The sequence below is a fragment of the Pinus tabuliformis genome, chromosome 6 (genome assembly GCF_031772625.1).
Source record: "Pinus tabuliformis cultivar Carrire ecotype Pingquan chromosome 6, CPIR1, whole genome shotgun sequence".
Taxonomy (NCBI): domain Eukaryota; kingdom Viridiplantae; phylum Streptophyta; class Pinopsida; order Pinales; family Pinaceae; genus Pinus; species Pinus tabuliformis.
Window position 1 is genome coordinate 661,311,576 of NC_142292.1, and position 1,118,021 is coordinate 662,429,596.

Consider the following 1,118,021-nt stretch of genomic DNA (forward strand, 5'->3'; position numbering starts at 1 on the left):
CAAAGTGCCATTCATCTTGCAAAGAACTCAGCGTTTCATTCTAGGACTAAACACATACAGCTCAAGTACCATTTCATAAGATCAGTGTTGGAAGATGGAGAGTTGAAGCTGGAAAAGATACACACTAGCCAGAATCCTGCAGATATGCTAACAAAAGTTGTAACCAAGGAGAAACTGAGAATATGCTCGGTTTCAGTTGGTCTTCAAGGATGACGATGAAGATGAGAAACAGCCAGGTCCAAAGAGGAGTCATTGTCCAGCAAATGGAGCCGCGGTGGAGTTGCTACAATCAGTCTCCAAGTGGGAGATTGTTGGGTGTGGAGCCTGATTATATTCTATATTCAAAGGTATCGCCACATAGGACCCCAGTTCGAAATGGGGGCGGCAACGCCGCCCGTAAAATGTTCGCTGCAGGGGGGGTCCACCCCCCCTGGCGGGGGGTTTCGGGGGCAGCGCCCCCGAAGCTAAAAACAGTTGTAAAATTGCCTTGTAAAAGTATAGTAATTTCTAGTCAATCTGGGCCGTTCATTAGGCGGATGATCTGATGGTAGAACTTATGTTTAGTTTAGGGTTTTTTGCCCTAGAAGGCAACCCCTCTCTTTGTATGAGGTTATTGTATTTGAGGCTGTGAGATAGATGTGTATTCTGTGTGCGAGAAACAGAGAGGTGAGACTGTGAGAGAAAACAGAGGATATTACAGCGGATTTGCTGTAGGTTGTGTCTCTTCATTTTGCTAGATAATAAAAAGGAAGGACTGGCTGTTCGGGGTGGACGTAGCCCAAACTGGGTGAACCACGTATATCTGTGTCTCTCTTGTTTTGTGCGTTTTCTATGTTTATATTTCTGCAATATTTTATGTGTTCCATTGCTCCGTAATATATAATTTTCTAACAGCAGCTAGTTCCAAGTGTCAATCCATAGTCTGGAGTGTGCAGTTGTGGACGACACAACCCCCGTTTGTACCCATCGACAGAGGTGAGCGCGCAAACTTCTCGGTCCTCACTACCCAGTTCTTGTTCAATGATGGGGGCTTCCAACCCATAATCGCATCTACCTTTTACCTTCACGCCAGCTTACCATGGTCTCTTGTCGTGTACTCCATCCTCGTACAGGTGTTAAGCACAATATCCCTTCTAGCGTAGTGTATTTCTGCTGTTCTGGTACTGCGCTTTCAACCTTTTCCAGGAATTCCTCTACCACTATCATGTCATCATATGTTGGTGGTTCCCTTGCTTCTATCATTACGTGACAGAATGATCTACTCATCATGTTGCAATTTAGTGTCGTCACCTCGTGCAACCAGTTCTTCCAGCGTTATACTTCTTCATCTGAATCTGAAATACAGGAACTGTCATGTTCCCACGAGATTCTCCCATTAGTCGGGTTCACCCGATCTTGGTCTTGTGCCGTTATCTGGTAAATTCAATCTAGCTCATCGTCGTTGTCATCATCGCGCACAGGTTCAATGTAGTGTGCTCCTTCGGTTGGATCTAACGAAACTACTACGCGTAGGGACTTTTTCTTGAATATCATCTTTTGCTTCTTCATGTTGATGATGCCATTCATATTAGTGGCCCAGTCTATTCCTAGCAACACGGGATAAGGATTGTTGTCATCGACAATCTCTATTACTTCAAAGTTTGTCTGCGTGCTCGCGCCTTCGATATCAACTATTACTCCTTGCAAACTTCCCATGGGCACGATCTTCTGCTGGTTCACCATTCATAATTGAATAGGGGACCACTGCAATGTGGGTCTACCCATGCGTTCCCAGGTTTTCTTAGGTAATACATTTGCGTCGGACCCCATGTCCAAGATTACCTGATCCATTTCGTGTTCACCAATCTACACTGTCAATCTCATCTCCCTCCCAATGCACAATGTATGCTTTCCCAGTTTCTGGACTACGCGCGGTTGACCCAACCCTGCGCACCTAGTGATCAGTTCTTGCAGTCCTTTAACTGCCCTATTATCATGCAGCAGCTTCATGCATGTCTCTAAAAAGGTAGTAAGCATAGAAGGATCCATCCCTGGCTCTGGTTGATCCTTACTACCTGAAGTAGAGGCCTTTGCAAAGCTCTTCTTAGCTTCCATAAACGTCTCCTTTGCGTGTTCTAAGTCGAACTCAGGAGCCTTGCGAACCCATGTATCTTCCTAGGGCTGCTTCCCCTTATCTTCCCCTATGGTCGCACCACTTCTGAGCATCATGTTCACGTTGGGGTCTTTGTCGCGGGGTTCAGATTTCATCATTTGGATATTCTGAGTTAGAGTTGGTTGTAGCATCCCTTTCTCGCGCATCTGTGTTATCAACATAGGACAATCTATCATTTCGTGATCAAATTGATCGCAATATGAACAAGACACTCTCATTGGATTAGTACAATCATGGGCATAGTGTCCTGGTCCTCCGCAATTGTACAAAATCAACTCTCTGCGACCCCTTCCTGACCCCATTCCTCCTCATCCCTGACCCCGGCCCTGAAATCCAGCGTGCGCCATCCCTGCGGCTGGGTCGAGGCCTCGTGTTTCTCTCTGCATTCTATAGGCTGGGGTTCGCTCCATCATCAACTCATAGCTGCGACAAGTATGCTAATTGTGGCCCACCGACCTACAGAAATTACAAAACAACTGTTGCGGAGCCTGTGTATACTTCTGCAACAGATGAAAATTATTCGTTGTGTGTTTTACTCCTATCTAATAGATCACGCACCGTAGCGCGGGTGCCGCACTTGGCCCTGCATGTGCCTATGATCTCAACGGCATCGGTCCCGCTCCTGCCAAGTAGTTCACAAATACTAGACAGTGTTCCTTGTCATGGCCCTAGTCTTTGCATTTTATGCACCACACTTCCTCGTGCGCCTCTGACCGTGGTGCCCTATCTTGCTTCAAGCTCTGCATCTCCAAGCAGATATTATGTAGCTGCACGTGGATTTTTTGAACCCCTAGCCCCGGATCCTGTATCAATGTTTCATGCAACCTCGTCGACATTTCCAATGCTTCGGCCTGGGTTGAAAGCTTCTGCTGTGACAACGCCGTCCTCAGGTGTGGTGTCAAAGACACCACAAACCACGCGCAGTGTTGTGCATCCGTTAGCATCATATTAGCCTCGTGGATCGTACTCTTCAGCCGTTGATCTAGATCCCATGGGGTCTCACCTAGAAGCATCGTGATTTCCTTAAATTCGATGATTGACTACGTCTTTGATTTCGGCCGGCTAAATTCTCTATTCATCGCATTCTGGATCTCCGATATTCCTGCATTTGGGTGATCATTGGAATGCTTGATATACCATGTCAATGTGAGATCATGCAGCGTGATCACTAATGTAGCCTTCTTAATGTTGTTGTCTCTGACCCCTTGTGCTTCCCACACTGCTCTTACCACGAACCAGAACTGATTCGGATCCTCATTTCCTACTCCTCTGAATAAGGGTAGCTTGATCGTGTTCGCCATGCTGAACTGTGGGGGTGGAGGAGGTGGAGTGGGTGGAGATGGAGGTGAGGGAGGTGAAGCGGGTGGTGGCGTAAGTGGAGGTGGTAACTGCGGAATGCACTGCCTTATCAAACTAACTGCACTTCTCGGAGAGACTCGAGCGAGCTCTTCCTCGCTCTCTCACGAAGGTGAAATCAAGGGACTGTTTCCTAACTCCCCACTACCTTTGTAGATCCTTCCACTCCTCGTCGTTCCAAACATTAATGTATTCACATCAACCATTTTTCACATAATAGCATCTTACTCCAAGTATTTAGGGATTTAATGTACCTACCTCGCGGTCCCTTGAGAAAACATCACTCTGCTTTGTTGTAGCTCACTATCGTGTCTATCACACATTCAGTGATAAATCCCCCTATTATCCGATCGAGCCAATGGTCCACAGCTCGCGCGATCTTATCCTCCGATGTCTCTAGTCTACGCACTAATTCTGGAGTCCACACTATCGGTTGATCGAGCTTATACCTTCCCTGGTTGTCGGTTAACCTCGCGACCCACTCACATAGTTCAGAAGGGAAGGACGCGAAGAAGATCTCGTGAATTTCCATGTATAAATAGCGATCCAACCACCTCTTCTCGGATATCTACAGAGTTCTACTTTCCTGTGTCACGAACTCATGAATCTTCTGATCCAACCACTCTTCAATTTCCTTCTTCGTGGGATTCCAGTGTTCCAACATCAGACATCCCTTAGGTAGATCCCAGTCCCAGCAACGGAACCATTTGTTGGCTACGTGGGGCCTGACCCAGGTTCAGCAGTGAGTTTAGCCAAGCAAATCCCGGTACTACCGGCCCTTTCGGAAACAGTCCGCGGTGTGCGGACTGAGGTCTCACCCGAGGTAGTATGGGAGGGTGTTGGAACCAGGTTTCCGCACCCTAGGGATGTCTTGATGAAGTCTGGGAAGTTCGCGAACCGATCCTACATGCTTGCGCTGCTCCACGTAGCCGACTGTCCTTCGCAACTTGTGTAATTGCTTCCGCATAGCTCGGTAAAGGGCGCGAAGAGGTGTTGTCTATGATCTTTTATCCTTACTGTGCTTTTATTATAGATCTTAACTTAATTATGTGGGCCCAATATTCTCATTAATCATCCAACATTTATAGCCAATGCGCGCAATCATAAATGTAAAGAGATGCATAAATATCACATAAGCAATAAACACATAGTATTCCAGAATCAACTTATCTTTTATTAATCCTCTGTTCAAGTACAATCCTGACTCCACCCTGCGCATTCAGCTGTAGGGGTCCGCACACACAGCTGCGAACTCTACCAGGCCTTTGCGCACTTAGCTGCAGAGCCTCTTACTACTACTACGACCCAAGACTCAGACTTATAGACTCAGAGTGAATTCCTCATTCAAAAACCCATATTACTTCTCAAGTTAAGACTAAGACTGACTTTTACCCTTAGAGCCTCGCTTTATTTATACAATCCCATGGTCTATGGACCATGGGTAGGCTAACACATTCTATATTAAATTACATTATTTTAGGGTGGACAACCCTAGACTCTCATGCTCCACGCCCGCATTTTGCGGGGTCTTTACATTACATTGACCAAAACTCGGGCTTTAAGCCCCAAAAACATGCTATGGGGGGATCTGCTGCCCAACAACTTCCCAAACATTGTTTATGATAATGGAGTCATACTCCTCAACCATGGCATTAACCCATATTGTTTGTTGCACTTCTTCCTCAAATGAGGATGGCTCAACCTCTACACTCTCGCTCCTCAAAGCCATGTAGCTAGTGTACTAATTTGGTTACCCCCTCTGCCTGCACTGTGATGTGGGTGCTCCCACATTATCTCTAGCATCATGCATCAATCTGTCAAGCTCTTTGGTACGCTTCCTTCCATCTCCAAAAGTCTCTCCATGAGTAGGTTCTTCCACTCTCTTCTCCTCTGCATGTGGCTTCTCCACATCATCTTGAGGTTCCTCCTTTAAAGCTAAAAGCTCCTCATCTGCATGTAACTGAATCTCCCTCTCAAGGGAACATCTCATGGTCTTCTCTTCATCGAAATTCACATCTCTATGAACCACTACCATCCTGTTGAATGGCAGGTACACCCGATAGTTGTGAGGTGTATCAATGTATCCCACAAATATGCCCAACTCAGCTATTGGATCTAGTTTTTTCCGTGCATCCTTGGTAACATGACAATACACTGATGAACCAAAGATCCTAAAGTGTGCCACATATGGTTTCTTACCTGAAAAATATTCTTCTGGTGTACTCATCCTGAAAATTCAATGAGGGCTTATGTTCTACAAATAAACAGTTGTGTTACATACTTCAGCCCACATGTGCAACGATAGACCTTGATCATGTAACATCGCTCGTGAAAATCCCATAATACTTGTGTTCTTCCTTTCAGCCACCATATTTTGTTGTGGGTTATGAGGTTCTATTAACTCTTGTCGAATTCCTTCTGATGCACAAAAGTTCTTGAATTCATTTGAAACATATTCTTCACCATTATCCTTCTGAGAGCTTTAACTTTCCTTCTAGTATCTTTCTCAACAAGTGCTTTAAATTCATAAAATTTAGCGAACGTATAATCTTTCTTCTACATGAAGAAAATCCAACACTTACAAGAGAAACCATCAACAAATACTACATAATACCTGTGCTTGGTCATGGATGCTGTCAAGAACAGTCCACACACATCTAAGTGAACTCTATCAAGGATCGCTTACGCTCGACATTCGTTATCATGAAAGGAAGCTTTGGTGTACTTCCCCAATGTACAGCCTTTTCATGTGTCTCTCTACTCTAGTGTACCCTTGGGAAGTCCTATAGAAATTTTCTACACGATCTTCAAAGCTTCATGGTGCAAGTGACGTAATATTCTATACCGCAACTCACCGATGTCTCAGCTCTGCACCTTCTCTCTTTTGTGCTCAAAGAAACACCATTTTCTACCTCCAATTTGTATAGGTTCTTCACCAAAACCCTGATCCACTTCGCTTGTCCTAAGGCTATGTGACAAAGGAAAGCCTTTCCCTTGCTAAATATCACATTATATCCATGGTCCTCCATCATGGCAACTGAAAAAATAAAATCTTCTTCAAACCTGGAACATACATGACATATTTTAATGTGAGAGGAGAATAAGACTCCCTCTGAAAGGTAACAGTACCAATGTCGATCATGCTATACCTCCCATCATCTCCCATCTCGATGTGCATCTAGAGGTCCTTCTCCTCTAAGTCACTAAAGAACTCTTTGTTGTTGGTCATATGGAATAAGGCTCCACTAGCTAGGTACCACACACTACCCCTCACTAATTTCACCACGCAAACAGTGAGGGTGAAGTCCAACTCAAATTGTGAAGCAAGAGCTTCACCTACCACTCCTCCTGAGGATTTCTTACCAACCTTCTTGTGCAAACACTTTGTGGCATGATGTCCCAGCTCGTGATAGTGAAAACATTTAATATTTGACATGTCCTTCTTCTTACCACCCTGACTAGAATCTAATTTGGAATGGGATGAATTCCCCTTCCCTTTCTTAGCCTTTCCAGCTAAGGCACAATTCTCATCATCAATGTGCTTAGATGAGGATCCATCTCTAGTGTTCCTCTGAATCTCTTCTTGCACCAAGTCGAACCATAATCTCTCCCACTCTGGTAGCTTCTCCCTCCCACTAACTGAGTCTCAGTAGTTATGTCAGCTCTTGGGAAGGCCTATAAGTTCTAAGCTCACCATATCTTCTTCAATAATCGTAACACCAACACTTCCAAGCTCATCTCGACATTTGGTGAACTTGGTCAAGTACTTCGGTATTGAGTCACCCTTCTCCATCTTGATATTTCTGAGTTTGTCCTTCATTGCCAACTTCTTATGTTCATTGATGTTTTGAAACAGATCTGATAAGGCCTTCCACATTGAAAATGGAGTTTCCTTACCATGGAGGTTCAAGACAATATGGTCTTGAACTCCTTCTAGGATAATCCTTCTCGCCTTTTCCACACACGTTATGCACTCTGCCAAATCCTGAATATCAACAAGCTTAGGAATATATATTTTCTATGAATTCCTTAAGCCCATTGTCTTCCAACACCACCTCCATCTTGTCCTTCCAAGAAATATAGTTTGAACTACCTCAAGGGCATATTCGAGTCTCAATCTGTAGAATGACAACATGTTACCTCTGAAGTATGATACTGCAAATTCCATTTCTCTTACAAAAGACAAACTCATATTCTTCTCTTCTATAGTGATTTCAACTCCGATACCATGTAGAAATTCCTTGTAGATTCAAACTATAAATTTTAATATGCTAAAACAATTGACATGAATCTACTCTACTCATTAGCGAAAACAATAAACGATCGATGAAATCACGAGGCATAAAAGAGAGAATTCAATCACACATAACACAATCATTTTATGGGGAAAGCCACATTTAAAAACCCCTACTATCTATATATTTCATTAATCATAAAATATGAGAAGATTACAATGCTTTTCTCAAGCCCAAGCAACCTCTGAACTATATCAATCTATCTCACTGCTTCCTAGACAAACCTAAGCCAATACTTAGCCAATTTTGTTGCCTTCCAAACTCCTATTTCCTTGCGCAATTTTCTTGGGAATTAGCCCATATTTAATTGGAAAATTAAACAATTATGAATTTTGCAATCCTCATAGGCCTTCCTATGATTGCATGCACCACCTGTACAATTTAGATAATTATACACCTAACAATACACTGTCCCTAAACTCCAATCTCAACTAGGTCTTTCTCTGATCTGACATGCATGAGTTAATTATGAGTGAATCTTCAATTTACTGGTTGATCACTGTTAGTTACACCCCACTAATAGATCTCACATTAAGTCCTCCATCAGTTGTAACTAGTTTAACTGACTTTAACTTAGTTAAACTAAATTAAATAATTACAACTAAAAATAAACTCAACTAGGGCTCCTAAAAAGTAGGAGACGCTCTACATGACACAATTTTGACCATCAAATCAAATTAACTGAGCCAACTGAGTCAAATTAACTTAGTTAACTATTACAAGTTGTCATGAGATTTGGAATCACAATTTAATTCAAGGAAAAAATTAAATTAGGATTTTCTTGTTGCATTTTCAACACCTCCAACCTCTCCCAATGTGCCAATGCAATCAGATAGTTTGGTATTTGATGTTTAGGGATCCAAGCCTCCCAACCCTGAGATTCCTGGACATCATAAATCAAAGGAGAAAGAACCAAGTTGCCGAGGGTAGCAAGCTCAAACTTCAGTTTAGGTGGAGGATGTCCAAATTGTTTCCAATGAAACCATTACCACAACCACCCAAAGAGGGGAGACTTGACGACAAAAGACCACCACCAACTCATATAGCGTGTTCACTAAGTGGGAACACCCTCCTTGGCTTCCAAAAGGCCATGTTGGCCCCTTTCAATACCCTATCGAGGATGACCAAGCTCTCCAACAAGTCCTAGTAAAGGCTTTCTAAGTTTATGCTCTATCAATATTTTTCATATGCTCTTTTGATATTTCTGTTACGCTTGTCATTGTATTCTAGACTCAAAAACTATCCTCAAACCTATCAAGAGGACCATTTTGGTTTCCCTCTCAGGGGAAGATGGTCTCTCCTTCGTTCACGTCGAACTAGTATGGTTTTGGCATCTTGAAGGTACTCTCCTCAGACATAGTCTGCACATGTTAACTCATGCTTGTATTCTATGTAACTTTTGTGAAAATCGAAAGAAATTTTTTCTTACTTAAAACAAATTATAGTAGAAAATTAATTAATATTTATTGAATTTATATGCATATTTTTAAATTATTCATAATAAAATTAATATTCAGTTGCTTGCATCAATCACATAAGTTTGAAAGACATTTTTATTTTAACAAAAATACATTGATTTTAGTGTACATTTTGTATTATTTTTTAATCAATGTAAATTGATACATTATAAATTAAATATAAATTAGAAGAGAAATAGAAACGAACATTAAATAGAAATTAAAATAGAAATCAATATGCAAACTAAAAATAATGTATTGATTTTAATATTGATGTATTAATTTAAATGTACATTTTTAATTAGTTGATGGAGGGTAGTTTAATTGGCCACTGTTGTGTTATGAAATATTATGTAGACCATGAGATTTAAGGTTCAAATCCTCATGGGTCAAGCCAAAAAATAAATACAAATTAGAAACAATGTATTGATCTTAACATTGATGTATTAATTCAAAATTTACATTTTTATTAGCTGATGGAGGGTAGTTCAATTAACAATTGGAATGTTATGAAATAGATTTAAGGTTAAAATCCTCATGCCTCAAGCCTATTTTTAATTATGTATTGGTTAATGCATATTGAAATTAATACTAATATGAAAAATTGAAATCGATATAGATACTTTTTTTATTATTTATTGATGAATGCACAATAAAATCAATATATTATAAATTGAATAAAAATTATAGGAATAGGAATAGAAATAGAAATAAAAATAAAAATAAAATTTGAAATTGAAATACAAATTGAAACATAGATTGAATTGAGATGTACAATGAAATCAATGAATTGATTTCAATGTATATGCCTTAAATCAACATTGTTATTTTGTTTTTATTAAAACTATTTTTCATCTAACTTTTGAAATATACTTTTGAATAATATTATGTAGTTTATGAATTTAGGTTTGTGTGGTTCATATTTTCTCAAGAAAGTACTTTCGGTAACAATACGTTCAAAAGATTTTCATTGATGCGTTTCAAACCCTCAATTATGGTTCATCATCAGGGTTGAGATGGAGATTCTGATAATGACATTCAAATAAATATTGTTGAGAGGAAATAAAATGGATAGATTCATCTCAGACATATACATGTACGAAATTTTGATTATTTACAAATTGTATGACTATAATAGAAAACCAAAAACTAAAGCACATTAATTGGCACCAATCATTAATACTCTCTATACTTTCAATCAAGTGAGGAAAATGAATTAATTGCAAATTATTTTGATTAATCTTAAACATATACATAACGTTGGTCATATACAAATTTTGTTTGATTTCCCATCAAACAAACCACTCATCCAAACCTTGAATCTATCAAATTTTCTTAGAGAGATCAATTCTCTCAAGGTGCTAATATTTTCTCTAGTTTTACACTCTAAAATAGGTTTGCGCCTAAAAAAAATTGATCCCTCCATATATTAGATAAAATTTAAATTAAGATAAATCTATATTAGTTATTAATACAATGTATTACTTAGATAACATACTTACATCAAACAAACTCTTAAAAAAACATGGCATTGACATTAATATTAGTTATTAATATTAGATAAAATTAAAATTAAAATAAATCTAGTTATTAATACAATGTATTACTTAGATAACATACTTACATCGAACAAACTCTTAAAAAAGCATGGCATTGACATATATCTATATTAGTTATTAATACAATATATTACTTAGATAACATAGTTACATCAAACAAACTCTTAAAAAAGCATGGTATTGACATTAATTCTAAATTTGTAATTCGTGCATATATATATATATATAGTTAATTAGTTAATTTGAGTTGTTTATATCATGGCAATGTTTCTTTTTGTATTTGGCTTCAATAGTATTCAAATGTCTAAAGATATTTTGATTATTTATTTGTTCATTTTACATGAAAGTCTTAATTACTCATTTATTGATTAATATTTGGAAAAATGGATGAACACATCTTAGTATTTCGTAGATGGTATTGGAAAATTGGTGTATACGGAAAAAAGATCTTTTAAAATCTCCATATAACTACTACTCTTTTCGCGATTGACACTTTTATGTGTTTTGATCTGTTTCCTAATCGATAAAGATATATACAGGGCGTGAAACAAATGTATCCGTTGTAGTCTAGTTGGTTAGGATACTCGGCTCTCACCCGAGAGACCCGGGTTCAAGTCCCGGCAACGGAACTTGAATATTTCTATTTCATTTTAACTAATCCGCCAGGATGTATTGTGCTCTAAGTACGATTATAAGAGGATTGAAGGCAATCAGATCTTCTCTGTTGAAATCCTATGCGTCTGCAGGGAGTCGAACCCAATCTGTTGCTTGGAAGACAATTAGAAATTCTCTGAACAAAAACAACGAATAGGGGTGCCTCAGTCAACCCGCCGGGGGCTATTTGCTTGGAAGACAATTAGAAATTCTCTGAATAAAAATTAAACAGGGGTGCGTGTGCCAGGAGTCGAACACTGGTTTCTTGCTTGGAAGGCAGTTAGAAATTCTCTGAACAAAAACAATAAGTAAATATCAACAGGCGTCTGCCGAGTCCAAAAATTAATAGGGTGCGTCATGCTTCCCAAACAATTATGAAATATAAATTTTTTACTATTGAAGCAATTACAATTACTATAGTGAGAATTACAGTGAGAATGATAAGGTATATAAAAAAATGCACATGGAAAATGGTATATGGTTGCAATTAGGGCAAAAGCTATTGTTTGGGACACCAAACAATATTTTGCCACAACAATAAACTTAACCCTTCAAATTGCATGAAAATTATATTCAATGAAAGGTTAGAAAATTAGCAACATAGAAAATAAAAATCAACACTTTTCAATGATTAAATCCACTGATAATTGCATTTAAACAATGACATCAACCCTAAATAATTGTGGAAAAGTGCATGAAAATCCAATTTAATGCCTCTCAAACGCACTTTAAACCAATTCCAATAGTTGGGACATTCATCAATGAGCAAAACATGTTTTAGTTGAAATTTAAACTTAATATAAATGCAATAAAATGAAAGATTAGTTTAAATTTGTTTAAACTAGGGTTTTGCAAATTTAAAAAAAAAAAAAATTCAAGACAAAATATGGATGAAGATTAATGCCTTCTCCACCTAGGGTAATGGAGTTAAGGATACAAACCAAACCTAGGGTCTTCTAAAGGGGAAATCCTAATTCCAACACACTAGGGAAAATTAGCCTACCTACCCTAGTGTTTATTTTAAGGTTCTCGGTTCTCAATAAATTCAAGGGAGGAGAATTAACCTAATTTCGTCCTCAAATGTGTGGAAAATGAGGACAATCTCAATTAAGGGGATACAAAAAATTGCCAAATTAACATATTTAACAATAATAGCAAAATTCTCGTGATAATCATCTAATAAATAAAAAAACCAATTTACTTTACATGCATAATTGAATATTCACCATGAAAAAGATTTGAGAAGAGCTCAATCCACCAAGAGAAAACCTTAGGCATAGTCACTCAACTAGTCCTCCTCCATTACACATTAGTAAAATGAGAAGTCGAGAAATGAATATTGAATGCATGATAAGATGATTCGAAGAAGAATTCAACTCCCTTATTTATACAATGCTAAGGTAAGTTGATTCCCTCCAAAGATAGGATAGAGAGCCCCACAAACTACATAATCAATGAAATGCACTAACAAGGTCACACACTTACCTCAAAAATAGCCATCTCAACTCAAAAACATAACATAAATGCCTTTAAATGACCCACACATGTGAGTAAAGGGCTAAATAGGATCATGCCATGCTTTAAATGAGCATCTCTCTCATTAAAAGGTATAAGGGACACCTCAAAAGGTACTCATGATCAACAAGCTACCTCCATCATCATGGGCAAGTCCTCCATCATAAAGAATCCATCCTCATTGTCAAGTGGTCCATCCTCATTCAAAATATCATGCTCTAGGGTTCACACGTCACATATCCAATCCAAAATAGGATGTTGTCATAGGGAAAGGAGGCAACATAATCATACAAAATGGTGTACCAACCTCTCTAAAAGGGTCTCATTGCCTCATCATCATCAAATCCACTCATCCACAGGGAAGTGTCCATCAAGAGGGTACAAAACTAGCTTGGGGGCGTCTTGAGGTACATCAACTATGAAGGCAACATCCTTGCTCCAATGAGCAACATCTAAGGTGCTAGACAAAGAGAATGTCATCATTGATTCAATTAAATCATCACATGGCCCAACATCCTTCAAAAAGTGGGCAAAAACCTACTTGGAAATGCTTTGGTGGAGTCAACGAGTGGGTTGGACATCCTCTCTACTAGAGAAGCATGTTGATATCCCTCAAGGGATGATCAATCGAACTTAGAGAAAGCACCTAACATAGCTCATGGAATCAAGTGAGATCATCATCAAAGGTACCTCAAATCATAAATATATTAGAGTGGACCATATTTAATGCAACAAAGCATCAAAATACATCACACAAGCCTCATCTTTGAATGTCCTTCTAGCTTAAGACTTGTAAACAAGCTACCCCACTTATGTATAATAGGGTTATCACCATGCCCTATTAGGTGCTTCCAACCTTAAGGGGAGGAATAGTTCCTAGTTCAACCAACAAACAAAAGGTGAAATTGAAAATTGTGATATGCTTTGGGGTTAACTTCATGGAAGATGCCACTGTGGTGTATCATCTATGCAACCAATTTCCTTGAGCATTACGATATGAAGAGGGAGCATTTGTGGGACTTGAGTTACCCCTTTCCTTGGTCTACTTTTACCACCCCTTGAATGTGCCTTTTTCTTCAATGAATTTATTTTCCTTTTCATGCATAGCTTGGGTTACAAGCTTCATTATATGAATTGATTACCCCTTTAAGATGTAGTGGTTCTTTTCTAGTTGGGGTTGGGACATCTAAGAGTTCCTTTCATTTAGATAGATCATGAAAAAACAAGAAATAATTGAGGGATAATGAGGGGGGTAGAGCTCATGCTAGGCTTTTGTCCATGCACTTATATTTTGTCCTAGCCGTCTTTGTCCTTTTCAAATTTTATTTCTATTCGGGCTGCATAGGATTTTATCTTTATTTTAGTTGCATAAACCTATTAGGTTAAGTTTTTAAACCCCTAATCAAGCACATGGTGTACGGGGAACCAATAAATGTGAACATAAATCAATCAACCAAAAGAAGGTACATGGAACAAGGCAAAGGGTAGAAAGTGGTAATTATGGATTTCCATGGATATGCAACATCAATCAATGTCTCATAATCATGTCCCTCCCAAACAATAAAAGATAAGGCTGCAAGGAGGGTCACACTAGACTAGGGGTGGGTGATAACCACCAAGGTAAAACAGGGGAACAAGGATATAGTAAAAAGTAGTCAATTATGTAAATGAAACCATGATCTAAACTAGAATTCCTTAAACCATTAAATGAAAGCACTTGATATAAAAATGGTCAACATAGCTAATGTTTGAAGACCCACATTCATTGGTTATGGATAAATTAAAGAAATCGCATACCAGAGAGTGGCTAAGAGGCAGAAAAGATTGGATATTTGTGGATCAAAGTGGGCTTGTTGGTCGAAATTTGGATCAAAATGAGGAAAAATATCCTTTGGGGGTTACCCACATGTTAATGGGTAACAATGATCAATGTTCCATTTCAAAAACATGATATCATTCTTGGTGCATCTATTCCCAAGGTATATGTGCCACACCTAAGTGACAAGATTTTCAATTGCCTCCTAATTTCTTAGTAGGCAAGTGAATATTTGTACATTTAATTATCAATCTAAGATTCATATGGAAATTTTGAACTAACGTGCATCGAATATTCCAATATAATATGTTTTTTGCTATCATAGTTGCAGTATTTTAAATGAATGTCATAGGGAAAGATATTATGATGCTTTCACAATTCACCAAAAGAAATTCACACCACACTTGCAATCAAAACCACTCTTGCAGGAAAGTAAAGAGCACATTTGCATGAAAATAAACACGCTTGTAGGAAAGTAAACACATTGGTAGTAAAGGGTGACTTGATCAAGTGTTTTAAATGGCCTTGAATTTTGTAACAAGAATGCACAAGAATGAAATGGATAATAAATATGTAATAAGTCACTAGTTGTAAAAGATTCAAACCACTTTTATTTCTAAAGAATCTCACCAAGGAAATAATTGCAATTTATTAAAAAAAAAAAAGGTAAAGAAAAAGGTGAATATGAAAATAGAGTAATTAGCTAAATTTGCATAACAAAGCATTGTAATGTTAATTGCAAAGTCACAACAATGTGAGTTGCAAAGTTAACCTAAATAGTGAGCTACAAGTACATTTTCCACAAATTACAGCAATATTCAAATCACGGGTTAGAACTAAAAGAGTTGTAGCTAAGCCATATGAAGATATGGGAGTGTTACTTGTTCAACTTGATCTCCAAGGTCTATTATGAACATGGGGTTACAACAACCTCTTTTCTCAAAGTCTTCAAATCCTAAAACCAATACCACCATTACGTTCAACTCATCGAGAGCTTTTTGGTGATATAAATTTTACCTCAATTTGAGTCCCATATAAATTTATGCCTCTTATAAGTTTAGCCCATTAAAAGAGGCCATGTCTTTAATAAAACTCCACGTGGCCCCTTTGCTTAGCCCAAATTGTGCCACACCACCACCCATTGGGTTTTATAGGGTATTGACACCATTGTGGATTCAGTTTCTTATAATGTTAATGTACTTGTGATGAAAAATGACCGAGGTGGGGGGTCCACGAGTCCACCTCATGTTGAACTGAGGCTCTTGGTTGTAGAATCCTCCATAAGTCTGATGGTTTGAAGTTCTGTTGGGATCCCCCCGCTTACATCATGTCAAGATGACTTTCCCCACACAACCCATGTGACTACTTCGCAAGTTCGATGGTCCGAAGTCTCATTGGGGTTTTTCAACATATGTTATGTCGGGTTGGCCTTCCCCACTTTACTATCTACTTGAACTCTTCTAATGTTCTAGTGGGGCCTTGTTGACGGTGTTGGACATGCCAACATGTGAGGGGATCTCCCCAGTAAGAATTCCCAATTAGAACTCAGACCGTTTGGTGTCAAAGTCCCAGCAATGGGTCGTACGGTAATGCCTTGATCGTGATTTCACATAGAGGCAAGTAAGATGTCTATGTTGGTAGAAAGGGTGTGACAGCTGCAAGAAGCCAAGGAAGGTGCATGAAAGGTTCAAAAACATGGGGATTGAGATGAGTGCGCCCCCTGGAAACCTGTGATAGCACGGAGTTGAGAAGGGAACACACGAGCAAAGATGAATCACAACATGGAAGGAAAGTTAGCTAGCAATCCAAAGTGATGGTTAAACCAACAACACATTTTAGAAAGGTTCATGCATACATACACAGAATAGTCCATACATGCATGCATAAGAAAACAAATACATATATCATTTAGAGTAAACCAGATAGCATAGAATACAATACAACATATGCATGAAACATGTTGGCTATGTTATATTAAGAAGTGGAAGTTCCAGTCATACAATACATCCATGTCTAACCACTAGTTCCGACAACGGAACGTTACAACCACAACCACCTACTCCTCCAAAGAGATATACTAGCTCTACGCAGTGGAGAAGCCAAGGCTCGTTACAATACTGTCCAATATCTCTCCAAGATAGTCTTATCAGAAGCTTGGCTGACCAAAAGCCTTTATAATGAGTTATGAAGTTCTATTTATAGCAAAGGGTGGGGTGACCCTTGACATTCCCCTTTGTGATAGTTCATCTACCCTCATGACTCTTCATCTACTCTATGGTTGTTACATCCAACTATCGACACTTGAACTTCCACTTGACAATATGTTACATTACGATGCACATGTGCCCATGTGAGACGAAACGACTTGAGCAAGCCATGCAAGACATCACTGACACTCGGTCTGTTGTGGTGAGACCAACTCTTTGACATTCTTGTGATGGTGAAGGTGGTGAGTTGATGCCAAGCTTGGTCATCCGTGATGGTGTGCATGCGCTCCATGGTGACATCTTGCTAAAGCGAACTCTTGCCTCTGTTGCATCTGGGTGCATTGGTGTGGCTCCTCCATCCAAATCATTTGCTAACATGCGCATGGTCTTCTTGGGTGCAGTCGAACCAACAAAACGCTGATGCATAGTGTCCGTGCTGATCTTCCAGTGTGTGCGAGTGGTCATGCGCACCAACTGTCAACTACATGTTCAACTCTAGTTGGACTTGCTTCTTGTCTTTACCTCAGTGAGTGTGTTGAATGGTTTGATCGCATGCGTGCACATAATGACATGCATGATGCTGAATTCCCTTGTATGCGATCAACAACACCACTCACTATGTCTTCTCCATGCCAGCTGCTGGGATGAATCTATAACTTCTATGGGCACAATTTCATTCGTTTGTGCATTTTGCGTCCCCTGTTGTACTTGTTCCTGCTGCAACTCATTCTCTTGTCTATGTAGCTCATGTTCTTGCTTGAGTTACTACTTGAGCACATGTAACTCCTTCTCTGTTCTGTTCTATTCCTTCCCGTGATCTTCATGTTGTGATGTCACCTCATAGCCTTAGTCTCTAAAGTTGCTTTCACCACAAGTGGGTCTACTTGAGGTTGCAACTTTTTTTCACCTCTGTGTTGTTAACAACCTTCATCTTGTGTTCGTGGCATCCGGTATGCTGCCTGTATGCTGTCGGTTGATCGCATGAGTGTGCACAATGACATGCATGCTATTGAATTCCCTTGCATGCGATCAACAACACCACTCACCTTGTCTGCTCCATGCCAGCTGCTGGTATGAATCTATAACTTGTACAGGCACAGTTTCATCCATCTGTGCATGTTACACCCCCTACTGTACCTATTCCTGCTGCAACTCATTCGCTTGTCTATGTAGATCCTATTCCTCCTTGAGTTGCTGCTTGAGAACATGCAACTCCTTCTATGTTCTGTTCTCTGCCTTTGCATGATCTTCATATCGCCTCATCACCTCAAAGCCTAAGACTCCAAAGTTTCTTTCACCACAAGTGGGTCTGCTTGAGCTTGCAACTTTGTTCCACCTCTGTGTCATCAATAACCTTTCTCTTGCATTCGTGGCATCCGGTATGCTTCCTGTAGTTGTTTTTCATGGTGTTGCTTATTGTGATGCTACTGTCGTCATATCTTGATGTCCTTGTCTACAAACAACTTGATGTCTTCGTGGGTAGGCAAGTCCATAGACACTTGATCGATTACATCCCCAAGTGTGCTCTGAATGGTGTCTTCGACTCTTCTCTCCTGGAAACCATTTTCACTGTACTGCTGAGAGGCAAGTGAACACCTGCGATATCTAGGACATGGAAACACTGATGGAAATTAATCTATCAATCAAAAAACAAAATGAAATTGAGAATTGACTTGTAACATACCTGTGTGGCTGATCATGAAGGTTGCACAATTTATGTCGAGAGGTCAGGAGACTGACTGCCAAGACTACGTAAGGCACAGTCTGGGCTGTGAGGAGGCTGGCTGATTGTTGTAACTGAGCAATGCACAGTCCAACCTGGTTGTTGACTACTGGAATTGCGCAATGCACAATCTTAATTGGAAATGGTTGCAAGCTCAATGACTGCATTGCGCAATTTTCTGGGCCAACAGTCACTGTCCCTCAGAATTGCGCAATGCAATACTATAGGAAAGTCACTAGGAACAAATGCACATTTCCTGAGAGTAAGAAAGAGCCTTCCCTCTTAGGATTGCACAATGTTGTCTTGGTGAGGCAGTGTCTAGGCCAAGGCTACCTAGACCTGCCGACAGGCAACTGAAATTGAATGCAAATGTGAATGCATGGTGATACTGAGTGTAAGCATAATTGAATGATCATGCATGCAAACAAAGAATGAAAGATTCATAAAATGGAACAACATGCATGTGGGTGAGGCGAGTCACCAAATCGACGACCGTTCGTGAAAAATAGTTTCATACATGCGACAATAGTGAGATGTTAAAGAAAAATCAAATGACGCAAGTACAAGCTAGTATGTATCAAAATGACAACAAGTTCTCATTGAAATCAAGAAGAAAGCATTCATACGAAGCGAAACACAAAAAGTGCCAGAAATGCAACACAAGACATGGAAGGCGGGATTACCCCAAAACAGTTGATATGAATGTGCCGACAACTCCTAGATGCTATGTGGGATGTCAAAGCTACTAGATCGATTTGAGGAATGTGCTTTGCAGCGTCCGGTTGATGATTTTTGATAAAATCGAGGTTGCAACGTGCATGCCACAAATCTAGGGAAAGCGACACTTGGTGGGAGGTTTCTGAAATGATCTTTGCATGTAACCTCTAGCTACTAAAAATAGATCCCTAAGACAAGGGATGCCTTGGGAGGGGCAACCCATGCATGCAAAACAATTTTGCTTGGTCTCAAAGGGAACCGGTCAACTCAACTGCACATGCAATGGTCTGCTCAGCTAGGAGGAAAAAAAATCCGCATTTCTAGAAGGGAGCTTGGCTGGCTGCCCGTAAGATATTCACAATTTCTAGGCAAAGTAGCTAACTGCTGCCCAAGATTGTGCAAATTCTAGGTTGAGCAACCATGTTGGGAAGAATTGCGCAATTTTCTTGATTAAGTCTGACTGGAAAAATTGCGCAATTCTAGAGTCCATTGGGCTGCCAGATAGGATTGCACAATTTCTGGAGGAAAGGCTGGTTTCCCTCCAGAATTGCGCAATTTCTTGAGGGAGTTGCTTAGCCTACAACTGGACCAATTTCGGAAGAGCAACCTGTGAAGGGAATGCAACAAGCTTTGATGGACAAGCTGTCATTCTGCAACAAAAACACTGAAGCTTGTGTACTTGACAAAGCAAGACATGTTGCTATGAAAGGTTGGTAGGGAGGCTCCAAAACGAATCTAAGACAAAATTTTGGAGGGTGGTTGTAGCCACTACAACACTTGGTGACACACTGGTAGAACTCCAACTCTATGAATGGACCTTATTCATGAAAGCAATTCTAACACTTGCAGAAGTATTGTTCAGTTCTTAGTTCGTCTTGGTTTCCACACTGCTTGATTGTAAGATGTAGCATCTACCAAGCTCTTGTTCGATTGACACACGTTCCAATCCAAGTCAACATAGTTGTTTCGATTGCAGTTAAGGGGTATATTGGTGCATAAGAAGTATAGTCGTCAGAGTCTTAGTTTCATCTATGGTGTTGCTCCACTGCCAGCAGGCCTGGACAGTACCCCGATGGAGTCACGTAGGAACACAAGCATGGCTCCGCTGCCAGCAAGCCTGGTTAGTACCCCGACGGAGTTACTTGCATCACCTCTTTGTGCATGAAGCCTTTCTCTTCTTTCACCTTATTCATTTTTCATTTTTTCAAACTTTTTTTTTTCACTTTTTCATTTTTTTCATTTTCATCTTCATAACTATGCATAGAACATATTCATTTCAAAGGCGGAAGAGGGATCCCATCTTATTGAGAGCAGAAGAGGTTATTCCTTTAGAGAAGTAGTTTATTATGTACCTCTGACATGCCTGTTAAGGTTTTCCACCTCACCTTACTCTACTTGACTGAGCTGACAAGGGTTAACCCAAAAAAACTGACTAGAGTAGGTGACACTAGTTAGTGAACAAGCATTATGTTTTCACCAAGGTTCACTTTGAACAGTACGTATTTTCCATCGAAGTATCATGGACTAAAAGTAACAATTTCTTCATACAAAGGCAAGATGACATATAACCAAGTAATGATAGTTGCACAAGGCCTCTTGTACTTTACCCAGCTTGTTTCAAGAGTCATGCATGGTTTCATGCGAAACTAACCTACGAATGAAAACAAGAAAACAAACAACAAATAAAAGCAGAAGCAAAAGTAAATGAAAAAGCAAAGTGAGTAAGCAAACAAATAAGCAAAGCAAAGAAGAAGCAGAAGTAAATGCAAAAGCAAAGCAAGAAAGCAAACAAGCATGCAAGCAAGCAAATTTAAAGCAAATGCTACTCTTGCTCCTAACCTAACGGTGCATGGGCATGATCATGTGAGGTGATACTTTTGATGCAGCCATCGGCGCATTGGTTGACCCATGTTGGGGAAGGAATGGTTCACGAGCAACACGGTTGTGTGGACCAGCAGCTGTGAAAGATACAACAATGAAGACAGACACACTCCGAGCTTACAAGCATCCACATAACAAAAATGAGTGAAAGTGCATGAAATGCAATCCGTGGAAATACCATGATGTTGTGTGACACTATGCGCAGACATTAAGCATACACACACTCTTGACTATGATATGAAATCATACGTGAGGAAGGTAGACCACCTACGTTGCGCAAGTGTGCTTGTTGAGTAATATTCCTCCAATGCATGAGCAATGGGATCATGTAGTTTGAGTGGAGGAAGTGAAATATGAGTGTTAGATTGATCTTGAGTGCATACAAATGAGTGATGAGGAGCCTTGGGTGTTTGAACAATTTCCTGATCAGAAGTGAAACCAACCTCAGGAAAACGAGGGCCTGACATAACCATCATCTTGGGCTAAACTGCCTTGACAATCTTGTGGGTTTTGTCTTCGTTGATAGATGGATCACCATAGACCAATGGATTAGACGGCTTAACAAAGAGTGAATCAACATCATGATCGGATGATGAGGTGAAGAGATCATGACAACTAAGATAAAAAAAATGCAGTGTGTTGGTCGACATACTCATGATTCGATGAATCACACAGAGGGGTAGATGAGAAGCAAGAATGTTCATCCTCTGTGTTTGCAGAAAATATAGATGAAAAATCAAGTGTATGTTCAAATAATGATCGGTCCTCTCCGTTGTCAGATGATGGACTGATATCCAATGTGTCCTACGAATGATCAATTAAATTAGAGGTCAATTAAATTACATCATGATTAAATAATAATTAATTATTAATTATTTTTCATTTTCAAAAGATGTTCAGTTTCTATATCAAGTTTAGATATTTTTTGATATAGTTTAATTTTATTTTTTGAAATAGTTTATATTTTTAAAGTAGTTTTTAGTGTATTTTTTTTATAAAATTTTAACTTAAAAATGGATAAAAACTAAATTCCACACAAATTAATAAATCTCTAACTCATTTATGAAATAATAATTAATTTATCAAAACATTAAAAAATACCTTTTTTATTCTTTTAAGAAGAATAAATAAAATTTAAATCACTAAATCTCTAACTCATTGATGAAATAATAATTAATTTATCAAAACATTAAAAAATACCTTTTTTATTCTTTTAAAAAGAATAAATAAAATTTAAATCATGCGTATAAGAAATTCAAGGAAGCTTCAAAACTCACAAGCTGAACCTTTAAAGAGATTTGCAATCATTTGGCTTCACCCCGATACTTTTTTCTCATCGTTTCAGTTATTTTAATATTTCCTATATTTCGGCAGAATTATGTTCATTCAACTGATGGAAATATATACCAGATAGCCAGCAGCAGCATGTAATGCAAATTTTAAAAATATACTGATAATAGATACCAGATTCCTAGCAGCAGCATGTATTGTGATTTTTGTGAATGCAATTTGTGTGTATTATAATGCAAGTTAAAAAATAGAAAGTAAAATTCAGCCATTACATCCATTATATATAATCCGAATGTCAATTACAGACAGAATGTAATGCATTAAACAAAATAAGTTTGTACGATAAATAGCGATTTAAAAACTATCTAAACAGCATGAAGAATGGTGTGGCTTGGATTTTGGTTTGCCTTCCATCACAACCACTGATTCTCTATTTAACCACGCCGGCTGACTTCGGCAAGCCAGCAGTTTCGCAGCCTCGTAGAAGACTTCTCTGACATTCAGCGCAGTCTTGGCCGAGGCCTCCATGAACAAAACGCCTTTAACGAAAGCATAAGCTTCTGCTTGGAATCGCGGCACCATGCTGCGCAACACCAAATCCTTCTTATTCCCGACGAGGATTATAATTGGCCTCGGATTCACCCCTTCCTCCACTTCTTCGATCCATCGGTTCGCGCACACGAACGAATCAATGTTCGTAATATCATACACGACGATGGCGACATCGGCTCCGCGATAATGCAATGGTGTGATGCTCCGATATTTTTTCTGTCCCGCGGTGTCCCATATCTCCAATTCTACGTCCACCATCGCCTCCTTCACGAACAGGCTGCGGATCAACAGCGATGCTCCCACCGTGGGAGGCCGCCCCTCCACGAATTCATCGTATACGAATCGCAAAACAAGGCTTGTTTTGCCAGATGTGGAGTCGCCCAGAATGACCACCTTAGCGGGCCTTTCCCTCCCTGAGTTCTTTCTCGGCCACACGTAATCACTAGCCATTCTTCCTGAAATCCGTAAATATATTGCGAATAGTGTAAACGAGTCTGGAGATAGATTGGAGATGTAGTTCGAAGTTTTGATATATATAAATCCTCGAGAGCTAACGTCGGCCAATACAAATAGAGATTTCATCCGGCGAGGTTAATTAGATTGCCCAATTTATTTTGATGAGTTGATGGGATGGATATGGGTGAGGTCAATTATTTGAAGTTGTCCATATATGGGCGAGTTCAATATGTCAAATTATTCGAAGTTATCAAAGTCTTACAGTTTTTAGAATATTATTGAAATTTACAATGAAAACAAATCCCTATCATAAACCAATTCTACTGGAAATATGCTAAAAGGACTCCCAAATATATAACAAGTTGATGTACCATGCAACTGTCATAACCAAGGGTTTGAGCCTCAACAGTAAATGAAATATTAATTATTATGTTGTTTTGCCAGCTTTTCAACCTGCAAAGGAATCCAAAACATATAAGAAGTAGATGTACCATGAAACTGTCATAACCAACGTTTTGAGCCTCAACTGTAAATGAAATATTGATTATTATGTTGTTTGATTATTATGTTGTTTTGTCAGCTTTTCAAGCTGCATTGGAAGGAATATTGACGGATATTATTGTTGTGTCAGCTTGAAAATATCTTTATCAGATATAACATTTCTTTACTTGTGTAACGAGCTATCAGAAGCATGCAAACTCTGTAGTGCAGATTAACTTGTTTACTAACTGGGCATAACTTTTGTAACAAGCAATATAACCAGAGTAAACTGTCTACTGCATATTAATTTTACTTGTGTAACAAGCCATGAGAAAAACAACACTACTGACTGGGCATAACTTTTGTAACAGGCTATGAGAAAATGCAAAACTCTATACCCAGAGTAACCTGTCTATTAACCGGAGCTAATGATCTGACATGGAAGTTGGAGAAGTTTTATATATTTGATAGAGGTAGCCATATAAATAAAATGGGTTTATATAAGGCTTTTGACACAGATAAAAAGGCTTTATATAACAGCCAGCCGACCCCATCAAAATCGGTGTTTAAGATGATAAGGCAGATGGAAAGTAACCAAATTTATATATTTTTAAATTAATTAATTAATTAATTATATATATATATATATATATATTTATTTATTTATTTATTTATTTATTAAAGAATTATATTATTTTTAAAATAAAATAATAATGTTTATTAGTTTTAGATAGATGATGATTGGGTATTTTGTTAAGGTATTTTTTGATGTGAAATTTTTAGTTTAATTTCTTACTTTGATTGGGGTGATATCTTGCACATGATAAAGATATAAAAGATATAGTCCTCCCAAACTTACAAAGTAAAATAATAATATTTTTTAAACTAAATACTTTTAAAGTTATTCAAAATTTGATACTCCTAGTTTCTTCACTAAAACTTTCAAAATTGAAAATGGTGGAAATATTCACAAAAAAATATCTATTTAAAAAAAATAAAAATATAAATTCAAAATAAGATTATTATTTTTAATTTTTAATTATTTTAAATAAAATAATTCTTCAATTGTAATTATTGTGAAATTGGTAATTAAATATTATACATTTAATTTAATCATTATTTTAAGAGAGTACTTTTAAATTCTAACCATGGCTTCTTATAAAATGTTCCCTAACCAATTAGGTAGGAGAGTCTTCCATGTTGAGTTTGCATTTGGTATTGAAAAATCCATATATAAAATTCAAATTTGTATATGAATTTTGAATATCTTTATTTTATGTCAATATATGTTTGTAAAGGAAATATGAGGTTTCACTCAATGAATTTCTGACATATCACATGTGTTTTTATAGCATACTAAACAATATCTTTAATTTGGCTACATACTGGAAAATACATCTAAAAATCACATTATTTAACCCTTAACCAATATGAAGTCAATACATTTTCCCAATTTAGAAAAACTCCTACTTACACCTTCCCAATTAAAAAAAACTCCTACTTTCACTAGATATTGTAGGAATCCATTTTTTCATCAACTTTGAGCTCCATTCTATATAAGTGGCAATATAAAAACCCTTTACCCCTATTATATGCTCAATATGTTATACCATTTTTCCCTCAATATATATCCCCCAATATAAATTCAGGTGGTGTAATATTATGAATGTAACATGAATGACAATTAAAATAAATATTATGAATGTAATTAATAATTAAATATCTTTTATAAAAAGTTTAATGAAGACTTCTAGATTAATAAAAACATTAGTCATTTAAGTGTAACTAAAATTTCAATGCAAATTTAAAATATGAAAGCTAAATTTATGTATCTTTCATTTTTTTTCTATCATTTAAATAAGTACCTTTGACAAATACTAAGGCAAAGAGGATCTTTAACAATGTGAAAATGTTCTCCAATTATATAAGTACCTTTGACAAATACTAAGGCAAAGAGGATTTTTAACAATGTGAAAATGTTCTCCAATTATATATAAGAGTGCATATAAGAGAAACTAAAAAACAATGTCATGGAGACTTGTAATATGTTCAATTTTCCTTATCAATAGTTGGACCGATATGTATAGAAATTCTAAAGTCATTCTATAAGATTGTTCACCATCTTTTTCTTACTGAGGATGGTAAGGGAGGATTCATATTTTTTTTCCAAGAAATAATACTATAATTTTATTAAGAAAATAAAATTATAGCCACATGTGCTTAAAGCATTCCCAATGGACATAAAGAGCCCTATAAGTTATGTATAAATGAATGTGAAAGCGCGTTCTCATAAAGTGGAGAATGAGGAAGGATTCATATGCAAATATTGTTAGGAAAATAGGGATTTGTACAGGTTTTAATGTTAATGTATGACCGAAGGTTTTCAAAAGAATCTTCCTTAAAACCTTTGCAAATAAAAGTGGAAATTTTTGTGTAGATTTTTCATAGACCTTGCAGAGGTTTTTGGCTTTATGAGTGGACACTTGTGAAAAGGATCTTTTATTAGTGAATCTAGGTAAATATGTCACACTAGTGCATCATTAATTTAAAAGATAGTTATTAACAACATTTTACATGGTGCACACCAAGAAATAATTCATTGTTACATTTCATCACATAGGTGCACCACCAATGAACATGTGTGCTTTAGAACACTTTTTCAAAGCAATGATGCTTTTCAATATACAAAAAGCATCAATGCTCCTATTCAAATGTAGGGTACTAATACTCCCATATTTGCACAAAGAATCAAGTAACTTTTTATATATTACATCTAGTGCAGTTATATTTACAACTACCCAATAAGTATCTAGATTCCCACATTGGTTTTAATCCATGTGTTCTAATTTACTGACATGACTAGTTCCTACTCATTTTACATAGTTTGAAGAGCTTGAGATCATGACCATGCTATTCATTTCCAATCTAGAAGTGTACCACCTAACATTTGGCCTTATAGGTATCCATATGCAGAAAAGAGTGATATTAAGTGTATGATTCAAGAACTGTTAGAGGTTGGTATCATTAAACATATCCAAAGTGTTTTCTCTACACCAATGATGATGGTTATAAAAAAGGATGGTTCATGGCATATATGTCCAAATTATAGACAACTCAACAAAATGACCAGAGCTCAAGAAAGACAAGTAGAGGTGAATGCAGTGATGTTGTAGAGCTTGTTAGATCTGCAAAGACAAAAGTAACATGAACCTGATGCTAGTTATCTTGACAAGCATGAATCCAAGCAAAGTCCATCTAAAATTCAGAAGCATGGATTGGAAACCAATAAGGAAGAAGGTAGTGAGTCTAAGAAGAGGAATAAGAAAAAAAGTGAAGACATGGTGAGGGGAGGAACTCCACTTAGAACTCCAAAGAGAGAAAAAAATAACCATGAACAAATATCTAGTGCCACAACCAGGACAAGAAGATACCACTAGCAAAGGAAGAGTGAGAAAATAACAATGTCGAAATATGTCAAGAAAGAAATGCCCCCTACCTTTGATGGAGAGATTAAGAAGAATGGCAAAGTAGAAGCCTAGTTTTTGGGATTAAAGAATTACTTTAGAGTTCATGACTACTCTGAAAATATGAAGGCCAGGGTGGCCATTTTTAACATGAAAGTACAACCTGACATATGGTGGGAAGATCTTACAAATGTTAAAGACATCAGAGAAAAAGAATTGACTTGGAAAATATCTAAGAAATATTTATAGGAAAAGCACCTATCTGAGAGGTACTATGATGGAAAAATCAAAGAGTTTCATGCGCATAATCTGGGATAGCTCACCTTGGATGCTATTGAGGTATGTACCCTACATCAAGGATGATAAGATGAATTTTTAGAAATAACTCAGTCATTTACTATAGTCCTACCAAGACATAATTGAATTTGATGAACCAAGGGAAGTGGAGGACACCATCAAGAAGGTCAAGTATTGTTATGATCGGTCTATCCATAAGACAAAATTTCAAGCAAATTGGAGGAAGGAAGGTAAAACTATTTTTAAAGGGAAAGCACAAAAATCCTTAGGATATCAGCAAATGGGGAAATTGTCAAGTTCAATACACTTGCTAAAGGTGAGTTCTAGAGAAATTTCCTTGCTAGAAGTAAAGATCGACATATCATATTAGCAAGGGAAGATGCAGAGGATCATGGGAGAATCCATTATAGTGTTGGGGATGTGGAGAGAACCACATGTTAAAAAATTTCCCTCATCTATAGCAGAAGAACAAGAAGTTGCACAATGTTCAAGAGGCAATAACGATAAATGATTTGGCTCAAATCATATCTTGGATTTACGAAGCATTAGACAATAAACTAGTAGATCATCAAGCCTCGAAGATCAAAATGGAAGGTATGGTTTCCAATTATCCTATTTCAGTTTTAGTTGATCTAGGTCCTAACTTCAATTATGTTAGTTTCAAAATTGTAGGGAAATGTGCTCTACAAAGGAAACCAACTGCCAAATTGTGGTTGGTCCAACTAGCCACAAGAGTCAAAAATAGGGTGATTGATTTGGTGGAATCGTGATGCATATAAATAACGAAATGCTTTGAACAGTCGCACTTAATATTCTACCATTGGGGTCATATGATATTTTAATTGGCATGGATCGGTTGGAAGCCCATAGGACCAAAGTGGACTATTATGGTAAATCTCAAGAATGCATCAATGATGAAGGAGAAGAAAAGGTATTGCAAGGGACAAGAAATCATATCTTGTTAAGAAAATTTAAGAATTGCAAGTGAAGAAATGCAACAAGAAGGGGTGTGAGTTTGTATATGATTCAAGTAACTTGTATAATAGAGGAAAATGAGTTCAAAATTGAATATAACCCCATTATAAAGCAATACAACAATGTAATTCCAGAGGAAGTGTCAAGATTACCACCCAGAAGGGAAATCAATTTCTCCATAGAATTGATTCTTGGTTCTATGTTAGTCTGTAAAGCCCCATATCACATGAGTAGGTGATATTTGGTTTGGTAGAATTAAAACTACAATTGAAATAAATATTGGATAAATGGTACATTAAACCAAGTGTATCACCTTAAGGAGCCTCATCGTTGTTTGTAAAGAAAAAAGATGGAATGCTATGGTTGTGCACTGATTACCGACAATTGAATAAGTCTATTGTGAATAATAAATACCACTAACCATATTTGATGAGCTATTTGATCAACTGAGAGGAACCACTATGATTTCTAAGATAGAATTGAGATTTGGTTGTCATCAAGTGAGGATTAAAGATGTTGAAATTCATAAGACAACTTTTAAGATGAGATACAAGCACCAAGAGTTTGTTGTGATGCGATTTGGGCTCACAAATGCCCCAACCACATTCATGTGCCTAGTGAACAATGTCCTCATCTAGTATCTAGACAAGGGTGAATGCATGAAGATGGGTTACACTTTTAGGCCAAATGTGGCAATGCAATTTCATGTTTTTCCTCTTTTATTGAATTGAAGCCTTCAAAATTCATATAAGCATTGTGAATTTTGATTCAAAGTAAAAATTAAATATGTGGAGAATTATTTTGTTTTCCTATATATATATATATATTAAATTAGTGTTGTATAATCTCTCAATTTTCCATTAAATAAAATGCTTGTCCTTGCAATTTTTTTCACATCTTAAGAGGTATGCATGTGTTCACATAGCATAACTTAGTCTAAAATGTGTAATTTAAAATATATATATAAGCATGATCTATACGAAGAGAACTAAGTTTTTCATATATATATATATATATATATATATATATATATATATATATATATATATATATATAGATATAGATATAGATATAGATATATATGCATATGCATATGCATATGCATATGCATATACATATACATATACATATACATATACATATACATATACATATATATATATATATATACAGATATATATATATATATATATATATATATATATATATATATACATATATATATATATATGCAAAATTATATTTTTTATTATTTTTCGAAGTTGGTGAAGTAATATTTCAATTGCATTTCGCAGACACATGTGTTCCCATAAGATTTTTTCAAGTGTTTAAATAAATTGAAAAACCAAGACTACCCTTTTGAACAGGACTCGTAAATGAAGATAGTCGTATTTTTTTTTAAATTCATTGTGTATATTTTATGTTATTGTTTTTTTTAGCCCCTTTGAAACTGTCCAAAAAAAAATCAAACATTATGTTTAAAATAAACTAGATGAAAAATATCATATGAATTCGAAAGTGCCAAACTCATATGCCATTGGATAGAGTCTTCTTTTGCGAATAACATGATCAACTCTGCCACTTAAGGACAAATTCTGCCCTAAATCTGCTAGGGTACAAAATGGTGTTGCAACAAAATCTATAGAAGGGGAGCTAAAACTCTGTTTTTCAGGCCCTCGGCAGCTCGATTGAGTGCTTGAGAGAAAATTTCAAATAACTTGATCAAGGGTTTAAGAAACCCTCGATCGAGCCACTTTTTTTAATTCCACGCCTAGGTTGTATTGGAAAGAAATTTCAAAAAACATGGTTGGATCGATCCTATTACTTGATCGAGCCACTAGATCAATCAAGCTCTTACATAACCTCGGGTTACATAGGAGCTCGATCGATGGCTTGTTTTAACGCTTGATCTAACTCCTAGATAATCGCAGGTTACATAGGATCTCGATCATGGGTTTGTTTTAACACTCGATCGAGCTATCTTTAATCCCTCAAACAGCTCGATCGAGTGCTCAATTTAAATATTACTCGATCAAGTGCTTAAAATGGCTCGATCGATTTGTTGTTTTCACCCAAAATGCACCCTCTCTTATCAAAAACTATAACCCAGCTCCATGCGCTCGCCCGCAAGTTTGTGCTCATTTTTGTTGATAATATGTTGATTTACTAAAAAACTAGAGAAGAACATGATGAGCACCTAAAGGCAGTGTTGCAATTGTTGTGGGAACAAATCTTGTATGCCAAACTTAACAAATATGAATTCTTCCATAAATAAGTACAATATTTGGGTCATGTCATATCAAAGGAAGGATTAGTTTTATATCTCAAGAAGATCAAGGCCATAATAAAGTGGCCCACTCCTTGAAATGTTATGGACATAAGATCCCTCATGGGATTGGTCAGATATTACTAACGATTCATTAAAGGTTTTTCAAAGATTGAGAATTCAATCACAACCTTACAAAGGAAATGAGTCAAATTTAAATGGACATCAAAGTGCACACATATCTTTAAGTAACTCAATCACTTTCTCACACATGCACATATTATGAGAATAACAGACCTATAGAAGGATTTCCTAGTTTACATAGATGCCTACAAGGAAGGACTAGGTGAAGTCCTAATGTAAGAAGGACATGCAATCTAGTACCATTTAAGGAAACTAAATGGGAATTGGAGGAACTATGTTACTCATGACTTGGAGCAAGTAAGAATTGTGCATGCATTGAAGATGTGGAGGCACTACCTACTTGGAAGAAGATTTGTGTTGATTTAAATCATGGAAGAATGTGATACTTGTTTGATAAGCCTAAGTTAAATTCTAGACAAGCCAGATGGTTGGCTTTGATTAGTGAATTTTATTTTGAGATCAAGCATATTAAGGCCAAGTAAAATTGAGTAGTAGATGCACTCAGTAGAAGTCTACAAGTATCTCAGTTGGAAGCCATGAGCACCTATTAAATTGACACCAAAGAAAGGATTAAAGAGGCATTGCTACATGATTATAATTTCTAGTATGTGAAGGAATGCTTATAGCAAGAGCCAAAAGAAACAATAATCAAGAATTACAAGCTCAATAATGGTGGTATGATGTTGTTCAAAGATAGATGGTATGTACCCTATGTGATCGACTTGAAGAAACCCATAATGGATGAGTTCCACAAAAGACCTTATTCAAGTCAACCTAGGTATCAAAAAATGATAACACGCATAAAGAAATTGTATTGTTGGTTAGGAATGAAGAAGGAAATAGATGAATATATTACTAGGTGCGTTCAATGCTAACAAGTCAAAGCAGAATGCAAACATTGAGCAAGATTACTTCAACCAATTCCAATTCCTAAGTGGAAATGGGAAGTCATATCCATGGAATTCATCACAAGATTAATAATGACATCCAAACAACATGATGTCATTATGGTGGTAGTGGATGAATTGAACAAGACAACTCACTTTATAATTGTTCACTCACAAAGATATTGATATAGCTCATATTTTAATAAAATAAATATTGAGGTTGCATGGCACATCCAAGAAGATCATTTCATATCAAGATGCCAAGTTCACTTCAAATTTTTGGAAAGCATTGTTTGTTGGATTTAGGACTCGGCTAGCTTTTAGCATAGTATGTTATGCTCAAATAGATGGTCAAGTTAAAAGGGTAAACAAAATCTTGGAAGACATGCTAAAGATGTATGTCATGCATCAGTCGAAGAGGTGGGAATAATTCCTACCATTAGTTGAATTTGAATGGGTACCAAGAGTCACTAAGATGAATCCTTTTGAGGCATTGTATGGTAGAAAGTGAAATACTCCCATTAACTAGGATGACCCAAATAACATAGTGGTGCTTGGACCTAACATGCTGAGAGAAATGGATCAAGAAGTGATTAATATCATGCCAAAGTTGAAAGAAACATAGGATAGGAAAAATAGTTATGAAGACAAACAAAGAATGCAAAAAGAAATCCAATTGGGAGAGCATGTATATCTATGCATAAAACCAAGGAAGAGTTCACTAAACATGGGATCATGTGCTAAATTAGCACCCAAATTTTGTGTACTGTTTCATATTTTGGAAAGGGCGGGACCGGTAGCTTATAATATGGCCTTGCCACCCATAGCAAAAGAACACAATTATTTCATATATCTTTTCTTAAAAAGTATGTACATGACACGAATCATGTGATTGATTGGTTTGTGATATAGGTGGAATTTGAGGGAGAATTATAACCCAAAATACTATGAATCCTCTATTGGAGATAGAATGCACTCTAGAATCGAGTAATAGACCAAGTTATGGTGCAATGGAAGCACTTTTGAATCAATGAAGCAACCTGGGAATTTCAATCTGAAATGAGGGAGCTCTACCCATTTTTGTTTAATGTGTATACAAATGTAAGAATTATTAGTTATAAAGCTCAGTTTTTGTTTTTGATTTATAGAACACCAACCACAATGTTCCTTTTAGGGGGTGGGGTTTGTGATAGCACTTTCATTTTACCCCTATCTTTGTAAATATGATTGTTTAAGGCCGACATGGGAACAAGAGGCACAACTAGCTAATAGATTATGCATTTGAAACATTTAAATTTCATTTAGCACCCAAATTTCATTTCATTTATGCATTTGAAACATTTATGGCCAATATATTAAGGTTATTTCATATTTAGGAAATGGTGGGTCTAATATGTTATAAGATGACCTTACCACCCATAGCAAAAGAACACAATTATTTCATATATATTTCCTTAAAAAGTATGTACATGACACTAATCATGTGATTGATTGTTCTGTGATATAGGTGGAATTCGAGGGAGAATTATAACCCAAAACACTATGCATCCTCGATTGGAGACAGAACGCACTCTGAAATTGAGTAATAGACCAAGTTATGGTGCAATGGAAACACTTTGGACTGAATGAAATAACCTGGGAATTTCAAGCCGAAATGAGAGATCTATACCCATTTTTTTTAATGTGTATACAGATGTAAGGGTTATTAATTATAAAGCTTAGTTTTTGTTTTTAGTTTATAAAACACCAACCACAATGTTCCTTTTAGGGGTGGGGTTTGTGATAACCCTTTCATTTTACCCCCATCTTTGTAAATACAACTGTCTAAGGCCAACATGGGAACAAGAGCCACAACTGACTAATACATTATGCATTTGAAACATTTAAATCTCATTTTTTACCAACTAAAGGAGGGACAACCTTACGAATCCAATATTTTGAGGGAGATTGTGTGCCTTCAAAAAACACAAGATCAACCCTGCATGAAATTAATGAAGTTAATGAACCACTTGTGGCAAGTCAATTGAGCCACTTCCTAGATGAGAATCGATGAGATACAACTGGGGAAGAGAAAATGTTGGCATAAAATTGATGAGACATGATTAGGGCAGTGGGGGAAGAGGACGACACCCATGCCCACTTGCAAGTCAAGGAGAAATGACAACCTCTCAGGCATACAATGAAGAGGGTTCTCTCCGGTTGATGATCTCTCTCTCTCTCTCGCTGGAGAGTGGAGGGAACTCGATGTTGATCATGGAGCATATGGAGCTATTGGAACAATGGCAATAGAGGATATAATGATATTGCAACTAGTTTGAAGAGCCTTGTGCATGAATTAGACCCTTGTGAATTTGGGTGAAATCCTTGTGATCTATGTTTGAGGCCATTGAACTATGTTTTCTTTTGTTGCGTGGTCAATGGGAAGCTCAATGGATGACTGAATAATTGTGGTGCTTGATGTAAAGTTGATAAACTACCTAGACAAAGAATTTTGGGTCATTATGGTGCTTGTTGAGTAGATGATAAACCACTTGGGTAGTGGATTGCAAACCCCTATGTTGCTTACTATGAAAAGATAGCTAATAAACCATTTGGATAGTGGATTCCAACTCATGGATTGAGAAATACCCCATTTGGACCTTGGGTGAATCCTTGTGAATGAAATCAAAGGAAAGAGTGGGTCACTATGGTGCTTATTCCTAAAGAGAAACTGATAGACCACTTGGACAATGGAGTCCATCTTCTGAGTACTTAACCAAGTCTTGGGTGTGAATTCCTTGAGGAGGAATCCCATTAAACATTAGATCTGGCTTAGGGGGTTGTCAGTTGCAATTTTTTTTTGGTGTAGTTGGCCTATGGTTGGGTGGAGAGTGAAATTCCTTCCTTTAATTTCAAACCATATTAAAACACTCAAATATGTATATTACATTTGTGTTTGAATTATGAACGGTGATGTTCCGTGTTATGCTTATGTTTGGCATGATATTTTAACTATCTACGAATGTTAGTGAATGTACGGACTGTGCTAATCAATATTTAGTTCATGATTGATGTGATAAATTGTGTTCTATGCTCTCTCTCTTATTTGACAACAATGGCTTGTAAATATGTAGATCAAATTATTCAAAGGATTTGCGATGTCTGACAGATGGATTGTAACTTTTCTTGTGCAATTATGCAAATTTGTCTATTCATGTTTAGTCAATTGATACATCACATATATTTGAACCCGCAATTTGGTTTTCTAGTGGTCGTTAGGACCGACAGAGCATAATGGTTCAATACATATGTATATGAGTAGAGCCTAACACTAAGGGATTGATGGAAGAACCCTCTCCTAGTGGAGCCATGCCATGTGGTCCCCATATTAGCCATTGAGCATTGGTATGTCAACACCAAAATACAATATAACATATGTGTGTGGTGAGATAAATGAGTCGATCTGATGGCGGAACTCGACTTAGTAGTTAAACTATGCCATGTGGGCATGTTGTATCAGCTACAACCACCCTCCAAAATTTTTCCTTAGCTTCGATTTGGAGCCTCCCTACCAACCTTTCGCAGTAGCATGTCTTGCTTCAGCAAGTACACAAGCTTCAATGTTTTTCTTGCAGAATGACAACCTGTTCATCAGAGCTTGTTGCATTCCCCTCACAGGTTGTTCTTCCGGACTTAGTCCAGCTGCATGCTGAGCAACTCCCTCAAGAAATTGCGCAATTCAAGAGGGAAACTAGCCTTCCCTCCAGAAATTATGCAATCATATCTGGTAGCCTGCTGGGCTCTGGAATTGCACAATTCTTCTAGTCAGGCTTCATCCAGAAATTGCGCAATTCTTCCTAGCATGGCTGCTCAGCCCAAAATTTGCACAATCCTGGGAATCAGTCAGCTGCTCTACCCAGAAATTGTGCAAATATTTTGGGCAGCCAGCCCAGCTCCCTCCCAGAAATTTGCATTTTTTTCCTCCCAGCTGAGCAGACCGTTGCATGTGCAGTTGAGTTGACCGGTTCCCTCCGGGACCAAGCAAAACTGTTTTGCATGCATGGGTTGCTCCTCTCAAGGCATTCCTTGTCTCAGGGATCTATTTTTAGCAGCTAGAGGTTACATGCAAGGATCATTTCAGAAACCTCCCACCAAGTGTCGCTTTCTCTATATTTGTGGCATGTGCATCACAACCTCGATTTTATCAAAACTCATCAACCGGATGCTGCAGAGCTCATTCCTCACATCGATCTAGCAGCTCTTACATCCCACATTGCATCTAGGAGTTGTCGACACATTCAACTCAATGGTTTTGGGGTAAGCCCACCTTCCATGTCTTATGTTGCATCTCCGACGCTTTTTGTGTTTCGCTTCGTATGAATGTTGTTTGCTTGATTTTAGTGAGCACTTGTTGTTGTTTTCATACATACTAGATTGTACTTGCACTGTTTCAATTTTTGTTAACATCTCACTGTTGTCGCATGCATGAAAGTGTTTTTCACAAACGGTCGCCGATTCGGCAACTCGCCTCACCCACATGCATGTTGTTCCATTTTCTAAATATTTCATTCACTGTTTGCATGCACAATCATTCACTTATACTTACACTCAGTATCACCATGCATTCACATTCGCATTCGCTTTCAATTGGCCGTCGGCGGGCCTAGGCAACCTTGGCCCAGACTTTGCCTCACGAAGACATCATTGCACAATACTGAGAGGGAAGGATCTATCTTCCTCTCAGGAAATGTGAATTTCTGCCCAGTGACTGTTCTCTAGTCTTGCATTGCAAAAGTCTGAGGGACAATGACTGCTGGCCCAGAAAATTGCGCAATGTAGTCACTGAGCCTACAACCATTGCCAGTTGAGATTACGCATTACGTAATTCCAGTAGTCAGCAGCTAGGCTGGAATGTGCATTTCCTAGTTCTAGTAGTCAGCTAGCCTCCTCACAACCCATACTATGCCTTACGCAGTCTTGGCAGTCAGTCTCCTGACCTCCTGGCAAAAATTGCGCAACCTTCATGATCAATCACATAGGTATGTTGCAAGTCAGTTCTCAAGTTCATTTTGGTTTTCGACTAACATATTTCTTGCTATGAGTGTTTCTATGTCTTCAAGTATTGTAGGTGTTCATCTGCCTCTCAGCAGTACATGTACAATGGTTTCCAGGAGAGTAGAGTCGAAGACACCGTTCAGAGCACAGTTGGGGATGCAATCGATCAAGTATCTATGGAATTTCCTACCCACGAAGACATCAAGTTTTTCATAGACAAGGAAATCAAGATATGACAGAAGAAACATCACAACAAGCAACACCATGAACAATAGCTACAAGCAGCATACCGGATGCCACGAACACAAGATGAAGGTTGTTAACAACACAGAGGTGGAAAAAAGTTGCAAGCTCAAGTAGACCCACTTATGGTGAAATCAACTTTAGAGACTAAGGCTATGATGTGACATCGTGACATGAAGATCACGGGAAGGAATAGAACAGAACAGAGAAGGAGTTACATGTGCTCAAGTAGTAACTCAAGCAAGAACAGGAGCTACATAGACAAGAGAATGAGTTGCAGCATGAACAGGTACAACAGGGGACGCAAAATGCACAAACAAATGAAATTGTGCCCATAGAAGTTATAGATTCATCCCAACAGCTGGCATGGAGAAGACATAGTGAGTGGTGTTGTTGATCGCATACAAGGGAATTCAGTATCATGCATGTCATTATGTGCACGCATGCGATCAAACCATTCAACACACTCACTGAGGTAAAGACAAGAAGCAAGTCCAACTAGAGTTGAACATGTAGTTGACAGTTGGTGCGCATGACCACTCGCACACACTGGAAGATCAGCACGGACACTATGCATCAGCATTTTGTTGGTTCGGCTGCACCCAAGAAGACCGTGCGCATGTTAGCAGATGATTTGGATGGAGTAGCCACACCAATGCACCCAGATGCAACAGAGGCAAGAGTTCGCTTTAGCAAGTTGTCACCATGGAGCGCATGCACACCATCACGGATGACCAAGCTTGGCATCAACTCACCACCTTCACCATCACAAGAATGTCAAAGAGTTGGTCTCACCAAAATGGTCCAAGTGTCAGTGATGTCTTGCATGGCTTTCTCAAGTCGCTTCGTCTCACATGGGCACATGTGCATTCTAATGTAACATCTTGTCAAGTGGAAGTTCAAGTGTCGATAGTTGGATGTAACAACCATAGAGTAGATGAAGAGTCATGAGGGTAGATGAACCGTCACAAAGGGGAATGTCAAGGGTCACCCCACCGTTTGTTATAAATATAACCTCATAACTCATTGTAAAGGATTTTGGTCAGCCAAGCTTCCGATAAGACTATCTTGGAGAGAGCTTGGACAGTATTGTAATGAGCCTTGGCTTCTCCACTTCGTAGAGCCAGTATATCTCTTTGGAGAATCAAGAAGTTGTGGCTATAACATTCCGCTGTCGGAACTAGTGGTTAGACATGGATGTATTGTATGATTGGAACTTGCACTTCTTAATATAATAGAGCCAGCATGTTTCATGCATATGTTGTATTGTATTCTATGCTATCTGGTTTACTCTAAATGATATATGTATTTGTTTGCTTACACATGCATGTATGAACTATTCTGTGTATGAATGCATGAACCTTTTTGAAACGTGTTGTTGGTTTAACCATCGCTTTGGATTGCTATCTAACTTGCCTTCCATGTTGTGATGCATCTTTGCTCGTGTGTTCCCTTCTTAACTCCATGATATCACAAGTTTCCAAGGGGCACACTCATATCAACCCCATGTGTTTGAACCTCTAATGCACCTTCCTTGGCTTGTTGCAACTATCACATCCTTGCTACCAACAAAGACATCTTACTTGCCTCTATGTGAAATTGCGGTCAAGGCATTACCGTATGACCTACTGCTAAGACTCCTACACCAAACGGTCTGAGGTATAATAGTGACTTCTGACTAGGGAGATCCCCTCACATGTTGGCGGGTCCAGCACCATCAACATTTTGGTGCTAGAAGGAGGGCCAAATGACAAGCTGAGCCCTCATCATCTGTTTTGAATCTTCGCACATCTATCATGGATCTTTTTGTAGTTCGCCCTCCGAAATGTTTGTCCAATAGACATATCTTTCACATCAAGAGGGATTTTTGGGATCACTTGTCACAACTCACGTATGATGGTGAAGGCTAAGTGGGCTAGCCTGAGCACGTAGATGACTTCCATGGGCTCATGCAGGGCATGGAAGATTTTAATGAAATAGAGGTATGTTCGCTGCTTGCACACACACTTCATGGCCACCCATCACAATGGTGTGGCACACTTACTCATAACTCTGTGCACTCATTCAAGCAATTCAATGATCTAATCGAATATGTTTTACACCATTTTAATCATGAAGTGCTTGATAAAAAATTGTTAAAACAATGGAAGGCCCCGCATGAATCACCTATGGAGTTTTTAGAGCACTTCCATATATTCATGTCTGAAGCCCCAAAAATTCAAATGAAATCCCAGCATCTCATGGAAAGATTCAAATACTACCTTGTCCCATCTGTCAATCACAAGAAGAAGTTCAAGCTTAAACCCTACTCAGCATAATTCAGTGATGGAGCTATGCAATCACAGACAGACACAGTCGCTGTCACAAGTGACTGTCCACGCTCCCCTCATCAAATAGCTCCACCATCGTAGAGTGATGTGGGAGAGAATGCACACACATATGTTCAACCATCACATCCTCCTAATACTACTCCTTCTGATTTTTTCACAAACTTGGTTGTGAGTCCCATACCTCGTCACATGTATTTTGTACCTCAACCTCCGTCTTCGAACTGGGATAATCCTCCGGATGACACTGTCTTGTGTTCTTCCATTTCAGACTCTACACCTATTTTGAATGAGGATTGATCTATCGATGGAGTTGTGTTGCACAACCAACATGCGCTAGCATTCATGAAAAGCATGACTGGGAGATTGAAAGTCCACCGGCAGCAAAGGACCATCCATTGTTGATCATTCGTAGGACACATTGGATATCAGTCCATCATCTGACAACGGAGAGGACCGATCATTATTTGAACATACACTTGATTTTTCATCTATATTTTCTGCAAACACAGAGGATGAACATTCTTGCTTCTCATCTACCCCTCTGTGTGATTCATCGAATCATGAGTATGTCGACCAACATACTGCATTTTTTTTATCTTAGTTGTCATGATCTCTTAATGCCCAAAATCATAGAACTAACAATTTAATGACATAAGGGAACAAATGACAGCTTAAGATTGCAATAAAGTTGTATACTATTGGTTCAATGATGATCACTGATCCCAATGGTGCTAACGACAACCCTCAAATTTTTGGCATCCCAACCAGAGGAAGACCAGTGTCAAAAATTCTAGAGAAACCTCCAAGTAAGAAATATTCCTACATCTGATCAACCAAATAAACTCATATGTGTATACACATTGAAAGAGGCTTATCAATTGACAACATGCCACCACTCATTACCTATTTGTGAGGTATGGAAAAAGACAAGGACACAATACTCATGGCTAAAAGTGTCCTTATTCCTTTGGTTGTTGTTTCAAAACTAAACATTAACTTGGGATAATCTATTCTTAGAGGATCTATGAAGGACCATCCAAACGCTCTCAATGTTTTTAGCATTTTGAGAACATGGAACACCTCTTCAATAACTACTCTTATGCTCTCAATCTATGGGTCCATTTTGAAAAAAATATTCCCTAATTGATAGAGATCTCCTCAGTGTCCCTAAAACCATAGCCAATTAGCATAAGGGAATCTTTTTCAACCTATTTCTCAAGAGTATATGACTACTTGCTCATGGTTCCATTATCTAGGAAATCTAGAAAGAAATAAAATGAAGATTTTTTAAAAGCTTCTCCATGCCTGTGGATTCTCTTTAGCACTCTAATATTAATCGATTCTTGATTTCTCTTGGTCCCCTTTTGATTGGAAAGCTTAAAAATTTGAAGCTCAGATCCTCCATCGTTATCATCTTGTCCCTTCCTCTCTCCTCCCCTCTCCTCCTTACCACCCTTCCCTTTTTCTAGATAACCCACCAATTTGGTCCCCTCTCCCCCTAATTTCTTCAAAATCAACTTTGATGGAGCATCTAAAGGAAGCCCAGGGATATATAGTTTTGGAGGCATTATTAGAGATCACTCAGGTACATGTCTCTATCTTTATTTAGGTTCTCTTAGTATAAACAACAATAACGTAGTAGAGCTCACTAGCCTGGTCACTAGGTTGGAAATTGCACGAACTTTGGGTTACTCTAAACTCTTGTAGATAGAGTATCAAAAAGTTGGAGACTAGAGGTTCATACTTGCAAATCATTAACTCTTAGGGGACACATTTTGGTCACCATCCCCTCCCATTTCTGACACACAAGAAATAAAGTGGAAAATCTATTGGAAAAAAATGGATGTATGGTTTCCTTATCAATTCTCTCCTCTCCTTTGAGTCTCCTGCCAAAATCCCTCTCAAAAATGAATGTAGGGATCTAATAAAAAATATATATTTTTATCGAGGATGGTATGTATTCTCACAAAATGGGGGGGGGGCTCCTATCCAAGTGGCCAAGGGACATAACAACATGTCAGCACAAGGGAATTAATGTCTATGTAGATAATATCATCTCGACTGAAGTGAGAAATACACCCGATCCTCAATCTCAAGACCACACATCACAGACACCTTGATAAGAAACTGCTCTAACATGATAGTCTTGTCCCCAAGTGGGATATGAACGACATTCACTAGCTTATAAATATGGCTCCCCTTTTAGTCAGAGTCTGTCTAAATTATAATGTTAGCCACCTCATCTCATGGTTAGTCTCTCCATCCTTTATTTGAGCTCCCTCCATAGAGGGCTTTTGCTGGCTCACCTTAGTGAAGCTCGATCAGGCCCTGTAACAATTAATTTCCTTATCTTTGGTAGTTGGATATTTGGTTTCAATATTCAATATTTTCGGTATAGCTTCACTACTTTCTTTTCAGCCCTCTAACTTCCAAGTTCAAGATTGTTGTTTTTGTTTCTAGATTCATCTTCTTGGCATGTAGGCTAGAATTCTCGGCTAGGAAAAGGAGGTAGAAGAAAATCCATCACCATGTCCCATGGTAATCAAATTCTAGTAGCTCTATGTGGTTTGACAATCTCAGGTTTTCCCAAAAAGTTATGCCTCAATTTATTGGCTAGCTTGTTCTTTGCAATCTTAATATTTGGGCTCTATTCATTTTGGAAATTATACTTCCCTCTTTCCCTCCACTGGAAATATGATATTATTCTCTATCCCTTGACGCCATCCTCCTTGGTCAATTCATCATTTGTTCACACTCATCTTCACACCCTCTTTTCTCCCTTGTGGTCGGATAGCATATTGCCCCCTCCCCCTCCCTTGAATCATGCTACATTCCTAGTTACATGTCCACCTGCCTTTCTTTCATGGCTCCCTCTCTTGAAGTCAACACCCACCTGTCTACTTTCCCCGCTGTACTTTTTAGCATCAATGCTTGGTTTGGAGTCATGAATCATCAACGCACATGTGTTCCCTAAGGTGTTGACTACTATTAGGAGTATGCCTCTTAGGGACATACATGTGTTCACCATAGGATTTAGGATTCTATTGACTAGTTTCAGGACCTCACCTTGGGTCTCATCTAGGAGGAACTTGCCCAGTTGGAAAGTGAAAGGACATCCCTTGGATAACACCTCTCAAACACAGAATTTTTGGTGGACTTTCCTGATTAGATACTCGATGTTGGGCACACCTATGGAAGGTTCAATCAATGTATGCACAAAATTTATTTGTATTGGCATCTAAAGTTCCTCCTAGGAAAAATATTTCTAAACCACATTAAACATAGGGATGACATCCTACACTCCCTAGAGCACCTCCACATGAATTTAAGGGACATTGATTAGCATATTATCTACATTGAGCACCATCGGGGTATTCCTCCACCAACTAGTAACGCCCTTGACGACATGAAAGAACAATGCAAGTGGAAGATATAGATTTTGACTCAAATATTTGTTTGATATGTTCATGGCCATTTTGTTTTTGAATCAAACTATTCTATCTCCAAGCCAGTTTGGCTAGTCTTTTTGTGTATACACTCTCTACTCATTTTTTAAAGCATGATATCACTTGCCTCTCAATGAAGTGTGCAATTTTTACCATGATCTAGTCTCCCTAATGAAAGATTGGCCTAACATTTCTATCTTATCCATGTAAATCTTAGTTTTGAAAAAAAAAACAATTTTACAGGTTTTTATATTTAACTTTAATCATATATATATATATATATATATATATATATATATATATATCTATCTATATATATATATATTATCAATATAGTGTATAGTTTAATGGTTGAGAATATGTATTTCCTTCTAAGAGGTCATATATTTAAATCCAAAAGGGTAGAATATGAACACCTCTATGAGCCTTAACACAAAAATCACTATGCAATGCAAAATGCTTTTAGAGTTATAATTTGATTTATTTTTCATGACATTAGTTTGTATTTTTTTTAAGCTAAATATTTTTATTGATAATTGAACAATATAATTCTAGATAGTCATTGCATGCCCTGATTTGTTACTTGGGAAACAATACAAGTGATAATGCATTAAGGTCTTAACTAAGATAAGTTTAGAGATAAAAGTTAAATAAAAATTTATATATTTAGCTTACCTCAAAATCTCATATTGTTATTATTATTATTACTGTGTGTGTCCATGTGTGCGCGTGCGCGTGCGCGTGTATGGTAAGAAAAATATTTCAATTCATAATTCATCAAAATACAATTATAGGTAGTCATTGCATGTCCTTTTCTATCATTTGGGAAAACTAGATCAGTGGAAATGCATAAAGTTCTTGACTAAGAGAGATTTAGAAACAAAACTTAAACAAAAATTTACATAAGGTTTTTTCTCAAAATGAAAATATCCTATCAAGTTGGCATGATCAAGCCAACAAATTGCAAATGAAATGAAAAAATTACTAAACTAGGAAAAATAAATAGAGGTTATGTGGATTTGGAGGGGTCAACCTTGATGCGGTTTTTATCTTGATGGTTAGAGTTACTTGGATTAGGCAGAGGAACCAATTGAGATTCAATCCTCTATTTTTTTTAATCAAGTCCTTCAATTGTAGCTACAACTCATCCAACATAAGCAAGATCTTATCTTTGGTGTCATTGAAGCACTTTTCCCAATAACATTTTCATCTTCTAATATAAGTTTATTTTGGCTTTCTTTGGGTATGACTAATATTGGAAACGTAGTTGTCACCTATGCTACAATATTTGAGTCTAAGAGACACCCTCTTTCTTCAATGACTTCGTATTTAGCATCCAAGAGTTCTTCCTAAATGTTCAAGGAAATTTTCTCATAACATTGACAAGAAGAGGATTCCACCTTGAAATGGGTCCTTGATCCCCTGCTTCATAGTAAGCCACTCCTTATCAATTATGGGCTTGTTAACGTGTCATAATGGAGGCAAGGGACCAAGGATGAGTTTAGAGTAGGAGTGTACCAAAGGGAGAAGGGAAATAAATGTAGAGGGGGGTGAGAAGAGACTAAAAAGGAGAGAGTCTACACTAAAGACAAACCCAATATTGAGGATTCTTTACTTTGATACAAATGAGAGGAAGGAAGGGTTTGTCATGTAATGATAATGACCATTGGGTCCATTCTAGTGATATGAGGCAGAGTATAACCAAGGAAATAAGAAAAAACATCTAAAGTTTAGAGGATGTGCAATAGCGAAATCCTTCCCATCATATATCATCAAATGTGGGAAGAACACATACTTTCGGGTTGAAGAGGTGGGAAAGGTCATCTACCTGGCTGGTTTGTGGCTTTTTAAAGTTATTTCTTTCACCTTTATCAATATAAAGAGATACTTTGAACTCATCTCTGGTTTCGGGGAAATGGACTTCATTGGAGGGAAAATGGAATCTGACCAACCGACCTCCCCCTTGGTCGAGCGACTACGTGCCTCTCCCCCTTGGTCAAGCGACTACGTGCCTCTCCCCCTTGGTCGAGCGACTACGTGCCTCTCCCCCTTGGTCGAGCGACTACGTGCCTCTCCCCCTTGGTCGAGCGACTACGTGCCTCTCCCCCTTGGTCGAGCGACTACGTGCCTCTCCCCCTTGGTCGAGCGACTACGTGCCTCTCCCCCCTTAAAAGCTACAATAAGGAATGAACACACCATAATCATGAAACCATGTGTGACTAGAATTCCACATCCTGCATTTGAATGAAGGTAGGCGTCACAATAATGAACCACTAAGCTTGAATATGTAGTAAATTTGAATGATATGTCATTTGATGGAGGGGTGGCATAGCACATTCCTCCCATTTCTTACTTGATAGGATAGATGTCATGTGTTATATTTAGATTTACTTTATTGTGTTATACATGTTATAAAGTTTAAGTTAAAAGTTTCAATATTAATCATGATTGGTATATTTTATGGTTTTATTATTATTATTATTTTGTATTCATATTTAGTTTGAAAATATGTTTTTAAATATGTGATATTATTATTTTAAATTTTAAAAAGAAATAGTTATTAATTTTTCTATTTTAAAAAAATTATAATTTGAATGTATAGATTTTTACAGTTAAAAATATTGTTTTGTTGTTGTTTTGTTTGTTTTTTTTAAATAAGTTAGAGTTTCCATTTCTTTGTCACAAAAAGGAAAATTATTAAGATATTATTAGTCTCTCACTAGCTGTGAGGGAAACCGAACCAAAGATAGTATAGTTATTTATCAAGAAGCTTCCAAAAATGAAGTAAGTATATCAACAATCAAATGAGAAAGATAAGAGTTCCCCAAAATTGGGAAAAACAGTGAGAGTATGAGAGCCAGTCTAAAGTTTACACTAATGTAGATCAAGAAAAAGATAATTTTCCCATATATGGGAAAAACTAGTCAAGAAAACAGGAATTGAAATAACAACATCCTTGATAATCATAGATTAACTAAAAAATAAAAGAAATAATACAAAGAGGTATCTAAGTCAATACGATGGTATTTTTCCTTATAGTGGGGTGTCACTACTATGCCTTGAGGTGAAACCATCTCAAAGAAAGCAAGCCTTCCTTCGATGTCCATCAATAATATTTATTATCCATCCAACATATGTAGAACATTCTCCCTAGTCTCTTGTTGATTGACCAAAATTTTTCCCAAGAGTAGCTTGATTAAGTCCACAATATAGAGATAAATATTTTTTCTACCTTGTGTATTCCCAATGTCAGTATTTTAAGTGGCTAGACCATCCATCACCTCAAAATCCATAATACCTTGTCTCTCATGCTTGACCTCATCCTCAGCTATGTTAATTTTAGACTGAATCTTAGGGGGTGTATGAGTTTGAAAATGAATTGCAAAGGGCTTGGCCCAGAAATTGAGCTCTTGAACCCTCTGCACTACTATATCCACCACCTCCTATCCATCATTTTCCTGTCTATTGAGTCATGCTTATTGTGGGAAGAAAAAAGTGAGTTGGACAAAGAATCTGTGGTGCTTAAGGGTCGATGAAATGTAAACCGAAGAAAAGATTGATGCCTTCTAGGAGACAAAAAACCAAATTAAATATCACAATAGAATTCACTCTTCCCACTCTTAACTCTAATGAGAGTGAGAGGAAATCTATATAAAAAACCCATACAAGGACTAGAGAAAGGAAATGTTGAAACCTAAAGTCATGGTAACAAGAGGAAATAGCACCAGGATACAAAGTAGAGAAAAAATAGAAAGCATAACCTTGAACAAAAGATAGATACAACCATGAAGGAACTAGGGGCTCCAATTGCATGAACGTATTCATTTTAGGGATGACATGCAAGTTTGCAATGTTTCCCTAGATCTAGTCTGAGGCAAATCATGCACACAAACACATTAGGAACCCTCAACTTACAAGAACTTTGCAAAATGAAAATATTCAGTAGTGAAATGAATTAAGTACACAAATATTTGAGCCCAAAGCTCAATTATTTTATTAGTCCATCAATAAAATATCATGGGGCTCCATTACCAGGGATCATGGCCCTTGACCACTAGTACAACTAGTATACACAATATAGAAAAAATTAGGGCTTGATATCTGCTTCTTTAGATCTACAATCTGCCCAAAAAGAAAAGAATAAATACACATGACTTGGTTGTTGAAGATGCCCTTTTACCACGAACCCTTTGAGTCCTCATTTTCCCTTGACACCTAGTTGTCCTTTGCCATCAACACATAGTGATCTAGCTCCTTCTAGATATCCATCCAACTTAGCTTCTTATAGGGTATTTAATGTTATGAAACCAACTCACAAAAAGATAGAAAAGATAGATCAATGCCTTAGAAATTAGCCTCTTCGAGGGGGCAACCTCCTTTACATTACACAAATGAAAAATTCTTGGATGATACAAATGAGAAGACCTCCTTTCTATATATGTGAGTCTAAGGGGGCATAAAATAATCAGAGACTACATAACAATAATAATGTAAGGGCACAATAATAACAATAGTGGGCTTCTATGGGGCACAATAATAACATTATGGGGACTACATGGGCACAACAATATCATAAGGGGGCTGTACTAATAACAATAAGGGGTTAGACTAGTAGTATAGGGACCTAACATGCCCCTCTCCTTCAAAAAGTGTTGTCCTCAACGCTTGAGTAGTTCTTGATGCTTCTGTATAAAATTCTTGTCCTCCCAGGTTGAATCTTCAACAGGTAAGTTCTTCCACTTGATGAGATACTCAGAAATTGATCAAGTTTGTAATTATCGGGTTCTTGTTTCTGTGATTGCTCTAGATTCCAATATGATTTTTCCTTTCTCATCAAATTATGGCAATATTGTTTGAACTGGGATCTTCTGCAACTTTTGAATGAGTGGCGACACTTCTTTGTCCTTCTTCCATTCATCCCTTGCTTTACTTATCCAATCTGGTTGGATAATAGAAATAGCAAAAAACAATGCTTCCACATCCTCATCCTTTCTTGAGAGTGCATCTGCAACAACATTTTGCTTCCCTTTTTTGTAGATCATTTCAAAGTCATAACCCAACATATTTGTGGCCCATTTTTAATGTTCTTCTAAAGATAATATTTGTTCTAAAAAATATTTAAGACTATCATGATCCATTTTTACCTTGAAGTGTCTTCCCATTAGGTAAGGTCACCATTTCTTTAGTGCATGTAATATTCCCAACATTTCCTTCTCATAAATAGCTTGCTTGAGATGCAGTCGTAAAAATACCCAATCGCCTACATCAAAACTTCTTTCACTGCGATGTTGATCTGCATGTTGTTTCATCTGATTCTGCACCAAAGTGGCATTATCCTTTAAAAGTTGGAGAACTTGTTGTTGATGCTTGATGTGATCTTTCACTGCTTGAGTCTTTTTCTTCTTGATATGTCCTTCTATCTTGAGAGTTTGAGGAGTGGTAATTTCTTCCAATGCATACAAGATATGGTTGAATTCATTTCTTAATGCTCGATGTGATCTTTCACTTCTTGAACCTTTTTCTTCTTCATATGTACTTCTATCTTGATAGTTTGAGGAGTGGTAATTCCGGCCAATGCATTACAAGATATGGTCAGATTCATTTCTTCTTTCTCTGGGGTTGGTTCCTGGTGTATATCCTCTTCTTTTGATGTTTCTTGATCCTTTTCTTGCTCCTCTTAATAATCTATGTAAAATAATTTCTTCTAAGCACACTTATGACCTTCAGCGTATTTGCTATCACAATTGTAACAAAGCCTTTTTTCTCTTTTTTCTTCCAATTTTTGTGGTGTAAACTTTGTAGGTTGTGGAAGGCTAGGAGAAAAAACACTTCCATAATTATAGTCATGAGTGGTGGGATTCCTTGTTTCCATAATTCCTCTTTAAATTTTTCTCGCCAACTTGAATGCTTTCTCTAATGAATCAGGTTCCCAAAGACGAACCTCATGTTGAATGCTATCCTTTAAAGTCCCTATGAAGACATCAATCATTTTGTTCTCTGGAATATCATTTACCCTTATATTCAATTTTTGGAAGTCCTCAATATGCTTTTCCATTGAACCCCTTTGTTTGAGATTTATCAATTGGATAAAGAAGGTGTTACTCTTTGTATCATCATAATGTGCTATCATTTCTTTCATGAAAATTGACCAAGTGACAAGTGCTTTCCGAGAACAAAGCCCTTTATACCATTAAAATTGATTCGGTTCTAAATATAAAGATGAAATATGTACCTTTTGTAATAGTTGTACCTCATGTAGATCAAAATATTGCTCCATCTGTAGTATCCACTTTACCGGATCCTTGCCATCAAACTTCCTCATATCGCCTTTTCTTGATTTTAGGAGCTCGATCTTGAAACAACTGTAACTTTGTAATTTCATATCTTTAAGTTCTGAAATTTTGGCCTGTGATAGTAGTCTGAATCCTCTTTCTAACCCCACAAGTCTAATCACAATTGGATACCTGAAGAAATAGTTATTCCCAATCTCTTGTGATGACCTAATTATAGACTAGTTCAGTATAGCGAACTTGTACGACGTGCCACGCGTCACTGTTTCACCCTTAGGTTTTGAAAATGACACCCAACAAACTATAGTATGTCTTCTTTCTATTACATTTTATGAAATTTGAATCAGATGCTCAGAGAGATAGTTATGACGATTTTCCCAAGGTCACCAGTTTAGAATGTAATTCGGGAGCCTGCAGAAACCCTAAATGTCTTGGACTGCATCTCCGAATATATAACAAAACAAGATCTGAAATTTGGGTTCGAGCTTCAAAAAGTTTTCAACTCAAATGTGTTAGAAAATTATATATTACGGAACAATGGAACACATAAAATATTGCAGAAATATAAACACAGAAAACACATAAAACAAGAGAGACACAGATATATGTGGTTCACCCAGTTTGGGCTACATCCACGGAGAAACAACCAGTCCTTCTTTTATTATATTATCCAGCAAACTGAAGAGATACAACCTACAACAGATCTGCTATAACACCCTCTTCGCTCTCAATCTCCTCTCTCTTTCTCACTCAGAATCCAGATATCCATAGACACAATACAATTCCCTCATATATAGTGAGGGGTTGCCTTCTAGGGAAAAAACGCTAAATTAAACATAACTTCTACCATCAGATCATCCGCCTAATGAACGGCCCATATTGACTAGAAATTACTAGACTTTTACAAGGCAATTTTACATCTATTTTTAGCTTCGGGGGCGCTGCCCCCGAACCCCTGCCGAGGGACCACTGGCCCCCAGACCCCCTAGCCGGGGGGGATTTACCCCCCCGCATGGAGGGGTGTACAATCTTCTTGGGGTATACATCCGGCTGAAACCTTTGAATACAGAAGATAATCAGGCTCCACACCCAACAATCTCCCACTTGGAGATTGATTATAGCAACTCCACCACTGCTTCATTTGCTAGACAATGACTCCACTTTGGACCTGGCTGTTTCTCATCTTCTTCATCATACTTGAAGACCAATTGAAACTGAGCAGATTCTCAGTTTCTCCCTGGTTACAACTTTTGTTAGCATATCTGCAGGATTCTAGCTAGTGTGTATCTTTTCCAGCTTCAACTGTCCATCTTTCAATGCTGACCGTATGAAATGGTACTTGAGATGTATATGTTTAGTCTTCGAATGAAATGCAGAGTTCTTTGCGATATGTATGGCACTCTGGCTGTCATTGTATAACCTGCCCAACTCCTGCTTCTTACCAATTCATCCAGAAACCTTTGTAACAAAATCATTTCTTTACTAGCCTCTGTAGCACCAACATACTCTGCTTCTGTTGTTGAAAGTGCAACAACACTTTGGATTTTTGAAACCCAAATGACAGCTGTTCCACCTACAATAAATACATATCCTGTAGTGCTCCTCCTGTTATCTCTGTCACCTGCCATATCTGCATCAACATATCCCTGTAGAGCAATGTTTGAACCACCAAAGCATAATGCTTGATTTGTGGTACCTCTCAAATACCTGAGAATCCACTTCACTGCCATCCAATGTTCTTTTCCTGGATTGTTCATGTACCTGCTTACAACTCCCACTGCATGTGCAATATCAGGCCTTGTACAGACCATTGCATACATTAAGCTTCCAACTGCTGATGCATATGGAACTTTAGACATATGAGCCATTTCTTCCTAAGTCTTGGGACATGCCTCCTTACTTAATTTGAAATGGCTAGCCAAAGGTATACTAACTGGTTTTGCATTCTGCATATTAAACCTTTTCAACACCTTTTCTATGTACTCACTTTGAGACAATGTTAATTTGCTATTTTTCCTGTCTCTAGTTATTCTCATACAAAGGATTTGTTTTGCAGCACCCAAATCCTTCATTGCAAATGAGTTTGCCAATTTCCTTTTGAGCACATTTATTTCCTGCATGTTAGAACCTACAACAAGCATGTCGTCTACATACAATAACAATATAATATAGCTGCCATCATTTTGCCTTTTGAGATAAACACAATGATCAGAGTGACATCTAGTATAACCTTGTTCAGACATAAACCTGTCAAATTTTAGATACCATTGCCTTGGAGCCTGTTTTAAGCCATACAAGCTCTTATTCAACCTGCACACTAGTTTCTCCTTCCCTTTTACCTCATATCCTTGTGGCTACTGCATATATATCTCTTCCTCCAAATCCCCATAGAGAAGGTTGTCTTTACATCTAACTGCTCAAGATGCAAATCTTCAGCTGCTACTAGATTTAAAATAGTTCTGATTGAAGTAATTTTAACAACAGGAGAAAATATTTCATCAAAATCAATACCTTTCTTATGTGCAAACCCCTTCACCACAAGTTTATCTTTGTACCTCTGTTTTCCTCCATCTTCTTCCTTCAGCCTGTAAACCCATTTATTCTGCAATGTTTTTTTACCTACAGGCAGCCTGACCAAGTCCCAAGTCTAGTTATGTGCTAAGGAGTCCATATCTTCTTTCATGGCTTGCTCCCACTTCTTCTTGGTTTCTACTTGCATTGCTTCTTCATAACATTCTGGTTCACCAGAATCAGTTAACAATACATAATATAATGAAGGAGAGTATCGTTCAGGGGGTCTACTTATCCTGGTAGATCTTCTAACACCACTTTCAAGTGTTTGAGGTGCTTGTTGCTGTTGTGGTTGTTGTTCTGGCTGTTGATCATTATGATTTTCAGGCACCATCACTTTTTCTGTGATCTTGTCAAGCACTGTGTATTCTCTATTTTCTTTTTCCTGTTTCTTTTCCTGCAGCTGATCCTTATACAAAATCTTTTCATTGAATATTACATCTCTGCTCCTAATGATTTTGTGATTTTCATAATCATATAAGCGATAACCAAAATCATTAACACCATATCCAATAAAGGTACATTTCTTTGATTTTTCCTCAAGCTTTGTTCTATTTTCTTTATTAATGTGGACAAAGGATTCACAACCAAAAGTCTTTAAAAATGAGTAGTTTACCATTTTACCTGTCCATGCCTCCTCTGGAATACCACCATCCAAGGAACTTGAAGGCCCTCTGTTTATTAGATAAACAACAGTGTCTACAACATCTGCCCAAAATTGTAAAGGCAATCCTGCATGCAATCTCATGCACCTTGCACACTCCATGATTGTCCTGTTCATCCTTTCTGACACACCATTTTCTTGTGGTGTTCCTAGAACTGTCTTCTCTCTGCGAATTCCATTCTCTGAACAGTACCTATCAAACTCTTTGCTGTAATATTCACCTCCATTATCTGATCTGAGACACTTCAACCTTTTCCCTATCTCATTTTCAACCAAAGCTTTCCATTTCTTGAAAGTATCAAATACATCAGATTTATTTCGAATACAATAAATCCAGGTTTTTCTGGTTGCATCATCAATAAAAGTAACATAATAACGAGAGCCACCAAGAGATGATACCTGAGCAGGTCCCCATACATCTGTATGCACAAGCTCTAATTTTTCGCTCTTGTTTTCATTCCCAACTCTAAGGAATCTGACTCTCTTCTATTTTCCATAAACACAATTTTCACATAATTTAAAATCAACATGCTTCAAACCTAACAACAAATTTCTTGAGTGAAGAATCTGCATCCCCTTCTCACTCATGTGCCCGAGCCTATGATTCCACAATGTCGTATCTTCTCCTTTAGAGGTTAAAGCATTCACAGAATTAGAAATACCATTGCATAAGTACAATGTACCAACCTTTTCTCCTTTCGCTATTACCAGGGATCCTTTAGTGACCTTCCAGGTTTTATCTGTGAAAATACTTACACAACCTTCACCTCCCAACTGCCCTGTTGAAATCATATTTTTCTTTAGATCTGGAACATGCCTTACCTCCTTTAATAGCCACTGAACCATCTTTCGCCATTGCTCCCACTCAAACTAGGAACCCTTCTCTCCTGCGAGTTTATCAGCCAAATAGACCTTTGGCTCTGATACGAGTTGTTAGAAAATTATATATTACGGAGCAATGGAACACATAAAATATTGCAGAAATATAAACACAGAAAACACATAAAACAAGAGAGACACAAATATACATAGTTCACCCAGTTTGGGATACATCCACGAAGAAACAGCCAGTCCTTCTTTTATTATATTATCCAGCAAACTGAAGAGATACAACCTACAGCAGATCCGCTGTAACACCCTCTTCGCTCTCAATCTCCTCTCTCTTTCTCACTCAGGATCCAGATATCCATAGACACAATACAATTCCCTCATATATAGTGATGGGTTTCCTTCAAGGGCAAAAAACCATAAATTAAACATAACTTCTACCATCAAATCATCCGCCTAATGAACGGCTTAGATTGACTAGAAATTACTAGACTTTTACAAGACAATTTTACACCTACCTTTAGCTTCGGGGGAACCCCCGCGGGGGGTGTATAGTCTTCTTGGGGTATACATCCGGCTAAAACCTTTGAATACAGAAGATAATCAGGCTCCACACCCAACAAAATGGGTTTTAATTTCATAGACTGAAACTCTGTAGAAAATCAACTGTAGAGACAATACCATGATGACCTGTTTGAGATGGAATTCTGGAGATTGCAAAAACCCTAACTACCTCATACCATATCTCCACAACTATAGCGAGACAAGTTCTTAAATTCGTACCCGAGGTTCATAACAATTTCGGCTCAAATGGGTTTTTGTTTTAGCTTCTGAAACTTCATAGTGAAAATGTTCTAGTGAAAATTCCACAATGACCTATTTGGAGAAGCGAAACCTTGGAATCCAAAGCTCTGATGCCAAATGTTATGAAACCAGCTCACAAAAAGATAGAAAAGATAGGTCAATGCCTTAGAAATCAGCCTCTTTGAGGGGGAAACATCCTTTACATTACACAAATGAACAATTCTTGGATGATATAAATGACAATACCTCCTTTCTATATATAGGAGTCTAAGGGGTCATAATATAATCAGAGGCTACATAACAATAATAATGTAAGGGCACAATAATAACAATATGGGACTACATGGGCACACCAATATAATAAGGTGGTTGTACTAATAAAAATAAGGGGTTACGCTAGTAGTATAGGGACCTAACATTTAATCCTTCAAATACTTTGAATCAACCCAATTATCTCTGCTACTCACATTCATTAACTCCTGCAAGATGATTGTACATTAGCCCTTAAAGCACATTATTCACAATTTCATTTGTGAACAGACTTCAAGATCTACGCTTGAAATTCCATCTTCTCCTAGCATATCAACCCCTTCACATTGTCTCACAACCTTCTCTCTACCTGAGGTACTTTTCTGCCTTTGTTCTAAATCTAAGGTTTATTTTCGCTGCCTCTAGGACTTAGGTCCCCTATAGACCTCCTGCGTACGAAACCTGAGGTATTTCGACCTCCTATAGTGGGAAATTTGAGGTTTTTTAATCATTTTCCTAGGGCTATTACCCTCCTCCCTTAACATAGAGTAGAACAATACTATAGACAAAAAATTTGGTGGTATCTTCCTCTTTGTTTTGGCTTGGACAAAGCCCTCTTAGGGCATTGATCACACACGAAAGTATCACAAAACAGACCATAAACCCTTATCCCTTCTAGTTTTGGGTGTCTCTAATATTTTGCATCTCTCCTTCCTAGGCTAATGTAGACATAAGAGGAATTGCTATTGTGTTTGAGCTCTGACTCACTCAGGGAACACTTTAACTTTCCTTTAGATGGCCCTTTAACAATTCAACTTTCTTGATCTAGTCTTACAGACAAACTCTTGAAGTTTCTCGACCCTTCCAACAACCTCCATACCATGGTCCTAACTCTTTGTTCTTCCTGCCAACAATCCTAAGACCCTTGGTCTATTTCCTTCAGGCCTCGACCTCTCCTTTAGACCTTAACCCTCAAATCTGATGGCATTATGGCTCTGGTGTTATCCGTGATGGAAACCTACTCTAATGTCGAGCTTATATTGATGTTTGATGCCTTCATGGGTTGATGTGCATGTGTGTCATAGTGAAAGCTTGATGTATTTTCATGGCTATTAATATGTCTACATGGGGGATTATTTAATTAATTGTTCATCTCTTGATTATATGTCTACTTGTGGTCAATAATTATAGTATAGTATTAATGTGTCTTCACGTGATTTTTTTCATGATGATATGTCTACATGTTTGGTATGTCTATATGATGGATTAATAGTTGTGTAGTACATGTTATGTCAACCTCTAGTGTAGGATTGAAATGTCATAACAATTTGGATGGATTGCTTGTTTATGATGGTATGATGGTTAACAGTTATGCAGTACAAGATCTCATTATAGGAAGAGGTATATGAGGCCTACATATATTTTCTAATATTAATACAAGGACTTCATAGGAATGAATAAGTGTTGAAGAACATGTAGCATAAGTTGGGCAAATTCTGGACCAAGAAAAGGTGTGTTGACCTAGTTCAAACCCCAGTTGCAGGGAAGGAGACTTAAGAGTGCATCCAAAAAACCATAGTCACATGGGAGAAGGCATGTGGATGTGGCTAGAGGCCTCCCAGCTGCATGGAGGAAGGCTAGTGGGTGTGATTGGGCCTATAGATGCAAAAAAAAACTATGCACAAAACTAGGGTTTTTTCTCATAGAATTTGTGCGCACAAGTGAAATTGATTTGGTCAATGATTACTATGGTTGGTTTTTCCTATCGTATGGTGAATACAATGGTAATTATCTGAAGTATGGTAGGATATAAAATCCTATATAAAGAAGACAAAACCAAAACAATTCATGTGCATTCGATGAGCCTTCACTTGTGATTTGTTTTGATACAAGAGCACACCAAGGGATGAGGAGCTCAGATATGAAGGAATGGAACAATAATATGATTGTTTATTGTTGATTTTAGGATAGATTTTTCTATTCATCTAATTATTTACTTGTTTGCATGTCTTGTATAATGCCAGAGTCTTGTGAACAGAGAATTAGAGCATATATGAGATGATGATTGTATTCACCAAGATCTAGTGTGTATGGGAATAATAAATCCTATATAAAGAAGAGAAAACCAAAAAAAATCATTTGCATTCGATGAGCCTTTGCTTGTGATTTGTTTTGATACAAGAGCACACCAAGGGATGAGGAGCTCAGATATGAAGGAATGGAACAATAATATGATTGTTTATTATTGATTTCAGGATGGATTTTTCTATTCATCTAATTCTTTACTTGTTTTCATGTCTTGTATAATGCCAGAGTCTTGTGAATAGAGAATTAGAGCATATATGAGATGATGATTGTATTCGCAAAGATCTAGTGTGTATGGAAATAATGACTTACTCTTTTGGTTGATTTGTAAAATTTGTATGTAGATATAGATTAAGTACACTTATGAGGGAATCCTATATATTTTTGTGATGGTTATTATGAAAATTGGATACTAGCATACATCCTTATTTCTTGGATCATATATGAATTGAATATGAGATCAGAATGAAGCTTGAAAGTGTTCGTGATTTGTTTAATATAGAGATCATTCTAGATACTTGATTCTGCTCAAAAAATGTGAAGTAACAATGGCCTATAGTTTGGATCTACCCTTGGTTATTGCTAACTGTATGTAGGACAGATATATATACATTTACAAAGATCAAAATCTTTCTCCTTGATGTGTTGAATCTTGATTTCTTGAAGAAATTTTGTATTGTGCATCCTTGATGATCCATATGAGCTTATGGTGACAATTGTTGTGTGCCTTGACATTAACTAAGAAAAATATTACTTATGCTATTACAAAGTCTTAAATGGATACAGGTATTTTGGAGGCTTGCTTGACAAAAAAATTGGCACTAATGACAACTTATTTACCTTGATTTAATAAGCAAATAATATTGTTTTGAATAGTGACAAAAGTGTTTGATAGTGACCGTGATATGTTGCTACTTGTTCTCATGTTACAGTGATGTCACATATGACGCATTGATGAGCCTTGGTTGATAAGAAAAGGGTTTTACTTATTGTTATTAACTTGATGATTTGAGTTGGTATATTGCTTAACTATGTTTGGACTGTGCTAATGCTTCAAAGATAACATTCAGAGTGACCTATTAGGAAAAATATCTTTTATGAATCTGATATATGCGTGTTCTCTTCTTCATGGTGATGGTTCTAGATCTAGTTGGGTATATGTTGATTGATATATGACATACTTTTCCTCAATAAGAGGGTTTTGCTTGACATGTTTATTTGAACTGTTGATTACAATATTGGTTGGTCAAATATATAGTGATTTGCATAGTGATTCTTAGTGATTGATAGGTAGAAATTGGTTTGGTATTTAGTATTGGCATATTGGCATTCAGTGGTTGAGTATTCAGTTTGACATCATTGGTATATTGACATGACAATTGAATTGGTAGTTGAGTGTGAGTTCTATGAAGGATATCAGCTTGGTTGATCTAACATAATTGATGAGAAGGTTTGATTTGGCTAGATATTATTGTAGATTTAAATTTGGCGAATGGTTTATTGGTTCTCAGTGTTTGGCATTCATTGCTTTGTATTGGCAATGTTGACATATTGATCTAATGATTGACTTGGTTTGCACTAGGATATTTTCTTGGTTAGTTGTTGGCACATTGGTATTTCTATATTAGTTATAGTATATTCAATTATGATTGAGTATTGATATTTAATGATCAATTTGCTTCAGTGATTCAGTTGGTGGTTTGGTAATTGTTTGGCTTGGTATTGGAAGTTTGATCAAATTAATTGATTTTTCAATGCTTGGAACATTGATATTGGTATTGATCTTCAATGATTTAGTTTGGCATTCATTCGGTATATTGATTTGAGCTTATTATAGGGTGTGGGTCTAGTTTGAAAATATGATGAAAGGTGGTCTATAAGTTGTTTAATGGATGATTGATAGGTGGATCCAGTTTGAAACATTGTGAAAAATGGTCCAAGGAGCTGCTGAGGGTTGGAGCCTTTAGTAAGGGAGTAGGTGCTTCCTTCCGGTAGGAGCCAGTAAACTTGATTAGGGGGTTGTAGCTCCCTTCTAGTGGGTACTGGAGAATGAGTGGAGGTTGTAGCCACCTATAGGTAGGGGCCTGTGTGCTGACAAGAGTTTGCACTAGTACAATATTGTAAGAAGAACTTTATTTATAATATAAGAAGAATAAGACAGAACGACAACAATAGTGGTTTTCTCCCACATTGGGTTTCCACCTAAAATCTCAGTGTTCATATGTGTTTGATATGTTGATGTGATTTATGGTTTACATGTTTTATTCTTGATGGTTCTCATGGTTTATTGAATATGCTCACATATATAACACAATAAATCGCTAATGAAGTAACAGTTCAAAGACAACTGCGAATTCAAATAATAAGTTAAGTAAATTTTAATTGAGAATGAAATACAAATTCACCTCCCCCTCTTAGTATTTCTAACAATTGGTATGAGAGCATGTCTCTCTTGTAGAATCTTATCCACTTGAGAGTGGATTAGGAACAATGGGAAGGAAGCACAAGAAGAAAGTAACACAGAGGCAGAGGTCAAGTCAGGAAAGCAGTGACAATGATGTTGTGGAAATATCTGCATTCATAGATCAAGGACAATCTATTGTGGAACAAGCCAAATTAGAAACTATGGATAATGAAGGTATGATCATACTCAATGATCCTAATTACCAAGATTGGAAAGAAATAATGAAATCTAAGTTAGTAGCCCTTTGATCTGATGTTTGGTATATACTATGTAATGGTTGCACTAAAACTCCCCCATTAGGTCAAGAATTGAAAATGAATGTTTAAGCATTAAATACAATTTCTTGTAGCCTACTCTAGATTTTCCTATAGATTCACAGCTCATGTAATGCACTAAACCACAAGACAATAATATATTCTACTCTTTAAATAGTGAAAACCAAGAATCTCTAAAACAATAATCGACAAGAGGAAGATAATCAAAGACACATAACACAATTGCTTCTCTGGGAAAAGCCACTGCTGAAAACCTTGACTATCTATTGCATTAATCAAAAATCTGAGTGATAATACAAATCTTGTTCTCACAAGAACAATTCCGCACAAGTATGATCAACTCTTTGCCTCACAAGCCCACACTGACTAACACTTAGCCAATTTATGTTTTCTGTTGAGCCCCTATTTCCTTGCGCAATCCCTGTGAGAATCAACCCATATTTAATGTGGGAAATCCTTCCTCAAAACTACGCAATCCAAACTAGGTCCTCTTCCTGATTGCATGAATGATATGTATAACTCGGATCACTCTCAATTGACTCAATAAATTAGAGTTGGGAGTCTCAATAATAACTCAACGCGGGCCCCTAAAATTTAGTGATCACTCTACATGATTCTAGATAGACTCCCAACTCGAATTTATTAAGCCAAATAAGTCAACTAACTCACTACTCGGATCATGCAATCCAAACTTAACTCATGCATGTCAGTTCAAAGAAAGACTCAGTTGAGACTAGAGCATAGGGACAATGTACTATCAGTTGTAGAGTGATCTGAGTTGTACAGATCATGCATGCAATCAAGAAGAGGACCGAGTTTGGATTGCGGATTCAAATGAGTTAGTCTCAACTGAGGATTAGTAGTGAGTTTGTGCTATCCAAACTAAGTTAAGTTGACTTATTTGGCTCAATAAATTTGAGTTGGGAATCTATTTAGAGTCATGTGGAGTGATCCCTAAATTTTAGGGGCCCAGGTTGAGTTATTATTGAGTTGTAATTATTTAATTCAGTTTAACTGAATTAAATTAAATTAAATTAGTTCTAACTGTTGGAGGAACTAGTGAGAGGTCAAGTGAATTAAATTGGATTTAATTCACATGTAGTGATCAATCAGATAACTGATAATTCACTCAAAAATAACTCATGCATGTTAGTTCAGAGGAAGACCCAGTTGAGATTAGAGTTCTGGGATAGTGTATTATTAGTTGTAAAATTATCTAAATTAAATCGATGGTGCATGCAATCAGATGAAGGCCTATGGCAGGATTGCACAGTTATCAGTGAGTAATTTCCCAATTAAATATGGGATAATTCCCAAGGGAACAACACAAGGAGGTAGGGACTTGGCAGGAAGAATATTTGGCTAAGTACTGGATTGAGCTAGTTTGTAAAGAAGTGAGATAGATTGTACTTATGCAGAGATTGTTCAGGTTGAACAAGCATTGTATTTTCTTCTTTGATATTCTGGATAATGCAATATATAGATAGAAAAAAAAATAGCTATGGATTTCCCTAGAAAATTATTGTGTTATGTGTGATTGAAATTCTTCATTTTTCTGCTTCGTGATTTCATCGATCAATTTTTGTTTCCATTGATGAGTAGAGTAGATTCAAGTCAATTTTTTTAGCATATCACAATCTGCAGTTTGAATCTACAATAAAAATCTACATTGTATCAGAGTTGAAATCACTATAGAAGAGGAGAATACGAGTTTGTTTTGGAGGTGAAATCAAATTTGCAGTTTCATACTTCAGAGCCAACAAGATTTCGTTATACGATTTGAGACTTGAGTATGCCCTTGAAGATAGCTCAAATTACATAGCTTGGAAGGACATTATGGAGGTAGTTTTGGAAGACAATGGAATAAAGGAATTCATATATCATGATATCCCGAAGTCTCCAACATCTGATGCTAAAGATATGGAAGAATGGAGAAAGTGTGTGGAAAATACGAGAAGGATTATCCTAGAAGGAGTTACCAAGTTCACCCAATGTCGGGATGAGCTTGGAAGTGTCGAGGTTACTGTTACAGAAGATGATATGGTGATCCTAGCACTTCTAGGACTTCCCAAGAGCTGGAACAACTACTAGGACTCAGTTAATGGGAGGGAGAAGCTACCAGAGTGGGAGCGGTTGTGGTCTGACTTGGTACAAGAAGAGATTCAGCGGACCACCAGAGATGGGACCTCATCCAAAGAAGTGGAAGAGAAATTTTCATTAGTCAGTCAAGAAAATAAATCTAAGGGAAAGAAGTCCCAAGGAGAGGAGGGTGAAAAGAAGAAGGACTTGTTGAACATCAAGTGTTTTGATTGTCACGAGTTCGAGCACTATGCCACGAAATTCCAACAGAATAAATCAAGAAAAAAGGAGCATGTAATAGCAGTAGCAGGTGAAGCTCTAGATTCACAATTCAAACTCGATTTCACTCTAATTGAATGCATGAAAAGCACTATAATGGGAAGCATGTGGTATCTCGACAGTAGTGCCTCATTCCATATGATGGGGAATAGAGATCTCTTCAATGACTTGGAGGAGAAAGACCTCAAGCAGAACATAGAGTTTGGAGATGATGGGAGGTATAGTGTGATTGACATTGGTACTGTTACTTTTCAGAGGGAGTCTGGCTCCCCTCTCAGACTCACAGATGTGATGTATGTTCCAAGACTAAAGAAGAATCTTGTTTCTGTCGCAATATTGGAAGATCATGGCTACGATGCGATTTTTAGCAAAGGAAATGTTTTCCTTAGACACATCACCTTGTGACAGGTGAAACAGATCGGTGTGCGAGTTAAGAACCTGTATGCACTTGAGGTACAAGATGCATGCAAAGCCTTGAGGAGAAAGGCAAAGGTTAGAAAATTAGTGGTTGAGAGGGAGTGCGAATTACCTCTCAACATGTATCCTTGGAAGCAACCTCGACAAGTTGTGGAGAAGCCACAATTGGAGAAGCAGAGAGGAGATCAAGTGGATACATCCACTCAAGTAGAGACCTCTAGTAGTGTTATAGAAATTTTTGGGCACTGCAACCCCAAGCATAAAATGTCCATAAACCAAGGGCTCCTAAGTCCCTAAAAGTGTTGTTCTAACCCCTAAAGGAACAAGGTAAACTGATTACAGCTTCTCCCAGAAGTTCTCCATGAAAAACCACTCAGAACTGGTCAAAACAGGATCATTTCACCTGCTCCATAGGCAAAGTGCATTGCATCTCACCTAAGTACACTCTGTGGGTGCGTTGCATTTCAAAAGGCCCTTCGATGGGGTGCGATGGGTGAGAAGTGACAAATGGCAGTGTCAATCCGCGAGGTGGAGAGGCATGGAATCTTCCAGAAACTTCTCCTGTGACACTTGCCTCTCTGAATTCGACCAATGATGAGTAAGAGATCATCAATATCCAAGTGGAAGCAAGAACTATCAGAGGGAAGAAACTAACCAAATCACAAGTTGACTCATCTCCCTTACAGATATCTATATATGGATCCCTCATCCCAGAGATCCGGAGGCTGGAATTTTGCATCTTGTAAGGAATTGCTGTTGGTTTCTTGAGGCAACATCATAGTGTTGGGTGATCTAAGCTTTGCATGAGGTGAAGAAGGGCTTACTTGCTGAGAGGATTATTCTTGGTCAGAACAACTGGTTGTAACTCTCTTGGCTCTTTCTTGATTATCAATAAAGCTATTCAAGTTTTCCTCCATACTCTTGTGTCGTTTATGTTTTATGCATTTGTATGGTCAATTTACATCTGATCCTAGATTGTTTATGACAACAGATCCATGTTCTTGTATAGTGTTATGCTACTTTGATTCTACAGGTACTCTGTGAAGTTGGGTGTACAAGGAAGCAAGTAGCAAAGGACTATCAGAAGAGAGAGGAATCGAACTAGGAGCCAAGCGCAAGACAGAGGTTGGTCTCCTTTATTCTTCTCTCATCTATCTTTCATAAAAGAAAACGAAAGTAGTTTTACTTTGTTTGTTTCTAAGGTAGCTACCACACCTTAGTGGGATTAGCAGTTCTGCATAGACACTTTTCCCTGTAACAAGTAGGGGGAAATTTCGAGCCAATTGGGCAGAGGGAGCACATGCAACCATACATCCAGGTGAGAGGTGGGGCGCTGTGAAGCAATAGTCCCAAGAGTTCAGAAATTGGGATTTTTTTGTCTCATGGATCATTACCTTGCTACGGGGTCCCAAAGTATTCAGTAGTAGGGGGATCAGTGTCAGTCAGATACGAAGGAGTGTAGAGAAGTGTTGACAAAAAAGTAGGAGGCTCAGTAGCAGAGTCAACAACAACACATTTTTCTCAATAGACAGTTGCGGACACAGTTGATTCAGTTTATTTTGTTTGGATGCTTTTCAATTTTAGATGTTACAGTCCCAACAACAATAGTGACAAGTGTTGCATGCCAAAATTCCAAAGGTACAAGAATATCCTAATTTAATTTGTCCTTGAATTAAATTAGGAATTAAATTGCAATTCTATTCTCATAGTAGCTTGTAGCAGTTAACTAAGTTAAGTTGACTTAGTTGGCTCAGTAAATTTGAGTTGGGACTCTATCTAGAGTCATGTAGATTGATCCCTAAATTTTGGGGTATCAAGTTGAGTTATTAGTGAGTTGTAATTATTTAATTCAGTTTAATTGTGTTAAGTTCAGTTAAACTAGTTTTAACTGTTGGAGGAAGTAGTGAGAGGTCAAGTGAATTAAATTGAATTTAATTCATATGTAGTGATCAATTAGATAACTGAAAATCCACTCAAAAATAGCTCATGCATGTCAGTTCAAAGGAAGACCCAATTGAGATTAGAGTTCAGGGACCGTTTACTATCAGTTGTAAAATCATCTAAATTAAACGGGTGGTGCATGCAATCAGAGGAAGGCCAATGGATGGATTGCGCAGTTATGAGTGAGGAATTTCCCAATTAAATATGGGCTAATTTCCAAGGGAATAACACAAGGAAGTAAGGGCTTGGCAGGTAGCAGATTTGGCTAAGTACTAGCTTGAGATGGTTTGTGAAGCAGTGAAATAGATTGTACTTGTTAAGAGATTGTTCGGGTTGAACAAGCTTTGTAATTTGTTCTCAGATCTTCTGGTTAAGGTAATATACAGATAACAGGGGTTTTTAGTTGTGCCTTTCCCCATAAAATTATTGTGTTATGTGTGACTGAAATTCTTCCTTTTTCTGCTTTGTGATTTCATCGATCAATTTTTTATTTTGTTGCTGATGAGTAGAGTAGATTTGAGTCAATTGTTTTAGCATATCAAAATCTGCAGTTTGAATCTACAATAAAAATCTACATGGTATCGAAGCTGAAATCACTATAGAAGAGGAGAATATGAGTTTGTTGTGCAGGTGAAATCGAATTTGTAGTTTCATACTTCAAAGGTAGTAGGATGTCGTTCTACGGTTTGAGACTTGAATATGCCCTTGAGGGTAGCTCAAATTACATAGCTTGGAAGGACATGATCGAGGCAATGTTGGAAGACAATAGGCTGAAGGAATTCATAGATCATGATATCCCGAAGCCTCCAACATCTAATGTTAAATATATGGAAGAATGGAGAAAGTGTGTGGCAAAGGCGAGAAGGATTATCCTAAAAGGAGTTCGAGATCATATTGTCTCGAATATCCATGGTAAGGAAACTCCATTTGCAATGTGGAAGGAATTGATGGGCCTGTTTCAAAACAACAGTGACCACATGAAGCTAGCATTGAAGGAAAAACTCATAAAGATCAAGATGGAGAAGGGAGACTCAATTCCAAAATATTTGACCAAGTTCACCCAATGTTGGGATGAGCTTGGAAGTGTTGGGGTTACTATTGTAGAAGATAATCTAGTGAGCCTAGCACTTCCAGGACTTCCCAAGAGTTGGCACAACTACTAGGACTCATTTAATGGGAGCGAGAAGCTACTAGAGTGGGAGTGGTTGTGGTCCGAATTGTTACAAGAAGATATTTGGCAGAACACTAGAGATGTAACCTCATCCAAAGAAGTGGAAGAGGACTTTTCATTAGCCAGCAAAGAAGAGAAATCCAAGGGAAAGAAGTCCCAAGGAGAGGAGGGAGACAAGAAGAACGACTGGTTGAACATCAAGTGTTTTCACCGTCACGAGTTCGAGCACTATGCCACGAAGTTCACACAAAAGAAAGTAAGAAAGAATGAGCCTATAGTAGCAGTAGTAGGTGAAGCTCTATCTTCACAATTTGAACTTGATTTCAATCTCATTGCATGCATGGAAAGAACTATAATGGGAAGCATGTAGTATCTCAACAATGGTGGCTCGTTCCTGATTTCACAATCAAAATATTCTATAACAATATGACGTGATTCTTGATTGAGTTCGAAGCATTCTGCGACTGCGTCTGAGTGCCCTGCAATCGACCTGCGTGAGCTATCTACAGCGGATCGGACCTGTCTGACCTCAGCCCCCTGAACCTGCGATTTGCATGCAGAGAATTGGCCGATCTATGGACCCTGTCGGGTGCTGATCCTCCAGCCCCTGGGGTTTGATTCAATGGAGGGGTTGGGCTCTCCTTCGCTTCCCCCGCCTCCTCCACCGAGATCGCCAGCTGAGGCCTTCTCCCAGCTCCTGGCTGGCCTTCCAAAGAAGAGAACATCAGATGCAGCGAAGTTTGTCAAAAAATTAGATGAAATCCCGAAGATTTCTCTTCCTCCAGAAACCCCGATCCAAGTTGCACTGTCGTTAGCTGAACGGGCCCTCATCGGCCAGTTTACAGGGCTATGGCCATCTCCAAAGTCCACCGAGAGCTGGGTCAATAAGAACTGGGCGCCGCTAATCAAAGAAAATGTCACCTCATACTTTCTGGGGAGAGGATTTTTCCTTTTCGAATTCACATCAAAGGAAGACAAGGAACTGATCTTCCAAAACGGCCCCTACTTCATGGGTCCTCAGGGTCTGTACCTAAACAACTGGACCCCGGACTTTGATCCGACAGTTGATGTACCAAAAGCAGTCCCGGTATGGGTCAGGCTCCCAAACCTCCCGGTTCACTGTTGGAATTGGGACTCACTGAGTCATATCGGAAACGCCCTGGGGAAATTCATAGACCGAGCAAATAACAAGGATCAATATGACTGTGCCAGGATCTGCATTGAGGTTGACCTGGAGGTGGGATTACCAGAGGCCATCACACTAAAGGTCGGAAGTTGGACGCATCTACAGAAACTGGATTATGAACAGTTACCTTTCAAATGCCGGAAATGTCATGTTTATGGACATTTCGCCAGAGACTGCCCTAACAACAAAGAAACGGTGCAAGGGAGGGAGGAAGGATGGAACCAGGTCAAGAGATCCAAAGCTCAATCTAAAAACCAGAAACCGGGAGGCCCTACCGGCAAAGCGACTCATCAAACTATCGCCCATCAGATACCGACCAAGACTGTGCATGAAAATAAATTTGACCCTCTGAGTTCGCAAACAGAGGGCACCCAGGAGATCGAGCCCCAAAAAGAGACAGAAATGGTTCAGGAGACCGAGGTCCACAAATCAGCTCCTCCAGAAAAAGGTACCCCCTCAACCTCCTCCAAAGGAGCTGTAGATCCCAACGACAAGAATCCAGAAGCGGCGGAAGAAGAACATGAATCTGAAGAATCAGAAGAGGAAGGAGAAATAGGAGAGTCCCAATCCTCAGTAAGAAGATCTACAAGAGGACGGAAAACGGACAGAGAAAAAAGGGAGCAGGAGACCTACAAAGAAAAACTACAGGGCAGCCAACCAACCTTGGAAAAACTGCTGGCACCAAAGTCAAAGACGCTGAAAAATCAGATCCAAGGCTCCAAGGGAGCCCACCAGAAACACAAATAATGAAGATCATCTCCTGGAACTGTAGAGGTATGGGGAGCAAAGTTAAGGAAGAAGCTATCAGAAGTCTAATCAGAGCAGAAGGCCCAGACATACTTCTTGTCCAGGAGACAAAGCTGGAAGACACTGTCTTCCTCCAGTCAAGCAAGAAAATCTGGTATAAAAGTGAAGCAAGAGCCATCTCTGCCCGGGGGGCCTCGGGAGGAATTGGCACTGTTTGGAATATGAGTAAATTTGCAGTTCAATTTGAGGCTAGAAATACCCATTGGTTACTGCTGAAAATGCAGAATCTAGTCACCAAGGAAACCTTCTGTCTTTTCAATGTTTACTCTCCAATCAATATTGGGGAAAAAAAGAACTGTTGGGACTCCATAAGACAACAAGCAGATCTGGCAAACATGGAGAATATAATAATAGCCGGAGATCTCAACCTCACTCTTCATTCCTCCGAAAAAAGGGGAGGCAGCATAGTACGAGATCCAGCTAGGGAATGGGTGGAGGACATCTTGCAGGACTGGGACATGCTGGATATCAAGCCCTCTTCCGGTAAGTACTCTTGGTCTAATAAAAGATTAGGCCCTGGCCATATCGCTGCCAGGCTAGATAGATTCTTTATTCAAAGCTCCTTTTTGCTGCTAGGATTAGAACCAAGAATGCACATTCTGCCTAATAGCACTTCGGACCATAAGCCAATTAAGCTAGAGCTTCTAGCCCATCTGGATCTGGGCCCTATCCCTTTTCGTTTTAGCCCGCTTTGGATTAAGGAACCAGGCTTCATGCAAATTGTCAAAGATAGTTGGAACCAGTCGGTCAAAGGCTCGCCTTTCTATGTATGGGAAGAAAAGCTCAGGAGGGTAAAAGGAGCTCTTAAAAGATGGGCAAAAACTCTGTCCAATCCGGCTACAGACAGAAAATCCTTGAAAACCTTGCTCGACTCCCACCAAAAGAGCATGGAGAAGGATGCAATCACTAAGGAAGTGATTGATCAGGAATCTCAACTGCAGCAGCGATACCACAAGGCTTGCCTTGCTGAAGAAGAATACTGGAGACTGAAATCCCGCAATCTCTGGCTCAAAGCTGGGGATAGGAACACTGCCTTTTTTCACAAACAAACCCAGGTGAGGAAATGTTTCAACATTATCTCAGAGATCAAAGAAGAGAATGACATCTATAAAGATTTTGAATACATAAAGAAATCTGCGTTTTTACACTTCCAAAGTTTGTATAGTGAGGACAAGGATCAGAATCAAAATTCAGATCTGCTAGATGTTGTACCCTCAGTAATATCTCAGCAAACAAAGGAAAAGCTTGAGGCCAAAATCACCAAAGAGGAAGTGGAAAAAGCCCTTTTTGACATGGATCCGGATAAGGCCCCAGGGCCGGATGGCTTCTCAGCTAGATTTCTCCAAGTCTGCTGGCCGATCATAGAAAAGGACTTGCTCAGAATGGTTCAAAAATCTCAGAATACCCAGAAAATAGGAGGTAGCACAAATTCTGCCTTCTTAGCCCTCATCCCAAAGGAAAAAGGGGCCAACACCTTCAGCAGATTTCGTCCGATCTCCCTATGTAACACCGGATACAAAATAATCACCAGAATAATTGCAAACAGATTGAAGCCAATTCTCCCTAAAATAATCCCTGAGAACCAAGGAGGCTTCATTCAAGGAAGGCAGATCGTGGATAACTACTTTCTCGTCCAAGAGGCAATTCACTCAAGTCTTCTTCGAAAAGAGCAAGGTATGGCAATTAAACTTGATTTAGCCAATGCATTTGATAGAGTAAATCATAGTTTTCTGTTAAATGTTATGAGCAAATTTGGGTTTGGAGAAAAGTTCATTAAATGGATCCGGGCATGCATTTCGGAGCCGTGGATCGCCCCATTAGTGAATGGAAGAGCCACTGACTTCTTCAAAGCTTCGAGAGGACTTAGACAGGGGTGTCCTCTTTCCCCTCTGTTATTTGTCATTCAAGCATCCGTCCTCAGCTTCCTGCTAAACAAAAGGATGCAAGATCAAGACATTATAGGATTGTGCATTGCAAGAGGGGCAAAGAACATAAATCATGCATTGTTTGCGGACGACACACTGCTGCTGGGACCTGCCACAATCTCCTCTGCATCAAAATTCAAAGTGGTTTTGGATGATTTCAGCAAGGCCACAGGCAGTGCTGTAAATAAGAGCAAATGCCACATATACAGCTGGAACATTACCCCAAGGGCGCTATCTGATATCTCAAGATGCCTGGGCTTCGCAGCCTCCTCCTCCTGGTCCTCATTTAAATACTTGGGACTGCCTGTACATCATAAGAAGCTCACAAGTAAAGACTGGCTACCACAGTTGGAAAAATTCAAAACAAAAACTCAAGCCTGGGGCTACTCTTGGTTAAATACTGCTGGGAAATCTGTGTTGATTAAATCAGTGCTGCACAGCCTCCCACTATTCCAATTCGCTGGCCTCCTTGCTCCAGCAAACATCATCAAAAAAATGGAAGAACATATCCGGAGGTTCTTCTGGAAGGGAGGAAAGCACAATGAAAAAAAATCCCTCTTATTAGCTGGGAAATCATAACCAAGCCGCTGTGGGAGGGGGGCTTAAAGATCAAAAACCTCTGCCATCAGAACGTGGCAATGGCAGCAAAGATCCTTTGGAAAATCACTTCCCCCAATCCGGGCTGGGCTCAAGTCGCACTCTGGAAGAAATACTTCAGGGGCCCCCGCACCAGGTGTTTAGAAAACGTCATTCACAGGCCCAATTCAGCATTTCTGAAACTCCATGCTAAAGCTGCTCAGTTAATAACTGCGCATTCATTTTGGATCCCAGGCAGCGGTAAAAAGGTCCGAATATGGAGCGATCGAATCATGAATCAGGAGCCGGTCGACAGCAGAGTCTCCCTCATCGAGCTGCACAGCTGGATGGACAGTGAACGCCTGCGCACATTGTATGACATTTCGCAGTGGAATGACGGTTCCTGGGCAGGATGGAAGCAGTTAGACGTGCCGGATCATTTGGTAAAAGACTGGGCCACGCTCATGGATTGTCTGCACGGTTTGGCGCCCATTCATATGAGAATCAAAGATCAGAAAGGATGGGGCACGAGCGTTAAAGGATACACCGTCTCACAGGGATACAATAAACTGATTGAACGCCCATACGTTCCTCCCAACCCAGCTCCATGGAGAGGCGTATGGCGCATTCCCTCACTGCCTAAGGTGGATTACTTTGCCTGGCAGCTCTGTCACGCCAAAATCCTCACCTACGATTCCCTTCAGAAAAAAGGCTTTTATGGTCCCTCCATCTGCCCACTGTGCAGAGAAAACGCAGAGACAGTTGTACATTTGTTTCTTGAGTGCAGTTTCTCCAAGCAGGTATGGTCTTCCCTCATATCAAGCCCGAATTTCAAGCTTCCAGACACCATGGCGGGTCTCTTTGCAACCTGGGCATTCATTTACCCCGGCCCAGCCTCTAAAAATCAGGTAATCAGAACAGCGTGGGCAATTCTTCCTAAGATCATAAGCTGGCAGATATGGCTTGAACGTAACAGAAGAATATTCAGGAATACTGACCATAGTCACAGGATCTTAGAAAATAAAATTAAATGTCAAATTAAGGAGTGCTTGGCAGATACCAAAGATGACTCTAATCTGAGCCAGCATGACATCGCTTGGGGATCGACTCTAGGCCTTCAATTCCAGCCAGCAGCCACTTTCATCCCAATTATTAAAGACTGGCAGATAAGGAAATCTGAAGATGAAATGCAAGGCTGGATCAAAATGCATGCAAGGCATTCCCTCTTTTTTGACGGGGCAGCAAAGGGTAATCCGGGCAAAGCTGGAGCAGGAGGAATCGTTCTAAATCAGATAGGAGAAAAAGTTCAATCCTATGCCTGGGGTCTCGGACATGCTTCCAGCGTTCAAGCGGAGGCCTTAGCCCTCCTTCAAGGTCTCCAGAGCCTCAAGGAATTAAACATAAAAGAAGCTAACGTCATAGGAGATTCCCAGATCATCATCAGCGCAATGGCTACCAAATCCCCAGCTTCGGATCTTAATCTAGCAAGATTGATAACCAGAATCAAAGGCTTGGAAAGCCATTTCCAGAATTTGAGATACTACCATGTGTTGAGAAATCACAATAAAGAGGCGGACAGAGAAGCCAACAAAGTTGTCCTCCTCCCTGCCGGAACCAAGATGAAAGACGGAAAAGAAACATGGGAACCCATTCCATAGCCAGATCACCGTCATGTTTTATTGCTGGTTATTAAATAAATTCGTTTGCATCTTCAAGGGGGGGAAATCACTGATTTGGATTTCATGGACCCTATAGTACTCAGGAATTCTGCAAGCTCCAGCTGCACTCTCAGTCACTACAGAGTGTGGCATCAGGGCAATGAGTTTCCCAATGTAACAAGTTTTTCGGCATTCAGGCCAAGATGAATACAAACAACCCATAACCGTTACTGTTAAAAAAAAAACAATGGTGGCTTGTTCCATATGACAGGAAATAAAGATCTCTTTAGTGACTTGGAGGAGAAAGACCTCAAGCAGAACATAGAGTTTGGAGATGATGGGAGGTATAGCGCGACCAACATCGATACTGTTACTTTTCAGGGAGTCTATCTCCCCTCTCAGACTCACAGATGTGATGTATATTCCAGGACTAAAGAAGAATCTTGTTTCTGTCACGGTATTAGAAGATTGTGGCTATGATGTGATTTTTAGCAAAGGAAAGGTTTTCCTTAGACACATCGTCACGTGACAGTTAAAACATATCGGTGTGCGAGTCAAGACAATAATAGTTGTAATTTCCCTATGAGCAGCTCAAACATATGGTTCTCTTGATTTTCCAAACATAGAGAATACTTTTAACATATTTTTTGTGACATTCATATGCGTCTTCCTTCTTTTAGCATCTTAGATACCCAAAAGCTTTGTGTAATGTTTTAGTTTCTTATGTTTAATCAACTCATGTAGTAGCTGATCTTGTGCAACAACTAAATGTTTCTCAAAATAATGTTGAATGATGTTACTGACATGCTCTCTAATAGTGTGATCAGGGATAGGCTCCCAAGGTCCTCTCTTGTGTTTGCATCCAAATTTTCTACAAAACGTCCAGCCCTTTCCAAACCATTGCAGCTCCCTATTATCCTATCAACTTTCCTCCTAGTTAAGCTATGTTTGTGTGAAAATTTTCAAAGTAAAAGATAAACAATTACTCTACTTGTAATGGTTAGCAAATTTTTTAATAGTGATGGTGTGTGCAAGGTGAATAGTGGACATATAAAGTGTTTGAATTGCAAGTATGTGGATATGCGATGATCCTTTACAATTCCCCTAATTACATTGGGATGTTTGTTCCTTGCAAAAGAAAATATGTGTGGATAATGGACCATTTACTTTTCCTAATTATGCTATGTGAGCATATAGGGAGATGGAAAATTAGTGCTTTGGGAAACATTATATTTCCATTACCAACTAAATTGAATTACATAACTTGATAATTAAATATTCCAAAAGAACCATTCAAATATCTATATACTTACCTTTTAATATGCATTTTCTTAATATTTACTCAACTTAGACATGTTAATGCCTAGAACAAATCAGAGTCACATGAAACCATTATAGATTAAGCATATGAACAAATAAATTTCATCAAACCAAGCCATTGAAATAACTCAAATTTTCTTCTTATGCATGAATCATGATTTAACTTCAAGGGATGCCACAATTGAGAACACCCAATAGAGGAGCACACACATGGATAAAATGAGTGCACCATATCATTCAGGATATGGGATCAATGCCTTTCCTTATAGCTAACATCCAAAATATGGTTTGATGCCTTTCTTTATAACTACCATCCAAATATTTTTTTAAATGAATTGGCTACTATGGATTGACGTATTTGGTGAGTGGAAAATTATAATATTTCAAGAACAATAATCAAGTATCTTGGATAAAAAATTATGTCCAAAGATGTCAAACATTTTTATCAAAAGCTAAAAATTATTTTATAAAATGTTATTAGAGACTAAAAGTATATTAAAAGGATTAAAGTCTTATAATTTGTATGGGTAATTTTTCCTCAAATTTTGAAATGTTTCTATAACGATGAAAACATTGTTTAATAGTATTTTTTAAATTCTATGTCATTTAATTTATCATCATGAAGTGTATAATGATTTTAGCTAGGTTATAAAGTTCATTTGAAAGTTATAAAAGGTTTACTTAGTATTTGTTTGTAATCCAACTTTATGTAAAGGATAATAAATTTGCAAACTAGTTGAAGGTATGCAATTTGTAAAATAGTTGCAAAGTCAATATACCTATTTCCTAAGTAATCTAGTCCCACAACAATAATCTCTCTTCACTCTCCCCCCAACACATGTTTAAGAAATGAAAAAACTTAACCATTTAGGCATAGGATTGAAGAGTGTGTGATAAAGGTGATCTATTGTTCTATAACCCCAAAATTTTACTAATGAATAGGTTTGAAGCTTTGTTTTGTTTCACAACAAGTCATATTTACCAAGTGAAGCATCCCACCTTTTTCAAATTTAGTTCTTCTTAGCAAAAATTTTCCATTTCTTCAAAAGACTATATAAATCCAAAACTAAAAGTGATCCCTACAACAAGGATGATATTATATTTTTGTTCATATATCTCATTCACCAAACATTTCAATTAAAATCCAATGCCAAGTAAAAGGGATTGTGATAAGAGAAGGAAATAGAGAAGTGATAAAAAATAATAGGTGTTAGGAATAAAATTAGAAGAATTGGATAGTAAATAAAAACCTAAAGAAGCCAAAGAGAGTGGCTAAAAAATGAGAAGAGGATGAAGATAGAAAATTTGATGAAGAAGATATTGTATAAAAATTTGCAAGGTTGTTGAACTAAAGACCAATATAATCTAAATTTTATTCTTATATAGGAAGTCTAAATACATATTGAGGGAATTATTACTAACTTAATGATATAGAGAATATTTTGAATTTGAAAGAATGAGAGGTTCTTGAAAAATCAAGCTAGTGATTACCAAACTTAAGCGCCAATTTTATTTCATGAGAGAAGAAGAATAATCTATATTTATATTTATACAAATTTAATTATAAGATAAGTTGCGACTAAAAAAACAAGCAATACATAAATACACACTCTATACAAGAAGGAACCTATTCAACTAGTTTTTAAGTATGTTAATATTTGAAAATCACTATTCAATATCAAATTAGTTGGAAAAGAGTTTCTTCATTAGAAGCACCATATCATTTAGCGTTTTAAAACGTGTAACTAAAATTACCATAAAACAATAGTAAGAAGAACTTTCTTAAAGGAAGAACTTATCATAACTATGGAGAATTTCACAATTCGAAACAAAAAGTGGAAGAAGTGTGGGATGAGAAGTATGAGAAGAGCAATGAAATTGTTGATAAGGGAACAAAAAAAATCAATAGATGGGTGATTTAGTGGATTTAGAGAACAAGGAAGATGCTTCAAGGTCTTATCAACAATGGATGTACATTGTTATCATTTTTGGTGAAGAGGGGCACAAGTGATTTGAGTGTTTTTTCGAGAGAACATACATGGAAATTTGAGCAAAACAATTAAGTAGGGCACAAGTAGGGGTAAGAGGATTTTAAAAACTATATGTTTATGCAAGGAACCTTTTTTATGCATGTGAAAAGAAGGATATCCAATGTATTTTATGTTTTCAATTCTTTTCATTAAATCTTGACAACTTTATAACCTATTTTCTACTTTTGAAGCATACTTTTCAATATATTTCACGATTACATGTCGAGAAACAACTAGATGAAAATCGGTTATAAATTGCCATAAATTGACAAAAATATGGTTCTACTGTGGATACTCTGAGACTAAGCCCAAAAGATTGACATTGTAAACATTTAGCATATCATCAATAAGTGCATGATAATTTATTTATTTTTCATTTATAATATAGGAATTTCATATTAATTAATCACATGAGCCTTCCATGGAGAATTGTAGTGATATGAAATAATAGACTCCTTTTTGTGCAAGCACGAGTCTACACTACACTTTGTATGTCTTTAAAAAATATTCTCTCTAACAAATTCTCATAACCTTCATGAGGATTGAAAGAAGAAACTTGTGAGTTTTTAAAAGGTAGGGATCATCTTTTAGGATTCAAGGAACCATTATGTTATGATGATGGATGTCACGAATATTTAATGTTGTTATATGTTTAACAAAGAATGTCTTTTGAATATGCACATTTGGAAGGAGGGATACTCTTTCTCCTTCTAGATCTTGACACCTTTTCTCTCTTTTAACTCCCGCAAGGATATCAAGCTTAAATCAAACTAATGTTTATAGGTTTTGGAGCACCAGTGTGAAAATCCTTTTTGTTAATCCCTCTTTTAAATATTGCCATGAATTGTAATTCATGTAAATAATATATGGAAATGTAATGGTTTTATTTGGTTAAATCACATCCTTAGTTTTTTTGGGTTACCCTCAACCATTGCAATTTGAAGGTGGTTCACAATTTGTATGAATTCAAGTGGTTTTTGATTTGCAATGAACCATTAATCATACCAAGTGATTTTTTCTTTAGTTTTTGTTATATCTCGATTTTTAACTACATGGTATTACTTTTAATACTTATTTTATCTTAATTCTATTAATTCATTCTCCATTTTTTTCTTATTTTGAATCATATTTCCTAATGCATACAACATGGAGTAGGTAATATGAGAAGTGAGACAACTTGAATTTCTTGTATTTGCATGAATTCGTTGAATTGAATAATCTTCTTGTTCTCTCAATGTCTGTCATTTTTTCCTCATCCTTTCTCTAACTTTTTCTCACACCTCCTATGTGCTTGGAACTTGTTGTCCTTTTTGAGATTTAATTCTCCAATTTCCATGTTTTTTGTTAGTTTTTGTGTAATTTCTACGTTGTGTAAAGTTTCCATGAATGAACGTTCTCTATTATTTTTCTATGAATGAACATTCAACTTTGTTTTGTTTTGTTTTTTTGGATAGTAGCAGGAGCTCAATCGAGCTATTTGTTGTTTAACCATGTTAAGGGCTTGATTGAGGGTTTCTTATGTTGGAAAATGTAACTAGTTTCGGTCTTCATTAATGTATTTGAGTCATCATGTAATTATTATGACTTATTAAAGCACAGGTTTCATGCTTGGGTCATCACGTTTTAGGTCAAAGTCCCCATTGAGGACTTCTAGGATTTATTCTGATTTAACAGAGTCATTGTACTTTTAAAGATGCCCTTATTGGGCTTTTGAATCAAGTAAAAAGGTTTAGTATTGAGTCAAAAATGACATATGTTGCCTCCACATCAAGTTGGCCTTAAGATGATCAAGTTGGCCTCACAAAGGGATATTAGACCTCACCTAAAGGCTATAAAAGAAGAAGTTAAAATTCATTTGGAAGAGAATAATCTCAAACACGTTTGATAGCTCTCTCAAAGCCGGAAAAAGTTCGAAGTGAAGGAAGTGGGCTAAAGAAGTGCGAGTTTGGTTAAGGTGAAAGAAGAAAGGAAAATCAAAATTTTGGTGCATCTCTCTCTCCCTCATGCCCTAGATTGGAAGATCAAAGTTCTCTTGTTGATGTCGCTGTCAGTTATTGCATGTTGTTGCTGCTAGAACAAGTACATGTTGAAGTTGTTGTTGGTTGTTGCTACCTCAAGAAGTTGTATTGGGCCAAGATCGAAGTTCCTAATTCAAGATCGAAGTCCTTTAGCCAAGTTCAAAGTCTCCAAAGTAAGGTATAAGTTACTGGGTCCCAGAAAATGATGCATAGTGTTGTTGTTGTTGTTGTTGCTCCCAGCTCAACTAAGATCATCTGCAAACGAAGAAGAACGCTGACTTGGTGTGGAGAAAAGTTTGTGTCAAGGTTTAGAGTCTTGGATTATCTCAAGGAAACTATTGAAGGAAGAATTATTGACTGGGTTTTCCCCTAGAGAGGGGTTTTCCCCTGGATGTGTGCCTATATCAGGTGTCCATTGATTTATGTGTTATTGCTTTTATAATTACTCGATGAACTAAAAGGAAAAAATATATAAAGGAAATCTAATAAGAAATCAAGAACATCAAAAGTAATTATCAAGTATAAGAAAATCTTTCTGCCTTTCTGATTTTCTAACATCTTAAACCCTCGATCGATCTATTTTAATTTTTACCTTAAATTCTCTATAGCTCGATCAAGTCATTGTTTAACCACGTTTACCTTAAACACTCGATTGAGCAACTAAGGACCTAAAAAATACATTTTTAGCTCCCCTTCTTCATATTTCGCTAGAACACCATTTTGTAGCCTAACAGACTTAAGGCAGTATTTTCCTTAGGTGGTGGAGTTGATCATGGTGTATTCGTGAAGGAATCCTCTATCCAATGGCATATTAGTTTGACATTTTCGAATTCATATAACATTTTTCATCTAACTTCTTTTAAACATTATGCTTGATTTTTTTCGAACAATTTCAAAGGCGTTGAATGAAAAATAAATAACATAAAATATACAAAATTCCAAAAATACCACCATCTTCATTTACGAGTCCTCTTCAAATGAGTAGTCTTGGTTTTTGAATTTATTTAAATAACTATTTTTTTTTTACATCAACACATGCGTCTGAAAAATGAAATTCAAATATTAATTTTCCAACTTTGAAAAATAAAAAATAATATAATTTTTCATGAAAAAAAATAAAAAATAATAATAATAAATAAATAAAATAATATAATTTAATTTGTCATTATATATATATATATATATATATATATATATATATATATATATATATATATATATATATTCATATTCAATATGCATAACTTAGTTATCTCTATGTAGATCCTTTTTTCCTCAAGGAAAAATCATAATTTTCAATATAGGATAGAAATTAGTAGTTGTATGTGCCCTTGAGGCACATTAAAAACTGTTGAAATAAATATATTAGATACATCATATAGCAACGTCCAAAACATATAGGTATCATATAAATAAAGTTACATAAATACATAAAAACCTGAAGAAATATTGTGTCCAAAAAAGTGTTTTTTCCATATAGGGAGCAAAAAACCATGACCATGAACATCCTTGCTGGTGAAAAAAATTGTCACGATTCGCAAAAAATGTCCATGGATAGAAAAAAGCCTATGCATTTCATCTTAGACTTGTCCAACTGCATGAAGGGATTTTTCTATAAATAATATATGGTAGTATGCATAATTTTCATGGCTTATTTGTTCCGATATCTGCCATACACCCTAGTCCTAATGCACACCTTCCTTGGAAAGTTCGTCATAAATAGAATTTATTTCCCTGTAAATATGTTGACAAAAATATGATCAGAATTCCTTTTAATCATAAGCACCTCCTCTAGAATGGGCTTGAGTGTGTGCATGTGACATGCAAACTATTGATTGGACCAATTTACAACTATACGAGAGTCTCCAAAAAACTATAGCCGATGACATCCTTTTTCACAGGTAAAGAGAAGAAGTAATTTAGGGCTAAATAGTTCAGCATAATTGTAAAATTGCGCCACCACCACATCTACCTCCTTCCTATGACGAGCCATCAAAATAGGCCTATGGCCTCAATTCATCAATCTAATCTTCATAAATATTACGGTTCCTGTTATGATCTTCATCAGCTGAAATAAGCTCAAAAATTACAATCACTTGATCAACAATTGAGTCAGGACAAAAAGGTTTGTCATGAAAAATAATATTGATTCTCCCAAGTCAAATACCCCAACTAATGATTAGAGGTAGATTCCTCGGTTCCTTAGGAGAAACCGAGTTCCACCAAGATTTCTAAGCCAATTTGTAAGAATCACCTTTCCATAAATTTCCATTAGATAAAGCATTACACACTAGGCCCCAAACTTGACGAGAAACTAGACAAGACATAAGTAAATGGTAGATTGATTCTTTGACTGCTTTGCACAATGGATACCAACTTGGCCCATTAAAATTTCACTTCTTTAGATTATCACTAGTAAGAATTTGATTTTCCAATATATACCATTGGAGCAACCAAGATTTTTCTAGGCATTTAAGTCTCCATAATGGCTTCCACCACCACACAAGCTCCTCAAGTTCCTTTGCAACGTTTTTAAAAAGATAACCTTCCTTTAGGGCGTATTCACCATAGGCAGTTTACCTCCATTAAAGCTCACCCTCCAGATCTTGAAGTTTGACATGAGAAATATTTAAGACCAAAGAATAATTATGCCAAAGCCCATGCTATTCATTGGGAAAATTAGAAGCCTAGGGATACATACATCCTTGAGCCAACAAAGTAGTGTTCTCAGAATCAACCACCTGATTTAAAGTTTTCTTTCCCTGAGATGCTATAAAATCTACCAATTCTTGGGCTAGCTGATACCCATAACCATTGCCAGTCCATGGATTTTACCCAATTCTAACCTTCTCTCCATTACCCACTCTCCATGCGAGACCATTACTGATAATATAGAAAGAATCAACCACAACCTTCAATACAATTGACCCATTTAATCTTATTTTGAGGGGTAACATGATCTAATCTTCTAGATAAATAGGAGAGATATATTTTATATATACCACCTTAGTCTACAGACTTTCTGTAGATATCAACCTCCAACCAACTTTTGCACCTAGGGACTAGGAAAAACTAATCAAATTCTTTAGACCCCATCCTCACCACTTCTTAGGAATGACGATCCTGTCCCAACTAACCCATGAAAAATTATTTATGTTCTTTACCCTATTTTTTCCACAAAACAACATAGTAACACTTTCTTATCAAGTTTAATATCCCTTTGGGGATCCAAGATAATGACATCCAGAAAATTGGAATTGCCTCTAGCATAGATTTCATGAGAACTAACTTTCTAGCATGAGAGAGCCATCTGAAGCTCCAACCCTTGAGACGCATCTCAATTTTTTTAGAAGCCACATCTAATCCACTTTCTTATAATTATTCAACTTCAGATGAAAGCCAAGGTATTTCAAGCCTTCATCATAATTCATAGATTGAAAAGGGAAGAGCGATTGAGCATGAATAATTTCATCCCTGGAACATCCAGATATCGATATGGTAGACTTGTGAACATTTATTTCCATGCACGTGGCCTTACAAAAAAGGAAAAGTGCATTTTTTATAGTATTTTAGTCTCTCCTAGATCCATCACTAAACAACAATAAATCATCCATAAAGATAAGGCATGAGAGATATCACCAACCACAAATGCCCCCTTAAACTCACCTCTTCTTTTAACACCATTAATAATTATACTCAACCCTTCACTAATGAGGAGGAATAAAAGTGGTGATAAGGGGAAACCCTATCGAAGTCCTCTCTCAACATTGAAGAAATGAGTTGTTGCACCATTAATTAGAACAAAAAAAGATACAATAATAATACAACTCATAATTTAATTGATGAAATTGATTTCAAAACCAAGATGGGTTCGAAACATCCTAATGTACATCCAACTTGCCCTATCATAAGCCTTAGATAGGTCAATTTTGAGCACCATCCCTTTGAGTTTTTTGGTGTTCAGACTATGCAATCCTTCTTGTGAAACCCCTATTTCTCATGAATTTGTTTGTGTTCCAAGAGAGAAAACTGTTCTTTGGAAATGTACCGTGAAAGGATTGGCTTCAAGCGATTATCAATAATCTTTGCTATGATTTTGTAGATGTAGTTGCAAAGAGATATCGGCCTAAAGTCATCAAAAGAGTTGGGTAAGTCAATCTTAGGTATGAGTGCAATAAAATTTGAATTGAAGGCTTCATACATTCTCCTTGTCATTCTACTCTCCTCCACCATATTTAGCAGATCACTCCCCAACAACTTATAAAATTCCACAAAATATTTGACCTGTCGTCCAGAAATTTTGTCCCTTTTGAACCCATCAAGGACTGACTCAAGTTCTCCTTTAGTAACACGCTCCATAAGATATCTATTTTTTCTTCATCTGCATACCTTGGAAAAATTTGGACAACTCGAATTACCTCTACAAGGGATGCCTCTTGAGGGGCTTGGAACAAAGTACGAAAATGACGAACACTTAGGCAGGCTAAATCCTGGAAATTTGAGGCCCTCACCCCCTCAGGATTTTCCAGGGCCCAAATGGTATTGATAGCTTGCCTATATTTTGTATATTGTTGAAAAAAATATGGTATTTTCATCCCCAACTTTTAGTCATACATCTTTGTTTTTTAGCCTCCATGTTTCTTCCTTTTCCTCCAAAATTATTTTCCTTTCCATCTCTAAACAGATAATATATTTCTTAGATTTGTGCATCAAGTAACCTTCATTCCAAGGGTCTTCCAATTTTTCCAGATCTATTTCAATATTCTTTATGATTTCTTCATCCCTCTTATATTTTTTCTTTTCCCATTCCATAGTAGCTAATTTTATCTTATTAATATTTTTTGCAAATTGCATAGAAAAAGTTCTCCCTTCCTCCACAACGCAATGGAGCCAATTGTCTCTAACCAGTGCCTAATAGTTCTCATCCTTTAGCCATAGAACAATTGAAGGGGGCCTTTGGTTTTATGATATCTCCCATGAGTTCTAGAAAATATGGGCAGTGGTTAGAGCATCCTCCCACTCAAACCCATTGTCATAAAAGGGATAAATTTTCCAGAAATTATGTTGGTAATCGTAGCTTCCCCTACCTTGCAATTGTGCCAAATGGGTTTAAGTTTGGGAATATCTATGTAAATGAGAGAATGGTTCACAATTAACTGAGTAAAAAAATCAGACAGAAAATCCTCATGTTCATGTGCCCCCCAAATTTCAAACTTACCCATGAAGAAATTGAGGTCTCCACCCATAATGAGATTATCACTCTGCATGAAATCCAAATTTATCAATTTATTCGAAAAAGGCACTCTTCCTTGATTTGGACCATAAACATTAATTATAAAAAATTATTTTCCAATATCTACCATTAGAATATCAACAACAATGACCCCCTCGCAACCCTAGGAATTTAGGATCTTTACAGAACGTCAGTTTAATCCCAGGGAAAGTCCTCCAGATTTTCCTTTGGCATCCACAACCAAAAACATCCATCTCAGCATCAATAATTCCAAAACTTTAACAATATCCTAGCTCATATCTAAGGTCCCTTGAAGGAGAATCACATCCAGTCTATCCGACATCACTAGTTGTTTTAGGGCTATTTTTTTGGAAGGAATAGCCAACCCTTGACAATTAAAAAATAGAAATTTCATTAGGGACGAGTAGCAGGGGTATGCACTACTATAAGTACCCCATCAAAAGAGAGTTGTTTTCTAGCTACATTGCCCTGGTCAACTTGGACAATAGCTTTTGAAATGTGAGATTAACACCCACAGGTATTCTTAATAATTTTAGATGGTGAAGGAGTGCCAAGGCCCCCAGGAGTTCTGTGAACTACGGTTTTTGGCTTTGAAATGTAAATTGTATCAAGGTTCCACATGAGAAGAAGACGATACATCATAGGAGGCAGAAAGAGTGGATAACTGAGCTAGACAACATACAAGATCAGAGGAAATGGAACATGATGCAAAGTAAAAATCCCCTTTACCCAAATCACCCCCCGATGTATTTTGAACAAATAAAATAGGGAATTGCATAACCATAGATGACATGGATATAATGATATTTTAAATTGGAGTTGAAGATAAAAGATTACCTGGAGCATGTGGTACACCATTGCTAGTTAGGACATAAAAGGGTTTGATATCTCGTAGGTCCGAGTGACAAAAATCAGAGACTGCATTCATTAAGCCCATCCCTCGATCATTCGAAGTTCCAACTGCAACACTCTTCACCACACCATTCCCATTAGTCACCAAACCGCCCACATGATTATCTCAACTAAAATGCCCTTTCCCCAACTTCCTATTGAAAGAGAGAGGACACTCTTTCAAAACATGAACCACTTCATGATAACATTGACATCTAAATGACACACCTTCATAGTCTAGAATTTGAATATGAGTAAAATCATGATACTAAATATTTAAGCTGGAAACCATACTTTCTCTAGTATCCACGTGTTAAAAAACCCATGCATGAGCCATCTTCCCAGTCTCCTCAAATGATCTGTCAAAATCCAAGAACAACCCAATATCGTTACCAATCAGCCAAAACATGTTCTTAGTCCAAAACTGCATTGGTAGGCCCAACATCCAAACCCAGATCGACCCATGCCATAACTGTTCCCTGTCAAGGTCAAACAAAGGTGACCAACATTTGAGTAGAACCGATTCCCTATCAATATGACAATATCTCGCTAAAACCCAACTCGAATTTGTATCCACTACAAATCTACACTCAAACCAGCCTCTTGATAGGGTATAGACCACTAGAAGAGAAATTATATCATTCCCCCATTGATATTTTACCAAATTCCTCAATGTTATAGTTGAGCAAACCATGTATTCTAGTGATCCAGGTGTCATTCTTGCATCCATAGTAGTGTGCTTAAGTGGCAGATTGTTGAAAAATGCAGCAAGAAATTATCAATTTGATTTTGCCTTGATTAAATTGAGAAACTCAAATTTCCACATTTGTAGACAACTTGGATGCAGTTAACTTGTGTGACATGGCTTGTGTCACTCAATTTACTCAGTAAATTTGAGCTGGAGGAGTTAGATTTTAGTTAAGCATGTGTGATTTCTAATTTGTAGCAATCAAGGTCAATTATTTCAATTTTTTTCAGTTAAACTAGTTCCAACTGTTGGAGGAACTAGTGTAAGATCAGTTGTGTAGTGCTCAATGATCATCTAGTTAACTGATCAATCAACCCAAAATATAAAGTGCATATAGAGAACTCGAGTTCTCCATATGTGGTGGATATTACAAGGCAGTGTAACATCAGTTGTAGACTAGTCTTGAATGTACATGGGTTTCATGCAGTCAGATGATCAACCTTGGGAATTGCGCAATCCATTTTGGAAAAATTCCTAAATAATAGGGGCCTAATTTCTCAAGGAATTGTGCAAGGAAATAGGGGCTCAAGCAGAGGCAGCAATTGACTAAGTCTGGGTCAAAGGTTCTCATTGAGCAAAGAGATAGGTTACACTTGTAGGTTGTGCTAAGTTGAGCAAGGAAATTGTAATACAACTCTATTCAGCAGATTAATGCAACCAGGAAAAGGGGTTTTTAGCAGATTTCTTTCCCCTAGAAAAAACATTGTGTGCATGTGTGTTATTTCTGATTGCATGTTTGTGATTGATGTTCTGAATTCTGAATTAGATTCCATAGAGCAGTAGATTAGGTTTGTGTCTTGTGATTTTTATTAAAAATTCATGAGTAGTTGAAAATCCAAACCATAATTTATATATGGTATCAGAGTAGGATTCACATTAGAGCAAGAATTTCAAAGTTGTTTCTCAAGAGAATTGAATTTGTAGTTCATTGTAGCAAGATCTCTATAGAGTTGGGAAGATGACCTTCAATGGGTTGAGGCTAGAGTATACCTTGGAAGGAATCTCTAGTTGCATCACATGGAGGTGGTATTGGATGATAATGGATTACTATAATACATCAAGACATATGTTGCAAAACCACAAGCATATGATGCCCAAAACCTTACTTAGTGGAAGAAATATGTATCCAAGGCGAGGAGAATAATATTGGAGGGAGTATGACTCCACATTTTCATCAATCTCGATGGGAAATAAACTCGTAATGCATTGTGGAAGGCAGTGACAGATTTGTTCCAGAATAGCAGAGACCATAGGAAATTGGCGCTCAAGGATAAACTTTGAAATATCAAGATGCATAAGAATGACACTATTCAAAAATATCTAAGCAGGTTCACACAATTTCGTGATGAGCTTGCAGGAGTTAGTGTTACTGTTTCAAATTATGATTTGGTAATCCTAGCCCTTCTAGGCCTTCCCAAGAGCTAGCATAGATACCAGGATTTGGTGAATGAGAGGGAGAAACTATCAAATTGGGAACACTTATGTTCTAGTTTGGTACAGGAGGAAATCAGGCAGAATACCATAGATGGTACTTCATCCAAGGGAAAGGATGAAGAAAAATTTACATTGGTTGGAAATGGAAACAAGGGAAAAGGGAAGAAATCTCAATCCAGACCAGAGTCCAACCAAGGGGGCAAGAAGAAATATCTCTCCAAAATTAAATGTTTCCATTATCATGAATCCAGGTATTATGCCACAAAGTGTCAACACAAAAAGGCAAGCAAGAAGACCTCATGAGCAGTAGCAGGTGAAGCCTTGGCTTCATAGTTTGATCTTGACTTCACCCTTATCGCATGCATGGGCAACACAGTGATGGGGAGTGTTTGGTACTTGGAATTAGGTGCATCATTCCACATGACAGGGTGTAGAGAGTTTGTCAGTGAACCGAAGGAGAAATATTTGCAGATGCGCATTAATATATATGATGACTAAAGGTACAGTGCGACCAAGGTTGGTACAGTAACCTTTTAGAGAGAGTTAGGATCCCCTCTCAGACTCAAGGATGTCATGTTCATTCCAGGCCTAAAGAAAATTCTCATATTTTTTGTAGTTTTGGAAGACAGTGGTTATGATGTGATCTTCAACAAAGGGAAAGCATTCCTGAGACACATAGCCACATGACAGATGAAGTATATTGGGGTTCGTGTGAAGAACCTATATAAGATAGACGTGGAAGATTATTGTTGCATTAAGCACTAAGGTGGAGAAAGTGCATAGCCATGATATCAATGAACTTTGGTACAAAATACTTGGCCATTTTCATCATGATGCCTTGAATATTATGCAGAAAATAACCATTGGCCTCCATAAAGGAGCACTTGAGCAGCAATATGTATGCAAAGGATATACCTTGGGGAAGTACACAAAATCCACATTCCATGATTGGGACAAAAAAGCAGATGCAGTCCTAGAAAGAACCCACTTTAATATCTGAGGACCTTTATCGACAACCTCCATTGCCAAACAAAAATATCTTGTCATTTTTATTGATGATTTCTCATAGAAGTGTTGGATCTTCTTCATGGAGAAGAAAGATGAGATATTATCCAAGTTTGTAGAATTCAAGGCACTAGTTGAGAAAGAGACTGGAAAGAAAGTGAAGGCTCTCAAGAGCGATTATGGAGGTGAGTACGTGTCGAATGAATTCAAAAATTTCTGTGTGAAAGAAGGCATTCAATGAGAGATGACAACGCTCCACAACCCCTAACAAAATGGGGTGGATGAGAGAAAGAATTTTATCATTGTGGGAGAAGTGAGGGCTATGTTACATGACCAAGGCCTACCACTACTTTTGTGACCAAAGGAATGCAACACAACAGTCTATTTGCGGAACCAGAGCCCTCATCAAATTCTTAACATGATTACACTGGAGGAGGCTTTCTCAGGGAGAAAGTTGGATGTGTCGCACTTCAGGATTTTTGGAGCCTCTATTTACTACCATGTCTCCAAAGAATCAAGGAAGAATCTTGAGTCGACAACAGAATTGGGGGTATTTATGGGTTACACAGAAACTCCCCACAACTACCGTGTGTACTTGTCATCCCTCAGAATGATAGTTGTGTGAAGGGATGTAAAGTTTGATGAGGAGAAAGTGATGCAGTGCTCTCTTGAGAGGGAGCTTCAGATCCCACCAAAAGAGGAGCTTTTAGCTCCAAAGGAGGAGCCTCGGGAACTTATGGAGAAACCACAAGTAGAAGAGCAGAGATTGGAGACATCCACTCAAGAAGAAACATCAAAAGAAGGCAAAAAAGGAACCAGGGAAGCTGATAGACTTGTGCAAGATCTAAGGGAGAATTTGGGAACTCCTTCAAATTTACACAGGCAGAGGAGGTCACTTGATTGGTATACTAGCTACATGGCTCTAATGACTGAGCTTGTAGAGACTGAGCCATCCTCTTTCGAGGAAGTAGTAGAACAACCTGTATGGGTTGATGCCATGGTGGAGGAATACAAATCCATTGTAAAGAACAATGTTTGGAAGTGGTCCCAATGGCGACAAATAAATTAGTAGTGGGTTCGAGATGGATCTTCAAGGTTAAGCATGCAGTAGATGGAATCATATAGAAGTATAAGGCTAGATTTGTGGCAAAGGGGTACTCTCAAGTTGAGGGAATTGACTATGACGATACCTTTGCTCCAGTAGAAAGGTATTCATCCATTAGATTAATTTTTTCTCTAGTTGCATAGATGGGGTGGAAGATCCACCATATGGATGTAAAAACAACATTCCTCAATGGAGTTATTGAGGAGGAGGTGTACATTGAGAATCTAGAAGGTTTTGAGAAATTTGATTGGGAATCTCATGTGTGTAGACTCAAGCAAGCGTTGTACGATCTCAAACAAGCACCTTGTGGTTGGTACACCATGATCAATAGCTACGTCACTAATTTTGGCTTCACCAAAAGTGAAGCATATGCAAACCTCTATCATATCTTGGTAGAAGGTACATTTCTTATTATTGTCTTCTATGTTGATGAATTGATTTTAACTGGTTACGAGAAAATGATCAAATCTTGCAAGGAGGACCTTGCAAAGGAATTTGAAATGAAGTACATGGGTCTCATACACTACTTCCTCAGGTTGGAAGTGTGGCAAGGTGATGGGGAACTGTTTGTGTCTCAAGGAAAGTATGAAAATGAGATACTACAAAGATTCTACATGGAGAGTTGCAAACCCATGGAGACACCTCTAGTGACCAATTGGAGGAAGGAGGATGCCACTTTAGGTGAGGAAGTGGATGCTACCATTTATCGACAGCTAATGGGTTCACTAATGTATTTTGTGAACACATGACCATATATGTGGTATGCAGTCAACTAGCTGAGCCAAGCTGTGGTTAGGCTAACCAAATTATTTTGGAAGGAAGCTAAGCATGTTTTATGGTACCTCAGAGACGCTACCCAGTTTGGACTATGGTATAGACAAACAAAGGGAGTGAAGTTGTGTGGCTTCACAGATGCAGATTGGGTAGCGATTCCATCCGTATGAAAGAGTACATCAGGTGGAATTTTCAATGTTGGGTCAGTTGTTTCCTAGTATAGCATGAAGCAAAGATCTGTGGTGCTCAGCTCAACAAAAGCATAATACATAGCTGCAAGTCAAGCAACATGTGAGGTGATATGGATGAGAAAGATACTTGTGGGAATGTTTGGTCAGATGATGGATCAAACTATGATCTACTATGATAATCAGAGTTGCATTAAGCTCTCTGAGAATCCTGTATTTCACGATCGATCCAAGCATATAGATATTCGGTATCACCATTTACGAGACTATGTGTAGAGGCAGATAATGTTTCTACAATACATTCCAATAGAGGAACAAGATGTTGACATTTTGACCAAGGCCTTGTCAAGAGGGAAGTTTGAGTTCCACAGGTGTAGTATAGGGGTGGTTGATAATCCATTTCTTGCTGAGAGAGAATGCTAAAAAATGCAACAAGAAATTCTCAGTTTGATTTTGCCTTGATTAAATTGAGAAAAATCAAATTTCCATATCAACAGACAACTTGGATGCAATTAACTTGTGTGACATGGCTTGCGTCACTTAGTTTGCTCAGTAAATTCGAGTTGGAGGAGTTAGAGTTCAATTAAGCATGTGTGGTGCTAATTTGTAGAAATCAAGTTCAGTTATTTCAAGTGTTTTCCAGTTAAAATAGTTCCAACTATTGGTGGAACTAGTGGAAGGTCAGTTGTGTAGTGGGACTTCAGTCCAACTCAATGATCATCTAGTTAACTGATCAATCAACCCAAAATGTCTAGTGCATGCAGAGAATGCGAGTTCCCTGGCTGTGGTGGAGATTAGAAGGCAGTGTAACACCAGTTGTAGACTAGTCTTGAGTGTACAAGTGTTTCATGCAGTCAAATGATCAACCTTGGGAATTGTGCAATCCATTTTGGAGAAATTCCTAAATAATAGGGACCTAATTTCTCAAGGACTTACGCAAAGAAATAGGGGCTCAAGCAAAGGCAGAAATTGACTAAGTATGGGTCGAATCTTCTTAGTGAGCAGAGAGATAGGCTATTTACTTTCAGTTTGTGCTCAGTTGAGCAAAGAAATTATAATACATCTCTATTCATCATATTAATGCAAGCAGTCAAAGGGGTTTTTAGCAGATTTCTTTCCCCCAGGAAAAAAATCCTATGTGCATGTGTGTTATTTCTCATTGCATGTTTGTGATTGATGTTATAAATTTTGAATCAAATTCCACAGAGCAGTGGAGTAGGTTTGTGTCTTGGGATTTTGATTAAAAATTCATGAGCAGTTGTAAATCTACACCATAATTTTGACACAAATATTTATATATGGGCACAAAATCAATGGGATCTGATGAATAATCAACCTGCATCTCATTCCCTTCATCCAACATCGACTACAACCAGTCTTGACAAGGGATGACTTCATTACTCCAAGACAACACATCACCTCGTCCAAACCCTGCGATTTCCACAAACATGTTGATGTGTGCCACAAACAACCTTTCTTTGTGTGTAGATCGTGCTCATATATATATATATATATATATATATATATATATATATATATATATATATATATATATATATACATATATTAAAAATTATACATTTTAGACTAAGTTATCGTACGTGAACACACACATACCTATTAAGATGTGCAAAAATTTGTAAGGACAAGCATTTCATGTTGGAATAAGAAATTACTAAAAGGGTGGGTGAATCAGTAATAGTGAGGTTTTAAATATTTAAGCATAAATATTTCTCTTTTCTTACAACTAGTTACTTGTGAGTTTATTCATAATACAATATAGGTAAACAACCAGACAATCCAATCACATGTACAAACAATCCATCAAATGAGTAGCACACACATATTAACACAGGTATTTTTTAGGTGGAAACCTGAAGGGAGAAAATCACTAACATGTTTGTTGTTATGATGTAAATTAAGAACCTACTTAATTACATCAATTTGTTTGTGACAACCCACTCACAGGAGGCCCCAACCCCCTTCAGATAGCAAGATGTTGTTTGCCAAGAGGCACTAACCTCTTAGGAATACAAGCCACTACTTGCTCTAGCCAATGTTCTACTTTTCATTCAATTTTCAAACTGAAAACAAAGGCTAATACATATACACATAAATATATATATGATCTACTGCAGTACCCACTCCTTTCCTTCAACTCTGCAGTTCTCCTTTGATTTGTACTCTTTTCTGCTCAACTAGGTCTGGTCTCGACCCTCTGCTCCATTGTATATTCCATTTTATACTTGGCCTCAGTTACTTTTTATGTTCACACACTCACAACGTTGCACCCTTTATCTCACAACAATTCTACATTCCCCCACATTGCTCAACTACTCTCAACTGTTTTGTTCCTCTACAATGCTAGAAACGATTTTGTCTCACAGTGTCTAAGAGTATATTCATCATGTCTCTTCATGTTGTTGTTACATCAAGTTTCCTAGTCACTACAACTACATTAAATGACATAATGGGCATCTGAGTGTCTTCTATACTATAACAACTGCAAAAACATTATAATTAATGTAGATAATGACCACCTAAGTGTCTCCCATACTGAGAATAAGTTCTCAGTCAACCTACACACTCCAACAAGGATCTCTATGCTTATTAATTTGATCGCAGTGCTCAGAAAGTAATCCAATATGGCTCTATTCTTTCTGTGATAAAATCTCTTATCCCTAAGGCTCTGTTCTACATTTAATTCAATAAATAGTTCTAGTAAGATTAGGGATGGCTTGCTTCAACTGATTACAGGCCCATTAATATTTTCTGCAAATTGTGGTCCTTTTTTCCTGGACTCAACGATCTCTGCAGTCGCCATTACTACGACAACCCCAACTCTTCTACGTGCATTTACTTGATTATTCCAGCTCTGCTTATCCCAACTATGACCATGGTCAATTTGGCACACAATGCCCAAGAGCTACCGACTCATCCATGCCATTAAACATAAGTCGTTATTCAATCAGACCCCGAAAGCCCTGGTGCCCGTAGCTCTTCTTTAAATGTAATTTCATAAGACTTACGGGCTCACAGGGTTCCGAGCATGACCCACCTAACCTTAACACCTTTCCTTGACACATTTCCTCTAACTTTGGCCCACGCTCCTTTAAATGCTTGCCTGCAGTCTTATTATTTTATTAATAGCCCAAAGACCCTTGGTCACCATTAACATAGGAAACTATCGCAAAAACAAGTCCTAAGTGCGCCTTTAAACTTTTGAAGTAATGTCAAATATCGCAAAAAAAAACATTGTCTCCTGCTTTTTTGTTAGCTAATGATCCCTGGTGCCTGGAACCTTTAAGAAATTCATTTAACAAATAGTTATGGGGTTTTCGACCTCTGGGGTATGCCCACTACCAAGGTGACATCATGTTGATGTCATCCATACCATGTGTCGACCTATGAGAGGTCCATGTGTCACCCATATATGGGTCTTTTGGGTACCCAAGAATGCCAAAACCACTTTCCACGTGTTGAGGGTAATGTCATGTTGACATCATCTCCAACCAATAATATGTTGCCACCTGTCTTGTCATAGGAGAGAGAAAGGGTCCCTTGATCCTTGGTTTTCCAAGTGATTTCTTTTGTAAATGGTTCAATGTACCCACGACCTACTACCAACAATAATGCTCGAAGCCCTCAATCCTGACAATTTCCAATAATTCCAATTCTAAAAAGTTACAAGATTCCAGGATTTTAGGATTATGTCATGCTATACTCCTTTGTCTCCCGACTCTATTTTCCTGGTATTCAACTGAAATATGTTATGGGTTTTATCAGTTGATAATCCATTACTTAATGTGCCCTACTGGCATGACTCCTTGCCATCTCGTAACCCCTTTTAAATAAACCTTCGAGCTCTGACCTTCCGGGATTCTGACCTTCTAGGCTTCTGGGTTTCCGGGGTTTCGAAATTCCCACTTCCCTGACTCACTATAATCCCGAAGCCTTTTTAAATGAGCTTCTGGGCTTCCGATCTTCTGGGCTTCTAGGGTTCTTGGAATTTTGACTTTTGTGGGCCCAAATTTGATTGCCTCTAACTTTTGATCCAGAGGTCCAATTACAGGATTCCTCATACCATTGGAAATATATTTCCAGACACTTTCCAACTATGACAATTTTAGGAATAAATGAGTTGATCTCTTGAGACATAATCTCCTCCAAATTCTAGGAATCCCCAACCATCATAATCATGTTTTTATGGCTTCTCCACTAAGTCTGCTACTATGATGATTCTCTACAGAATACTGTAACAACCATGAGACTCCCCTTGAATAACATTCTCATCAATGCCAACATCTGATGCTTCTATCCTTAATGATAATTCAGTTGACATCAATGCCAACATACCAAGTGCCACACACCATTCAATCAATTTCAATTGTCCAACATTTCATTTATTGGAAAATTGACAGATTATATGACACTAAATTTTTTTGCAAAAAATATCATTAGGACAACAACATAATTATCCACAAATTGTCTTTTTACTCCGAATCAAAATTTACAATGCTTATATGAATTTTGAGGGTGTCAATTTGATAAAGGAGTAAAATTTTGAAATTTCGTCGCCACATTTGACCCAAAAGTGTAACCCATCTTCATGCATAGGCCCTTAGTTGTATTATGTTTATGTAGAAACTTCATTTGAATTTATTTTTCTTTAGCACAATATATTAGTTTCATTGTTGATAGTTAGTTTTCTTTGTTGATAGTTAGTTTTCTTGTTGTTAGTTAGTATTGTTATAGTTACTTTTATTTACTTAATTAGAGAAAATTTCATTTGTTTTACTTTTGTATTTGAATCAAAACTAATTTAGAATTTCAACTACCAATGGTCTATATAGTTTTTCTTGTAAATAATTGTATATAGTTTCCTCTCTATCTCGAGCTAGGGAATGCATAAAGCCAAAAATGCATATATTTTGTTGAAGGTTTATAAGTAAAATGACCTTCGATTGATATTAAAGTAAGTTATTTGAGAACATTATAGGATCCCATCAATTATATTAATTTATTATTTAATATTAACTCCAATGTTATGAAATGGAAATGCACTTACCCAAATACCATATACTTACTCAATATGCCAAATATTCATAAGTGATATTATATTCTCTTCTCCTTGTAATAACATCATCCTTGGTGTTCAAATTTCCAATAATAAATTCATGTCTTCATTCTTAACTACTCCTATAACAATCATCAATGAAAATATGCTTGTTATAGCCATTTTTATGCAACAATTATTTCATTCATAAGACCTTCCAACTCCACAATGTAAGAATGTACGTATATAACATACAAATAAGTATGATTAGCCAATACTTATCTATATGAATATTTATTTGCTTCACAAGGCTAACATGGGTAGTAATTCAACTCGTTATCCTTTCTAAGACACCCTCTTGATTCTAGAAAACATGCCTCATGAATCTATCATAGTGGGTTCATTTAACTTGTCTCTTCCTTGCAATAACTCATCCTTCTATGCTCATGCATCCCCTTCATTTCTAATAGTCCCTTAGGTGATCCATCTTTCCAAGGCTTCCACATGAAATAAAAGTTCAAAATTATAAATCTTTACTACCAAGCATCCCACAAGCGACCTCTAACTCATCAATTACGTATGGTGTTCAAGATATATTATAGGGTTTAGTTACCATCACTATAGCTTTCTCCCCAATACTTTTAGCTTACAACAACCATCATCTATACTTACTCGGTAGATCCACCATCCACTTGTGTCATATCCATAAACATATAAATATTGTTTGTCATATCTTTATCTTTCAACCATCTTTGGAAACAATTATTACAACAATTATATTTCCAAAAAATATAAAAATTGCATTTATATTTAGCATTTAATTGTGTACATAATAGTCCCTATCTTGCCATATCTAAGACATCCCTTTTCATAATTATATTCTCCCTACATAAAACTTATGTAGTCAAGAAAAATGGGATTCTTATACATATAGTCCTTTCACTACAACATCCACAACAAATCTTGAAATGATCTTACAATTTATGAATGCCAATAATTTCACCACTTCAACTATTAATATATTAACTACAATGAAACATAGAACATGCATGCAGTCAATTCATGTAATCAAACATATTGTCAATCACTTGTGAATGCATAGTCTAAACATACATAATTGACTTATGCACATCCACTTAATGCCTCCTTACATTGATTCTAGAATACCATATTTTCATGCCATGCATTACACCATGATGAGCTATAAGGTCTATCTAATGCCTTGACACATCATCCAACTACATCCTTAATTTTTTCTTAAACATATTGAAACCTTCTTCTTCTTCTTCCAAGGCACGGTCTAGGACATTGACATATCAGGAGACCATTAGACACTTGTGCAACAATATAATATTTCTTTATCCAACAATAATATTGCCTCACGCCTAGCTATCTAACTTTCATAATAGGATAATAAGTTGTGTCTTGTCTTGAATAATACATCATAATGAGAAAAACATAGCATGGAAATATATTCCATATGATGCATTCTAGATTTTAAACAATCTTTATACATCCAAAGTTTCCTACCTTTACTAGGTGGGATATCATTCACATAAATGCATTCAAAACATATAAACATATCATTTTGTGGTACCAAATCATGAATGAAGGAATTCTTACCTAAATTTCCTTTGACACTTATGCAACATAAGTGTAACCAAATCCATATTGTCAGCTTGACATCAAATTATTTGATGTTACCTTATCAATTAACATCTTACAATAGCTTACATAATCATTTCTCCAACCTCTTGATCAACGCTTTGTTGACCTTATCCTTTTTCTACAAGGATGACTATTATAAATAGTAGCATCATCAACATTTTCAGCAATGCTCTTAATCATTTATAGTTACACAAGCATATTAATTATATTTAATCATCAATCCATACTCATGTCATACGCAATACCATACTACTCTATGTCAACATGAAACTCATATATATATATTCTCAACATGACCAATAATGCATATTTATTCTAGCTATTTTATTCTCTTCAATATTCATATGCCTTAAAACATTATATACATGGTAACTTTCTTAATCTTAATCTAGCCAAAGAAGAGTTAAGAATCCTCCCCCCACCCACCCTTTTGTTTTTTTGCATAACATGGACTTCCACATCATAGCTAATTCAATTCATGTTATTTTTCCAATCACACAATGGATTATTAGTTGTGATTTTCTTAGAAAATAACAATTCTCAACAAGTATAAACTTTTATACTTCCTACTTTTATAAGCATATGAATCTATTTCTATCGCTGAAAGAAATCTTAAAGAGAGATAATTCCCTCATTAGTATGCATATCTTCACCATTTTCTATTGCAACAATTCCTTAACATCATGTAGCTTCCTTTGTTATCCCAATATGCTTGCAAGTCCCATTTGATAATGGAAACAATCTTTTCACTTATTTGAGTTGCTTCTACAATTTTTTCACTTTTTCATTATTGCTCCATTTTCTTGAGTAATTATATCCATGCCCAACTTAGTTGTATTTTAATTTCCAAACCTTATTGCTATTATAACCTCATTAGTGATTTCTTTCTTTAGTCAATATTTCCACAACCTTAAATTCATTTGTGATCATTTTTGACACATTATAAGGTATATACTTCATATCATTTCAGCTTCATATGGACTTGTTATGAAGTTGACTCAAATTTACAACCAATAATTAGCATAGATATTCTTCCCACTTCATATGGATTTTTTCTCCATACTTGGAAGTCACTACAACTTATATTTCTTCTTTGATTTTCTCTTTTTATTTATTTATTTATATTGCACTCAACATTCATTATCTTTAACTCATTCAAACAATTCTCATTTATTGTTGGAATCATCTTCTAATGTTGCAGTACACCTTCCAACAACCTTAGCATTCATCATATGACATCTCATTTTACTTACCCTTAGTTATCTTCAAGCTTGATCTCCTTCTTGATTTTCATGTCATTAAATTATTCTTTATGAAGTTCAACTCTATCTAGCAAGACAAAGGCACACATTGGAGTGCTTTATTCCACCATTATCGATTGCCAAGTGAATGGAATTTCGTTATTTTCTTCACATTCTTTACACATAACTTGCTAGTTCATATCCTACATTCAACTCTTATAGGTATACATATAACATTCCCACAACATGAGTCTCTCATCACATTGTTCATTCTTCACTTCATTCAAGTTCTCTTCTTCTTAGTAGCTTCCATATACCATGTATGCTTCCATAACTTTCTCCTTTGCAATCAGGTTTGAAAACCCTCCACAAATTGTTTCCCTTTCCTTACATCTAGAGGTTAAGTGCTTTCACCCTTCTTTATGCATAATAATTCCATTTTATTTACTAGTATCTTTTGGACTCCATGTACATGTCATTATTGTTTTTTAGTAGTTAACGACTAACTAAATGATCATGACTTGCACAACTCTTATTTGAGACCCAATTTTCATATGTTGATCATAATCAATGCCTTGATTGCATTTTGGCTAAAACATCATCAAATTGATCCCTTATGTCTCCATAAGTGATCCTAAAATCAATCATTAGAGAAATTTTGAGGTAAAAATTGAGCCTCAAAAGTATGCTCAATACTCGAAAGTATGCAACATGGGTACTCCTTGGATGCACAATTAAATTTTGCATCCAACGAGTGCCCTTGCTCAAAATTTGAGTGAAATCATTGGGATATAAGTTGAAAATACGACTTCAAAAACTAGTTTTTTCTTTTTAAAACTTATGTTTAAAATATCAGTTCAAAAAGTAGTTTTTTCTTTTTTCCATCCAAAACTTGATGAGGTAATCTAATCTTATTTTATTATTTCCATTATTATTTTATAATATTCCTTAGGAGGCCCATTTTAGACCTCAAAATTTCTCTAATGACACAAGGAACATTGGTCTTGTTTCTTTAAGGAATTTAACCATCTTGTTAACAAATGTTGTTATAATACCCTCAACTTGAGTATTCCTTCACATCAATAACACGTTAGTGTTTATAGGTAATCTTTAGGCATTCATGGCCCAATATTCAACTTGCTAGTTAATATGCACCTTGAATTACCATGCTTTTGCACATCCAATTATGCCTCCATATATTTGTGATAGCACCTTTATGAGGCATATGCACTCAACCTTAGTTATCTTCTCATTTGGTATACTCATAAATCATCCTATACTCCTTTTCCTAAGGTTAATGACAAATGGGTAAACCATAGAAAGTATTCATGAGGAGTAGAGGCATTTTCAACATTAAGTGACAAACTAAAAACTTTGGGTTACTAAGATGGGGAAACTAACTAATGAAGACTTGATGGGCTGAATATTGAAAAGAGAAGTCAAAGGAAGCCTCATCTACCTCAGATTGATTCAGTGTAACCTAAGTACTCTCCACCATTACATATAACTTGAAATGATGAATATGATCCGATCTAAAATAAGTACCCTCGACCATCCCATATGACTTGAAATGATGAACATACCAGGTACACTCCATAATTATGCTATCTTTGCTTACCATGTGTAAAAGGGAAAAGAAAGACATAACACATTATAGTTTAATATGATACTAAATATACTCAATTCAAAGTGGTTGGTAAGTACCTAGAACAACAATCTCACAATTATGTTCTCTTTATTGACGGTGTAAGAGGAAGGAAGCCAAAGAAGTTGCAAGTTGTAAAAAAATCTTATAATTAATGAAATAATAAACAATAATGCATGAGTGCTACAAGCTTGAGAGTTGATATATGCCATGACAATTATGAATTATTAAAAGGATCTTATATGGTTTAAGATGCATTTTTTTTTTATATTTGTTTTTAAGATTTCAAAGTTTTAAAGCTGTGTTTAGAATTATTATTATATTGTCATAAATAAATAAATAAAATATTTGAAAAAAACTATTAAAACCATGTATAAAATTTATTTTAATAATAATAAAAAAAATTAAATAAATAAATAAAATAATAATAATATAAATTTACACAATAAAAAATTATTATAATTATTGAATCATTCCCATAACAAGTATTATTATTAGAGTGATTTTTTTAGTGAGAGGTTGAGGAGTATTCTTAAATCTAAGTAAGAAATATTCTCGCTCCTTGGAATGAAGGATATTATTAAATTGAAATAAAAAAAATTGAGAAATGCCATGCATCTTTGAAAGGAGGGATATTAGGATATTATTAAATTAAATTTAAAAATGTGAAAGTGCCGTTTACTTTCACACTACTTAAATTGCATTGAATTTTTTTAAATAACATATCATTTTATTTATATAAAAATTTAAACATTACTACAATATTAAATAATTTATTAAATAAAATAAATTCATTATTTACTTTCACACCACTTAAATTGCATTGAATTTTATTAAATAACATATTATTTCATTTATGTATAAAAATAAACCTTACTATAATATTAAATAATTTATTAAATAAAATAAATTCATACACATTGTTGCTTGAGTTTTGTGAAAAGATCTTTGAGGGTGCTCGGAATTTCTTTACACACTTAATCCAAAAGCTCAAACAACATTATAACTTAGCATGATAATTTATACTCACAAGTTCATGTAAATTAGTTTAAATCCAAATAATAAATCCAAAAGCTCAGAAAACATTATGATTTACTATGACAATTAATGCTCACAAATTCATGCAAATTGGTTTAAACCTAATTGAGAAAGAACTTGCAAAGTGGAGTATAAATTCATGTAATTGGTTTAAAGCTAATTAAGAAACAACTTGCAAAGTCCTGGGATATGTACTATTTGTAAAAATGATGCCGAGAACAACCACATCTTTCTTCATTGTCAATACACTGTTCAGGTATGGAAAAAGATAGCTTCCCTCATTGGCTTCCTGTACATTCACCATAATGGCATCAAAGACTCATTAAAATGGTGGAGTGCACAAAAATCTGCCTGGAGAGTCATTCCCCTCTTCTGGGTCATCTGGAACTGGAGAAACAGGTACATCTTCGAGTTCTTTTTGGTTGTTGAAAGAATCACCACTAATCTTTCAATATATTCTACTCAATCCCCATGCACTAATATCAGTCCACAAAAGCATATAAATATACAATTCATGTACCCGATGGGGTTTTTTGATGGGGCAACTCAAAGGAACTCCTGTGCATGTGGCTTTTGGATAGCTATGACTGTTGATTTGTCATATAGGGTCTACTGGAATGGTGGTTGTGGTACCAACACCAAAGCAAAAGCATTAGCTCTCTGGGGGCTCCTATGGTTCAACAAATTCCTTGGAAACCCCATTTTTCATATTTATGGAGATTCGAAGATTATTATTGATCAGGTCATGGGGAAGGCCTCCATCAATAACCCCATGCTACATGGATGGCTGGAAAGGATTGAAATTCTATGGCAACTCCACGGCTACTCCACAATCTAGCATATTGGAAGGAATTTGAACAAAGAAGGGGACAAATTTTCCAAGAAAGGCTCAAATGGTACATAGAGATCACTTGGGAACAGTACATCTTTGACATGGACAACTTCCCATTTCCGGGTTAAATCACTATCTTTCATGTTCTCACTCTTTTTGTAATTTTGTGTAATTGTCTATTATCTAGTTTTTTGATGCCCATTGAGGGAATGTGGCATATAGACAGGACTCTTATGCTTTGATAATATGGTTTCTTACAAGTGTTTCATAAATTTTGAATATAATGTCTCTCAATTGAATTGATCATCTTTCCTGAGATTTTAATTGTGATTTAGATCACACCTCATCCTCCTACTACTATGATTGGAAGATCATATATACTCTAATGAATGTTGATTGTATGTAACTGTCATATAATTTATCTGATAATATATTATCCCGTTTATTTACTATCGAAAAAAACATAAAAACCACTTGGAATAAAGAAAATCATAAAAGGAAATTCATACACGCAAATATATATAATACCTCATATGTTTATTGTTTGCCTTCAAGCTACCTAAATCGCATTGAGTTAAGTGCAAAAGGTAATTAATTAAGTAGAACAAATTCATGCAAGTTGGTTTGAAGCCACGTGGAAGGAACTTACCATGTTTAAAATTATCTGGAAAAGAATAATTGCATAATTTTTTAAAACAAATTCATATATGTTTTTCGATAAAACTGGAATATAAAATTGAAAGTAAAATTTATACATAATAGTTTGAATCGAAAAGTAAAGGTTAATTTTATTGAAATTTTAAATTATTTTTAAAGGTATTTTTTATAATTTATAATGAAAGATATGTAATTTTTATTTTAATATGTGATATTTGAAAATTATAATGATAATACTGAATCATTTTAGATTTGATGGTTGGAATTTATCGTTGTATTTTTGGAATTTATATATTTTTGGTTTGTTGATTTTGTTCCTCATCATAGTTTTGATGATGAACCTAGATCTAAGTTTGAAACAGGTAAACCTTTTATTTGATTTTGTTTATTAAAATAAATATTTTAATTAAATTATATATATATATATATATATATATATATAAAATTAAAAAATCCTTATTAGTATGTGTTTTTTACAATTTAATCAAAGAAAAATAAATTTGTTCATCGTTCAAGATGGAGTCATTTAAAATATATACATTAATGACAGAAGAAAATATTTAATAAAAAAAACTATTTCAATTCCAATTATAAATACATATATTTATACATAGAAATTAATTAAAAGTAAAAAAAAAATGTTATTATAAAGTAAAAAATATTATTATAATATAATCTTGCTTTTATGAACTCTGGTGTTTAATATGTAGTTATTGTCTAGCATTTTAAGAAATATTAATAACAAAAAAATTATTCAAATACAAGATTTCCATATTTACTTTAAATAAAATATTTTAATTACACATATAACAATTAAAAAATAAAATATTTATTATAATTAAAACATTTCAATTGCATACTACTCAAAGTCCTTCCATGCTAAATAGAACCAGAGAGAATTCAATGCATGTTGTGTAATGTGAGGGATATGTATAATTGGTTCTATGTTTAATATAGAGTTTACATTTGGTGAGGACCCACAAATATATATATATATATATATATACCTTTACCTTTTTTTTTTCAAACAATCAATAGATTGATACAGAGCAAATTCATAAAGATGAAAACATTTTTTTTTAAACACTTACAATTTAAAAGATTTAATCTCTATGTAAACATGAAAGATTCAAAATTAAAATAAATTTACAATTTAATTATTTTTTTTTTGCGCACAAATTTGGCTCTTAATAATATTTTTCCTCCTAAAAAATAACCTATTTTTATTTTACACACAAATTTGGCTCCCAATAATATTTTTCTTTCTAAAAAATAATAACCTAACTTGAGACATGGGAGCAAATGATAGTCCTAGGCAATTTCATCTGGGGAGCATTGTAGAGGCTAAATGTTAAGCAATTTCATCTGGGCATATGGTTTTTCTTAAATAAGGGTGATGAGCTTGCATTGGAGAGATGACTATCCTTCCAGGTGGTTTTTCTTGAATAATGGTGATGAGTCAACTTGCATTTGCTAATAAGAACTGGAGATAGTTGTCCTCACTACTTGTTTGACAATTGAATTATGGTAAGTTTTTCCACCCGTAAAAAACAAAAATAGTTAATAAATGTTTAAAAACATCATTCCATTATGAATATCAAAACACTAATTTTATAATATATTTCACATTATTAATATTTTAAAAATCATAACAAATTTATGATACCAAATCATGAGTAAATAAATTCTTACCTAAATTTCCTTTAACACTTATGCAACATAAGTGTAACAAATTATATCTTACAAAAACTTACATAATCATTTCACTAACCTCTTAATAAGCACATGGTTCACATTATCCTTTTTCTATAAAGATAACTATGATATATATTAAAATCGTCAACATTTTCAACAATGCTCTCAACTATTTATAATACACAACTATATTAATTATATTTAATTATCAATCTTTATTCATGTCATACTATTCTATGTCAACGCAACCATATTGATTATATTTAATTATCAATCCATATTCATGTCATGCATAATATTCATGTCAAAGATAATACCATAATACTCTATGTTGAAACACACACACACACACACACACATATATATATATATATATATATATATATATATATATATATATATATATATATATATATTATTTTTCAACATCACGAATAGTGGATATTTATTCTAACTATTTTAATTTCTTCAATATTCATAGGCTATAAAACACTATACATAGTAATTTTCTTAATCTTAATGTAGCTAGAGAAGGGTTGATAATTCCCCTAGCTAATTCTATTCATGGTATTTTGCAAATCATACTGTTATCACCCCAAGAAACTCTCCTAGGTTGTATCTCAGAGATGCTCGGGAACATTACAAACTCAAAAAAATGTTGGAGATGGATGAATGGAAGGAATGATGCATATTCAAGCCAGATAACCACTTCTACTATGCTTAACTCCAAACATGGGTGAACACCCCCAGACTACAAGGCTTTAGACCACCAATTACTCACAGTTTGAGGATTAAGTGAACATGGAGAATACTGACCACACCAGCAGATGCACAAGACCATGTGATGGCTGGCTGCAACCAGTAAAGAGGTCTGCAAATCTATTTCCTAATGCACAGACAGGATGACAGCTCTCTGGCACTAAGTAAACAGAAACCTGCATAACACATTCAATGATACATACTATACTTCAACACAGAGGTGGGATGACAACCCCTCTAATGCTAACCATCAAGAGCACATGAAAAATGCATAACATGCACAGCCTAGAACATAGCAGAAATGGAAAGTGAGCAATTAACAGCAAAAGAAGCTTGTATTAGCTGAAAATGAAGACCAGACGCTGCAAGTATCACAGTAGTTACAGTCTCTAGAAGTTAAACCTTACATCAAAACTACAATCATCAACCCTGATTACATCTATGTTCTAGGTATATATAAAGTTGTTTACAAAGATATTCTGTTGTTCCAGGCGTGGAGGGGTCATAACTAACCACCAACCACCTTAACTCTCTGATAGAGTCTCTGCTACAATCTCTGTGTTTTAATGAATAAAATGACCCTTTCCTGATATTCTATTGTCCTTCTTGAGCAGTTGAATTCATTCAGCAGTTATGGAGCATTTTTCAATCTATATTCATTATATTTAATTATCAATCTATATTCATGCCATACTATTTTATGTCAACACAACCATATTGATTATATTTAATTATCAATCCATATTCATGTCATGCATAATATTCATGTCAAAGATAATACCACACTACTCTATGTTGAAACACACACATATATATTATTTTTCAACATCACGAATAATGGATATTTATTCTAACTATTTTAATCTCTTCAATATTCATAGGGTTTAAAACACTATACATAGTAATTTTCTTAATCTTAATGTAGCTAGAGAAGAGTTGATAATCCCCTAGCTAATTCTATTCATGGTATTTTGCAAATCATACAATGGATTAGTTGTGATTTTTTTTTATCAAATAACAATTCTCAACATTTATACTTGCTATTTTTATAAGCGTGTCACTTTATTTCTATCAATGAAAATTCTATTTTTATAAATGTGCCATTCTATTTTTATCACTTAAAAAAAAACTTAAAGAGAGAGAATTCCCTTCATTAGTATATATACCTTGGGGCCCACTTTCACCATTTTCTCTTGCAACAATTCCTTAACTTCCTATAGCTTCCTTTGTTATTCCAAGATGGTTGCAACTCCCATTTGACAATGGAAACAATTTTTTCTCTTATTTAAGTTGCCTCTACATTTTGTTCACTTTTTTTTTTTTTGCTTAATTTCTTGAGGAATTCTAACTATGCCCAACTTGATTTATTTAAATTTCCAAACCTTATTGATATTACTTTATTAGCCATTGCTTTTTTTGGTCAATGTTTCCCCAACATTAACTTCATTTTCCATCATTTTTGACACACTATAATGCTATATACTTCATATCATTTCAACTCCATATGTAGTTGTTATGAAGTAGATTAAACGTTTACAACTAATAATTAGCATAGATATTCTTCCCACTTCATATGCATTTTTTCTCCACACCTGGAAGTTACTACAATAACTTATATTTCTTCTTTGATTTTTGTATATTTATATTGCACTCAACATTCATTATCTTCAACTCATTTGAACAATTCTCATTTATTGTTGGAATCATCTTATAATGTTGTGGTACCACCAGTACCTTCCAACAAGCTTAAGAATTCATCATATGACATCTCATTTCCTTACCCTTAGTTGTCTTCAAGTTTTATCTACTTCTAGATTTTCATGTCATAAAATTATTTTCTATGAAGTTCAACTCTATCCAATAAGAAAAGTCTACACATTGGAGTGCTTTATTCCACCATTATTGATTACCAAATAAGTGGAAGTTCATCATTTTCTTCACATTCCTTACACATAACTTGTTAGTACATATCTTGCATTCAACTCTTCTAACTATACATATAACCTTCCCACAACATGAATCTTCCATCACATTGTTCACTCATCACTCCTTTCTCTCTTTGTAAGTGATCCTAAAATAAATATGCAAGGAAGCTTAGTCCAATTCCTTTAAGGAATTTAGCCATCTTTTTAACAAATATTGTTATAAGACTCTCAACTTGAGTATTCCTTCTCATCAATAACCAGGTAATATTAAGGCATTCTATTGTCCAATCTCCAACTTGCAAGTTAATATGCACCTTGAAACACCATGCTTTTGCACATCCAATTATGTCTCAAGATCTTTGTGAGAGCACCTTGATGAGGCATACGCACTCAACCTTAGTTACCTTCTCATATGGTATACTCATATATCATCCTATACTCCTTTCCCTCAATTTAATGGCAAATGGGTAAACCATAGAAAGTAGTCATGAGGAGTAGAGGCATTTACAACATTAAGTGATAAATAAGAACTTTGGGTTGCTAACATGAGGCAATTAACTAATTAAGACTTGGGTCAAATATTAAAAAAGAGAAGTTAAAGGAAGCCTCATATACTCTCCACCATTCTATAATGGCGCCCACTCAACCTTAGTTACCTTCTCATATGGTATACTCATATATCATCCTATACTCCTTTCCCTCAGTTTAATGGCAAATGGGTAAACCATAGAAAGTAGTCATGAGGAGTAGGGGCATTTACAACATTAAGTGATAAATAAGAACTTTGAGTTGCTAACATGAGGCAATTAACTAATTAAGACATGGGTCAAATATTAAAAAAGAGAAGTTAAAGGAAGCCTCATGTACTCTCCATCATTCTATAACGATGAATATGATCTGGTCTAACCTAAGTACCCTCCACCATCTCATTTAACTTGAAATGATGAATAATAATGAATATACTATGTACACTCCATAATTATGCTCTCTTTGTTTACAGTGTGGAAAAGGAAAAAGAAAGACACAACTCACTATAAACACATGTTATAGTTAATAAGATACTAAATGTATTCAATTCAAAGTGGTTGGTAAGCACCTATAAGATCAATCTCACAATTATGTTCTCTTTGTTGATAGTTTAAGAGGGAAGGGAAAGAAGTTACATGTTGTAAGAAAATCTTATAATTAATGGGATAATAAACATAACCTATGAATGCTAAAAAATTGAGAATTTACAATTATTGATTCGTTTTATATTCTTAATATCTCGTTGTTAGCCATCTTTATTGGGCATGACAACTATGAATTATTGGAAAAATCTTATATAATTGATAATACATTTTTTCCTTTATATTTGTTTTTAAAATTTCAAAGTTTTAAAGTTGGGTTTAAAATCATTACTATATTATCATAAAGATAAGAAATATATTTGCAAAAAGTAATTAAAACCATATATAAAATTATTTAAATAAAGAAATTTTAAAATAAATGAATAGAAAAAATTATATAATAATAAAATATAAATATAAAATAATAAAAATAAAATAAATTTATTAAATAATTAGTATTATATTTAAAATTTCTTTATCAACCACTAATATTATTGGAATGATATTTCCTTGAGAAATGTCATGCAATATTGGAGGGTTATTTTTAAATTAAAGTGAGAAATACTCTTATCTAAAATAAAGATATTATTAAATTAAATTAAATTAAACAATATAAGAGCTATTTTAATATATTATTATTACATTATTTTTTTCACATGCAATATTGGAGGGGTATTTTTAAATTAAAGTGAGAAATACTCTTATTAAATTAAATTAAACAATATAAGAGCTATTTTAATATATTATTATTACATTATTTTTTTCACATCTTAATACATTTTTTGGCAATATATAAATTACATTAAATTTTATTAAATAAAATATTATCCAATATAAATAAATAAATATCTTCCCATATAGGTATAAAAGGTAAACATCATTGTTATGTTAAACAATGTTTAAATAAAACAAACTCATATAAATTGTTGCTGTTACTTGAGCTTTAGAATGAATTGTGTGAAAAAATGTTTGAGAGTTTGAGGAATTTCTTTATATAGTTCATTCAAAAGTTTAAATAAATTATGACTTATTTTGACAATTTATACTTATAAAATTATGTAAATTGGTTTAGGAGTTGTTTTTAGCGTGATTTTTTGGACTTTCTGGTGCTAAAAAATTTTGAGGTTAAATTTTGATTTGTATTATTTAAACTAGTTTTTTTACTATATGTATGGATTCAATGTCCTAAAAATTCCCTAGGATATTTTGATTGTGTATGGGTTAGCCATCAAACTTGTGATTTCAATAAATTCCTCTAAAAATTTAGAAAAATTAAACCAGAAAAATTTTATCCAAAAAAACATCGAAAAACAACTCAATTGATTTAAAATTCTCTAAAAAAAATAACAGACAAAATAAAAATCAAATCATACACGCACATATATATAATACTTCGCATTTTTTTTTGCTAAAAGCTACCTAAACCGCATTGAATTTAGTGCAAAAGGTCATCATTGCTATTATACAATTAATTAAGTAGAGCAAATTCATGCAAGTTAGTTTAAAGCCATCTGGGAAGGAACTTTCAACGTTTAAAATTATCTGCAAAAAGAAATAATTGCATAATTTTTTGAAAACAAATTTATATGTGTTTTTTAATTAAGTTTTAAATTTGGGAAAAAAATTATATATAATACGTTGAATTAAGAAATAACTGCATAATTTTTTGAAAACAAATTTATATATGTTTTTTAATTAAGTTGTAAATTTGGAAATAAAATTTATATAATATGTTGAATTAATAATTAAAAGTTTATTATAGAATTTAAATTGTTTTTAAATATATGTTTTATAAAGAAATATGAGGAAAATATGTAATTTATTTTCTATTCAATATGGTATTCATACATGATAATGAAAAACTATGTTTTCACATTTCATTAGTACAACGGGTTGAGGATAGGTCTCGTCAGCAAGGCGACCCAAGATCAAACCTCACGGGGTGATTGTGCCTTGTGTTAGGGGAAGGAGACATGCTAAAAAATCCAGTCAACTAAGGACTTGTGTGGCCCAGGCTAGGTGCGATCCCTGGGTAACTTTGACGGCTTAGATGCCCTTGGGTCGCTGCTCTTCAAGCCACAGGTCAAGCCTGGAGGATCACAGACAACTTGACAAAAAAAAAAAAAAAGACAATTGAAAACTATTTTAATAACACCAAATTATTTCATTGTTATCCATAAATAAAAAATCAGTTAGACTTTAACTAAAATTTATATGAAGGGATGAACAGAAATGAGCTTTGCTAAGGTTTCAAGCAAATCCTGAAGCATCTGATGGCACTAGATCAGCATTCTCTGCAACCATGGTTTTCGTATTGGATGGATCTTACATGGGGAAGTGAACGCCCCTTCTGGGGGGGGAGAGATCCCCTCCTATCGAAGTGTGGCAGCGGATGAAACCAGTGGAAAAATAGGAACACTACATGGCCATGGAGCCGACCATAATGAGGGACCTGTAATGGGAGCCCAATGGCAAGCATGAATCCACGGGCAATGCCTCCCACATGCAACCAAGAAACCCAGATTCATGATACCCTTTATCAAATTGGAGAACTATCGCAAGTACATGAAGGATTATGCCCTGATTTGTAAATTCATTGGGATCTGGCCATTAGAAAAGGATTTGATCAAGTTGATCTAGTTAAAATTGCAACCCAGAGGCCATATAGATTTGAAGCTTGGAGCTCGAGGGTTTTTTACAGTAATATTCATCAGTGTGAAAATGGACCATACTTTTACTACAATGTAGGGATTTTTATGACATATTGGGAGGAATGCTACAATCTGGATTGGGAATAGTTTATGGCCACCCCCATCTGGGTTCACCTCTTTGCTCTACTGATAGATTTCTAGGATCTGGAAATTCTAGAAGGGATAGGCAACTCCATTGGAAGATTCGTGAAAGTAGCTCAATCGACCTGTCGGGGGAGATACACTTCATATGCCCGCATCTGTGTTTACATGAATATCACTGAACCCCTCCCTGAATTTGTAGAACTGGAATACCAAGACGAGATCTGGCAGCAGCCGCTGGATTATGAGCACATCCCTTTTCAATGTCGCAGTTTCCATGAGTATGACCATTTGTATAAAGTCTGCCCATTGAATAAAATAGAATCAGAAGTTGGGTCTCAAGCCAAAGAGTTGACTTCACTACAAGAGGATAATGAGGGTTTTCAAGAGGTCTCACATAAGAAGAAGAATGTGAAACAGGCCCAAACACATTCGGTAGCAAAACAACGAAATCGGAGAATCAAAGTTGTTTTGGGGTTCTGCAGGATATGGGGGAAATTTCCAAAGTTGTATATCAGCTGAAAGAATTGGCACGAGGCAGAGAACCAACCAAAAAAAATTCTAAGCCAAAACAAAAATCCCAGATGGAACCCTCGGACAAGGAAGAACAAGAGCATCCCATGGAACTCACTATCATGGATATTGATACATCAAAGGAGGATCTGAGCACTAAAGAACTAATTCTGAAAAAAGTGTTACATGAATGGAGGAATCTAGATGAGAGATTCATTTTGGAGGATCAAAAGAAGCTTTACTAGGACACGTTCCAACAATATCATGCGAAGCAAAGCCAAAAGCTACTTGACCCGCCAAATACCATTGGCTCCTAGTTGGGAGGCTCACAAGAACCCGGAAGCCAAAACAAGGGAGGCAAGAAACATGGAAGGAAAAATCTTCAAGAATTGATCCAAATGGTAGGAGATTCATTAGTCAATTATGGATGGGTAGTACCGCTATCAGCTGTTTTTCACCAAATCAACAAAGTTTCTCAATGATTGTAATCTCCTGGAATGTGAGGGGCCTCAATAGCCTAGGTAAACCGAGATATCTATAGGATCGCCTAAAAAAGGAGAAACCCCAAATAGTGTTGCTCCAAGAAACCAAGGTTTCAAGGGCAAGATTAGAAGCAATGCTCAGTTGGATGTGTCTCAAGTACGAAGTAATAGCTTTAGATGTAATGGGGTAGTGCAGTGGGCATTTCCATTCTTTGGAACCCTACTAAGATTCTTTTTTACCATTGGATCAATATGCCCCGTATTTTATCTCGGAGATTTAGACATATTGGGGCTAGAGAGTGGGTATTACAATCGGCAGTCTACGAACCTCATATTCCAAGGGAGAAGGAAGCTTTCCTCCAAAATTTAGGAAATCTTTGAACTATGAGTGAGGAAAAACTTTGGTTGATTAGGGGATATTTTAACCTCATAACCTCGCCAGAAGAGAAAAAGGGTGGGATAAGATGACAAGAGCCAGAAATGGATCTTTTCTGAACTTGAATAGCAGATTTAAAAATAGTAGATATTCCCACTATCAACGGGATATTCACATGGAGTAACCGGAGAGGCGAAGCTCACAAAGTCACCTCTAGGTTAGATAGATTCTTGGTTTTTGAAGACCTTATCAGTAAGGACATTTTCTTTAAATCCCTTATTATGCCATGTCTTTGATCCGACCATTAGCCAATCTGGTTGGAAATGGACCTTAGGTTGGACCACCATAATTGACCCTTCAAGTTCGAGTCCTTTTGGTTGTGGGACCCATCCTTCCTGGACAAAGTAAAGGATTAGTTGAAATACAGTTCAGTTCAAAGGTGCAAATGTATGCACACCTTTCAAATCCGTTTGAAGGATCTTAAGAAAAAATAAATGGAATAAATCAAAATTTGGGCACATTCAGGTAGACGAGGAAATCTTGTAAGATCACATGAAAAAAGTACAACAACCAATGATCACCCAAGGGAGTTCAGGACCCCTAAAAGTAGAATAAGGACAAATCCTAACTCAAATCGAGGAATGAAGAAAGCAGGAGGATATACTCTGGAAATAAAAATCTAGGGTTCAATGGCTGCGAGAAGAGGAGAGAAACACTCGTTTCTTTCACAAAGCTATGATCCAGCATAGGCAACACAACTGTATATTTTCGCTGCTTGATGAAGAAGGGAATCGACTGGTCCAACATGAAGATATGGAAAACCTTCTAGTTGACCATTTTCATAACCTCATGTCAGAACCGGGTCAGGATAGATCAGAAGCAATCAGGCGCATTACAAGACATATCCCACAATTGGTCGGCAGAGACCAAAACCTGGCACTGATGAGGGCCATCACTATGGAGGAAGTTGAGGAGGTAGTTAAAGACTTGGAGAAGGACAAAGCCCCAGGACCTAACAACTTCACTGTAGAGTTCTTTCAAGCAACCTACCCTATTTTGGGTAAAGATATCTTGGAAGTGGTCGAAGAATCTCAACTATCTAGGCAGGTACATCCCACTCTTAACTCTACTTTTATAGCTTTGATTCCGAAAACAACTCATTCTGAAGATCCTCAAGGATTCAAACCTATTGATTTATGTAATGTCATATATAAAATTATCTCCACCATTATGGTCAATCATCTTAAACCTCTTCTTCCTGCTCTGATTTCTCTTAAGAGAAACAATTTTGTCCAAGGTCTCCAAATTCTGGATGGAATTGTCACTGCCCAGGAGGCAATTCACTCTCTTAAGAGTCTTAAATCTAAGGGCATGATGATAAAATTGGACTTATCCAAAGCCTATGATTGCTTGAGTTGGTCCTTTCTGCTGAACATTTTGAAAGCCTTTGGTTTTGACCAGCGATGGATCCAATGGATTTCCTCTCTCATTTCCTCCTTGGTATTCTCGATTCTCATCAATGGATCTCCCTCCCACACTTTCAATGTGTCCAGAGGTCTTCATCAAGATGACCCTATTTCACCCTTCCTCTTCATTCTGGCTGTGGAAGGGTTGGGAAGATATATAAAATCCAATATCCAGGTAGGCCATTTAAAAGGTATTCATTTGTGGGGCAATGACCTTCCCTTATCTCACCAACAATTTGTGGATGATATAATGTTATTCTGTCAAGTCTCTCTTCAGGAAACCAGGGCTCTAAAATCCATACTGCAAGACTTTATGCAAGCTTTTGGTACTCAGATCAATAATGAGAAATCAAATATCTTTTTCTTCAACACCCTGGTTCCTTCCCAATCCTTCCTGGCCAGGATTTTGGGATTCCACATTGGCTCCCTTCCATCCAAATACCTGGGAATTCCCCTAGTGACTAATTCTCTTAGGACCTCCTGTTAGAAAACCCTCCTTGAGCGCATCCAATCTCGACTTCAAAACTAGTCTTTCTAATCCCTAAACATTGTTGGGCGGGTGGTTTTACTGAAGGTTGTGTTGCAATTGATCCCAATATATCAACTCTCGGGTTTAGCTGCTCCTAAAATTTCTTGCTCTGATATGACAAATATCTTCAAAAAATTCCTATGGCAGGGGGCTCAGGAAGCTAAAAAATGGGTGCTCCTTTCATGGAATTGGTTGAATAAACCTAAAATGGCTGGGGGGTTGGGTCTTCGGGATCCTTTTCTCCTAAACCAAGTGATGGGGGAAAAACTCTGGTGGTGATGGATTCAAGGTGGTACTGATCTTTGGAAGGTCATTTGGGGCCGAAAATATAACATGCCCTCAACTATAGAGGAAAGACTGAGAAAGAAGGGAACTCCAAGAGGATCCTCAATTTGGAACTTAGCTTCAGAGAATAAAGAGTTAATCTGCAACCATACCTTCAGGGAAATCAGAGATGTAAGGAGAGCTCTATTCTAGAAAGATTCGTGGCAACAACGGGAAAAACTCTTGAGTCACCAAGATTTCGCTGAGATCTTCCTTTTTACTAATAAATCCCACAACATGATGGTTAATTAGTTTTGGGACCCAAACTCCGGGATTTGCTGGAGACAGTAGAAAACGAAACAAGACTGGCACAACCCTCCTAACTCAAATCAATGGGATGTGTTTGATTATGAGTTGCGCACTAGAAGGATTGCATCGTTAGAAGGACAAGACATTCTCAGGTGGGGCTATAAAACCAAAGGTATGTTCACCATAAAATAAGCTTACCAACTGGCAATAGAGGAGCCTCTGGATCCATATAATCCACTCTGGAGGAAAATATGAACAAGACAATTATGGCCGAAAGTAACGTACTTCCTGTGGCTAGTGTGTAGTGGCAAGATTCTCACTTAGGACCAATTATAGAAGAGAGGAATCCATGGGCCCTCTTTCTGCAGTATGTGCACCTCTCAGACTAAAACTATGGAGCATATCTTGAATTTATGCCCCTTTGTAGCCCGACTCTGGCAGAATATAGATACGCTTTTTGGTCATCTAGACCGAGATAATACTAGTATTCTATCCACAATTGGGAGTTGGAGGAAAGGAAATTTTTCTAGTCTTTTTGTAAATTGAGCCAGGTGTCTATCTCTCCGCTTTCTTTTATGGGCAGTATGGAAGGAAAGAAACATAAGGATTTTCAAGGACCGGAAACTGTCGCACTTGGAAATTTGGAAATGAATACTCCAAAATGTAAGAGAAACTATACTAGCAGAGAAATGGCATTCTGGTGATTGGAAGGTCACCCCCCAAGAAGCGTGGATATTGTCTAATCTCAAATTATCCCCACAAATGCTATTACCCTCATCTTTGAAGTTAAAGGGGCCTCCTAGCCAATCCCCTTCTCGCTTCTCCTGCCCCCTAATGGTTTTCTCAAGCTAAACTTTGATGGGGCTTCCAAAGGTAACCCTAGAGATGTGGGCTTTGGAGGGATCATTAGGGACTTGCAGGGCCATTTTATCCGAATATATGCTTCGCATTGTGGCATGGAAAGTAACAATGAAGCTGAATTTAATGTTGTTAAACATGGATTGATAATAGCCAGAAGGGAAGGGCTTAGAAAAATGGTGGTGGAAGGCGACTCTTCTCTGGTCATTGATACTATTAAAAATCTTAACCAGGGGTCCTAGTGGGAAAATATTAGTAAGAACTGGAGGACTACTCGTTTGATCCAAAATATCAGTGAACTTATTCAAGATTTCAAATATATTATCCCCTCGCATGTCCGCCGCAATGGCAACAAAGTTGCGGACTTCTTAGAAAACTAGGTTGTCTTCACCTAGGAGTGAATATAGATAAGTTGTGGATAAGTGAGATTGGGGAAGAAGGAATGAACCAATTGACTCTGATTTTGAACCAGGACCTGGCTCCTAATCAGAATCCCCGATCGAGGTGTGAAACAGTTGGAGGTCCGCTTGGGTTTGATTGATATGACAAATCATTTATTGGTTTGGGACGGTGGGTGGTATCCCCCACACCCTCACACACTTATTCATTGTGATAACATGAAGCATCGCAGATCAAGGAAGATCCACGACGTGAAGGTTGGTAACCCTCGGTGCCTATAGGTGGTGGGAGCAGAGGTGGAGTTAAGACCATCTGTCCGGTGTATAAACTCGGGTCCTCAGCTTCTTAGGGAGCCTAAGTTTGATGTTTACAGGTTCGCGTGTTGGGAACATGAGAAGTACACCCAGCTACTGCCTGTCTTAGTTCAAGGTTGGCGTATAAAGTCTAGTACATTATAATTCTATCTCTGTATCCTGGGTTGGGGGTTGCTACTCATGATAAGCCTCGCGTCCAGAGGGGAAAGGAAACTCTAGTTAAATTAACAATTTCTGTGACTAGAAACATTATCCTTCTCGACTATGTAATGTTGATGTCTACCTGTTTTGGAAACATCCTTTCTCATATGGGCATGTTCACTAGTTTCTAGTTTTTTCTCATGATGTTTCCTCTGCATGTTGATAATTGGGTTCCCCGTTTTAAGCTTGAATTGTCTGGGCAAGCCCTATGGAGAGTAAGGGTTCTGGTAAATGATCAGGGCTGAGTCTACGGACTCAGGGCTCAGGGGTGCATGGGGGCCACCATTTTTATTCTGGTGGTACCTCCCACTCCCGAAGGGTTACTATTTATGTATGCTTGCTAGCTCAGGTGGTGGAATTCTGAAGGGACGCAGTGTTGTCTGACGCTTCATTTGTTTTTCTAGTCATACATTAAATTAATGCTTGTCTTTCAGGTGGTTCTCTGTATAAATCATATTCCAGGTCTGCCTATGTTGTATCCACTTCCGACCTCTATACAGTGGGTTGGTTTACGAGTGTGGGAAGGTGGGAGAAGGGTGAAGAAAGGGGGCCCAACCTTGGAAGATATGGTGAAGTCTCAGCCTCACAGTGGAGCCTCGAGCCAAGGCAGAAGGGGACACAGACACTAGGAAGGCAAAGGAAAAGAAGTTGGTTCGTCTTCCAGTCGGACTGCGTGGTAGAGGGATTGGAAAATGAACTCTGAGATTATTCATGCCATGATTTAGGCATACTACGAAGGGACCGTGACGCAAGTGAAACAATGGATCATGACTTGGGAGGCAAGAGTTGAATTTCAAAGTTGAGCTTGAACCATCAGTGGAAGACTATGGGGAGCTATTCACAGACCCTGGGTACACTCGTGACCGTCTCACCCTGTTTACACAGTCTGTCCATCTCTACTAGTTAATGAAATGCATAGTGGCCAAAGCAATGACTGCGACCACCAACAAGACAGTGCAAAGTGAGGCTGAGTCGGGCCTCCAAGACATTCAAAAAGAGCTCCAGCTAATTCAACTTTAGTTGCAGAATCAGAACACTCGCCTGGGCCACATTGAGAGGCATATCCCATGTCTGCCGTAATCTGAATTGCTAGGATCAAGTGCTAAATATCATACTCTGGTGGAATCATCAGATGATTAGTTGGTCGAAGTTATGCCTGTTAATTTTGGCTTAATTTTGGTTGTATATGTCGAGTATCATTTATGTTTTCAATGTTATGCTTACTAGTTGGTTTCCACACTGTGATCCTTATAAGGCTTGGATAAATAGACTCAAACTATTTATGTTTTGGATGGCTTATAATATGATTCGGTGGCCAACAGACCTGGTGTCCCATTGGGCAGCTTGAGGCCACTGAACGAATTATATATTTGTAACCTGCCTATTTATAGATGAATGAATGAAAGGTACTGTTAAGCTTACAAAAAAAAATTAAATGGATTTTGTATATAAAAAACGTAAGTGCAGATTAAAAAAATTATTATTAGTGTGTGCTATTTACATCTTAATGCAAAAGAGATAAATTGATTCATTGTTTAAGATGGAGTTGATAAGTGTCATATATATATATATATATATATATATATATATATATATATATATATATATATGGGGCAAAAAAATATTTGAGAAAAAATTATATTTCAATATCACATGTATGTATAAATATGTAGAAAGTATTGAAAGTAAAAAAATATAATAGGTGTTTTGTGGACTCTCGTGTTTAATATAGAGATTATGTCTAGCATCTTTAAAAACGTATTAATAACCAAAAAAAATATTCAAGTACAATATTTCCATATTTACCTTAAATACAATACTTTAATATTATATATATATATATATATATATAGAGAGAGAGAGAGAGAGAGAGAGAGAGATAATAATTAAAAGTAAAATATTTCTTATAATTAAAATATTTCAATTGCATGATACTCAAAGTTTTTCTATGTTTAATAGAGAGAGAATTCAATGCGTATTTTGTAATAAGAGGACTGTGTATTAATATACAATTTACATTTGGTATGAGCCCCATACACACATATATATAAAGAAGCAAATTTATCAAGGTCAAAATATCTTTTTAAAATGTAAAATTTTAAAAAATGCTTACAATTTAAATAATTTGATCCCTCTCCACACATGATCAATTCATAATTAAAATCGATCTACTTTAATTATTTACTTATTTTTATTAATTGAATAATATTGGTGTTACACAGTATTTTTTCACGCCTCCTACACTTCCCTATGACATACCCTGAAGTGCCTGAAACATGATCATTATACAGTATACTCATCAATGTATACAGCTCAAATCCCTCCTTTAACTTTGCTTGGAAAATATTTAGAGCTTTCCCTGAAGAAATAGCTCATGAAACCCTAAAATGAGAATCATCGCCCTTATGAAGCTCAAAACCGCGATGATCGCCTGTTGCACCTTGTTAAGCTAGTGATGGCATCGCTCTGTTCTCTCTCATACTCGCGATGGTCTCAAAAATGAAGTTTTCCCAAAGAGGATGAGAAGCTTCGTGATCTAGAAGCTTCTAGAGTGGCGAGCTGGAGGTGGTTTCACATAGATGAGGTCGAATCCTCTTAATTTGACCTCTTGGTCTCATCCCTATGAGCTACCTCCTTAAGATGTGGGCCTAATCCTATCTTTGGAGGAGGTCCAACTCCCTCTCCCAACCTATAAATTTACCCTCTACCTTTCCCAAATGGTTGATCAATGTCCATTTGCACCCTTATGTTGAGCTTATGCTAGAGACCATTCATTAGACTTGGAGGAGTGTTGGAGAGTTTCTTGGCTTGGGCTTGGATTACCACTCAAGGAGAGCCTTTCAACATCAAGGTTATGGTTATAAGCTTCCCTTTCATTTTTTAAATAATAATGCAGTTGCTGGTTCATCTTCCCAATATATATGTTCATGTATGTATTTATTTGGCATTCCTTGATCAGCTAAATAGATTATTATTGGATTTGCCATTGGTTTTGGTATGCTTTGTTGTCTCTTGGTTGTTTGTGCAAGTACATAAGCACTAAAAGAAGCAGGAACAAGACCTTGACACAAGCAGTTCGAGGATTTCAACAAAGGGAATCGGATTAGCATCAAAGCAAGGTATGCCTCCTCTCTTGTTATATTTTTCAATCATAATCTAGGAAGATGTCTAGTTGATTGTCCTCTCAAGTTGCTAGACTCACTCATTGGGCTATAGGGATTGTCTCTATCTGTAGAGAGGGTTAACCTTGATAACAAAATGGCGACTCTGTTGGGGAGCCTATGACCTTTTCATTCCTCTCCTTCACCGTGTCTTTTGATGACCTTGGTCAACCATTGATTTTTAGACTTCATTGTTATCTTGCAGTCCATGTCATTACCTGGTATATGTTTGAAGATTGTTAGCTTGAGCTGTTTTTGAAAATTTTAGATTTCTTTTTCCTTTTCCTCGACCATCGCGGCTATGGGCCTGACAGTTGCGATGATATCACGGGTTTTGTAGTTATAATAGCGATGATCACTAATTTATTGCTGACAGGTGTGATGATTGCAGAAAACTTATAAATTTAGGGTTTTCTCTGTGATTTTCAGTTTCAGTTGTCTTCTCCTTGTGATTTACCTGTGTGTTTGTTCATTAGCTCTCTCATTGTCTGCTTGCAACTACCTTTTGACTTGGCTTGAGTGTTTTGGAGGTTTTATTAGCCTTTTAGGGTTCCAGGTCTTCTAGTTCAACCTTAGTACACTCGTCAGTCTTCCGATCACAGATTGTTGCCTACGTTCAAAAGTCTTTGTGTGTTTAGACATGCTTGCAAATTACTTTTGGTTCTTGTGACTTAAGTTGTTTTCATTAGAGGATATAGTGAAAGTTTCTTAAGCTTCATTGGATGAATGATAGATTACAATTCAATCATCTTATTGGATCAAAAGGAAGTGTTTTCTTTGAAGTTATTTATGTTCCAAGCTTAAAGTGAAAGTGCAATTATTTTCTTTGTTTTTGGAACATTTTGTGTTGCATGCAAATCATTGATGTGAAAGTGATTTTCATACTTCTTGGTTTTCTTTCATTCTCTTTCTCTTTTCACTAGATTTCGTTTGTTTCATCTTGAAAAGAGAAAAGAAAATTCATCATTATATCTTAGAGATTTCGCTTTAAAGATTTGGCATTGCATTTTCTTATCATATGAAGGATTAGATTTCATATTTTGCATTTTGTACTCGAAGATAGTCATAGATGCATATTTCATTTGGTTTGGTGCATGATTTGAGTGATTTTCTTCCCTACATAGCTAGCCTTCATCGAATTGAAAGATTTCATTTCATCATCTAGTTTGCATTTTAGGAAGAAACAACATCGTTAAGGCCTTAAAATTGAGACATAATTATAATATCAACTTTAAAATCTACCAATTAACCTAAGGAGAATTTGAAACATTGACGATCATATCTAATGGTCTAGGTTAGAGAGGTGTTCCGCGTCTTTAAAATAGCATGGACTTGTGCTCTTTGTAAGTCGCATATATAAATGGAGAGCCCTCTAGGTTGAAATCCTTTATCCATAGGAAGTTGAGTCTACCACCCTATAAATGTGATACACTGAACACAGCATTCTAGGAGATTTCTTGCACGTACGTCAAGTCCTTGGTCAATTCATTGGCTGAGGTGTATATTGCAGTTCACAGTTACTTGGTACTCCTTTTGCCTAGATTCACCAGAGCAGTCATTTGATCTTTTCTGACTCTTTAAATTTGAAGGTATCATTGAGAAACTTGCCCTTTCACGCTCACAAAACTATTTAAAGCAACTAGAGTCATCTTCTCGCGCTTTTCTCGACTCTTAAAAGATGAAAAGGCATTGTTTTTGTTTCTAAATTATAACTTCCCACGATAAACATGACATCCCAAGCAGTTGCTTCTTAGACCAAATAGAGTAATTCCATGTTAATTTCAAGATTTTTAAAGCCTTAATCAATTTGTTTCCTTTCCCTTTTTCTATTGAGGGGAAGCCATCGTGGCTGAACGATTGATTCCATCTCATAGTTCCCCTTCATTTTTTGATACTGAAGGGTCCTCTGAAGGAGTTCGTCTGAAACTTCCTTAGTCACTTGAGGATCAAGGTGTTGAAGTTGGAATTGTTCTAAGCATCCAACCTTTGTCTTCTCGCCTGTCTCCTTCAGATTCCTGGTCACCACAAGAATCTAATCTGGATTCCTCTGATAATCCCATCCGAACACTCGAGAGTCCATAGACTCCAGAAATTCTGCAAATATTGGTTCTTTATCCACTGAACCCATTGTTCGATCCTATTGTGATATTTCCACAGCATCCGTACAGTCCATACAATCGACCTATTATTCCTTTGGAGTTATCTCCTTGGACATCTCCAGTTCCTCATCACCAGTTGTTTCCATCCATGGAGACAAATGCCATATCCTAGTCTCCTCTCTGGGTCACTCAGAAGTTTCCGCTGCACACACTCCTCACGTAGATGATGAGCAGGGATACGAGTTCCCTCCAGAAGGTTTCCCTTTTATGGGAAGATTCCCATCTCTCTCTTATCCTAAGTTTATTGAGCTCATATTGCAGCATGGTTACCTCTCTAGCTTAGTTGGTTTCGGGCACTCCTAGTGCCTCGTCATTGTATCAAAACTCCATCTGGTCTTCCAACATTATGCCTACATCAGGTTCGTTCGTTCAAAACACAACCTCTCAATCGATTATACAAATTTTCATCACTTCAGTTCTCGTCTAATCTACCATTCTGTCTCAACCTGTCTTGTCATTTCGACCAACTTTTCTGGTTCAACCGACAGTCTCAGGTCAGGTCTCGGTAAGTTCTTCTACCCCTTGAGTGAGTGGACAAACTATGCCACCACCCGGGGGGCAAGATCCGAATATCCCCATGATGTCTGGCGAAACCATTGTGAGTGGATTACAAACTCACATGGTTCAAATGAATCAACCCTTTTATGTCGTTATTCCTAACCCTGTTGGTCCATCCAGGTCAGGTAATGTCCAATATCAGTAGCCATATATGGCTCAAGTCCTATTCCAACTGGCTTAAGTCCCATATGGTTCGCAAGCTATATTAAATCCACCTTACATTCCTTAAGCTGGGCCTTATGTTCAGCTTGACCAATCCACTGTGCCTGGTGGATATGGCCAGATCCAATTTGGGAACTACCAATACCCTCAAGGTATCATCCGAGGAACTATCCAGATACCCTTGCAGCAACAAGGACAACCTTCACAACAGCAAGGGAAACTTTTTCAGTAGCAAGGCAATCTTTGCAGCAACATGGGAAATCATTGTAGCTGCAAGGACAACTGCTACAACCGCAAGGGAAGCCTTTGCAATAGTCCCAACAAACTTTGTAGCCGCAGATGTAGTTTGTTCAACATTCCTCCCAACTTTTGTCCTCGCAAGGCTAGCCTCTGGAGCCGCAGGGCCAACCTTCATAGCAGCAAATCCAACCTTTGCAGCAACAAGGTCAACCTTGACAGTAAGAAGCCTTATATGTGTATCAGCAAGGTTAGCCTTTGCAAGGTCAGGGTCAGCCCCTACATCAACAGGTTCAAAATCCTTACGTCCAGGGTTAGCAGGTTCAGTAGCCTTATAACCCGTATGCCGCGTATAGTGTTCATAAGTGGCCTATGGGCGGACAATTTCAAACCTACCCAGGAATGAATCCTCCTTATGGGTAAGGTAACCCTCAGTGGGGAAAATATCAAATTCCGTATGGAAAAAATCCGCCACTATGGGGGCAAAATCCTTACCAACAAGGGTGGACTCCACAGTTTGGGTCTTCTTAAAGGCCCTATATGTCGTTTAACACACAATTGCCTTTCTTGGCTATGTTGGAGATGCCTGATGTTTCCAGGCTCATGAATGATCCCATTCTTCATTCGCCTTACTAGCCTCCAGTTCCATCGAAGATTCCAAGCGATTGCCCCAAGTTTGATGGAAAAACTAAGGAGAATCCACAAGCCCATGTGATGACATATCACCTCTGGTACTTCTCCAATTCGTATGTCGATGATTCTATTTGTCTTCGAATCTTTCAAAGAACTCTCATAGGTGCTACCGCCAAGTGGTACATCGAATTTTCTCAAGGCACCTACGATGACTTCAACTCTCTTGCTATGGCTTTTCTTACTCATTTCCAGCTTCTAGTTTGCTATGAAACTAGCACCCATCTGCTTACATCACTAAAGAAAGACACTATGACCCACATCTTTGATCATATCCATGAATGGAGATGTAAGCGTCACCTCATCAAGTTTGAAATTGCTGATGAGTTGTTGACAAAATGGTTCACAAAATCATTCGTCGACAAAATTGCTAAGGACATATACATGGGTGGATGTGTTATCAAAGAACAAGCTATTGCCCATGTTGAGTATTTAGACCTCGTATATTCGCAATTTGGCACATTGTATGAGATGCTACCCGATGCTCTAAGACCATCATCAGATCTGATAGCATCGAAGTCTCCAGATACACCACCTGTTGACGATGTGATTGGTTCCATGTCTTAGACTCCTGTGAAAGCTTCTTCTAAGCAGAAAATGGTCTCAAACATTGGTTCCAATAATCCCTCTAAGAATTCATCCAGTCCTAGTAAAACATCTAAGGTACATGCTATCCAGTCTACCACAGTAGATAAATCCTCCAAAGGTAAAAAGAAAGGTAGGTAAGGCCAAAGTGATGCCCCAAAATAGGACTCTCCTAAATCTTCTGTTAATGACGCTTCTCGAAGAAATCCGAAGTATCCTTGCCTCATCTGTGAGGAGGATCATTACACTAAATATTGTCCCTTATGATCTGAGGTTAGTCGCTTCCTAAAAGGGACTCCGGATATCTTAAAATAACATTTTCCATCATAGGAGACCCAATTGGTAGACCAGCCTCAGTCTTTTGCTTCCTTAGGTTCCCAAGTATTCATGATGCAAGGTTCGTCACCTATCTCGATCACTACTCGAACCAAGGACAATCAAGCTACATCTAAACAGACTACGGAGAAAGAAGCCCATGATGCTCCTTCTACTTCTACTCTGTCTGGTCCGCTCCATATCGAGCGCCCTTGTTGTGGAGGTAAATCCCTTCTGCGGACAGAGGCGATCCCCACTAGCCCAGAATGGGTCTAGCAACAATCAAACAATGCTAACACGCAGGTTCCTAATTACAAATTAAAGGTAAATGATGAGAGCCTACTTGGATTCCAACTCTAGTGTTGTAGAAGAGTCGACACTCCCGTTTCTTTGCTCCGGCCGGTCACGATCCTCACGATCTTCGTGAATGGACACCTACACATGCAAAGAATGACACAAATACAAGCATAAAATCCAGTAGATGCAATTATATATCGGTCAGAAAAGATATAACTCAAACATCATTACAATGAACAACAAGAGTGGAACCATAATGATAGTCATCTATTATTGATAAACAACAAAGAAGAATACAACCATAGTTTTGACGTCAAATCCTCCTTTGGCTGGGTGATCAGCTACATATGCCTTGCAAAGCTTGTCGGGATTGGGAACAAGCCTCTCTCTCTTTGATTATGAATGCAAAGAAGACTCTTACAACAATCTCTTAGACTTCTGAAAGTATAATTCTCCCTATGCTTGAACTAGCTTGTCCAAGGCAACAGAACAAGCTTTTATAGATGGAGGAGAAGGAGATAAGATCAATCACACCATCTATGGGATTAGGTTTATCCTCAAAAAGCTATTATGGATAGAGGAAAGGGAGATAAGATTAATCATGACATCCATGGGATTAGCATTATCCTTAAAAAGCTTCATGAGTCGAAAGGAAAGAGCCTTCACGCGTGCGTTTGTTAAAAATATTCCCCAAACTCGGTTGGCGCGGGTATAGCTCTGAGACAGAGCGCCAACTGGTGCGCCCTCTTTAGAGGATTTCCCCCATTGGCGCGAGTAATACACTGTGGATCCACACTAATGGAAAAAGGGAACTTTTTAAGGATATTCTGCAGGAGATGTCTTCAGGGCATATGAATTCCATACTTAGGGGAACATAATGCAAGTGTTTTCAAGTTATGTCACTTCTCACAGGTCCCTGAATGAGTCCTCCAAAGTGCGGGAGAGGGGTGACAGAGACGGTGACAAATGGTGACAAATTACTGTGTAACAGATGCCCCCTAAAGCATGAGGCCCAAGAGAGAGAGGGGTGAAATGCTTTACAAGAACACATGCAACTGAAAATGCTACCGCCGGAGAATCTCCATAGAGAGGTACAACTGATATCTCAAGTACATGATATATGTGGTATGGGCGCAGCCATCCATAACAGAGTACATAATAATCTAGATCCAAGGTATGGGCGCAGCCATCCGGTGAGGATCGATGAATAGACTCAGGCATGGTCGCAGCCATCCAGTGAATGAGTCATGTAATAATCACAATAATCCACAAAATCGCAGCCTGGATTCCAACAGACAAAATCCAGGGTCTTGCGCTCCATCTCGACCTGAACAAAAGTACAAGTTCAAGCATGCGAATACATGAGTTGAAGTCGAACATGCATGAACATCGTCTGATTACCAGTCAATAATGAAAACTGTTAACAGACGCGAGAGGTACCACCAATAATGACAATGGCCCTCAAGGTACTATAGGTACAATCTACGGCGTGCGAATCAGTGAGCTGGCGTCGAACACCCGTAGAATCATTCGATCGGAGGATAATGATGAAAACCTTACGTCGAACACGAAGAACCTGCCATTGAGGCATGCAGGCTCCAAGGCACCGGAAGGGAGTCTCTAGATCAGCTTCCTGGATAATGAGCTGAAGTCGACAGGAAGTGACCTTGATCGAAGGTGGGCCATAGTGTTTCCCACATCATCGACACGAGACAGAGGAAGAATGTTGTGGTGAATCAGAATTATGTGAGCTATCAGAGGGAGGTTGTTATTCTGCAGAGGTCAACTTCTCTTGAACATATTGGCGGCATGATAGTGGACTTGGCAGTATTTGACAGCAATGGATCAAAGGTCATGGTGACGAGGCAATGAGCAAATGAGAGGTCAAATAGGATCACCCAAACCCAGGGAGGCAAGTGAAAAACGAGATGAGATGTCCCCACCCAGACACGAAAGCAGACAAGTGCCATGTTCAAGAGCGACATACTACCGACACGACAATAATTATGGTTCCATTTTCCCCCACCATTTCTGGCGAGTACCCCAGTTATTTTTATTAACAAGCTTGACGGGGATAGCATATGCCTGTAAAGCGTCATCTCGACGGACTCCAATGTCATCAAGTTTTAACGAGTCTGACAGAGGAAAAACTCAGCGTATTTTCATGTTTAGAGAGTTTGAAAAGACAGCAGAAAAGAAAACTCCAAGGGTGTCCTTTTTCGTAAAGTTGTGTCTCTCGAGCCTGAAAAAGTATAAAACAATGCTCGAAAGAACCGCCCGACCATTACGATCGAGGAGTACTTTTCATGAGTAGTGATTTCGACCTGAAAAAGTAAAAAAGCGATCGAAGCCATGTCGCTTCGTAACCGTTAACGAACCTGAAATGACAAGGGTCCGACGATCTTTTTCGTTTTTACACAGTCGGAAAAGAGTTTAAAGACGACCGCCTCTTATTTACGTTTAACGAGTCAAGAGGGAGACTCAGCAATCTTTTCGTCTTTAAATGGTCGGAAAAGAGCTGAAAGCAGACCTCCATTTTTATTCTCTTTAACGAGTCAAAAAGGGAAAATACTCGGCAATCTTTTCATATTTTACGAGTCGGAAAAGAGCTTAAAGGTGACTCGTCCTAGAGGAACGAGTGGTATAAAGGGTAGCAACTGGTTCTGGTAATGGTGGAACTGCTCAAAACATGTAATGGTCAAGAGGCTGGCTAATAAAACCTCTCATCCCTGCGGTTCCTCAAGAAAGGAAAAACAACCAAGTGAGAGCATATGATCGGCCAAAGAGATGGTAGCAATGGAATGAAACAACCAAGGCTCATCTAGCAGAATTTAACGGATAAAGCGGCAATCACGAGATGTAAATCAAGTATGGGTTCATTTTTACACAAGCTTGAACCATGGAGAACTTTGCTTGGATTCGGTTTCATGTTTACACAAGCTTGAAACGAAAAACTATGCCTGTTATAAGTTTGCATGCCCCCAGCATAATGACGCAAAACGAGGTACATGCCCCCCAAGCTTCATTGCATTCAACAAAGTGGATGGAATGAAGGTTCACTTTCGAGATCTTGGAAAGACTCGACTTAGATTTTACGAGATCTTAATCAAAAGACTCGATTGGGAAAGGGAGTTGTTTCATTTTTTAATGAGGTTGACATAGGAAAAGAACTATACTCATAACCCTTGTTTCATTTTTTAACAAGCTTGACACAAGATCAGGAACTATGCTCGAACACCTTGTTTCGTTTTTTAACGAGGTTGCCACAAGATCAAAAATATCCTCGGACACCTAGTTTCATTTTTTAAGGAGCTTGACACAGGAAAACGAACTATGCTCCGACCAAGCCTAGTTTCATTTTTTAAGGAGCTTGACATAGGAAAACGAACTATGCTCCGTCCGACCTAGTTTCATTTTTTAAGGAGCTTGACATAGGAAAACGAATTATGCTCCGCCAGACCTAGTTTCATTTTTTCAGGAGCTTGACACAGGAAAATGAACTATGACCCACCACCTAATTTCATTTTTTAAGGAGCTTGACATAGGAAAACGAACTATGCTCCGCCCGAACTTCATCATAATGAACAGGAAGTCGGTGCTTCCGAGAGTGTCGCTCCCGGTGGGAGGACAACATTTCGGAAGTCAGGGCCCAATGCCCCCAGGACATTATGCACGATGGCGGCATCACTGGATCCAGGCATGAGATAAGTTGCCACGTAGTTGATCTGTGGTGGGGCAAATGCAACTGGTGGATGAAAACCAGGAGGGGATGACAACTGCGTAGGAGGCACCCTGGGACGAACGAACGATAATGGATCGATAGTCACGATTCTTCCATCGTGTGGAAAGCAAACCACACGGAAAAGTGAAGAGACAAGGGCCCCCATGGCATAAACATAGTCACGGCCAAGGAGAAGACTGAAATCTAAAGCACCTTGGGTAACCGATACGTCTATATAGACGGTTTTGCCTCCCAAAGTAATAGGAAACTTTGGAAGGATCCCTGATGGTTGACTAGTTCCTCCATCAAAAGCTGTCAGATTCGGTGCGACTGGCACAAGCTGTGGGGAACCCAAAGCTTGCCAAGTAGTGGCAGGCATAAGACTGACAGATGCACCCTCATCCAAAATAGTGCCAGGTATCGCCTTATTATAGGCGTGTACCGTAACCCAGAAAGGCACATGGGATGGAAGGCGGGAGGTGGTCAAACGACTCCAGTCGAAGGAAACGACTGAACTACTTGGTGGGGGAATCGTATGATTGCCCCCTTGCTCTAAAGGGACCGAAGCAGGACTCTCGGGAGCAGCTGGGATAGGAGAGTCATTTCCGGACTCAGGAGAATCTGAGGAGACGAGAAGAACATGAGCGTGATGCTCTTCCGAAACAGAGTGATCGGGTGGTGAACTCGAGTCGACACTCTTTCCGACCAATGGTTGGTCTGGAACAGGCTTGGCAGAGCCAGGTTCAGGAAGAGGAGGCTGGACAAGAGAGGGATCTTGGTCGATCTCTTTGTCAGCAGGGGGGCGATCCACAGCCGCAGAGAGACGTTGATAACCAACGGGAAGTTGGGGTGAGGGAGCTGTAAGACTTTCCAAGACAACAGAGGCTTTATCCATGAGCGGACAAAGGTGAAGGGGATGATTGCCTTCACAAAGTCTACAGGGGATTCGAATCTTCCCTTTTCCCTTACCATTTCCAGCTGATAGGGTAGCATCGCCGTGAACTTCAGAGGACGATGAGGGGCGGGCCGGATCGTGAGACCATACTTCTAAGACCCTGGGAATGCTAGGAAAATCGCGAAGAAGGTGGTCATCCTTGCACAATCTACAAGGAAACTTGACCTTCCGCGGAGGAGCAGAAGGTGGCCCGACTTGAGGTGGACTCGGAGGAGTAGCAGCACTTTTAGCCTCTCCCTTAGGAGACTTCTTCTTCTTCGTCTTCTTCTTCTTCTTCTTCTTAGCCACCTGGTTACTCGAATCGAGACTTTCACCAGGCGAAGTAGAAGATGAGGACGTAGAAGCAGGCGAAGAAGGGGAGAGGTCCACCTTAGAATCAACATGATGTTGTTCAGGTGGAGGGACTAATTGACTAGAAGTTGAGATGACAGGGACCAAAGAGGTTGGGACCAAGGAGCACCAACATTCCCAAAAGGAGCGAAATGACCAGGGTTTCCGTCAGAGGGGATCCCTGGGTTGGTGAACCCCAGAAAGGTTGCCATCGAAAAAGAAGCCTACTCAAGCTAACGCAAACAAGATCTAATTGGGTAAATGTGAATCGTGGTCGAATAAATTTTAAGACAAAGGAACCGAACTTGACCTTTTCACTTTTTAAGAGTCGAGAAAAGGACAAAAAGATGACTCTAGTCTCCTTCGAATTTTTAATGAGCCCGAAGTGACAAAATTCTCAGATGAGCCTTTTCTTTTAGGGAGTCTGAAAAGGATCAAAAGTGAGTACTCTGTAGAAACTAGGCAAAGGGTTTACCAAACAAATCCGTAAAACTGCATATACACCTTGGCAATCATATGAAAACCAAGGACTTTCCGTACGGCAGTCAATCTTCCCGAATGCTGTGTTCAGTGCGTTACGGCTTGTAAGGCGGTAGACATGACTTCCTGTGGATAAAGGATGGTAACCTAGTGGGGTCTCCCCATATACTCGACGGTACGTGGGAGCACAAATCCGTGCTAGAACCCTATTGAGTCACAAAAGGAGGAATCACCCAACCTTAATGTGAAACAACAGTGACTAGGTTTAACGACACCGGAACACGTCTCTAGCCTAGACCTCTAGATGTATGCGTTAAGTTCCAATGCGTTGTTAGATTTATTCAGTTCATTTTACGGTTGATCTTGGATTAGGTTTCAATTTCTAGGTCCTACCGTATGTAATCTCTCACAATTTCCTAAATGCAAGCTATATGCCAAAATATATCATTTCATTCGATGAACGCTAGCTACGAGAGAGTTGAGATCTTTCAATCAAACAAAATGATCATAAAACAATCAACAATGACTCTAATGCAGCTAATGGCAATAAACGAAACTTTTCTTTAAAGTCACTAATCACTAATAACAATGAAAAGCTCTAATTTCCATTAACTACTGCAACGCAAAAGAGATTGTTTGTTTTCTTTTTGATGGAAAAATGCACTAAACAAATCTTGAGAGATAATAACAAAGAGTAAAAGAAACAAATTTCACTCAATGAAAACACAATCAAGTCCCTGAAACACCAAGGCAATCTTTCAAACCAAGAAAAATCACAAAAACCTCAATGAGCTATGTGATCTAAGCTCAAAACGAAGCCAAGTGGAATCCAAGTGAAAAAGAAGTGAATCACTCGAATAATGCAATGAAAAGCTTAACAATCACTGAACAAGTGCAAGAGAGTAACCAAAAAGTCGACTAGACCGACAAAAGACCAAAACTCCTAAGGAAGGCTCGATGCACAAAGCCACTAGATGCCCTAGGGCTAAAAATGTGAAATCGGTGGAAAAAATCAAACATCCAAAGGGTAAAGGCAAAAAACCAATCAAACAAGACTCTAACCCATTCAAGTGATTGAAAAATAGTATCCAGACACAAAAACCAAGCTTGGAAGGCTCAAAACAAGCAAACTCTAAAATTTTCCCTGAGCTGGCGCGAATTTCAGGCTAAAAGTAGCACCAATTGAGGATTGGCGCGGGCTGTACATTGACAAGTTGCGCCAATTGGCGCAACTGTCATGCAAAAAAGGGCACCAATCAAGTTTTCTATGCTAAAATAAAAACAAGCAATCCAAGACTAGGCCAGCAGTATCCAGACAGACCAGGCAGCAAGAGACAGCAAAGAATCCAACCCAGAAAGCTATCTAAGCAATCAAAACAAGAGAAAACCAAAGAGACAAGACAAACTCCAAGTTGTTTAGTTCGTAAACCAAACCAGAGATTGACTAAAGTGGCGTTGATCTACTTCGCTATTGCAAAGCAATAGCGTTTCGAAGGCTATCTGGCCGTACTTCAGGCTCCGTATAAAGTTTACAAATCAAACAAGAAGCTAACTCCCCAGTGGAGTCGCCAAATTGTTGTGGAGGTAAATCCCTTCTGCGGACAGAGGCGATCCCCACTAGCCCAGAATGGGTCTAGCAACAATCAAACAATGCTAACATGCAGGTTCCTAATTACAAATTAAGGGTAAATGATGAGAGCCTTCTTGGATTCCAATGCTAGTGTTGTAGAAGAGTCGACACTCCCGTTCCTTTGCTCCGCCCGGTCACGATCCTCACGATCTTCGTGAATGGACACCTGCACATGCAAAGAACGACACAAATACAAGCATAAAATCCAATAGATGCAATTATATATCGGTCAGAAAAGATATAACTCAAACATCATTACAATGAACAACAAGAGTGGAACCATAATGATAGTCATCTATTATTGATAAACAACAAAGAAGAATACAACCATAGTTCTGACGTCAAATCCTCCTTTGGCTGGGTGATCAACTACATATGCCTTGCAAAGCTTGTCGGGATTGGGAACAAGCCTCTCTCTCTTTGATTATGAATGCAAAGAAGACTCTTACAGCAATCTCTTAGACTTCTGAAAGTATAATTCTCCCTATGCTCGAACTAGCTTATCCAAGGCAACAGAACAAGATTTTATAGATGGAGGAGAAGGAGATAAGATCAATCACACCATCTATGGGATTGGGTTTATCCTCAAAAAGCTATTATGGATAGAGGAAAGGGAGATAAGATTAATCACGACATCCATGGGATTGGCATTATCCTTAAAAAGCTTAATGAGTCGAAAGGAAAGATCCTTCGCACGTGCGTTTGTTAAAAAGCTTTCCCAAACTCAGTTGGCGCGGGTATAGCTCTAAGACAGAGCGCCAACTGGCGCGCCCTCTTTGGAGGATTTCCCCCATTGGCGCGAGTAATACACTGTGGATCCGTGCTAATGGAAAAAGGGAACTTTTTAAGGATATTCTGCAGGAGATGTCTTCAGGGCATATGAAGTCCATACTTAGGGGAACATAATGCAAGTGTTTTCAAGTTATGTCACTTCTCACAGGTCCCGGAATGAGTCCTCCAAAGTGCGGGAGAGGGGTGACAGGGACGGTGACAAATGGTGACAAATTACTGTGTAACAGCCCTAACAGTGAGTCCGTCATCCAACCACCCCCTAAAGGTGTTCTTCGGAATTCATCTTACAATCTGAATTCCAAAGCTGCATAACATTACAATATTGTTGAGGATTTAGCTCAGGCACCTTCAGCGATGTCCGCCTTAGAGGTACTCCAATCTTGTCCAACACAACGGAAATCACTATTGTCTGCTATAGGTGCTATCGATCCTTCTTATTCGAGTATGATTACTTTTGATATAGAGAATCATGTACCTCGTCTTCCTCATCAGATCACTTTTATGATCTAGGTCCTTATCAAAGGAAAGACGATTCATCGAACGGTTATTGATGAAGGTGCTTCGACTTGCATCATGTCAGTTTCATGTTCGAAAGCCATTGGCTCTCCTCCTCTTAACCAATCTCCGAACACCTTGGAAGCCTTTGACGACAAAGTTTCGTGACCTTACGGTATTCTCATGAACTTACCGATTACGTTGGAAGGAAATACTATTGAATTAGAAGTAGAATTTGTAGATGCTAATCTCAACTACAACCTTCTTCTCGAGCAAAGTTGGACTCACGCCATGTTTTTTGTAGTGTCTTCTTTGTTCCGCGTACTTCATTTTCCTCATGAAGGAAAAATCATCACGGTTGATCAACTTTCTTTCTTTTCTTCTAGTTCGTCCAGTGGTAATGTTCCTTATGTGGGAAATATTGAGATTCCTTATGAGAGCATGGGTGCCGGTATTTTCAAAGACTTCACTTTGATGGGTACCTTTACTCTCCCACCTCCACATTTTCATTCAGTCAATATGATCTCAGATTCCACGGATCCTTGGATTATCCCTTCCGAAGATCAAATTGACTCTTTTGGTGCTGCTATGCCTTTAAGTCCATTGGAGATAAATTATCAAGAAATTGTTTTAGCTTCGATGGCCGCTTCAGAAAGTTATGTTGTCTTCAGTGTAAACTTGGACACTTATGTGCCATCCCCTTGGCTTGGTTCTTGGGATTCTCTAGATCCCTTGAACAAGACAATTTCCACTGACGAGAGTGTCGTGGAGGTTATATCTCTGGAGGAAGCTCCATGGAATGGTTCGCGTCATTGTTCTTCCTTTCTCCCTCGCCTCGATGAGATGCCTCCTTGTCGTGAAGCGTCTATTTCTCATCCTTTTACACCTCTGTTTCAAATGCCTATTCGGGTACATGAAATTTTATCGAAGGGTAATATGGGAAACATCACTGTTGCAATGCCTATTGATATTTCCGTTAAACTCGGAATTGTTGAGAACATCCATATTGGGGTTTCTTGTTCTCTAGATGAGATCAAGATCTATACTCATCTTTTTAAAGAATTCTGAGACGTTTTCACTTGGTCATACGAGGAGATGTCTAGTATTGATCCAGCCATAGTGGTGCATGAGATCCCAACATATCATGGTGCTAAGCCTGCTCGACAGTGGCTTCACCTTGTGCACCCTCGAAAGGTTGTTGCTATCAAAGAAGAGGTAGAGAATATTTTGAAAGCAGGTTTCATTTATCCTATTCCATTGACGGATTGGGTATCCAATATCATCCCTATTGCCAAAAATCAGGGCACGATACATGTTTGTGTCGATTACCGTGATATCAATCGCGCATGTCCAAAAGACAATTGTCCTACTCCCTTTATCGACCAGATCATCGATGAATGAGCAAGGAGCGATATTTTTTCTTTCATGGATGTCTTTTCTGGCTATAACCAAATTAACATTTCACCCGTCGATCAACATAAAACAACCTTTATCTGTCCTTGGGGTAACTTCGCTTACAAAAAGCTTCGTTTTGGTCTGAAGAATGTTGGTGCCACTTTTTAGTGAGTAATGTCCTATGCATTCCATGACATTTGACATATTGTTCAGTCGTACCTCGATGATCTTCCTGCTTATTCGGCTAAACGTCGTGACCATCCAGATCACTTAAGAGCTATCTTTTTATGATGTCGACATTATAATATCTATCTCAATCCACACAAATGTGTGTTTTGTGTCGATTCTGACAGCTGTTAGGTTTTGTCGTGTCTCGTGAAGGGATCAAGATTTATCCTTTGAAAGTTGAGGCCATAATAAATCTACCCCCTTTGTTAGTGTCAGTGTTTCCAGCCTTCATCCAGTGATCAAACGTGCTCTTACAAAGTGATTTTGAAGTGTCAAGGTCAAATTTTATCATTTCAGTGAGTCTTCAAGAAAAATTTGGTAACTAGGCATTAGGTCTAGGGTTTGCTTTCACTCCTTTCAAAGTTGTCCAAATGTCAATCTATGTCACTATTCAGCTGAGTGTACCATCATTCAGAGGGTTGTCATCATAATTTCAAGTTCCACTAGGTCATTTTATACCTTGTTCATCCTTCAGTTGCGCCTAGGCAAGGTTCATTTCCCTCTCCTAGGGTTTTGAAGCTAATTTATCTTGGATGGTAAAATCATTAGCAAAACTTATATCCTGATGTTCATACACCTTCCCCTATCCTTAATGTACCTTATTAAACACTTCCCATCACTGAGATCCCTCAAATTCCTCATTTTTGCACAAACCCTAGTTTCTTGCTACAACTTGGCAATTTTCTAGGCTAGACCTGTGTTTTTCCCTTTTGGACCCCTTCCCCTCACTCAACCTATAAAATTCCACTTTCCCCTACTTCCTAACATACCTCCCCACCTAGCAAAATTTCCTCAAGAATTTAGAAGCCCCCTATCCCCTTCATTTCGCTTCATTTCGACAAATCCCCTGTTCCACACATCGGGGTAGGTTTTACTCAAATGATGTTTATGAGTAATAAAAGATGAATTTGGGACAACTGAGAGAGATTTTTGTCCAAAACAGGCCAAGGAAGAAAAACCTCCACTTTTTACATAGGTGTCATGGTTTTAGAGAAATGTCAAAAATACAATTGCCTCAGGAGAATTGATGCACCTCTGAAGTGACCTTGGGAAAACCAAGTTTTCTCCTAGCTTGGTTGGCCAAATGACTTGTTTGATGAGTAAAATGATAACTAGACATAAATATATTTCCAATAATATATCATGAGCTCAATTTGGAGTTGAGAAAGGCATTCAAAAGTTGACTGTAACAGCACTCTGCCTTTAGGCAGCCTCATTCGGCACATTTTGACCAGTCTTGGGAGATTTGATTTTGACAGGGAAAATAAACTCCAAATTAAAAAATTCTAGTTGGATTGGAAATTAGACTCAAATACCTTTCCAACGAGCTATCCTGCACCCAATTTGGACACCGGGAAGGCCTCCAAAAGTCTCCTGCAAAAAGCGCTACGTACAGGCTCTATGCGCCGCGCCTCAAGCCCAGTGCGTCGCGCCTTCTCCCTGTGCGCCGCGCCACGTGGCGCGCGCTTATGATAGGAGGCTCCAAATGCAAAAAAAATTATATTTTTGGATTTTTCATGAAAAATCATGACTGTTGGTGCATGGCCAAGAAGTTTGGGCAAGTTTTGAGTCCTCAGGAGGTCAAAAACACCCTAAAAATGACCTCTCTGCCCCTAATTTCACACACAGAAAGCAGTCTTGGGAGATTGAGTTTTTGGAGGGGAAAATGGGCACCAAATTCAGAAATTCCACTTGGGTTGGAAAGTAGACAGGTAGGGATTTCCAACAAGCACACTTGGGCTCAATTTAGACTTCAGGAAGTGCCTCAAACTCAGCCTCAAAGTGGCGCAATGCACAGAGAAATTGGCGCGACGCACAAAGAATTTTGGCTTGTTTTTCACTGTTCAACTCAGCAATTCGCCCAGTGTTGACTAGTTTTGCTTTGTGATGTTATTTTTAATCTATCTTGATGTAATTGCCTAAAAATGATGTAATTTTGGCACTTATTTACTTGTTCTAGAGGATTCATTCACCAAAAAGTGAAAATTTAATGAATGAATCAGTTTCCTACCTTATAGAGGCAAGTTGTTTTGATTGCCTAGATTTTAGTGCTTTGTTTAGAATTGGTTGAAACAGCTCCTAGAATGATGAGCTCGACCCCTAGAGGCAAGGGAATGGGTTGGGCTAGTCTATATCATGTATTTTCTAAGTCATTGTCAGGGTTGGACTCTTGGGAAAAGCTTGGCACTCTATTGTACATTGTATTTCTGCATTTTTGGCTAAGGAAAGACCAGGGTTTTGCAACACTGTTTGGGATCCATGTGGCTTTATTTTTTGATGGTGTGCTTCTCTGAGTAATTGTAAGTTTATCTAGTGTTATGTGTATCATTTTAGCTTCTTCTTCTGAATTTGAAACAAATGAGTGATTAAGGTGGAATCCATAACTGTTATGCTCTGCCTTTGAATTTGTTTAAATTTCCATGTTTTCATCTGTTTAAGGAGAATCCTTGAGACTCTCTTGCTCTCCTTAGCTCCTCACCAGTCTGATCTATCCATCTCACTTGCTTTAAAGCATCAAAACGATTGCCTTCCTTGTCAGACCTCTGTAGAAACTATGCCTCATCCCTGAGCCCAAATTTGCCTTTCCCATTTTTTCAACAAAACCCTCAAAAAACCAAATCAAATCCCTGCACTTAATACCTAGCCTAATATCAGTTGCAAATTCAGTCATCTCGAGCCCCATCGCTTGTCTTTTGCCGAGATCGACCCGGAGAGAGCCCTCTCCTGTCCTCGTAGGGCTAGCTACGAGGCTGAGTGTGGTTTGATGTGGACCTAGAACCTTGGCTTTTCAGCTTGAGACAAATCTATGCTCTAACACCCTCTTTCATCACTGCTGCAATTGCAGAGCTTACAAGGAAAAGCTAATTTTCTCCGTCAATTTATCCTTAATTACACTGAACTTGCCAAAGGTTATACTCGCTTACTTAAGAAGGGGATTCCTTTTATTTGGGATGAAGTTGCTCAAAAATCCTTCGATGCTTTAAAGAAAGCTCTGATTAGTGCTCCTTTACTCCATCCCCCTGATTATCGCCATGATTATTTCCTGTATTTGGCTGCAACTGATAACGTTATTGCTATGGTGTTAGTTCAGGATGACGATGATGGAAACGAGCACGTGGTTTATTATCTGAGCCAGAATCTTCTTGATACTGAGTCCCATTATGCTCATGTTGAGAATCTTTCTTTGGTGGCAGTTCATGTCATCTAAAGGTTTCGCCACTATATCCTTTTAAGGAAAACCACTGTAACTTCTTATTACAACCCCATGACTTATATATTGACTCATCAGTTACTGGGGGGGAAATACTCCAAATGGATTGTCATCCTACAGAAATAAATCACTCATCTTTCCCAAGTTAATATGTGCTCTTCTATCTGCTAGCACCCCAACTGATTTTACTGAGCAGATACCCAATGAAACACTATTTCTTATCAGCACTCTTGACCCCTGGTATGGAGACATTATTGTTTATCTCCAAACCTAGACCTTCTGATCTAAGTTTTCTCGCTCAGACCGATGCCAGATCCGGCATCAGTCCAAACCTTATAAGATCCTTGGTGATACCTTGTATCAGGTTGGTGTGACTCTATCCTCCGTAGATGTCTCAGCCTTGAAGAAGATGAGCAGGTCCTAAATGATTTCCACTCTGGTGCCTGTGGCAATCATATGTATGGATATGCCATTACTTAGAAGATCCTTCGCGCTGGTTATTTCTGGCCTTCTATCTTCAAAGATTGCATTATAGTTGTCCAAAAATGCCACGAATGCCATATTTTCAATTGCAAACAGCATGCCCCTCCCACACCCCTACACCCAGTAATTACCATTGGCTCATTTGCCAAATGGGGCATTGATTTCATGACATGTAACCCTCGCTCGGTTAGGGGGCATGGTTATATCATCGTCGTCGTCGACTATTTTATGAAATGGGTTGAGGCGATGCCTACATACAATGTCGACGGTATTACTTCCACGCAATTCCTTTTTAACGACGTTATAGCACGTTTCGGTGTTCCTCAAGCTATCGTGACTGACCATGGATCACATTTTGATCAGCACATGATGGCGACGTTAACTGCTCAGTTGGGCCTTCGACATGATAGCTCAACTCCATATTATCCACAGGCTAATGGCCAAGTTGAAGCAGTCAATAAGGTTTTGATAACTATGCTTCAGCGTATCGTTGGGAAGCATAGAAAACACTGGAATTTAATGCTTTTCTCAGCCCTTTGGGCTTACTGAACCTCTGCTAAGATGACCACTGGATTCACTCCATTCTAGCTGGTGTACGGTTTACAAGCAACTCTTCCAATCGAATATGAAATCCCTTTGCTTAGGCTAGCTATTGAACTTCTTTCAAATACCTCTCCTAAAGAGGAGCGGCTACTATATCTTGAGAGACTCGATGAGACTCGTTGCATCGATGCTGTGATTATCGAAGCTCAAAAAGCAACGATTAAAAGCTCATTTTGACCAAACCGTTTCTCCTCGCATTTTTGCTGAAGGTGACTTGGTCATTCTTTATGATCAAGCCAACAACAATTTGGGGTCAGGCAAGTTCGAACCTGTGTGGCATGGGCCCTACATTGTCAAGCATGTCTTACAAAAAGGTGCCTATGAGCTATGTGATTATGAGGGAAATTCATTGACACAACCCCATAATGGGTTGTATCTCAAAAAGTATTATGCGTGAAATTCGTATGATAACTTTTGTACATTATTGTGCATTTTTATTTTTTGGTGTTTGTTTGCTTTGAAGACATATGTTTTTCTGCTTACCCTGTGTTCCACTTGGTTTGCAAATGTCATCAAGTTGTTACATTGGTTTTGTTGATGGTGCTTGTCATAGCACATAGAACCTCTCTTCCGCAGCATGGGTGCTCTACGACCCTAATGGAAAGTTGGTCAACTTACAAGGTATCTACCTTCACCGAACAACCAATAATATCACTTAGTATAGTGCAGTTATTGAACTCTTGTCAGAAGCAATTGCTCTTGGCATTAGGGATTTAGTTGTTAAGTTGGATTCACAGCTCGTTGTGTTACAATTGAACAATCATTATTCAGTAAGAAATTTTGTTGGAAAGAAATTTTGATTACATTACATATCAACATATTCCACGTGATTTAAATACATTAACTGATGCATTAGCAAATTTTGTTCTTGATAGACATTTGCGTCATTTTTAAAACTAAATCATGTTACGGACACACAAGTAGAAATAAAACATGTATATATATATATATATCATATTCCAGAGTATTTACATCAAAATGTCAAAAAATAGAGTGTTCCAAGACACTTGGCTTTAAAAGCCTACAAAATTTGTAAAAGATTAGAAGAGCTATCAAACTACGCAATGCTCATGGTAGCATGCGACTGCTCTGATCACTTAGCCTAACAGCCGACGCAGTCTCATAGAGACTTCGACTGTATGTCTCTACCCACGCAGTGAAACATCGTCAATGGTGGCATAGTCTGGAAACCCTCCGATAATTGCCTCCAATTTGCGCTCCATCTCGGCTAAGGGGTCATCCCCTTCTTCGTAGTCTGCAACCACTATCGGAAGGGTAGCTCATCGTGCTATTAGTGACATGCTTGGCAGTCTTTCTGGTCCCACATCTGGACATTTGTCATAAATTGAGTCTTAGATTACATTCTCATAAAAATTATAAAAACTTGAAAAAATCCAAAAAACAAGTTTTTACCTAGGTTAGTCCACTGCTCGCCTGGTGGCAAAGGTGGATCTGGATCCCCTCTGAAATCCATGCCGACATAAGCATAGTCATCCACCATAAGTAATTGGCATTCAATCCATGCAAAGAACTATGGAGGGTAGTGCATATGTTGGCTCGTGCCTCCTCGAGGCATGAGCTGGCTCCATCTCACAAGCCTCGGATCTCGAGGGGCAAGATGTGGTACTTTTTCCCACTGGTACCAGAAGAGTAGTATTCGCTCCAAAAAGAAGGTCACTAGTATGGAACCAAACCCGAACTGCTTCAAGTGTTTGTGCTTGCCCTTGGTCAGTTGGTGCTTCATGTTCGCCAAAAGACCTCCACACCAGTTGAAAATGGTGGGAGTCAAACAAGCAATAGCGTACTGGAACTAAGACTTGGAAGCCTCGTGAAGAGCTTGCGTGCCAGATACATGTGCCATGGTGAACAATATTGTTCTCAGAACGAGGTTATTGGTGATAGTTGCAATTTTCACCTTGCCTCTGTTTGTTATCTCAGCACCAGGATAGTATCTATGGACTAGACTCCTGGTACTTTCACCTCCTTGGCAGGATCCAAAGAGTTGAATGGCTTCCCCTCGATAGGACAATCCCGTGATGAAGTAAATGTCCATTTCTTCTAGTTCCAGCTCTTTCCCTTTGATGATGAAGATCTCATGATCTACATCCCAAAGGCTGATCAGATAAGGCAATAACTCCATCTGTGCCCTCAACCCTGTGGTCCGAAAGAATTTCAGTAGGCCACAATCCCTCAAAGAATTTATACATGCTGGATCTTGAGATGCTTGGTGATCCTCGGCCTCATGGCCTCTTTCTTTCCATTCTACAACCATATTTCTCCTGCAAACAACATATAAACACCTTTTAGTGCTTTTTCCATGGATAAAATCAAAAAAAAATTCTTTAAAAATGAGTTTTTAATTTCTAAAAGTCGCTCTCGGCGCCATCGCGCCTGTTTTTCAAAATAGTGCGATGGTATCACGTGAGCTTTTGGGCTCTAGCACGATCATCTCAGGTCCGATAACCATACCTGTGATGGTCGTCGATGACCTAAATTTTAAAAATCCTCTTACCTATCACAGACGGTTCGTAAAATGGTGTCCCGGTTCTCCCGCAACAACCACTGGAAAATCAAGGAAATTAGGGCACAAAATCACTTTCAGAGCTCAATTTGGTAAAATGGTAAAAAATGAAATTACTTTTGCCTATTTATAAGTTTTGAAAGTCATTTTTCGAAGTATTTTTTTAATATTTTAATATTTTCTCAATATCAGTGATAGGTGTGTTTCATGTGCAGTTACAGGTGCCTTCGATGTGAACAATGATCATTATTGACCAATTTTTGGAGTTTTATTTTTATCTCTTTTCGGACTCCATAAATAAATGAAAAAGGAACCCCCCTAGAGTCATATTTCAACTCTTTTCTGACTCTCGAAAATTGAAAAGATTGTTGAGTCCTTGCCATTTCGAACTCATTCAAGTAAATGAATCGATGTCACCTCAGTATACGTTTACCCCTTTTGCAGGCTAGGACTGAGTATTTACGAAAAAGGTACACCTTGGTCGACATGGTCAAGAGGTCCCCTTGGATATTGTTTTCTACCTTTTCGGGTTCAAGGGACAACTTACGAAAAGGGACATGATGGAGTTTTCTTTTTCATTTCTTTCTCAAACTCTCTAAACATGAAAAAGATGCCGAGTTATTCTTCCGTCGAACTCGTTAAAATTTTACGACGAAAGCCTTGTCACCCTGACGAGACCAATCTTCTCCTTCCTAGGGTTCGTAAAAATTACTAGGATGGATTCATTCGAAGAATGAACTTACATGACAAGCATATGATATCCCCTCCAATATTGAGATAAAAATAACTGGGGTACTCGATAGAAATAGTGGGGGAAAATGAAGATGAGACATCATTTGTATAGGCAGTAAGTAGCTCTTGAACATGCCACTTTTCTTCTCGTGTCGAGTTTGGGATATCTCACTTAGTCACTTGTTCTCCCAGGTTTGGGTAATCCATCTTGCCTCTCATTTGACTATTCCACAATGTCTTCATGACCTTTAGTCCCGTGTTGAGTCAGATGTTGCCACACTCTGGAGTCGTGTCGCCAATATGTTCAAGAGAAGTCCAATATGCAGTTATTTACCTATACATTGTTTGAGTCATTGCTATAGTCCTGAATATTGTTCCACTTTATTCCTTGTTTCAAGTCAATGATGAGGGATTCATCATTACCCTCCTTCAACAGGTCACGTTCTGTGGACTTTAGCTCATTATCCAGGAAGATGACCTAGGTGTTGAAGTTTCTAAGTCTACTTAGTTTAAAAACCCTTCATGTACTTTTTCTAATTTATTCCTACCTACTTGTTATTTTTCCTTTAACAAGTTATTTACAAAGTAAATACTGAAAATAAACACCAATGCATGCTACACATATTACAGATCAGCAACTAAAAGAAAGAATAACAAACACACCACATGGAACCATTATTTTCTGGACCAATGTCCCCAGAAAAACACAATGCGGGAAAATCGGTGCAGCTATCCAAGGATTTTCTTATTAATCAATATCAAAGTACAATGTGGGTGCTGAAACTGGCCTAACAAATAGAGAATTTCCTTAGTAGTTGTACCTCATAGTTTGAGAGAAATCTCTTGGCTGAAACCCGGAAAATCCTTTCGGTAGTTCCACAGCAAAAAACTGCTCTGCAACCCCATCATCTGCCCAATCTGGATTGCGTCAGCCTCTCCTAGCCTAGTGTTGGCCCTGCGTCAGCCTTCCTTGGCCTATGTCAACCCTAGGAGGCCATGCATCAATTCTGGGAGCCTCTGCGTCAGCTATGTTGACCCCTCTGGTGCTCTGTTCAGCACTTGGCTGCCTCTGTGTGGCCCTGTGTGAGCCCTTGTTGGCTCTGTATCACCCTCCTTGGCTGTTGTGCTGCTCTCCTGACACAATCTTTGCCTTCTCTATTTCTCTGTACTAAATGTCCCTTAGCTGCTCTCCCGATCACTGATTCTATCTCTCTTAGCAAACCCCGCTCTAGAGAATAGAATGACTGAACACTCTCCAAGTGACCCTCAAGCCTCCTCTTATACTTTTCATGGTAACATCTCAACGGCCAAGATTAAGTCCCTAATCAATGGCTAAGAATAGATCTGGCTTGATCCATGTCTTTTGGACCACTCTAACACAGATTCATGTTAATACATATTAATATTTTATTTTCCCAAGTTTAGACTTAGGGACTCCATTAAAGATATTAATTATTTTAATATCTCTTGATCTATTTATAATCTACCCAAACCCTTTCTATGTCTTGGTTATCTCATGTGCCCCAACCTCTCCACCAAATGTCGTGGTTAGAGCACATCTGACGCTACCCCAAATCAACACCCCCTCTTAGCGAGGAATGTGCTCTAGCAATACTCCTCACTTAGTACTACTTTGATCATCCAGCATCGGTACTTGTGATGATGCTAGGCCTTCCTCCCAACATCCTCTGCACTGCTGGCCCTGTACTGCTGCCCATGGTTCTACCACTACCACTGCTGCATCTGTACGACAGCTCCCTCTGCATCTGTGCTGTTGCCGGCCCATTCTCCCAACACTGCATCTGCACTGCACCTATTCTCATCAAGTTGTAACATGTCACTCACTGCTGCACTGCAACTCAGTTACTGAAAAGTAAGTAACTGATCCTCCATCTAACCTCTTTGCTAGGCTAGAGACACCCACTGATGTTGAAGCTCCCTCTGCCGCTGACAAGTGCTCTCTCTCTTACATTTGTGCTGTTGCAACAACTCCCTGCATCTCGCATCATTGCACCCTTCCCTATGCCATCCTGCACTAGTGAAACACTCCTTTGCCTCTCGCACTACTGCAGCCTGCTAGCCTTGCACTGTCTAAGGACTCATGCACTATAGCTTTCTCTATCGCTCCATCTGCATTCGTCTTTACCCGACTCAACAAGTCTCACTCCTCTTTGACAGGGCTCTCGTAGCAAGGTCTAATCCAAGAGGTTGGGTACCTCAAGGATCCTACCCCTCATCGCCTATAGTCAACTTGAATATAGCTCAATTTCTCCTCAGTTCTTCTCAAGTGGCGTATGTGCACTCATGGAACAATCATCGTGTGTCAAAACTTCCTTCTCTGCTCGTGCTAGCACTACCATAGTCTCAAAAGACTCTCCCTTACTATTCTTCCTTGGGCACTAGGTCGCATAATGACCCATCTCCCCACACTGGAAGCACTTGATCTTGGAGAGATCTTTCTTCTTCTACTTTTCCTTCTTTCCCTCAGATGCTAGGGCCACATCCTCATCCTCCTGCTTGACCTTGATTCCTTTGTTGCTGCTACATGTCTTCGACTGTCGTCTGATTTCTTCCTGGCGAAGAGCTGCCCACATCTCATCCCAAGGTGGGAGCGTCCCTCTGCCCAGGATACTCTGGACAAACACTTCCCAATCTTCTGAGACATCATTTAGGGTTGTCCTCACCATAAGCTCCTAATCTGGTGTTGCTCCTATAACAGTCAGCTGGTCTCAGATCTCATTCAGTCCTCGGAGGATGGTGTCAATTGATGAAACCTTCTTCATCTGATACGACCTCATCTGGTTCTCGAGCAGCATTCTTCTCTACAAATAAGTATGTTGGTACAGGTTCTTGAGTGCCTCCCACATCTCAATTGTCGTTTCCTTCTCAGCTATATGTGGTACCACATGATCCTTGACCCCGTCAAGGATAATGCACTTGGCCGTAACCATTGCCCCTTCGTACTTGTCATTATCATTGGGGTCGACTGGGATATCTACTACCATTAAGGTGAAGTTCTTGACACGATTCCTATCAAGAGATGATAAGATTTTGGCCTTCCAGACTATGAAGTTCAATGTTCCTTCCAATCTATCCTGGTCTCTTACCCCGTGTAGTGTCATGATGCTCCTCTACTTCCTTCTTGGAAGTTCTATGTTTGACTCCTCTGAGTCTCTACTTCCCGTCTGGAAGTTCTCTTCTGGACTCCCTCTGAGTCCTAATTTCCCTCCTGGAAATCCTTCTATCGCTTGTCGATATGCCCCCTACTCTATTCGTCTTGTGCAACTGCACTGCTGATCCAGGTTCCTCGGCTAGAAAGCCTCAGTAACAACTCCTCTGGCCCTACTCTGTCAGGTACTGTTCTTACTACACTACCTCACCAGCTCCACTCTATAATATTCCTATAGCCTTCTAGACCCCAGCAACTACCTCTCTGTGAACTGTGTCAGCCCTTCTCTGCCTCACGCTATCTTTGCGTCATCCCAGATGGGTCTGTGTTAGCCCTAAGATGCCTTACGTCAGCCCTCTTGCACTATGTGTCAGGAACGTTGGCCTCTATGAGGCTTTGCGCAGTTCCTGGCTTCTTCTGCGTGTCTCTGGCTGGCTCTGTGTCACACTTCCTTGGCTTCTGTGCTGCTAGAAACAACTTTTGTCACCTCGGGACAACTATTTCTGCTGCTATTGCTCCGCTCGACTGATGTATTTTAGTCCTCCTGTGATCTGCAATCACGCTTTAATACCATGTTGAAGTTTCTAAGTTTACTTAGTTTAGAAACCCTTCATCCACTTTTTCTAATTTATTCCTACCTACTTGTTATTTTTCCTTTAACAAGTTATTTACAAAGTAAATACTGAAAATAAACACTAGAGCATGCTCAACATATTACAAATCACCAACTAAAAGAAAGAAAGAAGAACAAACACACCACATGACACCATTATTTTTGGACCAATGTCCCCGGAAAAACCCAATGCGAGCAAACTGATGCAACTATCTAAGGGTTTTCTTATTAAGAAATATCAAAGTACAATCTGGGTGTCGAAACTGGCCTACCCAACAGAGAATTTCTTTAGTAGTTATACCTCACAGTTTGAGAGAAATATCCTGGTTGCAATCCCGGAAAATCCTTCTGAAAGTTCCACAGCACAAAACTGCTCTGCAACCCCAGTTTTTGCCCAATCTGGACTGCGTCAGCCTCTCCTAGCCCAGCGTTGGCCCTGCACCAGCCTTCCTTGGCCTGCATTAGCCCAGGAGGCCCTGCGTCAACTTTGGGAGCCTCTGCATCAGCTACGCTAGCCCCTTTGGTGCTCTGCACAACACTTGGCTGCCTCTGCGTGGCCCTGAGTGAGCCCTTGCTAGTGTAGAAATTCTGCAAATTCTCTACAAATCTACCTCTGAGATCTATGTAGAAATTCTGACTGCAAATTAACCTGATAATGCAATATAACTAAAGAAAAATACTTTAATCTACCTCTACAATCAATTTTGTGGAAGCTTAAAAGATTTGAGCAAGATCAAGTTGAGCACATATAACCAAAAGCAGAATCAATGCACATGAAACACAGAAGAATACTCAGGGGAAAGCCTCAGCTAAAAACCCCACTATCTGTATTATCATACAAGGTGGAAATATATCAGAATTACACAAAGCTTTAGCTCTCACAGCTAGCTAGCTCTCAGTACAATCCTCTTGGATGCTCACAGGCAAACAAAGCTTCTCACAAGCCTTCTCCTCTGCCCTCCAAGCTCCTATTTCCTTGCGCAGTTTCTCCTTGGTGATCTTGTTGTTACCAAGTGTAACACTGATCACTCATACTGATCTCACACCCTATAAAACTATGCAATCCTCGAGGAACCTTGTTCCTTCTGCATGGATGAGTTTCCTTTATAGGAAAACTCATGCAACTGATAGTAACCTATCATTGACATTTAGCTCAACTGGGTCATTCTCAGAACAAACATGCATGAGTTACTGATGAGAGAATCTTCAGTTATCTGGAGTACACTAGTTGGATGCATGCATGCATTAACTGACTAAACTCACAATTAGTTCCTCAAACAGTTTGGAACTAATTTAACTAGACTTAACTCAGTAAACTGAGCTAACTAATTACAACTCAAATATAACTCAATTTTATCTCCTTAATTAAGGGATAATCTCCTTAATTTAAGGGATAACTATTGCATGACTTCACAAAGACTTCTAACTTGAATTTCTCCAACTAATTAATCCATAATGAATTAATTAATTATTTTTCAAGCAATTGGTGAGACTAAATTCGAATTTTAATTCAAGGAAAAATTAAAATTGGAATATTCTAGATTCTATTTTTATCATTTCTTGTTGCTATTTTCAACACTCCCTCTCAACAAGAAAGGAATTCAACTCGATCCCGATCCTGAACCTTTGGAATGTTCTGCATGAAACACTTCTCTCTAGTGTTGTTTCTCCAACAATCTATAGAAACAAGAAGAAAAAACATCCAACCTGAATCAGTATGATGCATCTGTCATCAAAGTCTCTGACTGCTATTGCCTTTGTCGACTGAAAACTCTACGCTTCTGCTAACTCAGCCTTTCTGCACTATTGTCAATCCTTCTCTACACTCTTCAGTATTGACTACTCTAGCCTCTATCACTTTGATCTCTGACTGCATCAATCCCACTAATTCCTCCTGCTACTATGTACTTTGGGCTTCCGTAGCAAGGTACGATCCATGAGATAAAACCTCTCAATGGACCCTGCCCAATTTCAACCTTCTTGAGACTATTACTTCACATCGCCCCACCTCACACCTAGGAGTATGGATGCATGTGATCCCTCTACCCACTTGGCTCGAAATTTCCCCCTACTGGAGGTCTCTGCATGAGTGGATGCCTCCACTCGGTCTCGTCTCGGCATCTCCAATTGTGGCTCCTCCACAATTGTCCGAGACTTCTTCTGGGACTGCAGGTTGAGAGGTAATTTACTCTCCCTCTCAACCACCAAGTCTCTAACATTTGCCTTGCTCCTCAAGGCTTTGCATGCTTCTTGAACCTCAAGAGAATACAGGTTCTTAACTTATGAACCGATCTGTTTCACCTGTCCCGTGGTGATGTGTCTAAGGAAAGCCTTTCCCTTACTGAAGACAAAATCGTAGCCTTTGTCCTCCAACATCGTGATCGATACCAAATTCTTCTTCAGTCTAGGCACATACTTTACATCTATGAAGGTGATAAAATCTCCATGCTTCCTCTGAAAAGCAACTGTTCCCACTCCTGAAACACTATACCTTTCATCGTCACCCATCTCTATGTGCATCTTGAGGTCTTTCTCCTCCAAGGTACTGAATAAACTTTTATCGTCGGTCATGTGGAATGAGGCTCCATTGTCATGATACCAACCACAACCCATCATCGATGACACCATGCATGCGATGAGGGTGAAGTCCATCTCGAACTGAGAGGCTTCAGATCCTTCTGAGGATCCCTTCTTGGACTTCTTCGATGGGAAATTAGTCGCATAATGACCCATCTCGTGACAATTAAAGCATCTCACTTTAGACTTGTCAACCTTCTTCCATCCATGAGAATAATTTGATTTCGGAATGGGACGCCTACCCCTTCCCTTTCCTTGCCTTACTCGCTAAGGCCAAATTTTCTTCATCATCATCCTTGGATAAAGAACCATCTCGAGTGCTCCTCCTAATCTCCTCCTGCATGAGATATGGCCACAGTCATTCCCAGTCTGGTAGTTTCTCCCTTCCATTCACAGAGTCCTCGTAGCTATTCCAGCTCTTTGGAAGGCCGAGGAGAGCGAGGCTCACCATATCATCATCGACAGTAGTTATTCCCACACTGCTAAGCTCATCTCTGCAAGTGGTGAGATTATTGAGATATGTGGAAATAGTATCACAGTTCTCCATCTTGATTCTTCGAAGCTTGTCCTTGAGCGCCAATTTCCTCTGGTTGCTACTATTCTGGTAGAGGTCCTTCAATGTCTTCCACATTGAATATGGAGTATCCTTCCCATGGAGACTCGAGACAACATGGTCTCGAACTCCCTCAAGGATGACCCGTCTCACCCTCACCACACGCTTCTTCCACTTAGCCAACTCCTGTGCATTAGTTGAACCTAGATTTGGGATTTATTGATCAATGAAATCCTTCAAGTCGTTGTCTTCTAATACCGCCTCCATGCGATCTTTCCATGCTATGTAATTCGAGCTGCCATCCAAGGCATACTCGAGTCTCAAGCCATATAACACCATTGACTAACCTAAAGTATGATATGAATTCAATTTGCACCTGCAACCCCGAACTTCAAACTTTGAATTCTCTTCTCAGTATACTGTTCACAGCTCCGATAACCTTTGCTCTGATACCATGTAGAAATTCTACAAATTCTCTACAAATCTAACTCTGAGATCTATGTAGAAATTATGACTGTAGATTAACCTGATAATGCAATATAACTAAAGCAAAATACTTTAATCTACTTCTACAATCAATTTTGCAGAAGCTTAAAATATTTGAGCAAGATCAAGCTGAACACATATAACCAGAAGCAGAATCAATGCACATGAAACACAAAAGAATACTCAGGGAAAACCTCAGCTAAAAACACCACTATTTGTATTATCATACAAGGTGAGAATATATATCAGAATTACACAAAGCTTTAGCTCTCACAGCTAGCCAGCTCTCAGTACAATCCTCCTTGATGCTCATAGGCAAACAAAGCTTCTCACAAGCCTTCTCCTCTGCCCTCCAAGCTCCTATTTCCTTGCACAGTTTCTCCTGGGTGATCCTGTTGTTACCAAGTGTAACATTGATCACTCACATTGATCTCACACCCTATAAAACTGCATAATCCTTAAGGAACCTTGTTCCTTCTACATGGATTAGTTTCCTTTATAGGAAAACTCATGCAACTGATAGTAACATATCCTTGACATTTAGCTCAACTGGGTCGTTCTCAGAATAGACATGCATGAGTTACTGATGAGAGAATCTTCAGTTATCTAGAGTACACTAGTTGGATGCATGCATGCATTAACTAACTAAACTCACAATTAGTTCCTCAAACAGTTTGGAACTAATTTAACTGGACTTTAACTCAGTAAACTGAGCTAACTAATTACAAATCAAATATAACTCAATCTCATCTTCTTAATTTAAGGGATAACTATTGCATGACTTCACAAAGACTTCTAACTTGAATTTCTCCAACTAATTAATCCATAATGAATTAATTAATTATTTTTCAAGCAGCTGGTGAGGCTAAATTTTAATTTTAATTCAAGGACAAATTAAAATTGGAATATTCTGGATTCTATTTTTATCATTTCTTGTTGCTATTTTCAACAGCTGGCTCTGTGTCACCCTCCTTGGCTGCCGCTCTGCTCTCTCGACACAATCTCTACCTTCTTTGTTTCTCTGTACTTAATTCCCTCAGCTGCTCTCCTGATCACTGATTCTATCTCTCTTAGCAAACCCCACTCTAGAGAATAGAATGACTGATCACTCTGGTGTGCTCTCCAAGTGACCCTCAAGCCTCCTCTTATACTTTTCCTGTTGACATCTCAACGGCCGAGATTAAATCCCTAATCAATGGCTAAGATTAGATCTGGTTTGATCCATGTCTTTTGGACCACTCTAACACACATTCATATTAATACACATTAATATTTTATTTTCCCTAAGTTTAGACTTAGGGACTCCATTAAAAATATTAATTGTTTTAATATCTTCTAATCTATTTAGAATCTGCCCAAACCCTTTCTGGGCATTGGAGATCTCATGTGCCCCAACCTCTCCACCAAATTTCGTGGCTATATCACATCCAATGCTACCCCAAATCAACATTAGGAACTCCCTCTCAGTAACTTAGAGTTGGCATGCCTAAATGATCAGTTCTTCGCATCCGATGAGGGGTCTTCATCATTGGCCTTCGATTGGGTGATTCCATGAGTGTTCAACCTCAACTTCATTATCAAATTCACAGATTGTATTGTTGTACCTTGAGGGCCATTATCATTATTGGTGGTTTCTCTCGTACCTGTTAACGGTCCACATCATTGGTCGGTAATCAGGTGGTTTTCTAGCATGTTCGACTTCAACACGTTTATTTGCGTGCTGGGATTCATACATTGATCGGACCAGGATGGAGTGCAAGACCATGAATCTTGTCTATTATGGCTCAGGCTGCATGGAGTTTTATGTTATTCGTGATTGTACACATGTTTCTACTATACGGATGGATGTGATCTTACCGTGAGACTTAATACTTATGATTGATCCTTGTTATCTGGATGGTTGTGCCCATACCATGGATCTCTTTATATAGTCTTCATCATCTGGATGGTTGCGTCCATGTCATGGATTCATGTCTTAATCTCAAATATGTATTTGTATATGCATCCTTGATTTGTAGGTCTCCTGACAGTGTGTGTCCTCGTCCTTGCCAAAGCTCCTAAAGCATTTCAGCCATCACTTCCCGTTCTGCCTTCATGCTTTAGGGGACATATGATACACAGTATTTTGTCACGCCTCCTGCACTTCCTTGTGACATACCCTGAAGTGCCCGAAACATGATCATTATATAGTATACTCATCAATGTATACAACTCAGATCCCTCCTTTAACTTTGCTTGGAAAATATCTAGAGCTTTCCCTGAAGAAATAGCTCATGAAACCCTAAAATGAGAATCATCGCCCTTATGAAGCTCAAAACCGTGATGATCGTTTGTTGTACTTTGTTAAGCTAATGATGGCATCGCTCTGTTCTCTCTCATATTCGTGATGGTCTCAAAAAGGAATTTTTCCCAAAGAGGATGAGAAGCTTCGTGATCTAGAAGCTTCCAGAGTGGTGAGATGGATGTGGTTTCACATAGATGAGGTCAAATCCTCCTAATTTGACCTCTTGGTCTCATCCCTATGAGCTACCTCCTTAAGATGTGGGCCTAATCCTGTCTTTGGAGGAGGTCCAACTCCCTCTCCTAGCCTATAAATTTCCCCTCTACCTTTCCCAAATGGTTGATCAATGTCCATTTGTACCCTTATGTTGAGCTTATGCTAGAGACCATTCATTAGACTTAGAGAAGGAGTGTTGGAGAGTTTCTTGGCTTGGACTTGGATTACCACTCAAGGAGAGCCTTTCAGCATCAAGGTTATGGTTGTAAGCTTCCCTTTCATTTTTTAAATAATAATACAACTGTTGGTTCATCTTCCCAATATATATGTTCATGTATGTATTTGTTTGGCATTCCTTGATCAACTAAATAGATTATTATTGGATTTGTTATTGGTTTTGTTATGCTTTGTTGTCTCTTGATTGTTTGTGCAGGTACATAAGCGCTAAAAGAAGCAGGAACAAGACCTTGACACAAGCAGTTAGAGGATTTCAACAAAGGGAATCAAATTAGCATCAAAGCAAGGTAGGCCTCCTCTCTTGTTCTATTTTTTAGTCATAATCTAGGAAGATGTCTAGTTGATTGTCCTCTCAAGTTGCTAGACCCACCCATTGCGCTAGAGGGATCGTCTTTGTTCGCGAAGAGGATTAACCTTGACAACGACTAGCATACTTTCTTTAATCCCAATAATATTTTTCCTCCTAAAGAAAATAACCCAGCTTGAGACATGGAAGCTAATGAGAATCGTGGGTAATTTCATCTAGGGGAGCACTGTGGAGGCTAAATGTTATGTGGAGAAATTTAGACACTCAGCGAATGCAAGTTGTTGTATTTAATATGAAATTTTTTATTATATTTTGTAACAAAGCTAAAAAATTTATGTTGATTGTAAATTTAGACTATATTTCATATTTATAATCAATAAAAAGTTATCTAATAAAATAAAAAATATAATATTATAATATGGTATCCTATTTATAACAAATAAAAAAAAGTTATTGTAAAAAAATAAATTATTATAAAAATAATTAAAAATATTATTGTTGATTTTGATTATGGTTTATATGGATAAAAATAGTATAATCAACAATTTTATAATTGGCGTTCTTTCCTAAAATTTAGCTAGGATTTTGAAAAATAACCGATCCCGCCAAAATAAACAATCTGTAAAATTTATCATTAGATCAAAGTCATAAATCATGAAACTTTTCTGTATAAAAATTTACTCATGTGTCAGTAAACTTGACTTCTAAAAACATGATGAATGAGAAAAACTACTAAATCATCGGACGCTAGGGTTTGAGCAAAATCATGAACTATCCTTCAAGTGTTACGAACATACAACCCCAACAAACGCCTTTTCCAGGTTATTATATTACTAGAGGGCGTCATTGCGACCCATTATATAACCCTTTGCACGTGTTTAGTAAAAATGCCCGTGTCGTCTAGACAGAGGGCAGAGAGAAAAAGCCATACAGTGGGAAAAACTAGCTTGCTTCCTGCAGTCTCACTGCATTAATCACAACAAGTCAAACTACCACATTTGACCAATCCACATGTATAAAAATATCACATCAAGTTAGCTCAAAACATAACTATCAAAATCATAAATCTCATGTAACCATCATAACCCAATCATAGATCACATGTAATCATCATAGACCAGAATCATAAATCACATGCATACTAAAACTGAAATAAAATATGGATACTTATCCTTTAATCAATCCTTAGCTTCCACTTATGTCTTCTCCACTCAGTGCCTTCTCCTCATCCGTGTGCATCACACACATACAACTATACACGTCATCCAACCTCATGTAATACCTACATCCACACCAGTACCATATGTACCACATGTACACAGTACCACCCATACAATGTGTACACAATACCAAATGTCCATATCATCACATGCACGACACGTACCTTATCCACATGTCTCAAAAAATTCCTTTATTTATTCACACTACCTTTAGGCAAATCCAATCAAACCATTCTTGGTTTTTCGATTGAAGAATAAGGAATTCATGGATCTATTCAACTTCTACAACCAGAGCATAATTGAATAATTTTATGTCAAAGTATTCAAGTGATTTTATTTAGCTAATTCCTTTCATGTGTCTTGTGATTGAATAAAAAAATGATAACATAAAGGTAATTATTCATAATACAACTTTACAATACGAATAACTTTGAGTTTTGGGATTGAATATGTCATTAGACCAGGTCTTAATAACAGCGGAATATGACCTCCGCCCAATCATAAAGCAAGATTTTGATAGCTAATCTAGTATGGCCTTCAATATTATATTTGAAGTTTAATAAAAACATTAACCTTGTCTTTAGCCAAGAAATTAATTGCTTGGTACTCCAAAGTACACCACACATAATCTAGTTATGCCATATGATTTCCAGTTTGCTCCTTTTTAACACTACTCCCAACACCTTGTTGGTCATGAATAATTCAGTGTATATCTAGAACTAATCGAACAATTAGTATGCATATACATACATCTATACATGAATCATAACTGAAGGTTACAATGTTCTCAATTTCACACCCTCTAAGATTTTTGGCACTATGTGTACCAGGGTGTGAACCTAGGTCATTTACATGTTGACACCTCACCTTAAACATTAAATCACCCTTGGAAGACAAGAGAATATAACTCATTTATCAATTATCAAATTCATTAACATGAATTCCCACATCGTCTATGCTACAATTTTTATGTTTCCATACAACACTATCAATGCAAGCTGACAGGTAGACTTCCCCAATATTGCTTGGTAGGAAATAGTGGTACAAAATCTGCATCCCAGATTGTATGATTGTGAATTAATTTGAATAGATATCCAGATACCAACCTATTTTAGCAGCTACAACCACCCTCCAAAATTTTGCCTTAGCTTCATTTTGGAGCCTCCCTACCGAACATCTTCAACAACATGTCTTGCACGGTCAAGCACATTAGCAATTGTTTCATAGAGTCTTGTCATCCTATGCAAGCAAGCTTGTTCCACCCCCTTCATAGGCCACTTTTCAGACTTAGTTTCCATTTCTGGTTGAGAAACTCCCTTTGGGAATTGCACAATTCCGGAGGGAAACCATCCTTGCCTCCAGAAATTGCTCAAACCCAACTGGACACCTAGCTGGCCTCCAGAACTGCGCAATTCTTCCTGACAGTCTTCCTCCCAAAAATTACGCAATTCATCCTAGGACAGCTACTCAACCAAGAAATTTCGTAATTCTAGGCAGTAGTCACCTGCTTCTCCAAGAAATTCTGCAATCCCTTTGGGACATCCAGCCCAGCAGCTAGTATAAATTGTGTAAATCCATCCAGGCACCCTGTTGGGCTCAGAAATTGCACAATAATGTTAGACAAGCTTCCTTGAGAAAATTGCGCAGTCTGACCCAGGACAGCTGCTCAGCCTAGAAATTGTGCAATTTTGGGAGATAGTCACTTGTTCCTCCTAGAAATTGCACAATTCCTCTACGACATCCAACTCTTCTCAACCTAGAAACCGTGCAGATTTTCATCCCAGGCTTGCAGAGTGATGCATGTGCCTTCAGGTTGACCGTTCCCTCCGAGACCGAGCAAACCTGATTTTCATGCATGGAATGCTTCTCCCAAGGCAACATGCAAAGGAATCCCTTGATTCAGGGATCTATTTTTAGCAGCTAGAGGTTACATGCAAGGATCATTTCAGAAACCTCCCACCAAGTGTCGTTTTTCCTATATTTGTGGCATGCGCGTCACAACCTCAATTTTATCAAAACTCATCAATTGGACATTATAGATCTCATTCCTCAGATCGACCTTGCAACTCTAACATCCCAAATTTCATCTAGGAGTCATCATAGCTCAGCTGTTTTGGGGTAAGCTCGCCTTTCATGTCTTGCGTTGCATTTCTGTCACTTTTTGTGTTTCGCTTTGTGTGAGTGTTGTCTGCTTGATTTCAGTGAGCGCTTATTGTCATTTTGATGTATGTTAGCTTGTGGAAGCATCGTTTCAGTTTTTGTTCGCATCTCACTGTTGTCGCATGCATGACACTTTTTTTGCATGGACGGTCATCGTTGCAGCAACTCGCTTCACACACATGCATGCTTTCTTGTTTTCTGAATCCTGCACTTGTTGTTTGCATGTATGATCATTCACTCTTGTTTGCACTCATCTCACCATGCATTCAGACTTCTCATGTTTTCAGTCACCTGTCGGTCAGACTGGGTTGCCTTGGCCCAGACCATGCCTTGTCCGGCTAGCACTGCGCATTTTTAGAAGCGGAGGCTCTGCCTTCCCTCCAGAAATTGTGCAATCTTGGCCCAGAAATAAACCCCAGGCTTGCATTGCGCAATTCTTAGAGGCAATGTCCTGCTCGCCCCAAAAACTGCGCAATGCAGTTTGTTGGTTACATGTCACTATTGACTATAAGTGTGAATTGTGCAGTTTCACTCCTCACCAGGCTAGGCTAGACTATGTATTGCGTAATTCCAGCAGTCAGTTAGCCTCCTAACAGGACAGACTATTCCTTCCACAGTTTTGGCAGTCGGTCTCCCGAGCTCCCGGTGGAAATTGCACAACCTTCACATTTAATCACATAGGTATGTTGCAAGTTAGTCCTCAAGTTTGTTTTGGTTTTCGACTGACAAATTTCTTGCCATGAGTGTTGCTATGTCTCCAGGCATCATAGGTGTTCATCTGTCTCTCAGCAACACAAGTACAACAGCTTCCAGGAGAGCAGAGTCAAAGACACTGTTAAGAGCACAATTGGGGACGCAGTTGGTCAAGTGTCTATGAACTTGCCTATCCACGAAGACATCAAGTTGTTCACAGACAAGGATATCAAGATCAATGGCAACAACATCACAACAAGCAACACCATCAGCAGCAACAGAAGGCATCACACCTACACACGACAAATGCAAGAGGAAGGTTGTTGATAGCATAGAGGCAGAGTAAAGCTGCAAGTTCAAAACAGATCCACTCATGATGAAAGAAGCTTTGGAGATTGAGGCTATGAGGTAACAACGCGACATGAAGATCGCGCAAAGGCAGAGAATGGAATAGAGAAGGAGTTTCATGTGCTGAAGCACCAACTCAAGGAAGAATAAGAGCTACATAGACGAGGGAATGAGTTGTAGCATGAATAGGTACAACAGGAGGATCAACATGCATAGACAGATGAAATTGCACCCATACAAGTTATGGATCCATCCTAGCAGCTGACACAGAGTAGACAAGGTGAGCAGTGTTGTTGATCGCATGCAAGGGAATTTAGCAACATGCATGTCGTTGTGAGCACACATGCGATCCCACCCATTTGGCACACTCACCAAGGTGAAGACAAGAAGCAAGTCCAAGTGGAGCTGAACATGTATTTTGACAAGTTGATGCGCACAGCCACCAGCACATGCTTGGATATTAGCGTAGACACTGTGCATCAACAAGTTGTCAGTCTGGTTGCACCCAAGACAATCATGTGCATGCTATCATACGAGTTCGACAGAGGTGCCTTATCAGTGTACCCGGATGCAATGGAGGTAAGAGTTCGCTTTTGTTGTGTGTGGAGCATGATTGTTTAGAGGTCTTTGTTTCAGCCGAATGTATACCCCAGAAAGTTTGTACACCCCTCCACGCGGGGGGGACTTGTCCCCCCCAGGTGGGGGTCGGGGGCTAGCGGTCCCTCAGCGGGGGCTCGAGGGCAGCACCCCCGAAGCTAAAAACAGATGTAAAATTGCCTTGTAAAAGTATAGTAATTTCTAGTCAATCTGGGCCATTCATTAGGCAGATGATCTGATGGTAGAACTTATGTTTAGTTTAGGGTTTTTTGCCCTAGAAGGCAACCCCTCTCTTTGTATGAGGGCATTGTATTGGAGGCTGAGATATAGATGTGTATTCTGTGAGCGAGAAACAGAGAGGTGAGACTGTGAGAAAAACAGAGGATATTACAACGGATTTGTTGTAGGTTGTGTCTCTTCATTTTGCTGGATAATAGAAAGAAAGGACTGGCTGTTCGGGGTGGACGTAGCCAAAACTGGGTGAACCACGTATATCTGTGTCTCTCTTGTTTGTGCGTTTTCTGTGTTTATATTTCTGCAATATTTTATGTGTTCCATTGCTCCGTAATATATAATTTTCTAACAACTGGTATGAGAGCCGAAGGTCTATTTGGCTGATAAACTCGCAGGAAAGAAGTGTTCCTAGTTCGAGTGGGAGCAATGGCGGAAGATGGTAAGTTTAGGGTCAAGAAATTTAACGGCCAAAACTTCTCACTGTGGAAGATGCAGATGGAAGATTATCTGTATCAGAAATATCTATACCTACCATTGGGCGGAAAAACAAAGATGCCGACGGGTATGAAAGACGAAGAATGGAACCTTCTCGATAGAAAGGCACTCGGAACAATACGGTTGTGCCTTGTTGCGTCAGTCGCCTTCAACATTTCGAAGGAAACCATGACAGAGGGTTTGATGCAGACGTTGTCGAAACTATATGAAAAACCCTCGGCCTCAAACAAGGTATTTCTTATGAAACGGTTATTTAATATGAATATGTCGGAAGGTGGATCTGTTGCAAACCATTTAAATGATTTTAATACAGTTACAAGTCAGTTAAGCTCTGTAGGAGTAAACTTTGATGATGAAGTTAGATCTCTTTTATTCTTGTGCTCATTACCAGAAAGTTGGAATGGTTTGGTAATGGCCATTAGTAACTCCGTTTCTGGATCTAGTACTTTAAAGTTTGATGATGTTGTCGGTGCTATCCTTAGTGAGGAAATGCGACGGAAAAGCTCCGGTGATACATCGGGAAATGCTTTGAGTGCAGAGTCTAGAGGAAGAAAAATGGAAAGAGGAAAGAGCTCAGGATATCGCAGTAAATCAAGGAAAGGCAAATCCAAGTCCAGATCGGGGATAGTGTGCTGGAAATGTGGAAAGAAAGGACACCTAAAGAAAGACTGTAGATCTCGAAAGGGAAAAGAAGGAGATGCACAGCAAGAAAACAATCATGAAGCAAATGTGACAGGTGAGGTGTTACAAGATGCTTTGATTCTTTCTTTCGAAAATATTACTAATTCCTGGGTGGTAGATTCAGGGGCTTCATTCCATGCCACACCTGATAAGAAATACTTTCATGACTATGTTCAAGGAGATTTTGGACAAGTTCGTCTGGGTGATGATAAACCCTGTAAAATCGTTGGAATGGGTAAGGTTATTGTAAAACAGAAGAATGGAAACCAATGGCTATTAAAGGAGGTAAGACATGTTCCAGATCTAAAGAAAAATCTGATTTCAACAGGGCAGTTAGGCGGTGAAGGTTGTGTGACAACTTTCACAGATAAAGCTTGGAAGGTCACCAAAGGAGCCCTGGTAATAGCAAAAGGTGAAAAGGTTGGTACATTGTATTTATGCAATGGTATTTCTAACTCTGTTAATGCTTTAACTTCCAAAGGAGCAGATGCAGCATTATGGCATCATAGGCTCGGACACATGAGTGAAAAGGGGATGAAGATTCTTCACTCAAGGAATTTGTTGCCAGGTTTGAAGAATGTTGATTTGGACTTCTGTGAGAATTGCATTTATGGAAAATAGAAGAGAGTCAGATTTCTCAGAGTTGGGAAAGAAAAGAAGAATGAAAAATTAGAGCTTGTGCATACAGATGTATGGGGACCTGCTCAGGTATCATCTCTCGGTGGCTCTCGTTATTATGTTACTTTTATTGATGATGCAACTAGAAAAACTTGGATTTATTGTATTAAGAATAAATCTGATGTATTTGATACTTTCAAGAAATGGAAAGCTTTGGTTGAGATTGAGACAGGAAAGAAATTGAAGTGTCTTAGATCAGACAATGGAGGTGAATATTGCAGCAAAGAGTTTGATAGGTACTGTTCAGAACATGGAATTCGCAGAGAGAAGACAGTTCCAAGAACACCACAAGAAAATGGTGTGTCAGAAAGGATGAACAGAACAATCATGGAGCGTGCAAGGTGCATGAGATTGCATGCAGGATTGCCTTTACAGTTTTGGGCAGATGCTGTAGATATTGCTGTTTATCTAATAAACAGAGGGCCTTCAAGTTCCTTGGATGGTGGTGTTCCGGAGGAAGCATGGACAGGTAAAAAGGTAAACTACTCTTTTTTAAAGCCTTTTGGTTGTGAGGCCTTTGTCCATATTGATAAAGAAAATAGAACAAAGCTTGAGGCAAAGTCAAAGAAATGTACGTTTATTGGATATGGTGTTAATGATTTTGGTTATCGCTTATATGATTACGAAAATCACAAAATCATTAGGAGCAGAGATGTAATATTCAATGAAAAGGTCTTGTATAAGAATCAGTTGCAGGAAAAGAAACAGGAAAAAGAAAACAAGGAATACACAGTTCTTGATGAAATCACTGAAAAGGTAAAGGTGCCTGAAAATAATAATAATCAACAACAGCAACCACCACAAGAGCAACAGGCACCCCAAACACCTGAAAGTGGTGTTAGAAGATCTACCAGGATAAGTAGACCCCCTGAACGATACTCTCCTTCATTATATTATTTATTGTTGACTCACTCTGGTGAACCCGAATGTTATGAAGAAGCAATGCAGGTTGAAAGCAGGAAGAAGTGGGAGGTAGCCATGGAAGAAGAGATGGACTCCTTAATGCATAACCAGACTTGGGATTTAGTCAGGTTGCCTGCAGGAAAAACTACATTGAAGAATAAATTGGTTTACAGGCTGAAGGAAGAAGATGGAGGAAAACAGAGGTACAAAGCTAGACTTGTGGTGAAGGGGTTTGCACAGAAGAAAGGTATTGATTTTGATGAAATATTTTCTCCTGTTGTTAAAATGACTTCAATAAGAACTATTTTAAGTCTTGCAGCAGCTGAAGATTTGCATCTTGAGCAGTTAGATGTAAAGACAACCTTTCTCTATGTGGATTTGGAGGAAGAGATATATATGCAGCAGCCACAAGGATATGATGTGAAAGGGAAGGAGAAACTAGTGTGCAGGTTGAAGAAGAGCTTGTATGGCTTAAAACAGGCTCCAAGGCAGTGGTATCTAAAATTTGACAAGTTTATGTCTGAACAAGGTTATACTAGATGTCACTCTGATCATTGTGTTTATCTGAAAAAGCAAAATGATGGCAACTATATTATATTGTTATTGTATGTGGATGACATGCTTGTTGCAGGATCTAACATGCAGGAAATAAATGTACTCAAAAGAAAATTGGCAAATTCATTTGCAATGAAGGATTTGGGAGCTACAAAACAAATCCTTGGTATGAGAATCACTAGAGACAGGAAAAATCACAAATTAACATTGTCTCAGAATGAGTACATACAAAAGGTTTTGAAAAGATTTAATATGCACAATGAAAAACCAGTTAGTACACCTTTTGCTAGCCATTTCAAACTTAGTAAGGAAATGTGCCCAAAGACCCAAGAAGACATGGATTATATGTCTAAAGTTCCATGTGCATCAGCAGTTGGAAGCTTAATGTATGCAATGGTCTGCACAAGGCCTGATATTGCACATGCAATGGGAGTTGTAAGTAGGTACATGAACAATCCAGGAAAGGAACATTGGATGGCAGTGAAATGGATTCTCAGATATTTGAAAGGTACCACAAATCAAGCATTATGCTTTGGTGGTGCAAACATTTCTCTACAGGGATATGTTGATGAAGATATGGCAGGTGACAGGGATAACAGGAGGAGCACTACGGGATATGTATTTACTGTTGGTGGAACAGCTATCAGTTGGATTTCAAAAATCCAAAGTGTTGTTGCACTTTCAACAACAGAAGCAGAGTATGTTGCTGCTACAGAGGCTAGTAAAGAAATGATTTGGTTACAAAGGTTTATGGGTGAATTGGGTAAGGAGCATGATATGGGCACGTTATACAGTGATAGCCAAAGTGCCATTCATCTTGCAAAGAACTCAGCATTTCATTCTAGGACTAAACACATACAGCTCAAGTACCATTTCATACGATCAGTGTTGGAAGATGGAGAGTTGAAGCTAGAAAAGATACACACTAGCCAAAATCCTGCAGATATGCTAACAAAAGTTCTAACCAGGGAGAAACTGAGAATATGCTCAGTTTCAATTGGTCTTCAAGCATGACGATGAAGATGAGAAACAACCAGGTCCAAAGAGGAGTCATTGTCCAGCAAATGAAGCAGCGGTGGAGTTTCTACAATCATTCTCCAAGTGGGAGATTGTTGTGTGTGGAGCATGATTGTTCATAGGTCTTTGTTTCAGCCGGATGTATACCCCAGGAAGTTTGTACACCCCTCCACGTGGGGGGGGGGGGGGTGCGGGCGGGGCCGATCCCCCCTGGCTGGGGGGTCCGGGGGCCAGCGGTCCCCCGGCAGGGGCTCGGGGGCAGTGCCCCCAAAGCTAAAAACAGATGTAAAATTGCCTTGTAAAAGTATAGTAATTTCTAGTCAATCTGGGCCGTTCATTAGGCAGATGATCTGACGGTAGAACTTATGTTTAGTTTAGGGTTTTTTTCCCTAGAAGGAAACCCCTCTCTTTGTATGAGGGCATTGTATTGGAGGCTGAGATATAGATGTGTATTCTGTGAGCGAGAAATAGAGAGGTGAGACTGTGAGAAAAACAGAGGATATTACAGCGGATTTGTTGTAGGTTGTGTCTCTTCATTTTGTTGGATAATAGAAAGGAAGGATTGGCTGTTCGGGGTGGACGTAGCCCAAACTGGGTGAACCACGTATATCTGTGTCTCTCTTGTTTTGTGCGTTTTCTGTGTTTATATTTCTGCAATATTTTATGTGTTCCATTGCTCCGTAATATATAATTTTCTAACAGCTTTAGCAAGATGTCACCATTGAGTGCACGGACACCATCATGGACGACCAAGCTTGGCATCAGTTCACCACCATCGACCATCACAAGGATGTCAAAGAGTTGGTCTCATCACAACAGTCCAAGTGTTAGTGATCTCTTGCATGGCTTGCTCAAGCCATTTTGTCTCACATGGGTACATGTGCAAATTGTATGTAATGTCTTGTCAAGTGGAAGTGCAAGTGTCGATAGTTGGATGTGACAGTCATAGAGTAGATGAAAAGTCATGAGGGTAGATGAACTGTCACAAAGGGGAATGTCAAGGGCCACCCCACCCTTTGCTATAAATAGTCCCTCATAAATCATTGTAGAGGCTTTTGGTCAGCCAAGCTTCCGATAGGAGTATCTTAGAAAGAGCTTGGAAAGTATTGTAGCGAGCCTTGGCTTCTCTATTGTGCAGAGCTAGTATATCTCTTTGGAGGAGCAGGCGGTTGCAATTGTAACATTCCGCTGTCGGAACTAGTGGTTGGACATGGATGTATTGTATGACTGGAACTTACACTTCTTAGTATAACAGAGCCAACACGTTTCATGCATATGTCGTATTGTATTCCAGCTATCTTGTTTACTCTAAATGATATATGTATATGTTTGCTTACGTATGCATGTATGGACTATTTTGTATAAGTATGTATGAATCTTACTTAAATGTGTTGATTGGTTTAACCATCACTTTGGATTGTTAGCTAACTTTCTTTCTAGTTTGTGATGCATCTTCGCTCGTGTGTTCCCTTCCAAGGCGTGTTCTATCATAGGTTTCCAAGGGGCGCACTCATCTCACTCTCCGTGTGTTAGAACCGTTCATGCACCTTCCTTGCCTTGTCGTAGCTGTCACATCCTTGCTACCAACAAGGACATATTACTTGCCTCTGTGCAAAACCACGGTCAAGGCGATACCATAAGACCCACTGCTGGGACTCCTACACCAAACATTCTTAGGTCTAATTGGGACTTCTTACTGGGGAGATCCTCGGTAATGTTGGTGGGTCCAACACTGCCAACATTTCTAACGCTAGAAGGAGGGCTAGATGACAAGTTGTGTCCTCTCATCCAGTTTTGAACCTTTTCACATCTATCATGGAGTCTTGCACTCTAAACCCTCCAAGATGTTTTTCACATGCTGAACCTGTCCACATCGTGAGGGAGTTTTTTGATCTCTTGTCTACATACACGTATGATCATGAAGGTGAAGTGGCCTAGCCTGTGTTCTTACATGACTTCCTTGCCATGCTTGACGAGGAAGATGGATGTTCTAACGAATAGGACAGTTTGCTGCCTGCATACACACTTCGCGAATCCCCACATCGGTGGTTGTGTAGCCTACCAACTAACAACATGCACTCACTTGATCACTTCTGTGATCTCATTGAAGATACTTTCCATCATTTTGATCCATAACATCTTGACCACAAACTGTTACAACAATGGAAGGCTCCGCATGAACCTCCTGATGATTTTTGGTAGCGCTTCCTTGTTTTGCAGTTTCAAGCTCCGAGAAGCTAGATGAAGTTTCAATATCTCATTGACAGATTCGAGTATTTCCTTATCAAATCTGTCAATCCCAAGAAGAAATTTGAGCCTAAGCCTTGCTCAGCATACTTCAGTGATGGAGGCGTGCAATCATAGACAGATACGGTCACTTTCATAAGTTATTGTCCGTCGTCCAATCATCAAACAACTCCACCACTGCAGAGTGATGTGGGAGATCAGACACACACATCAGTTCAACTGTCACATCTTCCCAGCATCACTTCGCTTAATTTTCACGTAGATTTGGTTGTGATTCCATCGAGTTGTCATATGAATTCTATACCACAATCTCCATCTTCGTACTTGGATGATCCTCCAGATGATATTGTCTTGTGTTCTTCCATTCCGAACTCTACACTTGTTGTGATCAAGGATCAGGACATTGACGAAGTTGGTGTTGCACAACCAAGATGCATTATCATTCATGAAGAGTATGACTAGGAGCTTGAGTATCAACACTCTGCAAAGGATGACTCCCTTCTGTCTGAGCCCCCTCCGTTATTTCCTGACATCTTTGGTGAACCTGCCATCCATGATTTCGCATGTGTACCTTCATCTACAGATGCACCCATTGTTGATCACTTATAGGACACACTGGATGTCAGTCCATCATACGACAGCGGAGAGAATAAATTATTCATTGAAAATCCACTTGACTTTTCATCTGCCTTTTCCAAAAACACGGATGATGAATTTTTCTGCTTCTCATCTACCCCTCTGTTTGATTTATCAGATCCTGATGATGCCCTTGAAATCGTTGATTTTTCGAATCATAGCTGTCATGATCCATTTACTCCCATATTCGATCACGATAGTGATTATATCACAATTGATTTTTCGAAGCCACCTATTTATGATGATCTATCTGACGACGAAGTCGAAACACCATAGACTATCGAGGCACTTCAGCCCAAGCTGATGGTTATGTCAGGCCATCGCTATCCTGAGGTTGGTTTCACTTCCGATTAGGAAATTGTTCAATCACCCAAGGCTCCTCATCACTCATATGTATGCATTCAAGATCAATCTCACACACATATCATACTTCCTCCACTCGAACTGCACAATCCCATCGCTCATGCATTGGAGGAATCTTACATTGCAATCACACATGCATGACACAAGTTGTCTTTGCTTCTTTTGTTTGCTTGCATGTCACAGTCAAGAGTATGCGTATGCTTCACAGCAACACACTGTTGCACAACATTGGGATAAGTCCACAGACTTAATTTCATGTACTTGCACTCACTTATGTTTTGTGGACACATTTAAGCTTGAAGTGTGTTTGTCTTGATTGTTATATCTTTCTTGTTTGCTAGTTCGCACAACCAGGTTTCTTGTGAAACAAGCCTTCACTAACATGGGTCAACTAATGCGTAAGTGGCTGCATTGGAAGTATCACTTCGTGATCAAGCCCATGCACCATTAGCTTAGGAGTAGGAGTAGTTTTTGCTTTCAGTTTGTTTGCTTGCATGCTTGTTTGCTTTCTTTCTTTGCATGTTTGTTTGTCTGCTTGTTTGTTTGCTTACTCACTTTTCTTTTCCATTTACTTATGCTTTCGCTTTGTTTTTGTTTGTTTTCTTGTTTTGGTTCATAGGTTAGTTTCACATGAAACCATGCATGACTCTTGAAACAAGCTGGGTAAAGTAAAAGAGGCCTTGTGCAGCTATCACTACTTGGTTTTATGTCATCTTGCCTCTGTATGAAGAACTTGTTACTTTTTGTACATGATAAGTTGATGGAAAATAAGTATTGTTCGAAGTGAACCTTGGTGAAAACATAACGCTTGTGCGCTAACTAGTGTCACCTATTCTAGTCGATTCTTTTTGGGTTAACCCTTGGCAACTCAGTCAAAGTAGAGTAAGGTGAGGGGGGAAACCTTAACAGGCATGTCAGAGGTTTATAATAAACTACTTTTATGAAGGAACAACCTCTTCTGCTCTCAATAAATTAGGATCCCTCTTCCTCCTCTGAAATGAATAACTGTTATGCACAGTTATGAAAATGAAAAATTTCAAAAATGAAAAGTGAAAAAATTTCAAAAATGAAAGATGAATAAGGTGAAAGAAGAGAAAGGCTTCTTGAACACAGAGGTGATGCAAGTTGTCACACGGAATGAGTCGATCTTGCAGACAAGATAGACCTTCCTAGAATCTAAAGAAGACCTAATGACAAGCAAACCAATCACAAACTATCTTTCTCTAAATATGCATTTATAAACAAAGGCAAACAAGTGTTTTAGGCCTACCTTGGGTCCAACTCAAGTTTGTGGAAGCCTCCCTCCTTCGATCCAAATGAGCTCCCTTGTCGTGAATCTGCAAACACAAACCAGCAAACAAATTAAATAGCACCTGAAAATCCAATATCATAAAACATATTTAACATGAAAGTCAAGGAATTCATGAAACAAATGACATGAGACAATTTGTTGAGAAAAATGAATCTGATTGTATTAATTCAAATCAAAGAAGAACTTTACAACCTGTGCCTTGACACTGTACAAGCTCCTCCCACGGTCCAGCAAGAAGTCTCCTCCCAAAGTGAGTTTTTTAGAATAAACTTGCGCCTTTTTGACTTTCACAGGGGTCCGCATCCACTCCTTTAGGGACAAAGCGGGCAGGTCCGCAGTTTTTATAAACAGGAGGTGCGGGACCGCAGGCAACAGTGAGAGAAAGTGCGGAACCAGAGCTTTGTTGATTTTCAATGTCTTTCTCTCATTTTCAAAGCTTGACTTGAAGAGTTGAGGTCTGAGACTTGCTTAGGAGGACAGTACAAGTGATGATAGACCCATACTGACTGCAAATAATCATGGTGACGATATTTTTGTGTAACAGATTGCCCCCTAAAGTGCGAAGTCTGTAGTAGATGAGGATTCCATTTATCATTTAGGAAGAGTGAAGTACTTTATCATTTCGAGGATCATCTTGTGGAGAGCCTGGTCGGAACCTGTAAAAACATTCAATGCAAGATATATATATGAGATCATATCATCGCTGAGGTAGGCATTCCCATACTCAGATCAAAACTGACTTAGAAAACTAACTACTGCTCTGATACAGGAGTGATCTTGTAATACATCACAAGTATAGACTCATGTGGACACAGTATGGACGCAGCCATCTATTTATGAATAGTCCATCATATAATGAATACAAAATTCCTCGCAGCCTAGATTGCAGAAACTAGATCCAGGGTCTTCATTTCTACTTCTCAAAACAGTACGATTCTATCCATGTGAATGAATGTGTTGATGTCGAACATGGTAGAAACCACTTGATTACCAGTCAATGATGTAAACTGTTAACAAGTGTGAGAGAAACCACCAGTGATGTCAATGGCTCTCAAAGTACCCAGTACAATCCATGAGATGTGAATAAATGTGTTGATGTCGAACATGTCACGGAATCCTTTGATCGAAGGTCAATGATGCAACCTGTCATCAAAGGCGAGAAACCTGCCATTGAGGCATGCAGATCCCAAGGTACTGACGATTTCTAGATCATCTTTCTAGATAATGAGCTGAAGTTGATAGAAAGAGATCCGTCGCAGGCAAGCCCACAACATGAAATCATAAATCAAGTTAAAGAAATTTAGTTGCAAGGACTGATTCAGGGATGGTCAAGATGGATGACAGATATTTTGCAGACGAATGGCTTATTGGCAGTGACCTCTTGAACACATAACGACACAACAGATGGCTTGCTGACAATTGACCCAAAGTTAATACCCAGAAACTGGCTGAAGACTTTCAATGTGGTTTGATCAACTGTTAGGCAAAGGATTTCCCAACCCAGGTGAATAAAAGTGTCGTGTTCAAGAGTGGTTACAAAGTATGATAAACAGTCTCATTTTTCTCTCTTTTCCCCCACCATTTATGACAAGTACCTCTTTATTTTTGACAAGCTTGAGGAGGATAACATTTGCTTGATTATAAGCTCATCCTTTGGATGAGTCCAACTTAGTTTAAATTCGAACCCTAAGAAGGAGTGGTTCGTTCCTGTTTGTAATTGAATAGGTCCTTTACTGTGAAATTTTAACGAGTCCAGTATAGGAGAAACTCGGCGTTTTTCAATTTTAGAGAGTCTGAAAAAACTTAAGAAGACTCGAGGGTTGACCTTTTTCGTAAATTTGTGTCTCCCAAGCCCGAAAAAGTATAAAATAATACTTGAGAGAACCGCTCGATCTTTACGACCAAGGAGTACTTTTCGTAATTAGTGCCCCTGATCCGAAAAAGTAAAAAAGCAATCAATGACACATCATTTTATAACCAATATCGAATTTGAAATGACAAAAATCTCAGCAATCTTTTCATGTTTTTACGGTCAGAAAAGAGCTGTAAGTGGACCATCTTTTTAGTTCCGTTTTAACGAGTTTAAAAAGAAAAACTCTGCGATCTTTTCATGTTTTAGGAGTCAGAAAAGAGCTTAAAGGTGACTCTAAGGTCTCACTTTTTTGTAAGTTTTAACGAGTTCGAAAAAATGATAAAAATGTACTCATGGTTTTCATTTTTCGTAAGTTTTAATGAGTTCGAAAAAATGATAAAAATGTACTCATATGGCCGACTTTCAATTTAATTTACGAGCAGGAAAAGACAGAAAGAACTCGGCATTTTCATTTGTTTTACGAGAATGAAAGATAGCAAAATAATCTCGGGATTTTCATGAGTTTAACGAGTCTTGAAAATAACTGAAATTGATTCGAGATAGGTTTCATTTTTACAAAAGCTTGAAACAGAGAAAAACTATCTTTCAAAGTAGTTTCATTTTTACACAAGCTTGAAACAGAGAGAAAATTGTGCTTGATGCCCCCTAAGCATAACTGCTAGAGCGCATGCCCCCAGCTTCATTTCATTCAACCAGGTGGATGAAATGAAGGTTCAGTTACGAGATCATTTGAAAGACTCGACCTAAACTGTAAGAAAATTATGCAAAAAAAAACTGAAATAACTAACCTAAATATACAACTTAACATTTATGAGATCTAGTCAAACTCTCGACTCAATTAGAGGAGGATTTGTTTCATTTTCTAACGAGCTTGACACAGGAAAAGAACTATGCTTGGATTCGGTTTCATGTTTACGCAAGCTTGAAATGAAAAACTATGCTTGTTATAAGTTCGCATGCCCCCAGCGTAATGACACAAATCAAGGTACATGCCCCCAAGCTTCATTGCATTCGACCAGGTGGATGGAATGAAGGTTTACTTTCGAAATCTTGGAAAGACTTGTGGAAGTTGTTTCATTTTTTAATGAGGTTGACACAGGAAAAGAACTATCCTCAACACCATTGTTTCATTTTTTAAACGAGCTTGACACAAGATAAGGAACTATGCTCATAACTACTCTCTACAATCTACTTAACAAGGAACTATACTCTAAAAAACCTTGATTCATTTTTTAACGAGCTTGACACAAGACAAGGAACTATGCTCTAAAATCCTTGATTCATTTTTTAACGAGCTTGACACAAGACAAGGAACTATGCTCATAAAATCCTTGATTCATTTTTTAACGAGCTTGACACAAGACAAGGAACTATGCTCATAAAATCCTTGATTCATTTTTTAACGAGCTTGACACAAGACAAGGAACTATGCTCATAACTACTCTCTACAATCTACCTATATAACCTACAATCTACTTGATTCATTTTTTAATGAGCTTGACTCAGTAACAAGAACTATCCTCTAACACCCTGTATCATTTTTTAACGAGGTTGACACCGGAACAAAACTATCCTCACTCACTGATTCATTTTTTAACGAGGTTGACATAGGAAAAGAACTGTCCTCAAACCTGATTCATTTTTTAACGAGGTTGACTCAGTAACAGGAACTATCCTCTGACCAACTGATTCATTTTTTAACGAGGTTGACACAGGAAAAGAACTGTCCTCATGGCAGCCTGTTTCATTTTTTAACGAGGTTGATACAGGAAAAAACTATCCTCGCAACTCACTGATCATGGCTTCCAACTGGAAGAAAGACATGTCAATGGACACACCTTGATCATGGCTTCCAAGAGGTCTTCATCAGAAGGAAGAATAGTTCTCTGGAAGGAACACATGTCAAGGGACTCCAAAGAGATAAGAACATCGTGTTCAAATCATCCCATAGAGTTTTCCATGTCAATTATCGGATCTAAATCAAAGGAAGATGAGCAAGCAGTGAGAGGCTCACTTACATCAGTAACTGAAAACATGGGACCAGTTGCCACATAATTAACCCGTGGCGGGGTAGATACCACTTTAGAATCAGGAACATTTAGGGGTGTCATATTATTTGTAGTTGAAACAAGACTAGGGAACGAAAGCTGGTCTATAGTCACAATATTTCCATTGTGAGGGAAAGACATCACGCGAAAGAGTGTCGATACGACAGCTTTCATTACATAAACATAGTCTCATCCAAGGAGTAAATTGAAATCCAAGGGACCTTGAACTACCATAAGATCAATATAAACAGATTTACCTTCCAAGGTAATAGAAAACTTAGGAAGGATCCCTAAAGGTTCACTAATGGTTCTGTTAAAAGCTTTCAGATTCTGCGTAATAGGCACAAGCTGAGGGGAACGCAAAGCTTTCCAAGCAGTTGAGGAAAAAATACTAACAGAAGCACCTTCATCTACCTGTGTGCGGTGCATGTCCCTACCACCAACCTTGACAATGATTTGGAAAGGGATGGAGGAAGGAAGACGAGGTTCTGTTAGTCTATTCCAATCAAAGGAAAAGACCTCAGTACTTGGAGGGGGTTATGTAGAAACAAGTGAAATGCCCCCCGGCGTAGAAGAATCTGATGTAACAAAAAGAACCTGAGAGGTATGAAGTTCACTCTCTAAAGGGAAAGTGGGATCGACCGAATGTGAAATTGAATCAACCACTTGATCAACTAATGGATCATCAACCTGAGTGACATGAGTTTCACTCTCCAATGGAAGAGTGTGATCGACTGTACTTGAAATTAGATCAATCACTTCGTCAGTTGACGGTAGGTTGGGAGAAAGTTTACGGTAACCAGTTGGAAATTCTTGCTGTGGAACAGTAAGGTTTTCCAACAATTTTGAGGCTTCATCCATGTGAGGGCAAATGTGAGTTTGATGACTCCCTTTGCATAACTTACAAGGAAACCTAACTTTACCCTTTTTCCCGGGAACCTGACTATCACTGGTTGATGGATCAATGGAAAGTTGATGAGATTTTTCTGACCATACTTCCAAGACCTTTGGAATACCAGGACAATTGATAAGGAAGTGGTCACCCTTACAAAGCCTGCAAGGGTATTTGGGTTTACGATGCATGTCGGAGTTTTCCTCAACACAACTAACACTTACAACCATGGTTGGTTGGTTGACTTCTTTCTTATCTTGCTTCTTCTTCTTCTTCTTCTTCTTCCCTTTCTTATTCTTCTTAGACACCTAGTTACTAGCGTCAAGGCTTTTACCAAGAGAAGAGGAAGAAATGGAGGAAGAAAAATTAGGTGAAGAAGGTAAAGGGTCAACAAAAGGTTGGTGATGTTGAGATGGTGAACTCTGTTGAGGTGAAGCATTCGGTTGAGGTGGAACAATTGGAGTATTTGGGGCCAACGAAGTTGAAAATAACCATATCGGTAAACCTATTATAAATCCAGGTAATGACAAAGTAGCCATATAAGGAGGACCAACATTTCCAAAATAAGAAAAGGTACTAGGATTCTCGTTAAGAGGGGTTCCTTGGTCGGTAAATTCTGGAACACTTGCCATTATATTCAACTTCAATGAATTTAAAACTAAAATTAACAATTCACAATTCACACCTAACAATTAAAATTCACAATTCACACCTACGGTCTCTGAAAGTAAAAACAAACAAATTAACACGCGCTATCAAATCTAGGAGTCAAACCACACACGAACAGTAACTTTCCGTACCGAAAACAATAGTTGGTGATGAAATCCAACATCGCAGAATTCAATACAAAAATGGTGGTTAGAACAGTTACCCCGACAACCTGCTTAATGAATAGACTGGCACAAGTTTCTCCACTAAACCGTCTCGAGTGAAGAGAACCCCCCAGAAAATCCAAGTGAGTCTAATCGACGTCTGCTCCAGGTACAGTGGGATCTTCCCTCCACCGTCACATTAGGAAAGAATCCTATAGAATATGGTCACTAAGGTTACCAACGGGAAAAAAAAAATATACCTGGGGGAACAGTCTACGATCCGATACGCACGCAAGGGCAGAGTAACAAGCTCAATCCCCTTGAAGGCTCCTTGACATAATCCAAGGTTTACCAACAAGTGACCCCAGGCTCCTCGACAATGGTTAATCCGAGGTTTACCGTTTTTAATACGTGAATATCTTCTATCGTTCCCAATGAGGAAGGATTGATTACCTCACTGGTTCAGATATGGTCTCGTGCTTCTCCTTTAAGAGGAGCTTTCCCAGAGCATAGATGTAACAATTGGAATTTCTTTCCTATCGCAAGATCGACTACTTGTTTGTTTTACTGTCTTGGAGAGTTAACTAAAACCTATTCCAAGACACTAGCCTAAGCTAGATTGGTGGAAAGAGCCCTAAAAATGTAAAAATTACTAGATGAATTTTAATTAAGCGCTGTGTTATTTAGGCTGTTATTACTCAAAAGGGTAAATGGATATGAAACCAATGGTGTTATGACCCGACCCAAAACTGAATGCAATCGAATATGATAATGTAATCTTTTCAATTCGATGAATCCTAACTAAAGTAAGGAGAGAGTTTCCATTCACTTCTAACAATGGAAAAAATTGATCACTAAGAGAAAATATAACAAATTCTCTAGTGCACTAATTTCATCAAGAAAAACTAATGCAGACCAATTCCAAAACAGTTTTTATTTTTATTTTTGTGTGTTAAAACAAGCATAAAAATATGTAAATTCAAATCAAAGAAAGCTGATCTAAAGCTACGATTGCTTTTTCAGAATGTAAACTATGCAATTTTAATCTATGCACAATTCGCTTGAAAAGTATGCAAATGTAATCTATGCACATTTTTCATTCATATTCTGAAAATGAGAATTCTAATTATGCAAATGTGATCTATGCAAGAGAATTCTCAAACACAAGATGATTCTAATGTAATCTAAGAACCAATTAAGTGCAAGTCGAGAAAATTGGCTGAGAGTTCCAAAGATCAAAAAATAAAAACACTCAAAGGCGATTAACACTCATACACAATTTAGTCCCCCCCCCCCCCCCCCCCCCGGCGAATGAGGGGGAATTTTTTTTGCAAAAACAAAAGCAAAAAGATGCAAAATTGTGAAAATACTGAGACAAACCTCCAAGTAATGACCAAAGGAAATCAAATTAAGAATTTCTCAAAAAAGAGACTCAAAACACCCAATTGATAAAAGCTTAAAACAAGAATGCCAATGGAATTAACCTAAGAAAAGTTCCTGACAAGTCACGTGCAGATCTGGGCAGAGGCTAAAAACACATAAACAAATCCTAAACTGACTGAATGAAAATATTTTAAGTTTTTCAAAAATTTGACAGGGTCCGCAGGCCCCTGGTAGAAACAGGTGCGGTACCGCACTGTGCAGAACAGAAACAGTGTGGGTATGCCCGCACTGTGCTACACACAGCAGGTGCAGTCCTCTCTCAAAAACTTGAAAAAACAAAAACAATTCAAAAACTACTAAACCTACCCAATTCCACACACAACAAGCCAAAAAAAGAAACAAAAACACTGTTTCTCAAGTCAAAGTAACAAACAAGGAAAAAAATCAAGTCCCCAGTGGAGTCGCCATTTTGTCACATGGAATGAGTCGATCTTGCGGACAAGATAGACCTTCCTAGAATCTAAAGAAGACCTAATGACAAGCAAACCAATCACAAACTATCTTTCTCTAAATATGCATTTATAAACAAAGGCAAACAAGTGTTTTAGGCCTACCTTGGGTCCAACGCAAGTTTGTGGAAGCCTCGCTCCTTCGATCCAAATGAGCTCCCTTGTCACGAATCTGCAAACACAAACAAGCAAACAAATTAAATAGCACCTGAAAAGCCAATATCATAAAACATATTTAACATGAAAGTCAAGGAATTCATGAAACAAATGACATGAGACAATTTGTTGAGAAAAATGAATCTGATTGTATTAATTCAAATCAAAGAAGAACTTTACAACCTGTGCCTTGACGTTGTACAAGCTCCTCCTAGGGTCCAGCAAGAAGTCTCCTCTACTTTGACAAGTTTCACTCTCTTCCCAATGAAGCCAAAAAGGTATGTGATCTCTCCTCTCAAGCTTAACTAGGAAGTCTCAATTCCACCAACATTTACCCTCAAAAATGTTCAGCTTCTAACCTCCCTAGCAACCAGCCCAATGCCTTAATTTATAATGCAATGGAGGGAAGTTACTAGGTCCTCCTTCAAAGGGATAAAGCCCTCCTTCAAAGGGATAGCTCCTCTTATCAAGGGATTAGCTCCTTCTCTTTTGGGATGCATGAACCACCTAAGAGCGACCAATCCACGTCAAAATTCCTTCTCGAATCATCTAGAATTAACCCAAAGTGAGTTTTTTAGAATAAACTTGCGCATTTTTTACTTTCACAGGGGTCCGCACCCACTCCTTTAGGGACAGAGCGGGCAGGTCCGCAGTTTTTGTAAACAAGAGGTACGGGACCGCAGGCAACAGTGAGAGAAAGTGCGGAACCAGAGCTTTGTTGATTTTCAATGTCTTTCTCCCATTTTCAAAGCTTGACTTGAAGAGCTGAGGTCTGAGACTTGCTTAGGAGGACAGTACAAGTGATGATAGACCCATACTGACTGCATATAATCATGGTGACGATATTTTTGTGTAACACAAGTAACTCCATCGGAGACTGACCAGGCTCGCTAGCAGCAGAGCGATGCTTGTGTTCCTGTGTGACTCCGCCGAGGTATTGTCCAAGCCTATTGACAATGGAGCAACACCAGAGATGAAACTAAGACTCTGACGACTATACAACTTGTGCACCAATATACCCCTCAATGCCAATTGAAACAACTGTTTTGACTTGGCTTGGAATGTGTGTCAACCAACCAAGAGCTTGGCAGATGCTACATCTTACAATCAAGCAAGTGTCGAAACCAAGACAACCAGAGAACTGAACAATACTTCTGGAGGTGTTAGACTCGCTTTTCACGAACAAGGTCCATTCAGAGAGCTGGAGTTCTACCAACGTGTTGCTAAGTGTTGTAGAAACTAAAATCACCCTCCAAAATTTTGCCTTAGCTTTATTTTGGAGCCTCCCTACCGATCATCTTCAACAACATGTCTTGCACTGTCAAGCACATCAGCTTCAGTTGTTTCATAGAGTCTTGTCAGCCTATGCATGTAAGCTTGTTCCACCCCCTTCAAAAGTCGCTTTCCAGACTTAGTGTCAGTTACTGGTTGAGAAGTTCCCTTTAGGAATTGCTCAATTATGGAGGGGAACCAGCCTTCCCTCTACAAATTGCGCAATTCATCCCAGGACAATTGCTCAGACCAAAAATTACGCAATTCTAGGCACTAGTCACCTGCTGCTCCCAGAATTCCGCAATCCCTCTGGGACAACCAGCCTAGTAGCTAGCATAAATTGCGCAAATCTAGCCAGGCATATTGTTGGGCTCAGAAATTGTGCAATAATGTCAAACATGCTTCCTTGAGAAAATTGCACAGTCTGACCCAGGACAGCTGCTCAGCCCAAAAATTGCGCAATATTGGGAGACAATCACCTGTTCCTCCCAGAAATTGTGCAATCCCTCTAGGACAACCATCTCTGCTCAGCCCAAAAACTGCGCAGATTTTCATCCTAGGCTCGCAGACTGATGCATGTGCCTTCGGGTTGACTATTCCCTCCGGGACCAAGCAAAACTTATTTTCATGCATGGAATGCTTCTCCCAAGGTAGCATGCAAAGGCATCCCTTGATTCAGGGATCTATTTTTAGCAGCTGGAGGTTACATGCAAGGATCATTTCAGAAACCTCCTGCCAAGTGTCGTTTTTCATATATTTGTGGCATGCGCGTCACAAACTCAATTTTATCAAAACTCATCAACCGGAAGTTGTAGAGCTCATTCCTCACATTGACCTTGCAACTCTAACATCCCAAATTTCATCTAGGAGTCGTCGCCAAATTTAGATCATCTGTTTTGGGGTAAACCCACATTTCATGTCTTGCATTGCATTTCTGTCGCTTTTTGTGTTTCTCTTTGTGTGAGTGTTGTCTGCTTGATTTCAGTGAGTGCTTGTTGTCATTTGGATGTATGTTAGCTTTTGGAAGCACCGTTTCAGTTTTCATTTGCATCTCACTGTTGTCGCATGCATGACACTGTTTTTGCATAGACAGTCACCGTTGCAGCGACTCGCTTCACACACATGCATGATTTCCCATTTTCTAAATCCTGCACTTTTTGTTTGCATGTATGATCATTCACTCTTGTTTCCACTCATCTCACCATGCATTCATACTTCTCATGTTTTCAGTCGCCCATCAACCGGATTGGGCTGCCTTGGCCCAGACCGTGCCTTACCTGGCTAGCATTGCGCATTTCTGGAAGCGGAGGCTCTGCCTTCCCTCCATAAATTGCGCAAGATTGGCCCAACACTAACCCCCAGGCTTGCATTGTGCAATTATTGGAGGCAGTATCTTGCTGGCCCTAGACACTGCACAATGCGATTTGCTAGTTGCATGTCACTGTTGACTAAAATTGTGCATTGTGTAGTTTCACTCCCCAGCAGGCTAGGATGGACTGTGCATTGCGTAGTTCCAGCATTCAGTCAACCTACCGACAACCTGGATTGTGCCTTCCACAGTTTTGGCAGTCAGTCTCCCAACCTGTCGATGGAAATCACGCAACCTTCATGTTCAATCACACAGGTATGTTTCAAGTCAATCCTCAAGTTTGTTTTGGTTTTCGACTAACATATTGCTTTCCATGAGTGTTGTTATGTCTCCAGACATCACAGGTGTTCATCTGTCTCTCAGAAACACAAGTACACTGACTTCCAGGAGAGTAGAGTCAAAGACATTGTTAATAGCACAATTGGGGATGCAATCGGTCAAGTGTCTATGAACTTGCCTATACACGAAGACATCAAGTTGTTCATGGACAAGGATATCAAGATCAATGGCAATGACATCACAATGAGCAACACCGTCAGCAACAGGAGAAGGCAACACACTTGCACGCGACAAATGCAAGAGGAAGTTTGTTGACAACATAGAGGTAGAGAAAAGCTGCAAGTTCAAAGCAAATCCAATCATGACGAAAGCAACTTTGGAGATGGAGGCTATGAGGTGACGATGCAACATGAAGATCGCATGAAGGCAAAGAATGGAACAGAGAAGGAGTTGCATGTGCTAAAGCAACAACTCAATGAAGAACAAGATCTCCATAAACGAGAGAATAAGTTGCAACAGGAATAGGTACAGGAGGGGGCGCAACATGCACAGACGGATGAAACTTCATAGACGAGCGAAACTGCATAGACAGTTGTCAGTCCAATCACACCTAGGATGACCATGCGCATGCTATCAGATGAGTTGGATGGAGGTGCCATATCAGTGTACTTGGATGTAATGGAGGCAAGTGTTCGCTTCAGCAATATGTCACCATTGAGCACATGGACACCATCAGGGACAACCAAGCTTGACATCAGTTCGCCACCATCAACCATCAAAAGGATGTCAAAGAGTTTGTCTCACCACAATGATCTGAGTGTTAGTGATGTCTTGCATGGCTTGATCAATCCATTTTTTCTCACATGGATACATGTACATATTGTATGTAACATCTTGTCAAGTGGAAGTTCAAGTGTTGATAGTTGGGTGTAACAATCATAGAGTAGATGAAGAGTCATGAGGGTAGATGAATTGTCACAAAGGGGAATGTTAAGGACCACCCCACCTTTTGCTATAAATAGTTCCTCATAACTCATTGTAGAGGCTTTTGGTCAGCCAAGCTTCTAATATGAGTATCTTAGAGAGAGCTTGGACAGTATTGTAATGAGCCTTGGCTTCTCCACTGTGCAGAGGTAGTATATCTCTTTGGAGGAGCAGGCAGTTGCGACTGTAATGTTCCGTTGTTGGAACTAGTGGTTGGACATGGATGTATTGTATGACTGGAACTTACACTTCTTAATATAATGGAGCTAACATGTTTCATGCATATGTCGCGTATTGTATTCTAGCTATCTTGTTTACTCTAAATGATATATGTATTTGTTTGCTTACGCATGCATGTATGGACTATTTTGTATAAGTATTTGTGAATCTTACTGAAATGTGTTGATTAGTTTAACCATCACTTTGGATTGTTAGCTAACTTTCTTTCCAGTTTATGATGCATCTTTGCTCGTGTGTTCCCTTCCAAGCCACGTGCTATCACAAGTTTCCAAGGGGCGCACACACCCCACTCTCCATATGTTAGAACAGTTCATGCACCTTCCTTGTCTTGCCACAGCTGTCACATCCTTGCTATCAACAAGGACATCTTACTTTCCTCTGTGCGAAATCGTGGTCAAGGTGATACCATACGACCCACTGCTGGGACTCCTACACCAAATGGTTTGAGGTCTAATTGGGACTTCCTACCGGGGAGATCCCTTGACATGTTGACGGGTCCAACACTGTCAAGATATCACTAGTTTAGCAACAACTGTTGCATGGTTTGTTATCCTCTTTTTTCATTGTCTAGAACATTTTATATGTCACACCTTACTTGATGCATGCATTATTTTACTACTAGCATAAGATCCTTAGATCATCATAAAGTGTACTAATGTGAATCCTTTTGGTTCACCCACAATTTTTTAATCAATGCAGACAAGTCATGTTCCGAATCTAGTGTACAATTCTTGTTAGCCATTAGGATGCTCTTAATTTCTCTATTTATACTTCAAATGCATCCAACACCACCATATCTAATTTGTTTTTCATTTGTGTTCTCAATAAGCATGTATAATTTTTTTATATATAGTAGAAGTAGACAGATCATTTCAATCTTATCACTTCCTACAATCATTCTACTAGAAGCATCTTCTTCTTGCTGCAGATTTGAAAGGTCTCTATTTGTGAGATATTACTAACAGAAACCCATCTACATCTGAATTGATATGCACATCAAGGTTGTGGAGTTTGAGGTTGCATACTTTGAGTTACCATAATTGACACATTGGAATTTGAGTGAACTTGAGAATGTGCCCTTGAGCTTGTGTTTAATACTGTCTTTCTACTATTAATCGAGAAGCACTAGGAGCTACTTTTATACTCCTATTATGTATTTACACTAGATGTACTTTTGGGTGCCAGTCCCATTGACCTACTTATGAAGGTCATAAAATTATTAATGTATAATGTCTTCTTCAACATGTATACAATGAGTTGTATTACATGTGTGCATACACTTCACAACTCTGACCCTAGTTCAGTCTAGATTGGAAATATAACTTGTGCCTCTTGCATATCTCAGTTACAATTATTAGGATATTTCTTTATTCAAAAATAAACCTGTAGGTTCCAAACTATGCATATCTAATTACATATGCATGTTGCTACTGAATATTAGAATAATGACCTGGTAAAGTTTAGTTCCCTTCAATGGTGTATATTTGGAGCATTTTCCCCATAAGGGTGAATTAAACGGTTCAACTAGTGGCAAAACCACATCCAAAATGAACTGCATCATTACATGTAGATGCACCAATTAACACAAAAATATTAAATTGAAAGACAATTTTAAAAATACATAGTCTCATACCACATACAAAGACCTGTCTTTCATGAGCTTAATGATATTTCATGGGAATTTCATGAACAAAAAACCTTCAGAATCTATTCTAGGTTGGAAACCAATTAATTAGCCATCAAAGAGCACTTGTCATTGTATCTATTTTTGTTTGCCAATTACCTCATAAGAGTTCAATGCTTCTTCCCTTAAGATCTCTTATAAGTATAACTTCATTCTATTAAGCTATGTCCTTGATTATACTACACATAACAATCGTGCAACCCATAATTTAATTTTAATATGAGAAAAGTAATATGATGACAGTATGTAAGAGGAGACCTATCGGCATGCAGTTACCCATAGGATTCAAACTTTCCTTATCCACCATTACTCCTTTCAACACTTGCTTTCATATTCATAAGCCATGATGACCACACCACTAAATTTCATCATCCAGACTCTCCATAATCATACCTTACAATTATTTCAAATGTGTTCATTCATCAAGCTCGACTATGAGCATCTAAAGCTAGGTCTATCATGTGTAAGTATCTTAAACCAATTTTAAATCATGGTATAGAGACTTTGTGCCATCACAAGAGCATTTGACAAGAACTTAAGTTTGGAAAAAACTTCCACAACATATAATGAAATAAAAAATTAATCTTCACATAATTCCCAACACTTAATAAGTAGGCACAATAAAACAGTAACCACTTTATGGTTGACCACTTCTACCTATTGAAAATAATCAACATGTTAATTGTTTTCACTTCTTTGCATTACTCTCTACTCCATCACAACACTGCAAGGTTCTATGTTATATAACAATATTGCAAAATTATTTGTTCAAATCTAACCTTACAAGGTTTCTTCTCCCATCAATGCTATTATAGCTATCCATCATGGTGTATGAATACAATACATAGACTTGATAAATTCAATATAAAGTAAAAATATTACTATGAAGTGCGTATAAAGAATAAACTTCTTAGAATGTTGGCATATGTGGCTTATTATAAAAAAAAACAAGCAATGCACAATCGTATCTCTGGAAATTTGGCCTGCAATATGAGGGAGGGAAATTATTACTGTGATGCTAAAAGCACTACGTCATTCATTCGGCAGTGATGCCATCCAGAATAATTCCCTCCAATCATTAAGTGAAGGTTTGCATGGAGGTGCTTCACCACAAAGCCGGCTTGCAATCCCAACTGCCATCAAATTTCCAATTGCGAGACACAGAAAACATCTTTGAACAACTAAAAAAATGTCAACGCTTGGTGAGCATACTCCGTAGCTTTGAGCCAAGTCAAGGTAGAAATTCAACCTCAAAACTTGCTGCAGGGAAACATGTTCCTGCAATCAACAGGTAACATTTGCAATCTTCTGGTGGTAAAATTCTACAAAAAAATTAAACCAAAGAGGGTATATATAAGTCAGACTCAAATATCTCAAATAAGTCATGTTTAGACTCAAATTTTTGTCCTCCATTTTCTAATGCTACGCCAACTATAGATTCAGGGTAAAAGACCCATCATAAGGCACACAATCAACGTTGACCAACAGGACGTAGTTATCCACAAAAATTCCACCAATTATGATCTATTTTTGAAAGATTATTTTTTGTTGTGCTAATATCAATTACAAATTTCTAGACATGTGCTTGCTTATTGCTTCTTGTACTGAGGTTTCATTAGCTGTTTGTGTATGTAATTAGGTAAATTTCCTTAAGTTTAAAATGACATTCATGATAAAAATAACTTCAAAAACAAATACTAAACAATAGACATTCAAAGTTCAACAAACCATCAAAGAGACACTTTAACACAATGTTTTGATGAAGGAGTTCAACCCTCCTAGGCTATATCTCCTTGGTCCAGCTTCCATGGCTTGGGCCTCTGTATTAGCTCAATATGGAAAAATGTTGTTTTACAAAGCTCTATGGCTCCTGATACTTGCACCAATGTGTTCAAAATGTCCAAATTATCCAAGAAAACCTCTTCCTGAGCTCCATTTGGTTGAAAATTTCCTTCTCCATGACTCAGTTAGTATTTTCCTAGAAATGTTGATCACTAAATCTGGAATGACTCCAGTTAGCACACTAAATGTGGAGGGGGGCCTGAAATTGGTGGCACCGCCAAAAATGCCGCCAGACTAAACTCGGATTTAACTAGTGTTTAATTGCACTTATTAGCTTTAAACCCAGATTAATTAACATAACCCCACGACTATTGTTAACCAAAACCCTGATGGTCTCGGTGTAGTGGTCACATGCGGTGTTCATATCGCATTAACTGTCATGGTAATGGTCCGTTGGAAGGATAACCATTTGGTGTCACATTCATCACATTCACATGGGCGAGAATTAACCGTCGCAGAGTTGGTGAACTATCCACCGGATAAAGGCAACCTTGACTGCATCGTGGTGTTCACATGGCATACGTTAAACGTCGTAGGTTTGTTTGGGGCGTGGTTAACATAATTGCCTACCCAACCATTGCAGAGTTTGGTGCGATCACATGCGAAAACCATTGCAGTGTTGGTAACTGTCCGTCGGGGTTGACATCACCGTTTGTTAATAACAAATGCGTTCACATGGTGGAGGGTTGGCCTGCGGGCTGACCCTCCCCTAACCGCCCAACTCCTAACTGTTAGTCATTAAATTAATGCAGAGAACATACATGGTAAGGAACACAGTGTAGCGGAGGTGGTTAGGACTTGTGGATGTTATGCGAGAGGTTGTGGGTTCGACCCCGACCTCCACCATAAAAAATTTCTCCTCTATCAAGACTGTCAAGGCCTTTGGTAGGTGCCACGTGGCGACCTCTAGGCTTTCCACATGGCATTCTTTCATTGGCCCAAAATGAACCAATAGAAATGCTCCAACACACCACCTGAATCCCAATGAAATGATGCCACTTGTCCATCTGTGATTCATTGTTGACCATCACTGAACCTGCCTAGTCACTTGCCACGTCAGTAGTACAGACTGCTCACTGTGTAGTGACTCGGCATTTTTTTTGCAAATTTCACATGTTTAGCAAAGCAATCAAAACACAATAACTTTCACATACGAACTCGGTTTTCGATGAAACAAGTTGCGTTAGGATTGTTTTTCCAAGACGAACGCGGTTGTTCAAGTTTCAAGCCATTCTAAGAACTTTTATTTTTGAGCTAAATATTGAGCACCTGATCATTCCTCCCCACTAGAAGCCTTTTGGACCCCAAAATATACTATCAATTATTCAGCAGGTGAGGATTCAACTCCCTCACCTTCTCGATCTGCAACCATTTGTCTTGAGAAGGCTTTTGTCCCTTGAGTCTCACTCTAAGGTATTCAACATCCCCTCTCTTCGAAGTCCTGATTCTTCTGTCAAGTATGAGATCTTGTTGAAGCTCATCTAGATATTCTGGCAAGAAATCATCTATTGATGGTAGTTGAACATGCTCTCCTTGATTATGAATCAAAGGAGGCTCAAATAATCTCAAATTCTCAACATTAACAACATAGTATATTTTCATATAAGGAGGCAAATCAAGCTTAAATGAATTGTTACCAATCTTTTCCAGAATTTTAAAAGGACCATAATAGATTGGTTTAAGATTTTTACCTTCCCCTTGAAGCCTCTCTTTGATAATATATAACCAAACTTCGTTGCCAACTTAAAATTTTTGATCAACCTAGTGTTTGTCATGCCTTGCCTTGTAGCTTCTTGTATTGAGGTTTCATTAGCTATTTGTGTATGTAATCAGGTAAATTTCCTTAAATTTAAAATGACATTCATGAGCAAAATATTTTCAAAAACAAATACTGAACAACAGACATTCCAAGTACATCAAACCATCAAAGAGTCACTTCAACACAATGTTTTGATGAAGGAGTTCACCCCTCCTAGGCTACATCTCCTTGGTCTAGCTTCCATGGCTTGGGCCTCTATATTAGATCAATATGGAAAAATTTTGTTTTACAAAGCTCTATGGCTATTGATACCTGCACCAATGTGTTCAAAATGTCCATTCCTAAAAAAAAATCTGCTAAATCTGGAATGACTCCAGTTAGCACACTAAATGTGGAGGCGGACTCGAAATTGGTGGCACCATCAGAAATGCTGTCAGACTAAACTCAGAGTTAAATAGTGTTTAACTATGTTTATTATCTTTAAACCCATATTAATTAACATAAATCGACAATTAGTGTTAATCAAAACCTCAACGGTCTTGGTGTAGTGGTCACATGCAGTGTTAATATTGCATTCACTGTCGTGGTAATGGTCTGTCAAAAAGTTAACCATTTGGTGTTACATTCATTGCATTCACATGGGCGAGAATTAACCGTCACAGAGTTGGTGAACTATCCGTCGGATAAACCACAACCTTGACCACATTGTGGTGTTCACATGGTATACGTTAAACCGCTAGAGGTTTGTTTGGGGCATGGTTAACATAACCGACTGCCCAACCATTGCGGAGATTGGTGTGATCACATGCGAAAACCATTGTGGTTTCGGTAACTATCTGTTGGGGTTGACATCACCATTTGTAGTTAATAACAAATGCGTTCACATGGGGGAGGGTTGGCCTGCGGGCTAACCCTCCCCTAATCACCCAACTCCTAACCGTTAGTCTTTAAATTAATGTGGAGAACATACATGGCAAGAAACGCGGTGTAGCGGAGGTGGTTAGGACTTGTGGATGGTATGCCAGAGGTCGCAAGTTCGACCCCAACCTCCACCATAAAAATTTTCTCCTCTGTCGAGACTATCAAGGCCTTTGGGAGGTGCCACGTGGCAGCCTCTAGGCTTTCCACATGGCATTCTTTCATTGGCCCAAAATGAACCAATAGAAACATGCCAACACACCACCTGAAACCCAATGAAACGATGCCACTTGTCCATCTGTGATTCGTTGTTGACCATCATTGACCATGCCTAGTCACTTGCCATGTCAGCAGTATGGACTGCTGACTGTGCAGTGACTGGGCATTTTTTTTGCAAATTTCGCATGTTTAGCAAAATGATCAGAACATAATAACTTTCACATAAGAACTCAGTTTTCGGTGAAACAAGTTGCGTTAGGATCGTTTTTCGATACGAACGTGGTCGTTCAGGTTTCGAGCCATTCTGAGAAATTTTATTTTTGAGCTAAATACTGAGCACTTGATCATTCCTCCCCACTAGAAGCCTTTTGGACCCTAAAAGATACTATCAATTATTCAGTCGATAAGGATTCAGCTCCCTCACCTTCTCAATCTGCAACCATTTGGCTTGAGAAGGCTCTTGTCCCTTGAGTCCCACTCTAAGGTATTTGACATCCCCTATCTTGAAAGTCCTGATTCTTCTGTCAAGTATGAGATCTTTCTGAAGCTCATCTAGATATTCTGGCGAGAAATCATCTATTGATGGCAACTAAACATGCTCTCCTTGATCATGAATCAAAGGAGGCTCAAATAATCTAAAATTCTCAACATTAACAACAAAGTATATTTTCATATAAGGAGGCAAATCAAGATTAAATGCATTGTTACCAATCTTTTCCATAATTTTAAAAGGACCATAACGGATTGGTTTAATCTGTTTACCTTCCCCTTGCAGTCTCTCTTTGCTAATATATAACCAAACTTCGTCGCCAACTTGAAATTTGTGATCAACCTGATGTTTGTCAAGCCTTGTCTTATAGTTGCTATGACTTTTCTCAAGCTGTCCTTGCACTATATGATGTATCAAATGAATTTTCTCTATGAAATTCCTTGCCTTATCGATATCACTGTGACCATCGATGGTGAAATCTTTCTCAAAGATGAAGTCCAATGGCGATCTTGGCAAGTACCCATAACATGCCTCAAATGGTGATGTGTTTGTGGAAGAATGCTTTGCCCTTTTGTATGTAATGCAACTGTTCATCCCACAACTTGGGATGTTTGCTGCAATATCCTCTAAGAAGATGAATAATTGTTCTGTTGACCACCTCGGTTTTTCCATCATGTCCCACAAATTTGACCAAAAATTCCCAACAAATCGAGAATCTCGATCACTTACAATAGTAGGAAGACCAAAATGAATCCAAATATTTTGGAAGAAAAGCTGAGTTGTTTGTTTAGATGTAATTTTCTTTTTACATGGTGTTAGTATACACATTGATCTGGATCTAAACAGGAATGCAAAAAATTATAGATATAACCATACATACAAAGATGCAGCAGAAACAATACTTCATTTCATTACTATAAAAAGCTGAAATATGCTTACAAATAGAAATGGAAATAAACTAGCTAGGGCAATGGTAGCTTATCTCTAAGAAGAAATGTGGTGGCTACATGCCTTTGAACTGTGTTACAATGAGGCTATAAGGCCTATTTATTGTTGAGAAACAATGGAAAACCCTAAACATCCAAAAACCTAACCCTAGGAGATGAAACACCAAACTATGGGCTCTGTTTCGGGTAAATTGGTACATCAACTTCCCGGAGTCATAACTTTGGCATACGATCTTCGTTTGATGTGCACAATAGCTCGTTAGAAAGATCTAACTGAGGAATACAACTTTGGGAAGAGAAAAATCTGTCCATGGACCCATGTTGCTCCCAGATTTCCCAAAAAAATTGTTTAGGGCCTCAAAACGACTCTGGAAGTTCAGGACCCGAAAAACTGCTAAAAATAGTAAACTATGCAACAATTAAGGAAATTGAAAAAATAAAAGAGACAGTTGTGGGGGTCCAAGTGGGATAGGTGGGTGGCCACCAACATCCACCTGGATCATTCTTCCCCCCTTAGGAAGCAATGGTCCCCATTGTGTTGAGTTCCTCCCTAAGATGAGGAAACTTCTGCTGAGTTGGGTCCCTGGTGAGCTATTCTGCAACCTCTGATGTGTCCAGTAATGGTGGGAAGCATGGTTGAGGGTAGTCCACATTGAAAACTTGGTGCAAGCGAAGGAATGGGGGAATGTTGTGCTCCAAAGCATTGTTTCCCACAGCCTTGGTAATGGTGTAAGGACCATGTCGGAGTGGTCTGAGATTCTGATGGGCTCTTGTAAGGCGTTCTTTCTGTAGATGCAACTAGACTTTGTCACCCACCTGAAACTTGTGTGGCACCTGATGTTGATCATGTCGCTACTTGTACTTGGAATTTTCTAGAATGGAGTGGCGATAGATTGGCCCATTGGGTAGAGGTGCTCTGGAAGTCAGATCGGACGAATGCTTGACTTGACAGTGCAATAGTACCCCTGTGGGTGAGGAGAAGATGTCCTTGTCTTCTTTCATGATTTTATCCCTTTGCTTCTACTGTTGTGTGGAGGAACCCTTCACGAGGGTCATGGATGTGGCTATGATCTTCCCCTTACTTTGAGAGCAAACCAGAGAGAAAATAAATCTCCTGGTCTGGGAGATGATCTCACTGCCTTTCTTAGCAGAGATCAAAGAGGTGGCGATAGATGGGGCTACCTCCAGTATCTTGTATAATGAATTACATAAGGAAATAAGAAAAGAGCGAGGCCTTGACTCATACACAGCATGTTGCCTCCACAAGTATGGATGGCCTAATAATACATCACAAACATCCAGAGGTCCAAAATCACACAATACCTCGTCTGTGAAGGGCTTGATGCTGCAGGGAAGGCGACACTACTGGCGGACTTTGAGATCTTGTCCTTGGTGAAGCCACCCGATACTGTACGGCTACGGGTGTGGTGTAATCGGTAGGCCCAACCTCTTCACGACCTCTGCAAAAATGAGGTTATTTTGGCTGCCATTGTCGAAAATGAATTGCAGCGGCGAACCCTTCACCCACATCTATGAGTGGAAAAGACATTCCCCCTCCTCTGGATCTTCAAGCCCATTCTTCTAGATCTTAGCGGTGGCAATAATGGCGCTGGGCTCCGCGTCAATGATCTGCTTCCCTTTTCCATTCCCCTTGTCGGGTTCTGACTCAGGGTCAGAACATGCATCTGATTCTGAAGCCTTCAACTCGACCACCAGCGACTGCTTGGTCCGACACTCACTTGTGTTGGGAGTGGGGCTCTTATGGAACTCACACCACTTTCCTGTGTCCTTCTTCGACTTCATGGTGTTGTTCTTTTCTTGTGCTTCAACAGGTTTTCTTGGGTTGCCCCATCTTGGCTTTGTCCTTTGTTCTTTGGATTCGCAGATCCAAAGTCTAGCTTCTTTTGTTTAAACTTCTGCTCGATTTTGACAGCATATCGGTACGCCGTGTCGAGCGAGAAGATGTTCAGGAACTCCATCTTGTCCTGGACTTACCTATGTAGGTAGCCACGGTATTTGAGTACCAAATGTAGGTTAGAGTCCATGATACCAAACTGTGTGTGAAGGGTATGAAAAATGTTTGTGAACTCCGGCACATCTTAGTCCCTTCCCTGCCACAGCATGGTCCACTTTATGTATTTGTCCTCATAGCTTTGACAAGGTAGTACTACTCTTTGATGGCATCCTGGAATGAATTCAAAGGGGGTGCGACTGAAAATAGTGAGCCCTTACTTTCATCCTTCTGCTCGCAGTAGGTTCCCACCAGTCCTTGACGTGGGGGGCTGCTTTGAGAAGAACAAAAATAATCTTTTCCCCACTGAAAAAATCATGAACATATTAATACCCTTCTAGTAGATTTAACCATTTATCTGTGACATCTGCTTCTATTTGACCCTTGAATATGGGGATTTCAAAATTAACTTGTACCTTAAAGGGTGTGGCATTTCCAGAGTAGCTGTTGGAAGCCAATGCGTCGCCTCTGGGTAGCCGCTGAAGGATCTGGGCAAAGTTGTCCATCATCGCGTTCCTTTGTCGCTCGAGGGCCTCTTCGAGCAAGATTTTGATAGGATCTCCTGCCCCCTCATCTTTCTTTTCATCTGCCATGGGAGGCCGTCAAGATTTGCGAGGCTGGTCTTGCAACGGTTCAACCAGTTCAACCCCTAACTCCTTATATCCCGATCTCGTTGGGGACATGCAAAGAAAAGCGAAGAAAGAGCAGACCGCTATGATACCATTGATCCAGATCTAATCAGGAATGCAAAAAATTACAAATATAACCATACATACAAAGATGCAGCAAAAACAATACTTCATTTTATTATTGTAAAATACTGAAATATGCTTACAAACATAAATGGAAATAAACTAGCTAGGGCGATGGTATCTTATCTCTAAGAAGAAATGTGGCGGCTACATGCCTCTGAACTATGTTACAATGAGGCTCGAAGGCCTATTTATTTTTTGAGAAATAATGGAAAACCCTAAACATCCAAAAACCTAACCCTAGGAGATGAAACACCAAACTATGGGCTCAATTTCAGGTAAGTTGGTACATCAACTTCCCGAGGTCGTAACTTTGGCATACGATCTCTGTTTGATGTGCACAATAGCTCGTTAGAATGATCTATCTAAGGACTACAACTTTGGGAACAAAAACATCAATTCATGGACCCATGTTGCTCCCAGATTTCCCAAAAAAACATTGTTTAGGGCCTCAAAACAGCTCTGAAAGTTCAAGACCTGAAAAAATGCTAAAAATAGTAAACTGTGCTACAATTAAGGAAATTGAAAAGCTGAAAGAGATAGTTGTGGGGGTCCAAGTGGGAAAGGTGTGTGGCCAAAAACATCCAACTGGATCACACATCTTGCTGAACATGTCTACAACTACATACAATGGAACATTACCTTTCCTTGACAATGGAAGACCTCCTACAAAATCCATTGAGATACTCTCCCATGGACGTGAAGGTACTGGAAGTGGAGTGTATAAACCAAGTTTCCTATTGCTAGGATTACTTGTAGCACATAAAGAACATCCTCTTATGAAATGAGAAACATTATCCAACATGCGTGGCCAATAACAATACCTTTGAAGATTTGCTACTATCTTGCCTACACCAAAGTGTCTAGCAATCAATGAAGTGTGTGCCTCCCTTATGATACTGTTTCTTTCTCCTTGTGGAATACACAACTTGCCCAAGTGATACAACAAATTGTTATGTACATGATAATCCAACTCCTCAATTTGATTCCCTTGACTCAAGGTTGCATATATTTCTTGAAATTCACTATCATTTGCATATTGTTCTATGTAACTTTCATGCAAGACAAAATTATGCTTGAGTATAACAGATGAATTTACAATAGTCCTTGAAATCATATCAACTACCTTATTGTATATTTCCTTTTTATATCTGATAACCAAATGAAATTGTTGTAGAAAACCCATCCATCTGAAATGTCGTGACTGCTGCAACTTTGACTGTGACTGTAAATACTGCAATGATTGATGGTTGGTATGGATGATGTTCTCCTTCTCCATCAAATAGTGCTTCCATTTTTTAACACTTTGTACCAATGCATAAAGTTCTTTTTCATAGGTGGGATAGTTAGTTACAACTCCATTAAAGATTTCAGAATGAAATGAAATGGGCTTACCATGTTGCAATAGAACTTCTCCCATGGCATAATCACTTGCATCTATTTGAATCTCGAATGGCTGTCTAAGATCTGGAATTGCCAATACCGGTGCTGAAATTATCTTTTGTTTCAAAGCATCAAATGATTCTGTTGTACATCTCCCCAATGGAAGACTTTCTTGACACTTTTCAATGCATGTAATGGAGCTGCAATTGAAGAAAAATTAGCAATAAACTTTCTCCAATATTGTGTTGCCCCTAAAAAGCTTCTTACCTCTGTAACTGTATTGGGTTTGGGCCAATTCAAAATGACCTCAACATTAGAGGGGTTGATCTTCAACTCACATCCTCCAACAATGTGTCCCAAATACACTAAAGAAGTCTTGCCATATTCACACTTTGACATCTTTAAAAACAACAATTATTTTCTCAATACATCTAGTACTTTGTTTACATGCATGACATGTTCATCTCTTGACTTGCTGAATATGAGAATATCATCTAAGTAGACAATGACAAAATCATCTAGAAATGGTCTCAACACATCATTCATTACCCTCATGAAAGTAGCTGGAGCATTTGTAAGACTGAAAGGCATAACAAGCCACTCAAACAATCCTTGTTTAGTTTTAAATGCGGTTTCAAAATGTCTTCCGCAGCTATCCTAACTTGTTGGTAACCACTTCGTAAGTATAACTTAGTGAAATACTTTTCATACCTCAAATGTGTTAGTGTCGGTCTTGAAGCCCTCCATCAGCGATCAAAGCTCTTTGCATTTGCATAGGTAGGTGTCTCATCAGTGTCAAGTTTTGCATCCCGTTAGGCATGCCATAACCCTGATGGAGGAGCTGGTCTATTTATACCCCTCTTGGCTTTGCTGGATCAGGTCATATCAGTCATTAAGCTCTTTCAAGCTTGTCTTGTTTTGTCTTGAGGTCAAAGTCCTAGGTCTAGGGTTTTGGTCAAATATGTTTACAGGGTCATGTGTCTGAAAAGTCAATGAGTATTCAGCAAGCCAGAGGGATGATTGTAAAAGTGTTTCTTCAAGATTTCTTATCTGGTACAGCTAATCTTCACCTTGGATTTAAAAACTCTGTTTTTAAAGCCAAGGTCATTTTCCAAGTTTTTGTAAATAAGTGATGAAATTTCAAAAGTCTTCAGTGAACAAAATGCAACCCTGGTCCCCTTGTCAAGATCCCTCAGATGATCTACCTGCAAAAAGAATCAAGTCAAAGCACTCAATGAGTCAAATTCAGGACAAAAGAAACCAAAAAGTCAGTGTTATAAAGTGTCAAAGAGAAAACATTAGAAAGTGGGTTTGTGAATGAAATTTTTTCAAATGAAACTTATAAAAACCCCAAATTCCCTCCTATCACTCTCATTGTGCATCCTAGACGCTTGCAAGAGAGGTTTGAGAGAGTGATTGAGAGAAAGGAGCGAATACAGAGTGAGTTCGGGCATTGGACTGGTGTGCGACCCGTCAGGCCAAGTGCGCGATCCGTCAGGTGCGCGCGACCCGTCAGGTGCGCGCGACCCGTCAGAGGGTCTTCCACAGTGTAAAAATACAACGGGCGCGACCCGTCAAAGGTGCGCGACCCGTTGGGCGTGGTGCGCGACCCGTCGAGCTGTCTCCCTGCAAATCGATTTTAAACTTTGCTCAAACGCTCTCCAAGCCATAAATTCGTTTGAGGTAGGTGTTCTAAACTTGAAATGGTTGCTGGTTATGATTGGTGGATATCATGAAACATGTTTTAATGATCGAAATTGTGCAAGTAAAACCTCTTCATATGACTGCAATGTTAATGGGTAAAATGTGCTAGGGTTTGTGTTGTTTCAAGGTGTTTTCCCTTTGTAATTGTTTCCCTCCTTCCCCTTTCCACTCACACTTGTATGTATGCCTATTTTTCTCCCATGCTATTTTATAAATCAAATGCAAACCCTCCCTTCTCCCTAATAACTAAAAGTGTAAACCCTACCCCTCTCCCAAAGCATTCAAAACCCTAATCTCCCTCTACCATATGCATGTGTAAACAATAGAAAATGTTGGTGAATATGTCAGCAGTTTTGTGCATATGTTTCCCTATCTTCCCCTATTAATGCTGCATGTTTTCATATCCCCATATGTTCACTTTCATACATGTTTTTCCCATATGGAGTGATTTTTGCAAATGATTTCCCAATATCCCTGATTTTAAATATGTACTCCTATATGCATAATGGTTTGCAACATTTTCCTTAAAAATTCCCTGTTATATTTATATATTCCCAATTCCTTGTAAAAAGGTCCCTCCCCTAACATTTCCCTCATGTCTTTTTCCCCTTGAAACAACATAGAATTCAGCACTTTTTACAGGCATAGACAGCAGTACAGTTTGTCCACTTTGCTCCTAAACTAAGTCAGAAACCGAAACTTACGAGCAAAGTGATGACCATTCATAATCTGCAGAGGTTGAGGTACAGAGGAGGCCTCGTAAGGGTGGTAAGGGTGGAAATCATAAGCGAGAGGAGCCCACTTCTTTAGCAGAGTTACAGGCCTGTCCTATGGCAGTCACTTGTTTTCAGTACATGTCTTGTTATGAGTTCTGTGAGAGGATTTCTCGGATTCAGCACCACAGAGAGTTGGCCCGCCTTTTTGTTTTACACCTCCATGATGGACATGTCAATCTTGCAGGGGTGAACTTTACATTGACACCCGAGGTGATCTCACATGCTACAGGGATACCTAATGTTGGTGAGGTGTGGAATAAGCGCAAGATGCTAGATACTGTTCACTTTGAGCCTTATGTCCGGCCACCATTCATGAGACATTTGGCGGGTGTTTTTCCATTCAGGTTTCTCCGGAGCGAGTATGCTCCCATCATGAGGCTTATTATGCACTATTTTACCTGTGAGGGCAGATTTTCACAGGTGTACTCATATCACATTCGCCTTTTGATGCACTTCACCCGAGTGAGGATGATGAACATCCCGGTTTTCTTCTTTCAGAACATTCAGAGGATGGTGCCCATGTTGTAGAGGAAGACCCCGGCAGAGCAGTACAGGAGCCTTCACCATTATGGTTTGATTCAGCTAGTAGTATTGCATCAGTTGACTCAACAGGGCATCTCATGGGAGGAGTTCATCTCTCGTGAGTTTTTCACAGTGCCATCACAGCCACATCCTGAGGTTGTTCACGAGGAGAGAGGACCATCACATCCCTGTCACTAGACATGTCAGCTCCTCACCTCTGGTTACATATCAGAAAGGCCCGAGGGCCTTATTTGCAGCAGCTAGGCGAGTACTATCTCCACAGCAGGTGGAAGGGGTCTCGCCTTCATCATCGGCTTAGCGAGTGTTATCTCCACATCAGGTGGAAGGGGCCTCGCTTTCTTCACCAGCACAGGTACCAGAGAGGGGCAAACAGCCCATGATTGATGAGGGTCCATCAAGAGTTCCCGATATTGAGCTTGTTGATCTAGAGGCTAGTTCTCCGAGCCAAGAGGCAAAGGAGACCATTCAGCTTCTCAGAGCTGAAAATGATGCCTTGCAGAGGAGATTAGAGGGGGCACAATGGACCATCACCTACCTTGAGCAGCGCAACAAACAGTTGGGAGATGAGCAGGCACTTGATGAGTTATGGAGGATTCGTAGTGACCGAGTCTTGAACCGAAGAAGACCCGGTGATCCATTGCCCGCTGACCGAGAGTCCATGCTCATCCAGGAGAACGCACACTTGGAGAGGCTGTTGGCTAAGGCCAACCAAGAGAAGAAATTGCTGAGGAACATGAAAAACCATTACTGGGCGAGAATGCATGTGTGCAAGGCCAAAATGAAGATGTTTCAAAGGCGGTTGACCGAGGCTCTAAAACGGAGAAAGAGGCCAAATCCCCTCCGTATCTTGGCTGAGGCTTCACTCAAAGATCATGGCACTCAATAGCCTAGCCACAGCACAAATCCCAAAAAAAATTGAGAATTTTGGGTGAATTTTGGCAATTTTTAGCAATTTTTAGGTTTTTCCCATTAACGGGTCTCACCCCGCGCGCGACCCTACATCATGGCAACTCAGTTTGGTAAAAACTCAGCATTTCTAGATTTTTCATGCAAATTTACATATGCCCATGGATGGACTTGAGTTTTTATGGAGTTTTGGGCCTCCAGAAGGTCAAAATACATGCAAAATTTCACTTTCTGCCACTTTTTTGAACTGCAGAAAGCTGTCTTGGGAGAATTGGTTTTTGACAGGGCAAATAAACTCCAAATTCAAAAATTCTAGTTGGTTTGGAAAGTAGACTCATATACCTTTCCAACAAGCCCACTTTTGCTCAATTTGTCCACCTGAAAGTACCCCAAACAGAGCTCCAAAGGGGCGCGACCCGTCAGGCAGATTTGTCCAGAAATGCACTGTAAAGCCCAGAAAACGCAGATTTGACTCAGTTTGACTTTTTGAGGTTAATGATGGTCCTCTTTGATGTAATTGTGACACTTTTTAGACACTTTTACCCTTTTTTAACTCTTCTAGAAGATTCATTTATGAAAAGGGTAAAAATTAAATGTATGAATTGGTTTCCAAGTTTATAGAGGCAAGTTGTTTTGACTGCCTAGTTTGTAGTGCTTAGTTTAGAAGTGGTTGAAACAGCTCCTAGGATAGTGAGCTCGACCCATGGAGGCAGGGAAAGAGGTTAGATCATCTATATTATGTACTTTCTTGCTCATTTTCATGGTTGGACTCTTGAGGGAGAAGCTATCATTGTATTATTTCACTGTATCTCTGCAATTTTTGGCTAAGGAAGACTAGGGTTTTGCAGTCATCTTTGGGATTCTTGTGGACTCATGTGTTGATGGTGTGTTTCTCAATGTTCTTGTAAGCTTTGTTATGTGACTCATTTCCTTTTCTTTATTTCTGCACATTAAACAAATGAAGTGTTAAAGTAAGAATTCATGCTTGCCATGCTCTGCTTTTAAGTTTGTTTAATTTCAATGTTTTCTTCTGTCTAAAGAGAATTCAAAGTTATTGTTTGCTCTCTTTAGCTCTTCATCTTTCATTCCTGACCATCCACCTCAGTTAAAGGCATCAACACTGTCTCCTACCTCGCCCCAAGGAACCCCCTGCAGAAACTGTGTCCAATCCCCGCACCCAAAATTGCCCTCTCCTCAATTTGCCACCAAAAACCCAAAAAACCCCAAATCAACCTTTTTAATCAGTTTACTAGCCTAATATCAGTGTTACCTTGTTGGTCATCTCATCCCATTGGAGATTTTACGAGATAGACCGGAGAGAGCCTTCTCCTGCCCCGTAGGGCTAGCTACGAGGCTAAATGGTTTGATGTTGCCTTGAGGTTTACCTTTCTCAGCCTGAGGTGAAATTTCAAGCGCTAACAAAATGATAAAGAAAATCATCAATTCTTGGGAGTGGATAATGAATTTTTACCGTGATTTTGTTCAATGCATGGAAATCCAAGACAATGGGCGAACCATATGGTGAAGTGGATGGGCGTATGATATCTTTGTTCAACAATTCTTGAATTTTCTTTTTGATTTCCATGCTCTTCATAATCGACATCCGATACATGCCTATGTTTGGAAGTGGAACATCGTGTTGCAACTGAATCTCATGCTGAATTCCCCTCTTGGGAGGTAACCCCTTTAGTTCCTGAAACATCTTGTCATGCTTGCTTACCACATCAAACAAATCAGATTTCAATTTATCATCATAACCTTCAAAATATTCATAATCAATATCATTATTTTTCTTGATCATGATAAGCACAAAATTTTTACTTGCATTTACTAGTCTCTTCATCTGCCCTGCATTAACCAAAGAAATGTTCAGCTTTTTGCGATGGCCTCTCACAATGTACTCCACCCCATTCTTGAGCAATATGTTTTTGCTGTCATGGCAATAAAATGCTACTTTCCTATCATACAAATAAGGACTACCCAAAATGATTCCTGAGATGTCAAGTGGAACTACATCTAACTCAACTTCATCAATGAACTTTTCAGTAATGGCGAACTTGAATAAAAACTTCCTTGTAACCTGTAAGTTTACATTTTTAATTATCCAAACCAATGGATATGGCTTATGATGAGGTGCAATTTCAAGGTTTAGTTTCTTAACCAAGTCTTTTGAAATCAAGTTTAATTATGACCCACTATCAAATAATGCATCAATCTTTGTATGATTTGAAATCACTCTTACATGAAACAACTCTATTCTTGACTCTTCATTCAGAGTGTTGTTTTGACTATGTGATGAACTAGTGTTTGCAACAATTTCTTTTCCTTTTGTAACCATGGCTGAAATCTTGGTCTCATCACCAGAATCTGAACCAAGGTCATGTTGTGTGGTAGCGGTCGTCTTTTGTTTTCCCTTATTGTTTTGTTTCTTAGGTCTTAATTTGGGATGCAATTTCCAGCAGTGGGCTTCATCATGCCCCTCTTTGGAACAATGTTTGCATGTGATTTTCTCCCCTTCTTTCTTCACACATGCATTCTTCTTTCCCTTCCCTTTTACACCCTTCTCTTTCTCCTTGCCCTTGAATGGCTTCCTCTTACTACCATCTGCCTGAATGTTCTTTCCTCTAAATTCAAGGTGTGTGGCTTCCACACATACCTCATCTAAATTGTTTGGATTGAACATAAGAATAATATGTTTCAAACAGGAATGTAAACCTCCAATATATTTCCGCAGTGTATCTTGGGAATTCAAATTTACTCCTAACAACAAAGCCCTTTTCCTAAACTCCTGTGTATAATCTTGGACTGTTTGGCCTTTAAGCTGCCTAAAATTCTACCAACTCATAATGGATTTTTTCATATAGGCTAAAGGATAAAACTGTCTTTTAATTGTAGAAACAAATTCAACCCAAGTAATGGATATCTTACCCTGGATTCACATTTCCTCTTGAGTCTTTGCTTCCCACCAAACTAATGCAGCTCCTTCTGGCCTCAATGAAGCCAACATGATCTTTATTTCATATTCTTGAAGGTTTTGAATTCTGCAGTATACCTCCAACTGTCAAATCCAATTGTCCAACATTTTTTCATTCAGCTCTTCGTTGTACATGGGAAGTTCGAATTTAATGTCCAATTTAAGTAAGGGAGTCTTTCCTTTTGGGGTTTTTGACTAAGTATGGGTAGTTTCAGTGGTGGTAGTGGAAGACGATTCTGTGTGAGATGATGAAGATGATGAGGACAGTGGAAATGGAGGTGGATTTCCACCATTCCCTTTGGAATCCTTCTTCTCATCTTTTTTATCCTCTAAGCTTCCTTTTCCATGTGGAGGTTTAGAACTCTTTCCAACTATTCTAGTGTTCCTCTCTTCATAGAGGACTTTAACCATCTCAGTCAAAGTATAGAAATATTTCTTGAATTCTTCCTCTTCTGAAGAAGGACCTTCAGGCTCTCTTTCTCTAGACATAATGGCTGTGGATTTAGGCTCAGAAACTGGTACTGTTGGTACCTCTTCAATCTCAGTTGAAGGCAAAACTTGAGGAGTTTCAAGTGCAGCTAGAATTGGAACTTTGGGTGGTGGATATTGTGGCCTTGTGGCTCTCCTTCTTTTGGGCATTACCTCATGAGTTGCAACCAATATCAACTTTAACCTTGTAAGCATCACAATTTTGCAACCATTAAAACCCTAATTGCACAAACTCAAGCAATCAAGCAATTAAACCTTGCTCTGATACCAACTTGATTTGTTTTTGAATGATTAGTTTTTTCTATGCTAATATCAATTACATATTTCTAGACATATTCTTTCTTATTTCTTCTTGTACTGAAGTTTCATTCGCTGTTTGTGTATGTAATCAGGTAAATTTCCTTAAGTTTAAAATGACTTTCATGAGAAAAATAGATTAAAAAAAAATACTAAACAACAAAAATTCAAAGTACAACAAACCATCAAAGAGACACTTTAACACAATGTTTTGATGAAGGAGTTCACCCCTCCTGGGCTACATCTCCTTGGTCTATCTTCCATGGCTTGGGCCTCTGTATTAGCTAAATATGGAAAATGTTGTTTTACAAAGCTTTATGGCTCCTCATACCTACACCAATGTGTTCAGAATGTCCAAATTAGCCAAGAACACCTATTTTTGAGCTCCATTTGGTTGAAAATTGCCTTCTCCATAACTCAGTCAATCTTTTCATAGAAAAGTTCCGCTAAATCTGGAATGACTCCAATTAGCGCACTAAATGTGGAGGCGAGCCTGAAATTTGTGGCACCACCAGAGTAAAATCAGAGTTAACTAGTGTTTAAATATGCTTATTAGCTTTAAACCTGGATTAATTAACATAACCCCGCGATTAGTGTTAACCAAAACCCTAACAGTCTCGGTGTAGTGGTCACATGCGGTGTTAATATTGCATTAACTGTTGTGGTAATGGTCTATCGGAAGGCTAACCATTTGGTGTTACATTCATCACGTTCACATGGGCGAACACTAACCGTCGTGGAGTTGTTGAACTGTCCGCCGAATAAACCGCAACCTTGACTGCATCGTGGTGTTCAGATGGCATACGTTAAACCACCGGAGGTTTGTTTGGGGCACGGTTAACATCACTACCCACCCAACCATTGAAGATTTTGGTGTGATCACATGTGAAAACCATCGCGGTGTTGGTAGCTATCCGTTGGGGTTGACATCACCGTTTTCGGTTAATAACAAATGCGTTCACATGGGGGAGGGCTAGCCCTCCACTTACTGCCTAACTCCTAACCGTTAGTCTTTAAATTAATGCGGAGAACATACATGGTAAGAAACATGGTGTAGCGAAGGTGGTTAGGACTTGTGGATGGTATGTTAGAGGTCGCAGGTTCGGCCCCAAACTCCACCATAAAAATTTTCTCCTCTGTCAAGAATGTCATGGCCTTTGGGAGGTGCCATGTGGCAACCTCCAAGATTTCCATGTGCCATTCTTTCAATGGCCCAAAACGAACCAATAGAAATGTGCCAACACACCCCCTGAAACCCAATGAAACGATGCCACTTGTCCATCTGTGATTCGTTGTTGACCATCATTGACATTGCCTAGTCACTTGCCACGTCAGTAGTATGGACTACTGACTATGCAGTGACTGGGCATTTTTTTTTGCAAATTTTGCTTGTTTAGCAAAGTGATTAGAACATAATAACTTTCACATACGAACTTGGTTTTCGGCAAAACAAGCTGCATTAGGATCGTTTTTTTGACACGGACGTGTTTGTTCAAGTTTCGAGCCATTCTGAGAAATTTGATATTTGAGCTAAACAATGAGTACTTGATCAAATTAGACAACGATCAAACCACTATTATAGTCAATTCAGGCCACCACTGCAACCATTTAACCACTCAACTCCATCGATATGCTAAGCAGTGAATTATTTAAATAAATCCACTCGAACGCTTCCTGTTAGCAATTAATCGGCCATGAATTCCCAGTAACACCATTAAACCTTTGACGAACAAGGAGAGGATCTTCCTCGGGGAAGAAACTCAGAATTCATCATAGAGGTGATTGGATAAAAGAAAAATTGATAAAATAATGTGGAACAGGGTATGAATTCCCAAACCCAAACACCCGTCATTTCCACTTCTTCCTCTTGCAATTATGTATGCAGGCATACAACCTACATGAGAGGATAGTCAGCTTTGGCTTTGGTGCGTAGAAGCCACCCATGGAAGAATTTGAAAGCATAAGACCCCCAATATAGAAGAGATGAAGCTTAATACCAAAGAATGGGTATGGAGAGTATTTATATTGAGAAACTATAAATCGATCAAGACAATCGAGCAGACACCATGTACACTCAACCTTTACACACGAAGAAGATGAGATTAATGAGCCTTTCTCAGTGCGACTGGTCCATGTGAAAGTAAGGATAAGTGTTATCCAAATGAATGCATCCATAGAAGAATCTGCAACAAATGAGTTGTTTATGGAATGGTTATGGTCATTATCTGCAGCCCGATAAGCCATCTCACATGAAACCCTACAGATCAGTGAATAAGGCATGCACAAGAGTGACATTGTGGATCAAAAAGGAAAAACATTAGTCAACATTGTGGAAAAGGAAACAACAGTTGACCTTGCATATTTTCTCCGGTAATCAAGTGATGTTGTGCTTTCAATTTACCGATAAAACCAACATCTAACACCCATTTTCATTTATAACTCAAGTTCTTTAGATATAAATCAATTAAGATTAATAATATCCATAAGAATTCTATTTCCTACTAATTTATATAGGAGTTAATATTAATATAATTAACTTTCTGCCATAATAGAGTGTGCCACAAGACTCAATGGCGCAGGGTTTTGGAAAAGATCTAGAGCTATATACCAAGGCACTGTTCAGAGTCACTCGATCATTTGTTCCATCCAACACATACGATTGCACATGCTACAAGATAGTGCAATGATCAGAGTAAATTCACTCCAAACATTTTTTCTTTGTGTTTACAAATGTGTAGAATCATATCAAAGTCTCTGTCATATAACCATGCATCTTTGAAACTGTCACTCAAAAACACCAAAGGTGGATTGTATTGTCACAAGTACAAAATACCGAGTAGCGTGAGGGAGAAGCGAACAAATTGGACAATGTCGCAATCGATGTGGATGTTTGGAGATTGGACACCCAAAAATGCTAGATGTTTGTCTTGATACCTTAGCTTATTTGACATTGCAGAATTGAAAAGAATGTGTGGGGCAGTCAGACGTCTAGTTATTCATACATACAAGAATGAATGTCGCCGTTTCAGGCCAACAACATGGAAATAATATGGACGGATCGAAATTTAGTGTTTTTTAACTCAAAACCTTGTCTCTCTCCCTCATGGGACTGTAGAGCTTTCCCACGCCCTTTCACAACATGGCCGGACTATCAAACAAATCCTCAGTTCTCTTATACCACTGTGATTTGATTTGTGTAATCATTGTAAAAGAGGAAAAATAAAATAATAGACAATATGTTTATTTGGCTAATAGGCAAATAATTCATCAAATATTTATATTTTCTCATCCTCTCCCATGATTTATCATTATTTCTGAAAAACTTGACCAATATTATTTTGATCTTCTCCCATGATTTCTCATTGTTTCTGAATTAAAAATTCACATTTTAACCATGAATATTCTTTCTAACTCTTCCATGTAATATTATTTGTTGCTTTGTACTATTACATTGTTATGGTCGCTCAATTTCTCCCAATAACATCCTTATTGCTTTTGTCCATGAGTATATGTTGTTTATGTCCATGTCATAGATATTAAAGAAAACCTCAGAGAGATATATGCGAGTCACTGTAATTTCTTTGAGCATAACGATGCCACTTGGAGAATGCAAACCACATATTGCATTGTGAGCCACTGTGATGAGTAGAACGAGCTATTGTTCATGGAGAGTGCGAGCTACAAGGAGTGTACAGAATGTGAGACGTGTAGACATGTTGCGAGCCAAAGAATACATCTCTCAGACATATATACGAAGAAAGTCATCGAATCAACAACATAATATAATATTCAAGTCGTCCAATGTGTCGTAGAGAAAGTCAAAAAATCTTGGAAAATAAAGCAAACTACAGAGATCATTAAACTTGTATCCTTCTTGTCACAGAGGCTAGGGTTAGTTATTTGCATCATAAAATATTAGGGCTTCTTTCGACCTAATTAATAACATGGTGGAAGCATGGTTTTTTTCTCTCTTCGCGGTTAAAAATGAAAAATAATCCCCTTATAAATAAATGTCTAGTGATCCGATGAACTAATTCTGCTTTTAAGTGATCCCTTTAAGCAAATGGAAAACACAATTAGTTACATGATTGTCAAGAAATATTGGAGATTTCACTCCTCATTTCAAATATCAAACTTTAGCTATTTCAAAATCCATAATTCCAAACAACCTCAGTTCAAAATTACCTTTGATTTCAAGTAATCAATATATATATATATATATATATATATATATATATATATATATATATATATATATATATATATATATGTTATTGCTTCAAATTCCTCCTCCAATAAATCATTTTAAGATTTAATTTCAACCTTTATGGATTCTGGAATATTTTTCTTATAGCAGATTTATAACTAAACCCTTCATTGAAACCTCTTATTTGTGTAGGACATAGTTTAGGACCTACAACTCATTCATATCTTACAGATGTGGGTTGACCCTTAGGCCACAATATTTGAACTTAGTGCTTCGATACCATTTGTCACATACCTCCTTGACCCAATATTAACAACCACCTACTATGCTCCCATCACTAAATTTAACTTCGATTAAATTTATATTCAATAGTTGTCACATGCATAAGTATTCAATCATCTCATAAACAAAGATAACACATGCAATTATACACATATGCTTAAATATTTGACAACATAAAGAGTAAGGAGCCAACATACAGAGCATCCTATGCACTTAAATCAAACCAGATTAGCTGAAAGAATGTCACTTGGAAAAATCGAGCACCGCCACCCAACCTAGAACTATCTTCCTCTAGTTCACCCTCGAGTCGAGAGTTCTTGCCATGGATCAACTGGCTCATGTTGATCTCTTTAATGGGTATTTAATACCCTCTTTCATGATATGTTTTCCTTTAGCGACGTCCTGCTTTTGGGTGGATATTTTTATCCATTTTCCTAGGCTTTTCCTAGAAAAACTCTCCTTTCTCTCCTGCGAGGCTTTTCCCATAAAAGCTTGTCTTTCTCTCCTGCAAGGCTTTTATGTTTTTTCTTAAACTTAACATCTTTCTCCAGCTAAGTAACTTAATGGATATTTATCTCTCATTCCATTAAGGTTATGTAGAATTTGATATAGAAGTCTTATCATGAAAGAATTATCCATTCCCATTCACCAATGGGATTTTATTTGGAAATAATCTTATCTCTTGGTGTCTCATTTTCCAAGTGATTAAATTATATTCATTTATTTAATAATAAAGTATTTACTTTCATTATTACACCTCAGACCTAGCTTTTCTATTACAAATAAGTCTTAGCTTAGGTCTAATATGATAGCGATAGAGTGTTACATAAAAGAGGGGTGTTACACTATATATATATATATATATATATATATATATATATATATATATATATATATATATATATATATATATATATATATATATTATTTTTCAACATCACCAACAATGCATATTTATTCTAGCTATTTTAATCTCTTCAATATTCATAGGCCTTAAAACACTATATATGGTAACTTTCTTAATCTTAATGTAGGTAGAGAAGAGTTGATAATTCCCCATAGCTAATTCAATTCATGGTATTTTGCCAATTATACAATGGATTATTAGTTGTGATTTTTTTTATCAAACAACAATTCTCAACATTTATACATGCTACTTTTATAAGTGTGCGACCCTATTTCTATCAGTGAAAAGAAACTTTAAGAGAGAGAATTCCCCTCATTAGTATATCTACCTTGGGGCCCACTTTCACCATTTTCTTTTGCAACAATTCCTTAACATCATATAGCTTCTTTTGTTATTCCAAGATGGTTGCAAGTCCCATTTGGCAATGGAAACAATCTCTTCTCTTATTTAAGTTGCCTCTACATTTTGTTCATTTTTTATTATTACTCCATTTTCTTGAGGAATTATAAGTATGCCCAACTTGATTTATTTTAATTTCCAAACCTTATTGATATAACCTTATTAGCCATTGCTTTCTTTGGTCAATGTTTCCCCAACCTTAACTTCATTTTCCATAATTTTTGGCACACTATAAATTTATATACTTCACATCATTTCAACTTCATATGGATTTGTTATGAAGTAGATTAAACATTTACAACTAATAATTAACATATATATTCTTCCCACTTCATATGCATTTTTTCTCCACACCTGGAAGTTACGACAACAACTTATATTTCTTCTTTGATTTTCTCCTTTTTTGTATATTTATATTGCACTCAACATTCATTATCTTCAAATCATTTGAAAAATTCTCATTTATTGTTGGAATCATCTTCTAATGTTGTGGTACCAGTACCTTCCAACAAGCTTAAGAATTCATCACACAAAATCTCATTTCCTTACCCTTAGTTGTCTTCAAGCTTTATCTCCTTCTAGATTTTCATGTCATAAAATTATTTTCTATGAAGTTCAACTCTATCCAACAAGAAAAATGCACACATTGGAGTGCTTTATTCCACCATTATTGATTACCAAATGAGTGGAAGTTCATCATCTTATTCACATTCCTTACACATAACTTGCTAGTTCATATCTTGCATTCAACTCTTCTAACTATACATATAACCTTCCCACACCATGACTCTTCTAGCATATTGTTCACTCATCACTCACTCCTCTCTTCATAAGTGATCCTATAATAAATCTGCAAGGAACCTTAGTCTGATTCCTTTAAGGATTTTAGCCATCTTGTTAACAAATATTGTTATAATTCCCTCAACTTGAGTATTCCTTCTCATCAATAACTAGGTAATATTTAGGCATTCTATGGTCCAATCTCCAACTTGCAAGTTAATATGCACCTTGAATTACCATGTTTTTTCACATCCAATTATGTCTCAAGATCTTTGTGAGAGCACCTTGATGAGGCATATTCACTCAACCTTAGTTATCTTCTCATATGGTATACTCATATATCATCCTATACTCCTTTCCCTTAGTTTAATGGAAAATGGGTAAACCATAGAAAGTAGTCATAAGGAGTAGAGCCATTTACAACATTAAGTGATAAATAAGAACTTTGGGTTGCTAAGATGGGGCAATTAACTAATTAAGACTTATGGGTCAAATATTAAAAAAAAAGTTAAAGGAAGCATCATGTACTCTCCACCATTCTATAATGATGAATATGATATGGTCTAACCTAAGTACCCTCCACTGTGCCATTTAACTTGAAATGATGAATAATGATGAAGATACTAGATACACTCCATAATTATGCTCTCTTTTCTTACAATGTTGAAAAGGAAAAAGAAAGACACAACACACTATAAACACATCTTATAGTTAATAAGATACTAAATGTATTCAATTCAAAGTGGTTAGTAAGCACGTGTAACATCAATCTCACAATTATGTTCTCTTTGTTGAAAAGGAAAAAGAAAGACACAACACACTATAAACACATCTTATAGTTAATAAGATACTAAATGTATTCAATTCAAAGTGGTTAGTAAGCACGTGTAACATCAATCTCACAATTATGTTCTCTTTGTTGATGGTGTAAAAGGGAAGAGAAAAGGTTGCATGTCGAAGAAAATCTTATAATTAATAAGATAATAAATATAACCTATGAGTACTACAAAAATGAGAATTTTATATATTCCATGACAATTATGAATCATCTGAAATATTTTATGTGGTTGATGATGCATTTTTTCTTTATATTTGTTTTTAAAATTTCAAATTTTTAAAGTTCGGTTTAGAATCATTACTATGGTAACCCATACGAACAATATTAGTAAGGAAAAATTTAAAAATTACATACACATGTATAAAACTTTGTGGATAATAAATCTTAAGAGTTAAACAAGATCACATTATGCCTCTAAACCTCCTTAGTTTAAACAGGTGCATTGAATGGCATACGAATGTTTTTTAAAGGATCTGACTGATATTATTTGATTCATGTTGCTATGCTAATCTAAGGTGACTTGGGCATCGTACTCAAATTTTAAATGGGTTTGATATTGCTTGATTATAAAATACTTGATTGCCTGTCTCGTACCTGTCCTCTAAGCTTTAATCCTGTCAGTAATGAATTTCACCCATTCCAAATCTCGATACGGCGGATCTGGAACCATCTGGCCTCTTCTACACTGTGTGATCCCATACCCTATATCCGACGGCTGGGATTGATCAAGGGGGTTTCGTAACTACTCTCTTCGCTTTGCGCGACCGACCGAGGTTTCATTGTGTCTCCGATTTTTTCTCCCCGAAGCTCTGCAACTTCCGTGGTGGCATCTTGTCATCATCGTGCAGGGAGGACATTCTTCCAGGCTCGCAACCGGTAACACTTGAAATTTTTCTTGTTTTCTATGATTTGGCGGCACACAATATTCATTCAGCCTACTGCACTCCTCCTTAATAACATAGGTGACTCTTAACAACATGAAATGTGCGGCCATTAGTTCAGTTGAAGATCTACTCAGGTTTGCAGGCTCACCCCTTCATCCGGAGAAGAATCGAGTCTGGAAAGGGGTTCCTTGCGGTTTTTACTTTCGCAACAGCGGTTTCACTTGTCTCAATTTCACCTGCAATCTCCAGGACTGCATGGTCGGAGCAATGTTCACCACTTGCGAAGTGCTAAGGTGAGGGTTTGTAATTATTATGAAATTGTTACTATATTCTTTACTGCATAATGGTGACCCAACTCACAAACTGCAACGATGTTGACTACACCATCACTCCTTGGGTGTGAGCCACGGTCCCTCTTGCAACAACAGGTAAGCATCGACTTTTAAACCCTCTTGTCCAATCTGGTCCAACTATTGCATTGTTCATTAATTTTAACCCATCTCCGTTCTTTGCTGCAGGTAAGGGTTACCACGCTCAAATTCTGGGTACATTGAGGGCTATGTCCTCGTTTCTGTCTAACACATAACTTATTTTCCCAGGTTATTTTCTTGCTCTGCTCCATCACCAGAATAGTCTGAACGAAATCTTAAGTTATATGGTCATGGCTACTTTCCACCAGCGTTTTCTTAGTTTTTGTTTAAGTAATATAGTTTTGTCGGATGGTATCTATGCATCCCACCGGTTGTAGTCTGACGAACCATTCAATGGTCTGAGGATTTTCTCTTCTTTTTTGTTTAACTTACACAGGACTGTAATTTTGTGTTGTTTTGTTAATTTCTCTTAGGTTTTTTCTTCTTTTTTAATTTATAGGGGTTCGGCATGATATTACGACTCCAGTTTGTATCTAAACGTAGACCCACAGCGAGTTAATTAACTAAATGCAATTCTGTTTTCTATGGTTCGCTTATTTGAATATTTTGGTGGTTATCTGATAGCGTTGTTTTCCTCTCTCAATATTTTGTTATGCTGTAATTTAGTTCGGATTATTTCCACATTACTCTCCAGGGTTGTATTCAAGTTTAGATATGTAGAATCCATATCAGAACTGTCACCACGGCTGACCTCACGGTTGGCCGGGGCACTTAATCTGGTGTGTTGTTTTTCAGATGAAAAATTGCGTACTATTCTATCAGTTTGTTTGTTTCTCGTTGGGAAATGATTATGCAATTTTCTTCATGCATAGATGTTATGTTATGTGGTATGTATGTGTATATGCATTGAACCAGATATTTTCCATTCTTACAGGTACTTTGTGTTTATTTGCAATTCAAATACCGTGTTCAGAATTTCACCGTTCACACTAAAATAAGGTGCAATTTACTGTTTCCATTATTTCTGTTTATGGAATTCATCACCCTGTTCTTTATTTTACTTTTCTAAAAGAATTCCAAATATCAACTATTTGCCTTTATCAATTTAATTCATTTTACTTTTCTAAAAGCCATTCCAAATATCAACTATTTGACTTTATCAATTTAATTCACCTGTATATGTAGGTCCACGCCATACATTTTCTGTATCCAAAATCCTCCTAGATGTGTTTTCCTTACTGTCTTAACATTAAGAAAGAATTTAATTCACCTGTATATTATGTAGGTCCACGCCATACATTATCTATATCCATTTCTTTTCAGCAAAATACTGTTAGATGTGTTTTCGTTAACTCTTTTAACATTAACAAAGAATTTCCATTCAAACAGTCAGACCTCAAACTTACTATAGTAAAAGTTGTCTTTTGTATTTTTATGCTAATGTACATATAAAATTGAAAATAAAATTTACATATAATATGTTGAATTAAAAAGTAAAAGTTAAATTTATTGGAGATTTAAATTGTTTCTAAATATAAATTTTACAAAGTAATATGAGTAAAATATGCCATTTCTTTGAAAATAAAATTTACATATAATATGTTGAATTAAAAAGTAAAAGTTAAATTTATTGGAGATTTAAATTGTTTCTAAATATAAATTTTACAAAGAAATATGAGTAAAATATGCCATTTCTTTTTCTATTCAACCTGGCATTCACATATAACATTTGAAAACTATGTTAATAAAATCAAATTATTTCAATTTTATTCATTAAAAAAATAGTTTAATTGGATTTATTATTATTATTATTATTAGTTAGTTCAATTGGATTTATTATTATTATTATTAGTAGGTGTTTTTGACATCGTAATTGGAAAGAGAATATAGAATTGATAAATGTCTTAAAAAATTGAAAAAATATTTTATTTCAATATATAAATATGGAAAGAGAATATACAATTGCTAAATGTCCTTAAAAATTGAAAAAATATTTTATTTCAATATATAAATATATATTTATATGTAAAAAGTATTGAAAATAATATGTATTTATATGTAAAAAGTATTGAAAATTATTATAATATAATAGGTGCTTTGGTAGTAGTGTTTAATATAGAAAAGATGCCTAGCATCTTTAAAAATATACTAATAAAAAAAAATTCAGATACAATATTTCCATATTTACGAAAAATAACCGTTCCCGCCCAAAAACAACAAACTATCTATAAAAGTCAGATCGAAGTTGTAATAATTCACGCAACGTTTCTATGTAATAAAGATTTACCATATCTAAAATTTAGATCAAAGTCAAAGATTTACTATATAAACTTTAGATCAAAGTCACTAATCACGCGCAACGTCTCTATATAATAAAGATTTACCATCTCTAAAATTTAGATGAAAGTCACAAAGATTTACCATATCTGAACTTTAGATCAAAGTCACAAATCACGCGCAACGTCTCTATATAATAAAGATTTACCATCTCTAAAATTGAGATCGAAGTCACAAATCATGCAACTTCTTTGTATAAAAACTTACCACTAAGTCAAACTCATGTGGAAGTAAATTTTACTTCCAAAAAACTCGTGTGGAAGTAAACTTTACTTCCAAAAAACTCATGTGGAAGTAAACTTTAGTTCCAAAAATATAAAATATGATGAACGGGAAGCTAGGGCTTGGGCTTGAGCATAATCTTGAACTGCGCTTCAGGTGTTACGAACATATAGTATATTCCGAGCGGGCGTCATGGCTGCCCGTTCTATAACCATTTGCAGGGGTTTAGTAAACAGGGCTGCTTCTTCCAGGCAGAGGACAGAGAGCAAAAGCCCTGCCAAGGTGCTACTCCTCGGAGACACTGCAGTGGGGAAAACCAGCTTGCTTTCGCGGTTTGTGGAAGATAAATTTATGGTAGAATCGCTACACAGCGGTCTATTTGTGAAGGAGGCCATGGCGGAAATAGGGCTAGAGGTTTGGGACTCCACTGGACAAGAAAATTATGAGAGCTTGACTCCTTCGCAGTACCAGGGAGTCTATGCAGCGATCGTCGTGTATGATATTACAAACATCGATTCCTTCGTGAGATCAAAGGAATTGATCGATGAAGTGAAGGAACGTACTAATCCCAGGCCCCTCATAATTCTCGTTGGGAATAAGAGGGACTTGGAATTAAAGAGAATGGTGTCCCGGTTCCATTCTGAAGCTTATGCTTGTGAAAATGGCGTGTTGTTTGATGAAACTTCTGCCTATACGGGTTACAATGTTAAAGAGATTTTCTATGAAGTTGCCAGATTGGTGAAGATGAGTGAATCAATGTCCACACCCAAAGATAGAGTGGTAAAACAAGTGGAGAACAAGCGGAAGCGTTTTTTTTCATATTTGTGCTTTTAGATTTTCAATTATTTTCAAAACCAATAATTCAATGTAATGGCATGTTCGTTTTTTTCATGCATGTGCTATATGTATATACATTCTTACAAGTGCTTCTGTTTTTATTTGCAATTCAAATACCGTGTTCAGAATTTCACTGTTCACGCTAAAATAAGGTGCAATTTACTGTTTTCTTTACTTCTGTTTTATGGAATTCCTCACCGTGTTATTTATTTTACTTTTCTAAAAGCATTCCAAATATCAACTATTTGCCGTTATCAATTTAATTCACCTGTATACGTAGGTCCACGCCATACATTATCTGTATCCATTTCTTTTCAGCAAAATACTGCTAGATGTGTTTTCCTTACTCTTTTAACATTAAGAAAGTATTTATTCCCCTGTATATGTAGGCCCACGACATGCATTATCTACATCCATTTCTTTTCAGCAAAATACTGCTCTTCAGTTCCCTCAAAACAGTTACCTGAGAAGTTTGGACGTCCAAGCTCCTTAATTTCTTCATAACAGTTTTTTAGGTAGCAATGTTTGATTGCTCTAGCCTCGGCTCCCCAAGTCCAGCCTACAATCCCTTTTCTTTCACCGGGGAAGATAATATCCGGAGGTTTTCCCACTGAATCTTTTTCAGCTCAAGGAAAAAGTCCTTCGGGCTAACCGGCCCTCCCTCCCCTTCCCTCTCATTTTCTTGGAAAAAGGACTGATAACTGTTTGGGGATGGCGAAAAAGCACTGATAACTGTCTGGGGATGGGGAAAAAGAAGTTTCATCTGTGAATTCCTAAATCTCCCTCTGAGAATTGATAAATGTTTTTGAAAAAATATTTTATTTCAATATATAAATATATATTTTATATATAAAAAATATTGAAAATTGTTATATATTTTATTTGATAAATGTTTTTCAAAAAAATATTTTATTTCAATATATAAATATATATTTATATGTAAAAAGTATTGAAAATTATTATATATTTTATTTTATATAAATATATATTTATATGAAAAAAGTATTGAAAATTATTATATATTTTATTTTAATATATAAATATATATTTATATGTAAAACGTATTGAAAATTATTGTAATATAATAGGTGCTTCGGTAGTCTCTTGTGTTTAGCATCTTTAAAAATATATCAATAATTTTTTTTTTTCAAATACAATATTTCCATATTTACATTAAATAAAATACTTTAATATTATATATTATTATTATTATTTTATGTTTAATAGAGAGAATTCCATGCATCAGCCATCCCAAGTGGTGGTGGTAAGGTAGTAGAACCTAACTCTTGACTTCTATTAGTGAAACTAGTTCTCTGACGGCTTAGTTCTTCTATTTCTGGGATCGGCACGACTCCGTTAATATTATATATTATTATTATTATTATTTTATGTTTAATTCCATGCATCTTTTGCAATAAGAAGAAAATGCTTACCATTTAAATAATTAGATATACTTTAATTATTTAATTAATTCCATAACTAAAATCCATTTACTTTAATTATTTACTTATTTTTATTACTTAAATAACATTTTATTACTTAAATAACATTTGCACATAAACTTCTCTCCCAATAATATTTTTCTTTTTAAAGGAAAAAAAACCAGCTTGATAACCAAGCTTGAGAAATGGAAGCCAATGAGAGTGGTGGGTAATTTCCTCCACGGGAGCACGGTAGAGACTAAAGGTTATGAGGGAGTGTATTATATATTTAGGGAGTGTATTCAAATTGTTATCTTTAAAATAGAAATTTTTTATTCTATTTTGTATGTGGATGACAAAGTTAAAATTTTTTATATTGATGGTTTTATTCTATTTTGTATGTCGATGACAAAGTTAAAATTTTTTATATTGATGGTAATTTTGGAATACATTTCATTTTTATAATAAATAAAAAAAATAATTTAATAAAATAAAATGTCATATTATAATAAATAATTTAATAAAATAAAATATATCATACTAAAATAAAAAAAAATATTTACTAAAAAATCATATCATAAGAAAATAAAAATATCATAATAAATAAAATATATAATTTAATAAAATAAAATAAAATATATCATAATAAATAAAATATATAATTTAATAAAATAAAATATATCATAAATAAAATATATAATTTAATAAAATAAAATCAAATAAAACATATGGTATCATATTTATAATAAATAAATTAAAAAAGTTATTTTATAAATCAAATATATATTATAATAAGGTCTCTAAAGGTTATGGTATTATATATTGAGGGAATGTATTTAAATTGTTATATTTAACGTGGAAAGTTTTTAATCTATTTTGTATATTCTATATTGTATATGGATATGGTATCATATTTATAACCAATAAAAAAGTTATTGAATAACATAAAATCAAATATACCTTATAATAAGGTCTCTAAAGGTTATGAAGAGGTTATGAAGAGCCACTTATATGAGGGAGTGTATCATATATTGAGGGAATGTATTCAAATTGTTATATTTAACATGTTTAATAACATAAAATCGAAGAGGTTATGAAGAGCCACTTATATGAGGGAGTGTATCATATATTGAGGGAATGTATTCAAATTGTTATATTTAATATATTTAATAACATAAAATCAAATATATATTATAATAAGATATCTAACTTCTTGAGGGAATGTATTCAAATTGTTATATTTAACATATTTAATAACATAAAAATAACATAAAATCAAATATATATTATAATAAGATATCTAAAAGTTATGAAAAGCAACTTATATGAGGGAGTGTATTATATATCGAGGGAATGTATTTAAATTGTTATATTTAACATAGAAATTTTTTATTTATTCTATTTTGTATATGGATGACAAAGTTAAAATTTTTATATTGATGGTAAATTTTGAATACACTTTATATTTATAATAAACAAAAAATAATTTAATAAAATAAAATATATCAATTGTTATATTTAACATAGAAATTTTTTATTCTATTTTGTATATGGATGAGAAATTTTTTATTCTATTTTGTATATGGATGACAAAGTTAAAATTTTATATTGATGGTAAATTTTGAATACACTTTATAAGGTAAATTTTGAATACACTTTATATTTATAATAAATAAAAAATAATGTAATAAAATAAAATATATCATATCATAATAAATAAATAAATAAAATAATTTAAAAAAATAAAATATATCATATTTTAATAAATAAATAATTTAATAAAATAAAATTTTAATAAAATAAAATAAAATATCATATTTATAACGAATAAAAAAAAGTTATTTAATAACATAAAATCAAATATATGTTATAATAAGGTCTCTAAAGGTTATGAAGAGCAACTTATACGAGGGAGTGTATTTTATACTGAGAGAGCGTATTCAAATTAGTTATATTTAACATAGAAATTTTTTATTCATTGATGGTAAATTTTGAATATAATTCATATTTATAATAAATAAAAAAATAAATTAATAAAATAAAAATGTCAACATAATCTACATGAGATCTTATAAGAAGTTTCTGAAGCGAGTCCCGACTACATATAGACCAAAACCAGGAAAACCCCATTTATACAGCAATAAGATTTTTATGGAAATTTGAGAAGTAGATTAGTGGATTTGTGTTAAGTTTAGTTCTAATTAAATTATATTCAAGTATAGGAATGGAAAATTAAACCATTTCATGACTTTTTACGGTAAATGTTTTTTTATTCCATATTAAAATTGAGCCAGCCTAAACTATATCTAATTCTGAAAATCAATTAAAAATAAAATAAGATAAAAATACATATATAGTCATCTAATTCTGAAAATTAATTAAAAATACATATATAAAAGACTATTTGAGAATTGTAAATATCATCTAATTCTGAAAATTAATTAAAAATAAAATAAAATAAAAATACCTATATATAAGATTATTTGAGAATTGTAAATATGATTTAATTCTGAAAATTAATTAAAAATAAAATAAAATAAAAATACATATATAAAAGACTATTTGAGAATTGTAAATATCAACCGTGAGTACTTTTTAGGGTAGTCAATGAATTAAATTGGCTGTGAAAATAATAGTTTTTTAGTCAGATTTTGGTATTTAAAATTATATATATATATATTTTGAAATATATATATTGAAATCTTAAATACAGTTGTCAAGTTCAAGGAAATTAGGTGTTTTTGGGTTTATTATGGTAATGAATTCATTTACATCATGGAAAACAAGATTCAAACATTCTTATCATTAAATTTATAACTAACCCAAAAAAAAAATCATTGGGTTTCTTTCTCTGGTCAATCCGTCAAGGCACAACTTCCTTAATTTTTGTTTCACTCAATTAATTCATTTTGTATTTGATTTGGTTTGCTGGGGTAGTTGCATTTATAATTGATGCATTGAATGCAAGTATTATTGATTTTTTTGGGTTGCATTAGGACTTTTTTTTAGGTTTGTACTTCTTTGTTATCATTACACCATAGGAAGTATTGTTACTACAAAGTACACTGTATGAGTTTGAATGAGTAATTGCAAGTGTTTTAATAGTACATTTTATCACCAATTAATTTATGTTGTTGATGAAACCATAATTTTACCAAAAAAAAAAAAGAGTTCTGACTGTGAGAGTGTTTAATTTTTTTTTAACAGAACTATCAAAAACACCTTGAGCACCAAAAATCTTCAAGCTAGAGAGCTGTAACTTGGATTTTCAAAAAAAAAAATTAAGATTTTCTCAAAATCATGCCATAATTTCTATAAACTTGATCTATTTAAACTAAGCTCTAAGATTTTCTCAAAATCATGCCATACTTTCTATAAACTTGATCTATTTAAACTAAGCTCTAATCTAACACTGCAAGAAATACTTTTCACTGTAACTTGGATTTGCAAAAAAACCTTCAAGATTTTCTTAATTCAAAATTTTCTCAAAATCATGCCAGAATTTCTATAAATTTAGTAATGTTTAAACTAAACTCTAATCTATAGAGTAAACACTGCAAAAAAATATTTTAAAAGTATACTTTTAAAATATACAATTAAAATATACAAGAGCAGTCTTTGTTTTCTGCCCTTGTAGCGATGATACTAGAGTAACCCTAGATATGTCTTTGTAGCGATGATACTAAAGTAGCCCTAGATATTCTACACAAACGTTGTAAAAGATTATGGGAGTGACAATTAATTACATTTTCTATTCCGTGGATCATCCATCTTTTTGGTACTCGCTCCCTCTCACCATAGCCATTACATAAAAACCTATCCATCAGTTGCAGTGATACCACTCAAGTGCGCCGATTATCACACCAGAACTCAAGATATATCGCTAGCGGTTTTACGGATTTCTGGGTTAACACTATCAACCAAAGAGTTCGCTGCGCTGGTTATCACACCAGAACTCAAATATGCCGCCAGTGGTTTTACATATTTCGTATCTAAGACTACCAACCAAAGAGCGAGAGTTGACGATCGCTGAGATCTGTGCGCTTTCTTAATGTGGTACCATTAACATACGGTTTTGGACGTTATAATATTTATGTGCGTATTTAAGTGGGATTTCTAAGGTTTAGAATTTTTAATGCAAATATAAGAGGAAACTGAAAAAGGTTTTGGAATTTTTAATATTATATATAGGATAATGTAAATGATAAAGAATGGTCCCAAATTATTAAATCTAAATTATTTATATTTTTTTTTTTAATTTTTAAAAATTGAAAATTATGGAAAAATTATTTTACAATAGATCACATCTAGTTAGATAAATATAAAAAGTATAGCTATTAGTTATATATATATTTTTTATTTTTAAAAATTGAAAATTATGGAAATATTATTTTAAAATAGATCACATCTAGTTAGGTAAATATAAAAAGTATAGCCATATAAATGAAATAACAAGTAAATATGGATAAATTTCAATCCATCATAAGCATCAAAACACTAATTTCATGATATATCTCACATTATTGAAATTTGCAAGAATCATAAAAGTTAACTAAAATATAACTTTATTGTAAATTATTATTATTTTTATATTATTAATGATAAAAATAATTAATATATAAATTAAACTTATATTAAAAAAAAACATATTTTCTATCATGGAGATTTTTAATTTGTAAATAGGTATTGTTATTTAGCAATATGAGATGCCCAAAAAAATCATAACGTTTCCCCAACCTTAACTTCATTTTCCATAATTTTTGACACACTATAATGCTATATACTTCATATCATCTCGACTTCATATGGAGTTGTTATGAAGTAGTTTAAACATTTACAACTAATAATTAGCATATATATTCTACCCACTTCAGATGCATTTTTTCTCCACACCTGGAAGTTACTACAATAACTTATGTTTCTTCTTTGATTTTCTCCTTTTTTGTATATGTATATTGCACTCAACATTCATTATCTTCAACTCATTTGAACAATTCTCATTTATTGTTGGAATCATCTTCTAATGTTGCCGTAGCAGTACCTTCCAACAAGCTTAAGAATTCATCATATGAAATCTCATTTCCTTACCCTTAGTTGTCTTCAATCTTTATCTCCTTCTATATTTTCATGTCATAAAGTTATTTTCTATGAAGTTCAACTCTATCCAACAAGAAAAATCCACACATTGGAGTGCTTTATTCCACCATTATTGATCACCAAATGAGTGGAAGTTCATCATTTTCTTCACATTCCTTATACGTAACTTGCTAGTTCATATCTTGCATTCAACTCTTCTAACTATTCATATAACCTTCCCACAACATGAATCTTCCATCACATTGTTCACTCATCACTCCATTCTCTCTTCATAAGTGATCCTAAAATAAATATACAATGAACCTTAATCCGATTCCTTTAAGGAATTTAGCCATCTTGTTAAAAAATATTGTTATAATACGATCAACTTGAGTATTCCTTCTTATGAATAACTAGGTAATATTTAGGCATTCTACAGTCCAATCTCCAACTTGCAAGTTAATATGCACCTTGAATTACCATGCTTTTGCACATCCAATTATATCTCAAGATCTTTGTGAGAGCACCTTGATAAGGCATATGCACTCAACCTTAGTTATCTTCTCATATGGTATACACATATATCATCCTATACTCCTTTCCCTCAGTTTAATGGCAAATGGGTAAATCATAGAAAGTAGTCATGAGGAGTAGAAACATTTACAACATTAAGTGATAAATAAAAACTTTGGGTTGCTAAGATGAGGCAATTAACTAATTAAGACTTGTGGGTCAAATATTAAAAAAGAGAAGTCAAAAGAAGCCTTATGTACTCTCCACCATTCTAAAATGATGAATATGAGTTGGTGTAACCTAAGTACCCCCACCATCCCATTTAACTTGAAATGATGAATAATGATGAATATACTAGGTACACTCCATAATTATGCTCTTTGTTTACAATGTGGAAAAGGAAAAATAAAGACATAACACACTATAAACCCATCTTATATTTAGTAGGATATTAAATATATTCAATTCAAAGGGGTTAGTAAGCACTTACAACATTAATCTCACAATTATATTCTCTTTGTTGATGGTGTAAGAGGGAAGAGAAAGAAGTTGCATGTTGTAAGCAAATCTTATAATTAATGGGATAATAAACATAACCTATAAATGCTACAAAATTAAAAATTTATATATGCCATGACAATTATGAATTATTGGAAAGATCTTATATAGTTGATGATATATTTTTTCCTTTATATTTGTTTTTAAAATTTCAAAATTTAAAATTCGATTTAGAATCATTACTACACTATCATAATTTGATTTAGAATCATTACTATACTATCATAGAGATAAGAAATATGTTTGCAAAAAGCAAGTGAAACCAGGTATAAAATTATTTAAATAATTTTTTTAATTAAATAATAAGAAAATATAAATATAAAATAATATTAATAAAATAAATTTATTGAATCATTTGTATTATATATAAAATTTCTTTATCAACCAATGATATTATTGGAATGATATTTCCTTGAAAAATGTCAAGTAATATTAGAGAGGTATTTTTAAATTGAAGTGAGAAATACTCTTCATCTTTAAAATAAAAGATATTATTAAATTAAATAAACCAATATAAGAACTATTTTAATATATCATTATTACATTATTTTTTATCTCATCTCAATACATTTACTTTCACACTATATAAATTTGAATGAATTATGTGAAAAAATCTTTGAGAGTTCCAGGAATTTCTTTACACAGTTCATCAAAAGCTCAAACAAATTATGACTTACTTTGACAATTTATACTCAAAAAGTCATGCAAATTGGTTTAAAGCTCACCAAAAAGGAAAAGGCAAAATATAAAACCACTCTGGAATAGAAAAAAATTAATACGCGCAAATATATATATATACTTCGCATTTTCTTTTTTGCGTTCAAGGTACCTGAACCGCATTGAATTTATTGCAGAAGTAATCATCGTTATGATACAATTAATTAAGTTGAACTAATTCATGCAAGTTGGTTTGAAGCCATCTGGGGTACTTTCAACGTTTAAAATTATCTTGAAAAAGAAATAATTGCATATTTTTTTGAAAACGAATTTTATATATGTTTTCTAATTATGCTAATGTACATATAAAATTGAAAATAAAATTTATATTTAATATGTTGAATTAAAAGGCAAAAACTTATTGAAAATTTAAATGGTTTTTAAATATATGTTTTACAAGGAAATTTGAAGAAAATATGTAATTTATTTTCTTTTAAATATGGTATTCAAACATGATAATTGAAAATTATGTTGTAAGTTTTATTACTACAATGATAGGGCTCGTCACTAAAGTGACCCAAGATCAAACCTCACGGGGTGGTTGTGCCCTATTTTAGGGGGAGGAGATGTGCTAAAGGGCTGGTGTGGCCAAGGGCGGGTGCAATCCTCCGGTGAATTTGACGGCTTAGGCCTAGATCAGGTGCGATCCCCGGGTGACTTTGACGACTTAGATGCCTCTGGGTTGCTGCTCCCCGAGCCACATGTCAAGCCTGGAGGATCACATATAACTTGACAAACACCCAAGATCAAATCTCATCGGGTGGTTGTGCCCTGTGCTAGGGGGAGGAGACGTGCTAAAGCGCTGGTGTGGCCCAGGTCGGGTGCAATCCTTGGGTGAATTTGACGGCTTAGGCCTAGATCAAGTGCGATCCTCGGGTGACTTTGACGACTTAGATGCTTCTGGGTTGCTGTTCCTCGAGCCACATGTCAAGCTAGGGGGAGGAGACGTGCTAAAGCGCTGGTGTGGCCCAGGTCGGGTGCAATCCTTGGGTGAATTTGACGGCTTAGGCCTAGATCAGGTGCGATCCTCGGGTGACTTTGACGACTTAGATGCTTTTGGGTTGCTGTTCCTTGAGTCACATGTCAAGCTTGGAGGATCACATATAACTTGACAAACAAAAAAGAAAAGACAATTGAAAACTATATTAATAACACCAAATTATTTCATTGTTATCCATAAAAAAAAGGTTCAATTAGACTTTAACTAGGATCTATATGAAGGGAGGAACAGAAATGAGCTTTGCTAGGGTTTCAAGCCAATCCTGAAGCATCTCATAGCACTAGCTCTGCATTCTCTGCAACCATCATTTTCGTATTGGAGGGATTTGACAGGGGAAATGATCGCCCCTGTTGGGGGGAGAGATCCCTTCCTACCGAAGTATGGTAGCAGATGAACCAATGGAAAAACAAGAACACGACATGGCCACAGATCCAACCTTAATGAGGGCCTGTAATGGGAGCCCAATGGCAAGCACGAATCCGCAGGCAATGTCTCCCACGTGTAACCAAGAATCCTAGATTCGTGATACCCTCTAACAAACTGGAGAACTACCACAAGTACATGAAGGATCATGCCCTGATTTGTAAATTTATTGGGATTTGGCCATCAGAAAAGGATTTGATCAAGTGGATTTAGCTAAAATGGCAACCCAAAGGCCATATAGATCTGAAGCTTGGAGCTCGAGGGTTTTTTATAGTAATATTCGCCAGCCTGGAGGACAAGGAGAGGGTTTTTGAAAATGGATCATACTTTTACTACAATGCAGGGATTTTTATGAGATACTAGGAGGAATTCTACAATCCAGATTGGGAACATTTTATGGCCGCCCCTATTTAAGTTTGCCTCTTCGCTCTACCAGTAGATTTCTAGGATCTAGAAATTTTGGAAGGGATAGGCAACTCCATTGGAAGATTCGTGAAAGTAGCTGAATCGACCCATCAGGGGAGATACACTTTGTATGCCAGCATTTGTGTTTACATGAATATCACTGAACCCCTCCCTGAATTTGTAGAATTGGAATACTAAGATGAAATTTGGCAGTAGCTGCTGGATTACAAGCACATCACTTTTCGTTGACATCGTTGCCATGAGTATGTCCATTTGTATAAAGCCTGCCCATTAAATCAAATAGAACTAGAAGTTGGGTCTCAGGCTAAAGAGCTGACTTCACCGCAAGAGGATAATGAGGGTTTTCAAGAGGTCTCACATAAGAAGAACGCGAAACAGGCCCAAACACATTCAACAACAAAGAAACGAAATCTGGAGAATCAAAATCATTTTGGGGTTCTATAGGATATGGGTGAAAGTTCCAAAGTTGTAGATTAGCCGAAAGAATTGGCATGAGGGAGAGAACCAACCAAAACAAATTCTAAGCCAAAACGGAAAGCCCAGATGGAACCCTCGGATAAGGAAGAACAAGAGCAACCCATAGAACTCACTATCATGGATATTGATACATCAAAGGAGGATTTGAGCATCGAAGAACTAATTCTAAAAAATTTGTTGCATGAATGGAGGAATGTAGATGAGAGGTTCATTCTAGAGGATCAAAAGAACCTATATTGGGACACATTCCAACAACATCAAGTGAAGCAAAACCAAAAGCCACCTGACCCACTAGATACCATTGGCTCCCAGTTGGGAGGCTCACAAGAACCCAGAAGCCAAAATAAGGGAGACAAGAAACGTGGAAGGAAAAATCTTCAGGAATCGATCCAAATGGTAGGAGATTCATTAGTCAATTCTGGATGGGTGGTATCGCTAACAACAGTTTTCCACCAAATCAATAAAGTTTCTCAATGATTGTAATCTCTTGGAATGTGAGGGGCCTCAATAGCCGAGGTAAACAGAGATATCTATAGGATCGCCTAAAAAAGGAGAAACCCCAAATAGTGATGCTCTTGGAAACCAAGGTTATAGGGGCAATATTAGAAGCAATGCTCAGTTGGATGCATCCCAGGTATGAAGTAATAGCTTTAGATGCAAGGGGTATTTATATTCTATGCAACCCTACTAATATTCTTTTTGACCATTGGATCATTATGCCCTGTATTTTATTTGGGTGATTCATATATATTGGGGCTAGAGAGTGGGTATTACTATCAGGAGTCTACGACCCTCATATTTCAAGGTAGAAAGAAGCTTTCCTCCAAAATTCAGGAAAGCTTTGAACTATGAGTGAGGAAAAACTTTCGTTGATTGGGGGAGATTTTAACCTCATAACCTCGCTAGAAGATGTTATGCTCTTAACCTGCAAAATGATACCCAATACAGAATATGCGAAGAAAAGATACCCAGAACACAGAATAGCAATGATTTTATTATTCAGAGAGTAATGTTCACTTGCCTCTTCGAGGGGGCAACCTCCAATAGAGCAGAGCTCGATTACAAAATAAGACACGATACTCCTCGCAGGGAGTCTCTATCCTTTATATATGACTCATACATGCAATACCACGGGCAATACCGTGGGTTTTATTAATACCATCTATCTAATACTACGACCCATTTGCAACTAACTGTGGTCCCGTCATTAATTGCGGGTTAACCACTTACAAATATTAATATGGGCTTTATTGACTCTTGACTATGACGTGATCCCATGACATAAATAAGGGGGTTAGGGTGGGACCCTAACATGCTCTCCCCCTTAAGACTAGCCTTGTCCTCAAGGCTGAAGCTGCGGAAACTGCTGAAGAATAGTGGCTGGTTCACAAGTTGCATCTTCCGGAGAGGTGTCTTTCCATTTGACGAGGACTTCCTTAATCATGCAGCCGCGCAGGTGTTTGTCTCTTGTGTCTAGAACCTATTCGGGTTGAAGCCAGATTGACCCTTCTTCGTCCAATTCAGGTAGACTGGTTTGAACTCGGCAATTGTTCCCGATCACTTTCTTGAGGCACGATACATGGAAAACTGGATGGATTTTTGCAGTAGGTGGCAAAGCCAACTTGTAAGCCACTTCTCCAATGCGCTGAAGTACTTGGTATGGTCCGTAGAATTTTGGAGATAGCTTCTAACAACCCTTGTCTTTGAGTGATGTTTGCTTATATGGTTGCAGCCTCAAAAAGACCTGATCCCCTTCTTGAAATTGGCGCTCTGAGCGATGCTGGTCTACCTGTTGCTTCATGCGGTTCTGAGCTTGATGAAGATTCTCTCTAAGATGGGCGAGCATGGTTGCGCGGTGTTGTAGGAGTTGATCCACTGCTTGTACTTTGGAGCACCCCTTGAGATAAGAGGTAGGGGAAGGCAGAAGTTGACCATATACTGCTTCATAGGGAGTCATTTTGGTGGTGGCATGATAGTTGGTGTTATACGACCATTCAGCCAGAGGTAACCACTGTACCCAAAGGTGTTGCTTTTCTGAAGTGAAACACCTAAGGTAGGTTTCTAGACATTTGTTGACGGCTTCAGTTTGACCATCCATTTGCGGATGATAGAAAGTAGAGTTTTAATTGAGTGCCTTGTATCCTGAGGAGTTCCTGCCAAAAATTACTGGTGAAGATCGGGTCGCGATCGGACACAATAGAAGTGGGCATGCCATGCAATTTGAAAATCTGATCCATGAAATATTGAGCGACCAAAGTTGGTGTAAATGGGTGGGGTAGGGCGCAGAAATGAGCATATTTCGATAGTCGGTCCACAACCACCATGATCACTGACTTGTTCCCGGACTTTGGAAGACCTGTAATGAAATCCATAGAAACTTTCGTCCAAATTGATGTCGGAATGGGCAATGGTTGTAATGTGCCTGGAGTGTTGACGGTTTCCCCTTTGTGGCGTTGACAGACATCGCATTCTGCTACAAAAGTAAGGATGTCCTTTTTCATGCCTGTCCAAAAAAATGATCTTCTGGTGCGAGCATACGTCTTCTGAAAGCCCGAATGTCCTGCAATGGGCGATGAGTGCAATTCTGCCAAAATGCGACCTTTGAGGGTGGATGTTGGGGATATTACGACTCTGTCCTTGTAGCGAAGAATATCATCCTGCCACGAGTAGCCCTTGGTGGAATTTGGATCTACCTGCAATTGAGAAATGAGTTGGGATAGCCCGGGGTGTGAAAACCATTCCTTGCGAGCCTCTTCAATCCATTCTGGAATGGGGAGGGAAATTGCTAGCAGAGTACTTTCTTCCTCAAATTGGCGAGATAATGCATCTGCTACACTATTGTCTTTCCCTTTCTTGTAAATGATCTCATAATCATATCCCATAATTTTGGCGAGCCATTTATTTTGTTGTGGGGAGGATAGGCGTTGCTCCAAAAAATATTTAAGACTGTGATGATCTGTGCAGATTTGGAAATGTCACCCCAATAAGTAAGGTCGCCAGGTCTCGACTGCATGTAAGATGGCCATCATTTCTTTTTCGTAGGTAGATTGGCCCAGATTCCTCCCACTTAGTTGTTGGCTTGTGAAGGCCAAAGGTCGCCCTTCCTGCATTAAGACCGCCCTAATACCGGTCCCCGAAGCATCACATTCAATGACAAAGGATTTGGTGAAGTCAGGTAGTGCTAAGACTGGAGTGGAACACATGGCGTTTTTGAGACCGGTAAATGCCTGTTGTGCTTCCTCATTCCAGAAGAAGGAATTTTTCTTTAGGAGTTGAGTGAGGGGCTTCGCTATGCGGCCATAGTTGCGAACAAATTTACGATAATAGCCTGTGAGACCCAAAAATCCTCTCAAGCTCTTCAAGGTCTTAGGTTGAGGCCATTCTTGCATTGCCTGGATCTTTTTGGGGTCCACCTTGACACCTTCACGCCCCACAATGTGGCCCAAATACTCAACTTCTTCCATGCCAAATGAACACTTGGACATCTTGACAAATAATTTATGCTTGCGGAGCAGGTGTAAAAGTAGATCTACATGCTGAAGATGTGCAGCCCAAGTGCCACTATAGATGAGGATGTCATCGAAGAAGACAAGGACAAATTTCCTGAGATATGGTTTGAGAATTTGATTCATAAGACTCTGAAAAGTAGAGGGGGCATTACAAAGACCAAATGGCATGACCAGGAACTCATAATGGCCTTCATGAGTTCGGAAAGCAGTCTTGGGAATGTCGACTTCCTTCATGCGAATTTGGTGGTAGCCTGAGTGAAGATCCAGCTTAGTGAAGAATTGAGCCCCATTGAGTTCATCCAGCAAATCGTCAACCACCGGAATGGGACACATCCGCCACTCCCCATCTTTCTTGAGCACCATGACCACTGGGGATGAATAAGGACTAATGCTGGGATGAATGACACCTGCTTCCAAAAGTTCCTTGATGATTTTTTCTATTTCATTCTTTTGGGTGAACGGATATCTGTATGGCCGCACATTTGGGGGTTGGGCCCCTGGAACCAAGCTGATGCTATGATCATGTTCCCCTCGCGAGGGTGGAAGCTCATGAGGCTTGTCAAAGACCGGCAGATGGTTATTTAAAATCTGTTGCATCTCAGGATGAATTGGCAGAGACTTGGTTTCGACGACCTGGATGGCATTAAATTGAGCTACCACTCCATGATTGCCCTTTTTTAACAACTTTTCCATCCGATGTGAGCTGATGATAGAGGGGGCTCCCGCCTGGAGTCCACGGAGGGTATGTGTGTAGTTGTTCTGCTTAAAACTCATATATAACTCCTGAAAATCCATTGTGATTGGCCCAAGAGTGCGGAGCCATTCAGCGCTGAGGACAATGTCGCAACCCCCCATGTGTATGGCAAACATGTGGGTTTTCAACTAATAATCCCCCATTTGAAGTTTGACATTTTCACAGCGACCTTCACATTTCATTGTGCCCCCATCCGCAATTTGGACTTGGAAGTTAGAAACTGCTCGTACAAAACAATGCACTGTTTCTGCGATTTTTTGATGGATGAAATTATGGGTACTTCCACTATCAATCAAGACTACTACTGGGCGATGTTTAAGAAAACCCCTGATTTTGAGAGTTTGAGGGGAAGAAATCCCTGCCAACGCATGCAGCGAAATAACTGGTTCGTCAGAGACATTCTCCTTTGGGTTGTCTTCTTCTAGCGCCTCATGTTCCTCAAGTGGTGGATCTTCCTCTGTTGAGCTGTAGTCAGTGGCATCTATTTGAAAAAATTTGGGCTCCTTGCATTTATGACCTGGGGAGTATTTTTCATCACAGTAGTAACATAGTCCTTGCTTCCTTCTTTCGGCCATTTCCACAGGTGACACCTTTTGAACCTTAAGTGTTTGAGTCGTGTTGTGAGCCTATGGGGGACGACCTTTAGCGGGGAAATTTGGGCGACTGTATTGGTCTGCTAATGCACGTTCCACGTTACGGGCTACCTTGCAAGCCTCTGTCCAAGTGGGAGGGTGGTGCAGTAAGACTTGAGCTTTGATGGCTTCTTTAAGACCACTGATAAAACATTTCGTGTAGAACACATTTGAGAGACCCCAAGTGCGGAAGGCTAAGGCTTCAAAAGCTGTAATATATTCATCCACTGTACCTGTCTGTCGGAGCTTAGTAAGACAACCCAAAAAAGAGTCCTCCTGTTCAAAGCGGTCTCGAAGAGCTTTGGTAAATTGGGTCCAAGTCTTAAAAGGTCCATTGCAACGTTGATGCCATTCCCACCATTGCCCCCGTTCATTGTCCAAGTACATGCTCCCCAACATAAGCTTAGTCGCATCATCTAAGATATGATTCAGTTTGAAATACTGCTCCATTTGTGCTATCGATGCGGACGGGTGAGAACCGTCAAATTTGTGCATATCCAACTTGGGAGGTCGCTGACTGGGTGGTGGGTGGGTGTGCCAGACGTGAGGAGAGTGGCTAGACTCACCCTCATTGTATTCATTGTCATTATACTCCTCCTCATGGGCTTGCTCCTTGCCCTTCAGGATTAATTGCTGGAACTGGAGACTTAGTCCGATAAGCTGCTTATTGATGGATTGGACGGTTTCTTCAAGTTTGTCCATTCTGTCATTGGCCATTGCTTGAGCTCTAGTTTCTACCATACACCAACCTGATGAAAAATTGGGACCGCTTAAAAATTTTCACTAATAATTGAATGGTACCACCGTGCTCAGTTCGTCGTCTTGATTCTGATGGGCTAGATCGCCAAATCCTCAAAATGTCAATGCGGCCAAAAGCCCTGCGAAAATTATACCTCGGTATAGGAACCCTTCACAACAACTCCGATCTGGTGGATCTGAAAGATCTGAATGGCGGATCGGATAGCTCTGGGCGGCGGAACAGGCTGCTGCTGCGGATCGGCTGGCTCTAATAGATCTGAATGACTGATCTGCGAACTCGAGACTGCGGGACTGATGTCGGTTGCTGCTGCACCCCGTTGCACAAGCGGATCTAGAATAGATGATGCGCAATCCCCCGATAGAAAAGGGAACTATGGTCTTGAGGAGTGTCAGGTGCTACAGATCGCAATATACATAAGGGTCTGGCAGTAGTACTCGACCCAATGTTTCAGGGCTCTAACTAAGGAGGATCAACCGTACCCTTAGCCGTACAACCCAACTACCCTATCGTATGGGTGAGTAATCTCTCCGAGTGCTATTCTCGGTGTACTGTAGCCACAAGACGACAGACGGTTTATTTATGGCGAGGTTTCAAGGGAGCCTAGGGGCTTCTGATATACCCAGAGGGTATGTGGAAGACAGTCCGTGCGCGGTTCTGTCTAATGCGCTACTACTCGAAGGGGTACCCACAGGGGTTACAAGGGAGTCCAACAGAGGTGACCACCTCTTGTATTTCCTGCGTGCAAGCCTCCCCAAATCCGCAGGTTTATGCGCTCAACGACAGAGCCCGTGGTTTAAAGACGCCGGAACACGTCTCTAGCCAAATTTTTTTTTTGCTAAGAATTGGAGATCCCACCGGCCCTGGAAAGTGCTCTGATACCACTTGTTATGCTCTTAACCTGCAAAATGATACCCAATACAGAATATGCGAAGAAAAGATACCCAGAACACAGAATAACAATGATTTTATTATTCAGAGAGTAATGTTCACTTGCCTCTTCGAGGGGGCAACCTCCAATAGAGCAGAGCTCGATTACAAAATAAGACACGATACTCCTCGCAGGGAGTCTCTATCCTTTATATATGACTCATACATGCAATACCACGGGCAATACCGTGGGTTTTATTAATACCATCTATCTAATACTACGACACATTTGCAACTAACTGTGGTCCTGTCACTAATTGCGGGTTAACCACTTACAAATATTAATATGGGCTTTATTGACTCTTGACTATGACGTGATCCCATGACATAAATAAGGGGGTTAGGGTGGGACCCTAACAGAAGAGAAAAAGGGTGGGATAAGACGACATGAACCAGAAATGGATCTTTTCCGAGATTTGATAGTGGATTTAAAATTAATAGGTATTCACACTATCAATGGGATATTCACATGGAACAACCAGAGAGGCGAATCTCACCAAGTCACCTCTAGGTTAGATAGATTCTTGGTTATTGAAGACCTTATCAGTAAGGACATTTTCTTCGAAGCCTCCATTATGCCATGTCTTGGATCCGACCATTGGCTAATCCAGTTGGAAATGGACCTTAAGTTGGGCCATCGTAATCGACCCTTTAGGTTCGAGTCCTTTTGGTTGCGGGAACCATCCTTCCTAGACAAAGTAAAGGATTGGTGGAAATCTAGTTCGGTTCAAGGGCACCACTTTATGCACACTTTTAAAATCCGTTTGAAGGATCTTAAGCAGCAGATAAAAAAATGGAATAAATCAGAATTTGGGCACATTCATAAAGACTAGGAAATCCTTTAAGCTCACATGCAAAAGGTACAACAATAGATGATCACCCAAGGGCGTTCAGGACCCCTAACAGTAGAAGAAGGACAACTCCTGACTCAGATTGAGGAATGAAGAAAATAGGAGATACTCTAGAAACAAAAATCCAGGGTTCAATGGCTGTGGGAAGGGGAGAGAAACTCTCGTTTCTTTCACAAAGCTATGATCCAGCATAGGTAGCACAACCGTATATTTTCGTTGCTTGATGCGAAGGGGAACTAACTGGTCCAACATGAAGATATGGAAAACCTTCTAGTTGACCATTTTCATAACCTCTTGTCAAAACCGAGTCAGGATAGATCAGAAGAAATCATGCGCATTACAAGAAATATCCCACAATTGGTCAGCAGAGACAAAAACATGGCGCACTAATGAGGGCCATCACTATGGAGGAAGTTGAGTTAGTTAAAGGCTTGGCGAAGAACAAAGCCCCAGGACCTAACGACTTCACTGCAGAATTATTTCAGGCGACCTAGCCTATTTTGGGTAAGGATACCTTGGAAGTGGTTTTAGAATCTCAACTATCTACGCAGGTACATCCCGCTCTTAACTCTACTTTTATAGCTTTGATTCCGAAAACAACTCATTCTGAAGATCCTTAGGGATTCAAACCTATTGCTTTATGTAATGTCATATATAAAATTATCTCCACGATTATGGTCAACTATCTTAAACCTCTTCTTCCTTCTCTAATTTCTCCTTAGCAAACCGGTTTTGTCCAGGGTCGCTAAATTCTGGATGGATTATCACTACCCCCGAGGAAATTCTCTCTTAAGAGTCTTAAATCTAAGTGTATGATGATAAAATTGGGCTTATCCAAAGAAAATGATATCTTGAGTTGGTCCTTTCTGCTGAACATTTTGAAAGCCTTTGGTTTTGACCGACGATGGATCCAATGTATTTCCTCTCTTATTTCCTCTCTAGCCTTCTCGATTCTCATCAATGGCTCTCCTTCTCGCACTTTCAATGCGGCTAGAGGCCTCCGTCAAGGTGACCTTATTTCACCCTTCCTCTTCATTCTGGTTGTGGAAGGGCTGGGAAGATATATAAAATCAATTCTTAAAGTAGGCCTTTTAAAAGGTATTCATCTGTGGGGCAATGGCCTTCCCTTATCTCACCAACAATTTGTGTATGATATAATGTTATTTTGTTAAGTCTCTCTTCGGGAAACCAGGGCTCTAAAATCCATACTGCAAGACTTTATGCAAGCTTCTGGCACTCAAATCAACAATGAGAAATCAAATATATTTTTCTTCAACACCCCCGTTCCTTCCCAATCCTTCCTGGCCAAGATTTTGGGATTTCGCATTGGGTCCCTTCCATCCAAATACCTGGGAATTCCCCTAGTGACTAATTCTCTTAGGACCTCATGTTGGAAAACCCTCTTTGAGCACATCCAATCTCGGCTTCAAAACTGGTATTTTTAATCCCTAAACATCGTTGGGCGAGTGGTTTTACTAAAGGATGTGTTGTAATCAATCCCAATATATGAATTTTCGGGTTTTGCTGCTCCTAAAACTACTTGCTATGATATGAAAAATATCTTCAAAAAAATCCTATGGTAGGGGGCTTAGGAAGCTAAAAAATGGGTGCTCCTTTCATGGAATCAATTGACTAAACCTAAAATGGCTAGGGGTTAGGTTTTCGGGATCCTTTTCTCCTACACCAAGTGATGGGGGAAAAACTTTGGTGGTGATGGATTCAAGGTGGTACTGATTTTTGGAAGGTCATTTAGGGTCGAAAATAGAGAAAACACTGAGAAAGCAGGGAACTCCAAGAGGATCCTCAATTTGGAACTTAGCTTCAGATAATAAAGAGTTAATCTGCAACCATACCTTCTGGGAAATCAGAGATGGGAGGAGAGCTCTATTTTGGAAAGATTCGTGGCAACAATGGGAAAAACTCTTGAGTCGCCAGGATTTGGCTTAGATCTTCCTTTTTACTAATAGATCCCACAACATGATGGTTAATCAGTTTTGGGACCCGACCCCTAGGATTCAATGGAGACAGTGGAAAACGAAACAATATTGGCACATCCCTCCTGCCACAAATCAATGGGATGCATTTGATTTCGAGTTGCGCACTAAAAGGATTGCATCGTCAAAAGGACAAGAAATTCTCAGGTGGGGCTATAAAACCAAAGGTATGTTCACTTCTTGTAGCGGCTATAACTGATGAGCCCCAAAAATGGACAATTATTTGGGCTCATTCAACCTCCTAAGTTGACTTAATCCACCATTCTCATTGGTTTATTGCATGTTTTTGATTATTTTTATGTTAATAGAGTGAATTTGGTTAGTCATTATGCCAACAAGTCTAATGGGTGCTTTGTGTAGCCTTTTTGGTCAACTTGGAGACAAAATTGAAGGTCTTAATGAGCACTTGGCAGCCAAATTCGTGGGAGAACAAGCTAGAGGATTTGTAGGAAGGTGTCCCCTTCATTTATGGGCCCTTACCTCGAATTCTCCACCATCAGCTCGGAGTTCAAGGGCCACCGAATCAATCAGCACAAGGGCAGCCAAGCAAGTCAAGTAGGACTACTGTTAACTCCAAGTTTTGGGCAGCGGAGTCCCTAAAGTTTAGGAGGACTGTTGGGTCCTCAATTTGTATAAATAAGAAGGCTTAGGGCCTCATTTGGGTTAGCCAGTTAGTCATTTTGTTAGTCAGTGGATGTTAGCTAGTTAGCCAGTAGATAGTAGCTGGTAGTTAGTCATTTCATAGTCTTGTTGTAGTCATTTTGTAGTTCAATTTCTAGGCAATAGATTAGTTTTGCTATCAGCTCATTCTCAAGCTCTCCTTGTGGACAGTTTTGATGTAACTCTTCATTCTTGATTAATAAAGATGAATCCAGCTTTGCACCAGCTCTAAATCTCTCTTAGGAGGCTGTAGCTCTTGGGGTTGGGCCCATCTCAAGCGCCCAATACCTCCTTTGATTATCTTTATGTGTTTTTGCTGCATTCTTAGAATAAAATCTGCTATTTAGATCTAACTCTTGTTTTGTTATTTAGTTTGTTTTTTTATGTGTAAAATAGCTTTTCATGCTCAGATTTAGTTGATAGGTTGTTAACAGAAAAAGCTTCAAGAAAAGGGCCAACAAACATCTGTGGTTTCACCTCTCCCTTAGTGGGATCAGGAGTTGTGACTAGGATGACTTTGCTGCCCACAAAAACACTGATTTTGCTTTGCCATGCAATCACTAGTGTTTGATTTTCATGTGTAGAAGTTGGTTACAAGTTCAAACTTTCATTTGCTTATTTGCATGAGTTAAAATACATGGTTTCATTGCAGGTCACACTTCTGTTCATTCTCTTTACTAACAGCTAGCAAATTAGGTCAACGTAACTAGGTCTTTGAATTTATAAGTTTTGTTGGTTCAGATTGGAAAAACGACTTGCAGAGCACCTGTACCACTCCTTCATCTGCTTATTCTCCATCAGCACCATCCACTCCACCCTCTACTTAAAACCCTTGCTTCACATTTGCCATTCGCTCCCAAAACCCTAATTCTTGTACAACATCGTTTCATCCCTCCTTGAACAAATCTCACCATCTACACCTTCTCCTCAACTCCAACCTTCAAGTCTTGAACTCCCCTACACCCCTATTTCACCTCCATACTCGTTCCTCCACCTTTTTCCCTCCATCCATTCTCTAAAATCCTCTTTTCAGAACATCCTGTAGAACCCCTGCAGACTTCCTGTAGAAGCTCATAAACACGGTTTCTTGGCAGCCAAACTTTTTGAGACTCTCTGGAAGGGTGTTAGGGACCCCTTAGACCTTCTCTGAACCTTCCCAACCTTTCCCAAGCATTTCTCCTCCTTGATCCACCTCTACACAGTTAAAAATAGTTAGAAGCACATGCATGATAATTCCAACAACTTAATAAAAAATACAAAAAGATGTTTTCTTCAGATAGTGATAACTTAGACACATGCATTTTACCTTCATAGAAGTAATGGCATCTCTTTCAGTAGTTTGCATGCTCTCCTTTGCGTCAGTAGGACTAGCTGGTAGAATTAGGGTTTGCTAGGGTTTGCGTTTATTTTTGGTCTTCAGTTTCTTTTTGCAATTAGATTAGCTTCCTTCGAGTTAGCTTTCATCCATCAATTAAAAAGCTTCTTCTAAGAGCTCATAGAAGTTGGATTAAGCTCCTAGCGGACTTGTGCCAGCTGACCAAGTGACAACTGCGGCAAGAGCTAGTACTTGTGCATACATCACCGTCGCTTCCAAGTTTGTTACGAACTACCGGGTTGATAAAATTAAAGAAGGGAGTTCCAGGAGTTGTAGCATTATTGCTACAATACTGGAGCTCACCATCTTTTTGGCGCCGTTGCCGGGGAAGCGTCAGAGTATTGGTGATTGTCGCTTTTCTTCTATTTTCCACTACAATCTTCTGCTAAGTAGTTTATTTCATTTCCATTATGCAATTTCGTTTTTGCAAAAGTAGATTAGTATTTCCCGCTTTCATAGATTAGCATTTCAATTCCGCAATTTCATTTCTGCAAGCGTAGATTAGCATTTCAATTTCGCAAGCGTAGACTAGCATTTCATTCCTGCAATTTCATTTGAGCAAAATAGATTAGTCATTTCCTACTTTCATTTCGATTCCTTATTTTCATTTCAGCAAGATAGTTAGTTGTAGTTCAATCTATTTTAGTTTTGCAGGTACCAGAAAAAAAAAAAAAAAAAAAAAAAACAAAAGCAATCAAAAGTCTTTTCATTTCATGCCTTGTAGGAGTAGAGATAAGTTAGAAAAATATTTGCACAACACCCCCCACTGCTTCACACAGCCAACCTTCTCTCTTCTTTGATGGGTGTGATTAAGAAGAAGCCGTAGGTGGACATCAAGGCATCTTTAAAGAACCTCTAGGGGAGAAGAAGAAGAAAACATTCCTTTGGAGCGAATGGCTACAAGCAGAAATGTTGGGAGCAGTACCTTATCCAAAAATGAATTTGCAAATCAGATCGAAGATTTCAAGAGTGATATGAGGCAGTTTCTTGCCATGTAACTGGATACCTTGTGGATCCAAAAGAAGCAAGAAGAAGCCAAGAGGGCTTTGGCCATTTTTTGTCCTAGGTGCACTAGAAAACATCCTAGGAACGAATGTCCATTGTACTCCATAGAAGTGTGTTTTGTCTGTGAAGAATACCATCCTACAGATCAATGCCCTTCCTTACCCAGAATCAAAGCTGCATATCAGAGAGCCAAATGAGCAACTGAATCACTCTATTATATGAACCAAAGGAGACCGCATGGACCTAGATCTTACCAGCAGGAACTGCAAGGGGCATCCGAGACCTATTATGACCCCTATCAAGCCACTTTCATGCCTTCTTGGGGTCTCCCTGCTCATCCTTCCTGGTTCACACCTCCTCCTTGTTCCTTCACAGATCCATATTATGCCCAACCAGCTGCTCATTCGTTTCACTCTTATGCTCAGCCACAGCCTCAGTGGAATGCACCTTATCAGGAGTGGAGGCCCCAGTACAACTTTCATCCCGCTCATTTTCCTCCACCACCTGCTCATCCACAACCATCGCCTCCTCCTCCACCAAGGCAACCCCAAATGCCTACCCAACCACAATGCCATCCATCTCCATCTCAATTTCACACCTCCACTCAACTACCCGTACCACCATTTCCAAAACCATACCATGGAGCAGCTCAACCCAATTGCAAAGCTGAGGCACAACATATCCAAATGACTCCTCTTGAGCTCAATGATCTTCACCATAGCTCAGGAAAAGCATTGCAAAAAAGAGATCATCTTGAAAGCATTGAAGGATCACATCCAGCAAAAGAAGATTCAAAAGAGGAGATCAAAGAACCATGGGCTGCACTTGATGAAGAGAAGAGATTAGAATCAGAGATCGAGAGAGTTCCTTCATGGTTACCATCGAATCCTCCATGTACTCAAGAGAAAGATCAGCAAAAAGAGGAAGATGAGAAGGTCATGATAGAAGGTGACATGAAGAATGATCCAGATCAACAAAGGGACCAAGGATATCAAAGCTATATTGAGACATGGTTCCAAACAGTCACTAAGTTGCAGCAGTACTCTCTTCCTCAGCTATGTTTGATCCATTCAAAGTCAGATCATTTTGTCTCTGAAATCTGGATCATTGTCAAAGCATGTATTTCGAGCCTTCACATCATTTTGTCTCTAATCTCGATGTGCACATGGCTCCATTGGAAGTATTCTTATACTTGAAAATGATTTTGTTTTTCAAGTAGGGTAGGGTAAAAAACAAAAAAAAAAAAAAAAAAAAAAAAAAAAAAAAAAAAAAGGAAAAGAAAAATAAAGCTAATCTCCATTGAATAATTTCATGTTGCAGCAATGACATTGCAGGTTGCAAGAAGGACGTTTCATGACAGGAGGAGCACTCAAATCAAGGTCAAAGGAATTTTCTTGTGCCTTCTACAGGAAGCTCTGTATTTCTACAGGAAACATCCTGTAGAACCTTTGGACGAACCAAATTCAAGTTTAAAATGGAATCTGATGGTGGGAATCTGTTGATTAGGCCTACAAGCACTTGTGTGTCCATCCCTTGCCTTTCTCCATCATTTTTTCCACCTCATTGTGCTTCTCATTGTGCTTCTACAGGAACTTCCTGTAGAAATTGTGGGAAACTAGACATGGATTTTAAAAAGTGGTTTGGTGAACATGGTAGCTTCCTCAAGGGTTCAGAAGTCCTCATGCAATCTTCCAACTCCTCCTCCACCATCTCCATACCTGCATCACAGCCCAAGCTCAGTTTGTCCTTCCATGCAAACATTTGCAAAAAGCCTTGAAGCAAAAATACCTAGAACAAAATTTGTTTTTGCCATAACTTGAAAACCATGCATCCATTTGACAAACTGTTTTATGGGGAATTGTACAAGGGTGATGGCAACATGCTTGAGCAGTTTCAGCCAATTCTGGTGCACGGTTTCCAAGAAATCAGCCTCCATCACCATCAGCCATTTTTGCATTTTCTCCATAACCGTGCATCCGTTTCAAAACCTGTTTCATGGGGATATGCATATGAGTGATGGTAACCTACCCAAGCAGTTTCAGCCGATTCCGATGCACGGTTTTTGAGAAATCGATCTCTGAAATCTTCAGCCATTTTCCATTTTTCTCGAAATCCGTGCATCCATTGATCACGATTTTGCTATGGGAGATGCATAATGATGATAGAAACATGCTCAACAAGTTTCAGATCGATCCGCTTTGCCGTTTGGGAGAAATGGCGAAAACAAGTTCTGGTTTTGTGACCATGCAGCAGCAGCAGCTTGAAGGTGCAGATCTGAACGTGGAAACAATTGCATGCAGCTCAGATCCGGCCAGAGGACACCTGCACAAGGAAAAGAAATCAAAAATCATCAGCCAAGCCCTCATCCAATCAAAGGATCCAAGCATGCAGCAGCATAACATGAGCATGCAGCAGCAAAAAGCTTCACAAGCAGCCGTTTGATTTTAGGTACGTGACTAAACCTTGTTCATCTATTGCATGAATATAGTCTAAGCATTGCATGAACGAATGGAATGGTGAAATTAAGACATGAATGTAGCAAGACACCCAGTTCTCTAGCGCTCAAGGAAAAATCACGCAGCATACGTGTATGGTTATTCATGAAAAATTTGAAAAAACACAGTTAGTGGTAGATCTGTTGAACTCCAGTGCACAGGACATCAGATGATTGACAGATAGATGAAGCCATGCAGTTCTAAAAATCCAGCGCACACGTTTTTCCACCTCACTCCACCAAAAATCACGCAGAATTAATGAGCGCTCAGCTGAAATTCATAAACTGTTAGTCAACTTGCACTTGCATCATGTTAAACTGAAGTATACATCCTCTGCTTCCACAATCGGCTTAACCTATCGTCCTCCGCTGAGTTTCCTACCTGTTCTCGAATTTCACTCGTGCATCGGGCTCACTCAAAGGCAGAATCACATTCTACAGGAAACGGGTGGGGTCTTCTACAGGAAAGTGCAGCAGAGTCTTCCAGAGCAGAGAAGCCTAAGGTTCTTCATCCAGTTTGGAGCTTGAAGAAAGCTCTGAGATCCGACACCATTGTGGAATAAATCCAGTAGCAATAGCAGGCCATGGAGTCAGAAACGAAAACTCCAGAGTTCACTGGTGGTCAGGAGATTGCAACTTTTCTTGTCTCATATGGACTACTGCCCAAGGTTTGGGAAGAGTCTCTTCATGCAAGCAATTCAGAGGGCTTTACTGTGAATGAGCATGAAGATTTCGTATGTGTCGCTTTCGCTTCAAAGAGTAGAAGATTTCATTGTCAACCAGAGTAAACGTGGAGAGGACAATATAACAACTGTTCAAAAGGTCTCCTCTGAATGCCTCAAGGGTGATGATGGTGAACCAACCTTCATTCATCCAGGAGCTCTTATGTTGTTTCTCCATATAATCAAGAAAACAGATTTCCAAGCAAAGTTGCAGATTTACACGGACTTCAAACAAAAGAAACTCAAGCCCATCATATTTGTGGGTCACTCCATAGGAGGGGCAGTTGCAACCTTGGCCACATTATGGGTTCTGGGAAAAGGCTAAGGCAAAGATCTCCCTTTTGTATCACGTTTGGTTGCCCTCTGGTCGGACATGAAAGGCTTGTTGAAGCAGTTGGCCGTAAGAACTGGGGAGGAAACTTTTGTCACGTGGTTTCCAAGCATGATATTGTTCCTCGGATGCTCCTTGCACTGATTGAGTCCATTGCTAACTCCTTGACTACCATTTTTCCTTATTGGCAGGGCACAAATGTGCCTGATTCTTTAATTCAAGATGCGTGTAGGACTCTTCTGGAACAGATCTTTGTTTCTCCAAGTAGCCCATACAGACCTTTTGGCACTTACATGCTTTGCTCAGGCAATGGTGTAGCTTGTATTCAAAACGCTCAGACGGTTTTGGAAATGATTAGTTTGACTATGCGAAGCCAACAAACTTCTTTTGATGAGATTGTACAGGCCTGTCTTTCAGAGCACACAAGGTATGATTCTGTTTTGGAGGAGGTTTTGCAAAACTCCATAAGAGGGATATGATCAATAGAGAATTCCAATTCAGAATCCCCTTGCGAGATGGGTATTTTATTGCAGCTTGAAGCTATTGACGTTGGAGCTCAGAATGATCATGCACAGCTGGCCCTACGAAAAGCTGGAGAAACTGAAAAAGGGTATAACACAAATGACGACAAGCTAGCTATTGAACTAAGCGTAAAACAAAGTAGCATGGCAGAGCTTGAATGGTATAAAGAGAGATGGAAGAAGGTTCAGTTGCATGGCGAACATATCATAGTCCAAGGCCTCAAGTACCAGCCTCTACACCACCACCAATTTGTTTCTCAGCATATCCATCAGGCCTATCAGCATATTGATGAGCCTCGTCATTGAGTTTTTGGGAGAAAATCATGGCAATTTTGGCTAATTAAGAGCAGAAACTTGAATGAGACAAGGAGGAGAGATTATAGGAGATAGATCCTCCTCATTAAATCCTCACTCATTCAAATATTACTTAATCAAATCACACTAGCTCAGAGTTGCAAGCAGCAGGCAGTGAGGAAGAAGAGCAGAAAGGAGGAGAAGATGAAGGTTGCCACAGCCCAGCTGGCAAGATACAGTGGTGCTGTCTGTTTCTACAGGAAGACAGAGGACTGTTTCTACAGGAAGCCAGCGAACTGTTTCTACAGGAAGTTTGAAAAGAGGGAAGCCAAAGGAGAAATCGGCCGAGATTTTAGCCAAGGAGGCCACCAGGGCCATCAAAGACGAGGAGAGAGATTGGTTGCTCAGAGGATGAGCAACACTTTCAGTAGGGGGGTGATGATGAGCCCCAAAAATGGACAATTATTTGGGCTCATTCAACCTCCTAAGTTGACTTAATCCACCATTCTCATTGGTTTATTGCATGTTTTTGATTATTTTTATGTTAATAGAGTGAATTTGGTTAGTCATTATGCCAACAAGTCTAATGGGTGCTTTGTGTAGCCTTTTTGGTCAACTTGGAGACAAAATTGAAGGTCTTAATGAGCACTTGGAAGCCAAATTCGTGGGAGAACAAGCTAGAGGATTTGTAGGAAGGTGTCCCCTTCATTTATGGGCCCTTACCTCGAATTCTCCACCATCAGCTCGGAGTTCAAGGGCCACCGAATGAATCAGCACAAGGGCAGCCAAGCAAGTCAAGTAGGACTGCTATTAACTCCAAGTTTTGGGCAGCCGAGTCCCTAAAGTTTAGGAGGACTGTTGGGTCCTCAATTTGTATAAATAAGAAGGCTTAGGGCCTCATTTGGGTTAGCCAGTTAGTCATTTTGTTAGTCAGTGGATGTTAGCTAGTTAGCCAGTAGATAGTAGCTGGTAGTTAGTCATTTCATAGTCTTGTTGTAGTCATTTTGTAGTTCGATTTCTAGGCAATAGATTAGTTTTGCTATCAGCTCATTCTCAAGCTCTCCTTGTGGACAATTTTGATGTAACTCTTCATTCTTGATTAATAAAGATGAATCCAGCTTTGCACCAGCTCTAAATCTCTCTTAGGAGGCTGTAGCTCTTGGGGTTGGGCCCATCTCAAGCGCCCAATACCTCCTTTGATTATCTTTATGTGTTTTTGCTGCATTCTTAGAATAAAATCTGCTATTTAGATCTAACTCTTGTTTTGTTATTTAGTTTGTTTTTTTATGTGTAAAATAGCTTTTCATGCTCAGATTTAGTTGATAGGTTGTTAACAGAAAAAGCTTCAAGAAAAGGGCCAACAAACATATGTGGTTTCACCTCTCCCTTAGTGGGATCAGGAGTTGTGACTAGGATGACTTTGCTGCCCACAAAAACACTGATTTTGCTTTGCCATGCAATCACTAGTGTTTGATTTTCATGTGTAGAAGTTGGTTACAAATTCAAACTTTCATTTGCTTATTTGCATGAGTTAAAATACATGGTTTCATTGCAGGTCACACTTCTGTTCATTCTCTTTACTAACAGCTAGCAAATTAGGTCAACGTAACTAGGTCTTTGAATTTATGAGTTTTGTTGGTTCAGATTGGAAAAACGACTTGCAGAGCACCTGTACCACTCCTTCATCTGCTTATTCTCCATCAACACCATCCACTCCACCCTCTACTTAGAACCCTTGCTTCACGTTTGCCATTCGCTCCCAAAACCCTAATTCTTGTACAACATCGTTTCATCCCTCCTTGAACAATTCTCACCATCTACACCTTCTCCTCAACTCCAACCTTCAAGTCTTGAACTCCCCTACACCCCTATTTCACCTCCATACTCGTTCCTCCACCTTTTTCCCTCCATCCATTCTCTAAAATCCTCTTTTCAGAACATCCTGTAGAAATCTCTGAACATCCTGTAGAACCCCTGCAGACTTCCTGTAGAAGCTCATAAACACGGTTTCTTGGCAGCCAAATGTTGAGTCTTGAAAATGTCATTCATTTGCATTATACTTTCACTATTATGTCCATTATATCACCTCCATTTCACTACTATGTCACCACATTCATCCCACTTTCATTATCATTGGGCCACCTTTATGTTTTTCCAATCTTTATTATTTCTAAGCCTTTTAAGTGAATTTGTGGTTAAACATTAGAAAATAATGTGCATATGCTTATACCTAACAAATGGGTTGAGGTTGTTGACATGTGTAGGTTGAAAGGAGACTTCTAGAAGACCCTTATGTGGCACTCTAAGGCCAAATTCGAATTTGGTTGGAAAGAATCATGGGATCATGAGGATATGTGTCACATCTCCTAATTGTATTGTAACTCTAAAAAGACATGTGTCTTATCAGTTCCTATTCTGATTAGGACTCTAGAGGTAGAGGGAGAGATTCATGGACTATCATTAATGAGATGGCTCTCATCTTTTTGTATAAATAGGAGATCTCTCTCCTTCATTTGCTAGTCTTTCCTTTTAGTCTTTTCTTAGTCCTTTTAGCTTGTTAGTCCCATGGCTTTTGAAAGCTTTTGTACTTTGTACTTTTGAAGAAATTGAATAAAGCTTTCATGTTCTCAACATGGAAGGAGATGTGAAGTAGATGTCATGGAGCATATTAGGATGTAAGTAGAGTAGATTTCATTTTGTAAATATTGCTTTGTAGAATGTAAGGTAGATTAGATTTTTCATTCATGCAAGTGTGTTTAATTTTGCTTTGATTTCATGACTAATGGCATATGTGATCATCTTGTCTATGTTGCTGACCTTTATTTTTCTAGTTTGATTTTCATTAGTATCATTTCTTTAACTTGCACTTTACTTTCTGCTCTTAGATATCAAGTTGTTCATCTATTGATGGTTCTTTTTCCATAATCAAATAACTTTATTGGAGCCAAAATATCACTTAGTACAGCTTGGTTTAGTTTGCTTTAAGACTCACATTGCTGACTTGTTCATAACTGTTATCACATGATAAATCTAGATGAAAGGCAAAAAGGTTAAGAAAATGTTAAAGTAGTGTGATTTGTCTCCTTTATGTAGTGTCACTTAGATTTCACATTTCATTTTCATTTTAAAATCAGCAGCATAGATACTGGGCCAATGTCATTAGTTCTTTATTTGATGTCTTTATTTTCCTTTAAGCATTTGATTTCATAGGTAGTAGGGGGCCCCTGCCTTGTATAGTTGTCACTTTATTTTCTTGTATTTCTTTTTCTGATTTTCATGTATATTAATGTACAGTTTGAATTACTGCATTTTATTTTCTTTTTAACATGTATATTATTGTACATAAATTGCTTTCAAGTTGATTGTAGATTAGTGATGCACATAGCCTTTTAATGAACTAATTACGTGATAGAATCATCTTGTCCTTTTGCTGAAGCAGCAAGGATACTGAGTCTCATAGTCATTCTCTCATTATTTGATTATTGCATTTTATTTTGATTGAACTAGTTGTATATTTACACTTTTGTTTAAATACTAACTCCATCAATAACATGTTTTAAGTTCTTTTGAAGTGCTAAGTTTTGGAAGTTACCATTAAGGACATAGGCCTTGTCTTGAAATCTTTATCCATACTTGTCCTTTGAAAATATTCTTAAGACCTTAGAAAACCAACAAGAACAAAACCCCAAAAACAAAATAAACTATAAAACAACGAAGTAAGAGAAAGGTTAACTAAGCACATATAGTGCACCACACTTCATCAGTTTACGATACCCGGATTGATAATTTATGTAGAGCAATTTAAGACATTAAATTGACTAGACATTTTGGCACCGTTGTCGGGGAAGTGTAATTAGGAGACCTTATTTCTTACATCTGAAAAAAATTAACAATTCTTGAGTATGCTCTCCTCCTGCACTTTGTGTGATCTAGAGGATCAAAAAAAGAATTGTTAAGTAAAAAAAGAAAAAGAAAAAAAAGGAGACAAAATAAACTTCAACATTTCAATTGATTCAATAAAAAAAAATGATGATGAAAAAATGAAACTCAAGTGCTTTGATAGGTTCAAATTGTTCAAAATTGTCTAGTTATGCTTTGTAGTGGTCTTCAAAACACTGTATCCTGTTTTAATAAGGTTTTGCAACTTAGCTGCGGAAACTGCCCTGATTCCGCAGCTGTTTCAAGGTTTAGCAGGTTACAGGCATCTAATGAAAAAACCGACTACATGGGCATCTCCAGAATTGTCCCGACATGGATCCTATCCTAGTCACCTAGCTCAGATCGATGAAAACCCAGCCTAAGACCTCAGTCAAAGTCATGTTTTTAGCATGTTTTTCTTGAAGTATTTGCTGTCTGAAATTGAAAATCATTAATCCTTTTTATAAAAATTTACAATTTCAGAGAAGAAAAAAGAGAAAAGCAATCTATGGCTATCTCCATTCCTAGTTTTCGCTGTGGCTTCAATAGAAAATCTGCATTCCTATTCAAAACTTTGGCTCTAAAATGAACCTACAAAAGAATTAGCTTCCTCTAGTTGTTTTTCTGAAACTTGTAATCAATAGCAGCAGGCCAATGTTAGTAAAAATCTTCAACACTCATCCATATTCCATCAATTTGCTGAAGTATCATTAGCATTGTTACCGCTGCTATTTGTCATCTCAATTATTTCTCCTCTCCGATTGAAAGAATTCGACCGAGATTAGGAGTTCAATTTACCTTGAACTGAATCAAAAAATCAGCTGAAGAAGTAGGTTTCTCACAATATCTGAAGCTCCGAAACTTGTGAAATTCTTTTATCCCTCTGTCCAGCCAAAACATTCCAAGTAAAACTATACCTATATGGAGATACTTGCCAACATTTATGAGTAAATCAGTAAATTTCCAATGTGATGCAAGGATCATAATATAGGATTATATTTTATTACGCTATTGATTCAAAAAAACATGCAATATCAATTGAGCGGAGGTTCATTACAACGTATTTATACAAAGAGCAGGGAGCACGGTCTAGGAAGCAAAAACATATAACCAAGAGCAAAATACTTATTCAGGATATCCTTGAAAATTCTAGCACCATTCATTTTCTATTTCCTGTGTTCCAAATTGCAAATCAAGCCAAAAAGCCGAATGCAGCAATTCATCAAAATACAGAACAGTTAATCTAAAAATGCGTAATAGCTGAAAAAAGTCAAACTTCAAACGTTCGATTTGCCTAAATGGAGACGAATTTCAAGAAAATAAAACATGGGTTTTTTTGCCAGGTGGGTTAATTAGATAACCCAGAAACCGTTTGAGAAAATTCGTGGCGGTCTGGGAGAAATCCTCGGTTCTTTGGAGCCTCTTTTTGCCTTCCGCGTGTGAAAAAAACAGTGTTTTTTAAAACAGTTGCGGCCACATTCCAATTTCTTCAGAAATCCGCTCAGATCCGATTTCCTTGGCTGCCAGGTCACCCACCGTGTCATTGAATGCATGAGAGGAAAATATTTTTAGGTCTCTTCTCCACCACGATCTCCGCAGCCAAAAACTGAAACGTGTATGAAAGCCGTCCGACTCCAAGGGATTTGGCCGTTATTTCATTCCCTTATCACTCCATTCTCACACGCATTTGAACTCATTCTCATGCTTGTCTTCCACTTCTTCACACTTTCACCATTTCCGCTCTCGTTTTGCTGTAAACTTCACGTCTCTGTTTTAAACCCCGCAGCTCTGTTTCAAACTCCACGGTTCCATTTTCTACCTGTATTACCTCGTATTACAGTGCGGCTATTCCACTGACAGCCTGAACCGTGAATTGCACTAGTTAAGTTAGTTGTCTTGAAGGGGCACATTTTTTTTCTCTTCCACGCACACAGCCACTCCATTTCACAGCGCTTTCTACACTCTGCACTTTCCGCAGCCAATACAGCGTTTCCGCAGCTCATACAGCGTTTCCGCAGCCAATCCCAGATTCCGCAGCTGTTTTGTTAAACTCTAGGTTGCAGTGTTAAACTCTAGGTTGCAGGTGTCCTCAAGCAAAACAAGTCACATGGGTAGCTAGGGAAATGTCAGTATATGGATGGTGTCTTATTTATTCGATCAAATTTGATGAAAAAGACCCCGGTCAAAGGGAAGTCAAAATGTGTGTTATCCCAAAGTCGCCACACTGAGTCGCTGCATGTCAAGAAAAAATAATAATTTTGAATCAATGAAATGAACAAGTTATTTTCTCACTTTTCTGAAGGTATTGATTGATTTTAGACTGATAATGAAAGATGAATGGCTAACTTTTTATTCAAGATTTTGCTGTTCCCCAATTTCGCAGCGAGAAAAACCTCATTGTTCAAATCAGCCTATCTTTCTCATACAAAATCAGATTTTGATGATTTAAGTACCATTGGAAAGATCTCAACAAGATCTATACAGTGAGAAATATATCATTAGAGTTTGAAATGGCAAATAATGAAATAAATTGCTGAAAAGAAGCAACATTCAACTTGGACACTAATTCCAAAGCAGGTATAAATTCTTTTGATTTTTCCTTTGAAGAACTTGTTTCATTAATACAAATTCTTAGTTTTGTGTGTAAATATCATAACTAGAGAGATTGATCACCTCTCTCCTTTGATAATCTTACATTCCATTGCAGAAGAAGTATTAGTTTTTTTGCAGGTTTCAGGAGGAAGGACAAATGACTACAAGAGAATGGTGTCTCTCTAAGAGACCAATTTGTTTCATAAGAGGATGATCAACAACAAAGAGGAAATATGCTGATGTAAAATCAGATCCAAACACTTGAAAAACTTTCAGATACTATTGTCTCCATCACATCCATCCATCACATCCATACTTCATAATAAACCATTCACCTCATTCCACTCCATATTTTCCACTTACATTCACATACACTTTCCATCTCTTTTTGTCCATTCATAACCCACAAATAAAAGCAAGAGGCTCATTCACATGCTTATTGCCATTGCCATTTCTGTTCTCCATTACCATTTTCCATTTTCATCTTCCATTCCTTGTCATTTTCATTCCGCAAATAAGCCCTGCTTCAATGCAAATTATTGAGTCCATAGTCCTTTGAGTCTAATTTCTTTGTAAAAAAAACACCTTGAGGCTTGCATGCCTTAATGGCAAGTCCTCATGCTAACAAACAATGGGAATACATTAATGTCCCTTGTTCGTTAGATCTTCTAGGTGACTCGACATCAGCAAATTCATTCGTACCTAGCAAGATGTGTTTGGGCATCTTGACTCTCATTGTCATCAATGGTGAGAGTTCTCGTGTTGACTAGTGGCATCCATTAATGGCCACTAAGCCAACAATTTCCTACTATGTTCGACATCAGAACATCTTTTCACATAGTAGGAATTGTGCCAATGAGTTTTGAAGACATGAAGACTATTATTTTCAGCATTTTGGAACAGATTCAACAAGTTTTAGTAGAAGCAATAAAAAGTCATCTTATCTCTCTATCCATGACTCCTCTTGATCAGCCACTTGAAGAAGAAAATGATCAGAAGTTTTCAGCCACCACACATACAACTCATCCATTCCAAAGGGTAAGTGAAGGTACGGAATTTTCTAACTTTTAACCATAGAATTCCATAAAAAGCTAGAATGATAATTGTTGGAAAAATATTTCTCTTCCTCATTTCATAAAATTGCCAATACCATCAGTTGGGGGGGGAAGACATTCATATTCATATCTTGCCATGTCCATATTATATTCAAGAGCTCACATACTTCCAACATATATTAATTATTACATTGCTATTATGAGCATACAATGGCTTTTGAAAAAGTGCTTAAAGGATAAATTGGATACAAACAAAATCATGGTTGTCACACAAGAACCAACCATCATGCAATCCAATAAAGATATACTTTGCAACAATAATCAAAATATCATTATGCAAAGTTCAAATATCAAAGTAGAAGGTAACAAAAAAATAAAATGGTTGTAACACAAGAACCAACCATGTTGCAATTCAAGTAAAACACTTTGCAGAAATATGAAGTTATCAAATGATATCATGCAAAGTTAAGCCAAAGCTCAAGGATCAAAAGAGTTAATGTAATATATATTGCATGAGGACATGCAATAACTTCAGTTGGGGGGTATGTTGAGTCTTGAAAATGTCATTCATTTGCATTATACTTTCACTATTATGTCCATTATATCACCTCCATTTCACTACTATGTCACCACATTCATCCCACTTTCATTATCATTGGGCCACCTTTATGTTTTTCCAATCTTTATTATTTCTAAGCCTTTTAAATGAATTTGTGGTTAAACATTAGAAAATAATGTGCATATGCTTATACCTAACAAATGGGTTGAGGTTGTTGACATGTGTAGGTTGAAAGGAGACTTCTAGAAGACCCTTATGTGGCACTCTAAGGCCAAATTCGAATTTGGTTGGAAAGAATCATGGGATCATGAGGATATGTGTCACATCTCCTAATTGTATTGTAACTCTAAAAAGACATGTGTCTTATCAGTTCCTATTCTGATTAGGACTCTAGAGGTAGAGAGAGAGATTCATGGACTATCATTAATGAGATGGCTCTCATCTTTTTGTATAAATAGGAGATCTCTCTCCTTCATTTGCTAGTCTTTCTTTTTAGTCTTTTCTTAGTCCTTTTAGCTTGTTAGTCCCATGGCTTTTGAAAGCTTTTGTACTTTGTACTTTTGAAGAAATTGAATAAAGCTTTGATGTTCTCAACATGGAAGGAGATGTGAAGTAGATGTCATGGAGCATATTAGGATGTAAGTAGAGTAGATTTCATTTTGTAAATATTGCTTTGTAGAATGTAAGGTAGATTAGATTTTTCATTCATGCAAGTGTGTTTAATTTTGCTTTGATTTCATGACTAATGGCATATGTGATCATCTTGTCTATGTTGCTGACCTTTATTTTTCTAGTTTGATTTTCAGTAGTATCATTTCTTTAACTTGCACTTTACTTTCTGCTCTTAGATATCAAGTTGTTCATCTATTGATGGTTCTTTTTCCATAATCAAATAACTTTATTGGAGCCAAAATATCACTTAGTACAACTTGGTTTAGTTTGCTTTAAGACTCACATTGCTGACTTGTTCATAACTGTTATCACATGATAAATCTAGCTGAAAGGCAAAAAGGTTAAGAAAAGGTTAAAGTAGTGTGATTTGTCTCCTTTATGTAGTGTCACTTAGATTTCACATTTCATTTTCATTTTAAAATCAGCAGCATAGATACTGGGCCAATGTCATTAGTTCTTTATTTGATGTCTTTATTTTCCTTTAAGCATTTGATTTCATAGGTAGTAGGGGGCCCCTGCCTTGTATAGTTGTCACTTTATTTTCTTGTATTTCTTTTTCTGATTTTCATGTATATTAATGTACAGTTTGAATTACTGCATTTTATTTTCTTTTTAACATGTATATTATTGCACATAAATTGCTTTCAAGTTGATTGTAGATTAGTGATGCACATAGCCTTTTAATGAACTAATGACGTGATAGAATCATCTTGTCATTTTGCTGAAGCAGCAAGGATACTGGGTCTGATAGTCATTCTCTCATTATTTGATTATTGCATTTTATTTTGATTGAACTAGTTGTATATTTACACTTTTGTTTAAATACTAACTCCATCAATAACATGTTTTAAGTTCTTTTGAAGTGCTAAGTTTTGGAAGTTACCATTAAAGACATAGGCCTTGTCTTGAAATCTTTATCCATACTTGTCCTTTGAAAGTATTCTTAATACCTTAGAAAACCAACAAGAACAAAACCCCAAAAACAAAATAAACTATAAAACAATGAAGTAAGAGAAAGGTTAACTAAGCACATATAGTGCACCACACTTCATCAGTTTACGATACCCGGATTGATAATTTATGTAGAGCAATTTAAGACATTAAATTGACTAGACACCAAACTTTGTGAGACTCTCTGGAAGGGTGTTAGGGACCCCTTAGACCCTCTCTGAACCTTCCCAACCTTTCCCAAGCATTTCTCCTCCTTGATCCACCTCTGCACAGTCAAAAATAGTTAGAAGCACATGCATGATAATTCCAACAACTTAATCAAAAATACAAAAAGATGTTTTCTTCAGATAGTGATAACTTAGACACATGCATTTTACCTTCATAGAAGTAATGGCATCTCTTTCAGTAGTTTGCATGCTCTCCTTTGCGTCAGTAGGACTAGCTAGTAGAATTAGGGTTTGCTAGGGTTTGCGTTTCTTTTTGGCCTTCAGTTTCTTTTTGCAATTAGATTAACTTCCTTCGAGTTAGCTTTCATCCATCAATTAAAAAGCTTCTTCTAAGAGCTCATAGAAGTTGGCTTAAGCTCCTAGCGGACTTGTGCCAGCTGACCAAGTGACAACTGCGGCAAGAGCTAGTACTTGTGCATACAGCACAGTCGCTTCCAAGTTTGTTACGAACTACTGGGTTGATAAAATTAAAGAAGGGAGTTCTAGGAGTTGTAGCATTATTGCTACAATACTGGAGCTCACCAATAACCACCCTCCAAAATTTTGGCTTGCACCCAAATTCAGAGCCTCCCTTGAAAGTTTCACTTGATGGTTGCATACACTCGGGTTCACTCCATGATTTTGTGTGAACCTTCGCACCCACCTTGCTTGTTCATTGCACCGAAGCTTTTGCATGTTGATGTTAGTGTCTTTCTTGCAACCATGTTCTGGTCATGCTCAAGGTCCTCGCTTTATGTGTACATGTTATGTTTGCTATAAAAACATATGTCGCACTCGCACAAGGAGTCACATTCACTATCACGCAAGCGTCGTCATAGCCGATCAACAATTAATCACGAGTGTTGTGCTTGTCGCTTGCATCGTCAGTCAATGATGTTGAACATGTGTGTCTAGTTGGTTTGAGTCGTCTCGTCGTCAAGTCATGAGGGTGTGTGTTTGTAAGATCACATTTGCATCTTTCACTCGTTCACACACTTTGTCATTTTGCTGAAGTTTTGACGACCAGACTCCCCTTTTACAGCCGAACCATCACCTCGCGATCGACTCGATCTACTGTCACCCAGTACAACGCATAAGCACCAAGTAAGTATTTTCAAGTTGCACTGCTTGCAAGTAATTCACTCAACCTTCATGCTAGCCACTTAGAGAGTCGGACCTGACAACCACCCCGAGACTGACTCCCCTCAAAAATTGTGTAGAGGCTGTTGACCTTGCTCGTTCTGCTAACTGGAGAAATTGCACAGATAAGCTGGAAAGAAACGTAGTGCCTGTCCCTATCTCCCTCAGGAAATTGTGCAATTTTTTCAGTCATACCTCCTAAAATTCGACCGGATGCTCATCCAGAAAATTGTGCAGTTTTCATGAACAATCTTCTCAGCGCAGAAACTGCGTAGAAATTAGTAGGTTAGCCTCCCAGCCTCAGTACAGTTTCCCTCGCCAGCAGCACACTGCCAGTTCCCTCCAGGAATTGCATAGTTTCAGTTGCCAAGCTCTCGACAGTTGACTACCCATTCTCTTTGAGAATTGCGTAGTTTCTGCTACCAGTGACCCACCAGCCAGCTGCTAGTTCCCTTCAAGAATTGCGCAGTTTTGACTGCCAGGCTCCCGACTAGTTCCTCTAAAAAACTGCGCAATTTCTGCCTGTTGATCCTCCATGCAACTCGACCTGTTCCTCCAGAAAATTGCGCAAATTTTTTTGTCAAGCCCTTGCTGCCTGATTGTTCAAGAAAATGCACAGATTCTTTCTGCCTTGCCTTCCTACAGCCTGGACTATCCCTCCCAAAATTTGCGCAATTTTTCCTTTCAGCTGAGTCAGACCTTGGGGACAGTGATTGTCAACTCGGATTGCCCATCTTCATCACCCACTGACTTTTGCGCAGTTTTCATGTGTAGGTTTTGGGGCCATCATCTCGCCTCCCAACCTTGCTTCCTCTCCTAGTCACCTGCATTCAAAATGATTATGTTTCATGGTAGACTAGGCGGTTTTTGGATTTGATGTCGTCTCGTCATGAGTGACTGCAGATACAAGTACACCAACAAACATAATGCGACGACGAATGGGATGAATGAAGGGAGCACATGCAGAAGGACATGTTCACCAATGGACGAATGAACGATGCATTTGAAGAGATGTGCTCATGAACAGATGATCATGCAAGGATGTGTTCGCAGATGGACGAACGAGAAAACATGAAAGATGTGCTTGCAGATGGACGAACGGACAAACATGCACCTTTAGCGAACAAATGAGCTTGTCAAGCCTTCCAACATACAAGCAAATAGCAACGTTCCAAAGAAACATAAAGTGAACCAACGACATCGAAGACTCTGCGCACTTTGCCATGCAAAGGTGAAGCTGTGACACACCATGAAGACATCCATCACCCAGCAGCACTGCAACTCGACATGCATTCCAACAGCAGCACAAATGTGCCGACACTGTCATGCCGAGTCAACACCATTGGAGGTCCTACCTACCTTCTTGCTAAATTCCTTGCCTTAAAGCTTAGACCCTTAGTTGGTCGTACAGAGTCCTTCGTCAAAGACTCTGCTTCCTTTGTTGAGGAGCTCAAGGACATTAAGCTTGACCCTGGGGACATTCTTGTTAGTTTTGATGTAGTTTCCCTTTACACTTGCATCCCTATAAAGGAGGCCATGGAGGTGATCAACCGCCTAACGGATCCCGATACCGCTCGGTTAGTTGAGATTTGTCTCACTTCCACTTTTTTCAATTTTGAAGGGGAGTTCTTTGAGCAAAATTGTGGTGTTGCCATGGGCTCACCCTTATCCCTTGTCGTTGCTACTATTTTTATGGAAGATTTTGAATCCAAGGCTCTGAACTTAGCCCGCCTCCTACCTAAACTTTGGAAAATATTTGAAGATGACACTAATGTCATCTGGTCTCATGGCCAAAATGAGTTAGATCTCTTCTTTGATCATCTCAACAGTCAATCCTCAGCCATTAAGTTCACCATGGAATAGGAAGTCGATGGTTGCCTCCTTTTCTTGATATTCTTATTTCAAAGAATAGTGACGGTTCCCTCTCCCACCAAGTGTTTCGAAAGAAAACACATACGGAGCAATATCTTCATGCTAGTTCCCACCATTTCCCGGCTCAGAAGTTGGGCGTTCTCAACACCCTCGCTACTTGTGCCCTAAGGATCTCTGATGAAAAGAGCTTTGAGAAAGAGAAATTCCATCTCCTTAATGTCTTTGTTGAAAATGGTTATAGTAGATACCTGGGTCGGAGGGCTTTCCTCAAAGCTACCAAAAATTCATTAATTAAAATAGAACTTAAAGAACGGATCCCAAGGGTTCATCTACCGTTTGTGGAAGGGACCACTGAAAAGATTGCGAGGATTTTTAAGAAACATAATGTTCCCTCGACCTTTAGACCACTTAACACCATTCGTAAGTCCCTCCGATTAGTGAAGGATCCTATCGACCCTAAGGACATGAAGGGTGTCTATATTATTCCTTGTTCCTGTGGGACCCCCTATATTGGTGAGATTGGATGCTCCATTAATCAGAGGATTAGTGAGCACGCAGCTGACTTTAAACATAGGAGAACCAAGTCTTCCGCACTAGCAAAGCATGCGGAGAAGACCAAACATCATGTTTGTATTGAGGAGGCCAATGTTATTGCTAGAGTTTCGCAGTTCCATCACCGAAAATTTAGGGAAGCTCTTGAGATTGAAAAAAGCCCTAGCAATCTCAATAGAGAGGACGGTTGGAAGATCAATAGTTGTTGGGTCCTAGTGCTCGCTTCTTCGTCGTGTCCTTCCCTTCCTCCCCTCCCTCTTTTAATAGCTTGTTCTAGTTTTCTTATAAATAAAGTTTCCCCTTGTTATCCTTTAACCTGCTCTCTTTTTGTCATAGTTCTTTGATCCTCTTTGGTATTCTTCCTTGATAATACTCTTTTAGTGGGTTGGTTTATATAGTATAAGATATTTAAATAGCAATTTTTTGTTCCAAGTAGATGGCTTTATTATTTATATTTATTTTAAACAATTATTTATATACAAAAATTAACTTAATTATAAAAAAGAAAATTAATTATTTTGATATTGAAATTCAATCTACATTTAGGCTTAAATTAAAATGATAATATGTTTTATAACTTATTAATTTATATTTCCAAAAATTATAAATATTAGAAAGTGATGAGAAATTCCTAATAATTTATTCAAAAATTAAAATATAAAAGAGTTATTCTTATCATATAAGACTTAAATTAATTTATTTTAATAGCTTTATTAATCAGATCGATTAATAGATCTAACAACAATTAGTGGTTATGGTAATAAATATAACAATACTAACTTACAATTAGAATTAGAATTTATATTAATTAACTAAATATTTACGTAAATATGAAATATTTAATTATATAACTTTTATGTATATTTAATGTAAGTTCATATGTTACCTTATTTACATATGTTTTTAAACTAACTTCCCATTAACTATTTAATTATATATAAATTTAAACCCCTTTTAATTTAATAATAGTATAACTAACTTACTATTGATTTAATAATTATTTAAATCTGTAACTTTAACTTATTTATTTATTTAATATATTACCTAGTTTTATTTGATACTTAACTAACTTTCAATTAACTAACTAAATATTTATTTATCTTACTTAAATATATGTGATTAATTCCTATTGATTAATTTTTAATTAAATATAGTTATGCTCTCCTATCCTTGTCCCTTGGTCCAGTCCGACTAGCTGTTTCCCAGTCAAATATAGCCGTTAGTCGGTCTAGCCTACCAGTTTAATATAGCCGTTGTCTGGTCAAATATAGTCGTTGGATGTTTTGCTCTGATTATCTAACATGCAACCTAGATCTGATTCTTCAACTTGTTCTGACGATGAACTACACTGATTGGTTCAAAACACGTCGACAAATGAAATATCGTGTGATTTAAGCCGAATTTTTTTTTCTCATAAACTTGATATGGATCACAAAAGCATCAATTCAACAATGTCGAGTCATGTCGTAAGTCATGTTGTCCACATCTCCACTATGGGCCATGTTGTCAAATCAATGTAATGTAACATGGAAGTCCAAGAGACCCACTTGTTGAACAAAGAGTCGTGTAAAGTCAAAAAGTCATGGAAGTCAAATAGTCATGAGGGTAGTCAAATAGCCACAAGGGTTAGTTTGACCCTTCGCTATAAAAACCCCCTATTTTGTACATAAAAAGGAATTTTCACCTCAGCTCCTCCCACATAGCCAGGAGAGTCTGTTATCTTTTCTTTGAGGAGTAAGAAGTGGCTCCAACGCCCCTCACACGGGGTTAGTGATGTATGGTGTAACGATGTGTCTTGGAACTTTCGCTTAATTCAGAAGTCTGCTAACAGGCCAACAGATTTTCACACATGTATTGTATCTGTTGTAAGACTAATCTTTAACACTTGTAATGCATGTTTCTTGAACCTGTGTTTAACACTTGAACTAATTCACTTGTTTTAATGCACATATGTTAATGGAAATGTGTTGTATATGTTGTTAATGTTGTCTCACCCGTGTAGACTACTCTTTCGGACATCAAATAGACCTTTCACGTAAAAAATTGCTATAACAACCGTAGCACTCGTGCAGACTAATCCGCTGAGTGTTATACGTGTTATCTTCCCTTGTGTGTTGTGACAACCGCATCGGTGTGGAATGCTCTGCTGGAATTTGTGCATGTCCTGTTGTGTTGTGTGTTTCTAACAAACTTGGGACATCTCCCAACCCACTTGGGGCTCACTCTCACTCTCTCTCCCTCTATAGTGAAAGAACCATTGACACAAGTAACATTTACACTCACCAGGCACGCGAACCTCACTTCTCGAAGACAAAGCACACCACTCTCCTATGCTTACAAGCAAGAGTTGAGGCAAATTTTTAGGATAATGACAACCGGGCCATCATACCGGATGAGACTCTCCCACCAAATGGTGTGAGGTCTAGTTGGGACTTCATACTTGGGTGATTCCTTGAATGTTGGCGGGTCCAACACTGTCAACATTTCTGGCGCTAGAAGGAGGGTAGCCAATTGTATATGGCTGAACATCCTCTCACACTTATTCATCAACCATTTGGTCAAGGCAGTAACTCGCACACCCTCTCACCTATGTGTGACTCTGCAATTGGTTACTCCTCACCTCCTTGGACTGAACACGAAATTCCTTATCACCAACTTCGCTCCGTTCGTCCCATCACTTGCTAGTTCGCAAAAGTAGTCAGACTAATCCCAGACATACAACATCTTCCATATGCATCAAGAAAGCCAAAAGCCACTCCTATAGGGGTTGTTGTATCATTAGTGGAAGAAGCAGTCCTTGCCACACTTGAAGGTCTGGCAGAAGATATTGAAGATGGAGAGGAACCTCCTGCCTTTTGGAAAAGTGAACGAGACACCCTTGTGATATTGGGATCAGAGTCTGGTATAGGGGGCGGAGCGGGAAGCACTGGAGGAGGCGGAGGGAGAGACGAACCAACAAACTCAAAGCTAGAAACATCAGATTCTAAAAGAGAGGAGGAGGAGGAAGAAGAAGAAGAGATGGCTGACCCAAATCTGGAATGGATGACTCAGGGACCATTGGCTCTCCCAGTTGTTTTGCACAAGATGCCGAAGTGAACGGAGAGAGTGAACATCAAGTTCAACCCTGATAGCACAGTGAAGACAAAAGATCATTTGGACAACTTCTACTTGTAGCTACAGACCCTTGAGGTATGACATGACAATGTAGCTTGTATATTGTTCCCATGTACCTTGGACGGTCGTGCAGCTACATGGTATCACAACCTTCCACCAAACTCCATACATAACTCGGGTGTGTTCAAATGCATGTTCCTTGAAAATTTTGCTAATGACAAGACCAAAACTATGTTACTAAAAGAATATGGTAGCCTGAAGATGGAGGGGAAAGAAAAGGTAAAACACTTCAACCAGAGGTTTACACGCATATTGAACAAATTTGCGCGGACACCAAACCTCATGAATCCATCACTGTTGACTACTACACGTCCGCACTGCCGACTAGCATTGCGGAGTTTGTCAAGAGAGCCGTGAAACCAACAATATTGGAAACTGCGAAGAGGCTATTGTTGTAAAAAAAGACCTGTGCGTGATCGGAGTCATCAAGGATGATGAACTAGAAAAATACTTAAGAGATGCGAGCAAGAAGTCCCAAGCGATGGTGAGCAAGGGTGGAGACAAAGAAGCAAATGATATTGAAACCCTCACTCGCCTCATCAAGAACTTAACAATGGAAGTGTCCGAGCTTAAACAATGGAAAACATGCACACTTGCAAGCAACCATCCGCTTAGACAGAGATAGGGAAGCAAGTCATCAAGCAGCAATTGGTCCGCTCAAAAAACTACGCAGAGCTCTATGTTCAATGTCGATCAGTGTGCAAATCTCGAGTTCTATTCGTTCCATGAAGAACATCACCCCGAGAACTTCTTTTCAGACTGGAAATGAGTCGCAAACTTGGTATACAGTCATACACTCGATGCAGAGAGTAGTATGCAAGAGCATTCAAAAGACAAAGATAATGACAAAGGTACTGCACCTGATGAAGCATGAAGCTCTAGGCATGTGGTCAATGCATATCAGTTCTCGCAAGCAATGCCGAAGACAAACACCGAGAAGAAGCCTCAAGACAAAATGATCCTTACAATCTTAGGAGTAAATGGGCTCCCCTTATGCTTGGGGAAGTACAATAAAAGATAAGACTGCTGATGAGGAAGGTTGATCCATCGGCCGCCCCAAAGCAAAAAATACAAAACAAGTCCAAGAAGGTAGTGACGTGAAAGAGTACCTCCATGAGCAGCAAATTGCAGAACCCTCCACTGGACAATGCGAACATCAGTCTTGCCCTGGACACCTCTGTGAGTACTCCAACTCTGGACTACAACATTGTATATGACATGAAGAAAACTTGAGAGAACATTAGTTTGTTTGAGTTAAGCTAATATCCAGAGTCAACGAGACATCCTGCTGCGTGCATTGGCACAGATAGCAATAAACAACGCAACCTCTACTAGAAAGGGAGCAAGCACACCTCCCGGATCACTTTCTATAATGCTCAACACACTCTGGATGGAAGAAGAAAACTCAAATTTCCCTCCATTCCTACTACCATTTGAAGTTTTTAACTGCAATTTTAACAACTGCTTAGTTGATTCTAGCGCGACAGCCAATGTCATGCCACTCTCCATGAATGATCCAAATTTCCTGGAGGCTTTGAGGGCTTGCGGGCTCCTCAAATTTTTCCTTACAACAGGGATGTGGGTCCAACCCGAATTGCTTCGGTATTTGATAAGCCTTTGGGACATTAATCATGAGATTTTTGTGATCGGGGACCAGGAGTTGGAGTTGAAAATTTCAGACATTTACTTCATCACTGGACTGTCTCGTAGAGGTGAGCCAGTGAATTTCTATGGGTCACGTCCGGTCGGGGCAAGCATATCTTCCTTGCTTGCCGTGCATTGTCTTGAGGCCTTGAAATCCAAAAGCAGGAAGATTGAGATTTCAAGTGTGCGGGATTTGACACTGAGGGTGCTTCTGTTGACCATCAACAGAGTGGTGGGGTCCTAGGCAGAACATGAGACTAATAAGTCGAAGTTCCTTTATGCTATTGACTACACAGCTCCTACGATCTTCAACTAGGTAGAGGCCATGAAGATGAATATCAAGTGCCAGTTGTCCAAGGCGAAGGTGGGAAATCTGAAGCAATTTGGCTTCGAATCAGTGCTTGTGACCTTTTTCCTGGAACAACTGCCGCTGTTCCAGTATCAGTTCATTGAGGTTGATCCTTCCGCGCCATGCGATCCGCAGATGGACCGCTGGAGTCGTTTGATGCCCAAGATCATTGGGCGTCAGCAGATGTCCTACCGACCAACATTCTTTTCGTGGCTATGATGATAGAAAATTGTCGTGGAGGACTGGCCGTACAACGACACTGATTTCCATGGAGACCTAGATATGCCATTGCCATATGGGGAGGACTTCGATGAAGAAGGTAAAAACCAAACCAAAATTTGATTTTGATGTTTTCGAATTGTTTTTAGTATATGCATGCTTATAACATTTCTCTTGTGTATGCAGGTTTTGGACCAGAGCAACCAGCCGGGATGTCCTCGATAGTCAGGCGCTATCCCTGTCCTATTGATGCTGTCGCCCCTTATCGGGAAGGGAGCGATAACGAGGAGGAGATTGTGAGGAACCTCGAGGGATTGAATCATGGCATCCCCGAGTATGCTCAGATAGGAGACATGCCTCGGTGGTAACAGAGGCACACAGTGGGAGTCTCAGATTGGATTCACCGATTGCTGAGTCGCGTAGTATGAGTTGTGTTATGAAACCAGTTCACAAAAAGATAGAAAAGATAGATCAATGCCTTAGAAATAAGCCTCTTCGAGGGGGGAAACCTCCTTTACATTACAAAAATGAACAATTCTTGGATGATACAAATGGAAAGACCTCCTTTATATATATAGGAGTCTAAGGGGTCATAATATAATAAGAGTCGAAATAACAATAATAATGTAAGGGCAAAATAATAACAATTGTGGGTTTGTATGGGGCAAAATAATAGCAATAAGGGGGTTGTACTAATAACAATAAGGGGTTACACTAGTAGTATAGGGACCTAACATGCCCCTCTCCTTCAAAAAGTGTTGTCCTCAATGCTTGAGTAGTTCTTGATGCTTCTGTATAAAATTCTTGTCCTCCCATGTGGTATCTTCTGCAGGTAAGCTCTTCCACTTGATGAGATACTCTAAAATTGATCGATTTCGTAGCTGTCGGGTTCTTGTTTCTATCACTGCTCTAGGTTCTAATATGATTTTTCCTTCTGCGTCAAGTTCTGAAAATATTGTTTGAACTGGGATCTTCTGCAACTTTTAAATGACTGGACACACTTCTTCGTCCTTCTTCCATTCATCACTTGCTTTATTTATCCAATCTGGCTGGATAATAGAAATAGCACAAAACAATGCTTCCACGTCCTCATCCTTTCTTGAGATTGCATATGCAACAACATTTTTCTTCCCTTTTTTGTAGATGATTTCAAAGTCATAACCCAACATATTTGTGACCCATTTTTTCTATTCTTCTAAAGATAATCTTTGTTCGAAAAAGTATTTAAGATTAGCATGATCCATTTTACCTTGAAGTGTCTTCCTATTAGGTAAGGTCGCCATTGCTTAAGTGCATGTGGTATTGCCAACATTTCCTTCTCATAAATAGCTTGCTTTACATGTAGCCGTAAAAATACCCAATTGCCTACATCAAATCTTCTTTCACTACAATGTTGATTTTCCTGTTGTTTCATTTGATTCTGCACCAAAGTGGTGTTATCCTTTAAAAGTTGGAGAAGTTGTTGTTGATGCTCGATGTGATCTTTCACTTCTTGAATTTTTTTCTTCTTGATATGTACTTCTATATTGAGAGTTTGAGGAGTGGTAATTTCTTCTAATGCATTACAAGATATGGTCGGATTCATTTCTTAATGCTCGATGTGATCTTTCACTCCTTGAACATTTTTCTTCTTGATATGTCCTTCTATCTTGATAATTTCGGGATTGGTAATTTCATCCAATGCATTACAAGATATGGTCGGATTCATTTCTTCTTTCTCGATGTGATCTTTCACTTCTTGAACACTTTTATTTTTGATATGTCTTCCTATCTTGAGAGTTTGAGGAGTGGTAATTCTTGCCAATGCTTTACAAGATATGGTTGGATTCATTTCTTCTTTCTCTGGGGTTGGTTCCTAGTGTATATCCTCTTCTTCTGATGTTTCTTGATCATTTTCTTCCTCCTCTTCACAATCAATGTAAAATAATTTCTTCTCGGCACACTTATGACGTTTAATGTATTTGTTATCACAATTATAACAAAGTCCTTTTGCTTTTTTTTCTTCCAATTGTTGTGGTGTCACCCTTGTAGGTTGTGGAAGGCTTGGGGAAACAACACTTCCATATTTATTGTTGTGATGGGTAGAATTCTTTGTTGCCATAATTTTTCTTTCCACTTTTCTTGCCAACCCGAATGCCTTCTCCAATGAATCAGGTTCCCAAAGACAAACCTCATGTTGAATGTTATTCTTTAAAGTCCCTATGGAGACACTATTCCTCTACTTCTCTAGAATATCATTTCCCTTATATTCAATTTTTAAAAGCCCTCAATGTGCTCTACCATTGAACACTTTTGTTTGAGATTTATCAATTGGCTAAAGAAGGTGTTTCTCTTAGTATTCTCATAATGTGCTATCATTTCCTCTGTGAAAATTGACCATGTAACAAGTGGTTTATGAGAAAAAAGCCATTTATACCATAAAAATTGGTTCGGTTCTAAATTTGAAGATGCAATACATACATTTTGTAACAGTTCCACTTCATGTAGATCAAAATATTGCTCCATCTGTAGTATCCAATTTACCGGATCCTTGCCATCAAACTTCCTCATATTGCCTTTTCTTGATTTTAGGAGCTCGATCTTGAAACGACTGTAACTCTATAATTTCGGATCTTCCATTTTTGAAATCGTGACCTACAATATCCCTCTGTGTCCTCTTTCTATTGCCACTAGTTTGATCGAAATTGGATTCTCCAAGAAAGAGTTATGTGCAATATCCCAAGATGACCTGATTATATACCTTTTTAGAAGAGCTAACTTGTATGAAGTGCCACATGTCACTGTTTTGACGTTCGGATCTGAACACTATACATAGAAATCTATAGTCCATCCTATTTTTGTAACTTCTTACTAAATTTCAATCTGATGCTCAGAGAGAAAGTTATGACGAGTTTCGCAAGGTCACCTGTTTAAGATGTAATTTGGGAGTCTTCAAAAACCTGAACTTCCTCAGATCATATACCTGAGGTTCAGACCACCTTCTTCTCAAATGGGTTTCTTTTGTAGCTTTTGAAACTTTGTAGTGAACAATTTATAGCAAAACTTCCACGATGACAAGTTTTAGATGAAATTCTGAAGCTTGCAAAAATACTAACTTCCTCAGATCATATCTCCGAAAATATAGCGAGACAAGGTCTGAAATTTAGACTCGAGGTTCAGTGATATTTCTTCTCAAATGGGTTTTCTTGTTAGTTTTTGAAATGTTGCAGAAAAAAATTATAGCGAAAATTCTTCGATGACCTATTTGGAGTAGCGAAACCCTAGAATCCAAAGCTTTGATACCAAATGTTATGAAACCAGCTCACAAAAAGATAGAAAATATAGATCAACGCCTTAGAAATAATATTTTTTCGAGGGGGAAACCCCCTTTACATTACACAAATGAATAATTCTTGGATGATACAAATGACAAGACTTCCTTTATATATATAGGAGTCTAAGGGGTCATAATATAATCAGAGCCGACATAACAATAATAATGTAAGGGCATAATAATAACACTTGTGGGTTTCTATGGAGCACAATAATAGCAATAAGGGGGTTGTAATAATAACAATAAGGGGTTACACTAGTAGTATAGGAACCTAACAAGCTGTCTCGTGCTATCATGACCACCATGCTGAGTAGTCCTTAGGTCCAGTACTTACATATTTTTTGAGGCCTGCGTGCCACAGATGTACGAGGCCTACGAGCTGCCGATGTTATTATGGACATACATATTATTTTTTTAGGGTTTTGATGTATCAAACATTCTCACATATGTACATATGTTATATTTTCCTGTCTATTATGGTACAAATGGTTTGTCTTTATCTTTTACATGTTTCACAAATTTATATCCAACACGTAATTAGCTAATGCATTTGTTAATGTATTCACACGTTAGGAATATGATGATACGTAATATAATCAAAATTTCTTTCCAACAGACGGATACAGAGATACATTCGTAATATTTGACGGTTCTTGACGGAATATTGCCCGTTAAGTTAAAGGACGACAAGTTGTGAATCTAGGTTGACAACCAATTCTCAGATGCCCAGAGTGATGGCTTCTGATGACTGCACTGTATTCAACAATGTTGTTGGTTGTACGACCTAGGCAGATGCCTTGAAGGTTAATCAACTCACCGTTAGGGTTGTAGATCCATGCCGCGGATGATAGGCTCCGAGTACTTTGGAAAGCACTGTCGTCAAAACCAACGTGAGGAGCTGCAAACATTTGCAAAGCACGAGAAGCATAGTAAACAGGAAGGATGTTTGAAAACTTTCACACAAAACCACACTATACAGAAATGAAGCACACATTAATGTACATAAGTAACCATGTAAGATGACCTAAGCATAGTGATTTTTGAGTTAAAGCCTATTTTGGGGCTTATTGAGAGGATTTCCTTCATAATCAATAAGTTCATAGGCTCCTTTCTGCAAAACATGTTTTACAATATAGGGCTCGTGCCACATAGGTTCGAACTTGCCTGCCCCTAGCTTATCATTAGCTTGGTCATATAGTAGGACCAAATCACCCTCAGAGAAAGCGCGAGGGGAGACCGATTGGTCGAAATGGGATTTGACCCGTTTCTTTTGTGCTTCGATGACCAAGGCAGTGAGACAACGAGTCTCATCCAGTCGTTCCAAATATAAGAGGCGTTCCTCTTGAGGTGATGTTTCAAGGAGGAGTTCAACAACTAACTTAAGTGAAGGAATCTCACATTTGATCGGAAATGTTGCTTCCAGACCATAGACTAGCTGGAATGGTGTGAAACCAATGGCGTCTTTGGTTGAAGTTTGGTAGGCCCACAAAGCTGAAAAAAGCATGAGATGCCAATTTGACTTGTGCATCCCAATAGTACACTGAAGCATGGTGACCAAAACTTTGTTCACGGCTTCAACTTGGCCGTTGGCCTAAGGGTAATATGGGGTCGAGCCATCGTGGCACAAGCCCAATGCAGATGTCAGTTTTGCCATCATGTAATCTCTAAAATGGGAGCCATGATCGGTGAAAATGGCTTGGGATATGCTAGACCTGGAAATAGCATGGTTAAAAAGGAATTGAGTTGTCGTCTTACCATCTGTTGAATATGTAGGCATCACTTTGGCCCATTTGGTGAAGTAATCCACAACAACGATAATGTAGCCATGCCCCCCGGTCGAACGAGGGTTACATGTCATATAATCGATGCCCCATTTGGCAAAGGGGCCAACAATAATGATGGGGTGTAGGTGAGCGAGTGGGGCGCGCATCTTGCGTTGGTAGATTTGGCATTCGTGACACTTGCGGACAGCAAGAATGCAACCTTTGAAGATGGACGACCAGAAATAACCAGTGTGAAGGATTTTCCGAGCTGTAGCATAACTAGACATATGACCACCACATGCCTAGGGTTGAGAATGATGCTGAATCCTTCGATGATCATCTTTGGTCAACACGGACCGAAACATGGAGGTTTGGAGATACACGATGATATCACTGTACCATGGATCAAGGGTGCTAATTAGGAAAAGGGTCTCATTTGGGAGTTGTTCATCTGCACCAACAGGGAGAGCTTTGGAGGGAAGGGAACAGATCAATTATGCGAAAACAAGTGACTTCTTAGATTTGGCCGTAGTGAAGACGAAATCAAATTCTTACAGGATAACGATCCATTTAGAATACTTGCCCCCCAGCAACTGACGAGTCAAGATGTAGGTCATAGGGTTGCATTCAGAAATCACTATAGTTGTTCGTAAGAGAATATAATGCCGAAAATGTTGAACAGCCTAGACGACGACCAAAGCCAACTTCTCGACATCTGCATAACACGTTTCAATGTTGAGGAGATTCCGAAATAGGTAGTAGATCACGTGTTCAACACCTTTGTCGTCGTCTTGAACCAATACCATAGCTATGGTGCTAGGGGTTGTGGCTAGGTAAAGGAAGTAATCTCGATAATAATCCGGTGGATGCAACAGAGGAGAATTTATGAGGACATCCTTAAGATCATCGAAAGATTTTTGGGCTATCTCATCCCATGCAAAGGGTGTTCCTTGTTTGAGCAACCGGGTAAATCTCGTAGCTAGCCTGACGTAGTTGGGTATAAAACGACGAAGAAAGTTGGCCTTTCCTTGGAGGCTCTAGAGTTGGTGCAGTGAAGATGGAGGGGGTAAGTTTACAATGGCCTTGACTTTTAGTGGATCCAGGCGAATCCCATCCTTGGAAACAATGAAGCCGAGGAGTCATCCTGATTCCATGTAGAAAACACATTTGTGTGGATTTAACCGGATGTTGTAGTGCTTGCAGCGTAGAAAAATCTGCCGAAGGTGGTTTGGGTGATCTTGTCACTTACAAGAATGGGCAGGAAGGTCATCCAAGTAAGGTTGGACAATGTTGTGAATATCATGAAACGTATAAGACATTTCTCGCTAAAATGTGGCCCCAACATTTTTTAGGCTGAAAGGGAGCTTCTTGTATGTGAACGTACCCCATGGGCAGATAAAGGTTGTCTTCTCTTGGTCAGCCGGTGTGATATTGATCTGGTTGTAACTAGAAAAACCGTCCATAAAGGAAAATATCTCGCTCCCAACACATTCATCAATGATTTGATCAATGAAGGGAGTAGGATAGTTGTCTTTAGGACATACACGATTAAGATCTCGATAATCCACGCAAATGCGGATCGTGCCTTGTTTTTTATTCACTGGGACAATATTGGACACCCAGTTTGTAAGGGGAATGGGATAAATGAATCTAGCTTTGAGAAGCTTTTCGACTTCGCCCTTAATAGCAGCGACCTTTCTAGGGTGCACCAGACGAAGCCATTGGCGAACGGGCTTCGCATCCAGATACGTTGGTATTTCATGCACCACGATGCTAGGATCAATGCCAGGAATTTCTTCGTAAGACCACGCAAACACATCACAAAATTCCTGAAAAAGATGAGTATATGTCTTGATCTCATCTGGAGAACAAGATACCCCAATATGAACTTGTTCAACGACACCGGGTTTGATAGAAATGTCAATCAGCATCGTTTGGGTAATATTACCCAGATTTCTTTCCAACCATACTTCATTAGTAACAGTTGGTGGTGGAAATGGAGAAGAGGACTCTTTGAAAGGAGACATGACCACCGGGCAAGGCAGGAACGAGGTGCGATGGTGGGTATCGATCCATGGCAGTTCCTCGAGAGACATGATTTCCATGATACCTTCATCAGCGAGGAAGGTCTCGGCTAAGGGATCAGATGATTCCAAAGTTCCAAGTCAAGGGGAATTGAGAATACATATCGAGAGAGGTCTTCAAGATATGAGAATCAAAGGACGCAAAGCTCACAGCCGAGACAATTTCCACGTAATTGACTTTGATGGGACTAAGTGGCATGATGTCGCCCCAAGCATCAACCAGATCTGGCACAGGTCTGACCCAGGGATCAGAATTGACTAAGATCATGTTGACGGAGCCAACATGAGGAGGTGGGAGTGGAAAAATCCCCATTAAGGCTGAACCTTTGAAGAGACCTGCCCCTACACTCTAAAAAGGAGCACCAGAGTGCTTGACATATGGAATGATACCATAAGACGAGGAAGAGGCAAAGAAAGACAACTAATCAATGGTGACAATCCTCCCTTGATGGGGAAAACGAATCACACAAAACAAAGAGGAGGCCACGGCATGGGTCCAACTTCGGTCGAGTAGAAGATTATAATTGAGATTGGTGTCAACAATCTCTACTTCAACTTGCACTTTTTTGCCTTCCAGGGTGATGGCAAGGTTGGGTAAAACACCGAAGGGTCGCAAATCGTGCCCATCAAAAGCTTCCAGTGTGTTCGGACACTGATTCAGTGTAGGGGAACCAATAACCTTCCAGCACGCAATTGACATGATGCAGGTAGAAGCACCTTCATCAATGACAGTGCGGTGGATGGTATTTTCATTAATTATTGCCTGAATAAGAAAGGGAATCTGATGAGGAAGTCTTAGAACATGGTTGTTTAGATCAAAACAGATCAAATTAGAATCGGAGGGATCGATGCCCCTGATAGATGATAGCAAAGATCTCCGCTGTGATGGGCAACTTTGGAGTCCCTCGAGAGCTGACATCGCTGACAGCGCCTAAGCCAAATCTTCAACAGTATTGTAATGCTGAGCAGCTCGAGCATTGGGATTGTACGAGGATTTCCTTACCACACCTTGAGAGGGTGGCCGTGGAGCAAAATCAGGGTTAGGGGGCTCGATTTTCAGAGGGCCAGAACTAGGGGTAGAAGAAGAAGAAGTTGGAACTTCTTTTTCTTTCCTTGCTATGGGAGTTGGAGTTTGGTAATCCTTCGATCGGGTAGCCACATTAATGGGCGTGCTCATCATGAACACTTGAGATCCAGAGGAAGTAGATCGGGATTGGTCTACCATTTCATTCTATTGAGACGGAAAAGGCTCTTTTAGGATAGCAGGAGTCCCCTTCAGAAATCGACTAACTTGAGATCATCATGGGCAATCCTTAGTATAGTGATCCTCCTCGCAAATGAGGCATGGATACTTAGGTTTCCGTTGCAATGATTCGGCGACAAACAATTTGGGAGGACCCTATTTCAGGGCATCAATTTTAGCCTTGCCTTTGCCTTTCTTTTTTCCTTTCGAGGATTTGTCTGCTGTGGTAGACTGGACAATGTGGACCTCTGAGGTTTTGCCAGGGCCTAGAGGGTTTTGAGATGAACTGTTGGGAGCAGTATTCGAGACCAACTTCTGTTTGGAAGGAGTTTTAACAGGGGTCTGGGATACTGAACCAATAACTCCATCAACGGGAGGAATAGTGGGTGACTTTGATGTCGTGGGATCAGATGATGGCCGCGAAGCCTTGGGTAATAATTTGTATAAGGCACCAGACTGAGAGTATACCAGGTCTAAGTACTAGGCACGAGAGATGGCTTTCTCTTCAGTGACGCATCCACCATGGCTATATCGCGAGAAATAAGGGCTACGAATGATTTGGTAAACTATTCAGTGAGCAACTGATCAGCTATCTCAAACTTGAGCAATTGACGTCTACATCTCCATTCATGGATATGATAAGAGATGTGCGTCGCAATGTCTTGCTTAAGCGATGTGAGTAGATAGGTGCCCATTTCATAGTGAACCGACAACTGAAAATGCATGAGAAAGGCCATGGCTAATGAATTGAAGTCATGAAAGGTACTTCGAGGTAGCTCGATGTACCATTTTGTTGCAGCACCCGTGAGGGTTCATTGGAAAAGACGAAGATGAATAGAATCATCCACGTATGAGTTCAACGAGCACCAGAGGTGATATGTCATCACATGGGCCTGAGGATATTCCTTAGCTTTCCCATCGAACTTTGGGCAATCACTTGGTATCTTGGATGACACCAGAGGCCAATACAACGAATGAAGAATCAGATCATTCGTAAGATGTGATACATCCAGCAACTCAAGTGTAGCCAAGAAAGGTAATTGAGTGTTAAAAGGCATGGGAGGTCGATAGGTGGGCCCATAAGGAGGAGCTCATCCCTACTGGTAAGGATTTTGACCCCACAGTGGGGGATTCTTGCCATATGGCATTTGAGGTTGCCCCCATTACGGATTACCTTGACCAAAGGGAGAATTCAGACCTTGAATACCTTGAAATTGTCCATGCATAGGTTGCTGATGGGAAACGTATGGGCTAAAATGCTGCTGAGCCTGTTGACATTTGACATATGGGTATGGAACCTGTTGTCCTGGAACATAGGGCTGTTGGGCCTGTTATCCCTGAACAAGAGGGTTTTGGACCTGCAATCCTTGGGCATAAGTTTGATACACTTGTTGCCCTTGGACATAAGGGTTTTGTACCTGGAGCCCTTGGCCAACAGGATTTTGAACCTGTTGGCCTTGGACAAGAGGATTCTGCACCTACTGCTGCAGGACATGACTTTGAACCTATCCCTGCAAGGGTTGCCCTTGTTGATAGGTATACAAGGGTTGTTATTGCCCAAGTTGGTTTTTCTGACCTTGTGGTTGAAAAATTTGTCCCTGGGTTTGCAGAGGTTGGCCCTGTGAGGGTATGGGTTGAGAGGTATGCATAGCATATTGCATCTGCTATTGCACAACCTACTGCAACTGTTGGAAGGATTGACCTTGCGGTTGTTGCAGGTGACCTTGCTGTGGGATAATCTGCCCTTGCTGATGTGCGAAAAGCCCTTGCTGCAACAAAGGTTGCCCTTGTGGTAACAGAGGCTGCCTTGGTTGTTGCAAAAGCTTCCCTTACTGTTGCAAGGGTACTTGAACAATGCTCGGGAAATTACTGAACTGAATCTGGCCGTAGCCAGGCTGGATGTACTGCCCAGACGAGATGGTGTAAGGTTCATTAACCAATCCTTGAGAACCGTATGGAATGTAAGGATTTTGGTATTGGACCTAAGCCCCATAACGGTGTTGATATTGAACATTGTTCGATCCAGACGATCCACCAGGATTTTGAACCTGTTGGTACTAGACATTGCTTGATCCAGTTGGGTCCGTAAGGTTGTAAATAATACCAGAAGAGGGATGGTTTATACCAAGCATGTGAGCTTGTTCACTGCTCACATTAGTGGCACCTAACACCATAGAGACATTCAGATTCTTCCCCCCAGGCAGTGGCACAATCTGGCCACTGACTAACGGGACAGAGGAACTAGCAGAGACAATCTTTGAAACCGCCGGTTGTGACTGACGTGTAACTGGGATTGATGGTACAAGAGTGTTCGAGACGGTGGGTTGCACCGGGACTGAAGTAACAACTGGTTGGGAGGTTGTGTTCATGATGAATGGACCTGACGTAGGTCTGACGCCTGATGCCCAAACAGAGTTATGGTAGAGTGATGAGGCACTCAGTGTGCCCGAAACTAAGTGCCCTAAAGACACATAGCTGGGTGGCAAGCTAACAGGAATACCTTCTGAATAAGGGAAACCCTTGGGAGGGAACTGCAACTGCAATTCTTCCCCCTCAACAGTGTGTGGAGTTGAGACTTCGAACTCATCAGGAGAAGTGACTGGAGCATCACCCTCAGGTTCCATGTTTGGAAACAAACGACGACGGACAACTGAATGTGTACTAGGGGATAGTTCCAAAGGAACACCCGGCTGATCATACGGACTGTAAGGGTGCTATGGTGATATCTCAATAGCGTCAAATAGAGGGTTTAGAGGATAGATAACCAGTCCAGGCTGACTGTCAGTGGTCGACGAGTTCTTTGAGTTCGAACGGGATTATCCAGAGATTCCGGGTCAAGACCAGCAGATGACCCTGAATCGAAAATAGGTGGAGGACGAGATGATAATGGTTGAACACTCAAAATAATTGTGATTTCAACATTTTGGTCATCAAATGGCTCTGATAACTTAGGAAGTGGCTCCTTGGACAATCTTTTAGATGGAGGAGAGGAAGAGGAAATGGGTGAACCAGATGGTTCAACCACGATGACCTTGTCTTAATCGACAGAACAAATAACTTCAAGGCTTTAAGATGTCCTTTTAAGGGAACTCACGATTTGGTCAAAAAATCTAACAGGATGTTTTGGATCGTGGGCAATCAATTATTTAAGACGCATAAAAGACTGATGTTCTTTCATTTTTAAAGAGTCGAGAAAGAAACAAAGATGACTCTATCGCTTTCGATTGGAAACGAGATCCAAAGGACAAGTGATCAGATGATCTTTTAAATTTAATGAGTCAAAAAGATCAAATGACTACTCTGGATGATCTAGGTAAACAGGAAGACCAAGCAACCGTGAACTGCGTAATACCTCCTGGCGAACCAAGAAGTACGAGCGAGTAATCTCTTCAAATGTTGTGTTCAGTGTATCGCGTTCGTAAGGTGGCCGACTCGACTTCCTAAGGATAAAATGGTTGCAGCCTAGTGGGGTCTCTCGTTATATATGCGACGGTACGGGGAGCACAAATTCGTGTTAGCACTTTCTAATGCCAAAGCTAATGACCACTGCTAGGTTTATAGACGCCGGAACACATCTCTAGCCTATACCTTCTAGATGTGATCGTTAATGTCAAATGTGCCTTAGGTAAATTGAATTCATTTTAGAGTTGATCTTGAGTTAAGTTTCAGTTTTCAGGTCTTAGCGATGCTACTCGAAAAACCTAAAATGCAACTAAATGAGACAAGACCCTTTCAATTCGATGAAATGCCTACACTAGAGAGGGTAGAAACTACTCAATCAAATGCAAACAATCAAGCAACTGAAAATGAAATGATTTTTCACTACACTTTTTGAAAAATAAACTAATGAAAAATGCATTCCAATTCCTAATTTCCTGACAAGCACTTATCTATTAGTCCTTTCAAAATGAAAAAAATTCTCTTCCTTTTCAAATGCTGATGCAATTCTAGTTTCTAAGAGATGCGAATCATAATGAAGCAATAAGCTAGAATTTCATATTTTCTCATGAAACAACGAAACAAACTTTCACATACAATCTTTCAATGAGAAAATTTTCGAGACTATGAGCTCTTCAAGCAGATGAAAACATGAAAAGAGAAGTTCGTTCAGATCGACGAAGCACCAACTTTGCCAAAACACAAGACCGACAATGTAATCTATGCCAGAAAAAGATGTTCAAACTAGTAAACAAAACTTTTTCAAACTTGTGCAAAAAGAGGTCAAAGTCGTAAGAGGGACCAAAAACAAATGCAAGGAGCAAACACACCCACAACCGGACTCGATGAGTCCACAAGCTGCTGAATGGACGACTAGCTAGATGTCCTAGTGTCGCTGGCCACTCAATGACTCGATCAATCAAATAGCAAGATGACAAGCCTACAAGCAAGCAAAACCAAACGAAAAGTAGCTTTCTAATCAGGGAGAAAAATAGTCAAAAGGCTCACAGGGTAAAAAACACAAGAGCAGAACACATTGGCCAAGAGTGGGGTCTAGCTCTGATCTTCACTTACAGGAATCAACGCGACTGCCTAATTGACAACAAGCACCAGAGGCAAGTCGATGTGACTGTTCCTTTACAATTTGTGATGATCGACGCCATTGTCAGCCGATTAAACGCGTTGTCCGAGGAAACTAAGAAAACATAATTTTTCTTTTTTTTAAACAAGGACCAGATCTGCTACTATGGTTTTAGACTTAAGCCAGTAAGCAGGAAATAAGCAACAAAACAAAAGGGAAAACGTGAAACTAGCAAAGTTATCATGAAATCATGAAATCCAAAACAAACAAAAAGATGGGATCTCCCCAGTGGAGTTGCCAATTTCTGGTGAAGTAAAATTATAAGTGCAGACACGAACACATTCCTTTAGCCCGATAATGGGTCTATCCACAACACATACATTCTATGGAAGATTCCTTAGGTTAGAATCAATCAAGAGGCCCTACCTCTTGGTCGCTTATCCTTCTTGATGATGTCCTCACTTTCTCGCTCCAGCAATCTCTCGCTTCCTTCTTCAAGCTCCTGAGACAAGTAAACAATAACAAAACACAAACATAATAATAGACAAATTGCAATTCAACCTACTTAATGAGTCAAAAATCATCAAGACATGAATATGTAATATTACAAAACATATAGGAAATCAATCAATAGTTGCATATATTAATATCAAAGAGAGATTACAACCATTCGTCTTGACGTTGCAGTCTTCCTCTGACAAGACCAGGTTCCAACACACTTCTGCTAGCACTTCATGATGGCTTCAAACAATAATAGTTTAAAGACTCTTCCCTTTGGGCTTCAATCCAAACCAAACACACTTCTCCCTCACACAACTAGATGGCTACAACTAGTAATAGCTTGCTTGTCTAATTATGATTTTCACACTAATCACTCTAACTATGACTATAACATTCACACTAGTTTGTGCTTGGGAAGAAGGGAGGTTTATATAGGAAATATGGATGGGAGATGGATCCTCTTTTCATGGGAGAAAGACTTATCCCTTGAGGTAGTTCCATCATTATAGGGGAAAAGAGCCTAAACTGTCATCCTCGACCCCAACCGGCAAAACCATTTACCAGACTTCCGTTACGGAGCTTCTAGAGATGGAAGATTCAGTTCTAATTTAAAAAACTTTCCATAACAGGACCTGCGTGACTAGAACACAACTCAGTTGCATCGATCGGCGGGGGGAATAGTGCTAATCTCTACACATCAGTGCGGGGGAGACAAAGGCCATTAGCATTGATCTTGTAAATTGGGCAAAACAGAAGTTTCGGGGGAAATGGTGCAAAAGGGAAATGATATTCTCATGAAGAGGGACATAATGGGAGTTTCTTCATGAGGGAAAAACATGCGGTGTTCACTGTAGAGGTCCTCCAGGATCAAGGAAAGGGGAGTACAGAGACAATGACAAAATGTTGTGTAACAACTAGTTTACGAGTGCGAGAAGGTGGGAGAAGGGTGAAGAAAGGGGGCCCAACCTTGGCAGATATGGTGAAGTCTCAGCCTCGCAGTGGAGCCTCGGGTCGAGGCAGAAGGGGCCGCAGACACCAGGAAGGCAAAGGAAAAGAATTTGGTTCGTCTTCCGGTCAGACTACATGACAGAGGGGTTGGAAATGAACTCTAAGATTCTTCAGGCCACGATTCAGGCATACTGTGAAGGGACCCCGACGCAGGTGAAACAATTGATCATGACTTGGGAGGCAGAGTTGAATTTGAAAGTTGAGCTTGAACCACCAACTGAAGATTGGGGGGAGCTAATCACGGACCTTGGGTACACTCGTGACCGTCTCACCTGTTTAGATAGTCTGTCCATCTCTACTGGTTAATGAAATGCATAGTGCTTAAAGCAACGACTGCGACCACCAACATAGCAGCGCAAAGTGAGGTCGAGTCGAACCTCCGAGACATTAAAAAAGAGCTCCAGCTAATTCAACTTCAGTTGCAGAATCAAAACGCTCGCCTGGGACGCATTAAGAGGCATATCCCATGTCTTCCACAATCTGAATTGCTAGGATCAAGTGCTAAAGATCCTGCTACGGTGGAATCGTCAGATGATTAGTTCGTTGAAGTTATGCTTGCTAATTTCAGCTTAATTTTGGTTGTATATGTCGGGTAACATTTATGTTTTTAGTGTTATGCTTACTAATTGGTTTCTAGACTATGAGCCTCATAAGGCTTGGTTAAATAGACTCAAACTATTTATGTTTTGGAATGCGATTCAGTGACTAACAGATGTGGTTTCCTACTCGATAGATTGAGGCCACTGAATGACTTATATATTTGTAACCTATCTATTTATAGATGAATGAAGGAAAGGTATTGCTAAGCTTACAAAACAAATATTTATATGAATTTTGTATATAAAAAAATTAATTGTAGCTTAAAAAAATTATTATTAGTGTGTGGTTTTTACATCTTAATGCGAAAGAGATAAATTGATTCATTGTTTAAGATAGAGTTGATAAGTGTCCTTTATATCTATATCTTTATTTTATTTACATATATATGGAAAAAAATATTTGAGGAAAAAATTCTATTTCAATATCACATATATGTATAAATATGTAAAAAGTATTGAAAGTAAAAAATATAATAGGTGCTTTTGTGGACTCTAGTGTTTAATATAGAGATTATGCCTAGCATCTTTAAAAACATATTAATAACAAAAAAATGTTCAAATACAATATTTCCATATTTACCTTAGATAAAATACTTTTATATATATATATATATATATAGATATAATTAATTAATTAATTAATTCAATTGCATGATACTCAAAGTTTTTCTATGTTTAATAGAGAGAATTCAATGCATGTTTTGTAATAAAAGGAATATGTATTAATATATAGTTTACATTTGGTATGAGCCTCATACACACACATATAAAAAAGCAAAGTTATCAAGGTCAAAATATATTTTTAAAATGTAAAATTTTAAAAAATGTTTACAATTTAAATAATTTGATCCCTCTCTACACATGATCAATCCATAATTAAATATAAAGAAGCACTGTAGAGGCTAAATATCATGTGGAACAATATATTTAATATAAAATTTTTTTATTCTATTTTGTATATTAATAACAAATCTAAAAATTTTATATTCATTGTAAATTTAGACTATACTTAATATTTATAATCAATAAAAAAATTATTTAATAAAATCAAATATCATATTTATAACAAATAAAAAAAATTATTTAATAAAATCAAATATATCACACTATAATATGGTATCATATTTATAACAAATAAAAGAAGTTATTGTAAAAAAAAAAATTATTATAAAAATAATTAAAAATAAAATTGTAAATTTTGATTATGCTTCATATGATTAAAAATAATATAATTTATAATCGGTATTCTTTCCTAAAATTTATTTAGGATTTTAAAAAATAACCATTCTCACCCCCAAAAAAAAAAAACTAAAATTTATCATTACATCAAAATCATAAATCACTCAACTTCTCTATATAAAAATTTAACACCAAATCAAACTCATGTGTCAGTAAACTTCACTTCTAAAAATATGATGAACGAGAAATACTACTAAATCTTCGGAACATACAATCCCAGCATACCCAGATTTTCTACGAAGTTGCCAGATTGGTTAAGATGACTGAATTAATGTCCACACCCCGAGTGGTGAATCATGTGGAGAACAGACGGACGTTTCTTTTTCTATTTGTGTTTTTAGATTTTCAATCATTTTCTGAACCAATAATTCAATGTACTAGTATGCTCGATATATACATATATATATATATATATATATATATATATTTTTGAAGTTTCTTTGTGGTTGCATTTATTAGGAATAGATTTTATCTTTTTTTTTACTTATTAAAATAAATATAATTATCAGCGAATCACGAGTAAATGAATTTTTACTTAAATTTCTTTAAACAGTTATATAATATAAGTGTAACCAAATTATATCTTACAAAAACTTACGTAATCATTTCACTAACCTTTTGAGAAGCACTTTGTTGACATTATCTTTTTCCTATAAAAATAACTGTGATATATACTAATATTATCAAAATTTTGAGAAGCACTTTGTTGACATTATCTTTTTCCTATAAAAATAACTGTGATATATATTAATATTATCAAAATTTTGAGAAGCACTTTGTTGACATTATCTTTTTTGATATATATTAATATTATCAAAATTTTTAGCGATGCTGTCGACCATTTATAGTTACACAATCATATTAATTATATTTAATTATCAATCTATATTCATGTCATTTATGTCATACATAATACCATTTTACTCTCAACCATTTATAGTTACACAATCATATTAATTATATTTAACTATCAATCTATATTCATGTCATTTATGTCATACATAATACCATGCTACATAATACCATGCTACTCTGTGTCAAGACGAAGCTCATATATATATATTATTTTTCAACATTGCCAATAGTGCATATTTATTCTAGCTATTTTAATCTCTTCAATATTCATAGGCCTTAAAGCATTATATATAGTAATTTTCTTAATTTTAATGTAGCTAGAGAAGAGTTGATAATTCTTATAGCTAATTTAATTTATGGTATTTTTCTAATTATACAATGATTTTTTTTTTTAATCAAATAACAATTCTCAACTTTATGAGAGATTTTTCGGCCTAAATCACATGATATTTCATTTGTTGAGGCGTTTCAAACCAATCAGTGTGGTTTATCATCAAGACAAGTTGAAAAATCAGATCCAGTATGCATGTTAAATACTCAGAGCAAAACATCCGACAACTATAATCTTTGACCGGGCAACGGCTATATTGACTGATAGCTAATTAGACAAGACCGGGGTATAACTATATTAAATTAAAATTAAAATAAGTCAATTAAAATAATAATTAGTTATACTAAAAATTATAGGTACATATAAATTTACATAATAATTTTAATTATTAATTTAATTTTTATTATAAATATATATACATATATATAAATATTAAATTAAATTAAATGATTATTATTAGTTAGTTATACATAAAGGTATTAACTATTTTATATTTATATTTATTTTTATTATTATTATATATATATATATATATATAATAATAATAATAATAATAATAATAATAATTTAAAAATTATATAGAATAAAACTGTAATATTTTAAATTTATAGATTTATTTAATTGTTTTATTAATTGATAAATTGCTTAATTATTTTAATTATAAATTAATAAAAACATATTATCGTAGATCGATTACAAAAGTAATTAATTTTCTTTTTATTAATTAAGTTAAAATTATTAGTATATAACTAATAGCATAAACTAAATACTAATAAAATATCTCATACTATATAAACAACTCATCAAAGATTAAAGGCCAAAGAGAGAAGGATATGGGATAACAAGGGGAAACTAACTTATACTAAAACTAGAACAAGCTATAAAAAGAGGGAGGGGAGAAGGGAAAGAAAACGACTAGGAAGAGAGGGCTGGGACCCAGCAACTATTGATCTTCCATCCGTCCTCTTTATTGAGATTGCTTGGTCTTTTTTCAATCTGAAGGGTTTCCCTAAATTTGCGGTGATGGAACTGCGAAACTCTAGCGATAACACTGGCCTCCTCGATACAAACATGATGTTTGGTTTTTTCTGCATGCTCTGCTAAAGCAGAAGACTTGGTTCTCCTATGTTTGAGGTCAGCTGCGTGCTCACTAATCCTTTGATTAATGGAGCGTCTAGTCTCACCAATATAGGGGGTCCCACAGGAACAAGGAATAATATATACCCCTTTCATGTTCTTAGGGTCGATATGATCCTTCACAGATTTGAAGGACTTACGAATGGTGTTAAGAGGTCTAAAGGTCAAGGGGGAATTATGCTTCTTAAGAATCCTTGCAATCTTATCAGTGGTCCCCTGCACAAACGGAAGATGGACACCTGGGACTCGCTCTTTCCGTTCTCTTTTAGTTAACGAATTTTTGGCAGTTTTGAGGAAAGCTTTTTGACCCAGGTATCTACTATAACCATTTTCAACAAAGACATTAAGGAGATGGGATTTCTCTTTCTCGAAGCTATTTTCATCAGAGATTCTTAGGGCACAAGTGGCAAGGGTGTTGAGAACACCCAACTTCTAAGCCAGTAAATGATGGGAACTGGCATGAAGATATTGTTCTGTATGTGTTTTCTTTCAACAACAATTCTCAACATTTATACTTTCTATTTTTACAAGTGTGCAATTCTATTTCTATCAATGAAAATAAAAATTAAAGAGAGAGAATTCCCCTCATTAGTATGTATACCATGGGGGGCCACTTTCACCACTTTCTGTTGCAACAATTCCTTAACATCCTATAGCTTCCTTTGTTATTCCAAGATGGTTTCAACTCTCATTTGACAATGGAAGCAATCTTTTCTCTTATTTAAGTTGCCTCTACATTTTGTTCGCTTTTTTTTTTATCACTGCTCCATTTTCTTGAGGAATTCTAACTATGCCCAAGCTCATTTATTTTAATTTTCAAACCTTATTGATATAACCTTATTAGCCATTACTTTATTTGGTCAATGTTTCCCAACCTTAACTTCATTTTCTATAATTTTTGACACACTATAATGTTATATACTTCATATCATTTCAACTTCATATGGAGTTGTTATGAAGTAGATTAAACATTTACAACTAATAATTAGCACATATATAATTCCCACTTCATATGCATTTTTTCTCCACACCTCGAAGTTACTACAATAACTTATATTTCTTCTTTGATTTTCTCCTTTTTTTGTATATTTATATTGCACTCAACATTCATTATGTTCAACTTATTTGAACAATTCTCATTTATGGTTAGAATCATCTTCTAATGTTGCGGTGCGGTACCAATACCTTTCCAACAAGATCAAGAATTCATCATATGACATCTCATTTCCTTACCCTTAGTTGTCTTCAAGATTTATCTCCTTCTAGATTTCCATGTCATAAAATTATTTTTTATGAAATTCAACTCTGTCCAAGAAGAAAAATCCACACATTGGAGTGCTTTATTCTGCCATTATTGATTACCAAATGAGTGGAAGTTCATCATTTTATTCACATTCCTTACACATGACTTGCTAGTTCATATCTTGCATTCAACTCTTCTAACTATTCATATAACCTTCCCATAACATGAATCTTCCATCACATTATTCACTCATCACTCCCTTCTCTCTTCATAAGTGATCCTAAAATAAATCTGCAAGGAATCTTAGTCGGATTCCTTTAAGGAATTTAGCCATCTTGCTAACAAATATTGTTATAATACCCTCAACTTGAGTATTCCTTCTCATCAATAACTAGGTAATATTTAGGGATTCTACAGTCCAATCTCCAACTTGGTTAATTTATTGCACCTTGAATTACCATGCTTTTGCACATCCAATTATGTCTCAAGAGCTTTGTGAGAGCACCTTGATGATGCATATGCACTCAACCTTAGTTATCTTTTCATATGGTATGCTCATATATCATCCTATACTCCTTTCCCTTAGTTTAATGGCAAATGCCTAAACCATAGAAAATAGTCATGAGGAGTAGAGGCATAACATTAAGTGATAAATAGGAACTTTGGGTTGCTAAGATGAGGCAATTAACTAATTAAGATTTTATGGGTCTAATATTAAAAAAGAGAAGTTAAAAGAAGCCCCATGTACTCTCCACCATTCTATAATGATGAATATGATCTTCTCTAACCTAAGTACCCTCCACCATCCCATTTAACTTGAAATGACGAGTATACTAGGTACACTCCATAATTATGCTTTCTTTGCTTACAATGTGGAAATGGAAAAAGAAAGACACAACACACTATAAACACATATGATAGTTAATAAGATACCAACTGTATTCAATTCGAAGTGGTTGGTAAGCAGCTATAACATCAATCTCACAACTATTTTCTCTTTGTTGATGGTGTAAGAGGGAAGGGAAAGAAGTTGCATGTTGTAAGCAAATATTATAATTAATAGAATAATAAATATAACCTATGAATACTACAAAAATGAGAATTAATATATGACATGACAATTATGAATTATCGGAAAAATATTATATTGTTGATGATGTATTTTGTTTCTTTATATTTGTTTTTAAAATTTGGTTTAGAATCATTACTATACTATCATAAAGATATGAAATAAGTTTACAAAAAGCAATTAAAATTATGTGTAAAACTTATTTGAATAAAAGAAAAATTAATTTAAAAGAATAAAAAAGATTAAATAATAAAAAAATATAGACATAAAATAATAATAATAATAATAATAATAATTATTGAATCGTTTGCATTATATATAAAATTTCTTTATCCATCAATAATAATAATAATAATAAAATTATGTAATAATAATTTATTATAATTATTGAATCATTTGCATTATATATAAAATTTCTTTATCCACCAATAATATTATTGGAATAAAATTTCATTGAAAAATGTCATGGAATATTAGAGAGATATTTTTAAATTAAAGTGAGAAATACTCTTTATCTTTGAAATAAAATATATTATTAAATTAAATAAAACCATAAGAGAGCTATTGCTATTTTAATAGGTTATTATTACATTTTTTTTCTCATTTCAATACATTTACTTTCACACTACCTAAATTACATTAAATTTTATTAAATAAAATATCATCAAAAAATATATATATATATATATATATATATATATATATATGACATATCATCCCATATGTATAAAAAATAAACATCACTGTGATATTAAACCATGTTTTAAATAAAACAAACTCTTATAAATTGTTGTCGTTACTTGAGCTTTAGAATGAATTGTGTGAAAAAATCTAAGAGTTCCAGCCTCCAAAAATTTCTTTACATAGTTTATCCAAAAGCTCAAACAAATTCTAACTTACTCTGACAATTTATACTCACATAGTCATGCAAATTGGTTTAAAGCCCACCAAAAAAAGAACAGACAAAATATAAAACCACTATACACACAAATATATATAATACTTCGCATTTTCTCTTTTTCCTTCGAGCTACCTAAACCACATTGAATTTAGTGCAAGAGGTAATCATCACTATAATACAATTAATTAAGTAGAACAAATTCACGCAAAAATTTTCAGCACGAAAAAAACTATATATTTGTGTTATATTCATCAGAGAAAAATTGTATAGCAATATATATATGGAAACCACCAGATATGGCAGATATATGAGGTATAAAGCCACATAAAGTGGAATGGTCAAAAATCCCTTTTCCTGATCTGCTAAATATAGATCATATGGAGAATATAATATAAAGGCACAACTGATAGGTAGGACTCGGTCCCATGTGACAATAATATGTGAATTTTTTTCAAAAAGGAAGTCCAAATAGTGGGAAACAGATACATACCAGATAGACATCATTGAATAGAAAATTATGCACCCGACATGCAAAAGTCCTGGATCTAGTAAGAGATGTTTGTCCATCGTTATCTGCATCCTCCTGACACCTTGTGGAGATGATAGGCCCTTTTTAGATAAAGCATTTGCCCACCTGTTTTTGTCCCTCACAATGTGGGTTATTGTGTAGTCCCTCCTGCAACTTCATAAGGCCTTAATCCTATTCAGCCATCCATAAAGATTGATATTTTTTATGATATGTTTTGACTGAACATGATCGATGATGACTTTCGATTCTCCATAAATTTGAAGCTTTTGTAAGTCAAGAAAGTCACAAAGAGATAAAAGACTAGCAAGGGCCATAGCCTCTGCTTTATTGTTGGATTCGACACCTGCATTCCAATGTATTTCAAAATATTGACCAACAACCAGAGGCTTTCAAAGGGTGGAGTAACATGTACAAGGATTGGAGGCCCATTCCATTACTGTCTATTTGGGCCATATGGAAATGGCAGAATGGGTTGATTTTCAATTCCAAAAGGGAATCTCATTCTTCAGTTTTTGAATCTATCCTTCGCTTATACAACACACTTGGATTGCCATGCCAATCCAGAGTCAGAAATGGAAGATGTCCTTTGTCAAGGGACCCCACGGGTATTCCACGTGCTTTTTTTGACGGAGCTACCCAACACGGTCCTTGTGCCTGCAGAGTATACATTATTCCAGAAATTCACGCAAAAATTATTTAAGTAGAAATAATTAAGGAACTTTCAACGTTTAAAACTATTTGCAAAAAGAAATAATTGCATATTTTTCTCAAAACAAGTTTATATATGTTTTTTAATTATGCTAATGTATATATAAAATTGGAAATAAAATTTACATATAATATGTTGAATTAAAAAGTAAAAGTTAAATTTACTGGAGATTTAAATTGTTTTTAAATATATTTTTTACAAAGAAATATGAGTAAAATATGTCATTTATTTTCTATTCAACTTGGTATTCATATATGACATTTGAAAATTATATTAATAGCACCAAATTATTTTAATATATAAATATATATTTATATGTAAAAAGTTTTGAAAATTATTATAATATAATAATTGTTTTTGTTTAATATAGAAATGATGCCTAGCATCTTTAAAAATATATTAATAAAAAAAAATCCAAATACAATATTTCCATATTTACTTATATATATATATATATATTCTAATAATAATAAAAAATCAAATACAATATTTCCATATATACATTATTTTATATATATATATATATATATATATATATATATATATAAATTAAAATGTTTCAATTGCATGCTATTTAAGGTGTTTTTTTTGTTTTTGTTTAATAGAGAGAATTCCATGTATGTTGGGCAATAAAAAGAATATGTTTTGAAAAAATACTTATCATTTAAATATTTAATATACTTTAATTATTTAATTAAATCCATAATTAAGATCCATTTACTTTACTTATTTACTTATTTTTACTATTTAAATAATACTTGCACACAAACTTCTCTCCCAATAATATTTTTCCTTTTAAAGAGAAAAAAACCAGGGTGAGAACCCAGCTTGAGACATGGAAGCCAATGAGAGTCCTGGGTAATTTCATCCATGGGAGCATGGTAGAGACTCAATGTTAAGAAGAGAAACTTATATGAGGGAGTGCATTATATATTGAGGGATTGTATTCAAATTGTTATGCTTACATAAATTTTTTTTATTCTATATTTTATATATGGATGACAAAGTTAAATTTTTTATATTGATGGTAAATTTTGAATACACTCCATATTTATAATAAATAAAAAATAATTTAATAAAATATATCATATTAATATGGTATCCTTTTTTCGTTGGTGCAAGAGATGATCCTTCTATGGCATTAATTCAAAGCTAACTTACAAGTATTACACATACCCACGAACAGAGTGGGCACCAAACCATGGTTGAGCCAACCAATGGTGCGGAAAATAAATCCAAGACGCTCAATTAAAAGCTAACTGAACATTTTTTCATAACAAAACTCTATAAAACTAATCTATAACAAAACCCGACGGTGGAGAAGAGCAGCTGACCCGGAACTACTATCCAACCAAAACAACCCGGCCCCACAAACAAGCCCGATTAAACCCGACCATTGATCTCATTCAACAGATCCAACGGCGGAACAAAATATCGCATAACCCTACATGCCACGATTTAACGTGCAATCATGGCGGTTTTCCAAACGGTCCCTCTGCCACGTGTTAATCACTGAATGTGATCACAGCGAAAAAGTTGAAACCGCTTCCCACTCGCGGGGCTTGCGAAAACCGCTCAGGAAACGGAAAACCATTCGGAGGCGAAAGAATACGTAAGTCGGGGGCGCCAAGAGCACCCTGCTCCCGTCCACACGACAAACCAGGTTTGCCAGAGAAATTGTGAGAAGAGGCCTTGACTAGCCTGTCTGAAACCCTTAGAGGAAGGCCACCCGCTTTGCAGCCATAGAGGCTCTGAATGCGCTTGCTTCTCCGACCAATAAACCGCCAAAGCTCTCTGTTCACTGTAAAACTAAAAAAGGACACTCCTCTGCTCATATCGCTTCCGAGTTATCAGTGTTGCCCTCCATGGTCCTGCTTCTGAACATCAACCAATCTTCCTCGGCTTGATCATGGCAATTCGCCTTAAGACTCAGTTGAGTGAGCTCTTGCCATTTTGTTGCAAACTTTTCCTCTGCGCAATTCACTCCTTGATTGGCCAGGAGATCCGCCAGCTTATTGGCTGTCCTTCGAACATGTTTAAAAGTTATGGTACGGAGGCCTAGAAGGTGGTTGTGGATCCTTTGAAAGATCTGATTGAGCCTCCAATTCTTTGAGACCTTATCCGGTGCAGTACCCCAGCTGATCTTCTTGGCTGAGTTAATGATTAACTCAGAATCCGCTTCAACAATCACATTGTGTCGATTATCAAGAAGCAAAAATTCTAAACAATGTTCCATAGCCAGAATTTCTGCCATATTGTTGGTGGCCTTTCCAAGATGACCATGGAAAATAAACAAGATATTCCCTTTTTCATCCCTTAAAACTCCGCCATGACCCACTGTACCCGGGTTTCCCTTTGAGGCTCCGTCAATGTTGAACTTTAAAAATCCCTTGGGGGGAGGTTGCCAAAAATCAAGCTCAGAGTCTTTAAAGAGATTCTTCCCGCCCAAGCTTTGAGGAATCAAACTTTGTAATCCAAGCTGGCAAAGAATCCTCCATTCAGATGCCGAGGGGGGATTCTCAGGAAGATTTCGGACAGTGGAGCTCACAATCTCTTGTAGCTGTTTTAGGATCTGATCATGAAGGAACAGGGGCAGTTTTTTTTTTTTCCTTGAATATCCTGTTATTCCTTTCTTTCCAAGTGTTCCAGATGATGAAGCCCAGTGTTAGAGCCCAGGCAATGCTAAGAACTTCATTATTCGTGAAATCGCTTCTCCACTTGCTTAGAGTGTTGATGATGCTTCCAAGGTCTCTGTCCGACTGCTGGAAGATGGAGGCAAAAGAATCCCACAGCTTGGAGGAAAAGGAGCAGTTGTTGAGAAGATGCTCCATTGTTTCCTCTTGCATTTCACAGAGCTGGCACCTGGAAGGCCCCAGAACACCTCTTTTCCTAATATTGTCCCAAGTCAAAATCTTCCTGTGTTGCACCAGCCAAGTGAAGAGTTTGATTTTCATCCAACCTTGTTGTCTCCAAAGTCTTTGCCATGCTTTATCCGGAGCATGGGAAGCCAAACCAAGGAGAATTTTTTTTGCATCCTTAAGATTAAAGTTGCCCTCATTGTTGTTGCCCCATCTTAGCTGGTCATTCCCTTCTGAAACGAGAATTTTTCTTCGATCTAACTCTTGCATTAATACTTCAGCTTTGTCTTTTAAAGAGTTGTCATTTCTAAGATCAAATTTCCTCCATTTTCTCCACTTTCCTGTATTGTTGGTCCGATCCCAGAAATCCTTTACTTTGATTAATCCTTTAGCATCTGTCTCTGCCTTAAGTTCCTTTAATTCTTCTTTCAAAAGAATGGGTTCCTGTTGCCATCTGTCCTCCCAAAACAGAGCTAAGTTTCCTTCTCTTATTTCCCAGAAGCCATGCTCTTGAACTAGACCTCTATTGTCCCAGGCCTTGTTCCATATGTGTGATCCCTTGATATTACCATCCATTCTTATATGATCCTCATTAGGCCATGAACTGGCATATTTTTCTTTCCAAATTGTAGCCCACTAAGCCTTTGGTTCTTTTAGCCAACGCCACCATAATTTAGCCCCTAGAGCTTTGCTTAAAATTTCAGGATCATCCAATCCTAGTCCTCCATGATTTCTGGGTTTACAGATTTTCTCCCAGGCTACCAAGGCCCATTTTTTCTTTACTTCCCCCTTTCCCCAAAGAAAGTTTCTTTGTATGTTTCTGATAAGCTGCAAAACTCCTTTAGGAGCTGGGAGAACAGAAAGCATAAAAACTGGTATATATTGTAGAACAGCCTTTGTGAGCACTAGTTTGCCAGTTAGGTTTAAGGATCTAACCGTCCATTTCCTGATTTTGTCTTGCAGTTTGTTGATAATTGGCTCCTAGATGCTTTTGTGTAGCAGTTTAGTAGTTAGAGGTATCCCCAAATATTTTGAGGGAAGAGAATCTCTTTGAAAGCCCAGAATTTTAGCAATGTTCTTTTGAATGCGAATATTAGTATTGAAGAAAAAGATCTTGGATTTGGTGAGATTAATTTTCATACCTGAAGCCTTGACAAATTCATTTAGAATCTGTTTGAATGCATGAGCTTCTTTGACTGTAGGGATTCCTTGCAGCATGTTGTCATCCACAAACTGTCGATGCATCCAAGCCTGACCCCTATCAAAGAGTTGGAGACCTTTGATCTTACTGACTTCTTTGGCATGATTGATAGATCGACCCAGTCCTTCCATCATAAGGATGAAGAGAAAGGGAGAGATTGGGTTCTCCTGTCTGAGACCTCTAGAGGGAAGAAATGTTTCAAAGGGAGAGCCATTGACCAAAATAGAGAAATTTGAGGAGGTAACTAGGGCCAAGATCCATCTTACCCAGTTGTGATCAAACCCAAAAGCAATAAGTATTTTCCTGATATAGTTCCAGCTTAGTTTATCATAGGCTTTAGCAATATCCAATTGCATGATCATGCCAGCCTTTCGGTTGATAGTCATAGAATGAACCACCTTGTGAGCTTGAATGATATTGTTGAGAATTTTCCTTCCTTCCACATAACCAGCTTGTTCCACAGAAAATAGGGAAGGAATGAGAGGTTTGAGTCTATTGGCCACCACTTTTGATATTATCTTGTAGACCACATTACATAAAGCTATTGGTCTAAACTTGTCTGGAGTCTGAGCAGGCTCCTGCTTGGGGATAAGTGCAATGAAAGAAGTGTTTAGAGCTTTCAAAATAGTTTTATTCATCCTGGAATCTTTTACCACATTTAGAATGTCCTTTTTAACAATGCTCTAGCAAGCCTTGAAGAAATCAACGTTGAAACTGTTTGGGCCCGGTGCTTTACCATTTTGCATTTCTTTGAGCACTTCGCTAACTTCCTCCTCGGTTATTGGCTTGTTGAGGTTGAAAGTGTCCTCATTGGACACCAGCCTAGGAATGTGTCTTGTGAAGTTTCTGATGGAATTCTCCCTGTCATAACAAGTTTCTTTGGCAATGCCTTGAAAGTGCTTGACCAGAGCTTTTTCTATTTCAACATGAGAGTTGTGAAGAATGCCTCTCTCATCCTTGATCACTGAAATTCTGTTGTGAACTCTGTTCGCCATTGTGGATCTATGGAAGAAGCTAGTATTTCTTTCTCCCTCTTTGAGCCATTGAACCCTCGATTTTTTCCTCCAAAATATTTCCTCTTGTTTGCATAATTCCTCCCATTCTTGTTGGTATTTGGTGACCTGAACATTCCTGGTTTCATCAAAGCCGTCTGTGATAAGGGCTTGGTTGAGCTCCTGCATTTTACCCTCTACTGCTTTTTTGGCTACAAAAATGTTGCCATGTTCATTCTTGTTCCATTCCTTGAGCTTAAGCTTAATGTGTTTTAGTCTTTTTTGAAGAAGAAACATTCTGGTGCCCTGAATGTTCAAATCTTCTGACCACCATTTGGCAATATTACTGTTGAAATCTAGATGAGAAAGCCAGATGTTTTCAAAGCGAAAAGGTCTATTCCTTGGAGTACCAATACTCTGCACCTCCAGATGAATCGACCAGTGGTCAGATCCTCCAAAGGGTAGGATTCTCACTGATATTTCCTTATTATTGAGCATAAGGTCTTCAGATATCATGAATCTATCCAATTTTGAAGCCATCTGAGACTCTCCTCCTCTTTTATTGTTCCAAGTAAAAATACCATTACTAGTTGCAATGTCCACTAACTTCATAATGTCTATAAAATACTGAAACTTCAGAGAGTCTTGAATTTGAATCCTAGTTCCACCTTTTGTCTCTGAAAGCGATTTAATCATGTTAAAATCCCCTCCTAGTATCCATGGCATGCCTGCATGTCTATCCCTTAGTTTCTCCAAAGAATCAAGAAATTTTAGTTTTCCTTCCAGTCTTTGGGGTCCATACACATTGGTGATTAGGTAGGTTTCCTTATCTATGACACGCTGGATGACCACAGAAAGATAATCTCGAGATGCCTCAGCATCTAAAATTTCTATTTTCTTAGGATTCCAAAGGGTGAGTATACATCCTACTGTATTCTCCACTTTAACTTCTAGAAACTCATAACTATTGAGCCACCTGCTATGAATATCTTTTAATTTATGAATGGAACATTTGGTTTCCTAGATGAAGATCACATCCAGAGCTATTTGTTTCATTCTGTTACTAATCAGTCTCTGTTTTCTTTTACTACCAAGACCTCTAATATTCCAAGAAGCAAACTTCATTATTAAAGATCGGTAAAGGAGTAGTTGGTTAGGTCTTTCATCTTACCTGAGTCTATCATTAGCTTTCCACATTCCATTAATAACTCGTTTTGCTTTTTCCTGCCTCTTTTTTTCCTGGGTTTCTGGGTGCTAATCCAGGTATGGGTTTTACCGTTTTTACCCCTTCATTACTCTGCTTTTCTTTGCTCCTTTGCCTCTCTGGTCCTTTGTTTTGAGTTTTCCATATATATAGTTGTTGGACTTTATTGAACTCCTCTGGAGGTAAAGAGTCTATCCCTTCTTTAGTTCCTTGAAACAAGAAACCTTCCAAGTCAAGGTTCTCTTTCTCAAGAATCGCCTGAAGTTCTTGGTCCTCCGTTTCCATCTCACTTTGTGTCATCTCATGATCCATTTCTGTTTCTGCATCGCTCACCATCATTTCTGTTTGCAGAATCTTTTCTGGTATTTGTTCTTTGTCCTCTTCTTTCCCTTCTTCCATTAATTCTTCCCCCTTCGTCTGGACTGCTGTGTTATCTTCTTCTTCCATTTCTAAGACTCGGAATCTGTTTTGACTGGTTTGTTGTCCTTCAGATTTATGTGCCTTTGTTCCCTTCTTATTTCCTTTTCCTTTGTTTGCCATTTTGTGAAAGCTTTCGGAGTCTTTCATAGCATTAGCCTTACTCTTATTCTCTATTTTAGTGAGAGGGAAATCCCTGAATAGGTGTCCATGTTCATGACATTTGCGGCATCTGAATGGAATATGTTCGTAGTCTATGGTTTGAACCCATTCTTCATCGTAAAATTCCAAGATTATCTCATCTTGAAGAGCTCCAGAGAGATCCATCTCCACACAGATCCGAGCAAAGGAAGTATACTTTCCCCTCCTAGTGGCTTTAGAAGCTTTAACAAACTGTCCTAGCTTATTTCCTATGGCTATTAAGGATTTTGTTTGCCAATAATCAAGGGGAAGAGAATAGAGCCTTACGCAAACCGAGACTAAAGTGTCTCACGTTCTGCGATAAAATTCATGATCCAAGGTCGCATATAGACACCTGCAGCAACAAAGAAGTAGGGCCCACCTTCAAAAACTCTATCCTTGTCTTCGATGTTCGCAAAAACCACGGTAAAGAAACCCTTTGAACCTAGGTGTAGGTCAATGCTTCTTTTTGGTTTCTAGTGGTATCTTATCCACATTTGTAAGGCTTTTTCAGTGGGCCATAAATCCAAGAATTTGCAAAAGATTGCATAGGTTTGCATATAATCCTTGTGCTCCTGCAGAGCAGGCTCATTTAACATGACTTTGGGAGCTACAACAGTTTTGGGCTTACATGGGCCCATGTGTGCTTTGTCTTTTGTTCTCTGTTCCTTGTCTTCTTCCTCATTCTCTTTAATAATCATTTTCTCCTTGGATTCCTGTCCATTTTGTTCCTCTTCACTGTTCTTATTCCTTCCCGTTGAAGGTCCTCTATCATTCTCCATAGGTTTTTTTCCCCTGCGGGTCACGGCTTGCTTGAAGGAGAGAGTGGAGCTCCCTCCTTTGTGCCCCTCCATGGATCGCTGCCTCTGCAGCAACTCTGTAACCCTAGTTTTTTGTTTTTTGCCCTTCGCTCCTCCGCATTCCTGGCATTTTCTTTCCCTCATATTAATATGGTATCATATTTATAACAAATAAATTAAATAAAAAATATTTAATAAAATTAAATCAAATAAAGCATGTCGTATCATATTTATAACAAATAAAAAAAATTATTTAATAACATAAAATCAAATATATTATAATAAAGTAAAAATTATTATAAAAAAATAAAAAATAAAACTGTAGATTTTGATTATCCTTCATATGAATAATAACAATGTAATTTACAATTTTATAATTCGTATTTTTGGCTAAAATTTATTTAAGGTTTTGAAAAATAACAGTTCCCACCAAAAAACAAACTACGTATAAAAGTTAGATCAAAGTCATAAATCACGCAACTTCTCTCTATAAAGATTTATCATCTCTAAAATTTAGATCAAAACCACAAATCATGCAACTTCTCTGTATAAAAATTTACCACCACATCAAATTCACGTGTCAGTAAACTTCACTTCTAAAAATATGATGAACGAGAAATACTACTAAATCACCGGAGGCTAGGGCTTGAGCATAATTGTAAACTACCCCTCAAGCGTTAGGAACATATAGTCCAAACAAACGCCTTTTCCATGTATTATATTCCCAGCGGACGTCATGGTTGCCCATTCTATAACCCTTTGCAGGTGTTTAGTAAACATGGCCGCGTCGTCCAGGCAAAGGGTAGAGAGAAAAAGCCCTGCGAAGGTGCTACTCCTCAGAGACACTGCAGTGGGAAAAACCAGCGTGCTTTCGCGGTTGGTCGAGGATAAATTTTCTGGAGGTCGGAGACCCACGATGGGAGAATCGCTACACAGTGGTCTATTTGTGAAGGAGGCCATGGAAGAAATAGGGCTAGAGATCCGGGACTCCACTCGACAAGAAAATTATGAGAGTGTGACTCCCTCGCAGTACTAGGGAGTTGATGCAGCCATCGTTGTGTATGACATTACAAACATCGATTCATTTGTGAGCGCAAAGGAATTGATCGATGAAGTGAAGGAACGTATGGATTCTCGTGGGGAATAAGAGGGACTTGGAATTAAAGAGGATGGTGTCCCGGTTCCATTCTGAAGCTTATGCCTGTGAAAATGGCGTGTTATTAATTGAAACTTCTGCTAGTACGGGTTACAATGTTAGAGAGATTTTCTACGAAGTTGCCAGATTGGTGAAGATGAGTGAATTAATGTCCACACCCAAAGATAATAGAGTTGAAACACGCGGAAAACAGACATAAGCGTTTTTTTTTCCATTTATGCTTTTAGATTTTCAACCATTTTCAGAACCAATAATTCAATGTAATGGCATGTTCAATATATTCTGAAGTTTCTTTTATTGGAATGAGATTCAATCATTGGGTGCTAATTAACGTTATTTGTTTTTTTATAAAAATAACTTAAAATGAAATATACACTTACGGTTAAGCTTAATTCATATCAATTTTATTTCAATATATGGGTATGAAAATGCATCTCATGATGTGTGAATGTAAGTTAGACTCTATATTTGTCCCCCAGGTAGGTAGATTAATTAGTGATGGAAGTGATATAAAATGTAGATCAATTGAACATGGAAGTGAACATGAAAGTGATATGAAAGGTGTAAAATAAGAGATCTAATATTAGTTTTTTTATGGAAAACAAAAAATTGGATATATATATAGCATAGTTAAATATAACTATGTAATTGGTGAATTAGTTAATTAACAACAAAAAACAATTATATTAATATTAATATTATTAGCTGTATTAATATTAAGTGTTATGTTATTGTAGGGAATAGGGTATATATTAGGTGATGATTTAAGTATACTTTTAAAGTATTTCTTGCAGTGTTTACTCTATAGATTAGAGCTTAGTTTAAACAGACCAAGTCTATAGAAATTCTGGCATGGTTTTAAGAAAATCTTGAAGTTTTTTTTGAAAATCCAAGTTATAGTATAAAGTATTTCTTGCAGTATTAGATTAGAGCTTAGTTTAGTTTAAACAGACCAAGTTTATAGAAATTTTGGCATGATTTTGAGAAAATTTTGATTTTTTTTTTGAAAATCAAGTTACAGCTCTCTTGCTTGAAGATTTTGGGTGTTCTAGGGGTTTTTGATGGTTCTATCATTAAAAAAAATAAAACACTCTCACAATAAGAATTCTTAATTTTTTATTTTTTTATTTTTGTAAAATTATGGTTTCATCAACACCATAAATTAATTGGTGATAAAATGTACTATTAAAACACTTCTTGCAATTACTGATTCAAACTCACACAGTGTACTATGAATTCATAGTAACAATACTTCCTATGGTTTAATGATAACAAAGAAGTACAAACCTAAAAAAGTCCTAATTTAACAAAAAAAAATCAATAATACTTACATTCAATATTCTTTGCATCAATTATAAATGCAACTACTCCAGCAAACCAAATCAAACACAAAATGAATTAACTGAACAAAACAAAAAGTAAGGAAGTTGTCTATTGACGGATTGGTTGGAGAAAGAAATCCGATAATTTTTTTCTTAAAAAATTAATGATAGGAATGTTTAAATCTTGTTTTCTATGATGCAAATGAATTCATCACCATAATAAACCCAAAAACACTTAATTTATTTAAACTTGTCAACTGTACTTAAGATTTCAAAATATATATATACTTCATTGACTACTCTAAAAGCAAGTACTCACAGTCCATATTTACAATTCATATATATAGGTTTGTTTGTTTATTTGTTTTTTTTTTAAAGAATTAAATAAATATTAGACTGACTCAATTTTAATATGAAATAAAAACATTTATGGTAAAAATTCTTGAAATAGTTTAATTTTTCATTCTTATACTTGTTTTTTTAAAATGAAGTTGGAATATAATTTAATAAAACTAAACTTAACACAAATCCACTGATCTACTCCTCAAATGGCCTTTTCCTGGTTTTAGCCTATAAGTAGCCTGGACTTGCTTCAGAAACTTCTTATAAGATGTCATGTAGATTGCGTAGACATAAAATGACATAATTTCGTTTATCAGTTTGATACACAGATCTATTATATGAGCGGCTTCTTTGGAAACGACGGAAGAATCCTCTCATCCTTACATGTTTGGCGAATCAAAAAATTATGACATATGACAATCTTTGCTTTCTGCCCTTGTAGCCATGATACTAGAGCATCCCTAGATATTCTGCACAAACGTTATAAAAAATTAGAGTGACAGTTAATTACATTTTCTATGTCGTGGATCATTCATCCTTTTGGTACTCGGCTCCCTCTCACCGTAGGCATTACATAAAAACCTATCCATCAACTGCAGTGGTGCTAGTTATGTGCGCGGATTATCACATCAGAACTCAAGATATACCGCTAGTGGTTTTACGGATTTCTGGGTTAACATTGCCAACCAAAGAGTTAACTGTGCTGGTTATCACACCAGAACTCAAATACCCCGCCAATGGTTTGACAGATTTCGTATGTAAGACTACGACGTTGTCTTACCTTACTCATCCGCCCTATAGTGAAAATCGAGGATATATGTTTGTAAAATTTGATTGCCACACCCAAAGTTGATGGATGGTTACTAAATTAGCGATTTATTTATTTCAAATGATCGGATTTTTTTATTCAATAGCGAAGGTAGTTTGTTTTTTTTTTTTTTTTTTTTTTTAATATTAGTATTATTTAAAAATTTAATTATTGATGGTAGTGGTGGTTAACCTCCGCTAAGATCAAACATTGGTCTATCGGACCTAAAGAAACAAATTATTTATTTTGATTTAAGATTTTATTCCTATGCTTAAAAAGCTTGGAGAGAAGCCTCTCGAGCTCACTATAATTTTGACATTGTAAAAGGCTAGGAAGGTCAGTATTGTAACATAGATTGTGAAACTGAGATCTAATGTGGTTGTACGCGGGGCACTCTAAGAAGAAGTGATTTTCATCCTCGATGTTCCTATTCTCACATATATGGCAGATCCTTTCCATCCATGACGTTTTAGGAGCTGCCCAACGACCTGTTTCACTATGGAGCTCATGAGAATTCGTTCTAATCTTTGCTATATTAATTTTCTTCTTTGAGCTAGTTAAAATAGAGAGATACTTTTGATCTTCTAGGGTGGGGTTGATGACCTTCTTATAATAACTTAATTTTCTTTTAGCTGCTAAATCTTTCTCACACCACATTTTTTCTTTGAACTTAGAAGTAATAATATCTTTAATGTTATTTATGTTTTGCAATGCATCATTCTCGTTGATCTCCCAATAGTTTAACCAGACCCTTGTGTCTTTATGCCACCCCCGATTGAGCCTTAGGTGGTTTTGGCTGGAACTTAAAGCTAGCTTAGGAAGTCTATGATCGTCTATGTTATTGAGTTTGTGCTTGTATAGCAAAAACTAATCATAGCTAGGCTCTCAATAGGGGAAATACTTGCTTCTATAAGGAGAATAGGATATGGTGTATTACTTTTAATTTTCAGGTTATAAGTTATAAAACGCTTCTGGATTTGATCAATCTTTTTCCATGATTCTCTGGAGATGCTGCAACCCCAAACCTCACAGCCATATAAGATAACATGAGTGACTAAAGTTTCAAAGAGGAACTTCTTTTTATCCCACATTACAAGGTTTGCTGTTTTACAATTATTTTCAAGACCAAAATAAGCTTTCCACCCCACATTAATCCTTTTCTCAATGCTATGGTTCCAATTGAGCTTGTAATGAATATCAATTCCTAGATACTTGTAAGAATACACTTCCTCCAAGTTATTATTGTCATACATAAAATTAGCGTAAGTGTCCTTATTGGATTTGATAATCATAACTTTTGTTTTGTCAGTGTTAACAGTCATACCCATGGTAGAGCAGGAATCCTTAAGAAGCTTGAGTTGCTTATCAAGATCAGATGGGCACCTTGCCAAAAGAACAATATCGTCAGCATAGAGAAGAAGGATGACGACTATCCCAGCTAAGATCGTGCCATCACATCCTGCTTCCTCTAAATGGCCTTCGAGCTTATCGATTTAAATGCCAAATAGGGTAGGGAAGAGGGGGCAACCTTGTTTAACTCTGATGTTACACTTAATATCTTTCGACCACCCCTCATTGCTCTTTAGCTTGGCAATTACATTCTCGTATAACCTTATAGCGGCAGCTCTCAACTCGAGAGGAACCTTTAGCTCTTCTAATCTATTCCAAAGGTTGTATCTAGGAACCGTATCGAAAGCCTTTCTAAAGTCCACAAAGCAACAAAATAAATTGGATTTATCATTACGACATTCCTCCGCAATGATAAATATTGAGATATTTATTAATTATTAATTTAGAAAAATTATTTAAATAAATTTTATATTTTAAAAATTTATAACAAACAATTAAGGTATAAAAGTAATATTATTTTTTCATTTTATATATACCTCTCTCTCTCTCTCTATATATATATATATATATATATATATCCAATTCTCTAGTTCCAAGATGCATTTTACACCTTACTTTGACAAAGACTCGTAATTCATTTCTTGCTTTACCTTGAATTGGTTATGTCTCTTTTAAAATAAAAATGAAATAGTTTTAAATAAAAAGCAATGTCAAATATAATTAAAAACAAAAATGAATATACCTAGTTCCGTAGTTTTAATTAAATGCAATATAAAATATCAATAAGTATCTTAATTGCTTAATTTGTTGTTGGCATTACAACGTAAAAAAATGTGAAAAAATTTTACTCTCACTCAACCATAAATAAAATATTTAGATGTATATATATATATATATATATATATATATATATATATATATTCATTTTAATATAGGTAACCTATATTTAAATATCCATACCAATTAATTTATTTCAGTATCATATATATTTCAATGTAGAAAGAAAGAAAAACGTAATTAATTCAATTCTTAATATTAAATTATATGTAGCATTAAAAAATAAATTGAGTTATAATTAAAATATTTCAATCAAAAAATTATGATTAAAACATTTTAAGTACTTTCACTATTCTACATTTTGACCCCTTTTTAGGTATATTTTTAGTCATTTGAAATCTAGCAAACATTTATTTGAATTGTAAATTTAAGTTGTGTATTCTACACAATCCAAGTGCTCAAGGAAATTTTCAAGGCATTAATTCATGTATAGAATCAAGAATGCAATTTAAACAATGAAAAATGTTATATTGCACTCTAAAAGTGATTCACACCTCAAGAGATCTCTTGATTACTATCGGCTCTTGATAGCCCACTAAAAATAAAATTCAATGAGGATAAAAAATTAAAGGACTACAGAGGTTTGTTTGATCACTGAGATTATGTTTTCAAGAGCACTTTCCATAATCTAATTATAGTCCATTGTTTAGCATTAGAGACATTAAACGGTTCTATGTTTCCTTAAGAAGAACTTATGTTCTTCAACTTTCAATTCCTAAATTTTGTAGGAGAATCCACACTTTACAATTAAAAGATAAAATTCAACTGGAAGGAAAATAAAATTCTAAAGGTTTGTTGGATAACTAGAATTATGTTTACAAAAGCACTTTACAAGCTTTAAACATATTACATTATTTGCATTAAATCCATCAAATCATTTTGCAATTCTTTAAAAAGCACTTTTGTTCTTCAACCTTTAGTCCCTAACCTCTGTAGGGAATCCACACTTTTGCAATGAATGACATATGAAAGTTCAAGAACTAAAATGACGTTGAATCCAAATATTTATTTGCAAAACATAAACAGAAATGCAAATCTATCTAATTAGCTAATCTAACTAAGAAATAAAGGAATTTGCAACACAAACTAGGTAGACAACCCTACCTAATAACTTGCACTACAAAGGAAAACTATAGTATAAGTACTTTGCTATAAAATAAAACTTATAATAGCATAATTTATATTAAAAGAGGAATACACAAGTTCACATTGCAATTATAAAGACAATATGTAGAGACTCGACATGGATCCACATATGCTTGGTCATTAAACTACAATATACACAAACATATGTCCTTCGTATTAGACTAGTTAAACAACTCTGTAATACATAGATTCACTGCTTCCTTGACTAATCCTTTAATATTACAAACATTGACCTTATAGAGGCTATATAATATAGGGGAGGGTGTATTGAACCATGAATAGCTATTGAGGACACACAAAGTTGTTAATTGTTTACAACCCAGAAAAAGAGTAGGGCATAATGCCATTGACAAATACAACTCTCATTGACATGGGTAACTACTTGGATGTTGGCATAGGATATTTTCATGGCATGCATGAAAATATCCATTTCAATTTCCAAAACCTCGAAGTTGATTAAATATTCAATTGTTTCTATGTTATATGCATTTCCACCTTGTGTTTGACTGGAGCATTAACTGTGAGTTGGTGCCTTCCTTGTCTAACATAGGAGCCATCTCAAGCCACCAACATTGATCCATCTCGAGCCACCCAACAACAAACACCATGTGGAATATTTTACCTTGGGGATGCATAGATATGACATCTATCGATTTGGGTAAATAGATCTTTACTAGGGTTACATGATTCGATACTCATATTAGAAAAATCAAGCTCTAACTCAAATAAATCATTAAAATTAAAGGAAAAGCATTGAAATTAACAATGTCATACATCATCAGCATGTGATGACCATAATGCAAGTGATTGTCACAAAAGGGGAATGATAATAAGCTATAATAGGGAGTAGAAAGGGAAAAGCTCACACTTTCGATAGTAGTAAAGTATTGAAAATGAAGGTTCAACATCTCCCCCACACCTGAGACTTTGCAAGTCCTCATGCAATATTGGGTGAATAGCTAAAACTAGATCCAAAAATGTTCCTCAAAATGGATCGAAACGACGCTACCAACACCTCCCATAATGATCATAATACAAGGGTATATTTCACATATCTCATCTTACTTGCCGCTTTAATCTAGTTTACGACATTTATAATACTTGTAAACCTAATTTACATTTCATATATATGGGTTATGAAACATTATACATAACAAGAGAAAAAACTAATAAAATCATAATAGGACAAAATCATTTTATAGTGTGAACCCAAGGATGATAAAACCCACTCAAAACAATGAGATTTAGTAGTTCAACAAAGTTACAACTTCTAGACAAGTTGGTGACCATTGAAATTCCCATGAATAACTTAGAACACCGGGGAAAACCACTCATAAGCCATTTAATTCACCAATTACTCATATCTAACATGGTATCATATCATTGAAACTTTCAATCCTATTGCTCTTATGACCTTGGTGTGCTACCAAGTATTTAACTCTTCATAGTTTCCTCCAATTTCACTTCCTCACATGCTCCTTATCGATGCCAATCTAAGAACCACTTTTCTTATTTTACCTACTCAAGTTGATGGAATCAATCTTCTGTTAAATGCATGCCAAATGGGATTGCAAATAAGTATAATTAGTAGATCTTTGATGAAGGGATAATAAAAAACTCCTATTTGATACCCTCATCACTATTATTATCTTATACAGATCTCAAGTTTGGGGATGAAGTATATCTAGATAATATTTAAGATCGATAAATCAAATCCAAAAGAATTTTATAACTTATAATCTTGTTATTACAAGTGTACACCCGATCCTGTCCTCCTTATAGAAGCAATCCTCTCCCTCATTGAGTGTGTGGTCTAATATGCTTGATTTGGTCATTTGAGGCCCATGACATATCGTCTTTCTTAAGATTCAATGACAATTTTCTAACCAACTTATCAACTTCCAATAAATCAATCCTTTAATTTTATTGAATCAACAAATTCATAATGTCAGATGATACATGATTGTAACATGCTCCAACATTCCCAACTTCAACTAACCTCTTTTTTTGTTTTTGTTTTTACTCAGATTAATATACTCTTATCCCGATGTCTTTATTTTTCTTATGCACTCCACATGGGCTACGTATCATTGAAGTTATAAATGATTAAGGCATTACCATGCGAACCATCTTTTAATATATTAGCGAATACTTTATGCTCTATTATTCTGGAGTTCCAAATCATGAATTAATATTTATTTATCATATTCTTACTTGTTAACTATATATGATTATCTTTTCATGGGTAACCCAAAAGTAATTGGATTATTAAAATGTGATTATTATGTATTGGTACATACATAATATTGATCATGCTCTTACGATTCTTGGGGATTCGACGACCCACACTCTTCCACATGGGTCGATACCAGTCCTATGATTTCCCTGAAATCTCTAGACTCATCGGCTGTCAATTGATATGGTCTAGTGAATTAAAATTTACCTCGGGAAAAGAGATATCATCCTATGGTCCTAATTCCTAGGGTTTAGATCAATGACGTGGATAAGGTCCTTTAGTTATGGGTGTAACCAACTCCCACCCACTGCACCATTCCTCTCTCATTTGCGATATTCACTCTTGCTGAGATGAATCTCTGAAACTTATTCTTGGTTACTTGCAAATATTTATTTTCATTAGTTATATTTCTCCCTCTCCTAGAGGAAAATTCAACATTTGAACCATATTCCACAAAATTTCTTTCATGCTGCTAGATATATTTCTTGCCTTTTCTACAAACAATGTTTTAATTAAGAGCATATTCCTTCTCCCTTCTAATTTTTTTTGTTGTTCATGGTGTAAGGCTAGCAACGTTTTCCAAGCCGCTTACCATATTTTGTGGATAGGTTAAATGTCAGGAAAAAACCCCACCGCCCCTTAATAGTGTATGTGGTGCTTTGCAGTTCGACATACTAGTTTTGAATTAACCTTCAAGTGATTGATATTGCAGTTGCTCTCTAAAACAAAGGTTATCGGTAGTGTAGTGACCCAATTTTGTTTTTCTAGATTTCTTTCAGTTTCTTACTAGTCGTATTGGAATTTTTCCACGGGTTAGGTTTCACTTGATGAGCATAACTTCATCTTCGCTTCGAAAACCCCCAAAATTCTAACAAAATCCTCTTTTGCGGTTTTCTTCGTCAAATATTTGAGAGCTCGAGGCAAAAACATACACACACACACACACACACAGATATATATATATATATATATATATATATATATATATATATATATATATATATATATATATATATATATATATATATATATATATATATATATATATATATATATATATATATATATACACACACTCCAGGGAAAACATGTGTAGCCATCTCTGTACAGGGATGCTACCCCTTTTTAGGTAATAGCATTCTGACCATAGCTAGGGTAATTTACCGGTATATTTTTTTTTTTAACTTTAAAATCCCAAATAATTATTGAAGTGGTTATTATTTTCTAATCCCACGTTAATTTCTTCACCTTTATTTAATTTTTATAGAGGACGATACAAAAGGTTCACTTCATGTACTGATTTCACAGGTAAAGACCCATTCCTCATACCCTTGCTTTATTTTATTTTATTTTCATTCAATAATATGACAGAATTGAACTTGGTGGCCTTGCAGGTGAGGCTCTCTTCTTGATTTCCAAGGGTCGAATTTAGTTGCAACATTACAGGTTTTGCAGGTTTTAATATCAAACTGTTGCTTGTCTCCGGGTGTCTGTGAGTCTCGTGTTTAGTTTTTCGACTAGAATTTCTTTGGAATAAGTATTTTTTACTTTTTTCTTTCTACTTGGGTTATAGTTCAGAATTATATTGGTGCCACAACCACGATTCTTTGGCCCTATACAAAAAATCATAAGGTTCTCATAATTTATTATGGCTAGCGGCGAAGAGTAAATTGTATTTGTTCATCTGTAATTACCCTTCATTATTTTATTAAAAGGAATATGCGACAAAACTATCTAATACACTATTTCTTTACTTCGTCCATGGCCTAAGAGTAAATTATTTTTTATGTATTAACTATGGTTCCTTCTTTTCCTTGTAATATATGAATTTTATTAGATAAATTGTTACCTTAAATAGTTTCGATATTTTTTCTTTCACTTGTCCTTAGCACCAACAAATATTTATATACTTTTACTTTGAATGTTACTTCCCATTCTCTATGAATGTTTCGCTATAGAAGCTATACAACGTTGTCACCACTGTAATCGTCTTGCACATAATGCTTGTTTTCGGTTGTATTAGCTTGAAACATGGTCACTGCTATAGTAGTTTAACATTATACACCTTGTTTACTTACAGGGTTCATGCTATAGAATTCATTTCCCAACATTCAACTCTATAATAACTGATATCTCTTATTTCTATCCCTTCTTTTACCTTTCTAGCTAATCTAGAATTTATAAGTGAGACCCAACCCCAGGACCTGCTTCAATTATTCGAGCGTTCTTTTCTGAACTCAGGACTATTTCTCTAGGGCACTGGTTAACCGGCTAGGTCTGGTAACTAACCTGGGTTCAAAGGGTTTTTCCTCTTTTTGTTTGTTTGTTTTTAAATCAACTCAAATCATAACAGTTGGTATATATTCATTACAGTTTCTTTATGTTTGAAAAAGATTCACAAATTCATCAACATAGAGAAACATCTAATCCTGAGATAATAATACACAACAATCTGAAATACTTATCTTTTCTCTAATCTGGCCCAGTCACAAAATCACCAGGGAAAAGAGTGCTCCATCTAACCGATGAGTGTTGTGTCTACACAACAAGACTCCCCCCCGAGTTGGTTTCTTCCTAGAATAGTTACTTGATAGTGACCCAGTGAAATTTGTCCAGAGGCCTCAAGACCTTTCCAATGTAGCCTAGGAAGTCAGAGTCACAAGTCTATCTTAAGGATCCCAATTGCCACTCACCATCTCAAGGATACCCCAATTGGCAGCATCCTTCCAACCTTCAACATCAGCGTGTTTCAGGTTCCAAAGCTTAAGGCTTCAACTCCTCTCTTGGACCTCCTTCAACCAGGTACCAAGTCTCCAAGGTCACCTCCATTTTTATTCCCTATGGCCCTCTTGGCTCCCTTGCCCCAACTGAGATTATTTATCTCTAGGGAGGAAGGGGGGGGGGGGGGGTGGTAGTTGCGTTAACTGTCCAGTAAATGAAACTCTCTTTTAGCACCTTTTCCCATAATTTTATGGTTGTCCATAGATTGTATTAAAAATTTAAAATCAATAGGTTCATTTACATATAACATTCTATTTTTACAATCCACCTTGGCCTTTCCTGGCCCATAGTTTTATCAAGCCATTTGCAGTAAAACAAAGTGTTTACATCTTTTACTGAGGGGCGTTACAATGATACAATGGTGCTCCAATTTATTGGCCTTGGAGTAGGCTTGCAAAAGAATCTTCTTATTAAATTGGGTTAGCTCTTTGCAACTTCTTAAAATTCTTTAAGATTCATTGATATCATTTTTGTCCGTGTTGGGATGATTTTCTATCGAATAGAGATTACCTCAATCCCTAATGAGGAAACCCTTTGATTATGGCTTCTAAAGAGAAGTCGTTTTGGGATCTGCAAAGGAGGAAAGAACTTGAACAAGGTTAAGGGATACAAACCTATATACTTCCATGAAATTTCATTAAAAGTTTTAGTATTTCTTGAACCTAAGGATGAATTCCAAATAGAACCAAACTAAGGATAGACACACGTATTTGAATCGAAGAAATAGTAAGGTTACCATAAACAAGAGAAACCTCAACATGAATCATTGTCTCATTCTGTGCATTTTTCCACAAGCTTTTGAGTTAGCCTTCCCTAACTGTTGCCTAGTGATTCTAGGCTTGAGAAGATACAAAATAAAGGATGGAAAACTAGAAGGGCTAAAAATTAAAAAGATCCAAAAAATGAAAATAAGTGAGTAAGAGAAGGGAAGGAGCTAGTATAATATGACCAAACTCGTTCACTTAAAATTTATCAAGCCAATCAAAGGATATGCCTAACACAATGGGACAAATTCGAGATTTACAAAAGGGGATAGAGAGTGAAGAATCATCGAATGGAGACATACATTGTATAATTTAATGCTGATTCCTCAAAAAATAGAAAGTTCCCCTTAGACCAAATCTTTGTAGATGTGGTTGAGCCCTAAGGTTGCATGGACAAAGTTGATGAGAGGTCCAACATAATTAATGGGAATATCGATGTTGTTATCCCCACCAAAACTAGGATGTGTTATTTCCCAATTTTAACACCTACACACTCGATTAACCCATTTATGAAACACATAATATAATCTGATCCTTCGACAACCAAAACAAATATTAATGAAAACATGCTTAAGGTATTACAAAGGATCATTCAATCTCCCAAACTGATGCAAATGGAATGATGAGCTATTTTCTCAACTGTGAGAGAATAAATGTGATGAGAAACCATCAACCTTAACTTAGAGCTATGGGATATAACATGTATTCAAATCTCAAGGTTTGAAGCTATGTTAGCCCGCTTGTCTACCACATATTTGAGGTGTCTTTTGACATGGAAATAGGAGGAATGTGAAAGAAAATTGGAATCCTTTTTAATCCAAATGCTAATTTTTGTCAATTTATTTCCCTTCAACTTCATAAAGAATTCATTGCTTTGATGATGGCTATGGAATCTCCAACATTTTAAAATAAGTTGACAATTTCCTCCTTTGCAACAAATATCCCTTACATGGTGAGTAAGTCTTTTCCTAGTTATAATAACTTGTCATAATCCTTATGCAAAAGTGGATACTTTTTTTCTCCCAATATCAAGTATTAATCACATAATTCATGTGTGGAAAACAAAATAAACTATATATACTAATAAGAAAACACCTAGCATGAAGTGTATGAAAGCATGTTACAAGAAATTAATGAGACCTTGAAAAGAATTATGCATAATTGACAAAAAAAAGTGTGAATCGAATAATGACACTGGCACGAGAATGATGGATGAGGCCATTAAGAACACATGCCCATAGGAATGTGTGCTCATTCCTAGGAATCAACTACCAACTAGGATGCATGATATGATTAGAAAGAGGTATTTGCCTATGGTATTGAATGATGTAAAGGTGACACAAAGAATATTATAAATAATGAATCTCACCTTGCAAAAAGATAGATTGGTCGACCATGATGTAATAATAAAAAGTTTATCTCATTTAATAAATGGTTTTCTTTCCTTCCACATGTTGGATGTATTCAATACATAATTTTTTAGATGTTTTTTCATGATTAGTTTCTTGGAGGATTTACATCCCCCCCTCTTCTCTCAGCATTCAAGGTTTTTGGATCTTATTTTGAGCTTACCATTATGTGTAGCGATAAGAAAATACGAAATGACTCTCTAGTATTCGTAAACTTACCAATTAAATTTATTATTTTATATAATTTTTCATTATTTTCCATGTACAAATCTATTGGGAATGATTTAGGGTTAGAACTAGGTTGAAATAAAGATTTTGTTCCATTATAACAATTTTTTTATAAATGAATTAAATTCTTATAGTTTATCAAATATAAAAATGACATTTAAAAATAAATCTATTTTGAAATAAAAATTCTTCATATCAAATGTGACAACTATGATGTTTATGGAAAAAGTTTTAATTTTTTTTTAAGATAAAGTATTGTGTATGTTACAAAACATATATATATTCTTAAAAAACACATATACATATTTTTCTAAATAGAATAAATTTTATGTATATTTAAAATTTTTCACAATTTAATAAAGCAATATTATATACACATTTTTATCTGTAAATAAGTGTATATTTTAAAAGTGAAAATAAAATTATAAGAAAGCATATTTTATTTATTTATGAGACACTAAAAGTTTAAAATAAAATAATTCTGGTTTCCAAATATTTTCCAAATAATAAACATATTATTAAATATATAAAACAATTTCCATAATATTTTCCAAATAATAAAAAAATATTAATATATAAATGCTTTTTCAAAAATATTATATATAGGTAAATGCCTATAAGGATTTTTAAAAATTATTAATATATAAATGTTTTTTTCAAAAATATTATATATGAGTAAATGCCTAAAAAAATTTGAACCTTAAATCGGATGATTAAAATAATACTTCATAACATATAATCACCAATTGAACTCCTACATGGGCTTATTTCAACCATATATTAATTTATTATCAATTTAGAAAAAATAATTTTTTATTGAACCTTGAATCGCATGATTTAAATAACACTTGATAACACATTGCCAATTGAACTCCCACCTAGACTTATTTCAACCCTATATTAAGTTATTATCAATTTAGAAAAGAAATAGATTTTTATTAATGTTGTATATAAACTATTTTTATATATCCTAATTGAGGCTCTGATTCATATTAAGAATGCTTAGAGTTGTTTTGGGTTTAAAATCACATTAAAAATAATTTGTGAAGCATTTGGAATCATCTAATGTCTAGTTAAACCGTAAGGCCTTTTCCTCTCAGACCAACTCCCTCTCATGCCACTTGTTACCATGTGAGTGTTAGATGATTGAAGTGATCTCAGCCATCAGATTGAAAACAGTTATGAATCAGTTACAAAAATAATGGAATAACCAAACCCACTGCCCCTGGCATGAAAAACCGTTGCTCTCCTAAAACGAAGCCCTTCAAAGCTCCTTCTGGTCGTAACCTAGCGTCGGCTCCCACACCATTTATCCGTCCATCGACCATTGTTGTGCAGTTTTCAAATTTCAAAGAAATGTCTGATGGCGCCCAGAGCCCTTGACGAAGTAAGCACAAGCTCCCGCTGGTCGTAACCTAGCGTCGGCTCCCACACCATTTATCCGTCCATCGACCATTGTTGTGCAGTTTTCAAATTTCAAAGAAATGTCTGATGGCGCCCAGAGCCCTTGACGAAGTAAGCACAAGCTCCCGCTGGTCGTAACCTAGCGTCGGCTCCCACACCATTTATCCGTCCATCGACCATTGTTGTGCAGTTTTCAAATTTCAAATAAATGCTCTGAGGGCCCCTGAGCCCTCATGTAAGCACTGAAATATGTATTAACACTTCTAATCTTTCTATTAATACAACGTTGCAGAGAGGGCAGAGCATCCACTCTGCAAGCGAAAGAAGTTGGGATTCAAAGAATGCGCGGAGAGCGCAGAGCATCTACTCTGCAAGCCAAAGAAGCTGGGATTCAAAGAATGTGTAGCCCCTTGTGGAGGGTAACCAAAGAGGAATTGACCGTAGATACGGCCAACTTCAGCCACCATAAAATAATCGGGAGAGGCTGCTTTGCAACAGTTTACAGAGGAATCCTCTCCAACAATCGGGAGAGGCTGCTTTGCAACAGTTTACAGAGGAATCCTCTCCAACAATCGGGAGAGGCTGCTTTGCAACAGTTTACAGAGGAATCCTCTCCAACGGCCAAACTGTTGCCATCAAACAGATAAAATTAGAGGAACCATTAGCCAAGAAGCATTTCTTATCAGAACTGCACATTCTAGGGCAGCTTCGCAATAGAAATCTGTTAATAATTGGGGGGTATTTCCATAGCACGCGTGAGATGATGCTCCTCTCCAAATTTATGCCCAATCTTAATTTGGAAATTCTTCTGCACGGTGCACAAGATTGCCTGTTGAATTGGAGAGAGAGAGTGAATATAGCGGTGGGAGTGGCAAGTGAATATAGCGGTGGGAGTGGCTTCTGCGTTGGAGTGCTTTCATCACGGCTGCAGCAATTCTATGGTTCACTGCGATGTGAAGATGACCAACATACTTTTGGACAAACAATTGGAACGCCATCTTGCCGACTTCGGTTTGGACCTAATTATTAGCAACAATCACCGCCCCCATAGCTCCTCCAGACTTCCGCTTGCTTTTACTGTTGGTTATACTGCTCCCTGTAGCTTCCGTTTGCTTTTACTGTTGGTTATAATGCTTCCTGTACAGATAAATCGAATAGGGATTTTCTCAGAAATATATAGGATACATTTTATTTATAGAATAAAATACGTTTGCAGTTCTGTCACTCGGAAATTTATAGGATAGAAGGATTTTTACTTATTTATAGAATAAAATATGTGTGCAAGTTTGCACCCTTGACACACCACATACAAATTTCTTGCAACATAGGATGGGAGGACATGATCCACTGCTTCTTATGTGCAAACCAACCATCAACAAAAAAAAATAGCATAAGCATGAAACAGAAAAATAATAGGTTCCAAAAATTATGTCATAGTAAACTAGCATTTGAAAGGAACATTCTGTAACAATTTCTAAGTGTATTTTGTCATGTAGTTTTCATACCAGCATTTTGAACAGTACATTACAATGAATCAAAATAGTTGAATTTTATCATTAGTATGAGAAAAGCAGTGAGCCATTTGTAATACATATTTGTATTTTACAACCAATAGTTAATAGATTGTTCCAGATTTCTTATTATAACCAATAATTAATAGATTGTTCCAGATTCCTTATTAAGGAAGGACATAGCTATCCAATTGAGTGGATCTAATTTCATAATAGGAATCCAATATATATCTTGATGAACTTCTGAATTCTTTTCCTCTGTCAAACCTTAGTACTGTTAAGGACATTATAACATTATAATTATCATGAGGATGTTATGGTGCAGGAGTTCCTTCTGTAGCTAGTCTCTTATGGTTTTCAATAAGCATCTTTGTTGTTCAATGGCACAAGAAGCAGTAATGTTGCATAGTTTATTTGCAAATAAATGATCAATGGTTATTGTGGAGGTGCCATTTTTAGTCAATTCACTTGTAAGATTTATTAACCATCAATGTATTGTAAAATAATTTCCAATTAAAATGTTGCATCTTTGTTGTTCAATGGAACAAGAAGCAGTAATGTTGCATAGTTTATTTGCAAATAAATGATCAATGGTTATGACTTTTTGTACCAATCTTTCTTCCCAATTAGATTATGAGAAAACGATCCTAGAGAAGTCTAGACTTTGATTAAAATTGTTTTAACAGAAGTAGGCTTTCATATTTGAATGACAATTCAACTTCACATTCTATTTTTTTTTTTCAACATTACAATGAATCAAAATAGTTGAATTTAATCATCAATATGAAAAAAAGTAGTTAGCCATTTGTAATACATATTTGTATTTTACAACCAATAGTTAATAGATTGTTCAACCAATATTTAGTAGATTGTTCTAGATTCCTTATTAAGGAAGGACATATATACCAAATTGAATAGATCTAATTTCATAATAGGACAAACCTTAGTATTGTTAAGGACATTTTACCATTATAATTATCATGAGGATCTTATGGTTTTCAATATGACACAAGAAACAATAATGTTGCATAGTTTATTTGCAAATAAATGATCAATGGTTATTGTGGAGGTGCCATTTTTAGTCAATTCACACACCAATTTAAGAAGTTGAGACCATTGTAAGATTTATTAACCATCAATATATTGTAAAATCATTTGTAATTAAAATGTTGCAACTTGTGAGCGATCTTTTTCAGAGTTTTTGTACCAATCCAATCTTTCTTCGAAATCAATCATAGAGAAGTCTAGTCTTTGAATAAAATTGTTTTAACAAAAGTAGGATTTTGATGTTTTAACCATCCACGTATTTGAATGGCAATTCAACTTCACATTTTGTACCAATCCAATCTTTCTTCGAAATCAATCATAGAGAAGTCTAGTCTTTGAATAAAATTAAATTTTTGAACCGGACATTACAATGAGTCAAAATAGTTGAATTTTATTATGAGAAAGGGCATTGAGCAATTTGTAATACATATTGAGCCATTTGTAATACATATTTTTATTTTACTTCAGTGATAAATATATGGTTATATGTGATTGCCATTTTCACTATCTATTTAAAATACCAATATTTTAAATAAAATTTTTAATTTAAAAGATTTAATTAAATTAATTTTATGTTTATAAATATTTAATTTTAATTTTAAATATTATTATAATTTAAATTTTGAGTTTTATAATAGTTATTTTTTATAAATGAATGTGTAAAAATATTCTTTAGTTTATTGGTTTATAAAAATATTCGAAATAAAATACTAAGTAATTTGTTTTTACAATTTTTTCTCAATAAAAATAACATAAAAAATTAAAATATCAATATTTAAGTAATTTGTTTTTACAAATTTTACTAAATAAAAATAACATAAAAAATAAAAATATCAATATTTTAAATCAAATTTTTAATTTAAAAGATTTAATTAAATTAATTCTATGTTTATAAATATTTAATTTGAATTTTTATTATTATCATAATTTGAATTTTGAGTTTTACAATAATTATTTTTTATAAATGAATGCCTCAAAATATTCTTTAATTTATTGGTTTATAAAAAATTCAATAATATGAAGAACTATTTATATTTATGAATTTGACTAAGAATAAAGTTCATAAATAAAACTGAGTAATTTGTTTTTACAAATTTTACTAAAAATAACATAAATAAAGGAAATCGAAGTCTCTTTAAGGTTTTACTAAAAAATAATATCCATAAATAAAGTTTTTTTTTTTATAAAAATTTATTGAACAACCTATTCAAAGCGAAAGATATTCACATGAATGGTAAATTTTTCATTTTTCATTTTTGAAAAATACTTGATGAGTTTTACTAAAACTAAAGTTCATAAATAAAATACTAAGTAATTTGTTTTTACAAATTTTACTAAAAATAACATAAATAAATGAAGCTTTAAGTCTCTTTAAGGTTTTACTAAAAATAATATCCATAAATAAAGTATTTTTTTATAAGAATTTATTGAAAAACCTATTCAATGCAAAAGGTATTCAATTTTTTCATTTTTCATTTTTCATTTTTCATTTTTGAAAAATACTTTGAATAAACCTCGTGTCACAAACCAAATTCCCAAACAAACCAAATTCCCAAAATAAGTTAAGCAGCTAAGCAAAGACAAATCCAATCACCTTAAAGGCAAGTGGTAAAACATTGTTTTGATCCATTGAGACAAATTTCAATATTGAAAGAGAGTATCTTTTTGATCAAATATTTTCTATTGGAACTTGAAAGAGCATTTTTGAAGATTGTGAAACAATCTAAAAGGTTAGAGAATCTGTAAATTGACATAATCTAAGTGATTTCTCTTTATATTTTAGCTTTGAATGATATTTTGTTTACTATTTTTTATATTCAGTGATCTTTTATTGCCTAAACACAAATTATTTCTAATGTGATTTTTACCAAAAAACTCTCAACATATTTTTATATAACTAATTTTTTTTATTTTTATTTTATTTATAAATAAAATAATTTATCCTAATATATATTTTAAAATCTATATTTATATATAAAATAAACATAAATAAAACACCCTAATAAATTTATTATTATCTAAGTAAAATAACAATAATAATTTAATATAATCTAAATTTCATTTTAAAAAATATAATATATAATTTAAAGTTAATTTAAAAATTGAAATATGAAATAAATATTTGGATAATTAAACTTTAATAAAAAATATTGTGGAAAGATAAAAGAAACGTGGATTTTTAAAATGAGAAAAAAATAAACAAGGCCGAGGAATTGCTCAGACAACCAAAAGTGGCCGGAATCCAGGCAAAAAAATTTCAAAAATCTTGTAGAGGCAGTGTTAGAATGTGTTTTTGATGGTGGAAATGGATTTAACACCATAAAAAATGTCTAGGACACCTAAAATTTTGAAGTTTAATAACTATAAATTGGATTTACAAAAATCCTTGCCAGATCCTCCGCCTGGTTAGACTACGTGAAAAATTATAACTAGTTAACTTCTTGCTACGTGAAAAATTATAACTAGTTAACTTCTTGCAGTGTTAACTAGTTAACTTCTTGCTACGTGAAAAATTATAACTAGTTAACTCTTGCAGTGTTAACTAGTTAACTTCTTGCTACGTGAAAAATTATAACTAGTTAACTTCTTGCTACGTGAAAAATTATAACTAGTTAACTTCTTGCAGTGTTAACTAGTTAACTTCTTGCTACGTGAAAAATTATAACTAGTTAACTCTTGCAGTGTTAACTAGTTAACTTCTTGCTACGTGAAAAATTATAACTAGTTAACTTCTTGCAGTGTCTCATTTGGCCAGCAAAAAATTCACTTCACGACACACTTAGCATGAAGCCCAGACAAAAAAAACCCCTCAAATTTGAAAAAAATATATATATTAAATTATTTATATATAAATATAATCTATTTTAAAATAATTTTTCCATAATTTATTAAATTTAAATTATCTGTATTTTCTTATTTTTTAAAAATAAAAATTATGGAAAAATTATTTTAAGATTATATTTATTTAGGTAAATATAAGAATCATAGCTATATAAATGAAATGATTAGTGAATATGGATAACCTTCAATTCATTATAAATACCAAAACACTAATTTCAAGATATATCTCATATCAATGAAATTTGAAAAAATCATAAAAATTAACTAAAATATAACTTTATTGTAAATTATTATTATCTTTATATTATTAATGATAAAAAGAATTAATATATAAATTAAACTTAAATACAAAAAAACATATCTTCAATCATGGAAATTTTTAATTTGTAAATAGGTATTGTTATTTAGCAATACCACATGCTAAAAAAATCATAACTCATTTTATATGATACTTGCTCATAATTTTTTTTAATTAATTAAAAAGACAAAAATATCATAACTACTTTGAATATAAATCTCAACCTTTGAATTGTGAATACTATTAATAATATTTTAGAATATTCCATAAATGTTAAATCCCTACAATACACCTAATAATGATTGACAATTAAATTAAAATTATGGAAGGCCCACTAGCACAACTATATATGTTAAATAGGTAAAATAGCAGTTTGGCCAGTAAGGTCATTGGCCACATTGGGTGATAGGTGAAATTGCTAAAAATAGAAAGTTCTAAAAATAGCATTTTTGGGTCTCTTCCTATTTATAGGAGTCCCTAGTCTATCTATAGGAAGTAAAATTAATTTGGTCTTAACAGCAGTTGGAAATATTAATTAATTAATTCAGTTGAGTTAATTAGTTAAGGAATTCTCAATAGATATTTGGAGTAAGTAGGGTAGACACTTGAACTTTTTTTCAACTGCTGCTGCGTGGCGCTCTACTACCCTCGGCCTGCATCCGATCCGCAGCCCCCGCTAGGTCAGTGAGCCCGCCCTCTGTTGGCCCGTCCTGCGACCCGCTGGTGAGCCTCCTGCCTGCTGCGGCCTGTCTGCATGGACCGTCCAACAGTTTATCAGTGGTATTCTTAGAACTTATGACCATGGAGGGGATGGGAACCCATGCGCCTCATCCGCCTCCTCCGCCGTCCTCTCCTTCTGAGGCTTTTAACAGGCTTCTGGCAGGACTGCCAAAGAAGAAAAACACTGAAGCAGCGAAGTTTGTCAAGAGGTTGGATGATATACCGGTGATCTCCCTCCCTCCAGAAACCCCGATCCAGGTTGCTTTGTCACTGGCTGAAAGGGCTCTCATCGGCCAATTCACCGGGCTATGGCCGTCTCCAAAAACCACAGAAAGCTGGGTTAACAGAAATTGGGCTCCTCTGATCAAAGAAAGCGTCGCCTCTTACTTTTTGGGGAGAGGTTATTTCCTCTTCGAGTTCACTTCAAAAGAAGATAAAGACCTGATCTTCCAAAATGCCCCCTACTTCATGGGTCCCCAGGGTCTTTATCTGAACAAATGGACCCTAGACTTTGATCCGGTAGTAGATGTGCCCAAAGCAGTCCCAGTGTGGGTTAGACTCCCAAATCTCCCAGTGCACTGCTGGAACTAGGATTCGCTGAAACACATTGGAAATTCCCTGAGAAAATTCATAGACCGTGCGAATAACAAGGATCAATACGATTGTGCCAGGATATGTGTAGAAGTAGATCTGGAGGTGGGACTACCAGAGGCCATCACAATAAAGGTCGGAAACTGGACACACATGCAGAAATTGGACTATGAGCAGCTGCCCTTCAAATGCCGGAAATGTCATGTTTACGGACACTTCACCAGAGGATGCCCATCTAATAAAGAGACTGAGCAGGGAAAAGAGGATGGATGGAACCAAGTCAAGCGAAACAAAAATTATCCCAAGAACTAGAAGCAAGGAGGCCCCAATGGCAAAGGAACCCAGCAAACCACTACTCAGTAGATCATCTCCAAACCCATCTCTGAAAACAAGTTTGATCCCCTGAGCACGCAACCAAAGAGCACACAAGAGGGCGAGACTCAAAAGAAGACAGAAGAAACACAAGAGACCTTAGCTCAACCCACAAGCAAAGGTACTCCCTCAATCTCAATCTCTCTCAAAGGAACAAGTGCTGAAGATCCAAAAGGCATGACTATAGAAGATGAAGAAGAAGAGCAGGAAACGGAAGAATCAGAAGAGGAAGGAGAAATAGGAGAGTCCCACACCCCGGTAAGAAGATCAGCAAGAGGCCGGAAAACCGATAGGGAAAAAAGGGAGCAGGAGACTTACAAAGAAAAACTTCAGGGCAGTCAACCAACCTTGGAGAAAATGCTAGCATCAAAGCCGAAGATATTGAAAAACCCACCCCAAGGCTCCAAGGGAGCCCACCAGAAGCATAAATAATGAAGGTCATCTCCTGGAACTGCAGAGGGATGGGGAGAAAAACTAAAGAAGAAGCCATCAGAAGTCTAATCAGGACAGAAACCCCAGATCTACTTCTAGTCCAGGAGACAAAGCTGGAAGACATTGTCTTCCTTCAAACAAGCAAGAATCTCTGGAGCAAAAGCGAAGCAAGAGCAATCTCCGCCCGGGGTGCCTCAGGAGGGATAGGTACTCTTTGGAATGCAAATAAATTTACAGTTTTATTCGAGGCCAGGAACACCCATTGGTTGATGCTGAAAATGCAGAACCTGGATACTAAGGAAAAGTTCTGCCTTTTCAATGTTTACTCTCCAGTCAACATTAGGGAAAAAAAAGACTGTTGGGACTCTATAAGACTTCAAGCAGATTTGACAGATCTGGAAAACATAATAATTGCTGGCGATCTCAACCTTACCCTTCATCCATCAGAAAAAAAGGGAGGCAGCATAGTTCGAGATCCGGCTAGAGAATGGGTGGAGGACATAGTGCAAGACTGGGATTTGCTGGACATCAAGCCCTCTTCAGGTAAGTACTCTTGGTCTAACAAAAGAGTGGGCCCTGGACACATTGCTGCTAGATTAGATAGATTTATCATTCAAAGTTCCTATCTGCTGCTAGGATTAGAGCCCAGAATGCATATTCTTGCCAACAACATCTCTGATCATAAGCCCATAAAGCTAGATCTTTTAGCTCACCATGATCTGGGTCCCATTCCATTTAGATTCAGCCCCCTTTGGGTAAAGGAGCCTGATTTCATGCAAACTGTCAAGGAATGCTGGAACCAACCAGTTAAAGGATCGTCGTTCTATATTTGGGAGGAAAAACTCAGAAGGGTGAAAGGAGCTCTAAAAAGATGGGCCAAAACGCTGTCCAATCCGGCCACAATAAGGAAAACCACTAAAGCAGCTCTTGTTGCCCATCAAAATGATATGGAAAACGCAGTGCCCACAAAGGATTCTCTAGAACAAGAAAGTCTGCTTCAACAGCAATATCACAAAGCCTGCTTAGCTGAAGAAGAGTATTGGAGAATGAAATCTCGAAACCTCTGGCTTAAAGCAGGGGATAGGAACACTGCTTATTTTCATAAACAAGCCCAGGCAAGGAAATGCTTCAACACTATCTCAGAGATTAAAGAAGAGGGAGATATCCATAAGGATTTTGATCACATAAAGAGAGCAGCGTTTACACATTTCCAAAAATTATATAGTGAAGACAAGGACCCAAGCCACTACCCGGAGCTGTTAGAAAATATACCCTCTGTAATTTCTCAGCGAAGAAATGAATTTCTAGAGGCCAAAGTCACTAAAGATGAGGTGAAAAAGGCCCTCTTCGATATGGACCTGGATAAGGCCCCTGGACCGGATGGTTTCTCTGCTAGATTCCTCCAAGCTTGCTGGCTGATTATTGAAAAAGATCTAATCAAAATGGTTCAAAAATCCCAAAATACTCAGAAAATCAGAGGCAGCACTAATTCTGCGTTTTTAGCACTCATACCCAAGGAAAAAGGTGCCAATAACTTCACCAGATTTCAGCCGATCTCTCTATGTAATACAGGGTACAAATTGATCACCAAAGTAATTGCAAACAGATTAAAGTTTATCCTCCCCAAAATAATTCCAGAGAATCAAGGAGGCTTCATTCATGGAAGGCAGATTGTGGACAACTTTCTACTGGTCCAGGAGGCAATACACTCGAGTCTACAGCGAAAAGAGCGAGGTATGGTGATCAAACTTGATTTAGCAAATGCTTTTGATCGAGTCAATCATAGCTTTCTTGTAAATGTTATGTGCAAATTTGGTTTTGGAACAAGCTTCATCAATTGGATCCGGGCATGCATCTCAGAGCCATGGATAGCTCCTCTTGTCAATGGAAGAGCCACAGACTTCTTTAAAGCCTCGAGAGGACTCAGGCAGGGGTGCCCTCTATCCCCCCTGCTCTTTGTCATTCAGGCCTCAGCCCTCAGCTTCCTGCTAGATAAAAAGCTGCATGAACAAGAAATTAATGGTTTGCGCATTGCAAGAGGGACCAAAAATATTAACCATGCTTTGTTTGCGGATGACACTCTGCTGCTAGGTCCCGCCTCTATTCCCTCTGCCACAAAGTTCAAAGAAATCCTGAATGAGTTTAGTGAAGCTTCAGGCAGTGTTGTTAACAAGAGCAAATGCCATATTTACAGTTGGAATACTTCGCCTAGGCTGCTATCTGCCATCTCCAGATGTTTGGGCTTTGAAGCTTCCTCCACCTGGTCTTCCTTTAAATACCTGGGCCTCCCATTATCTCATAAGAGATCATCTAGCAAAGATTGGCTCCCACAGTTAGAAAAGTTCAAGGCAAAGATTCAAGCCTGGGGATACTCCTGGCTGAATGTTGCAGGCAAAACAGTCTTAATAAAATCTGTTCTCAACAGCTTGCCTCTATTCCAATTCTCAGGACTCCTCGCTCCGACAACCATCCTAAGCAAAATGGAGGAATACATAAGGAGGTTCTTCTGGAAGGGAGGGAAACAAAATGAAAAAAAGATCCCTCTTGTCAGCTGGGATATCATCTCCAAGCCGCTGTGGGAAGGTGGCCTAAATTTCAAGAATCTTCGTCAACAGAACGTGGCAATGGCTGCAAAAATCGTTTGGAGGATCATCGCCCCCAATCCTGGCTGGGCCCAAAAGGCGCTCTGGAAAAAATATTTCAGAGGTCCAAGAGCCAGATGCTTAGACAATGTGATACGCCGGCCAAATTCGACATTCCTCAAAATATATGACAGAGCAGCATCACTAATCTCCGCCCACTCCTACTGGATACCAGGCAACGGGAAAAAAATTAATATATGGTCGGACAGAATAATGAACAAGGAGCCAATTGAAACCAGAGCGTCCACAAATTTGCTGCGCTGTTGGATGGACAGCGAAGGCATGCAAACCTTGTGGGATATTTCATGCTGGAATGATGCGAAATGGGCAGGCTGGAAGCATTTACATGTGCCGGACAACCTGATCTCAGAGTGGACCACGCTCCTCGACGCCCTCCATGGTCTGGCACCAACGCATTCGCGGAAGAGAGATGAGATGGGCTGGGGGCCAAAAGGCAGCGGATATACAGTCGCACAGGGGTATGCTAAACTTATCGAGCGACCTCATGTTCCCACGAATCCAGCTCCTTGGAAAGGCATCTGGCAACTGCCCTCTTGGCCCAAGGTCGATTTCTTCGCCTGGGTTTACTGCCATGGAAAATTTTTAACTTATGATAATTTGCAAAAGAAAGGCTTCCACGGCCCTTCCATCTGTCCTCTGTGCAATGACAACGCTGAGACAACAGTCCATCTAATGCTAGATTGCAGCTTCTCCAGGCAGATTTGGTCCTATTTTACCCACGATCTGGATCCTAATTTCACTGTTCCTCGCTCCACATCTGAACTTTTCTCTGAATGGGCAAACAGATTTCCAGGACCTCCTCCTAAAAATCTGATTATCAAAGCATCATGGGCTGTCCTCCCAAAAATTATTTGTTGGCAGTTATGGATAGAGCGTAATAAAAGAATTTTCAGAAACACAAAACAGAGCCACAAAGTCCTAGAAACCAAAATTAAAAGTCACATAAAGGAGTGCTTGATTGATCTAAAAGACGACTCCAATCTCAGACAACAGGACATAGCATGGGGATCAACGCTAGAACTTCAATTTCATCCAGCAGTCAAAAAAGCCCCCACTATCAAAGAATGGAAAATAAGAAAGCCCGAGAATGACTTCCAAGAGTGGCTTAAATCGCAAGCAAGGCACTCTCTTTTCTTTGACGGAGCAGCAAAGGGAAATCCGGGCAAAGCTGGTGCAGGAGGTGTTGTTCTAAATCAAACCGGGGAAAAAATTCATTCCTACGCTTGGGGTCTTGGTTACACTACCAGCATCCAAGCTGAGGCCTTAGCCCTCTTCCAAGGACTCAAGACCCTTAAAGAACTGGACATTAATGAAGCAACTGTCATAGGCGACTCTCAAGTCATTATAAATGCAATGGTTTCCAGCAATCCAGTACCGGACCTCAATCTAGCAAGGCTGATCACCAGGATCAAAGGCTTGGAAAGCAACTTTCAGGATTTGAAGTACTACCATGTGTTGAGAATCCACAATAAAAAGGCGGACATCGAAGCTAATAAAGTTGCCCGACTCTCTGCAGGGACTAAGCTGAAAGAGGAAGAAGAATCATGGGAACCCATTCCATAATTAGACTGCTGCCATGTTCTACTGCCTATTACTAAAACAATTCGTTTGTATTTTCAAGTGGGGGAAAATCTCTGAAAATAACTCAGCAGGGGTCTATCCAAGGAAGAATCTTGTAAGTCTCAGCTACATTCTTAGCGAAGAAATGCATCAAGACAAAGAAGCACATAATGTAATCAGATTTTGGCATTCTGCCCAAGATTAATATAAAGCTCCATAACCGTTCCTGTAAAAAAAATAAAAAATAAATAAATAAATAAATAAAATAAAATAAAATTAGTTAAGGAATTAATTAATTCAGTTGAGCTAATTAGTTAAGGAAATTCGAATTTGAAGTCTTTGTGAGCATGCACATGAGTTGTCCCACTGATTGAGGAATTTATTCTTAATTTCCTCCACTGGGAATAAGTATGAATTCTATAATGAGAGAATCAGTTGACTTAGTTCTAACTAGTCAAGTCCAGTTAGATTATTTTAACAAGTTGTTAAAATAATAAAATATAGTTTGTTAATGCTTGCATGCATGTGACAACTATTATTTTACATAATTGAGGATTCACTCATGGATAACTGTTGCATGTTAGTTTTGTCAGAGACCCAGTTGAGATCAGATGTGGGATAGTGTACGATCAGATGCTTGGATATTTCTAGTAAGTATTCCTTGCATGGAGAAAGATCTATTATAGGAGATTGGAGGACTTGTGGCCTATATATTGAGGCCTAGGTAGTCCATGATTTTCATCTTCTGATTGAAGATCATCAGAGTACAGAGAGAGCAGGATAGCTATTGAGTTGATTCCTTTTGTATTGTGAAGAGGATTTCCACTTGATTGATAATACAGAGTTGGGGTTTTATGCTGGTGCTTTCCCCAGTGATATATTTTGTGTTATGTGTGATTGATTTCTCTTGATCAGTTATGCATGTTTCTACTTGATGTTGCTCATGAATTCGATTATGCTTCCGCTTAATGTTTTGTAGAAGTAGAACAAGTATTATGCTTTAGGACATTGCATATATCGGTTTGTTCTATGAAATTTCTACAAAATTTTCTATTGCCTCAAAATAACATTCATACAAAATGAAATGTGGACATATATCCAAGTACTTATTTCATAATATATCTCAAATTATTAAAATTAAAAAATTCATAAAACCAACTAAATTATAATATTATTATTATTTTGTTGATTAAATTTTCTATTACCTCAAAATAACATTCATACAAAATGAAATGTGGACATATATCCAAGTACTTATTTCATAATATATCTCAAGTTATTAAAATTAAAAAAAAAAATCATAAAACCAACTAAATTATAATACTATTATTATTTTGTTGAATAAATTTTCTATTGCCTCAAAATAACATTCATACAAAATGAGAGTTCATCGTACGTGAACACCTTCTTAAACCTTAAGACAATGAGATCTATTGTTTATCATCCAAAACCATTAAGAAATGTTATGATCGTAAAAAAATTCAATTTATTGAAAGTAAAAGACACATATTGTCAATTTTAACTGATTATTACATCTAAAATCAATTTATTGAAAGTAAAACACAACCAAAATATTAAGCTAACATCAATTATGGGATTTTGTGCCTATGTCCTTTTATGTGTGTGATGCTACTATAGACACTGACTAAACAAGGGCGTTGGTGGATTTAGACTCCTTGGATTTCATTAAGGAATGTTATAAATTCATTGTGATATTTGTGCTTTACTTTGAGTACAAGGTGATGGAATTAAGGTATTGGCTAGTCTTCCCTTGATATTGCCTGGGCCTCGAACCCAAGTAGCTATTTTAGTTTGAGTTTCATAGTCAAAGTGGGCTTGGATATCATTATTGGTTAGGGCTTATAACTAGTGGAGTTATTATTTAATTATTAAAAGAATTAATATATCACTAAAATATATATACATTTGAAAAAACATGAAACAAGGCTTTTATCCATGGAGATTTACCCCCCACTTCAAGTGGACTTTGTCACAATACTATGGGTTAATACCACATGCTCAAAAAACCATAACTCATTTCATATGACACTTATTCATATGACATTTTTTAATTAATCAATTTAATTAAAAGAATAAAAAGAGCATAACTACTTTGGAGATAAATATCAACATTTGATTTATGTATACTACTAAGAAAGTCTTAGGATATTTCATGAATATCAAGTCCCTACCATCCATTTAGTAATTATTAATAATTAAATTAAAATTCTAGATGTTGACATCTAATAATCATTGGGATTGGGTGAATATATGTAAAATAGTGTAAATAGTGTTGTGGAGGTAAATCCTCTCTGCGGACAGAGACGATACCTACTAGCCCAGACCGAGTCTAGCAACAATCAAACAATGCTTGTTGTGGAGGTAAATCCTCTCTGCGGACAGAGACGATCCCTACTAGCCCAGACCGGGTCTAGCAACAATCAAACAATGCTACCACGCAAGTTCCTAATTGCAAATAAAAAGTGGATGATGAGAACCTACTTGGATTCCAACGCTAGTATTCGTAGAAGAGACGTCGCCCTCGTTCCTTTGCCTCGGCCGGTCACGATCCCCACGATCTCCGTGATTGGACACCTGCACATGCAAAGAACAACACAAATACAAGCATAAAATCCAATAGATGCAACTATATATCAGTCAGAAAAGATATAACTCAACATCAATCATAAGACAATGAGAGTGGAACCATAATGATAGTCATCTATTATTGATAAATAACAAAGAAGAATACAACCATTGTTCTGACGTCAAATCCTCCTTTGGCTGGGTAGTCAGCTACACAAGTCTTGCAAAGCTTGTTGGGATGGGAAACAATCCTCTCTCTCTTGGGTGACAAGAATCTCCTCACTTAGATTTGGCCTTATGGGTGCAAAGAAGGCTCTTGCAGCTTCAAACTCTTGAACTCCTGGTATTCTCTATCACTATACTGGAACTGGAACTAGCTTGCTCAAGGCATAGAGACAAGCTTTTATAGATAGAGAGGAAAGAGATAGGATCAACCACATTATTCATGGGATTGGATTTATCACTTAGAAACTTCCATGAAAGGTGGAAAACCACTTCCCTTCTATGGAGATTCGAAGCCAAACCATCCTAGCTCAACATAGGTTCAGTTGGTGAATGGGTTAAGGAGAACCTTCGGAAGCTTGTTGGTTGAAAACTTTACTCAATTCGGTTGGCGCGAGTGCGACTCTGAGACAAAGCGCCAATAGCGCGCCCTCTTTAGAGGATTTCCCCCATTGGCGTGGGCAGTAAACTGTGGACCCGCGCTAATGCAAAAAGAGCTGTTTTCATGGGTATTTTGCAGGAGATGTCTTCAGGGCATATGAAGCTCATACTTAGAGGAATATGATGCAAGTGGTTTCAGGTCATGTCACTTCTCACAGGTCCCGGAATGAGTCCTCCAGTGTGCAGGCGAGGGGTAACAGGGATAGTGACAAACGGTGACAAATTGCTATGTAACAGATGCCCCCTAAATCATGAGGCCCGAGGGAGAGAGAGGGGTGAAATTCTTTACAAGAACATGCGTAACTGAAAACACTGCCGCCAGAGAACCTGCGTAAAGAAGTAGAACTGATATCTCAAGTACATGATATATGTGGTATGGGCGCAACCATCCGTAACAGAGTACATAACAATCTAGATCCAAGGTATGGGCCCAGCCATCCAGAGAGGATCGATAAATAGACTCAGGCATGGTCGCAGCCATCCAGTGAATGAGTCATGTAATAAACATAATAAGCCACAAATCGCAGCCTGGATTCCAAGAAACAAAATCCAGGGTTTTGTGCTCCATCTTGATCCGAACAGAGTACAAGTTCAAGCATGTGAATACATGAGTTGGAGTCGAACATGCATGAACATCGTCTGATTACCAGTCAATGATGAAAACTGTTAACATACACGAGAGGTACCACCAATAATGACAATGGCCCTCAAGGTACTATAGGTACAATCTACGGCGTGCGAATTAATGAGCTGGCGTCGAACACCCGTAGAATCATTCGATCGGAGGCCAATAATGAAAACCTTGTGTCGAACACGAAGAACCTGCCATTGAGGCATGCAGGCTTTAAGGCACCGGAAGGGAGTCTCTAGATCAGCTTCCTGGATAATGAGCTGAAGTCGACAGGAAGTGACCTTGATCAAAGGTGGGCCATAATGTTTCCCACATCATTGACACGAGACAGAGGAAAGATGTTGTGGTGAATCAGAATTATGTGAGGTATCAGAGGGAGGTTGTAATGCTGCGGAGGTCAACTTCTCTTGAACATATCGGCGACACGACAGTAGACTTGGCAGTATTTGACATCAAATGAGCAGAGGTCATGGTGACAAGGCAATGAGAAGATGAGAGGTCAAACAGGATAACCCAAACCCACGGAGGCTAATGTGAAACAAGATGAGATGTTCCCACCCAGACACGAATGCAGACTAGTGCCATGTTCAAGAGCGACATACTGCCGACACGACGACAATTATGGGTCCATTTTCCCCACCATTTCTGGCGAGTACCCCGATTATTTTTTGATGACAAGCTTGACGGGGATAGCATATGCTTGGAAGGCGTCATTATGACAGAATCCGATGTCATTAAGTTTTAACGAGTCTGACAAAGGAAGAACTCGGCGTCTTTTCCTGTTTAGAGAGTCTGAAAAGACAACAGAAAAGAAAACTCCAGGGGGGTCCTTTTTCGTAAAGTTGTGTCTCCCGAGCCCGAAAAAGTATAAAACAATGCTCGAAAGAACCGCCCGATCATTACGATCGAGGAGTACTTTTCATATGTAGTGACACCGACCTGAAAAAGTAAAAAAGTGATCGATATCATGTCGTTTCGTAACCATTAATGAACCTGAAACGACAAGGGTCTGATGATCTTTTCATTTTTTACACGGTTGGAAAAGAGTTTAAAGACGACCGCCTCTTATTTATGTTTAACGAGTCAAGAGGGGTAACTCGGCGATCTTTTCATGTTTAGCGAGTCAGAAAAGAGCTGAAAGGTGACTCCACAGTGACTTTTTCGTGTATTTACCGAGTCCGAAAAAGTATAAAATACAACTCGTTTCACCATCGAAGTTGCGTAAAAGACCTGTCGCTGCACAAGAAGTAAGTGTAAAACCCATTCTTGACCAAAAATATATTAAAATATTCAAAAAATAACTTTTTAAACCTAAAAATAAGTCAAAAAGTCTATAAATATGGTGAAAATGTAAAAAATAGAATCACTTTTACTTTTTACCTCTTGAATAGTAGGAGTGGTCCATTTGGGGAGCAAACTTCGGACGGTGATTTCAACCAATCTGTGCAACCATTCGGGATTTCGTCGGTTCCAGGTAAGAGGCGCTTTCCTTAGCTCCATTTCCGTACCTTTTTTATGCATTTTGTTCCCTGATTGAGCCTCTACAAGGAGGAATTTAAAATTTAGGGCTGCGCCCCATTGGCGCGGGTATCCGGCACAGATCCGCGCCAATGGGGTTATTTGCCCAAAGGTGCCGCGCCATTGGCGCGACTGTTTTAGAAACAGCCGCGCCAACTGCGCGACCTAATTTTTTACGTGGAATTTCCCATTGCATTTGAAATTTGTCTGGTTTGTAAGCTTACCAGTGTTCTAATAATGATTTATTCATCCTTGTGGGTGCAGGAAACAAGCAAAAATGGTGGTGGAATGGAAAGAACGGGAACATGATGCCGTAGATGCCTTGGCCATAGAGGATGAGGGATGCATGAATGCTTTAAGAGACTGTGGTCTCAAGAAATTCTTCCTCACATCTTACCTGCGAGCTCAGCCTCAGTTATTGCAGTTCATAGTTGATGCTTGGGATGCGGATGACCAAGCATTTCGCTTACGGGACCAAACCTTAGAGCTGGACGTGTCTGATGTGTATTTCATTACTGGGCTGTCACGGAGAGGGGCGAACCCTATTTTGACCGGAAGCAGACCTTCCGGGATAGGTGAAGTGAAGGCCCGAGTATGTCCAGAGGCACAATTTGGGAGAAACAGTGCCAAGGTGGATATCGCCACCATCCAGGACTTGGTTCTTAAGGTGATACTGTTCACCATCATGCGTGCAACTGGGGTACAGGCGCCCCATGAGGCGAGCAAGAATCATCTGTTACTAGCGACAGAATGCCTCAGCCCCACCATCTTTGACTGGGCTACAGCGGTGACTACCAACATCAAAAGACAGCTTACAAAGTGTAAGCGTGGAGGAGTGAAACAGTTCGGGTATGGCTCAATTGTGGTGTCGTTCTTCTTGGAATGATTACCCCTCTTTCAGATTCAGGGAGCTGTAGTGGCTGATCCATTGCCACGAGAGCCTAGGATGACTCGCTGGGCAGCATTGATGCCCAGAGGAGGAGGGGGCCAGCAGATGTCTTGGCGGCCCGAATTCTTCATATGGCTCCGTCGTCAGCTGATCGTAGTGGAGGATTGGCCATACGCGGGGACTAACTTCATCGGGGATCCAGACCTCCCACTGCCAGAGGGAGAGGAGTGGGACGAGGAGTTAGGTATGATCTCTTCATTTTCGATGTTTTATGTATTTTCATTTTTTTTGTTAATACATGCATGTTCTGATGACAGTCGTATGTATATGCAGATGTAGGCCCAGAGCGACCAGCTGGCTTGTCTCCTATAGCACGGAGGGGCCAACCCGCAGCTGACCCTCAGGCAAGGGGTGCCGTGGGGGAAGAGCTGGTGTAGAATCTCGAGGGACTCACCCAAGGGATTCCGGGTTACGCTAGATTAGCAGACGTGCCTTTTGCATACTAGAGGCACACAGTGGGGGTGCCGACTCGCATTCATCATCTGTTGAGACAATTGGTGCGTGCGGTAACGTGCTATCATGAGCACCACCGCGACTAGACTTCTAGGCTTCTTTCATGCATATTTTTTGAGGGACATGTCGTCCCAGGATGTATCGGGATGAACATGTATTATTTTTTTGGACTATGTAACAGACTCGGTGCAAACATTATGACACACATATATATATACATATGCCTATGGTTTATTATTGTGCTTTTATGTGCTTGCTTGTATGATGTTTTGATTATAAATTATGCAAATGTCTATCTAATACATGATTAGCCAATGCATCAGATAATGTGTTTAATCGTCGTGGAATATGCTGATATGTGATAAAGTCAAAATTCCTTTCTAACAATTTAACACGTAAGTACAACCTTAAAATGTGACGGTCTCTGACGGAATATCGCCCATTGAGCTGATGGACGACAAGTTGAGAGTCTAGGTTAACAACCAATGTACGAATACCGAGATTAATCGCCTCGGCTAATAATTCAATAACAGCACTATATTCAGCAACATTGTTTGTAGTACAGCCTAAACACACACCTTGAAGATCTATCAACTCACCGTGAGGATCGTAGATCACCCACGCCGCAGAGGACAAATTGCGAGTGCTGCGGCAGGCACCATCAGCGAAACCAACATAAGGTGCACTTGACATCTGCACAAGAAGAAAAAACACAATAAGGGGCAATCACGCCTTCACACCAAGCCAAAAACATGAAAACACACACACACACACACACACGCATGTATAAATCGAAGTGCATGAATCATGCATAGTACTTTTTCAAGTACAGCCCATTGCGGGGCTTATCAAGAGGATTACCTTCATAGTCAACTAGCTCATATGCCCCTTTCTGCAAGACTTTCTTTACAATATAAGGGCCTAGCCACATGGGCTCGAGTTTGCCTGCCCCCAGCTTGTCATTTGCTTGGTCGTATAGCAGGACTAGATCTCCCTCAACAAAGGAACGAGGATGGATGGTATGGTCGAAGTGAGTTTTGACTCTCTTCTTTTGAGCTTCGATGGCTAGAGAGGCTAGGCGACGGGTCTCGTCCAACCGTTCTAGGTAAAGAAGCTGTTCCTCTACTGGAGTAGTGTTGGGAAGCAACTCGACGGCTATTTTTAACGAAGGAATTTCACATTCTATAGGAAGGGTAGCCTCCAGTCCGTAAACTAGTTGAAATGGAGTGAAACCGGTGGCATCCTTTACAGAGGTTCGGTAGGCCCACAAGGCGGGAAACAACATCAGATGCCAATTAGACTTATGCATGTCAACAGTACGTTGAAGCATCGTGACCAAAATCTTGTTAACGGCTTCAACTTGTCCGTTGGACTGAGGATAGTATGGGGTCGAACTATCATGCCGTAAGCCTAGTTGGGTTGTCAGTTCGGTCATCATGTGATTACGGAAATGCTTTCCGTGATCCGTGACGATGGCCTGTGGAACTCCGAACTGCATAATAACATGATTGAACAAAAACGGTGTCGCTGTGTGACCGTCTTCAGTTAATGTGGGCATCGCCTCGGCCCATTTTGTAAAGTAATCGACGGCAACGATAATAAACCCATACCCCCCGGCCGAGCGAGGTTTACAGGTTGTATAATCAATGCCCCATTTTGCAAAAGGGCCAACGGTCACTACAGGGTGCAGTGGAGCTGGTGGCGCACGCATCTTCCGCTGGTATATCTGGCATGCATGACACGAACGGACGGCAAGAATGCAATCCTTAAAAATGGAGGGCCAGAAATAACCAGCGCGAAGGATTTTTTGAGCTGTGGCATATCCGGACATGTGACCAGCACAGGCGCCAGAGTGGCAGTCATTCAGGACTCTCTCAGCTTCCTCGAGGGTTAGACATCGACGGAGGACGGAGTCAACGCCGAGACGGTACAGGGTGTCCCCAATGATACGATAGGGTTGGGATTGATGACGGATCCGCCGCCGAGCATCTTTGGAGACAGCGGGGCGGAAAGAGGACGTCTACAAATAGAGAATAATATCCCCGTACCAGGGATCGAGGGTGCTGATCAGAAAAAGAGTTTCGTCCGGGATATGATCCTCTGAAAGAGAGGGTACAGAAGGAGATGGCAACGAGCAAAGTAACTCAGCAAAGACCAGGGACTTCTTAGCCTTGGCAGCAGTAAATTCCAAGTCAAACTCTTGGAGGATGACGATCCACTTTGAGTATTTGCCCCCCAGCAACTGACGTGACAAAATGTATGTCATCGGGTTGCAGTCAGAAATCACAATCATGGTGCGCAACAAGATATAATGCCGGAAGCGTTGGACGGCACAAACGGTGGCCAATGCCAACTTCTCGACGTAAGCGTAGCGATTTTCTGTATCCAGGAGGTTGTGGCTGAGGTAATATATAACGTGCTCATTGCCATCATCGTCGTCTTGCACGAGAACCATGCCGATAGTGGTATCGGCGGCGGCCAGATACAAAGTATAATCACGATGATAATCAGGAGGTCGCAATAATGGAGCAGAAACAAGGAGACCCTTGAGACACTCGAAAGACTCCTAAGCGATAACATCCCAATGAAAGGGTGTGCCTCACTTCAATAACCGTGTAAAGCCTTTAGCCACCTCGGCATAATTCGGAATGAATCGTCTTAGAAAATTTGCTTTGCCCTGCAAGCTCTGCAACTGCTGCAAAGAAGCAGGGGGAGGAAGATTCAGAATAGCCTCGACTTTGAGGGGATCCAGACGGATGCCCTCTCGGGAGACGATAAACCCGAGTAGTCGGCCTGATTCAACGCAAAAGACACATTTATGAGGATTAAGCCTGATACGGTAGTGTCGACAGCGGAGAAAGATTTCACGAAGATGGGAAGGATGGTCCTGACGTTTGACTGAATGAGCTGGAAGATCATCCAGATACGGCTGTACAATGTGACGGATGTCATGAAAAGCATAGGACATTGCACGCTGGAAGGTAGCACCAGCATTCTTCAAACCGAAAGGGAGCTTCTTGTAGGCAAAAGTGCCCCAAGGACAGATAAAGGCCGTCTTATGCTGATCAGCGGGCGCGATATTGATCTGGTTATACCCAGAAAAACCGTCCATAAACGAGTAGATTTCGCTTCCTGCACACTCATCAATGAGCTGATCGATGAAGGGTGTGGGGAAGTTATCCTTAGGACAGGCGCGGTTGATATCACGGTAATCAACACAGACTCGAATGGTGCCCTGCTTTTTGTTCACAGGGACTATATTAGAAACCCAATCCGTAAGTGGAATGGGGTAAATGAAACCAGCCTTGAGAAGCTTTTCGACTTCTGCTTTAATGGCTATAGCCTTTCGGGGGTGCACGGGGCGTAGGCGTTGACGAACGGGCTTAGCACCTGGATACGTAGGTATCTCATGCACCACTATGCTAGGGTCAATGCCGGGCATCTCTTCGTAGGACCAAGCGAAGACATCACGAAATTCGCGAAACAGATCGGTGTAGAGTTGAACTTCCTCTGGAGTGCAAGTGACTCCAATGTGAATGTGCTCGACAATCCCTGGTTTCACAGAGATGTCGATGGGTTGGGTCTGCGTAATGTTTCCCATATTGCCTTCAGAAGACACTTGATAAATTTGAATAGGTGTTTGAAGGGGCTGAAATGGGATACAAGAAGCAAACCGTTCGAGACAGGCGATCATTTCCTGATGGGCAGGGAGGAACGAGGAACGGTGGTGATAATCAGACCAAGGGGGTTCCTCAAGAGACATGGTCTCTATAATGGCTTCATCGGAAGGAAATATTTCCTTTAATGGATCCGAAGTAGCATCATCTCCAAGCCAAGGGGAATGAACATACGAGTCGGGAACACTACTCGAAGGAGCAGGTTCAGGAGGGGGAGCCGATGCAGCAACGATTTCGACGTAGTTGAGCTCGGCGGGACTCAACGGCATCATATCGCCCCAAGATTCTATCTGATCGGTGGGAGGAAGGACCCACGGATCAGAGCGCACGAAAATCATATTAATAGGAGCGAGATTAGGAGGTGGGAGGGGAAAGACACCCATCAGGGCGGGATCTTTAAAGAGTCCGGCTCCCACACTCTCACACGATTTAGAGGTATGCTCTACGAAAGGCACGTTGCCTTCGGAAGACGAGGCGAAGAAGGAGAGCTGGTCCACAATGACAATCTTCCCTTGATGGGGGAAACGAATGACACGAAAAAGAGAGGAGGCCACGGCTTGCATGGCGTATGTCCAGCTACGTCCGAGGAGGAGGTTGTAGGTAAGATTAGCATCGACAACTTCGACCTCCACTTCTACCATCCTCCCTTCCAAAGAGATGGGCAACCGTTGGAGGATACCATAAGGACGGGACTCTCTTCCGTCGAAGGCTTCCAATGTTGTAGGAGACTGGCTCAATGTCGGAGAACCAATAACTTTCCAACAGGCAACAGACATGATGCAAGTTGAAGCACCTTCATCAATGACTGTACGATGAATCGTTTTAGTATTGATAATGACTTGTATGAGGAAAGCGACTTGGTGAGGCAGTCTCGGCATATGGCCCTCGAGGTCAAAAGAAATCAGATCCAAGTCAGCCGGGTCTATACCACCGATGGCTGATAGCAAGGACTTCCTCTGGGAGGGGCAGCTCTGGAGTACTTCTAGAGCGGACATAGCAGACGGGGCCTGAGCTAAGTCCTCAACGATGCTGTAGTGTTGGGCGGCACGAGCATTAGGGTTGTAAGAAGACTTCCGGAGTACACCTTTTGGAGGGGGTCGGATAGTCGTCTCAATGCTAGGTCTCTCGATGTGGAGTGGACCAGAACTGGACGGAGGAGCACTGGAGGGGACCTCAGGCTCTTTCCTGGCATGAGATGGATATTCTTTTGCTCGAGTAGTGACATGGACGGGAATCGTCCCAGCCATAAATACTTGAGAGCCGAACGAAGAAGAGGGTTGTGATGGATCTGCCACCATTTGAGTTTGCTGTGAAGGGAAAGGTTCTTTAAGCACAGCAGGAGTCCCAGGAGCACCTTTCAACAATCGACTAACTTCGGACCGCCTGGGGCAGTCCTTGGTATAGTGATCCTCGTCACAGATAAGACAAGGATACTTAGGTTTACGTTTGGCTCCTTCCTCGGGTGGAGGTTTAGGGGAGTCCTGTCTGGGCTGTTCAGATTTATTCTTGGCTTTCCCTTTCTTTTTCCCTTTCGAGGATTTATCCTCCATGGTGGACTGGATGGCGTTAACCTCGGAAGTGTTTCCAGAATTAGATTGACCTTGGGAAGTGTTTTCGCTAGAAGCATTCGGTTTTTTCTTCCCAGGGTTCGCGGATGATTTCTTTGAAGATGCATTTACAGAGCCAATAACACCGTCAACAGATGGTTTTGGCGGAGCTTTGGATGTTTTGGATCTCGGGGCGTCTGACAAATAATTGTATAAAGTACCTGACTGAGAATAAACTAAGTCGAGGTACTGAGCACACGTGATAGCTTGCTCTTCAGTTACACAAGCTCCCATGGCGATGTCTCACGCGATCGTAGGGACAAAGGAGGTTGTAAACCAATCGGTTAGGAGCTAATCAGGAATCCAGAATTTGATCAAGCGACGACGCCGTCTCCATTCATATATATGATCGGATATATGCGTGGCCGTGTCCTGTTTGAGAGACGTAAGGAGATGTGTCCCTGTCTCATACTGAATGGGTAACTGAAAATGAGTTAGGAAATCCATAGCCAACGAGTTGAAATCTTGAAATGTTCCACGATTCAACTCAATATACCACTTAGCGGCCGAGCCGGTGAGAGTCCTTTGGAAGAGGCGGAGCCGGATGGAATCATCAAGCCACGAGTTGGATGAACACCAAAGGTGATAGGTCATGACGTGGGCTTGAGGGTCTTCACCAGCTTTGCCATCAAATTTCGAGCAATCACCGGGTATCTTAGTTGGAACTAGTGGCCAATATGGATTATGAAGAATGGGATCATTTGTCAATTTTGACACATCTGGCAGTTCCAATGTCGCTAAGAAAGGTAACTGAGGATTGAAGGACATTTGTGGCCATGGAAGAGAGGTAGTACCAGGGTTCCAACCAGGTGGTGGTTGCCCCCATGGACTTTGTCCGGATGGGCCTGGCCCATAAGGGTTCTGCCCATAGGGATTTTGCCCATAGGGGTTCTGTCCATAAGGATTCTGTCCATAAGCAGACAACTGACCCTGGATCTGCCCCCCAGCACCCCATGGATTAGCAACTTGACTTGCAGGTGCAACATACTGTTGCTGATAATTCTGATAAGGGGTGACCTACATTTGTTGATAATTTTGATAAGGGGTAAACTGAGTTTTCCCCTGGGGTTGCTGGTAACCATACGGTTGCTGAGCTCCATACTGAGCCTGGTAAGAAGGCTGCGCTTGGTAAGAAGGTTGGGATTGTAACCCACCTTGCATCTGATAACCAATTTGAGTTTGGGGCCCAGAAGGATGTCCTTGAACAGGTTGAGCTTGGACCATCTGGCCGGAAGGTTGTCCTGGTTGGGTTTGGGACGGACCCGTTTGCCCAGAAGGATGAGCTTGCTGGGTACCAGGTTGTCCTTGCGGAACAGATGGTTGAGTGGGCTGGACGGCTGGTTGACCTTGAGGTTGACCAGCTTGACCAGAAGGATGACTAGGCTGGGCAGTGGGTTGGCCCTGTTGTACGGAAGGCTGACCCCCTTGCCCAGAAGGATGGCTAGGCTGGGCAGTGGGTTGGCCCTGCTGTACGTAAGGCTGCCCCCCTTGCCCAGAAGGGTACCCCTGTTGGACTGTCGGTTGACCTTGTTGAATATAAGTTTGTCCTGCTTGTCCAGAGGGATAACCTTGCTGGACACCAGGTTGACCTTGTTGGATGTAAGGTTGTCCTAGTTGTCCAGACGGGTAACCTTGCTGGGTACCAGGTTGCCCCGGATAACCAGAAGGTTGATTCAGATAAGTAAAAGATGGACCACCAGCGGCCGAAGGTTGTCCTTGATAGGGTTGTCCTTGTGGGCCCCTAGGTTGTCCTGGGTAAGACTGGCCGTAATATTGCTGCCCTTGGGGGGTTTGCATATAAGACGGCTGGCCTTGGTTAGGCGGTCCCTGAAGCTGTGCAGGCATTGCTTGGCCCCCATGGAAAGTGGTGGCGTTCCAAGCAACGGATAATGGTACCGAGACCTCAACAATAGGTTGAGTAGGCAAGGGTCTGGAACGATAAAGGAACTGACCAGTAGAATCGTAATAATAGAATGGACCTTGCGCGTTCGGATCCTGAACAGCTTGCCCATACTGATCATACGGCCCCCCTCCTGGAACGGGAGCAGAAGAGGGTGGTGCACTTTGTGCAGGGTGAACAACTTTGGGTGTGTGTGCCGGCTGGCCGCTACTCACTTGACCGTGAGGGGGACCAGCACCAGTATTCAGAGCTGAAGACGCGGTAACGGCACTAACAACCGGAGTTGAATGTGCTACACAAACAGTTGGATTCGTTGGAACTGAAGTGACAGGTGTGCTGTGGACTTGTGAAACAAAAGATCCCGTAGTGGGAGTGATATGGAGGTCCCACATGGTACTCGAAGTGGGGATCCTGGCATTTATATTATCCCTCAACGACTTATAGCGTGAGGGTACCGGAGAAGTAGCCGGGATAGGAGTGTCGATATTCGACAAAACGGGTGTCTCACTCACTCTAGGAGATGTCTCATCCATGTGAGAGGTAGACATTGGAGACGAAACACCAGGGGGGGTAAAAGGAATATCGTCCTCTTCAGGCTCCCAGATGGGGTTCCAATGAATTTCGTAATCCTCGTCGTCCGGGGCACGAGAGTTGATCGGTTGGATACTCGGGATAACAGGAAGAGTATCACTCACAACCGGTACTTCAGGAGCAATGGAAGACGAAGACCCTTGATCACTTGGAACGGGAGTCGACAGTTCAGCCAGGATGACAAACTTCAAACAAAACCTAAGGGAATATAACGATAAAGGACCCTACTCAAACTAACGCACACAAGATCTAACCAGGTAATGTTAATCGTGGCCAAATAAATTTTAAGACGCAAGGACACAACTTGACCTTTTCATGTTTTAAGAGTCGAGAAAAGGAAAAAAAGGTGACTCTAGTCGCCTTCGAATGTTTTGTGAGCCCGAAGTGACAAACTGCTCAAGTGAGCCTTTTCTTTTAAGGAGTCCGAAAAGGATCAAAAGTGACTACTCTAGAGAGACTAGGCAAAGGGTTTACCAAACAAATCCGTAAAACTGCATATACACCTTGGTAGTCATATGAAAACCAAGGACTTCCCGTACGACAGTCAATCTTCCCGAATGCTGTGTTCGGTGCGTTACGGCTTGTAAGGCGGCAGACACGGCTTCCTGTGGATAAAGGATGATAACCTAGTGGGGTCTCCCCTATATATGCGACGGTACGTGGGAGCTCAAGTCCGTGCTAGACCACTATCGAGTCACAAAAGGAGGAATCACCCAACCGTAATGTGAAACAACAGTGACTAGGTTTAACGACGCCGGAGCACGTCTCTAGCCTAGACCTCTAAACAGTGAGCGTTATGTTCCAATGCGTTTTTAAGTTCATTCAATTCATTTTATGGTTGATCTTCGATTAGGTTTCGATTTCCAGGTCCTACCGTATGTAATCTCTCACAATTCCCTAAATGCAAGCTATGTGCCAAAGAATATCATTTCGTTCGATGAACACTAACTATGAGAGAGTTGAGAATTTTTCAATCAAACAAAATGACCACAAACAATCAAGAACCACTCTAATGCAGCTAATGGCAATAAACGAAACTTTTTCTTTTTCCAAGATCACTAATCAATGAAAAGCTCTAATTTCCATTAACTAATTCAACGCAAAAGAGACTTGTTCGTTTTATTTTCAATGGCAAAGTGCACTAAACAAATTTTGAGAGATAATAACACCGAGTAAAAGAGACAAATTTCACTCAATGAGAACACAATCAAATCCCCAAACCACCAAAACAGTCCTTCAAACCAAGAAGAATACACAAAGACCTCTATGAGCTATGTGATCTAAGCCCAAACGAAGCCACGCAAAACTCAAGCGAAAAAGAAGCAAATCACTTGAATAACAAGAAACAGCTTTGACAACTACTGAGCAAATGCAAACGAGTAATCAAAAAGTTGACTGGACAATCAAAGAACCTAAGACTCCTACGGAAGGCTCGATACACAAGGCCACTAGATGCCCTAGGGCCAAAATGTGAAATCGATAGAAAGAGGCAAACACCCGAAGGATGGAGGTCTACAACTAGTCAAACAAGGATCAAACACACTCCAGTAATTGAAAAAGACGCAGCAAGATACAAATCCAAGCTCAGAGGGCTCGAAAACAAGCAAACTGGAAAAGTTGACAGGCCTGGCACGACTGTCAGGCTGTAACTCGCGCTTTTAAGGGATTGGCGCGGGTTGTCTTAGAGCAACATGCGCCAATTGGCGCGACTGTCAGGCTAAAAAGTGCGCTAATCAAGCTTGCTAGGCCAAAAATAAAAACAAGCAGTCCAGGGCTTGGTTAACAGTATCCAGGTAGACCAGGAAGCAAGAGACAACAAGAAATCCAACCCAGAAAGCTATCTAAGCAATCAAACGAGAGAACCAAAGAGACAAGACTAACTCCCCAGCGGAGTCGCCAAATTGTTGTGGAGGTAAATCCTCTCTGCGGACAGAGATGATCCCTACTAGCCCAGACTGGGTCTAGCAACAATCAAACAATGCTACCACGCAAGTTCCTAATTGCAAATAAAAAGTGGATGATGAGAACCTACTTGGATTCCAACGCTAGTATTTGTAGAAGAGACGTCGCCCTCGTTCCTTTGCCTCAGCCGGTCACGATCCCCACGATCTCCATGATTGGACACCTGCACATGCAAAGAACAACACAAATACAAGCATAAAATCCAATAGATGCAACTATATATCAGTCAGAAAAGATATAACTCAACATCAATCATAAGACAATGAGAGTGGAACCATAATGATAGTCATCTATTATTGATAAATAACAAAGAAGAATACAACCATTGTTCTGACGTCAAATCCTCCTTTGGCTGGGTAGTTAGCTACACAAGTCTTGAAAAGCTTGTTGGGATGGGAAACAATCCTCTCTCTCTTGGGTGACAAGAATCTCCTCACTTAGATTTGGCCTTATGGGTGCAAAGAAGGCTCTTGCAGCTTCAAACTCTTGAACTCCTGGTATTCTCTATCACTATACTGGAACTGGAACTAGCTTGCTCAAGGCATAGAGACAAGCTTTTATAGATAGAGAGGAAAGAGATAGGATCAACCACATTATTCATGGGATTGGCTTTATCACTTAGAAACTTCCATGAAAGGTGGCAAACCACTTCCCTTCTATGGAGATTCGAAGCCAAACCATCCTAGCTCAACATAGGTTCAGTTGGTGAATGGGTTAAGGAGAACCTTCGGAAGCTTGTTGGTTGAAAACTTTACTCAATTCGGTTGGCGCGAGTGCGACTCTGAGACAGAGTGCCAATAGTGCGCCCTCTTTAGAGGATTTCCCCCATTGGCACGGGCAGTAAACTGTGGACCCGCGCTAATGCAAAAAGAGCTGTTTTCATGGGTATTTTGTAGGAGATGTCTTCAAGGCATATGAAGCTCATACTTAGAGGAATATGATGCAAGTGGTTTCAGGTCATGTCACTTCTCACAGGTCCCGAAACGAGTCCTCCAGTGTGCGGGCGAGGGGTAACAGGGACGGTGACAAATGGTGACAAATTGCTGTGTAACAAATAGTAAATAAGGAGAATAGGAATATGAAGAGACATTGGGAGGTGAAGCCCAAGAGCCTCTCCCTCCATGCATATATCCATGAGCAATCTTAATGAAAAATCACAATTCGCTTACCTCCCGACCTCTACGCATATATCCATGAACAATCTTAATGAAAAATCACAATTCGCATTGTGGAGTTACCTCCCGACCTCTACTTTTGATATTTGAGTTTCTTGCTCATTGAAATAGGTCTAACACAAGTTAAAGTTCTATAGGTGAGTCAAATAGTCAAAAGAAATTTGAAGACCTTAAGGGCATGTTGCATCATGTATATGTTTGTATAGAATTCAAAAAATACTCCAAGAAAATTTAAGTCTCCTCGGAAGAAAAGGCACCATCAAAGAGTCTCCTCCAAGTATGTGATACCACCAAAGAAGCCATCTGAAGTAAGCATAATAAGTCGGCCTGCAAACAATCTTCAAGTTGGCCTTCTAGTCAACTTAAAAGGAGGGACAATCCTCTATAAATAGAGGTTGTCCACTCCATTACAACGTCAACCAAATATGTGAAGAAAAGAGGCTAGAGAAAGGGTAACGAAGGACAAAGAAGAGGTCTCCTAGTGCAACGAAGGAAGGAGGAGAAAAGCCGAAGTGAAGAGGATTGTTTCTAGGGCTAGAAACAATCACACGTGCGAAGAAAGGGTGGTCAAGTTTGCATGTATGACAGCAGGGACAAACAGTCCATGAACTAGTGTTGTTTGGGTTTGAAACTAGGCCTATAAGGTCTCCCAAGTCAAGCGAAGAAGCCTATCTCTCTAGCGAAGGAAAAGGACCCTAGTTCTCTAGTGTACCTCTCACACGTGCGAGAATTAGGGCTGCAGTGTTGTCACGCTAAGCCTTCCAGTATACATCAACAAGGAACTTGGATGATCAAGAGAAGAAAGGAGTATCCTTAGGTGAAGGATATCACTAAGTACAAAATAGAAAATATCTCTTCTAGAAGATATACTAACAATGGAAGGAAGAAGGAAGTGTCGGAAGAAGGACAAAGCGTCGGGGAACGAAGTGTAGGAAGGAGGTGGACAAAGTGCTAGGGAAACATAGTGCAGAGTCAAGGAAGGACTTGACTTGTGCTTGAAGGATTTTCTAGTCAAGGGTTTAGGGTTTAGCATTGATGAAGAAAGAATATTCAATAAGAGAAAACTTATCGAAGGGTTTTCCTCTCAAGAGAAAAGAAGTTTTGGCCGTGGTAGAGAGCCAACATCTTGTGTTCTTGCTTTTATGTTTCTGGTAGAAGTTTGATGAAGTACATACACATGCATTAATAATAGTAAGAAGAATATTAAGCTAACAAGGAAAAGTAAAAAGAATCCACAAATTGTTATCAAGTTAAGAAGAATCACAATACACCTAATTTCCGTAGATTCTTCAACATGGTATCGGAGCTAAGGTGACACATCAGGGAAAGGGCATATCAAGAACACTCATCAAAGAAGGAAATCTACAAAGTTGAAGCATCAAGCCAAGAAGTCCCAATCACTTCAAGGACAAGAAGGCCTACCATCTATCATTCATCAAGGAAGACTACAAAGCTAGAAGAAGAGCCTTATATAAAGGCACCTACAAAGAAGAGCAGATCAAAGAGGGACCTACATCAAGCCACAAATCATCAAGCAAGTCTCATCATCAAGCAAGCCCACTTGGAGAAGACATCTTGAGGAACATCAAGATTCAAGGAAAGCAAGCCATCAAGACTTCAAGGAGAAAAGAAGTCAACTACATTTCAAAATCTATCAAGTAAGTATATGTCCCCTTCTGAATATACATCAATGTCTTTTTGCAAGGAAAGAAACAAATTGGTAGGTACCAATAACTTTCTTGCATGGAAGAAGAGGACTGATTTACTTCTTAAGGAGAATGAACTTCTAGAACATGTCAAAGGGAATATCATTATTTCTGCTAAGGAACAAACCCAAGACTTATAAGTATGAGACAAAATATCAAAGGATTCTAATAGAATCTATCAAGGACTCTCTCATTCCTTATGTATCCAAATTTTAAACATCAAAAGAAATATATGATAAACCAGTAGAGCTATTCTCGGTAACTACAACTGGAGAAGTGATATCTCTAAGAAATGAATTGTACAAGATAAAGATATCAGAGGAAGGAATAGCTCCCTACTTCATGAAGATATCTGAGATGAGGGATCAACTTCAAGAGCTAGGGGAAGTCATGTTCGACAAAGAAATGACAACTATAGTACTCAATGCTCTACCTGAGGATTAGGGAAACTTCACATCAAGCATATATGCAAAGAAGGAAGCTACCGCATTAAGTGAAATGTGGTCTCTATGCAAGATAGAGGAAACCAGACTCAAAGCCAAGGAAGATGTGGGATCAAAGGAGCAAGCATTTTCTACGATGGCCAAGAGAAAGGAAAAATTTGGCAAATTTGGTCCACGAAGAACAAACAACAAAGATATGTCCAAAATCCAATGCTATGGATGCTAAGAATATAAACCCTACAAAAGGAATTTTCCTAAGCTTAAGAAGGACAACAACAACAAAAGAAAGAGGGAAGAAGCTCACATGACTCAATAGGTGAAAGAAGAAGAAAATAAGCAAAAGAAGGAAGATCCACCAGATCTCTACTATGACTAAGTCAAACTCTTTACTTAAAAGTATTCTTTCAAAGTTTTGAGTAGAATACGAGCATGTAAGAATTGCATGGCTAGAAACATCTTCTAGAATCTAGAAGCATGGAGTACATAGAGTTCTACATACTCATGTATAAGTAGCATTTATAATGAGAACAAAATGCATGGTTAGAAATATCTTCTAGAATATAGGAGCATGGTAGATATAGATAAAGATATTCATGTATAAGGAGCATACCTAGTATTGGAACTCATCCACGATGAAAGAAAATTGATCATGATTAAGAATACTAGAAGACCTCCATCATCAAAAGAAAAAGAAACATTTTCAAGGCAAGGATCTTTAAGATCCTATGATGGAATCTTCAAAATAAGGTTCATGAACCAAAACAAATGTCTCATTGGGAATCCCATTCATAGGATTCAAGAAAAGGATGATATGCAGGCAAGCTAAGATGAGTAAAGAAGAGCCACATTCAGGACATCCAAATGAAGCTAAGATGATCAAAGGAGAATCAAGATGAGGTATGTATGCATCAAAGTTTAGTCATGTTAGCATATGTATATTATTAAGTCATGGGAATAGTTCTATAATATGATCAAGTATGAAAGGATATCTTTCACCAAGGACATGCTCAAAGGCATGCACTACAATGCACTGAAGGTCAACAAAAGGATATGCTCACATAAGGAGTATAAGATTGCTGACTAAGAAGTAAGAAGAAATGTTGACTAGTCCAGGAAGCAAGCAATGAAGAAGTGCTCTCACAAGGAGCATAAGGTGGTTGACCAATATATCCAAGAAGAATCAAATGAAGAAAGAGATCAAGCATGTGAAGAACACCATGATCACAAATAATCACTATCTAACAAAGAACCATTGAAGATATCTCCCAAAAGAAGGCAAGACAACTATGACAAAGGAAGAAAGGACCCTTGACACCTATGAAGGCCTTGGAGATATGAAAGATGTAGATAGCTAATTCTACTCTACGAAGATGTCATGATGAAGAAGCGAGCCAACAAAATAACCATTTAATGTTGAAGCAATATCAATATGAAGTCATGATGGGCTACTAGGTCAAAGCAAGTAATCAAGAAACTACAATGAAGCATCCATGAGAAGAGTATTCTGAAGCATGGACACATGACAAAGGAGTAGCCAGATGACAAGAAAACTTGATGTATGACAAGAAAGCCACTTTCCATGAAGGAAGCAATGACATAACAAACCAAGAAGGAAAGTGATTGATGGATGGTGCCATACCTAGAAGAATTTTGAATAAAGACTTCATGACATCAAAGGAAGGAAGGAGATCAAGCAGTTGAAGGACCCACAAAGAAGAAGTTGTTAATGAATGAAAGAGTCCCTAGTTAAGAGGGAGATCTGATAGGTCCCTAATCAAGAGGGAGTTTTGGATCATCCTTGATTAGAAAGGAGTGACAATTGTGTTTTTCCATTTCATGTGTCATGCACTAGACTAGGAATAACAACTGTAAGTCTAGATGAAGGCAATGAATGGAAATGTAGACACAACATAGACACAACATTCTTGTCTTCACTTGAGAAGAAAGAATGGGAGGATTAGGTAATCATTTGGCATCTGATACTCTTTAAGGATGTGTAGGGCATCCAAGACAAGCGTAGGAAAGAGGACTGATATTCTTTGAGGGATGAGAACCTAAGAAAAGGATATTCCTAGAAGGTCATACTCAGTGAACTCCCGGGTGGGTATGTACCTTGAGAGACAATGACTAAGGTGTCTATAATTCATTGGTCTCGCCAACATTGTGCTTTGATCTATTGAGAGATAGAGCTGTCATTCAAGGCATTGTTGTGTAAACAATGTCGGTTATTATGATCCTATAACAGATGGATTTCCAATTCTGTTTCTCTTATGTGAATTCTTAAAGATTGAAACATATCGAAACAACTTGTAATGTTGTATGAATACCTCCCTAGTTAAGAGGGAGTGTTAAAGGAAAGGTAACTAGGTTCAGTCTTCATAAATGTACTTTTGATATTTGTATTTATTCAAGAAAAGAAATATTATTTTTATAATATATGACAATGAGTTTCTTGCTCATTGAAATAGGTCTAGCACAAGTTAAAGTGATATAAGTGAGTAAAATAGTCAAAATAAATGTTGAAGACCTTAAGGGCATGTTGCATCATGTATATGTTTGTATAGAAGTCAAAGAATAATCCTCCAAGCAAAGTCAAGTCTCCTCCAAAGCAAAGGCACCATCAAAGAGTCTCCTCCAAGTATATGACACCACCAAAGAAGCCATCTCAGCTACGCATGACAAGTCGGCCTTCTAGTCGGCCTCAAAGGAGGGACAATCCTATCTAAGTAGAGGTTGTCATTACAATGTCAACCAAGCAGCTCTGAAATCTGCGGAGAAAATAGGCTAGCGAAAGGGTAATGAAGGATGAAGAAGAGGTCTCTTAGTGCAGCGAAGGAAGGAGGAGAAATGCTGAAGTGAAGAGGATTGTTTCTAGCGATATAAAAAGTCACACGTGCAAAGAAAGGGTGGTCATGTCTGTGGGTATGACACTAGGGACAAACAATCCATGAACTAGTGTTTTTTGGGTTTGAAACTAGGCCTACAAGGCCTCCCAAGTCAAGCGAAGAAGCCTATCTCTCTAGTGAAGGAAAAGGACCCTAATTCTCTAGGGTACCTCTCACATGTGCAAGAATTAGGGTTGCAATACTGTCACACTAAGCTTACCACTATACATCAACAAGGAAATCAGATGATCAAGAGAAGAAAGGAGTATCCTTAGGTGAAGGAAATCACTAAGTACAAAAGATAGAATATCTCTTCTAGAAGATCTACTAACAGTGCAAAGAAGAACGAAGTGTCGGAAGAAGGACGAAGTGCTGAAAGGCGGTGGACAAAGTGCCGAGGAAACATAGTGCAGAGTCAAGGAAGGACTTGACTTGTTCTTAAAGGATCTTCTATTCAAGGGTCTAGGGTTTGACATTTATGAAGAAAGAAGCTTCAATAAGAGAAAACTTACTGAAGGGTTTTCTTCTCAAGAGAAGAGAAGTTTTGGCCCTTGCAGAGAGCCAACATCTTGTGTTCTTATTTTTATGTTTTTGGTAGAATTTTGATGAAGTACACACACGTGCATTAATAATAAGAAGAAGAAGATAAGCTAACAAGGAAATGTGAAAAGACTCCACAAATTGTTATCAAGTCAAGAAGAATCACACTACACCTAATTGCCCTAGATTCTTCAACAGACATGGTATCAAAGCCAACTTCATTTTAGCCTCCCTCTGCCCTTGTAACTCCCTCCTGTTATGCTTATTTTGTAGAAATGATACCTCTGTTTGTAGCGCTAATATGTAGCCTTTTTAAGGACTCTGTGGATTATCCTCTCGATTCACTATTTAATACTCAGTCTCTCAACATTATAGTTATTCTATCCTTAACATTCTGGTTATATTGTGGTGTTTTTTACATTGTAGTATCAGACGACTCTACAATATCCGCCATACCACAACACTCCTCTGATATTCCTGGTGACTGGTACTCCTCAACAATCCCTTCAACCCATACTCTAGTCTCTGTGGTAAAGGTCCTCGCTCCTGTACCATTGTTGAATCCGGTCCCCAAATAGTCGACACCCCTCACGAGTCAGTTTCATCCCTCCTATACACCTATGTAGCCCCTCGTCATTCGACACGTTACCACTGGGCTTCGACTGTGCCCCTCACACCTCGTGAGTTTGACTATGCTCCTCACATTCCCTCGACTCCTGGTCACTTTGGTCCCTTGACTATGCTCCCACAACACCCTAAGCACCCTTCCCCAACACCCTCGCAGTCGGCATCTCTCCATCCATTGCAGTTGCACTATCATACAATACCGCTAGGACACCCCCGAATCCTATGCACAATGACACTGGTTCCCTCACCTACAACTAATACCGACTCCCAATTCAATACTACCATCCCCCATATAATAACTATCCCAAATACTCCCTACCCCAATTATACCTTTATCATATATATAGAGTGCAATTTTTACACTAGAAGTGCATTTTTGCCACCAGAAGTACAATTTTTTTACAGTATACATTTTTAAATGCATTCATTGATATCTATTGTTTTAGTAGTTCTCTCTGGGAAAGAGAACTATCTAGAATGGTCGCAGAAGATAAAACAAACTCTCTTTTTCAATGGGTTGTGGATAAGAGTTTGTGTAGGAGAAGGAGATGATGAACATGCAAAGCCCGCCTCAGGTAAGGAGATCGTCCTTTAGGAAAAAAATAATAGAAAGGCCTCTTCCTTGATTGCAACATCTGTAAATGAAGAGGTGAGTCACCATATTTCACCATTTTCAAATTCTTTTGAAGCTTTATAGAAGTTGAAGGAACTCTATGACTCACACTCTAAACTTGAAGTTGTCTAATTGATGATTAAATTGTTCAGTCTTGAATTGAAAAATGATGACCCTCTTTCTTTAGCATCAAAAGTAAGATCTATTATGCATGATATTAAAACCATTGGTGTTCAAATAGACATTCCTCTTATAGCTTATGTCAAGGAACTATATCCCACTTATTTAAATTATCTCGAGTCATTGCAAGCAAGTGGAAACCTCAAGGAGATTACCTTTGAATCCCTTGAGAATAAGTTTGCTGAGAGAGAGAAGGATTTTGGGAAGAAGACAACTCCTCAGTCTTCTGAAGAAGTTGTGTGTCTTGCACATAGAGAGAAGAATCATGCACAATATTCTTCGAGAGGAAGAGGTGGTCAAAAAGGAAGAGGAAGAAGATATTTTAGAGGCAGGGGGGGTAGGAATTTCCAAGGAGAAATGTATGATCTTCATTACATAGGTTGCAATAGAGATGGACATGATGAATCCACATGTAAATTGCCTTGGGATAGAATTGAGCAAGAAAGAAATGAAGCCAAAGGTTGTCTACAGATTTTGAACCAAATTCCTTGAAAGAATTCACTTCTCATGATGAATGGAAAGAAGAGATGCAAAAGGAATATGATGCCTTGATAAGGAATGGCACTTGGAAGCTAGTTGATCCTCCATTTGGAACCAAACCAATTGGATGCAAGTGGGTCTCGAAGAAAAAGTATAAAGTTGATGGCTCACTTGACAAGCACAAAGCCAGGTTTGTGGAAAAGGGTTTTGCACAGAAATAAGGAGTCGATTATGAGGAGACTTCCCCCCCACAACAAAATGGGCTACCATCCTGGCACTCTTTGCCTTGGCAACTCAGAACGGCTGGAAATTCCATCAAATGAATATAAAAACTACTTTCTTGAATGGAGATCTGAAAGAGAATGTTTTTATGTCCCAACCAGAAGGATTTATTGTGAAGGGCCAAGAACACAAGGTATGGAAGCTAGTGAAATCCTTGTATGACCTCAAGCAAGCACCATGAGCATGGTATGAAAAGTTAACTCAACATCTTCTGAAACTCAACTTCAAACATTATGATCTTGATGATGCAACTTTGTTTGTCAAGAAAGTTGGCAAAAAATTTGTATATCTTGCGGTGTATGTAAATGATATTTTGATGACAAGGAATAATGAGAGCTACATTGCATCCATAAAAAAGGAATTGAGGAAATGTTTTGAAATGTCTGACTTGGGCTATGTTGACTACTATCTTGGTATTGAAGTAACTCAACATTTGAATATTATAGTTTACATTCCTTTCTCAAAAGAAGTACATTGGAGATCTGTTGAACAGGTTTGGCATGACTGGGTGTAATCCTTTGACTACTCCAATGGACCAAAAATTGAAGCTCACATCCAATGAAGGAAAAGAATTTGAGGATGCAACAAAGTATAGACAACTTGTAGGAAGTCTCAACTACCTAACTACTACCAGACCAAACATTTCATTTGTTGTTGGAATCCTCTCCAGGTTTATGCAAAATCCTTGAGAGTGACATTGGTCGATTAAAAAAATAGTTCTAAAGTACTTGAAGGGAACTCAAGACTTTGGATTCAAGTATACACAAGTGGGCAACTTCAGCTTGATTGGATATTCTGATTTAGACTTCGATGGACACAAAGAAACTAGGGTATCTACTTCAATTTATGTTATGAGTCTTGGATCAGGAGCTGCCTCTCGAAGGTCATTTAAACAATCAGTTCCAACAGATTCCACAACAAAGGTAGAATATGTGGCAAGAGTTGAAGCAACAAAGGAAATTATGTGGCTCAGGAAAATTCTGGAAGAATTGCATGTGAAACAAGTGCATTGAACTTCACTCATGATTGAAAACACTTCTGCAATAAAGTTGGCCAAGAACCCAAAGTTCCATGATTGAACGAAGCACATCAAAACAAAATAACATCTGATTTGACAACATGTTGACGCAAAGACGATCTATCTACACCATTGTTCCACAAATGAGCATGTTGCAGACATCTTCACCAAAATGCTTGGAAGAGAAAAGTTTGAAAGATTCATAACGATGCTTGGACTGACCAACATCCCTCCAAATTAAAGGGGGGAATGTTGACATCTAATCATCAGGATGGGTGAATATATGTAAAATAGTGTAAATAGTAAATAAGGAGAATATGAATATGAAGTGACATTAGGAGGTGAATCCCAAGAGTCTCTCCCTCCATGTATATATATCCATGAGCAATCTTAATGCAAAATCACAATTCACATTGTGGAGTTACCTCCTAGCCTGACACTAGAAGCTATGTTCCAAAATAAAAACACCTCTAAAATAAAAATGTCTCTAAATAATAATAACTATTAATTAATTATATAATTAATAGTGTTAAATTAAAAAAAATAGATTTATAAATTTTCTTTTTGAATATGATTAAATTAGTTAAAATAGATTATTAAAAAAATGTTATATATATATATATATATATAAATTTAATTTATGGATTAAGTAAAAATAAAAATAAAAAATAAGAAATACAAATAAAGTATATTCTCATTTAAAAAAAACATATTCCTTGTGAACTATCATGAACCACCATTTGTCCAATTTGAAAATACTACTTTTGCATAATGTGATAATTTTTAAACAAAGGGATTTCATGGTTTACTATGATTTATACTTGAAACAAAAGTTCAAACAAACTTATCCCTTGCAGATTTTATGGTTCAATATGATTTATACTTAAAACAAAAGTTCATACAAACTTATCCCTTGCAAATAATGATGCATTGGTCACCATTCGTTCAATTCCAAAAACTTCATATATAAAATCCGTTCATTCCCAAATAAAGTGATTTCATAGTTAAAAATGATGTGTCTTTCAACAAAAGATCCTTGTATTCTTCAACGTATCGATTTAAACATAGCTATTACTTTTCATTATGAAGTTATCATTTAATTGCATATCAATTATGTATAATCATATTTTTAACGAGATCAATTCCTTGATTTCATAGTATAAAGAAAAATGTTTTGTTTTTATACTTGACATAAGTATAGTCGTGTGTTTTTAACTTTCCCATGAAATAATCCATCCACCTAGTTTGAATTAGTAATTATGTGTTTATCTCTAGTCATTTACATCTCCCATTTGTTAATCTAAATCTAATAAAATTTAATATATTTATTGAACTCCCACTAAGTAATTTCACTATCTAGGATACTTTTCAAATATTTTAGAATCCTCTTTGTCACATCTTGATGTTGCAATCCTAAATTATTTGAGAAATAGATCTCAAATCATAATATATGCAATGCCTAAATAATCCAATATACACTATAGAATATGCTAAATTTGTTTTTTTTTTCATATAACACATCTTCTTGATATATTTCATTTTTTCCTCAATATTCAAACCCATGTTCTTAGATAATTTTCTTTCAATCTACATTACAATTCCCATTAGTTTAGATTAACTCATTCCAAATCTTTGAAGAATAATTTCAACATATCTCTCTCATTAAAGTGAATTCATAAATTTAATTTGTGTATTTATACTTGAATTTTGAAACAATACTACATTTTCCCTTAATCACTCATTTCAAAATCCCTTGCAATATTTTCTTTTCATTCACTCAATGAATTTTATGATTTCTTTCATAAAATAATTGCATCATTTACAGAGAATGACAAAATGAGAAGAGTCTGAACTCAAATTTGATATCTAGACACAAATTTGTAGTCGACATGAATTTGTAGTTTAGTGAAAAAAGTATTGTTTCTTCATGAAACCGTAGATATTTTGGTAAAATACTTTAGTTATTATTTCAATCCATATATAACGTGTTGTTGTCTGGGATACCACCCCTTAAAAAAGTGCTCACTAGTTTCTTTTCAAGAGTTGGATACTATTGTCCACTAAAGTTATCTATTCAATTTTAAAGGATTTTGTTAAAATATTAACAAAATTATTAGTCATGTATAAAGTCACACTTAAATTGCATGTAAAAGTTTTGGGTTTAAATGAATATGCATTGCAAGAGCCCATAATCCTACCCCAAATTAAGTCTCAACATCTTTTTAGGTTGGGAATATTTGGGGTCACAAAGGTCTCAAGGGTATTTTTTTACATGAGGAAATGTAAGATAGAAAGCACATGATGATTTACCTTAAAATTAACATAGGTGATCTAGCTAGAAATGGAATGAGATAAACCTAAAGTAAATGACAGAAATAGAATGAATAATATTGAGAAAAGAATATCTTGAACCAACTATTGAATTATAAGTTTCAAGCTCCCTACCACTCTTAAAAGTGCTAATATCCTCCTTTGTGCCATACCTAAAACAATGGGAAATGTGAAAATTCCTTGAATTGCAGCAACTAAGTATAATTATCCTAACTTAATAGTTTATTTGACTTCTGTAATTATTATTACAGAAGCTATCAAATAAACCACACTGCAATTATTCACAATAAAATTACGTTGCAGAAATAAAATAGGAACTGAGAAATAAATGCACACACGGAATAAAATAACATTGTTATTTTTGGACAATTGTCCCTGGAAAAACCCCAAAGGGAAAACCAATGCAACAGATAAGGATTTATTTTATTATGCATCAATTTGAGAATTATTACAACTGGTTTCCAACTAAAAGACCTCCAACAATAAACTAGAAAAATATCTGGCTATAAATTATCTCCCTCTATAATCAACTCGGTCTCTAACCAACCACACACACTTCCCAACAATTCACACTACTAAACTGAAAATGTACACTGTCTAGCTAAATAAAATTGTACATCCTCGGAATTGACTCTGGATGAGTTATACTGCCTCTTTGTGCCTATGTAATAACTTCAATTTGCCTTCTGGAACTAGATCTAGCCTTCGAAAATTGAGAAAACCCTCTTATGACAACTCACACTGGGGTTTCTGACTATTCACACTAGTTGCAGTGGCCCTCCCTTTAGATAATTTGGCCTCCCTTCTCCTATCTCCCCAACACTAAAAAATCATTGGGAAACTCTCCAAAATCCTGCTCTTTTAAAATATATGTTGCCTCTTCTCTCTAATGCTCTTTCCCTAGCTCGAACTATGCCCTCATTGAAAGCTGCGACTGGGTAGCTTGATCTGCCTTGCTCAAAATGATCACTATACCATGGTGTCCCCAATCCCTTTGACCTACTCTTACAATATCTAGTTGGAGTCTCATTGGCCATGATTTAATCTCCACTGATGACTAAGATTAATTAGACTTCACCAATAGAACTCTCTAGAGAAATCTTAAACGTCCTTAATTAATTAACTTTAGTTTACCACTTTTCGTAAGTTAGACTTAGGAAATATTCTAATTATGGAAAATTAATTTAATTAAGGTGTTTCCAAGCTTATCTCATGAAACCTTTTCTAGCTTTTAGAGATCTAGTGTTCCTTAGCCTCTTAACATAACCTACGACTAGAACACATGTCTGATGCTACCATATCCATAAAAAATGATACTCCCTTTTAGTGAGGAAGGTGTACTCCAATATACCCCACTATCCATCATCTCTCTCGACAAATAATATGTAGTCGAATTGTTGCACATTGCTAATTTATGACTTTTGTTGTAACTCTTTTCTTCACACGTCAACTAATCTGACTCCCTTTCACTAGAAATCACTATGAAGAAGCCAACTTGGAAAACATTGTCCATTATGATCCTACACATACTTTGATTCATCTGCCACCAACTGTAGTTGAATCAATCTCTGATCCCACACTGATTATACCCATACGTTGTTGCTACTGCACTACCTCTACATTGTTTCTACCAATGCAAATATGTGTACTGACCTAGTCATAACATGAAGATGAATTTTCCATAGGGTTTCTCCCTCTGAATCAAGACTTCCTCTAAGTCTCGATATCCCACCAAAAATAACTAGGAAATCTCTTTGGTTGGAATTGCGCATACTAATTGCAACTAGAAAATTCACACTACCTATGTCACTACAACTAGCTCTAAAACTATCTCTTGAGTTTTTGATTTCACCCAACTAGATTTGCAAATGTCTCTCAAGTAAATAATTGCATCTAGTTTTGGCTCTGCAACTATCTCTCGAGAATTTGATTGTTCCTCCCTAGATTTGCAATGTCTCTCGAGTATCTCACTACACCATGCTGACATTGAACTCATGTACTTCTCGTATCACAATTGTTCCTCCTACTATTTTACTACTGTGGGCCCCTATAGCAAAGGTATTGATCAATGTGAACAATAATTAAATCTGATCTAGACTTCTTGTTGCTCCTCATGGACCCCACCCATACTTGTAATCTGAAGCATCATGATCCCCCTCCATCTGGAGGTATCACTGCCATCAATGTGAATTCCTCCAATCTAGAGGTAACCTCATTGATATCTTCCAAATTTCTTGCTTGCCGCCCCTTCTTATCCTTCTTGGTATTTGAACATTGGGTGAGGTAGTGACCAAATTCACCACATCCGAAGCACTTGATCTTCAACATGTATTTCTTCTTCTTCTCTCCTTTTGAGTTTTGTCCCTAACTAGGACCCTTCTTCACTTTTCCCTTTCCTACAAGGGCTATGTTTTCTTCTTCCTTATCCACCTTTGGTCCCTTGCCATTGCTGCTAGTAGCACCTTCTATGAGACTAAGTCTTAGCTCCTCTTGAGTGAAGTCACTCCAAAATCATTCCCAATCTAGTAGCTTATCTCATCCAATGATTCCTTGAATGAAATTTTTCCATTCCTTGGTAAACCCGTTTAGAGCTATTTGCACTAGTTCACTATCTGTTGGTTTCTCTCCAATAGTTACAAGTTGATCTCTGACTTCCTAAATCTTGGTGAGATAGGAAGTTACACTCTCACTCTTCTATATCTTGGTCATTCTCAGCTTCTCCTTAAGAATCATTTTCTGAGCTTCAGATGGATCTTGGTACAACTTCACAATGGAATACCACATGTCCTTTGTCGTATTCTTGTTTGTAATATGTGGGACAATGTTATCCTAAACCCCATCTAGGATCATCCTCTTTGCTTTGCTCATATCCTTCTTGTACTCATGAAATTGGATAGGATCTGCTAGTTCAACAACTACTATTGTCACGAACTCCTTCAGACCATGCTCATCCAATTGGAATTGAATCTCGGCCTTCCAAATGCCAAAGTTTGAGGCTTCTTCAAGTCTATCGTGATCTTTGAGTCCTTCTGCAACCATCTCTAGAAAAATCAAATCAAATGGAGAATTATACATTGGAAATATCCTTCTCCTTCTAGAAACTTGACATTCTCTTTGCTACATAGATTTGCTTCTATACTTGCCTTTGGTGTTCTTCTCGGAACTCGCATTCCCTGTTACTTCTACTGGGTAGCTCACTCTAACTTCCAAAAGTCCTTCTCCAAAATATGACACACATACTATTAACCCTAAAACTCGCACTAGCTGGAATGACAAGCTTGCAACAACCTTTTGCTGCTAGAAATTATGGCCTCCTTTCCTTTCCTAAAAAAAAACTGGAAACCCTTTCAGAAATTTTAGAAATTCCCTCTGTGTACTTTTTTCTTCCTGCCCTGCACTGATCTGTAATTGCAAAACCTTTGCTACAAAATCATTGTGCTAGATATGCTCTGTGAATTTATTGATCTTCTCTCCAAAACCTCTTCCTGGAAAATCCACTATCTATTGTTACAAATATGAGGCAAAATCGAACCTTTCCTTCACTTAAATTGGAAATAGATTTTCTGTCTCTCTTCTACTCACACTGGGTGACTGGCTTGCACGTATTTGGAAATATTGTGCTTAGATCTCCCTTTGAAACTACACAATCTTACTTCCTTTCACCTTTGAGCCTATGTTCTGATCAACTACATTCATATCCCATGTGAAAATTCCTTGAACTACAACAACTGAGTATTATTCTTCTAACTTAATAATTTATTTGTCTTCTGTAATTATTATTACGACAAATATCGAATAAACCACATTGCAATTCTTCACAATAAAATTATGTTGTGGAAATAAAATAGGAACTAAGAAATAAATGCACACACACAATAAAATGACAACGTTATTTTTGGACAATAATCCTCATAAAAACCCCGAAGGGAAAACCGATGCTATGCAACAATTTGAGAATTATTACTAGTTCTTGATTGGGAAATATCTGGAAATCAACTGGAAAAATATTTGGAGATAAATTATTTCCATCTACAATCAACTTGGCCTCTCTCCAACCACACACGCTTCCCAACAATTTGCACTATTGGATTGGAAATGTGCACTACCTGGCTAAAGAAACTCATGCAACCTCGTAACTGACTCTATATGAGTTGTATTGTCTTCGTCGACCTCTGGAATAAATTCACTCTGGCTTCTGGAACTATATATGGCCTTCAACAGCAAAACAAACCCTCTTCCAATGACTCACATTGGTGATTTTAGCTATTCACATTAGTTGTAGCATCTCTCCCTGTAGATATTTCAACCTCCTTTCCCCGATATCTGACACTAGAAAATCACTGGGAAACGTTCTAGAATCTTTCTCTTCCCAAATATTTGTTGTCTCCTCTCTCTGATGTTCTTTCCGTGGCTCGAACTATGCCCTCATTGAAAATTGTGAACTAGGTAGCTCAATCTGCCTTGCTCACAATGATCACGTTGATGATATCCCCGAGCTCGTCGACCTGCTCTTATAATGTCTTGTTGGAGTCTCATCGGGCACGATTTAATCTTCATCAACGACTAAGATCAATAGAAGTCTCTAGAGCAATCTTGAAAGTCCTTAATTAATTAACTTTAATTTACCACTTTTCCTAAGTTAGACTTAGAAAATATTTTAATTATGGCAAATTAATTTAATTAAAGTGTTTCCTAAGCTTATCTCATGAAAACTAGATACAACTATGTAATTAGTGAATTAGTTAATTAACAAACAAACTATATTATTAGCAATATTAATATTAAGTGTTATGTTAATATTATTAGCTGTATTAATATTAACTATTATGTTATTGTAGGCTATAGGGTATATATTCGGTGATGATTTAAGTATACTTTTAAGGTATTTCTTGCAGTGTTTAGAGTGTAGATTAGAGCTTAGTTTAAACAGGGCAAGTTTATAGAAATTATGACATGATTTTGAGAAAATCTCGAGCATGAAGATTTTGGGTATTCTAGGGGTTTTTGATGGTTCTGTCATAAAACAAAATTAAAAATTCTCACAGTTAGAATCCTTAACTTCTTTTTTTTTGGAAAAATTATGGTTTCATCAATACCATAAATTAATTAGTGATAAAATGCACTGTTAAAACACTTCTTACAATTATTGATTCAAACCTATGAATTCATAGTAACAATACTTCCTATTGTGTGATGATAACAAATGTACAAACTTAACACAATCTCAATGTAACCCAAAAAAAATCAATAATACGTATATTCAATATTCTTTGCATCAACTACTACTTACAAATAGATTCCAAACACCAAAACTCTAGAGGATAGAGTTGGTGATGGGACTTGCTTTCATATGGCTTGTATCCTCCTACACTAAGGGAATATGGGTGACACGTCCAGAGATTTGAGCACGGGTGGGACTACTTGCAAATCAAATCAAATCAAATACAAAATTAATTTTCTGAGAAAAACAAAAATCAAGTTGTCTATTGAAGGATTGGCTAGGAGAACTGAAACCGGTGTTTTTCTTCTTAAAAAATTTAATAGTAGGGGTGCTGGAATCTTGTTTTTGAGGGTGGAAATAGATTCATCACTAACCTAAAAACACTTAAATTCTTGAAACTTAACAACTATAATTGAGATTTCAAAAATAATTTACTAAATTTTTAATATCAAAAAATCTATTTTTTTTTCCCAGAAAAGAAAAATCGTAATTTCCATTATATCATAAAATTACATATTGTTAATTCCCTTAGAATATGCAGTAAGTTGACCGAGGTCAGCAGAGATAAGTTGTAAAAATTGTTCCAAAATTTTACAAAAAAGGGCACCTTTTCAGGTGTGCTTCTAGTAGTTCAAACTATAAATATTTACAATCGCATATATCCGTGCAATATTAACAAAAAGTGTTGTGACCAAGGCTCATCTGCCCTTTACAAAATTTGGTCTATATACGGTCTGTGGTAGTACTGATAAACCTATGCCTGTATGTGTTCTCTGATCAACCATTCTCCTCGAGGATGATTCGTTGCCTCTTTTGATAACTTGTCCGCAGCTGCATTGCGTTCCCTGTATATATGCGAGCAAGAAACAAAATCAAATTGAGATTTTAAATATAATACATCATCCAGTATTGTTTTGAGTGAGATAGCATGGCATGTAGTTGTGCAATTGAACCAGTTTATGACTATCTTAGAGTCCCCAAAAATCTGTAAGTGGCCACAATTTTTGGATTTAGCAAAATATAGCAGGTGACGGAGTGTCATGAGCTCTGTGAAGTTGTTGGTGCCATTTCCCAATCCCAGACTGATATGGAAATAATGAGATGCAGATATGTGTAAGATGATCCCCCCCCCCACACCCCAGGTCTTGGGCAGCTCCATCGAAATATGCCCAGGGGATTTCTTTATCAATTACTTCAGGGATGATGTGTCTTGTCCGGGTATTTTGCAGTTCCTCCGGGATCTCAAGGAAGCTCGAACATATCTTTGGGATAATCAGAGCCCTATTCATTTGCTTGCCTTGAAATATATTGTTGTTCCTGCTTATCCAGATGTACCAGGAGACTATGAGTGGCAGGTTCCTCACTTTCAGGATAGTTGTATTATTCCACCAATTATTCCAGGCCATTTTCACATCCTCCCCACCCCAGAATTGTGCTATCTTTAGGATCTGAAGGACTTGTGCCCAGAACATCTGTTTTTCCAGACAGGCAAGGAAAAGATGGTTGGTAGATTCCTCCTCAATTATGTTCCACATTAGTAGGCGAGTGTGGGGAGGGCCTAGTAGTTTCCAGATATTCCACCACCAGTTCTTGCATACTTTAGGTTTGTATCTGGCATGAATTATTAAGTACCCCTCTTTGGGGGAGTATTTTCGATTCCGTGCTAGTCCCCATAACAGTTCATCCGACTCTTCCCTCAATCTGACATGCGATTCTGTTAGGGCTCTTATGTAGATATCCCACTCCCGGTGCCATCTGTCTGGGATATCTAAAGTGATCCCTGATAGCCAGGCCTGTTGAAATACATTAGTGTTTAGGGGGTCTCCAATATGAGCAATAGAGAATATGTCTTTTTGATTCAGTATTTCTATCAGGGGCTGTGGGAGGAGGTGTGTGTTCCCACAGCCGATCCATGGGTCTAAACCAATACAAGCTTCCTCTCTGTTGCCAATCCTCCAGGTTAGACCCTTTCTAATAGTATGGAGAGTATTTAAAACAACCCTCCAGATCACTGAGATGTTCTTTCTGTTCCAGGTAGGTAATCTGATCCAATCTAACAGTGGGATTGACCAGATGTATTTGTAGGTGATCACTTCAATCCACAGGCTCCTTTGTTTGAGGAGTAGCCACCCCAATTTTGCAGCGAGGGCCTATGAAAAAGTAGCTAAATTTTTTAGCCCCCACCCTCCCCATTTTTTGGGGATGGCTATACTACTCCATTTGACCCAAGCATATGGTTTCCCCTCTTTGTTTCCTTTCCATAAGAAGTTGCAGCAAATTCTCTGTATCCTTTGAATAATTCCTTGAGGGATCCATGCTAGGGACATCCAGTAAATAGGTGTGGCCTCGAGAACAGATTTGATAAGGACCAATCTTCCTGCTCTGGAAAGTAACCTGTGACTCCATATATTTAGTCTTCTTTCAATCCTGGTGATTAACCAAGTCCAGTCAGCTATTTTGTATCCATCTGGTTTAATTTTGAAACCCAAGTACTTCAATCCATCTTTGAGGGCCTGAATTTGAAATGGGAAGCTTTGGATAGCCAGATTGGTTTCCTGTATGGTACATCTGGATAGGGATATGGTGGATTTAGCCTGATTAATTTCCATCCCTGTGGCCAAGCTAAAGAGCCTCAGGGATCCAGTGAGGGTAATTAAGTCTTGAATGTCGCCATCCAAGAAAATGAGGATATCATCCACAAAGAGAAGATGAGTGAGAGAGCATTGATCTGTAATCTTGAGACCTTTGAGATTCCCAGCCACCTTCTCCGCAAGAATATTTCTGCTAAGGCCTTCCATAACCAAGAGAAAGAGTAGGGGGGAAAGGGGGCAGCCTTGTCTGAGGCCCCTCTCGGCCTAGAAGGTAGGGGAGGCCGACCCATTGATCAATATATAAAAAGAAACCGATGTGATACAACACATGATCCATCTGATGAAATCAAGGGGGGAAGCCCAGGTGAGTGAGTAACATCCTGAGATATAGCCAACTAACCCTATCAAAATCCTTTGAGAGGTAAATTTTAAGCATCATTCCTTTTAGGTTCTTCATCTTGATGGAGTGGATAACCTCTTGTGCCGAGCCAATGGCCTCATGTATTTGCCGGTTTTGTAGGAAGGAAAACTATTCCGAGGAGATATGCTCCGAAAGGATAGGCTTGATTCGATTGGCTATAATCTTGGCAATGATTTTGTAAAGGCAATTGCAGAGGGATATAGGGCGAAAGTCTTTGAAGGAAAGAGGAGAGTCCAGTTTGGGAATAAGGGCAATGAAGGTGGAGTTGATAGGATCATGAAGTCTACCACTAGTCCAACATTCTTCCACTACTGCTAGAAGGTCAGGACCAAGGATATCAAAGAAAGTCAGGTAGAACTCCACAGGCCAACCGTCTGGTCCTGGGCTTCTATCTCTTTTAAACCATTTCAAGGTGCTCTCTAATTCCCCTAGGGAGACTGGCTTTATGAGATCCTCCATATTGTCTGGCTCCACAAATCTAGGGAAAAGCCCAACAGTCCGAATGATATTAGGCAGTGAAACACCCGGAGGGGCTTTGAACAATTGTTTGAAGTGTGAGATGCCAAGCTGTGACAATGATGCATGAGTGTTTGCTGGTGAGCCTTGGTCAGAGGGTAGCTGCCAAATCGTGTTGCTGGCTCTCCTTCCATTAGCAAATTTGTGGAAGAATTTAGTGTTGCCATCCCCTGCTTGTATCCATATGGCTCTACTTATAAGTCGCCAAGTCTCCTCCCGGGCCAATAAGATCTTAGATCTCTGGGCTTCTAGCTCAACAAGCTGGGCTTTGGTTTCAATAGAGTTGTAACCTTTTCCTTGCTCATCCGTTAGATTTGCAATCTGGGATTCAAGGTCGGATAAAGCCAGGTCCTCCCTAGTTTTCTTCTGTTTGGCCCAATCGATCGAGAGTCGCTTGAGATGGTGCAGGTTATTGCAGAAACCCACAACCTTCCACCCTCCAGAAATAAGGGGATGAGACCTCCAGTAGTCAGTGACCATCTTAAGGTAGTCAGGGTCTTTGAGCCAGGTCGAGTTAAACTTGTAGGGGGCTCGAGGTTTGACAGTGGATCCTGCCAGCTCCAAATATATAGGTAAGTGGTCAGATATTCCTCCAAATCTCAACCATTGTCTGTAGATGGTAAAAAATGGCAGTAGGTCTTCGTGGATGAGGAAGTGGTCCAATGTTCTCCCTAGGGCATCTTCCCCTATTCTTTTGTTATGCCAGGTAGGCATCTTCTTATTCATAGGAACATCTATGAGACCATGCTGTTTGAGCAGAGAGATTAGCTGATCTGAGAGGGAGTCCAATTGTGAGTGATGCCCCCAGGACTCTTCATGACCAATGGTGAAATTAAGGTCACCCCTCATAATAGTTGAGGAATTGATCATCGGCTTATCCAGGAGATGATTCTAGAAATGCAACCTATTTTGATAGGAGCTTAAATGTTAATTATACAGATATGTTTTCCCATGGCAACTGAGAAAAGGTCCATGCCAAGGAAACCAAGACCACCCCAAGAGGCGATCACCTTGATGGTCCAAGGATTGATTCCGAGGGTGAGTCCCCAAAATGGCCAACTACATCCATAGCTTGAAAGTACCATCTAGGCATGATGTCCAGAAGAATTTTTACTATCTGTTCAGAGGGCCCCAAGGTTTCTTGTAGGAAGATTATGTCACATGGTTCACAACTCAGAAGTCTCTTGAGGGCCAGTTTTTTTGGGGGTTGGCCAAGCCCCGACAGTTAAAGGAGAGCCATTTCATCTGGAGACCTTGGCTAGGGTGTCTGCTACTCTAAGCACCCAATTGATGGTATTTTGACATCCCTGGGCAACGTCATCCCCTGCAATTTTAATTTCTTTGGCTAATTTGGAGGGATGCCCTCTAGAGGGCTTATGGTCTATGGATCCGAGAGATATGCCCAAGCCTAGTGCATCTGGAGTGGCTTGCCTACGGGAGCGAAGATTAGGCATGCGGGCCCAGGGAGGTGAAATCAGATGTCAGAGGGATATCGTCTGGTCCAGTAATCGACGGGGGGGAAGTAGCGAAAATTGGCTGAGGTGGAGAAAATGTGCATGAAATAGGGGCAGTATAATCATAAGTGGGGGGAGCAGACGAAACCACAGAGACAGATATATGATTGAAATGCAAGATAGAGGAGCTGGGAGCAGAGACAATACCCGAAGAAGGAGCAGAAGCAGATCTGGATCTGGTCTTCGGAGGAGAAAGAGGCCGCTTCTGGGATGCACTGGAGTTCTGAAAATTATTCCCCGCTTCTTCCTTTGTACCATCCAGATCTGGGGGTAACATGTCTGCCATTGGCTCTTTTGATAGCCTGTGCACCGATCCCCTAGCTGTAGTAGATGAATTCATGAGAAGGGGACAATCTTTGAATAGGTGTCCAACTTTGTGGCAGCGTCTGCACCGGAAGGGCACACCTTCATAGTCTAGATTTTGTTTGCGGGCGAAATGACGCCAAAGCAAGGTTATCTTCTCCTCCAACCTAGCTCGAGTGTCCAAATGAACCAGTATATGGGCCATGGTCATGATCCCAGTCGATTCGAAGGTTTGGTCGTGGTCCAGGTAGGTACCCAATGCATCTCCAATATGCTTAAAGATGGTGGGAGTCCAGTATTGCAGAGGAAGACTCGGAAGCCGAACCCAAATAGGACCAGCCCCCAACTGTTCACGCTCTGGATCGAACAAAGGGTCCCAATGCTTCAGCAAAACTGGCACCAATTCTATGTGCCAAAACCTCGAGAGGATCCAGTCCGTGTATTCCTCCCGGTGGAAACAGAGAGCAAACCAACCCCTCGCCAGAACATGAATAATGGGTAATTCTTTGAGAAGGGAGCCCCAGATTTCCTCCGTCCAGAGGCGCAACCTCTCTACAGTGTAATTCCTCCCACGAACATGCCCTACCAGAACCTTCTTAGCAGTGTTGTCCACTTCACCCATAGTGAGATCCTCACCCAGGGCCAGCTTGATGTCCCTGTCTCCCGCCCTAAGACACCGACCCTTTTTTTGTTTGTCAGAGCACCTAACTGTCAGGTAGTCTTTTAGCAGACCACGGATGCCTTGGTTAACTGTCTGTGGGGTGGAGGGGGTGGATTTGGGGGTAGGAATAGGGGAGCTGAAGCAACCAGAGTGGATGGGGGTGCTAGGGTTAGGGTTAGGCAAAGAAGGGTTAGATGGACCAGCAGGGAGATGAGGGTTAGGAGGGAGAGGATAAGGTATTGAACCAAATATGAGTGCAAATCCAGGCGGAGCAGAGGCATGGGGAAGCTGTGATGGGGTTGCATCGAAAGTTGGCAATGCTTGCAGGCAAGAATCGAATAGGTTCAGGGTGTCCGGGGAGAGGGGTGGGCAGTCCAACCCAGGAACATTGTCAAGGTGAATAGGGGGGTGATAGGGCGCCGAGGAAGATGGTCTACCGTGAGCAGGGAAGGAGGATGACAACGGACGCCTAGGAGCAGTAGATTGTCTTGGGATTGGCACAACATAGAAAGAGCTTTTGTTGACCTCATGATGCAGAGGGTCCATTGTTTTGTCCGCTCCTTCCATGTTCTTGGAACCGCTAGAAAACGGAGGGAGCTCTTGTTGGGAGAAACGGGAGGCTCACCGTTACAGTGCTTACAGTAACCGCGGGAAATGGGTTAATGGTGTCGCTTTGATGCCAAAAGGACAACAATGAACAACCCATCAGCTGTAAGGCGGCAAGGTTGGGACCAATATCACAAAATCTATTGTTTTCTAACCCCATTTACTTCCATTTTTATACTATGCCAAAAGAAAGTACGCATTATTGGTCTTGGTAACCGTCCATATTTACAATGCTCAAATAGTCTCATATTATTTTTTCTTCAGAAGTAGATAAAGTTTAAGCTGGCACAATTTTTAATGTGGAATAAAAATAATTTATTCTAGGGAGAAGGACTTTTTTTTTTTTTTTTTTTTTCTCCCCGCTGGTTCACGGACCCTGGTCAGTTGATCCGCTACTCCAGGTTCGAGAAATCTGGGTGGACCCCACCCGAAGGGGGTCCACCCCTCGGTCACCACAGACCTAACCCCAAGAGCTTTCGGGTTTCGACCCTGTGACCTCCCATTGGCGAGGCCCCGACTTGACCGATTGAGCTAACCCTTGCGGCTAAGGCAGAAGGACTTGAAATAGTATAATTTTTCATTCTTATACTTGTTTTTTTTAAATGAAGTTTGAATATAATTTAATGGAAACTACACTTAACACAAATCCACTGATCTGTGCCTCAAAATTCCATATGTATTACCATTGTGGTATAAATGGCCTTTTACTGGTTTTAGTCTAATTGGCATATTTTGTTCATCAGTTCGATACACAGATTTATCATATAAGCCACTTCTTTGGAAACGACAAAGGAATCCTCATCATTGCATGTTTGGCGAATCAAAAAATTATGACAGATGGCAGTCTTTGCTTTCTGCCCTTGTAGCCATGATACTAAAGCATCCCTAGATATTCTGCGCAAACGTTGTAAAAAAATATGAGAGTGACAATTAATTACATTTTCTATGTTGTGGATCATTCACCCTTTTGGTACTCGACTCCTCCTCACCGTAGCCATTACATAAAAACCTATCCATCAACTGCAGCGGTGCCACTTAAGTGCGTCGATTATCACACCACAACTCAAGATATACCGCCAGCAGTTTTACAGATTTCCGGGTTAACACTACCAACCAAAGATTTAGCTGCACTGATTATCACGCCAGAACTCAAGTATACCGCCAGTGGTTTTACAGATTTCGTATCTAAGACTACCAACCAAAGAGCGAGAGTTGATGACGGTTGAGATCTGTGCGCTTTCTTAGTATCGGTACCATTAATATCAAGCCTTGGATGTTATAATATTTATGTGCCTATTTAGGTGCTATTTCTAAGGTTTAGAATTTGTAAGGCAAATATAAGAGGAAACAGTAAAAGGTTTTGGAATTTTTAATTCCATATATTTGATAATGTAAATGATAAAGAGTCTTCTCAAATAATTAAATCTGAATCATCTATATTTTTTTGTTTTTAAAATTAAAAATTATAGAAATTTTATTTTAAAATAGATCACATTTATTTATGTAAATATAAGAAGCACAACCATATAAATGAAATGGCCAGTAATTATGGATAAACTTCAATCTATTATAAGTATCAAAATACTAATTTCATGACCTCACATTATTGAAATTTAAAAAAAATCATAAAAATTAACTAAAATATAATTTTATTATAAATTATTATTATCTTTAGTATTATTAATGACAAAAAAGAATTAATATAAGTTAAACTTGTATACATTAAAACAAAATTACATGTAAGAAGAACTATCTTCAATCATGGGGATTCTTAATTTGTAAATAGGTATTGATACAATATCATGATTTATCAATACCACATGCCCAAAAATCATAACTCATTTCATATGATACTTGCTCATATTATTATTTTTAATTCATTAAAAAGACAAAATTGGCATTACTACTTTGAATATAAATCTCAAGCTTTGAATTGTGAAACTATTAGTAATATTCTAGAATATTTCATAAATGTTAAATCCCTATAGTCCACCTAATAATTATTGACAATTAAATTAAAATTATGGAAGTCTCACTATCACAACTATATAAATTAAATGGTAGGTAAATGAGGACATACATCAAAGCACTAATTTCATAATATATCTGAGGTTGTTAAAATTAAAAGAAATCATAAAACCAACTAAATTATAATTTTATTATAATTTTGTTGATTAAATTTTCTATTGCCTCAAAATAACATTCATACAAAATGAGAGTTCATTGTTAGACGTGAACACCTCCTTAAGCCTTAAGGAAAATGAGATGTACTGTTTATCATCCAAAACCATTAAAAAATACTATGATCTTACATCCAAGTTCATGACATATACTAAGAAAAATATATAAAATATGTTAATTTTAACTAGCTATTACATCTAAAAGAAATCAATTTATTGAAGGTAAAAGACACAACCAAAATAGTAAGCTAACATCAATTATGGGCTTTTGTGCCTATTTCCTTTTATGTGTATGATGCTAGCCTGGACACTGACTAAACAAGAGTGTTGGTGGATTTAGACTCCTTGGACTTCATCAACGAATGCTATAAATTCATTGTGATCCTTGTGCTCTTCTTTGAGTACAAGGTGATGGAATTGAGGTATTGGCTAGTCTTTCCCAAGTAGCTATTTTAGTCTGAGTTTCATAGTCAAAGTAGGCTTGGCTATCATTAGTGGTTAGGGCTTCTAACTAGTGGATTTCCCCTTGGAAAATTATTATTATTATTATTATTTAATTATTAAAAGAATTAATATATAAGTTAAATATATATACATTTGAAAAAACATGAAACAAGGCTTTTATCCATGGAGATTTACCCCCACTTTACCATGGAGATTCTTAATCCTTAAGCAGACATCAACATTTGATTTATTTATACTAATAAGAATGTTTAAAGATATTTCATGAAGATGAAGTCCCTACCATCCATTTAATATTTAATAATAATTAAATTAAATTTCTAGATGTTGACATCTAATCATTGGGTTTGGGTGAATATATGTAAAATAGTGTAAATAGTAAATAAGAAGAATATTAATATGAAGAGACATTGGGATGTGAAGCCCAAGAGTTTCTCCCTCCATGTATATATCCATGAGCAATCTTAATGCAAAATCACAATTCGCATTGTGGAGTTACATCCTGGCTTGACATGGTATTAGAACCAACTTCATTTTAGCCTCCCTCTGCCCTTGTAACTCTCTAATGTTCTACTTATTTTGAAGAACTGACACCTCTTTTGTAGCTCTAATATGTAACCTTACTGTGGATTTTGTGGATTATCCTCTCAATTCGCTGGTAAATACTCAGTCCCTTGGCATTCTAGTTATTCTGACCTCAACATTCTGGTTATATTATGGTGTTTTTTACACTGTAGTATCAATCGACTCTGCAGTATGCGCCATACCACAACACTCCTCTAATATTCCTGGTGACTGGTACCTCTCGCCAGTCCCTTCGGCCCATACTCCAACCTCTGTTGTAAAGGTCCTCACTCCAGTACCATTGTTGAATCTGGTCCCCGAACAATCAACAACCCTCACGAGTCGGTTGCATCCCTCCTATACACTTGCATAACCCTTTGTCATTCGACACCTTACCATTACGCTTCGACTATGCTCCTCACATTCCCTCGACTCCTGGTCACTCTAGTCCCTCAACTATGCTCCCACAACACCCTCGGCACCCTCGCATTTGACATCTCCCCACCCATTGCAGTTGCACTATCATACAAGACCGCTCGGACACCCCCGACTCCTATGCACAATGGCACTAGTTCCCTCACATACAATTAATACCGACTCCCAATTTTATACTACCCTCCCCCATATAATAACTACCCCAAATACTCCCTACCCCAATTATACCTCTGTCATATATATAGAGTGCATTTTTGCCACCAGAAGTACAATTTTTTTACAGTATACATTTTAAATGTGTTCATTGATATCCATTGTTGGAGTAGTTCTCTCTGGGAAGGAGAACTATCCAGAATGGTCGCAGAAGATAAAACAAACTCTCATTTTCAATGGGTTGTGGAAAAGAGTTTGTGTAGGAGAAGGAGATGATGAACCTACAAAGCCCACCTCAGATAAGGAGATCACCGTTTAGGAAACCAAGAACAACAAGGCCTATGCCTTGATTCCAACATCTATAAATGAAGAGGTGAGTTTCCATATTTCACCATTTTCAAATGCTTTTGAAGCCTTACAGAAGTTGAAGGAACTCTATGACTCACACTATGAACTTGAAGTTGTCCAATTGATGATTAAATTGTTCAGTCTTGAATTGAAAAATGATGACCCTCTTTCTTTAGAATCAGAAGTAAGATATATTATGCATGATATTAGAACCATTGGTGTTCAAATAGAAATTCTTATATAGCTTATGTCAAGGAACTATATCCCACTTATTCAAATTATCTCGAGTCATTGCAAGGAAGTGGAAACCTCAAGGAGATTACCTTTGAATCCCTTGAGAAGAAGTTTGCTGAGAGAGAGAAGGCCTTTGGGAAGAAGAAAACTCAATCTTCTGAAGAAGTTGTGTGTCTTGCACATAGAGAGAAGAATCATGCACAAAGATTCTTCGAGAGGAAGAGGTGGCCGAAGAGGAAGATAAAGAAGAAATTTTAGAAGTAGGGGGGCAGACATTTCCAAGGAGAAAAGTCTGATCTTCATTGCATACGTTGCAATAGAGATGGACATGATGCATCCACATGTAAATTGCCTTGGGATAGAATTGAGCAGGAAAGAAATGAAGCCAAAGTTTGTCTGCAGATTTTGAACCAACTTCCTTGAAATAAGTCGCTTCTCATGATGAATGGAAAGAAGCAATACAAAAGGAATATGATGCCTTGATAAGGAATGACACTTGGAAGCTGGTTGATCCTCCATTGGGAACCAAACCAGTTGGCTGCAGGTGGGTCTACAATAACAAGTATAAAGCTGATGGCTCACTTGATAAGCACAAAGCCAGGTTTGTGACAAAGGGTTTTGCACAAAAAGAAGGGGTCGATTATGAGGAGACTTTTTCCCCCACAGAAAAATGGGCTACCATCTGGACATTCTTTGCCTTGACAACACATAATGGTTAGAAATTCCATCAAATGGATGTAAAAACTGCTTTCTTGAATGGATATTTGAAAGAGAATGTTTTTATGTCCTAGCTAGAAGGATTTGTTATGAAGGGCCAAGAACAAAAGGTATACAAGCTAGTGAAATCCTTGTATGACCTCAAGCAAGTATCACGAGCCTGGTATGAAAAGTTAACTGAGCATCTTCTGAAACTCAACTTCAAACATTATGATCTTGATGTTGCAACTTTGTTTGTCAATAAAGTTGGCAAAACATTTGTATATCTTGTGGTGTATGTAGATGATTTTTTGATGACAGGGAACAATGAGAGCTACATTTCATCCATAAAGAAGGAATTGAGGAAAGGTTTTGAAATGGCTAACTTGGGCTATGTTCACTAATATCTTGGTATTGAAGTAACTCGACATCCGAAGTTTACACTCGTCTCTCAGAAGAAGTACATTAGAGATATGTTGAACAGGTTTGACATGACTGAGTTCGATCCTTTGACTACTCCAATGGAACAAAACTTGAAGCTCACATCCATTGAAGGAAAAGAATTTGAGGATGCATCGAAGTATAGACAACTTGTAGGAAGTCTCAACTACCTGACTATTACCAGACCGAACATTTCATTTGTTGTTGGAATCCTCTCCAAGTTTATGCAAAAGCCTTGTGAGGGACATTGGTTTGCTACAAAAATAGTTCTAAAGTACTTGAAGGGAACTCAAGACTTTGGATTCAGGTATACACAAGTGGACAACTTTAGTTTTATTGGATACTCTGATTCAGACTTCGATGGAGATAAAGAAACTGGGGTATCTACTTCAGGTTATGCTATGAGTCTTGGATCAGGCGCTGCCTCCTGGAGGTCATGCAAACAATCAGTTCCAACAGATTCCACAATAAAGGCAGAATATGTGGCATGAGCTGAAGCAACAAAGGAAATTGTGTGGCTCATGAAAATTCTAGAATATTTGCAGGTGAAACAAGTGCATTCAACTCTATTCATGATTGACAACACTTCTGCAATAAAGTTGGCCAAGAACCCAAAGTTCCATGATCGAACGAAGCAAATCAATACAAAATAACATTTGATTCGACAACATGTTAACGCCAAGAGAATCTCTCTACACCATTGTTCCACAAATGAGCATATTGTAGACATCTTCACCAAAACACTTGGAAGCGAAAAGTTTGAAAGATTCAGAACGACGCTTTGACTCACCAACATCCCTTCAGATTAAAGGGGGGAATGTTGACATCTAATCATTAGGATGGGGTGAATATATGTAAAATAGTGTGAATAGTAAATAAGGAGAATAGGAATATGAAGAGACATTGGAGGTGAAGCCCAAGAGTCTCTCCTTCCATGTATATATCCATAAGCAATCTTAATACAAAATCACAATTTCTATTGTGGAGTTACCTCCTGGCCCGACACTAAAAGCTATGCTCCAAAATAAAAATGCCTTTAAAATAAAAAATATCTCTGAATAATAATAATAATAATAATAATAATTAATTATATAATTCATAGTGTTAAATTAAAAAAATAAATTTAAAATTTTTAGTTTTGAATGTGATAAAATTAGTGAAAATAAATTATTAAAAAATGTTATAAAAATTGATATATATATATATATATAATAAGAATAAGAAATACAAATAAATTATATTCTAATTTTAAAAAATAAAAACATATTCCTCCAATCACCATTTGTCCAATTTGACAATACTACATTTTCCTAATGTGATAATTTTTAAGCAAAGGGATTTTATGGTTTACTATGACTTATACTTCAAACAAAGTTATCCTCTGCAGATTTTATGGTTGAATATGATTTATACTTAATACTTAAAACAAAAGTTCATAAAAACTTATCCCTTGCAAATAAATTGATTGATGCATTGACCACCATTTGTTCAATTCCAAAATCTTAATATATAAAAATCCGTTCATTCCCAAACAAAGTGATTTCATGATTAAAAATGATGTGTCTTTAAACAAGAGAGCTTTGTATTCTTTAATGTATCGATTTAAATATAGATATTACTTTTCATTATAAAGTTATTATTTCATTGCATATCAATTATGCATAATAATATTTTTAACGAGATCAATTCCTTGATTTCATAACACAAAGAAAAATGTTTTGTTTTATAGATGACATAAATATAGTTGTGTGATTTTTACTTTCCCATGAAATAATCCATCCACCTAGTTTGAAGCAGTAATTATGTGTTTATCTCTAATTATTCACATCCCCATTTATTAATCTAAATCATAAAATCTAATAAAATTTAATATATTTATTGAACTTCCACCAAGTAATTTCAATATCCATGATACTTTTCAAATATTTTAGAATACTCGATTTTAGAATACTCTTTGTCACATCTTGATGTTGGAATCCTAAATTACTTGATAAATATATCCCAAATCACCATATATACAATGCCTAAATAATCCAATATACACTATGGAATATGCTAAATTTGATATTTCTTTCACATAGGACATCTTTTTGATATATTTCATTTCTTCTTCAATATTCAAACCCATGTCCTTGGACAATTTTCTTTCAATCTACATTACAATTCCCATTAGTTTAGATTCACTTATTCCAAATCTTTGAAGAATAATTTCAATATATCTCCCTCATGCAAGTGAATTCATAAATTTAATTTTTGTATTTATACTTGAATTTTGAAACAATGCTACATTTCCCCTTAATCACTCATTTCAAAATTCCTTATATTTTGTTTGCATTCACTCAATGAATTTTATGATTTATTTCACAAAATAATTGCATCATTTACATACAAAGACAAAATGAGAAGAGTCTGAACACAAATTTGATATCTAGAAACAAATTTGTAGTCGACATGAATTTGTACTCTAGTGACAAAAGTCTTGTTTCTTCATGAAACCATGGATCTTTTGGTAAACACTTTAGTTATTATTTCAATCCATATATAACATGTTGTTGTCTAGGATACTACCCCTTAAAAAAGTGCTCACTAGTTTCTTTTCAAGAATTCAAGAGTTGGATGCTATTGTTCCCTAAAGTTATCTATTCAAATTTAAATGATTTTGTTAAAATATTAACAAATTTATTAGTCATGTAGAAAGTCACCCTTAAATTGCATGTAAAAGTTTGGGGTTTAAATGGATATGCATTGCAAGAGCCCATAATCCTACCCCAAATTAAGTCTCAAAATCTTTTTAGGTTGGGAATATTTGGAGTTAAATGTCTCAAAGGTAATTTTTTACAATGAAGAAATGTAAGATAGAAAACACATGATGATTTACCTTAAAATTAACATAGGTGATCTAGCTAGAAATGGAATGAGACAAACCCAAAGTAAATGACATAAATAGAATGAATAATCTTGAGAACATAATAGTTTGAACCAACTATTGAATTATAAGTTTCAATCTCCCTACCATGCTCAAAAGTGCTAAGATCCTCCTTTGTGCCATACCTGAAACAATGGGAACTGTGAAAATTCCTTGAATTGTAGAAATTGAGTATAATTCTCCTAACTTAACAATTTACTTGTTTTTTGTAATTATTACTATGGAAAATATCGAATAAACCACACTGCAATTATTCACAATAAAATTACACTGTGGAAATATAATAGGAACTAAGAAATAGATGCACACACACAATAAAATGACATTGTTATTTTTGGACAATTTTCCCTGGAAAAACTCCAAAGGGAAAACCAATGCAACATATAAGGGTTTTTCTTATTATGCATCAATTTAAGAATTATTACAATTGGTTTCCAACTAAAAGACCTCCAACAATCAACTGGAAAAATATCTGGAGATAAATTATCTCCCTATACAATCAACTCAGACTCTATCCAACCACACATGTAAGAACCCTGATTTCAAATTAATTTCAAATACCAGAACATGAAATTTGAATACTAAATTTGAAAGATTAATCTAATGAATTGAAAGATTAATCTAATGAATACCAACCTGTCTACTCTGCTGCAAATATTGTCCAGCAACGTTACCAAAACGGCCAAAACCTCCCTACCGAACCGGGTACAACCTAGGTACTCAGTCTCAGAATGCTTTCCAATTGAAGCAATCTGATTCCCCCGTGCCCAAAAACTCCAGTATAATCAAGACTCAAGTTCCCTTCATAGTTGTACCACCATGTTCCAAAATTGTTCTCATGTCTGCTCCCTCCATAAAAATGGTTTTTCTCCCCCTCTTTCAAGATTTCCTTCCTCCTTTTATTTCCTCATCCAGCACCTTCTTCCCATCTCTGTGTCAATAGTTTGTTATGTGCAACTTTTATGAAATCAAATCTCATTTGATTTTATTTGGATACGCAGTTTTGATTTAATAAAGTTTATTTATTATTTTAATGAGTTAATTTGATTTATTTGATTTATAATTTTAATTATTTTATATTATTATTTTATTCATTTTAAATTTTAAATTTTAATTTGTCAATTAAAATTAACATTTTCTATTGGTTTTAAGGATTTATCCTATATATGATACTTTGGTGAGGTATTAATTCATTACCTTAATTTATATCTCCTCTTGTAGTATCTAGTTTATATATAGTGCGATACATGCGGATCCATGCATACATAGCTATCGTATCTAGGTCTCGTATGTATGCTAATACTCATATTTTATTTCTAGGTGGGTCATTAAAACACACACTTCCCAACAATTCACACTACTACACTGAAAAGGCACCTTGTCTGGCTAAAGAAAATTGTACATCCTTAGAACTGACTCTCGATGGGTTATACTGCCTATCTCTACCTATGTAATAAATTCAATTTTCCTTTTGGAACTATATCTAGCCTTTGACAACTGAGCAAACCCTCTTATGACAACTCACACTGAAGTTTCTGACTATTCACATTAGTTGTAGTGGCCTTCCCTTTAGATAATTTGGCCTCCCTTCTCTTGTCTCTCCGACACTAGAAAATCATTGGGAAACTCTCCAGAATCCTGCTCTTTCAAAATATATGTTGCCTCTTCTCTCTAATTCTCCTTCCCTAGCTCGAACTATGCCCTCCCTGAAAACTGCGAACTGGGTAACTTGATAGGCCTCGCTCACAATGATCACTATCTGATGGTATCCCCGTGCCCTTTGACCTACTCTTATAATATCTAGTTGGATTCTCATTGGTCATGGTTTAATCTCCATCAACGACTAAGATTAATTAGACTTCATCAATAGAAGTATCTAGAGCAATATTAAACGTCCTTAATGTTGAAGAAAATGTAACTAGGTTAGGTCTTCATGATGACATGATCTTTGTAAATATTGTAATAAAGAGAAGACATTATTTTTGTACATCTTGCTACATGGGTTTCATCAGCAAGTACTATCATTACGTCAAAGAGTTCTTCTTGATGTCTTTAGGATTTTATTTATTTTTCAAAGAGTCATGTCATGTAACTAAAGCTCTTCTTGAGCCTATGTAAATGTATACAAGTCCACAACAGTGTGTAGCATCCCTCCAAGACCAAGAACAATCATCCGAAAGCAAGTATAAGAAGTCTGCAAGTAGAACAATAAGGATATCTTCCACACCGGCCCAAAAATAAGTTAAAATACAAACTTAAATTTCATGTTGGCTTGAGGTAAATACATGTCGGTTCATGTGTTCAAGTCGGCTCAGTATTGGAGGCTCAAAAGAATATAAATACTCGTCTAGGGTATTTGAAAATATCATACATAGAACTCACATTCTCCTCTGAATTTTCGTATGGGTATAGGAGTAGAACCACACTGCAGGAAGGCATGGTTCAAACCTCGGATAGGTGCAGGATCTCGGTGACATGATGTAGGTCTAATATATCGTATGGGTACAGGCAGACAAGACTTTGTATGGAATAGTAAATCCCTCGCACATATATTTATGAAATCTCACATGGAGAAGGAGATATGTATAAGGGTCTGATTGCACCTCGACTAGAGTATTAGGTGCAGTCATGACCACTTCTCAGAGGCATAATAAGGACGCAACGTTCTAGGATAACTAAACTTAGCATATCTGTAAAGTGAAGCAAAAGATCTTGGATGAATGATGCAATAAAGATCTCGGACGAGGGTACAATATTGATTTATCTCGCATAACAGTCCTGGAATATAGATCTCGGTGGTTCCCCTGTAGCAGATTAGACATTGAATAACAACAATAGATCTACTCTCTCGGCTCAATAAATATTATGTTAGATGTTGTCTCAATCTCATATATATATATATATATATATATATTACAGTCTTGCCATAATCCTGATGATGGAACAACATTTTTGGTGATGATCAAGAGATCCTCAGCATACCTGTGAAGGGCGACATTCAGTCTCATTAGTTATCACAGTATTCAGATCTAGCATCATGCAGTCTTAACGTGCTACGAGGATCAGTGACAAGGATCACAGTCTTGATCCTGTCATAGTTGATCATGATCTTGTATTTTAGTGATCTCATTGTCTCAGAGTGCAACAATGATCTCAGTGCAGTAAGGTACAGGAGAGATGTAATATAAATTATGGTCTCGGTGAAGAAGCAAAGAGGATGATCTCAGTGAAGGTGCAACAGTAGTGCAACTATGATGACATCAGTGGAAGCAGAAATGATGATGATGATCTCAGCAATGACAAGGAAGAGGATTGATGTCTTGGTCTTGGAAAGGAAGATTGTGTGAATGGTCATGGTCTTGGTATTCATCAATGAAATCTCTATAAGAAGAATTTTGCGTGGGTTTTCCTTTACAAGAGGGAGAGGTTTTGGCCCTGGTAAAAAGCCAAACATTTGTGTTCTTGTCCCTTTTGGTTTTGATAGCAGTTTGATGAAGCTAAATCACACACTCTAATAATGAATGAAAGGTCAAGCTAAGATTAAATTGCATAAATACTTCACAAATTGTATCATGCTAAGAAGAATCATCCTAAATACACTTTCCCTATATTCTTCAACATGGTATCAAAGGGATTGGTTCAACAACCATGGAAAGGGGCAGAAAAGAGACATTCAAAGGTCAAGGCGTCAAATTAACTAAAGGATCTACAATCAAAGAATAAGACCTAAATCTAAAAGGCATTCTACATCATGAATTCTACAACAAAGGGTTTGGAATCAAAAGATGAAGGAGTCAGATCAACAGCTTTGGTGATTCCCACAAGCCATATCATGGCATGATCTCAACATTACAGTGATTGATCCTTTCAATAAAGAACAACTCGGATTCCCACTCAAAGAATCAGATCATCTACAACATGATTTACAATGCTATGTAGCCCAAATACATAATCAAGATAGCTTGAAGGAAAAGGAGGCAATTTGCAGGTCTACTCCAACTACAACCAACTTGATCAAGGTGAAGATTTCATCTTCACAATCAAGTAAGTACCTTTTTCATTTTATAATCAAATTTGGTTTTATGATTTCACGATTCTTTGGAGAAGGTGCCAAACAATGAAGAAATACCTTCATGAGATCTCAATTGAGAGATCTGGGAAAATGATGAACAGACAATCATCATTGATAAGAAAAGTGACAAATGTCTATGAACAAGAAGGTCACCTCAATCAACAGTTTGTGGTCTCTATGCCAGATAGAGAAAGGTAAGTTAAAAGGACTCAACTATGTGTAAGACAGAATAGTTAATGCTATGGGAAGATTATGGAAAGAATCTCATATTGCCGGAAGGATAAAGGAAGCTGAAGAAAAGGGCCAAGGAAAGAGGGAGTAACAGACCTCTACTATGAGTTAAATGGAATCCCTATCAAATGGGTCCTATCAGAATTCCTTGCAGATATGACTATGATAAGAAGATGCATCATGGCATCATGGAACCAAGAGCTCATATGGGAATCATGAAAGACATAGATCTTGGGAATCTCATTGTACATTAAAGGAAAGGAAGAAGTCATCCAGGACAAAGGAAGTATTTGTCAGATGGGGATATACCAGATCTTGAAGATTCTTAGATGGAAATCTTAGCGGAGGATCCCCTAAGACTGGAAAGGCAGCAAGTGCTTCATCAAGAATTCCAACTTATGGAAATCATGAGATGACATGATGAAGCAGATCAAGGGATTGAAGATTCGTTCAATCAAGAAAGCTGCTGAAAGTAGCCTGAAGGGAAAATGAGGTATGTATGCTTGTATTTTTGTTTGTATTTGATATCGTAATGTCATGATATATGGTTGCATGTAAAATGGATCGAGCATGATCAAAATGGAAAGGATCTCCTCCTCTGAAAGGATGTAGAAAAACATAAGTCTAACTAGATGAAATCAACATAATATGTCCTCATATGAAGTATGTGGTAGTTGACTACACTTGAAGAACTATGTGAGCTCCTGGGAATGTAAGATGTGAAGATTGAAGAGATCGTGAAGTATGCAACCTTGATGAAGGTAATCAACATCCAGAAGATCAAGAATACTTGACCAGGAAATATCCTGGAAATATGCGAAGACTCTAATAGAAGTCTGAAAAGATGAAGACCATTGACAACAGATTTCATTGGGAGATGTGTCAACACGTATGCAGAATGTTGATACCTACAAGAAGATGTCACTGATAGAAGGCCATAACCAAAAGGTAACATGTGATTTTTTTTTGGTGTCTGACCTCTTGGAAAATTCTAGGTATGTGTGCAGGGCCAAGGTAAGGAGAGTTGTGAAGGATGTCACAACTATGTACCTTGTAAATCACTGTTGAAGAAAAGGTGAAGATAGATGGCCTTATGAAGGAAGCCCCAGAAGAAAATCCAAGGAGGATACTTTCGGGAAAGAAGGAATGGCGTGACAGAGGAAAGTGATGGATGGTTGAACCCTACATGTGAAGAAATTGATGACATCGAAGTCTTGGATTGTTAGTCAACTAGAAGACCCTATAAAGCACCGATGATAGAGTTCCTAGGTAAGAGGGAGATCTAGGAGGTTCTTATGAGTAAAGGAACTCGACCAAGTTTTTGAGTGAAGAGAAAACTAGAACTCATCCCTAGTTAAGAGGGAGAGTTAGACATGACATTCTTGTCTTCAATTTGGAAGAAAGAATGGAGGATTGTGTAATCATCTGGCATCCGAAAATCTTTGAGGATGTGGTAGGGCATACAAATAAGAGTGGGCAAGAAGACAAATATTCTTGAGGGATGGGAATCCAAGATGAGAATAGTCCTAGTAGGGCATACCTGGAAAACACTTAGGTGGGTATGACCATAAGAGAGACACTGATGATGCGTGTCTATCATTCATTGGTCTCGCCAACATTGTGCTCTTATCTAAGTGAGAGATGGAGCTGTTAGTCAAGGCCTTACTATATGGAAACAATGTTGGTTTAAATGATGCTATAACAGATGGATTGCAAATCTGATTCTTCTTATGAGAAATTCTTCAAATTGAGAATGACCAAGTACCATTATGAATACCTCCCTAGTTAAGAGGGACTGTTGAAGAAAATGTAACTAGGTTCGGCCTACATAACAACATGATCTTTGTAAATATTGTAATAAAGAGAATAAATTATTTTTGTATATCTTGCTACATGTGTTTCATGAGAAAGTATTGTCATTAGGTCAAAGACTTCTTGTTGTCCTTAGGATTTTATTTATTTGTCAAAGAGTCATGTCATGTAATGAAATATCTTCTTGAGCCTATGTAAGTGTATACAAGTCCACAACAATGTGTAGAAGCCCTCCAAGACCAAGAACAATCCTCCGAAAGAAAGCACAAGAAGTCTGCAAGTAAAACAATAAGGAGATCTTCATGTCGGCTCCAAAATAAGTTAAAATACAAAATTAAATGTCATGTCGGCTTGAGGTAAATACATGTCGATTCATGTGTTCAAGTCGGCTCAATATTGGAGGCTCAAATGACTATAAATACCCTTCTAGTGTATCTGAAAATCTCAGACATAGAACTCACATTCTCCTCTGAATTTTCGTATGGGTATAGGAGCAGATCCGCACTACAGGAAGGCATGGTACAGACCTCGGATAGGTGCAGGATCTCGGTGATCCTTTATCAATCAAAAATAACACTCCCTTTTAGTGAGGAAGGTCTACTCCACTCTACCCCACTATCCATCATCTCTCTCGATGAATAATATGTAGTCGAATTGTTGCACATTGCTAATGTATAACTTTTGTTGTAATTACTTTCTTCACACCTCAACTGATCTGAATTCCTTTCACTTGAAATCACTATGAAGAAGCCAACTTGGAAAACATTTTCCATTATTATACTACGCATACTTTGATTCATCTGCCACCAATTGTAGTTGAATCAATCGTTGATCCCACACTGCTTATACCCATACGTTGTTGCTACTGCACTGCCTTTGCGCTAGTGCTACCACTGGAACTAAGTGTAGTGACTTGCTCATAACCTGAAGATAAAGCTTCCATAGGGTTTCTTCCTCTAAAGAAATACTTCCTCTAAGTGTCGATATCCCACCAAAAATAACTAGGAAATATTTCTCGCTGGAATTGTGCATACTAACTACAACTAGACAATTCACACTACCTATGTCATTATAACTATATCTAAAACTATCTCTCGAGTGTCTGATTATGCCCAACTAGATCTGCAAATGTCTCTTAAGTAACTAATTACATCTAGTTCTTGCTCCGTAACTATCTCTTGATAATTTGATTGTGCCTCCCTAGCTTTGCAATGTCTCTCGAGTATCTGAATACACCCTGTTGACATTGAGCTCATGTACTTCTCGTATCACAATTGTTCCTCCTACTACTTTACTACTATGGGCCCCTACATCAAAGGTACTGATCCATGTGAAGAATAATTAAATCTGATCTAGACTTCTTGTTGCTCCTCATGGACCCTACCTATACTTGTAATTTGAAGCATCATGATCCACCTCCATTTGGAGGTATCACTACTATCAATGTGAATTCATCCAATGTTGAGGTCAACTCATTGATCTCTTCCAATGTTGTTGTTTGCTGCCCCTTCTTATCCTTCTTTCTCTTTGGACACCAGGCGAGGTAGTGAACAAATTCACCACATCCTAAGCACTTTATCTTCAACATGTATTTCTTCTTCTTCTCTCCTTTTGATTTTTGTCCCTGACTAGGACCCTTCTGCGCCTTTCCCTTTCCTACAAGGGCTATGTTTTCTTCTTCCTTCTCCACCTTTGGTCCCTTGCCATTGTTGCTGGTAGCACCTTCTAAGAGACTAAGCCTTATCTCCTCTTGAGTGAAGTCACTCCAAAAGAATTCCCAATCTAGTATCTTATCTCATCTAATGATTCGTTGAATGAAAGTTTTCAATTCCTTGGTAAACCCGTTTAGAGCTATTCACACTAGTTCACTATCTGCTGGTTTCTCTCCAATAGCTACAAGTTCATCTCTGACTTCTTGAATCTTGGTGAGATAGGAAGTTACACTCTCACTCTTCTACATCTTGGTTGTTCTCAACTTCTCTTTAAGAATCATTTTCTGAGTCTCAGATGGAGCTTGGTACAACTTCACAATGGCATCCCACATGTCCTTTGTCGTATTCTTGTCTGTAATATGCGAGACAATGTGATCCTAAACCCCGTCTAGGACCATCCTCTTTGCTTTGGCCATATCCTTCTTGTACTCATGAAACTAGATAGGATATGTTGGTTTAACAACTACTATTGTCACGAACTCCTTCAGACCATGCTCATCCAATAGGAATTGAATCCTAACCTTCCAAATGCCAAAGTTTGAGGCTTCTTCAAGTCTGTCCTAATCTCTAAATCCTGCTACAACCATATCTGGAAAACTCAAATCAATGGAGAATTATACATTGGAAATCTCCTTCTCCTTCTGGCAACTTGACATTCTCTCTGCTACACAGATTTGCTTCTGTACTTGCCTTTGATGCCCTTCCTGAAACTCGCAATGCCTGTTACTTCTACTGGGTAGCTCACTCTAACTCCCAAAAGTTCTTCTCCAAAATCTAGTACACATATTGTTAACCTAAAACTCGCACTAGCTGGACTAACAAGCCTCCAACAACCTTTTATTGCTAGAAATTATGGGCTCCTTTCCTTTTCCTAGAAAAAAATGGAAACCCTTTTAGAAATTCCCTCTGTGTACTTTTTTCTTCCCACCTTGTGCTGATATGTAATTGCAAAACCTTTGCAACAAAATCATTGCGCTAGATCTGCTCTTTGAATTTATTGATCTTCTCTCCAAAACCTCTTCCTGGAAAATTTGTTATCTGCTGTTACAAATCCGAGGCAAAATCAAACCTTTCCTTCACCTAAATTGGAAATAGATTTTATGCCTCTCTTCTACTCGCACTACCTAGCTGGCTTGCACATATCTAGAAATATTGTGCTCAGATCTCCTTTTCAAACCACACAATCTTACTTCCTTTCACCTTTGAGCCTATGTTCTGATCAATTACATTCATACCCCATGTGAAAATTCCTTGAGATACAACAACTCGGTAATATTCTTCTAACTTAGCAATTTATTTGTCTTCTATAATTATTATTATGACAAATATCAAATAAACCACATTGCAATTCTTCACAATAAAATTATGTTGTGAAAATAAAACAGGAACTAATAAATAAATGCACACACAAAATAAAATGACAACGTTATTTTTGGACAATAATCCTCATAAAAACCCAAAAGGGAAAACTTATGCAACAAATGGGGCTTATTCTATTATGCAACAATTTGATAATTATTACTAGTTCCCAATTGGGAAATCTCTAGAAATCAACTAGAAAAATATTTGAAGATAAATTATTTCCATTTGCAATCAACTTGGCCTCTCTCCAACCACACACACTTCCCAACAATTCGCACTACTGGACTAGAAATGTGCACTACCTGGCTAAAGAAAATCATACAACCTCGTAACTGACTCTAGATGAGCCGTATTGTCTTTGTCTACCTCTGGAATAAATTCATTGTGCCTTTTGGAAATATATATGGCCTTCAACAACTAAACAAACCCTCTTCTAGCAACTTGCATTGGGGTTTCTAGCTATTCACATTAGTTGTAGCAGCTCTCCCTGTAGATATTTCAACCTCCCTTCCCCTATCTCTGACACTGGAAAATAATTGAGAAACTCTCTAGAATATTACTCTTCCCAAATATCTGTTGCCTCCTCTCTTTGATGCTCTTTCCTTGGCTTGAACTACACCCTCACTGAAAATTGTGAACTAGGTAGCTCGATCTACCTTGCTCATAATGATCATGTTGATGACATCCCCAAGCCCTTCAACTTGTTCTTATAATATCTCATTGGAGTCTCATCAGCCACGATTTAATCTCTTTCAACAACTAAGATCAATAGAAGTCTCTAGAGCAATCTTGAACGTCCTTAATTAATTAACTTTAATTTACCACTTTTCCTAAGTTAGACTTAGGAAATATTTTAATTATGGTAAATTAATTTAATTAAAGTGTTTCCCAAGCTTATCTCATGAAAACTAGATAGGACTATGTAGTTAGTGAATTAGTTGATTAACAGAAAAACAATATTATTAGCTATACTAATATTAAGTGTTATGTTAATATTAATATTAATATTATTCTAGGGTATAGGGTATATATTAGGTGATGATTTAAGTATACTTTTAAGGTATTTCTTGCAGTGCTTAGAGTATAGATTAGAGCTTAGTTTAAACAGGGCAAGTTTATAGAAATTCTGACATGATTTTTGAGAAAATCTTGAAAAAAAATTGAAAATCCAAGCTGTTTAGATTGAAGATTTTGGGTCTTCTAGGGGTTTTTGATGGTTCTGTCATAGAAAAAAAAACACTCTCATAGTATTCCTTAAAAAAAAATTGGAAAAATTATGGTTTCATTAATACCATAAATTAATTGGTGATAAAATGTACTACTAAAACACTTCTTACAATTATTGATTCAAACCTATGAATTCATAGTAACAATACGTCCTATTGTGTGATGATAACAAACAAGTACAAACCTAACACAATCCCAATGTAACCCAAAAAAATCAATAATACGTAAAGTCAATATTCTTTGCATCAATTATAAATGCAACTACCCAACACGGGTAGGACTACTTGCAAATAGATTCAAAATACCAAAACTCGAGAGGCCGAGTTGGTGATGGAACTTGCTTTCATATTGCTTGTATCCTCCTACACTAAGGGCATATGGGTGACACCTCAAGAGATTTGAACGTGGGTGGGACTACCTGCAAATAAAATAAAATCAAATACAAAATTAATTTCCTAAGCAAAACAAAAAGTAAGGAAGTTGTCTATTGAGAGATTGGCTCGGAGACCTAAATCAGGTGATTTTTTTTCTTGAAAAATTTAATGATAGGAGTGCTGGAATCTTGTTTTTGATGGTGAAAATGGATTCATCATCAACCTAAAAACACCTAAATTCTTGAAACTTGAAATCTGTACTTGAGATTTCAAAACAAAAAGCCAAATTTTTAATACCAAAAAAACTATTATTTTCTAGACCAATTTACTTCATTTTTAAACTATGCTAAAAGGAAGTAAGCAGTATTGGACTTGGTAACCGTCCATATTTACAATTGAAATAGTCTCATATTTTTTTTCAGAAGTAGATAAAGTTTAAGTTGACACAATTTTTAATGTGGAATAAAAAACATTTATTTTAGGTAGAAGGTCTTGAAATAGTATGATTTTTCATTCTTATGCTTGGTTTTTTTTAATGAAGTTTGAATATAATTTAATGGAAAATACACTTAACACAAATTCACTAATCTATGCCTCAAATTTCCATATATATTACCTTTTGCGTATAAATGGCCTTTTTCTGGTTTTAGTCTAATTGGCATAATTTTGTTCATCAGTTCGATACACAGATCTATCATATAAGCCACTTCTTTGGAAACAACAGAGGAATCCTCATCATTGCATGTTTGGCGAACCAAAAAATTATGACAGATGGCAGTCTTTGCTTTCTGCCCTTGTAGCCATGATACTAAAGCATCCCTAGATATTCTGCGCAAACGTTGTAAAAAAAATATGGGAGTGACAGTTAATTACATTTTCTATGCCGTGGATCATTCATCCTTTCTTTTGGTACTAGGCTCCCTCTCACCGCAACCATTACATAAAAACCTATCCATCAACTGCAGTGGTGCCACTTAAGTGCGCTGATTATCACACCACAACTCAAGATATACCGCCAGCGGTTTTGCGGATTTCTGGGTTAACACTACCAACCAAAGATTTAGCTGCACTGTTTATCACACCAGAACTCAAATACACCGCTAGTGGTTTTACAGATTTCGTATCTAAGACTACCAACCAAAGAGCGAGAGTTGATGACGGCTGAGATCTGTGCGCTTTCTTAATGCTGGTACCATTAATATAAAGCTTTGGACGTTATAATATTTATGTTCCTATTTAGGTGCTATTTCTAAGGTTTAGAATTTGTAATGCAAATATATCCATCGAACTATCTTTTCTTTCACGAAATTTCGTTATAGCATCTATAATAGCCTCTGGTTCAGGTGGGATGAAAAAGGTTTTGGAATTTTTAATTCTTTATATTTCATAATGTAAATGATAAAAAATGTTTTCAAATAATTAAATGTGAATCATCTATATATTTTTTTGTTTTTTAAAATTAAAATTTATGAAAATTTATTTTAAAATAGATCACATTTATTTAAGTAAATATAAGAAGCATAGCCATATAAATGAAATTACTAGTAATTATGGATAAACTTCAATCCATTATAAGTATCAAAACACTAATTTCATGACCTCACATTATTGAAATTTAAAAAAATCATGAAAATTAACTAAAATATAATTTTATTATAAATTTTTATTATCTTTAATATTATTAATGATAAAAAAGAACTAATATATAAGTTAAACTTGTATACATTAAAAAAATTACATGTAAAAATAACTATCTTCAATCATTGAGATTCTTAATTTGTAAATAGGTATTGCTACAATATCATGATTTATCAATACCACATGCCCAAAAATCATAACTCATTTCATATGATACTTGCTCATATTATTATTTTTAATTAATTAAAAAGAAAAAAATGGCATTACTACTTTGAATATAAATCTCAACCTTTGAATTGTGAATACTATTAATAATATTCTAGAATATTTCATAAATGTCAAATCTCTATAGTCCACCTAATAATTATTGACAATTAAATTAAAATTATGGAAGTGTCACTAGCACAACTATATAAATTAAATGGCAGGTAAATGTAGATATACATTAAAACACTTATTTCATAATATATCTCATGTTCTTAAAATTAAAAAAAATCATAAAACTAACTAAATTATAATTTTATTATTATTATTATAATTTGTTGATTAAATTTTCTATTGCCTCAAAATAACATTCATACAAAATGAGAGTTCATTGTTAGACGTGAACACCTTCTTAGTTTGCCACAAGAGAAACCAAACCTTAAGACAATGAGATCTATTGTTTATCATTCAAAACCATTAAAAACTATTATTATCGTGCATCCAAGTTTATGGCACGCACGAAGACATATATACAAAATATATATTGTCAATTATAATTAGTTATTACATCTAAAATAAATCAATTTATTGAAAGTAAAAGACATAGTCAAAATACTAGGCTAACAACAATTATGGGCTTTTGTGCCTATTGGAGCTAGAGGCTTCAGGCCACATTGCAGATGTCCTTTTATGTGTTTGATCCTAGTCTAGCCCACATTTTAGATGTCCTTTTATGTGTGTGATGCTAGTCTAGGCACTGACTAAACAAGAGTGTTGGTGGCTTTAGACTAGTTGGATTTCATCAAGGAATGCTATAAATTCATTATGATCCTTGTACTTTTCTTTAAGTACAAAGTGATGGAATTGAGGTATTGGCTCATCTTCCCCTGGTGTTCCTTGGGTCTGGAACCCAACTAGTAGCTATTTTAGTTTCAGTTCCAGAGTCAAAGTAGGCTTGGCTATCATTAGTGGTTAGGGCTTCATATGACATTTTTTTAATTAATCAATTTAACTAAAAAAGAAAAAAGAGCATGACTATATTGGAAATAAATATCAACATTTGATTTATGTATACTACTAAGAATGCTATAAGATATTTCATGAAGATCAAATCCCTACCATCTACTTAATAATTATTAATAGCTAAATTAAAATTCTAGAAATTATGTGCCAAAATAGAAATACCTCCAAAATAAAAATGTGTTTGAATAATAATCATTATTAATTAATTATATGATTAATAGTGTTAAATTAAAAGATTAGATTTAGACATTTTAATTTTGAATGTGATAATATTAGCTAAAATAAATTATTAAAAAAATAAGTTATAAAAATGACTATAAAATATATAAAATAATTAAATAAATATTATATATATATATATATATATATATATATATATATATATATATATATATATATAATAATTAAATAAATATTATATATATATATATATATATATATAAAATAATTAAAAAAATTGAAAAAAAATACAAATAAAATAAATTCTAATCTAAAAAAATAAAAAATAAAAACATATTGCTGTGAACATGCATTAACCACCACTTTTCCAATTTGAAAATACTACATTTACATAATATAATAATTTTTAAACAAAGAGATTTTATGGTTCAATATGAATTACACTTAAAACAAAAACTCATACAAACTTATCCCTTGCAAACAAATTTATTGATGCACTGATCACCATTTGTTCAATTCCAAAAACTTCATATATAAAATCTTTTCATGCCCAAGCACAATGATTTCATAGTTCAAAATGATGTGTCTTTACACAGATGATCTTTGTATTCTTCAACGTATCGATTTAAATATAGCTATTATACTTTTCATTATAAAGTTATCATTTCATTGCATATTAATTATGTTTAACAATATTTTTAAGCAGATCCATTATTTAATTTCATAACCAAAAAAAATGTTTTGGGTTATCTTTGACATAAGTATAAGTATAATTGTGTATTTTTTACTTTCCCATGAAATAATCCATTTATCTAGTGTTTTTTTACTTTCCCATGAAATCATCCATCTAGTTACTTTGAAGCAATAATTATGTGTTTATCTCTAATCATCTACATCTCCCACTTGCAAATCCAAATCATAAAGTCTACTAAAATTTAATATATTTATTGAACTCCCACGAAGTAATTTCAATATCCATGATACTTTTCAAATATTTTAGAATCTTTTTTGTCACATCTTGATGTTGCAATCCTAAATTACTTGAGAAATAGACTCCAAATCATGATATATGCAATGCCTAAATAATCTAGTCTGCACTATGGAATATGCTAAACATTATGGTGTAGGTTTTAACCTCGTATAGAAATTACTTGCATACGAATTCTAAAACACAGAAAATAAACAATGCGAGAGCATAGCACATAAAACACATATACACAGAGATTTCCCCTGGATCCTAAAACCGGAACTACCAGCTTGATTTTTCATTATGTTCCTTTCAATGTTATAATACATATTTATACATGCTGAAGCATCCAATACCATGGACCGAAAACCATCGCATCCAATACCATGGACCAAAAACCATCGCGTCCAAAAACATGTGCGAAAATCATGCACAAAACCATAGGTGGGTCCGCCCATTCTAACATAGGGTCCAAAACACAAAATTTTTCGGGGTGCTGCCCCGGGCCCCATAAAGTGGAGTTACGGGTACACCTAAAACCCCCTGTGACCGCCCCCCCTCCCCCTGCTACACAATTAGCGCAACGAAGGGGGCTCCACCCCCCTCTAACCCCCCGGTTAACTACATGGGTTAGTCGTGGAAATAATATAACACAACCCAACATTCTCCTACTTGTTGTTTTGTTTCCATAGGGGGCCACAAGACAGCTTACTCATTTTTCCAGCCCTGAAATGCCCATTGTCTCTCTACACCAAGAGAACTTTTCAGAGTTCACAGATTTTGTCAATGCATCTGCATTATTCTTCAAAATGTCTACCTTTACCAGCAACACCATTTTGTCTTCTATCATATCCCTCACAAAGTGATATTGAACATCTATGTGCTTTGTCTTTGAATGATATGCGGGGTTCTTTGCCAAGAAAATTGCACTTTGGTTGTCACAGTCTATCCTTATAGCTCCCTGTACTAACCCCATACTTGAACACAATCTCTGCAACCAAACTATGCATGAGTGGCTGCCATGTATTCTGCCTCTGAAGTTGATAGTGCCACTACAGATTGTTTCTTACTCATCGAACTGACTGCACCTCCAAATAGGTTAAACACATACCCACTTGTAGATCATCTCTGATCCAGATCTCCAGCCCAGACTACATCAACAAAGCCACGAATATCCAACATTATGTCCAATCCTGATCTTCCTTGGTAGCACAAACCATAATCACGAGTACCACGCAAATACCTGAAAACCCGCTTCACTATTGTCCAGTGCTCCTTCCCTGGTTTTGACATAAACCTGTTCAATACTCCCACTGCATGTGCAATGTATGGTCTAGTACAGACCATTGCATACATCAAGCTACTGACTGCACTTGCATATGGAACACGGGACATGTCCTCTTCCTCTTCTTGTGTCTTGGGACACTGTTCAACAGATTACCTCACACCTACAAGAATAGGAACCTTCATCGGTTTACTATCCTGCATATTAAACCTCTACAGTATTGTCTCGACATACTTCCTCTAGTTTAACCAGAGCTTCCTCTTTGCCCGATCTATTTTAATTTCCATGCCCAAAATATAGTTTGCAGCACCAAGATCTTTCATGTCGAATTTGGAGGACAATTGGGTCTTCAAATCCTAGATAATTTCTTTGTCATTTCTAACTAGCAACATATCATCCACATACAAGACCAGATAAATAACACAGTCACCAATTAATTTAAAATACACACAGTGATCTTCTTTGCTTCTAGTGAACCCAAGTCCCCATATAAATGCATCAAATTTATGATACCACATCCTTGGTGACTGTTTTAACCGATATAGAGACTTCTTTAACTTGCATACCAATTCTTTCTTACCCTTCACCGCAAAGCCTTCAGGTTGCTTCATGTATATTTCCTCTTCCAGATCCCCGTGAAGAAATGTTGTCTTCACATCCATCTGTTCTACCTCAAAATCAAAAGTAGCAGCAACAGATAAAAGTAATCTAATAGAAGTTACCTTAGCAACAGGAGAAAAAATATCACCAAAATTAATTCTCGACACCTGGGAATAACTTTTTGCTACCAACTGTGCTTTGTATTTCTTCACCTTTCCTTCTGCATTTGTCTTCTTCTTGAATACCCATTTGCTGCCAATGGGTTTCCTTTCAACCGGCAACTCCACCAGATCCCAAGCCTCATTTTTATGCAAAGATGCCATTTCATCAACCATGGCCTTTTTCCAGAGTCTGCCATCCTCTGAATCTACTGCTTCCTTCACAGTTCTGGGATCATCGTCAGTAATAGATAAAGCAAAATTTGAACAGAAAGCAGATGGACTATACCTTTCTGGCTGCCTTCTTTCTCGAACTGATCTTCTCACACCCGGAGTTTGTGTCTCTTCATCTTCTAATTCCTCCTCTGCTGTAGAATCTGATTCTTCCTCCTTAAGCTCAAACACTATCTTCTCAGGTTCCTTTGGTTGGACTTCATACTTAATAACATCTTTTACCTCTCTGAACACCACATCTCGACTGTACATAACCTTCCATGTCACTGGGTTCCAAAGCTTATAACCCTTTAAACCATCCTTATACCCAATAAAGATGCACTTTTCGGATTTACTATCTAACTTAGCTCGTTTCTCCTTTGGAACATGTACATATGCATCACATCCAAATACCCTCAAATGTGAAAGAGAGGGTTTCTTACCAGTCCATACCTCTTGTGGAGTTTTATCCTCCAACGCTGATGAAGGTGACCTGTTGACCAGGTACCATGCAGTATCCATTGCCTCTGCCTAGAATTCCTGTCCTAACCCAACACAACTGAGCATGCTTCTTGCCCTTTCCATCAACGTCTTATTCATTCTTTTTGCAAGCCCATTTTGTTGAGGTGTATATGGAGTAGTCTTCTGTCATGCTATACTACACTTCTTACAGAATTCTTCAAATTCCTTGTTGCAAAACTCTCCACCATTATCTTTCCTCAACACCTTTATCTTCTTCTCTGTCTGATTTTCCACGAGAGCCTTAAATTCTTTAAACTTGTCAAAGGCTTCAGATTTCTTCTTAAGGAAATATATCCATGCATTCCTTGAGAAGTCATCTATAAATGATACATAGTACACAAACTTACCTAGTGATGGAACCTTCACAGGTCCAAACACATCACTGTGCATAAGTTCTAATATCTGTTTCGCCCTCTTACTACCAGAGGGGAAACTCACCCGATTCTGCTTCCTATATACACAATTTTCACAGAAATCAAAATCCAGAGAGCTATTACTCATACCTTCTACCATACCTTTACCTTGAAGTATTCAAAGGCCCTTCTCTCCAATATGTCCAAGCCTTTGATGCCACAACATGATATTCTCTCCAAAGACCACTAGATTTTCTGCTCCACTTTCAGGAACTACAGAACTGTTGCACCCATCAATAACAATGCTACCTTGCAAATTGTATAGAGTTCCAATTCGAACTCCCCGCATCAATACCAGTGCTCCCTGAACCATTTTGCAGGTATCCTTCTTGAACACTATTTTTACACCTGCATCATCCAGTTTGCTTACAGAAATCAGATTTCTGGCCAATGCAGGAATATGCAGAACACCCGAAAGTGTTCTAACCCTTCCACCTTGCAACTTCAACTTTACTTTTCCACGATCAATGATTCTAGCCCTCCTGTCATCCCCCAAGAAGACATCACCACCATCATATTTCCCATACTCGCAGAACCACTCTCTGTGGGCAGTGAAGTGAAAGGATGCACCTGAGTCAATCAACCATCCCTCATGATCTACATGTGTACTTGAAGAAGCGAAGTACACATCCCCACCTTCATCTAAGGTGGTTTTCGCCTCTGCATAAGGAGCATCATCAGATCCCTTTCCTTTATCAAGAGCTTTAGATTTACAGTCCCTTTTGTAGTGCCCTTCCTTTCCGCATTTCCAGCACACCACCTTTACAGGTTTTCCTGGAGATTTAGATCTCCCTCTAGATTTAGATCTCCCACTCGATGACTTATTTTTGTTTCCGTTCTGGGACCGTCCTCGTATGGACAAGGCATCACCATTCTGGCTCTCCATATTTTTTCGTCTCATCTCCTCCGTTAGTAAGGATGAGACTATTTCATCAAACTGCAAGGAAGTTGCATTTCTACCTATTGCGATAACCACACTATCCCATGAATTTGGTAGAGAACACAACAAGCTGACGCACTTATCTTCATCTGAAATTTTAATATCAACAGATGCTAACTGACTTACCACAGTATTAAATGCATTCAGATGCTCTATCACCGAGTCTCCATCTTTCATCCTCAGGTTATATAGTTTTTTCCGTAGGAACAGTTTATTCACTAGAGACTTAGATTGGTATAAAGTCCCTAACTTGTCCCACAAAGCCTTCACTGTAGCTTCCCCTGATACATTTAGCAATACTAAATCTGAGACACACAATCATATTTTTCTCTTTGCCTTCTGATCCAACTTCTTCCATTCTTCATCGGACACTCCCGTTGGTTTAGTACCTGGATCTACCACGATCTACTGATCTTTATCCACCAACAGATCCTCCATCTTGAGTTTCCACAACTCAAAACTCTGACCATTAAATTTCTTGATCTTTATCTTTCCACTGCTCGCCATCTTCTTTCACCACCAGAATCAATCTCGTAGATCTCCCACTGAATAGGGTCTACCACAGGCCCGAGCGAAACCCCTCAGCAACAAAGGCGTCCCCTTGAAGCCAAAACTACTCTGATACCAAATGTAGGTTTTAACCCCATACATAAATTACTTGCATACGAATTCTCAAACACAGAAAATAAACAATGCGAGAGCATAACACATAAAACACATATACACAGAGATTTCCCCTAGATCCCAAAACTAGGACTACTAGCTTGAATTTTCATTATGTTCCTTTCAATGTTATAATACATATTTATACATGTCGAAGCATCCAATACCATGGACCAAAAACCATTGCGTCTAATATCATGGACCGAAAACCATCGTGTCCAAAAACATGTGTGAAAATCATGCACAAAACCATAGGTGGGTCCACCCATCCTAACATAGGGTCCAAAACCAAAATTTTCCAGGGCGCTGCTCCAGACCCCATAAAGTGGGGGTTATGGGTATGCCTCAAACCCCCTGTGACCACCCCACTACACAATTAGCGCAATGAAGGGGGGCTCTCTCCACCCCCGCCACCCTCTAACCCCCCGGTTAACTATGTGGGTTAGTAGTGGAAAGAATATAACACAACCCAACATATGGAATATGCTAAATTTGATATTGCTTTCATATAAGGCACCTTTTTGATATATTTCATTTAATCCTCAATATTCAAACCCATGTCTTTGTACAATTTCCTTTAAATCTACATTATAATTCCCATTAGTTTAGATTCACTAATTCCAAATCTTTGAAGAACAATTTCAATACATCTCCCCCATGCAAGTGGATTCATAAATTTAATCTGTGTATTTATATTTGAATTTTTAAACAATATTACATTTCTCCTTAATCACTCATTTCAAAATCCCTTGCAAGATTTTCTTTGTATTCACTCAATGAATTTTATGATTTCTTTCACAAAATAATTGCATCATTTACATAAAATGAAAAAATGAGAAGAGTCTGCACTCAAATTTGATATCTAGACACGAATTTGTAGTCAAGTGAAAAAATTCTTGTTTCTTCATGAAACCATAGATCTTTTGGTAAAACACTTTAGTTATTATTTCAATCCATATAGAACATGTTGCCTAGGCTACCACCCCTTAAAAAAATGCTCACTAGTTTTTTTTCAAGAGAGTTGGATGCTATTGTCCTCTAAAGTTATCTATTCAATCTTAAAGGATTTTAATAAAATATCAACAAATTTATTAGTCATGTAGCAAGTCACCCTTAAATTGCATGTAAAAGTATGGGGTTTAAATGGATATGCATTGCAAGAGCCCATAATCCTACACCAAATTAAGCCTCAACATCTTTTTAGGTTGGGAATATTTGGGGTCACAAAGGTCTAAGGGTATTTTTTTACAATGAGGAAATATAATATAGAAAGCACATGATGATTTACCTTAAAACTAACATAGGTGATCTAGCTAGAAATGGAATGAGACAAACCCAAAGTAATTGACATACATGGAATGAATAATATTGAGAAAATAATATCTTGAACCAACTATTGAATTATAAGTTTCAAACTCACTGCCATGCTCCCAAGTTCTAAGATCCTCCTTTGTGTCATACCCAAAACAATGGGAAATGTGAAAATTCCTTGAATTGCAAAAACTAAGTATAATTATCCTAACTTAGCAGTTTATTTGTCCTTTGTAGTTATTATTACAGAAAACATCGAATAAACCGCACTTCAATTATTCACAATAAAATTACATTGTAGAAATAAAATAGGAACTGAGAAATATAGGCACACACAAAATAAAATGACACTATTATTTTTGGACAATAGTCCCTGGAAAAACCCCAAAGGGAAAACCGATGCAACGAATAAGAGTCTATTTTATTATGCATCAATTTGAGAACTATTACAATTGGTTTCCAACTAAAAAACGTCCAACAATCAACTGGAAAAATATCTGGAGATACATTTTCTCCCTCTACAATCAAATCGGCCTCTCTCCAACCACACAAACTTCCGAGCAATTCACACTACTAGACTAAAAATGCGAAATGTCTAGATAAATAAAATTGTACATCCTCGGAACTAACTTTGGATGAGTCATACTACCTCTCTCTTCCTTTGGAATAAATTCACTTTGCCTTTTGGAACTAGATCTAGCATCCGAAAACTGAGAAAAACCTCTTTTGACAACTAGCACTGGGGTTTCTGACTATTCACAGTAGTTGTAGTGGTCCTCCTTGTAGATAATTTGGCCTCCCTTCTCTTTTCTCTCTGACACTGGAAAATCAATAGAAAAATCTCTATAATCCTGCTCTTCCCAAATCTCTGTTGCCTCTTATCTCTAATGCTCTTTCCCTAGCTCAAACTATGCCCTGTCTGAAAATTGTGAACTGGTTAGTTCAATCTTCCTTGCTCACAATGATAACTATTTGATGTTATCCCCAATTCCTTTGACCTACTCTTATAATGTCTAGTTGGAGTCTCATTGGCCATGATTTAATCTCCACCGACAACTAAGATCAATTAGACTTCATCAATAGAAGTCTCTATATAAATCTTGAATGTCCTTAATTAATTAACTTTAATTTACCACTTTTCCTAAGTTAGACTTAGGAAATATTTTAATTATGTAAAACTAATTTAATTAAGGTGTCTCCCAAGTTTAGCTCATGAAACCTTTTCTAGGTTTTAGAGATCTAGTGTTCCTTAGCCTCTTAACACAACTTTAGACTAGAACACATATTTGATGCTACCATATCCATAAAAAAATAACACTCCCTTTTTGTAAGGAAGGTGTACTCCACTATACCCCACTATCCATCATCTCTTCGGATGTATAATATGTAGTCAGACTATTGCACGTCGCTAATGTCTGAATTTTTTTGTAACTCCTTTCTTCACACCTCAACTAATATGACTCCCTTTCGCTAGATATCACTATGAATAAGTCAACCTAGAAAATAGTTTTCATCATGATACTATGCATACTTTGATTCATCTACCACCAACTGTAGTTGAACCAATCTCTGATCCCACACCGCTCATACCCCTACACTATTGCTACTACGCTGTCATCGCATCGTTGCTACCACTGCAACTATGTGTATTGACCTGCTTAGAACCTGAAGATCAATCTTCCATAGGGTTGCTCCCTCTGAAGCAAGACTTACTCTAAGTCTTGATCTCCCACAAAAAATAAACAAGAAATCTCTCTAGATAGAACCACGCCTACTAACTACAACTGGACAATTCACACTACCTATGTCACTACAACTAGCTCTGCAACTGTCTCTCGAGTGTTTGATTACGCCAAAATAGATCCACAAATGTCTGTATGGTAACTAATTGCATCTAGTTTTGGATCCATAACTATCTCTCAAGAATATGACTGTGCCTGCCTGGCTTTGCAATTTCTCTCAAGTATCTGACTACACCCTGTTGAAATTGAGCTCATGAACTTCTCGTGTCACAATTGTTCCTCCTGCTACTTTACTACTGTGGGCCCATGTAGCAAGGATACTGATCCATGTGAAGAATAACTAAATCTTATTTATACTTCTTGTTGCTCCTCATGGACCCTACCCATACTTATATTCTGAAGCATCATGCTCCCCCTCCATCTGGAGGTTTTGCTACTATAAATGGGAATTCCCTCCAATCTAGAGGTCAACTCATTGATCTCTGCCAAAGTTGTTGTCTGCTGCCCCTTCTTATCCTTTTTGATCTTGGACACTGGGTGAGGTAGTAACCAAATTCACCACATCTAAAGCACTTGATCTTCAATCAGTCTTTCTTCTTATTCTCTCCTTCTTTTGAGTTTTGTCCCTAATTGAGACCCTTTTTCGCCTTTCCCTTTCATGCAAGGGATACACTTTCTTCTTCCTTCTCCACCTTTGGTCCCTTAACACTGTTGTTGGTAGCACCTTCTACGAGACTGAGACTTAGCTCCTCTTGAGTGAAGTACCTCCAAAATAATTCCCAATCTGGTAGCTTATCTCATCTAATGATTCCTTGAATGAAAATTTGTTATTCCTTGGTAAACTAATTTAGAGCTATTTGAACTAGTTCACTATCTGCTAGTTTCTCTCTAACAACTACAAGTTCATCTCCAAATTCATGAATATTGGTGAGATATGAAGTTACACTCTCACCCATTTGTATCTTGGTCATTCTTAGCTTCTCCTTGAAAATCATTTTCTAAGTCTCAGATGGATCTTTGTACAATTTCACGATGGCATCCCACATGTCATTTGTCGTATTATTGTTTGTAATATGCAAGGCAATTTGATCCTAAATCAACCATCCTCTTTGCTTTGGACATATCCTTCTTGTGCTCATGAAACTGGATAGGATATGTTTTTTCAACAAATACTACTGTCATCCAATAGGAATTGCATCCTGCCCTTCCAAACGCAAAAGTTTGAGGTTTTGTCAAGTCTGTCCTAATCTCTGAGTCCCGGTGTGACCATCTCTGGGAAACTCAAATCAACTGGAGAATTATACATTGGAAATCTCCTTCTTCTTCTGACAACTTGACATTCTCTCTGCTACACAGATCTTCTTCTGCACTTTCCTATGGTGTCCTTCCTGGAAGTCATATTTCTTGTTACTTCTACTGGGTAGCTCGCTTTACCTCCCAAAAGTCCTTCTCCAAAATCTCGAATACATATTGTGAACCCTAAAAATTTCATTGGTTGAAATGAAAAGCTTGAAAAAACCTCTTTTTGCTAGAAATTATGGCCTCCTTTCCTTTTCTGAAGAAAAAAAAAAACTGGAAACCCTTTTAGAAATTCTAGAAATTCCATCTGTGAGATTTTTTCTTCATGCCGTGCATTGATCTGCAATTGCAAAACCTTTTCTACAAAATCACTGCGTTAGATATGCTCTGTGAATTTATTGATCTACTCTCCAAATCCTCTTCCTAGAAAATCCACTACCTTTTGTTATAGATCTGAGGCAAAATAAAATCTTTCATTCACCTAAATTGGAAATATATGTTTTTCCTCTCTGCTACTTGCATTGCCTGGCTGGCGTGCATAGATATGTAAATATTGTGCTAATATATCCCTTTGAAACTGCACAGTGTCACTTCCTTTCACCTTTGAGCCTATATCTGATGAACTACACTCTTATGCCATGTGAAAATTCCTTGAACAACAACAACTAAGTATCATTCTTCTAACTTAACAGTTTATTTCTCTTATGTAATTATTATTACAGCAAATATCAAATAAATCACATTGAAATTCTTCACAATAAAATTATGTTGTGAAAATAAAATAGGAACTAAAAAATAGATGCACACACAATAAAATGGCAGCATTATTTTTGGACAATAATCCTCGTAAAAACCTCGAAGGGAAAATCGATGCAACAAATGGGGCTTATTTTATTATGCAACATTTTGAGAATTATTATTAGTTCCCAATTCGGAAATATTTGGAAATAAATTGGAGAAATTCCTAAGATAAATTATTTCCCTCTGCAATCAACTTGGCATCTCTCCAACCACATGCACTTCTCAACAATTCACACTACTAGACTAGAAATGTTCACTTCCCAGCTAAAAAAAAATTCGTACAACCTCGTAACTAACTCTAGATGAGCCATATTTTATCTGTTTGCCTCTGGAATAGATTCACTCTGCCTTCTGAAACTCTATCTGGCTTTCGGAAACTAAACAAACCCTCTTCCACAACTCACACTAAGGTTTTTAGCTATTCACACTAGTTGTAGCTTCTCTCCCTGTAGATAATTAAGCCTCCCTTCCCTTATCTTTGACACTGGAAAATCACTGGGAAACTCTCCAGAATATTCACCTTCCCAAATATCGGATGCCTCATCTCTTTGATGCTCTTTCCCTATTTCAAACTATGCCCTCACCGAAAACTTTGAACTAGGTAGCTTGATCAACCTTTCTCACAATGATCATATTTGTTGATAGCCCCAAGCCCTTTGACCTGCTCTTATAATCTCTTATTGGAGTCTCATCGACTACGATTTAATCTCCATCAACGACTAAGATCAATTGAAGTCTTTAGAAAAATCTTGAACATCCTTGATTAATTAACTTTAATTTACCACTTTTCCTAAGTTAGACTTAGGGAATATTTTAATTATGGCAAATTAATTTAATTAAATTGTTTCCCAAGCTTATCTCATGAAAAAATTTCTGGGTTTAGGAGGTCTAGTGTTCCTTAGCCTCTTAGAATCATCTAAGACTAGAATGCATGTCCGATTCTACCATATCCATAAAAAACTAACAAGAAATATGTGTACAAACAAACTAAATTTGTCAAATTAATCAGTAAAACAATATTACCAGTGGATCGATAAATTTGACCCTTAATTATGAGCGTCTCTCCCTACAATAGTATTGTTGGTAGTCCTACTTAGAGAGATAGTGGGAAGATCCAACTAAAACCCATAAAGGAAAAGCTAGATCCAATTCAACTAGTGGTAATGAGAGGAAGAACCCATGCTAAGATATGAATGACCTAGTGAGGGAAAGTCCATGTTGTAAGTGAGTTGGTTGAGACATGGACAATTGTAGGCATCCCAAGTGTTAAAGATGAAGGATATAGAGGTTCAAAATATGAAAGAGTTCCAGTAAATATTAAGAATAAAGTTGAAAATAAAAAGAAGAAACTTCACAAATATGAAAAGAGGACTATTAATACAGAAGAAAAAAACATAGGGTCCATTTAATGAAAATTAATAATTTAGAGAACACTAACCTTTTCAACTACCAATTTGCAATTTTGACAGAATAACTAGCTATTTTTCTTCCAATCCATGGGTCTTTTGTTGTAAAAGGGGTCTTTGATCCATTGGTCCATGAGAGATATACATGGATGGGATGTGAAATATACAAATCATGCACAAAATATGGTTCATAAGATTTGGGGAAACATCTCCATCCCTGTCAACCCTTGTGTGTACCCACAATGATATGAGGACATTGGGAAATTTGAAAAAGGCATATATAACAAACATGGGTATACCAAATCAAGAAAAAATGCTAAGATTGATCCAAACTAAGGAGATAATTTCCAACTAAGATACCTAATAACGGATACACATGATAAAAGTATGACCTATGAAAAAAAATATAAAAGAGGTCCCTACTTAAGCACTAGATTTTAACTAGGGAAAACACATTCACAAATGAGACTAGTTCACCCTAAGAAAGGAAATAAACAAAGAAACACTACCAACACAAGTAACTCATAATGAGATGATGCATGGCTTCATGCTCAGCGTTGAGTGTTAAGTGTATGGTTTCACTAAGTGTGAAATCCATGCAACATAAATTTCTATGACAACCATATTTTATGTGTTGTCAAAATAAATAATGGCTTTCTACGAATTAGCTTTCATTTTTCTCTTTCCTTTGAAATGTAGTATCCTAACTACTTAATTTCTAGTAGTGATTGTGGTTTCTTCTTTGGCATGGTCATTTCTTTATGCATCAACAATATTTCACCATGTTTACTTATTGTTGCAACTATTTGTTTTCCTGTAAACATCTCTTCCTACACTAAATAATTTCTTTGTTTACCTTTGCACACACCATCATTTTAATATGAACAATTACATACTTTTTTCATTGATATTATATGTATGTAAAGTAGTATATACTTCACCTATAACCACTAAATCCTCTTCTTTGTCATGTAAAACTCTAATAACCCCTACCTTAGCATCTATGTAATATGCTATTGTGATATGTTCTCTTTGATATTATGTCAAGTGCATCTTCAACCATTTGCATGGAATTGCAACTTATGCCATTGCTACCTCCTCTTCCTTAACCAAAAAACTTTAGGATGTCCTTGTGCACTATCTTTTCCTCTAGCTTCAATAATTATGAACTTATCTCATCTTGAATAAAAAATTTGAAACCATACACTTATTTGTGAATCACTGCGCATGCTTACCAACCTGGATTTTTCAAGAATGCAACCACATTTTCAGAAACATGCATGTTCCTTTGAAAGTGCATGCACATTTTTAAAAGTGCATGTGATTTATTTTGAGATCATGTGTGTGTTCCTCAAAGCAGATGCATGCTTTTATGTATATAATCTTTGAGAAGCAAGGAGGGAGGGTGGGAGCGAAGGAGGGAGAGATAGAGTTGGGGGGTTGTGAAGGAAGGAATAAGGGAGGGAAGAAGGGAGGGATAGAGAAAGAGAGGAAGTGGAGTGGATAGAGAGGGAAAGTGAGAAAGTGAGAGTGAAGGAATGAAGGAGAAGAGGAAAACGAGAGAGAGAGAGAGAGAGAGAGAGAGAGAGAGAGATTGATTTAAGGGGTAGAGAAAAGGAGGAGAGATATGTAAAGAGGAAAAGGTGGGGATAATGGGGAAGGGAAAGAGAGGGAGAGAGGGGTAGAGGGTAAAAGTGGGGGAGAGAGATTTTAATCATGCAAGAGAGAGAAGGGTGGAGGGAAAGAAATAGATAGCTAGAGTGGTGAGAGATAGAGGGAGGGAGGGCGAGAGGGAGTGGTAGGCAAAGAGGGAGGGACACTATGAGAGAGAGGAAGGGAAAGGGAGAGAGAGAAGGGGGTAAAGAGAAATATGGTGTGGGTGGTAAGAGAGGGGGTGGGGGAGAGAGAGAAGAGGATTTTTAGTGAGGGAGGGAAGGAGGAAGAGAAAAAGAAAGAGATGGAAAGGCATGAAGGTTTAGAGAGGGGGAGAGAGAGTAGGGGGAAGGTGTTGGAAAAGTAACTATGTTTGCTCTTCATAAATGTCTTTGTATTCATGTCATTATATATATCTTATGTAATATAAAAGAAGAAAGAAAAATTATTATTTTTCAAGCATGGGTTTCATGCTTCTTTTGATTGGTCAACTAGGTTAAGCATGTTCTTCATGCTTCTAGGGTTTGTCATTGTCATGAGTCAAGAGAGTCAATATTAATTTGTATAAGACCCATTTGGGCATGTTGTTGTTGAAATATGTAACTAGGTTTGGTCTTCATAATGACATATGAAATCATGATTTTATGTATTTAATGAAAAGAGAAAAATAATTTTATTATTGTTGTTCTTGAGGCATGGGTTTCATGCTCAAGGGAAATTTATTTTTAGGTCAAGCACCCATTGAGTGTTTTTAGGTTTGTCATAAAGTCAATTGATTCATTGTCATGTATTGAAGACCCATTTGGGCATGTTACATATTGTAAATAAAATTTATTTAAGTCAAAATAGAGTCAACAGACCCTCCTAGACATCATCATGGTTCAAAGATCAAGTCGGTCTACATGAAGGGACAAGTCAACCTAAAGATAGCAATTCACACCCCTCACAAGCCTATAAATAAGAAGGAACTTGACCTCATTTGGAGACTCATTCAAACAAGTTCGATATTCTTAAGATAGAAGCTGGGAAAGGAAGAAAAAGAAGGAGAAGAACTAGATCAAAGTTTTTGGGCTTCTCTCTCTCTCTCATGTTGCAAATTCTTCATTTGTTGGGAAAAGAATTTGTTGGGTAGAAGAATCTGGTCAGAAGAATAATTTGTTGGACAAAAGAATTTTATGGATGGAAGAATTTTTTGGAAAGGTCAAAGTTGTAGAAGAATTTGCTAGGCAAGTCGAAATTGTAGAAGAGTTTTCTAGGCAGGTCGAAGTTGCAGAAGAATTTGCTGGGAAGATCGAAGTTCCAAAATAATTTTTTGGGTATGTTGAAATCGCAGAATTTGATGAAGCAAGGTTTGACTTGGTCTTGGAGGGTCTTGGTCAAGGGTCATAGGTCTTGGAATTCATCAATTGAATTTTTGTAAGAAGAGAAGAATTCTTGTGGGTTTTCCTCTCAGTTGGAGAGGTTTTGGCCTTGATTAATCGTTTGCATCTTATGTCCTATTATCTCATTGATTTTATTGTTTGGTAGTTTTTTAATGATAACAAACACTAATTATAATCAAGTTTAAGAAGAAGCTGTTCAAGTTAAGTAAAAATGTATCACAAGCAATTATCAAACTAAGAGAAATCACCTAATCTAGTTGCCCCTAGATTTCTCAACATGATATCAGAGCTAAGGTGATAAGACAAGGAAAGGTAGCTTAAAAAAGGAAAATCAAGGATTGAAGCACTAGAAAATCATCTAAGAAGCATAAAGAATTTTGATGAAGGAAGAAGGAAGGAGAAGCGAAGCATTTTATGATCTATTTTTTGGCTAAATCTTCTCCACACGTGCGAAGGTTAGGGCATCATCCTGCATTAGTAGAAGACGAAAATCACAGTCACTCAAAGGAGCCAAAGTTTGGATTAAAGGAATGTTTAGCAAGCCGAATTGTCAAGAGAAGGATTCAAGGTCAAGTGATGTCAAAAGGAGAAAAATCTATCTATATTCTAGCCACATGTGTGACCTAGGGTTTGCAGGAGAAGCTGAAATTATAGTCCTGCAACAACAATTTGAAAATATGAATAAGGGTCGAAATTTGAAGTTGTGAGAAGTCCTAAAAAACCTAGTTCATCTATAGAAGAACTACACATTAAATCATCTAAAAGTCTATACATTTTAGAGAAGCGGGAAGAAGCATAATCATCTTCATCAAGGAATCAAGGTGATCGCCCTCTCATTGAAGGATCACTTTTGAAGGAATACATCTTCAATCATCATGAAAATAAAGGAGTCAAGTTGAAGATATTAACATCAAGGAGCATCTTCACTTGACAAGTAAGTATCTTTATATCTATATTTGAATCTATCAAAATGAATTCATTTTTCAAGGAGAGCAATGAATTGGTTGGGTCCTCAAACTTTCTTGCATGGAAGAAGAGCATATATTCGATCCTCATAGAAAATGAATCCGTTGTGCATGTTAAGGGTTCTGTCACTAAACGTCCAAAGGAAGAATCTCAAGCTCTAGCTGAATACATGAAAAGGGAAATAAGGGATCAAAAAATCCTTATGTAGCAAAATTAGAAAATTCAAAAGACATCTATGACAAAACTTGTATAATTTTTCTCCGTAAGCACTGCAGATCTTGTTAAGACAAGAAATCTACAAGATGAAGATATCAAAAGAAGAAGGAATAGCCTCATACTTTAAGAGGGTGTCAAAAATAAGGGACCAACTACTAGAGTTGGGAGAAATAATGACAAGGAAATTACTACTATAGTGCTCAATGCACTACCAGAGGAATGGGGTAGCTTTACATCAAGCATATATGGGAAGAAGGAGATAGTAACTTGGAAGCATATATGAGGTAGCTTGGAAGGTAACTTGAATCAAGTTTATGGTTTAATAGAAACTTGGAAGCAAGTCCCTAAGCTATAGAGATCTTGGAAAAATCCCTTGTTAAGAGGGAGCTTGAGTACATTCCTTCATTGGAATGGGTATATCCTCCCTATTTGAGAGGGAGAAATAGACACATCATTCTTGTATTCACTTGGGAAGAAAATAATGGAGGATTGGGTAAGCATCCAGCATCTGATACTATTTGAGGATGTGGTAGGGCATCCAAGATAAGAGTAGTCATAGAGGATTGCTATTCTTTGAGGATTGGGAATCCAAGATAAGAATAGTCTTGGAAGGACATACCCAGTGAACACCCAGGTGGGGTATGCTCCTGGAGAGACAATGATGAAGGTGTCTATAAATCATTGGTCTCGCCAACATTGTGCTCTGATCTTCTGGAGAGATAGAATTGTTAGTCAATGCCTTCCTATGTGACAATGTTGGATGATATGATGCTATATAGATGGGTTATGAATCTGAGTCTTCTTATGAGAATTATTCAGATTGAGAATGTCAAAGTACCTTGCATGGATTATGAATACCTTCCTAGTTAAGATGGAGTGTTGAAATACGTAACTAGGTTCGGTCTTCATAATGACATATGTAATTATGATTTTATGTATTTATTGAAAATGGAAAAATGAATTTATTATTATTATTCTTGAGGTATGGGTTTCATGCTCAAGGGAAATTTATTTTTAGGTCAAGCACCCATTGAGTGCTTCTAGGTTTGTCATAAAGTCAATTGAGTCATTGTCATGTATTGAAGACCCATTTGGGCATGTTACATATTGTAAAGAAAATTTATTTGAGTCAAAATAGAGTCAAAAGACCCTCCAAGACCTTGTCATGGTGCAAAGATCAAGTCAACCTACATGAAGGGACAAGTTGGCCTAAAGATAACAATTTGTACCCCTCACAAGCCTATAAATAAGAAGGAACTTGACCTCATTTGGAGACTCATTCAAGGAAGTTTGTTTTTTTTAAGATAGAAGATGGAAAAGGACGAAAAAGAAGGAGAAGAACTAGATCGAAGTGTTTGGGTCTCTCTCTCTCTCTCTCTCTTGTTCATGATTATGTATTTGCTGGGTAGGTCGAAGTTGTAGAAGAATTTGTTGGGCAAATCGAAGTTGCAGAAGTGTTTTATCGGTAGGTCAAACTTGCAGAAGAATTTGTTGGGAAGATCAAAGTTCTAGAAGAATCTGCTGGGTAAGTTGAAATTGCAGAAGTTGCTGCAAGTAAGGTTTGACTTGGTCTTGGAGGGTCTTGGTCAAGGGTCATAGGTCTTGGAATTAGTCAATTGAAGTTCTATAAAAATAAAATAATTCTTGTGGGGTTTCCTCTCAGTTGGAGAGGTTTTCGCCGTGGTTGATCATCTACATCTTGTGTCCTATTGTCTCATTGGTTTTATTGTTTAGTAGTTGTTTTATGATAAAGAACACTAATAATAATCAAGTGTAATAAGAAGCTAATCAATTTAAGTAAAAATACATCACAAGCAATTATCGAAGTAAGAGAAATCAACTAATGTATCTGACCCTAGATTTCTCAATAGTTGTAACATGTAAATGAATTTATTTTTGAGTCTACCAAGTTAAGGAATCCTCCAAGATTAAGTCAGCCTAAGTCAGGAATAACTCAGCCTTGTCATGGTAAAGTCATCCTAGAATAGACATGTTCAAAAGTATATGTAATATAACAGTTCGACTCATTATGAGATGAATGAAGAAGATCTGAAGTTCAATGTGGAGTCATCTACAAGAAGTGAAAGTCAAGAAGAGAAGGAAAAATCAGAGTGAAGGTAAGAGATTTTGAAATCAAGTCATCTCTGCCTATTTGCACAAGAAGTTAGGGATTTATTGACAGGTTGCATGGGTTGAATGTCACAGGGTGAATTGCAGACATAAACTACAAGATTGAGAATTCGATTGGAATAGTTTTGTTGAAGACTTGAAAATTGTTGCCTCAATAAGGGGGATAACCACCCGGTCTGGACCTTGGGAGAACTCCTTTTCCGTTTGGAATAGTGGCTCCTACTGGGGACGATGAGACTAGTTTCCCAATCTATTTTTATGCTTGTGCTAATGGGATGATGTTTTTGAGATTTTTGGAGTAATACCTAGCCTCAAACTTAATCTAATTTAACTAATAATCATGTGCAGTTTGTCCTAATCAAAAATATTTATCCAACTATAACTATCCCGGGATTAACATGATATATGCGATCTAAAATGATGTCTGAAAGCAATTGATAATAAATATCATTCAATTACGATAAGAAGTGAATCCGTTTAAAAATGATCTTTTCGTATAAAAAGTTAGCCGAAACGATATGAGAGATATATGGCATAAAAATCATTCATGTATTTAACATAAACTATAAATGATCATCATACAACAAGTGCAATAATGGAAAACTAAAATTCAAACTTTCATACATAAATAACTTGAAGATAATGTATTGCTTGACGCATAAGTAAAAATAATTAAGAGATAAAAGTACCATTTATAATACATTCTACTCATGTGTTCCAGCAATATTGATCTACTTTCAAATCATCCAACATCATCTAAGAGTACAGAAGTGCAATTTTAGTAGAAGATGTCAAATTTAAGTAGAAAATAAATCTTGTTCCATTAATTTCACCAAAATTTCCTCAAAGGGAGTAGAAGTGCATGTTTTGAAGAATGTTTCTGATAAAATTTCTGGACCTCTCTCTAAATGCATGAGAGGGGTTTAAATACTAATTTATGAAACTAAAAATATATTGTTACAAAAAAAGTTGAGGAGGTTTAAACAACCTGCCTCAATTTAAGCAAAATAAAAAAAAATAGAAATGTGCATAATGACTAATCCTGCATTTGTTCTTTCAGATCGCAAATATCTAGCATGGTCTTGAGGAGTGTAGGTCGGCCGACTTCGGCTTTCAGTTGTCCTATAAACACGACATTGATGAGTGCTGGCACCATTTTCTCAGTAGAAACAATTAGGCATTTCAGGGTCATACACTGGCTGTGTGGTTTTACCAGATATTGCCAATATGCCTCCCAGTTTAACCTGGTTACTTGCCTAATCGCTTATGTTCTTTCTTCTGCTGCCTATTTCCACTACAATTCAAGTTGTTTTTCATTCGGAAGGGAACTAGGGGAGGTTTCTGCCATAAGATTAGTACTATGGAAATTTTCATTTACACTTTTAATGACACTGTTTGCCGCTGCTGCCGCATCGTTTGTTCCCTGTTCTGCCTGTTTGAGCCGAGAACCCCAACTTGCAAATAAGATCTCCTTATGTGATTCATCCAGTTTGGGCATGTCGACTCTTTTCCCATTCTCAGAATTTTTCCAAGTTATGAAATCTGAAACCTTTCTAAGAATTTCATCATATTCAAGTCACATTTCCACAACTTGGCTTGTTAACTTGTCTCTTAGTTCGCAGTGAGAGTTCCATTGCTAGATTTTTTGGCATAGAAATTATTTTTGGTGTGTGAGCTAGGAATTGAGGCTGAGTGCTTAGTGACAAACTGATCGATCTTTGGGTCATCCTTATGCAGATTTGTTATGCTCTGTATCTGTGTCTCCTTACCTTCCAAGCTACTTTGATGTTCTATTTGCATTTGTTGTATTTCTTCTTGTTGGTTGGTTTTGGCTTGCTGTAACTGTTGTTCCAGTGAAAAAATTTTGTTTTCCTTTTCTTTAAGCAACAGTTGTACTTCTGTTGCTTTGTCAATGGTTCACGTAGCGTATGCACCTATAAACTGCAAGAGCCTAGTGAGGTTGGCCGATGGGTCGGTGGATGAATCTTTCCAGAGGACATCCATCGACTCATTATTTGGAGCGGTAGCAGTTGTGGATTCCAATTTTATTTTCTTTCTCTGTCTCTTAACAATGACCTTGTGCTGTGGGCTGTAAAATATATTAATAGGGGGAATTTCTTCTATTTTTAAAACAATTTCAGAGGTGGGGGTAACAAGAATGTGTTCTATTTCTTGCGTATTCGCAGTTCCCTCTGTTATAATTTCTAGAGTTGTTTCTTGATGTGTCATTTGCGTCTCCAGTGCTTGTTCCTCTGTGTTGAGTTTTTTGTTGAAATTATCCCACTGCTCTTCCAAATTAATTACCAGAGGATTTATCAATTGTATAGAGGGAGTTTGGGTTTCAATCTACTTGACGATCGAGGTATTTTCATCTATCTTTGCTGCAGACTGGGTTGTGTCCTGGATTGATTCCCTGTTCCTGCTTTTCTTATTTTCTGAAGACTTCTCGAATCCCTTTCCAGAATTGGTTTTAGATTTTTCCTTAGAGTCACCATCTATGCTTACACTAGGAGTGGGCTCCCTTATTGGTTCAATTAACAATTGGTCCAATGGGACCTTTGATAATCTCTTTTCTCTGTAACTATAAAATGTTTCAAGACCCTCTCGATAAAAAAGTATCTGTGCCATATACTTCAATTCTATGAAGGTATTCTTTTGTAAGAAAACATCATCAAATGGGTCCTTCTCATGGCTGAATATTTTTACTTTGACCATAGTGGTAAAATCCTTGACAATACCGAATGGGTCGTATTGTCTTCTGGGGAACTTAGGTAATCGTAGAGACAAGATATTATCTACTTCCCTGAATGCATGTCCAAGGTCATGTAATGCAAACACTCCACATGACACAGGAAATTGAGGTCAAATGACCTTCTTTGACTCCTTCAATGCTTTGCTCATTCCTCCTTCACTGCATGTCTGATAGGTTATCTCTCTAGCCATTAATTTATCTAGGACATAGAAAGGGAGAACATGGGGAGAGGTGATGCTACCAAACACTTTGATATATGTAAATGTCTCTTCCCCAAACCATCGGGCTACTAGGAGGATGTCTATCTCAGCTTCTTGGGAGAATCTAGGGGCATCTCGGTTATAAATTCGTTTGTGGATGGGAAGCATAACCCCGTGACAAATCTTGAAAACTGTGGTTCAAAATTGGATTCCCACATGTCTTTGTGGTGGATGTGAATAGGAAGTGGATCTTGAATAGTCCACTTCCATCCCATAAGAGGGAATTTAGAACCAAAACAAATAGCATCCATAACATAAGCACACATTAAAAACGAAGGGTAAACCCTTGAAGCAATACTCCTTTTCCTTCTATACTCTATAATTGCTTTAGCTAAATTATCAGACAGGATTTGTGCCCATTCTATTATTGTTGCATTAGCGGCTGCATCTATTAAGGGCAACCATTCTAAGGAGAATTTGTTACTGTCGGGTTTGACAAATAGTCTATAGAGCATAGCCGCAGCAAAATAGGATGGGGAACAAATAGATGCGGTGGCATACATACTGTTTTTGTCTTTCTTGATTCTTTCTTCATTATTTGACCAATTCTTTGTGCAGTCCACCGGGCCTTCATTTTCTTTGACAAATTTCTCAACAAATTGGCTATTGTAGGTAACCTGTGGCTCTGGTAGGTGGTACATGAGCCTTAGGTTATCTGGAGTGAAATATCCTATGACTTCCTGACCTCTTGTTTTGAATTCTCTATCAGATATATCAGCGTTGTCAATGATCCACTTAACCATATAGACATAGGGGATTATTTTTGGTTGCACGGCTATTCAGTGCAGAAATGAGAATGAAAGCTCAGTTATGGAAGCATCAGAGGAATCGCATCCATCAACTGTAATCGTTGTCTCAAGAATCCTTGGTTGTTCTTCCTCCAGTAGCTGATACATAGCCTCCCATGTAGACGTCTCTGCTTCCTTATTACATGTAGTATCCATGAACAGGGGAGTCAATTCTGACTTCTCAAAGGCGACTGCTTTCCCTTTCTTCACCATTGCTTTCGGCTCCCTGTTCTGTGGTTTTTTCCTGAAATTTTCAAGAGGAACAGTTTATCGGGTAAAAATGATACTGAACGTAGGAATGAATCGATAAAGAAAACCAGTAAAAGTGATAAAGGTGTCTTATTTGAAATCACGTAAGAAGATATCAAATCAATCTAAATGGCCTTTCACACATAAATGAAATTACTTCTTCATAAATGCCCACTAATGATCCGTTATTATTTAACTTGAATTTCCATAAATATTGACATCGTAAATCGGAAACAATCTCCTAGGGTGGTGAGCCTTTAAACTATGATAATAGAGATTTTGCGATTTGCAAAGCAATATTGTAGATCACTATATCACATAGTTTGTTTCGTTTAACTTACCACTTTCCGAGTTTGTGCGAGATGCGAGATGCGAGAAACAAACATCATTACTTATCGGGCTTCTTTTTAACGAATAATGGACCTCTGCATGTGTTGGTGAAAAGATTAAGAGGTGGGTCTATGTTGAGATCGCATTTCACAATATCGACATATAATAGGTTGAGGCTTGTGTCGTATGATTGAAATGCGATGCGAGAAGGCTATTATACCATTGCAATTTCGTAGATTGCAATCTTGCAAATCACAATACTTCAGGGTAACCTCTTAAGAGAAGTCTTTTATAAAAAGTGATGTTGCGATGCAAGACTTTAGCTTTTTAAAGAAGCTTTAATGACTTTATAACATTATGACCGTCTTTCGAATATATAGTTTCTTTTTCGATTGTTTCATCATAAATCATGGTGGGTTCGAAAGGTATCATTTGTGATGCATTTCATGCTAAATAAGAAAAAGTAGTTTTTTAATGGTTTTCTAGGTTTTGTTTGATATCTTGATTTATTCTAAAATAAAGGAAATACCTACATGTTAGAATTGATTTTTTGGGTATATACATTTTTTGAAAGGGTCCCCATTTATTAAAGTAATATTTTACTACTAATGTTAATAAATGGGGGGGTTGTTGACAAGCACAACAAGTTTGTGAAGATCTTATTAAGACTTTGAGTAGAGGGTTGATTTGATGCTTGGAGGAAGTTTTAACTTTGGTGCTTGGGTCTTGGAGGTCTCATTTTGATCTGATTCTATAAGAAGGAGATTGTTCGGGTTTTCCCTAAGTTGTGGGGGTTTTCCCTAGCATGGAGCCTATATTTTGTGTCTATTGTCTCTTGTGATCTTCATTTTGATAATTGCTTGATGAAAAGGAACACAAATAATTTAATAAGAAGCCAACAAAGTTCACAAGTAACTATCAAGTAAGGAGAATCAAGATTAATCTTCATCTACCTTGATTTTCCAACATAAGGTAGAGAGAGAGAGGGACGGATATAGTGAGAGAGAGAAAAAGGAGAAGAGAGTGGGGGGGAGGGGGACACATGAGAGATGTGGGGAAGAGAGAGATAGAGAGTGAAGAAAAGAAGGGAAAATGAACACACACACACACACACACACACATAGATACAGAGAGAGAGAGATGGGGGATAAGGTGTGATGGAGGGAGAGGTGTAGAGATAGGTGAGAGAGGGCCCAACTAAAAGGGCAGGGGGAGAGAGAGAGAGGATGATAATGAGGTAATGAGGGAAAGAGGGGGGGACATGGGGGAAGGGGGAGAGAGGGAGAGTTGGGGAGAGAGCGGAGAAAAGGGAGAGATGGGGAGAGAATGAGGGAGTATGCACAAGAGAGAGGCGTTGGAGGAATGTTTAGAGAGAATAGGGGAGAGAGAGGCAAAGAGGGATGAGGAGAGAGACAAAGCATTGGGTGGAGGAAGGAGGAGGGTTGTTGTTGTGAAGGAGGGACTAGGGGAGTCGGAGAGAGATAAAGAAAGAGAGGAAGGGAGATAGATGAATTTGGAGAGAGAAAGGGATTGATATGGAGGTAACAGAGAGAGAAAGAGAGAGATATCCTTGTCCCTGCCACCCCTCTCTCTCTATATATCTCTCTCCCTCCTTGCCTAACTACCCTCCCCTCTCTCCCCCCCTTCATCTCTTTGTCTATCCCTCCCTCACTCTTTCAATTCCTCCATCATAAGCACCCCCAATTTCATATCTCTCTCTCTCTCTCTCTCAACCGCCTTCTCTCTGCCTCTCTCTCCTTCTCTATCCTTCCTCTCTCTCTTCTCTTTCCCTTACTGCGTCACACACACACTCTCTCACTCTCTCTCTCCATCTCTCTTCTTCCCTCTCTCTCCCCCTCTTTGTCTATCACCCACCTCAATCTCTATCTTTATCTCCATCCTAAGTTGATCTTCACTAGGATTTTGTGATAATAAATTGTTGGATGAAGCTTCTCATCTTATGTCTCTAAGGTATTGATTTGGTCTTCACTCTATTTTAGGATTGTATATATTTTAAATCTATGAAGGTTGTCTTTTATGTGTTGAATTTTTGTAGCTATGGTTGGTCTACATAATTATATTATTTCCTTTGTAATGCAAAAAGATTTTGTAAGACATGTTATTCATGTCATTTTGATTATTTAGCCCTTGAAAGAATTTGTAAGACATGTTCTTCATGTTGGATTTAAAAGAGTAATTTTTGAAATTTGAAATTTATATTTGTGGCTCCAAGTTAGTTAAATCACCCCTCCCTCAAGTCAAGTTGGTCTAGTGAAGAGACATCCCCATTATGGATGGGCATATCACTATATAAAGGCATTCGACCTCCTCCACAAGAGCGTCATTCGACCATCACACAAGAAGAAAAATTTTGGGCATTCAAGTGAATGACAAGAGGAAGAAGAAGGATGAAGATCTCTCTCTAGCTCGCATATCTCTCTCTTTAAATATTTCACACTGTTACCTTTTATGGGTAGGGCGTAATTTTGGGCAGCATTTGGGCAACATATTATGGGGAGGTCGAAATTTTGGGCAAGCCGAAATTTTGAAGGGTAGAAGTTTGACTTGGTTTGACTTGACTTGAGGGCTAGAGACTAGGTTTGACCATAGCTTGTTTCTCTTGTTGATGTCATATTTGACTAGCCACATTAGGTGTATCTCTTGTTGAACTAAAGAGTTTCTCTAAAGAAAAGGTTCTTGGGTTCCCCCCCCAAGTGGATTCTCCCATTGTAAATCTTGTGTTCTCTTTTTGTGCATTGTGATCTCTATTGTCTTTATGGTTTATGGTTGAATTTCTGAAGTGTAATTGCTTAATGATAAATTGGATTTGTTAAAACAAGATCTATATCATTCAAAGTAATTATCAATAGTTCAATAATATTGTTCTTGTATCTATTGCACTTGAAAAATCAACATTATTTTAATATTGATTTTGCAATTAATTGTAATCTTTTGCAATTTGGATGATGATAAATCATCCTTATAAATTGTGTATTTTCATGATTTATCGGTTAATAACATTCCAACATAGGCATCAATTTAGTTTATGATATTGAGTATATGTATTGGATCCTTTCCCCATGGTTTGTATTTTTACATATGATAACTTCTTGATTTCCACTTTATTATGATTCTGTATGGTTTCTCTATATTTTCATGTTGCACCTTGTTCTCAATCTTTCATTTCTTAGTTTGTGTAACAAAGCGTAAATTGATTGTGATTCCTTAGACTACAATTTTCTTCATTTTTCTATAATAACTTGTTAAATTCGTTAATGAGATTTTATATTTGTTATGATGATACCTGATCATTTTGCTCACATTTTTCCAAAATGATAAATTTCATCATTAAGGCACTTGTTTTCTCCTTTGCATTTTTTGTAACTCATTAAATGTTCGCATCGATTTTGAAACTATTTTTCATAAATGTTGAAAATGAATCCTTAGATAGTCCTCCCACTAATACCATATTCAATAAGGTATACTCATTAATTAATAACAATTACTCCTTTCCAGGTGAGCCTTCAATCCTTTATCTAGACAAATCTTTGACTTGAGGAACACTCATTTTACTATCTCCTTTTTTATATAATTCTCCACTTTATTTTGATTAACTTAGAACCTTCAATTTGGTATCCTATTCATTGGTACTTTTAACTTTTCAAGTTTAAACCTAACTTTAAGGGAACCTTGGTAACTTCTAGTTGATTTTTTTTTTTCACTCTTTAAATAATTTGTTTTTATAGTTACCTTTTCCTATTATTAATTTGAACTATTCATAAAATAAGATACAATGAAGGGTTGTGACTTATATTTGTTGGATACTCTATATTTAAAATTTATCTATCAGGTTGATTATGACTAATTTATGAACTCTTCCTGTTCTTTTGTAGTGGGAGGTGATTACTTACTTTGTATGTTTGTAATAGAGAAATCCTCGTCCAAGGTTGTGATTTTGAACTCTTCATAAATCAATATGAAATGAAAGGTTGTGATTTATATTTGCTTGATGGTTCATGCTTGGGATTAGTTTCATCATGGTGACTACAACTAATTGATTGTTCCATATTCTTCTATATTGCTCTACTACAGTATGGGAACACTCAACTAAGCAATCCTATTTTTTGTTTATTCTCAGAATCTCAAATCTTGAGTAGGCAACCAATTTCACTGTATGCTTGGAATTGGTTTCTTTGATGATTTCCACATAGCATTGATGCATTTTATAACAATGAAAAATATTATGATAGTGCATTAATTCATTGATAACATTGTGTTGGATGATGTGGATCTGCAAATAGATTGGGTGTGTTTTAGGGTCCTTGAAATCATGGCCTTCGAACATGATTTACAAACACAAAATTAGGTGTAGATGACATGAGAGAAGGACTCTTTAGTGATTTCTTCTAGCTTGACAATGGTCTCTATTCTATTATTATTTTATTTTTTATTTTCTTTCATACGATGAGTATCATTTTCCTTCACAAATTATATATGGTTGTTATTCCTTTTCTTCATTGGTGGCTAGTATGACCAAGTTTATTTTTAAAAATTCTACTAGTTGTTTGACAAGTTTTAGTGACTTTAGATATTTATTTTAGGAAAATGGCTAAACCCATAATATCTCCAACATATGTTACAATCATGATGGTAAAATTTTGAATTTAAAATGGCCAAAACTCATATTGTGATCAAAGACACAGAGTTAGAGAAACTATGATAAATATGTCAACCATCAAATCATCAAGTGGCTTAGAAGGGGTTCTAATACCAAAGTAATGAAAAATAATTTATTTATGAGGAAATATCAAACCTATTAAGGACAAATACTTGAACTTCATGTAAGATATAAAATATATAATTGATAATACATAAGTTGATTACACAATGATATATGATGTGTATATATATTGAATGGTCATACTTGTGAATAGACATGCATTTAAGAAATGTGCAAATTCAATACTTTTATTATTATTATTGTATGTACTTTATTTTTGTTATATACCTAGAATGTCATTCATAGAATGTGAAGAAACCCCTAGATAGTTTGCTCAAGAACATTTTCTTTTGGAGTAAATACTAAAAAAAACTTAAAAAAAAAAAAAAACACATTAACATGTTTTCACATGGTATGCATTATATTACTATAAAATTTTAGATTAAATGTAAAACATTTTACCAACACAAGCAAAATTGAAAGAACATATTCAATTAGAACAGTGCAAACTAGTTGTGATAGAAAATATAAAGGCAAATAGTGTGGTAGTACAATTTTCTTATCATGTATTGATATTTTACTTTAGTATGATTCAATATAAAGATGGGGATTTCAAATTGAAGAACTTATTTTAATGGGACTAATGTATCAAGTGCGTTATTGATTTGGGGTAGCATCGGATGTGCTCTAGCCATGAAAATTAGTGGAGAAGCTAAAACACATGAAATCTCCAAGACCCAGAAATGGTTTGGGAAAATTCCACCCGATTACAGAGATATTAAAATAATTAATATTTTTAATGGGTTCCTAAGTCTAAACTTAAGAAAATAAAAATATTAATGAGAATTAATATAAAACTGGGTGAGAAAGTTCTAAATGACATGGATCAAGCCAAATATAAAATTAGCCGTTGATTAGAGATTTAATCTCAGCCATTGAAGACTCAACATAAAAAGTATAAGAGGAGGCTTGAGGGTTAGTTAGAGATACACCAGATTTATCAGTCAGATCAATTTTTTGGAGCAGGGTTTGTTGATAGAAATCGAACCAGTGATCAAAGTTGCAGCGAGGGGCAGTGAGTGCATAGTAGAGAGGCAGAGATAGTGCTGGAAGACCAGCGCAGAGGCAGAGAAGGCTACGTAGAGCCAACATGAGCCACACAGAGGGCTAGAGTGATTGCGCAAAGTGCTAGAGGGCCAAAGAGCCAACACAAAGCATCTATAGGCTAATGCAGAGGGTTCTAGGCTGACACAAAGGCCAGGAGGGCTAACGCAGAGCCTCAGAGAGGCGTTGGAGAGACTTTCCTGGAGAAGACTTGCCAAATATGTGCTTCCGAAGAGAGGTATTACTACCAAATTGATTTCTTTGTAGGGTGAACTAGTTTGGCACCCAGTTGTACTCAAGAAAAGTTGCTTAATAATAAAACTCTCAGAACTGCTGCACCGATTTTCCCAAGTTGGGTTTTTCCAGGGACAATTGTCCAAAAATAACGGTGTCCCTTGTGTGTTTGTCTATTCTTTCAGTTGATGATCTGTAGATGGTTAAGACTGTACTTGTGTTTATGTTCAATATTTATATGATTAAATAACTTGTTAAGTAATTAAACAAGTAGGTGAAATAAACCAGATAGTGCCAGAAGAATTTCTAACGTGTTAGAATTAGAAATTCCAACATGGTATCAAAGCATTGCAGATCACAAGGGAACTGAGGGCACCAGCTTAATCATAAGAATTGCAGTAGAAACAACTGTCTCGAGAGACAGAGTTGTTCCTCAACAAAAGGCAGCAGAGAGGGAGTGATGCAGAGGGCCTGCATCATCATTTCGAGTCAGAGAGAGGGCCAACGTCATCATTTCGAGTCAGAGAGAGGGCCAGCGCAGAGGCAGAGGAAGGCAGAAGAGGCTCACGAGGAGCCACGTCATCCTACTCAAGCAGGTAGGAGTGACGCAGTTGGCCAGAGGAGCAAATCAACCTTGTCGGGATTGTGCAGAGCTAAGAGGCTCAATTTCTTCAGCTGTTGGGGCCTAGGAAATTGTGGGAAGATTGTGATTTGTGAAGTTAGTGGGGTGTTGTTGTTGTCGAAGCAAAATAGTACCTAACGGGACAGAACCAAGGTAGAATGGGAGTTGCTACCTAGGCGGATTACTAGCCAAGAAATCCAGATCAATGTTGCAAGAGCAAAGGGGATCGGAGAGGTGCAATTCGACTGTCGGTAGAAGGATTTCTAGGAGGGTAATCGAGACTCAGAGGGAGCCTAGGAGAGGATTTCCAGGAGAGAAATCGAGATTCAGGAGTCTAGAGGAGCACTTCTAGGAGGGAAGTAGAGACTCAGAGGGAGTCGAAAAAAAGAGCAGAGATGGCAATGAACGGATTGAGGGATCAGGATAGACTGGGCGGGGCATCCAACTTTGTCATCTGGAAGGCCAAGATCTTGTCTGTCTTGGATAGACATCGCATTAAGGCCTTCGCCTTGAGAACCGCGGCTATCCTAGTCAACCTAGTGAATAACAAAAAGTATGAGGATGTAATGGCCAAGGCAAAGTGCATAATCCTTGATGGGGTCAAGGATCATGTAGTTCAACATATTGCCGAGAAGAATACGACAAAAGAGATGTGGGATACCTTGACGACATTGTATCAGGGCACTTCCGTGCAGAGGAAGATGCTATTGGAGAATCAACTGCAGTTGTATCAGATGTGGAAGGGGGAGCAGATAGATCACTTCCTCAGCAGGTTGCATGAGATTTGGGAGCAACTTATTTCCATAGGGGCCATGCTAGAACAGGAGTTAATGGTGAGGACCGCCCTGAACGCAGTCTCCGAGGAGTGGGAGACATTCGTCCAAAGCATTTTGGGCAGAGCGAATCTTCCAAGTTGGGAAGAGTTGTGGGAAGCCCTTTGCCAAGAAGAGATCAGACGACTGAGCAAGGCGAGAAGTAGCAGCAAAGGAGGTCGAATCAATAAAGAGGAGGAAGAGGATGCGGCTCTGGCATCTGCGGGACAAGAAAGGAAGAGGAAGCAAAGGGAAATCTCCAAGATAAAGTGCCTCCATTGTGGGGAGCTGGGCCATTATGCAACCGAGTGTCCCAGGAAGAAGAATAAGGGAGAGGCTTCTGACTCCAAGGCAGCACCAGCTAAGGCAGAGAAGGAGATAGAGACTGATAACGATTGTGCCATGAGTGCTCATGTACCTCTAGAGAAGAGGTGGGGTGACATCGAGTTGTAGTCACGAGGACTATAGGAGATGTGGGGTAGGATCTTTGAGGTACCCAAACTCTTGAATCATATCCGGCTATGGGAGACCTGAGAGACAGTAGTAAGATGACAGATGTTGGTAGAAGCAAGATGTGGATGGAGCGACAAAACAATGCTAGAGTGTAGTAGTCCCTGGCAGTGCAGAGAGGGTTGCAGCAGTGCGAGAGGCACAGAGGAGGTTGCATCAATGCAGGAAGTTACAAAGGTGTTTGCAGCAGTGCGGGAGACACAAAGTTGTTGCTGCAGCGCAAACGCAGTAGAGGGAGCACATGATAGCAGCAATGAGAGCTTCAACATCAGGAGCGCTTCTAGCTTGACAAGGATGTCAGTAGTTGAGTAGATCAATTACCATTGTCTCAATCACTGAGTTGTAGTGCAGCAGTAGCAGTGGTAATGCTATGGGTAGCACGATCCAACATGATGAGAGAGGGTTACAGTGCAGATGCATTGTTGGGGGAAAGGACCAGCAACAACACGGATGTAGAGGGAGTTGCAGTACAGATGTAGCAGTGGTAGCGATAGAGGCATGGGCAATAGTACAGGAGGCAGCAGTGCAGAAGATGTTGGGCAGCAAGGCCAAACATCAGTACATGTTGAAGATGATAAGAGTAATGTTCAGTTGTGGAACATTACTAGAGCACATTCATCGCTCAGAGGAAGTGTCGATTTGGGGTAGCATTGGATGTGATCTAGCCATGAAAATTGATGGAGAAACTAAAGCAAATGAGATCTCTAAGACCCAGAAATGGTTTGAGGAAATTCCACATGGTTAGAAAGATATTAAAATAATTAATATTTTTAATAGGTTCTTAAGTCTAAACTTAGGAAAATAAAAATATTAATGGGTATTAATATAAAACTGGGTGAGAAGGTTCTAAATGACATGGATAAAGCCAAATCTAATCTTAGCCGTTGATTAGAGATTTAATCTCGGTCATTGAAGACTCAACAAAAAAAGTATAAAAGGAGGCTTGAGGGTCAGTTGGAGATACACTAGATTTATCAGTCAGTTCGATTTTCTGGAGCGAGGTTTGCTGAGAGAAATCGAACCTGTGATAAGAGTTGCAGCGAGGGGCAGTGAGTGCATAACAAAGAGGCAGAGATAGTGTCAGGAGACCAATGCAGAGGCAGAGAAGGCTACATAGAGCCAACAAGGGCCACATAGAGGGCCAAAGTGATTGCGCAGAGGGCTAGAGGGCCTGCGTGGGTGACACAGAAGGCTAGAGGGCCTACGTGGGTGACGCAGAGGCTCAGAGAGTCAGCGCAGAGCATCTGTAGGCTGAAGCAGAGGCTAGGAGGGTTGACGCAGAGCCTTAGAGAGGCGATGGAGAGACTTTTGTGGAGCAAACTTGCTGAATATCTGCTTCTGAAGAGAGGTATTACTGCCAGATTGATTTCTTTGTAGGGTGAGCCAGTTTGGCACCCAATTGTACTCAAGAAAAGTTGCTTAATAATAAAACCCTCAGAACTGCTGCACCAGTTTTCCCAAGTTAGGTTTTTCTGGGGACAATTGTTGAAAAATAACAATGTTTCTTGTGTGTTTGTCTATTCTTTCAGTTGATGATCTGTAGACGGTTGAGACTATACTTGTGTTTATTTTCAGTATTTATATGGTTAAATAACTTGTTAAGTAATTAAACAAGTAGGTGAAATAAACCAGATAGTGCAGGAAGAATTTTTAACGAATTAGAATTAGAAATTCCATCATGTACATCCAAATGCAACTATAAATAGCATGGGGTCATTTGTCATAGATTTTTATCTTCACATAAATTTGGTCATTTGTCATAGATTTTTATCTTCACATAAATTTGGTTAAAGGCTTTCGAAAAAGCAAAATGCTAATAATTCTTAATTTAAAAATATATATATTTATCAAGCAAAAAGTAAATTATAGTTTAGATAATTTATTTTCACTTGCTTTGACAATATTTTTTAATCTTTTATCAATAAGAAATGGATTTTGGTTCCATAAAATCAATGTTTGTATCATATCTGGGCATGAATGAGATGGCTGGTGCAAAAAAATAACTAATCAGCTACAAAATTCAGAATCCGACATAAATGTGAGGTGGTTGATTGTTTGTCTAAAATATAATTTGGTTTAGTAATCTATACATAATAACCTAACTCTAAAACATGATTAAAAAAACAATCAATAAAAAAACTTGATCAAAGAACAATATAAAACGACCAAAATTGATTGTTCATTATATAAAAAATCTCACCTTTTTGTACTCATAGCAAGCAAAGAATGTGATGTTGTCTTCAAATGATGTACTACATAAAACTGGTTGACAACAATGCTATAATTCTTTATTTTTTTTTCTGTTGATATTTACATTGATAAATTTGTATCACAAAATATTAAGAAAACACATTTTTAAACAACATGTGAAGCCAAATATTTACACACACACAAGAATCTCAAATTCACTAAACCATGTTTGAGAGCATAACTTTCACAATATAGAGACTGAAAAAATAGTTAAAAACATCATTCCATGCCCTAAAAGCCTCAACTCTTGCTTATACACTGGATTATCAACATAGGTTTTCGCATATCCTGTAAAAGGCCAGTCCATAACATCTTCCCAGATTTTACAATTGAAAGTAAAAACTATGCCTAGAAAACGTTGAAGATGTACACCCTAAACAATACTATAATGCCAACTTTTAATTTTCTATGCTAACTTGAAAAAATGGCTCAAATGGCTCAAATGGAGAAGGGACCAGGTACACACTAAGCACACCAACAACTGGAAATCAATAATTTTTTTTCATTTGCTAAAGTGTTTGTGACTTGCTACACTAATTTGTAGTCTAAGAAACAATTGAAGGGCATCTAAGACATCAAAATCACCCATGGCCACTGTGGAGTTTCAAACCCAGATCACCATATAGAACAAGGCCCTACAAAAACAATCACCAGTGGGATTTGACATTGGAAATGGATCATTTGAAACACGCGAGGATGGTAATTGTATGTGCGATATAGAGAGAGTTTAGAAGGGAAATTCCCCTCCTAGAGGGATTTACCTGATTTATTTGCATTTCCATCAATTACTAATGTACCTTCTAGATAACTTTAAATACCAGACTGAAAAGTTAATTGAGAGAAATCTCATACAAATTGATTTTTTATACATTTAGTATTTAACCCTAAACTTGCTGTAATGCATGCAAAAATATGGTATTAATTATGTCCAAATAAATAACGGATTGTTTCAATGAATTTACATTTTGTGATTTTCAGCTAGCAAAGCAAACAGCATAAACATAAATAGGCACCCATGTTTTCACCATGGCTTTGGAGGTTGATGCTAGCGAAAACCATGGCAAGTCTGCACCAATTAGTTAAGCTTGCATTATAAAGTAGTGATGCAAAACAATACTTATCTAAATCCATCTAGATATTTTATTAAACTGAGAATGGACGTAAAAACTATATCCATCAAGTTTCATTATCCCAAATTTAGCGCTGCATCTTGACTTGCAAATCTCAAGTCTGCACCAGCCACTTGCATTAAAAGGTGATGCAAAACAATGGACATACAACCTATATCCATAAAAGTTTTATTGTCTCAAGTTTAGAGCTGCAACTTGACTCATAAATCCTATTCTATTCAAAATGCATTAAAGCCTATGTTTTGAGAAAATGTACCAAGTGCAGAGGACAGACATCTCTCTCTTAATGTAACAGTTCATTGTTATTAGACAGGAATAAAGTTTAGCAGCTTTCTGGAATTCCTAAAGAACTAGAAATTGTCATTGATATATAATATCTGTATACTTTTTAAGATTGAACAGACATTGCTTCCCGGCTTGCATAATCACAAGAGAAACGAAGCTGACTGGCAAGCTGTGTTTTTATCTAAATTATACAAAATTGGTGGGAAGTACAGATTAATGACAGTGTTGCATGTACCTAGGGAAATATGAACATAGCACTGATCATAGCTAATACCATGAGCTTTGACTATTTAAATATTACAGATGAAAGGAAGGTAGAGTTAAGAAACCAGTGGCTCCTGGAAGGCAACCCAAATGACTTAATCTCTGAATCTATTGGTAGCAAGCAGGAATGCAATTGGTAGTCAAGAACCTTCAGATGGGTGATGACAGCACGACCAGCAGATACTCGCAAACTTTTCTCTCATGTGAGAAATTATCCCATAGCATCAATCTCATCCGAATTCCCCTAAAATGGCCACAAATCTCCCCAAAGGGATCTGCGAGCTTGATGGTGAAGAGTGGGATTTTTGCTTTTCCCAATAACTAAACGATCAAGAGAACCTTCTGATCCGTCTCTCTTTGTTGAGTGACAGATATCCATAGTGATACGTTTTCCCCTTCTCACAGGAGAAAAGATAATCCTACCCCAACCACTCCCAAGATCTGCAGTGGGTCGTTCCTCTCCTGCCTCATAGACATCTTCTTCATCGGTAGTGTCGGAAAGATCACTTCCTTCTGGGTTATCTGCTTCAGAAGGTACGTACTCTTCTTCTGGTTCAGACTCAAACTGATCCTCTGTTGCAATTAAATGTTACACAGTTAACATTAATATGAAATATTAAACGAGAAGGCTCCAAGGGAACAAAACAAAGGACTGTAGCTGATGCTGACCATAATCAACGACCAAATCTTCTGGATTCCGCTTTGCATGTTGCTCCTTTAATGTATCGAACTTCATCCCATCAAGTGGCCATGATGACCTATTTATGCAATCAAAACAATCCAATTAGGTTGTATGCTCATTAGTATGCATATATAACTCAACACTAGCTAAGAATTGTGATAGGAAATACTCTTTGGAATTAAAATAGTAACTTGAATGAGATTGCAACAGGATGTGTACAACCAGATGTAAGAAAAGTTCAGAGATATTGAAGGAAAGCATGGAATCCAGAATTATTATGAACTAGTTGTTGATGTATAAAGTCTTATTTTGAATAGAAATGAATATAAAGAAAAATGGTCATGATAAGCTGTCATTTTCTCTTATTTGATAAGACTCGGAAGAAAACAAGCAGTCCATTGGAAGAGAAAATATCTTTTCTTCAATTGAATAAGAACTTCACTTCTGAGACGGTTCAAAAAATGCTCTACCTCTGGGGATTGAGTCAAAACAAGCTAAACAAAACATAAACAAGCAGTGAAATTGAACTGCATTTATCATCTAATTCACTCCATATGAAATTGTTTAAAACTTAAGTCTCTACCATATGTCATGGTCATGGTGATTCCCAATAGTGTGGGAATGGTCCAATAAAACCAATGCATATAAGAGAGAATCCTCCTGGCATTCCTCATGAATAAGCCATTGATGGAGAGAGAATTCCCACCCCAATCCTCTCATTACTTCCTTCAAAATGGTAGCCATGGTCCTAAAATGTGTTTCTGACTATCTGCTAAATCATTAATTTCCATAAGATTTCCTTGTTTTACAAAATGAAAATGGTAAGGTGAGTTCTTGGAGCAGAAGTGGTGCTTTATTACAATGACAAGTATCAGCTGTCAGGAAAATGGCATTATGTGCTTTGTCCTAATTGTCCCTATTGTAGATACTGTCCAAGGTTGTGCATCTTTGGTCCTCATGCATAGAGTGATTCTGGTCCCCTTAGTTTGATGCAAGGGAGAGATTAAATAGCAATTAATTGATGTCCGGGATCTTAAGGTTGCACTTAGGATAATAAATGAAATTAATTCATGTGAGAGAAAATATAAAATTGAGAGACGATAAAATTGGAAAATCAGATGAAAAAGTGAACACCACTGCTCCAGGAAGAAAATCCCTATATTGGCTCAAGAAAGAGGACAGACAACCCAAAATCTACAAAATCCATATATTGGCTCAAGAAAGAGGACAGACAACCCAAAATCTACAAAATCCCTATATTGGCTCAAGAAAGAGGACAGACAACCCAAAATCTACAAAATCCCTATATTGGCTCAAGAAAGAGGACAGACAACCCAAAATCTACTAAATCTACTTTTTGTTCACATTGTGTACATTTTTTTCTAGAAAGAAAATCTTGATATTATATTGAGGAGATATACAGACAAAAGTTCAGGTGGACCTGAAACCTTATAGCTCAAAACAGCTTATAGTTCTAGTAAGCAGCATCTGGAAAAACCATGTGTCAGATAACCATCATATGACATGAACCTATTAACAGAATTTGAGAAGAATATCAAACCCCATGTTCAGCAGATCGGGGTGTACAGAGCAGAGACTGATTGCAGGACAAATTTAGCAGAAAGAGGAGAGTCTTCAAAAATTATCAGATTCTGCCACCTCCAGAGAGACCAGAGGGTGATGGGCAGAATGGGGCGAAGGGAATTTTGGCGCCCCCACCAGTCAAAAGCTGCATCCACAGAGATGAAGCTTAGATGTTGAAAAGAGAAGAAATTTGCAAGGTCATACCAGATTTGTTGGGCAGCCGAGCACTTGAAGAAGAGATGAAAATTTGTTTCCTCGTCCATCTTGCAGAGAGCACATCTGCTGGGGCCGTGCCATGACCGCCGCCTCAAGGAGTCCCAGGTTAAGTTCTTGTTGAAAAGCACCAACCAGGAGAACAAAATAATCTTAAGGGGGCAGCGAAGCTTCCACCAGAAGACTGGAAAGCGTCTATTTGCAGGTGCATTAACAGAGATGAGATCAGAGTATATATCCTTTACAATTGCATGAGGAGCAGAGAAAGGGAGAGACCAGGTCAGATGGTCTGCAACGGTGGAACGCAGAAGGCCACCCCGCTGGAGGGAGGAGGAGAGATCAGACCAAAGGGGGATGAGATCGATTGGGAGGCTAATATCATCCGCATCTCGAAGCACTGGCTGAGAACCATCCCATTCTTTTATGATTTGATTCCATGTAAACAAGCCCGATCTGCGGAGGAAGAAAAGAAGAGGAGGAGGAACCAGCAAGGATCCCCTGTATCCAGCGAAAGAGTCCAGCCCAATGTAAATCTTGCTACCTGTGTGAATTTCCCATTTTAGATTGCTGAGGAAATAATGTTGGACTCTTCGAAAGCTGTACCAGATTGCGGAGCCCCGTTTGATGCCGATTGTATCGAATCTGAACCAGAATTCGATTCCCCTGCCTTTTAGATATTTCTGCCTGACGATGTTGCTCCACAGACTAGTTCCATAAATACCCCTCCACAGGGATTTGCAGATGAGAGCAGCGCCAAAAATTTTAATGTTCAGGATGCCCCAACCATCAGAATTTTTCGGCATAGAGAGAGAGTCCAGCTTTGCAAGGTGGATTTTGTGCCGCTCGGCCTTTGCTCCCCATATGAAGCAGGAAATAATTCTGTTGATTGAATGTATAATGCATGACGGGAGGAGGAAGAGATGTCCCCAGAAGACAGAGAGCTGAGTAAGGACGGATTTGACAAGGACGACCCTGCCTCCCAACGAGAGGGAGCGGAAGCTCCAAATAGCGAGCTTGTTATGGAATCGATCAACAATCCAGCGCCAGTCTGTCGGCTTGTAGGAGTGGCTCTTCAGATAGAATCCAAGATACTTTATGCCCTCTGAAAGCGGCAAATGCTGAATGTCAAAAATCTGGGCAATCCGGGAGATAAGGAGATCATCGGCTCCATTATGGAACAGGGTTGATTTTGCTTTGTTCATGGACAGTCCCGATGCCCTGTGAAGTCGGTCGAGGATGGCTTTGATGCATGTCCAAGAAGCCATGGAGAGCATAGCAAAAATGAGTACGTCGTCGACGAAAAGGCTGTGGGACATCTTGATGTTCTTGCAGATCCGAATCGGTTGAAGTTCTTTCAGGGCCACCGCGCGATTGATGTGGAGGCTCATGGCATCGATTGCAAGAATGAAGAGGAGGGGGGACAGGGGGCAGCCTTGCCGAATGCAACATGAGTTTTGCTGCATTGCATACTTTCAATATATTGTTTGCATATCTTGGCAACTTTTAAGTTGAGATGAAATTTTTAGCAACAAGTAGAGTAATTTTATGAGAAGTGAGAGTCAAGGCACTGCCATCCAGAGAAAGGTTATTGCTGAGTCTCCATTAAAGCTGGAACGACCTCCTGTATGCATGGAATTCTCAAAATTAAAGGGTGCCTTGCAAATTTCAAATACATTTGATAACAAAGGTTTCTTCCGTTGCATCTTGCTCAGTTTCCATTGATATTTTTGGTGTCACGGTATGTGGTAGATGCGAGATCTTTACAAAAGTTATAGCAGCCTATCAGTGTGTTTATGATTCTAGCCAACATGAAATAAGAAACTATGAGACTAGAATCATAAACACATAGAAGTTTTGTATTTTGGCACATAGAAGTTTTGTATTTTGGCATTATTTATCCCTTTTGAGTGACAGACATGAACAATATTGTGGCCACTAGTGTTCCAACTTCCAAATAGTATGATGCCATACATAAATACATGTGGCATCATACCATTTGGAAGTTGGAACACTATATATTATATGTATGTATGCATGGCACCATACCATTTGGAAGTTGAAACAATATATCATAGATTTAGGCATGTACTTGCGTGCCTCTTTGAATACCAACATTTTCCTTTCTTTTTTTTGTCCTTTGCTATGATTTTCATGCCCATGAACCAATGCAAGGGTTTTCTTCATATTTGGACTACAAGCCTGATTTTTGTTTTTAACTTTCTTATGCACCCTCTTATTGCCATTTTTTATTGCAAATAGTGTAATTTAAGTTTGTAAAAATTTGATTTTTTAAATGAGGAGACTGTTATTTTTTGTGTAGTGGGGGTTTAATGCCATTTTTTTCGCTTTTTAGTGTCATAGGATTGAATTTTGAAGTCCATTAAACACTTCCACTACAAATATGCCAAAGCCCTTGGACCCATTTTGGCAGTATGGGGAACTTGATGGTGGGACAAATCGGCAAATACTAAGTTGTAAATTGTGTGGGGCCAAGATGACAAGAGGGGTTTCCTGATTGAAATACCATCTGGCTAGACTCCCCGGACATGATGTTGGGCTTTGTGATAAATCTAGCCTAGAGCTTATGAGAGCTACATATGATGCAATTGAGGCAAAAGACAGAAGGAAAGAAAAGGCAACTGGAAACAAGTTCGAATGTGCAGGTAGATATTTAGGACTATTTGCTTTCCAGATTGAGCCTAAGGTAGTGGGAGGGGTTACACAAATTCACCTACTGATGTTACTACGAGGTCATCATTTTTTGTTCCATGAACCAAACATGCAACACAACCATGATGACAGAGTTATGGGGAGTTGTCTTGTTAATTTATGGTATGTTCTATGTTTAAGAGAAATTTACTTCAATTCTTCTTATTAGCCCAATATCAATTTCCAGTTTGCAATCACATCAACATGATAGTAAAATGCAGATAGAACATAAATGTAAACAACAGAAGACAAGCCAAGACAAGAGACATAAGATGTGGCACCAGCCAAAGACAAACCCTAATGCGGGGAAACCCTTTGATCAATTCTTCTATATTCTTCAATAATTCAGCAGAGAGAAAGAGATAGTACAATATCACAAATCTATGATTTACAACAACAGTAATGAAACCTTTGAACAACAATGACAAGGCTGATCAATCAACTCCAAATGTCCTCAAGACAACCTAGGAGAACTCGACCTCCTACAACAATAAAATAGTAGCCCAAAACAGTCAATGGAAGGAGGTCAAAACAATAGTCAATGCTACAGTAGTACTGCAGTCAACCCTAACCAGTCAACGTTGTCCCACACATGTCCCTCAACAGGTCAATGCAAGTTGTCCAACAATGCGACTAGCCTAGGAGAGGCCGCCCAACCCAAGAACGCAGTCACCTTCCTCTTCACTGGTCAAACGCGTGCATAACATACCCCTGCTGCTCCACAGTCAGCCCTAGGTCAACACTGTCCCAAAACTGGCCTGCGTCCTTCCTTTTCTCCCACGTGAGAGTCTTCCTCCAATGCATACCCAAGAGACTAGGAGAGAGAGGAATGAGATGGTGAGATGAATGAGCTAATGCCTCAAGGTCTCCTCTACTTATATGCCACATTGAGGTTTAGTTGGGGGTGTGCAACACTATTTTACTTGCTGTTGGACCTTGACAAATTGTCAAGAAATACAAATAAATTCATATCTCCATGAATACATGTAGGAATCAGATGATCGTTAGATCAATCCTACACCTCTCAACGAGAGGAATCCAAGAAAAATATCAGCTACCATAAATAAGATCACCCACATGGAGTTTGGCCCTAGTTGCAAATTTTAACACTCCCTCTCAACTAGGGAGAACTCCATCTGCTAATCCATCTGTCTGTTGGTACTATCTCTACCATCAAATGCACTACCCTGCACTACTCGGCTCTACTCTACTCTGTTGAACTATGAAGATGAAGAAATGATCGAGAATGTAACATACCATCCTCTACTGACCCGAAGGCAGTCCCAGATAAAAAGGAGAGTGTCTAATAACACTCTTACTAACCCGAAGCTAGTTCCAAGAGAGAGTGAGTTATATCACTCTTACTGACCCGATGTCAGTTCCAATTGATCCTAGATCAATGTTATCCTAGCATAGGAAGTACGGTAGATACACAATGCATCCATCGATACTACTATGGTCCCTATCCTCATTTCCCTACTCATTGGCTAGATGAGAGGTACTTCCCATGAGTCCCGGATTGCATGGCTAGGATGTCTCGGCAGGAGAAGGATGAACCACTCATCCTGCCTACATGTTGCCACGGGGTATCATAGGGGAAGGCTGAATCATTTACCCTGTACATAGCGCACCACTAGGGGAGGGTGAGTCACCCTATGGTCGCTCGTCGCTCCAAGAAGTACCCCAAGCCCCCGGAGCTCCCAGAGCTCAATATATGCATCATACAGGACCCTCATAAGAGGGTCTCTCAACGACTCCTAGTCATTCTCGGAAAGTCAAGAATTTGACCTTTCCTAGGGGTTTCGTCAGAATGTCGGCGACCTGCTCATCTGTCCCGATATGATGGAGCCTTATTGCTCCTTGTTGTACCATATCCCGAATAAATTGGTACCTGATATCAATGTGCTTGGAGTGATCATGAAATACAGGATTCTCGGACAAATGAATCCCACTCTGGTTCTCACAGAGGATCACCGTAGTATCCAATGTATGTCCAAATAGCTCATTGAAGAGCTTCCTCAACCAAACAACCTCATAGGAGGCCATACTCGCAGCGATGTACTCTGCCTCAGCGGTGCTCAAAGCCACCGACTTTTGCTTCCTGCTCATCCAGGATATCGAGGCAAAACCCAAAGAGAAACAACACCCGGAAGTGCTCTTCCAGTCCACCACACTGCCTGCCCAATTAGTGTCACAATATCCATGTAGCCTCACATATCCGGCAATGTATCTCAACCCATGAGTGATTGTGCCCCGAAGATATCTCAAAAGATTCTTGGCACCGATCCAATGTGAGTGATGAGGCTCAACGTGTTGACTGCAAAACATATATCCGAATGGGAGTTCACCAAGAACATCAATGCTCCTATGAGTTGACGATACTCAGAAGCATTTCCCAAAACAGGTCTGACAACACTACCGCATAACTTCTTGAAGTTAAGCTCCATCGGGATAGTCACGAGCTTGCAATCCACGATACCAAATCTCTCCAATATCTTCATGACGTATTTTCCTTGGGATAGAAAAATTTCTCCTGCCTTTTGCCAGACTTCCAGCCCTAGGAAATAGTGCATTAGTCCTAGGTCCTTCATCTCAAATTCGGAAGCCAACTCCCTCTTACATTTGTAAATGAGAGGGTTTGCACCTGTTAGAAAGAGGTCATCAACATACAACACCAGTATGAGAGGCTTATCATCCTCAACCTTAAAGTAAAGGTTTGGATCGGCTTCACTCCTAGTGAATCCCAACTTCATCAAGTAGTTATCGATCCTCTCATACCAAGCTCGGGGTGCTTGCTTCAGCCCATAGAGAGTTTTCTTCAACCTACATACATGAGATTCCCAATTATGAATCTCAAACTCCTTGGGTTGTTCCACATAAACTTCCTCTTTAATTGAACCATGGAAGAACGCGGTCTTGACATCCATCTGATGTAGGTTCCATCCTAGCGAAGCGGCAAGGGCTATGATCGAGCGGATAGTGGTGTATTGGGCAACATGTGCAAATATATCATCATAGTCCACACCTTCCTTTTGAGAGAAGCCTCGAGCAACAAAGCGAACCTTATACTTTTCGGCACTCCCATCGACTCCATGCTTTATGTTGTAAAGCCACTTTGAGATGACAATTATTTTGTCCTGGGGTTTGGGGACCACATCCCAGACATCATTCTTTATGATGGACTTGTATTCCTCATTCATAGAATGCTTCCATACTTGATGCTTCACGACTTCTTCGAATGATGAAAACTCATTTTGAATGATGGTTCTCATAATAGTCAAGTATCCTTGATACCTGGTCAGCTTCTTACTTTCATGGAAAGTCCCTCTCGGTGCAATATGTCCCTCGGCATTATCAAGTGTCCCCTTAAGCCATGAGGGCCTCTTCTTAGAAGAGGAAGGCTCTTACAGAGGGGGATTAATAGGATCCATAGGTTCTTCCACATCGGGCACCATTTCATCTTCTTTCTCATCCGGCTTCCTGGTGTCAGTTTCTTTATCTTTCCTTAGAATAGGAAGATTGTCAACCTTGCTAAGAGCCATATCTTCGTCAAATGTGACATCATGACTTATCTCGACTTCCCTTTAACCAGCCACATAGATTCTATAGCCCTTAGAAGTTTCGCTATAGCCCACAAAGATTCCCTTCTTTCCAGATGCACCCAATTTGCTTCTTTTCTCTTTCAGCACATGAAAATATACGAGACTTCCAAAAATTCTAAAATGAGAGACATCAGGTTTCTTACCAGTGAACATTTCTTCGGGAGTCTTGGAATCCAATGCTTGATGAGGGCATCGGTTTTGAACATATACGACGGTATTCGTAGCTTCGGCCCATAGAAACTTTGGAAGCCTTTGATCATGGAGCATGGAATGAACAGCTTCCAAAATCGTATGGTTCTTCCTTTCTGCCACACCATTCTGCTCAGGAGTGTATGGTGTTGTGGTCTCCCTCTTAATGCCAACTTCTTTGCAAAAGTCATGGAACTCATTGGATTCATACTCGGTCCCATTATCATTGCTTAAGATCTTGATTCTCTTCTCGGTTTGATTCTCGATCAAGGCTTTGAAGTGACAGAACCAGGAGAACACTTCATCCTTCTTTGTCAAGAAGTATATCCAAGTCTTGCGAGAATAATCATCTATAAAAGTGAGATAATATAGATATCCTCCCAAAAAGTTCATGGTCATCATACCAGATATGTTGGAGTGAGCCAACTGCAAAATGTCGGAGGTCTTCCTACAGCATGGGGGAAATGGTCCCTTTTTGAGCTTTCCTTTGGCATATTTTGGACATACACCTTCATGCTCTACTTTGAACTTGGGCATCCCTGTCACCATTTGTCTTACATCGGGTAGAGCCTTATAATGAAGGTGGGCAAACCTCCAGTGCCATAGTTCAGATTGTAAAGATGTGTCACAAGACATGACTCCCAGAGGACTTCCTCCAACTTGATATAAAGAGTCAACCCGAAACCCAAGAGTGAAAGCATCTTTAAAATTCTTTTTCCACACACGTAACTTGCCATCGATGAAGGCCACCTTGTAGCCTATCTTCCATTGCCGAAATGGACACCAGGTTCTTCTTGAGATTAGGCACATATAAGACTTCTTGCAAATAAATTGTGTTACCCTGATTTAATTAAAGAGTAACATTCCCTACACCCTTTACAGGATAGGTGGAATTGTCTACAAGAATAATCTCCAAGTTTGTCTCCTTCTCTATCAGATTAGAGAGAGCTTCCTTATAACCAATGAAGTGCCTTGAGGCACCACTATCAATAAGCCAATTGCCCAACGAGTTCGAAGGAGAGGTAGTGGAGAGGGTCGATATTAGATAATATTCATTTTGCTTATTGTTAACAACATTTGATTCATACCTCGAGTTCCTTGCTTTCTTGGAGGGTTGACCACTTCCTTAATTTCCTGCATTTCTCTTTCCTTTGCCATTGAAGCTGCCATTCCTTTGATAGTAGTTGGAGTTGCCCCGGGAGTGATTTTGATCATCGTCATGTGATGTGTCCTTTCTATTGGACACTCCCTCACATAGTGGCCAAATTTATTGCAAACGAAGCATCTTCCCTTCCTTCCACATTTTGATCCGGTCTTTCCTTTGAAGTGACCTTTAGACCGAGAATTATTTCTTCTTTTGGCATGAGAGGAGAAAGCAATGGGATTGCCTTTGCTTGAAGGCATTTCTTGCTCCACCATCCTTGTCTCTTCTTGAATGCATCTTGCCATCAATTCCTTAAATCTCGGAATTCGCTCATTGTTGAGAAGAGTGGTTCTAAATACATACCATTTGGATGGGAGCCCTCCAAGGGTAGTGATAGTTAGTTCCCTGTTAGAAATGACTTCTCCAATCGATAGGAGATCATTCTTGATCTCAGTGATCCTTAAGAAGTAGGATTGAATATCCTCATCCTTGCCCTTCTTAATATCTTTCAGCTTATTTTTGAGGGACAAAACTTGATTTGCATCACTAACTTTAAACAAGCTTACTAGTTTATCGTAGATCTCCTTGGAGGTGTTCAACTCAGAGATGTAGGCCACCAGACGCTTGTCAATTGAGTCCCGAATGATCTTCTTTGCTTTGACTTCACCCTTAGGGTACTTGTTCCTTGCAGTAGCCGATGCATTTGATGGAGGCTCTGTAATTCTGCCCCTCACATAGTCCAACACTTCCTGCTCTTCCAATGTCAAATCAAGAGACATCTTCCATCCATGATAGTCAAACTTCTCACGGAGCTTGTCTTCAGTGGGGAAGTGTGTTGAGGAACCCATGATGCCTTTTGACTTTTCCAACTATCTTCAATGATTGCTCTTGCTCTTGCTTGGGCTTTGTCTCCACCTCAACTCTGATACCATGTTAATTTATGGTATGTTCTATGCTTAAGAGCAATTTACTTCAATTCTTCTTATTAGCCCGATATCAATTTCTAGTATGCAATCACATCAACATGATAGTAAAATGCAGATAGAACATAAATGTAAACAATCGAAAACAAGCCAAGATAAGAGACACAAGATGTGCCACCAGCCAGGGACAAACCCCAATGCGGGGAAACCCTTTGATCAATTCTTCTATATTCTTCAATAATTCAGTAGAGAGAGAGAGAGAGAGAGAGATAGTACAATATCACAAATTTGTGATTTACAACAACATTAATGAAAGCTTTGAACAACAATGACAAGGTTGATCAATTAGCTCCAAATGTCCTCAAGGCAACCTAGGAGAAATAGGCCTCCTACAGCAATAAATAGCAGCCCAAAATAGTCAATGGAAGGAGGTCAAAACAACAGTCAATGCTACAACAGTACTGCAGTCAGCCCTAACCAGTCAACGTTGTCCCACACATGTCCTCCAACAGGTCAACGCAGGCTGTCCAGCAATGCGGCTAGCCTAGGAGAGGCTCTCCAACCCAAGAACGCAGTCACCTTCTTCTTCGTTGGTCAAACACATGCATAACATACCCTTACTGCTCCACAATCAGCCCTAGGTCAACGCTGTCCCAAAATTGGCCTACGTCCTTCCTTTTCTCCCACGTGAGTCTTCCTCCTCCTATGCATACCCAAGAGACTAGGAGAGAGAGGAATGAGATGGTGAGATGAGTGAGCTAATGCCTCAAGGTCTCCTCTACTTACATGCCACGTTGAGGTTTAGCTAGGGGTGTGCAACACTATTTTACTTGCTGGCCGACCTTGACAAATTGTCAAGAAATACAAATAAATTCATATCTCCATGAATACATGTCGGAATCGGATGATTGTTAGATCAATCCTACACCTCTCGACGAGAGGAATCCATGAAAAATATCAGCGACCATAAATAAGATGAACCACATGGAGTTTGGCCCTAGTTGCGAATTTTAACATGTCCTTACTAGAGTGACTTACCTCTTAGCATCACAAAAAACAATCCATGTTGGTCGATGATGTGTGATGTTATTCCTGTTGTGGGCCCATGGTACAAAAGTGCTACATATGAGGAGTTGCGGGGGCCACTTCTTCAAGCATAAAAGGACATCAACTGTAGATTGGCGGAGTTAAAGTAGTCATGAGAGGTCTCGGATTCATAGTGATGTTTGATGGTTGGACAGATTGAAGGGTAGGACCCTTGTAAATTTCTTGGTACATTGTCCTAAAGGTATCGTGTTTATTAAATCAGTGGATCCATTAGCACATATAAAAGACGCAACATTGATATGTGAGTTGTTAGATGGGTTCATCCAAGGCATTGGTGTGCAGAATGTGGTGCAAGCCATAACAGATAATGTAGCTAAATATGTGGTTGTTGGTAGGATGCTTATGGACAAGCACCGCTCATTGTTTTGGACTCCATGCGCAACACATTGTATTGATTTGATGCTAGAGGATATGGGGAAACTCTCCTCCATCAAGGAGGTGATTGATATGGATAAGAGCATCCCCAAGTTCATATATAACATGTTTTTGTTCTTAGCCTCATGAGTAGATGCACCGGAAACAGGGAGTTGTTGTGTCCTGCAATCACTCCACCAACTTCATTGCTATTTGACCTTTTCTTCAATGTCAGTTTGAGTTGAAGCAAATGTTTGTTCTAATCAGTTGCATGATTGTAGATACAAAAGGAGGCAGGATGGGAGAGCCATTGCAAAATTGGAGTACACCAACTCCTTTTGGCAAGGAGTAGAAGTGTTCTCAGTTAGTGAACCTATAGTAAAGGTTATGAGATAGGGAGATGGCGATAAGCCTACAATGGCTTATTTGTATGAGGCCATGGATAGGGCCAAAGAGACTATTTGTGCTTATTATGTGGACAATGGTTTCACTAGGTTTAATAGATAGATGATGTTATGGGATGTGATTGATAGTCAGTGGACAAGGATGCTTCATCGACCCATTCATGCAGCAACAGTTTTTCTCAACCCCACACTTTTCCTCAGTTAGACGTATAGCGCTGTGGGGTGTGAGTGCAATTGGAGTTTATTTGAGAAAATACACTCAAAGAAGCACAACAGGTTATAACTTTGAACTTTAATTGAGCAATTACATTATTGTAATCTATGACCCTCAAGTGTCAAGACTTGTTAATTTTTTTATGACACTCATACAGGTTGGAGTTCTCATGCCTTCATGACTTGGTGTATGTCCATTACAATTTTGACTACGAGTGAAGCAAATAGAGAAACCACTAGATGTGGATGTCATTTCCTTAGACAATATTGATGTGTCTAAGTGAAGGGTGGAGTTTGAGGTTTAGATCATGGAGGACTCACGTACATGGTTAGATGAGGAACCATTAGCAGTACAGGGGCAGCAAGAGGAGGACTCAGTGGAGGAGCAGTAGCAACAAGAGGAGTAAGAGGAGGACAAGAATGTGGCAGCACTAACACCATCTTCTACATATATAGAAGACCACAATTCCATACCTAGCAGTCACATTTGACATTAGGTGCAGGGCCAGGGCCTTCTACTACTAGGGGCAGGCCTAGCAAACAACCCATCATCTTTTCCCATAAAAGGGGGAGAGGGCACTGATCTCAGATAGCTAGGTACTAGTTTTGTTTGTTTTTCCATTGTATATATAACTTATGATGATGAAATACATTTATATGTGATGTTATTTTGTATTGGTTCTCCCCATTTGAGACTTTGATTGGACAATTATTAGAGATCAACACGATTTAATATCACCTTTGATATATCATTTTTATTTGACATCCACTACATCATATATATATCAACGGTTTCTTCATATTTATGTGCCAATGTGTTTATATTATGTTGTTGTTTCTTTATATGTTTAAAAATCTAATATATATATATATATATATATATAATGTATTTTTAAAAGTTTGCTGCGGTTTGCTGATTTATACCAATTTTTTCGCCAAGGTTTGCCAAAAATATGTTTTCAAGAGCCTCGCCGATTTATTGCCAATGCCTACTTTTCGACATTGGTATATATATATATAGGTACACATGCGTTTGAGGATGGGGAGGGACTAGTGCAGCACCCTTTGAAGTGAGGAACTCAGGTTCATCAAGGGTGCATTATCTATATACATCTATATGGAAAAAAATATAAAAAAATTTAAAAACAAAAAGCCTTACACATTGTATATTATCATTTTTAGAGAGTACCAACAAAAACATGCACAATTCTTCATTGCAGTTTTGAACAATTATACGAGTATTAGAAAAGCGTTGAACAAACAATTTTATCATTATCATTTGAACATTGAATTTAACATTAATAGGCCTCGTCTCTTGAGCTAGAAATATTTAAACCAAATGGCAAGTACTTATGTCATACTATATTCAGTCCATTTTACCACTTCACTATCTACAGTTCTCCACAAATTTTTAGCAAGAATAGAGAACCAAAATCCATCACTATTGGATAGTTTTTTCCATTCATTGTTGGAAATTTTCTCCTTTCACTATTAAATATGAAAAAGTAAGAGGACGATTATAACATTTTGAGTGCATGAGGGTGTGAGGTAAGTGAAGGAGTAGGGTTTTGGGGGAGGGACCAAACATATCCTTGCAATTTTGGGCTCTCTAAATAAAAAACATTTTTTTTGGAGGACATGACCCTGGAGTAGCCAAAAGTACCCAAAATCACAGTTCAGGTACTTTTTTTGCTTTATCGTCCCTACTTACCTACTAGGAAGAACCGAGATCTTTAGTGAAGAACACTTCTTTTGGGTTCATTACAAGAGATCCCCAGTCTTGAATTCAATATAGGAGAGAGGAACTTGGGATGAGTTCAAGCATCCTTGCCTTGGGTGTGGGTGTCCGTTCAATTTAGCTTGAATGTTAGGACAAAGGAGTTCTTCCATATGCATCCATAGATCCCTTCTCCAAATCAATATACTATTGCCTTAAACATCATTGCAACAAACTGTTAATGTTGCAAGTTCTTCAATTAATAAAGACAAACCATCCAAGACATGGAGAAATATCACTCCTTATGACAAAAAATGAAAATATGTTTCTTCTCCCTATAATCAACTTAAACATTAGCAAGCTCATTTACTAGGAAGAAAAATACATTTAGAGACCAATATGTAAAAAGATGAGGGAAATAGGTATGCAAAAGTCACCTTGTTTAGAATAAAAGAAGGAAAATAGTACCAACTTCTTCCAATAAAATTTGCACTAGGATGGTGGAAGCCTTAGTTGAAGAAAAATTATGCTACAAAGAGAAATTATGCTACAAAAATGAAGGAAGATAGTGTTGGGCTTGAAAGATAGTTAAACCCAACAGAAGAGAAAAGCGAAAAACCCTAGTTTTGCATCCATTAGGAAAATGCAACTAGTGAAAAATATCATGATCAACTGCTGAAAAATTCAGATATGGAAACACTAGTTTCAGATCCCCTCGGGCAATGCCACTAGCAATAAATCTCTACTTTCATTGACGAAAAAGATCAACTATGAAAACCCTAGTTCTATAGTGCTTGGGCAAATGCCACCAGACCAAAAACTGTAGATTAACTACTGAAAAACTCATATCTAGAAACCCTAGATCCATAGCCTTTAGGGTGATGCTAGTAGCCCAAATTTTTTGAATCAATGACTAAAAAAATTGAATCTAGAAACACCGGTTCCATAAGCCTTAGCACAATGCCACTAGCCAAAAACCTCCATATCCACTAAACATAACAATAAATGAGACGATATGAAAGAGATGGTATCCACAATCATCAACTCCAAATTGCTCAAATGAATTGTGTAAGAGAAATGGAGGGTTGGGACCTCTTTAGATAGCATGGGGGGTGGGGGGACCAGGGTCAGGTTTAATGTTTTATTTTTATTTTTTATTAAATTAAGTTCAAGTGGCCCCCATTGCTAGTTTTACGATTTAGTATGGAACTAGCCAATTCTGACATTTATAACAAGTTTTGGTATGGAACCAATATTTCTTGGTTTGGAACCTTCAATTGGATTGGTATGTTAGTTTTTGTAGCATAGACATGTGTTCACATTAGAGAAACTCTCAGGTCTAAAATGGGCCTCTTAAGGAATATTATAAAATAATTGTGGAAATAATTAAATAATATTATATTACATCATCAAATTTTAGAGGGAAAAAAGAAAAAGTTGTTTTTTCAACTTATCTCCCTACGATTTTACTCAAATTTCGAGCAGGAGCACTTGTTGGATGCAAAATTTAATTCCTCATCCAAGAAATACCTATGTTGCATACTTTCGATGGACCTTGCTACATGAAAAGTGAGAAATACATTAAAAAATGTGATTGCAATCACGTTTTTAATGTAGTAGGGTCTACTGAAATTATGCCACATGGGTACTCCTTGTATGAGGAATTAAATCTTACATCCAACAAGTGATCCCACTCGAAAATCGAGTAAAACCGTAGGGAGATAAGTTGAAAAAGTAGTTTTCTTTTCATTTTTTAATCTTTTTACTTTTTTAGTGCAAAAATGGTGAATCATCCCCCATGGTTGACATCATCATCTTGAATCCTATTCATTCTTATAAAGTTGATTTTGGCTGTACATTTTTGTTTTGAGGCCCAATTTAGACCTCAGAATTTCTATAATGATCTCAAATGGTGTCTATGAGGCTAGGAGCACAAGAGGATTAATTATCTTTGTTAAATTTAGGTATGTTCTATGTTAGAGCAATTTATTTAAATTTTCACAGTTAGCTTGATATCTTTTCTAGATTAGCAATCACATCAGCATTAAAGTAAACTGCAGATAGAACATAAACATAAATCGCAGAAGACAAGCCAAGACAAGAGGACACACGATGTGGCGCTAGCCAGGGACAAACCCCACAATGTGGGGAAACCCTTGATCAATTCTTCTTTTATGTTCTTCATAGTTCAGCAGAGAAAGTGAGAGAGATAGTACATTTACAATAGAAGTCCATACTTGACTTTTGATATCGCATGAGATCAGTTGAAGACATATTGCTTCAACTGATTCTCTAAGGTGACTCCTTCACCTATCTTAGTGCTGCATCTCATCCATTTGCTGCACCTTACCGTGTAGCACCATCATGCTGCATCCTCTGTCACAGGGTTCGGCGAACCTGAAGCTTCAGGTTCGAAATTCGCCGAACCCGTAAATTTTTTTTTAGGTTCGTTCAAGTTCGGCGAATTTGAATTCTTATTCAATATCAGTCTTGGAAAAATTTAAAAGAACTGAGACGCGAATTGGTAAGAAACAAAGATATCACGATGGCCCGCCCTCCCCAAGTATTTGGCCAGTCTTATTCAACGTCACTGTCGGTAAACAAATAGTTGCAAAGATGAGATATGGTAACTTGGTAAGAAAGAAATATCGTGATGGCGCGGACCCCCAAGAATTGACTGCAGCGCGGAGAATGATGGTGCGTAAGGATAGCATCGATATCAACCAAGACATAGTCGGTCCCTGTTTTAAATAAATATATGTATGTGGAAAATACTGAAAGCAAGATAAGATTCATTTGTATTGACTGAGAAAATGGGAAAGTGTCGGACAATGGGTCCGCTCTGTTTTATTTACCGAATAAAGTAGCGGTGACGGTTGTGCGTCGTCCGGCAAGATAAGATTCATTCGTATTGACGGAAAAAATGGGAAACAGTCGCACAATGGGTCAGCTTTGTAAGTAGCGGTGACGATTGTGCGTAGTCCCGACTGTTAGCTTTTTGCTGTATATATATACGGCTGTTAGCTTTTTGATATATATATATATATTTTCTGGATTTTTTTTAAATTTGTTTGTCTTTTAATTTTGTATGTTTATTAATAAGAATTTGTTTTATGGATTGATTTTGAATTTTCTATTATTTTGTCATATTTAGATATATAAATATAAATATATATATATTGAAAAATATGTATAGTCGAACCTAATGCCGAACCTCATTCGAACCTGATCGAAAAATTCGAATTCGAATCGAACTTAATCATTGTCGAACTCGAACTCGAACTCGAACCGTGTGACATTGGCTGCATCATGCTGTCTCATTCATCATTGCGCTGCCCTATGCCCATGATGCTGCATCTTTCATCATCATGATCTAAGATTGTTCATCCTTTGTTGTTCATTGTGATAGGGTTGCTACATATATGCCATTCTATCACTGTTGTTCATTGTGATAGGGTTGCTACAGGTATGCCATTCTATCACTGTTGTTCATCATTATGCCTCCTAGTTACGACTGTACCTCAGAGACATCTTTATGCTCAGATTGTTTATTAGGTGGCCTTGCTGCTCTCTATCTCCCTTGAATGCTGGTCCTTGTACCTGAGTTCAGTTCACTTCTTGACTGCGGCTACCATACTCGGAATTTCAGAGAGGAAGTTGTGTGTTACATGTCCCCTTTGACTGCGTTTTACATGTCTCCTTTGACTGTGTTTGAGTGTCACCATTGACTGCGTATGAGTCTTCATAACTGCGTAGGAATATCTCTATGCCCTGCATATAATGTATAAAGGTTATGAGTCTTCATGACTGCGTAGGAATATCTTCATCATGAACAACGTATAAGTCTTCCTGATCTGCGTATGTGTCTCCATTATGAACAACATATAAGTCTCCATCATGAACAACGTATAAGTCTCCCTGATCTTCGAATTCTTTAGGCAGCGTATTAGGGCTCCTCCATGACTGCATGTAAGGGCCTCTTGTACAACAGAGAAGGGACTCCACAATAGTGGATAGATTAGGTCTGTTTAGTTCTCCTTTGTGTAGCGTATAGAAGCCTTCTTTGTCTGCGGATATAGGGCTATAAATAGGACTTGTGGTAAGGCTCCTTCTATGCCTCTTTTGTGACTGCAGTTAGGGCTTCACCTTTAGGCCAGCGTATCTTCATTGTGTCTCTCCTTCACCAAACCCCAAACACATGGAGAGGAGGAGACCACAGATGAAGAGTATATGTATTACAAATGATTTCAAGTCCTCTATATTTATACTAAAAAGTAGATGATGAATAGAAGTGACTATTGGGCTTCTGAGCCTACACAAGTTGTTGGCCGACTTGACAATTTGTCTTATAACATAAATAAATTCATAACTCCATGAATACTATCCTACACCGCTCGATGAGAGGGATCCAATAAAAATATCAGCTGTCATAAATAAGATGACCCACATGGAGTTTGGCCCTAGTTGCCAATTTTAACACTCCCCCTCAACTAGGGAGAACTCCATCCGTTGATCTATATGTCCGACTGTACTATCTCTGTTATCAGTGCCCTACACTGCTTTGTTCTGCTCAGCTCTGCTTTGCTCAGCTCAGCTCAGCTCAGCTCAGCTTAGCTTTGCTCAGCTCTGCTATGCTCAGCTCTTCTTTGTTGAACCATGAAGAATAAGAATTGATCGAGAATGTCTCATACCATTCTACACTGACCTGAAGTTAGTCTCAGAGTGTGTACTACTGGTCCCAGACCAGTCCTTAACTGACCCGAAGTCAATGTCATAGTATGTACCACTCTCAATGGTCCCAGACTAGTCCTTTACTGACTCGAAGTCAGTCTCAGAGTATGTACCACTGGTCCCAGACCAGTCCTCTACTGACCCGAAGTCAGTGTCATAGTGGGTATAACTCCTACAACTGGTCCCAGACCAGTATCATTGATCCCAGATCAATGAAGGTCATCCTATCATAGGGAGTACGGTAGATACAACGATGCGTCCATCAGTACTACTATGGTCCCTATCCTCATTTCCCTGTTCATTGATCAGATGAGAGGTACTTCCCATGAGTCCCGGATTGCATGGGTAGGATGCCTTGACAGGAGAACTAATCATCCTATCCACAGGAGAGCAAATCATCCTGTCTAGTGGATGCCACAGAGAACTAATCATCCTAGCCCACAGGAGAGCGAATCATCCTGTTCCACAATCGCCATGGAGAACACAACATCCAGGCCTCACAGGACTCAAGAGAACTAATCATTATGCTACACAATCGTCATGGAGAACACATCATTCAAACCTCATAAGAGAGCTAATCATCCTGCTCCACAATCGTCATGAGGAACACATCATCCAGACCTCACAGAAGAAATAATCATCCTGCTACACAATCATCATGGAGAACACATCATCTAGACCTCACAAGAGAACTAATCATCCTGCTACACAAGAGAGCAAATCATCTTTTCCACAGGAAAGCGAATCATCCTGTCCCACAAGAGAGCGAATCATCCTGTCCAGTGCGCACCACCAGGGGAGGGTGAGTCACCCTATGGTTGTATGTTGCTCCAGTAAGAACCGCAAGCCCTAGAGCTCCTAGAGCTCAATGTATACAACATGCAGGACCCTTTTACAAGGGTCTCTCGACGACTCCAAGTCATTCGGGAAAATCACAAATTTGATCTTTCCCCGGGGCTTTGACAAAGTGTAGCGACCTGTACATCATCTCAGTGTGATGGAGCCTCCTTGCTCATCGACTTACCATATCCTAGATATTTCAGTATCTAATGTCTATCTACTGGAGCAATCATCGAATATGAGATTCCTCAATAATCGAATCCTACCTCAGGTTGTCACAGAGAATCACGGTGGTATTCATCATGTGTACAAATAGCTCACTGAAGAGCTTCCGCAACCATGCAACAATCGACTTTTGCTCCTTGCTTATCCATGATATTGAAGCATAATCCAATATTAAAAGTGCTCTAGTGATCCTCCACACTACCTGCCCACTCAGCATTCGAATAATCATGCAGTTTCATATTTTCGGCAATGTATCTCAATCCATGAGAGGTTGTGCCCCGAAAATATCTCAGAGGATTCTTGGCACCAATCCAGTGAGGCTCAACCAAATATGAGCTCGCCATGCAAAACATATGTCTGGACGGAAGTTCACCAAGAACATCAACGCGAATGAGTTTATGAAATTTAGAGGCATTTCCCAAATCTGGTTCGACATCACTACCATATAACTTCTGAAAGTTAATATCCTCGAGGTAGTCACAGGCTTGCAGTTCATCATTTCACATCCGGAATCCAACTCCCTCTTACTTTTGCAAATGAGAGGGTTTGTACCTATTAGAAATAGGTCATCCTCATAAGGTGCTGGTATGAGAGGTCTATCATCCACAACCTTTGGGTAATGGTTTGGATCGGTTTCACTCCTAGTGAATCTCAGCGTTACCAGACAGCTATCGATCCTCTCATACTATGCCCGGGGTGTTTGCTTCAAGCTGTAGAGGGCTTTCTTCCACCTGCATACGCGAGATTCCTGATTATCAATCTCAAACCCTTCGGGTTGTTCCACACTTGTGGACCTGCTATATGAGGGGAATGGGCCCCTTGTAATATTTTCCTTCGGTACATCTCAGACATGTACTTTCATGCTTTGTTTTTGAATTTAGGCTTCCTGTCACCATCTGACTCACAGACCTCCGGTGCTATGTGTCAATGGACATGGTCCCCAATGGACTTCCTGTAACTTGATACAACCCTAAACTCAAAAACATCTTTGAAAATTCTATTTTCAAACACATATCTTTCCATCGACGAGTGCCACCTTGAAACCTTCATCTTCCATTGCTGAAATGGACACCAGGTTCTTCTTGCGATCAGGTACTAAAAGAGATTCTGTAATTGAATCGAGTTACCCTCATTCAATTGAGAGGTAATATCCCTTACACCCTTATCGAGATAGGTGGCATTGGCTCCAAGTATAATCCCATGATTGTTTCCATCTCTACCAAATTAGAGAGTGCATCCTTCTATCTGATGAAGTGCCTGGGGTTCCTTGCTTTCTATGAAGAGTCGACCATTTCCTTAATGACCTGCATTAACTATCATTCCTTAGATCATTGAAGATGTCCCTGGAATGATTGTTATCTTCATCAAGAGATGTGTCCCTGCTATTCGGACACTCCTTCGCATAATGGCCGAACTAGTTATCTACCTTTCCTTCCACCCTGAGATCCGGTCTTCCAATGAAGTGATCTTTAGGTAGGCCATATTCCGCTACGCCATTCTGATAATATTCTTTGCTTCGACTTCATTCTTGTTGAATTTGAAGAGGGATGAGGAATCCACTGATCCTTTTGTCCTTTCCCAACTGTTTTCGGTGATTGCTCTTTCACTTTTGCTTAGGCATTGTCTTCACCTTAGCTCTGATACCATGTTAAATTTAGGTATGTTCTATGCTAGAGCAATTTATTTAAATTTTCATAGTTAGCTCGATATCTTTTCCATATTAGAAATCACATCAACATTAAAGTAAATTGCAGATAGAACATAAACATAAATCACAGAAGACAAGCCAAGACAAGAGGACACATGATGTGGCACTAGCCAGGGACAAACCCCACAATGTGGGGAAACCCTTGATCAATTCTTCTTTTATGTTCTTCATAGTTCAACAGAGAAAGCGAGAGAGATAGTACATTTACAATAGAAGTCCATACTTGACTTTTGATATCGCATGAGATCAGTTGAAGACATATTGCTTCAATTGATTCTCTAAGGTGACTCCTTCACCTATCTTAGTGCTACATCTTGTCCATTTGCTGCACCTTAATGTGTAGCACCATCATGCTGCATCACGCTGTCTCATTCATCATCATGCTGCCCTATGCCCATGGTGCTGCATCTTTCATCATCATGATTTGACATTGTTCATCTTTTGTTGTTCATTGTGATAGGGTTGCTACAGATATGCCATTCTATCATTGTTGTTCATTGTGATAGGGCTGCTACAGGTATGCCATTCTATCATTGCTGTTCATCATTATGCCTCCTAGTTACGACTATACCTTAAAGACATCTCTATGCTGAGATTGTTTATTAGGTGACTTTGCTGCTCTCTATCTCCCTTAAATGCTGGTCCCTATACTCGAGTTCAGTTCACTTCTTGACTACAATTACTATACTTAGAATTTCAAAGAGGAAGCTGCGTGTCACATGTCTCCTTTGACTGCGTTTGAGTGTCACCATTGACTGCGTATGAGTGTCACCATTGACTGCATATGAGTCTTCATAACTGCGTAGGAATATCTCTATGCCTTGTGTATAATGTATAAGGTCACGAGTCTTCATCACTGCATAGGAATATCTCCATCATGAACAATGTATAAGTCTTCATCATGAATAGCGTATAAGTCTTCCTGATTTGCGTATATGTCTCCATTATGAACAGCGTATAAGTCTCCATCATGAACAACGTATATGTCTCCTTGATCTTTGATTTCTTTAGGCAGCGTATTAGGGCTCCTCCTTGACTGCGTGTAAGGGCCTCTTGTACAACGGATAAGGGACTCCATAATAGTGGATAGATTAGGTCTGTTTAGTTCTCCTTCGAGTAGCCTATGGAAGCCTTCTTTGTCTGTGGATATAGGGCTATAAATAGGACCTGCGGTAAGGCTCTTTCTATGCATCTTTTGTTACTGTAGCTAGGGCTTCACCTTTGGGCCAGCTTATCTTCATTGTGTCTTTTCTTCACCAAAACCCAAAGACGTCGAGAGGAGGAGACCACACATGAAGAGTATATGTATTACAAATGATTTCAAGTCCTCTATATTTATACTAAAACGTAGATGATGAATAGATGTGACTATTGGGTTTCTGAGCCTACACAAGTTGTTGGCCGACTTGACAATTTGTCTTATAACATAAATAAATTTATAACACCATGAATACTTGTCGGAATCAGATTATCTTTAGATCAATCCTACACCTCTCAATGAGAGGGATCCAATAAAAATATCAGCTGTCATAAATAAGATGACCCACATGGAGTTTGGCCCTAGTTGCCAATTTTAACAATCTCCAATACCTAGAAAAAGTTTCAATGTGAAATTGTCTTTAATTAAATTAATTAGTCAGTTTTAATTATTTTCTTAAGTTTAAATTATGGAAATGGGTTAATTAATTGGTGTTGGAAATTGTAACTAGTTTTAGTCTTCATAATTATCATTTGTATCATGTCATGATGTAATTCTTATTTTATTGTAAAAGAAAATTTGACTTACTAAAGCACTGGTTTCATGTTCGGGTCAATGGCCAATAGGTTAAAGCACCTATTATGTGCTCTAGGGTTTATATCTTGAGTAATGTTGCACGAAAGCACAATCGAATAAGGAAACAACTATCAACGAGGAACATATAAGAGATGAATAGTAGGTTGAACAACAAGCACCCTCGAAGACCTCGAAAGAATGGTATCAAAAGAATGATCGTGCAGATCAAATCATCAGGGATCTCAATGAAGGCATGTGAACTAGAAGAAACCGTCAACTTCGTGCACCACAACAAGCTCATCTTGCTCTCTTAGCTACATTTGAGCCAAACAATTTTGAAGAAGCTAGTCAAGATGAACATTGGGTAGCTGCTATGAATGAAGAATTGGATCAAATTGAGAAGAATGACACTTGGGAATTGGTCCCACGACCAAAAGATAAAAATGTCATTGGAACAAAATGGGTTTTCAGGAACAAGTTAAATGAGGATGGACAGGTTACCAGGAACAAAGCAAGGTTGGTTTGCAAAGGATATGCATAGGTTGAAGGAATCGATTTTGAAGAAACATTTGCTCTCGTTGCTAGAATGGAAGCTATTGAAATGTTCTTGGCTTATGCACCTTTGAGAAAGATCAAAGTTTATCAAATGGACGTGAAATAAACATTTCTAAATGGAGAATTAGAAGAAGAAGTATATATAGAACAACCTGAAGGATTTTTGCTCACTGACAAGAAAGATTATGTTTGCAAGTTAAAGAAGGCATTGTATGGTCTCAAGTAGACACCCAAGGCATGGTATGCCCGTCTTGATAGGTATTTGCAACAAGGATTTAAGAAGGGAAGTGCAGATAGCAACCTTTATGTAAGGGTTGAACATGATAGTTTGATGATTATTGAAGTGTATGTGGATGATATAATCTTTGGAAGTGATGATGACAGGTTAAGTAAGAAGTTTGCAACAAATATGCAAAGTGAGTTTGAGATGTCACTACTTGGTGAGTTGACATACTTTTTGGGACTTCAAATATCTCAGCAACACAAGGGAATATTTATCTGTCAAACCAAATATATTAAGGAAATGTTGAAGAAATTTCAGATGGAAGATTGCAAGCGAGTTCTCACCCCAACAATGACAAGTTGTAAGTTGAGCATAGATAACTCATCCAAAGATGCGGATCAGAGGATATATAGATCTACGAATGGTAGTCTCCTATATGTAACAACTTCTAGACTAGATGCGATGCAGGCAGTTGGGCAAGTAGCAAGATTCCAAGCAGAAGCAAAGGAATCCCATGTCATTGCAGTAAAAAGGCTTTTTCAATATCTTAAGGGTACCACAGAATATGGACTATGGTATCCTAAAGGAAATGAGTTGACCATCAAAGCTTATATTGATGCAGATTGGGCAGGAAGTGTTGACGATCGTAAGACCACTAGTGGAGTAGCCTTTTATCTAGGTGGTTGTCTTGTTTCATGGTTGAGTAAGAAGCAACCTTCAATCTCCTTATCCGCAACAGAAACAGAATACATAGCAACAACAACTTGTTGTATGCAAGTCCTCTGAACGAAACAAACTTTGTAGGATCTCCAAGTGAAGTTTGATGAGCCCATTCCAATCTTTTGCGATAACATTGGTGCCATAAGTATCTCCAAGAATCCTGTGATGCATTCAAAAACAAAACACATTTCGATCAAGTACCACTTTGTTAGAGAATAGGTTGTCGACAAGAACATCAAAGTTGAATAAATTGGGACCAAAGAATAAATTGTTGACATCTTTATCAAACCATTACCATGTGAAACCTACAAGTATCTTCACCAAAATCTTGGGATTCTCCCAAGTTCCCATTAGACTATCCTTTTATCTCATTCAATAGATAGGGGGAGTTGAGGCATGTTACAAGTCCGCAGGAGAGGCAGGTTGTCAAGGGGAGTTCCTCTTTGCCATTGATGTCAAAGGGTGTGAGAAAGCATTAGATAGGATAGAAGCATGATGTCAGGGGGAGTTATGATCGTAGGGGGAGTACTTGAATTTCCATCAATGCCAAGGGGGAGATCATTTATAGGTGGATTTTCATTGATGTCAACCCAATCAACATAGTTTTAAAAACCAGCCGGCTTGAATTGGAAACCAGTCAAACTGGCTGATTCATTGGCCGATCGGGTCACACAAGCCAAAAATCCCAGCTCATGGGTCCATTTCACCAAAAAATCAGAAAAATTGGCCCTAACTGACCGATTTAGGATGGAACCATTTGGTTTATGGTCAAACTGGTCGGTTCCATCCTAAACTGGTCGATTCATTGCCAAGGCCCCGACAGACACACACAGCTTGGTTTAGGAAGGTTCCAGGGTGTTTTGGAGAGAAACTAAGGGTTGTTTCCCTCCAAAACACCCTCTCTATGCCTTTAAAAAGAGCTAACCCCTCTCATTTGTCTAACACATCTCATTTGCAGTTTTTGAGAGTTTGATTGGGAGCTTGGAGAGTGTTGAGTTTTTGCTAGAGTAGTCATCTTGGAGGCTTGGAGTTGGAGCTATCTTGGAGATAGTTTGGAGCTTTCAATAGAGTTGGCATCTTCAAGAGAAGACAAAAGAAGCTAGTTTGCATTTCCAGGTAAGTATTTTCACTTGAAAAATTCTTCATTTCATTGTTGTCCATCTATTAAATTTTTTTATGTATCCTATGCTATCAAATCTCTAGTTCTATGCTATCAAATTTTGTAGGCTACAATGTGCATTTTTTTCCTAAATTTAGCTTTGGTTTTCCATTTTTCTTAGCTGCAATTTTTTTTTAAATGGCAATTTTCTTTGCAAATTTTAATTATTTCAAGCCAACATGGCTCCAAAAGCCAAGGACAATGCATGGGCTCATTGTGATTTGGTTGATGGAAAAATGATACGCAAATTTTGCAATAAACCTATTGGAGGTGGGGGTATTCTCAGATTGAAACAACACTTGGTTGGGATAAGAGGCCAAGTAAAGCCATGTGAAGCACCAAATGAAGTGTTAGGTCCTGTTAGGGCAGAATACCTTTCCAAGTTTGAAAAGTTTGAGGAGAATAAGGCTAGGGAGAAGGCCATCCAAGACGAAATTTCAAGGAAGAAGGAATTATTAAAAGCCATGAAAAAGAATGGGTATGATGATTATGAGATTCAAGACTCCTCTTCTATCCCTTCCACCAATGACCCCTTTCACTATGTTCCTCCTTCTCTTGGCCAACAATCTAAAGGAACAAAGAGAAAAAACATACAGAGTTATTTCTCATCCTCTGCCACCATTGCCTCTGCTAATCCCACTTTCTCCCAGCCAAGTCGTCAACCCACTTGGATCAACATTGGAAAAGCCAATGCAAAGAAACTTCTTATCAATACATTGCTAGATGGTGGTATGATGTAAATATCCCACTTAGTGTTGCTTGCTCACCTTATTACCAAGCTATGTGGGACTCTGTTATAGCTATAGGAAAGGGCTTCAAAATCCTTAGTATCATGACTTGAGGGGAGCTCTTTTGCAAAAAGAGATTTCTTCCATTGATGAGTATTTGGCCGAGTATAGAGAGTCATGGCTCAAAACAGGTTGTTCCATCATGTCAAATGGATGGACTGATGGAAAGAACCGCACTATCATTAATTTCCTTGTTTCTTGCCCTCAAGGAACCATGTTTTTAAGATCAGTTGATGCATCTGATAAGGTGAAGGATGCAACCCTTCTATTTGAGATTTTGGATGACATTATTCAGGAAGTGGGGGAGCAGAATGTTGTGTAGGTCATCACAGATAATGCCTCAAACTATGTTCTTGCTGGAAAGATGCTTGAGTCCAAATATAAGACCATATTTTGGACTCCATGTGCTGCACATTGCATAGACCTCATGCTTGAGGACATAGGCAAAGTGGAGTGGGTAAAAAACATTGTAGAGCATGCCAAGTGCATTACAAAATACATTTACAACCACTCATGGGTATTGAGCCTAATAAGGAAAAACACTAGGGGCAAAGAGCTTGTTAGGCCTGCAATTACAAGATTTGCAACTCACTTCCTCATGTTGCAATGTCTTAGTTCTCAATAGAAAAACCTGCAGAAAATGTTTTCTTTTGATGATTGCACTGAATCTCGAAGGGCTCGTAGACAAGATAGCAAAGACACCAAAAATAAAGTTTTTGACAATTATTTTTGGAAAATTTCTGCAGAGCTTGTGAAAATTACCAAGCCCCTTGTTAAGGTGCTAAGGATGGTGGATGGGGAAAACTTGGCCATGGGCTACATTTATGAGGTTATGGATTAGGCAAACGAGTAGATACGGGCAACTTATAAGTATAGGTTAGCTAAATATGGTCATATATGGGAGATCATTGATAATAGATGGAACAATCAACTCCATTGTCCTACACATGCAGTTGGGTATTTTTTGAACCTAAAGTATCATTATAAAGCTCGACTAGGAGATCTGCAGGATGGGGAGGTTAGAGTTGGATTGATTGATTGCTTGAAGCGCATGGTCCCTATCCATGCAAACCAGTTGGAAATGCATAAACAACTTACTCTTTTCAATATGGCAGTTGGTACCTTTGGAAAAAACTTGGCAAAGATGGCAAGAGATGTGGATCAACCATGTAAGCAATTCCAATTTGTTTTTCTTTTCAAGTTAAATTGTTTACAAATTTACAATTCAAATTATCTATAAATACTTGTAATTTTTAAATAAGTAATAAACTAAATAAGTTACTAATTAATGTATTTTTCTTTGCAGCATATTGGTGGGAGTCATTTGGCGGCCGATGTCCTCAATTGCAAAAGTTTGCAATTAGAGTTCTCAGCCAAACTTGCAGTGCTCTAGGTTGTGAGCGCAATTGGTTTGTTTTTGAGTGCATACACACGAAGAAGAGAAACTGTTTGGAACAAAAACAGTTAAATGATATTTTTTTCGTGCAATACAACCTTCACCTAAGACGGAACCAAATGATGAACTGAACACCTGATCTAGATCCCATTGTGTTGGACGATATTGATCCAACCTCAGAATGGGTGGAGGAGACTGAAGATCATGTGTTTGATGTTGATTTTGATATTGACATGACATTAGTGGGGGATGAAGCAAATTTGGTAGCGCCTTCAAAACTAGGATTAGTAGCCGCATCAAGCAAAGGCAAACAACCAATAGAATGCACTAGTCATGCAACTCGATCAACTCGTGCTTCCATTAGGTCCACTTCTATTCTTATTGGTGGCAATGCTATTGAGGTTGCAGATGAGGTTGAGGCATCCTCAAACTCTGATCCAGATGATGTATGTGTAGCTCTTGATGATGATCCCGTGTCTAGTAGTGGTGACGAATTTGATGATTGATCATGTGTAGACTTGTAGTCTTGTAGTAGGCCAATGGCCTCATAGCTTGTAGCATTGTTTTTGGACTTTATAGGCCATTTAGAGCCTCATTGCTTATGTATTTTGCCGATTATATGTATTGCACTCGTGCCATTTAATATATTCACCTTTATATGGTATATAGATGAGCAAACTTTGCATATTTTGTCTTTATTGGCCTGGAATCATGGTTTTAAGTCTTAAAAATAGTTTTTTCATTAAAAATTAATTATTTAATGTATTTTTTTAAAATCGGTTCATTGATATCTGACTAGTCCTAGTTTGACTGGTTCCGGTTTTTAAAACTATGGTGTTACCCTGATCTTCGATGCAAATTTGGCATGGAATGTAGTGGTTTTTTGTCTCCTAATCAATCTAGTTAGATTCTCCTCAAAAAGATCTTTCCAATGATATGTGGTACCCCACACAGTTCTTTACGGTTTGAAAGTTATTTGCATTTTAAGTTGAAGACCCAATTTTGTGGGCTAAAACCCCAAAGGGTAGTGACATGACACCTTATCATTAATTCACCTATGGTTGTCAATATATGACAATAATTCTTGCCGCAATCTCATTGTGTATAAGTTGAATAACTTCAAGAACCAAAGGCAATAACCCAATCATTGACTTCACAACCTTGGTAGGACCAAATGCACTAAACCAATCATTGGTTTGATTGTTATTAATATCAAATTTAAGGCTTTTATTAAGATTTATTAAGGGTATGTTACTAATATTAATAATTAAATTCAATAAGTATTAATACAAATATAAGTGAATTATTAAAGTAACCCACCTACCTTAGAATAAAAGATACATATTAAAAAAAAACTTAGAATAAAAGATATATATTAAAAATATTTAACATTCTAAATATTATACTTCCCAACGTTTACTTAATAAAGTCTTCCCCAAAACACTCATCACTATTATAAATGTTTGCTTAGGGCTTAATATATTCATCATCAGTAATTTTCCAATGTCTATTACCTTCTGCATATAAAACGAGTATATACCTCTTCTACAGGTGTGCGAAAAAGGATGAAATGAACAGTTAGCGAAAAAATTATCTCTGAAATTTTCGTTACCCTTGAGCCACCAACGCTGCACTTCAGCAAGGATAGGGTTTGCTTTTGTGGATCGTTCTTAATTGCAGGTTGCATAACAGGCTTTGATTTCAGTTTGTAATCAAGAAATGAACATTCTAAAGAGCTAACAGATGTATGATAATACTCGGATACCCTAAGATACTTCATCACAGATATTTCAGAACGTTATGGTTTTGCTTATATTGGGTTTAGTCCTTAACATTCATCCACCGCAGCAAAGGAAGGGTTAGAAATTAAGAGCTTCATTTGAGTTTTTCAAATTACAGATTGAAGATAGAAAGGAGGCTCGATGTCACATTTGAATATCAACCACATCAGGTAATCCAAAGTTATAGTGACTAAGGTGTGTAAATTACTCTTGCTTCCTTTAGTGTTTTGTAGTTTAGTCTTTGACTGGTTTGTTAGAATTGGTTTACGACTAGTTTCTAGGCATTTTTCTTTTGGTTGGTTCTAGATCTTGTTAGGGACAAGTTCAGGAATGTGTAAAACTGTTAGGATCTAGTCTATGTCTAGTTAGGACTATGTTAAGGTCTGTCCTCAAGTTTTCGCACTAGGATTGGGTCCTCTGCTTCAAGGTTGATTAAGCATACAGCAGGTCTTCAAAAGGTAGCACACCAGCACGTCCTCACTACAAGGTAAGCTAAGGTGCGTCTGTTTATAATTTCTTTCTTTTTGTTTTGATGTTTATTTACTTGCAGGTATATTCAAGGTAAGGTACATCCATTTGGGTTAGAATTATTATTTCTGTTTTGGAAAGGGAGATTTGCTTGGGTTTGTTGCAGATACAGAATGTCAAGGCAGCATCATTAAAAGACAAACAGCCAAGCATTGAAGAATATCCAAAGAAGTCAATCATCAGGAAGGGCAGCATCATTGAAGGACAAAATTGAAGAACCTCAAGCAGCTAAGCTTTGAAAAAGCAGTCCATCATCACTTCTGCAGTAAATTCAAATCATCAGCATCAGCAGTGTCAAGTCTTGTATGCCTTGAAAAGAGAATCCTTTTGTAAATTAAAGTCAAGTATTGTATATCATTTTAATTGGGAAAGTCAGTGCCATTGCCTAGAGTTGAAGAGGGCAATTTGTTTGAGTCAAGAGTTCTTGGTTGTTGGGACTGGGGTTTAAGTCCTAGTGTTCTTGGTAAAAAATTCATTAAAAATCTTATTGTAACGTGGCTCATTGTCCCTGGTACAGGAGTCTACACCTTTTTTCTTTTTTCCGTGTTTAGTCTCTATAGGGTAGTAGAGTGTTGCTAGGCTGGTGAATGAAGTCACTTTCAGGTTGGGGCCTTAAAACACTTCAAGGTGGTAGGGTGCTGCTAGGGCGAGTTGGGGCTCGCTAGGGTGTTGGGGCATCCTTTCAGTAGACTGTTGATAAAACCAGGGCATCTTTGAATGCTTTTCTAGAATTCTAGGAAGTTGTAACTTTCATTTCAGTTGGGGCTGAAGATAAAGGAATTTATTAGAAAAGCATTCGGTGGTTTTTGACCCGGAGGGGGTTTTCCACCTAAAAATCTTGTGCCTACTGTCTCTACCTTTTGCATTGTTGTTTAATGCTTTTACTGCATAATAATAATAACTGAAGATTAACTAAAGCTTTAAAAGATTAATAAATTGCTAATTGCTAAGAAACACTGATTCACCCCCCCTCTCAGTATTTCCAACACCACTAATCAATGTCAGCTTTTGCACCAAAGATTTGCACACCTTCATTATAAGGCTTTGCCTGACTTGAGCAGGATGGTTATAGGGATACCCAAGATTTAGGTGGATCATGAAGGTTTATGTCAGCGTTCAGGGATGTGCTAGTGGGAAGAATATCAAGGGACCATTTCCTTCTAGTAGCAGCAAATCTAAGGAGATTCTTCATCTTAATTCATTCTGATTTTTGTGGGCCCATGTCAACGAAGTCTCCTGGAGGATATTTATACTAGGCGATCTTTGTTGATGAATTCTCTCATAAAACTTGGATCTTCTACTTGAAGACCAACGATCAAGTTTATGATGTGTTTAGGGGTTTCAAGGCTCTTGTGGAAAATCAAACTGGAGAGAAGATCAAAATCCTGAGGATAGATAATGGAGGAGAATACACTTCAAATGAGCTGAAATAATTCCGCAAAGAAGCTGAGATTAAGAGGGAGGTCACTGTTCCATACAACCCTCAACAAAATGGAGTGGCTTAGAGGAAGAACAGGTCCATCTTGGAAGCATCTAAAGCCATGATTCATGACCAAAAGCTTCCTATGTTTCTGTGGGGAGACGCTACGGATACTGCAGTGTATGTCCAAAATAGGAGTCCTCATCATGCCTTGGGAGACAAGACTTCTGAAAAAGTATTTATAGGTGTGAAATCAAAAGTTGGACACTTGAGAATCTTTGGCTATCCTGTCTACTTTCATGTACCAAAGGAAAAGAGGTCCAAGCTAGAGGCTTCAGAAAAGAAAGGCACATTTGTTGGTTATTGTGAAAATTTTAAAGCATATAGGATATATGTGCCATGTCAGAGGAACATTGAGTTTAGCCAGGATGTGACTTTTAATGAAGATGTTACCCTTGGGAAAGCAAGGAACTCTCATGCCCTTGCGATCTCTGAGAGAAGAGATGATTCTATGGATGAAGATGTTGAGCCATCCATCCCTGAGTCTGATCTGGTTGATGAACCTATGACACCCATGGATCCTTTGGATCCTCCTCCTTGTGATCCTCCCACAAGAAAAAGACCCCTGTGGCTTCATGAGACATTACAAGATGCAAAGAGACACCTAACCTCGAGAGGCACCTTCAGAGAAAGCAAGCAATCTCGAAAATATCAGGGATATGCTGCTTTGATGAGTGACATTATACAATCTGAACCTTGTAGCTATGAAGAAGCAATGAAGGAACGGGTTTGGAAAGATGCCATGGCCGAGGAATATGAGTCCATCATGAAGAATGATGTATGGGAGGTGGTTCCGAGACTTGAGGGGAAGTCTGTTGTGACTTCCAAGTGGTTATAAAAAATCAAACATGCAATTGATGGTAGCATTGAGAAGTTCAAGGCAAGATTTGTGGCTAGAGGATTCTCCCAGAAAGAGGGAGATGATTATGATGAGATATTTGCATCTGTTGCGCGTTACACTACCATCCAGTCCATTATTTCTCTTGTCGCTAATCAAGGTTGGATTTTTCACCAGATAGATGTGAAGACAACCTTTATTCATGGCATACTTAAGGAAGACGTGTACATGGAACAATCGAAGGGCTTTGAGAAACATGACAAGGAAACCCATGTTTGCAAATTGAAGAAAGCCCTCTATGGTTTGAAGCAAGTCCCCATGGGCTTGGTATGATCAGATCAATGGATACTCGATGAAGCTACGAAAAACTAGAAGCAGTGTTGATTTGAACCTCTACTTCAAGGTTGTCCAAGGTATGCCTTTGATTTTAGTTTTATATGTTGATGACTTATTCTTGACAGGAGCAAAGCCTCTGATCATTCAGTGTAAGAGGGAGTTTGCCTTCGAATTTGAGATGAAAGATCTTGGGTTGATGCACTATTTCCTGGGCTTAGAGGTGTGGCAGAGACCTAGTGAGATTTTCCTTAGCCAAGGAAAATATGTTTTCAAAATCTTGGAGAGATTTGGGATGGTGGATTACAAATCCATGGCCACATCGATGGAGGCAAACTTCAAGAAGTTATGTGGTGAAGTTGCGGGACCAAATCTAGCAGATCCTTCTATCTACATTGGACTATCAACTATGGACTAGGATATACCTCCAACGATGAGTTGAGACTGCATGGATATATAGATGCAGATTGGGCTGGGAGCATCATTGACAAGAAGAGCACATCAGGGTGTTATTTTAGCTTGGGGTCTACATGATTTCCTAGATGAGCATGAAGCAAAAATATGTTGCTCTCAATACAACCGAGGCAAAGTACATTGCAACTAGTATGGATAACTGTGAGGCAGTGTGGTTGCGAAAGCTCTTTGTGGAGCTATTTGAGCAGGTGCTTGATACGACTGTGATCTACTATGAAAATCAAAGCGAGATCCGACTTTCAAAGAATCCAGTATTCCATGACAAGTCGAAGCACATTGAGACATGTACATATATGATACTACAAGGAGCAGTGAGGCTCCAACACATATTGACTAATGAGCAAATTGAAGGCATTCTCACCATGCCTTTGTTGAAAGAAAACTTCGTATTCTTCACATTCTCTTTCAAAGATGTTGATGTCTAGGATAGAATCTTAAATCACTGAGGCTACCAAACCAAGTATCACGAGTCTACTTTGCAACAACGGAATAGAATACAACAATAAATCAACATGTGCACAATATAAAAAACTTTTTACAAATTTTACAACCCAACTTCGTTATATTAATCAAACTGATAATACAACAGTCTAGGGCTCTCGTACTAGGGATAATGGCCCTCAAATATCCATTGATACAAAGATATACAACAACTAGGGTTTGGTGTCTTTCGTGATTACCACAAATCTAACTTGAACAAGATACTCTGACCATCTGGCATTCTCAATTCCTCTCGGTCGTACCCTGAACACACCTACCTAATCCTTCGGCTCCCGATCTATAGCATCTGCCTCTATCAATGCACCAAGTCCTTCTGGCCACTAAATATTGTCTCCACCTGCTCTCTCATTGATCCTCAAACCTTCAATGCATCAACACATCAAGACTCTTGTCGAGTTCTCCACAACTTTGTTTGCGAACAACTCTCAACTGCCCACTATTGCTCCTTAGCTACTTAGGGACTTCAACCCACTATAGTTTTCCTGCACTGCTCCAATGAAGATTAACATAAGGCACGAAGGCCTACCACCTATCACTGCAAGATGTCGTTCTCCCACAATGAGCACGGGCTTGGAGGACTGCCCAACTTCTGCTGTAGATGTCCTTCTCCACAAGGCAAGTCTAGGGTTACTCAAACTACTCTTGGCTGATCAAACCCTTGAGCTTCTTCTTCTGCCACATCTATTAATCCTCTACAATCCTCCCAAGTTGTTCTTTAGGTTGCTCCAACTTTGCCTCATCTAGGCGCAGACTTGGTCCATTCTCACGCTACCCTCCATCAAACCACAAGCGTCTAATACATGTTGTAGCATCTGCTCACCAATTAGGGCATCCAACCACTAGGATCACCCTTCCTCTTAACTTATAATAGTCTTCCACACTCTATCCTCTCCTAGGACCTCATCCTCTAGCATCCAACCATCAATCAAGAAGACATCTGCAACATACTGTTGCTTCCTCCTTGCCTTGGGATCTCTACCTGTAGTAGTCTGGTTAGGGTAGACCAAATAACCCTAAATCCCTGCTCAAATCACTATATCTCCTTCTCCAACTGGGTTGCCACTTATGCTGACCACTCAAGGCTCCTTAAGCACTGTACTTGCTCTTAGAAAACTTCACAAGACACCCTCTGTTAAATTTCAGACTGCTCTATGCTAATTCAATTTACTTTTAGCCCAATTCATTTCTTCAATTAATAATCTTTCATCAATAATTAATATTTCTAATCATTAACAATAATTGAAGATAGAACAGTAAATGAAACAACAAAGGAGACAATCAACACATCAACAAGAGACACTAGATTTCTGGTCAATGACCAGGGAAAAACCCACTACAAGGAAAACCCTTTGAAATTCTTCTTCTATTAAATTGTCATAAAATTTTCAACAAAGAGTACAATGAGCCAATACAAAATCATCCAACAAAATTAACCCAACAACATTTAGAAATATGTTCCCAGCATCAATATACATGAGAGACAACTTTCCCTATTTGCATTCAATTGCGGTCAAATGTCAATTTGCAACCCTAGAGCCCAATTGCATGGAGGAACAAGTGTGTGTGTGTGTTTGAGAGATTCCAACCGCACAGATTAGCATGCTTGCTTGCGGTTATTGTTGAAAATTTCTTGTGCCAAGCTTGCGGTTATTGTTGAAAATTGCTTGTGCCAAGCTTGCGGTCGGAAACCAAAACCCTAACACACATGCGAACCTCAAAACTTGCAATCTCGGACTTGTACGAACCAATCTCCTCAATCCAGCCTAAGACCTGTGCGAACCAATCAATGAAGAAGAGAAGAAGAAGATGCTTGGTGATGTCCAAATGAGCTTGAGGTCACTTGTATTTATAGGCTTCTAAGAGTGTCCATTTTCCTGTTAAGACCGACCTGTCCATATGTGTACACATGGGCTTTTCTTAAAAAATACAATTTCCCTTATCCAAATTGAGCGCTTCAATAGTCAAAATCGGTCCTCTCGAAAAGAGGAATCTAGTCCCATTGTTGGAATTTGTCACTGAGCTGCCAAATTAACACTCCTTCTTAGCTAGGGAGAAATTCCAACTGCATCATGTAATAATCATATGTATCTTGTCATCATATTAGGTCTTATTAACCACTGGAGTGGCACCTGATGATTGTATGAAGACTCCATGCCCAAGGATGATCCAAAGGACAATTGTACCATTAGATATCATAAGTCAACAGAGTTTTTTAACTCTACTTCTATCTTTTCATCATCTTTCTTGTACCTAGATTCCACACCTTGCGGGGAATTGTAATAAATGATACTAGTAATGATGAGTTTTTGAGTCTGTAACAAGCCTAGGATGTTGGGACTCGATCAGCAAACGAGTACACCTTGGAGTGTTATTTTATCTAGTTAATTATCCTTTCTTTTTCAGAAGCGGATAATTTTATGGGTTTTTTCACTCACTTTTTACCCCAAAGTCGGGGTGACGTTTTGAAGGTTGAGCCCCTAATGCATATTAGTGTCTAGAGTTGATGTGTATTACCATACCAGATCACAAAAAAAAATTCGTGGAATTTAGTTAGGTCTAGGTAGTCATTTTTTAATTTTTTAGATTTCCCGCAGGTCAAAAATTGCAAATAAAATTGTACTTGTAATGTAATAAGTGATGTCTAGAGAAGTTGTATGGGGTTTGAGTAATGAAATTTACACCTCTCACCCTCAAATTTCTATTATGACATGCTTTGATGGGTTAAAAATGTGTTTTGAACCCTCAAAACCCACTTTTCCTAGGTTTAGTGGGAAATCTGGCAATTAATTAAGCCAAAAATTAAATAAATGGGGAAAAATAAATATCCACACGCTAAATGTTGTGGAAATGAGGTGGAAAATTATGGGGGAGTTAAAGTGAAGTCCTAAGGTGATGTGGACTCCTTAAATCAAGGAAAGGACATGTGCTGAAATAAAACCGAATTTCAGGCATTAAAGGAGAACGTTGCTTACTTGGAAATACGAATTTGTGAAGTTAATGCACATTTGGGAGGATTTGGGAGAAGAATATTTGGTGGAGATTTTCGTGAAAAATTGTCCCCACATGGGTTACCACCCATATACACTTGTCATTCTATCATAAAATTCGAATTTGGCACATAAGGGAAGAAGAAAATGATATCCACTTGCCAGAATTCGATTTTTACACTTGGCATTAGAGCTCCATTCAACAAATTCGAATTTCTCTTTGGGATTTTCACTCAATGCCATTTGTCATTGTCATTCTTCATTGGGATTTTCTCCCAACTCTCTATATAATAGAGCCATGGGCTCTCACATTGTATATAGAAGGAGTTGTTGGGTTTGCGGAGACTTTGCTGGATTTTGTATTCATCTTTCATATAATAAAAAAAAAGTCTTTGGGGTTACTAGCTTCTCTTGTGGTGCATTCTTTGGTTGATGAGGTATACCTGTTTCATTTGATGTTATTATTCATTTGATTTTACATTTTCCATCTAGTTATTTTTTGTGCATTTGCCTGAGGGCATTATTGTCTAAGGAGGAGAGATTTGCCGCTATCTCAAATCTCTTTTGGGCTTGATATATTTTGTGCTCTTGTTGTAGCTTGTTATTTTCGGTTGAATGACAAGCTCAACTTGGCCTCTATATGCCAAGTCTCTTTTGCACTAACAATTGGTTCGCAGGCATTTTTGTGTTCGAAGGATAGGTTGCCAACTCTATTGGAGTGTGAGGACTTCTTTGGTTGGAATAGTCATCTCCAAGGATATCAAAGATCCCACAAGTTGGTCAAGCCAACAATCTCATAAGACATAAAGAGATTTATTTAAGAGGGGGTTTCATGAGCCCTTTCCTTCTTTTCCGTCTTGAAAAATATCACATATTTTCTTCTTTCATTTGTGTGCATATTGGTTTTATCTAGCATTTGAGGTCCTATTTATTTTGCATGCTAACACTTTTGCTTAATTTTCTACAGGTGTTCTTGTAAGCAATTCAAGTTTGAAGAAAGGGAGCTGAAGCATAAGCTAAGTAACCCTTTTCCATTTGGAAACTCAAGTCCAAGGTTATTTGGGCTTTCCATTTGAAAGCATTTCACTTCATTCTGAAAGAAAAAAACAATTTCATTTCTTAAAGAGCAATACTTTGAAGGCACTGGTTGTTTATGTATTTCAAGCTTATCTTATGTGTTTATGGTTATTGCTCATATTGGTTTTGCTTATAAACCTTAAAGAAATAATCTATTTAACTCTAACAATTCTCCTAGAAACTCACATATTTTTTAACTTAAATTTTCATTAGGGATCACCCCCCTTATCTAACCTAGGAGATAGCTCAAACAAAGAAAGTTGGGATTCGTGTGACAACCCCTTCTCTAAGTTCCCTGCCACCAACCACACCTTGTGGGGTTGAAAGCTTTTCTCACTGACTTGTAGGTAGGTGTAGGTGGCAAGGTCAACAGGTCCCATCTCTAATCAACTCTATTTGCTGAAACATTCTCAAATCCAAAGGAGAAGAATCATCAAAGAGTTAAAGCTACCAACCTCTCCAACAATGTGGAAGGTCTTACTGGACACTCTCACCTCATGTCTATGATAGTGGAGAAGGTCCTATTAGACACTCTCACCCCATGTTTATGACTATGGGGAAGGTCCTATTGGACATTCTCACCCCAAGTCATCTCATTGAGAAATAGGCGAGATACAACTTACCAAGCAAGGATCACAACCATCCCATGATGTAATCAATGGGCGAGATACAACTTGCTATATAAGAGGTAAGGATCACATCCATCCTATTGCTTGTTGATCTTCCCAGCAATGACCCTCAAGAGTCATGTGGTAGAACACCTGCATCATAATCAGCTTGGGTGAGATACCCAACTTACCAAAGGTAAGGATCACACACCCCCAAGCACTCTCTCAACCTGTTGGCCAAACGGGGAGTGGTAATCCCAACAAGCCCAGCTTGTGGGTATGATGCCAACTAGCATATACTCTGCATAGACCAAGATAGGGGAGCAACATCTTCGACCCTATGGGTAACAGATAGGGGTGATACCCTATTGTCTAGAGATCCCCCAACCCACAAGCCCAACTTGTGGGTATCATGCCAACTAGGATAAACTTTGCATAGACCAAGATAGGAGAGCAACATCTTTGACCCTATGGGTAACAGATGGGGGTGATACCCTATTGTCTAGAGATCCTTCAACCCCAAGAGCCTCCATCTCAATTCCTCACCCTGGAAGCTCAGACATGGTGGAAGAGTTGGCTCAATGTCCTCAATCAGCGATGCCCCTTATCAGGAAGGGTCACATTTGTCAGTCCACGCTACTCTCTGGAGACCAAGAACTTCCGTTTCGGCAAAGCTTTGGTGAGAATATTGGCAATTTGCTCATCTGTCGATATGTGATAGAGTCTGACGAGTCCTTTCTGCACCATGTCTCAAATGAAATGATATTATATCTCTATGTGCTTGGACTCGTCATGCAATACGAGATTCATTGCCAGACGGATCCCACTCTTGTTGTCACAACATATCACTATGGTGTCCAAAACATGATCAAACATCTCTGCAAAGAGCTTCCTCAACCAAACTTCTTTGCAGATAGCCATGCTAGCGGCAAAGTACTCTGCTTCGGTAGTACTCAATGCTATGAACTTTTGTTTCCTGCTCATCCAGGATACCATGGAAGATCCAAGCCTAAAACAACATCCAAACGTACTCTTCCTGTTGACAACATCTCCTACCCAGTCAACATTGGTATATCCATGAAGTTGAACATCTCCAACAAAATATCTCAGAACAAAGGTGATTGTCCCATGCAAATATCTCAAAATGTGTTTAGCAACAATCCAATGTGCATGGAGAGGCTCAGTCATGAATTGACTCAACGTGTTCACTGCATAGCATATGTTCGGACGACTGTTCACTAAGAACATCAAAGCCCCAATCAACTGTCTATATTCGAATGGATTCGCCAAATCAGGTCCTGGCACTTATCCACATAACTTCTTGAAATTCATTTCCATCAGAGTGGCAGGGACTTGCATTCTATCATTCCAAATTTCTCCAACAACTTCACGACATATTTTCCTTGTGAAAGGAAAATCTCACCGAGCCTTTGCCACACCCCAAGGCCTAGGAGGTAGTGCATGAGTCCAAGGTCCTTCATCTTGAATTCAAAGGCTAACTCCCTCTTACACTCGATCATCAAGGGCTCACTACCTGTCAAGAATAGATTGTCAACATATAAAACCAAAATCAATGGCATACCTTGGACTACCTTGAAGTAGAGGTTGGGATCGGCTTTGCTTCTTATAAATCCTAACTTCACCAAATAACTGTCTATGCAAGAGTACCACGCTTTGGGGGCTTGCTTCAAACCATACAATGCCTTCTTCAACCTGCAAACATGTGTCTTTTGATCCTCTACTTCAAATTCCTGTGGCTACTTAATGTACACTTTTTTTTGTAACATGCCATGGAGGAACTTTGTCTTCACATCCATTTAATGAAGGGTCCATCCTTGACTTGCGGCGAGGGTAACTATCGAACGAATGGTTGTATATCGAGCCACATGTGAAAATATATCATCATAATCTTCTCCCTCTTTCTGGGAGAATCCTCAGGCCATGAACCTTGCCTTGTATTTCTCAATGCTTCCATCGACTCCATGTTTGATCTTGAATATCCATTTTGAAGTAACCACGGATTTCTCCTTCGGTCTTGACACAACATCTCATACGTCATTCTTCATAATTGATTCATATTCTTTCACCATAACATGCTTCCAAACTTGTTCTTTCACGACTTCTTCAAAGGTGGGAGGTTCGGCTTGAATCATAGTGCTCATAGATGCAACATATCCTTGGTATCTGCATACCTTCTTGCTTTCTCTAAATGATCTTTGAATGGGAATTTGTCTCTTGTCATCTTGTAATGAGTCACAAAGCCAGAGTGGCCTCTTCCTGGCAAGAGGATCAAATGGAGGAGGATCTACATGGTCCATGGGCTCCCTTGGGATCATCAATAATGTCTCTCTCGGATTCAGGCACGAAAGGACCATCTAGAATATCCATATCATCATTCTTCTTCTCAGGAGTAGGAGGTGGAGGAAGGTCCCTTGCTTTCCCAAGGGCAACATTTTCATCGAATGTTACATCCTGATAATTTCAACCTTCCTCTGAGCAAGAATATATATTCTAAATGCTTTAGAATTTTCACAATATCCAACAAACGTACAGTTTCTTCCTGTGGCTTCCAACTTGTTTCTTTTGTCTTTCGGCACATGGAAATATACAAGGCAACCAAAGATACAAAAATGGCCAACATCAGGCTTGACACTTGTGAACACTTCTATAGGGGTCTTGTTGTCTAATGCTTAATGAGGCACCCTATTTTGAACATATACTGCAACATTTCTTGCTTCTCCCCAAAGGAACTTCGACAACTTTTGATCATGGAGCATGGCACGAGCGGCTTCTACAATGGAAATATTTTTTCTTTCAACTACTCCATTTTGTTTGGGAGATTAGGGCACAATCGTCCCCTTCCATATACCTTTCTTCTTGCAAAAATCGATGAACTCATTCAAAATGTATTCACCACCATTGTTAGACCTGAAGATCTTAATTTTCTTCCCTGTTTGATTTTCGACCAAAGCTTTGAACTCCTTGAACATTTTGAAGGCTTCATCCTTGTGCTTCAAATAATATATCCACATCTTTCTTGAGAAGTCATCAATGAAGGTGATGTAGTAGAGATGGCCACCAATAGAATGTATGGGCATCAAACCACATATGTCAGAATGAATGAGTTGGAGGATGTCTTTCGTTTTGTTCTCACTAGAGGGGAATGGTACCCTTGTCTTCTTTCCACTAGCACAACCTAGACACATTCCATCATGTTGGGTTTGAACATCGGGAATACCAGAGACCAATTTCTTCAATTTTAGAACAACATCATAATGTAGATAGGCCAATCTTCGGTGCCATAGCTCACTTAGATGATTAGTATCATGGACCAATGCTAGAAGAGGTCTACCATTGACTCTATAGAGTCCTTCAAATCCTGATCCCAATGTGAATGCATCTCTCATAGGTGATCCGATAGGCCAGGTAAGAAATTTTGCCTTGATGAAGGCAACTCTCATCCCTTTGTCTTCAAAAGCAGTTATTAATACCAAATTCTTCTTCAAACCCGATACATACATCACATCATGGAGAAAAACTGAATCTTTGGAATTCAAATGAAATTCGACAAACCCAAAGCCTTTAATGGGATGAGAGGAGTTGTATCCAAGAATAATTTTCAAATTTGAATCCTCTACCAAATTAGAGAAAACTTCCTTATACGTAGAGAAATGATGAGTGGCCCCACTATCATCCAACCAACTATCCCACAAATCCGGAGGAGAGGAACTAGTGAGAGCATAAATAAGAAAATATTCAGATTGATTGTGAACATCACTTTCATACCAGAAGTATCTTGACTTCTTTTGAGGACAATGGTCTTCTTCACGATCACTTGGAGTTTCTCTTCTTCTTCTATCATCTCTTCCATTATGATCATTCCTTCGATCATCTCTTCTTCTTTGCTTATTAAACATGTCATTGTTGCTTCTAGTGTTGTAGCATGGACCATTGTTCTTCTCAAGGCAATCCCAAGCATAGTGTCATTTCTTATGACAATTGTAGCATTCAATGTGTGACGATTCCTTAACTCTTCCATTCCTTCTATTTGAATTTCGAGGAGGCTTTCTTGAACTTGATGGACCTCCTTTTCCTTTCTTCTTCTTGTCATGAATGATGAATGCAACGAGCTCTCCTTCTTCATGCATTTGTATCCCGCCCCTAGATATCATCCTTCATTCTTCTTGAGTGAACTTTCCAACAATCTCATTAAATGATGGAAAATAATTGTTATTGCTTATAGTGGTAATGAAAGTTTCCCAAACAGGAGGGAGACCTCTAAGAGTTACAATCGTGAATTCCCTAGTAGGCACAGTTTTCCCAACTCTCTGCAATTGGTCTTTAAGACGTGACATCCTCATAATGTAGGTTTGCATAGCCTCTCTTTTGTTCATCTTCATGTCTTTGAGTTGATCTTTCAAGGAGATGATTTCATTCAAATTAATCAAGTTTAGGCTTCTGTGATCCATATCAAGATTATAAAAAAATGGTATTAATCACATCAAGAAATATTTCTTGATGTGATTAATACCGGATTTTTTTTATAATCTTCATTCAAATTGTTGATTTCATACATGTCAACTATCTTATCATACATGTCTTTAGATTTTTTCAAATTCCCAACATAAGCAAGTAAATTATCTTGTAAACCATCAGCTATACTTAACTTCGCTTTAAACTCACCTTTCTTGTGCTTGTTCTTGGCAGTAGCAGAAGCATTCTCAGGAGGGTCAGGTACTTTTCCTTGAATGAATTCCAAAACATCATTGTTATCAACTATTATCTCCAACTTGATTTTCCATGCAACAAAGTTAGATGAGTCACCCAACTTTTCATGTTCCTTGAAGAAAGAGGAAGACATCTTGACTTGATTAGATAGGCTCCTTCAACTTTTCCAAAGATGATTGCTTCAAATCTTGTCTCCTTTTGGGCTTGTCCTTCACCTTAGCTCTGATACCATGTTAAATTTCAGACTACTCTATGTTGATTCAATTACTTTTAGCCCAATTCAATTCTTCAATTAACAATCTTTCATCAATAATTAATATTTCCAATCATCAACAATAATTGAAGATATAATAGTAAATGAAATGACAAAGGAGACAATCAACACATAAACAAGAGACACCAAATTTTCGGTCAATGACCAGGGAAAACCCACTATGGGGAAAACCCTTTGAAATTCTTCTTTTATTAGATTGTCATAAAATGTTCAATAGAGAGTACAATGAACCAATACAAAATCATCCAACAAAATTAACCCAACAACATTTAGAAATATGTTCCCAGCATCAACATAGATTAGAGACAACTTTTCCTGTCTGCGGTCATCCATGGTCAAATGTCAATTTGAGACCCTAGAGCCCAACTACATGGAGGAAGAGGTGTGCGTGCAGTTGAGAGCTTCCAACTGCACAAAATATCCTGCCTACCTACGGTTATAGTCGAAAATTGCATGTGTCAAGCCTACGTTCAGAAACCAAAACCCTAACACATGTGCGAGCTTTAGACCCTGCAATCTCAAATCTGTACGAACCAAGCTCCTCGATCCAGCCTCAAACATGTGCGAACCAATCAATGAAGAAGAGAAGAAGAAGATGATTGGTGATGTCCAAATGAGCTTGAGGTCACTTGCATTTATAGGCTTCCAAGGGTGTCCATTTTCCAGTTAGGGTCGACCTATCCATATGTTCACATGTGGGCTTTTCTTCAAAACTACACTTTCCCTTGTCCAAATCGAGCACTTCAATAGTCAATATTGGTCCTCTCGAAGAGAGGAATTTAGTCCCATGGTTGGAATTTGTCACTAAGCTACCAAATTAACAGCCTCTTGTACTTTTCCCAGAACAACAACACAAAACAATACTCTAGCACAAGAAGATACCATTGTTTGGACTGTGGCCTCCTCTAGAAGTTTGCGGCTAGGAGAGAGGGTCTCTCTAGCCCTCTCAACAGACCTCCACAATGTGTTGTTGTAGCAGCCTATCCCTACATTCCAGAACAATGTCAACAGCCACACACAAATACGCAAAACAATCTTCAATACTTACCTCAATCTTATGACCTGATCTGGCAGGAATTTCGTTGTCCTATTAGTTTTGAATTAGGCCTCCAAGCTTCCACGCTGGCTACTTCAAGCCTTAGACATCTGCGACCTTTCTCTGAACAAATCTAGACCCTAAAATTAGAGATACCCCTCCAAACTTGTGCTTCTTCCTTCCCTTGCTCACTGCCTCAAATCTGCATCAAATCGCAGAGGTATCTTGATGATGAATGCTCCTTGGATGGTGATTTATGAGGTCTCCCTTACCTCTTATTTATATATGTCTCATGTGCAACGTCTAGCACACTCTCGGGCTCTCGAACAAGAAGGCTGACTTGTTTTATGGTGCACAAACCCACATATAAACTTCAAAAATTTATATCTCAAGATAGATAACTCGAATTTCGATGATTTTCGTTGCTTCTGGTTGCTCTTGAAGTCCTCTATCATCTCCATCACTCACATGTCAAATCCTCATCACAGTTTTGGCCCCATACCTTTGGCTACAAAACCCCAAGCTTGGGTTCCAAGCCCACAAAAGACTTTTATGTGCCAAAGCCACCACAACCCTCTAGCCTGGAGTACCTCCCAAGCTACAAATCTCAACACTCCCTCTTAGCGAGGGAGGTAATTCCAACACTAAGAAGTCTCCATCATCATCACCGTCGACACTAAACCATCTAGCATCCATTACTACAACATACTCTATAGAATGAACCCTACAATCTCGGTAATGACTGCCTCATCTCATCTGAACCTTAAGACCTCAACACTTCCATAGGGTCGCTCCCTCTAAATCTAGACTCCCTCCGAGTCTACACGGTCTCCACTAGCTCAACCTGTCAATTCTTGTGTCCTACAAGGTTAGTCTAAGTTGCAGTTGAACATGGAACATCATCCCCGCAACCCAGTCCTGCAAGCACTCATCCTCTTTGATCAAACACAACTTGTGAAAATCCCTCCAATCTCGGATATGCAACATCACGATCCAATGAAGAAGCTAGCTTGCCAATCTGCAGTCCATCACATGAAGAAATCTCGATCATGTTGATATCACCCATGCCAAAGCAATCCCCAAACTATCCCAACCATCCATGACAAGACGTAGGAAGTCCATGATCTGCAAACTGCCACACAACATACTGAAGTGCAGGTTGAGTTTTTGACTATAGGCTCTCTCTCCTAAAGTTTGACTATAGGCTCTCTCTCTCCTTTGTCTGAGTTTTTGGAGGATTTTTTGACTATAAGCTCTCTCTCTCCCCTAAAGTTCGACTATAGGCTCTCTCTCTCCTTTGACTGAGCTTTTGGAGGCTTTCTTGACCAGGTTTGATTGAGATTGGAAGGTCGAGTTCTTTGATAGTTGACCGAGCTAATTTGGAGGGTTGTTGACCATTGACTTTTGGATTGGTTAGGGCATCATTTTGTTGTTTACTTTGATAGAAATTGAAGAATTTGAGTTTTGCATAAGCTTTGACTTTTGGGCTCATCTCTCATTGGATATTGGTTAGTTGAATTGAATAGTCAAAGTTGCTGACCTTTGAAGCATTATTGATGACTTGGAACATTGTATCTCTCTACTAAACATTTGATGACAATCTTATAAAAGAAGAATTTTAAAAGGGTTTTTCCCTGGTCTTTGACCAAATCTTGTGTCTCTCTTTTTCTTATTCTTGGTTGTCTTCTACTAAATTTGAATTATTGTTCTATCTACAATTGCTTACTATCATTGGAAAATTGAATTTATTTGAACAATGATTGTTAATTGAAGAAGAATTGGAATAAGTGATTGTGCTAAGCATAGAACAATGCAAAATTAACATAGAATCAGAGTTGAAGTGAAGACAAGCCCAAGGAGACAAGAGACAAAAATAATCACCTTTAAAGGAATCTATTTGGAAGAAGCTACTTGGTCAAGATGTCTACCTCATACTTCAAGGATGTAGAAAAGTTGGGTGACTCATCTAATTTTGTTGCTTGGAAGATCAAGTTGGAAGTGACATTGGATGAAAATGATGTTTTGGAATATGTGGAAGGAAAAGTACTTGAGCCACCGAAAAATGCTCCTGCTGCTGCCAAGGCCAAGTATAAGAAAGGTGAGATCAAAGCCAAGAAAATACTTATTGATTCTTTGAAAGATCATTTGCTTACTTACATTGGAAAGTTGAAGAAGTCCAAGGATATATATGACAAGTTGGTTGGGATGTATGAGGTCAACAATTTGAATCACATTCTCTCCTTGAAAAATCAAATCAAGGACATCAAGATGAACAAGGGAGAGATTGTGTAGTCATACTTCATGAGATTATCACAACTCAAGGATCAATTGTTGACTACTGGAGAATCTATGTCTAATAGAGAGTTGGTACTCGTTGCTCTTCAAGGTCTTCCTCCAATATGGGAGACATTCATTACAACTATTAGCAACAATGATAAGTTTTTGACATTTGATGAGTTGGTTGGCAAATGTACTCAAGAAGAAACCAAGATGATTTCTAGAGGGAGAATTCAAAAGCATGAAGAAGGAGAGCCCTCCGCATTTGTTGCACAGGAAAAGAAGAGGAAAGGAAGAGGAAGATCATCTAATTCTAGAAATCCTGCTCCAGATTCCAGAGGTTCCAATCAAAGATTAAGGAAAATTGAATGCTACAATTGCCACAAGCATGGTTGTTGATTTGGGGTAGCATCGGATGTGCTCTAGCCACGAAATTTGGTGGAGAGGTTGGGGCACATGAGATCTCTAATAACCAGTAAAGGTTTGGGTAGATTCTAAACAGATTAGGAGATATTAAAATAATTAATATTTTTAATGGAGTCCCCAAGTTTAAACTTAGGGAAAATAAAATATTAATGTGTATTAATATGAATCTGTGTTAGAGTGGTCCAAAAGACATGGATCAAGCCAGATCTAATCTTAGCCATTGATTAGGGACTTAATCTCGGCCGTTGAGATGTCAATAGGAAAACTATAAGAGGAGGCTTGAGGGTCACTAGGAGAAGTACACCAGTGTGATCAATCATTCTATTCTCTAGAGAGGGATTTACTAAGAGAGATAGAATCAATGATCTAAGAGCAGCTGAGGGGCATTGAGTACAAAGAGACAAAGAGGCAGAGATAGTGGCGGGAGAGTAGCAAAGCAGCTAGAGAGAGTGACACAGAAGCAACCAATTCTCACGCAGGGCCACGCAGAGGCAGCTAAGTGCTGTGCAGAGCAACAAAGAGGCCAGCGTAGCTGATGTAGAGGCTCAGAGAGCTGACGCAATGCCTCCTAGCGTTAACGCAGAGCCAACGCTGGGCTAGGAGAGGTTGACGCAGTCTAGATTGGGCAGACGCTAGGGTTTCTGGGGCAGATTGGTGCTGAGTAGCTACCAGAAGGATTGTCTGGGGTTTCAGCCAGTAGATTTGTCAAAAATAGAGAGGTATTGCTGCTAAGGAAATTCTCTGTTGGGTAGGCCAGTTTTAGCACCTAGATTGTACTATGATATTGCTTAATAAGAAAATCGTCAGATAGATGCACCAGTTTTCCCGCATTGGGTTTTTCCAGGGACATTGGTCCAAAAATAATGGTGTCATGTGGTGTGTTTGTTCTTATTTCTTTTAGTTGTTGATCTGTAATATGTTGAGAATGCACTGGTGTTTATTTTTAGTATTTACTTTGTAAATAACTTGTTAAAGGAAAAATAACAAGTAGGTAGGAATAAATCAGAAAAAGTGCATGAAGGGTTTCTAAACTAAGTAAAATCAAAAACTTCAACATGGTATCGAAGTGAGGTTGTAGATCATAGGAGGACTAAAAGACATCAGCCGAGCGGAGTAATAGTAGCAGAAAACAACTGTCTCGAGGTGACAAAAGTTGTTTCTAGCAGTGTAGAAGCCAAGGAGTGTGACGCAGAGCCAGCCAGGGCCATGCAGAGGCAGTCGAGATGTTAAAATTGACAACCAGGGGAAAACTTCATGTGGGTCATCTTATTCATGGCTAATAATATTTTTATTAGATTCCTCTCGTCGAGAGGTGTAGGATTGATATAAAGATCATCCAATTCCGATAAGTATTCATGGAGATATGAATTTATTTTGATTATGGAATTATTATCAAGCCGACCTACAACTCATGTAGGCTCAGAAGCTCAACAGTCGCATCTATTCACCCACCAACGTTGTGTATAAATATAAGAGGACTTTTCCTCATTTGGACTCACTCATCTCATCACATCTCTCTCTCTCTACTGCGTAGATATGAGTCTCTTCTCTACTGCGCTGAAATGGGTCTCTCTCTCTCTCACACATGTGAAGCCGGAAGCTGCTGAAACTGAAGCTGCAACTGCAGAAGTAAAGATTGACTTGCGTGGCCTAGAAGATCTCCTCTTTGGAACTGCGTTGTAGGTTAATCTGAACCTCCTTTGAAAGCCGCAACTTTTGGTGGTGGAATGAAGTCAATCCGACGAACGGTTTGCAAGATATCGACTGCCCTAGTTTGAAGCCTGAAACTACTGAAACTGAAGCTGCAACTGCAGAAGTAAAGATTGACTTGCGTGGCCTAGAAGATCTCCTCTTTGGAACTGCGCTGTAGGTTCATCTAAACCTCCTTTGAAAGCCACAACTTTTGGTGGTGGAATGAAGTCAATCCGACGAACGGTTTGCAAGATATCGACTGCCCTAGTTTGAAGTCGGAAACTGCTGAAACTGAAGCTGCAACTGCAGAAGTAAAGATTGACTTGCGTGGCCTAGAATATCTCCTCATCTGAACTGCGCTGTAGGTTCATCTGAACCTTCTCTGGAAGCCAAAACTTTTGGTGGTGGAATGAAGTCAATCCCACTGTCGGTTTGTGAGATATGGTCTGCCCTAGTTTGATAATGAAGCCGCTAATGCTGATGCTACTGATCTAGGGTTTGCTACTGCTGATATGAATCAGATTTATTGTACTATTTCTCTCTGCTGAATTATTGAAGATAAAAGAAGATTTGATCAAAGGGTTTCCCCACACATTGTGGGGTTTGTCCCTGGCTAGCCGCCACATCTTGTGTCTCTTGTCTTGGCTTGTTTTCTGTCGATGGTTTAATGTTCTATCTGCACTTTACTTTATGCACATGTGATTGCTAATCGGTGGAATATAATAAGAAAAAGAAGTAAACTGTTATATGCATAGAACATACCATAACTTAACATGGGAGCTACGCAGAGCCTCAAAGAGGCCAACATTGCTGACGCAGAGGGCCAAAGGGTTGATGCAGGGCCTCCCAAGGCTGATGCAGACTCATCCGGGGTGACGCAGGGCCAACGTGAGGCAGAGTGGGGCTGTCGCAGTCCATAGAGAGGCAGTTGCTGGGGTTTAGAAGGCTGCAGAAATATTGCAGAGTGGAGCTAGTGAGGTACTGTAGTTAGAGCAGTACCTGACAGAGCAAGGCTAGAGGAGTTGCTACCGAGGGTTTCTAGCTGAGGAACCCAGATCAGTAGTGCGGTTGCACAAGACGATCAGAGTAGGGGGCATCTCGACAAATGACAGAAGGATTTCCAAGAGGGAAATCAGGACTCAGAGAGAGTCCAGAAGAGAACTTCCAGACGGGAAGTAGAGACTCAGAGGATTCGAACAAAGAACTTCGAGGGAAGTAGAGGAGCATCATGGCACTACACAGAGTAAGAGACCAGGATAGACTGGACGGAGCATCGAACTTCGCAGTCTGGAAGGCCAGAATCTTATCGATACTTGACAGGAATCGTGTCAAGAACACCGCCTTGAAGGTAATAGCTGTCCCAGTCGACCCCAGTGATAATGATAGGTACGAGGAGGCGATGGCAAGCGCCAAGAGCATTATCCTTGATGGGATCAAGGATCATGTAGTACCATACATAGTCGAGAAGGAAACGACGTTTGAGATGTGGGAGGCTCTCAAGAAGCTGTACCAACATACTTCTGTGTAGAGAAGAATGCTGCTCGAGAATCAGATGAGGTCGTATTAGATGAAGAAGGGACAATCGATTGATGCCTTCCTTAGAGGACTGAGTGAGATCCAAGATCAGTTCACTGCTATAGGGGCGACATCGGATCAAGAGCTAATGGTAAGGACAACCCTGAATGTTGTCTCAAAAGATTGGGAAGTGTTTGTCCAGAGTATACCAGGCAGATGAACACTTCCACCTTGGGACAAGATGTGAGCAGCTCTTCGCCGGGAAGAGATCAGATGGCAATCAAAGACAGGTAGCAGCAGTAAAGGGATCAAGGTCAAGCAAGAGGAGGAGGATGTGGCCATAACATCCAAGCGAAAGCAGGAGAAGCGGAAGAAGAAAGATCTCTCCAAGATCAAGTACTTCCACTGTGGGGAGATGGGTCATTATGCAACCTAGTGCCCAAGGAAGAAGAGTAAGGGAGAGTCTTCCGAGACTAAGGCAGCGCCAACACAGGCAGAGAAGGAAGTTTTGACAGACGATGACTGTGCCATGAGTGCACACTCACCACTTGAGCAGAAGTGGGGAGACATCGAGCTGTAGTGGGATGGACTACAGGCGATGAGGGGCAGGATCCTTGAGGTACCCAGCCTCATGGATTAGGCCTTGCTACAAGAGTCCCGACGAGGAGTTGCAGGATTGGCTGAGTGGGTAGAGACCGATGCAGATGAAGCGGCAGAGGGAACTATAATGCAGGAGTCCTGAGATAGCGTAGAGCTAGTAGGCTACAACAGTGTGAGAGGCATAGGAGTGTTGCACCAGTGCAAGAAGGCACAAAGAGGTGTGCAATGGTGCAAGATGCAGGGAGTTGTTGCAACAGCGTAGAGGTCACAGAGGGAGCACTTGTCAGCGGCAAAGGTAGCTTCAACATCAATTGGTGTTTCTAGCCCAACAGGGAGGTTAGTTGGAGGATCAATTACTTACTTCTTAGTAACTGAGTTGCAGTGTAGCAGTGGGCAGCACAATGCAACATGATGAGAGGAGGTGCAATGCGGATGCAGTGATGGGAGAAAGGACCAGCAACAACACATATGCAGAGGGAGTTGTCATACAGATGTAGCAGTGGCAGTGGCAGAACCATGTGCAGCAGTACAAGATGCAGCAATGCAGAGGCTATTGGGCAGGAAGGTCTAGCATTAACACAGGTACCGATGTCGTATGATTAGAGTAATACTCAGTGAGTATTGCTAGAGCACAGTCCTTGCTAAGAGGGAGTGTTGATTTGGGGTAGCATCAGATCTGGTTTAGCCACGAAATTTGGTGGAGAGGTTGGGGCACATGAGATCTCCAATACCCAGAAAGGGTTCGAGCATATTCGAAACAGATCATGAGATATTAAAATAATTAATATTTCTAATGGAGCCCCTAAATCTAAACTTGGGGAAAATAAAATATTAATGTGTATTAATATGAATCTGTGTTAGTCTTTAGAGTGGTCCAAAAGACATGGATCAAGTCAGATCGAATCTTAGATGTTGATTATGGACTTAATCTCGGCCGTTGAGATGTCAACAGAAAAAGTATAAGAGGAGGCTAGAGGGTCACTTGGAGAAGTACACCAATGTGATCAGTCATTCTATTCTCTAGAGAGGGGTTTGCTAAGAGAGATAGAATCAGTGGTCTGAGAGCTGCTGAGGGGCATTGAGTACAAAGAGACAGAGAGGCAGAGATAGTGTCGGGTGTTGAAGTTTCTAATTTTACTTAATTTAGAAACCCTTCATGCACATTTTCTAATTTATTCCTACATACTTGTTATTTTTCTTTAACAAGTTATTTACAAAGTAAATACTGAAAATAAACACCAGTGCATGCTCAACATATTATAGATCAACAACTAAAAGAAACAAGAACAAGCACACCACATGACACCATTATTTTTGGACCAATGTCCCTGGAAAAACCTAATGCGAGAAAGCCAATGCAGCTATCTGAGGGTTTTCTTATTAAGCAATATCAGAGTACAATCTAGGTGTTGAAACTGGCCTACCCAACAGAGAATTTCCTTAGCATCTATACCTCACAATTTGAGAGAAATCTCTTGGCTGAAACCTCAAAAAACCCTTCCAGTAGTTCCTCAGCACAAAACTGCTCTACAACCCCAGCATCTGCCCAATCTAGACTGCGTCAGCCTCTCCTAGCCAGCGCTAGCCCTGCGACAGCTCTGGGAGCCACTCTGTCAACCACGTTGGCCCCTCTGGTGCTCTGCGCAGCACTTGGCTGCCTCTGCGTGGCCCTGTGTGAGTCCTTGCTTTCTCTGCGTCACTCTCTTTGGTTGTTGCGCTGCTCTTCTAACACAATCTCTGCCTTTTGTATTTCTCTGTACTCAATGCCCCTCAGCTGCTCTCCCGATCACTAATTCTATCTCTCTTAGTAAACCCCGTTTTAGAGAATAGAATGACTGATCATCTAGTGTACTCTCCAAGTGACCCTCAAGCCTCCTCTTATACTTTTCCTATTGACATCTCAACGGCCGAGATTAAGTCCCTAATCAATCGCTAAGATTAGATCTGGCTTGATCCATGTCTTTTGGACCACTCTAACATAGATTCACATTAATATACGTTAATATTTTATTCTCCCTAAGTTTAGACTTAGGGACTCCATTAAAAATATTAATGATTTTAATATCTCCTGATCTTCTTAGAATCATCCCAAACCCTTTTTGGGTATTCGAGATCTAATGTGCCCCAACCTCTCCACCAAATTTCGTGGCTAGAGCACATCCGATGCTACCCCAAATCAACACTCCCTCTTAGCGAGGACTGTGCTCTAGCAATACTTTTCACTGAATATTACTCTGATCATTTGGCATCGGTACTTGTGCTGATGCTAGGCCTTCTTGCCCAACATCCTCTGCACTGTAGCCTCCTGTACTGCTGCCCATGGTTCTGCCACTACCACTGCTGCATCTGTACGACATCTCCCTCTGCATCCATGCTGCTGCTGGTCCTTTCTCCCAGCACTGCATCTGCACAACACCTCCTCTCATCATGTTGCATCGTTTTGCTCACTGCTACACTACAACTCAGTTACTGAGAAGTAAGTAACTGATCCTCCAATTGACCTCCCTGTTGGGCTAGAAACACCCTCTGATGTTGAAGCTCCCTCTCTCTAACCTCTGCGCTGTTGCAACAACTCCCTGCATCTCGCATGATTGCACACCTCTCTGTGCCATCCTGCATTGGTGCAACACTCCTGTGCCTCTCGCACTGCTGCAGCTTGCTAGCTCTGCGCTATATCGGGACTCCTGCACTGTAGCTCTCTTCACCACTCCATCTACATCCGTCTCTACCCACCCTCGTCGAGGCTCCCATAGCAAGGTCTAATCCAAGAGGCTAAGTACCTCGAGGATCCTACCCCTCATCGCCTGTAGTCCACCTAATTACAGCTCGATGTCTCCCCACTTCCACTCATGTGGTGCGTGTGCACTCATGGCACAGTCATTGTTTGTCAAAACTTCCTTCTCTGCCCGTGTTGGCACTGCCTTAGTCTCGGAAGACTCTCCCATGCTCTTCTTCCTTGGGCACTGAGTCGCATAATGACCCATCTCCCCACAGTGGAAGCACTTGATTTTGGAGAGATCTTTCTTCTTCCGCTTTTCCTACTTTCCCTTAGACGCTAGGACCACATCCTCCTCCTCCTGCTGAACTTTGATCCCTTTGTTGTTGCTACCTGTCTTCGACTGCTGTCTGATCTCTTCCTGGCAAAGAGCTACCCACATCTCGTCCCAAGGTAGGAGAGTCCCTTTGCGCAGGATACTCTGGACAAACACTTCCCAATCTTCTGAGATAGCATTCAGGGTTGTCCTCGCCATAAGCTCCTGATCCGGTGTCTCTCTTATAGTAGTCAATTGGTCTCGGATCTCATTTAGTCCTTCGAGGAAGGTGTCAATCAATTGACCCTTCTTAATCTGATACGACCTCATCTAGTTCTCGAGCAACATTCTTCTCTGCACAAAAGTATCTCGGTACAAGTTCTTGACAGCCTCCCACATATCAACTATCGTTTCCTTCTTGGCTATACGTGGTACCACATGATTCTTGACCCCGTCAAGGATAATGCACTTGGCCCTCGCCATTGCCTCTTCGTACCTGTCATTATCATTAGGGTCGACTGGGATAACTACTACCTTCAAGGTGAAGTTCTTGACACGATTCCTATCAAGCACTGATAAGATTCTGGCCTTCCCGACTGCAAAGTTCGATGCTCTGTCCAGTCTATCTTCATCTCTTACCCCGTGTAGTGCCATGACGCTCCTCTACTTCCCTCCTGGAAGTTCTTTGTTCGACTCCTTTGAGTCTCTACTTCCAGTCTGGAAGTTCTCTTCTAGACTCCCTCTGAATCCATATTTCCCTCTCAGAAATCCTTTTACCGCTTGTCGAGATGCCCCCTACTCTGATTGTCTTGTGCAACTGCACTGTTGATCCGAGATCCTTGGCTAGAAACCCTTGGTAACAACTCCTCTGGCCCTGCTCTGTTAGGTACTATTCTGACTATAGTACCTCACCAACTCCACTTTGCAATATTCCTGTAACCTTCTAGACCCCAACAACTGCCTCTTTGTGAACTGCGTCAGCTCCTCTCTGCTTCACGTTGTCTCTGCGTCACCCCGGATGGGTCTGCCTCAACCCTGGGATGCCCTGCATCAACCCTCTGGCCCTCTGCATTAGCAATGCTGGCTTCTCGAGGCTCTGTGCAGTTCCCGACTTCTTCTACATGGCTCTGGCTGGTTCTGCATCACACTTCCTTGGCTTCTGCGCTGCTAGAAACAACTTGTCACCTCGGGACAACTATTTTCTGCTGTTATTGCTCCGCTCGGATGATGTCTTTTAGTCCTTCTGTGATTTGCAATCACTCTCTAATACCATGTTGAAGTTTCTAATTTTACTTAATTTAGAAACCCTTCATGCACTTTTTCTGATTTATTCCTACCTACTTGTTATTTTTCTTTAACAAGTTATTTACAAAGTAAATACTGAAAATAAACACCAGTGCATGCTCAACATATTAAAGATCAGCAACTAAAGAAACAAGAACAAACACACCACATGACACCATTATTTTTGGACCAATGTCCCTGGAAAAACCCAATGCGGGAAAACTAGTGCAGCTATTTGAGGGTTTTCTTATTACACAATATCAGAGTACAATCTAGGTGCCAAAATTGGCCTACCCAACAGAGAATTTTCTTAGCAGCTATACCTCACAGTTTGAGAGAAATCTCTTGGCTGAAACCCTGAAAAACCCTTCCGGTAGTTCCTCGGCACAAAACTACTCTGCAACCCTAACGTCTGCCTAATCTGGACTGCGTCAACCTCTCCTAGCCCAACGTTGGCCCTGCATCAGCCCCAGGAGGCCCTGCATCAACTTTGGGAACCTCTCCGTTAGCCACGCTGGCCACTCTGGTGCTCTGCGTAACACTTGGCCGCCTCTGCGTGGCCCTGCGTGAGCCCTTGCTGGCTATGCGTCACTCTCCTTGGTTGTTGCGCTGCTCTTCCGACACAATCACTGCCTTCTCTATTTCTCTGTACTCAATGCCCCTTAGTTGCTCCCCTGATCACAAATTCTATCTCTCTTAGCAAACCTGGCTCTAGAGAATAGAATGATTGATCATCTGCTGTACTCTCCAAGTGACCCTCAAGCTTCATCTTATACTTTTCGTGTTGACATCTCAACGGCCGAGATTAAGTCCCTAATAAATGACTAAGATTAGATCTGGCTTGATCCATGTCTTTTGGACCACTGTAACACATATTCATATTAATACACATTAATATTTTATTCTCCCTAAGTTTAGACTAAGGGACTCCATTAAAAATATTAATTATTTTAATATCTCCTGATCTGTTTAGAATCATCCCAAACCCTTTTTGGGTATTGGAGATCTCATGTGCCCCAACCTCTCCACCAAATTTTGTGGCTAGAGCACATCCGATGCTACCCCAAATCAACACCGGGAGAGCATAAGAGCAGCTAGAGAGAGTGACGTAGGAGCAGCCAATGCTCACGTAGGGCCACGCAGAGGCAGCTAAGTGCTACGCAGAGCACCAGAGAGGCCAGCGTAGCTGACGGAGAGCCTCAGAGAGCTGATGCAGGGCCTCCTAGGGCTAACGCATGGCCAACGCTGGGCTAGGAGAGGCTGGTGCAGTCCAGATTGGGTAGACGCTGGGGTTTCTGGGGCATATTGGTGTTGAGTAGCTACCGGAAGGATTATCTGGGGTTTCAGCCAGTAGATTTGTCAGAAACAAAGAGGTATTACTGCTAAGGAAATTCTCTGTTGGGTAGGCCAGTTTCAGCACCCAGATTGTACTCTGATATTGCTTAATAAGAAAACCCTCAGATAGCTGCACTAGTTTTCCCGCATTGGGTTTTTCTGGGGACATTGGTCCAAAAATAATGGTGTCATGTGGTGTGTTTGTTCTTATTTCTTTTAGTTGCTGATATGTAATATGTTGAGCATGCACTGGTGTTTATTTTCGATATTTACTTTGTAAATAACTTGTTAAAGGAAAAATAACAAGTAGGTAGGAATAAATCAGAAAAAATGCACGAAGTGTTTTTAAACTAAGTAAAATTAGAAACTTCAACAATGGTGACTATGCCCAAGGCTGTCCAGAAAAGAGTGATGCTCCAAGGTCCAACTGCAACAACAATTGCGGCTTCAACAACAACAACAATTTTAATGATAGAAGAAGAGGTGACAATAGAAGAAGAGATGCTCCTGATGATCGTGATGAAGGCCATAGTCCTCAAAAGAGATCATGGAACTCAAGGTATGGAAATAATGCAGTCTCTACTCAATCTGAATATATTTTTATTTTTTCTCTTTCTAGTTCCTCTCCTCTTGATTCATGTGATGGTCGGTAAATAGTGGGGCCTCTAGACATTTCTCTAGATATCATGAAGTCCTCTCAAATCTAGTTTAGAGGGAGACTAATCTATAGATCATTCCTGTGGACAACTCTACTTATCCTATAAATGGTTTTGGTTTCATTACATTTCATTTGGATTATGAGGAAATCGTACTTCTTCATGATGTTATTTATGTATGGGGATTAAAGAAGAACCTTGTATCTATATCTTTCTTGGAAAACAAAGGGATGAGAGTTGCCTTCATAAGAGGAAAGGTTTGCACCTGGCCAATGGAATCTCGCATGAGGGATGCATTCACCTTGGGATCTAGAATTGAAAGACACTATAGAATTAATGGAAGATTGTTGCGAGCAATGGTACATGATAGAAATCATCAAAGTGAGCTATGGAACCAAAGGTTTGCTCATCTACACTATGAAGCCTTGCCTAATGTAAGGAGGATGGTTTCTAGAATGCCTAAAGTTCAAAATAAGCATGATGGGTTATGTTTGGGATGTGCCAGTGGGAATAAGTCGAGGGGACCATTCCCTTCTAGAAAAAGCAAGACCAATGATATTCTACAACTCATTCATTCTGATCTATGTGGACGTCGGTCAATAAAATCTTTGGGTGATCTATATTACATAACCTTTGTGGATGAATTCTCCTAAAAGACATGGATATTCTACTTGAAGCACAAGGACGAGGCATTTGATATGTTCAAGAATTTCAAGGCATTGATAGAGAATCAAATAGGGAAAAGGATCAAGGTCTCCAGGTCTGATAATGGTGGAAAATACACTTCTAATGATTTCACTGACATTTACAAGAAGAATGAAATCAAGAAGGAGACCTTTGTACCTTATAATCCCGAACAAAATGGTGTGGCTGAAAGAAAGAATAAGACCATCATGGAAGATGCCTGAGCCATGTTGCATGATCAAAACCTGAGTAGAGGCAGTGACAGAACCATGGATAGCAGTACAAGATGCAACAGTGCAGAGGATGTTGGGCAGGGAGGCCTAGCATCAGCACAGGTACCAATGCCGGATGATCAGAGTAATACTCATTGAGTATTGCTAGAGCACAGTCCTCGCTAAGAGGGAGTGTTGATTTGGGGTAGCATTGGATGTGCTCTAGCCACGAAATTTGGTGGAGAGGTTGGGGCACATGAGATTTCCAATACCCAGAAAGGGTTTGGGCAGATTCTAAACAGATCAAGAGATATTAAAATAATTAATATTTTTAATGGAGTCCCTAAGTCTAAACTTGGGGAAAATAAAATATTAATGTGTATTAATATGAATCTGTGTTAGAATGGTCGAAAAGACATGGATCAAGCTAGATCTAATCTTAGCCGATATTAGATCTGGCTTGATCCATGTCTTTTGGACCATTCTAACACAGATTCATATTAATACACATTAATATTTTATTTTCCCCAAGTTTAGACTTAGGGACTCCATTAAAAATATTAATTATTTTAATATCTCCTGATCTGTTTAGAATCTGCCTAAACCCTTTCTGGGTATCGAGATCGCATGTGCCCCAACAGCTAAGATTAGATCTGGTTTGATCCTGGTCTTTTGGACCATTCTAGCACAGATTCATATTAATACACATTAATATTTTATTTTCCCTAAGTTTAGACTTAGGGACTCGATTAAAAATATTAATTATTTTAATATCTCATGATCTATTTAGAATCTGCCTAAACCCTTTCTCGGTATTGGAGATCTCATGTGCCCCAACCTCACCACCAAATTTCGTGGCTAGAGCACATTCAATGCTACCCCAAATCAACACAAAAGCTACAAAAGTTCCTTTGGGGAGAAGCCACTCATATAGCAGTCTACGTTCAAAACAAGATTCCTCATCAAGCCCTGGGTGACAAGATTCCAGAAGAAGTGTTCACAGGGATAAAACCCGGTGTTGGTCATTTAAGAATCTTTAGCTAACCCATGTACTTTCATGTGCCTAAGGACAAGAGGAACAAGCTAGAAGCCACTCGAAAGAAAGGTACGTTTGTACAGTATTGTGATAATTGTAAAGCGTTAAGAATATATGTGCCTGATCAAAGGAATATCGAGTTTAGGAGGGATGTCACTTTCGACGAAGACGCTGCCCTTGGAAAAGCAAGGGACATTCCCCCACCTCCTCCTATTGAAAAGAAGGATGATGACATGGACCTACTAGAAGGTCCTTCTATGCTTGGACCAATGTTGCACGAAGCGGGAGCGAAGCGGAAGCGTTTTTTGGAAGCGGGGACGCCGAAGCGTCATTTTCCAAAAATCTAGGAAGCGAAGCATCCGCGGAAGCGTCTGCTATATATATATATATTTTTTTTTTATATTTTTTTGCATTTATACTCAAAACAAACATCCCAAATACCAAATTAATTGTAGAAGACATGAAAACATGCATATTTTTGCATAAATCAAGATAGATATAACATCCATTGTACATTAATGATCTAGAATCTAGATTCTTCTCCTCTTGTCTAGCCTTTGCCTCTACCTCGATTGTCTAGGGATATTAGTCAACATTGCCCAATTTTGATCAAACTACCTAATTCAAGACTTAAAATATGGTAGAAAAAGCTTAACATGTTTGATCGATGATTTTGACTTGATTGAAAGGTAATTTTTTGCTAAGGGCGTGCCGCGTGACAAAGGAGTTCAACAATTAACACCACCAACACCAAGGTACATATAAGGCTTGGTGCTCTTGATTAAATGCTAATCGCATACCTTCATACTTGATATAATCTAATGAAATGCCACAATCCCATTGATCCTGAATACCTGAAAACTGTTAAGTCTGCTGAATTTTGAATAGGATATGAAATTCTATTTTCTCCATATGAAGTCCAATGGGGCTGGAACCACTCTCAAACATTCTGAGTCATTTCATGGTAATGTTAAAAATTTAAGTAAAAGGATGAAAATGAAAAATAAAGGAGAATGTCACTTTTACTTTAAGAATTTAACATTACCATGAGGGAGCATCTGCTATATTTATATTTTTTTTTGCTTTCATTTGTCACCCTAAGGTGGACCCACCCCCAACAAGCAAACTCACCTAAAATTTAAAAAAAAATTGAAAAAAAAAACGATTTTCTAAATGCTTTTCCGGAAGCTTTTCTGGAAGCATACGGAAGCGTCTGGGAAGCGTCTGGGAAGCGCCGTACGAAGTGCGCTTCGGCGCTTCGGAAGCGCCAGCGCTTCCAAATTTCCAGGAAGCGTCTAAAAATTTCGGAAGCGCGCTTCTGGCGAAGCTTCCTAGGCGCTTTCGTACGGGACGCGCTTCGGGGCTTGGAACCGGGGGGGGCGCTTCGTGCAACACTGGCTTGGACCCAAGAAAGATGTTGATGATCCCATGGAACCTATGGATCCCTTGGATCCTCCTCCATGTGATCCTCCTGCCAGGAAGAGACCACTTTGGCTTCATGATACATTATAGGATGTTGAAAGACATGTTGCTACCAGAGGAACCATCCAGGAATGTAAGAATCCATATCGATACTAGGGATATGTTGTGGCTATGAGCTCCATAATACAAGATGAACTACACACCTTTGAAGAAACAGTGAATGAACAGGTTTGGAAATATGTTATGGCCAAAGAATACGAATCCATTATGAAGAATGATGTGTGTGAAGTGGTTTTGAGACCCAAAGGGAAGTCTATTGTGACTTTTAAGTGGTTGGTTGTTGTACAAGATCAATCATGGAGTTGATGGAAGTATTAAGAAAAATAAGGCAAGTTTCATGGCTAGAGGCTTCTCCCAAAAAGAGGGAAAAGATTATGATGACGTCTTTGCACTTGTTGGCCATTATACTACTATTAGATCTATTGTTTCCCTTGTTGTTAGTCAAGGATGGACCCTTCACCAAATGGATGTGAAGGTTGCGTTTCTCCATGGCATACTCTAGGAAGTGTATGTTGAGCAACCACAGGGTTTTGAAGTGCATGATAGGAAGACTCATTTTTGCAGGTTCAAGAAGGCACTTTATAAATTGAAGTAGCCCCCAGAGCTTAGTATGCCCATATTGATAGCTACCTAGTGAAGCTTGGACTTATAAGAAGCAATGTTGACCCGAACCTCTACTTCAAACCATTCCAAGCTATGTCTCTTATTTTGGTTTTATATGTTGATGAATTATTCTTGATAGATAGTGAGCCTTTGATGCTCGAGTGCAAGGGGGAGCTAGCCATTAAGTTTAGAAAGAAAGACCTCGGATTGATTCATTGTTTCCTGGTCTTAGAGGTGTGGCAAAGGCCCAGTGAGATTTTCCTTTCTCAAGGAAAATATGTTGTGAAATTGTTGGAAAGATTTGGAATGGTAGAATGCAATTCCATGGCCACACCGATGGAAATGAACTTCAAGAAGTTATGTGGAGATGTTGCAGGATCTGACTTGGAAAATCCCTTTGAGTATCGACAATTGATTGGGGCATTGATGTTCACCCGTCCGGACATATGTTTTGCAATTAACACTTTGAGTCAATTCATGACTGAGCCTCTTCATGCACACTGGGTTGTTGCCAAGCATGTGCTGAGATATTTGCATGGGACGATTAATCTTGGTCTGAGATATACTGCCAGAGATGTGAGACTTCATGGGTACATTGATGTTGACTAGGTTAGAAATGGTATTGACAAGAAGAGCACATCAGCGTGTTGCTTTAAGCATGATCGAGGCAGAGTATATTGTTGTTAGCATGGCTAGTTGCAAGGCAATTTGGTTGAGGAAGCTCTTTGGAGAGTTGTTTGAGAAGGTTCTGGATCTGATAGCGATATATTACGAGAACAAAAATGGGATCCAATTGGTAGAGAATCTCGTGTTTCAAAACAAGTCCAGGCATATTGAGATCATATATAACTACATCTGGGCCATAGTGTAGAGGAGTCATAAGTCTCCATAATATTTCAACTGACGAGAAAATAGTAGACATACTCACCAACATTTTCCTGAAAGGGAAGTTCTTTGTCTTCAGAGAGCAGCTTGGACTGATGGATGTGACCCTCTCGAGTAAGGGTCTTGGCTAATCGAGGACGCTAAGCTATGCTCTTCCCCCTTTTATGAGCTCTCAGGGAGAGGAATTGAGTTGGAGAGCTCCTCGGGTTGAGGGAACTCTGGACTGTAGGATAGACTGTGATCCTTACCTTCCATGGTAAGTTGTATCCTGCATATTGTCACACAATAGGGTAGATTGTGATCCTTGCCTTCTATGGTAAGTAGTATCTTGCCTATTGTCACTGTAGGGTGTGTTTATGATCCTTATAATTTATGACAAATGGGTATCTCCCCCTATGATCAAGTCTGGGACTTGACAAAGTATACCCCAGTATGCATCCTACCCACAAGCTGGGCTTGTTAGGATTGCCACCCATCTGGCCAATGGGTGAGGAGACTTGAGATAGATTGTGATCCTTACCATTTATGGTAAGTGGTATCCTACTCAAGTGATGGGATGTAGGTTTTCTACCACTGACTCTTGAGGGTCAAGTTGGGAAGATCAACGAACAATAGGATAGACTATGATCCTTACCTCTCACGGTAAGTGGTATCCTGCCTATTGTCCTTGGATATAGGGTGGTAGCTGGAGCTCCCCTATGATGATTCTTCTTCTTTAGATTTGAGAGTGTTCAGCAGATGAGTAGAGACAAGATATGACTTGGTTCAGTGATGATGATGACGAGATTTTTTGACATGAGATTCATGATGCAGTAAGAAGTTTCTCCCTAGCTGAGACGAAGTGTTAATTTGATAGTTCAGGGACAAATTCCCTCCTTTGGACAACCTTCCTCATCAAGAAAGACCCCTACTAGCCCTTGGAAGAATTTAATTCGGTCAAGAAAAAATATAATTTTTAAGGTGAAACCCACATGTGCACAAAACTATAAGTCAGCCTAGGAAAGCTAATTTCGACCCCTAAGGCTCATATAAATAGAGCATATGTCACATCACTTTGAAGCATCATCATCACACATCATATCTTCTCTCTCTTGTTTGGATTGGTTCGTACAGGTCTGCGATTAGAGGTCCAAGCTCATATGTGCGAAGGGAAGGAAGGATATTCTATTTTGACCAGCACTGACTAGCAAGGAAAAGGGTTCATTTGACTTAGATTTTGACCTTTTCTTGGAGGACAAGTTGACTGGGATTTGGACCGGATTTTTTTGGGAAGTTTGACCAAGGTTGACCACAAGCTTTGACTAATGTTGACGGCTGAATTTCTGAAGTTTAACCACAAGATATCTCTCCTTTGACCAAGTTTTAGGAGGTTGTTGTGACTGGGTTTGACTGAGCTCGGAAGGTCGAGTTCTTTGACTATTGATTAAGTTGATTTGGAAGGTTGTTGACCATTGACTTTTGGACTGGCTAGGGCATCATTTTGGTATTGACTTGGACAGAAATTGCAAACTTTGACTTTGGATCATATTTGACTTTTGGGCTCATCTCTCATTGGATATTGGTTAGTTGAATTGAATAGTCAAAGTTATTGACCTTTGACTCATTGTTGATGAATTGGAACATTGTATCTCTCTGTTGAACATTTGATGACAATCTAATAGAAGAAGAATTTTGAAAGGGTTTTCCCCCTTGTGGGGTTTTTCCCTGGTCTTTGACCAAATCTTGTGTCTCTCTTGTTCTTGTTCTTGGTTGTCTTCTATTGCATTTGAATTATTGTTCTATCTACAATTTCTTATTATCATTGGAAGATTGAATTTATTTGAAAAATGATTGCTAATTGAAGAAGAATTGGAATAAGTGATTGTGCTAAGCATAGAACACTGCAAAATTAACAAATTTATCTCCCTAAGTATTGGATGCAGGTGTTCTACCACATGGTGGTTGAGAGTCAAGTTGGGTGGGTCAGTCAATGGACATGGGGTGCGCGTGATATTTACCAAGGTCATTTATGACTGCCATAGACTTGGTTGTGGTAGATCGATCTCCCATATTGTCATGTGGATCATTCTTCTTCGCCTATGATCGAGTCATCATTGTTCAGCTGAGATGAGGTCATGGAGCTTGACCTGGAGACCAGTAGGGTGTGTGTGATATTTACCAAGGTCATTTGTGACTGCCATGGACTTGGTTGTGGTAAATTGATCTCCCCTACCATTGGTTGTGGATTATTCTTTTTCTATGAGATGAGATTAGCTTCTCTTATGTCAAGGCATGTACATCGGAGATGAGCCACATGGTGCAGCCGGAATTCCTCCCAAACTGAGAGGGAGTGTTGAGAAATCCAATTACCCCAAAAGAAGCCCAACTACCCCAAGGAGAAACCATCTTTCCCCAAAGAGAATTTAAATCTAATAAATGGAAATTATTATTTGTTGACACTCCTCGCATTATTATTTGATGTGACAAATTAATGTTGGCAAGCAATCCTCAAGACAACCCATCAAAGATTTCAAGAAAAGTAATTATGTGGAAAATAATAATTTACTCAAACTTATTGTAACTCAAGTTCAATCAGCTTCATCATTAATGGCACCCTTTCACCCATTCAAATGCCTATTTAATAAGCCATCTTGTGGCTCATTTGAAGCACGACAACAACAAAACTTGATCTAAGATTTCAATGACAAGAAAGCTCACACTATCTGAGATATTTTGCTCATAAAATATTCTATCTCTGTGGAAAATCGGATGGTTTCTTATGGCATCTCATTGATGGTATCTTTGTGGTTAAGATGGCCTAATCCCTATGGCCTATCTCTATTTATATGCAACTTCTTTTCTATTGATTATATGTGGCCTAATCCTGTTCTATTTCAGCCTAATTTTTGGCATCCTATGTGACCCTCCTGTGACAGTTTTTGTGGATCTAATGCAACCTTTCTCAACCCTAATACGGCTACTTCTGTGGCCTATCTCTATGATTATATTCGACCTACTCTCTATAGCACATATGGCCTTCTCTTTGTATCATATGTGGCTTCCTCTCAGTGATGTATGGGCAGAAATTCCTATGATGTTTGAGTAGTGATTCCTATGGTGTTTAAGCAATGATTCCTATGATGTTTTGGGTAGTGATTCCTATAATGCTTGTTCAGTGATACATGATAGTGATTCTTGTTCAATGAAGTATGGCAATTATTCTTGTTCAGTGATGTGTGACAATGATCCTTGTTCAGTGACATTTGTGCCTATGGTGTATGGCAGTGTCCTTTATGGGAGAGATACATAGCAATGTCCTTATGATTGAGATGTATGGCAATGCCCTTATGATTGAGATGTAGGGCAATGTCCTTAGATGGCAGTACCTTTGTGACAGTGATATTGATGCATGACAATATGCTTATGGCAGTGAAGTATGGCAGAGTTACTTGTCCTTATTGGGCAGTGATGTATGGTAGAATTACTTGTCCTTATTGGGTAGTGATGTATGATAGAATTACTTGTCCCTAATGGATAGTGATGTATGACGAAGTTACTTGTCCTTATTGGACAAAGAGGTATGCCAGCATTACTTGTACTTATGATAGTAATATGGAGGTAGCTTTTATGGTTTCATTTGATGATCACTACGAGGCCTTTCAGAAGTCATGTGGAGGACTTGTGAATGCCTCTATCTTGGGTTGGCCCTGTTGCACCTATTTTGTCACAAATCCAAGGAAGTAGTTGTACAAAAATTTTCAAAGTTTAGAATCATCAACCAGCCAGTTGTTATATCAATGTAAACCTAATTTCTGCAAATTGTAATGTAAATGATGCCAGTACGACAACTTAATTATGTAACAACCTAGGTAAGCCTCTGGTTCTGGTGACAAAGTTCTTATATCATTGTAAACCCAATTTCTGCAAATTGTAATGTAAATGATGCTAGTACGACAACTTAATTATGTAACAACCTAGGTAAGCCTCTAGTTTTGCTGACAAATTTCATCCTAGGAGGTTTTCTGTCTAATTGCATTATGTATGTTTCTAAACACAGATAATCGACAAAGTTTTTCCTTCCAACTTAAACCCCAAAGCTAGGGTGGAATTTATTGACAAAATCTTAGATGAGTCATAGTGTTATATCGAGTCTTTGTAAAAGTGATTTGGGAATAATATAAGCTATTTGGCCAAATTATTTTATTACAGATCACTTGGTCTACTAGATCATGTGTCACAGAATTGGATAAATAATATGAGGGTCTATAACAAATGGTTATCCCCCTTTGAGGGTTGAATTTGTAATATCTAATGTAAAAGATATTTTAGTGCATGGTGTGAAAATTCCTAGATCTAACAATCTTAGGAATCTTGCTGCAACCAACTGAATCTACTTCTCCTAGATCGTAAATTACATTACAAACTTATTTCAGATTTCTTCTTGAAACATTCAAGTAAATTACTGAAGCAGCCTACACCAAATTAAATATGATTCTGAAATACAGAAACTGAGCAAGGAAATACAAACACATAGGACACCGTTATTTTTGGACAAATGTCCCCTAGAAAAAACCAACTTGTGAAAACCGGTGCAGCAGTGAGGGTTTTATTTTATTATGTAGCAATGAAATCTGAGCACATATATGGATACCCAACTAGCAATCCAAACAACAAGAAAATCTAGCAGAGATATTCCCTAAGCAACCCCAACACTCATGTTTCCTGCACTCGCGTTCCTGCACGCACGTTCCTGCACTCGCGCATTCCTACACTCAAGCATTCCTGCACTCGCGTTCCTGCACTCGCGTTCCTATACTCACGCATTCCTACACTCGCGCGTTCCTGCACTCACGTTCCTGCACTCGCATTCCTGCACTCACACATTCCTGCACTCATGTTCCTGCACTCGCATTCTTGCACTTGCGTTCCTACACCCACACTTTCCTACACTCGTGAGTTCCTGCACTTGCGTTCCTACACTCACACTTTCCTGCACTCGCATTCCTACACTCACACGTTCCTGCACTCACGTTCCTACACTCGCGTGTTCCTGCGCTTGTGTGTTCCTGCACTGGGAATAACTCAGCCTCTGTTATGCTCTTAACCTGCAAAATGATACCCAAATACAGAATATGCGAAGAAAAGATACCCAGAACACAAAATATCAATGATTTTATTATTCAGAGAGTAATGTTCACTTGCCTCTTCGAGGGGGCAACCTCCAATAGAGCAGAGCTCGACTACAAAATAAGACACGATGCTCCTCGCAGGGAGTCTCTATCCTTTATATATGACTCATACATGCAATACCACGGGCCAATACCATGGGTTTTATTAATACCATCTATCTAATACTACGGCCCATTTGCAACTAACTGTGGTTCCGTCATTAATTGCGGATTAACCACTTACAATTATTAATATGGGCTTTATTGACTCTTGACTATGACGTGATCCCATTACATAAATAAGGGGGTTAGGGTGGGACCCTAACATGCCCTCCCCCTTAAGACGAGCCTTGTCCTCAAGGCTGAAGCTGCGGAAACTGCTGAAGAATAGTGGCTGGTTCCCAAGTTGCATCTTCCGGAGAGGTGTCTTTCCATTTGACGAGGACTTCCTTAATCATGCGGCCGCGCAGTTGCTTGTCTCGTGTGTCTAGGACCTGTTCGGGTTGAAGCCAGATGGACCCTTCTTCGTCCAATTCAGGTAGACTGGTTTGAATTCTACAATTGTTCCCAATCACTTTCTTGAGGCATGAGACATGGAAAACTGGATGGATTTTTGCAGTAGGTGGCAAGGCCAACTTGTAGGCCACTTCTCCAATGCGTTGAAGTACTTGATATGGTCCGTAGAATTTGGGAGAGAGTTTCTGACACCCCTTGTCCTTGAGTGATGTTTGCTTATATGGTTGTAGCCGTAAAAAGACCTGATCCCCTTCTTGAAATTGGCGCTCTGAGCGATGCTGATCTACCTGTTGCTTCATGCGGTTCTGGGCTTGATGAAGATTCGCTCGAAGATGGGCGAGCATGGTTGCGCGGTGTTGTAGGAGTTGATCCACTGCTTGTACTTTTGAGAATCCCTTGAGATACGAAGTAGGTGAAGGCGGGAGTTGACCATATACTGCTTCATAGGGAGTCATTTTGGTGGTGGCATGATAGTTGGTGTTATACCACCATTCAGCCAGAGGTAACCACTATACCCAAAGGTGTTGCTTTTCTGAAGTGAAACACTTAAGGTAGGTTTCTAGACATTTGTTGACGGCTTCGGTTTGACCATCTGTTTGCAGATGATAGGAAGTACTGAATTTGAGTTGAGTGCCTTGTATTCTGAAGAGTTCCTGCCAAAAATTACTGGTGAAGATCGGGTCGCGGTCGGACACAATAGAAGTGGGCATGCCATGCAATTTGAAGATCTGATCCATGAAAGATTGAGCAACCAAAGTTGGTGTAAACGGGTGGGGTAGGGCGTAGAAATGAGCATACTTCGACAGTCGGTCCACAACCACCATGATGACTGACTTGTTCCCTGACTTTGGAAGACCTGTAATGAAATCCATAGAAACCTCCGTCCAAATTGATGTCGGAATGGGCAATGGTTGTAATGTGCCTGGTGTGTTGACGGTTTCCCCTTTGTGGTGTTGACAGACATCACATTCTGCTACGAAAGTAAGGATGTCCTTTTTCATGCCTGTCAAAAAAATGATCTTCTGGTGCGAGCATACGTCTTCTGAAAGCCTGAATGTCCTGCAATGGGAGATGAGTGCAATTCTGCCAAAATGCGACCTTTGAGGGTGGATGTTGGTGATATTACGACTCTGTCCTTGTAGCGAAGAATATCATCCTGCCACGAGTAGCCCCTGGTGGAATTTGGATCTACCTGCAATTGAGAAATGAGTTGGGAGAGCCCGGGGTGTGAAAACCATTCCCTGCGAGCCTCTTCAATCCATTCTGGAATGGGGAGGGAAATTGCTAGCAGAGTACTTTCCTCCTCAAATTGGCGAGATAATGCATCTGCTACACTATTGTCTTTCCCTTTCTTGTAAATGATCTCATAATCATATCCCAGCATTTTGGCTAGCCATTTATTTTGTTGTGGGGAGGATAGGCGTTGGTCCAAAAAATATTTAAGACTGTGATGATCTGTGCGGATTTGGAAACGTCGCCCCAATAAGTAAGGTCGCCAGGTCTCGACTGCATGTAAGATGGCCATCATTTCCTTCTTGTAGGTAGATTGGCCCAGATTCCTCCCACTGAGTTGTTGGGTTGTGAAGGCCAACGGTCGCCCTTCCTGCATTAAGACTGCCCCAATACCTGTACCCGAAGCATCACATTCAATGACAAAAGATTTAGTGAAGTCACGTAGTGCTAAGACTGGAGTGGAACACATGGCATTTTTTAGAGCTGTAAAGGCCTGTTGTGCTTCCTTATTCCAGAAGAATGAATTTTTCTTTAGGAGTTGGGTGAGGGGCTTCGCTATGCGACCATAGTTGCGGACAAATTTACGATAATAGCCTGTGAGACCCAAAAATCCTCTCAAGCTCTTCAAGGTCTTAGGTTGAGGCCATTCCTGCATTGCCTGGATCTTTTTGGGGTCCACCTTGACACCTTCACGCCCCACAATGTGGCCCAAATACTCTACTTCTGCCATGCAAATGAACACTTGGACATCTTGACAAATAATTTATGCTTGCGGAGCAGTTGCAAGAGTAGATCTACATGCTGAAGATGTGCGGCCCAAGTGCAACTATAGATGAGGATGTCATCGAAGAAAACAAGGACAAATTTCCTGAGATATGGTTTGAGAATGTGGTTCATAAGGCTCTGAAAAGTAGAGGGGGCATTACAAAGACCAAATGGCATGACCAGGAATTCATAATGGCCTTCATGAGTTTGGAAAGCAGTCTTGGGGATGTCGACTTCCTTCATGCGAATTTGGTGGTAGCCTGAGCGAAGATCCAGCTTAGTGAAGAATTGAGCCCCATTGAGTTCATCCAGCAAATCATCAACCACCGGGATGGGAAATTTATCTTTGACTGTCAACTTATTGAGGGCCCTGAAGTCGGGACACATCCGCCACTCCCCATCTTTCTTGAGCACCATGACCACTGGGGATGAATAAGGACTAATGCTGGGACGAATGACACCTGCTTCCAAAAGTTCCTTGATGATTTTTTCTATTTCATTCTTTTGGGTGAACGGATATCTGTATGGGCGCACATTTGGGGGTTGGGCCCCTGGAACCAAGGTGATGCTATGATCATGTTCCCCTCGCGAGGGTGGAAGCTCATGAGGCTTGTCAAAGACCGGCAGATGGTTATTTAAAATCTGTTGCATCTCAGGATGAATTGGTAGAGGCTTTGTTTCGACTGCCTGAATGGCATTAAATTGAGCTACAACTCCATGATTGCCCTTTTTTAACAATTTTTCCATCCTATGCGAGCTGATGATAGAGGGGGCTCCCGCCTAGAGTCCACGGAGGGTATGTGCGTAGTTGTTCTGCTTAAAACTCATATATAACTCCTGGAAATCCATTGTGATTGGCCCAAGGGTGCGGAGCCATTCAACGCCGAGGACAATGTTGCAACCCCCCATGTGTATGGCAAACATGTGGGTTTTCAACTGATAATCCCCCATTTGAAGTTTGACATTTTCACAGCGGCCTTCACATTTCATTGTGCCTCCATCCGCAATTTGAACTTGGAAGTTAGAAACCGCTCATACAAAACAATGCACTGCTTCTGCGACTTTTTGATGGATGAAATTATGTGTACTTCCACTATCAATCAAGACTACTACTGGGCGATGTTTAATAAAACCTCTGATTTTGAGAGTTTGAGGGGAAGAAATCCCTGCCAAAGCATGCAATGAAATAACTGGTTCGTCAGAGACATTGTCCTTTTGGTTGTCTTCTTCTAGCGGCTCCTGTTCCTCCAGTGGTGGATCTTCCTCTGTTGAGCTGTAGTCAGTGGCATCAATTTGAAAAAATTTGGGCTCCTTGCATTTATGACCTGGGGAGTATTTTTCATCACAGTAGTAACATAGGCCTTGCTTTCTTCTTTCGGCCATTTCCGCAGGTGACACCTTTTGGACCTTAAGTGTTTGAGTCGTGTTGTGAGCCTGTGGGGGGCGACCTTTAGCGGAGAAATTTGGGCGACTGTATTGGGCTGCTAATGCACGTTCCACGTTACGAGCTACCTTGCAAGCCTCCGTCCATGTGGGAGGGTGGTGCAATAGGACTTGGGCTTTGATAGCTTCTTTAAGACCGCTGATAAAACATTCCGTGTAGAACACATTTGACAGACCCCAAGTGCGGAAGGCTAAGGCTTCAAAAGCTATAATATATTCATCCACTGTACCAGTCTGTCGGAGCTTAGTAAGACGACCCAAAAAAGATGATTCCTGGTCAAAGCGATCTTGAAGAGCTTTGGTGAATTTGGTCCAAGTCCTAAAAGGTCCAGTGCAACGCTGATGCCATTCCCACCATTGCCACCTTTCATTGTCCAAGTATATGCTCCCCAACATAAGTTGAGTCGCATCATCGAAGATGTGATTCAGTTTGAAATACTGCTCCATTTGTGCTATCCATGCCGACGGGTGAGAACCGTCAAATTTATGCATATCCAACTTGGGAGGTCGCCGACTGGGTGGTGGGTGGGTGTGCCAGACGTGTGGAGACTGGCTAGACTCACCCTCACTGTGTTCAGTGCCATTATACTCCTCCTCATGGGCTTGCTCCTTGCCCTTCGGGACTATTTTCTCGACCATGCTACATAGTCCGGTAAGCTAAAGGTGGAGGTTGTGCATTGATTCTTCAAGTTTGTCCATCCTTTCATTGGCCATCACTTGAGCTCTAGTTTCTACCATACACCAACCAGATTTTTTGAAAATTGGGACCGCCTAAAAAATTTTCACTAAGAAGTGAATGGTACCACCGTGCTCAGCTCGTCATCCTGATTCTGATGGGCTAGATCACCAATAAGCACCCCGAAAGATCTCAGACTTTTTTTTTTTTTTTTTTTTCCTGAAAACTCCGTTACGAGTTTTACTCCTTCCTTATCAATACTGCAGTGGCCAAATCCTCAAAATGTCAATGCGGCCAAAAGTCCTGCGAAAATTATACCCCGGTATAGGAACCCTTCACAACGACTCCGATCTGGTGGATCTGAGAGATCTGAATGGTGGATCTGATGGCGGAACAGACTGCTTCTGTGGATCTGATGGATCTAATAGATCGGAATGGCTGATCTGCAAACTCGAGACTGCGGGACTGATGTCTGCTGCTGCTGCACCCCTTTGCACAGGCGGATCTGGAAGAGATGCTGTGTGATCCCCCAATAGAAAAGGGAACTATGGTCTTGAGGAGTGTCAGGTGCTACAGATCGCAATATACATAAGGGTCTGGCAGTAGTACTCGGCCCAATGTTTCAGGGCTCTAACTAAGGAGGATCGACCGTACCCTTAGCCGTACAACCCGACTACCCTATCGTACGGGCGAGTAATCTCCCCGAGTGCTGTTCTCGGTGTACTGTAGCCGCAAGACGGCCGATGGTTTATCTATGGCGAGGTTTCAAGGGAGCCTAGGGGGCTTCCGATATACCCAGAGGGTACGTGGAAGACAATCCGTGCGCGGTTCTGTCTAATGCGCTACTACTCGAAGGGGTACCCACAGGGGTTACAAGGGAGTCCAACAGACGTGACCACCTCTTGTATTTCCTGCGTGCATGCCTCCCCAAATCTGTAGGTTTATGCGCTCAACGACAGATCCCGTGGTTTAAAGACGCCGGAACACGTCTCTAGCCAAAAAAAAAAAATTGCTAAGAAATGGAGATCCCACCGGCCCTGGAAAGTGCTCTGATACCACTTGTTATGCTCTTAACCTGCAAAATGATACCCAAATACAGAATATGCGAAGAAAAGATACCCAGAACACAGAATAGCAATGATTTTATTATTCAGAGAGTAATGTTCACTTGCCTCTTCGAGGGGGCAACCTCCAATAGAGCAGAGCTCGACTACAAAATAAGACACGATGCTCCTCGCAAGGAGTCTCTATCCTTTATATATGACTCATACATGCAATACCACGGGCCAATACCGTGGGCTTTATTAATACCATCTATCTAATACTACGGCCCATTTGCAACTAACTGTGGTTCCGTCATTAATTGCGGATTAACCACTTACAATTACTAATATGGGCTTTATTGACTCTTGACTATGACGTGATCCCATTACATAAATAAGGGGGTTAGGGTGGGACCCTAACATGGGACACCCACACTTTCCTACACTCGCGAGTTCATGCACTTGCGTTCCTATACTCACACTTTCTTGCACTCGCATTCCTACACTCACACGTTCCTGCACTCGCGTTCCTACACTCGCGTGTTCCTGCGCTTGTGTGTTCCTGCACTGGGAATAACTCAGCCTCTTGCTATTGCCTCTCCGGATCTGGAAATCTTCCTCCGGATCACTGTCCTTGCCCCCTACAGCGAAAGATCTCTTCGATCAGAATTTCCTCCTAAGAACTTCTCACTTTAGAAATTCGATCTCTTAATCTCTCGATGTGTTTTCCAAATGACCCTCAAGCCCCTTCTTATATCTTCCTGTTGGACAACCAACGGCCTAGATTAACTCCTAATCAAAGGCTCAGATCGTTTTGACTTGATCTCCGTCTTTATCTAGAAGATTCACCCACAATTAGATTAATACCCATTAATATTTTAATTTTCCTAAGTTTAGACATAGCAACTCCATTAAAAATATTAATTATTTTAATTAAATCGTTTCTAGGTGGAATTTCCCAAAACAGTTTCTGGGTTCTTTGGAATGCATGTGCCCAAGCCTCCCTGCAAAATTTGAGGCCTAGAGCACATCCGATGCTACCCCAAATCAACACATGGTCGCTCGCAATCACAGAGCATGCCTAAAGTATTTGAGGGTGGAAAAAATAATTAATCCCCTCTTGTGTCAATTAATTAATTTTTCTGACAAAAACAAAATTAAATCCTAAGCCAAAATATTAATTAATTTAGAGTCAAAAAAATAATTTTAGAGAAATTAATTTCTCCAAGAAAAAAACGACCAAAAATTTCGTGAGTAAAAAAGAAGTTAATTTTTGGAGGTCCCCCACCAAAGAAAAAACGCTTATTTTAAGAAAAATTGACCCCTTGAACCTTGGTGCTTAAGTCAAAGTCAAAATTTTGAGGAAATTAATCCAAAATATTTAATTTTGGATTAATAAAAAATGGTTTTCAATGGTGGAGATTAAAAGATCCTCAGATTCTTATCAACGATCAAGATTATTTTGATGAGGATCAGGGTAACTAGCTATTATTTTCCACTTGGAAGGATTTCTCTATAAATAGAAGCCATTTTACTTCTATTTGCATATCTTTGGTCAATGCAAATTTTATAAACGTTGGTATTGATCAATTGATCCGCTGGGAACATTTGAATATCATAATAAAAAAATTTGGGGTTCACTTCATGGTATCCTCGTCTCATTGATATGTGGTATGTGCTAGTTATGTGTAATCCTATATTGTGCTTAATTTTTATATGAGTTTGTTATTTCATTTGTCAGTGATTAAAACATTCTATTGGTAGATTTTCAATCTATCTTAGGTGATCTGATTCACCATATGTCTAACAAGTTTGCTTGAATAAATATTATAGAGATCTGCAGGTACACTAGCCCTCGCGCTCCAAGTTCATAGATTGTGGGCATGGGCTGACTTTGTTTGGGCTCCAAAAAATTCATATGATTTTCTTACTTCGCTAAGACTTTGGGTAATACCCTAACTTTCGAAAATACATTGATCCATTATCATTATTAAAGAAAAAAAAAATCTCAGAAATATTTTATTAACAAGCATTGTATATTTGTATATATCTTGTAAATATTTCTTTTGTAAGATTATTTTGTAAAATAATTTTTTTTGTAAAATATAATATTCTAACCCTCGTTTTGCAACAATTTGGGTTTGGGGTTTTTATTTTAAATTTTGTATATATTGGGGTTTTGGAAAATTTTATTTTCATTTGTGCAGGTGAAATTCAAGCTATTCAAGAAGAGTTGTCGGGGTTTTGAGCTAGATCTAGGCCTTTGAGGGTAAGATCTAGTCTCCATTAAATTAGAAAGGCCAACATTCAACAAAATTGCAGTGATTTGAGCAATCCTGAAGATCTGAAGTAAAATTCAATTATTTGCAAGGGTTTGAAATATTTTTAGGGCCTCCTAGGCCCAACGTTGCCTCCTAACCCTAGCTGCAACCCTCTTAAGGCTAGCCGTCAACCCTTTTAGAACTTTTAGGCCTAGTCATAGCCCTTAGTGGCCTCCATCCCTAGAACGCAGCCCTCTACCCTCTCTCCCACGGCATTTTTTTCCCTTTCTCGGCCTCCTCTCTCCCTCGCTGCCCCTTATTTCTACCCTGTTACTCTCCATCTGCCTCCCTCACCCATGTTGTGGACCCCGCGGCCTCGTCTCCTATGTCACTGCCTCTTCTCTTCCTACCACAGGCCTAGAAGACCTCTCCATTGCCTCGGCAACGTCCTCTCCCTTAGACAGCAGGCCTATTAGGCCTTTTTGCCTTGGCTGCAGACCCCTAGGATCTCTTTCTAGCCAAACTGCAGGCCTTAGGGCCTTTCTCTAGCCCTTGAAAGCCCCATTACCCTAGCCACTAGCCTTATTAGGTCTAGCATTGCCTTATCTTGGCCTCTTGTTACCCCCTCTCATCTCTGAATTATCATTTGATTCCTGAAGCTAACACTTGGTGTTTTGCGGAGAATTTGGTAAAATTTTATGGTTGAAGGTACTAACTACTGAAGAAATCTTGGGCAAGTTCTCTAGTCCTCTGCTAGGCCTGAAGGCCTATTGGTTTGCTCACTCAAACCCTATGTCTCCTCACTGTTTACTCACAGCTATCTTATCATTTGATAACAGTGGTACAAAGCTCATTAAAGTGGCCTAAATCTGGTTAACAAGTCATCTAAACAAATTAACAAAGCATTGCATAAATTGGGTATCTACTTTTCGGTTTGATTTCATGAAAAATTGGATGCTGTCATAAGCACTTTGAGGTCTGATATATAACAGTGGCATTGGCATCTAAGGGGAGCTAATCCATTAAGAAGTTTTTATTGGTTAAGTGATCTAAACACTTGGACTAGCTCATTTGTATTTGTGCACTCATAGGCACATCACACTTTGCATCTTAAGTGCTCTAAACTGAATTTACTCACTGCTGTCATAAAGTTTACTTGTTACTCATTTTAGAACATAAGTGACATTAAAGTTTACACTTGGTTATGCTTTATTAATAATAATTGCTCATTGTGGAAAGCATTTGTTTACATTGTTTAAATGTGCTATTGTGAACAAGATTACTAGCATTAACATTGCGTTTTCTTGTGAGCTCCTTAATCTCCAAAGTTTCAAATTTGCACCTAATAAGCTCACTCACACAAGCATATAAGATAGGATTTAAGATCTTGTTGGTTGGTTAATATTGCTCAAATTGATTGGATATTGGCATCTCTTGTTGGCATTGAGGATCTATTTACAATTTTGGCATTATCTAAAGCCCCTAATTATCTAAAGAACATTAATCCTCTTGAGCAATTGTCATTGATATTTTTCATACAAGTGCTGATTATTCTAAGTAACATATTTTGGATAAGTGCTCTAGTTCTCTTTTACTTGTCATCATTATCATTTTTGTTTCATGGTTAACATTTATCTGTGAATGATAATTCAATCTTGGGCATATTGGTAATTTATTGTTTAAGAGCATTTATCTTGTTGTTATATATCTCTTGCCTATCTCTTGTGTTTTGTTGGCACTTGTGATATTGAGCACTTCATCTTGTGTAAGATTGTCTCTTATTCATTAAGTAATCTTGCGTGATAACTAGCGTACTTAATGAATGAGTCCAACAAGACAAATGAAGTACTTAAAATCATAAACAATCTTAACTTAAGATCACTCAGGCATCTTGCATTGCATTCTAAGCCTAGATTTGCATTAATAACTTATCTCCAAGCCTAAGCTTGGTTGATAGAACGATAGGGCCACTCTTCATCTTGTAGCTTGAGAAGGATAGACACTCTCTAGTGGTTAAAATGGTGACCTTGCAGTTGTCCGAGCCAGAATCTTTATAGCGTCAGAGGTACCGGGTATGTTAGATTTCAAGGAGAGGCATCGTTAACCAAACATTTGCTTGCTTCACCTTCACTCCTCTCTACCACCTACTCTTGAGACTAGCCTCAAAACAACTAGGGATTAATGGATTTACTTAGCTAGGCATTTAATTAAAATAAACCAAGATCTTGCATTTCACCTAGGTCATAAGATTTGCTTAGCATATAAAGTGGTTAAGCATTTAAGCAGTGGTTGTTCATCTGGTCACCTGGGATTTAATTGATCTAAAGCAAGTAATTGACTCCATAAAGCACTGATCTCATAAGTAATTCAGTCTAATCTCGTAACTTGCTATAATCAACCAAGTGGCTAGGCCATTCAATCATGTCTCCTGGACTTGTTGGTTGCCAATAGGTCTTGCATTTCCATCTTCCAAAGGGAATACTCCCCATAGCCTATTGTAGGAAGACAACTAGAACGAAGAGGTTGGGAATCAAAGTGAGAGCCCCCGACTTGAGTCGTTATCACACCATGCCTGTACAATCTGAGCAACAACATTTTTTGACACCATTGTTAGGGACCATCTTGTTCTTGGCGCTTCAACGAAATTCTATCATCTTATTATTTCTCATCCTTTCATTAGCCCGTCAATACCACATTTTTTGGAGTCATTGTCGGGGAGAGATTTTTCTATCCTTGGTTTTCATGATGTTGACCTTGCCACCTACACCTACCTACAAGTCAATGAGAAAATCCTTCAACCCCACAAGGTGTGGTTGGTGGCAGGGAACTCAAAGAAGGGGCTGTCACACTAAATCCCTTCTCTCTCCATTTAAGCTATCTCTTAGGTTAGCTAAGGGGAGTGGTCCCTATTGAAAAGTTAAGTTAAAAAGAGATGTGAGTTTCTAGGAGAATTGTTAGAGTTAAATAAATTATTTCTTTAAGATTTATAAGCAAAAACTGATATGAGCAATAATTATCATAAGATAAGCATGAAATACATAAACAACCAATGTCTTCCAAGTATTTGCTCTTTAAGAAATGAAATTGTATTTTGCTTCAAAAATTGAAAGCAAAGCAATTCTGAAATAGAGACAAAAATGACATGAAATAGTCAAAATGATAATCTACAATTAGTGTACAAGAACTAGATCAAGACATGCAAGTAGAACTCCATACCTGTCTAGTTAAAACAATGCTCTAGGTAGCAAATAAAATCCTTGAAAGCACAAGATATTGATCAAGAAAAATATTTAATTTAAAGTTATGTGATCTTAGTAGGCTAGAGGAAAGGAAACTCCCTCTTTCAAAATCGTTTGATGATATCCTTAAGGCAAACCAATTGGGTCCTTCTATTCTTGATCTTGGGCGTTAGTTTGTCTATTGGAGAGCTACCCCATGCCCAAGTAAATGCTTCAACCAAATCTAAAGATCTCTACACACTTGGAAAAATATGTCAGCAATCAAAAGGGATTAGATTATACAATGGAGGAGAAGGCTAGAGATTTCACCAAAAGTCTTCTAGTGCTCCTCTTCCTAGAGTATTTCTCTAACACAAAAACCATACAAAATAGCTTGCATATGTTAATCCAAACAAGTGGCAAAATGATAACTAGCATAATCCAACATACATGTAGAATGTAAAGCACAACAATTGAAATAACATCACCTCAAGAAATGGAAGGAGAACACCAACACAATAGTACCCCAAAGTCTCTTTAATTATATGAAAGATGAATACAATATCCAATAGAGTCTCCATAAGCCCAATAGCTCGTTTTATATCATACAATGTGAGAACCCATGGCTTTATTATATAGATATTTGGGAGCAAATCCTAATGAAAAATGACAATGACAAATGGCATTAGAGCCAATACCAATGTACAAGTGATTAAACAAGTGGCATGAGGTGACAATCCCAAAAAGAAATTCAAATTTGTTGAATGGAGCTCCAATGCCAAGTGTAAAAATCAAATTTTGGCAAGTGGACATCATTTGTTTCTTCCCCTATGTGCCAAATTCAAATTTTATGGTAAAATGACAAGTGTATATGGTTGGTAACCCATGTGGGGACAATTTCCCACAAAAATCTCCACCAAATATTCTCCCAAATCCTCCCAAATGTGCATTAACTTCACAAATTCGAATTTCCAAGTAAACAACTTTTTCTTTAATGCCAAAAATTCGATTTTATTTGAGCACATGTCATTTCCTTGATTTTAGAAGTCCACATCACCTTGGGATTTCACTTTAATTCCTCTATAATTTTCCACCTCATTTCCACATATTTGGCATGTGTGGATATTTATTTTTCTCCATTTATTTAATTTCTAGCTTAATTAATTGCCAGATTTCCCACTAAACTCGGGAAAAGTGAGTTTTGAGGGTTCAAAACACATTTTTAATCCATCAAAGTGTGTCATAGTAGAAAGTTGAGGGTGAGAGGTGTAAATTTCATTACTCATACCCCATACAACTTCTCTAGACATCACTTATTACATTACAAGTACAATTTTATTTGCAAATTTTGACCTGCGGGAAATCTAAAAAATTAAAAAATGACTAACTAGACCTAACCAAATTCCATGAAATCTTTTGTATGACCTAGTATGGTAATATACATTGACTCTAGACACTAAGATGTGTTAGGGGCTCAACTTTCAAACCATCACGCGGCTTTGGGATAAAAAATGAGTGAAAAAACCTAGAAAATTATCCGCCTCGGAAAAAGACAAGATAATTAACCAGATAGAAAAAACACTCCAAGGTGTGCTCATTTGTTGATCGAGTCCCAACATCCTAGGCTTGTTACATACTCAAAACTCATCATTACTAGTATCACTTATTACAATTCCCTGCACGGTGTGGAATCTGGGTAAAAGAAAGATGATGACAAAATAGAAGTAGAGTTAAAAACTCTATTGACTGATGATATCTGATGGTACAAGTGTCCCCTGGATCATCCTTGGGCATGGAGTCTTCATATAATCATCAAGTGCCACTCCAATGGTCAACACACAACATCCTTTTTTATCATATCATTATTCTCATTCTTCATCCACTCATTAGCTCGTCAACGCCACAACATTTTTGGGCACCATTGTCATATTTTCCTTATCTCTTCATCTTTTCATCACGTTATCCTTTTTTCTCGCTAATCTTTTCATCTTCTCTATCTGCACCTTTACCACCTGCACGTTTCGGTTGGTTTCCTATTTGGGTGGCGACTCCACTTATTCATCCATTTACAAGAGCTTACTCTAGAAGAAATCTTGGTAGCTTGGTTAACCCCACTCCTGATCCTGAAAAGGCTCTGACAACTTAGTTAAACAAATTACATTCTAGTAAGAATTTAATCTTTCTCGGATAGGAAGCCATCCCTAATATCCACTTGCTTTTCTTTGACCCTGTAAATGAGGACTTCCTTGCAACTTTGCCAACATTCAGTGATATCCTCACGACCTTCTGGATGAGTCTATTATAAACAAGCTTCCCATTTTCCAGGGGAATAATGTGATCAACGTTGATGCTCATATAAGAAAGTTCACAACTTTTCTACAAAGATATGCTCATGCGGCTGCATAAAATCATGAAGATGTCAGAATGAAACTCTTTGTCCTTTCATTAGAAGATGATGCATTACATGGTTTTAGGAAAAACCTAATAATACTTCTAATTCCTTGTGAGCACTTACTGATGCATTCAAAGATAAATTTGGGGACAAAAGCGAGAGGGGAAATATTTGGTCAAAGAACTTAACTCTATTAACAAAAGGGAAAATGAGACAGTTGAAGAGTTCAATTAAAGATTCAATGGCATCCTCAAAGATATGACTCAAGATTACAAGCCACTTGACAAAACAGTGTTGGAGCAATATCTCGAGGCCTTTTGTGTTGACACTCAATACGAGATAAGACATGCCAAACCTGCTAATTTGGTTGCTGCTCAAAATGTGGGTGAGGAATTAGAGAAAGATAAGAGAGCTTTTGGTAAATCAAAGATTTTGGGCTTTGAACGAGGTCCAGGTAAATCTAAAGGAAAGGAAATAAAGGAGATAGAGCATGACCCGATTAAAGAATTAATGCAAATGATTAAAGAGATAAGAATTGCGCATGCTAGGGAAATAAGTGCCATGCAGTCTAGGTTGATTCAGATGGAAAGAAATCAAACTCAGAATGTGCAACCTAGAAATAACAATAATAACAGAGGTAACAACAATCCATGGCCAAGAAGAAACCCTCCAAATGATCAGAGATCTCCCACTCCACTTGAGTCTTCCAATGTTGTTGACCAACCTATCCTATTTTGTAGACCATGTGAAAGTTTCCACAAAGAAAGTGCATGTGCTATTGCTAGAAAAGTCTTGGATGAAGCAGCAAATGAACAGATAAATAATGTAAGTCAAAATTCTTCTAAGGAAGGTTATTGTACAGACATGATTTCTTCATCTTTCGCCATCAACAACTTTAGTGATGAAAAGGATCCTATCACACAAATCTATGGTGAGACTCCATCTCAGGAACAAATTATGGAAATTGCTAGAAGTAAGGGTTACACATATCAAAGGAAAAGTAAAGATCAAAATCAGAATAAACAGGTTGCATCTGAAAGGTATAAATCAGGATTAAAAGTTGATTGGGCTGCATGGATAAATAGTATTAAAATGTCTGTCCTAGTCTTCGAACTTTTCAAGATCCCTTCACAAAGAGCTGCATTCTTCAAAGCTTTAGGCATGGCTCAACAAGATAAGGTTGATACACATCCAAAAGATGAAGAAATTAAGTTAAAGGATCTCAATTGTTATATGACTAATGAAGACAATCAACCCTTCTTCCTTACATTAGATGTCAATGATCGCCTTCTTCATAATTGTATGCTAGATACTGGTGTATCAACCAATGTCATGACCAAGAAAGTTATGGATCAGCTGAATTTAAGAATTTCCAGACCTTATCATAACATTTTCTCTAATGGACTAGAAGAGAATTGAATTCCTTGGTGTAGTTAAAGATTTATAGGTTTTCTTGGCTAACTATCCCTACAAAATCATCACCATAGACATAGCAATTATTGATGTGCCAGATGTGAGGGGAATGCTTCTATCAAGAAAATTTGCAGTCGATTTAGGAGGATGTACTCAGATGGATCTCTCATATGCTACTGTTCCTGCAGCAGCCAGTGGCATGGTCAGGTTATACAAAGAGGTGAAAGAAAATACCATGTTGAATTCCAAAAAAGGCTGGAAAATGGCAAAGAGATTGAACCATAGGGTCATCCATCAAAATGTCAGGTTGAATTCATTCAATTGGTTTATCACTTTCTTCATCTCGTCTTGCATCCCACTTTCCGAGCAGAAAAAGAAGGCGGCTTCAATTTGATAGAGGTGTGCAACACAATGATGAAAGTCTACATCAGCCCAAAATGACCAACTTTCAACAAGGGACATCTGACAAACAGCCTATGGACATATCTACAAGCAGATAGGTGCTCTCGATTGTGCCACGGGGATGACATCTGATGCCATTGGACATCCTTTGTATAGTATCTCTAACCCTACTCCCTTTCATTTATGCCATTAGTTAGTTTTCTTTTTATGCACTTATGTTATATGTTTTTACATTTCAGTTTGTTAGAGTAATTTTTTTTCTATTCCAACAGATATTCTATATATGCATGATGATTTTGATTATAAGTAGATATCTATTTGATGGACTTTGCTTTTCTTGGATACAGGGTTCTAGATTCTCATGTCATTTCAATGAAGCAACGTGTCCCCATATGGAGCCAGATGTTGCACCCATTTTGTCACAAATCCAAGGAAGCAGTTGTAATTTTTTTTTCAAAGTTTAGAATCCTCAACCAGCCAGTTCTTATATCATTGGAAACCCAATTTTTGCAAATTCTAAAGTAAATGATGCTAGTACGACCACTTAATTATGTAACAACCTAGATAAGGTTTTGTTTTTGGTGATGAATTTCATCCTAGGATGTTTTACGTCTCACCGCATTATGTGTGTTTCTAAACACAAATAACCGGCAAAGTTTTTCCCTACAGCTTAAACCCCAAAGATAGGGTGGAATTTATTGACAAAATCTTAGGTGAGTCCTAGTGTTATATCGATTCTTTATAAAAGTGATTTGGGAATAATTTATTGCTATTTGGCTAAATTATTTTATTACTGATCACTTGGTCTACTAAATCATATTGTGTCGCATAATTAGGTAAATAATATGAGGGTCTATAATGAATAGGTATTCCACCTTTAAAGGTTGAATTTGTAATATCTAATGTCAAAAATATTTGAGAGCATGGTCCCTCGCAATTAGACACCATGGCTAAAGTATTTGAGGGTGGAAAATTGATTAATCCCCTATTGTGTTAATTAATTAATTTTTCTGACAAAAATAAAATAAAATCCTAAGCCAGAAAATTAATTAGTTTAGAGTCAAAAAATTAATTTTAGAGAAATTAATTTCTCCAAGTGGAAAATGACCAAAAAATTTGTGTGTCAAAAAGAAGCTAATTTTGAAGGTCCCCAACCAAGGCAAAAATGGTTATTTTCAGAAAAATTGAGCCCTTGAACCTTGGTGGTTATGTCAAATTTTTGAGGAAATTAATCCAAAATATTTATTTTTAGATTAGTGAAAAAGGTTTTTAAGAGAAATTCGAAAATTCCTCAAAAATAAATATTTTCGACGATGGAGATTAAAAGATCATCAAATTTTTTTCAATGGTCAAGATTATTTTCACGGGGATCAGGCCAACTAGTTGTTATTTTCCACTCGGGAGGATTTCTCTATAAATAGAAGCCATTTTACTTCTATTTGCATATCTTTGGTCAATGTAAATCTTGTAAACGTTGGTATTGATCAATCGATCTGCTGGGAACGTCTGAATATCATAATAAAAGACTTTGGGGTTCAGTTCATGGTGTCTTTGTCTCATTGATTTGTGGTACATGCTAGTTATGTGCTAATCTTATATTGTGCTTAATTTTTATATGAGCTTGCTATTTCATTTACTGATGATTAGAACATTCTATTGGTAGATTTTCGGTCTATCTTAGGTGATCTAATTCACCATATGTCTAACAAGTTTTCTTGAAGAAATATTATAGAGATTTGCAGGTACACTAGCCCTTGGGCTCCAAGTTCATACACTGTGGGCACGGGTTGACTTTTTTTGGGCTCCAAGATATCTATGTGATTCTCTTACTTCGCTAAGACTTTGATTAATACCCTAACTTCCAAAAATACAATGATCCATTGTCAATGTTTAAAAAATAATTTTCTCATAAATATTTTATTTACAAGCATTGTATATTTGTATATATCTCGTAAATATTTCTTTTGTAAGATAATTTTGTAGATTATTTTGTAAGATAATTTTGTAGATTATTTTGTAAAATAATTTTCTTTGTAAAATATATTCTTCTAACCCTCATTTTGCAGCAATTTGGGATTGTGGTTTTTATTTTAAAATTTGTATATATTGGGGTTTTGGAAAATTTTATTTTCAATTGTGTAGGTGAAATTCAATCTATTCAAGAAGAGTTGTTAGGGCTTTGAGCTAGATCTAGGCCCTTGAAGGTAAGATCTAGTCTCCATTAAATTTGCAAGGTCAGCATTCAAAAAAATTGCAGTGATTTGGGCAATCTTGAAGATTTAAAGTAAAATTCAATTTTTTGCAAGAGTTTGAAAACTCTTTTTAGGGCCTCCTAGGCCCAGCATTGCCTCCTAACCATAGTCATCATCCCTTTTAGGCCTGGCCACAGGCCTTCGTGGCCTCCTTCCCTAGGTTGCAACCCTCTAGCCCCTCTCCCATGGCCCTTTTTTTCCCTTTCTCGGCCTCCTCTCCCTCACTGCCCCTTATTTCTCATTTGTTACCCTTTGTCTACCTCCCTCACCCTTGCCATGGACCCAATCAATGTTGCACGAAGCGGGAGCGAAGCAGAAGCGGAAGCGGGAGCGCGGAAGCGTCATTTTCCAAAAATCTAGGAAGCGAAGCGTCCGCGGAAGCGTCTGCTATATATATATATATATATTTATATTTTTTTGCATTTATACTCAAAACAAACATCCCAAATACCAAATTAATTGTAGAAGACATGAAAACATGCATATTTTTGCATAAATCAAGATAGATATGGCATCCATGATTCCATTGTAGTTACTAGTATGTACAACAATCATCTATATTCTAGCTATTACAAACATACATCAAATTTTTAAGCATATTATAAAACATAAAACATTTAAGCATATTATAAAACATAAAACATAGAGCATATTATGATTTATCTAGCAAGTGAGCAACTGTCAACATTTGTCATGTCCAAAATTCAAATAATAATGTTTACAAAATATGTCACTTGGTCACCGCCAAGCCAAAAAGGTTCAAAATTCAAATTCACAAGTCTACAAGTCTAATGAGTAATCTATGACAAAAAGTAGTAGATTGTGAATATATCTACTAATCTCTCCTCCTTCCACCACGAATAGAACGTGATGGCGGGCCTCCACGTGGTGGCAATGAAGAAGATGGTCCCTGTGTAAGTCGTGGCACTGAAACTGATGAAGAAGAACCCCCTGCTGTTGGTGTTGAACCATGGAACCTAAGAACCAAGGGACTAGATGGGGGTGGGGGTGGTGGCATATCAACACGGTCATCATCATCCTAGAATCGCTCAAAAAATTCATGCAAAAAAAAAAAACACTAGTTAACAAAAAAATTAAAAACATGAATTACAGAAATGCTTTATAAGGGAAAATTGGAAAATTCATACCACAATGGACATACCTGGATAAGAGCATCCTCTAATTGCTCTAGTCGCAACACTCCATCCTCCAAATTGGGCTCCTCTGGATTCTTGTCCCAAATCAACAAGTCTTTATTAGACTTTGCATCTTCACAGTAATGGGACAACAATCGCAAGTTGTAATGAACATAAACCAAGCTCTCTGCCCGGTCTAAATTCAACCTGTTCCTTTTAACACTGTGGATGAAAGAATAAGAGCTCCAACACCTCTCTGCAGAAGAAGTGTTTACCACCTGTGATAGCACCCGCAATGCCAAACTCTGTAGAAGTGGAGTACCCCCTCCATGCATGTTCCACCACTCAAGAGCAGAAAAAGTCTCTCGATCTTGAATTGCATGCATGCTCCCAAATGGACCAGTGTTGAGCGTATAGTTGCTCACCTGTCTCCGTACCAATGCAGCCTCCTCCTCATCAGGGATTAATTTACTCAATGCAGCCATATATTTTTCGTGAACCTCTCTATCTTGGTGTGGTTTTTTCCTGCTTCCCCCCCCCAGGTGCTGGTGTTGAAAGCCATGATGGATGATAGTATTTAGGTGTCAAAACATATGCTAATGCATGCAATGGAATATTTAGCATTTCCCATCGGTTTTGCACCTCTACACGAATATAATTGTACAAGGTGGTATCTCTAGGCTCAACAATGTCTTTAATCTGCCCCAACATGCTATCCATTTGCTCATACACCTCCCCAATTACTGGTCGATCTGAATCTGCAAACTTGATCATGTAATAAATTGGTTTGGTGAATTGCAAAACATATTTAACCTGTGACCAAAAGTAACTGTCAAGAACAGTGTCCTTGACTGCATTAGCACCATCTGTGTCAGTGTTAATTTCATCCCATGTTTCAGCACACACCAGATTAGTTAAAGCTTGTCTCACCCTCACTAGCCGCCTAAAGGTGAGGTAATAACTAGCAAATCTTGTCTTTGCAATTTTAAGCAATTGCAACTTGGAGTAAGTGCCATAGAAGTAGTTTACCCTTGTATGCCCTGTGATGAATTTAATGAGCTGCTTCCCTTTCCTGTAAACCTCAACAATCCACCCACAATCTTTGTGTTTCACAATATCATGCATCAAAAGGTTCAATGTGTGAACCAGGCACCCAGACCAAAAGATGTGTGGATGAGTACGCTCAATAATTTTTCCTGCTGCCTTACAATTTGCTGCATTATCTGTGATCACTTGAACCACATTATTCGGACCAACATCTTTGATTGATTTCAATAGGAGATCTGCAATGTTTTGTGCAGTTGCACTGATGGAGGAGGAGTCATGACATGCAATAAATACTGCACCACTAGAAGAAACACCAAGAACATTTATCAAATGTTGCTTTCTAATATTTGTCCACCCATCTGATACAATGGATACCCCAGAATCCACCCACTCATGTGTAAAACGTGTCAAAGCTCTTTGAACCTTAGCTTTTTCTCTTTCTAATAACACTGTTCTCGCTTTCTCATAGTTGGGGGCCTTGTATCCTTTTGGGGCTTCATTGATGGCCTTTAGCATGTCATGCCAATAGGGAGAGCGAAGCACATTGAATGGTACACCGCAAGCACAAAGAAAACGGACTATCTTTCCATCCACATCATCCCTCCCAACAACATTAAGGAAATCCCCTATTGTTCTTCTATCTCCAGAGGTTGCAGAAGTACCATGAGGAGATGGGCAACTACCAAATTTAGAGGTTGCACTTGATTCAGAATGAGTTTTTTGTTTCTTGTTTTTTTTTTGTGCAGCCATCTCTATTTGGATGTATTTTCTTCTTTCTTCAGTTGAAATGTTTGGGCAAATTTGTACCCCCACAGAACCCTTTTTTTCATCACTGTCCAGCACCCCACAAAGATGCCTCCTCAGACGGGTATATGAACCCGTATATGGTTTTCCTCCATGACAACCATGAGGGCACACAAATTTGTAAGATCCACCACCCTTTCCCCCATCAAGTTTGGTCACATAGTTCCACAAGGGTGTTGATGTACCTTTCCCATCTTGTGCTTCAGTGTCCCCTTCAAGTTCATCCCCTTCCTCTTCAAACCCTTCCTCCTCATCATACATTGGGTCACTACTATTAGGACCAAGTTCATCCCCTTCCTCTTCCCCTCTATTCCTCACCCTTGCCATCATTAAAACCAAGAGTGGAATGATACATAGAAGCCAAAAGAACACCATCTTGGAATATGGATATAGGTGGTGGACAACCTGTAAATAAAGGAGCAAGTAGAAACAATGGGAAAGAGTAGGAGAGGGAGGAGAAAAATACAATTTTTTTTTCAAAAAAACAAGGGAGTTTGGGGTTTGAACTTACCTCTTTAGCTCTTGTAGATGAAGTCCTCCAAGCTCTTGCTCCAAGCTCCTCCTCCTTCTCCTAGTTCCTCCTTCTTCACTCCTCCAAGCTCTCCTCTCTTCTCCTCTCCTTTCCTCTCTTCTCTTTTCCTCTCCTCTCTTCTCTTCTCCAACTCTCATAAACTCAAAGTGAGAAAATGAGGAATGAATGGGAGCTTTATGCTTTTCATTCCTCACCTAAACTCACCCTAAACTCACCCTAACCCACCCCCTCATTGCAAGTTAAGTTAACTTTTTAAAAAAATTAAAAAAAATTGAAGTTTCATTCCTTGCCCGCGCGGATTTTTCCGGAAGCGCTCCGAAGCGCTCGTGAAGCGTGCGCTTCCGGGCCCGAAGCGTGGCGCTTCCGGAGGCCCGAAGCGCCCTCCGAAGCGCGCTTCGGGGGCAACGCTTCCTAAAAACCAGGAATCGCTCAAAAAACTAGGAATCGCGCTTCGGCAAAAATGGAATCGCGCTTCGGCTGGCGCTTCTGGAACGCTTCCGTACGGGACGCGATTCCGGCCTAGGATCCGGGGGGGGGGGCGCTTCTTGCAACTATGGACCCAATGCCCTCGTCTCCCTCTGTCGCTCCCTCTTCTCTTGTTGTCACAAGCCTAGAAGACCTCTCCCTTGCCTCAACAGCCTCCTCTCCCTTAGACGGCAGGCCTATTAGGTATTTTTGCCTTGATCACAGACCCTTAGTGATCCAAATTGGATCCATAAACAATTGTCAAAGAACCATGACTGTATCCGGACAAAACAAATCCTTGAAGAATCCAAAACAGCAATCGAAAACAACTTGAACCAGTGGCCATGGCAGCCGGCACGGAACGACAAGGACCTCGGTCAAAGCGCGCTCACCGAGGCCCATGGAGACTGCGCAGGAGGTCGATGTAGCCCCTGGGAGCCCCGGAACGGGAAAAGGCGCTGATTTTCGATGCCGCTAATAGTGCATCGCTGGGCAAACAGGGCCGAAATGGAAGAGCCTTAAGCACTCGGTCACTTTGGGAGCCAGAGGACCATGGGCGGAGAAACGAAAAGTGCCAACGTACAACGGTGGGACCCACGACCTGGAAACCGGCAGTTTGATTGGGGCACCCTTGAACGGTAAGAGGTTTTGGAGGAGAGCGGAGCGATCCCACTCAGCGATCGACGCGTGGCAGCGGAGGTGAGAGAAAAATCGCCGTGATCGCGCGTTATTGGTCGAGCAAGTCAACCACGCTCGACGTGCGTATGACGTCAGATCTTGAGGAGCCCAGATTGGACGGCTGAGATTGCACCCGATAGACAGAAGCGGAATCGACAGGGAATTAAGCCGCGATTTAAGGGGATTTGGAATCCGTTGACCGCCACGGTGGAGAAAGAACGTATCCACGACATAACCGAAGAAACGAATCGACGAGCAGGCTGGCGTTGTTCTGATGGGGACGCGTGGCTACTTCCCGAGCGTTCATGCTGACGCTGAACAGGGAACTCCAAGCACACAGGCGGTAGGCGAATCGACGTAGGCAGGAGAGGAACCGAACAGGCATGGAGATCGAATGGCTAAAGCCATGAACAGAGACAGAGGAATGGAGATTCAGAGAGAAGAGGAATAGAGAAGAGTCCAAGCGACCAAGAGAGACAGTGAACAGTGAACCCTGAGAGGAGGACTGAGCACAGAGAGCAGTAAAGCCAAGCAGAGGAGACAGAGGGCTGAGCTGACCACAGGCAGCATCGAGCACCAGAGAGCTTGAAGAATCAAGCCTTCCCATAGAGGAATCTGTCCGGATTGAGCACCATAGTTGGCTCTTTCCACTGTAGACCAAGGGTCACAGAGTTGGTAGGAAGAACAAGAGTCTGTGTACTCTGAGTGGCTTGGGGAATCCAAGAACCACCCTGCCAAGCAAAATCTGCTTCAGGAGAACTCATATTGAGTCCCTGTATTGTAATTTCTCTGCTGAAAGACACAATAAAACAAGGCCACCACTGAAGCTGGACCGGAGACGTAGCCCTGGAGAATAGGGTGAACTCCTTATTAAAAATTGCTTGTGTCTTTGTGTTGCTTACTATATTCTTTGCTGTCTTTACACATATTTTCTGTGTATTGGCAATCTGATCGATCCGTTGCTTAAATAACACAGAACACACACACTATCACGAGTCTGTAATACCTTTTGTTTAATAAATTTTCAACTGAGGTCACTCATAGGGTGATTATCAGATCAAGTGGTATCAGAGCTCTAGGCTATAAGGTTAGACAAGCTTGTGTTGGTTTAGCTGTGAATTCTCACTAGATCAAAGCTCAAATTAGGAGAAGGAGAGTTGGTGGAAACTAATCCTGAAATTGGGAGAGTCTATTCTTGAAAGACAATGTCAGAAGAAGGTTCTCTATGGCCAGAACCTCAATTCATAGAAAGTTTCCTAGCTATAAAGTCTATGGTAGAAGAAATGTATAGGGACTTTAGAAAGCATAAGGGTGAAGATTCATCAGGCTCTAAGCAAGATAAAGAAGAAGATGAATCTCATTCCCATGACCACTCAAAAGGAAAGGGAAAAGAAGAAAGCTTCCCTACACCTCCTAGTAGCCCTGTGCATAATAAGAAGGCATCTTTGATTAAGTTAGATGTTAAATTTGATTTGCCTATATATGATGGAGAGCTAAATGCTGAAAAGTTGGACAATTGGATTAGACAAATTGATGTGTATTGTAGAGTACAAAATATAGACTCAGACAAGAGCAAGATTCAGCTGGCAAGCCTTCGCCTAGGGGGCATTGCCTTGGTTTGGTGGGAAGGCAGAACCCAAGCTGATATGAGGAAGCATGGTAAGACCATCTCTGTCTGGAGTGAATTTGTTACTGCAATCAAAAAGCAGTTCTATCCATTGGCCTACATGCAACAAGCCATGATGAGTTGGCAAACTCTTCGGCAGTTGAAAGGGCAAAGTGTACAAGGGTATACTCAAGAGTTCAGAAAGAGAGCATTGATGTTGGGTATCTCATTAGACTCACCAAAAACTCTTTTGAAGTACATTGGTGGTCTACACAGCTACATGAGGCATACCATCCTCATGTTTAATCCCACTAATATAGATGAGGTATCTGTACAAGCTACTCATCTAGAAGCTAGAGGAAAGAATGGAAATCCAGAAGTTGGGGGACCATCCCAACCCACTGTAAGCAAGAGCAAGGAGAAAAAAAAGCAGAAGTGGAAAGCAAGGAAGGCTAACACTGCACAGAAAGGCAAAGCTTCATGCACTCACTGTAAAAAGGAGGGGCATGATGATGAGCATTGTTGGATTCTGCATCTAGAGCTGAGGCCTAAGAAGTCTGAGGGCAAGAAGAAGAAGACTGCTGCAGCTATTCAGAAAGATTTGGGGTCATACTCGGGAGATGAAACAATCATTGCAGCCACAGGTATAAAAGGTAAGAATTCTGAAGCATCTATTAGTAATTCTGCTCAATCTGTTATTGATGAAGACCATGAGAGAAAAAGACATGAGCTTTTCCATATTCGAGTTGTTTCCAAAAATCAAAAGATTGATACTTTGTTTGATAGTGGCTCACAAGTAAATCTGATTTCTGAAAGAATTGTAAAAAAATTGGGATTAGCAACTACACCTCATAAGAAGCCATACCCATTAGGATGGTTGAATGATAAAGCACAACTACAAGTGACTAGACAGTGCAAACTCAAGTTTTCTTTTGGGTCAGCATTTGTAGATGAGGTTGAGTTAGATGTAATTCCTTTGGATATATGTGGAATTGTTTTAGGAAATCCTTACTTGTATGATAGAAAGGCTATTTTCTATAGAGCCGAGAACAAGTATCTACTTGTTAAAGATGGAATCAAATAATTTGTGAGAGCTCATAAGCTCAAGAATAATTATACTCTCATAAACTCAGGACAGATGAAAAGAATGATAAATTCATGCAAACATATCTTATTGATGGTTGTAAAGGAAAAGAAAACTAATAAAACCAATATATTTGATGGTTGTAATTCTGATCAGCAAGCTGATATAGAAAAGATTGTTTCTGAGTATGATGTCTTGTTTCAAGAACCTCAAGGTCCGCCACCCAAAAAGGGAATAGTACATGATATTATTTTGTAGCAAGATGTTCCTTTGCCTAACATTGGGATGTACACGTTATCTGCTTTAAAGTTTAGAGAATGCTGAAATCAAGAAGCAGGTGCAGGAGTTGCTCAAGAAAGGGTTCATCAGGCCTAGCACATCACCATGTGGGTCACCAATCGTTTTGGTGAGAAAGAAAGATGGCTCGTGGAGAATGTGCATTGATTATCGAGCACTGAATAAGATAACAATCAAAAATCATTATCCCCTTCCTCGCATAGATGATCTTTTAGATCAACTAAAGGACGTTGTTTATTTCACCAAGCTGGATTTGCACAGTGGATACCATCAGGTCAAAGTTGCAGAGCAAGATGCATGGAAGACTGCTTTCAAAACAAAGCAGGGATTGTATGAATGGTTGGTTATGCCTTTTGGCTTGACCAATGCCCCTGCTACTTTCATGAGATTAATGAATGATGTACTCAGACCTTTTCTTGATGATTTTGTTATTGTGTATCTGGATGACATTCTGATTTTTAGTAAAACGTGGGAAGAACATTTAAAGCATGTTAAGCAGATATTAGATGTTTTGAAAAGAGAAAAGCTTTATGTTAAACTCTCCAAATGTGAATTTGGCAAAACCTCTCTAAATTATTTGGGTCATATAGTAGGGGGAGGTGAATTGAAAATAGATCCCTCTAAAGTGGCAGTCATTGTAAACTGGCCTAAACCAAAGTCTGCTACAGAAGTGAGAAGCTTCTTAGGAGCAGCACAGTATTGGAGGAAGTTCATTTCAAATTTTTCCTCAATTGCAGCTCCCTTACATGCTTTGACAGGATTGAACAAGGTGTTTCAGTGGGGAGGCAAGCAGCAGAAAGCCTTCGACACCTTGAAAGAAAAAATTAGTACAGCACCTGTACTAGCACTGCCAGATCTACAAAGACCATTTGAGATCCAAACTGATGCCAGTGACTATGCCATGGGAGCAGTGTTGACACAGCACGGTAAACCCATATGTTATCATTCTGAGACTTTTAATCCTGCAGTAGTCAACTATCCTACATATGATAAGGAATTGTATGCATTAGTTCAGAGTGTGAAAAAGTGGAAACATTACTTAATGGGCAAAGAAACAATAATACATATTGATCATCAGCCACTTCAATACCTACACTCCCAAACTAAGTTGCAGCAATCAAGACATTATAGGTGGATGGGTTTTCTACAACAGTTTCATTTAGTCATCAGATATAAAAAGGGCATACATAACAAGGTTGCAGACATGTTATCTAGACCCATTATAACTGCATCTACCATACTTAAGCATAATTCTGTGCTGCATGAAAGCTACATAAAACAGTATGCTCAGGATATGGACTTTAAAGATGTATATGCAGCTTTGAGTCAAGGCAAAAGAGTAGAAGAATTGGACTATCATGTGAAGGACCGACTCTTATATCATTGTGGGAAACTCGACATTCCACAAACTGAGAGAGCAAAGATAATTAGGGAAGCACACACTTCTCTGATATCAGGTCACTTTGGGGTAAGTAAAACAGTTGCACAATTGCAAAGGTTCTGTTATTGGCTGAGAATGAGTGAGACAGTTTCTAGATATGTAAAGGGGTGTGCTATGTGTGCTAAAAGCAAGCCCAACAACAGAAAACTAGGCTTATACACTCCCTTGCCAGTTCCTTCTCACCCTTGGGAAAGCATTTCCATGGATTTTGTTGAAGGACTGCCCAATTCTAGGAAAGGTCATGATTATCTATATGTTGTTGTGGATAGGTTCAACAAAATGTGTATTTTGATACTCTGTAGTAAACAGATTACAGCTGAACAAACTGCAAAATTATTCTTTGAACATGTATGGGTTCATTTTGGATTACCCACTTTTATTATATCTGATCGAGACACCCGATTTGTGGGAAAGTTTTGGTCCAGTCTGTGGGAACTAATGGACACCAAAATAAAGAAAAGCACAGCTTTTCATCCACAAACAAATGGCCGGACAGAAGTAGTTAATAGGACAGTGATCCAGTTACTGAGAGGATATTGCAACAAACACCCTAAGCTTTGGGATGAACACTTGTGTTATGTGCAGCATGCTTACAATAGAGCCAAACACTCTTCTACCCAGAGATCTCCTTTTGAGACCTGCTTTGGTTTCATACCAAGGTCTCCCTTGGATTTTGTCTTTGGTAAAGATACCATGGTTGATATACACAGTGATGTGGACAAGGCAACTAGGTTCATTGAACAGATCCAGGAGATCCACCAGGCAATACAGGAACAGCTGGAAAAGAGCCAGGCCAAGTACAAGGCTAGACATGATAAGCATCGGATGGAGCATAGTTTTCAAGTTGGAGACCAAGTCTGGCTGTATAGCAGCAAGGACAGGATGCAAGGTGAAGGCAAGAAGCTAAAACCTATCAGGTATGGACCCTTCAGGATACTTCAGAAGATTGGTGAAAATGCTTTTCGCCTTGATCTGCCAGCTTACATGCACATCTACTCAGTCGTGAACGCAAATTGCTTGAGGTTGTTTGAACCTTCAATGATTGAGGACCCTGAAGAGCAGAGTCAATTATCTTTTGTTGATGACTTGCTACCTGAATATCTTAATGAGTTGCAGGAAGATACAGTGTTGGACAGGAAGGTAAGGACGACGCGTAGTGGACAGGTGGAATACCTCAGGATTGGGCTTAAAGGTTCGAAGCCGAGCAGTGCGAAGTGGATTGAGATTGGACAAGTGAGACAGCAGTTTCCTCACTTAGTCGATGCTTGAAGAAAACCAACTTTTGGTGGTCCAAAAGCTTTTCAGTAGGGAGGTCGTGATCCAAATCGGATCCATAAACGACTGTCAAAGAACCATGACTGTATCGGGATGAAACAAATCCTTGAAGAATCCAAAACAGCAATTGAAAACACCCTAAACCAGTGGCCATGGCAGCCGGCGCGGAACGACGAGGACCTCGGTCAAAGCACGCTAACCGAGGCCCATGGAGACTTCGCAGGAGGTCGATGTAGCCACTGGGAGCCCTCGAACGGGAAAAGGAGCTGATTTTCGATGCGATGCGCGATTAGCGCTAATCGCGCATTGCTGGGCAAACAGGGCCGAAATGGAAGAGCCTTAAGCACTCGGTCACGTTGGGAGCCAGAGGACCGTGGGCGGAGAAACGAAAAGCGCCAACGTATGACGGTGGGACCCACGACCTGGAAACCGACGATTTGATAGGGGCGCCCTTGAAAGGTAAGAGGTTTTGGATGAGGGCGGAGCGATCCCACTCAGCGATCGACGCGTGGCAGCGGAGGTGAGAGAAAAACCACCGTGATTGCGCGTTATCGGTCGAGCAAGTCAACCGCGCTCGACGTGCGTATGACGTCGGATCTTGAGGAGCCTAGATCGGACGGCTAAGATTGCGCCCGATAGATAGAAGCGAAATCGACAAGGAATTAAGTCGCGATTTAAGGGGATTTGGAATCTGTTGACCGCCACGGTGGAGAAAGAACGTATCCACGACATAACCGAAGAAACGAATCGACGAGCAGGCTGGCGCTGTTCCGATGGGGACACATGGCTACTTCCCGAGCGTTCATGCTGACGCCGAACAGGGAACTCCAAGCACACAGGCGGTAGGCGAATCGACATAGGCGGGAGAGGAACCGAACAGGCATGGAGATCGAATGGCTAAAGCCATGAATAGAGACAGAGGAATGGATATTCAGAGAGAAGAGGAATAGAGAAGAGTCCAAGCGACCAAGAGAGACAGTGAATAGTGAACCCTGAGAGGAGGACTGAGCACAGAGAGCAGTAAAGCCAAGCAGAGGAGACAGAGGGCCAAGCTGACCACAGGCAGCATCGAGCACCAGAGAGCTTGAAGAATCAAGCCTTCCCATAGAGGAATCTGTCCGGATTGAGCACCATAGTTGGCTCTTTCCACTGTAGACCAAGGGTCACAGAGCTGGTAGGAAGAACAAGAGTCTATGTACTCCGAGTGGCTTGGGGAATCCAAGAACCACCCTGCCAAGCAAAATCTGCTTCAGGAGAACTCATATTGAGTCCCTGTATTGTAATTTCTCTACTGAAAGACACAATAAAACAAGGCCACCACTGAAGCTGGACCGAAGACGTAGCCCTGGAGAATAGGGTGAACTCCTTATTAAAAATTGCTTGTGTCTTTGTGTTGCTTACTGTATTTCTCTACTGTCTTTCCACTTTTCTGTGTATTGGCAATTTGATCGATCCGTTGCTTAAATAACGCAGAACACACACACTATCACATGAGTCTGTAATACCTTTTGTTTAATAGATCTTCAACTGAGGTCACTCATAGGGTGATTATCAGATTACTTAGGGTTTCTTTCTAGCCTAACCGCAGGCCTTAGGGTCTTTCTCTAGACCTTAGCGAACCCATTACCCTAGCCGCTAGCCTTATTAGGCCTAGCGTTGCCTTATCTTGGCCTCTTCTTACCCCCTCTCATCTTTGATTTGGGTATCATTAGATTCCTGAAGCTAACACTTGGCGTTTTGCAGAGAATTTGGAAAAAAATTATGGTTGCAGGTGGCCTAACTACTGAAAAAATCTTGGGCAAATTCTCTAGTCCTCTGCTAGGCCTAAAGGCCTACTGGTTTGCTCACTCAAACCCTAAGCCTCCTCACTGTTTACTCACAGCTATCGTATCATTTGATAACAAAGGCACAAAGCTCATTAAAGTGGCCTAAATTTCATTAACAAGTCATCTAAACAAATTAAAAAAACATTGCATAAATTGGGTATCTATTTTTGATTTCATGAAAATTGGATGACTGTCATAAGCACTTTGAGGTCTGATATATAATAGTGGCATTGGCATCTAAGGGGAGCTAATCCATTAAGAAGTTTCTATTGGGAAAGTGATCTAAACACTTGGACTAGCTCATTTGCATTTGTGCATTCATAGGCACATCACACTTTGCATCTTAAGTGCTCTAAACTAAATTTACTCACTGCTGTCATAAAGTTTACTTGTTACTCATTTTAGAAAATAAGTGACATTAAAGTTTACACTTGGTTATGCTCTATTAATAATAATTGCTCATTGTGGAAAGGATTTGTTTACATTGTTTAAATGTGCTATTGTGAACAAGATTACTAGCATCTAACATTGTGTTTTCTTGTGAGCTCCTTAATCTCCAAAGTTTCAAATTTGCACCTAATAAGCTTACTCACACAAGCATATAAGCTAAAATTTAAGATCTTGTTGCTTGGTTAATGTTAATTTTAGGTATGTTCTATGCTGAGAGCAAGTTTACTTCAATTTTCCATATTAGCTCAACATCAATTCCAGATTAGCAATCACATTTAGCATGCTAGTAAAATGTAGATAGAACATAAACATAAATCGCAGAAAACAAGCCAAGACAAGAGGACACAAGATGTGGCGCCAGCCAGGGACAAACCCCAATGTGGGGAAACCCTTGATCAATTCTTCTTATGTTTTTCAATAGTTCAGCAGAGAGAGAGATAGTACATATACATCAGAAGTCAACATTTTGACTTGATAAAATAAGAGCAGAGATCTTCTCTAAGAAGATGACACATGATGTAGCTGACCTGAACTGAGGTGAAGGCACACTGCTTCAACGGATCCTCCAAGGTGACTCCATCACCATGATGCACCACATTGTGTTGCGCCAAATCATCATGTTGCACCCGACACTGTGTTGCACCCAATCACTATGTTGCATCCTTTATGCTGCACTACTGTACCCTTCATTGCACTATGCATAATGTAATACATCATCATCATGTTGCTGCAATGCATTCTTGCTGCTACACTACTCACATCAAGCTGTTGCACCTATCATCATCAAGCTGCTGCAATGTAACACGCTGTTGCCATACATCCATGCCCATCATCACCATGCTGTATCATTGTGCTGCATTATACTACATTCATTGTGCTGCACCATGCTACACCATGCTGCCCACAATAGTCAATGCATTCATTATCCATGCTGCATCCATCCAAGTATGTTACATCTAAACATATTGTCCATCATCATTGTGTTGTACACTGCAATACTGTCATGGGATAGACTTAGTTGCTTGCTATGGCTTGCAGCCTAGCAAAGCAGCTAGCTATAGTAACCCTTCAAATCAAGCTCATCACCAATATGCCCAGACAGTGCTTAACGTGCTATCATCTACAACATCATGGCAGAAATACAAGACTTCTAATGGGCCTCTCTTAACATCAGATAAGGGCTGCGTAATAAGTCTTCTTCCATGACAGCGTCTAAACAATGGTAGTCCTTTTCTTCCATGTTGGAAGTTCCACTACCCTTGGTTAAGGGTTCCTTCTGCTTGCTGCATCTTACAAACAGTGATATTCTAGCTAGTGTATAGGGGACTTTGACTGTGTATAAGGGTCAGCAATTAGGGCTCTTTTAGAACTATGGATTGGCCTTCACACGCTGTTAGTTAAGGCCTCTCCCTCTGCGTCTTAGTTCACCCTTTAGGACTGCGGCTAGGGTAACATAGGACAGCAGCTAGGGCTCTTGTCTCCTTATGCTGTAGATAAACCCCTTATTGACTGCGTCCTAGGGTATATAAACATCTCTCCTTGCTGCGTTATAGAAGCCCTTTTTGGACAGCGAAGGAGCCTCCCTAAGTCTCCTTCATGACTGCGGTTAGGGCATGTTTCCTTGACAGCGTTTAGACTTCTTTTGGACAACGTTGAGTGGCATGTAGAAACTCCCTCCTTGCTACTATGAGACCCTCATCTTGACTGCATATAAGACACCTTTTGACTATAAGTAGGGCTAGGGTATCTCCTCTTAGGGCAGCGTATCGACTTCCTTTAGATAGTGTTTAGAGTTAGGGCAAACCCTCTAGGGCAGTGTATTCTCTTAGTGACTCCTCCTTCCACCAAAACCCAAAGACAAGTGGAGAGCAAGAGATCGCAAGAAGAGTGTGTGTCCAAATGACTAGCAAGCCACCTCTTTTTATACTAAAATGTTGAGCACAAGTGGGGGCAATTTGGTTGCTAGCTGACCTTGACGAATTGTCCCATAACACAAACAAATTCATATCTCCATGAATACATGTCAGAATCAGATGATCTTTAGATCAATCCTACACCTCTCGACGAGAGGAATCCAAGAAAAATAACAGCTACCATGAATAAGTAGACCCACATGGAGTTTGGCCCTAGTTGCCAATTTTAACAGTTAATATTGCTCAAATTGATTGGATATTGGCATCTCTTGTTGGCATTGAGGATCTATTTACAATGTTGGCATTATCTAAAGCCCCTAATTATCTAAAGAACATTAATCCTCTTGAGCAATTGTCATTGATATTTTTCATACAAGTGTTGATTATTCTAAGTAACATATTTTGGATAAGTGCTCTAGTTCTCTTTTACTTGTCATCATTATCATTTTTGTTTCATGGTTAACATTTATCTGTGAATGATATTCTATCTTGGGCATATTGGTAATTTATTGTTTAAGAATATTTATCTTCTTGTTATATATCTCTTAGCTATCTCTTGTATTTATTGGCACTTGTGATATTGAGCACTTCATCTTGTGTAAGATTGTCTCTTATTCATTAAGTACTCTTGCGTGATAACTAAAGATCAAATTGTAAACTAAGTACTTAAAGTCGTAAACAATCTTAACTCAAGATCACTCAAGCATCTTGCATCACATTCTAGGCCTAGATTTGCATTAATAACTTATCTCCAAGCCTAAGCTTGGTTGATAGATAAATAGGGCCACTCTTCATCTTGTAGCTTGAGAAGGATAGACCATCTCTAGTGGTTAAAACGGTGACCTTCCAGTCGGCAGAGCCACAATCTCTGTAGCGTCAAAGGCACTGGGTATGTTAGATTTCAAGGAGAAGTATGGTTAACCAAGACTTTGCTTGCTTCACCTTGACTTCTCTCTACCACCTACTCTTGAGACTAGCCTCAAAACAGCTAGGGATTAAGGGATTTACTTAGATAGACATTTAATTAAAATAAACCAAGGTCTTGCATTTCACTTAGGTCATAAGATTTGAATAGCATATAAGATAGTTAAGCATTTAAGCAGTGGTTGTTCATCTGGTCACCTAGTATTTAATTGATCTAAATCAAGTAGTTGACTCCATATGACACTGATCTCATAAATAATTCAATCTAATCTCATAAATTGCTATAAACAACAAAGTGGCTAGGTCATTCAATCATGTCTCCTAGACTTGTTGGTTGCCAATAGGTCTTGCATTTCCATCTTCCATAGGGACTACCCCCAATAGCCTATAGTTGGGAGATAGCTAGAATGGAGAGGTCGAGGATCAGAGTGACAACACTTGACCTAAGTCGTTGTCACACTTGCCTATACAATCTGAGCGACAACAGGCCTAGAAGGCCTAGTGTGATGGATGTTGCAAGACTTATGTCTCATTATTATTGTACTTTGTATCTCAGTTGAACATTTGATGAATATCTAAGAAGAAGAAGAATTGATTTTGGGTTTTCCCCCTTGTGGGGTTTTTCCTTGGTCTCTGACCAAAAATTATGGTTTATGTTGATGTTCTCTCTATATAATTGCTTATGATGATATCAGGTGAATGAAATATGAAAATTGTTGGAAATGTTTAAAAATGCAATTATCTACAACAGAGAACTATCCAACCCTAAAATTAACAAGTTTCAGCGCTTCAAGTGAAGGGATATGATGTCTACATTCGAGGGCTAGAGGTGTACATTAAGCACCATGATTGGAAGTTAGTGACACATGTTAGGGTGAGAAATAACAAGATATATAAGTTTCAGTTGGATATTCCAAAGGCACTAGTGAGCAACAACAATAACAAAGACATAGGAGAGTTACTGCAAAGGAGGATGGGACACATCCATTATGCAGCACTTACATTTCTTAGGGAAACTATAATAGGAGTTACAGAAGTTAGCACAGAACATGATGATGTGTGCAAAGGGTTCATGCTTTGGAAGTTTGTGAAAGCAACATTTCCAAGGAGTGACAGTAGAGCCAAGGGTGTGCTAGAGTTGATGCATTCTGATATATGAGGCCCATTGACTATAAAATCTCTCAGGGGTTATGAGTATTTTTAAACCTTCATTGATGACTTCTCCAGGAATACTTGGATATACTTCTTAAAGACAAGGGATGAAGTCTCCAGTCGCTTCCAAGCGTTTAAGGCTCTTGTGGAGAACATGACAGGTAAGAAGATAAAGGTTCTTCGTACAAATAATGGAGGCAAGTTCAATTTGCATATAAGAAATTTAAGCTTGATATTTTAACCATAGAGCTATGTTATAATTATAGTTCTTTTAGTCTTGCATGAAATCTACTAGATGATTGGTGCTACTTTAATTTCTAATAGTGTATAAACGAGAAGAGTAGAAAATTTTAGAATGTTGGCAGCGATATCTCCAACTTTTGTATGTCATAGGAAAAACATGATAAACACAATTATAGAACAAGATAACAAATCAAGGGATTAATTTTTATTACAAACCAAAATATTCAAATTCATTTATTCATAATAATGACAAGCTATTGTACACTTCTTAGTGAATTTCCACAAAGTACTAATCATCTAATTATCATGGAAAGATAATGAACTTTGTAACTCTCTTGTAAACAAAGAAAAAACCTTATAACTAGCATCCCACAAAACCAAAATTCTAAACTAAACATCTCAAGATAAGATTAACCCAAAAAATTCTTACTGTGGTCGTTGTCCACGTCGTAGAACAACAAAAGAAAACTTCTCATCTTCATAACCGCGCAATGGATTCCCCTTAGATCTCTACAAAGCAGATAAAAGAATACAAGGGCAAATTAAATTAACAACAAATAATTGTAAACTACACAAACATGGCTAATACCTATAGGAAAAATGAATAGTGTGCTTAAAAAATAAAAAGTACTAATCATCTAATTATCATGAAAAGAAAATAAACTTGGTGAACTCTCTTGTCAACAAAGAAAAAAATTAAAATTGGTGTCCCAAAATGCAAAACATTAAAGAAGCTTTACCCACTAAACAAAACAAAGGGCATTCATACCAATGTGTTAAGAGATCCAAAATCCTTAAACAAAAAGGGCATAAAAAAAAAAGTCAAGAAGCTCCATGTGAAAAATATAATATGTGTTCCTCAATCATTAGGGAAATTTTGAGGTCTAAAATGGGCCTCCTAAGGAGTGTTATAAAATAATAGTGGATATAATAAAATAAGATTAAATTGTCCGATTGGGGTAGCTCAATTGGCAATGGTTGTGGAAATGAAGTCATACCGAACTAGAAGTCTTGGGTTCAAATATTGTAATATCCCGTCCTATCAGGGTGAGAAGTTGGGCATGATAAAGATGTAGTCCTACCAAGCTTACAAAAAAAAAAATAATAATAAGATTAAATTCCATCAACAAAAATTAGAGGGAAAAAGAAAAAACTACATTTTCAACTCATATGTTCAACTTATCTCCCTACAGTTTTACTCAAATTTTGAGCGGGAGCACTTGTTGAATGTAGAATTTAATTCCTCATCTAAACAGTGTTAGAAAATGTAACTATGGTTGGTCTTCAACAATGTACTTGAGTCATTATGAAATGTACTAGTCAAAAGATAAAGAAAAGAAGTTTTATTATTGTAACAATGACTTATTAAAGCATGGCTTTCATGCTTGGGTCATCATTATATTAGTCAAAGTCCCCATTATGGACTCCTAGGATTAATATTGAGTTTATAGAGTCATTGTACATTCAAAGAGACCCTTCTTGGGCTTTTGAATCATGTAAAAAGGTTTTGTATCAAGTCAAATATGAATTATGTACCCTCCACATCATGTCAGCGTAATAGAGATCAAGTCAGCCTACGGACCCTCATTCAACCCTCAAGAAGCCTATATATATAAGGAGGTCAAAGTCATTTGGAGCATTCACTCTCAAGCAATTTCGATATCTCAAGAAGAGTTGGAGAAGTGTGAAGTTTTTTGCCGAGAGGTCGAAAGAAGTGCGAGTTTGGGGAAGTCTATAGAGAGGAAGAAAATCGAGATTTTGGTGCCCCTCTCTCTCTATTTCGTGGTCTGGGTTGGGAGATCAAAGTCTCCTAAGATTTCGTTGTTGCGCGGAAGTTGTTGCCTAGTCAAAGTTACAGGAAGAGGTCTAAGATTTGGGAGGCTGACATGGTGTGGAGGGAAAGTCTAGTCTTGGTCTAGGCTAAAGAGTCTCAAAGAATACAATTGAAAGGAAGAATTATCTTGACTGGGTTTTCCCCATGAGGGGGGTTTTGCCCTGGAATGTGCCTACATCTTGTGTCTCTTGTTTTGTGATCTTTATACACACACAATATGGTAATTGCTTGATGAAAGATAAGATAATAAAGAAGTAAAAGAAGCCAACACACTCACAAGTAATTATTAGGAAAGGAGAATCAAACCCTAATATAATATCTTTGATTTTCCAACATGGTATCAGAGCTAAGGTCAAGAGAAGTTGAAGATCACTTTGTTGGCATGGATTCTCCCTCTATGGTGAACTACATAAGATTGGGTTACAACACTGTTGGAAGCTAGATCAAGAAGGTCATCTTCTACTTGTTCAACAAGGTCAAAAGTCAAGGATTCTTGGCTTCCCTTATAGGTTTTGTCACTAATGACAATGAATGGATCATTGATAGTGGAGCATCGAGACACATGACAGGTGAAAGCAAACAACTTCACACACTATCAAAGGATCCATCCTCTCATGCAATGGAATTGGGTGACAACAAAAGCTATGATGTTAGAGGCCTGGGATCAACATCATTGAAGTTGGATAATGGATCAAAGCTGCATCTCAACAACATTCTCTATGTTCTAGGTTTGAAAAAGAATTTACTTTCTATTTCTTGTTTAGAAGATAAAGGGGAAAGGATTGCTTTTGTTGATGGAAAAGTATTGGTTTGGGGAAAAGACTCTAGCATTGATAAAGCTAGGGTTATTGGAGTTTGTGAAGGAAGTCTTTACCGAGTCATTACACCATCTCCTCAAGCCTTGGTTCATATGGAAATAATTCCCATTGAGCTATGGCATCATAGATATGACCATCTTCATTACAGGGTCATCCCTACTCTCAGTCAATTGGTTCATGGTATTCCTAATAAGCAGTTAGATCATGAAGGTGTGCGCAAGGGATGCTCTTTGAGGAAACATACTAGAAAGCCATTTCATAATAGTGAAACTAGGTCTAAAGAAATATTAGACCTCATCCATTCCGATGTGTGTGGGCCCATGTCTGACAAATCACTTGGAGATCATCTTTACTATGTAACATTCATTGATGACCATTCTAGGAAGACATGGCTCTACCTACTCAAAACTAAAGATGAAGTATTCGATAAGTTCAAGGAGTTTAGGGCTGAAGTGGAAACCCTAACCGAAAGAAAGATAAAGACTCTGAGGTCTGACAATGGTGGGGAATACACTTCTAAAGAGTTGATTGCATATTGTAAGGATGCAGGTATTAAGAGGGAGCTCATTGTTCCCTACTATCCCGAACAAAATGGATTGGCCGAAAGGAAGAATAGGTCAATTGAAGAAGGCATTCGAACTATGCTCCTTGATCAAGATCTACCGAAGTTCTTATGGGGTGAAGCAGCGATGACTGTCGTGTACATTCAAAATATAAGTCCTCATAAGAGGCCAAATTGGTTGAAAGCTACATTAGAAGATGCTGAAGGACATGATGCTGCGAAAGGGTCCTCCAAGGAAAGTAAGAAACCAAAGAGATATTCTGGCTATGCTGCATATATGAAAAAGTTAATTGAAGCCGAACCATCTACATTCAAGGAAGCTGAGCATGAAGAGGTTTGGAAGAAAGCTATGTAGGAAGAATATCAATCCATCATGAAGAATGGGGTTTGGGAGATCGTTCCTAGACCTAGTGACAAATCAGTTGTCACATCGAAGTGGATCTATAAGATCAAACATGTTGTTGATGGAAGTATAAACAAGTACAAAGCAAGGTTCGTCGCAAGGGGTTTCTCTCAAAAGGAAGGTATTGACTATGAAGAAACCTTTGCACCTACAGCAAGGTACACTACCATTAGATCATTGGTTTCATTGGCTACTACAATGGGTTGGAATATCCATCAAATGGATGTTAAGACTGCATTTCTAAATGGGACCATTGATGAGGAAGTGTACATCGAACAACCTGAGGGATTTGAAGTGAATAGCAGGGACTCTCATGTTTGCAGACTCAAGAAGGCCCTATATGGTTTGAAGCAAGCACCAAGGGCATGGTATGCAAGAATGGATGCATATCTACTTAGAATTGGGTTCGTGAAGAGTTTTGCTGATCCGAATCTATACATCAAGGTCGTGAATAATGAGCCTGTCATTATTCTACTATATGTGGATGATCTATTCATCACAGGTGTAGAGCGAAGAATTCAAGAATGCAAGAAGATGTTGGCAGTTGAATTTGAAATGAAGGATCTAGGACTAATGCACTATTACCTAGGTCTAGAAGTATGGAAGAGACCTGGGGAGATATATTTGGGGCAAGGAAAGTACATCATCAAGTTATTGTAGAAATTTGGGATGATGGATTCCAAGCTGATGACTACTCCTATGATCACCAACCTCAAGAAGTTGAGGAGCTCCGACTCTAGTCTCATGGATCCTACCTCATATCGTCAGTTGGTGGGTTCCCTAATGTATCTGGTAAATACTAGGCCAGATATATGTTTTACAGTGAACATTCTTAGTCAGTTTCAGTTGGAGCCTCGTCATGATCACTGGATAGCTGCCAAACATATATTGAGGTATCTTCGTGGCACTATACGTCTCTGCCTAAATTACAGTAGCAAGGAAGTTAATCTAATTGGCTTCACAAACTCTAATTGTGGTGGCAGTGAGACCGATGGAAGGAGCACTACTAGAGGATGCTTTAGTCTGGGAGCTGCTATGATCTCATGGATGAGTAGGAAGCAAGATTCCGTTGCATTGAGTAGTGCCGAGGCTGAATATGTGGCTGCATGTGAAGTGGGAAAAGAGGTTGTTTGGTTAAGGAAACTTTTGACAAATTTGTGTGAGAAGTCTCTAAGTACTACTGTGATTAATTGTGACAATCAAAATTGTATCAAGATGTCTGGAGATCTCGTGTTCCATTCAAGGATGAAACGTATCAATAATAAGTTCCACTTTATTAAGAACTTGGTGCAAGATGGGATCGTGAAATTAGAGTATGTCCCAACAGATGAACGGGTAGCAGACATATTGACAAAGGCTCTTCCTAATAAGAAGTTCGAATATCTAAGGAACTTATTGGGTTTGGTAGATATTGGTGATTGTATTGATGATAAGGAAATTGAAGAGATTTGTTAAGGCTTTGTGAGTGAAACATTGCCTAGGAATCATCAAGCCAGCACTCTGTGTTGATGTCTGGATTCTAAAGTTGAAAAGGTAGTGTTGGTTATTGAGCTTTGTTTTGGATACACACTTGTATGTTTGGCTTGGTGGTTAGCAAGTAAGCCTGATGGTAACTAGAGGGGTTGAAAGCTTGAGTCCACCTTAGTCCCACTTCGATAGATCACCCTGGTCAGGAATCTAGTCCATGACATTGCGGTGCCTAAAAGTTCTTCATGTTTTCATATAGTTTGAGATCTTCCATTGTTTGTGTACATTATGAATACCTCCCTAGTTAAGAGGGAGTTTTAAAAAATGTAACTATCTTTGGCCTTCAAGCATTTTGATGCCTAAATTGTTGAGTGATTGGTGGGATAGATTGCCCTGGTCAAGAATCTAGTCCATAGCATTGTGGTGCCTAAAAGTTCTTCATGTTTTCATACAGCTTGAGATCTTCCATTGTATGTGTACAATATGAATACCTCCCTAGATAAGAGGGAGTGTTAGAAAATGTAACTATCTTCGGTCTTCAACAATGTACCTGAGTCATTATGAAATGTACTTGTCAAAAGAATAAAGAAAAGAATTTTTATTATTGTAACAATGACTTATTAAAGCATGGGTTTCATGCTTGGGTCATCATTGCATTATTCAAAGTCCCCATTGTGGACTCCTAAGATTAATATTGAGTTTATAGAGTCATTGTACATTCAAAGAGGCCCTTCTTGGGCTTTTGAATCATGTAAAAAGGTTTTGTATTAAGTCAAATATGAATTATGTACCCTCCACATCATCTCGGCCTAAGAGAGATCAAGTTGGCCTAAGGACCCTCACTCAACCCACAAGAAGCCTAGATATACAAGGAGTTCCAAGTCATTTAGAGCCTTCACTCTCAAGCAAGTTCGATATTTTAAGAAGAGCTGGAGAAGTGCGAAGTCTATTGCCGAGAGGTCAAAAGAAGTGCGAGTTTGGGGAAGTATATAAAGAAGAAGAATCTCGAGATTTTGGTTCCTTTCTCTCTCTGTTTCGTGGTCTGGGTTGGTAGATCGAAGTCTCCTAAGATTTTGTTGTTGTCGGATGCAGCTGCCTAGTCAAAGTTGTTGGAAGAGGTAGAAAATCTAGGAGGCTAACATGGTGTGGAGGGAAAGTCTAGTCTTGGTCTAGGCTAAAGAGTCTCAAAGAATACTATTGAAAGGAAGAATCATCTTGACAGGGTTTTCCCCTCGAGGTGGGTTTTGCCCTAGCATGTGCCTAGATCTTGTGTCTCTTGTTTTCTGATCTTTATACACGCATAATATGGTAATTGTTTGATGAAAGATAAGATAATAAAGAAGTAAAAGAAACCAACACACTCACAAGTAATTATCAGGAAAGGAAAATCAAACCCTAATATAATATCTTTGATTTTCCAACAAGGAGTACCCATGTTGCATACTTTCGATGGACCCTGCTACATCAAAAATGAGTCAAGAAGCTCCATGTGAAAAATATAATGTGTTCCTCAATCATTAGGGAAATTTTTAGGTCTAAAATGGGCCTCCTAAGGAATATTATAAAATAATAGTGGAAATAATAAAATAAGATTAAATCACATCATCAAAATTTAAAGGGAAAAAAGAAAAAACTACATTTTCAACTCATATGTTCAACTTATCTCCCTAGGGTTTTACTCAAGTTTCGAGCGGGAGCACTCATTGGATGCAAAATTTAATTCCTCATCGAAGGAGTACCCATGTTCCATGCTTTTGATGGACCCTGCTACATGAAAAATGAGAAATACATGAAAAACATGATTGCATCCAACGAGTGTTCCTGCTCGAAATTAAATTTTGCATCCAACGAGTGTTCTCGCTTAGAATTAAATTCTGCATCCAACGAGTGCTCCTGCTCGAAATTTGAGTAAAATTGTATGGAGATAAGTTGAAAATACGAGTTGAAAAAGTAGTTTTTTATTTTATTATTTTTTAATCTTTTTACTTTTTTACTCCAGAAATGGTGAATCATCCCTCATGGTTGACATCATCATCTTGAACCTTATTGGTTCCTATAAAGTTGATTTTGGATGTACATTTTTGTTTTAAGGCCCATTTTTTACCTCAGGATTTCTCTAATGGGTCTACTAAGATGAAAATGAGGCCTAGGAATTCTAGAAGAAGCCACACCTAGTTGTAGTAGGAGAATCATAAGCTACTTGATACAAATTGTTCCATCCATAACTACCAAATATGAAAGACTCCTAGAGATGAAAAACTCAAAAAATTATGCCAAGACCATTTGAAATATAAAAAAATATGGGTAGTATGTCTACTTAGGGTAAATTGTGATATACATTGATATTGTTAGCTTTTGGTGTTACTCTAAAATTGTTTACACCATGCTTGGGGGTGCTTTATCTCACATGCAGAGCATAATATGTTGATTAACCCTGGTTGTTCCATGATGAATATATACTTTGGAGATAACTTACTTTTGCATTGTTATGCCTTAATTAGATGCTTATGTGGCGCATTCCCTTAGGAAATTGGACACCTATGTGGCTTAGTGTCTTTCTTTATGAGGCATTTGGTTGGTTGCTTAACATGGAATCTTACCTTGGAGGAGCATTGGAAATCTTGGAGGTTGTTGAGCCCAAAATGAGATGGGAACACTTGGTTTATTGCATGGAGACCTATACTTAAAGACATTTGAGTTGAAAAGTGATCATATAGGTGTGGTGAACCTTGAGGTACACAAGACAAGACTTGGGAGGTAAAAATGGAGATTTGGAGATTTGTGGAGATGGATTGTGGGACCCTTCTTGTGGAGCATTTTGTGTTCGAGCCTTGTTTGTTGGATATGCATGCCTTGGAGGTTGACATGCATCACCTAGAGATGGAGTGCTCCACACCTAGGGCTATCTTATGTAGAGTTAAGTTGCTTGTGGTGCACTTGATCCACTTTATGATTCTTGGTCTCTTTGACTTTCATACAAATAAAGCAATGAGAGTCTTTTCATAACTTGTGCTTATTCACTCATGCGCTGAGAAATCTAGGGCATTAGCATTAGGAGATTTCTCTTCTATTAGTCACTGCTTGTGAAAGCTTTTTACTTGTTTAGATTAGGATCTTCTTCAGGTTAGATTATTAGTGTTCTTCTTCAGCAAACAGTAACCAATGCATGAACATAAATGGACAAGAGACACAACATGTAGGTTATGAGCCAGGGCCAAAACCTCTCACTCTTTGAGAGGAAAACCCACACAAATTCTTCTTATAGAGATTCCAATTGATGAATACCAAGACCAAGACCCTTGACCTATTAGCCGCTTCCAAGACCAAGACACTAGCTCTCTTGACTGTCTTCTCCTTCCTCCTTTCGGTTCTTCTTACACATTGAGATCATTTCCTTTCTGAGCATAATATGATGGCACACTTGAGATGGCACTATATCACTGTCTTGACACCAAACTATCCTTTTTGCTGCATTAGCAAAACACTGTAATACTTCTCTTAATGGCAGCTCCTTCACATCACCAAACTGTGGCTTCTATACATCATCTAGTTGTGGTATAGATACATCATCACTATCACTGTCTACCTGAAATTATATAGAGACATATCAAGACTTCTTTCACTGTGGAGATCCGAACTTATCCTAAACAAACCCTCGTTGTTACTTTTGTTTAGTCCTAAGAGATCCAAATTGTTGGGTGATTGTGCTAGGAGTCTAAATTCATCACTATCCTCTCCATCTAAAAATATCCAAACTGTTGACTGTAGCTATCACCAAAAACCTCAAAGGAGTCCGAGTTTTGTACTGTGTTTATGCGAAGTGCCTTTACCTTGTATATATAGTGGTTGATCTTCATAAATGAGCCGACATGAGCCATGTGAATCGTTTTGACTCCATAAGGTAAAGCCAATGTGATCTTTACTCCAACTAGAATCCGACATGAGAAAGAGAGCTAGTGCTTGTTGTTTGGAGGGCTTGTAGACTTGTACACATTTGATACACATCCTCAAGAAGAGCTTCTTTATACATGACATTGACTCTTTGACAAATCCTAAGGCTCTCAATGGGAGCCATCTAAAATAAACCCCTTGCTCATGAAACCCATGAAGCAAGGCATTACAATAATAATTTTATTCTCTTCATTTCATCATTTACAAAGATCACAATTACATGTCATTATGAAGACCGAACCTAGTTACATTTTACAACACTCCCTCTTAACTAGGGAGGTATTCATAATGGTACTTGGTCATTCTCAATTTGAAGAATTTCTCATAAGAAGAATCGGATTGGTAACCCATTTGTTTAGCATCATATCAACTAGCATTATTACATAGCAAGTCCTTGACTACAAGCTCTATCTCTCCACAAGATCTAAGCTCAATGCTGGCGAGACCAATGATTGATAGACATTCTCATCATTGCTTCTCTCAGAACATACCCTACTCAGTTCTCAGTGTGTGTTCCATTAGGACTATTCTTATCTTGGATTATCAGTCCTCAAAGAATATCGGTCCTCCATGACTACTCTTATCTTGGATGCCCTATCTCATCTTCAAAGAGTATCGGATGCTAAATGATTACCCAATCCTCTCACTATGTCTTCCCAGGTGAAGACCAAAATGATGTGTCTATCTCTCTCTCTCAATTAGGGAGGACATATTCCAATAAAGGAATGTACTCATTCCCACACAAGGAATGTACCTAAGGTCCCTCTTGGCTTAGGAATTTCCAAGTTTCTTCCAAGTAAGAAACTTGTTTCCTGACTCCCTCTTAATTAGGGACCTACAACAGCTCCTTAGGTGGAGATAATGGGACAACCAGCTGCTTTGAAGAACTCCTTCCTTCAATGTCATGAATTTCTTTGTCAGAAGGTCATCATCTTTTGGGACTTCTTCATAGGGCACAGACCATCCATCACTTTCATCCATGAGTCAATCATGTCATCATTCCTTTCATCAGAAAGTGATCCATCAGTCTACATCTGGTCTTGCTTCATGTCATGTTGCCTTCTTCATGTTGTCTTCTTCAGAAGGATCTTACATCCTTCTACATGGTCCTCTAGGAAGACATCCACAGTTCTTCCCTTGGCAGTCCTACATAAGCCCATCCAGATACTTGTTCAAAATAAGAAATGAACACTTAAATCAGACTTACCTTTGTGATGGTCTTTCATCATGACATCTTCCTGTAGGTATCAACATCCTGCATACATGTTGACACATCTCCCAAAGATATCCATTGTCAAGGGTCTCCATCTTTTTTAAACTTCCATTAGAGTCTTCATATCTTTTCGAGAGATTCCTTAGTCAAATATTCTTGGTATTTCATATGTTGATTGCCTTTACTATGGTTGAATATCTCACAATGTCTTCCTTCCTTTCTTCACACGTTTCTTTCCTAGGAGCTTCCAATCAAAGTTCCTCAATTGTAGTCAACCACCTCATACTTCATATGAGGACATATTATGTTGATTTCATCTAGTGTGACTCATGCCTTCCGAGATTCTTTCATAGGAGGAGATTCCTTTCCTTTGATCATGCTTCTAAAAATAGAGCAGTGATCCAAGTTACCTGCAACCATACAACATGACATTATAAAATCAAATACAAGCATACATACCTCATTTACCTTTAGGTCATCTAGGCTTCTTTCAGTAGCTTCGTTGATTGAAAAGATCTTCAACCCCTTGATCTGCTTCATCTCTTATGTCATCATACCATCATCCCATGAATTCCACAAGTTGGAGTTCCTGATGAAACACTTGCTTCCTCTCTTGGATTAGTCAGAGAATCTTGAGGATCATACATATCCCTATCCAGCAGACATTTCCTTTGTGAGTTGATGTATGATGAGCCTTGTCCTAGATGATTTCTTCTTTTCATTAATTTTTCGAATGAGGTTCCCAAGAGCTATATCCTTCATAGTTGATTGTCAGACATCCTTCATGTTTCCTATGGTGAGGTCACGAGCTCTTACTTCTAATGCTTTTATTCTTCCTTGGACTTCATTCTTTCAGCTTCCTCCACTTCTTCGGTGAAAGGGACTTACTCTCTATTCTTTTTTTTATTGTCCTTCTTAATCTAAGGACAATCTTTCCTATAATGTTCATAGCATTGAATCTTAACTATGTTATTTTTTCTTCTTTCGACAAAATGTTTGAATCCTTTCATTTTATCCTTCACCACTTTTGCCCTCAACCTATCTTCTTCTATCTTGCATAGAAACCACAAGTTGTTGAATGGGATAGCCTTCTTATCCTCATAGACATTGTTACCTTGTTCATTAGTTAGTGCATTTAGAACAATTATGATTATCTCTCCCAGATCTTGCAATTGAGATCTTATGAAGATAACCCTTTTGTTGAAGGAAGTGTAACTAGGTTCGGTCTTCATAAATGTAAGTTTGACTTTTGTATTTATTCAAGAAAAGAGAAATTATTTTTATGATATTTGTCAATGAGTTTCTTGCTCATTGAATTAGGTCAAGCACATGTTCAAGTGCTTCTAGGAAGTCAAGAGTCAATGTATTTATGTAAGACCCTTTGAGGGCATGTTACACTATGTATAAAATAGTATAAAGGTCAAAGGATACCTCCAAGCAAAGTCCCAAGTCCTCTCCATGCAGCAACGTCCTCCAAATGAAGCAAAACAATGAAATAAATTCATGTTGGCCTAAAGATAGCATGTCGGCCTTCTAGTCGGCCTAAAAGGAGGGACAATCCTCTATATATAGAGGTTGTCCACTCCACTATAACGTCAAGAAACTCTCATCTGAAATCAGCAAAGTATACAAGCCGAGAAGAAGTGACAAAAAGACAAGTTTAAGGGTCTCCTAGTGCAACAAAGGAAGGAGAAGAAAAAGCAAAGTTCTGGGACTGTTTCTAGGGCAAGAAACAGTCACACGTGCAAAGTAAAAGAGGACAGTTTGCAGGTATAACAGCAGTAATATCACAGTTCATAATTTGTTAGTGTTTGGGCTAAATATTAGGCCTACAAGGCCTCCCAAGTCAAGCGAAGAAGTCCCTCTCTCTAGTGAAGGCAAAAAAGGACCCTAACTCTCCAAGGGTACCTTCCACACGTGGGAAAATTAGGGTTGTTGTTCAGTCACATCAAGTTTGCAGACCTACCTCAAGAAGAACCTCGTTGGATCAAGAGAAGGGTGTCTCATTAAGTGAAGAACATCTTGAAGGGAGGAAGAAGAATATCTCATCAAGAAGCTAACTAGCCAAGGTCTATCTCTAGACAAAGCAGTGAAGAAAAGGACGAAGTGCTGGGGAGCAAAGTGTCGGAAGGAGGAAGTCAATGTGTCGTGAACAAATTGCAAAATAGAGGAAGGACTTGACTTGTACTTGGAGGACATCCTAGTCAAGGGTCTAGGGTTTGGCATTGATCAATAAGAAGCTTCAATAAGAGAAACTTACTAAAGGGTTTTCCTCTCAAGAGAAGAGAGGCTTTGGCCTTGGCAGAGAGCCAACATCTTGTGTTCTAGTTCTTATGTTTTTGTAGCAGTTTGATGAAGTACGCACACATGCATTAATAAGAAGAAGGAGATTAAGCTACCAAGAAAAACAAAAAGGCTCCACAAACTGTTACCAAGTCAAGAAGAATTACACCACACCTAATTGCCCTAGATTCTTCAACATGGTATCAGAGCTAAGGTGACACATCAAGGAAAGGGCAACTCAAAAGCACTTATCAAGGAAGGACATCTACAAGGTTGAAGCATCAAGCTTAGAAGTCTCAATCACTTCAAGGACAGGAAGGCCTCCAATCCATCATTCATCAAGGAAGTCTACATAGTAAGAAGAAAAGCCTTACATAAAGGCACCTACAAAGAAGATCAGATCGAAGCAGGACCTACATCAAGCTACAAGTTGTTGTCGCACAGAGTGTCACGACAACACTCAGACCGGGGGCTATCACCCTAATCCCCGATCTCTTCGTTTAAGCTTGTCTTCCGCGGCTAAGGAGGGTAGACCCTATGGGACAATGGATGACCAACTGTGGACCAATTGGGTTGGGAGACACGAGAGAAAACAAGCACTTATTTGATTTTATTAAGTTAATAGACCAGTGCCTTATAGAGTTAATGGCTGAATGATTATCTATCAAATGCTGCAGAAAGATGAACTCATTAACAATCATTTACCATCAGATAACTCAAGCAATGCAAGATATTCGATAAACGCACAATGCTTTAATAGTGATCCAGCAATTAAAACTCAATAACGATATTCCAGCAATTAAAATTCGAAGGATTAAATGCTTGAAATAACCACGTAATTTCAAATGCTAACCAATTATCACTTTTACATAGCTAACTTCAAAATGAACATTAAGTGCATTTAGCTATAGGAAAACACCACAAAAGACACCAAAATGATTTTTCACTTTTTAGCTAACCTTTTTCAATATATATATATATATATATATATATTCCCATGGAAAAAGTCGTAATTTCTATTGATATAAAGAAATTACATTTTGTAGATGCAAGGTGCATATGCATATGGAGGCAGAGATGCCTGACGAGTTCATAAACTTTTGACCAAAAAGAAAGACTGATATGTCTCCACGCAGGGAGTCTGTTAACTACTATACTGTGTCTATGCTTGCTTGCTGACTAGAGAAAGCAAGATCAAAATTATATCCGGCTCTTCGCAGAGAGCGAAAAAACTTTAAGTATCAAAATCTAGTTTGTAACCAGTATCAAGTAAGTAAATATGTACAGTATATACAAGGATAGTCTGTATAGATATGGGCCTTATAGCCCATTGACTCTAGGTTCCTCAAATGGTCTGTGATAATGCTGGTAGTAGGTCCCATCAATCTCTTCCTGTATCAACCAGTCGTTTCCTTGTCTAAGCGCTGCCTCTTTGGATAGGTGATCTGCCCCTGTATTTTGCTCCCTGTAAATGTGTCGATAGACAAAGGAGTCAAAAGATGTTATCAATCTTTTAGCTTCTTCTAAAATATGCCTCAATGAAAATGCATTGCAGTGTGATGCATCATTCAACCAATTGCAAACGATTTTAGAATCACCAAACAACTGTAGGTGTCTGCAGTGTTTTTGCAATGAAAAATGAATAATATGTTTTGTTGTGCATAGTTCAGCAAAATTATTAGTTCCCCTTCCTAAATTAATTTGGATCTTGAAGCAATGATTTTCATTAAGGTGAAGGATGGCTCCGCCCCCACATCCCGCCTCCTGCGCAGAGCCATCAAAGTATGCCCAGGGCTTAGATTTGTCAATGATTTCAGGTATGATGGTGCGGGGAGGGGTGATGGAATCCTCTACAGGAAGAAGGTCGAAATCTGCAATGGTATGGAGCAAGATGGCAGGCCAATGGGGGGATCTGTGATTGAAGATAGACTGGTTTCGGGCAATCCATAGTGACCAACAGACAAGAAGAGGCATGTTTTTGGTTTTTCCATTGTGATTTTGACACCATGTATTCCAGGCATCCATAATATTGTGCCCATGCCAGTTGTTTAAGGAAGGATAGTGAGCAATGATGGAGTTCCAATATTCCTTTGCTGTGGGGCAGTTTAGAAAAAGATGTTCTGTGCTTTCTTCATCATTGCGACACAGATGGCACCAGAACGGGCCATGAAACGATCTCTTCATCAGATTAGTCCCTGTAGGAATCTTGTCAAAAAGGATGTTCCACATCAGTAATCGAGAGCGGGGGGCTGCCTTAAGCTTCCAGAGCAATTTCCAAGTCGGAAGTATGTTCTGAGGCTTGTGAGGTTCCATTAGTCTAATATAACCCTGTTTCAGAGAATATACACCATGTCTGGCAAAAGCCCAGATGATCTCATCTGGTCCTTCAGTGAGACGGATGTGTGCCTGGGTAAGGGCATCCGTGTAGTCCTGCCATTCCTGCTGCCACTGAACCGGGATGTCCAATTCACGAGCCGATTTCCATGCCTGCTGAAGAAAAGAGGAGTTGTTATTGTCACCAATGTGTTTGATGTGGGTGATACCCCTGCTGTGTAGATACCTTATTAAGTCTGCGGATAGTCTATGTGCATTGCCACAGCCTACCCACGGGTCCAAACCGATACGAACAGCATTTCCCTCCTTGATACGCCACGTAATGCCTTCACGCAGGAGGGGAAGTGTGCAGATGACCGCTTTCCATATATTGGATATGTTATTTCTCATTCCATGCTGCTGTCTAAACCAGTCCATCAGATTCATAGGCCAGATATACTTCACTTGTGCAACTTGGGACCAGAGACTGTTAGTGGTAATAAGCTGCCAGCCAAGCTTAGCCGCCAGTGCTTTGGAAAATAGATCAAGCCTCTTGATGCCCCATCCTCCCCATTTCTTAGGTTTTGCAATAGTGTCCCATTTGACCCAGGCGAAAAGCTTGCCCGGTTGATTACCCTTCCATAAGAATCTGCAGCATATACTTTGTAGTCTGTTCAAAATACCTTTCGGTATCCAAGCCAGGGTCATCCAGTAGACTGGAGTGGCTTCTATCACAGCTTTGATGAGGATCAGTCTGCCTGCCCGAGATAGGTATTTATGGTACCATACCTGAAGTCTCTTTTCCACTTTCGCAATGAGCCATGTCCAGTCCGCTATCCTGTATCCGAGAGGCTTTAATCTAAAGCCCAGATATTTTATACCTTCTACCAGATTCAGAGAGGTGAAGGGGAAGCGTTGTGATGTATATGTGATCTCATGTTGTGTGCAACCAACTGTAGTAATCGTGGATTTACTATCATTTATTACCATCCCAGTAGCCTGTTGAAAAAGATTGAAGATGTTCTGGAGGGTTGTGGTATCCCCAATACTTCCATTTAAAAGAATGAGAATGTCATCAACAAACAATAGATGAGTGAGAAAAAAATTCTCAGCTATCTTGATTCCTAATAGTTGATTTCTATCGCGAGCAGATGTAATAGTCCTACTTAATCCTTCCATGATAAGTAAGAAAAGTAAGGGTGAGAGTGGACATCCCTGCCTGAGTCCTCTCTCCGAGCTGAAGAAAGATGTAGCTTCCCCATTAAGTAGCACACTGTAAGATACATCTGTTATATAGCTCATAATCCATTTGATATATGCATAAGGAAATCCTAGGTGGGTCAGCAACAGTCTGATATAGAGCCAATTTGCTCTATCAAAGGCCTTTGAGAGGTCCACCTTAAGTATCATACCTTTCTGCTTTTTTATTTGCATAGTGTGGAGGAGTTCCTGCGCTGTAGCAATGGCTTCATGAATCTGTCTGTGATGAAGGAAAGCAAACTGTTCAGATGATATGTGTCGAGAGAGGATAGGCTTCAGGCGATTAGCGATGATCTTTGCAATAATCTTGTATAGACAGTTACAAAGGGAAATGGGACGAAAATCGTTGAAAGAGGTGGGATTGTCAGATTTCGGAATAAGGGCTATGAAGGTAGATTTGATGGCCGGGGATATTCTGCCACTCCTTCTGCAATTCTCCACGATCTTGAGCAGGTCATCCCCTAGGATTTCAAAAAAAGCTATGTAGAACTCAATGGTCCACCCATCTGGACCAGGGCTCTTGTCTTTCTTAAACCATTTTATAGTTGCCTCCAGCTCTTCCTTCGATACTTCCATCAACAGGTCCTCCGTGTCTTCCTGTTGTACGAATCTGGGGAAATGTTCAGCCACCCGCATGATTTCCATGATGTTCGCAGCTCTAGGCGCCTTATATATGCTTCTGAAATGCTCAATGGCTAATCTAGCCAGATCCCTCTGAGATGATACTAAGTGTCCTTGATCATCGCGCAATTCCCAAATAGTGTTGATGGCTTTTCGACCGTTGGCAAATTTATGAAAGAACTTTGTGTTGTCATCTCCTTCGGTGAGCCATATCGCCCTACTCCTGAGCCTCCAGCTTTCTTCCCTTTCCTTCAGAATTTGTGAGCGCTTCATAATGTGGGAGGTGTAGAGTTCTTTGCTCTCAGGAGTAGGGAAGGTGCCATTAGAGGTGTCCTCATGTGCAGCAATAGCCCTCTCTGCCTCCCTCAGAGAGTTGTCATCATTCATACGCTTCTGGTGAGCCCAAATTTTAGAGATCCTTTTTAGTTCAGTCAATTTCCTAATAAAACCTTCAGTATGATCCTCACTGTCCAGAATAGGGTTGGTCTACCAATAATTAGTAACCATCTGTATATACGAAGGATCTTTTAGCCAAGAGGCATTGAATTTGAAGGGGCTCCTGATCTTCTGATTTGCATCGGCCAATTCCAAAAATATTGGTCGATGATCTGAGATGCCGCCAGTCCCAACCCATTGACGAATGCGAGGAAGTCTGCTTAGGAAAGCTTCCTTGATGAGAAATCTGTCAAGTCTTCTGGCAAGACTGTGGTCACCACTGCGATTATTAGTCCAAGTAAACTGAATCCTGGCAGATGGAATGTCCACCCACTGATGTTCCTCAAGTAGGGTAGAGATAGTATCAGATAAGCTGTCTACCTGGGCCGAGTGTCCCCAAGATTCACTGAAACCCAAAGAAAAGTTTAAGTCCCCTCCTAGAATGATATTGTCTGCCTGAAGAAGGTCGGAGTCCAGTAAGGATCTCCAAAAGTTTGCCCTGTCTGCACAAGGACCATAAACATTCATAATACGGATTTCCATCTCTATAGGGTGGGCAAAAATATCCATGCCAATGAAGCCTCTGCCTCCCCAAATGTTTCTGATCTCCAAAGCTTTGTTACTTATCCCAATAGCAGAACCCCCAGATCTCCCTGACACGTCCAGAGCATGGAAGGTCCAATTAGGCAGCCAGGAATTTAGTGTGTGAACAAGAGGTTCGGCTAAACAGAGTGTTTCTTGTAAAAATATAATGTCCGTTTGAGACGAGGTGAGCAGTCTTCTAAGTGCTAGTTTTTTGGGCAGGCTAGCAAACCCTCTGTAGTTGAATGATAGGATCTTCATGAAGGATGAGTCTGCGGGCCATTCCTAGCTCTAAGGGCCCTGAAAATGGTTTGTTGTCGCCCGAGGGCAACTTCTTCTCCCGCTGTGTGTCTGGCTTTAGTGAGGCGAGAGGGTCGGCCCCTTGAGGTCTTATGGGAGACAGGGGTAGCCTCAGGGTCCAGACCAATTGCATCGTAGCCTCTTTCCTTCGATCTGGAACAGAGTGAGTACCGGAGGGATACGGGGGGGGATGGAGAGGGAAGGTAGGGAGGAAGATGACAGGGATGGAATGCAGGGGGAGGTGGAGGGTGAGGGGAGGGGGAGGGAACAGATAAGGGAGGAGGGAGGAGCAAGACCCTGGGTTCTAAGTAAACCCACAGAGGCCATGAGCGATGATAGAGGGGGAGATGCAATTGATAGAATGAGATGCAATAACATCAGATATGCTAGTCACAGGAGGAATGTGAGAGGAGGATGAAAGTAACATACCCGGCATCGAGTTGTCCTCCTGAGCAGGACCGATGCATGCTTGTGGAGGAGGCGATGGAGGGTTTGAAGCTGAGGTACCCTTAACTGCGCCTGCTTTATCAGGAGTTCCATGGGACTCCCCTGCATCCTTGTCGCGCTCCTCTGGATCAGTATCTTTATTTTGCTGAGAGGGATTTCCCATGGGATGCTCTGTCTCCAAGCCCTGTGCAGTATCCCTGATCTTCTGTAGGAGGGGACAATCCTTGTATAAATGCCCACTTTGTGGCATCTGCGACAGTGATATGGAATACCTTCATAGTCAATGATCTGTTTGCGAGATGTGTCCCTCCATTGGATAGTAATGTATTCTTGTAATCCGCCCCTGGTGTCTAGATTGATGAGAATCCGAGCATAAGCCATCATGCCTGTGAGCTGATAGGACTTATCATAATCCATATAGGAGCCTATCGCATTGCCAATCCGCCGGAAGATGTCTTCAGACCAGTATTGTAGGGGAAGGCCTGGGAGTCGAATCCAAACTGGTCCAATGCCTATCTGCTCAGTGTCGGGGTTAAAGAGGGGTGTCCATCGCTTGAGGAGAACCGGGGTGTGTTCAAAATGCCAGTAAGAGGACAATACCCAATTGGTATGGCCAGCACGAGCGAATCTCAAAGCGAACCATCCCCTCACAAATGTTTGCACGAAGGGAATGTCAACCAGATGGTGACCCCAAACCTCAGTTGCGCAGGTCTTCAAGCGGGCAGCCATGTAATTCCGACCTCTGATGCGCCCGACCAGTACCCTGTCAGCGAAGTCCATAGTCTCTCCCCACTGAATGTCCTCTTCTAATCTGAGAAAGATATCGTCCGCCTTGGACTTGAAGCACTTGTACTTCTTCTTAGAACCCTGAGGAGGAGGCTGGTTATGAGACCGGTTCGGAGGAGGGTCTGAAACAGCCGGGTGCGGATAAGGGTTAGACGAGGGAGGGTTAGGGATGCCCACAGAGACTGGGAGGGAACCGGCGAGTGGTGGAACGGCGGTAAAGCTGCCGGAAGGAGGGGCGAAGGAGACTTGAGGGGTAAAACCGGCCGAAACTAAGGGAATCGATGGGGGAAAAATGGTCGGGTAAGTGCTCCAGTCGCAGGGAGGTCCAAACCAGGGTTAGGGTTCAAACAGCCGGAAACGAAACCAAGGGTTGCCAGGGAGTGAGGGGGGGTAGAAAGCGATGGCCAGGTAGGTGGGTCATCTGGGAGGACCACAGGTTGTGACCATGACGGTTCCACGAAGGAATATGAAGGGTAATTCTCGGTGAGGCCAGAGCTGTACATACCTTCTGATGTGGAGAAAGAGGAGCGCCAGATGGAGACCCCCTCCAGCGGGTCTTCAGAGTAATCAACGGCTTCAAGGTCCTCCATGACGCCAGCTGCTTCTTGGAACGGCGGACACCTCGGATAGCAGGAAAAACGGAGAGTAAAACAGTGCACAAGAAACGGACAGTCTGCAGCAGGTAACGCAAACCGTCGGCGGGTAGTCAACCGGGAGATAACGAAACAGAATAACCCCCCCGAGGTCCCGGCAGGTCAACCAGAGCGTAGTATGGTGAAAGGTGACGAACGGGGCGCGGTAACAAACGGCGAAGATGCAGGTTAACGGTGGCCTTGCATGGTTACTGTGACCTGCAGTGAACCAGAAACCCTAACCCAAACCCTCGCGAGCCATCCTCCTTATTGAATATATATATATATATATATATATATATATATTCAACCCCAAGGTCTTTCTTTATTGCACAAAAATGATTACAAGAGAGCTTTCTTTAGCACCAGACTCTCCGATCCAATCTCCTCTCAAATGACCCCTAGCACCCTATTTAAAGGAAAAATTCCCAACGGCTAGTTCGAGTGATCCATGTCAAAATGATCTCGACCGTCGATGAGGATCAAGATATCTTTTAATCTCATCCATCAAATTTTTTAAATGCATTTTAATATATTAAAAATTGAAATTCTGCATTTATTTTCTCAAAAATTTGACTTATTATTATTTTATTATTTTTTAAAATTTTTATTTTATTTCATTTTTATTATTTTTTAATTATTTTTTAATTTTATTATTATTTTTATTTATTTATTAATTGATTTTTAATTTTTTATATTTTTTTTTATATTTTTAATTTTTTTAATTTTTTAATTTTTTTAGTTATTTATATCTTTTATTTTTTTATTGTTTTTTTTATTTTTTCAATTTTTAATTTTTATTTTTAAATGGATCCTCGAACGTAGCCTTTGGAAAAATCACCTAGGACCTAGGACTTAGGACTTATGAGGGGATTAAAACATTTTCTAACCCTCAAGACACTTTACATCATGACTTTTACAATTTTACATCTCAAAGGGGGAAAACCCATTTGACATAGACCCTCATAGACCACCCAGTTCTGCGACCAAATATAATCTAGCAGATTAACGCACTAGGATTCCCCTAAGATTCTAATGACAAAATTCATTTTGGCTTTGGGGTTAGGTTGAAGGAAAACTCTGCCGATCATGGATCGGTGAGACAAAAAACCTTCCGGAACGTAGATTATCACTAGAAAATTAGGTCCACCTAGGTAATTTACATACATGACTCAGCTCTGCTAAGATTATTTACAATTCACACATGCAGACTGGGTTTACAACAAAATATGATCAAGTCGATGATGATTGTCGAATGGCACGGACACGTCACTCAAGCACTATCCCTTTTGCAAAGAAAAGGGGGTGTACTGCTATGGGTAGTTGACACGTAGTGGTCAACACAAGTCATCAAGAAAATTTCATCATCAAGCAAGTCCACTTGGAGAAGGCAACTTGAAGAACACCAAGATCCACGGAAGGCAAGCCATCAAGTCTTCAAGAAGGAAGCAAATCCATTACATCTCAAAAATCTATCAAGTAAGTATCTGTCCCCTTCTAAATATACATCAATGTCTTTTTGCAAGGAAAGCAACAAATTGGTGGGTACCAATAACTTTCTTGCATGGAAGAAGAGGACTGGTCTACTTCTCAAGGAGAATGAACTTCTAGAACATGTCAAAGGGAATATCGCTATCCTTGCTAAGGAACAAACTCAAGCCTTAGCTAAGTACAATAAGGATGAGACAAGAGCACAAAGGATTCTACTAGAATCAATCAAAGACTCTCTCATTCCTTATGTCTCCAAATTTCAAACATCAGAAGAAATTTATGATAAGCTAGTAAAGATATTCTTCGTATCCACAACCGGAGAAGTAATATCTCTAAGGAATGAATTGTACAAAATGAAGATAACAAAATAAGGAATAGCTCCCTACTTCATGAAAATCTCTTAAATGAAAGATCAACTTCAAGAGCTTGGGGAAGTCATGTCTCACAGGAGATGACAATTTTAGTACTCAATGCTCTACCTGAGGATTGGGGCAACTTCACATCAAGCATATATGCCAAGAAGGAAGCAACCACACTCAGTGAAATGTTGTCTCCATGCAAGACAGAGGAAACCAAACTTAAAGCAAAGGAAGATGTGGGATCAAAGGAGCAAGCATTTGCTACCCTAGCCAAGAGAAAGGGAAAATTTGGCAATTTGGTCCACGAAGAACAAACAACAAAGACATGTCCAAAATCCAATTTTTTGGATGCCAAGAATATGGACACTACAAAAGGAATTGTTCTAAGCTCAAGAAGGATAACAACAACAAAAGAAAGAAGGAAGAAGCTCACATGACTCAAGAGGTGAAAGAAGAAGAAAAGAAGCAAAAGAAAGAAGATCCTCTAGATCCCTACTATGACTAGGTCAAACTCTTTACTTCAAGTCTTCTTTCAAGGTTTTGAGTAGGATAGGAGCATGTAGGAATAAAATAAAATTACATAGTTAGAAATGTCTTCTAGAATCTAGAAGCATGGAGTACATAGAGTTATAGATACCCATGAAGATGTAGCATTTATAATGAGAATAAAAAAGCATGGGTAGAAATATCTTCTAGAATATAGGAGCATGATAGATATAGCTCAAGATATTCATATAGAAGGAGCATACCGAGTATAGGATGTAATGTCCCTTCCTAAATTATTTTGGAACGGGATTAATTTCTATATTTTGGGGTTGATTTTGGAGGTGATGGGGCCCATTCAATTTTATTAGGAGGCTAGACTTAGTAGTAGTTATTTCGATGTGGTTAATTTGTTTGTGGGGGCCACCCACACTAGGAGAATACACATTCCCTAGTTCAATTTGCATGGAGGGGAAATCAATGGTTAAGTGAGGGACCCACGATGGAGGGAAAATGGAGGGAAAAGTGCTCCACGAAATCTATATAAGGAAGGAAACTCGCCTTATTTCAACATCTTAACTTTTGGCATATTGAACTCAATCTTAATTGCTCAAGCTGCCTAGCCGGGTTACTGTGTTGTTTAGCACATGAGTGTCTCCAAGCGGAGATCTCAACCTTTGCTTCAGTGGACTTCGAGTGCCAGTCCTAGGAGAGACTTCTTCTTCATCCCAGTTCGTAGCAACAGCAGGGAGACGAGTTACAACAGTTGAAAGTCGAGTACCCGCAGTAGGGGGATTTACAACAATGCGAGGATTGCGCAGTCACAGTGTGAGGCACTCCGAGAAGTTGGGGAGACATGAGCATCCTTTCATCATTTTCAGAAGTATAGAGAGCATCTACAGACAATACGGCCATCCTACACGCAACTCTCATTTCATCGCATGCAAGACTGTGTCATCTCCTCCATGACTGCACAATCATTGGAGTGAGACTCTTTGGGGCAACACCATCTGAGGGAGTTTGGAACTGGGGTGCTGGGAGATCATTTGGAGGGCCATTTGAGGACCCACAATGGAGGGAAAATGGAGGGAAAAGTGCTCCACGAAATCTATATCAGGAAGGCAACTCGCCTTATTTCAACATCTTAACTTTTGGCATATTGAACTCAATCTTAATTGCTCGAGCTACTTAGCCAGGTTACTGTGTTGTTTAGCACAAGAGTGTCTCCGAGCGAAGATCTCAACCCTTGCTTCGGTGGACTTCGAGTGCCAATCCTAGGAGGGAGTTCTTCATCATCTCAGTTCGTAGCAGCAACAGGGAGACGAGTTACAACAGCTGTAAGTCGAGTACCAGCAGCAGGGGGATTTACAGTAGTGCGAGGATTGCGCAGTCACAGCGTGAGGCGCTCCGAGAAGTTAGGGAGACAGGAGCATCCTTTCATCATTTTCAGGAGCATAGAGAACATCTACAGACAAGACAACCATCCTACATACAACTCTCATTTCATCGCATGCAAGACTGTGTCATCTCCTCCATGACTGCACAATCATTGGAGTCAGACTCTTTGGGGCAGCACCATCCAAGGGAGTTTGGAAGTGGGGTACTGGAAGATCATTTGGAAGGCCATTTGAGGAGGATTGCTGGAGTTGGGAGAGCAGAGATTGACAGGATCAATCACAGCAACATAATTCAAAATTGAAGAAGGGTCAAGCTGTGAAGGGTCAATTTTTTAAGGTTGGAACCAAGGGAAACCTTTTTTGGGTTTTTATGGGTTTTGGGCAAGGATCACACTCCTAATTTTATATAATTTTCTGGGCAGATCTGAGGGGTCAAACAGGGCTCCCAATTCAGCCAACAACTACAAGAGCTAAGGGGAATTTGGGCCAAAATTACGAGGTCGACATTTGGCCAATTCCTTCGTGGGTTATTCTAGGTTTCTTGCGTTGAGGATGAGATTAATTACCCAGAATTCGCTGAGCAACAGGGAAGGCTCTAACAGCAGATTGTTTCAAGCAGCAACACCTTTCTATGTAGTAACAACGCAACTCTTGGGCCGAATTACTAGCAGATTTGAGGAGGGTTCCAATGTTCATTTTTGGGCTTTTGCTAGCTTTCCTAGAGCAAGCCTAGGTTCACACATTCTAGCATCTTGTTGTACACCTCTTCCCATTTAATAAAATGAGTAGACAACGCATTTTGGTTGCCAATTTTGTGGTTTGATGGTTTGATTTAATCTTATAGTGTTATTTTTATTGTACGCTTTGCATAGCACTATTTTCCTTAGTTTGGAACATTACATAGGACCTCATTCATGATGAAAGAAAAATTGATCATGATCAAGAATCTTAGAAGACCTCCATCATCAAAAGAAAAGGAACATTTACAAGGCAAGGGTCTTTAAGATCCTATGATGGAATCTTCAAAAGAAGGTTCATAAACCAAAGCAAATGTTTCATTAAGAATGCCAATCATGGGATTCAAGAAAAGGATGATATGCAGGCAAGCTAAGATGAAGCAAGAAGGGCCACACCAAGAAGCTAAGATGATCAAAGGAGAATTAAGATGATGTATGCATTAAAGTTTAGTCATGTTATCATTTGTATATTATTGAGTCATGGAAATAGTTCTATAACATGATCAAGTATGAAAGAATCTCTTTCACCAAGAACATGCTCTGTTATGAAACCAGCTCACAAAAAGATAGAAAAGATAGATCAACGCCTTAGAATTCAGCCTCTTCGAGGGGGCAACCTCCTTTACATTACACAAATGAATGATTCTTTGATGATACGAATGAAAATACCTCCTTTCTATATATAGGAGTCTAAGGGATCATAATATAATCAGAGCCGCCATAACAATAATAATGTAAGGGTATAATAATAACAATAGTGGGCTTCTATGGGGCACAATAGTAACAATATGGGGACTACATGGGTACAACAATATAATAAGGGAGTTGTACTAATAACAATAAGGGGTTACACTAGTAGTATAGGGGCCTAACATGCCCCTCTCCTTCAAAAAGTGTTGTCCTCAACGCTTGAGTACTTTTTGATGCTTCTGTATAAAAATTTTGTCCTCCCATGTGGAATCTTCAGCGGGTAAGTTCTTCACTTGATGAGACACTCTGAAATTGATCGATTTCCTAGCTGTCGGGTTCTTGTTTCTATGATTGCTCCAGGTTCCAATATGATTTTTCCTTCCTTTTCAAGTTCTGACAATATTGTTTGAATTGGGATATTCTGCAACTTTTGAATGAGTGGCCACACTTCTTTGTCCTTCTTCCATTCATCTCTTGCTTCGTTTATTCAATTTGGTTGGATAATAGAAATAGCACAAAATAATGGTTCCACATCCTCATCCTTCCTTAAGAGTGCATCTGCAACAAAAAATTTCTTCCCTTTTCTGTAAATGATGTCAAAGTCATAACCCAACATATTTGTGACCCGTTTTTTATGTTCTTCTAATGATAATATTTGTTCTAAAATGTATATAAGACTATCATGATCCATTTTTACCTTGAAGTGTCTTCCCATTGGGTAAGGTCGCCATTTCTTAAGTGCAAGTAGTATTGCTAACATTTCCTTCTCATTAATAGCTTGCTTGGGATGTAACCGTAAAAATACCCAATCACCTATATCAAAACATTTTTCAGTGCGATGTTGATCTACCTGTTTTTTCATTTGATTCTGCACCAAAGTGGCGTTATCCTTTAAAAGTTGGAGAACTTGTTGATGCTCGATGTGATCTTTCACTGCTTGAACCTTTTTCTTCTTGATATTTCCTTCTATATTGAGAGTTTGAGTGGTAATTTCTTTCAATGCTTTACAAGATATGGTCAGATTCATTTCTTGATGCTCGATGTGATCTTTCACTTCTTGAACATTTTTCTTCTTGATATGTCCTATCTTGATAGTTTGAGGAGTAGTAATTCCGGCCAATGCATTACAAGATATGGTTGGATTCATTTCTTCTTTCTCGATGTGATATTTCACTTCTTGAACCTTTTTCTTCTTCATATGTCCTTCTATCATGAGAGTATGAGTGGTAATTATTGCCAATGCTTTACAAGATATGGTTGGATTCACTTCTTCTTTCTCTGGAGTTGGGTCCTGGCGTATATCCTCTTCTTTTGATGTTTATTGATCATTTTCTTCATCCTCTTCATACTTTATGTAAAATAATTTATTCTCAGCACACTTATGACCTTTGATGCATTTTCTATCACAATTGTAACAAAGCCCTTTTTCTTTTTTTTCTTAAAATTGTTGTGGTGTAAGCCTTGTAAGTTGTGGAAGGCTAGGAGAAGAAACACTTCCATAATTATAGTCACGAGTGGTGGGATTCCTTGCTTTCATAATTTCGCTTTCAATTTTTCTTGCCAACTCGAATGCCTCCTCCAATGAATTAGGTTCCCAAAAACGAACCTCATGTTGAATGTTATCATTTAAAATCCCTATGAAGACATCAATCATTTGCTTCTCTGGAATATAATTTACCCTTCTATTCAATTTTCGAAAGTCTTCAATGTGTTCTTCCATTGAACCCTTTTGTTTGAGATTTATCAATTGGCTAAAGAAGGAGTTTCTCTTTGTATCCTCATAATGTGCTATCATTTCCTCCGTGAAAATTGACCACGTGACAAGTGGTTTACGAGAACAAAGCCCTTTATACCTTAAAAATTGATTCGGTTCTAAATAATTAGATGCAATACATACCTTTTGTAATAGTGGTACACCATGTAGATCAAAATATTTTTCCATCTGTAGTATCCAATTTACCGGATCCTTGCCATCAAACTTCCTCATCTTGCTTTTTCTTGATTTTAGGAGCTCGATCTTGAAACAACTGTAACTCTGTAATTTAGGATCTTCCAATTCTGAAATTGCGACCTATAGTGGCCCTTTGCGTCCTCTTTCCAATGCCACTACTGTGATCCAAATTGGATTCTCCAAGGAAGAGTTATGTCAAATCTCCTACTGCGACCTGATTATAGACTAGTTTAGTAAAGCGAACTTGTAGGACATGTTACTGTTTCGACCTTTGGATCTAAAAAATGCACACAAGAAGCTATGGTCTGTCCTATTTCTGTAACTTCTGACGAAATTTTAATCCGATGCTCAAAGAGAAAGTTATGACAATTTTCCCCAGGTCACCTGTTTGGAATGTAATTCGGGAGTCTGCAAAAACCCTAACTTCCTCAAACTATATCTCCGAAAATATAGCGAGACAGGATCTGAAATTTGGAGCCAAGGTTTAGACCGATTTTGTCTCAAATGGGTTTTTTCTTAGCTTCTGAAACTTTGTAGCGAAATAGTTATAGCGAAAATCCCACAATGACTTGTTTGGAGCAATGAAACCCTAGAATCCACAACTTTGATACCAAATGTTATGAAACCAGCTCACAAAAAGATAGAAAAGATAGATCAACACCTTAGAATTCAGCCTCTTCAAGGGGGCAACCTCCTTTACATTACACAAATGAATAATTCTTTGATGATACAAATGAAAATACCTCCTTTCTATATATAGGAGTCTAAGGGGTCATAATATAATCAGAGCTGACATAACAATAATAATGTACGGGCATAATAATAACAATAGTGGGCTTCTATGGGGCACAATAGTAACAATATGGGGACTACATGGGTACAAAAATATAATAAGGGGGGTGTACTAATAACAATAAGGGGTTACACTAGTAGTATAAGGGCCTAACATGCCCCTCTCCTTCAAAAAGTGTTGTCCTCAACGCTTGAGTAGTTTTTGATGCTTCTGTATAAAAAATTTGTCCTCCCATGTGGAATCTTCAGCGGGTAAGTTCTTCCACTTGATGAGATACTCTGAAATTGATCGATTTCCTAGCTGTCGGGTTCTTGTTTCTATGATTGCTCCAGGTTCCAATATGATTTTTCCTTCCTCTTCAAGTTCTAGCAATATTGTTTGAGGGATATTCTGCAACTTTTGAATGAGTGGCCACACTTCTTTGTCCTTCTTCCATTCATCCCTTGCTTCGTTTATCCAATTTGGTTGGATAATAGAAATAGCACAAAACAATGGTTCCACATCCTCATCCTTTCTTGAGAGTGCATCTGCAACAAAAACTTTCTTCCCTTTTCTGTAGATGATGTCAAAGTCATAACCCAACATATTTGTGACCCATTTTTTATGTTCTTCTAATGATAATATTTGTTCTAAAATGTATTTTAGACTATCATGATCCATTTTTACCTTGAAGTGTCTTCCCATTGGGTAAGGTCGCCATTTCTTAAGTGCATGTAGTATTGCTAACATTTCCTTCTCATTAATAGCTTGTTTGGGATGTAACCGTAAAAATACCCAATCACCTATATCAAAACATTTTTCACTGCGATGTTGATCTACCTGTTTTTTCATTTGATTCTGCACCAAAGTGGTGTTATCCTTTAAAAGTTGGAGAACTTGATGCTCGATGTGATCTTTCACTACTTGAACCTTTTTCTTCTTGATATTTCCTTCTATATTGAGAGTTTGAGGAGTGGTAATTTCTTCCAATGCTTTACAAGATATGGTCGGATTCATTTCTTGATGCTCGATGTGATCTTTCACTTCTTGAACATTTTTCTTCTTGATATGTCCTTCTATCTTGATAGTTGTTTGAAGAGTAGTAATTCCGGCCAATGCATTACAAGATATGGTTGGATTCATTTCTTCTTTCTCGATGTGATATTTCACTTCTTGAACCTTTTTCTTCTTCATATGTCCTTCTATCATCAGAGTATGAGTGGTAATTCTTGCCAATGCTTTACAAGATATGGTTGGATTCACTTCTTCTTTCTCTGGGTTGGGCCCTGGCATATATCCTCTTCTTTTGATGTTTCTTGATCCTTTCTTCCTCCTCTTCATACTCTATGTAAAATAATTTATTCTCAGCACACTTATGACCTTTGGTGCATTTTCTATCACAATTGTAACAAAGCCCTTTTTCTCTTTTTTCTTCCAATTGTTGTGGTGTAAGCCTTTTAGGTTGTGGAAGGTTGGGAGAAGAAACACTTCCATAATTATAGTCACGAGTGGTGGGATTCCTTGTTTTCATAATTTCGCTTTCAATTTTTCTTGCCAACTCGAATGCCTTCTCCAATGAATTAGGTTCCCAAAAACAAACCTCATGTTGAAAATTTCCGCTAAGTATTTATGGAGATATGAATTTATTTTGATTATGGAATAATTATCAAGCTGACCAGCAACTCATGTAGGCTCAGAAGCCCAACAGCCGCATCTATTCAATCATCAACAGTTGTGTATAAATACAGGAGGTCTTTTCCTTATTTGGACTCACTCATCTCATCACATCTCTCTCTCTCTCCTATGCAGAAAAGAGGCTCTTCTCCTACTACGCAAAAAGAGACTCTTCTCTCACACGTGGAAGGAAGGACGCAGATTTAGGGCTGCAACTGCAGAACCAAAGTTTGACCAGTGTTGACCATCAGTCTCCCTCTCTAAACCTTGTTGTAGGTGAATCTGGATCTCCTCTGAAGGCCGCATTTTTTGGTGAAGGAATCAAGCCGATTTGATGATCGGTTTGCAAGATATCGTCTGCCCTAGTTTGGCACTGATCTAGGGTTTGCTGCTGCTGATGTAAATCAGATTTATGTACTATTTCTCTCTATTGAATTATTGAAGATAAAGGAAGATTTGATCAAAGGGTTTCGCCACATTGGGGTTTGTCCCTGGCTAGCTGCCACATATTATGTCTCTTGTCTTGGCTTGTTTTCTGTCGATCGTTTAATGTTCTATCTGCACTTTACTTTATGTACATGTGATTGCTAACCTGTGGATAATAATATGAAAGATAAGTAAACTGCTCTAAGCATAGAACATACCATAACTTAACAGATCCATACTGCTGGGTGATTGTGCTAGGAGTCTAAATTCATCACTTTCCTCTCCATCCGAAAATATCTAAACTGTTGACTGTAGCTATCACCAAAAACCTCAGAGGAGTCCGAGTTTTGTACTGTGTTCATGCAAAGTGTCTTTACCTTGTATATATAGTGGTTGGTCTTCATAAATGAGCCGACATGAGCCATCTGAATCATTGTGACTCCATAAGGTAAGGCCAAAATGATCTTTACTTCAACTAAAAGTCGACATGAGGAAGAGAGCTAGTGCTTGTTGTTTGGAGGGCTTGTAGATTTATATACATCTGATACATATGCTCAAGAAGAGCTCCTTTATACATGACATGAGCTCTTTGACAAATCCCAAGGCTCTCAATGGGAGCAATCTAAAATAAACCCCTTGCTCATGAAACCCATGATGCAAGGTATTACAATAATAATTTTATTCTCTTCATTTCATCACTTACAAAAATCATAGTTACATGTCATTATGAAGACTGAACCTAGTTACATTTTACAACATCATGCATTCACAAGCTTGAGTTAGAGATGTGAGAACTTGGTCTAACTTGTCTTCTTGTAGTCTTCTTCATGTTGGAATTGTAACTAGGTTTGATCTTCATAAATGTCATTGTATCAATATGTATTTTATGTAAAAACAAAATAAGAAAATTATTATTATTTTCTAGCATTTTTTTCATGCTTTATTTTGGTCAAAAGCAAAAGTAAAAGGTCACGTGCTTCGTGACCCTATGAAAAGAAGAAAATTTGAATTTTATGTGTCATTTGTCAGATGTCCCTCCAAATTGCCATGTTGGCTCAGCCCCTGTTTGGCACCCTTTCGACCTCATTGATGACTATATAAATAGAGACACTCGTTCTCCCTCAAAGTTCACTGGACATTACATCTAACAAGTCTTCTCTCTCTACAATCTACAAGGATGGATGAAGGCTGAAGTATAAGAAGGATAAAATATATGCTCTCACTCAAGCAGATTAGGACGTCGAAACTCTATGATGATTTCTTGTGGAATACGAATTATTTGAAGCTATATATTATCTCTCTAAATACGAGTTATAGGAATCTCTACGAATGCGAATTGCAAAAGGCACATTATCTCTGTGAATGCAAGTAACAGGAATCTTTGTGAATGCAAGTTACAGAAGGCATATTATCTGTGTGGAATGCAGTTTACTCAAGACACTCTATCTTTGTGACATGGCATCTAAGGACAGAGATATGACCAGATTTGTCGACTTTCTTATGGACAAAACATGGCAAAGTTTGGAGGGTTGACTTGACACCTAAGTCGCATGATACAGGTAAACGGGTACAAGTATCTAAAATGGGTACAGGTACGAACCATGACCCCCCAAATTTTGGAAACGGGGAAACACTATATATATATGTTAGGACATTTATGAAATGTTATCTGTAATCATAAAGCATACATGATACATTATTACATTATGATCAAATTGCCGAATGTCATTGCATAAATTATAAGTCTATCAATTATACATGACGATGAAACATACTAACATCACATTTACTCATGAATGATCACACAATGAAAGCATTAATATCCAAAGACAACCTTGATAAACGAGGTTTATTATAAATATATATCCAAAATCAACCTTTATTATATATATGAGGTTGCTAGTACAATGCTACATCAACAAGAATCAAACTGTAGAAAATGAAAGAATAATAGTCTTCAATCTTCATCCTCATCATCATAAGCCTCGTCAAAAATAGAAGAAGCATGCTCAATAGTGGATGGTGGAGTGAAAGAAGATGATGGGCCAATTCTACTTCTAGACTCTCGGTCCTCAATATTCAGGGCAGCAAGAGAGTGCTCAAAATCAGGAGTTCCTAGATCCACATCCCATTATTTAGAAGGACCATTTCTATATTATGGAACCCTACGAGATGCAAGGCGAAGGTTGGAGTGCACATAAACAAGATCCTATGCCTTCTATTGGTCCAACCTGTTACGCTTCACATAATGAATAAAACCATAGGTACTCCAATTCTTTTCTACTAATGAAGAGCTTGCCAATTGTCAAAGACCACACATGGCAAGGTTGTGCAAATGTACACCATTTCCTCCATGACAAATCCACCACCTAACAGGATTCATCGTGCTTCTCTCCTCCAAAGCTAATATATCCATACCTACAACAAAACTGGCAAATTCTTCCTTCACCTCCTTGTGTAGATGAGTTAGAAACATTTTCATAAGGGTTTTTTTCACCCCATTAGCCACCTCTTTATCCTTATGGGGTGCCTTATTTTTCCCATTGCTTTGAGCAATAAGCTCTTCATCATAATATCTTGGGTTCAGGGTATGTGCTAAAGTGTGCAATGGCGTGTTGAAATTGTTCCACCTATCAACAATAATTTTCTTGACTAAATCAGCAAAATGAGCATCAACAAATAAAAGTTGTGGAGACTCCTATGAAATGATTTCCATAGTTTTATCAACCATGGTATCCATGCCATCACATACCTCTCCTAAGAAAGGTTGGTTAGAATCAATGTTCCAAAGAAGCTCTAATGCAGGGGTTGTGAACTTTAGAAAGAAATCTATCTTGCTCCACCACTCCTCATCAAGGCACAATCTATGCACCATATATCCCTGATCTAAATCTTCTTGTCTCCACTCAATTCAAAATTGACTCACCACCATAGGAACTAGTGGTTGCTTAACCTCCACAAGGCCGCGCAACATTAGGAAGTTTGAGGCATATCTTATCTTAGCAACCTTCAACAACTCCAATTTGGAGTACTCTCGAAATATTGCTTAAGATTGGTGGTGGTTGGTGATGAATTTAGCAATCTCTCTTGCTTCCCCTGTGATTTCTTTTATCCAAGAAACTTTATTGTCGATCTCCTCTAAGATTAGATTCAGATTATGGACAATACAGGGTGTCCAAAAGATGTGGTCATACCTCCCCTAAATAATTAAACTTGCAACTTTGCAAACTACTGCATTATCTATGATAACTAGCGCCACCCTATTAGGTCCTATTTGTTCAAAAGATTTTAATAAAACATCAACAATGAACTATGCATCTTTTACCTCTCTTGAACAGTGTTCCGCCTTTAAAAACATTGCTCCTTTTGGTGAAGTGGCAATGATATTTATCAATGATCTACGCCTTGTATTTTTCCATCCATCTGAGACTATGCTAACCCTAGAGCTACTTCAGGAAGAACAAATCCGTGATAAGATATCCTCCACAAGCTCCTTCTCATTTTTGAGAAGTTGAGTTTTGACTTTTTCATAGTTGCCCCCCTTCTACCCTATGGGAGCTTTGTTAACTGTATCATATCTTGCTAGTAAGGAGAACAAACAACATTGAATAGGATACCACACGCATAGATGCACCAAGCAACTCTGGAATCAACTTCTTCTCCTGCTTCCACATTCACCAATTTAGCAATTCTGCTATCTTGAACTGAAGTGGATGCCCCTCTGGTATTTTTTAATGTTGATAGTTGTTGTTGTTGAGCCGCTTTCCTCTTCCTCGCTTCAACCACAATCCTTGGCTCACTATTTGGTGAAGCTTGAGGAGTAGCATTAGCAAGCTCTCCGTGCCTTCTTTTAAGTCCATCAGCCTCATCTTGCTCTCTTTGATATGTCCTCCTACATGCAAAAGATGTGCTTTCACTCTTGGGTAGGAGCCCTTATACGAATTACTGCAAAGATTACATCACCATTCCCATGAGCCACCTCCTGCACATCTTTGAAGCTTTTGAACATGCCTCCAAAGAGGATAATAGTCAGCTCTTTGGCTTGACTTGAAGACTGAACTTGCACCTTGGTTGGAAGCCATTGCTACAAAAAAATAAAATTAAACAACAAATCTATACAGAAAATCGTTTTTCACATTTTTGGAAACATAAACCCTCAAAAAATAAAAGAAACAGTGGAAACAAACTGATAAAATGAATGTTTCTTACTGCAATTAATTTTTTGTAGCTGAAGCTAATCCAAAATGCCACAAAACACAAGAAAGATGGTTGTAGTTGAGCCAAAAATCAAGAATGTTGTAGCCGGAAACTCCCCACTCTGAATTTGCTTGTGAAATCTCTTTTTCTCGTTGTTGAAATCTCCTTTGCTCACTATTGAAAACGTCCTAGCTGAAACCACTGCTCTCTTCCTCTTTTCTCCTTTCTAAAATCACCCCTTTCCAAGCAAAATGACTTGGTCAATTCGTGTGACAAGGGAATGAGGCAAGAGTCTTTTTATAACTTGTAAGAGACATGTAGAAACATCCACACTATTTTAATCGCCAAATAAATAAATAAAAATGAAAAAAGAAAAAAAAGGTTAGTTTGCCGGAAACATGGTCGTACAGACTTGAAACGTGCTTTAGACCATACTGGGCCACATTTTAGCCTTGTGAAACATGCCAGTATGGCCTGAAACATGTTTCGAGGTCGTACAACACGCGTTTGGACATTTCAGTTTTATTTTTTGGTGAAATAACCTCTTGACCGGCATTTCCTGCAACATAGCATGGCACTTGGGTTTTCCCTAGCCTCTAGCCTAATCTCTGGTGTCTTTTGTCTTTTGTGCAATTTCTTTATCTCATTGAATGTATAATTACTTGATGACGTAAGTAAATGAAGTAAATACTAAAAAGAAAACATGAATAATAGTCACAAGTAATTATCATGTTAAGAAAGTCTTTATTGCTCTCGAATTTCAACACTTCATGTATATTTTCACTATTTGTCTACGGTACTAGGATTCTTCATGGAATTTCAAGGAAGGACTATGTTAATTTTCCACAGTTCTATGTTGTTACAATCAATTTAGCCCAATTCTTAACTTCAATTAGCAATCAATTCAAATAGAAATTGTAGATAGAACAATAAATGTAATGTACAATAGGAGACAATCAGAAATAGTGATGAGAGTCACAAGAATTTGGTAAAAGACCAGGGAAAAACCCACAATGGGGAAAACACGTTCAAATTCTTCTTCTTATTAGATTGTCATAAAATGTTCAGCGAAGAGAGTATACTAATTCAATTCATCAATGAGTTCAAGTCAATCCTTTGACTATCCAACAAAGTCAACCAACCAATATCAAATGATGAGCCAATAGTCAAATTTTCCCCAAGTCAAATTTGGTCAAAGTCAAAGTCTATAATTTTGTCAAATTCAATAGCAGTCAAATGTGCCCTAACTAGTCCACTAGTCAATGGTCAAACTACCCTCCAAGAGCTCAGTCTACAATCAAAGTATTCAGCCTCCAATGCCAGTCAAAGTCAGCCCAAAACAATCCCAAAACTCTTGTTCAAAAGAGAGAAAATATGTAGTCAAAGCTTTAGCTGGTCTGGGGTCAACATAGGTCAAAGTCTTGCAGTTAATGCAAGTCAAAGTGCTCAGAAATACTTGGTTTTTGTGCCAATAAATGTGGCCTCCTCAAACAGATCCAAAACAGTGCTAAGCAAGTCAAAAGGAATCAAGTCAATGCGAGTCTGCTAGTCAAAGTCTCCCAAACAAAAGTACAACTTAGTCAACAGAAAAAGAGAGCCTCCTTCGCACATGTGAAGAGAACCTGCATTATTTCATATGTATGAACCAATAGAAGAAGAGAGAGATGCATGATGTGATGTGTGTCCAAATGAGGTGCCATGAAGCTATATATGGCATTGGACGAGGGCTAATTTGTCTTCTAGGTCGACCTAGACTTTTGTGTCATTGTGGGTTTTCACATTAAAAATATTTTTTCATTCACTAAATTAAATTCTTTCGAGGACTAGGAGGGTCTTTCTTAATGGGGAAGGTTGTCCAAATGAGGGAATTTGTCCTTGAACTACTGAATTAACACTCCCGTCCAACTAGGGATAAATTTTAGACTGCAATATATGTCCCATGTCAAATATCTCGTCATGATCAAGTCAAATGTCGTCTCTACTCATTTTTGTTGAACACTCTCAAATCTAAAAGAAGAAGAATTTGACATCATAGGCAAGCTTAAGCTACTACCCTCTCTCTAGTGACAATAGGCAAGATACAACTTACCAAGTAAGGATCACATCCATCCTATTGTCTGTCAAGAGTTGTGATACTACTTGCTATACAAGGCAAAAATCACATCCATCCTATCATCTAGTGACAATGAGCGAGATCTATCTACTAGGTCCATCCTATTGTCTAATCAACAGGTGAGATACAACTTGCCATAGAAAGTAGTGATCACATCCATCCCAATGTTTGTTGATCTTCCCACATTGACCCTCAAGAGTCAAGTGGTAGAACACTTGCATCCTAATCACTTGAGCGAGATACCACTTGCTATGCAAGGATCACAACCATCTCAAGTCATCTCAACCCATTGGCCAGATGGGGAGGAACAATCCCAACAAGCCCAGCTTATGGGTAGGATGCATACTGGGGTATACTTTGTCAATCATGATAGGGGAAGATACCCAACTTGTCATAAATGACAAGGATCACACACACCCTATGGTGACAATAGGCGAGGTACTACTTACCACAGAGGGTAAGGATCACAACCATATTATTGTCCAGAGATCCCTCAACCCCAGGAGCTCTCAAGCTCAATTCCTCTCCCTATGAGCTCAAACAAGGGGGAAGAGCATATCTTAGTGTCCTCAATCAGCCAGGACCCTTACCCGAGAGGGTCACATCCATCAATCCAAGCTATTCTTTGAGGACCAAGAACTTCCCTTTCGGCAAAGCCTTGGTGAGTATGTCTTGTATATGCTCATCAGTCGAAATGTGATGGAATCTTATGGCTCCTCTCTGTACCATGTCTCGAATGTAGTGGTACCTGATCTTAATATGCTTGGACATGTCATGAAATACGGGATTCTTTGCCAATCAAATCCCACTCTTGCTGTCGCAATATATCATTGTAGTATTCAGGACCTGCTCAAATAGCTCTCCAAAGAGTTTTCTCAACCAAATTTCCTCACGGCTAGCCATGTAGCAGCAATATACTCTGCCTCGACCATGCTTAATGCTACGAACTTTTGTTTCCTACTCATCCAAGATATCATAGCAGACCCCAAGCTAAAGAAACACCTTGATGTGCTCTTCTTGTCAATAACATTTCTAGCCCACTCAACATTAGTGTACCCATGAAGTTGTACATCACTGGTAGTGCATCTCAGACCAAGGCTAATCATTCCATGCAAATATCTCAGAGTGTGTTTAGCAGCAACCCAGTGTGCATGGAGAGGCTCAGTCATGAATTGACTCAAGGTGTTAACTGGAAAACATATGTCTAGTGAGTGTTCACAAGGAACATTAATGCCCCAATCAACTGTCAATAATCAAAGGGGTTCGCCAAGTCAAGTCCAATAGCGTCTTCACATAAATTATTGAAGTTCATCTCCATCGGGGTGGCCAAGGATTTGTATTCTATCATTCCAAATATTTACAATAGCTTCACGACATATTTTCCTTGAGAAAGGAAAATCTCTCTGAGTCTCTGCCAAACTTCTAATCCCAGGAAGTAATGCATCAAACCAAGATCCTTCATCTCAAACTCAGAGGTTAGCTCCCTCTTACATTCGAGCATCAGGGGCTCACTACCAGTCAAGAATAGATCGTCAACATATAGAACCAAAATCACAGGCATACCTTGCACTACCTTGAAGTAGAAGATAGGGCCAGCACTACTTCTCGTGAATCCAAGCTTCACCTAGTAATTGCCAATGCAGGCATACCAAGCTCTGGGGGCTTGCTTTAGACCATATAATGCCTTCTTCAATCTGCAAACATGAGTCTTTCTATCCTTCGTCTTTACATCCATCTGGTGAAAAGTCCATCCTTGACTAGCAACAAGGGCAGTAATCAATGCAATGGTGGTGTAGAGGGCCACGGGAGCAAATATATCATCATAGTCTTGTCCCTCTTTCTAGGAGAATCCGTGAGCCACGAACCTTGCTTTATACTTCTCAATGCTTCCATTAGCTCCATGCTTGATTTTGTATAGCCATTTTGAAGTCACAACAAATTTTCCTTTATGTCTCGGAACAACATCCCATACATCATTCTTCATAATTGATTCATACTCTTCGTCCATGGCATCCTTCCAAACTTGTTCTTTCATAGATTCTTCAAAGGTGGGAGGGCCAACCTAAATGATAGTGCTCATGGCTACAAAATACCCCTGATACCAGCATGGCTTCTTGCTTTCTCTAAAGGTCCCTTTGGCAGGAACATGTCTCTTAGCACTCTGTAATGTATCACGAAGCCACAATGGTCTTTTCCTGGCAGGAGGATCACTTGGAGGAGGGTCCAAGGGGTCCATAGGCTCCATGGGATCATCGTCAATACTTTTTCAGATTCGGCATAGGACCTTCTAGTAGGTCCATATCATCATCTTTCTTCTCAACAAGAGGAGGCGGAGGAAGGTCCCTTGCTTTTCCAAGGGCAGCATCTTCATCGAAATTTACCTCTGCTAAACTTGATCTTCTTTTGACCAAATACATATTCTAAATGCTTTATAATTTTCACAGTATCCTACAAATCTACCTTTCTTTCTGGTGGCTTCCAGCTTTTTCCTATTGTCCCTCAGCACATGGAAATATATCGGGCTTCACATTTGTGAACACTTCTTTGGGAGTCTTGTTATCCAAGGCTTGATGAGGAACCCTGTTTTGAACATATACCAATGTACTTGTTGCTTCCCACCAAAGGAACTTTGGAAGCTTTTGATCATGCAACATGGCTCGGGCAGCTTTCACAATAGACCTGTTCTTTCTTTCAACCACTCCATTTTGCTTGAGATTATATGGTACAATATTTTCTTCCTTGATTCCAGCTAGCTTACAAAACTCAACAAATTCATTTGACGTATATTCTCCACCATTGTCAGACTTAAAGACCTTGATTCTCTTCCCTGTTTGATTTTCTATCAACGCCTTGAAGTCCTTGAACATATCAAAATCCTCATCCTTCTACTTCAAGTAGTATATCCATGTCTTCTTGGAGAAATCATCAATAAAGATTATGTAGTAGAGATGGCCACCAAGAGAATGCACAAGCATGGGTCCACATAGGTCAAAATGAATGAGTTGAAGAATGTCACTAGTCTTGTTCTTGCTGGAGGGGAATGGTCCCCTTGTCTTCTTTCCACTAGCACATCCCAAACATACTCCATCATGACTAGATTGAACATCAGGTATCCCAAAGACTAACTTCAATTTCAGTAGGGCTTCATAATGTAGGTGTGCCACCCTTCGGTGTCATAACTCACATTGATGATTAGTATTGTGGACCATTGCCAACAGAGGTCTTCCATTGACTCTATCAAGTCCTTCAATTCTAGATCCCAAGGTAAAAATATCCCTCATACGGGATTCCATAGGCCAGGTGAGGACTCTTCCTCTTATGAAGGCTACTCTCATTCTTTTGTCTTCCAAGGCAGAAATCGATACAAAGTTCTTCTTTAATCTCGGAACATACATTAATTCATGAAGAAGAACTAATTCCCCAGAGTCCAAATTAAGTTTGACAAAAGCAAAGCCCTTCACTAGATATGTAGAGTTGTCCCCAAGAATGATGTTTAGACTTGTCTCCCTCTCAACCAGATTTGAGAGGACTTCCTTATACCCAGATAAGTCTCTAGAAGCCCCATTATCTACCAACCAAATATCATACCAACCCGTAGGGGAAGAACAAGAAAGCAAAGAAATAAGAATATATTCAGATTGACTAGCAGCTGGATTGTTTTCATAACTAGAGTTCCTTGACTTCTTTTGAGGACGATGGCCTTCTTCACAATCATCTGGAGCATCTCTTCTTCATCTATCATCTCCTCCTCTTTGATCATCTCTTCTTCTTCTATTATTGAACCTATTATTCTTGAAGCCACGATTGTTGTTGTACCTTGACCTTGGAGCATAGTGGCCAAACTTGTGACAATTATAGCATTCAATCTTGTACATATCCCTGTCACTTCTTGATCTTCTATTAGAGTCCTTGAATGTTGGAGTAGACTTCTTTGTGTTAAATGGACCTCCTCTACCTTTCCTTTTCTTGTCTTGAGCAACAAAAGCAAATGGTTCTCCTTCTTCATGCTATTGAATCCTCCCTCTAGAGATCATCCTAGTTTTTTCTTGAGTGCATTTTCCAACCAGCTCATCAAATGTTGGAAATTGATTATTGTTGCTAATAGTAGTGATGAAGGTTTCCCAAATAGGAGGAAGACCTTGTAGAGTGACCATCACCAACTCTCTATCAAATATAGGCTCACCAACAGTTTGTAATTGATCCCTTAGTTGGGATACCCTCATGACATAGGACTGCACAGATTCCCCCCTGTTCATCTTCAATTCCTTGAGTTTATTCTTCAAGGAGAGGAAATGGTTCAAATCCCAACCAACTTATCACAAATGTCCTTGGACTTCTTCAAGCTACCAACATAAACAAGTAAATGATCTTGCAAACCATCAATGAGAATTTTCTTAGCCTTGATCTCACCTTTCTTGTACTTGGACTTGGTGGTAGCAGGAGCATTCTCTGGAGGCTCAGGAACTTTTCCTTCCACATATTCCAGGACATCATTTTCATCCAATATCACTTCTAGCCTAATCTTCCAAGCTACGAAATTTGAAGAGTCACCGAGCTTCTCAGAATCCTTGAAGAAAGAGGTAGTCATCTTGATCAAATTAGATGGGCTCCTTCAGCTTCTTCCAAAGATGATTGCTTTAGTCTCTTGTCTGCTTTGGGCTTGTCTTCACCTTGGCTTTGATACCATGTTAATTTTTCATTGTTGTATGTTGTTACAATCACTTTAGCCCCACCCTTAACTTCAATTAGCAATCAATTTAAATAGCAATTGCAAATAGAACAGTAAATGCAATGTGCAATAGGAGACAATTAGAAACAATGCAAGAGACACAAGAATTTGGTCAAAGACGAAGGAAAAACCAACAATGGGGAAAACCCTTTCAAATTCTTCTTATTAGATTGTGATAAAATGTTCAACAAAGACAGTAAAATAATTCAATTCATCAATGAGTAAAGGTCAATCCTTTGACTATCTAGCAAAGTCAACCAACTAATACAAATGATGAGCCAATAGTCAAATATGGTCAAAGTCAAAGTCTACAATTCTGTCAAATTCGAAAGACATCATGTAATATCCCGTTTCAGGGATATTCCACAAACCCTAGTAATCCCCAACCAAATACGTACAAACAATATAGTAATCAGGAAGCTCAAAGTGATAAAAATAACAGTGGTGCAACATGTAATAATGTAAACATGAAATATAAGCAGATACTCAAGAAATGCAGAGAGAAATGCTAAGCCATTTTATTATACTGAGTAATGGAACGAGTACAGGAGGTAAACGGAAAGATGGCACCTCGACTTGCACAAGGCAAGTGAAGAAATACACTCAGAATAGTAAAGGAATGGCCTCACTCTAAACTGTGTCCAAGCTGTTGGAGAACTGTCGTGCTGCTACTACTATTGGAAATCAAATGGGGATTTGGGGCTGTTCCCCTCTTCAGAAAATGATGAAACTCTGGAATTGGACTCTACTCAAGAAACCCAAAAAAACCCAGAAATATTTTCTGAAATAGCCGACCTCTGAAAATCACCCCCTTGGGGATCTACGTTGTCCCTCAATGCTCTGCGCTGCCACTGAGTGGAATCCTCCAAAACTCTGCTCGAAACTCTGCCAAAATCCTCCAATATGCAAGGGCTAATCCTTTGCTCAATCTCCCAGCTCGAATCCTCCACAAAACCCCCAATCCGGAACTGCCTCCAGAAGAACTGCGTCCCTCTCTCTCAAGACTGTGCAGTCCTCAAATGCTCAGCTCCCCCTCAATGCCAAAGATCAATCCCACTGCAAAAGACTGCTGAAAACTACCTTGCCCGAGTAGGCACTCGAAGTCCCCCGGGGCTAAGGGTGAGATCTTCGAACGGAGACACTCAATGCACTAAACAGTGTTGCAGACAGGCTAAACAGCGAGCGTGCTCCAAGTCGAAGTGACTAGCTCAAATGCACATAATTGAATGACAAAATGAGGAGGCTCCTCTCTCCTTTATAGCGTTGGCCTCTCTCATCCCCAAGGCTCACCTCCTCCAACGTAGCTCCTTCTCTTGCCACGTGCTCCTCTCCATCTGCGTGGGCCCCTCCTCTATGTGGTTCTTTGGCACCCCTTGGCTCCCCTTTAAGTTACAGCGTTGTGCTACTAGGGAGTGACTTTATTCTAAAAGTGAGTTATGTCTCCCCTTTCCTCACCTTTTTATTTATAAATAACTATAGAAGGCAAAATTGAGCAAAATCGAATATTCCAATTAGCCATGGCTAATTAGGAATATTACAGTCTCCCCCGGCAAAATGTTGCTTGTCCTCAAGCAACTGAAGTGATGGTTGCTGCAAAATTTTCCCACTCTCCCAAGTGGCATCCTCATCCAGTAAATTCTTCCACCTCACCAAGGATTCCCGGATTGTCCTGTTCCGCAGATGCCTCTCCCTGGTATCAATAATGGCCTCTAGCTGCAACACCAAATGCCCCTCATCATCCGTGGGTGGTAGCTCATCTGTCACTATCACATGCTGCCCCAATGCCTTCTTCAGGAATGATACATGAAAAACGTTATGAATCTTGCTGCCTTGGGGCAGCTCCAACTCATACGCAGCCTGTCCAATCCTGCGTACCACCCTGTATGGCCCATAAAAGCGAGGCTTGAGCTTCTTAGCCCCATTCTGCTTCAGTGACGACTTTCGGTATGGCTGTAATTGTAGGTAGACCAAGTCCCCTACCTCAAGCTGTCTCTCCACACGACCCCTGTCAGCATACAGCTTCTGCTGGTTTTGCATTGTAGCCATATTATCCTCGAGAGCTCGGAGAATATCCTGACTCTCTTGGATCCAAATCTTGGCTCTTGGAGCCTTGCTAACACCAAACATCACGTCAGCAAAAGATAAAGGATGATATCCATATAAAGCATAGAATGGTGACATACCAATGGACATGTGATGTGTAGTGTTGTAGTAGTACTCCCACAGATGCAGCCACTTCAGCCATGCTCGCTGCTGCCCACTGACATAGTTACGCAAGTAGCCCTCCAGCCACTTGTTAACTATCTATGTCTGCCCGTCTATTTGTGGGTGATAACTGGTACTTGGTGTCAACTCCGTCCCCACCAACCGGAAAAGCTCCTACCAAAATCCGCCCATGAAACGGTTGTCCCTGTCACTAGTGATGGTCTTGGGAAGACCATGTAACCTGAAGATCTCTCTGAAGAACAGCTCAGCCACCTGTGTTGCTGTGTAATGTGCGGATATGGCGAAAAGGTGTGAGTACTTTGTCAATCAATCAACGACGACAAAGATGCAATCCTTTCACTGTACCATGGGCAACCATGTGATGAAGTCCATCGAAATACACTCCCATTTCCCCTCCGCCATGGGAAGAGACAGTAATAATCCTGCGGGAATGGTTCATCCCCCACTTGTTCCTCTGGCAAACATCGCACTCCCGGACATGCTGGAGTACATCCTCCTTGAGGCCCTTCCATGAGAACCTCTCTCTAATGGCCCTGTAGGTTTTGGTAAACCCCTGATGGCCGGCCAATGGCGAACCATGTGATGCCTGAAGTATCTTCTTCTTGAGCTGAGACCCCTCAGTCAAAAAGATCCGGTCCCTGTAGTAGATGATTTCATCGACCACCCTGTACCTGTCATCCGCCACCTACCCATCGAGAACCTCACATGCAAACCTGTCCTTGGAGTACTCAACTAAGAGTCGAGCCCTCCAGTCTGCGTCCAAGCTCATAAGAGACAACGTGGCTGGTCTACGTGAAAGGGCATCTACTACCACGTTGTTCTTACCCTTGACATACTCAATGTCAAAGTCATATGCTTGGATCTTACTGATCCACTTCTGTTGCCTCTCCTGTAGCTGCTTCTACTCCAAAACGAACCTGAGGCTGTTGTGATCAGTGCTCACCCTGAACCTGTTACCCATTAAATACTGTCGGAACTTGGCCAATGCATGCATGATGGCCAACACCTCCTTGTCGTATATAGAATACAACCTCTCGTGCGGAAGGAGCTTCCGACTCTCAAAGGTTATAGGGTGACCTCCCTGCATCAATACTGCGCTGATCCCCTCTCCCGACGCATCACACTCCAAAACAAATGGCTGCAAAAAATCCTGCAATACAAGCATTGGGTAGCTGCTCATAACCTCCTTGAGCCTATCAAAGGCTCACTGCACTGTATCCGACCAACTGAATGCCCCCTTCCTCGTCAGATCCGTCAGGGGTGCAGCGAGCTGTGAGAAACTGTTGACGAACTTCCAGTAGTAGGTGCAAATGCCAATGAATCTTCGAAGTTCTGTCACATTCCTCGACTCCAGCCAATCTCTGATGGCCCTGATTTTCTCCTCGTGGACCCTCACTCCGTCCACCCCTATATAACATCTCCATCAACCCAAACTCACACTTGGAGAGCTTGGCATAGAACTGCTACTCCTCCAAGATGCGCAATACTGTCTCAATGTGTTTGAGATGTTCTTCCCAAGTCTTGTTGTAAATGAGGATATCATCAAAGAACACCAACACAAACTTCGTTAAGTGACTGCGGAAGATGTGATTCATGCAAGATTGGAATGTAGTTGGGGCGTTGGTTAGCCCAAAGGGAATCACCAGAAACTCAAAGTGCCCATAGTGACACTTGAAGGCGGTCTCGGGAATGTCCTATTCCCTCACGCGAATTTGATGGTACCCAGATCTCAAATCAATCTTTGAGAAGAACCGTGCTCCTCTCAACTCATCCATCAATTCATCGATCCTGGGTATGGGGTACCTGTTCTTCAGAGTCTTCTTGTTCAGGGCCCTGTAGTCAATGCACATCCTCAATGTGTTGTCCTTCTTCTTTACCAACACCACGGAAGAAGCAAAATGACTCGTGCTCGGCCGAATGTGCCCAAGAGCCAACAACTCCTGAATGGCCCACTCAATCTCATCTCGATAGGCCTTGGGATGCCTATAGGGGATAGTAATCACGATCTGTATCTCGATAGGCCTTGGGATGCCTATAGGGGATAGTAATCACGGTCTGTATGCCCTACTACAGCGCAATGGTGTGCTCAAACCCCCAGTCCGGTGGCTGTCCCGGTGGAATCTCCCCAAATACTGTGGCATACTGGTCAAGGATGGACTATATCTTTGGGTGCACTGTCTGCCTTGTAGTCCCTGCCTTTGATGCACACAGCTCCACTGCCCACTCTATGTCTCCCTTTTGGAAGACTGCCTCCATCCGATGAGCCGAAACAATCTACGACAGATATGTGTGTTGTCCCCGTATATTCTCATGCCTCCCTATATTCTCATCATACCACTCCATCTCTAGGGCCTCCCAATCTGTTGTGACCTTCCCTAGAGTGATAAGCCACTGAACACCTAATACCACATTGGTGTCCAGAATATTGACCACGAAAAAGTGGTCAGTCAGTGTGTAGGTGCCCATCGTCACTGATAACTCTGGAACATAACGAGCACACACCATGGTCTGATCTCCTGGGACCAAAACTGAAAATCCATCGAAGCTCTCTGTCGGTATACCTCTCTGCTTAACCATCTGTGCATCGATGAAGTTGTGGTTGGCCCCACTGTCAACCAAAACTAATACTTGCTGGCCACGTACTATCCCCCGTACGCGCAGCGTCAAATACTTGGGAACTCCTCACAATGCTGCAAGGGCCCCTCTGGTAGGTGCAAAAGCTGCACCACCCACTGCTGGTGGTGGAGGTGGCAAAGGACCCTGCACAGCATGACTATCTCCTGCCTCCACATCATCCTCCTCATCTTCTTCCCCGCTGCTCTCGGAGAAGACCTCAATAAAGTGTGCCTTGCCAGCAGCACACCTGTGTCCTGGTGCCCATGGCTCCTAACAGGTAAAACACAATTGCTTCTTCTTCAACTCCCTCCTGGCGTCATCATCAATCTGTGCTCTTCCTGGATTCCCCTTTGGAGGTGGAATCCTCCCATCCTTCCCCTTAGGTTGGAAAGCCTGTCTCTAGGGGTAAGCTGTCCGGGTCCTGGCTAAGGCATCCTGTAAGTCCCGGGTCCTGCTAATAGCATCCTGGAGTGTGGCTGGCCTAGTGGATCTTACTAGACCCCGAAGTGGCTCCGCTAACCCCTCCACAAACATGTAGATCCTCCGTGTCGTGGATAGATTTGGCACCATCACTGAAACCCTCAAGAAGTCTGCGATGTAGGTCTTTGGGTTCCCTGCCTACTTGAGCCTCGTCAACTCAACAAAGCGCTGTTCCGGATCCCTCCGGTCAAACCTATCCATCAATCACCGGGTGAACTATGCATACGTCGTCATTGTGGAATGTCCGAGTGTAACCATCCCATGGAACCACCAATCCTGGGCCTCACCATCCAAATGTAATGTCGCCACCTTGATGGCCTCTACTTCCGACATATGGTTAAGCTGGAAATATATGTCCAGCTTCTCCACCCAAGACCTTGCCAAACTATTTGATGAACCATCAAACGTAGGTAAGTGAAATCTACTAGCTGTGCGGTGGGTGTCTCCATCATGATAATGTCAGTGTCCTCTGTGATGATCGCGGGGTCTACTATCTCGCTAGAGCTGAACAAAGTCTCTGAATGAGAGAGCATCCTTGAACTCCTGCCCATAGGCCTGATACTTTGCAAAATAATCACCCATGTGACCGGGCTCTGCCTCCTGCTGGGCTCCAGCCCCCGTGCTGCTCCTAGGAAAGTGGGCATGGTAGAGCGTGTAGGGGCATGTGAGACCATCTGTTGAGTAGTGTCATGCTGAGTGGCACCTTGCTCTGGAAAATGGTGGGATGTACCCGATCCCTCACCAACCTGGAAAACCCGTGGGTTCTCACGCTATCTAGCCTCCACTGCCGTGAATCTCTGCCCCATCTCCTCAATCTGCCTCGACAGATCCTGCACTAATTTGAGGAGCATGTCCGCAAATCTCTTCCCGTCCTCATCTACCATCGAATCCTCCTGCTCTGCGTCCACCACAGGCTCCTTCTGTTCTGCGTCCACCACATGCTCCTCCTATTTCGCGTCCACCACAAGAACATAGTCCCCCTCCCCGTAGGTGTTCTCCAACCTACGTCCAGTGTCTCTGTATCTCCTACCTTTGTAACAGAAGTAGGGCTTTTCCCCCGGTGTCATAGATTGCTAGCTCCATAGGCTGAGCCAGATCTATGCTCTGATACCATTGTAATATCCCGTTTCAGGCATATTCCACAAACCCCAGTAAACCCCAACCAAATACGTACAAAGCATATAGTAACCGGGAAGCTCAAAGTGATAAAAATAACAGTCGTGCAACATGTAATAATGTAAACATGAAATATAAGTAGATACTCAAGAAATGTAGAGAGAAATGCTAAGCCATTTTATTATACTGAGCAATGGAATAAGTACAGGAGGTGATCGAAAAGATGGCACCTCGACTTGCACAAGGCAAGTGAAGAAATACACTCAGAATAGTAAAGGAATGGCCTCTCTCTGAACTGCGTCCAAGCTGCTGAAGAACTATCGTGTTGCTGCTACTACTGGAAATCAAATGGGGATTTGGGGATGTTCCCCTCCTCAGAAAATGATGAAACTCTGGAATCGGATTCTACTCAAGAATCCCAGAAAAAACCCAGAAAGCTTTTTTGAAATAGCCGACCCTCGAAAACTCTGCCCCAAACTCTGCTAAAATCCTCCAATATGCAAGGGTTGATCCCTTGTTCAATCTCCCAGCTTGAATCCTCCACAAAACCCCCAATCCGGAACTGCTTGCAGAAGAACTGCGTCCCTCTCTCTCAAGACTATGTAGTCCTCAAATGCTCAGCTCCCCCTCAATGCCAAAGATCAATCCCACTGCAAAATACTGCTGAAACTACCTTGCCCGAGGAGGCACTCGAAGTCCCCCGGGGCTAAGGGTGAGATCTCTGAACAGAGACACTCAATGCACTAAACAGTGTTGCAGACAGGCTAAACAGTCAGTGTGCTCCAAGTCTAAGTTACTAGCTTAAATGCACATAATCAAATGACAAAATGAGGAGACGCCTCTCTCCTTTATAGCATTGGCCTCTCTCATCCCCAAGGCTCACCTCCTCCAGTGTAGCTCCTTCTCTTGCCACATGCTCCTCTCCATCTGCACAATCCCTCCAAGTGTCTATGTGGGCCCCTCCTCTACATGATTCTTTGGCACCCATTGGCTCCCCTTTAAGTTACAATGTTGTGCTACTAGGGAGTGACTTTATTCTAAAAGTGAGTTATGTCTCCCCTTTCCTCAATGCCAAAGATCAATCCCACTGCAAAAGACTGCTAAAAACTACCTTGCCCGAGTAGGCACTCGAAGTCCCCCGGAGCTAATGGTGAGATCTTCAAACGGAGACACTCAATGCACTAAACATCGTTGCAGACAGGCTAACAGCGAGCGTGCTCCAAGTCGAAGTGACTAGCTCAAATGCACATAATCGAATGACAAAATGAGGAGGCTCCTCTCTCCTTTATAGTGTTGGCCTCTCTCATCCCCAAGGCTCACCTCCTCCAACGTAGCTCCTTCTCTTGCCACGTGCTCCTCTCCATCTGCATGTGCCCCTCCTCTATGTGGTTCTTTGGCACCCCTTGGCTCCCCTTTAAGTTACAGCGTTGTGCTACTAGGGAGTGACTTTATTCTAAAAGTGAGTTATGTCTCCCCTTTCCTCACCTTTTTATTTAAAATAACTATAGAAGGCAAAATTGAGCAAAATCGAATATTCCAATTAGCCATGGCTAATTAGGAATATTACACATCAAATGTGCCCTAACCAGTCCACTAGTCAATGGTCTATTGGAAAATCGGGGGGCTTTACAATTAAATTAGATTTTCCTTTCTTTAATCACTTTTTGTGAAATCGGTTGGCTTCTTCTTTATTTAATTATATTCTTCTTCATCAAACAGTTATCGAAATGTAAACATGAAGATCTCATAAACAAAAGAACACAAGATATAGGCTCCAAACCAAGCAAAACCCCTCCAAAGGGAAACCCAAAAAAAAATTTCTTCTTATAGAATCAGATCAAATGAGATATCCAAGACTCATGACCACAAAAAAATTCCACCTCTAAATGCGAAGCCAAACCTTCCTTCTTTCCAGTAGATGCATCGGCAAGAGATCAACAACAAGATATCTCTCATACTTCGGCCTTCCTCATCATCTCTATCATTTCTACGATATTTCAGACCAAAATCATCCAATTGTGTGTGTTCAAATGAGCTCCATCCTCCCTCTATTTATATAGTTCAGAGGGGTGTGAATAGACATGTCCATTGGAGCAAGGCCAACTTGACATGTAGGTCGACATGGCACCTAGAGGGGTTTTGTCCCAAAAATTACTTTTAAAAATTGATTTTTCTTTTTCTTTTACAATAGGTCCAAAATAGGACTTTGACTCTTTGACTCAAAAACCTAGAAGCATGAAGAACATATTTTCTAGAAAAATAATAATAATTTCTTTTGCTTTTTACATAAAATACATAATGGTACAAATTATGAAGATAGGAACTAGTTACATTCTCCAGCGCTCCCTGTTAACTAGGGGGTATTCATAATTGTACACCCAGTACAAGGATACTCTCAAATTGAAATATTCTCATAAGAAAAGTCGGATTGATAAGCCATCTTTAAGCATAACCAACATTGCCAACATAGTAAGGCCTTTAACTGACAAGCTCTACTTATATCAGATCAACCTCTTAAGGTACATACCCCATCCAAATGTTCACTAGGTATGTCCTTGTAGGACTATTCTTATCTTGTACCCATCCAAAGAATTTCAGTCCTCCTCAACCACTCTTATCTGGGATACCTATCCAATCCTTAAAATGTTGGGAGGCTTTACATGAGACACCACAATACCTCTTAAGGGACATAACCCTTCTAGATGTTCACTAGGTATGTCGTTTTAAGACTATTCTTATCTTGGATTACCCATCCTCAAAGAATTTCAGTCCTCTTCAACCACTCTTATCTTGGATACCTATCCAATCCTCAAAGAGTGTCGATCCACTTCCTATCTTGGATTCTTTATCCTCAAGGAGTATCAATCTCAGATGCTTATCCAATCCTCCGAACCCCATTCTCCCTTCATGGCCTTCACTAGATGTACAACTATTAATCCTAGCCTAGTGCATGACACATGAAGAAGAGAATATAATGTCCCTCACTCTCAACCAAAGAGGAGATCCCCATTCCCTCTTGATCAAGGAATAGATTCTTGCTCCTTCTCAAACATTTAAGGAGACTTCTTACTCCCTCTTAAGCATAGCGGAGATTCCTTACTTCCTTTAACTGGGAAGTCATAACCGCAAGTTCATTTAGCATGTCTTCATCAATATATTAGCTACTAGTTGTTCATGGAGATCTTCAAGTAGCTACATAATTCCTCCTTTTCTTTGCATCTCATCATATTGAGCTTTCATCTTCCTGGAACCAAACTGTGACAGGATTTGGGCCATCAACCTTTAATATCACTTTCCTTTGTCAACAGAGGCATTATATTGAGCCAATTAAAGTAGAGCTAGACATAGCTTCTTCTAATCATGAAAGTGATCTTTATCATTATATGATCATCAGGTTATCTTTTTGTACTGCTACCTTTCCATCTGAAGATGATATAGACATCTTGACCACACAATCTTCTAAGGATTACCAAAGTCATCCACTCAATCCATGTATTTATTGAATTGAATTCAAAACAAACAATTGTAGATACACTGTCGTTATGCATTTCTGTAACACTCTCCTAGGTAGCAAAACCAAGTACCAACCAGACAATCATTAATATCATAATTACCTCAACATGATTGCCTCTTGTCGAAATATCAGATTTTTCTTACTAGCTTTCCATGAGATCAACATTTTTCCGTATATTGTGCAAAAATCCTTCTCCATGCTTTCACTTTCCAATCAAAGTGCCCATGGCTATGACACCTTCTTCTTTGGAGTTGTCATTGTCAACTCTCTTTCTTTCTTCAGGAGATGATATTTGATGTTGACCAATATCATCAAACAAACTCCCCTTCCATCCTCTTTACATACTTTTGCAATATGTCCTACCAAGGATCCAAGTCATATCCCAAGAAAATCATCAATATCAGAGTTGTTAAATTATAATAGCCTCTTAAACAAGGTCAAAAGATCGCACATAAGTTTTGTTACTTGCTCCCTCTGAAATTGACATTTCTTTGCATGCTTTATCTCCATATTGCAACAAGATTTTGCTTCATCTTTCAATCATCAATGTGTTCTTGGAACGAACTCATTAGTTGGAAGCTTCAACATCATTTCCTTCAGGGTCCTTACAGTTCCCTCCTTCCATCATGCTCATCATTTTCAAGGAGTCATCAACAAGCACAAGTGCTACTTTGCTTTGTTCTTCCATCCTTCCCATCTTGCTTTCATTATGTACTTGCAACTCATGAGAGTACAACCAAGCAAAATATACAAAGACAATAACATGATGTCAATTCTGTCAATCTAGGGTTTTTGAGGTTTCTTAGAAGATGTGCTTCTAAGTTTCTTGCTACAAAACCTATATTTCTTAATTTATTTCTTACTAGGGTTTTCAATGGAAACATTAGTCCTAGGGTTTTGACTTTCAAGCCCTAGGGTTTATTCAATTCAACCTTATCTAGGGTTTTACCACATACCATAAATTATCCTTGCATGATTTAGATTCACAAACCCTAGATCTTTTATTTCAAGTGCTAGGGTTTCTATAGAGGGAACAACTAGAAAAGGGTTAGGTTTCTTGCTCCTTGGGTTAATTCTAAACTATGGTTTAGAAACCTTAAGTACCAAGGATCTTCAAGACTTCACAATGTACAAGTCTTATAAGCCCTAGAAACTTAATGGTTATCAAGACCTACGAGGAATTACAAAACCATATTGCTAACGCAAAAACCTAGAGATCCTTTATATCCGTATCTAAGTGGACCCTTACAAAGAAATCACGGCAACAAGAAATAAATTCGAGGGTTTACCTCGCTCCCCAAGTCACCGCTGATCCAATGAGTGATCTAACACCCTCTTGACAAACACTGTGAAGTCCCTATGCAATCACTGCGTGGGCCAACGTCTTGCCTCTAGAGAACTACGTCTCCTCTTCTGCTGGATTGATTTGTTGGATGAAGATTGTTGTTCAGCCCTCCCAGCTTAGAACCTCACTTCTCCAACAAAATCTCAGACTACTGACGAATACTCTGCACTACCACTGCAAGAGCCCCTCTGGACTGTGTCAGCTCTACGTGAGCCCCTCCTGGGTTGCGTAGGCCTCTGCGCTGCCTCCTTGATGCTCAAGCTGCCTCTCTGCTACGTACTCTTTGGCTCGGAACTTCCTCTCCGATCCAAATCTCTGCTTCTACCCCTCTCACTGCAACTTAGATCACTTGTTTGATTCTCTCAGCAAACCACGCCCCAGAAAATCAAACTGACTGATCAATTTGGTGTATCTCCAATTGACCCTCAAGCCTCCTCTTATACTTTTCCTGTTGATGAATCAACAACCGAGATTAAGTCCCTAATCAACGACTAAGATTAAATTAGACTTGATCCTCATCTCTTAGAAGCTTCTCACCCATATTTTCATTAATACCCATTAATATTTTTATTTTCCTAAGTTTGGACTTAGGAACCCCATTAAAAATATTAATTATTTTAATAAAATACAATCCGAGTGGAATTTCACCAAACGATTTCTGGGTCTTGGCAATCTCGTGTGTTCTAGCCCCTGCACAAAATTTCGGAGCTAGAGCACATCCGATGCTACCCAAAATCAACACCCTCACAAGAAGAATCCTCCAAGGGATGATGACAACAACAACAACAATTACAAAAGCAATGGCAACCAAAGTAACAACAGGCTCAACAACAACGGAAAGAGGAATGCTCCAACTGCTCGAAATGGAAATGGTCAACCTCCCAAAAGGACAAGAAATGTCAAGTATGATGAAAGTAATGTTGTAGAAAAACAAGACGAGTTTTATTTTATTTCTACTCTATCTACGGCCTCTCCTCTGAATACTTTGGATCATTGGTTGATTGATAGTGAAGCCTCAAGGCACTTCACTAGATACAAAGAGGCCCTATCAAATTTGATTGAGAAGAAGACTAATCTAAAGATTATACTTGGAGATAATGCCACTTACCCCGTGAAAGGGATAGGAACTGTCACTGTTCATTTGAATCATGGTCGAACCATACATCCACAAGAAGTGTTGTATGTGCCTGGTTTGAAGAAGAACCTAGTATCTATTTCAGCGATTGAAGACAGAGTCTTTAGCATTTAGTGATGGAAAGGTACACATATGGCATAGAAACCCTAAAGATGCATTTACTCTTAGAATTCGGGTTGATGGTCTCTATCAAGCTAGTGGAAGTCCTCTGGGAGCTACGGCAAGTGATACTTCTCTTCAATGTGAGCTATGGCACTGAGGATTTTCCCACTTACATTACAAAGCCTTACCTAAGGTAAGGAAGATGGTCACCGGGATGCCTGAATTCAATATAAACCATGATAGATTCTGTTAGGGATGTGCAGCTAGGAAACATATAAAGGGACCATTCCCTTCTAGTGAAAGCAAGAGAACTAATATTCTTCAATTGGTCCACTCTGACCTACCTGGTGCCTTGCTTGTAACCTCATTGGGAGAATACACATATTAAACAATCTTTGTGAATGACTACTCACACAAAACATGGATCTATTTCTTGAAGAAGAAGGATAAAGTGTTCAAATGGTTCCGTTCTTTCAAAGCATTGGTGGAAAATCAAACAGGGAAGAAGATCGAGACATTAATGACCGACAATGGAACCGAATATGAATCAAATGAATTCAATACCTTTTGCAGAGAGGCTAGCATTAAGAGGGAGACAATTGTTGCATACACTCCTGAGCAAAATGTCGTTGCTGAAAGGAAGAATCGAACAATCATGAAAGCCACTAGTGCCATGATCTGTGATCAAGCTCTACCGAAATTCTTATGGGGGGAAGCTACCAAAACTGTCGTATATGTTCAAAATAGGAGCCCGCATCAAGCCTTGGATTTCAAGACACCTGAGGAAGTCTTCATTGGTAAGAAACTTAATGTTTCTCATTTTATAATCTTTGGTTATCCGGTATACTTTCAAAGAGATGTGGACGTAATTCGAGATGTTATCTTTGATGAAGACACTACCCTCGGGAAAGCCAGAGATCTCCCCATCTCAAGGAAGGATGATGATGATACTACTACATCGCAAGAAGAACCTCTGATGGATGAGCCTATGCATAATGTTGATGGTCCAATGGATCTTATTGATTCACCTCCTGGTGATCCCTCTACCTCAACGAAAAGACCACTATGGCTCAAGAATACACTTCAAGATGCTGAAAGGCATGCTGCTTCAAGAGGGACATTTCGTGAGTATCAAGGGTACTTGGCTGCCATGAGTACCATTATTCAAGTTGAACCTCGCATGTTCGAAGAAGCCGTAAAGAACCAAGCATGGAAAGATGTGATCAATGAGGAATATGAATCAATCATGAAGAATGATGTCTGGGACGTGGCGCCTAGACCCAAGTACAAGTTTGTGGTCACTTCTAAATGAATCTACAAAATTAAACATGGAGTTGATGGAAGTGCTGAAAAATATAAGGCCAAGTTCGTAGCTCATAGTTTCTCTCAAAAGGAAGGAGTGGACTATGATGAAATATTTGCACCGATTGCTCGATATACCACTATTTGATCTATTATTTCTCTCGTTGCCAATCAAGGATAGAGCCTACATCAAATGGACATCAAGACTGCTTTCTTGCATGGATCACTTAAGAAGCAAGTCTACTTGGAACAACCTCAGGGGTTCAGAGTACAAGATTGAAGGACGCATGTACGCAAGTTGAAGAAAGCCCTCTACGGGTTGAAGCAAACCCTTGGGCTTAGTATGAAAGGATTGACAATTATCTGGTGAAGTTGGGATTTACTCTAAGCTATGTTGATCAAAACCTATACTTCAAGATTGAAAAGGACATGCCTTTTATTTTGGTCCTTTATGTTGATGATCTCTTCCTGACTAGTGCAAATCCTCTCATTTATAAATGCAAGAGGGAGTTAGCTTCTAAATTTGAGATGAAGGACCTAGGATTGATGCATTACTTCCTAGGCTTGGAGGTCTAGCAAAAGCCAAGCAAAATTTCCCTTTCTCAAGGAAAATACATTGTGAAGTTGTTAGAAAGATGTGGGATGGTGGAATGTAAGTTTGTGACTACTCAGATGGAAATAAACTTCAAGAAGCTACGTAGAAGTGTTGTTGGGCCCGAGTTGGCAAATCCTTCAAAATATAGACAACTTGTGGGGGCCCTAATGTTCTTGGTAAACCCTCTATTCAATGTGGATAGCCTTCGACCATACTTTCCACCATTGTTGGACACATCAGACATTGTTGAGTAGTTGACACCAATAGAGCTCAACCCGGACTGCATTGAACAAGCCACAACTAATCAGATCATGGATACAAAGATCAAGAGCACTCGCAAACAGAGGATCCAACTATATCGAGTTGTCAAAGCTAATTAACTCTTGTACCAGGGCAAGTGGCTCACCAGGGACCAAGTTCAAAAAAAGTTTCCCCATCTCATGGAGGCACTCAACGCAATAGGGACCATTGCTTCCTATGGGGGGAGGATTGATCCAGGTGGATAATGGTGGCCACCCACCTATTCCACTTGGACCCTGACCATTGTTTCTTCAGTTTCCTTACTTGTAGCAGAATTTAATATTTTTGGCACTTTTTGGGTCCTAAATTTTTGGCACTGTTTCGAGGCCCTAAATGACATTTTTTTAGAAAATGGGCAAACCTATAGCCTATGGCAAGGGTTTGCAGTCAAAAGTTGTAGTCTTCGAATAGATATTTTTAATGAGGTATTGTACGCATCAAACGAATATCATATGCCAAAATTACGACCCGGGAAGTTGATGTACCAATTTACCCCAATGTGGCCCACAGACTTTTGGCGCTTCATCTCCGAGGTTTAGGTTTATGGATGTTTAGGGTTTTCCATTGTTTCTCAATAATAAATAGGCCTTCGAGCCTCATTGTAACACAGTTCATAAGGCATGTATTCGCCGCAACTCTTCTAAGAGATAAGCTACCATCGCTTGAGCTAGTTTATCTCCATTCTGCACAATTTTCAATACTTTGTTATTAATGAATTTAACTTTTGTTTTCATTGTGTCTTTGTGTTTCTGTTTATATCTGTATTTCATTTCGTTCCTTCATAAATTTGGATCACTTCAAGTAAGGAAAAGGAACTTGCTAAAGAAAGTCTAGATGACCATATGAAGGAAAAGGTATGCATATATTTGATAACTTTTAATACATAGATAAAGTCATGTCATCACTTAATTATAGATAGAATGGTTAGAATGCTCTATCTCATGAGCATGATTGAAGAAGAAAGAACTCTTCCATATGAAGAAAACATGAAGGCATAAGTTTAGCATACTACATAAAGGCATGATGGAATCAACATACTATATGACCTCCTGAAGATTATAAGGAGGTGGGCCATAAGGTTTCTAATAAAGAAGGAACCATGTATAAAGATGCTAAAAGAAGTAGTATGTGAAGAAGTTGAAAGAAGAGTTCGTGAGAATACAACTACATAGATGATATAGATAATCAACATTTGATGTTAAGAAGGATTGGCTATGACATCTTCATGAAAGAAGTTATGAAGACCTTGATAAGTATGATGAAGAAGGAAAACTTTGGTAGTGAATGCCTTGGAGATGAATTCGTACAATTTGCAAGGATGTTGATGTTGCAAAAGCAGATGTTATGATGAAGGGCCATCATAAAGAGGTAATTCTGGTTTGATGTTCACTTTTGATTTTTGAAAGAAAGCATCTAGTTGGATTGGAACAGGGCTACCGACAGAAGGTTGTAGAAATTCACCTACAACTAGTACACATAAAATTGGATGGATGATTCTAAAAGGAACATGACTTGGAAAAGGTAGCAATATGAAGGATAGCCAGATGATGACAAAGAAGGTCACTTTCCGATAAAAGAAGAATGACATGACTAGCATTAATTGGTTCAACATTATGTTTCATTGAAGGGAAGTGATGTAGAAGATGGCTAAAGCCCTATGAAGAAGTTATGGAAGAATATGGCTCCATGATAAAGAATTTTATTCATGACATGATGATGCAAAAAGGAGGAGCCCTACAAGTAGTTGATAGTACCATGATCTCCACAAAAGAATAGATAGTTGTTGTTGAAAACAAGTCCCTAGTTAAGAGGGAGCTTGGGTATATTCCTTTCATGTAAAGGAATGAGTAGATCCTCCCTAGTTGAGAGGGAGAGATAGACACATCATTCTTGTCTTCACATCATGAAGAAAGAATGGAGGATTGGGTAAGCATCTAAGACCAATACCAATACTCTTTGAGGATGAGGTAGGGCATCCAAGAGGCAAGAGAAGTGGAAGAGGAGATCCCTTAAGGATGTGTAAATCCAAGAGGGGAATGGTCCTAAAAGGATATACCTTTGGAACATTTGGATGGGATATGTGCCTTGAGAGACAATGATGAAGGTGTCTATAAATCATTGTCTCCCCAGCATTGTGCTCTAATCTAGTGGAGAGATAGAGTTGTTAGTCAAGGCCTTGCTATATGACAATGTTGGTTGATATGATGAGATGCATTGATATAAGCTGAAAAGATAGCTTATGAGATGGCTTACCAATTTGACTCTTCTTATGAGAATTCTTCAGTATGAGAATGTCCATGTACCATCTATGTATTATGAATACCTCCCTAGTTAAGAGGGAGTGTTGAAATGTGTAACTAGGTTCAGTCTTCATAATATCTTATGTATTATTGATTTCATGTATTTGATGTAAAAGAGAAAGAAAATTATTATTGTTATTTTATAGCATGGGTTTCATGCCCAAGGTAAATTTACTTTTAGGTCAAAGCACCCATTGTGTGCTTCTAGGGTTTGTCATCATTGTATAAAGTCAAAAGAGTCATTGTCATATGTAATAGACCCTATTGGGCATCTTGTATCAAGTCAAAAGAATTTATGTTGAGTCAAAATGTGTCAAAGTGTCCCTCCAAGACCAAGTCGGCCTGCAAAGACGTCAGCCTCATAAACGCCAATTCATACTCCTAAGAACAACTATATATAAGAGCACTCGACCTCATTTGGAGAAAATCATCCAAGAGAGCAAAATCAAGTGAAGGAGAAGAAAGAACAAGTGAATAGACAAATCTCAAAGAAGAAAAATGAAATTTTGAATTTCTGGACACTCTCTCTTTCACACGTGCAAAGAAGATTAGGGTTTTGTTGCAGCTACAATGACGAAATTTAAAATCTCCAAGAAAGGTTGAAAATTTGATAAAAGGAAGCAAGCATTAAAGTCTATTTGTCTAGAACAAAGAAGCATCTCAAATGAAGAAAGGAGGAAACCTAAAAAAATCCCAATCACTCACACATGCAAAGTTGCAAAAGTTGTTGGAGAAGTTGCTAGGGGTCAAAGTTGTAGAAGTTGTTGGGGGTCAAAGTTGTAGCAGTAGCTAGAGGGTCGAAAGGAGGTTGACTTGGTCTTGGAGGGGTCTCAATCTTGGGTCTAAAGGTCTTGGAATTCGTCATTTGAAGTTTCTATAAGAAGAGAAGAATTTCTTCTGGGTTTTCCTCTCTAGGAGAGGTTTTTGGCCCTGGCTAGTAGCCTACATCTTCTGTCCATTTGTACTATTGATCTTCATGTTTTGTTAGATGTTTGATGATAAGAACACTATAATAATCAAGAGAAGAAGAAGTTAATTATAAATCCTACAAGTTGAATAAAGAACATCACAAGCAGTTATCCAGTTAATCAAAATCACATTTAATCTAGCTACCCTAGATTTCTCAATGGACTGCCCCCTCTAGGAAGGGTCACATCTATCAATCCAAGCTACTCTCTGAAAACCAAGAACTTCCCTTCCAGCAAAGGATCGGGAAGAATGTCAGCTATTTGATCATCAGTAGAAATATGATGGAGCCTCACTACTCCTCTATGAACCATATCTCGGATATAGTGATATTTGATCTCAATGTGCTTGGACTTGTCATGGAACACGAAATTTTTAGCGAGTCGAATCCCACTCCTATTGTCATAATAAATTATTGTCGTATCCAATATATGCACAAACAGCTCTCCAAAGAGATTTCTTAGCCATAATGCCTCACAGTTAGCCATGCTAGCTGCAATTTACTCGGCTTTTGTCGTACTAAGGGCTACAGACTTTTGCTTTCTACTCATCCAAGATATTATGGTAGATCCCAAGTTGAAGTAGCACCCAGATGTGTTATTTCTTCCCGTACAGTTACCAACCCAATCAGCGTCAGAGTACCCATGTAGTCTTACATCTTCGGCAATATATTTCAATCCAAGATCGATGGTCCCATGCAGGTATCTCAATACATGCTTTACAGCAATCCAATGTGCATGTGATGGATTAATCATATATTGGCTCAGAGTATTGACCGCAAAACACATGTTCAGTGTAGTGTTCACTAAGAACATTAGCACCCTGATTAGTTGTTGATACTCAGAAAGATTAGCCAAACCAGATCTTGCAGCTTCACCACATAACTTTTTGAAATTCATTTCCATTGGTGTGTTCATGGACTTACATTTTGTCATACCAAATATTTCTAGAAGCTTGACAACATATTTTGTTTGAGAAAGGAAAATCTCACCAGGTCTTTGCCAAATTTCTAGGCCCGCAAAGTAGTGCATCAAGTGAAGATCTTTCATTTCAAATTCAAAAGCTAACTCCCTCTTACATTGGAGGATAAGAGGTTCTCCACCTGTCAAGAATAAGTCATCAACATATAATACCAAAATCAAAGGCATACCTTGGACCATCTTGAAGTAGAGATTTGGATCAACATTGCTTTTGGTAAAACCAAGCTTCATCAAGAAGCTAACAATGCAGGATACCAAGCTCTTAGGGCTTGCTTCAACACATAGAGAGCTTTCTTTAGTCTAAACACGAGTTTTTCTATCATGCAATTCAAAGCCTTGTGGTTGCTCCACAAATACTTCTTACTTGAGGAAGCCATGTTAAAAAGTAGTTTTCACATCCATTTAGTGAAGAGTCCATCCCTAGCTAGCAGCTAGAGCCACAATAGGTCAGATGGTAGTTATATCGAGCAACAAGTGCAAAAATCTCATCATAATCTACTCCCTCTTATGAGAGAAACCTCTAGCCACAAATCTAGCTCTATATTTTTCAATATTGTCATCTACGCCATGTTTAATTTTGAACAACCATTCAAAAGGCACAACAGACTTACCTTCGAGTCTTGGAACTACTTCTCATACATCATGTATGATGGACTCATATTCTTTGGCCATTGCATCTTTCCATACTTGATTTTTCATGGCTTCTTCAAGAATTAAAATTACATGGTTCAGCCTGAATAATGTTGCTCATGGCTAGAATGCATCCCTGGAACCGACATGGTTTCTTTCTTTCTATGAAGGTTCCTCTGGGGGCAGCATGTTTATCATCATCTTGAAGAGTGTCCCGAAGCCATAATGACCTCTTTCTAGTAGGGGGATCACATGGAGTAGGATCCAAGGGGTCCATGGGCTCCTTGGGTTCATCAACAAGATCAGTTTCAGCCTCAGGATCTTCTTGTATTTCAAATACATCATCTTGTCTATCAACATTAGCAAGAGGAAGAGGAGCGTCTCTTGCCTTTCCAAGAGTGGCATCTTCATCAAATGTTACATCCCTGCTAAACTCTATATTTCTTTGACCAGGTACGTATATTTTGTAACCTTTAGAATTCTCACAATAACCAACAAACATAACTTTTTTACTATTGTAGCTCTTTTATTTTAGATAAGTTAGCCATTAGTTGAAAAAATCAAAATGCCATAGAAAATATGATAAGTTAGGATATGGACCAAAAAAACAAAACTGAAAATAAAAAATGTTAGGATTTATTATTATTTCAGGTCCATATCATAAAAAATGATAGGGTAGTTGCTCTAAAAAAGGAAGGCAAATAAAAAATGTTAGATAAGCAATAAAAGAAAATATTTTCTTTAGAAAAATTAATTAAGGCTGCTAGTTCAAACGCGCCTTTAAAATTGTTGTTTAGTTTGAAAATAATGTTTAAATCCTTAATCAGGGTTTAAATTATTATAATAAACATGATCACTTTGCAAATAGTCAATAAATATGATGTTGTCGTAAACGACGGAAACGACAAAAAGTCAAATCAAGTGCCGAATAACCGTCGGGCACCTTTCAATGGATAGGATTCACTCTGCCCAGATCAACGATGGAGGAAGCTTTTCGGCCCCCCTTTGGACATTTCTCGTTAACGCGAAGGGGGGGGTCCGAAAAGAAGTTTTAATGGCTGCCATTTTTTGCTACATGGCATTCCCATAGCGTTTCGGGCCCCCAAAGCTCAAAACCGAAAACCACCGCACCCCCCCCAAAATCCTGCCAGCGGTTTTCCTCCATCCAACCGTTGACCTTGTTCCCGCGCCATGTCATAGACCTGTTATCCCTTCCTCCATTCACAACCCTCCACATCACTAGTCCATTATATCTCACCCATTCGCCACCCACCACGTCGCAAAGCCGTTGTGCCCTATGCTCCAAAGTCGTTACTAGCCTTAGTTAACCATTTAATCTCCCGTTAGACATTAATTCTCGCTCCTCTACAAATTAATTGCCTACAGCTAGATTTAAACAACAAATTAAGCCTGATTTCATTTATAAATACCCCATGGCTCTACATTTTACCACTTTTCTGCTTCTGTCCTATCACCTAAAGCCTTTTTGCTCTGTGTATTTTCCCCTGTCATCCATCTTTCAATTAAAACAGTTTCCAAATCCCTCACCCACAGAAAAATGGCTCCCAAGGCTAAAACACAGAAAGTTGTCGAAGAAGGAAATCCATCTACAACATTGCTTGATTTAGATCACCTTCCCCTTGTAGACTCCCTATTCAAAGCTACTGACTGTGAATGCAAATTCAATTTCCATGAATTGCATTTATGGTTAAAGCAGAAATATGTTGATAAAGAGGATCCCATTCGTTTCTGGGAGACACTTTTTCCATTGTACTCTTTTCCCAAGACTCATCACTTCCCTGATTTAATCACTTGGTGTCAAGCCAAGTATGATCCTGTACAAAGAACAGTGATGACTCAGGATGGAAAAATCCTGATCACCATTACTGCTCAGAGCATAAACCAAATGTTAATGATACCTCCATCTGACTCCCTCAACCTTTTCTCACCAACAGCTCTCATGGACCTTTACAATAAACTCACTTTCCCACAGAGAGCCCTTATCTTTGAACTTTTTCTACCAGAAGATGTTGAATTACCCAAGAGAAATCCACCTTATCCATCTTCTATGTTCCCTAAAGCCACTAGACATATTATCTCCCTGCTATCATACCTCCTAGGCTATGAAAATGATCAATCTATTGATGAATCCATCCTTGGATTCTTTTCCATTTTCAGCAAAGAATATCAACCTGCTTTCATGTATAATTATAGCCAATTTCTGGCTGATAATATACATGAACAATTTATGAATTTTACCACTCAAGGAGTTTTCAAATATAGCTTAGTCATAATCCATTTGATTTTGTTTCAGTAGGGAGCAAGCCACCAGAAATAATTGATCTTGTAGAATTGGAAGATGTTTCATCAGCAGGGACCACTGATCCCAAACCTCCTTCTACTTCTTCAACTCCTTCAACTGAACCTATGGAGATTATTCAGTCAACTGAGACAATCTCAGCAGAAGATACTAATATCTTCTCAACATTTTTGGAAATCAAACAAAAGAATGAAAGTCTTAAATCACAAGTGTACAATCAGTTTTGGAAGCAGAAATCCACTTCTCAGCACAAACTTCTCTCTTCCTTTGACAGTGAAAGAGGAAGGATGCAAATGGCATTTTTGCAAGCTCAAATTCCATTTCCCAAATCCACAGCAGATTACAAGAAGACTATATTTTTGTTTGATGTAAACCAGATACATCCTATTGACCAAATGGATTTGCATAGGCAATCAGGGGAAATGTTATTTTCAACAATGACTACAACTGCCATGTCTCTTTCAAAGCTCAGAACTACCTTGTCAAATGTGCAGTCACAACTTAAGATTGAAAAATTGTCATCTTTATCTAAAGATAACAAATTAAAATCTTTAGAAGATATTATTATTAAGATTGGATATGATCCCCAAGACTATAAAGCAATTGAAGAAATGCTCAAGAAGAAGAATACAGAGATAGCAGCCTTGAAGAAACAGTTGAAACTACCTTCAACCGAGGATCCACAAACCAAAGAGATGGCAGAAAATGAACAGCACAGGGAGGAGATGTTGAAGCTCATTATTGAGCAAAACATACAGATCAAGAAAATGGAAGAGCAAATAGAACAACTGCTCAAGGAAAAAGAGGTAGCACAGCTTGTTGTGACCTTAGTGACAACAATTCCCATAACAGGTACAGATCTAAGCTCATCTCCTACTGACATTGCTTCATCTTCAGCAACAGTTGAAACAACAAGATTATCACAGGAGTTACAGGTACAAAAACAGCAAAATGAAAAGCTACTCTAGAAGTTCCAAGCCCTGGAGTCACAAAAGGTAAAGAATGATACCTTGTATGTAGAGGAAATGTAGAAATCACACAGGTTAGAACAAAGGGTCAAACAATTAGAGAGTAAGACTCTAATGGCAAACACTTTGGCCCAAGCCAAAGAAGACATCTAGTTAGATATCAGCCACTCCATAACAGAAGTATGGCCATCCATACAAATCATTTTTGAGCAGCAAGAATTGATTACTAGATGCAGGACAGAGATAGATAATCAAAAGGTAGCATTGGGCACAAAACCCAAAGAAGCAGCAGGGATGATCAAGGTACTAAACTCTAAGACTAGGCAACAGTTAGAAGAGATAGATATTCTAGATAGGACAACTACTATTTTGGAGATTAAGAAAGTCCTAATGAAGAAAAATCTATTAACTCAGCTGAAAACAAAGTGTGAAGCTTTGAACACTGCAGTCAGAAGGTTTCATTCTAAATTAATATGTTGCATAAGAAAGGTTTACCAGAGTTAGTGTCATGAAATGATCAGCTAGTAAAATTAGAGGATTATTGTGAAAGATTATATACTATTGTAGCAGAGAGCAGTCAATTTGCAGGGATAAAAAGATAGATTACTGACAAAGAGTTTTTGGAAGCTTTGAGCCCTAACTTCACAATTAAATATGAAGTTGGACATCTTTTTCTCACTAAACCCGATTTTGAAAGATATACCAAAGTTGATGAGATATTTAGAAGGATGGTAAATCTGGAGATACCAAGTGAGAAGAGGTGGGATCAATTGTGTGAAACAATTGATTAACTTTCCATTCCAACAAGAAGACAGCACAACAGAATTTGAAGGAACAGTCATCAACAACTTCCTACAAAATAGGGACACATCATTCAACAGTTTTCTTTTCCTATTTTCTTTCAGCCTATTTTGTAATTAGTTTAGGATATTTTGTTTACTATCTAAACTAGTATAAATAACTCTCTTCTACGAGTTATTAAAGGTGGTACCTTTCCATAAGCAATTTTGTAAAGCATTGATGTACAAGCTTTTTCTAGATCATTGATAATAAAGCAAAGGATTCTGAATTTGGTATCATACAGTTTCATTTTCTTCTGTAAGTTTTTCATGTGTTTCATTCATTCTGTTAATTCTGCATATGCTTAAGTTTTACAGAGATATCAGGTGAGAATAAATGTGTTACAATTATTCTTAAAATTCCTTCTAAAGTTATTATTATAAAGAGATTGAGATATTGGACTGTTTGTCTGAAAGGCTCCCTCTAAATCATAAAATTGTCAGTATCTTATGTAATTTTAAGCATATTTTGTTTAACTTCTGAACATTGGTCAAAGGTTTTCCCACTTATGATGATTTATATTTCTATCTGAAGTTTAAAGTAATCATATCTTCTTACTATTCTTCTGCACATTTTATCAACTTAAATCACTGTGTGAAGTTAAATAGCAGCCCTTTGGTTATTTATTAGTACTATCTAAAAAGGTTAAATAAATCATTCTTATAATTTGTTTTATGTATTGGTCCTCCATAAAAACCAAAACCAAAACCCCAAACAAATATCTTAGATACTTTGGCATGATCAATTGACCATTATCACCTCAGAGGTACAACACTTACCTGAAGCTTCCATCTTGTTCCTTTTTTTCTTTTGGCACATGGAGGTAGATAGGACAGCCAAAGATCATCAGGTGCCCAACCTCGATCTTTTCACCAGTGAAGAGTTTTTCAGGGGTCTTGTTGTTTAGGGCATAGTGAGGAAATCTATTTTGGACATAGATAGGTGTGTTAACAGCTTCTCCCCTAGGAGCTTTGGTGATTTTTGACCATGCAATATAGCTTTGACTACTTCCATGATAGTTCTATTCTTTCTTTCAGCCACACCATTTTTCTCTTGGTTATATTGTACAATGGTATCTTTCCTGATTCCAGCTTCTTTGCAAAACTCAATGAAATCATTGGAACTAAACTCTCCTCCATTGTTGGATCTAAAGATTTTGATCTATTTTCTAGTTTGTTTTCCTACTAGGGTTTTGTAGTCTTTAAACATGTTAAATGCTTGAGTTTTATTTTTCAAAAAATAAATCCATGTCTTGCAAGAAAAATAATCTACAAATATTATATAATACAAGTAGCCACCAAGAGAAGTTTAGGCATAGGTCCACATAAATCAGAATGTATGAGCTGAAGTACCTGACCAGTTCTGTTTTTGATTGAAGGAAATAGTCATTTGGCTTTCTTTCCACTAGTGCATCCTTGGCAAACTCCATCATGATCTACTCTAATCTCCAACATTCTGGAAACCATCTTTCTCACATGAGGTAATGCTTTATAGTGCAAATGAATGAACCTTCGGTGCCAAAGTTCACTTTGATGATTGTTGTCATGGATCAACACATGAATTGGTCTTCCATTGACTTTGTACAACCTTCACATCTTGATCCTAGAGTGAAAACATCTTCCATGCTAGATCTCATCGGCGAAGTGAGAACTTCACCATTTATGAAAGCAACTTTCATTCCCTTATCTTCTAAAGTAGATATGGATACAAGATTCTTTTTCAAACTAGGTACATACAAAACTTCTTGAAGTGCAATATTTTTACGTTAATCCAGATGGAAAGAAACAGACCCAGATCCCTTTATAGGATATGTAGAGTGATCTCCAAGAATGATTTTCAAATTTGTCTCCCTCTCAACGAGATTTGAGATCACTTCTTTATAACTAGTTAAGTGCCTCAAACAACCACTATCAACCAACCAGCTATCACAAGAATCTGCAGGAGAGGAACTAGAAAGAGCAGAAACAAGAAAGTATTCAAATTGTGTTTCAGCTACATTGTTGTCATACCTTGGGTTCCTTGAAGAACGATAGCTTTCTTTACAAGCAGAAGGAGCTTCTCTTCTTCTACTATAACCATATTTGTAGAAACAATTGTTGTAGTTGGATCTCAGTGCTCTTCTGCTTTCCGGAGAGTCATAGGCATAGTGACCATGCTTATGGCAAATGTAACATTGGACATTTGACAAGTCTTTATTCGATCTGAAGGCACTGTTGGACCTAGGGGCAAGCTTTCTCAAACAGTGAGGACCTCTTCTTCCTTTTTTCTTCTTGCCTTAGATAGCAAAAGCAGTAGGTTCTCCTTCCTCATGCTTGGGAATTCTTCCTCTGGAAATCATTCGTGCCTCTTCTTGGGTGCACTTTCCCAAGAGCTCATCAAATGTAGGAAACTTGTCATTGTTGTTGATGGTGGTAATAAAAGTTTCCCAAGATGGAGAAAGACCTCCAACTGTAATCAAAACCACCTTATCAGATACAATTTCGCCAACTGTAGAAAACCGATTTCTAATTTTAAAGATCTTCATAAAGTATGCTTGAATGGTCTCTCCTTTATTCATCTTCATATCCTTGAGATGATTCTTCAAAACAAGAATTTGGCTCAATTTATTTACTCGATACATTTCAATCACCTTATCATACATTTCTTTGGATTTATTCAATTTGGAGACATGGGTGATGAGATGGTCTCCATTATAATCAAGGATAATCTTTTAGCCTTGAATTCCCCTTTCTTGTATCTGGCCAGCATTAGAGTTATCTGTTAGTTTTGCTACCTCTCCTTCAACATGTTCTGGTACATCATGATCCTCAAGATTGATATCGCATATGGTCTCCCAAGGGAAAAAAATTGAAGCATCGACCAGCTTCTCTTCATTCTTAAAGTAGAAGAAAGACATCTTGATCTGCCACACAAATTTCAACTTGTAGGAGTAGCAGGTAATATTTCAGCAGAAAATAACAAGGGACAGCAAGAGATATTTCAGCAATAAATGAGATTTTCAACAGCAAATAGGGAGGGACAGCAAGTAATATTTCAGCAGAAAATGCACTGCAACTAGCAAGGACAACAAGAGATATTTCAGCAGAAAGTGAGCTGCAAATAGAAGGGACAACAAGAAATATTTCAGCAAAAAGTGAGATGCAAATAGAAGGGACAACAAGTGATATTTCAGCAGAAAGTAAGTTACAAATAGAAGGGACCGCAAGTGACTTTTCACCAAAAAATGAGTTGGGACATGAAGTGATATTTCTGCAGAGAATGAAAAGGGAAAAGCTCTTGACATCTTGGACTTGTCTTTACTAAAGCTCTGATACCATGTTGAAAATTGGAAGTTCTATGTTGTAACAATCACTTATTACAAAACCTTTTTATGCTGCAATATTAGTTAAGCAATTGTAGATAGAACATAAATCAAATTCACAATAGAAGACAACCAAGAACATAATGAGACATGGAGAATTTAGGTCGAAATGACCAAGGAAAAACCCACAAGGGGAAAACCCAACCAGATTCTTCTTCTATTAAAAATTTAAATATCAATTGCTCAGCAGAGATACAAAGTACAATGAGAAATCAAGAGAATGAGTAGGCTCACTGTTAATTTTAGGTATGTTCTATGCTAGAGCATTTTATTTAATTTTCAAAATATCTTTTCCAAATTAGCAATCACATCAACATAAAGTAAATTGTAGATAGAACATAAATATAAATCGCAAAAGACAAGCCAAGACAAGAGGACACAAGATGCGGCGCCAACCAGGGACAAACCCCAATGTGGATAAACCCTTGATCAATTCTTCTTTTATGTTCTTCAAAGTTCAGCAGAGAAAGAGAGAGAGATAGTACATTTATAATAGAAGTCAACACATTGACTTTCTATATCTGTATGAGATCAATTCAAGACATGTTGCTTCAACTAATTCTCCAAGGTGACTTCACCTATCATAGTATATTGCATTCATCATACCATTCATCATCACGATGTTGCATCATGTTGTACCCATGTGCTGCACTTTGCTGCATCCATCACTAAGTTGTTCCCATTATAGTGCTGCTCCCAAGCTATTAGGTAACTGAGTCCTTCAAGGGTTGTAGACCATCTAGGAGAGCCCCTCCTAACCCATACTGCCACCTGCATGTTGCATTATTCCCATGGGGCCTTAGCTGCTTGCTATGGCTTGCAGCCTAGCAAAGCAGCTAGCTGTAAGAGTCTATTCTTCCAACAGGTCTCATTCAATCACAACTAAGGCCTTTAATGACAGCATCCTAGTGCATATTTAAACACTGTTGTTTGGAGCCACCTTGAGCTGCCCATAGCACCCTCCTTAATTGCGGCTTAGATTCCTCCATGGACTGTGTATACATTTCTTCCTTGACTGCGTCTAGGGCACCAGTGTGTTCCTTCTTGTTGCATATATGCCCTCATGGATTGCAGCCTTATGCTCAAGTGTCACAACTAGGATACTGCGTTTAGACATCAGCCAAATATCTGTGTTTAGATCTCTTCATGACAGCAATAGGATCTATCTTTATGACTGCGTTAGAACAGCAGTTATGGCATTCATCATTTAGGACAGCGTTGGGCCTCCATCTTTGACTATGTATCAGCGTATTAGGGCTCCTCCTAACTGCATTTAAGGGCCTCTTGTCCAGCAGATAAGGGACTCCATAACTGTGGATAGATTAGGTCTGTTTAGTCCTCCTTTGTGCAGTGTATAGAACTGTGAATATAGGGTTGTATGAAGACTTTCTTTGCTGCGTAATAGGACCTATGTTAGGGCTCCTTCCAACTGTGGCTATGCCTCTTAGTGACTGCAGATTACAGGTCTATTTCTTGCTGCATATAGGGTCCGGATTCATGCCTTCGTTTAGTCTTCACCTTTACTGCGTTTAGGGTATGGTATCTCCCTTAACTGCGGGTGGGATCTCCCTTCATCTGCGTCTTAATGACTGTGATTTAGGGCTTCATTTGAAGGCCAACATATTACCCTTGTTGTCTCCCTCCTTTACCAAAAACCCAGGACGTGGAGAAGAGGAGATCACCTCAAGAATACATATGTAAAATGACTTCAGGTCCTCACCAATTTATACTAAAACGTGGATGATGAATAGACACGTCTATTGGGCTTCTAAGCCTACTCAAGTTGTTGGCCGACTTGACAATTTGATTTATAACATAAATAAATTCATAACTTCATAAATACTTATTGGAATTAGATGATCTTTAGATCAATCCTACACCTCTCGATGAGAGGGATCCATTAAAAATATCAGCTACCATATATAAGATGACCCACATGGAGTTTGGCCCTAGCTGCCAATTTTAACACTCCCTCTCAACTAGGGATAACTCCATTCACTGATCCATATGTCCGATTGTACTATCTCTTCCATCAGTACCTACCTGCACTGCTCAGCTCAACTCCGCTAAGCTCTACTCAGCTCTGTTGGCTCTGCTCAGCTCTATTGGCTCTGCTCTGCTCTACTGGCTCTGCTCTGCTCTACTAAGCTCTGCTTAGCTCTGCTGGCTCTGATCTGCTCTGCTCAGCTATGCTTAACTCTGCTGGCTCTGCTCTGCTCTGCTCAGCTCTGTTGGCTCTGCTCTGCTTAGCTCTATTGGCTCTGCTCAACTCTGCTCAGCTCTGTTGGCTCTGCTCTGCTTTGCTCAACTCTACTCAGCTCTGTTGGCTCTGCACTGCTTTGCTCAGCTCTGTTGGCTCTGCTCTGCTCTACTTAGCTCTGTTGAACCATGAAGAAGAAGAATTAATCGAGAATGTGTCATACCATTCTCCACAGACCCGAAGTCAGTCTCAGAGTGTGTACCACTGGTCCCGGACCACTCCTCAATCGACCCGAAGTCAGTGTCATAGTAGGTACAACTCCTACCACTGGTCGCAGACTAGTACTCTATTGACTCGAATTCAGTCTCGGAATATGTACCACTGGTCCCAGACCAGTCCTCAACCGACCCGAAGTCAGTGTCATAGTAGGTACAATTCCTACCACTGGTCCTAGACCAGTACTCTACTGACTCGAAGTTATAGTCTCAGAGTATGTACAATTGGTCCCACACCAGTCCTCAACTAACTCGAAGTCAGTGTCATAGTAGGTACAACTCCTACCACTGGTCCCAGACCAGTACTCTACTGACTCGAAGTCAGTCTCAGAGTATGTACCGCTAGTCCCAGACCAATCCTCAACCGACCCGAAGTCAGTGTCATAGTAGGTACAACTCCTACCACTGGTCCCAGACCAATACTCTACTGACTCGAAGTCAGTGTCAGAGTATGTACCACTAGTCCCAAACCAGTCTTCAATTGATCCGAAGTCAATGTCATAGTAGGTACAACTCCTACCACTGGTCCCAGACTAGTATCATTGATCCCAAATCAATGAAGGTCATCCTAGCATAGGGAGTACAGTAGATACAGCGATGCATCCATCGGTACTACTATGGTCCTTATCCTCATTTCCCTACTCATTGATCAGATGAGAGGTACTTCCCATGAGTCCCAGACTGCATGGGTAGGATGCCTCGACAGGAGAACTAATCAATCCTGTCCTCACTAGAGAACTAATCATCCTGCTACATAATCGTCATGGAGAACACATCATCCAGACCTCACAAGAGAACTAATCATCCTGCTACACAAGAGAGCAAATCATCTTGTGCCACAAGAGAGCGAATCATCTTGTCCACAGGAGAGCGAATCATCCTGTCCATAGGAGAGCGAATCATCTTGTCCCACAAGAGAGCAAATCATCTTGTCCCAGTGCGCACCACCAGGGGAGGGTGAGTCACCCTGTGGTCATATGTTGCTCCAGTAAGAACCGCAAGCCCCTAGAGCTCCCAGAGCTCAATGTATGCAACATGCAGGACCCTTTTACAAGGGTCTCTCGACGACTCCAAGTCGTTCGGGAAAATCACAAATTTGATCTTTCCCCAGGGCTCTCACAAAGTATAGCGACCTGTACATCATCTCAATGCGATGGAGCCTCCTTGCTCATCGACGTACCATATCCCAGATAAGGCAATATCTGATGTCTATCTGCTGGAGCAATCATTGAATACGGGATTCCTTAACAATCGAATCCCACCTGTGGTTGTCACAGAGAATCACAGTGGTATTCATCATGTGTACTCACTAAAGAGTTTCCACAACCAGGCAACTTCATACGAGGTCATACTTGTAGTTATGTATCCGGTCTCAGCGGTACTTATAACAACCGACTTCTGCTTCCTGTTCATCCATGATATCGAAGCAGAATCCAAAGAGAACCAGCACTGAGAAGTGCTCTAGTGATCCTCCACACTGCCTGCCCAGTCAGCATTCGAATAATCATGCAGTTTTCATATTTCTGGCAATGTATCTCAATCCATGAGAGATTGTGCCCCGAAGATATCTCAGAAGATTCTTGGCACCAATCCAGTGAGGCTCAACCAAATGAGCTCACCATGCTAACTGCAAAACATATGTCTGGAATCCAACTCCCTCTTACTTTTGTAAATGAGAGGGTCTGCACCTGTCAGAAATAGTTCGTCCGCATAAGGTGCCAGTATGAGAGCTCTATCATCCACAACCTTTGGGTAATGGTTTGGATTGGTTTCACTCCTAGTGAATCTTAGCTTCATCAAACAGCTATCAATCCTCTCATACTACGCTCGGGGTGTTTTGCTTCAAGCCATAGAGGGCTTTTTTCCACCTGTATACATGAGATTCCCGTTCATGAATCTCAAACTCCACGAGTTGTTCCAAACCTGTGGACCTGCTACATGAGGGGAATGGTCCTCTTGTAAGATTTTCCTTTGGTACATCTTAGATATGTACTTTCATGATCTTTTTGAGTTCAGGCTTCCTTGTCATCATCTGACTCATAGACCTCTGTGCTATGTGTCAAAAGACATGGTCCCCAGTGGACTTCCTGTAACTTGATACAACCCTGAACTTCAAAAACATCTTGAAAATTCTATTTTCAAACACGTACCTTTCCATCAACGAGTACCACCTCGAAACCTTCGACTTCCATTGCTAAAATGGAAACCAGGTTCTTCTTGCGATCAGGTACATAAAAGATATTCTATAAATGAATCGAGTTACCCTCATTCAATTTAGAGGTAACATACCCTACACCCTTTTCGAGATAGGTGGCATCAGCTCCAAGTATAATCCCACGATTGTTTCCTCTCTACCAAATTAGAGAGTGCACCCTTCTATCCGATGAAGTGCCTTGAAGCACTACAATCAATAAACCAAATTCCCAAAGAATCTGAACGAGAGGGCCAATACAAGATAACACTTCCTTATCTTATCAAAAACAATATTTGATTCTTCATACATGGGGTTCCTTGCTTTCTTTGAAGAGTCGGTCGTTTCCTTGATGACCTGCGTTACTTGTCATTCCTCTAATCATTGAAGATGTCCCTGGAATGATTGTTATCTTCATCAAGAGATGTGTCTCTGTCATTCGGACACTCCTTTGCATAATGGCCAAACTCATTGCAACCAAAGCATCTGCCTTTCCTTCCACCCTTAGATCTGAACTTCCCAATGAAGTGATCTTTAGATGGGCCATCAGAAACTTTCGTTGCGCCATTCTAATAATATTATCTACTTCAACTTCACCCTTGGTGAATTAGAAGAGGGATGAGGAACCCATTGATCCTTTTGTCCTGTCCCCACTGTCTTCGATGATTTCTCTTTCACTCTTGCTTGGGCATTATCTTCACCTTAGCTCTAATCCCATGTTAATTTTAGGTATGTTCTATACTAGATCATTTTATTTAATTTTCACAGTATCTTTTCCAAATTAGCAATCACATCAACATAAAGTAATCTATAGATAGAACATAAATATAAATCGCAGAAGACAAACCAAGACAAAAGAACACAAGATGTGGCGCCAGCCAGGGACAAACCCCAATGTGGGGAAACCCTTGATCAATTCTTCTTTTATGTTCTTCAAAGTTCAATAGAGAAAGAGAGAGAGAGTACATTTACAACAGAAGTCAACACTTTGACTTTCTATACCTGTATGAGATCAATTGAAGACATGTTGCTTCAACTGATTCTCCAAGGTGACTACTTCACCTATCATATTATATTGCATTCATCATCACGGTGTTGCATCATGTTGTACCCATGTGCTGCACTTTGTTGCATCCATCACTGAGTTGTTCTCATTACATGATGCTCCCAAGCTATTAGGTAATTGAGTCCTTCAAGGGTTGTAGACCATCTAGGAGAGCCCCTCCTAACCCATACTGCCACCTACATGCTGCATGATTCCCATGGAACAGCCTTAGCTGCTTGCTATGGCTTGCAGCCTAGCAAAGCAGCTAGCTGTAGCAGTTTATTCTTCCAACAGGTCTCATTCAATCACAACTGAGGCCTTTAATGACAGCGTCCTAGTGCATATTTAAATGCTGCTATTTGGAGCCACCTTGAGCTGCCCATAGCACCCTCCTTAACTGCGGCTTAGATCCCTCCATGGACTGTGTATACATTTCTTCCTTGACTGCGTCTAGGGCACCAGTGTGTCCCTTCTTGCTGCGTATATGCCCTCATGGATTGTGGCCTTAACCTTAAGTGTCACAACTAGGATACTGCGTTTAGACATCAGCCAGATCTCTGTGTTTAGATCTCTTCATGACAGCAATAGGATCTATCTTTATGACTGCGTTTTAATTAGAACAACAGTTAGGGCATTCCTCATTTAGGACAGCGTTGGGCCTCCATCTTTGACTATGTATCAGCGTATTAGGGCTCCTCCTAACTGCGTGTAAGGCCTCTTGTCCAGAGGATAAGGGACTCCATAACTATGGATAGATTAGGTCTGTTTAGTCCTCCTTTGTGCAGCGTATAAAACTGTGAATATAGGGTTGTATGAAGACTTTCTTTGTTGCGTAATAGGACCTGTGTTAGGGCTCCTTCCAACTGTGGCTATGCCTCTTAGTGACTGCAGATTACAGGTTTATTTCTTGCTGCATATAGGGTCCGGATTCAGGCCTTTGTTTAGTCTTCACCTTTACTGTGTTTAGGGTATGGTATCTCCCTTAACTGCGGCTGGGATCTCCCTTCATCTGCATCTTAATGACTGTGATTTAGGGCTTCATTTGAAGGCCAACGTATTAACCTTGGTGTCTCCCTCCTTTACCAAAAACCCAAGACATGGAGAGGAGGAGATCACCTCAAGAATACATATGTATAATGACTTCAAGTCCTCACCAATTTATACTAAAACGTGGATGATGAATAGACACGTCTATTGGGCTTTTGAGCCTACTCAAGTTGTTAGCCGACTTGACAATTTGATTTATAACATAAATAAATTCATAACTTCATAAATACTTATTGGAACCAGATGATCTTTAGATCAATCCTACACCTCTTGATGAGAGGGATCCAATAAAAATATTAGCTGCCATAAATAAGATGACCCACATGGAGTTTGGCCCTAGTTGCCAATTTTAACATTCACCCAAATTTGAACAAGTTGTAGCATGAAGATCATTGGTAACAGCAGTTGATGCAAACACTGAATCAACCTTCATGTTCTGTTCTTACTCTCCAACGTCTCTCTCTCACAATTTTCTTCAAATCTCTCAAACTCTCTCTCTCACAATTTTCTTCAAATCCCTCCAACTCTCTCCCTCAAGTTTGAATCCTTCTTTCACAATCCAGTAGTGAGGAGATGAGATGATATGAGATACATATATAGGAAGAGCAACAAACTCTGCTCATAAAGAAGGAGTGATATGCATGCCTTGAGAAAAAGTAACATATGCCATTTAGGGGAGAGTAACTCATGCCAATAAAGAGGTACATATGTCTTTCAAACTCATGCCATTAAGGAGATATGCAAGCCTTTGTAATGTTGAAGAAATTGTAACTACGTTCAGTCTTCATAAATGTAATTTTGATCTTTGGACATGTAAAAGAAAAGAAATATTATTTTTGTAAATTATAAAAAAGAGTTTCATTCTCATTGCATAGGTCTAGCACATGTTGAAGGGCTATAAGAAAGTCAAAGAGTCGAAGAATGTATGAAGCACTCCTTGAGCATGAGAACAAATATATTTGAGTCATAAACAATGTCAAGTAACCCTCCAAATGACAAGCACCATCTTCTCTGTCACGTCGGCTTGGAAATTGAATTAAAAGGTAGTCAGGTAGACACAATGGTTCACTAACACGTTGGCTAATTATGGAGGACAAACACCTATAAATACCCCACTAGGGTCACCACAAGAATTATATAACTCTAACTTGTCTAAGATCTTCGGAGGTCTGTTACAAAACTTAGATCGCATTGAAACTTCGAATAAGTATAGACCTTAATTCTTTGCAATCTCAGATAAGTACAGGAAGGACAGAATCTCGAATCCTCTATAATCTCAAACATCCTGCAATCTCAAATAAGGAACAGTAACATCTTCAGTCAAGTTTAGGGTTACAGGAATCTTGGATAAGGAGCAACACAATGTTTCGATTAGGCGAAGGATCATGTCTCAACAGTCTCGGCATAATGATAAGAAGAAGAAGCTTGATGATCCCACAATGATGCATTCTCGGCATACTAGACAAAGTCATAACTTCAGTAAGGTGGTAATCATATATCTCGGTGCAGCTCTCATACAGTATAGAGACTTCGTTGATATGAACATGATCTCAGTGAGAGTGCAGCAAGGATATAGTTAAAGAAGCAACTACGGTACAGCAACAATGATCTCGTTATTATGGTAAAGTCCTCCATTAAGATGTTGAAGCAATCTCAGTAATGACCTTGATAGTGAAGCAATAGTGAAGACCTCGGTGAAGTAGTAATGATGATGATGATCTCAGCAATAAGAAAAGGATTGGTGTCTTGGTCTCAAAGTGACCTACTAGGTCAAGGGTCATGGTCATGGTATTCGTTAATTGGAATCTCTATAAGAAGAATTCCGTGCAGGTTTTCCTCTCCAAGAGAGAGAGGTTTTGGCCCTGGCAGAAAGCCAACATCGTGTGTTCTTGTCTCTTTGTTTTTGATAGCTTTTTGATGAACTAAGAAGACACACTCTAATAATAATGACAAGTGAAGAAATAAAGTTAAATAACTCACAAATAGTTCTCATGTAAGAAGAATCTAATTAACTCTAACTGCCCCAGATTCTTCAACATGGTATCAGAGATAAGGTGCTAAAGTCAAAGGAAGGGTAGCAAAAGAGACATTCAAGGATCAACTTCAAGAAGGGCATCAAAGCAAGTTGAAGGAATTGAAAAATCAGTCTTCAACAAGCATTCTACAACAAGAAGACAATTCAAGATAATTTCGGTACCAGGATCAATTCATCTTAGTCAAAGTGAAGTCTCAATGCCAGTGCTCAGAACTCGGAGCACGGTCAAAAGAAGGAAGACACAGTACATCTCACAGTTTCGATGCTAGCCCCAAATTGGGTGTCATTACAATCTACACCACAGACATCTCAATAACTTAAGTCTAAAGCATTTTCAATGCTTGGTATTGGATAGTGCTTGAAGGAAATCTTTGTTCATGCTAGTCAACTCAAGCAAGGTTCTACTCCAGAAAGGAGCATCACAACAAGGCCACAAGGACATACAATCACATCATACATTACAGCAATATCACTTTAGAAGAACACAATGCCACATCTCGGATGGGCATCATAATAGTGCTCTCAAAATTCTTGATTTCAATATCATGCCCTCATAGTCAAGGAATCAAGTAATTTCAACATATTATAAAAGCAACAGTGCTTGATGCTAAACAATGCAAGGAAGTCTCAAGGAAAATCTTGGAACTCAATTGTGTTAGTTTTTGGTAGCATCAAATGCGCTCTAGCCTTAAAAATTGGTGGAGAGGCTACGGCACATGCGTTCTAAAGAACCCAAAAACTGTTTGGTGAAATTCCACCCGGATTGTATTTTATTAAAATAATTAATATTCTTAATGGGGTTCCTAAGTCTAAACTTAGGAAAATTAAAATATTAATGGATATTAATCAAAATATGGGTGACAACGATCTAGAAGGCGGATCTAGTCAATTTTTAATCTTAGTAATTGATTAGAGACTTAATCTCGGTCTTTGAAGTCTCAATGAGAAAGGTATAAGGAGGCTTGGGGTTCATTTAGAAACAAACACAGAGATTGAGGAAATCGATTTTCTGAGGTGAGAAGTTCTTAAGAGGAAAATCAATTGGGGAGATCTTGCATCAAAGGGGTAGGGATAGTTCAGGAATACTGACAAAGAGGCAGAGAGAAGTTTGTGGAGGCAGTGCAACAACCATGAGCACTGATGTTGGGCCAATCTAGGCCCATGCAATCTTGACGCAGAGCCAGAAGGGCCAGCACAGAGGAGAAAGTTGCCTTCCACGTAGAAATCTGGAACTGTCGAAACAGCAGGGAAAGGTAACGCAGTGGGTAGAAGTGATAGCGCAGGGTTGACGTAGAGCCTGAAAGGCTGACGCGGGGCTAGCACAGAAGTAGTTGGGGTTAGCTAGTCTTGCTACCAAATCAACCGGAATTTGTCGGGTGAAGTGAACTAAAACTCACTCATATTTTTCGCCATTGTATTTCTCTGTCACTGGTTTTTCGGGAGGTCTACCAGCATTTGTATTCAGAATTACTGCTTAATAATAGAAAACCCTCAAAGTTGTTGCACCGATTTTCCCGCATTGGATTTTTCCAGGGACTATTTTGTCCAAAAATAATTGTGACCTATGTATCTTGTTCTTTGCTTAGTTTCCTTGTTTCATGTAATAAAATTTAAGTAGTGTCGGTTGCGGAAATAATTTTCTTCAGTATTCAGAAGAATAACTTGACGAATGCAATTAAAACCAAGTAGGTGAAGTAGATTCAGATTTGTTGTAGTAGGGGTTCATTGAGGATAAGGAATTTTCACAAATTGTACCAAGTAGCTCAAGCAAGAATCTCATTGAAAGAGATCATTCAAGAAAGCATCAATTCATGTGCCAAGTAAGTATCTTTTCCAAGTAAGTTTGGTTAAATGACTTCATGAATAAATGGTGTTGGAAATTCTAAGTCTAATTGTTAGAAACCCTTCATGTACTTTCTGATTTATTTCTGCCTACTTGTTCTGTTTAATTAACAAGTTATTTACCATGTAAATACTGAAAATAAATACAAGTACATGCTCAACACATTACAGATCATCAGCTGAAGGAAAAAACAAGCACACAGGTGACACCATTATTTTTGGACCATGTGACTTCATGTCATATGGTTGCAAGTAACATGGATCATTGCTTCTATCTTAAGAAGCATGATCAAGAGAAAAAGGATCTCCTCCTCTGAAAGGATGCAGGAAGGCACAAGACACACTAGATGAAATCAACATAGTATGACTACATCTAAGAAACTTTGATTAAAAGAACCTGGGAATGGAATATGTGGAGATTGAGAAGGAAGAGATTGTGAGATAAGCAACCCTGATGAAGGTAATCAAAATCCAAAACACCAAGAAGACTTGACTAGGAAATCTCCCAAAAGGATATGAAGACTTTGATGGAAAAGATGAAGACCCTTGACCATAGATATCATTGGGAGATGTGTCAGCATGTATGAAGGATGTTGATACCTACAGAAAGATGTCATGATGAAGAGCCATCTAGTAAGGTACGATTTGATTTAATGATATGTATTGATTTCTTGAATAATATCTGGATAAGTGCATGCAAGGCTACTCAGACAAGAGTTGTAAATACAAGTACAACTAGCATTCATGTGAAGGATAGAAAAATCATGATAAAGAAGTAGACATATGACGAAGGTTCCAGATATGAAGAAGGCCACTTTCCATGAAGAAAGGAATGACATGACGAATGAAGGAGGAAAGTGATCGATGGTTGTTGCCCTACAAGGAAGAAGCTCAACTGAATTTCATGACATCAAGAAGAGAAGTTGATCAAGCAACTGAAGGACCCACGAAGAAGAAGTTGTTAATGTATAAAAGAGTCCCTAGCTAAGAGGGAGCTCTAACAAGTTCCTAATTAAAAGGGAGCTTGGGCAAGTTTCTGATCAGAGGAAACTTGGGCATATCTTCCCCAATTGAGAGGGAGAGATAGACACAACATTCTTGTCTTCACTTTGGAAGAAAGAATGGAGGATTGGGTAATCATTTGGCATCTGATGCTCTTTGAGGATGTTTAGGGAATCCAAGACAAGAGTAGGCAAGAGGACCGATATTCTTTGAGGGTTGAGAACCCAAGATAAGAAGAGTCCTAGAAATTCATACTCAGTGAACACCCGATTGGGTATGTACCTTGAGGGACAATGATGAAGGTGTCTATAGTCATTGGTCTCGCCAACATTGCGCTCTGATCTAATGAGAGATAGAGTTGTCAATCAAGGCCTTGTTGTGGAAACAATGTTGGTTACTATGATGCTATACAAATGGGTTACCAATTTGATTCTTCTTATGAGAAATTCTTCAGATTGAAAATGACCAAATACCATTATGAATACCTCCCTAGTTAAGAGGGAGTGTTGAAGAAAGTGTAACTAGGTTCGGTCTTCACAAATGTAATTTTGATCTTTGTACTTGTAAACGAAAAGAAATATTAATTCTGTAAATTATAAAAATGAGTTTCTTGCTCATTGCATAGGTCTAGCACATGTTGAAGCACTATAGGAAAGTCAAAGAGTCAAAGAATGTATGAAGCAGCTCTTCTTGAGCATGAGAAAAAATATATTTGAATCATAACCAATGTCAATTAGCCCTCCAAATGACAAGCACCATCCTCTTTGTCACGTCGGCTTGGAAATCGAATTAAAAGGTAGTCAAGTCAGCTCAAATAATAGACACAACGGTTCACTGACACATCAGCTAATTATGGAGGAAAAACACCTATAAATACCCCGCTAGGGTCACCACAGGAATTACAGAACTCGGACTTGTCTAAGATCTTCGGAGGTCTGTTATAGAACTCAAATAGCACTGAAACTTCGAATAGGTACAGGAAGGACAGAATCTCGGATCCTCTGTAATCTCAGACACCCTGCAATATCGGATAAGGAGCAACACAGTGTTTCGGTTAGGAGAAGGGTCATGTCTCAGCAGTCTCGGCATAATGATAAGAAGAAGAAGCTCAGTGATCCCATAGTGATGCATTCTTGGCATACTAGACACAGTCATGACTTCAGTAAGGTGGTAATCATATATCTTGGTGCAACGCTCATACAGTATAGAGACTTCGTGGATATGAACATGATCTCAGTGAGAGTGCAGCAAGGATATAGGTGAAGAAGCAGCTATGGTACAACAATAATGATCTCGTCATAATGGTAAAGTCCTCCATAAAGATGTTGCAGCAACCTCAATAATGACCTTGATAGTGTAGCAATAGTGAAGACCTCGGTGAAGCAGTAATGATGATGATGATGATCTCAACAGTAAGAAAAGGATTGGTGTCGTGGTCTTCGAGTGGCCTAGTAAGTCAAGGGTCATGATCTTGGTATTGGTCAATTGGAATCTCTATAAGAAGAATTTTGTGCGGTTTTTCCTCTCCAAGAGAGAGAGGTTTTGGCCATGGCAAAAAGCCAACATTGTGAGTTTTTGTCTCTTTGTTTTTTATAGCTATTTGATGAACTAAGAAGACACACTCTAATAATAATGACAAGTGAAGAAGTAAAGGTAAATAACTCACAAATAGTTCTCATGCAAGAAGAATCTAGTTAACTCTAACTGCCCTAAATTCTTCAACATGATATCAGAGCTAAGGTGTTGAAGTCAAAGGAAGGGCAGCAAAAGAGACATTCAAAGATCCGCTTCAAGAAGGGCATCAAAGCAAGTTGAAGGAATTAAAAAATCAGTCTTCAACAAGTAGTCTACAACAACAAGACCATTCAAGATAATTTCGATACCAGGATCAATTAATCTTAGTCAAAGTGAAGTCTCAATGCTAGTGCTTAAAACTCGGATGACAATCAAAAGAAGGAAGACACGGTACCTCTCACAGTTTCGGTGCTAGCCCCAAATTGGGTGTCATTACAATCTATACCACAGGGATCTCAATAACCTAGGTCTGAAGCAGTTTCAATGCTTGGTATTGGACAGTGCTTGAAGGAAATCTTTGTTCATGCTAGTCAACTCAAGCAAGGTTCTACTCCAGCAAGGAGCATCACAGCAAGGCCACAAGGATATACAATCACATCATACATTACAACAATATCACTTTAGAAGGAGAACACAATGCCACATCTCGAATGGGCATCATGACAGTGCTCTCAAAATTCTTGATTTCGATATCATACCCTCACAGTCAAGGAATCAAGTAATCTCAACATATTATAAAAGTAGCAGTGCTTGGTGCTAAACAATGCAAGGAAGTCTCAAGCAAAACCTTGGAACTCAATTGTGTTAGTTATTGGTAGCATCGGATGTGCTCTAGCCTTGAAAATTGGTGGAGAGGTTAAGGCATATAAGTTCTAAGGAACCCATAAAATGTTTGGTGAAATTCCACCTGGATTGTATTTTATTAAAATAATTGATATTTTTAATGGGGTTCCTAAGTCTAAACTTAGGAAAATTAAAATATTAATGGGTATTAATCAAAATATGGGTGAGAATGAACTAGAAGGTCAATCAGGTCAAGTTTTAATCTTAGTTGTTGATTAGAGACTTAATCTCGGTCATTGATGTCTCAACAAGAAAAGTATAAGGAGGCTTGGCATTCATTTAGAAACACAAAGAGAGATTGAGGAAATCAATTTTCTGAGGTGAGAAATTCTCAAGAGGAAAATCGATTAGAAAGATGTTGCAGCAGAGGGGCAGGGATAGTTCGGGAATATTGACAAAGAGGCAGAGAGAAGCTTGCGGAGATAGCGTGGCAACCAGGAGGACTGACTCTGGGCCAATCTGGGCCCACACATTCTTGACATAGAGCTAGAAGGGCCAGCGCAAAGGAGGAAGTTGCCTTCCACACAGAAAGCCGAAACAACTGGAACGCTGACACAGTGGGCAGATGTGACATCACAGAGCGTGAAAGGCTGACGTAGGGCCAATGTAGAAGTAGCCAGGGTTAAACAGTCTTGTTGCAAGATCAACCGGAATCTACCGAGTGAAGTGAGCTAAAACTCACTCAGATTTTTTGCCATTGTATTTCTTTGTCATTAGCTTGTCGGGACGTCTACCAGCATTTGTATTCAGAATTAAAGCTTAATAATAGAAAACCCTCAAAGTTGTTGCACTGGTTTTCTCGCATTGGGTTTTCCAGGGACTATTTTGTCAAAAAATAATTGTGTCCTATGTATCTTGTTCTTTGCTCAGTTTCCTTGTTTCATGTAATCAAATTTAAGTAGTGTCGGTTGCAGAAGTAATTTGTTTCAGTATTTAGAAGAATAACTTGATGAATGTAATTACAATCAAGTAGGTGAAGCAGATTTAGATTTGTTGCAGTAGGGGTTCCTTGAGGATAAGGAATTTCCACAAATTGTACCATGCAGCTCAAGCAAGAATCTCATTGAAAGAGATCATTCAAGAAAGCATCAAAGTGAAGATTTCATCTTCATGTGCCAAGTAAGTATATTTCCCTATAATCAAGTTTGGTTAAATGACTTCATGATTACAAGGACATCTATAGATTGGATGGGTCATCAAGATTCCTTGCATAAAGAAGAAGGATAGACATAGTCCTCTAAGTAGTTGAAGTCATTGAACATATCAAAAGGTCTCCTCTGAATTTATAAAAGGGATACTTATAGATCCTCTCATTTAGCAACATTGAAGACATCAAAGAGATGTGTATGATAAACAAATTCTTTGAAGGTGCAATGAAGAAGATCACATGAAATCTGACCTACATGAAAGTAAAGGGTATCAAAGGATGTAGGGTATCTTCATAAGGCCTCATCTACAAGATCTACGAAGGAAGATAACCATAATGCACTAACAGATAATCAAGGTAACAAATATCCATGGGATAAGAAGGTTACCTCACTCGACAACTTATGGTCTATATGCTAAATAGAGAAAGACAAGTTAATAGCAAAAGTATTGAAGGTTAAAACTTAAAAGAACTCAAACATGTGCAAAAAGCAAAGGCAAGTTTGGTCCTCACGCAAGACAGAATAAGTATAGGTAAGATTCAAGGCTATGAAAAGTTTATAGAAAGAAGCTCATATCACTAGAAAGATGGAGGAAGCTGAAGAAAATGGGCCAAGGAAAGAGGGAGTAACAAATCTTTACTATGAGTAAGATGGTATCCCTCACAAAAGGGTCCCATCATAAGCTCTTAAATCTTGTGTTACAAATATGACCACGATAATAAGATGCATCGTGGCATCATGGAATCATTAGAAACAAGAGCTCATAACATCACCATGGGAATCATAAAGGACAAAAATCCAAGACAAACAAACATGAAGGATATAGCTCTTTGAAACCTTAGTGGACATTAAAGGAAAGGAAGAAGTCATCTAAGACAAGGCTCATCATACATCAAGTCAAAAAGGAAACATCTGCCAGTTGGGGATATACAAGATCCTCAAAATTCTCTAATGGAATCCTCATCGTAGGGTTCACTAATCTAGAGAGGAAGCAAGTGTTTCATCAGGAACTCCAACTTGTGGAACTCTTGGATGATAGTATGGTGACATAAGAGAAGAAGCAAATCAAGAAAACACTTCAATCAAGGAAGCTGCTGGAAGAAGCCTAGATGACCTAAAGGTAAAATAAGGTATGGTTTATTGTGTTTAATATTATAATGTCATGTCATATGGTTGCAAGTAACATGGATCATTGCTTCTATCTTAAGAAGCATGATCAAGAGAAAACGGATCTCCTCCTCTGAAAGGATGCAGGAAGGCACAAGACACACTAGATGAAATCAACATAGTATGACTACATCTAAGAAACTTTGATTAAAAGAACCTGGGAATGGAATATGTGGAGATTGAGAAGGAAGAGATTGTGAGATAAGCAACCCTGATGAAGGTAATCAAAATCCAAAAGACCAAGAAGACTTGACCAGGAAATTTCCCAAAAGGATATGAAGACTCTGACGGAAAAGATGAAGACACTTGACCATAGATATCTTTGGGAGATGTGTTAGCATGTATGAAGGATGTTGATACCTACAAAAAGATGTCATGATGAAGAGCCATCTAGTAAGGTATGATTTGATTTAATGATATGTTTTGATTTATGTTTTGATCTCATCATGCTGCACTAATCATCACTGCGTTGCACCATGCTACACCCATCATCACTATGTTGCATCTTATGACGCTGCACTAATCATCACTGTGTTGCACCATGTTGCACCCATCACTGAGTTGCATCCATCACTGTGAAATAATACAGTGTCATCATCCGAAGTCTTTTCTGCTACATCCCATTGATGTTGAGACAAGATGTTGAAGTTTCTAACTTTACTTAGTTTAGAAACTCTTCATGCACTTTTTCTAATTTATTCCTACCTACTTGTTATTGTTCTTTAACAAGTTATTTACAAAGTAAATACTGAAAATAAACACCAGTGCATGCTCAACATATTACAGATCAGCAACTAAAAGAAATAAGAACAAACACACCACATGACACCATTATTTTTGGACCAATGTCCCCGGAAAAACCCAATGCAGGAAAATCGGTGCAGCTATCTGAGGGGTTTCTTATTAAGCAATATCAAAGTACAATCTGGGTGCCGAAACTGGCCTACCCAACAGAGAATTTCCTTCGCAGCGATACCTCACAATTTGAGAGAAATCTCCAGGCTGAAACCCAGGCAAATCCTTTCAACAGCTCTTCAGCAAAAAACTGCTCCTACAACCCCAGTGTCTGCCCAATCTGGATTGTGTCATCCCCTCTCTATGTCACGTTGGCCCTACATCAGCCTTTCTAGGCCTGCGTCAGCCCCACGAGGCCTTGCGTCAACTTTGGGAGCCTCTGCGTCAGCTGCACTGGCCCCACTGGTGCTCTGCGCAGCACTTGGCTGCCTCTGCGTGACCCTATGTGAGGCCTTGCTAGCTCTGTGTCACCCTCCTTGCTTGCTGCGCTGCTCTCCCGACACAATCTCTGCCTTCTCTGTTTCACTGTACTCAATGCCCCTCAGTTGCTCTCCCGATCACTGATTCTATCTCTCTTAGCAAACCCCGCTCTATATAATAGAATCATTGATCATCTGGTGTACTTCTCCAAGTGACCCTCAAGCCTCCTCTTATACTTTTCCTGTTGACATCTCAACGGCCAAGATTAAGTCCCTAATCAACGGCTGAGATTAGATCCGGCTTGATCCATGTCTTTTGGACCATTCTAATAGAGATTCATATTAATACACATTAATATTTTATTTTCCCTAAGTTTAGTCTTAGGGACTCTATTAAAAATATTAATTATTTTAATATCTCCTTATCTATTTAGAATCTGCCCAAACCCTTTCTGGGTATTGGAGATCTCATGTGCCTCAACCTCTCCACCAAATTTCATGGCTAGAGCATAGCCGATGCTACGCCAAATCACCACAAGGAAGCACCTACAGGTATGTTGCCTATACATATGTTGTGATTATCATCAGCGTTCTTTGCTCCATTCCTTTGAGAGTACCATCTAACCATTCCAAGAATGTATTGAGCCCTTTACTCCCTGCTGCGGCTAGTAGTCTTTTTGAATAGCATATAGGTTGGCTGTAGATAACACCCTTCAGACAGTGTACAGGCTTCCTTTTGACAGTGTCTTGAGGTCTCTTCTTAGACCAACTTTTAGGGCACATGGACAGCGGTAGAACTATGTTAAGCCTTCACCTCCATGGCAGCGTTAGAGTCTTCTTTGAGCTATATATATCTCTCATCTTTTCTACTAATAGATCTTTTCATAACCCTGCGGCTAGGGCACATTGTGACAGTAGATTTAGAGCATCATAGATCAGCGTCATAGGGTCTCTTCTAGACCTGCGTTTAGGGAAGCTTAAGGTCTTCAAGAGGACCCTTTCTCCTCCACCTCTAGGGCTTCTTCTTGCTGTGTAGGAAAGTATCCTTTAGGACAGCATTAGGCTTTTCCATGACAGCGTAGGCGTTTCTCCATGATAACAATAAGGCTTCTTCCATGGCTGCATTAGGCTTCTCCATTAGGGCAGCGTAGAGCCTACTCTCCCATGACTGCATTTAGATCTAGGGCATCTCTTCTTAGGGCAACATATTCTCTTAGGATCTCTCCTCCCACCAAAACCCAAAGACAAGTGGAGAGGAAGAGATCACAAGAGGTGCGTTTCAAATGACTTGCAAGCCACCTCTTTTTATACTAAAACATTGAGGACAAGTGGGGGCAATTTAGTGGCTGACCGACCTTGATGAATTGTCCCATAGCACAAATAAATTCATATCTCCATGAATACAGGTCGAAATCGGATGATCTTTAGATCAATTCTACACCTCTCGACGAGAGGAATCGAAGAAAAATATCATCTGCCATGAATAAGTATTAAGTAGATCCACATGGAGTTTGGCCCTAGTTGCCAATTTTAACATTGGTGCAGCTCTCATACAGTATAGAGACTTCATTGATATGAACATGATCTCAGTGAGAGTGCAGCAAGGATATAGGTGAAGAAGCAACTAGCGTACAACAACGATGATCTCATTATAATGGTAAAGTCCTCCACAAAGATGTTGCAGCAATCTCAGTAATGACCTTGATAGTGCAGTAGTAGTGAAGACCTCGGTGAAGCAATAATGATGATGATGATCTCAGCAGTAAGAAAAGAATTGGTGTTTTGGTCTTGGAGTGGCCTAGTAGGTCAAGGGTCATGGTCTTGGTATTCGCCAATTGGAATCTTTATAAGAATAATTTTGTGCGGGTTTTCCTCTCTAAGAGGGAGAGGTTTTGGCCCTGCCAGAAAGCCAACATCATGTGTTCTTGTCTCTTTGTTTTTTATAGCTATTTGATGAACTAAGAAGACACACTCTAATAATGACAACTGAAAAAGTAAAGTTAAATAACTCACAAATAGTTATCATGCAAGAAGAATCTAATTAACTCTAACTGCCCTAGATTCTTCAACATGTAACTCATGCCATTAAGGAGGGAATGTAACATATGCATGAAAGAGTGTGTAAGAGGAATCTTTTATCACATGTTTTGATGAGTGTGTAAGAGGAATATGACATGCTTTTAATGGGTGTGTAAGAGAGTGTAATGTATCGATTTAGTGAGAGAGAGAGAGTAACATATGCATAAATTGAGGAGAGTTACATATGATATGATTGAGTCCCATGATTGAGTGACTTGAATTTCTTTTTAATAATAGTATAATAATATCATAAAGAGGATAATAGCTACGTTACCGGATCCGGCAGCAGAGGGGCAAAGATCTCCTTATCCTCGGATCTGATCCGAATACGCAGGAATACGTGCCAAATACGACAGGTGGCGGATGTGCACTTTTTGGAAACGGCTCCTCCTCACCAGAAACGTATGTCTAGTATAAAGCCGGAACCCGCATAACTTTTGCCCAAATTCTGAAACCCGAAAAAGTTAAAAATTAAAATGGGTGTATGCGTTGGAGTTTAGGGTTTTCCCTTTTTACGCTAGTTAAAGTTCCGCCATTTCAGTTTGCTGAAATCTTTCCCACAGCCGCATTTTTTTATATAACTACAGCCGCATTTTATAGTTTATAATTTAGAAACGATAACCACAGCCGCATTACTTAGAAACGATAACCACAGTGGCATTTATAATTTATAACCACAGCCACATCATTTAGAAATGATAACCGGTTAATTTCCCATTTTTGAAAACCTGTTTTGAAGTGCGTTTACCGTTAGCATTTATATATTATTATTATCAGTTTGATAAATTATCAGCGTTTAGTTTATTATCAGCGTTTATATAATTTGAAATATATATATATAAATACCAGCCATTAACTTTGCATATGCTTCAGTTTCATTAACTTTCAAATGAGCTTTCAAATGAACATTTAAAAGAAATCATATATATTTTAGTTCTTGGTATTGATATTAAATACATAATTTTATAATAATAATATAGATATGTAGCTTTCAAATGAATATTTAAAATCTCATATATATTTTAGTTTGTCTATTGATATATATATATATATATATATATATATATATATATATATATATATTATTTAATTTAAATTGTGTATTGATAATTATTAACCATCAATATTTTTGAACTCTAAAGTGTTTTTTAAAAATTTAAAAATTTTAGAAATGTTAAAAATATTATTAAATTTTATTTTTTTGTACGTGACGTATCCTTGCCGTATCCGGATCTTGGATTTTCAAAAAACTAGCGGATCCGTATCTATATCCGTATCCGTATCCAAATCCTGGTAACATAGGATAATACTAATAATTATTAATAATAATATTGATGATTAAGTCGAGATTGAACTATTAGGATTGATTAATGATAAGTTAAGAGATTTTCTATCAACTATACTTGATTGCCAATTGATGCAGGGTGATTTACTATTTTTGGAAAGTCATACTTGAAATGATAGACAAGGCTTTCTATTTTTGAGAAGTCACTTTAGAATTGTTAGAAATGAGATTTCATGCAAAGAAATTCATCCCTTAGCTGCCAATTTTCAACAGGAGCCAAAAGTTTTCTATGGAAGTTTTCTAATCTATTTGACCTTGCACTTGTAGGCTTGACTAAGGTTATCTTCGCACGTGTGGGTTGCAGAGCTTGACTGCTGACAAAGGTCTGACTAAGTTGACATGGGCAGAATTCGAACCTCTGACCACAGGCTGACTGAGGGTTTAAGGGTAGCCCTTTTGACTGAATTTCTGGGCAGAGATCCTGAGCACAGTTTGACCGAGTTCTGGGCCTGTTTGACTGAGTTTGGCCTGAGAAGTTTCTATGTTCAATTTGACCTATCTTGACTGAAGATCAAATTGTATCTCTTATTGAATTGACAAATTTCTCCTAAGAAAAGGTTGTTGGGTTTTTCCTTAGATAAGGGTCTTCCCAAGGTAAAATTTCTTGTGTCTTTGTGGATTATGATTCTACTGTGATCACTACTGTCCTAATGCATTTATGGTTGAATTTCTCTGAAATATAATTGCCTAATGATAATCTGAATGTGCTAAAGTTATATCAATATCATTGGAAATAATTATCAATTTTAGGAAAGTGTACTTGTCTATATTGCATTTAAAAATCAACACCATAGAGGGTATATAGCCTAGGAATCCTTGGCTTACTTAATCTCCAAGACCTGTCGGGGAAGGCTCCCTTGTGGGGATAATAACCATCCACAAAACAGCAGGAGAAAGCCACTAAGGTGACAATGGTGGCTGATCTCATTGTTTCCCTAGACCTAGAGTGCCTAGTGAGGCTTTGTAGTGGGCTAATAGATTTTGCAGTAACAGTGACAATTACCAATCCCATAAACCTCCTGCTCATCTGCAGACCATAGTATAATTTCTCCTCTCTTTCCTATTGACAAATCTTGAATAGGGATATATCAGCAAGTTCAAATGCTATGTTTTCTTGAATCCACATTTTTCATAGGGATAATGAGTGAAACAAAGTTCTAAGGACACTTTGGGAGTATGTTAAAATGCTTAGATGCCCAAAATAATGCATTTCATGCAGAACTAAACATAAAACACAACTCGAGTATGGCTTTCCAGACATACACCTTTTGTTCTTTATTATTCTTTTTTGGGACTATACCATTTAGGTTGAGATTGGTTCGAGATTATTCATGAAGGTGCTTCACCAATGTTTATGATTTTCCTTGGCTAAAGTATTGCTTAAAACAACTCTTTCTCTATTCCAGTTTTGAATACAATCATGAATATAAACTATCTATTCCTAAATAAGGCACAGATCAGACAGTAAACATCACCATCAGAATCTTACCAGTGATATGCCTTCTAAGATTTCAATAATGCAAGGATGAAAAATTATTTACAGATATATGATCAATATATAGCATCAGTCCAATGGATAAAATCAAGCCATTCAAGTATAATGTTGACCACTAAATTTCTAAATTTGTTGATTTTGAGTTTCACAGAATTTGTTTCAAAAAAAAAAAAAAAATCTTAAATATTTATTCTTCTGAATCATGAAGGTAATAATATTTCACAAACCGTAGCTGAAACATTTAGTTGTTACTTTAAGTTGTCCAACAAAATAGTTTTCAAGCATTGCAGAGAAGCATGGGCATGGGTTCCAACAGTTTGCAGATAGATCAAATGTTATCAGGCCATATTGTGTTATAATAAGTCCAATTATATCTACAGGAAATCTATTTTTGCTTCCCAGCAGCATGTATCCAGGATTAGCCCCAATTTACCTTATAGGTACGCTGTGAGTAGGTTCTTTCCAAGCGCTGAACAAAATGACAAAATGTTCCGGTTTTGTCCATTGGGCATACTCCATCATGTGCACACTACAAGAAATAGCATAACGTCAAAGCTGATATCGATGAAAAAATGGCACTAATTATTTCAGACAAAAATTCTCTGGCAGAAGCAACTCACAGGAGCAATCACGAATGCACCAGTGTCTGAAGATGATGAGCTGTTCATTGTGCCTTCCTGTGATTCGGATGCCTCTTTGGATGTTGTTTCCCTTTTCCTACACTTCTACAAAAATGAATAACCAAACAGAGCTAAAGAGATTGAAAATATTAGTAAACACTGATATAAATTGTGTTTGTCAATATCAACACAACTTTATATAAATGATTGAGTTTAAATAAAAGCAAAGATAGAATGCAAAATGGTAGACAAGGGCATCAAGAAAGGACATTTAGCAATGTAAAAGAAATACGATAGTAGCAAAGATCATTATGGTATTTGCAAAAGAAACAAAGAGAAGAATAGTGTAGTTGCTTATTATGAAACAGAGTCCATTCAAGATTCTTACTTTATTTTTGTTGATATGGAAACGTGATAATAACAATTGTTCAGAACCATATGCAAGAAGAAAATTACGGTCAAAATAAGGATCCTTCCATATTACCTTTTTCTCCATCCATAGAATGTGAGATCGAATCTGACGAATGGTGCTTGACCCTCCTGGAGTCCCAGGCTCGATCAACACCTGTCACATAATTATTAATACAATAGGTAATAGTACAAAGTAGGGCCCCCAGTTCTAGACAGAAAAGCATTAACACCAAGTCTTCTTCCAACAATAGAAGTTATTTCTTTATGAATCCTTTCACTGAATGCAAACTTTAACATACAGCTATTTTTACCAAAAATGACACATGGATATATGTGAATTGAAATACATCCTAAAATTTAAAATACACTAAAGCACATCTATCTATCTAACTAAATATAGTTCTATAGATAGAGAAAGAAAGAGAAAGTGTGTGTGTGTGTGTGTGGAACTGAATTTTAATAAACAACCACAAGACCAAGTACTGTGCTCGAGGATATATTACATCTCGATGCTTCTAACCTTTATAAATTGAATAGCTAATAAAATGTACATTAATGCCAAAAAAAAGAAAATGAAGTGTAAAGCATATAGGTTTGGACTATGTTACACAAGTACCACTCCCAGCCATTGGAAAGTGTTGGAAGTTGTAACTAGGTTCAGTCATCATAATGACCTATTTGTAATCTTGACATTGTATACTTTGTATAAAGAAAGAAAAAGAAAGAGAAGAAATTTTTATTTCATGTAAAGCATGGGTTTCATGTTCAAGGCTAGGTCAAAAGCATGTTCTTCGTGCTTCTAGGTCTTTCTAGGACAAAGAAGAAACTATGTGATGTATTATAGTCCCTTTTCGACTCATTGTAACAAAGAAAAATATTTGTTTTGTCAAGAAAAAGCCATTTATTTCTCCAAGACCAAGACACCCCCAGTCAAGGACAAGTTGGCCTGAGGGAGGGTTATTTCGACCCCTAAAGGAGGCTATAAATACAAGGAGTTCGACCTCGTTTGAGGCACTCATCTCACACAAGTTCGATTTGCAATAGTGAAGAAGAAGAGAAGCTAGAAGGACGAAGAAAAGAAGGAAGAATCGAAGTTTCTTGGGATAATCTCTCTCTTTCCACATGTGCGAAGTTAGGGTTTTTTTGAAGCTACAGTTGTCGGAGGCCAAAATTGTAGGGCACAAATTCTGAGGAGCAGTTGCAAGGCTAAAATTCTGTATCGAAGTTGCAGTGGGTTAATCTTTGGAAGCTACTTGGGAGAAGATCTTGCTGGGAGGCTGAGTTGGTACTTGGGAGGATTTTGGGCTTCGGTCTTTGGGTCTTGGAAGTCTCTTTGTGAACAAATTCTATAAGAAGAGAAGCATTTTTCTAGGTTTTCCCCTTGCAGGGGTTTTGCCCTAGCTTGGAGCCTATAACTTGTGTACTTTGTCTTGTTTTGATCTTCATTGTTTTTGTAATTGCTTGATGAACAAGATCTAATAAAGTAACAAAAAGCCAACCCACATCACAAGTAATTATCAAGTTAAGGACAATCTCCATAATCTCTGTCTCCTAATTTTCCAATAGAGAGCACGTACCACACGCTCATGCGCCCCTTGGAGCTTGGGAGCGGGTACAAAACGCTCCAAAACTGATGAGAGTGTATGCCAGTACTTTGGAGCTTTTTTGGGAACGTGACTGTGCCAGAGGGAGCTACTGCGGCTGTCTGACCAAAGGAGACAGGTTTAGTTTGGATGGATCTATTTCCTGTTGGGATAGATCTGTAATTCAGAACACTTGTCTAACATCCAACGACTGTTGAGTGCATTGAATGTTGTTCCGCGAATGGGAATCTCGTTGCTAAAACTTACCAAGATGAGAGCAACTCGAATCCCAGTTTTTCTGAATGTTGAGATTTAAGATCCTCTTCTCCATTTCCTGGGCAGTGGCTATAATTGTGTTGGATAGACCCCACTTCCCAATTCAGACAAACAAAACGCTCAAATTGTTCCCATCTAGCGATAATTGGCACAAGTCCAGTTTCGAATCCAATTCTCCACTATGGACTAATAGGATTCTTTCACACTAAGCTATGTTGCTACTAAAATATGAGCCAGGCCCTCTTTACAGTTCAATGCCTTGCACCTGACTAGTTTCAAGTCCTATCATTTGGAAGAAATCGCGGTAAAAGTAAGCAATTCTTTGCCCTGCTGCGTTTAATCTACTGCATAATGATCAATTACATCTCGCTGTATCAATCAGTTCTTCCTTGTCTCTGAAATTTTGTATTTCGAGTTTAATTTGAGGTGTTTCATTTGATATTTTGAATCATCAAAACAATAGCAATTGACCTCAGATTTGATGCTATATGGGTGTGAATTGTCGGCTAGCAGCACTCCCATCTCAAAATGGAAACAAATTGAGAAAATCCAAAAACGCTTGATCATGAGCAAGTTCAAAATAAAAAGTTCGGTACCATATGAGATAATGTTGAGTGAAACAAGAGCAACTTTCATTGAAGCAATTACTATGGTGCGGCTCATAAGATACCTAAAAAGAATTGAACAAATGAAAGTGGGTAGATGGCCTAATGTTATCTTCAATGAAGGCATGAGTGAAAGAAAGAAAACATGGATGAAACAAAACTACACATGGATGCAAAAAAGGAATATCTAACTCAATGCCTGTCCCACAAATAGCAAGGAGCTAAAAGATTTTGTTAAGGAGAAGTTTCGTAAAAAGGTATGGGGAAAAGGGTTGGGTATAAAGAAGAAATATTACATTGGGGAATTCACCCCTACATGTGATTTACAACAAAAAGAGTTCATTGGAGCTAGCACTTCGTGGAGGGCAAAGGTTCTTATTGCTCAATTAAGAACCAACTCACATCAACTTCGGTGTGAAACAGAACGGTGGAAAAGGCCTAAAGAAGCTTGGGAAGAAGGGGTGTGTACATTTTGCACGTCTGGGGCTGTGGAATCGGAAAAACATTTCATTTTGGAATGTGATGCATTCAAAGACATCAGAGAAAGTTACGAGAACATGTTAGCATCAGTTTCTTGGCATTGTCTTTTTAGCAAGGGGATTGTTGGAAGGTTGGGTCAGCTCATCATCAATTTGAATCGGAAAAGCACTGAAATGCAAAGAGCGAAAAACAGGGAACTAATGGTCTCATAGACTATTTTTAATCTCGTGGACCTTAAAATATCATTTCATTGCTTTAAGTTAAATAATTTTTTCTCTCATTTTTTGGGGCCTGTTATTTTTTTTTTTGTTTAGGTGGTCGTTGGGCTGCACTATGGCTACTTATGACGAGCTCTCGCAATGCTCTGCTCTTTTCTTTATTCATATGAATTTAATTTCTCTGAATGTTGTGCTTTATCGATGTTTTATAATACCTTTTCATTGTCTTAGAGTTAACCATGGCCTCTTTGCATTGCTAACTCCAATTTCATCTATATATTTATTGGTTGAATTTTTATAAAGAACTCCTGTAGATATTTCAATTTTTGGTTAATAACTTTATAAATACATCATTACTGGTTGAATTATTTTGCAAAAATTATACAAGTATAACGAATTTCTTATTAATAATCCTATAAATCTTGAGCTAGTGGTCTTTGAAATGGTGAAATGCCATATTTATAATGTACTTATAATTATTAATATATATCTATATTAATATAAATAAAAAATTGGTCGTCTAAAATAATTTAAATTTTTACTTAATTAAATATCTTTAAATTTTGAATTTTGAATTTATTTTTTTATATTTTTTATACTTTATTTAAAATATATATATATATATATATATATTATTTTTATTTTTAATATACATTAAATCTTAATATATTATATTATTGTCACTCCCAACTTGACATTTCTTGTAAATTTGGGCAAAGCTTCTAGTCATACTGAATATTCGTTCCCATGTACCCAAAGTACCTATGTACCAAAAACTCATGCAACAAAGGGTTTGGATGTGTAGAGTCCTATTACCTCCTATATCTGCACAAAAAATGCAAATCATCCAAGTACAACCCTAGAGTAACTTAGAAGGGACACCCACTTTTCTCAGTGATAACAGTTCTGTAAATCCGCTTTTCAACTAAACAGATCAAGCTCATCAAGATGCCATAATACCCTTAAAATATACTTGTTTCATCACATAACATCAGAATCTGAATAATGAAATAAAAGACAGATTTCTATTAGAAATAACAGCCCAGGTATATAGCATAATCCAGATTTGAAAATTATGGACCTTCAGAGGATGAAAAGTCACTATTTAGGCATCTTACGCTAATAGAAACCCTACAACAGCACCAAAACTTTCTATCATAAAGAAGAGGAAACAAAGATATATTAACAGCCTTACAAGTATTTCCTCAATAAAGGTCCAAAACTGCACAATATATCTTCAACTAGAGCCTGCTACCCTTCGTTTTCACATCATATTTCTTTCACCAGCGTCCCAGCATCTGAGTTGATCTCATACATGCATAGTTCTAAAACTCAACCCAGTCCAACTCAGAACCAGTCAAACCAGCTAGGTTGATAGAATGCCAGGTCAACTGAGCCATCAACGAGGACCAGGGGGCAGTCTAGGCTTCTTTGGTACCAAACCAGCCCAAACTGGCCTGAAACGGCCGAGTCCATACTGGACCAGCCAACTGATCTTCCAAACCCCACACATGGACTCAATAGTGATTATGTAGCTTTTCCTATATAAAACAATAATAAATATCCCTCCCTAAACCCTAGCATTTTGTTGTGAAGATACCTCTGGCTCCCTCCCCTACAACCCCGCCACTCGTCTTTCCATTTGCCTCACCTCTCATTTTGAGCTTTTGTAAGCATATGAAAACCTCCAATGTTCTGCAACAACACTGAATTTTTTAGTAGCAGCAAGCTTGGAGCTGGTTTGGAGCTGTCTAGTGGATATGGAATGTTGGAATTTCTAATTCTAACCCATTAGAAATTCTTCCTGTACTATCTGGTTTATTTCTTCCTACTTGTTTAATTACTTAACAAGTTATTTACCATGTAAATACTAAAAATAAACACAAGTACAATATCAACATCAAAAGTTCATCAACTAAAAGAAAACAAGCACACAAGTGACACCATTATTTTTGGACCAATGTCCCCGAAAAAACCCAATGCGGGAAAACCGGTGCAGCTATTCAGAGGGTTATATTATTATGCAATTTATCAGAGTACATCTAGGTGCATAAACGGGCTCACCCGACAGAGAAAAATATACGGCAGCAATACCTCTATATCCGGAAACAGGTATTTAGAAAAACCTGTCCTACAAAACCCTCTCTAGCACAATCAAAGCACAGTGCTGGCCCTTCTGGCCACTGTGTCAACCCTCCAGGACCCTCTGTGTCAGCCCTCTGAGGCACTCTGTAGCCTCTGGAGGCTTCTGCGTCACTCCCTCTGCCCTCTGCATGGATGACGCAGTCTCTCTGGGCTTTGTGCTGCCTCTGTTGGGCTTTGCATACCCTGGACTGGTTGTTGCTCTTGTTGTCTTTGCTTCTGCATTGCTCTCTCAATATCATCTCTGCCTCTCTGCCTCGTACTCACTGCCCCTCGCTGCTGATCATTGATTCAACTTTGCTTAGCAAACCCGCTCTAGCAAAATGAATGACTGATCACTCTGGTGCATTCTCCAACTAGCCCTCAAGCCTCCTCTTATACTTTTCCTGTTGGTCCATCAACGACTAAGATTAAATCTCTAATCAACAGCTAAGACTACGTTTGGCTTGATCCATGACTTTTGGAACCTTCTAACCCAGTTTTATATTAATACCCACTAATATTTTATTTTTCCTAAGTTTAGACTTATGAACTCTATTAAAAATCTTAATTATTTTAATATCTCCCAAACTGGGTTCAATTTGTCCAAACCATTTTTGGGTCTTGGAGATTTCATGTGCTTTAGCCTCTCCATGAATTTTCATGGCTAGAGCACATCTGATGCTACCCCAAATCAACACTCCCTCTTAGCGAGGATTGTGCTCTAGTAATACTCCACACTGAGTATCACATTGATTATCTGGCACCGGTCCCTGTGTTGATGCTATGCCTCCCCGCGCAACATCCTCTACACTACTGCATCCTATACTGCTGCCCATGGCCCTACCACTGCCACTGCTGCATCCTATACTGCTTCCCATGACCCTACCACTGCCACTGCTGCATCCGTACTGCATCTCCCTCTACATCCGTGGTGTTACTGGTCCATCCTCCCAACACTGCATCCACCTCACATCATGTTGTATCATGCTACTGCATAGTGATACTGCATTGCAACTCAGTTACTGAGAAGTAAGTAACTGATCCACCCAACTCCTGACATCCTTGTCAGGCTAGAAACACTCCCGATGTTGAAGCCCTCTCTGCTACTAACAAGTGCTCACTCTACTGACCTCTGCACTGCTGCAACAACTACCTGCATCTCGCACCATTACACACCTTTTTGTGTCATCCTGCACTGGTGCAACACTCTCGTGCCTCTCGCACTGTTGTAGCTTGCTAGCCTCGCGCTGTCCCGGAACTCTTGCACTGTAGCACTCTCTGTCGGTCCATCCGCATCCGTCTCTACCGACATCCACCAGTACTGCTACTCCTCTTTGGGGCTCCCATAGCAAGGTATAATCCAAGAGGTTTAGTAGCTTGAGGATCCTACCCCTCGTCGCCTGTAGTCCTCTGACTACAGCTCGATGTCTCCCCACTTCTTCTCAAGTGGCACATTAGCACTCATGGCACAATCGTCCTCCTCCTCGACTTCTTTCTCCACCTTTGCAAGCGCTGCCTTCGAATCTGAAGCCTCTCCCTTGCTCTTCTTCCTAGGACACTGGTTCGCAAAATGATCCAGTTCCCCACAATGGAAGCACTTGACCTTTGAGAGGTCCTTTTTCTTCCTCTTCTCCTATTTTCCCGCAGATGCTAGAGTCACGTCCTCTTCTTCCTCCTTCTTGATTCTGACTCCTTTGTCGCTACTCCCAGCCTTGGTCAGTCATCTGATCTCTTCTTGATGAAGAGTCGCCCACAATTCTTCCCAATCTAGAAGACTCGTCCTGCCCAATATACTTTGGACGAGTAACTCCCAATCCTTGGAAACTACGTTCAGTGCGGTCTTCACCATCAATTCCTCATCCAGCGTGGCCCCTATGGAAGTTAGCTAGTCACGGATTTCCTTCAAGCGATCGAGGAAGACATCTATCTACTCTCCCTTCTGCATCTAGCATGCCCTTAGCTAATTCTCCAGGAGCATCTTTCTCTGCGTAGAAGTATGCTGGTACAATGTCTTCAAGGCATCCCACATCTCCTTTGTTGTTTCCTTCTTAACGATATGTGATACCAAATGATCCTTGACCCCATCAAGGATGATGCACTTAGCCTTCACCATTGCCTCCTCGTACCTTGCATTAGCTACCAGGTCAACTGGGACAGCTATCACTCTCGTGACGAAGCCCTTGAGGCGATGTCTGTCTAGAATGGACAAGATCCTAGCCTTCCAGACCATAAAGTTGGACGCTCCGTCCAGCCTATCCTGATCTCCCAACCCATTCACGGCCATCTCACTGCTTTTCTTTCGACTCCTCCAAGTCTCTACTTCCCTCCTGGAAGTCCTCTATTCGACTCTTGCTGAGTCTCTCAACATTCCGTCTGGAAGTTCTCGGTTCAACTCCCTTTGAGTCTCGATTTCCCTTCTGGAAATCCCTTTGCCAATGTCAAGTTTACCCACTCCAATCGTCTATTGATCCGGATTCCTTGGCTAGAAATCCACCTCGGCAACAACTCCCTCCACCTTGGTATTGCCCTGTTAAGTACTATTGTGACCACAGTACCCCACCAGCTTCGCTCCGCAAATTACCCATAGCCTCCTATACCCCAGCCACTAAAGGATTGAGCCACTTGGCTCTGCGCAATCCCGACACCGGAAAATCATCTCACCCAGCCAACTACATCAGCCCTCCTCACCTCTGCATGAGCCTGATACTGCCTCCCCTAGCCTCTGCGTTGCCTTTCTCTGGCTCAAAATGATGACGCAGTCCCTTTGCGTCACACCTCCCTCTGTCGCCTTTTGCAAGGATCAGCTCTATCAATCGAGACAACTGAATCTACTGCAAATGCTCTATTCGGTTGATGCCTTCAGTTTTCCTATGATCTGCAACCACGCTCTGATACCATGTTAGAATTTCTAATTCTAGCCTATTAGAAATTCTTCATGTACTATCTGGTTTATTTCATCCTATTTGTTTAATTACTTAACAAGTTATTTACCATGTAAATACTAAAAATAAACACAAATACAATATCAACATCTATAGATCATCAATTGAAAGAAAACAAGCACACAAGTGACACTGTTATTTTTGGACCAATGTCCCCAGAAAATCCCAATGCGGGAAAACCGGTGTAGCTATTCAGAGGGTTATATTATTATGCAGTTTATCAGAGTACATCTGGGTGCCTAAACCAGCTCACCCGACAGAGAAAAATATACGGCAGCAATACCTCTATATCTGGAAACATATATTCAGAAAACCTATCCCATGAAACCCTCTCCGGCACAATCAAAGCACAGCGCTGGCTGTTCTAGCCACTGTGTAAGCCCTCTGCTGACCTGCGTTAGCCCTAGGACCCTCTGTGTCAACCCTCTGAGGCACTGTGTAGCCTCTAGAGGCTTCTGTGTCACTCCCTCTGCCCTCTACGTGGATGACGCAGTCTCTCTGGGCTCTGCGCTGCCTCTGCTAGGCTCTGCGTAGCTCGGACTGGTTGTTGCTCTTGCTGTCTCCGCTTCTGCGTTGGTCTTTCAGTGTCGTCTCTGCCTCTCTACCTCGTACTCACTGCCCTTCGCTGTTGATCATTGATTCAACTTTGCTTAGCAAACCCACTCTAGCAAAATGAATGACTGATCACTCTGATGTATTTTCTAACTGGCCCTCAAGCCTCCTCTTATACTTTTCCTGTTGGTCCATCAACGGCCGAGATTAAATCTCTAATCAACAGCTAAGATTAGATTTGGCTTGATCCATGACTTTTGGAACCTTCTAACCCAATTTTATATTAATACCCATTAATATTTTATTTTTCATAAGTTTAGACTTAGGAACTCCATTAAAAATATTAATTATTTTAATATCTCCCAAACCGGATTCAATCTATCCAAACCAATTCTGGGTCTTGGAGATCCCATGTGCTTTAGCCTCTCCGCCAATTTTCATGGCTAGAGCACATCCAATGATACCCCAAATCAACATGGAATCTTTGGAAAGAGGCTACGGCTCATTTTCTCATTCCTGGGTATCTTCTTCTCTCTTTTAAGATTGCAGATCTGAATTTTGTCCTTGTTTTCTTTCCTTTCCTTTTTCTTCCAAATTGACTTCTACCCCTTTGTTCTTAAATCTTACTAGTTTGCATCTGCAACTTTGCATGCATCATATTAAAATTTAAGATAGGGTTTGCATCTAAGTTGCAGGAAACGCAGGGGGAGGGTCCGTTTCCGTACGGAAACGAAACGGAAACGCGTTTCCGCGTACCGTACGGCCTGGAAACGCGTTTCCAGCCATACGGGCACGTTTCCCGAAATGGAAACGTGCCCGTACAGCCAGAAACGCGTTTCCAGGCCGTACGGGCCCCGTTTCCTCCAAAAAATCACTTGTTTTTTAAAAATTTTTTTTTTCTAATTAGTTTGTAAATTTTTTTAGGGTTTCTAAGTTGTTCTAGAAACCATTTCTAAAGTTATAAAAGAGCAGTGCCTCTCATTCTCTCATCACACTATTCAGCAAGGAGTTTCTCTTGGAGATTGGCAGTTGTTTCAGTCGCTGGTTTAGGGTCCACTGTTGAGCATTCTGGTGCTTCTATTTTTGATGAGGATTGTTATGATGAGGATTAGTCTTTTGTGACTTGTCTCTATAGTTCTTGCAGCATTATAGTCTTTATTGTACTTGCAGCCTCATATACTAATATAAATAAAGGCTGATTTTGGATTTTCCAGTTCCTATATTTTTATTTTCATTATGTGATGACTCATGAGTAAATGTGATCATTGTGATGTAAATTTAATCTTAATGTTAAAATGTTTAAGCAAATGTATCATTAATGCTTTATGATTGCACATATGTATATTAATAATTTTTAAATGTTTTTAATATATATATATATATATATATATATATATATATATATATATATTCGCGTTTCCCCGTTTCCAAAATTTGGGGAGGTCGCGTTTCGTTTCGCTTCCGCGTTTCGTTTCGCTTCCCCGTTTCGTGCAACTTAGGTTTGCATTGTAATTTGTTGCATCTTTGATTATTGGATTTGCAGATTTCCTTCCATTTAAATTCCATGGCCCCATGAGTCAAAGACCCGGCATGGGCCGATTGTGATGTTATTGATGACCAAGTGTATTGCAAATATGATAAGTAGTAGTGTCGGGTGGAGGAGGTATTCATAAGTTGAAAGTTAAAGCAACACTTGGCTAGAATAAGAGGCCAAGTAGCCCCATGTCCAGCACCGAAGGAGGAGATAAGGCAAATTCAAGCAGAAATACATAGTCAGATTGAAAATTTGGAAGAGGATAAGACTAGGGAAAAGGAAACAAAAGAAGTTGCGAGGAAGAGGTAACTTTCACTAATGAGTTCTAGCCTCGGGTCGTGTCAATGAGGCTAGTGTCAAAATTTCTAAACAGAAATTCTATTACTGCAACAACTAATTTATTTTACCTACTTATTTCTCAACAAGTTATTTACGAAATCACTTCAGTAAATCTTAAATAAATTCTACTACAAATATCACACCATTATATAGAAACAAATATATGGACAAGAATCAAACACATGAACACAATTATTTTTGGATAATTGTCCCTGGAAAAACCCAATGCGGGAAAACAGGTGCAGCAGAGGAGGGTTTTATTAATCTTTAGCAACAATCGCTTTTACAAAAAAAAATTGCATAGACACAGGGAGAAAACACCTGAGACTTTCTGATACCCAGGAGGACTTCCTTTCCCTACTGCGTCGCCCTGCGTGGCTCTGCGTTGCTCTGTCCTTCTCTGCGTCATTGACTTTGTCTCTATGTTCTACGTCACCTCTTTTGATCTCCCTGACTGTTGCTAATCACCCCCTCTTTCTCCACCCTACAACTCTCCCTCTGAAATCGATTTCACTCTCTCTGAGAATCAATTTTCCTTGGGATACTGAGTATCTGCTAGTGTATCTCAAATGACCCTCAAGTCTTCTCTTATACTTTTCCTATTGACAAATCAACGGCCGAGATTAAGTCTCTAATCAACTGCTAAGATTAAAACAGACTTGATCCTTGTCTCTTAGAAGCTTCTCATCCTTATCTTTATTAATACCCATTAATATTTTTATTTTCCTAAGTTTAGACTTAGGAACCCATTAAAAATATTAATTATTTTAATAACTCCTCATCCATATGGAATTTCTCAAACGATTTCTAGGTCTTGGAGATCTTATGTGCATTAGTCTCTCCACCAATTTTCATGGCTACAACACACCCGATGATACCACAAATCAGCACTCCCTCTTGAGTCTTAGCAAGGAATGTGCTCTAGTAATGCTCCATCATTGAACATCACACTGATCCTCTAGCATCGGTACCTGTGCTAATGCTTGGCTTGCTGCCCAACATCCTTTACACTACTGCCTCCTGTATTGCTGCCCATGGCTCTGCTACTGCCATTGCTACCTCTGTACTCAGCTCCATCTCAACATGTTGTCCATGTTGCCCATAGCACTTCCACTGCTAACTGTTGCATTGCATCCCCTGATACTTATCCATTTCTACTAGTGAAATGGATTCTTTACCATCCCCATCTTCTCCCTGAAATAAACAAACTTTGTTCTTCCTAAGGCCATGGTGAGGATGTCCGCCACCTGTTCTCTTGTAGGAGTGTAGTTCAACTGTACTGCTCCTCGTTGGACACAGTCTCTAACAAAGTGACACCGAATATCAAGGTGCTTTAACAGATTATGAAATAATGGATTCTCAAAGAGCTTGATGCAACCCTGATTGTCACACATGATCTTGTTCGCCTCCATCCTTCTTCTGAATAGGTTCACAAGAAATTTTCTAAGCCATATGGCTTCGCACGAAGTTGTCCTAGCGGACATATATTCTGCTTCAGTTGAGCTTAGAGCTACAAATTGTTGTTTCCTACTGCACTAGGATTTCATCCCCGATCCAATGTTGAAACAGTACCCAAAGGTACTTTTCCGATCTACTGAACATCTAGCCCAATCTAAATCAGTAAACCCACTCAATCTGATGTCATTACTTCTGGTGTACAATAATTGTTCCCTGTATATATCTAAGAACATGTTTGGCTATTGCCCAATGTGCCCTCTTAGGTTCCACCATGCACTGACGGGTGATGATAGCGTAACAAATCTCTGGCCTGGTATTGACCAGATACATCAAGGACCCTATGAGCTGCCTGTATAAGGTGGGATCAACATCTTTGTCTTCTGATGCATCAATTTTCTTCCAGTTGGTGATCATTGGAGTAGCCATAGGCCTGCAGTCTTGCATGCTGAATCTCTTCAGGATTTTTGTAGCATATCTCCCTTATCCAAGGAAGATCTCACCCTTATGCTACCAAACTTCCAACCCCACGAAATAATGCATCTATCCCAAATCCTTCATGTCGAATTTTGTGGCTAGATTCTTCTTGCGGTCCTCAATGAGCCTGGAGGACCCTGTCAGGAAGAGATCATCCACATACAATACTAGGACTATAGGCTCATTCTCTACAACTAGATAGTAGAAATTGGGATCTGCATCACTCTTGACGAACCCCATCTTCTGCAAGTAGCCATCAATTCAACCATTCCATGCTCTAGGCGCCTATTTGAGCCCATACAAAGCTTTCTTCAATCTGCATACATGAGATATCTTCTCATGTGTTTCAAAGCCTTCTAGATGTTCATTGTATACTTCCTCTTCTATCACCCCGTTCAAGAATGTCGTCTTGACATCCATCTGATGAATCTCCCACCCCATCTATGCTGCAAGAGATATCACAGTTCTAATAGATGTATACCTGGCTATTGGGGCGAAGGTCTCTTCATAGTCTATTCCTTCCTTCTGAGCATACCCCTTAGCCACAAACCTAGCTTTGTATTTTTCCACATAGTCATCTGCAGCCTATTTGATCTTGTAGATCCATCTCGAACCTACCACTAATCTGTCCTGAGGCTTAGGCACTACTTCCCAGACATCATTTACCATTATAGAGCTATATTCCTCCACCATCACATCCATCCAAACTTGATGTTGAACGGCCTCCTGAAAACTGGAAGGTTCCCCAACCTGAGCTACTAAGGCCTGATATCTGTCTGGCTGTCTTCGCTCCCTTTTATTATTCCTAGGTGCACCAATGAAATCTTCATCATCCTGTAGAATCTGTCGGACTTCCTGACTCGTTCTTCCTCTGGTAGTAAGTGCATCTGTTAGCTCTTCCTCTTCCTGTGATTCTTCCTATTTTGAAGGAGAATTTACGGTATTGGCTTCCGCTGGTTGAAGTGGTTTTACCAACGGCTCATCTTTTGACTGATCCTTGGAAGGCATTTCTTGAGATTTTTTGAAGGCCCTATCCTCCATGAACATCACATCTCGCTGAACTACTACCTTCCTGCTCCCTGGAAGATAGATTCTATATGCTTTAGCATTCTCGATATATCCCACAAGATATCCTTTCTCTATAGTTTAATCTAACTTCTTCCTCTTCTCCTCAGGTATACAACAATATGCTAAAATCCCAAATATCCTGAAATGACTAACTTTAGGTGTCTTCCCGGTGAAGACCTGCTGTGGAGTAATCTTGCCCAATGCCCTATGAGAAGTTCTATTCTGGACATAGACTGTCATGCTGCATGCTTCTACCCACCGGAATTTTGGCATATCCTGATCATACATCATTGCCCTAGCTACTTCCACAATAGTCCTGTTTTTCTTTTCTGCTACTTCATTCTGCTCCGGATTATAGGGAGATGTCCACTCTCTTCTGATGCCCTCCCTAGCACAAACATCAGTGAAGTCCTTGTCGACATACTCTCCACCATTGTCTGAGTGCGACACTTCTATTTTCTTTCCTGTTAGATTCTCCACTAGAGCCTTGAACTCTTTGAATCGACAGAAAACCTCATCCTTAGTTTTTAGAAAATACATCCAAGTCTTCCTGGAATGGTCATCGATGAAGGTGAAAAACTATTCAGCACCACTAAGAGCTTTTGTGGACATTGGTCCGCAGATATCTGAGTTTATCAATCCTAGTACACTCTTGGCCCTATTATTACTTCTAGGAAACGTTGCTTTGGAATACTTGCGCAGAGCACACCCTCTGCATGCATCATCTCGTTCTGTACTAAGATCTAGAACTCCTGTTACAGTTTTCCTGAGAATTCTCAGAGCCCCATGGTGCAAATGTCCCGTCCTTCTATGCCATAGTTCATTCAAATCCTTGTCTCCATCACTGCCTATCAGTGCCATTGGTGATTCTAGCTGCAACCTGTACAACCTATTACCTCTTATTCCGATCTGTACCTTCTTTTTCCAACTCGAGTGTTTGACGTATACTTTCTCCTTAATGAAGAAAATGTCATAGCCCTTGCTTTGAAGTTGAGGTACGGAAAGTAAGTTCGTCCCCAGTCCTAACACATGCAGCACATTGGTAACTCGGAACCACTCTCTTGTTTCTGTTTGAAAAATTATAGTACCCTTCCCTACTGGAGTACACTTTGCCTTATTCCCATGGCGATCTGAAAAATCATTCTTTCCTCTTGATAGTTTGAGAAACATTCCCGGATTCCTGTCATATGCTAGGAAGCTCCACTGTCTATACACCATACCCCTGATGATGCAGAGCTTTCTACGCAAGCAACTTCTTCTTCCAATCTGGAAGCCAGCATAGAGAAATTGAAATTTCTATCTCTTGTGCATTCTTCTGAAAATTTGCACGAGTCTCCTGATGTGAATGCCTTTGCATCATGCCCTTGACCCATAATTGATTTTCCCTTCCTGTCTCCGAATATTTCCTCTGATACCATGTGAAAGTTCTATTACTGCAGCAACTGATTTATTTTACCTACTTATTTCTCAAAAACTTATTTACGAAATCACTTCAATAAATATTAAAATAAGTTCTACAACAGATATCACACCATTATACAAAAACAAATATATGTACAAGAATCAAACACATCAACACAATTATTTTTGGACAATAGTCCCCGGAAAAACCCAATGCCGGAAACCGGTGCAGCAAAGGAGGGCTTTATTAATCTTTAGCAACAATCGCTTTTACAAAAAAAAAATTGCATAGACACTGGGAGAAAACACCTGGGACTTTTCTCGAAGGTTTTCTGACACCGTGTAGGACTTCCTTTCCCTACTACGGCAGCCCTGTGTCATTTTGTGTGGCTCTACGCTGCTCTATCCTTCTCTATGTCATCCACTCCATCTCTATGTTCTATGTATCCCTTTGTGCTATCTCACAGAGTCCCTGCGTCACCTCTTCTGAGCTCCCTGACTACTACTAATCACCCCCTCTTTCTCCGCCCTGCAACTTTACCTCTGAAATCGATTTCACTCTCTCTGAGAATCGATTTTTCTTGGGATACTGAGTATCTGCAAGTGTATCTCAAAATGACCCTCAAGTCTTCTCTTATACTTTCCTGTTGATGAATCAATGGCCGAGATTAAGTCTCTAACCAATGGCTAAGATTAAAACAGACTTGATACTCGTCTCTTAGAAGCTTTTCATCCTTATCTTTATTAATACCCATTAATATTTTTATTTTCCTAAGTTTAGACTTAGGATCCCATTAAAAATATTAATTATTTTAATAACTCTTCATCCAAATGAAATTTCTCAAAACGATTTCTAGGACTTGGAGATTTTATGTGCCTCTCCACCCATTTTCATGGCTAGAGCACATCCGATGCTACCACAAATCAATAGCTAGGAACACAATAGTGGAAAATATCCCCAAGCCTAGTTTATTTTATAAAGTAAAATTATCTTAATTAAATTAATTAAGCAATTTAATTATTTTCCTAAGTTTTAACTTAGGGAACTAGATTAATTAATTAGTAATAATTGAGACATGATCAATTTTTCTCTAAAGGCTTCTAGTAAAGTTTCTAAGTAATCTTGGCCATCGATTAGATCATTCATATCTAGATCCTGATCGTTGATTTATCAATGACAAATTATAAAGGAAATCGATGGGCAACCTTGGAGATCAATTCATTGCAGTAAAGAGAGCACGGTTAGGGCTTAAGCAGCAATTAAAGCAATAAATATTTCCAGAGTTCTCTTTCATCGGTATTCTTCCAGTTTCTGAGATTCGGATGAGAATTCACCTAGAGTTATTTTACAATTCTCCTAGAGGACTTGACTTGAAGAAAGGAAAGGTCGAGATTGCCATGAGAGTACCTCGGGAGTATGGTTCAGTTTGGGATCCGCTATGATATCATGGATGAGCAAGACGCAGAGATCGATTGCACTCAGCATTACTGAAGGAGAGTCCATCATAGCCAATGAGGCTTGCACCGAAGCAGTATGGCTCCTGAAGTTGTTTGTAAGATTATTTGGTCAAGAGTTGCAACCAATGGTGATACACTATGATAATCAAAGTTGTGTGAAGCCATCCATGAACCCAGCAAAATTTTCCAGGTATGCCTCCAGTTAACTTCATGGTTCCTGTGCCTTCTCTTCGGCCTTCAAGTCCAAGCCCAAATTTTGTCTCTTTGCAGGTACCCACGACGGATTCCATGCAATGACTCTTTCCTAGCAGAGTCTGAGAGACCATATCCTATGGATTTTCTATTAGGGTTTTTATTGTTTCTCCATTTTTGGTCGTTCTGAATTAATTATGAATTAGGCAGACCCGTGTGAGGGTTCTTGTTTCTTTTCAAACTTATACAGTCTTTAAAGTTTTTGTTGATGGACTTAATATTGTTATATGTATATATTGTCATTTTTATGGTTATAACCAGTGTTGAAAATATCGGTATCGGCAAAATATCGGCAAGGGTTCAGAAAATATCTTATCGGCAATATCGGCAAAAATATCGGCAAAATATCGGCAAATATTGGCAAGCATAAAAAATAATTTTTTCAAATTTTTAAATATAGTCGATATTTTGCCGATATTTTCAAAATATCGCGATATTTTGCCGATATTTTCCGATATTTTGAAAATATCGCGATATTTTCTCGGCGATATATCGTTTTGCCGAAAATATCACGATATTTTCGAATATCGCCGATATTATCAACAGTGGTTATAACTAAAACTTGTAGCCCAAACTCTAGTTTCGAGGGTCTCGTCCAGCTAGACTGGTGCTCGAGCATGATGTAGTTTGTCTTTCGCTATGAAATTTTCTGAAACAATGAACTTCAGTTATTAGGAAATTGTAAATATTATTTACCAAACAGCTTTCGGTTGATTCCATGTTTAATTATGGCTTTATGTATTTCATCTCCAATTCGAATACCTGTCTTTTTTAAATGTTCTGTATTGGGTTTCTTTTGTTGGTTACGTACAGAGTGTTAAAGGTATTTTTCCACCTGATTTTATTGTCAAGTTTGGTTAATAGTTTTCACTCCCTGGTTCTAGAGGGGGACTAGACTTGGTTGTCGGTTCCTCTACCGTGGTCGGGTCTCAACCCTCTCCAGGACCACCAACAACCCTTAATCAGTATTCCTTATAATCGAAATATTACAAGAAATCTAACACAAAGATTATGTAAGTGGTTATTCCTTAGGAAAATTAGTAATAATGGTTTCTTTTTCTTTATTTATCCCTGGCCTGGTCGTTTCCTATTAAATTTCCAGCCTTCTTTAAGGTTAGTCATAAAAAGGAGGCTAATCTTGATTACCTCTTAGGTCCCCACTCTCGTTGTCTAGTTATGGCTTAGTCTCAGGGATAACATACAGTCACAGATATACTCATTATGTTCATTAAATATAAACAAAAGAACATTGTGTACGCATGCAATATTTTCTGTAACTTTCATTTTGTTCACTAAATATAAACAAAAGAGCACTGTGTATGCATGCAATATTTTCTGTAACTTTCCAATGACTCCTTCACATACTGTTTTTATATTTTGCAAACCTGTCATATTAACATAAAGGGGTAAAGTTTACATAAATCCACTACTGTGCAATTACAGGGTTTCTTTTCTTTCCACATATTCATTTTTGACATTGTAACGGAAATAATAAGATTAATTAAACCAACTACTTACTGACAGAATACAGACAAGTATACAAATTTACTAGTAATCACTTATCTGATTCACAGTCTTCCAAGAATTCAACAGGGCTGAGTTGATCCACCCAACCATGAGAAGGGAAATTACGTCCACTTCTACCCCCCAAGCTTCCACTTTAGAGTAGTATGCACAGTCTTATCAGAATCCAGCAATAGACATCAGGACCATTGTCCAGTCTAATACCATCTGATTCTCTATTTGTTCAAGGTTTTCCACTGGCCCAAGTCCAGCTCAAGATTACCTCTAGGCAGCATCCTGCCAACACCACAGACCATTTCTTTATTTTCTGTCCCCCAGGACTCCAAGAAAGCAGAATCCCTCTCTCCTGAGAGATTTCTCTTTTATCCAGGGAGAGAGTGGAAACTGTCATAACTGTCTAACAATTGGAATTCGTTACAGGTCATCCCTCTTGAACTCCAACAATTTTTATTCACATAACATTTATGTAAAATTAAATAATTCACAAAGTCCACTAGGCTTCCCGAGCCCACTTACTCATGGTCTCATGTAATTAATAAAAATAAAAACAAATAACTAACAGTAATTTATGTTACCAGGGGGTGTTACATCTTCCCCCCTTGGCGTAACATCGTCCTCGGTGTTTACTCTAGCCCACGGAACAAATCAGGATAGGCTTGCTGCATAAGATTTTCATCTTCCCAGGTGGCCTCCTCTGGGCTAAAGTGCTTCCATTGCACCTTAACCTAGGTGACAACTCACTTTCGCAACGTTGCTTCTCTCCGATCGAGGATACACAACGGTTCTACCAAGAACTCTTCGTCCAGTTCAACCTGTCAAACTATCATTAGCTGACATTAGTTCATATATCCTCAATTCATTGTGTACATATTTTTTAAAAATTTAATTCATCACTTACCTGTATGTCTTGCCAGTTAACAATGTGTCTGGAGTCATACACATATTTTTTTAACAGGGAAACATGGAAGACATTATGAACCTTTACATAGCTTGGGAGGGCAAACTGATAGGCTACTTGCCCTATTCTTTCCAAAATCTGGAAAGGTCCACAGTAGCGAGGTGCCAATTTAGCACAACCACCCCACTGTAAGGTACTTTTCTTGGGTTTAATTCGTACGTAAACATGATCCCCCACCTGGAACTCTTTATGAGTTATTTTCCTATCTGCATACATTTTCTACCTATCTTGGGGAACTTTCAAATTATATCGAACTCTTTTAACCTCTTGCTCCATTTCCTTGAGCATGTCAGGTCCTAACATCATCTTGTCTTCTAGACTACTCCAGTTAGCAGGTTTTTTACATCTTCTACCATATAGTACCTCATAGGGACTCATTTTTAATGATTCATGGTAACTGTTATTATAGGCAAATTCGACCAAGTGGAGGTATTCTTCCCACTTGATTCACTCGTTCGGTTTGACCATCCATTTGAGGATGGCACGTGGTACTAAACTAGATTTGTGTACCTAGCCCCGTAAAAAGAGCCTTCCAAAATGCGGATGTGAACTTCACATCCCTATCCGAAATCACCACCTTCGGCATGCCATGCAGTTGAAATATTTCTTTCATAAAGATGTCTGCAATTTCCACCGTCTTATAGGTAGATTTAACAGGAATAAAGTGGGTTGTTTTACTTAATTTGTCTACCACCACCATGATAGAGTCAGTGGTTTTTTTCTTTTGGGTAGCCCAGTTATAAAATCTAGCGTAATCATCTCCCATTTCCATTCAGGAATAGGAATTGGATTGAGCAAGCCTACAGAATGTTGATGCTCAGCTTTTACCCACTGGCATTCCAAACATTTGGCCAGATACTTAGCGATGTCTTTCCTCATACCAAGCCAAAAATACTCCCTCTTGATGGCAGAGAATAATTTTTGGTACCCTGGATGAGCAACATAGGGACTACGGTGATATTCATCCAACAACATCTGCTTAATAACCATTTGATTAGGAACATATATCCTTCCTTTGTAAGTTAACTGATTTTTACCATTTATACTATATTCAGATTGCTTACCAGAGTTCTGCATTTGCTTGGTTTGCTGCCATATAAATTCATATTATGGGTCCTTAAGAGCAGCTTCTTTAAGTTGTTTAGATACATCAAATTCAATGTGGTGATACCGAATTTCATAAACACACTGCACCTTCCTACTTAAGGCATCTGCTACTCGGTTCTCCTTTCCTTTAAGGTGTCTTATATCAAAGTCAAACTCATTCAAAAATGCAGTCCACCTGGCTTGTCACGCATTCAAATCAAGCTGTTTGAAAAAACTAGTTAAACTACCATGATCTTTCATTAGTAGAAATTTCTTCCCCAGTAAATAATGGCGCCACACTCTTAAAGCATGTACTACTGCAGTAAGCTCTAAATTGTAAGTTGAATAGCGTTGTGTTAGGTTTTGGTAGCATCGGATGTGCTCTAGCCATGAAAATTGGTGGAGAGGCTAAGGCACGTGAGTTTTAAAGAATCCAAAAATCGTTTGGTGAAATTCCACCCGGATTGTATTTTATTAAAATAATTAATATTTTTATGGGGTTCCTAAGTCTAAACGTAGGCAAAATAAAGTATTAAAGGGTATTAATCAAAATATGGGTGGGGATGTTCTAGAAAGCAGATTAAGTCAACTTTTAATCTTAGTCGTTGATTAGAGACTTAATCTCGGCCGTTGAAGTCTCAACGAGAAAAGTATAAGAAGGAGACTTGGGGTTCATTTAGAAACACACATGGAGAGAACAAATTGATCTGGAGTTCGATTTCTGGGGCTAGGAAGCTGAGAATTTGAACTGAGTGGTCATTTTGCAATAGAGGGGCAGGGATAGTTCGGGAACACTAGACAGAGAGACGGAGAGCCACTAGTGGAGGCAACGCAGCAACTAGAAGGACTGACGTTGGTCAAATCTAGGCCCATGTAGTCTTAACGCAAAGCCAGAAGGGCCAGCGCAGAAGTGAGACTGCCCTCCACGCAGAAATCTAAAACTGCCGGGAAGCCGCCGGAACAGCTAGGAGAGGTTGATGCAGAAGCTCCAGGAGGCAAAAGAGACAACACAGAGGTGATGTAGAGCTTGTAAGGCTGATGCAGGGCCTATGTAGGGCCAACGCAAAGATAGACAAGGTTAGCTAGATTTGTTGCCAGATCAGCCGAAATCTGCCAGGTGAAGTTAGATAAACTCACTCAGTTTTCCGCCATTATATTTTCTCTGTCACTGGATTGCCAAGAAGGCATCCAACATTGTATTCTGATTTATTGCTTAATAAAAGAAAACCCTCAGAGCTGCTGCGCCGATTTTCCTACATTGGGTTTTTCCTAGGACTATTTTGTCCAAAAATAATTGTCCTATGTATCTTGTTCTTTATCAGTTTTCTGTTTCATGTAATCAAATTTAAAGCAGTGTAGGTTGCAAAAGTAATTTACTTCAATATTCAGAAAATAACTTGATAATGTATATTAAAATCAAGTAGGAGAAGTAGATTCAGTTTTGTTGCAGTAGGGGTTCCTTGAGGATAGGAATTTTCACATGGTATTAGAGCATTGATTTTGAAATAGGAGAGCAGATCTAGCGCTGGGTAGAGAGGCCAATAGCTGCATTTGGCAGCAATTCGAATCCCCTCAAAGGGATTGCATAGCCCTTGCTGGTAAAGCAAAGATTTCGAGGAAATCTCTCTCTAAGAGAGTCGACAGAGAAATATGATTTTCAGTTCGTGAGCTTGCAGAGGCAGAGGGAGTGACGCAGAGCCTCAGCGCAGTGCTTGGACGACACAGTTTCTGCTAGGGCGGAAATCCTTCAGAAGAGCGAAGACCATAGAAGGGGAATTTTCTCCTCCAAGGACTTTTCTCGCCAAAAGTTCAAATTTTTCACTTGTCGGACAAAAGACCGGTGTTGACCAGTGACTAGAGGAGTCGATTCGATAGTTTGGGTGAGATGGCATCACATGGGCTCAGAGATCAAGACAAGTTGGAAGGAGCTTCCAACTATGTCATATGGAAGACCAGAATCTTAGTTGTTCTGGAGGAGTATGATCTCGAAGCTTACGTCAAGAGTGTTGTGGTTGTTCCTGCAGACAATTATCAGAGAAAGAAGTACAAGGCCAAGTAGGGGAAGGCGAAGAGGTTCATACTTGATGGAGTTCGAGATCATGTGGTCTCACGCATCCAAGGCAAAGATACAGCCCGAAAAATGTGGGAAGCTTTGTCTTAACTATATGAAGGCTCTTCCAAACAACGAAAGATGTACCTAGAACAAAAGTTACAGCGGACATTGATGCAGAAGGGAGGAGTTAACAACTATCTTCAAAGTCTTCAGGACACCAAAGACCATCTTGCTGCAGTGGGGTCTACTCCTCAGTCTATCACAATGGTAAGGACGAACCTGAATGGGGTTCGAATGAATGGCAAGTCTTCGTCCAAAGTATACTGGGTAGGGAAAGACTACCTTCATGGGAAGAGATGTGGGCAGCCCTTCAACAAGACGAATTAAGGAGGGATTTGGTTTACGTCAACCTCAATGGCAACAGTGGGAGTGGCACGAAGACCAAGGAAGAGGATGAGAACGCAGTTCTAGCATCAAACGGATAGTAGAAGCAGAAGCGAAAGGACATTTCAAAGGTTTAATGTTTCAGATGTGGTGAGATGGGCCACTTTGCATCCTAGTGTCCTTTGAAGCAAAAGAATAAGGATGAGAAACATGATCCTAAGGTTGCTCCAGCTAAAAATGACGAAGATCAGTTTCCCATGAATGCCACCCATCTCTAGGAGGGAAATGGGGAGATATTGAACTGTAGTCGGGAAGACTACATGTGGGCAGAATCCTTGAGGAATCCACCTCTTGGATCAATTCCTTGTTATGGGAGCCCAAGATTTAGTTGTAGAGAGATGGACTTAGTGTCAAATGATGCAGTGGGTTGATTGGAGAATCAAACACAGTAGCTTGAGACCAGAGATTGATCAGCGCGGAGAAAGGTTGGCATAGTGCAGATGGCATAGTGCAGAAGTCAGCTGTAGCGCAGAAGATTCAAAGGGTCAGAGACTAGTAGCAGTCAGATTCCAACATTCTCATGGTATTATGATGAACACAGTTAGTTCAGAAATTTTGGATGCTTTTCTGTTGCTAAGCAGCAGGAATCGAAAAATGACGCAGTGTAGAGCTAGCAGTGGCAGTGTCAGCAGCAGATGCAGGGGGAGTTGTAGTACAGATGCAGTAGTGGCAGTGGCAGTGTCATGGGTAGTAGTACAGTAGCAGTAGTAGCATAGTGTTGGTGGCAGCAACATTGCAGAAAGGAGATGCTTCAGAGACAGAGCAGCATGTAGTTGGACATTGTTGCTAGAACACATTCCTGGCTAAGAGGAAGTGTTAGTTTTTGGTAGCAGCGGATGTGCTCTAGCCATGAAAATTGGTGAAGAGGCTAAGGCACTTAAGTTCTAAAGAACTCAGAAATCGTTTGGTGAAATTCCACCTGGATTGTATTTTATTAAAATAATTAATATTTTTAATGGGGTTCCTAAGTCTAAACTTAGGAAAATTAAAGTATTAATGGGTATTAATCAAAATATGAATGGGGATGTTCTAGAAAGCGGATCAAGTCAAGTTTTAATCTTAGTCGTTGATTAGAGACTTAATCTCGGTCATTGAAGTCTCAACGAGAAAAGTATAAGGAGGCTTGAGGTTCCTTTAGAAACACACATGGAGAGCACAAATTAATCTAGAGTTTGATTTTTGGGGCTAGGAAGCTGAGAATTCGAACCAAGTGATCATTCTGCAGCAGAGGGGCAGGGATAATTCAAGAATACTGGACAGAGAGACAAAGAGCCATTAATGGAGGCACTGCAATAGCTAGAAGGATTGACGTTGGGCCAATCTAGGCCCACACAATCTTGACGCAGAGCCAGAAGGACCAGCGCAGAAGTGAGACTGCCCTCCATGCACAAATCTGAAACTGTCGGGGAGTTGTTGGAACAGCCAAGAGAGGTTGACACAGAAGCTCCAGGAGGCAGAAGAGACAGCGCAGAGTTGATGCAGAGCCTGTAAGGTTGATGCAGGGCCAGCGCAGAGATAATCAGGGTTAGCCAATTTTGTTGTCGGAATCTGTCGAGTGAAGTGAGGTAAACTCACTCAATTTTCCGCCATTATATTTTCTTTGTCACTGGAATGTCGGGAGGGTATCTAGCACTGTATTCAGAATTACTGCTTAATAATAGAAAACCCTCAGAGCTGCTGCACCGGTTTTCCCACATTGGGTTTTTCAGGGGACTATTTTGTCCAAAAATAACTATGTCCTATGTATCTTTTTTCTCCTTAGTTTTTTGTTTCATGTAATCAAATTTAAAGTAGTATAGGTTGCAAAAGTAATTTACTTCAGTATTCAGAAAATAGCTTGATAAAGTATATTAAAATCAAGAAGGAGAAGTATATTTAGTTTCACTGCAGTAGGGGTTCCTTGAGGATAGGAATTTTCACGCGCTGCTCATGATCCTTCAACTTACGTGATTCGTAAGCAATAACCTTGCCCTCTTGCATTAAAACTCCTCCCACTCCTTGACATGCATCCATGCATACTACAAATTCCTTCTCTGGATCAGTAACTTTTAACACCGGCGTTGATGTTAATAAGTGTTTCAATTGTTCGAAATTGTGTTGGCATTTAGCTGTCCACTTGAAAATTCTCCCTTTCTTTTGTAGAGATGTTATGGGGTAAGCAATTCTAGAAAACCCCTCAATGAAACGACAATAATACCCGGCTAATCCCATGAAAGACCGAATGTCCGCAACATTTCTAGGAACAGGCCAATCCAGGATAGTTCTGATTTTTTCTAGATCAACAACAATACCTTCAGAAGATATTACATGTCCCAAATATTGTATTTGTTCCTTGAAAAAGTCACATTTACTAAATTTGGCATAGAGTTGGTTTTCTCTTAAGGTTTGTAGAACTATTCGCAAATGTTCCTTATGCTCCTCTGCATTCTTCGAATAGATCAGAATATCATCGATAAAAATCAAAACAAACTTGTCTAAATAGGGGTGAAAATTTCCATTCATCAAACTCATGAAGATTGCAGGAGCGTTTGTAAGCCCAAAAGGCAACACAATAAACTCATAGTAATTGTAACATGTTCTAAATGTTGTTTTACAAACGTCCTCATCCTTAATTCTGATTTGATGATACCCAGATCGCAGGTCAATCTTAGAGAAGACTGAGGCACCCTTAACTTGGTCAAACAAATCATTGATTCTTGCAAAGGGTACTTATTTTTTACAGTTAATTTATTCAACTGTCTATAATCGATACATAATCGCAAGGTGCCATCTTTTTTCTTCACGAACAACACTGGTGCTCCCTAGGGTGATACACTCAGGCGAATGTATCCCTTATCGAGTAGCTCTTGTAATTGCATCTTAAGTTTGGTTAACTCAAGGATGCTCATACGGTATGGGGCTTTTGACACTAGGGTTGCTCCAGGAACAAGTTCTATGGTAAAATCAATGCTCCTTCTTGGTGGTAACCCCAAAATCTCCTCTGGGAATACATCTACAAATTCTTGAACTATAGGTATGCTTTCCATAGAAGTCAGCTTATCCTTGTTATTGGTATAACCCACTTGTACTACAAAAATTTGACAACCTTTCTTGGCACATTTCTTCAATTGATTAGCAGTAATAGATCTCAACTTAATATTTCTTTTAATACCCTGAATTTCTTGTCTATTCCCTCCTTCTGTGAGGAAATTAACTATTTTATCTTTACAATTTATCAGGGTCCAATGCCCCTCCAACCAATCCATCCCAATCAGCACGTCATAAGATCCTAGAGGTAACACATTTAAATCTACTTTAATTTTTTGTCCTCCCATCTCTACAGGACAACCTTCCACCTTGGTGGTTACCTTCCGTTTGGCCCCAGTGGCTAGTTGCACTAACCAAGAGTTTTTAAACTTAATACTTGGCAATTGACATAACTCAACTATTTTCAGATTGACATAACTAAGACTTGCCCCTGGATCAATTAAAATAGAGATAGGATGATTAGCTATCTTACCTTCAAATTCTACCATCGCAGGTTGGTACTCTGCTTGATGGTCTTCCAGGGCTGCATTAATTCTTGGTATATTTCTAGCCACATCTCCCACTGTAGAGGCTTCTTGAACACTCGCAGTTGGTTTTGTTCTAGCACGGTGGGGACAATTCTTGTAATAGTGGGGTTCCCCACAACCCCAGCATTGTGGGGGTGGCTTCTGTGATTGTCCCGATTCTAATTTAGTTGGTACTTATGTCTATTTGAATTCATCAGGCGATCTAGTTTTTTGCTGGATTTTCCCTAAGGATCCTCCCACTTGCTTCCTGGGTACATATTTATTACGAGGAAACTTGGTGGTTTTATTATGATTCAGAAAACTTTTTTGTCCATTTTTACCCATCCAGCCTTTGTTGTTTTCTCCTTTTTTCCGCATATGTTGATAGCAAATACGAGCTTTCCTTATGGTCTCATCCATTGTCTTGGGATTATCGAACTCCAGCCTCTCCTTCATGTACGATGACAGGCTGCTTATAAAACGTTGCACCTTCGCTTTCTCCTCTCGTATATAAGGGACATAACATAACAAAGAGGTAAACTTGGTTACAAACTCATCCATGGACTGTTGCCCCAACTTTAAATCATGAAACTCTTTCTCCTTTTCATCGTAGAATCTTTCCATTAGATATTTATCCTTAAAATATTTCTGGAAGCTATCCGAAGTCACTTCTTGCTCATTAATGCTACGCATTGTTTTGATCTCCTCCCACCACAATGTGGATTTACCCTGCAACTAACAAATCGCTAGCCTGGCCTTTAAATTATCATCATACTCGTAAATCTGAAAATACTTGTTCATATTAATCAGCCAAGCTTTTGTAGCCTCCTCTGCTTCTCCATCAAACTATGGGGGCTTTATTTTTTAAAATTCCCCCTACAATTCTATCTTCGGCCTCTTAGCCCCCCTGTCACCAAAGGTGTTACCAGACCCTTCCTCATTATCCATTCGAGCTCCTTCGCATTCTACATGTTCTCTTTATTATTGTCATGCCTCTTCCCTACTTCCATTATCTGTACTAGGATCTAGATTCCTCTAATTTTGTCTATCCAAGAGACTTTTCAGGATCCATTCTTGTTCCAGCCTTAATCTCTCATTATCGGCCCTTAAATTTGTCATCTTAGCTCACAACTGTTGGATGGTATCTAACAGCATAGCATTCACATTTGTAGTGTCTTCCCTTAATTGGACCCACATCTCCGGATTGGTCCCAGCTCCCGCTACGGGTCCCCTACGTGGGGTAGCTCCAACTCCCCTCCTCGTGCTTCTTTAGCTACTCCTCGCTTCCTCTCTGTGCATTATGAACACTTTGGTTATTTCCAATTTCCCACAAGGTCGCAGTGTTGCAACTTGGATTTGATACCACTTCAAAGGGCATTCCAAGCGCTCTCTTACCAAGAGCCAGCTTATGATAATCAAAGTTGTGTGAAGCTTTCAGAGAATCTCGTGTTCCATGACAGGGCGAAGCATATTCAGATCAAGTAGCACTATATCCGTGACATGGTGTAGAGGAGAGAAATTAGGCTCGAGTACATCTCCACCGCTGAGCAGATAGCTGATGTTTTGACCAAGCCACTGTCGAGGGACAAGTTCGTGTACTTCAGAGACACGTTGGGGCTTGTGGAGGTCACCCCTCTCGTTGAGAGGCAGTGTTGATCTATCTGCAACACAACTAGACATTTTCCCAGAGAACAGGTCCAAGAGACCTAGAGGGCTCAACAGGCAGTGTTGAGTGAGTGTCTATTGGAGGAGAATGCTGACCACACACTAGAAATTGTGGAGTGAGGTCCTAGACACTGATCACACATCGAAAGGGTGGAGTGAGATCTTGGACCCCAATCACACACCAAGTAGGGTGGAGTGTGGTCTAGTTCAAGATCTAGACCCGATCACCAACCAGGAAGGGGTTGAGTGAGGTCTTGGCCCAGAGCGCTCACTAGGAAAAGGTGAGTGATTGCTTCCTAGTTGAGGGTCTTGTGAAAATTCTTTGAAATGCAGAAACTAGAAATTATTCTTCTAACTGTAAATTAATTATGTAGTTTATTTGCTACAGCAAACAACGAATAATTCACACTGCAATTTCTTCACCATAAAAAAATATTGCAGAAGCAAAAATAGCAAATAACAAATGCTAGCACACACAAAATAAAAATGACATCGTTATTTTTGGACAATTGTCCCTAGAAAATTCTAATGCGGGAAAACCATTGCAGCAATTGAGGGTTTTAGTTTTATTATTACGCAGTAGCAGAAATATTGGAAAAAATATCTAAGGGATTTTACCCTCCTCCACAAGCAATCTCAGCTCAATCTGACAACTCTAAGTTAGTCATCCAAGCCCCCTGCGTAGGCTTTTGTGTCACCCCTACACAACTTGTAACTCACTTAGACTGAAACTGCTACTACTCAAGTCATTTTTCTTGCTACTGCTCTAGAAACGATCTGCTCAGGCGCAAATGAATCAACCTCTAGCTCAGCTAAATCAAATTGTCTCTTTGAGGCTTTGCGCAGCCTACTGTAGAAAATAATACAACCTCCTCTCTCGACGCTTCCGAAATTGGAAACTCCTCTGGAATTCTGCTACTCTGCCCCTCTGCCACATGCTACTCAATCTCTCTGCCGAATCACATGCTAATGGAAAACTGAATTGCTTTGATCGCTGAGTATCTGCATTAGTGTGTTCTCCATCTACCCATCGACCTCTTCTTATAATCTTTAGTTGAGACTTCAATGACCACGATTAAAACTTAATCGATGGTTGAGATCATATCCAAGTCGATCTGTGTGAGTTTCTAGAGAATTCTCACCTTTCTCAATTAATTAGTATTAATCAACAAGTTTTCCTAAGTCAAAAAAAATATAAATGATGGTCAATTAATTTAATTGAGTTATCTCTAGGTGGAATTTCCATAAATGATTTTTGGGTTTTGGAGAACTCATGTTTTAGAGATGTTGATAATAGATGATGATGCTGGTGATAATGTATGACCTTTTCTTTAGAGAAATTTATTCAATTTGAGAACATCTACGACAATGATTATGAATACCTCCCTAGTTAAGAGGGAGTGTTGAATTTGTAACTATGGTTGGTCTTCATAATGTACTTTTTGTCACTTGATGTAATTATATTTATCATTGTAAAGCATATGTGTAAATGCACAAGTCAAAGAAAATTTATCTTGAGTCAAATTCGCACTATGATTTTTAAAAGATGTAAAATTGAATTTTTGAAATGTAATTTTTGGCCCCAAAAAATGACAAGTCGGCTTGCCTCCAAGTCAAGTCGGCCTTAGCCAAGAGACACGTCTATTCACCCTAGACAGACTACTACATAAAGGCAACTCGAGCTCCTCCTGTTGAAGGAAATGTAACTAGGCTAGATCTTCATAAATGTAATTTTGATATTTGTATTTATTCAAGAAAAGAGAAGTTATTTTTTGTATTATTTGTCAATGAGTTTCTTGCTCATTGAAAATAGGTCAAGCACATTTTGAAGTGCTTCTAGAGAGTCAAAGTCAAAATGTAATTGTGATAAGACCCTTTGAGGGCATGCTACATCATGTATGACATCATACAAGGTCAAGGGAACACCTCCAAGCATGGCCAAATCCTCCCCTGGCATCAACATGGTCTCCAAGCAGTAAAACGATGGGTAAAAATTGAATTATAGTGCAAACTGTAAGTCGGCCTTAAAGGCAGTCAAGTCGGCTTAATTGGAGGGACAGACCTCTATTTATATAGGTTGTCCACTCCAAAAGATAACGTACAATGGTGGGTTGGTTGCAAATGTTAAGGATAATCGTTCAAAACTAGAAACTACTTCTTCAAGTTTGGGTGGAACTTATTCTCGAGTTTTCTTTGGAGTATCAGTCATCAACCTCCAAATTTAGCTATTCTACTAAAATAGCAGACATATTTAATTTACCTGGTATATGGAAAATCCTCAAATTTACCACGGAACCAAAAGGAAATAAAACCTCAGTTCACAACCTTATCGCGTCCGGAATTTAAATTAAATCATGTGCATCTTCCGACGCAATCATCATCAGATCTAACCCCTTCAAGCAAACGGTCACGATTAACTAGGTTATTAACTCAATTTTATAAATTATCACGTCCGATTTTGGAATTAACGTCTGCGCTTGTTGGCACGCGAGGACCATAAGATCTGTTGGATCTGTCTGATCGAACGATAATGATCTTCTTCTGGGTTTCTCGCGAATTTGTCAGGTTTCCTCATTCCGCCAGACTTACCACTTCCGCCAAGTTTATTTCTCATCTGTCAGATTCAGGATATCGCTAACTAAACTCTATGAATTCTAAACACATCCAAGTTATTTCAATGCACAGCGAGTGAAGATTTAGATGCGACAATACAAGATTATACAAAATCTAATTCTAAAGGGCTCAAACTGGAAATCAACAAAACTCAGAAATATTTCGAAGGAAATTAAAACCTCCGAGAATTGACCATTCATGGACATATTCACGGAGATACAGAGAGATTCCAAATTTTACATTCCAATCCTCCTTAACCAAAAATCCCATTCTACTAATTCAAAACTTACATAAATACCTATACATACAACAATAGAATCTTAAATCAATGGATCGAATCTGCCTAATCCTAGATAATATCTAATCCACATGATATTCTCCTCAAGAATCTCAACTAAGCCTAAATACTTGAATTAATTACAAAATAATTCAAATCCTTGAATTCTAGCTCAAATCCTATCTAGAAAGCTTTGTAGAGTGACAGATAAAGGATCCCACTCCTTTGCTTGTAAACTTTTTTTATATTTTTGGAATAAAATTCGAAGTCTTTTGTCTTCAAGCCTCATGCTCCTGCATCAGACTCCTGAGGACAAAATTCTTCATGGGCTCCTATCCATGAGCTCTTCTATAGAACTTCCCAACTTCTATAGCATGGCATCTGTCATCCAGGTAGCATCAGCAATTGGTTGATCCTTCCACTTGATCAAACACTGAAAATACTCCTGTCCTCTTGTCTTTTTAAACAATCTCTTATCTAAAATCTTTTCTGGCTACAATGCCTTTGCTGTAGGTAACTATTTTACCCAGTCAACCTCTTGTTCTTCTTTATCTTCTGTTGTATCATCTGCGTTTCTATTTTCATACCTGTACAAATCAGCAACATTGAAAATTGGAGATATTCCAATGTCAGGGGGTAATTCAATTTCATATGCATTTGCAGAAAATTTTCTCAAGGCTCTGCATGGTCCAATTTTCTTAAATTTTAACTTGTTATACTCCCTTTTTGGAAATCTTTCCTTCCTTAGGTGTGCCAAAACCAAATCTCCAACCTCAAAATTAACTTCTCTCTTCTTCAAATCTGCTCTGCTCTTATACTTTATGTTGCTATCCTATAACTGTTGTTTTACATGTTCATGTATTGCTTGAATCTCTAAAGCAAGATCTTCTCCTTTAGCACTTCTCATTTCAGTTTTTCCCAAGTCTCTTAATTCAGACACTCCTCTTGGGTGCATTCCATAAAGTATATGGAATGGACACTGCCCTGTACTCCTGTTAGGAGAATCATTATAAGCATATTCAGCATGTGCCAAAATTTGATCCTACTATTTTGGATGTTCACCTGCAAGACTCCTCAGAAGATTACCCAAGCTTTTGTTTACAACTTCACTCTGTCCATCAGTCTGAGGATGATAAACTAAACTGAAACTCAGTTTAGTACCATGTTTCTTCCACAAGGTCCTCCAAAAATGATCAACAAATCTAGTGTCTCTGTCTGAAACAATGCTCTTAGGTAACCCATGCAACCTTACAATCTCCTTAAAAAACAGATTAGCAACGTGAGTAGCATCACTAGTTTTATAACATGGAATAAAATGTGCCATTTTAGAAAATCTGTCAACCACAACATAAATTGAATCATTTCCTCTTTGAGTTTTTGGTAAACCCAAAACAAAGTCCATACTTACCATATCCCAAGGTCTATCTAGAATAGGTAATGGAACATACAAACCTTTGTTTTGGCTTCTTCCCTTTGCACACTAACAGACTTTACAATTTTTTACATACTTCTCCACTTCAGATCTCATCTTCAGCCAGAAATAAAACCGATTCAATTGTTCATAAGTCTTGTCTACACCAAAATGTCCTCCAAGTCCACCACTATGTTTCTCCTTGATTAAATTTTCCCTCATAGAGCAATTTGGTATGCATAGTTGATTTCTTTTAAACAACAATCCTTCTTGCAAGAAAAAATCCAGCCACTTACTTCTATCTAACAAAACAGGATTTTTACAAGCTTCAAATGCTTCTTTAAAATCTAAATCTTTCTCATATAATTCTTTAAGAAAATCAAAACCCAACACTTGAATTTGACTTTCTTGAACTAGGATACTTTTTCTGCTTAAGGCATCTGCTACTTTGTTTGATTGGCCATTTATATGTTTTAATACAAAATTAAAACTTTGAAGATATTCTACCCATTTTGCATGTTTCTGACTAAGCTTTGGTTGTTGCATAATGTACTGCAATGCATGATTGTCTAAATAAAGTATAAACTCCTTAGACATCAAGTAACATCTCCACTTTTTCAATGACTGCACAACTGCATAAAATTCCTTATCATAAGAAGAATATTTCTTCTTTGATTCATTCAGATTTTCACTAAAATAAGCTACAGGTTTGTCCTCCTGACTTAAAACAACGCCAATAGCTTCTCCAGTAGCATCACATTTCACTTGAAAAGGTTTATTAAAATCAGGCAAAATTAAAATAGGATTTTTCGTAATCTTTCTTTTTAACAACTGGAAGTTCTTTTCTACGTCAACGGTCCACTTAAATGGTTGTTTATCCTTCTTTATAGTGTCAATGATAGAAGCATTGATCTTACTAAAATTCCTTATGAATTTTCTATAAAAACTAGCAAGACCATGAAAACTTCTTACCTCAAAAACATTTTTCGGTGAAGGCTACTCTATGATTGCCTTTATCTTCTCTGGATCCATCTTTAATCCATCAACAAAAACAACAAAGCCCAAATATACCAACTCTTCCTTCATGAATGAACATTTCTTTAAATTTAGCAGTAACTTTTCTTGTTGTAGCTTTTGTAAGACATAATTCAGATGTCTCATATGTTCCTCTTTGGATTTGTTGTAAACTAATTTATCATCCAGATATACTATTACAAATTTACCAATAAATTCTTTCAGCACTTTATTCATAAGCCTCATAAATGTACTAGGAGCATTTGATAACCCAAAAGGCATTACCATCCATTCATACAATCCTTCATTTGTTTTAAAAGCAATTTTCCATTCATCTCCTTCTCTAATCCTTATTTGATGATACCCACTTTTTAAATCCAGCTTTTTGTACCTGATTGTTATTTTGTTGATTGCTCTTGAATTAGTGCACATTCTCCAGCCTCCATCTTTCTTTGGACTCAACATTGTTGGCACTACACAAGGACTCAAACTCTCTCTAATCAGTCCTTTATCTAACAATTCCTGACCTGTTTTCTGATTTCTTCATTTTCTGTGGGAGTCATCCTATAAGCTGCTTTATTTGGCAGATTCGCCCCTGGAATCAAATCTATATGATGACTGGTTTTTCTAATGGGTGGTAACTCATTAGGAAAATCATCTACAATGATATCACAATAATTTTCTAGCATCTCTTGAATTTCAATTGGCAAATCAGAAATTTTAGTAGAAGTAGTTATTACCTTGGGTTTGCAAATCAATGCAAAATTTACCTCATTCTCTTCAATCTGCTGCAAGTATTCTTTTCCACTCAGCAATAGAGTCCTTGGATCAGATTTTCTTGATACATCCTCTTCTTCCATAGGCAACAATGTATGATTAATACCATCTTTACCAAATTTGTATGTGTTCTTTTTCCCATCATGCATAGCTCCTCTGTCATACTGCCAAGGTCTTCCCAGCAATATGTGACACACATCCATAGGCATCACATCACACAGAATTTTGTCTTTGTAGCTGCCCAATTGCAACTCCACTTCACACTGTTCATTCACTAATAACTGATGTCCTTTTTGAAGCCATGACACCTTGTAAAGTGTTGGATGTTTCTTTGTCTTTAATTTCAACTTTTCCACCACTTCTGTAGAGACTGAATTATCAGTGCTGCCACTATGAATTACCATTTGACAGCATTTTCCTTGAACCTTGCACACAATCCTGAACAAAGTCTTTCTCTACCCTAGTTCAACAACTTCATTTGTTGGCTTTAACAAAACTTTGTTAACTACTAAAGATTCCCCTTTCTCTGGTGCATTTTCTTCTTCTGGCACCTTTGCTGCTTCCTCTTCAGTCTAAGCAACAATTACATTTCTCTGATTTGTCCCTGCATTTTCTGGTCACTCATAAGCTATGTGTCCCAACTTGTTACATCTGTAACATCTAATTTCTCTTCCTCTGCCACTGCCTCCTCTTCCTCTTAACAAACTCCTTCTGCCACTTGCATCACCTTCTATGGGTGTATGCTGATTCGAGCTGCTGCTAGCTCCATCTCTAGGTGTTGTAGATCTTCCTCTACCACCTTGACTTCCTCTTCCTCGGAAAATACCTCTACTTCTGGCAGATTGCTTCCTCATGAGTTTTTCTTCAACCTTCAATACCATCTGATAAGCCTCTTCTACTATTTTAGGAGACAGCACACTTATCTCATCTTGGATCTCCATTCTAAGACCATTTATATATCTTGCAACCTTCTCTTCTGTATCTTGAATTTGTCCAGCTCTTATGCTCACTTTGTAAAATTTCTCCACGTATTCTTTCACTGTCAAAGACCTCTGTCTAAGATTTTGCATTTGTCTAAATAATAAAAGTTGATAATCACTTGGCAAAAACTTACCTCTCAACTTTGCCACCATCCTGTTCCAATTTTTAATTGGCTACTTACCAAGTCTCCTTCTTTCTTCCTGCACTCCATCCCACCAAAGTGTTGCATGTCCTTTCAATTTTGTGACAACAAATTTCACTCTCTTTCCTTCTTCCAGTTCTTCATAATCAAAGAATTTATCCATGTCATTAATCCAATCAATCAACTACTCAAGGTTTAAACCTCCTGTATAAACTGAAACCTCAAGTCTGGGTTTAGAGGTGGATCCCAACACTGATTTAAAGAATCTCATTTCAGGAGTAACTTCTGCAGGTTCCTCTTCTTTTGCAGCTTCAACTTCAGGCTCACTAACATCTCCAGCACCTGCATCTCTTTGATTTCCCATTTCCACTGCTTCTAATCTAGCTTGCATTTGTTGCATAGCTTCCAACACTTCAGCATTTGCAACTGGTCTTCCTCTTCTTTGACCACCACCACGTCCTCTTCCAACTCTGAAAGCCATGTTGGATTTCTTTTTCTGATCTTTGAGATCTTGCTCAGTGTCAATAGGTTGCTCTGATACCACTAATGGTGGGCTGGTTGCAGGTGTTAAGGATAATCGTTCAAAACTAGAAACATCTTCAAGTTCGGGTGCAACTTCTTCTCGGGTTTTCTTTGGAGTATCAGTCATCAAAATAGCAGACTTATTTAATTTACCTGGTATATGGCAAATCCTCAAATTTACCACAGAACCAAAAGGAAATAAAACCCCAGTTCATAACCTTATCGCATCCGAAATTTAAATTAAATCACGTGCATCTTCCGACACGATCACCGTCAGATCTGACCCCTTCAAGCAGACGGTCACGATTAACTGAGCTATTAACTCAGTTTTATAAATTATCACGTCCGATTTTGGAATTAACATTTGTGCTTGTTGGCACGCGATGACCATTAGATCTGTTGGATCTGTCCGATCGAACGATTCTGATCTTCTTCTGGGTTTCTCGCGAATTTGTCAGGTTTCCTCGTTCCGCCAAACTTAGCACTTCCGCCAAGTTTATTTCTCATCTGTCAGATTCAGGATATCGCTAACTAAACTCTGTGATTTTGAAATACATCCAAGTTATTTCAATGCACAGTGAGTGAAGATTTAGATGCGACAACACAAGATTATACAAAATCTAATTCTAAAGGGCTTAAACTGGAAATCAACAAAACTCGAAAATATTTCGAAGGAAATTAAAACCTACTTACATAAATACCTGTACATACAACAATCAAATCCTAAATCGATCGATTGAATCTGCCTAATCCTAGATAATATGTAATCTGCATGATATTCTCCTCAAGAATCTCAACTAAGCCTAAATACTTGAATTAATTACAAGATAATTCAAATCCCTGAATTCTAGCTCAAATTCTATCTAGAAAGCTTTGTAAAGTGACAGCTAAAGGATCCCACTCCTTTACTTGCAAACTTTTTTTGTATTTTTGGAATAAAATTCGAAGTCTTTTGTCTTCAAGCCTCATGCTCCCGCATCATTCATCAAGCTCTGAAATCCGCAAGTAACAAGGATACAAGTAGAACGAAGACAAGGCAAGAAGAAGGGTCTATTAGGGCAGCGAAGAAAGAAGGAAGGACAGCGAAGGTGTAGGGTTGTTTTCTAGGGTTTCTGCAGCCACACGTGCAAAGAGATAAGGGACAGTCTGTGGCCAAATCAGCAGTGAAGTGACAAGGGTATATTCTTCATGGTTTGGGCTAGTAATTAGGCCTACAAAGGCCTCCTACTCCAACGAAGAAGAAGAACTCTCAAGCGAAGTAAGGAAGCAGAAAGTTGAAGTATGAAGGATTGTTTCTATGGCTAACAATCACACATGCGAGGTGCAGCAAGGGTATGACAGCAAATAGTCTTTTTTGTTTGGGTAAGAGATCAGGCTTCCAAAGACTCACAAGCCTAGTGAAGGAACCCATCTCTCTATGGTGAAAAAAACTCTAATTGGAAGACAAAGTGCTAGAAGACAAAGTGCCAGAAGAAGTGTCAGAAGTGATAGTGCAGAAAGAAGAAGGATTTGACTTATACTTGGAGGATATCCTAGTCAAGGGTCTAGGGTTTGGTTGTTGTTCAAATAAGAAACTTCAATAAGAGAAATCTTACAAAAGGTTTTCCTCTCAAGAGTGGAGAGGGTTTGTCCCTCGCAGAGAGCGAACATTTTGTGCTCTTATTATTTTGTTTTGGTAGCAATTTTATGAAGCACACACACATGCACTAACACAAAGAAGAAGAAGTATAATTAAACTAGAAAAAGTAAAACGACTTTACAAATTGTTATCAAGTCTCGGTAATCATCACAACACTACTTTGTCCTAGATTCTCTAACACCTCCTTTGGCAGATTTGCATTCCTCACTCAAGACAGCACCTAGGCAAGTGAAGGAGATCAAGAAGGACGAAGAAGGACAAAGAAAGAAGGTTGAGTTTCTCTCTCTCCTCTGTCATCAACTTGCACGTGTGGATCGAAGTCTCTTGCTATGATTTGCACTATTTCTGGGCATTCTATTGTAATGGGATAAAAAAAAATTGGGTTATTGGGCAGTTTCTTGGGGCTGAAATTTTGGGCAACTGGACAGTTGTCAGGAGGTTGAAATTTCTAGATCAGGGAGGCAGAACGAAGTGCAGCATAAGTTTGGGTGACTTGACTTGGAGGAGAAGACCAGGTTTGACCACAGGTCTAGGTGTCTCTTATTGAACCAGAAGAATTTCTCTATTGAAAAGGTTATTGGGTTTTCCTTGGAGTGGGTTTTCCCAGGGTAAATCTTGTCTCCCTTTTGTGCATTGTGATATCTAATATTTTATTGTTGAATTTTTTAAGTATAATCGCTAATTGATATATTGAAATAAGATAAAAAAAATCTATATCAAAAGCAATTATCAGAATTTCAAAAATATTGTGCTAACCCTAATTGCACTAGAAAAATCAGTGTTTCCAGTGACGTTTTGTCCAAAAATATTATGTTCATTTTGTGATTGGTTTTCATTCAGTGTTTCTGCTATTTATTTAATTGGTGAAATTCGTAATTGTGTTTTATTTTTTATTTGCACTAAATTATTCGTTGGCACAAGCAATCTATTTAAAGATAGGAGAATAGAATACTAACCAGTTTAACTACAAATAGAATTTTCACATGGTATCAGAGCATATTTGAAGCGCAAGGGTTTACCGGAGTGGATCGGCATAAGGGTTTAGAAGAGGAAGCCAAGGGCTAAATACCCAAATCGATTTTGCATAATTACTTGGAGGAATTTTACTAGTATTATTTTTTGCAAGGAGGCTAAGTTCAGCAGTGTGAATTGCCAAAGTACATTTTCAGTTGCAAGTGTGAATTGCAAGAAATATGTGTGATTATGGGAAGTGTGAATTCGTATAAGCGGATTACAAGAAAGGTGACTTATAGGAAATGGCACATTCCTATAATTACAAGATGTGTGAATTGCTAGGAAAGTGATTTGCAAGATAGCCAAGCGAATTATTGGAAAGGATCGAGATCACTTGCAAAGGGAGACTGTGACATTTTCCAAGTACATTTGTTAGTTGGTAGAAGATATTATTTTTATTTTCTCTTGAGGGATTCAGCAATGGCTTCAACAAGATTGAGGGATCAAGATAGGTTGGATGGTACATTGAACTTTGGCATCTAGGAAATCCGTTGCCTTCTTATATTAGAAGAACATGCACTGGAGGAGTTTTCTACAACACATATTGATGTATCGTTTACCCACCACCAATGGGTGACCCCTATAGGACAATTTTTCTTCCAAGTTTGTCTTCAGCTAGCAGACCCTTTCATCCACCAGATTGCTCGATGTGCCACCATTCTCTGCCACCTGAGCCACCTATTGTGCACCCTCACCCATCTACTATGATCGTATGTTTAAAGGTGGGCCTTCCAACCCCAAAGGTATGGCTTTTCATTATGTAATTGGGTATTTATGATTGCTTTTTGGACATGGATTAGTGGGGAGATTCGGCAGAAAGAATGGGTTCTATTGTGCTCTTGTTCCCTTGTCCACACTTGGTGGTTAATCTTGTATCCTAGTCCCATGGGATTTCCTCTACTGGTTGCTAGCTTTAGGAGTGGCAGTACATGGGAAATCCTAATTTTGGTTGTGTGGTCCCACTTCCAATAACTTATATATCACTTCCCTCCATTCATTATAACCCCTTTTCAAACTTTCCCATTTGGGTCCACAAGGATTTAGCCTCCCCTTCCCCTCTCCATACTTTGGGTCGGGCCCGAAACAACGGCCCGGAAGTTGATACAACTACAAAGAAATTTAAAAGCATAATTTGTTCACTTACAACAAGACATGTAACATAAAATGCAAAAGATGGTCGGGACATTAGAATTTAGCATATGGGCAAAAGCCAAAAATGAGCTCTACCCCTATCATTATGGCCATCACCCTGGTTACTAGGGCCCCTATCATGTTTTGGCTCCATCTAAAATTGATTGAGGACATTTACTGCAAAACGAATGTCCGACGTGGTATTCACCAAATACATCAAGGACCTGTTGAGCACTGGAGTGGCATCTGATGATTATATGAAGACTCCATGCCCAAGGATGTACCAATGGACACATGTACCATCAGATATCATCAGTCAACAGAGTTTTTAAACTCTACTTCTATCTTCTCATCATCTTTCTTGTACCTAGATTCCACACCCTATGGGGAATTGTAATAAGTGATACTAGTAATGATGAGTTTTGAGTCTGTAACAGGCCTAGGATGTTGGGACTCGATCAGCAAAGGAGTACGCCTTGTAGTGTTTTTTTTATCTGGTTAATTATCCCTTCTTTTTCAGAGGCGGATAATTTTCTGGGTTTTTCACTCACGTTTTACCCCAGAGCCGAGGTGACGGTTTAAAAGTTGAACCCCTGACACATCTTAGTGTCTAGAGTAGATGTATATTACCATACTAGATCACACAAAAAATTCATGGAATTTGGTTAGATCTAGGTAGTCATTTTTTATTTTTTTAGATTTCTCGCAGGTCAAAAATTGCAAATAAAATTGTATTTAAATTGTAATGAGTGCAATCTAGAGAAGTTGTATGGGGTATAAGTAATCAAAATTACACCTCTCATCCTCAAATTTCTACTATAACACACTTTGAGCGGTTAAAATTGTGTTTTGAACCCTCAAAGCCCATTTTTCCTAAGTTTATTGGGAAATTTGGCAATTAATTAACTCATAAATTAAATAAATAGAGAAAAATAAATATCCACACATGCTAAATGTTGTAGAAATGAGGTGGAAAATTATGAGGAGTTAAAGTGAAGTCCTAAGGTGACATGGACTCCTAAAATCAAGGAAAATATGTGGTCAAACAGAGTTGCGAGGGAGCGCTCCCCCCCCCCTCACTCCCGCTCCCAATCCGCACTCCGAGCGGGAGCGGGTCGGGAGCGCGCTCCCGATAAAAAAATTTCCGCTCCCTACCAATATTGGGAGCGTCGTTCCCGGAGCGAAATTATAGCTCGAAAGTGATCGCTCCCGAACCTTAAATTTTCGCTCCGGGAGCGATTCGGCAGACGACGGGAGCAATCCAGCGATTAAAAAAAACGTGGACGCCAAAAAAAATCAAATTTTAAAAAAAAAATATGTTTTAAAAACACAATGGGGCAAAAAAAATTTCATTATCACTTGAATGAGAGCAAGAGCAAAGGAGCGAGGAGAAGTGAGGAGCAAGCGCCGAGGAGCAAGGAGCAAGCCTGCAAAGAGGTAAGTAACTTAGTAATTTAGTTAGTTTAATTTAGTTAGGTAGTAATTTAGTTAATTTAATTTAATTTATTTAGTTTATTAACTATATTTAGTAAAAAAATCATAAATCTAAATTAAATTAAATTAATGAATCTAAATAAATTAAATTAATTTGCAGATTCAAAAGCCTACAAATATCAAACATCATGGACCTGACTATATTTCTTGGCATTTTCCTCTTCTTGGTTCCTTTTATGGTTATTATGGTGCTGGAGAGTAGGAAATGGAGGGGCCAAAATGAAGAGGGGGATGAAGAAGCTAGAGAAAATGGATTTGATGAAAACCCCAGCGAGGAGGAGCTAGAGGAGGGTGAACATGACTCTCAAAAAACTAAACAAGACCAAACCCCATTGTGGAAATATGTTAATAAGCCTGAAGCAGGGAGGGGGTGGAGCCACTAAATTTCATTGCCCCCATTGCAACAATGATTACACAGGTTCATACACCCGTGCTAGAAAACACCTCTGCGGGAAAAGGCCATGGGATGGAGACAAACAAATAGGAATCAAAACTTGTCCAACAGTGTCAATAGCGGATAGAGCCAAATACATAAGGGAAGAGGAGGAAGCCCAATACAAATCAAAAAAATCAAGGGGTTTCTTTGAACCAAGCTCACAATCACAAGCACAAAGAACTCCTTCGGCATCCTCCCAAGGCAGTGGATATGGAGGCACAGGGTCATCAACATTAAGGTGTAGAACCATATCAGATTTCCTTGATGAGGGGTGTAGGAATGATGTGGATTCAAAGGTTTACAGGTTTCTCTATGCATGTAGGATACCATTCGATGTTCTTCGCTCACCTTATTGGCACGAAATGGTTTCTGCCATAAATGATGCCCCTAAAGGATACAAGAGCCCTGGGTATGACAAGGCAAGAACCGTAGGACTTGATCATGAAAAAGCAAAAATATCACATTCTTTGAATAGAATGACAAGTTCTTGGACTAACCATGGGGTGTCCATTGTATCTGATGGATGGACAAATGTAAAAGGCAAGCCATTGATAAGTGTTCTTGTTGTGTCTGTTAGTGATGCCATCTTTCTAACTGCACATGATTACTCAAACAAGTTCAGGACCGCCATCAACATTACAGAAGCATTACTTGAAACAATTGACCATATTGGGCCATACAATGTCATCCAAGTCATCACTGATAATGCTCCTAATTGTAAGGCAGCGGGAGCAATTATTGAGGATAAATACCCCAACATATTTTGGTCTGGATGTTTGGTTCACACATTGAACCTTCTGATGAATGATGTTGTCAAGAACAAAAATGCACAATGCAAATGGATTGGTGATTTGTACAAGAAAGGCAAACAAATGATAAAATTTATTACAAATCATAGCAATACCCATGGCCTTTTCCACAGTCACTCGAGATTGGAGTTGTTGAAGATTGCGAAGACCAGATTTTGTCGCTATTACCTCACCTTCAGGTGCCTTTTGAAGGTAAGAGAGTCATTGGCGAGCATGGTATCAAGTCCACATTGGCAGGTATTAAAGGAAAGGGCTACAAATGTAGCTGATAGGCAAGGTTTTGAATTAGTGGAGGCATAAGCTCTTGATGGTCAGTTTTGGACAAGTGTGAGGCAAGTATTGGATTTCACCAAGCCCATTTATCACATGATTCAGTTTGCAGATACAGACAAACCAATGATTGGCGAGGTGTATGAGCAAATGGATACCATGTTGGGGCAAATAAAAGATATTTTTCATAACAGAGATCCCGACTTGTACAAACTGATTCACAATTGTGTGTGTGAACGGTGGAATAAACTTAATCTTCCACTATATTGCTTGGCGTATATCCTTACGCCAAAATACTACTCTACATCCTGGTTGGGCCAACCTGCACCAGGGGGTGGGATTAGGACCAAACCCCATTTAGATGTAGAGGTAACTAGTGGATATTTGCAAGCATTAGAAAAGTTGATACCTGACAGGGAGGAATGTGCAGCTGTGCGCCTTGAAATAGGCAAATACTTCAGTGGCACTGGTTTGTTTGGTACCTTCCATGCAATGGAAGGCAGAGACAGATTTGATGCTCTCACATGGTGGGAAACATATGGCAACCATGGACTTTTGCCAAAATTGGCAAAAAAGAATCTATCACAGGTTGTGAATACTTCTTCTGCAGAGAGGTGTTGGAGCACCTATAGCTTCATACACAATGTGAAAAGAAACAGACTCAATGAAAGCCGAGCAGAAAGCTTGGTTTATGTGCACTACAACTTGAGGTTGTTGAGTCATTCTGTGATCGGGCTTATGAGGATCCCACATATAAAATTTGGGACAATCACCCAGAGGATGACAATCTGGAGGATGGTATAATGTATCTTGAAGAACTGGAAGAGGAACTTATAAGGGATGAAGATGAAGTAGCTGCAGCTGCAGCAGCCACGCCACCTCCACCTCCACCTTCCAGTAGCAGTGCTCGAGGTCCGAGTCTTGTTCCTTTGTTGTCGCCACCTCCATCTACAGGCTCACGTCGAGGGCATGTGCCTTCTAGTTCTAGTTGTCGGTCTGTGCAGGAGACTCCTAGAAGACCACCACGACCTGCTTATACTCCTAGAGACTCTTGTGGCAAGGGCCACATGTAGAATTACAGTTTACTTGTCTTTTCTAGTTTCTATTAGTTTTCATAACTGTTGAGTCTTGAATCCTTGACTCTTGACTCTTGACTATATGACTGTGACAATGAAAATTTGAAGTTTGAAGTTGGCAATTATAACTCATTGGTAATGATTGTGAATTATGAATATGATGCTTCGTGAAAGACTAAAGTTGTTTCATTTCATTTCATTATTCATGTTTCATTTTATAACATTTCATTTCATGTTAACAGTTAGAAGTTAGGACTTAGAAATATCTAAGATATTATTTCTTGTAATGGTTAAACTTAGCTTACAAGTACAACTTTGGTGATCAATGATGATAAATGTTATATATTGAATTTTCAATTTTGAAAGCTTGGAGTTGAAACTTTAAGATTGAATTTGATGAATCATGATTCATGAGACTCAACATGTTGCAGTTGTAATATGTATTTTACTAAATTGTGGACATGGTTAATGAAGATTATAACTTCTAGATGATTGATGTGATATGGTTCAATGATCAATTTATGTTTTTTTATGTTTTTTATATCTAATTCATCATTCTAGATGTTTTTGTTGACATATATGTATCAAAAATTTAAAAATATAAAAAATATATATATTTTTAAAAAATCGCTCCGAGATTCGCTCCCAAACCGGGAGCTTTTGAAAATGTTGCTCTTGCTCCCATTTTCGCTCCCACTCCCAAGTAACATTGTGCTCAAATAAAACCAAATTTATAGCATTAAAAGAGAAAGTTGTTTACTTGGAAATTCGAATTTGTGAAGTTAATACACATTTGGGAGGATTTGGGAGAATATTTGGTGGAGATTTTTGTGGGAAATTTTCCTCACATGGCTTACCAAACATATACACTTGTCATTCTATCATAAAATTCAAATTTTGCACATAAGGGAAGAAGAAAATGATGTCCACTTGCCAGAATTCGATTTTTACACTTCGCATTGGAGCTCCATTCACCAAATTTGAATTTCTCTTTGGGATTGTCACCTCATGCCACTTGTTTAATCACTTTTACATTGGGATTGGCTCTAATGCCATTTTTCATTGTCATTCTTCATTGGGATTTGCTCCCAACTCTCTATATAATAGAGCCACGGGCTCTCATATTATATCATATTGTTACTAGCTATTGTGCTTGCGGAAGCGTTGCTACCTTGTACACTTTCAGAAATATCAATAAAGACTTGGGGGTTTCATTCATTAAGTGTTCCTTGTTTGGGAGTGTGATGAATTGTTGATCATTGGTATAATTCTTTTTATTCATGCTTTGATCTAATTCATTTCCATATGCTCTTGTAGATTTGTTAATGTAGAGCTATCTTGCATTGACATTTGATTTAGAAGTATGCTCTAGGTATAGAATGCTCTAGTTGGTTTTAAATAAATTGTTGACACCCAATCATCAGGATTAGGTGAATAAGTGTACCTAATGTAAATAAATAATAAGAAATATGAATAGTGACCAGAAGATGAAGTGAACAGTCTCTCCCTCATTTATATAATAAAGACCAACCTGAATGAATAAATGTGAATTGATTTAGAGGATTTACTGCCTGGTCTGACATGGTATCAGAGCCAGCGCCATTTTTGGCTTCTAACTACCATTGTAACTCCCTTCTACCATTTTTCAAAAATCTGGGTTTGCCCTCTGCGTGATAATCAGGGTCTGCCCTCTGCGTGGAGTCCATTTGTGAGTGGAGAATTACAGTTCGTCAGTCCCTGTAGACAACAATCCTTTCCATCCAAAGCGCAACTATCTATCCTCCGTGGGTTTCATCCTCTGCGTGATAATCCAGGTCTGCTGACCAAAAAATGGTATACGTTTTGCCTCCACCGCTTGCATAATATATTCTGTCCATAAACGCTATTGAATATTCTGTACATAACGTTGTTGCGTTGTTTTCATATAACGTTGTCTTGGTATCCTTGAAGAAGTTATGCTGTAGCAATCGCTGCTCCTACAAAACAATGTCTCAGTCTCCACGCTGTTGGCCTCCCTCCATATGCTACTGCTCTTTCCCTCTCTCCACGCTAGCCGACCTCCCTCCATACGTTGTTGCTCCAACATATGTTGCTGCTCCCTCCATATGCTTGGTGACAGTCGTGGTATATATACGCTGCTTATATATATACATTGGTATATATACGTTGCTCCCTTCACATATAACATTGCTTAAATGCTGGTGTAAATGCTGGTGTACTGTTTCATATATACGTTGTTCACATAAGTCCGCTTGCCAGACCTCCGCTATGATATATAACATTGCTTTCACATAAATCCATTGCCTCTTGATTTGCGTCCCCAGAAGACTCGCTCGAAAGTCCAGAAGCTGAGTTTGAAGACTTATTTAATTTCCCTTATCAGGCGACGCCTTACCAAGCATCAGGCATCATTGAAGACTGAGAGACAGAAAAAGAAAGAGATGTATTTTCCAATGAGAAAGTATGCAGTCAAGGTGTAAAGCATAGGATTTGAGCATAGGGATTTATATTTCCGTCCAAGTGTTTGGCAAATTCTGATTTGCATCAGAATTCCGATTCGCTTTTGAGCAGTTGATATTGTTTATCTTTTATTTCTCTTGAATTGCAACCATATTGTAATGCAAAAAAAAATGGTGATATTCTATATGCATAGAATATAGTTTTGATCTTTGTATATTAAATCAAGAAGGAAGAATAAGGCTGTATTATTTTGAAGCACATTTTCCCAGCAGAAGTATTTTTACAGTACACAGATTTTTTTTGCTAGCAAAAGTTTTTTTTTACAGTATGCATTCAATCATATCTATTGTGGGAATAGTTCTTACTGGCAAGGAGAACTATCCTGAATGGTCCCAGATGATAAAACACACCCTCATTTTCAATGAGTTGTGGAAAAGAGTGTGTATTGGAGATGGAGACAAAGAACCAGAACAACCTACCTCAGACAAAGAGTTCGCCATTTGGGAAAATAAGAACAGCAAAGCCTATGCATTAATTGCAGCATCTGTAAGTGAAGAGGTGAGTCGCCATATTTCGCCATTTTCAACTGCTTTCGAAGCCTTACAAAAGCTGAAAGAACTCTATGACTCACATTCTGCACTTGAAGTTGTTCAACTCATGATTAAACTCTTCACTCTTGAATTACAAAATAATGATCCTCTTGCTCTTGCATCTGAAGTAAATTTATAATGCATGATATCAAAGCCACTAAGGTTGAATTGGATATTCCTCTTATCGCTTTTCTCAAGGCACTTTATCCTACTTACTCCAATTATCTTGAGTCATTGCAAGCAAATGGAAATCTCAAAGATATTACCTTTGACTCTCTTGTGAAAAAATTTGCTGAAAGAGAGAAAGCTTTTGGAAAGAAGACAGCCCCTGAATCTTCTAAAGAGGTTGTGTGCCTTGCTCATAAAGAAAAGAATCTTGCTCAAGATTCTTCCAGAGGAAGAGGTGGTCGAAGAGGAAGAGGAAGATATTTCAGAGGCAGGGGGGCAGACACTCTCAAGGAGAAAATTCAGATTTGCACTGCATACGCTGCAAAAGAAATGGATCACATGATGCCTCTACATGCAAGTTACCTTGGGACAAAATTGAGCAGCAAAGAAACCAACCCAAAGGTAAAACTAATGACACAGACAAAAGTAAAGCACCTGAATCAGCTCATTATGTTGTGGCACAATGTAATATCGGAGTAAAAGAAGTACTATTTAATGCTTCACTTGCTTCTTGGAAAAATGATTGGTTGCTTGATTCAGGAGCAACTTGCCACATGACTCATAGAAAAGATTTTTTTGAAGAATTTACTGACAATGTTGATGGAGCAGTATACTCTGCAGACTAATCAAAAATCAAGCCATCGGGGCTTGACACAATCAAGCTTAAATTGCCTGGTCTTCCAGACTTTCTTTTGCATCATGTTCTATATCTCCCACAGCTGAAGAGAAACTTGTTGTCCTTGGTCCACGTCCGCCAGCAAGGTCACTCCATTCATATGTTTGATGGCAAGCTTGAGGTAAGAAAAGCATCTGACCACTCACTTGTCATGAGAGGAATAGAAGAAGAAAGGCTTCTCAAATTACAAGGTACCTCTGCTCGTGCACAACATTTCTCATACAATTCTCATTATGAAGAAGGTACACTTCCAACAAGTATATTATGGCATGCTAGATTTGGACATTTGAACTATGACAGCCTCCGCTTGTTGAAGAAAAATGGTGTTGCTGGTTTGCCTACAATTCCTAGGAAACTTAAGAAATGTGATGCTTGCATTCTAGGAAAGCATAGCAAACAGTGTTTTCATGATTCACGTTCAAGAGCACATAGAAAACTTGAACTCATCCATTCATATTTATGTGGTCCAATACCTGTTTCTTCTGCAAATGGAAATAAATATATGATGACATTTATTGATAACTACACCAGAATGTGTTGGATTTATTTATTGAAGAACAAATCTGATGCTTTTCAAACATTCAAGAACTTTCATACATGGATTGAAAATGATGCACAATCTCATATTAGCTCTATTCGCACTGATAATGGAAAAGAATCTACTTCAAATGAATTTGAAAACCATCTTCGCCAACATGGGATCAAACATCAAACAATTGTATCTTATAATCCTCAATAGAACGGTGTCGCTGAAAGAATGAATAGGACAATCTTAAATATGGTGCGCTCCATGATGTTTTTCAAAAATGTAAAATTGATGTTTTGGGCTGATGCAGTTCTGTGTGTTGTATATATAAAAAATAGATGTCCATCTAATGCTATTAGAAACAAGACTCCATATGAAATGTGGTATGTGAACGTTCCTTCGATAAAGCATCTCAGGGTCTTTGGTTCCACCTGTTATGCCTTGATACCAAAGGTACATAGAAACAAACTTGGTGCAAGAAGTCATAAGTGTATCTTCCTGGGGTATTCAAACATCTCCAAAGCATACCGTCTCTATGATGAAGTCAATAAAAAGTTTGTTGTATCTAGAGATGTAATCTTTCTTGAATCATCCAAAACTGACAATGTTGTTGAGCGGCAACTTGATTGCTTGGATAGATTCGCAATTGCAAAATCATTTCAAGAATTTGATAATCAGATTCCACATCTTGAAGGGGGGATTCCTATACTAGATCAACATGTGGAATCTTCTTCTGAATAACTCTCTCCCCCGCATGAAACTCCAACAACGGATGATGCTTTAAGCGATGTGATTGATAGAATTGGGAGACTCAATCTTGATTCAATCCCAACTCAATCAACGGAGCAGCATGGACCATCTGAGAAACGTCCCCCAAAGTGGCTGATAAAGACACTTGAAAGTGTTCATCCTGATGAGGTTGGAAAGTCAGGAACTAGAAATTCAAACCGGCAAAATGGAAGTGATGTAGATGAGTCTGATTTACCTGTTGATATGAATGTTTCTTATGATTGTGAATTGAATTTGTCTCCAGATTTTGAACCAACTTCCTTCAAAGAAGTTGCTTCTCATGATGAATGGACAGAAGTGTTGCAAAAGGAGTATGATGCCCTGATAAAGAATGGTACTTGGAAGCTGGTTGATCCTCCATTAGGAACCAAACCAATTGGGTGCAAGTGGGTCTATAAGAAGTATAAAGCTGATGGCTCACTTGATAAGCACAGAGCCAGGCTTGTCGCAAAAGGTTTTTCACAGAAGGAGGGGGTCAATTATGAGGAGATTTTTGCTCCCACAGCAAAATGGGCTACCATCCGGACACTCTTTGCCCTAGCAACTCAAAACGGTTGGAAAGTCCATCAAATGGATGTAAAAATTGCTTTCTTGAATGAAGATCTAAAAGAGAATGTTTTTATGTCCCAACCTGAAAGATTTGCCATGAAAGGACATGAACATAAAGTATGCAAACTTGTGAAATCCTTGTATGGCCTCAAACAAGCACCGCGACCCTGGTATGAAAAGCTAATTGAGCATCTTCTGAAACTCAATTTCAAACATTATGATCTTGATGATGCAACTTTATTTGTCAAGAAAGTTGGCAAAATAGTTGTCTATCTTATGGTATATGTAGATGATTTTTTGATGATAGGGAACAATGAAAGCTACATTGCATCCATAAAGAAGGAATTGAGGAAAGGTTTTGAAATGACTAATTTGGGCTATGTTCATTACTATCTTGGTATTGAAGTAACTCAACATCCAAATTCCATATTCCTTTCTCAAAAGAAGTACATTGGAGATCTGTTGCATAGGTTTGGCATGACAGAATGCAATCCTCTTACTACTCCAATGGAACAAAACTTAAAGCTCACATCCATTGAAGGAAAAGAATTTGAGGATGCAACAAGGTATAGACAGCTTGTAGGAAGTCTCAACTACGTAACTACTACCAGACCAGACATTTTGTTTGTTGTTGGAATCCTCTCCAGGTTTATGCAAAAGCCTTGTGAGGGACATTAGTCTGCTGCAAAAAGAGTTCTAAGGTACTTGAAGGGAATTCAAGACTTTGGAATCAAGTATACACAGGTGGACGACTTCAGCTTGATTGGATACTCTGATTCAAACTTCGATGGAGACAAAGAAACTAGGGTATCTACTTCAGCTTATGCTATGAGTCTTGGATCAGGGGCTGTCTCCTGGAGATCATGCAAACAATCAATTCCAGCAGATTCCACAATAGAAGCAGAATATGTGCCAGTAGCTAAGGCAACAAAAGAAATTGTGTGGCTCAGGAAAATTCTTGAAGATTTGCAGGTAAGATAAGAACAATCGACTCCACTCATGATTGACAATACCTCGGCAATAAAGTTAGCCAAGAACCCAAAGTTCCATGTGTTAGAGTCGGTCTAGTAGCCCTCCATCAGCGATCAAAGCTCTTTGCATTTGCATAAGTAGGTGTCTCATCAGTGTCTTGCATTCCATTAGGCATGCCATAACCCTGATGGAGGAGCTGGTGTCTTTATTCCCCTCTTGGCACTGCTGGATCAAGTTGTTTTAGTCATTAAGCTTTTTCAAGGTTATTTGTCTTGTCTTGAGGTCAAAATTTCTAGGTCTAGGGTTTAGGTCAAATTTATCTTCAAGGTCATGTCTCTGAAGGTTAATAAGTGCCCAGCAAGCCAGAGGGATGATTTTCAAAATGTTTCTTCGAAAGATTCTATCTTGTGCAACTAATTTTCACCTTGGATGTTTTTGAAGCCAAGGTCATTTCTCAAAATTTTGTAAAAATTGTAAAAATTCAAAATGATTCAAAGGACAGCATACAACCCTAGCTCCCTTGCCAAGACCCCTCAGAAGCTATCCCTGCAAAAGATTATCAAAGAAAAGCATCAAATCAATCAATTTCAGGACAAAAGGAAACCAAAAAAGTCAAGTTTATAAAGTGTCATGAAAAAACATTATAAAGTGGGTTATGACATGAAATTAATTCAAACAAGGCTATAAAAGCCCTAATCTCCCTCTATCAAGCCTCATTATGCATCCAAGTGATAGAGCAACTGATTGCAAGAGAGTTTGAGTGAAGTTTGTGAGTTGGGAAGGCGCGCGACCCGTCAGAGGCGCGCGACCCGTCAGGCACCCTCCGCCAGTGTTAATTTACAACGCGCGCGACCCGTCAGAGGCGCGCGACCTGTTGGGTGAGGCGCGCGACCCATCAGCGCTCTCTCTGCAAAACCGCCAGCAAATTTGCCAAGGAGCCACAAATTGCTAAATTGTGCAAGGTAGGCCCTCCATCATAAAAAATTATTGCTTGTTACAGTTCAAGAAGGTCATGATTATATTTGTAAAGGTCTCCATTTGCAAGTAGAAGTCTCTATTATGCTTTGGCTTGAAGTTGTAAAAATTGCTAGGGTTTATTATGTTGTTTTGAGGTATCCCATTCTTCTCATTTTTTCCACCTCCCATTACATTTTCCTTATCATTTTATGTAAATTTCCCTTCCAAATTTGTTAAAGAGCCCTAAACCCTACCCTTCTTCCCAAGAAATCAAAAGAAAAACTAAACCCTAGCCCTTCCTCCCATATCATTATTGTAAACAAATTTGGAAAATAATGTATATGCAATAATCCTTTCCCTAAACTCCCTGTTTCATTATTATTCCCAGTTTCCCTTTAAAATATCCCTTCCCTAACATTTCCCTTGTGCTCCTTGTCCCCTTGAAACAGCATTTTAATCAGCAGTTTGCAAAGCAGAAACAGCAGTACATTTCAGCCACTTTGCTCCTAAAACAATGTCAGAAACCGAAACCAATTATGAGCAAAGTGATGACCATGCATCAGCTTCAGAGTTTGAGGAACAGAGGAGGCCTCACAAGGGTAGAAAGGGCGGTCATCATAGGAGAGAGGAGCCCACCTCTTTGACCGATTTGCAGGCTTGTCCAATGGCAGTATCATGCTTCCGTTATATGTCTTGCTATGAGTTTTGCGAGAGGATCTCTCGGGTTCAGCATCACAGGGAGTTGGCTCGCTTATTTGTTTTGCATTTGCATGATGGACATGTGAACCTTGCCGGAGTGGATTTTACATTGACACCTGAGATGATTGCTCAAGCCACAGGGATACCTAATGTCGGAGAGGTGTGGAATAGCACCTTAGAGCTGAAAATGATGCATTGCAGAAGAGATTAGAAGGGGCACAATGGACAATCTCATATCTAGAACAGCGCAACAAGCAGTTGGAGGATGAGCAAACTCTTGATGAGTTGTGGAGGATTCGTAGTGACCGCAACTTGAATCGAAGAAGACCCGGTGATTTAGTGCCAGTTGAGCGAGAGGCTATGCTTATCCGACTCAATGCTCATTTAGAGAGCTTGTTGGCTAAGGCCAACCAAGATAAGAAATTGCTTAGAAACATGAAGAATCATTATTGGGCACAGATGCACGTGTGCAAGGCAAAGATGAAGGTGCTCCAAAGGCGGTTGGCCAAAGCACAAAAACGAAGAAAAAGGCCCGACCCCCTCCACATCTTGGCCGAGGCTTCCTTAAAGGAGCATGGCACTAAATAGCTCAGCCCCAGCACAAATTCCAAGAAATTTTGAGCATTTTGGGTCATTTTGGTTTTCTCAGGCAAAAAACAGGTTTTGTCCTCTCAACGGGTCTCACCCCCCGCGCAACCCTTTCATTTGGCTACTCCGTTCCGGGAAAACTCAGCATTTCTGGATTTGTCATGAAAAGTTACACATGCTCACCCATTGCCAAGAGATTTTATGAAGTTTTGGACCTCCTGAAAGTCAAAAAACAAGCAAAAAATGATTTTCTACCACATTTTTGACACACAGAAAGCAGTCTTGGGAGATTGCAATTTTGGAGGGGCAAATGACAACCAAATTCAGAAATTCCAGTTGGGTTGGAAAGTAGACTCACAGACCTTTCCAACAAGCCTACTCTTGCCTCATTTGGACACCTGAAAGTGCCCCAAAAGTGCTCTCAAAGGCGCGCGACCCGTCAGGCAAATTGCTCAGGATTTCAGCCTACAGCTCAGCAAAACGCAGTTTTGACTGTGTTTGACTTTTTGGAGTTGATTTTTATCCTTCTTGTTGTAAATGATGTAAATTTATGACACTTTTACACTTATGTATCTCTTCTAGAAGATTCATTCATGAGATAGGTGAAAATTAAATGAATGAACTGGTTTCCTAGCTTATAGAGGCAAGTTGTTTTGACTGCCTAGTTTTCAGTGCTTAGTTTAGAATTGGTTGAAACAGCTCCTAGGATAGTGAGCTCGACCCCTAGAGGCAGGGAAAGATGTTAGATGATCTATATTATGTACTCTCTTGCTCATTTTCATGGTTGGACTCTTGAGGGAGAAGCTCTTATTGTATTACTCACTGTATCTCTGCAATTTTTGGCAAAGGAAGACCAGGGTTTTGCAGTCCTTTTTGGGATTCTTGTGGACACATGTATTGATGGTGTGTTTCTCTTTGTACTTGTAAGTGTGTTATGTGAATCATTTCCTTACTTTTCCTTCTGCACATTAGGCAAATGAAGTGTTAAAGTAGAACTCATGACTGTCATGCTCTGCTTTTAAGTTTGCTTAATATCAATGTTTTCGACTGCTTAAAGGGAATTCAAGGTTATTGCTTGCTCTCCTTAACTCCTCACCGGTCATTCTCATCCATCCACCTCTATCAAAGGCATCAATATTGTTTCCTACCTCGCCCCAAAGAACCCCCTGCAGAAACTGTGTCCAATCCCCGCACCCAAAATTGCCATTCCCCAATTTTCCACCAAAAACCTAAAAATCCCAAATCAAACCTCTTGATCAGTTTACTAGCCTAAAATCAGTGTTTCCCTATTGGTTATCTCGCCCATTGAAGATCTTTACCGAGATAAACCGGAGAGAGCCCTCTCCTGCCCCGTAGGGCTAGCTACGAGGCTAAGTGGTTTGATGTTGCCTTGGAGTTTACCTTTTTCAGCTTGAGGTGAAATTCCAAGCGCTAACACCATGATCGAACGAAGCACATCAATACTAAATATCATCTGATTCGACATCATGTTGAGGCCAAAACAATCCATCTCCGCCATTGTTCCACTAATGAGCAAATTGCAGACATCTTCACCAAAGCACTTGGAAGAGAAAAGCTTGAACGATTCAGAACGATGCTTGGACTCACCAACATCCCTTCAAATTAAGGGGGGGAATGTTGACACCTAATCATCAGGATTGGGTGAATAAGTGTAACTGATGTAAATAAATAATAATAAATATGAATAGTCACCGGGAGATGAAGTGAACAGTCTCTCCCTCATGTATATAATAAAGACCAACCTGAATGAATAAATGTGAATTGATTTGGAGGAGTTACTGCCTGGTCTGACATAAATCTCTAGAGTTTCTTATCATTGTTTATTGCTAAATTTATATGGAACTAATTCTTGATTGAAGTGTTGTAAATGAAACATTTTGTTGGGATCACAGAATCAAGCATGAGGAGAAGTCTTTGGAGAAACCAACCCACTCTTGATACATTTTTAAAGGAGCTCTCATTTGTTCTTTGAGCTTTCATACTTTTATCTTACAAAGTGGTTTTGCAGGGATTTTGGCACATAGCTTGTACACAAGACAAGCATTTCTAAATTTAAATCTCTTTTAAAAAAACATTGTACTTCATTTCTTTCATTTGCTATCTAAGAGCTTGAAGATGGCTAAGAAAAAATGAGTTTACTCTCACTCTTTAGCTTAGCCTTTTGTAAATTATAATTGTACATATACATTTTATCTTGTTGATTTTTTTATTAATACTTAACTTATTTTGCAGTCATTGTTTGGATTGTTTGCGGACTATTGTGTGGCAGATTTTGAAGAGCAACTTCCCACAACATCTAACAAGTGTTTGCAGGACCTTTGGCAAGTTTTGGGGTTTCAATTTCCAAGGATGCCATGAGCCCTTTTGAGGCTTATTTTGGCCAAAGTCGAGTTCACTAGAGGGCTGCCCATTTTCCTCTCTAAGTCGTGGGCATTTGGAGGAAACTCACACCTTTCCCTTTCATAAGTTTTGTGAGATCGTGTCACTATCTCAAGAAAGGAGGTCTAGTGTCCAAGTTTCAAGCAATTATTGTGAGGACTCTCCTTGAAGTTTAGTTGAGGACTTTGAAGGGCCCTCTTTTTATTGTAATATTAATAAAATATCTAATTCGCTTGTGGGAGCTTGGGATTTCTCCCATGGTATCTTATCTCCCCATTTAGAGGGAGGCTTCTCTTGGGTGGATTGACATTTGCATGGTTTAAGCTTTCATACTGCATTCACTTCCATGCATGCTTTAATTGGGAATTAACACAAGGAAAGAGCTAACCAGCCATATATTGGGTATTTAATGCCCTCAGAGCAGCACGCAACTTAACGCGATAACACGGGAGCGGGCAAATTCGGCATTAAATAATATTTGCCCGCTCCCGTGTTATCGGGCTAAGTGGCGTGTTGCTCTGAAGACATTAAATACCCAATATATGGCTGGTTAGCTCCAGCCATTAACACAATCTCACTATCACATTTCATTAGGTTAAAGTTTGTTACAATTTCATTTGAGTTTTGCATTCTCTATCTCATTGTTGCTTGAAGTTACAAGCTTACACTTTACTTTGGGCAATTCATCATTTACATACAAGTGTTTTATATTTTTAACAAACTTTGATTTGTTTCCATTTACCTTGGTAAATTGTTTCATGAGCACTTGAATACATGCTTCATTTTTATGCTACATTGTTATCCTGAATATTGGAACAATTTATTGTCATTGTCCATTTGAAACAAATTTTACTTTTAAGCAAATTTCTTGTATCGTTTTAATTCATTGATGAGACACATGCAATACTTGTAAGCTAATTTTATTCAGTGTTCCACGAGACACGTCCCCCAGGGTCAGGTGCATGCACCCCTCGCACTCCATGCACCCGGGACAAGGGGGATGTCTAGGGAAACGTTTCCCCACGTCCCCCTTTTGGGGAGACGTGGGGAAACGCAGGGGGGACGGTTCCCCAGTGTGGGGGGACGCGACTCCCCAAAATGGGGATGCCTAGGCATCCCCCCTCAAAAATGGGCTATGCGTCGCCCCTTAAATTTGCTTGTAAATAATGATTTATGATAAGGGAAACCTAGTATTTGACCATATTTCCCTACTAATGCTATGCAATTCATGGTAATGTTAACTTCTTAAAGTGAAAATGAAAGATAAAGGAGAATGACAATTTTACTTAAATTTTTAACATTACCATGAAATGACGCAGGATGTTTGAGAGTGGTTCTGACCTCATTGGATTTCATATGGAGAAAGTAGAATTTTAGATCTCACTCAAAATCCAGTAGATTTAACAATTTTTCAGGAATTCAGGATTCGATGGATTGCAATGTTTCCATTGCATTTTGTCATGTACAAGGGTATGGAACTAGTATTTAATCAAGAGCACCAAGCCCTCTGTGTACTTTAGAGTGACTTTTAGACTCATCACTCCATTGTTTTCGAGTTTTAGTTATATCAATTTACTATTCCAGTTTTCATATTTAAGTATCTATTATAGTCTATTTTGCTTAGTACTATAATGATGAATGATGAATTTAATTTTTAAATCAATGTAGATTCTAGAATGGTGAATAATGAAAGATGAATATGGATCAGAGTATTTCATTATTGAAACTCGCAGTCTATGGATGAATCATGAATGTATTAGTAAGGATGATGAGTATGGATCAATGTATTTCATTAATTAATTCAATTACGTATGTATCATTGTATTTATTCTTTCATTATTGAACATGAATTTGATATATATATATTAAAAAAGGAAAAAAAAAATTACATACCCCGACGTCCCCCCGTCCCCCTGCTCCCTCATAATTTCTCTAAAATTTGAGGGTACTCCCACACATCCCCCTTGTGCGTCTACCCGCACCCGCGTTTCCCTCTCCCGAAGTCTTGGTGGAACATTGATTTTATTCCTCCAATTGAAGTTATAATTGCAACTTATGTTGAACACTATTTCATTTTCAAGCATTGCAAATCAATCTCTCTTTTGGGGAAAAAGCTTACATGCATTTCATCTAAGCATTTTAGTATAGGAAGACCCCAAGCCTCGTTAAAACTTAGTCCAACTTAAGTTGGTTGAATAGACTTTTAGGGACCCTCTACCTCTATTGACTCCTCATTGTGAGATCCAAATATTTGGGCGAAGATGAGGTCTAAGGACTAGAGTTCAATTGTAACTTTGCCTTAGCACTAATTAATAAAATAAACCAAGAACTCATTCCATCACATTTTTTTTGTTTGCAAATTTCTTGCTATCTTGATGGTTTAAAGTCTCACATGCAAATCTTATTTCAAGAGGCACTTTGGATGCAAGCATTGTAATCTCTTTTAATTTTGCAACAAGTTTAATTTTCTTGTACTTGGAAATTGGCTTATCTTTTGGTTTAATTGCATATTGTCATGAATGGTTGATTTCACTTTCAAGTACTATTATTTTGGGTTGCAAACTTAATTGCATGTTGTCATCTTGGTCTAACATTTGAGTTCTTTTTGTATCATTTTGAGCAAGATAGTTTCCATGCTTTGATTTGTAGACTTATTCATCTTGAAAGCATTTATAATATCTTGTGCTAACAATTTATTGTTTCACTTTTTAGGGTTATTTTGGCTTTCCATTTGAAAGCATTTCACTTCATTCTAAGCAAATACAATTTCATTTCTTAAAGAGCAATACTTTGAAGGCACTAGTTGTTTATGTATTTCATGCTTATCTTATGTATTTATGGTTATTGCTCATATCAGTTTTGCTTATAAATCTTAAAGAAATAATCTATTTAACTCTAACAATTCTCCTAGAAACTCACATCTTTTAACTTAACTTTTCATTAGGGACCACCCCCCTTAGCTAACCTAGGAGATAGCTCAAACGGAGAGAGTCGGCATTAGTACGACAGCCCCTTCTCTGAGTTTTGTGCCACCAACCACACATTGTGGGGTTGAAGGTTTTTCTCACTGACTTGTAGGTAGGTGTAGGCAGCAGGGTCAACATGACCCAATCAATTGTTTGTAGCAAGTTGGATCTACTAGACTCGACTCTAAACCCCTCAACCTCTTTAAATTTGTAATCATGGGAGTCACCACGGGCTTGCAATCCATCATGCCAAATCTCTTAAGCATCTCGATCACATATTTACCCTGACCAATATATATCTCCCTTGGCTTGTGCCATGCTTTTAGTCCCATGTACTAATGCATTATCCCAAGATCCTTCATTTCAAACTCGGCCGCTAATTGCTTCTTACATTCCTGAATATGATGCTCTACTCTTGTGGATAGTAGGTCATCCACATACAGTAGTATGATTACAAGTTCTTCTTGGACCACCTTAATGTATAAATTCAGATCTGTGGAACTCTTGGTAAAACCAAGTCTCAAGAGGCATGCATCCATCCTTGCATACCATGCTCTTGGTGCTTATTTTAAGCCATATAGAGCTTTCTTCAACCTGCAGACATGAGTTTCCCTTTGATTTATTTCAAATCCTTGAGGTTGCCCAATATAGACCTCCTCATCAATCGTCCCATTTAGGAAAGTTGTCTTGATATCCATTTGATGAATGTTTCAACCCATAAAAGCAGCCAACAAAACAAGCGATCCTATTGTTGTATACTTAGTTTTGGGAGCAAAGGTTTCCTCATAATCAACCCCTTCTTTCTGTGAGAAGCCCATTGCTACAAACCTTGCTTTGTATTTGTCTACGCTCCCATATGCAACATGCTTTATGTTATAAATCCATTTTGAATTGACTATCAATTTGTCGCTAACCTAGGGACAATTTCCCATACATCATTCTTCATTATGGACCGGTATTCTTCTTGCATAGCACTCCTCCATTCTTGATGCTTAGTTGCATCCTCATAGGAGGAAGGTTTTGCCTCAATCAACTTTGTCATGTATGCAACATATCCAGAATACCTCTTTGGTCTCTTACTTTCCCTGGATGTCCTTGATGTTGTATGTCCTTCTGCCTCTTGAAGAGTATTTTTCAATCAAAATAGCCTCTTCCGATTTTCTAGAACAATTAATTGTTGTATAGGCTCACGAGGACCTTCAACATCTTCTTAAGTAGGTCTCGGTTCTTGACCATCGTCGTCTCTATAGATATTATCAAAGATAGGAACTTCTTCATCAGAGTCAACTCGAACATCCTTCGATTTCTTGTAAGCTATGTTTTCATCAAAGATGACATCTCTGCTTACCTCAATTCAACAATCCTCCTTAATATAGATTTTGTATGCTTTAGATGAAGCACTATACCCAACAAAGATGCCCCTTAGACTAGTAGGATCTAACTTCTTTCTTTTATCCTTGGGTACATGAATATAAATAGGACACCCAAATATGCAAAGATGATCCACACTTAGTTTCTTTCCTGTAAATGCTTCTTTTGGAGTCATGTTATTGAGGATCTTGTGAGGACTTCGATTTTGCAAGTAAACAGTTGTCACACATGCCTCACCCCATAGGAATTGAGGAATATCCTAAATCCTGATCATGCAACATAGTTCTAACACATTCTTCAATAGTACAATTCTTCCTTTTTGCTACACCATTTTGTTCAGGATTATAGGGAACAATGAGCTCCTTCTTGATTCCTTCTTCATTGCAGAAAATAAACATACCCAAGAAATAACAAGATCTGAAAATATATGAGAAATATAAATATACCCAAGAAATAACAAGATCTGAATATAGAAATGCTTCACTTTATTAATCAAACCTTTAAGGTAGGGCAACACCATATATTCACTCCTTAAGAAAGGGGAACACTCCACAAGCCATATGCTTGTTCATACAATATTACTTGACATCTCTCAATGGGGAGTCTCTAGCCTCTATATAGGCCTCATACATACAATACCATGGGTCCTTACCATGGTTCCCTTAATACCATCTATCTAATACAATGGGCTTATTACATTATTGCTAACTACTTGTGGTCCCTTACATGATACGGGTTAACCACTTTATTTATTACTATGACCCATCTCATTATTACATTATTCCCTTGGGAACCTCCCTCTGTACCCCATACTATCCCCCCTAGGTATACTACATTCCACCCCCCTTAAACATGTTTCGTCCCCAAAACATAAGAAGAACACAAATAATAAGATCTACTCAAATGAGTAATCCGCTGGAACCATGCATGTGCATCTAGCCATCCAAGGGAAAGGTGAACCCTCGATCTAGCTAGTGCCTCGCTTGCTTGAGATATGAGTTGACCCGGTGGCTCCTCTGTGTCGCTGTGTTGTGGGTGGATCATCTCCCCTCTCTATCTGTCATGCGCGGGTTGTTGTCCTTGTTGTTGATTCGTTGCCATCGTGTTGGTTGTTTTCTTGCAGGGTGATGTGGGTGGCGATATGCTGAAGTTTTAACCAGCGGTGTATCTTTATTTAATTCACCACCTAATGGAGCCTGATTGGTATCTTGTACATGTTGTGGTGCTTGTTGTTGTTTCTTACCTTCCAATATTACTTCAACCACTAAGTCCTCATTTGATGTATCAGTACCTATAACATTTTCTGCTTCAGCCTCCTTGGACACTACCTATTTTTCTAGTACCTAGTTTGATGTTTGTGTTTGATTGTCAACCATCAAAAGCTCATCATCTGATGTGTCTGTGTCATTAGAGCTTTGTGCTTCTGCCTCCATAGTCTCTGCTTGGGTCTTAATGGAAATATCCTGCAATGTAATTTTCTTCTTTTTATACCAGCACTTCATAAATTTCTTCTACACATTAATATTGACAGTACCCACAGATTCCATTCAAGGATATCCCAAAACAACATCCATGTTATCCATATCTGAAGTATAAAAATCACAATGCAACACATACTTATCCATAGAAAACTTGAAATCTTTATAAACTTGAACATCCTCATTATCAACCTTTGTGTTTTCAATGTGTTTTGCTGGAACTTGCAATTTTTTTGCCAAATTAACATTGATAAAATTATGTTTGCAGCTAAGATTTATAGACACAGTGATCTTCTCCTTCTAAATCAATCCATGAACCTGTAATAAGAAGATACCAGTAGAAAATAACCCTTTAGGTTTCTTGGTTTCCTTCTTTCCTGTAAAAATAGCTTTTGTGGTTTCCTCCTTTCTAGTATAAGACCATTCGTCCAAAAGTAGTTCTTCTATTTCATCAGCACTAGGTAACTTCAAAAACTCACTGTCAAGTGATTTCCACCATAAAGCAACCTCATTTTTCAAATAATACCCTATTTTGTCCTTCCAACACCCTGGAAAATCCAACTTATGATATGCTATAAAATTTTCAATAAAAGACCAATCATATTTTACTTTTAAAAACTTACTGTTATAAGCCATGAAGAGGGTTTTGAAAACAAATCGCTTACTTAATGAAAATTTGAAATGGCCACAATTCGGTGAATATTGCTCAGAATCCCTATTATGACATGTTTTCTAAAATAGAACAACCATTATGCTTCTTCCCATGTAATAGAAATCCCGATCTAGGCACTAGAATATCAGATTCGTGCTGCAATTGTCCCGTCGTCACAAAAATTTCTGAAAAAAAAAAAAGAGTTGATTTTAAATCAGCGAGATCTTCCTCATTCGGACTCCAATTCGACTGATTTTTTTTTTTTGAAATTGGGTTTTTTTCAAAGAACCCAAATCTGCTATTAGATTATGCAAATGTTGCCCCAGAACATACAAATTTGATCTGCAAACTCGCCACCCCGAAAAATGTCTGCAACACAACTGATTTTTAAATCAGCAATATCTCCCTCATCCGGACTCCGATTCGGCCGTTTTTTTTCAAATTGGGTATTTTTTTGCAAAGAACCCAGATCTGCAATTAGATTCTGCAAATGTTGCCCCAGAATGTACAAATCTGATCCGCAAACTCGCCGCCCCAAAAAATGTCTGCAACACAGCTGATTTTTAAAACAGTAATATCTCCCTCATCTGGAATCCGATTCGACCGATTTTTTTTTCAAATTGGGTATTTTTTTAGCAAGGAACCCAGATCTGCTATTAAATTTTACCAATTTTGCACCAGAACATATAGATCTGATCTGCAAACTCGCCGCCCCAAAAAGTTCCTGCAAAAATAAAAATAAAAAATTCTGCTTTGCCCAAGAAAGTGCTTTGATACCACTTGTTATAGATGACCTACAAATATATGAAAATAGCAATATACCCAAGAAATAACAAGATCTGAATATAGAAATGCTTCACTTTATTAATCAAACCCTTAAGGTAGGGCAACACCATATATTCACTCCTTAAGGAAGGAGAACACTCCACAAGCCATATGTCTGTTCATACAATATTCCTTGACATCTCTCAATGGGGAGTCTCTAGCCTCTATATAGGCCTCATACATACAATACCATGGTTCTCTTAATACCATCTATCTAATACAATGGGCTTATTACATTATTGCTAACTACTTGTGGTCCCTTACAATGATACGGGTTAACCACTTTATTTATTACTATGACCCATCCCATTATTACATTATTCCCCTTGGGTACCTCCCTCAGTACCCCATACTATCCCCCCTAGGTATACTACAAATATACGAAGATGATCCACACTTAGCTTCTTTCCTATAAATGCTTCTTTTGGAGTCATGTTATTGAGGATCTTGTGAGGACTTCGGTTTTGCAAGTAAACAGCTGTCATACATGCCTCACCCCATAGGAATTGAGGAATATCCTGAATCTTGATCATGCAACATAGTTCTAACACATTCTTCGATAGTACAATTCTTCCTTTTTGCTACAACATTTTTGTTCACGATTATAGGGAACAATGAGCTCCTTCTTGATTCCTTCTTCCTTGCAGAAAGATATTAATTCTTTGGAGGCGTATTCTCCACCATTATCTAACCTCGGAATTTTGATCTTTCTCTCGGTCAAATTTTCCACTTCATTCTTGAACTCCTGAAACATTTCAAATAACTCATCCTTGTTCTTGAGAAGGTATAGCCAAGTCTTTCTTGAGTAATCATAAATTGAAGTTACATAATATTGATGCCCACCAAGAGACTTAACTTCCATAGGCCCACATACATGTGAGTGAATGAGATCCAAAATTTCTTTAGATCTGGTTTCACTACTTGCAAATGGTTTCTTTACATTCTTGCCTAGAGAAAATCCCTTACAAGTTCCTTCATGATACTCCTTTATTTTGGGGATGTCATTGACCATTTGACTGTAGATGGCAAAATCTTATAATGAACTCGCTTCTAAGTGAACTAGGGCTTGAGCTAGAGGTGTGTAGAGTTTATACAATGTTCCCTCATGAACCCCAATCACCCTTACTTCATTAATATTAAAGCGCTTATCCCAAACCAAAACCTTGCCATCAACAAAAGCAACTCGATTACCCTTATCCTTTACAAAATAAATAGAAAGTAGATTTTTCTTCAAACCTGGAACATATAAGATGTTTTTGAGGTGAATGTTTCCACCTGACGCGAGCTCCAATGATGCAGACCAAATGCCTTTCACTAGATAGCACTTGTTGTCTCCAAGTTCAAAAGAGTGAGATGAGATTCCCTTTGATAGGGTTTGGAGTTGACTGCATTCTCTTGTCATATGTCTGGACCTATACATTCTCATCCTTGAATGTGTCGGATAAAGCATAAAACAAACATCCACCTGCTACTTCCTTTGCGAGCTTGGAGATGATCTATGATGGATACCTTTTGATAGATGAAGCGAGATTTTCAAGAATCTTGAAACTCTTCCTTATAACCCTTGCCATAGAGCCAACAAAGATGTGATCTTCAGACTCCTTGCACCTTAGCTCTGATACCATGTTGGAAAATCTAGAGACTCGCATATTATAACTTATTTTCCTTGGCTTGATAATTACTTGTGATGTTAGATGTATTTTTCTTACTTCTTTAATTATGTTCTCAAGCAATTACCAAAACAAGAAGATCACAAAGAGACAAAGTACACAAGATACAGGCTCCAAGCCAGGGCAAAACCCCTCCAAGGAGAAAACCCGGAAAACGATTCTCTTCTTCATTAGAATCTGCTTACAAAAGAGACTTCCAAGACCTAAAGATTCAAGCCAACAAAGCCTCCAAGACTCAAGTCAGCCCCCAGCAAGATCTACTTTTGATCAGCTTCCAGAACTTCGATATTGCAACTTTGACCCCAGCAATAGAATTTAGGCCCCCAACAACAGCCCCAGAATTTCGTCCTCTTGTAGTTGGCAACTACACAAACCTTAGCAAGATAGAGAAAAAGATAGACCTTACCAAACTTTGGCTTATACTCCTCTTCTTCATCCTCCACCTATTCTTCTTCCTCTTCACTATTACAAATAGAACTTGATTGAGATTGTGTCCAAATGAGGTTGCGCTCCCTTCTATTTATAGCCTTTCTTGAGGGTCGAATAGCCTTCCCTTAGGCCAGCTTGTCCTTGCTCTTGGGTCAACTTGGTCTTAGGTTTTTCCATGGCTTTTTCATGATAAAAATAAATATTTTTCTTCATTACAATGAGTCCAAATGGGACTATGATACATGACCAATATTATTCTTTATCCTAGAAGAAGACCTTAAAGCGAAGAACAAGCTTTTGACTCAAACCTGAGTATGAAACCCATACTCCAAAATAAAATATAATTTCTTTTTCTTTCATTTTTCTTCCTTTATAACAAATATACAATGTCATAATTACAATTACAGCATAATGAAGACCGAACCTAGTTACAATTTTCAACATGTCGAAGCAGTTAGTTACTAGGAAACCTTGGGGTTTCTCAATGAACCTGTTGTCGCCTCGCTTGCACACCTAGGTTAGTGTGGGGAAAATCCTCAAACCCACAAGGTCTGGCCTTTGTGGCAAATTAAGAGATGGGGCTATCAAATATTCCCAACTCTCTCTGTTAAAGCTCTCTCCTAGTTAAAGCTAAGGGGGATGGTCCCTAAAGAAGGTCGATTAAAGGAAATGTGAGTTTCTAGGAGACTAAAATGAACGGAGAGCTTATCATAATCAATTTGATTTCACAATATGAACAAGTAATGAAATATATATAAGCAACATTCAATGATTCATTCAAAAATATATACAATCTTAAACCAGTGCTTAAACAAGTAATTGCTCAAATAAATAGTATGTACTTGCTCAAATAGAAATTTCAAAGTGGGATGAAAAATAATCCTGCAAAAGGAAAAATGTTAGAGAAATAAATGAAATATCACTTGTACAATGGAAATATTGAGTGAATATTTCAAGTCTGAAATCCTATTGCAACAACTGGAATTAATTCTTCTAATTGTTAATTAATTAACAATTTATTTGCTACGGCAAATATCGAATAAATCACACTACAACCTTCACAAATAAAACTGTGGAAAATAATAGCGCTAAAAACTAAGAAATACGTTAGCACACACACTTAAATTTGACACACTTATTTTTGGACTAAAGTCCCTAGAAAAACCCAACTTGGGAAAACCGGTGTAGCAGTTGAGGGTTTTATATTATTATGTAGCAGTGAAGTTATCTAAGTACAATTCGGATGCCAAATATTGGCTATCCTATAGAAAAAATACAAGAAAAAATAATCTGAGGGAAATTGCCCTCACTCCGAGCAATCCCGGCTCTTGACAGCCCCTGAAAGCAAGTCGTCCACCTAGCTCTGCATAGAGCCCTGCGTCACCTCTGCAAAATCCCTCGAACACTTTAGCTTGGAACTTCTTCAAATCCAGTTGTCTTGCCTACTGCTGACTGGGAAACTATCTCTCTGACACTCTAGAAATGTCTTCCGACCTTTGGAATGATAACCAGCGTCACCCCAACAAAATCGAACTGCCTTCTAAAGCAATTGCGCATCCTCCTGGAGAAATTTCAGCCTCTTTGTATAGTACTCACCAAATTTGGAAAGTTCTTCCTCCGACTTCACTGTCCTTGCCCCTCTCTATCTCTGCTTCCCTTCTAAAGCTCTAACTCTTCCGGCAATAGCTGCTCTCTAGAAAAATCGAACTCTCCAAGGAAATCAATCTCTGTGTATGTGTTCTTCATCTACCCATCGACTTCTTATAATCTTTTGTTGGGACTCCAATGGCCAAGATTAAAACTTGTTCAAAGGCTAAGATCATATTGGAGTCAATCCGTATGAGTTTCTAGATGATTCACACTTTATCTCAATTAATTTTGATTAATTAACCCCTTTTCCTAAGTTTAGACTTGGGAAATAATTAAAAAATAGGTTAAAAATCTAATTGAAACACTTCTAGGTGGAATTTCCAGAAACAATTTCTGGGTTATGGAGAACTCATGTGTTTTAGCCTCTTCACAAAGTTTCAAGACTAGAACACCTTTGATGCTACAAAAACTAACACTCCCTCTTAGTGAGGAAGGTGTTCTAGTGTTGCACCACTACTACAACACCCTGTCTTTGTATCACCCTATGTCACGCTATTGGTGTCTGGCCACTATGACTGCCTGTCACTACTCACCAACCACTGCAGAACTCTGATGTTGCATATGTGTTGTTGATGACACTGTTACACTGCTGCCAACTCTGCATTTGCACTACAACTCCCTCTCATTTGTTGTTGTTGCAACTGCAATAAAAGCAACTGAGAAGCATCCAAAATACTAAATCAACTGTCACTGTGCTACATCTGCTACCTGAGTATCTGACTGCTACTAGCCTCTGCACTGTCCACTGAGGAATCTGTGTTGTTGTTGTCTCTACTACTGAGCCTCTGGCTCTACGATCAACACTGCACTGCGCTCCTCAACACCTAACTGCTACTAGTCTTCAACTAAGTCACCTGACACGGGGATTCAGGACACGTAGGATTCGAGATTCGTGGTGTCGGATTCGGACACGCTGACCCCCCGGAACAAGACACGTTAGGACACATTATATATTATTTTATTAAATATATATATATATATATATATATATATATTTAAAATATATATATATATATTAAAAATTAGATATTATCATATTTCTTACACAAATTTTAATCAATGATACAAATTTATTGATTTCAAACATAGATCTTCATCTATAGCTATTAGCATGCACATACAAAATTCAAATAAATGTCAGTGGTACTGGTCACATCAATGATAAATCTATTAAAAATTTAAATCATGATTCATAATTCATAACTGAAAGACAACTTACAACTACAAGATAGTAAGATAAACACACTGACAATTGTAGTTTTCTCATTAAGTCATCAAATCAAAATGTGTTACATAGGTAGTGTTGGTGCAATGCCAATGGCAAATAGAAATAGAAAATATAAAACAACTACAGGTATACAAGCCTCAAGGCATCAATCAGCATCATTGTCCCCATCATCATGGTCCCCACTGCTCTCCTCTGCATCCTCCTCCTCCCCTGTATCCATAGTCGCCTCTGCATCTGCTGGTATGGAGGTTGACCCCTCTAAGTCATCAAATCTAACAGGCTCTAGCACTGGATCATTGAGATCCATGTTGGCCAATGCCAACTCAACAGTGGTGTCCAGACCCATATCATCAGGAACAGTGTTACTTGGGAGCAGGAGCGAAAGCGGGGAGCGGGAGCGAAAACGGGAGCGGGAGCGACATATTCAGAAGCTCTTGGTTTGGTGCTCTTGATTAAATACGAGTTCCATACCCTAATACATGACAAAATTCAATGGAAACATTGCAATCCCCCAATCCTAAAATCCTGAAAAACTGATAAGTCTGTTGGATTTTGAATGAAATCTAAAATTCTACTTTCTCCATATGAAATCCAATGAGGCTGGAACCACTCTCAAACATCCTGAGTCATTTCATGGTAATGTTAAAAATTTAAGTAAAAGGATGAAAATGAAGATTAAGGAGAATGTCACTTTTACTTTAAGAATTTAACATTACCATGAATAGCGTATCAATACTAGGGCCTAGACTTGATCATGAAGCTGCCAAAATGCTCTACTCCTTGCTGCAACAGCACAAATCACTTGCCAACAACACAAATCACTTGCCAAATGAAAATATTAATGAGCAAACACGCCCTTTTCTTTCCCGCACTGAGCTTAGCGAGTCCTGGAAACAGGACACGTGTCCCAAAATTGCGACACGCTTTTGAAAATCGTGACACGACCTCGGATTCGACGTGTCGGAAACGGACACGACGTGTCATATGATTTGGACACGAATCCGGACCGAATCGTGTCGGATTCACTGGATTCAGGATTCGTAGGGGGTTTAGGACGAATCCGGTGACTTAGGTCTTCAATTGTCACTTCGGAATCTGACTGCATCAACTGACACTGATCCATCCTACTACTGAATATTGTGGGCCCCTATAGAAAGGTAATGATCCATGAAGAAGACACCTCAATGGAACTTGCCCAAATTTGCGCAACTTTGGGACTATAACTTCATATCGCCCCACCTCACTCCTAGAGATATAGCTGCAAACATGGAAAAATCTTCCTTCAGCCTAGAGGACAACTTGTCTATCTCTATGGACATTATCGCCTGGTCCTGCTTCTCCTACTTGTCCTTCTTCCTGAGAGGACACTATGTAATGTAGTGGTCGAACTCACCACATCTGAAACACTTGACCTTGACAGGTCCTTCTTCTTCTTCTTTTTCCCTTGTCCCATACTAGGACCCTTTGATGATAGGGCCGCATTCTTCTCTTCACCCTTTAGTCCCTTGCTGCCACTGCCACTGATGGTACTCTTTACTAGAGCCCGCTTCAACTCCTCCTATTGTAGGTCGGACCACATCCTGTCCCATTTAAGCAATGTGTCTGTACCCAAGATACTTTGGACAAACACATGTCATTCCTCTGAGACACTATTCAGAGCCAACCATACAAGCTTTGTGAGTTGGGGTGCCTCCCTAATGACTGCAAGTTGATCTCGCACTTCCTGATTCCTGGTGATGAAGGCATCTATGCTTTTGCCCTTTTACATCCTTATGCTCCTCAACTTCTCCTATAGGAACATCTTCCTTTGCTCGGAAGTACTCTGATATAGCTCGGAGAGAGCATCCCACATTTCCTTGGTCGTACCTTTGTCTACCACATGTGAGACTATATGATCTCAGACTCCATCCAAGATCATCTACTTCACCTTTGCCATCTCCTTCTTGTACTCCTTGAGCTAATCAACATCCTGGGGTATTGCTACCACATTCTCTGCATAGGCTTTCAGGGAAAATTCATCTAGAAGGAAGGACATCCTAGCCTTCCAGATGACATAGTTGGAGGCTCCCTCCAACCTATCTTGATCTCTAAGCCCAGTTGTGACCATCTCAAAATCTGGTTGAAAATCTCCCTCTTTCCGTTTACTCAGTTGCTAGATCTGCTATTCACACTCCCTCTAGAGTGAGAAGATCTGCTCTCAGCTACTGCCAATCTGCAACTGGAAAAAATTAGATCTCTGAAACTCGAGATCCCCTGAGAAAAATTTTGCCTCCATGTGTACTATTTCTCTTCCACCCGGAGTTGATTCTGCTACTGCAAATTGCTGCAAAACCCTCTGTGCCCAAACAAGGAATCTGCTCAATGAAAATCTGAGTTGTTATTGCTCGCTCTGCCTGTTGGAATCACTATTCCGGACAATTTGGATTTTTTGCCACCCAACAACTGAAAAATGAACCCTTGCCCAGCAATTTGTACTACCTGGCTAGGCACTGCGCAGCCCCAGAAAATTTCCAATAATGTTATTCTGCAAACTGTGTCAAGAAAATAGACTCATTAGAACTAGAACAACCAACATGTATCACAACCTTCAGTTCTTGCTTACTAGTCAAGCCACTTGCCAACTTGCTCTGCATATGCCCTTCTGTTCTGTTAAAGTGTTCCATGGAACCATGGACAATTGCTTCATATTGACTCCTGAGTCCTATCCTATATATACTATGATATAAATAGTTTTATGTCTTGCTAAATGAGGAGGAATAACATCCAAGGGGAAACAAATGTGATTTCATTGTGATAAACTAAAGAGTGTGTACCAAATACACTGCAAGATAAAATATTACGCAGCTTGGAATGCACATGGACTCGTACAAATAAAATATGCATGCATAAATAAACCCCCTATCAAGCATCTAAGAATGGTACGCTTACCAGAATGTCTCGCGTGAGACCCCAAAGCTGTCGAGCTAGAGTGATGCGCTCTTTCATAGATGGAATCTCCGCAAGTACATAAGACTGGAATATTACCAAAAAAAAAGAAACTACTTTACTTACAGAATAATGGTGAGATTACAGTATTATTAAAACAAAAAGGAAAACTGGTCCAAGCAAACTCTACAGTTAGAAAATTATACATAACCTGACTACAACATACTAGTTCCTTTACTCTTGAAAATTTATTCTCCTTGTGCCCTCAAACAATAAGGACATCATATTTGTTTTCATTGAAACACCAATTATGATATAAAAACCATAACTATGAGACTAATTAATTATGGCTAACCACCAAAATATATCAGTGGTTTCAAAGAAGAGAATATTCGCCTGGCCTAAGCAATTTATTCAAGATGAAAATCAATGTAACAGGTATCACACATATCAGAAGTTACATAAAATGTTGACTGTGAGAATGTACAAAGAGAATTACCTAGTAGATTTCACATAAATGATGATATATATATATAAAAACAGTATAATGGCAAATATCTGTCTCAACATTTCAAAACACAAAATTAACTTTAGTATATAACTGCACCATTCATGCTGCTGCTCAGTCTACGTACAATTCTGAAGGCAGTTCTCATGTCAGCAATACACCTTACCAAATAGACATAACTTTTTTTATACAATTACACGATAGGCACTTTCCCTCAGACACAGGTAACTTCTTTAAAAAGATCTCGTCTCGTAGAAATAGAATTTGACAGCATCATTAATGGCATCACCATGACATCCCTATCAACAGCATCCCGAGGAGTAGTCAATACTGCTGAATCATCATTGCATATTACATTGACAAACCCCCATCCCACCCCTTAATTATCTTGCTTTACTCTTTAAGCCTCTCAAATTTTGCATTACAAACACTTTTGCTAAATGTACAGTCACAATTATCCTTAGCATTATAATAGATAAATTCAACTTAACAACCTTCAATCTATTACAGGATGAAAAAACCATTAATTCATGTGATTTTTCCATTTCTTAGCAACTTTGGCTTTCACGTTGTTCAATGTTGCACTTATCACAATAATATTGTCAAAACCAACCTCGGCAATAATATTGATAGTAATTATCAAAATAATTTCTCTTTTCAAAATTATCACAATAATTTCAATTTATCGTGATAATTTAGGTAATTATCATGATAATTTAGGTAATTATCGTGATAATTTCGAAATTATCACCTTAACTTTGTTAATTTCAACTTACTACCAATTATTTTCTTTTAACCCTAATTTTTTTGAAGTTAGGGGATTGAGCTGTGAGGATACTTCGACTATTTCCATTAGGCAAACATGGGGAAATCTATTGTTTTCATTTCCCAAATTCATCACATGAGATACATACCCTAGTAGTTAATGGTAATATTAAATTCTTAAAGTAAAAGTACTTAATTTTTTAACATTACCATTAATTGACTCGGAATGTTTGAGAGTAGTTTTGACCTTATCGGATTTTACATGGACAAAGAAGAATTTTGGATCCCACTCAAAATCCAGCAAACTTAGCAGTTTTAAGGATTTCAGTATTGCCAGAATTGCAACAGTTCTATTGGATTCTATGATGTATGAGGGGATGGAACTAATATTTAATCAAGATCACCAAGCCCTCTATGTACCTTGATGTTGGTAGTATTGACTGCTGAGCTCCCTGTTCATGACCCTATTAAAAATCTACACTTTGCTCAAGCAAAATCATTGATTAGGAAGTTAAGTTTTTTTAATCTTATTTTAACGGTTAGAGGTGTTGAAATATGTAACTAGGTTCGCTCTTTATAATGACATATGTAATCATGATTTTATGTATTTATGAAAAGAGAAAAATAAATTTAATATTGTTCTTGAAGCATGGGTTTCATGCTCAAGGGAAATTTATTTATAGGTTAAGCACCTATTGAGTGCTTCTAGGTTAATTGAGTCATTGTCATGTATTAAAGACCCATTTTGGCATGTTACATATTGTAAAAAAAATTTATTTGAGTCAAAATAGAGTCAAAAGACCCTCCAAGACCTCATCATGGTGCAAAGATCAAGTCAGCCTACATGAAGGGACAAGTCAGCCTAAAGATAGCAATTTGTACCCCTCACAAGCCTATAAATAAGAAGGAACTCGACCTCATTTGGACACTCACTCAAGCAAGTTCGATCTTCTCAAGATAGAAGCTGGAAAAGGATGAAAAAGAAAGAGAAGAACTAGATCGAAGTTTTTGGGCCTCTCTCTCTCTCTCATGTTAGGGTTTCTAGATTTGTTGGGTAGAAGAATTTGTTTAACAGAAAAATTTGAAGAATTTGTTGGGCAAGTCAAAGTTGCAGAAGAATTTGCTGGGTAGGTAAAAGTTGTAGAAGAATTTGCTGAGCAGGTCAAAGTTCCAGAAGAATTTGTTGGGCAAGTCGAAGTTCCAGAAGAATTTGTTGGGTAAGTTCAAATTGCAAAAGTTGTTGGAAACATGGTTTGACTTGGTCTTGGAGGGTCTTGGTCAAGGGTCATAGGTCTTGGAATTCGTGAATTGAAGTTCTATAAGAAGAGAAGAATTCTTGTGAGTTTTCCTCTTAGTTGGAGAGGTTTTGGCCCTAGATGATCGCCTACACCTTGTGTCCTACTGTCTCATTAATTTTATTGTTTGGTAGTTGCTTGATGATAAAGAACATTAATAATAATCAAGAGAAAGAAGAAGCTAATCAAATAAAGTAAAAATATATCACAAGCAGTTATCAAAGTAGGAAAAATCCTCTACTCTAGTTGCCCCTAGATTTCTCAACATGGCGTCAGAGCTAAGGTGACTACATCAGGCAAGGGCAGTCCAAAGAGGAATACTCAAAGGTCGAAGCATAAAGAGATCACCTTGGAAACATCAAGAGCATCAAGCATCAAGAAGTTCGATCAAGAGAGAAAAAGAAGCCTAATACCTAGCAAAGAAAGAAGAAGGAAGAGAAAAGCACTTTAGATCTGTTTTGGGCTATATTCCTCCACATGTGTGAAGGTTAGGACATCATCTTGTAGCAGAAGATAACGAATTGTAGCCACTCCAAGAGAGTCAAAGTTTTTGGGTCAAAGGAAGTCTCCCTTGCAAGCCGAATTTACAAGAAAAAGATTCCATCTCAAGCGAAGGAGAAAGGAGAAAAATTTGTCCATCTTCTAGCCACATGTGTGAACCAGGGTTACTGTAGAAAATGACAAAATTGCAAACCTGCTACTACTAGCCGAAATTCTAAAGAAGGGCCGAAATTTGAGGTTGTCAAACAAGTTTGAATGGCATTGACTTGAAGGAAGAGAAGCAGGAAAAAGCATTTTCATCATCATCAAGGAATCAATGTGATCTCCCTTTAAGCCAAGGATCACTTTTGAAGGAAGACATCTTCACCAAGAAGACATATTCTATTATCTACATCATCATCAAAATCAAGAAGGCATTAAGTTGAAGATTTCATCATCTAGGAGTATCTTCACTTAACAAGTGTCTTTGTATCTATATTTGAATTTGTCAAAATGAGTTCATTTTGCAAGGAAAGCAACAAATTGGTTAGGTCGTCAAACTTTCTTGCAAGAAAGAAGAGGATAGATTTGATCCTCATAGAAAATGAAGTCGTTGAGCATGTTAAGGGTTTGGCCACTAAACCTCCAAAGGAAGAAGCTCAAGCTCTAGTTGAATACATGAAATAAGGGCTCAAAGGATTCTTATAGAATCCATCAACGATCCCCTCATTACGTATGTAGCAAAGTTAGAGACATCAAAAGAAATCTACAAGAAGTTAGTGGAATTATTCTATGTAAGCAACGCTAGAGAAGTCATATCTTTAGGAACCAAGTTGTATAAAATGAATGTACCAAAGGAAGAAGGAATAGCCTTATATCTTATGAGGGTGTCAGAAGTCCGAGACCAACTACAAGAGTTGGGTGAAATAATGGCTGACAGAGAAATGACCACGGTGGTGCGCAATGAATCAAGCATCTATATAAGAGTGAAGAAACCAAGTTAAAAGCAAAAGGTGATGTGGGACCAGGTGAACAAGTTCAAGCATTTGTTGCCATGACTAAGAGAAAAGGAAGGTTTGAAGAATATGTCAAAGATCCAACGTTATGGCTGTCAGGAATATGGGCATCACAAGAGAGATTGTCCGAAATTCCAAAAGGACAACAAGAGGAAAGAAAGAAATGAAGTTGATATCACCGAAGAAGTGGAAGAACCTGATAAGAAGAAATCCAAAGGGATAGATCTTCACTATTAGTGTTCCTCCAATGCATAGCTAGAAGAAATGGAAGGTAAAAAGACCTTCACCATTGCAATCAAGATGAGAAGCATTATGAAGAGATGCACGCTAGAAGAAGATGGCATCATATTAGAAGCATATCGGTAAAGCAAGAGCTCTTGCATTATTAGAAAATCTTTAAAGGATAGCTGAAATAGAAGTCTACATGGTTGTAGCAGTCATCATAGAAGGGAAGTGGCCTTTGGTAACCTCATTGAGAGCATAAGTAGTACTTATGGGAAAAGAAAATTTATCTAGCATGATAGAGGATAGAAAGAGTTCATCATGTATTATCATTACGAAGGAGCATTTGCTGGATGAGGATAATCAAGATCCTCTGTTGGAATCTTCATTACAAGGTTCACCTCTCTTGGAATAAGCAAGTGTCCCACTGATAATTCCATCTTGTATGGGATTTAAAGGGATGATGGTATGATGACAAAGGAGTGTAGCAGGTCAAGATGGTTGATGTACTTTCAATCAAGGAAGTTGTCGAAGGAAGTCTAGATGACCAAAATGAAGAAATGAGGTATGTATGCATGTATTTGATAAGATTGAGTCATGTCATCATATAGTTGCAAATAGCATAGCTGAATGCTTTACATCATGAGTATGATCGAAGAAAAGCATGAAAGCATGGTTCACATATTGACAAGATGAAATCAGCATAATATGTCCTCATATGGAATATGATGTGCTTGAAAAAAACAAAGGAACTATGGATGGATGTTCCTGAGGAGCAATATGTGAAGAAAGAAAGAAGAGAACATGAAAGTTGCAACTATGGTAACAAAGAATCAACACCCAATTAATTTGATATGACATCTCCATGGGAAAGGTATGAAGACCCAGATAAGGTCTATAAAGAAAGGAGACCCTTGACATATAAAGTCTTGGAGATGTGTTTATGAATATGCAGGGTATTGATGTTTTGAACAAGCAGATGTCATGATGAAAGGCCATCACAAAAGGTAATTTTGATTTAATGTTCATTTTTTATTTTTGAATAACATCTAGATGGGTTAATGCATGTTGATTTGGGATAGCATCGGATGTGCTCTAGCCACAAAAATTGGTGAAGAGACTAAAGCACATGAGATCTCCAAGACCCAGAAATGGTTTGGGCAGAATCTAACCAGTTTGGAAGATATTAAAATGATTAATATTTTTAATGGAGTCCCTAAGTCTAAACTTACGGAAAATGAAACATTAATGTGAATTAATATAAAACTGAGTTAGAATGGTCCAAAGGTCATGGATCAAGCCAGATCTAATCTTAGCCGTTGATTAGGGACTTAATCTCGGTCGTTGATGGACCAACAAGAAAAGTATAAGAAGAGGCTTGAGGGTTAGTTGGAGAACGCACCGAGGGAGACCAGTTAGTTCGATTTCTGGAGCGGGGGTTAGCTGAGAAATTTGAACTAGTGGTATGGAGAGCAGCAAGACGCAGCAAGTACAGAGTAGAGAGTCAGGATCAGCAATAAAAGACCAACGCAGAGGCAGGAGAGGCAAACGCGAGGCCTTTCAAGCAGACGCTGAGGCAGCAAGAGACTGCGCAGTCACTAGAGGGCCTGCGTGGGTGACGTAGAGAGGCCCAGGGTTGACGTAGACAAGCAGGGGCTGACGCAGAGTGTCTGGGAGCTACGCAGAGGTCAGCCAGGCTGACGCTAGGACTGGGAGAAGTGCTGGAGAATTTTTCTCTCTGTTGGGTAAGCCAGTTTGGCACCCAGTTGTATTGAAGAATTGTTGAATAATAAAATCCTCCCTTGCTGCACCGGTTTTCCCACATTGGATTTTTCTGGGGACTGTTGTCCAAAATATCTGTGTCGATGTGTTGATTCTTGTGCATGTGTTTGTTTCTGTATTATGGTGTGATATCTGCAGTAGAATTTATTTTAATGTTTATTGAAGGAATTTCATAAATAACTTATTGAAAATAAGTAGGCAAAGTAAATCAAATGTTGCAGTGATAGAATTTTCACATGGTATCAGAGCGAGTAATCAAAGACAAGAAGGGAAAATCAGTTATGGGTCGAGACCATGATGCAAAGGCATCCACGTCAGGGGACTCGCACAGATTTTCAAAAAATTGCACAAGAGATTTCGATTTCTCCATGTTGGCTTCCAAGATGGAAGAAGAAGTGGCTTGTATGACTAGTTCTGCATCATCAGAAGTATGGTATATAGACAATGGAGCCTCTTGGCATATGACGAGAATCAAGGAATGTTTCTCAGAGTATCGAGAAGAGAGGATGAACTTTCAGATCACCATGGGGAACAAGACAAAGTGTACTCCAGTAGGGTACCATAATTTTTCAAACAGAATCGGGAGAATGGTTCTGCACTACAAATGTGTTGCATGTACCAAGATTGGGGATGAACTTACTTTCCATGTTGCAACTTCAAGGCAAGGGCTATGACGTCTACTTCATCAAGGAGAAGGTATATGTCAAACACCTAAGCTAGAAAAAGAAAGTGCAAATCGGGATCAAAAGTAACAGGTTGTACAGATTACAACTAGAATCACCAATGGCACTAATAGGCAGTCATGGAGACAAGGACTTGAACGAACTATGGCACAGAAGAATGGGACATTTGCACCATGGGGCTCTGAGAATTCTCAGGAGCACTATGATAGGAGTTCTGAATCTTAGTACGGAACGAGATGATGTATGTAGAGGATGTGCTCTAGGAAAGTATGCCAAGGCAGCGTTTCCTAGGAGTAAACACAGGGCCAAGAGTGTACTAGGATTGATACACTCAGATATTTGAGGACCTATGTCCACCAAAGCTCTTAGTGGTGCAGAGTATTTCCTTACCTTCATTGATGACCACTCAAGGAAAACTTGGATTTATTTTCTGAAAACCAAGGACGAGGTTTCATGTCGATTCAAAGAGTTCAAGGCTCTAGTGGACAATCTGACTGGGAATAAAATAAAAGTTTTGCGCTCAAATAATGGAGGAGAGTATGTCGATAAGGACTTCATTGATTTTTCCGCTAAGGAGGGCATCAAAAGAGAGTGGACAGCTCTGTACAATCCGGAGCAGAATGGAGTAGCAGAAAGGAAGAATAGGACTATTGTAGAAGCAACTAGGGCCATGATGTATGATCAGGATATGCCAAAATTCCTGTGGGCAGAAGCATGCAACACAGCATTCTATGCTCAGAACAGGTCTCCTCATCGGGCATTGGGCAAGATTACTCCAAAGAAAGTTTTCACAGGGAAGATGCCTGAAGTCAGTCATTTCAGGATATTTGGGAGTTTAGGGTATTGTTGCATACCCGAGGAAAAGAGGAAAACGCTGGATCAAACTGCGGAAAAGGGATATCTAGTGGGATATAGAGAGAACGCTAAGGCATACAGAATCTATCTTCAAAGGAGCAAGAAGGTAGTGCTTCGACGAGATGTAAAGTTCATGGAGGACAAGGCTTTTAGAAAATCTCGTGAGATGCCTTCCAAGGAGCAGTCAAAAGAAGATTCGTTGGTTAAACCTCTTCAACCAATAGAAGTAAAGAAATCTTCCTCAGATCAGGAAGATTCACAGGATGAGGAGGAGCTAACAGAGGCACCTGCTGGCAGAGGAAGAACTAGCAGGGAACTTCGTCAGATTCTGCGAGATGCAGAGGACTTCATCGGTGCGCCAAGAAACAATAAGAGGGAGCGAAAACAGCCAGATAGATATCAAGGATTAGTAGCTCAGGATGGGGAGCCTGCTAGTTTCCAAGAGGTAGCTCAACATCAAGTTTGGCTAGATGTGATGGTAGAAGAGTACAACTCCATAATCGTGAACGATGTCTGAGAGGTAGTGCCAAGGCCTCAAGACAGATTAGCAGTATTTTCGAGATGGATCTACAAGATCAAATACGCTGCAAACAGCAGTGTTGAGAAATACAAGGCCAAGTTTGTGGCTAAGGGGTATGCTCAAAAGGAAGGAATTGACTACGAGGAGACCTTCGCCGCGGTACCTAGGTATACCTCTATTAGGTCCGTGATATCTCTTGCAGCTTAGATGGGGTGGGATATTCATCAAATGGATGTCAAAACGTTTTTTTTTAACAGGGTAATAGAAGAAGAGGTATACATTGAACAACCAGAGGACTTTGAGATACATGAGGAGAAGTCTCATGTATGCAGATTAAAGAAAGTCGTGTATGGGCTGAAATAAGCATCTAGAGCATGGTATGGTCGAATCAATGGCTACTTGCAGAAGATGGGATTTGTCAAGAGTGACATGGATCTGAATCTCTATTATCTGGTTATAGAGAATGAGCCGCTAATCTTAGTATTGTATGTGGATGATCTCTTTCTGACAGGATCGTCCAGGCTCATTGGGGACTGCAAGAAGAATCTAGCCACAAAATTCAATATGAAGGATTTGGGATTAATGCATTACTTCCTAGGGTTGGAAGTTTGGCAGCAAAAGGGAGAGATCTTCCTTGGGCAAGGGAGGTATGCTACAGAAATCCTGAAGACTATAGACCCATGGCTACTCCAATGATCACCAACTGGAAGAAGATTGATGCATTAGAAGACAAAGATGTTGATCCCACCCTATACAGGCAACTCATAGGGTCCTTGATGTATCTGGTCAATACTAGGCCAGACATTTGTTATGCTGTCAACACCCTCAAACAGTTCATGGTGGAACTGAAGAGGGCACACTGGGAAGCAGCGAAACACGTTCTCAGGTATTTAAAAGGAACAGTCGATTATGGACTCCTGTACACCAGGGGTAAGGATATCAAATTGAGTGGATTTACTGATGCAGATTGGGCAAGAAGTTCTGTGGATCGGAAAAGTACCTCTGGGTATTGTTTCAACATTGGATCGGGAATGACTTCCTGGTGCAGTAGGAGACAGAAGTTCGTGGCTCTGAGCTCATCTGAGGCAGAATATATGGCAGCAAGCACAACTTCGTGTGAGGTCATATGGCTTAGAAAACTGCTTGTGAACCTATTCAGAAGGAAAATGAAGGCGACCAGTATCATGTGCGATAATCAGAGTTGCATCAAGCTCTCTGAGAATCCAGTGTTTCATGATCGGTCAAAGCATATTGATATCCGATGTCACTTTGTCAAAAACTGTGTCCAATGAGGAGCTGTACAGTTGAGCTACACTCCTACAAGAGAACAGGTGGCAGACATCCTCACCAAGGCCCTTGGAAGGACAAAGTTTGATAAATTCAGGGAAAAGATGGCGATGATAAAGAACCCATTTCAGTAGCAGAAATGGGGGTGATAGCAGCACGGATGCAGAGGGAGTTGCAGTGCAGATGCAGTGTTGGGAGAAAAGGACCAACAGTAGCACGGACGCAGAGAGAGCTGTCGTACAGATGCAGCAGTGGCAGTAGCAGAGCCATGGGCAGCAGTACAGGATGCAGCAGTGCAGAGCATGTTGGGCAGGGAGGCTTAGCATCAGCACAAGGACCGATATCGAATGATCAGGGTGATACTCAGTGAGGAGCATTACTGGAGCACACTGGCACAATCCTCGCTAAGAGGGAGCGCTCATTTCGGGTAGCATCAGATGTGCTCTAGCCACCAAAATTAGTGGAGAGACTAAAGCATGGGAGATCTCCAAGACCCAGAAATGGTTTGGGCAAAATTTAACCAATTTGGAAGATATTAAAATAATTAATATTTTTAATGGAGTCCCTAAGTCTAAACTTAGGGAAAATAAAATATTAATGTGAATTAATATAAAATTGAGTTAGAATGGTCCAAAAGTCATGGATCAAGCCAGATCTAATCTTAGCCGTTGATTAGGGACTTAATCTCGATCGTTGATGGACCAACGAGAAAAGTATAAGAAGAGGCTTGAGGGTCAGTTGGAGAACACACTAAGGGAGACCAGTCAGTTCGATTTCTGGAGCGGGATTAGCTGAGAAATTCAAACTAGTGGTTTGGAGAGCAGCAGGAGGCAGCAAGTACGGAGCAGAGAGTCAGGATCAGCAACAGAAGACCAGCGCAGAGGCAAGAGAGGCAGACGCAGGGCCTTTCAGGCAAACGCTGAGGCAGCAGGAGACTACACAGTCACTAGAGGGCCTGTGTGGGTGACGCAGAGAGGCCTAGGGCTGACACAGACAAGCAGGGGCTGATGCAGAGTGTCTTGAGGCTATGCAGAGGTCAGCCAGGCTGACGCTAGGACTAGGAGAAGTGTTGGAGAGTTTTTCTCTCTGTTGGGTAAGCCGGTTTGGCACCCGGTTGTACTGAAGAATTGTTGAATAATAAAATCCTCCCTTGCTGCACCGGTTTTCCCACATTGGGTTTTTTCGGGGATTGTTGTCCAAAATTTCTGTGTCGATATGTTGATTCTCTTGCATGTGTTTGTTTCTGTATTATGGTGTGATATCTGCAGTAGAATTTATTTTAATGTTTTTTGAAGGAATTTCATAAATAACTTATTGAAAACAAGTAGGCAAAGTAAATTAGATGTTGCAGTGATAGAATTTTCACAATGTAGGGCTACTGAAAAGGAGTTGTAGATGTCACCTACAACTAGCACTCATGTGATGGGATGGAAGATCCTGCAGGAAACATGACGTGGGAGAGGTAGTTGTATGAAGGAAAGCCAAATGTGGACTAGAAGATCACTTTCCGATAAGAATAAGGATGACATGGTTGACTTGAGGAAAGTTATGGATGGCCTGTGCCCTACAAAAAGAAGAAGGCTCCACAATTTTTGAAGATGAATTTCATGACATTGAAAGAAGGAGCTCTACAAGTAGTTGAAGGTCCCATGATCTCCACCTAGAGCAGAAATCTACTTGAAGCAAGTCCTTGGTTAAGAGGGAGCTTGGTCAAGTCCCTGGTTAAGAAGGAGCTTGGGTACATTCCTTCATAGGAATGGGTATATCCTCCTTAGTTGAAAGGGAGAGATAGACACACCATTCTTGTCTTCACTTTGGGAAGAAATAATGGAGGATTGGGTAAGCATCGGGCATCTGATACTCTTTGAGAATGTGATAAGGCATCCAAGATAAGAGTAGTCATAGAGGACCGATATTCTTTGAGGACTGGGAATCCAAGATAAAAATAGTCCTGGAAGGACATACCCTATGAACACTCGGGTGGGGTATGTTCCTTGAGAAACAATGATGATGGCGTCTATAAATCTTGGTCTCACCAGCATTGTGCTCTGATCTTGTGGAGAGATAGAGTTGTTACTCAAGGTCTTTCTATGTAACAATGCTGGTTGGTATGATGCTAAACATATAGATTACCAATCCGACTCTTCTTATGAGAATGTCCAAGTACCTTGTATGGATTATGAATAGTTAAGAGGGAGTGTTGAAATATGTAACTAGATTCACTCTTCATCATGACATATGTAATCATGATTTTATGTATTTAATGAAAAGACAAAAACAAATTTATTATTGTTCTTGAGGCATGGGTTTCATGCTCAATGGAAACTTCCTTTTAGGTTAAGCACCCATTGAGTCATTGTCATGTATTAAAGACCCATTTGGGCATGTTACATATTCTAAAAAGAATTTATGAGTCAAAATACCCTCCAAGACCTCGTCATGGTGAAAAGATCAAGTCAGCCTATATGAAGGGACAAGTCAACTTAAAGATAGTAAATTGTACCCCTCACAAGCCTATAAATAAGAAGGGGCTTGACCTCATTTGGAGACTCATTCAAGCAAGTTCGATCTTCTCACGATAGAAAATGGAAAAGGATGAAAAAGGAGAAGAACTAGATCGAAGTTTTTGGGCCTCTCTCTCTCTCTCGTGTTAGGGTTTCTATATTTGATGGGCAGAAAAATTTGAAGAATTTGCTAGGTACAAGAATTTGTTGCAGAAGAATTTGCTAGGCAAGTCTAGGTTGCAGAAGAATTTGTTGGGCAGGTCAAAGTTCCAGAAGAATCAGTTGGGTAAGTCGAAATTGCAGAAGTTGCTGGACACATGGTTTGACTTGGTCATGGAGGGTCTTGGTCAAGGGTCATAGGTCTTGGAATTCATCAATTGAAGTTCTATAAGAAGAGAAGAATTCTTGTGGGTTTTCCTCCCAGTTGGAGAGGTTTTGGCCCTCGCTGATCGCTTACATATTATGTCCTATTGTCTCATTGATTTTATTGTTTTTATTGTCAATTAAAGTAAGAATATATCAAAAGCAGTTATCAAAGTAAGAGAATCCCTCTACTCTAGTTGCGCCTAGATTTCTCAACAAGAGGGTGATCTTGACGAGGAGGATCCCAATATAGGTAATGATTTTGATGTTATGTAGCTATTTGTTGTAGCATGATTTTCTTTGGATTTCGGAGGCCATTTAGAGCCTCTTTATTGATCTATTTTGATTCAATGATGGAGCACTCGGTGATATTTTGATTATATGCGCACGTACTATATACATCGGAAATTTTGCATATTTATGTATGATAATTTCGATCCATATGAGCGCCCATGAATTATTGTTCTTTTCAAAATTTGAATATTTTATTTATTTTTTGGTCGACAAATCTTTTGGTCAAGTTCTAATAACATTATTGATGATCTTGTGACCATTTTCCATCAAGCAAACAAGGGGAAATCCATTGTTTTCATTGCTATGATTCATTTAATGCTATGAAACCAGATTCGACCCCCACCCTTTGTGTGTCCCGAATTGGGCAAATCGACACGTGTCCTCCAGATCGTGTCCGATTGTGCCCCAATCGGACACGTTCGTGTCCTAGCGTGTCTAGAGGCGAACCCGCGTGTCCCGATTCTGGGACATGTGTCCCTTTTTTGGCATGTCGCGCGGCCCATAAAGGATGGTTTTGGACCATTTCACCCTCACTTTTCACATTCTCTCTTATTGTGGGTGTGTTGTGGGTGTGTGGGAGCGAATAGCAAAGGGTTTGGGATCATTTTGGAGGCAATTCAAGCAATAGGTATGTGCATTTTGTTTCTATTTTTTTTGCATTTTTATTAAGCAATTTGCATGTGCATTATTTTTACAAATTTGTGTATTTTTTCTTTATTTTTTTAGTACATTCATGTCTCAATCAAGGGCAGTAGGGAAGGGGCAAAGGAAGGGGAAGAATGTCCCCATTAGAGATGCCCCTTTTGTTCCACTTTCATCAGGATCTGCAAGTGTTCCCTCTATTGGAAGTGGGGTTGCAACAGCAGCTTCAAATGTAGAGGGAAGACAATAGCCTTAAAGTAACAAATATCCCTTGTGGAAATATGTCACAAGAGAGCAAGGGCCAGGTAGCAAGTTGAAGGGCGGAGGCAATGTTGCTTGGAAATGGAACTATTGCAACAATCATTTCATGAGAACATATTACCGTGTGAAATCTCATTTGTTGGCTTTACCAGGTTGTGGAATTGCAACATGTACACAAGTGTCTTTAGCTAAGAGGAAAGAAATGGAAAAAAAGGCCAATGTTGGTGTGGCAAAGGTGGTTGCATCATCTAAAAAAACAAGAATGATGATCCCCTTCCATTCTTGAGGAAAAGCAGCGACAATTTTCCATTTGAGAGTTTTGGTGGAGGGCAAGCAGCAAAAATTAAGGCAATGGCACTCAGTCCAATGGACAAGATTTTTAAGAAAGAGAAACCGGAAGAGCTTGATCACACTGTTGCATTCTTTTTCTATCAGAACTTCATATCATTTAATGTTGCACACTCACCTTTATTTATTGAGATGTGTCAAACTCTAATTCAATGGGCTCCATCAAGGTATGTGCCTCCTAGGTCAGAGAAGCTTAGAACCACATTGTTAACGAAGGCAAAGAAAGAGATGGACAAAAACTGTAAATGATACAAATATAAACGATACGGTTTTAAATTCTTGAAATTGAGATGGCCCAGCAAGGTTCGCGTCGTGTGAATGCAAAATTGGGTTTCTCCAGTATCGCACGTTTCAAATTAGGAAAAATTTGAAGCTTGCAATCCTTTGCTTAGACTTCAATTCTTGATGAAATGCAACTTGATGAACGACTCATACGAACATGAAAAGCTCCAAATGCAGTCGAAACATCAGGGTTGGGGTTTTCAAGTCACGCTTCATGGCTCAGATGCGGCCGAAATGGATTACTGAACAGAGTGAAAGGAAGCAAACAATAGATACTGATAATCTTTTGATCAACTATATCCATTTCTACCTTCGTTGACACCGGTCTATAGATTATAAATTTAACAGAAGCACGTTTTACACAGACCGGAGCTTCACAGTTGAGCGTGGAGCCTAGAAAAAGGTCTGCTAAATTTGTAATGATTTGACGGCTAAAAGTTTGAGCAATATTAGCAGAGCAGCGATCCGGGCAGTATGAGCAGAGTAGTGTGAGCAGTGTGGTCAACAGTGACAGCAGCGAGCAGTGAACAATGAGCAGTGTGAGAGCAGGGAGCTTTTATGCAACAGAAGTATCGAGCAACAAGCAAGGAGTAACAAATGCATTCAAACATGACAAAGGAACAAGAAATTTCAGAACATGTAGAGACAAATGATTTAGGACAAGTGAAAATTGCCTCATCCGCCAAAGTTGGGAAGTGGTTTTGGGTCAATGCCAAACAATATTGGGGTATTTTAAAACAAAGAATAGCCCATCTAAAATGGAAGCATACAAGGAAGAAACGGTCTAAAAATAAAAGTACTCAAGCCCTTCACAAAAAGCACTCAAACAAGTCTCCTCTACAAGCACGTGGCAACAAGAAGTCCAGAGGAAAAGTCATTGATGATTCTGGCTTATATAGTCCCACATCCACACCTTTCACCTGGTCATTTGATCTTTATGTGAAAGAATTGTTAAATGCAAAAGAAAGGTTGGAGGTTTTAGAAGCTAAAGGGCAATAAAGAGATCATAAAATTCATATAATAATAGCTGAGAACAAGGCTTTAGCAGAAAGTAATAAAGTTTTAAAAGAACAAGTGGCATTGCTACAGGAAGCTCTCCTGATTAGGAAGACAGAATGGCAACACATGAAGGCGGAAGTGCAAAACATAAAGAAATCGATAGTGGAAAGTACAGAGGTGGTGAATGTGAAATCATCCCAGGATAAAGGGAAAATGATTGCCCAAATAAAAACCATGAAGAGAACGCAAGAGAAGAAACGAAAGGAGATTCCACCAAAGTTTCCAAAACTTGGGCTCAAGTTCTTAGCAATTTTGCTAATAAGGAAGGAGAAACAAATATTTAGGTTGACAACATGCAAGATAGTGAAGGCAAGGAAAGACAAAATAGGGCAGCAAACATAATTATTGAAGGGGTGAAAGACTATGGGAAAAAATGAATGTACTCTTGACCTTGCAAGAGACTTCTTGAAAGACAAGTTGCTATGGCAAGGACAAATATGCCAAGCATGGAGGGTGGGTAAGTTTAACGGAGAGAGAGCCAGGCCCATAAAAGTCATTATGCCTAGCTTGCGTGATAAATATATCATTCTAAGTAAGAAACATCTCTTGAGGGGTTCTCGTTTTTTCCTAGAAGAAGATTTAACTGTAAAACAACAGCAGGAAAGAAGGGAGGAAATTTTAAAGGTTAGGACAGCAAGAGATGAAGGCAAGAGAGCATGGATTTATAAAGCCAAAGTTGTGATAGCGCGCTTTGGATCTCCTTCCAAAATAGAGCAAGATGGTAATAAAGAAGAGGCAACAAACTCTTCAACAAGAAATCAAAAAGCAAGGTCAATATGGGAAAGCAGGGACAAAGACTCAAATGTGAGTCTTGCATGTCAAAATAAATAGCAATCAAGTCATACACAAGTTTCCTTACGGTTAGATTGTTGGAATTGCAGAGGTTACCCATGGAGACGAGGCATGGGTTTGGGCCTATTGCGGAAGATAGAGACATAATTTGCCTCATAGAAACACATGAGCGTGAAGGGTGCAAGACACCTCTGTTTGAAGGATACTGGAAGATGGCAGTGTGGAACAAGGCAGCAAGGAATGGCAAAGGGCACAGGGGTATCATGGTTTTAGTAAGGGAGAAAGAAGGTCGTCTCATTCAGTTAGAAAAAGAAGACTCAAATAAGCAATTCATTTGGTTTAAAATATCAGAAAATGGAAACCACATCAGAATTGCAACATGCTATTTTGCGCCGTAGGTTTCAAAAATCTACAAAGGTAGAGGGCTTGACCACAAAGATTCATTTGCAGCCTTAAAAGTGGATATTGCAACATATTCGCAACTAGGTGAAGTCCTTATAGTGGGTGATTTCAATGCTAGGACTGCAAGTGAGCAAGCTAGCATTCTTTGTTGTAAAGATGATTGTGACCCTATTTGGCTTACAGAAGAAAGTAATCATCAGTGGGAAAGAATTTCAGAGGACAAGTGCTGCAATCTCTTTAGTGAACAATTGCTTACACTATGTGGGGCCTTTGATTTAGTCATTTGTAATGGGTTGACTAGATGGGCAAAGTCCGGTAATTTCACTTGCAATACTTACAATGGAGCAAGTGTGGTAGATTATGTAATTTGCTCGCATGGTTTGTGTGAGAAAATGGAGTAAGTTTTGATTGAAGATCAGTTGTGAGACTTGAAATTAGATCACAAACCAATTTATTTATGTTTCTCTTGGATTGGAAAGAAACAATTAGAGTCAAAAATTCAGCATGTCGAACAAAATCTCCCACACGGCAAAATTCTTTTGACCCCAGAAAATTGTAATACCTTCAAAATGATGCTAGAGAGGCTCTTCGAGAAGGAGAAAATTACAATTCACAACCTTCATAGTCATGAATTAACACATTTAATTCAATGCGCACTTGCAAAGTGCAAAAGAGCAAAAATTAAAAAGTCTGAAACAAATTGCTTTCCGGTTAATGCTTGGTTTGATGAGGAATGCAGAAAGGCAAGGAGAATGTGGAAAGAGTCAAATAAGGATAACATAAAGCTCAAAACTTACAAGCAGTTATTAGGCAAGAAAAAGGTTGATTTCAGGGTTTCAAGGAGGGAAGAAGTAATCTTCCTTGGGAAAAATAATCCCAAATTATTTTGGAAGGAGCTCCAACCAAAAAAGATACAAATTGGAAATAGTATTACAGCTTCTAAATGGTTTGACCATGCAAGACAACTCTATGAGTAGGTTTCCAAGGTTGACCCTTCCCCCCCTTGGTCAACATTGATACTGAACTCTTCACGGTACAGGAGGTAGAGATGGGTATCAAGAAGTTGGGTGTTGGAAAAGCAAAAGACTTAGCTGAAACTCCAAGCAAAATATCTAAAGTGGGGCTCAAAGATTCTTGCACCTCACATTACAAAAATCTTCAACAACATCATACAACAAGGGCTCCCCACAGATTGGACAACTAGTCTGGCAATACCTCTTTTCAAGAGCGGTGACATCAATAATCCCTCCAATTATAGGACCATCATGATAAACCCTTTGTTTGCAAAGCTATTTGGAAGCATGCTAGAGAACAAAATTAGCAAGTGGGCAAAAGAAAGAGATAAGCATGCTAAATGGCACGTAGGTTTTAGAACTAAACATTCCACAGTTGATCATCGTATAACTTTAAGGCACATCATTGAAAAAGTTTGGGAGAAAAAGGAAGAAGTCTTTTGTTGCTTTGTTGATTTCAGAAAAGCGTTTGACTCAGTTCCTAAGAATATGCTTTTCCACAGAATGGAGGAACTTGGGGTTCCTAAACATTTGAGAGCAATTGTGCATAGGCTGTATGAAGAGGTGAAAGTCAAAATTAGAACTTCAGTAGGCATTCTTGAAAGCTTTAGAAGCGATATCGGGGTCAAGCAAGCTTGCCCACTGTCTCCTACCCTTTTTGGTTTATATATCGACAAGCTTGAGGAGTGGTTAAATTTGCAAGGGGGTGATGGTATCTATTTCAGCAAGTTTGTTATAAGGCTTCTTTTGTATGCAGATGACCCTATTCTGATTGCTAAATCGACTCTTGGTTTGCAAGAGCACTTACTATGCAAGTCAATATCAGCGAAACGAAAGTAGTGATCTTCTCTAAGAAAAGAAAACATAACCAACATAAGTTCTACTTTGAAGGCAAAATTCTGGAAGAAGTTGTGGATTACAAATACCTCAGAATTAACTTCAACAAAAATCTAAGTTGGAATGGTTGTAGAAAGAAAAGAACTTTGGGGGGTTGGAAAGAATTTTATGCTTTTCAAAGTAGATGTAGAGAGGCAAAGTTCTGGGACTGGAAAACCACTCAAACTCTTTTTGGGCCTCTAATGATTCCAGTGATTCTCTATGGTTGTGAACTATGGGCCAGCAGTACATCCGACATGCAGTGGAGACAAATTGAGAAAATTAAGAAGCATTTGATCACAAACAAATTTAGGATTAAAAGTGCAGTTCCTTATGATATCTTGTTAAGTGAAACAGGGACTGCTCCTATTGAAGCAATTGCTATGGTGCGAGTCATAAGGTATTTAAAAAAAATTGACCAAATGGAAGAGGGTAGATGGCCTAAGGTTGTATTTAATGATAGATTGTGCAAGAGCAAAAAAACTTGGATGCAGCAAAATAACAACTGGTTTAGTACATGGGGTATTTGCTTGAACGCATGTCCCATAAACAACACAGGGATAAAAGCTTTTGTTATGAAAAAGTTCTAGAAGCGTACTTGGGATAAGGAACTAGGAAGAAAGAAAAATTACTATATTGAAGTGTTTAATCCCACTCATAGTCATCAACCAAAACCATACATAGAGGCCAATATCTCTTGGAGAGCCAAAATTCTTATTGCTCAGTTAAGGACTAATTCTCATCAACTCCGTTGTGAAACAGGGCGCTGGAAAAGGCCAAAGGAAGTGTGGGAGGAAAGAGTGCGTTTTTTTGTTCTTCCGGAAAAGTGGAAACATAAAAACATTTCATTTTAGAATGTGAGGCCTTCAAAGACAACAGGGAAAGTTATGCAGATATGTTGGCAACTAGCTCTTGGGATAATCTATTTAGCGAGGGGTTTGTCGAGAAGCTAGGAGCATTTATTTTGAAGCTTCACAGAAAAAGGACCGAATACATCAAGCAAATGAAGAAGCAATTTGTCCCATAGGCTATCTTTAGCCTCGTGAATGTTAAAATAATTTCTTTCTTTCTTTCTTTCTTTCTAAGCATGGCTAACATCTGGGGCTAGTATTGTTTCTAATGGATGGACAAATCCAACACGCCACCCACTCATCAACATCATGGTGCCTTCTTGAATGGTGCAATTTTCTTGAAATTAGTGGATGCACTTGGACAATACAAGGATGCACAATATATGGGTGAGTTGTTCATTAAAGTTATTGAAGATGTAGGTGTTGATTCTTGTGTGCAAATCATTACAGATAATGCACCTGTTTGCAAGGTTGTTGCCATGATTGTGGAAGCTAAATATCCACAAGTATTTTGGACACCTTGCAATGTCCATTCTTTGAATTTAGCACCAAAATCTATTGCTTCTGATATGCTTTGGATTGGAAGTATTATTGAGGATGCACGGCATATCTGCAACTTTGTACAAAATCATACAAATGCCCTCACTATCTACAAGGAGTACACCAATCTATCATTGTTGAAGATTGCAGATACATGGTTTGCCTCTTCATTCATCATGTTGAAGAGGTTGAGGGAGGTCAAGACCGCTCTTGGGGCCATGGTTATTTCAGAGTTTTGGTTTTTTTGGAGAAAGACAGATCAAGCTGCCTCAAAAAGAGTGAAGGACACGGTGTTAGATGATGCTTGGTGGGAGAGGGTAGATCTACTTATTGTTGATTTTTGGTAGCATTGGATGTGCTCTAGCCTTGAAATTTGGAGGAGAGGCTAAGGCACATGAGATCTCCAAGACCCAGAAATCCTTTTGAGAAATTCCATCCGAATAACGAGTTATTAAAATAATTAAGTTTTTAATGGGTTCCTAAGTCTAAACTTAGGAAAATAAAAATATTAAAGGGTATTAATAAAGATAAGGATGACAAGCTTCTAAGAGACGAGGATCAAGTCTGTTTTAATCTTAGCCGTTGATTAGGGACTTAATCTCGGTCATTGATTTATCAACAAGAAAAGTATAAGAGAAAACTTGAAGGTCATTTGGAGACACACCGGCACATAGTCAGTATCTCAAGGAAATTCGATTTTCAAGGAAAAGGAAATCGATTTCATAGGGAATTGCAGGGTGGAGGAAGAGGAGGGCTTCAACAGTAGGAAGTGATCGAGGAGGAGGTGACACAGGGTCAGTGGAAGACAGTGAAGAAAGAGAGGCAGAGTCCAGAGGAGAGACGCAGAGCCTACGCAGAGCGACGCAAAGCCACTCAGAGCCACGCTGGATCAATAAGAGTGACACAGGGGTGACGCAAAAGTGCGAGCAAGGTCTCCAAAGTGTCAGATAGTCTCAGAGGGAAAGTCTCAGGTGTTTTCTTTCAGTTTCTCAATAAATCATTCCTTGTAAAAGCAATTGTTGTTGAAGATTAACAAAGCCCTCATCTGCTGCACCGATTTTCCCGCATTGGGTTTTTCCAGGGACAATTGTCCAAAAATAACTGTGTTGATGTGATTGATTCTTATGCATGTATTTTTTTTTCTCTGGGTAATTGTGTGATAACTGCAGTAGAATTTATTTTAATATTTGCTCAAGGAATTTCGTAAATAACTTATTGAGAATAATAAGTAGGTGAAATAAATCCATTGCTGCAGTAATAGAATTTTAGTTTAGAAATTTTCAAATGGTATCAAAGCAAAGATCTGACAACAGGAAAGGAAAATCGATTATGGGTCAAGAGCATGATGCAGAGGCATCCACTCAAGGGGACTCACGCAGATTTTCAGAAGAATGCACAAGGGACGAATATTCGATGTTAGCTTCCAGATTGGAAGAAGAAGCCGCTTGCCTTGCAAGCTCTGCCTCCTCGGAGGTTTGGTATATAGACAGTGGAGCTTCCTGGCATATGACAAGAATCCGAGAATGTTTTTCAGATTATCAAGAAGAAAGAATGAATTTTCAGATCACCATGGGGAATAAGGCAAAGTGTACTCCAGTAGGAAGAGGTACCATAGTGTTTCAAACCAAAGCAGGAGAGCGACTTCGAGCAACCAATGTGCTGCATGTGCCAGGATTGGGGATGAACTTACTTTTCATATCTCAACTTCAAAACAAGGGCTATGACATTTTCTTCATTAAGGAGAAAGTATATGTCAAACACCCAAGTTGGAAAAAGAAGGCTTAGATTGGAATCAAAAGTAACAGGTTGTACAGGTTACAGCTAGAATCACCAATGGCACTGATAGGCAGTAATGGAGACAAAGACTTGAATGAGCTATGGCACAGGAGGATGGGACACTTACACCATGGGGCTCTAAGAATTCTCAAGAAAATAGTATCAGGAGTTCCAGAACTAAGTACTGAATGGGATGATGTATGCAGAGGGTGCACTCTAGGCAAGTATGCCAAAGTTGTGTTTTCCAGAAGTAACAATAGGGCGAAGAGTGTGCTAGGATTGATACACTCAGACATCTACGGACCAGTGTCCACAAAATCTCTTAGTGGTGCCAAATACTTCATCACCTTCATCGATGACCATTCTAGGAAGACTTGGATTTAATTTTTGAAAACCAAGGATGAGGTATTCAGTTGATTCAAAGAGTTCAAGGCTCTAGTGGAGAATCTAACAGGAAAGAAGATAAAAGTGTTGCGCTCAAACAATGGTGGAGAGTATGTTGACAAGGATTTCACCGATTTTTGCGCTGAGGAAGGCATCAGATGAGAGTGGACAGCTCCCTACAATCCGGAGCAGAATAGAGCAGCAGAAAGGAAAAACAAGACTATTGTGGAAGCAGCTAGAGCAATGTTGTATGATCAAGATATGCCTAAATTCCTGTGGGCAGAAGCATGCAGCACAGTGGCTTATGTCCAGGACAGGACTCCTCACAGGGCATTGGGTAAAATCACTCCAGAGAGAGTCTTCACTGGGAAGACATCTGAAGTCTATCATTTCAAGATATATGGGAGTTTATCATATTGTCATATACCCAAAGAGAAGAGAAAGAAATTAGATCAAACTGCTGAGAAATGATATCTTGTGGGATATAGCGAGAATGCTAAGGCATATAGAGTCTATCTTCTAAGGAGTAGGAAGGTAGTAGTTCGGCAAGATGTAAAGTTCATGGAGGATAGAGCTTTCAGAAAATCTCGAGAAATGCCTTTCAAGGAGCAGTCGAAAGACGAGTCGTTGGTCAGACCACTTCAACCAATGGAAACTAGTACCAGAAATCCTCCTGAAAACAAGGCTTCAGAACAAAAGGAATCTCAGGAAGAAGAGGAGTTGATAGATGTACCTACTACCAATGGAAGAACGAGCCAGGAACTCCGAAAGATTCTATGGGATGCAGAAGACTTCATTGGTGCACCCAAAAATAGTAAAAGGGAGCGAAGACAGCCAAACAGATACCAAGCCTTAGTAGCTTAGGTTGGGGAACCTTCTAGTTTTCAGGAGGTTGAGCATCAAGTATGGGTAGATGCTATGGTGCAGGAATACAACTCTATAATGGTCAATGATGTTTGGGAACTGGTACCTAGGCCTCAGGACATATCAATGGTAGGTTCGAGATGGATCTACAAGGTCAAATATGTTGCAGATGGCAGTGTGGAGAAATACAATGCCAGGTTCGTGGCTAAGGGGTATGCTCAAAAGGAAGGGATAGACTACGAAGAAACCTTCACCCTAGTAGCCAGGTATGCTTCTATTAGGACGATGATATCTCTTGTAGCGCAGATGGGGTGGGAGATTCATCATATGGATGTCAAGACGATATTCTTGAATGGGGTAATAGAAGAGGAAGTATACATCAAACAACCAGAAGGTTTTGAGACACATGAGAAGAAATCTCATGTATGCAGATTAAAGAAAGCCTTGTATGGGCTGAAACAAGCACCTAGGGTATGGCACGGTCAAATTGATGGCTACTTGCAGAAGATGGGGTTCGTCAGGAGTGACGCAGACCCTAATCTCTACTATCTAGTTGTAGAGAATGAGCCTCTAATCCTAGTGTTATATGTGGATGATCTCTTCCTAACTCACCAAAGACTACAAGAAGAACCTAGCCATAGAATTTGACATGAAGGATTTGGGACAGATGCATTACTTTCTGGGGTTGGAAGTTTGGCAGCAGAAGGGTGAGATCTTCCTGGGACAAGGGAGATATGCTACATAAATCTTGAAGAGATTCAAGATGCAGGACTGTAGGCCTATGGCTACTCTAATGATCACCAACTGGAAGAAGATTGATGCATCGGAAGATCAAGATGTTGATCCCAATTTGTACAGACAGCTCATAGGGTCCATGATGTATCTAGTCAATACCAGGCCAGACACTTGTTACCCTGTCAACACCCTCAATCAGTTCATGGTAGAAAATAAGAGGGTGCATTGGGCAACAACCAAACAGGTTCTCAAGTATATACAAGGAAAAGTCGAGCATGGACTATTGTACACCAGAGGCAATGACATCAGGCTGAGTGGGTTCACTAATGCAAATTGGGCTGGAAGTTCAGTAGATCGAAAAAGTACAACTCGGTATTGTTTCAACATTGGACCAAGAAAATTTGTCGCTCTAAGCTCAGTTGAAGCAGAATATATGGCAGCTAGCACAGCTTCGTGCAAAGCCATATGGCTTAGGAAATTGCTTGTGAATCTATTTAGGAGAAGGATGGAAGCGACTCGGATCATGTGCGATAATCAGAGTTGCATCAAGCTCTCTGAGAATCCAGTATTTCATTATCAGTAGAAGCATATTGATATCAGGTGTCACTTTGTTAGAGACTGTGTCCAAAGAGGAGCAGTAGAGTTGAGGTACACTCCTACAAGAGAACAGGTGGCAGACAAGGTTTGTTCATTTCAGGGAGAAGATGGGGATAATAAAGAATCCATTTCACTAATGGATAAGTATTAGAAGTTGCAGTGCAGCAGTTAGCAGTGGCAGTGCTATGGGCAGCGTGATGCAGCAAGTTGAGAGGGAGCTGCAATACAGGAGCAGCAGTGGCAATGGCAGTGGTAGTGTCATGGGCAGCAGTACAGGAAGTAGCAGTGAAGGGGATGTGAGGCAGCAAGCCAAGCATCAGCACAAGTATCGATGCGGAAGATCAGTGAGATGTTTCTATAGTGAAACATTGCTATAGCACATTGCTCGCTAAGAGGAAGTGTTGATTTTTGGTAGCATCAGATGTACTCTAGCCTTGAAATTTGGAGAGAGGCTAAGGCACATGAGATCTCCAAGGCCCAGAAATCTTTTTGAGAAATTCCATCCAGATAAGGGGCTATAAAAATAATTAATATTTCTAATGGGTTCCTAAGTCTAAACTTAAGAAAATAAAAATATTAAAGGGTATTAATAAAGATAAGGATGAGAAGCTTCTAAGAGACAAGGATCAAGTATGTTTTAATCTAGCCGTTGATTAGGGACTTAATCTCGGTCATTGATTTATCAACAGGGAAAGTATAAGAGAAGACTTGAGGTCATTTGGAGACACTGGCAGATACTCAGTATCTCAAGGAAATTTGATTCTCAACGAAGAGGAGACCGATTTCAGAGGGAGTTGTAGGGTGGAGGAAGAGGAGGGCTTCAGCAGCAGGCAGTGATCAAGGAGGAGGTGACGCAGGGTCAGTGGAAGACAGTGTAGAAAGAGAGATGTAGTCCATAGGAGAGACGCAGGGTCAGTGGAAGACAATGTAGAAAGAGGGACGCAGTCCAGAGGAGAGACACAGGGCCTACGCAAGTTGATGCAAAGGGACGCAAAGCCACGCTGGGTCAATTAGAGTGACACAGGGGTGACGCAGAAGTGAGAGCAGGGTCTCCAAAGTGTCAGATGGTCTCAGAGGGAAAGTCTCAGGTGTTTTCTTTCAGTCTCTCTATAAAATCATTCCTTGTAAAGCAATTGCTGCTAAAGATTAATAAAGCCCTCATATGTTGCACCAGTTTTCCCGCATTGGGTTTTTTGGGAACAATTGTCCAAAAATAACTGTGTCGATGTGATTGATTCTTGTGCATGTGTTTTTTTTCTCTGTGTAATTATGTGATAACTGCAATAGAATTTATTTGGATATTTGCTCAAGGAATTTCGTAAATAACATATTGAGAATAATAAGTAGGTGAAATAAATTAGTTGCTGCAGTTTAGAAAATTTCACACTTATTAAGATCATGGACCCTATCATTTCTTTGCTACGATTCGCTAATACAAACCAACCCATCCTAGGAGAGGTTTATGAGGGATGGGATTCCATGATTGAGTCTGTGAGGAGCATTATTTTACAGAGTGAGTGCCCCAAGTATGAGACATCATTAGAGGCCTTCTTCACCACCATACAGGATATTCTTGTCAGCAGATGCGACAATAATTGCACACCTTTGCATTGTTTGTCTCACTCATTGAACCCAAAATACTACAGCCATGAGTGGCTGAATGGTGGACCTTCCCGCAGATTCCCTCCTCAGTGAAATTTCACAGGGGAGCAAAGATGCATTGAGGCGGCTTTTTCAGGATAGAGCATCCCTTGATGAGGTGGACGATGCCCTTACTAAGTTTTCCACTGGCACTGGTCGATTTGTAGGATATGATGTGATTAGAGATAGAGGGGCTAAGAAGCCCTATTCTTGGTGGGCAACTCATGGAGCAACAAACCCTCCTCTACAACAGTTTGCCATGAGGCTCATCTCTCAGGTGACTTCATCCTCTTCTTGCGAGAGGAATTGGATCACATATGGGAATTTGTATAGTGTCAAGAAGAGCAGGCTTGAGCAATCCAGGGCAGAGACAATGGTGTATGTGCACACCAACCTTCGTCTTATTTACAGGCAGATGGAGTGGTTGAAGGGAAAGACAAAGATGTGGGATATCTTTCCTGACGATATGGGTTTCGACAACATTATTGAGTTGGCATTGGCCAACTTGAATCTTAATGAGCCAACGCTAAAGTGTTGATTTTTGGTAGCATCGAATGTGCTTTAATCATGAAAATTGGTCGAGAGGCTAAGGCACATGAGATCTCCGAGACCCAAAAATCATTTGAGGAAATTCCACCTAGATGAAGAGATATTAAAATAATCAATATTTTTAATGGGTTCCTAGGTCTAAACTTAGGAAAATTAAAATATTGATGTGTATTAATATAATATGGGTGAGAAAATTCTAAATAACGAGGATCAAGCCAAATCTAATCTTAGTCATTGATTAGGGACTTAATCTTAGTCGTTGATTAGGGACTTAATCTCGGTCGTTGAATCATCAACAAGAAAAGTATAAGAGGAGGCTTCACGGTCAATTGGAGACACACCAAGAGAGATCAAGAATTCGACTTTTTGGGGCTAGGTTTGTTGAGGAAATCGAGTGATCAGTTGCAGCAAGGGGCAGTTCAGTAAGAGGATTTCGATCCAAGGCTGACGGATACATATCAGAGAGGCAGCAGAGTGCCAAAATAGGTAGCGCGGAGCCTAGAAGGGTTGACACAGAAGCAACAAGGGCTGACGAAGAGTGTTATGAAACCAGCTCAAGAAAAGATAGAAAAGATAGATCAATGCCTTAGAATTCAACCTCTTCGAGGGGGCAACCTCCTTTACATTACATAAATGAACAATTCTTCGATGATTCAAATGACAAAACCTCCTTTTTATATATAAGAGTCTAAGGAGTCACAATATAACCCAACCGACCTAACAATAATAATATAAAGCCACAAAAATAACAATAGAGGGATTCTATGGGGCACAGTAATAACAATATGGGGATAATAGGGGCACAACAATATTAATAAGGGATGCAGCTACAATAGTAATGGTGTAATCACTAGTATTATAGGGACCCAACATGCCCCTCTCCTTCAAAAAAGTGTTGTCCTCAACGCTTGAGTAGTTCTGGATGCTTCTGTATAAAATTCTCATCCTTCGATGTGAAATCTTCAGCGGATAAGTTCTTCCACTTGATAAGATACTCTGAAATTGATTGATTTCGTAGCTGTCGAGTTCTTGTTTCTGTGACTGCTTCCGGTTCCAATATAATTTTTCCTTCCTCGTCAAGTTCTAGCAATATTGTTTGAACTAGGAGCTTGTCGCCAATAACCTTCTTTAAACATGAAACATGGAAAATTGGGTGCAATCGAGAAGCTGCAGGAAGCTCCAATTTGTATGCCATAGTACCAATCTTTTGTAACACCTTGTACGGACCATAATACTTTGGTGATAATTTATTATCCTTCTTAGCTTGCTTGAGGGACATTTGCTTATATGGTTGTAGCCGTAGGAATACCCAATCACCTACATCAAAACTTCTTTCGCTACGATGTTGATCTGCGTGTTGTTTCATTATATTATGTGCCAACACGAGGTTATCCTTTAAGAGTTGGAGGACTTGTTGTTGATGTTCGATGTGATGTTCCACTGCTTGAACTTTAGAATTTTCTCTTAAATATGATGTGATGGATGGTGGTTGATATCCATAAAGTGCCATAAATGGGGTCATTTTTGTTGCTATATGGAAGGAAGTGTTATACCACCATTCAGCCAGAGGCAACCATTTGACCCATTGTGTCTGTTTATCAGATACAAAGAAACGAAGATATCCTTCCAAAAAATTGTTTACTATCTCAGTTTGCCCATCAGATTGAGGATGATAAAATGAGCTATGAGCTAACTGAGTACCAAGACAAGAAAATAATTCTGTCCAAAAATTTCCAGTGAAAATGGGATCTCTATCACTTACAATAATCTTTGGGTTTCCATGTAGCGTTTGAATTGTGTCCATAAATGTAGTAGAAACTGTACTGGTTTTAAATGGATGTGATAATGCACAAAAGTGTGCATACTTGGTAAGTCTGTCAACTACCACCATGATGACACTCTTTCCCTCAGACTTGGGTAAACCTGTGATAAAATCCATTGAAACCTCCTCCCAACGTTGGCTTGGAATGGATAAAGGTTGTAATAGACCCGGTGTCTTAATTGTTTCAACTTTATTTTGTTGGCAAACCAAACATTCCGCCACAAATTTTTGAATATCCGATTTAAGGCCATCCAAAAAAAAATTCCTTTTTAACCCTGTGGTAAGCTTTTAAAAATCCTAAGTGCCCTCCTAGGGGATAAGTGTGCAATTCCATAAGAATCTTTTGTTTTAGTTGGGAATTCTTACAAAGGTATAAGCGATCTTTGTACCATAAAGAATCATTTTGCCAGCTAAATGTATCAGATGTACTGGAATCTTGTTGTAACTTTCGAATAAGTGCCCACACTTCTTCGTCATTCTTCCATTCCTCCCTTGCTTCGTTTATCCAATCTAGTTGGATAATAGAAATGGCGCACAACAATGCTTCCACATCCTCATCCTTTCTTGAGAGTGCATCTGCCACCACATTTTGCTTCCCTTTTTTGTAGATGATTTCAAAGTCATAACCCAACATCTTTGTGACCCACTTTTGTTGCTCTTCAGAGGATAATCTTTGTTCTAAAAAGTATTTAAGGCTATCATGATCCTTTTTTACCTTGAAGTGTCTTCCCATTAGGTAGGGTCGCCATTTCTTAAGTGCATGGAGTATTGCCAACATTTCCTTCTCATAAATAGCTTTGTGTAAAAACTTTCCCTTGATTGGACGACTTTCAAAAGCAATGGGTCTTTCATCTTGCATTAAAACAGCACCAATTCCATTTCCTGAAGCATCACATTCCACAATAAAGGTTTTTGTGAAGTCTGGTGTAGCTAAGACCGGTGCTTGGCACATTGCCTCTTTAAGATGTTTGAAGGCCTTTGTTGCTTCTGGAGTCCATGAAAATGCATCTTTCTTCAATAATGTTGTTAGAGGTGCTGCTATTCTCCCATAATTCTTAACAAACTTGCGATAATACCCTGTCAACCCGAGAAATCCTCGCAAATGCTTTATGGATGTGGAGATTTTCCATTCCTTAATGGCTTTAATTTTGCTAGGGTCTACCTTAAATCCTTCATGAGATACAATATGACCCAGATATTCCACCTCTTGTACTCCAAAGAAACATTTGGATCTTTTTGCATATAATTGTTTCTCCTCCAATAGTTGTAGCACCCTGTCAACATGTTCAACATGATCCTTCCAAGACTTGTTGTAGATTAGTATATCATCAAAAAATACTAACACAAATTTTCTAAGGAATGGTTTGAAAATGGAATTCATCAAACCTTGAAATGTTCAAGGTGCATTGGTAAGGCCAAAAGGCATGACCAAAAATTCATAATGACCCTCATGAGTTCTAAATGTTGTTTTTGGAATGTCTTCAGTCTTCATTCTGATTTGATGATATCCTGAACGAAGATCCAACTTGGTGAAGTAAATTGATCCATGCAATTCATCCAGTAATTCATCAATGACGGGAATGGGAAACTTATCTTTAATAGTGGGCTTGTTGAGCTCCCTATAATCCGGACACATGCGCCATGATCCATCCTTCTTGTGCACTAATACTACTGGCGCAGAGAAAGAACTTTGACTCGGTTGAATTATACCAGCCTCTAGCATTTTTGCAACCATATGTTCAATTTCACTTTGTTGGGCATAGGGATATCTGTACGGCCTGATGTTTGGATGAACACTTCCTGGAATCAGATGAATAGCATGATCATGATCACGAATAGGTGGGAGACCTTTGGGAGTCTCAAATACCTTGGAATGATTATCCAAGACTTTTTGGAGATCTGGAGAAATAGATGATTGCAATGTGGAAACATCTAGTGAACATAATTGTGCAATTACACCCCTTTGTTCCTTTTTTAGAAGTTTTGTCATATCGTTAGAGCTGATTATCTTTCCCGGTTTCCCTACAATACCCCTTAATTCAACTTCCTTTCCTTCCATAGAAAATTTCATAAAAAGTTCTTGAAAATTAAAAGCTATTGTATCCAAAGATTGTAGCCATTACACTCCTAGTACAACATCAGCACCTCCCATTGGAATGGAAAGCATTGGGCTAATCAATACATATTCTCCCATCAATAGCTTGATATTATGGCACTTTCCAGAGCAATTTATTGTTCCTCCATTTGCAACCATCACTTGACACTCTGGTGCTGGATATAAGAAGTAATTCAATTCTTTTGCTACTTTATAATGAATAAAATTGTGGGTACTTCCTGAATCAATCAACACTATTGCCTTTTTCTTCTTGATTTGTCCTTCTATCTTGATGGTTTGAGGAGTGGTAATTCCCACCAATGCATTACAAGATATGGTCAGATTCATTTCTTCTTTATCTAGGCTTTGTTCCTGGAGTATATCCTCTTCTTTTGATTTTTCTTGCTCCTTTTCTTCTTCCTCTTCGCAATCTATGTAGAATAATTTCTTCTCATCACACTTATGACCTTTAATGTATTTGCTATCACAACTGTAACAAAGCCGTTTTGCTCTTTTTTCTTCCAATTGTTGTGGTGTCAACCTTATAGGTTGTGGAAGACTAGGGGCAACAACACTTCCATCTTTATAGTTGTGAGTGGTATGCTTCCTGGTTGCCATAATTTTGCTTTCCATTTTTCTTGCTAACCTGAATGCCTTCTCTAATGAATCAGGTTCCCAAAGGCGAACATCATGTTGGATATTATCCTTTAAAGACTCTATGAACACATCAATCCTATGCTCCTTTGGAATATTTTTTACCCTTATGTTCAATTTTTAGAACTCCTCAATGTGCTCCATTATTGAACCCTTTTGTTTGAAACTTATCAATTGGCTAAAAAAGTGTTGCTTTTTGTATCCTCATAATATGCTGTCAATTCTTCCGTAAAAATTGCCCAAGTGATAATTTGTTTACGAGAGCAAAGCCATTGATACCATACAAACTGATTTGGTTCCAAATATAAAGTTGCAATACGTACCTTTTGTGTCTTCTACACATTATTGAGATCGAAAAATTGCTCCATCTGTAATATCCATGTTGCGGGATCCTTACCATCAAACTTCCTCATATCAATTTTTGGAATATGGTGGGTCTTTGATCCCACATTAGAGTCTAAGAAATCATGATTAACCTTTTTTTTGTTCGCATCATGAGTTTCCTTTACTACCTTTTCACCATTAGTAAGTATTTCTTGTAGAAAATTTGTCAAATCTGTCTTCAAATCTGCCATGTCTCTCTTCAAATCTGTCTTCAAATCTATCTTCAAATCGTCCATCTTATCTTCCACGCCCTTTATCTTAGATTCCACGCCATTTATCTTAGCTTCTGTTAGCTTTTGTGAGAGTGACATTCGTTGCACTTGTTTTTGTAATTTTGATATATCATGTAGCATTTCTTCCTCTTCTTCATGAATCATGCTAGAGCTTTCAAGTTGCTTACTAGGTGTTTGCATTTTCTTTCCTCGAGGCATCAATTATCGATAATAATGCTCTACTATGCCCTTTGAATTCCTTCAAAATAAATTTTCAAACCAAGCTTAAGCAAAATTTTAAAGAAATCTACACACCTTTTTTCACTTTGCAGGAGCTCGATATTGCCTCTGATGTATCTTTGTACTTTCCGATCATCCAGTTCTGAAATTGTGACCTGCAGTAGCCTCTGTTTCCTCTTTCCAATGCCACCAGTCTGACCCAAATTGGATTCTCCAAGGAAGAGTTATGCGAAATCTCCCACAATGACTTGATTATAGACTAGTTCAGTAGAGCGAACTTGTACGACGTGCCACGAGTCACTGTTTCGACCTTTGGCTCTGAAAAATATCTACAAGAAACTACAGTCCGTCCTCTTTCTGTAACTTCTTACGAAATTTCAATCCGATGCTCAGAGATAAAGTTATGACGATTTTCCCCAGGTCACCTGTTTGGAATGTAATTCAGGAGTCTGCAAAAAGACCAACTTCCTCAGATCATATCTCCGCAAATATAGCGCAAAAAGCTCTGAAATTTGGACCCAAGGTTCAGCGCGATGTCTTCTCAAATGGGTTTTTTTTAGCTTTTGAAACGTCGTAGAAAAAAAGTTATAGCGAAAATGCCACGATGACCTATTTGGAGCAGCGAAACCCTAGAATCCAAAGCTCTGATACCAAATGTTATGAAACCAGCTCAAGAAAAGATAGAAAAGATAGATCAACGCCTTAGAATTCAGCCTCTTCGAGGGGGCAACCTCCTTTACATTACATAAATGAACAATTCTTCGATGATTCAAATGAAAAAACCTCCTTTCTATATATAGGAGTCTAAGCAGTCACAATATAACCCAGCCGACCTAACAATAATAATATAAAGCCACAAAAATAACAATAGAGGGATTCTATGGGGCACAGTAATAACAATATGGGGATAATAGGGGCACAACAATATTAATAAGGGATGCAACTACAATAGTAATGGGGTAATCACTAGTATTATAGGGACCCAACAAAGAGGCGCTAAGGAGGCCAGCGCAAAGGACGCAGAGGACCAAAGAAGCTGACGCAGAGGACGTGTTGAAGAATCTAGGGCATGCATATTAAGGTGATTCTTCCTTTAACATGATAACAATTTGTGAAGTGTTAATGCAATTTTATCTTAGCTTGATTGTTTACTTCATTATTAGCTTGTGCAAGTTAACTTCATCAAACTATTATCAAACAAAAAGAGACAAGAACACAAATGGTTGGCTACCTGCTAGGGCCAAAACCACTCCCTCTTGGAGAGGAAAACCCGTGTAAATTCTTCTTATAGACATTCCATTGACGAATAGCAAGACCATGACCCTTGACACAATTTGCCTCTCCAAGACCAAGCCATCAATCCTCTTTTGTGTCAATGCTGAGATCATTATCTTTGTTGTACCACAGAGGTCATCACCATCATGTTCTTTATTACTACTGCAATACCACGACCTTCATCACTGCTGCAACACCATGATCTTCATCACTGCTGCAACAACAATGCTGCACCTTTACCGAGATCCTAATGAAATCATCACAGGCATGACTGAGAGCTATATGGATGCACTTCACTGCACTGAGATCATAGTTCAAGGTCCTTCTCTTAATCAAGATTGCTACTGAGATTGAGGTTCTTTTCTGCACTATGATCAGTGATTGTGACTCCATGCAATGAGGGCTTTCTCTCTAATCTTCAACAAAACATTGACTGTAATGTTTCCACCGTGATCAACATCATATGTTTACTACTGAGATAACAAAGTGTTCGAGACTGCATACACATCTGAAGTTACAAGTATACTACACCTCCGGTAATGTGTATCTTAGACTCATATCCATCCAAGAGTAGATTCATAGGTGTGGCGAGATCTATGTTGAGGTGATATGTCTACACAAATCTGTATCCTAAGACAGAGATGTTGGGGTTGTAGTCACAGAATTATATCTAGCCCAGATCACATGATGATGTTGTGTTTCTTTCCACTGTCTTACCCATCTGAGGGCTTTTCTTACAGGTATGTCGAGGAAGTATAGGCCTTAGTTCTGCTTCTCCTTAACCCATCCGAGGAGACAGCTAAACCCTTAGACCTCATCCTCCTTACTGCGGCTTCACTTGACTGCGGCTCCATCTTAACAGCAGCTTCATCTCTTCACTGACTAAGGCTTACCCTTCATGGCTATTTATAGTGATCAGCCCATATATGCAAGCCGACCTTACCTCATGAACCAACAGGCCTTTTTTATCAAGCCGACATGAGATATATTAATTTATTTAGTTCATAAATTGAGCCAACATGAAGGTGAATGGATGTGACTGTCCCTTGAGCCGACATGACTTATATTTATTCATTTTAAGTCATATTCTGGAGCCGACACGAAGATCTCCTCATTGCTTTCGCTTGCAGACTTCTTGAAGGATTGTGCTTGGTCTTTGGAGGGCTTATTCACAGCCTTGTGGACTATTTACATTTACATGAAGAGACATGACTCTTTGACATAGAAATAAATCCTAAAGACATCAAGAAGAAGCCTTTGACCTAGAGACACCTCTTGCTCATGAAACCCATGTAGCAAGATTACAAAAATAATTTATTTCCTTTTATTACATCAGATACAAAGATCATGTCATTATGAAGACGGAACCTAGTTACACTTTCTTCAATAGGACGCAGAGAGCTTCAGAGGCTGCACTCAGATGATTCTATGGGACAGAATGAGAGCTTATTAGCTGACGCAGAGACAAAGAAGGTGATGTAGTCCCTGAAGGGTGACGCAGTTCCAGAGGAGTGCGTGGAGCAGCTTTCGCTGTCCAGCACAAGGAACAGCTGGAGTCACTGTGGGATTGTTCATCCGGTTCCTAATTAGTTGGAATATCTGTCTCCAGATAGAGGTATTGCAGCCAAGGATATTCTTTGAAGGGTGAGCCATTTCTGGCACCCTAGTTATATTTAGAAATCTGCTTAATAATAAAACCCTCATATATGTTGCACCGGTTTTCCCAAATTGGGTTTTTCTGGGGATGATTGTCCAAAAATAATGGTGTCCCTTGTGTTGTATCAGTTTATTTCAGTTGTTGATCTGTAAATTTGTGAAGGCCGCAATTGTGTTTACTTCAATGTTTATGTTATTAAATAACTTGTTAATGTAAAGAACAAGTAGGAGATAGTAAACCAGATATTGCAGTAGGGGTTTTTGATGTGTTAGATTCAGAAATTTTCACATGGTATCAGAGTGATTGCAGATCATAAGAGACTGAAGGCACCAGCCGGAAAATCTAAGAGTTTGCAGCAAAGAAGCAATTGTCTCGAGAGACAGCGCTGTTCCAGAGCCAGAGACACAGAAGGAAGAGTGATGCAGTGCAGAGAAAGTGACACAGAGGCTCACACAGTGCCTGCGTCAACATTCTGAGCCAGGAAGGAAGGACACATTAGCTAGGAGGAGCCCACACAATAGCTGCATCATCAGTTGTTAATTTTAGGTATGTTCTACGCTTAGAGCAATTTATTTCAATTTTCACAGTTAGCTCCATATCTTTTCCAGATTAGAAATCACATCAGCACTAAAGTAAACTGCAGATAGAACATAAACATAAATCGCAAAAGACAAGCCAAGACAAGAGGACACAAAATGTGGCGCTAGCCAAGGACAAACCCCAATGTGGGGAAACCCTTGATCAATTCTTCTTATATGTTCTTCAATAATTCAGCACAGAGAGAGAGAGAGTACTTTGACAACAGAAGTCAACACTTCGACTTATCTAGATAAGAACATAGATCATCTCTAAGAAGATGATACATGAGATCAGTTGAAGACATGCTACTTCAACTAATTCTCCAAGGTGACTCCCTCACCTATCGTTGTGCTGCATTTCGTCAACATGCTGCACCTCACCGCGCTGCACCATGCTACACCCATCATCACTATGTTGCATCTCATCACGCTTCATTAATCATGACGTACCCATCACTGTACTGCATTATGTGCCATTGCTGCACCATGTTGCCATCCTGACCTACGTGTTGGCTGCACCTTGCTTGCTTATTGTCCCTTGCTTGTTTGTTGTCCCTAGCATGCTTGTTGTCCTTAGCATGCTTGTTGTTGCATGCTAGTTGTCCCTTGCATGCTAGCTGTAATATTGCATGCTTGATGTATTTGCTGCTAAGTACCATACAACTATCCCAATGTTAGTTAGTTGTCCCTTGCATGCTGCTCTCCTTCAGAGACAGATGCTCTGGCTATTTCAGCAGTTTTGGCTGTTCCCAGTAGTTCCGGTTGTTCCCAGCAATTCCGGCAGTCTCGGTAATTCCGGCAGTTCCGGCTTTTCCGGCAATTCCGACTTTTCCAGCATTTCCGACTTTTCCGGCTTTTCCGGCCATTCCAGCTTTTCCGACAATTCCGTCTTTTCCGGAAATTCCAGTTTTTCCGGCAGTTCCAGCTTTTTCGGCCTTTCCAAAAGCCGGCATTTCTGGCTTTTCTAGCAGTTTCAGATTTTCCCGCTATCTCGGCATTTCCAACAATTGCAGCTTTTTCAACAGCTCCAGCTTTGTGCCCTCTGGATCAAGGCAACGTTACTCCTTAGGATCTCTCGTCCTACTAAAACCCAAAGACAAATAGAGAGATGAAGAGATCCCCAGTGTGTTGAAATGACTTGAAGGTCACCTCTATTTATACTGAAATGTTGAGCACATGGGGGGTTTATTTGGTTGTTGGTAGACCTTGATGAATTGTCGTATAACGCAAATAAATTCATAACTCCATGAATATTTATCGAAATCGAATGATCTCTAGATCAATCCTACACCTCTCGATGAGAGGGATCCAAGAAAAATATCAGCTGCTATAAATAAGATGACCCGCATGGAGTTTGGCCCTATTTGCCAATTTTAACACTCCCTCTCAACTAGGGAGAAATCCATCCATTGATCCATATGTCTGATTGTACTATCTCTGCCATCAGTGCCCTGCACTGCTCTGCTCTGCTTTGATCTGTTGAGCTCTGCGTTGCTCTGCTCTGCTGAACCATGAAGAAGAAGAATTGATCGAGAATGTCTCATACCATTCTCTACTGACCCGAAGTCAATTTCATCTAAAGAGAGTGTGTCACATCACTCTTACTGACCCGAAGTCAGTTTTATTGATCCCAGATCAATATCACAAGAGAGTGTCTCAAACCACTCATACTGATCCCAGATCAGTTTCATTGATCCTAGATCAATGTCACAAGAGAGTGTCTCAAACCACTCATACTGATCCCAGATCAGTTTCATTGATCCTAGATCAATGTCCCAAGAGAGTGTCTCAAACCACTCATACTGATCCCAGATCAATGTCACAAGAGAGTGTCTCAAACCAGTTATACTGATCCCAGATCAGTTTCATTGATCCCAAATCAATGGAGATCATCCTAGCATAGGGAGTATGATAGATATAGCGATGCATCCATCGATAGTACTACTATGGTCCCTATCCTCATTTCCCTGCTCATTGATCAGATGAGAGGTACTTCCCATGAGTCCCAAACTACATGGGTAGGATGCCTCAATAGGAGAACTAATCATCCTATCCACAGGAGAATGAATCATCCTGTCAGTGGATGCCACGGAGAACTAATCATCCTGGCCCACAGGAGAACTAATCATCCTGTTCCACAGTCGCCATGGAGAACAAATCATCCTGGCCCACAGGAGAACTAATCATCCTGTTCCACAGTTGCCACGGGAGAACTAATCATCCCGGCCCACAGAAGAACTAATCATCCTGTTCATAGCGCACCACCAGGGGAGGGTGAGTCGCCTTGTGGTCATATGTTGCTCCAGTAAGTACCCCAAGCCCCCCAGAGCTCCCAGTGCTCAATGCATGCAACATGCAGGACCCTTATAAGAAGGTCTCTCCATGACTCCAAGTCGCTCGGCAAAGTCACAAATTTGACCTTTCCCCAGGGCTTTGACAAAATGTCTACAACCTGTACATCAGTCTCAATGCGATGGAGTCTCCTCATTCATCGACTTACCATATCCCAGATAAGGCAGAATCTGATGTCCATCTACTAGAGCAATCATCGAATACAGGATTCCTCAATAATCAAATCCCCCCTCTGGTTGTCACAGAGAATCACAGTGGTATTCATCATGTGTACAAACAACTCACTTAAGAGCTTCTACAACCATGCAGCTTCACACGAGATCATACTCGTAGCTATGTATTCGGTCTCGGCGGTGCTTATAGCAACTGACTTCTGCTTCCTGCTCATCCATGATATCGAAGCAGAATCCAAAGAGAACCAGCGATGAGAAGTGCTCTAGTGATCCTCCACATTGCCTACCCAGTTAGCATTTGAACAATTATGTAGTTTCATATTTCCGGCAGTGTATCTCAATCCATGAAAGATTGTGCCCCGAAGATATCTCAGAAGATTCTTGGCACCAATCCACTGAGGCTCAACCAAATATGAGCTCATTATGCTAACTGCAAAACATATGTCCAGATGGACGTTCACCAAGAACATCAACGCGAATGAGTTTATGAAACTCAGAGGCATTTCCCAAATCTGGTCCGACATCACTACCATATAACTTCTGAAAGTTAAGATCCTCGAGGTAGTCACAGGCTTGCAGTTTATCATTCCACATTCGGAATCTAACTCCCTCTTACTTCTGCAAATGAGAGGGTCTGCACCTATTAGAAATAGGTTGTCCTCATAAGGTGCTGGTATGAGAGGTTTATCATCCACAACCTTTGGGTAATGGTTTGGATCGGTTTCACTCCTAGTGAATCTCAGCTTCATTAGACAGCTATCAATCCTCTCATACTACGCCCGGGGTGTTTTGCTTCAAGCCATAGAGGGCTTTCTTCCACCTGTATACATGAGATTCCCGATCATGAATCTAAAACTCCTCGGGTTGTTCCAAACCTGTGGACCTGCTGCATGAGGGGAATGGTCCCCTCAAAAGATTTTCCTTCGGTACATCTCAAACATCTACCTTCATGCTCTACTTGAATTCAGACATCCCTATCACCATTTGACTCACATCAGGTAGGGCCCCATAAGTAGACCTCCGGTGTTATAGATGCGATATGTCAATTGACATGATCCCCAATGGACCATCCTGCAACTTGATACAAATTGCCAACCCTAAACCCATGAGAAAAAGCATCTTTGAAAATTATATTTTTTAACACGTACCTTTCCATCGACGAATGCCACCCTAAAACCTTTGACTTCCATTTCCGAGATGGACACGAGGTTCTTCTTGCGATTAGTTACATAAAAGAGATTCTGTAAATGAATCGAGTTACCCTTATTCAATTGAGGGGTAACATTCCCTACACCCTTTCCAGGATAGGTGGCATCGGCTCCAAGCATAATCCCACGATTGTTTCCATCTCTACCAAATTAGAGAGTGCACCATGTTGTTGCACAGAATGTCTAGGCAGTGCGACAGCGCTCAGAGTAAGGATAGTCTCTCTTAAATCCTTACTCACTCCACTCTCTCCTAGACAAGTCAAGGGGGGTAGTCCCTAGGTAAATGGATGAGAAACCCTGTGGATCATGGGCTCTAGGAGATATAAATGATGGATAACTTGATGAATTTGAATGATTAAACCAGATTGATAGATTACACGCCAAAGTAAACAAGACACGACCACAAGATAGAAACAATTTTAGACCAGTGCCTTCGATATTTGAATTAACCATCAATAAAACAAGTTACCAGAATGATTTTCAATATGTGACGAAAAGTGACAATAATAAATGCCCAACACTGTATCACGCAAAATATTCCAGATTTAAAAATGATTATTGTTAATGACAAGATCTAGAACAGTCAATATGATTTATCGCGCTAGACTATATGAGAATTTAAGATTTAGCATTTAACATCAAAGACACCAAGGAATTTAAAATTAATCAACGGGTCAAAAATCGAAATTTTAATGGGTCATAGGCCACACTAAAAATTTTAACATTTAAGTGAAAAAACCTCTTAATTTAAATTCTTAATCACAAAATTTAAAAATCTTGCAATTTTTTAAAGATTTTTGAATGTTTTTTTTTGTTTTTTTTAAATTTTAAATTTTTTTTTTTTAGAATTTTTAGGATTTTAAATTTTTTTAGAATTATTAATTTTTTAAATTTTTAGGATTTTAAGATTTTTAATGTTTATATCTTTAATTAAAACAAAATTGGAAATTACACAACTAAAATTATAAACCTAACTTAACAAACTAAAAATGAAAATTGAAATGCTAAATCTATCAAGACCCTAAACTAAATGAACTAGAAAATAAAAGAAAAATAAAATACAACTAAACCTATACTAAACACAATACACAAACAAGCTAATAAAAATGAAATCGAGCATGAGTTTGTTGTTGTGTATATGTGCAGGTTGAAGAAAGTCGACAGCGGCAAGGAGGAACAGATGAAGCCTGCGTATGGAGCAGAGGGGCTGACGGACAGCATGGGGATGGACTGGCAGTGTGAAAGGGCAGTGGAGATTGAGGGATCCGAGGAGTTTAAGGAGCAACGAGCTCGACGCGTTTTGCAAGTGATGAAGCTATGGCAGTTTGATGCATCTTTTGCAGGTGAAGGAATGGACGTGTGGACTGGCAACGTAGAGAAGTTGAGATGCAGGTTGAGCAGCGTTTGGATGATTCATTGGTAAGACGTGGAGATGAAGGTATGGATGCTGCGTGAGAGACGATGGAGGAGGTTTTGACTGCGTGCAATGAGGGAGAGGGTTGAGTGCCAAAGGGAGCCACAGGAGCAGAGAGTAAGAGACGGAGCTCGAGGGTTATGGCAAATGGAAATGGGATTTAGAAAAAAAACAAGAGTGGAGGGCATGCGTGGATGGGCAAGCGATGGTGAGGATGCGGAGATGAGAGAAGAGTTGTGAGGAAAGGAACGGATGTTGAGGGTTTAGAAAGTGAGCTGCGTAGGGAGCTGGACTGACTCAATGAGGTTTACCAGAGATCTGGCAGCGAATGGAGGAGCCACAGATCTGGACAGAACCAAAAAATAGAGGGTTTGCTAAAAAAAAACTTCAAAAAATTTACAGCAAACTCAGAAAACCCAAATAGCAGACAGGATTTCTGAGAGGGTTTTAAAAATTTTCAAATTTGCACACTAAAACCCAAAAGCTAGGGAACAAACCCCAGAAACCCTTTTAATTAAAATTTTGAATTCTCCTACTGCGAAATTCCCAGATCCTACAAAATTTTTCAGATTTGAAGCTCTTAAAACCCATAGACTGTAAAAATTAATTGAATAATCTCCCTACAGAATTATACTGATGAGCCTCAGGGATCCAAATCTTACCCTCTAGGGCCTAGATTTGGATTCTGCACAACCTTCAGCTTCAGATCTGGAGCTACAATACAACTAGAAACACCCTAACGATATACACAATGACCCAAAAAAACTAAAATCCCTGAAAACCAAAGTCAGAAAACCAAAACTAATCATAGATCGATGTACAAAAATGGCAGATCTATCAGATCTAGGAAGTATGAGTGCGACTCCGCTTCCAGATCTAATGATTTGTGGCTCTCAACAGCTAGATCTAACGATTTAACACAAAAAAAATTAAAATTTTTTGAATTTTAGAGGAGGTACTAAGCTTGAAACCCTTCATGCATCACCCATAAAAATATCTTATGATAAGCCCGAAATCAAATTCAAACTGGGCTCTTCAGAAAACGCAGATCGGGAGTTGGCTGGTTCAGCCGAGAACTTCCCCGAATGCCCGATGATCTAATAATCAATGACTTTCCTGCAAAACTCGATTCAGTCGTCAACATAAAGCGAGAAAATGATAATAAAATTCAGATCTAATAGAGATACCTGCTATTACATTCAAAACTTAAATTACCATTCAATCCCCAACGATTGAGCAAGATACCTGTACTGAGATCGCTCTTCAAAAAGCTATATCAATGGCCAAAAAGAAATATATGCATGAAAATAATACATCTTACAACATTTCCATGAAGAGTAACACCAGCAGAAGTTAACCCCAAAGTCTTTCTTTATTGCTCATAAAAAAGATTACAAGAGAGAGCTTTTCGCTTAGTACACAATCAAAAGATCAGATGAATCTGACTGACAAAATGACCCCCTATTTAAAGATAAATTTCCCAACGGCTAGTTCGAGTGATCCTTGTCAAAGCGATCTCTACCGTTGATGAGGATCAAAATTTCTTTTAATCTCATCCGTCAAAATTTTAAATATTGAGAAAATTTCGAATTTTTTAATTAAATGCATTTTAATATATTCACAAATTAAAATTTTGCATTTATTTCCTCAAAACTTTGACTTTGACTTAACCCCAGGGACCTAAGACATAAAATTTAGCAAAATAATGAATTAACCTTAGTCCCTAGACCAGTTAAGATTTAATTTTTTAAAGGATCCATGAATTTTACCTCTGGAAAATTTAAATTTACCTAGGGCCTAAGACCTATAAGGGGATAAATTATTTTTCTAACCCTCAAGACATTTTACATCATGATTTTTTACATTTTTTACATCTCAAGGGGGAAAACCCATTTGACCAAGACCCTCACAGACTACCCATTTCTGCGACACAAATATAATCTAGCAGATCAAGCAATTTGTAATAAAATAACCTAACCAAATAGTTAGGATTATTCCCAAATCACTTTTACATAGACTCAATCTAGCACACTAGGACTCACCTAACATTCTAGTGATAAAATCATTACGGCTTTGGGGTAAGGTTGAAGGAAAACTCTACCGATCATGGATCGGTGAGACAAAAACCTTCCGGAATGTAGATCGTCATCAAAAAATTAGGTTTCCCTGGCAATTACATACACGACACGAATCTGCTGAGATTATTTACAATTCACACATGCAGAAATGGTTTACAATATAACATGATCAGCCTGATGATGATAGTCGAACGGCATGGACACGTCGATCAGGCACTTTCCTTTTAGCAAAAAAGGGGGTGTACTGCTATGGGTAGTTGACATGTAGTGGTCAACACACCCTTCTATCCAATGAAGTGCCTTGAAGCACTACCATCAATAATCCAGATTCCCAAGAATTTGAAGGAGAGGGCCAATACAAGATAACACTTCTTTATCTTATCAGAAACAACATTTGATTCTTCATACCTGGGGTTCCTTGCTTTCTATGAAGAGTCGGCCATTTCCTTGATGACCTGCATTACCTGTCATTCCTTTGATCAATGAAGATGTCCCTGGAATGATTGTTATCTTCATCAAGAGACGTGTCTCTACCATTCGGAAGCTCCTTTGCATAACGGTCGAACTTATTACAAGCAAGGCATCTGCCTTTCCTTCCACCCTTAGATCTGGACATCCCATTGAAGTTATCTTTAGGTAGGCCATCAGAAACTTCCGTTGCGCCATTCTGATAATATTCTCTGCTTCGACTTCACCTTCGGTGAATTTGAAGAAGAATGAGGAATCCACTGATCCTTTTGTCCTTTCCCAACTATCTTCGATGATTGCTCTTTCACTCTTGCTTGTGCATTGTCTTCACCTCAGCTCTGATACCATGTTAATTTTAGGTATGTTCAATTTTCACAGTTAGCTCCATATCTTTTCCAGATTAGAAATCACATCAGCATTAAAGTAAACTACAGATAGAACATAAACATAAATCGCAGAAGACAAGCCAAGACAAGAGGACACAAGATCTGGCGCTAGCCAGGGACAAACCCCAATGTGGGGAAACCCTTGATCAATTCTTCTTATATGTTCTTAAATAGTTCAAGCAGAGAGAGAGAGAGAGAGATAGTACATTTACAACAGAAGTCAACACTTTGACTTATCTGGATAAGAGCATAGATCATCTCTAAGAAGATGATACATGAGATCAGTTGAAGACATGTTGCTTCAACTAATTCTCCAAGGTGACTCCTTCACCTATCATTGTGCTACATTTTGTCATCATGTTGCACCTCACCGCGCTGCACCATGCTGCACCCATCATCACTATGTTGCATCTCATCAAGCTTCATTAATCATGATTGTACCCCATCACTGTACTGCATTATGTGTCATTGCTGCACCATGTTGCCATCCTAACCTATGTGTTGGCAGCACCTTGCTTGCTTGTTGCCCCTTGGTTCCTTATTGTCCTTAGCATGCTTGTTTTCCTTAGCATGCTTGTTGTTGCATGCTAGTTGTCCCTTGCATGTTAGCTGTAACATTGCATGCTTGGTGTATTTGCTGCTAAGTACCATACAACTGTCCCAATGTTAGTTAGTTGTCCATTGCATGCTACTCTCCTTCGGAGACAGATGCTCCGACTATTTCGGCAGTTCCCGACAGTTCTAGCAATTCTGGCTATTCCCGGCAGTTCTGGCAATTCTGGCTATTCCCGGCAGTTCTGGCAGTCCCAAGAATTCCAGCTTTTCTGGCAGTTCTAGCTTTTCCGGCTTTTCCGACAGTTCCAACTTTCCCGGCAGTTCTGGCTTTCCCAGCAGTTCCGGCTTTTCCGACTTTTCCGGCAGTTTCGGCTTTTCCAGCTTTTCTAGCATTTCCAGCATTTACGGCTTTTTCGACAGTTCCGGTAGTTCCAGCTTTTCCGACATTTCCAACAATGCCAGCTTTTTCGGCATTTCAGGCTTTCTGCCCTCTGGATCAGGGCAACGTTATTCCTTAGGATCTCTCCTCCTACTAAAACCCAAAGACAAGTAGAGAGGAAGAGATCCCCAGTGTGTTGAAATGACTTGAAGGCCACCTCTATTTATACTAAAACGTTGAGCACATGTGCGGTTTATTTGGTTGCTGGCCGACCTTGACGAATTGTCTTATAAAGCAAATAAATTCATAACTCCATGAATACTTATCGGAATCGGATGATATTTAGATCAATCCTACACCTCTTTATGAGAGGGATCCAAGAAAAATATTAGCTGCCATAAATAAGATGACCCACATGGAGTTTGGCCCTAGTTGCCAATTTTAACAGCAGTCCAGGTCAATGCAGAGACAGAAGAGGGGCAGATCAGACCTATGCAGTGCCCGGTCATCTTTCTCAGCCACGAAGGATTGATGATGTGGCTAGGAGGAGCTGATCCAGCTCTCACTATGATTGCGCAGAGCCAAAAGTGCTCAGATTCTTCAGTGGCCAGGGCTAAGGGAGCTGTGCAGATTTTGATTTGAGGAGCTGGTGGGACGTTGTTTCTGTCAATGTAAAACAGTGTCTAAGGAGACTGAACCAAGGTAGAGGGAAGCACTACCTCAACGGATTTCTAGCCAAGAAATCCAGATCCGAGTTGCAGCAACAAAGGGGGATTCGAGAGGAGTGATTCGATAGTTGGCAGGAGGATTTCCAGTAGGGAAATCAGGACTCAAAGGGAGTCTAGCAGAGAAGAGCAAAGATGGGATTGAACGGATTGAGGGATAGATTGGGCAGGGCTTCCAATTTTGTCATCTGGAAGGCCAGGATCCTAGCAATCCTGGATAAACATTGCATCAAGGACTATGCCTTGAAAACTGTAGCTGACCCAGTTGACCCTAATGCAAATGAGAAGTATGAGGAGGCCATGGCGAAGGCGAAATGCATGATCCTAGACGAAGTCAAAGATCATGTCATACCACATATTGCTGAGAAGAACACAGCAAGAGAGATGTGGGACACCCTGACTACCTTATACCAAGGATCTTCCGTGCAGCAAAAGATGTTATTCGAAAATCAGTTGAGGTCATATCAGATGCAGAAAGGAGAGGAGATAGATCACTTCCTTCTCAGGTTGCAAAGAATTCGCGACCAACTTATTTCTGTGGGGTCTACACCAAATCCAGAGTTTATTTTCAGGACTACTTTCAATGTAGTCACTGAGGACTGGGAGACGTTTGTCCAAAGTATCTTGGGCAGAGCGACTCTCCCTAGTTGGGAGGAGAGGTGGGAAGCTCTTCGACAGGAAGAGATCAGGAGGTTGACCAAGGCAGGGAGTAGCGGTAAGGGAGATCGAGTCAAGAAAGAGGAGGAGGAGGATGCGGCTCTAACATCGGCGGGACAATAGGGGATTTAAAAGAGGAAGAAGAAGGTCATCTCCAAGGTCAAGTGCTTCAACTGTGGGGAGCTGCGACATTATGCCTCTCAGTGCCCCAAGAAGAAAGGCAAGGGAGAAGCTTCCGACTCAAAGGCAGCTCCAGCAAAGGCGGAGAAGGATGTCGAGATTGATGACGATTGTGCCATGAGTGCTCATGCACCTCTACAGAAGATGAGCACCTCTACAGAAGAGGTGGGGAGACATTGAGTTGTAGTCAAGAGGACTACATGCAAGGGCAGGATCCTTGAGGTGCCCAAACTCTTGGATCACATCCAGCTACGGGAGCCCTTAAAGACAGTAGCATGATGACAGGTGTTGGGTGGAGCAAGGTGTGTTGGAGTAGCAAGGCAGTGCTAGAGTGCAGAAGTCTATAGCAACGCAGTGGAGGTTGCAGCAGTTTGAGAGGCCCAGAGTTGTTTGCAATAGTGCAGTAGCAGCAGAGGAAGCACAAGATAGCAGCAAAGGTAGCTTCAGCATCACGAGGCTTCCAGACTGACCAGTATGTCAGTGTTTGGGTGAAGTTAGTTACTTACTTCTCGGTAACTGAGTCGCATTGCAGCAGTTAGCAGTGGCAGTGCTATGGGCAGCATGATGCAACATGTTGAGAGGGAGTTGTAGTTCAGATGTGGCAGTGGCAGTGGCAGTGGTCGTGTCATGGGCAACAATATAGGAAGCAGTAGTGCAGGGGATGTGAGGCAACAGGGTAAGCATCAGTACAGGTATCGATGCCGAAGATCAGTGTGATGTTTCTATGGTGAAGCATTACTAGAGCACATTCATCGCTAAGAGGGAGTGTTGATTTTTGGTAGCATCAGATGTGCTCTAGCCATGAAAATTGGTGGAGAGGCTAAGGCGCATGAGATATCCAAGACCCAGAAATAGTTTGGGGAAATTCCACCCGGATGAAGAGATATTAAAATAATTAATATTTTTAATGGGTTCCTAAGTCTAAACTTAGGAAAATTAAAATATTAATGTGTATTAATATAATATGGGTGAGAAAGTTCTAAATAACGAGGATCAAGCCAGATCTAATCTTAGTTGTTGATTAGGGACTTAATCTCCGCTGTTGAATCGTCAACAAGAAAAGTATAAGAGGAGGATTGAGGATCAGTTGGAGACACACCAAGAGAGATCAAGAATTCGACTTTCTAGGGCTGGGTTTGCTGAGGAAATCGAGTGAGTTATCAGTTGCAGTGAGGGGCAGTTCAGCAAGAGGATTTCGATTCAAGGTTGAAGGATACATATCAAAGAGGCAGTAGAGTGTCTGAAGAGGCAGCGCAGAGCCTAAGAGCGCTAACACAGAGGCTAAGGAGGCCAGCGCAAAGGATGCAAAGGGCCAAAGAAGCTGACGCAAAGGCCGTAGATGCTGACGCAGAGGATGCAGAGAGCTTCAGAGGTTGCGATGAGGTGATTCTGTGGGACAGACTGAGAGTTGATTAGTTGACGTAGAGACAGAGAGGGTGACACAATCCCTGAAGGGTGACACAGTTCCAGAGGAGTGTGTGGAGCAGCTTTCGCTGTCCAGCACAAGGAACAGTCGGAATCACTGTGGGATTGTTCATCCGGTTGCCAATTAGCTGGAATATCTATCTCCAGATAGAGGTATTGTTGCCAAGGATATTCTCTGAAGGGTGAGCCATTTCTGGCACCCTAGTTGTATTCAGAAATCTGCTTAATAATAAAACCCTCATATATGCTGCACCCGTTTTCCCGAATTGGGTTTTTCTGAGGACAATTGTCCAAAAATAACGGTGTCCTTTGTGTTGTCTTAGTTTATTTCAGTTGTTGATCTGTAAATTTGTGAAGGTTGCAATTGTGTTTACTTCAATGTTTATGTTATTAAATAACTTGTTAATGTAAAGAACAAGTAGGAGATAGTAAACCAGATATTGAAGTAGGGGTTTCTAATGTGTTAGATTCAGAAATTTTCACATAAAGCATGTCACTTTTGATGTTGGTGATATTGTTGAGGGGTCATACTCCACACCACAAATGCAAAGATGACATTGGATATAGAGGAGGATGCAACAGAGGAGAGTAGTGGTGACCATGATGATGACAGTGATGTTTCTTTTGATGATGATGATTGATAACTCATGAGCTACCTACTGCCTTGAGGCTTGTAGTTGTTTTGCATTTGATATTTCTATTCACCATTGGCATTGCTACTACCTATGTAACACATTTTGATTTTGATGACTTAATGAGAAAACTGCAGTATCTTGTCTTTCTCCTATTGGATCATTGATGAATATGTCACAATTGTATTTGTATGCATAATGTTACTTTGTAAAACTTACATCTAGATGAAGATCTATGTTTGAATCAATGAATTTGTATCATGAATGAGAATTTGTGTAAGAAATATCTAATTTTTAATATATATATATATATATATATATATATATATAATGTGTCATGTTCCAGGGGATCAACGTGCTTGTGTCGGACACTCGAATCCTCGTGTCCTTCGTTTCCCGTGTCCCCGTGTCAGGTGACTTAGATCTAATGAGATACATTTATTTTTGTTTTGATATAATTGTGTAGCATCTATTAGATCTTATGACTCAAGACAAATATCATATTTCAATATCGAAATTTGATGTATCACTTGACATCGTAGACATCTTATATATCAATTTTATTTTCATATTTATGTAGCAATGTGTTTGTTTGATGTTGATGTTGTTTTATACGTTAAAATTTTGAAAAAAATTTATTATTCTTGTATTTTTTCAAATTTCTCAGGAATTTTCCAGTATTTTCCCCAAATTTGCTGATAATTTAAATTTTGGACCCTCGGCGATAAATTGTCAATAACAATAAATGTAACATTGTTTTGAGTCTTGACCAACACATGATGTTATTGACCAACTTCGAGTAGTGTGAGGATATTGTAAAAGTCTAGGCATGATTCTTCTCATCTCCCCAGATCTAAGAGTTTATTGACTTCTATTGTATTTTTTCAGAACTTTGTTCTTTCAACAATGTTGAGTAATCACGATCAAATCAGAATCTTTTGGTGACTAACATGAGAACATGTGTAAAAATTCTATCTAGCATGCATAGCTCTTGCATTAAGGCTTTATTTCTAAAGTGCCTGGGCCTGTGAAATTGAAATTTTATATTTTGCCTTGCAAGTTTTCTTTTTCATTCCACTCTGTTTAATGTTGTTCCAAGGGCAAGGCATGTATCATCAAAAACCCATTGATTTTTAAGTTCTTTCAAGAAAAAATTCGAATAATCTCATTGCATATATTTTAACTAGGTGAAAATTTGTAAGGGATATATCTTATATCAGCAATAAAACGCCAATTTTTAGTGTTTTCTTTGCATTTTAGATCAATTTGTTTGTTGATTCTACAACTTTTATAGTGGAAACAAGGGGATCTTAATGCATATTTGTTAACTTTTTGTGTTATCATGGTATAATCTAATCATAAATCCAAATTTTACTATCACTGATTTAAAAAGAAGTTCAGTTTTTGAGCATTTTATTGCAGATCTGTACATTATATTGCATATTTGAGGTGCTATTTTCCCCTAGGAAATCATGGGTGAAGCCTCAAATAATCTACAGTAACATCCTTTGAGTTGGTACAGACCACTTTGAAAGTGAGATGAGGTTTGATCTAACAGGGACTTCCTTTCTAATAGTCATCCAAACACCTTAGCGTTCCTCGGTTCAAAACTACTTCTAGGTGATAACGGTTGCAAAAGTATTATGATACTGAACTACTTTTCCATTCACTAGCTCCACCTATGAGGAATATGCTTCATCAAAGTTTTGGATGTTGGTTGTTATTATGAAGACATGGAACAACTTCAGTCTATGGGGGTCCACATTTCATGATTATTATTTTTCCCCCTTACAAAAAAAATCATTAGTTTTTTGAAATCTCTCAAAGGCTTTATTACATACCATTTGGTGAGTTGTTTTTTTTGTCTTCTTTTCTTTACAATCTATATTACTTCTAGTTTCGGTTCTTATTTCCTTTTGAATGATTAGTCATTGAAATGTTTCCCCCGGCATCCCCCTTCCCAGGTGTGTGGGAAGCGTGGGATTCATGCACCCCACCCTGGAACTCTTAGGATACTAACCCAATTCTAAAATCAATGTGATAGATATACACATCAGCTAAATCAACAACTATAGTTAGACACATCAGCTAAGTCAACTGAAAAATAAAATGATTATGGACTTCAAATGGGTAGGAGTTCTAGAAATAAGATTTTCAAAGTTTGAGAAACAGGGAACAACATATAATATATCTGCATATTATATAAAACTAAAAAGTAAAAATTAAAACTATTCAAAGTTCAAACACTATGGAATACAGTGCATAGAAAACAATGAGTATACAACCAAAATTTGTCGTGATATGTTAGTGTTCAAAAAATGATTGGGTCAATGATCACAACCACTGCTGCACGAAGCGGGGGCGAAGCGGAAGCGTTTTTTGGAAGCGGGGACGCAGAAGCGTCATTTTCCAAAAATCTAGGAAGAGAAGCGTCCGCGGAAGCGTCTGCTATATATATATATATATTTATATTTTTTTTGCATTTATACTCAAAACAAACATCCCAAATAGCAAATTAATTGTAGAAGACATGAAAACATGCATATTTTTGCATAAATCATGATAGATATAATATCCATTGTACATTAATGATTAATTATTCGAGCATCAACCATTTAGATGTATCAACCATCTAGAATCTAGATTCTTCTCCTCTTGTCTAGCCTTTGCCTCTACCTCGATTGTCTAGGGATATTAGTCAACATTGCCCAATTTTGATCAAAATACCTAATTCAAGACTTAAAATATGGTAGAAAAAGCTTAACATGCTTGATCGATGATTTTGACTTGATTGAAAGGTAATTTTTTGCTAAGGGCGTGTCGCGTGACAAAGGAGTTCAACAATTAACACCACCAACACTAGGGTACATATAGGGCTTGGTGCTCTTGATTAAATGCTAATCGCATACCTTCATAGTTGATATAATCTAATGAAATGCCACAATCCCATTGATCCTGAATTCCTGAAAATTGTTAAGTCTGCTGAATTTTGAATAGAATATGAAATTCTATTTTCTCCATATGAAGTCCAATGAGGCTAGAACCACTCTCAAACATCCTGAGTCATTTCATGGTAATGTTAAAAAATTAAGTAAAAGGATGAAAATGAAAAATAAAGGAGAATGTCACTTTCCATGAGGGAGCATCTGCTATATTTCTATTTTTTTGGCCTTCATTCGTCACCCTAACCCAAGGTGGACCCACCCCCAACAAGCAAACTCACTTAAAATTTAAAAAGAAATTGAAAAAAAAAACGATTTTCTAAACGCTTTTCCGGAAGCGTACGCTTCCTCCTCCGAAGCGCCACGCTTCCGATGCCCGAAGCGTCGTACAAAGCACGCTTCGGCACTTCGGAAGTGGCGCTTCCGTACCACGCTTCCGAATTTCCAGGAAGCAGCAAAAAATTTGGAAGCGCGCTTCCAGCCAAGCTTCCTAGGCGCTTCTGTACGGGACGCGCTTCGGGGCTTGGAACTGTTTGGGGGGGGGGCGCTTCGTGCAACATTGATCACAACACAAATTCTTAGCAGATTAGGGCCCTCCCACTTAGGCCACGTAGCATAGTACATACATCCAAGGAGCATTAATATCATCGAGTTCAACATCATCATACATCCGATAGCCATTAGTCTACATGAGAGCTAGTTGGCATATGAGAACCTGCACAAATTCCACTTCCGGTCATTGGAGTATGTTGAGACAAATTAAGGTTGCTGACATATTCCCAAATATTAGGGTATGACACAAAGGGAGGGCATATATGGGATTTAGATGCATATGATATGATCCCAAGGGGGACATATATGGTGTTAAATGAACATGTAACATGTAAATTTATATGTAATAGTGGTTATCCTAATGATAAAAGGGCCACATAAGCAATGTGTGAATATGTGTATAGAGATATCATATAGTTATCAATAAGGACAGGTGATTTGGATCTATGAATGCATTGCGGGGATTGGAGGAGGTTCTCCTGCTCTCTAAGAAGTTATTGGGTGACTAATCTCTCTTATCTTCATTGGAGTAGTTCTCCTCATTCACATTGGTGTTCATTGTATGTTCTTCTGGTTCATTGTGATTTTTTAATGTTTTGGTTCATAACAAGGGTTTTCAAGATCCAAACAAGAATATGCAGAAAATATGCAAAACCATGTCCCCATGAGTTAAACCAGCTCACAAACCAAAAAAAATAGATCATCTTCCTAAAAATATACACTGTGCCTCTGAAATTATGTTATCCAAAGTTCAAACCTAAAATATCACTTCTGAAGCTTCTTGTACCCTCTTCTTATAACTTAATTTTCAATTTTTCCTGTTCCTTGAGGTTAGAATGTTTGTTTCTTTCTCTGAACATCAAAGCACATTTCTTCAATCAGACTAGATTCAGAAGAGAAAGGTGCACTTGCTCTTATTATACGGATGATTTTGCTTTTTATCTTATATTACACTTGTTAATGGTCTAGCAATTTCAAGGCAGCAAGTGCCCATGTTTGGAAACTGCTTCAAAACATTTCCTAGGTGTTTCCCCAGCATTTAATACCCATTTTCGCACTGGAAAAATTTGTATACAGAAATGAGGGCCACCTGATGTTTCTGGTTATATAACACAAAAAAAAAAAAAAAACTGTACTCAAATAAATAAACGAAACAAAAGGAAAAACATACCGCTAGAGGTCAAAAGTCTATTGAAGACAAACATGTCACTACAAGGTAAAATTTATAAGGTGTAGTAATTATGTCATTATGCATTGGTAGTCATGTTTGTGTTGCAGTCAGAGGTCCAGCGACATATCACACATAGGAGCTGGGCTTGCCTAGCCAACAATGAATGCCAGCTTTATATCTCTTTTCATTTAAATCTAGCCATCTCAGGAAACTTGGAAATCATGAGCTCACTATGCCAAGTTCTTGCCAAGAAAACTTCACTGTTCGACAATTTTTTCAAAAAAAAGAAGTTCAAAAAAATTCCAAGTTTTTAGCAAAAATAACTTTGAGGGGTAAAAAAAACAGCCTATAAAGCAAAAAAAACAAAAACTAGTATTGTTTTCCTGTTGTTTCTGCAATACAGAGTGAGCAGAGACTTTCTCCAAGTTTTGAAGGGGGGACTTGGACTTTTATCACCATCAACGAATCTTTTGTGTATTGGGCATTGATTTTCATTGGCTGTTTTCAGATTCCCAGGTATGTTAAAAAGTTCCCGCTCTTTAGAAGTATATGTTCATATTTATTAGTGTTGCGAACATCACGATTAAATTGCATTTTTTTCAAAAAATCGCGATTTTTTCGCCAAAACAATTGAATTGCCAATTTTTTTGGCGAATTTTTTATTCGCAAAAAAATCATGATTTTCGTGAAAAACATAAAAATCGCGACCCAATCTTAAAAAATCGTGGACAGTGGAAACAGCGAGTTTAAAGGGCAGATTTTGGATTTTTTGTCATTTTTTTAGACAGTGGGCAAGTTTGAGATCTGAGGAGGAGAAGAAGTCATCTACAAGGGGGAGGAGAAAAGCAAAAGAATTTAGCATCCCAAGCAAGAAAAATTTGAGTTTGGACCAAGTTTCTTCAGCAAAGTGTGGTTTCCATGTATGGGCATCAAATTTGGCCCCCTTTTTTTTGTTTGGATTTATATAACCCATTGATTTTCAATGATTTTTTAGTGGATTTGATTGCGTTTTCTTCATTTTTGTTGCATAGAGTGGAGAGAGTTCATTTTGGTCAAAAATGAAAAAATTTGATTGTTAGATTTATAAGTTTAATTTCTTCTTGTGCCTTAGTTTTTTTGCATCATTTTTGCTTGGGTTTGAATGTGCATTTTTTTCCATTATTGTTGCATTGAGTTGATGTTTTCTTTTGTCAAAAATTCAATGTGTTGTATGTAAATTTTATTTTTATTTTTTTAACTTGCAATTCTTGTTCTGCCTTAGGTTCAATTTCAAACTTCATCTTACATTAAAACTCAAGAGTTCAACAAAGTTACAAACATGCCAAGGAAATCGGACCCTCTATGGGAATTTGGTGAATCTGATGGAGGGTTTGACAGATCAAACTTGACTTGCAAGTTATGTGGGTATCACATAACAAGGGGGGTATACAGATTGAAGTATCACCTTGCACAAATCCTTGGACATGAGGTAGGGCCTTGCTCAAATACAAATCCAAAAATCATTCGAACTTAGCACTGAAATCCATTGCTTCTGATGTGCTTTGGATTGGAAGCATTATTGAGGATGCAAGACATATCCGTAACTTTGTGCAAAATCATACAAATGCCCTCACTATCTACAAGGAGTACAGCAATCTATCATTGTTGAAGATTGCTGATACACGGTTTGCATCTTCATTCATGATGTTGAAGAGGTTGAGGGGGGTCAAGACCGCTCTTGGGTCCTGGATATTTCTGAATTTTGGTCTTTTTGGAGAAAGACAGATCAGGCAGCCTCTAAAAGAGTGAAGGACACAGTGCTAGATGATGCTTGGTGGGAGAGGGTAGATCTAATTATTCGGATCATGGACCCTATCATTTCTTTGCTTCGAGTTGCAGATACAGACTAACCCATCCTAGGAGAGGTTTATGAGCGATGGGATTCCATGATTGAGTCTGTGAGGAGCATTATTCTACAGAGTGAGTGCCCCGAGTATGAGACATCAGCCTCTGCCTTCTGTGATACCATACATGATATTCTTGTCAGCAGATGGGACAAGAATTGTACACATTTACATTGTTTGGCTCACTCATTGAACCCCAAATACTACAGCCATGAGTGGCTGAATGTGGGACCTTCCCGCAGATTCCCTCCTCACATGGATGGTGAAATCTCACAGGAGAGGAAAGAGGCATTCAGGCGGATTTATCAGGATAGTGCATTTCTTGCTGAGGTGGAGGATACCTTTGCAGAGTTTTCCACTGGCAGTGGTCGATTTGGAGGTTATGATGTGATTAGAGACAGGGGGCTAAGAAGCCCTATTCTTGGTGGGCAAATCATGGGGCAACAAGCCCTCCTCTTCAGCAATTAGCCATGAGGCTCCTCTTTCAGGTGACTTCATCCTCTTGTTGCGAGAGGAATTGGAGCACATATGGGAATTTGTGTAGTGTGAAGAAGAGCAAGCTTGAGCAGTCCAAGGCAAAGACAATGGTGTATGTGCACACCAACCTTCGTCTTATTTACAGGCAGAGGGAAGAGTGGTTGAGGGGAAAGACAAAGATGTGGGATGTCTTTCCTGATGATATGGGTCTGGACACCACTGTTGAGTTGGCATTGGCCAACATGGATCTCAGTGATCCAGTGCTAGAGCCTGATAGATTTGATGACTTAGAGGGGTCAACCTCCATACCAGCAGATGCAGAGGCGACTATGGATACAGGGGAGGAGGAGGATGCAAAGGAGAGCAGTGGGGACCATGATGATGGGGACAGTGATGCTGATTCTGATGCTGATTGATGCCTTGAGGCTTGTATACCTGTAGTTGTTTTATATTTTCTATTTCTATTTGCCATTGGCATTGCACCAACACTACCTATGTAACACATTTTGATTTGATGACTTAATGAGAAAACTACAATTGTCAGTGTGTTTATCTTACTATCTTGTAGTTGTAAGTTGTCTTTCAGTTATGAATTATGAATCATGATTTAAATTTTTAATAGATTTATCATTTATGTGACCAGTACCACTGACATTTATTTGAATTTTGTATGTACTATGCATGCTAATAGCTATAGATAAAGATCTATGTTTGAAATCAATAAATTTGTATCATTAATTAAAATATGTGTAAGAAATATGATAATATCTAATTTTTAATATACATATATATATATATATATATATATATATATATATATATATATATATATATATAATAAAATAATATATAACGTGTCCTGTTCCGGGGGGTCAGCGTGTCTGAATCCGACACCACGAATCTCGAATCCTACGTGTCCCGAATCCCCGTGTCAGGTGACTTAGGTTGATACTGTACTTGTATTTATTTTCAGTATTTACATGGTAAATAACTTGTTAAGTAACTAAACAAGTAGGAAGAAATAAATCAGATAGTACAGGAAGAATTTCTAACGGATGGACTTAGAAATTCCAATAGGTATTGCACTGAGAGAGTGATGTCTATGTTCATAGAGTTGTGTAGAGATGCAATGTATAGAGAACCCAAACTTGTCACTGAATATAATAACTAAACTGTGGGTGGCACTATATACAGAGACTGTCTCATCACCGAAACTGCCTTGATGTAATAACTATATTGAGATAGTGATGTAACATGGATTGTGAGAGATATTTCTTGGATTCGATGTCCTTCAAGACAGATCCTTGTATGTCTCTTTTGTTTCCCTTCCTTTGACTTCAGCACCTTGGCTCTAAAACCATGTTGGAGAATCTAGGGCAAATAGGATTAATAAGATTCTTCTAGACTTGATAGCAATTTGTGAAGTGTTGTTACAATTTATCTTAGCTTGATCTTCTTCTTATTATTAGAGAGTGTGTTTATTTCATCAAATTGCTACCAAAAATAAAAAGACAAGAACACAAGATGTTGGCATTCTACCAGAGCCAAAACCTCTCCCTCTTGGAGAGAAAAACCCGCACGAAATTCCTCTTATGGAGATTTAATTAACGAACACCAAGACCATAACCCTTGACCTACTAGGCCACTCCAATACCAAGTCACCAATCCTCTTCTTGCTATTGAGATCATCATCAACATTGTTGCTTCACTGAATTCATCATTCATGCACCTTCACTAAGATATTCATCACAATATTGAGACCACAACTGTTGCACCATATCTCCATCTTCTTTTAGATTATTAATGCACTTTTCTTTGAGATCGTCATTATGTAGATGAGACTTCCATAATGAGACATCTATGTGAATGGTTCACCGAGGTATTCATTATTATCCTCCATACTTATACGAGATTCTGATGTGTCCGAGATGGCATAGTGAGATCAGAATTATGTTGAGACTTATCTGAGTATACCAAGACTGTGAGCATGATGACCCTCAGAGAAGACAATAATACTATGCCTATGAGCTTAACCAAAATACAGTCATCTTGTACCTTGTCTGAGATACTGTCTTCACTGGGATATCCTAGATTTTTTATCTTACTGTGCTATTCGAAGTCTTGTACCATACCTCTGAAAACTTCAAAGATGTCCAAGATTTTTTTGTGTTTGTTGCGATTACCCAGCTGGGTATATATAGTGGTTATGTCTCCAGTTTGAGCTGACTTATCCAGGTGAACCGACATGTCATCCTTTAGTTATTTAATATATTTTTGCAAGCCGACATGACGTCTTTTCATTGCTTTGTTTGCAGGCTTCTTCCTTGAAGGATGGTGCTTGTCTTGGAGAGTTGCTTGACACTAGGTTGACTCATGTTCATTACATAAATGCTCAAGTAGGTCTCTTCAATATAATTTATAAAGATAATAATTCTTTTTCTTGACAAGTACAAAGGTCAAAATTACATTGACAGATACCGGACCTAGTTACCCTTTTCTTCAACAATTAAGAAAACATTATGACAGTGGCCACATGGAAAGAAGTTTATAGAATTGCTCTTGGCAATGTTAAAGAATATGTCACTCCATAAGAAAGGCATTCTCACAATCTAATCTACTTCATTCTTTTTTCGCTTTTTAACAATTGATTTGAGTGAAGGTTCTGCCCCATCTTCCATTATGGGAAGAAAGAACGGTGATGTTCCTGTGGAAATTGAATCAACTGCAATATCAATCCACATCTTTTTTTCCTTCTTTTCCACTTTGTGAATAGTTGCAGCAATTAGTCATGAGATTTTTGAGGTGACTTCTGGACGGGTAAACCTCATGACCTGGGATTCTTGCAAGGTGTTATCTTAAATGGTTAATCCCTTTAGAAATAAGCTTTCCACAAAGTTTACAAGTCAATGTTTTATGATTTGTCCCACAAAATGTTTCCCATTTTTCAAAAATGAATCCAAAGCCTTGAGCATGTCGGTGGATAATTAATGAAACCTACAGCAAAATGATGAAAACATTGCAACATCAAAGTAACATCCAATAGTGTTACAGAAAAAAAAAATTCAAATCACGAAAAGTAACATCAGCTCACAAAATAATCATATAAAAGTGGAATCACAATAAAAATTAGTGTTAAGATGGAGTACTATGGTATAAGATTGAAAAGATTATTCTTAACATCGCCACTATGACCTGAATGTTATCTTGATAGATGTAACTACAGATAAAGTGTTGAAATATGTAGCTAGGTTTGGTCTTCATGATGACAGATGTAATCATGATTTTATGTATTTGATGTAAAGAGAAAATAAATTTATTATTGAAATTCTTGAGGCATATTCAAGGAAAATTTATTTTTAGGTCAAGCACCCATTGAGTGCTTCTAGGGCTTATTATTTAGTCTACAAGACAATTGAGTCCTTCAGAAATTGCGCAGAGCAGCCCAGCATCTGCCCGCACTTAGAAATTACACAAAGCAGGCCAGCCAGTCTTGCTCTAGAAATTGCGCAGAGCAGGCCAGCCAGTCTTGCTCTAGAAATTGCGCAGAGTAGGCCAACCAGCATTGCTCTCAAGAAATGCGCAGTTTCAGCCAGCTGGCACTACTCTCCAAAATTGCGCAGAGCAGGCCAGGCCAACTGCACTGCCCTCCAAAAATGCACAGAATTGGCCCAACTGCGCTGCTCTCCAAAAATGCGCAGAGCAACCCAAGCGAGTTGCACTGTTCTCCAGAATTGCGCAAAAAATGCCAACTGCACTACTCTCCGGAAATGCGCAGAGCAGCCCAACATCACTGCTTTGGAAAATTGCATAGAGTTGGCCAGCCAACCAGGGCCACTCAGCGTAGAAACAGCGCAAAAATTTTCCCTCAGTGGCTATCCGTCGCATGTGCCGGTGGGTTGCCCGATTCCCTCCAAAACTGAGCAATCCTTCTTTGCATGCCGGGGAGCTTTCCCGAAAAAGCAAAAAGTGAAAAAGTGAAAAAGCATCCCTAGATTTTAGGGATCTATTTTTAGCAATAGAAGTTACATGCAAAGTCATTTTTAGAAACTCCACACCAAGTGTCGCTTTTTCCTAGATTTGCGAATGCGCGTCATAAACCCTAATTTCGCCAAATCTATTTAACGACGCCTCAGAGATCATTCTTCACATCCGATCTCGGAGCTCTAGCATTCCTGGCGCATCTAGGAACCTTCAACACAATTGGCGCAACTTTTCTGGGTAAGTATTGTTTTTCATGCCTTTTGCCGCTTTTTCCGTCGCTTTTTAGTTTTTGGCTTGTATGAGTGTTGTTTCCTTGGTCTTATTGAATGACCGTTGGCGTTTCAATGTGTTTTAGCTTGTAGAAGTGTTGTTTCAAGTTTTGCATTACCTTTCCTTAGTGTCGCATGCATAACACTACTTTTGCACTCACAATCGTCATTGCAGCAACTCGCTTCATGAGCTTCTTGGTTTTGTCGTTTCACTGATTTTTTCACTTGCTTGATTTGCATGCATGTCTATTTCACTCAGGTCTACACCAACTTCACATACACACTCAGTGCTTCGTTTTTTCAGGTTGTCATTGGGCAAATCCGGGCTGGCTTGGCCAGATCTTGTCTCTCCCGGCATGCTCTGTGCATTCCTGGCAATCAAGGCTCTGCCTTGCCTCCATCAATTGCGTAGAGGTTGCCCACACTGTCTCCCAGCTATTCTCTACGCAATCCTAGGAGGCAGTGCCTAGTCCTGCCCACTGGAACTATGCAATGCGCAGTTCCAGCCAGCAACCCATCCTGACTAATTTGCGCATTGCGCAGTTTCAATCAGAAGACAGCCTCACTGGACTGCGCATTGTGTAGATCCAGTTAGCAGTCAGCCTCACTGGCAGTTGGGACTGTGCAATGCGCAGTTCCAGCGAACAGTCTCCCAACTTCCCGAAGTCAATGCTGTGCAATCTTGCCCAACAGTCACCAGTTTGTCGCCCGAATATTTCTAAAGTTGTTTGATGTTTTTAGCTAACATTGTCTCGCCATGAGTGTCTTCTCTATCTCTAGGTACCATAGATTTTTGAGAATATTCTCAGCAATACAGGTATCATAACCTCCAAGAGAGCTGGATCAAAAGACATAGTTGAAAGCAGCACTGGGGATGTGATTGAACAAGGGTCTATGAGCTTGCCCGTGTACACAAACACACAATTGTTCATTGAGAAGGACATCAAGATCACATGGCAAGACATCAACACTATTTTCTCAAGCATCTTTGAGGAGAATCTGGAGGACCGACTGATCTATGTCAATATTCATAAGCTAGGATTGTACAAGGTTGCATGCAGGTTTCCCATGTTCCCATGCGCAGATGTGATCCACCATATTGTCTCACAAATTGATCCTGTGACAATGATATTGAGCAGTGTCAGTGGAGCAAAGTTTGCTTCCTCAAAACAGAAGATTATCAGCAGATGTATCATTTTCCATTGTCGGTGAGCAGGATGGATGCACTATTCTACACTCCCAACAGTAGCACGAACACAAGAGACATCTTGAAGCGTTAGGTAAGGGAGCCAGCAAAGTTCAGGACGACACCCAACTAGATATACAGGACGAAGACACTCAGGAAGGCATACCAGTTCTTGGTCATCTTCACATGCCACTTGTATGGCCAAGGGAGTATAGAGACCTTCCTGCAAAGTTGGGTTGCTATGTTGGATCAGCTGGCAAGTGAAGGAAAACCTTTCAACTGGTCTGACATGTTGGCTCTCCAGCTGAAAGTGCATGTATCCAATGCTCGGAGTCCGCCCAAGGATCAGAAAGCAAGATTCTTCATGTCTGCCTACCTGCTCGATGCAATCTGTGCCCATCAACAGTTTCCTGGCATGGGTTGGGCATGGACACCTTCAGAGAGTGTTGTGAACGTATATTGCAAGTTGTTCTCAGACTGCAGTTGGAGTAATGGCTAGAATATATGACCATTTCATCGCCCCTATGTACATGATGATCTTTGAACAAGATCCACCCTGCATGTCCCAGGCAGCAATGGAGGTGTTGCTAAACATTGCAGATTGGTACACCTCACCCGATGGCACCTTCATCAGGATGTACAACGCGGAGAAGGCTCCACATGTGTTGTCGAGGTTTGCCACAAACAAGTTGGTCATGCAGGAGGTTGCATACCACATCTCGACAGGGTTATCAACTGGATTGCATAGGAAGAAGAAGGCACCATGGCCTACGCTTCCTGTGTGAATTGGGTTGTGCGCAATCGGGAGTTTTAAAGAAGCGGATGCCCAGGTCGAGGACTTCAAGAAGTTTAAGTTTTGCAGGGACAACCGTGCGAGAATGTACTATTCTTGGATCCATGGGGCGTGTCATTGGCCAGAGGAAGACCCATGGAAATATTGTTATAACTCCTCTAGGCTCAATGAACCGGTCAGCATGGCAGTAGTGGCTAGCAGCAATCAAGGCAACAGCACCACAGGGAGCAACAACAATAGTAGTAGCAAGCAACAAACCTATGCAAGAAAAAGGCAAGAGGAAGATTGCCGAAAGCATAGAGACGGAGCAAAACTACAAGTTTAAGGAAGACCCACTTGTGGAAAAGGTAGCTTTGGAGATAGATGCAAAGAGGCGACAACGCGACAGGAGGATAGCACAAAGAAAGAGAGAGAAGCAAAGGTTGGAAGATGCAGAGAGGAAGTTGCAGGAAGTACAACAGAAGCTCAAAGAAGAACAAGAGTTGCACAGAAGAGAGAAGGAAGCGAAGCATGAGCGTGAACAGGAGCACAAACAGGAACAGGAAAAAGTGCAAGGCACATAGACAGCGCAAACTGCATCGATACAGGTTGAAGACTCTGAACCAGCAGCAGATGAGGAACGAGGTAAGCAGTCGTAGGAAAGGGAATTTTCTCCGCAGGATGAACCGATAGTAGAATAGATGGACATGGAGATGGAGCAACCAGAACAGGATCAGGATACCGACCTCATGCCAAAAGCAACCGAGGTCACTCCACAGGCTTCACCAGCTCCAACAGCAGAGAAAGTCCCAAGTGAACAAGGGGATACCATTCTCCTTGAGGAATCCGGGAGCAGATGTGTACAACATAGCCTTTGATGAGTCACAACACAGAGTTGTACAAGCACATAGAGCGCACACCCCAAATGAACATGCATCACTTGCGCACTTTGAAGAACGAGTGATTGTGTCAAATGTACAAAGACATCCAGCCGCCTTGGTCGATGCTACAAAGGCTTATGCCGAAGCCACAAGCTCGAGTGTTAAGTTCTTGATAGCAGAAAATGAGTGCATGGCTAAGGAGTTACAAGCAACCAAGCAGAGAGAGGAACAATCAATAGGATCCACCAGAGCAGAGATGAAGAAAGCCATACTTGCTGAAGTATCAGCTCTTGAGACAGTCACGCGAAGACTGTATGACAGGTTCGTCACCGTGCACAAGGCAATTGTCCATCTACATGGTCATCAGCAACATTGCACCAAGATAGCGCGAACACTCACAGAAATACATGTCGCGGTCGACATTGTACAGACATGGACAATGAGGTACAAGGGAGCCCCGCTTCATTTTCACAAGATGATGAAGTCACAGGTACAGTTGGACAAAGCACGCATCCAAAGTCTGATTCGGAACTATGAGGAACTTTCACCACTCATCACTAGTATTGAGGCTTCATATGCACGGTTGTACAGGAGTTTGGATGTCGTGGTGAGAAAGTATGGCACCCTATCGATTGGTACACTCACCGAGGCCAAAGAGAAGAACCAAGTCAGAGTGGAGCTCAATGCGTACTTTCATTAGTTGATTCTCACGGCCACCAGCGCAGATTTGCAAGTCAACGTAGATAACATGTGGATGTACATCGTCGATCCGGCCTTGCTCAGGACTAAGTTGCGCATGTTACAGGACGAGTTGGACCGAGGTTCCAAATCAGTATACCCGGAAGCAATGGAGGTAAGAGTTCATTTCCAAAAAGATATCATCAAAGAGTACGCAGACACTATTCCACACTACCAAGCATGGCATCAATTCGTCACCGAGGATCACAGAGAGGAGGTTGATGAGCTGATCTTTCCACAGTCGTCTGAATCTTACTATTATCTTATGTGGCTGACTCAAGCCAATTTTGTCTCGCATGGGTATATGTGGAAAATGTATCATTTTTGTAAACATGATGTAAAGTGAAATTCCAAGTGTCATTAGTGGAATACAAATAGTCATATGTAATGTAAAGAGTTATGTAATGAAGTTGAAGAGTCATGAGGGTAGTCCAAGAGTCACAAAAGGGAATGTCAAGGGTCACCCCACCCTTTGTTATAAATAGAACCTCATAAATCATAGAACAGACTTTTGGGAGCCAAGCTTTTGCTAGGCATTGCTTAGAGAGGGCTTGGAGAGTATTGTGACGAGCCTTGGCTTCTCCACAGTGCAGAGCGAGTACGTCTCTTTGGAGGAGCAGGCGGTGTTGACTATAACGTTCCACTATTGGGGCTAGTGGTTATCATGGTTGTATGTATGGATGGAACTTTCACTTTATATAATATAACAGAGCCAGCATGTTTCATGCATATGTTGTTATTGTAGTTTGACTATTCTGGTTACTTTAGCAATGTATGTAGTTTTAACTTACGCATTGATATATGGACTATTCCGTATGTGATTGTATGAATCTTATTGAAGAGCGTTTAATCCGAATTGGATCCATAAAGAAAGATTAACAGAGCCATGGCTATACCAAGTCGGCACAGACTTCAAAGAATTTAAAACAGCGATCAAGAACACCTCTAAACCAGTGGCAATGGCAGCCAGCGTGGAACGACGAGGACCTCCGTCAAAGTGTGCTGACCGAGGCCCATGGAGACTGTGCAGGAGGCAAAGTTAGCCCTTGGGAGGCCCAGATCGGGAAACAGAGGCAGTTTTTGATGCGCACTTAGCGCATCGCTGAGCGAAAAACCTCAAATTGGAGAAGCCCCGAGCGCTCGATCGCACGAGAGCCGGGAAAACTGTGGGATAAAGGCTAAAGCGCTAAAGGCGGGACCCAATCCAAAACCGGCAGTATTGATAGGGGGCGTCCATGGGCGGTAAGCAGTTTTGAAGGAAAAGGAGCGATTCCACTCAATGCCCGACGCGTGGCAAGCGAAGGAGAAATAAAACCGTCGCTCATCGCACGCTAATGGTCGAGCTAGTCAACCGCGTGGGATGAGCGAATGGCGTCGAATCTGGGGGCTCTAGATCTAACGGCTAAGATTGCACCTGATGGAAAAGACATAATTGACGAAGGAATAAGCCGCGATTTAAAAGAATTTGACGTCCGATTTGACTGCCAAGGTGGCAGAAGACTCATTCCACGACGTAACGGAAAAACCGAACCAATGAAGCGAATTGGTGCAGCTGCAGGAGGACATGTGGCCACTCCCTATGAGCCTAATGATGACATCGAACAGGGAACTCCAAGAAAACTTGTAGCATGCAATCCGACAGGAAGTGGAAGAGGAATCGAACAGCCATGGGTACGAATGGCCTTAAAGCCATGCATAGGAAAAGCAGAAAGACACCAGAACCCCGAGAGGAGGATGGAACACAAAAAAGAAAGACAGTGAAGCAACAGCAGAACGGAAGACAGAGGGCTGAGCTGACCAAAGGCAGCATTGAGCACCAGACAGCTTGAGGGATTCAAGCCATCCCTGAGAGGATCTGTCAGACCAGAGAGGTCAAAGAGCTGGCAAGGAAAAGATTCTGTGTACTCCAGTGCCTTGGGGAATCCAAGAACCACCCTGCCAAGTCAATCTGTCTCAGGAGACTCATGTTGAGCTCCCTCATTGTAATTCTCTGCTTCAAGACACAATAAAAGAAGGCCACCACTAAGAGCTGGACCGGAGATGTAGCCTTGGAAGATAGGGTGAACTCCTTATTAAATTCTTGTGTTCTTGTATTTGTTTACTGTGTCTCTGTTGTTTTCCATTTCAAGTGTCTGTGTATTTGCAATCTGATCAATTTGTTGCCTAAATAACATAGACACACACCAGCACATGAGTCTGTAATACCTTCATTTAATAAATCTTTAACTGAGGTCACTCATAGGGTGATTATCAGATCAAGTGGTATCAGAGCTCTAGGCTGTAAGGTTAGACAAGCTTGTGTTGGTTTAGCTATTGAATGCTCACTAGATCAAAGCTCAAATTAGGAGAAGGAGAGTTGGTCGAAACTAATCCTGAAATTGGGAGAGTCTATCCTCGGAAGACAATGTCAAAGGAAGGTTCTATGGGGCCAGACCCTCAATTCATAGAGAGTTTCCTAGCTATAAAGTCTATGGTAGAAGAAATGTATAGGGACTTTAGAAAGCATAAGGATGAAGATTCATCAGGTTCTAAACAAGATAAAGAAGAAGATGAGTCTCATTCCCATGACCACTCAAAAGGAAAAGGGAAAGAGGAAAGCTTTCTCACACCTCCTAATAGCCTTGTGCATAATAAGAAAGCATCTTTGATTAAGCTAGATGTTAAATTCGATTTGCGTATATATGATGGAGAGCTTAATGCTGAAAAATTGGACAATTGGATTAGACAAATTGATGAGTATTGCAGAGTGCAAAACATCCACTCAAACGAGCAAAATCCAGCTGGCAAGCCTACACCTAGGAGGCACTGCCTTGGTTTGGTGGGAAGGCAGAACCCAAGCTGACATGAAAAGACATGGGAAGACTATCTCTGTCTAGAGTGACTTTGTTTTTGCAATCAAGAAGCAGTTCTATCCATTGGTCTACATGCAACAAGCCATGATGAGTTGGCAAACTCTTCGGCAGTTGAAAGAGCAAAGTGTGCAAGGGTATACTCAAGAATTTAGAAAGAGAGCATTGATTCTAGGGATCTCATTAGACTCACCAGAGACTCTTTTGAAGTACATTGGTGGCCTACACAGCTACATGAGGCATACCATCCTCATGTTTAATCCCACTAGTATAGATGAGGTATCTGTACAAACTACTCATCTAGAAGCTAGAGGAAAGAATGGAAATCCAGAAGTTGGGGGACCATCCCAACCCACTGCAAGCAAGAGCAAGGAGAAAAGAAAGCAGAAGTCGAAAGCAAGGAAGGATAACACTGCACAGAAAAGCAAAGCTTCATGCACTCACTGTAAAAAGGAGGGGCATGATGATGAGCACTGTTGGATTCTGCATCCAGAACTGAGACCTAAGAAGTCTGAGGGCAAGAAGAAGAAGACTGCTACAGCTATTCAGAGAGATATGGGGTCAGAATCGGGAGATGAAATAATCATTGCAGCCACAGGTATAAAAGGTAAGAATTTTGAGGCATCTACTAGTAATTCTGCTCAAACTATTACTGATGAAGAACATGAGAGAAAAAGACATGAGCTTTTCCATATTCGAGTTATTTCCATACATCAAAAGATTGACACATTGTTTCATAGTGGCTCACAAGTAAATTTGATTTCTGAAGCAATTGTAAAGAAATTGGGATTAGCAACTACACCTCACAAGAAACCATACCCGTTAGGATGGTTGAATGATAAAGCACAACTACAAGTGACTAGACAGTGCAAACTCAAGTTTTCTTTTGGGTCAGCATTTGTAGATGAGGTTGAGTTAGACATAATTCCTTTGGATATATGTGGAATTGTTTTAGGAAGTCCTTACTTGTATGATAGAAAAGCCATTTTCTATAGAGCTGAGAACAAGTATCTACTTGTTAAAGATGGAATCGAATACTTTGTGAGAGCTCACAAGCTTAAGAATAATTATACTCTCATAAACTCAAGGCAGATGAAAAGAATGATAAATTCATGCAAACAATTCTTACTAATGGTTGTAAAGGAAAAGAAAGCCGATTAAACCAATGTATTTGAGGGTTGTAATGCTAAGCAACAAGCTAATATAGAAAAGATTGTTTCAGAGTATGATGTCCTGTTTCAGGGACCTAAAGGTCTGCCACCCAAGAAAGAAATAGTACATAAAATTATTTTGCAACAAGATGTTCCATTGGCTAACATTGGAATGTACAGGTTGTCTGCTTTAGAGAATGTTGAAATCAAGAAGCAGGTGCAGAAGTTGCTCGAGAAGGGGTTCATCAGGCCTAACACATCACCATGTGGGTCACCAATCGTTTTGGTAAGAAAGAAAGATGGCTCGTGGAGAATGTGCATTGACTACCAGGCACTGAATAAGATAACAATCAAAAATCGTTATCCCCTTCCTCGCATAGATGATCTTTTAGATCAATTAAACAAAGTTGTCTATTTCACCAAGCTGGATTTGCACAGTGGATACCATCAGGTCAGAGTTGCAAAGCAAGATGCATGGAAGACTGCTTTCAAAACAAAGCAGGGATTGTATGAATGGCTGGTTATGCCTTTTGGCTTGACCAATGCCCCTGCTACTTTCATGAGATTAATGAATGATGTACTCAGGCCTTTTCTTGATGATTTTCTTATTGTGTATCTGGATGACATTCTGATTTTTAGTAAAACGTGGGAAGAACACTTAAAGCATGTTAAGCAAACATTAGATGTTTTGAAAAGAGAAAAACATTATGTTAAACTCTCAAAATGTGAATTTGGCAAAGCATCTCTAAATTATTTGGGTCATATAGTAGGGGGTGGTGAATTGAAAATAGATCCCTCTAAAGTGGCAGTCATTGTAAACTGGCCTAAACCCAAGTCTGCTACAGAAGTAAGAAGCTTCTTAGGAGCAGCACAATATTGGAGGAAGTTCATTTCTAACTTTTCCTCAATTGCAGCTCCCTTACATGCTTTGACAACATTGAACAAGGTGTTTCAGTGGGGAGGCAAACATCAGAAAGCCTTCGACACCTTGAAAGAAAAGATCAGTACAACACCTGTACTAGCACTTCCTGATCTACAAAGACCATTTGAGATCCAAACAAATGCCAGTAACTATGCCATGGGAGCAGTGTTGACATAGCACGGTAAACCCATATGTTATCATTCTGAGACTTTTAATCCTGCAGTAATTAACTATCCTACATATGATAAAGAATTGTATGCATTAGTTCAGAGTGTGAAAAAGTGGAAACATTACTTAATGGGAAAAGAGACAGTAATACATATTGGTCATCAACCACTCCAATATCTACACTCCCAGACTAAGTTGCAACAATCAAGACACTACAGATGGATGGGTTTTCTACAACAGTTTCATTTAGTCATCAGATATAAAAAGGGCATACATAACAAAGTTGCAGACCTATTATCTAGACCCATTATAAATGCATCTACTATACTTAAGCATAATTTTGTACTACATGAAAGCTACATTGAACAATATGCTCAAGATATAGATTTTAAAGATGTATATGCAAGTTTGAGTGAAGGCAAAAGAGTAGAAGAATTGGATTATCATTTGAAGGACCGACTCTTATATCATTGTGGGAAACTCTGCATTCCACAAATTGAGAGAGTAAAGATAGTTAGAGAGGCACACACTTCTCTAATATCAAGTCACTTTGGGGTAAGTAAAAAAGTTTCACAGCTACAAAGATTTTGCTATTGGCCGAAAATGAATGAGATAGTTTCTAGATATGTAAGAGGGTGTACCATTTGTGCTAAAAGCAAGCCCAGCAATAGAAAACTAAGCTTGTACACTCCATTACCAGTTCCTTCTCACCCTTGGGAAAGTGTTTCCATGGATTTTGTTGGAGGACTGCCTAAGTCTAGAAAAGGTCATGATTACCTGTAAATGGTTGTGGATAGGTTCAACAAAATGTGTATTTTAATACCTTGTAATAAACAGATTACAGCTGAACAAACTGCAAAATTATTCTTTGAACATGTATGGGTTCATTTTGGATTACCCACTTCTATTGTATCTGATCGAGACACCCGATTTGTGGGGAAGTTTTGGTCAAGTCTGTGGGAGCTGATGGACACCCAACTGAAGAAAAGCACAGCTTTTCATCCACAAACCGATGGCCAGACAGAAGTAGTTAACAGGACAGTGATCCAGTTGCTCAGAGGATATTGCAGCAAACATCTTAAGTTGTGGGATGAACATTTGTGTTATGTGCAACATGCTTACAATAGAGAAAAACACTCTTCTACACAAAGATCTCCTTTTGAAACTTGTTTTGGTTTCATACCAAAGTCTCCTTTGGATTTTGTCTTTGGTAAAGATACCACAGTTGGTGGACATAGTGATGTGGACAAGGCAACCAGGTTCATTGAACAGATCCAGGAGATCGACCAGGAAGTACAGGAATAGCGGGGAAAGAGCCAAGCCAAATACAAGGCAAGGCATGACAAGCATCGGATGGAGCATAGTTTTCAAGTTGGAGACCAGGTCTGGCTGTATATCAGCAAGGACAGGATGCAAGGTGAAGGTAAAAAGTTAAAGCCTATCAGGTATGGACTTTTTAGGATACTTGAGAAGATTGGTGAAAATGCTTTTCGCCTTGATCTACCAGCTTACATGCACATCTACTTAGTCATAAATGCAGATTGCTTGAGATTGTTTGAACCATCAATGATGAAGGATCCTAAAGAGCAAAGTCAATTGCCTTCTATTGATGACCTGCTACCTGAATATCTTAATGAATTGCAGGAAGACACAGTCTTGGACAGGAAGGTGAGGACGACGCACAGAGGAGATGTTGAGTACCTCAAAATTGGACTCAAAGTTTTGAAGTCGAGTAGTGCAAAGTGGATTGAGATCGGGCAAGTGAGATAGCAGTACCCTCACTTAGTCGATGCTTGAAAGAAAACCAACTTTTGGTGGTCCAAAAGCTTTTCAGTGGGAAGGTTGTGATCCGAATTGGATCCATAAAGAAAGATTAACAGAGCCATGGTTGTAACAAGTCAGGACAGACTTCAAAGAATTTAAAACAGCGATCAAGAACACCTCTAAACCAGTGGCACTGGCAGCCAGCATGGAACAACAAGGACCTCAATGAAAGCACACTGACCGAGGCCCATGGAGATTGCGCGGGAGGCAAAGTTAGCCCCTGGGAGGCCCAGATCGAGAAATAGAGACAGTTTTTGATGCGTGATTAGCGCTGGGCAAAAAACCTCAAATTGGAGAAGCCCCGAGCGCTCGGTCGCATGAGAACCGAGAAAACCATGGGATAAAGGCTAAAGCGCCAAAGGCAGGACCCGCTCCAAAACCAGCGGTATTGATCGGGGGCGTCCATGGGCGGTAAGCAGTTTTGAAGGAAAAGGAGAGATTCCACTCAGCGCCCGACGCACGGCAAGCGAAGGAGGGAGAAAACGGCCGCTCATCGCGCGCTAATGGTCGAGCTAGTCAACCGCGCGAGATGAGCGAATGGCATCGGATCTGGGGGCTCCAAATCTAACGGTTGAGATTGCACCTGATGGAGAAGACGGAATTGATGAGGGAATAAGCTGCGATTTAAAAGAATTTGACGTCCGATTTCACTGCCAAGGTGGCAGAAGACTCATTCCACGACGTAACGGAAAAACTGAACTGACGAAGCGAATTGGCGCAGCTGCAGGAGGACATGCGGCCACTCCCTATGAGCCTGATGATGACACCGAACCGGGAATTCCAAGCGAAGCTGTAACGCGCGATCCGACGGGAAGTGGAAGAGGAATCGAACAACCATGGGTACAAATGGCCTTAAAGCCATGCACAGGAAAAGCAGAAAGACTCCAAAACCTCGAGAGGAGGACGAAACATAGAAAGGAAGAACAGAGAGAAGAAAGACAGTGAAGCAACAGCAGAACAGAAGACAGAGGGCCGAGTTGACCGAAGGCAACATCGAGCACCAGAGAGCTTGAGGGATTCAAGCCATCCCTGAGAGGATCTGTCAGACCAGAGAGGTCAAAGAGCTGGTAAGGAAAGAGTCTGTGTACTCCAATGGCTTGGGGAATCCAAGAACCACCCTGCCAAGCCAATCTGTTTCAGGAGACTCATGTTGAGCTCCCTCATTGTAATTCTCTACTTCAAGACACAATAAAAGAAGGCCACCACTGAGAGCTGGACCAAAGATGTAACCCTGGAGGATAGGGTGAACTGCTTATTAAATTCTTGTGTTCTTGTATTTGCTTATTGTGTTTCTCTGTTGTTTTCCATTTCAAGTGTCTGTGTATTTGCAATCTGATCGATCCGTTGCCTAAATAACATAGACACGCACCAGCGCATGAGTCTGTAATACATTCATTTAATAAATCTTTAACTGAAGTCACTCATAGGGTGATTATCAGATCAGTGTTGTTGGTTTAACTCATCACTTTGAATTGTCGACTATTCTGCTTTCCAATTTGTGATGTCATTCGGCTCATGTGTTCCTTTCAGGCTGCATACTATTACAGGCTTCTAAGGGACACACTTCTTTCCCCTTCCGTGCATTAGAACCTCCCCATGCATCTCTCTTGACTCGTTGCAAGGTCACATACTTGCTTCCGACAAGGATATCTTGCTTACCTTTGCGCTATCACAGTCAAGGCATAGCTTTACTACCCACTGCTGGGACTCCTACTCCAAACGGTTTGAGGTCTAGTTGGGACTTCTTACTGGGGAGATCCCCTGACATGTTGGCGGGTCCAACACTGTTAACATTTCTGGTGCTAGAAGGAGGGCCAGATGACAAGCTGAGTCCTCAAAGTCTGTTTTGAATCTTCGCACATCTATCATGACTTATGTTACACTTTGTCCTCCGAGATGTATGTCTTATGGAAATGACTTTGAAATCTCAGAGGAGTTCTGGAATCTCTTGTCACAGAACACATATGAAGGTGAAGGTGGAACAACTTGGCAGAGGCATAGTCTTGCCTTTGCCAATCTATGTGATAGCCTCGAAACCCGTGAGGATTACGTGATCTGCACGTTGTTCGCATTCACGCTTCATGGGCACCCATTGCAATGGCTTGTCACACTACCCGAAAAATCTATTCACTCATTTGGTCACTTTGTTGTAGAGTTAGTTGATGCTTTCCATAAGTTTGACCGTCAAGCACTTAACAAAAAAAATCTTGAACTACGGAAAGCCCCTAATGAATCCTTAGCTCAATTCTAGGATCGCTTTCATAATCTCGCATTTCAGTTCCCAGAGGATGAAATTGATTGGAAATTTATCAATGAAAGATTTCAGTATCTTCTTCACATATCTGAGAATCTGCATATCTTGGAATAATTCGAACTAACCCCAGCATACCTCGGTGTTCTGCTAAATCCAAGGTGGACAAGGTTGTTGTCAGAAGTGAATGTTCGTCCTCATCTCATCAAACAGTTGTGGCCCCGCAGTGTGAGGTGGGAGAAGGTGCACATCTATCCCTTGAACCATCACATCCTCCCACCCAACATGCTCTTGATTTCTGCGCACATTTGGCTAGCAACACTGTTGGTTGCCACATGGACTTGTTTCCTCAACCTTCATCCCCGCGTTTTGTTGATCCTCCGGATTGTACTATGTTATGTTCTCTTGTTTCGGACTCCACACTTGTTGTTCACAAGGATCAAGTCATCAACAGAGTTGGTGTTGAGCAGCCAACCTGCGCTATCATTTATGATGAGTATGTGTGGGAATCTAAAGAAGAACCTGCAGTAAAGGATGACCTCCTTCTGTCTGCACCTCATCCGCTTTTCCCTGACATCTTCGGTGATTCTGCCATCGTTGATTTTCCGTGTGAGAATTCATTCCCGGATGCATCTACTTCCGATCATTCACAGAATACACCGAATGTCAGTCTATCATTGCATAGCAGAGAGGACACATCTTTGTTTGCAAATCCACTCAATATTTCATCTGCCATTCCGGAAACACAGAGGGTGAACATTCTCGCTTCTCATCAACCCCTCTGTACGATTCATCAGATCATGAGGATGTCGATGAACATATCGAATTTTCTGATCGTGGTTATCATGATCTCTTTTCTCCTTCATTCGATCACAATGTTGATTCATTCGTTGTTGATCTTTCTAAGCCACCCGTCTTCGATGATCTACCTGTCGATGAAGTGGAAACCCCACAAGTTATCGAGGCACTTCAACCCAAGCTGATGGTTATGTCAGGTCCTCGCTGTGTTGAGGTCGATTCCACTCCAGATCAGAAATCTATTGAAACACCCGAGGATCTTCATCACTCTCTTGTTTACATTGAAGATCAATCTAGTTCACAGAATTCACAACCTCCGCCTGAATCATATGATCCCATCGCTCATACATAGCGAGCACTCTAGCTAAACGTGAGTTGTCTTTCTTTCCATGTTTGCTCGTTTGTCACGATCAAAAGAGTTTGCAAGTTTGTCGTCTATGCACAGTGTGACGCATAACCATGATACATCTGCAGAATGCTTATCTTGTGTTTTTATTCTTTTCTTTTATGTGGATATTTTTAAACTCGAAGCGTGTTGGTCTTCACTGTTATATCTTTCTTGTTTGTTGGTTTACACGTTTATCTTTCTCGTAAACCACGCCTTCACCAACATGGGTCAACAAATGCGTTGATGGTTGCATTGGAAATATCACTTTACATGAAGAGGCCCATGCACTGCTTAGTTTAGGAGTAGGAGTATTGTTTGTTTCCTTGTTTTGCTTCATTTGCATGCTTGCTTTGCTTACTTTGTTTGCATTGCTCGTTTCCTTGCTTTGTTTTCTTGCTTTGCTTTCATCTAATTATGTCCTTTGCTTTCTGTTTGTTTGCTTGTTTTTCACCCATAGGTTTAGTTTCGCATGAAACCGTGTGTGGCTCTCGAGACAAGCAAGGTAAAGTACAAGAGGACTTGTACAACTACCAACACTTGGTCATCTGTTGTCTTCTCTCTTTATGAAATTGCTTGTTGTCTTCAATCAATGATACCCTAATGGAAAATATGTTTTGTTCAGAGTGAGTATTGGTGAAAACACAACGCTTGCACTTTTAACTAGTACCACTGAATCTAATTGGTTCTTTTGGGTTAACCCTTGTCAGCTCTGTTAGCGCTTGGAATTCACCTAGGCTGAGATAGACAAACTCTCAAGACTACATCAAACCATTTCACCTCGTAGCTAGCCCTACGAGGTATGAGAAGGCTCTCTCGGGTCAGATTTGATAGATCTTATAATATAATAAGCTGACCAATTAAGATCAAAGATATTAGGCTAGTAAATTGATAAGGGGGGTTGATTTAAAGATTTTTTGGGTTTTTGGTGGCAATTGGAGGGAGTGCAATTTAGGGTGCGGGGATTGAGCTCAGTTTTTGCAGGTGGGTCTTTGGGGCGAGGTAGGAGTCTATGCTGATGCCTTTAACTGAAAGAGATGATCAGGGAAGAAAGAAGAGAGGCTAAAGAGGGCAAACAATGAATTCGAATCCTCTCTAGACAGTGGAAAACATAAATTTTAAACAAAATTGAAAGCTGAGCATGGCATGCATGAATTCAAACTTTATCACTTCTTTTGTTTAAATAGCAGCAAGAGATCAAGAAATGGAACACATAAACACACTTACAATAACAGTAGGAGACACACCATCAACATAATAATCCACAAGAATCCACAATGAAGTCTGCAAAACCCTGGCCTTCCTTTTCCTCAAATTGCAGAAAATACAAGTCAAAAATACAATAGCACTTCTCCCTCTAGAGTCCAACCATCAAAATGAGAAAGAGAAGGCATAATATAGAAGGTCAAACCTCTTTCCCCACCTCTAGGGGTCGAGCTCAGCTTCCTAGGAGCTGTTGCAACTAATTCTAAATCAGTCACTAGATAATAGGCCAGCTCAACAACTTACCTCTAAAACTTAGGAAGCTTATCTATGCATTAAATATTCACTATTTACATCAAAGAAGCTTCTAGAAGTGGTAAAGAAGAGTAAAAGTATCTAATGCCATGAAATTTACACAATAATCCATCATTTACATGCCCAAATAGTCAACCAAAGTGAAAATAGTGCTTTTCTGGCCGAACTAGTCAAAAATTGGCAAATCTGGAGGTTTTGGTCGCGCCCCTGGAAGTTCTGGTCGCGCCCCTGGAAGTTCTGGTCGCGCCCCTTTGCAGCTACTTTTGAGTGGGTTCCACTGATCCAAATCAGGTGCAAGATGGCTCATTGGAAAGCTTGGCCTGTCTACTTTCCATCCCAAGTGGAATTTCTGGATTTGGTGTTTATTTGACCCCTCAAAAACCATTTCTCCCAAGGTCACTTTCTGCAACTCAAAAAGTGGGCAGAAAGTCATTTTTAAGGTGTATTTTGAGCTTTTGGAGGCTCAAAACTCAAAATTAGGCTGCCCCCAAGTACTGGTAATTTTTATTTTTGCATGCCCTTTCCAAAAATGCCAAGTTTGCAAAATTCCGAGCAGCCCTTCAAAATGGTCTCACCTGGGGTGAGACCAAACCGTGGGCAAAACCTATAATTTTACCAAAAATTTGCAAAATGCTCCAAAATTCTCAAAATTTTCAGATTTTGATGTTAGATCAAGGCTGATCAGTACCATGATGAGTGAGGGATGCCTCAGCCAAGATGCGGAGTGGATTTGTCCTTTTCTTCTTCTTCCGGGCCTCTGACAGCTCTCTTTGGAGAATTTTCATTCTCGCCTTGCAAACATGTAATCTTGCCCAGTAGTGTGTCTTCATGTTCCGGAGCAGCTCTTTGTCACGGTTTGCCTTCTCTAACAGTCCCTCCAAGCGCCAATTTGCTCGGATGAGCAATAACTCTCTATCCTTGGGCAATGGGTCCCCAGGCCTCCTGCGGTTGATGTCTCGGTCGAATCGAATCCTCCATAACTCATCCAACTCCTTCTCGGTCTCCAGCTGTTTGGTCCGCTGCTCTAAATAAGTGATAGTCCACTGAGCCATCTCAAGCTTCCGCTGCAACACAAGGTTCTCTTCCTTGAGCTCATAGAAATCTGAAGAAGGAGGAGAATGAGCATCACGACCAGTGAAATCATCATGTGCCTCGCCAACTGCCTCATCCTCAACCATGGGCTGCTTGCCCTCTCGTACTGCCTGTGCCGATGAAGAAAGCGAGGCCCCTTCCACCTGATGTGGAGATAACACTCGCTGCTCTGATGATGAAGACGAGACCCCTTCCACTGGCTGTAGAGAAAGTACTCGTCGGGCTGCTGCAAATAAGGTCCTGTGACCTCTCTGATATGTGACCCGAGGAGAAGAAGCCATGTGTCTCGAGATGCTGGTCTCGGGCTGATGTGATGGCCCTCCCTCCTCATGAACTGCCACAGGCCCTGAATGTGGCTGTGTGAAAACATCTCGGGAGATGAAATCCGCCCAAGGGATGCCCTGCTGGCTCAGCTGATGGGAAACTACTAGCTGAATAAGACCATGATGGCATAGGCTCCGGAGCTGCTGTACTGGAGTCTGTCTCCGAAAGGTAGTGGCTATCCTCTGAATGTCATGAAATAAGTATGCCGAGATGTTCATCATCCTCACTCTGGTGAAGTGCATCATCATGCGGATATGACAAGAAAATACTCGTGAGAATCTCCCCTCGCATGTGAAGTAGTGCATAATGAGTCTCATGGTGTCTATATACTCTGCTCGGAGGAACTTGATAGGAAAGTTCCTTGTCAAGTGATGCACATAGGCAGGCCTAACATATGGCTCATAGTATACCAGGTCTACCCATTTGCGCTTTGGCCATACCTCACCCACATTGGGTATCCCGGTAGCATCTGTGATAGCCTCTGGAGAAAACACAAAATTTACCCCTGCAAGGGTGACCTGCCTGTCATGGAGATGGAGGACAAACAGCCGGGCCAAGTCTCTGTGATGCTGGATGTGTGATAGCCTCTCACAAAACTGAAAACAAGCCATATGCTGAAAACAAGACACTGCCAATGGGCAAGCCTGCAACTCTGTCAATGATGTGGGCTCTTCCCTCCTGTGATGACCACCCTTGCCTCCCCTACGAGGCCTCTGCTGTGTATGAATCTCAGAAGATGATGATCGGTCATCACCTTGCTCATTAGTCTCAGTGGTTGACATGGTGTTATTGAGCAAGGTGGAAAAAACAAGTCAAATTGACCGCTGCCCTGCCTGCAAAATGCTGTGAAGTATGCTGTTTTCAAGGGGAAACATCATGAGGGATATGTTAGGGGAGGGAATTTACATATAGGAAAGGGAAAAAATATATATATAAGCAGGGAATTCTGAAGGAAAACATCACATAATGTTAAACATGCCATCTCATCTTTCATCATTTGCAAATCAATACTTTATTTAGGGAAACTGTGATTTTTAATCACCAAGGGAAAGGACAATATAGAATTTTCATCATGATGGAAGGAAGGATGTCATGGGCATAGGGGGATAAGGCAGCATCAAATATCAACATTTAACAGGCTGCTCATTACATTTTGTCTTTGAATGTCTATTAAGAGCATACTCTGTTTTTTATAACTTTTAGAATGGCCATTCAATGCTTTTGGGAAACAGTGATTTTGTATGTTTGATCACCAAGGGAGGGAAGGGTTACGGTGATAGGTTTGCAATGGAAATAGAGTATGATGTCTTGTGAGTTAGGGAGATGAGGGGATATAGAGAAATAGGTTTAAGGAGACAATAAAACCCATCACCAAAATCTGCCAAACAATTTTCATAACAGCAGTCTTTCCATGGTGCTGGCAGTTTCCATCATGCTTTACCATAGGGAATTAGGGTTTCACTATGTGCTTTGATCATAGGGAGGGACATTCAATTGCATAAGGAGTTTTAATGAAGGGAAATGCAATTGAATTAGGGTTTTAATATAAGGAATGGATAGGGAAAAACAGAGTTTTATGGATAGAGAGATGATACCATGCTAATGAGAAACCCTAACACAACAAAACTGTTTCCTTTGACAATTATGCAGCTGTATTTTTGATGAATTTTGTGATGACTTTAACACAGCTTTGAATCTTTGACATATACACAGCAAGATGACACTTTTCTTTATTTTTTATAAGGCTATGCAAATGACATTTTCACTGTTTTTACAATTTCTTATGTGCATGCCTTGTCATCACTTTTCTTTTTGTTTTTTTTTTACAATGTTTTCTTTTTTACTTTGCTGTGTATTAATGTATGCAAATTTGCTGTGTAGAGAGAGTAGGTTTTTAATCATATAACATGGGGAAAAGGTAGGGTTTGAAAGGACTAGGGTTTGCACATGATTTAGGGGTAGGATTTGATAGGATTTAAGGGGCAGGTTTGGTATGACTAATTTGCAAATGAGATTAACAAATATAACATGTTAACATATGTAATTTAATTTTGGGAAAATGAATGGAGGGATATAAGGAAAAAAAATTGCCTTGAAAAACAAACAAACTGTCATACATATTGCTTGCAAAACATCAAGTCATTTAGCTTATTCTCTATTGATTCCTTGCATAAAATCATGAGCATTACCTTCCTTTGCAACCACAAAACCATCACACAACGCGTGGAAGAGACATACCTCAACAAAATCGAGCAAATTTGAGGGAGATTTGGCGTTTGGGTGAGTTTTTAGGGCGGGCAGACTTTTTGGTCGCGCAAGCTGCCAGTTTGGTCTCACCCCTCCGTTTGGTCGCGCCTGTGTAATTTAACACAGCGCGTTGGCCTTTTTTTGGTCGCGCCCACCCACGTGGTCGCGCAGCAGAATTACCCTTGTAATTTGCAGAATTTTGCCCGAGTTGCCTCCTCTTGCCTCTAACATGAATTTTTGACCTTCATATGCACAATAAGAGTAACTAAAGAGGGAAAATTGCTTTTATAGGTTCATTTCAAAAAAAATTTAACTTTAGAACCCACTTTCTAATGTTTCCACTTGGACATTCTTTTTTAACACTGTTTTGGAGTCATTTTGTCCTGAAATGAGCCTTTTGATGCGTTTGACTCCTTTCTTTTTGCAGGTTGACCGCCTGAGGGACTGTAGTGAAGGAACCAGGGTTATTGCCGGCACTTTTACAAATTTTTGAGAATTTCTTTATTTTTTTTTGAATTTCCACATGGCCTTGGACTTAAAAACAGGGTTTTTAAACCCAAGGCATAAAATGAGCTATAGCTGAAGAAAATGATAATGAAACGTATGTACAAGACTCCTTCCGGCTTGCTGGGCACCTACTGACCATGACTCATGACCTTGAAATGATTTTGACTCAAAACCCTAGACCTAAGACCATGGGACCTTAAGACAAAAACAAGAACAAGCCTGACTCAATTACATTGTTGTATGACCTGATCCAGCAAAGCCAAGAAGACAAAGACCAGCTCCTCCATTCAGTGTTATGGCATGCCTAGCGGGATGCAAAACTGACACTGATGAGACACCTATAAATGCATATATGCAAAGAGTTATTGATCACTGATGGAGGGCTCAAGACCGACACTAACATTGGCTCCAATGGGGATGGTAGCTCCTTGGAGGTGCCAAGAACCTCAGACCTCTTGGGAGAGCAGACCAGTGCTTTATTCATTGGGCAATGGAGTCAACTAATAGAAAAAATAACCAACTCAAAAAGACTTTATTTGACTTGACTGTGAACTGAAAACTTTGAAAGGACTATGACTCAAACAAACTGACTTTTTGCAGAAAATAAACAAACTGAAATCCCACACCAACCAATCTTCATGCTTGGAATTATAGCCTTCACTTCGGGCCCCAAACCAAGAATGAAAGATCAGTTCACGCTTGCTGTAGTAAAGTAAAATGATATGTACAATGAAGATGATTTAGAGCAGCATTGTTCAAACATGATATCTCTTGAGAAGCCGGCCATTCACCGACCCACCGGGACATTCATCGCCATTCAACTCCTTAAGAAGGAAAGCATTAGGACCACGATATGCAGCAATCTTAAAAGGACCTTTCCACAGATTATCAAACTTACCGTGTTTACCTTTGTCCTCGTTTCGAGCATCCCATCTCAAAACAACATCTTCTAGTTGAAAATTTTCTGATTTTGCCTTCTTATCATAAATCTTCTTGATACGTTCTTGCAGCTTCAAAGAGTTTTGGAGGACTTCTTCCCTTGTCTGCTGTAGGTGGACCATTTGACTGATTCTCCGTTGCATTGGATCCATGTCTTCTCCCGTTTCTTGGATTAACTTTGCGACTGGTACACTAAGTGATGTAGGAAAAACTGCATCAACCCCGTAAACAATCTCAAATGGCGACATTCCTATTGATCTCTTTTGGCTCACCCGATCAGCCCACAGTGCATTGACCAACTTCTTGTGCCAACTTTTCTTGTTGATCTCCAGCATCTTTTTGATAATGTTTACTAGTGATTTATTTGATGATTCGGCCAGCCCATTACCTTGCGGATGATAAGCGGTGGAGTGACCCAAACTGATATTGTACTTATAACAAAAATCCACCATCTTATTTGACTTGAAAGCAGCTGCATTATCCGTGATCAATTTGAATGGACAGCCAAAACGGGACAAGATATTAGTTTCAAGAAAGGAGATAATTACCGAGTCTGTGGCCTGTCGAGTAGGAACTGCTTCTATCCACTTGGTGAAGTAGTCGGTAGCAGTCAAAATCCATCTATGCTGCCCGGATGAAGCTGGGTGTATTTCACCAATGAAATCAAGGCCCCACTGCTGAAAAGGCGCACTAATTTCCACCGGCTTGAGTGGCAATGGCTGCAATCTTTGTTTCCCTTGAAATATTTGGCACTCATGGCAGCTCTTCACCGCTTTGTATACATCAGAAAAAAGGGATGGCCAATAGAAACCAGCTCTCAAAATCTTGTTGGCTGTAGTTTTCCAAAATAAATGACCTCCACAATCACCTTTATGGAAGTCTTCTACCGTTGTTTTCGCTTCTTCTTCAACCAAACAATTCAGTAGGATGCCTCCGGGATCTTTCCAATACAATGTTGATTTCATGATGCAAAACTTAGCGGCCTTCAATTTCAAAGTCCTTGCTTTGTTCTTTAACATTCCAGGAGGCGCGGACACATTCTGAAGTACATATACTATATCAGTATACCAAGGAGAATTAATGAAAATGTCTGATACCTGAAGCGCTGAATTTTCTCCTTCACCATCGGACAAGGCTGCAATCAAGTTGATGTCAAGCGCATGTAGGTTTGTTTCAGCCATTAGTTTAGCAAGTCCTTGTCCTTTAACCAGCTTGGTTGGCTTGATTTCAACATCATACTCCAAGAGAGCAGCAATCCACTTGCCTCTCCTACCTTCCGGCTCTGTTTGTACCAAGACATCCTTTACCGCTGCACTAGGAACATAAGCTAAGACATGAGAATGAAGAATATAAACCCGGAAATCTTTCAATGCCTTAATCAGGGCCAACGCTTGTTTCTCAATGATGTTATAGTTTAATGCCCCATCTCTAATGATCCGGCTGAAAAATGCAATTGGCCTTTCAACACCCTCTCTTTTTTGCATCAAAACTGCTGCTAGTGTATGCTCGGAAGCGAAAGAAAACAATATGAAATCCTGAGTATAATCAGGGCTGATTAAGGTCGGGGCTGAAGACAAGATTACCTTGATTAAGTTGAAGGATTTGACTGCCTCCTCAGTCCATTTGATCTCGCTGTCCTTCCGAAGCATGTTAGTCATTTCTCTTAAGTGCTCTGCAAGATTAGGAATGAAGCGACGCAGAAAATTCAATTTACCATTAAAAGATTGTATCTCCTTCTTGTTTCGGGGCTGTTCTAGCTGCTGAATTGCCTCCACTCTTGCGGGATCAATACGTATACCATCTTTGGAAATGATATGTCCCAACAATTTACCTTCACTCATGGCGAAGAGACTCTTTTTTGGATTTAAAGAGATGCCATATTTTCTGCATTTTTGAAAAACTTTCGTCAAATGAAAACGATGCTCCTCATCGGATTTAGAAAATACCGTTAAGTCATCAAGATAAACAACTAAAAATATGTCCTTTTCATTGGCAAAAGCCATGTCCATAGCTCGCTGAAATGTTGCACCTGCATTCTTTAAACCAAAAGGCATTTTAGCATAATGAAATGTTCCCCAAGGTGTAGTGAAGGCTGTCTTATCACGGTCATCCTCATGGACCAGGATCTGATTGTAGCCAGAGTATCCATCCAACAATGACATCTTGGAGGCACCTACTACTCGCTGCAATATGTGATCCATCTTTGGCAGCGGATAGTTATCTTTGAGAGATACCTTGTTCAAATTTCTAAAATCTATGCATAACCGAATCTCACCGGTTTTCTTCCTCACTGGCACTAGATTAGAAATCCAATCTGAAAAGCGAACGGGAACTATAATTCCGGATTGATAAAGTCTATTTACCTCTTTTTCAATCAAGGGCAGCAACTTGGGATTGATCCTCCGCAACTTCTACCGAAAAGGTTTCTGATTTTGTTTGATTGGAATAGTGTGTTGAATTATGCTTGTATCATAAGTCTTTAGATCTGAATAATCCCAAGCGAATACATTAGTAAATGATGACAGCAATCTAATGTATTGATTCCTTACCTTGGGTGGCAGGGCCTTCGATAATTTCACCATCTTTGGATGTTCCACTGTCCCAAGGTTGACATCTTCCACACCTTCTTCGGTTGGCATCAAAGTTGGCTTGCGAGCCACATCGTCTTGATCAAAAAGCTCTTCTAAAGGAATCAGTCCCTTTGGAATATGATTGTCTTTCAGCTGCAAAACATCCATTTGATTTATTCCTTCAGGCTCCATGTCAATTGAGATTTCTTCAAACTTTCCTTCTCCATGCAAGAAGTCTTTGATTTCCTCATCATCCTGAAAGACTTGCCAATTCCTTTGGTTGTCCGGGATTGTGGGGCGGTGTTTTACATAGATTTCAAACTTGTTACTCGAATTCATTGGTATCTTTAAATTGCTTGCTGCCTTAGCCAAAGCATCGGCAACTCCATTTTGTATCCGGGGTATGCATGTTAAAGTATGCTCTGAAAACCGCTTCAAAATATCTAGAACAGCATTGCGATAAGCCCGCATACGAGGATGTTTAGCTTGAAATTCCCCCTTTACTTGTTTGATCACTAACTCGGAGTCGCCATAAATTGCTATCTTCTTTGCTTTTAATTTCCGGAGGATTTTCAAACCAGCTATAAGGGCCTCATATTCAGCTTCATTATTTGAACAATCAAAAGCCAATTTATAAGAGCAAACTTGTACCTTAATTGGAACTTGTTTAGAGACTGAAAATGGGCTGCGGATCCATACGCCAATGCCTGCTCCATCGCTGCCCACTGCCCCGTCGAAATCCATGGTCCAAAGACCATCTTCATCATCATCCAAGGGCTGTACTTGTGATGTTGTTTCAGTCATGACTTGCTGTCCATTTATCTCAGCAATTGACTTTATGACAGCAGCCTTTTCTTTGCTTTCCGTTCTCAATACTTCTCTAACATCTTCAGCAATGCCTGGGATATCTTCTATCTGAACTAATTGACTATTTACTTCATTAAAACTATCAGCAAATAAAACATAGGACTCTAGATCTGTCTGTACATAGTTTACAGGATGATTTACCGGTTTTTCCTTGCTTGTAATCATATACTTCATCTTTTGCTCTCGATAGACTTTCCTCATTTGTCCAAACACCGGAATAGTGGCATATGAAAAGTCCAGCTATAAAGTGCCTTTGAGTTTTGATCCCCATGACCTTGAAAGAAGCATGCCAAACCTTGGCGGAATGTCCGCTACTACCACATCCATCAAGAGATTCTTTGCGGGAATTTGATCCAAGCTAACAACTAAATCTTTAATCAGACCGATGCATCTAACTCGGCTGGAATCAAATGAGTATAGATCATGGTAGTTACGAGTTATATCAAGTCCCAACTTCTCCATTATTGCCTTGGGCATTAAATTGTGTGATGCTCCCGAATCGAACATAGCATTATGAAGCACATAATCATGAATTCTCAAGCTGATATAGAATGGCGGGACATCGCTTTCCGGTGACTCACCATTGAGAGCTGGCCCAAAGATCAATTCCGGCTGATCATCCTCCACATTAACCGCATCTAACATTGGATCAGTATTGAACATCTTAGAAATTTGTGCTCTGTAAGTAGTGTTCTTCATGACTTCAGTAAGTGGAATGGACAATTTCAATTTTGAGACTTCATTCTCAATGCTGAACGCTTGACTTCTTTCACTTTCTTTGGCCGGATTATCTCTTTTTTCTGCTCTATCTTTAGGTACATTTGATGGCTGATCCATCTTGTTTGCTGGAGCTGTTGGGGCTGATGAAGAATCCATGATTTCTTTACCTTTTCTTTGCGGAACAGCAGCACCATTCTTTGCCACATTTTCTGCCTTCTTTTGAAGTGGATGTATAGGTACTGTTCGGTTTCTCAGCTGTCTCTCTTTGCCTTGTTGAGCTGATAAGGCATTTAGATAACCTCTTTGATATTCCTCAGACTCATCTTGAAGTGCCACATCATTAGATAGAATGTAATGCTCATCTTGAGGTGCATAAGCATTACTTACCAGCTCGTCTTCTTCTGTGATGTAAGTGGGCATGTCATCGGGAGTGAAAAAATGATTTTCTTCACCGGGACCTTCACCCTCATCTTCAGATTCTTGAGTGACATAGTTTTGCTGAAATGGGGGTTGGATCGGTTGCTGTACCGCTGCCTCTTGTCCTCGTGGCTCCCGCTGTTTTATCCTATATTGGGGCTGCTGTTGTTGGCCTCTAAAGTTCGGATTTCGAACTTGTGGTTCCGGTTTGCCAAGACTGAGATTTTGGAGTGCCTTTGACATCTCTTCCATTTTCCGAATAACTTGAGAAGTGGATGCTACCTCCTCTTTGATTGTGACCTTCTTTTCCGCCTTCATTCTTGCCCTTTTGTCATTCAAATTAGCCTCCACACTGACTGCAATTTTCTGCATTTCCTCCAAAGTAGGAGGATCTCGGTCCCGCAGTGAGTAGGCCATCTCCGGATCGAAACCATCCGGGAACTTGAGCAAGGCAGATTTTCGAGAAGGCTTAAGATCATCTGGTATAGCATTATACACTGCATTAAATCTTATGATGTAGTCTTGAACGGACTCACCCGGATTTCTCTTAAGGTTGTTATATTCGGCATTGATTTGCAGCGGATCCTTTCTGATTTCCCATCTGTCCAAGAATTGTGTTTGAAGTGCTTCCAAAGAAACAATACTATTTGCTCTCAATCCTCTGAACCATTTCCGGACCTCTCCTCCAAAAGTCTGAACGAACAACCTCATGGTAACATCTTCCTCATCCAATTCATACAGATCAAAAAAGGTAGTCATCCGGTCAACATGCTGCTGAGCTGAGACACTCTGTGGAGTGCCATCAAACATTGGTATCTTGCTCTGGTAGTCAGCTGGCATGTCATGAAGGTTTGCAGGGAGAACAAGGGGAGCAAATCGGGCAGCCATGACTCTAGGCGGGGGAGGTGGAGGAGTAGAAGGAGTATGATGAGGAGGAGGTGGAAGTATAATAACAGGGGTTGTGATAAGGGGAAGGGATGTTGGCGGAGATAAAGGTGATGATGGAGTTTGAGGTGTAGATGGAGGTGAACCAACAGGGGTATCGGGAAGTGTAACTATAGGTGAAACAGGTGAAATAGAGATGAAAGGAGGGAAAGAAGCTCGATGAGCCGTGAGGGAAGTTTGAAGATTTTCAGCTTGATCAATAGTAGACCCAATATGATCAGATATGTTTTCAATAAAATCAACAAGAGTTGAAGCATGTATACTACTTTGAAGATGCCGCAAAATATAAGATTCAACCACTTTGTTATGCCTTTCGAGGTCAATCACAGCTGCAAAGTCAGGATCAAGAACCAAAGTATCGAGTGCACTTTCAGATTTAGATTTAAACAATGACAATTCAAAATCCTCGTCGAAATCAAGATCTTCAAAATATTTAATTACAGCAGGCGATGAATTAGATCTAACAATCAATTTTGGATCAGAAGCCAGCTTGTAAATACAAATAAACGAGGAAAGGAAAAACCACTCAGCCAAATAGAAACTCTTAGCTTATCATCTGAAGCTTAGAGTCCATAATGATACTGGGATAAAGATGTCACTGAAGCGCTATGTTCACAAATCCCACGGAGATAGACTGAAGCAGCGTTTATCTACTAACGCTGATGTAAAACAAGAGCGTTTTCAAAGGCTTCTGGCGTAACTTCAGGCTCCGTCTAAGACTTATGAAACAACACACTCAATGAGCAAAGATTTAGATGTTCTTCCCCAGTATGGTCGCCAATATGTTAGCGCTTGGAATTCACCTAGGCTGAGATAGACAAACTCTCAAGGCTACATCAAACCATTTCACCTCGTAGCTAGCCCTACGAGGTATGAGAAGGCTCTCTCGGGTCAGATTTGATAGATCTTATAATATAATAAGCTGACCAATTAGGATCAAAGATATTAGGCTAGTAAATTGATAAGGGGGGTTGATTTAAAGATTTTTTGGGTTTTTGGTGGCAATTGGAGGGAGTGCAATTTAGGGTGCGGGGATTGAGCTCAGTTTTTGCAGGTGGGTCTTTGGGGCAAGGTAGGAGTCTATGCTGATGCCTTTAACTGAAAGAGATGATCAGGGAAGAAAGAAGAGAGGCTAAAGAGGGCAAACAATGAATTCGAATCCTCTCTAGACAGTGGAAAACATAAATTTTAAACAAAATTGAAAGCTGAGCATGGCATGCATGAATTCAAACTTTATCACTTCTTTTGTTTAAATAGCAGCAAGAGATCAAGAAATGGAACACATAAACACACTTACAATAACAGTAGGAGACACACCATCAACATAATAATCCACAAGAATCCACAATGAAGTCTGCAAAACCCTGGCCTTCCTTTTCCTCAAATTGCAGAAAATACAAGTCAAAAATACAATAGCACTTCTCCCTCTAGAGTCCAACCATCAAAATGAGAAAGAGAAGGCATAATATAGAAGGTCAAACCTCTTTCCCCACCTCTAGGGGTCGAGCTCAGCTTCCTAGGAGCTGTTGCAACTAATTCTAAATCAGTCACTAGATAATAGGCCAGCTCAACAACTTACCTCTAAAACTTAGGAAGCTTATCTATGCATTAAATATTCACTATTTACATCAAAGAAGCTTCTAGAAGTGGTAAAGAAGAGTAAAAGTATCTAATGCCATGAAATTTACACAATAATCCATCATTTACATGCCCAAATAGTCAACCAAAGTGAAAATAGTGCTTTTCTGGCCGAACTAGTCAAAAATTGGCAAATCTGGAGGTTTTGGTCGCGCCCCTGGAAGTTCTGGTCGCGCCCCTTTGCAGCTACTTTTGAGTGGGTTCCACTGATCCAAATCAGGTGCAAGATGGCTCATTGGAAAGCTTGGCCTGTCTACTTTCCATCCCAAGTGGAATTTCTGGATTTGGTGTTGATTTGACCCCTCAAAAACCATTTCTCCCAAGGTCACTTTCTGCAACTCAAAAAGTGGGCAGAAAGTCATTTTTAAGGTGTATTTTGAGCTTTTGGAGGCTCAAAACTCAAAATTAGGCTGCCCCCAAGTACTGGTAATTTTTATTTTTGCATGCCCTTTCCAAAAATGCCAAGTTTGCAAAATTCCGAGCAGCCCTTCAAAATGGTCTCACCCGGGGTGAGACCAAACCGTGGGCAAAACCTGTAATTTTACCAAAAATTTGCAAAATGCTCCAAAATTCTCAAAATTTTCAGATTTTGATGTTAGATCAAGGCTGATCAGTACCATGATGAGTGAGGGATGCCTCAGCCAAGATGCGGAGTGGATTTGTCCTTTTCTTCTTCTTCCGGGCCTCTGACAGCTCTCTTTGGAGAATTTTCATTCTCGCCTTGCAAACATGTAATCTTGCCCAGTAGTGTGTCTTCATGTTCCGGAGCAGCTCTTTGTCACGGTTTGCCTTCTCTAACAGTCCCTCCAAGCGCCAATTTGCTCGGATGAGCAATAACTCTCTATCCTTGGGCAATGGGTCCCCAGGCCTCCTGCGGTTGATGTCTCGGTCGAATCGAATCCTCCATAACTCATCCAACTCCTTCTCGGTCTCCAGCTGTTTGGTCCGCTGCTCTAAATAAGTGATAGTCCACTGAGCCATCTCAAGCTTCCGCTGCAACACAAGGTTCTCTTCCTTGAGCTCATAGAAATCTGAAGAAGGAGGAGAATGAGCATCACGACCAGTGAAATCATCATGTGCCTCGCCAACTGCCTCATCCTCAACCATGGGCTGCTTGCCCTCTCGTACTGCCTGTGCCGATGAAGAAAGCGAGGCCCCTTCCACCTGATGTGGAGATAACACTCGCTGCTCTGATGATGAAGACGAGACCCCTTCCACTGGCTGTAGAGAAAGTACTCGTCGGGCTGCTGCAAATAAGGTCCTGTGACCTCTCTGATATGTGACCCGAGGAGAAGAAGCCATGTGTCTCGGGATGCTGGTCTCGGGCTGATGTGATGGCCCTCCCTCCTCATGAACTGCCTCAGGCCCTGAATGTGGCTGTGTGAAAACATCTCGGGAGATGAAATCCGCCCAAGGGATGCCCTGCTGGCTCAGCTGATGGGAAACTACTAGCTGAATAAGACCATGATGGCATAGGCTCCGGAGCTGCTGTACTGGAGTCTGTCTCCGAAAGGTAGTGGCTATCCTCTGAATGTCATGAAATAAGTATGCCGAGATGTTCATCATCCTCACTCTGGTGAAGTGCATCATCATGCGGATATGACAAGAAAATACTCGTGAGAATCTCCCCTCGCATGTGAAGTAGTGCATAATGAGTCTCATGGTGTCTATATACTCTGCTCGGAGGAACTTGATAGGAAAGTTCCTTGTCAAGTGATGCACATAGGCAGGCCTAACATATGGCTCATAGTATACCAGGTCTACCCATTTGCGCTTTGGCCATACCTCACCCACATTGGGTATCCCGGTAGCATCTGTGATAGCCTCTGGAGAAAACACAAAATTTACCCCTGCAAGGGTGACCTGCCTGTCATGGAGATGGAGGACAAACAACCGGGCCAAGTCTCTGTGATGCTGGATGTGTGACAGCCTCTCACAAAACTGAAAACAAGCCATATGCTGAAAACAAGACACTGCCAATGGGCAAGCCTGCAACTCTGTCAATGATGTGGGCTCTTCCCTCCTGTGATGACCACCCTTGCCTCCCCTACGAGGCCTCTGCTGTGTATGAATCTCAGAAGATGATGATCGGTCATCACCTTGCTCATTAGTCTCAGTGGTTGACATGGTGTTATTGAGCAAGGTGGAAAAAACAAGTCAAATTGACCGCTGCCCTGCCTGCAAAATGCTGTGAAGTATGCTGTTTTCAAGGGGAAACATCATGAGGGATATGTTAGGGGAGGGAATTTACATATAGGAAAGGGAAAAAATATATATATAAGCAGGGAATTCTGAAGGAAAACATCACATAATGTTAAACATGCCATCTCATCTTTCATCATTTGCAAATCAATACTTTATTTAGGGAAACTGTGATTTTTAATCACCAAGGGAAAGGACAATATAGAATTTTCATCATGATGGAAGGAAGGATGTCATGGGCATAGGGGGATAAGGCAGCATCAAATATCAACATTTAACAGGCTGCTCATTTCATTTTGTCTTTGAATGTCTATTAAGAGCATACTCTGTTTTTTATAACTTTTAGAATGGCCATTCAATGCTTTTGGGAAACAGTGATTTTGTATGTTTGATCACCAAGGGAGGGAAGGGTTACGGTGATAGGTTTGCAATGGAAATAGAGTATGATGTCTTGTGAGTTAGGGAGATGAGGGGATATAGAGAAATAGGTTTAAGGAGACAATAAAACCCATCACCAAAATCTGCCAAACAATTTTCATAACAGCAGTCTTTCCATGGTGCTGGCAGTTTCCATCATGCTTTACCATAGGGAATTAGGGTTTCACTATGTGCTTTGATCATAGGGAGGGACATTCAATTGCATAAGGAGTTTTAATGAAGGGAAATGCAATTGAATTAGGGTTTTAATATAAGGAATGGATAGGGAAAAACAGAGTTTTATGGATAGAGAGATGATACCATGCTAATGAGAAACCCTAACACAACAAAACTGTTTCCTTTGACAATTATGCAGCTGTATTTTTGATGAATTTTGTGATGACTTTAACACAGCTTTGAATCTTTGACATATACACAGCAAGATGACACTTTTCTTTATTTTTTATAAGGCTATGCAAATGACATTTTCACTGTTTTTACAATTTCTTATGTGCATGCCTTGTCATCACTTTTCTTTTTGTTTTTTTTTTACAATGTTTTCTTTTTTACTTTGCTGTGTATTAATGTATGCAAATTTGCTGTGTAGAGAGAGTAGGTTTTTAATCATATAACATGGGGAAAAGGTAGGGTTTGAAAGGACTAGGGTTTGCACATGATTTAGGGGTAGGATTTGATAGGATTTAAGGGGCAGGTTTGGTATGACTAATTTGCAAATGAGATTAACAAATATAACATGTTAACATATGTAATTTAATTTTGGGAAAATGAATGGAGGGATATAAGGAAAAAAAATTGCCTTGAAAAACAAACAAACTGTCATACATATTGCTTGCAAAACATCAAGTCATTTAGCTTATTCTCTATTGATTCCTTGCATAAAATCATGAGCATTACCTTCCTTTGCAACCACAAAACCATCACACAACACGTGGAAGAGACATACCTCAACAAAATCGAGCAAATTTGAGGGAGATTTGGCGTTTGGGTGAGTTTTTAGGGCGGGCAGACTTTTTGGTCGCGCAAGCTGCCAGTTTGGTCTCACCCCTCCGTTTGGTCGCGCCTGTGTAATTTAACACAGCGCGTTGGCCTTTTTTTGGTCGCGCCCACCCACGTGGTCGCGCAGCAGAATTACCCTTGTAATTTGCAGAATTTTGCCCGAGTTGCCTCCTCTTGCCTCTAACATGAATTTTTGACCTTCATATGCACAATAAGAGTAACTAAAGAGGGAAAATTGCTTTTATAGGTTCATTTCAAAAAAAATTTAACTTTAGAACCCACTTTCTAATGTTTCCACTTGGACATTCTTTTTTAACACTGTTTTGGAGTCATTTTGTCCTGAAATGAGCCTTTTGATGCGTTTGACTCCTTTCTTTTTGCAGGTTGACCGCCTGAGGGACTGTAGTGAAGGAACCAGGGTTATTGCCGGCACTTTTACAAATTTTTGAGAATTTCTTTATTTTTTTGAATTTCCACATGGCCTTGGACTTAAAAACAGGGTTTTTAAACCCAAGGCATAAAATGAGCTATAGCTGAAGAAAATGATAATGAAACGTATGTACAAGACTCCTTCCGGCTTGCTGGGCACCTACTGACCATGACTCATGACCTTGAAATGATTTTGACTCAAAACCCTAGACCTAAGACCATGGGACCTTAAGACAAAAACAAGAACAAGCCTGACTCAATTACATTGTTGTATGACCTGATCCAGCAAAGCCAAGAAGACAAAGACCAGCTCCTCCATTCAGTGTTATGGCATGCCTAGCGGGATGCAAAACTGACACTGATGAGACACCTATAAATGCATATGCAAAGAGTTATTGATCACTGATGGAGGGCTCAAGACCGACACTAACATTGGCTCCAATGGGGATGGTAGCTCCTTGGAGGTGCCAAGAACCTCAGACCTCTTGGGAGAGCAGACCAGTGCTTTATTCATTGGGCAATGGAGTCAACTAATAGAAAAAATAACCAACTCAAAAAGACTTTATTTGACTTGACTATAAACTGAAAACTTTGAAAGGACTATGACTCAAACAAACTGACTTTTTGCAGAAAATAAACAAACTGAAATCCCACACCAACCAATCTTCATGCTTGGAATTATAGCCTTCACTTCGGGCCCCAAACCAAGAATGAAAGATCAGTTCACGCTTGCTGTAGTAAAGTAAAATGATATGTACAATGAAGATGATTTAGAGCAGCATTGTTCAAACATGATATCTCTTGAGAAGCCGGCCATTCACCGACCCACCGGGACATTCATCGCCATTCAACTCCTTAAGAAGGAAAGCATTAGGACCACGATATGCAGCAATCTTAAAAGGACCTTTCCACAGATTATCAAACTTACCGTGTTTACCTTTGTCCTCGTTTCGAGCATCCCATCTCAAAACAACATCTTCTAGTTGAAAATTTTCTGATTTTGCCTTCTTATCATAAATCTTCTTGATACGTTCTTGCAGCTTCAAAGAGTTTTGGAGGACTTCTTCCCTTGTCTGCTGTAGGTGGACCATTTGACTGATTCTCCGTTGCATTGGATCCATGTCTTCTCCCGTTTCTTGGATTAACTTTGCGACTGGTACACTAAGTGATGTAGGAAAAACTGCATCAACCCCGTAAACAATCTCAAATGGCGACATTCCTATTGATCTCTTTTGGCTCACCCGATCAGCCCACAGTGCATTGACCAACTTCTTGTGCCAACTTTTCTTGTTGATCTCCAGCATCTTTTTGATAATGTTTACTAGTGATTTATTTGATGATTCGGCCAGCCCATTACCTTGCGGATGATAAGCGGTGGAGTGACCCAAACTGATATTGTACTTATAACAAAAATCCACCATCTTATTTGACTTGAAAGCAGCTGCATTATCCGTGATCAATTTGAATGGACAGCCAAAACGGGACAAGATATTAGTTTCAAGAAAGGAGATAATTACCGAGTCTGTGGCCTGTCGAGTAGGAACTGCTTCTATCCACTTGGTGAAGTAGTCGGTAGCAGTCAAAATCCATCTATGCTGCCCGGATGAAGCTGGGTGTATTTCACCAATGAAATCAAGGCCCCACTGCTGAAAAGGCGCACTAATTTCCACCGGCTTGAGTGGCAATGGCTGCAATCTTTGTTTCCCTTGAAATATTTGGCACTCATGGCAGCTCTTCACCGCTTTGTATACATCAGAAAAAAGGGATGGCCAATAGAAACCAGCTCTCAAAATCTTGTTGGCTGTAGTTTTCCAAAATAAATGACCTCCACAATCACCTTTATGGAAGTCTTCTACCGTTGTTTTCGCTTCTTCTTCAACCAAACAATTCAGTAGGATGCCTCCGGGATCTTTCCAATACAATGCTGATTTCATGATGCAAAACTTAGCGGCCTTCAATTTCAAAGTCCTTGCTTTGTTCTTTGACATTCCAGGAGGCGCGGACACATTCTGAAGTACATATACTATATCAGTATACCAAGGAGAATTAATGAAAATGTCTGATACCTGAACCGCTGAATTTTCTCCTTCACCATCGGACAAGGCTGCAATCAAGTTGATGTCAAGCGCATGTAGGTTTGTTTCAGCCATTAGTTTAGCAAGTCCTTGTCCTTTAACCAGCTTGGTTGGCTTGATTTCAACATCATACTCCAAGAGAGCAGCAATCCACTTGCCTCTCCTACCTTCCGGCTCTGTTTGTACCAAGACATCCTTTACCGCTGCACTAGGAACATAAGCTAAGACATGAGAATGAAGAATATAAACCCGGAAATCTTTCAATGCCTTAATCAGGGCCAGCGCTTGTTTCTCAATGATGTTATAGTTTAATGCCCCATCTCTAATGATCCGGCTGAAAAATGCAATTGGCCTTTCAACACCCTCTCTTTTTTGCATCAAAACTGCTGCTAGTGTATGCTCGGAAGCGAAAGAAAACAATATGAAATCCTGAGTATAATCAGGGCTGATTAAGGTCGGGGCTGAAGACAAGATTACCTTGATTAAGTTGAAGGATTTGACTGCCTCCTCAGTCCATTTGATCTCGCTGTCCTTCCGAAGCATGTTAGTCATTTCTCTTAAGTGCTCTGCAAGATTAGGAATGAAGCGACGCAGAAAATTCAATTTACCATTAAAAGATTGTATCTCCTTCTTGTTTCGGGGCTGTTCTAGCTGCTGAATTGCCTCCACTCTTGCGGGATCAATACGTATACCATCTTTGGAAATGATATGTCCCAACAATTTACCTTCACTCATGGCGAAGAGACTCTTTTTTGGATTTAAAGAGATGCCATATTTTCTGCATTTTTGAAAAACTTTCGTCAAATGAAAAAGATGCTCCTCATCGGATTTAGAAAATACCGTTAAGTCATCAAGATAAACAACTAAAAATATGTCCTTTTCATTGGCAAAAGCCATGTCCATAGCTCGCTGAAATGTTGCACCTGCATTCTTTAAACCAAAAGGCATTTTAGCATAATGAAATGTTCCCCAAGGTGTAGTGAAGGCTGTCTTATCACGGTCATCCTCATGGACCAGGATCTGATTGTAGCCGGAGTATCCATCCAACAATGACATCTTGGAGGCACCTACTACTCGCTGCAATATGTGATCCATCTTTGGCAGCGGATAGTTATCTTTGAGAGATACCTTGTTCAAATTTCTAAAATCTATGCATAACCGAATCTCACCGGTTTTCTTCCTCACTGGCACTAGATTAGAAATCCAATCTGAAAAGCGAACGGGAACTATAATTCCGGATTGATAAAGTCTATTTACCTCTTTTTCAATCAAGGGCAGCAACTTGGGATTGATCCTCCGCAACTTCTGCCGAAAAGGTTTCTGATTTTGTTTGATTGGAATAGTGTGTTGAATTATGCTTGTATCATAAGTCTTTAGATCTGAATAATCCCAAGCGAATACATTAGTAAATGATGACAGCAATCTAATGTATTGATTCCTTACCTTGGGTGGCAGGGCCTTCGATAATTTCACCATCTTTGGATGTTCCACTGTCCCAAGGTTGACATCTTCCACACCTTCTTCGGTTGGCATCAAAGTTGGCTTGCGAGCCACATCGTCTTGATCAAAAAGCTCTTCTAAAGGAATCAGTCCCTTTGGAATATGATTGTCTTTCAGCTGCAAAACATCCATTTGATTTATTCCTTCAGGCTCCATGTCAATTGAGATTTCTTCAAACTTTCCTTCTCCATGCAAGAAGTCTTTGATTTCCTCATCATCCTGAAAGACTTGCCAATTCCTTTGGTTGTCCGGGATTGTGGGGCGGTGTTTTACATAGATTTCAAACTTGTTACTCGAATTCATTGGTATCTTTAAATTGCTTGCTGCCTTAGCCAAAGCATCGGCAACTCCATTTTGTATCCGGGGTATGCATGTTAAAGTATGCTCTGAAAACCGCTTCAAAATATCTAGAACAGCATTGCGATAAGCCCGCATACGAGGATGTTTAGCTTGAAATTCCCCCTTTACTTGTTTGATCACTAACTCGGAGTCGCCATAAATTGCTATCTTCTTTGCTTTTAATTTCCGGAGGATTTTCAAACCAGCTATAAGGGCCTCATATTCAGCTTCATTATTTGAACAATCAAAAGCCAATTTATAAGAGCAAACTTGTACCTTAATTGGAACTTGTTTAGAGACTGAAAATGGGCTGCGGATCCATACGCCAATGCCTGCTCCATCGCTGCCCACTGCCCCGTCGAAATCCATGGTCCAAAGACCATCTTCATCATCATCCAAGGGCTGTACTTGTGATGTTGTTTCAGTCATGACTTGCTGTCCATTTATCTCAGCAATTGACTTTATGACAGCAGCCTTTTCTTTGCTTTCCGTTCTCAATACTTCTCTAACATCTTCAGCAATGCCTGGGATATCTTCTATCTGAACTAATTGACTATTTACTTCATTAAAACTATCAGCAAATAAAACATAGGACTCTAGATCTGTCTGTACATAGTTTACAGGATGATTTACCGGTTTTTCCTTGCTTGTAATCATATACTTCATCTTTTGCTCTCGATAGACTTTCCTCATTTGTCCAAACACCGGAATAGTGGCATATGAAAAGTCCAGCTGTAAAGTGCCTTTGAGTTTTGATCCCCATGACCTTGAAAGAAGCATGCCAAACCTTGGCGGAATGTCCGCTACTACCACATCCATCAAGAGATTCTTTGCGGGAATTTGATCCAAGCTAACAACTAAATCTTTAATCAGACCGATGCATCTAACTCGGCTGGAATCAAATGAGTATAGATCATGGTAGTTACGAGTTATATCAAGTCCCAACTTCTCCATTATTGCCTTGGGCATTAAATTGTGTGATGCTCCCGAATCGAACATAGCATTATGAAGCACATAATCATGAATTCTCAAGCTGATATAGAATGGCGGGACATCGCTTTCCGGTGACTCACCATTGAGAGCTGGCCCAAAGATCAATTCCGGCTGATCATCCTCCACATTAACCGCATCTAACATTGGATCAGTATTGAACATCTTAGAAATTTGTGCTCTGTAAGTAGTGTTCTTCATGACTTCAGTAAGTGGAATGGACAATTTCAATTTTGAGACTTCATTCTCAATGCTGAACGCTTGACTTCTTTCACTTTCTTTGGCCGGATTATCTCTTTTTTCTGCTCTATCTTTAGGTACATTTGATGGCTGATCCATCTTGTTTGCTGGAGCTGTTGGGGCTGATGAAGAATCCATGATTTCTTTACCTTTTCTTTGCGGAACAGCAGCACCATTCTTTGCCGCATTTTCTGCCTTCTTTTGAAGTGGATGTATAGGTACTGTTCGGTTTCTCAGCTGTCTCTCTTTGCCTTGTTGAGCTGATAAGGCATTTAGATAACCTCTTTGATATTCCTCAGACTCATCTTGAAGTGCCACATCATTAGATAGAATGTAATGCTCATCTTGAGGTGCATAAGCATTACTTACCAGCTCGTCTTCTTCTGTGATGTAAGTGGGCATGTCATCGGGAGTGAAAAAATGATTTTCTTCACCGGGACCTTCACCCTCATCTTCAGATTCTTGAGTGACATAGTTTTGCTGAAATGGGGGTTGGATCGGTTGCTGTACTGCTGCCTCTTGTCCTCGTGGCTCCCGCTGTTTTATCCTATATTGGGGCTGCTGTTGTTGGCCTCTAAAGTTCGGATTTCGAACTTGTGGTTCCGGTTTGCCAAGACTGAGATTTTGGAGTGCCTTTGACATCTCTTCCATTTTCCGAATAACTTGAGAAGTGGATGCTACCTCCTCTTTGATTGTGACCTTCTTTTCCGCCTTCATTCTTGCCCTTTTGTCATTCAAATTAGCCTCCACACTGACTGCAATTTTCTGCATTTCCTCCAAAGTAGGAGGATCTCGGTCCCGCAGTGAGTAGGCCATCTCCGGATCGAAACCATCCGGGAACTTGAGCAAGGCAGATTTTCGAGAAGGCTTAAGATCATCTGGTATAGCATTATACACTGCATTAAATCTTATGATGTAGTCTTGAACGGACTCACCCGGATTTCTCTTAAGGTTGTTATATTCGGCATTGATTTGCAGCGGATCCTTTCTGATTTCCCATCTGTCCAAGAATTGTGTTTGAAGTGCTTCCAAAGAAACAATACTATTTGCTCTCAATCCTCTGAACCATTTCCGGACCTCTCCTCCAAAAGTCTGAACGAACAACCTCATGGTAACATCTTCCTCATCCAATTCATACAGATCAAAAAAGGTAGTCATCCGGTCAACATGCTGCTGAGCTGAGACACTCTGTGGAGTGCCATCAAACATTGGTATCTTGCTCTGGTAGTCAGCTGGCATGTCATGAAGGTTTGCAGGGAGAACAAGGGGAGCAAATCGGGCAGCCATGACTCTAGGCGGGGGAGGTGGAGGAGTAGAAGGAGTATGATGAGGAGGAGGTGGAAGTATAATAACAGGGGTTGTGATAAGGGGAAGGGATGTTGGCGGAGATAAAGGTGATGATGGAGTTTGAGGTGTAGATGGAGGTGAACCAACAGGGGTATCGGGAAGTGTAACTATAGGCGAAACAGGTGAAATAGAGATGAAAGGAGGGAAAGAAGCTCGATGAGCCGTGAGGGAAGTTTGAAGATTTTCAGCTTGATCAATAGTAGACCCAATATGATCAGATATGTTTTCAATAAAATCAACAAGAGTTGAAGCATGTATACTACTTTGAAGATGCCGCAAAATATAAGATTCAACCACTTTGTTATGCCTTTCGAGGTCAATCACAGCTGCAAAGTCAGGATCAAGAACCAAAGTATCGAGTGCACTTTCAGATTTAGATTTAAACAATGACAATTCAAAATCCTCGTCGAAATCAAGATCTTCAAAATATTTAATTACAGCAGGCGATGAATTAGATCTAACAATCAATTTTGGATCAGAAGCCAGCTTGTAAATACAAATAAACGAGGAAAGGAAAAACCACTCAGCCAAATAGAAACTCTTAGCTTATCATCTGAAGCTTAGAGTCCATAATGATACTGGGATAAAGATGTCACTGAAGCGCTATGTTCACAAATCCCACGGAGATAGACTGAAGCAGCGTTTATCTACTAACGCTGATGTAAAACAAGAGCGTTTTCAAAGGCTTCTGGCGTAACTTCAGGCTCTGTCTAAGACTTATGAAACAACACACTCAATGAGCAAAGATTTAGATGTTCTTCCCCAGTATGGTCGCCAATATGTTAGCGCTTGGAATTCACCTAGGCTGAGATAGACAAACTCTCAAGGCTACATCAAACCATTTCACCTCGTAGCTAGCCCTACGAGGTATGAGAAGGCTCTCTCGGGTCAGATTTGATAGATCTTATAATATAATAAGCTGACCAATTAAGATCAAAGATATTAGGCTAGTAAATTGATAAGGGGGGTTGATTTAAAGATTTTTTGGGTTTTTGGTGGCAATTGGAGGGAGTGCAATTTAGGGTGCGGGGATTGAGCTCAGTTTTTGCAGGTGGGTCTTTGGGGCGAGGTAGGAGTCTATGCTGATGCCTTTAACTGAAAGAGATGATCAGGGAAGAAAGAAGAGAGGCTAAAGAGGGCAAACAATGAATTCGAATCCTCTCTAGACAGTGGAAAACATAAATTTTAAACAAAATTGAAAGCTGAGCATGGCATGCATGAATTCAAACTTTATCACTTCTTTTGTTTAAATAGCAGCAAGAGATCAAGAAATGGAACACATAAACACACTTACAATAACAGTAGGAGACACACCATCAACATAATAATCCACAAGAATCCACAATGAAGTCTGCAAAACCCTGGCCTTCCTTTTCCTCAAATTGCAGAAAATACAAGTCAAAAATACAATAGCACTTCTCCCTTAGAGTCCAACCATCAAAATGAGAAAGAGAAGGCATAATATAGAAGGTCAAACCTCTTTCCCCACCTCTAGGGGTCGAGCTCAGCTTCCTAGGAGCTGTTGCAACTAATTCTAAATCAGTCACTAGATAATAGGCCAGCTCAACAACTTACCTCTAAAACTTAGGAAGCTTATCTATGCATTAAATATTCACTATTTACATCAAAGAAGCTTCTAGAAGTGGTAAAGAAGAGTAAAAGTATCTAATGCCATGAAATTTACACAATAATCCATCATTTACATGCCCAAATAGTCAACCAAAGTGAAAATAGTGCTTTTCTGGCCGAACTAGTCAAAAATTGGCAAATCTGGAGGTTTTGGTCGCGCCCCTGGAAGTTCTGGTCGCGCCCCTGGAAGTTCTGGTCGCGCCCCTTTGCAGCTACTTTTGAGTGGGTTCCACTGATCCAAATCAGGTGCAAGATGGCTCATTGGAAAGCTTGGCCTGTCTACTTTCCATCCCAAGTGGAATTTCTGGATTTGGTGTTGATTTGACCCCTCAAAAACCATTTCTCCCAAGGTCACTTTCTGCAACTCAAAAAGTGGGCAGAAAGTCATTTTTAAGGTGTATTTTGAGCTTTTGGAGGCTCAAAACTCAAAATTAGGCTGCCCCCAAGTACTGGTAATTTTTATTTTTGCATGCCCTTTCCAAAAATGCCAAGTTTGCAAAATTCCGAGCAGCCCTTCAAAATGGTCTCACCCGGGGTGAGACCAAACCGTGGGCAAAACCTGTAATTTTACCAAAAATTTGCAAAATGCTCCAAAATTCTCAAAATTTTCAGATTTTGATGTTAGATCAAGGCTGATCAGTACCATGATGAGTGAGGGATGCCTCAGCCAAGATGCGGAGTGGATTTGTCCTTTTCTTCTTCTTCCGGGCCTCTGACAGCTCTCTTTGGAGAATTTTCATTCTCGCCTTGCAAACATGTAATCTTGCCCAGTAGTGTGTCTTCATGTTCCGGAGCAGCTCTTTGTCACGGTTTGCCTTCTCTAACAGTCCCTCCAAGCGCCAATTTGCTCGGATGAGCAATAACTCTCTATCCTTGGGCAATGGGTCCCCAGGCCTCCTGCGGTTGATGTCTCGGTCGAATCGAATCCTCCATAACTCATCCAACTCCTTCTCGGTCTCCAGCTGTTTGGTTCGCTGCTCTAAATAAGTGATAGTCCACTGAGCCATCTCAAGCTTCCGCTGCAACACAAGGTTCTCTTCCTTGAGCTCATAGAAATCTGAAGAAGGAGGAGAATGAGCATCACGACCAGTGAAATCATCATGTGCCTCGCCAACTGCCTCATCCTCAACCATGGGCTGCTTGCCCTCTCGTACTGCCTGTGCCGATGAAGAAAGCGAGGCCCCTTCCACCTGATGTGGAGATAACACTCGCTGCTCTGATGATGAAGACGAGACCCCTTCCACTGGCTGTAGAGAAAGTACTCGTCGGGCTGCTGCAAATAAGGTCCTGTGACCTCTCTGATATGTGACCCGAGGAGAAGAAGCCATGTGTCTCGGGATGCTGGTCTCGGGCTGATGTGATGGCCCTCCCTCCTCATGAACTGCCACAGGCCCTGAATGTGGCTGTGTGAAAACATCTCGGGAGATGAAATCCGCCCAAGGGATGCCCTGCTGGCTCAGCTGATGGGAAACTACTAGCTGAATAAGACCATGATGGCATAGGCTCCGGAGCTGCTGTACTGGAGTCTGTCTCCGAAAGGTAGTGGCTATCCTCTGAATGTCATGAAATAAGTATGCCGAGATGTTCATCATCCTCACTCTGGTGAAGTGCATCATCATGCGGATATGACAAGAAAATACTCGTGAGAATCTCCCCTCGCATGTGAAGTAGTGCATAATGAGTCTCATGGTGTCTATATACTCTGCTCGGAGGAACTTGATAGGAAAGTTCCTTGTCAAGTGATGCACATAGGCAGGCCTAACATATGGCTCATAGTATACCAGGTCTACCCATTTGCGCTTTGGCCATACCTCACCCACATTGGGTATCCCGGTAGCATCTGTGATAGCCTCTGGAGAAAACACAAAATTTACCCCTGCAAGGGTGACCTGCCTGTCATGGAGATGGAGGACAAACAGCCGGGCCAAGTCTCTGTGATGCTGGATGTGTGATAGCCTCTCACAAAACTGAAAACAAGCCATATGCTGAAAACAAGACACTGCCAATGGGCAAGCCTGCAACTCTGTCAATGATGTGGGCTCTTCCCTCCTGTGATGACCACCCTTGCCTCCCCTACGAGGCCTCTGCTGTGTATGAATCTCAGAAGATGATGATCGGTCATCACCTTGCTCATTAGTCTCAGTGGTTGACATGGTGTTATTGAGCAAGGTGGAAAAAACAAGTCAAATTGACCGCTGCCCTGCCTGCAAAATGCTGTGAAGTATGCTGTTTTCAAGGGGAAACATCATGAGGGATATGTTAGGGGAGGGAATTTACATATAGGAAAGGGAAAAAATATATATATAAGCAGGGAATTCTGAAGGAAAACATCACATAATGTTAAACATGCCATCTCATCTTTCATCATTTGCAAATCAATACTTTATTTAGGGAAACTGTGATTTTTAATCACCAAGGGAAAGGACAATATAGAATTTTCATCATGATGGAAGGAAGGATGTCATGGGCATAGGGGGATAAGGCAGCATCAAATATCAACATTTAACAGGCTGCTCATTACATTTTGTCTTTGAATGTCTATTAAGAGCATACTCTGTTTTTTATAACTTTTAGAATGGCCATTCAATGCTTTTGGGAAACAGTGATTTTGTATGTTTGATCACCAAGGGAGGGAAGGGTTACGGTGATAGGTTTGCAATGGAAATAGAGTATGATGTCTTGTGAGTTAGGGAGATGAGGGGATATAGAGAAATAGGTTTAAGGAGACAATAAAACCCATCACCAAAATCTGCCAAACAATTTTCATAACAGCAGTCTTTCCATGGTGCTGGCAGTTTCCATCATGCTTTACCATAGGGAATTAGGGTTTCACTATGTGCTTTGATCATAGGGAGGGACATTCAATTGCATAAGGAGTTTTAATGAAGGGAAATGCAATTGAATTAGGGTTTTAATATAAGGAATGGATAGGGAAAAACAGAGTTTTATGGATAGAGAGATGATACCATGCTAATGAGAAACCCTAACACAACAAAACTGTTTCCTTTGACAATTATGCAGCTGTATTTTTGATGAATTTTGTGATGACTTTAACACAGCTTTGAATCTTTGACATATACACAGCAAGATGACACTTTTCTTTATTTTTTATAAGGCTATGCAAATGACATTTTCACTGTTTTTACAATTTCTTATGTGCATGCCTTGTCATCACTTTTCTTTTTGTTTTTTTTTTACAATGTTTTCTTTTTTACTTTGCTGTGTATTAATGTATGCAAATTTGTTGTGTAGAGAGAGTAGGTTTTTAATCATATAACATGGGGAAAAGGTAGGGTTTGTAGGGTTTGAAAGGACTAGGGTTTGCACATGATTTAGGGGTAGGATTTGATAGGATTTAAGGGGCAGGTTTGGTATGACTAATTTGCAAATGAGATTAACAAATATAACATGTTAACATATGTAATTTAATTTTGGGAAAATGAATGGAGGGATATAAGGAAAAAAAATTGCCTTGAAAAACAAACAAACTGTCATACATATTGCTTGCAAAACATCAAGTCATTTAGCTTATTCTCTATTGATTCCTTGCATAAAATCATGAGCATTACCTTCCTTTGCAACCACAAAACCATCACACAACGCGTGGAAGAGACATACCTCAACAAAATCGAGCAAATTTGAGGGAGATTTGGCGTTTGGGTGAGTTTTTAGGGCGGGCAGACTTTTTGGTCGCGCAAGCTGCCAGTTTGGTCTCACCCCTCCGTTTGGTCGCGCCTGTGTAATTTAACACAGCGCGTTGGCCTTTTTTTGGTCGCGCCCACCCACGTGGTCGCGCAGCAGAATTACCCTTGTAATTTGCAGAATTTTGCCCGAGTTGCCTCCTCTTGCCTCTAACATGAATTTTTGACCTTCATATGCACAATAAGAGTAACTAAAGAGGGAAAATTGCTTTTATAGGTTCATTTCAAAAAAAATTTAACTTTAGAACCCACTTTCTAATGTTTCCACTTGGACATTCTTTTTTAACACTGTTTTGGAGTCATTTTGTCCTGAAATGAGCCTTTTGATGCGTTTGACTCCTTTCTTTTTGCAGGTTGACCGCCTGAGGGACTGTAGTGAAGGAACCAGGGTTATTGCCGGCACTTTTACAAATTTTTGAGAATTTCTTTATTTTTTTTTGAATTTCCACATGGCCTTGGACTTAAAAACAGGGTTTTTAAACCCAAGGCATAAAATGAGCTATAGCTGAAGAAAATGATAATGAAACGTATGTACAAGACTCCTTCCGGCTTGCTGGGCACCTACTGACCATGACTCATGACCTTGAAATGATTTTGACTCAAAACCCTAGACCTAAGACCATGGGACCTTAAGACAAAAACAAGAACAAGCTTGACTCAATTACATTGTTGTATGACCTGATCCAGCAAAGCCAAGAAGACAAAGACCAGCTCCTCCATTCAGTGTTATGGCATGCCTAGCGGGATGCAAAACTGACACTGATGAGACACCTATAAATGCATATATGCAAAGAGTTATTGATCACTGATGGAGGGCTCAAGACCGACACTAACAAGCTCAATCAAGTAGAGTAAGGTGAGGGGGAAAACCTTAACAAGTATTGTCAAAGATATACATAAAATACTTCTCTGAAGGGACAACCTCTTTTGCTCTCAATAAGTCAGCATCCCTCTTCCGCCTCTGAAATAAATAAGTCCCTATGCACAGTTCTTTGAAAAATAAAAATGAAAATGAAAATGAAAAATAAATAAGGCAAAAGAAGAGAAAGGCTTCCTGCACAAAGAGGTGATGCAAGTAACTTCGTCAGGGAACTGACCAGGCTCACTAGCAGCAAAGCAATGCTTGTGTTCCTGCGTGACACCGCCAGGGTACTCTCCAAGCCTGCTGGCAGCGAAGCAACACCAGAGATGAAACTAAGACTCTGACATCTTTATTATTTGTGCACCAATATACCCCTCATCCCCAATCAAAACAACTAACTTGAATTGCCTTGGAATGTGGGTTAACCGATCAAGAGGATGGCAGGGACTATATCTTTAACTCAAGGTTAACGTTAAGCCATGACAATTGACAAATCGAACGATACTTTCGGAGGAGTTAGACTCGCTTTTCACGAACAAGGTCCATATAGAGAGTTGGAGTTCTACCAGTGTATCGCCAATGTTGTAATGGCTACAACCACCCTCGAAAATTTTGCCTTCACTTCGTTTTCGAGCCTTCCTCCTCGAAATCATCGCAGTTATCCTACACTAATCAAGTACTTGTGTTTATTTGATTGCATCTGTCATTTAACAGCTTGCGTTCACTCACTTGTCCGTCGATCAATCACAAAAACAACCAACACTTGGTTCACATTCGGTTAATCGGTTGTCGGGCAAAATTGCGCAAACCTGGAGGACAACTTGTCTTCCCCTCAAGAATTGCACAGAGCAGCCCAGCAGTTGCCCTACACTCAGAAATTGCATAGAGCAGGCCAGCCAACCTTGCTCTGGAAATTGCGCAAGCAGGCCAGCCACCACTGCTCTCCGTGAATGCACAGTTTCAACCAGCTAGCACTACTCTCCAAAATTGCGCAGAGCAGGACAGGCCAGCTGCACTACCTTCCAGAAATGCGCAGAACTCGCCCAATTGCACTGCTCTCCAGAAATGCGTAGAGCAGCCCAAGCCAGCCGCGCTACTCCCCGGAAATGCACAGAGCAGCCCAGCATCACTGCTTTGGAAAATTGTGCAGAGCTGTCAAGCCAGCCAGGGTCACTTAGCCCAGAAACAACGCAGAAGTTTTCCCTTAGTGGTTGTCTGTCGCATGTGTCGGTGGTTGCCCGATTCCCTCCAGAATTGTGTAATCCTTCTTTGCATGTCAGGCAGCTTTTCCTGAAAAAAACAAAAAGTTAAAAAGCATCCCTAGATTTTAGGAATCTATTTTTAGCAGCATGAGTTACATGCAAAGTCATTTTTAAAAACTCCCTGCCAAGTGTCGCTTTTTCTAAGATTTCTGGCATGCGCATCATAAACCCTAATTTCGCCTAATCTATTTAAATGACGCTCATTGAGGCCAAAGAGAAGAACCAAGTCAGAATGTAGCTCGACGTGTACTTTGATCAGTTGATGCTCACGGCCACCAGCGCAGATAACATGCGGATGTACATCGTCGGTCCGGCCTTGCTCAGGACTAAGTTGCGCATGTTACAGGACGATTTGGACCGAGGTTCCAAGTCTGTATAACTGGAAGCAATGGAGGCAAGAGTTCGTTTCCAGAAAAAAATCACAAAAGAGTACACACACGCCATTACGCACTACCAAGCATGACATAAGTTCGTAACTGAGGATCACAGAGAGGAGGTTGATGAGCTAATCTTTCCATAGGCGTCCGAGTCATAGTGTTGTCTTGTCTGGCTTATTCAAGCCAATTTTGTCCCACATGGGTATATGTGGAAAATGTATCATTTTTGCAAACATGATGTAAAGTGAAATTCCAAGTGTCATTATTGGAATACAAACAGTCATATGTAATGTAAAGAGTTATGTAATGAAGTTGAAGAGTCATGAGGGCAGTCCAAGAGTCACAAAGGAGAATATCAAGGGTCACCCCACCCTTTGTTATAAATAGAACCTCATAACTCATAGAACAAGCTTTTAGGAGCCAAGCTTTTGCTAGGCATTGCTTAGGGAGGGCTTGGAAAATATTGTGACGAGCCTTGGCTTCTCCACAATGCAGAGCGAGTATGTCTCTTTGGAGGAGCAGGCGGTGTTGACTGTAATGTTCCACTATTGGGGCTAGTGGTTGTCATGGTTGTATGTATGGATGGAACTTTCACTTTATATAATATAATAGAGCCAGCACATTTCATGCATATGTTGTTATTGTAGTTCGACTATTCTGGTTACTTTAACAATATATGTAGTTTTAACTTACGCATTGATGTATGGACTATTCCATATGTGATTGTATGAATCTTATTGAAGCGTGTTGTTGGTTTAACTCATCACTTTGGATTGTCGACTATTCTGCTTTCTAGTTTATGATGTCATTCAGCTCGTGTGTTCCTTTCAGGCTGCGTACTATTACAGGCTTCTAAGGGACACACTTCTTTCCCCTTCCGTGTATTAGAACCTCCCCATGCATCTCTCTTGACTCGCTACAAGGTCACACACTTGCTTCCGACAAGGATATCTTGCTTACCTTTGCGTGCTATCGCAGTCAAGGCATAACTTTAGTACCCACTGTTGGGACTCCAACTTCAAATGGTTTGAGGTCTAGTTGGGACTTCTTACTGGGGAGATCCCCTGACATGTTGGCAAGTCCAGCACCATCAACACATCCGATACTCTTTGAGGATGAGGTAGGGCATCCAAGATAAGAGTAGTCATAGAGGACCGATATTCTTTGAGGACTGTGAATCCAAGATAAGAATAGTCCTAGAATGTTAAAATTGGCAACTAGGGCCAAACTCCATGTGGGTCATCTTATTAATGGAAGCTGATATTTTTCTTGGATCCCTCTCATCGAGAGGTGTAGGATTGATCTAAAGATCATCTGATTCCGATAAGTATTCATGGAGATATGAATTTATTTGTGTTATGGGACAATTTGTCAAGGTCGGCCAGCAACCAAATAAACCCCACTTGTGCTCAACGTTTTAGTATAAATAGAGGTGGCCTTCAAGTCATTTTCAACACACTTGGGATCTCTTCCCCTCTACTTGTCTTTGGGTTTTAGTAGGAGGAGAGATCCTAAGGGATAACGATGCCCTAATCCAGAGGGAAGAATCCGGAACTACCGGGAATAGCCGGAATTTCTAGAACTACTAGAACTGCGGAGAACTGCCAGAACTATTGGGAAAAGTCGGAACTGTCGGGAAAAGTCGGAACTGTCAGAATTGTCGGGAACTACCAGAACTGCTGGGAAAAGTCGGAACTGTCGGGAACTGTCGGAACTGCCGGGAATAGCCAGAACTGCCGGGAACAGCCGGGAAAGCTAACACAGAGGGTAGAAGCCGGAACTGCCAGAACTGCCGGAAAAAGCTAGAACTACCGAAACTGTCGAAAATGCCGGGAATTGCCGGAATTGTCGGAACTGCCGGGAATAGCCGAAATTGCCGAAACTGCCGGAACAGCCAGAGCATCTGTCTCCGAAGGAGAGCAGCATGCAAGGGACAACTAACTAACATTCGGACAGTTGTATGGTACTTAGCAGCAAATACACCAAGAATGCAATGCTACAACTAGCATGCAAGGGATAGCTAGCATGCAATAGAAAGCATGCAAAGGAAAACAAGCAAGCTAGGGACAACAAGCAAGCAAGATGCAGCCAGCACATAGGTCAGTATGGCAACATTGTGCAGCAATGGCACATAATGCAGTACAGTGATGGGTTCAGTCAAGATTAATGAAGCATGATGAGATGCAGCATAGTGATGATGGGTGCAGCATGGTGCAGCACGGTGAGGTGCAGCATGATGACAAAATGTAGCACAACGATAGGTGAAGGAGTCACCTTGGAGAATCAGTTGAATCAGCATGTCTTCAACTCATCTCATGTATCATCTTCTTAGAGATGATCTATGCTCTTATCTGGATAAGTCAAAGTGTTGACTTCTATTGTAAACGTACTATCTCTCTCTCTCTGTTGAACTATTGAAGAACATATAAGAAGAATTGATCAAGGGTTTCCCCACATTGGGGTTTGTCCCTGGCTAGCGCCACATCTTGTGTCCTCTTGTCTTGGCTTGTCTTCTACGATTTATGTTTATGTTCTATCTGCAGTTTACTTTAATGCTGATGTGATTGCTAATCTGGAAAAGATATTGAGCTAACTGTGAAAATTGAAATAAATTGCTCTAAGCATAGAACATACCTAAAATTAACATGGTATCGGAGCTGAGGTGAAGACAATGCCCAAGCAAGAGTGAAAGAGCAATCACCGAAGACAGTTGGGAAAGGACAAAAGGATCAGTGGATTCCTCATCTCTCTTCAAATTCACCGAGGGTGAAGCCGAAACAAGAGAATATTATCAGAATGGCGCAATGAAAGTTTCTGATGGCCTACCTAAAGATCACTTCATTGGGAAGTCTGGATCTAAGGGTGGAAGGAAAGGCAGATGCCTTGGCTGCAATAAGTTCGGACATTATGCGGAGTGTCTGAATGGCAGAGACACATATCTTGATGAAGATAACAATCATTCCAGGGACATCTTCAATGACCAAAGGAATGACAGGTAATGCAAGTCATCAAGGAAATGGCCGACTCTTCAAAAAAAAAGCAAGGAACCCTAGGCATGAAGAAATGTTGTTTTTGATAAGATAAAAAAGCATTATCTTGTATTGGCCCTCTCATTCAGATTCTTTGGGAATTTGGCTTATTGTTTGTAGTGCTTCAAGGCACTTCATTAGATAGTAGGGTGCACTCTCTAATTTGGTAGAGATGGAAACAATCGTGGGATTATACTTGGAGTTGATGCCACCTATCCCGGAAAGGGTGTAGGGAATGTTACCCCTCAATTGAATGACGGTAACTCGATTCATTTACAGAATCTCTTTTATGTTCCTGATCGCAACAAGAACCTGGTGTCCATTTCGACAATGGAAGTCAAAGGTTACAGGGTGGCACTCATCGATGGAAAGGTACATGTTTGAAAATAGAATTTTCAAAGATGTTTTTGAGTTCAGGGTTGTATCAAGTTGTTGGAAGTCCATAGGGACCATGTCCATTGACACATAGCACCGGAGGTCCATGAGTCAGATGGTGATAGGGATGCCTGAAATCAAAAAGAGCATGAAAGTACATGTCTGATATGTACCAAAGGAAAATCTTACAAGGGGACGATTCCCCTCATGTAGCAAGTCCACAGGTTTGGAACAACCCGAGGGGTTTGAGATTCATGATCAGGAATCTCACGTATGCAGGTGGAAGAAAGCCCTCTATGGCTTGAAGCCAAATTCCCCGGGCATAGTATGAGAGGATTGATGGCTGTCAGATGAAGCTGAGATTCACTAAGAGTGAAGACAATCCAAACCATTGTTTGAAGGTTGTGGATGATAGACCTCTCATACCAGCACCTTCTGAGGACGACCTATTTCAAACAGGTGCAAACCCTCTCACTTGCAGAAGTAAGAGGGAGTTGGATTTTGGATGTGGAATGGTAAACTGCGAGCCTGTGACTACCTCGAGGATCTTAACTTTCAGAAGTTATCTGGTGATGATGCCAGACCAAATTTGGGAAATGCCTTTGAGTTCTATAAACTCATTTGCGTTGATGTTCTTGGTGAACTTCCATCCAGACATATGTTTTGCAGTTAACATGGTGAGCTCATATTTGGTTGAGCCTCACTATATTTGTGCTAAGAATCTTCTAAGATATCTTCGGGGCACAATCTCTCATGGATTGAGATACACTGCCGGAAATATGAAGCTGCATGATTATTCGAATGCTGACTGGGCAAGCAGTGCAGAGGATCACTAGAGCACTTCTAAGCGCTGGTTCTCTTTGGGTTCTGCTTCGATATCATGGATGAGCAGGAACCAGAAGTCGATAGCGATAAGCACCGCCGAGACCGAATACATAGCTATGAGTATGATCTCGTATGCAGCTGCCTAGTTGTGGAAGCTCTTCAGTGAGTTGTTTGTACACATGATGAATACCACTGTGATTCTCTGTGACAACCAAAGGGGGTATTTGATTAGTGAGGAATCCCGTATTCGATGATTTCTCCAGCAGATAGACATCGAATACCGCCTTATCTAGGAAATGGTAAGTCGATGAGCGAGGAGGCTCCATTGCATTGAGACTGATGTACAGGTCGTAGACATTTTGTCAAAGCCTCGGGAAAGGTCAAATCTATGACTTTCCCGAACGACTTGGACTCGTTGAGAGACCTTCTTATAAGGGTCCTGCATGTTGCATGCATTGAGCTTTGGGAGCTCTAGGGGCTTGGGGTACTTACTAGAGCAACATATGACCACAGGGCGACTCACCCTCCCCTGGTCGTGCGCTATGTAATGGATGATAGGTTCAACCTTCCGCTGTGATACCCTGTGGCGATTGTTAAACAGGATGATTAGTTCTCCTGTGGGTCGGGATGATTAGTTCTCCCGTGGCAACTGTGGAACAGGATGATTAGTTCTCCTATGAGCCGAGATGATTAGTTCTCCCGTGGCAACTGTGGAACAGGATGATTAGTTCTCTTGTGGGCTGGGATGATTAGTTCTCCCATGGCAACTGTGGAACAAGATGATTAGTTCTCCTGTGGACCAGGATGATTAGTTCTCCTGTGGCAACTGTGAAACAGGATGATTAGTTTTCCTATGGGCCGTGATGATTAGTTCTCTCGTGGCGACTGTGGGGCAGGATGATTCGTTCCCTTGTGGACAGGATGATTAGTTCTCCTGTCGAAGCATCCTACCCATGCAGTCTGGGACTCATGGGAAGTACCTCTCATCTGATCAATGATCAGGGAAATGGGGATAGGGACAATAGTAGTACTATCGATGGATGCATCGATGTATCTACCGTACTCCCTATGTAGGATGACCTCCATTGATCTGGGATCAGTATGAGTGGTTTGAGACACTCTCTTGTGATATTGATCTTGGATTAATAAAATTGACTTCGGGCCAGTAAGAGTGATGTGACACACTCTCTTCAGATGAAACTGACTTCGCATCAATAGAGAATGGTATGAGACATTCTCAATCAATTCTTCTTCTTCATGGTTCAGCAAAGCAGAGCAAAGCAAAGCAGAGTTCAACAGAGTAAAGCAAAGCGGAGTTCAGCAGTGCAGGGCACTGATAGTAGAGATAGTACAGTAGGACATATGGATCAGCGGATGGATTTCTCCCTAGTTGAGAGGGAGTGTTAAAATTGGCAACTAGGGCCAAACTCCATGTGGGTCATCTTATTAATGGAAGCTGATATTTTTCTTGGATCCCTCTCATCGACAAGTGTAGCATTGATCTAAAGATCATCCGATTCCAATAAGTATTCATGGAGATACGAATTTATTTGTGTTATAGGACAATTCGTCAAGGTCGACCAGCAACCAAATAAACCCCACTTGTGCTCAACGTTTTAGTATAAATAGAGTTGGCCTTCACATCATTTTCAACACACTTGGGATCTCTTCCTCTCTACTTGTCTTTGGGTTTTAGTAGGAGGAGAGATCCTAAGGGATAATGTTGCCCTAATCCAAAGGGGAGAATCCGGAACAGTGGGGAATAGTCAGAATTGCCAGAACTGCCGGAATCGCTGGGAAAAGCTGGAACTGCCGGGAAAAGCCGTAACTGCCGGGAAAAGCTGGAACTGCCGGGAAAATCCGGAACTGTCGAGAACTGTCGAAACTGTCGGGAAAAGTCGACACTGTCGGAACTGCTTGAACTACCAGGAACTGCCAGAACAGCCGGGAAAGCTGACACAGAGGGCAGAAGTCGGAACTGCCAGGAACTGCCAAAATTTCCAGGAAAAGCCGGAACTGCCGGGAATAGCCAAAATTGCTGGAACTACCAGAACTGTCAGGAACAGCCGAAATTGCCGAAACTTCCAGAACAGCGAGAGCATCTATCTCCGAAGGAGATCAGCATGCAAGGGACAACTAACTAACATTCAGACAGTTGTATGGTACTTAGTAGCAAATCAACCAAGCATGCAATGTTACAGCTAGCATGCAACAGCAAGCATGCAAAGGAAAACAAGCATGCTAGGGACAACAAGCAAGCAAGATGCAGCCAGCACATAGGTCAGTATGGCAACATGGTGCAGCAATGGCACATAATGCAGTGCAGTAATGGGTACAGTCATGATTAATGAAGCATGATGAGATGCAGCGTAGTGATGATGGATGAAGCATGGTGCAGCACGGTGAGGTGCAGCATGATGACGAAATGCAACACAACAATAGGTGAAGGAGTCACCTTGGAGAATCAGTTGAAGCAGCATGTCTTCAACTCATCTCATGTATCATCTTCTTAGAGATGATCTATGCTCTTATCTAGATAAGTCAAAGTGTTGACTTCTGTTGTAAACGTACTATCACTCTCTCTCTGCTGAACTATTGAAAAACATATAAGAAGAATTGATCAAGGGTTTCCCCACATTGGGGTTTGTCCCCAGCTAGCGCCACATCTTGTGTCCTCTTGTCTTGGCTTGTCTTCTACGATTTATGTGTATGTTCTATCTACAGTTTAATTTAACGCTAATGTGATTGCTAATCTGGAAAAAATATTGAGCTAACTGTGAAAATTGAAATAAATTGCTCTAAGCATATAACATACCTAAAATTAACATAGAAGGACATACCCTATGAACACACGGGTGTGGTATGTGCCTTGAGACACAATGATGATGGTGTCTGTCAGATATTGGTCTTGCCAACATTGTGCTATGATCTTATGGAGAGATAGAGTTGTTAGTCAAGGCCTTGCTATGTGACAATGTTGGTTGGAATGATGCAAAGAGATGGCTTACCAATCCGACTCTTCTTATGAGAATTCTTCAGATTGAGAATGTACAAACACCTTGTATGGATTATGAATACCTCCCTAGTTAAGAGGAAGTGTTGAAACATATAACTAGGTTTGGTCTTCATAATGACATATGTAATCATGATTTTATGTATTTGATGTAAAGAGAAAACAAATTTATTATTGTAATTCTTGAGGCATGAGTTTCATGCTCAAGGGAAATTTATTTTTAGGTCAAGCACCCTTTGAGTGCCTCTAGGGATTGTTAATTAGTCGACAAGTCAATTGAGTCATTGTCATGTATTGAAGACCCATTTGGGCATGTTACATATTGTAAAAGAAAAAATATTAGAGTCAAAATAGAGTCAAAAGCCCCTCCAAGCCTTGTTATGGTGCAAAGATCAATTCGACCTTCTTAAGAGGACAAGTCGGGTTAAAAAGAGCAACTCGACCTAGTGAGAGACCTATATATAAGGGAGACTTCAACCTCGCTTGGATCACTCACTCACTTCACTCAAGTTCGATCAAGAAAAAGAAAAGAGTATGAAGAAGAGGAAGGCAAGAAGGAGAAAAGAAAGTGGAATTTTTTGGACTGTTTCTGGGATATCTTTCTTACACGTGCGAAGTGGATTAGGGCATCTTTCTGCAGCAGCAAAAACCGAATTGCAGTCACTCCAAGAAGGCTGAGTTTTGGGTCAAAGGAAATCTATCTGGCAAGCTGAATTGACAAAGAGAAGGTCTCATCTCAAGCGAAGAAGAAAAGAAGGATAAAGCCTCTCACACGTGTCACTTAGGGTTTCCGCAGAAGAAACTGTTGGAGAACGAAGTTGCAAAGAATTTTCTGGGAGATCAAAATTGCAGAAGAATTTGTTGGAAGGTAGAAGCTACAGAATAATTTGTTGGAGATCGAATTGCAACTACATCTGGTGTCCTATTGTCTAATTGATTTTATTGTTGGTCGCTGTTTGATGATAGAAAACACTATTAATAATCAAGTGAAAGAAGAAGTTAATCAAGTAAACTACAAATATATCACAAGCAGTTATCAAAGAAAGAGAAATCACCTACTCTAGCTGCCCTAGATTTTTCAACATAAAGTACTCTAAATTTAAGTGTTCTAAATTAGCATTCAGTTCCAGAAAAAAGGTCTTGGATGAAACCTTAGGCATCCACACAACTTAAAATATCAGGGATCCTTACCAATGACCTTCAATTATATTAGGCAGTGTTTTAATAAGATTCAAAGGTAATTAAGCTTAATTTTTCTTGGAAATTATCACAGATATTAGTTACAAAACATAGAAATTGCTAATAAATGTAACATTCATTTGGCAGATCCAAACACTCTAATAAATCAATATAAAAAAACTTACAGCAATCACAAGGTCATGTTCACGCTCACTTTTGGTAACATTACGATTCAATGCTTGGATATTCTCGTAGCTATGTATTATAGGCAATCCCTTCACATCTTCACAGGATAAAAGAAGAACATCAGAAAAACAGAAAGTCTTAGTATATATTACATAATACTACCAGACATGACTCTATTGAAACATATTTATTCATTCTGAATCATAAGATTTAAAATGAAATACCACTATCAGCAATTCCTCAATCATGTGAGTTTCACATATTCCTCATCTGTTGTACTTTGAAGTGCAACTGTGCTAACAAACAGTTCATTGACCATTGTGCTATCTATGTTTGTATTTGAAATGCTTTCTACATTGAATAAGTTATTCTTCGTGCAAAGATTGTGATAAATGTGATAAAATTGCAACCATTGGCATGAGTTAGCTGAGCTTCCTTGTAACTGTTAAGGGACACAGATTTCAAATTCTGAAGTTTGAACTATGAATGAGAAGCACAACATGATGCTTGACATTGACATGTATAATGTTATGGCCCTGCATTAGAAATTTAACTAGAAAGATGAAAGTGATAAAAGAAGATGCATATTCAGAGCATTAGACAGCTTAAATAAAGGACAAATATTTTCATGAAAAGGCCCTAGAAGAAAGAATAATGTTCAAACATGGGAAAAATTCCATTCATTAATGGCAACTATAATCTCACTCATTAGAGGAAATTTCATCTTAAAAGTGGCCTCCTAAGGAAAAACCAAGACATTAATAAAAAATTGTCATGTAGACAATTTTTTAATATTTTTTTACTTTTATCTATGTTTCATAATATTTATTAGCACGAGATTTAATATATTTTTTTAATATATTATTTCTAGTTTTTTACTTTTATAGAAATCCCTCAATATATGACACTTTTATCAAAATAATTTTCTATGTATATTTTATATTTAAATTTAACTATCTATATTTATATTTTATATTTAACTGTGTATATATATTTATATTTGACGATTTTTTTGGTGTTCTTTTTAACAACATTTTCTGCTGAAGCCACAATTTTTACCGAAATATATTTTTTGGTTGAAATCTGATAATTTGTCCTTTCTGGAATACATTTTTTTAACTATTTAATTATTATTTATTTTACTTTTTTTAACTATTTTATATTTAACTATATATTTTATATGTTTGGCCGGAATCCGATAATTTGTTCTTTTTGGAATATTTTTTTAACTATTTTAAATTTTTGGTCGAAATCTGGTAATTTGTCCTTTCTGGAATAGGTTTTTAACTATTTAACAATTTTATAATTTATATTTTATATTTAACTGTCTATATATATTTTATATTTAACTTTTTTTGTGTTTTTTTTAGCATGGTTATTAATGTCAAATGTGCCCATATTTTTAATTTATATTTTTCACTAATATCAAGATTTACATTGCATTAATAACTTTTTCAATATTCTAATTCATATGGGTAAGGTAGGTAAATCACATTAACGAAATATTTCACAAATACCTAAATTAATAATAAAATCATTCATCGATACCTAAATTAATAATAAAATATTTCACGAATACCCAAATTAAACAATTTAAAATTATTTAGGACATGTACCTCTTTTTAAATTTAAAGGATTTTGATTGGTTTACATTTTTTTTTAACAAAGTCGGTTACTAGATTTCTATTCCAAAAAAGAAAAAGAGGAAGGCATACTCCCATTACATCAAGGCAAAATGGAGTGAGGCGTCCTGGAAGAAAAATAGAGGGAAAACATTCCCTATCTTCCAAGCCCTTCCCCTTTTGATTCTGAGGTTACTGATTGCACCATCCTTATAAATACATACAAACTAATTCAACAGCAATTTACACTTACATAACATAAAAAACTATTAGCGGAAGAACTTTGCAGAAAAGAGAGGAATGGAGAAATAACAACTATTTTTTGTTGACTGAGGGTTCCTGATGGGACTGAGGCCAGTTCTTGCTACTTTGAATGTTAGAATTTTCTCCTGTCTGATTAATAAGTAAGCTCTTCAAATAGTTGATCGTGTCCTCCATATGCTTACACTTTTGTTTTAGAGCTGACATTTCTTTCCTCTGCTCTTCCAGTTGTCTCTTTAGAAAGGAATTCTCAGATTTTGCTTCAAATTTGTAGTCTTTGACTATTTCTCTAATCTATTCGATCATGTATTTGTTAGCTCTACAGACTGCGCAGTTCTCGCACTTTGGAACATTTGCAAGAGGGTTCCATTCCATTTTTCCTAAGGGATGTAAGCGACCGCTCCAGCAGGGAAGAGAAGGGGAAATAAGAAACAAAGAATAGAAACGAAAACTTCCACTAGACAGGCCTACAAAGACCAACAACTGCCAGGGAGAGGAAAGCAGAGCAACGAAAGCAGATGCCCCCAAAGCTGCGCGAAGGCTAATGAATATGGAATTAAGCCTCCAAAGTTGCGCAAAGGCTAAAGCCACCAGAGTTGCGTGAAGGTAAATGGTTCTGGAAATCAGCGACCTGAGCTGCGCGAAGGGGAGAAGCGAGACTAAAACAGAGTAGATAAGCTCATTCCCCAGAGGGGCGGAGCGACAGTAACCAGAAATTTCATTACGGCTTTTGAGACAGTGAGGAAAGAAAGGAAGGGCGAAGATGACATAGCTCGTGGACAGGAAGACAACATAGGTAGCTAGCAGCGAAGAGATAAAATCAATCAAGCAGAGGGAGAGTATATAAAGTTGCACAACATGCCAATTCAGGAAAGAGAACTTTAGCATTTCACAGGAAGCTTGAGCAACTTCTATTCGCTTGATAGCCATAGTCTGGTTGTACTATCTGTTCTTGGATATTTCCTTGGTTTTCCTAATCTTCTGTATTCTTGCCTTTCGAGCTGAGGTGACTGTTGCCCCCTTGGTATCCTAGTCTTGAGTGATATTCTCTGCACATGGAGGCATGAGATCCTATGGAATCGGTTTCTGAGCAATATCATTATCAATTCTAGATTCTACCATAGGATGGTAGACAGCAAGATTAGCCTGCATATTGGCGGTACTTAATTTATCTAAGGATATGGTGAATTTTTTTCCACCCTTTTTGTTATTTGACTCAAAGCCTTGTTCTTGAGGCTTCCACTTTCCCACCATCAATTGAATTATTATTGCAAAGTCCCCCATTATAACCGGATTCTTCATACTTCGTTACCTTAAGATTTTCGTTCCCAAGAGGAGGCCATATGCTTCTGCCCTATTGTTGGTTAGTTCTCCTAATCCCCATTCACATGTGATGGGATTTCTCCTTCCTGGGTCTGTTGACCACTAGAGTGGCACCTGATGATTATATGAAGACTCCATGCCCAAGGATGATCCAGAGGACACTTGTACCATCAGATATCGTTAGTCAACAAAGTTTTTTAACTCTACTTCTATCTTCTCATCATCTTTCTTGTACCCAAATTCCACACTCTACGGGGAATTGTAACAAGTGATACTAGTAATGATGAGTTTTGAGTCTGTAACAGGCCTAGGATGTTGGGACTCGATCAACAAATGAGTACACCTTGGAGTGTTTTTTATCTATTTAATTATCTCTTCTTTTTCAAAGGCAGATAATTTTCTAGGTTTTCACTCACATTTTACCCCAATGTCGGGGTGTCGTTTGAAGATTGAGCCCCTGACACATCTTAGTGTCTAGAGTCGATGTTTATTACCATACTAGATCACACAAAAAATTCCGTGGAATTTAGTTAGGTTTAGGTACTCATTTTTTAATTTTTTTAGATTTCCCGCAAGTCAAAAATTGCAAATAAAATTGTATTTAAATTGTAATAAGTGTGGTCTATAGAAGTTGTATGGGGTATGAGTAGTCAAAATTACACCTCTCACCCTCAACTTTCTACTATGACACACTTCGAAGGGTTAATAATGTGTTTTGGACCCTCAAAACCCAAATTTCCTAAAGTTTAGTGGGGAATATGACAATTAATTAAGCCAAAAATTGAATAAATGGAGAAAAATAAATATCCACACATGCTAAATGTTGTGGAAATAAGATGGCAAATTATGGGGGAGTTAAAGTGAAGTTCCAAGGTGATGTGGACTCCTAAAATCAAGAAAAGAACATGTGCTCAAATAAAATCGAATTTCTAGCATTAAATGAAAAAGTTGCTTGGAAATTCGAATTTGTGAAATTAATGCACATTTGGGAGGATTTGGGAGAATATTTGGTGGAGATTTTTGTGGGAAATTGTCCTCACATGGGTTACCACCCATATACACTTGTCATTCCACCATAAAATTCGAATTTGGCACATAAGGGAAGAAGAAAATGATGTCCACTTGCCAGAATTCGATTTTTACACTTGGCATTGGAGCTCCATTCAACAAATTCGAATTTCTCTTTGGGATTGTCACCCAATGCCATTTGTCATTGTCATTCTTCATTGGGATTTGCTCCCAACTCTCTATATAATAGAGTCATGGGCTCTCACATTGTATAAGATTGTTACTAGCTATTGTGTTTGCGGAAGCGTTACTGCCTTGTACACTTTCAGAAATATCAATAAAGACTTTGGGGTTTCATTCATGGGGTGTTCTTCCTTTTCGAGTGTGATGAATTGTTGAGCATTGAGGGAACATCTTGTTAGGATTACAGAATCAAGCGTGAGGGGAAGTCTTTGGAGAGACCAACCCACTCTTGATACATTCTTAAAGAAGCTCTCATTTGTTCTTTGAACCCTCATAGTCTTATCTTACAAAGTGGTTTTGCAAGGATTTCGGCACATAGCTTGTACACAAGCCGAGAACTTCTAAATTTAAATCTCTTTTAGAAAAAAAACATTGTACTTCATTTCTTTCATTTGCTATCTAAGAGCTTGAAGATGGCTAAGCAAAGATGAGAGTTTACTCTCACTCTTTAGCTTAGCCTTTTGTAAATTATAATTGTACATATACATTTTATCTTGCTGATTTTTCCATTAATACTTAACTTATTTTGCAGCCATTGTTTGGATTGTTTGCTAGCTCTTGTGTGGCAGATTTTGAAGAGCAACTTCCCGCAACATCTAACAAGTGTTTGCAGGACCTTTGGCAAGTGTTGGGGGTTCGATTTCCAAAGATGTCGTGAGCCCTTTTGAGGCTTATTTTGGCCAAGTCAAGTTCACTAGAGGGCTGCCCATTTTTCTCTTTAAGCTTGGGCATTTGGAGGAAACTCACACCTTATTTCCCTTGCATAAGTTTTGTGAGATCTTGTCACTACTTTCTCAAGAAAGGAGGTCTAGTGTCCAAGTTTGAAGCAATTATTGTGAGAACTCTCCTTGAAGTATAGTTGAGAACTTTGAAGGGCCCACTTCTCATTGTAATATTAATCAAAGATCTAACTTGCTTGTGGGAGCTTGGGATTTCTCCCATAGTATCCTATCTCCCCATTTAGGGGAAGGTTTCTCTTGGGTGGATTGACATTTGTATGGTTTAAGCTTTCATACTTCATTCACTTACATGCATGCTTTAATTGGGAATTAACACAACCTCACTATCACATTTCATTAAGTTAAAGTTTGTTACAATTTCATTTGAGCTTTGCATTTTCTTTCTCATTGTTGCTTGGAGCTACAAGCTTGCACTTTACTTTAGGCAATTCATCCTTTACATGCAAGCATTTTATATTCTTAACAAACTTTGATTCGTTTCCATTTACCTTGGTAAATTGTTTCATGAGCACTTGAATACATGCTTCAATTTTATGCTACATTGTTATCATGAATATTGGAGCAATTTATTGTCATTGCTTATGTTGAACACAATTTCATTTTCAAGTATTGCAAATCAATCTCTTTGAAGCATTTGCATGTATCATTATTTTAATTTAGGAATTAACACAATTTGCATCTCATCTAGGCATTTTAGTGTAGGAAGGCCTCAAGCCTCATTAAAATTTTACCTCCAACATAAATTGGTTGAAGTAGACATCTGAGGGATCCTCTACTCCTCTATTGACTCCTCACTGTGAGATTTATATCATTCGGCGAGGGTGAGGTCTGAGGATTGAAGAATTAAATTGTAATCTTGTTGTAAAGCTAATTAATAAAATTAACCAAGAACACTTCTCATTACATTTACTTTACTTGTCTCTTGATGGTTTGAGTTTTCATATGCAAAGTTTATTCCAAAAACAAGTATTGTAATCATTTCAAACAAGTGTTTTCTTTTCATGTTTCAATTCCAATTGCATATTGATGTTTTGGTTTAGCACTTCCTTTCTTTTACATTTCCAAGTTAATTACTAATTTTTGGGTTTCGGCAAGATATGTTTCACATGTTTTGATTTATAAAGTTGATTATCTCAAAAGCATTTTGTATCTTACATATCTTGTGCTAATAATTCTTATTTACATTTCAGGGTTACTTTGTTTTCTCTTTTGAGAGCATTGCATTTTACTTTGAGAAAATATATATTTAAATTGTTGAGCAAATTCCTTATAAGGCACTGGTTTTATGGTTTTTTAATCATATTAATGATTGGCATTGTTATTTCAAGTTTATCACTTCATATTTGCTCATAAATCCTTAAAAGTAATCCATTTTCACTATAACGCTCTCCTAGAAACTCATATCTTTTAACTTAACTTTTCATTAGGGACCACCCCCCTTAGCTAACCTAGGAGATAGCTCAAATGGAGAGAGTCGGGATTAGTGTGACAGCCCCTTCTCTGAGTTCCCTGCCACCAACCACACCTTGTGGGGTTGAAGGCTTTTCTCACCGACTTGTAGGTAGGTGCCGGCGGCAGGGTCAACATCTTTGGCGTTGTTTCCTGGGACAAACTTTTGGGAAAAATCGACTAACCTTTTGGTTTTAGCATTTTGAACTCTAGATTTAGATTCTTGCTCAAGTGGCAACTCCACTCAATCCAAATTTTGCAAGAGTCTCTACTAGGAGAAATTCAAGTGGTCTAGTTAGCCCCTCTCCTGATCCTATAGAGAGAGGTTGAATAGACTTTCTCGTAGTAGAGCTCTTGCTAGTCTTGGGCAAGAGGCTATTTCTGATATTTATTTGCTTTTTCAAGAACAAGTAGAGCCTAGCATCATGAATGATCTTTTTGCTTCTTGTGACTTCACTAACATAAATGGCTATCCTCACAATATCCCTGACAACACTATTGAAAAGTTGCCTTCCTCTCAAGGTAGCAATGCCATTAGTGCTACATCACATGTGAAAAACTTTAATGTTTGTATCTTTAAATGGTGTAACACTGTTAATTATGAGGATGTGAAGATGAGACTTTTTGTTTTATCTTTAGAAGAGGATGCTCTTGATTGGCTCATTGAGCAACCTGCTAACTCATATAATTCTTTACAAGCCATTCTGACTGCATTTTTAGATAAATTTGGAGAGAAGAAGGAAAATAGGCATTTGATCAACGCCATTAGCAACATGAAGAAAAAACGAGAATGAGACTATGGAGGAGTTTAACAAGAGATTCAATGAATTAATAAAAAGCATGCCTGCTACTGTTAAACCTCCTGATGAATTTCTTTTATGCTCATATCTAGATGCTTTTGGCATTGACACTGCCTATGAGTTGAGGAGGAAGGAGCCTACGAATCTAAGTGTAGCTCAATCTGAAGCCTTGAAGATAGAAAGGGCTAGAAAGCAATCAGGAAAATCTGAAATTCCTAGTTTCAATAGAGGGCCATCAAAATCAAATGATTCCAAAGGCAAGGCCAAGGAAGAGACTACACATGATCCTATTAAAGAATTAACTCAACTCATCAAGAGCATGGAAGCAAATCACATTAAAGAAATGCAAGCCATGCAAAATAGGCTGGTGTCCATGGAGAGATCACAAGTGCAAAGATTCCAACCTAGGCCAAATGATAGATGGAAAAAGAATAAAGGCCCTCAACAGGAGCATAGGCCTCCAAATCCATTGGAATCCACGAACATGGTAGATCAGATTCCCCCTTTTTGTAGGCCATGTAATTAGTTCCATGAAGAAGCCACATGCCCATATGTGAAGAGAATCATGGAAAGTGGCATGTTAGGAGATGAACATGTAGGGACAACTGGTCAAATCAATATGTTCTCCATGGAGGATCGGATATACACCATTGAGAGATTGACCATGTGCCTTATAATCTTGGGGTTTACAATATGATTGCAAATTTTGACGAGGTCACTAAGATTTTTGAGGAAAAACCTACATCTTGACAGATTCTTGCTATGGCAAAACACAAAGGGATGACTTATCAGAGAAGGATCTCCAAGACCAAAATAATCACAGAAATTTTTCTCCTCCTACTTTTGGAATTGAATTTTGACTTAGGCAATTGGTTGAATCATGCAGAGGTTTCTATTCCAGTGATAGAACTTTTAAAGATACCATCTCAAAGGGCCAAGTTACTAAGTGCCATTGAAGTTACTCAAAGGGAAGAAAAGCCTAGTGACGAACCGAAAGATGAGGAAATTGTATTGAAAAGTATGAACTGTTATGTGGGGAATGAAGATCATCTACCATTTTATGTTTCTTTGATAGTGAATGATCTTCTTTTACACAACTACATGCTTGATTCAGGGGCTTCATCAAATGTTATGACCAAGAAAGTCATGGAGCAACTGAATTTAAGGGTTTCTAGGCCCTATCACAACATATGTTCAATGGATTCTAAAAGAATTGAAGTGTTTTGCATAATTAAAGATTTACAGGTTTTCCTCGCTACATACACAGATAGAATAATGACTATGGATATTGTTGTGATAGATGTTCCAGACTCATGGGGAATGCTCCTATCAAGAAAATGGGCATCAGATCTAGGTGGCAGCCTTCAAATCGACTTATCATATGCCACCATCCCCATGCCTAATAATACCTTTGTCATACTTGATCGAGAGTTAGAGAAAAGATATCATGTTGAAGATCCAAGGAAACCCAACAATGAGATTATCTATAGATCATGCCAGACAGGGAGTAATGCAGCGTTGACAAATTTCCTTCCCCCCTTAACAGAACTGTTAAGTTATGGTATGTTCTATGCTTATAACAGTTTACTTCTTTTTCTTATTATATTCCACCGATTAGCAATCACATGTACATAAAGTAAAGTGCAGATAGAACATTAAACGATCAACAAAAAACAAGCCAAGACAAGAGACACAAGATGTGGCGGCCAGCCAGGGACAAACCCTGCAATGTGTGGGGAAACCATTTGATCAAATCTTCTTTTATCTTCAATAATTCAACAGAGAGAAATAGTACAATAAATCTGATTCATATCAGCAGTAGCAGACCCTAGATCAGTAGCACCAGCATTAGCGGCTTCATTATCAAACTAGGGCAGACCATATCTCACAAACCGACAGTCGGATTGACTTCATTCCACCACCAAAAGTTTTGGCTTCCAGAGGAGGTTCAGATGAACCTACAGCGCAGTTCAGATGAGGAGATCTTCTAGGCCACGCAAGTCAATCTTTACTTCTGCAGTTGCAGCTTCAGTTTCAGCAGTTTTCGGCTTCAAACTAGGGCAGTCGATATCTTGCAAACCGTTCGTCGGATTCACTTCATTCCACCCCCAAAAGTTGCGGCTTTCAAAGGAGGTTCAGATGAACCTACAGCGCAGTTCCAAAGAGGAGATCTTCTAGGCCACGCAAGTCAATCTTTACTTCTGCAGTTGCAGCTTCAAATTCAACAGCTTCCGGCTTCACATGTGTGAGAGAGAGAGACCCATTTCAGCGCAATAGAGAACAGACTCATATCTGCGCAGTAGAGAGAGAGAGATGTGATGAGATGAGTGAGTCCAAATGAGGAAAAGTCCTCTTATATTTATACACAACGTTGGTGGGTGAATAGATGCGACTGTTGGGCTTCTGAGCCTACATGAGTTGTAGGTCGGCTTGATAATAATTCCATAATCAAAATAAATTCATATCTCCATGAATACTTATTGGAATTGGATGATCTTTATATCAATCCTACACCTCTCGACGAGAGGAATCTAATAAAAATATTATTAGCCATGAATAAGATGACCCACATGAAGTTTTGCCCTGATTGCCAATTTTAACACTCCCTCTCAACCATGGAGAACTTCATCTGCAATCTGTCTATCGGTCGTTACTATTCATCCATCAAATGCACTGCCTTGTACAGCCTGACCCTTGCCCTGCTCTGCTCTATTTTGCCTGTTCTGCTTTGTCTTGTTCTGCCCTGCATTGATCTGTACTGTTTTGTTCTGTTCTGCTCTGCTCTTGCATTGTTCTGTTCTACTCTGCTTTTGTCCGAATTATGAAGAAGAAGAAATGATCGAGGATGTATCATACAGACTCAAAGTCAGACTCAGAGTATGTACCACTGGTCCCAAACTAGTCTCAACCAACCCAAAGTCAGCGTCATAGTGAGTACAACTCCAATGGTCCCAGACCAATATCATCCTCCACTGACTCAAAGTCAGTCTCAGAGTATGTACCACTGATCCCAGACCAGTCTCAACCGACCCGAAGTCAGCGTCATAGTATGGTACAACTCCTACCACTGGTCCCAGACCAGTATCATTGATCCCAGATCAATGGAGGTCATCCTAGCGTAGGGAGTACGGTAGTTACAACGATGCGTCCATCGGTACTACTATGGTCCCTAACTTCATTTCCCTGCTCATTGATCAGATGAGAGGTACTTCCCATGAGTCCCAGACTGCATGGGTAGGATGCCTTGACAGGAGAACTAATCAATCCTGTCCTCATAGGAGAACACATCAATCCTGCTACAATTGCCATGGAGAACACATCAATCCAGGCCTCACAGGAGAACACATCAATCCTGCTACAATTGCCATGGAGAACACATCAATCCAGGCTGCCATGGAGAACACATCAATCCAGGCCTCACAGGAGAACACATCAATCCTGCTACAATGTCGCCACGGAGTGTACATGTATACCACCAAGGGATAGTGAATAATCCTGTGGTCATATGCTGCTCCAAGAAGCACCCCGCACCCCCCTGGAGCTCTCAGAGCTCAATGCATCATACATGACCCTCATTGGAGGGTCTTTGAACAACTCCAAGTTGTTCACGGAAAGACAAAAACTTTACTTTCCCAAGGGGTTTTGTCAGAATGTCGGCGACCTGTTCATCTGTACCGATATGATGGAGCCTTATAGCTCCCCGTTGCACCATATCTCGAATATAATGGTATCTGATATCAATATGCTTGGAGCGATCATGGAATACGGGATTCTCTGACAAACGAATCCCACTTTGGTTGTCACAAAGGATCACAGTGGTATCCAATGTGAATCCAAACAACTCACTGAAGAGCTTTCGCAACCAAACTGCCTCACAAGAAGCCATGCTAGCAGCAATATACTCTGCTTCGGCGGTGCTCAAAGCCACCGACTTTTGTTTCTTGCTCATCCAGGATATCGAAGCAGATCCCAAGGAGAAACAACACCCGGAAGTGCTCTTACGGTCCTCCACATTGCCTGCCCAGTCAGCATCTGTGTATCCAAATAGTCTCACATCTCTGGCAATGTATCTTAACCCATAAGTGATAGTGCCACGAAGATATCTCAGCAGATTCTTGGCACCAATCCAGTGTATGTGGTGGGGTTCAACCATATGCTGGCTCAACGTGTTGATTGCAAAGCATATATCTGGACGGGAGTTCACTAAGAACATTAATGCTCCGACGAGTTGCCGATACTCGGTAGCATTTCGTGAAACAGGTCCAGCAGCACTACCGCTTAACTTCTTGAAGTCAAGCTCCATCGGAGTAGTTACAGGCTTGCAGTCCACCATTCCGAATCTTTCCAATATCTTCACCACATATTTTCCTTGAGATAGGAAAATTTCTCCTGGCTTTTGCCACACTTCAAGTCCTAGGAAGTAGTGCATCAGTCCTACGTCTTTCATTTCAAATTCAGAGGCCAGCTCCCTCTTACATTTGTGAATGAGAGGGTCTGCACCTGTTAGAAAGAGGTCATCCACATACAACACCAGTATGAGAGGCTTGTCATCTTCAGCCTTAAAGTAAAGGTTAGGATCGGCTTCACTCCTAGTGAATCCCAGCTTCATCAAGTAGCTATCGATCCTCTCATACCATGCTCGGGGTGCTTGCTTCAGCCCATAGAGAGCTTTCTTCAACCTGCATACATGAGATTTTCGATCATAAATCTCAAATCCTTCGGGTTGCTCCACGTAGACCTCTTCTTTGATCGAGCCATGCAAGAACGCACTCTTGACATCCATCTGAGGTAGGTTCCATCCTTGTGAAGCGGCAAGGGTTATGATCGAGCGGATGGTCGTATATCTGGCAACAGGTGCAAATATCTCATCATAGTCTATACCTTCTTTTTGGGAGAAACCTCGAGCAACAAAACGAGCCTTATACTTTTCCGTGCTTCCATCTGTTGCATGCTTTATCTTGTAAAGCCATTTGGAAGTAACAACAGTCTTGTCCTGGGGTCTGGGAACTACTTCCCAAACATCATTCTTTATGATAGACTCATATTCTTCGGTCATAGCATCCTTCCATATTTGATGCTTGACGGCATCTGAGAATGACGAAGGCTCATTTTGTATGATCGTGCTCATGATGGGCAGGTATCCTTGATACCTATTAGGTTTCTTACTTTCACGAAAGGTTCCTCCGGGTGCAGCATGTCCTTCAGCATCATCAAGTAACCCCTTAAGCCATGAAGGCCTCTTCCTAGAAGAGGAAGGCTCATATGGAGGAGGATCAATCGGATCCATGGGTTCTTCTACATCAGGCATTGATTCATCATCCTTTTCTTTCGGTTCCCTGGTGTCGGCTTTTTGAGAGCTCCTCAAAGTCGGAAGATTGATCACCTTGCTGAGAACCATATCTTCGTCAAAGGTGACATCATGACTAATTATGACTTCCCTTTGACCGGCTACATAGATTCTATAGCCTTTAGTATTTTCACCATAGCCCACGAAAATTCCCTTCTTTCCAGATGCTCCCAATTTATTTCTTTTCTCTTTCGGCACATGAAAGTATACAGGGCTTCCAAAAATTTTAAAATGAGAAACATCAGGTTTCTTAACGGTGAATTTTTCTTCAGGAGTCTTGGAACCCAATGCTTGATGAGGGCATCGATTTTGTACATATACGGCAGTGTTTGCAGCTTCAGCCCATAGAAACTTAGGAAGACTTTGATCATGTAGCATGGCCCGGACAACTTCCATAATTGTGCGGTTCTTCCTTTCTGCCACATCATTTTGTTCAGGAGTATATGGTGTAGTAGTCTCCCTCTTGATGCCAGCCTCTTTACAAAAATCATGGAACTCATTAGATTCATATTCAGTCCCATTGTCAGTTCTTAAGATCTTGATCTTCTTTTCGGTTTGATTCTCGATTAGGGCTTTGAAGTGTCGGAACCAAGGGAACACTTCATCCTTCTTTTTCAAGAAGTATATCCAAGTCTTTTGAGAATGGTCATCTGTAAAAGTGAGATAATATGAGTATCCTCCCAAGGAGTTCACGGGCATCATACCTAATATGTCTGAATGAACTAGTTGTAATATATCGGAGGTCTTGCTTTGACTTGAAGGGAATGGTCCCCTTTTGAGCTTTCCTTCAGCACATCCCGGACATACACCTTCTTTCTCTACTTGGAATTCAAGCATCCATGTTACCATCTGTCTTACATCGAGTAGAGCTTTGTAATGAAGGTGGGCAAACCTCCGATGCCAAAGTTCGCACTGAAGCGTTGTGTCACAAGACATGACACCTAGCGGGCTTCCACCGACTTGATATAAAGAATCAACTCGAAACCCAAGAGTGAAAGCATCTTTAACATTATTTTTCCATATGCGTACCTTACCATCGCTGAAGGTTACCTTATAGCCTTTGTCTTCCATTGCCGAGATGGATACCAGGTTCTTTTTGAGATCAGGTACATATAATACATCTTGTAAGTGAATCGTATTACCTTGATTCAGTTTAAGAGAAACATTGCCTACACCTTTCACTGGGTATTTCATGTCATCTCCAAGGACAATTTCCAGGTTAGTTTCTTTCTCTACCAGATTATAGAGTACTTCTTTGTAACCAGTGAAGTGTCTCGAGGCACCACTATCAATGAGCCAAATTCCCATTGAGTCCGAAGGAGCGGAGGTAGATAGAGCAACTGGTAGATAATATTCAGCCTGCTTATCATCAACAGTGTTAGATTCATACCTGGAATTTCTAGCCTTCTTGAATGGTTGCCCTCTTCCTTGATTTCCTGCATTCCTTTTTCCTTTGTTGTTGAATTTTCCATTCCTTCGATTACCATGAGAGGGATTTTGATCATCGTCACAGTGAGAGTCCTTTCTATCAGGGCATTCCCTTGCATAGATAGGAGATCGTTCTTGATCTCGGTGATTCTTAAGAAGTATGCTTGCATACTTTCATCTTTACCCTTCTTGATTTCCCTCAACTTATTTCTAAGAAACAAAACTTGATTTGCATCATTAACTTTAAATAAACTCACCAGTCTGTCGTAGATTTCCTTGGAGGTGTCTAGATCAGAGATGTAGGCCACCGAGCGCATGTCGATAGAGTCCCGGATGATCTTCTTTGTTTTGACTTCTCCATTTTTCCATTTGTTCCAGGCAGCAGCAAATGCATTTGATGAAGGCTCAACAATATTGCCTCTTATATGGTCCAGCACTCCTTGATCTTCAAGGGTTAGATCGATAGACATCTTCCATCCGTGATAGTCAGCTTTCTCACGGAGCTTGTCTTCGGCAGGAAAGAGTGTTGAGGACCCCATAGTTCTTTTAGGATAGCCTTGCCAATCTTCTCTTCAATGATTGCTCTTGCTCTTGCTCGAGCTTTGTCTTCACCTCAGCTCTGATACCATGTTAAGTTATGGTATGTTCTATGCTTATAACAGTTTACTTCTTTTTCTTATTATATTCCACCGATTAGCAATCACATGTACATAAAGTAAAGTGCAGATAGAACATTAAACGATCGACAGAAAACAAGCCAAGACAAGAGACACAAGATGTGGCGGCTAGCCAGGGACAAACCCCACAATGTGTGGGGAAACCCTTTGATCAAATCTTCTTTTATCTTCAATAATTCAGCAGAGAGAAATAGTACAATAAATCTGATTCATATCAGCAGTAGCAAACCCTAGATCAGTAGCATCGGCATTAGCGGCTTCATTATCAAACTAGGGCAAACCATATCTCACAAACCGATAGTCGGATTGACTTCATTCCACCACCAAAAGTTTCGGCTTCCAGAGGAGGTTCAGATGAACCTACAGCGCAGTTCAGATGAGGAGATCTTCTAGGCCATGCAAGTCAATCTTTACTTCTGCAGTTGCAGCTTCAGTTTCAGCAGTTTCCGGCTTCAAACTAGGGTAGTCGATATCTTGCAAACCGTTCGTCGGATTGACTTCATTCCACCACCAAAAGTTGTGGCTTTCAAAGGAGGTTCAGATGAACCTACAGCGCAGTTCCAAAGAGGAGATCTTCTAGGCCACGCAAGTCAATCTTTACTTCTGCAGTTGCAGCTTCAAATTCAACAGCTTCCGGCTTCACATGTGTGAGAGAGAGAGACCCATTTCAGCGCAGTAGAGAAGAGACTCATATCTGCGCAGTAGAGAGAGAGAGAGATGTGATGAGATGAGTGAGTCCAAATGAGGAAAAGTCCTCTTATATTTATACACAACGTTGGTGGGTGAATAGATGCGACTGTTGGGCTTCTGAGCCTACATGAGTTGTAGGTCGGCTTGACAATAATTCCATAATCAAAATAAATTCATATCTCCATGAATACTTATCGGAATTGGATGATCTTTATATCAATCCTACACCTCTCGACGAGAGAAATCTAATAAAAATATTATTAGCCATGAATAAGATGACCCACATGAAGTTTTGCCCTGGTTGCCAATTTTAACAAGAACAGATTCAAAACGAAGAGATTAGGCATAGCTCAAAAAGCTTGGGTACTTCAAATCTTCCATCAGAGCATTTTCAAGACAAAGTAGTAGGATTGGCAATAAATGCATCATCATCACCATCGCAACTAACCAGGAAGAAAAGAAAAAAGCGAAATGAGAAAAAAGATATAAAAAATGAACCACCGATTTTGAGCAGGATCAGGCCTCAACGCATCAATAGTCGGAAAAGGAAAAGGAAAAGGTTTGGTATATATTATGGCCACAAACATGTTAATATTGGGGCAAGTCATAGTCCCAAGATAGTCAGAATTGGGCAAGGCACATCAAAGAAAGAACCTATGAACTTGCCTATGAGTAAGCAGGTTCTCAAGATGGATTTCATCAAAGAAGACATCTGATGCCAAGGGGCATCTTTTTGTATTATATTTCTAACCTCATCTCGTGTCATTTTTGTTCAAGTAGTTCTATTTCATGAATAAATTGTCATTTATGCTCTTAGAATAAATTTCCATTTCTTCATTTCTGTACTTTATTTCATTTGATGATATTTTGAATGGATACTACTGATATATGTCTTTTGTCGATTGATGCATATTCTACGTTCTTGCACACTATCACTTTGTATATGGCATGCATCCCCATATGGAGCCAAATGTTGACCACTGGAGTGGCACCTGATGATTACATGAAGACTCCATGCCCAAGGATGATCCAGAGGACACTTGTACCATCAGATATCGTTAGTCAACAGAGTTTTTTAACTCTACTTCTATCTTCTCATCATCTTTCTTGTACCCAGATTCCACACCCTACGGGGAATTGTAATAAGTGATACTAGTAATGATGAGTTTTGAGTCTGTAACAGGCCTAGGATGTTGGGACTCGATCAGCAAACGAGTACACCTTGGAGTGTTTTTTATCTGTTTAATTATCCCTTCTTTTTCAGAGGCAGATAATTTTCTAGGTTTTTTCACTCACGTTTTACCCCAAAGCCGGGGTGACAGTTTGAAGATTGAGCCCCTGACACATCTTAGTGTCTAGAGTCGATATTTATTACCATACTAGATCACACAAAAAAAAATCGCGGAATTTAGTTAGGTCTAGGTAGTGATTTTTTTATTTTTTAGATTTCCCGCAGGTCAAAAATTGCAAATAAAATTGTATTTAAATTGTAACAAGTGTAGTCTAGAGAAGTTGTATGGGGTATGAGTAATCAAAATTACACCTCTCACCCTCAAATTTCTATTGTGACACGCTTTGAAGGGTTAATAATGTGTTTTGGACCTTCAAAACCCACTTTTCCTAAGTTTAGTTGAAAATCTGACAATTAATTAGCGAGAAAAATAAATATCCACACATGCTAAATGTTGTGGAAATGAGGTGGAAAATTATGGGGGAGTTAAAGTGAAGTCCCAAGGTGATGTGGACTCCTAAAATCAAGGAAAGAACATGTGCTCAAATAAAATCGAATTTCTAGCATTAAATGAAAAAGCTGCTTGGAAATTCGAATTTGTGAAGTTAATGCACATTTGGGAGGATTTGGGAGAATATTTGGTGGAGATTTTTGTGGGAAATTGTCCCCACATGGATTACCACCCATATACACTTGTCATTCCACCATAAAATTCGAATTTGGCACATAAGGGAAGAAGAAAATGATGTCCACTTGCTAGAATTCGATTTTTACACTTGGCATTGGAGCTCCATTCAACAAATTCGAATTTCTCTTTGGGATTGTCACCTAATGCCACTTGTCATTGTTATTCTTCATTGGGATTTGCTCCCAACTTTCTATATAATAGAGCCATTGGTGCTCACATTGTATAAGATCGTTACTAGCTATTGTGCTTACGGAAGCACTGCTGCCTTTTACACTTTCAGAAATATCAATAAAGACTTTGGGGTTTCATTCATGAGGTGTTCCTCCTTTTCGAGTGTGATGAATTGTTGAGCATTGAGGGAACATCTTGTTGAGATTACAAAATCAAGCGTGAGGGGAAGTCTTTGGAGAGACCAACCCACTCTTGATACATTCTTAAAGGAGCTCCCATTTGTTCTTTGAACCTTCACAATCTTATCCTACAAAGTGGTTTTGCAGGGATTTCGCACATAGCTTGTACACAAGCCGAGAACTTCTAAATTTAAATCTCTTTTAAAAAAAACATTGTACTTCATTTCTTTCATTTGCTATCTAAGAGCTTGAAGATGGCTAAGCAAAGACGAGAGTTTACTCTCACTCTTTAGCTTAGCCTTTTGTAAATTATAATTGTACATATACATTTTATCTTGCTGATTTTTCCATTAATACTTAACTTATTTTGCAGCCATTGTTTGGATTGTTTGCTAACTCTTGTGTGGCAGATTTTGAAGAGCAACTTCCCGCAACATCTAACAAGTGTTTGCAGGACCTTTGGCAAGTGTTGGGGGTTCGATTTCCAAAGAAGTAGTAAGCCCTTTTGAGGCTTATTTTGGCCAAGTCGAGTTCACTAGAGGGCTGCCCATTTTCCTCTTTAAGCTTGGGCATTTGGAGGAAACTCACACCTTGTTTCCCTTGCATAAGTTTTGTGAGATCTTGTCACTACTTTCTCAAGAAAGGAGGTCTAGTGTCCAAGTTTCAAGCAATTATTGTGAGGAATTTCCTTGAAATATAGTTGAGAACTCTGAAGGGCCCTCTTCTCATTGTAATATTAATAAAAGATCTAACTTGCTTGTGGGAGCTTGGGATTTCTCTCATGGTATCCTATCTCCCCATTTAGGGGAAGGCTTCTCTTGGGTGGATTGACATTTGTATGGTTTAAGCTTTCATACTTCATTCACTTACATGCATGCTTTAATTGGGAATTAACACAGCCTCACTATCACATTTCATTAAGTTAAAGTTTGTTACAATTTCATTTGAGCTTTGCATTTTCTTTCTTATTGTTGCTTGGAGCCACAAGCTTACACTTTACTTCAAGCAATTCATCCTTTACATGCAAGCATTTTATATGCTTAACAAACTCTGATTCGTTTCCATTTACCTTGGTAAATTGTTCCATGAGCACTTGAATACATGCTTCAATTTTATGCTACATTGTTATCTTGAATATTGGAGCAATTTATTGTCATTGCTTATGTTGAACACAATTTCATTTTCAAGCATTGCAAATCAATCTCTTTGAAGCATTTGCATGTATCATTATTTTAATTTGGGGAATTAATACAATTTGCATCTCATCTAGGCATTTTAGTGTAGGAAGGCCCCAAGCCTCATTAAAATTTTACCTCCAACATAAGTTGGTTGAAGTAGACATCCTAGAGATCCTCTACTCCTTTATTGACTCCTCACTGTGAGATTCATATCATTGGGTGAGGGTGAGGTCTGAGGATTGAAGAGTTAAATTGTAATCTTGTTGTAAAGCTAATTAATAAAATTAACCAAGAACACTTTCCATTACATTTACTTTACATGTCTCTTGATGGTTTGAGTTTTCATATGCAAAGTCTATTCCAAAAGCAAGTATTGTAATCATTTCAAACAAGTGTTTTCTTTTTATGTTTCAAGTCCAATTGCACATTGATGTTTTGGTTTAGCACTTCCTTTCTTTTACATTTCCAAGTTAATTACTAATTTTTGGGTTTCGGCAAGATATGTTTCACATGTTTTGATTTATAAAGTTGATTATCTCAAAAGTATTTTTTATCTTACATATCTTGTGCTAATAATTCTTATTTACATTTCAGGGTTACTTTGTTTTCTCTTTTGAGAGCATTGCATTTTACTTTGAGCAAATATATCTTTAAATTGTTGAGAAAATTCCTTATAAGGCACTAGTTTTATGGTTTTTTAATCATATTAATGATTGGCATTGTTATTTCAAGTTTCTCACTTCATATTTGCTCATAAATCCTTAAAAGTAATTCATTTTCACTATAACACTTTCCTAGAAACTCACATCTTTTAACTTAACTTTTCATTAGGGACCACCCCCTTTAGCTAACCTAGGAGATAGCTCAAACAAAGAGAGTCGGGATTAGTGTGACAGCCCCTTCTCTGAGTTCCCTGCCACCAACCACACCTTGTGGGGTTGAAGGCTTTTCTCACTAACTTGTAGGTAGGTGTAGGCGGCAGGGTCAACAGGGTTGAAAAGATTACCTCCCGCTCCAGCCTTGCATGGATTGGACTTAGAAGAAACATCAAACAGTAAGCAGGGCCTATTTAAGTTTTTTGTCCATGTTTTCAATTCCTCTTTTTTAATTCTGATCTTCAAGTTCTGAATGTTGTTAGGAGATTTGTTGATGTTTATTTTTTGTTGCTTGCTCATCGTGAATTTGGCCTAGACTCTTTCCTCTTGTTGCATGTGTTTGACATCTATTGCTTTAGCTCCTTTGGAGTTGATGAGTTCAATTGACATGCTCCAAGTTTTAGCCACAATTGTTCTGGTGTTTGGAGTGCGATCTTTAAAGATCCTTTGATTTCTTGCTAACCATATTTTCCAACACATAAATGAGGGCAAGCTCAGCCAATATCTTTTAGCTGTTTCTTTATTTTTGAAAGTATATGGATACTTTTTTCCCCAGGTTAATAAAAGCTCATGTAAAGGCTGCGATTGCATAATACTAACCTCCAAGGGACTAACTAGCCCTTGCCAGCAGACACGAGAAAAAGGGCACCCCACAAAGAGATGTTGGATATTTTCTTCACTCCCCTGGCACATTGTGCAGCGTGATGGGCCTTCATAACCTTTCTTTTTAAGATTATCAGCGGTCAGAATTTTTCCTTTAAGAAGTGTCCACATGAACACTTTGAATTTTGGCAGGGTTTCAATTTTCCATGCCACCCTCCAGTATTCCCAGTCTTGATTTCCATGCTGATGTAAGGTAGCATATCCAGATTTGACTGAAAAATCCCCTCCATTAGAGTCCCATAGAAGGGTATCTTTTGCGTCCAGACTTAGAGGAGCAACCCCCTTAAGATGAGAGATTAGGGACTTCCACTGAGGGACAACGCCTAGAGGGAGGTTGAGAATCCTCCAATCCCCCCATTCTCCACCTCTCCAAAGAGAGATGTCATCCAGAGTATTGATTCCTTTTTTTAATCAGATTCCAGACCTGGGTGCAGGGCCTATTTGGATAACCCTTTCCCAATAAGTGAATTGTATTGTGGTTCATGTATTTTGCTTCCAGAACTTGCTTCCACCAGCTGCTCTCTCCAGTGATAAATATCCATGTTATTTTTGCTCCAAGTGCCAAGTTCATTATCCCAAGAAGTCTTATTGTCAACCCATCTTTTTCATAAGGCAAAGTTACTTCATCCCATTTCACAAGGTCGTGCTTCTTTGTTTCTACTTTACATCCTTGCCATAGGAGCTCTCTGATTACTAGCTCAATTTGTTTATGTATACTTGCCGGAGCTAGTATTGCTACATACTGATAAATTTGGAGAGTTGTGAGTAATGCCTTAATTAATACCACCCTTCCAGCCATGTTGAGCCAGTTAGTACCCCAATTCTGCAATTTTTGTTTAATTTTTTGAATGTACTTGTTCCATATCTTGGTCTTCAAATTTTCTTTTGCAATAGGGAGGCCAAGATATTGAAAATGGCTCCATTTTTCTTGAAAAGGAATTTCCAATATTTCTGAGATTTTTTGGAGAATACGAGTAAGGGTGTTCCAACCGAAAATTCTACATTTCTAATTATTTACTAGTCCTCTAGAGGTTTCCATAAAACTATTAAGTACCTTTTTGGTTCTTCTTATCATTATGCAAGAGGCCCCTCCCATGACCAAGGTGTCGTCTGCGAATAGAGAGTGGTTTATGCTTTTTACTTCCGAAGAGATTGAAAGTCCTGCAATAGTTCTATCTTGTCTGCATTTCTCAAGGTTTCTACTCAAAGAGTCCGCCATTATGATATATAAAAAATGAGAGAGAGGACAGCCTTGGTGAAGCCCCCTTGAACTCTGAAAATATTCACTTGGTCTTCCATTGACCAATGGTGCAATCCAAGGTCCCACAATACAAGCTTTTATTATATCTATTGCCTTTTTTGAGAAACCAAATCTCTGTAGGACAGCTGCAAGGAAACCTAGGTTAACCCTATCAAAAGCATTTGCCATGTCAAGCTTGACAATCATTCCTTTTTCCTTTTTTAGAAGGCTAGAGTGCAGTGCTTCCTGTACTATTAGAATGTTGTCAAGGATTTGTCTTTTTGGGACAAATCCTCCTTGGTTTTCTGATATTATTTCTGGAAGCACTGCTTTTATTCTGTTTGCCAAAATCTTTGTTATAATTTTGTAGGAGGAATTACACAGAGAAATGGGCCTGAATCTACTAAATGAATTAGCATTCAACTCCTTTGGGACAAGGGCAAGGAAGGAAGAGTTTGTGAATCCTCCTATTTTGAATTTCCCAAAAACATTTCTAATCATTCTTATCAAATCCTTTTTGATAATGCTCCAGTTGTTTTTATATAAGGAAATAAACTTCAATGTAACAACCCATTAATAAAATTTTAGACTTTAAAAAAAAAAACCTTATAAATATATATATTTATATATATGTATTAAATTTTATAAAGTATATGGTTAGACTTTATAATATGAATTTATAAAACATATCATTAAACTTATATAACATATATAAAGAAATGTTATAAGATATATTACTTAAACTTTATATCATATATTATTTAAATGTTATAATATATATATCTTAAAACTTTATAGCATTATAATACAAACGTTATACAATGTGTCATTAAACTTTATAACATTATAATGTAAGTTATAAAGGTATCAGTTATATAACTTCTACGTATGCTGGAAATGTTATAATGTAAATATCAGCTGCCCAAAAAAAAAAAATCTATACGTATCCCAGCCATTAATAAAGTGGGTGGAACCAGCTAAATAGTTATTACTGAGCGCCAAGGACAGTAAGAAAGATCGGAAAGCCATGAATGCGTGGGAGGCGGTGGCTGCAAGTGGGAGGGCGGCCACCGCCAGGCCAGCGAATAAATAGCGGAGGCCTGAACCTGAAGTGGGGGGGGGAAAAACCAGAGAAGTATAGATTCATCAACAGGAAATCAGGAGAAGAGACTTTTCAGTGGAAGAGCTTTGAGTGATCTGAGTTCTGGGCACGGAGGGACAGAGAGCCTCTGTGGAGAGCTTTCTGGATTGAGCAACCAGGTTGCTCTGTCTGGTTGGGTGGTATTGGCCATCTCGAGATTGGGTCAAATCAGCCAGCAGTTCAGGATCGCCAGTTCGGTAGCAGAATCGGAAATCAGCCAGCAGTTCAGGTAGGTGCAGATTACAGTTTTATGCATTATTGTTTTCAAATTTTATGAGTATTTCTATGGTTGCTGTAATTCGAAACTAGGGCACTACACATGGTATCAGAGCATTCGTTCAAACCCTGCGACCCCAGAGGCCCTACGCAATTTTGTGGTTGCTTCGATTCACTGCACAAATAGTCATCTTCTGTAAATACAGTGAATTTCGATCCCGAGAGCCGTGGTTTATTGTCCCGAGAATAGTTCCGTGAAAGTAATATCCATTTGCCGGTCATTGAATGCATTTACGTCCCATCCGGATATAATTTGGTCTCTGCACTCAGCCCGGCAGCGATGGCAATAGTTGCGTCTGACGCAATTGAAGAAAACGATCTAAACCCTTCATGGTTTACCCCCAAAAGGTTCGTTCATCCCATTTTCCTGCTGCCTGATGTTAAATTAGTAATCATTTTTGCAGGGCAGCGGACAATTTAAACAGCTCTTTAATGGTCGTCAAAGATCGAATAAATGAATTTTGATCACTAATAAGGCATTTAAGCCTTTATTTTTCGTTCTCGGGATGCTTTGCAAGTCCAAGTTATGGTCTTTAGATCTAGCATTCCGTCTGAGATTCAGAGGCGGTTTTTATTAATAATTTTTTTTTCTTTCTTTAAATTGTTTATTCGGGTGCATGAAAAGCCTGGGCTCACGCGTGCGTTCACTCTCCCATGGGATTGGAAACTATGAGCCCTTATTGGCAATCGCCATTATCAACTGCAGGTTAACGTAAACAAAAAACCAAATTGAAACATAGGACTCACAGCCTATGGCTTGTGATCAGCAGCTATTTAGTTCTTTGGCTCGAAAAAGAAAAAAAAAAATAATATTTTATTCACAGCTGATTTGAAAAATTGAGTGGCTAGAAAGAAAAATAATTTTGTTCCCAGCTGATTTGAAAAATGGAAAAAGAAAAATCTGATACGGATGACCCATGATTGGTAGGTTGAGTTAGAGCCACTTCGCGAGAACTTTTGAGTTTCAAATAAATGACAATTATTTTATTTTAGATGGATCGAATGGAGTAACTACCTGTAAAATCTGGTTAATTACCACCAGCTGTGAATAGTGATAAATAAGTTTTAGCGAAATTTTGGTCTACTAACCAATGACCCAATTTAGCAACATTCAGGCAACAATGACCCAAATATTGCTTGATACGACATTCTAATAACTCGCGTTCAATGTGCTTTGGATGAAGTTGTCTTATGAGCAGCATTATGTTGTCTAGCTTTTGCTGGACAAGGTTCCATGGTTCAACTGTATGTTAGTTCGTTGTCATATCTAGTTCTGCATTTCCTTAAACATGTTAAGTACTCCTGATAAAATTTGACTAGCAGATGCAAGTTTCATTGAGGAGCTCCTCCTACCAAAAAACTTGTCATTGAGAATGAATGAACCATATATCTGTCTGTGAATGAAACTTTGCACTTTAGTGAATTCATTATTTGCTATCTCCTGTCCATTTTAAAATAAGAAGTTTAAGCAATTATTCTGAAAAGTTTAAGGTAGAAATGCTACACTTGTACATTTTTAGTAAGTAAAAATATCTTTTATTAACTGCAATAATAGAGACAATTACTGGGCTTTTTTTTTATTTTGTTGAGCCTGGCTTCGGAATAATGGCCTGCCAGAATAATGCCCTCTATTATTCCATACTCCTCTTAGTTCATTCATATCCCCATAGTTCTGGTGTTTCCATCCCTCATCACTTTTCTTCAGTTAAAGGTAGGCCAACAGTTGTCATAATTGTCGAAAATAATCTGGGATAACTACTAACAAAATGTGCCACTTGAATATATTTATTTCTATTGCAGAGAGTGGGAGTTCACATAGAAATCATAAATACATAATTACAGCCAGTTTGGCCACATAATCCAAGTAACTAACCAAGAGCATAAGAAATAAATGAACCCAGGGGGTTGGTGCTAAAATTAAGGGTGTAATCTTTACATTTGGCCACGTCCAACCCTGATGTATTCTTTATATTATATTTCTACATTTTGCTAAAACTGACCTAGTCAACTCAGTGTACATTTTAGACTCATAACCCCTCCTTGGGGAAAATGCCTTACCTCAAAGGCAAAAGAGATGGTTTGACAGTGAAAGCAGTTATAGTGTAATTTTGCACTCCTAACTTTTGATAATTGATTAATACTGTCAACTTTGATCGGGAATGGGCGTTTTGGTTTATCTTATATATTCAGTCAGTTGTTTGGAAACCAATATTCACTGCTTAAAATTCCCATGAAGAATGGAGCCAAAGCACATATGATTGAGAGTCAAAGGAAGTAGCACAGCAAGTACAGGGTCAGATTCTTCAAATATGAGTGAAAGTGAATTACTTATACAATCTGTGCCATTTGCCAACCCACATTTAAACTATATATCACATATAATGGGAACGTTGTAAAATATAACTGGACTCGTAAAAGGCTATGCGTTAATCTACCTGAACCATCACTGAGACCATTAAATGATGGCGCGCCCAACCAGCTTAGAAGTAATTAGCAGAGCGGCGCTGCCAGGACGAGTTATGAGTGAATTGAATTGCATGCAGAGAGGTGTCAAGGGGGAGAAGAGCGGTGGCCGGAAGCAGGAGGGTGGCCACCGCCAAGCCTGCCTATTTATATCGCTATTCTGGACCGATGCAGAGGTGGAAAAAACGGGAGAAAAGGGCAGAGGAGGAGAGGCATAATTTCACCAGAGTCAGTTGAGAGAAGGGGGACATATATATATATATGACCCCTTAAATGTAATAGTCAGGTTAAGGTATGACGGGTATGTTACCGATGTACCTTGTGATCGAGACATCTAACATTTTCATTTTGTCGGTGTTGTTAGGTAAATAAACCTTGGGATGTCTTACCTTAGGGGCTAATAACCATACACTTCTGCATTATTCATTTTTAGAAAACCCTGCATTAGGACAAGGAGGTCGCGTGACCACCCTCCTTGACCTCGGTACCAGTAAGATCCGCCTAGCGGGTAAAAATAGCAAAACTATACCCGTTTTTAAATGTGAAGCTGCAAAGAAATTAGTGTGTTAAAATTCGATTATTCGCCTTAATTTTTTTTATATATATATACATTTTATTTGTGTTCAGGGACCATTACTATGGTAAAGACGTATGAGCGACGACGACGTGACCAGGCAGCATCATCACCATTAATGCCGCCACCGTCGCCATCGCCATCCCCCTCACCCTCGTCACCACCAAGGCAGCCGTCAACATCAAACGCTCCAACGCCAGAGTTGACTGTGATAATGAACTCTTTGGAAGCCTTATTGGAGACATTAAAGGAATCAGCTAAGGCTAAAAACAAAGAGGAATTTCAGCATGTAGCCACCAGTTCAGCGGAACCACATAATTTGGAGCCCAGAGGATCGAGAGAAGACATCTCTAGAGAGCTTCAGAAAATTAGACTCCCAGAATTTTCGGGAGGTCGAGCTGGTGAACGCGCTGAGGCATGGTTGGAAGGGATGAACCGGTGCTTTAGGTTAAGAGAATATTCACCTTCAGCAAAAACAAAAATTGCCGTGTTTCAACTAAAGGAAAGTGCCCTGATTTGGTGGGGAAACCTGGAAAAGCAGCTACACCTTACATCAGACAACGTTCCTTGGGATCTGTTTGAGGAAAGGTTCCGCGCGAAGTATTTACCTCCATACTTTCAACAGCAGCAAGCCAGAGCCTTTCATACACTAATTCAGGGAAGTAAAACGGTGGAAGAGTACGAAATAAGGTTTATGGAGCTGGTAAAATACATTCCCTACTTAGACTCTGATGAACGTCAAGCTGAACGCTTCATATTTGGGTTAAACCCTCGCATCAGAGCCTTGGTAAGTATGTGGAAACCATCATCGGTAGCCGAGGCAGTCGAATGTAGCCGTTATGCAGAAGAACACCTTGGAATCAAAAAGGATATAGGGCCAGCAGGGCCTTTACAATCAGGACTTCCAGGGAAGGCTCCCCGGAACTTTTTCAGAGGAGGTAGCTCGAGGCCACCTTACGGTAACAGGTTTACCCCAAGTATGGGGACAAGAGTTCCCATGGCTGTAAACACTATAGCTGCGGAATCGTCCAGCACCAGACCATGGGCATCGCGAGGGACTACCGGTAGAGGAAGGGGTGCGAGAGGAACCAACATGGGAGGACGCGGCTCGTTCTCTAGAAATTCACACCTCGATTCAAGAGGATCAGCGCAGCTCAATTGTTGGGGATGTGGGGGGCCGCATTTCCAGCGTAACTGCCCAGAAGCGTCATCGGACATATTGCAAAGCACTAGGAGGGAGTCGATATCAGCCAAGCGAAGTAATCATAGGATTCATGCAGTAGTCAACCACGACCAAGCAGCCCATCAATCCACTGTAGTGGAATCTTCAGGTATTATCAATGGTGTAAAACTCAAAATCTTATTTGATACTGGTGCCACAGATAGTTTCATTTCGTCATATGCATTAAACAAATGTGGGCTGGCAGCTCGTAAACAAAATGATTTCCACCAAGTGGAAATGGCCTCAGGAGAACTCCAAACCGTGGGCTTGAGTGTGGATCAATGCAAAATTGACCTAGGGGTCTGTTCGACTAAACTAAAAGTCTATGTCACAGCCCTAGGGACGTATGATCTTATCATAGGTATGGACTGGCTGGAAGCTCACCAAGCGTGGGTAGATTGTTATGGAAAAAGGATTTTGGGCTTAAATGATGAGGGAGAAGTAATCCAAATTCAAGGAATCAAGAGAGAAATTTCTTTGCGCTACATTTCGGCAATGCAGGTGAAGCGTTGTTTAAGAAAGGGTTGTCAGGCTTATGCAATTCACGAAGTAAGCCAGGAAAAGGGACCATCCTTAGAACAATATCCGGTGTTAGCTGAGTTCCCGGATGTATTTCCAAAGGAACTACCTGGATTACCCCCGGTAAGAGAATTGGATCTCACTATTGAGTTAAAGCCAGGTACCCAACCGATCTCTAAAACGCCTTATAGAATGACAGCTCCAGAACTTCAGGAATTGCAAATCCAGTTGAAGGAACTACTCGATATAGGGCTTATTCGGCCCAGTACCTCACCTTGGGGCGCTCCTGTAATTTTTGTGAAGAAGAAAGATGGGTCCTTAAGATTATGCGTAGACTATCGGGACTTGAATCGAGCTACAGTAAAGAATCAATACCCTATGCCGCGAATCGATGATCTTTTCGATCAAATGAAAGGAGCTTCTGTCTTTTCAAAAATTGATCTTCGATCAGGGTATCATCAGCTAAGGATTTCGGAAAATGATATCTCTAAGACGGCATTCCGGACACGTTTTGGGCACTATGAATTTACTGTGGTACCATTTGGGTTAACAAACGCGCCAGCCGTATTCATGAATCTTATGAACAGTGTTTTCCGTCAGTATCTTGATAAATTTGTACAAGTCTTTTTAGATGATATTCTCATCTATTCCAAGAATGAAGAAGAGCATAAGGAGCATTTGCGGTTAGTATTGTCCTACCTTAGAGAACGTCAGTTATATGGAAAACTGTCCAAGTGTTCCTTCTTTCAAAAAAAAATTCATTATTTGGGTCACATCATATCAGGTGAAGGGATTTCAGTAGATCCTGAGAAGGTAAAAGCGATCATGGAATGGCCAATACCGAAAAATGCACATGAGATACGAAGCTTTATGGGCTTAGCAGGTTATTACCGGAGATTTGTGGAGGGATTCTCCAAAATCGCGAAGCCAATCACAACCCTTCAGCGTAAAGGTGTTAAGTATGAGTGGACCGAGGAATGTAATAATGCATTCTCTGAACTCAAAAGACTACTCACCAGTGCACCAATCCTAAGAGTCCCTGATATGGGCAAAGACTTTACGGTATGTACTGATGCATCCAAGCAAGGGCTGGGTGCAGTGTTAATGCAGGACAGGGGAGTGATAGCTTATGCTTCCAGAAAGCTAAAACCTCATGAAGAACTCTATGCTACTCACGATTTAGAATTGGCCGCTGTAATGCTAGCTTTAAAGATCTGGAGACACTATTTGGTGGGACGAAAGTTTACACTTAAAAGCGACCATCAAAGTCTACAATATTTGTTCACCCAAAGAGACTTAAATGCCAGGCAAAGGCGATGGAGTGAATTCCTAAGTGAATATGACTTCGGAATATCATATATTAAGGGAAAAGAAAATGTAGTAGCCGATGCCTTAAGCAGGAGACCCCGGATATTTTCTCTCATACCCATTAAAGTGGACTTAAGACAACGAGTACTGGATCGTCTTATAAAAGACAGCTGGTATTTAAAGGTGAGGGCAAGTCTTGAGGGGATTAAGGCAAAAGAATCTAAGTTCGAGGGTTATGAATTAGAAAGCGATGGGATCTTGCGATTCCATGGAAGGATGTACATTCCTGATGATAAAGATCTTCGAGATACCATCCTCAGGGAAGCTCACAAAGCCGTATATTGTGCTCATCCTGGAGTAGGGAAAATGTATGCGGATACCAAGAAACTCTTCTTTTGGGCAGGCATGAAGCGTGATATCGCTCAATTTGTTGCAAAATGTATGGAATGTCAGCAAGTAAAGGCAGATCATTGTCACCCAGCGGGTCTCTTACAACCCCACGACATACCTATGCCTAAATGGGAGACCATCTCTATGGATTTTATCACTGGACTACCTCTTACTTCTCAAAGACACAATGCCATTCTGGTAGTGGTGGATAAATTAACAAAAAGCGCCCATTTTATTCCGGTAAGAGATACTTATGATGTTGCTGACGTGGCTCGAGTATTCATAAACGAAATTATCAGATTTCATGGAGTACCTAAGAAGATTATATCCGATAGAGATTCGCGATTCACTTCCAGATTCTGGACGTGCATGCAGACAGCCTTAGGTACTCAGCTAAATTTAAGCACGGCTTACCATCTTGAGACTGATGGGCAAACTGAAAGAGTAAATCAAGTACTTGAAGACATGTTGCGAATGTATGTAATGGATCAGCAATCCCACTGGGAAAAGTATTTACCCTTGGTTGAATTCGCATACAACAACAGTTACCACAGTTCGATTGGGATGCCTCCATTTGAAGCTTTATATGGCAGACCTTGCAGAACTCCGTTAAGTTGGGACAGGTTAGAAGATCGAGTGATAATAGGACCAGAATTAATCCATGAAATGGAAGCGCAGGTCAGACAGATTAGACAGCGATTAAAGGAAGCACAGGATAGACAAAAGAGTTATGTTGATGCTCACCGAACTGATAGGAGGTATGAAGTAGGGGACCAAGTCTTCATCCGCATCAAACCAAATAAAAGTACTATTCGATTCGGGAAAGGGACAAAGTTGTCACCCCGATTTATAGGACCGTTTAAAATCGTGGAAAAAGTTGGACCTGTTGCCTATCGTCTTGCCCTGCCACCTCACCTGCATAGAATTCATAATGTATTTCATGTTTCTGTGTTACGACATTATGTAGTTGATCTATCTCATAACATCCAGTGGAAAGAATTGCAGGTATCGGACGAGGGAGTCATAACGGTCGAACCGTTACGTATACTGGAACGTAGAGTTCGACAGCTGAGGAACCGCCTGATGGACCAAGTCAAGGTCCAGTGGGACAAGTATAGTCCTGGATCAGCGACTTGGGAGAATACAGAGGACATATGTCAGAGATACCCTAGTTTATGTCCATTTTGAAGAACTTTACACTATGTTTAGTATATATCTACTTCACTACTGTCAGAGACCCAAAAACATTTGAATGATTAGTGATAAACATGAAACTTTGTGGCATATTATATGTTTAAATTCCTGCTGGTACATGGATACCAAAATAATATGTGTTTAAATTCCTGCTGGTACATGGATACCAAAACAATATATGTGATTATTTTACTAAAATTATAAATGTTGAAGTAAAGTTAAGGTCGTTAAATGATTTTACTTCTGGTAGAAATTGAAAACAATATAAATCTGTTTTATTTTATGCATGTCGAAGATGAGCAACTGAAATGGAAGATATGAAGTGAATACATCCTAAAGAAAAGTCAGAATACATGCATGGAAAATGACAAAATTATGTTATGTTGTAGTATCATATGTAAATAATACATAAGTTATTTCGAATATACTGATACGCATTTTACAAATACATGGATAAGTGTAAGATTGCAGATAAACAGGCAGATAAACTATGATTGCAGATAATTGATCCAATTTTCGAGATGGCCACGTGATGACAGAACCTCAGATCAGTTAAAGCTCCAAGTGATTCTATGATAGGGTAGTAGCCCTAATTTTACTGGAGGGGTGGAGGTGTTACCCACCGTTTATCCTCCGAATCCTGGAGTCATGGGAGGACTGTGCGAGTCACGCTCCCCTAGACGTGTGATGATGACTATCGGATGCCTACTGGGAATCAAGTCGGTATAGCCGACGCTGTTCCCTTTGTGTTATGAATGGTTAGGTCAGTAAATTGACGCCATGGCATACTCTAGTAGAGGACGGATAGGATGGGAGCAGAAGAAATTAGGGAGGATAGGATGAGTTTGAATAGCTTGGGGACCTGGATAGAAAAGGTCATGTTCATTAAAACCTCGAACCTAAAAGCTCTAACTTCGGGACGAAGTTTTCAGAAGGGGGAATGTATGTAACAACCCATTAATAAAGTTTTAGACTTTAAAAAAAAAAACCTTATAAATATATATATTTATATATATGTATTAAATTTTATAAAGTATATGGTTAGACTTTATAATATGAATTTATAAAACATATCATTAAACTTATATAACATATATAAAGAAATGTTATAAGATATATTACTTAAACTTTATATCATATATTATTTAAATGTTATAATATATATATCTTAAAACTTTATAGCATTATAATACAAACGTTATACAATGTGTCATTAAACTTTATAACATTATAATGTAAGTTATAAAGGTATCAGTTATATAACTTATACGTATGCTGGAAATGTTATAATGTAAATATCAGCTGCCAAAAAAAAAAAATCTATACGTATCCCAGCCATTAATAAAGTGGGTGGAACCAGCTAAATAGTTATTACTGAGCGCCAAGGACAGTAAGAAAGATCGGAAAGCCATGAATGCGTGGGAGGCGGTGGCTGCAAGTGGGAGGGCGGCCACCGCCAGGCCAGCGAATAAATAGCGGAGGCCTGAACCTGAAGTGGGGGGGAAAAAACCAGAGAAGTATAGATTCATCAGCAGGAAATCAGGAGAAGAGACTTTTCAGTGGAAGAGCTTTGAGTGATCTGAGTTCTGGGCACGGAGGGACAGAGAGCCTCTGTGGAGAGCTTTCTGGATTGAGCAACCAGGTTGCTCTGTCTCGTTGGGTGGTATTGGCCATCTCGAGATTGGGTCAAATCAGCCAGCAGTTCAGGATCGCCAGTTCGGTAGCAGAATCGGAAATCAGCCAGCAGTTCAGGTAGGTGCAGATTACAGTTTTATGCATTATTGTTTTCAAATTTTATGAGTATTTCTATGGTTGCTGTAATTCGAAACTAGGGCACTACATTCAACATGGTATCAGAGTGTGATTGTAGATCACAAGAGGACTAAAAGACATCAGCCAAGCGGAGCAATAGCAACAGAAAACAGTTGTCCCGAGGTGACAAAAGTTGTTTCTAGGAGTGAGGAAGCCAAAAAGTGTGACGTAGAGCCAGCCAGAGCCACGCCAAAGAAGTCGGGAGTTGCACAGAGTCTCAGAGAGGCCAGCGTTGCTGACGCAAAGGGCTAGAAAGCTGACGCAGGGCATCCCAGGGCTGACGCAGACCCATCTGGGATGACGCAGAGCCAGCATGAGGCAGAGAGGGATTGACGCAATTCACAGAGAGGCAGTTGTTGGAGTCTAGAAGGATGTAGAAATATTGCAGAGTGGAGCTGGTGAGGTACTGTAGTTAGAACAGTACCTCACAGAGCAGGGCTAGAGGAGTTGTTACCGAGGGTTTCTAGCCGAGGAACCTAGATCAGCAGTGCAGTTGCACAAAACGATCAGAGTAGGGGGCATCTAGACAAGCGGCAGAAGGATTTCTAGGAGGGAAATCAAGACTCACAGGGAGTCATGAAGAGAACTTCCAGACCGGAAGTAGAGACTCAGAGGAGTCGAACAGAGAACTTCCAGGAGAGAAGTAGAGGAACGTCATGGAACTACACGGGGTAATAGACCAGGATAGACTGGATGGAGCATCGAACTCCGCAGTCTGAAAGGCCAGAATCCTATCAGTGCTTGACAGGAATCGTGTCAAGAACTTCGCCTTGAAGGTTATGGCTATCCCAATTGACCCTAACGATAACGACAAGTACGAAGAGGCGATGGCGAGGGCCACGTACATTATCCTTGACAGGGTCAAGGATCATGTGGTACCACATATAGCCGAGAAGGAAATGGTAGTTGAGATGTGGGAGGCTCTCAAGAACCTATACCAACATACTTCTGTGTAGAGAAGAATGTTGCTTGAGAACCAGATGAGGTCGTATCAGATGAAGAAGGGTCAAAAGATTGACTCCTTCCTCGGAGGACTAAATGAGATCCGAGATCAGTTGACTGCTATAGGAGTGACACCAGATCAGGAGCTTATGGTGAGGACAGCCCTGAATGTTGTCTCAGAAGAGTGGGAAGTGTTTGTCTAGAGCATCCTAGGCAAAGGGACTCTCCTACCTTGGGACGAGATGTGGGCAGCTCTTCGCCAGGAAGAGATCAGACAGCAGTCAAAGACAAGTAGCAGCAGCAAAGGGACCAAGTTCCCGCAGGAGGAGGAGGATGTGGCCCTAGCATCTGAAGGAAAGCAGGAAAAGCGGAAGAAGAAAGATCTCTCCAAGATCAAGTGCTTCCACTATGGGAAATTGGGTCACTATGCGACCCAATGCCCAAGGAAGAAGAGTAAGGGAGAGTCTTCTGAGACTAAGGCAGCGCCAGCACGGGTAGAGAAGGAAGTTTTGAGAGATGATGATTGTGCCATGAGTGCACACACACCACTTGAGCAGAAGTGGGGAGACATCAAGCTATAGTCAGATGGACTACAGGCGATGAGGGGCAGGATCCTCAAGATACCCAGCCTCTTGGATTAGACCTTGCTACGGGAGCCCCGACAAGGAGTAGCAAGATTGGCTGATGTGGGTAGAGACAGATGCGGATGAAGCGACAAAGAGAGCTACAGTGCAGGAGTCCCGAGAGAGTGCAGAGCTAGCACGTTGCAACAATGCGAGAGGCGCAAGAATGTTGCACCATTGCAGGAAGGCACAGAGAGGTGTGCAACAGTGCAAGATGCAGGGAGTTGTTACAGCGGTGCGGATGTCAGAGATAGGGAGCACTTGTCAGCGGCAGAGGGAGCTTCAGCATCAGTGGGTGTCTCTAGCCCAACAGGGAGGTCAATTGGAAGATCAGTTACTTACTTCTCAGTAACTAAGTTGCAGTGCAGTAGTGGGCAGCACGATGCAACTTGATGAGAGGAGGTGCAGTGCAGATGCAATGTTGGGAGAAAGGACCAGCAGCAGCATGAATGCAAAGGGAGTTGTCGTACAGATGCAGCAGTGGCAGTGGCAGAACCATGGGCATCAATACAGTATGCAATAGTGCAGAGGATGTTGGGCAAGAAGGCCTAGCATCAACACAGGTACCGAAGCCGGATGATCAGAGTAATACTCAGTGAGGAGTATTGCAAGAGCACAGTCCTCGCTAAGAGGGAGTGTTGATTTGGGGTAGCATCAGATGTGCTCTAGCCACGAAATTTGGTGGAGAGGTTGGGGCACATGAGATCTCCAATACCCAGAAACGGTTTGCGCAGATTCTAAACAGATCAGGAGATATTAAAATAATTAATATTTTTAATGGAGTCCCTAAGTCTAAACTTAGGGAAAATAAAATATTAATGTGTATTAATATGAATCTGTGTTAGAATGCTCCAAAAGACATGGATCAAGCCAAATCTAATCTTAGTCGTTGATTAGGAACTTAATCTCGGCCGTTGAGATGTTAATAGGAAAAGTATAAGAGAAGGCTTAAGGGTCACTTGGAGAACACACCAGATGATTAGTCATTCTATTCTCTAGAGCAGGGTTTGCTAAGAGAGGTAGAATCAGTGATCAGGAGAACAGCTGAGGGGCACTAAGTACAAAGAAACAGAGAAGGCAGAGATTGTGCCGAGAGAGCAGCGCAGCAGCCAAGGAGGGTGACGCAGAGCCAGCAAGGGCTCACGTAGAGCCACGCAGAGGCAGACAAGCGCTGCGCAGAGCACCAGAGGGGCCAGCGCAGCTAACGCAGAGGCTCCCAGAGCTGACGCAAGGCCTCCTGGGGCTGAAACAGGCTTAGAAAGGCTGATGCAGGGCCAGCGTGAGACAAAGAGGGGCTGACACAGTCCAGTTTGGGCAGACGTTGGGGTTGCAGAGCAATTTTGTGCTGAGGAGCTACCGGAAGGGTTTTCCGGGGTTTCAGCCAGGAGATTTCTCTCAAACTGTGAGGTATAGCTACTAAGGAAATTCTCTGTTGGGTAGGCCAGTTTCGGCACCCAGATTGTACTCTGATATTGCTTAATAAGAAAACCCTCAGATAGCTACATCGGTTTTCCTGCATTGGGATTTTCCGGGGACATTGGTCCAAAAATAATGGTGTCATGTGGTGTGTTTGTTCTTGTTTCTTTTAGTTGTTGATCTGTAATATGTTGAGCATGCACTGGTGTTTATTTTCAGTATTTACTTTGTAAATAACTTGTTAAAAAAAAATAACAAGTAGGTAGGAATAAATCAGAAAAAGTGCATGAAGGGTTTCTAAACTAAGTAAACTTAGAAACTTCAACAAAGAGGACACAAGATGTGGCACTAGCCAGGGACAAACCCCAATGTGGGGAAAACCTTGATCAATTCTTCTTATATGTTCTTCAATAGTTCAGCAGAGAGAGATATATATATATATAGTACATATACAACAAAAGCCAACATTTTTGACTTATCTAAGAGAATAGATCATCTCTAAGAAGATGATACATGAGGTAGTTGAACTCAGTTGAAGACAAGCTGCTTCAACTGATTCTCCAAGGTGACTCCATCACCATGTTGCACCTATCATTGTGTTGCTCCTCATCATCATGTTGCTCCTCACTGTGTTGCAGCATGCTGCACTCATCATCACTATGCTGCATCTCATCATGCTTCACTAATCATGATTGTAACCATCACTGTATTGCATCTCCTCTTGTTGCACTATGTTGAGCTCTTCCCTGCCCTATGTTGCACCCAAATGCATGTTGCAATACCTCATCATCCTGTTGCTGCAATACCTCATCATCCTGCTGCTACAATACCTTCTTGTTGCTACTATATGTCCATCATAACCATGCTGTCCCATTGCTGCAACATACTGCACCATGTTGCCTCCATCATGTTGTTGCAATACCTTCTTGCCGCTGCTATATGTCCATCATAACCATGCTGTCCCATTGCTGCAACATACTACACCATGTTGTCGTCATCATCCTGCTACTTATCACATCATTATGATGCTACTTACTGAGTACTGTGTTGCACCATTATTATGCTGCATATACCAGCCTTAGTTGCTTGCTATGGCTTGCAACCTAGCAGAGCAGCTAGGCTATAGTTCAGGTTTAAACATACCGCTTCTCCCTCAATATAGAGAGAGCTGTTATCATACTGAACAACAGTCTTTAGACATGGTTGCTAGGTTTCCATTGCAGTGACTTAGGGAAGAATATAAGTAGCATATAAAAGGTAGCATATGCATCCTTCTAGGCAGCAACCATAGTTGTTAAATAATGAATCCATTCAAGTGAGGATAGTTTTAAATAGAGGAATGACCTGTTATAGAGTTTTATGAACCCAACATTTCGGACTACCAAGTGAGTCCATCATCAGGGGATGCGACAATAGATATTCTAGAGATATTCAGGATGTATCCATGAGCTATATTTTAAGTTATATATATATTGGTTATGAAGGAGTTAATCTAAGAAATTAGGTCGGCCAATCTCCACTTAGTTTGTTAATATTTAGATTTATTTATTTATTTATTATTTCTTTATTTATTTTTTTACTTAAATTAATTAATTTGTTTAATTAATCAATTAGTTTGTGTAATTAATTAATTAATTGTTAAATTAATTAATTAATTTGTAAAATTAATTAATTAATTTGTTTTGATCAATTCCCTAATTAAATTCTCTAATTAATTAATTAATTTGTTTTGATCAATTCCCTAATTAAATTCTCTAATTAATTAATTAATTTGTTTGAGTAATTAATTAATTAAACAAAATAGCCAATTAAGTTGTTTAACTAATTGATTAATTTGTTAATTAATTAATTTGTTTAATTAATTAACTAACTTGTTTAATTAATAAGTTATGTCCATAAATTAAAATCATAATTAATAAGTTATGAGTTTAACTTATGTCCAACTCATAGCTTATTAATTATGATTTTAACTTATGGACATAACTTATTAATTAAACAAGTTAGTTAATTAATTAAACAAATTAATCAATTAGTTAAACAAATTAATTGGTTATTTTGTTTAATTAATTAATTACTCAAACAAATTAATTAATTAATTAGGGAAATGATTATAACAATTAATTAATTAATTTAACAATTAATTAATTAATTAAACAAACTAATTGATTAATTAAACAAATTAATTAATTTAAGTAAAAAATAAATAAATAAATAACTCTGAATATTAACAAACTAAGTGGAGATTAGTTGACCTAATTTCTTAGATTAACTCCTTCATAACCAATATATATAACTTAAAATATAGCTCATGGATACATCATGAATCTCTCTAGAATATCTATTTTCACATCCCCTGATGATGGACTCACTTGGTAGTCCAAAACGTTGGGTTCATAAAACTATATAACAGGTCATTCCTCCTCTATTTAAAGCAACCATAGTGTTAAGGACAGCATTCGTTCTGATCATTAGGCCAGCGTTTATATCTTATTGCAGTGGATATTATTACAGTGGATTAAGGTCTCCTCATAACAGTGTATCTGTGGTATAGAAGACAGCAGCTACGGCTCATTTGAGGCTTCCTTTAACAGCGTATGGAAGCCTCCTTGCTGCGTTGAGGAGCCCTCTTTAAGGATAGAGAAAGAGTCTCTACCTATGGTGACAATACCTGTGGCTAGGGCTTCATAGAACATGTGGCTAGGGCAGAATAGGACTGTGTATTAGGGCAGTGTGTATAGGCCTTAGATCTCCCTGCTTGGACTACAGCTAGGCATCCTTTAGACAGCGTATGAGGGCAGTTTAGGGCAGCGAATGGGAGCCTCCTTACAACTATTAGGCTATCCCTTTTGTTGTGTCTAAGGGTTGTCTCAAACCCTTCCAGAACAACGTATAGATTAGGGCATGATAGCACTGTGTTAGGGCACCCTTTAGTCTGCGTCTAAGGTTGCCTTCCATCTTTTCCTCCAATATCTAGGGCTTCCACTCCTAGATTTCTCTTCCACTAAAACCCAAGACAAGTGGAGAGAGAAATCAAGAGAGAAGTGTGTGTGTGAAATGACTCTCAAGTCATCTCCTTTTATACTAAAACGTTGAGCACATGTGGGGTTTATTTGGTTGCTGGCCGACCTTGATGAATTGTCTTATAACACAAATAAATTCATAACTTCATGAATACTTATCGGAATTGGATGATCTTTAGACCAATCCTACACCTCTCAATGAGAGGGATCCAAGAAAAATATCAGTTGTCATAAATAAGATAATCCACATGGAGTTTGGCCCTAGTTGCCAATTTTAACAAAAATCGAACTGACTGGTCTCTCAAGTGTATCTCCAACTGACCCTCAAGCCTCCTCTTATACTTTTCCTGTTGATGAATCAACGGCCGAGATTAAGTCCCTAATCAACAGTTAAGATTAAAACAAACTTGATCCTCGTCTCTTAGAAGCTTCTCACCCATATTTTTATTAAAAACCATTAATATTTTTATTTTCCTAATTTTAGACTTAGGAACCCCATTAAAAATATTAATTATTTTAATAACTCACAGTCCGGGTGGAATTTTTCCAAACGATTTATGGGTCTTGGAGATCTATGTGTTCTAGCCCCTCCACAAAATTTTGGAGCTAGAGCACATCTAATGCTACCCCAAAATCAACAGACTAGACAACCAAATATCCTGAGAAGTCCTATCTCAGGCTTCTTTCTTGTCAATGTTCCTCTACTGTCTTATCGTCCAAAATGCAATGTGGGTTCCTATTCTAGAAATACACAATTGTGTTGCATGCCTTGGCCCACAAAAACATCAACAAACATTGATCATGGATCATGGCCTTCATGGCACTAGTGATAGACCGCCTCTTCCTCTATGCAACTGCATTATGTTGGGGGTGTAAGCCACTATCTTCTCCCTCTTAATCCCTGCCTCCTTGCAAAAATTTTTGAACTCATTAGTGTCGGTTTTTGTAGCTATGGTCGATCTCATATTTAGTAATTTAGCCCTCCAAACTATATGTAATGATAAGTACAAAACATGTTCTTCATGTCGATTTCAAAAAGAGGGAATTTTGAATTTTTAAGTTTGAATTTTTGGCTCCAAGAAGATCAAGTTGGCCCTCCAAGTGTTCAAGTAGGCCCAGCATGTAGAGGCACCAATTCGACCTCCCAGAAGACTATAAATAAGGCACTCGTCCTCCTCCACTTGGCAAAGAAGACTCAAGATAAGGAATCTGAAGTTGATCAGAACCTTGCAACATTTGACTTAGCTCTCTAACTCTCTTTATTTGACCTCAAAAGTGTGACAGAAGGACGAAGTTTTCTGAGGTAGATTCATCGACAGAAGGCCAACTTTTCTAAGGCAATTTCATGGTAGCACGCAAAAATTTGAGGCAGACCAGAAGGCCGAATTTCATCCTAGTAACTCAGAGTTGACAGAATTCTATTGGGCAACAGTTTGACTTGATAATAAGATAGTTTGACCAAGCCTTTCCTAGTGGTCAGTTTGAGTTGATTTTTGACTGGAAGGATTAGGGGTATCTCTTGTTGAATTGAATAATTTCTCTAAGAAAAACATTGAAGGGTTTTCCCCCAAGTGGGTTTTATCAAGGTAAAACCTGTGTTGTCTTTGTGCATCATTGTTCTATTGTGATCTCTAATACCCTACTGTTTTCTAAGGTTGAATTTCTTAAGTATAATTGCTTCATGATAATCTGAAAATGTTAAAAGGAATTTCAATATCATTAGAAGTAATTATCAGTTTTAGGAATTTGTACTTGTATTTATTGCACTTGAAAAATTAACATGGTATCAAAGCTATGGTGAAAGAGCAACCCTATAGGAGCAACCAAGAAAAATACTAATCCAAATCCTATAGCTCAAACCTCAGAACCCTAAAGTCAAATCATGGTTCTGATCAAGCAGAAGAACAAAATCCTACTTACCTTATGGAAAGATCGAAGTCTTAAATGGATCAAGTCCTGTGATACAGATTAAGAAAAGGGTCGAAGTCTTAGACTAAAGTTGAATGTCCTCAGCCCCAGATACAAAACAAAACGGTCTCAGTCTGGCATCAGGATGGTCGAGGATGTTTGTCCTTCAAACTGGTATTAATGACTAAATTGCTTATTGATGAATGAAGTTCTAAGGAAAGAAGTCTTAATATTTTAAGAATCGAATTTTGTTGAGGAACGAAAAGCCATAGTCTATTTGCAAAGGACCCAAAGGACCCAAAGGCCTCAGTGCTGATCTCAAGGAGGCTGAGAAGGCCTTAGGACTAGCGGTAGAGGGTCGAGGGGCCTCAGAAGATGACCTCAGAAGGACCGAAATACCTCAATCAGTGGAAAAGCCAACAAGGTTGTCTTCTGTGCATGAGGTCTATTAAAATTTGTTTGCAAAAAGTCGTTTGTAACCCTTCATAAAGTTGACTGATGTTTCATGGTTGATAAAGTTGAAGTGTTTTCAATATCTGGTCCACCTCAAGTATCACATGAAGATTCTTAAGACTTGTTCTAGCTGCCAAGACAGATAAAACAAGGATTGCTTCAAATATCATGCAAATTGAAGGTTGTTTGCCTTAGTTGATGAAGAGAGTTCTCTTGAAAGATTTCAAAGGAAGATCTACAATATCTTATTGCATGATTCCAATCAACAAAAAGGTATGTATTGAATAAGGTTTTTACATGCTATTATCCAAGTACTCATGAAGCTCAGCGTTGCCATACATGAGGCCTACCCCAAGGCAAGATAAGCCATGCTAATAGGAGGATGGACCAAGTGTGTTTTCTACACTTGTGATGGGATAGTTTGGCATCCTGAAGCATGATATGTTGATTGAAGTTTTTGTATGGATGTTGTTGTAGAATATTAATGCCATGTACATATCTTGTAGGATTATCATTAAATAAAGGCTCTTGTCAAGCATACAGAAGATGCTTTGTATTGTACTGATGTGATCATGATTGTACTAGGTAAGTTATGCTGGTACTAGGGTACCATTGCTTGATTTTGGTCGTTGCTAAGCATCTGAGACAGAAGTCCTCTTGTACTAAAGATTGTCCTTGTAAAGGACGAATTGTTGTTGTTGTTACAATTGTTTTAAAGAGGTTGAGATACTTAGTTTAAAAAGGGTCGAGAGCAATCATTTTTGTGAATGAATTTTGTGAACAAACTTTGCTAATGACTCTGAAGGAAGTTTGGACCTTGCTCATGCCTATTGAAAATTGTTCTTAAGCAAGATCTCTTGTAAGATGCTATAGATAACATTGGAATGTCATTCCCTCCTTGGAGATTTGTATCTATGATTCTACCTACTATATTTGTCCTGACGATAGTTCAAGGATGTTGTTTCTTTACCATGTTATACAAGCCCTACAAAAACTATAATGGACCATCAATCTTGATACTTTTGCTTTGACTAAATAACAAGATGGAACATCCTTGATTATTTGATGACATGATGGACATCATATAATAAGGCATAGGGATCGTTTTTGGACATTTGGATATGGAAAAGAGAATTTGCATATAACAAAGTCTGTTGAACTTGCAAAAGGTGTAAAATGAGAATTGTAAAACTAGGGTTTATAAATCCTAGAAGATTGTAAGTCTTGGATGTGAAAGCCCTAAGGTTTGTGGATAAAACCCTAGAGCTAGACCTAGACCAATGTTTCCACTAAAAGAAGAAACCCTAGATCATGCAGGGAAGGAAGGAAAATCATTGATGATGAAGACGATGGTGATGAGGTTGTTGATGGATGATTTCTGCAATATGGCAAGCATCAAGAAGAAGTTGATTGATCAAAACATAAGTAACATATATCTTTCTTCTTTGATCATTATTGTTGTTGTTTTACTATTAGTTAGCCTCTTCTCTTTGTATCTTTTGCTTTATTGTAATTGTTTCTTCCGTGACCTCCTACTGAGGGTTGCAGGTACATCATAAAGGCTACCAAGGCTTTGGCAACAAATGAAACCATAGGGAAGAATGAAGCAAAAATTTATGGCAAGTGGATTCCCCTGGGAAGAAGCACAAACTCAACTTGATTGTCTTGCGCTCAAGAGGGAGAAATTATACTAATATTTATCATCATACCTAATGACCGAAAAAGCTCCCAGTTAAGAGGGAGCAAGAAGGCCAGCGTGTTTGAAGGATACCATTGTAGATCTAGCATCTAGCAGATGGCAACATAAAGAAGAACAAAGCAAGGATTCTCCCAGGAAGAGGGAGAGGATTATGAGGAATAGTTTGCTCCAGCTATCAGATTGAAGAAAGCCTTGTACAGACCTTGAGCATGGTATCTTGGATACATGGATATTTAATGAGTCTTGGTTGTTCTTGTTATTACATGACTTGTTTTTTATGGGAGCAGAAGGACTCCCGTGACAAAGGAAGTAGCAATGGCAGGAAGATTTTCTTCATGATAGAGGGAGCAGTCAAGCCCTACTTCAAGGTAAGAGGGAGTTGATCTTTGAGTTCGAGATGAAGGATTTTGGTTGGATACATTACTTCTTAGAACTAGAAGTATGGCAAAAGTTGGGTAAGCATATTATCACATTCCTTCAAAGATTTGGGATGATGGACAGCCAATCCATGGGCACTTCCATGGTAACTAATCTGAAGAAGCTAAGTGGCAAAGGGAGCAGCCAAATTGCTACAACAAGATTTGTTTCAGTGTCAAAGGGAGCACCCAGTTAGGCTGACCAGAAAGTAGTTGTGGCACATGTGTAGAGGTACCGACATGGTATAGTTGGTTGTGAATTGAGAAGTAATGTTGCAGGGACATACAGATTCAGATTGGGCAAAGAGTGTTGAATACAGGAAGAGTACATCTGGATGATGATTTAGTATGAATTATGCTTAGGGAGGAAATAGACATTTGTCACACTCAAGACTGCAAAATTTGAGTATATTGCAACTAGTTTGGCGAGTTATGAAGTAGTGTGGCTTTGCGAGCTACTCACGGGATTCTTTGGTCAGGTGCAGGAGACAACCGTGATGACAAATCGAAGCACACCAAGATCATAGTACCACCACATCTGGGACATGGTACATAAGGGAGCAGTGAGGCTCCAATTCTTTTCTACAAACGAGCAAGATGCTGACATTTTCACAAAGCCTTTATCCTAAGGTGAAGTTTGTATACTTCAGGGACAAGCTTAGATTAGTTGGAATTCTTCCCTCAATCAGAGGAAGTGTTGATGTTGTAGCATCAAGGGGCAAACATTCTCCCTAAGGTCAAGGGTATAGACCATGTCAAGGTTATTGACCAGGGGCAATATAATGCGGCTAGAGAGAATGGCCCAAAGAGCATCAAGGCCTGGAGTGCTCCCCCAGTCAAGGGTTACCTGACCATATTGACAGGGGTTACTTGGCTAGTGGGTTGAGTGAGTGCCTTATAGCATCGGGCAAGAGATTTACCATTCAATCAGCATGCAGGAATGGTAATAGCGCAGGGTTTCACGATAGGTCATAGGTGTTGACCAGGTTCCAACTTCCAACTTCCAAGTGACAACTTGGATAATTGGTGAATTGCTCCAAGTGACAACTTGTTGAGCATGATGATGATGCAAGATAATTTCCACATGTAGTGGATGGATACACCAATCTAGCTAGCTCACTCAACCTTTTCTTAGAGAAATTTTTCAACAAGATACCATTTGAAGAAGTTATTATGAATACCTCCCTAGCTAAGAGAGAGTGTTGGTTTTTGTCGCTGTGGTCGGCCTTCATATTTAATAATTTATCCCTCCAAAATATATGTAATGATAAGTACAAAACATGTTCTTCATGTCAATTTCAAAAGGTGGTAATTTTGAATTTTTAAATTTGAATTTTTGGCTCCAAGAACATCAAGTTGGCCTGGCTTGTCGACGCACCGATTTGGCCTCCTAGAAGACTATAAATAAGGCACTCGTTCTCCTCCTCGTGGAAAACTCGGATCACACAAGAACAAGAAGATCATTTTCTCATCTATGCGAAGAAGACTCAAGATAAGGAAGCCAAAGTTTACCAAAACTTTCCAGCATTTGACCTAGCTCTTTATCTCTCTTTGTTTGATCTCGCACGTGTGACAGAAGGACAAAGTTCTCTCAAGAAGATTCATTGATAGCACAAACTTTTCTAAGGCAATTTCATGGCAATAGGACGAAATTCTAAGGCAAAAAAGAAGGTCGAATTTCATTCTATTAACTCAGAGTTGACCAAATTCTATTGGGCAACAGTTTCCCTTGATAAGAAGACAATTTGACCAGGTTTGACCAGGGCTTTGTTTCTAGTCAATTTGACTTTATTTTTGCCTGGAAGGATTAGGTGTATCTCTTGTTGAATTCATAATTTCTCAAAGAAAAAGGTTGTTGGGTTTTCCCCCAAGTGGGCTTTCCTAGGGTAAAATTTGTGTTGTCTACGTGCATCATTGTTCTATTGTGATCTCTATTGTCCTATTGTTTTCTATGGTTGAATTTCTAAAATATAATTGCTTGATGATAATATAAAAGTGTTAAGTGGAATTTATAAATCATTAAAGGTAATTATCAATTTGAGGAATTTGTGCTTGTATCTATTGCACTTGAAAAATCAACAATTAGAGGTGTATTCACCCTTGTTGTCTTTCCTCGGCACCTTGATCTTCCTTCATGTCATGTTCTCCACCTAAGCTTTGAAAGCTTTGAAATGACTTAAGACCTCACCCTTGGTCTTCATAAAGTAGATCCAAGTCTTCCTGGAGAAGTCATCAATGAAGGTCACATAATAAGATGCGCCCTTTCTGAAGATACTAACATAGGCCTTGCTAAATCAGAATGGATCAGATCCAAAATGCCTTTGCATCGAGTTTTACTGCTAGAGAAAGATGCCTTAACATTTTTTCCAAGTGCACTTTGCACACACACTGCTGGTCCAAATTGAAGTCTGGAAGCTCAGTGACCATTTGTCTTAGTAATGGTAGATCTTTGTGATGGAGATGTCCCATCCTCTTGTACCAAAGCTCGTCCATGCTCTCATCAGTGTGCACTAGTGCCTAAGTGTTGATTTTGGATAGCATCGGATGTGCTCTAGCTCCGAAATTTTGTGGAGGGGCTAGAACACATGAGATCTCCAAGACCCAGAAATTGTTTGGAGAAATTCTACCCGGATGAGAAATTATTAAAATAATTAAAATTTTTAACAGGTTCCTAAGTCTAAACTTAGGAAAATAAAAATATTAATGGGTATTAATAAGAATATGGGTGAGAAACTTCGAAGTTACGAGGATCAAGTTTGTTTTAATCTTAGCCGTTGATTAGGGACTTAATCTCCGTCGTTGATTCATAAACAAGAAAAGTATAAGAGGAGGCTTCAGGGTCAATTGGAAATACACTTGAGAGATCACTCAGTTTGATTTTTATGGGGCGAGGTTTGGTAAGAAAATTGAACAAGTGATCTGTTGCAGGAGAGGGGCCCGGATAGTTGAGGTTGGAGGATCTTCTCCAGGACCTCAAATACACAGCAGAGAGAGGTAGAGAGACGCCAGACAAGGAAGCGAAGACCCAGGGACACTGATGTTGGGCCAGGAAGGGCCCACGCATTTCCAACGCTAGGGTAGAGCCAACCTCCAATAGAAATCCGAATTCAGTCGGGGAGCAGCAAGAAGTTGACGTGAGAGCTCCAGGAGGCAAAGGAGGCAACGCAGTGTTGATGCAGTGTCCAAGTGTGCACCAAGCAGGCCCACACAGCTACTGCGAAGGGGCAGCGCAGTTGTAGTCGAGGACAGCCAGTCCAGTTGTCGGAACGAAGAGATTTTGCCCAGTGAAGTGAAGTAATCTCACTTAGGTTTCTACCAGTAAATTTTTATCTCTGTAACTGGATTATTGAGAGGGCATCCAGAGTTGTACTCAGAACTACTGTTTAATAATAGAAAACTAGAGCTACTGCACCGGTTTTCCTGCAATGGGTTTTTCCGAGGACATTTGTCCAAAAATAACGGTGTCCCTTGTGTATTTGTCTCGTTCTATTTTCAGTTCATGATCTGTATGTATGTGTAGTCTGCAATAGTGTTTTCATCGTTGTTTAATAATTAAATAACTTGTTGAATGTAAAAACAAGTAGGAGATGATAAACCAGTGATTGTAGTAGGATTTCTGATGTGTAGATTCAGAAATTTTCACATGGTATCAGAGCATTGCAGATCATAGGACACTGAAGACACCAGCCAGGAGATCCAGAGAATTTGTTGCAGAGAGGCAGCTGTCCCGAGTGACAACATTGTTCCAGAGCCAAAGACGCAGAGGGAGAGTGACGCAGTGCAGAAGGGACGCAGAGGCTCACGCAGTGCCTGCGTCAGCATTTTGAGCCAGGTGAGGGTGACACAGTAGCTGGGAGGAGCCCACGCAGTAACTGCGTCAGCTGTCTAGGCCAGCGCAGAAGCAAAGAGGGGCAGATCAGGCTCATGCAGAGCCACGTCATCTTTCCGAACTAGGAAGGAGTGACGTAGTGGCCAGGAGGAGCTGATCTAGCTCACGCAGTGATTGCGTAGAGCTAGAGGAGCTCAAATTCTTCAGTTGTCAGGGCTGGGGGAGCAGAGCAAATTCGATCTGAGGATTTGATGGGGCGTTGTTGTTGCTGGTGCAGAATAGTGTCTGTGGAGACAGAGCCGAGGTAGAGGGAGTCACTGCCTTGACAGATTTCTAGCCAAAGAAATCTAGATCCGAGTTGCAGCAGCAAAGGAGGACTGGAGAGGAGTGATTCGACATTTGGCTAGAGAATTTCTGTGAAGGAAATCAGGACTTAGAGGGAGTCGAGAGGAGCTTGTTCCTTAAAGGGTTTCTTGCGCCAAAGAAATCCAGATCCAAGTCTTGCTGGATTAGCAGCATGAGAGGAAGAAGAGAACCTATCCTATATTTGTTGAGCAGAGATGGCAGTCAATGGACTGAGGGATTAAGATAGATTGGATCGAGCTTCCAATTTTGTCATCTGGAAGTCCGGGATCCTAGCAGTCCTAGACAAAAATCGCATCAAGGACTATGCCTTGAAAGTAGTTGTTGTTTGGTCAATGTTGATCCATTAAAGAAGTACGAGGGAAGGCGAGGATGACAATTGTACCATGAGTGCTCATGCGCCTCCGGAGAAGAGGTGGGGCGACATGGAGTTGTAGTTGAGAGGACTACATGAAAAAGGGCAAGATCCTTGAGGTGCCCAAACTCTTGGATCACATACAGCTACGAGAGCCCTTAATGACAGTAGCAAAATGACGAGTGTCGATTGGAGAGAGGTGTGATGTAGCGATAATGGCAGAGCTAGAGTGCCAAAGTCTGAGGCAGCGCAATGGATGTTGTAGCAGTGCGAGAGGCACAGAGCTGGTTGGAACAGCGAAGTAGCGGCAGAGGGTTAGCACAGATTAGCAGCAAAGGTAGCTTCAACATCACGAGGCATCCAAACTGACTAGCATGTCAGTTTTTGGGTGAAGTTTCAGTTGATTACTTCTCAGCAACTGAGTTGCAGTGCAGTAGTTAGAAGTGGCAATGTTATGGCCAACATGAGGCACCATTTTGAGAGGGAGTTGTAGTACAGATGTAGCAGTGGCAGTGGCAGAGTCATGGGCAGCAGTACAGGAAGCAGCAGTGTAGTGGATGAAGGGCATCAAGCCAAGCATCAGCAACACAGAGGACCGATGTAGTGGATCAATGTAGTACTTCTGTTGAGAAGTGTTACTAGAGCACATTCCTTGCTAAGAGGGATTGTTGATTTTGGGTAGCATCGGATGTGCTCTAGCTCTAAAATTTTGTGGAGGGGCTAGAACCTAAGTTACCGGAAACGGTTACCCTAACCCCCGAAACGGCGTTTTCCCGTTTCAGATACGGATCCGGGAACAAAATGCCGAAAAAACGCCAGAAAAATGTTTTGGTGCCGTTTTTGTTTTTGGATACGGGAAGTTTTTTTCAAATGGAGTTTTTGTAGAAAAAACGTGCTGTTTTAAAAATTTGAAAACGTTTTCTGAAATTTTAAAACGTATTTGGAAAAATTTTAAACGTTTTACAGCAAAAAAAAACTGTTTGAGGTCCGCAAATACCGCATCCATTTTTTTTGGCAGCCATATTCCATTATTGTATATCAAAATTTTATCAGGGATCGCTTCTTAAACCGAATGAATGGTAATCTGGAAAATTTAATGGGCCGCCTTCACATTACAGCTAAGCACCTTGCCAATTCGCATCGTTTATGCAGCGGCCGAGTATGATAAATTGGACGGAACCATGTTAAAACAAGTTATGAGCTCGATATTTCATGGGTGGTCAGCTAAAGGGATTTTTTGATATAATTAATGCATCGAGCTTAGAAGGGGCCAAAAAGTATTTCAACACTACATCTCTTTTCGTTGAACTCTGGTCTTTGAGGACGCGAATACAGGTTCAGTTTTCGGGTCCACGAAGATATGGTTTACAGGAGATGATTTAACCATGCGGTTGACCTGAGCGTTGTAGAGAGAGCCGTCCATATTATGGCGTTTTGGTCAACCTCATGATGGGGCCATCCCCATTATCTAGTATCAAGGGCATTGATGTGGCCACCAAGTCCATCTAATTTCTTCATGTTGTGTTTTGTGTAGGCTCTATTGATCTATTTCGCCCATTTAGGATACTTTTATAATTCTCTCAACATATGTTAGAATAAATAAAAATAATATTTTATTTTGTGAGGTAGGTTGAACTATTTATAGTTCTTTCCAACGTCTTGTAGAATAAACAAAAATAATAATTCATTTTGGACCTTAATGGCAATAAGCAAATCTTTTTTTGTCTGGAGAATCAGTGATTTGTTCTGGTGCAGATGTTTTTATAATACTATGCCATCATGTAGTTTTGATTAACGTGTGTTTGTTCCCGATGAAGTTCTTTGCAAGTTAGTAAATTCACTCTCTTGGTTTCCGATTGAGAAACCTCAAACCTGTTCTTGAAGTTATATAAAAAAAGTTAATTACTTGCCATTTTCTTGAAGTTTCATTAACCCTGTTTTACTGTTTTTGGATGTATTAATATATTATGCTTTTCTTTGAGGCACAATTCAAATTTTATCGATAATCGTTAATGATGTTGACAATGTTGAATGGTTATGGCATATGTTGAATTGATGATGATGAATCATGATAGATCATAGATGATAATCTAGATTCTGAAATATGAATGGTAATATGAAATTCTTATTTTTAAAATATATATATATATATGTGTGTGTGTGTGTGTGTGTGCCGTTTCCTGCCGTATCGTATCCAGATTGTTTGAAAATTTGTCGTATCCGTTTCAAACCCCGTACCCGTATCCGTTCCCGTATCCGTTTTCTGGTAACTTAGGCTAGAACACATGAGATCTCCAAGACCCATAAATCATTTGGAGAAGTTCCACTCGAATGAGGAGTTATTAAAATAAGTAATATTTTTAATGGGTTCCTAAGTCTAAACTTGGGAAAATAAAAATATTAATGGATATTAATAAGAAGAATATGGATTTTTTTTACAAAATATTAGAGTGGGAAGACTTCCGGAGCCGAAGATGAACCCTAGCATTGTCGCCGCCTCCTCGCTTTCGGCCGCCGTCTGGCCTCGGGACGGCCCTGTCGATGCAGGAGATGCGCCTTTCATTCACGGATGTCTGGCTTTCTTCACCTCTGATACGCTTGTTTTCCAACATATTCTGGAAGCCCCCCTCTCCCTCTTTTGTTTAATCCTCGGCCCTGTAGCTGACAGATCTTGGACCTGTGATGCCGCTTCTCGCGCTAGCCGCCCCCTTCAGAATGCAGGTGTAGTGGCTAAGGAAGAACGCGCAGAGTACTCTCTTGTCTATCCTCAGGCGGCGGCCCCCGGGAAGAATTACTCCGCTCTGGAAGGAGGCCCATTCATATCAGCGCCCTCTCTGTCCCCCCAGAATAGCGAATACTCTGTTCTAGATCTTCAAAAAAAATTTAGCTTCCTGGATCTGCCTGGACGGATCATCCGGAAGCTCTCCTGGGCGGAACGCATTGACAGATTCATCAATCTTTGGACCCTCTCCTCTTCTCCTCACAATCCCCTATGGCAAGTTCAGGAGGAGAAGGCCCTACAAAGCTCCAGCCTTCTCTCATCTTGGATCTGCAAAGGAAAGCAGAACCCTGATCTTTCTGCCGAGTTCCAGATCCAGATCAGGCTTATCTCCGGCAAAACTCTGCTACATTGGGTAAGCTCGTCGGATCTTGTGCAGGACCTCAAGCATGCTCTGGATCTCAAGTTGGGGATACCCTCTGCAGCTCAACGACTTCTCCATGAAGGTAAACAACTTGAGGATCCTCTCCCCTTGTCTTTTTACAGTATTCAGAGAAATGCATCCATTACTCTTACCCTTCGCTTGAGAGGGGGAGCTGTTGGACAATCATCCTCAGCTAAGACGTTTTCATACAAAGATGTTGTCCATGCTCAGATGCCTAAGAAAACAGTTCCACCAGTTCAGGCTCCCAAGCCTTTTCTGGTGGACAAATTGGAGGAAACCCCCTCCATTGAAATCATGCATCCAACGCTGGATGAGCAAACCCAAACGTTTGCAGAACAAGCCATTATTTGCAGGTTCAATGGGCTCTGGCCGCGTACAACAGACCTTTACCAATGGATTCACTCTAACTGGACCAACAATTGCAAGGTGCTGTTATGCTCAAAGGGCTTCTTCATTGTTGTGTTTGTTCTAGATGAGGACTACCAGAAAGCCTTAACAGCAGGCCCATGGTTCTGGGGCTCAGCAGGTTTATTCCTCACCCCTTGGTTCCCAGATTTCGATCCCTCTACAGCAGTCATCACCAAGCTCCCCATCTGGGTCAGACTTCCAAATCTTCCAGCGCACCTATGGCATTTTGCAGTATTCCAAGGGATCGGAAATTCCCTAGGCCGCTTTCTAGACACAGACGTCTCCAGAGGGGAAAAAGGAATATATACCTTTGCCAGAATCTGTGCAGAAATCGACATGAGCAAAGGTCTCCCTGACCAGATCAATCTCAAAATTGGAGACTTCCATTGGACTCAGACCCTGGACTACGAGAACACAGCCTTTCGATGTCGTAACTGCCATCACACAGGGCACCTTAAGGGCTCTTGTCCCACGATGCCTGCCCAAAAGAAGAAAGTCAGTCCTAAGCAGAAATCCAAAAGCTGGAAGCCTCATGATCCTCCCCCCATGGATGACTTTGATTTCAGCTCGGATGAAGAGGAAGAGGATGAGGAAGGAATGGAAGCAAAGCTGGCACAGGATCCGCCCTTGACTGATCCCAAGGATTCGTCTGTCCCTCCAACCTCACAGAAAAGGAATCATGAATCCTCCACCTCGGATTCAGACAAGGAGCCCTCCCCGTCAGCTCAGCTCAGTGTGCAAATCATGCCGGTTCAGCAAAGTCCTCTTGACTGGGTCAAAGTTGGTAAAAAGAAAGGAAAAAAATGCCGTATAACTGATTCTACACATGTTGGGTAGAATCCTCTGTTCTGCTCTGGCTCATCTGTTCTTCTTGTTTCTTCGTGCTCAGCACAGCTCTCTTCTCTTTTCCTTTTTAGGGGCCGAGGTGGATAGTCTTTCCTTTCCGGCAGCCTGTGTTCTTGCCTCTCTTGGCTGTATCTTCTTATTGTACCATATTTCCTCTTAATAGAATTAGTTTTTACTGAGAAAAAAAAAATAAGAAGAATATGGATGAGAAACTTCTAAGTGACAAGGATCAAGTCTGTTTTAATCTTAGCTGTTAATTAGGGACTTAATCTCGATCATTGATTTATCAATAGGAAAAGTATAAGAGGAGGCTTGAGGGTCAGTTGGAGATACACTTGAGAGATCAGTCAGTTCGATTTTTCTGGGGCGAGGTTTGCTAAGAAAAATGAACAAGTGATTTGTAGCAGTAGAGGGGCAGGGATAGTTGAGGTTGAAGGATCTTCTCCAGGACCTCGAATACACAGTAGAGAGAGGCAGAGAGACGCCAGAGGAGGTAGCGCAGACCTTGGGAGACTGACGCTGGGCCAAGAAGGGCCCACGCATTTCTAGCGCTGGGATAGAGCCACCCTCCAGCAGAAATCTGAATTCAGCCAAGGAGCAGCAGGACCAGCCAAGAAAGTTGACATCAAAGCTCCAGGGGGCAGAGGAGGCAGCGCAGTGCTAACACAGCATCCCAGTGTGCTCCACGCGGGGCCACGCAGCTACTGCGAAGGGGCAGCACAGTTGGAGTTAGGGACAGCCAATCCAGTTGCCGAAACGGAGAGATTTTGTCGGGTGAAGTGAGGTAATCTCACTTAGGTTTCTGCCAATATATTTTTATCTATGTAACTGGATTGTTGAGAGGGCATCCAGAGTTGTATTCAAAACTACGGCTTAATAATAGAAAACCCTCAGAGTTGTGGCATCGGTTTTCCCGCATTGGGTTTTTCCAGGGACATTTGTCCAAAAATAACAGTGTCCCTTGTGTATTTGTCTCATTCTTTTTTCAATTCATGATTTGTATGTATGTGTAGTCTGCAATAGTGTTTTCATCGTTGTTTAATAATTAAATAACTTGTTGAATGTAAAAACAAGTAGGAGATGATAAACCAGTGATTGCAGTAGGATTTCTGATGTGTAGATTCAGAAATTTTCACACTAAGCAGGTTGAACTTGAAGTCTATACAGATACCCCTCGTAAACTCTAATCCTCACTACAGTCTCTAGATTGGCTCCTTCTGGGCAAATGAACACTTGCCCCCTCCAAAAGTTAACCTCGTAGCCTTTGTCCTCCATGACTGAGATGGACAAAAGGTTCTTCTTTAGGTCAGGTACATAGAGTACCTCCTATGCATCAAAGGACCCTCCTGACTCAAGTTGGAACTAAATTGTTCCCTGTCCCTTCACTGCATACTTGACATCATTGCCAAGCTCAATATGGATCCTTGAGTCATCCACTACAAAACTACTGAATAGCTCACTAGCCTCTATCTTGTGATGGGAGGTGCCACTGTGCAAGTTCTAGGCGGTTCTAGCAATGGTGTCAGTAGAAAGGCAAGACACAAGTGAAAAGTCACTCTTGAACTTGGAAGCAAGTTCGCTTAATTGTGTCTTGATTGTCACTGCAACTATCTACGATTTCCCTTTGCTCTTCTGCTTTTGTGGATACGGAGAAGCAAAGTGGCCATTCTTATGGCAGATATAGCAATTTATCTTTGCTCATATCTCTCTTCTACTTGAACTGTTGTCCCTCTCCCTGACTATCACCCTTCTTGATGGAAACTTTCCCTTTGGTCTTCTTCATTTTGTTGATAAGGAACAAGTTTTCATCTGTTGTTGCTCCTCCTTGCTTATTGCTCCTAGACTCTTTACGAGTCTCCTTTTTTATGCAATCATCCCAAAGTCTCTTCCAATTGAGAATATGTTCTTGAGCACAAACGCCCATGATGAATGGTTCCTGGCCTTGTTGAACCTATTCAGAGCAACATTCACTAGCTCTGCATCCAATACAACTTCTCCAATAACTGCAAGTTGGTCACAGATTTGTGTGATCCTCATAAGGTAGTTGGTTACATTGTCGAAGGGGTTCATTCTACACTCTCTGAGCTTAGTTTTGAGAATCATTTTTCGACTCATGTTATCACTTTGAAAAAGCGATACTAAGGCATCAAACATCTCCTTAGATCTAGTCTTTTCTACAACATGTGGAATCAGATGATCCTTAATAGCTTCAAGGATCACCCTTTGTGCCTTTATGTCCTTCTTATCCCATGTTGCCTACATAGTAAGGTCTCCTATTGTTAGTGTCTACATGCTCCTTGAGGCCTACATTGGAGATGGAGGAGGGTTAGACACAACTTCCCACAAGTCTTGCTTCATCAAGATCACTGAGATTCTTCCCTTCCATGGCAAGAAATTCGAAAACCCATCAAGTCGATCCTCAACTTTCATACTAGTTACTGACATCATTGTCCTGTGTTTTATTACTGAAGTAACTTGAAAATTATAGATTTGTTTTTTTCTCAGAGCTAGAGCCCTAAAGCCATGTTAAGATATCCTAAAACAATGGCTTTGAGAATTAATCAATCAAACAACAAACATGAAAATTATAGTTCACATGGAAATCGAGGCAACCTACCCTCATATTCGTACGATGGTACGGAATCTGTATGGTGATATAGAATCCATACAAACTGCGGTGCAGACTACTCTGTTAGGTTGTTTGGCTACTCCTGTCTTTTCTACTAACTGGTTGCCTATCCATTGAACACTAGTTTCCTTCTCCTTGTTGAAATTCTCGCCAATGGCTGAAAATCAGATCTTTAATTTTCTCCTTCACTCACGTGACTTGTGAAATGAATGTTCAAACTTCAGTGTCTCTGTTATTTTCCCTCTCTTTCTTTTATAACTTTGACATGATCCAAAAACCTAATATTCAACGATTGAGATCTAACCCTGAGATCCATGGCTCTCTTTTAATTAAATTATTAAGTGACCCACTTTAGTCACTGTATTAATTAAAAATCACTTTAATAAAAGAACGTTCACTTTATTAATTAATTAATAAAGTGAACTTCTGAAAAAGCATAGCATGCCTTTAAAGACGATTTCCATAAGTAGACACCCCCACGGAAATACTTGTCTGAGCTACAAACACTAACATCAATTAGAGAGGATATCTATAGATTGTACATTCAAGTCACTTGGACTTCCCCCTGGATAGGCCTGCGCTTGAAGATGTCCTTCTACCTTCAGTATTTCCAAGAGTTATATGATGGCATCATCGTCTGCCCTCCATACACACGTAGACATTGGATGCACTCACTCAAGATCCCTTTGGGCCAACTTGGGTTGTTTCTCATCGACTTTGAGCGGAGACTAACCATCATATACAAGATCTAATAAGAACTGCCAAGTGTGTCACCTTTAGGATCCAAAGACAGAGCAGCACCTTATTTTTAGGTGCCCCCCTATAATATGAGATCAAAGAATGCTACCGCTACCTCTGTAGAGATTCAGGAGGATCCTCTCTACCTTCTTCTAGTATCTTCACCAAAGATGCCTAGCCCTCTTCACCAGGGAGATATTCAAACATAGACATTAGACCCTACATAACTTGCCTCACTTGGGGACGATTCGGACGATCATATCATATTTCCAAGTTGATCGAACTGATCGAAGGAACAAGCAACGAGTTAAGTTCCAAAGTATTTCAGATAGTAGAACAGTGAGACCTTAGATATCCCCTCAGGCCCCCCCATTTGGGAGGCCAAGCAATATCCTCGAGACTGTTGTGGAGGTGTCGAACAACACATCAATTCACTCACACCTAGAGTATTAGAGGGATTAGTTCTAGACAGTTCCCAAGCAAGTTTCCCCCCATAACGAACTCCTCCCCAACCCCAACGGAGTAGACATACACTTATCTAGAGCTTCTTTCCTTCGGCCTCGGATATTAGGAGTATCCCTTGCTCCTACATCCCCCCCCAAAATCGTGTATCCAAACACCACATTGGATCCAAAAGACTCCAATAGCAAACCAGCGCCATTGTTGCCCCCCTCATCATCAGCTAAGACACTGAAGCATTGACATCATCGATCTCTAGCCCTGGACTTATTCACTTAGTCTTCTACATCACCGGGGACCTTTGATCCGGTTATATACATGTCTATGAAGTTGTCCTATGGTTGTATCCTTCATTACCTCATTTTATCCTAGATTTAGCTTTGGCATTTTCTAGGAGTTGTGTTTGCACTCCCACATTGTACTTAACTAGATATATCCTTTAGTCCCATTGACCTACTTTTGTGGTCATTTGTTGGACATTTATAAAATTATCTTATCTTATCTTATCTTATCATGAGGAACCACTAATCTAATTTTATTTAATACATCAACATAAATGTCATTTATTATGTATGACTTTTTTCTCACTTTATGATATTACAACATTAATCTTATACATAACATTTATTATCCATAGATAAAATAAAGATTACAATGTCTAACACTTCCTTTTAATGTTCATTTCATTTTCCTAACTCCTAAAATATATCAGAATTTCTCAAACTTATCATTTTTTAGTGGTCTAGTAAAGATGTCCACTACTTGATCTTGGGACTTGCAATAAATCAATTCTATTAATTTCTTCTACACTTGTTTTCCGATACAACCATGATGAATCTTGACAAGTTTTGTTTTCAAATGATAAATTGGATTCTTTGTAATCATGATTGCACTTTGATTGTCACAAAATAAAGTTGTTAGTTGCATTTGTAGAAGCTTCAAATTCCATAAAATTTTATGTAGCCATACTGCTTCACTCCACTACCAAGAGGAAAAGCATAACCAGTTGTAAATTTTCATTTTCCAATATCACCTGCCCAATTTGCATCTCAAAAACCTTACAACATGAAATTATCGTTCATCTTAAGTACAATACCAAATTGTGCAGTACAATTCATATATGCTATACCTCGTAGAAGATTCCTACTGGCGTAGGACATTGACTTGGATGGTTCCACCAGGTTTACATCTGTTATAGAATGGGACCAGATTGCCCGCAATGCCCTATACCATAAGAAAGATGTTATCCATAATCAAGGTTAGAAATCTAATATAGCTGATTTTGGAACTAGATTGAAAAGATGGAAGACAAAAAGGATATCAACTATCCTTGAACTTAAAATATGCAAAAACCATGATAAACTCAGATAATCCTTACAGAAATATGAGTTATAACCTCATCTAAACCACATAGGAGATTGTGATATTCAACATACCTGAATATTTCTTTTGTGATAGGCACAACTATATCACCTCTATAATTTTTCTTCAATACAACATAAAAATATCCAATATAACATCATTCTTTTTATGGAAAACAATTTGATCAACAGGTTTTATCTGGAATATTTGTGCTGCTTCAAAGCCATGCAGCATAATAGGGTGCAATATATAAGTTTGGCCTATTAAGGCACAAAAGATAGATTACGAAGCAGATTTTTTAAATGTATATGGTAAATTTAAATCCTAAAATTTTCAAGACCATGGATATCTGATTTACCACTAAAGAAATAATACAAGATGATCAAATAGCCTGAAAAGAGCAGCTTGCTGATTGCCTAACCATGCATCCTCATACTGCTCAAACTAGCAAGGGACCTAAAGGGGGTCCCTGAAGGGAAAATGCTAGACCAAAGGCAACAAATGGAGACTTAGCCCACTGTCACCTCAGCTAAGGCTCCCTACCATTTACGGACTTTCACCGATAGGAGCAGACCCAGTATATTATGGAGTCACCAATGAAGGATAAAATTTAAATCAATGAGTGGATGTGTGGTGACCCAAATGATTCCTTAACAGAAAAGGTTGAAGGATAAAGCTTGCTTGCTTTTTAAGAAACGTACAATGACATCTAGGAGAGGAATGAGAGGATTTAAGGGTTAGTTTTAAGGGATATGATTCATGAAAAGGTTTCCCAATCCCTAAAATCCTTATTGAAATTGGTATCTCGGATGGTTGTTGAAAATTTGTCTTTTCAAAGGAACGGGACCACACGAGACCAGGTGGACCCAGCCTAGGTTAGGAGGCAAGAGTTTAACAACCAATGATGTTCTTAACCTAGACAAGGAGGGGGAAAGGATCAAAGAAATAATTTTCAGTTAAAGGCGTTGAATTGATCCTATGAGGCACTAACCTTGGGGATACTAGGGCAAAGTTTGATCTCGAAGCTAGGGCTTGGCTTTTCTCACAACTCCACCATCGGAATGGACTCAAATTTGGACTTGAGGAGACACCAGCGCAAGACAGGCTACGAGATCGAACCTTTTGGAGGAATATTTTGTCAGGAAAATGATGCCCTAGGTGACCTAATTTAGCTAGACCTAGGAAAAGGTGAAAAGGGTATGATTTTAGGTGACCAACTCCTGGTAGATCAGTGCCTTAGTCTTGGGAGAATGGATTCTACGATGAAAATGAGTGAGGACCTTTGGTTCTTGGTCAAGGAGGCCACAAGACTACTCCGCTAGCCTTCTAGGTCAAAGAGAAGTAATCTTGCAACTTTTATACTACGATGTGCAAAATTTGATAGCTTATCAAGATCAATTCATTGATAGAATTACCCCTAGAAGATTTCGTTCACATTACATGGCCCATACATTGAGAGATGCTATAATAGAGACAAAATTCCACAATTTAAAGCAGTAAATGCATGCAGCAATTAGCCTTAAGAATAGTGAAAATCCCAATCCAATGTATATGACAAAGCAAAACACGAATAACATTAAAAGCATGTACTTACATGTAATAGAATAAGGGAAAGCGAAGAAGAGTCCCAGCTAGGGACAAGAGTCAAAAGGAGAAAAGAAGGACTTGTCAATGGTCAAGTGTTTTGGTTATGGTGAATTTGGTCATTAAGTGAGTCAGTGTCCTAAGAGGAAGAAGGACAAGAAGGGGAAGCAGAAAGCTACTTCAGCAGAGATCGAGGATTTGTCTGCCAAGTTGGAGGATGAATTCACACTGATAGCAGCAATTCCTCCAGGAGGAGTATGACACTCCAATTTTCTAGATCGGGCAGTGTTCGAGGAAGGAGCAGCAAAAATATCTAGATCTAGCCAGGGAGGGCTTGATCAATGGATCAAATCCAGTTGTTGTGTATGTGATTCCTCAGTGAGACCATTAACTTTGCTACGGGAGCCCAAGTATCATAGTAGCAGTGAAATCGACACACAGGGTTGCAATGATAGCAGCAACACAGAGGCAGGAGGAAGGCAGTGCAAATTGGCTAGTTGCAAAAAGCAAGGTGCAATTCCAACCAAAGACTCCAGAGTAGAGGCATCAGCAGTGTGAGATCAAAATAGCGTAGTGGAAACACAGTTTGGTTCAGCTATAGTATGTAGCAGGTGAATCAAAGTAGCGCAGTAGCATGGTGCATAGTGATTTCCAGTTTCTCAGTGGCAGTGGAAGATCTCTTTATTTGCAGAGGAAGGATGTAGTCTGTCTAGTAGTGCAAGTTTAGTGAGGCAGAGGGAGCTTCCAAGGCACAAGGTACTTTGTTAGATCAATTTGCAGAGAAGTAGTTCCCAGTTTGATGGTTTGATTTCCAGTGGAGGCTGAGTTTTTTCCTAGCAGTGCGAGTTTGCTGGAGATTGTCATTATGCAACTACAGAGGTCGATTCAGGGTCTCAAAGGGAGGCCAAATTGATTTGTTAGTAGCTTCCAAGAGGTCAAATTAGCTACCAGAAGTGAAGGAATAAATTTATCGAAGGTTTGCTAAATCATGACAACCAGTTGTATCACAGATGTCAAACACCAGCAGCGTGGATCAATTTGGCTACAACATGTTCCCACAGATCAACAAGTTGCAGATATACTCACTAAGGCCTTGGGTAGGGCAAAATTTGTCTACTTCGGGGAGCAAATGGGAGTAGTGAAGAACACCTTCCTTGTTTAGAGGGAATGTTAATTTTTGGAGGAGCAACATAATGGTGTTGTAATCTAGATTGGTGTCTAAGAGGCTAAGGAACATGAGATATCCAAAATCCAGAAAAGGTTTCGTCAAAAAAGCCTTAGAAACACCTCAATTAGATTAATTAGCCTATAATTCAACATTTCCTAAGTCTAACTTCGGAAAAGTGGTTAATTAAATCAGATTAATTGAGGGAGGTCAATTTTTCTCTAAAGACTTCCACAAAACTTAATTGACAGAGTCAAGATGATCATAGCTATTGATTGAGATGTGATCATGATCATTGGTTGCCCAATAAAAGATTATAAGAGTAGGGTCAATGGGGTTGGAGAGACACAGTTTATTGAGAGAGCAATTTGACTACCCAGTTGCAGTGATTTAGCAAGGGCGTAGTTGAAGATAGGGAGAGAGTCAGCAGCAGGGGTTCAACAAAGATTTGGGAGCAGGATTCCAAAGGAGATTTCCTCAATATTTTCCAGTGCAAGAGTGACAGGAAAGGGAGGCCGAAAAAAGCTAGTCCAAGTAGTCAGTTTGATAGTGTGAGTGGCAGAGGATCTTGTTTCAATGAGCCAGAGTCGGATATCAACCGAATGCAGAGCGAGTGGGCCTAGAGTAGTCCAAGAGCCAATACGACTTGCTGGGAAAGGTTCCCAGTGGTTGTACAAACTTTCGAAGGCAAGCAGCTCACATTTCCAGTCAAGAAATGTGAATAGCCAAGGAGTGTGAGTTTGCTAGGAGAGGCAAGATCCAGTTGCAAAGGCAGATAGTGACTCTTTAGATTATTTTGCTAGTGGAGATCAGTATTTGCCAAAGGTTTGCAGTGAAAGGCAACCAGTTGTAATATTTCTAAAATTGTTGAATAATAATAAAACCCTCATCTGCTGAACTGGTTTTCCCTTCAAGGCTTTTCCAGTGACATTTCTTCAAAAACAACAATGTCAAATTATTGTGTGTGTGTGCATTATTTTCTTAGTTCCAATACTTTATCTTCCACAACTTATTTTATTTGTGAAAATTGCAAAAGTGATTTAATCGTTATTTGCCAAATTAAAAATTCAGAATACAAATAATCTCTAGTAGACAAAAGATTAAATTCCAGTTATTGCAATCGTGGAAATTTCACACACCTGCCTAGGTATATAAGCGAGCCCTCATTTGTAACAATATCTCATATCAATTCTCTTATACATTATTCGATATAAATATTTTTATCCTCAATGGATGTCTTGATTTTCCAATTATTTTGGATTACTCAACCAGTTACAAATTCTATTTGTTACATCGGCCCAGCTAGATTTGTTCAAGTGGACATGTCGATCGAGCCCTTTTTAGAAAAAAAAAAAAGAACAAACCATAATTTAAGGTCCTTCAGGTCATCCAAGCTATTGTTTTAAAGCAGCGGTCACACACACACACACATATACATACACCAAAGGCATTGACCAAATCCACATTTAAACTGTTGTCTATCCAGGAGCGCTCCACAGGTCTGAAAATTCATGTCAGTCTGCTGTACATTAACTTTAACAAGGTACATTACAGCGGTCACACTGCTGTTTGAGAGTCTATATGTGTCTAATCTAGAACTGTATTTTGTGTCTGGTAACTGCAGTCAATTGCTAATTGCAAGTGCTCTTTCTGCTTGTTGTGGTTTGTTGGAGTAATATCCTCATGCACTCGGGTGGTCCTCTTTTAATGAGGATGAAACAAACTCACAGAACAGCTCTGGAATGGTATATCTGAGCGGCTGTCATGTGTATGACAGTCCTAAGAAATGCTCTCCATTGAGATCTATAAGCAGATTAGCAGACTTTATGTTTCTATGCACCAGATGCAAGATCTCTAAGTGAACGTCCATTCAGGTATCCTAAACAATTGCAGATTTGTCGAGATGAAACTTCACCAATCTTTGTGGTATTCTCGAAAGCAGAAGTCTCTTCCTTATCAATATGTTTGTAGTCATTGACAATGAACCCAGTATATGATACAGGTGACAGACCTTCAAGCAACGGGTAATCATGAACAACCTGTTGATTTGTGGTAGCATCGGATGTGCTCTAGCCATGAAAATTGGTGGAGAGGCTAAGGCACATAAGATCTCCAAGACTCAGAAATCGTATGGGGAAATTCCACTTGAATGGAGAGATTAAAATAATTAATATTTTTAATGGGGTTTCTAAGTCTAAACCTAGGAAAATTAAAATATTAGTGTGTATTAATATAAAATGGGTGAAAAAGTTCTAAATGATGAGGATCAAGCCAAATCTAATCTTAGTTGTTGATTAGGGACTTAATCTCGATCATTGAATCGTCAACAGGAAAAGTATAAGAGGAGGCTTGAGGGTCAGTTGGAGATACACCAAGTTGATCAAGAATCCAATTTTTTGGGGCAGGGTTTGCCGAGAAATCAAGTTAGTGATATGTTGCAGCGAGGAGAAGTTCAACAAAAGGCCAAGAATACATATCAGAGAGGCAGAAAAAGTGTTGGAGAGACAGTGCAGAGCCTTGGAAGGCTGACGCAGAGGCTGAGTGGGCCAACGCAGAAGACGCAAAGGGCCAAGAGGCTAACACAAAAGGCCAAGAGGCTGACGCAGAGGCAGTAGAGGCTGCACAGAGGCTAGCAGAGCTGACACTATGCTGAAGAGGCAGCGCTAAGGGATTTGCATGGAGAAAACTGGGAGTTGAGAGACAAACGTAGAGCAAAAAAGGGTGACACGGTTCCAGAGAAACGCTTGGAGCAGCTTTCGTTGTCCGGCTAAGGAACTATCGAAGTTGCTGTGGGATCAATCATCCAGTTGTTGATCAGCCGGAATATCTGTCTCCGAGGAGAGGTACTTTTGCCAAGGAAATTCTCTGAAGGGTGAGCCATTTCTGGCACCCTAGTTGTATTCAGAAATTGCATAATAATAAAACCCTCATATCTACTGCACCAGTTTTCCCGCATTGGTTTTTTCCAGGGACGATTGTCCAAAAATAACGATGTCCCTTGTGTGATTGTCTCAGTTATTTCAGTTGTTGATCTATATATGTGTGAAGGTTGCATTTGTGTTTATTTCGATATTTATATTTATAAATAACTTGTTAATAGAAAGAACAAGTAGGAGATAATAAACCAGATAATGTAGTAGGGATTTCTGATGTGTCAGATTTGGAAATTTCCACATGTTATCAGAGCATTGTAGACCACATGAGGACTAAAGGCACCAGCAAAAATCTGAAATTTGTAGCAGTAGTAGTTGTCCCGAGAGACAGCGTTGTTCCAGAGCTAAAGCAGCAAGAGAGGAAGTGACGCAGAGCCTGTGTCATCATTTAGAGCCATGAGGAGGGTCAGCGCAGAGGCAAAGAGGGGTAGATCAGACCTACACAGTGCCCAATCATCTTTCTCAGCCAGGAAGGATCAATGTTGTGGCCAGCAGGAGCAAATTCAGCCTCTTTCGGGATTGTGCAAAGCCTGAAAGGCTCAGTTTCTTCAGTTGTCGGGGCTTGGGGATCTATGGGCAAACTGTGATTTGTGGAGTTGGTGGGACATTGCTTCTGTCAAAGCAGAACAATGTCTGAGGCAAGACCAAGGTAGAGGGAGTCACTAACTCGACGGATTTCTAGACAAGGAATTCAGATCCAAGTTGCAGCTGCAAGGACGATTGGAGAGGAGTGGTTCGACAGTTGGCCAAAGGATTTCTAGAAGGGAAATCAGGACTTAGAGGGAGATTTCCAGAAGGGGAGTCGAGACTAAGAGGGAGTCCAGAAGAGGAGCTGAAATGGCAATGAACAGACTAAGGGATCAGGACAGGTTGGACGGGGCTTCCAACTTTGTCATCTAAAAGGCCAGGATCCTGGCAATCCTGGATCGACATCGCATCAAGGACTTTGCCTTGCAAACCGTGGCGATACCAACTGGCCCAGCTGAGAACGAAAAGTATGAGGATGCAATGGCAAGGGTGAAGTGCATGATCCTAGACAGGGTCAAAGATCATGTCATACCACATATTGCTGAGAAGAATACCGCAAACGAGATGTGGGACACCCTAACCACCTTATACCAGGGCTCTTCCGTGCAGCGGAAGATGCTATTAGAGAATCAACTGCGGTCATATCAAATTCAGAAGGGAGACTAGATAGATCCATTCCTTCTCAGGTTGCAAGAGATTCGTGACTAGCTTACTTCTATGGGGTCTACACCGGATCCAGAATTTATGGTCAGGACTGCCCTGAATGCAATCTCTGAGGAATGGGAGACATTTTTCCAAAGTATTTTGGGCAAGGCTACTCTTCCCATTGGGAGGAGATGTGGGCAGCTCTTCGCCAAGAAGAGATTAGGAGGATGACCAAGGCAAGGAGTAGTGCCAAGGGAGGTCGAATCAAGAAAGAGGAGGAGGAGGATGCGGCTCTAGCATCTGCAGGACAGCAAAGGAAAAGGAAGAAGAAGGACATCTCCAAGGTTAAGTGCTTCCATTGTGGGGAGCTAGGACATTATGCATCCCAGTGTCCCAAGAAGAAAAACAAGGGAGAGGTTTTCGATTCAAAGGCAACTCCAGCTAAGGTGGAGAAAGAGGTTGAGACCGATGACGATTGTGCCATGAGTGCTCGTGCACCTCTAGAGAAGAGGTGGGGTGACATCGAGTTGTATTCAGGAGGACTACATACTAGAGGAAAGATCCTTGAGGTGCCCAAACTCTTGGATCACATCCAACTACGGGAGCCCTTAATGAGAGTAGCATGATGACAAATGTCGAGTGGAGCATAGTGTGATGGAGCAGCAAGGCAAGGCTAGAGTGCAGAAGTTTGTAGCAGCACAGCAGAGGTTGCAGCAGTGTGAGAGGCATAGAGGTGTTTGCAGCAGAGGGAGCACGAGTTAGCAGCAAAGGCAGTTTCAGCATCACGAGGCTTTCAGGCTAACTAGGATGTCAGTGTTTGGTGAAGTCAGTTACCTACTTCTCAGTAACTAAGTTGCAGTGCAGCAATTAGCAGTGGCAATGCTAGTGGCAGCATGGGCAGCATATTGAGAGGGAGCCGAAGTACAGATGTAACAGTGGCAGTGGTAGTGGCGGTGGCAGTGTCAGTGTCAGTGTCATGGGTAGCAGTACAAGGAACAACAGTGCAGAGGATGTGAGGCAGCAGGCCAAGCATCAACACAGGTACCAGTGCGAAGGATCAGTGTGATGTTTCAGTGGTGGAGCATTACTAAAGCACATTCCTCGCTAAGAGGGAGTGTTTATTTGTGGTAGCATCGAATGTGCTCTAGCCATGAAAATTGGTGGAGAGGCTAAGGCAAGATTTCCAAGACCCAGAAATCGTTTGGCGAAATTCCACCCGGATGGAGAGATATTAAAATAATTAATATTTTTAATGGGGTTCCTAAGTCTAAACTTAGGAAAATTAAAATATTAATGTGTATTAATATAAAATGGGTGAGAAAGTTCTAAATGATGAGGATCAAGCCAAATCTAATCTTAGTCGTTGATTAGGGACTTAATCTCGGTCGTTGAATCGTCAACAGGAAAAGTATAAGAGGAGGGTTGAGGGTCAGTTGGAGATACACCAAGTTGATCAAGAATTTGATTTTTTGAGGCAGGGTTTGTTGATAAATCGAGTTAGTGATCTGTTGCATCGAGGGGAATTTCGGTAAAAGGTCGAGAATACATATCAGAGAGGTAGAGAAAGTGTCGGAGAGACAAAACAGAACCTTGGAAGGCTGACACAAAGACAGCCAGGACTTACGCAGAAGCTAAGTGGGCTAGCGCAGAAGACGCAGAAGGCCGAGAGGCTGACGCAGAGGCAGTAGAGGTTGCGCAGAGGCTAGCAGAGCTGACGCTAGGCTGAAGAGGCAGTGCCAAGAGATTTCTGTGGGGCAGACTGGGAACTGAGAGGCAAATGCAGAGCAGAAAAGGGCGATGCAATCCCTAGAGGGTGACGCAGTTCCAAAGAAACGCTTGGAGTAGCTTTCGCTATCCAGCTAAGGAACTGTCGAAGTTGTTGTGGGATCAATCATCCGGTTGCTGATCAGCTGGAAAATCTGTCTCCGAGGAGAGGTATTTCTGCCAAGGAAATTCTCTGAAGGGTGAGCCATTTCTGGCACCCTAGTTGTATTCAGAAACTGCATAATAATAAAACCCTCATATCTGCTACACCGGTTTTCTTGCATTGGGTTTTTCCGGGAACGATTGTCCAAAAATAATGATGTCCCTTGTGTGATTGTCTCAGTTATTTCAGTTGTTGATTTGTATATGTGTGAAGGCTGCATTTGTGTTTATTTCAGTATTTATATTTATAAATAACTTGTTAATGGAAAGAACAAGTAGGAGATAATAAACCAGATAATGCAATAGGGATTTCTGATGTGTCAGATTTAGAAATTTCCACACAACCAATCTCAGTTTGCCACCGAGCATCTAGTATAAGACAACAACCACCTCCAATGACATTGCAAAAACACCTTCTGCTGGATTTACAGGTTCTCATCCACGATCAGTTGTTCCAAGATTAGTGACTGTTGGAAATTGGGCAGCTATGGGACGAATTTCCCATAGATCCTATAAGCCCCAAATTGTAAGCCTATGGCCTCAATGGAAAAATATTATTTTCGGAAAACAACTATTAAAGAAGATTTACATATTTAAATTTGAATTGAATTTGAAATTCTCCCTCCAATATTCTCAAAAAATGAATTATGGCAAATGTTGTGGTCGGCTTGCTCTTCACATGATAATTCTATTATAAATATCCTATGGTTAATCTCTCAATGGTGCGGTATGGTAAAAACCTCAGAGACTCAATAATATTTGGGTGGTTCGATAATTTTCATTGAGTGGCTCTCTTATTTTTGCAGGTCTTTAGCACTCCTTCATTGACTCATATATGCACCTCTGAGGCACATTCTGAAATAACTGTTCTGGCTTGTATATCCCTGCCTTTGTTCAATGTGCTATGGCTCACTTTCTATTATGCTCAGTGGTACAGACTCCAGAGTCATCATGACTATATGTCCAAGGCTCGGATCATTTTATCTAAGAGTGATGAGAGTTTGCTGGCACAGAACACACAAAATTCTTATAGAACATTGTCTCTTGTCATCTACAGTGGTTTTTTTTTTATTGTGATGACTCGCTATTTATTTTGGATCACTCTATGGTTTGATATTATGTAACAATGCATTACACAGTACGCTTTGGCACTCACAGTCTTCAGTGACCATTTACACAGTGACATGACCTCACTCTCTGCATCATGGAACTCGCCCTTTGAAGAACTATCCGCAATGGTATTCCGAAGAACGAAAATTTAGAGTGGTTTATTGTGATAATATTACAGTAGTATTTTACAGTGTTTATTGTGATAATGTTACAGTAGTATATTGTGGTAGTTCTACGATGACAGTTTCTATGGTTAGCATTGTTACACAGTCCATATGGTATGGCATCGATACACATGCAGTTAGCATCATTGCACAGTTTGTATTCAATCAAAAGTCTGTCTTGAATATATATGTGTGTGTGTGTGTGTGTGTGGCAGCGTTACTCTATGGTTTGTCCAGTTACATTCGCTCAATGGCCTCAACATGTATGATTCACACTATACATATTGAGATCTTGTCACTGAAGAGAAACCCTATCAAGGACTACAATCCAGATTCAAATATATATGCAGAGACCCAGGTGGCTGACATGATTTTGTTACAGGACAATGATCTTAACAGTATGACCTGGCAGTGACATAGCGATCCAGCACCATAAAGTATTATTCAGTTATAGTGATATGGCAGTATGTTAGTGATGACAATATTGACATGACCTAACTTGGATGCCCTAGATATGATAGAGATTAGTATTGCAGTGATGTGAGCATGCATGACAGTGCTCCGGATGATGATCGTGCTTATGATGGCAGCCCTTTTGATGTGTCTCGTATTGTTCACAAACGTAATTGTGAACCACTTTGGATTGGCCCTAGGTGGCCTGATATGATTTAGATGTACTTTGTATCTCAGCTGAACAATTGATGAAATCTAATAGAAGAGGAAGAATGGATTGCGGGTTTTCCCCCTTGTGGGGTTTTGCCCTGGTCTCCGACCAAATTCTGGTGTCCACTTTTGTGTATGCTTTTCTTCTGATGCTCTTTTTATTATTCCGCATCATTGTTGATGATATTGTTCTTTCTATATAATTGCTAATATTATGATGATGTTATGGGGTGAATGTATATGTGATGATGAAAAGTACAAATGCAATTATCAAAAGCAAAGAACAATTTAGCCGTAAGAAAAACTGACACTGACAAATGGAGTGCTTTACTAAAACCAACCTCCACCAACCAAAACAAGTGAGAAAGGAGATCTGTTCTCTTGTTTTGCTGAGTTTTCTCTTGTTGTTTGGTGACACAGGTTGCAGAGGTCATTGTAACTATTTCAGATACAAACCAACCTGAGCACTATCCAAGTCTTGCTACAGCTACCATCACCTAGAACTTAGAAGTACTGAAGGTGCACTCTGCTCCTGGTGTTGCATCATTCACTTCCTTGAGCACAGTGGGTGTATAACAGGACTTAACCCCTCTTTTTTGCTCTTCTTGTAGTCCATGTACAATGTGTTGTGTTAGTTTGTTCGTCATTATCCATCCAACAGATTGGAAGTTCAGAATATTAACATTTAGGTTGTCCTGTAACTTAATCTAAGGTATGATTATTTCCATCTCTGCTAAAGTCGGGGAGAGGTTTTCATGTTCTATAGATAATATTTTCAATCTATAGAAGCATCATTGTCAAGGGGAAAAAGATGATGATTCATCCACCAACAAAATTTATCAATACCAAGCATGATCTCGCATAAAGGCAGTATCTCAAACAGTGACAACAGAGTATTAAGGTTTTTCCCATGATGGGTGTCAAGATAAGATAATTTTATTAATGTCCAACGAATGACCACAAAAGTAGGTCAATGGGACTAAAGGATACATCCAGTTCAAGTACAATGCAGGAGTGCAAACACAACTCCTAGAAAATGCCAAAGCTAAATCTAGGATGAAGTGAAGTAAAGAAGGATACAACAATAGGACAGCCTCATAAATAGCTTAATCCTTTTGATTCTATCTTTATATGATTCAATGATAGAAAGAACCATTGGATTAAAAAAAAAATTATTTGTCTAAACAGGCTATAGTCATTACCAAAAAACTGAACCTGGCCCTGAACCATAGTCCAAAACTCTTGCTGGACAGAAATCTGGTAGTCGTCGCTTAACCTATAAGATAATATCACAGGGGAAATAAATAAATACACCAGCATATAAAAATACCACATCATGGCATTCTTAATTTTAAAATAATTTATATATCCCTACAACATCTGAGACAGAAGAAAAGAAAAGGTAGGATTAACATTTTTCTTTTAGATTGTATGCCTAAGCATAAACTAAACAACGAAAACTAACATAGAAGCTTATCAAGTCACCAAAATCCAACAATAGTGAAGAAAAAGGAAAGAAATATCATTGTTGTCCACCAAAATGGCCAAAATAGGTCAAAGGGGCAGGATCTATAAACATATAAGAGAAAGCAATTAAGAGTCCATCAGGCATCTTCATCTTATATCTAAAAGCAATGCATTTAAAGATCAAAGAGAAGTACGTTGTAAACTGAAATATTAAAATCTACCTTGTCATAATATAATAACAGATGCATACCTAACAATGTCCAGACCTAGTGATTGAGACGGGTGTCACCATGCAAACTACCCTAGTTCAAACCCCAGCAGACATAAAGCCCTAGAATAATTGTGTTTTGGTTCAGTTTGACAGCTCCCCATTTTGAAGTGCGACCAAGATAAAGCAGAGATGGGGTTCATAGCTTCCCATGTATCAAAAAGCATGCCTACCCTGACCGAAAAAATATATGCATCCTAACATCAACATCGTAGATCTACAATTCCAACCCAACCTCTAGAGTCTAAACTACTGTAACTATTCAACTCAATATCCCCTTATGAGAGTTAACAAAATGCATATTGGAATCATAAGAACTCCCCTTAATTAGACTCAAAAAGCCATGTAGTGGAATAACAAGAACAGCATAACCAGTGCTGAGGAAAACCATAAGAATCAATTTGCCACTGAAGACATATATGCGGTAACATATTTCAAGCCATACACAGTGTAAGGATTAATTGTTAAATGGAATAACACACAACAATAGAAAATAAAGCAAGCATGTAAAAATAAATCCCAACATTAAAATGATGTACAAATAACCTTGGAATTTTAGTCCAGTGTTCCACGGGGATGCGTCCCCCATGGTGGGGTGCACACACCCCATGCTTCCTGTGCACCTGGGATGGGGGGACATCTAGGGAAACCCTTCCCCACATCCCCCTTTTGGGGAGACACAGGGGGGAACGTTTACCTAGTGTGGGGAACATGTCTCCCCAAAAGGGGAACCCCCAGAAGCACCCCTTTTGAGGGGGAACGCCCATAAACACCCCTTTTGAGGGGAGACGCCCATAAACACCCCTTTTGAGGGGGGCGCCCAAAAGCACCCCTTGTGAGTTTCAAGAACTTTTGTGTGGGGAAGCTGTTGAAAAATGTGTAACTAGGTTCGGTCTTCATAAATATGAAATGTACTTTTGATTCTTGTAAATTGTAAAATGAAAGAAAGTTATTATTATTATTTTTGGAGCATGGGTTTCATGCTCAAGGTCTTTTATTTTATAGGTCAAGCACCCATTGAATGCTTTTAGAGTTTGTCCTAGGTCAAGAAGTCAAAAGAGTCATTGTCATAAGTTGAAGACCCCATTGGGCACATTGTAACTTGTAAAGAAAATTATTTGTTTTTAAAAGAATCTAAATACCCTACAAGACCAAGTTGGACGAGCAGTTGGCAAGTCAGCCTAAAAGGAAGAGCCATGTCCACCTTAAAGAGCCTATATATAGGAAGAAACGCGTCCTCCTTGAGAGACATTCATTCATCACTCATTCTAGCGAAGAAGAAGGCAGCGCAGAAGGAAGAGGATGAAGAAGACTTTTGTTTGGGCTATTTCTCTCTCACACGTGCTAAGGAGGACTAGGGTTTCTGCAACAAATCTAGGGTTTCTATCTACAAGTTCAATCTTGGAGAAAAGAAGGCAAGAAGGTCAAGCAAAGGTCACCAAGGGTCATCCTCAAGGTCCAAAAGTCAGAGAAAGGCAAGTGAAGGTCAAAGGAAGGCTCAAAAAGCGAATCGAGGCTCACACGTGTGGCAGCAGCGACTACTCGGGGCCGAAAATTTCAGATCTACAGTGGAGGCTGAAATTTTGCAGCTAGAGGTCGAAGAAGTGCTACTGGAAGAGATTTGACTGGGTTTGACTGGATCAAGGTTAGCACATCATCCAGAGAGGTTGGTCTTGGTCTTGAAGGTTATCGGATTCAATCTTAAGGTCTTGGAATTCGTCAATTGAAGAATCTATAAGGAAGAGAAGATATTTGTGGTTTTCCTGTTCTTCTTGTTTTGGTAGTTGTTTGATGATACACACACATAATAATAAGTAACAAAGCTAATAAGTAAAAAGACATCACAAGCAAGTTATCAAGTAAAGAGAAATCACTCTAATCATTTCCCTATAGATTTCTCAACATGGTATCAGAGCTAAGGTTGGCTAAGGAAATTATGAAGATCTCCACTACATTGAAGAAGTTCCTCAAGAAGTGTTCAAAGGTAGCAAGTCATTTCAAGAAAGGCATCAAGGAAGCATGGAATCTTCTATTTACTACAAAAAAAAGGAAGTAATCAAGACAAAGGATGAAGGTCTCTTCTCAACACTCACTAGCACATTCCAAGATGAGAGCATTTGGGTAATTAATAGTGGTGCATCTAGACACATGACTAGTCATCACAAACAACTGAAGACATTATCAAAGGGAAAATCTTCTTACTCAGTGGAACTTGGAGATAATAAGAGTTATCCTATAAGAGGAATTGGATCAACCTCTATAAAGCTAGAAAATGGAAGCAACATTCATCTTAACAACATCCTGTTTGTTTCAGGTTTGCATGGGAACTTACTTTCCATTTCAAGTCTAGAAGATATGGGTGATAGAGTAGCTTTCATTGATGGAAAAGTTGTAGTATGGAGTAAGAACTCAAGCATAAACAATGCTAGAGTAATTGGTATTCGTGAAGGAAGACTTTACAGGTTGACATCTCCTCTTGCACAAGCTTTGGTTCACATTTAAATCAGCCCCATGTGAACTCTGGCATAAAAGATTTGGCCATCTTCATTTCAAAATCCTTCCAACTCTAAGGTCTATAGTAGATGGAATCCCCGAATTGAAAGAGATCATGAAGGAGTATGTAAGCGATGTCCATTGGGTAAGAACACCAAGAGACCATTCTGACGCAGTGACTCCTAAATCACTTGGAGGTCATCTATATTATGTCACATTCATAGATGATCATTTAAAAAAAACTTGGGTTTACTTAATCAAATCCAAGGATGAAGTATTTACCAAATTTCAAGAATTCAAAGTTGAAGTAAAGAACCTTACAGAAAGGAGAATCAAGATACTGAGGTCTGTTAATGGAGGAGAATATACATTCAAGCAAATCATAGCCTTCTGTAAGGAGTCTAGGATTAAAAGGTAGCTAATAGTTCCATATGTTATCACTTTGATACTTCTTTTGAAGTTAATGAAGAAAGAAAAGTCAAAGGTAACCACAAACCACTTTTGGAAAACAGGACTTAGCCTTCCTGATGCTCAGAGAGGGCTCTCTCTTTATAATTTAACTTTGTTTTAGTTAAGATGATTTTAGGCTAGTTATTGTTTGCACTTGGGTTTTGGTTTGAAATTTTGGGTGGTTGGATCACTTTACTTAGATGAACAAAGGTTTAGCTCTTACTATTGGGCTATGGAGTCGAATGTCAGACAAACAAGACTGGATTCAGTTCTAAAAACAGTGTCTACAAGGCAAGATAGATGACTTACTGCAGATCTCAAAGGCTAAATGGTGGAAGGGTTTCAAATCGAATCTAGGGAGAAATTAAGGGTTCCCTAAGCCAGACTCTAGAAGGAATGAAAGAAGTCAACCGAGATGGGAGAGCAATTAAGGGTTCTCAAATCCGGGTATCAGACGAAAACATGTAAATGACTAACTGTACAAAACAGAGTGTACTTAAACAATTTCTGAGTGATATCTCTAGTTAATTAATTCAAATTTAGAACACATTTAAGATTATGAAACACATAAGAAGGTAACAAAATCACACAAAGAAGATACTTCACTGCAAATGGCTCATCTCATGAATCTTGTAGCGAAATGCTTTTATTACTTGCTCCAATCTATTGACTTGAAAATGGTACAATCACCCTTAGGTTTAAGATCAAAATAACTCTACAAATGTAAAATAATCCACCATAATACTTTGAATTATGAAGTATTTATACAACAGAAATTACAAAATATCTCAAACTGTATTGAGAACTGATCTAGGAAAAGAAATATCTTCATGCAAGAAGATAGAGACAGCTATAGAACTGTTGTTTGTTGTCCCTGTTATTTAGGTTTTTTTGGCTTTGCATCTTTGATCTTTTGCCCTTTATGCTACTTGGTTGTTTGGTCTTCACGCTGGATGTTCCGTTTTACTTTAACCTTTCACCTGATACTCTTTGACTTGATACACTTTAACCTTGCTGACCTATCAATATACTTTTACTGTGTTGTTTTACTTTTTACTGTACATTTATACTTTTACTGTGTATTTACTATTGAGGTTTTCCCATCTTTCCTTGTCTGGTAATTGGATATTGAGTATTTTTCTGTATATCTCATCTGCCTCTGTGTATTTGGCAAAAGTAGACTTATTAATAAACCTCATGCTATAGGTAAAACAAGTTTTCAAAAGTTTGGTACAGCACTTTGCCTGTTGGCATGCCCTTCATGGATGAAGTGATTACCTGTTCTCTGGCCACTTCCCTGATCTTCTTGTTGTAATCTCTATGTGTCATTAGCTTATCATTTATAACTAAGGGATTAGGTAATCCCTTTTCCTTCAAAAGTTCAAACTTAGCCATGAACCTGTCAACGGCTAGTTGCATGTTTTGACACTTATCTTCTAAATTCAACATCAAATTCCTCTTAGTGAGGACTTTTCTGACTTCCAAAATTGTACATGTCCTGTCAGGTATCTCCAGTTCTTGCAGCTCATACTTATTCTTGGAGTTGAGGAAGTGGATGATTCTTGCTGCTTCCTCTGGCATATCTCCAAGTTCTATTTTAACCCTTTCAATGGCTTTTGTAGCCTGCTTTATTAAATCAATCTGTACAAAATGACCTGGATGGACGGACAAATATCATTGACAAAGTCAATGATATTGGCCCACAGTTACTCGTTAGCTTTACCTATAGGTTTATTGAGTGTCAGTTCTTTCTCCAAGCTTTTTATTCTTTCATTCATCCTTGTAGCCTTTTGTTGTTCTTCTTTATGCATGGTCTGAGCAAGTCTGTAATTTGTCTCCAAGCTGGTGACTTTCTCCTTAAGTTTGTTCATCTCATTGGTTTGAATGGACATTTCTTCCATTGCTTTGACCAGCCCGTTTGCTTCATCACTTGTGGAGGTTGTTGTTGTTGATCCTGTTGCTGATGTAGTCAGTGCAGTGGCCATTGGAGCAGTGTGAGCTAATGCTACTGCTAAAGTAGAAGGTCAACTGTGGTCACTGTTGGAATGACAATTGCAGGAGAATTATCAATACTAGCTTGTTTGAGTTGGATCAAGTTATCCAACTCCTTCAACATTTCCTTTAATTGGTCATTCAATTGCAGCATTAAGTCCACCATTTCCTCGCGATTGGTCTGGCTTTCTAGAACTTCCTTTGTCTGTGGGTGCTACAAATGAGGCAACTTGAGCTGTTTCTTGAGGGCTGTTATTTCCTCATTCTTCTTTTTGATTAGTTTCTCTGTGGCCTTAACATCACTTGGGTCATGGCCCAATTCAATAACCAAGTCCTCCAAGGACTTTATCCTGGTGTCTTTAGCCTATGAAGAGGCCTTCTCCAATTTGTATTGAGTTGTTACATTGTCCAATGAATCTTGCAGCTTGTAAGCAGCCATGGCCTTTGCTATGAGGGTGGAGTAGATCATTTCTCCAGCTTGCTTGTGAAACTCTATCTGATCAATGGGATGAACATCCCTGGCCAGCACCTCAAAATTTGTCTTCTTGTAGTCTACTGAGGTCTTTGGTTGTTGTATAGTAGGTTGCAAAAATGAGACCTGCATTTTTCCTTCTTTGATGTCAAAGGCTGACATCAGTCTAGTCTGGTTTGGTGGTGTGAGCTTGAGATATTGGGCATATGTCTCTACCTTCAATCTCTCATTCCTCATCTTTATCTCTTTAAATCTGTCTTTGATGTCCTTTTCCTTGTCAGTTGGCCTGACATAGGAAGAAACCTCCATACTCTTTTGTCTCTCTATCATTTGTGTGTTGGAGGTTGATGGTTGTTGTGTTTCCTCTGATGTAGCTGCTTCTTTACTTCTCTGCCCCATTGCCTCAGTGTCAGTTATTTCCTCTGATGCAATGTTCTCCTCCTATTCAAACACAGGATTCAACTTGGCCCTTTTGCTTGGCTCAAACAGCTCATCAGCAGTCTCCATGGCAGAGCTAGATGCCTCATCCCTGCTCCTCTTAGGATTCTTCTCTTCATTGGCTGGGGTCTGTATGACAGGAGGAATGTTCATTGGCCCTTCTTGTTCTGGAACCTGCAGGAGAGAGTTGTGATCAAATTGTCTTTCCAAATCAATAAGTTTGTTCTCTACATCCGCAACAGCGTTATCCATGTCAATCAAAGTGTTCTCCACCCACTCATCCTAGTTAGCAAACTGTTCAATGTCAGGCCTAGGGTGGTGGATGTATGCTCCCAACTTGACCTTGAGTCTGAGCTTGTTTCGGACCCCACGAGGGTCATAGTGCCAGATGAAACTATTTCTGAATTTCATTAGTTGAAGTACTTGTCGGCCTTTGGTCCAGCCTCTCTGTTGTTGTAAATAAATGGGCCCATTTGGTTCTTCAATTTGAACTGGGCTTTCTTCCTATAAGCTAGGAAGTGGATCTCATCAGAGCTAATGATTTGTCTGAAGTACTCAAGAGAAAATATCCTCATAGGGAGGTATTTGGGCAACTTATAGGGGGCTAGATCACAGCCATAAATCCTAATCTCAGTGTGGTTTTGGTACAAGTACCAATCTCCCACCTTGTTGTTCTTGGCCAATTGCAGTGCTCTCTTGATCTCTGGGTTGATTCTAGGCTGAGGTTGAGGCTTAGAAGTCGGCATGTTCATGACTGGGTATACAAAAGAGTCTATGAAGTCTTTGTACGTGAATGATGTGTAAAACTTGTGGACCAAGGGTGTCCAGTAGATGACTGATCTCTCCTTTCCCTTGGTGTCCAATTTTTGGATCCTCAAAGGGAACTTATCTGTCTGGTAATACAAGAACATATGAAACAACACTGAAGAGTATTTGAAAACTCTTTCAGTGGGCAATCTAGTAAATTGTTCATGCATTTTGTCTGCAATGAACTGGGCATAATCATACATAATAGCAGGAGGCTTGCCTAGAGTGAAAATGGGGAGGGAAAGCCATGATGACCTCATCCACATGCTCACCTGATGTGTATCCTAGGATGCATGAGAGCATGGTGATTATTCTCCTGCTAGTCTATGAAAACATAGTGCCAACATAGGGTGGAATGTCTGTAGGAGTATGTCGTTCCTCAATGATGAAATTCTAGAAAATTTGTTTGATTTTGACTAGGTCCAGTGTGATGTACAGGTCCAACAGGTTTCCAATGGACAAAGGAGTCAGATTAAGACTAGGTTGGATTTGCAGCATCTGGTTTATGGATTTAGCCATAATGGTGAATAATAGCTCATGGTTTGGTGCCTCAATAGCCCTTTGGCTTGGAACATAACAGGCATGACAAAAATGTACAATGTCTAGAATGGGAGAACTTCTGGGAATGTATACTTGGCCAAATTGGATTCCCAAAGGTTGATTTCATCAGCATGGTTTATGAACCTATCCTTACTCCAGCAATGGAGTCTCTGAAGGTGGCCTGGGGTAGTTGTGTGTTTAATTTGGAAATCCTTGTCTGCCAGGGCCAAATGGTCAATGTCCAAGTGAGGGGTTGAGACCGGTCTGACATCCAGGGAGTTCTGGGCAGGCATTTTTGTGATAAAATGTGGAAATTGGTCTTATACAGCTCTAGAAGTGAAGTCTAAATATGTCTGGTATCAGAGATAGGGTATAGGCAGTTTGCAGGATAGAGGTTTTGGTATTTTAGGGGGAAATACTCTCAATTCAAAGGGAAATCAATTAAATTCAACTAGTTATTTCTTGAATTCATTGTACGTTTTAAACTGATAGCATCGTTTTGGTTCTCTGTTGAAATACCTGGAATTTATGGTTCAAGTTGCAAACTGGTTTTGAATGGTAGCTGCAGAGGGTTTTGTGGCTTCAGTCACTCACTGGAGGGTTGAATTGGGCTTCCGGAGTGTGTTCGAGAGGCAATTGATGGTCAGAACCGGTTGCAGAAGCTCGGGGGCGCAAGAAAGTTTAGGACGCTTTCGCAAAATAAACAAGTGAAAAAGGCTGAAAATGGGGGTCCACGGCCTTTTAACCGACAACGGTGTAAAATTGGCATGGAAACTCATTTAATGAACAGTGATGGTTTTTTTCGGCGGGGAGGCGGTTTAGGGAGCCATCGCACTGCTTTTGAGCGATGGGTGGTTTTTTCCTGAGAGCACGCGACTTAACGCAATGCTGCCATGTAAACCTAGAGGGACCGAGCAATACCGCCCATATCGAGTTCTCTCGGGCCGGTAAAGGTCAGGAGATGAATGGGTGCGATATGGGCGAGGGTCGTAAGATCTGGGGGTGCACGATCCAACGGCCATCGCGTGGCGGAGATGCATGGTGGGAGATGGGAGAGACATTTAGCGGGGCCCAAGGGTTAATTACACTTAAGTATAATTAATCAATGTATAATTGCAGTATTAAACTATAATGCGGGTTTATGGAGTATAACGGGGAAAAGTGAATTTGCAGGGTAAGTAAAGTAATGCGGGGAGGAATAATAGTGAGGATAAGAGGTTTTAGTAGGTTTTTTGGGGTTTTTAGGGAAATTAACAAAGGGAAAATGATTTTTGTATGGGAAAAGAGTTTCACACTAGGGAAAAGGGGTTTTTTGGGTAGGGGAATGAATTTGGATGTTAATTTGCTAGGGAATGTGTGAAACCAAGGGGGAAGAGAAAAAAATGAAAGAAAAAGGGGTTTACATAAGAAATGAAGTGGTGAAAGGGGAAATTAGTAAGTATGTAGTGAGAGGTGAAATGGAATGAGGGAAGTTAACCAAATGAACTTATGAGCATCCTTTTTTTTCACAACTGCTCCTGCACACTAAAACACATGATTAAACATAATACATGTGCTTATGCCTCAAATAGCTTGTATTTCTGCAACCTTTCTTCTACTTACCCTAACATTTTTTCTTCACTTTATTGGGTGCACTTAAGCTAGCAAGCCCTTTTCTTTCCTTTTTCTTTTATGAAACAAACTATCTACTGCTAACCTTGTATCTTCTAAGGGCTCAGATTAAACAGATGAGCTCCTTTTATTTCTCTACCTATCTATTGATCTGCCAAGATTAAACTGTTTGGCTAGATATTTATTCTCTAACTATAAACATGAAATTCAAAGCATGAAGTAGTCAAGATTAAACAGTTTGACAATCATGGGTTGTGGCATGTATGACAAACTGCACATAACCATTATTTTAGACAGTAAAGTAAAGAGTAGTGGCACTTGGACTTGCACACTTTCATGATCTGTTTTTGTTTGGGGTTCATATTTTCTCATTTTTTTTATCTTTTCTTATTTCTTTTTGTCCTCTGATATTTCTTTTAAGACATACCCTCTTTACATTTTTTAATTTTAATATGGAAAACATTTGCAGAAAGCAAAGGTATGTACAATATTACAAGACTTAACCTCAGCCAATTCAAAATTATGAATCCTATCACTATAGGACTCTAACACCATATAATCCTGAAAAAAATCGAGTTGCAGAACAAAAGAACCGATCCATTGAAGAAAGTGTAAAAGCAATGTTGCATAATCAAGATCTACCAAAATTTCTATGGGGAGAAGCCACCAACACAACCGTATATATATTCAAAATAGAAGTCCCCGCAGGTCACTAGAAAACAGAACTCCCGAAAAAATATTCACTGGGAAGAAACCAACTGTGGATCATCTCTGAATCTTCGGTTGTCCTGTATTGTTAAATTTGGCAACGAGAGCCAAACATCACTTTGGACAGCTCTTATGAGGCAACTGGTATTTTTCTTGGATTCCTCTTTTCGAGAGGAGTAGGATTAATCTAAAGATCATCCCATTCTGACATGTATAAATGAAGTTATGAATTTATTTTGATTATGGACAAATTCTCAAGGTCGGCCAGCCATCAAATTAGGCTCTTCTAGCCTTCAACATTGCATATAAATACAAGGTGCCTCCTCCTCATTTTGGCATCTCATCTCATTCATCTTTCTCTTTCTCATCTTGATTGGGTACGGATTTCTGGGCCTCTCTCTTTCCACACATGCAAAAGGAAGACTGTCTTTTTTAGCTGTTGCATTGACCAGATTTGGCCGAAATTTCCAGAGGCCGAAATTTCAAGAGATCGAAATTTCAGGAGGCTGAATTTGACCAGCGTTGACCGTGTTTCACTTTAGTTTTGTGAGGGAGACTTCTGTTTGGGCAACGCATTGTTCTGGGCACAAAAACCAAAGCAATTTGACCCCGACATTGACCAGTGTTCACTGCCCTAATTCAGGTTGTTGCGTTGACTTTTGTTGACCAGATTTGATTGGTTATTTTTGGACAATTTTACGCTACATTATCTTGTTGTTGGAGGCCGAGTTGACCAAGGTTGACCGAGCTGTTTTGGAGGTCAATTTCAGCCCTGTTGACTAGCGTTGACTTTTTTATTAGGGCTTTATGTTTATGTTGTTTTGACTGATCAGTTTGGGCAAGTGAATATTGTAAATTGTACTCTCTCTCTCTGTTGAACTTTTGAAGAATTATAAGAAGAATTGATCAAGGGTTTCCCCACATTGGGGTTTGTCCCTGGCTGGTGCCATATCTTGTGTCCTCTTGTCTTGGCTTGTCTTCTACTATTATTGTTTATGTACTATCTGCATTTTACTATCATGTTGATGTAATTCCTAAACTGATATGATATTGGGCTAATAAAGAAAATTGAAGTAAAATTGCTCTAAGAATAGAACATATCATTGTTATCCTAAAATTAACATGGTATCAAAGTTGAGGTGAAAACAAAGCCCAAGCAAGAGTGAAGAGCAATCACTAAGACGAGCTCACTCTCATTGCCCTTGGAGGTCTTCCTCCCAAATGGCATGTGTTCAACACTACTATTCTCAATAACGACAGAATTCCAGGTTTTGAAGAATTGTTGACTAGATGTTCTCAAGAAGAAATAAGGATGATGGAATTGGGGATGCCTTCAAATAGGAATAATCCTACCACATTATCCGTTGATGCCAAGAGGAAGAAAAATGCAGGTTTAAAGAAGCAAAGTCAAGGAAGACCAGGACTCAAAAATGGAAGGAAGGGAAGATGCTTCGTTTGCAACAAGATTGGTCACTATGCCAGGGAATGTCCAAATAGAAGGGACACATCTCATGATGATAATCACAATCATTCCAGGGGCAACAACAACAATCAAAGGAATGGCAGGTTCAACAACAAAGGGAAAAGGAATGCTTCCACTACTCAACTTGGAAATGATTGAGCTTCTAAAAAAAACAAGAAACTCCAAGTATGATAAGTCTAATGTTGTAAATTCTAAGCAAAAGGAATTTTATCTTATATCTGCCCTCTCTACTGCCTCTCCTCCGGATACTTTGGGAAATTGGTTGATTGATAGTGGTGCCTCAAGGCACTTCACCGGCTACAAGGAAGCTCTTTCAAATCTGATAGAGAAGGATACAAATTTGGAAATTATCCTTGGAGACAATGCCACCTATCCCGTGAAGGGAGTTGGGAATGTTACCCTTCAATTGAATCAAGGTACACGGTATGTTTTTAAAACCGGAACCGGTGACCGGACCGGTCCACCTAATGAACCGGTTTACCGACCGGAACCGGTCTAACCGGGACTGGTTTGGTCTAAACGAACCGGTTTTACAAAAATACATTAAATAATTAATTTTTAATGAAACAAAACTATTTTAAGATGTAAAACCATGATTCCAAGCCAATAGAGACAAAATATGCAAAGTTTGCTCATTTATATACCATGTAAAGGTGAATATATCAAAATGGCACCGAGTACAATACATATCATCGACAAAATAGCAAAATACATAAGAAATGAGGCTCTAAATGGCCTATAAAGTCCAAAAACAATGCTGCAAGCTATGAGGCCATTGGCCTACTACAATTCTACACTGTACACATGATCAATCATCAAGTTCATCACCACTGCTAGACATAGGATCATCATCAGGAGCTACATAGACATCATCTGGTTCAGAGTCTGAGGATGCCTCAGCCTGATCTGCAACCTCAGTATCAATGCCACCAATGATAATAGAAGTGGACCTAATGGAAGCACGAGTTTGTCGACCTGCACGACTAGTGCCTTCCATTGCTTCTTTGCCTTTCCTTGATGTCGCTACTAATCCTGGTTCTGATGCCGACTCAGAGCAAAAAGTCTGATTTTCAGAGAAGTCAAAGATCATAAAAGTGTTGAGGTCAAGGAGTGCTCCAAAGGAATAAGAATATAAGAAGGTTTAAATACTCTGTTCAAGACCTGTAAGGCATTTGCATTTTCTCTCTCTGTATTTCAGGGCAAATTCTAAATTTCTATGTACTATAGCAAGGTGAGCCGAGACTTTGAAAGAGAACCAAAAAGCTTATGTTATATCAGATATAAAGGCCGAACTTCCTCACTAGAAATTAAGGAGAGGTTACACTGGAGTTCTGATGACTGTACATGTTAATGTGAAAGTTCCTGTGGACATCAGAAACTCTTTGAATTACATTACCCCGCGAACATCCAAAATAACACCTCTATGAAAAATCAGAACTCTGACATCCGAGTTTCTTTGGACAGTGACATCTAAAGTACAAAAACGTGGAATTCTGTAACCTAACTTATTGACAGATTTAAGGCATTTTTTATGACAACTAGAAACAATAATACTTGTCCAAGATCTGAGCTATCTTTGGCATCTGAATTTCCTGAAGTTTAAAGTAGACATGGAAGCATCAAAGTCTAATATAATGAAGCATCTAAGGATTGGGAGGAGTTTTATATGGCAAAGACAAGGAGTATACATGAGAAATCTTAACCTATAGGCTATGACAAATCCAAACCTGTGGTGTCGATATCAAAATCAGCCTCAACCACAGTCCAAAACCCCTAAACCACAGTCAAATTTCCCTAAACCACAGTAAAAAATCCACCTTTTTCCATGTTTTGGTGGGCATGCCTAAAACCGGCCGGTTTAGGACAGAACCGGCCGGTTTGATACAAACCGGCCGGTTCTGTCCTAAACCGGCCGGTTTTCACCGGTTAGGGCTGAAAAATGGCGAAAGGCCCAGTCAAACCGGGTTTTTTGGCCGGTTCAGACCGGCAGCCTTGCTAACCGGCCGGTTTGACCGATAACCGGTTTTCAAAAACGGTTTTAAAAACTATGGGTACACCATTCATCTTCAAGAAGCAGTATATGTACCTGATCTAAAGAAGAATTTAGTTTCTATCTCGACAATGGAAGACAAAGGATTCAAGGTGGCATTCATCAATGGAAAGATACGTGTGTGGAAAAGAAATTTCAAAGAAGCATTTACTCTTGGATTCAGGGTTGACAGTTTATATCAAGTTGTAGGAAGTCCACTAGGAACCATGTCTTGCGACACATCTCTTCAATCCGAACTATGGCACTGGAGGTTTGCTCATCTTCACTATAAGGCTCTACCCGATGCAAGGAAGATGGTTACAGGTATGTCGAATTCAAAATAGAGCGTGAAGGTGTATGTCAAGGATGTGCCGAGGGAAAACATACAAGGGGACCATTCCCCTCAAGTGATAGCAAGACCATAGACATTTTGCAATTGGTTCATTCTGATCTATCTGGTATGTTGCCTGTGACATCATTAGGAGGATATTTATATTATGTTGTCTTTGTGGATGACTTCTCTCACAAAACTTGGATATATTTCTTGAAGAAGAAGGACAAAATATTCTCATGGTTCTGTGCCTTCAAAGCCTTGGTGGAAAATCAAATAGGGAAGAATATCAAAATATTGAGGACCGATAATGGAACCGAGTATGAGTCAAATGAATTCAATGACTATTGCAGGGAAGTTGGCATTAAGAGGGAGACTACTACTGCATATACTCCTAAGCAAAATGATGTTGTTGAAAGGAAGAATCGTTCCATTATAGAAGCCACTCATGCCATGCTTCATGATCAAGGACTTCCAAAGTTCCTATGGGGAGAAGCTTCATGATCAAGCATTGAACTCCAAAACTCCCGAAGAAATTTTCAATGGTAAGAAACCTGATGTTTCTCATTTCATAATTTTTGGTGGTCTTGTATACTTTCATGTGTCGAACGAAAAGAGAAGTAAATTGGAGGCATCTAGGAAGAAAGGAACTTTTGTGGGCTACAGTGAAACTTCTAAGCCATATAGAATCTAAGTTGCACGAAACGGGGAAACAGATACGAGTTTCCGAAACGGCACGAGTACGAATCGCTACCTCCACAAATTTTGGAAACAGGGAGACGCGAATATATATATATATATATTAGAATTTAGGACATTTAAGAAATGTTATGTGCAATCATAAAGCATACACGATACATTATAATTTATTACATTTAAACATTATGATTAAATTTAGAAGCCACTTTAGTCGCCCAATAAAACAATAGAAAACAAAATAATAAAAAATAACATAAGAAAAAGTCAATTTGCATGAGGAAACGCCGTCGTACGGCCCAGAAACTCGTTTCCGGCTGTGCTGGCCACGTTTTCTCCTCAAGAAACGGGCCAATATGGTCGGAAACGAGTTTCCGGGCTGTACGGTACGGGTTTCCCCGTTTCTGTTCCGTTTCCATACGGAAACAGACCCTAGACCCACGCTTCCTGCAACTTAATATAGAATCTATGTGCATGGTCAAAAAGAAGTAGAGTTGAGTCATGATGTCATCTTCAATGAGGACGCTGCCCTAAGCAAGATTAGCAACCTTCCTATTCCAAGGAAGGACAAAGAAGCAAATGCAGGAAATCAAGGAGATTCGCAAGATGAGTCGATGCCTGATGTTGAAGAACCGATGGATCCCATTGATCCTCCTCCTCATGAGCCCTCCTCCTCCAAAAGGAGACCCTCATGGCTGAGGGAAACTCTTGAAGATGTCGAGAGACATGTTGCACCGAGGGGGACATTTCGTGAAAGCAAGAAGCCTAATAGGTACCAAGGGTACTTAACTACTATGAGCACCATTATTCAGTCTAAACCTTGCTCATTCGAAGAAGTTGTGAAGCAACAAGTATGGAAGGATGCTATGAACAAAGAGTATGAGTCAATTATGAAGAATGATGTCTGGGATGTGGTCCCTAGACCCCAAGACAAATCTGTTGTCACCTCTAAATGGCTCTACAAGATCAAGCATGGTGCTGATGGAAGTGCTGAGAAGTTCAAGGCCAGATTTGTTGCTCGAGGCTTCTCTCAAAAGGAAGGTGTAGATTATGATGAGATATTTGCACCCGTTGCTCGCTACACCACCATCCGTTCGATTATAGCCCTTGCTACCTCGCAAGGATGGAATCTACACCAAATGGATGTCAAGACTACCTTCTTGCATGGTTCAATTAAGGAGGAAGTCTATATGGAACAACCTGAGTGGTTTGAAGTTCAAGATCGTCAGACACATGTATGCAGGTTGAAGAAAGCCCTCTATGGGTTGAAGTAAGCACCCCGGGCTTGGTATGAGAGGATCAATAGCTATCTGATGAAGCTGGGATTTACAAGAAGTGAAGTTGATCTGAACCTTTACTTTAAGGTTGAAAATGATAGACCTCTCATCTTGGTACTTTATGTGGACGATCTCTTTCTGACAGGTGCAGACCCTCTTATTCATCAATGTAAGAGAGAATTGGCTTCCGAATTTGATATGAACAACCTAGGACTGATGAGGTCTGGCAAAAGCCAGGGAATATTTTCCTTTCTCAAGGAAAATATATTGTGAAGCTACTTGAAAGATTTGGTATGGTGGACTGCAAGTCCGTGACTACTCCGATGGAACTTAACTTCAAGAAGTTTTGCGAAAGTGTTGTCGGACCCGATTTGGGAAATCCTTCTGAGTATTGTCAACTCATAGGGGCCCTGATGTTCTTGGTGAACTCCTGTCCAGACATATGTTTTGCAATGAACACATTGAATCAGTTTATGGTCGAGCCTCATCATATACATGGGATTGCTGCCAAGAATCTCTTGAGATATCTCTGGGGCACATTCACTTATGGACTGAGATACACTGTCGGGAATGTGAGGCTCCATGGTTACTCTAATGCAGACTGGGTTGGCAGTGTGGTGGATCGCAAAAGCACATCAAGATGTTGCTTCTCTCTAAGTTCTGCTTCAATATTATGGATGAGCGGGAAGCAAAAGTCGGTTGATTTAAGCACCACTGAGGTTGAATACATTGTTGCTAGTTTAGCCTCCTGTGAAGTTGTCTGGTTGAGGAAGCTCTTTAGTGTGCTGTTTGGACATGTGTTGGATACCACCATGATCTTCTGTGATAACCAGAGTGGGATTCGTCTTTCTGAGAATCCCGCGTTTCAAGATCGCTGCAAGCATATTAATAACAGGTACCACTTTATCTGGGATATGGTACAGTGGGGAGCAATAAGGCTCCATCATATTGGGACCGATGAGCAAGTCGCCGATATTCTTATGAAGCCCCTCGGGAAGGTCAAATTCTTAACCTTCCATGAATGACTTGGAGTCGTGGAGAGACCCTCTTATGAGGGTCCTGTATGAGATGGATAGTGAGCTCTGGGAGCTCTGGGGGGCTTGGAGTACTTGGAGCGATGAGCGACCATAGGGTGACTCACCCTCCCCTAGTGGTGCGTGGTGTACAGCGTGAATGGTTCACCTTCCCCTGTGATACCCCATGGTGGCATATGCATAGGTTGAGTGGTTCACCCTCCCTTGTGGCATCTGAGCAAGATGAATGGTTCACCTTCTCCTGCCAGCACATCCTACCCATGCAGTTTGGGACTCAATGGAAGTACCTCTCATCTGACCAATGAGTAGGGAAATGAGGATAGGGACCATAGTACTACCGATGGACACATCGTGTACTATTGTACTCCCTATGCTAAGATGTTGATATTGATCTGGGATCAATGGAAACTGACTACGGATCAGTTAAAAGTGGTATGACACACTCTTTGTTGTTGAAGACTGACTTCGAGTCAGTGGAGAATGGTATGATACATTCTCAATCATTTCTTCTTTCTTCATGGTTTAGTAGAGTAGAGCAGTGCAATGACAGGGATGGTACAGATTGTCAGACAATTTGGCAGGTGATGTTCTCCCTAGTTGAGAGGGAGTGTTAAATTTGGCAACTAGGGCCAAACATCACTTTGGATAGCTCTTATGAGGCAGCTGATATTTTTCTTGGATTCCTCTTTCCGAGAGGTGTAGGATTGATCTAAAGATCATCCCATTCTGACATGTACAAATGAAGTTATGAATTTATTTTGATTATGGACAAATTGTCAAGGTCGGCCAGCCATCAAATTAGCCTCCTCCAACCTTCAACGTTGCATATAAATACAAGGTGCCTCCTCCTCATTTTGGCATCTCATCTCATTCATCTTTCTCTCTCTCATCTTGATTGGGTACGGATTTCTAGGCCTCTCTCTCTCCACACGTGCGAAAGGAAGATTGTCTTTTCTAGTTGTTGCGTTGACCAGATTTGGTCGAAATTTCAAGAGGCTGACTTTGACCAGCGTTGACCCTGTTTGACTTCGGTTTTGTGAGGGAGACTTCTGTTTGGGCAGGCCGTTGTTCTGGGCACAAAACTGAGGCAGTTTGACCCCTACGTTGACCAATGTTGACTGCCCTAATTCAGGTTGTGTTGACTTTTGTTGACCAGATTTGACAGGTTATTTTCAGATAGTTTTGGGCTGCATTATCTTATTGTTGGAGGCTGAGTTAACCAAGGTTGACCGAGCTGTTTTGGAGGTCAATTTCAGCCTTGTTGACCAGCGTTGACTTTCTGGTTAGGGCTTTCTATTTCTGCTGTTTTGACTGATCAGTTTGGGCAAGTGAATATTGTAAATTGTACTCTCTCTCTGCTGAACTTTTGAAGAATTATAAGAAGAATTGGTCAAGGGTTCCCCACATTGGGGTTTGTCTCTGGTTAGTGCCATATCTTGTGTCCTCTTGTGTTAGCTTGTCTTTCACTGTTATTTTTTATGTACTATCTGCATTTTACTATCATGTGTATATGATTGCTATACTGATATGATATTGGGCTAATAAAGAAAATTGAAGTAAAATTGCTCTATGTCTAAAGCCCGTTTGTTGATGTATTTTCAGTTCAAGGATAGATTGTACTCAGTGTTATTTTGGTTATGTGCACCCTTACATGCTATATAAATTAGAGCTTTTTCTTATTTGTGTATAAATGGTTTGGATTCATATGGATGCACATGAATATATATGTTTTTCTTTAAAATTTGAATATTTTATGTATTTTTGGTTTACCAGTTATGTGGTCCTAATTTTTTTATTGGTTCCAACTAATTATTGGTTCAAAGGGTTTTCCAATTCAATTCCAATAACATTGGTATCTACTATAGTCTGTTTTTCTTAGTACTAATTAGATTCTAGAATGATGAATGATGAATTTAAATTTTAAATCAATTTGCATTCTAGAATGATGAATGACAACTTGAATTTGTTTAACTGATTTTCGACGGAGCGGAGCGAGGGTTCTGAACAGGAAGCGATGGGTGCAAACTGTTAACAATGGAGGGGCAAGGAGGGGGGAGCTCGACTCCCTCCTACAGTCATGTAGTAGCGAACAGAAGCAAGGAAGTGGGTTCGAATCGATTCAAGAAACCAATGGAGGTAGAAACAGAGAAGATAAGCACAAAAAAGCCGGAAAGCATCAAATCTCATGAACAGGAAGAGAATCACAAGGAAGTCAGAAGAGAGAAGAGAACAGGAGACAGCAGTCAGAGAACTGAGCACAAGACTGTGACAGGACTCTATAAACCCAGGTCAACCATTAAACCCCGGGTTGTCTTAAATGATCCAGCGCTATAGGTGCACAGGGATCACATGGTGACTTACGCGGTTATATGCAAATTTATGGGAATATGGCCAACAAAGAAGGCTTTGTACATTTGGATAAGAAACCACTGGAAACCAAAGGGAGCAATAAACCTTCATCTTGGGTCCAAGGGTTTCTTCACAGTGGTTTTCACAAACTGTTAATTTTAGGTATGTTCTATGCTAGAGCAATTTATTTCAATTTCTTTTCCACATTAGCAATCACATCAGCATAAAGTAAATTGCAGATAGAACATAAATATAAATCGCAGAAGACAAGCCAAGACAAGAGGACACAAGATGTGGCGCTAGCCAAGGACAAACCCCACAATGTGGGGAAACCCTTGATCAATTCTTCTTTTATGTTCTTCAAAGTTCAGTAGAGAAAGTGAGAGAGATAGTACATTTACAATAGAAGTCAATCACTTTGACTTTTGATATCAGCATGAGATCAGTTGAAGACATATTGCTTCAACTGATACTCTAAGGTGACTCATTCACCTATCATAGTGCTGCATCTCGTCTATTTGCTGCACATTACCGTGTGACACCTTGTTGTACTGTCACATGTGTTGAACCTTGATGACTGAACTACTCTCATCTTCATGCTGCTCATCATGTTGCATCTTCCATGGTCTTATTCATCATCAAGCTACCCATGCTCATGATCTCATTCATCATTACGCTGCCCATGCTCATATCATCATGCATCATTATGCTGCCCATGCTCATATCATCATGCTGCTTATTATGCTGCCCACGTTGCCCATACTCATATCATCATGCATCATTATGCTGCCTACGCTGCCCATACTCATATCATCATGCATCATTATGTTGCCCATGCTCATAGCATCATGTTGCTTATTATGCTGCCCATGATCTCATACATCATGCTGCCTTCCTTCGAAGACAGATGCTCCGGCTGTTTCGGCAATTCCCGGTAGTTCTGGCTTTTCTGGCAGTTCCGACTTTTCCAGATTTTCCAGCTTTTCAGGGTTTTTAGGCTTTTCCGGCAGTTCCAGCTTTTCCGGCAGTTTCGGCTTTTCTGACAGTTCCGGCTTTTCCGGCTTTTCCGGCTTTTTCGGATTTTCCGGCTATTCCGGCTTTTCCGGCTATTCCTGCTTTTCCTTAGGATCTCTCCTCCTACTAAAACCCAAAGACAAGTAGAGAGAGGAAGATATCCAAGTGTGTGTAGAAATGACTTGAAGTCCTCTTCTATTTATACTAAAAAGTAGAGGTCGAATAGACATGACTGTTGGGCTTCTGAGCCTGCATAAGTTGCTGGCCGACTTAACAATTTGTCCATAACATAAATAAATTCATAACTTCATAAATACTTATCGCATTCGGATAATCTTTAGATCAATCCTACACCTATCAATGAGAGGGATGCAATAAAAATATCGGCTGCCATAAATAATATGACCCACATGGAGTTTGGCCTTAGTTGTCAATTTTAACACAAACCTAGAGGATAAAGACAGAGTGTTCGAAGGAGGACCATATTTCTATGCTGCAGCCCGCTGCAGGGCGACCATGGGTGATGAATTTTGTCCCGGAGCGAGAAACATTCACATCGATACCAGTATGGATTACACTCTACTCCCTACCTTTAGATTATTGGTTGCCTGAATCCTTAAAAGCCATAGGCAATAAATTAGGTCATTTTTTTAAAATATCAGATGCGACTCTATGAGGTAAATATGCCTCCTTCGCCCGCATATGTGTAGAAATGGACCTATCAGGAGCACTTCCAGACGAAATTATTCTAGAAGTATATGATGAAGAATGGGTGCAGGCGGTGGACTATGAACATGTCCCATTCAGATGTCGTAAATGTCATGAACATGGGCACCTCTTCAAAGACTGTCCACTCAACAAACTGGAGGACAATATGAAAACCAACACAAGCAAAGATCCTGACGGCTTTACCAAGGTGGGAGGCAGAGGGAAAGGAGGGGGAAAAATACCAAAAGAAAACTAGCGAGGATAAGAAACCAAGTCATAACAATTTCAAGATTTTAGAAGAAGAAGGTGGGAACAATGGAACAAACAAGGCACCGGAGGATAATCCTGCAGGAAAGTAAAAGATGATAGCATGGAGGTCATACATGAGAACAACAAACTAAAGGAGGATCTGACAAGCACTATGGAACTTGGCAGGGACCATGAGATGACCCCAAGTGAAGTTGGTACGGAGGACCACGAACTACAGGATATTCTTGAGAGGGAGAATCTTGATCTAGAAAAGTTCCTAGAGCAAGGAACCACCAAAGGTGTTGATTCTCTACCACAAGAGGAGTTTGACAGAGTGCAACAGCTCTTCCTTTGGAGATCTCAAGCAAAGGCTGTTGGAGTCAAAAGGAACCATGACAGCCAGGAAAATAGAGGGGTAAAACTGATGGAGGTAACATCAAGACACTCTACCAAGAACCCAAGCAGGAAAAGAGGAAGGAAGAGACAGAATGAGCTGCTGACAGAGTGTGGGAAACTCATGATTAACTCAGGCAAGATGAAAGATCTTACTAGTTACTCATTTACAAACCTTTCATAATGAAGCTCACAACCTGGAACATTAGGGGTCTAGGAAGTAAAAGAAAACAAAGAAATCTCAGCAATAGAATAAAAGAAGAAAAACCAGATATGGTATTTATACAGTAAACAAAATGTTCAATAGAAAAAATCATAGATATGCATCACAAATGGCTTATTAAGTACGAGTATCTAGAAGTTAAAGCAAACAACACAGCATGAGGGATTCTCACTCTTTGGAATCCCTAGAAACTTGGAATCCTGGATGTTGAAGCATCCAGGAACTACCTTTCAATGGTTATCCAACCTTTGGGTGACAAGGAACTCTATATGATCACAAATGTCTATGGTCCTCAAAAAATTGAAGACAAACTCAGGCTTCTCACCTCATTGGGAGCTGAGAGAGAAACATCTTGTTATGCCCTGGATTCTGGGAGGGGATTTTAACATGATCAGATCTCTTACAGAGAAAAAGGGCGGGAACAGAATACTAGGCAGAGACTCCATTGCCTTCCAGAACTTCCTAAACGACATGAGGTTGGTGGATACGGAGACAATAAATGGCACCTTCACCTGGAACAATAAGAGGGGAGGGGCTTCTCAAGTTGCCTCTAAACTAGATAGATTCATAATCTCGGAGGACCTCTTTCTCACTGGCCTTGACTTGACTGCTTTAATCCTTCCTTTCGGAGGCTCGGATCACTAGCCTATCCAGCTTGAAGCTTCTTTTACAGGCACTCCGAGTGACAGACCTTTCAGGTTTGAAAATGTCTGGCTTCCTCACCCTGACTTCATCACTAATATTGAAAAATGGTGGGTGGAAGACATGCCCGTTCAAGGCACGAAGAAGTTCCTACAGCAACAGAGACTGAAACACATCAAACTCGGGCTTAAAGAATGGAACAAAAATGAGATTGGCAATATTTTCAAAGCCAAAAGAGAAGTTGAATAGAAACTACAGGGAATTAACCAAATCCTCATCATAGATGGCTTTACCGAGGAAAGGAAAATGCACGCTGACTCTCTTCAACAGGAATGGGAAAACAGATGCCAGCAAGAGGAAATCTTCTGGAGACAAAAATCGAGGGTGCAATGGCTTAAAGAAGGGGAAAGAAATACAAGGTTTTTTTCACAAGTCAACCATGGTTCACAGGGCACATAACAGGATTGTAAAACTTAGAGATCCTCAAGGGAAAGAGCTAAGTACCCACAAAGAAATGGAATCTGTTCTGGTACAACATTTTCAAAGCATAGCAGAGGAGCCTCTCTTAGACAGATCACAATTTATCAACAGCTTCACACAGTACATTCCAAAACTAGTAACCAAGGAAGACAATTACAATCTCAACAGGCCAGTGACTAAAGAGGAGGTCAATGAAGTCATCAAAGAGATGCAAAATGGGAAAGCTCCAGGCCCGGATGGGTTCAATGTAGACTTCTTCAAAACATGCTGGGAAATAGTCAAACAAGATATCCTTGATGTTGTGGAGGACTCGAGAAAATCAAAAACAGTTTTAAGGGCACTCAATGCATCTTTCATAGCCTTAATTCCAAAGCAGGAAAAAGCTATGACACCAAATAGATTCAGACCCATAGCTTTATGCAATGTGGTGTACAAAATTATTTCTAAAGTAATTGCAAACAGACTCAAGCCCCTTCTTCCAACTCTTGTGTCTGAGGAGCAAACTGGATATGTGGAAGGAAGGCAAATTCTCAATAACATCATTCAAGCTCACGAGGTGGTTCATTCTCTCAAGAGCAATAAGCAAGTGGGTATGATCATACAGCTTGACCTAGCAAAAGCTTATGATAAGCTAAGTTGGTCATACATCAGAGAAGTACTAAAAGCATATGGCTTTGACCACAACTGGATAAGATGGGTAATGGCCCTTGTTACCACCGCTAGTTTTTCAATCCTACTTAATGGATCTCCATCCAGAACTTTTAGGCCTTCGAGAGGCCTCAGAAAAGGAGATCCGCTCTCCCCCTTCCTCTTTATTCTCATGATGGAAGGATTAGGCAAAGCGATCAAATCAGCCAATGCGGAGGGGAGAATCCAAGGTCTCAAACTAACCCTGAATGGGGACACCTTGACTCATCAACAATTTGTGGATGACACCATGCTGCAGGGTACACCCACGGTCAAGGAAGCTAAAGCCTTCAAACAAATCCTGAACGATTTTGCTATGGCTGGTGGGACAGAGGTAAGCCTCACAAAATCAAAAATTTCTTTTTTCAATACTGACATTGCTATTCAAAGAAATCTCTCCAGAATTCTCGGCTTTCAAAGAAATCAACTACTGTTAAGTTATGGTATGTTCTATGCTTATAACAGTTTACTTCTTTTTCTTATTATGTTCCACCGATTAGCAATCACATGTACATAAAGTAAAGTGCAGATAGAACATTAAACGATCGACAGAAAACAAGCCAAGACAAGAGACACAAGATGTGGCGACTAGCCAGGGACAAACCCCACAATGTGTGGGAAAACCCTTTGGTCAAATCTTCTTTTATCTTCAATAATTCAGCAGAGAGAAATAGTACAATAATTCTGATTCATATCAGCAGTAGCAAACCCTAGATCAGTAGCATCAGCATTAGCGGCTTCATTGTCAAACTAGGGCAGACCATATCTCACAAACCGACAGTCGGATTGACTCCATTCCACCACCAAAAGTTTCGGCTTCCAGAGGAGGTTCAGATGAACCTACAGCGCAGTTCAGATGAGGAGATCTTCTAGGCCACGCAAGTCAATCTTTACTTCTGCAGTTGCAGCTTCAGTTTCAGCAGTTTCCAGCTTCAAACTAGGGCAGTCGATATCTTGCAAACCGTTCGTCGGATTGACTTCATTCCACTACCAAAAGTTGCGGCTTTCAAAGGAGGTTCAGATGAACCTACAGCGTAGTTCTAAAGAGGAGATCTTCTAGGCCACGCAAGTCAATCTTTACTTCTGCAGTTGCAGCGTCAAATTCAACAGCTTCCGGCATCACATGTGTGAGAGAGAGAGACCCATTTCGGCGCAGTAGAGAGACTCATATCTGCGCAGTAGAGAGAGAGAGATGTGATGAGATGAGTGAGTCCAAATGAGGAAAAGTCCTCTTATATTTATACACAACGTTGGTGGGTGAATAGATGCGACTGTTGGGCTTCTGAGCCTACATGAGTTGTAGGTCGGCTTGATAATAATTCCATAATCAAAATAAATTCATATCTCCATGAATACTTATCGGAATTGGATGATCTTTATATCAATCCTACACCTCTCGACGAGAGGAATCTAATAAAAATATTATTAGCCATGAATAAGATGACCCACATGAAGTTTTGCCCTGGTTGCCAATTTTAACACTCCCTCTCAACCATGGAAAACTTCATCTGCAATCTGTCTATCGGTCGTTACTATTCATCCATCAAATGCACTGCCTTGTACAGCCTGACCCTTGCCCTGCTCTGCTCTATTTTGCCTGTTCTGCTTTGTCTTGTTCTGCCCTGCACTGATCTGTACTGTTTTGTTCTATTCTGCTCTGCTCTTGCATTGTTCTGTTCTACTCTGCTTTTGTCCGAATTATGAAGAAGAAGAAATGATCGAGGATGTATCATACTGACTCAAAGTCAGTCTCAGAGTATGTACCACTGGTCCCAAACCAGTCTCAACCAACCCAAAGTCAGCGTCATAGTGAGTACAACTCCAATGGTCCCAGACCAATATCATCCTCCACTGACTCAAAGTCAGTCTCAGAGTATGTCCCACTGATCCCAGACCAGTCTCAACCGACCCGAAGTCAGCGTCATAGTATGGTACAACTCCTACCACTGATCCCAGACCAGTGTCATTGATCCCAGATCAATGGAGGTCATCCTAGCGTAGGGAGTACGGTAGTTACAACGATGCGTCCATCGGTACTACTATGGTCCCTAACTTCATTTCCCTGCTCATTGATCAGATGAGAGGTACTTCCCATGAGTCCCAGACTGCATGGGTAGGATGCCTCGACAGGAGAACTAATCAATCCTGTCCTCACAGGAGAACACATCAATCCTGCTACAATTGCCATGCAGAACACATCAATCCAGGCCTCACAGGAGAACACATCAATCCTGCTACAATTTCCATGGAGAACACATCAATCCAGGCCTCACAGGAGAACACATCAATCCTGCTACAATGTCGCCACGGTGTGTACATGTATACCACCAGGGATAGTGAATAATCCTATGGTCATATGCTGCTCCAAGAAGCACCCCGCACCCCCCTGGAGCTCTCAGAGCTCAATGCATCATACATGACCCTCATTGGAGGGTCTTTGAACAACTCCAAGTTGTTCACGGAAAGTCAGAAATTTTACTTTCCCAAGGGGTTTTGTCAGAATGTCGGCGACCTATTCATCTGTACCGATATGATGGAGCCTTATAGCTCCCCATTGCACCATATCTCGAATATAATGGTATCTGATATCAATATGCTTGGAGCGATCATGGAATACGGGATTCTCTGACAAACGAATCCCACTTTGGTTGTCACAAAGGATCACAGTGGTATCCAATGTGAATCCAAACAACTCACTGAAGAGCTTTCGCAACCAAACTGCCTCACAAGAAGCCATGCTAGCAGCAATATACTCTGCTTCGGCGGTGCTCAAAGCCACCGACTTTTGTTTCCTGCTCATCCAAGATATCGAAGCAGATCCCAAGGAGAAACAACACCCGGAAGTGCTCTTACGGTCCTCCACATTGCCTGCCCAGTCACCATCTGTGTATCCAAATAGTCTCACATCTATGGCAATGTATCTTAACCCATAAGAGATAGTGCCACGAAGATATCTCAGCAGATTCTTGGCACCAATCCAGTGTATGTGGTGGGGTTTAACCATATGATGGCTCAACGTGTTGACTGCAAAGCATATATCTGGACGGGAGTTCACTAAGAACATTAATGCTCCGACGAGTTGCCGATACTCAGTAGCATTTCGTAAAACAGGTCCAGCAGCACTACCGCTTAACTTCTTGAAGTCAAGCTCCATCGGAGTAGTTACAGGCTCGCAGTCCACCATTCCGAATCTTTCCAATATCTTCACCACATATTTTCCTTGAGATAGGAAAATTTCTCCTGGCTTTTGCCACACTTCAAGTCCTAGGAAGTAGTGCATCAGTCCTAGGTCTTTCATTTCAAATTCAGAGGCCAGCTCCCTCTTACATTTGTGAATGAGAGGGTCTGCACCTGTTAGAAAGAGGTCATCCACATACAACACCAGTATGAGAGGCTTGTCATCTTCAGCCTTAAAGTAAAGGTTAGGATCGGCTTCACTCCTAGTGAATCCCAGCTTCATCAAGTAGCTATCGATCCTCTCATACCATGCTCGGGGTGCTTGCTTCAACCCATAGAGAGCTTTCTTCAACCTGCATACATGAGATTTTCGATCATAAATCTCAAATCCTTCGAGTTGCTCCACGTGGACCTCTTCTTTGATCGAGCCATGCAAGAACGCAGTCTTGACATCCATCTGATGTAGGTTCCATCCTTGTGAAGCGGCAAGGGCTATGATCGAGCGGATGGTCGTATATCTGGCAATAGGTGCAAATATATCATCATAGTCTATACCTTCCTTTTGGGAGAAACCTCGAGCAACAAAACAAGCCTTATACTTTTCCATGCTTCCATCTGCTGCATGCTTTATCTTGTAAAGCCATTTGGAAGTAACAACAGTCTTGTCCTGGGGTCTGGGAACTACTTCCCAAACATCATTCTTTATGATAGACGCATATTCTTCGGTCATAGCATCCTTCCATACTTGATGCTTGACGGCATCTGAGAATGACGAAGGCTCATTTTGTATGATCGTGCTCATGATGGTCAGGTATCCTTGATACCTATTAGGTTTCTTACTTTCACGAAAGGTTCCTCGGGGTGCAGCATGTCCTTCAGCATCATCAAGTAACCCCTTAAGCCATGAAGGCCTCTTCCTAGAAGAGGAAGGTTCATATGGAGGAGGATCAATCGGATCCATGGGTTCTTCTACATCAGGCATTGATTCATCATCCTTTTCTTTCGGTTCCCTGGTGTCGGCTTCTTGAGAGCTCCTCAAAGTCGAAAGATTGATCACCTTGCTGAGAGCCATATCTTCGTCAAAGGTGACATCATGACTAATTATGACTTCCCTTTGACCGGGTACATAGATTCTATAGCCTTTAGTATTTTCACCATAGCCCACGAAAATTCCCTTCTTTCCAGATGCTCCCAATTTATTTCTTTTCTCTTTCGGCACATGAAAGTATACAGGGCTTCCAAAAATTTTAAAATGAGAAACATCAGGTTTCTTACCGGTGAATTTTTCTTCAGGAGTCTTGGAACCCAATGCTTGATGAGGGCATCGATTTTGTACATATACGGCAGTGTTTGCAGCTTCAGCCCATAGAAACTTAGGAAGACTTTGATCATGTAGCATGGCCCGCACAGCTTTCATAATTGTGCGGTTCTTCCTTTCTGCCACACCATTTTGTTCAGGAGTATATGGTGTAGTAGTCTCCCTCTTGATGCCAGCCTCTTTACAAAAATCATGGAACTCATTAGATTCATATTCAATCCCATTGTCAATTCTTAAGATCTTGATCTTCTTTTCGGTTTGATTCTCGATTAGGGCTTTGAAGTGTCGGAACCAAGGGAACACTTCATCCTTCTTTTTCAAGAAGTATATCCAGGTCTTTCGAGAATGGTCATCTGTAAAAGTGAGATAATATGAGTATCCTCCCAAGGAGTTCACAGGCATCATACCTGATATGTCTGTGTGAACTAGTTGTAATATATCGGAGGTCTTGCTTTGACTTGAAGGGAATGGTCCCCTTTTGAGCTTTCCTTCGGCACATCCCGGACATACACCTTCTTTCTCTACTTGGAATTCAGGCATCCCTGATACCATTTGTCTTACATCGGGTAGAGCTTTGTAATGAAGGTGGGCAAACCTCCGATGCCAAAGTTCGGACTGAAGCGTTGTGTCACAAGACATGACTCCTAGCGGACTTCCACCGACTTGATATAAAGAATCAACTCGAAACCCAAGAGTCAAAGCATCTTTAACATTATTTTTCCATATGCGTACCTTACCATCGCTGAAGGTTACCTTATAGCCTTTGTCTTCCATTGACGAGATGGATACCAGGTTCTTTTTGAGATCAGGTACATATAATACATCTTGTAAGTGAATCGTATTACCTTGATTCAATTTAAGAGAAACATTGCCTACACCTTTTACTGTGTATTTCATGTCATCTCCAAGGACAACTTCCAGGTTAGTTTCTTTCTCTACCAGATTATAGAGTACTTCTTTGTAACCAATGAAGTGTCTTGAGGCACCACTATCAATGAGCCAAATTCCCATTGAGTCCGAAGGAGCGGAGGTAGATAGAGCAGCTGGTAGATAATATTCAGCCTGCTTATCGTCAACAGTGTTAGATTCATGCCTGGAATTTCTAGCCTTCTTGAATGGTTGCCCTCTTCCTTGATTTCCCGCATTCCTTTTTTCTTTGATGTTGAATTTTCCATTCCTTCGATTACCATGAGAGGGATTTTGATCATCGTCACGGTGAGAGTCCTTTCTATCAGGGCATTCCCTTGCATAGTGACCTGCTTTATTGCAAATGAAACATCGTCCTTTTCTTCCACCCTTAAATCCAGCCTTTCTTTTCGATTTAGACCCAGAATTATTTCTTTTCTTAGCATGAGAAGAAAAAGCAGCAGGAGGACCTTTAGGCAAGGGCATTTCCTGCTCTTCTACCCTTGTTTGTTCTTGAATGCATCTAGCCATTAATTCCTCGAAACTAGGAATTACATTATTGTTCAGAAGAGTAGTCCTGAACACATACCATTCAGATGGTAATCCTCCGAGAGTTGTGAGTGCCATTTCTCTGTCAGTAATGGTTTCCCCAATAGATAGGAGATCGTTCTTGATCTCGGTGATTCTTAAGAAGTATGCTTGCATACTTTCATCTTTACCCTTCTTGATTTCCCTCAACTTATTTCTAAGAAACAAAACTTGATTTGCATCATTAACTTTAAATAAACTCACCAGTCTGTCGTAGATTTCCTTGGAGGTGTCTAGATCAGAGATGTAGGCCACCAAGCGCTTGTCGATAGAGTCCCGGATGATCTTCTTTGTTTTGACTTCTCCATTTTTCCATTTGTTCCAGGCAGCAGCAGATGCATTTGATGAAGGCTCAACAGTATTGTCTCTTACATGGTCCAGCACTCCTTGATCTTCAAGGGTTAGATCGATAGACATCTTCCATCCATGATAGTCAGCTTTCTCACGGAGCTTGTCTTCGACAGGAAAGAGTGTTGAAGACCCCATAGTTCTTTTAGGATAGCCTTGCCAATCTTCTCTTCAATGATTGCTCTTGCTCTTGCTCAGGCTTTGTCTTCACCTCAGCTCTGATACCATGTTAAGTTATGGTATGTTCTATGCTTATAACAGTTTACTTCTTTTTCTTATTATGTTCCACCGATTAGCAATCACATGTACATAAAGTAAAGTGCAGATAGAACATTAAACGATCGACAGAAAACAAGCCAAGACAAGAGACACAAGATGTGGTGACTAGCCAGGGACAAACCCCACAATGTGTGGGGAAACCCTTTGATCAAATCTTCTTTTATCTTCAATAATTCAGCAGAGAGAAATAGTACAATAATTCTGATTCATATCAGCAGTAGCAAACCCTAGATCAGTAGCATCAGCATTAGCGGCTTCATTATCAAACTAGAGCAGACCATATCTCACAAACCGACAATCGGATTGACTTCATTCCACCACCAAAAGTTTCGGCTTCCAGAGGAGGTTCAGATGAACCTACAGCGCAGTTCAGATGAGGAGATCTTCTAGGCCACGCAAGTCAATCTTTACTTCTGCAGTTGCAGCTTCAGTTTCAGCAGTTTCCGGCTTCAAACTAGGGCAGCCGATATCTTGCAAACCGTTCGTCGGATTGACTTCATTCCACCACCAAAAGTTGCGGCTTTCAAAGGAGGTTCAGATGAACCTACAGCGCAGTTCCAAAGAGGAGATCTTCTAGGCCACGCAAGTCAATCTTTACTTCTGCAGTTGCAGCTTCAAATTCAACAGCTTTCGGCTTCACATGTGTGAGAGAGAGAGACCCATTTCATTGCAGTAGAGAGGAGACTCATATCTGCGCAGTAGAGAGAGAGAGATGTGATGAAATGAGTGAGTCCAAATGAGAAAAAGTCCTCTTATATTTATACACAGCGTTGGTGGGTGAATAGATGCGACTGTTGGGCTTCTGAGCCTACATGAGTTGTAGGTCGGCTTGATAATAATTCCATAATCAAAATTAATTCATATCTCCATGAATACTTATCGGAATTGGATGATCTTTATATCAATCCTACACCTCTCGACGAGAGGAATCTAATAAAAATATTATTAGCCATGAATAAGATGACCCACATGAAGTTTTGCCCTGTTTGCCAATTTTAACAACTACCCTCCAAATATCTGGGAATACCTCTCACCGACAAACCTCTGAGTAAGGAAGTTTGGGAGCCAATGACTAATAAACTGCAAGACAAAATCAGGAAATGGACAAGCAGATCTTTGAACTTAGCAGGACGGCTAGTGCTTACAAAGGTTGTCCTGCAAACCATTCCCATCTTCATGTTTTCAGCTCTTCCTGCCCCAAAAGGAGTTTTACAACACATCAGGAACATCCAAAGAGATTTTCTTTGGGGCAAAGGGGAAGAGAAAAAGAAATGGGCTCTGGTAGCTTGGGAAAAGCTCTGCAAACCCAAGACCCAAGGAGGTTTGGGACTTCATGACCCTAAAACGCTAAGCAAAGTTTTGGGGGCAAAACTTTGGTGGAGATGGCTAAAGGAAACGAGAACCCCTTGGGCTAAGCTCTGGAAACAGAAGTATGCAAATAACTGGCAAGAAAGGGACCATATTCGAATGACAGGGCTCATCAAGGGCTCCCATATTTGGAACAATGCTTGGGAGAATAGAGCTATTGTTCAGAAGCATAGTTTCTAGGAGATCAGAGATGGAAACCTAGCCTGGTTTTGGGAGGATAACTGGCAGCAGGAGCCTAACCTATGCAGAGAAGGACTAGACATTCTCAAAAATGACATTGACAATAAAGGGTTGCTTAGGGTTAGTGACTTTTGGGATCAGACAAGGGACAATGGCAAATGGAGAACTTGGAGGGACCTAATATACAGTGAAGAGACCCCTTTGAAGGCCCAAGCTGAAGCTCTTGCAGTGATCTTGGAATAGAGAAAGATTTTAACTTCAACTTCGTCTGACCAACTAAAATGGGGAAGAAACAGCAAAGGAAACTTCAACCTCAAAGAAGCCAAAAGAATTTCCACTGGGCTTGACTTTCCAAACCCTGATAAGATATGGAAGGACCTATGGCAAAACCCGCACTGGATGAAAATCAAACTGTTCCTGTGGTTGGTACAACATAAAAAAGTTCTAACTTTGGAAAATCTAAGAAAAAGAGGTTTAGTTGGTCCATCTAGATGCCAGTAATGTGGTCTACAAGAAGAAACACTGGATCACCTACTCAACCTCTACACATTCACCTCTACCTTATGGAATTAGGTAGCCTCAATCTTCAGGCAAACTGACAAGGATGAAAACAGCATCACTGGCACTTTGACGAATTGGAGGAAAGACTTCTCAGAAATGAAACAGTCAACAAAGCCTAGACTCTAATTCCAGGTTTTTTGATCTGGGATGTATGGAAAGAACGCAACAATAGGATTTTCAAGAACAGAACTGGCTCAACCCAGAGCATCATAGCTCAAATTTTAAGACAGCTCAAAGAAACTGTGAGCACCCTTCTGAAGCAACCCCCCGAGAACCCTCCTCGAAACCAGGATGCTCATATTCTTTTGCATTTGGGTCTCTAGTCACCTGTCCCCTAGGGCATAAGCAAGATCGTAAGACATACAACAGCGGGGAAGGACTTCTCGCAACCGCCCCCCCATGGCTTTTTGAAATTTAATATAGATGGAGCCTCTAAGGGAAACCCTAGGGTTGCTGGTTATGGAGGAGTCATAAGAGATGAACAGGGAAACATAAAAGTCATCTTTCATAGTCATTTGGGGAATGCCACTAATAATATGGCGAACTCATGGCCTTAGAGCAAGGCCTAAAAATCTTGATTGAATACAATTTACACAATACCATCATAGAGGCAGACTCTGAATTGACAATTAATTCAGTCAAAAAGATAGGCAACGGCACAGCACCAGAAAAAGTTTCAAACCACTAGCGGTTATTGCAGGTCTATCAACGTATACAATCCCACCTGAGAGCCCTAAGAACACTCAGATTTGTTCATGTGCACAGAACTGCCAACAAATTAGCGGATCGTCTAGCAAATGAGGGTGTGCTCTGTACAAGAGATAACAGAAGCTATGCGTGGGAGTCGACACCCTCAGGGAATCTGCACGAGGACTGTCACAGACAGGCAATCGCAGACAGGGAGTATTTTCAATGTATGAAAGACAAGCAGTAAATAGACCAATGGAGACAGTAGAAAGCAAACCAATGACAGGGAAGAAGCAAGAGGTAAACATTGAGCAAGTTGACAGGCGGCTCCATCGATGGCAACAAGCGCCAGCATCTGACGGATTTTGGGCGGATAGTTGCGCAAAGGATATCCCATAATACGGACCCAAAAAACTATAGAGCAGCGGTTTAGGCCACCCATCGGGTCCGATTGGAAATATAGAGGGTGTGCATGTTGCTGGCCCGAAATCAACTCTGAACCGTCGGATCGGCGAGGGCTGGATCGCACAGGAGTCGGGTTATAAAACTAATCGAGGGTTATTACATAAAACGGACCCGAAATTTCATAGAAAGATGTTTTGATTTCTCATCAGGTCCGATTGGCAATTAAGGAGTGGGCTTGTTGGTTCTTCCGAAATTAGTTAAAATCGTCGGATCTCCGAGGGCTGGATCGCTCGTTCCTCAGGTTGCCAGGTCACTCACTGCTGCTTTGTGGGTTGTCGGATATGTGGGCCATTGGTTTATGTGGGTCGTAGGTTATCTGGGCCCTCGTCATTGAGGAATGTCGGGTTCCCTGTTGTGCGAGACTTACAAAGTTTAGCGGACCCGAAAGTTCCTTAGCACTTTTAAATTTATCTTTCGGGTTAAGAAGGAAGGCAGGTTTTCAAGAGCGAAGATTTGAGTATGAGCAGTGCATTGGTGGTGTATGTATCATTCCTTTTGTTGTTTTGTATGAGTCAAGTACAAAGCTGGTGTTGTTGTTCTTGGCTCCGTTTTACAAAGTGTACATTATGTATTTTTTTCTTGATTAATGGAAGGCCCCACTCTTACGGGATCAAAAAAAAGAATGATGAATGACACCTTTAATTTTTAAATCAATGTAGATTCTAGTATGATGAATGATGAATATGGATCGATGGATTTCATCATTGAATCTCGTGGTGTATGGATGAATGATGTATTTCATTATTTAATTCAATTATGTATGGATCAATAAATTTATGCTTTCATTATTGAATATATATATATATATATATATATATATATACCCCGACATCTCACCATCCCCCTTGTGCGTCTCCCTGAACCCGCATCTCCCCATCCCGGAGTCTTGGTGGAACATTAATTTTTACTAAAGAAGAAGCACTTCATGTCAAAAATAAGTATAGAAACCTCTCCCAGTTCCCATTAAAACCTACAGTATGTTGTCAAGGTTCACCAGTCTGGGTGTTGATGTGGATGTGCATTTTGGTATTGTAAGAGGTGTATTTATTGAAGTCTTATTGTAATAAAAAGGGCATTCATTTATCTGTGTGCTTGGTCTCTTTGTATAATGTACTACCTTTATGTATTGTCTGATTAAGTCTTAACAAATAAGGCAATTATGTCAATGGTTACAACAGCCCAACTTTCCAGCCCTCGGACAGACAGTACAAGGAGACATGTAAAGGACAGGAGGAATCAGATCATTGCCAATGACTCTTTGTAAGTCTTACAGCCCCCTACAAAGTTCATATGAAACAATCATCTACAGAGATATTTTATAATATAAAAAAGCATACTTCCTTCCCTGCCGCTATATAAGATTGCATCTCATGTATTTATGCTATTCCTCTATTTTCCATGACACCTTGCATCTTAAAACTCCGGAAGTATTGAACATTATTGTGTTTGTGTAAAATGGATGCATGTAAAGTAGAATTCAACATTTGGCAGTGTTGCCTCAGTAATTCACACGTAATATGTGCTATCATATTATTAAGTAATATGAATGATGAAACATCTAATACCAATGTTTTTAGTAAGTACTATGCAACATCTATTATTCTTCCAGATTCAAAATTAACGTGGAACTAATGGGAAAAATATTTCGTTGTGTTCATCTTTGAAAAAAGGGGAAGGGGAAAAGGAGGACAAAGACAAAACATTCCTGAAGGTTATGTTCTCTATTTAATCTGGACTCCAATTTTAGTGTTCATCAATCAACAAGATGATCTAATGGAAAAAATTTGAAGATTTAACTTTAAAGAACAAGATAACTGAAGATTACACCCTCAAGGACACAGAAATAACCATCAAATAGTGCACAAGTTGGAAAAGCAATTTATAAATAACAAGGAAATTTGTTGTATTTATCTCAAATAAATCAGATTTGGCTGAGTAGACCACAATATCCAATAAAAAGTACAAATCCCTCAAATATGAATAATAATTCCAAATAAGGTGGAGTCAATACCAAGAGTATGCTCCTCTGAATCCAGATCAACCTGATCTGCAAACTGCACATCCATATCGGTACTAAAGCAGCAGTCCATCCGCTCCCAAGAAAACAAAATCTCCAGAAATACCTCAAGAGAACCCGCTAAAGACACCAATGAGGGCTTTGAAACCTTATAATAACAATTATCAAAAAAATATCATTGCCCTAACAAAAACTGCAGATTCTTGGCTGAAAGAGAACAAAATGGTGATCACTGTTCTAGAAGAGGGCAACAAAAAATCTCCTTGAATCCACTAAAAGGACCAAAAAATGCCAAAGAAGAAGGGTGCTGGTGAACCGTGAAATAGAAGTGACTGGTAGAAACCCTACATTCTAGAAAATATTTGTCTAAAAAATGCTGAAAACCCTATTTTTAGACCTAGAACAGACCTAAAAACAAACTGAAACCCCTAGTTTCAGACCTAAAACCAAAATATTAGACAAAATTTACTGGCCAAACCCCCCAATCAGCTTGAAATATGTGGTTGATATATAACTGTGGGTGAAAAAATCAGCATGTATAGCCACAATGAACTCTAAAATGAGTGCACTATGAGAGGGAAAATACAGTCCTACCATCAAAAGGCACAAGAGAGAAAACACCAATCACAAGGAGAAAAATGTTGTAATGCCCCTTTCCAATCCATAGAAGCATGAGAGGTTCGAAGTCATAACCTATCTGGATCCCTGGGCTATTGACGAAAAAAAGGGATTCAACAGGGAATAAATTAATAAATAATTAAATAAAGGTGGTAAAAGTCACTTTAGAAAAATAAAGTGACCATTGGTTTTTGCTTACCACCCATGGTTTTCAAAGGACGAAAATGCTATAAAAAATAGGAGACTCAAGGGGGGATATGTGAAGAGTTATTTGCGAATTGACAAGGAGCTCGAGTAGCTTACTGAATGACGAAGAACCCCTCAATATTTCCCAATTTTGGTGTTGGAACATACACCCTAGCTGGTGGTAGTTAGTTCCAGTGGTTGTAAAGCCACCCTAGTTAATCATTGTGATCTTTGCAGTAGACCGAATTGATCCATCAAGAGGTCGATTTGTCTATCAAGGAGAGGGCCGAAATTATTGTGCTGAAGAGATTGATTTCTAGTTGGGAGGAGGCTGAAATACTCAACTTAGGAAGGTTGAATTGCATATCTTGTTGAGGATGAATTTGTTATGCTCCAAGAGGCCCAATTAATTAAATTTATGGAGGCCATGACTCATTCTCCGAGGCCTAAATTAGGGTAATTGAGGGCCAATTTGCTCATCATAGGGAGAACGAATTGTTTATTTATATGATTTCTAGTTATATGTTGTTAATTTCATGTTTTTGGTAATTTAATAAAACTTCAAGAATGATTTGTTTAACATTACTAATAACTTACTTGGCCTTAGCTTTTTCTTAGGGTCTACTCCCCTTGGCTTCACTAGAAGTTAGCCTAGACAGAGGAATTGAGATTGAGTAACAGCAACTCAAATCGAAACTTGCCCCCAAGGCCACACCCAGTGGATTAAAGATTTCTTCCACATAACCCAAGGTGTGGATTAGGCAACAACATACCCAATTGCAAAATGATCAAAGTACCTTTTGAATAGCAACCCACCTTCATCCAAGTGTGAAGATTCCAACTACTGAAGGAACCCCTACTGCTGCAAATCTAAATCTACTTCACCTACTTGATTTTTTAAATTACATTCATCAAGTTATTCTTCTGAATACTGAAGTAAATTACTTATGCAGCCTACACTAATTAAATATTTGATCTCATGAAACAGAAAACAGAGCAAAGAACAAGATACATAGGACACACTTATTTTTGGACACAAAAGTCCCTGGAAAAACCCAATGTGGGAAAACCGATGCAGCAGTTTTGAGGGTTTATTATTATGCAGGAGAAATATCTAAATACAAATCTAGGATGCTCATCTAGCAATCCTTTACAGAGAAAATACTGGCGGAAAATCTGAGTGAGTTTTACCTCACTTCACCTAGCAAAATTCTAGCTGATCCGGCACAAGATTGGGTAACCCCGACTAATTTCTGCGTTGGCCCTGTGTAGGCTTCTCTGCCCTCTGTGTTAGCTCTCCCAGCCGTTCTAATAGTTCTCGGCAATTCTGGTTGTTCCAGCAATTTTGGATTCTACGTGACAGGCAGCTTTCTAGCTCTGCGTCAGGACTGCATGGGCCCAGATTGGCCCGGCGTCAGCCTTTCCCGACTACTGCGCTGCCTCTCTGCAAGCTCTCTCTGCCTCTCTGTCAGTATTCTCCGGAAAGTCCTTCTCCCAGATTCTCACTGCCCCTCTGCTGCTGAATGATCACTTAGTTCAAATTTCTCAACTTCCTAGCCCCAGAAATCGAACTCCAGATCAATTCTCTCTCTCTCTCTCTCTCTCGCTCTCTCTGTTTTCAAATGAACCCCAAGCCTCCATTTTATACTTTTCCAGTTGAGTCTTAAACGGCTGAGATTAAGTCTCTAATCAATGGATAAGATTAAAACATGACTTGATCTGCCTTCTAAATCATTCTCACCCATATTTTGATTAATACACATTTTTAATTTCCATAAGTTTAGACTTAGGAACTCCATTAAAAATATTAATTATTTTAATAAAATACAAACCGGGTAGAATTTCACCAAACGGTTTCAAGGTTCTTTAAAACTCATGTGCCTTAGCCTCTCCACCAATTTTCAAGGCTAGAGCACTTCCGATGCTACCAAAAACTAACACCAAGTGCAAACGTCGAATGGGGAGAAGCACATGGTTGATGCAAATGGCATATCATCATCAAATGGTGGACAGAAAGAGCTACTAACTGGTTTTCTATTTGGCTAATTATCAAATGTTGGAGAAAATTTTCCTCCTATGGGGTTACCCATTTTGTTGACCATCAGCAACGAAAGAGAGTTTGTTGCAACAAGCTCTCTACCCTTAATGTGTTTTCTCATAAGGTTCAAACCCCATGAGTGGTTGTACACATACCTAACAACGGATTTTGCTTCTTCCACACACTTCTTTGTTGAAAAATGTAACTAGGTTCGATCTTCATAAAATGTATTTGTCAAAAGAATTTTTATTATTGTTACTGACTTGATCTGCCTTCTAAATCATTCTCACCCATATTTTGATTAATACACATTTTTAATTTCCATAAGTTTAGACTTAGGAACTCCATTAAAAATATTAATTATTTTAATAAAATACAAACCGGGTAGAATTTCACCAAACGGTTTCAAGGTTCTTTAAAACTCATGTGCCTTAGCCTCTCCACCAATTTTCAAGGCTACAGCACTTCCGATGCTACCAAAAACTAACACCAAGTGCAAACGTCGAATGGGGAGAAGCACATGGTTGATGCAAATGGCATATCATCATCAAATGGTGGACAGAAAGAGCTACTAACTGGTTTTCTATTTGGCTAATTATCAAATGTTGGAGAAAATTTTCCTCCTATGGGGTTACCCATTTTGTTGACCATCAGCAACGAAAGAGAGTTTGTTGCAACAAGCTCTCTACCCTTAATGTGTTTTCTCATAAGGTTCAAACCCCATGAGTGGTTGTACACATACCTAACAACGGATTTTGCTTCTTCCACACACTTCTTTGTTGAAAAATGTAACTAGGTTCGATCTTCATAAAATGTATTTGTCAAAAGAATTTTTATTATTGTTACAATGACTTATTAAAGCATGGGTTTCATGCTTGGGCCATCATTTTATTAGTCAAAGTCTCCATTGTGGACTCCTAGGATTAATAATGAGTCATTAGGGTCATTGTATATATTATGAGACCCTTCTTGGGCATTCGAATGATGTAAGAAGAATTATTTTTGAGTCAAAAATGAATTATGTAACCTCCACACCAAGTCGGCCTCAAGGAAGACAGTTCGACTTCATTTGGAGCATCTCACTCTCTCACACATAGTTCGATATCTGAAGCTGGAAGCTGGAAGTTGGGAAAAGTGCGAAGGTGAAGGAAGCTAAAAGGAGTGCGAGTTTGGTCAAGGAGGAAGGGAAGAACAAAATTGAAGTTTTGGTCTCTCTCTCTCTCTCTCTCTCTCTCTCTCTCTCTCTCTCGTGTGGGCTAGTTTAGGAGATCGAAGTCTCCTTGTCAAAGTCGAAGTTGTTGTTGATGTCGGAAGCTGCCAAGTCGAAGTTGCTAGGGTCAAAGTGTTGTTGCTGCTAGGTCGAAGGTTGGATCGAAGAAAGAGAGGTTGGCTTGGTGTGGAGGAGGTCTTTGTCTAGGTTGAAGAGTCTCAAGGAAAACTATTGAAGGAATAGATTTTGACTAGCTTTTCCCCTAGATATGGGTTTTTCCCTAGCAGAGTGCCTACATCTTATGTCTTGTGTTTTTATGATCTTCATGCACACATAATTTGGTAATTTCTTATAACAAATAAGTGAAAGAATTTCAACATAATTCACAAGTAATTATCAAGAAAGAGAAATCTAACCCTAATCCTACTAGTATTGATTTCTCAACATTCTCCACCCTTGCAATTTTGCCAATATCCTCAACCATGAGGTCCAAACAATAGATTGCACATGGAATCCACCAATGGTGGGGTGTTTTTCCTCCAATATCCTTCTAGTTGCAACATAGTTGGAGGCATTATCTATGATCACTTGTACAACATTATCTACCCGTTACTTCCACAACCACTTCATCCAAAAGACAAAAAAATAATTGTGTATCCTCCCTCTGATCAAATGCATCCACATATTTCAAAAACATGGTACCTTTTAGGCAAGCAATTAAGAAATTTAAAATGGAGCAGGATCTTCCATCAATCCATCCATCAGACATAATCATGCACCCCATTTGGTCCATGATTGCTTCAACTCTGTAAAAGTGACCCCCGGATATCATGAAAACTAGGGCCTTTGAAGCCCGAACCTGTTAATTTTAGGCAAGATTGGTATGTTCTATGCTTTAGAGCAATTTTACTTCAATTTCTTTATTAGCCCAATATCAATATTCAGATTAACAATCACATCAACAAGATAGTAAAATTCAGATAGAAAATAAACATAAACAATAGAAGAAAAGCCAAGACAAGAGGACACAAGATGTGGCACCAGCCAGGGACAAACCCTGATGTGGGGAAACCCATGATCAGATATTTGTTTAGTCTTCAATGGTTCAGCAGAGAGAGATAGTACAATTTACAAATCCGATAATTTATAACAGCGGCAAAAGAGCCCTAACCAGAAAAGGCAACGTTGGTCAATAGGGCATATTTGACCCTTAGCAAATCGCTCAACTTCAATCAACTTCAGCCTCCAAACAGCAAGATAAAATAGCCCTCAAAATAGTCAAATTCCACCCAGTGGTCAAACAGCCCACCTGCCATTAGCCCTAGCTGCAGCCAACACTAGTCAACAGTCAACGTTTTGCCTCAATTTTTGTGCCCAAAAATGCGGCCTACCCAAACAGAGATAGCCCTCACAAAAAATGCACTAAAAGAGGTCAACGCTTGGTCAAACTGTCTTGAAATTTGGTCTCCTAAAATTTCGCTCTCCTGAAATTTTGGCCTTCTGAAATTTCGCTCTCCTGAAATTTCGACCCGTTGAAATTTCACTCTCCTGAAATTTCGACGTCCTGAAATTTCGAACGAGTGGAGAGAAAGAGGGAAGTGTGAAGATGATTGTGTCCAAATGAGGCTAAGTCACCTTATATTTATATGCAACGTCGAGGATGAATAGACATGACTGTTGGGCTTCTGAGCCTACATAAGTTTGCTAGCCGACCTTGACAATTTGACCATAATCAAAATAAATTCATAGCTTCATTTGTACTTGTCAGAACCGGATGATCTTTAGATCAACCCTACACCTCTTAGAGAGAGGAATCCAAGAAAAATATCAGTTGTCATAAATAAGATGACCGATGTGGAGTTTGACCCTAGTTGCCAATTTTAACACTCCCTCTCAACCAAGGAGAACTCCATCTGCTAATCCATCTACCAATCTATACTATCTATGCCATCAATGCATTGCTCTGCTCTGTTGAACTATGAAGCAGAAGAAGTGCTCGAGAATGTATCATACTATTCTCTACTGACCCAAAGTCAGTGCCAATCAAAGGAGAGTGTGTCATACCACTTTTACTGACACGAAGTCAATTCCAATCAAAAGAGAGTGTCTCATACCACTCTTACTGACCTGAAGTCGGTTCCAAATTCCAATTGATCCCAGATCAATATCGGTCACCCTAGCATAGGGAGTACGGTAGTACACGATGCGTCCATCGATAGTACTATGGTCCCTATCCTCATTTCCCTACTCATTGACCAGATGAGAGGTACTTCCCATGAGTCCCAAACTGCATAGGTAGGATGTCTCAGCAGGAGAAGGATGAACCACTCATCCTACCTACATGTCGCTAAGGGGTATCGCAAGGGAAGGCTGAACCACTCACCTTAAACACAGCAAACCACTAGGGGAAGGTTGAACCACTCACCCTATGGTTGCTCATTGCTCCAAGAAGTACCCCAAGCACCCTGGAGCTCCCAAAGCTCAATGTCCATCTCATACAGGACCATCATTAGAGGGTCTCTCCACAACTCCAAGTCGTTCTCGAAAGGCCAAGAACATGACCTTCCCCAGGGGCTTTGTCAGAATATCGGCGACCTACTCATCAATCCCAATGTGATGGAGCCTTATTGCTCCTTGTTGTACCATATCTCTAATAAAGTGGTACCTGGTATCTATATGCTTGGAGCAATCATGAAACATGGCATTCTCTGATAATCGAATCCCACTCTAGTTGTCGCAGAGGATCACGGTGGTATCCAGCACATGTCCAAACAGCTCACTGAAGAGCTTCCTCAACCAGACAGCTTCACAGGAGGCCATACTAACAGCTATGTATTCGGCCTCGGCGGTGCTCAAGGCAACTGATTTCTGCTTCCTGCTCATCCAGGATATCGAAGCAGAACCCAAAGAAAAACAACATCCATAAGTGCTCTTGTGATCCACCACACTGCCAGCCCAATCAGCATCAGAATAACCATGTAGCCTCACATCTCCGGCAGTGTATCTCAGTCCATGAGTGATTTTGCCCCGAAGATATCTCAGAAGATTCTTGGCACCAATCCAATGTATATGATGAGTCTCAACCATATATTGGCTCAATGTGTTAATTGCAAAACATATGTCCAGACAGGAGTTCACCAAGAACATTAGTTCTCCTATGAGTTGATGATACTCAGAAGCATTTCCCAATTCAGGTCCAGCAGCACTACCACATAGCTTCTTAAAGTTAAGCTCCATCGGAGTAGTCACAGGTTTGCAATCCACCATCCCAAATATTTCCAATATCTTCACAACATATTTTCCTTGAGAGAGGAAAATTTCACCTGGCTTTTGCCAGACCTCCAACCCTAGGAAATAGTGCATCGGTCCTAAGTCCTTCATCTCAAATTCAGAAGCCAACTCCCTCTTACATTTGTGAATGAGAGGGTTTGAACCTGTCAGAAAGAGGTCGTCCACATAAAATACCAGAATGAGAGGTTTACCATTTTCAACCTTAAAGTAAAGGTTTGAATCGGCTTCACTTCTAGTGAATCCTAGCTTCAACGGATAGCTATCGATCCTCTCATACCAAGCCCGAGGTGCTTTCTTCAATCCATAGAGAGCTTTCTTCAACTTGCATACATGAGATTCCCGATCATGAACCTCAAACCCCTCGGGTTATTCCACATAGACTTCCTCTTTGATTGAACCATGCAAGAAAGCGGTCTTAACATCCATCTAATGTAGGTTCCATCCTTGCAAGGCAACAAGAGCTGTGATCGAGCAGATGGTGGTGTATCGGGCAACAGGTGCAAATATTTCATCATAATCTACACCTTCCTTTTGAAAGAAGCCCCGAGCAACAAAGCGAGCCTTCAACTTTTCTACACTTCCATCAGCTCCATGCTTGATTTTGTAGAGCCACATAGAGGTGACAACCGATTTTCCCTGGGGTCTAGGGACCACATCCCAGACATCATTCTTCGTAATTGACTAGTATTATTCATTCATAACATCCTTCCATACTTGATGCTTCACGGCTTCTTCGAATGATGAAGGCTCATTTTGAACAATCCAATGCTGTTGGGGCGGGCTCCATCGACTAGCTATCAATCCAATAATGAAAGCATGCTCCTTCACCCAGGGCAACTTTATTTCCCCCATCCCAACGTAATTCTGGAGTTGGTGCTGCTGGCTACTATGGAAGGGGCCAATTCTCCGAACTAGTTTAATTGTTAACTACTGGAGCTACCAATGGTCCGGTGGAGGATATAGAAGTCCTTCCGAACAGGGGGTGAAAAGGGTGATCAAATATCATTGATACCTGTTTGGCTTCTTGCTTTCACGGAAAGTTCCCTTGGGTGCAATGTGTCTCTCGGCATCTTCGAGAGTCTCCCTAAGCCATGAGGGTCTCCTTTTGGAGGAGGAGGGCTCATGAGGAGGATCAATAGGATCCATAGGTTCATCAACATCAGGCATCGTTTCGTCTTCTTTTGCACCCTGATTTCCGGTGTCAGCTTCTTTGTCCTTCCTTAGGATAGGAAGGTTGTTGATCTTCCTAAGGGCCATATCTCCGTCGAAGGTGACATCATGACTTATCTCAAGTTCCTTTTAACTAGCCACATAAATTTTATATCCCTTAGAATTTTCACTATAGCCCACAAAGATTTATTTCTTCCCAGATGCACCCAATTTGCTTCTTTTCTCTTTCGGCACATGAAAATATACGGGACTACCAAAAATTCAAAAATGAGAGACAACGAGTTTCTTACCAGTGAACATTTCTTCGAGAGTCTTGGAGTCCAATGCTTGATGAGGATATCGGTTTTGAACATGCACGGCGGTATTGGCAGCTTCAGCCCATAGAAACTTCGGAAGGCCTTGATCACGAAGCATGGCACGAACAGCTTCTACAATAGAGCGATTCTTCCTTTCAGCCACACCAATCTGCTCAAGAGTTTATGGCGTTGTAGTCTCCCTCTTAATGCCAGCTTCTCTGCAATAATCTTGCAATTCATTGGATTCGTACTTGGTCCCATTATCAGTCCTCAATATCTTGATTTTCTTCTTGAATTGGTTTTCGATCAAGGCTTTGAAGTGTCAGAACCAGGTGAACACTTCATCCTTCTTCTTCAAGAAGTAGATCCAGGTCTTGCAATAATAATCATCTGTAAAGGTGAGATAATATAAGTATCCTCCCAAAGAGTTTACGGGCATCATACTAGATATGTCAAAGTGGGTCAATTGCAATATATCTGTGGTCTTGCTATTACTTGAGGGGAATGGTCCCCTTGTAAGTTTTCCTTCGGCACATCCTAGACATACACCCTCATGCTCTACTTTGAACTCGGGCATACCTGTCACCATCTATCTCACATCGGGTAGAACCTTATAATGAAGATAGGCAAACCTCTGGTGCCATAGTTCAGATTGTAGAGATGTGTCACAAGACATGGCTCCCAATGTACTTCCTCCAACTTGATACAAAGTGTCAACCCTAAACCCAAGAGTAAAAGCATCTTCAAAATTTCTTTTCCAAACACATACCTTTCCATCGATGAATGCCACCCTGAATATTTTGTCCTCCATGGCTAAAATGGACACCAGGTTCTTCTTGAGATCAGGTACATATAGTACTTCTTGCAAATGAATAGTGTTACCTTGATTCAATTGAAGGGTAACATTCCCTACTCCCTTCACGGGATAGGTGGCATCGTCTCCAAGTTTGTCTCCTTTTCTATCAGATTAGAGAGGGCTTCCTTGTATCCGTTGAAGTGCCTTGAGGCACCACTATCAATCAGCCAATCTCCAGGCAATGGAGAGGGCCGATATAAAATAGTACTCTTTTTGCTTATTGCTAACAACATTTGATTCTTCATACCTGGAATTCCTTGATTTCTTGGAGGGTCAACCATTTCCTTGATGTCTCGCATTCCTTTTTCCTTTGCCATTAGACCTGCCATTCCTTTGATCGTTGTTATTGAAGTTGCCCCTGGAACGATTGTGATCATCATCATGTAATGTGTCCCTTCTATTTGGACACTCCCTTGCATAGTGGCCAAACTTATTGCAAACAAAGCACCTGTCCTTCCTCCCTCCCTTGGATCCAAGCTTTCCATGGAAATGACCTTTAAACCCTGCATTATTTCTCCTTTTGGCATGAGCGGAGAATGCAGTGGGGTTGCTTTTATTAGAAGGCATTTCTTGCTCCACCATTCTTGTTTCTTCTTAAATGCATCTCGACATCAATTCTTCAAACCCTGGAATTCGATCATTGTTGAGGACAGTGGTTCTAAATACATACCACTCAGGTGGGAGTCCTCCAAGGGTGGTGAGAGTAAGTTCCCTATCAGGAATGACTTCTCCAATCGAGAGTAGATCATTCTTGATCTCAATAATCCTCAAGAAATAGGATTGAATATCCTTGTCCTTGCCCTTCTTAATATCCTTCAACTTATTCTTGAGAAATAGAATTTAATTAGCATTACTAACCTTGAACCAGTGTTGCAAGAAACGCCCCCCCCCCCCCCCCCGCGGATCAAAAGCTCGAAATGCGATCCGTATGGATCCGTGGGTGATCCGCCCTCTAAAATGCGTTTCGGAAAAACCGAAACAAGGATCGGGCTGAAAAATATGGTTCTTCCCATATTTCGGAAACGTACGGCCCAATCTGCGTTTCGGTTTTCTTAAACGTGTTTCGTATGGCAGATCGATCGTACAATCCGTTGCATTTCACTTCGTTGGGCAAGTAATCGTTTCCGTCGTCCATGACATTTCGGGTCAAATCTGTGCGGATCGCAACCGCTTCGCTGGGCAAGCAGTCGTTTCCGTCGCACGAGCCACAAAGTGACGATTTTTTTTTTTTTCCTTTTTTTGTTTTTCTTTGTTGGGGTGGGTCCACCTTGGGTTAGGGTGAGGAGTGAAGGGATTAAAGACCCTTTCATCTCTCATTTGCTCACTTTTATTTTATAATAGCTTGGAGAAGAGAGGAGAAAGAGCGGAGAGCTTGGAGAAGTGAAGGAGGAGGAGCTAGAAGAAGGAGGAGCTTGGAGGACTTTCATCTACAAGAGCTAAAGAGGTAAGTGCAAACCCCAAACTCGCTCATTTTTTTGACATTGTTTTTTGTCTTTTTCTCCTCCCTCTCCTACTCTTTCCCATTCTTTCTACTTGCTCATTTAATTGCAGGTTGTCCACCACCTATATCCATATTCCAAGATGGTGTTCTTTTGGCTTCTATGTATCATTCCATTTTTGGTTTTAATGATGGAAAGGGGGAGTAGGAATAGAAGGGAAGAAGAACAAGAGGGTAGTGGTCCCATTATGAGTGACCCAATGTATCATGAGGAGGAAGGGTTTGAAGAGGAAGGGGATGAAGTTGAACCTGAAGGGAACACTGAAACACTAGAGGGGAAAGTTGAATTAACACTTTTGTGAAACTATGTGACCAAACTTGAAGGGAGAAAGGGTGGTGGAAGCTATAAATTTTTGTGCCCTCATGGTTGTCATGGAGGAAAACCATTTATTGGCTCATATACCCGTGTGATGAGGCATCTTTGTGGGGTGATGGAGAGTGATGATAAAAAGGGTGTTGTGCGGATACAAATTTGCCCAAACATTTTAGTTGAAAAAAGAAGAAAATACATCCAAATAGAGGAGGTTGCACAACAAAAAAGCAAGAAACAAAAAACTCATTTTGAATCAAGTGCAACCTCTAGATTTGGTAGCTCATCTCCTCATGGTACTTCTACAAGCTCTGGAGGTAAAAGAACAATAGGGGATTTCCTAAATGTTGTTGGGAGGGATGATGTGGATGGAAAGATAGTCTGATTTCTTTGTGCTTGCGGTGTACCATTCAATGTGCTTCGCTCTCCCTATTGGCATGAAATGGTAAAGGCCATCAATGAAGCCCCAAAAGGATACAAGTCCCCCAACTATGATAAAGCTAGAACAATGTTATTAGAAAGAGAAAAGACAAAGGTTCAAAGAGCTTTGACACGTTTTACAAATGAGTGGGTAGATTGTGGGGCATACATTGTATCAGATGGGTGGACAAATATTAGAAACCAACATTTGATAAATGTTCTTGGTGTTTCTGCTAGTGGTGCAGTATTTATTACATGTCATGACTCCTCTTCCATCAATGCATCTTCCCAAAACATTGCAGAGCTCTTATTGCAATCAATCAGAGATGTTGGTCCGAATAATGTGGTTCAAGTGATCACATATAATGCAACAAATTGTAAGACAGCAGGAAAAGTTATCGAGCATACTCATCCACACATCTTTTGGTCTAGGTGCCTGGTTCACACATTAAACCTTTTAATACATGATATTGTGAAGCATAAAGAATGTGGGTGGATTAATGAGCTTTACAAGAGAGGGAAGCAACTCATTAAATTCATTACAGGGCATACAAGGGTAAACTACTTCTATGGCACTTACTCCAAGTTGCAGTTGCTTAAACTTGCAAAAACAAGATTTGCCAGTTATTACCTCACCTTTAGGCGGCTAGTGAAGATGAGACAAGATTTAACTAATATGGTGTGCGCTGAATCATGGGAGGAAATTAACATTGATAGAGATACAACATTGCAAGAAGCGCCCCCCCCCCCCCGGATCCTAGGCCGGAATCGCGCCCCGTACGGAAGCGTTCCGGAAGCGCTCCAGGAAGCGCGATTCCAAAAATCCCGAAGCGCGATTCCGAGTTTTTAATGCGCTTCCTGGTTTTTATGAAGCGTGGGCCCCGAAGCGCGCTTCGGATGGCGCTTCGGGCCTCCGAAGCGCCACGCTTCGGGCCCGGAAGCGTACGCTTCACGAGCGCTTCGGAGCGCTTCCGAAAAAACCGCGCGGGCAAGGAAAAATGTCTCATTTTTTTTAATTTTTTTTTAAAGTTAACTTAACTTAGCAATGAGGGGGTGGGTTAGGGTGAGTTTAGGGTGAGTTTAGGGTGAGGAATGAAAAGCATAAAGCTCCCATTCATTCCTCATTTTCTCACTTTGAGTTTATGAGAGTTGGAGAAGAGAAGAGAGGAGAGGAGAAGAGAAGAGAGGAAAGGAGAGGAGAGCTTGGAGGAGTGAAGAAGGAGGAGCTAGGAGAAGGAGGAGGAGCTTGGAGCAAGAGCTTGGAGGACTTCATCTACAAGAGCTAAAGAGGTAAGTTCAAACCCCAAACTCCCTTGTTTTTTTGAAAAAAAATTTGTATTTTTCTCCTCCCTCTCCTACTCTTTCCCATTGTTTCTACTTGCTCCTTTATTTACAGGTTGTCCACCACCTATATCCATATTCCAAATTTCCAAGATGGTGTTCTTTTGGCTTCTATGTATCATTCCACTCTTGGTTTTAATGATGGCAAGGGTGAAGAATAGAAGGGAAGAGGAAGGGGATGAACTTGGTCCTAATAGTAGTGACCCAATGTATGATGAGGAGGAAGGGTTTGAAGAGGAAGGGGATGAACTTGAAGGGGACACTGAAGCACAAGATGGGAAAGGTACATCAACACCCTTGTGGAACTATGTGACCAAACTTGATGGGGGAAAGGGTGGTGGATCTTACAAATTTGTGTGCCCTCATGGTTGTCATGGAGGAAAACCATATTGTGGTTCATATACCCGTCTGAGGAGGCATCTTTGTGGGGTGCTGGACAGTGATGAAAAAAAGGGTTCTGTGGGGGTACAAATTTGCCCAAACATTTCAACTGAAGAAAGAAGAAAATACATCCAAATAGAGATGGCTGCACAACAAAAAAACAAGAAACAAAAAACTCATTCTGAATCAAGTGCAACCTCTAAATTTGGTAGTTGCCCATCTCCTCATGGTACTTCTGCAACCTCTGGAGGTAGAAGAACAATAGGGGATTTCCTTAATGTTGCTGGGAGTGATGATGTGGATGGAAAGATAGTCCGTTTTCTTTGTGCTTGCGGTGTACCATTCAATGTGCTTCGCTCTCCCTATTGGCATGACATGGTAAAGGCCATCAATGAAGCCCCAAAAGGATACAAGGCCCCCAACTATGAGAAAGCTAGAACAGTGTTATTAGAAAGAGAAAAAGCTAAGGTTCAAAGAGCTTTGACACGTTTTACACATGAGTGGGTGGATTCTGGGGTATCCATTGTATCAGATGGGTGGACAAATATTAGAAACCAACATTTGATAAATGTTCTTGGTGTTTCTTCTAGTGGTGCAGTATTTATTGCATGTCATGACTCCTCCTCCATCAGTGCAACTGCACAAAACATTGCAAATCTCCTATTGAAATCAATCAAAGATGTTGGTCCGAATAATGTGGTTCAAGTGATCACAGATAATGCAACAAATTGTAAGGCAGCAGGAAAAATTATTGAGCGTACTCATCCACACATCTTTTGGTCTGGGTGCCTGGTTCACACATTGAACCTTTTGATGCATGATATTGTGAAACACAAAGATTGTGGGTGGATTGCTGAGGTTTACAGGAAAGGGAAGCAGCTCATTAAATTCATCACAGGGCATACAAGGGTAAACTAGTTCTATGGCACTTACTCCAAGTTGCAATTGCTTAAAATTGCAAAGACAAGATTTGCTAGTTATTACCTCAACTTTAGGCGGCTAGTGAGGGTGAGACAAGCTTTAACTAATCTGGTGTGTGCTGAAACATGGGATGAAATTAACACTGACACAGATGGTGCTAATGCAGTCAAGGACACTGTTCTTGACAGTTACTTTTGGTCACAGGTTAAATATGTTTTGCAATTCACCAAACCAATTTATTACATGATCAAGTTTGCAGATTCAGATCGACCAGTAATTGGGGAGGTGTATGAGCAAATGGATAGCATGTTGGGGCAGATTAAAGACATTGTTGAGCCTAGAGATACCACCTTGTACAATTATATTCGTGTAGAGGTGCAAAACCGATGGGAAATGCTAAATATTCCATTGCATGCATTAGCATATGTTTTGACACCTAAATACTATCATCCATCATGGCTTTCAACACCAGCACCTGGGGGGGAAGCAGGAAAAAACCACACCAAGATAGAGAGGTTCACGAAAAATATATGGCTGCATTGAGTAAATTAATCCCTGATGAGGAGGAGGCTGCATTGGTACGGAGACAGGTGAGCAACTATACGCTCAACACTGGTCCATTTGGGAGCATGCATGCAATTCAAGATCGAGAGACTTTTTCTGCTCTTGAGTGGTGGAACATGCATGGAGGGGGTACTCCACTTCTACAGAGTTTGGCATTGCGGGTGCTATCACAGGTGGTAAACACTTCTTCTGCAGAGAGGTGTTGGAGCTCTTATTCTTTCATCCACAGTGTTAAAAGGAACAGGTTGAATTTAGACCGGGCAGAGAGCTTGGTTTATGTTCATTACAACTTGCGATTGTTGTCCCATTACTGTGAAGATGCAAAGTCTAATAAAGATTTGTTGATTTGGGACAAGAATCCAGAGGAGCCCAATTTGGAGGATGGAGTGTTGCGACTAGAGCAATTAGAGGATGCTCTTATCCAGGTATGTCCATTGTGGTATGAATTTTCCAATTTTCCCTTATAAAGCATTTCTCTAATTCATGTTTTTAATTTTTTTGTTAACTAGTGTTTTTTTTTTTTGCATGAATTTTTTGAGCGATTCTAGGATGATGATGACCGTGTTGATATGCCACCACCCCCACCCCCATCTGGTCCCTTGGTTCCTAGGTTCCATGGTTCAACACCAACAGCAGGGGGTTCTTCTTCATCAGTTTCAGTGCCACGACTTACACAGGCACCATCTTCTTCATTGCCACCACGTGGAGGCCCGCCACCACGTTCTATTCGTGGTGGAAGGAGGAGAGATTAGTAGATATATTCACAATCTACTACTTTTTGTCATAGATTACTCATTAGACTTGTAGACTTGTGAATTTGAATTTTGAACCTTTTTGGCTTGGCGGTGACCAAGTGACATATTTTGTAAACATTATTATTTGAATTTTGGACATGACAAATGTTGACAGTTGCTCACTTGCTAGATAAATCATAATATGCTCTATGTTTTATGTTTTATAATATGCTTAAATGTTTTATGTTTTATAATATGCTTAAAAATTTGATGTATGTTTGTAATAGCTAGAATATAGATGATTGTTGTACATACTAGTAACTACAATGGAATCATGGATGCCATATCTATCTTGATTTATGCAAAAATATGCATGTTTTCATGTCTTCTACAATTAATTTGGTATTTGGGATGTTTGTTTTGAGTATAAATGCAAAAAAATATAAAAATATATATATATATAGCAGACGCTTCCGCGGACGCTTCGCTTCCTAGATTTTTGGAAAATAACGCTTCCGCGCTCCCGCTTCCGCTTCCGCTTCGTGCAACATTGTAGAGATAGTGCTAATGTAGCCAAGGACACTATTCTTGACATGTACTTTTGGTCACAGGTTAAATATGTTTTGCAATTCACCAAACCAATTTTGGAGATTCAGATCGACCAATATTTGGGGAGGTGTATGAGCAAATGGATAGCATGTTGGAGCAGATTAAAGACATTGTTGAGCCTAGAGATATCACCTTGTACAATTATATTCGTGCAGAGGTGGAAAACTGATGGGAAATGCTAAATGTTCCATTGCATGCATTAGCATATGTTTTGACACCTAAATACTATCATCCATCGTGGCTTTCAACACCAGCACCTAGGGGGGAGCAGGAGAAAAACACACCAAGATCAAGAGGTTCACAAAAAATATATGATTGCATTGAGTAAATTAGTCCCTGATGAGGAGGAGGTTGCCATGGTATGGAAACAGTTGAGCAACTATACGCTTAGCACTGGTCCATTTGGGAGCATGCATGCAATTAGAGATCGAGAGACTTTTTCTTCTCTTGAGTGGTGGAACATGCATGGAGGTGCAACTCCACTTCTACAGACTTTGGAATTGCAGGTGCTATCACAAGTGGTAAACACTTCTTCTACAGAGAGTTGTTGGAGCTCTTATTGTTTCATCCACAGTGTTACAAGGAACAGGGTGAGTTTAGACCGGGCAGAGAGCTTGGTTTATGTTCATTACAACTTGCGATTGTTGTCCCATTACTGTGATGATGCAAAGACTAATAAAGACCTTAAGGTTTGGGACAGGAATCCAGAGGAGCCCAATTTGGAGGATGGAGTGTTGCAATTAGAGCAATTAGAGGATGCTCTTATCTAGGTATGTCCATTGTGGTATGAATTTTGCTTATAAAGCATTTCTCTAATTCTTGTTTTTAATTTTTTTTGTTAACTAGTGGTTTTTTTTGTATGAATTTTTTGAGCAATTCCAGGATGATGATGATCGAGTTGAGATGCCACCCCCATCTAGTCCCTTGGTTCCCAAGTTCCATGGTTCAACACCAACAACAGAGGGTTGGTCTTCATCAATTTTAGTGCCACAACTTCCACAGGGACCATCTTCTTCATTGCCACCACATGGAGGCCCACTGCCACGTTCTCTTCGTGGTGGAGGGAGGAGTGATTAGTAGATAGATTTACAATTTACTGTTTTTGTCATAAATCTATCATTAGACTTGTAGGCTTATTGTGAATTTGAACCTTTTTGTCTTAGTGGTGACCAAGCGACTATTTTGTAAACATTATTATTTGAATTTTGGACATGACAATTGTTGACAATTGCTCACTTGCTAGATAAATCATAATATGATGTATGTTTTATGTTTTATAATATGCTTAAAAATTTGATGTATGTTTGTAATTGCTAGAATATAGATGATTGATGCTCGAATAATTGATCATTGATGTTCAATGGAATCATGGATGCCATATCTATCTTGATTTATGTAAAAATATGCATGTTGTCATGTCTTCTACAACTAATTTGGTATTTGGGATGTTTGTTTTGAATATAAATGCAAAAAAATATAAATATATAAATATAACTATATGTATATATATATATATATATATACAGTAGACACTTCTGAGACACTGAGATGCTTCGCTTCCTAGAATTTTGGAAAATGACACTTCCACATCCCCGCTTCCAAAAAAAGTCCCCGTTTCGTGCAACATTGCCTTGAACATGCCGACAAACCTGTCGTAGATCTCCTTGGAGGTCTTCAATTCGGAGATGTAGACCACCAAATGCTTGTCAATAGAATCCCTGATAATTTTCTTTGCTTTGACTTCAGCCCTATTGTACTTGGTCTTCGCATCAGCCGGTGCATTTGAAGGAGGTTCATGGATTTTACCCTACACATAGTCCATCACTTCTTTTTTTTCCAAGGTCAAATCAAGAGACATCTTCCATCCATGATAGTCAGATTTACCATGGAGTTTGTCTTTAGCAAGAAGTAGAATAAGGAATCCGTTGAACCTTTTGTCCTTGTCCAACTGTCTTTGGCGATTGCTTTTTCACTCTTGCTTGGGCTTTGTCTTCACCTCAACTCTGATACCATGTTTATTTTAGGCAACAATGGTATGTTCTATGCTTTAGAGCAATTTTACTTCAATTTCTTTATTAGCCCAGTATCAATATCCAGATTAGCAATCACATCAACATGGTAGTAAAATGCAGTATGAACATAAACATAAACAATAGAAGACAAGCCAAGACAAGAGGACACTAGATGTGGCACTAGCGTGGGACAAACCCTAATGTGGAGAAACCCTTGATCAAATCTTCTTTTAGTCTTCAATAGTTCAGCAGAGAGAGATAGTACAATTTACAAATCTGATAATTTATAACAGCAGCAAAAGAGCCCTAACCAGAAAAGTCAACGCTAGTCAACAGGGCAGATTTGACCCTCAGCAAATTGGTCAACTTCAATCAACTTTAGCCTCCAAACAGCGAGATAAAACAACCCTCAAAACAGTGAAATTTGGATCAGTCAAAGTCTAGTCAAACAACCCACTTGCAGTCAGTCCTCGCTGCAATCAACAGTCAACGTTTAGCCTCGATTTTTGTGCCCAAAAATGAGGCCTACCCAAACAAAGATAGCCCTCAAAAAAAACATAGTCATAGGAGGTCAACACATGCTGGTCAACACTTGATCAAACTCTCCAAAAATTCAGTCTCCTGAAATTTCGGCCCCCTGAAATTTCGCTCTCCTGAAATTTCGAACGCGTGGAGAGAGAGGGAAGTGTGAAGATGATTGTGTCCAAATGAGGCTAAGTCACCTTCTATTTATATGCAACATTGAGGATGAATAGACGTCACTGTTGGGCTTCGGAGCCTACATAAGTTTGTTGGCCGACCTTGACAATTTGACCATAATCAAAATAAATTCATAACCTCATTTGTACATGTCAGAATCAGATGATCTTTAGATCAATCCTACACTTCTCAGAGAGAGGAATCCAAGAAAAATATCAGTTGTCATAAATAAGATGACCCATATGGAGTTTGGTCCTAGTTTCCAATTTTATCAGAACCACATGTAGCTATAGCATCAATCATAGGTTAATAATATGTAGAATTAGCAACACTGAAAGGTATATCTACATCATACCACAATCTAACAATGCATTGTCAAATAGCCTTTTTCTCTATCTTCTTCCATTTGGCATCAATGGTGGGTGGAGCACCAAGGGTGATGCGAGGTACAAAGAGTCAATCCCTATACATGCCCTTTTCAAACTAGATGAACTAAGGCCAAAAGCAGACACACGATCATATCCAATTCTAACAACGAAATTAGAGGATTCTTCAAAACTAAGGATATGTGCTTTAAGATCAGGATCCATGAAAACAACATCATCCTTTTTATTTCTACCTATGTCCTTTTTAAATTTCTTGTTCTTGCTCTTCTCTAGTAGGAAGGCTTCAATCAAACCCATCATATGACATTTTAGGTCATCAGAGACTTTATCACAAGGTGGCCTCTCAAATGTGCTAAGTGTTCCTTAATCCTATGGATCCCCCCACCTTTAATTTTCTTCCCACAATAGTTGAAACTTTTATCCCATTTTCATTCAAATGGCAATGTAACCATGTTGGATCATTCTCACTTTTAGGGGCCATGGCAACCTCTACAGCAACAAATAAAAATCTGCATACAAAGCCCTAGCAATTCATTATGGCAACTTGAATAGGAAGAAGTTTTCATTCAATATCATATCAAAAAAATGAGTGATAAGCAATGCTCTATAGGAAAACAAGTTTCTGATAATAACTAATATGGTTTAATGACAAAAAAATAATTTGCAAGAAATTAGTATCAAATCAAGTGTTCGAGATGCCAGAGATCATATCAATATAAATAAAGGAGCATAATACCTTAATAAAAAGCCAAATTAGCAGCATGATATGAAGACATGAAAGGTAAAACCAAGAGATGTGAAGACCAGAGCATCACATTAACCATGAGACATGCATTATACAAAATGAAGCTTCACCTTAAGAGCATGAAACCTTCCAAATAAGAATCTCAATTTCATGTAGAGGGATGTTAGAGCAGGATGCCCTTAGACAATATATAATATTTTTCCCAACAAACATAGCAAATATGAAGTGGTACAAGGCCATGACTAACATCATTCTTTTACTACACCTTTAGACAATACTTAAGATTTTTCCTAACAAACACAACAAATACAAGTGGTACAGGGCCATGACTAACATTAGGGACTACTAACATTAGGGACTATTAATCTTTTGATATTACACCTGGGAATCAGAACTAAGATACCTAATAGCTAGATCTAAAGACCCCATTACAAATATGTTATAATAGATATGAATATTACTTCACCTTATATTTAAAATGACATTGACAAAAAGGACTAGGTATGGAAGGTAGGGACAAATCCAAATCATAGTATCAAAGCCGTATTGGCAGAAATAATTGGAAGGTCGGCCAGTGGCCTCCAATGGCAGTATTTAAATTTAGAAATAAACACATTTCACACTTCTCCCATCAAACATAAGTTACAGAGATTTTTTAATTTTATATTCACTGTAAAAGCCTTAAAGTGAGCTTTACTTTATTAGTAATAAATAGTGCTACTAAAAAGCAAGAAAGAAAACCTCTCTCAGGACTCGATGGGCAGCACAATACACAGCGGGCATTCGAGTTGCTACATAGGCAAGTGTCTCATCATCCTTGTATCTAAGGCCTGCATCTTCATAAGAACTCTTTAATTTCCACCGCTTAGAACGTTCATTTGCATCAAATATATCTCGGAAATCTTCACATCCATCTGCAGATTTCAGTTGAGTACTAACATTCTTAAATTCATTCATGGCGTCAGACAATTTTGACACCTTCTTTTTCATATCTTCCTTTTCCTGTTCTGTAGAAGCAAAGAGACAGAGTCAGGCAATGGGTTAATATCAGAATAATATCCCAGACTACTATTTTAATAGCAATTTTCAAGAGTTCCATTGAATCAATTAACATATACAGGACAGTTTATATATGTTGTTACATACAAACTTCTTAGATATTTCCAGCCATTACTTGTGGATACCTATGTTGATTTTGATATTTGTACTTTATCACATCAGTTAAGGCTAAGACAATGCCATGTTAAAGTGATTCCTTGAACACTAGACCCTTAACCATGTGGCATGCTCTTATCAGTTACAAATTCATGCACTCAAGGAAGAATTTAAGGATAGGATTTATAATACCTACAACCACATTTATTAGACAACAGTGTTCTGCTTGCCATACAATGAATTCATGATGCTCATAAGGAGATATCTTTCTGTCAGCAATCACAAACCGTTAAGTATTCTAGACAAGTGAGATAGTATAAGATTTTATAATTTTGTTTCTGTCCACAACTGACCAAAATAGGTCACTGGAACTAGAAAGTACAAGAAGCCACAGTAGTGATGTGGGAGTGCCAACACAACTCATAATTGCCAATAGAAATAAAAGTAAAATAAAAGCAGTGAGTAGAAAGACGTAAACCTCAGCAAGAACTAAATATGGGTCTCTCTTAGCTGTAATCCAATGGTTGCCATCTCTCTTGGCCAATAGCAAGTGCTTGACTAACATCTCTTTAAGCCTGTTTTCTAACTTAATAGCAAGTGCTTGACTATCATCTCTTTAAGCCTGTTTTTCTAACTTACTTCAAGTTGTTAGTACGCAAAGCAATGGCTCTATCATAAAAACAAAGGTTTTAATGCCCTATGAGTCAACCTGATAAACTAATGAGTCTGATAAGTAGGTTGACCTGACAATTTCAGTCGTAGTGTGGTGCAAAGTCAGCTAACCTGCAGAATTTCATGTGACTACCATGTCTGGTGCCAAGTTATTCCAGTGTTATTGGCCAGCTTATTCCAAAGTATAGTGCTAAATTTTCTGAGTTTCTGAGACACTCCGGCATGGCCGTCTTGCTAAGTTATTCCCAAGTCCAAGTTTGATGATCTTGATAAAAAATTATGTCCATTGTTCTCATTAATTACATTGTTTCCATAGATTAAATAACATGAATCATAGGGCAGTCATGTATTAGAGTGGTTTTGAAAGTTCTTTATTTAAAGGAAGTGTGGAACAGTGGAAGAAGCCAACGGCTTTAATTAAATATATTCAAAGAGCTCGACTTTCTTTCACATGTGACTTAATGAAAATATCATCTTGGGACTCGCCTGGAAAAAAGTATGAAAGGTAAAAGAAGCAGATCTATTCCTTAAGGATGAAAAATATAATATAGTAAAAGATGAATGGATATACTCTCCTTCATTTTGTTAGCCTTATGTAAATATTTTTTGTAATTTTCATAAAACAAAAAAAAAGATGAGAAATAGATGAATAATAAATTGGTTAGTCCTTTATTTATACAACATGTCACAAGTCACGTGACCTTTCATATAAAGAGCCGACTCTTCATAAGTAATTATCTAATGACTTATCTATTACTATGCCTTGACATTTTTTAGATTGTACTTTATTAAAAAGTAGCTTTATGTTCTATCGTCGACATGACATGACAAAGTATTTTATCATATAATGTTGGATTGACTAGCCTATAGACTGAAACCATTAATAAATGTTATCCATATACAATACATCCTCTTCTGAAATGCTTCAACCTTGAAGCACTGGCAAAGATGGACCCCAATATTATATTCTTTGCTTTCCCAACGTGTTTCTTCTTTAGGGAGAGTTTGCTATGGAACAGGATATTCATAAATGATTTTGGCACACAAAATTTGGAACTGACTTCAAGAATTCCTTCCAGATCGAGCACAAGTCTCCCTTCTTTGTCCGCGAGTAGTAATTCTGAATCCTGACTGAATTGACATCATAGGAACTAACTTCTTCTTCAAACAAGAGACATGGAAAACATCATTTAGGGCCTAACCACTATGAAATAAGAACAAAACTACAGTACAAAAGACAAAGGAATACCATGAACACAATATTTTCCCTGGAGAAACCCAGTTTGTGTAAGAAGTTAAAACTCCAGCAAAATGAAGGACTGTGTCTTTCTTCTTAAAATCAGAGATTACAATGTAATATACAAAGATCACCAAGCCCACTATGGAGCTATGAGACCTTATGGTCTTCCACAATCACTGAAAGTCGCTATTACTCAACCTAGAGTCAGGCAGCTCCCTCCCATTCAAAACACTAATCTCCAAGTTCAGTTTAGCAGTCAATCTTCTGTATGAAGGTTCTTCCTCGTGACCTTGGATATTAGAAGACTTGGGCTTCCTCACTCTTGTGTTCCCCCAGGATTGTGCAACCAGACCTCCTCAGCCCTAGTCACTCCCCTGCTGACATCATCCACTAGTACATCACCCCCTTCACAGTGATTGATGACTTTAATGAGGAGCCTATCTCTCTGTCCCCTCACTCAACCTCAAAAGCAAGCTTTGGCATGCCTTGACATTCTATCTTTTGCACTATGCCTAGTTTCAATTTTTAGCATTTCTCTTGCCTTCTCTTATAATTTCCTTTAGCTCGATATTTAGATCCTTATCTTTATCTTCTTATGACATTATAACTTATTGATATAGGAGTTAACTTTGCACTCCCCCTTTGTCCTTACACTAGATGTATTTTTTTAGTCCCACTGACCTACATTTTGAGGTCATTCATTGGACATCAATAAAATTATCTTAACTACTCTTCACCACTGCTTTGTGATGAAAAATATTAAATTGCTACAAAAGGAGTTAAACCATTTCCCACTTTAGGCTAGGGTTTATCACCCTTTCTTAGTTGTTAGTATTAGGGTTCTTGGCTCTCCTGGTGCTTCTAGGGTCTTTTTGGAAAGCAATCTATTGCTAACTCCGCAGGTGGTGCAAGACTAACATGGCTTTTAAATGGTGTTGAAGTCGATAGAGTAACCATCTACCTATTGAGAATGTAACTTTAGCATGCTAACTTCGTGATCTGGATTTAAATAGGAACGCAACAAATGACAAATATAACCATAAATACAGAGATGCAAAAGAAATAATAATTCAGTTTATAAATATCAAATACTGAAAATATGCTTACAAGCAGAAATGGAAATAAACTAGCTAGGGCGATGGTAGCTTTCCTCTAAGAAGAGATGTGGCAGCTACATGCCTCTGAACTATGTTACAATGAGGCTCAAAAGCCTATTTATTGTTGAGAAACAATGGAAAACCCTAAATATCCAAAAACCTAACCCTAGGAGATGAAGCGCCAAACTATGGGCCCCGTTTGAGTAAATTGGTACATCAACTTCTCAGGGTCGTAACTTTGGCATACGATCTTTGTTTGATGCACACGACACCTCGTCAGAAAGATCTATCCGAAGACTACAACTTTCGAATGGCCAACATTGGTCAATGACCCATGTTGGCCCCCGTTTTCCCAAAAAACGTTGTTTAGGGCCTCAAAACGGCTCCGGAAGTTCAGGACCCGAAAAACTACCAAAAATAGTAAATTGTGCAACAATTAAGGAAACTGAAAAACTGAAAGAGACAGTTGTGGGGGTCCAAGTGGGATAGGCGGGTGACCACCAACATCCACCCAGATCATTCCTCCTCCCTTAGGAAGCAATGGTCCCCATTGCGTTGAGTGCCTCCATGAGATGGGGAAACTTCTGCTAAACTTAGACCCTGGTGAGCTGTTCTGCAATCTCTGATGTGTCCAGTAATGCTGGGAAGCATGGTCGAGGGTGGTCCACATTGAACACTCGGTGCAAACCAAGGAATGGGGGAATGTTGTGCTCCAAAGCATTGTTTCCCACAGCCTTGGTAATGGTGTAAAAACCATATCGGAGTGGTTTGAGCTTCCAATGGGCTCTTGTAAGGCGTTCTTTCTGTAGATGCAACCAAGCTTTGTCGCCCGCTTGAAACTTGTGTGGCACCCGATGTTGATCATGTCGCTGCTTGTACTTGGCATTTTCCAGAATGGAGCGGCAATATATCAGCCCATTGGGTAGAGGTGCTCCAGGAGTCAGATCGGACGAATGCTTAACCTGACAGCGCAACGATACCCCTGTAGGTGAGGAGCAGATGTCCCTGTGTTATTTCATGACCGTATCCACCTGCTTCTGTTGCATGGAGGAACCCTTCTCGGGGGCCATGGATGTGGCTATGATCGTCCCCTTACTTTGAGAGCGAACCAGAAAGAAAATGAATTTCCTAGTCTAGGAGATGATCTTACTGCATTTCTTAGTAGAGATCAAAGAGGTGGCGGTAAGTGGGGCTACCTCCGTATCCTGTATAATGAATTACCCAAAGAAATAATAACAGCGCGAGGCCTTGACTCATACACAGCATGTCGCTTCCACAAGTATGGTTGGCCTAATAATACATCACAAACATCAAGAGGTGCAACATCACACAATACTTCATCTGTGAAGGGCTTGATGTTGTAGGGAAGGCGACACTGTTGGCGGACTCGGAGATCTCGTCCTTGGTGAAGCCACCCGATGGTATGGTCAGTAGGCCCAGCCGCTTCACGACCTCTGTTGAACTGAGGTTCTTTTGGCTGCCACTGTCAACAATGAATTGCAGCGGCAAACCCTTCACCCACATTTGTGAGTGGAAAAGACGTTCCCCCTCCTCTAGATCTTCGAGCTCATTCTTCTGGATCTTGGCGGTGGCAACAGTGGCACAAGACTCCGCATCAATGATCTGATTACCTTTGTCATTCCTCTTGTCGGGTTCTGACTCAGGGTCAGAAAATGCATTTGATTCTGAAGCCTTCAACTCAGCCACCAACGACTACCTGGCTCGACACTCACTTGTGTTATGAGTGGGGCTCTTATGGAACTCACACCACTTTCCTGTGTCCTTCTTTGACTTCGTGGTGTTGTTATTTTCTTGTGGCTTCGACAGGTTGTCTTGGGTCACACTGTCTTGACTTTGTCTTTGGTTCTGCGGTTTGGGGAAACCCTTCCCTTGCTTCAGATTCGCAGATCCAAAGTCTCGCTTCTTCTGTTTAAATTTCTGCTCGATCTTCATAGCGTATCAGTATGCCATGTCGAGCGAAGAGATGTCCAGGAACTCCATTTCATCATGGATGTACCTTTGTAGACAGTCGCGGTATTTGAGTACCAAATGCCGCTCAGAATCCTTCATACCCAACTTTGTGCAAAGGTTATGAAAAATATTGGTAAACTCTGGCACGTCTTGGTCCCTTCCCTGCCACAGCGTGGTCCACTTTATGTATTTATCCTCATAGCTTCCGACAAGGTAGTATTGCTCCTTGATGGCATCCCAAAATGAATTCCAAGTGGGTGCGTCTGAAAACAGTGAGGTCGTACTTTCATCCTTCTACTCGCAGTAGGTTTCCCACTAGTCCTTGACGTGGGGGGTGGCTTTAAGAAGAGCGAAAGTAATCTTTTCCCGATTGGAAAAATCATGAACGAAAAAATATCCTTCTAGCAAATTTAACCATTTATCTACAGCTTTTACATCTATCTTACCCTCAAATATGGGAATGTTAAAGTTAACTTGTACCTTAAAGGGTGTGGCGCTTCCAGAGTAGCTACTGGAAGTAGATGCGTCGCCCCTAGGTAGTCGTTGAAGGATCTGGGCAAAGTCGTCCATCATCACATTCCTTTGTCGCTCAAGGGCTTCTTCCAGCAAGATTTTGATATGATCTCCTGCCCCCTCGTCTTTCTTTTTATCTGCCATGGGAGGTCGTCAAGATTTGCGAGGCTGGTCTTGCAAAGGTTTGACCAGTTCAAGCCCCAACTCCTTATATCCCGACCTCGTTGGGGACATGCAAAGAAAAATAGAGAAAGAGCAGACCGCTTTGATACCACTGATCCAGATTTATACAGGAACACAACAAATGACAGATATAACCGTAAATACAGAGATGCAACAGAATAATACTTCAGTTTATTAATATCAAATACTGAAAATATGCTTACAAGCAGAAATGGAAATAAACTAGCTAGGGCGATGGTAGTTTATCTCTGAGAAGAGATTTGGCGGCTACATGCCTCTGAACTGTGTTACAATGAGGCTCGAAGGCCTATTTATTGTTGAGAAACAATGGAAAACCCTAAACATACAACAACCTAACCCTAGGAGATGAAGCGCCAAACTATGGGCCCCATTTTGGGTAAATTGGTACTTCAATTTCCCGGGGTCGTAACTTTGGCATACGATCTCCCTTTGATGTGCACAATACCTTGTTAGAAAGATCTATCCGAGGACTACAACTTTCGAATGGGCAACATTCATCTATGGCCCATATTGGCCCCCGTTTTCCCAAAAAATGTCATTTAGTGCCTCAAAACGGCTCCAAAAGTTCAAGACCCAGAAAACTACCAAAAATAGTAAATTGTGCTACAATTAAGGAAACTAAAAGATACAGTTTTGTGGGTCCAAGTGGGATAGGCGGGTGGCCACCAACATCTACCCGAATCAATTCGTTTCTTCAAAGTAATAAAGCTCTATAAAGCTCTAAACTAGCTCTATGGCCAAGAAAATAATAGTCTATCTCCCATCAATTTTGACCCAAAAAATGCTTAGAAAGGCCCAAAACAAGTTGTGAAAGCTCCAAACCCAAAATTCATAAATTTATGGTCTGTTCCAAAATGGCCCCTACAAGTTCACGAATCTAAATATCCCACTCCATAAAATAACTCTAGAAGGAAAAGAAATGCAATTGATCCATTTCAAATCATACCTTATCATTTTGGGAGGATATTGGTCTACAAGATTCAAAAGTCTCGATAATGAAGGAGATGAGGAAATAGTTCCTCGACTATCTCCTTGGAGTTACATTTTGCCTTTCAACCCCAACTACCAAAGTACTTGTTGTCCCCTTCTGGTCGTCCTGATCTTCCCTAGCAAAAACATTGATCCACAAACGAGGGACTTATAGCCCACTCACTTCACCAACACAAATATAGAGCAGATGTTTCTTCTCAGCCCTCTTTTCAATATTTTATAAAGACCATTGTCTTCTGAAGGCTACTAGGCCTGGTCTTGGGTGTAATTTGTAAGAAACACTAGATTCTGCCTTCCATAATGCTACTAGGCCTCTACTCTGAAAAAGAATAATCTGACTCCTTTATCTGTGTAACCTGCACACACAAAAAACAAATGACAACACAACGATAATTCTCTATTCTCATTAGGTCAACCAATGACGGTACTCTGTCATTGAGAACTCTGTATAACATGTTGTCTAGCATGCCAATCAAGTCTTTGTGTTTAAGTTATCGGCTTCAAGGCTTAGGATCATGATGAAGTTCTGACTGACCACTTCTTCACCATTCTCTAGTAGACATGAAAAGAGGATTTTGTTTACATTGCTTGGTTTCCAAACCAATTACCTCACATACAGCATGTATTCTGAAAGGCAACCTCAACAAGTCCGGTGGAGATCAACACAAAGTTGACTCAAACTTCCAATTCAAGGCATTGCTCATCTAAATAGATAATGTTTGTTGGCCTACTCTCTAAATGTGTAAAACTCAACCTAGGTAAAATGGAACTTTAATTCTATTTAAGGTCATCCTTCTCATAAGCAATTGGTAAGTGTATGCTCCCACAGAGTTTTTGGAGTTCTTAAAGTCACTCTGTAATGCTTCACACACTGTGCATTACATCCACTACAAGGCTATCCTCAATGGCTTTCTTAAGGGAAGGTAAGGTAATGGAGATTTAATAATGTGCTTGGTTTGAAGTATCTAACTAATTGCCAATGTTGTCTACAGTAAGTTTATACAAGAATTTCTCCATAATATTCCAGTGACAAATGGTATATAGCTCCAATATTAGATAAGAATAAAACTTCCCTACTCACTGCCATCGTTACCAAGCATTACCACATACCTTCAAATGCAGTAAAATAATTTGACTAGCAACATTTACAAACCACTGATTTCATTGGAGATTCCTCATATATTACACATTGCACCTCTTGATGATTGCAAGCCCCATCAAATGCATATGTTAGATATTGTTTCATTTGTCAACGTACACTTCAACAATAAGCAAGACAAGAACGTTGAAACCATTGAACCATTGCAACCACTCAATTGAGCAACCCAAATTGAGGTGCAAATTTCATTATTCATACCCCCTAAAACTTCTCTAGACATCACCTATTACACTACAAATACAATTTTATTAGCAATTTCCGCAGTGTAGAAAATCTAAAAATTTTAAAAATGACTACCTAGACCTAACCAAATTCCACAAAAAATTTTGTGTGATCTAGTATGGTAATATACATCGACTCTAGACACTAATATGTGTCAGGGGCTCAATCTTCAAACTATCATCCCGGCTTTGGGGTAAAAAATGAGTGAAAAAACCCATAAAATTATCCGCCTCTAAAAAAGAAGGGATAATTAACCAGATAAAAAAACACTCCAAAGTGTACTCGTTTGCTGATCAAGTCCCAACATCATAGGCCTGTTACAGACTCAAATATCATCATTACTAGTATCACTTATTACAATTCCCCACAGGGTGTGGAATCTGGGTACAAGAAAGATGATGAAAAATAGAAATAGAGTTTAAAAACTTTTGTTGGTTGATGATATCTGATGGTACAAGTGTCCTTTGGATCATCCTTGGGCATGGAGTCTTCATATAATCACCAGGGACCACTCCAATGGTCAACATTTGGCTCCATATGGGGATGCATGCTAGATATGAAATGATAGTGTGCAAGAACTTGGAATCTGCATCCACCAACAAAAGACATATATCAGCAGTATCCATTCAAAAATAACATAAAGTACAGAAATGGAGATTTATTCTAAAAGCATAAATGACAGTTTATTCATGAAATAAAATGACAAGGGATAAGGTTAGAAATATGATACAAAAAGATGCCCCATGGTATCATATGTCCTCAATGAAGTTCATGCTGAGAACCTGCTTACTTTCAAGCAAATCCATGGGCTATGTCGATGTGCCATGTCCAATTCTGAATATCTAAGGACTTTGATCAATCCCAATACTGTGTTGTACATGGCCATCAGATTTACCAAATCCTTTCCACATTTTTCTTTTCTTCTTAATAGATTGTGATGTTGATGTTGAAGTGATCAAAGTAAACCTTTCTGCATGATCTTGAACATGCTTTAATGGAAAATTTGAAGTATCCAAGACTTCTTTGACCTGCCTTTGTCCATTATGCTTCTGCTCTAACATGGGAGATGGAACAATCTCATAAGTATAAACCTGATTCCCCTTAGTTTCCTTGCTATCCAAGTCTCCATCAATTAGCCATTTTTCAGTGGAGTAAATGACCTCCTCATAATGAGATGAAGATTGCTTCAGTGGATTGGGAGGTTTATGAATTGTTTCTTTGTTCTTTTCCCATCCGTCATATGTTCTAAGCTGGAATTTTTGTACCTCTAATATTTCCATTTCCTCCAACCTATTCTGAAAAGTGATCTGATTAGCCTTCGTAACACTTATTTCCTTGGCATGATTTGTTTCCATGGTGTTGATTAATAGCACTTGTTTTTCTTCCATGGTGGGCAACCTATTTTGAGAAGTGGCCATTTGATTAGAATGATTTACTTCCATGTCCTTTATTACTTGTGCATGATTTACCTCCATGGTCTTAATGAGTTGAACTTGGTTGAGTTGCATATCCTTAATTATTTGAGTCAACCCCTTGATGAGATCCTTATCATTCTCATTTGCTTTCGCTCTGATCTTTTTTTAATCTCCATATTTTTCTTCAAAGGCATATATGATTGATTCTAGAGAATCAAAAAATTGTTAGCAGGTAGTTCTACGAACCAATCCATTGCATTTCCATCTAATGAAAAGATGAAAAGTCTCCTTTTAACATCCTCAAGATTAATATCATGGCACCATTTGCTCACACAAAGGTGGAAATTCCTAAGGTGAGTTTCAGTACTAATGGCATTGTTACCTAGAAAACTAAGCAACCCTTCAATAGCCTCAATGGCTTCATCCGGAATGAAATTTGGATAGCCTAAAATGCTAGTAAAATCACAAGGGGCAAACAAATCATTCATGATTCATGCTCACTTGACCCTGAAAAAGCAAATGGATACCAAAGAGAGGCTCCTATCCAAGATTAGCAAGAAATATACAAGAAGCTTGCTTCAAGCAAAAATCCTTGCAAAAAAATTAAATAAGTGGAGTTGCCACTTGAACAAGAACCTAACTCTAAAATCCAACATGCAAAAACCAAAAATTAGTCGTATTTCCCAGGTACAAGAAGACTTGTCCCCGCAACGGCGCCAAAAATGTTGATCCTACCGCCTACACCTGCCTACAAGCTAGTGAGAAAAGCCTTCAACCCCACAAGGCGTGGTTGGTGGCAGAGAACTCATAGAACGGGTTGTCACACTATTTCCGACTCTCTCCGTTTGAGCTATCTCCTAGGTTAGCTAAGGGGGTTGGTCCCTAATGAAAAGTTAAGTTAAAAGATGTGAGTTTCTAGGAGAGTGTTATAGTGAAAATGGATTATATTTAAAGATTTATGAGCGAATATGAAGTAAGCAACTTGAAATAACAATGCGAATCTTTAATATGACAAAAACAATAAAACCAATGCCTTATAAGGAATTTCCTCAACAATTTAAAATATATTTGCTCAAAGAAAAATGCAATGCTCTCAAAAGACAAAGCAAAATAATCCTAAAATATAAACAAAAATTGTTAGCACAAGATATGTAAGATACAAAATGTTTTTGAGATAATACTCTTTATAAATCAAAACATGTGAAACATATCTTGCCAAAACCCAAAAATTAGTAATTAACTTGGAAATAAAAAAGAAAGGAAGTGCTAAACCAAGACATCAATATGCAATTAGACTTGAAGAATGAAAAGAAAGCACGTGTTTGAAATGATTACAATACTTGTTTTTGGAATAGACTTTGCATATAAAAACTCAAACCATCAAGAGACAAGTAAAGTAAATGTAATGGAAAGTGTTCTTGGTTAATTTTATTAATTATCTCTACAACATTATTACAATTTAACTCTTCAATCCTCGGACCTCACCTTTGCCCAAAGATATGGATCTCACGGTGAGGAGTCAATAGAGGAGTAGAGGATCCCTAAAATGTCTACTTCAACCAACTTATGTTGGAAATAAAATTTTAATGAGACTTAAGGTCTTCCAATACTGAAATGCCTAGATGAAAACATGTAAGGTTTTCCCCAAAATAAAATAATGCTACTTGCAAATCCTTCAAAGAGATTGATTTGCAATGCTTGAAAATGAAATATTGTTCAACATAAGTTGCAATCATAACTTCATCTGGAGGAATAAAATTAGCTTACAAGTGTTGCATGTGTCTCATCAATGAATTAAAATGATACAAGTAATTTGCTTGAAAGTAAAATTTGTTTCAAATAGACAATGATAATAAATTTCCTCCAATATTCAAGATAACAATGTAGCATAAAAATGAAGCATGTATTCAAGTGCTCATGAAACAATTTACCAAGGTAAATTGAAATGAATCAAAGTTTGTTAACAATATAAAATGCTTACATGTAAAGAATGAATTGCCCAAAGTAAAGTGTAAGCTTGTAGCTTCAAGCAACAATGAGATAGAGAATGCAAAGCTCAAACGAAATTTTAACAAATTTTAACTTAATGAAATGTGATAGTGAGGTTTTGTTAATTCCCAATTAAAGCATGCATGTAAGTGAATGAAGTATGAAATCTTAAACCATGCAAATGTCAATCCACCCAAGAGAAGCCTCCCTCTAAATGGGGAGATAGGATACCATGGGAGAAATTTCAAGCTCCCACAAGCAAATTAGATCTTTTATTAATATTACAATGAGAAGAGGGCCCTTCAAAGTCCTCAACTAAACTTCAAGGACAATCCTCACAATAATTGCCTGAAACTTGGACACTAGAGCTCCTTTCTTGAGAAAGTAATGACAAGATCTCACAAAACTTATGCAAGGGAACCAAGGTGTGAGTTTCCTCCAAATGCCCACGGCTTAGAGAGGAAAATGGGCAACTCTCTAGCGAACTCGACTTGGCCAAACTAAGCCTCAAAGGGGCTCACGACATCCTTGGAAATTGAACCCCCAACATTTGCCAAAGGTCCTACAAACACTTGTTAGATGTTGCGAGAGGTTTCTCTTCAAAATCTGCCACACAAGAGTTAGCAAACAATCCAAACAATGACTGCAAAATAAGTTAAATATTAGTGAAAAAATCAACAAGATAAAATGTATATATACAATTATAATTTACAAAAGGCTAAGTTGAAGAGTGAGAGTAAACTCTCCTCTTTGCTTAGCCATCTTCAAGCTCTTAGATAGTAAATGAAAGAAATGAAGTACAATGTTTTTTAAAAGAGATTTAAATTTAGAAGCATTCGGCTTGTGTACAATCTATGTGCCACAACCACGGCAAAACCACTTCGTAAAGTAAGACTATCAAAGTTCAAAGAACAAATGAGAGCTCCTTTAAGAATGTATCAAGAGTGGGTTGGTCTCTCCAAAGACTTCCTCTCACACTTGATTTTGTGATTCCAACAAGATGTTCCCTCTACAAAACTTCAATCAAGAATTAGTTCATATAGATTTAGCAATAAACAATAATAAAAACTCTGGAGATTTATTTAAAACCAACTAGAGCATTCTATACCTAGAGCATACTTCTAAATCAAATATCAATGCAAGATAGCTCTACATTAACAAATCTACAAGAACATATGGAAACAAATTAAATCAAAGCATGAGTAAAAAGGAATTATACCAATGATCAACAATTCATCACTCTCAAAAGAGGAACACCTCATGAGTAAAACCCCAAAATCTTTATGGATATTTTTTAAAGTGTACAACGCAACAGCACTTCCGCAAGCACAATAGCTAGTAACAATATCATACAAATGAGAGCTCAAGGCTCTATTATATAGAACTATGGGAGCCAATCCCAATGTAAAAGTGATTAAACAAGTGGCATCAGGTGACAATCCCAAAGAGAAATTCGAATTTATTGAATGGAGCTCCAATGTCAAGTGTAAAATTCAAATTCTGGCAAAGTGGACATCATTTTCTTCTTCCCTTATGTGTCAAATTCGAATTTTTATGATGCAATGACAAATGTATATGTGTGGTAACCCATGTGGGGGCAATTTCCCACAAAAATCTCCACCAAATATTCTCCCAAATCCTCCCAAATGTGCATTAACTTCACAAATTCGAATTTCCAAGTAAGCAACGTTCTCATTTAAAGCTTTCTCATTTAATGTCAAAAATTCAATTTTATTTGAACATAGTCATTTCCTTGATTTTAGGAGTCCACCTCACCTTGGGACTTCACTTTAACTCCATAATTTTCCACCTCATTTCCACAACATTTAGCATGTGTGGATATTTATTTTTCTCCATTTATTTAATTTTTTGCTTAATTAATTGTCAAATTTCCCACTAAACTTAGGAAGAGTGGGTTTTAAACTAAGTTGCACGAAACGGGGAAATGGGTACGAGTTTCCGAAACGGGAAGCGATACGAAACATGACCTCCCCAAATTTTGGAAACGGGGAAACGCGAATATATATATATATATATTGAAAATATTTAAATATATATATATATATATATATGTGTGTGTGCAATCATAAAGCATAAATGATACATTATAATCTATTACACTTAAACATTAAGATTTAATTTACATCACATTTACTCATGAATGATCACATAATTAAAATAAAAATATCAGAATATCCAAAAGCAACCTTTATTATATATCCAAATCTCAAAATCAACCTTTATTTATATTAATATATGAGGCTGCAAGTACAATAAAGACTATAAGGCTACAAGAGAGAGATCCAAATCAGGGATTTTTGCATCCACATCCCATTCTTTAGAAGGACCACTGTTGTACTGGGAGTCTCCTCCTACATAGTCGAACGAACTTAGTGCTCTTGATTAAATACACGTTTCATACCCTAGTGCCCTACATGATCTTGATTATTGGGAGTTTCCCCTGCATAGAGGGCTTGGTTCTCTTGATTAAATACAAGTTCTATACCCTAGTACATGATAAAATCCAATGGAAACATTACAATCCCTCCAATCCTGAAATCCTGAAAAACAAATAAGTCTACTGGATTTGAGTGAAATCTAAAATTCTACTTTCTCCATATGAAATCCAATGAGGGCGAAACCACTCTCAAACATCCTGAGTCATTTCATGGTAATGTTAAAAATTTAAGTAAAAGGATGAAAATGAAAAATAAAGGAGAATATCACTTTTACTTTAAGAATTTAACATTACCATGAACTGCATATCCCTCAAACTTCCTGATGAACTGCATATCAACACTAGGGCAAAAATTCACTTTTATAATTTTAGACACGCATCTAGAAGCAACAAGAAGTCACTAACATACCCTAAAAGTAAATAAAAAACAAATTAAAAAAACACAAATCAATGAGGAAACGTGGGTCGTACGGCCCTGAAACGCGTTTCCGATCGTACTCGCCACGTTTTCGTTTCGGGAAACGTGGCAGTACGGCCGGAAACGCGTTTCAAGGCCGTACCAAACGCGTTTCCGTGTTTCGTACCCGTTTTCGTACGGAAATGAACCTCTATACCACGTTTCCTGCAACATAGGTTTTAAAATTCAAAACACATTTTTAACCCCTCAAAGTGTCATAGTAGAAAGTTGACGGTGAAAGATGCAAATTTCATTACTCATACCCCATACAACTTCTCTAGACATCACTTATTACATTACAAATACAATTTTATTAGCAATTTCCGCAGTGCGGAAAATCTAAAAATTTTAAAAATGACTACCTAGACCTAACCAAATTCCACGAAATTTTTTGTGTGATCTAGTATGGTAATATACATCAACTCTAGACACTAAGATGTGTTATGGGTTCAACCTTCAAACCGTCACCCCGTCTTTGGGGTAAAAAGTGAGCGAAAAAACCCAGAAAATTATCCGTCTTCAAAATAAGAAGGGATAATTAACCAGATAAAAAAAACACTCCAAGGTGTACTCATTTGTTGATTGAGTCCCAACATCTTAAACCTGTTACAGACTCAAAACTCATCATTACTAGTATCACTTATTACAATTCCCCACAGGGTGTGGAATCTGGGTACAAGAAAGATGATAAGAAATAGAAGTAGAGTTTAAAAACTCTTGTTGGTTGATGATATCTGATGGTACAAGTGTCATTTGGATCATCCTTGGGCATGGAGTCTTCATATAATCATCAAGGGCCACTCCAATGATCAACATTTGGCTCCATATGGGGATGCATGCTAGATATGAAATGATAGTGTGCAAGAACCTGGAATCTGCATCCACCGACAAAAGACATATATCAGCAGTATCCATTCAAAAATATCATCAAGTACATAAATGGAGATTTATTCTAAAAGCATAAATGACAATTTATTCATGAAATAAAATGACAAGGGATAAGGTTAGAAATATGATACAAAAAGATGCCCCATGGCATCAGATGTCCTCAATGAAGTTCATGCTAAGAACTTGCTTACTTTCAGGCAGATCCATGGGCTGCTTTTCTGATGTGCCCTATCTAATTATGGATATCTGAGGACTTTGATCAATCCCAACACTGTGTTGTACATGGCCATCAGATTTACCAAATCCTTTCCGCTTTTTTCTTTTCTTCTTAATAGATTGTGATGTTGATGTTGAGGTGATCAAAGTAGACCTTTCTGCCCGATCTTGAAGATGCTCTGATGGAAAATTTGAAGTATCCAAGACTTCTTTGACCTGCCTTTGTCCATTCTGCTTCTGCTCTGACATGGGTGATGGATCAATCTCATAAGTATAAACCTGATTCCCCTCAGTTTCCTTGCTATCCAAGTCTCCATCAATTAGCCATTTTTCAATGGAGTAAATGACCTCCTCATAATGAGATGAAGATTGCTTCAGTGGATTGGGAGGTTTATGAATTGTTTCTTTGTTCTTTTCCCATCCATCATTTGTCCTAAGCTGGAATTTTTGTACCTGAAATCTTTCCATTTCCTTCAGCCTATTCTGAAAGTGATCTGATTAGCCTTCATAACACTTATTTCCTTAGCATGATTTGTTTCCATGGTGTTGATTAATTGTGCTTGTTTTTCTTCCATGGTCAGCAACCTATTTTGAAGAGTGGCCATTTGATTAGAATGATTTACTTCCATAGCTTTTATTGCTTGTGCGTGATTTACCTCCATGGTATTAATGAGTTGAACTTGGTTGACTTGAATTTTCTTAATCATTTGAGTCAACCCCTTGATGAGATCCTTATCATTCTCATTTGATTTCACTCTGATCTTTCTTTCATCTCCATATTTTTCTTCAAAGGCATCAATGATTGATTCTAGAGAATCAAAATTGTTAGCAGGTAATTCTATGAACTAATCCATTGCATTTCCATCTAATGAAAAGATGAAAAGTCTCATTTTAACATCCTCATAATTAATATCATGGCACCATTTGTTCACACAAAAGTGGAAATTTCTAAGGTGAGTTTCAGTGCTAATGGCATTGCTACCTAAAAACTAGGCAACCCTTCAATAGCCTCAATGGCTTCATCCGTAATGAAATTTGGATAGCCTGAAATGTTAGTAAAATCACAAGGGGCAAACAAATCATTCATGATGTCATGCCCACTTGACCCTGAAAAAGCAAATGGATACCAGAGAGAGGCTCCTATCCAAGATTAGCAAGAAATCTACAAGAAGCTTACTTCAAGCGGAAATCCTTGCAGAAAATGAAATAGGCGAAGTTGCCACTTGAACAAGAATATAACTCTAAAATCCAACATGCAAAAACCAAAAATTAGTCATATTTCCCAGGTACAAGAAGACTTGTCCCCTGCAACGGCGCCAAAAATGTTGACCCTGCCGCCTACACCTACCTACAAGTTAGTGAGAAAAGCCTTCAACCCCACAAGGCGTGGTTGGTGGTAGGGAACTCAGAGAAGGGGTTGTCACACTAATCCCGACTCTCTCCATTTGAGCTATCTCCTAGGTTAGCTAAGGGGGGTGGTCCCTAATGAAAAGTTAAGTTAAAAGATGTGAGTTTCTAAGAGAGTGTTATAGTGAAAATGGATTGCATTTAAATATTTATGAGAAAATATGAAGTGAGCAACTTGAAATAACAATGTCAATCATTAATATGACAAAAACCATAAAATCAGTGCCTTATAAGGAATTTCCTCAATAATTTAAAGATATATTTGCTCAAAGTAAAATGCAATGTTCTCAAAAGACAAAGCAAAGTAACCCTAAAATGTAAACAAAAATTGTTAGCACAAGATATGTAAGATACAAAATGTTTTTAAGATAATACTCTTTATAAATCAAAACATGTGAAACATATCTTGCCAAAACCCAAAAATTAGTAATTAACTTGGAAATATAAAAGAAAAGAAGTGCTAAACCGAGACATCAATATTCAATTAGATTTGAAGAATGAAAAGAAAGCACGTGTTTGAAAGGATTATAATACTTGCTTTTGGAACAGACTTCGCATATGAAAACTCAAACCGTCAAGAGACAAGTAAAGTAAATGTAATGGAAAGTGTTTTTGGTTAATTTTAATAATTATCTCTACAACATGATTAAAATTTAACTCTTCAATCCTCAGACCTCACCCTCGCCCAAAGATATGGATCTCATAGTGAGGAGTCAATAGAGGAGTAGAAAATCCCTAAGATGTCTGCTTCAACCAACTTATGTTGAAGGTAAAATTTTAATGAGACTTAAGGTCTTCCAATACTAAAATGCCTAGATGAAATGCAAGTTTTTTCCCCAAAATAAAATAATGCTACATGCAAATGCTTCAAAAAGATTGATTTGCAATGCTTGAAAATGAAATAGTGTTCAACATAAGTTGCAATTATAACTTCAATTGGAGGAATAAAATTAGCTTACAGGTGTTGCATGTGTCTCATCAATGAATTAAAATGATACAAGTAATTTGCTTGAAAGTAAAATTTGTTTCAAATAGACAATGACAATAAATTTCCTCCAATATTCAAGATAACAATGTAGCATAAAAATGAAGCATGTATTCAAGTGCTCAAGAAACAATTTACCAACGTAAATGGAAACGAATCAAAATTTGTTAAGAATATAAAATGCTTGCATGTAAAGGATGAATTGCCCAAAGTAAAGTGTAAGCTCCACCAAGTTTCATGACTAGAACACACCCGATGCTACAAAAACTAACACTCCCTCTTAGCAAGGACTGTGTTCTAGTGCTGCACACCCTGTCACAACACTCTATCTTTGTGTCATCTCCTATCATGCTGCTGATGTCTGGCTACTGCTGCCCACCAACCACTGCGCAACTTTGATGTTGCATTTGTGCTACTATTGACACTACCATACTGCTGCGAACACTACAACTCCCTCTCATCCGTTGCTGCTAAGTTTTATATGCTCTGTCCTAGCGATTGTTCATATTAGTGTCATTAAATCCTTTAATCCTCTAAATAGGATAAAAACTAGGACTTGGGGTGGGAGGGCGGCGGGGGGTGTTGGTTGATTAACTTTTCAATCCCTCCTACTTAGTTTTGGTGAGTCTCCCACTAGCCTAAGGGTCTCAATGTATCTCCCACCAAGTTTGTGCATGACCTTCTAGCTTTAATCTAGAAAAAGTTATTTTCTACATCGCTCGTAGATTATGCACACAGATATAGACCTTTCACTACTTCAACATATGATTTAACATAATTGTGTCTACTTCGCCTTCATAGGCCTTGATATTGACATTTACTTCCATGTTGGATAGCTACTCAAAACTTAAAGGATTCACCATTAGAGTTCCCTTTTTCAAGGTTTTGTTCATTTTAATATTTCCTCACCTCCTCCTAATCCTGTAATTTCTCAAGAGAGCCGGGACGCTCCAAAAAGGGACCAATCTTACTCTCAGGAGTGGCCATCATTAAGGCCATAATCCTGAAAATGTCAACTACATGACCTTCCACCCTTGTAAAATATCAACTCCCCTTCCTCAATGAATCTTTCCATATGCTCATCTGTCATATCATAGGCTCATCACTTCTTCTTTAGACTTTTTGTATTGATCTCTAGATCCATAAGGTGCAACTCTCCCTAAAATTTAAACTTCCTAGGTTGAATAAGCATATACTACATTGAAGCCACACAAATGCTCAAAAAAAACATGATATGATACTAATACGAACTATAAATTGCCTTGGATGTTCCAATGGTCGACTCAATAGAAGAAATCTTAAATTCATTGTTAATACAAAGAACCTATGCTCTATTGTGCCACTATTTTTCTTGTACTTAGTGATTTAACAAAAATAAATAAAGCACACCATATGGATTATTAAAACTACTACAACTATGAACTAAACTACAATAGAAAAGGCACACAATGAAATACCATGAACACAACATTTATCACAAAGAAGCTAGATTGCTAAATCTCATAACCCTAGATACGGCTATGATAGAGATACACACATAACACAATATTATATTTAGGAAAATACTTCACACAATTACAATAAGATTCCCCTCTCTTATATAAAATTTGACAAGTCTTATATGTCCAAAACCCTAAATGCTAATAATAATAAAAAACCTTAACTTTTATAGCTTAAGTCACTGAGGTGACTTTACAGCGCATGTAAGATTATATTCTAACACCTTCTCTCATGGTTTAAAATACCAAAGGTAAAACACAATTGAAAGCAAACACATTTATTGAAAACTAAAAACACCAAAATTAGATATTCTTTGAATGCTTCTTCTTTAAAAGGAGTGCCTGATCTAATACGCCTCCTTCAAGCTACTACTTAGTATAGTCCCCCAACTGCATCCAAGTTCTTAGCATCATTAAACACCATTTTCACATGAAATGCTTCATAACCCTCATAAACATATGATATTGAATTTCCGTAGCCTAAATCTCCCATGAATTATAAAAAGATAATCCCCACACGCATGTCTCATAACCCCAATGAGATACAATCTCTCTTATCCACAAGCATCTCAAACTACTGAACAACAATCTCTCCTTCGCCATGTCACTCCCCATCGTCAAAGTGTGGGCTTCTCAAAATGCAAAAAAAAAAAAGCCAATTCTTCAACTAGGTCATCATTGTTGTCAATATCTAATAGACCTCCAACAATGACTACAATTATTGACCTTTTAAGTTTTCCTTTGAGAAGGCCATTAGCATGGGTTTCGCATTTAATTGATATATGACCTATTAATAATAGTCTATCCCACTGTTGGTGGCAATGTTGCAGTACTAACATTGGAGGAAGTACAAAAAAGAGAGATGGCCTGGAGCTCCACTGCATCCAGCTCCCAGTAGCTAGGATTTCCCTAGCTATTGTTGAACACTTCGTTCGCAGGTTTCATAATAGAGGCCTTCATATGCAGTCATTGCCAAGGAATTGTGTCTACGTTTGTGGAAGTCGTCGTCGCCCGTTCGAAATCTCCTCTCGACTCTCTACTCGCGGATGTTTGACCTACTCATGGTCGCTTTGTGGGTTTAGGGAAAGCCAATTGTCTCTATTGCAGAATCTGAGAATAAGGTCGTCGTCACTATGTCAAATCCAAGCTTATGTCATCGCCATCACCTCTATTTTCAAGTTTGCTTTTCTAGATCTTGAAGTGTTAAGAATATTTCTTGTTCAATGGATTGCCCTTGCAAACCAATGCTTGTGGACAACCCTTAAGGAATAAGTAGGTGTTGTTTTTGCCGCATGCACAATGAATGCTCCAAATAAATTTGTGAAGGGGGCAGAATTAACCCCCTATTTGGATCTAATGTTTCCTTCCTTTGTAAAACGGAATGTGGCAACTCTGAAGGATAAAATATAATTGAGAAGGTTTACTGGGTGGTGGCCGAGTTATGAAACTATTGTAGATTGGGTTTTTGTCAATTGGAAAAATCATGAACACTCGAACATTTGTTACTATGGAAATGGGTATTATCTATTTCTTTTTTAAAACTAGATAGATCAAGCCCTGATTTATAAGTTAGGTCGTTATTTCATAGGTAACAGAGGTCAATTTTCACTCAGTGGTCTATGAAATTTAATCCCTCAATGGAAATTTCATCTACACCTATGTAGATCAGATTTCCTTCTCTCCCTCTCCTTTGCCGGTGTAAAGGAATTTTTAAGAATATAAGAAATAAAGTGGGTTGATTTATTACCAATGACATGGCACGCATGATTTGATAAATTGTTTTGGCTCTGAGTTCGGAGGCGAAGATGGTTAGGATTTTTCCTTCCGCGTTCAGTCTCGCCACCGCTATCAATCATTAGACTTGCAATCCAAGAGATCGAAGTGTTCACCCATGATCGAGATGGTCTCTATAGTTTTTGAAAGTTTCTGGCATAAGTTAGGGTCGTCGTCCTACTGCCCAGAAGGTAACTTTGCTATCAAGAATTTACATCAAAGGAAGGGCTCCTTTCAGGCCACGCCGGATCTGATATTTGCTACCGCACTATCAGATTTGGATACACATAGAATCAAACAAGTCTATTTACCCACTTCCGATGAAGATTTGTTCCATATCCTTTCATATCGGGGAGCTAGCCTAGAGAATCCTCCATTATATGGTGCTTACATGGATCCTTTGTCAGATTTGAGTCAAAGGATTGAAAAATTGCTATCCTCAGGAATCGTAGCCCTTTACATTTCCACCAAATCGCACAAGGTTTGGGATGCGTGGCCTATCTCAACCCCACGGCTCCGAGGCCCTTTTATTCTTGCAGATTGGGTCGTGGAATAGACGGAAAACTAGATTCGCAAAGTTTCTTGTCAGGTCTAGAGCCAGATCAAACTCTAACCATGCCCTTCCAAATTTTTGCAAGGTGCCCAACTGGAAAATTGCTTCTCATTGATGTTTGGGCTACGACTGCAGTAAAGGATCTAAAAACGAAAGTGCAAAATTACTTGGGTTATCCAGCAACTCTTTGGAGCTTGATCCATGAAGGAAAGCTTTTACAAGACGACATTTGCTTGCAGGAATATGGTATCGCCTGTAATTCAACCATTATTATAAATCTGAGATTGCGGGGTGGCAATCCAAGAGCAAGAGGGCCTTCTAGTAACACAAAAGGTCCAGTTTCTTTCAAGGATGCTTTAAAAAAAAGGGTTGATTCACATAACAAACCTGAGAAAACTTCAATGATCACCGGTCCCTATATTGTGAAACAAATAAATCAAGGCCCAATGTTGACAGTAAATCTGCCAGAGGTCAATGAACTCTACTATAATTTCCATTCAAGAGCAATCATATGCAGATTTAATGGATTTTGGCCCAAGAAAGAGGACCTATGTCAATTGAATTTCTCCACTTGGACTGAAAACTACGATATTCATCTATGCTCTAGAGGTTTTTTTATTGCAAAATTTGATACAGCAAAATATCTAGATTTTGTTCTAAATGAGGGGCCTTGGTTTTGGGGTAGTGTGGGCCTCTTCATGATCCCATGGTTCCCAAGTTTTGACGTTAACTCCATGATGGTATCCAAAATGTCGACCCTGGATTAGATTATATAATCTCCCTTTGCATTTTTGGCATCATAAAGTGTTGAGAGGGAATTGGCAATTCTTTGGGGAATTTCTTAAAGGTGGACTCAGATAGAGTGACAAAAGGAATCTTCGCTTTTGCCAAGATATGTGTAGAAATAGACCTCAGTAAAGGTTTAGCAGATCGTATTATCTTAACTCATAATAATATGCAGTGGTTCCACTCTCTAGACTTTGAAAATACAACATTTAGATGTTGTATTTTCCTTCAAAACAAACACTTACAAAATTTGTGTCCTCGGGCCAAAAAAAATCCCAAAAGAAAAAAGAGACAAGCCCAAAAGCCAAAAGGATGGCAATTCTTAGATTCCCATGACACAACAATAGAGGAGGAAGAAAACTGAGTGAATGCTACAAATATTGTTGATTAGAATCCTCAAGAAATCATAGAGAAGAAGGGGCAAAGCAGGTAGTTTCGATGGATCAAACATCCAAACTAACATCGGAATCATATCTCCAGCAACAGATCAAAAGACTACATCTAAAAGAGAGGCAAGCAACACTAAATGAATTCATGCATCAGAGAGTTCGAACTTTGATAAAGAAATCCCTTTAAATGTAACAGAAAATCAAATGGCTATTGTAACTTCCACTCCCAATTCCGGTGGTTGGCGAAAAGTGGAGAAAAAGAAGGGTAGGAAAGAGTAGTGCTCTTTCTTCTTTTTGTTTTTCTATGTTCATTTTGGGTAGTAGGTAAAGTTGGTCTGGTTGAATGTTTTTTAAGCATATGCAACATGTAATTTTGTTCTTTTGAATAAAATTACGATTTTTCCATGGGGGAAAAGACATGGCACACAGGGACAATTTTTCATGTGCCAAAATCTGTGGTAATGGATTGGTCGAAAGGCATCCTTGAGGCGATTCAGCTAAATTTGGATGGTTGGTCCCACCTACAGGCATTCTATTACAAACAGATTCCTTTCAAGTGTAAATTGTGTCATGAGCATGAACATTTTGCGAAAAGTTGTCCAAATGCTTCAGACTCTCAAAGTTATCCAAACCCATCATCTCCTACTAAAGAGAATCAAGAAGAAAGTAAACAAGGATTCACTCTAGTGAAATGAAACACAAGAAGCAAGGAAATAGGCAGCAACAAACATGTAAGGTTGAATCTCCGCATCAGCCCCTTTCTAGCAACAATTTTGAAGTCCCGAATGTCCCTAAGGAAAAAGATGAGAATCTTGAGATCCAAATGGATCTGCCAATGCTAGATCAAGTCCCCTCAAAAAATGAAGAAGGCTTAAATCAGGGCTCTTCAAAGGTTCCTTCAACATCGAAAGAAGAAGAATCAGGAAAGGGGACTGAGAAGAAGTTCACTCCCTCCTCTTCCCTTTCCTACTCAGAAGTGACTAAAAATCAATGTTCTTACCATTTGGTAACACAGGAAGCAAAAAAGATTGTTGAGAAATCTAGGGCAGACAGTTAGGGTAATTATTTAATTTAATTTCTCTTTAATCCTTGACATTTTCTTGTGATTTATATTAGGACATTATCATCATTATTTAGTTTTGTTCATCAAGGCAAATGCCAATAAGAAGATCACAATGCAAACACCAGAACTCCAGATGTACGTTGCTAGCCAAGGCCAAAACCTCTCCTAGAGAGGAAAAACCACAAAAATCTCTTCTTATAGAATTTCAGTGAAGACTTCCAAGACCTTGACCTTGACCCAAGACCAAACCCCAAGTGATGAGCCAGCCCACTCCAAACCAATTCTCTGCAAAATGATGATTGAGGAAACCCTAGTTCCTTCAACAGATCCACACGTGTGAGCAGCATAGACACAAATTTTCCTCGTTCGTTGTCTCTACAAAATTTGCTCCTTCTTCCACAAACTTCATTGGATCAAATGTTCTTTCTTCTTCACTGGGATCAATGATCTTGCTTGATGTGTGTTCTCTCACAAATGAGGTGAGGCTCCTATTTAAATAGACTTCTCATGAGAGCGAATTAGGCCGACATGAAGAGGGTTGGCTGACCCATCATTTGGATTCTTCTAGATATGATGTTTTACATTAAACAGTTTTCTTTCTTGACACATGGGCCCTTCAAGGGCTAGTACATCATGACCTTGACCTTTTGACTATTGGAAGTAATGCTTCCATGTGTTGTTGTGAGTTGTCATTGTGAGTTCCCAAGCGTCAATATAGAAGTTGTTGTTTCCTATGTATGAGTTGTAGTCGTGATCTAGATATGTCGAAGTCAGTGATTTATATCTTATATATTTGTAAGTGTTGTGATCAATAAAGATATCTATGTGTGTTTGGTGTTGTGTGTAATCGCTATTTGATCTCTCTCAATTTTCTAACATGGTATCAGAGCGGGTTCAGCCCTAACTCACTCAAGAGAGGGGTTGTGATCATGCATTTTTAGAAAGGGTAATATTGTGTACATATAATAGTCTATTTTGTGAGATTTTGATATTTTTTGTGATCTTGTCTGTGTAGATCTATAGAACTGAGTGTGAGGAGAATAGATCAGTATAAGGTGTGTTATTCTTCTGAATGTAAGAAGAAAGATGATCACTAAATGTATGATCCTTTGGCCTAGAAATTCATATATTGTGGAATTCGTTGCTTAAGGAGCCGTGGTCGTAGCTTGCGAAGACTATCTGTTAAGTTATGGTATGTTCTATGCTTATAACAGTTTACTTCTTTTTCTTATTATATTTCACCGATTAGCAATCACATGTACATAAAGTAAAGTGCAGATAGAACATTAAACGATCGACAGAAAACAAGCCAAGACAAGAGACACAAGATGTGGCAGCTAGCCAGGGACAAACCCCACAATGTGTGGGGAAACCCTTTGATCAAATCTTCTTTTATCTTCAATAATTCAACAGAGAGAAATAGTACAATAACTCTGATTCATATCAGTAGTAGCAAACCCTAGATCAGTAGCATCAGCATTAGCGGCTTCATTATCAAACTAGGGTAGACCATATCTCACAAACTGACAGTCGGATTGACTTCATTCCACCACCAAAAGTTTCGGCTTCCAGAGGAGGTTCAGATGAACCTACAGCGTAGTTCCAAAGAGGAGATCTTCTAGGCCACGCAAGTCAATCTTTACTTCTGCAGTTGCAGCTTCAGTTTCAGCAGTTTCCGGCTTCAAACGTGTGAGAGAGAGAGACCCATTTCAGCGCAGTAGAGAAGAGACTCATATCTGCACAGTAGAGAGAGAGAGATGTGATGAGATGAGTCTAAATGAGGAAAAGTCCTCTTATATTTATACACAACGTTGGTGGGTGAATAGATGCGACTGTTGGGCTTCTGAGCCTACATGAGTTGTAGGTCGGCTTGATAATAATTCCATAATCAAAATAAATTCATATCTCCATGAATACTTATCGGAATTGGATGATCTTTATATCAATCCTACACCTCTCGACGAGAGGAATCTAATAAAAATATTATTAGCCATGAATAAGATGACCCACATGAAGTTTTGCCCTAGTTGCCAATTTTAACACTCCCTCTCAACCATGGAGAACTTCATCTGCAATCTGTCTATCGGTCGTTACTATTCATCCATCAAATGCACTGCCTTGTATAGCCTGACCCTTGCCCTGCTCTGCTCTATTTTGCCTGTTCTGCTTTGTCTTGTTCTGCCCTGCACTGATCTGTACTGTTTTGTTCTGTTCTGCTCTGCTCTTGCATTGTTCTGTTCTACTCTGCTTTTCTCTGAATTATGAAGAAGAAGAAATGGTCGAGGATGTATCATACTGACTCAAAGTCAGTCTCAAAGTATATACCACTGGTCCCAGACCAGTGTCAACCAACCCAAAGTCAGCGTCATAGTGAGTACAACTCCAATGGTCCCAGACCAATATCATCCTCCATTGACTCAAAGTCAGTCTCAGAGTATGTTCCACTGATCCCAGACCAGTCTCAACCGACCCGAAGTCAGCGTCATAGTATGGTACAACTCCTACCACTGGTCCCAGACCAGTATCATTGATCCCAGATCAATGGAGGTCATCCTAGCGTAGGGAGTACGGTAGTTACAACGATGCGTCCAACGGTACTACTATGGTCCCTAACTTCATTTCCTTGCTCATTGATCAGATGAGAGGTACTTCCCATGAGTCCCAGACTGCATGGGTAGGATGCCTCGACAGGAGAACTAATCAATCCTGTCCTCACAGGAGAACACATCAATCCTGCTACAATTGCCATGGAGAACACATCAATCCAGGCCTCACAGGAGAACACATCAATCCTGCTACAATTGCCATGGAGAACACATCAATCCAGGCCGCCATGGAGAACACATCAATCCAGGCCTCACAGGAGAACACATCAATCCTGCTACAATCGCCATGGAGAACACATCAATCCAGGCCTCACAGGAGAACTAATCATCCTGCTACACAGGAGAGCGAATCATCCTGTTCCACAAGAGAGCGAATCATCTTGTCCCACAAGAGAGCGAATCATCTTGTTCCAGTGTGCACCACCAGGGGAGGGTGAGTCACCCTGTGGTCGTATGTTGCTCCAATAATAACCGCAAGCCCTCAGAGCTCCCAGAGCTCAATGTATGCAACATGCAGGACCCTTGTACAAGGGTTTCTTACCGACTCCAAGTCGTTTGGGAAAATCACAGATTAGATCTTTCCTCGGGGCTTTGACAAGGTGTATCAACCTGTACATCATCTTAATGCGATGGAGCCTCCTTGCTCATCAACTTACCATATCCAAGATGATGTCTATCTGCTGGAGCAATCGACGAATACGGGATTCCTCAATAATCGAATCCCACCTCTGGTTGTTATAGAGAATCACAGTGGTATCCAATGTAAATCCAAACAGCTCACTGAAGAGCTTTCGCAACTAGACTACCTCACACGAGGTTATGCTAGCAACAATATATCCTGCTTCGGCGGTACTCAAAGCCACCGACTTCTGCTTCCTGCTCATCCAGGATATCGAAGCAGATCCCAAGGTGAAACAGCACCCGGAAGTGCTCTTACGGTCCACCACACTGCCTGCCCAATCAACATCAGTATATCCAAGTAGTCTCACATCTCCGGCAGTGTATCTTAATCCATGAGAGATTGTGTCCTGAAGACATCTCAGAAGATTCCTGGCATCAATCCAGTGAGGCTCAACCAAATATGAGCTCACAATGCTAACTGCAAAAAATATGTTCGGATGGAGGTTCACCAAGAACATCAATGCGAATGAGTTTATGAAACTCAGAGGCATTTCCCAAATCTGGTCTGACATCACTACCATATAACTTCTAAAAGTTAAGATCCTCGAGGTAGTCACAGGCTTGCAGTCCATCATACCAAATCTTTCCAATATATTTACCACATATTTCCCTTGAGATAGGAAAATTTCCCTTGGCTTCTGCCATACTTCAAGTACTAGGAAGTAGTGCATTAGTCCTAGGTCTTTCATTTCAAATTCAGAGGCTAGCTCCCTCTTACATTTGTGAATGAGAGGGTCTGCACCTGTTAGAAAGAGGTTATCCATATACAATACCAGTATGAGAGGCTTGTCATCTTCAACCTTAAAGTAAAGGTTAGGATCGGCTTCACTCCTAGTGAATCCCAGCTTCATCAAGTAGCTATCGATCCTCTCATACCATGCTCGGGGTGCTTGCTTCAGCCCATAGAGAGCTTTCTTCAACCTGCATACATGAGATTTTCGATCATAAATCTCAAATCCTTCGGGTTGCTCCACGTAGACCTCTTCTTTGATCGAGCCATGCAAGAACGCAGTCTTGACATCCATCTGATGTAGGTTCCATCCTTGTGAAGTGGCAAGGGCTATGATCGAGCGGATGGTCGTATATCTGGCAACAGGTGCAAATATCTCATCATAGTCTATATCTTCCTTTTGGGAGAAACCTCGAGCAACAAAATGAGCCTTATACTTTTCCATGCTTCCATCTGCTGCATGCTTTATCTTGTAAAGCCATTTTGAAGTAACAATTGTCTTGTCCAGGGTCTGGGAACTACTTCCCAGACATCATTCTCCATAATAGACTCATATTCTACGATCATAGCATCCTTCCATGCTTGATGCTTGACGGCATCTGAGAATGACGAAGGCTCATTTTGTATGATCGTGCTCATGATGGTCAGGTATCCTTGATACCTATTAAGTTTCTTACTTTGACGGAAGGTTCCTCAGGGTGCAGCGTGTCCTTTAGCATCATCAAGTATCCCCCTAAGCCATGAAGGCCTCTTCCTAGAAGAGGAAGGCTCATGTGGATGAGAATCTATCAGATCCATGGGTTCTTCTACATCAGGCATTGATTCATCATCCTTTTCTTTCGGTTCCCTGGTGTTGGCTTCTTGAGAGCTCCTCAAAGTCGAAAGATTGTTCACCTTGCGGTGAACTTTTCTTTAGGAGTCTTGGAACCCAATGCTTGATGAGGGCATCAATTTTGTACATATACGACGGTGATTGTAGTTTCAGCCCATAGAAACATCAGAAGTCTTTGATCATGTAGCATGGCCCAGACAGCTTCCATCATCGTGCGGTTCTTCCTTCCCACCACACCATTCTGCTCAGGAGTATGTGGTGTAGTAGTCTCCCTCTTAATGCCAACCTCAGGTATGCCTGAGTGAACCAATTGTAATATATCAGAGGTCTTGCTTTGGCTTGAGGGGAACGGTCCCCTTTTGAGCTTTCCTTCAGCACATCCTGGACATACACCTTCATTCTCTATTCAGAATTCGGGCATCCCTATCACCATTTGTCTTACACTGAGTATAGCATTATAAGGAAGGGGGGAAAACCTCTAATGCCAAAGTTCGAATTGAAGAGATGTGTCATAAGACATGACACCTAGCAGACTTCCATCGACCTGATATAATAAATCAACACTAAACCCAAGAGTAAAGGCATCTTTAACATTATTTTTCCATATACATACCTTGCCATCGCTGAAGGTTACCTTGTAGCCTTTGTCTTCCGTTCCCGAGATGGACACTAGGTTCTTTTTGAGGTCAGGTGCATTTAATACATCCTGGAATTTCTGGCCGCCTTGAATGCTTGTCCTCTTCCTTGATTCCCAGCTCTCCTCTTACCATTGTTGTTGAATTTGTCATTCCTTTGATTGCCATCAAAGGGATTTTGATCATCGTCCTAGAGTGAGTCCTTTCTATCAGGGCACTCCCTTGCATAGTGACTTGCTTTATCGCAAATGTAACATCGTCATTTTCTTCTAGCCTTAGGTCCAGCCTTTCCTTTTGATTTAGTCCCGAAATTATTTCTTTTCTTTGCATGAAAAGAAAAGGCAGCAGGAGGACCTTTAGGCATGGGCATTTCTTACACTTCTTCCCTTGTTTCTTCTTGAATGCATCTAGCCATTAATTCCTCGAAACCAGGAATTACATTATAGTTCAGAAGAGTAGTCCTGAACACATACCATTCAGATGGTAATCCTTCAAGAGTTGTGAGTGCCATTTCTCTGTCAGTAATAGTTTCCCCAATAGATAGGAGATCGTTCTTGATCTCGGTGATTCTTAAGAAGTATGCTTGCATACTTTCATCTTTACCCTTCTTGATTTCCCTCAGCTTATTTCTAAGAAATAAAACTTGATTTGCATCATTAACTTTAAATAAACTCACCAGTCTGTCGTAGATTTCCTTGGAGGTGTCTAGATCAGAGATGTATGCCACCAAGCGCTTGTCGATAGAGTCTCGGATGATCTTCTTTGTTTTGACTTCTCCATTTTTCCATTTGTTCCAGGCAACAGCAGATGCATTTGATGAAGGCTCAACAATATTGCCTCTTACATGGTCCAGCACTCCTTGATCTTCAAGGGTTAGATCGATAGACATCTTTCATCCGTGATAGTCAGCTTTCTCATGGAGCTTGTCTTCGGCAGGAAAGAGTGTTGAGGACCCCATAGTTCTTTTAGGATAGCCTTGCCAATCTTCTCTTCAATGGTTTCTCTTGCTCTTGCTCGGGCTTTGTCTTCACCTCAGCTCTGATACCATGTTAAGTTATGGTATGTTCTATGCTTATAACAGTTTACTTCTTTTTCTTATTATATTTCACCGATTAGCAATCACATGTACATAAAGTAAAGTGCAGATAGAACATTAAACGATCGACAGAAAACAAGCCAAGACAAGAGACACAAGATGTGGCAGCTAGCCAGGGACAAACCCCACAATGTGTGGGGAAACCCTTTGATCAAATCTTCTTTTATCTTCAATAATTCAGCAGAGAGAAATAGTACAATAAATCTTATTCATATCAGCAGTAGCAAACCCTAGATTAGTAGCATCAGCATTAGCGACTTCATTATCAAACTAGGGCAGACCATATCTCACAAACTGACAGTCGGATTGACTTCATTCCACCACCAAAAGTTTCGGCTTCCAGAGGAGGTTCAGATGAACCTACAGCGTAGTTCCAAAGAGGAGATCTTCTAGGCCACGCAAGTCAATCTTTACTTCTGCAGTTGCAGCTTCAGTTTCAGCAGTTTCCGGCTTCAAATGTGTGAGAGAGAGAGACCCATTTCAGCGCAGTAGAGAAGAGACTCATATCTGCGCAGTAGAGAGAGAGAGATGTGATGAGATGAGTGAGTCTAAATGAGGAAAAGTCCTCTTATATTTATACACAACGTTGGTGGGTGAATAGATGCGACTGTTGGGCTTCTGAGCCTACATGAGTTGTAGGTCGGCTTGATAATAATTCCATAATCAAAATAAATTCATATCTCCATGAATACTTATCGGAATTGGATGATCTTTATATCAATCCTACACCTCTCGACGAGAGGAATCTAATAAAAATATTATTAGCCATGAATAAGATGACCCACATGAATTTTTGCCCTGGTTGCCAATTTTAACACTATCTGATCTCTATTTGTACATCTTTGTTGTGCATGATTTTCACTGTGTGATATTCTGACGGTAAAGAAAACGGATTATTTTTTAGTGCCTGATGGAAATAAAAGCGTGTTAAAGGCTTAGCAAAATAGAAAATGGAAATGAAGGAGGTCGATGTCCGTCAAGAAATGTGAACACAGCAGTCGATGGCGAAGAAGAAGAACGAAGGTAGACACTACAACAACATGTGGCAACGACTGTGGAAAAAATTCGCAAGGAAGTTATGGGACTCTGCTTTAAGAAACAATAACATGTCTACCAGTGTGGAGAAGCCAAAGAGTAGTAACAAGAATTTTCTTCAAAACCTAACCACTAGGAAGAGGGAACGCAATCCCAATGCTGAAGTCGCCTCTGAAAAAGAATGTTGGGTGAAATTGGAAGAATTTGAGTGGAAATCAGTCTTGTGATTTCTTATGCCATAATTTAGGGAGCATTCGACAAATTGTATAACCTATGAAATAGTCATGGTTTCTACAAACGGAGGAGGATGCGGTGGAGAAGGAGCATGTTCTCCTTTCCAATGGTTGTTGGAGCTGTAATGATTGGTTTTATATCAGGCAAAGCCATATTTGGACCACCCCTAGAGGAATACCAGTCTCGTAAATTACAAGACGGATATGCACCGTGACCTGACGTCTGTCATGAGCCACTTCCTATTGCAGACTCAATTAATTTAGAAGTTTATTTTTATGAAGGTCGCATGGAGAAATTCTTCATGTTTTAAAGTCAAGCCTTTGATTCGAATGGTTTGGCTTATTCATTTAATTGGACGTGAAATTTTATCACATGTTTCACTATTCACACCAGGACATACAGAGGGTTCGATATGACTATTTTATCAACCACGTGGTAGATCTTTAATGGTTCCGACAGCTGAGTTTGTTGAGAAAATAGTGTGTGAAATTGTGTTGATGTTTGTGGTGGTTTTATTGGTGTTCTAATTTGATTATAGATTATGTGGTTTTGGTTGTAAAATTATTTTGTCGTGTGTAATTAAAAAAAAAAAACAAAGAGAGAAGAAGAAAAAATGATGCAAAACCATAAAGAACAAGCCATCTATTCAACAGATTAATGTGACCCGTCATGCTTCGGGAGCGTCAGTACAGGTTATTTTATACAAGGTCAAGTTGTAGAATTGTCTACTGAAGACATTCTATACCCAGAATTGTTAATTTTAGATAACAATGGTATGTTCTATGCTTAAGAGCAATTTACTTCAATTTCCCTTTTTAGCCCAATATCAATTTCCAGATTAGCAATCACATTAACATGACAGTATATACAGATCGAACATAAATAAAGAGCAGAAGACAAGCCAAGACAAGAGGACACAATATTTGGCGAATGCCAGGGAAAAACCCCAATGTGGGGAAACCCTTTGATCAAGTCTTCTTATTATTCTTCAAAAGTTCAGCAGAGAGAGTACAATATACCAAATTCACTTGCCCAAACACAATCAAATCTTCCAGTCAAACTGCAGTCAACAGGATGCCCTAGCCAAAAAGCCAACAATGGTCAACTTAACAGAAATCTTCCTCCAAATCAACTCGGTCAACGCAAAGTCAAACTTGCAGTGAACGCTGGTCAAACAACTCATAATGCCTCGATTTTTGTGCCCAAAACTGCGACACGCCCAAACAAAAATAGTTCCATAAAAATCGCAGTCAAACAAGGTCAACATTGCCCGGTTAACGCTGGTCAAACATCCTGCAACTTCGTCAATGCTGGAAACAGAAAATTGCAGTCAAACTTTTGCACATGTGGATGAGAAGAAGGCTGCCTGAAGTTTGTATGACCCAATCAAATGAGGAGAGAGAAATATGTGTGAGATGAATGATGTCCAAATGAGGTAGATGCACCTTCTATTTATATGCAACGTTGAGGACGAAAAGACATGTCTTTTGGGCTTCTAAGCCTACATTAGTTTGCTAGCCAACCTTGAAAATTTGTCCATAAACGAAATAAATTCATAATTCCATTTGTACATGTCAGAATGAGATGATCTTTAGATCAATCCTACACCTCATGGAAAGAGGAATCCAATAAAAGTATCAGCTTCATCATATGAGTTGTCCAAGGTGGAGTTTGGCCCTAGTTGCCAAATTTAACAAGAATGCTATCCTAGATAACTGGTGAATATAGCAAAAGGCCATATATTCAACAGATGGTGGCAGTTCCATAGGATGGTTCAGTATCGAAACTGACCCATTGCGCTCCGGGAGGTTGAGAAGTGTCAATTCTGCAAAGCACATCAATGATGGTCTGAAGCGGTTGTCTTAAATGAATCAAGTGGGAAGCTCGAAATTGTGGTGAAGAAAAGAGGGGAAATTGTGAGATTTCAAAGTGGATATGAGGGATAGTAATGACCATACCAGACAAATTTGACAAGGATTCATCCATTGTTGTAATGTTTATTTTCTGTATTTGTCGTGTAAGCATTAAGGGAGGAGGGTATTAGAAGTAATGTTTCCATGTTTTGTTGTGAGTTGTCATTGTGAGTTCCCAAACGTCAATCTAGAAGTTGTTGTTTCCTATGTATGAGTTGTAGTCATGATCTAGATATGTCGAAGTCAATGATTTATGTGTTACATATTTGTATCTGTTGTGATCAATAAAGATATCTAAGTATGTTTGGTGATGTGTGTAATCGCTTTCTGATCTCTCTCAATTTTTCTAACATTGAGGACCACAACATGATGGGAAAGAAACCCATTTCAATAAAAATAATTTTCTTTCACAAGAATCAATTTTTTCTTTCTTTTATTTAGACAAGTACATCAATAATTACATTTTCTTTTGACAAGTACATCATCAACTCATGACTTAAGTACAATTATGAAGACCGACACTAGCTACATTTCAACAAAGAACACAGTAAAAATAACTTTGGTCATGAGGACTATATTGCACCCCGCGGGCCCACCAATGGCATGTCTACTAACAATTCATAGAAATGTTTTGTTTTTGCATTTTCTTGTGAAAGCAAATTGTTAGAATTTACTCCCGCTACCATGAAGCAATACGAATAAAAATCAGAAGAGTTAGGTTTGGAATTTTGCCATTCATGCTCTTATTGGGAGGAAGCTAGTTTTTTAGTTGTTTTTTTGTAGAAGTGTCATTAGATGAAACTAGTCAAAGGGGTTCACAAGCAGCAGAGAATATTGTAAATTTTCCCCTGTATTTGTTGTGAGTGTGCACAAATTTAATATAAACTATTCTCATTTCAACTAAAAAAAAAATTATCCCACCATTACTACGCATTCTCTTTCCAAACCTTTTTTGAGTATTGCCTCTAGCTAAGAATCTCCTTCTGAGTCTCCTGTAATTGCAATTCGATTTCCAATCCAGTATAGAGGAGAAGTGTGAATTGTCTCATAGCAGTAGCAGCAGTTAGTGAGGTTGCGGAAAGGGTTTCCAGAGAGCAAATTAGAGATTCACAGAGAAAATCTAGCACAGAGATTTGCAACATAAGGGTTTTGCAAAAGCAGATCAGCCTAAGTTGCCGGATACGCCAAGCCACCACCCCAAAAACAGCGTTCTCCAATTCGGATCCGGATTCCGGTACAATAGACTGTAAACACGGCTCGAATACGTTTTTGGGCAGATTTTTTTCCCAGAAGCGGCGCGTGTGGATCTGAAATGTTTTTTGGGAGTTTTTAATGAAAATCGATCATTTTCACTCACAGTGAATATGTATTGGGTGTTTATGAAATGGATATGCCCCTTCTAGAAAATGTATTACCATCTCTGGCTGTTGGGAACAGAATTGAACATTTTTTTTTAATTTTTTAACTCGCCCGAAACCTAACCTATTTACAAATTCACGTTAAAGTTTATTTACCCAAGTTTTTTTACGTTTACGGTTTATCATTTTCGTTGAATCATTTTCGCTGAGTTTAACCGACTGCCAAGCCATCGACTGTGAGTGTCAACTGCCACAGTGCCAAGCCGCCGACTGTGAGTGTCGACTACCACAGTGCCAAGCCGCCGACTGTGAGTGTCGACTGCCACAGTGCCAAGCCGCCGACTGTAAGTGTCGACTGCCACAGTGCCAAGCTGCCGACTGTGAGACAGGAGTGGAGTGTCGTCGCCGCTGACTAGAGTACCTAGTGTCACTGTCGTTCACTGGAGCCGCTGCCACTGTTCACTGAAGCATCGAGTGATAGAGGTATAGTATAACAACTTTCTCTTAAGCAAGTAAGAAGACAGTATTAATTACTTATGCTTTGTCACCATTTTGCAATTATTGAAGAAGTCTGGAATAAAGCCTATTGGCTTGTTAAAAAATCAAACATTGTTCATCCAAGAGACAGAATACAATACCCCAGCTTTCAAACAAAATGCTTTACTACAGTTTGGGCTAATTTAATTATATTGCAATTTCTTTTTTAATCCTCCCCTCATCCATTTAAGTCTTTAGGCCTAGAAAGAGCTCAATACATTTTGGTCTTTAGGCCAGGCAGTGATATTTTGTCATTTTCACATCTTGCCTACACATCTATAAATTGTCCTAGCCTTTTGGGTTAGATTTTTTTTATTGTGGCCTAAAATTAGGGAAAATGATAACCCATTTCAACATTTTGAAGTCCACACCTCTTCTTAACTTTTGGTTCAATGGGTATAAGAGAAAGGTTTTTGATTTTTTCAAATTCTCTTAAGACCGCCTTCATATTTTCATGACTTAAGCTGGTGTTTATTGCTTGGCATAAAAAGAATTAACTCTGCTTTGTCCTCCTCTTGCTTAGTTATTTGAAGCAAATTTGTATTTCATAGGCGTTTGGGTGCTCCACTGTTTCATTGAAATCCTTATGGTCCTTTTTATTAATATCCAAAAGCAAATCTTGATTAGCCCTCTCTTGTGCCCTCAATACATTGGGGGCCTTTTTGTTTAGCACTTTAATTCGCCCAAATTCATTAAAGAATACATTTTGTTGTCCAAATCACCATGGCCTCTCAACACCTGTCAATTATAAAGGTTGTGTTATCAGTTTGTAGCATCAGGGTCTCATCATCATATATGTTGCAGCAGTAAGGAACCTTGAAAAACGTTCATGTAATATGTTAAAGTAGCTTGAGGTGTAGATTGATGAATTTGAGAAATCTTGTTATGAACATAAATAAGATAAAATAATGTAAATAATAATTAGTATTAACGAAAGGGCATGTCTCATTTCATAATTCATTTTGTCAATTTCATTTTGCAGTTTCATTTACAAAATTAAATCATCATCATAATTCATGGCAACTTCAAGTTCAACCATTCGTGAGGCAGAGGAAGTAGAACATGAAATTGAATCTGCCCCTAAAGTTGATCCAAAGTCACCACTTTGGAAATATGTAACCACTGTTGGGAAGATCCAAGGAGGGGGATCATTGGCATGGGTTTGCAGTGAGTGTAAAAAGGAGTATAAGGGATCATACACACGGGTTAAAGCACATTTGCTTGGGTTAAAAGGCAATGGGGTTCGAATATGCAGTGGCCCACCTAAAGAGAATGGGATAGATGGAAATGGTTTAAGCAAGGCAAAACTTGCAAAATATGAAAAAGAACAACGCGAGGTAGATGCTAAAGCAAATGAGGCAAATCCTGCCTCCCATTTAAAACACACAACAAGGTTGGGAGCATCTTCATCAAAGCCTCCACTTCATTCTCACGAAATTGTTTGTTCAAAGCAGTCTAATTTGGGACCTCTTGAAAAGAGTTTTAATAATGACGCTCGAGGGATAGCAAATGCAGCGATAGGCCAATGCATTTATGCAAATGGTCTTCCCTTTAACCTTGTGCGATCTCCTTACTGGGCAAAGATGATAAAAGCAGTGAATGAAGCCCCAAGAGGGTTCAAGAGCCCTGGATATAAAAAGGTACACACCACAATGTTGAGTGCTAACAAGTTAGATTTGGAGGCTAAATTAAGCCTCATTTGTAATTCATGGCACATTTCAGGGGTGTCCATCATTTCTAATGGATGGAAAGATCAAAGAAATAGGCCTTTGATCAATGTGATTGCTCAAAGCCCACCGGGGGTGATATTTTTTAAGGCAGTGGATTGTGAGGAGCAAATGAAAGATTCTCAATTCATTGTTGACATCTTAATTGAAGCAATTGAATTGGTGGGGCCTGAAAATGTTGTCCAGATAATAACTCACAATGCAACGGTGTGTAGAGCAGCAAGCCTAATTATTGAAGGCAAATATCAACACATCTTTTGGACCCCTTGTGTTGTACATTCATTGAACCTCATGTTGAGCAAGATGGGGAAGCAAATTGAGTGGATTCAAGTTATTTTTGAAGAGGAAAAAGAAATTCAAGCCTTTATCACAAACCACCACATGTCCTAAGGCATCCACAGGGAATTTGCTAAGTTGGAGCTCCTTAAGGTACCTATACTTTAAAGTTTATTTCATAAATTCTAATTTCTAACTCTAAATTCAAATATCTAAAATGGATTCTCAAATGTCATGATTCGTGAATCATAATAGTTATTCAATCAAATTATGATTTTTAATTTGTTGAAATTTGAAACATTGGCAATTTGGCACCTGCAGGTTGCTAAGACTCTATTTGCTTCTCACATCATAGTCTTAACAAGGCTTATGCAGGTGAAAGATGCATTACAATCAATGGTGTGCAGTTCTTTTTGGAATCAAAGGAGGCAGTCCCAATCTGATAAAGGACAAGCACTGAAATGGTTGGTTGTTGATGATGAATGGCGGGACAGGGTGGAGTACTTCTTGGCATTTACTAAGCCAATTGTGGATTTGCTCTGTATGTTTGACATAGATATGCCTAATTTGGGAGAGGAGTATGAGGGCATTGATTCCATGATAAAGAAGATAAGGTTGGTTAGAAATGCCAAAGAGAATGACCCAGATGAATTCTTTTACAGAGAAGTAAAAGATATATTGACGAAAAGGTAGAACAAGATGACCACCCCATTACACCTTTTGGCCTATGCAGTGAATCCAAAATATTATGCTACAGAGTTGCTAAGTCATCTAGAAAGAACCGCACCAAACAAAGACCCAGAAGTCGTAGAAGGATTTAAAAATGCTTTTAGAAAGCTTTTTGTAGATCCTGAAATTGGGCTTCAGATTCGTGCACAGTTTTCTCATCTTGTGGGATCAAAGGGATGGGGATGTAATATTGATTGTATGCGGGACAAGGCCAGATTAAGTCCAATTGAGTGGTGGAAATTCTATGATGGGGCACTTCCACATATCCAAAAATTGGCCATCATGATCTTGTCATAGGTTGCTAGCTCCTCTTCAGAAGAAAGGAACTGGAGTACATACAGCTTCATCCATTCAGTGAGGCGAAACAAATTGAGCTCTAAGAAGGCTAAGGAACGAGTGTATGTTCATTCAAACCTTCGCCTTCTGTCACACAAGAGAGATGAATACAAATTTGGGCCCACCAAATTATGGGACGTGGAACCAAAGTTGTCTGACTTGGATATGACATTGGATGCCATGTCTCATATGACTTTGTTTGATGCGGAGTCACCAATAGGTGGATCTTCAAGTGGACATGGCAGCAATGTTCCCAGTCCCACTTCTGGAGAGGATGTGAAACATTTTCGTGGCATGAATGTAGACATATTTGATGATATGTAAATGTAATGTGTTTTAACTTTTAAACTTTTGAAGAACCATATGAATTATGAATAATGATAGTAGGCTGCCAGTGATAGTTCATTTTGTACTTTGTACTATGTAGTATGCATTATCAATTTTGGTATTGATGTTGTAACTTGTCATGTTGATAACTTGATGAGTGAAATTTGAAACAAAAACTTGATGATATGTTGAATCATGAATTTTATAATAATCATTAATGATGATGACAATGTTTATGCTGAATTGATGATGATGAATCATGATAGATCATAGATGATAATTGATTAGTAAATTTTTCAGTCTTTATATCTAATCTAGATTCTAAAATATGAATGGTAATATGAAATTTTTATTTTTTAAATTTATATATGTGTGTGTGTGTGTGTGTTGTTTCCTACCATATCGTATCTAGATTTTTTGAGAAGTTGTTGTATCTGTTTCAAACCCTGTATCTGTATCTGTTCACGTACCCATTCCAGTGCAACTTAGATATCAGCGCAAGGCATGGAAGAGAAAGCACACGAGGGTTTCGTTTCTCCAGTATTATCAGAGTCAAAGAAAGGCGATTTATCTGCAAAAAAAAAGGCTGAAGAAAGCAGATCGAATAGACAATTTACCTAGTTCATAGATCTGAAGCAGTGATTTCATTTTCAGTTGTCGGATCTATTTATCGAAGGAAGTGTGAATAATTTCATAGGACAGAGGAAGACAGTATATTCGTCAGAACAAATTTCAGAAGCATTTCTCAGTTGTTGGTGCGAGTTGCTAGATCTAGTGCAGAGTGCAGGATCCAGTGTGAGCTACAAGCAGAGGATTGCGAGTTTGCAAAAGAAGGCCGAGTCAGTTTTTTCAGAGGAAAGTTAGCGTTTATAGAGTGATTTGCTAGTTGGGGAAGTGAAGTAAAGTTCTCTAATTTATTGAAATTCGTAGTTTTCAAAGAAGATGGCTGCAGCGAGACTAAGAGATCAAGCGAGGCTAGATGGAGCCTCCAACTTTAGCATCTAGAAGGCCAGAATGCTATTCCTTTTGGATGAGCATGGTCTAAAGGAGTTTGTGACAATAGTTGTTGTTGAGCCAGCAGATCCTAACTTGTTACATGATTACTAGAAGGACATGGCCAAGGCTAAGAGGTTTATCCTAGATGAAGTGAGAGATCATATTGTCCTACATGTTGCAAAGAAGGGAATTCAAAAGAGATGTGGGATGCCATCATCAAGTTGCACTAGGATCCTTCAAAGAGTTGAAAGATTATTCTCAAGGAGAAGTTGAGGATGGTTAAGATGCAAAAGGGCGAGAACATAACATCCTATCTCACCAGGATTTAGGGTGTCAGAGATGAACTTGCAGCAGTTGGAGAGAAGCCAGTAGAGGATGAACTAGTGCGTACAGCTCTAAATGGGTTTACCAAGGAATGGTGAACCTTTGTTTAGGCGATTACTAGACGGGACAAGCTACCAGATTGGGAACACCCCTAGAGTGACTTCACTCAGGAGGAGTTGAGGCTCAGTCTTGTCAAAGGTACTACCAACAGCATTGGCAAGGGACCGAAGGTAGAGAAGGAAGAGGAAAATGTTGCTATTGCAGGAAGGGAAAAGCGAAGAAGGAACCTAGCCAGGGACAAGACTCTAAGGGAGAAAAGACGAAGGACCTGTCAAAGGTCAAGTGCTTCGGATGTGGTGAGCTTGGTCACTACATTAGCCAATGTACTAAGAGGAAGAAAGACGAGAAGGGGAAGCAAGCAGCAGCTTCAGCAAAGATTGATGAATTGCCCGCCAGGTTGGAGGATGATTTCGCTATGTTTACATCATTATCCTCGAGTATGATACTCCAGTATGCCAAATTCGGGCAAGTTCCAAGGGATGAGCAACAAAGAGATCTAGATTGTAGCCAGGAGGGCTTGATCAATTAGATCAGATCCAGTTGTTGCATTCCTTAGTTGGATCGGTACCTTTTGTTACAGGAACCCAAAGTAGTAAAGTATCAGGAGGATCAAAGTGTCAACAAGGCACAAACAGGTTCTTAAGAGACAATGCAAAGCCAGTTAGGCATAGTCAAATACTCAGGAGACAGTTGCAGAGCTAGTTGCAGTGACTCAGCAGATCAATTAGAGATCAGGGTTTAGTACATACAGGTGCAATGATAGCAGCAACATAGTGGCAGCGCATGGGAATCAGCAGTATGAGATCAAAGTATGGGCAGTAGCATGGTGGACAGTGACTACCAAAGTATTTTCTTTACAAGATATTTCTAGTGACAGGAAGTTAGATCAGCTAGAAGAAGTGAAAGAATTAGTTCACTAGAGGTATCACAGAGGTCAGACACCAGCAATGTGAATCAGTTCGGCTACAACATGTTTCCACAAACCAGTAGGTAGCTAATATACTCACCAAGGCCTTGGGGAGGGCAAAGTTTGTTTACTTCAGAGGGCAAATGGGTATAGTGGAGAACACCTTCCTCGCTAAGAGGTAGTGTTAATTTTTGGATATGGTAGCAACGGTCAAGTGTTCTAGTCTCAAATGGTGTCTACGAGGCTAAGGAACACGAGATCTCCAAAACCCAGAAAAGGTTTCACAATAAAATACTTGGAGATGCCTTAATCAAATTAATTAACCAATAACTAAAAGGTTCATAACTCTAACTTAGAAAAATTGGTAACCACATTTCCTAGAGCAAGTTGTCGAAGGAACCATGTTTTAGTTGCCAATTGTCGAATAAGTTTCCTGAAGGCAGAGCGAATGTGTTTCAGAGACAGAGGGAGGCAGGACGACTTGCTAGGAGGTGATTCTGGGGTTGTTCAAATTTTCTGGAGGCGACTGTACACATTTCCCGCCAGGCAGTGAGAATAGCCAAGAAGTGCAAGTTGTCAGGAGAGAGGATCAGATTGATTGTAGAGGGCCAGATTGATTGCAGAGGGAGATAGGGTGTCTTCTAGTTTATTTTTCCAGTAGAGTTGTCGGGGCTTTGCCAGAAAGGCAAGCAGTTCATTGTACTCACAAATTGCTGAAGACAATAATAAAACCTTCATCTTCTGCACCGGTTTTCGCTTCGGGGATTTTCCAGGGACAATTGTCCAAAAATAACTGTGTCAAATTTTTATTTGTGTGTGCATATTTTCTCAATTCCAATTTTTATATTTCACAACATATTTCAATTTGTCAAGAATGCAATAGTGATTTAATCATTATTTGTCGAATAATAATTTAGAAGACAAATAATTTGTAGCAGATATAAGATTAAACTCGAGTTTATTGCATTCACAGGAATTTCACACTCCACTACCAAATGTGCAACTTTGCAACCCAATGAAGATATTATCTCACAATCAACCTGCCATCCACACTGAGCTACCTTGTCCATGCCAAAGCATTCCCTACCAAGGTATCTAAGTTGTCTCAACTTACTTTGACAAGTCCATGGAAGACCATCAATGGTATTAACAACCTGCCACACAACATACTGTTGTGCACCAAATTCTCCACCAATCCACCAGAACTCCCACCCTATCTCGTCACCAAACCAATCAAGACCACATCTCCATGTTCTTTGTTGAACCTTTTGCTCCATGTTTAGCCAACTCAATTGGCAACACTGTTGCTTCCTACAACAGTCTCACAGTTCCCTCCTAGAGCTGGCACCTGTGCACACTCTAATCTAGCTACCCTTCAAAGTAGCTCTAATACCATGTTGGAATTTCCACACACCCTAGTTCAGGTCTATGCCCTAGATAAGAACACAAACACAATAGAGATGACCAACTTTAGACAACTTTGCATAGTGAAATGTAACAGCAATGAGATCATTAATAGTACACAATATTTATGGCCCAAAACACATTCCTTATTAGTCCTCCAATAAGAAAACCATAGGCATCCCGTACCAAGGAGCATGACCCTTTACACACCGCAATACAAAGCTATAATAGAAAGTCAGTCCTTTAACCAAATACAACTAAGGTTGAGGCCAATTCCTTTAGGCTCTCATCTTCCCAACATACAAATCAACTTACCTGGCAGTGGTTTTCTTCCTTGTTGTAGACAAACTTTCTTCACTATGCACAACAGCTTGTTATCAGCCTTCTTGTAGCCTTTAGCTACACCCTTCAACAGTTGCAAGCCTTCCTTTGTCCACAAGGTTTGCTCCTTTAGACCTTTGTAGCCCTTATCCTGGCCTCAGCCTAACTTCCTAACAGAGTATGACCAAGTACAAGCCCTAGGCCCTGACTGTCACACTTCGGCCTTGTATACCAACCTCTGTTTAGACCTTCTTCTGCCCTCGACCTTGACTTACAATCGTTCAACCCTCATTTTCTAGGCATGTTCAGGCCACGGCCACTCTGTCCCAACCCTAACACATTTCAGCCCTTCTTAACAAACCTTCGGCCTACTCTTATCAGCATTGCGGCCTCACTTCCTTGGTTGTTCCTTGTGACAAGATCCCCTTCTTGCCTTTAGTTTCCCTTCTTGACTACAATCTAGTCATTTAGACCTCCTTAAGCCTTGTGGACAATGCTAACCAGGTTACATTGTTACAACAACCCTACAACCAGCCCCCTTGTTGTTGTTCTAGGTCTCCCTGTCCTCCTAGGCCTATGGGCCTTTCACAATAGTGATCCAGATCTTGGGGGGAGGCCCCCAAGATCTAAAAGATTGAAATGGATTTTGGGGGAGAGACCCCCAAGATCTGAAAAATTGAAATGCCAGAAAAAAAAGAGGAGAATGCCCAATAAACAAAACCACAAAGAAAATATTTATTAGAACGGAGAATAATTGTAAAAGCTACATTGTGGCAGACAAACTATCCTTTTATAAAATGCGATTTATTACTTATAATATTTTTCAGTTACAGTACCACGGGTCAATCCCATGGGTGAATGAATACCATGGGTGGATGTCACAATACCACGAGGCAATTCCAAGGGTGAATGAATACCATGGGTGGATGTCACAATACCATGGGCAAATACCATGGGTGACTGAATACCATGGGTGGATGTCACTTACAATACCATGGGCGGATGCCACTTACAATTCCATGGGTGGATGAATACCATGGGTTGATGCCATTTTCCATTCGAATCATTCCTCCCTCCTTAAGAAGCAATGGTCCCCATTTCGTGAAGTTCCCTCCTGCAAAGCCTTTGTTGAATATGAAGAGCCACTAAAGAGAAGGGTTTTATGTGGTTAACCCATAACCATGATGAACGAAGATCCAAGGATAGAGATACCCTCTAATGCTTGTGACCAACTGTGATACTGACAGTGTGCGGCCTAGCAAATGGACTCCGCTGAAGTGTTGGTTTGTGTATGACCCATAACCATGATGAACAAAGATTCGAAGATAGAGATACCCTGTAATACTTGTGACCAACTGTGATACTAATAATGTGCGGCTTAGCAAATGGACTTCGATGAAATGTGGGTTTGTGGATGGCCCATAACCATGACAAACGAAGATCCGAGGATAAAGATACCCTGTAATGCTTGTGACCAGTTGTCATACTAACAGTGTGCGGCCTAGCAAATGGACTTTGATGACAAGGATTTTGTGCGGTTGACCCATAACCGTGATGTTGGTTGTTGATGAAGTAGCAGGTGCGTACATAGCCTGGTGTGGGAGGGCATGTCTCCAAAGAACCCAAGCCAAATGTTGCTATGCTGAAACTGATGAATGTGAAGCAGATGCCTACTAAAGCGAGGTGGGAAGGCACGTCTCCAAAGGGAACCCGCTTCGAATGTTGCTCTAGAATTAAAATGGACATAACTCAGTCAATATAACTCGGAATATTTATTATAACTTGTTTTTGGAAACAGAATGACCAATTTGCATCTTCCCATGTGTTAGAAATCCTTATATGGACACTCTAGAATCTCAGATTCGCGCTACAACTTTTCCACCAGCACAAAAGTTCTAGAAAAATAGTTGATTTTAAATCAGCAATATCTCTCACATCCAAACTCCAATTTGACGAATATTTTTTGAAATTGAGCAATTTTTTAAGAGGAGCTCAGATCTATGATCACTTTTCTTAAATTCTGCACCAAAATTGCAAAAAAAATAGGATAGCCACCATCCACGAATTGTCGTCAGAAACATTTCTGCAACATAGCTGATTTTAAATCAGCGATATCTCCCTCATCTGGACTCCAATTCAACCGATCTTTTTTTGAATTTGGATTTTTTTCGCAAGGAATCTAGATCTATTATTATTTTTCGTAAATTTTGTACCAAAAATTTCAAATCTTATCTGCAAACTCGCCGCCCAAAAACATTCCTGCAAAAAAATGAAAAAAGAAAAATTATTCTCGCTTGGCCCAAGAAAATGCTTTGTGGAGGATGTAGCACATGCCTGAAATTTGTTGAATATTGCTGCAAAATTTGAAACTCAAACATGCATCAAACCCTCATTCCCATGGAATCATAACCTGCTGTAATACCACTGATCCAGATCTTGGAGGAAGCCCCCAAGATCTAAAAGATTGAAATGGATTTTGGGGGAGAGACCCCAAGATCTGAAAAATTGAAATGCCAGAAGAAAAAGAGGAGAATGCCCAATAAACAAAGCCACAAAAAAAATTATTAAAACGGAGAATAATTGTAAAAGCTACATTGTGGCGAACAAACTGTCATTTTACAAAATGCGATTCGTTACTTATAATATTTTTCAGTTACAATACCACGGGTCAATTCCATAGGTGAATGAATACCATGGGTGGATGTCAGAATACCACGGGTCAATTCCATGGGTGAATGAATACCATGGGTGGATGTCACAATACCATGAGGAAATACCATGGGTGAATGAATACCATGGGTGGATGTCACTTACAATACCATGGGTGGATGCCACTTACAATACCATGGGTAAATTCCATGGGTGGATGAATACCATGGGTTGATGTCATTTTCCATTCAGATCAAATAGACCTCGGCATCCTCTTGCAAAAGTCCTCGAGGCCCTCAGTTCTCAATCTTATAGGTCTCTAATCTGTTTAACCCCGTAGCCCTTTCTTTGCTAACTCCTTTTGGGTCGCGGCTAGCCCTACACCATTTTTGTCAACCTCCAAATAGCCCCCAACTCCCTTCTTAAATTACTTTTCTTGGGTTCCAAGTCCACTCCTTTGGGTCAAAACCCCAAACCTTGGGTACTTTTCCCACAAAGTCCCCAAAGGCTTTTCCACTTAGAACTACCTTTTGAACGACCCAGTTTCAACAAATGTCAACCAGATTTCTCTCTATCTCACATCATCTTCACCTCACAATCAATTACTTAAACTTGGCCATGAGGATCTCCCTACTTTGATACCATATTACGAAGAAGTTGGATTGCTAAATCTTGAAACCCTAGACAAGGTTGTGATAAAGATACACATAATAACAAAGTATCATATTAAGGAAAATACCTCACACAATTACAATGAGATTCACCTCTCTTATATAGAGTTCAAGAGGTCTTATTTGTTCAAAAACCTAAACACTAATAAGAATCAAAAACCCTAACTTCTATAGCCTAAGTCATTGAAGTAACTTTATTACACATTAATGCTTTATATTCTAACAATACTTACCATTTAGAAACCCAATGTGGGTAAAAAATCTAGTAAAATCAAAAATTATGCCTTTATTCTTGAATAAGAGAGAGTTCAATGCAAAATGTAGAGATCACCAAGCCCACGATGGAGCTCTAAGACACCATGTGCTAAAGTTCCCGACAAACTGTTCTTACTCCTCTAGTTTGCTATCTCTATACTCCTAGTAGTTGCTCTCCTATGGAACATCAAATCACTACATCAAGAGTTGACTCCTTTTCACCCTGTCAGCAAAGGTTTGATTGCCCTTTCTTGGCCATTAAAGTTAGGGCTCTTAACTGTCTCGATTCTTTTAAAATCTTCTTGGAAAGCCATTCATTACTAGCTCCACATTTACAATATTGGTGTGCCTTCCACATGACACTAAAACAGATAGAGTCACCTGGGAATGTAACGTTCAAGTGCTAACTTTGTTTATTTGATGTGATATACTGTTAGAAGCCTCTCAAGGAGCTCTACAACCCACATATATATTTCCAGTTATTTCAACCAATTTAGACCCCAAAAAATTCTTGGAAAAGCCTAAAATGAGCTCTAGAAGCTCAATACCTAAAAATAGAAAAATTAGGTTCAATTCCTAAATGGCCCCTACAAGTTCATGACTTTAATTTTCTGTTAAATTATGGTATGTTCTATGCTTAAGAGCAATTTACTTCAAATCTTCTTATTAGCCCAATATCAATTTCCAGTATTGCAATCACATCAACATGATAGTAAAACGCAGATAGAACATAAATGTAAACAATAGAAGACAAGCCAAGACAAGAGACACAAGATGTGGCACCAGCCACGGACAAACCCCAATACTGGGAAACCCTTTGATGAATTCTTCTATATTCTTCAATAATTCAGCAGAGAGAGTACAATTTCATAAATCTGTGATTTTACAATAGCAGCAATAAAACCCTAACCAGCAAAGTCAAAGCTAGTCAAACAGCTCCCAAATGACCTCAAGTCAACTTTGGAGAACTCGGCCTCCAACAACAATGATAAGCAGCCCAAAACAGTCAACGAAAGGTGGTCAAACAACAGTCAACAGATCTGCAACTCTACAGTCAGCCCTAACTAGTCAACGCTAGTCAAATCTGTGGTCAAACAGGTCAATGCTTCGCTACCCAGCAATGCGGCTAGCCTAGGAGAGGCTGCCCAACCCAAAACCGCAGTTAAACCTTCTCTTCGCTGGTCAACGCAAGCAAAATACAGCCCTACTGCTCCACGGTCAACGCTGCCCTAAAAAAAGCCCTGTGTCCTTCCTTATTCCCACGTGTGAGTGTCTTCCTCCTCCTATGCATACCCAAATAGACTAGGAAAGAGAGGAATGAGATGGTGAGATGAGTTCCATAATGCCTCAAGGTCTCCTCCTTTTATATGCCACATTGAGGATAAACTGGGGGTGAGAAACATTGTTTTACTTGTTGGCCGACCTTGACAAATTGTTAAGAAATACAAATAAATTCATATCTCCATGAATACATGTCGAAATCGGATGATCATTAGATCAATCCTACACCTCTCGATGAGAAGAATCCACGAAAAATATCAGCTGCCATAAATGAGATGACCCACATGGAGTTTGGCCCTAGTTGCCAATTTTAACACTCCCTCTCAACTTGGGAGAACTCCATTTGCTAATCCATTTGTCTGTCAGTACTATCTCTGCCATCAAATGCACTGCCCTGCACTGCTCTACTCTTCTATGCTCTACTCTGCTCTGCTAAACTATGAAGAAGAAGAAATGATCGAGAATGTATCATACCATCCTCTACTGACTCGAAGTCAGTTCGAGATAAAAGAGAGTGTCTAATAGTACTCTTACTAACCCGAAGTCAGTCCCAATGAAGAGATTATATCATACCACTCTTATTGATCCGAATTCAGTTCCAAAAGAGAGTGAGTTATATCACTCTTACTGACCTGAAGTCAATTCCAATTGATCCCAGATCAATGTCATCCTAGCATAGGGAGTAGGGTAGATACACGATGCGTCCATCGGTACTACAATGGTCCTTATCCTCATTTCCCTACTCACTGGCCAGACGAGAGGTACTTCCCATGAGTCTCAGACTGCATGGGTAGGATGTCTCGTCAGGAGAAGGATGAACCACTCATCCTGCTTACATGTCGTGACGGGGTATCACAGGGGAAGGCTGAATCATTCACCATGTACACAGCTCACCTACCCCAAGCCCCCCGGAGCTCAATGTATGCATCATACAGGACCCTCATAAGAGGGTCTCTCCACAACTCCAAGTCGTTCTCGGAAAGTCAAGAATTTGACCTTTCCCAGGGGCTTCGTCAGAATGTCGACAACCTGCTCATCAATCCCAATATGATGGAGCCTTATTGCTCCTCGTTGTACCATATCCCAGATAAAGTGGTACCTGATAACGATGTGCTTGGAGAAATCATGAAATACGGGAATCTCAGATAAACGAATCCCACTCTGGTTGTCGCAGAGGATCACGATAGTATCCAGCACATGACCAAACAACTCACTAAAGAGCTTTTGCAACCAAACAGATTCGCAGGAAACCATACTCGCAGCAATGTACTTGGCCTCAGCGGTGCTCAAAGCCACCGACTTCTGCTTCCTCCTCATCCAGGAAATCGAAGCAGAACATGAAAAGAAACAGCACCCGGAAGTGTTCTTTCGGTCCACCACACTGCCTACCCAATCAGCATCGGAATAACCATGCAGCCTCACATCTCTGGCAATGTATCTCAGTCCATGAGTGATTGTGCCTCGAGGATATCTCAGTAGATTCTTGGCACCAATCCAATGTGAGTGATGAGGCTCAACCATATATTGGTTGAACGTGTTGACTGCAAAACATATATCTGGACGGGAGTTCACCAAGAACATCAATGCTCCTATGAGTTGACGATACTCAGAAGCACTTCCCAAAACAGGTTCGGCAGCACTACCGCATAACTTCTTAAAGTTATGCTCCATCAGGGTAGTCACAGGCTTGCAGTCTACCACACCAAATCTCTTCAATATCTTCACCACGTATTTTCTTTGAGATAGGAAAATTTCTCCTAGCTTTTGCCAGACCTCCAACCCAAGGAAATAGTGCATCAGCCCTAGGTCCTTCATCTCAAATTCGGAAGCCAACTCCCTCTTACATTTGTGAATGAGAGGGTCTGCACCTGTCAAAAAGAGGTCGTCAACATACAGCACCAGTATGAGAGGCTTATCATCTTCAACCTTAAAGTAAAGGTTCGGATCAGCTTCACTCCTAGTGAATCCCAGCTTCATCAAATAGCTATCGATCCTCTCATACCAAGCTCGGGGTGCTTGCTTCAACCCATAGAGAGATTTCTTCAACCTGCATACGTGAGATTCCCAATTATGAATCTCAAACCCCTCGAGTTGTTCCACATAGACTTCCTCTTTAATCAAACCATGTAAGAACGCGATCTTGACATCCATCTGATGTAGGTTCCATCCTTGCGAAGCATCAAGGGCTATGATTGAGCAGATAGTGGGGTATCGGGCAACAGGTGCAAATATCTCATCATAATCTACACCTTCCTTTTGAGAGAAGCCTCGAGCAACAAAGCGAGCCTTATACTTTTCAGCACTCCCATTAGTTCCATGCTTGATTTTGTAAATCCACTTCGAGGTGACAACTGTTTTGTCCTAGGGTCTGGGTGACAACTGTTTTGTCCTAGGGTCTGGGTACCACATCCCAGACATCATTCTTCATGACAGACTCGTATTCTTCGATCATAGCATCCTTCCATACTTGATGCTTCATGGCTTTTTCGAACGATGAAGGCTCATTTTGAATGATGGTGCTCATAATGGTCAAGTATCCCTGATACCTGGTCGGCTTCTTACTTTCACGGAAAGTCCCTCTCGGTGCAATATGTCTCTCAGCATCTTCAAGAGTCCCCCTAAACCATGAGGGCCTCTTCCTAGAAGAGGAAGGATCTTGCGGAGGGGATCAATAAGATCCATAGGTTCTTCCACATGGGGCATCGTCTCATCTTCCTTCTCATCCGCCTTCCTGGTGACAGCTTCTATATCTTTCCTAAGAATAGGAAGATTGTCAACCTTGCTAAGAGCCATATATTCGTCAAAGGGGACATCATGACTTATTTCGACTTCCTTTTGACCAGCCACATAGATTCTATAGCCTTTAGAAGTTTCACTATAGCCCACAAAGATTCGCTTCTTTCCAGATGCACCCAATTTTCTCCTCTTCTCTTTCGACACATGAAAATATATGGGACTTCCAAAAATTCTAAAATGAGAGACATTGGGTTTCTTACTAGTGAACATTTCTTCGAGAATCTTGGAATCCAATGCTTGATGAGGGCATCAGTTTTAAACATATACAGCGGTGTTCACAACTTCAACCCATAGAAACTTTGGAAGCCTTTGATCATGGAGAATGGAACGAACAACTTCCAAAATCGTACGGTTCTTCCTTTCACCCACACCATTCTGCTCAGGAGTGTACGATGTTGTGGTCTCCCTCTTAATGCCAGCTTCTTGCAAAAGTCATGGAACTCATTGGATTCATACTCGGTCCCATTATCAATGCTTAAAATATTGATTCTCTTCTCGGTTTGATTCTCTATCAAGGCTTTGAAGTGACGGAACCAGGAGAACACTTCATCCTTCTTTTTCAAGAAGTATATCCAAGTCTTGTGAGAATAATCATCTGTAAAAGTGAGATAATATAGATATCCTCCCAAAGAGTTCACAGGCATTATACCTGATATGTCGGAGTGAACCAACTGCAAAATGTCGGAGATCTTGCTATGGCTTGAGGGGAATGGTCCCCTTTCGAGCTTTCTTTCGACACATCCCGGACATACACCTTCATGCTCTACTTTGAACTCAGGCATCCCTGTCACCATCTGTCTCACATCGGGTAGAGCCTTATAATCAAGGTGGGCAAACCTCTGGTGCCATAGTTCAGACTATAGAGATGTGTCGCAAGACATGACTCCCAACGACTTCCTCCAACTTGATATAAAGAGTCAACCCGGAACCCAAGAGTGAAAGCATCTTTAAAATTCTTTTTCCACACACGTACCTTGCCATCGATGAAGGCCACCTTGTAGCCTTTGTCTTCCATTGCCGAAATGGACACCAGGTTCTTTTTGAGATCAGGTACATATAGGACTTCTTGCAAATGAATTGTGTTACCCTGATTTAATTGAAGAGTAACATTCCCTACACCCTTTACGGGATAGGTGGAATTATCTCCAAGTTTGTCTCCTTCTCTATTAGATTAGAGAGAACTTCCTTGTAGCTAGTGAAGTGCCTTGAGGCACCACTATCAATAAGCCAATTTCCCAACGAGTCCGGAGGAGAGGTAGTGGAGAGGGCCGATATCAGATAATACTCATCTTGCTTATTTTTAACAACATTTGATTCATACCTGGAGTTCCTTGCTTTCTTGGAGGGTTGACCGCTTCCTCGATTTCCCGGATTCATCTTTCCTTTGCCATTAAACCTGTCATTCCTTTGGCTGTGGTTGTGGTTGGAGTTGCCCTTGGAGTGATTTTGATCATCATCATGTGATGTGTCCTTTCTATTTGGACACTCCCTCGCATAGTGGCCAAATTTATTGCAAACAAATCATCTTCCCTTCCTTCCACCCTTCGATCTGGGCTTTCCTTTGAAATGACCTTTAGACCCAAAATTATTTCTCCTTTTGGCATGAGAGGAGAAAGCAGTGGGGTTGCCTTTGCTTGAAGGCATTTCTTGCTCCACCATCCTTGGCTCTTCTTGAATGCATCTCGCCATCAATTCTTCAAATCCCGGAATTCGATCATTGTCGAGAAGAGTGGTTCTAAATATATACCATTTAGATGGGAGCCCTCCAAGGGTAGTGATAGTTAGTTCCCTATTAGGAATGACTTCTCCAATTGATAGGAGATCATTCTTGATCTCAGTGATCTTTAAGATGTAGGATTGAATATCTTCGTCCTTGCCTTTCTTAATATCATTCAACTTATTTTTGAGGAACAAAACTCGATTTGCATCACTAACTTTAAAGAAGCTTACCAGTCTATTGTAGATCTCCTTGGAGGTGTTCAATTCGGAAATGTAGGCCACCAAACACTTGTCAACTGAGTCTCGGATGATCTTCTTCGCTTTGACTTCACCCTTAGTGCATTTGATCGAGGCTCTGAGATTCTGCCCCTCACATGTCCAACATTTCTTGCTCTTCCAATGTCAGATCAAGGGACATTTCCATCCGTGATAGTCAGACTTCTCACGGAGCTTGTCTTCGGCTGGGAAGTGTGATGAGGAACCCATGAAGCCTTTTTGATTTTTCCAATTGTCTTCAGTGATTGCTCTTGCTCTTGTTTGGGCTTTGTCTTCACCTTAGCTCTAATACCATGTTAAATTATGGTACATTCTATGCTTAAAAGCAATTTACTTCAAATCTTCTTATTAGCCCAATATCAATTTCCAATATTGCAATCACATCAACATGATAGTAAAATGCAAATAGAACATAAATGTAAACAACAGAAGACAAGCCAAGACAAGAGACACAAGATGTGGCACCAACCAAGGACAAACCCCAATGCGGGGAAACCCTTTGATCAATTCTTCTATATTCTTCAATAATTCAGCAAAGAGAGAGAGATAGTACAATTTCACAAATCTGTGATTTTACAACAGCAGCAATAAAACCCTAACCAGCAAAGTCAAAGCTGGTCAAACAGCTCCCAAATGACCTCAAGTCAACCTTGGAGAACTCAGCCTCCAACAGCAATGATAAGCAGCCCAAAACAGTCAACGAAAGGTGGTCAAACAGCAGTCAATGGATCTGCAACTCTGCGGTCAGCCCTAACCAGTCAACGCTGGTCAAATCTGTGGTCAAACAGGTCAATGCTTGGCTGCCCAGCAATGCGGCTAGCCTAGGAGAGGTTGCCCAACCCAAAACCGCAGTCAAACCTCCTCTTCGCTGGTCAATGCAAGCAAACTACAGCCCTGCTACTCCACGGTCAACCCTAGGTCAACGCTGCCCTAAAAACAGGCCTGTGTCCTTCCTTCTTCCCACGTGTGAGTGTCTTCCTCCTCCTATGCATACCCAAATAGACTAGGAGAGAGAGGAATGAGATGGTGAAATGAGTTCCATAATGCCTCAAGGTCTCCTTGTTTTGTATGCCACGTTGAGGATAAACTGGGGGTGAGAAACATTGTTCTACTTGTTGGCCAACCTTGACAAATTGTCAAGAAATACAAATAAATTCATATTTCCATGAATACATGTTGGAATCAGTTGATCAGTAGATCAATCCTACACCTCTCTATGAGAGGAATCCAAGAAAAATATCCACTGCCATAAATGAGAAGACCCACATGGAGTTTGGCCCTAGTTGCCAATTTTAACATTTTCCCACTCCTTAAAAGAAATTTTAAAGGACAACAAATGTAATGAGCCATTTTGTATCATTCATAATGAGAAGCATTGATCTGCAATCTCCTCTTTATAACCTTCAACCTTCTGCTAAGCTACCACCAATATAACTTCTATCTCCATTTAGCCGTCTTCCTATTCTTCTATTCTTTAATAAGCACATCTCAACCTCTTTAATCAACCCATCTTATCATTATCTAGGATTACCCCATTGCATATCTTAATCCATAATTGTCATCATCCATAAAATGATTTGACATTGTCTTCGTGCCAAAAAGCGTATCTGCTGATAATAGCCATTCCTCGTGCTTTTATCTTCTAGTACTTGCATTGTAATCTAGGCAAAGGATTGAGATGTCAAGCAAGAGCTATACTTAAAACAGCTTGCATCATGATCTAAGCATAGCATTGGGACCTCAAAAAGTTATTCTTTAATTCTTTGTCATTATTCCTTTCTTCTGTTTATCAATAACACTTGCCCAATGACCGCTTATGTTCTCAGTTGTCTTATTTTCCTTATGCAAGTGCCAAATTAATAAATATCTATAATTCAAAAGTCAAAACCAAGTATGAGGTGTAGTGATGCACTCTTAAGTGGATAGCATCGTTAGTAGCAAACACCCTCAATCACACAGTGCTGATTCCCAGAGAAAACGTATTTGAACCTTTATTCAGAATTGCGTTTGATAAGATACATGACTTCCATGGATCCATATTGATGATTGATACAAGAGCTACAATGAGTTTAGACATGAGAGTCCTCTTAGACTTTACATCAAGAACAAGCTCCATAATACCATGCCCAATGCCAAGTTACACAGTTTAATTTATGAAGATGCTTAAACAAGCATACCCTGAGGAACTACACTGCAAAGAACAAACCTCCTTCAACTTTGGTGCAGGATCTGGGGAATCTCTATATCTATTCCATCAAAATTGCTTTGGACTTGTGGGGGTTGCCACAGGAAGAATGGAATCTTGTTAAGCGGTTTAAAGTTTAAACGAGTGAACCATCGACAAGTTACCCAATATTTGCAATCAAACTTGCTGAAAAACTTGATGTAAGTAAGACAACGATAAGACTTCAATTAGTACTATGAATTATCGTGAACAAAAGTGTTGCCAATGAAGACCTCCCCACAGAAACTAACGTGATTCCTTCCTCTGATGCGCCCATAGTAAGCATATTGTTTTAAAATGAATGGATGAAAAATCAGCATATATAATAGTTGCATGATAAGAACTCAGTATACAGCATTTGCTTTAGTCAAACACTTTGGTTTATTTATTTTTTACTTATTTATAAGGACGTTTGTTTATAAAACCATGGTTTAGAAGCCAACATACATAACAGATGTAATTATTGCATAATAATAACTCAATATACGACATTCTCATTCCAAATTCGGCTTTCTATAATTTTTATAGATTTTCAGAATACTTCTTCCGGATAGAAGTAATGTGACAATTGGCAAAAAAATTAAAATAACCGAAAAAAAAAAAATCCTCCATGCTTCCATTCAGAACATATACTAATATATGCTACAGTATAAATACTTCACGATGTACCATTAAGAAAATTTTCAATTGCTTTCTTAAGCCGACGAGGTATTGGAATCATGCGCTGAGATTGTTTGGCTGCCTCCTTGAGCCCTTCTGCCGTAAACAGCTTCTTAGCGGTTTCTGGTATCAGCGACCCCATCTTTCTTCTTTGAATGTACCTTTGCTACAACTCTGTTTGGACAAAACCACTCCTGTCCATTCAAAGCAGGGTTCCAGTCACACGGTCAGACCGCAGGAAAATATTTGAATTATCGCTTGCTTTATGTATTAGTTCTGCCTCTGTAACCACCAGGAATATTAGCAGTTTGAGGAAAGAAGAAAAAATGCATTAAGAACTGCGAAATGCAGGGAAATAAATTGCCCACCTTCGACCACCCTCAACTGGTATCGCATATCAGCCTTTTGAAGGAGGAATTGTAGGGAAATGCGGCAGGCTTATGAGGTTCTAAGGTTTCGGCTTTCAGTATGCTACAAGTGTCGGTTTCTAAGGTTTAAGGATTTGGGTTTAACAAATTATTATTTGGAAATTTTATATAAAAACACATTCTAGTGTAAAACATGGAAGCATTGTAAGTGGGATTTGCCTTTATAGTTGAAAGCGCTTGCGCTCATGGTATCGTTTAATTAACAATATGTTCATCACTAAGTAATTTTTTCATCCTTAAACAAAAAAAATTCCCAAACATCACTAAGTGGGTAATTTTTTCCCCTTAACCAAAAGAAATTCCCAAATGTGGTAATTTTTTTCCCTTAACCAAAAAATTCCCAAAAATGGCTCAAAAAAAAAATTATTACCAAATTGTTTTAGAAATTTTGGATATTTTAAAATAATTTATATATTTAGAACTTTAATAAAAATGATAAAATAAAGCATAATATTAAAAAATAATAATATAAATATAAAACATAGTTAAGTTAAAAGAAAGTTGGGTTTCTCCACTTAATAATTGACCACTATGATGAGTTATTTGTACTTGTGATAGTGTTCATGATTAAATGTGGTTAGTAAATTTTGAAGGGAGAGGATTGACTTCATTTTAATATATATTTGAAAAGAAGGAACATGATTGTTGCACTCACACAAGGGAAAAAATTAAGGTATTAAAATATGTATAATAAAAGTTTATCATATTTACCTAAGTTTAATTTTCAATGGATTTTTATGTTTATATGGAGTTTATTTGAAAAATTTTAAACTGACTTGATTGAATATTCTTAATTTCACTCTAACAAAAAAAATGGAGTTTTGGGTCTCTTTTTTTAATGATGGTGTACAATGTATTACACTAGTCAAAAAGTTTCTTAGTTTAAAAGTCAACTTTGGGGTGAGAGTCTTGAGGTTTGACGTGATAACATCTTCCCTCCCTCTATTGTTGATAATACTTCGTAAAGAATGTGTACTTTGTGGGTTCATCTTATGTAAGTTGAAAGTCTCTAGTCAAATGTGATGGTGTCCTCCATCATATCAATGGAAGTCTTCATGTTGATGAAATGTCATATTTCCACACTATGGTGTTAATTTTTCTTAAAAGTGCATATGTGTTTTATGGATCTCCCTTGCTTAGGTTGAAATTCCATAGATTGGTGTGATGGCATCCTCTCTTACTATAATAAAAGTCATTAGGTTTGCAATAACATCATCCATTGCTCTAGCATTAATGTTATTAAGAGGGCATGAGTGCCTTGTGGACCCCCTTTACTTGGAGTAAAAGTAATTATGATAGAATGATCTCCACTTTGATAAAATTATTTTCATTGATGTAATAGCATCCTTCCTTACTCCCATAAAGATTCTCATGTGAGTGTGATAACCTCCTATCTCATTTTGGTACCAATATCATTAGCAAAACCGATGTTCTTTGTGGGTCCCTCTTGCTTTGGGTGAAAGTTCCTTGGTTGATGTGATAGCATCACCTCTAGATTTGATAAAAGATGTTGGGTTGATGTGATTACAATCTCTCTCTTGTTACTAATATTGATTAGCATGGATTGATTTATTTTTAAGTCCCTTTTTTATATTAATTAAATCCTTAGATTGATTTAACATTAATCTTGCTTCTTATTAAGTCTTTGGTTGGATGTGATATCATGTGATATCACCTTATTTTCTCTACTCTAGTACTCATATCACTTGATAACAGTTGTGTTATAAAAGTTACTCGTACTATTGTACTTATCATTTGTATACTAATTTTTCCACTCAAAATCATTATGACGCTTTTAAGGCTCGTCATCTTATTATTCATTGGATTTAAGGCAACTTGTTTTTTAAACAATTAGTAGTACTATATTTAAGCATATGGTACAAGTGATAACATTGTTGCTTTGTTTTATATATGTGTACTTGTCCCATGTTTTCTTATCATTATTGTGTGCAGCAAAGAATGTTTTATGGCTATCGCATGATTTTGGTTGCATAAGCATAAAATTATCTCCTTTTCCATCCTATGTGGTGTATTAAGTATGAAAAAAATGATGATTTGGCAAGGGAAGTTCCAATTGAGGCATTTATTTCTTGTTTTTGTTGTGTTTCTTGATTTATCTTTTGAATGGCTTTTGTTTTTGTTAGATGCGGAATTTGGGAAAGTTTTTTCATTCCTCTCTTCAAATAGTCATAGAAACAATTATATGATATATATATATATATATATTGTTAGACATTTCTTTACTTGTGATGTGTAAACTTTATGGATATTCTAATGGATAGCTCCTAGCAACAAAATTTTCATTATTATTTGTAAAAAAAATATAAAATATCGATTGCAATGAGAAGTTTACTTTATTATGTAAAAGAATTAATTTGTACTTATTCAAAACTCATGAAAAAATCATCACAGACACTAAATTAAATAAGAACATTCGGAAGAAATAAGCTACAACAATGCATAAATCACATGAGGGAAAAACTCCAATATGGGATAAGGAATGTACCTTGTTTCTTCATTCCGTTTGTCAAATGAAATGCAAAATATAGAGAAATTACTTACTAATGGAGCATCTATACCGCTTTGACTTACATAACAAGACTCCTAAATCAATTTTCTATATCCTTGCTTTATTTTATTGCTAAAACTCTCTTGCCATTGATCTAAAATAAGATTAAAAGGATATGTATTTGTGTTTTTAAGGTTAAGTGACCTCAATACCTGCCTTAGCTAATATAAAGCTTTGTATGCTTCGTTTCCATGCAACCAAAACAATGTTAATCCCCTAGATGCTCCATCATCCAACCATTTCATTATGGAAACTAATTGCTTTTCTTCTCAAGAACAATTGTTGGCATGGTCTACATGGCTATTATGTTTCTTTCAACATGGATTTCGGCATGCTAATGATGAGGGATCGCTACATAGGCTTCCACTCAGCCTTATTATCTTTCCTAAATCATGCCTTCTTAACAATCTTGTGCCTCTCAACCACTTTTTGTTTATTTTTCAAGGGGTTAGCTTTCTCCCTCCAAGCTCAAGTTTCCAATGTTAATTGTAACACCCCACCACACATTTACCTGTTTTTACAAGCTCTCCGAGGTAAACATGAGCTAAAATTTACTATGACATGATCCACGTTCCAAGTTCAACTTATGGAGGTGGGGTCTACTATTCGAAAACTTACTGATACATCTCAGGGACACTTGATCACCAATCCCATATGTCAGACAACATTGATTGGTGATTTAACCCTGAGTTAGAACTTCTTTTTACTTTACCTCATAGCCCACCCACACACATGCCAAGTTGTGCATGCGGCTAGAATACCCCAACCAAATGCACAGGCATTCCTCTATGTGGTTGCAGCAGAAATTTCCCAATTCAAAGGGTGCGGCTAGAAACCCTAATCTGGATTTTTAGGACCAGATCCAGGCCAACTGCCCAGAATTCTCCAGAATCAAATTAATCACATACAAGAGTCAAGGTACTTGTCAGACAAATTGCATAGTTTCATCAAAGAATCACCAAGAAGGCTTGTTGCCCTCTCTTACTAGCTGCAACAACATACATTAGCCTATGCATTCATATCAAGTAGCCAAAAACTTGTTAAACCATGGAATGAATCCATAACAAGAGCACATCATAAAATAGGAAGCATAGCATGAATGTAACTAACATTTAACCAGAATAGAACCACAACAAACCAGTTATAAAATCATATATAAAATCAGAACTTGTGTTCATTATTCTCAATAAGAATTAACACGTGTGTACATATTAAAATTCCAACCAAGTCAGGGACTTCCACATACCACTCTACCATAGATTGGGTCGAACCAAATCTCTCTTTCTTCCAATTACCCCCTTACCATATTCCAATCATGAATGTGGGATATCATGGGATAAACCAAAACAAAACCAACTAGCGCATCCACAGGCTAAACCACCTCAACCACAGTGATATCACCTAAACCGATCCAAAAATCACCAAACCAACATAAGCTTAGATGCCTCATAATTTTTTCACCATACCCAGAGGAATTTTCCTATCTCCACCCACCTATCAAGGGCTTCCCAGATAAAACCATCTCCACCCCCAACCCTTGGGATTTTCCTGAGACCACCTCACCTAGATCCAAAATATTTCAATAATCCAAAGCTCAACCAAGAATGAATCCCATCACACCATGGTTATCCAAGGAATGGAAAGGCGAGGCTGAAAACCACTATCAATCTAGGCAAATCCCTTGCCAATGACAACAAAGAAACCAAATAACCAAATGCATGTACCATGCATCCAAATCTCAGCAATGAAATCACACATGCAACCTGTTATCTACAATGTCCTCCTGTTGTAGTTGCTTCTCCAACCTTTTCCTTGTGTTCCCTTGCTTTCCTTTGCTTGTCCTTGCTTGTTCTCTCTTCCCTTAGAGCTCTATTTCTGAAAGTGATCAAAATCTAACACTGACAAAAGCTGACAATTGTTTCTCAAATTCCTTTTATCATTGATGTATGATGTCTCTTCCTTTCCTTTTCCTTTTTCTTTCATTTTCTCTCTAATTTCCCTTGCATGCATATTCTTGTCTCTTCATCTTTCTTTTCTCCTATTTTCCATTATTCCTTATATTAAATTTCCATTTATTTCCTTTTTGTAACAACTCTAGTTAAAAATCCATGCAATAAAGTTAATAAAGGCAAATAATAACCAAGGTCATGGGTCATGTATCCCAAGTTGAATGTTTGGAAAAAACATAGTGATGGGGATCACTTGTGATTAATTAATGGCTATGGAAATTGGAAAAGCAAAGGCTTTGGAAAGGAAAGTGGCATTGGTTGGAATATTATTTATGAAAATAATGGAAATTAGGAGAAAAGGAAGGTGAAAGGTCAGAGATTGCATGTGAAGAGGAAAATGAAGGAAAATAATGGAAAATTGAAGAAAATAGAGGCCTCATTAATAAAAAGGATTTTTAGGATCAGTTCATAGATTTTTTTAGTTCAATTTTGGAGCTCTCATTTAATACTCTCCCTCTCTCGTACACTTGGACACTTAGAGTTTTCTTGCAACACTCTTGGAGGAGTGTGGCATTTTAAATATGAAACTACGGTCAAATTCCACCTTGGATAGCTCATATGATGGAGATGATGATAGCATTAAGTTCCTATTTTTGTGAGGACCAAAATTGACCTACAGATCACCTCATTTGGATAAGTAGAAGTTGGATTTTGAATTTTTGTACCCACACATGCATATTTGGACAGGTCGACCTCAACATCAAATGGACATTGTTGGACATCCATGAAAGCCTATAAATACAAGTGACCTAGAGCTCACTTGGACACCAACCAATCATCTTCTTCTCTTCTTTATGAATTAGCTCGCATAGGTTCAATGGAGGAAACTCAAACAAGGTTTGAAGTTTCAAGTCTCCGGCTCGTACAGAGTAGGGTTTATGTTTTCTAGTCGCACGCATGTCACTTGGCTAAATTGACCATAATTGAATGCTTACAGAGGCCAAGAGAGTGACTGGGAGGCTATAGTTGCTCGCATGTCAACCTAAATGGAGTGACTAGGATTTTGAGTTAGGGTTTCGCATTTAACTAAAGTTAACCATATTTGACCAAAATCTGAAGGGTTTAGCTCTGTACCACAGTGACTCTAGAAGTTTGTTTCATATCTGTATTTAGTTATTTTGTTAGATATTGTATTGGGCTCATTGTACTCTCTGCTGAACATTTTATGACAATCTAATAGAAGAAGAATTTCAAAGGGTTTTCCCCCTTGTGGGGTTTTTCCCTGGTCTTTGACCAAACCTGGTGTCTCTTATTGATGTGCTAATTGTCCCTTTTGTCATTGCATTTATTGTTCTATATTCAATTATTATTGATGAATGGAAAGACAATTGTAATTGGAAATAATCCTAATTGAAGCGTGGAATTGGGATAAAGTAATTGATAGAACATAGAACAATATGAAAAATTAATATGGTTTCAGAGCTAAGGTGAAGGACAAGTCCAAAAGGAGACAAGCTTTGAAGCAATCATCTTTGGAAAGTTGAAAGAGTCGATCTAGTCAAAGTCAAGATGAATTCCTTCTTCAAGGAAAATGAGAAGTTGGGTGATGCATAAAATTTTGTTGCATGGAAAGCTAGGCTGGAGATCATAGTAGATAACAATGATGTTTTGGACTACATTCAAGGAAAAGTACCTAAACCTATGGAGAATGATTCCACTACTGTCAAAAATAAGCACAATAAAGGTGAGTTAAAAGCAAAGAAAATTATATCCGATGGTTTACAAGATAATTTACTCGCATATGTTGGAATCTTGAGAAGGTCTAAAGACATGTATGATAAGATAGCTAGCCTATATGAAGTCAACAATTTGAATGAAATCATCTCCTTGAAAGATCAGCTCAAAGACATCAAGACTAAGAAAGGAGAGTTTGCGCAATCCTACATAATGAGGATATCTCGTCTTAGAGATTAATTACAAAGAGTTGGAGAATCTCTGCCTGACATGGAATTGGTGATTGTGACTCTAAGAGGTCTCCCTCCTATTTGGGAAACCTTCATTACTATTATAAGCAACAACAATGTCCTCCTGTCATTTGATGAAATTGTTGGAAAGCTCACTTAAGAAGAGTTAAGGATGATATTAGGAGGAGGGATTCAAAAGCATGAAGAAGGAGATATTGTTGCATTCATCACTCATCCTAAAGATAAGAAGAAAGGGAAAGGAGGTCCATCAAATTCAAGAAAGCCTCATCCTCGAAATCCAAGTATAGAAAGGAATACATGAACATCGAATGCTACAATTGTCATAAGAAAGGCCAATATGATCGAAAGTACCCTAAAAAGAACAATGTACCATGATACAATAATAGAAGCAACAAAAACAGGTTCAATGATCAAAGAATAAGAGATAATCATAGACATGACCGCAATGGAAGAGAAGAAAGAATAAGAAGAGATGCTCCAAGTGACCATGAAGAAAATTGGCATCTTCAAAATAATTCAAAATTCTTTAGGTATGAAAGTAATGTTGCAAATCAATCTGAATATATTCTCATTTATGCCTTTACTAGTTCATCTCCTTTGGATTCACGGGATAGTTGGTTGATTGATAGTGGGGCGACTCATCACTTCTCTGGTTATAAGGAAGTTCTCTCTAATTTGGTAGAGGGGGAGTCAAATTTGAATATCATTCTTGCAGATAAATCCACTCATCCCATTAAAGTTATGGGTCCATCAAATTTCAATTGAATTCTGGGGAATCTATTTTGCTACATGAAGTGATGTATGTGCCTAGGTTGAAGAAGAATTTGGTATCAATATCCGCTTTGGAAGGCAAAGGGATGAGGGTTGCCTTCATCAAGGGAAAGGTTCTTACTTGTCCTGTTGGATCACCTATGAAAGACACATTCACATTGGGATCAAGATATGAAGGACTCTACAGGGTTACTGGAAGACCTCAACTAGCATTGGTTCATAATACAAATCATCTAAGAAAATGATGTCACTGAAGGTTGGCTCATCTACATTATGATGCTCTTTCGAAATTGGATAAATTGATCTCAATGATTCCAAAGGTTTAAGCCCAACATTATGGAGTATGTCTAGGTTGTGCGAGTGGAAAGAAGACAAGGGTACCATTCCCCTCTAGTGAGAACAATACAAATGACATCATCCATCTCATTCATTCTAATATATGTGGTTCGACGCCCTTGCAGTATATTGGTGGCCATCTCTAATACATCACATTTATTGATGACTTCTCAAGGAAGACATGGATATATTATTTAAAGCATAAGGATGAAGCCTTCGAAACATTCAAGGAGTTGAAAACATTGGTTGAAAATCAAACAGGAAAGAAGATCAAAATATTCAAGTTCGATAATGGTGGAGAATACATGTCAAATGAGTTCATTTACTTTTGCAAGAAGGAAACAATTGTGCCATATACTCTCGAATAAAATTGTCTAGCTGAAAGGAAGAACAGGTCTAGTAGAAGCTACCCGAGCGATGCTCCATGATAAAAAATTGCCTAAGTTCCTTTGGGCTGAAGCTTCACATGTTGTTGTATATGTTCAAAACAGTGTACCTCATCAAGTTTTGGAAAATAAAACCCTTGAAAAAGTGTTTACAGGTGTCAATCCCAACATTGGTCATCTCCGCATATTTGGATGTCCCGTGTATTTCCATCTGCCAAAGGACAAAAGGAATAAATTGGAAGCTACAGGAAGAAAAGGTACATTTGTTGGATATTGTGAAAACTCTAAGGCATTTAGAATATATATTCCTGGTCAAAGGAAGGTTGAGATTAGTGGGGATGTTACATTGGATGAAGATGTTGCCCTTAGAAAAGCAAGGGACCTTCCTCTGCCTCCTCCTCGTGAGAAGAATGATGATATGGATATTCTAGATGGGCCTTATGTGCTCGAGTCCAATACTGATATTGTTGATGATATCATGGAGCCTATGGATCCCTTAGATTCTCCTCCAAGTGATCTTGCTACTAGGAAGAGACCACTTTGGCTTTGTGATACTCTACGGGATGTCGAGAAACATTTTCATGTTCGAGGGACATGTTGCAGCCATGAGTACTATGATTCAAAGTCGAACCTTCCACATTCAAAGAATTCATAAAAGAACAAGTTTAGAAAGATGTTATGGCCAAAGAATATGAATCATTTATGAAGAATTATGTATGGGATGTTGTACCGAGACCGAAGGGGAAATCTATGGTGAGTTCGAAGTGGCTATTCAAGATCAAGCATGGAGTTTATGGTAGCATTGAAAAATACAAGGCAAGGTTCATGGATAGAGGTTTCTCCCAGAAATAGGGAGAATATCGTGAGGATATATTTGCACATGTGGCTCAATATAGAACCATTCGTCTGATAGTTGCCCTTGCCGCAAGTCAAGGTTGGACCCTTCATCAGATGGACGTGAAGACTAAATTCCTCCATGGCATGTTACAAGAAGAAGTGTATGTTGAGCAACCATAGGGATTTGAAATAGAAGATCGAAAGACACATGTTTGTAGATTAAAGAAGGCATTGTATGGTTTGAAGCAAGCCCTGAGAGCATGGTATGCCCGCATAGGCAGTTATTTAATGAAGTTTGGATTCACAAGAAGCAATGTTGATCCCAACCTCTACTTCAAGGTATGCCACTGATTTTGGTTTTATATGTTTTCAATTTATTCTTGATAGGTAGTGAGCCTCTGATAATCGAGTGTAAGAGGGAGCTAGCCTCTGAATTCGAGATGAAGGACCTTGGACTCATGCACTACTTTTTAGGCCTTGAGGTGTGGCAAAGGCCCGAAGAGATTTTCCTTTCATAAGGAAAATATGTTGTGAAGTTATTAGAGAGATTTGGAATGACAAAATGCAAGTCCATGGCCACACTGATGGAAATGAACTTCAAGAAGTTATGTGGAGAAGTTGTAGGAACTAATTTGACGAATCCATCTGAGTATAGATAGTTGATTAGGGCTCTGATGTTACTCGTGAACACCCATCCATACATATGTTATGCATTGAACATGTTGATTCAATTCATGACCGAGCCTCTCCATGCACATTGGACCGCTGCCAAACACATTTTGAGATATTTGCATGGGACGATCAAACTTGGTCTAAGATATTCTACAGGAGATGTTCGACTTCATGGATACACCAATGCTGACTAGGAAGGAAACATTATCGATAGAAAGAGTATGTCTAAATTTTGTTTTAGTATTAGATCTGTCGTGATATATTGGATGAGCAGGAAGCATAAATTTGTAGAAATGATTATCGCTAAGGCAGAATAGATTGTCGCTAACATGGCTAGTTGCGAATTAGTTTGGTTGAGGAAGCTCTTTGGAGAGCTATTTGAGTAGGTCCTAAACACTATAGTGATATATTGTGACAAAAAGAGTGGGACCCATTTGGAAGAGAATATCATATTCATGACAAGTCCAAGAACATAGAGACTCAGTATCACTTCACCCGAGACATGGTGCACAGAGGAGTCGTTCGTCTCCACCACATATCGAAAAAAGAGAAGATTACATATATTCTCACCAAGGCTTTGCTGAAAGGGAAGTTCTTGGTCTTCAGAGAGAAGTTAGGACTGATGGATGTGACCCCTCCTAATAAGGAGCATCGCTGATCGAGGACACTGAGCCAACTCTTCCCCCCCGTTTGAGCTCCTAGGGTGAGGAATTGAGATAGAGGGCTCCTGGGGTTGAGGGATCTCTTGACAATACTGTTTCAACCCTATTTGTTACCCATATGGTTGGAGTAGTAGCTCACCCTATCTTGGTCTTTGCAAAGTATACCCCAATTGGCATCATACTCGCAAGTTAGGCTCGTTGGGATTGTCCCACCCCCTCTGTCCAATGAGTTGAGGAGGCTTGGAGGCGTGTGATCCTTACCTCTTAGTAAGTCGAGTATCTCGTCCAAACTCAGGTTTTCTACCACATGACTCTTGAGGGCCATTGTTGGGAAGATAGGTAGGCAATAGGATGGGTTGATTAGTAGCTCCCCTATATCACCTATTGCTCGATATGGGGTTGTAGTAGTATCTCCCCCGTGAGATTTTGGGTTGAGTAGTAGCCCCCCGATGTGGTTTCAAGTTGAGATATTATATCTGATGAGATAGAGGGTGGCAGATTTAGCTCCCCGATGATTCTTCTTATTTAGATTCGAGAATGTTTCAACAAATAGAGTTGAGCAGAGATGGGACATATGATGATAGGATGACATATTGATCGATGGACATATTTTGATAGGTGGAATCCTCCCTATTTGAGAGGGAGTGTTAAAATATGCAACTACGATCAAATTCCACCTTGGACAATTCATATGATGGAGATGATGGTAACATTGAGTTCCTATTTTCGTGAGGACCAAAATCGACCTAAAGATCACCTCATTTGGACACATAGAAGTTCGATTTTTAAGTTTTGTACCCACACATGCACATTTGGATAGGTTGGCCTCAACATCAAATGGACATTATTGGACATCCATGAAAGAATATAAATACAAGTGACCTGGAGCTCATTTGGAAACCAACCAAGCATCTTCTTCTATTATTTTTTAATTAACTCACACAGGGTCCGAAGTTTCAAGCCTGCAACGCGCATGGATTAGGGTTTCTATTTTTTGGTCGCACACATGTCACTAGGATAAATCGACCATAGTCGCATGCTTATAGAGGCCAAGGGAGTGACTGGGAGGCTATAGTCACTCGCATGTCAACCTGAAGGGAACGACTGGGGTTTTCAGCTAGGGTTTCACATTTTACTAAAGTTGACCACAGTTGATTAAAAGCCGAAGGATTTCTCTTCGTACCATAGTGACTTTGGAAGTCTACCTCAAATTTGTAATTGGTTATTTTTTTTAATATTGTATTGGCCTTGTTGTACTCTTTGCTGGATATTTTATGACAATCTAATAGAAGAATAATTTCAAAGGGTTTCCCCCTTGTGGGGTTTTACCCTAGTCTTTGACCAAACCTAGTGTCTCTTGTTGATGTGTTGATTGTCTCCTTTGTCGTTGCATTTATTGTTCTATCTTCATTTACTATTGATGAATAGAAAGACTATTTGGAATTGGAAATATTGCTAATTGAAGTGTGGAATTAGGCTAAAGTAGTTGATACAACATAGAACAATCTAAAAAATTATCATGGCATGCTTGGGATTTGGAGCAAGAAGGAAAAGGAAGAGTAGGAAAGCGAAAGGGGATATCGAGATTAGCAGCCACAATGGGTTTTGCTTACAGGTGCCGAGTTGCATGTATGATTTCCTTGCTATTTTTGGCATGCATGGCACATGCATGCAATTTCTTAGTTATGATTTATCATTGGCATGGAGGATTGACAATGGATTTGCATAACCTTGTCACTTCCTCGATAACCATGGTGTTGTGGTTTTTATCTTTGTTTTATGGTTGGTGCTCATGTTCCTTTGGCTGTGGGTTGAGTTATTAGTTCCTGGAAGCCTTGGTTGGACAAATGCTCTGGAAGCCCCGTAATAGCTTGGGTTGAATTACTATTCTTGAAAGCTTTGGTTGGAGAAACACTCTAGAAGCCCTTGGTGGGTTGAGTTACTAGTCATGGAAGCTTTGGTTGGAAAAACGCTATAGAATCCTGACAATAATTGTGGGTTGATTTACTAGTCCAGGAAGCCTTGGTTGGAACAAACATTCTGGAGAGTTGGACAGCTTGGGTAGAGACCAATCTGGTGATGGTTAGTGGTGTCTGACTGTGAGGTGGAATCACTGGTTGAGGGTTGATGTGGTTTGGCCTCTGGAAGCCCTGGTTTGGTTTTATTGGATTTGTTCCATGAGATCCCACATTCATTATTGGAATATGGCACGAGGGTGACTGGCTAAAAGAAAGATTTGGTTCATCCAATTGATGGTCAAGTGGTACGTGGAAGTCCCAAACCTGGTTTCATTTTCCATATGTTAATAAGAACTCCTTTCCTTTTGTATTTGATGGGTAAGTATACTTCTTCATATGTGATTTTGATGGTTGTTATATCCTTGTTAATTATGTTGGTTATATGCTAGTTATGAGTATGTTTTATGACAGGCTTGATGTATAGCTCTCATCATTTTTTATTAGTAATTAAAAGTACAATGAATACATGACCTAATACATGATAATGCAATTATTGTAATAGAGCAACAATGCTTCTTTACGAATCTCAGATAAGTATGAGACCCCTATGCTTAGATCTGTTATTATGACCTGTAGATTTCATATTTGTGACATGTTTGATGAAATGTTTGTCATGGTTAGTAGGGGTCCATTCAAGTAATTAATCAAATGTTTTCATTGGTAATATCGTTTCGATGTTATCTATCATTTCTCGAAGTTTCATGAAATTGTGGGTGCCTGAGTCCTGACCTTGAAAAAGTGGCACATAATCTGGGGTCACTGGCATAAAGCTATCTGAAAATGTCCACAGTCGCATGGATGCCTTGCTATGGGAGCCATTGGAGGGTCCCAGTTGCATGTATGCCTTGTCATGGGAGCAACTGAGGCTCTAGGGCAATGAAAATGCAAGTTGTTTCAAGGGTTGGTCACCTGGAAGGGTTGGTTGGCTCCTGAAGGTTATGTAGCGTGTGTGCAAGATCAGATTGGCTATGTTTTGTTGGTTCCACTTCCTTAAATGTGCATGGGGAGTTTAATCACATCATAGTAACTCTTCGTCACATGTTTACCCCAGTGGATTGGTTAGATTGTGTAAATGTGGGAGGAAGGTGTTATAGAGTGTTATCAGAGCATGGTTCACCCCTTGGACTGGATGGATGGTGTGCATTGGTCGTGCATACGTGTCGATTACATATGTCTTCCTTATGCTTGTGGTCTATGTTCTTGTTGCATATGCATGGTGCTGGTCATATTTGTAGTGACGTCGCCATGTGAAAAGTTGATGGTGTTGTTGTTGGATGTGGTCATCACGAGTACATGTCGGTTGTGACTTATTCATGCATGCCATTGTTTATATGTAGTTATGGATACATTGACATGGTGATGGTTTTCATGCATGAGATCATGGTACATGGTTGGTATATGTATTTTTCTAATCTGGTCGGTCTTGCAGGTGATATATCCTCTCCTGAACTAAACTGGGGTACGTTGGTTTGTTTATGATTTGGTTTAAGATGACAATGATATACCTTGCAGGAAGAGAAGATCAAAGATGACTAGCAATATGGTAGACTACAACTCATGAGATTATCCCTATAGATCAGATGAGCAACATGGTGAGGGATATTCTCCTACCATATCAGACACTTTGAGAAGCTTGAAGGTGAAAATAAGGAGTTGCAAAGAAGACAATAAACAAATCTTTCAATCACAAGAGAGGCTTGCAAGAGCACGGGAGAAACAAGCAGAGGTCAATGCGGTGATTATTCAGAGATTGTCAGACTTATAGAGACAGGGACCACTTAAAATCGGTTATGGGCAAGAGGATAGGACTAACGAAGCATATGGTAGCAGGTCACATGGTGGGCACATGTTGGATAGAGATGACACGGTCAAAGATGGCAGATTCTTGGATACACCTGATAGACGAGGCAGTGGACATGGGCTTTACTCTAGTTCTGGTTTAGATAGGTATCATGGTCATCATTATTATCATCCTTACAGGAGGAGTGACAGGGGATATTTGTTGGATGAGTTCAAGAAAGAAAAGCCACCTACATTTGATGGAGAAATGAAGAAGTCACGGGATGTCAAAGCATGGTTTCTTGGGATGAATAAGTTCTTCAAGTTGCATGATTACTCAGTGAACATGAAGGCCAGGATAGTGACATTTAGTCTTAAAGGTAAAGCAAATATCTGGTGGGAAGATGTAAAGAATGTCAAAGGTATTCATGAAGAGGAGTTGACTTGGAGCGAGTTTGAGACACTATTTAGGAAGAAGTATCTATCATAGAGATACTATGATGACAAGGCAAAAGAATTTTGTGAGTAGAAGACAAGATCCATGACTGATGAGGAATACACTAGTAGATTATTGGTGTTGTTGAGGTATGTGCCTTACCTCAAGGAGGAGAAGTCCAAGATACAATGATTCAGCAGTGGGTTGCAAGTAGCATTTAAAGACAGGATTGGGTTTGATGAGCCTAGATCATTGGAGGAGGCCATCCGAAAGCTAAAGCATTATTTTGAGCAATCAAATCGCAGATCTGAGACTAAGTCAAACTGGAAAGGTAATGCAAAGAATAAAGGAAAATGGGATAAGAAGCGAACAAGACCTTAAGATACAAGTAACAAAGAGAATGCGGCACCACATAAGAAGTTCAATGCATCTGATAGAGAATAGGGATTTCAGTCTAAGGAGAAAAAGGAGGGTGCAGGTTGGAAGTCTTTGCAGTGTTGGATTTGTGGTGGAGAGCATCATAAGAGAGATTGTCCATAACATCAGGGTGGTAGACTGTAGATCTACAGTGCGTAGGAGGCGCAAACAATGGGGGATGTTAGATAGAGTATTCCATGGATCTATGCAACATTGAAAAAAAGGCAGGTAGATCATGAGGCGTCTATTATCGAAATGGATGGTATGCTTTGTGATTAAGTTGTTTCTATTTTGATTGACCCTGAATCTAATCATAGTTATGTTAATCCTGACCTGGTGGATAAGTGTGGTTTGAATAAAGAAGTCCATGAAAAATCTTGTTAAGTAAAATTGGCTACAGGTACAAAGAGGAGAGATCATCATTAGGTAAGAGCTTGTGAATTTGAGTTGAATGGTATGCCTACTTTAGCACATTTGAATGTACTTCCATTGGGATCATACAATATGTTGTTGGGTATGGACTGGTTGTACCTTCATATGACCAAGGTAGATTGTTATGACAAGGATATTGAGTGCCTAGATGATATTGGGGAACAAAGAGTCTTGCAGGGTAAGAAGAAGACAACATTGGTTAGAATGGTGACATCTATGCAGGAAAAACGCAGTCGCAGGAAAGGGTGTGTGTTATTCATAGTGCATACTTTTAGTGAAAAAGGTAAGGAAGTTGAGGATACAGATGTCTTGAATAGGTACCTAGTTCTACAGCAGTTTCAGGATGTGTTTCCGACATAGATTTCACAGTTTCAGCCTCATAGGGAAGTGGACTTTTCTATTGAGTTAGTACCATGGGTAGCACCAACATCAAAGGCACCTCACAGGTTAAGCACACCAAAGTTGGTGGAGTTGAAGTTGTAGTTGAATGAGATGCTTGAAAAGGGATACATTAGGCCAAGTGTATCGCTTTTGGGTGCACCAGTGTTGTTTGTGAAGAATAGGGATGGTATTCTCAGGTTATGCATTGACTACAGGCAGTTAAACAAGGTGACCATTAAGAACAGGTGCCTTCCATTTCGTTGTAGTTCCATTTTGTTTGAATAATGCTCCAACTATTTTTATGTGTTTAATGAATAGTGTGTTGTGTCCTTATATGTAAAAGTATTTTATTGTATTTTTTGATACTATATTGGTTTATTCTAAAAATGAGGAAGAGCACAACGAACACTTAGCATCAGTATTGAGATTGATAAGAGAACATCAATTGTATAGCAAGCTTAGCAAATGCAGTTTCTTTCAGACAGAGGTACACTACTTGGGGCATGTGATTTCCAAGGAAGGTATAACAGTGGATCCGGAAAAGATAAGGGCTATCATGGAGTGGGCAACTCCTAGAAATGTGGATGAGGTTAGATCATTGATGGGGTTAGTAGGTTATTATAGGAGGTTCATCATGAATTTCTCACATATTGCTTATCCTATTATGTCACTTCAAAGGAAGGGTAAGAAGTTTGAATGGACAGCAAAATGTACAACAAGTTTTGAACAATTGAAGTGGTTGTTGATGAATGTTCCTGTGTTAAAGATTGTATATCCAGACAAAGAATTTGTGGTATGTATAGATGCTTGCAAGAGAGGACTTGGTGGAGTCTTGATGTAGGAAGGACAATTGGTATGCTATGAATCAAGTAAACTTAATGAGCACAAGTAGAATTATTCAATACATGATCTTGAGTTGCAACGATCATCCATACTTTAAATATGTGGAGATGTTATCTACTTGGTAGGCAGTTTATCTTGATAAGTGATCACAATGGATTGAGGTATCTAATTGATCAACCCAACATGAATGCAAGACAAGCTAGATGGTTGGCCACCATCAGTGAGATCGATTTCGAGATCAAGTACATTAAAGCTAAAGAGAACAGGGTTGTGGATGCTCTTAGCAGGAGAGCACAGGTAAATCACATAGAAACTATGAGCTCCTACGTGACAGATCTACAAGATTGGATCTTACAGGAAAGACTACAGGATGATATGTATATGGAGTTTATCCACGGGATACAGTAGGGCACAGGTCATCACGATGTGGACTATCGTCTCACAGCAAATGGCTTCATCAGAATTAGGGACAGGATATATGTACTAGATAGCAGTGAGATCAAGAATATTATCTTGAGTAAATTTCATGCTAAGCCATATTCAGGTCACCCAGGATATCAAAAGACATTGATAGCGGTCAAGAAGTTCTACTATTGTCTGAACCTTAAGAAGGACATGGCAGACTTTTTGGCTAGATGTTTGGATTGTCAATAGGTAAAAGCAGAGTGTAAGCATTCAAGTTTTCTACTACAGTCGATTCTCATTCCGGAGTGGAAATGGGAGGTAATTTCAATGGACTTCATTACAGGTTTGTCGAGGACATCTAGACAACATGATTCCATCATGGTTGTGGTGGACAAGTTGAGAAAGGTAGTGCACTTCATTCCAGTGAAGTTTACGTATTTAGCTAATGATGTAGCATAAGTCTTCATCAAAGATGTAGTGAGGTTGCATGGTGTATCTGTTATCACTCCTCCGGATCTCCAAGGCTGAGGAAGAGTCCAATTGAGGTAACCACTGACCAATTTTTGACTTGGTAGCTAGCTCTACCAAGCCGGAGAGGGCTCTCTACAAAGAATCACAGCCAAGAGGGTTGGATGGATTAGGCTTTTAGGCTAGTTATGATGTGCAGAGAGTTGTTTTGATTTGATTTGATTGGGTTATGGTGGATGATGGTATTAGGTCAAAGAGGCTAGGTCAGGGCAAATCAGATATGATTGCAAACATTCGAAGGGGCAAGGTAGGCAGGAGGCTTACCACTTAAAATGCCATTTGGTGAGATGGTTTAAGACTGATGAGTAGTTAGGAAGAGCATAGGAGATGTATTCTTCCTAAACTGAAGAAAAAATGGACAAAATATGATAACTTTCCCAAAACAGAGCATGAGCAAGCATGTATTCTGCCTATCAACTTGAAAATTACCATATAACATACATGATCTAGTTTATGAACTTACAAAACATTCATACAAATGATCACAAAGAAGAAACAATGCTGAACATCTGTTGGGCAATTTATTGGACTTAAATTGCTGCATAAATTATCGACCAGGGAAACTCGTAAGCTTGTGATGATGTCAGCACAATATATGCAGGAGTAGGCAATTAACTCTATGTCTAACTAAATGATTTATGATTCAATACAATATGCAAGGGAAGAGGCTCCTAACTAAGGAGGTCCTGGTTGTCCTTCCCTACAGTATCATAGAGAAATCATTCATAAAACCAGAAACTGAAATGAAGACAAGAGAATGAACTTAGTTATTGTTCAGATTCAAGTAGAGAGAGAGACTAACTTAGTCTCTTGATTGTCCTCTCATGTACTAATCCAAACTAAAGTAAGATTCATTCACAAGCATAAGAAATGAAACAACTTGAAACATAAACATAAAAGAATGAATTTCAATTACCATATAAATCAATGGAGAGAGAGCCTAACTTAGACTCTTGGTATCTCCTCATATGATACTTGAAACATAAAAGCAAAAGAATGAATTCCAATTATCATACAAATCAAATAGAGAGAGAGAGCCTAACTTAGACCCTTAGTTGTCCTCTCATATGCTGATTACATTCTAATTTAAAATTCATTCATCAATTACAAACAAATCCTCAAACATCTAGACAAATAAATGAAATAAGATCTAATATGAAATAACATGTTTCTCTCATCCTTTTAGAGTGAGCTCAATTCTCTTAAGAACAAGACAAATTATTCCATATACTACATTAAGAAAACTTATATCTAAAACTACATAAATTCATATCTACATAATGGAAATATATGGAAAATGAAGCCTTATTCTATTCCATCATCAATTGGATACAATGCTCTAAGAGTCCTCCCCTTTGGAATGGAGGAGGTACTCCTATTTATACAATGAGAGGAGATAACAAACTCATAATGATGATCCACTAATCTCTCTTTAGTTCCATACATTTTTCAACCATCTAGACACATAACCCTATCCTCCATGATTTCCTCCATGAGGTCCATGATCTTCTCCATGATCTTTTCCATGAGGTTTATCTTATCAAATTCGAATTTGATCATTCAAGGCCACATAAAGGTGTCTTGGAAGCTTCCTTGGAACCTACACATGTCACCAAAACAACCCACTTTCCATATATAAAGTAAAATATATTATTTTCTAATATTTAATCAAGAATTTCTCTCAAAAATGCTTAAAAATAAACAATATTTGGAAAATATAAATGAGACCCATTAATGGTGAATAGTAGGGAAAATGGAGTGACAAGGTGATGAATAGTGAGTGAAATAATGGAAGCATAGGTGAAAAATGTATGGTAATGAGTGCCATTTTTGGAGCCCAACATACTCCCCAACTGAAGTTCTTGCATGTCCTCATGCAAGCTACTACAATGACTTATTTGATTTGATTCTTAAATGAGCTTCTTTTTACAAGATGCTTGGTTCTTGTGTAACAAACATCTTTCAATCATAGAATTCCTTTTAACTTTGCACATCTTTGGATAACTTTTATTTGTTTGCAAAGCATTGACATATTTTAATGATTGGTTCTTGTGTTACAATCATTATTTACTTTGATCTCTTCTTAATGATTGGTTCTTGTGTTACAATCATTATTTACTTTGATCTCTTTTTAATGATTGGTTCTTGTGTTTACAATCATTATTTACTTTGTTGAGATTTATTTTTAATGATTGGTTCTTGTGTTTACAATCATTATTTACTTTGTTGAGATCAATCATATGCTCATCATTTTGTAGTAGTTTTTATTGTGGGAAGACTATGTGGGTTAAGATGTAATATGAATGAGGAAAAAGAATGAAGTGTGAAATTCCCCCCTCCCCAACTGATGGTTTTTGGCAATTTTAAATGAGAAAGGAAATAGTGAAATAGTGGAATATTTTCCAAATATCATCATTTTAGCATCTAAAAAGAATTTCAAGATTAAAGGTTAGAAAACATCATACCTTACTTACCTAAGGAAGTGGATGAATCATGCATGTTCAGCTGCCACAATTCTGATTTGAAGCTTCTTCTTCAAGCTGTGGATGAAAGATGAATCTGAGGAGTCTGCTGAACATGGCTGAAAGTTGTATTTGCTGCTGGATGATGAATCTGATGAGTCTGCTGAATATGGTTGAAAATATATAAGGCTTGGAAGGTATACAAAATATAGAAGTTACATTTTCCTCCCAGCCTTATTTATTGACTTGTCCTCAAGTGAAATACAATGTATACAATGAATGGAAATACAATGAATGGAAATTGGCTTCATCTGCTACAAAATATGGGTCTTCAAGTCTTCAACGTTCGATGGCACAAATCTTACTATGTGATTAAATGTGTCGATGTCGAACATAGCAAGAAGTTGTTGACTTAGTGGCCATTAATGAATGCCCCTAGCCAACACAAGAGCTCCCACCATTGATTCCAATGGGAGTCAGGATGCCTAACACATCTTTGTAGGTACGAATAAATTTGTCGTGGTCGAGTCACCTACAAGATCCAACGAACAAGGGATATTAATGTACTCCCATTGTTCATTGGCAAGAGTACTTGCCATTAAGGCATGCAAGCCTCTAGGTGTTTTTTTTCAATGATACTTAGACTCTAGGACTTTGACTCAAGCAGAGTTTTATTGTGGAAATGAAGGGGAATGGTAATGACATGGAAAATGACAATAAGGAAATGCATGGTGTATAAATAAGAACTCTTGCTGTGAAAAATGGATATGGAAAGGTCATGCTTTATGGTTTGACAATAGGTGGAATTGAAAATCTTTTGCAAAAAGGGAGTTGCAAAGGAGTGGTTGTAGAGTTGGATTTGTCTTTAGAATCTGTCATGACTTAGTCTTTGGAAGACCAATTGTCGTCACAATGTAATCTCCTTATGTTCACTTGATTATCCTGTAACCTGTAAAAAACTTGGTACAAAGAAAACATAAGTGTGCTCATGAAGAAATGGCCAGTTTCTTCATGATTCTTACGCAAAAATTTCATACCAAATAAAACAAATTAAGGACAGACAAAGTGTTAAAATTGACGTAATCATGCTATTAATATCAATCCATTTGTGAAAATAACCATGAAGAGTAATACTCCCTGTTTGTGTCAGCTGACTTCTGTGCATGGCGAAAAGTTTGGCATCATAGATTTGTTGTGTCCTGCAGATTAGTACCTCATAAAAGCATACAACAATATCAATTTGCCCACTCTAAACAAGTTAGTCAGCATTTAAATAACCCACCAAATGTTCTTTCAAATTATGCTTCCAAATGTTCCATTCTTTATTTTCAAGCTTGAATTTTGTGAAAAGTTTTTATTTTTGTTTGTTTGTTTGTTTGTTTGTTTTTTTTTTTTTTTCTTCTTTTAATTTTTGCCCTTTACCAACTATTGCACTTTCAATCAATTCCCGTAATTTTCATGATTTTCTCAATTTTCATGCCACCAAAGTTTTGTTTCAAAAACAATCACAAAACACTTAATTTTTTTTTTTTTTTTTTTTTACAATGTATTAAGACAATCATATATTATAACCACATAATAAAAAACAATCAATAACCAACATAACTATAATCAAATAACAAGAAATTATATCTATATTAATTAATGCAATTATAAAACATATTAATATAATTAATATATTAATACAATTTTTATATCAAACATTAATTAATAATCAAATAAAATAATTAACAAATATATACAACAACTTATAAAAGAAAAATATAATAAATTACAATTAACAAATATTAATATTTACAATGAAAATACAACAAAATGCAAATATATACAAATACAAATATAATAATAAATTAATATATTAATACAATTATCATATTAATAATAAATTAATATAATAATAAATTAATATATTAATAATACAACAAAATAATAACAAATTAATATATTAATACAATTAATATATCAATATATTAATTATAATAACAAACAAACATTAATAGATTACAACAAATATGGAAGAAATCAAAACAAAATAAATAAACCTAAAAATACCAAACAAACCAAAAGAAATGCAAAACAAAATGGATGGCAGCGTTCTTGGAAATTTTCGTCGATGGTCAGAAGTCTTCAACGCTGCAGCAGCTTTTTGCACTGCCTCGTTTGTCGCTCTTGGAGACGCCCTCCTTGAAGCCTGTGCAGATGCGTTGGCAGCAAAGAATGCCTCATCTTTCTGTCCAGCCAATGCCTTGGCTAAGGCATCCACTTCAATAAGCTTTTGTGCAGCAAAAGCTAACCAAGACTTAATTTCATTGTCAAGCTTTATTTCATTTTCCAAATCAACAGCCGTGTGCAATAGGGAACAGGAAGTAGAGACAACTAGCTTATCTTTCCCAACTATGCTCTCAAGGCTTTCCAAAAATGAAGCAGCCAGATCATTGGCCAAGATATTTCGGCCGTCAACTACTCCTGCAAACAAGATTTTGTCAGGAGGGAAACCAATCTCCTTGATGAGTACGCGATTCTTTGTTCCAAGGATAAGATCAAATCCAATAACAGAGATACCCTTCAAGCGAGTAATGGTCTTGTAAGTCTCAACAGGGATATCAACAAAGTAAGTTTCTACAAGCAGATTAACACCAAGAGATGATGCTTCCAAGTAAGAATATGCCTTCAAGAAGGCTTCCACCTGATGAAGCTCAAGATCCATTACAAGAGATGGTTCATCGAACTGGACCCATGTTGCAGTTAAGATCCTCCGGCCTAAACCCCGTCATCACATGTGTTGACATGCCCTCAGTCATGTTTTTCGCTTGTTGGGAAAATCCATTCATGGGGGCTGGCCTCGCTGAGGTATCCTCTGACCCAAGAATCTGCTCCCTTATGGCGTGAAAGCTGTGGCCTGGATCACAGTGAATGTAAAAAAAAACGTTTTTATTCACGCAGTTACAAAAAATAGGGTCTCAAAGAACCATGATTTATTCTTAGACGGTTAGGAATTTAAGCAAATGATTTCTGGGTTATATAATTCATTCTATTATGAAAAAAACCCATGTCTTCGTTTGTCCAGATTTGCCCTCGTTGGATCACAAACTGCCTTTCAAAACTGACGTTTTTAAGAGGTTACGTTTTGAAGATGATCTTTTTCTCTTGTCCAGGTCCCAAGATGATCTTTATTTGCCCAACCAGAGTAGTAATAAGATTTTCGAGGTCATTTTCATCGACAATATCTTCAAAAATTCTTCTATGAACCCTAAACAGAGCCTCTTGGGTCCGCGAAACTTTCCCAAATCTCCACCATTGTTCCCAGCATCTTCTGGCGCAGAAATAACAATAACCCTCTCTTCACAGCCCTGGACAGTCTCCTGCACGGTGACTCGGGCACCTATCTCCTGCCTAATCTGCGAAACAATGCTACCCCCCTTTCCTATGACTCCTCCGGCCTTGGACTCCGGGCAGAGAATTCGAAACACAGTTCCGCCCGGCCCTGCTGAAGGAGGTTGGGGATGCTGTACCCGCTTGTGCATGCGGCCAATGTCTTCACCCGGTTGCTCAAAATACGGTCGCTTCGGACGGGGCCGAGAATACACACCATCCATGGCAGCTGCAACACCAATCTGGGCCGTCAATACGAATCGTAAGAGACCTGAAAATGCATATATGAGCCGGTCTTTGAACTGCAAATGAAAGTAAAACACCGCGACTTCACGCTTTGAAACCCTGGGAGTTACGAGTACTGTGTCGCAGACTCGGGGTCCAGGAACCGATCCCAGGCCACCTCGGGGACTTACTGATCCAAAATCACGATCCAATGGAAAAAATCGAAATGGCCAAACTCAGAATCGGAGCTTGTTGGGGTAATGTTGGCGCTTCCCATAGGCGTACTGTTTCTTGCCTCTGGCCTTATTGTCAATGCTATTCAGGCGCTTCTTTTCCTTCAGAGAACAAAAGAATGAAAGTCAAATTTTTTTTATTTTTAATAATATATATATATATATTATTACATGGGAATTTTTTTATTTTTTATTTATTTAATTTTTTTTAATTTATTTAATGTTTTGCTGCTGGTTTCTTGTTTTTTTTACATCTAAAAAACAAAGAAATTGTTAGTTTTTTTTTAACATCTAAAAAAACAAAGAAATGATTAGTTTTTTTTTAATTAAAAAAAACCTAAATTGCATCTAAAAATTTAAAGATGCTTTTTTTCATTCACAAAATTCTATATTGTCTTTTTGCAAATTAGTTCTCCAACAAGAGTATTTTTATTCGAACGAAATCAATAGATTTTATGATCTTCCTGATCGCACGAAGCGCAGGAAGAGAGCATACTAATCGATTGATTCGTTTTTATTCATGCAGGGGGGTTTTTTGAAACAACAAAATTTAAAACTAGCTAAATATTAAAACATCAGAAAACTCAAACTTAACTCCTTTGTGAAGATCCTGCTGTCACCAGGGTTCACAAATTATTTTGTCTAAAGAAAAACGCTAGTACTAAATTAAATTTCTAATGCCTAATCCCTTAGCACCATCCCCGGCAACAGCGCCAAAATGTTGGGCAATTTATTGGACTTAAATTGCTGCATAAATTATCGACCAGGGAAACTCGTAAGCTTGTGATGATGCCAGCACAATATATGCAGGAGTAGGCAACTAACTCTATGTCTAACTAAATGATTTATGATTCAATACAATATGCAAGGGAAGAGGCTCCTAACTAAGGAGGTCCTGGTTGTCCTTCCCTACAGTATCATAGAGAAATCATTCATAAAACCAGAAACTGAAATGAAGACAAGAGAATGAACTTAGTTATTGTTCAGATTCAAGTAGAGAGAGAGACTAACTTAGTCTCTTGATTGTCCTCTCATGTACTAATCCAAACTAAACTAAGATTCATTCACAAGCATAAGAAATGAAACAACTTGAAACATAAACATAAAAGAATGAATTTCAATTACCATATAAATCAATGGAGAGAGAGCCTAACTTAGACTCTTGGTATCTCCTCATATGATACTTGAAACATAAAAGCAAAAGAATGAATTCCAATTATCATACAAATCAAATAGAGAGAGAGAGCCTAACTTAGACCCTTAGTTGTCCTCTCATATGCTGATTACATTCTAATTTAAAATTCATTCATCAATTACAAACAAATCCTCAAACATCTAGACAAATAAATGAAATAAGATCTAATATGAAATAACATGTTTCTCTCATCCTTTTAGAGTGAGCTCAATTCTCTTAAGAACAAGACAAATTATTCCATATACTACATTAAGAAAACTTATATCTAAAACTACATAAATTCATATCTACATAATGGAAATATATGGAAAATGAAGCCTTATTCTATTCCATCATCAATTTGATACAATGCTCTAAGAGTCCTCCCCTTTGGAATGGAGGAGGTACTCCTATTTATACAATGAGAGGAGATAACAAACTCATAATGATGATCCACTAATCTCTCTTTAGTTCCATACATTTTTCAACCATCTAGACACATAACCCTATCCTCCATGATTTCCTCCATGAGGTCCATGATCTTCTCCATGATCTTTTCCATGAGGTTTATCTTATCAAATTCGAATTTGATCATTCAAGGCCACATAAAGGTGTCTTGGAAGCTTCCTTGGAACCTACACATGTCACCAAAACAACCCACTTTCCATATATAAAGTAAAATATATTATTTTCTAATATTTAATCAAGAATTTTTCTCAAAAATGCTTAAAAATAAACAATATTTGGAAAATATAAATGAGACCCATTAATGGTGAATAGTAGGGAAAATGGAGTGACAAGGTGATGAATAGTGAGTGAAATAATGGAAGCATAGGTGAAAAATGTATGGTAATGAGTGCCATTTTTGGAGCCCAACAACATCCATACCACATGTATCTCAAAGGAATAGCTGCAACTCATCTATTAACACCAGCCAAAATCTGATACAATAGTGTCTCTGATCACTAGTACAACATCCAACTGAGTCCAACCTCTAAAAAGAGCAAAGAAAGGGAAGATATAGACATCAAAACAACCTTCTCTCAACCTTACGGGTCGAATCCCTGAGTTGAGGAAGAGATCCACAAAAAATTAAAATGATAGCTAGAGTGTAGGGTGGTCAAGGTGGCTCATCCCTAATTACATTGAAACTGATTCATTTGACTTGATGAAGTGTATTTACCCCTAGGTAATAGTAAAAGACCATAATTACATTTACAATATCAATTACAACAGTAAAAAGTTGATTCCCAAGGATGAAAATCAAAACTGGAGAAAAACAATGAAAAATCAAGCAAATTGTCAAGTGTGCCATCTTTCTGTCAAGTGCGCCCTCACAATGTCATGTGTGCCCTCCATCTTGCAGGCTACTTTTGACCGCCTTCTTGGTGTCTAGATTGAGCCCAGGATAGCTCATTAGAAAGATTGTCTTGTATAGTTTCCAAATGTGCCTCCAAATTCTAAAATGGGCCTTATTTGACTCTCCAAAACTTCATTCTCCCAAGACTGGTCAAGTGCGCAGCATCTAGGCCAAAAATGAGGAAAAAAACATGATTTTTTGCTTGTTTTTTGCCCTTTTCACCTACCAGTTTTGCAAACTAAGGCTGGAAACATGATTTTCTTAGATGTATTTGTCATTATGAATCCAGTGGTGATCTCCATTTCTCCAAAAAGTTCCCCGAAAAAGTGCACAACGCCTAGGGCGTTTCATGTTTGACCATGCTGCTAATTTATGGGCAAGTGCATAGCGCTAGAAGGAAGTGCACAACGCCGACTTCAAATTGACTTTTGAGTGCCTTCTCGAAGCCCAAATTGAGCCCATTATAGCTTGTTCAAAAGATATCTCTCTTGTCTACACCAATGGGCCTATCAAGCATTGAAAATGATTAATTATAGCCCCTCAGAAATCAATTCTCCCAAGACTGGTCAAAAAGTGAAGAATGAGGGTGCAAAAATGAAGTGTGCTCTTGCAAGAAACTTTTGGAGGTCTTCCTCAACCCCAAATTGAGCTCATGATATCTCATTGGAAACATATTTCTGTCTAGTTATAATTTGACTCATCAAGAAAGTCATTTGTACACTCCAGTTATGAGAAAAAAATGATTTTCCCAAGGTCACTCCAGAAGTGCAACAACTCTCTTGTAGCAATTGTATTTTTGACATTTCTCAAAACCATAACATTTGTGTAAAAACTGAAGGAAATTTTTCATTCTTTGACTATTATGGACAAAAACCTCTCTCACTTTTGTAAATTTCATCTATGTTTGGTTGGAAACATACTTTAAAGCAAACTTGGCCTTATGTGTGGCAAATGAATTGTCCCTTGGAACGACTTCTTGAAAAATGATGGGGACATGATGTTTATTAGTTGGAATGGCCTCATACTTGCTTAAATGACCTCCCTTAGGCCTCCTCTGCTCAGATGTCTCTAATTCCATTGCAAACCCTAGCTCAGTGGGATAGGAAATTAGGGTTTAGTGCTTGTGGAAAATGATGATTTGGACACCCTCAGGAAAAGACAACCCCCTTTGGCATTCACTTAACTTTTTCAAACATTACCCTTTCACTTTAATATTTCCTTTGAAAAATTGATCTTTTGATGGTCTTTGAGAACTCTTTGAATTTGACTTTGCTTTAATGAAGCTGGCATATAGAGATTGAGTTGGAAACTTAATACTTATTACATATAGTGAACATAAAATTACATGATGAAATAAGCATTTCTCTTTACAAATAGTGTTCACATGGTGAAGAGATGTTATTTGATCACCCTTTACTTGCTGGTCATATGCAATGGAATGGAGTTTTATTGGAACCTTGGAAACCCTAATGGCCTAATGAAACCTTGAAAAACCCTAAAAGACCTAATGAGACCTTGAAGGACTGAATTTCAAGATGACATGACTGATGTGATGGCATGATGTCATTAACTATATGGCCAATGGATACTCAACAAGGTTGAAATGAGCCAACAAGGGGTAAATTATTAAAAGGAGTAAAGGAAACCCTAATTCAACCTTCGGTGACCAAATTTTTGCATGACGACCTAGTGCAATGACAAAAATTTCAAAATGGGACCCTCATATGATATGAAAAGAGAATTTTTGATCATTGATGGCAGTATGCAAATACTAACTCTAACACTAGAAAATTATGCCAGACAGGGATGCTAATTTCACTTTGAGATTCTGGAAAGAGTTATTTATAAGTTTGGATACAGAGTTGGCCTTAAACACAACTTATCATCCGCAAACAGATGGACAAACAGAGAGGGTCAACAAGATTTTAGAGGATATGTTGAGGATGTATGTGATGCATGAACAACGGAAGTGGGAAGAGTATCTTTCGCTGTTTGAGTTCGCTTACAACAATGGGCACCAGGAATCTTTGAGGATGAGTTTGTTTGAGGCATTGTATGGGTGGAGTTGTAATACTCCCATAAGTTGGAGTGATCCAGTGAACAGGTTGTTGATTGAACCATACATGTTGGTAGAGATGGAATAGGAAATGCAGGTAATCAAGAAGAATATGAAGGCAACACAGGACAAACAGAAATTTATGCATATAAGAACAGGATGTTTAAGGAGTTTCAGGTTGGGGAACATGTGTACTTGTGCAATAAGCCCAAGAAGAGCTCTTTGAGGATTGGATCATTTGCTAAGTTGGCACCTCAGTTTTGCGGACCCTTCAGGATTATTGAGAGGATTGGACTAGTAGCCTATCAACTTACACTACCTCTAATAGTGAAATTCCATGATATTTTTCATGTGTCATTGCTTAAGAAGTATGTTAAAGATGTTGATCATGTGATTGACTGGTCTGTATTGCAGGTGGAACTAGAAGGATAATTCCAGCCGGATCCTTAGTGCATTTTGCATAGAAAGATGCTCATGCTCCGGAACTGAGCAATCGAGCAAGTTAAAGTGAAATGGAAGCACTTAGGGCCTAATTGAGCTACATGAGAGATGGTGGATTAGATGCGGGCTATGTATCCTTCTCTATTCTCTAGTTGAGCAAATGTTTTTGGCATATTTATTGGTGTGATGTTTTGGTATATGTATATATGTATATGGATGTAAATACCGCCATAAGTTATGTTATAAAGCTCTAATAAGTGGAATGATTATCATGTTGGTTTGATTTCAGTAGGATTATCATTGTAAATATTGCAAAGAGCTAAGTTATAAAGCTCCATGGGCAATATGTTTTTCTTTCCAGCAGTGTTGTTGTTGTAGGTGTCATTGAACACCGAGGACGGTGTTCCCCCAAGGGGGAGGGTTTTGTAACAACCCTAGTTAAAAATCCATGTAATAAAGTTAATAAAGGCAAAATGATGACCAAGGTCATGGGACACGTATTCCAAGCTGAATGTTGGGAAAAAACATAGTGATGGGTTCACTTGTGATTAATTAATGGCTATGGAATTTGGCAAAGGCAATGGCAAAGGCTTTGGAAAGGCAAATGGAATTTTATTTATGAAAATAATGGAAATTAGGAGAAAAGGAAGGTGAAAGGCCACATGTTGCATGTGAGGAGGAAAATGAAGGAAAATAATGGAAAATCAAAGAAAATAGAGGTCTCATTAATAAAAAGGCTTATGAGGATCAATTTATAGCTTTTTGTCAGTTCAGTTTTGGAGCTCTCATTTTCTACTATCTCTTTCTCATACTCTTGGAACCTTAGAGTTTTCTTGGAGCACTCTTGGAGGAGTGCAACATACTTGGGATTTGGAGAAAGAAGGAAAAGAAAGAGGAGGAAAGCACAAGAGGACATTGGCATCAGCAACTATAGTGGGTTTTGTTTGCAGGTGCCGAGGTCCATGTATGATTTCCTTGATAGTTTTTGCATGCATGGCACATGCATGTGGTTTCTTGGTTATGATATGTTATTGGCATGGAGGATTGCCTGGATTGACGGTGGATTTTCTTAGCCTTGCCACTTCCTTGATAGCCATGGTGTTCTGGCCTTTATCTTTGTTTTCTACTTGGTGCTCATGTTCCTTTGGATGTGGGTTGAGTTATTAGTTCCGAGGAGGAAAATGAAGGAAAATAATGGAAAATAATGGAAAATAAAAGAAAATAGAGGTCTCATTAATAAAAACGCTTATGAGGATCAATTTGTAACTTTTTGTCAGTTCAGTTTTGGAGCTCTCATTTTCTACTATCTCTTTCTCATACTCTTGGACACTTAGAGTTTTCTTGGAGCACTTTTGGAGGAGTGCAACATACTTGGGATTTGGAGAAAGAAGGAAAAGAAAGAGGAGGACAGAACAAGAGGACATTGGCATCAACAACTATAGCGGGTTTTGTTTGTAGGTTCCGAGGTCCATGTGTGATTTCCTTGATAGTTTTTGCATGCATGGCACATGCATGTGGTTTCTTGGTTATGATATGTTATTGGCATGGAGGATTGCCTGGATTGACAGTGGATTTTCTTAGCCTTGCCACTTCCTTGATAGCCATGGTGTTGTGGCCTTTATCTTTGTTTTCTACTTGGTGCTCATGCTCCTTTAGATGTGGGTTGAGTTATTAGTTCCTGGAAGCCTTGGTTGGACAAACACTCTGGAAGCCCTATAACAACTAGGGTTGAGTTACTAGTCCTGGAAACCTTGGTTAGAAAAATTATCTAGAAGCCCTTGGTGGGTTGAGTTACTAGTCCTAGAAGCCCTGAAACGCACTGGAAGCCCGACAAAAATTGTGGGTTGAGATATTAGTCCTAGAATCCCTGGTTGGAGAAAACGCTCTATAGCCCTCGACAACTTGAGTAGAGACCAATATGGTGATTTTTAGTGATGTTCGACCGTGAGGTGGAAATACTGGTTGAGGGTTGAGGTGGTTTTTCCTTTGGAAGCCCCGATTCGATTTTGTTGGATTCGTTCCATCCCACATTCATGCTTGGAATATGGCACGAGGGAAATTGAATGAAAGAAAGATTTGATTCATCCAATCTATGGTTGGGTGGTACAAGGAAGTCCTAAACTTGGTTGCATTTTTCATATGTTAATAAAAACTCCTTTACTCTTGTATGTTATGGGTAAATATACTTGTTCATATGTGGTTTTTATGGTTGTTATATCCTTGTTAATTATGTTGGTTATGAGTATGTTTTATGACAGGCTTCATGTATGGCTCTCATCTATTTTGATTAGTAATTGAAAGTACAATGAATATGTGACCGAATAAATGATAATGAAGTTATTGTGATAGAGCAACAATGCTTCTTTACAAATCTCATATAAGTTTGAGACCCCTATGCTCAGATCTATTGTTATGACCTGTAGATTTCATATTTGTGACATGTTTGACGAAATGCATGTCATGGCTAGTAGGGGTTCAATCAATTCATTGATCAAATGTTTACATTAGTAATCTTTTTTCAATGTTATTTATCATGTCTAGAAGTTTCACGAAGTTCTGGGTAGTGGCTTGACTCCTGGCCCTGAAAAAGTGGCACAAAATCTAGGGTTGATGACAGAGAACTAGCTCAAAAAGTCCACAGTTGCATGGATGTCTCGCTGTGGGAGTTACTCGATGGTCCCGGTCGCATGCATGACTTGTCATGGGAGTAACTGAGGCTCCAAATCAATGAAAAGGCAAGTTGTCTAAGGGGTTGGTCACCTGGAAGGGTTAGTTGGCTCTTGAAGGTTCTGTAGCATGTGTGGAAGGTCAAATTGGTCGCGTTTTGTCGGTTCCACTTCCTTAATTGTACATGGGGAGTTGAATCACATCATAGTAACTCTTCCTCACATGTTTACTCTAGTAGAACGGTTAGCTTGGGTAAATGTGGGAGGAAGGTGTTACACTTTTGCCTTTGCCTTTGCCAATGCCAATTTCCATAGTCATTAATTTACCACAAGTGATACCCACTTTAATTTTTTCCCCTCCATTAGCTTGGACTACGTGTCCCATGACCTTGGTCTTATTTTTTCCTTTAATGTTCTTTATTACATGAAATTTTAACTTACGGCTGATACAAACCCCTCGCCCTTGGGGGAACACCGTCCTCGGTGTTCTATGACACCTATGACCAACAAACCACTGAAAACATGACATATTGCTTATGCAGATTGATAACAAAACTTGATACAATGTTTAAAATGACCAATATACTGAAAACATAACCACCATACTACTTATTGGAGCTTTATAACATAACTCGATGCAATATTTACAATGACAAAACACACACACACACACACATACCGAAAACTCATTTGCTTCAACCAACAAATAAATAAGGATATAATGCTTGCATCTGATTAACCATTTCACATGTAGCTTCATTGAGCCCAAAGTGCTTCCACTGCACTTTAACTTGTTCTATTACTCTGTTCTTGAGCATGAGTTGTTTTCGTTGTAATATGCATTTTGGCTCTAGCTGGAACTATCCCTCTGGTTCCACCTACAATACAAACCAATGAATCACATGATCAACATCTTGCACATATCTCTAAAACAATGAAACATGGAAAACATAATGGACTTTCACTGTTGGCGGCAGTGCAATTTGTAGGCCACTTGTCCAATTCTATCAAGGATCTCAAAAGGGCAGTAATACCAAGGTGCCAACTTGGTACATTACCTAATCCTCAAGAAGCTCATATGTTTTTCCTGTGTTGCCCTTAAATCCCTTTTAATAACCTACTTCTCTTGCTCCATCTCTGTTAACATATTCAGTCCAATCAACACCCTATTCACTGGATCACTTCAACTAGTAGGAGTATTACAACTCCACTCGTAAAGTTCCTCAAATTGACTCACCAAGGATTCCTTATACCCATTGTTATAAGAAAACTTCACCAATCGAATATACTCCTCCCACCTCCTCTGTTGATGCATGACATACATCCTCAACATATCCTCCAAAATTTAGTCAACCCTCTCTGTCTGTTCATCTATTTGCAGATGATAAGGTGCGTTGAAGGCTAACTTTGTCGCTAAGCTTGCAAACAATTCCTTCCAAAACCTAGAAGTGAACTTGGCATCTCTATTTGATGTAATCTTCTTGGGAAATTTGTGCAACCTCACTATCTCCATGATGAAGATATTAGCTACCTCACTAGCTGAATGAGTAGACTTCACCGCAATGAAGTGAGTAGCCTTGCTCAGCCTATCAACCAAAACCATGATGGAATCATGTTGTCTTGATGTCTTAGGCAAATCTGTAATGAAGTTCATGGAAATGACCACCCATTTCCATTATGGAATCAGAATAAGTTTTAATACACTAGCTAGATGCTTGCATTCAACTTTCATCTTTTGACAGTCCAAACATTTGGAAACAAACTCAGCCACCTCTTTCTTCATTTTCGACCAACAATATAACTTATTAAGAATTGTCAAAGTCTTATGGTATCTTGGGTTGCCTGAATATGGCTTGACATGAAACTCTCTCAAAATAAGCTTCGTCAACTCACTGTTGTCTGACACAAAGATCCTGCTCCTGAATCTAATCAAGCCATCTGTTGGAAGGTGATAGTCCTCATCCCTACCACCTCCACCCTGCTGTTACAGTCTCTACTTCAAACATTGATACTTCTCATCATGTTGCCCTGCATGCAAGATTTCCTCCTGTAAATATGTCCCATAAGAGAACACAGTTGAAATATGATTCACCCGCACTCTCCTACTAAGAGCATCTACAACCGAATTCTCTTTGCCTTTGATATGCCTGATCTCAAAATCAAACTCACTGAGAGTAGCCAACCATATTTCTTGCCTTGCATTCAGATTGGGTTGGTCAAACAAGTACCTCAGTCCATTGTGTTCACTCTTCAAGATGAACCATCTTCCAAGGATATCATGTTAATTTTGCTCAGGGAAACATTGTTCTTTGCTTTGATAATTGCAATTTATCATTAATACATTAAGTTCACCCCATATCATCATTACATTATTCAGATATACACCATTATACATCATCATACACAATTACATAGAAAGAAACAACATCACCATCATCATCATCAATGCAACGAAATATAAAAGGAACAGTAGAAGAAAGAATACACACATATAGAGACACCAGGATTGGTCCAAGACCAGAGCAAAACACACTGTGGGGAAAACCCTTGCAAATCTTCTTCTTCTTAGATCATCATCAAATGATGCAACAGAAGATAGTACAATGATCCATAACTTTATCTATGTAGCAAAACAATAATGATATCCATGAAACATATCTAATCATGCTAGGAATCAGAACCCTCATACTGATGGCTATAATGTGCTATCACAAATTGATGTCAATTGTTGTCTATTGTTGTCACTGTGTCAGACATTGTTGAGAACTGTTGTCGTTGTCATTGTCAATGAACCCATTACATATGTTTGCAGTAGAAACTAACAAATCAGATCTACAAATATACATTTATGTATAACAGGAGAGAGAAACCCAGATCTACCATATCACTGAAGTCAACTGACGACAAGATGTCAAACCCTAGATTTGAACTTGGGTTGCTCTCATCAAAATTGTGTGTGTGCAACCGAAACTCCCTGATCGCTCTCTCAAATACTGTGTGAGGGTGACTATTACTACTTGGTCACTCTCAAGAAGACTCTATGTGTGCGACCATGGTGCAACACACTAAAACCCTCGGTCACTCCCTTGAAGTTACTGTGCATGCATCCGGGACAACCTAGTCGCTCTCATAACCACTATGTGCAAGCGACTACGGACCGATATCTCCAAATATGCCTCTAAAGCCATAATCACTCTCATAAGCCTTTGTGCCAACGTCCAAGGGTCTCTAGTCACTCTCATAGGCCTATGTGCCAATGTCCAGGGACCATAATGCCTTGTTCTATGCATGCATCCAAGATCCAGAACATCCTAACCCAGAGCGAACCTTTCACTTGTGATTTCGACTCCTTAAGTGAACTCCTTTCGTCAAACCTGTGTGAACCAAGACAAAGGAAAAGAGAAGATGTGTCCAAATGAACTTGAGGTACCTTCTATTTATAGGCTTTCATGAGGTTTCACATGGGTTTAAGACTGACCCAAGCAGTTACTCATGTGGTTAGGGCAAACCCATTCCATAATACATGTATGAATAAAATAATTCATAACTCAACTTCCCCTTGACCAACTTGGGTGATATTTAGGTCGATTTTGGTCCTCTCGAAAAGAGGAATCTAATACAATCATTATCTCAGTAATTTGAGCTGTCCAAGGTGGAATTTTATCGTAGTTGCAAAAATAAATAGATCATGCCAACACATCTTCAACGCATGAATGATCGTTGCCACCTTAAGATCATGAGTCACATAGTTCTGCTCATGCTCATTCAACTTCCTTGACTCATATAAAACCACCTGCCCTTCCTGTATCATGACTCCACCAATTCCTTCCTTACATGCATTTGTACAGACCATAAAATCCTTATCGACATCTGCAATCTTCAAAACCAGAGCATTGGTAAGCAAATGCTTCAACTGCTCAAAACTAGTTGCACACTCCTTAGACCATTCAAACTTCTTCCCTTTCCTCTGCAAGGATGTAATAAGATAGCCAACCTTAGATAACTTCTTGATGAACCGCTTGCAATAACCTATTATTCACGTGAATGATGTGACCTTATCTACATTCTTCGGAGTTAGCCACTCCATGATAGCCTTAATCTTTTATGGATCATTGTTAACCCTTCCTTGGAAACAACATTTCCAAAGTAATGAATCTAAGACCGAAAGAAATTGCACTTGTTGAGCTTGGAAGACAACTAATGCTCTCTCAACAATCTCAATACCGTTGTCAAGTGCTTTGCATGCTCCTCCCCGTTCTTGGAATATACTAATATATCATCAAAAAAGACTATCACAAACTTGTCTAGGTAAGGATGCAACGCACTATTCATCAAACACATGAAGGTGGCTAAAGCATTGGTAAGATCAAAAGGAACCACCACAAACTTATAGTGCCCATACCTTGTACATAATTCAATCTTGTAGATGTATTCTTCTTTGATGTGCACCTCATGATATCTTGATCTCAGATCAATATTTGAAAATACTTTTGCTCCCTTCAGCTGATCAAAGAAATCCTTAATCTGCAGTAATGGATACTTGTTTTTTATAGTCACCTTGTTTAATTGCCTATAATCAATGCACAATATGAGAGTACCATCCTTATTCTTTATGAACAACACACGAGCACCCCAAGGCGACACACTTGGCATTATGTATCCCTTATCAAGCATCTCTTTAAGTTGTAACTTCAATCCCACCAACTCCAGAGTGCTCATCTTGTACGCTGCCTTAGATGTTGGTGTTGCTCTGTGTACCAGCTCAATAGAGAAATCCACCTCTCTATGAGGAGGTATCTCTGGTATCATCCTTATCTTCCTTACCTTTATCACTGGAAACATGTATTACAAATAATAAATATCCTTTCCTGTTATTGCGCTTGAATTACATAGTTGTAACCATTCTCACTAATGTAGGCTTCTTCTTTCCCTACAAGACTCTCTTTTCTCCATCGTCATCCGTGCACTCAATGGCCTTCTCATATCAATGTCATCCATGCACTCAATGGAATTCTCATAGCAATATACCCTAGTATTTTGAATGAATAGCTATTCCATGCCCAAAATCATGTTATATGAACCTAAAGGAAGCACATTTGGGTGTGCTGATGTAGGCATGCCATCAAGCTCAAATGCACAACATTTCACCCAATGATGAACTCTTCTCTTGGTCCCTATAGCCAATTGCACCAACCAAGATTCTACATGCACAACTATATTCAAACAACACTGATCCACCAAGTTAGGACTAACATAGCTATAATCAGATCCAAGATAAATCAAAATGGAAATAACTTTATCACGAAGCTTACCTTCCATCTCGATAATATATGTCTGATGACCTGCCTGCCTGTTAGCAAGTGTTTCATAGATCCAAAGAATGATCTGACCAACATCCCCAAATGTGTGAGCCTCATGAGCACTACAGATTTGTGGCATGCCACCCTAGTATAATGGACAATCCTTCTTGCGATGGTCTTTGCTACAAATCCAACACTTCAACGGTTCCTTGCCACTGCCTTTATTATGTTTCTCTCTAGGTTGAGGCCCATGTCCTTTCTCAGTTGCATTAAACTTATTATGAAGGGCCACATTTTCATTGTCACTTGCATCCTGAGATCTTCCTCACTTCTTAGGCCATTTTCTTTTAGTCTTCTCATTAACTTTCCAATCACTCTTGAACTCAAGCTTGCGCTTTGACTGCTCATAACAATTCTTTAACTTCATGATAACTTCCTCCAATGACATAGGCACATCAAACTAAATTTGGTCTTTAAATGAAAATGGCAATCCACTGATGAACCATTGGATATTTTATTTCTCATCCTTGAGGTAGGGCACACACCTCAACAACTATAGAAACTTGGTTGTGTACTCTTCATCTATCATGGAACCTATTCTGAGCTCATAGAATTCCTTGGCCTTTCCATCACAATATCTCTCAGACACATACTTCTTCCCGAAGAGTTTTTCAAACTCACCCCAAGTCAACTTCTCTTCTCTAATGCCTCTAACATTCTTAATATCTTCCCACCAGATATTTGTTTTTCCTTTGAGACTAAAGGTCATTATCTTGGATTTCATGTTCTCTGAATAATCATGCAATCTGAAGAATTTCCTCGTCCCAAGCAGCCATGCTTATGCATCTCCTAATTTCTTCAACTGGCCATCAAAAGTAGGAGCCTTGGATTTCTTAAACTCCTCTGGAATATACTCACTCCCCATGTGCTACTGGCGGTGATGGTGATGAATTATCCTGGAAGAAGAGTTAGAGTAAGACCCATGCATAGCAGTCCTCTTGTCATGTGTATTAAAGAGTTTGCCACTCTTCATTGTATCATCCATTTCCAACCTGTGTCTTCTCTGAGACCCGCTTCCATCCGCCCCATTAGTCTTTTCTTCATGCCTATCTCCATGACTGATCACTAGTTGTCATTGTTGTTGTAATTATGAAAGGCTTTGAAGAATCATTGCATTGACTTCAACTTGCTTTTCTTGAGCCCTTACAAGTCTTTCATAGGCTTCGATCAACTTATTATTATATGCTTTACAAATTATAATATCTTCCATTAGACTCCTCAATGTAACTGCTAGATCAAGGGAATACTCTTCTACTTGTTGTTCAACTGACTTCTTCCATTCCATTGAATTCACATCGGGCCTAAATAGGGAGTCACGTGAATTGTAATCCACCATTATGCTCTTCATATATGATCTTCTATTTCCTATAAACATGCCTTGTTATATAAACCAATTAGAAGACATAATCAAAGTAATACATCAATGTATCTCAAGGGAGGCTATTGCATCTACCCAAGTCAGTCCAGATTATATATATATGATAACCATACAAAACTTTAACAATAAATTCATATATGATAGCTATAACCACCTGCATGTACCCAAAGGTCCAATATTGTAACCTCAGCTTGACACTGTTGTGCAGGCAATCCTTTCTGTGGATAGAAACAATCCCTCTAGTCCTGTGGGAGGATTTAGCAACAAACTAGACAAATAGTGCAAACTTTCCTAGTTTATATCAAAAAATACAAAGGAAGATAGATGACCTACCTCACTATGATGCTAACACCCGTTGATGTCGTCCTTGATCTTTTCACTTCCAAGTAAACCCTCTCTATGTTGTTGTGGATGAATACTTGCAAGGAAGATCACACTGAGACGACAAAGGCATACATAGTATAATTCATTCTAACACAAACTATGTGACAGATCAAGGAGTATCACACTAAATGAGTAATGATTTACACACTTATGGAAAGAAAACACATAATGTATTATTATTAGAATTTAAGGGAAGCATACAACCACTTAAGCTTTGATGTTGGAAGCCTCCTTTAGGTCATTTTCCAAGCCCTAGCCTTAACCTTCAAGTACTCCTTTCTCCTTAGCAAAATGGGAAGCATTCGGGCATAGTTTCAGCATTGGAAGGCAACCAAGCAACAAAAAACCAACAACTAACCAAAAGTAGATGGTAGGGGTTTGATTTATAGGGAAGGAGAGGGAATTGAGGATCCATAAAAGGAGGGAGAGGTTCCACATTTCAAGGGGAAGATCCATGAACCAGGAATGGGAGGCCTCGCTCTAATCCACATCCAACTACAACCAGCTTGTCGTTCTTGAGACTTATAGTACGAGAATCTTCTCCTCCATTTTAGGAAAAGCTGCCTAAAGAGGGCCAACACAGATTTTCCTATCAAAATTCGTGTTGCCAGCGCTAGTCACTAGTTAGACAAAAGGTTACCATTGCAGGTTTGTCTGATAAAAGTAACGTTGGACTTGCAAAACAAGGTTTCAAACAAGTTCTTCAGAATTTCTTCAAGGGAAGTCTTCTTCTTCCTTCAAGGATTCTTTTGAACATGTTTCGTGGTGAATACATTGTTTTTTATAGCTTTCGTCACTTTGTGACACTTGTGACATTGACGACACAAAGTGTGAAACTTAGGATATGAGACTGGGAGTGTGGCAAAATATTATATAACAGATACCACTCTATAACACCATTATTAGAGAAAGGTTTACAGGGAACATACCGCTCTGATACCACCATGTAACAACTAACACATTTACCTACTTTTAGAAGCTCTCCAAGGTAAACATGAGCTGAGAGTTACTATGAGATGACACAACTTCCAAGTTCTTGTTATGGAGTTGGGGTCTACTAACCGGAAACTTATTGATACCTCTTAGGGACACATGATCACCCATATGTCAAACAACATCCATTATTGATCTAACCCTGTTCCAGAACTTCTTTTTACCTAACTTCATAGCCCAACCACACACATGCCAAGTTGTGCATGTGGCGAAAAGCCTCCAATTGCATGCACAAGCCTTCCTCGTGTGGTTACAACCGAAATTTCTTAGTTCAAAGGGGCGCTAGAAACCCTAATCTAGATTTTTTGGTCCAGTTCCAAGCGAACTGCCCAGAATTCTCCAGAATCACTTTAATCACCTACATGAGTCCTTATTCAATATTCTTGACTCAATTCATGCTCAAACTTATCAAATACATCAAAATCATTTAGACAAACACTTTGTTGTCAAGGTACTTGTAGGCCATAAATGTAGAACCTCATAAGAGAAACACCAAGAAGACTTTCTACCCTCTCTTACTAGTTGCAATAGCATCCATTAGCCTTTGCATTCATATCAAGTAGCCAATGACTCATTAAACCATGGAATAAATCCATAATAAGAGCACATCATAAAATAGCAAACATATCATGCATGTAACCAACATTTAACTAGAATAAAATCGTGACAAACTAGTCATAAAATTGTATATAAAATCCTAACTTGTGCTCATTATTCTCAATAAGAATTAACGCATGTGTATGTATGCAAATGCCAACCAAGACAAGGACTTCCATGTACCACTCGACCATCGATTGGGCTGAACCAAATCTCTCTTTCATCCAATAACCCTAGTGTCACATTCCAAACATGAATGTGGGATCTCATGGGATAAACCAAAACAAAACAAACCTTGCTATCCAAAGGCTAAATGACCTCAACCCTCAGGCATAGTGAATTTACCTAAACTGGTCCAAAAATCACCAAACCAACACAAGCTTGGATACCTCAAAATTTCTTCACCGTACTAGAGGAATTTTCCTATCTCCACCCACCTGTCAAGGGCTTCATGGAGAAAACCATCTCCAACCCCAACCCTTGGGATTTTCTTAAGACCACCTCGCTTAGATCCAAAATCTTTCAGCAATCCAATTCTCAACAAAGAATGAACCTCATCACACCATGGCTATTCAAGAAATGGCAAGGCAAGGTTGAAACCACTCTCAATACAAGAAAATGCCATACAAATGACAACACAACAGCCAAATAACCAAATGCATGTACCATGCATCCAAATCTCAGTACTAAAATCCGACATGCAACATGTTATCTACAATGTCCTCCTGTTGTAGTTTCTTCTCCAACCTTTTCCTTATGCTCCATTGCTTTCCTTTACTTGTCCTTGCTTGCTTGCTTGTGTCCAAGTGCTAGTTCTCTCCTCCCTTAGAGATCTATTTCTAAAAGTGATCTAAAGTAATATTGACAAAATATGACAATTGTTTCTCAAATTCCCTTTTATCATTGATGTCTGATGTATCTTCCTTTCATTTTCCTTCATTTTCTCTCTAATTTCCCTTGCATGCATATTCTTGTCTCTTCATCTTCCTTTTCTCCTATTTACATTTATTCCTTATATTAAATTGTCATTTATTGCCTTTTGCCAACGCTAATGCCAATTTCCATAGCCATTAATTAACCACAAGTGATACCCACTTTAATGTTTTTCCCCTCCATTCATCTTGGAAACATGCTATGACCTTGGTCTTATTTTTGCCTTTAATGTCCATTTATTACATGAAACTTTAACCCGGGGTTGTTACATTAATAATTGTAGCAATGCCAAAGCCTTCAGAGAAGAAATGCAGTGGTGTTAATACAAAATCAATCATATAGTGATTTGAAAGAGCGTCATTTACAGACCATGCCTCCCTATTTTGGGAGGATTCTATTATGTAAAGCACACTTCAAAAAATATGAGGGAAGAGTTGCCCCATCTTCTTCCTTAGGTACCATTTTACTTTTCTTGGCAATTGACCTCTTAACCCAACCTACAAATTCACTCGCTACACACTACTGATTTTGATCTTATTTTAGAGAATGACATATTCTTGATATTCCTCTTATGCATTTAATCCCAAGTCTAACGTGGAAGGTAATTTTGTTCATCTTCTTCACTAAGCATAGACAATTCATAAATTTTGAGGTTGCAGCTTTACAATCAAATAAATATCATATAAGGAAGAAGATTCAGTTTTGTGGTTATCGTTGCCTACTCTTCTTAATACTTCAAAATAGGTTGTATATCAAGGAATTTATCTTCCTAGACAATCCTTACAACCTTTCTTGGCTTGAATACAACCATACATTTTCTCCCACACGAAATATTTTATCCTTTCTAAGTTGGCCATGCCTTGCCTGATATGAAGTTTGAGATTCCTTCAACCTTTCTGGGACTTCCAAATGGATTTTCCTTGTCTCGTTACTAAATATTTTTGGCTTTTTTCGCTTCACTGAAGCCCTCTTCCTTGTCTTGTTCTTATTTTCCATAGATAAAATCCGAAGCTAAAGTTTTCATTACCCGAAACAAGTTTGAAATGGAAATTTTATAATGGATGTGAAAATTATCCTATTGCAAGAATGTTGGATATAACTTAGATTTACAAATGAGTATCCCGAGGGCAAACCAGAATAATAGTCACATAATCTAACTTATATCTCTAGAATTTGTTATGTTGGATATAACTTACACACTCATCTCTAGGAAGTCAAGAGGATATTTAAATACTTGCAAGGGACATTATTTTGGTTTATGGTATCCCAAAGATGCACATGTTACAATCAAACTTATATTGATGTTGATTGGGCAGGTAGTATTGATAATTGAAAAAGCACGAGTGGTTGAACCTTCTTATTAGGGAGTTGTCTTGTTTCATGGCTACACAAGAATCATAAATCTATCTCTTTATCTAATGTTGAAGCATAATACATTGCAACTACATCATGTTGGACACAAATTCTATGGACGATGCATAATCTCAATGATATTCAAATAGGTTGCATGCAGCCAATATCTATTTTATGTGATAAACTAGTGCAATCAATATATCCAAAAATCCAATTCACTCCAAAACAAAGCACATTCCTCTCAAGTACCATTTTCTCAGAGAACAGGTAATGGATCATATTGTGAAGTTAGAATATGTGCCCACCAAGAAGTAGGTTGTATATATCTTTACCAAGCCCCTTCCTAAAGAGCCATGTGAATATCTTAGATAGGTGCTGGGTGTGATCTCTCTCCCATGTCATTAGACCTACACAAATGTGAACTAGCAACTCCTTGGTCTATGACAATATTTCAGTAGTAAGTTGTATCAATAGCATGATGACAATAATGATCTCCAAAATTAACTTTTGTCACTAAGTGCATAGTAGGTCATTATAGGAGCACATTAATAATTACAGGAGCCTCGGTTTAAGGGGATCCAAGGTGCGCTTAAAGGCAAATTTGTCGATAATTTAATAGGGGAATTCCTAAATAGGGGGGTAATGTCAACATTCAAAAAGAACATAGTCCAAGGCAACATACACGCAAGCAAGGCAATCAAGCAAACATAGTTTCCGAAGGGGAAAACGTAAACAAAACATACTAATTCAAACCCTTCGCCAATAGATTAAGAGCTCTCCAAACAAATAAATGGATGGATTATCTAGTGGTCTTGTTATCAATGACAAAAGGGGAGATTATTGAAAAATGTGTGTTTCCATTGGTGTCAAAGTTTCAAAGAATTGTTGCACACATATTGTCATTAATGTTTACTATAGTAGTGTCAATAATATCCCAAGCAAAACAACATAACGAGCATCAAGAAGCCAGGGTTGTGTGGAGGTAATGATGTGCGAAAAAAAGGTTTTTTTCAAAGTAATGGTGTGCAAAAGCTAGGTTTGTGTGTAGGTAATGGTGCATGGAAGAAAAGGTTTTTGTGGAGGTAATGGTGTATGGAAGTTAAAGCTTGTTTGAAGGAAAATTCTATGCATATATAAGGGTATGTTCCATTGCCACGCACAAGGTGCGGCCAAAACAAGATAGGTGATATGGAAAGACATGTGGTATAAGGATAGGTGGCAATGACGTGGTAGAATCAAACGATAACATGTGATAGGCAAGTTTGGAATCTTTGGCTAGCCAAATGGACAAATGGTTGGTGACACGTGGCAGGAATAGGTCAACACTTGGACACATGGCAAGTCTCGATTCGATGTAATGAATGATGTGAAAAACTATTGATGGTGTTGGAAATCCATGAACCAAAGGGGGTCTCCCTGATATGAAGTCCCAATTAGACCTCACACTGTTTCGAATAGGAGCCACATCTGGTAGAATGTCTCGACTGCCATGTATCTCAAGAATATGCCTTGGCTCTAACTATCAGTAAGAGAGAGTGATATGAATGTGCCTTCGAGCAACAAGGGGGTGTGCCTGGTGAGTGTCCATTGGCATGTGTGTTAAAGTTATTTCACTGCGGACCGAAGGAGAAGTGAGCATTTAAGAGAGAGGTAGTAGTACCACCCTAGTAGAGACACACATAAACAAGAAGTACACGTACAACATCAAGCGTAATAGTCCACATCGATGAGACGATCATGAAACGAATGTGTAAAGGAAAGGTCTATCGAATATCCAGCGGAGTAATCCACAAGGATGAGACAACGTTCATAACATTCGCAACAGATTCTCACAAGATGAGTGCCAAAATAGCCGAAATTGTTTAACTATTTTAACACAAAGCAAACATGAATTACAAACATCCAAATAATAGTCTTACAAATATCCATAATCCATGCATGAAGAATGTGTTGGACCATAGGGCTTTTGAGATTAAGCAAAAGTTCCAAGACATGTGTATATAATGAACATCACGAGCTCTAGTAGTGGAGCGTTGGAGCCACTCCTTACTCCTCAAAAGAACTAGCTTATCTCTCTAATACCTTGCGAGAGGAGCCAAGGTGAAAATCCGTTTTTCATAGAATGAGGGTGTATATATAACCAAGGGGTGATGCTTCCCCTTTGTGACTCTTTGACTACCCTCATGAGCGTTCAACTTCCTATGACTTTTCAATTACATGACTCTCCATATTCATGTGTGTCCTTTGGACTTCCACTTTGCAACACATTTGAATATAATATACATGGTCCACAATGATGAAGTGCCATATGAAAACTCATGATAAGACATTACATGGCACTGCTGATGTAAACTGCTTGGATGTTGTGGCAGTGTCAAGTGACTGTTGCTATTGCCAGTGATGTCTTCTTGAGCATACTATTGTCTTCCACCTCCTCATGGCTTGGTCACAGGAATCTTCAACGATATCACATCTTGGGTTGTGGTCGCAAGTTGGTGTCCCTTTGCTTTACCTTGATGGATTAGCTTGCATGCTCAACTACAACAATGTCCTTTGCATGTCTTCCACTTTCATCTCATTCTTCATCATCCCACCAAGTTCCTGTTTCTACAATTTACTCATGACGAACCGACATTAGCCCCGAAAACCGCCTAGCCTAAGATGGTGCATTCAACTTAAAACACTGAGACAAAATTATGTTGTAGGTCGAAGAGGGAGGCTCAGTGACTATGCATTGCGCGGTGCTAGTAGCCAAGGCTGAGGCTTGAGGCCTGGAACTGCACAATGCACGGTCCAAGCTGAGTTGAGGAATAGTGTCTATGCAGTTTTGAGAGGCAGTGAGCCTTGGCTAAAGGAGGGGTCATTATGGAAGATTTCTACATAGTTATAGAGAGGAAGGTTAACTGACTTCTACACAATTCTGGGAGATAGTGCGTTACGATGAGGGGAGGACTACTGAATGCAGCCTCTGTGCAGTTCTAAAAGGGAAGGCTGACTGAAAATATTGTGTAATTCTGGAAGGGAAGGCCGGGTCTTGGGCTCAAAAAATGCGCAATGCAGCAGTAATAGGGGACATGGACTGCACATTGTGCAGATCCAAGGGTCAAGGTCACAACTTGCTGACTGCAACTGCACAGTACAGGCAGGCTGGGTGAAGCCAACTTGAAGGGTTAGGGAGGTTCTTCAGAAAAGGCCAAGTGATGGACCAGTGAAACCGACAGGTGAAGTGATGAATCTTTGAATGTGTCCTAACACTTAGAATACTTGACGACTCAACAACATTTCTCACCCATGACACATGAACAACACTTTAGCTTGTGTGTGATCACTTCATGGCCAACTACGACAAGCGTGGCACCTAAGAAAGACTTTATGACAACCGTGATGACACTTGTGCGAGAATGCTCAAAACTTTGTGAATGAGTGCAACAAGTGTTTACATGGTTAGGAAAACTCATAAACATAAAGATGAGTGCTTGGAACCACCAGAATGAGCTTATGTATAAAGTACAACAACAAACATGCAAAAAGAGGACATCTTTCCTATCTTGTGAAAGGGAGCAAAACACTTAGCGGAAACACATGGAATGACATTCAATGTTTGCAACCATACATGTCATTGAAGACATAATGATATGACAATGTTAAGTTGTCCTTCATACTACACTAAGAGGTTAATTTTAACTTCATGAAATATGTGTTTTGTTTTTTGTACCTACCTTCCAAAGGGTTGTGAATCAAATGGATTCTTCATGTGGTCTTGATCTCTGATCTTCTATCATACCTTAGGGTTCCTTGGTCTTCTAATCTGATGATTATCTTTTCTCCTCAACCCCTTCAGCATCATCTAGCATGTCCTCCTTCTTCATCATCTTTCAATAGAATGGTAGAATTCCTGTATCTACAATCCACTCATGATAGGACGACATCTGTCTGATAAACCCCTAGCCTAAGGTAGAGCACTTGGATTCATGAACTGGGCTAGGAATGAGTGACAAGTCATAGGAGAAGGCCCCGTGACTACGCGATTGCGTAGCTGAAGCAGCCAAGGGTCAAGCTTGATCACTGAGAATGCGTATGTACAACTCAGGTCAGACTAAGGGGAATCGTTGCACAGTCCTCACTGAGGGAAAAATTTGCGTAGTGCCCATTGATGGAAATAATTGTGCAGTTCAAGCAGGCAGTGGTTGTTATGGGATGGGGCCCTAGGAGGAAAAACTACACAGTTTCAGGAGGCAAGGGGGACTGGGCAGTTGAGAGGCTTGAGAGACAAAACTTTGTAGTTTATGAAGACAGTGAGCTTCGGCTGAGGGAAGGACAGTTAAGGAAGCATCTGCGCAATTTTGGAGGCCAAGGGAGAATGGGCTTTCTTCACATTGCACAGTTCCAACAGGAAAAGAAAAAGCTTGAGGGTTGTAGATCCGAAGTGCACAGTTTAGGAAGACTAGATGAGGCTAGGTTTCCAAGAATCCTCGTGAATTTGGATAAGTGTGGGATCAATGGAACTGATGTGAACAGTGATAGAAATTGACTATGACCACACACTTGGATCCTTTGTGATACAACTTACATCATCCAAAACATATGAAAACATACTTTTCTTGATGAAACAGCCTTTGTGGCAACTTACGACAAATGCGGCCTTGTCGATGGACTTTGTGAGGATAATGACAACATTTGTGTGATTGTGTGTGAAACCTTGGAAATGAGTGTTAAATATGTTTATGTGATGAGAACAACTCATTTTCACAAATATTACCCCTTGATGCAAACCAAAACTCCCCTTTGCATCACAAGCGATAACTCCCATGCCTGAAGACAACACTTGTTATATAAAGATAAAACGTGAATGACACTTGATATTCAAGAAGGGGGCTTGAAATCATCAACTGGCTAGTAAGTGATTAAGGAATGATCGGTCACAAGATCCACAGTAGGCTCCAAAATTCAAGTGTAGGCCAAAATTTTGGAGGGTGTTGCAGCTGCTACAACACGAACATAGTGGTAGGTGATGTCGTAGACGATGTGGATTCCATATTGGTCTGTAAATCATTGCAACATTGTAGTAATGAAATGGAAATGATAGTAGATCGACCCAAGGGGAGAATTACCAAAGTAACAAGAAATTAACCATCAACTATAACCTTTCTACCCGACCATTATATAAAGGTAAATGATTCCACCCGTTAGGGTTTCAACAAAGGATGTAGACATTTAAATACAGAGGGAACCTGATGTACTTGATATCTGATAAATTGTTTAAAAGTGTGTCCAAACACATGATCATAGTTGAGCCCCCAGAGCTTGATTCAATGGAACCATATTGCAAATTTGTTAAAAATAAATAAACATGGTCACAAGTGCTCAATGGTTTAGTGATGGGGGCCAAAGAACAATGAACGTAGAAAAGTAATCTAGGTCATTTGAATTGGATCCCCATGGTATTTCAGATTTTACCAGGTCTATGGTATAAATCTCTTAAGCTGAAGAGGTTTTAGAGTGGGTGAAGAAGGAGATATTGAGTGTGATCAAACACAAAGAAGTAGAACCAAGAAATTTGAGTTATGTGGAGCCAAATGTGAAAGAAGTTTGATGATGAAATGTAAATAAGACGTGTGACTCAGACAGGGAAGCTATTAAATTTGAGTGTGGATAAATGTTGTAAAATTTGTAAGTGTGATGCAGTTTGAAATATTCAAGAATGTTGTTTGCATTTTGAGTTACGGAGAACAAGAACAAAGTGTACTGTCCAGGAGATTAAATTGTGGAGTGCAAAACACATAATTTTGCTAGGCCTAGTAACATTTGCAGGATTGGTGTCTCCTTCTGGTTGGTGTTGGTAAATCATTTTAGGGGATTGGCGTCTCCTTCTAGTTGATACTAGTAAATCATTTCAAGAGATTGGTGTCTCCTTATGGCTGTTTCTAGTAAATCATTTTAGGGGATTGGTGTCTTATTTTGGTTGGCACCATTAAATAAATGTAACAATCGGTTGGTGCATGTAAGAACATTCATATAAATAAGTTTTGTGGATTTATCCCATGAGGGATTCTACTTATATCTAGTGTATTCTCATGTTCTTGATGGGATTCACATTTTATATGCATTGAAATGTTTTTTTATTGTTGAGATTGGCCATTATATTATAATCATAATTTGAACATCTAATAGTGAAATAGATTCACCCAATGCCATACTAGCACAAGATACACCCATTGATATAGGTTTTCCATAAATAACATGTGAATTTTAACTCTAAAAGCAAAGATACAGACTATGGTGTCAATGAAAACACATGAAAAGTTGTCAAGTCAACATGGAAAAGTAGAAATAAGATTTGTGAAATTGTTCCTCTTATGATTATGACTACAATAAATATATTCACATCGAGATATTTTAGAATTTGAAATTAACAAGAAAGCATTGATTCAGGTACATGGAAAGAAAATTAACTTGCTAATTTTTTGAGTATAAACAAAATTGAAGGGCTAACACTAAAATTATTCTCACATCATCATCGACATTTGAGGCAACACAGTGTGAGTATATTTCTTCTAGAGTTTACTCTTGATATCTAACAAAAAAGATGCCATAAACAACACTACATATACACACATCCTAACAAAGATAAAGAATGAATCTTTAAGAAACCATACTAAAAGAATCAGTACTCCAAAACATCATGGCATGGTAAATGCAACACCTACTATAAGTAATGCAACATCCTCATACATAGTTTAAAACAATTACAATAAAACAACACTATAATATATCCCATTAAGAAAGGATGTGAACAATGATCATATTATTTGTAAGATGTTTATTGAAAATGAAGACCTGTTAAGAATCTATGTGCGTGTGTGTGTAATCGTTTTCACCCTCAATTTTAATCTCGCATGGAGTGCAACAAATGATCCTTCCATGATATTAGGCAATTATTTGTATAGCTTAACAATGTTAGAGGGAAAATACCATATATATATATATATATATATATATATATATATATATATATATATATATATATATATATATACCAACTCAAAAGACAAATAAAACCACAATATACATTCCCCATCATACCATCTAACAATTTTCTCAATTCCTTCTATATGAGGGGCTCAAGCGTTGGATGAACTTTCCTTAATTTCTGCTGAAAAGGCTTGGTCCCTTCCTTGATTGGTATCACATGTTGGATTATTTATGTGTCATATGTCTTGAGATCATTGTACGTCCATGCAAAGACATCACAGTACTGCTTGAATGGGCAAATAAAATCTTGTCACCCTTGTGGTGTACAACAAGTACCGAGATTAACACACTCATGATATTTTTTTTGTTCCCAAATTGATCTGCTCATGCAACAATGTAGAACTATGGGTCTTGGCATTCATAGGTCCTCGAAAATGGTTCCGCGGATCATACAACTTTTTCCAATGATACTACACCCTTAGGGATGAGGTTACCTTTGCTTATACTGGTTGTGTCCTGCAGACTCTGCTCGTGCTCGTCCTCATCAATTGATGCGTCATTGAATACTCCAGCGTTGGCCATAAAGTACAGTATCTATTGGTCATCATAAAAAGCACGTAAGTTAGTTATGTTGTCTGGGATGGAAGGCTTATACAAAATTTCAATAGTAAAGTCGTCCCTTGACGGTAACATCCTAGCAGTTGCGTTTGTCAAGGCATCCACAAATACGTTACGCATTCCTGGTACTGAAGTAATATTGAAAGCTTGGAAATGAGAGATGAGATGCCATAGCTCTTGTTGATAACTCTTAAGACGAGGTGACACACAATGTATAGTGTTACGTACCATGATTTCAGAGTCACCTACCACTTTCAGGACAACAACATTGAGGTCAATGGATTTTTGTAAGCCCAAGACGAGTGCTTCATACTCTACGGTGTTTTTCGTGCACTCGAATTCCAAGCGACTAGAGATTAAGTGTTTTCTCTGCAGTAGGTCTATTAAAACACAACCAACTCAAGCCCTCCTGTGTCTTGGATTTGTCAAAGCACATGGTCCACATATCATCTGTACAAGGATTGCTTACCGAACTAGTGGTACTACTACTAATATTACTATTGCTTACTATATAAATTTCATTATCGCCAGTTGGACATGGAAGGAGGTCCAACTGTGTGTCTGGTGGAACTAGGGATGGCTTTGCAAGATAACACCCCAACTGTGTTTCTAGAAAACAATTGCCAAAAACAAGTTCCGCGAAAGCCAAGGGCTCGTTATGCCCATCCAAGGGAGTCACGGTTTGCTTCATGTATCCCTCTATCTAACTGTACCTGGATGTGATTGTTCCTGTCTCTGTACGAAAGCCATAAGTGTGACCAGTCAGTGGAAAAGTATCCTTGCAACTTGCTTGACTAGTCTCTACTCAAAAATACCCCATATGCTTCCAGAATGTCCACAATTACAATGTTGATGCATTGATGAACTCGTCCATCTGTCGATAACTGAATGATAACATCCATGAGTTCACCAATTGCTGGAACACAAGTTCTATCCAGTTGGATGATCTGTGCATTTGTCTTATTCCATTGAGCATTGATCTTCTTGGCCACAAAGAGTGGCATGACATTAACCGATGTACCAGAATCAACCAAGCAATTATGTACATTAAAGTTAAAGATTTCAAATGTTAACAAGAATGGTGGGCAAAGTGTGTTTGCCTCAGGGGGAGCGCATTAAGCAAAATTGCAAGAGAATGAGGAGACTTGCTAGATCCCTTGTCTGAAGAGGTAGCATTATTGGTAGAATTTTGTGTGAGTGCTAGCAGAAGAATGTCCCGCTGGCTTGTGATTTTTGTGAGTTCAAATAGGGAGATGTTCGCACGAACCTTCTTCATGTCTTTTACAATGTTGTACTCTATTATGGGAATACTCACCGAGGTATCCAAGGGTGAAATTGGGTTTATGGTTTTCGTTGGAATGGTTTTGTCTTTACTATTGGTGGAAACACTTTTCATTAGAACAGTCTTCCTGGACTTGCTTTGGGTGTTTTGCATTGACTTAGCCGGGGGACTTAGTTTTCTTAACAAATTTTCTTTGAATTTTAGTTTCGTCACCTCAATCACAGTGGTCAGCCCCTAACTTCTCAAGTTGTATCAGTTACTCTGCTTCTAGGCTAGACCATCACTGGAGGCTCCTTATCGACAATGCTTTTTTGGGCTGCAAGAACACACTAATACATGTTTACTACATGCCCAGTGCTTGGAGCTTCATCAGTTGTAGCAACTTCTTCTTCTTCATCATTAGGCTCTGCCTGTTCCTCAACCATGGTTGAGTCAAACAACTGCGCAACCAAACTGCTCATGCCTTGGTTCCATTGTGGGAACATCTTCTCCGAATGATGCTCATTGTGGAACCTGTGGTACAAATCCGTGCCAATTTTCTCAATTTTTAGAACCATATTGTAACTTTGCGTGGATTTTGCCAGCTGATTGTTGTTGCTGCTAGAAGCTGCATTATTTTTAGACATGAACCTGGGGGGCCTACTTCTCATGGTAGTCTCACGTGTCCTTTGTTTAAGTTTATCCATTTCAATGGTCAGGGACTTGACGAGACAAGTAAGGCTTTCAAGATGGTTAAGTTCCTTTTCCTTAGACTTGCTCACAGAGGCCCGAGACCTATTTCCTATGCCTTTGGAGTCTTTGGTGATTTCATCATCTGTGATGACTCCAATAGCACGTGGGTCCTTCTCTACGATAATAGCCTCTTCATAGTTTCCTATTAGCATTGGTATTGTAGTTCGCTTGACAAACTGCGCAATACTAGTTGGCAAGGCCAAAGTGTAGTAGTCGATGGTGGTGATGTCATGAGGTTTTGTGTCATCTAAAAAATTTCTTGAGATGTGGTTGAATCTCTGATTGAAATCTTTAACCTTTTTCTTCTGCTCTGTGTTGAGACTACCAAACTCCTTCAGTAACATGGCAGGGGTCTTATCTTAGCCAATTTCTCAAGAAAGATCCTGTTGAATTCTCTCCAATTCTGGATGGAGTTTGGAGGAAGGTTGTGGTACCATACAACTGCTCTACCATCCAAGGTACATGGAAACAATCTACATGCAACGTCATAATAATGTACCTCAAGTGTTTGCAATTATATGTAAAAATTGTCTAAGTGATCTTCAACCTTCACTCTCTTGTCAGGGTCATATTTCGTTAAGAGCTTCTCCTTGTTTCTTGGCATCTTGTGCAGGACATTCGGAAGTGCCAATGGGCCCTTAGTCATCAAATCTAGATTTTGGTCTTCCATGTTGTCTTCTTCGTTATCCTCCTCTTCCTCTTTCTAATCTATTGGTTCCTCTTCCTCTTCTTCTCCTTCGTTTCCTTCCCCTTCGACTCCTCCGCTAGAATTTGAACCCGAGAGTAAGGGATTACCTCCTTCTCCTTCATGAAAGAGTGGAGGCTCCTCTTCCTTTTCAATAGCCTCTGCCAGTTCTTCAGGAGTGGCAAGGATTGCTTCTTCAACAAAGGAGACCACTACTCCTGTGGGGTTGGTCTTGTTCTTCTTTTTAGAATATGGAAGAGCGATTACTCTCAGAATCAGTCCAATTTTTTTTCCAAATTGATGGGTGATGAGGTGGAGAGATCGAATTTGATGGTACAAGATTTCACGTTCAGGCTTGGGAGGTGAAGAGTTGCCAACTTCAAAGTTTCAAGTAGGGGAGGGGGAGTGAAAGTTACTGCCTTGACCAAAATATGGATGACAGTTAGCCATATAATATTGGTTTCCCTCCTTCTAGCGCCAGAAATGTTGATGGTGCTGGACCTGCCAAAATTCAGGGGATCTCCTCGATATGTAGTCCCAATCAGACCTCACACCTTTTGGTGTACGAGTCCCATATGGTATAATTGCCTGGTTGCCAAATAATTAAAGATTTGCCCTGGCTCTAACTGTGAGCACAAAATAGTAATGCAATGGTATCTTTGAAAAGCAAGGTGAGTGTGCCTGGTGAGTGTGCAATGCAACTGCATCTAGGTTCTCTTACTGGAAAAGGGGGGAGGAAGTGAGCCTTTAAGTGAGAGGTAATAGTACTACCCAAGAAAAGACACACATAAACCAGGAAGGCCTGTCCAACATCCAACGGAATAGTCCATAGTGGATGCGACAGTCATTACAACCAATGAGCAAGGAAAGATTTGTCTACCATCTAGCGGAGTAGTCCATAGCGGATGGGATAGTTTTTATAACCAAGGAGTAAGGAAAGGTCTCTCTAGTGTCTTGCAGAACAGTACACAAGGATGAGACAACCATTACAACACATTCCCAACAAGATAATCCCTAAAACAACCGAAATAGTTCAACTATCTTAGTACATGTGAAAGTAAACATGGAATAGAAATGGTCATAGAATAGTCTTATAAACATCCATAAGTCATGCATGGAAACGTGTTGGCCTGAAAAGGATTCTGTAATTAAGCAAAATATCCAAGACACATATTTACATTGTACATCACTAGACCCAGTAGTGGGACATTAGATCCACTCCTTTCTCCTCAAATAATTGAGTGAAATCTCTGTGCTTTGTGGGAGGAGCCAAGGTGAAAAGTCCTCCACTCATACAATGAGGGGGTATATATAACCAAGGGGTGATTCTTGCCTCTTGTGACTATTTGAATACCCTCATGAATGTTCAACTTCCTATGACTTTTCAACTGACATGACTCTTCATATTCATGTGTGTCCATTGGACTTCCACTTTACAATACATTTTATTTACAATATACATGGCCCATAATAGTGATGTGGCCTTTGGCAACTCATGACATGACTTGACATGACACTATTGACATGGACTAGGTTGATGATGTGGAAATGTTAAGCCGTTGTTGCCGCTGAATGATAGACGTGTTCTTGGATATGCTTTCTCTTCTCCTTTGCATAGCTTGACGATGCGAGGTCTTCAATGATCTTTGGTCTTGAGAGATGGTTTCATACATATGTTACTTTTGCTTGCTCTTAATAGGTTCCTTTGTCCATCGAGCTGCAAATGAGTCTTCGGGCATGTTTCCTTCTTCTTCTCTTTCTTAATCGTCTCATCATGATTTTGCAGTGTACCTGTTCCTGCAATTCACTCATGACCGGATGACATCAATCTAAAAACTCCCTAGTCTAAGATGATGCATTGTTATCCAGAAACTAAGCCTGCGACAAGTGACAGGCTGGGAAAGAGGGCCTAGTGACTGCACTTTACGTAGTTCCAGGTGACAAGGAGAGAGGTTGATCACTTTGACTACGCAGAGCGCCACTTAGACTTGACCGCAGAACTTCTGAGCACAATCCTCATTGGGGGAAAAAATTGTGTAGTGGCCACTGGGAGTTAGGATTACACAATTTAGACAGTTAGTGGCTGATGCGGGATGGGACCCTGGGTGACAATTCTGCACAGTTTTCAGAGCAGTAGAGAGAACTAGAGGATAGATCTATGTAGTTCATGAGATCAATGAGCTCTAGCTGAATGGGGACACTAGGGAAACTTATGCGTAGTTCTAAAGGCCAAAAAAGGCTAGGTTGTCTGCAATTGCGGGGTTCCAGTAGGCAAGGGGAGGAGCTTGAGGACTAGGATTATGAAGTGCGCAGTTTAAGTCAGACTGTGCAATTTTGGGGATGAAGTGAGGTTGTTGAGCTCTATAATTGCGTAGTGCAACTGACCTAGGGGACAGTGACTGGTTCTAGGTAGCAAGGTTGCATCACTGAGGGCTGAAACTCTATAGTGCGCAGTTCAGTCGAGGTCTGATGAAGCTAAGTTGCCCAGTCGGGAATATTTTCAGGAAATTGGCTAAGTGTGGGAGGAAAATGAACCCATGAAGAACTTGAACTTGTGATCACACACTTAGCATACTTAGACGATATGACAACATAGACCACCAGAACAACAAGACAAAGCATTACCCTCTATGTGACTGTCTCATAACAAGAAGTGACAAGTGCGACACTTGAGATAGACTTTAGGACGACCGTAACGACACTTGTGCGACAATTCTCAAACTTTGTGTATGAGTGCGATAGGTGTTTACATAATTAGGACAACTCTAATACATAAATACCAACCTTCGAAACCACTATAAATGGTCTGCAAGCATGGAAAAACAGTCAAACATGCCAAAAGACGATAGTTGATCAAACAAGAAAAAGGGGTGAAAGGACTCTAAGAAATCTCATGCAATGAGCTAAAGTGTTTGCAAGAATCAAGGGAAAGACCAAGGAAAGCTCCGAAATTTGAGTGCAAGACAAAATTTTGGAGGCTATTGAAGCCGCTACAAAATCATGCTAAGCTGAACAAAGAGAAAACATGTTTATTTGAAGTTGAATTCAAGTATTATATCCATTAAATGTTATAGTGTGTCCTATGGAAGCCATTGTTTCAACAAAATTTCAGAATCTACTCTCTATGTATGTGGGTGTTTGTGCAGGTGTGTGAGAGAAGAAATCATGATGGACTTGTATATAGAATGGTAGTCCAACTAGGAAACATCCTAAACTCATTCCCCTAGCAAAGACATGAACATATATCATGTTCACTCTATTGCATTAGATGTCATCTATTTATTGAAATTGTTTAAAGTAGTTGATTTTAGTTAAAACATTATTACATGCCATTAAAAGAGGTTGTTTTTTGGTTTTTTCTATTAATAGACCTACAACTGTCATTAGCACCTAGTAAAACAACAAGGCCAATTTATCGAGATACTGGATAAGAATGCATATATGCATAAATGACATGACTTCATGTGTCATATTGATGTAATCCTTTGTCTTCTTCACTAAATCAGTGTTCTATATATATATATATTGTACATTCAATATGGAAGATGTGATATATAATTATTTCACTTGAAAGTAATTTAGTAAGACTAGCTCAACATATGCATTTTGATAGCATAATTGAAACAACAAAAACTAAAAAATGCATACAAGAAAAGGGAGTAGGCACAGATTTTCAAATGCAGACATTGTACACAAATTGTTAACAAATATGCATATAATATAAAAATATATTTACATTAGACAATAATGTTTCACATGATAAAATAGTCCTTGAAGATGAAAGATAATCTCATAGATACAAAATTGATATTTGTTTCCTAATATTACAATATGCGCATAGCTATCCAAAATATAGTTTGATTAAAAATCAATTGTTCATGTGTTGAAATTAAGCTTGTTGACTCCAATGGAGCTTTTCACGTGGAAATAATAAAACATAATGACAAAGTATGAAGGAAAATATAGTCACTTGTAGGACAACCACAAAAATAGATACAACAAGATAAACAAAACTTACATGACAATCCAAAACAATTTGGGACCTAAAATAGAAAAAGATTTCAAAAAAAAAAAAAAAACATAATAGGAGGTTAGTTCCTCACAATGGTTGGAATACTATGAAGCCAACTCCAACTTAAAGATGTATTTGTAATGATTAATACAAACCCAAGTAATGCTCACTCCCAAGTTCTATGCACCATATTGTTAACAAGGAATCTAATTACAACCAAAAAAATGCATATACTTCGGTAGAAACAAGTCCAATATTCTATCTCAAGAAAGTTGTCTAACTCCTCCATATACCCCTAAATAACACATGCTATTGTCTCAATATCATTCCAAGTTAATGAATTAAATATAACAATTATTCCTTGGATTATTGACATTTGTCAATTGCTGCAACAATTTAAGGTTCATCTATCTTTTGATAAATTTCTTTATTGAGTTAAAACAATGAATTCATAAATAAAACCATTGAAGTAGTATTAAGCAACCTAGTTTCAATTGCTTAAACATAAACATCACAATCCATTTCATGAAGGGCTTGGAATGCTTCTTCAAACTCTTTGTCCATAATAGGTTTTGTTTGAAAAAACAAATACCATGAATCAATAGAAAATGATAAACGACACCTTGAATTCTACATAATAAGGCACATCTCAAGTTTTCTCAACTTTCTTGGATTCTCCCTTGTAATTTGTATGTGTTACTCAATCTTCGATCATGCCCTTATGTATTATTTTGAGTTCTATAGACTTTTATTATTTTCCAACATTGTACTATGTGCATTTAACAACATCAAGTGAAGTTGGTCAATCATTTGATATGAGACATGAATTTAGGAAGAACATACATGATGACCAATCTAAGAAACTATACTTCAATATACTTTTAAGTCATTCACAATACGCTTATGGAAATGTAGCCATAAGACATGATATTAGCAAGGAAAAATGATTCATCAACCACCTAATGGAGTATGGAATAAAGAAGAGACCTAATATTAAAAGAAAATAGGGAATGATTTCCACAAATACATGTTCACTATAAGTTTGGCTTTTTTTATCATTCAAATTGCAATAAACACACAATCAATCTCCTTGATATAATTTGTAGGGTTGAGTATTGTAGAGCTTGTATTGGACTCCAACCTAGATGGAAATAATGTATATTTCCAATGTTATTGCCTTTGATAAGAAAAACATAGTCAAGATTTTTTAATGATGGTCCTTGCCTATGATAGAAATAAGGCACCATCGAAAGAACATCCCAAGCAAATATGTTATTAAAGTACTAATGGTTATGGATCACTGCCATGGGATGTAAAAAATAATGATGTTAACGTTTACAAACTGAATACTTCTTCCTTTTGTGCATAATGAGCTACAATGTTGTTGTTCCAAATTCTAGCTCAAACAAATATTCACCCAATTTAATTAATCATTGATTCTCCATAAGGAACATATCACGTGGATGAAATGATCAAACCTAATTTTTTGTTGAAGTTTTCCCTTCAAGTTCTTGGGATTTTTTTAGTGATGTAGATAAGAACATATCAAATATCACAACATAAAGACTAGAATTGGAAGGAATTATGAAATAATAGGAACTTAAATTATCTTTTCATTGCTCAATCATGATTACTTTAGATTGTGTACTATATAAATCATTTTGTAGATGCATCTCTACTTTTGAGAGCAAATTTTATTATTTTTCTACCCAGAAGAACATACCATATATGAAGGTCAATTCCATATCCCACAAATTAATTCCCAGTGTCTAGGATCCATTCATCCTACAAAATATTATATACAATCATATTGTTATATATCTTACTACAAGTGGAAATTACATTTAAAGGGAAAAATGATTAAATTTATCTTTCTTAGGTATCCCATTCTTTTAAGATACGAATGATTGAGAATTTATTTGTTGCCTTTGAAAATTATAATCTAGCGTATTCGCTGAAACACCCACAAGGTTAAATAAGTAACCCAAAATTTCTTTAACATATGATAAGAAGATACTTACTTCAACATTTGCTTTCATAAAGGAACTGCATGTTCCTCCATGGTTTCATGTATAAGTCCCAATGCATATAAGGCTCCACCCTTTTCACCTCTAGTAGTGTAATATCATAGATTCTCCCTTGTAATTTGTATGTGTTATTCATTCTTCGATCATGCCCTTATGTATTATTTTGATGTGTATAGACTTTTATTATTTTCCAACGTTGTACTATGTGCATTTAACAAACATCAAGTGAAGTCGATCAATCATTTGATATGGGACATGAATTTAGGAAGAACATACTTTATGACCAATCTAAGAAACTATACTTCAATATACTTTTAACTCATTCACAATACCCATATGGAAATGTAGCCATAAGACATGATATTAGCAAGGAAAAATTATTCATCAACCACCTAATGGAGTATGGAATAAAGAAGAGACCTAATATTAAAAGAAAATAGGGAATGATTTCCACAAATACATGTTAACCCTAATTTTGCCTTTTTTTATCATTCAAATTGCAATAAACACACAATCAATCTTCTTGATATAATTTGTAGGCTTGAGTATTGTAGAGCTTGTATTGGACTCCAACATAAATGGAAATAATGTATATTTCCTATGTTATTGCCTTTGATAAGAAAAACGTAGTCAAGATTTTTTAATGATGGTCCTTACCTATGATAGAAATAAGGCACCACCGAAAGAACATCCCAAGAAAATATGTTATTAAAGTACTAATGGTTATGGATAGCTACCATGGGATGTAAAAAATGATGATGTTAAAGTTTACAAAATGAATACGTCTTCCTTTTGTGCATAATGAGCTACAATGTTGCCATTCCAAATTCTAGCTCAAACAAACATTCACCCAATTTAATTAATCATTGATTCTCCATAAGGAACATATCACGTGGATGAAATGATCAAACCTAATTTTTTGTTGAACCCTTCAAGTTCTTGGGATTCTTTTTAGTGATGTAGACAAGAACACATCAAATATCACAACATAAAAACTAGAATTGGAAGGAATTATGAAACAATAGGAATTTAAATTATCTTTTCATTGCTCAATCATGATTACTTTAGATTGTGTACTATATAAATCATTTTGTAGATGCATCCCTACTTTTGAGAACATATTTTATTATTTTTCTACCGAGAAGAACATACTGTATATGAAGGTCAATTCCATATCCCACAAATTAATTCCCATTGTCTAGGATCCATTCATCCTGCAAAATATTATAATACAATCATATTGTTATCTATGTTACTACAACTGGAAATTATATTTAAAGGGAAAAATGATTAAATTTATCTTTCTTAGGTATCCCATTTTTTTGAAGATACCGTTGATTGATAACTTATTTGTTGCCATTGAAAATTATAATCTAGCGTATTCATTGAAACACCCACAAGGTTAAATAAGTAACCCAAAATTTCTTTAACATATGCTAAGAATATACTTCAACATTTGCTTTCATAAAGGAACTACACGTTCCTCCATGGTTTACATGTATAAGTCCCATTGCATATAAGGCTCCACCCTTTTCACCTCTAGTAGTGTAATATCCCTATTTTGGTTTCTTGTTTAAAACTTGTAATATGTCTAGTGTGTTTATTGATAGCATAAGCATTATATTGCTCAAACTAAGAAAACAATATAAATGCATCTTATTTTGATTAATGAAAATATCCAACAACCCAGGCATGAATGCTTATAAAGAAATCCTAATAGCCCCCATTGATAAATGGTAAAGGGGGCCATAGGGAGAGTCTTATATCTAGATACCTATACCTCCTACCCACATTCCCATGTTATTTAGTCTATACTCATTTGAGTTATAACTATGAACCTAAGCGATGGTTTTAAAAGAATAATGAAACATTTCTTAAACTTCATTCTATATTCTTGGAGTTTTGTCTCCCAACTTATTTAAACTAATGTGTTAGGATTACTATGGTTAACTAATATTTTAACTCACGAATAAAAAGGGAATTTGACTGGAAAGGGAGGTCGTTATTTGAAGTAGAAAAAGAAGAGAGCATAGGGAGAAAAACCATGTTTTTTGTGTGTAGCCATGAGTTTGCAATATTTCGAAGTGGTGGCCCTATTTTGAGTGGGAATACTTCTAAGTTTGGAGAGTTTAATGTTGCAACGAGAGGCATGAGGGAGGGAAGTAGCCGAGGGACTATGCAGTAGAGAACATGCTCACTCTTGTGTTAAGTAAACCTGAAAGGATGCACTCGAGATTATGGAAGCTCTACAATTAGCAAAATTAAATCCCCACTAGAACTTATACCACTGACATTGTAATCATTTTGATTCCTAGAAAACTAACTATTGTTAGCTTTTCACATCATGGCTAATATAGAAAACTTGGTGCAACTATGCCTATGGTTAGATGGAAAAGAGTTTAGACTTGGTTTGTTGGACCATATTTACAATCTCAAACAAGTATTATTTCTATGCTTAATGATTAATTTACAAACTTTCTTTCATTAATTATGACACATATCAGTTATGGCTATAAGTAGAATAATGAATGCAATGGCTTGATTTTTCTTTTTTTGAAAGCATGATTACTTTGACCTCTGTGAATATTACTCGGGAATTTTCTAGAGTATTAATTATGAATGTTGTGGAATGATTATTATAGGCCTTTTCTGTGTTTCCCTTGTATCTCTTGGGTGTTTCCAAGGTTTAAGCTTTGAAAAAAGAATCATATTGACATCCTTTTAAACTTCTTGTGTGAATTAAGGGTTACACATTGTCAAAGAATCACATTTAAAGTAGTTCTGTATTTTCTAGGTGTATTGAGGAATACCCTTTGTCATTCACTGTTCATGCACTAGAAAAAATGTCTAAAAAGTGTTTGTAAAAAGATACCAGTCACTAAAATCAAAAGAGTGACTCTAAAGTGCTTGCAAAATGACATTACTTATTAACATAAAAGGAATGTCTGCAAAGTGTTCGAAGAAAGATATAAATGGTTGAAATAAATTTGAATGTTTGCAAAGTGTTCGAAGAAAGATATCAATGGATGAAATAAAATTGAATGTTTGCAAAGTGTTCGAAAAAAGATATCAATGGCTGGAAAAAATTTGAAAGTGTTCGAAAAAAATATCGATGGCTTAAATAAATTTGAATGTCTACAAAGTGTTTGTAAAAAATGTGTAACGCCCTCCTCCCACATCTACCCAAGTAACTGGCCAACTGGGGTAAACATGTGACAAGAAGTTACTATGATATGATTCGACTTCCTAAGTCACCTTAAGATCCGAAGTGGAATTGACATAAACACACCATACAAACCTTCTACACCTCCTACGGGACTCCCATAATGCATCATAGTCATTCCTGTGACCAACCCCTGGGTCCCACTAAACTTTTAGACCACTAAACCCTTGGACACTCCCTTTATATGGGAAAGGGTGCGTCTGAGGACCTTTGGACGCATGCACAACATGGATATGCCAATATCCAAGGACTGCTCAGACTTGTGCCTGCGTTCTGGGATTTGAGCCACTTTTCAAGTCCAAAATCAAGGACACTGACCAGAAACCCATATAGATTTTAGAATCCATAAATTACATTATCACAAGACTTACAAATCAAAAACTGACTCCAGGACTAGGCCTGACCATCCCCAACTGGGACTGACATTTTGTCAAACACTTGGCATCAATGCAATCTACAGGAAATGAATACAAGACAGAGCATAAATGACTGATAACTCATATGGAACTTGACAAGAAGGATCACCACCCTCTTCCCTTAACTATTTTGACATCAATTAGGACTTGCATCCATTATCCTTTCAGTTACAAGTAAATACATGAAATAATCAAGACAATAACTAGTCACGTATCAATGCTTATAACCAACATTAAATCATGAAAATAACAATAAGATTACAACCATTAAGGCCACGTAATAATGGTTGAAATAGCATTTATGCTTACAAAATGTTTGTAAAAAGGATGTCAATGGTTGTAATAAAATATATGCATGCAAAATATTTGTAGAAATGTGTCAATAATTGACATGAAAAATATTCTTGAATATAGTTCTTATCTTGAAGCATTTTGTGGATAAAACAAAGGATTGTTAAGAATAATAAACACAATGAATTGTGGTAGCCATAGGTATTTATGAATGTGTCTTTGGATTTTGAAATCAAAGTTTGATTTTGTATTTAAAATTTTGTTTTTAGCCGTAAGTGTTCAAGAGTATGTGTTTATGGATTTTGAATCAAAGTAATATTTTATTAAACAAATATTTTTAGCCATAACTAAATATAGATGAGATTTGAACTAAGAATATCATGCTTTAAATCATACATTCATATTTTACAATTATGAGATCTAAATTGGTATTAGGATTTGCATTGCTTATGAGCCCTCTCGTATATTGAGAATTTTATTTTAAGCTTTAGTTCAACATTATAAATTGAATAATTGTCGTGGAACATAGAACGAAAATAAATTTCCTAGTAAACAATTGAATAAATATATTTGATCTCTTGTTGCATTATAGTCTAGAATTACTTTAAGGGCATCATGAATTATTAAAGCTTATTTGTGTGAAGGAAATAGAAAATTAGTGAATTTTGAGCGAATGTTCCATGGTATATGAAGAAATAAATAAAATAATTTTCAGTTTTATTCTTTTTTTTAGTTGAGAGCACGACAAAGTGGTATTACAACTAAACATTGAGTTATCAAAGACAAATTTTTAGTACCCCATATTCTCAATCAGGAACAAAGGGGACTGTATATATTACAAGTAGCAGCATTTTGAGGAATATAAGGAGCGATCAAAGAATGGCCTTGTTGAAGATGCCCCTATAAATGACTCCAAAACTAGTTGTAGCATCAATCTTTTCCCTTTCTGTGGCTTTGCTCAGCCTGTCCTTGTAAGACAACAAATCAAAACCATAAAACACCACTATCAAAAAACAAAATGATGGAGGAAGCACAATTAATGTGAATACATGTTTTTCTAGACCAGAAAGAGTCTTTGTATTTTATAATTTTGTGCCTCGTTTGCAACAAATACATCAGGCGTTACAAAGTTAATTCTTCAAAATCTTCCAAATGTTTTCTCCTATCTAATAGGAATACATGATTTTCTAGAGGAGAATGTATTTGAGCAACAAAAAGAGGGGCTTTTTAGGTGAATACCTTACAATATTACCCCAACAAAACACAAAATTGACAACAAAATTAAGAAAATCAAAGATTCATCCTTAGATGATGCCACTAAAAAGAAAATCATTCCTAGCAGCTCCATCATTCCTAGAATTTATGGGGCTCCCAAAGTCCATAAACCTAACATACCTCTCAGACCTATAGTTAACACCATAGGTTCCCCTACTTACCTGCTCGCAAAATACCTTGCTAAAAAGCTTAGACCCCTATCTGGCAATACCTCTTCTTATATTAAAGACTCCTATTCGTTTGTTCAATGGATAAATAACATTGAAATGAAAGAGGAAGATCTTATGGTCAGCTTTGACATTGTATCCCTTTACACCATGATTCCTATTGATGAAGCCATTGAGATCATGAGAAACCTCACTGATAAAGAAACTGTGGATCTTTTGGAACTATGCTTGAAATCTTCATACTTCAGCTTCAATGGAAAAATTTATGAACAAACTCATGGTGTGGCTATGGGTTCTCCTCTATCCCCCATAATTGCCAACATCTTTATGGAACACTTTGAACAGAAGGCTCTTACATCATTTCCATACACCCCTGAAGAATGGAAAAGGTTTGTAGATGACATTTTTGCTAAGTGGAGTCATGAAAAAGAAAAGCTTGACCTATTCCTCAACCATTTAAATAGCCTCTCTGACCATATAAAATTCACCATTGAAATTGAAAACAACAATCAGCTTCCCTTTCTTGATGTCCTGCTAACCAAAAGAGAAGGGTCTCTTGGTTTCCAGGTCTATAGAAAGAAAACTCATACAGAAAGATATCTTCATGCAAATTCCCATCACCACCCTAAACAGAAAATTGGCATCATCAGGACCTTAACCACTAGGGCAGTAAGAATATCTGATCCTGACCATTTAAACAATGAACTCAACCATCTTCACAAAGTGTTTGAGCTAAATGGCTACAATAGAAATACCATAAAGAAAGCTATGCACCTATCCCTAAAGAAAAATAACAATAATATCAAGGATCAAAATTTATCAACTCATAAGGTCTCCCTTCCATACGTAAAAGGTACCACAGATAAAATTTCCAAAGTTCTCAATAAACATAACATTGTTGTAGCATTCACCCCAGCTAACACCATCAAGCAATTATTCAACTCTGTTAAAGACCCCATAAACCCTAACCTTCAGAAAGGTGTTTATGTGATTCCTTGCTCATGCGGCAAGGAATACATAGGTGAAATTGGTAGATCCCTTAATGTTAGAATTAAAGAACACTCTGCTGACTTAAGAAGAGAAAGAATCTCTAAATCAGCCTTAGCTGAACATGTTCACTCTTCCTCTCATTACATCTGCATGGAAAAAACCAAACTTGTTAGAAAAGAAGATCATTGTCTTAAAAGAAAAATTAAAGAAGCCATTGAAATAGAAAAAAGGAAAAACAATTTTAACCGTGATGATGGATTAAAATTGAGTAACACTTGGAAACCTTTACTAGAAATCCTAAAAAACAATAATCGCCACTCAGATTAACCCTTTCCCTCAGATTATCCCTTTCCCTCAGATTAACTCTAAAACTATCAATCATTTTAAAACTCCTCTTAACCATCCTCCTTAAGCATTAATTCATTAACCTAATCAAATCATAAAACAGTAATAAATTAATTAATCATATATTAATTAATTAACTAATTGATTAATTAAATTAAAATATATCATATATATAATAATTATAACAATAATCTTATAGATACATATTTCATCAAACCTTTTATATACAATTAAATTATAATAAAAGAAAGAAATTGAAATAAATAAAAATTAATAATAATTTAACAATCATATTAAACAAAGAATTAAATATAACAAATAATTAATTAATTAAATATCAAACTTTATTAAAATATATAATTAAATTAAAAATTAAAAGTTATAAAAATTAATAATAATTTAATAAGCATAATATAAAGATAATCAAATAACTTTTAATTAAAAATTAAAAGTTATAAAAATTAATAATAATTTAATAATCATAATAAAAAGATAATTAAATAAAACAATTAATTAATTAATTAAATTAAATTAAAACCTTTATAGATACATATTTTTCAAAATATATAATTAAACTATAAATTAAAAGTTATAAAAATTAATAATAATTTTTATAACTTTAATTAAAAGTTATAAAAATTAATAATAATTTAATAATCATAATAAAAAGATAATTAAATAAAACAAATAAATAAATAATTAATTAATTTAAATTAAAACAAATATAGATACATATTTTTCAAAGTATATAATTATACTGCAGGTGCCCAGAAACAGAGGAATATGCCAGAACCACCTATGCACGCATCTGTGTGGAAATGGATTTCAGCGCCGGATTTCCAGCTGAAATAAACCTAACAAGTAAAGACTATGTGTGGAACCAGAAGCTTGATTATGAAAGTGTCCTCTTCAGGTGTCGATCGTGCTTTGAGATGGGGCATCTAGCCAAAAATTTCCCAAAAGCCTCGGAGAAAAATTTTGCTAGAAAAAACCACCACAGATCTACATGGTGGGAAGGAGCACAAAAAGAACACTACACTGTCATCAAAGAAGAAGAATATTCTAGAGAAAATGAGTCACAAGAAATCAAGGAAGAAGGAAGCAACTCTCAAAACAAGCAAGGAGAAAGCCCGCCCCAACAAATCAACAGTTATGAGGATTTGAATACCGCAGAAAATAAATCTTCATTTAACAGCAAAGCAGATCTCCTAAACCAAACTTCTTCTCCGACTATTTTCAAAAGAACGAACACAATAGATCATGAAGCTAAGACACCAATGTCCCAAGAACCAGAAGAGATGAAGGAGATGCAAGACAAAGGAAGTTGGAAGACCGTAGAGAAAAGAAAGAAAGCTACAACACCAATCTCGCCAAGAAAGACGAGGAGCCAGACAAGTAAAAATTAAGAAAATTGTAGGTCCGATAGACCAATTTGGTCTGAGTGGACGTTAAATGTCATCATCATCATCATCACTAAAAATTAAAAGTTAAAGAAAATTAAAATAGAATAAAGAAATTATAATAAATAAAATAAAAAATTCAATAAATCAGTATAAACAAATTATTAAATATAACAAATAATTAATTAATTAATTAATTTAAACTCATTAATAAAGTAAATAAAACATTATTCAAAACAATTATTTTTGATTTGAAAAAAAAATAATAATAATAATAATAATAAATAAATAAATAAAAAATATATTAATAAATAAATATATTGGCCGACCTAATTTTCTCTCACCATTCTTCTAATACCTAGATATATATACCCTAAAAACCAGCTCATGGATACATCATTGATTAAAGATTATCTATTGTCGCGTCCCCTGATGATGGACTCACTTGGCAGTCCAAAACGTTGGGTTCACAAAACTCTTCAACAGGTCATTCCTCCTCTATCTAAAACCATCTTCACCTGTATGGACTCCCTATTTAACAACACATAACCTTACTAGGGAATTTTTTAATAGATTTCATGCATCAATAGGGAATCATAGCATGTTTGATTTGGAAATTAAACTTTAATTAACATATCTTCAATTTACACCCCTCGTTAGCATACTTGCCTACTTCTCTATTAAATTCTCTTAGGGTATAAAAGTATGCTTTGGATGGGATATCTACCGCAATTTTCCTAATTCTTCTCATGGTGTTTTCCATAGATTTCTCCTTTGGGATGGAGCCTTTGACCAAATGATGTAGGATTAGGAGAGAATCTTCCATAATCGTTAGTGTGTCTACCTGATGTTATCTGGCTAACAAAAGCCCCTTGTGGGGACCATATGCCTTTCCTTGATTATTTGTCTTATGACCAAGACTCCATCAGTGCTTGAGCACTTTGTTCTCGTAAGGGCCATAGAGTACCTGTCCCCCTCCTGCCACCCCAATATGGACACATACTTAATGTAAATGTAAAAGCACAATTGTATAATCATATTTTTCCTGAGGATAATGTTTGTAGTTATTCCAGGATACAAGAAAGCATTAGCACAAATAGTGGCAATAGTGAATGCACTATCATATATTTCAATAAAATGTTTTACGGTCTTACTATGATAATGTCTAACCTGTTAGGATTAATATTTATTGTGTCAATATAAAATCTCATGCATTCAAAAGTAGCAACATTGAAATATCTATACTATTTGTTGTTTTTATTTATTTTTTCTCTTTTTAATAAAAAATGGGAAATAATTACCCGGATGCAGGTGAATTAAATGCTTATTAATGGAGGTTTTCAACAGTGCCGGCGTTCAGCCTTGCCCGCGACAGGATTGCACATTCCTCCACGCTCATTCAAGGCTCATGCAAGTTCACACAAGGAGACAACAGGTTCACCTGCATTTCGACTTAATTGTTCACTCTGGTCGAGACAAGACTCCTGCGGTTTTATTTATGGCGCATTTGATTCTCCTCTCCATTATATGCTCCTCGCCCTCTTGCCATTGCTCGCTTCAGACCAAGAATTTCTGCAGCAGAACAGATGCAACCATCTGCGTTGGGCTCTGGGGGGCCTCTGCTGATGGAATTAAGCTTTCCTTTTCTCAGGCCCAGCTCTGCTCTCTAAATTTTGCTCGGTTTCCCTTCAATCTGTCTCGTATCCCATCCTCAGTTACCTGCTCTGCTTCGTTCTCCCTTCGTAGCCTGACCATGGTTCGCCATCGCATGCGAAGCCATTATGGTGGAAGTCGTGGTGGTCGTGGGCGTTCTCAGACTGTTCATTCGGTTGATAGGCCTCTGACTCCTGCCTCCCCGCCCTCATCTCAAGCAAATCTGCCTCAGCCCAGCACTGCCTACAAACCTTTCCCGCATAATTCTTTCCAGACCACCCATTTTAAGTTTCAAAGCAGCCTCAACAAGCCTATTATCTCGGCCAGCATTACCATCATCTTCTCGGAGGAAGAGGCTCAGCCTAATGTTACAGAGCACACCTCGGCGATGCATTCTCAGGGTGGCCACGACAGCGAGCAGAATATGGAAGACGAAGGCAACGTAATCAAACGCGGTGATCTACATGTCGAGGGTAATGCTCCTGATGATGCCCAGCCACCAGGTGGCAACTCCCATGGGGCCTCTGTTGACATTGCAGGTAGTTCTAGCGGCAACCGTCGTTCGTCGGATCATCCAGGTGGCAGTGGTGTTGATGACGAGGCAAAGGCTGGTGAGTTTTGGTTTGGCAATGCATGCCCTATTGTGGAGGAATTTCCGGACCAGGACGTGGTCATGTGAAGCCTCCTGGCCCCCTGCATGCTCCAACAACATTTTATTTTGGTTCACCTTGTCACTTTGTTTGGGTTCTATGGTTCTGGTAGTGTCTATCTGTTTTGGTTCTATGGTTCGGCAGATTTGGATAGTTTCTCTGTCTTTTGTTGTAAGGATCAACAGCTTCATAGGGGGTTACCCCATATCTTCTTTCTGGTTTTATCGCTATATTCAGGTCCCCATGTATGGTTTTTGGCATCCTGTAACTGGTTCTCCCAATCTTGGGACAATTTTGATGAGCTGAAGGCAAGAAGTTGCTCTCATCTGAGGTTTCGACCTCCTTGTAATATTATTTTTATTTCCCTTTAATAGAATTAGTCTTTATTGAGAAAAAAATAAAAATAAAAAATAAAATAAAAAATTTGGAAATAATTATATACGAGTTGTAGCTTAGTATCACTTTAAGAGTACATCAGAAAAGGATTTCTACCTAGATGGGAAATAATAGTGAATTTCAGTGTAATTGCCTAATAGTGCTAGTAAGGGGAGTTTCCAATAAATCAAGATTTTATTTTTTATTTGTAAATCAATTTGTATTGCCTCAAAGAAACCAGATTACATCATTCCTTCCATAAACACAATATAAAATGGTACATTTACTACCTTTTGGGTTTTATATCCCATGATTGATCATGGGTTTTTTAGTCTTTCCTTTTCTCTCATGGACATCTATAAATTCTAAGGGATTATTAAGAGAAATTATAGATGAGACAGTGATGCATTTCCTTGTGATGCTTCCATTGCTGAATATTGTAGTATATTTATTGTTTCCTTGTCACGATCCAAGTGATCTAATTCATGGGTACGTTTGTGCCCACTCATTGACATAACCAAAATTATGGCTGAGTTGTTTCCAATTTCGGTCAAAGGGTGAACTTCCTCTGTTGAGGGATGCATTGTGTCTATATAGGGATGTGTTGAGTTTGAAAGTGTTGCTTTGGTTGTAGGTGTATTTTGTTGTTGTGTTTTATCCTGTTTATGATTCGCATTAGCCTTGGGTCCTTTTGATCCCTTTGAATCTTGCTAACCATGGTTCTTTTTCTTAGGATTCGGGTGGGTAAAGGGCCCTTGTGAAAAGGGGCGTGCATTCTAGAGATGACCAAGTTGTTGATAAGTCCTGCCGTGAAAAGCCATGTTTTCATAATCCACTGGTTGCGAATAAACCATACCCCACAATTTGAGAAGGACTTTATCAGGCAATCCTTTACTGAAGTCCACTTCAACACATATGTGAACAAATGTGATAATTTCTTCAGCGATCCTATCATTTTCGGTTTTGATGTAGCTACCTATTAAGTTTCCCACATCTTCTAAAACTTTGGGATTAGACAAATGGATGGGCAAATTAGGGAGCCTTACCGAGACTGGAGTTGCCAAATATGTCATGGAAAGATGATTAAAATCAGAGAAGCACAGTTGGAAAGAGAGGCCATAGTGGCCCCAAAATCAAGGTCCTTGATAAAAAACCTTATATCGATCCTCTAAATTTTGGAAGAACACAACAAAGAATCCTTTGGAAAAAAAATGTAGCACAATATTATGAGACCAATTCTAGTTCACCTACTCTTGAAGGGCAAATGTTGAGTGCCAAAAGTTGTTAAGATGACAAATAAGTGTTTTTCATTCATCATCGATAGCCAAGAAATTACATATCACATTGTCCACTTCAAGAGATGGGGTTTCTGCTACCTGATCTACAACAAATGTAAGTACTAAGAGATCTTTATGAATTGGAGGTGGAGGCCTTGGTTTTAGAACGTCCTTAAAATATTGGGTTGGGATGAGGAGGATGCACCCCAGCCTTTGGCTCCACCTCTTACTCTTGAGACCATATAGATCATGTCATATTTAGCTATGGCAAACTTATTAAGGGATTTATGTTCGTTAAGTTGGTGACCTTTGTTTAGGAACTGAAAACTACCATATGAGGTTCTCATTGAATCCTGAATTTTGGCTGCAAGTATGGAGACGAGATCCATGGCATTAACCTGCAGACAAAGGGGACATATTGATATTTGTTTCACAACGAAAGTGAAATTTGCTAGATCTGAGGTAATAACCTCCCCTTGGAAGCAGAAAGAACCCTACAGAATGGGGAGCCTTGAGAGTTGAGGTTGTCTCTAGCCTAATGAAAGGTTTCCAATGCTTCTAGTGAAATCATCTAAACCGAGCTTCATATGAGTTAGAACTTGTAACCACTCTCCTCCCACATTTACCCAAGTTAATTGGTACCTTGGGGTAAACATGTGACGAGAGGTTACTATGATGTGATTCCCCGTGTATAGTTAAGGATGTGGAACCGATAAAACAAAACCATTCTAACCTTCCACGCATGCTACAAAACCTTCATGAGCCAATAAACCCTTTTAGTGACCAACCCCTAAGGCAACTTGACATTTCACTGACATGGACCCCCAACCGCTCTCATGAAAAACCATGCATGCGACTGAGGCCTTCTAGACTCTCCCATAACATGGGGTTGCCACGACTATGGAAATTTTCAGCTAGTTTTGATCCAATGACCCTAGATTTTGTGCCAATTTTTAGGGCCAAGACTCCGGCGACTGCCCAAAACTTCATGAAACCTTTAGAAATGATAAATGACATTGAAACAAAGGTACCAATGCAAACACTTGATCAATGAATTGATTAGACCTTTACTACCCATGACATGTGTTTCGTCAAACATGTCACAAATATGTAATCTACAAGTCTTAACAACATATCTGAGCATAGGGGTCTCATACTTATCTAATATTCATAAAGAAGCATTGTTTCCTTATCACAATAGTTGCATTATCATGTATTAGGTCATTTATTCATTATACATTCATTTGGAAATCAAACATGATGGAAACCATACATCAAGTTTGCCATAAAACATAATCATAACCAACACAAATAACAAGGATATAATAGCCATAATAGTCTCATCTAAACCAATATATTTACACATGATATACCAAGGAGAAAGAGCTATTATTAATGAGTGCATAAGCCAACCAGGTATGGTACTTCCACGAACCACCCGACCATAGATTGGATGAACCAAATCTTTCTTTTAGCTAATCACCCCCATGCCATATTCCAAGCATGAATGTGGGACTCAAAATCAAAACAAACCAGGTTTCCATAAGCTTTACCGCAATCCCCACTAGATCACTAGGCCCTAAACAAGCATGGATGCCACTGAATTTCTCCACCTACACCGTGAGGAATTTTCCTGTCTCCTAGTCTTGAGGTTTTACCATATATCCTGCCATACAATCGTCGAGTATTCCTAGGCCTAATCAAGACTCCACTCTCGAGACTACCATATATCTCGTCATTCACCAGTCAAGGATTCCTAGGCTTAATCAATGGCACACACCTCTAGGATTTATCGTATATCCCACCATACAATGGTCAAGAATTCCTAGGCCCACCGAGGCACACAAAATTTGGGTTTACCATAATCCCAGCCCGATTCAGGGATTCCTAGGCCATGTATTCTTTAATTCAGAGACCACCTCACTCAGTTTCATAACCATCTGAAAATCTAACTCAACCAAATACAAAAGAACCCATCACAACATGGATATCTGGAAATGGCAAGGCAAGGATGAAGAAAATTGTCATACCTGAAAAACCCAAGTCGATGAAAATAAGAGAACCAAATACACACATGCATGTACCATGCATGCCAAATCTAGTAAGGAAATCACACATGCAAATCAATGCCTGCAAATAATCCTGTTGTAGCTATTTGATGCTGCTCTTCCTTGATTGATCCTTGCTTCCTCTTTGCCTTCTTTGCTTTCCTTTATCCAAAGATGAAGTGCTTCGAGAAAAACTCTAAGTGTCTAAGATTGAGAGAGAGAGAGAGAGAGAATAGAGAGAGAGCTCCAAAACTGATTTGACAAAAGGTACCAATTGATCCTCATAAGCATTTTTATTAGTGAGGCCTTTATTTTCTTCAATTTACATTATTTTCCTTCATTTTCCTCCTCACATGCAACTTGTGACCTTTCACCTTCCTTTTCTCATAATTTCTATTATTTTCATAAATATAATGCCAATGAATGCCTCATGCCTTTCTAAAGCCTTTTCCATTGCCTTTGCTAATTTCCTTAGCCATAATAACCAAATGAACACCCACACTAGGATCTTTTGCCCAACATTTACCTTGGAATACATGTCCCATGACCCTAGTTATTATTTTTCCGCTATTAACTTTATTACATGGAATTTTGACCAAGGTTGTTACATAACCCTCCCCATTGTGGGAACACCATCTCGGTGTTCAATGACACCTACAACCAACAAGGTTGTTGTAAGAAAAACATACTGCCCATGGAGCTTTATAACTTAGCTTGATGCATTATTTACAACGATCATCCTACTCAGAAGCAAACCAACATGACACATAATAACATAACGATCATATTAGCATAACACCCATACCGCTTATTGGAGCTTTATAGCACAACTCATGGTGGCATTTACATCCATATACATATGTACATATACCAAAACATCATTCCAAAACATATACTAAAAATATTCGCTCAACCTGCGAATAGAGAAGGATACATAACCCACATCTGATTTGCCATCTCCCATGTAGCTTCATCGGGCCCAAAGTGCTTCCACTGCACTTTAGCCTGCTCAATTGCTTGGTTCCGGAGTATGAGCATATTTCTCTGCAATATACACTGAGTGCTCGGCTAGAATTCTCCATCTGGCTCCACTGCAATACAAACCAGTCAATCACATTATCAACATCTTTAACATACTTATTAAGCAGTGAGACATGGAAAACATCATGGACTTTCATTGTCGGAGGAAGTGAAATTCGATAGGATACTTGTCCAATCCTCTCAAGAATCTTGAAAGGTCCACAAAACAGAGGTGCCAGCTTGGCGCAAGATCCAATCCTCAAGGAGCTCTTCTTCGGCTTGATGCGCAAATACACTTGTTCCCCAACCTGAAACTCCTTAAACAACCTGTTCCGATCTGCATGAATTTTTTGCCTGTCATGTGTTGCCTTTAGATTCTTCTTGATAACCTACATTTCTTATTCCATCTCTGCTAACTTGTCTGGTCCTATCAATACACTGTTCCTAGGTCACTCCAACTGATGGGAGTATTACAACTCTACCAATACAATGCCTCGAATGGAATCATCTTTAGCGACTCCTGATACAAATTGTTATAAGAAAACTCAACCAACAGACGGCACTCCTCCAATCTCATCTATTGATGCATCACATACATCCTCAACATGTCCTCCAATATCTTGTTGATCCTTTCTGTTTGTCCATCTGTCTGCGAATGATAAGTTGTGTGTTGAAAATGTAGAAATTTTGAATAATAAACACATATTCAACAGAGATTATCCCGATTATACACTATTGCGGAATACATGCATAATACATAACCTCCTTTACGTTGATCAACAATTTAGCAGCATCAAAAACAATGAAACATTAATCGCATGCACACATTAACACAATATGTATCCCGGGGAAAGCTTACAGCTGAAAACCACACACTATCTGTATATTAATGATTGAGAACATGTAACATTACATAGTACAATACTCCTCACAAGTATCCAACACTATCTCCACTTGTTACACACAAAACTAGCTCAGATCCGAATAAGTCACAGGTTCAAATCTCCTCCGCTACTTTGCCTGCCTCTATTGCACAATACCTGCTAAGAATCACTCACACTGGAAATCACGTGAGCACAGGCTATTCTGCTAGGCATATACTGGGCAATTATCATGGGCATACTCAATACATTGCTTGTGCAAGACCTCATGCACAACTATAGTCACAACTGATAGCAATCTCAACCTATAACACCTGTCTCCACTGAACTGTACATGCACTGAGTTAACTGATGTATTCTTCAGTTGCATTATGAGTTAATAATTAGTGCATTAATTTAATCAATTAATTCACATCACTCATCACTAGTCTATTTGCAGTTAGACTAATTACAACTAGTTTAACAAAGTCAAACTGAACACAACTCCATCAACTCCACATCCAACTCCACAGAACTCACATGCATGAGTTCTAACTGATGTCATGCATGCAATAGCTCAACTGACTCATAAGAAAAGCATATTTCCTTCTAACAGCTGCATGTGCCACATCTGTAGCTCAAACTGAAGTGCTCCAAGAGGATAAGATAAAGTTTATAGTCTAAATATTATTATGAGACAATAATATTTGACTTTTCTATTTTTAGCCTGGCAGTCTAAAAATAGACTTTGATCACACTGCTGTGAACTAGAAATAGAAGTCCATCTATTTTTCCCAACATGACCAATCATCCATAAACAACATCCTGCAACTCATAGACCATGATCCATATGTTTAAAAATAAAAATAGACATAGTCTAAAAATAGACTTTGCGCCATAATCTGCCTGCAAGCCCACTTAGTGAAGACGACTCCTTTCCACTAAGCTCCATCATCTTGTTGCATTCTCAACAGAAAATAACAACAAGAAATGATAAAAATAGAATCTAGAAATTCCAATTTTAACTTGTTCTTGAATTAAAATTGTGAATTAAAATCGAATTTAGTCTCACCAGCTGCTTGGAAATAATTAATTAATTCATTCTGGATTAATTAGTTGGAGAAATTCAAGTTAGAAGTCTTTCTGAAGTCATGCAAGAGTATCCCTTAAATTAAGGAGACAAGCCTTAAATTGAAGAGATAAGATTGAGTTATATTTGAGTTGTAATTAGTTAACTTATTTTACTGAGTTAAATCCTGTTAAATTAGTTCCAAACTGTTTGAGGAACAAATTGTGAGTTATCAATCAGTTGATGCATGCATGCACTCAACTAGTGTACTCCAGATAACTGAAGATTCCCTCATCAAAAACTCATGCATATCTATTATGAGAAAGACCTAGTTGATATTAAAGTCAAGGACAATGTACTATCAGTAAGATTTTATACATGGTCATAGAGCGAGATTTGTAGAGAATTTGCAGAATTTCTACATGGTATCAGAGCCAAGTTTATCGGAGCTGTGAATAGTATACAAAGAAGAGAATTCGAAGTTTGAAGTTCAGGGTTGCAGGTGCAAATCAAATTCTTATCATACTTTAAGGCTGGCAAATGGCGTTCTATGGCTAAAGACTCAAATATGCCTTGGAAGGTAGCTCAAATTACATAGCATGGAAAGATAGAATGGAGGCTATATTAGAAGACAATGGCTTGAAGGAATTCATTGATCAATAAATCCAAAAGCCAACTTCAACTAATGCACAAAAGTTGGCTGAGTGGAAGAAGTGTGTGGTGAAGGCAAGACGGATCATCCTTGACGGAGTTTGAGACCATATTGTCTCGAGTCTCCATGGGAAGGATACTCCATTTTCAATGTGGCAGACATTGAAGGACGTCTACTAGAACAGTAGCATACAGAGGAAATTGGCGCTCAAGGATAAGCTTTGAAGAATCAAGATGGAGAAGGGCAATATTATTCCACATATTTGAACAAGCTCACCACCTGCAGAAATGAGCTTAACAGTGTGGGAATAACTACCGCCGATGATGATATGGTGAGCCTCACTCTCCTTGGCCTTCCAAAGAGTTGGAATAGCTACCAGGACTTTGTGAATGGAAGGGAGAAATTGTCGGATTGGGAACGAATGTGGTCAAATCTGATGCAGGAGGAGATCAGGAGGATCTCACGAGATGGTTCTTCATCCAATAATGATGATGAAGAAAATCAGCCTTAGCGAGTAAGGCAAGGAAATGTAAGGGGAAGGCTTCCCATTCCAAATCAAATTCTTCTTATGGAGGGAAGAAGGGTGACATGTCTAAAGTGAGATACTTTAATTGTCATGAGATGGGACATTATGAGACTAATTGCCCATCGAAGAAGTCCAAGAAGGGATCCTCGGAAGGATCGGAAGGTGAGGCATTAGCCTCTCAGTTCAAAATGGATTTTACCCTCATCGCATGCATGGTATCATCGAAGATGGGTTGTGTTTGGTTTCTGACAGTGGAGCCTCATTCCACATGACCGACGATAAAAGTTTATTCAGTGCCTTGGAGGAGAAAGACCTCAAGATGTGCATAGAGATGGGTGACGATGGAAGGTATAGTGTTTCAGGAGTGGGCACGGTTGCTTTTCAGAGGGAGCATGGAGCTCCTATCACCTTGACAGATGTGAAGTATGTGCCTGGACTGAAGAAGAACTTGGTATCGGTCACGGTATTGGAAGACCGTGGCTATGATGTGTTTTTTAGTAAGGGAAAGGTTTTCCTTAAACACATCACCACGAGACAGGTGAAACAGATCGGTTCACAAGTTAAGAACTAATATGCTCTTGAGGTTCAAGATGCATGCAAAGCCTTGAGGAGTAAGGAAAATGTTAGAGACTTGGTGGTTGAGAGGGAGAGTAAATTACCTCTCAACATGCAGTCCCAGAAGAAGTCTCAGACAATTGTGGAGGAGCCACAATTGGAGAAGCAGAGAGGAGACCGAGTGAAGAGATCCACTCATGCAGATACCTCCATTAGGGGGGAATTTCAATCCAAGTGGGTAGAGGGATCACATGCAGCCATACCTCCAAGTGTGAGGTGGGGCGATGTGAAGTGATAGTCCCAAGAAGGCTGAAATTGGCTGGGGTCCATCGAAAGGTTTTATCTCATGGATCGTTCCTTGCTTCGGGATCCCAAAGTACATAGTAGCGGGAGGAAGCAATGGGATTGATGTAGTCAGAGATCAAAGTGACAGAGGCTAGAGTAGTCAGATACTGAAGAGCGCAGAGAAGGATTGACAACAATGCAGAAAGGAAGAGTCAGCAGAAGTGCAAAGTTTTCAGTTGACAGAGGCAATAGCAGTCAGAGACATTGATGACAGATGCATCATACTGAATCAAGTTGGATGTTTTTTTTTTGTTTTTGGAGTTGCTCGAGCAACAACACTAGAGAGAAGTGTTGCATGCATAACATTCCAAAGGTTCACGATCGAGATCGAGGTGAAATCCTTTCTTGTTGCGAGGGAGTGTTGAAAATAACAACAAGAAATGACAAAAATAGAATCCATAAATTCCAATTTTGATTTGTCCTTGAATTAAAATTGTGAATTAAAATTGAATTTAGTCTCACCAGTTGCTTGGAAATAATTTATTAATTCATTATGGATTAATTAGTTGGAGAAATTCAAGTTAGAAGTCTTTCTGAAGTCATGCAAGAGTTATCCCTTAAATTAAGGAGATAAGCCTTAATTAAGGAGATAAGATTGAGTTATATTTGAGTTGTAATTAGTTAACTTAGTTACTCAGTTAAGTCTAGTTAAATTAGTTCCAAACTATTTGAGGAACTAATTGTGAGTTATCAGTCAGTTGATGCATGCACGCACTCAATTAGTGTACTCCAAATAACTGAAGATTCCCTCATCAGAAACTCATGCATGTCTACTCTGAGAAAGACTGAGTTGAGATTATAGTCAAGGACGGTGTACTATCAATTTCATGTGTTTTCCTATAAAGAAAACTCATGCATGCAGAAGGAATCAATACCTTGGAGGATTGTGCAGTTCTGACAGTGTGTTAGAGCAATGTTCCACTTGGTGAGGTGAGAATCATCCACTAGGAACAACACAAGGAAATAGGAGCTTGGAGGGCAGAGAGGAAGGCTTGTGAGAAGCCTGGATTGCCTGTGAGCATTTGTGAGGATTGTACTGAGATCTGGCTAGTTGTGAGAGTAAAGGATTTGTATAATTCCTATGTATTTCCACCTTGTATGATAATACAGATAGTGGGGTTTTTATCTGAGGCTTTCCCCAAAGTACTTTCATGTGTATTGTGCATTGATTCTTCTTCTCCTGGTTATATTGCTCAGCTTGATTCAACTTGATCTTTAAGCTTCCGCAAATTGATAGTAGAAGTAGGTTATAATATTTTGCTTTGGTTATATTGCATTATTGGGTTAATCTACAGTCAGATTTTCTACATGGTCTTAGAGTGAGATTTGTAGAGAATTTGCATAATTTCTACATTGTGTTGAAGGCCAACTCTGTCCCAAAACCTATAAACAACTCCTTCCAAAACTTGGAAGTGACCTAGAATGCATGTTTGACATAATCTTCCTTGGAACACCACACAACCTCACTACATCTCTTATGAATACCTATGCCACATCACTAGCTGAATATGTAGAGTTCACTGGAATGAAGTGTGCTACCTTTGTCAACCTATTCACCACAACCATGATGGAATCATGTTGTCCATATGTCCTTGACAAACTTGTGATGAAATCCATGGAAATGACCTCACACTTACACTCTGGAATCAAAATCGGTTATAGTAGTCCACCTGGATGCTTACATTCTACTTTTACGTGCTGACAATCCAAACATCTAGAGGCCACTTCCTTCTTCAAATTCAACCCATAATAAAACTTGTTCATTGTTGTCAATGTATTTTGGTCTCCTGGGTGACCTAAATGTGGTTTTGCATGAAACTCTCACAAGGTAGTATTCTTGAGATCGCTATTATTTGGAACATATATCATATCCCTAAATTTGATCAAACCATCGGATGTAAGACGATTGTCTACATCCTGACCACCTGCACCATGCTATAACCTATACATAAGCTCCATGTAGCTGTCATCCCGTTGTCATGCTTGTAAGATCTGATCCTGTAAGTCTGTCCAATACGAGCTCATAGTTGCTATGTGATTCACTTGTACTCTCCTACTAAGAGCATATGCAACCCTGCTCTCTTTATGTTTAATGTACCTGATCTTAAAGTCAAACTTACTAATCATGACCAACCATCTAGCTTGCCTATCATGCAGATTTGGTTGGTCAAATAGATACCTCAATCCACTATGATTGCTCATCAATATGAACCTCCTACCAAGAAGATAGTGCCTCCACATCTTCAATGCATGGATGATCGTTACTAACTCAAGATCACGTGTCAGATAATTCTGCTCATGCTCATTCAGTTTCCGTGACTCTTAACATACTACTTGTCCTTCTTACATAAGGACTCGACCAAGTCCTCTCTTGCAAGCATCTGTACATACCACAAACTCTTTGTTTGGATCTGCAATCTTTAACACTGGAGCATTTGTCAACAACTACTTCAATTGTTCAAAACTTGCTGCACATTCCTCTGTCCATTCAAATTTCTTACCTTGCCTTTGCAATGACGTAATTGGATATGCGATGTAAAAGAAGTGCCTGATGAACCTCCTATAATAACCTGCTAATGCCATGAATGATCTTACCTCATCCATATTTATAGGAGTTTCCCACTCCATGATAGTCCTTATCTTCTCTGGATCCATTTTTATGCCTTCCTTGGAAACAACATGTCCCAAGTACGCAAAAGAAGTTGCATTTACTAATCTTAGCATACAATTGATGCTATCTCAACAATCTCAACACTACTGCTAAGTGCTCAACATACTCTTCCTCATTTTTAGAATATTTCAAGATGTCATCAATGAATACAACAATAAACTTGTCCAGATAAGGACGCAATACGTCATTCATCAAGCACATAAAAGTAGTTGGAGCATTAGTCAAACCAAATGGAACTACAACAAACTCATAATGCCCGTAGCTGGTCTGGAAAGCAGTATTATATATGTCTTCTTCCTTGATGTGTACCTGATGATATACTAATCCCAAATCAATCTTCGAGAACACTGTTTCTCCCTTCACCTGCTTGAACAAGTCATCAATCCTTGGCAACATATACCTATTCTTGATGGTCACCTTGTTCAACTACCTGTAATCAATGAATAGCTTGAGAGTACCATCCTTCTTCTTCACAAACAACATTGGTGCTCCCCAAGGTGATACTCTTGGCCTAATGTATCCCTTGTCAAGGATTTACTTCATCTGTAACTTTAGCTCTACCGACTTTGGTGTTCTCATCTTGTACGGTGCCTTTGATGCTGGTGTTGCCCCTAGTACCAACTTAATGGAAAAGTCCATTTCTTTTTGAGGTGGGAACTTTGAAATCTCTACTGGAAACACATACTGAAATTGCTGCAATATCGAGTACCTACTTAATACCTCTGCATCCTTAACATCCTTACCCTTATCACTAGAAATATGCACTGCAAATAACACACACCCATTTTCTGTGACTGCACTTTACCTGCATAGCTATCATCATCCTAACTGATGTTGCCTTCTTCTTAATCTGTAAGATTCTCTATTCTCCATTGTCATCCAAACACTTAATAGCCTTTTCATAACAATCTACCTTAGTCCTGTGAAGGTACAACCAATCCATACCCAAAAGCATATTATATGATCCTATTGGAAATACATTCAAATGTGTTTAGGTAGGCATGCTATTCAACTCGAATGCACAAGCTCTTACCCAGTGATACACTCTCTTCTTTGTACTTATAGCCAACTGCACTAACAAGGATTATGCATGCACTTCTTTATTCAAACCACACTTATCCACCAGGTTAAGACTAACATAACTATAATTAGATCCAGGGTCAATCAAAATGGAAACAACTTGATCACAAATCTTACTGTCTATCTCGATAGCAGTTGCCTGGTGCTTTGCTTGCTTGTTATTCAACACGACATAAATCCGTGGAATGCTCTACCCAACATCCCCAACTAGCTATGCTTCCTATGCACGGTAAATCTAAGGCCTACCACCCTCATTTTGTGGACAATCCCTCTTAAGTTGCTCCTTACCACATGTCCAACACTGCAACCGTCTTGTACCATCACCTTTATTCTGCTGCCCTCCATGTTGTGACCCATTAAACTTCTTGTAAGGTGCAACATTTTCTTTCTCACCTGCATCTTGAGGCCTTGTTCTTTTCGACTGCCATTTACCTTTATCTTTGTCTTTCTCTTTCCAGCCTTGTTGAGATTCTATCTTGTGCTTTGATTATTCATAACAATGCTTCACTTTCCCAAACACTTCCTCAAGCAACCGAGGCTCATCATGCTCAATTTGATCTCTAAATGATAATGGAAATCCATTGACAAATATATGAACTTTGGCGTTCTCATCTTTAAGATACGATACACACTTCAATAACTCCAAGAACTTAGTCGTGTACTCCTCATATGTCGTCAATCCCATCTTTACCTCATAGAACTCCTTGGTTTTGTTGTCACAATACCTCTCTGATAAGTATTTCTTCTTGAAACGTCTCTTGAATTCATGCCAACTCAACTCTTTTGTCTTGATGTATCTAACCCGCTTCACATTTTCCCACCAGATTTCTACTCTCCCTTTGAGGATGTAGATAGCTATTCTGGCCTTCATATTCTTTGTGCATTCATGCAACTCAAAGAATTTCTCCATCCCAAGTAGCCATGTTTATGCATCCTCCAGTTTCTTCAAATATCCATCAAAGGTATGTGGCTTTCCTTTCTTGAACTCATCCAGAAAATATCCCCTGTCACTCCTCCTGTAAGGATGATAACAATGATGATCATAGTGCCTATCATAACCAAAACTATAATAGAACTTGTGTCTATCACCTCTCTTATCTGTAGTATCCATGAGCCCACCATCTTGGATTGTGTCATCCCTATCTAACTTGTGCCCACCATGAGATCTAATGCCATATGCCCCATTAATTTTATCATCCTGTCCATGGCTAATCCAAAGAGGTTCCTATCTTTGTAATTCTCGCAAACTCTGAAGGATTAGTGCATTAACTTTTGCTTGTTTTTCATGTGCCTTAATGACATGTCATTATCTGCCTTGCAACTCCTTATTTCTTCCTTCAGGCTTCTTAATGTGTCTACTAAGTTAGAAGAGTGCCCAACACCACGTTGCTCATCTGATCCATAGCGAGAGTCTTGTGAAATGTAGTCTAGCATTTCGCTAGTCATCTTGGATCTCTTTCCCGCAAGTACACTATGGCAGCTAAAACCAAAAACATAATCAACATTCCTCGGTATAGTTCAAGGGAGGATATCTCATCTCTAAGATCAATGAGATTAGCTCAATACATGTAGAATCATAATCACATTAGTATATAACATTAGTGTAACCACTATCCATTTATCACCAATGCATGACCAATGAATGACCAATGCAGAACTAATGCATAACCAATGCATGACCAATGCATAACCGACATACACTCATGATGACCACATCCAACAACACACCATCCACTTTCACATGGAAACACAATGCAACCATGACCAACACCATGCATACACAACAAATACATAGACCACAAGCATAAAGAACACATATATGCAACCGACATGAATGCATGACCAACACACCGCTCATCCAGTCCAAGGGGTAAGCCATGCTCTGATACCACTCTGTAACCACTCTCCTTTGACATTTACCCAAGTTAATCATTCCGATGGGGTAAACATGTGACAAGAGGCTACTATGATGTGATTCAACTCCCCATGTACAATTAAGGAAGTGCAAGTGATGAAACAAAAACCTAATGACCTTCCACAAATGCTACAGAACCTTTAGGAGCCAACTAACCCTTCCAAGTGACCAACTCTTGAGGCAACTTGACATTTCACTAATCTGGACCCCTAGTCGCTCCCATGACAAGCCATGCATGCGACTGAGGCCTCACAATTGTTCCCACAACATGGGCATGCCAACGACTGTGGACGTTTTCAGCTAGTTCTGAGATAGGACCCCGAATTATGTGCCACTTTTTAAGGGCCAACTCTCTGACCACTACTGAGAACTTCACGAAACCTTCAAAAATGATAAATGAAATTGAAACAAAGGTACTAATGCAACCGCTTGATCAATGACTTTCTTTGATCCCTACTAGCCATGACAAGTGTTTCGTCAAACATGTCACAAATATATAATCTACAGGTCTTAACAACATATCTGAGCATAGGGGTCTCATACTTATTTGATATTTGTAAAGAAGCATTGTTTCCTTATCACAATAGTTGCATTGTCATATATTAGGTAATTTATTCATTATACATTATTTGGAAATCAAACATGATGGAAACCATACATCAAGTTTGTCATAAAACATACTCATAACCATCATATAACCAACATAAATAACATGTATATAACAACCATAATAGTATGATATAAACCAATATATTTACACATGATATACCAAGGAGAAAGAATTATTATTAATGAATGCATAAGCTAACTGGGTATGGGACTTCCACGAACCACCTGACCATATATTAGTTGAACCAAATCTTTCTTTCATCCAACCACTCTCGTGCCATATTCCAAACATAAATGTGGGACTCAAAACCAAACCAAACCAGGTTTCCACAGGGTTTATCGCAATCCCCACTAGATCACTAGGCCCTAAACAAGCATGGATGCCACCAGATTTCTCCACCTACACCGTGAGGAATTTGCCTGCCTCCTAGTATCTAGGCTTTACCGTATATCCCACCATACAATGGTCAAGGATTCTGTTTACGGTGCTGGACCCGCCAACATTTAGGGTGTCTCCCTTATAAGAAGTCTCAACTAGAACTCAAACCGTTTGGAGTAGGAGTCCCAACAGTGGGTGGTAGTGTAATGCCTTGATCGTGGTAGCGCGCAGAGGTAAGTAAGATAACTTTGGGTGAGAGTAATTGTGTGACCTTGCAGAGAGTCAAGTGCAATGCATGGGGGTTCTAACACACAAAGGGGAAAAGGAAGTGCACCCCTTAGAAGCATGTAATAGTATGCAACTTGAAAGGAATACATGAGAAAAAGGACATCACAAGTTAAAATGATGAATAGTCCATAAATTAAAGTGATGGGTTAATCTAACAACACACATCCAACAAGATTCATGCAATTGCATACAAAGTAGTTCATAGGAAAATGTGTAAGTTAAACAACATACATTTCTAAAGCAACCATAATAGTCCAAGTACAATAACAACATATGCATGAAAGCATGTTTTCTCTATTATTATTATTATAAGTGAAAGTTCCATCCATACATACACCATTGGCAACCACTAGCCCCAATAGTGGAACATTACAGTCAAGAACACCTGCTCCTCCAAAGAAGTCTACTCGCTCTACATTGTGGAGAAGCAAAGGCTCGTCACAATACTCCCAAGCCTTTTCTAAGCCTAATCCTACCTAAACGCTTGGCTCCCAAAAGCATGTTCTATGAGTTATGAGGTTCTATTTATAACAAAGGGTGGGGCGACCCTTGACATTCCCCTTCGTGACTCTTTGACTTCCTCACGACTCTTCAACTTTTTTAGAATTAAATCATTACATAACATGATGACTTTTCACATTCCACTAATGACACTTGGAATTTCACTTAAAACATATTTACAAATAATATTACATTTTCCATATGTACCCATGTAAGACAAAATAAGCTAGAGACAACCTAACAAGACAAAACACTGTGACTTCGAAGTTTGGGGAAAGACCAACTCGGCAACCTCCACTTGGTGCTTCTTGGTCACATATTGATGTCAAGCTTGGTACGACATGACGGTGTCCCCAAACTGCTTGATGGTGTTTTTTTGAAAGTAGACTCTTGCCTCCATGGCATCTGGGTAGATGGTCTTGGAACCAGTATCCAACTCATTCTGAAGCATGTGTAGCATGGTGTTAACCTTAATAGGATCACTGGTGTACTTCTACATGTTGTGTGCATTCATGCGTATAATACATTTTTTTTTTCTTCTGAAAAAGTTGGATTTAACAGCAGGATGATGCAACAACTACTCCCAACTTTTGTCTAAGATATTCAAATGTCTCTCTGGGCAGTCTTCCCTGGTGGCCTCTCGTCTTAGCTACTCCATGTACTTATCGATCTCAAGCTGAACTTGGTTCTTGGGTTTAGCCTCAGTGAGGGAACTAATTGATGGGATCCTATGCTTGCGCCCCATGACATCCAAACTGTTATACAACCGCAGATATGAGGCCTGTATGTTGACGATGAAAGGGGCAAGCTACTCATAGTTCTAGATCAACATCCAGACCTTTGCTTTCTCCAGCTCTGCCTATGGCTTCATCTTCTTAACTAAGTCAAGCAGGCCCCTTTGTACCACATTGTCCACTCTTGTAAATGGGCGATGGCAGCATGTATGTCCTTGAGAGTTTGAATAAACTCTTTGCTCCACTGATGTAGGAAATGTAGATAGACAACTGCTTTATGCACGGTGACAAATTCGTCATAGAGATTCTGCATGGTATCCTCAAGTGTTGATACTTCAACGAATATCACTTTCCTCATCTTCCCCATTGCAAAAACTTCATTCTATGTTGATGCTCAGAGTTGTTCTACCTCTTGCCTGGCAGCCTACAAGTTCTTTTCCAGTTGTTCATTCTCGGTCGTCAAGTACTTAACATTTGAGCTCATCACTCCTGCATAAGCCAAGCTGGCTTTGGAAAGTAGAGTTGGATGCTTCCTAGTGTCTGAAATTATCACCCTTTCCTTGATGAATACAGGTGATGCATGATCATCTGCAAAGTGCTTCGTCCACGCCTGTACAATCCTCTTATGCAACTCATCAAATGATAGATTGTACACATCCATGACTGGATCATCGTCAAGAAGAACAATATTTCCTTGCTTTCTCGAGATAAGTTCTAACACTAGAGGTGGTGGAGACTGGGAGATGACCTTTGGTGCTCTTAGCATAAGGTCAGTGTCTTCATTCCGTGGTTCCTGTTCCAACTCCATGTCTATCACTTTGATCAGTTGCTCAATCTGCTGAGCAAGCTCTCGATCTTGCATATGTTCACTCTCTTCCTCTACTGTTGGCTTTTCCAACTCTTCGACCTATATGGGTGTTATTTCCTTTGTCATTGCACATTTCTTTTGTTCTTCTTCTTTTTCTTTCCTCCTCAGGTCTCGTTCTTCCTTCAGTTATTGTTCTTCTAGTTGAGATCTCAGTTCTGCTACCTGCAAGCTCTGATTTTCTCTCTTTCTCCGCTCTGTTGTCTGTATCCTCTGGTTCCTTTTGATTCTGTTGCCAAAGTTGCCTGCATGAAGATTGAATATGATTTCACTCTACAACTTTGTTCTCCCTGTATTATGTCAACAACTTCCTCTTTCCCTGATCTTGTACTAGATTGTTGCCTTCTACTACTACTGTGGGCTTGCTACCATGTTAGTGTTGACTCATTTTTTATGAATAGTTGAGTGTCTGCATATATTGGAAAGTTAACTGGAGATTGCTCAACTGCTTCCCCAGTACTTCTTCAGTGGTCTCTCTTGAAGCAACTCTCTTTGGTGCCATGGTACAATGACTGTTGGAGAGAAGTGCTTCATGAGTGTCGTACCTGTGGGACAAAAAGGACACTCATGGCAAGCAAATATTAGCTCTTGTAAATCTAACTTCATAGCATGATCAGGCAACAACCAGGGCATCCAATGAGAGGGATTGCGCAATTTTTACTGACTGTGTGAACTGTGCAGTCCCAATAGCCAGTGTAGAAGCTTGATGACTGGAACTGCGCAATGCGTAGTTCAGTTTGGGCCAGGCCTTGGGAGAGACTGCACATTGCACAGTCTCAGTGGCCATGCTGGGAGACTGGCTCTTGAAACTGCGAAGTGCGTAGTTGGAGCCAGGCTAGGACATGCTTTACGCAATTCCAGAAACCAAGGCAGAGGCCTTGAGCTCCTAGATTGCGCAATGCATGCAGTGAAGTGTGAGCTTCGGGCAAAGGGATCCAATATTTACCCGTGGGGAGTGTGAAAATCAAGAAGACATAAAGGATGATGTGGTGTTGGGTGAAAATATGACCAGATGTCGATGCATGCATGTGAAATAAGTGCAACAATTGATTAACTATAGGAAAATGAAGTGTGTGAAGGGATTCGCCACAACAGTGACCGTTGGTTCAAAAACGAGAAAAATCATGCGACACTTGGGAAAGGAAATTTATAACTTGAAACAACACTTCTACAAGCTAAAAAAAATTAAAACGCTAAGAGTCATGCAAAGAAACAAGTGAAACAAAACTCACACAAGATAAACAACAAAAAGTGACAGAAAAAATGACAAAAGATGATAAAAGCAAAACTCACTCAAGAAAGTAATGAAAATACTTCGAAGGCTCCTTGATCTCCTCAGGAATACTAGAGCTTGATGATCGAATGTACAAATGAGCTCTAGAGGCATCCATTACATATAATTGAGAAAATTGGAATTTATGGCACACATGCTTGAGGTTAAGGACAAAAGCGACACTTGGTAGAAACTTCTAAGGATATCATGTGCCGCCTTCGGGAAACTCATAATAGATCCCTACTTCCGATGGATGCTTCTTGCCCTTTAGTTTTCTTTCTTTTCCTGGGGGGAACCTGCCATGCATTGCCCAAAAAGATTGCATAGTTATGAGAAGGACTAGGCACCACTGCATAGTATCTGAGCAGAAAGGGTTCTGCGTAATTTTTGGTTTGAGTGGCTCTAGGTTACCTCTCATGTTCTGTGCAATTGCTTATCTCAAGGTTGGCTGCCCTCTAGTGTTGTAGAATTCTTGAACCCAAGGCTCACTGACAGCTTGGACTGCGCAATTCCCGGGAGCAAAGCTAGTTTCCCTCAAGGATTGTGCAGTTCTCTAAGGCAAGACCAAAACTGGATCAAGACCAAGTCAAGAGATTGGATTGTGGGTTTGACAGTAGACCAAGTAATCAAACACAAGCTAAGATGCAAAGGATGAGGCTCAAACAAAGCATAAGTACCTGGATCAGTGCGGGATGAGTTGCTGAGGTTTAGAAGGGGAGGCTCCAAAATAAATCATAGGAAAAATTTTGGAGGGTGGTTGTAGCCGCTACAAGGCTCCACCTCCAGGATTTACCATATATCCCGTCATTCACCGGTCAAGGATTCTTAGGCCTGATCGAGGGAACGCACCTCTAGGATTTACCGTATATCTCGCCATCCAATGATCGAGGATTCCTAGGCCCATCGAGGCACACAAAATTTGACTTTACTGCAATCCTAGTCCGATTCAGGGATTCCTAGGCCATGTGTTCTTTCTTTCAGAGACCACCTCACTCAATTTTGAAACCATCTGGTAATCCATCTCAACCAAATATAAGAGAACCCATCAAACCATGGCTATCCAGAAATGGTAAGGCAAGGATGAAGAACATTGCCATACTTGGCAAAACCCAGGTCAATGACATCAAGAGAACCAAATACACACGTGGATGTACCATGCAAACCAAATCTAGCAAGGAAATCACACATGCAAATTAATACCTACAAATAATCTCGCTGTAGTTGTTTGATCCTACTCTTCCTTGCTTCCTCTTTGCTTTCTTTGCTTTCCTTTATCCAAAGCTGAAGTGCCCTAAGAAAAACTCTAAGTGTCCAAGAGTGTGTGAGAGAGATAATAGAGAGAGAGCTCCAAAATTGAATTGACAAAAGGTACCAACTGATCCTGAGAAGCCTTTTTATTAATGAGGCCTCTATTTTCTTCAATTTCCATTATTTTCCTTCATTTTCCTCCTCACGTGCAACTTGTGACCTTTCACCTTCCTTTTCTCCTAATTTCCATTATTTTCATAAATAAAATGCCAATTAATGCCTCATGTCTTTCCAAAGCCTTTTCCATTTCCTTTGACAATTTCCTTGGCCATAATAACCAAATGAACACCCACACTAGGATGTTTTGCCCAACATTCAACTTGGAATACATGTCCCATGACCTTGGTTATTATTTTGCCTTTAGTAACTTTATTACAAGGAAATTTCACTAGGGATGTTACAAAAGTGTCACAAAATCGAATCCTATATGAGCAACAATGACTCTCTCTTTTAAAGGTTGGGGCAAGGTTTCATAACCAGGCCCATTCCAACTTCCAGGTTGCACAAAAATATGTTCCTTGTGAGGCCATTGGACAATAGATACAAGAGCCATAGTGTGGCTGTCTCTGCCACCTACAAATCTATTCCAATAAATGGTTTTCGTTGTGATGCATTCAACAATGTTAGCGGCTACCGTTAGGCGCCAACCCTTGCTTGGAAAACATAGCCAAATTACATTGTTCTCAATGACATTCGTCACCAAGGGTTTGTTCCTTACTTGCAGCGAGGGGCCCTATAGAACTATAATGAATGTGATGGCTAGATCAGAGCGGGCCATCATTTAGGATTTCCAAAGGTTAATATCAATGACTTTCATTTAAATTGTATGTTACTATTTGATTAAATAAATTGGAATATTTGTATACAATTTATTTATTATTTATTTATTTTTAATGAAAAGTAAGATTCTAAAATTTTTGGAAAATCATGAATTTTGCGATTTTTTTTTAGGAATAGATATATTTTGTAATACATTTAAAGGTCAAAAGAGGAAAAAGCCCCATATGAAGCCTCGTTCTTAAATGTGTCAGTCGCAGGGTCTTCCATGGGTTGTTGAAGTGGCAATGCTCAGTTTTTCCTTGTTGGGCATTTGCTTCCTTAATTTTTTTCTCTAGATGTGCATTCAAAAAGCTAAGTGGATGCACTCTTGACACATGAGAAATTTAGCACTAGGTTGATTTGTGGACCATGTGAACTTGGAGTTCTCAAATTTCCTTCTGTAGAGTAGAGATGTGATTAGTTCGTTAGACAATGATGCTCATGACAACTTCATTTGTCATGATTTCTTTTTGTTGAGATTGAGATTAGTTTTCCCTTGCATTAAATTTTGTATGGAGGTCCTTCAATTGGTTTTCCAAGGCACTAATCCCATCTTCATTGATTTCTAGTGCATGCCCTCTCTTTTAGAGCTCGAAATAATCCATGTTTTGGTGTTGTATTAGGTATCCTCAATCCTAGCTACTACTGTTAATTATCCAGTTGAAGTCTTATCCTAACTATGTATAAGGACACACAATTGAAGTTCAATTCTACACCACCTTGCATTCCTTTGAATCGGTGGATATCATCTAGCGCTCTGTCAATGTGTACCACCCTAAACACCCATGAATCATAAAGAGTTTATGCTCAGGGGGCCTCAAGAACAAATAAGTTATTGTAATAAAATCTAGAAGGGAGCTAAAGGAGTCTAGAAAAACATGTTATACACGAGGGCAAAGGAAACCCCACCCAAGATAGAGAGAGCATGAAATCTTTCTCACATTTGGAGTAAGTCCCTTGAAGAAGGAGAGATACTAGAGACCATGTAGGGTGACCTCGAGCTAGAAAAAAACCCTTGCATGAGGAAGCTAAACTAGGTGAGAATGCCTATTACCACTCAACTTTGCCTACCATGAAATATATCCCAACCACATCCCATTTATCTGAGATGAGAAATTCATCAGTGAGGGTGGTGAGGATGATGAGCGTGTGAGGGGGATGGAAAGGTTTTAATGACAATTTCCTAGTAAGGGCATAATGAATGTCCATGCATTGATCCTTGCGGTGACTCGTTCATGTGTTTAGTTAAATTTGAGAGCAGGTTATGGTAGATATTGAACATATCCTTAAGGTTGATTAATGTAACCCCCATTTTCCTTTTTGTTGCAAGGTTACCCATCTTGTTTGCCTTCTAATTTTAGTGCCTTAGGACATGATAACAAGAGATTGAGGCCAAAGTGCCTTTCTCTTGTTGAATTGCTCCAAAATAGATTGCAGCTGATAGTATTGTCATGCAAGATTAAAGATAGTATTGCTTATCATGACTCCTATCATAATCAATTTTGAAGCATTGATAACTTTTGCAAGCTTTATTTCTTGGAGTGGAGAATATGCTTCTCCCACACTATTGATTATTACTCCAAAATTCTAAATGTAGAAACAAACTTTTATCCCCTTAAAATTATAAATGACCCCCAAAGACCTAAGCTTCTCCTGCATTATTGATTATTACTCCAAAACTCTAATGTAGAAATAAACTTTTATCCCCTTAAAATTATAAATAACCCGCAAGGCTTTAATTAAATGTCATTCACCATTTTCCAACACTTCAATTAAATGTCATTTAACCAATTATAATGTGAAAACCATAGATCACTTATTTTATTTCCAACTTTTTTTTTGTCCTTGTTATTAATAATAAAAGTTAGAATATGAACAAACGTTGTTGTGCCAGGCGCAACACAGTAGGGTAGAGATGTTGTAATGCAATCTTTAACATTTTGACTAAGTCAAATTACATAAAAATAAAGATAAAATAAAAATATTAGAAACAAATTAAATATAATAATTAATATACAATGTAAACATTTTAACTAGGTCAAAATAAAATAATAAAATAAAAATAATGGAAAAAATGGCCCATGGTATACATGTGGAATGTTGTCTATTTAAAAAGGGAAATTAAACCAACCTATATCCATCTTAACTCAGGATCTACCAAACGCTGAGAAGAATCAAATCTCTTAAAATGCAAACCTTTTTTATAGTGAAAAGGGATTTGATCATTCCCTGCCCTTGGTAGATTTGGAGTTAAGATGGATCTAGGCTAGTTGCCCCGAGAGATGCTCTACAACCCAATATTGAGTAGATGTGTAGGTGTAATGTAAGAAAGTTTGTCAACATTTTTAAATGTGGGGCAAAAAAAAGAACTTATATGTGGGCTTCATATGTTTTAATTAATATTGAAATTAAAACATATATAAATATAAAATGTAAAATGTAAATAAACGTCAAATAATTTCACGTAACAATGATGGTCATCTTAATTTATAAAAGAAAATTTAACAAACAAAAATTAATAAATTGGATAAATATAAAGTACAAAACCATGAGCTCTAAAACTAATATACTAAATAAATACAAAATATAAAACTATCAGTTATAAACAAATCATGGGCAATAACACTTTTGACTAAAAATGATTAGTTTAATAATTTATATACTTGGGTGATATTTATAGATAACATTTATTTTAATAGAAATTAAAAAAATTAATAACTTAATAATATTTTTAAAATCAATTAGCATTAATAAAGAATAACTAATATTAGTATAGGTTAGTTAAATTTGACCATAAAAATGTAATATAGTAATAAATTTACTATACAAATTATGTGTTTGGTACATTAAAACAAAGTTGTCTTTAGTGCGACTTTTTGGACTTTCCAGTGCCAGAATCCGACAGAAAAATTTGAGGTTGAATAACGATTTGTGTTATTTAAATTGGCTTTTGACTGTATATATGGATCGAGCACCTTGAAAAACCTTAGGGCACTTCGATTGTGTAGGGGTTAACCATCAAGCTTGTGATTTCAATAAATTTCTTCCAGATTTTAGAGAAATTAGACCGAAAAAAACCAGTGGAAAAACTTCCAAAAAGTCTCGCTAAAGACAACTCGCATTAAAACAATTAATAATAAATATAACTATATAAATTAAAGATTTAATTTTACTTTATTTATTATACTAATTATGCTCATGGTCCATTAAAATAATTAATATAAAATGATGATGATTAATGTCCACTAAGATATATATGGTCTATCGAACCTTAAGAAAGAAGCGATTAATTGATATTATTTAAAATTTTATTTTTGTGATAAAAAAAGGAGGGAAAGAAGCGTTTGAGGTCATTGTAGTCTTATTGACTAAATAAGTCAAGGAGGTTGGCTATGGGGCAAATGTTTTGGAAATGACAACGGATGTGAGTAAGGGCCGGACAATCCAAGAGAAAGTGCTTTTCATCTTCGACTCTCTTATTATCGCAGGGGAGGCATATTCTTTCGTGCCAAGGTATTTTGGGAATAGGCCAACGCCCAGTTCCACTCAAGAGCTTATTAAAATTAGTTCTAATCCTTGCAATAGTCATTCTCTTCTTAACACTGGTTAAGACGTAAAGCTAATTTTGGTGAGCAAGTGTGAGGTTAATTACCTCCTCCTTATAATAGCTTAAATTCCTTTTCCCCTCTATCTCCTTACCACTCCACAACTTATCCTTAAATTTAGAGGTAATGATGTTTTTAATATTATCCTTATTCCCCAAGATGATCTCCTCATTTATCTCCCAATGGACAATCTAGGACTTGGCATCCTTATGCCACCCTCGCTTGAGCTGAAGGTGGTTTTTACTAGAGTTAAAAACAATTTTTGGGAGTCTCTTATACAACTTCTTCTTATACAACATATACCTAAACACAATCACACATTCGATGGGGGAAGGCTAACTTCAATCAAGAGAATAAGGTAGGGGGTATTACCTTTAATCTTGAGGTTGTAGGTTATGAATTGCTTTTGGATCATTTCAATCTTTCTCCATGAATCTCTAGATAGACTGTAGCCCCACACCTCACATCCATATAAAATAACAGGGTGATGAGGGTCTCAAAGAGGAACCTTTTTTTACTCCAAACCCAAATATCAGTCATCTTACAATTGTTTTCAAGCTCATAGTAAGCTTTCCATCCTCCTATAATCCTTTTCTCAATGATATAGTTCATGTTGAGCTGATGGTGAATGTCATCACCTAGATATTTGTAGGAAGAAACATTCTCTAAGTAATTGTTATCATAGATGATCTTTTTGGATTTAATAATCACAACTTTAGTCTTGTCAGTATTAATAGTGTTGGAAATAATACTGAGAGGGGGGGTGAATCAGTATTATCAGATCAATCAAACTTTTTCTATTTCATACTCAGAAACATATACGCTACTTCAATTAAGTGAACCCGCGTGTACACGCCACTGTGTCTAATGAAACTCGCGTATATCCAGAGATCTTATAATTCAGTTATCTTAATCTTCAGTAAATGCATCAGATCATTATTAAGCATATTAACAGTAAACAGGTGCAGAATAACAGAACAGAACATCACACAAGAGCCACACACATGAACACCATGATATAAGGTGGAAACCCAATGTGGGTGAAAACCACCTGCTGCAATTCGTCTCTTTCTTAATAAGAAACTTCTTTTACAATGCACTGGTGCAGTCATTTACCAGCACGCAGGCTGCAACCTGCAGAGGGCTACAACCCTCATAGCTCTTGTACTAGCCGATCCATTTACTAGTACGTAGGTGCCAACCCTACAGAAGGCTACAACCTTCACTCGTTTTCCAGCTGCTCCTGGAAGGGAGCTACAACCCCCCTTGGCTCTTGTACTGGCTGATATGTTTACCAGTACGTAGGTGCCGGCCTACGATCTTCCCGGGACCACGTTTCATACATTTTCATACTGGATCCATGAAACAATCACCATTGTAGAACAACCTGCATCATCAATCACTGAAACACCCAATTTTGAATCACTGTAACCCTGTCAACAACAACCAGACAACATAACAACAACCAGATCCAACTTCATCTTCAAATATCATACTTCACATTGTATACGCTACTTGGATGAACCCAACCTGCGTGTATACGCTCTTTTACCAAAGCCAACCCGCGTACAGATCTGCAAATTCTAACTTATAACTCTGCAGCTATATCAGACATCAAAACATACCCATATCATAATAATAAACATGCGTCAGTAGATCTGATCTATCCACAGTCAAACCATATGAAGATAATCATTCCAAGCCTTGAGATCTCGTTCCATCATTCATCATCCTCCACATGAGTGAAACCTTGGTTCAGATCACCAACCCATAACCAGCACTTGGATCTCACACTTCCTCAGATCTTCATCACTCACACACACTCTTGCACCTTGCCTGCATACATTTGCCTAATGATCTTCTCCTTATATAGCCTTAGGCCCTTTACAATACCACGGTCCAAAACCATAGTAACACAATACCATCAACTTCAAAACTAGGGATCAACACGTCCGTCGAGACGCCATGGTCCAAAACCATAGGCACAACTTCCAAGGACTAACCGCCATGGACCAAAGGTACGTTTTCACATACACGCTCTTTTACTGAAGCCAACCTGCGTGTACACGCAACTTGGGCTTAATGAACCTACGTGTATGAACTTTCTTGGCCTGCTGTACTAAGATCTGTCTTCTGATTAAGTGCCATCACCTGTACCAACCTCTGAGCAACTGTACCAACCTCTGAGTGAGTTGCCATCAAGGACAACACTTGAATCATAATGCCAACAGTCATACCCATCTTGGAACAGTAATCATGGAGGATTTTAAGCTGCTTGTCGAGATTGCCAGTACTCTTGACAAGAAGAATGATATCATTAGCATAAAGGAGAAGAGTAATGACTATACCAGTGAGCTTGGGTCCTTCACAACCAACAATTTCTAACCAATCCTCAAGCTTGTCAATGTAAATTCCAAAAAGGGTAGGGTAGAGGGGACACCCGTGCTTAGCACTGATGTTGCATTTAATTTCAATAGACCAACCCTCGGTGGTATTAAGATTGGCAATAACATTCTCGTATAATCTAATAACAACAATGTTTAACTAAGCAGGAACCATTATCTCATCGAGCCTTTGCCATAACTTCTCTCGAGGAACATTGTTGAAAGCTTTTCCAAAGTAAACAAAATAACGAAAGAAATCAATCTTACTGTTACGACAATCCTCGACAATGGTCCTAAAAGAAATATGATTAATGATTTAATAAATGCAAATATCAGTATATCAGAGATAAATTAAACATTTTCAATACAAAATTCTTTTAAAGTGAAAAGAGATTTGATCCCTCTAGGCGCTTGGTAGATCCAAAGTTAAGATGGATTTATGCTGGTTAATTTCCAGACTAATAAGATAGAGATATTGTAATATATTGTTTAACATTTTGACTAAGTCAAATTACATAAAAATAAAATAAAATAAAATAAATTAAAAAGATTAATGTAATGTAAATATTTTAACTCCATAACAAAAAAAAAACCTTTTTCAAGATAATTCTTCCAGTAAATTACATTTCAATTTTATCAATGGTTTCCAAACCACCAAGTGTAGTTTATCACGCTAGAAAAAAAATAAAATTGATGAATTAGAACGTTGAAGAAAAAATAATAAAATATTTAAATTGAACATTCATTTTTAATTTATCAATGTTATTTTTTTTTGTTATTTCTAGCTATTTATATCAATATGTTTGGATCAAAACATTCCTCTAAGTCCATCTAAGTCTTGATGATGAACTACACTTAGTGTTTGGAAACTCCTTGACTAGGAAAATTGAAATGTGATTTATGAGAAGAATTATCTTTAAAAACCATTATGAATCACATAATTTGCATTATAAAAAATAACACTGTAAAAGTAAAATAATAATAAAATAAAAATAACGTCTTGATGATGAACCACACTTAGTAGTGAGAAAATGGTTGATCGAAAAAATTAAAATGTGATTTACGAAAAAAATTATCTTAAAAAAAATTATTAATCACACAAATTTACATTATAAAAATTAACACTAAAAAATAATAATAAAAACAAAAATGACTTATTATTTTTATCGATGATATTGAAAACCCAACCTATTAAAACATAATATTTATATAAATATAATTTATAATGGGAAATTAAATCAGCCTATTTTAATTGAGAATTTACCAAAAGTGAGCTAAAAAGATCAAATGTGTTCATATGCAAATCTCGAGTTTAAAGTGAACTAAAAAGATGAAATGTGTTAATATGCAAATCTCCGGTTTAAAGTGAAAAGAGAAAAGATTTGATCCGCACTATAGTAAAATTTGCGATAACCTGTACAGAATTAAAGTTGCAAGATCTCGCATCAATTAAACACGCAAGCATGGTCTATGGCTGATTATGTTACAGGGAGTAAACGGGGCTGAAACTAGATGGACGTTGGTTAATGTGCTGCAAAAAATGGGCATGGAAGTGATGGTAACAATCGGATTGGTATGGGGAACAACCAATGCATTGATAAAGAGAGGTGCCCTCATCTCTGAAGAGAAAAACAAGAAGAGAAAACTATCTTTACCCACCAAATGGAGGTCCGGATTTGGATGGTTAATTGATTATATAGAACATTGGATCGGTCTCCTATGTGTATGGCAATACTCCATTCCCTTCATCGTTAATTTGTCGGCTTCAGTTGGGTTTTTTCTCATGTTGGGGGACACGCCAATCTCCCTTGCAGTGCCTGTCACCAATGCGGTTACTTTTGCAGCAACAGCAGTGGCGGGCTCAGTTCTGTTGGGCGAGGATATGCATGTTAAGTACTCTCTGGTGGGTCTTGTTTTAATTATAACCGGGATTTGGTTATGCATCACTTCTACTTAACTGTAGTCTGCAGTTTTGGAAAATATGCTGTTGTTCATTCATGACCAAATTCATCTTCTTCTCACAATCACGTTGAGATAAAATTATTGTTTTTCAGGTATCACTGTAACTTATATTATAGTTTCAATCACCTTAACAGGCTGGGATGGTAGGCATGGCTTTTCTTTCGATATGTTGTCTGTAATATAACAAATTGGCAGCAATCATTGCATTCAGACTTCTTTAAGAATCAAACTATTAGGGTTTAGGTTTTTCAGAAAATATACGATTGTCCCTTTCCTTTGATCAGTAAGTTTTTCATTTGAAGACAAAGTCTTTTTCCTTGATGGGTGCAGAATTTGTTAGATCAGTTCAATGATGGAAGGCATATTTATGTTTTCATATGATATTCCCAAAAACGAGAAACAGTTACTAGAAATACAAAATAAACGAGAAAAGGATTCAGAAAGGAAAACGGAAATTCTCAGGGTACAGTGTACACCGTTTATTTTAAAACAGAAAATTCATTTTTTTTTTTTTTTTTTAATATGCAAGAATAATACTATTTCTAATCTATGAGCACTCATCATACCAGAACTTTTCGACATCGTTAAAAATTATGAAATTAAAAAAAAAGATCATATTTGTGCTCTAACAAAAACTACGTTATCCTTAATGATATGATTTATATTCACAATAGAAAGTTTACAACAATGCACATGTCAAAATGTTCACGGTTCAGTTCCTAAATGATAAATCAGTTCACAAATAAACTATTATTCAGATACCATCTAATCTGTTGTTTCTTTCAGAATGAAAGAGGCAGAGGCACCACTTTGACCAGGATTAGTGGTATTATGATTACAACCTTATAACCTCTCCTCTATAGTAGCCTTCAGCACCTCCAAAGGCACCATCGTCCTGAGAACTGCCATAATCTCACATCCTAGTGGGTGCAACAAGGCAGGCCACCTGTTATCCAATAAAAGGCAAATATTTGAGTGGACATACACCAAATTTCGAGCTTTTTGAAAGGTTAGGAAACTCCTCGTCATTAGAATGGATGAAAAAATACTCATTCCAATTTCTGACATGCTAACGTACTAGTCACATGAACAGTGAAATGGAGATAGAGTGATTTAAATTTTATTAATAGAAACATGAACCAGGACCTTTTCTGTTGGTTGTTTCTCACAGGCTGGAATGATATGGGAGATGACTAGAAAAATGCTGGCCATTTCTCGAGTAATGGGTTTTCTATTTGTAAATGGGAAACATATGCTAGATACAGGTTTTTGGTGTGGTTTGGGTTTTGGGATGGGTTGCTGCCAGAAAACAATCCCTTGTGTGCAATTTTTGATAACATAATTGTCATATCTACTTGTATGGTGTTACTGACTTTTTATCTACTCAAGTTATAGATGATACAATCTACATTGTGAATCCTGTGGTCTATTTTAGAATATAAGAAATGTGTTTGGTTTGTGTGTTGGTTGTGCTCACAACTAGTCATGTCAATGCTCATATGGGTAGGGCTTACCATTTCTTTCGGTCTTATATATGTGGATTAATAGATTTTTATTTTTCAACTCTCTCCCTTCTCTTCTTTCAGGTGAAGTGTGACGGTGAGAATGAAACATTGTGTTACCACATCGCAGATTGTTAAAATTGGCAACTAGGGCCAAACTCCATGTGGGTCATCTTATTCATGGCTGATAATATTTTTATTAGATTCCTCTCGTCGAGAGGTGTAGGATTGACTAAAGATCATCCGATTCCGATAAGTATTTATGGAGATATGAATTTATTTTGATTATGGAATAATTATCAAGCCGACCAGCAACTCATGTAGGCTCAGAGGCCCAACAGACGCATCTATTCATCATCAACATTTGTTTATAAATACAAGAGGACTTTTCCTCATCCACACACTCTCATGTCATCACATCTCTCTCTCTCTCCTGTAGAAAAGAGGCTCTTCTCCTATTGCTTAGAAAGGGACTCTTCTCTCACACGTGTGGAAGGAAGACGCAGAATTTAGGGCTGCAACTGCAGATCGGAAGTTTGACCAGCGTTGACCATCAGACTCTCTCTCAGAATTGCGCTGTAGGTGGAACTGACTCTCCTCAGAAGGCCGTACATTTTGGTGAAGGAATCAAGCCGATCGACGGTCGGTTTGCAAGATATTGTTTGCCCTAGTTTGGCTGATCTAGGGTTTGCTGTTGCTGATGTAAATCAGATTTATGTACTATTTCTCTCTGCTAAATTATTGAAGATAAAGGAAGATTTGATCAAAGGGTTTCCCCACATTGGGGTTTGTCCCTGGCTAGCTGCCACATCTTGTGTCTCTTGTCTTGGCTTGTTTTCTGTTGATCGTTTAATGTTCTATCTGCACTTTACTTTATGTACATGTGATTGCTAATCTGTGGATAATAATAAGAAAGATAAGTAAACTGCTCTAAGCATAGAACATACCATAACTTAACATGGTATCAGAGCTGAGGTGAAGACAAAGCCCGAGCAAGAGCAAGAGCAATCACCGAAGAGAAGATTGGCAAGGCTATCCTAAAAGAACTATGGGGTCCTCAACACTCTTCCCCGCTGAAGACAAGCTCCGTGAGAAGTCTAACTATCACGGATGGAAGATGTCTCTCGATCTAACCTTAGAAGATCAAGGAGTGTTGGACCATGTGAGAGGCAATATTGTTGAGCCTCCATCAAATGCACCCGCTGCTGCCAGGAACAAATGGAAAACTGGTGAAGTCAAAACAAAGAAGATCATCCGGGACTCTATCGACAAGCGCTTGGTGGCCTACATCTCCGACTTGAACACCTCCAAGGAAATCTACGATAGACTGGTGAGTTTATTTAAAGTTAATGATGCAAATCAAGTTTTGTTTCTTAGAAATAAGCTGAAGGAAATTAAGAAGGGCAAAGATGAGAGTATGCAAGCATACTTTCTAAGAATCACCGAGATCAAGAACGATATCCTATCTATTGGGGAGATCATTACTGATAGGGAAATGGCACTCATGACTCTTGGAGGATTACCATCCGAATGGTACGTGTTCAAGGCTACTCTTCTCAACAATAACGTAATTCCTGGTTTTGAGGAATTAATGGCAAGATGCATTCAAGAAGAAACAAGGATAGAAGAGCAAGAAATGCCCATGCCTAAAGGTCCTCTTGCTGCCTTTTCTTTTCATGCTAAGAAAAGAAATAATTCCGGGGCTAAATAAAAAAGAAAGGCTGGACTTAATGGTGGAAGAAAATGACAATGTTACATTTGCGATAAAGCAGGTCACTATGTAAGAGAATGCCCTGATAGAAAGGACTCACACCTGGACGATGATCAAAATCCCTCTCATGGCAATCAAAGGAATGGCAAATCTAATAGCAAAGGTAAAAGTAGTGCTGGAAATCAAGGAAGAGGACAACCATTCAAGAAGGCTAGAAATTCCAGGTATGAATCTAACGCTGTTGACAATAAGCAGGATGAATATTATTTACCAGCTGCTCTATCTACCTCTGCTCCTTCGGACTCAATGGGAATTTGGCTCATTGATAGTGGTGCCTCAAGGCACTTCACTGGTTACAAAGAAGTTCCCATAATCTGATAGAAAAAGAAACTAACTTGGAAATTGTCCTTGGAGATAATATGAAATATCCCGTGAAAGGTATAGGTAATGTCTCTCTTAAATTGAATCAAGAAAATACGATCCACTTACAAGATGTATTATATGTACCTGACTTCAAAAAGAACCTGGTGTCCATCTCGGTAGTGGAAGACAAAGGCTACAAGGTGACCTTCAGTGATGGCAAGGTACGTGTATGGAAAAACAATGTTAAAGATGTCTTTACTCTTGGGTTTCGAGTTGATTCATTATATCAGGTCGGTGGAAGTCCGCTAGGTGTCATGTCTTGTGACACATCTCTTCAATCCGAACTTTGGCATCGGAGGTTTGCCCACCTTCGTTATAAAGCTCTACTCGATGTAAGAAAAATGGTGACAGGGATGCCCGAATTTTGAGTAGAGAAAGAAGGTGTATGTCCAGGATGTGCCGAAGGAAAGCTCAAAAGGGGACCATTCCCCTCAAGCCAAAGCAAGACCTCCGATATATTACAGTTGGTTCACTCAAACATATCAGGTATGATGCCTTTGAACTCCTTGGGAGGATATTCATATTACCTTACTTTTACAGATGACTATTCTCGAAAGACTTGGATATACTTCTTGAAAAATAAGGATGAAGTGTTCTCTTGGTTTCGACACTTCAAAGCCTTGATTGATAATCAAACCGAAAAGAAGATCAAGATCTTAAGGACCGATAATGGGATTGAATATGAATCTAACAAGTTTCATGACTTTTGTAAAGAGGCTGGCATTAAGAGGGAGACTACTACACCATATACTCTTGAACAGAATGGTGTGGCGGAAAGGAAGAACCGTACAATTGTGGAAGCTGTCCGTGCCATGCTCCATGATCAAAGACTTCCGAAGTTTCTATGGGCCGAAGCTGCAAACACCACCGTATATGTACAAAACTGATGCCCTCATCAAGCATTGGGTTCCAAGACTCCTGAAGAAATGTTCACCAGTAAGAAACCTGACACATCTCATTTTAGAATTTTTGGAAGCCTTGTATTTTTTCATGTGCCAAAAGAGAAAAGGAATAAATTGGGTGCATCTAGAAAGAAAGGAATCTTCGTGGGCTATGGTGAAAATACTAAGGGCTATAGAACCTATGTAGCTAGTCAAAGGGAAGTCGTGATTAGTCATGATGTCACCTTGGACGAAGATATGGCTCTCAGCAAGGTGAACAATCTTCCTACTGTGAGGAGCTCTCAAGAAGCTGACACCAGGGAACCAAAAGAAAAAGATGATGTAACAATGCCCGATGTGGAAGAACCCATGGATCCTATTGATCCTCCTACACCTGAGCCTTCCTCTTCTAGGAAGAGGCCTTCATGGCTTAGGGGGCTACTCAATGATGCTGAAGGACACACTGCACCTCGAGGAACCTTCCGTGAAAGTAAGAAACCTAACAGGTATCAGGGATACCTGACCATCATGAGCACGCTCATTCAAAATGAGCCTTCATCATTCTCAGATGCCATCAAGCATCAAGTATGGAAGGATGCTATGACCGAAGAATATGAGTCTATTATGAAGAATGATGTCTGGGAAGTAGTTCCCAGACCCCAAGACAAGACAGTTGTCATTTCTAAATGGCTTTACGAGATAAAGCATGCAACAGATGGAAGTACAGAAAAGTATAAGGCTTGTTTTGTCGCTCATGGCTTCTCCCAGAAGGAAGGTATAGACTATGACGAGATATTTGCACTTGTTGCTAGATATACCACCATCCTCGATCATAGCGCTTGTGGCTTCACAAGGATGGAACCTACATCAGATGGATGTCAAGACCGCGTTCTTGCATGGTTCGATCAAAGAAGAGGTCTACGTGGAGCAACCCGAAGGATTTGAAATTTATGATCGAAAATCTCATGTATGCAGGTTGAAGAAGGCTCTCTATGGGCTGAAGCAAGCACCCCAAGCATGGTATGAGAGGATCGATAGCTACTTGATGAAGCTGGGATTCACTGGGAATGAAGCCGATCCTAACCTTTACTTTAAGGTTGAAGATGACAAACCTCTCATACTGGTGCTGTATGTGGATGACCTCTTTCTAATAGGTGTAGACCCTCTCATTCACAAATGTAAGAGAGAGTTGGCTTCTGAATTTGAAATGGACCTAGGACTAATGCACTATTTCCTAGGACTTGAAGTCTGGCAGAAGCCAAGGGAAATTTTCCTATCTCAAGGAAAATATGTGGTGAAGATATTGGAAAGATTCGGTATGGTGGATTGCAAGCCTGTTACTACCCCGATGGAGCTTGACTTTAAGAAGTTAAGCGGTAGCGCTGCTAGACCTGTTTTACGAAATGCCACCGAGTATCGTCAACTCGTCGGAGCATTAATGTTCTTAGTGAACTCCCGTCTAGATATATGCCTCGTAGTCAACATATGGTTGACCGTCACCATATACATTGGATTGGTGCCAAGAATCTGTTGAGATATCTTCGTGGCACAATTACTTATGGATTAAGATACACTGCCGGAGATGTGAGACTACTTGGATACACTAACGCTGATTGGGCAGGCAATGTGGTGGACCGTAAGAGCACTTTCGGGTGCTGTTTCTCCCTAGGATCTGCTTCGATATCTTGGATGAGTAGGAAGCAGAAGTCGGTGGCTTTGAGCACCGCCGAAGCAAAGTATATTGTTGCTAGCATGGCCTCCTGTGAGGCAGTCTGGTTGCAAAAGCTCTTTAATGAGCTGTTTGGATTTACATTGGATACCACCGTGATCCTATGTGACAACCAGAGTGGGATTCGTTTGTCAGAGAATCCCGTATTTCATGATCACTCCAAGCATATTGATATCAGGTACCACTATATTCGAGATATGGTGCAGCGAGGAGCAATAAGGCTCCAACATATCGGTACAGATGAACAGGTCGTTGACATTCTGACAAAGCCCCTAGGAAAGGTCAAATTTTTTACTTTCCGAGAACGACTTGGTGTCGTTCAGAAACCCTTTGATGAGGGTCCTGTATGATGTATGGAGCTCTTGTAGCTCCGGGGGGGCGCGGGGTACTTCTTGGAGCAACATATGACCACAGGGTAAAAGAATCAAAACTTTCCCTGTGACACCCCGTGGCGACTATGTAGCAGGATGATTAGTTCTCCTGTGAGGTCTGGATGATGTGTTCTCCATGACGACTATGTAGCAGGATGATTAGTTCTCCTGTGAGGTCTGGATGATGTGTTCTCCATGACGATTATGTAGCAGGATGATTAGTTCTCCTGTGAGGTCTGGATGATGTGTTCTCCATGACGATTATGTAGTAGGATGATTAGTTCTCCTGTGAGGTCTGGATGATGTGTTCTCCATGACGATTGTGTAGCAGGATGATTAGTTCTCCTGTGAGGACATGATTGATTAGTTCTCCTGTCGAGGCATCCTACCCATGCAGTCTGGGACTCATGGGAAGTACCTCTCATCTGATCAATGAGCAGGGAAATGAGGATAGGGACCATAGTAGTACTGATGGACGCATCCTGTGTCTACCGTACTCCCTATGCTAGGATGACCTTCATTGATCTGGGATCAATGATACTGGTCTAGGACCAGTGGTAGGAGTTGTACCTACTATGCCACTGACTTCGGGTCGGTTGAGGATTGGTCTGGGACCAGTGGTACACACTCTGAGACTGACTTTGAGTCAGTGGAGGATGGTATGATGCATCCTCGATCATTTCTTCTTCTTCATAATTTGGACAAAGCAGAGCAGAGCAAAGTAGAGCAGAGCAGATCAGAACAGGGCAAAACATAACAGAGCAGAGCAGGCAGAATAGAGCAGAGCAGAGCAGGGTCAAGCTGTACAGGGCAGTGCATTTGATGGATGAATAGTAGCGACCGACAGACGAATTGCAGATGGAGTTCTCCCTAGTTGAGAGGGAGTGTTAAAATTGGCAACTAGGGCCAAACTCCGTGTGGGTCATCTTATTCATGGCTGATAATATTTTTATTAGATTCCTCTCATCGAGAGGTGTAGGATTGATCTAAAGATCATCTGATTCCGATAAGTATTTATGGAGATCTAAATTTATTTTGATTATGGAATAATTATCAAGCCGACCAGCAACTCATGTAGGCTCAGAAGCCCAACAGACGCATCTATTCATCATCAACATTTGTGTATAAATACAGGAGGACTTTTCCTCATTTGCACACTCTCATCTCATCACATCTCTCTCTCTCCTGCGCAGAAAAGAGGCTCTTCTCCTACTGCGCAGAAAGGGACTCTTCTCTCACACGTGTGGAAGGAAGATGCAGAATTTAGGGCTACAACTGCAGATCGGAAGTTTGACCAGCGTTGACCATTACACTCTCTCTTAGAACTGCGCTGTAGGTGGAATTGACTCTCCTCAGAAGGCCGTACATTTTGGTGAAGGAATCAAGCCGATCCGACGGTCAATTTGCAAGATATTGTCTGCCCTAGTTTGGGCGATCTAGGGTTTGCTGCTGTTGATGTAAATCAGATTTATGTACTATTTCTCTCTGCTGAATTATTGAAGATAAATGAAGATTTGATCAAAGGGTTTCCCCACATTGGGGTTTGTCCCTGGCTAGCCGCCACATCTTTTGTCTCTTGTCTTGGCTTGTTTTCTGTCGATCGTTTAATGTTCTATTTGCACTTTACTTTATGTACATGTAATTGTTAATCTGTGGATAATAATAAGAAAGATAAGTAAACTGCTCTAAGCATAGAACATACCATAACTTAACACAGATGCTCTACCATCCCCAAAAGAATGGGGTGGGCAAGGGAGTGAAATCACTACCTAGTTCTTGAAGGCAACTTAAAGCCCATGGAAGAATGTTTGAGAGAAGTAAAATGACTAGGTTAATTATTAAATTGTGAATTAATGTTCTCCCAAGGCTTTGATTGGTTTTCACATGGTACTTTGTTTAGCCTAGTGTCATTTCATTTACACATTGAAAGTTTTACTCATCAAGAAGCTTGAAACCCAAACTAAATAAAATACCACAAGGCAAAAGGAAAAAAAGAGTTAATACTCTTGAGTGAAGGGGAAGTTGGAAAACTTGATGGATCTAGAAAAGAGGTCGAATTGGTGCCAAGCTCCTTGTCGCAAACAGTCTCCTCAATTCATCCTCGAAAATACAATCTTCAATACGACTATATATATTCCAAGGAAAATCTTGTGGGGAACCCAAGGGATTTTTTTTCACATTTGTGGATGTCTTCCCTAGTAAATCCATTGGCATATACTAGTGTGCCTAATCAAAGGGGATTTAGATTGGACACTTGTTGGCACAAAACTAGCCAAATACCCAACAACAATGGTGACAACTAGTTGAGATAACCCCTTTGAGTACACATGTGTGCACACACACACATCTATATTTACCACATTAAACCTATCAATAATAAAATGGAACATTGTTAGTGATTGGTAGATAAAGTTTGTCCTTATCTATGAGGTTTTATCCTTGCAATGTGGTGTTGTGTTCTTGTTAAATTTAGGACATGTTCTTTTAGAAGTTTCAGTATTCCATATTAGCCCAATTATTAATTCAATCACATGAATATTGACAGTTACTGAAGAAAGAACATATGCAATAGATGACGAAGACAAGCCAAGACCAGAGAACACAATAATATGGCACAAGCCAGGGAAAAACCCCAATATGGGGAAAACCCTTGATATCAATTATTCAGCAGAGAGAGAGAGAGAGAGAGAGAGTACAATAGAACACTGTCAAACTGATTTGTTATTTTGAACCTTGGACAAGAAAGTGGTTCAATGGCTGCAACTCCAACACAATGTCAACAACGGTTACTCTTGGACTAGTTAGGGCTGCATGTTGTATACTGCTGTGAACATATCTATTAATGAGTGCTTCTTTAAGACTACTTCTGGTTGAACATAATGACCTCCATTTACATCATTTTAGGGCTTCATCTGAACCATATATAACAACAGATTAGTATCATTAATAGATGCGGATTAGGGCTTCTTTCTAGGTCTCAGTAGAGCCTCCAACATACAGCTTTAGGAAACCTCCTCTTGTATGTGGATAGGGCTTCCATGACAGCGGATAGAAGGTGATTTACAGACTTGCGTTTAGGGCCCCTTTGGAGCTTGACTTGACAGTGGATGAAGTGTTCCATAGACTGCGGATTAGGGGACCCTTTTAGGCTGTGCATTGTAACTCCCTTAGACAGCGTTTAGGGCAAGGGTTCTTCTCTAGGATAGCGGCCTGATCTCTGTGGCTAAGGCTCATCCTTACTGTGGCTAGGATCTCCCTTTAGGACTGCAGCTAGCTGTGGATAAAACCCTTCTTCCTCTGCGGCTAGGAACCTCCTTTAAGGCAGCGTAGGTGCTTTTCTTCGATGAGATAATTCTCCTCTAGGACAACGTCCATAGGGTTAGCTTCATTGACTGTAATAGGGCAACGTAGGTGCTTCTAGAAGACCTTTTTCTTCTCCACGTCTAGGGCTCTTTATGGCAACGTTAGGGCATCATTAGGCCAACGTATCTCCTAGGGCACTCCCTCTAGATCTCTTTTTCATCAAACCCAAAACAGAATGAAGAGAGATCACAAGTGTGTGTGATCGAAATGACTCTCAAGTCATCTCCTTTTACACATTTGGGGTTGATTTGGTTGCTGGCTGACCTTGACGAATTGTCCCATAACACAAATGAATTCATATCTCCATGAATACTTATCGGAATTGGATGATCTTTAGATCAATCCTAAACCTCTCGATGAGAGGGATCCAAGAAAAATATCATCTGCCATAAATAAGATGACCCACATGGAGTTTGGCCCTAGTTTCCAATTTTAACACTCCCTCTCAACTAGGGAGAACTCCATCCGCTGATCCATCTGCCAGACTGTACTATCTTTGCCATCAATGTCCTGCACTGCTCTGCTCTGTTGAACCATGAAGAAGAAGAATAGATCAAGAATGTCTCATACCATTCTCTACTGACTCGAAGTTAGTTTTATTGATCCCAGATTGATATCACAAGAGAGTGTCTCAAACCACTCATATTGATCCTAGATCAATGGAGGTCATCCTTGCATAGGGAGTACAGTAGATACAACGATGCGTCCATCGATAGTACTACTATGGTCCCTAACCCCATTTCCTTGCTCATTGAACAGATGAGAGGTACTTCCCATGAGTCTTAGATTGCATGGGTAGGATGCCTCGACATGAGAACTAATCATCCTGTCCCTAAGTCGCCTCGGGGTATCACAAGGGAAGGCTGAGCCATTCACCCTGTACATAGCGCACCATTGGGGAGGGTGAGTCGCCCTATGGTCGCGTGTTGCTCCAGTAGTACCCCAAGCCCCCTGGAGCTCCCAGAGCTCAATGCATGCAACATGCAGGACCCTCATAAGAGGGTCTCTCAACGACTCCAAGTCGTTCGGGAAAGTCACAAATTTGACCTTTCCCTGGGGCTTTGACAGAATGTCTGCGACCTGTACATCAATCTCAATGCGATGGAGCCTCCTCACTCATCGACGTACCATATCCCTGATAAGGTAGTATCTGATGTCTATCTGCTGGAGCAATCATAGAATACGGGATTCCTCAACAATCGAATCCCCCCTTGGTTGACAGAATCACGGTGGTATCCATCATGTGTACAAACAGCTCACTGAAGAGCTTCCACAACCATGCAGCTTCATACGAGATCATACTCGTAGCTATGTATTTGGTCTTGGCGGTGCTTATAGCAACCGACACCTGCTTCCTGCTCATCCATGATATCGAAGCAAAATCCAAAGAGAACCAATACTCAAAAGTGCTCTTGCGATCCTCCACACTGCCTGCCTAGTCAGCATTCGAATAATCATGTAGCTTCACATTTCCAGCAGTGTATCTCAATTCATGAGAAATTGTGCCCCGAAGATATCTCAAAAGATTCTTGGCACCAATCCAGTGAAGGTCAACCATATATGAGCTCATCATGCTAACTGCAAAACATATGTCCGGACGAAAGTTCACCAAGAACATCAATGCAAATGAGTTTATGAAACTCAGAGGCATTTCCCAAATCTGGTACGACATCACTACCATATAACTTCTTGAAAGTTAAGATCCTTGAGGTAGTCACGGGCTTGCAGTTTTCCGTTTCACATCCGGAATCCAACTCCTTCTTACTTATGTAAATGAGAGGGTTTGCACCTGTCAGAAATAGGTCGTCCTCGTAAGGTGCCAGTATGAGAGGTCTATGATCCACAACCTTCAAGCAAAGGTTTGGGTTGATTTCACTCCTAGTGAATCTCAGCTTCATCAGACAGTTATCAATCCTCTCATACTATGCCCGGGGTGTTTTGCTTCAAGCCATAGAGGGCTTTTCTTCCACCTATATACATGATATTCCCGATCATGAATCTCAAACTCCTCGTGTTCTTCCAAATGTGTGGACTTGCTACATAAGGGGAATGGTCCCCTTGTAAGATTTTCATTCGGTACATCTCAGACATGTACCTTCATGCTCTTCTTGAATTTAGGCATCCCTGTCACCATCTGACTCACATCGGCTAGGGCCCCATAAGTAGACCTCCGGTGTTATAGATGAGATATGTCAATTGACATGATCCCTAATGGACCATCCTACAACTTTATACAAATTGCCAACCCTAAACCCATGAGAAAAAGCATCTTTGAAAATTCTATTTTCAAACACATACCTTTCCATCGACGAATGCCACACTGAAACCTTTGACTTCCATTGCCGAAATGGACACCAGGTTCTTCTTGTGATCAGGTACATAAAAGAGATTTTGTAAATGAATCAAGTTACCCTCATTCAATTGAGGGGTAACATTTCCTACACCCTTTCCGGGATAGGTGGCATCAGCTCCAAGTATAATCCCACGATTGTTTCCATCTCTTACCAAGATCGAGAGAGCTCCCTTCTATCCGATGAAGTGCCTTGAAACACTACAATCAATAAGCCAGATTCCCAAAGAGTCTAGAGGAGAGGGCCAATATAAGATAATGCTGCCTTATCTTGTCAGAAATAACATTTGATTCTTCATACCTGGAGTTCCTTTCTTTCTTTAAAGAGTCGTCTGTTTCCTTGATGACCTGCATTACCTGTCATTCCTCTGATCATTGAAGATGTCCCGGGAATGATTGTTATCATCATCAAGTGATGTGTTCCTGCCATTCAGACACTCCTTCACATAATGGCCAAACTTATTGCAAACAAGGCATCTGTCTTTCTTTCCACCCTTAGATCCAGACTTCCCATTGAAGTGATCTTTAGGCCATTAGAAACTTCTGCTGCGCCATTCTGATAATATTCTCTGCTTCGACTTCACCCTTGGTGAATTTGAAGAGGGATGAGAAATCCATTGATCCTCTTGTCCTTTCCCAACTGTCTTCGGTGATTGCTCTTTCACTCTTGCTTGGGCTTTGTCTTCAGCTCAGCTCCGATACCATGTTAAGTTTAGGTAAGTTCTATGCTTAGAGCAATTTATTTCAATTTTCATAGTTATCTCAATATCTTTTCCAGATTAGCAATCACATCAGTATTAAAGTAAACTGCAGATAGAACATAAACATAAATCGCAGAAGACAAGCTGAGACAAGAGGACACAAGATGTGGAGCTAGCCAGGGACAAACCCCAATGTGGGGAAACCCTTGATCAATTCTTCTTTTATGTTCTTCAATAGTTCAGTAGAGAGAGAGAGAGAGAGAGAGAGATAATACATTTACAACAGAAGTCAACACTTTGGCTTATCTAGATAAGAGCATAGATCATCTCTAAGAAGATGACACATGAGATCAATTGAAGACATGTTGCTTCGACTGATTCTCCAAGGTGACTCCTTCACCTATCATTGTGCTGCATCTCGTCATCATGCTGCACCTCACTGCGCTACACCATGCTGTACCCATCATCACAACGCTGGACTTCATGACCTGTTGTACACATCACACTGTTGTCCCAGTGTTTAGCACAGCTGTACCTTGTGCCAGTGCTGCACCATGCTGTCACCTATGTGCTTGCTGTGCCAGTGCTGCACCATGCTGTCACCTATGTGCTTGCTGTACCATTGCTGCTTTGTGTACGTGCTGCACCAAGTACCATACTGCTGTCCCTTACAGTCATGCTATCACTATGCTACACCATTCATGCTGCACTTCATTATCACTATGAAGTTGATCTGATGAGGGCACTAATCTCAATGGATCAGTTCTTAATAAACCCTTGCTATGATGCTATGGCTTATGGCCTAGCACATAGCAATTGTGAAGTAAAATCATCAACTCCAAGGAGCAGACTTCAACCCTTTCCTTTACATTAAGGCTTTGGTTTATCAAACAGTGCATAGGACATGATTATACCAGCTCCCTTCATCCCATAGTCACCTACAACAAACATGTATTAATGTTGTGATAAGATATTTCCTTACAGCCACCTTTGCTGTGAACATATCTATTAATGAGTGCTTCTTTAGGACTACTTCAGGCTGAACATAATGACCTCCATTTACAGCATTTTAGGGCTTCATCTGAACCATATATAACAACAGATTAGTATCATTAATAGATGCGGATTAGGGCTTCCTTCTAGGTCTCAGTAGAGCCTCCAACATACAGTTTTAGGAAACCTCCTCTTGTCTGCGGATAGGGCTTCCTTGACAGCAGATAGAAGGTGATTTACAGACCTGCGTTTAGGGCTCCTTTAGAGCTTGACTTGACAGCGGATGAAGTGTCCCATAGACTGCGGATTAGGGGACCCTTTTAGGCTGTGCATTGTAGCTCCCTTAGACAGCGTTTAGGGCAAGGGTTCTTCTCTAGGATAGCGACTTGATCTCTGAGGCTAAGGCTCATCCTTACTGCGGCTAGGATCTCCCTTTAGGATTGCGGCTAGCTGTGGATAAAACCCTTCTTCCTCTACAGCTAGGAACCTCCTTTAGGGTAGCGTAGGTGATTTTCTTCGATGAGATAATTCTCCTCTAGGACAATGTCCATAGGGCTGGCTTCATTGACTGTAATATGGCAGCGTAGGTGCTTCTAGAAGACCTTTTTTTTCTCCACGTCTAGGGCTCTTTATGGCAGCGTTAGGGCATCATTAGGCCAGTGTATCTCCAAGGGCACTCCCTCTAGATCTCTTCTTCATCAAACCCAAAACAGAATAAAGAGAGATCACTAGAGTGTGTGATGGAAATGACTTTCAAGTCATCTCCTTTTATACTAGAACGTTGAGCACATGTGAGGTTGATTTGGTTGCTGGTTGACCTTGACGAATTGTCCCATAACACAAATAAATTCATATCTCCATGAATACTTATCGGGATCGGATGATCTTTAGATCAATCCTACACCTCTCGATGAGAGGGATCCAAGAAAAATATCAACTACCATAAATAAGATGACCCACATGGAGTTTGGCCCTAGTTGCCAATTTTAACACAATCACACATCACAATCACATGTAGGGAAAGGACGAACCACATCCTACAATCACACATCACAATCACACGTAGAGAAAGGACGAACCACATCCTACAATCACACATCACAATTTGTAGGGAAAGGACGAACAACATCCTATAAACACAAGTCAAAACAATCAATCGTAGGAAGGATCCGACACGTGGGGAAATGATGAACCACGTCCCACCGACATGTCAATCACAAATCGTAGGGAATAAGCATCCTACATGTGGGGAAAGGATAAACCATGTCCCATCGACATGTCAACCATAGATCGTAGGGAATAAGCATCCTACATGTGGGAAAATGATGAACCACGTCCCACTGACATGTCAACCACAGATCGTAGGGAATAAGCATCCTACATGTGGGGAAAGGATGAACCACGTCCCACCAACATGTCAACACGCAGATGCCTAAATGCATCTCTCACTAGGGTATCCGCAGGAGAAGGTGAACCACTCATCCTGCTCATATGCCATAGGAGAAGGTGAACCACTCATCCTATGCATACGTCATCAACAGTAGGGAAGGTGAACCACTCACCCTACACACATGTCAACCACCATGGGGTATCACAGGGGAAGGTGAACCACTCACCCTCTACACAACGCACCAAATAGGGAAGGTGAACCACTCACCATATGGTCGCTTATAGCTCAATAAGTACCCCAAGTCTTCAGGAGCTCCCAAAGCTCAATGTTCAATCTTTAACCAAGGATCCCTTTATATAGGGAATAGTGCCATGCTGCTTTCAAGAATAGATCAATGGGAGCCTCATAGCTCTTTTCAACAACATATAGATGTGTATATAGCAAACATATTGATTTACAACAGAGATCTTGACAACACTTAACAATTCTCTAATTCTTGCATATTTTGATGAAGATAATATTTAACTGCTCCCTCTGAAGTCTTGATTTAGATGGTTATTTATCCTTCAATCAAGAGTTTCTCATATGAGAGAAATCAGCTTCTAGAAGGCTTCAGGTCCAAGAAAAATTCTGAAGCCTTTCTTCACCCAGGAAGAAGAGATCTTATTATGAGATTACAATTGCAGGATGACAGCCATCAACGTATCAATTTACCCAATATATCTACACTTAAGGCAACCAAGATGCCAGAATCAAGGTCTTTTGATCATCGTGCTTAAGAAGTCATGCACTTTCTTCAAGGCACCTACGCTGATAGGGATCAATACAAAAAACACTGTTTCAAAGTGCCATCCACTTCTTCTCCTAGCTGATCTTTAAGTATGAAAGCTTCAAGTGAGTTGTGCCCCTTTTTATAAAGGTGCTGACAGATTCTGGTAGCTTCTTCATAGTAGATGATCCTTTTTTTAACAAAAAAGAAGAAGTCTATCCAACGTTTACATCTGTCTTGTTCACAACTTCGTTTGTGAACAAGACTGTAACACTGTCATCAACATATTATCACGACTACTGGACTTGTAATGATATCATACATGATGCTGGACTGAAAAGGGAACATAGATGATGCTGAGTTGCATTTGCTAAGATATCATGCATAGGGTAGTGCCATACATAGAACGACTGATGCTGCATAGGACTAAAAATCTTTACAGGGATCTATCCTTGATAGCTGAAGGTCTTTATTCTTTCAGGAAGACCATCCCTTTTGAGAGTTACAGAATTGAAGCATTTCAACAGAAGGAGGATTGATTCTGGAATCAGATGCTTTCACTTCTTGATACCTGTAGCTGCTATAAGACAGAAAATCTCCATAAGATGGCTCATCTGACATTGGGCAGATTATGTCAATGGACAGAAACATATATCATCACCATTTGTCCCAGTAGAAGGTGCACTACTGTCTGACACTGAAGGACAAGGTAATGAGATCTAAATAATGATCCATTGTCCTAATTATGCTAGAAACAACAGGAGAACAACGATAAGGATTTTGAACAGGAGCTGGAAGTTCAACAGAAGGATAGATAACTTAGATCATAATGACTTGCCAGAGTATTATAATGGCCTCTGGACTGCAAGGATGTCATACACATACCAATACACTGATTGTATGTATGTATGATGCTGATACGATGCTAACTCAAAACTCAATGTTGCACTAATCGTTATCGAGATAATTTCGACGCGGGGAAAAAATTGGAAAAAATCGTAATAATCGGGAAAAAATCGTTTGGTACAAAAATATTCATTTTTTTTTCAATTTTTTTAATATCTAAACCATCTACAACATAAAGTAAATACATTGACACATAAATATGATAAAAGAACTAATATATAAGATGTTTAATATCATTTCTAATGCTAAAATGACACATAACAGTGAATCATGTCCTAAATAGTAAGTCCTGACTCCTGAGTCCCAACTCAGCCTCAAAATATCAACAAAAAATATAATAATGTATCTTATGAGTGATAATGTCATATACAATGAAATGAACAAAATAACTAAAGTCTAATACTATTGATTTCCTTTGCCCCTCTTGTGAGAAAATGCCATAGCTTTCCCTTTCCCTCTAGATGTAGATGCTGGTGCTGGTGGAGTTGGCAGTGGAGTCTGCTGTGCTCTAGAAGCTGAAGAACTAGAAGTAGGAGCTATAGGAGGTAGACCACGTCCCCTACTGCTGGCAGCACAAGGTGTCCAAAATAAAGTAGGATGCCTGTCCATAAGCATCCTGCCAGTAGCAACATAATTTGCAGCATTGTCCGTTATGACTTGGACAACATTTTCTGCACCCACCTCCAAAATAAACACATCCAGCAAATCACATAAAGTTCTTGCATCTTTGATTTGTGCAGATGCATCAACAGATTTGATAAACATAGTCCCCTTGGGACAACTAACCAAGAAGTTTATAAGGGTTCTCCCCTTTTGGTCAGTCCAACCATCTGACATCACAATGCAACCTGTTTGTGCCCATGATTCCCTAAAATCCTCCAATCTTTTGGTGCAGTCAAGCTTTTCATTTTGAAGAATCCGACCTCTCATGTCATGATAAGAAGGGATTTTGTACCCTGGGCCAACAGTTGCAATAGCATCAAGAGCAGGCTGGAAAAATGGATTATTCCTTACAATGCTGAAAGGAATATCACTCCAAAGGAGAAATTTTGCCAGCAATTTGTCAGCTTGTTCTTTTTCAGTTTTTTTTAGCATTGAACTGATAGATCGTTGTGAACCAGGTGTGGTTCGAGGAACAAAAAATGATGAGGCAACTACTGGGTTGGTTGATGCTGCAGTAGAACCACTGCCACTTCCTTGTTCAGCTGACTTTTTTAGTTGCCTCTTCATTTCTTGTTTGGCCTCTCTAGTGTGGTCTAAAGTTTCCAATGCTTTCATGGCTCTTCGGATGAGTTCAGGATTTGTATTTGTGCAAGGCCCTACATCAAATCCAGGGATTTGTGCAATGTGATACTTCAATCTGTACACCCCCCCAGGACATATGGTGCCCACACAACTTGCAAGACAAGTTTATTCTATCATTCGAAGCAGCAGGTTCACCAAATTCCCAGAAAGGGTCCAATTTCCTTGGCATGTTTGATTTTGAACTTTGAAGTTGAAAACTTGAATGGTGTTTCGGTGAACCTATGGGAAAATAAGGATTACAATTTAGTATTTACAAGTTACAAACTTACAATTTAGTATTTTACTATTTACATTTTACAAAAACTAAAAAAAATCTTCGGCAAAATCACATAACTTGTCCTGACGATGAACCACACTGGTTGGTTCGAAACGCGTCGACAAAAGATTGATTATGTGATTTTGCCGAAGATTATCTAAACAATGTTATGGATCACAGAAGTCTAAATTCCTTAAAAAAAAATCACATAGAATTTAAGAAACCCCATTCCAAACCCAACCAAAAAAAAAAATAAAAAAAAATACATTGGACAAATGTCAAAAACCCCATGGGCCCATTCCAAACCCAACCAAAAAAACTAAAAAAAAATTACATTGGACAAAACCCCATTCCAAACCCAACCAAAAACATAGAAAAAAACAAAAACAAAGTTACAAAACAATGAAAACACAAAACTATGGTGCCCATACTGGTTTTAGTGTCTCCTCCTTAGCTCACTCTTCGATTTTCGCCTCCAGTACTCTTCACTCAGGAAAAAAATGTATCGTAAATTGTGCAAAGTTAGCAGCTTCATATTAAAATGTGCTCCCCTTCTTTCTCCTATATTAAGGAATTTGTCCAAGTAGGGATCAGTTGCCTCGGTTCGGCCCTTAACTGTGGTAATTTCATCTTCAGGACTCTACCAATCACCAAGCATTCCAAAACAGGGGAAAAACTCAGAGCCTCACTACTACAATATCTCTTATAACTTGCAACACACAACCATTCGACATATTGGTAGTTTCATTAAGCGATATACATGCTGAGTTTTATATTTGTGATTTTAATGTAATAAGGGTCAAGCTTTTCATGGACCCTGAAGGGTAAACCATCAACCATAGCCGGATCCCCGTCATGCAAATTCTATAGGTAATGAGCAGATGCGTTCCTATATGATAGAAACTGTAGCAACCAGAGCTTTTCACTTCGACACAATGCCACAGGGATCATGCCAGGGATTATGAACAGTTTATGTGTGTATCAGTAGTTAGTGCGAATTCATTACTTGCTCGCTGTACTTTTTGCAGGCATCCGACTTCACAACAGAGATAGATTTAGAGTGACAAAAACATGTTTTGTAACTCAATCTATGCAGAAGATAATTCCCTCGAACTATGTCATTCAACACTCAGTCAACATAATTTGCAAGTCGACTCACTTCAACACTTTTGCTTCGATAATCTCAGATAGTGTGAGTTACAAGGAATCTGTGCGATTTCCAGATGGGAGCTTCCAGATCTGCGAATAGATGTATGATCTCCAAAAGTATCAAACCAAGAATCATAACACAAAAATCCTAAGCCGCAGGGTTGTATTCTGTTGTCGATTTCAGAACAAGCGTCTTCCATCTACAGAAGAAAAGAACAATGACCCTTGTGCCCAAAAACCCTCACCAATACAATCCAAAAGAAAATTTATTGAGCGCAGACAAAAGGAAGAATCCACACATTTTTTTCCTTCGATTTTGCTCAACCTGACTTAGCCGCAGAAAGAGCAGTTCGTGCTTTTGCTTCTTCAGAAGTTTTGGTCTTCTTGGAAAGCAGTGCACGAAATGTGTTTGGGCTGATACCCTAAGAGGGCTGCAATCTATCTGCCTGTAAAAAAGACATAAACGAATCCACCAGATGTAAACCTAAAAACCCAAAGGAATCACCAAAAAGAAATTAACCCTCTGTCTGTTTCCTGGCCGCAGGTAATTTAGAGATTTTATATGATCTTCAAACATCTTCACTCTTGATCCACAAAACTGCAGCCTAGTCACTGTTTGCAAAAGTCCCCATAACTGCAAGCTTCTTCATCTAGGAGCTCACTCCAGACTTCTTGACTTCCTTTATTTTCTTCCTGTCTTTATGCAAACAAACCTGAGTTTTTCTTTCTTCTGTTTGGGCTTGTCCCCACTAGCTCCGATACCATGTTAAATTTAGGACATGTTATTTTAGAAGCTTCAGTATTCCATATTAGCCCAATTATTAATTCAATCACATGAATATTGACAGTTACTGAAGAAAGAACATATGCCATAGATGACGAAGACAAGCCAAGACCAGAGAACATAATAATATGGCACAAGCCAGGGAGAAACCCTTGATATCAATTGTTCATCAGAGAGAGAGAGAGAGTACAATAGAACACAATCAAACTGATATGTTATTTTGAACCTTGGACAAGAAAGTGGCTCAATGACTGCAACTCCAGCACAATGTCAACAATGGTTACTCCTGGACTGGTTAGGGTTGCATGCTGTATACTGCTGTCTCACTCAATCAACCCAACACACCTCCATTCCTACTGTGGCTAACCCTGACATATAAGGAGCTTCCCCTTCGCTGGCCCTTAGGGATGATATAGATCTAAGACAAGCTGCTCTTGACCCTCTGAACTAGAATCTGTGGCCCTTCCGGAGACAACAGATCAAGAGAGCAGTCTCACAAGATAAGAGATTCTCCCTTAAGATGATCATAAATAGGCCCAGAAATCATTACACAATTCGGCCTCATATTCTGTTCTTTGATTTGATCCTGCAATGACAAGAAGGCCCATACAAAGTGCACACAATTTTCCCTTTAGTCCATCGGCTGTCTCACATGATAATCTTGACCCTGTGGCAAGGAAAAAAAGCCCAAAACAGAAACCCCTTCAACCTTCTTCTGAACTCGGCTACCTTAGACTTGCTTTGAGGCATTTGATATAACTAATGAGAATGGAAGACACCTATATATATATAACAATTTGTCCTTATGGAAGTGAAGTCCACCATAACATTTTCGAGGTGAAGTCCACCTTAACATTTTGGAGGCAAATTTGAATTTTTCCCGCCTTAATAAGGTCATGACTTGTAGAATTTCTTTTAGGTAAATAAATATTTTTCCTTATCCAAATTTGGTGATCTTAAGGTCGATTTTGGATCTCTCGAAAAGAGGAATTCAATGCCACAATAATATTCCTCAAAGGAGCAGACCAAAGTGGAATTTGGCGCTAGTTGCCAATTTTAACCGTTCATCTGCAAAAGGGACATTGGGAAGATTTGTGAAATACCAACAAGGGCAAAACTAGATCCAAATTCAACTAGGCTGAATAATGGAAAGAATCCAACCAAAGAAAAGGACACAACCATGAGGATAAAACCTTGCTATGAGGGAGTTGATGGAGACTATAAAACTGAGGTAGTTGGGGTGCTTGAATGAATGTCAGTTCCAATCATAACAAAAATTCGTTATAATTTTGAAAGGGCTTAGAAGTAAAAGTATAACTTAATTGAAAAGAGGTCTATTTATAGGTGAAGTATGTTGAAAATTAGCGAGAAAAGTGATTCCTTGATTTGTGCCTTAATTCAAGGAGTCAAAGTCGAGTTCCTTTTTATGCATGGTCGAGTTCCTAAAATTTAAGAGTTTCCCTAAAAATTAGGAGTGCATGAAGCAGTTAACTGGTGTGTTAAAGTGGAAGGCCGAGTTATTAGTCTTCTAGTGTGAGTTGATTGAGGAAAAGCATGAGTGATTGAGTTTCAAGTGGTTGACTTGAAATAGGATGAGTTGCATGAGTAGTTAACTCACGCTAACTCATCAATCACAAAAACACTTTCCTTAATTATAAACTCACTAATTTTAGCATTTCGAATTGCTTTAAAAGGAGCGAACGCACACGATTAATCATTGTTTTAGTGAGCACGAGTTGGTGAAAAGAAATTCATTTTTTCCAGATTGTTCATATTAGCAGATCGGAATTTCGTGGATTTTCTACATTAATAGAGTGTGGATTAGAATAAAGATAGCACATTCGTGTGCAACAATTCATAAGGAAAGCATCTGAAGTAGGCCGCAGAGCGGGAGTAGCTCAAATGAGGGGAAGGAGGACTTGTTTTAATGCTTCTTGTGACTGTCTTGAGGGCTGAGTAGATCAGCAACAAGGCTGTATTGGAAAGGACTATTTCTGGGCTAGTTTTTGTGCTAAACAAGTGTGGTATTGACCTCAGATTTTGGCCACATTATCTATGATTGTTTGGGAGAAGGCCGAGCCCTGTACCTCAAGATTAGAGGGGGACATAAGGCCTAATACAGTGCTGGAAGGAGCCTAGTAACCAATGGAGGCATGGAGCTTGTAGATGAAAGAAGGCCGCAGTTGTAGAAGGGACTTTTGGAGCAGTTTGATAGGGCTGAGGAGGACTAATAAGCAACGCTTAGAAGGCCGCAAACCCTACAACAGTATGCACTAGTCCAAGAGTGAGAAAAGGTATGTTGTTGATGTTTTCATGTTGATTTGTTGCTAGAGGATAGAGTCCAGGTTGGACAGAGATTTGTTTGGCATCTTAAGAGCAGTGAGGAGGGCTGCTAGTAGGTGTCAAAAGGAGGCCTAAGTGCATATTAGAGAAGGACGTTTGATCTGCTAGGAGAGGTAGATTTAGAGGCCCTAAGCTCAACTGAAGGACTACAAGGCTGTTAGTGGGAAGTTTTTTAAAGAGCTCTCTGGGGCAACAGGAAAGCTTACCAAGGGTTGAGAGCAGATCACTATTTAGAGGGAGTCAGGTAATCCTCTTCATCTTAGAGATGTTATTTATGTTCCAGGATTGAGGCAGAATCTTGTTTCAGTAGCTACCCTTGAGGACAAGGGATATGATATCATCATCAGTAGAGGTTAGGCTTACCTCCAACACTTAGCTTCTAGATGTAAGAAGCAAATAGGTGTGAGAATGAAGAACCTCTACAGGTTGCAGGTAGAGTCAAGGGCAGCCTTGAGTAGCAAGGCAGGTAATGCACAAAGCAGAGAAGTGGTGGTTGAGTGAGAGCAGGATAAAGCTCTCAAGATGGAGCCTCAGCTAGTATCACAGTTTCAGTGTAAGCTAACTGGTAGTTGGGTTGACTCGCAGGATGACGATGATGATGAGGACCATGGCCCAGGGCGAGTGGAGGCAACCACTCAGTCAGAGACTTCCAGTATAGGAAGAGTTCGAGCCATGTGGGCAGAGGACTTGGTTAAGGGAGATCATAAGAAAGTTGAGTCTTCTAGTATCAAGAAGCAAACACCAAGGTACACAGGGTACATGGCACTTATGACTAAAGTAGTGGACTCACAAAGTATGGTGGGAAAGAACAGGTCTTCAAAGCAGGTTTTGTAGAAGAAATCAAGGAAGTCTTCTAGTTCAGAGGGAGCGGCTGCAACAACAGAGAACATGGTAGCGTTGGAGACAGATCCAGGTGGACGAGGTTCTTCCAGTAACACCTTCCTCGCTAAGAGGAAGTGTTGAAAATTAGCGAGAAAAGTGATTCCTTGATTTGTGCCTTAATTCAAGGAGTTAAAGTCGAGTTCCTTTTTGTGCATGGTCGAGTTCCTAAAATTTAGGAGTTTCCCTAAAAATTAGGAGTGCATGAAGTAGGTAACTAATGTGTTAAAGTGGAAGGTAGAGTTATTAGTCTTCTGGTGTGAGTTGATTGAGGAAAAGCATGAGTGGTTGAGTTTCAAGTGGTTGACTTGAAATAGGATGAGTTGCATGAGTAGTTAACTCATGCTAACTCATCAATCACAAAAGCACTTTCCTTAATTAGAAACTCACTAATTTTAGCCATCCGAATTGCTTTAAAAGAAGGAGCAAAGGCACGAGATTAATCATTGCTTTGGTGAGCACGAGTTGGTGAGACCAAGCAATAGGAAGCACGAGGTTGTGCGTGGAGCTTCTAAGAGAAGGAGAAGGAGCTTAAGAGAGGCTTTTGGGAGATTGAAGAAGGACAAATTCCTTGATTTAGGTGGCAAGGATCAAGGTGCAAGCAAGTATGTTTAAGCTTAGTGTAAGCAGAGAGAACATGGTTGTTCTCTAGTGAAACCTTATTGTATTTGTAAGAGATCCATTGCTCAAACTTTATCAATAAAATTCTCAATAATCGAGCAGAGGGTTTTCCCAGTTGGGTTCCCTAAAAAACGATGTGTTTTTATTGTGTGTGACTATGTTTTATTCCTGTTCCTATTCCGTTGCAAAGAGTAGAGATTATGTGTTTATATGAAAATAAATTCGTTTTCAGGTTGTTCATAGTAGCAGATCAGAATTTCGTGGATTTTCTACGAAGTAAACACACATGAGCATACTAGGCATGAAAATAGTTGTCAAGGAAAAGATGCAACTCCCAATTACTCATTTGTGGGTCAAACTCATGAATTTATTAGCCTGAGTAGATCCATAGGTTTTTAGCTAGAAATTGATTCTTTAATCTACCTATCTTAGGGAGACAAGTATGGATCTACCTATATGTACAACCTAAACGGGTCTAATGGTTAAGAACATGTGTTTCCTTGTAAGAGGTCACAGTTTCAAATCTAGGGTGAGGTAGAGTATGTACACCTCTATAGACTTTAGCAGTCAAATCACCGCATAGAGCTGAGTCCCTTGTCCCACAAACAAAGGGGACTCATAAACCTATTTAGTGACTAGATTGGGTATGACCATAAAATTAGATTATTATTATTGCAAATGGCACACTAGAGAGAGAGAGAGAGATCATTTTTGACCTTGTCAACCCTTGTGTGTGCCTAAGTAGATCAAACCATGCATGAATGCCGAGTTTGATCCAAAGGAAAGAGAGAGCACCCAACCAAGAAACCTACCAAGGAGTAAAATACGACCAAAGAATGACTGGGAAAATAATAAAGGGGGCCTTGCCTAAGCACTAGACATTACATGGGGAAAGCACATTCATACATCTTGACTTAGGTGAGGGGCTAAACAAGGGGAAAATGCCAAAGCCACTAATTCGTCTTGAGGTGTTGGGAGGCCTCATGGTCATCTTTAGGCTTTGAGTGCAAGGATGCAAAATCTATGCACTACATTTTAACCCCATGTAATTAAACATTATCCATGGAAGGGATATTGTTGAGGTGTCATACAAAGAGCTAGTGATAATCAAGGGCAAGGAAGACAAATAGAAAACAAAGAATGCAATAGAGGCAAACACAATGGCACATAAAGGGAAAGGCCCATAGATGAATTGTGAAGCAGTCTAGTGCCTCAATATGAGGAGGTAACTCTATCACATGGCAAGATACATGCCATTTAAGAGATACTCTCACCCAAATGTTGGGATTACTAATGGAGAAACAATAACGTTTGACATGGGCTCATGACAACAAACAAGCTATACAACGAAAAATAAGGTCAACATGTTGACATGCATGGCAAGCAAAGATTGTTGCGGAGAAGGGAACAAACAAGATTTAGCTACTTAAAGCATGTAAACAATGACAACTAATCAAAATATTAATCTGTGATAAACATCAACTATGAAAAGCATGAAATAAAGGCTAAGTTACCAAGATTCGGATTCGGATTCGGATCCGGATCCGGATTCGGATACGGATCTGCCAGTTTTTTGGAAACCCAGGATCCGGAAATGGCGAGTACAAGCAAATATAAAATATTTTATAATTTTTAAAATTAAAATTTATATAAATATAAAAATAAAAACTAATTTGATACAAATATAAAAGTAAAAACATATGCTAATTTTTAAATATATAATTTTTACATACAATAAATAATTATTATATAAATAATTCTTAATGTATCATTTATGAATATTAATTAAACATTAATTTAATTTATATAAAAATAAAAAACATATGTGAATTTTTAAATATATAACTCCAATTTAATACTTTAAAAATAATTATTAAATTAATCATAATATAATTAATGCATCATAAACACTAAGTTATAATTATTTATATTAAGCAAATTATTAAACTTATAGTTATTTTAGAAAAGTTACTTTTAAACTTGAAAAGGAACTTTAAAATTGATTAAAATATAAACTTACTTTTTGAACTTTAAAATATCTTCTAAATAAATAAGAGTTCACGTCACATGTATTAAAGTTTATAATGTCTTTAATACTATTAAAGTTTAATAAATATGAGTTCACGTCAGTCACGTGTATTAAAGTTTATAATATGTCTTTAATACTATTAAAGTTAGCCGTTGCAATATAGCCGTTGGAGTCTCTGCACACTCTATTTAATCAAGCTAAGCCAGATCAGTTCTTCAACTTGTCCTGACGATGAACCACACTGGTTGGTTCGAAACGCGTCGACAAAAGATTGATTATGTGATTTTGCCGAAGATTACTAAACAATGTTATGGATCACAGAAGTCTAAATTCCTTAACTATTAAAGTTTATAATATGGTCAACATAGAAATAATAAATTGTCGCCACGAACTTGCATTAAAGTTTATAACGTCTTGTGTATCGCCACGAACTTGCATTAAAGTTTATAGCGTCTTGTATGTCGCCACGAACTTGCATTAAAGTTTATAGCGTCTTGTATTAAAATTTATAATATGTTCAACATAAAAATAATAAATTTTATGTCGCCCAACAATTCCCTAGTTTATTTCCGCTAACGGATTCATTAATCTATTTCTTACCATTCCATTGACTTGCATTGAATTTCTCGTTTTGGAATTTTGTGCTCCCGTATGTTGATGATTTTTTACCCACGAATAGAAGATAGGCGGATCTCTGCGGATCCGGATCCGAATCCGTCTCCGATCCGGGGATCCGCAGATCCAGCCATTAGGCCCGACGGATCCGGTAACATAGAATAAAGGTTAACAACCCGAGTAATAAATACTTGCTACATAAAGCATGTACAACCTAGTATGACATAGAGTTGTCATGTACATTGACAACATAAAGAAAAAAGTTAAACTAACGTAGATTCATTTTAAAAATTTAAACCTAGATCTATCATGCGTCGAGAGGGATAAGATTTCTAAGGTGTAATTTTTTTTATCATTTAATTCCATGTCATATATTAATTCCTTATTAAATGATAAAAATATTTAAACCTCAAGAAATTTGATCCCTCTCAGTGCTTGATAGATATGGATTTAACATAGATCTATGCTAGTGTATATATATATAAAACTACGTTGGTTGCTAGAAAGCTAATGATTCGAGAACTAGGAGATAAATTAGCTACAAGAACATGACATTGCAACCATCATTAGGGAAGATGACTAGACCATAGAGTCGACAAATTGTAAAGTGTGAGAAGCAATGTTGTCCCACTTAGACTTGACAAAGACTTGGTTAGCTTGGGACTTGGCAAGACTCAGTGACTTGAGAAAGTCTCAAGAAAGACTTGACAAATAAAATATTCTTAAAATATAGCAAATTCTCTACACAAAAATTATGGTGAGTTGGTGGCAAGTCTTGGCAGGTTTGGCGAGTTTCTCACGAATCTAGTGAGTGGTGAGTTTCAAGGGTGAAGCCTTAGGCAAGTACTTATCCTAGCCAAGACTTGGCGAAACTCGTAAAGACTCACAAGTCTTAGCTAAGTCAAACTACTTTGGTGACAAGCTTAATGCCAACAATAAAATGACAACTAGATCATGAAAGTAAGAAACAATCTAACTATGAACAAAATATAGCAGGTAAACTAAATAAGATACAAGCTTTGGCCATGAATAGGAAGACAAGCAAACTACAAATTGAATGCAAGGCGCAAAGGGTGTGATACCTACAATTACTTGTAAATGTCATGAGGTAGAAAAGATGTATTGCCTTGTACCTACAAAAACCTCTAGAGGCGAGCTTGCACATGCCACTAGTGAAAAAACATGACATCCACATGCACTATTGGATGTGTGGCTTCCAGATGAAATTAGAAACTTGCACAAGTAAGCCACATCTAGGGAAAAGGGATGAATGCCTAAGAGCAACACAAATGAAACCATGGCTTGCTTTGAGTAGGGCAGGAGGAAAGAGGTGATGTCCACTTCGTTAAGAGAAGAGGATAATTAGGGCTACAAAAACAAAGATAAAAAGAGAAATGGCATCTCATGATAGGGAGAGCTTGTGCTAATTGCAAAGAAAGGATGAAAATAAAGGAAGGGATGACCACATTGATTGGGTTGGAGTTCCATGGTTCAACGTAACCAAGATGATGACTAGAGGAGTGAACATTCACGTGGATCATGGAAGCTAAGACAAGAAAGCATCATTGCAAGTAAAGCTGAATATAACATAACAACCTAAAGCAAGAGTGCAAATAACATAGTCCTTGCTAACAACAATTGACAATGGAGAGCCGCCACCTCTCAGTGGAGAGATGGTGAATACCAATTAGAAAGCATAAAAAGGGTGATCGCCTTGAGCAAAGCATAAACAAAGGAGGGAAGATGGAGGCTTGTTGCAACTTGGCAGGAAAAGAAGTATGAGACAAACTAATCTTGAACAAAGGGAGCATAAGAGAAGTGACATCATGTCACACAACTACCATGTACATGTTAGCGGAAGAAACAAACATGGCACTAGGAAGAGAAAAGGCTTGAACATATGTAAGGATGGAAGGATGGGATTCTCATGCACTACTAGCAAAGTGGGAATCCATTGGAGTGAGGAGAAGAGGGTGGAGATTTTGAAGGAATATTGACCTAAGCTTGCCCTTGGGGAAGCACTTTGGTAAGCTCCATGATAAGAGGAGAAGTGTACTTAAATGAAAGCACTTTTCTATTAGGGACAAGAGGAATGCCATTGTAAGGTAAGTTAACTTGTCTTTAGGGCGAGGATGGAGGGCTCCTTTGAGTTGACTCAGTGACATCCTTTCTCCTTAGAACTCAACAATCCTTTACACTATGGGTGTTAACCTTATGGTAGTAACACCACACCTTGGGCTCTGTGTCAGATGTTGAGTGCAAGGTTACTTGATCAGGAGGAGTGAGTTGAGACGATCACTCAAAGTCCTTCTACTGAAGAGCTTGACACTTTGTAGTTACATGAGTGTCAAGTTTGTAGCATATGCACCACTTCTCCTACTTGGCAGAAGTGGGTTGGTCACGTGTCAAGACTCGAAATTTGTTTGATAACTTGTTGAGGGAACCGCCTTGGAGGTGAGGCCAAGTCATAAAGAAAGTAAGTACCCACATGATCCTCCTCCTCTTTGACAAGGAGCCACATGAGGTGTGGAGGTGGCCTCATTGTTGCAAGCTTGAGAGGTCACAATCAGAGGGAGATGAAGAGGATTTTCTAGGAGGGTCCTAAGGTTCCCAAGCTCTTGTCTTAGGTCTTGGAATAAAGTTTCCACATGGAACATGAGTTGGTCAGATGTCTAATATGGTAGGTCTTGTTGCATGCACCCTTGGAGGAGAGGGGTATGAAGTTGCAACTTGTATGTTCATTTGACCAGAGGGAAGGAACATAAGTGCGTGACTAGCTTGGCCCATACCAATGGGATGTGTCAGATTGGAAGGAGGCACTAGAAAACCTCCAAGATATTGTTGGCCCACAAGGAAAGGGGTGAGTCTTATGCTTATAACACGTGATGACATCATTGAAGGGAATCCTTAGCTGTGATGTTGAATAAGAATCCCATGGATGGAGCACTTGGGTGCATATTTAGAATCATGTACGACATATTCTTGTGGGTGAGGGTAGATATGTAACACGTTAGAGCCTTCCCTCGGGAAGACTTGACTAGCAACTAGGTTAAGGTCCTATCATCAAGGAATCTACAACAAAAGTTCTCCTTAACCCAAGATAACTATTAAATTTCCGTTGAAGCTAGCACCCAACACTTTATTAACCTAGTAGATTACATATCTACTGAATAAAGGAACGACTAAGTTCTTAACACACTTAGCAAAAGTAAAAGTACACCAATCTAAGTGACAAATAGATTATTCCCAATCAATAGTTCTTCATTAATAACTCAGAATGTACTCGGGCTCTATTTCTGGGATAATGGCCCAACTGAAGAAAATTACAATTACAACATACCCTAGATTTGATGTACCTGATTAGGCCCTAGATCTCCCTTTGATCTCCCTTGTTGATCTGGATCTCCTATGCTACAACCCTACACCTTCCTTGGACCTGACACAATTGAGTATCACACTCCTCACTTGGGAAAATCCCTCTCTCAATGGCGACTGTCACTGTATGGTGTATCTTCCTCCTATCTTTAGCCTTGCCTTTATAACTTTACATTGAGCCAAATCCCTAACCCTAATGTTCAGAGTGATTGATGATCAAGATTAGATCTCACTGCACTTGAGATCAACCTTGAGATTAAAGCATGATCACTAAAGTAAAACTATACTTTTCCTAAGTTTCTTTAGCTTAATAGCCAATGTAACTAGTTTTGTGCTTTTTAAGTTAGACTTAGGCTAATTTATAATAACAACTTATACTTGAGCAAGTGTTATAAGGAGACTTTGGGCAACTTTTGTACACCTAGACACTTAGGCTTGTGCATAAGTACTTGCTGAAGCTACAAACATCAACACTCCCTCTTAGTAAGGGAGGTACTTTTGCCACTTGGAAATGACTCCAATCTTGGAATTGCATCCGCTATTATGGCTTCTCCCTTTGAACTGGAAGCATTCCCTGCTACCTGGTTCAGAATAATCCTTGGAGACCTGCTCCCTTTGGACTTGTTTGTAGAAGCCTCTTGCTTCTGAACATCTTATAAGGTCATCTTATACTAAGAGACCTTCTTGATAGTCTTGGAAGGATATGTTGACCACTCCTCTCGCCTGGAACCTGAAGGTTGTCTCCCTCTAAACTGCTCAACCCTTGGAACTTTCTGCTCCTTGTTCTCTGTCATTGTTTTGCTTCTTACCATTGCTCGAATAGGCTAGCCCTTTATAAGTTTCTCTCTCTAGCTCTAATGATGTAGCCCTCGTCAGAGCTGGGTCCCATGGGTTTGATCAGTGCTTGTCCATCTTAGAACACTACACAAAATCCCTTCTTCTCTATCGTAGATACCGAGAGCAAACTCCACTTGAGTTTTGGCATCCATAGTACATCCTTCACTTCCAACCTTCCTCTTGACTCGAGCTGGAATATCACTGTTCGAACCCCCTTCAGTGCATGTTTATTATCAATACTAAACTTCACATGCAATTCTGAGTCCCACTCTGTTAGCCTATCAAACATCTCTTGTGCCCCTGTTATATGTTATGTGGTTCCACTAGTAGTCGCACACCAACTGGTAAGGTGCTCAAGGAAAAGTAGGAAACAAGTGTGAACTCAGTTTCAAACTTTTTTGCAAACTCTTCCTGAGCTTCCATTGGCGCAACTACAATTGACTTCGTACCCTTTTTGCGCTTCTTCCTCTCTGGACACTGTGAAGTACAACGTCTCGTCTCTTGACAGGTAAAACACTTGACCTTAATCAAGTCCTTCTCCTCCTTCTTTGATTGTGAGGTTGACTCTTCACTCCTGTTGTTCTCCTTGTTACCTGACTAGTAAGAGCAAGATTCTCATCAGCACTCTTGTGTTGGTCTCCTGATAGAAAATTCTCTTGAATCTCTTTCTAGGCGAAATAATCCCACATTGTATCCCAATCAGGAAGTTTCTCTTGTGCCATGATGCCCTTGATGAAAGGAGCCATGGGTTGGTGAAGCCATTCAGGGCTATCCTTACCATCTCTCCATCTGTGATTTTCTCCAGTGTTCCATGGGGATGTGTGCCCTAGTGTGGGTTGCATGCTCCCCATGTTTCTCACGCACTCGAGACGCTTGGGGAAATGTTTCTCCACATCTCCCTTTTGGGGAAACTTTGGGAGACATTGGGGGGAACGTTTCCCTAATGTGGGGCACACATTTCCCCAAAAGAGGTGTGCTTGTGGGCGTCCTCCCTAAAAAAGGACTGGGCATCGAGTTTGAATTTTGCTTGAAAATAATAATTTATATGCATGGAAGCCTAATACTGAACCCTAGGGCTCCACTAATGCTATGTACTTAATGGTAATGTTAACTTCTTAAAGTAAAATTAACATTCTCCTTTATCTTTCATTTTCATCCTTTTACTTAAATTTTTGACATTACCATTAATTGACTCGGGATATTTGAGAGCGTTTATGGTCTCATTGGATTTCATATGGAGAAAGTAGAATTTTAGACCACACTAAAAATCCAACATACTTAATAGTTTTCTAGATTTCAGGATTTGGGAGATTCCAAATTTTCCATTGGATTCTATCATGTATGAGGGTATGGAAGTAGCATTTAATCAAGAGTACCTAGTCCTGTATGTACCTTGATGTTGGTGGCATTGATTATTGAACTCTTTTGTCATGACCCTTGTAAAATTATCCCTATCACTCAAACAAAATCTCGATTTGGCATAAGTTTTTTCAATCTTATTTTAATGCTTAGACAAGTGATATTGATGATTAGGATCCCAATATACTCGATGATTTTGATGATATGTAGGTATTTTTTGTAGCATGAATATTTTTGGACTATAGAGGCCATCCAAAGCCTCTTTGTTAATGTATTTTTGGTTCAAATGTGGATTGCACTTGGTGCTATTTTGGTTATATGCATCCTTGCTATACATATGAGAAACTTTGTATATTTGTATAATGGTTTGAATTCATATGGATGCACATGAATATTTACATATGTTTTTTCAAAATTTGAATATTTATGTATTTTTTGGTTGATCGGTCTTTTGGTCTGTTTTCATTTCTCGTTCCTAATGTTGGGGTTGATTGGTTCAATTTGTTAATTTTTTTTAAACTCAACAATTAATCTGTGGACTATGGTAAGTAAAGCGCTGAAAACTGAACTTTAACTTCTATCTACAAATATATTAAGTTTTCTAACTAGCATGTAGTGGAAAATAAGGAACAAATGAAGACAAACACACAATAAAACAGTGCACAACAAATTTTACATAGGAAACCCCAATTGGGGAAAACATGCAACTATGTGTTCTCTTTATTTTTCTTTAGCAATAGCAAATTCAGAAATTTATATGAAGAGGGAAAAGACTTCCCTTCACTTAGAAATCGACTAGCACACTTCTGCGCATTAGTTAGATTCTATCTACCCCACTCGGCCTCCCTCTTCTGCGCAACACATGCAGCGCTATTGAAAACACGATCCTAGAAGTCGTGATCATTGTACGACCTCCTTTTCCATGCCGGTCTATGTTGTGTGAAAAACCCTAGTGCTAGAATTCACTATGCTGATGCCCTATTGCTAAAGAGAGAACACACTGATTTGATGCAAAACGACGAAGTATGCACCCTTTTTCCCTCTTAGAAATTAGCCTGGGTCACCAGTCTCATGAAGGGTTGAGATTAAGTCTCCTTGGACAATTGAGATCACTCCAATTCTTGACTATAGGAAAAATTTAAATTATCCTAAGTCAAGGAATAATAAGAAAGTAAATTTGTGCCTTGGTCCCACTTGTGGGTCCTTCTGCCACATTTAGTGCACTTGCTAAATTTAGTTGAACCCTTCCTCTAATTCCATTTAACACGATCATTGGTCCGATTTTGATAACATTGGTTCATTGTCCATTGTTCAATTCTAGTTTTAACTTTTCAGTCTTGACTTTAGATACTGATGACCTTATACCAAGTTTTTGACCCCTCACCTCTAATAATTTTTGAGTTTGAGTAATTTTAATTTACTATTCCAGTGTTTAGACTTTGATATGTACTATTTTACTTAGTACTAATCAAATTATAGAATAATAAACGATGAATTTAAATCAATGTATACAAAATTTTACTATTTCTATTTCATTGAATCATTTATGATGTAAGAACCATTGTATTTTATTATTGAATTTGAATAATGTTTATAACACACACACACACATATATAATTTTTTTACTTGGAATGAAAGCACGTGAAACCCTAGAGCACTTCCTCACATTTCTTGGATGTTAAATTGAGTAAACCATCACCCTTGATTACGGGGCCTCGCCCCAGGGGAATCAAAGAGAGTTCGAACCCGCGATTAGCAACAACTAGCAACTTCGCGTTTGGCTCTAGACCACTTGAGCTAACGCTTGGGGCTATATATATATATATCTATATATATACGCCCCATCGTCCTCTTGCCCACCCAAAATTTCCCTAAAATTTGTGTAAATCCTTAGGGAAATTTTTGCCCTTAGGGTTGATGCCATATGACATGCTTTGTTCTAGAATCACAATAACTTTTCAATTCAACAATATGAAAGTGGAAATACAATGATGTAAATAAGTAAACAATGTTTAACAATGCTATCAAATTTGAATGTCCGTCTTAGGGCTATTGCAACCAATATGATTTCTTGTACAACCTTAATAATTTAGTAACATAATTGTACTAAACACTTTAACATAAACTAACTAAATTCAACTTTGTTGTTACTACTTTAACTCAACAACTCACTGTCTTGTCAACTGAAAGTCTTCCTAGATCCCTAATATTAGGTTGAACTTCGCCGCTTCGAAAGACTCATTGTTTCCAATTTCGCTGTTAAGGAGGGTTGGTGACAGACCCTTTCCTATCCAAGATTATCCTCGATGTTGGAGTAGTATCCTCAACCCTTGCTTTACTGGTCTCACTATTGTCTCAGGGAAAGCCGCTATCTTGGAGATTTGCTTGGATGATCTGCCACCCTAATTCTAGCCTGTACTATCACAGATTGGCCTTCAAAGGCCTTGTGTTAACCCAAATAGTTTGAAGGAGGTATCTGCTTCCTCAGCAAAGGTTCTGATGCTGATCACTACCCTAAAATAGCCTCAAGAAGGAAGGTTAGCCTTAGACGATGCCCTAGAGGGCCTTCGCTGTCACTGGTAATGGTTTTCTACTCCCCTGAACCTTGTTGATCTTGATGTTAGCTTCTAGAAACTCAAGGTAAATGAAGAAGTACCACAACGAGCTCCTTCACTAATTTGTCCACAGAAAAGTCTCGCTTTTGCTTGCGAGATAAACTAGATGAAAGATTGCCTTTAGAAGAATGATGCCAGATAGAAAAGGGATTGGCTAGGGTAGAATCTTTCATCATCGAAACCATTTAAAGGTAAAAGGGGTCTTAAAACCCTTAGAGCCTCAACTCACAAAGACATAAATATCCAATTCAACCATGATGATAAAATGATTTCTCCTCTCCCTTATTCATAGATTCCTTATGGGGTCTCTTCTCCTTAATTTTATGTGAGGGGTTACAAGTTTCCCTCCACTTAACCCCAATTTTGGCTTCCTCCACAAATTTTACCCCAATTAATCCAATTTACCCAATTGTGCCCCTGAAAACACTAGATAATGGGTTTCCCCCTTTATCATTGACCATAGCCTATAGAGTTGGATAGGCTACTTTGTCCCCTTGGCCACTTAATTAGAAGAGGACATTATAGACCCCCCTTCCCGACATTGCTTGCCCTCAAGCAAAATTGCAAACTCGAGCGCTGCAAAATTTGTTTTCCTTCCCATGTTGCGTCCTCTTTATGTAGATTCTTCCATGTAATGAGATATTTTGAGATCATCCTGCCCTTTAATTTCCTCTCACGCACTTCCATGATTGCTTCTAAAATTAAGTCTAGTTGCCCTTCTTCGTCCAAAGGGGTAGCTCAATGGAAGTAGTGACTTGCCTTCGATGGCTTTCTTAAGACATGATACGTGGAAGATGTTGTGAATTTTGCTTCCTTCTGGCAACTCCAGTTCATATGCCACCTCACCTATCTTAGAGTACTTTGTAGGGTCCATAATGTTGGAAAATCGATAATGGCAACTTTTTATACTTATTTTCCATTATCCTTAATATTTGCTTGTGAACTTATTAGCTTTATTGTGCTCTTTTAGTTAGTTCTTTCATCAAACAAATGTTAAGAACATAAACTGCAACAATAGAGGACACAGATATTAGTTCTCATTGCTTAGTGTTAAGTTATGGTATGTTCAAATGCTTATAACAGTTTACTTCTTTTTCTTATTATATTCCACAGATTAGCAATCACATGTACATAAAGTAAATGTAGATAGAACATTAAACGATTGACAAAAAACAAGCCAAGACAAGAGACACAAGATGTGGCGGCTAGCCAGGGACAAACCCCACAAATGTGTGGGAAAACCCTTTGATCAAATCTTCTTTTATCTTCAATAATTCAGCAGATAGAAATAGTACAATAAATCTGATTCATATCAGCAGTAGCAAACCCTAGATCAGCAACATCAGCATTAGCGGCTTCATTATCAAATTAGGGCAGACGATATCTCACAAACCGACCGTCGGATTGACTTCATTCCACCACCAGAAGTTGCGGCTTCCAGAGGAGGTTCAGATGAACCTACAACGCAGTTCAGATGAGGAGATCTTCTAGGCCATGCAGGTCAATCTTTACTTTTGAAGTTGCAGCTTCAGTTTCAGCAGTTTCCGGCTTTAAACTAGGGCAGTCGATATCTTGCAAACCGTTCATCGGATTGACTTCATTCCACCACCAAAAGTTGTGGCTTTCAGAGGAGATCCAGATGGACCTATAGCACAGTTCCAAAGAGGAGATCTTCTAGGCCACGCAGGTCAATCTTTGCTTCTGCAGTTGCAGCTTCAGGTTAAGCGATTTGCAGCTTCAAACTAGGGTAGTCGATATCTTGCAAACCGTTCGTCGGATTGACTTCATTCCACCACCAAAAGTTGCAGCTTTTAGAGGAGATCCAGATGGACCTACAACACAGTTCCAAAGAGGAGATATTTTAGGCCACACAGGTCAATCTTTGCTTCTGCAGTTGCAGCTTCAGGTTCAACAACGTCCGGCTTCACATGTGTGAGAGAGAGACCCATTTCTGCGCAGTAGAGAAGAGACTCATTTCTGCGCAGTAGAGAGAGAGATGTGATGAGAAGAGTGAGTGCAAATAAGGAAAAGTCCTCTTATATTTATACACAACATTGGTGTTTGAATAGATGCGACTGTTGGGCTTCTGAGCCTACATGAGTTGTAGGTCGGCTTGATAATAATTCCATAATCAAAATAAATTCATATCTCCATGAATACTTATCGGATCGGATGATCTTTATATCAATCCTACACCTCTCGACGAGAGGAACCTAATAAAAATATTATCAACCACAAATAAGATGACCCACATGAAGTTTTGCCCTGGTTGCCAATTTTAACACTTAGCCAGGGCAAAACCCCTCCAAGGGCAAAACCCGAAAACTCCTCTTCTTAGAATCTGCTTCAAATGAGATACAAAGAACCAAACCCTAGACTAATCCTTCTCCTAATACCAAGTCAATGCTTCCTCAAGTCCTTCCTTGATTCTGCACCAAACTGCTACACACTGCAACCTCGGCCTGCCAGCTTCGATGCTGCAACTTGACCGGAATTTTGACCTTGCAATTTCGGCCTTGCAGCTTCCTCAAAAACCCTAATCCAACCTCCCCCTGAGACCTTCCTAGAGCAAGATAACTCTTCCCAAGGTCAACGAGGTTTGGACAAAGTATTCTCTCTTCCAGCTACAAGTTACTGCACTTTGTCCTCCTGCAACTCGGACCTACAACTTCAGCCTCTTCCTACAGCTCAAAAACCCTAGAATTTTGCACATGCGAGAGAGATAAAGCCCAAAAACAAGAAATTTCGTCCTTCTAACTTCTCCTTGACTTTCACTCTTCTTTTTCTTTCTTCCCAACTACAGATCGAACTCTTTCTTGTGATATTGAACTTGTGAGTGAGTGTGCCCAAATGAGGTCAAACTGTTTCCTTTTATAGCCTTCTCAAGGGGTCGAATTCCCTCCTTTAGGACGACTTGATGATCCCAAGACCGCTTTGTACTTTAGGAGCTTCCAAGACTTTCTAGACTAAAAAGTAATTCTTTTTATAAATATATTTTTCCCGGAAACCCTAGAAGCATGAAGAACATGCTTTTACGTAGAAGACCATCAATAATGAGCATGAAACCCATGCTTTTAATAATAATAACTTTTCTTTTCTTTTCTTGTTTGTTATATAGGATACATATTGAAATGAGTACAACAATACGAAGACCAAAACTAGTTACATTTCTCAACACATAAAAACTTGGCTTCAGTTTTTCTGCACCACTCTTCTTGAGTGTAGATTATCTATATGGTTGTAACCTCAAGAAAACAAGGCCCCCTATCTCAAAATGCATTCTGTTTTGTGCCGGTCCGCATACATCTTTTGTTGGTTCTAGGCAGTTTGCAATTTCTCCTTGAGTACCCTAAGAATGTCCTGGCTCTCCTATATCCAATCTTTAGCTTTTGGGGCCTTGCTATCCCTGAAGGCCAAATCGATAAAATATGGGGCGTGATACCCATACAACACCTTGAACAGGGTCATCCCAATAGACAAGTGATAAATGGTGTTAGAAGAGTGCTCCCCAAAATGCAATCACTTGATCCATGCCTTTTGCTGTCCTGTCACATAGTTACGCAAGTACCCCTCAATCCATTTATTCATAATCTTCGTCTGGCCATCTGTCTGAGGGTGATAGCTAGTACTAGGGGTCAATTCCCTTCCCACTAGCCTAAAGAGCTCTTGCGAGAATGCACTCATAAATTTGCCATCTTGATCACTAACTATATTTTTAGGTAGTCTATGGAGTTTGAACACCTCCTTGAAGATCAATTCTACTACTTGCATGGCCTTATAATCAGCTGGAATTGAGAAGAAATGCGCAAATTTGGTTAATATGTCAACCACTGCGTAGATGCAATCCTTGCATTTTACCTTGGGTAGACCCTTGATGAAATCCATTGAGATTCTCTCCCATTTTTTTCCCAGAGTCAACAACAGTTGGAGTAGGTTTGCACGATGCGTGTGCTCGGCCTTTTTTTGCTAACAAGTTACACACTCCTTGACATGTCTCAACACATCATCCATAAGTCCCTATAGTGAAAACCTTTCCCTGACTTATTAGTAAGTTTTGAAAAAACCTTGATTTCCTGCTTTAATGGTGTGTCATGTGTAGCCTTCAAGATTTTCTCCTTGAGTGTGGATTTAGGGACCAAATATGTCACGTCTTTATAGAAAATAATGTCATTGACTATTTTGTACCTGTCATCTTAGACGAGGTCATCCATCAGTGTACAAGCAAACTTGTTTTTAGAGTATACCACCAATCGATGAACCTTCCAATCTCCTGTGATCTCCAGGAGTGAACATATTGTTAGTTTCTTGGAAAGTGTATTGACCACAACACTTTTTTCCTTTTACGTACTTGATGTCAAAATCATAGGCTTGGATCTTACTTACCCACTTGTTTTCTCTTTCATTTAGGCCCTTTTGCTCCAAGAAGTGATGTAAGTTGTTGTGCTCTGTTTTGACCATGAATCTGCTCCGTACCAATTATTTGCTTGAATTTCGCCAAAGCGTGCATAATGGGCAACATTTCTTTGTCGTATATGGAGTAGAGTCTCTTTGTATCCTTGAGTTTCCGACTTTCGAATGCAATCAGGTGTCCCTTCTACATCAACACAACTCCTATCCCTTCTCCCAATGCATCACACTCCAATACAAATGGTTGGTTAAAGTCGGGAAGTGCCAATACTGAGGATGAGCTTATCACCTTCTTGAGCTTGTTAAATTCTCAATCGACTCTTCTGTCCATTTGAAAGCCCCTTTCTTTGTCAAATCTGTTAGTGGTGCGCATAACTGAGAGAATCCTTTGGCGAATTGCTTGTAATAGCTGCAAATTCCAAAGAATCCTAAACTCAGTCAGGTTCCTAGGTGTAGGCCAATCCAATATTTGCCTGAATCTTCTCTTGGTGCACATGTAGTCCTTGCGCTCTGATCATATGCCCCAAATACTAAATCTTTGTCATCTTGAATCCACACTTTGATGGCTTGGCATAGAGAGTGCTTCTCCATAATGCTCAAAATCTCATCCAGATGTCCCAAGTGTTCCTTCCACGTTTTGTTTATATAAGGAGGTCGTCGAAGAAAAGCGGGAGGAATTTCCTCAGCCGCTTGTTGAAGATGTGGTTCATACAAGACTGGAAGGTGGTTGTCACATTAGTTAGTTGATCCAGATTTAAACAGGAACGCAACAAATTACAGAGATAACCATAAACAGATAGATGCAACGGAAATAATACTTCATTTCATTAATGTAAAATACTGAAATATGCTTACAAACAGAAATGGAAACAAATAAGCTAGGGCGATGGTAGCTTATCTCTGAGAAGAGATGTGGTGGCTACATGCTCTGAACTGCCTTACAATGAGGCTCAAGGGCCTTTTTATTATTGAACAATAAGAGCAAACCCTAAACAACCAAATCCCTAACTCGAAGAGATGTAACACCAAAAGTTTATGGGCCCCGTTGGGGTGAGTTGGACAACCAACTTCCCGGGGTCGTGACTTGGTCATATTATCTCCATTTGACGTGCATGATAACCCGTTGGAAAGATCTCTTCGAGGACTACGACGGAGAAGACAATTTTAAACAAAAAATCGCTAGCGGTAGATTTCCAAAAAAACGTCGTTTAGGGCCTCAAAAAGACTCCGGATGTTTAGGACCCGAAAAACTGCTAAAAATAGTAAATTGTGCTACAATTAAAGAAACTGAAAAACTGAAAGAAGAAATGGTGGGGGTCCACGTGGAATTGGCGGGTGGCCACCAATATCCACTTGGATCATTAGTCCAAATGACATGACTAGGAATTCAAAATACCCATAGTGGCACTTGAAAGCCGTCTTAGGCACTTGTTTTCGTACCCGAATTCGATGATATATACTGACCGTAGATCAATCTTTGAGAAATATACTGCTCCATGTAATTCATCCAATAGTTCGTTGATCTTGGGGAAAGGGCACCTATTCTTGATGGTCTTTTTGTTCAGTTCTCGATAGTCAATGCACATCCTCCATGTGCCATCCTTCTTCTTCACCAAAACTACCGATGAGGCAAATTGGCTTGAACTTGGTCTCATGTGGCCCATAGCCCGAAGTACTTTGATGGACTTTTCGATCTCATCCTTGAACTTCTTTGGGTGCTTGTAAGGCGTGGTCATTACAAATTTGGCCCCTTCTTCAGTGTTATGGTGTGTTTAAAACCTCTACCTAGAAGGATCCTCGAGGGAATCTTGCCAAAAACTTGGCCATGTTGAAGAAAGTGTAACTAGGTTCGGTCTTCATGACATTGTAATTATGTTCTTATGTAAAAATTATATTTATAGTATTCCTTGCATTATGGGTTTCATGAGCAAGAAGTGTCATTCATAGGTCAAAAAGTTCTTCTTGATGTCTCTAGGATTTGTCATAATTAAATTAAAGAGCTCTTCTTGAGCATGAGAAAAATATATATGAGTCTATAGAATTGTGAAGTAGCCCTCCAAGACAAGCACAAGAAGTCTTCTAGCAAAACGATGTGAAAGACAATCATGTCAGCCTCAAAGCATATATAAATGTCAAGCCGGCTCAAAAATGAAGTCACGACGGTTCACTGGTTCATGTCGGCTTGCATACATGGACAAACGCCTATATATACGCAGCTAGAGTCACCACAGGATCACAAAACTTCGCATAAGCCTCTGCAACTTTGGATGAGGACAAAACATCAACATACCTCTGAAATTTCGGTGATAATTACAACGATCTCCTCGCATACCTCTCTACAGTCTCGGCCTAGTGAAAGGCTCACTGTAATACAGTCTTGACATATTTGCAACAAACCTCGGTGTAAGGAGAACATAGCTATAGTCTTGGAGAAGATCACAGTGCAGAAGAAGATATAGTCATAATCTCGACATTCATGTTAGAGGAAGAATCTCAGTGTAGTATATATCCCAGACACAGTCATGTCCTCAGCATCACTGTGATCATGATAACAATCATGATCCTAATAAAGATGAAGACCTCGGTGCAACAGTCACATGTATATACATATCTCAGTATATAGACCTCGATGTCATGGTGAAGGTCTCAATGAAGGAGTAGCACTGATCTCAGTAAAAGTGCAACAATATTCTCGGTGAAGGTACAACAAGGTGTCAAGATCTCAGTAATGCATGACTTCGGTGGAGTAGCAGTAATGAAGATGATCTTAGAAGTAACAAAGAAGAGGATTGGGTCATGGTCTTGGAGTGGCCTAATAGGTTAGGGGTCATGGTCTTGGTACTTGTCAATTGGAATCTCTATAATAAGAATTTTGTGCGGGTTTTCCTCTCCAAGAGGGAGAGGTTTTGGCAGAAAGCCAAACATCTTGTGTTCTTGTCTCTTTGTTTTGGTAGCTATTTGATGAACTAAAGAAGACAAACTCTAATAATAACAAGTGAAGATTGAATAAGAAGAATAAGTTGAAACACCTCACAAATAGTTATCATACTAAGAAGCATCTCATTAACTGCACTTGCCCTAAGTCAAAGGAAGGGCAGAAAAGAGACATTCAAGGATCAAGTTTCAAGCAGGGCATCAAAACAAGCTGAAGGATATCAAGATCTACATTGAAGAATCATCTTGATCAAACCCTAGATCAAAGAAGCAGTCTAAAACAATAGTCTACAACAACAAGGGTTTTGGAGAACAACAGTCAAAAGATGAAGCATTCAAAACTCTGGTACATGGCAACAATTTTGGTGCCTCCCACAGTTTTGGTCAATGACATATTAAAGCTGCATACTACAAGATTTGTCATCTCAAATCATTAATACTGCATACTACAAGGTTCCATAAGTCCACTTATGTAGCCCAAGTATATCAATAATTTGTCAGATGTATAAGTCAAGGTAGCTCGAAGGCAAAGAAGGCAATCTTCCTATCAGTACATCAAGGATCTCATCTGAAGGAAGCATCAATACATCTGCTTCAACCACTTCCAACATGATCAAGGTGAAGATTTCATCTTCACATCTCAAGAAAGTATTTTTATTAATCAATTTGGTAAAATGACTTCATGATTGCAAGGAGATCTATAGGTTGGATGGGTCATTAAGATTCCTTGCATAGAATAAGGAGGATTGTCATAATCCTCATAGATAAGAGAAGTCAAGTAAACATACCAAGGAAAAAGGTCTCCTTTAAATTCATGGGAGGAAACTCTTAAGGTCCTCTCATTCCTATGTAGCAAGAAAGGAGACATCACAGAGATGTATATGATAAACTCAGTCTCTGGAGGTGCAATGAAGAAGGTCACATGAAATCTGATCTACATGAAAGTAAAGGATATCAAAGGATGTAGGATATCTTCATAAGGTCCCATCTACAAGATCTAGGAAGGAAGATAACCATCACTGATCTATAATGCAGACAATCAAGGTAACAAATATCCATGGGATAAGAAAGTTACCTCATTTCGACAACTTATGGTCTCTATGCTAAATAGAGAAAGACAAGTTAATGGCAAAAGTATTGAAGGTCAAAAGAACTCAATCATGTGCAGAAAGGAAAGGGAAGTTTGGTCCTCAAACAAGACATAATAGTATAGCTAAAATTATGGAAAGATTATGGAAGCTCATATCACCGGATAGATGAAGGAAGCTGAAGAAAAGGGCCAAGGAAAGAGGGAGTAACAGATCTCTGCTATGATTGAGATAGTATCCCTCACAAAAGGGTCCTATCATAAGCTTTTGTTATAAGATATGACAATGATAATAAGATGCATCTTGGCATCATGGAAGCATTAGAAACAAGAGCTCGTGACATCACCATGGGAATCATGAAGGACAAAATCCATGGCAGACAAACATGTAGGATATAGCTCTTGAGCATCTCAGTGGACATTGCAGGAAAGGAAGAAGTCATCCAGGACAAGGATCATCATACATCAAGTCAAAAAGGAAACATTTTCCAGATGGGGATATATAAAGATCCTCAAGATTCTCTGATAGAATCCTCATTGAAGGGTTCACTAATCTAGAGGAGAAGCAAGTGTTTCATCAAGAACTCCAACTTGTGGAATTCATAGATGATGTTATGGTGACATAAGAAGCAGATCAAGGGGTTGAAGACACTTCAATCAAGGAAGCTGCTGAAGGAAGCCTAGATGACCTAAAGATGAAATAAGGTATGTATGCTTGTGTTTAAATTTATAATGTCATGTTGTATGGTTGCAGGTAACATGGATCATTACTTCTAGCTTAAGAAGCATGATCAAGAGAAACAGGATCTCCTCCTCTGAAAGGATGCAGGAAGGCATAAAAGTCACACTAGATGAAATCAACATAATATGTGAAGTATGAGGAAGTTGACTACAATGAAGAAACTCTGATTGAAAGCTCTTGGGAATGGAATGTGTGAGGAAGGAAGAGATCGTGAGATATGCAACCTTGATGAAAGCAATCAACATCCAAAAGACCAAGAAGACTTGACTAGGAAATCTCCCTGAAAGATATGAAGACTCTGATGGAAAAATATGAAGACCCTTGACAATGATATCTTTGGGAGATGTGTCAACATGTATGCAGGATGTTGATACCTACAGAAAGATGTCATGATGAAGAGCCATCTCGTAAGGTATGATTTGATTTAAATATTATGTTTTGATTTCTTGAATAATATCTGGATAAGTTCATGCAGGGCTACTTACAAATACAACTAGCATTCATGTGGTGGATAGAAGAAGCATGATAAGGAAGAAGTAGCTATATGATGAAGGTTCCAGATATGAAGAAGGCCACTTTCCATGAAGAAAGGAATGACATGACGAACTAAGGAGGAAGGTGATCGATGGTTGTTGCCCTATAAGGAAGAAGCTCAACTGGATTTAATGACATCAAGGAGAGAAGTTGATCAAGCAGCTGAAGGACCCACGAAGAAGAAGTTGCTGAAGAGTCCCTAGCTAAGAGGGAGCTCTAACAAGTCCTTGATCAAGAGGGAGTTTGGATTGGATCACCCATGATTAAAAAGGAGTAACAATTGTGTTTTTCTATTTCATGTGTCATGCACTAGACCAGGACTAATAGCCGTAAGTCTACGTGAAGGCCATGAAGAGAAATGTAAACACATGATATCCTCCCTAGTTGAGAGGGAGAGATAGACACAACATTCTTGTCTTCATTTTGGAAAAAAGAATGGAGGATTGGGTAATCATCTGGGATCCAATGCTCTTTGAGGATGTAGGGCATCCAAGACAAGAGTAGGCAAGAGGACCGATATTCTTTGAGGGCTCGGAACCCAAGATAAGAATAGTCCTAGAAGGTCATACTCAATGAACACCCGGGTGGGTATGTATCTTGAGAGACAATGATGAAGGTGTCTATAATCATTGGTCTCGCGAACATTGTGCTATGATCTAATGAGAGATAGAGTTGTCAGTCAGGGCCTTGTTGTGGAAACAATGTTGGTTACTGTGATGCTATACAAATGGGTTACCAATCTGATTCTTCTTATGAGAAATTCTTCAGATTGAGAATGACCAAGTACCATTATGAATACCTCCCTAGTTAAGAGGAAGTGTTGAAGAAAGCGTAACTAGGTTTGGTCTTCATGGCATTGTAATTATGTTCTTATGTAAAAAATATATTTATTGTATTCCTTGCATCATGGGTTTCATGAGCAAGAAGTGTCATTCATAGGTCAAAGACTTCTTCTTGATGTCTCTAGGATTGTCATAAGTAAAGAGCTCTTCTGGAGCATGAGAAAAATATATTTCTATAGAAATGTGAAGTAGCCCTCCAAGACAAGCACAATCCTCCAAGACAAGACAAGAAGAAGTCCACCAGCAAAACAATGTGAAAGACAATCATGTCGGCCTCAAAGCATATATAGATGTCAAGTCAGCTCAAAAATGAAGTCACAACGGTTCACTGGTTCATGTCGGCTTGCATACATGGACAAACAACTATATATACGCAGCTAGAGTCACCACAAGATCACAGAACTTCACATAAGCCTCTGCAACTTCGGATGAGGACAGAACTTTGGCATACCTCTGAAATCTCGGTGACAATTACAGTGATCTCCTTGCATACCTCTCTGCAGTCTCGACCTAGTGAAAGGGTCATTGTAATACAATCTCGGCATAGTTGCAGCAGAACTCGGTGTAAGGAGAACAGAGCTACAGTCTCGGAGAAGATCACAGTGCAAAAGAAGATATAGTCATAATCTCAGCATTCATTTTAGAGGAAGAATCTCTGTGTAGTATATATCCTAGACACAGTCATGTCCTCAACATCACTGTGATCATGATAACAGTCATGATCCTAATAAAGATGGAGACCTCAGTGCAACAATCACATATATATACATATCTCAATATATAGACCTCGATGTCATGGTGAAGGAGTAGCACTGATCTAAGTAAAGTGCAAGAATATTCTCTGTGAAGGTACAACAAGGTGTCAAGATCTTAGTATACATGACTTCGGTGGAGCAACAATAATGAAGATGATCTCATAAGTAACAAAGAAGAGGATTGGTGTCTTGGTCTTGGAGTGGCCTAATAGGTCAAGGGTCATGGTCTTGGTACTCGTCAATTGGAATCTCTATAAGAAGAATTTTGTGCAGGTTTTCCTCTCCAAGAGGGAGAGGTTTTGGCCCTGGCAGAAAGCCAAACATCTTATGTTCTTGTCTCTTTGTTTTGGTAGCTATTTGATGAACTAAAGAAGACACACTCTAATAATAACAAGTGAAGATTGAATAAGAAGAATAAGTTGAAACACCTCACAAATAGTTATCATGCTAAGAAGAATCTCATTAACTGCACCTCAATGGATTTCATATGGAGAAAGTAGAATTTTAGATTTCATTCAAAGTCCAACAAATTTATCAGTTTTTCAGGATTTCAAGATTGGGGGGATTGCAATCTTTCCATTGGATTTTGTCATGTATTAGGGTATGGAACTCGTATTTAATCAAGAGCACCAATCCCTCTATGTACCTTGATGTTAGTGACATTGGTTGTCGAACTCCTCTATCATGACCCTACTAAAAATGTACCCATCACTCAAACAAAACTTGACTTGACATGCTATGTTTTTTCTATCTTATGTTAATGCTTAGAGGGTGATATTATTGACAAAGATCCCTATACAGATCCAGAGGTAATGACAAATATACCTCTAGATGTTAATGCTTAGAGGGTGATATTAATGACAAAGATCCTGATTTTCCAACAAGACTAAAAAATTAGACATTTCTCATGGCGGTAAGAGGTCCAAGCATTACCAATAGATAATAGATTTACTTGTCTTCTCTAGTTTCTAGTAGTTTTTATAACTGTTGACTCTTTCATATTTATTATGATATTTTTTGTAAATAATATATGCCAATTTAAGTTTGAAGTTTGAAGTTTGCAATTATAACTCATTGGTAATGAATTATGAATATGATGCTTCGTGAAAGTTGAAAGTTGTTTCATTTCATTTCATTTTATAACATTTCATTTCATGTTAGATTTTTTATATAATTTTGGTGATCAATGATGATAAATGGTATGTATTGAATTTTGAAAGCTTGAAACTTTAAGATTGATGAATCACGAGCCTCTATATGTTGTATGTTACTAACTTGTGGACGTGGTTGATGAAGATTATAACTTCTAGATGATTGATGTTATATGGTTCAATCTATGTTTTTATGCTTTTTATATCTAAATCATCATTCTACATGCTTTTGTTGACATATATACATCAAATATATAAAAATATATATTATATAAAAATTCGCTCCTGATTCGCTCCCGAACTGGGAGCTTTTGAAAATGTCGCTCTCCGCTGCCGCTGCCGCTCCGCTTTTCGCTTCCGCTCCCCGCTTTCGCTCCGCTTTGGAATCATAATAATTTTTCTTTGACTCAATAAACCCT

At 39.0% G+C, this 1,118,021-nt stretch overlaps 2 protein-coding genes, 1 long non-coding RNA gene, 1 other non-coding gene and 2 pseudogenes across 5 annotated transcripts; 3 read left to right on the forward strand and 3 right to left on the reverse strand.

The window, feature by feature from the left end:
* Nucleotides 1-11,375: 11,375 nt before the first annotated feature.
* Nucleotides 11,376-11,448, forward strand: TRNAE-CUC (transfer RNA glutamic acid (anticodon CUC)). Its single transcript has one exon. It is a non-coding gene; the product is annotated as a tRNA-Glu (tRNA).
* Nucleotides 11,449-22,976: 11,528 nt separating this feature from the next.
* Nucleotides 22,977-23,624, reverse strand: LOC149260343 (ras-related protein RABF2a pseudogene; annotated as a pseudogene).
* A 180,769-nt stretch (nucleotides 23,625-204,393) lies between these two features.
* LOC149260344 (uncharacterized) lies at nucleotides 204,394-206,070 on the forward strand. Its single transcript, XR_016248265.1, has 4 exons — nucleotides 204,394-204,914; nucleotides 205,005-205,085; nucleotides 205,552-205,636; nucleotides 205,792-206,070. It is a non-coding gene; the product is annotated as an uncharacterized LOC149260344 (long non-coding RNA).
* Nucleotides 206,071-207,608: 1,538 nt separating this feature from the next.
* Nucleotides 207,609-208,250, forward strand: LOC149260345 (ras-related protein RHN1 pseudogene; annotated as a pseudogene).
* A 202,233-nt stretch (nucleotides 208,251-410,483) lies between these two features.
* LOC149260346 (rsm22-cox11 tandem fusion protein 2, mitochondrial-like) lies at nucleotides 410,484-971,743 on the reverse strand. 2 transcript variants are annotated; one of them, XM_089420322.1, is made up of 13 exons: nucleotides 971,583-971,743; nucleotides 971,224-971,408; nucleotides 915,260-915,525; nucleotides 858,701-858,774; nucleotides 846,548-846,642; nucleotides 789,438-789,535; nucleotides 675,729-675,812; nucleotides 605,598-605,678; nucleotides 605,114-605,218; nucleotides 604,927-605,022; nucleotides 514,399-514,478; nucleotides 411,680-411,768; nucleotides 410,484-411,583 (listed from the first exon to the last, which is right to left on the reverse strand). In XM_089420322.1, the coding sequence occupies exons 2-13, from the start codon at nucleotides 971,354-971,356 to the stop codon at nucleotides 411,255-411,257; spliced, it is 1,530 nt and encodes a 509-aa protein (XP_089276448.1). In that variant the 5' UTR covers nucleotides 971,357-971,408; nucleotides 971,583-971,743; the 3' UTR covers nucleotides 410,484-411,254. The 2 variants fall into 2 exon arrangements, with proteins under 2 accessions (XP_089276448.1, XP_089276449.1); XM_089420323.1 differs by having other exon boundaries at nucleotides 971,224-971,496.
* Nucleotides 971,744-1,053,738: 81,995 nt separating this feature from the next.
* On the reverse strand, nucleotides 1,053,739-1,054,161 carry LOC149260347 (uncharacterized). Its single transcript, XM_089458365.1, has one exon. It carries the CDS (start codon nucleotides 1,054,159-1,054,161, stop codon nucleotides 1,053,739-1,053,741), a length of 423 nt encoding a protein of 140 aa, XP_089314491.1.
* Between the last annotated feature and the right edge of the window lie 63,860 nt (nucleotides 1,054,162-1,118,021).

Coding starts and splice junctions, on each gene's coding strand:
- LOC149260347 (XM_089458365.1), bottom strand. CDS start 1,054,161: ATGGAGAAATTCTTTGAGTTGCATGAATGCACAAAGAATATGAAGGCC.
- LOC149260346 (XM_089420322.1), bottom strand. CDS start 971,356: ATGGGGTCGCTGATACCAGAAACCGCTAAGAAGCTGTTTACGGCAGAA. Junction 858,775..915,259: donor CCCATCGAGTCCTGAGAGAG/GTTTTCTTTCTT, acceptor ATTATCTTATAG/GTTAAGCGACGACTACCAGA. Junction 605,679..675,728: donor GTCTCACGCGAGACATTCTG/GTAAGCGTACCA, acceptor ATTATGTGACAG/GTGTTGATCGAGCCTGGGAC.